Source organism: Carcharodon carcharias, chromosome 2, assembly GCF_017639515.1.
Source record: "Carcharodon carcharias isolate sCarCar2 chromosome 2, sCarCar2.pri, whole genome shotgun sequence".
Classification (NCBI taxonomy): Eukaryota; Metazoa; Chordata; class Chondrichthyes; order Lamniformes; family Lamnidae; genus Carcharodon; species Carcharodon carcharias.
In genome coordinates this window covers 113,492,824-114,615,896 of record NC_054468.1, presented here as the reverse complement: position 1 = coordinate 114,615,896, position 1,123,073 = coordinate 113,492,824, and the positions used below count along the sequence as shown (strand labels likewise).

Here is a 1,123,073-nt window from a genome sequence, read left to right as displayed (position 1 = left end):
ATGACTCACGTGGCCTCTTCCAGCCGTCACCAAAATAAGTAAATAACTAACTCCATATCTGGGCTCTTCTTTAGTTGGACTGCCAGGTGAAACTGTGCAGAGTGTGCATGACCACAGCTGGGGCTCAGAAGCAGCACTGTGTAACCTCAATGCTGTCAGAACCATCGAAAGAAGCACAGAAAGAGGCCATTCAGCCCACTGTATCTGCACCAGCCATAAATGGTGAAAATAGAAGCTAGCCGCCCTTTTTTAATCCCACTTTCCAGCCCCTGGTCCGTAGCCTTGCAGGTTACAGCACTTCAGGAGCAGGCCCAGGTACCTTTCAAAAGAGTTGAGCGTTTCAGCCTCAACCACCAATTTAGCTAGTGAATTCCAGATGCCCACCACCCTCTGGGTGAAGAAGTTTTTACACATGTCCCCTCTAATCCTTCTAGCAATCACCTTAAAGCTGTTGAGGGTACTGCACATTTCCTGCTCATTGTAGGGTAGTTTTCCAGACTCTGCAATGCTGACCCCAAGGCTTATGCAAAAAGCTTACGTCTACCGAATCCCCTCAACACTGTAATAAGTGTAACAGGGCCCTTCATTATAATGTTAGAGGAAGAAGTGTACAATTCTAGGAGAATGTTACGGGGATCAATGTGCAGTGATAGCAGTGTTACAGAGGGAATTGTACAAGAATAGCAGTGTCACAGACAGCAGTGTACAGTGCTAGCAGCTTTAGAGATAGCAGTGTACAGTGATAGCAGTGTTACAGACAGCGGTATACAGTGATAGCAGTGTTACAGACAGCGGTATACAGTGATAGCAGTGTTACAGACAGCGGTGTACAGTGATAGCAGTGTTACAGACAGCGGTGTACAGTGATAGCAGTGTTACAGACAGCGGTGTACAGTGATAGCAGTGTTACAGACAGCGGTATACAGTGATAGCAGTGTTACAGACAGCGATATACAGTGATAGCAGTGTTAGAGACAGCGATATGCAATGATAGCAGTGTTACAGACAGTGGTATACAGTGATAGCAGTGTTACAGACAGCGGTATACCGTGATAGCAGTGTTACGGAGAGCAATGTTTCATAAATCAAGGACATATGTTTAAAAAGGAAGCCATTTTTGTACAGAACCTTCCACAGGCCTTCCCTGTTTACTGCGTAAAAATCCTTGGTAAGATAAACAAACATCATAGAGATTCTCATTCTGTTTGCAGGACTTCTCTTAAATTTGATCTGCTGCAAAGATCAAAGTCCACTGTTCCCTGTCCTGCATGGAAGCCACACTGTGATTCTGGGTACACAGAGTCAATAAGGTGATTGACAAGGGGCATATCACGAAAGCCTGCCTGATGCTAAGTGGTGCATCACTGAATGCCTTACCTGTCACCAATGGCACCAAGCATACTGGCTCCAGCTCTGTTTACCATTATACTTCTCAGCCATGTTCCAGTACACACTCAAAGGTCTTGACACAGGAGTACACATTCAATTCAGGATCGACGGCAACTCTCCAACTTGCAAAGGCTTGCACAAAGGTTACTGAACAGCTACTGTGTGAACTCTTGTTTGCAGATGACTGCGCTCTCATAGTAAATATTCTGTAGGACATTCAGCTGCTTGTTAATCACCTTGCTCTAGCCTCAGAACACTCTAGCCTGATAATAAGTTTGAAGTAGACAGAGATCTTGTACCAGCCTGCCCCTGGCCACGTACTCCAAGGTCCCACAGTCACTATCAACAACACACCCCTCCATTCAGTACAGAGGCTTTGCTATCCTGTGAGCATCCTCTCAAATAACATTATGGTGGATGACAAAGTCAACCATTGCCTGGCAAAAGTAAGCTCAGTGTTTGGCAGGCTCACTTACGGACCGTGGAAAGAGCGTGGAGTTTGTCTCAGAGCAAATATCAAAGTCTACCACACATGGTTCTTACATCATTTCGTTATGGGTGCACAACTTGAACAACCTACTGGCACCACATGAAACAAGAAGCAGCATCCCATCTTCCATGTCTGAAATCCATTTGCAATATTAGGTGGCAGGACAGAATCCCACCCCTCTCCACCAACCACGCCACCCCCCCCCGCCCCCCCCCACCCACCACCCACCCACCCCCCCAAATCTCCAACACCTGTATTCTTGCAGAGTGCTGCATATCTGGCATCGAGAGCATGCTCATCAGAGATCAGAGCTCACCTTTGCTAGGTCGGTCCTGTGGTTCGCATAGGGCATTCGCGCATTCCAAAGGCAAAGCTCTACAGTCAACGGAGCACAGAGACCCGCACCACAGGACATCCCAAACTTAGATATAAGACCAATCTGAAAGCTAACCTTAGAACAAAAACAACCTTGGACTACAGGCCCAAATTGAGAAGCCTCAGACATCGAATAATTTCGACATTTGGGAAGAACAGAATCAAGTGCCTTCAGGACAAGGGAGGAGTGCGGCACAACGCCAGTACCTCCATCTGTGCCTCCCACACTGACTTCATATGCAGTATTTGCAACCAGCTAAGCAAATCAAGACTTGGCCTCACCTCACGAGATGACATCAACCCAGACTACAAGCCAGTCTTTATTTTGCAGAACGGCCATCCCTTGGAGCAACAGGGGAATCCATCATCATCATTGAAGAGGAATTCCAAATTTCAGTATTTCTTAGCAACTGCTATCCCTTATGATAATCTGTTTAAGAAAAAAACAATTGCTTACCAAACAATGACTGTATGCCTGGATGAACGTGTTCTAGTTGGTCAAATGCGTCATCCGTTGCTTTCTTCTGTGAGAGAATAAAAATAAAAAAAATAAAATATTTGCTGACTATCTCCCATGTAAGGGATTTTGTTATATATAAGAAACCATGTATGTCATGACAAATCTTGTGTCTGGCAGCCATCCGTAGCATCACACTTCCAAAGCAGCATATGACACTCAAGCAATAAGTTAAATTTATTTTAATACAACAGTTACTAGAAGCAACTTCAAAAGTAGTTCACTGGCTGCGAAGCACTGTGAAACGTCCTGAGGATGTAAAAGAAGCTATATAAAAGCAAGTTCTTTATTGCTTTCTTTACAACAGTGATTGGCTCCAATGCCATTGTTCAACCACACACCCCGGCTCACATCAATTAAACCTGAGCGCCAGACAAAAGCAACTTTATTTACTAGATAGATAGAAAAAGTTATTAATCAACTGCAGAGAGTCAAGCTGAAAGCTCTGTAATCAAATCACACAATACAATACAATACACAAACTAGAGTTATAAAACCAATTATTTAAATCACTCAAACGTTTTTGTGCTAATTTTTCAGCTTTTTTGAATCGCTTATAAGATATACACCTGAAAATTAAATAACAGGGCAAACATGTTGAAAGATTTCTTAAGGAGGCAATGCAGCTCAAGCCAATTTTAAAGACCCCATCTGAGCCTGCCTCTGGCCAGGCTTTTGGTGGTGGGGGTGTGGTATTACAAGATTCTCAGTACCAGTGAGGGCTTTCTTGATCTGTTCCTTGCCTTGAACATATTTTACTTCAATTTGTAGCTTGGGATAATTAGAAAGCTATAATCTTTATGCTCAGAAAAAATGTGATAATTTGTAGGTGTAGCGAAAAATAAAACAAGCTAATACAACTGGGGAGCTTGTGCATTAGGACTTCATTTATTTCAACAAAGAGGATTTCGGAAATGGAGTGAGTCTGCAGTCGAGCAAAAATCAACTCACGTGCACTGCAAATCTAAATTCTGCTTAACTGTGTATTTTTTGGAACCCTCTGCATAATAATTTTAATGAAGATTATTTGGAGTTGGGTTTGTGACAACATTGCACGAAAACTATCATTCTTTTCTCCCCAATTCCTGATTTTCTTTATAACAGAGGTTAACTTGCTTGATTCCCACGTTGTAAGCCCCCTGACTTTGCAGCCTCAAGAAAATGCTGATCCACCCCCAGGTCACAGGCAGCTGCTCATCCTAACTGCATCAATCATTACTCAGATTAGAATGCAGGTAGTCTGCAGCATTAATAAATGCAAATAAACTTTACGCTATCAATAATAACAGTTATAAGACATACAGAACCTAATTCCATTCCATATGTGCTCTGCCTGAAGGTAAGTGCTTGGCTCATTGTTTGCTGATGCTTCATCCTGAGTTGATTTTCTTGGCAGTTTTTGTCCGTAGTGGTTTGTCCCAAGGCAGGTCCCAAGTCTACCTCAGCCAGAACGAGAATCAAACCTACGCTGTTGACATTATTCTGAACCACACACTAGCCATCCAGCCAACTGAGCTAACCCGCTCCTTGCAGAACCTAATAACATTTAATAGTCAAAATCAGAACTCAGTATATATGGAATATCATTGGCCTGGGTTTTGTTGTAGTAATGGTGAAGATGCTGTCTATGTGCACATCATTACTGCTCTGAAAGTGGCAGCAACTTATGGAGTCCACCCATGCACAGTTAAATGTGGAAATGCAGAAGTTGAGGTTGCTATCAGTATTTCAATTCTCCTCAAGGTGCGCTGTTAGTGTCCTTGCAGATGGCGATCAATTCGAAATCATAGAAACAAAGGACTTAGGAGCAGGAGTAGGTCATTCAGCCCTTCAAGCCTGCTCTACCATTCAATAAGATCATGGCTGATCTGATTGTGGTCACAACTCCACTTTCTTGTCTACCACCCCACCCCATCCCACCAATAACCCTTGACTCCCTTGTCAATCAAGAATCTATCTAACTCAATCAAAATCAAATCAATAGCACACAAAACAGCCCTTTCCTGCTATATCATCACTGTCAAACTCACCCCCACCCCCACACCTTACGCCTTGTTAATGAGGTGTAACCAGCAATTTAATGTCGTAGCTACTTCTGAACAACCTCTCTGCCCTTGGAAACCTAATTTTATATTTGTGTCACGTCAGATGTTTCCACTATGATAAAAATTCCATAGAATTTAATATACTATTATCCTCATCCATGCCTTTGCCACCTCTATTCCAACAATTTTTTTTTGCTGGCCTCCTACATTCTAAGCTCCATAAAGTTAAGATCATCCAAAACTCTGAAACATGTGTTTTAACTAACAGCAAGTACCATTCCCCTATCACCCTTGTGCTCAATGACCTACACTGGTTCCCAGTCAAGCAACAACTTAACTTCAAAATTCTCATCCTTCTTGCCAAATCCCTCCTTGGCCTTGTCCCTCTGTAGTCTCCTCCGGCCCCACAGCTCTCCGAGGCATCTGTGCTCCTCTAATTCTAGTCTCTTGTGCGTCCCCGATTTTAATTTTTCCGCTGTTGATGGGCCATGGCTTCAGCTGCTGAGGCCCTAAAAATCCGGAATTCCCTCCCTAAGCCCCTCTGCTTCTCTTTCTCCTCCTTTGTGAGGCTCCTTAAAACCTATCTCTTTGGCCAAGCTTTCGCTCATCTGACCTAACATTTCCTTGCAGGTCTTGTACTTTGTTTTATCATGATCCTGTGGGATGCTTCATTATATTAAAAACGCTATATAAAAAAAGCTGTTGTAACGAATATCTGTTTTTGAAGTTTGTTCCTGATATTTCAGCTTCTAATGTCCTGTGCCCCACTCTTTATTTCATTCTCTGCAAAATATATAAGAAGTGAAGGTGCTTTTAACTTCCTGGTTCGCTGTCCGCAAGAACCCTTGTGATTTGCTGTTTACTGTGCTCGGTAACATCACCATTGCTGGATGCCTGGAAATCCTCTTGACTTGGTGCCAGGTTCAAGCCAATGTCAGGAAGGGGAAATCCACACCACAGAGATCTCTCGATCTTTGTCAGTAGCTTTCTTTGAGATCAGCAGCGAGCGCCACCACTTCATCACTGGCTTGATCATTTCCATAAATATAAAACACCGATAAGGTGGTGGTTTGGTAAGAATGAGCAAAGTTTGCATCCTCAGCAACTTTTTGTAAAATGGTAGGTGAACACTTTTAGCATTAGTATCACGATGTGGCCTGTATCTTTTAGTATCCATCACATTAGTCATTCCAACGTTATGCAGTGGGCCAGTTCTTCCAGGTTTCAAATCATCAGATGCACGTCGGGACCCTGTGGAAGTCCTGACACACAGACCTACGGGAGAAGTTTAAACTTCGGATGGACAATTCCCCTGCTCCCTGCGACCCTCCGAAAATGCCTCCAACTCCAAGTGAACATCGGAGATATTTGACATTTCCATGGCACTTACTGGATAGCCACCCAGGAAACGTTAGACAGAATAAAACCTAGTCTAACACCTGGGTAACTCCACAACCGAATGCCCAATCACCACTTCCCTGTGACCGACGGAGCCAACTAACCCCCGACCTGATTACCCCACCAACACCCCTCACCGAATACTCCTGCACCATGTGACTAAACCGACCACTCACCTGCAACGCCAGACCACCCGACCAACCCCCGGCCTAACTACGCCCTGACCTGACGAAAGCCCAAAGAAACTACCCACTCATCCGCTAACCCAACCTACCCACCCTAACCACTTCACTCACATACCCACTTATCCAATTCACTCACTCACCCGCCCGACCTACCTCGCCCACTTACCCATTCACTAACATTCAAAGGCTGGACCTTTAAACTTACTCAATGGCAACTACTGCCATAACATTGGGCATTTCCTGCCTTCCCCCAACTCTACCATGCTCCGGTGGAGTTTTCTGAGGGATGCTACGCATTTTGGTGAAAGCCAGGATCGGAAGACCCCAGAGGAAATGTGCTGCAGCGCCGAGTTGGGGGAATATATGAGCGCCGTGGCAAGCCGACCATCATTGTCGCTGCTCGGAAGGTCCGGGCCACTGATTCGGTAAACTTGCTGCAGTGAAGTAAATGGCAAAACCACAATTGAGTTAAGAGTGCAGCATGTTTGCTGCAAATGTCAGAGAATGTACAGCAGGTTCTGGACTATCGTGGAGCAATTCTGCAGCAAATATTGCATATAACTGGCCGTTTGGTTCAGATGCAAATTATTGCAGCACTTTCCTCTCTAAACCATTTTATTCTGAGTTAGCTCTATTGTAAAGCCAACTTCCTACCTTTTTACAGTGGATTTGCACAATTTGCTTAAGGAGCTGTTGCTTTATTCATCTGTTTGTTCTTCACATTCCCCTTCCCCAGCGGATCATTCCCTCAATAATGCACCAAAATATCATCCTAACATTATGTTGACTCCAAAGCTGTAGAATCTGATTTTTAATGCGCACTTTGAATTTGGAACAAATTCCCCCGCTTCTGGAGTGTCTGCCAGCAATGCTGTTGATTGAGCAAATAATTATCAGTTGCCAACATGATCCTAATTCCGGACGAGCTCTCCGATGGCCTGAAAGAAAGAAATCACTCAGCATGGGAGAGTCAAGGCCACTGAAACTACTAAGTAAAGTGGAGGATTCAGAGAGAGTAGCACTAAAAAGCTCATCACTGGCTGGGTGTCTCTCTGTCCTTGTGAATGAAATGCTGCCTCACTGGCACAAGGTTTTCAGTCGGACGAATAAACAATAATGGTGACCAAGACTTTATTCATTATAAGCGGTAACACCGTGGGACTGGTAATGCAGTCCCTGCACAGGGTTGCTGGTTTTTGTTTTATTCAAGCAATCCATGCAACTGGGTGCAAGTGAGCAGAGCTCACATTACAAGGAAAGGCCATCTCGTTGGCATGCCTATCTGGCATTCCCAATGTATTGCTCATCATATGCCAGGAAGCCATGGCAGAGGGGGCGGGGGGGAATGGGGTGGGGCATAGAACTTAGTGCATCAGCATTCAGCAGACGGGTGCCGGAGGCCCGTGCAGCCTTTCCTGGAGGGGAGGTGACAGCTGGAAAGAAGTGGAGGAACAGAAGAGGAGGCCACAGAAGCTTGTGTTCATGGGGGCTCATGATCCCACAGCTCAAATATGTCTAGCCCTCAGCTGTGCAGTTGCCATTAAGACACACTGAGATTTGCTGGATCATGAAGGCACCTGCTCCCTAGGAGGTGCCTGCTATGGTGTATCACCACTGATGTGTTGACACAGCGTTAGGAATGAAGAGCACAGCAAGGGAAGTGCAGTACAAACTCAACCATGAGTAAACCACGTCGAGAGACTCCAATGGAAACTGTACTCTGCAACCTACAGCAGAGTCCTTTGTTCTGACAATAGGGCTAGAAGAGTTCTGTTTTCAAAGCCACAGCTTACTAAACTGTCACGCCCAAGGCAAAAATATGAATGAAGTTCAAAGGCATTGGGTTGAGCATTTTATAAATAGATAAGATTTATAATCTAAGGAAATATTTATCATGAGCACAAAACTGGTCATTTCATTCATAAACAGAACAAGGCAAAACAACACTGGAAGGGTAAATAAGGGCTTTATTCAGCTAAGTATTATGCAAAATTGTAAGCATCACAAAGGATCCTTTTGAGAAGCTGCAGGATAGTTATCTAAAGCAAAGTATGTAATCTATGTGCCTGAATGCTCACATACGAACATTTAAACATACGAAATAGGAGCAGGAGTAGACCATTCGCCCCCTCGAGCCTGCTCCGTCATTCAATAAGATCATGGCTCATCTGTTTCGAATTCCACATTCCCATCTACCCCCCGATAACCTTCGATTCCCTTGCATAACAAGAATCTATCTAACTCCGCCTTAAAAACATTCAATGACCCCGCCACCACAGGCAGTGAGTTTCACAGTCGCACAAACCTCAGAGAAAAAAAATTCTCATCTCTGCCCTAAAAGGGCCACCCCTAATTGTAAAACAGTGCCCCCTAGTTCTGAACTCACCCACGAGAGGAAACATCCTTTTCATATGCACCTTGTCGAGGCCATTTATAATCTTATATACTTCAATCAAGGCACCCCTCCGTCTTCTAAACTCCTGTGGAAACATGCCCAGACTGTGCAGCCTTACCTCATAAGACAGCCCGTTCATTCCAGGTATCAATCTAGTAAACTTCCTCTGAACTGCTTCCAATGCATTTACATCCTTTCTTAAATAAGGAGACCAAAACGGCACCCAGTATTCGAGGTGTGGTCTCAACAGTGTCCTGTATAACTGAAGCACAACATCCTTACTTTTATGTTCAATTCTCCTTGTAATAAGGGACAGCATTCCATTAGCCTTCTGAATTACTTGCTGTACCTGCATATGGGCTTTTTGGACTCATACACCAGAACGCCTAAATCCCTCTGCACCTCCGAATTCTGCAGCTATTCAGAGTAATACTCTGCTTCTTTATTCTTCCTGCCAAAGTGAACAATTTCAGATTTTCCTACATTATACTCCACCTGCCAGATTTTTGTTCACTCATTCAACCTATCTGCACCCAAACTCCTTATGTGCTCTTCACAACATACTTTCCTACCTATTTTCGTGTCATCCGCAAATTTAGCTACCATGTCTTCACTCCACTCATCTAAGTCATTGTTATTAATAGTAAAAAGTTGAGGCCCCAGCACAGGGCCCCTGCGGGACTCCACTCATCACATCCTGCCAATCAGAAAAAAAATCCATTTATGCATATTCTCTGTTTTCTGTCAGCCAGCCAGTCTTCTATTCATGCTAACATGTTGCCTTATTATTCAGTTGGTTGCCAAAGAACATAGGCAGAAACTGGTATTGGCCATTGGTGCAAAAAAGCCCTAATAAGAAAGAGAATGCTTCAGCCTGCAAAACTCACTAAGAGTTAATTCCCAAAGGTTGGGGAGGTGATTAAAAACAAGTAATCCTTGTGGTTGACATAGTCATTGTTAATTGAAGGCAAGCCAGTTGGTGAAGTCAAAACCGAGACACAGAGCTTTTCCTTACTGAGAGAACAGTTATTGACTTTGTTCCATCTCATAGCTCCCCTCTCACCCCCAATGTCCCAGCTGTCTCCTATTTATATGTGCTTGAAGTACTTAGTTAAACAATGCCCTTCACCTGTGTACCTTAACAATATAGTTAACATACTATTAACAGTCATGATGCCTAACGCAACAGTTGTCGAATTCAGTCTTCAGAAGCATGCAGGTCTCTGTTGTACAGCAATGTGATCCCAAGTTCAATACACCAGGTATGCCACAGCGTATTGTTTCCCCTGATCCCTTCAACAGCTGAAAATGATACCCTGGTACCACTTGAGGCTGGTGTAAAGAGGCAGGCATATTCATACAACAGTCACTGGCCACCCTCACTTAATTATGCAAACATCCCATAGTTCTAGGTGCAGGAGAACCCCACTTTGTCAGCAGGAGTACATTTCACTCAGTCATAATGTACACGGTGAAGGATGGATATAGGCAGTCTTCTGATAGTCAGCATGATTTATGTGGCATCATGCTGCCAATGTTCCGTTAGGGACAATAGCATTAGAGCCTTCCTGTTTGACTTCCTTGGAATAGAGGATATTCAAATCTGTTATGGGTAAAAAGTTAAGAAGCAGTCTAGATACTAAATAATCTTGTGGCACCATTTCAAGAAAAACTACAGCGTTCTTTTGATGCACTGGTCAGCATTTATCCCTCAACCAATATCACTAAACAGAGTATCTGGTTATTTATCTCCTTTTTTTGTGAGGCTTATCTGTGCACAAATTGGTTGCCTTGTTTGTTTACATGACCACAGTGACTACGTTTCAAGAGCAGGTCATTGGCTGTGAAACGATTTGGGACACACAGGGTAAGAAAGGTTCTATACGAATGTAAATCTGTTCTTGCTTTGGTAGGTGTGTCAGAATGCAAAGTAAAAGCTGTCAAGCTCTGCACCAACTCTTCTTTGTTATATGATATGAAGATGGATGTTTTTTCTAATATTTTGGGGAATATGATGGTATTCTGTAAAGAAGGCTGAGAGAGAGAGAGAGAGTGTGTGTGTGTGTGTGTGTGTGTAATTAAACTGCGGGAATGTTAGTAAAGACAGCTTGTCTGTGGGAACTGAGAGATGAAAGGTTAGATGCATGCATTTGTCATGAGCGGCTATGGTGAAGTTGGAATTACAAGTAAATAGTTGGGCTTTAAATTTTGCATTAGGTGATAGGTAAGGACTTGACTTTTCAGCTGCTAAATTTCAAAGGGTAGTTTAGAAGTGATGAAGGACTTCTACAACTCACAAAGGTTTCATAAGTGAACAAGAGACGGTTATCAATTTTTATTTGACCCAAAATGGAGGCAATAGGAAGACATGAAACATTTTTATGTTTTGGAAATGGTGAGTTCAAACAGGTGCTTAGGACAATGGAGTCTAGCATGAAAGTGAAAAAATATATTTACGGGAGATGTTTAGTTGAGTTGTGTTGGCCCTGTTGGGGAGATGTCCTGAGACCAGCTCTGTGCTGAGAAAAATTGTGAATCTGAAGCAGCCATCCAGTTTCAAGCCAGAGAAGTCGTTGTCTGTAGAAAGCAGTCTGTTTCTGAACCTTTCTTTCTACAATTTGCACAGTAGAGTGGAAGAGAATGAGAAGTCATGCAGTATACCTTTTCCTAAAGTGCCAGCGGTTTTGCCTTGGGTAATATTACTGGATTTTTATGGTTAAAAATCTATAAGGGAGCTGTTGCTAAGTTTCCTTGTGTGTTCTGACCAAGTAGTTCTTTGGGGGGAATATTTTGTAAGGCTGTTTTAACTGTGTAATTTTAATCTTGTGTGTTTAAGTATATTTTTCTTCTTGTTGAAAAATCTTTTAATTTTAAAATCCTAATAATATTACTGGGAATCTATGCCTCTGGGATCTGTATCTTCCCTTTGTTTTCAAAATTAAAAAAAAGTTATGATCAGTAAGAACAAGTTTCCTTCTGGCATTTCGATTGCTCAGCAATTAACATCGGCTGCAGTCGTAGCAATGTTCCAAAGTCACTGCTCGAGATTTCTCAATTCTGCTCACAATGCACTTTGCTTTTGGCACAGATCTCACGCAATTGACTGCTATGGCAAAATAGTGCCATAAGCCAAGGTAAAGGAGGGCAGCCAAACACCCAAAACTTATGCATCTAGCCTGACAGCTCTGTGGAACAGATCTCTGATGTTGGATTGTCACAGTATACAGGAATTATGGCAGCTCCCACAACAATACCTGACATTATAACATGGAGGGTGCCCACAGTGGCATCACACATTACCCTAAACATTGAGAGAGATCATTTTCATTTTTTTGTTGAACGTTGCTTTTTTTTTTACTCCTTCATGGGATATAGGCTTCACTGGCCAAGGCCAGCATTTGTTGCCCATCCCAGATTGCCCTTGAACTGAGTGGCTTGTTAGGCCACCTCAGAGGGGAGTTAAGAATCAACCACATTTCTGTGCATCTGGAGTCACGTGCAGGATGGCAGATTTCCTTCCCTCAAGGAAGTTTAGTCGCCTGGATCTCTGCTCCCAGGGCTCAATGCCTAAATGCTTAGAACAGCTGCATGGCTTAGCACTGTTGACTTCATTAGTGAACCAGGCTTGTTTTTTAGATCAATCAAATGATAGTTGTCACAATCACTGTTACTGAGACTAGCTTTATATTCCAGGTTTTACTAATTGATTTTAATTCCACTAGCTGCCATGATGGGATTTGAACCCATGTCGCCAGAGCTTTGGCCTGGGCCTCTGGATTACAAGTCCAGTGACATTATCACAATGCCACCATCTCCTCCTTAAGCTTACCTTAATGGAGCCTGAACGGGCAAACCTGTGCAATTGATGATGCAATGAACCCTTCAAGAAAGTTTAGTTGCCTGGATCTCTGCTCCCACGGCTCAATGCCTAAATGCTTAGAACAGCTGCATGGCTTGGCACTGTTGACCTCAAGAGTGTAAAATCAGACCATATGTAAAACCAGGTGTCGAACCGATTCCAGCAGTTTTAAATTAAGTTTGTCCCATAAGGATAAGACCATAAGACACAGGAGCAGAAATTACGCCATTCGGCCCATCGAGTTTGCTCTGCCATTCAATCATGGCTGATAAGTTTCTCAACCCCATTCTCCCTGTAATCTTTGATCCTCTTACTAATCAAGAACCTATCTATCTCGGTCTTAAATACACTCAATAGACAGCAACTAATGCATTTCAGTAGGATGTAGCAGGGGGCTGTAGCAGTGGAACCAGTAGTCAAACAAACATGTTTAATTGCTCTTAAAAAGCTTGTTAAAGGCAATAAAAAAAAGTATTCGCTACAAATTTTAAGTGTCAGCTGGGAGCCAACAGAGATATCCAATTTCTGTTGCCAGTTTTGCCTCAATTTTAACTGTTTTCTATTGGGCTTTGCAAAGTGGGCACAAAGCCAAAAGATCAACACAGAAACAAACCCCCAGATGAATTACATTTCTAAGTAGAAAGTAAATGCAGGTATCAGGATAATCTCTTACTGCAGCAAATGGTCTCTCTCTCTCTTTCCTCTCAAACCTACCAAATGTGCTGGTGAATTCTGAATACAAATACTTTTTAATGGGATCCATGCCAAAATAAATATATGATCACCAGCCCAAAATATTAACCAGATGTCCCCTACATTTTCCTGGATACTAAGATGAAGGGCAGAATGATTCTTGAGCTCAACATTGCCTTGCTATTCTCTTTTAAATTGGCAAGCTGTCAAAAACAGATATATGGCACTAAATACAATAGCAAGCAGTGAATATCATTCTGTACAAGACATTGAGTGGGCCATTAATGCAGTCCTACATACTTTTTTGGACACCCCTATAAGGGAAAGGATATTGGAGTCATGGGAAAATATAACAAGATTAGTAAGGCTGACGTCTCGGATGATGGGGTACAGTTACACCAAAAGACTTGGAAAACTATAAGAAGGTTAAGGGAAGATCTGATTGAAGTGCTCATCATTCCAAAACAGGTGGAGAAGGCAAAGAGCACTAAATCATTTCTACCGGTCGGAGAATTGATAACAAGAAGGTACAAGCTTAAGGTCAGTGCTAGAAGAGATTATAAAGGCTTTGACTTGAAGCATGATCAAAATACGGAACACTTCACTGCAGTTATTTAAGACGGAGTTAGATCAACAAAGGAAAATAGTAAAGGGTTCAGGGAATGAGCAAGGAAAGTGGAACTGGTGCACTCAGCCATGTTCTGAAGCTAGCAGAGGAATAAAGATAATGGGCCAAAACAGCCACCTCCTGTGCTTAAACTTCTCAAATTCCATGAAAATAATTAAATCAATTAGCTTGAATAAATTTAAAAATTACCTGCATGATGATAAATGTGCCAGCTGCTCCCTTTCTATGACTGTAACTTAGCACAGAAGTACAGGTGAAACCCCATTTGCATGGGTAAATGGGTTTTTTGCAGCATCGTTGGCAAAGTTACAGTGAAACACCTTCCAAGCCCACGAGCCCTACCTCGAAGGGAACAGCACCACCTGCAAGTTCCCCTCCAAGTCACTCACCACCTTGACTTGGAAATATGTCGCTGTTCCTTCACTGTTGCTGGGTCAAAATCCTGGAACTCCCTCCCTAACAGCACTGTGGGTGTACCTACACCACATGGGCTGCAGCGGTTCAAGGCAGCGGCTCACCACCACCTTCTCAAGGGCAATTAGGGATGGGCGACAAATGCTGGCCCAGCCAGCAATGTCCACACCCCATGAAGAAATAAAGAAAAACAAGAGGAAGCAGTGGCAAGGAAACCCGTGGCCAAGGATTCAGAAAGGGTAAGATCTTACCTGGTCAACCTTGTTGAAGAAGTGGCCATTCCCACGATAACTGTGGAAGACCCATCTAATTGCTAAATTGCCTTGCCTTCCAAAGAGCATTTGACAAAGTTCTGCATAAGAAGCCTTCAGGGTAATTTTAACTGAACCCGCCCAGCAGGCAGCTGAAGGGATTGGGTCGGTCGCACGTTCAGGAAAGAGTCAAAAACCAGACAGAAAATGTGAAGCTGACCCAATCCTGTCAGCTTCTTACTGGGTGGGTTAGGTTATCATAAACCTCTATTATTCAAGGTAACAACACTGAGGAATCGGGGAAAGATCAGGAAATGGATAAGGCTGAAGGCAGAGGACAACAGATATTTATTAAATGAATTGTATTGGGGAGGTGTTTCCAGCGATCAGAGCAGAAATCATTTTTGTTTCCAATTTCCACATAGGACTTGGATTCGGAATTTCAATGCAGACTGGTTAAACATGTGGCCCACACTAAACTACGAGTAGCAGCTGGATCTGTGATAACAGCTCAGAGACGAAATGATGAATTTGGCAAAATATGAATATGCGCTTCCAATGCCATGGGCACAGTGGTAAGGACTGTGGTCACCTCTGCATCAGCCAAAATCTTGCACCAGACCTTTTGAATAGTATTTTCAAAAAAATGAGCCATAACTTCATTTCAATATTATAATGCGTGCAAATGAATGAATTGATATCTAAAGGTAAGCTCCATCAAAATTGGAAGTTCTGTGAGCTAAAGGCTCTTTCCTTTTTTTCTCGTTTTACCATATACTTTCCTTGTTGCCATTGAAAGGGGGGGGAGGGAAACAAGACGTGGGGTGGGATTTTCCAGCCCTGATATTCCCACCCAAAGTCAACAGAACCTTTCCTGGTCTGTCAAATTTTCCGTCAAGCCTGCAATGATTCCCACAGCTTGGATTTATTTAGGACCAATCACAACATCAGGTTGTCTGAAAGGATTTTCCGGCAAATTAATTACTTTTTAAGTGTAGTCACTGTTGTAATGTAGGAAATATATCCACAAGCTTCCAGAAACAGATAACAAGAAGATTATGTGTTTTTCGCGATGTTGATAGATGGATGAATATTAGCCAGGACACCAGGGATAACTCCAAACCAACCTCCAACCCCACCCCCCACAGCCCCCCACCCACCCCCCCACCCCCATCCCCCACACACCCACCCCAACCCTCCCATCCCCCACCCACAGGCTCTTCTTCAAAATTGTGCCAAGGGATCTTTACATCCATCAGAGGGGGCAGACTGGGCTTCAGTTTAGTGTCTCATCCGAAAGACAGAGCAGCACTCCCTCAAACCAGATTTTAGCGCTCAAGAACCCACCTTCTTCTAACTAGGGGCAAGAGCACTGCCCGCTGAGCCCAGGCCGACAACAGAGGCACACTCATGTAGAAAGTCAGGTAGCTGATCTGTCAGAAATCCAGCTGCAAGGGAAACATTCAGAAAAACCTTACCAGGGGAGGCAGTGGCGTAGAGGTAATGTCACTGGACTAGTAAGCCAGCTCGTGGAGTTTAAATTCAATAAATGAAAAACAAAATCTGGAATATGAAGCTAGCCTCAGTAATGGTGACCATGAAACTATCATTGCTTATTGTCAAAAACCCATCTGGTTCATTGACATCCTTCAGGGAAGGAAATCTGCTATCCTAACCTGGTCTGGCCTACATGTGACTCCAGACCCACAGCAATCTGATTCTTAACTGCCCTCTCCAATGGCCTTGCAAACCACCCAGTTCAAGGGCAATTAGGGAAGGGCAATAAATACTGGCCTTGCCAGCGATGCCCAAACTCATAAAAGAATAGAAAAAAAATAGAAAAATGAGTCCATTCAATACTAATTTTCATGAGTGCTCAGGGGTCGAAAAGGTATTTGAATGAAGAGTCTTGTCACAATCACCAAGTCAACCTAAAATTAACAATGGGAGTTAGCTCTATTTCACAGTCAATGTGGTATGAGACGAAAGGAGGGAGTAAATCAAGCCTCGGTGGACAGCCCACACCAATCATAACTCCAGGCCTTGACACACTGTCCCTGGCCTGACTGCCATTCTTGACTAACACAGAATCAGTTTAGGATCTGCACCACAAATTGCAAGATCACCGTCAGCCAACTGGTACCCGAGACAGCGCTTTCAAAGGCCAGTTACAGTGACGTCCTCACTAAACATTTCTTCAGGCTAGCATGGAGATCAACGATAACACCAACTTATGTTCTGCCCACACATGTATCAAAGAAGCGAATGATCCATATTTCCCCACCAGACAACAATGGCTATTCAGCATTTCATTAAGCACTGATAGCAACCAACCTCAAGCCAATTTTATACGTTAGTAAGGGATCTTTCAAGATAGATTGGGTTTCATCTCTGACACCCTTTGAAAATTCAAGTATGCTAAGGATTTCAGTTGCAAATTGCACCTTGAATGCGGTCCCTCATTGTATAGGGATACATGGCAAACAAACCACTCGATTGACCTTCCCTCACCACACACTCAGGCAGCGCATTCCAGATCCTAACCACTTGATTGACCTTCCCTCACCACACACTCAGGCAGTGCATTCCAGATCCTAACCACTCGATTGACCCTGCCTCCACCATAAGTCTTCGTAGGGCTCAGGATCAAGCAGTAATTTTGGAACAGGTTGAAAGGTATGTATCTTTGAGCCATCCGCCTCATAAATGATAGAGTTATCATAGCAGCTTCCTTAAGGTTTACCATCACCTTCCAAATCTGTGCCTAAGTTGTGCAGTTATTGTCCACAATGCTGACACAGGTCGCCACCTTTAGCCAGACACGCTACATTCTGGAATAAGTGCCAAATAAGGCAATTTTTCCCACAGCAACAACATCACTATACCGGTCAGCAAACAGGTCGGTCATGTGCTGTGCCACTCCATCATTTTGCTACGCCCTGTTTCCCCGCCTCAATTTATTTCCCCTTCTCACTGGGTTTTGCTGGCCATATCCTCAGCGTTATACAGCCTTTAGGGAAGGTTGAAAATACATTTAAAATATTTGGAATGGCTTAAATTTTGGCTGCAACCCTTTGATGGCTGTCCATGTTTGCAATTTTCAGCCGTCATGAGTAGTTGGGGGTGACCTTGGAAAGCCCTGACTGGTTAGCCAAGCGTGGCATCAGCAAGTGCTAAGCTTGCTGCTTTGGAAAATGCACCCCAGGCAGATTTGGAGAGCTGCAGGAGAAAAGGTAAGTTTATTGCTTAAAGGTAAAACAAGGTTGGACTTTTAAAATTGGAGTCAGAAGAAACAATGCAGGAGTGAGAAATAATAAGACGTAATACAAGTCACAACTATGAGAGACCCATAACTGGAAAGGTTGGGCTAATAGTGAAAAAGAAAGACAAGAGGACAAATGGAAATTTATAAAACTACTTTTCATGTAAGATAAAGTCAGAGGGCCCAATATTTATGGAGAGGGTGCAAGGAAAATACAGCAAGATTGCAACAGGGTGTTCTTGCCTAATATAGTGGCAGGGCCTCATTATAGTTCTTTTCTTCCCCCTTCTGTCTGACAATTGGCTAAATTGACAGGCTGGCCACTGGCTGAGAAAACCAGCGGCTGAAGCTGATGGGACCAATGTGGAAGATGCCAAGGAATTTGGAGAAGTGTGGGAGCTTTAGACCAGGGCTTAGGTGGAAGAAGGTGGAGGGCAGGGGAAAAGATTAGCATTTGGAAGGGAGGGGGCGAGGGATTGGGCGTTAGGGGACAGGAGGGGTGGAGGGGAAAGGTCGTGGCTGGGAGCAGAGGCTGTGATTGTAAAAGGGGAAGCCAGAGGGAGAACTCTTGCTTGCTCGTCCTGGCACAGAAAGGGTACTGGAACAAGCAGTTACCTGATGGAGCTAACAAACTACTGCCTCCGTTCGCTGCCGGGTTTCCCGGACCGTTGGAAACCAGGAAGGCAACTGTTAGATCGCAATCAGGCTTCCACTTGCACTGTGGGAGCCCAATTTGTACATGTTTATGAACCGTCTTGCCTTTGCACAGGATACTACCTTCCGCTGTAAGAACAGCAACAGGTGTGTACACAGCGGATTAAGAATGTGCAGCCGCTTTTTAAATTTTAAACTCTTACTCCCCACCAACCATCAAGGAGGCATTGAAATCCAGGTCCATATTTCAGAAATACATTAGATTAACAAATATGAGTAGCAGTGAAGATAGATTGGAGAGGTTGGGACTGTTCTCCTTGGAGAGGAGAAGGCTAAGGAGGAGATTTGATGGAGGTGTTCAAAATCAAGGGGAGGGGTGGCAGACAGGGTAGACAGGGAGAAATCGTTCCCACTCATAAAAAGATCAAGAATGAGGGGGCACAAGTTTAAAGTAATTTGCAGAAGGAGCAAATGTGATGTGAGAAAAAAACTTTTGGCGCACAGTGAGTGGTTCGAGTCTGGAAAGCACTGCCTGGAAGCATGGTGGAGGCAGGTTCAATCGTGGCATTCAAGAAGGCATCAGGTGATTGTTTAAATAGAAACAATGTGCAAGGGTGCATGAAAAAGGCAGGAGAATGGCACTAAGTCAATGCTCATTCGTGAGCCAGTGCAGACACAATGGGCTGAACGGCCTCCTTCTGTGCTGTAACCGTTCTGAGATTCTGTGTTACAGTAACTTTAGCTGACTTCAGTGTACAGGCTAAAATGTGAAGAACCAGAACAAAAAAAAAGAGCAAGTTACAGAGAATTCAGTGGCATGCTTCAAAGCTAATTACCCTGCTGAACTTAGTCACAAAAGTTACTTCAACATCAGTGGTCAACAACAGCTGTATGCAATTGTCATGCTATGCTTCATTATCTATTGCATGACACATCATCAGAACTTCTGTGGAGACGGGCTGCTAACGTCAATAAAACCTGCTTCATACTACTCACCTGTCACGATAACATGACCATGCGGCCTCCTTCTGATGACCTCCATATGGACCAAAGGTTGAAGCCAGATCGGGCGTGTGTATGTGCAGGTCAAAGCTTCAACTGCCAAGACTTGTTAGTCTTACAAAATTAAGAGTAGCCAAGAGACAACATTCAAAACTATTTTTTTAACTCCTACTCAAGTATTAGGTTAGTTTTAAAGCTGTCAAGTGATAAGTTGCAATAAAAGTAACTTTCTTCATCAATAAGTGCTGGACAAACTTGATGAGTAGAAATTACTTCACGCAAAGGGTTGTGAATATTTGGAATCCTCTAACTCAGTGGGTTGTGGATGCTCCATCCTTGAATACATTTAAGACTGGCATTGAAAGTTTTTGGTCTCTCGGGGAATCAAGGAATATGGGAAGTGTGTGGGAAAGTGGAGTTGAGGCAGATCAGCCATGATCTTATTGAATGGCGGAGCAGGTTCAACGGGTCAAATGGTCAAATGCTCCTATTTCTTGTGTACTTGTGTTAAGTGATCATATAAGGAGGCAGCCTGGCCTCAGTAGTGTCACTGTCTCTGTGTCAGAAGACTGTGGGCTCAAGTAAAGTCCCACCGTTAGTGGGTGTTACATTCCCGTGAAACCTCGCAAACGGTGAAATCGCGAACGACAAACATGCTTTACAATGGGAGCCAATTAGACAGGCCCCAGCCATCCTCCAGTTTGACATGCGTAAAGAATTAAACGCAATAAAAACAATGTTTTTAAGAAATTTAAAGGTAAATTTACAGGAGAAATCGTTTCACGAAAGAAGAAAAATGTAAAATTTGTCACACTTGGAGAACTCCACTTGAGACTGGAGGTGGATTGTGATTAGGAATTAAATCGCAGCAACAAGGAACACCCACGTGCCAACACCAGCAGACGACGCGTGTGCAGTGCGCACTTTCTGCTGCAGAAAATACATCGTGGACGCCGTTTCTTTTTTAACTTCATTTTGGCGGTTTTCCTTTTTATCAGCATTTTCTAAAGGTGGTTTCTATTTCCTTTTTCTTTTTTAAAACCGTGGATAAGTGAACATTTGGGACCGCGATGGGTGAACTGGTGCGCAAAGACTTTTGCGCGGATAAGCGAATTCGCAACAGAGGAAGTTGTAAATGGCGGGACTTGACTGTGTCACTTGAGCACATAACCTAGGCCAACATCTCAGTGCAGTACCCAGGGAGTGCTGCACTGTCAGGAGTCGCATCTTTTGGGTGAGACGTTACAACAAGGCCCTGTCTGACCTCTCAGATGGACACAAAATGTAATCACCACACTTTTCCAAGAAAAGCAGGGAGGTTTCTTTTGGTGACCTTGCCAAGATTTATCCGTTAACCGACATCACTGAAAAAGAAACATGATCTAGTTATGGTACCAATGCTATTTCTGGGATCTTGCAATGCACAAACAAGATGTTATGTTTCACTACACTTTAAAAGTGCATTGTTGGCTGTGAAACGGTATTGGACATTGAGAAGTGAAGCAAAGTGCTGCATAAACTGTTTGAAAATGTGTCGCTGTCTCACTTTAAAGTCGCATAATTAAGATGAAAAACTTTGCGGGGTCTTCTCAACTGTCCCAGCAAAGGCTCCTCACTCGTTCACCCAGACAGATGATCAACAGGGTCTACTCTTTGGCTGCTGCCCTGGATTTAAAATGTTACTGGCACTTTTTGCTGAATGACATGATTTTTTTTTTCTTCTGTGTATGCACTGCAGGAATATTTTTAGAATCCAAAGCTGCAATACCATACTCCCTCCGCCAACTCTCAGATGAGGGCTGTGAATGAAAACATTACCAAGCAAACGCAAACGAGGCTCTCTCACAAACTTTTGGAGCAGATGCATGCTCTTTTTTTCTCTTTGTCTACCTTTCAAGCTAGACAAAGTTGAACCATCCCCGCCCACGTTTCAGTGGTCATTTAAACAGGCGCAGTGTTTTCAGACAGGCTGCCTGTTCACCAAGATAAAAGCAAAATACTGCGGATGCTGGAAATCTAGAACAAAAGCAAAAATACCTGGGAAACCTCAGCAGGTCTGACAGCATCTGCGGAGAGATACAGTTGACGTTTCGAGTCCATATGACCCTTCATCAGAACTAAGACATATAGAAATGAGGTGACTGGCCCCCTCTCAAGCTCTCCTGTCCCAGCTCCTTCTACCAACTTATATTTCACTTCATTTCTATTTATTTATTCTTTCTTCCATACCGCTGAATTCCAATTGAATTGCTCGTGGGAAGTCAGAGGACCTGCTGTTTTATAATATCAGGAGGGTTATATCCTGTAACACACAATATAATATTCCTTCACTAAGGTGGAGCTGCATTGTAGATGACCTGTCATTTTAAGGTCATGAGATCTAACTCCTTCAAGTAAAAATTACTTAAGAACATAATATATCAGGGCAGGGCTAGGTTATACACAATCTCTCAAGCTCCTCAGGCATTCAGTAAGATCATGGCTGACCCACCACCTTAATTCTACTTTCCTGCCTGATCTCCACATGTCTCAATTGCCTTTGTGTCTGAAAATCTCAATCTTGAATATACTCGTCTTGAGGCTAGAGTCAAGTATGGTTCTATGAGGGAGGTTTGCAGATTGGAAGGTATTTATAAATTTATGGTTTCAGGTCAGATCAAAAAGGACAGCCTGGAATGATTACGCTTGTAAATGTATTTTTGACAGTTTAAAGTGTGACTCGTGAAATGTGGTATCTAAAGTGTGATCAGTGTTCTCAAAACATTTGTCGGGAGAGATGTGGCTATTACTGTACTCTGGTGATCCTTTATGGTCCTCCTGAAGGAACACACCCGGTCCTCCTCACCCACCAGGAGTGCTGCAAAATGTGCTCACTATCTGGGCTAAGGCATGGAAAACAACATTTTGAAAGCGGTCAGTAAAATGCAAGCTCTAGTTGCCACTAACCGTCATGGTTATCTCCTGGCAGAGTTCTCAACATTACAAACTTAAAAGGAAATTGTTGCTCAGCACATTAGCAAAGTATGCGTGATGGAGAGAGACAAGAAAATTCAATGGAAAACTAGATTGCAAATATGAGTTGGTTATAGTTTTAGAAGAAAATATTTTATTGAGGGATTTTGAACTGGGCCTTGCTGCTCACCTGGCCAAAGTGCCATCGATAGTCAGCAAGAGAGAAGACAATGCTTGCTGAACCTATTACCTGCTAACAGCTTTTACTGAGGTATCTGCATGCACACATTGTCCAGCTCCATTTATAATCTATTTTGGAGCTCTGAGGTTGGCTGTTGGCTGTCATCTTTCCCTGTGGTAAAAAACATGATCTGTTTCCCCGCAACACCTCCCCCCCCCCCCCCCCCCCCCACCCTCCCCCGGCCACCGTGTAGGATTTCTCCAGATTGATCAGAATTTCTAATTCTCACCAGGGTACAGTAGTCAAAGTGGTAATAGAGAATATGAAGCCCAGTCACTGGTGGGCAATTGGTCTGTCTTTTTTTTGCATACAGAAGTTCACAATGTTAGTAGAATACGGATCAGAATTTGGAATCTTCAAGCTTCTCCATTGCAGGAAAGTTTGTGCTTTGATATATTCTTATGATGGACAGCCCCTTCTTCAGGCTTGTATTACTCAAGATCATCAGCCAGAGTCACAAATAGATCCAATAGAAGCCTTCAAAATGGAAATGGATAAATACCTAAAGGGGGAAAGCTTGCAGAGAGATGGGGAAATGTCACCTCCGCTTTACTGCCATGTTTCCCAAGCCCTGAGAAACCCATGTAGTAACTGCTAAATGTAAAGCAGGGAGCCCGACTTAAATATATTAACGAAACATCCTGCCTCTTGATGGCAGGACACTTACCTGAGAAACTGACAGCTGCAATAACGGCGGCCGACGTACACCCGATTTAGTCAAATTTGAGAGATTTAATTTGGCAGATTAGTGGAATGGAGGACAGTTATATGCTGGTAGAAATAGTTGAGGTGAGTACAGATATCTTTATTTAGCTCTCTCTTAAATGTAAGGGTGAAAGAGATAGAAGATTATGTTGATGGGGTGAGATGAAGAGTGGTGGAAGGAGGCTCATGTGGACCATAAACATTGGAATGGACCAGTTGAGCCAAATGGACTGTTGCCATGCATTCTACATAATTTGATACTCTCCTATATTGCATGTTCCAATGACAGTTCTGTCTCACATTGGATCAGGAACAGCAACAGCTAAGATATAATCAAACTCTTAGAACTTTGTAGTCTTTGCCATGTTACAATTTGCTGCACATTGCTTTGCCTTAAATACCTCAGTGAAAATATTCTTAAATTACACAATGGAAGGTCACGAGTGAATGAAAGGCGTAAATCATGTTAAGTGCTTGCTTATTTTAACGTGGTTTCCAGTAATTTATGGGATAAGCCTACATTATAGATTAAGCAGCTTATTTTAACAAGACATTCACAAGTAAAATGCTACAGGTGAGTCTGTGGTGAAGCTGATCGTGTAATTCAATAATATAAGCAGCATCTTGATTGGGAACACAGAACATATATTTTAGAGATAGCATAAAAGCAATAACTTTTTACAATCACTGCAGCTGGAATAAGTTATTAAACAAACTAACCTGAGCAGTGTGTTAAAACAGCAATGTGTCAGAAACTGAGCACTTGTTGGACACAGGGTTGATTTTCCCACTCCAGAGGCCTCCTTATAGAATCATAGGATAGCACAGCACAGAGGGAAGCCATTTGGTCCACTGAGTCTGTGCCAGCTCTTTGGAAGAACAATCCAATTATTCAAACTCCCCTTCTCTTTTCCCATTTCCTTGCAAGTTTTCCTCCGTGAGTATTTATCCAATTCCCTTTTGAAGTCTCCTGTTGAACCTGTGTCCACCCCACTACGAGGCCATGCATTCCACATCCTGCGTTAAATCATTTTGCCTCATCGTGCCAAACATTTTAAATCTGTGCCCCCTCTTTTATCATTGCCCTGTGGCCAATGGAAACAGTCCCTTTATTGAGTCCCTCTAAACTCCTCATGGTTTTCAAACCCTCATCCATTGCCTTTAATACCCCTAGACTTCAGTATCTCTGGCTACTTTCCCAATTTGCACCCTTCATAAACATAATCATCTAAAACTCTGCTGGCTGTCTCGACAAGTCTTGCTCATCTATCACCATCGTGCTCACTGACCTACATTAAGCTTCTAGTGCAGCAATGTCTCAAAGTTCAAATCCTCATCCTAGTTTTCAAATCCCTCTATGGCCTCGACATCCTTATCTGTGTAACCTCCAACTCTGTAACCTTCCAAGGTCTCTGGCACCTCTCCAATTATGGTCTCCTGTGCACTCAGATCTTCTTTGGTGGCTGTGCCTTCAACAGCCTGGCCCTAAACTCTGGAAAGTCCCTCTGCAAACCTCTCTCCCTCTCTATCCCCTCTACGGCACACCTTAAAACCTCTGTCTTTGACCAAGTTTTTAGTCATCTGCCCTAATACCTCCTTAAGTAATTTAGTGCCACATTTTGCCCGATCATTGTGTGAACTACGTGAGGGAGTTTTATTTTGTTAACGCTGCTGTATAAATGTAAGTTATTGTATGTACGTGGCAATCCAGAAAACTCGCAGATGCTGGCCAAAGCCCGCAAATAATTTGAAAGTTTACAACAGCTCTAAATATTGGTGAAACCAAAAACACAGTTACACCAAAACAGCGGTGGAGCTGCAAATGGATTGCTGGGAAGAGCATCCTGTAGTTAGCATTGCGGCGAAGCAGTCTGGGAAGGGCATCCCGCAGTCAGTATCGCGGTGAAGCAGTCTGGGAAGAGTGTCCTGCAGTCAGCATCGTGGTGAAGCAGTCTGGGAAGAGTGTCCTGCAGTCAGCATCGCAGTGAAGCAGTCTGGGAAGAGCGTCCTGCAGTCAGCATCGCAGTGAAGCAGTCTGGGAAGAGCGTCCTGCAGTCAGCATCGTGGTGAAGCAGTCTGGGAAGAGTGTCCTGCAGTCAGCACCGTGGTGAAGCAGTCTGGGAAAAGTGTCCTGCAGTCAGCATCAAGGTGAAGCAGTCTGGGAAGAGTGTCCTGCAGTCAGCATCGCGGTGAAGCAGTCTGGGAAGACTGTCCTGCAGTCAGTTCTTGTTGAAAATAACAAGAGTGGCATCACAAGACAGCGTGAGAGAGCGGCGGAGAGATCAGAACCAGTGCGAGTGCGGGAAAGCTTCAAAAAGTGACTTCAGCACAAAGGTGAGAGCTGATTAGTGAGTAGTGGGTAAGTGTTTTTCTCCAGTTTAAAATAGATTAAGCTAAGGAAAGGTAAGGGTTCTAGTTTTTATTTACAGTACATAAATAATTTAATTTTTTTTTTACTGTATAAAACTTAAAGTAAGTGTTATTTTTCAACCAGAGGCATGGCAGGGCAGCTCAGTCCCATGTTATGTCCAGCCTGCAACACGTGGGATTTCCAAGATGCTCCTAGCGCTCTGACCGACCATGTATGCAGGAAGTGCCTCCAGCTGCAGCTACTTGATTTGGAGCTTGAGTGGCAGCTGGAGGCATTGAGGTACATCCGCGAGGCTGAGAATTTCGTGGATAGCATGTTTTTAGCTATGGTCACCCCGTAGCTTATGGGACTCCAGACAGAGAGGGAATGGGTAACCATCAGTCAGAAGAAAGGCGTCAGGCAGGTAGTCAGGAAATCCCCAGGGTGCATCTCGCTCAAGAACCATTTTTGTGTTGGAAAACAGTGAGAGTGACGGTTCCTCTGGGGAGTGCAGCCAAGAGAGCATCAAATTATGTAGAATGCATGGCAACAGTCCATTTGGCTCAACTGGTCCATTCCAATGTTTATGGTCCACATGAGCCTCCTTCCACCACTCTTCATCTCACCCCATCAACATAACTTCTATCCCTTTCACCCTTACATTTAAGAGAGAGCTAAATAAAGATATCTGTACTCACTTCAACTATTTCTATCATCATATAACTGTCCTCCATTCCACTACTCTGCCAAAATAAATCTCTCAAATTTGACTAAATCGGTGTATGTCGGCCGCCATTATTGCATCTGTCAGTTTCTCAGGTAAGTGTCCTGCCACCAAGAGGTGAGTGGCTCAACTGCACGGGGGAGAGGAGGAAAAAGAGGGGAAGAGCAATAGTGGTAGTGGACTCGACAGTAAGGAGAACAGACAGGCGTTTCTGCGGCTGTAGACATGACTCCAGGATGGTATGTTGCCTCCCTAGTGCCAGGGTCAAGGGTGTCACTGAACGGCTGCAGGGCATTCTAATGGGGGAGGGCAAACAGACAGAGATCGTGATGCATATTGTTACCAATGACATAGGTAGAAAGAGATATGAGGTCCTGCAAGTAGAATTTAGGGCACTAGGAAACAGATTAAAAAACAAGGCCTCAAAGGTAGTAATCTCTGGATTACTTCCAGTGCCACGTGCAAGTGAGTATGGAATTAGGAGGTTAGTCCAGGAGAATGCGTGGCTGGAGAGATGGTGCAGGAGGGAGGGCTTTAGATTTCTGGGACATTGGGACCATTTCTGGGGGCAGTGGGACCTGTACAAGGTGGACGGGTTGCACCTGAACCAGAATGGGACCAACATCCTTGCGGGGAGGTTTGCTAGTGCTGTTGGTGAGGGTTTAAACTAACTTGGCGGGGGGATGGGATCCTGAAAGGAGGGTCAGCAGGGGGAAATGCACAGCCAAAATTAGAAGAGAGAGCAACTGAGCCTGGAAGGCAAAGGAATTCCAGGCCAGTTAAGGCACAAGGGAGCTTGGCAAGGTTGGATGGTATTTATTTTAATGCAAGGAGTCTGACAAATAAGGCAGATGAGTCGAGGGCACAAATTAACACATGGAAGTATGATGTCATTGCTGTCACAGAGACACAATTGAGAGAGGGACAGGATTGGCAGCTCAATATTCCAGGACACTGGGTCTTCAGGCGAGACAGGGAAGGAGGTAAAAGAGGTGGTATCACAATATTGATCAAGGAATCAATTACATCAGTAAGGAGGGATGACATCTTAGAAGGCTCCTCAAATGAAGCGCTATGGGTAGAACTGAAAAACCAAAATGGAGTAGTCACATTGCTGTGAGTGTACTATAGGTCCCCAAACAGTCAGAGAGAAATAGAAGAGCAGATATGCAGGCAAATTTCAGAGAAGTGTAAAAATAATAGGGGAGTAATAGTGGGGGGTTTCAACTTCCCCAACATTAACTGGATTAGTCATAGTGTGATGGGTTAAGAGGGAGCGGACTTCTTAAAATGCATCCAGGAGAGCTTTTTAAGCCAGTACTTAGAAGTTCCTACAAGAGAGGGGGCGGTCCTGGACTTAATTTTAGGGAATGAAGCCAGGCAAGTGGTAAAGGTATCAGTGGGGGAGCATTTTGCAGGTAGCGATCATAGATTCAAGGTTGTCATGGAAAAGGGAAAGGATGGGCCAGAAATCAGAGTTCTAAATTGAAGGAAGGCTGATTTTAATAAGATCAGATATGATTTGGCCAGAGTGGACTGGGAGCAGCTACTTTTAGGTAAATCTGCGTCAGAGCAGTGTGACTCATTCAAGAAGGAAATAGGGAGAGTACAGGGTCAACATATTCCAGTATAGACAATGGGTGGAACCAACAAATCCAGGGAACCCTGGATGTTGAGGGATATACAGGATTGGATAAAGAGAAGAAGGTAGGCTTATGGCAGATACCAAGGGCTCAAAACAGCAGAAGCCCTAGATGAGTATAGAAGGGGGGAAAACTTAAAAAGGAAATTAGGAGAGCGAAAAGGGAGCATGAAAAAACATTGGCAGGTAAAATAAAGGAAAATCCAAAGTTATTTTACAAGTACATGAAGAGTAAGAGGATAACTAGGGAAAGAGTAAGGCCCATTAAGGACCATAGTGGTAATTTGTGTGTGGAGCTGGAAGGCGTAGATAGGGTTCTAAATGAATACTTTGCGTCGGTGTTCACAAATGAGGGGACAACATGGGTATGGAAATCAGGCAGAAGGACTGTGATATAATTAAAGAAATTAGCATTGAAAGGGAGGAGGTTTTAAGTGGGCTGGTAGGCTTAAAAGTAGATAAGTCTCCAGGTCCGGATGAAATTTATCCCAGGCTGTTGAGTGAGGGAAGGGAAGAGATAGCAGGGGTGCTGGCAATAATTTTCAATGCCTCTCTGGCCAAAGGAGAAGTGCCAGAGGATTGGAGGACAGCCAATGTGCTACCGTTATTCAAGAAGGGAGGAAGGGATAAACCAGGAAACTACAGGCCAGTCAGTCTAACCTCAGTGGTGGGGAAACTATTCGAAGCAACTCTGAGGGGCAGAATTAATCTACACTTGCAGAGGCAGGGATTAATCAAGGACAGTCAGCATGGTTTTGTTAAGGGGAGGTCATGTCTGACCAATTTGATTGAATTTTTCGAAGAGGTGACCAGGTGTGTAGATGAGGGCAATGCATTTGACGTAGTCTAATTGGACTTCAGCAAGGCTTTTGATAAGGTCCCACATGGGAGACTGATAACGAAGGTAAGAACCCATGGGATCCAAGACAATTTGGCAAATTAGGTCCAGGATTGGCTGAGTGGCAGGAAGCAGAGGGTGATGGCCAAGGGATGTTTATGTGACTGGATGCCTATGTCCAGTGGGGTACCACAGGGATCGGTGTTGGGTCCCTTGGTGTCTATGGTATATATAAACGATTTAGACTTGAATGTAGGAGGGTTGATGAGTAAGTTCGCGGATGACACGAAAATTGGTGGGGTGGTAAATAGTGAGGAGGATAGCCTTAGATCACAGGGGGCTATAGACGGGCTGGTCAGATGGGTTGATCAGTGGCAAAAGGAATTTAATCTGGATAATTGTGAGATGATGCACTTAGGCAGGACAAACAAGGCTCGGGAATACACGATGAATGGTAGGACCCTGGGAAGCACCGAGGATCAGAGGGACCTTGGTGTACATGTCCACCAGTCCCTTAAGGTAGTGGGACAGGTAGATAAGGTTGTTAAGAAGGCATATGGGATACTTGCTTTTATTAGCTGAGGCATAGAATATAAGAGCAGGGAGGTTATGCTGGAACTGTATAAAACGCTGTTTAGACCAAAGCTAGAGTATTGCGTGCAGTCCTGGGATTCGCATTAAGGAAGGATGTGATTGCACTAAAGAGAGTGCAGAGGAGATTTACCAGGATGTTGTCTGGGCTGGAGAGTTTTAGTTATGAGGAGAGATTTGATAGACTGGGGTTATTTTCCCTGGAGCAGAGGAGATTGAGGGGGGACATGACTGAGGTGTATAAAATTATGAGGGGCATAGATAAGGTAAACAGGAAAGAACTTTTCCCCTTGGTGGAAGGATCAATAACCATGGAGCATAGATTTAAGCTAAGGGGCAGAGCATTTAGAGGGGATGTGAGGAAGAATCTTTTCACCCAGAGGGTGGTGGGAATCTGGAACTCACTGCTTGAAAGGGTGGTAGAGGCAGATACCCTCAAAACATTTAAGAAGTATTTGGATGTGCACTTGCGATGCCATGGGTTACAAGGCTATGGGCCTAGTGCTGGAAAATGGGATTAGAATAGTTAGGTACTTGTTTGACCGGCACAGACTCGATGGGCACTTAGTCAGAAAAAACTGAAAAGCATACATAATTACTTTTGCAGCAGTGGCTGATATACACATTCTGAAAAGAGATATCACTGCCGAAATTGCAGGATTTATTTCCCGGGTAAGGTTAGGGGAGATGATCTCAGTGATTTTTGATACTTTATTTGGTGCATTCGCCAGAACTTCAGAAACTTTGCTTTTCAAGCCCAGAAGAATTTATCCTGGAAGTATGACAGATGTTTTAAAAATAAAAACACATTCACTGTACAGGCTTTAGCCGCTAAGTTTTATTAAATATCTTTAGGAAGGGCAGTGCAAGTCCATAATCTCAAATATGGACTTTAGAACTGACTTCTGATGAAGCAGAACTGGGGCCTGTTATTTCCTGGTTAGCTGTATGCAGCTCAGAAAATCTTATTTTTCCTAACTTGAAAATACACCTTGGTCCTTTGGCACAGTCAGAAGTTTTCATTTCTGGTTACAGCGCAGGAAATAAAAACCACTGCACACAGTACCCAAAAAGTACCGTGTTACAAAGGGAATTCCACCTCAAAAATTGCCCATAACTTTCCACCTCCACCCTGTACTGGGAACCATCCAATACTTTGATTTAAATCAGAGGCTTTGGATAGTTCAACTGCTTTACCAGAATAGCTGCCCAGTAAAAGTTAGGAGAATTAAAACCAATTTAATTCCCGGGTACTGACCACCCCCCACCCCGGCCACAGGAACCAACACACCAAATACGTCTCTACCCCCCAAATACCCCAACTGCACCCCCCACCATGTCCCCACCCGACGACCCTCCCTACACCCCCGACTACCCTTCTGACCTCCCCCACCCACGACACCCCTCCCGACTCTGACACCTCTCCAACTATCCTCCCAACCACCCTCCTGAACTGCTCTCTCCAACCCCCCCCGACTACCCCCTACCCCTCGACTACCCCCCAACCCACTGACTACCCCTCCCACCACACCCCGCCTACCCTCCCCAACCCCCGACCACCCGACTACACCCCCAACAACCCTGATCCCCCACCGCCGTAATTACCCTCCTGACCCACTGACTGGCCTCCACTGCTCCAACTTTACCCAAACCCCTCACCTATCCCAACCACCTTCCCCAACCCACACGACTACACCCTCCAAACCGCGAATACCCTCTCAAACACCCAACTACCCCTCCCACCCATCCAACTACCACCATCCTCATGACTACCCCTCCCACCCCCCCCCGCTACCCCGACTATATCCCCCACCACCCTGACTACCCTCCCACCCCCACCCACCCCTCATCTGCCCACAACCGCCCTCCCCAACACCCCCAACTACTCTCCCCAACCCCTCACAACCACCTGCCCAACACACCCCCCACCGACTGCCCCCACAACCCAACTGACCACCCAACACCACCTTCGGCCCATCCTACCCACTCCACTGACCACCCAACCCCACCTCTCCCCACTAACCTCCCACCATTCTACCAACTTACCTTCTCCCTGGCTTCTCAAAGTAACTGCACCTTTAAACTTACTCTTTTTACAGCAGCTCATGCCGCAAAAATAAAAGGTGCAGGTGAGCTTACTTTCATCTGACTCTGCTGCCCCACAGTGAAGGCTTCGGGGACCCACTACACTACACTTTTCTCACCAGGCCCGAGTCAGAAGTTTGAGCGAGCAGGGTGCAGCTAAGGTAGGAAAGAGCAATGGAGTGGCAATCCAACTCTGATTTGCCACTCCTTGGAACTTCTGACCCATAAACTAACGAAAGCAGCATTCAACCCTACAGACTGCAGCGGGCGCTGTGATTTTTAAGAAGCCATTCCATCCACATGCGTCGCAGATCGCTGGGATGGAACCTTAAATCAGGGAATCTCAAAATAATGTTCCACACACCAGAAAATTAGTTGAAATGACCGGTTAATCCGTTTTGGTCATGTTGGTTGAGGGATGAATGTTGGCCAGGGCACCAGGAGAAATTCTTGCAAATCCTGCCTTCAGCTTCACTGAAAGGAAGTACTGTCTCAGTACAGTGCTTTACTGGGGTGAGCGCCTCAATCATGTGCTCAAATCCTGGAGTGGGGCTTGAACACAAAACTGTTTGATCCAGAGTGTTACCACTGTGTCAAACTAACATGAGTAATGGGCTGGGATACACAGATTGAAGCATTCACATATCAGAACACCCGAATAATATAAAAGCGAAATACTGCGGATACTGGAAATCAAGTAAAAGCAGAAAATGCTGGGAGAACTCGGCAGGTCTGGCAGTATCTGTGCAGAAAGAAACCCGAGTTAACGTTTCAAGCCCAATATGACTCTTCTCCGAAACACAATTACAAGTAATCTTGAAGAACAAACATGTGCAATTGTTTTGTGCTGAGATGTGCTGGGAATGTCCTGCCATTCTCTTGTTTTCTATTCAGCTTTAATTTTCAAAAATCGTTTTTCTACTATTTATTCTTTCATGGGATGTGGGTGTCACTGGCAAGGCCAGCATTTGCTGCCCATCCCTAATTGCCTTTGAACTAAGTGGCTTGCTAGACCATTTCGGAGGGCAGTTAAGAGTCAACTACGTTGCTGCTGACCTGGAGCCACAGGTAGGCCAAGACCAGGCAAGGATGGCAGATTTCCTTCCCTAAAGGACATTAGTTAATCCGATGGGTTTTTATGACAATTGATGATAGCTTCATGGTCACTATGACTGACACTAGCTTCCAATTCCAGACTTTATTTCTTAAGCTTAAATTCCACCAGTTGCCGTGGTGGGATTTGAACCCATGTCCCCAGAGCAATAGACTGGGTCTCTGGGATATTAGTCCAGTGACATTACCATCTCCCTGAAACCTTTTTATTTTCAAAACATTTGACTACAAAGCGCTTTGAGGCATCTGTACTTTCCAAAAAAAACCCCACTATGAAATGAATGTTTGCCCTGTGGACAAGAAACAGGAGCCAGGAGTGTTCACGGGTTCCCAACACACCCCCGGGCAGAAACAGCTACTGTTTGGAATTTTGACCAGGGCGGCCCCTTCAATGGCAGGGGAGCATCTCTGCCAGGCCCCCCTTGGGCTGCAACCCCACCCAGGCAGGCGGTGAGGGCCTACTGGCCTGCCTGAAGCGCTGGTACCCTGCCTCCCTTCAGTGAAACGTGCAGGAGACTGAAGGCCAGCTTTCTTGAGTCTAACTGGATGCCCATTTTAGCCAAGATGGGACATGTGTTGGAAAACTTGCACATCAGCCCACGCTGTAATTTTCAGGCCCCATCTGCCTCCATTTCCAGCCCTGCGGGCCCACAAATGCAAGTTCCTTATTTTCTTACCGATCTAAAACAATGTGGTAATAACAGGCACTAACAGTGTGTTGCTATACTATTCTAAATCAGGCTAAAAATGGAAAAAAAAAATTCAATTTGTTTTAGTTGATTTCAGAAGTGCTATGAGAAAAATTCCAATTGCTTACCATTAATAGTAAATTCATAAGCTAATGTGCAACAAATGCACTATAAAAAGCACTTTAGAAATTTCCACATCAGATTGAGAGGTTAATATGGTCAGGTACATTACAACAATTTGCATTTGTATCACAACTTAATACAGAAAATTGCCTCAAGACACTCAACAAGGACGTACTTATTTTTCTTTTTAAATTGGTCAAATTTGCAGTGTTTTCACTCGATACATGAAAAACTACTTACAATCCCAGAAACATTTTTCAGTACTCCAAGTAAATCAGCTGTGGATAGAAGCTCTGCCTCAGTCTATATTACATGAATGCCTTTTTTCACTGATGTCTATTGATATGTAGTCCTGACTACTTTACCAGACAACTGAAGAGCTTTCACTTATTTTTTAATTTTCATTCATGGGATATGGACATAGCTGACAAAGGCACCATTCGGTGCCCCTGAGAAGGTGTTGGTGAGTCACCTTCTTGAACCACTGCAGTCCATGTGGTGTAGGAACATACACAGTGCTTTTAGGGAGGCAGTTTCAGGGTTTGACCTAGCGACGAGGAAGGAACGGTGTTATCTTTCCAAGTGAGGATGGTGAGTGGCTGGGAGGGGAACTGGCAGGTGGTGGTGTTTCCATGTGCCTGCTGCCCTTGCCTTTCTAGGCGGTAGAGGTCGCAGGTTTCACAGGTGCTGTCAAAGGAGCCTTGGTGGGTTGATGCAGTGCATCTTGCAGTTGGTACACACACTGCTGCCACTGTGCGTTGGTGGTGAAGGGAGTGGATGGTGAAGGTGGTGGATGGGGTGCAGGTCAAGTGGGCTGCTTTGTGTTGGATGGTGTTGAGCTTCCTGAACATTCATCCAGGCAAGAGGGTGCTGTCCATCACACTCCTAACCTGTGCCTTATAGTGCACAGGCTTTGGGGACTCGGGACTAAAGCTCAGAATGAAAAACAATCCTGTTTCTATGTCAGTGCCTGCAATCTGCAAAATAATTTATATACTGTTAAGAACTTGTTCTTTTTCTCCTCCAAGTTTCTGCTTCAGTAGACAAAAAAAATGCAAATATAAATATGGAAATCCAACATTGTAGCCTCTTTAGATCACCTATGGAAACAAACACATCTTGCCCCATAGCATGAGTGAATGCAGTTGCATATTCTGATCAGTGAAATGCCAAGAAGCGTGTGCAGATGCTGCTCTGACCACTCTGCTGACAGATCTCATTCTCACATCTGAATTGCTAAAACAAAATTCCATGTCCAGGAATAATGAGCTGGCTTTCTCAATCCATCAGCAAAATGAACAGAATCACTCTCAAATACTGCTTCTGTGGCTGAAGGTGCAGATGGGAGCTGCCTGTCATGGCAGCACCAATATCGAGAGGGGATGATTTTTCCATCCACATTTGGAGGGTGGGATTTGCACGTGAATTCTTCCAATGCTGAAATAACACCTGGCGATTGTGGGCTGAAATGGCAAATTTTGACTTTACGAGCTTAAATTCAGCTCGACCAACAGGGGGACTGGGGATGGATCCAATTATTCAGGCAAAGCTTTACTTTCCACATAATGAAGGGGTCTGCAGGTGCACCTGTAGATCTAACTCGCAGCTGGTGCTGAGAGGAGGGAGTAAACTGCAGGGCTGAATTATATCTTTCCTCCACAAAGGAGCAGAAGCAACAGACAGTTCCAGAAAATCTGACTGCCGCCACTTAGCTCCTGTGCCAAACCAAAATATATTACATGCTAGTCCAACTGATGCGTGTTCACCCATTATCACAACCTAGCATCACAGAACCATTGCACAGGCTGGCTCATCTTAATTACACATTACAGTAAATTATAAACATTTCTCTTCTCATCATACTGCACCCAGTCCCATTAGATAATTGTATTATAACATTTAATCAGAAATAGATTTAACAAAGAGGATCCAAACAGAAACAGAAACAAAATCATAGAATTGTTATAGTGCAGAATAGGCCATTCTGCCCATCATGTCTGCACTGGCTCTCTAACATAAGAACTAGGAACAGGAGTAGGCAATTCAGCCCCTCGAGCCTGCCCCATCATTCATTACAATCATGGCTGATCTCATTTCGGCCTCAACTCCAACTTCCCGCCCTCTACCCATAACCTTTCAACCCGTTACTAATTAAAAATCTGTCTATCTCCTCCTTAAATTTATTCAGCGTCCTGGCATCCACTGCATCCTGAGGTAGTGAATTCCACAGATTCACGACCCTTTGAGAAAAGTAATTCCTCCTCATCTCTGATTTAAATCTACCACCCTTTAGCCTAAAACTATGGCCTCTTATTCTAGAATGGCCCACAAGGGGAAACATCCACTCCACGTCTACTTTGTCTATCCCCTTTAGCATCTTATAAACCTCAATTAGATCTCCTCTCATCCTTCTAAACTCTAGCGAGTATAGGCCTAAACTGCTCAATCTCTCCTCATAAGACAAGCCCCGCATCTCTGGAATCAATCTAGTGAACCTCCTCTGAACCGCCTCCAGTGCAACCACATCCTTCCTCAAGTAAGGGGACCAAATCTGTGCACAGTACTCCAGGTGTGGTCTCACCAATGCCTTGTACAGTTGCAACAACACTTCCCTATTGTTATACTCTATTCTTTTCGCAATAAATGCCAAAATCCCACTTGCCTTCCTTATCACCTGCTGTACCTGCATACTAGCTTTCAGCGATTCATGCAGGTACAGCATGACTTAGTGCCATTCTCCTGCCTTCCCCCTGTACCTTTGTACTTTGTTTCTATTCAAATAATCATCTAACGCCCACGAATGCCTCAATTGGACCTGCCCCCACCACATTTCCAGGCAGTGCATTCCAGGCCCGAACCCATTTGCTGTGTGAAGAAGATTTTTCTCACATCATATTTCCTTCTTTTGCAAATCACTTTAAATCTGTGCCCTCTCCTTCTCAACCTTTTCTTTATTTAGTTCTTTGCACGAGTGAAATAGTTGCTACTGTGTGTATTGTGCGGTCTCCTCCTGTGCTAATGGTATTTTCCTCCAAGTGTATTTTTGGCTTTGCAACACTGGATGTCTTTTCTGATCCCATGATTTCAGAATTCAACCTTGCATATTACTAGATCCAAATTTCCATTTTGTGGCCCGAATTTTGCGGTTGTATGGACGCCAAAACTGACACCGCTCACCACCTTTACTCTGTGAAACTAACAGCAAGTTCAGATGTCCGCACGTGTCATAAAAGGAAGGAATCTAGAAGCTGCTGTCCGTGATTCCCACTCCTCAAAAGGGTACGCCGTTATGCCCCTACAAATGGATATCAATTAGAAATCACTGACTTGATGTGAACTTCCACTTTTTACAATATTATTCCCACTTCCAAAATCCCTTAACAAAAGTTACACCTCCTTGAATGAGGTGTAACTGTGTTTTTAAACTGGCGCCCCAAGTCATAATTAGTGCTGCACAACCTCCCTACCCCTGTAAAACTAAATTATTACAACGTTTCTCTGTTCCATCATAAAAATTCTGCAGATTTCTAAAATATTAAAAATTGCTTTTTTTTTTTAAACGAGTTTATGATATTGCTGCTTCTACATTAGCCACATGTAAATACCCCAATCTTGCTTTCGCTTTCTGTAAATTACACGTGAATGATAAAACATGCTCATTATTTAAAAGGAGGAAAATCAACAAGTTTATTTTTTTCCTACTTTAATATTATTGCTCATGCATGCATATTGCAAAGAGTTATACAGACCTGGAAATGTCAGACATTGATGTCAACAACAACTTATACTTATATAGTGCCTTCAACATAATAAAATATCCCAAGGAGATAATAGGAGCGTTATAAAACAAATAACAGTGCTGCCTCCTTTAAAAGCAAGTGTGTATCAGAGGCAGAGGGAAAACGCAAGAAGAAGTAATCCTGAGCTGGCTACATGACCAAAACTCAATCATATCCTGTCTTATTCACAGCAGAGCCTTTGCGGCAGAGGCCAATTTTAGCAGAGTGCCCACCAGAACTCTGCCAAACACCACAGGTGGTGAACATGCTCATCTTTGCCTCGAAGGCTGATCAACCAAAAGCAAAGTATGACACCGAGTCACAAAAGGAGAAAGTGGGGGGACAGGTGACCAAAAGCTTGGTCAAAGAGGTAAGTTTGAAGGGGTGCCACAAAAGAGGAAAATGAGGTAGACAGGCAGAGAGGCATAGGGAGATATTCCAGGGTTTGGGGCCCAAGCAACTAAAGGCGCTAATCACTAATGGTGGAGAAATTAAAATAAGGTATGTACAAGATGTCAGGTTTAGAACAGCGCAGATATCTCAGAGGATTGTGGGGCTGGAGGAGATCAAGGGAGTGGTGGGATTTGAAAACAGAATTTTAAAATCAAGACTTTGCATGACAAGAAGCTAGTGTAGGTCAGCGAGCAGGGGGGTTGACAGGGGAACAGGGCTTAATTCGAGTTAAGACACAGGCAGCACTGTTTTGGGTGACGTCAAGTTTATGGAGGGTAACATGTGGGGAAAGCGCCTGGATAGTAAGGGTAGCGGAATGAAGGCATGATGAGGGTTTCAGCAGCAGATGAGCTGAGACAGGGGTGCAATGTTACGGAGGTGGAAATACGCGGTCTTATCAATGGCATGAAAGATCGCCGGGAGCTCATCTCGGGGTTAAATGTGACACCAAGGCTGCAAATAGACTTGCTTAACCTCAAAACTGTTGCCAGGGAGGAGGATGGAATTGGTAGCTAGAGGGTATAAATTGGAGTGGAGCCTGCAAACAATGGCCTGAATTTTATGGCTCTTTTAAAAATAAGCGCGGGGCCTCCCCGCCCAACCCTGACCTGTCTGAAAAATTACAACAGGCAGGGAAGGTGCCAGGCAGCCCGCCCACCCTAAGACCTATTGAGGCCCTTTAGCAGCCATTTAATGGCCACTTAAGGACCTCATTCCGCCTCCACTTCTATTTTTCATGTGGCAGGGTTAAGCGGAGGCCAGGCCGGTGCTGCAGCAGCTTTCACTGCTCGGACTGCTGTCGGACAGGAAAGGGGGAGGCGGGGAGGAGGGGGAGGGGAGGAGGGGACTCCCTGTGCCAGAGGCAAACCTACCCCCACCTCCAGGATTGTACCCGCCCCCTTTAACCCAGCCTCCCTGCCCTCTCCCCTCAACCCTCGTTGGGGTCCGATCAGCAAGGCCCATCCAAAATCCCAGACTTCCCTTCAAATCCGGCCTCCTTCGGCCTTCTTTCGCAGGGACGACCTGTCCTCCCGGTGGTTGGTGAGGAATCGAGCGCCCTGTGAAATCCAGCCCAATGGCTTCAGTCTTCCAGATATTCAATTGTCGGGACAGGTGATGGAAATCATGGTCGAGGAAGAAAAAGGTTTTATCCTGTTGACGCATTAAAGTGTTAAACATCTTGAAGGATTATTTGCAGCTTATCCAGAAGGAATTGAGTGTCTTTCTTTGAAATATCAGCAAGAGCAGCGGGGAGAGAGGAAAAAAGTTAAATGAAATGGAAATTGGCCAACCGTTGGAACAAATCATGCAAAGATTCAATGAAGCCACCATTAAATGTTCTGCTACCCCTGGATAATTTGAAAAATGAAATGTCAAGATGATTTGATTGGGAATCTGGCATTTTGGGAATGTTAACTTGGCCAATATCCAAAGCTCCTGGCTTGCAAATATTAATGAGCAGTGATCTTCGCTTTCTCACTCTGGAAACAATACTACTGGGGTAAGGAGACTAACCTGGCTGGATCTTTTCACAGGAAACGGTGAAGGCATCAGCTATAGCACCTGGCAATGGGATTCAAATACAAGAAATACCTTCCTGTCACCATGGTGGTCTTCTGGCTTTTGAAAGGAGCATCATGAGAAAGTGCCCAGGGCCACACGATGGCAGGGACAGACTGCTGATCTATGTAAGCTGGTGACTGGTGTCTCCTCATGGCTGGCCCCTCCAATTTGTGCAAGAACAGAGCAATGTGGATCTATGAGGTGCTACTTGTTTATGAATTGTAATAAGTTGGACACAAGTGATCAGCAATACCTGCAAATGCACTTCAGCCCCTTCAAATAGAGATGTAACACTGTAGTTGTTGGGTTCGGAAATATATGCTTGTAGTGTGCAAGTCTGTAAATGAACGTAAAACGTGTAAATATTGGCTCCAGTTCTGCCTTTCACCAACTGATGTTCCAGGGTTAAACATTAGGTGAGCAAAACTCTGCCTTATGGTCAACACAATTTTCCAATTCTCTCTCCAAGGCTATTAATGCCCTATTTGCAGGCCTTTTAAGTTTCAGCTTAATTCAGTAGTGGCATTTGTGCCTCGAGTCAGGAAGTTTGCATTCAAGTGCCACTGCAGAACCAGAGCACATCATCTCGGCTGACCTTACAGTGCACTACCAAAGGAAGGCTGTATTGTCAGAGGGTAAAAGCAAAATACTGCGGATGCTGGAAATCTGAAACAGAAACGGAAAATGCTGGAAAATCTCAGCATGTCTGACAACATCTGTGCAGAGAGAAACAGTTGACAAGAGTTAAACAGTATAAATTTCTACTTCTCTGTAGCTCTGAAGAAGAGTCATACGAACTCGAAACGTCAACTCTGTTTTCTCTCTCCACGGATGCTGTCAGATCTGAGTTTTTCCAGCATTTTCTGGTTTTGTACTGTCAGAGGGGTTGGCCTTCAGATCAGTTACTTGCAAAACAAGTGACAACACTTCAAAATATAATTCATTGGCAGTAGAAAGCTTTTGTTTTCACACCTGCAAAGGCCAAAAGCTGCAAGATACAATACAAATTCAAGTCCTTTCTTCCCTCAGTGGTAGAATCCTATACCAGCAAGCTACAATCGAGTGATGCCCCCAATCCCTGGGTCAACAAGGCTTCCACTGAAACCAACCATCGGCTCAGCGAAACGTCAGCTTCCGAGTTCCAACTATTCATATTAGACAGGAAGGCATTCATCACAAGATGGATGGTTGCATACAATGCAGTCTCTCTGTTGCCATCGTGTATATGGCATGAATTCCGGTCAGTCCACTTGCTCCAGTTTGACTGTGGATCTCCAGAACTACCATTTACTATGCTTAATTGATTACCATCATCAGTGTTCGCGCTGACAAGCAACAGCTAACATGTGAACCTAGGTGCTAGGTAACGATAAGAAGAAACAGGAGCAGGATTAGGCCATTCGGCCCATCAAGCCTGCTCTGGAATAAGTATGCTCGAAGTGGCAGCCCATCAGTCCTGCCAGATTTCATGCTTCGACCTGCCTCACCTCCACCTCCACCAGTTATTAACATGATCTATGTGCCTTGAAAATTTCCTTTAGTTCATTAATTTCTCTTTGTCTCATGCTAATATCACTTCTACCATCTCCTGATCCCCACTTAAACATTTTACAGGTAATTTTCATTTTCAAGTGTGCATATGCAGAAATATTGTGTCACACTCTACTTCTGTTACCTTTAACGTGCTGTCCATCCTTCCTTTTGATAATCAGGACCACACCCAAAACATCAACTCCACTGATCTCTCCATATGATTGCTCAGTGGTGTTAGTATGTGTGGGGAAGGGGAGGATATGTAACATCGCTTAGATACTTCACACATGTGCTTTCTTCCCCTGACATGCTGACGATGAGGCCAACAGAAATTAGCAACCAGGACAGCCATAATGTCAATTTAATACTTAATACTTAAATGAAGGGTCCAGCTATCTGAGGCAGACACCTTAGCTGGTACTGGTCCAAACCCACAGCAACTACACGGCATACAAAATGGGCTGAGTTCTGGCAAGGTGGCAAATCCATCTACTTTCCATCGCTAACCAGCAATCTGTATGCAGCAAGAGGCAGTCAGCAGCAGTAGATCCAGACTTGCATCTTCTTTAAGAAATAGAAGAAATGAATTTAGCCACCCATCACTTTGGCTGATGGATGTATTCACATTTGTGGTCGAGTTTGTACTTCCCAATGCAACATTTTTGTCTAGAAACAGCCCCAGCTGTATGTACATCTTGCCCCGATTCTGTGAATGGTGGTAAGTAATAGAGAAAACTAAAATGCCTTTACTTAATTGTAAGTGAGACATACTTAAAAAAGAGTCCCATAAGACTTCAAAGTCACCAAGCCAGGCCCTTTGTAAGCAGAATTTCAGGTACGCATAATTTAATTGCAAAACTGAATTCTCAGTATAAGCAATCCTTCTAAAAATTAGGTAACATGAGTATCTTTTTGTATTTTTCCAGACACCTGTTGATATCTTGAATTTAACCACTGGCTTGCCCCAGAAATAAACAGCGGCTATATCTAATGGGGCATTTGGTACATCATAGGTACTACAACCCATGTACTGAGAGCTGAATTACCGCCAATCTCTGCATGTAAGTCAGTTTTGGAAGCCCCGAAAAATCCATCCAACAAGAAGGATCAACTTACACGTCGAGCATAAAAATGAAACACCAGCGTGGTTGTGGCTGGTTGCCATTTTGAAACATCATCGGCGTCCGTCACAATGAGTGGGTGTGTCCTAAACTCCCATGCATTTTTGCAGCAGCCCGTATTACCTCGGCTTGGGGGGGGGGGTGGAATCAACCAATATGCCAAGTATGTGCAAAACCACCATTTTTGGGGGGCTGGAAGAGCAGTGCCAGCTTATAGGCCAGGTCGACTTGTATGACACGGTTAATGGTGATGTAAGCAGCTTCAGTGCACTGTCAATTTAAAAGCCTAGACTCTTTGTTTTTTAGTCCTTCCATCTTCTCCACTTTGACAGTGCTGGGGTTCACCAAAATGGCAGACGTTTGGGCCAAACAGCAATTCTTTTGCTAAAATTTCCCGTGCTTGCTGCAGAACTTTTCCAAGCAGCTCTGCAGCTTGCCTTGTCCCACGTTAATAAGACTCTCTGCTTGAATTAAGTTATTCAATATTCGTTTTCAATTATTTCATATGGAAAGGATTACCCATCCTCATTCCCACGTGGGTCACTGCAGCGTTACAAGTTCAGTATTATTAATTACAATTTAGATACAGTCCACTGACCACAAGATGCAGCTCTTGTGGGAAAAAAATATTACTTGGCTGATGTATCCAGTTGATCTTACTTTCAACACCCACACACACACACAAACAATATATATGTATACACACATATATAGATTAGACAATTGGTTTATTGAAAGAATAATGGTGGCAGGGGCCAAGTGGTGATGACAGTACAAATAAAACAAGCAATCATTACTCATAACAGTTATAGACATTCATTAAAAATAAGGTATAAAATAATAAAAGGATTGCACAATTATGAACATTTAATTATGCAACTAATTATAAATACATTGCTAAATTCAAGGTCTCCTTAATTTGCAGAATGAAAATGAAAGGTGGGCTCTGAATTTTGTATTAAAGTCCATGGATCATATGTTATCAGGTTGAGATCATTAAATCCTCACGCATTTACATACTATTTATGATTTTTTAAAAATAAATTAGGGCTCTGGGCTGTATATAGGCAGACATACTCAGACATGTAGACATACCAAATATAATCGATCCAAAAATTCCTTTAAAAATGTATGAATAAAACTTGATGTGCAAGGTAGGTTTTAATATGTCATATTTGATGATTTAAAAATCAATATTGGAGTACATAAGGGACAGAAGGAATGGTTTCCACATGCACACTAATTTGCAAGGTGAGCCAGAGATAAGTTCTAAATATCACAGATATATCGAGAGTTGAAAATGAATAGCTGAGTTATGATATGAATGCCGCATTGCCGTCGGTACAGCAGCAAGATGCAACAGTCACGGATAATCAGCCCTGCAGTGTGAAAGGTGAGTTGATCAACTTGCTAATGTAATTTCCCAGGCATTTTAATAGCATCAGTCACAAAAGTACATTTACACTACATTTGATTGGAAGGCAGCCATTACAGGTGAGCATAACAGATACTATGCTGCAATCTTTTGCAGTCAAATCAATGTTTACTATCCATTTTAAATTCACTCCATACATCTGCAATCTTAATGATCATTATGGATGAAAGTAAATCTCATTTTTCTGGTCTCCCTGTGTCACACACTAAATGAGGCACATTATTGCCTTCCAAGCCTCTGTCAGTGTTGTTCTTGAACCAGCCATAGGAGGAACTAGAATCAATCCCAGAAATGACAGGCCCTGTTACTCCAATCTTCCCACAATTTACGGGGGAGCTCCTCATGAGGTTCTGCTCATCCCCACATCTCTTCTTGAAGCTTATGGCATTACCATAATTGTCAACGTATTAGTCGACCTCTGAAGCCTCGAAAAACCCCTCCAAAAACAGGGGTCAACTTATATGCCAACTGTCAAAGTGAAATGCCAGGGTCAATGGCCACCGCTCTGAAACATCGTCTGCTTCCGACGCAAAGAGTGAGTGTATTTTAAACACCTCCTGCTTCGCAACACAACCCGTATGACCTATTAGATCCCTTTTGCACAGTTGTGAGGCACCTATAAGTAAAACATGTATTTGTGGGGAGGAAAATTGAGGCTGACTACTAATGTTAGTATAAGTGTATCATGGCTGAAGAAAGGGATTAAATTATGTGCCGAATAAATGCAAAAACAGGATTTTTGGAACTGGAAAAATCTTATACTCTCATATCTTAAAAATCTTATAAAGTCTTATTCTCCAGATTGACATATCCACTGCAATTTATGGTAGTTGTTGCAGATTGCCATACAATCTCCAGTTAATTGCTGCAGCAATTAATATATTTTTACTGCTGTTACATCATGGAACGGTAGAGCACAGGAAGCCATTCCGCCTATTGTGCCTGTGCTGGCTTTTTAAAAGAGCCATCGAATTAATCCCATAATCCGTCCTTTCTCCATAACACTACATTTTCTTAACCCCCCCCACCCCCACCCCCACCCCCCACCCCCCGCAACCGTTCAAGTAATTATCCATTTTCCTTTTAAAAGTTATTACTGAATCTGCTTCCACCACCTTTTCAGTCAGTGCATTCCAGGTCACATCAACTCATTGGTAAAAATATTTCTGCCCATCTCCACTTTGGCTCTTTCGCCAATCACCTCAAATATTTCCCCTCTGGTTATCAACGCTCCTGTCACTGGACTCAGTTTCTCCTTATTCAATCTATCAAAACCCTTTGTGTTACTCGTTGCAAAAGTTTTTGTGACTGCTTTCTGCTCTTTAATAATATACTTCTCAAAGAAAAAATCACATGCTCTGCAATGTTGCTTCTTCATTATTATCGGGTCAATGAGTTTGTTTCCAGAATTTTTTTCAATTGTTACACTTCCCAAAGTTTCATTTCTTTTTTGCAAATTAGGTTACGCTTCAAGAAACTGTGAAAATATCTGAATAGAAATACAAATACAAATGGTATTCCATTCAGGGCTGAGATGAGGAGAAACTTCTTCACTCAGGGGGTAATGAACCTGTGGAATTCTCCACCACAGAGGACTGTGGAGGGCAAGTCACTGAATATATTTAGGAAGGAAATATTTAGATTTCTAGACTCTAAAGGCTTCAAGCGGTATGGGGAGGAAGCGGTAGTATGACGTTGAGATAGAGGATCAGTCATGATCATACTGAATGGCAGAGCAGGCTTGAAGGGCCGAATGACCTAGTCCTGCTCCTTTCTATAGAACCATAGAAAGATTACAGCACAGGAGGCCATTTGGCCCATCTTGTCCATCCTAGCCCAAGGACACCCAGGTGCCCTTTCTAATCCCACCTTCCTGCACCTGGCCCATAGCCCTGCAGCTTACAGCGCTTAAGGTGCAGATCCAGGTACTTTTTAAAAGAGTTTAGAGATTCTGCCTCTACCACCAACTTAAGCAGCGAATTCCAAACACCCACTACCCTCTGCATAAAAAAGTTCTTCCTCATGTCCCCCCTACACCGTCTGCCGCTTATCTTGAATCTATGTCCCCTGATTCTAGAATTCTCCACCAAGGGAAACAATGTTATCCTGTCCACTTGATCCGTTCCCCTCATAATTTTGTATACCTCAATCAAGTCATCTCTCAGCCTTCTTTGTTCTAAGGAAAATAACCCCAACCTATCCAATCTCTCCTCGTAGCTACACTTTTCTAATCCTGGCAACATTCTTGTAAACCTCCTCTGCACTCTCTCCAGAGCTATTACATCCTTCCTGTAATGTGGTGACCAGAACTGCACACAATACTCCAGTTATGGCCTCACCATTGTTTTATACAATTCCAACGTTATATGGTAAAATAAATCTTGCAAATTAGGCTATTTTTAAACAATAGACCACATGTGCCCGGCAAATTTTCTCCATGGCACCATGTGGGTGCTTCTACGAAGAAAATAGAAACCAGATATGCTGGTGTGTGAAGTTTTCAAAGACAAGGGCAAAGCATTCGATAAAGCTACAGAACTAAGAAGGTAAAAGGACTTTGTGATAAAATACAGTTGTTAAATTCAGGCCAGAGTAAAAAGGTGACCAGAAACGATGGGTGTACAAAGATTCAAGAGAGATCACACTCAACATTTTTTAAAAAAGGAATAACCAAGACAGGACTTCACAATATACAAAATACAAAAGCAAGGTACTGCTGATGGAGGAAATCTGAAATAAAAAAAAACAGAAAATGGGAAACGGAGCTGACGGCCATGATTTTTCCGCTCCCGAGGCGAAGTTCCTGCTGATCCGTCACATTTTCCTTCCTGCCTACAACGATTCCCGCTACTGGCATGACCAGAAAATCCCGGCCAACGTTTCAGGCCGATGATCTTACTGTTTCTCCACAGATGCTGCCTGCCCTGCTGAGTACTTCCAGCATTTTCTGTTCTTATTTCAAGATTTCACCAGCCTCGAATAGGAAGGCAACAACTTGTACTTGTCAGATAAGGCGCTATAAAAAAAACAGCGACTCCACACACATCAGGGGAAAGTAGCAGCAACAAACACCATTACACATTCATGCAGTAGGAAGTGAAGATGCCCAGTACAATAAATGTCTTTAGCTCTGAAGATACTCCTATCATGCACATTTGGTTTTCTGCTACTGTCACTACTGTTGTGAGGAAGTTCTTGTGCCTAGTTTTGCTTCTGGCTGATACCGCAATTTGTGTGACAGGCATATTTAGACCAGACTGCAACAGACATCATCTGCTGGCATCTGAAAAGTATGATACATGAGGACAGTGGTTTAATTTGGATCACAGTTGACACACAGCTACTGGCTGTGGGATTCATGAGATCAGTTCCGAGCTACAGAAGGTCCAAGAATGTCAGACCAAAAGCAAAGCCTACTTTTTCTCCCCCTGTACTTCCAATTTGTTTTTCACAGCTCCTTCATTTTAAGCACTTGATAACATTTCATCTTTGATACAAATTGTAAGTTTAGCCTGAAGATAATTGTGCCTCCTCTCTGCCAGCTGCCTGCAAAATAAATATCATGGGGCAGTTTTGTTATTTATAGTCCCAGTGGACATTTGTGACTTGGACTAGGTCACTGTTACCTTAGACTTTGAATTATAAAATAACAATCAATTGTAGGAACAGCTCGAGGATGTGGAGACACAAGTTTGATTTGAAGTGAAGTAAAGCTCCCAGCTCGGTTGAGGGTAAAACAGTAAGCCTTGGCTTTATTTATTTATCCAAAGCATGATTCAGCCACAGACCCAGCACCGCCAGCTGTACAAAATTGAAAATAGCGTTGCCCTTGTGGACAAGTCTTTTGAAGAACACACTGTCTGCCCAGCTAAATGTCCAAAAGAGTCCAAGTTGGAATGGAGTCTATCATTTTTTTTTGTGGATTTTCGCATCCTTGCAGGTTGTCTTACAGGAACTTTTGTGCATGAAATTACATCAAAATTGTGAGGATAGATAAGACACACAAGTCGGTTCGGGTGCCATGCTTTTAATCGTGTTTATAAATGATATTAGAGCAAGGGCCTGTCTGTATTATGATAACCATGACTGATAACTTTAAACTATGTGGTAAGGTGACAAACAGAAAGCACTTTTTAAAAAAAGAACGAACAACCTGGCATTTATATTTCTCCTTTTCAAGTGCTTTAATTCAATGAATTGCTCTTTGGAGTGTGAGCCACAATTGTTAAGTAAACAAATGCAATAACCAAGTTGCACAAAATCAAAATGAAAGACTTGCATTTCTATTGCATCTTTCAAGTACTCAGGGCATTCCAACGCACTTTACAGCCAAAGAAGTACTTCTTAAAGTGTAGCTACTATTGTAATGTAGGAAACAGGGCAGTCAATTTGCACACAGCAAGTTCCCACAAACAGCAAAGCGAGAATGACCAGATAACCTGTTTTCATGATGTTGATTGAGGGATAAATATTGGCCAGGACAATATAGTGCCTTGGGGTCTTTTGCAGGCACTTGAGAGGGCAGAGGGATATTGGTTTAACATCTCATCCCAAGGAAGGCTCCTCAAACAGTGCAGCACTCCCTCAGTACTGCAGTGGAGTGTCATAAGGTTTTCAGCCTCGAAAGTTAACACTGTTTCCCGCTCCACAGATGCCGTCAGACCTGAGTACTTCCAGCATTCTCCATTTGTATTATTATTGGGGTGTCAGCCTTGACTTTTGTGCTCACGTCCTGGAGTAAGACTTGAAACCACAACCTTCTGACTGAGAGATAGGTTTGCTACCAACTGAGCCATGGCTGATATTGCATAAAAAAGATCCCACAATGAGAAATAAACAATTAGTTAGCCTGTTTTTGATGGTGCAGTTGAGGCGCAATGGTGAGCATTAGACTAACAAAAACATTGTGAAATTGTTACCAATTAAGATTGGTCAAATACTATTACAGGTCTCAAGGGCATTTCGGTTCTAATCAGAATTTGTTACTTTTGCTTTGTATAGAATATTGGTGAAGTCAGATCTGACCTCATTGCCATCAGAAGATCTATATATTGAACAGGGCTTACACAAACAGTGACCAAGATAATACCGGTTTTAACATTTTCAAAAAAGATTCACAGACCTGAGCCTGTTAGCAAAGAAGGAAGAACAATATAAACATAAGCAGCTATTTAACATTGGCTACGGGCAGTGGCTGAAAGAAATATTTCAAATTGTTTTATGTTCCAAATTTAATCATTGAACTCAAACCTAAACACAATGTGCTTTCTTGACACCTGAACAGTAAAAGCCTTGCAAATCAAACTCATTTGTTCAATATGATTAAACAATGCGTGCAAAGTGTAGAATTTGAAACTGAATCCAGCATCTATTTTTTTTTTTACTTGTTACATTATTTCTTTCTTGTGTTCGGAACAATATATAGTTTTAAGTTTACTTTATATTTTGCGTTTGGTGTCAAGGAAGGTGAAACCCGGTTTTAATTTCATTTAGAAGTTTTTTTGACCTGGGTGCCAGGAAGTCTGGGAACCGGTTTATACACATGCATTTTTAATGAGGTTTCACAACTCTTGAAGTGAAGAGATAGTAGTTTAGTGAAGTTAAAAAAAGAAAAAGTGCTGTCGCCTAGCGACAGTGGTCCAGAGACACACAGAGACAGGGAAACACAGAAGGGCAGTCAATTATACCAGAATGTGCAGGCAGAAGGTCCAATCTCTCTAAAATGGAATCTGTAAGCCTGCTGGGGAACTGAGTTTAGCGAACTCACGAATTTGCTCTGAAGTTGAAGTATTAGAGTTTAGATTGCAATTTTTGGTGCCTCGGGAAGAGATATCAGCTGAAGAAAAGCACCTAGAGAATGCTTAGAAGTCCGCCGGAAGAAGGCCATTTGAAACTGAGCTAACCCAAGCAAGAAACCTTGGTAAAAGCAAAATACTGCGGATGCTGGAAATCTAGAACAAAAACAAAAATACCTGGAAAAACTCAGCAGGTCTGACAGCATCTGCGGAGAGGGATACAGTTAACGTTTCGAGTCCGTATGGCCCTTCATTGGAACTAAAAAATATATATTCCCCATATAAATCCCCAGGACTTCCTTATTTTTTTAGTTCTGATGAAGGGTCATACAGTCGCAAAACGTCAACTGTATCCCTCTCCGCAGATGATGTCAGACCTGCTGAGTTTTTCCAAGAAACCTTGGTGTTGAGACAATGGTAAATCTGCACTGGGGTTGTGTGTCTGTAAGGGTTGCTGAGATAAAAGGAATAATGTGAATTTGAATCATTCCCTGGGAGCTGTATCTAAACCTTTCCAATCTTTCTGTCTAATGTAACATAGCTCATTGTTTTCCCAAAAAATAACAAGTTAGGATCTACCAAGCCAAGTTTCACTCTGGGATCTGACTTGTCCAGTATTAACAGCTGGGATCATAACACTTGGGCTAATTAATTCTCTGTTGCGTACACCTTCCTAGAGAATGAGCTGCAGGATTACTGCCAGGTTTCTGATAAGGCATTCGTGTCAGACAGCGAGAGACATGCGAGAGTGGCTTGAGTGAACATTTTCTCCTGTGAGAACGCTTGTTCTCCAAATAGAATATTCTCTGATTTTATTACCCTGTTCGATAGCATTTAGGATAAATGACACATTAACCTTACTGTGAAGAGGTCAAAATGCACACACGTCCCCTGCGTAAAATCTTTTTGCCATAATAAAAGCAGAAACAAAGATACTGCCGGTGCTGGAAATCTGAAATAAAAAAACCTTCCTTATTTTTATTAAAATAATTCCAGAGATGGCTTCTCCTCTTGCTAATCTAAAGAAGCAGATATTGCATGTGAAAATGATTGTAAATACTTGCACACAAAGGAACCTCTGCTTTCGCCTAACATGCCTATTTCACATGCAACATTTTACTCATTCCATCTATGCAGTCAAATATTGTCAGATATCTAGGCTTAGTATATTAATCATAGAGAACAATATGCAAGAATAGAAAAAAACAATTGAGCTGGGAATTACACGGTGACGAAAAACATTTGATAATCTACAACAAGCGAAGTCTTTCCCACGCTTGTGAAAAAAAAACTTTGTCCTCGCCAATATAAATAAAAAAAACTGTCACCACCCAGGTGGCAAAAATATTATTTGCATTCTAAGAATTTGTGACTCACCTCTACTCTTTTGTTTAATGGGCCATGTTCAGAAATAGTTCAGTGTAATTTTGACCAGAGATGGTGTTACTGAGAACAATTTGAACAACGCAAAGCAATTCCAAGCAGCATCAGTTCAGGACAAAGAATCAAGGAGCTTGCTGGGTACAAAATTATTAACATGCCATCATTACGGCTGCCTATTTCCACCTTGGTAACATCAGCCAATTCCACTCCTGCCTCAGCTCATCGGCTGCTGAAACCTTCAGCCATGCCTTTGTAACCTTGACTATTCTAATGCACTCCTGACCGGCCTCCCACATTCTTCCATGCATTAACCTGTGCTCATCCAAAACTCTGCTGTCTGTGTCTTTCCTTGCACTGAATCCTATTCACCCATTTTCATCCCTGTGCTTGCTGACCTACATTGCCTCACTTTTAAAAATGTTCATCCTTGTTTTTAAATCCCTCCATGGCCTCAACACCCTCCCCACCCACACCTTCCCCTTATTGCTTTAATCTCCACCAGCCACACAACCCTCTAAAACATCTGCGTTCTTCCAATTCCGGCCTCTTGAACATCCCTGACTTTACTCGCTCCACCACTGGTGGCTGTGCCTTCAGCTGCCTAAGCACCAAGATCTGGAATTCCTTCCCCAAGCCTCTTGGACTCCTTGCCTCCCTTTCCTTTTTCAAAACACTCCTCGAAACCCACCTCTGACCTAGCTTTTGCTCATCTGCGCTTATGTCGCCTGGTACGGCTCAGTGTCACATTTTTGTTTTTATATAAACACTCCTCTGAAGTTCCCTGGGACATTTTATTATGCTAACGGCACTACATAAATACAAGTTGTTGCGGGTGTTGAAATGAGAAGTGCAGTACACAGCTCAGAAATAACGACTCTGCCGTTATCACCGAGTGGCTGATTCTATATACAGCAGTACAGCAACTGCCTAGTAACTAGTGCGTCAAAATAATTGTGCCATATACTTTGAGAAGCTTCTATCAGTAGTCCTGCACCCAGCTGGGGTACTAGGAAGATGTTTGTTTTTCTCCTGTGGATGCAGATCAGTGTGTTAGATAACACAGCAAGCCAGATATCAAAAGAACTTTCTCCTGACAACTGTGCTACAATTTCTTTCACAAAGTGACATGGAAGGAAGCTGGTAATGGATTGATTTGTACTTGTGACCTTCAAGACTGCACTGCAGAAAGAAAGCAGAATTGTGACACGGCAGACCACACACCAGGCTCACCACAACAATGTATAATAACCAAACATTTATCCTTAAGAAAAGGTAAAGATTTGGTTAAACAAAATTATAAAACAAGCAATCATAAACAATTAAACTCTCACCATCTGTAACTACTGGTAATACAAAGCTTGAAACCTCAAACACTTTTGGGTGAAATATTTATTATGAGTCAGCTGCTGAATTCACTTCACTCATCAGTTTGTGCACCACTATCATGTATTTGTATTTAAACTAGATACTGCCAATACCAATAGAAAATACTTGCATTGATATAGAAGCACAATATTGTGGATACTGGAAATCTGAAATCAAAAGAAGTGCTGGAAATTCTCAGCAGGTCATAGGCAGCACTTGTGGAGAGAAACAGAGTTTCTGAACAGAGAACTGTTCCGATGTGACGTCATCTCAGCCTGAACCATTAACTCTGTTTCTCTCCACAGATGCTGTCTGACCTGAGTATTTCTTGTATTTTTTGTTTTTACTTGCATTTATATCGCATCTTTCACAACCACCCGACGTCTTAAAGCACCTTACAGCCACTAAAGACATCGCTGTTGTGATTTTTATTGTTCTTCATTGGATGTGGACGTAGCTGGTAGAGGCCAGCATTTGTTGCCCATCCCTAATCACCCTTGAACTGAGTGGTTTAATAGGCCATTTCAGAGGGCTGTTAAGAGTCAACCGCGTTGTTGAGAGTCTGGAGTCACATGTAGGTCTGATCAGGTAAGGATGGCAGATTTCCCTCCCTTAAGGACATCGGAATGCAGGAAACGACAGTTAACTTGGACTTGATGTACTATAGTTAATCTTTCTCTCTTCCAATCCCATCCCCCAACTATATTTTTTAACTCGCTTCCCAAAGAACTCTTTGCTAGAGTGCAGAACGATGTCCTAGGATAAGGGGCTGAGTAAACTAAGTCTACCCTCTCTGTAGTTTAGAAAAATGAGAAGCAGTCTCATTGAAACGTACAAGATTCTGAAGGAGCTTGACAAGGGTAGGCCACCGAGAGGTTGTTTCCTCTTGATCAGGAACCCCAGAGCACAAGGCCAGTTCCAGGACAAGGGGCCATTCATTTAGGACCGAGATGAGGAGAAATTACTTCAGAGAGGTTGTGAATCACTGGAATTCTCTACCCCAGAGGTTGTGGATGCTCCATTGTTGAATTTATTTAAGGCTGGGATAGACAGCTTTTTGGGTTGCTCAGGGAATCAAGGGAGATGGGAAGCAGGCAGGGAAGTTGAGTTGAAGCAGAAGATCGGCCATGCTTGTACTGAATGGTGGAGAAGGTTCAAGGGTGGCATATTTCTTCTCCGATTTCTTATGCTGCACTATTGTGCTTGTAAACCTTGCTGATAAGAGCATAATCTTATTATGAGTGGGATAAGAACTAACCCTGGCCCTCACCCAAAATTTACACACTTCTGCAAGGAATTGCTGATTAGCAGTCAGAAGCATGAATTCCAGTCGATTTACTCATCACTAACCCAGCAGCAAAACAGTTAATGATTCTGGGCTCTTTTTGGTCTGAATGGGCTGTGGTATGGTTCAGCTCCAAAGGACTTCAACTGGCTGTGCCATGGCAAGCCAACATACTGTAGATTCTTTCCTCTAGTTTCCCCGCCGACTACTGGAGCAAACTCTAGTTTGCTCTTAATCCCACAGATAAAGTTACTAGTAAAGGTAAAACATCCTGGTTGACAAGATTAGGGCCATTTTGGCAGCAGCTCTCTTGCGACTTGACCTTTGAAAAATATTTATTTATTCCTTTGTTCCATTACCTCAGCAGGAATAGAATTATAATTTAACTGGTCTGATCTTCACTTGTCACCAAAGAGTCTCCATGAGTGTTTCCATAAAGCCTTGTGGTTCAGCCAAGCTCACGGATGTTAAATCAGCAGGGTAAAGCAATTGATTCACATCCAGCCAGTATCCAGTCAGCACCATTTCCAGTCGTCGTCAAGAGTTTCTGTCTGAAATAATAGCTGCTAACATTTCCAGCCTGTCACACTGAGGATGTCTCAGAGGTTTAGGTGTACAGCTGCAAAGGGCTCAATTTAATGCCTTCCCCCCGAGGCAAGTTTGGAGGCAAGGGTGGGTGGTTTGGGGGGGGGTGCATTTAATTGGGCAGATGGATGGGGATCCTGCCACCTTCCCACCTCTGCCCTGATTACATCCGGTGTGGGGAGGCTCGTGGATGCAATTATTCCCCACTTATGGTGCTCATCTTGCCACCACTGGCACCAAACCATCAGCAGTCGGGGCGATTGCCATGGCGGAAGCCTGAAAAACAAACTTCCTAAAGGGGTGGTGGTGGTGGTGGTGGTGGTGGTGGTGGGGGGGGGGGGGGGGGGGGGGCGGGGGGCTCATGCCCCTTGGTGTCAGGCATTCAACGTCAGAACAAGGGACCTGACATGGGGAAAGGGAGTGGAGTAGGGCTCATTGAGAGCCACCTCTCTTCCCTTGCTGCTGACCGCACACCCCCCCCCAACCACACTAGCACCCCCATCTCACCACCCTCACCTTGCAACCCCCCCCATCCTGCCCTCACTCACATCTGGTCTGGGATCCCTCGGTGACCCTGGACTTCAGGTGGGTGCATTATCAGCAGTTTCCACTGCTCCCACTGACTCTACCTGCAATGCACAGCTGCCAGCCTCTGAATGGCCAGCAGCTCTCAGGGAGGGGGCTGTGGGATTTCCACCCCGGGGTCCTTGATCTCAATGAAGTCCTTCCACTGTCCACTTAAGTGACTGACTGGCACGTAATAGGCGGGATTTTCCGCACCAGCCCGCCGCTGGGATTTTCCAGTCCCGCCACAGGCCAATGGTGAAGCCAGAAAATCCCAACCAATAGGTGAGCTTCCCCGAAAGGAGGTGACATGGGGCTCACCCCAGCTCCCCACCTGCTAGGCAACATTCCTGTCGCCAGCACTGAATGCCATCTGATATTTCTAAACCAGTTTCAGTTTTGCATTGTGATGGAAAGATTTTTTTTTTTAAAAAAAGTATCTGGAAGTGTCAGTAACAGAAGGCAAATCCCGAGAAGGGGCACTGCTCATGCATCACAGCTTATGTTGAACAACAACTCAATTATCACTGCATCATGTAACTGCCAGGACAGTAGGCAGACAGAGGAATTGGATAAGTGGAAGACGACCAATGTTACTATAGTCAGGCGTCTTTCTCAGTCCTCAGTTTGAAAACCTGTGCTATGTGGCAAACTCCAGTTCAAAATTTCACGCACATAGCTGACTGGATGCCAGTGGATTTAATGGCTTAACATAGTAATACATAGTATTTACAGCACAGAAATATATCATTCAGCCAACAGAGCTATGCTGGTGTATATGTGTCATATGAACTTCCTGCCGTCCCTCTTCACCTCACACCATCAACATATTCTTCTATTCCTTTCACCCTCACGTGTTTATCCAGCTTCCCCTTAAATGCATCAACGCTATTCACCTTGACAACTTGCTGTGGTAAATTTATTTTTCAACATGTGTGCTTATAAATTAAGCCAAGTTGGCCTTTGACATATGCAACTAATTCAGGAAACCTTGATAGTGCAGAACATGAAAATTGGTGAAAAGGGAGACATGATGTTGAAGCTTTTCATCTTGCATTCATCAGGATAGACACAAGAATGCCAAATTTCAAACGATCACAACAATTTATACTATAGGAGAAAAGGATGCTGATGAGGGTGAAATCTAATTCAGATTTTTTTTTCAGAAACCCAGATTTGAGTACGAGATACCACTGGATCACCTGGCTTCATACAATTACCTTTTATGATAGTAATGCTGAATTATGGATCAGTATTTATGCATTTTGATATTTACTCGTAAAATCTTTCCTAACCAATGCAGCTAGAACTTGTATAAAATCTATTACTTGAGACTTTTCTCAGAAGAAAGTACACGCTATGATTCTAAAAGCAAGAGTTTGGAAAATCTTGCAAAATAAAACTTTGTGGTCCTCTCTGTGACTGGAACAATTTGCAAAATCTCCAGCAAGTTGGATTCTAGTGGGCTTATGCTCAATTATTCTGGCTTAGCATGTTACTTGACTCACATTACAACAGACATGGTATAAGTCTGGTTCAAGTATTACTTGAATTACTATGCTGAAAACCAAACAAAATAATATTGGTCTGTGGGAAGCCCAAATGTTAATGCAGTAATTATGATTGGTTGACTGACCGTGACTCATGGTATATGAATTAAGTTGCAACAAAACTGCGGAATATTATTTCCATTTCACTTCATAGGATTTGTTGTACATTTGCACATTACAAATCCATCCACTGCAGAATCAAAGTGCTGTCACTTTCAAGTAGTGTCCAGGTTATGATGCAATGTCCACCTCTTCCAAGTCTAAAATTTAAGCGCTGAAGAGAACATCGATTACCAAATATAAAAAGACGGGTTCTACTGGTTTTGCTTTCCTGCAAAGACGCCTCCTGTCAGCTAACCAGCTATTTCAGCACAGACCGAGATTGAGGAAAGAAACCCCATAAAAATAAAGGTAGCTTTTGTTCAATTTGGAAACACAGCCAACATACTAACACCAATGATGAGAAGCAGATATTTTCTGCACTGACTTCTTTGGCGAATGTCACCTTAGTGCATCCCTTCCCTTTTACAGGAGTGCAACAATTAGCTAGAAGCTTGCTAAAAAAAAATAAGATTAAGGACTCTCATTCATTCAGGCCAATGTCCTGGCATACAAAATACATACTTCGAGTACTTCTAATTTAAGAAATCTGTCTCGGTGAAATATTTCATAGCACTATTCTTTAAAGTCACATCATTACCATTACAAAGAGCGGTTAGTTTAACAGTGAATTAAGGAACTGTTGGCCATGCTTTTTCCTTGAATTATTTACCTTTAGATTCTCCCATGTCACACACCTTAAAGAGGTGATATGTGGGCAAACTGATCCCAAACATCTGCAAACCTGACAACACAACCAATGTGGACACACAGGAGATGTTCGGGTTGTTCGCCCTGGAGGGATCTAACAGAGTAGAGAGAGAGTGAGAAATTGTTCCCATTAGCAGAAGGGTCGAGACCCAGAGGAAAGTGATTTGCAAAAGAACCAAAGGTGACGTGAGGAAAAACTTTTTTCTTGAAAAGAAAGGTACACATTGAAGGTAACAATTTGGGATGCATTGCCTGAAAGAGGGGTGGGGACTGGTTGAATCAAGGCTTTCAAAAGGGATTTGGATAATTGTCTGAATAAAAATTTGCAGGGCTCGGGGAAAGGCAAAAGAATGAGACTGGCTAAATTGCTCTTGAAGAGAGCCAGTGTAGGCTCGATAGGCCGAATGGTCTCCTGTGCTGTCACTATTCCATGATTCCAGCTAGTCGGAGGAAAGTCATTTGCCTGGGGTTGCTGATCCTATTCTTTGTCCTATGATAATGCATCATATACTCTTTCTAGTGTTCTTCTCGTCTGCCTGTCCGTGACAGAAAATGATTCGTATAAGTATAAATATAAATTCATATTCCAACACGCGAGCATGCCCCTATTTGTTACTTGCTTCAGAATATAGCCTTCATCTCACACTTACTGTCAGATTTAATATTTGTCTGCTTCAGGGAATCAGGGTTTTGTCTGCTTCAAGGTTTTGAGATGGGAAACTAGAGGTAGGGTTTCCCACAGGTCTAGCTGAAATTCTGAAATCAACTGCACAACAACTTCTAAATGTTCTCAATGGGTTTCCCGCCCCGACAGCCAGTTAGACCGATGTGGGGGAGGGGACAAGGTGAGCAGTCAGAAATCGCGGGGTGAGGAAGGTGGGATAGAAGATGTGGCTGGAAGCCAGTGTCCAGTGGCATACCACAGGGATCTGTGCTTGGTCTCCTATTATGCGTCATTTATATAAACGACATAGATGACTATGTAGGGGGTAGGATTAGTAAGTTTGCGGATGACACAAAGATTGGCCAGGTGGTTAACAGTGAGGTTGAGTGTCTTGGGCTACAGGAAGATATAGATGGGATGGTCAAATGGGCAGGTAAGTGGCAGATGGAATTTAACCCTGAAAAGTGTGAGGTGATACTCAAGGAGTAATTTGACAAGGATGAACGGCATGACACTAGGAAGTTCTGAGGAACAAAGGGACATTGGCGTGTGTGTCCATAGATCTCTGCAGGCAGGGGGGCATGTTAGTGGGGTGATGCAAAAATGCATATGGGACACTTGCCTTTATCAATTGAGGCATAGACTACAAAAGTAGGGAAATCATGTTGGAGTTGTATAGAACCTTGCCACAGCTGGAGTACTGTGTGCAGTTCTGGTCGCCACATTATAGGAAGGATGTGATTGCACTGGAGGGGGTGCAGAGGAGATTCACCAAGATGTTGCCTGGGATGAAACATTTAAGTTATGAAGAGAGGTTGGTTAGACTTGGGTTGATTTTGTTGGAGCAGAGAAGACTGAGGGGTGACTTGATCGAGGTGTACAAGATTATGAGGGGCATGGACAGGGAGCAGCTGTTCCCCCTAGTTGAAGGGTAGTCACAAGGGGACATAAGTTCAAGGTGAGGGGAAGGAGGTTTAGCGGGGATGTGAGGGGAAAACTTTTTTACCCAGAGGGTGGTGACAGTCTGGAATGAGCTGCCTGGGAGGGTGGTGGAGGCGGGTAGCCTCACATCTTTTAAAAAGGACCTGGATGAGCACTTTGCACATCATAACATTCAAGGCTATGGGCCAAATGCTGGTAAATGGGATTAGGTAGATAGGTAGGTTAGGTGTTTCTCACATGTCAGTGCAGACTCAATGGGCCGAAGGGACTCTTCTGCACTGTGAGGTTCTCTGATAGAGGGGAGGTCGCAGGGGATGAGCAGGCACAGATCACAGGTGGAGGTGAGGAGTTGGAGATCAGGGAGGATGGGGGGGTGCGGTCAGGGATGTGATGGGTGAACGGAGTTGGAGTTGGCCTGATCGCAGAGTCTGTAAAAGATACTAGATAGATGGGGCCAGGGCAAAGACTTCTGTTCCTCTTGACTAACAACCAGCACTGTAAAAGCACCTAGCTCATGGATCCAGTCCTTCCCATCTCCTTCTATCTGCTTGGATTCCCATGTTCTGGGAAATTCAGCCACCATAGGTTAAGAGATAAAAATGCAGCTAAAATGGGGGCACACAGCCTCCTTAATTGCTCTTATAGACCTACCTGCCACTTGAGAGGTTTCATGGCCTAACCCCACCATTAAAATTGGAAGTGGGTGTGTCAAAGGCTGGTTTCATAATTTGTATATTTACCCTTGCTCCTCACAGAACCACTATAGCCAGAAAGAGGTCATTTGGCTCTTCGTGTCTGCACCAGCTCTCCAAAGGTGCAATTCACCTCATGCCATTCCCCACCTTCTACCTGCAGCCCTGCCCATTCTCCCTGTTCAGATAATAATCCAATTCCCTCTTGAATGCCTCGATTAAACCTGTCTCCACCACATTCTCAGGCAGCGCATTCCAGATCTTAACGACTCACCGTGTGAAAAACTCTCTCCTCATGTGGCCGTTGCTCTATTGCCAATTACCTTAAATCTGTTCCCTCTTGATCTCGATCCTTCCACCAGTGGGGAGAGTTTCTCCTCATCTCCTCATCTCATTATCAAATCTCCTCTCAACGTTCTCTTCTCCAAGGAGAACAGTTCCAATCACCAATCTTATCTACGTAACATACTTAAGTCATTTCTGTTCCAAAAAAAAGAAGTGTATATAATAGTCTCTTTCTGTTAAATATAATGCTTCAAAGCTGTCAAATAAGTGAAAACAAATGTTTCCATCTTTTGGGTTTTCCTTGGCTTGGTAATTTTTGTTCAGCCACTGCATTAAAAGCCATTGCTGTAGTAAACTTATGTATAAAAGGATACATTTTAATTTTATACATTACAGTTGACTTAAAAATAAGGCTGGCATGAAAGGTCTCCCTCCCTTTAAAACGACACCCCCAAAATATCTTGGTGCCCAGAAAATGTTCACATCAAAACTACAGCATTTCTTAAAAGGAGCCAAGTAACAGCCCCTAAATTACCTTGTTATGGGGAGACAATGGCATAGTGGTAATGTCACTGAGCTGGTGGTCCAGAGGCCCAGGCAAATGCCCTGGGGACATGGGTTCAAATCCCACCATGGCAGCTGGTGGAATTTAAATTAGATTAATAGATCTGGAATATAAAGCTTGTCTCAGTAAAAATGTTAGTTCTATTCCTGCCTACACAATGGAATAACAGAGCAAATGAATATTTTTCGAAGGTTGAGTCATGAGAGAGTTGTTGCCAAAATGGCTATGAAACTACCATTGATTGTTGCAAAAACCCATCTGGTTCACTAATGTCCTTCAGGGAAGGAAATCTGCCATCCTTACCTGGTCTGGCCTGAATGTGACTCCAGACCCACAGCCAAGCAAGCCATTCATTTCAAACACAATTAGGGATGGGCAACAAATGGTGGCCCTGCCAGCGATGCTCACATCCCACGAAATAAAATACATTTTCAGACTCTACGTTTCAATCCTCTCATTAAAATTCATGAACTAACATTTCCAGAACCAATGTTTAATAACACAATTTACAAGTCGATAACCCAATTTCTGTAATGTTAGACATTCAACAGCAAAAATAACTGTGCAGACATATTACAATGGAAAACTTAATTATCTTGAAAATTCCGACCACCAGCAACACAAATGCAAGGTAAAGGATCTTGCAAAACAGTACTTGATGTACATCAACTGCTAGCTCCCAAAAAGCGCTTATTCAAAGAAAATATGACCTCTTACGCTGTACATCACAATCTGCCACTTAGATTGAGATCAAACAACAATTTGCAAGCAATAATTTAGGAGCTAAAATTACATCAAAAAAGACAAGTTCATAACCTCAAAGTCATCTTCAAAACCCATATATTTCTGATCAGTATTTTCTGAAACATGCAGAGTATCCATTTCACATAAGATTCAAATTTTCTTAGCATTTCTCTTTAATAGGGATACAGCATTAAATGGTCACAATTACCCCAATTAAGGTTTTAAGGCGAATTTCCATTTGGTACCATGGAGCACAAACAGAGCATGATCCAACATGCTCAAAACAATTTGCACACTGGCTTCGTAGATCCCAAAGCCCATATCCAAAGACAGTGAAACCATTTGCTGCAAATGCAGAGCAAACCCAGGAGGGAACTGGCACCAGACATCTGTCCCCAGAAAATGGTCATGTATCACAGTGTCAAGAAGAAGATATAATAATGTCTATAATGTTATTGGAAATTATTTTAAAATAGAGTTCTAGTGGTTGTGTGTGTGTGTGTGTGTGTGTGTGTGTCTTAATTGGTTTAAAGCCAGCTGGTCTAGAGGCTTTGATGTATAGAAGAGAAGTAGGTTTGAAATGGTAATTAGGTAAATATACGGAGCATCCAAGGTGAAGTGAAAAGGGGGAAATTTGCATTTTTAAATAAGCAATTCAAAAGAATGGATGAAATATTACACCTAGCCAGAAGAAGCCAAACAATGTGTTTATTTTTACTAATAAAATTGGTGCTATGAAAGGGGATTTATTATTAGAAGAGGTAAAGTTCAAAAAACGTAGTGATACAATGAGAATTTGCATTCAAAGAGGAAAATATGTATAAAGGAAGAGAAGGCAGTTGGTAAAAGAGGAGGGATTCTAAGATCTAAAGCTTCCAGCCTATAAGCCTCAAGCTGCTGCCTGCAAGGACCCAGAGCTGAAAGAAACTCATTTTGAATGCAACTATCCAGAGTGTGCTTTGCCAGGGGCCTGTTTAAATCTACGTGTTTTACTGTTGCCTTAATGGAGGTGTAGCTGAGGGTCAGGTTAATTAGGAGATTTTTAGAAGTTATTATAGTAGTCATTTGTAGACATATGTATGTGCTTACAATCTTTTAAATTAATAAATGTTTAATTTAGTTTTATAAAAACCTCTGGAGGCTCGGTGGTCTTATTATAACTGAATTCATATCCTGCATCTTGAAACATACAAACTGCAAAAAATTGGTTATGACCGTTGTTTCAAATTTCCCTCTGGGGTTTGAGCAATTCAGCCTTTACCACTGGCTGTATCATAATACACAGCTATACCATTCTTAAAAGGAGCCAAATAAATTACCTTAGCCTCCACTTTCAGGCTTTTTGCTCTTCAAACACCAGCTTTTGCCAGCCCCACTACTTTGTAAAGTCATATAAAATTAAGATGATTTCTAGCCCCCACTACCCCTCAGCAAATGCACATTCAGATAAAACTGTGGGGTCACTAACCAGCTCAAATTCCTCATTTAAATAACCGTTCTTTATGTGTAACATGAAGTAACTTTGCATCTGGAGTACAGTCTACAGTGTTGGTCTCCTTACTTAAGGATTGCAGTAGAAGCAGTTTGGAGAAAGTTCACTCGACTGATTCCTGGGATGGGGGAGGTTATCCTATGAGGAAAGGTTGAGCAGGTCCGGTCTTTATCCATTGGAGTTTAAAAGAATGAGAGGTGATCTTATTGAAACTAAGATCCTGAGGGGGCTTGACAGAGTGGATGTTTAGAGGATGGTTCCCCTGGTGGGGGAGTCTTGAACTAAAGGGACACAGCGTAAAAATAATAGGTCTCCCATTTAAGACTGAGACTTAGAGAATTTTTTTCTCTGAGTGTCCTTACTCTGGGGAATTCTCTTCCCCAGAGGGCAGTGGAGGCTGGTCCATTGAATACCTTCAAGGCTGGGTGAGATAGATTTTCAACAAAGGAGTCAAGGGTTATTGTTTGGGGGTTGGGGGGGTGGCAGAGAGGAAAGTGGAGTAAGGCCACAATCAGATCAGCTGTGATCTTATCAAATGGTGGAGCAGGTTTGAGGGGCCTACTCCTGCTATTTTTTGTGGGCTTATAACTTTTGGTCAAGAAGTGCATGTTGGCTATTTGACTTTGGCGGGCACCACAGCCAGGCCTGTTATTTACTGTCAAAAGGTATCACAGGGTCACAGAATGTTGGCCATACTGATGAAGCATCCTCCAGCACCATTCTAAGAGAGCAGATGGTACCAGGGGCTTTCTCACCACAATGACTGCAAAGTCCCAATTTAGATTAAGATAGTAGGATATTAGGACACTTCCAAATATTTTCCTTTGTGCTTTGGATCTGCAAGACTCTCTGACCTGCATCACCATCATCTATTTATATTATTTGATCATTCAGCTACAATATCTAAATATTCGAGAAGCTGCATTGTGTTCACTATGTCTTACCCTTTTCTGGTACATTAAGAGTCATTTTTTAAAAATTATAATTCCTCAGGATGTGGATGGTCTTGACAAGACTGGCATTTATTGCCAATCCTTAGTTGAACTACTGCAGTTCATGTAGAGAAGGCAACTAACTTTCCCTCCCTCACAAGGTCAGAAGTGGGGATGTTTGCTGATGATTGCACAATGTTCAGCACCATTCATTACTCCTCAGATAGTGAAGCATTCCATGTCTATATGCAGCAAAACCTGAACAACATTCAAGCTTCTGTTGATAAGTAACAAGTAACATTCATGCCACAAAAGAGCCAGGCAATGACCATCTCCAAGAGAGAATCTAACCATCGCACCATGACATTCGATGGCATTACCCTCACCATCAACATCATGGGGGTTACCATTGACCAGAAACTGAACTGGACCAGCCATATAATACTGTGGCTACAAGAGCAGGTCAGAGGCTAGGAATCCTGCAGATAGTAATTCACCTCCTGACTCCCCAAAGCCTGTCCACCATCTACAAGACAAGTCAGGGGTGCACTGGAATACTCTCCACTTGCCTGGATGGGTGGTAGCGGAGAGTACTCCACTCTATCCCAACAACACTCAAAAGAGTCAATACCATCCAGGACAAAGCAGCCGACTTGATTGGCACCCCATTCACAAACATTCATCTCTCCACCAATGACGCACAGTGGCAGCGGTGTGTACCATCTACAAGATGCACTGCAGCAACTCACCAAGGCTCCTTTGACAACACTGTCCAAACCTGTGATCTCCACCACCTAGAAGGACAAGGACAGCAGATACATGCGAACACCACCATCTACAAGTTCCCATCCAAGCCACACACCACCCTGACTTAGAACTACATTGCCCGTTCCTTCACTGTTGCTGGGTCAAAACCCTGAACTCCCTCCCTAACAGCACTCCGGGTGTTCCTACATCACACGGACAGCTGCTCTTCAAAGCAGCGGCTCATCACCATTGCCTTCTCAAGGGTAATTAGGGAAGGGCAATAAATGCTGTCCTTGCCAGCGATGCCCACATCCCATGAAAGAATTAAAAAAACTCCCAACCATGCTGTTTTGTACAGCCTTCCTGGATTTTGCCCCAGTGATGAATGATATATGCCCAATTCAGGTTGCTTGGTAAGTGATAGTATTCTCCTGCAACTGATGCCTTTGCCCATCTCGACTTCTAAGCCACATGAAGAAACAGTGTCTATGCAACTGAAAGAAATTGCTTTCATTGCTTCGCTTAAGGGCGATGGAGAAACTAAGATGCAAGTCGATTGGAACCTGAAAAATGCCCTCGTATACAGATAGCGGAGCCACAATTTCCACCTCTAAACTTCTGTCGCTGATATGTGATCTTTACTAATCAGGCTACATAATAATGTAGTTCAACTTCATTATTTGTATTTGCAAACCATACACCGTCTTACACATGAAATCAAAGCGAATCCTGATGCCCATTAACATTCAACAGTTCAAATGATGTCCATTTACAAAGAGCCAAAAATACATGAATGGGATGCTAATTCTGCCCCAGAGTCGATATGAATTTAAAAAATAATACCTGCAGCAAGATAGAACACACAGCAGTACCTACATCCGATGGAACGGCAAAGTCCTGTCACATCAAGCCGATTCGCCGGTCAAGCTAATGACCCCTCCACTGCTACAGACCAAGCCAGAGCACAATGACCTGGATAGCCTCTGCTAAGGAAAAAGCCAGAATGTGATCCACTGGGTGTAACGTAGTGGAAGAAACAGGTACACTCATTCCATCTAGCACAGGGAGGACAAAGGCGAGAGAAATACATTGCTGGGTGTGTTGCAACCAAAAGAAAAGAGTCAAGGGCAAGAGGGAAAAGAATTAAAAAGAGGATGGGACAGAAAGAAATATCAATGAAGGAGAGCAACATCAATATGGACGCAGTGGTAACGAATGAAGTTACTTTTAACAATCATAATTGACTCAAAAGCTTTTTTTGGCGCTGCTGCTTGCCTTTTGAAAATTCAAAAAAACAGCAACTGTGGATGATACGAGGGATTCAGATGAGTTAAAGAGCCAGGAGCTGAATCTGCATGTTTGGTCGCATCTAACAGACGCTAGGTTATTGACCACATCACTGAGGATTGGCCCAAGGCATCCTCCTCATCCGACATCTCAACCTTGGCAGAAACCCCAGAAAAAAACATGGTTTCCGTCCAAGTTCTGCTGAGGCTACAGCGACTGATGGGGAGAAGCCTCGAGAAAATCCTGCTTCATACTGCCATTGACCGCTGATTGAGCTCCCCGCATTACCAGACTACTGTTATGTCTCGTAACCCCCTCGCTACATAAATAAAGATTGTTTGAAACACGCAACAAATCAGAAGAGGAGAAAACAGTTTTGACGATAATTCTTAGTAACTTCTGGACTTCTATCGAAGGCCTTGACAGAAACCGCTCACAAATGTCGAGGAGAAATTCAACGACTTAAACTAAAACCAATTTATCAGAGGTAGCTACACAAACCACAAGCATTAATGGGCAACTGCTATGCAACTGTTACCTTGGTTACATTCAAAAAGTTTGTGCCATTTTGCTAAGTAGTCATTTCACTGATCCTCTTATGGTGCAGCTACATTTGAAGTTAAAGCCATAAGCGCACAGATTAAGCATATCTGAAGAAACTGCAGAAGGAACTCTATCATTCGATTTTGTGCACTGGATATCAGCAGCTACTGGTACACTGCCAGGCACTAATGCTCATCTGCATTAGTATTGCTTAATTGCTTAGCTGTGATTGGTTAAGGAGCTATCTGACTATCAGTGCCAAGACTGTGCACCCAATGGATTTAATTGATTTAAGTGTAAGGTTCATTATTCCACTGCACTTGGGAGTATGTAAAATTAAGCATTCCTTGCTGCCAGGCATCACAGTGTCAAACCACTACACTTATTCGAAGCACAATAGTGTGGGAGGGGGACACAATTTTAGCAGATAGGACTCCCAGGCTCAGAAATCTTTCAAGTCTGGGTGTGAACTAATTGATGGTCAAGATTCTGGCCACAACCCTGACATCCAGGTAAAGAGGACAGTGGGTGTCCCTCATTCTTCAGCCTGCTATGCCCTCAAAGCATCCAGCCCAAATGTTTCCAAGCCAGTGGGCTGCACTTCCAAATGCAGCCCATGTCATTTTATAGGTGAATACAGCAGCCAATTTGTGCAGAGTGTCCCAGAGATATTAACTGAATGAGTGGCCACAGATGCTTGCTTTTTGAGCTCCAGAGAACTTCCAGCCCATCTTCAAATAAAGCTGCAAGACCCTCTGTCTCCTTCAAGAGGCAAATAAACACTTGATTTGAAAGCCAGCACCTCCAACAATACGACAGTCCTACAATGCAGTGCTAATTTGTCATTACACAATCAAGTCTGCAGTGAGACCCAGAAGCTTCTAAGCCAGAAGCAAGCATGCTGCCAAATCGAGAAAAGCTGACATTACAACACATCGCTTTTTGTACGTTAAACGTTTTGAAAATCAATGCACTAAGTTTAGCATCCGTTCCCACTCCCAGACGACCAACTGCAGTTTAATTGGGGACCTTGAGAAGGGGAATCCAGAAATATAAACTGGTTTAGGTTGGGGAGAGGGGGGTGCAACAGGTAGAGCTGGATAGAGGGTCAGTAATAGGTGGAGATTGCCAAAAGATGTCATAGACAAAAGGACAAAGATGTGTTGATGGTGGTGATATTAGCTAAGAAATGTGCTAACTCATAAAAACAAAAAAACTGCGGATGCTGGAAATCCAAAACAAAAACAGAATTACCTGGAAAAACTCAGCAGGTCTGGCAGCATCGGCGGAGAAGAAAAGAGTTGACGTTTCGAGTCCTCATGACCCTTCGACAGAACTTGAGTTCGAGTCCAAGAAAGAGTTGAAATATAAGCTGGTTTAAAGTGTGTGTGTGGGGGGCGGAGAAATAGAGAGACAGAGAGGTGGGGGGGGGTGTGGTTGTAGGGACAAACAAGCAGTGATAGAAGCAGATCATCAAAAGATGTCAATGACAATAGTACAATAGAACACATAGGTGTTAAAGTTAAAGTTGGTGATATTATCTAAACGAATGTGCTAATTAAGAATGGATGGTAGGGCACTCAAGGTATAGCTCTAGTGGGGGTTTTTTTTTTAATTTTTTTATAATGGAAATAGGTGGGAAAAGGAAAATCTTTATAATTTATTGGAAAAAAAAGGAAGGGGGAAACAGAAAGGGGGTGGGGATGGGGGAGGGAGCTCACGACCTAAAGTTGTTGAATTCAATATTCAGTCCGGAAGGCTGTAAAGTCCCTAGTCGGAAGATGAGGTGTTGTTCCTCCAGTTTGCGTTGGGCTTCACTGGAACAATGCAGCAAGCCAAGGACAGACATGTGGGCAAGAGAGCAGGGTGGAGTGTTAAAATGGCAAGCGACAGGGAGGTTTGGGTCATTCTTGCGGACAGACCGCAGGTGTTCTGCAAAGCGGTCGTCCAGTTTACGTTTGGTCTCTCCAATGTAGAGGAGACCACATTGGGAGCAACGAATGCAGTAGACTAAGTTGGGGGAAATGCAAGTGAAATGCTGCTTCACTTGAAAGGAGTGTTTGGGTCCTTGGACGGTGAGGAGAGAGGAAGTGAAGGGGCAGGTGTTACATCTTTTGCGTGGGCATGGGGTGGTGCCATAGGAGGGGGTTGAGGAGTAGGGGGTGATGGAGGAGTGGACCAGGGTGTCCAATGTGCTAACTCAGTTTATTACACTACTCAAATTATCTCTTCATCAATTCTGCTTCCCTTTATGGGAGTGTAGAAAGTGCGTCATTCACTTGCTAATCTGCTGTCTCTTCAATGTGCTGCTTCAATGGAAGATGCATGACACTGATGTGTGAGATCAATTACTGATAGCACTTTATCCTCCGCAATGGTTAGTTCCAACTGTCTCTTCTGCCACTCTCTGAAGAAAATAGCCAGATTAGGTGGTCACCTCAAGGGATGAATGCTTCATCATCCATGTCTCTTTCTGCTCCTAGGTGCCCTTGCAGATAGACCCGGAACCTGAGTGGGGATGGACCTTTGGCCAACACTAGGGAGTGTTAGGTTTACCATCAAGGTCCTCTCAAGCCGATCTGCTTAACATCTTCATGTCAAGAATGAGATCTCCAGCAAAAAGGATCCTGGGTTATCAAAACCAGCAGTCAGTTTTGGCTAGCAAAACTGCTTCGGTGTTCGAGTCCTCCATCCTCAGATTTCTCATCAGGATGGCCATAGAGTTGTGAGTCATTTCAAGGTGGACAGCAAATTTCCCTTTCCTAGGTCTGCATAGACATCAGAGCTGCACTGGTATACATTCCCTGTGTTCAACATAAGAAGTGGTGAAGGTTCTCAAAAGGAACGTATGGTAGACTTCTGCTGATTAATTACTTCAACTCTGTGTACACATTATCTACACTTAGCCCTCATGGCCTAGGCTGGGTGTCTCATCAGTTGACCCCCTCCTGACTTGGTCTTTCTGATTCACTTACAATGGATGCATGTGAGATGGTGCTTTGGGTCTGGGTGCTCAGCAGGCATTCAAAGGAGGAGGCAACCACTTGTTCATTATGGGAGCCCCTGCACAAAGGGAAAAGAAATGTGTGAGCACAGAGTGTAAAGGAGATGGGGAACAAGGCAAGTACACGCTGTGTGCACAGTAGCAAGGCACTGCAGAGTTGCTAGCACATTATACAGTGAACTGCAAGCAGACTGCTAAAGAGAGCAGTTGTCTGTTGAAGATAGTATGAAGACCCAGCAAGGTCTTTCCTCACTCATACTCTCTCAGGCCTCCACCTCCACAATTTGTAGGACAACCTCTCCATGTAGCTGAAGCAGTGTAGGTTGGCTAGGCTACTTCACTGCATAAATTCTAGCCCTGAAGTTGAGCAAAACAGACCTCCAGATCTTCATGGATGAGATGCAACTGAGGAAACGCCAGCTGTTGGGGTTTGCAAGGAATAAGCCAACAATTGAGCATACAATTTGAAAGCACATCCAAGAATGCTAGTTAACGGACTAAATTGTTGGTTAATCATTATAACTAGCACATTATGAAACACTTCATCTTCTGAATGTGCAGTTTTACGAAAAATGGGGGAAAAGCACAGGCGTAAACCAAAATAAGATTTAATTTTTTTTAAATCCATCCATGAGATGCTATCCAATTTAAGAAAGGCTGGAGCACATTGCCCATCTCTAATTGCCCTTGAGAAGGTAGTGGTGAGCTGCCTTCTTGAAACACTGCAGTCCATGTGACATAGATATACCCACAGTGCTGTTAGGAAGGGAGTTCCAGGATTTTGACCCAGCGACAGTGAAGGAACGGTGATATAGTTCCAAGTGAGGATGGTGAGTGGCTTGGAGGGGAAGTTGCAGATGGTGGTGTTCCCATGCACCTGCTGCCCTTGTCCTTCTCAGTGGTAGAAGTTATGGATTTGGAAGGTGCTATCGAAGGAACCTAGATGAATTGGAGGAGTGGTGGAGGGAGTGAATGTTGAAGGTGTTGGATTTGGTGCCAATCAAGCGGGGCTGCTTTGTCCTGGATGGTGTCAAGCTTCTTGGGTGTTGCGGGAGCCGCACTCATCCTGGCAAGTGGGGAGTATTCCATCACACTCCTGACTTGTGCCTTGTTGGTGACGGACAGGCTTTGGGAAGTCAGGTGATAGGTCCCTCGCCACAGAATGCCCAGCTTCTGCCCTGTACTTGTAGGTATTTGTATGACTGGTCCAGTTAAGTTCCTGATCAAGCAATGAAGCAATGGCAAATCCAGAGTCAAGATATAAATGTCAGAGGACAGAGTATAGAAAGCAATTATACAGGAAGTAAAAGAAAATTCATCTGTAACTGGCAGCCGGAGAAAACATAGCAGACTTGGTGAAAATTGCCACAGTATGAAATGAGAAAGAATGTTTCAAAAACTCACCTATCTTGTGTGTCAGTAATTATTAAAGTCAAAGGCTATCACCGGTATCAGGTGGATTTGCTTAATATACTTAGACCTAATTAATCAAGTAACTTCCGAGAGATGCAAAAGGGAATTTACAAACTTGGTTGAAAAGCAACATAAGCAGCAGCCAAAAAAAAAATCCTAGAACGAAGCAGCTGAGAAAGATTGACACTGTAATTGTGTGCATTCTATGTGATTATAATATGCTCAGTAAGCTATCAAACACTCTTACAAACTCTTTTATATTCAGGAAATCAATGAATCAGACCATTACAATTTCCCATCTGCCTAGTAACCACATGCCTAAATATGTACATCGACTTGTTTGCCTTTTGCATCTTCCCTGCAGAATTGCCACAACACCAACAGAGGGAAGAAGCGTTTCAGCAACGAACCTCACCACAACATTCAGTATCATCACTTCACCAGTCATCAGCCCACAAAGGGACGCTGGAGGATTTGACACATTAGGGTATTTCAGCAGGAGATACAGAGACTGAAGGCTGGTGACTAATGAGCATTGCTACGGACCCTGTTGAATTAATTTGTCATTCCAACATACACCAAATATATACACCAGGCTTTTAGATCTACTGGCAGACAATGCTGCAGACTAGCTTCCAACAGTAGCCGTTGAGCAGTATGCATTATCAGCAGGGAAACCTCAGAAACACAGGCATTGCTGAAAAGTCCTTCCATGGATAATGCACATTGACATCTACATTTCATGAAGTGACAACAGCCAGCTTGAACAGGTTCTAGAAAACAACTGGTGGGCGATTCAGAGATCTCACAACGGTACAATGCTCTGTGCTCGGAGAGTACCGTGGCTGACATCAAGAATCAGCCATCTGTACAGTACTCGACGAGGAACATGGGAATAGGTAAATGGCTCTCAAATAACCGTCAGACCTTTGCTGCAGTTGTCAGAGAATAGAAGCCCCAAAACAGACTATTCACTATGCAGAGGAAGGACTACTTGGATCAAACTCTCATCAAGGCAAATATCCAGCTGACCGACAAGCAGGCTGCATGTCATGAAAATATAATAATTTTCATAATATTATTGTGATTTATTGTAAAGGTAGGTTAATAGTGGGGTTTGGATTAGTGTCTTTGGGTAGTTATGTGTGTGCACATGGAATTTAATTGAATTGGAGGCAGCTGGTCTGGGTGCTTGATGTATCAGGAGAGAATGCAGGTTTGAAATGCTAAATACGTAAACATGGCTGAAGTTTTAAAATATGAGGTTTGAAGAACATTCGCATTTTTTGATAAACCCGAGTAGTGAATTTCAAAGAGATGGTAAGGTGTTACACCTAGCCATAAGAGGCTAAGCCAAACAGTGTGTTTATGTTTCCCAAAGATTACTGATAATATGAGTACTAGGAAAGATTTATATCATGGAAAAAGTAAAGTTGCAAAGCCACATTGGGACAATAGAATTTGCATTAAAAAGGGAGAAACATGTATAAAGGAGATGAGGTTATGTGTAAGGAAAGAAGGCATTCTAAGAACCAATAACTGTGAAAAGCCTCCAGCCTCGATGTACCAAGTTGCTGTTTTCAGGAACCGAAGCTAAGAGAATTCATTTTAAAAATCACTGTCCAGGATTTTATGTGCTTTGCCTGGGTCTGTTGAAATCTATGTTGTTTTACTGTTGACTTAATGGAGGTGTAACTGGGAGCCAGATTAATTAGGGGAGCTAGGAGTTACCATAGAAGTAATTTGTAGACCTGTGTATGTGCTTAAAATCTTTTCTCCTATTAATAACTGTTTAATTTAGTTTTGTAAAAAAAAAAACTCTAAGCCGTGGTGGACTTATTAATACTGAATTAAAGGCAGGCATCTCAAAATAAAAATACAAATTGCAAAACAGTTGAGCTAGCTGTTTCAAGTTTCCCTCTGGGATTTGAACAGCTCAGCATTTACCATCCGCTGTGACATAACACTGCAACATATCGCAGGAAGCTGCTACTCCTACTTCTTACAGGATTATATCATCTGAAGGAATTGCACAGCAGCAATACTACTAATTCACCTATCACACAATGACAAATAGACACAATGGCTTCTCAATTGGAACCTGATGAGGGTAGGGGCAATCTGGTTCAGGAAAGTTTACTTTTTGACCATCTCTCGTTCGGTTTTACCTGCAAGACTGTCATATTACTGAACTGCCATCAGGTCATCGTTAATGATCTGTACAAATGTGGGACACAAGCCTGACCATCGTGTGATTTTAATATCAACTTTGTCACAATCTTATCAAATTTCTAATTATGGAAAAGACTACAGTTGGGGGGTGGGGGAAGGTATACATTCACACACTGAGTACTTGCCCCAGAAGAACAAAATGTGCTGCACTCTTCTTACAAAAACCTTGGAGGAAACAGGAACTCTTGTTTTTAAAAAGGAAAGCACAAGCTTACAATTCACAAGGTGAATGTGAGGGTGCATGTTTAGCATTTGACACTTATTACCCTGAGACCATAGTGCAATACATACATGTCCTGAGACCATTATCTTCTTTGGATCCAATCAGTTTATGAAGCTCATTCACATTAAGTTGACATGTCCATTTACTTGGAATTAAAAGATTTTGTAGATGATCATACCTTCTAAGAGTTCACAGCATTAACATTCACTTGTCCGTTTACCTATAGTTTTAATTTGTAAATTGCAAAAATATGGTATGCAAAATTTAGAAACAGTCCAACTGGTACTATAGAGCAAACTACCTAAGATTGCCTTGGAGAAATGTTTGGAGTAGTTCGTGTAGCTGACCCACTGCATTAATTCTGCACAAAGTTCATGATAACAATGTCACAAAATACAAAAGCAAATATTTCATAACTATTATCACCAATTACTAATATTCTTTTAATATGCAAGTAACAAAAATTATCACATTTCTTTTGCCATTTAGTATGATGGAACTGCCATAGCCATAATTGCTCTATTGATGGTTACACTCATTCACTGAAAGTCAGGGAATGACCTGACCATTTTCTTTTCTTGCGTCTCACTCTCTATTCCATTTCTGGCGAAAATTAATGTACCAGATGGTCCTTTGATGCTTTTGGTCATACGAAGGGGATTGCTTTCTAAATTTCACGTTCTGAAGAAAAGCTTCAAACTCTCAGGAGCTAAATTTGGCAATAGATCTTGTCTATCAAAGCAATTATCTGCTCCAAACATAACCCACATGCAGCATTGGTGCCAAAGATTTTAATACCTTTGCAAAGGCTTTAAGCACTTGTCTTTACATTGAAGGATTGAAGGCATTATATAAATATAGGTTGTTGTTTGCTCTTATAATATTGTGGTTTTTATTTTCCTTTTCATCAAAATCTTTGAAATTTTCTTCACGCAAATAATTCAACAAATCTAAAATGAAATAAGCTAATTTGGATAAAGTTGACGAAGTTACAGTACTAGCCCTTAAAGTGGCACAATTGCTGGGTGTCCTGTACTGTTGCTCATCACTCATATCTAGTGTTTTATAACATGGGCCCATTAAGGTCAGATGAACACTTTCGCTCCTGCTCCCTGAAAAGTCTGAGGTCCATCCCAACAGAATTTCTCTCTCTCTCCTATATCACAATCCACCTCAATGCCCAACCAGATGTGTCTCTCTCTCTTGCCACCTTCATGGATTTCTTCCTTGCTTCTGACAAGTGCTTCTTCCCTCTGCCTAAGGAAAAGCTGTCCCTGTTCTAAAGGCTCTCTCTCTTCCTCCTGATGCCCCAAATAAGATTTTTCTCTCTCTCTCCAGTTACCGTGCAGGCCACCCATTTCTCAGCCAATGCTTGTATAACACATTCCTGTTCTCAAGTGGGCTTTGTCCTTCATGAACCGAGTTTACATCTGAGATTACTAGCCTAGGGCCAACAATTACCCTATTTAACAACAACAATATGCAGCGGAATTCACATAATATTCTCATTTCATCTTCTGTCAACACAAAAGACAAAGCAAATGTTACTCAGAACCTGATTGGCACAGGCTAAAACTAAATTAAATTCCTTATATTTAAACAAATTAGGCAAATATTACAAGATACAGTAGGTTTATAGGGGATTTATAAACAGTACACAAGGAGGTTAACTTACAGTTTTCAAGTCTTCCTCAGGTAAAATGAATAGTCCAGCACAATACTATAACTTTCTGCCTCTTGCACATTGCTTTCATAATGAACCACTTCCAACGAGTCAGTCAGCCGGATTCAGGTCAAGTATCTCAAGAGGTTTTCCCCTTACTGCTGAATTTTACAGCTTTCTGATCATGTTAGTTATCAAGTCTCGCAACAAAAAAAAATCCCACCCTACCCCAAAAATATTTGGGTAAGAAAAAGGTCTTCAACCCTGCATTGTTCCTGAGTGTAAACATTAGCTACGGATCAGAAGAGATCAGAGGTTAATATGAATGCAACATAATCGATATCATAGAGGTTTGGCTGCCAGGTACTCTCCAATGGTCTACCTTGCTCAGTCACTGCATCAGACTCATAGGAAGACAGCGGAAATGCTTTAGGGATACCCCAAAGCATCCCTGAAGAGGTCAAATATACACATCAACTCATGGGTGTCCCTGACCGACCAAAATGGAGATGACTCATTCGGGAAGGCACTGAACACATCGAGAGACTCGGTCGAGAACGTGCAGTGACAAAGTCGAGGCTTCGGAGCAAGCAAACAAACTTTCAAACAACCCATCTACCCAACCCTTCAAGCACCACTTGCCCCACGTATGGCAGAATCTGCAGGTCGCGCATTTGGACTTATCAGTCCAACAGAACCTATCGAACCAGAGTGGAAGCAAGTCATCCTCGAAACTGAGGGGTTGTCGAAGAAGGAGAAGAACGTGCAAAAACCTAAAAAAGGCAAAAAATATTGTTGTCCTCTCTCCAATTATTAATACTCAGTGCAAAATGTCCTTTCCTTTCCCCTGAATAAGGTCTGCCCTGCTTCACCTTCACCACCCCTCGCTTTGCAATAGCTCTCTTCTTACTATTCTCCCAATTCCCTGTAGCACAATGATGTGGAAATAAAGCCAGGAATTTTTCAGACACAAACTCCAGCACATACTTCTTTTCTACACCTCCGTCCTTTCAATTTGTGAAGGAAAGAACAAATTTGCAATGGATGCACACAGCACTGGGATAATAAAGCAGGTCATCTGTTTTTTGTTTGGGTGGTATTGTTTGGGGGATACATCATAGCCAAAACGTGAAATTCTGCCCTGATCTCTTGCAACCAGGCCCATGGGATAATTTACGATCACCTGAGAGTTTGATTTAACATTTCATCTAAAAGTCAGCACATCCGAATGCTCGATGTGGGAAGAAACTTGAACCCACCATCTTGTGACTCAAGAGAGTTAAAACTGAACCAAGGTCATGACTCTTCATTTTGCTCCTCCTTTACATAATGCCACCCTCTAACTAATTTATTTTGAACTACTCTTTAATTTCTCTGCTTGCACCGTCACCTGGGATGAATGCAAGAAAACCATGGTTGGGAGGGAGAAAGCGGGAGAGCAAGAGGGGGGAGAGGAGAAAGAAAGCAAGAGAGGGGAGGAGAGAGAGAGAGCAGGGGGGGAGGAGAGAGGGAGCAAGAGGGGGAAGGAGAGAGAGAGCAAGAGGGGGGAGGAGAGAGAGAGCAAGAGGGGGGAGGAGAGAGCAAGAGGGGGGAGGAGAGAGAGAGCAAGAGGGGGGAGGAGAGAGAGAGCAAGAGGGGGGAGGAGAGAGAGAGCAAGAGGGGGGAGGAGAGAGAGAGCAAGGGGGGGAGGAGAGAGAGAGCAAGAGGGGGGAGGAGAGAGAGAGCAAGAGGGGGGAGGAGAGAGAGCAAGAGGGGGGAGGAGAGAGAGCAAGAGGGGGGAGGAGAGAGAGCAAGAGGGGGGAGGAGAGGGAGAGCAAGAGTGGGGAGGAGAGAGAGAGAGCAAGAGGGGGAGGAGAGAGAGAGAGCAAGAGGGGGGAGGAGAGAGAAAGCAAGGGGAGGAGAGGGAGAGCAAAAGGGGGGAGGAGAGGGAGAGGGAGAGCAAAAGGGGGGAGGACAGAGAAAGGAAAAGGGGGTCGTGAGGAGGGAGGGGGTCTCGCGAGGAGGGAGAGGGGGTCGCGAGGAGGGATCATGAGGAGGGATCGCGAGGAGCTAGGGGGCCTCGTGAGAAGCGAGGGGGCCTCGCCACGATTGAGGGGGCCTCGCCAGGAGCGAGGGGGTATCGCGAGGAGCGAGAGGAGAGGAGGGGGGGAAGAGGAGGAGAGAGAGCCATATGAGAGAGAAAATTGAGAGAGAGAGAAGAGAGAGAGAAGTGAGAGAGAGAGAGCGAGGAGAGAGAGAGAAGTGAGAGAGAAGTGAGAGAGAAGTGAGAGAGAAGTGAGAGAGAAGTGAGAGAGAAGTGAGAGAGGGGGGGGGAAGGATCAGAGAGAGAGAAGTGAGAGAGAGGGAGAATGAAAAGTGAGACAGAAGCAAGGGAGAGAGAGAGAAAGCCAGAGAGCAAAATGAGAGAGAGGGGGAGGAGAGAGAGAGTGAGAGAGTGAGTAAGCCCAATGGAGAATCTAATTCTGGATATCATGGTCAAGAAGCAGGTGAACAAATTATCAGCATATTCCTGCACATGTCTGTGTACTGGATGGCCAGAAGGAGAGAAACGTCTGCAGGGCTTTAGGAACGTCCTTGCTAAGGAGATGGGCAAATTTTGACAGATTCATACTGAACCTGGAAGAAACACTGAGGGAGAAGTACATTGCTTGTCAGTTTAACCAGCAAGGCACATAGATAACGGACCCACACTTAATATTGACAGCACAAATCAGAAATCAATTTAAAAAAAATGCCTTTTTGAAGTTTACCAAAAGGTAGATTCTTTTAATATAAAAATACGGTGCAGAAGCTGTAAAAACAGTTTACAGGGGCAGTAACACCCCAGCTTCCCAGAGCACAAATCTATCCTCATCCATGAAAATATGATTTGTATTTTTATTTAAGAAGCAACAAACTTAATTCCGTAAATGCACCGTGCAAAATGTGGGCGACCTTCAAAAAGATATACAGTAAATGCAGGAAATCCCATGGAGTTAGCTCATTCCATTGAAAAATTATGGAAATAAGGTCATATCTAGCATGAGCAGTATAAATCCGAGTATGAATATTTTTATCACAGCATCTGTAAAGTGCAAAAACATTCTGTAACAGATTACGTTATCAGTACCAGTATTATAATGAATAGAAGATGTATCTGTTTTCATTCATATTATTTTTTAAGCGGTTGTAAAAACACTGATGTTAAACAGCTATTTTCATTACGAAAAATATACCAAAGGGACTTGAAATAGGTCAAATAAATAAAAACACGCCCATCAATATAAGATTGCAATATACCGAATTTAACGGACACAGAATCTTAAATTACTTTCGTAAAATAAATGGTGAATATCCAGCTGCATAAAGACATTGTAAATAGGTGGTTTACTCACACCCCTGTTATGTACTGGCAGAGGAGTTATGTAGCTGGCTTGGAAGCAGAACACAGCCTAATTATTTTCCTACAGGTCTGATGGTGGTTCCCACTTGGGAACATTAGAAAATTTTACAAATAGCCACAGAAAAACGTACAGCACAAAAGGCACTTTCAATCATCTCAGAAATAAAATATATTACGGCTGATTGGGATTGGCAGATAAGTCTATGTGCGAGCTCTCTCTCTCTCTCTCTCTCTCTCTCTCTCACACACACGATGGAAACAGCCCAAGAGATTTAACAATATGAATAAACTTACTGAAGTAGAGCAGTAGCCACTGTCATAATGGTAATGTTAAATCACACAATAAAGCTAAACGTACAAACATACAAAATAGAAGCAGAAGTAGGCTAATTCGCCCCTCGAGCCCGTTCCGCCATTCAGTAACATGATGGCTGATCTATTCGTATTTCTAATTCCACAGTCCCATCAACCCCGATAACCTTTGATTCCCTTGTCTAAAAAGAATCTATCTACCTCCACCATAAAGATATTCAATACCCCACCTCAACCGCCTTCTGAAGCAGAGAGTTCCAAAGTCACACAACCCCAATGGAGAAACTCTGTCCTAAAAGAGCGCCCCCTAATTTTAAAACTGTGCCCACTAGTTCTGGACTCACCCACAAGAGGAAACGTCCTTTCCACTTCCACCTTGTCAAGACTGTTCAGGATCTAATATACTTCAATCAAGTCACCCTTCACTCTTTTAAACGCCAGTGGAAACAAGCCCAGCCTGTCCAATTTACCCTCAGAAGACAACCCGCTCATTCCAGGTATCAATCTCGTAAACCTCCTCTAAACCGCCTCCGACGCATTAAATCCTTCCTTAAATAAGGAGACCAAAACAGCACACAGCATTCAAGGTGCAGTTTCACCAATGCCCTGTATAACTGAAGCATAACATCCTTACTTTAATGTTCAATTTCTCCCACAATAAAGGATAACATTCCATTAGCCTTCTTAATTGCTTGTTGTAGCTGCATACTAACTTTTTGCGACCCATGCACAGTCACACCTAGATCCCTCTGCACCTCCGAATTCTGCAGCCGTTCTCTATTTAAGTAATACTCTGCTTTTTCATTCTTCCTGTCAAATATGGTTTCCCTTTCACAAAACCATGGTGACTCTTCTCAATTACCTTGAGTTTTTCTAAAAGTGCCCCGCTATAACCTCCCTAATGATCAATTCTAGTACCTGCCCCATGACAGACATCAGGCTAACTAGCTAACAGTTTCCTGTTTTCTGCCTCCCTCCCTTCTTGAATTGAGGGGTTATATTTGCGACTTTCCAGGCTGATGGAACCTTTCCAGAAAGCTATAAAGAAGGAAGTGAAAGTTCATTTATCACACTCCTTGTTCAGTATCTGATTTCTGATCAAGCTAATGTGCTTGATTGCCTATGAAGTAGTTTAAGAAGGTCCTGACAGAAATGAGTGCTTTATATAAATAAAATTCTTGAATATTTTGCTTTGCAGGGCAGAACGTGCTTTATTCCTTTATGATTTATTGACACATTATTAGAAGTCCTGGATAGTATGACAGGAAAACTACAAAATACTAAAGGCCAGATTTTCCAAGAGTTGGGCTTGACTCCAGAAGCCTTTAAAATTAGTGGACTGGGTGCGATTCCCACCCCTACTTCCAGCGCCAGCAATTTACACTGGCGCAGGATTAAAAAGTGCTGGGAATGAGTCCGCGCTCTGGACTCCTGACTTGGCCAGTTCCAATGAAGGGGTAGGCACCTGACACACACCCCCCCCCCAACCACCGCCCCCCCCCCCACCCCACCCCCTCCCCCTCCCCCACCACCACCACCACCCCAGCCATCCCCCCCAACAACTTTTGCTGTGGGACTCATAGTTCACCATTCTTCAGAGACGTCATGAACCCACTGTCTGGAGTCACAAACCTTTTGGAAAGGCAATTTTAATAGCTGTTACCCATGCCTCTCATATTTCCCACACTCCTTCCATTCCCTAATTCCCTTTCATGCCCTCTGCATCCCCCAGCCCCATTCACCAGTCTGCACTATGTAGAGAACTAATGAGCCATATAATAACAATGACAAGTCTTGAAAAGCTAATTAAAAAAAGCAAACATTCGGAAATCTGTTTTAAAAACAACTGCTTCTCTCACAACCTTATAAAAGTGTCAATCAGATACTGCCATACATAGTTTCAATAATAAAAGCTTTACACCACTTCGCACCTCTTAACCTTATCCAGATATACAGGCATGAAAAAACCCAGATCAAAGAAAGAATAACTTGTTGTAACCTTATAGATGCCAATAAAAGCTAATACTCCACTTTAGCCTGCACAGGCCCCTGCTGAGCTGATTCTATTGGTGAGTCTTAGAGGTCACCGCCACCTGTTTCTGTTGATACAGTTGTCAGGTGGCCTCATTATGAAGCCTCTGTAATTAAAACTACGAATGGTTGTGTCTGATTGGCACTTTTATAAGGTTGTAAGAGCAACAGTTTTTTCAAAGCAAATTCCATTTTTCTCATGACCATTTCAAGACTTGCCATTGTTATTATGTGGCTCATTCGTTCTGTGCTTAATGCATACTGGGTAAAAGTGCAGGGAGGGTATGGAATGAGGGGGCATAGAAGGAATATCGGGGGGGGGGGTGAGGGTTTGCGAGGGGTGAGGGCTGGAGGGCCTAAGAGCCTTTAATACAACTGGGCCAAAGTTCCAGAGAACTGAGATGGGCCTCCTAACCAGCTCACCTCGGCACTTGCCCACCTCCCTGGCCACCTCCAAATTGCCACCGAGCTTGGCGGGCCCAACTCAATCCCGCCAGCCCCCACCCCGGAACAAAAGTAGTGGGTATGGGGGCCATTTATACAGAAATGGGGCTGCCAAGTCAGGAAATTTCCCAACTCGAGCTTCCTACCGCATTAGCAGAAATCCGACCCTAAATGCTTGGTGTAATCGTTTTGGAGACAAGGAAGAGAGTTAAATGCTTGGAGGAACAAGGAAGAAGAAAACTGGGCAAATCTAATTCCCAACTGTCATAATTTCACCAACATTTATAACTGACAGTGTAAATTTTTGTAACGGCTTTTCCACATCTAAACGCTTAGCTCTCATCATAACTGCAGCTATCCCACCACCTTCCAGCGCCTTTCCTCTTCAGGTTCCTCCTAGGCCCGTCCTATTCCTACATCTGCTAGCCAGTGCATTGGAAGGACCTCATCGTAGTGGCTCGGTTTCACTTTTGGTGTTTTCATTTCTGTTACCAAGTGTGGCATTAAATTTAAAAATCGCAGTCAGCCAACACACTTAATGGTGCCAATACATCAGTACACCACAATTAAAAATTGTGACTTAATCCCATCAATGTGAAATTGTGAAGTAATTGATGGATTACCAGGAGAAGCAAACAACCTGCAGGCATTGGCTTTCTATTGAACTACAAAAATAGTAGGTGGTTCACAATATTGCACTTCAAAATACACTATAAATCCCTCTGGCATTTTCCATTGAAATCTACCTGCGATACCAGTGTGGCTTGCTCATAACAGTGCAATCAAGGTTTTCAATGTTTAATTGGTAGCTGAGGTTAGTAACACATTAACTGCCAACAACATTGCTGCTACTTTACACTGAGGCTATGGGGCTAATTTCCACCTTTACATAACATTATAGGAGCAGAACTAGATCATTCGGCCCATCGAGCCTGCTCTGCCATTCAATGCGATCATGGCTGATCTTGGGCTTCAATTCCATTTTTCCGCCAGCTCCCCATATCCCTTAATTCCCTGAGACCCCCAAAAGTCCGTCTATCCCAGGCTTATATGTATTCAATAATGTAGCATCTACAGCCCACTGGGATAGAGCATTCCAAAGATTCACAACCCTTGCATGAAGTAATTTCTCCTCATCTCAGCCCTAATTGATCGGCCCCTTATCCTGAGACTGTGCCCCTGTGTTATAGATTCCCCGACCAGTGGAAACAATCTCTCAGTGTCTACCCTATGAAACCCCTTTAGAATCTTGGGTGTTTCAATGAGATCACATCTCATTCCTCTAAACTCCAGAAAATATGGACCCAATTTACTCACAGGACAACCCCCTCAGCCCAGGGACCAAACTAGTGAACCTTCGCTGTGCTGCCTCCAATGCAAGTATATCCTTCCTTAAACATGGAGACTGAACTACACACCGTGGGCAGAATTCTTCACTCGGCTTGTGGGCACGCGCCCGACCCACTCGAGCATGAAATAGCACACAATGACACTGGGTGAGCACCACGACGTCATCGCGCACTTGCGCGATATTTTGGTCAGCGGGTGCACGCAAGAGTAGGCAGCACACCTGCCAACAACTGAGGCCTGTTAAGGCCATTAACGTAGTAATAAACGGTGATTTTTTATTACCTGTGCAATGTTACGGTTGGCGGGCAGGCGAGTTGGGCAGGAAGAGGTTTCCGATTTTAATTGAAAAAATATAAAAATGTTTGGGCAGAATTTACATCAGTCATCCATTCGAGTGACTGATCCCTAATGCGTGGGCATTTTTTTGGCATGTGAAAATCTTTAATTTATGGCTTTTGAATTCTTCCGCAATCCGTGGCAGCTCTCAACCTTCAGGGAGCTTTCTGTGAGCGCCCCCCACCTTGCCAGCGCTGACTTCAGTGCTCACTCCGCACCCCCCCCCCCCCCCCCGCACCCCCCCCCACTCCGTCAGCGCTGAGCATTTCAGAGTGCCAGCCAGCGTGCAATCATGGTCAGGGGGCCGATCATGGGCAGCGGCCCCCGTTTCCCGGCCACTCCCAGGCCAACCGACCACGCCAAACTCAAAATCCTGCCCAGTATTCCACATACGGTCTCACCAACACCCTGTACAACTCAAGCAGGACTTCTTTATTCCCATACCCTAGTCCCCTTGCAATAAAGGCCAACATGCCATTTGTTTTCCTAATTCCTTGCTGCACCTGCATGCTAACTTTCTGCGTTCCTTGTACAAGCACACCCAAGTCTCTCAGACATCAGCACTTACAAGTTCCTCGCCTTTTAAAAAATTACCTGCTTTTCTATTCTTACGACCAAAGTGAATAACTTCACACTTCCCCACGTTATACTCCAACTGCCATCTTGTTGCCCACTCACTTTGACAAGCGTGTTGTATCCACTTCTCATGTCTAGCCAACTCTGCCAATATAATAGTAATTTGCCAAACTGACTATATCAAGCATGGATGGTTCTCCTGAGCTAAGGAGAGTAGCCCCTTAAGCATCAGTTAGTGTGTGGTGCCTGTGATATTGTCCAGGGCATGTTGATGCTTAGCACCCTCACTTTGAAGTCAGGTCCACCTGTTTCTGTATTTTCCTTTCTTTCAGGTTAAGCTTCGGGTCGAGGAGACATCTGGTCTGACTCTGGGCTCCAAAGTACACCCAAACAATTAACGTGCTAAATGGTCAATTCATTATTTGTCTAAGCAAAGCATTCGATGGTGGGGGTGGAAAGACGAGTGCAATTATTTTTCTTTCTGTGCTGGTGCATGCTACAGAACTGGTAGTGAGTCGTAACTACATGTTACAAGCAGGGTCAGGAGAGAACTGACATCCTTGCTTGTTCCCTTTCCCTTGCTGCCTGTAATCAGTGTGATTTTGGAAAGGAAGGTGGGTATGTTTCACAATTCGACTGTGTGGTCAATTTTCAAAAAATCAGCATCAAGCTTTTGTGGGTTTAAATAAAGAGGATTATTTATGAATAGCAGCCACCTGCTGGCACAGAGCTTGGGTATTTTCAGCAATACTCAGGATTCATGCATTTGCTCCACAGTCTAAATGCTATGTCACTCATTCACACACAAATTCAAGCAAGATACAGTTCATGTGGATAATGCACTTTTACAAGATGTGAACTATTCTTTCGTTTAAGTGTTTTGCTAGTCGTAGGAAAACAGTCATTGCGGGGCACATTGAAGGTGGCGGTTCATTCTAAAAAGGTAGCCTAGATGCTTCAATAGCTGGGGTCATATATCAGCATTATTGCTGAGTTCCCTCGAAGATATGGCTTTTTCAGCAGATCATAAAATTGGTTTATTGTGGTTTTTGTATCTGGAGATCAAGTTTCTGTACGGGGTTGACTTACAAAGGCAACAGCTGGGGACTTTTTTTTTAATCAACAGATATTACAGTCTTTAGATTTTTAAAGGTGTCGATCTTAATGCCTTTTTCCACAACTGCTGTTTCTTGCTGTGCTCTTTTGCAGACTGACCAGCTTCTCTATGGTTCTTGGGCTAATAGGTTTGTCTGATCAACTGGTATCATTCACCAAGAATGGTCTGGAAGTCCAAAGCTATTGCTACACAATGGGAGGTAGATCATGGCCATTCACACCTACTTGTGATTACTGGTCTCTGCAAATTTCTTTAGTTAAACATCAAGCTCGGAGATGGTGGGTCTGAAGATTTTGAGTTTCTGGTAAATCACTAACAATAGCAGGTGTAAATTCCACAAATGCGTTCTGTCTGGGTATGTCCATTCAAAGGGGAAGCCCCTACCCTTAGTTATTCAATCAGGAACTTTCTGGAGACTTCCAAGGCAGAAACTGCAAAGTCACCTGACCTTCCAGCAACCATCTTAGCTACCTTTTAATGTCCACTTTTAAAAGGGAAAAGGCAGCGCCAGAAAGCTCTATACGAATATAGTCCATACTTAAAAAGTTAGTAAGAGGACATACCTTTACTGGGCATGACACTGAACGGCTTGTGGTGTAGTCCATTGGATAAAGGGGCAAAGTGTTGGAAACAAGTATTGCTATCCTTCCAGCAAATAACACTCTCTGCCGTGGCTCTGTCGTTTGGTGACAACACTCACACTTTGGCAACCAGCTTGGTTTCTTACTGGGATAATGAAGCTCATTCCCTGAAGGTTAAGATAATAATCACAATGCCTGTACTACTGACTTGCTAAATTTGCAAGCTCTGGGTATCACTGGGGCTGTTCTTGACAAAGCAACTCTGATGCAGTTGCTCATTTTTCACCTTGCGCAAGCAATCCCTTCATTTATAAACCCCGACAGTCAGAAATTTTGATTAGGTTTGTACGAAACAGGAATTCTCTCTAGGATGAAAACACAAATGGACTAAAAAAAAAACGTTGTTAACCATTTTTCATTCTGTTGGGCATTGTTCAAGGATCAAAAAGGAAAAAGGAGGCAATATAAAAAGGTCGATCTTACCAGGAGGAGGAAGCAGGGAGGGTTCAAAGGGCAAAAGACCTGAACAGGGCTATCACTGAGGGGCCTGACCAATTTTAACAGCAAGTCAAATTATAATTATAATCAGGGCCTATTATAATTGGGGGGCTGGCTTACCGACGACACTCAGAGCAGAGTGTCCAATCACCTGCTTTGCATTCTTTTTGGTGGAAGCCTCAACCAGCATATTTAAAGGGTAAATGAAACACTTAAAGGGAGGTTGCATTAAGTGTTAATTTTGGATCTGTTGTACCTTTGGGATGGCTGGAAAAAGGGGAAAGGTAGGTGCCCACCCCTCTCCCCCATCGCCCCACCCCACCAAGATTTTCTGATGCTTCCCTGGGTGGGAATTTTCTTTTCCTACAATATGAGGTGGTGGTGCCCAACAAGCCTTCAATCCTGCAGAGACAGGGTTAAAAAGACCTCCATAATAGAGATGGGGGAGGTGCAAGATCCATGCTGCATCAAGGAGGCTCCGTGTAAAGGGGTGGGGCAAGAAGTTAACAGAAGCCATTAGCATCACAAACTCCACACAATATTATAAAATTCTCTAGAAGAAAAATATTTTGTGCTTTGTGTTGTAGGATGTTGTCTGTAGTTTGGTAGGTCTCACAAAGAGGTTCTGAGTGTTGAATAGTGAGCATTTATTAATTACTCCTAACCATGTACATACACACAGTATAAGGTCTAAGCTAGGAGCTGTCTCCATGCTTGCCTCTACACACATCTTTGTCCAGTACAAGGCAGCCATTTAGACTCAGGTCATGTTTACTTTACCACCCACCCTATGATGTAACTGTACTCAGTCCCATGTTAGCCCTTTCTATGCCAGATTCTTGTGCTACACCTTTGTTCCTTTTCGCTCTGCCTTCTCCCAATTTCCATTCCTTTAGTCTAGTTCGCCTCTCCTATCTTTTGCTTTCCTCCTTTCTGTTGACCCCATTCCGTCACTCATGCTACCTTTACACATTTAATTGTTTTCAGCATTTGACTAACCTAAATTTCAGCCTGTTTATAAAAAGTATTTTTAAAGAACATTAGCTGTTTCTATAAGTTTATTCTGTTGAGAAAAGACACAGAAACCAAGAACACAGTTGTAGAGAACAATAATAAATGTTATTATTCATTCACTGTACTTCTGTTTGTGTGCTCATGTCTGCTTGAGAAATACAAGGCTCCAGACTTGGCAAAATGTCATAATTAGCAGTCTAGCCACCTTACAGCATAGATCATGAAGTCCAGTGTTTACAAGCTTCTGCCAGTTACTGCAAAAACTATTTGGCTGCATAACTATATGGCCCACGCTTATGTAGACCTCAGTTTTGAATTGGTCATGAGACAAGAGCAACGGGTCACTGGAGAACTGGGTTTAGCCAAGTAATTGAAATTGGATAAGGGCAGCAGCAAACCCAGCAACATGTTACTAGATAGCAGTGAAACCCTTAACGACTGAGAGCCAATGGTTGCAAGGAGCCCAGTGATTTCTGCTGCATCTCTTCTTTTTCTGGTGAGCCACGAGCAGCCTCCAAATCGAGCCACACAAATATTCATGCAGTAGAGTGTCTGCTTGCCGAGTATGAAGAGCTAGCTCTCTCTCTCTCCTCACGACAGGGAGGCAGCCCACTTATCCAAATTCAGGGAGCTGAGGCACAGATAAAAGGTACTTTCAGAGCTTCGTGCTTCTGTGTCAGGACGAACAATATGGTTTCCAACGTGAGTGAGGTGGCAGACACACTGGCTAAGCAGGTTCAAGCTCTGTAACCGGCAGCTCCAGGCCTTCCTGCAGCAGAGCGCATGAACACAATCTTAGCTCCTGACATGGATGCCCAGATTCTTGCCCCGAGGCACCGGGTTAGAGGGAGCTGTATGTGACAGCATTAGAGCCTTGCAGCTATCATCACCCAAGTCCTTCAATATAGAATTTTCTTTTCCCACCTATTTCCATTATTTTTAAATGTATTTCCATTCGTTGTTTTATCTCTACCTGTTAGCTTATTTCGATCCCTTCCCTTCACCCCACCCCACCCCCACTAGGGCTATCTGTACCTTGCTTGTCCTACTTTCTACCCTTAATTAGCACATTCCTTAGATAATATCACCACCTTCAACACCTGTTTGTCCTTTTGTCTGTGACATCTTTTGGCAATCTCCACCTATCACTGGCCCTCTATCCAGCTCGAAACACCCCACCCCCCCCCACCTTAAACCAGCATTTTTCACCTCTTTTCTATTTCTCTATTTTTACATAATTCTGTTGAAGAGTCATATGGACTCGAAACGTTAACCGTGTTGCTCTCCGCAGATGTTGCCAGACCTACTGAGTTTTTCCAGGTATTTTTATTTTTGTTTTGGATTTCCAGCATCCGCAGTTTTTTGCTTTTATCTGTCTACAACCACTTGGGTCTGCTGTGCTGTGCTGTGCTGAGCAGCCACAGCCAAGTGGTATCACTGTCTCGTACTAACAGAAATAGAGCCAGACATGGATTGTTGGGGATTTTTTTTTTTTAAATTCAATTCTGCACACATCATTATATGCTATATAATTGAACTTTATTCTTTCCAAACTTTATTGCATTTTATTTAATTGGACTGTGCCAATTTTATTTTAGTAATGTATGGTTTTCTTAAACCATATAAGAATAAGGTACTAAAAAGTGAACAAATCCAACAGTGGCACCAATTTTCTTTTTTTAAAAAATATTTGGGAAACCACATTTTTAAACGAACTGCATAATCTAATTACCACAGGCCATGGTGTATAAGACGATCTTTGAAGCCTTGAGAAAGCTTTCCAAAAAAGTGGTCAACTTGCACACCAAATGTGTGAATTGCCAGTGTTGGTGCAGGTAGTCGTCATTTTAAAATGTGAAAAAAACAGCAGCAATTAAAAAAAAATCAACGTGGCACGTTTTGCTGCAGGAAGAAATTCTACAAGGATACATTTAACTACAATCAAAACATTCTGAGGTTGGTCAAATTCATCACCTTCAGCATCTGACACAAAGGGTTTGTTGAAATTCATTCTCTGTCACTGTGGCTACAGTATCACCATACACATACTGCTCTGGGTCAGATGAGGTGCTTTTGGTTCAGAATCATCCCTCCAGAACAAGTAACCTTCCCCTCCATCAACTGAATTGTCTATACTACATTTTCTGAACAATCTGATGACAGTTTTTGGACTAAGGGCATCCCATAATTTGATGACACAGCCACAAAACATCAAACAGGGCAGCACCCATATTTCCACTCTCTGTGAAGGTTTGTTCCCTCTGACTTCCAACCCCCTATTTCATTCAGCATGAACATGATCCTTGAATTGTTTGCTGAGACACACATTCAAAAGTTTTAACTACGGACATGAGCCCCCCCCTCCCCCCCACCTCCGATCTTTAACTTATTTATTTATTCAAGGGATGTGGGCTTTGCTGGCTAGGCCAGTATTTATTGTCCATCCCCAAGTGCCTTCGAGGAGGTGGTGGTGAACTGCCTTCTTAAACCGCTGCAGTCCATGTGGTGTAGGTACACCCACAGTGCTGTTAGGGAGGGAATTCTAGGATTCTGACCCAGCGACTGTGAAGGAACGGTGATCAGTTCCAAGTCAGGGTGGTATGTGGCTTGGAGAGGAACTTCCAGGTGATGGTGTTCCCATGTGTCTGCTGCTCTTGTCCTTCCAGATGGTAGTGGTCGCAGTTTTGGAAGGTGCTGTCTAAGGAGTCTTGGTGAGTTTCTGCAGTGCATCTTGTGCACAAAGCTGCCACTGTGCGTTGGTGGTGGAGGGAGTGAATGTTTGTGGATGTGGTGCTGATCAAGCGGGCTGCTTTGTCCTAGATGGTGTCAAGCTTCTTGAGCGTTGTTGGAGCTGCACTCATCCAGGCTTGTGCCTTGCAGGTGGTGGACAGGCTTTGGGGAGTCAGGTGGTGAGTTACTCACCGCAGGATTCCTAGCCTCAGACCTGTTCTTGTAGCCACAGTATTTATATGGCTAGTCCAGTTCAGTTTCTGGTCAATGGTATCCCCCCGAGGATATTGATAGTGGGGGATTCAGTGATGGTAATGCCATTGAATGTCAAGGGGCAATAGTTAGATTCTCTCTTGTTGCATTTGAACATGGACTACTTCAGCATCTGAGTCGTCGCGAATGGTGCTGAACATTGCGCAATCAGCAGCAAACATCCCCATTTCTGACCTTATGATGGAAGGAAGTTCATTGATGAAGCAGCTGAAGATGCTTGGGCCTAGGACACTACCCTGAGGAACTCCTGTCCTACAGGTGAGATGACTGATCAACAACCACAACCATCTTCTTTTGTGCTAGGTATGACTCCAACCAGTGCAGAAAGTTTTCCCCTTATTCCTATTGACTGCAGTTTTTCTAGGGTTCCTTGATGCCACACACAGTCAAATGTGGCCTTGACGTCAAGGGCAGTCACTCTCACCTCACCTCTGGAGTTTAGCTCTTCTGTCCATAACTGCAAAGTGGGTGTTATTTCTTCAGAGGCACCTCTTGATCTCATCAGTTATATCACACACTAATAAGCTGCGTTCTTTGAATAAGCTGCCAGGACATCTATTGCACGCATTATCCATCCATATCTTCTTTCCATCTGCATTCATCCAACCGTTGTCATGGACATGCATAAAAACTCCTGCGGGTAACTTGATTTTCGGCATGGTTTTACATTGGAAAATTACCTTAGGCTTTAATTTCACTCCACTGGCCAGGCAGGCTAGCATCACAGGGAATCTTGTCTTCTCTCATCCTGTGGTTTTCACTAGAATTGATTTCAAACCTTTCCACAGCAGTGTTTGGTTGCTGGGTGTATTGAATTTCATGAACATTTTATCCATGTTGCCAACGTGATACAATGGGTTCTTGTGTTTTTGCCGCTGTCTAATGAAGAGTGTCTGGAAACTGGCCTCTTGATGGACTCTGAGCGATCTTGGGTCTTCCGCTGTAACACTAGACTTAAAGCGGCTGCAGCAGCTGTTGCTCTGAAATCTTTGCTGGACTCAAAAGTTTGATTTAGCCCACTTGAGTGGGTATGTTCACATTTCTGGTGACGATCTAACCATTCTGACAATTTTCAAGGACCCCATTCCAATCCGTGCTTCTCAAGATGGGGCTGGTGGCTGGTGCCTGTCCTCATTGCATATTGGACATCTTCTCGAGGGTGGATTCCTCCTCCTTCCATTCTTGCCCCAGTTTTTCACCAACACTGAATTCCCTCACTGCAGCACAATTATCTGACGAGTTAGCAAAAGTTACGGCCTTTAGCTTGAAACCAGCTTCGTCCTTCATCCCTTTTGCCAGAGAACCCAATTCTGTTCGCAGTTTACCACGTTACGTGGGCATGTCTTAAACTCTCGCACATCTGCTTGGCAATATAGGCTACATCAGCTGCTTGACCCCATGCACCAACTTACAAAGAGAGTAAAATATGTATTTGACCTGAAAGATTGAGGCCGACTCCTGATAGCATTTCTTAGCAGAAATGTGAGGGGGTGTCGACTTATATGCCAAATAAATAGACCTAAACATGAATTTTGGGGCTGAACAAAACAGGGTCACCTTATATGTCGCAATCTATGATAGCTTTTGTTATCTGTAAAATACGGTATATTCGCTTTCACAATATAGTAAATTTAAGAAACCAGTTCCAAAAATACATGTTAAAAAATTTTTATGCTTAATTAACTTTTGCAAAAGTGAACTATGGGGAACGTTAGCGACTATCAATAAGACAACTGCAGTGGTATGACAAATTCCACACCACAAAGTAAATTAAATCGGCTGTGAACATATTCGAGGCAGGTAATGTGGTACAGCACTCACATTAAACACGGCAGAGCACTATCCCTTGAGGGGAGTGGGGTAGCAGTGTATCACATTCAATTTTGAATAAGCTTCAGGTACAGCCAAGGTTTATTCACAGAATTGGGTCTATGAAGTTATATATTTATTTTTAAAAAGCCAGCTTGAAGGATGGAACTGCAGCCAATATTCACTCGGTCTAACATTTATCTGCAAAGTGAAACAATACAAGCACATGTCTCCTAACTCAACTATGCGCCAGTTTCAGTGAGTCTCTCTTTATACGTGCTTAAGTAAAACCCCAATTAATGCTGCCCCTCATGTAATTAACACAATTGACATACAATTAACAGATGACACACCTGGCTAGAGACCACAAAGGCTGTTGATACTGCAGCTCCTAAAAGGGCTGGAGTTTGTTGTAAAAGGGGAAGGTAGTGGTCCAGAAAGGTGACCCTCCCATGGTATAGTCATCCTCACCTATTTGTACGATATTACTTGAATATCAGTAATGACCAAGATGAATAATGTAATTATTGATAGAGAGGGAGAAAACAAAGGCAAATCTCCAAAGCTCAAGGACTGCCCTGCAAGACCGACATGGAGTAAAATGTAAAAAACAAACTAAGAATGTAAAAATAAAGCCACCTCAACTTGTAATGCAACAACTGCTTGTATTTATATAGCCGCTTTAACCTAATAAAATTTTCCAAGGCACTTCACAGGAACGCTAAGCAAAATCTGACTGTCATGAAGCTATTAATGTATATAACATTATTGGAATTTGTTTTAAAAAAGAGGTTTAGTCTGTGGATGTGTCTTAATTGGATTAAAGCCCACTAGCCTAGGTGCTTAGATATATAGTAGTATTGAGCTGTGAACAGTAAGGTAGAGTGCATTTGTATTTTGTTGAATACAGCATTCAAAAGGGGGAGTGAAATCTGGCACCTAGCTAGCGGAGACCAAGCAATGTTTATATTACTAATAAAATTGGTACTATGAAAGGGGTTTTATTGTTAGAAGAAGTGGAGTTCAAAGGATCTGGTGATACAGTGAGAATTTACATTCAAAGAGATGTGCTGGGTATAACAGACAGCAGTTGTGTGTGTGCAGGACAGAGGCATGTAACATCAAAGCCAGTAAGCCTGCAACTGTCTGCCAAGGAACCAAAATGAAAGGAACCTTCTTTTGAATTTGTAACGTGAAAATGCTTTGTCTGGTGTCTACTTAAAGTCTATGAGTTGTTGTGGCCTTAACGGAGATTATTTTGGGAATTTGTTAAAAGTTATGATAGAGGCAATTTCTAGCCATGTATATATGTTTAACTTGTGTCAATGAATAGATGTCTCATGTAGCTTGATAATAAAAACCTCCCGAGAACTGGTGATCTTATTCCTGAATTTAGAGTTGCAACTCAAAACATACCACTTGAAAATATAGGTTATGATAGTTGTTTAAAGTTTCCCTCTGGGATTTAAAATAACAGCCTTTACCAACTGCTGTGTCATAACACTGACACCAAGCCATATAAAGGTGACATTAGCACAGATGTCCAAAAGCTTGGTCAGAAAGGAAGGCTCTAATGAGTGTCTTAAAAAAGGAGAGAGAAGGACAATAACCCACAATTAGATCATTCAAAATGGTCAAATTTGAAGGTGGTACCAAGGAGTAACAGAATCGGAAGAGGTAGGCAAGAACTTCAGAACAAGGATGACAGAATAAGTAAGCGGGCAGAATAATGACCAGTATGTCATTATGAATAATGCAAAGTAAACTACTGCACATAGGGGAAAAAATAATTCAAGCAACAAGGTTTAAATAGATAAGAATGTGGAAAGAAACCAGAGTCCCAACAGCCTTGATTACAAACTTGCCAACCAATGAAGGTCAGCAATTAAAGTGAATGGAACACAGTCAAAACTGGAGAGTACAAGTCAAAGGATGGAGTGGTCAAACTTTACACAGCATAGGTTAGACTGAACCTTGAATACTACAGCCATCCAGAAAGAAGGGAAACAATCAAATGCCTAAGCCAACAGGCCACAAGACTGATCCCTAGTCTCATTATGAAGATATGACTGGAGAACCATGGGGTTATCAGCCTACAAAGAGATGTCAGAGATGAGATTGCAGAGAGGTAAGCAAAATGGTTAAGGTAATTAAAAAAGTAAATTCAGAATATTACTTCAATTTACATTTTGGGATCAAAACAAAAGGGACAAGAGTTCAGTCTAGGACAATTAATCTGAAGACTGTTCCACAAGAAAATCTTTCCCACAAGCAGGGAAATCAACGTGTGAAATAGATTTCCAGATAGAAAAGGTGGAAACAAAAATCCTGGAATCATTTAAGAAGCAAATGGATTGCTACAGCGGGAATTAAATATTTCCGGATAAGTGAAGGGCTAAATGGCCTTTGTGAACAGTAACCATTATGGGACCTAAAAGATACAGGGAAAGGACAGACTTTCTGAGGGACATAGGAACAGGAGTAGACCCTTCAGCCCCTCAAGCTTTCTCTGTCATTTAATGAGATCATGGTTGATCTTTGACCTAACTCCATTTAGCCGCCTTTATCCCATATCCCTTAATACTTTTGGCTATCACTTTCATATTTACAACTGACCCAATAGTAATTGCCATTATGAAAGTGTATTTGAGTGTAAAAGTGTTTCCCAATTTCACTCCTGAAAGGTCTGGCTCTAACCTTTGGGCTACATTGCCTGATGCTAGATACCCCAACCAGTAGAAATAGTTTCTCTCTATCAACACAAGCAGTTCCCCTTAAAATCTTGAAAACTTCGATCAACTTAGTGCTGAATATTCTAAATTCCATGGAACACCAGCAAGTTTGTGTAGTCTCTCCCCACAATTTACCCCTCGAAGCTAGGAATTATTCTAGTAAATCTATTGTCTCCAAGGCTAAAATATCCTTCCTAAACTGCTCAGTACACCTGCTGTGGTCTATGCAGGACTTCATATAGTCGTAGCATGTTTTCCACTTACTTGTGCTCTAGTCCTCTAGGTATAAAGGAAAGGATTCCATTAGCCTTTTTGATTTTCTTTTTTCTGTACTTGTCTATGATATATTAATGATCTACATATCTAGACACCCCGCAAGTCTCTTTGGGCCTCTACTGCTTCTACTTTTCACCATTTAAAAAATACTCTGATCTATCATTTTTTGGTCCAACGTGGGTGACTAAAGAGTTTGTAATGTAATCATATATGTCAGGGAGAACTAGGGAATAAATGGCTTACATATTGTCAAGGAACTATCATAATTTACCTAATACTATTGTGGGATATTTTAAAGCAGGCTTGTGTGTGTGTGTGTGTGTGTGTGTGTGTGCGTGTGTGTGTGTGTGTGTGTGCGTGTGTGTGGTTCTGTGTATGTGGCTAATTTAATTAAACTAGAGATGATTAGACTACAAGGTTTAAATTATCAAAGTAGTGAGGTGTATAACAGGCGTTTGAAATGGAGATGAATAAACTAGGGTGAAGCCTCAGAAGAGATAGTGTGAATGAAATTTGCAATCTAGGTAAGTAAGAAGTGTTTAATTTTCAAAGGGACATGATAAGATTTTTACAACTGGCAAGATAAATATGGTAAGGTTATTGCATTGTTTTTTCCCTAGAAGTACTGGCCATAATGATAACATGAAGGATTGTTATATTCTGCGAAAAGTAACTTCTAAGGACAAGTGGAAACAATGGGATTTACAAATCAAAAGGGATAAAATATATTTAAAGAAGGATGGAAGGTTGTGTGAGGTGTGGCCATGTGAGATCTTGACTGTTTGAAACCGACTGGTGGGGAAAAGCCTCTAGCTACCCTGCAGAAGTTTGCTATTCCTGTAACTAAAGTTATGCTAAAAGCCGTTGGAAGTCCATTGTCCAGTGGGTGCTTGTGGTATAATTGTTGGATGACTTTATAAATTTGGAATCTATTTGGACTGTTGCCTTAAAGGGGTTGTACAGTTGGGCATCTGGTCAAGTAGAAATTTTGGGAACTGTTATAACTGTGTGCTTAAGTTTGTTCTTCTTTTGTTAGTAAATGTTTTAATTTAATCTTTATAAACTTTAAGGTTGGTAGTGGGCTCTACTCCTGAGTTCAGAACTCAAGCCTTCTCGCAATAAATACAAAATGCGATAGCGTAGCCAAGTTTCCCTTGTGGGTTTGGTCAGCCTGACAAATTACCACCTGCCATATCATAACTAAACTGGGGGCTCTTTGCAGGATTTTTAAAATTCCTTGATTAGCTTGGAATTGATTAATCTTAAGGCTATAAGTACGAAAAGAACATTGAACTCAGAAGCTGGAGTTGAGGGATCTTAAAGCGGTTATACTGCAAAAATGGCTTTAACCATTGCTAAGACTTTTCTGGGAGTAGAAGTGACACCGAAGACTTAAATGTTTTCACTGTACTCATTACTTCTGACTTCAGTGCACAGGCTTGCTCATAATAAATACAAATCGCAAAAACATTGCAATGGCATGGCCAAATTTCCCTTGTTGATTTGGTCAGCCTGGCAAATACCACCTGCCACATCATAACAAAATCCAATTGCTCCACCATTGGCGCAGAGTGGCTAAAGTGTATCTACAGGATGCACTGCAGCAACATGCCAAGGCTTCAGCAGCAGTACCAAACAAACTTGTGGCCTTCACTACCTAGAGGCACAAATGCAATATGGGAACACCCCCTCCAAGTCAAACACTATCCCAACCTGAGAATATAACCGCCATTCTTTCATCATTGTTGCATCAAAGTCATGGAAGGACCTACCAGACAGAATTGTAAGAGTACCTTCACCCCACGGACTCCAGCGATTCCACCATCATTTTTAAAATTCTTACATGGGATGTGGATGTTGCTGGCAAGGCCAGCATTTGCTGCCCATCTCTAATTGCCCTTGAGCTAAGCAGTTTGCCAGGCTGTTTCAGAAGGCAGTCAAGAGTCAACCACATTGCTGTGGGTTTGGAGTCACTTGTAGGCCAAACCAGCTAAGGGTAGTAGATTTCCTTCCTTAAGGGGCATTAGTGAATCAGATAGATTTTTATGACAATCAATGATAGTATAATAGGCTACTGAGACTAGCCTTCAATTACAGATTTTTATTGTTAATTAATTGAATTTAAATTCCACCTGCTGCTGTACTGGAACTTGAACCCTTGTCTCCAGGGCATTAGCCTGGGCCTCTGGTTTAGTCTAGTTACCACTATACCACTGTCTCCCTAGCTCACCGCCTGCCCATCCCTAATTGTTGCCATCTTCCTAAGGGTAACTAGGGATGGGCAATAAATGATGGATTTGCCAATGGCACCTTGTCCCAAGAATGGATTTTAAAAAGTTGATCCTTTGCGAGCTGGCAAGCCTCAGAAAGAGCTACCCCAGATCTAATATCAGTAAATCCAAGCTAAGTGATTTGCTACAAAAACCGCCAGCACACTTCAAGAACTATGAAGGAACAAGAAAGGTATGTCAGAACAGGAAGGTTATTCGAATGGGAGGGCTCAATCAGCCCAATATAAATTGGGAAAATCCAAGTGGTTTTGAAGCAGAGTCGGTAAATGCAACGCACAACTGCAATCATGACTCGGCACACAGTTGGGGAACGCTTAAGAGTTAATTGCCATATTAAGTTCATATTCTCAAAATGGCCCAGGTAATGTGAAAGGAATTCAAATCATAGCATCCCTGAGGGAGAGTGACCACAAAAATGATCAAGTATGGTGCAGAAGGGCAGAGTTTGCGTTACTGGTTTCGTAGCGCTGAGGCCAGGACAAATAATCCAAAAATCACGCACTGAAATCTCATTTTGCCCCTTGGATAATTTGATTTTAGCTTAAAAAAAGTCAGGAATAAAAAGCTGGTTAGTTAAAAAGTGACCATCAGGCCATAAGATTGGTGTGGGGTAAAAAAGCTAATTGTTCACCAATATCCATTAGGGATTGATTATTTCCTCACGGTATTCACAAGGGAAGACATGAACAGCTGGCCCTGCCTCAATAAGAATAGCAAGGCCCAATTCAAAACTTTTACAGAAAAGAGACAAGGCAACAAGACAAGCAAATCAATCCTCAGATATAGCCAAGCACTAACACATTGATTTTACTTCAATTCCATATAAAATAACGCAAGCGGTTACCAAGTAAATTTGCGGATTATCTGTAAAACAACCTATCAAAGAGTGTCAACACTGCTTTAGATGCAGAGGCTCCTACCTGTCTTTGATTTCCCTGAGCATGTAACAATTTTAGTCACTTGTGGTAAATCCTCCTCGAGTACATTTGCAAAGACACGTATTCAAGTTCCACACAGGAGTCCTACTTGAGCACATCATCCAGGCTGATCTTCAATGCAGTACTCAGGGGAAGGCTGTATTTTTGGATAAGATGCTAAACCGAGATCCCATGGTTAACATTTATATATCTATCCATGTCATTAAAACATAGATCCTCTCCTCACGTATCCCATTGCTGCTGGTGGGGTCATGCTGTGCACAAATGGACTGCCGCCTATTCCTCTATTACAGTAGTGACTACACTTCCAAAGTGCTTAATTAGCTGTAAAGGGCTTGGGCAACTCTGGAGGTCATGAAAGGCGCTATATAGAAAATGCCTTGCATTTTTAATATGTATGGTCACACCATAGGCAGGGCATGTTAATGTGACAAGAAACAAGAGCCTTCAAACTGCTATGAGTGACAAACACTTAACACATTGATCACAAGCGCCTCTTCCTCAACAGAGGTGTTACCTCAACTAAAACAGATGGGTTAATATATCCAGCAAAATAAAGGAGGGATGAAACTGATAACTGAAAAATACCACACTGCGAATGCTGGAGATCCAAAATAAGAATGGAAAATGCTGCAAGTACTCAGCAGGTCAGGCAGCATCCGTAGAGAGAGAAACAAGGGTTAATGTTTCAGGCCTGTGACTTTTTAAACCAGAACTGGGAAAGGTTAGAGGCGTATTGGGTTTTGAGCGAGCAGTGGGTGAGACAAGGACAAAAGGGAAGGTACATGATAGGGTGGACGACAGGAGAAATTGAATGACAGAAGAGCAAAGTCTTCCAGGGTCAGAGGGAATGGAGATGGAGCAGGGAAAGAAACAAAGAAACAAAAGATGTGCCTAGCGCTGGTTGTGCTGCTGACTGCAAGCAAAAATAAGAGAAAAACTAAAATATGCAAAGAAAAGGAAACAAAATGGAACACAGATTATGATTTGAAACTGCTAAACTCAGTATCGAGTCTGGAAGGCTGTAAGTTGCCCAATCGAAAGATGAGGTGCTGTGCTTCAAGCTTTGCTGAGCTTCACTGGTACAGTGCAGCAGGCTAAGGATAGGGATATCAGCGTGAGAGCAAGGTGCAGAATTAAAATGACAAGCCATTGGAAGGCCTGGACGCATTCTGCAAAGCTGTGACCCAATCTGCCTTTGGTCTCCCCACTGGAGAGGAGACCACATTATGAGCAGTGAATACAATCGACTAGTTAAATGAAATTGAGACTTTGCTTTTGCACAGTAATATTATTTTAAGTAATTTCAAAACTAAGGTCCTGAAAAATTTTGTATAATAAATTTGATTTTTTGTCAGATTGAGCACTACGAAGAATTTATAACATATGAATTAATTGACTAGATAGATTTGACACGTTCAGATAAATAAGGCCAATGTTATGTTTTAATTAGCTCCTTGTGTTTTATATCACATTTATGAAACCTTTACACCCAATCTCCGGTTTACCCAATGTGCAATTTATTTTAAAATCTTCCTCCCTCAAGGGTTTGACAATTTATATAAAATTTGTACATATTAATAGTAACATTCCTGCAATGGTCCTATAGCACATCAGAAAGGATTTCTGCAACAAATCCTTGAGGAGAGGCACTGAAGGTTAGGATCAGTAGGGTAATTGGAAACATTACCTTATGTTACTTCAGCCAACTTTTTATAGTTCTCAGCTGTGAGCAATAAAAGACAATTATGAAACCATAGTTTGAAGATGACTGAAAGAATAATCAGTTCAGTTTCCTGAGGGAAAATTTCAGTTGATAAAATTAAGGTAACTTTACATCCTTCAGCTTGGATGAATTCAATCAAAAAATACAGCTCATCAACAACTAGCTTTTCAACAGACCCTCAACACCACGTGCACAGTGCATAAACTATGCCCAATGCATTTAAATATTTAATCAGACTTTGCTAGAAATTACACTGCACGAGTCAATAAGACGTTAGCAACACAGGTGAAACGTAGCTGGACTCAAAGTCCATACACTTAAAAATTACTATTGGCAACGCTAGTGAACAAAGTTTATGCACCTGAATACCTTTTTGTCTGTCTGCTGGACAGTGAGAGGGGATTATGATGCATGATATCGTACACAGGTTTTAATGGTGAAGGTAGTGAAAAGGTAGGTCACATTTTTTTCTATTAATCCACATTTTTCCGACCCCCACAAAAGCACAACAAAGCCCCCCCACCCCACCCAGGTTCCTACTTGTAACCTGGTAACAATGCATGCTGTATTCCAGAATCCAGCTAAATATCCAATTCTTAGTTGCCAGTTTCCAATGAAATTAGCATTAAATCAGCTACTGGATGGTATAGGTGTCCTTTAACATTTATATTTTTCTTTATTTTCTTTTGCACCTGTCATGGCACAGCAGATAATAAATGCTGAGCTGCTTAAATCCCAGAGGGAAACTTGAAACAGCTGTCACAACTGTTTGCAAGTTGTACTTTATTTTGAGAGGCATGCCTTGAATTCAGTAGTACTAAGCCCACCAAGACTTAGAGGTTTTTTACAAAACTAAATTAAACATTTATTAATGGGAGAAAAAGGTTTTTAAGCACATATATAGGTCTACAAATTACTTCTATAACAATGCCTAAATCTACTAGTTAATCTAGCTCCCAGTTATGCCTCCGTTAAGGCAACAGTAAAACGAGGTACATGTCAAAAGACCCAGGCAAAGCACACAATACCCTGGACAGGGATGTTCACATTGAATTTTCTTAGCTTCAGGTCCTGCAGACAACAGCTTGATGCATAGAAGCTGGAGGCTTTTGACACTTGTTAGATCTTAGAATGCATTCCTCCTTACACAAAAACCTCCCCTCCTTTATACATGTTTCTCCCTTTTTAATATAAATCCCATTGTTCCCATATGTCTTTCCAACTTTACCTTTTCAATAATATAAATTTTTCATGGTACTTATTACCAGTAACCTTTGGGAAAAATAAACACACTGTTTGGCTTGGCCTCTTCTGACTAGGTGTAACACCTTACCACCTCTTTGAAATTCACTACTCGGGTTTATCTAAAAATACAGATGTTCCTCACACCTCACATTCTAAAGCTTCAGCCATGTTTACGGATTTAGTATTTCAAACCTAGGCTTCCCTTTTTAACTCAAAAGCTCCAGACTAGCTGTCTTCAATTCAAATAAACCCCCCCAACACACATCCAAACAGAGAAATTAATCCAAGCCCCACTACAATCTACCTTGACAATAAATCACAATAATATTATGAAAATTATTATATTTTCATGACACACCAATACAATCTAGATTCCACAGTGCTTTCCTATCTTGCATACCTACCTTCTCCTCTTGTTGGGAGTCCAGCACCAATTGGTGCACGTTACATCTTGCTGCCAATTTTCTTTCACTGTCAGCATTTCCATATTGGTGGTCAGCATCATTGAACCCTCAGCACCAAGTATAGAAAGATTCCGAGCACTGGTTAGTGGTGGCATTCCTCCATCCTTTGAGGCAGTCTCTCAGATCGGGATGATTTGCTTCCATTCTGGTTCAATGGGTTCTGAGATGGCTGACGAGTCCAATTGTTGGTATCGTATCTGCACTGACTAATGCTAGTAAGCCCCATCACAACTCAATTTGTTGAGGTTTTGGCATTGACTGGGTTATTTCCAAAATTTTGACAAAATCAACAATGCAGCAGTCAGCTCAAAGGCAAATCTTTCAAGTATGTTGACACTGGTCAAGCAGAGGCAACTGCTCTGGCTCAGGCACGTTGGAAGGCAGAAATATACCCAACAATTTTCTATATGGCCAGATAACCAGAGCCAGAAGACCATGAGGATCATCTGCATCAAGAATGCTCACAGGTGTAACATGAAATCCCAAAAACATCAAATTTTGCATCTGGGAGACACTAGCCAAAGACACAGAAAAATGGCGACATCACTTAAGGGCCAGCGTATGTCACCATGACAATCGGTGGCTACAGCGGCTTGGTAACAGGTGCCAACACCGAAAACTCACGACACCTGATAACCACTTTCATAGGTGGCACTTGTAGAAAAACCTGCCTCTTATGTGGATTGACCTCCTTGGTCCACAGCAAAGTGCACTATATGTAGCTACTCCAAGTCCAACAGATTTAATTTGCTGTATATTCTTCATTTTGTGAAGATGAAGAATATTGATGGTGTCATTGAGTGATTCCAACGTGTCCAGTAAGCATGGTTGAATTTCTCAGTCTTGTTCTATTTATCTATTTTGTTCTGAATAAGGCAGGAAACCTATTGCAAGCATCACTGCAAACCCAAAACACTATAGTTAGATGACAAGAATCATTCGCAATCGAGGCGTACATCAGCAGTAGTGAATGGACTGCTGAATTCTGTCTCGTCCCTAATCCCTCTAGCAGACGCTGGTATTGACCTAACCCTTTTTTACCTCAATAGGGTGGAAGTTCTTCAATCTAACTTGTGGCAAAATTACACTCAAATTCATGCCAATCTCACAAACAGCAACTTAAGCTGAATTTTCCTGAGGAGATCAGTAGCTGTGCAAACATAAAATCCAATGCAAAATGAGCGAAGATCAGTGTAAATAATCAGGGCCTAGGAAGATGAGGGCAATAAGCTATCTAATGTCTTTAAATCCCTCTTCATCAGTGATGGTTGTGAAGTGTAATCATTTACACGCATTAAGCATAAGCACCCAAAGAAAAATGGTGGCTCGTTTTGCTGCTGTTGGGTTGTGCTCAAGTGTTCTCCCAATTTTTTTACAATACATCCAAGATTAAAATGGGCATAAATGGCTTTCTGAAACCAATGTAAATAAATCAGGACTCAAGGAGAAAAAGCCAAATGCAACCACATAATGCCTCCTTAAGTTAGGAAATATAAGTTTCAACTCACTTAACAGCCATTTATGCAAATCAGGCACAGCAAGTTTAAAGAGCCTGGACTCAGCTTGCCAATTTTTAATGTGGCTCCTACATATGCCTCAAAGTTCAATTAAAAGCAACAGAAAGTACAGAGCAAGTCTCAGTGAAGATTTTTTTTTCTCCAAAAAGTGTCCTAAAAGTTGCAATAAGACACCGGCTTTCTTTGCTGCTGAGCACGGTAATCTGTTAATAAGGTGAAATGCACCTTACGCAATTGACCGATACTCACCTTCGAGGGATGGGAATGTGGCTATTTTGTGGGCAGGGATTCATTTTGGTGGAGGGTTTGACCAGAGGTTGCAAAGGAGCAAGGAGACCAGCCTGTATTGTAATTGCACAAATAACTCAGACACCCAGGTTACGCATATTTCTGGGTGGAGCAAACTTCATACTTCGAAAAATGCAACTGTAGCAGTTTCTTACGTTTTAAATGCCATAAAAAAGTTTTCCATGATAGAGGAAATGCAGGTCTCCATGAGGAGAAATACAACATACTATAGAGCTCAAGCCCTGCTGTCTCCATAACATTGGGTGTACTTTTACTCCCTTTCAGAACACGTTAAAAGGCAGGAAACACATGTCCTATCTATTCAAGGAAGGGGATAGAGCTGAATAAAATCGGGTTTCTGCTCTCATGACTTGTGGACGATGCAAACGTTTGAGGAAACGCATTAGCAGCAATGTAAAGACAGCGTAAATCAGCTGCAAGCAAATTTCTTTAGAAAAAAAGTGGCATATCTCCTAGAAGCAGGAGTAGGCCATCTTGCCCCTGGAGCTTGTTCCACGATACAATTAGATCACGGCTTTTCTTCATCTGCCCGCCTTGCTTCTGCAGCCCTTGTTTAACAATGTGCCAATGTCAGTTTCAAAATCTCCGACTGACCCCTAGCCTGAAACATCTTTAGGGTGAGGGAGGAACAGTGGGGGGAAGAAAATATCAAGGTTTCCATTAACCTTTGTGTGAAGAAGTGCTTCCTGACATCACCGCTGAAAGGTCTATTTCTGATTTTAAGGTTACGCACCCTTCTTCTGGACTCCCACACTGGAGGAAATTATTTCTCGGTCCCTCACTTTCCTATCAAACATCTCAATTAGATAATTGCTTAATTTCCTCTATTCAAGTAAATACAAACCTAGTCTATGCAACCTGCCCTCATTCTTTAATCCATTTTTGCCCTGATATCATTCTAGTAATGCTGTACTGCACCCTTTTCAAGGCAAATGTATCCTTTCTGTAGTACAATGCCATGCATCATCACCATCAACAGCTTACCAGTCATCAAATAGGGATCAGATGCTGAGCTGCTCTAATACTTGCCTGAGTGAAGGCTCTGTGCCTCAAGAAATGGCCTCATTTCTGGTCTCCCTTTATTTCTGACCAATAGCTGTTTCCCTTCTCTCTCCCCCTTTCACATCAGTGAAGGGCACCAATGGGTTTAAACTCCTTATGAGTTTCTCCCAACTCAGTCACACTTCTTACGTGTCCACATCCTTCGAATTTTGCAATTTTCCAGTTCCTCATGAAGCTGGATCCTATAACAAGGCCTCAATTGACTAATGAAATGATGATTAATTATGATAATTCAGCTCCTGTTGGAAAGCTGCACACTTCAGCTGAGTTTTGCATTCAGTTCTATCATCATATGTGACTAAACTGTGGCTTTTATTGAAAATCTCTGCTAATAAATCCATGGGAGCAAATTTGCAAGTGTATTGTTCGTGCTATAAAATGGAAACCATTATCCCACTGATCGCCAGAACTTATTTTGTTCATAAAGTACATGGAACATTAATCTGATAAAAATTCCTGTGTGATTTGGCCCCAATACAACTGATGTAATACTTGGCTTATATTTTTTTCATGTTTATAGTCCTCAAAACACATGTCCTGCATAAAAGGATATCCTACTGACCAGAATGCAATCACAGAAATGAAGGTGGCCATTTAGTCTTAGGCTAACCATTTGTCTGGATCTATGATGTTATCATCTATATGAAGCATCAGGAATAACAAATGACAACAGGGTTAACAGAATTGCATTACAAAGTCATTTTCTTACTTTTCCAAGTATCTATTCAATAAAAGCAGTAGCTTAGATGGCTAGCATGTGGTTCAGAATAACTCCAACTGTGCAGATTTGATTCCTGCTCCGACTGAGGTAGACTTGACACCTGCCTCCTTGTCCCTGTCCCATGAGCGGAAGATAATGGCAAACCACCACTGACAAAACAAAACTGCCAAGGAAATGCTCAGGATGAAGCATCGACAGACAATGAGCCAAGGACCTGCTTTTGGATACAGCCCACATGAAACAGAACGGAATTCTACTAATGCAATTCTCCAAGATTCTTATGACACACACAGGAGCATTACAGCCAACCCTTGTCATGTTACCAATGAATTAAGTGCAGTAATTTACTAAAGCAATATTACAACAATTCTGACAAGTAAACCTGTATTGACCTGAACAGTTGTTATAATCTATGCATTTAAAAATTCTGCCAATTCCAATTGTGACAGTTGACCCTGTGTTTTCAAGTGGTGTCGCCGAGGGGGCAACATGCAAATGAGCACGAGGACCAAGAATTGATCTAAAGAATGGAACCAAGTGAGGATGCTCAAACTAAGCTGGACAACGAAGGAGAGACATTGGTGGAAGGTAGTATGTTTGGCTGTGTCAAAGGTTGTGTAGGCGTCGAGAAGACAAGTAAAGATGACGCATCGAGGCCACAAGTAGGTCATTTGCGGCTTTGATTAGCAGTATTTCCATGCTACGGCAAGGGAGCAAAGTTGATTGGAGAGATTCAAATATGACATTGCAGGAAAAATGGAAGGTAACATGTCCACTTGGAAGAGGAAGGAGAGGATGAGGATAGTGCAAGGCCTTTAATCGGTGACAGAGCAGGGGATTTTATCGAGAAAGGGGACAATGATGACAGTTTTGAAGGGGAGTGTACCTAAGGAAAGGGAGCCATTTACAACATCAACCAGTCAACATCAACCAGTATGGAGGCCAAGAAAAGAAGCTGCGGGGTCAGCAGTGTATTGGGCACAGAGTCAGATGTGGTCAATTCTGCATCCAATGGACTTAAAAGTAAAGATGGGGCCACATCAGGGTGAGCCAGCAGGCTGGTCGAGAGCAAAGGTTTTACTAGAAAAAGGGCAACAAAGGCAGTGGAGAAGGAGAGGCTGAGCAGATTGACAATTGTAGAAATATTTTGACATTATGACAAACAGAAAACCAAAAGCCTGGTAGCTGGCAGCTTGATACGTGACAGGGGTGGGGAGAGAGACCGAAACAATAGCTAAAATGGAAACTTCAAAGGATGCACAGGGAATTTGCTTTAAATTGGCATGGTAATCTAAATCCATACCCCCCCCCCCCCACCCCAGTATTACTTAATCCATATATGCACAACTGAGAGCTGAGGGAGAAAAAAAACACATTTTTCTTAAAAGAATCTTGATTCTGTGCAGCTATCACATGCTTCACCCACTAATCTTGGATACAGCACAACAAGTAGCCCAGCTGAACTTTGGCTGAACGGAAAACAAGTTGAATAGAGCCACTATGGATACCAAACTCTCTGCTGTTTCTACATCATTATTCCAATAATGCTCTGATGCATAAAATATTCACTGAAGCAGACGTGGCCATGTTTGAGGAAAAATACCTTTCTGAATTGCTAATAAACCTTTGAAACAATCAACTGAACTAACAAAACCAACCAGTGGGAACACTGCACTTGGAAAAGTGAATGGGGAAGCTTAATGTCATACTTAACTTTGTCCTAGCCAATGTTGTTTGCTTAAAAAGCATTCAATGTAGTTTTAAGCTCCAAATTATTTTTGCATACTTCTGCTTGACTTACTAAAATATTAAGAGTGTCCACTAAACCACATTGTTATAACAGCAGCTATACCCTCGTACAGTGCTGGAGGACTGTGATGTTTTGTGCCCTTGTTTGGTGCAAAAACCTCTTTGGAGTCATGGGAAAAATTATGAATAAATATACAAACTGGAATTTCAAAATAAGGCTTGATTAATCAATTTATTTAAAAGAACAATATTGCACATTCCAAGCAAGGTATTTACAATGAGTTCAACTCAGGCAAACACTGCAGGCAAGACACGCTTGTTCTATCCTCCCACGAGTTCTGGCTGATGCCCCTATGCCCTGGGACAATTCCCCCACTTTCCCCTCAGCATTCCAATTCTGGACAGCCTGAAGAAGTGACTGTGACAGGCATTAGGCCCTCTTAATGCTCAAATAGTGGTCCTAAAGCATACATGGATCTTCACCTGCCATTTTAGGACAGTACTGGGGGAAGGGTGCACAGCACACACTCCGCATTGCAGCAATTCCCAGACCAGCCAAAGCGCAGCTCAACAGTACATTTTAGTTTATAACAAAACAAAAACAGAATTACCTGGAAAAACTCAGCAGGTCTGGCAGCATCAGCGGAGAAGAAAAGAGTTGATGTTTCGAGTCCTCATGACCCTTCAACAGAACAGAACATTTTAGTTTATGTTTGTGGGGCCAATTTCGGAAGGAATATTCCTCCAGGTTCCGCATGAACAATCTGGCCTGTTGCTGTCCAACAATACTGGTTAAGCAGCAACACAATGTTCCTTCACTAATACTTACAAAATGCTTAAACATAGTTAAATACCACCTGGTAACTTTATCATACCTACACCTGCCTCCAGTCAGGTCATGTAGCTCAACAGTGTCATGGTTGTATTTCCAAAAGCAATAAAGTTTGAGTTTTTAAACAAGCATATGTATGTTGGATTATGTCTTGACTTGCAGAGCTTTACCTTATTAACCTCAAAGTAAATTGAAATTTTCATTTGTAATACTCTCAAAAAAGATATTTAATCCTGGAACAGGCCACTGAGCAGTAACATCAAGATGGCCTTTTTCACTCAAATTTTACAACTCTCTCCTCTCGAAGTGCTTCCTAAAATACTATGGATGCTTGGTCAATTAGAGCTTTCAAGACTGAGGTGGGTAGATCTTGGTTAAGCAAGGAATATAGAACAAAGGCAGGAAAATGAAGTTGAGGTTCACATTAGTCATAATTTGACTTAATGACAGAGAAGGGCCAGGGAGCCAATTGGCCAACTCCTGATCCTAAAGTTCCTAAAACAAAAGAAGGTGATCCCTCATGGGGCTCAGGTCTGTCAGACAGTAGCATGGTGAACAATGGTTTCTGTGCAGTACTGGTGGTTACTTTAGCTTTGTTGGTTAACAGCGATGGGGAAAATCCTAACAGTTAGTAGGCATTTTTGAAATTATAAAAACGTCCAGAGGTGATTTTTGAAGTTAACATAATCTAAAATGTTGAATTATCATTCCTTGAATAAATTTCACTTTATCTCAACCCAAGTTGACAGGGTTGAAACCTGGATTAATTCCTGTAATACAATTTCCAAAACATAAAGAGGAAATTTCTGATTTTCTCCCCCCACAGATGTCTCCACGTTGACCCAATTTCATTGCTTCTTTCTAAAGCTAGCTTGGCTAAGTTCCTATTCAGATATTCTAAGCACACAAGTCGAAAGCGTGTGTGAATGCACAAAACTGACAGTCAGGAAAAAGTTAGCTGAATTATCAATGCTCTGCTACACCAAGGAGGACCAGAGCTGCGTGACTGAATATTCCTTCCCTCCTGCTACTTCACACTGCCTCGGCTCCATGCCCACTCAGCATATAAAACCTCCAGGGAGAAGCAAGGAAGAACCAGAGCAAACCTAGGGTCAATAAAAAGGAAAATAACTACCCTTGAGGTTTCCCTTCAGATTCCCTGTAGACAAATGAAACCACCTTCATGAGATCACATAGGCCAAGTGTTATTCATAAAATGTTGATGAAGAGAATCAGAAAAAAATTGTTCAAGACCCAAGATCAGATTCAAATGATGAACCGATGTGAACCTAAGAGTGGAAAAGCCACAAAAAAACTCACCTCATATGATACAAAGTTCATATGGTGCTGGGGTGTGTTACAGTTCACTCAGGAAGTCAAGAGTTGCTGTGGCAACATGCACTTTTATATGGATGTTGTAGTCTGGAGCTATGGCTAGTGATGGTAGAGGCGCCAACATTCTTTCCATCACATGGCTGACCAGGAGTCTCTCCTGCTCTTACTACGTGTCTGCCACTGGTGTGTGTTGGAAGAATTTGCACATCAATACTCAAACTGTTTGAACACATTATGAACACACCATCCTTGGCTATCAAGTGCTGGGGTGGGGCTCGAAACCAGAGCTTCTGGATCAGAGGCAGGGAGGCTACCCACTGTGCCACAAGGCCTCCCTACAACATTCATACTGCCAAATTTTTTTTAAAAAATCATATAAAAGGGAAGTCCCTTCTCGTTAATGTAATGGAAGCATAAGATGCAACACAACTAAACCCAAGCTACACACCCTCATTTCAAAAATAAGAGAAAATCACACATAGAAGTTAAGATGCCACTACCAAAGTTTGGCCTATCCTTCCGTTTGCTCCCTGAGGAGGGAATTTGCAGGTTAAAATATCTCTGAAGACTCAGATACAGGGAATTCCTATCACAGACCCACCCATATACAATCAATAGATGTATGTTGAATAAAGTGCAATTCCCTAAAGTTGACTGAAAGTGAAAGCACTTCGGTAGATAGGAAAACAGCAACAGCACAGAACGTAGGGTTTTTTGAAAAACCCTTCCTCTTTGTTCACATAAGTGTAGCATTACCAGGTTCAAAACACAAGCCACGTCACATAATGTAAATCACCCTAAGGTTTTAAGCGAGCAGCTTCACTAGCATGCTGTTCAGTTCAGTTTAGAAATCGCAGCAAAAAGTTTAAGGGGTGGTTTTAACCGTACTTAAGAACATAAGAAATAGGAGGAGTAGGCCATTCAGCCCCTCCAGCCAGCTCCGCCAGTCATTAAGATCATGGCTGATCTGCTGTGGCCTTAACTCCTATCTGCCCGATCTGAAGGCAAAAATCAGCCTGGTGAATTACCCACTAAAATTCTACACTGGCGCCGGGGTCTTGCATTTTCCCCTCTCTTCTGAGTAGGCCATAAGGACATCCATTTGAAGCTGCAGAATCTCTCTTTAACTATGCAAATCAGGTGGAGATGCCATTGACTCCCAGGTGCAATTTTAACCTGGCAGTCTGAGCAGAGAGGTTACTGTGGCTTTTTTGCCAGGCGAAGGAAAGCAGCAAGTCAAGTCCTGTAGGCTCCCAGGCCCCAGCCACTTTCTCCCCCATCCACTGCACAGACACAAAATCCTCTCAATCCCTCCTCCCTGCAATTTACCTAGTTTCCTACATTCTTCATTCTTAGGGTGCCTTCACTGAACCTCAATTCTGTTCTAGTCCCACTGACCAGCAACTGACCAGGGTATGCAGATAAGGCCCAAAAGTCAAAATCTACGGTTACCTCGCAAGCTGCCAAGCTGAGGGGAGAGTATGACACTCACTTCCCCCACCCGATTCTCACCACAGGGTCAGGATTTCACAGCCCCTCCCACCCAGCGGGATATTACAGTTCTGACGAACTGAATGGAGATTGAAATGGCTCACCACATCCACTAGGAGAGTGGTGGGTGGGGGGGGAGACCTGCCTCAGTGGGGCTGTAAAATCCTGGCCTAGGTTAAAAATCAGAGCCACAGCTTCATTTTTCAAAATTACCTTTTAACCAGCGTAACATTAATACACAGGGACATTGCACTTTTTCTTCCAGCCTTCAAATTAAAATATACCTAGCTTATAGCACTTTTTAAACTTCGCAGCAGAATTCAGGACAGCACTAAAGCAGCTGTAATAATTGTGGGATATGTTCCATTAAAACAATTTTTGAAATTGTTTAAAAATTGAAAAAGCAGTTGCAGTGCACTGAGAATATCAAGTAAAATCATTCGGGCAGCATGTAGAACAAGTCAGTGGGAATGCTTTTGACTACGTATTCGAAATTAGTAAACTCTTAAAATGGAATAAAATAAACACACTATGCGGACAATATGCTAAAGGAGAAATTGAACGTTTAAAATGTAAAAAATACAGGGTGACTATTGTTCATATAGTATAGTCATTATTAAATTTATACTAAAGTTTGCCTAAAATATTTGCAATGTTTCCACAAGGTTAACCATGGTAGATTTACTTCTATTTGTTCCATTGTCACTATACAAGAATTGGACTTATACTCTATGGGCATAATGTACTAAATTATGTTGAAATGCTTATAAAGCGCACTGCATACTGACGCTAATTTCCTTGACTGTCACATGGGAGAAGCACACAACACCACCAGAATTCTATGAACAGAGGTTTTCCCTTCTATAAAATTGATCTCTCAACTTTGGAACATGTCCTCCAAACCTGGCTACCATCCTGGTCCATTACAGGCAGCACTCAACTCATCATTGTAACTAATGGTGCCCACGAGGTGGCTTTAGTTTATTGTAGTAGAGCAAGACCAGCTTGCACAACAAAAACAAACCACTGTAGATGCTGGAAATACGAAATTAAAACAGAAAACTTGGAAATATTCAGCTGGCAGGGCAGCATTTGCGGGCAGAGAAACAGTTAGCGTCTCTGGTTGATAACCTTTCATCAGACCAACTTGCTTTTGGTTTTATTTCCAGTACCAACAATTTAAGTAAAATAGCACTGCTTTCATTGCTATTAGCCTTGTACATAGAAACAAATGAATTAGGGGCAGGAGTAGGCCACTCAGCCCTTCGAGCCTGCGCCGCCATTCAATAAGATCATGGCTGATTTGAATGTAATCTCAACCTCATATTCCTGGCCGCCCCCGATAACCTTTCGATCCCTTGTTAATTAAGAATCTGTCTAACTCTGCCTTAAAAATATTCAAAGACTCTGCTTCCTCTTTTTGAGGAAGACAGTTCCAAAGACTCACTACCCTCAGAAAGAATTTCTCCTCGTCTCTGTCTTAAATGAGCGGCCCCTTATTTTTAAACAGTGATCCCTAATTCTAAATTCTCCCACAAGTCCTCTCCACACCCACCCTTTCAAGACCCCTCAGGATGTGAACCAGTCCAGTCCCTTTCCATGGGGTTCAGAGGAGGTTCACGAGAATTATCCCAGGAATGAAAGGCTTAACATATGAGGAACATTTGAGGACTCGGTCTATATTCGATGGAGTTTAGAAAGATGAGGGAGAATCCGATTGAAACTTACAGAAATACTGAAAGGGCTGGATAGAGTGGACGTGGAGAAGATGTTTCCATTAGTAGGAGAGACTAGGACCCGAGGGCACAGCCTCAGAGTAAAGGGAAGACTTTTTAGAATAGAGATGAGGAGAAACTTCTTTAGCCAGAGAGTGGTGAATCTATGGAATTCATTGCCACAGAAGGCTGTGGAGGCCAGGTCATTGAGTGTATTTAAGACCGAGATAGATAGGTTCTTGATTGGTAAGGGGATCAAAGGTTACGGGGAGAAGGCGGGAGAATGGGGTTGAGAAACTTATCAGCTATGATTGAATGGTGGAGCAGACTCAATGGGCCGAATGGCCTAATTTCTGCTCCTATGTCTTATGGTCTTATGGCATTGGCTCCTTACCACCAAGGTTGGTCAGAGACGGGACAATGTTACACATAAGGCTCCTGCTTCCTGTTCCTGCTTCTGTGCTGCTGATGCAATGTAACTGACTGCTACCATCCAGAAAAAGGGCGCCACTAGCAATGGGGCTGGATAAGGAAAAATGTGTTGCCCTCCCCTTCCACCCACCCCAACCCCTCCACCCCACTGGAGGAGTGGATGGTAATTTAGCGCACAACTCAGTCTACGCCTCTCTCAAGCACTTCCCTGCAGCTGAAATAATAGCAGCATTAGCAGAATCTGGAAACTAAGCCCTACCTCTGAATCAGAATAGTGCAGGATGATCCGCAGATAGGCAGAGTATAACATTAATTTCAAAAAAATGGTAGGCCTGTAAAACAAAGAAACAAACAAACCTATTTTTAAACTAACCAATATTCTTCGGAAAACAAATTTCGAAATAAAAAAAGTCTTTGAATATATAATTCAAATTACTGATGAATATGTTTCACTGAAGCACTGGTAACAGCAAGGTCTGCAAACATATTTGACTGTGACTCAAGTATTCATAAAAACCATTTAAAGAATTTGAAACAGTTACATAGCTAACACAAAGCTGTACGTCTGCAAGCTACTGCTTTTAACTTGCTCCTACCAACAATGGCGGACTTAATTAAATCAGTTAACTGAAAACATTTTTCCAACAGTCTACATTTTTTGGTCATTTAGTACTTCATTTTATGTTATTTTAACAAAGACTGATCACTAATAATAGTCCATTTACAATCAGCAATGTCATAGAATATATTACTAAGCAGAAAAGAAACATTCACTATATTAATCTCTAAGTTAAAGCTAATGGAGAAAAGTTGATCAAACAAAGCACTAAAGATTTAGCTTTTACTCAAGAGACACATCATTAATTTGGCCCCAAATCATGGAACCACATCCAGAATTCATGTTCACACAGGAATGGGTACAAACAAGGGGAGGTGATGGCATAGTGGTATTGTCGCTGGACTAGTGATCCAGAGACCCAGAATAATGCCCTGGGGACCCAGGTTCAAATCCCACCATGGTAGAATTTGAATTAAAAGTCTAATGATGACCAGGAAAGCATTGCCAATTGTTGTAAAAACCCATCTAAAGGGAATGAAATCTGCTGTCCTTACCTGATCTGACCTACATGTCATGTGACTCCAGACCAACAGCAATGCAGTTGACCCTGAGCAAGGGCAATGAGAGAGGGGAAATAAATGCTGCCCACATACCATAAATGAATAAAATAAATCACAACTCAAAGAATAATGTGCAGAACTCTTATTTCTATCCAATTGGTAATGAAGTTAGTGCTAATGAATCAATGGACATAAAGCAAACTGTTCCCCTCTGAACAGGAATCCAAAGTCTAATGAGAGGAAGTCATTTACAAAAAAATCTGTGCTGTTTAGATGAGGCATTATTAATTAAAGTGACATTCAGTGCTTTTGGGCAAATGTACAGACCTGTGGAGCCCTGCACATGCATTTGGAAATGAAACCAAAAGCTTCCTGACAAAGAATGAATATATTAAAGGGATGAGAGGAAATCCCCAACCAATTCTGCAATTAAAATTGAACAAAAATAAAACTCGCTATCTAGCTCAAGGAAAGAGCACTTACGCCACTTAGTCATAGTGACATGTCCATTTGAAAGGAATTTGCCAATTTCTTTGCTGACCCCTTCACCATTTAACAACCAGCCTGTGAACTATTCCAATTTCTCTCAGTGATTAGTGAGTGCTCTAGAAATGTAGGTTGCTGTAATCTGGGTTTTAAAAAAAAGTGCAAGATTACCTAAGAGAAAATGGTTACAATATAATTGATTTAATGTTGTGCAAATAAGGCTTCTGAGAATTGTATAGTAAGTAATAAGAACTTCGCATTTACTTTCTTGAAAACAATGCTCATTTTCTACATAAACCATCAATATAATTTATCAATTTGTATATCTTTTAATGATAGCCCCATACAAACATCAGCTGCAGTTCAATATAATTTAACACAGTTACAGGTCTGCACAAATTACTTATAAGCACAGATATATTTCATTTGAAACAAACAACTCAATGATTTCTGGTAATCTTCTACAAAGCCTTTCAAATGACTGCTAGTCTAATTTTGCAGTGCTGTTGATAAAGCCAACCAGCAATAATTCTGAATGGCAATAAGTTAATTTAACTTTACCCAAACTCACAATAGCATTAGAAAAAGGTGATTACTAATATTAGCATATCAGACAAAATTCTAAACATTAAACAATTAAAGGTGAGTTAAACAATGTCAACCACAGCTGTGTGCAGCGCTCTCACTGCCAAGTCAGAAGGTTTTGTGTTGAAATCCCACTCGAAAGTCTTGAACACACAAAATAAGTTTGACTCTCAAGTGCAATATTGAGCAGGTGTTGCACTGTCAGAGGTGCCACCTTTCAAATGAAACGTTAAACCATGGCCCTGCCTACACTTTCAGGTAGACATAACAGATCCCATGGCACCATTTCGAAGAAGAGCATGGGAGTTATCCCCAGTGTCCTGACCAACATTTACCTCTCAATTAACATTAGAAAGAGAGGTCATCATGATCAAGTCATCATGAGCATGTTATGCACGAGCTGGATGCCACATTTCCTGCATTACAACAGTGACGACACTTCGAAGGTTCCAAAGCATTTTGGGATCTCTTGAAGTCATGAAAGGGGCAATAACAAATGGAAGTCTTTTTTTTCATTTCTCTCTTAAAGTTCCGACTACAATGTTTTTTATAAATCATCCAAACCTCCTGGTTAAGTTGCGGTGTTAGCCCCAATCCCTGCTATCAATTAAACCTGCATATAATAGACAATTCCTTCTAAACAGCAGAACAATGATCTGCTCAAGAATACGGTTTCAAGCATCTCCACTCTGAAGAGACTAGGTATAGGGAAAGCATTTATTTGGTCTTTGCTTTCAAGGATACAAGTAACATTCCAGAAATAGCTGTAAATCAGGAAATGAAGGGGAGAAGAAACTCAGGAAAATTACAATCACCATGCAAGTGGTATTGAGCAAATTGTTGGAGCTGTGGGCTGACAAATACTCAGGTCCGGATGGACTTTACCTTAAGGTCTAGAAAGAAGTGGCTAATGAGACAGTTGATGCAATGCTTTGAGTTTTCCAAAATTCCCCGGATTCAGGGAAGGTTCCATTAGATTGGAAAATAGCAAAAAGGGATGGAGACAGAAAGCAGGAAACTACAGACCAGTTAACTTAATATCTGTCATAGGAAAAATATTAGAAGCTACTATTAAAGATGTCATAGCAGGACACTTACAAAAATTCAAAACAATCAGTCTTTGGAACTCTCTTTTGCAAAAGGCAGTGGAAGCAGGGTCTTTGAATACTTTTAAGACAGAGCAAGATAGATTCTTGATAAACAAGGGGGTGAAAGGTTATCGGGGGTAGGCAGTATTGTGGGTTTGAGGTTACAATCAGATCAGCCATGATCTTATTGAATGGCGGAACAGGCTCGAGGGACCGAGTGGCCTACTTCTGCTCCTAATTCGTATGTTTGTATGTATACAAGTACATATATAAACATTGAATGCTTTACAGTTAGAATTACAGTATAATTATCTGTCATAATTAATTATTTGGCTCACTGTTTTTTTTTACTCTGAGTTGACAGATTCCAAATTTGGAAAATAAAAACATTTTTCCTCATTTGTTTCCCCACACAGCATCAGTTGTGATGGATTCTACTGCTGTTACCATGATATATTCTGTTGTTGCTTCGCTTGAAGGATACTGCTTGGACACTATGAAGCAGTCTTGTATCAGTTACAAGGAAGTCTTTATTAATAATAGTGAACTATGTACATATTTACAGTAGGTACAGAGAGGACTCCATACCAAGTCCTTACACATTGCTACTCATTTCTAGATGGACCCTAGCTCTAGTTCATGTGCCTCTTACATCACCATATGGGCGGTACTGTATTCAGTCTCATGTTAAGCCTTTACATACCAGACCCTTCTACTACAAGTTACTCTTAGATTAGTTATGATTTTGTTCTACTTTTGTAAAATTACATCTGCTTCTTGAATAAATTAGTATAAGTAAATTGCTATCTGCACTGTTCAACTTTATTCCTCCCATTTTTGAGCATCAATATCACCAGCATCACTCCTGTGCATGTGACCATATAATAATATACATGTAAACAAATACACTATGAAGGTGAAATTAGTCATTGGTGATTGAATCTTGACAGACCACTTTACAATCCACCACAAAAGTCTCTAAAGACTAATTTCACCCCCAGGATTTAACAGGAAATATCCAGGGTTACTGGATCTATACAAGCAACACTTAACTTACTTGTATATCATCAGGTAAAAGCAAAATACTGTGGATGCTGGAAATCTGAAACAAGAACAGAAATTGCTGGATACACTCAACAGGTCTAACAGCATCTTTGGAGAGAAAAACAAAGTTAATGTTTCGAGTTTTAGTTCTGAAGAAGTCATATGGAGATTAACTCTGTTTTTCGCCCAGCAGACGCTGTTAGACCTGCTGAGATTTTCCAGCATCAGAGCTGCTGTTGTTGAGTAAATTGTCATATCAAGGCACATCATGAAGAGCATCATAATAGTTTATCCATTTGACTGAAATCAACTAGAGGGGGTCACCATTTTATAGTTCACAACCCTGCCAAAATCAACAATGGCATGACTAAATACAGTCATTACAAAGTCTTTGCAATGCAAAAATAGGTCACTCAGCCCAACAGGTCTGTGCTGGTGTTTATGATCCATATAAGCCTTTTTCCATGCCTGTTTATCTATAAATGCCCATCAATATACCCTTCCATTCTTTTCTCCCTCTTGTGTTTATCAAGGAACCCTTTAAATGCATCTAGGCTCTTCACCTCAAATACGCCTTGTGGTAGCAATTCCCATATTCTAATCACTCCCTAGATAAAGAGGTTTCTCTTGAATTCCCTATTGGATTTATTAGTCACTATCTTAGATTCGTGACCCCTACTTCTGGTTTTGCCTGCAAATGGAAAATATCTTTGTTACGTCCACCCTTTCAAGCTCTTTTAATGTCTTAAAGACCTCTATCAGGTCACCCCTCAGTCTTTACTTTTCTAAAGAAAAGTGCCCCAACCCGCTTAATCTTTCCTCATCAGTATAACCTCTCAGTTCCAGTATCATTCTAATAAACCTTTCTTCCATCTTCTTCGCTGCTTCTATACTCTTTTCATAAGATGGAGATCAGAACTTGTTCACAGTAGTATACACCAAGTGTAGTCTCACCAAGTTTCTATACAAGGTCAAACATAAGTGAAGTTAATTTTAGTGCTACCCTTAAAATCAGAACAATCTTAATGCAATGCTGAAATATAAGTGAACTAGAGTTAGAGACAGAATCAAGTGGCCTCTCAAGCTGTTTAATCTCAATCTTAAGAGCACCAATACTGAGCTGTGATATTTCTGCTTCTCACTGCAGCCATTTGTGCATCAGTGAGTAATTAAAAATGAGAAAAGCCATCTGACACATTTCAGCTCATGGGTCATGAATTCAGTATATTAGTTACTCAATCATGATGATCTGTGTCCCTCGATCACTAGTCTTACAGTGTCCAAATTCAATCCAAATAGAAACTTACCAGGCATTGGAGAGGCAGGAGATTTTATCCTATCAATTCGGACTGAATTTGAAACCAAAGTGAATAAGTGTTCAATTCACTGCATCATATGGTTCCTCATTTAACATCAAATTTATCATTATAGAAGAGTATTCAAAACATTTAACTCATTTTTGCAGCAATCTTCATTGTTACTTTACATAATTTAGCATGTCTCAATTCTGTAAACAGACTACAAAGGCACCTTACTCTGCCTTTAATTCATTTCAACTTCAGGACTGCATTCAATCTGAGGTTATGCAGAGCTGAGCTTGCAGTGTCTGTTCATAAGAAATAAGAGTAGGAGTGAACCATGTGGCCCCTCAAGCCTGCTCCGTCATTCAACACAATTATGGTTGATCTTCTGCCTCAGCCCCACATTCCCATCCGCTCTCCAGATCCTTGATTCCCTGAGGGAACAAAAACCTTTCTATCTCAGCTTTATATATACTCAATGATGGGGTATCTACAATCCTTTGGGGTAAACAATTCCAAAGATTCACAACCCTTTGAGTGAAGAAATTCCTCAGCTCAGTCCTGAATGATCGCACCCCTTATCCTGAGACTGTGTCTGCATTCTAGATTCCATGGCCGGGGAAAGCAATCCCTCAGTGTTTACCCAGTCAAGCCCCTTCAGAATCTTGTATGCTTCAATGAGGTCACCTCTCATTCTTCTAAACACCCGAGAACACAGGAGTTGATCAGGTGCTTCATGTCACTGAAGAAGACATCCACCTGGAAGCTTCAGGGAGATCAATCAGAATAGCAGTTGGGAGGATGTGGCTGAGGAGTTTTCTTTCTTCGTTCACGGGATAAGTGTGTCACTGGCTAGGCCAGCACTTATTAACCAGCCCTAATTGCCCTTGAAAGGTGCTGGTGAGCCGCCTTCTCGGACTGCCGCAGTCCACGTGGTATAGGTAAAACCACAGTGCTGTTAGGGACGGAGTTCCAGGATTTCGACCCAGTGCCAGTGAAGGAATGGTGATATAGTTCCAAGTCAGGGTGGTGAGTGGCTTGGAGGGGAAGTGATAGACAGAGCTAAACGTTCCACAACCAACGGAGCAGGTGTGAATGGCGATGGACAATTAAACAACTCATTGGAGAAGGCAGCTCCACAAAGATCACCATCCTCATTAATGGGGGAGCCCAGCACACAAGTGCAAAAGGTAAGGCTGAAGCATTTGCAACGATCTTCAACGAGAAGTGCCGAGCGGATGATTCATCTCAGCCCCCTCCGGAGGTCCGCAGAATCATAGCTGCCAGTCTTCAGCCTGTTCGATTCACTCCACATGATACCGAGAAACGACTGAAGACACTGGATACTGCAAAGGCTATGGGCCCTGACAATATTCCAGTAATAGCATTGAAGCCTTGTGCTCCAGAACTTGCCACACCCCTAACCAAGCTGTTCCAGTACAGCTACAAAATTGCCCAGATATGTCTTTCACACAAAATGCAGGACAAATCCAACCTGGCCAGTTACCACCGCATCAGTCTACTCTCGATCATCAGTAGAGTGATGGAAGGGGTCATCAACAGTGCTATCAAGTTGCACTTTCTTAGCAATAATCTGCTCACTGACACTCAGTTTGGGTTCCACCAGGGTCACTCAGCTCCTGATCTCATTACAACCTTGGTTCAGACATGGACAAAAGAGGGAACTCCAGAGATGAGAGTGACTGCACTTGACATCAAGGCTGCATTTGACCGAGTGTGACACCAAGGAGCCCTAGCAAAATTGGAGTTAATGGGAATCAGGGGGGGAAATTCTCCACTGTTTGGAGTCATACCCAGCACAAAGGAGGATTATTATGGATGTTGAAGGCCAATCATCTCAGTCCCAGGACATCACCGCAGGAGTTCCTCAGGGTAGTGTCCTAGACCCAACCATCTTCAGCTGCTTCAATGACCTTCCTTCAATCATAAGGTCAGAAGTGGGGTTGTTCGCTGATGATTGCACAAAGTTCAGCACCATTCACGACGCCTCAGATACTGAAGCTGTCCAAGTCCAAATGCAGCAAGACCTGGACAATATTCAGGCTTGGGCTGACAAGTGGCAAGTAACATAAGTGCCTGGCAATGACCATCTCCAACAAGAGAGAATCAAACCATCGCCCCATGGCATTACCATCGCTGAATCCCCCTCTATCAACATCCTAGAGTTGCCATTGACCAGAATTTGAACTGAACTAGCCACGTAAGCACTGTGGCTACAAGAGCAGGTAAGAGGTTAGAAATCCTGTGGCAAGTAACTCACCTCCTGACTCCCCAAAGTCTGTCCACCATCTACAAGGCACAAGTCGGGAGTGTGATGGAATCTCCCCACTTGCCTGGATAAGTGCAGCTCCCACAACATCAAGAAGCTTGACATCATTCAGGGGAAAGCAGCCCGCTTGATTGACTCCCAATTCACAAACATTCACTCCCTCCACCACCGACACACAGTGGCAACAGCACGTACCATCTACAAGATGCACTGCAGGAACTCACCAAGGCTACTTAGACAGCACCTTCCAAAACCACAACCACTACCATCTACAATGACAAGGGCAGCAGATAGAAACACTGCAACCTGGAAGTTCCCCTCCAAGCCATTCACCATCCCGGCTTGGAAATATATCACCGTTCCTTCACTGTCACTGGGTCAAAATCCTGGAACTCCACCCCTAACAGCATCTAAGGCATATGTACACCACATGGACCGCAGTGGTTCAAGAAGACAGCTCTCCACCTTCCCAAGGGCATTTAGTGATGGGCAATAAATGCTGGCCTAGCCAGCAATGCCCACATCCCATAAATGATTAAAAAGGTGGTGGTGTTCACATGCAGCTGCTGCCCTTGTCCTTCTCAGTGGTAGAGGTCGCAGGTTTGGAAGGTGCTGTTGGAAGGAGCTTTAGTAAGTTTCTGCAGTGCATCTTGTAGATGGTACACACTACCGCCACTATGTTTCAGTAGTGGTGGGACTGAATGTTTATTGCGGTGGACAGGGTGCCAATGAAAAGGGCTGCTTTGTCCTCGAATAATCAATAAAAAGCAAAGTTGGCAACACCACAAATGCTTTTTGACAGCTGCAAAGAACTATTTGTCACAGTGCAATTCAGGACACTTCTTCAAAGTTATCAACCCTGTACAAGGAGAAACACATTTCAGAGTCTCCTCACATTTAAGGGGAAGCTTGATGCATATCAGAGGAAAATGGGAATATAGCGACAGAGCATAAAGCAAGAAGAAAGAAAACAAAACAAAAGGGCAAAGAAGAAAAGGGAGAGCATGCGAAAGAGAGAGAAAGAGAGAAAAATTTACATTTATGTTGCACTCTTCACAACCTCAGGACACTATGAAGCACTTCACAGCCAATTACATTTTTCTTATTCATTCATGGGATGTGGGCATCAATGGCTAGGCCAGCATTTATTGCCCATCCCTAATTGCCCTTGAGAACTGAGTGGCGGCTAGGCAGACTCAGGAAGGAGTGCTGAGCTACTCTGTCATTTGGGAGTCTGCATCAGAGGGCATTTAAGAGTCAACCACATTATTGTCACATGTAGACCAGGCCAGGTAAGTATGGCAGATTTCCTTCCTTAAAGGGCAATAGTGAACCAGATGGGTTTTTACGACAAATGACAATGGGTTCATTAGACTTTTATTTCAGATTTTTCATTTAATTCAAATCTCCCCAGAAAATTACCCTGGGAGTACTAGTCCAGTGACAAGACCACTACACTACCACCTCCCCTACTTACTTCTGGAGTACAGACACTCTGTAATCTAAGAAAATTTGATAAATAGTGGGAGATAAGCTGTTGGATATAGTGGCCTGTTTCTGTGTTGTAGACTCTGTGCAATTATATGAAACTTATTCTGAATGTGTACAAAGGAAGCTTCATGTACAAATCAGCTCTTAAAGTGGAAAAGGCATTGGAATTTTGCAATGTACTGTGTTTTTAAACCATATTCCCGAATTTGTGAAAGGAATGTGGAATTATTTTTCAAGGATAATTATTTATAATTTTTGGAAAGTCTGCACTGAAATTTTCACCAAACTTCATTATCGGCTGCTAAATCACCACAAAGACTTTGATTGAATTACTGACAGGACTTGAGCGGTGCAAGGGAAAGTTTAACAATTGGTCCCATGATTCATTTCCCAATAATTTCACGGACTCCCAAGACATCCAGTTGCAGAGTCGCACAGCAGGCAAAAAGTGAAGCTAAAGTTTAAAGCTGAGGCTCTTTTGTATGACATCCAAAACTAGCACGTTACGATCAAAGTCATACACAATGCCACAGAGAACATGAGATGCCAGCACTGCACTAGGTGCACCTGCCTTTCTGTCACCAGTAGCACTTGATGGCCTTGGCACTCCTCCCTGCAAGTGTGCTGATGACTGAGGAGGGCTGCCTCCAGAGGCTCTGGGTCAGGAGGGAACATGCTGCAGAAATGTTGCGTTATGACCTTTTGGATGGGAGCCCTGAAGTGCTGAGGTAAGTCCTCTTGCACTCACCTTGCGCAGTGCATGACACCAACTCTGCCAGCCAGAAAACAGGAAGGAGTGCTGAACCATTCTGTCATTTGGGAATCTGCATCAGTCGTCCATATTCCTTTCTGCACCTTCATCCTTCCGATTTTTAGTCTCAGGAAGTGTCACCAATGAGAACATAAGAACATACGAACTAGGAGCAGCAGTAGGCAATTCAGCCCCTCGAGCCCGCCCCGCCATTGACTGGTGGCAAATCCCACATCATGGCTGGTCTCATTTCAGTCTCAACTCCAATTTCCCACCCTCTCCCCATAACCTTTCAACCCATTACTCATTAAAAGTCTGTCTATCTCCTCCTCAAATTTATTCAGCATCACGGCATCCACTGCACTCTGAGGTAGTGAATTCCACAGATTCACAACCTTTTGAGAAAAGTAATTCCTCCTCATCTCTGATTTAAATCTACCACTCCTTTGCCTAAACTATGGCATCTTGTTCTAGAATGCCCCACATGGGGAAACATCCGCTCCACGTCTATTTTGTCTATCCCCTTTAGCATCTTATATATCTCAATTAGGTCTCCTCTCATCCTTCTAAACTCTAGTGAATATAGGCCTAAACTGCTCACTCTCTCCTCATAAGATAAGCCCCGCATCTCTGGAATCAATCTAGTGAACCTCCTCTGAACCATCTCCAATGCAACTACATCTTTCCTCAAGTAAGGGGACCAAAACTGTGCACAGTTCTCCAGGTGCGGTCTCACCAATACATTGTATAGTTGGAACAACACTTCCCTATTTTTATACTCTATTCCTTTCACAATAAATGCCAAAATTCCATTTGCCTCCCTTATTACCTGCTGTACCTGCATACTAGCTTTCAGAGTGAGGATAGATTTCTAAAGGCTATGAAAATTTACTCCATCCCTGGTATTAACCTTTACATAGCAAGGTTCTCTTAAGCTTCCTGCACATTGATTTTCCACAATCTTCCCCCATTAAGTAGACCCCTCACTAGAGCTGTGGATTAGAAAAATAGGCTGCCCCAGCAAAGTTAGGTGCTGTCAGCAAACTATACATCTTTGTATAGACTGCAAACATTCTGGGCTGAACATTGTCAGGACCCAGCAGTCCATTATATTTTGTTTTACTTAAATTGATGACATTTAGAGTAGAACTTGCAGAACTTCCTTTTTTTGTTTTGGACAATAGGGGTGTTGTTTTCCCCACCCCACCCCCATCTCAAGCCACACATTTATGGACTTAAAAAATCAGACATCCAAACGTAAATATTTTCAGGCATTACTATTTCCAACTGGCAACTGAAGCTTGAAGTGACTTTGATGCAACTGCATTGCAGTAAATGTCTCCAATACCTCAAAAACAGTTTAAGTATATACAGGTCAGGGGTGGGATAGAGCAAATGTGACCTCAGTCAGACAATGTGATCCCCATCACTGTGGAATCAGGTCACATTGCAGTCTGCTCCCAATAACTGTGGAAGCAAGTCATTTTGCAGTCTGGCCCCTATCACTGCCAAAGTCGTTTGGGAAGGTGATGGGGTGAGGGTCAGGTCAGAGGGAAAAGCAAAAATATTAGGAGTGTTCATCTCTGAACCATCTCTCATTTATCCCCAGTCACATATCAGGCAACAGTTCCTTAAATATTGACAGAGACAAGAAAGAGCCGATCAGTCCAATACCGAATGAGACAAAACATTCTCTGACACCAGTCGATCTTGAAAGAAGCTCAGATGCTTTTATTTTTAAAAAGCCACCACTAATCAAGATTAATCAACACTTTGCCATTTCTTGCATTTTTCTACCATTTAAAAATGCACACTCTGATATTCAGCCAACAAAAATGTCTGGTTGTAAAAATAAGGCAGGAAGAAGGGGAAGGGAGTCTAAGAGAGCAGCGTGGTACTTGGGCGCTGACTTATGGTGAGCGAAGTGGAAACCCCCTTTGCGTGAGAGGACAGTTGCACTGTTTGGCACTCCAGACTGCCTCCACAGAGGGCACATTCCAGGCAGGAAATGGGGGCCAGGATCAACTCTGCGTGCTATTTGCAGGATCTGGGAACCAGGAGAAGCCAGCACACTTCCAGGAAGCCGGCTATTGAACAGCACGCACCACACAGCTGACTCCAGCCTGTCAAACGGTTCCATTCACTCTTTGCCTAGGTCAAGGCCTCACACAACCACACAGATCCTTCATTTTATCTGATACTGCAGCCTGGCACACATTTGGACTGCAATTTACAATTCCAAACCACGGCAGATTTGTAACGACCGAGGGTTTTGCACCTTAAATATCACTGCAGAACAAACTGCTGCTCGACGGGTGGTCACTCACTGACACCCACAATGTGCTGCAGGTCATGAACACATCTTGACCACTGCGTGTGGGATACTTCACCTTCCAGCATCTACTTGTTGTCATGCCAAACAAGATTTCGCATGAAGGGAACAGATCTGGAGGTGGGCTGAGAACCATGAGCCCTAATTTGCCTGCAGGACCACATCCCAAACCACCTTGCAATTAACAGAGCGGGGGAATGTAGGAAAATATGAAGCAACAGTCAGACGCTGGTCTCCAGTCTAGTACATCCTTTTCTTAAGTCTTTGCCCATTTAACACTCATTTCCCCTAAAGGAATATACAAAGGACACATACATTAACTAGCAATGCAAGTTCTGTTTCAATCTAGAAATCAGCATTCTAATATTTTTTTTTCGTTTTGGTTATTGCAGTTCTAGCAGAGAAAGCTGCCCAGAGGGAAGACTGCTGCACATAGTATCCTGTGCCCTCTTACATTACAGCAGTGACTACGCTTCAGGATCACTTCTCTGGCCATGAAGTGCTTTGGGATGGCCTACTGTCACGAAAGGCGCTACATAAATACAAGTATTTCTTTTTCTGTTTTTCACCAAAATCTGCCATCATTAGCACAACAGCGCATTTCCCAGCAAAGGCAGTGATGCAAACTTGGATTCGGCAACATCAGGTCAAACTCAGGCTGCACAAGGTAAAGAGCAGCTAGTCCAGCCACCAAGCATCAAAAGGTTCTTTGTAAAATTGGGCAGCTCTGTTGGTGTTCATGCCGCTGATCAGCAGAAAAAAAGAAGATCCGTCTGACTACATTGAGCAACATATTAACCAACTGTTTCACACGTGTGGGTCACACATTAATAGAAAGTGCAGCTCGTTTGGAACAAGCTGTAGGCATAACATTTGACACTGGTAGTTAACTTGCCTGCCAGTGACAACGTTGGCTCTAGGTTGCAATCTTACAACAGGAGTATCTGTAACAAATGGCAAATTTCCTTGATTTTTGATAGGCAAGTGTGCTAAGGAGGTCTTGTGGTGCAGTGGATAGTGCCCCTTTCTCTGGGCCTGAAGCTGCAGGTTCGAGTCCCACACAGGGACTAGATAGCCAACAGAAGGGGTGTTACACATAACGTGACCAAAGAAGTTGCTTATCAGCCTGTAATTCCTTCCAATGTGCCTGATGGCAGGCAGTAAGAGTGGGAGAGTTTCCTAGTCAGCCATACTGCAGAAGGCAACCCACTACAGTACTTTGCCAAGTATAATCATGGACCAATCCAATGGAAGTGCATGGTCACCAATGCCCTCTAAGAAGATGGCACCTGAAGCATGAAGTGGAAGTGTGCTAAGGCCTACAAATACAGTTGATGTCTTAAGAGGGTGCAGTAATGTGGCTGATTCCTGCTGATCTGACTCCTTCACTTGTCCCTTCTTCAACCAAGAAATACTGACTGTGTGTTACTTTAGGCCAATCCAGTTATTTTAGCTCACTTGATTTTCTAACCTCTATGGTACACGCAGCTTGGGTTTTCACTACCTCCCTAAGCTTGTCAACATAGGTATTTGAAAACCTCTTCTTTTCCATGAGATCCTGTAAATGCTTCATGCGCATACACTTCAGTGGCTCAATAAGAAGCAACATTTTTTGCCAAGTCCTGAGAAATCCTTGCTATCAGTAAATAAAAATTATCCCCAACTTTTAAATGGTGCTATAAATAAAAACGGGCTGTCAAAACAAGACATGGGGGAGAGAACCCCATACAAATCCTGGGCTCTTTGAAAGCTTTCCTGCTCACGGAGCTTCGCTTAAGTGTATCCAATCTAGTTTGATCAAGCAAATAGCTTAACCCCAGCAAAGAATCCAGAAGTCGTACCAGGATAATCTTCATTTTATTTATGCATAATCTGGGATCTTACACAGAATATAAGGCACAAAAACTGGTCATTCAGCCTAAGTGTCAGGGTTCATGTCCCACATAAGTTGCCTGCCCCCCTCCTTCATCTCACCCTATTAGTATGTCCTTCTATTCCTTTCCCCTTTGTGTGTTTATCTAGCTTCCCCTTAAGTGCATCCATACTATTCACCTCAACCACTCCCTGCGGTGGCAAATCCCACATTCTCACCACTTTCTGGGTGAAGAGGTTTCTCTGGAATTCCCTATTAGATTTAGATTGGATTTCTCTAGAATTGCCTATTGGATTTAGTGGTGAATATCTTCTATTTATGACCTTTCACCCCCGCAACTTCTCTACATCGACCCTATCAAACCCTTTTCTGATTTTAAAAGCATTTATTAGGTCATTTCATCCCCATTTTTTCCCTCTTGAGAAATAAGCCCCAGCCCGTTAAGCTTTTTCTGATGCGTGTATCTGCTCCATTCTGGTGCATCCTTCTGACTCACTTTTGCACCTTTCCCAGTGCCTCATTGTTTTTTTCCCCTTTATTCTTTCATGGAATGTGGGCGTTCCTGGCAAAGTCAGCATTTGTTGCCCATCCCTAACTCCCATTGAATGGGGTAGCTTTTTTTAAAAATATTCTTTCATAGCATGTGGGCGTCGCTGGCTAGGCCAACATTTTTGCGGCCCATCCCCAACAGCCCTTGAGAGTGGCTTGCTGGGCCATTTCAGAGGGCAGTTAAGAGTCAGCCACATTGCTGTGGGTCTGGGGTCACATGTAGGCCAGACCGGGTAAGGATGGAAGATTTCCTTCCCTAAAGGACATTGGTGAACCAGACGGGTTTTTAACAACAATGATAGTTTCATAGTCACCATTACAGAGACTAGCTTTCAATTCCAGACTATTAATTAATAGAATTCAAATCCCGCCAGCTTCCATGGTAGGATTTGAATCCATGTCCTCACAGCATTAGCCTGGGATATGGATTACTAGCTGAGTCACATTATCACCATGTCACTGTCTCCCCCTAAACCTGTAACATTTATAACATGGAACAAAAATGCACACTGTACTCTGAAGTGTGGTCTGACGAAGGTTCAATCCATAGCTAATGTCTCTACTCTTCAATTCCATCCCTCTAGACATAACCCATGTTTGGTTTGCTACTTTTATGGCAAGTTTCTCCTTTCCAATGGCACACGCACAAAATATGCAGTAACCCTGTATGTGGATATGTTCTCTGCTTGGAAAGAGATTGCAGAGTAGTGAAGAATTTGGCAAGAAATTAGGCCTGAAGCCTTTTGGCTCATTTTCCTCGATTTCCACATGTCTGATCTTCACCCAGTCAGCAAATCTTAAAATCTAGCCTTATGTATCTGGTAATGCAGCATACAGTGATGCAGTACGGTGTAGTGCCAGGCAACGATAGAGCTCCCCACACAACAAGCTCATTATCTTCGTCACAACATCAGCATGTGGTGCTGAGTGGAACTTGGGCCTCCCCTTCAGGATGGCAAAGAAAATAATTGGGTGAAAATCCCATGGCATGCATGGGGTTTTGGAATGAGACGAAGATAACTAGAGTCATGAATAATAAAAAAAATCTAGTGGAAACAAATATAGAATTTATATAAACACACGTCCAAGTGTTAAAATACCTCCTAAAGCAAATAGCTCGGTAAGTAATACAGTACCGTCAACTCTTCTGAAACATTATCTAATTTGAACAGAAGCAATTCAACTGCTTAGAGAACAGTAACTACAACTGCTACTATTAATTCAAAAAGCATTATTTCAAGAAGTTGTAATGAATCACTTTGCTTAAAGACACAGTTACAGTTCAACCCCGGGCAAAGAAACCTGTATGATAAACAGGCTCTCTGAATTGACGGGAGTCCCAAGTGTTGTTTCACTGAGAAAAGAAGTCACAGCTTCTCTGGGCCCTTCCAACTCAGGAGTAAAGAATATTTCATAACAGCAGAACCAAGTGCTTTGTGCAACAAATTTAGGAGGCTGTAGAACTGAAGTCATGCAGATGCTCCAAGGTAGAACACATTCAGAAACATAGACTGAATGCAAAATGGCCGATTGCTTACCAGCTCCACGTCCAATTATTTTTCGATTCTCATTGTGAAGAAGTTTCTTCTGTCCCTAAAAGAAAGGAAAAAAAATGTTTTTAATAAGGAAAATATAAAATCATCTCACGACTCAACTGCTTGTAATAAATCTGATAAAAAAAATACATCAGCTTTGACTAAACAAATCTGGCTGCTATGCTATACTGAGAAGTTAAGACAATGTAGCTTTCTTATCTCCCTATGAAAAGTCCTAAGCAAAATACAGGTCATAAATTCCAATAAAGGTTCTTTATCAACTAAAATCAGAACTAAATTACCTTAGCACTAAGATAAAACACTTATTAAATGTTGCTCAAGAGTGAGCCAGGTTGTCCAAACTTCTCTAGTTTATTTTTTAATTCTTTCATGGGAGGCGGGCAGCGCTGGCAAGGCCAGTATTTGTTGCCCATCTCCAATTTCCCCTCAACCGAGTGGCTCGTTAGGCCTTTTCAGAGGGCAGTTAAGAGTCAACCACATTGCTGTGAGTCTGGAGTCACCGTGTCAGTGAACCAGATGAGTGATAGTTACATGGCCACCATTACTGAGACTGAGACAAGCTTTCAATTCCAGGTTATATTAATTGAATTCCAAAATTCCACCACCTGCTGCCGTGGTGGGATCTGAACCCAGTGCATTAGCTGGGGCCTCTGGATTACTAGTCCAGTGGCATTACCGCACCACCATCTCCCACAAATTGTTGCCATCAGTTGAAATTTGGCATTCTTGCATTGGTCCTGATGTGTCCAAAATGAAAAGCTTCAGCAACATGGATCTCTTTTCAGCAAGATTCAAGTTCTGTACTACCAAAGGAGCTGCTTATTTAACAGTTATTCTGTATTATTCCCGATAAACTAGAGCCTCGCTTACCTAAACTACAATACAAATGTCTCCCTTCCAAACCAATTGTTCCTCTCGATACGAGGGTTCTTGTAATTTCCAAATTGAAACTGACTCGTTGGTTGTGGACTGAATCGCAGGGAAGTGAAGCTCAGGGAAACTGGGGCACCTAAATTAAAAGAAAAGCAGAACACGGGGATGCGGGAAATCTGAAATAAAAACCAAGCAGTACTGGAAAAACTCAGCAACTTCTTTGAAGAAGTCATATCGGACTCAGAGCTCTGGTTTCTCTCTCTCCACAGATGCTGCCAGACCTGCTGAGTTTTTCCAGCACTTACTCTTTTAATTTACTTGGGACATCTAAAGCCAGACACTCATTTAGATTATGCAGCAGGGTTCTTCATCAAATTAGAAAGTAGACATCCTGGAGCCTTTCGGCTAAAAACATATACACTGTATGTGCAACTCACTCTACAGCTCTTCTATGCTATTTTAAACAATCCCACCACCTTCGAAAAGTGCGAAATATATTGTGACAGCAATAATAACACCAATATCAATCAGGGTAATTTTACATGCAGTGATTGCAAATTTAAAATAGCTTTCTCGAATGTCATTAAGAAGCCAAGAAAACAGTTTCAGCCAAAAATATCTTCTGCGTTGAAATTACAAAGTAAATGACGCAAATAATTTTTATGCATGCATTTTCATGTCAGCTATTAACTGAAAGAAAAGCTTGCAAGTGGGCTGTTTAAAACAAATATTGATGCATAGTGTGTTTTGCAAATAAGCAATGTTCCCTTTGAAGCTTTCACTGTTAAATGGATGGAACTCCCTTGAAGGCTGATTCATTTAATTTGATTATGAATACTCAGTTTCAACTAATTTAATTGACCGTGAGCAAAATAGTTACTGAAGAATCTGATGGTCACCAATAATATCACAATTTTGAAACATAGTGAGTGTCTGCCTACTTTATATATCATAGTTATAATCAAGAATACAAAAATCAGGCTTCAGGGGGATAACAATAATTGTTCAAACACTAGGACATCATTCTAGCTGGGTAAATGTAGATCAGCGATTGCGCTCAAGCTCATCCTGTTAAACAATTTACAGCAATTACTACAAAGTCACATTTCACTAGTCAGGCGATTCATTAAACAGGGTAACAATATCCTATTCAGAGGATCATCAAAGCAGGAGAGTTGGTTTTAATTCTAAATTTTTCCAGTTGAAGTTCAGCACTTATGAACAACGATGAAACTCCACTGAACAGATTTTAAAACAAAGATACGTGTATTTGCACATTTCGAAAGGCAGTCACGCAGAGGGGATGGGTGGGGTGGGGGGAGAAACAGAGCGAGCACGCATGAGAAGGGGATGTGGAAGGGAGACAGGGATTGGGGATGGGGGAAAGGAGAGAGAGAGCGGGCGAGGGAGGGATCAGGGAGACAGCAGGCGAGGGAGGGATCGGGGAGAGAGAGAGCGAGGGAGGGATCGGGGGAGAGAGACAGACAGCGAATGAGAGATCAGGGGGAGAGAGACAGAGAGAGCGAGGGAGGGATCGGGGTGAGACAGAGAGAGCGAGGGAGGGATCGGGGGGAAAGAGAGAGAGCAAGGGAGGGATTGGGGGGGAGAGAGAGAGAGAGAGGGATCGGGGAGAGAGAAAGAGCGAGAGAGGGATTGGGGAGAGAGAGAGAGGGATCGGGGAGAGAGAGAGAGCAAGGGAGGGATCGGGGAGAGAGAGAGCGAGGGAGGGATCGGGGAGAGAGAGAGAGCGAGGGAGGGATCGGGGAGAGAGAGAGAGCGAGGGAGGGATCGGGGAGAAAGAGAGAGAGCGAGGGAGGGATCGGGGAGAAAGAGAGAGAGCGAGGGAGGGATCGGGGAGAAAGAGAGAGCGAGGGAGGGATCGGGGAGAAAGAGAGAGCGAGGGAGGGATCGGGGAGAAAGAGAGAGCGAGGGAGGGATCGGGGAGAAAGAGAGAGCGAGGGAGGGATCGGGGAGAAAGAGAGAGCGAGGGAGGGATCGGGGAGAAAGAGAGAGCGAGGGAGGGATCGGGGAGAAAGAGAGAGCGAGGGAGGGATCGGGGAGAAAGAGAGAGCGAGGGAGGGATCGGGGAGAAAGAGAGAGCGAGGGAGGGATCGGGGAGAAAGAGAGAGCGAGGGAGGGATCGGGGAGAAAGAGAGAGAGCAAGGGACGGATCGGGGAGAGAGAGAGAGAGAGCGAGGGAGGGATCGGGGAGAGAGAGAGAGAGAGCGAGGGAGGGATCGGGGAGAGAGAAAGCGAGAGTGGGATCGGGGAGAGAGAGAGCGAGAGAGGGATCGGGGAGAGAGAGAGCGAGAGAGGGATCGGGGAAAGAGAGAGAGAGCGAGAGAGGGATCAGGGAAAGAGAGAGAGAGCGAGAGAGGGATCGGGGAAAGAGAGAGAGCGAGGGAGGGATCGAGGAGAAAGAGAGAGCAAGGGAGGGATCGGGGAGAAAGAGAGAGAGCAAGGGAGGGATCGAGGAGAAAGAGAGAGCGAGGGAGGGATCGGGTAGAGAGAGAGCGAGCGAGGGAGGGATCGGGGAGAGAGAGAGAGCAAGAGAGGGATCGGTGAAAGCAAGGCTGGGGTCCGGGGGACAGAGAGCAAGGCAGGGGTCAAGGAGAAAGAGAGGGAGAGGGAGGGATCGGGGAGAGAGAGCATGCGAGAGAAGGATTGGGGAAAGAGAACGCAAGAGGGATCAGGGAGGGAGCGCATGAGAGAGTGGTGTGGGGAGAGAGAAGGGATAGGGAAGAGAGAAAGAGAGCACAAGACAGGGATGGGGGAAGAGACCACAAGAGGAGGACATGGAAAAAGAGAACAAGAGAATGACAAGAGCAGACAGAGAGTGAGTGAGCGTGCTGTACATTAAATTTAAATTTAACTCAATTCATTACAATAAACAGTAGAAATAAATACAGGATAAAATGCTCCTATAATCAGCTGTCATCTCTAAATGATGATCCAGATATTCAAGTCAGAAGGCCTGAAGGTGTTTATGCTGTCACACAGCATTATTTACTGAGAAAACAAAGCACCTGTTCTCAAAAGCTGATTCACTTTTTCCTATTCAACTTTTATTTAAATTTAACTCAAGTATTTTGAAAATAATCTGAGCTTTTAAATGTGCAATTACCACAGTCAGTGTGCAGATCTAGTACAGTCAGGAAACTAGCTTACCATAATCTTCAATGACAGACTTTCCACAATCTTTAACCAGACTTTCCATGAAACTCAAACCCACCATTAGCAAGTCCAACTTCCTCATTTTTTAAATGAGTCTTTCATTGGGAAACAAGGGAAGTAATGTTTACATTACTGTACTAATTTACTTTGTTATTAAATGACTTGATTTGGTCTAGGATGGTCTTAAAATGGCAGAATTGCCAACTGCTTTGACCTCAACTCAGAAATCACCTCCAGGAACCATTTCAAAGAAACTCTGTCATCACAAAACATTGTCACGTGACAAGTGTGTCAACTTTATGGCATCTGGCTTGTCTTTGAGTCAGAAAGTCAATTTTGCTAAAATGTGTGGAGGGCAACCATCTGAAAACCAAGGGTGTTTGGCAAAATTATATTTCAATAGCTTGCAACAGTTTCAATCATGACAAAAGACAGCACCTCAGACATACAGCGCATGTTTCACAGTATCTTCAAGTTTTGTCATGAAGAACATTTTTTTTTCCTGCCATTATATGAAACAATGACACCTCAGTGTATACAACCCCAACATGGAAAATTGCTACTATATCATATGGAACAGTTTGGAAAATAATGTTTCTGCACCAAACCACTTCTTGACCTACAGTATCACCATTACTCCAAATAAAACTGAGGATGAATTTCTTCACTCAGAGGGTGGTGAATCTTTGGAATTCTCTCGAAGCTCAATCATGGAGTGTGTTCAAGACAGAAATCGATAGATTTCTGGAGACTAATGTCGTGGAGGGAAATAGGGAGAGCACAGGAAAGTGGCGTTGAGGTAGATGATCAGCCATGATCTAATTGAATGACGGAGTTGGACTGGAGGGGCAGAATGGCCTACTCCTGCCCCTACGTTCCTAAACAGGGAACCATTGCACCCATCAAGCTAATCGAAGTACGGCTGTGGACAAATGCAAACTTCCACAATTGTCCATGCTTAAAACCCAGCAAGAACAGCAAACCGCTTTCTTGGAAAACTTATGAATTTAAAATGTGCTTTCACATGAAAAGAAGCAGAGCATCCTTTCGCAATGAACACGACTTCAACCATTAAGCTGACATTTCAAAGAAAGATTCAAAAGGTGAACTTAGTCACAATTTTACCGCCTCATTTTTGAATATGTAAAATCCTCAGACCCGAAAAGCACCATTCTAAATAGGTGCTCACTTCGGTTAGAGGTTACAATATCGGCGACTGCATAAATGTTAAGCAGCTGCGGTGTGAACCCGCTGCTGTGTTAAAAAAAACAGGCAACATCAAATCAATAGAAAGTATCATCTGTGGGCTTGCACAATTAGGAATCAGAAACCAAATTACTGGTTGTACGGTAAACTTCATAAGGTTTCCCCTGTCTAAGACTCATGCAACCCGGTTCCTTTTTAATCTATGTCACGCAGTCCATACTGAAAACCAACCATTTTGCTGCAAGTTCGCTCCATTACCTCCCCAAGAGGTCCTCTCCAAACAGCCGCTGATACTTTTGGTGGGATTTTTTGTGCCCGCTAACTGTTGCGAACATTTATATCCAACAACCACGACCGCCACATTAGGAGAGAATATTTGTCTTGCTTTGCCATAAAGCAAAATCAATACACCGTATGGTCGGCATAATGCACTTTTAACTGCCCCTGACAACGGAAGCAACACACACAGCGCCCAGGTACTGTTTGGAATAATGAAAGACAAATTGATTCGGTAGTTGCTATCGCCGGTTCCTGCCCTGATCAGTGAAGTTGGGGAGAGGGAAGCGGTCTTCCTACCTGTCAGCACAGCACTGTCGTCCTGCTTGCATTCAGCTCGGCAGAATTCACTCAAGAAACAAGCAGGCGCTGCACGCACGCACCCACCCTGCATCCAGAGCTTTTCATTAAAACAGCTTCAAATGACACCGCGTCAGGAAGGCGATAGGAAGTAATACATAAACATATGCGTGCATTAGAGGGAGGGAGAGAGAGAGAGAGGACAAGCAAGAAAAAGTAATTTCTTACATCAAACAGACAGGAAGAGATGTGGGCGTACGCCAGCAGCGCTGGTTGCTGTGGCGATAAGGGTTTTGTCCAGTTGCACTGATTGTCCTCAGTCTCCCCTCATTTTCTCTTATTCGAGATTGGACTTTTCCCCGCAAAAGGCAAGAAACCTCACAACAGGGGGGGAGGGGGGAATTAAGGAAAACATGCACTCTCCCCGCTGCCCAAAAAAAACAAAATCAAGACTTGCAACAGAGAGAAAAACGCTCGCTGTCAATCGGAGCACGGGCTTCGCTTCACTCCGCACCGCCACGTTCCATTCCCGGGCTAAGATTCTACACTCCCGGGCCAACGTTCTATAATCTTGGGCTAAGGTTCTACGCTCCCGGGCCAACGTTCTATAATCTTGGGCTAAGGTTCTACGCTCCCGGGCCAACGTTCTATAATCTTGGGCTAAGGTTCTACGCTCCCGGGCCAACGTTCTATAATTTTGGGCTCAGGTTCTACAGCCGCTCCACAGACCCAGCCTTATCTAGGAGACCAGTGTAAGCTTCCCTTCGCAGGATCAGAGAAAGGGGAGGGAAGGTGGGGGGGGGGGGAGCATGCATTAAGATGGAACTGAATAGCGCTGTGCAGCCTGCGCGTGTACGGCCAAGGTTAATGAAATTCTCACTGTAAATCCTCCAGTCGATGGGAACTCTGCAGTCAGCAGAGGGAAGCCAATTGGACCGTCCCTCTTAAATGACATGTGACCACTATTACAGGGAAATACATACGTCATCGCCTTATAATATATTTTTTTTAATTCTATACCGTACTGTGAATTTAGGACCGCCGTGTTTCATGTGTGCATTCGGCTGCCTTTTGTGTTGTAATAAAATGCTGCACCATTTTGCCAAATCGAGTATCTAACGTCCTGATTCTGATTCACTATTGATCTTCCTGATATTATTAGGGGAAATTTTTTTTTTTTGCAAACTTGTTCCCAGTATTAGAGGAACAAGGGGGAGGGATCTTTTGTCTCAATGTTCGAAAATTAAGACAATAGCAAAAGATTTTGGGGGGAATTTTTTTTCCGTTGAGCGGCACAAAAGTGATGCGAGGGGGCAATTCATCCTGTGGGTTTTGTTATGGTGCGCATCGTTGGAAACCTGATTGTTTTCAGCGTTTTGCTGTTTACCGAAAAAGCGCTCGGCGTCTTGTTGCAAAATAGAAACTTGATTGCATTCTGCGTTTTTAAGGTCTGTGCAGAGTTTGTTCCTGATGTTGCAAAAAAAAGCTGACCCAACTTGGTCAGGGGAAGAAAATTGTAAGAAGGTGGCAACTGAGAAAGCAACCCTAATCTAACAAACCGAGGACCAGCACTTTGTACATTGTGGCAACTCAATAACCAAGATTCCGGTTTCATTAACTGAGACTCCAGAGTTGTTACTGGTACCTGAGGACTGCATTCTGCAATTCATATTTTTTCCTCTCTCTCTCTCTCTGCGAAAGCTAATTGGCGTGAAAACGAGTAGTTGTACTGCAAGTGCAGCGGGATATGATGGCCGAATGGCCTCTTTCTGTGCCACAATGGCTCTATGACTATGACTTTTAAGCCGTAAGATGCTCCATATTTATCACGAATGTCATGGGGAAAAACGAAACAACAATATGTTGTTCCACTTCAAGAGATTTAGAAAGAAAATTGTTTTGCAGGGCTGACAGGGGAAGGCACTTTTTAAGCACATTTTTATTTGGATTCCAGTCTTTTGAGCACTTCTTCAGGTGTCATGCACATTTGAGAATCATGGCTCTCCAACATTCATGGGCTTTGATAGAAACCAACATCTTGGTGTTGTTCTCAGATCTTGTACCTGTTCTGCTTCTTAAACTGTCAATGTATTTCCTCCTTTGTCTCCCTTCTGCTCTGCTGCCCTCAGTTTTACCCGTCACCACCAGATGTTCTAGTTTCTCTCCCCTAAGTATGAACCAAAGAATTGTAGTTGCCTATTGGTGATTACCTTGGGCCGCCTGCTGTGTTTTAATGTATCCCTGGAGGTTTCATCACATGACTTATCCCCACGCTCTAGCCATTAGTCGGCCAACACATCCATCCTTGTGATGTACGGCCTTCCTACGCCAATTGGAAAGTAAAAAGCCTCATTACTGATGCATGACTGTTGGCCAAACAGATTTTTTTTACCCCCCATTTTCAATATTTTTATCTGGTAAAGAGAAATGTTCAAAGAAAATTTAAAACCAACTATCTTTTTAACGTCCCGGTGATTTTTCTCCAGGATTGCTCACAGCAGTGTCCAGGAGGTTGTTCTTCAATTCCTGGAGACTCCAGGCCAATCCTGGAGAGTTGGCAACCCTACAATCACCTGCAAAAGTTCATCCTATGTGCCCGACTTCCTCACTAGTTGCTTTTGATGCTTTTAGCACCAGGCAGGCAGGAAGGCCGCTCTAGACAAACAGTTCCTAGAATCTCTCAAAAGCAATGTAAGCTCTGAACTTGTCTGGTGATGCAATGGTTGTTGCTTCAACATGTTGAGCCACTTGTGATAGGCCACTGGATAATGGCCACAATTCCCAGTTTTAGGTGGAACATTGTGATGGCATGCTGGAGAACTTTGTCCCATTGGGAGAAATATAAATCAGCATAGATACCCTGTCCACTTTTGTGTACTACGTGCTTACCAATGTCCAATAGGTGTCTTGGTTCATTCTTGTCACAATATGTTGGCAACTAAATAATCTACAGGATCGGATGAACTTGTCTCAAGGTGTTGAAACGTCCACAGATTCTGTGCACCACAGCTGCACTTAATTCTGTCCTACCTCCATTTTCACACACACAGACTTTCCCATTGGAGTCACTGGGTTGAACTAAGAAAGACGTTTCTTCACCTAAAGAGTGGTGAGAATGAGGAACTCACCACCACAGGGAGTGGTTGAAGTGAATAGTGTAGATGTATTTGAGGGGAAGCTGGACAGGCGTATGAGGAAGAAGGGAATAGACAGTGACAATGGTAGATTTAGATGTCTGTTAGTGTCTCAGCACTAACTCAAGGGCAATTAGAGATGGGCAATAACTGCTGGTCTAGCCAGCGATGCCCACATTCCATAAATGAATTTCAAGAAAGATAAGGAAGCATAAGAGGATGCTCAAGTGGGGCTTAAACTGTACGGACTGGTTGGGTTGAATGGCCTGTTTACTACTATGTAGTTTACTCTAGTGTCACCATAAGTTACCTTTCATCTGAGGAGACAGCACGAATGTCAAACACTGAATGTGGAGTATAATGGAGTAATTAAGTAGCTTAAATTAAAACTAAATCATCACATTGTTTTTGCTGTCAATCAAACAGGGCAGGTTATGTACTATCCACTGGTTGCAAGAAGCCTCGGGCACACTGACAACACCATACCCTCCCCCGCCAGGGCCACTGGGCCTGGGTAAGATTATGGAAGCGAGGCAGAGAGACCTTTGCTGTATGTTGCAGTCATTCTGGACCCAAGAATAGCTGTTTTGCCATTCCCAGGAGCAGAGCTATGAGATAGTTCTCTGACCTGCCAACTACTCCCTTCTACCAGATGGCTAAAATCCAGAAATGTGAGGCTCAAGTTCTGTTATAGGTTGAGGATGCAGCCCTTTTAGATGGTGTAGTATAATGGGTCAATAGAATAGCTATGCTAATGAATGCTGTAGGCCATGATGTAATAATGACATCAGTAATCATGTGCTAGACATTTTGAAGAGAGGATGGAACAGTCTGTACTCATGAGAGACATACCTACTCTGTAACCTATCTTAAACATAGTGTTCATAAACCAGTCGAAGCAACACTAAGACCAGACTAAGACTACAGTCTCTAGGTAAGATGGCCTTGCAAACCAGAAGCCAGCAACCATGCCACAAATATATGAAACAGATAGTAAAATAGGGACAAAAACAAAAATAGCTGGAAAAACTCAACAGGTCTGACAGCATCTGCAGAGAGGGATACAGTTGACGTTTTGAGTCCATATGACCCTTCATCAGAACTAAGACATACAGAAATTAGATGAAATGTAAGCTGGTAGAAGGGGGTGGGACAGGAGAGCTTGATAGGAGGCAAGTGATAGGTGGAGGCCAAGAAGAGACTGCCAAAGATGTCATGGACAAAAGGACAAAGGGGTGTTGAAGGTGGTGATATTACCTAAAAGATGTGCTAATGGGGACATTAAGGGTAGCAAGCAGGACAAGCTAGTGGCAGATGGCCCTAGTGCGGGGGGTGTGGGGGGAAGGGATCAAAATGGGTTAAAAGGTGGAGATGCAACAATAGATCGAAATAAATTTAAAAATAGGAGGGAAGAGAAAAAAATATACTGTAAAAAAATTATAAATTATTGGGAAAAGGGGGATCAGAAAGCAGGTGGGGATGGAGGAGAGAGTTCATGATCTGAAATTGTTGAACTCAATATTAAGTCTGGAAGACTGTAAAGTGCCTAGATAGGACTTAATCCTCTTACACTCCACCTGTATATGCCTTACAGTTTCCTCTCTGCAGAAATTACCCACTTGCTGGATGTCTGTGAGTGCCTCAACACCACAATGGCTGCCATTGATCCATGCAGCCCTCTCCATTCCAAGTACATTGGTGCAAGGAAGGAGCACCACAGAGAGAGACATCGGTTAACAATTAGATGTGAACTCTCTGGCTGATTTTTCATCCATTCCTAGCCCTGACAAATTGTATTAATCTTTGCTCCACACTAACCAACTTTCCCATTGGAGAATTCATGGAGCATGGTTTCATGCTATCTTCTCCAGAGTGCCAGCAGTTGTGATGATGTGCACTGTACTTCATGTCATTGGAGTGCAATGATGTCAGCTGAAACACATTAACATTTATATTGATTTATGTGAGACTGTAAACTTTTGGGATAGTTTATAACTTTTACATGCTGGAATATTTTAATCCCTGAATCTTAGATCACTCTCATGAGATAACTTCATCTGCCTGCTTTGTGTCTCTCCTACCTTAAGATACAGATATATAGGACAGAAAGACTGAACAGATCAGGGGCTTTCTTCTCGAAAAAAGCAAAGGCTAAAGTGTTACCTGTATAGACCTTTTAATGTTGAAGAGTTTGGAAAGAAAAAAAATGTTCCTCTGGGGAAAGAACACAACCAGGAGCCTTAAATATAAGAGTCACCATTAAATAAAGAATGCATGAGGAACTTTATCCACACAGAGAGTTGCAAATAGTTGTAGCTGCTATCAAAAGAAGTAACTGAGGCCAATAGTCTAGATGCATTTAAGGAGAAGCTAGATAAACACATCAATGAGAAAGGAATAGAACAATATGCTGATAGTGTTAGATAAACAAGCATGGAAGAAAGCTAAGTGAAGCAAAAATGCTGGCATAGACTAATTTGGCTGAATGGTCTGTTCCTGTGCTGAAGCCTCTATGTAATGCTATGTAGAATACATTTTTGGTTACCTGTATGTGGGAAATGAGGCGTAGCATCCATGAGGTCTCACTTTAGCCCTTCAATGCAGTTAAGCATCACATACTCATTTTAATTTGAAAGCATCAAATGAGTTTATCAAATAAAAGACAAACAGACACATGACCATTATATAATATATAATTATAGCGGACATCCAGGGCTTGAAAACAAAAATCAAGGCTGACACTCCAGTGCAGTACTGAGGGAGCATTGCACTGTCCAAGAATGAAACATTAAACTGAGGCTCCATCTGCCTTGTTGGGTAGATGTGAAAGGCTCTATGAACCATTTTAAAGAAGAGCATGGGAGTTCTCCCCGTTGTCCAGGCCAATATTTATCCCTGAAACAACATTGCAAAAAAACAGATTATCTGGTCATTATCACATTGCTGTTTGTGGGAGCTTGCTGTGCACAGATTAGCCATCATATTTACCACATTACAACATTTGCAAAAGTATTTCCTTTCTTATACTTATAAATGATAGTGTTTGTTTTCCTAGAATTTATTGTCACTAATACTGTAATCCAAAATGTGTCTTAGTTTTTTTTTCTGCAGTTCAAATTGAAATGCAAAATGCAAGTCTTTCTTTCATCGATATCTCTTTATACCGATATATATCGGTATAAAATATATATTCAGTATATATTTTATGATATTTCAGTGGACATAATAATAAAATGATTTCATCTCTAAGAATTAAACTCATTAGTTGTAAAAATCTTATAAATAATAGTGTTTGTTTTCCTAGAATTTATTGTCACTAATACTGTAATCCAAAATGTGTCTTAGTTTTTTTTCTGCAGTTCAAATTGAGCAGTTATTAAAAATGGGCTTTTTATCATACCCCAGCAGACTTACTGGAAATTTATGGTTTTTTGATTATCCCACCACTCAGAGTCAAAGAAGAACTGCAAGTCATGTACAGACTGAAACAATTACATTGTGTTCTTTATATTTGAAAAATTCTTATTCCAGCCTGTAACTATGTATTTGTGACATTGTAACAGGTATCTGAATTATGTTTGGTGTTTAAACTGCTTGTGTACGCTGCCTGGACTTAAAGAGGCAGCCACCAACCAAAGAGAAACAAAACAATACCCACTCTTTGGTCACAGGAACCTTGTGTGCAAATTAGCTGCCACGTTGACCTACACGAGATTTGCCATGTACTTTGTGTCCTGATCAAGTACCAGTGTGGCATTATGTTTCAGTATAATTTCAAATGCTACATTGTTTTCAGGCAGAGAACACCACTCAAGAAATGGCTACCTTCAGTGTAAAATGCTGGTAATTAATATTTACAGTATTTTGCAGTTTGGTGTGATTATACCCCAGTATTACTAAAACAAGCCTTTTGTGATTCCCAATGTAGTAACATGACTGAACCTTGTTTCTGCTGAAAACAAGACTTAAATAGCACTTTTCACAACCACCAGACATAAAATGCTTTACAGATCATAATCTCTGCCTCCCCCCGCCCCCCACCCCAACCCCAGGTCTCATTTCATTTTCCTTGCAGGTTTCAGTCTTAATCTTGCCTTTCTTAGTTTTGCTTTTGTATGGCAGCTGTTCATTATTCTGCCATTCAACCTCCTCTACACATGTATTTTGTTTCTTTACTTGTTTGATTACCGCTCCCTTTGACTATTCACACCAACTCCTTTGTCATTTAATGGCTCCTTTCCTTCCCCATCACAGATCTTCCCATTTACTTTTATCCACCCTCCCCCTCACGTCCTTAACCCCTGTTACATTTCAAACGTTTGCCAGTTCGGATGAATGGTCACAACCTGAAATGTTAGCTCCATTTCTCTCTCCACAAATGCTGCCTGACCTGCTGTGTGTTTCCAGCATTTTATGTTCTTATATCAAATTCCCAGCATCTATTGTGAACTTTATTGTTTTTATTCATTACAGCTAACGTTCACTTCAAAAACAGCTACAAAATTTTGAAGTGTATTTAAACCATGTCCTTTCGTGAAATAAAGGCCATAACATAGTTACATCAATTTGATTAAATCTATAATAATAATAATGCTCAGCTTTTGTTCATCTAGACTGTTTTGACTGGTCAATTGAAAGGGCATATCTGTTGTTGGCTTTATTTGATGGCCAGTCCCTGGCACATGCAGAGTCAGTGGGGCACACAGGGGACTACAGCATGTGATGGATGTGCAGCTGCCAATGTACAGGGGTGGCGGAGGGTGGGAAGCAGCGGAGGCAAAAAACAGCGGAAAGTGAGCTAAGACACCATGGCTGGAGAGACTGCTTCTTTGAGGGATGGGAATGGCTCTGGGGGGAGGGAATTGCTTGGGAGGAGTGGAAGAGATCATGGAATTAGTTAAATGTGGTAAAATGGCGGGGGGAATTATTTGATACAACTACTATTTGAAAAGTATTCCTTGTGCCAAAAGTTAAGATTCACTAGATTTGAATGAAAACCTTTTAGAAAAGCTGCCAGATGAATTAAAGAAAGGAGAAATAAAAAGAAAGCCTTGCATTAATATAGCATCTTTCACTTCTAATGACCACCTCAAAGCACTTTACAATCAATGAAATACTTTTGTAGTATAGTCACTGTTGTAATGTAGGAAATGTAGCAGCTAATTTGCGCACAGCAAGCTCCCACAAACAGTAATGTGTTAACGACCAAATAATCTGTTGTTTCAGTGATGTTGGTTGAGGGATAAATATTGACCAGGACAATTGAAAGAATACCTCAGCATTGGTTCTATAGACGAAGAATATGATAACAGTCTATACTCTCCAGAGTTTCTGTATGGTCTAGCTCCAATGGGCATGCCACCACACAAACACATTAAGGAAGGATGAGTTATATCGTTGCTACGAAATTTGAATCCTAAACAAGGAATTTGCCATGGAACAAATTGGTAGTTAGGGAACTGTTTTCTTCGATGACAGATGCTGAAGTTAGTAGAGAAAATAGTGTCTATTCCTCAAATAATATTGAGCCCATCAGATGTAAACCTGCCTTTTTACCTCAAGAGAAAACAGTTCCCAACTGGACTCTCATATTCTATGACCATAAACAAGTCACAGACCAGAATCTTGACAGAATTTGTATTTATCTTCCTAGGCCTGTTTTTACACATGGACAACTTTATGTAGCTTTTTCCAGAGGGAGAAATTTTGATCCTGTTAAAGTCCTTAGTGAAATAATAACTAGAAATCCTGTAGTTAGAGAAGTTCTGTTACAATAAAGATATGAGTTTGACTGCAAATATTTGTTTTGCCAGGCCGTACAGAAACTCTGGATGGTATAGACTGTTATCATCTTCTTCGTCTATAAAACCAATGCTGATATATTCTTTTAATTGCCCTGGTCAATATTTATCCCTCAACCAACATCAATAAACCAACAGATTATGTGATCATTAACATATTGCTGTTTCTGGGAGCTTGCTGTGCACAAATTGGTTACTACATGTCCTATATTACAACAGTAACCACATGACAAAAGTATTTCATTGACTGCAAAGTGCTTCGAGGTGGCCATTAGTCGTGAAAGATGCTATATTAATGCAAGGCTCCCTTCCTATTCTTCCTTTCTTTAATTCACCTGACAGCTTTCATAAAAGATTTTCATTCAAATCATCTATCTATATATATATATATACATATATATTATACACCCACAGTTTCAGGTAGAAGTAAATAGTGATAGCCCATCAGAACCTAACTGGTTATGAAATTCCAATGTATTGCGCCTCGTTTGATTTTTAAGTTGTGAAAATATGGCAGCGTACCACCCAGTCTGTTATGTTTACATGTTCATTTATTTTTGTGATGTATTCCTGAACAGCTTCCAATTACATAGAAAACTTACTTTGTCAAGAAGAATAACCTGTTTTGCAGATGATCCACAAATCACGTGAAACATTCAATGTGGCACATGGGATGTACACAGGCATTAATGATGATTCAGAGAAACAGATGAAGTCATAACACAGAGACATGAAGCAAGTTCTGTGGTAAAACCTGGTGTGAAGCAGAAGATAGGAGGAAATGGAGAACATAAAATAAGTAATAGGAATGAGATGATTCCCAAGATGGTTGGAGCATTGCCTTCTCACATCTGAAGGCTGAATTTGAATCTAGCTTGGACTGGCAAGATAAAAGGGTCACATGCAAAGTATATTTGGCAGTTTCAAATCGCTTCCTAGTAAGCACAAAACGGTTCTCCGATTGGCAAAACCACTCAAATACGCTGCAAGGAAAAAAAGAAAGACTTATTAAAGCTCCTTTCACGTCTCAAAGCTCTTTACAGCCAATGACATACTTTTAAAGTGTAGTCATGTCTGTAATGTAGGAAATACAGCAGCCAATTTGCACACAGCAAATTTCCACAAATAAAAACAGCAATGTGATAATGACCAGATAACCTGCTTTTGGTGATGTTGATTGAGCGATAAACATTGGACAGTGCAACCAGTATAACTCCCCTGCTCTTCTTTGAAATAGTGCCATAGCATCTTTTTTATGTCAACAAGAGAGAGAGAGAAGACAGGGCTTCAGTTTAATGGTTCATATGAAGAGGACAGCACCTTCAAAAGTCATTACTCCACTGGAGTATCAGCCTTGGATTTTGTCCTCAAAGTGGGACTTGACCCCATAACCTTCTAATTCGGAGGCAAGTGTGCTACCAACTGAGCCACAGCGGATGCTTAAAATGAATATCCAACTACAGCACTTCAGTAGAAAAATCGCAATGACCTCCTTATATGCTGTATGATTCTATACAGAGCCATATAATCATGGGTTGTTTGGAGTTCAATCTATTTCTGCTGATTTAGCTAATCTCAGCCACAGTGGCAATGGAGCCACAAATGATTGGCTTTATTGTTCAAGGGATAGAAAGAGGAAAATTAGCTAGTTTTCTTAATCCTGATTTGGCATTAGTCACAACAATATAGACTCACATGTAAAACAGCTGCTAGTACTCATAGAGGTATCAGCTTCAGAAGAAGTTAAGCAGAAAGAAAATTACAAAATAATTTTCTGAACAAAGAGACATGCTGTCGAAGCTTTTTGTCTTGCACTCATCAGGACAGAATCACAAGAATGCCAAATCTCAAAGGGTACAACAATTTATACTGCATGAAGAGAAGATGCTGATTGGATGTCAAGTGGATAATTCCACTTGCCAACCAATTAGCACTCTCTTCTCATGTAGTATAAATTGTTGTTCCCTTTGAGATTTGGTATTCTTGTGATTCTGTCCTGATGAGTGCAAGACAAAATGCTCCAACGACATGTTCCTTTTTTCAACAATACTCAAAATCACTTTCTAAGTGTTTTCATTTTATTTCTTTATCTGTTTGTTGTATGAATCTCTTCTGTTCTGGGCTCTAGATCAGTTTTATCAGAGAAATCTGAATGGTTATCTTATGCCAAGTCCATCCTATAAAAATAGTCTTGTGAAAACATTCACAAAGCTGCCATTATTATACTCCTGAGACCTCAACCATTGTATAAAGTCAAATGCTGAATTCAATCAATATTGATCTTTGAGTGACTACACACACAGTTTTGAACAAGAAAATCCAGTTGTTGTGAGGGCTGTCAAAAAGACTGCTATGATGTGCAACAATGTGCCATGATGCTGCTTTAGAGATGACAAATCTTACATAATAAGTCTTAAAGTGTAAGATTTAGATATTTCATTCTCCAAGCCAGTGTAAGTGAATGCCTCACCATTGAAAGCAATCAAAATTTGGAATGTGTTTTTCTCACATTTTCCATTTGATTGAAGACTTCACTTGATATTGCTCATTGTGATATACGTGTACTTTTAAGGGACACATCTCAAACTGCTGGCCATCACTACCTACAAACTTATTGCAGAACCAATTACTAATGGAATTACTATTCAGCTAATCCTTTCCAGTCATCACTCATCGGTATGCCCAGGAGTACGGGATGCTATGATTGAAAAACAGGGGAAGATGACTGACATGAAGGCAATAAATTAGCCAACCTAAATGTTCGACATAAAATTGGAGTGCAACACTCAATGGCACATGAAATCCAACAGAAGTAGTCGGCATATGTCCAGCACCGGGATCCTACCCAGTAAGAATACCAAATGCATGATAATGTGACAAAAGAAATGCCAAACCAGAACAATATCACAACCAGAAACACCTAATAGCCCTTTTGTTCATGGAACGCAGTCTAAGTGGCAACCCAAATACTGCACCCCTACTGACAACCAGCATTCTGAAGACGTATGGCAAACTTAAACCAATGTCACTCTAACCAGGTCTGGACATGTAAGTAAACTGCCAGTACATGTCAGAGACTAATAAATGTTTTGTTTTCTGTAATACTATATAAATGTAAATAGTTTTTGATTCTTTTAGGGTAAATTTTTAATTTTAAAAAAGGGGGATGTTGTGAATTACATGCATCTTTAAGGGGACACATCTTGAACTGCTTGAACTGTCCATCACTGCCCACCATGAGTCAGGCTGTGATGTATAATTCCACGTACTTTGTAGACAGAACAGAGCAGCAGTTCTACTGATCAAATGTGACTCCATAGCCTCTCAGTCATCGTTTTATGTATATAATCTTAGCTTCAAATAAAAATCCCACATCATTATTTTACCAATCCATGATTGGTAGGGTTGCAATAAACAGAAGAGTGCAACATTGCTTTGCATTTTTTATTCGTTCTTGAGATGTGGGCATTGCTGATAAGGCCAGCATTTATTGAGAAGGTGGTTGTGAGCCACCTTCTTGAAACGCTGCAGTCCGTGGTGTAGGTACATGCACAAGTGTTGTTAGGCATGGAGTTCCAGGGTTTTGACCCAGCGACATTGAAGGGACAGCGATATAGCTCCAAGTCAGGATGGTTTGTGACTTGGAGGGGAACAAGCAGTTGGTGATGTTCCCATGCACATGCTGCCCTTGTCCTTCTAGATGGTAGAGGTCACGGGTTTGGAAGGTGCTGGCAAAGGAGCTTTGCCGAGTTGCTGCAGTGCATCTTGTAGATGGTACACACTGCTGCTACTGTGCACCAACAGTACACAAGTGCTTTACAGTTGTGCAGAACTGTACCTGGAGATTTTATTTTCTTTTTATAGAAAAGCTGTTCATCATTCTGCCTTTGTTCACTAATTAGGGCTGGTTATGAATCACTGGAAGTGCTCTGCATTGTTTAGTTTGTGGCTCTGATCACTTATGTTTGTTGTTACCTCTAAAGCTGTTTTTATTTCCAAAACCTCCAGAAGATTCTTTCAAACAATAACAAATTAACATGAGAGACCTTGGAGTGTAATTGCTACAATGTGCTTACTCCCATCAAGGGGCTATATCTAATCTAATATTATAATAATAATCTAATAGTTAGCTATATGCACCATACATATCATATCACATCCACCCCTCCCCCCTCCCCCTGTACCCAAACATATCACATCCATCCTCCCTCTCCTCCGCACTCCTCCCACCCCCCCACCACACAATACTCCTTCCCAGCCCCTTAGAGTTACAAAGTGAGCATAATCGTCTCCAAGAATAAGCCTGGTTAACAGTTGAAAAAAATATAAAGAAATTCAGCAACTATATACTACATCTGACATTTAAAAAATAACCATAGGTCTCTCCCGGTACTCTGCAGGAAAGATGGGTTGTGCAACAGTAGAACCATAATTGATATTCAACATCATTACTATTGCTGAATTCCCCCACCATCAAAATCCTGGGTGTTACCATTCACCAAATACTTAAATGAACCAGCCATATAAATAATTTTTTATACAAGTCAAAGGCTGGGAGTTCTGCAGTAAGTAACTCACCCCCTGACTTCCCAAAGTTTGTCCACCACCTACAAGGCACAGTTCAGAAGCATGATGGAATACTGTCCACTTGCCTGGATGAGTGCAGCTCCAATAACTCTCAAGAAGCTCGACACCCTCCAAAACATAGCAGCCCACTTGTTTGGCAACCCCTCCACCACCTTAAACATTCATTCCCTCCACCACAATGGCAGCAGTGTGCACCATCTACAAGATGCACTGCAGGAACTTGCCAAGGTTTCTTTGACAGAATCTTCCAACTAACAACCTCTACTGCCTAGAAAGACAAGGGCAGCAAACTCATGGGAACACCACCTTCTGCAAGTTCCTCTACAAGCAGCACACCATCCTGACTTGGGAATTATAGCATTGTTTCTTTGCAGTTGTTACATGAAAAATCTTGGAAGTAGCTACACGTGAAGAACTGTAGTGGCTCAAGAAGGCAGCTCACCATCATCCTCTCAAGGGTCATTAATGATAGGGAATAAATGCTGGCTTTACCAGCAATGCTCACATCTCAAGAATGAATTAAATAAAAGCAAAAAAATGAAAACGTCAATGTTTATGAATATCCACAAGTCCAAACAATTTGGAGGTTTCTTTGACTCTTGTAGATATCTTTTGAGTAGATTGACAATGGCTAAGTGGGTATTAATGTCAGGAACAGTAGATGGTAATTTCTCAGGTTTGTTTTTAACACTGTCAGATTTCTTAATTTTCTTCATTGACTGTCCTGAAGCATTCACACCAGAATCAACACCCTGGCAGGCAATTGGTTTGTTATGCAAGAAACTGGTGAAACATCTGAAATTTTCTGAGGAGCTGTAGCAACAATTTTTTGGGAACATAAGATTAGTAGTAGCCTCGGAGGCCCGTTCCGCCATCAGATCATGGGTGATCTGCATCCTAACTCCATTTACTCACCTTGGTTCCATAACCCTTAACACCCTTGCCAAACAAAAATCTGTCAATCTCAATTTTGAAATTTTGAAGTGAACTAGTCTCAGTTTTTTGGGGAAAGAGTTCCAGATTCCCTCACCCCTTTGTGTGAAAGGGTAGGAATGAAGGGGGGAACCTCCTTTGGGGGGGTGCCCTTTGCCCATCAGGGGCACTCCCCGCTAAGATTGTACCCCTTCTTTGTGCTTCCCCTCCTGGCCTCCAAAACCACTCCTCATCCATCTCGCCTCCCTGTTTCCTAGGGTACCCGATCCCTCCCCACCCAAAATCGCCTATCTTACCTGTCTCTGGGATCCATAATGTCTTCTTCCTGAGCAGTGCCCACTACTCTCTCCTGGCGCTGTTGGGATTGCAAGAGCTGCTGGCCAATCAGATTGGCCAGCACTTTTGAAGGACAGGATGCCCTTCCATTGAGAGGCGGAAAAGTCCGACTTTCAGCTTGATAAGGCTGCCCGTAGTGTAACATGGCTGTGGGACAGCCCATTTTAAAGTCGGTTGGTTTGCAACTGGCTTTTCTTTCTGGGTGGCGGGGGTGGGGGGGTGAGCAATATGTCCCCCTGTCACAACCCCGGTGAAATTCAGCTCCACATCTTCCATTGCTTTTAACTTATCTTCCGTTGCCTTGATTATATTCCTATTTTCTCATCCATGTAGTAACATTGGCCTGATCAGCATTTTAGTCATCTCATTCTGCTTTCTATAGTGAGGTTCTTATTTCTAAAGAGGTCTGATATCCCCGTGAAGGTTTGTTTTGCAAGCTTTATGCACTTCCTGATCACTTTTCCCATCAAATGTTATTAGGCTACCTAAAAAATGATTCAACTTGTTTTATTTCTTTTGATACCACTATTATTTAGGTGTAATCCTTTTCTTTTAAATTACCAGTGCATTGTTTTGCTGCAATTTAATATCATGTTAAACATCTCAATTGGAACCCCCTTAATCTATCTTCAAAGGAATACAAACTCAATCTAAGCAATTTGCCCTCCTAATTTAGCCCTTTTTACCCTGATAGCATTCTGTTGAATTTGCACTGCACCTTCTCCATGATCAATATATCCTTTCTGAGATGTGGTGCCCAGAACTGAACATTATATTCTAACAGGGGTTGAACCAAAGCTTTCTGTAACTGTATCATAACATGCACCTATTTGTATTCCATCCCCATAACAAGACTCATGAGAAGACATTTTTCTCAAAGGGGCTGATGTGCCATTTTTATTTTGCTCTTCTTGCTTTAACCAAACACATCTGGGCCAGTACCACATCACGTCGCCCATCTGAAATCCTACCGATATCCATATGTGTGCCTTACCTCAACTAGTGGGCATCCAAGATGCGCCAACGCAGGCACACAGTGCCTCTTATGCCAATGACTTGACCCTAAGAGCTCCAGGATCAGGCACTTGGGTCACCGGATAGGTTAAAACTGCCGCTCCAGCGTAGCTATGGAAATGGTGTAGGATTATGGTTACTTGGGCACAAAATGTTCACGCTTTTGTGAAACTATGTGCAACAATAAAGTGGGGCCGCCTTCAAATTCTGCTTTCTGGTTGCTCGCTCCTAAAGATTAAGTATTCGTGAAACTAACCCAACGGTGAGCATTGTGCTGTGGGCCTAGAAAATAGCCTCATGCGGCATTTTGCCTTTCTGTACTTGTATGTTGCCATCTTTAAAATTCATGAGGAAAGCATTCATAAGTCATATGTGAGCACTCAGATGCCTCCTCAGCCACGCAGTGGACCAGATGTTCCATTGTGTCCCATTGTCCACACTTTATTCACTGATCACAGCACATTAACCAATGTAAATGGAAAACAAGACAAGTTTACATTGTGGCTGGAATCCTCTATTATTCTGGAATGGTGATGCTTGCAGCATTAGCCTGAATTTACAACTGCTGACTGATCTCTCCTCTATTCCCAGTATTATATCATTCTCTTTTGTTTCAGATTCCCAAAATGGCAGCAAAGACTTTGAAACAGTCAGAACAAACATTTACTGTGTCTTTGCATGGTCTGGTTACAGCAGTAGAATTTTCACTAGTATAACTAGAGCCTTAAAATTTGGTAGTAGCCGTGACCTTCCCCCCACCCCTCCCCACCTTCTTATATTTTGATATCTTTTGATGATGTCCCTCTGAAGATCCATCTAATCTATGTTAAAAACATATTCACTGTAAGTCATCAAAGACGCTCCTCATGTTGTAGTGACAATGCAGTATGTTTGCCTTCTAGTTCAATGTTTTGTGTAGCAACTGATTTCTGGAAGCACCTATGATTCTGACAGGAAAACAATACTTTCCGGATACACACAGAACATTAGACAGTATCTGTAAATTAACAGTTTAGGTGCAACCTTTTTTCAGAGTCTGACATGATGCTGTGTGAAATGTTACTCTGCTTTCTGTCTTTGAAAATGCTGTCTGATCTATCCCATTTTCTCAGTATTGTGTTTCTTGTTTCAGATTTCCAATATTTCCAGGACAAAGCAGCCCGCTTGATTGGCACCCCATCCACAAACATTCACTCTCTCCACCACCGATGTACAGTGCGTGCAGTCTACAAGATGCACTGCAGGAGCTCACAAAGGCTCCTTAGACAGCACCTTCCAAATGCACGACCCCCACCACCGAGAAGGACTAGGGCAGCAGATGGGTGGGGACACCATTACATGCAAGTTCCCCTCAAAGCCACAGATCATCCTGACTTGGAAATATATCGCCGTTCCTTCACTGTCGCTGGGTCAAAACCCTGGAACTCCCTTCCTAACAGCACTGTGGGTGTTCCTGCACCAAATGGACTGCAGTGGTTCAGGAAGGTGGCAATTAGGGGAACAAGAGCTGGTCTAGCCAGCGACGCCAACGTCCCATGAATGCATAAATAAAATTTTAAAAGTGCAGTGTTTCATTCTGTCTGGAAGCACCTCTGATTCCTCCTATGGACAAACATCTACCTTCGAGGTGACTTCGATGAAGGAATTGACACTTTGAATCGCGCACGGGGATTTTCTTAGCATTCGGTTATGCAATGGAGATTTAGAAACATGGGAACAGTAGTAAGCCATTCAGCCCTCAGACTTGTTCTGCCGTTCAACTAGATTATGGCTGATCTATATCTCAGCTTCATCCATTTGCCTTGCCTCTGTGATAAAAACAAAAAACTGCGGATGCTGGAAATCCAAAACAAAAACAGAATTACCTGGAAAAACTCAGCAGGTCTGGCAGCATTGGCGGAGAAGAAAAGAGTTGATGTTTTGAGTCCTCATGACTAGGGAGGACTCAAAACATCAACTCTTTTCTTCTCTGCTGATGCTGCCAGACCTGCTGAGTTTTTCCAGGTAATTCTGTTTTTGCCTTGCCTCTGTAATCATTAATACCTTTGAACTTGAACCCCAGCCTCAATGCTTTTTTGGGGGGAAGGGGGCAAGAGTTCCAGTTCTCCACTACCCTTTGTGTGGGGCAACAGAATTCTGGAGGCACCTGTGATTCTTTCTGATGTCACCTCTGAATGGCTTAGCTCTAATTTTAAAGTTAAACCCAATTTTCCTGGACTCTCCCACCAGAGGAAGTAGTTTCTCTCTGTCTTTCCTATCAGATCTTTTAATTGTTTAAACACCTCAATTTAATCACCCCTTAATCTTCTCTACTCAAGGGAACACAAGCCTGGTATTTGTTGTCAGCCGCTGGACTATTTTACTAACTGTTGAAATATCTGTGGTATGAGGTTGTTCAAGACCCTTCTCACTCTTTCATATATTTCCTGTGTTTTAAGCATTTCAGCCTCATTAGGAACTTCCCCCCATTTTACCACCACCTTCCAAAATCTACACAGGATGCTGTGAGGCATAGGCTCTTCTACAACAGGTATAAGGGGCTCCAAAGATCTTATCAGTAGTTTGGGTGGGTTAATCAGGTCAAAAAGCACATTGCTGGACATTGACTTGAATGACCCCTGGTACCCAAGGCAGAGTGTTTGGTCATATTGCTTCTTGTCCTTTGGATTGAGTGATTCTTTGAAGTCACATATCAGATTGTCATCATATTTTACAGCTGGGCTTTTCTTGGTGCTGCTCTCCAGAATCTATGTCTGAACCATTCTGTTCAGGTTTCAACACAAGCATAATCAAACTTGTCGCATTGGGTGATTTTTCTCAATAAGATCCTCATGCTCCATGCCATCTAATTCTGCTGGGACCTTTTCTCTTTGAGCATAGGTTACTGCTGTGGGCTGAAATTTAATTGACCTTTCCTTCTTCCTCACAGCAGAGCATACCTAGATATTAATGCTGTACCAAGTTGAGGATGGATTAAAGGACTTACAGTCTTCCCTGAGTGAGTCCATTGCCCAGATCTTCTGCGAAGCGGCTATCATTGTCGGACTGCCGCTCCACTTGAACTTTTCCATGCCCCTGGTGCGGTTCCGCCATTTCTAGCTAGGTCTTCCAAGCCCAGCTTCTCCAGAAACGCAGAGCGCAGTGTCCATTGGAGAACTCCATTGCAGCACTGTAGTGTTGGGGTAAAACAGGACACATCCCCTTTTTACAGCATCAGCTGCCTTGTGCTAAATTTAAATGTCCAGTTTGAGTGTCAGATGGATGTTACTGAATGAGTGTGTGGATGAATGAGTGAATAGGTAGGGTTGTAGGGTGGGTAGGTGGGTAAGTGGGTAGGGCGGCAGGTGGGTGAGGTAGCAGGTAGTTAGGGTGGCAGGTTGGTGAGGTAACAAGTGACCAGGGTGGCAGGTGTTTAGGGTGGCAGATGGGTGAAGTGCCAGGTGGGCAGTGTGGCAGGTGGGTTGTGTGGCAGATGGGTGGGGGGGCGGCAGATGGGTGTGCTGTGTAGGTAAGTTGGGGAGTAGTTGGGTCAGGTCAGGAGGGGTAGTTAGGTCAGGGGCTAGTCAGGTTGGGTCAGGGGTATTGTTGGGTGTTGGGGGAAGGCAGTTCTGGTTGGGGGTGTAGTCAGGTTGGGGTGGTAGTCAGATGGGGTGTGGGGGGTCAGTTGGGGGTTAAGGGGGGAGTCAGTGGAGGGGTTGGGGGGGTGGGGGGTGGGCGGTCATTGTGGGTAATTATGTGTCAGTTCTGTAGTTAACCAGGAGTTAGACTAGGATTTTTCTGTCTAGCATTCTCTCCAGCAGAACTATCGGAAATGTACGACTAACTCAGAATTGGAGACATTCATGGAGAGCCCCAGGAAGCAGGGGAATTGCCCATTGGAAGTTCAAACTTCTTGGGCAATTCCCAAAGAGGGGTCTGTATGTCAGGATTTCCACAGGGTCCCGACATGCATCTTGGATCATAAGTCTGGTTTCTGACGACCAGGCCGGAAGATCAGGGCCACAGTCTTCCATGAGTGCGCCCATTGGTCTTTGAGTGTATTTTTTCTTTGGTCATGGGATATGAGCATCGCTGGCTAGGCCAGCACTTATTGCCCATCCCAAATTGCCCTTGAGAAGATGGTGGTGAGCTGCCTTCTTGAACCACTGCTGTCCATTTGGTGTAGGTACACCCACAGTGCTGTTAGGGAGGGAGTTCCAGGGAGGGAGTGGTGATATTTTAAAATAGCTTAGTTTAACTTCTGACTATGAAACCAATCTCAGCTCATCACTGAAGGATCTTCGCTCTTAGCTACCTTAGGCAATCTTATTTCCATTTTTTCACTTGTCAGTAAAATGTTGTTATGTAGGGCAGTTTTCCAAAAGTTTTGCACTTATACCTAATAGTTACCACAGCTCCAGTATCCAATTCATACGAACATATAAATTAGGAGCAGGAGAAGGCCACTCAGCCCCTCAAGCCTGCTCCACCATTCAATAAGATCATGGCTGATCTGATTGTAACCTCAACTCCACATTCCCGGCTATCCCAGATAACCTTTCGCCCCCTTGCTTATTAAGAATCTATCGACTTCTGCCTTAAAAACATTCAAAGACTTTGCTTCCACTGCCTTTTGAGGAAGAGAGTTCCAAAGACTCACTATTCTCTGAGAGAAAAACATTCCCTTCATCTCTGTCTTAAATGGGTGACCCCTTATTTTTAAACAGTGACCCCTAGTTCTAAATTCTCCCACAAGAGGAAACATCCTCCCCACATCCACCCTGTGACGATCCCTCAAGATCTTACATGATTCAAATTCAAGTTATGTGCCTTGCATTCAGATAGGGACCAAAAATAAGCTGAGAAACATTCTCCTCTGATTAAACTTGATCTACAATAAGGAGTGGCTTGGCTCAAACGCCCTTGCGGTCTCAGTCCTCATACTTTCTACCTGTAAGTTGGGGAAGAGCAATCAGAATTTTAATCAACGTCTATGATGGCATCTGTTGAATGTTCATCTGCTGCACTGTGAAAAAATATTAAGTTTTTATACATATTCACCAGCACAATCTCACCCCAGGTGATTTTTCCAACTAACGCCGACATAGTTTTAAAAAAAATCAATCACAAGGTCAATCACTATCCAAGTGATGAAGAGGAAAGCGCAAAAGAATGAGAAGTGAAGGACAGTAAAAGAGAATGCGTGTGTGGACAACAGCGAGAGTAAAGAAGACCAAAAAGTGAAAAAGTGAAGACTACACAATTTGTATTTATATAGCACCTTTAATGTAATAAAACGCCCTGAGATTCATAGGATTGTTATCAAGTAAAATTTGACACTGAGCCATTGAAGGCGATGCTAAGGCAGATGGCCAATAGCTTGACCAATGAGGTAGGTTTCAAGGAACGTCTTAAGGGAGGATAGAGAGGCAGAAAGGTTTAGGGAGGGAATTCCAGAGATTAGGGCCTATGCAGCTGAAGGCAGGCCCACCAATGGTGGAGAGAAAGGTTGAGACATGAAGGATAATGGCAAATGGTAGCAAAAGAAAGCATGAATTTAAAGAGAAGATGAAGAAATGAAGGTGAAGAAAAAGAGAGAGTGAGAAGTAAAATAAAGAAATGGAGTCGAGGGTGCGGGAGGCAAAAGTGTGGGGCAGAGCATTTAAGAAGTGAAGGAAGAACAATGCAGGCAGGCAAAACAAGAGCTCAAGCAGCAACAAGTAGAAATGTGAGCTTTCAGTTGAAACAGGGATTAAGTTACCTTTCCAAATGTTGGAAGCTGTGATACCTAAATCCAAGGTGGGCAGAGAAATTCATGGGGCTGAAGGCAATGGGTGATTGCATTCCTATGAGATAAGTTGTGGAAGCTTTCTTCAGACTAAGGCTGGTATCAAATGTATTCCTGGTTCTGAGGCTAGAAGCAATAATGTTGTGTGGCTGAGGGTAGAGATTTTTAATGGGCTGAGCGTAGGAGCAGGAGAATTCCAAGCCATAACAGAGGGAGCAGTGGCATTCTGAGTGTTGCAGATTGCAGTAAAGGCATTTTACATACTGGCAACAAAAGTGATAGCCTTCGAGAAGTTAATAAGACATAATTAGGGCTGTAAGTGGAGACACGCCTTGTGATGGCGCCATACGTGTTCTCAGAATTGTTGCTGGAACTGAGGATAGGAATGGAGACACACTTAGGGCTCAGGGTGAGAACAGAGATGTCCCTGGAACTGACAACTGGAACAGAGACATTACTTCAGGAGTTAGGATGGTAAGAGCGGCAGAGTAGGATTTTTTAATAACGCGTAACATGTTTGATATTATTGTATAATAAATATTCATGTAACATGTTGGACAAGGCTCATTCGGATAGGCATCCAGAGATTTCATCAGGAACACGCAGGGGCAATGTTGAGGCATCAGAGGGAGCACAGAGACCCCCAAACAGCCCATCTACCGAACTCTTCAAGCACCACCTGCCCCGCATGTGGCAGAGCCTGCAGGCTGTGCATTGGACTCATCAGCCATCTCAGAACCCATTGCACCAAAGTGGAAGCAAGTCACCCTCGATCCTGAGGGACTGCCTAAGGAAGGAAGGAGAATAAATGTGTACAAGCCCTTCTTAGAATTGCCTTACATTATTTGTTCCATCATACTCCTTCAAATATACTTTTTAAAAAAAAATCATGACCTGGATTTTGCCCTTGGCGGGCAGGCGCAATCAGAGGGTCTGCGGCCGCTCAGGAAACTAGCCACCGCCAGCGATTGGCCCCAGACTGCCATTTCACGCCAATTAAGGCCCGCCCAGCGTGAAACACACCTTCTCAATGGTAGGGGAGGGGCGGGTGGGGCAGGGGCCTGGTGGCCGGTTTAAAAAAGGCACAAGCAGCTCCTTGAAGGCTGCCAGGGTAGAACATATCTTCTGCGTTATGAACACTGAAGTTAAGGTTTCAAGTGTGGCTGAAGGTGCCAGGCGGGAGGGCAGGTTGGGTGGGCACTCGGCCCCCCGGCTTTCTGATGAGTGCCTCGCGGTCCTCCTGGAGGAGGTGGCTGCCAGGAGGGACAGCCTCATCCCCAGAGATGGAAGGAGGAGACCACCGCAACTAATGAAAAGAGCTTGGGAGGAGGTGGAAGCTCAGGTCAGCAGCCATGACGTTGTGCGGTGTACATGGGTGCAGTGCCACAAAAGGTTTAACAATCTGCTACGATTGGAAGGGTGAGTACCATGTTGGCATGGATCAGTGTGCAGAAGTGTTAAGGTCTGGCTCCTCCTAAACCTCCTAATCCTACCCAGAATCAAGCAGGACACCTTGGACCTGGAGAGGTGCCACACGCCTTGGTCAACCAGCCGCGGAGAGGCTGGGGTGTCAGACGAAGGTAAGAGTGCAACACACAGAGGTGAGAGTCTCAGATGCTGCAACCATTCTTGTGTAGTCTCATCATTGATGGGAGCCTTGAAACTGCATTCCCTATTGATCATTGGAAGATGAGGGCACCATGATGCAGATTTCCAATGTCTCGTCAAGGTGCCTGGCATGTACAGTAACAATCTGATGACTTCTGCTAATGACAAGGTGCTGTTCTCCCTTAGATTCACCAGTACGCACTCAATCGCCAGACCCCGAAGAGCCACCCCTGACGCCAGAGGTCTGTCAGGCTTCGCATGCACCTGCATCACACCCGCTCTCTGAGCCAGGCACCAGGGCAGATATCAGCACCTCAGTGCCTGTTAGATCCTCAGCTAGAATGTTAGAGCACAGCAGTGAGGGCACTTCACACTCACTTGAGGAGCAGGCAGAGGCAGAGAGTGCCCAGGGCACCAGCAGTTGGAGGACAGCTGGAGACCAGGACGATGCTCAGTCAAAGGTAGATGATGCACCTCTGGAGTTGTCCATTAGGTGGCAGATGCTGGATGTCCAGAGGATGTGTGGGAGGATCTGGCGGAGATCCATGAGGGTATGTGTGCCATGGTCCCTGTTGTGGAGGAGTCCATGTGGAGCATGAGCACTGCATTGACCCTCATGACTGACCCTCATGTTTCCTCCATTGAGAGAGTGGCAATTCTCTTGGAGAGGCAGCTCCAGGGGTTCCTGGGGTTGTGCTCAGGCCTGTAAGCCCTCACACAGGTAATAACCTCAAGTGGTCAGTGCCATTGTGGGAGATGGATGAGGCACCCAGTATCCCAGCTAGGTGCCCGTCTATCAATGGTGAGCAGGAAGTTCCAGAGTGACCTCAAGTTGGCACATGAGCTGCTTGTCGTCTCTGTGGGCTCCTCTCAGGGTGCTCTGGATGATGGCAGTTGCGCCTCTGCCCCTCTGCCAACGACCATGGCATCTGATGATGCTACGATGACTGGGGAGATGCCAGCCGTGGCACTGGCTGCTCCCTCCCAGGCAGGGCCAGCACAGGCTCCACTGGCCAGAGGACAATCGCCAAGGTCATCAAGGCCAACAAGACTGTAGAGTGAGCAGGCTGCCTCCAATGCCGGTGCCAGTGAGGGTGGTGGGCACCAAGACATAGCACTCACAAGTGTAAGTTTAAGGCAGCACGAGCACAAGGGGGACTGGTCATAGGTGACCTTCTGTTGTGTAATGTTTTGTTTATATTTTCTGGTTTTTGGATTGTCAAAATGAGATTAATTTTGTTTTTGTCCTAATTGCCTGAGTATCTTCACCTTTGTATTTTTTCGGTGCAGGGTACACCAGTATGTAATGCTGGATGTGAGTGGCTCTAAACTTTATTGCACAGGCACTGAATGGACTTTGGGTTCAAATGAAAGGGTCATTTCAGACATCTGGGATGGAGGTGGCAGCCCTGGCATGAGGTGGGAGCAGATCTTTGGCAGTCTAGCTGAAGGAGTGTTGGATCAAGGTCTCCCTGGCTCCCTGAAGGATACAGACATCTGCCTCCATGCCCTCAGTTTTCTCCTCACCGTCCTCCTCTTCTGACTCACTACTGGATTCATCCTATGTGGCCTGTGGAGCTGCCTCAAGATCCAGTGCCAGGTTGTGGAGAGCACAGCATGCAACCATCATCAGTGACACCCACTCTGGGGGGTATTGTAGTGCACCCCTGAATGATCCAAGCATTGAATGTGTATCTTCAGAAGACCTATGTTCCTCTCTATCACCGCCCTTGTGGAGGCATGGCTCTGATTATAATGCTGCTCTGCCTCTGTTCTTGGGTGGCCACCTTTTCAATGGTAGCCCTTGTCACCTAGCAGCCTTCCATTCAGTGTGGCTGAAGCACTGAATAGCCTCAGCACCTGGGAGTTTCTAATGATACAAGCATCATGGGAGCTGCCAGGAGACCATGCAAAGACTTGCAGAATCTGCATCCTGTGGTCACACACTATCTGCACGTTCATGGAGTGGAATCACTTCCTGTTGACGAAGGTACCCGGCTGACCCGCTGGTACCTCGATGGCGACATGTATGCAGTTGATTGCACCCTGGATGCGGGGGAACCCAGCAATCACTACAAAGCCTCTGGCTCACTCAGTCTGGCTGGCCTTGTCCATATGGAAATGTAAAAATGTCATTACCTGCCTGAACAGAGCTTCTGTCACCAGCTTGACGCAACTGTGGACAGCTGATTGGGACACTCCACACAGATACCCCAGTGACCACTGGAAAGAGCCCGAGGCATAGAGGTTGAGGGTCACCACGAGCTTCAGAGCCACAGGCATGGGGTTTCCTCCTACACAGCTGGAGGTGATCTGAGGCCCAACCATCAGGTAAATGGAGGTCACGGTCTCCCTGGAGAGGCGGAGCCTCCTTCAGCATTGTACCTCAGACATATTGATGTAGCTGCATCACTGCCTGCAAACACTGGCAGCAGGAGAGTGGCATCTTCTGCGGCCCCTTCCACCTTGGACTTCCTGCTGGCCCTGCGCCCCTTATGCCTGCGCCTCGCCTCCCACGGGTCCCTCCCCTGGAAACTGCATTGGGATACCTGGCCTCTTCTCCCTTCTGCCCCTCTCTTCCTCCTTAGAGGAGGTGCCACCAGCAGAGACCATAATCCCCATTACCAGGGTAAGGGAAGGCTGTGTGTACCTGGAAGGGTCCACATGGTCAAAATCCTCCAGAGGCCTTGGAGACACCAATGAATCCTGAAATGAAGTCTATAATTTCCAAGAATGAAGCTCAGAAAGGAGAGGAAGCTGTCAAGTTCAAATAAGCAACCAGCAACAACCTATCTCCTAAACTCCTCACTGCTCACAATGGCAATGCTGCTGACCCTTTTTATCCCACCCTTGGATGAGGTTTTGCCCATTTTGCCTGTGTGGCGAGCGCGAAATCGCACGGGCAATGGAAAATCGGGTTCAATGGGGTTTTCAATGGCCTTAAGTAGCCTCTTAATTGATGGCGGGCGCGGCTCTGACACCTGTGCGCACCCGCCAACCCGAAGATTGTGCCCGTGCGGGATGATGCTCACCTGACATCTTCTTGCGCTATTTTATGCCTGATCAGGTCGGGCACCCGCCCGTCTGCCCACAAGGCATAAAATTCTGCCCCATGTTTCACTGTGTTTATATACTGACTACAAACACTTCCACAGGTCGCAAACATGAGCGACATTTCAACCCTCTCCCTCTCCAACTCCAATGGCTCCATGAATAAAGATCATTGAACTTAAAACAGCCAGGTGGTGAACATGGGGCATTGTAATCTTGGTTTAAGAGTACGCTGGTGTTGCCATTACCCAATAGAGGGAGCTGCATGCAGCAGCTTGAATTATTTTTAGGGCTGTATTAGAGTCCAAAGCGAAATGAATAGTGGTGGAATTAATTCTGTATATTGTGATTGCATTCTACTTGAGGACAATGTTAGTAAGCGGGGAATTAAATTGCTACTTTAATGGAAGATGCCTGTGTTTCAGCCTCATAATCACCCACTGACAAAACTACAATCTCAGAAATAATTTGAGGTCATTTTAAGCTAACTTGCTTGGTGGAAAACTGATCTGATCACTCACTGGGTGAATTAGGTTAAAAATTACCTGTGCATTCCCCCAATTTCTTCAGTGGGTGATTAATTATCGAGAGAAACTGGCAGTCTGTTGCTTACTTATATCACTTTTTTGTTAAAATGTACCCAAGGAGGAAAATAGTCAAGAGACTCTGTGATACTGCAGAGTGTGACTCACAAAACATAGAATTCATATCCTTTGGGATGTTGGACCATCTATCTCCTGCCCTAGAAATGAGTTTGTTATGAAATTACATTGAGTTATATAGAGTCTACAGCATCAAAACAGGACATTTGGCTTAAATGATCTATGATGCTCCACGTGAGCCTTCTCCCACTCATCTTCCTTCAGTTGCATTATTTCTGCACTGCTACCTCTTCTTTATGCGATTTTGTTGCAAAGAACATGTCTAGTTCTTTTTCACCCCATACAAATGTTTCCACCATTAATGCTTTCACTTATGCTTCATATTGGGATATGTCTTCAAATTTCAGGTCCTGCCAGAGTATTCCATAATTCCCCTAAATCCAAATCAAGTATCTTTGATGCTGAATAGTTCATAATGGAGTTTCTGAGGGGAAGGCATACTTGAATCTTGTGTGGCTCACACAGCATTCACCTCAAAGCAGGCTAGGCTTGCTCATTAACATGAAAAGCCGGCAGCCCAGAATAGATCTCTTCCATCATTACAATATGATATGTATTGAATGGCATACGAGAGGCAGGCCAGGAATGTCTTAATGATCACTGGCTTCAAACAGCGTCATTTTCAGCGCATACCATATATAAATCTGACAGAATAATCAGAATAATCAACCCAAGGGTGACAAAAATTGTTTACTGCTGACAGAATTTTTTTTAACTTCTGTTTTAAGGTAGTTAATGAAAGTGTATTGCACAGCATGCTCCTATTTCTAACAAATCTCCAGTACAGAGGTCAATAGTGCATAATTGTGGAGCACAGAGCTGAGAAACTAAACATATTCTGACTAGGCTTGGACTTAATTACTTCCTTCGAAAGATGTGAAGGCATTATCAGTTGGAATATTTCCATGGAGAGTTTAATTAAACAGTAGCTACATTTTACAGAAGCTTCAATATTTAAACCCGAGGAGTTCAAATTTGTAATCCATAGAATCACTTAAACATAATTCTGAAAGAGCATAATGGATGCTCCCTGCATCAACAATAAGATAGTTTATAACCACTCACCTCGGGTCCACATTCGGTCCTGTACCACTTAATTATGGAGATGTCACGCAAACACTAAAAGGTTACAGAAAACCTTACTAGCACGATGGACTTACCAAATAAGGATGATGTTACTAGAAAGGGATAACAGTTAGTGCAAGATGAAAAGTGGAGTGCTTTTAAAGCTGCACTAATGGAGATGGAAACTCTCTCTTCTGGATTAAAAGCTGGATATGAAGTAAGATGAAACCCAAATTGTTCAATGATAATATCTGCAGGCAAATTAACACTATGAAAAAGTAAGCCAACAGATGCAAAGAAAATAGTTCTCAGGAGAATATGGGAAAGTATCAGATTTAATGGGGGATGAAAGAACATTGAATAGAATGGTCAAATTAGCAATTGGAAAGTGTACCACAGATGGGTGTGTTAATGATTATAGTGTCTTTGAGAGTCATTAAGAACTAGCTGAGACCTATGAGAGTCTGCAGGGCATATTTTGGTGGTGTCCACAGATATAGCTGAGGTGTCCAATGGTTGCTTTCCTTATATTTTCATTATTATTGATGATGCTGATTTTCCAGTGGTAACAGATCGTGATAAAATTGATCCATGTGCATCCATGTAGAACTAGCAGGGCTTTTTATCACTCGCTCTTGGAATGGGAGTGTTGCCTGCAAGACCAGGATTTTTTGCCCATCCCTTGTTGCCCTTGAGAAGGTGGTGTTGAACTGCCTTTTTGAACTGCTGCAGGCCATGTGATGCAAGTACACCTACAGTGCTTTTGGGAAGTTCCAGGACTTTGACCCAGTGACAGTGAAGGAACAACAATATATTTTCAAGTTGAGATGGCATATCCCTTGGAGAGGAACTTACAGGTGGCGGTGTTCCCATGCATCTGCTGCCCTTGCCCTTCTAGGTGGTGAAAATCATGGGTTTGGGTGGGGCTGTCAAAAAAAACCTTGACAAGTTCCTGCAGAGCATCTTGTAGATGGTACACACTGCTACCACTGCGTGCTGGTGGTGGAGGGAGTGAATGATTAAGGTAGCAGATGAGGTGCCGATCAAGCGAGCTGCTTTGTTTTTGATGATGTCGAGCTTCTTGAGTGTTGTTGGAGCTGCACTCATCTAGGCAAGTGGAGAATATTGGGCTCCTAAAACTCTCCCTGTACTGCTCACCCTGATGGTATTCACCCCAGAGTACAAAAAATTGGAGTTGTAATATGCAGGCCATTGACTCATACGTCTAGCAGCTCAGTGGGGTCTGGGATTGTTCCCAAAGATTGGAGAGAGGCCCAAATGGTCCAAATAATTAAGAAAGATAGTAAATCAGAAGCTGAGAATTATAGACTAGTTAATTTGACTTTGATAATAGGTATATTGCTAGAAGGAATTATTAGAAGCAGGCTGCACTATCACTTGGAAAGAGCAGAGGTTATTAGGAAATTGGAAGTTGGAAAATGATGATAGTCCAATAGATATTGTAAAGGTACATTTTGAAAATTCTTTCAATGAAGTGTTACGTCCCATGGGATTGGAAGCAAATTTTAAGATGAATACTGAATTAGTTGCATTTGCTCAGGCAGAGGGTAATTAGGAACAGTTGGAGCCCCGCGTAAGATCCAGTTACTAGATGAATCCTCCAAGCATCCAGGTTAAGAACATTGCTCTTCAAGATGTTTATTAACATCTTAGTTGAAGGTATTGAGGTCACAGTTTCAAATCTGATGTTGAAACAAAGTTGTGTGTGGAAGTTAGGCCTTTAATTTAAATAAATAAAACTACAGGCTGACCTGGTCACACTGGGGAAATGGGCCCAGTGTGTCCTGCAATGTAATGTGATGCATTGGGCCTTAAGTAATTCAGGCCCATATGCACCACAGAAGATTATTAATTTAAGGCTATGGAGCAGGAAAAGGAGCCTGGAAGTTAAAGTTCGTAAAACTTCGAAAGTCCACTCCAAACGTTGTAAAGTTACAGGGGAATTGAATAGGCTGTTTGGATGTACAAATAAAGAAATAGAAGTATAATTTCCTTATACATGAGAATATTATGCCCAGTGTTGTTCTTGTCACTTGATGGGGGTTTCGAGGTTCTGAGAGGTGTACAGAAGAAGCCCACCAGAATGTTACTTAGTCATAGTTATCAAGATAAACATTTTTTCACGGGGGAAGCATAAACTTAATAGTGCTGTGATTGTGTTCTTAAAAACAATGAAGGGAGTAGATACTATTTGGATCCGAATATTGGGGCTTGAACAAGTACACATCAAATGCCCACTATCCCACTAACTCACACACCCTATATTTTCTGTATTTCAATATTATACCTTAGCTTGGGTTAGTTGGTAGCAGTTTCATCTCTAGGTCAACATTTTATGGGTTCAGAGCACATGCTGGGCTCATCTTTAAGCTAACAGTCGAATGGCTTACTGGAGGAGTGTTGCATTGCCAGAGGTACTGTCCATTGGATAAGAAGTAAACTGAGGCCCTTTCTGCCCATTACAGTGGTTACTGATGGGACATTAACAATCCTGTGGCGTAGTTCAAAGAGGAGCAGGTCTGAGTGTCCTGGCCAACAGTTGTAAATCATCCAATTATAGCTAAGCAAATTAACTGGCTACTCATCTGTAATCTTTAGCTAAATTGCATCTATTACTAATGCAATCCTTGCTTTGCGTAGGTGTTTGTGCCCTATTAGAATGTATTGCAGAGAAGCATAAAAGCTTGGAATGAAGATTAATATTATAACTTGAATGAAGATGACATAAAGATGCCTGAGTAACAGGAAATGTTTTTCTATTGGTGAGTGTTACAATTCATGAGTTGCAAAGTTACCCTCAAAACTTTCATAACAGTTTTAGCAAGAGAACCTTGTCACCTAACAGCACTAACAGTACCTGCTCACCACCACCTTCTCAGGGGCATTTAGGGATGGGCAATAAATGCTGGCCTAGCCAGTAACACCCACATCCTATAAATGAAATTTAAAAAAACTAGAACCCATCTTGTAATCCTGTCCACCAGATGGGAATATGACAGGTGTGATTTGTACAAAATACAAATTGTTTTGAATTTCTGTATTCGAGGAGGAATAGATACATTCTTTAAACTATTGTAGTCGATTGAATTATATATTTGCCTTGGTTATCTGTTATTATTATAATACATGGCCTGAAAGTGTTTCTTCTATTGCTTTCTGAAGTCTAGATGAATACAAGAAGGCCTATGACATATTCAGTGAGCTAGGGTTTCTGTTAAATCACTGGTTTTGCTACTTTGACAAAAACTGTACATTTTTGCTGGCTACAGCATGTATATAATTAATACTGGTGCTTATACAGGAACACATGTTTCACTCTAGCAGACTAAAGCCAAATAATATGCAGCTGAGATTTGGTTTCTGTCAAATATGTAGTTTATTTTTTAATTGTTTAAATGACCCATATATCTATTTCAATCCGACTGACCCACAGGAGCTCTGGACCTGCTGTACTGCATTTTCTGTGTTTGATTGTTTTATGACAGCATTTCTGTGCAATTAAAAAAAACTGATGTGTTCCTGCCTTTGCTTCAATTGCGGTTGTTCAATTATTAGTTTGTGTTGCATATCTCTGAGAAGAAGTGGAGGCAATGATTTGTTTTATTCATTCAGGGGACATGGGTGTTGCTGGTAAGGCCAGCATTTGTTGCCCATCCCTGACTGCCCTTGAGAAGGTGATGGTGAGCCACCTTTTTGATCCTCTGCAGTCTGTGCGATGTAGGTACCCCCACAGTGCTGTTGGCCAGGTAGTTCCGGAATTTTGACTCAACATCAATGAAGGAATGGCGATATATTTCCAAGTTAGAATGTTGTGTGACTTGAAGGGGAACTTGCAGGTGATGGTGTTCCAAAAAACCTACTGTCCTTGTCTTTCTAGATATTAAAAATTATGGGTTTGGAAGATGCTTTTGAAGAGTCCTTGGTGAGTTTCTGTGCTGCATCTTGTAGATGGTACAACCTGAAGCCACTGTGCTCTGGTGGTGGAGGGAGTGATGGTGGATGGGGTACCAATCAAATGGGCTGCTTTGTCCTGGATGGTGTCAAACTTCTTGACTGTTGTTGGAACTGCATTCATCCAGGAAAATGTGAGTATTCTTGATTTGTGTCTTGTGGATGGTAGACAGCTTTTGGGGGTCAGGAGGTGAGTCATACACTGCAGAATTCCTAGCCTCCAACCTGCTCCTTTAGTGGCTGGTCCAGTTAAGTTTTCAGTCAATGTTGACCTCCGAGATGTTGTTGGTGGAGGATTGAATGTTGGTGATACCATTGAATGTCAAGGGGATATGGATAGATTCTCTCTTGTTAGAGATGCTCATTACCTGACACTTGTGTGGTGCAAATGTCCATTGGTTCTGTTTCTTTCATGGATAACTCTATGTCTGATTTTAGCTCAATTAGGGCTATGAGTGCCCAGATAAGTCTAAAGCCAGGAGAGAGACTATGTTACATAAGTAATTAATGTTATAATATGTGAAAGGTGAGCAACCATTTTCTAATGTGCAATTTTACAATGAGATATAGCATTTTGTGAAGAAAAGGCCTCTAAGTAATACTGTGGATAAACTATTTTTACAGATTACTATTTGGTTGCTTGCTCTAACTTAAATACATTGCCTGTTACTTTATAGCCTGTCAATTTGAGTATATATTCAATTCACCTAGCAAAGATGAAGAGGGTCATGTGGCATTCTTCATTTAAGAATGTGTTAGATTCTAAACTGAAGTACAGTAGCAAGAATTTTCTGTTCATTTCCAGGCTCTCATCATCTTTTACCTAGATACTGGGTAGGTCATGACATATTGCAGTTCATAAGGGATGCAGAGACTACTCGTAGAAATGATTGGTGGTGTTAAACCTGAGTGGAATATCTAGCGCATAAGACTCAAAAATATACAACGACAAGTACAGTACCTCAAATCTGGCATCCTGGGGACTGAGCGTGTGCCGGATTTCAGATGTTTCCAGATTTCGGGTCGGGCTGTACAGGCCGTGAGGAGTTCGGTTCAAGTCAGGTTGGTGGATCAGGGGTTGCTTGGAGTGTGGGATGGAAGCAGGAAACTGGTAACTAGTGTGGAGCCTCACCGCATCAATGCAGTGCCTAGCTGAATTATCCAGATAAGTTACCTTTTTCTTAATTTTACTCACTTGAAATTGATGCATGAATGATTATAAAAATGTTCAGTTTTTGGTTATCACCAGTTTTTGGTAGCTGGATTTGTGGTACTCTACTTGTACCTTACCAAATATTGGGCGCACTGTCTAGTGTAGTAATCATTGACTTCCTTATGGCTGCTGAGCATGAAAGAACGAACACAACAAAGATACCATCCTTCACTAAGCCTGTAACTTTATGACAGTTAGAGATAGCAGAGACACAATATAGGGTTAATTAAAAATGATGATAAAGGAGATAGGAGTGAATCTAATGCAGGATATTCAGAGAAGGCCTTCCTTCTAGTTGCCTAGAGAACCTATCAAGAGGACTATAGGAAAAGACAATATTCAGTTAGTATCTGTGTGCCAATGATGTAGACTAGTGAGTCACATGAAAAAGTGGGCAAGACAGCAAAAGAACAGATGCCAACAGTACAATATTGGAAGCTGCAAGGAAGGCCAAAAAACTGACAGAACAGAAAAATTACAAATACAGAAGTGCAAATACGAGTCCCAGTGGGACAGATTGACAGAGAAGTTATTGAATGAAGATGACTGCAGTTGTTTTTTTACATATGGAAACCTATGTGAACAGCTGATTGTGAATGAAGCTGCATAAATGAATTGGAAGGATATTTCTGATAACTGCATTGCTAGTATTGTTAACTGGGAGCTCTGGAATCAAATCATTGTTTTTGCTTCTGTTTTCCTTTGGTGCAGATTGATTAAGGGTTTCACGGAGTTTGAGGAGGCAAACTGTTAAGAAGGGATTCCAACTGCTCTCTCTCAGACACAACCTGGTAAGTCAGTAAATGAAATAATATTGATTATGCATAGAGACATCTGCAGGGCTGACTCTCGCAATCATGGATAGCACGCCACCTGAAACTCTCAGCGTGACATCTTCACCTCTGGTACGTGTCTTCATTGTTTAGCTATGGCTCAGTAGGGTCAGTGGTGACTCTGTTGGTAGCATGCCTGCCTCTCAGCTAGGCAGTCTGGATTCAAGTCTCACTGCAGAACTTGAGCACCAAAATCTAGGGTGATACTCCACTGCAGTACTGAGGGAATGCTGTACAGCCAGAGGTGCTGTTTTTTGGAGGCTCCATCAGGTGGACTTAAAAATTTCCACAGTCTACTTTGAAGAAGAATAGTTAGGGGAGTTCTCCCCAGTGTCTTGGCCAATATTGATTCCTCTGTCAACATTACAAAGACAGATTTTGTCTGCTCATTATCATGTTGTTGTTTGTGGGAGCTTGCTGCGTGCAAATTGGCTGCTGTATTTCCTATCTTATAAAGTGAATACATTTCAAAAGTGCTCTATTAGCTGTAAAGTGCTTTGAGAAGGCTGGCGGTCGTGAAAGGCAATCTATAAATGCAAGTCTTTATTTCTTTTAACCATGTTATGAGTAAGCAAACAGAAATCTTAGGGCACCTTTCGAGCTCTGGCACCAGAGGGCATCGTTGCGGGCAGGGCGGGAAACTTGGAGAGCCATTAAAAGTCAACGGCTCTCCAAATTTTCCTGCTCTGCCCACGACGAGGCTTGCCAGTGGCATGGCTGGAAAATCCCGGTATTGGTGCACGTTATATATAACAAATCTTTTCTTTGGTGGTAATAAACAATGAGTAAGTTACTTAATAATCCTGGGGCTGTATAAGAAAAGGAACCACTTAAAGAACAGTCTTTTAGGTTTCAGCTAAGGATGCCACTGTTTGTAGATGTTGCTCCCTGGGTGCCATATGTTACAACATATTTTCTCAGAAGCTGTACTGTGAGGTTTATACCTGTAGGGTGAAACAGTCTGTTAATTAAGGATGAATAAGCTGGCATCCAAACCAACTGTCAGAAAATATAATATTGGAAACTGCAAGGGGTTGAGATTTGATTAATGAAAGTGCTAAATTTATATAAACTAGACCTGATGCACACATTACCTGCATTAGGTCAGCTGTAAGATGGCATGGTGCTTTCTTTGATATATTTATCCACACTAACTTTGAGGTTCATATAGGTTCTTGGTCAGATAAGCACAATGCACCATCCATCAAGTTTTGTTATCCTGGACTTTGCTGACATTTTACTTTAATTAATGTTTTGTAGAATTCATCCCTCTAGGTTTTACAAAATAATGTTAGATAATGAAAGTAGTTTATGTTAATAAAGAAATATAAAGAAGAGGAGTTTGTATTCAGTTCATAATCTTGAAAAACATTTTAACAACTATGCAAAGCCATTGTGGAAATTTAAAAAGACGATAGTTTTTGATGGATGTTTTCTGCTGTTAGTTCTTGAGTGTTAATATCCCAATTTTTCTGGCTTATTAACACTAAGAAGCTTCGCACATTTCTGCCACAGGGATCAATCTTTCCTCACTTTGGCATTATTGTTAACACTGGAAATCTGGCCAACTTGAAATTACATCCGATAATGACATTTTCACAATTCTGAAGTGGCTCAGCAGCTACTTAACTACTAAATGCATTACTTGCGGCATTAAGCTAGCTACAGACGAGGGAGCCCATTCACACAGGAGCCAAATGAAGTGCTTCAAAGACAATCTCCATGAGAGTCTGCTCGTGTGAAGCAGATGCCTAATCGTGACCAAACGGTGATCCATCATCAAAAATGGTGTCAAGACCTTCCAGTCAAAAAGGGCAACCATTGAGAGAGAACGGGGAGAGAGATGGGAAAGAGAGGGCAGCTGCTCAAGCCAACAATCCGTCACTGCAGTGCTTCTGGCCAACAACCAATGTCCTTACGGTGGGAGAGCCTAATATAATCTAGCTATGAACCCACAATCAACACTGACATCTCACTCCCACCCAGCCATCCACAAAGGAATAATTATCCTTGACACGAGGGATTGCCAAAGACGAGCTGCAGAGAGCGTGATTTTGGGCGTGCTATATTTCAGCTAAGTTTTCCTCATGTGTGCATTCCTATCCAAACCAGGAACCATAGTCCTCAAAAGGAAGAAGGCTCTTCTCAGCTTTAAAGATGTCAACATCACCCAGACCAAGCACCAGCTTATCCAATTGGTACAGGGTCCATTTTGCACTTTATTGTTAAATTTCTGTATTATATTTTTTCATGTAATTTATTTTTGCAAAGCCAAGTATTGCAACTCGATATCTGCGGACAATGCTCTGCATAATCGTTTTTGTCTGTGCAGGATAATTGAGACAAATATGTAAAGACCTGTCCAGAGAAGGGTTGATAGTTTGAAGGGATGGTTCTGTTGATGTTATTCACTGTGAACAAAACCTAATCAAAGTATGGTTGCATGGCTCCTTGGGGTGGAAATCGGGGCAGGAGCCATTTATGCCAGGCCCCTGTTCTGTTTTTAATGAGTCGGTGTTTCCTGGAGTTAGCAGCGCAGGCAGTTCCCGCATCAGCCCCCTTTGCAGCTTATCTCAAAAACAAAGGCAGTGGACTGTTGTGATCAGGTGGAAGCATGAGAAGATGTACAGCACTGCTGGGTGACAGAGGTATGGCCCACCAAATTTAGAAAGGCCTGTTATTTCAAGGCAGAAAGTTGTGAAGTGATCAGCTTCCCTCAGGAAAACAGCATTTACGGAAAATTGATTTCATTGGAAAAGGTCTTTGACACTTGAACCTGGCGACTGGCCAGCACAATTAATTTCCTCCGCCAAACTGGGAGGACAACCCAATTGCACTAGTACTAGCTTTGGTGTTCACCTTGTTCAAATTGCCTGACCTCAAGAATTCTGATGGGTCAGAGGTGCAACAATCAACTGCATAGAAGCCCCCCTCTATCCTGGTTGCTGTGATGGAGCAGGTTCATGGAAATTCGAGTCCAGTGTTTACTAATTTTGCCATTTGTCAGAGGCAGTAAAACTCATGACTATGATTACCGGACTAGTTTAGAGATGTCCTATCAGATAGAAATTGCAAAGAGACCTGACCTAGTAAAAATTTCTTCAGATAACAATGCAGTTCTGTCTACTGGGCAATAGAAACAAGTACTAACATTACTCACCTGTTGACAAAGAAAGTAAGCTTCTGCAAAAAAAAAAATAGCCTCCATAACAACTGAGGTAATGAATAAAGCTCCAGAGCTGCATGTGAAAATATCCCTTCTGCAAGACTGCTTTGCTTTGAGGCAAAAAAAAATGATGAATAAAAATCATTTTCTAGTTGCAAAAGTTGCTGCTCAAACTCTCTAGAATTACAGAGATTCCTATAACCTTTGTCTAAATCAGCTGGTGGTGAAAACTGCTGCACGTTATAAATCTCAGCACTATGTGGTGCATGGTGTATCAGCAATGTAAAACAAAGAAAGAGAGCTGCTGTACCCTTCATGATGTCACACGCAATTGAGTTAGTCAGTCAGGCCTTAGGAGGCAGAACTCGAGGGAAGTGTTTTAATGACAGAAATTGGGAAAAAGTGTCTCCCACTCAGTTTTCCTGCCTGAGTAAAATTTCTGCACCAATTGTGCACTGCTAATGCACTAAAATAATTTTAATGGATAGTTTTGCCTCGTTCACCACCCTTTGAAGTGATGAAGAAGGTGAGAAGCTGAAGATTTATTCAAGGTGAACATTGCAAGGGAGTGAAGAGAAACCATTGCTAGGGATGTGCTGATTGTGTTCAGATAGGTAGGGAATGGAACAGCGCAAAGGAAGTTCCATGTAGTGGGACAATGTGGGAGAGGTTTTATATGAACATTTCATTTCCAATCTTGTTGAATGGTACAAAGGAGGATGAGGAGGCATGAAACATTATTGGCAGTGCCAATTGTGACTATGCTTAGGGTCATCTGGTGGTCTCTTACAGTTCACTGAGGCAGTCTGAGTTGCTGTGGCAACATGCACTCTCACATGTATGTTGTAGCCTGGAGCTATGGATAGTTATGGGGGAGGCTCCAATTTTCTTCCCATCACATGGCTGACCAGGAATCTCTCCTGCTCTTACTGCCTGCCACTGATGTGTGTTGGCAGGATTTACAGTTTGATATCTAACCTGTTTGGCCACATTATGAACATACTTTCCTTGGCCATCCAGTCCTAGGGTGGGATTCGAACCCAGAGCTTCAGGCTCGGGTTGGGGGGGGGGGGGTGGTGGGGGAGAACTGTACCCAGTGCGCCACAAGACCTCCTCTTAGGGCCATTTAGGTGCAGTGAAAAAGGGTGGAAGCTGAGCTTTCAAAGAACTTTCAAAGAGAATTTCATTAAATACACATAGCATGGCAATCATTTCCTTTGAGCTTCACAGAAATATACTTTGATATACATCACAATTATGTACATAAATTGTATTAAAAGGTACAGAGGCACTTAGGGTGAACATGCATAACAATACAGACTACAACAAAATGAACACGTGAATCATAACACCTTGTCATCTATACCGTTCTGCAGATACTAAGGGACACAGCACATGTTCATATTGATGAGTTACTGGTTAATGGCAGGTCAACAGTGGCCAGACTTTCTGAAAACAGAAAATGCTGGAAATACTCAGCAAGTTTGGCAGCATTTGTGGAGAGAGAAACTGAGTTAATGGAACTATAAAAATGGTGGTCAGCATGTGGGCAGTTCAATGGCAGGCAATTAGCCTGAGGGATTTTAACTGCACATGTGACTTGATTCCATTGGCCCAGTGGGATTTAGATCAGTTGCTTTGAGCCAATCTTCTCTTCAAACACAGGAGTGCAACAAAATATTCCCTGGAGTCTAGAAGAATGAGAGGTGATCTAATTGAAGCATAACATTCTTAAGGGACTTGCTAGGTTAGATGCTGAGAAAATGGTTCTCCTGATAGAACCTAGAACATGGGGTCACAGTCTTAGAATAAGGGATCAGCCATTTAGGACTGAGATGAGGAAACATTTATTTGTTCAAAGTGTTGTGGATCTTTGAAATTCTGTACCCTGGAGAGCTGTGGATGCTCAGTTGTTTAGTATATTCAAGGCAGAGAGCAATAGATTTTTGGATACTTGAGGAATTAAGGGATATGGGGATAGTATGGGAACAGTTGAAATACAGGATCAGCCATGATCTTGTTGAATGGGCCAAATGGCCCACTCCAGCTCCTATTTCTTAAGTAACTCTAGTCTTTGATGCAACCTCTTTGATAGTGACTGGAAAATTTTTAGACTGCATCCAACTCATCTCATATTTAAATGCTTCTCACTGCTGGTCTGCCATTTTATAACAAACTTTCTGTCCAAAATAATCTAGGCGAGGCCCCCTTTTCTTCTTTTTTGTAAGGTTGTTCCTTTCCACCCCACTTATTGACCTTGCTTTATCTTAATTTTCTCTGCCGGCAATTCTGTCTGACTGACTGTTTACGTTTGATCTTTCCTTTCATCAGCTTCAGTTATGAAGTATTGTAATTTTATCTTATCCACTGAGGATTTTTGCATCTCTGTCTGCAAATGGCATTTACAATCAAGCCTTTCACTTTTTCTTCCTTACAGCAATTTTGGAATCCTTAAACATGGCTGGGAAATGTTCAGTCATGTGGCTGACCACAACAAAGGAGAGATACTGGTCTGGGACAGCTGGTGCCCATGCTAATTCCATTTCAACAACAGTGTCTATAGACTTATGAAAAGACCTTTGTTTAGTATAGTATGTCCTTGATAGATTTTTATTTAATAGGTTTTTTTTGCCATTTTCCATCTTTTCTGTGGTCTTGAAGGTCAATTCTCCTGATACTTGAACAGAGATTCGGAGTAATGGGTGCTTGAATGAAACATATCAAAAGCAAACATACTGGACAGAATTAATATAACCGCGAGATTTTCTTTTAAAATCCTCTTGATGAACCAAGCATGCAGAATACAAAAAAATTCAGAACACAGCATGCAGAGAAAGCATTTAAGAAAGACCTTGCACTTACACACTGCCTCTCATAGCTTCAGAATTTCCAAAGCACTCTACAGCCAAATGAAGTACATCTGAATTATTGTCATGTAGGAAATGTTATTCAAGAGAAAAATCACTTGAATGCAGAATTTGTGAGCTAGGGTTACCTGGCGCCAGCCTGGGGATAATAAGTCACCCATTTTGGGTTCCTGATTCCTGCCAGCAAGTGGGAGCTGAGCTCAACCAATGGTAATATCCAAGAGTGCTGCTGCTGTACACCAAAGGAGATGGGAAGCTAATGAAAGGGATGACAGTGTCCTGAAGGTTCGATGCACTTTCCACTGAGAGCCTAATACTGGGTTAATTCTGGGGCCTGAATTGGAAGAATGAGAGCAAGTGTGAGAAATGGATGTTTTTTTAAAAAAATGTTTTTGAGGAATATTGTGTTATTCTGTGGAAAAGGAAGGGTGTTTGTGTGTGTGTGTGTATACCATTTAATTAAGCTGGGCAGAGAATAATAGGAGCCAAGTTGTCTGGGGAGGTTAAAACATGAAAAGGAGAGAGGTGTTAGGTTTGAGTACAGGTCAATAGGTTAGATATAACATTTGCATTCTTAGATAAATTGAGTTTGTTTGAATATCAAAGGGGAGTCAGAGGTACAAAGAAACACGTTTGCATCTTGCAGGAGTTCCATAGATAAATGGAAGGGGGTTGTTATATTTTATTGACCTGAAAGCAAAGACAAGATAGAGACATGAAAGTTTTTATATTTGGAACGATTCAAAGGGGTTTGAGAACAATGGAACCTGAGATGAAGGGGGAAAGAATGTATTTTAGAGTTACTGTGGAGTGTGAATGATAGCTGGGTATAGCTGTTTGAGCAGTTGAGGTAGCATCTGGAGCTGTTTGAGCTGTTGAGTTGGGAGCTGTTAGTTCTGGACTAGGAGAAGGTGCTGTTTGAACCAGCCATTCAGTCAAGCCAGAAAAGTCTTGGGCTGCAAAAAGCAGTTTTATTCTAAAGTTTGGATTCCACAGCAGAGTGGAAGAGAGTTACAGGTCATTGGGAATGCTTCTAATAAAGTTACAGCAATTTGCCTTGGGTAATATTACTGGATTTCTTACAGTTAAACATCTATAAGGGAATGTTGCTTGGAAGGTGTTTTGACCATGTGGAGAGTCTTTTTTGTTGGGGGGGATGTTTTAATTGTGCAATTGTGACCTTGTGTACTTAGGTTCTCTTTGAACCTTGTTAATAAAACTTTTACTTTTAATTTTTTAAATCCCAAAAGAGTTACTGGACCTCTTACTGCTGAGATCAGTACATCTTCTTCTCATTTTCAGAATACAAAAAATAGGATATGGCCCATAAGCCAAGTTTCCCTCTGGGATTTGGTTTGTGCCCCAATTAATATTGGCTATGGTCATAATACATGGATTTACTAGTTGTGTTCCACTGCGACTGCGAAACAAATGGATGGGGCCCTTGGCGAATCCATTGTTCCTCTTCAATGTTAGTCAACTTGACAACTGGGCAGAGGGGCATTACAATGGGCCTAGTGCCAGAAGGAAGAATTCATGAAACAATTTTGGAATCCTAAGCAATGATTAAATTGCCTGATGCATTACATGTATTATGTATTATAATGCATGACAGTAAATCCCCGAGAACCTGTGCAATGTCCTACAGTTCTATCTGAAGGTTGCCTTCTGGCAGTCCACCAATACATCTCCAAGCTTTGACAAACCATAGTTCATGAACTGTACATTCCTGCCATTTAGATGGTCAAAGCTCCATGGTTGCTGCAACCATTTTAATTTTATTGCTTACTTTTGTTTCGGCACTTAGGTACCAAATACCATGCCTGTTAATTTGCCTTTCAGTCAGATGATCAGGATCAGACAATGAATTTGTCACCTTTGTTAGCTTCTTCTTTTTAGGCAGTCCTTCGGGATCAAGGATGACTTGCTTCTGAGAAAGCTCTGAATAAGAGTCTTACGGACTCAAAACACTAACTCTGTCTTTCCCTCCACAGATGCCATCAGATCTGCTGAGTTTTTCCAGCATTTTTCGTTTTTGTTTCAGATTTCCAGCATCCGTGGTATTTTGCCTTTATCTTATGACTTGCTTCCACTCTGGTTCAACGGGTTCCGATATGGTGCTATCTGCAAACTCTGCCAAATATGGGGCAAGTGATGCTTTAAGGATTGGGTAGGTGGGTTGTTTGGAGGTTTGTGGCCTCCCTCCAACGCCTCAACTTTGCCTCTGCACATTTTATGACAAAGGCTGGGATTTTCTGGCCCTGTCGTGGGCAGGACCTGCTGCGGGTGAGGTGGCGCCCCAGCCCAGAAATCCATTGACTTACGGCAGGACCGGAAGGATGTGGCAGCAGGCAGGTGGGGAAAACCCTGCCCAAGATCTCTCAATGTGTTCAGTGCCTTCCTGAATGAGCCTTCTCCATTTTTGTCGGTCACAAGCCAGGATCTCCCATGAGTCGACAGATACGTTTGACTTCTTCAAGGATGCTTTGAGGACATCAGTAAAGCATCTCCACTGCTCTCCTGGGGGCCTCCTATGACTGAGCTCCAAGTAGAGCAGTTGCTTTGGGAGTCAAGTGTCGGGCATACTAATGACATGTCCCATCCAGCAGAGCAGCTTTTGAGTGATTAGCGCCTTGATGCTGGATTAAGATCAATGCCGAGACTCTGGAAAATGTGGACCATTTTCCGTATCATGGGAGCCTCCTCCTGATGAAGGCAGCCATGGAAGACAAAATTGATCATCACCTTCAATGTGCCAGCTCAGCATTCGGCCAACTAAGGAAAAAACTATTGGAGGACCAGGGTTTCAAGCCTGAGGTTAAGATCATGTTTTACCCGGCAGCAGTGATCCCTGCGCTCCTATATGCTTTGGAAACTTGGATGACCGACAGCAGCCACCTCAAAGCACTGGAGAAGTACCACCAGTGATGTCTTCTCAAGATCCTCCAAATCTGGTGGTAGGAAACGTGGTCAAACAGCAGCGTCATCTCCCAAGGCAACATGCCCAGGTGCTAATTACTCATAACTATCTTAAATATGAAGCTGGGGATACTTGCCTGATGGAGGTTTTTCCAGTGACTGATTATTTGTTACACCCAAGTGTAACAAGGTGTAATAGGTGAAATAGGGCGCATCAAAGGCACTCTGCAGGGTAATGGCTACCCTGGTCAGATCATTTTGCGCTGTATATCATCCAAACTCATGAACGGGCCTAAGGCCCTCATTTCCAGCCCTGAAAAGTGCCCAGTCTACCTCAGATTGTCCTGGAAGGGTAAGGTATCTCAAAAATTTGAGCAACAGGTGAAGCTAGCTGTTTCACGCTGCTACTATGCAGTAGCAACACGAGTGGTATTCACCACCAGCAGGATGCTGGTGTCAAGCCAAAAAGATGTTCTGCCTATCACACAAATGAGTAATGTGGTATATGAATTTCAATGCCAGTGTGATGCTCGGTATGTAGGCTGTACGTCCCAAACACTGGCGGATCGTATCAAACAGCATGTCCCAGTCACTATTCACAATGGGCAGGGTACAAACTGTACACAAAACACAAAACATAGAGTTCAACATTAGATGTGACTCCGTGATTGGACATAATTTGCTAAATAATACTCAATGTGCTAAGACTTACGCTGACAACCAACTTAGGATTGTCAGTTGGGCTTGCAGTGCCACACATTTGTGTGTACTGGAAGCTACATATATTAATACACAGGGCCCTGTTCTTTGTAGGCAGAAAGAACATGTACATACACTGCGCCTGTTTCAGCTAAACAAAATGAGTGACAGCCATTCACTGACTCATTCCTCAGGGCAATGCCTTGACCAATCAGGGTCAAGCTACAAGGTATAAATTTCAAACAATGCTTGGCAGTTAACTGTCAGTCACCATCAGTGGTGCATTCTTCATGGCAACTTGCCAACCAATCAGCACTCTCTTCATATACAGTATAAATTGTTGTTTTTCCCCCTTTATATTGGTATTCCTGCGAGTGTCCTGATGAATGCAAGATCAAAACATGTCTCTTTTTTCGGTCATACACGCAGGTGTCCTGTGGTCATCCAGTTTGGGTTATCTTCATTCCCAGTCTCCTGAGATGGAAGGAAATGTGTTAACCTGTGCTACTCATCCTACACTGATCTTCTAATTTTCAGCAAAATCATTGTCTAGGAGGCCTGATTTCAGTAAACCATTTCTTTATACTTTCATTTTCCTCTGATTCACATAACTGCATTTATTTATGCAGCACTTAAAGTCAGGACTTCCAGTTGACAATGCAACCACAATATCTGTGAATTCTGGAAAACTGTTCACAGTGAATCTGATGGCAAATAATAGGCTAATTCAGGAAAATTTGATGCGTAAACAGATTTTGATGGCAAATGAGACATTTTAAAACATATCAGGGCTGAAATGTGTGTCTCTAGAACATATTCTCCTTATGCTATTATGGTCCAAAATATGGAGTAAAATAATGTGTGAATCAACAAATGACAAAATATTGTTATATCAAGTTTGCCTAGTCATTTAAGATATTTTTTCAGAACTTGCACATCACTTTTTCATCTCTCTGCTGCCTTGGCATCAAACTTAAAATCTTCTAATCCACGTTAAATCAAAAATTTCCTATTTCAATCCTTCAATTGTAATTCCTTATACAGAATGAACACTAACTTTTTCTCATGTTCTAAGATTGTTCTGGGTCTAATTGGGTACAAAATGCCTTAACACAATTATCTGGCTTTGAAAGTTTTTAAGTACTTGTTAACTAATTAATCCAAACAGCAATTAATAGGAGATCAGCCATTTTATTCAGAATATATTTGATGCACACATCACATTCATTTCCCACAAGTGAAGTTGCTATAAATGCACCAGAGGGTGAAACTACAGGGAAGAACTTTATCTCCTTCATTTTCAAACTGGGATTGGGACCATTTAGATTCTGGTAGTAACCTGATTCTCTCCAAGTGGCTACTTAATTGAAACTAATTAGCTACCTGCTGCTGCCAGGCAGGTAGCTGATACCTGTATGACCCTGCCTCTGGCAAGATCGCTCAGAGGTGTGATGACCTGTTGCTCTCCTTTCTAAAACTGCACTCCACCTCCATCATCCCCATCACCCCCTTCCTCCATGTAGCTGTTAAAATTCCACTCATAGTTTTGTGATGAATACCTAGTTCATAGTTCATGTTAATATTTTACAGGCAATGTTTAGTTCTGGAAAGATTAAAGTTTGACTGTAGGAATTAGGATAAATGCAACTAAAGCAGATTGGAGTCTATTACACTTAAAAGGTCGGGGCTATGTTGACTTAAACTGGAGAGCTGGAGGTGTGATGGCTACACTGCTTGCAAAGAAGTGCAGTCCAGAGAGAGAGTTTGTTTTGGGGTATAAAGCTAAATTAGTTTAAAAGCATTTTGTAAACTATGAAAGACTATGTTGTCATGGATATGGGTGGAGCTTAAAACGTACTCTGGTTTCAATCTACCTGTGTTTTGGCTCAAAGAGAGGTTGGTCAAAGTTTGGACCTGGTATGGTTTGCAGCTCACAGAGAAGCCCCAGGAGCTGTTAGCAGGCTCCAGGCAGTTAGAGCTCGGAGAAATCCAAGGAAGCAGCTGAGAAGGTGGCATAAGTTTACTGGCTTCGTGTTGGAGCAGCTTAGAACTCAGGAGAAGCCCTGGGAGCCAGTTATAACTCAGTGATGCTGGGAGACTGGAATTCAGAGAAACTCAGGGGTAGTGCCCAGCTTAGTGAAGTTAACGATCTGCAAAAGAGTTGGAAGTGTGCCAACAATTGGAGGTGGGACTTCAGCTACCTGAATCCTATGGAATGCAGTCTCAGGAGAAGAGATTGAACCTTTGGGAGGTGAGCAGTCTTTGAGGCAGTTTGAGCTGGAGTGGCTTTCGAGGGAATTCAGAGGCTAGATCTTCAAAAGTAAAGATTTGAAATCCCTCATGAGGGAGACAGGGTTTAAATGAGATTTTGTGACTCACAGTGGTCACTGATGTCTGGGTAGGTTGCTGAGAAATCCATGGGATCTGTCTTGGTTACACCTGCCATTTAATGTGCACTTTAGTGTGTTTGAGCACAGTTTGCCGTTAAGTCAATGCCTCATTGCAGGGGTATTTGTGCCATTGTATTTAATTTAATTTTTTTGATAAATAAAAGCACATTTGTTATTTGCAATGTATTTAACCTACATTGTGCTGTATGAATGTGAGAGTTAGGCCCTCAATAAGACTAAGGGAAGGGAAGTACAGCTTTTGAAATGTGGCTCTGGTGAAGTGTCCTCAGAATCAGCGGGACAGAGCATAGGACAAATTAATTTGTCCACAGGAAAATCAGAATCTCAGCATCTCATGGGCTTTTAGCTGAAGTGAAGATGTGGAAATTGAGAAAGTATGACCACTGGAACAGGTGGGGTAAGAGTTTGGTGTTGGCGACTAGAGAAGGTGAAACATCAGGAAAGAACAGATTAGGTCAGAGGAGGACTGGATGGGTGGACAATATCAGAAACTGGATGGAAGGGGGAATGACCACAGCAAGCAGAATTGCAGTGAACAGAGTGAGATGCCTAAGGCCTCACATGGACAATGGCTAATTATGGATGGATTCCCTTACTGCTGTCCTATTTGTACTTGAACAAAATCTGGATACTCTCAAATTATTTATTTTTTATTCTTTCATGGGATGTGGATGGCACTGGCAAGACCAGCATTTGTTGTCCATCCCTAATTGCCCTTGAACTGAGAGGCTTGCTAGACCACTTCAGAGGGCAGTTAAGAGTCAACCACAATTGCAGTGGGTCTACAGTCACATAAAGGCCAGACTGGTTAAGGATGGCAGATTTCCTTCCCTAAAGTGCATTAGTGAACTGGATGGGCTTGTACAACAATCGATGGCGATCATCATGGTCCCCGTCACTGAGACTAGCACTATGTTACAGATTAATTGAATTTAAATTCCACCAGCTGCCATGGTGGGATTTGAGCCCATGCCCTCAAACCATTAGTTTGGGACTCTGGTCCACCAGTCCAGTGACATTACCACCACAGCACCACTTCCCCTGCAATTTTCTATTATCCACTGGGGTTCATGTAATGGGTTTAAAAGGCTAGTGAGTAAAATGAAAATCAGTTGCAGATATATCTTGATTGATATACAGTGACTCTTTCCACCTTCCAACAGGGGAGGAGCAGAATCAACATTGGCTGTGCTGTTATCCTTAACTGACTTGTCTACTGCCACTCACTACTTGGGACAAGGTGCCAACAAGTTACTAACTCCACATGGAAACATATCCCAGCACAAGTCAGCAGCCATAGCACTAAAAGTGGGGAACTGGCAGAGGGGAAGTTTTACACACTCTGTTTGAATTGGAAAGCAATTTTCAACTTGATTTGTGAGCTGTTTCTGAAATGGAATTTGGGAGTCAGGATTCCTGTACTGTTGCAGTGTAGATAAAGTTTAGTTGTTTTATTGTATCGTACTCTGGTTGCCAGGGTATCTTTTCTTCAAAATAGCTGTTGGCAACAGATTATGGAACTACTTTGCAATGCAATGTAAGTACAAAACTGTCTTGTTCCAGAGCCTCGAAATGTCCTCAGTTCTCTTAATCTTTCAAAAGTACCATGAAATTATGCACTTGTAGTTAAATTTAAGTTTTGCAGCTTCACAGCTACTTCAGAAACTTATTCATTTGATGTCTCTTGAATTGTCAAATCTGAACACCTTGCTGAATTAAATGACTAATTGCAGTTAAGGTTTCCAAAGAATAGTAGGTCAGTCAGCAAGGCAACTTTATTTTTTACACTGCAGTTCCACAGTTTAATACAGACATTAAACACCACAAAAATCCATGATGAATCAAAGTATGCATTAAGTTTCAAACTGAGCTTCATTAAAAGTGCAGGACTGAGGACTTAACTGCAGTACTGATCAGCTCCACTCGGAGAGAAACATCGCAGTTTTCTGAATGCAGTAAATCTGTGCAGAAATGTGGAACAATAACACATGCTTTTGGGCTTTGCTGCAGAAAGCCTATACAAATGTACTTACAATTAGCTGCCGCTGCAGCACTTGGCATTATAAACATATGGAAAACACAAAATTGTGAAAGGCAGGCACAAATGAAAAGACAGAATCAGAAAACCAGCATTTTGTTAACCAGAATCAGTTCTTAGCCTCCAGAGAGAAGGAGGGGTGAGGCAGCTCTGTTGGTAGGTGATCACACATTGCTTGGGTTTGATATTTCAGCACATCGGCTGCTTTGATGCAGGCCTGCACAAGGCAGGAAGCTGGAAGGCATCAGAGAACACTCATCAGCCCTGAACTGCAGCAATTTATCTTCTGCCTCAGGAATAACTGTGTGGGTGTGACTGGAGAGCAATGTATGCAACACCTGTAACTTACCCAAGGAGATGAGTATGGTGCATCCAACTGGAGGAGCAATGCAGCCCAAGCACACTTCTACTTGTGACAACTAAAGTGATCTTAGCTCTGGAGATTAATACTTTCCATCATTCTTGTAACCACATGGATGCACAGGAACAAGAATAAGCCACTCAGCCTCTCAATTCATTTAGATCAAGGCTGCTTTGTGCCTCAACTCCATTTATCTGCTTTTAATCCATATTCCTCTACCAGAGGATTATGCATTGGCAGAACATGTCAGAAAGTAACAGATTAACATTTTTTTTATAAAGTTGAACATGACCTGAGGATTATAACTTTCTATCTTTAGGACTCTTCAAGCTTTATAAGTTTGAACTCATGGCTGTTTTAAATGCTGCCAGTTTATCCTTAGGATCATTTCTCTGGTTTCAAAACATGGAGGCCACTGAATGTCAAACTGACATTGGAATAAAACATAGCCTACACCTATGTGGTGTTAATTTGATTGTCTTCCCATTATAGATCTATCTGATTTTTATTCTATTGAATTGAATGGAATAATAATTGAGCTTGCCACCTACTCCACCACATGACAACTATATTTGAAAATGAGAATTTCTCTAATTTTATTATGAATAAAAAAACCTAAAATTACTGTAGTTTATACTGATGCACTCACATTTTCCAAAATGAATGCACTTTAGCTGTTAAATCCATCTCACGGTATCTGGATTCTGCAGGTAAAATCCAAGGAGTGGTTCCTAATCTTACAGGTTGTGGCAGCAAATAAAACCCTCCTGATCCATAACATACAGTCAGAATTTTTAGGATTTTTAGGAACACATCCCCCACAACTCCAAAAGCCCCACTGCCATTTTACTCTCTAGTGAGTATTGATTGGTAGTAGGCGGGACTCCACCCCTCGCTCGGGAGGAAGTCCCACCTTGGAGAGCTGCCTGTGATTCAGATTGGCCCACAGTGCTCCAGTCCCTCCAGGAATAGTGCTGCAGTGGCCAGAAGAGGCACTGCAAGAAGCTTCCTGAGCTTCCAGGGGTCCAGGGAAATGGAGAAAAAGGTGTCAGGGGTCTGGGTGGGAGGGTAGGGAAGGCCTGGGAAGTGGGAGGGGGATGATTGGGGTCTCAGAGGTAAGGATGGAGGCTGTTGGGGCATTAAGGGGAGGGTGTCCCAGGTCAAATGGGGGCATCTGATGGATGCACCACCACCCCCTCAAGCTTCCCACCTGAGATTTAACTCCCTTCAATTCTGGTCTCCCCCTTGAGCTGTCATCTGCCCACCAGCCTAAATATTGAGGCTGGGTGGGAAATGGCCTGTAAATGGCCATTAAGTGGCCACTTTAGGGCCATAATTGGGCAAGGGCAAGCTTCCCATCCGAGGCCCTGCCCGCCCCGTCATGAAATCGCTTCAAGGTCAGGTTAGGCAGGAACCCGGAGGGAATCCCTTCCATGCAATTTCACGCTCCCCAACCCCCCACCCCCCGACACACACCTCAGGACCTGCCAGGGAGGTTGGGGGGCGGGGAATGTAAAATTCCGGCCTATATGCCCATTGCCTGTCTGAAGGTGGTTATGGCCAATGAAGGAATGTTTCCTGTCTGACTGTTAATTAGCTTGTGAATCCTTCTACTCCATACACTGTTCTCCAAGGGAAATGTGTGATGATATGAAAATAACTGAACAGTGGTGCTGGATAAAATAATCAATTCACCTTCATACATGTAATCCCCATGGAACCACTTGAACATAAAATCATAATTTTAATAGGCTATGTATAACTAAATCATAACTGAACATATCCTAACAAATGAGACACCAAAACAAAAGTCTTGAACTTCACTTCCTGTGTAAATGTACCTTACTATTTTGTTTTCGAACCCTGGATCATACAGCACCACATAATGATGGACAAGAAGTTGGGAAAGATGTAGCGATCCATTTCTGAGACAGGTGGGGGAAATCTTGACACTCTGCTGTAGTCTAAAACGAGTGATGGTGCATCCCTCATTTCTTTGTTATAGGGTAATTTTAGGATGCCTCTTGGGATATTTGTAACATTTGCCCAGTGACTTTGCACTGATGTCACAGAGAGGTAACAACTAGTGCTGCCCAATTCATTCATTTTTCTAAGGGTGGTTGGCATCAGCATAATACCTGCACCTTTACCATGTTAGATTTCCCAACTATCAACATCTTGGGGGGTTACCATTGACCAGAAACCGAAGTGGACTAGCCATATAAATACTATGGCTACAAGTGCAGGTCAGAGGCCGGGAATTCTGTGGCAAGTAATTCACCTCCTGACTTCCCAAAACTTGTCCACCTTCTACAAGTGAAATCTTGACTGATAATTTCTTCATTTAGTGGTTGTTTGATATCAGCAATGTGGAGGAAGGATTTTGGAATTACTCGAAGGAGTTATCAATAAATATATGAATCTCTGGTGCATCTTTTCTTCCTCCATTTCCTTCTCCTTTATTTGTTCTGCCGTACAACAAACATTATCTTTCATCCGATTAAATTCTAATTTTGTTTTGTGTTGTGAACTCATGCAGCAGAACATGATTATTTTGGACATTTCCTGCAAAAGGGCAGCTGCCTGCCTGACTATTTCTAATGACAAAATCTTTGTTTTAACATTCTATTTGGTCAATGCAAACGCTTCATCAAATTTATATTCCACCACTCTATATTCCAGAGGTTTCACAGTGGGGTTAACAGCCATAGCTGCAGTCAACAGCCCCATTTCACGGTCTACAATCGCTTCAAACAATGCTGGCACTGTGGACTATGGTGTAATGAATGCATACAGCTTTAGAAATAGATTAGATGCTTCCAAAAGGAAACTAGATGAGTACACAAGAGACAAAAGAATGGAAAGATATGTTGAAAGACTGAGATAAGGTAGATGGAATGGGAAGAAATTTATGGGGAGCATAAACAACAGCACGTCCAACAAAGGCTATCTCACAGAGGTAGGAGGTAATCCACTCCACTTGTATGGCCCCTGTTTCAGTCACGCAGTTCCTCCAAGCAGAATTCCAGTCCCTTTCCTTCTAGGACTTAGCAAATTCCCTGCAGGCAGTAGAATCCCTGTAATCACAGTTCTGACCTTGCAACTTTTCACAAAATGGTACACTTCTTTCCGTATTGGACTAAATGTCCTTATCTTGTGTTGTATGTTCTACAAAATCACAGGCGCTTCCTAGTTAATTAGACTATGATGTTCCAGTAGTCTGGCAGCTTTTGAATATTAATTGAATGGAAACATTTTTTATCCACCACTGAAGGTGGGCAGAGATAATGTTTTCACCCCTCTTTGTTAGTCTGTTTGTAAACCATATTTCTCAAACACTAATGAACAGATTTCCACAGATAAGGTATGGCCCGAGGAAGGACTGTTTAGTTTTGGCAAAGATCCAGCTCGGCATCCTGGGAGTTTTTAGATGATCCGTTAACATTGGGAGATAGGGCAAATTGACTTTTTGTTTTGGACTTTTGTTAATTGTTTTATTTAGAATTGTTTTAGATTTTCATGGATTGTCTCAGCTGCTTTGATGGAATTTGTCACAGCTGTCAAAATGTGAGCAGGGTTTTCAGAGCAGGTTGTTGGATGTGGATTAGCCTGAAGCCTCCTCACTGTGGTGGATGGTCTTAATTAAAAGATTTCTTTTTCCAGCTTTGCACTTATTGACCATCAATGTGGCAGGGAAAAGCCTCAGTGAAGAGTTGTGTAATTGTAATAACGTTGAGATAACACAGCGTGGCCAAAATATGAACTCTACTGAGTGCCAACTTCATCTGTCTGTTTATTTAAACTGTAGTGTTAAGGTGAGAAACACTGCTGTCCACATGGACACTTATAACCTCTGCCTTTGTCTGGCTGATAACTCCTTTTCAGAGGTATTGTCCCTTGTCTTTTCTGTCACATATTGAGTTTTGTGGTAGGGCGCTACCAAAGCATGTGAATTTTGCTGCAACAACTACAGCAACTTGTATTTATATAGCAACTTTGACATAATAAACAGTCCCAAGGCAGTTCACAAGAGCATTAGGCAAGGTAAGAGAGTTAGCCATAGTCCACGAGAGACAATAGGCATTCCTCTCTGTTTGAGAGAGAGAAAGACAAGTGGTTATATAGTTTGAGGGGCTATATAACCACATGTGGCTATAAACTCCACATCAAGCATGGGGCAAGACATGGAGGCAGGTATCTGTGCTAACTGAGAATTATAAAGCAAAATTAAGATACCAAGCCATATAAGGAGATATTAGGGTAGATGACCAAAAGCATGGTCAATGAGATAGGTTTTAACGAGTGTCTTAAAGGAATAAAGAAAAGCAGAGGAGTTTAGGAAGCTTAGGACTTTGGCAGCTGAAGGCATGGTCACCATTAGTGGAATGGTTAAAATGGGGGATGTTCAAACAACCGGAATTAGATGCCAGCAGATATTTTGGAGGGTTGTGTAGCTGGAGGAGGTTACAGAAATAGGGAATGGGGAGGCATGATCTAAAAACAAAGGTATTGCTTGAGAGTTTGCTGCAGTTGCAATGTGGTTGGCACAGAGTTTAGTGTCAGCTGTGGTTCAGTTGGTAGCATTCTTGCCTCCCCGTCTCAAGTTTCATGTCCCACTCCAAGGATTTGAGCACAAAAATCAAGGCTGATGCTCCTGTGCAGTACTGAGGGAGTGCTGCACATTTTTGGAGGTGTGATCTTTCAGATGAGAAGCCCCATCTGCATGCTCTAATGGATGTAAAGAATCCTATGACATTATTTTGAAGAACAGGGGAGTCATCCCTGATGTCCTGGCCACTATTTATCCCTCAATCCATGTCACAAAATCAGATTATCTGGTTTCATCTCATTACTGTTCGCGCGATGCGCAAATTGGCTGCTGCATTTCCTACAACCCCCCACCGCTCCCCACCCCCCCTCCACCACCCACCGCCCCCCCCACCGCTCCCCATCCCACCCCCACCACTCCCCCACCACCCACCCCCCCCCTCCCACCGCTCCCCCACCCCACCCCCATTACAATAATGACTCCACTTCAAAAAGTACACTTATAAATATAAAACACTTTGAGGTGTCTGGTGGTTGTGAAAAGTGCTGTATAAATTTGCATCCTTCTATCTCTATGCAAAGCATGGTGTTTTGCAAAGTTGATCCATGCGCGTGCATAGCTGACCTGCTCACCCCCAGGGAAAGTCTACCTCATCAGTGGAGCCTTGAAAAATCAGCATGATAATCCTAGTTTACAATTCTTATTTTGCTTGTAACACTGCATTTGTATGGTAGGTCACATCTAATGGTGATTATTATAGCCTTCAAAATAAGACTGACATTTGAAATTTCAAATAAAATTATCTCATGACTACAACTACACATCTGGCTGCGTCACATACACTTATTATTCATAGGTACATAATTATTTTTAATTTTTTGGTTGAATTGGAAATTAAAAGCAAATTAACATTGTCGTTCTCCACAGTGAAAGTGTATCGATTGTAATTTAGAAGGTCATTTCCAAGAATTTAGCTCAAATAAAGATGTTTGTCTTTGTCAGCAGTGGCCGGCTGAGGTGCCAGATTTCAGGAACAGAAATCATCGGGCCAGTTTTAACTCCACCCCTCACCCTCCAAACACCTCCCAACTTGGCAAAAGCTAGGCAGGTGGAGAGTCACTAACATGGAACAGGAGACCTACCACTACTATCCCACTCCTTGCAACTTCCCCATGAAATTCGTCAACTCCAGTTTTAAATTTCAAATAGTAAGGACAAACAACCCTCTCAAATGGGTGGGGTCCTCTTTCAATTTGCAGATCAGGCTCTGATGTTGAAATCCGGGCCTCATCTGCCATTTTAATCTGAAACCTGAGCTGCATGAGGATCAGTGATAGCTTTCTTGCCAGACCAAACTAAGCAGGGCCAGAAGAGGCCCAGCAAAAGCAAGTTTGTAATTTGAAATGATGCATTCACAATGAGGCTTGGCTGAGAGCCCAGACTTCCATGAAGACTTTCTTTTTCAAAACAGGTGTATAGAAGGCAAAACATTGCTTGATTGATAGCTTTATAGGCTCATTTTTCTGTGTCACTAAATATTTTGTGTGGCTCAATATTCATTTACACTAGATAAAGAGATGTCAGGCGCTTATAGTTTCTGTCATTGATACTTTAAATGTCTGGTTGATTGACAATTTTATGGGGCTGCTGCAGCAGCAATTTTTAAAGAAAGTTATAAATGGCTGCTTTTTAAGCATTTCCACACATGCCATTGTTACTATAGGGTTCGTTAGTTCCGTACAGAGTGTATACTGGGTGAATGGGCATGGAAATGCTATGAGTTGACATAAGGGGTCACTGGGGTGTGTGGGGGGCATGAGCTGTCATGAGTTGATATAGATGTGGCATGTGGCATGGGTGGGGAGGTGGTGTGAGGGGCAAAGGCTAGAGGGCTTAATATTTTAGAGAACAACTGGGATGAAGTCCTTTCAAACAGTCCACCTTGGCAATCAGCACCCCCTGTGGTGGCCTCCAATCAGCATCCAGGGGTAGTGGGCCCGACTCCATTCACTCCCACAGAGTGAAAATCGTGCTATTCTGGGCACTTTTTCCCCAAGGATGGTGGAAACTGGAAAATTTCCCAACATGATGGTGAAAATCCGAGCCCATTAACTCTTTTTCTCTCCTCAAGTACTTTCTGACTTGTCGAGTATTTCCAGCATTTTTATTTTAAATTTTTATCCCAGATTTCCAGAATCTGCAGTATTTTGCTTTTGTTTAAGTTTGTAATTTTCTTCTAAGCATCCTTGTGGAGAAAGAGGAACAAGGATTTGTCCTTAGAGTCCCACAAGGAACACACAAGGCTTTCCTTACCCTTTCCCAAACAGAGCTATCACTCCGTTCCTCTGGATGGTAGGAGGAATTTAATGCCGGATGGTCAATTCCCACATGCTTCCAAACTGTTTAAGTTGGGCCATTCTATAATGTGACTCGGCCGAACGTTCCTGTTACCACTCAGACTTCCCAAATCTTTTAGCAACAACGTTCTCCTGCAAGGATGTACATGTGGTCGTGGCCATATATTCCCTGAGAACACCGAGGGCTGTCTAACGTGCAGTGCTGAGGGAGTACTGCACTGCCGGAGGTGCTGTCTTTCAGCTGAGACTTTAAACCGAGGCCCTCTCAGGTAGATGTAAAAGATTCCCTCGCTCTATTTCGAAAAAGAGTAGGGGAGTTATCCCCACTGGCTTGTCCAGTATTTATACCTCAGTCAACATTGCTGAACCATATTATCTGGTCATTATCACATTGTTGTTTGTGGGAGCTTGCTGTGCACAAATTGGCTGCCGTGTCTCCTACACTACAGCCGTGACTACATTTCAAAAGTACTTGTAAAGTGTTTCAAGGCCCTGACATCATGAAAGGGGCTGTGTAAACTGAAGTCTTTCTGGGTAATTGCTGATTAGTTTGAACAATTCTTTACCTGGGATCTTTATCAAAAGCAATGTTAAGGAGTGGATTAGCAGCCGCAGCTCAACTGGAATGAACAATAGAATGTACGCTGACTTTCCCAGTGAGAAGGATGAGCTGTGACACAAACATTTGGCTTCACCAACAGGACCATACTTTTCAGTTCAAAATGCACATTTCCTGCTGCTGGAACAGAAACAACAGCGTTTCTGAAATTTGCATCAAAGTTACTGAAAATGATATTCAGCTCACAACCTAATCCAATTAAATACTGCTAATCTGCATAAAAATACGTTTATAAGAACAGCAAATTCCACAAAGACAATTTATCAGACCTCAACATGTGCTTTGCTTTAAAAATAACAGATGCACACAAAAGCCTGTGAAACATTCAGTTCAATGAAGCTGCCTGACTGGTTCAACATTTTGTTCAAAAAGAATCAATATTTCTTTCTTATAATTAGGCAACTCGGGAACCCATTTATAATGGAGCAAATGTGTGCGGTGTCTCGGTCTTCAAAGTATTCCTATGAAAATGTTATCACACGTTCACACTGACTTCATTATCAACGTGGATATTCTGGTGAAGGTCAACTTCATGGTCACCGAGTCAAGCAAGTTACTGCTCGGGAATCGAACGCTTCACACTCTAGGCGCTGATGCAGTGAACTTCCTCGCAAAATTTCCACATCACCTGCTACGACATCAGTGACCTGGTCGGAGGGTAAGTTGGGGCAGAATTTTCTGCCTGTCGGGCGGAGCAGGAGCAGGAGCGGGTGCGGACTTGATCGCCGCCCGCGATCAGGTCTGCGACACCATTTTACGCAGACAGGCCAATTAAGGCCCACCCAGCGTGAATTGCAGCTCCTGAGTTTAGCGGGAGTGGGTGGGCAGCGGTGAGACTGCAGTGACCACTGGGTCCAATGGCGACCCGGCCGCCTGTTTAAAAAGCTGCTGCAGCCTTTCCAAGGCTATGAATCCCGGTCAGTGGAAGGTCTTTCCAGAGCGCTGCTGGTGAGCAGGCCAGGCAGGAGGGTGGGGCAGGGGGTCAGGCCAGGCAGGAGGGTGGGGCAGGGGGGCAGGTCAGGCAGGAGGGTGGGGCAGGAGAAGGACTGTGCCCCTCATTTTTCTCGAGGAGGTGGCAGCACAGCGGGAGGTCCCCGTACCCCAGGACGGGAGGAGGAGACCCTCCCACATGACCAAACCTGCCTGGGAGGAGGTGGCAGGGGTGGTGAGCTCCCGCAACGTGGTGCGGCGCACCTGGATCCAGTGTCACAAGCGCTTCAACGACCTGTTGCACTCAAGAAGGGTGAGGACCATGTTGGCATTTGTCACTTAACCCAGCAGGTCAGCTTCACCCCTGCCCCCACCAAAGTCTGAGTGTAGTGACTGCATGGAATTATTGACGGGATGTGTCCTTCACTGGGTGGGCCAGCAGATATTGCCCATGCCAAGGTCACCCTGAGAGGGTGGTGAAAAGATGGGTTTTGCCCCCGCAGCATGTGTTACACTGAGACCCACATTACTGGTGTGGGGGGGGCGACCTGGAGGAGCTGCACCTGGGCGCAGTGCTGGAACTCCAGGACATGTCGAAGTCAGGGTGATGCTGGGAAAGGAGCTTCAAGGTGGTGTTGGCACTGATCTATCTGCCGCCCTCTGCGCTCCACGTGTTTGTGCCTCCTTGCTATGGAAGGTTAGACCATGTGGCGCCTAATGTGATGTAGGCAGCATTTGGCCAAGGTGGGGGGTGGGGGGTGGGGTGGTGGTGGTGGAGACAGGCATAGCATCTTTGTGTGAGTGTTCAGCAGCAGCAGGGTGAGGAGGCTCTGGAGCCCTGCAATGTCCCACTCTGGTTGGGGTGGGCCATCCGCAAAGAGAGTCCAGGTACAAGTAGCACCAATCAATGCTTTTCTCTCCTTTTCAGGAGAAGAATGCATATAATGCCACCAAGTGGGTGAGGACTGGTTGGCGGCCTGGCACAGTTGGCGATTCTTAGCCGCTTCAAGCAGGAGGTCTCGGATCTGGAGAGGTGCCATGCGCCCAGGTCCACCAGTGTCGGTGAGGCTGGGGTGTCACGGGGCAGGTATGTTTGCCCAGCAGTGAGGTCAGCATTGTTCTCCCAGTAGCCATGGCAGTGCTGAATGTTCAGCGATTGAAGTTTGCAACATGGCTTGACCATTGCTTATGAAAGGATGAGCGGGTAATGATCCGGGGAACAGGGATGCACATTGACATTGTCTCCACATTAACTGATCCAAAGTCCTTGTTCTTTCTTTCAGCATCAGTGGATCAGGTTTGGGAGGAAGAGCATCAGAGGCCCCCTCTCACACCTGAGGGGCCTGAAGTCTCACTAGGGTCATACCATCTCTGCCAGGCAGGCACCAGCGCACAAGCTAGCACCTTGGTGGGAATTAGAACATCGGCTAGTGTCCCGGGGCACAGCAGTGAGGGCACTTCACAGTTGCTGGAGGAGCTGGCAGAGACAGAGAGTGCCGTGGTGCCAGCAGTCAGAGGGCTGCAGGGGACCAGGCACAGGCTCAGTTGGTGGCTGATGATGTGCCTCTGGAGTTGTCCGCAATGCAGGAAATGCAGCCGGGTGTGTGGGAGCATCTGGGGGAGATATATGAGGCTCTGCTTGGCTTGGTCTCCGTGGTGGAGGAGTCTACGTGGGCTAATGCCGAAGCAATGAGCCTCAATGAGCCGTGCGTCCTCCATGGAAAGAGTGGCGACTCTTGCGGAGAGGCTCCTCCAGGAGACCAATCAGGGCTTCCTGGGGATGCGCTCTGACCAGCAAGCCCTCACATCGGCATTGACCTCAGCTGGTCAGTGCCAGTGTGGGAGATGGTCTGGGCAGCAAGTTTCCCAGCTCGGTGCTCATCCATCTACGGTGAGCAGGGAAGTTCGAAGCGACCTCACGTCGGTGCAGCAGCTGCCTGTCAGCTCCGAGGTCTCCTCTCAGGGTGCTCCGGATGAGTGAAGCATCTCCTCCCCATCTCTGTCAGTGACCATTGCATCCAATGAGGCTGTGATGACTGGGGAGATGCCAGCTGTGGAACTGGCAGCTACCTTCCAGGCGGAGCCAGCACAGGCTCCACGTGGCAGAGGACAGCCACCAAGGTCATCAAGGCCAACAGGACAGCGGAGTCAGCAGCTGTCTCAGACACCACTCCCTGGGGTCAGCACCAAGACCTAGCACCTGGAAACAAAAACATAAGGCACCTTAGGCACACCTTAGGGTTTATCATTGGTGCTTTTGTGTTGGCCCAAGATGAGGTCTTTATGAGTTGTTGTGGTTTTAACACCTTTGTATTTTGTTTTCTTAAGTTTCTTTGGTTGTAATATTAAATTCAGACATGTCACCATGGCTGAGGGTGCCTTTTTCCTTCTGCAGGTGGATGGTTTCCAAAAATGTTAGGAGTGTTTGTGGGACATTCAGCTTTATTAACAAGGTCATTAGTTAATGTTCCCAACCAGGCAGATTTTGCACTTAGGTATCGAGTATGGAGCCGACAGACCAGGCTTGTCCTAGAGGTCCACGAATGCTTTTCTACCTGAAGGTTTGTTGGATTAAAGCCTCCCGGGTGTCCCTGCTTCCCTGAAGTATTCCGGGTCAGCGTCTACCCCCTCAGCATTTCCCAGTGCGTGCTCATCCTCGGACTCACTGCTGGACTCATTGTGTGCAGCCGCAGCCACTGCGTCTACGTCTTCGTAGTCCACTGTGTCTCCCCCTTTCCAGCCCAAGATTGTGGAGAGCGCAGCATGCAACCACTATCACCAAGACACAATCTGGGGGATACTGGAGTGCGCCCCCTGAGCGGTCCAGGTTATTGGAAGTGCATCTTGAGGAGACCAGTGGCTCTGTCCACCACAGACTTTGTGGAGCCGTGGCTCCTATTGTACCGCTGCTCAGCTTCTGTTCTTGGATAGCAGAGAGGCGTCATGAGCCACCTTCTGAGGGGATAGCCCTTGTCACCCAGCAGTCATCCATCCAGCCGGGCTGGAGCACTGAAGAGCCCTGGCACCTGGGAGTGTCTGAGGATGTAGGCATCGTGGAAGCTGCCTGGGTACCTTGCACAGACTTGTAGAATCAGCATCCTGTGATCACACACTATCTGCACATTCATGGAGTGGAAGCCCTTCCTGTTGACGAAGGCACCGGGCTCACCTGCTGGTGCCTTGATGGCCACATGTGTACAGGCTTTAGCACCCTGGACAGGGGGGAAGCCAGCAATGGCCCTAAGACTCTGGATCCCTGTGTCTGGCTTGCCTGGTCCCAACAGGAGCGGATGAAGGTCAATGTCTGAACAGAGCATCTGTAACCTGCTTGACACAAGTGTGGACAGCTGATTGGGAGATACTGCAAAGATCACCCACTGAGCCCGGAAGGAGCCAGAGGCATAGAAATTGAGGGCAGCTGTGACCTTTAGAGCCACTGGCATGGCTTGTCCACCCAGACAGTTAGGGGAGATCTCAGGGCCAATCATCTGACAGATACAGTTGACTGTCTCCCCTGAGAGACGGAGCCTACTTCGGCACTGCACCTCAGACATATTGAGGTAGCTGCTTCACTGCCTGTAAACCCTGGCAGCAGGATAGTGGCATCTTCTGCAGCCCCTTCCACCTTGGACCTCTTGGCCCTGCACCCATTGTGGCTGCACCTGTGCTCCCAAAGTTGGCTCCCCTGGAGGCTGAATGTGCACTCCAGGCCTCCTCCACCTTCTAGCCCTCCCATCCCTCCTCAGAGGAGCTGCCTCCAGTGAAGAGTTCAGATCCCATTCCCAGGCTAAGGGAAGGCTTCCTGAAACCTGCAGGCCCAAAATAGATTACTCACTGCGGACTGCTGACCTGAAGGTTATGAGTCCAGAAAAAGCAGCTGGTCTGCGTTCTGAAGTATTGCAGATCCCACAGGCAAGTGTCAGTAACTTTGAAAAATCAACATTTGACAGAGCACAGTTGTGACCCCTCTGAGCCTGTGGTTTATACAAATGTGTCCTACCCACCTGCCCATTGTGCTCATGTACCAACCCGAAGATTGCGTGGGCGCCGAAAAATCGGTGTTGACTGGTGCCTCAAGGGCCTTAAGTGGCCCATTAATTAATGGTGGGCGCACATTGGAGTTCAACATGCGCGTGCCCAACAAAATATCGCAATGGCGCGCGGCGACATCTGGATGCTCACCTGATGTCACCGCGCGTCATTTTATGTGCGGGCGTGCAGGGCACCCCCACACGCCAACGGGAAAATTCTGGCCCTTGTTCTTTTTTTGTGGTCGATCTGGGTTTTCTGCGGATCGTCTGCCAAAGTAACAATAACATCTGTGGAGCAATCCACGAGGAAATTCCTGGTGCCAGTGCCAGTGCTGAGTGCTGCTCAATCAGATGTGGTACAGTTGGCTGTGGCATAAAATGCAACGTTCATCTTCTCCGTTTGCACTGCATCCTGGGCATCCAATAGAAGGACAAAATCACCAATGCAGCAGTTATGTCAAAGGCAAATCTTCCAAGTATGTTAACGCTCATCAAGAAGAGGCAACTTTGCTGGCTTGGCTCTGTTTGCAGGATGGAATACAGATGTATACACAAGGATTTTCTCAGTGGCCAGGTAGCTGAGCCAGGCAACCAGCCCGACACACAAAGCTCTGCTTCAAGGACGCTTGCAAGCACAGCATGAAAGCCCTAAACGTTCATTCTCAAACCTGGAGGATCCAGCCAATGATCGAGGAAAATGGCGACTTCACCTGTGGACTGGCATAAGCCATCATGATGATCAGTGGCTACTGAGGTACATGTGCCAACACTGAAAGCAACAGCTTACAACGACACCCGATAACCACTTCATGTGTGGCACTTGTGGCAGAACCTGCTTTTCATGGATTGGTCTCTTCAGCCATCAGTAAAAGTGCACCATATGAAGGTACCTCATCCCCAATGGATTTAATTTGCTGCAAGCCCATTATCTTATGCAGATAAAAGAATGCTGGCAATGAAAAAAATCCCCAAGTCTTTCTCAGTTACTAACCTTGGACCCAACATCAGACGGCGAGTTCTGAATACCTGAATACGACTGTGTGTTACTTTCTATTCATTCTGCCTTTCTGATTAAAATAACGTTTCGGGGCAGTAGTGGGCTTATGAACATGAGAACCTTGGTCTAGATTGCCCAGATTAATTTGACCTTGGTCCAAATCCAGAAAGGAAAAAGAACTCACATTTATATAGCACCTTTCATAGTCTCAGGATGTTCCAAAACACTTTCCTGCCAATGAAATGCTTTTGAAGTGTAGTCACTGTTGTAATGTAGGAAACACAAGCAGCAATGTGATAATGACCAAATAATTTGTCATAATGATGATAGTTGAGTGTTAACCAGGCCACTGCTGGTCTGAAATAGTGCCATGGGATCATTTACATCTATTTGACATGGCAGATGGGGCCTTTGTTTAGCCCCAGACTGGAAAGATGGCACCTCTGACAGTGCAGCACTCCCATTATACTGCATTGGATAATCAGTTCAGGTTTTGTGCAACCTTGTAACTCAGATGCAAGACCCATTGAATTACACCTGAGAGCTGGGGGCAGATTTTCGGCTCCCAATGGAGTAGGGCATCATGTGGGAAACCTGAAATGATGATTTCTTTTTGGCTGCAAAAGCAACATGGAGGGCTCATGGGGAGTATGAGGGAGCGTGGAGGGGACATGAGGAGTATGAGGGGACATACGAGACATATAGAGTGTGAGGGAATATGGAGGGGACACGGGAAGTATGACAGAATGTGAAGGGGACATGAGGAACATGGCAGGGTATGGAGGGGACATGGGGAATATAAGGGAACATGTGGGGGACATGGGGAGTATAAGGGTACATGAGGGGCATGGGGAATGTGTTGGGGAAATGGAGGGGACATGGGGAGAATGAGGGGGCATGAAGGGGATGTGGGGATTATGAGGGGGTATGAAGGGGGCATGGGGGGTTGGGTGGATGTGAGGGGTGGGATTTAGGCGGCATAAGAACAATGTTGGGAACTGGGCTGCTGTCCCTGAGAACTGAGGCGGGCCTTCTAAGTGGCCTGCTTCAGGACACCACACTCCTCCCACAGTCTTCCCACACTGCCTCGTGGCTTGCAAAACCCAATCCCTCCCTGCCTACATCTCTCAGAGACAAAAACATGGCGCAAAGTGAGCTCAGAGGCAGGCTTGCGCTTCAGAAGCTGCAAAAGGGCCCAATTCATGTTTTCCCATCCCCATGTGAAAATCCAGGCTTTGGCCTCCTGTTGAAAGCTAGTGTGCTAACCAATTTCTGGATGCTTGATGGGTATCGCATTGCTGTTTGTGCTGTCACTGATTGCCATCAATTCTCAATCAAGTTGCCAACAGTGCATTGTTGTTAGAGTTTGTTATTTTGAGAACTGTACAATAACAATAATCCATTACAGTAACAGTAGACTTGAAAAGGATCAAATACTTAAAGGTCAAACTTCTCAAAATTTGCAACCATTGAACAAAATAAAGGACCTAGCAACGAATCATCCTAAGATGCCTGTTCCATGATTATGCACAACTAAATTATCACCTACTGACTTATATTTTAAATAACTAGGCTCCATTAATAGGCTTTGGTCTTTATTAATGCTATCAGAATCAAAATCAAAAATCAAAAATGTTTTTTCTAGGAGCTGATGTGAAAAACTGACCTTCGAAAATACTTACACATTTACAATGTCAGTACAACTGTTGATAAAAGCAGTTCCTCCTACACACCACCATGCTTGTGTTGATATCAGAATTACATTAAACACTATTTATAATATCAGAAAAACATTTTTTTTAACAGCTTGGTAGTCCTTCACGAAGGTAACTAACAGTGGTAAATGTAATCACTGGTCAGTTGAGGCTTGTGCCAGCTACATTGCTGATGGCCTTGGGCCCATCTGCTCCTTCTGTTTTCTTTGTGGTTGGAGACAGACCAGTTGCCAGCGTGAGACAATCTCTCAGCCCGTTGTAAATCCTAATCTGCAATCAGCAATCCTCGCTGGCACCGGCACAGTCCCATGCTAAGCGCTGAGCATTAGGCGCTGTGCCCAGAAGACTTCTGCAAGATGTTCCTTTCTTAAAGTTCGTTCGCCCCCGCCAATTTCCCTGGAGGGGACATGGTGGGGTGGGGGATGACGGGGTATGGAGAGGATATGGGGAGTAGGAGGGGGCTTGGAGGTGGCATGGGGATTATGAGGAGATATGAAGAGGGCATAGGGTGAACTGTGTTCAGGGGAAGTCACTCTCCTGCCTTCCTGCTTTGGTCTGCTTTTCTAGGCACTAATTTTGCAGTGCCATAATAACTCTGCCTACATACGGGCGACCATGCAATAATAGAATGCAAATGAGCACACTTCCTGCTAATTGTGCTGTTTAACCATTGAAAGCAAAAGTCACCCAAAAAGCAGCATTTAAAAAAAGACACAAAGGAGGGCAGAAGTTGGTAAGGAGGCAAGTGCTACCATAAAATGAAATTCAGCAGCGCACGGGAACAGTAAACGTGTAGCACATGCAAACATTTTAAATTGACAGGCAGCAAAAGGCCAGATAATCCATCCAGCCTTCATCACACCATTGTGGACGGACCATCATGGCAGAATACTTCTTTCCTCTTCCCCCAATCCCCACAACCATGTATTCTACTGGGAGATGCAAAAGAACTCAGGACCACCAAGGGAAAAGATACTGGAAGATCTGGAAAATCTCTATTTGACCATGCCTGATAATCAAAGCCCAGTCCAGGAGATCACATAGGCATAATATCATCCATAAAGATACTTACCATCTACATGATGCAGCCTCTGCCTCAATCAGAAATCAGTCCACATTTGTTTCAGTTAAAGGAAAGTAATACTCAAGGTCAAGACAAACAGAAAATGCTGGAAATACTCAGCCGGTCAGGCAGCATCTGTGGAGGGACAAACAGAGTTAATGTTTCAGGTCAAGGACCTTTCATCAGAACTGGGAAAAGTCAGAGGTGTTTTGAGCAAGGGATGGGTGCGACAAGGGAAAAAAGAAGGTCTGTGATCGGGTGGAAGACAGGAGAGACTGAAGAATTAGGGCCAAAGAGAATGGCAATGGGGCAAGAAAAGAAAAAACAAAATTAAAAAAATGTGCTAGGAGCAGGTGCTGTCTGAAAGGGAAAATAGTAGATAAAAACCAAAGCATGCAAAGAAAATCAAAATTTGGGGTGGGGGGATAGTGATTGTGGAAGTGAGTTTACAGTCCGAGAATGTTGAGTCCTGAAGGAAGAAGTGTAAAGACTGTCAGGGGATTCCTGGAGAAAAACTACACCGAAGAAGCCACTGCTACAGACAGTGGTACCATAAAGCTTGCCATCAAGGCGTTGATGGAGGTTGTACAGCCGGGTGGAAAACACAGTGAACTGGCAGTGATGAAGCATAAACAACTCTTGAGGACCTTAAATCCTGAGGAAACTGAGAATTACGTTTCAGAGATGGAAAAAGAAAAGGCTACAAAGAGTCTAATTGAAAGATGAGGTGCTGTTCCTCGAGCTTACTCAAGGGGAAATATTTTTAATCTAAAGCAGTCCTTTCCGTTTGTAGCCTGTTGAATGTGTTCAAATGATTTGCTCTGCATACACAGTGAATGGTCAAGCTAAATGTAAGCAACCTGTTTTTGAAACAGGCAATCTATTTCTCTGCAGCATCTGCTAATTGTAAGCAGTTCCATCCAGAATCTTATCACTAAGGTAATCATCGCACTTTAACAAGGTGTGAACAGCTGATCGAAACTGCTTGCAGACTCCACTTTGCCTGATTGGTAAGTATAGCGTTTGGTGGTAGACTCCACATTATCCGAGTATGTCTAATCCAAAAATGGTTTCATCATCTTCTCTGACTCCTTCCATGATTGAAGTGTCCTGTGTGGGACTGGTATGGATGTCCCTGGAGCTGGCAGTTTACATTGGTGTTGATGCTTGAGAAAACTCCTGCAGCTGTGCCACCTATGAGCATGTCGCATGTTGCCAGTCTGGTGTTGATGCAGAATCCTGGAAACATGTTGAATGAAATTTCAGTGCTTGCCTCCACATGAGCCGGTTGGCTGCAGTGTTTTCCCAAGAGAGATCAGTGCCCAATGAACTGGCTCAAATAGCTGACTTGTCTAATACATTATGAACAGCACCAATGTAATTGATTCCTATTGTAATGCCAAATGGCTAGGGCCACTTGCATGATATAGGCAGCCGCTCAAAATAAGCTTGGACAGTGTCAGTACCTGGAATTTGCTGCCTATGAGGGTGGAAGTGGAGACAATCAATGACTTCAAAAGGAAATTGGATGGACTCTTGAAGGAATTAAACTTGCAGGGCTATGGAGATAGAGCAGGGGAATGTGACTGACTGGATTGTGTATGGAGGGCTAGAAGGAATTCTGGACTAAATCGCCTCCTTCTGTGCCATAATCACTCTATTACTCCATTGTGTTTGACATGTAAAACAGAAATATCGTTTCCCAAGCTGGAGATAATTAAAGCAATATCTTTTATCAAGCTACTGAGGGTGTATTTGAGCAATTACTTTCCTTCAAAGTATTCTTCTTTAATTAAAGGAATGAGCTTAACTTTAGCTGCTCTTGCATCTTATAATTGCTTTGTTGAGATGAGATGAAAGAGGATTGTGTTCTACACTTTGAACAGCTTGTGATCTGTGGTCTGCAAATCATGTCTCTGCCCTGTTTGAAACAGAATCCTCATTCCTAATTATAAAAACAAAAAAACTGCGGATGCTGGAAATCCAAAACAAAAACAGAATTACCTGGAAAAACTCAGCAGGTCTGGCAGCATCGGCGGAGAAGAAAAGAGTTGACGTTTCGAGTCCTCATGACCCTTCGACAGAACTTGAGTTCGAGTCCAAGAAAGAGTTGAAATATAAGCTGGTTTAAGGTGTGTGTGTGGGGGACGGAGAGATAGAAAAAGAGAGAGGTGGAGGGGGGGTGGTGTGGTTGTAGGGACAAACAAGCAGTGATAGAAGCAGATCATCAAAAGATGTCAACGACAATAGTACAATAGAACACATAGGTGTTAAAGTTGGTGATATTATCTAAACGAATGTGCTAATTAAGAATGGATGGTAGGGCACTCAAGGTATAGCTCTAGTGGGGGTTTTTTTTTATAATGGAAATAGGTGGGAAAAGGAAAATCTTTATAATTTATTGGAAAAAAAAGGAAGGGGGAAACAGAAAGGGGGTGAGGATGGGGGAGGGAGCTCACGACCTAAAGTTGTTGAATTCAATATTCAGTCTGGAAGGCTGTAAAGTCCCTAGTCGGAAGATGAGGTGTTGTTCCTCCAGTTTGCGTTGGGCTTCACTGGAACAATGCAGCAAGCCAAGGACAGACATGTGGGCAAGAGAGCAGGGTGGAGTGTTAAAATGGCAAGCGACAGGGAGGTTTGGGTCATTCTTGCGGACAGACCGCAGGTGTTCTGCAAAGCGGTCGTCCAGTTTACGTTTGGTCTCTCCAATGTAGAGGAGACCACATTGGGAGCAACGAATGCAGTAGACTAAGTTGGGGGAAATGCAAGTGAAATGCTGCTTCACTTGAAAGGAGTGTTTGGGTCCTTGGACGGTGAGGAGAGAGGAAGTGAAGGGGCAGGTGTTGCATCTTTTGCGTGGGCGTGGGGTGGTGCCATAGGAGGGGGTTGAGGAGTAGGGGGTGATGGAGGAGTGGACCAGGATGTCCCGGAGGGAGCGATCCCTATGGAATGCCGATAAGGGGGGTGAAGGGAAGATGTGTTTGGTGGTGGCATCATGCTGGAGTTGGCGGAAATGGCAGAGGATAATCCTTTGAATGCGGAGGCTGGTGGGGTGATAAGTGAGGACAAGGGGGACCCTATCATGTTTCTGGGAGGGAGGAGAAGGCGTGAGGGTGGATGCGCGGGAGATGGGCCGGACACGGTTGAGGGCCCTGTCAACGACCGTGGGTGGAAAACCTCGGTTAAGGAAGAAGGAGGACATGTCAGAGGAACTGTTTTTGAATGTAGCATCATCGGAACAGATGCTCCTCTGATAGAAGCAGATCATCAAAAGATGTCAACGACAATAGTACAATAGAACACATAGGTGTTAAAGTTAAAGTTGGTGATATTATCTAAACGTGTCCGGCCCATCTCCCGCGCATCCACCCTCACGCCTTCTCCTCCCTCCCAGGAACATGATAGGGTCCCCTTGTCCTCACTTATCACCCCACCAGCCTCCGCATTCAAAGGATCATCCTCCGCCATTTCCGCCAACTCCAGCATGATGCCACCACCAAACGCATCTTCCCTTCACCCCCCTTATCGGCATTCCATAGGGATCGCTCCCTCTGGGACATCCTGGTCCACTCCTCCATCACCCCCTACTCCTCAACCCCCTCCTATGGCACCACCCCACGCCCACGCAAAAGATGCAACACCTGCCCCTTCACTTCCTCTCTCCTCACCGTCCAAGGACCCAAACACTCCTTTCAAGTGAAGCAGCATTTCACTTGCATTTCCCCCAACTTAGTCTACTGCATTCGTTGCTCCCAATGTGGTCTCCTCTACATTGGAGAGACCAAACGTAAACTGGGCGACCGCTTTGCAGAACACCTGCGGTCTGTCCGCAAGAATGACCCAAACCTCCCTGTCGCTTGCCATTTTAACACTCCACCCTGCTCTCTTGCCCACATGTCTGTCCTTGGCTTGCTGCATTGTTCCAGTGAAGCCCAACGCAAACTGGAGGAACAACACCTCATCTTCCGACTAGGGACTTTACAGCCTTCCGGACTGAATATTGAATTCAACAACTTTAGGTCGTGAGCTCCCTCCCCCATCCCCACCCCCTTTCTGTTTCCCCCTTCCTTTTTTTTCCAATAAATTATAAAGATTTTCCTTTTCCCACCTATTTCCATTATAAAAAAAAACCCCCACTAGAGCTATACCTTGAGTGCCCTACCATCCATTCTTAATTAGCACATTCGTTTAGATAATATCACCAACTTTAACTTTAACACCTATGTGTTCTATTGTACTATTGTCGTTGACATCTTTTGATGATCTGCTTCTATCACTGCTTGTTTGTCCCTACAACCACACCCCCACCTCTCTGTCTCTCTATCGCTCCGCCCCCCACACACACACCTTAAACCAGCTTATATTTCAACTCTTTCTTGGACTCGAACTCAAGTTCTGTCGAAGGGTCATGAGGACTCGAAACGTCAACTCTTTTCTTCTCCGCCGATGCTGCCAGACCTGCTGAGTTTTTCCAGGTAATTCTGTTTTTGTTTTCCTCATTCCTAATGATTGTTGTAGCCCATTTGGGTCCAATGCAGGTATTTCCTTGGGTGTCAAGTTGCTCCTTAAGTAATAAAAGTAGAAAATGCTGGAAATACTCAACAGGTTAGACGGCTTCTTCCATATCAGCACTTCCGATACATCATCCTTTTTCTTCAACCTAGGGTTCCTCCTCACCATGATTATGGAGCCCCTTGAGTATATGCCCCCCTGGAGCTATATAAAACACTAGTTATGCACATCTTGGGTGCTGTGTGCAGTTCTGGTTAAATCCTTACAGAAAGGATGTAATTGCATTTGAGAGGGTACAAAGGAGATTTACGAGGATGTTGCCAGGACTGGAAAATTGCAGCCGTGAGGAAAGATTGGGTAGGTTCGGGTTGTTCTCCTTGGAACAGAGGAGGCTGAGGGGAGATTTGGTTGAGGTGTGCAAGATTGCGAGAGGCCTGGAAAGAGTGGATGGGAAGGACCTATTTCCCTTAGCAGAGTGATCATAGATGGCATTGATTTAAAGAGATTGGTAGAAAGATTAGAGAGGGATCAGGAAAATTGGTAGGGGTCTGGAACTCACTGCCTGAAAGGGTGGTAGAGGCAGAAAACCTCAATTAATTTAAAGTGTGTCTGGATATGCAACTGAAGTCCTGTAACCTGCAGGGCTATGGGCCATGTGCTGGAAAATGGGATCAAGCTGGGCAACTCACTTGTCAGTCAGGGCAGACATGAGTCATCGCCTTCCGTGCAGTAAGTTTTTATACATTTCCTAATTTCTCTAAATGTCTGAAAAGGAGGAATGTGAAGGGATGTGGGGTGAGGGGGAGGTAGTGGCAATATATGAATTGCTCCCCAGGAGAGCTCACACAGACCCGATGGGCCGAATGGCCTTCCTCTGTGCTGTAATGATTCTATGATTCTATCACTATGGCTGTGTCATTTCTTGCACTTTTCCTGTCACCCTTTCCCCTCCAACCCAGGTGCACAATAAGGTTCCTCTTGCCCTCACATTCAGCCCCACCTATTTCTGTATCCAACAGATCATCCTTCTCTATTTCTGCCACCCCCAGTGGTATGCAACCACCAAATACATCTTCCCCTCCTTTCCCCTTTCAGTATTCTAAAGAGAGAGTTTTCTTTACGACAACCTGGTCTATTGTCTATGGAAATTGACCCAACATGTTGTGCATATACGGCCCAGCAAGTGGGGTATTGCTGGTATTGGGGGCAGTGTGTACACATGTCTGACTTGAACCATATCTCTGTGTCTTTCACACGTGCCCTTCTTTAATGTCTCCAAGATGGATTGAACATACACATGGTGTGTTGTGGCTTAATAGGAATTGTTAGCCTGTTTTATTTCATGTCAGGTTATACTCTACTTTACTTATTTCAATCAATACAACTTATCTTCATGCAATAATAAAAAGTAATTAACATACTATGCTTCCCAGCATCAGTGAGTTGAATAATCCTGCTTCAGACACCATGAAGTAGGTGTCCAGTCTGGAGTATGTTAACAGCAAGTCTTTATTAACAACTCATAACTATGCACATATTAACAGTAGAAGTTACAGGTATGGAACTGACCCCATTCTAGGTCTTAACCCAACTGTGTCCATCTCTAGCCTGACCCTGGGTGCAGGTCATGTGCTCTCTTACATCATTGTGTGAGTAGTACTGTACTCAGTCCCATATTAACCCTTTATGTACCAAACCCTTCTACTACACCTCCCCCCAAGTCTTTATCCCATGGATATAGTTACTTCAGTTTACTTCCAAGTCTTACATTGTTAAAAGTCTGATGTCTTTACCTAATTGTTAAAGCCTTGATGCTATTCTAACATTTTTGCTATTACAGCATTAACATTAACAACATTCTCAGTACCCAACTCCACCCAGCAAATTCTTGAAGTTAGATGTTCAGGTGGTCTGGAGGCTTTAAACCCTTTCCACATCTTGTTTGTCATTCTGTTGGGAGAGTGGTAGGCTCTGGTGTTGCTTGTTCTTGATGTTGGCTTAGAGGTAGGACGGGTGTTTGGGTATGGTTTCATCCTTTTCTTCCATTGCCTGATGTTAAATCATGCCTGGTTGATCTGGCTGGTTTGCTGGTGTATGGTTATTGTTACTCTTGATCATTTCTTGTGGGGAGGATGAAAATGGTATTTGTTTACTTGGTGGTGTTTTTCCTTCTTCCTTCTATGCTTAGGCTGTCTGGAAGCTTGCTGAGGCTGAGGAAGGGTGTCCGTGTGGCTTGAGTAGCAAGCTCACCTCTGCTTTTTGTTGTTGATGGTGTGCTACCAGCTTCCAGCCTCCCTTGTGGTTCTGGCACACTGGCTGGAAGTTGCTTTGGGTGCGCAATGGTTGACTGTGCCAACATCACAGTTGGAGGTACACATTCTTCAGTACAACTTCTTCAGTACAACTGCCACTCGAGGTACTATGGTAATCCCATGTGCAGTAGGTTGGTCTGACCACTGGGGACTTTCCAGGATTTGGAATGATGATAGACAACCTGCTCCACAAAAAGAAAAGAAAGATCCCAGGGTGAAATCAGAGTCTGAATGTTCTGTAGTGTTTGAGGACTCAGGACCATCCTGTTCTGGCAGGCTAACAACTGTGGTGTTCTTGACATCTTCTGCCGGCTGGATAAGATTGAGGGCTACGCAGGCATCTCTATTCAGAAGAGAGAAAGGCTGATTGCGGACGACATACATCAGCTCAAACATCTGTTTGTCACCCTACCTCTGTGGTTCAATGATCATGCTGAGGACCGAGAGTTGGACTTCCCCTGCTCCATACAGTCTGTCGTTCTAATCCAACAACCTTGGGGCCATTATTCCTCATCTGACAGGGCTGGCACCTGAATCTGATTTACAATTGGTTAGAGAATCGTTTGCCAGGATGTCAGCATTCCAAAATGAAGAACCACATTCTCTGACACCCCCAAGAAGCGTGGCCTTGTGTCTATAGGGTTCTTGGTCTCGACCTCGTGGATGACCTTTGGGCTATCAGTGCGAGGCTGGGGTTTTGACTTGCAAAGTTTAATAAAGTCTCCCTGCCTGTTGCAGCGGACGCATTGGGCAGTACTCGCAGAGCACTGATCTTTCTTGTGAGAGCGCTTTGCGCCGCAGCGCTGGTGAGGTCGATCTGCTGGGCAGTTCAGGGGTTTCTTTCCTTGACTTGGCGTATCTGTGACCTGGCATGGTGGACTGAGGGTTGGTTTCTGCCCCAAGTGGCATTCTTTCCACTGAGGACAGTGCTCATGTAGCTCAGACAGTCTAACCAGCTGGATCACCTTGGCTAGGGTCAGATCATCTTTCACTCATTGGAGGTCAGGAAGTGAATCATCTGCAACATCCACAACGATTCTATCTCGGATGAGATTAGGCTTTAAATCGCCACATTCACATCCCTCTGCCAGTTGCCGAAAATCGTCAAAGAAGGAATCGACAGGTTCCGAGGGAGCTGGAATCTCTTATTAAATTTAGCTCTCTCCCGTATTTTATTGGATCTCAAGTTGAAATAAACATTGAAAGATTTCAAATCATCCGCAAATTTGGCGGCTGATTCATCAATTGTGTGCCGTGCAATGATGTCCTCTGCTATTGGCCAATTCCAGTAAAGAAGTGTACACGCTATAACAACAAAAACAAAAATTGCTGGAAAAGCTCAGCAGGTCTGACAGCGATTGTGAAGAGAAAGAGTTAACATTTTGAGTCCCGATGACTCTTCTTCAGAACTGTACACACTAACTTGTTCTGCCTCAGATTTCTTTTATTGAGGCCCCATCTTAAAAATCTTCTCCTCCAAAGACTCCAGTTGGGTGACTGGCCTGGGCCATGGGTGAAGCCCAGTGGAGCTGGTAGTGTGGAACTTGCAATCGATTTTTGATGAGTTTATAAAGTGTGGGTACAGCTTTGAGAGATTACAGGCTTCCGAGTTGGCGCTGCTGGTTACTGCTGAACAAGGGATCTTTTTGTGCCTGCCGGATTTTGGTGGACTTTTCAAAGTGGTGGTAACACGTTTCTGCGTCAAGAAGGGACCACAATGGCAGTAGAGGCTGGCTGGCTGGCGACTTAATTAATCTGATGGTATCGTGTTACAACTCAAGGCTCTTGCTGATTCCGAACCTGGATGACCGTGAGGTACCTGGAGCGAATGGAATGAATTATTAATGATGGTTGTTTTTTTTCCCTGTCTGACTCGGGAGCCATGCGCCAAGACTTGGAGTCTGGCATTGGGTTTAGCAACTGGTTACTTTCAATCGGCGCTCCTGACTGAACGGCTCGAAAGGACTTTCTCAGGTGCTGGCTGTCCTGGAATGATTTTTTTATTTGTTCATGGGATGTGGGTGTCAATGGTGAGGCCAGCATTTATTGCTCATCCCTAATTGCCTTTGAGAAAGCAGTGGTCGGCCTCCTTCTTGAACTGCTGCAGTCTGTGTGGTGTAGTAATACCCACTGTGCTGTTATGACGGGAGTTCCAGGATTCTGACCCAGTGACAGTGAAGGAACGGTGATATATTTCCAAGTCCAAATGGTGATGGCTTGGAAGGGGACTTGCAGGTGGGGTGGTGCCATGTGTCTTCTGCCCTCATCCTTCTAGATGGCGGCAGTCGTGGGTTTGGAAGGTGCTGTCTGAGGAGGCTTGGTGAGTTCCTGAAGTGCATCTTCTAGATTGTACACACTGCTTCCACTGTTCATTGGTGCTGGAGGGAGTGAATGTTTATGGATTGGGTGCCAACTGAGTGGGCTGCTTTGTCCTCAATGCTGTCTCGCTTCTTGGCTGTTGTTGGAGCTGCACTCATCCAGGCAAGTGGAGAATATTCCATCACACTCCTGACTTGTGCCTTGTAGATGGTGGACAGGCTTTGGGCGGTCAGGAGGTGAGCCTCTGACCTGCTCTTGTAGCCACAGTATTTATTATGACTAGTCCAGTTCAGTTTCTTGTCAATGATGACCCTCAGATGTTGATAGTGGGTGATTCAGCAAAGGTAGTGCCATTGAATGTCAAGGATCAATGGGTACATTCTCTCTTGTTGGGGATGGTCATTGCCTGACACTTGTGTGGTGTGAATGTTACTTGCCACTTGTCAGCCCAAGCCTGGATATTGCCCAGGTCTTGCTGCATTTGGACATGGACTGCTTCAGGATCTGAGGAGTCGTGAATGGTGCTGAACATTGCGCAATCATCAGCAAACATTCCCACTTTTGACCTTATGATGCAAGGAAGGTCACTGATGAAGCAACTGAAGATGGTTGGGCCTAGGACACTACCCTGAGGAACTCCTGCAGTGACGTCCTGGAATTGAGATGATTGACCTGCAACAACCACAACCATCTTCCTTTGTGTTAGGTATGACTCCAACCAGCGGAGAGTTCACCCCTGATTCCCAATGACTCCAGTTTTGCTAAGTCTTGATGCCACACTCAGTCAAATGCTGCCTTGATATCAAGGGCAGTAGCTCTCACCTCACGTCTGGAGTTCAGCTCTTTTGATCTCTGTTTGAACCAAGGCTGTAATTAGGTCAGGGACTGAATAAACCTGGCGGAACCCAAACGGAGGGTCAGAGAGTAGGTTATTGCTAAGCAAGTGCCACTTGATAGCACTGTTGATGACTCCTTCCATCACTTTACCTATGATCGAGAATAGACTGATGGGGCGGTAATTGGTTGGGTTTGATTTGTCCTGCTTTTTGTGTACAGCACATAACTGGGCAATCTTCCACCAGCCGGGTAGTTGTAGATGCACTGAAACAGTTTGGCTCGGACCACGGCAAGTTCTGGAGCACAAGTCTCCAGCACTATCGCTGGAATATTGTCAGGGCCCATAGCCTTTTCAGTATCCAGTGCCTTCAGCCATTTCTTGATATCACATGGAGTGAATCGAATTGGCTGAAGACTGGCATGTGTCATTCTGGGGACCTCCGGAGGAGGCTGAGATCGATCATCCACTCACCACTTCTGGCTGAAGATTGTTGCAAATTCTTCAGCCCTATCTTTTGCACTGGTATGCTGGGCTCCCCTATCATTGAGGATGAAGATACTTATGGAGCCCCCTCCTCCAGTGAGTTGTTTAATTGTCCACTACCACTCACAACTGAATGTGGCAGGACTGCAGAGCTTAAATCTGATTCATTGGTTGTGGAATCACTTAGCTCTGTCTATTGCTTGCTGCTTATGTTGTTTGGCACACAAGTATTCCTGTGTTGTAGCTTCACCAAGTTGACACCTCATTTTTAAGTATGCCTGGTGCTCCTCCTGGCATGCCCTCCTGTACTCTTCATTGGACCAGGGTTGAACCCCTGGCTTGATGGTAATGGTAGAGTGGACAATATGCTGGAACATGAGATTACAGATTGTGTTTGAGTACAATTCTGCTGTTGCTGATGGCCCACAGGGCCTCATGGTTGCCCAGTCTTGAGTTGCTGGACCTGTACAAAATCTATCCCACTTAGCACAGTGATAGAGTCATACAACATGATGGAGGGTATCCTCAATGTGAAGACTGGACTTCGTCTCCACATCGAATGTGTGGGTGGTCATTCCTAACGTTACTGTCATGGACAGATGCATCTGCTGTAGCCAGGTTGGTGAGGATGAGGTAAGCTCTGTTATTCCCTCTTGTTGGTTCCCCTACCACCTGCTGCAAAGCCAGTCTAGCAGTTATATCCTTCAGGACTTGGCCACCTCAGTCAGTAGTGGTGCTACCGAGCCATTCTCAGTGATGGACATTGAAGTCCCCCCACATGGAGGAGCACTAATTCATCAGCTCTCTCAGGCAAGCTGCAAACACACCAGATACAAGAGCTCCCTTGAAAAAGAAGCTGAATTTCAAGCAAACGTAGACCATCATAATTCCTTCCCTGAGTGGGATGGGATCATGCATTTGCTCAGTCCCACAGGAGTGGATGTGAAGGAAAGCTCCCTTTACAGAAATTTCACAGGGCTAGAGATTTTTTCCATTTGCTTTATTTACATGAGCTTTTTCAGTATCTTGTTGCTGCTGACCATTGGGTTCTTTCTATGTTTCTCTCTGCTTTTCATTTTAAATTTGATACGGGGAAAGGTAAAGAATATGTTGATTGGAAACAAAAATACTGTCCAGAGAAATTGCCACAAGGTAGACTGCAAATAAGGCATTTGCAAGATTTCAGCAGAACAGGAAGAAAGGACATGAGAAAGAATGTTCACAAGGCAAATGTTTGCTGGAGCACAGAATTAACAAGACATTGGTGGTGGTTGGCAAGTCAAGCTAAAGTTGAGGCTGGGTTAAAATCCCCTAAAGACATTATTTCATATTAAAGTGGCTCAAGGTGAGATAAGACATAATTAGAGACGTTAGCAGGCATCTTAGCTGCATTGACCACTCTTGCCATTCTGCCATCAATGCACCTTTGTCATACCTACCTGCCAATGACTGAGAACAGCTGTCTCCACAGCATCGGGGTCAGGTAGAAGCTAGTTGGAGAGCTTTGCCATCTGCAGCATGGCTACCCGCAACCAACCCTGCAAGCCCTTCCAGTGGCAGTATAGGTCACCCCCATCATCGGCTGACGCTCGATTTGCAGATGACGTTAACTCAGGGTCTTGAGTTTCTGCCATGGGTCTCCATGTGATTGACCAGGGCGGCTCTTGACCTGCAGATCTTTGAGCACATGGGGCAGGATGTCCCAAGATGTTATGGGAATCTGGAGTGCAGGATTTGCTTCCTTTTCTTTCATGCCCTGTTGGCATTCTGCTTCATCATGAAGATGTTGTGACTCAAAGCGTGACGCAGCTTGATGGACAAGTTGCTGCCATTCTGAGCGATTGGTAGCAAGCTCCTCCTGGTCACCACTGCCCTCAAACTATTTGTACCTGGTTATTGGTAGGCTAGTGCTGCTGTATGCATCAAACAGTCAACTAACTCACATGGATCAGCATTTCCTTTCTCATTAATGAACTGATGCATGACATGCCTGTGCAATTTCGTCACACTTAAGCATTTGACTTAAACCTTATGACCTCTACACTTAACTAAAATACTTCACATCTTCAACTTTTTTCAGTTTTGTCCAAACATCATTTACCTGAAATGTTAATTCTGTTTCTCTCTCCACCAATGTTGCCAGACCAGCTGAGCTTTCCAACATGTTGCCTATTCAACCCCCGCTTCCAATTTTGCTTGCGTGGGAACAATGACTCAAATTTTGCTGAAAAAATAATGGTGTCAAAATGATATCTCGCCTCTAATCTCCCAGTGATTTCGACGAAGTTGCTGTATTTGTGCATGAACTGTTTGGTAAACTTGCAACAGAAAGTTAACTGTAGTCATTAACAGCGCAAGTACCGTTTTAGCAACGTGATAATTGTTAATAGCTGCCAATCAACCTCTATTGTCTGGAAAGAGAGCAAGTGAAAGTTATTGCTTCAGGTTGTGAATTGTTGGAGATTTCAAAAACATCAATTTTATTTTATTCTTTTCCCTTTTTCTCTCTCTGAATCTAATTTTTTGTTCCTCTCTTTATTTCTCTTCATGTACCCGATTGACATTGAATTTATTCCCTTTAATTCACCCTCCTTCTCAGTCCTTGTTTTATTTCTCGTGCCTTAAATCTGATTGGTTGAGGAGATACCTTGTTTCTCCCATTCTTAATCAAGGTTCCAGATGCCATGTTGCCCTTGCTGCATCATTATCAGCTTATACTTCCAACAACTTTGTAGGCAAACAAAGTTAAAACCTTTAGCATGAACAAGCCTCCGAGCACCTGCCGTAAAGTGACTGGGTCCTGCAAAGCGAAGACCATACTCTATCAAATGGCATTGTCATTCTGCACACATCCAGAGGGAATTGAGCTAGTAAGGTAATGGAAGAATGAGTAGGATGAAAAGTACAGGAGGATTGAATTGGCTGTTGTGCTTGAGGAGTCCTCTGACTTCACCTTCCCCATTGGACCCATGCCAACAATTTCTACTGTAACTGCTTTGAAGGACCTGAAAAGTTTTTGCATTGCAAGGCTTTCATCCCATAATAAAAGGCTCTTTCCAGATGCTTTCTCCTGTTATCTGCATTTTGTTCAACAAGCAGTTTTGAAACGTTGGAAATATCAGTGATCATGATCCTCAAGTCGTCATCTCTTTTTTTTTATTCATTTACAGGCCAGCATTTATTTCTCATCCCCAATTGCCCTTGAGAAGGTGGTGGTGAGCTGCCTTCATGAACCACTGTAGTCCATGTGCTGTAGGTACACTTATAATGCTGTTAGTGAGGATATTGCAGGATTTTGATCCAGTGACAGTGAAGGAACGGCAATATATTTCCAAGTCAGGAGGGTGAGTGGCTTGGAGGGCAACTTCCAGGTTGTGGTGTTCCCATGTATTTGCTGCCCTTCTCCTTCTAGATGGTATTGGTCATGGGTTTGGAACGCTTCACGAATTTGCGTGTCATCCTTGCGCAGGGGCCATGCTAATCTACTCTGTATCGTTCCAATTTTAGTATATGTGCTGCCGAAGCGAGCACAAATAGGTGCAGGAACAGAGCCTTAATATGCGTAACTCTTTTGAGTACAAACATGTTTCCATCTGTTTTTTCAGATGAAGTTACATTGTTTGCCATTGTGAGATTTGAACTCTTGATCTTGGGTTTACAAGCCCAGTACCATAACCACTTGGCTATTTAGGCCAAGCCCCGTCATGGGTTTGGAAGGTGCTGTCTGAGGAGGCTTGTTGAGCTCCTGCAGTGCGCCTTGTAGATAGTACACACTGTTGTCACTGTTTGTCGGTGGTGGAGGGAATGAATGTTTGTGGATGGGATGCCAATCAAGCGGGCTGCTTTGTCCTGGATGGTGTCAAGCTTCTTGAGTGTTGTTGGAGCTGCACTCATCCAGGCAAGTGGAGAGTATTCCATCACAATCCTGACTTGTGCCTTGTAAATGGTGCACCCTAAGGATGTGAGTATATGTATATGCACTCTGCTTTTAGTATTTTTGAAGTGAAGCCATTTAAGTACGTCAGCATGGCAAGATTTACAGCTATAAGTTGTTTAAGCAAAATACACCATCGCAGTAGATGGACATGCATGGCAAGTATCCAGAGGGCTGTTAAGTAGTCTGAATGGGAGGACAAACCATATACACTTTGCCAATTTATGTCATAAGAACATGGTAAGTAGATTTACCGTAGCTGATTTGTTATTGCCTCTGAACCTCTTCCTTAATTGCTGCCTGCTCCTTCGTATGGTACAAGCGGTATTGACATGGACGTCTCCATCTTTTGTGCAATGTGTATAACTCCCTGTGTGGACAATGCCATGCCTTGCCATGCAGTGCCTTTTGTCTTTTCTGGAACTTTCCAGTTAACACCTTTGATAACAGATCAGCACACTTGGGATTTACAAGTGGTAATGATCGTTAAGAAGGTCAAACTGCTATCTACCAAAAACCTTCTTCCATTTAAACTACTGCTATATGCATTTAAAATCCCTTCAGTAGCATGTCTTGTCCCCAAACTTTGATCCCCTCGTTACAGGCAGTATTAAGTATGGAGTTCCTCAATGTACATACATAATTCATTATTTTTGAAATGTTCAGTGGGAGTCTGATGTGCTGAACAGCCACTGCATTTTGTTTGTGCTTAATTTGTAAACATTGCAGAGATATCTATGGCATGTAAGTAACTAAGATGTTAAATCTGACACGGTTTTACTAGTTCACCAAAGGGCCCAATTTCTGCTTGCTAAGCTTTGTGAAACACGTGCTATAGAATTAAGTACTCTGAGTGTTCGTATTGTGCTGTCCCAAAGTTTGCACTGTGGTAAAGAGTTGAAACAGTAGCTGCATGTACACATGTCCTTTATTTATGTCTTTGTCAGTCTAATTTCTCAAAATAAATGGCAGTGTTTTTATTTCAAAAAACAATACATAGCAGATATTCTTGCAATGGTGACAGAGAAACACATGTTTAAAGAAGTTTTATTTTTCAGATGAACGCACATAAAATTACTGGTGGAAGAAACATCATGCCAGAAAATTGCATAGAATTCATACAAAATTTGAATACGCATTTCAGAACAAGTTGTCATTGTCAAAGACAATATTATTTACACCCTTTTTATGTGAAATGTTCCCTTTGTCACATTTTGTTATTCTACAGTCAACTTTAAGTCAAAACATTTGAACAATATTAGAGCACAGACCATCCATGTAATATGATCAGTGAGATAAACAGAATTATATCACACTCACTTTTATTACGCATTGTTATTCATCGAGACCCGATTTAGGAGCTGAAGTTTGTGAAACATTGTTAAATGTCCTAATCCAAAAATGACCTGCATTTAATGCTGAACACAAGCTGTATTGTTTACAGTTGTTAAATGAAGTGCACATACAACCTAGTTCAGTACAGAACAGCCCATAGATATAGATTTCCACAGTAAGTACTTTGAATATTCCACTTAGACAGATACAGAACAAGGCAAACACTTCAAAGGCACAAGACTTTCACATCATGTAGACCCCTTCTGTTAGATTCAACAAATCTAATTCAAGTAACGTTAAACAACAAATATAGCATGCGTGTATGTATGCATATGTATGTTTTATATATATGTATATATATAGACACACATTTACACACACACTTCCACTACAACTATTGAAAACTATGGGGTGTAATACAGACAGAATAAAACTATGAATTTCTGTTTTTACAATAATCTGTCACAGTTAAAACCAATAAAAAGTAAATAAAAAAGATGCTCCATCATCAAGTCTAAGCATTTAAATAGCTAGACCTATGATTGTGGTGTTTTTATTAGAATGGGACCTTAAATTGTATAAAAATAAAGAGACTGTTTTACTGAAACATCATATTAGACAAATACTGCACCAAATGATGGCAATAAAAGGTTTTCACTCAGAATAATTACATGAACTGAATGCAGTAGCAATACAAGAGTCTTCAGATTTATGTATTTCATAGTTTGAGCAGCCACTATGACATTTAAATGTTTTTGACGTAAACTAGTCTTTTAAATCTTAAACCACTTATCCTGCTAATTTAACTGCTGCAATACCTGTATCTGTTGTGTGTTGGATATATGGCATAGAATGAATAATGCCAAATGCCAAAGATCTCAGGTTGCACAAATTGTTTTGCTGACTGTCCATTATTGTGATGTTTACTAAAGTTACCAGTGATGATTAATCATCAGCCATCTCGCATTTTCAGTGTTTAATTTTGAAATTAAAATTTCATTCACAAAGTGCATTCATACACATTAATACAATGACTTGCTTGCATTTTTTTCCCCTTCAGTTCAGGATATTTACAACCACTGGTATTGTACAAAACAAATTTTACAAGTGACTTAGATGTGTAGCAAGTTACAATATTTTGATTGTGCAGTTGGATATAAGGACTTTCCGTTACATCACTCACATTAACTTGTAATAACAATCTTAGTTTAGAAAAACTGTGATATCAATGTAACTTTACTTTGTACACACAAGTCAAAGACACTTTTTTACTCTGTAAAGCTACCTTAAAGTACATTACTGCACAAACTCCACAACAAAACTGCCTCTTACAGTTATATTATAAAGTATCCACAGTGATAACCATAATACTTCCATCATGCATGCATCCCTGAAACTTGTTTCCCATTGAATATACTGGACAAAGCTATACAGTAAGTTTTAGAATTGCACAACCAAAACTCCCATTATATTAAGCAACATTCTTAATTCAGCAATGTCGACATTAAAGTATGCAGCAATGTACAATTCTTTAGATAATGTAGAAAGCAAAGACAATGGCAAACCTGTGCTTGCAGCTAAAGCAAAGGTTTCTTACAACACAGTGCAATCATGCAATGTTATGGAGACGTGGCTGTTGAGCTTGGCCTATTAAGTACTATAGGTCTCAAGTTCCTCTTTGATGGTTTTAAGATGAAATGGGTGGCACTGTACAATTAGTTCCGCACTGGCACTTGAACTGAATGTACACACACATGACCCTGATACTGCACTGTATGCTTGACTAGGTCTTCCAGAACACAGACTTGCAATCAAGCAGTTATTCTCCTGCCTACATCCTTTTCTGTTGCAACACCCCCCAAAAATGCAATAGATTAAGACAGTTTAAAGATGGGATCTGCCTATTAAAGCGATGTATCGTAAACTTTATCTGACTTATCGTCTTCTAAATCATCTTCATTTGAGCATGACTTATGGTTCAATTTCCCATTATCTGGTGTGAAGGAGGGAGGTGGAGCACTGTGATCTCCATCTTCACTGAATTTTCCTTTCAGCGTATCCTGTACAAATTCTTGGATTTCCAGAGGCAGCCTCTTAAACTTGTCTTGGTATTCTTGATCAAGATCACTCTGTAACTGCAAACAAGAGGAAAACTGTAATGCCATAAATTCTCTAGACAAACAAATTAAGACTTCTTTATCGCAGAGCAGGAACACCCTCTTTCACACAAGCATACGCTGACATAAATAACACATTTGTGTTTCTAGGTGATGTTAATCCTTTCAGTAAAGTCTAAAAATTTGTTATGTGTATTGGTAACTGGGCTGGTTGGAAGATAGAACAGTAATCAGTTCCCATCTTAAGGTATTGCACACAGAATGAAATAGAGACCCCAAAACATATTTTCTTTGCCAATTTTCCCCCTTCATTCTTGACTGAAGGCTTTGATTGCTGTTGGGTCTTTGTTCTGGGAATGCCTGGCATTCTTCCATCAGTGGTCAGTTGCCAGCCTTTATGTGTGAGCTTACACAATGTAGATGGGAGGCTTCTTGACCACAGGGCCAATATTGTATCTCACCCATTGTCCACACATGCAAACACACACAAGCACACACATGCACTGTTAGGTAATGAGCATGAGTGGAAGCCCTGACTGATCATTGACCCTCCCAAAACTAGCTGGTTGTTAAGTTGAACTGTAGTACTAAAATAGCTGCCTGGACTGGCCTCAGTTTGGACATCCTAGTCTGAATGGCTCAGGTACAACAGACTTTATCAACCAAGTCATCAGGAATGCTTCAGATAGTCTATCGCACCATGAGGAGCAGACTATATAGGCTCTGGTTTTAACACTACCAACTAGATGGGATGAGTGGTTAAAATTTTGAACCTGGCTGGAAATAGGTGGGTGCCTTATAAATATATGCAAGTCAGGGTGTGATGCTAATGGGACCATGCTATTTTAACTGGGTAGAGGCAGAAGTTGTAACCAGTGGCCAACCTGTTCAGCAAAATCTCAGATTGTCCTCAGAAACTGGCTAATGGGAGCTAACAATTTAACAGGAGGCTTATCTGAAGGCAGATGTTTACAAAGACATTTTGAATTCCCAGGACGGCTAAATTAACTATTCCTCACTTGAACATTGCTGAAAGGAGAGAGATGTTACCGAAGTTTATCGTCTTGCACTCATCAGGACAAATGCAAGAATGTCAAATTTCAAGTGATCACAACAATTTGTACTGCAGGAGAAAAGAGAGCTGATGTGGAGGGATAGTAATGTAGTGGTTATGTCATTGGACTAGCAATCCAGAGGCTCAGGTTAATGCTCTAGGGATATGGGTTCAAATCTCACATATCCCTGGGGTCCCTGGCAAACATAAATGGTTCATATAACGAGCTCAACTAATTATCTTCAATTGATTGTTAGTGTACTGTGAGCATACTCAGGATTGTTCAGAAAGTGCAGCCCAATCACATCTAACAGTAGACATCTAACATTTTGTTTTGGGTTTAGCAAGCACAGGCTGATTGAGTACGAATAACTGAAGGAACATGCTGTTTGATTTGATCAGCCATTTTCTGGCACATACAGCCTGTGTACCTGGCATCATAGTGGCACATCAGATCAAAGTCAACTTGCCAATCAATCAGCACCCTTTTTTCCTGTAGTATAAATTGTGATCATTTGAAATTTGCCATTCTTGCGTTTGATGAGTGTGGCGAAAAGCTTCAGCAACATGTCTCTCTTTTCAGCAAGATTCGTGGTTCTTACTTTGTGAGGCTTTGTGGCTTCATTCACCCTGACCAAGCACACTTGGTGCTTGTCATGGCTGCCTGTATTGTTTATATATTCTAGTTAGAGGAAGATGAACACAACAATAGCAGCCTGGTCAACTTAGGACAAGCAGCAACTGCGAATGTTAGTGCACAGCAGGCAAGAGGGGGAAGCCAGACAAGCCAGAGATCAGTGGATACTGAAAATTATTTCTTCACCTTCTTAATCTACTCACCTTAAAAAAACAGACAAAAAACCATTCTGCATTAACAGTCCTTGTTCCCCACTTCACCGCTCCCTTTGCCCTGCATTGTGAAACCATTCAGCCCCTTTATCTGCGATATCAGTGATCTTCCTTACACCCACTTACAGTTAAAGGCATGGTCTATTTACAGAAAACTGACAATACCTCCTCTGCATTGTCCTGTAATAAATCACACTGAAACCTTTCTGTACAGATATTGCATGAAATAATGGACCACCACTCAATGGGAACAAAATAAGATAGCTCTGCAGAAACACTTTTTTCAGCTGCAATATTACAAGGATTGACCCAATTTAGTTGTTTATTATGTGTCAGAGAAGGATTAGCTGCTCCTTGTTCACTGGAGAGCATTAAAGAAGCAATGTTTTTTTTTCCATCCAAAACCTTGTAGCAAACTGCAGTACAATAGCTAATGTTACTGAAATTTCCTTATAGGGCAAATCTAGGATTTAGCCAATGCATCTTTTGGTCTATTATGGATACAAGCTGTGAATTGAAAAATGCAACTGTGAGTGATTCCTCAGTGGATCAGGAATTTTATCCAGTGAGTGTAAAGTTTCCTGGTTTTGCTCCCCTGACTATAAGCCGATATCAGCCTGGGCAGGGTTAGATGTGTTAAAACTGGGCTCCAGGCGAGGGAGTGGAGGTGCGCATTCAGGGTTCCTCCTCCGAATCACAATGGCGGCTAGTGAAATTGTATGTGTGCTTGCCTGCATGCAAAGAGAAGAAAGCTTGTCCGTAAAGGCTCTCGTGATCACTGTTATACCTCATGCATAAGGCTGGCTACTGGATTGTGACTGGTGCCCACAGAACCCTCGCAAGAAATTAACGGGATAGAAATTGGTACACTCCACCCCATTTTGCTGTGTCCAATCCAGCGCAGGCATCCAAGCCTGGCATTAGGTCTCCTGACTATAATTTAGGGTCCACAGCCTACTGAAGCTGGAATTTTTCAGAAAGAACATGAGAGTTAATTAGAAGTTGCCAATGGATTTCAGAATTATTTTATAAAAACAAACTGAGAGAGGAGGAGCAAGACTCCTCCATTGAATCCTTAGGACTGACCATTACCCCTTCACCTTTGTAACCTGCTTCAACCCCATCCCTCCGGGGCTTAGTTGAGGGCCAAATCTTGTGAGTTAGCAAACCAATGCTGATGATCCTCCACCCCGCATCCAACCCCCCCCCCCCCCCCCCCCCCCACCCCCCCCACCCCACCCACCCACCCCCCAACCCGAGTTGCCTAGAGGCGCGGCCAATGCTGGCAGCCCATCACAAATATGTGGAAGAGACCCAAAGGCCAATTTCCCTTGATCCCTGGGCCTCTTGGTTCAGGCTTTTGCTGACTGCACAGTGCTCGAGTCTGAGCATGAGCTGGAAGGGCCTGATGAATTTTTGCACCAATACTTTCAGGAGGGGAAGGGAGGGAAGCATATTGGCAAGAAGCACACAAAAAAACACAATGTTACAGAATGTGGACACACATAGTAATGGAAACAATAATAAAATGTCATTTAACAGCAAGTGCTTCATGGCTTAAACATGCAACATTTATAGGAATGCATTAGATTTTTAAAAAATGCATATGAAGCAGGTTTATAACTGGCAATGGAAGTGTATTCAACTTAAAATTCTTAAAAAGGCTAATTAAATTAATATAACCAACATGTCATAATATTAAAAAAAAAACAGAATTACCTGGAAAAACTCAGCAGGTCTGGCAGCATTGGCGGAGAATAAAAGAGTTGACGTTTCGAGTCCTCATGACCCTTCGACAGAACTTGAGTTCGAATCCAAGAAAGAGTTGAAATATAAGCTGGTTTAAGGTGAGTGTGTGGGGGGGCGGAGAGATAGAGAGACAGAGAGGTGGAGCGGGGGTGGTGTGGTTGTAGGGACAAACAAGCAGTGATAGAAGCAGATCATCAAAAGATGTCAACGACAATAGTACAATAGAACACATAGGTGTTAAAGTTAAAGTTGGTGATATTATCTAAACGAATGTGCTAATTAAGAATGGATGGTAGGGCACTCAAGGTATAGCTCTAGTGGGGTTTTTTTTTATTTTTTTTTATTTTTTTATTTTTTTTTATATAATGGAAATAGGTGGGAAAAGGAAAATCTTTATAATTTATTGGAACAAAAAGGAAGGGGGAAACAGAAAGGGGGTGGGGATGGGGGAGGGAGCTCACGACCTAAAGTTGTTGAATTCAATATTCAGTCCGGAAGGCTGTAAAGTCCCTAGTCGGAAGATGAGGTGTTGTTCCTCCAGTTTGCGTTGGGCTTCACTGGAACAATGCAGCAAGCCAAGGACAGACATGTGGGCAAGAGAGCAGGGTGGAGTGTTAAAATGGCAAGCGACAGGGAGGTTTGGGTCATTCTTGCGGACAGACCGCAGGTGTTCTGCAAAGCGGTCGCCCAGTTTACATTTGGTCTCTCCAATGTAGAGGAGACCACATTGGGAGCAACGAATGCAGTAGACTAAGTTGGGGGAAATGCAAGTGAAATGCTGCTTCACTTGAAAGGAGTGTTTGGGTCCTTGGACGGTGAGGAGAGAGGAAGTGAAGGGACAGATGTTGCATCTTTTGCGTGGGCATGGGGTGGTTCCATAGGAGGGGGTTGAGGAGTAGGGGGTGATGGAGGAGTGGACCAGGATGTCCCGGAGGGAGCGATCCCTACGGAATGCCGATAAGGGGGGTGAAGGGAAGATGTGTTTGGTGGTGGCATCATGCTGGAGTTGGCGGAAATGGCGGAGGATGATCCTTTGAATGCGGAGGCTGGTGGGGTGATAAGTGAGGACAAGGGGGACCCAACATGTTTCTGGGAGGGAGGAGAAGGCGTGAGGGTGGATGCGCGGGAGATGGGCCGGACACGGTTGAGGGCCCTGTCAACGACCGTGGGTGGAAAACCTCGGTTAAGGAAGAAGGAGGACATGTCAGAGGAACTGTTTTTGAATGTAGCATCATCGGAACAGATGCGACGGAGGCGAAGGAACTGAGAAAATGGGATGGAGTCCTTACAGGAAGCGGGGTGTGAGGAGCTGTAGTCGAGATAGCTGTGGGAGTCGGTGGGTTTGTAATGGATATTGGTGGACAGTCTATCACCAGAGATTGAGACAGAAAGGTCAAGGAAGGGAAGGGAAGTGTCAGAGATGGACCACGTGAAAATGATGGAGGGGTGGAGATTGGAAGCAAAATTAATAAATTTTTCCAAGTCCCGACGAGAGCATGAAGCGGCACCGAAGTAATCATCGATGTACCGGAGAAAGAGTTGCGGAAGGGGGCCGGAGTAGGACTGCAACAAGGAATGTTCCACATACCTCATAAAGAGACAGGCATAGCTGGGGCCCATGCGGGTACCCATAGCCACACCTTTTATTTGGAGGAAGTGAGAGGAGTTGAAGGAGAAATTGTTCAGCGTGAGAACAAGTTCAGCCAGACGGAGGAGAGTAGTGGTGGATGGGGATTGTTCGGGCCTCTGTTCGAGGAAGAAGCTAAGGGCCCTCAGACCATCCTGATGGGGGATGGAGGTGTAGAGGGATTGGACATCCATGGTGAAGAGGAAGCGGTTGGGGCCAGGGAACTGGAAATTGTTGATGTGACGTAAGGTGTCAGAGGAATCACGGATGTAGGTGGGAAGGGACTGGACAAGGGGAGAGAGAAGGGAGTCAAGATAACGAGAAATGAGTTCTGTGGGGCAGGAGCAAGCTGAGACGATCGGTCTACCAGGGCAGTTCTGTTTGTGGATTTTGGGTAGGAGATAGAAGCGGGCTGTCCGAGGTTGGGCGACTATCAGGTTGGAAGCTGTGGGAGGGAGATCCCCAGAGGAGATGAGGTCAGTCACAGTCCTGGAAACAATGGCTTGATGTTCAGTGGTGGGGTCATGGTCCAGGGAGATGTAGGAGGAAGTGTCTGCGAGTTGACACTCAGCCTCCGCGAGGTAGAGGTCAGTGCGCCAGACAACAACAGCACCACCCTTGTCAGCGGGTTTGATGACAATGTCAGGGTTGGACCTGAGAGAATGGAGTGCAGTAAGTTCAGAGAGAGACAGGTTAGAATGGGTGAGAGGAGCAGAGAAATTGAGATGACTAATGTCGCGCTGACAGTTCTCAATGAAAAGATCGAGAGAAGGTAAGAATCTAGAGGGAGAGGTCCAGGTGGAGGGAGAATATTGGAGATGGGTAAAAGGATCCGTTGAACTGGGAGAGGACTCCTGCCCAAAGAAGTGAGCCCGGAGACGAAGACGGCGGAAGAAGAGTTCAGTATCATGCCGAGCCCGAAATTCATTGAGGTGAGGGCGTAAGGGTATGAAACTAAGTCCTTTGCTGAGCACTGAACGTAATATTACCTAAATTACTCACCAGCACTTAACCCAGTGATCTAATCCAGGTTGAATAGCAGTTAACATAAGCAAGATGACACCAAATATACCTAAATCCCTAAGCATGTATAATTTCCAGGGAAATCAAGGGAGCGGTGCAATCTTCCATAAATAACATACAAATCGTATACTGACCACATAAAATCGGAAAGTGTGCTATGAATTTCAAAAATGTGCATAGTAACATGCTGTTTTTTTTCCACTTTAAAATATGAGAAACTAGTCTTGCAACAATGCAAAATATCTTACTGTTGGAAATATAATAATAATTGAGTACTCAGTAATGCCAATTCCAAGTCTTGACCCAATGAAGCAGAAGCAGAAAACACTGGAGCCGCTCGAGCAGCATCGGTGGAGGGAGTAACAGGGTTAAATTTCCAGGTCCATGGCCCTTCAGAACTCTTGTTGGGGCTCCAAGAATGGTCATCGTGCGGAAGTGTTAATCTGACCTTTTCCCCTTCTCTGCAGATGCTGCCTGATCTGCTGACTGGCTCCAGCATGTTGCATTTTTATTTCAAATTCCTATCCCCTGCAGTATTTGGTTTTTAGTCTTAGCATAAATTGTTGGTGTTATGATATGGTGTCATAATTATTTAAGTGAATCCCAGCACTCTCACATGGGTACTTGCCTATACAACGTGAGGAAAGGTTGGATCGGCTGGGGTTGTTTTCTTTTGAATAGGGATGGTTGAGGAGAGATTTAACTGAGCTGTATAAAATCATGAGGGGCCTGGATGGGGTATATAGGAAGGGCCAATTCCCTTTAGCAGGTAGGTCAATAACCAGGGGGGCAGAGATTTAAATTATTGCTGAGAAAAGAGACATGTTGTCTAAGCTTTTCATCTTGCACTCATTAGGACAGATCACAAGATTACCAACAGTAAAGGGAACAACAACTAATACTGCATGAGAAGAGAGTGCTGATTGGTTGGAAAGTGACTCTAATTGGAAGAGGCATTGTCATGGAGAATGCAGCAGTGAATAGTTAACTGCCAAGATTTTGTTCAAATTCATACGAGGCACGTTGACTCCGATTGGTCAAAGCATTGCCATGGGGAACGAGCCAAATGAATTTGAACACAAGTTTGGCAGTTAACTGTTCCCTGCTGTATTATCCATGGCAAAACCTCTACCAATCAGTCATCCAATCAGTATTCTCTTCTCGTGTAGTACAAATTGTTGTGCGCTTTATTATTGATAATCAGTCATCCAATCAGTATTCTCTTCTTGTGTAGTACAAATTGTTGTGCCCTTTATTGTTGATAATCTTACAATCTGTCCTGATAAGCGCAAGACAAAAAGTTAGACAGCATGTCTTGTCTTTCAGCAATACTCGTGTTCTGTACTAACAAACGAATATTAGAATTAAAATAATTGGTCAAAGGATTAGAGAGGAGCTGAGGAGACATATTTTCACCTACAGAATGGTAGGTTTCTGAAACTTAGAGCCTGAAAAGGTTGGTAGAGGCAGAAACCCTCATCACATTTAAAAGTACTTGGATATGCACTTGAAGTGCCATATCCTACAAGGCTATGTACCAAGATCTGGAAAGTGGGATTAGGCTGGCACAGACATGATGGGCTGAATAGCCTCCATCTGTGCAGTATATTTCCATGATTCTAGACGCTGGTGTAATAACTTGAATCAATCCAAACATCAGATTTAAATTCTGTATGTTCTGTAAATTTGGTGCCTTTTATAAGCGAAGGTAAATGAAATTTGCATCAACTGGTATGTGTATTTTCACATTCTGATCTGAAAATACCCTGATGATTAATTGCAGTTGCATCTATGTTGGCAGTTCATAATACTCTTGCCCTGGGACCCTACCAAACTTCAAATTTAATTCTGCAGTGTAATTGTCATTAATTAGAAGTTTTCAATCAGCATAGACTAAACATAATTTATCTCTTTATTCCTTGTCGAGGCAGATTAGGTCAACTCCCTGGAATGGTAATTCACTCAGTCTTCTATGTCCTGTCAAATCTATGACTTTAAATTCCATGTTAGAAAACGCTAGAAGCAAATATTGTTAAATCTGAATATAAAATGCTGAGTTAATAATTTTCTAGAGTTTTGTAACAATAAGGTGCAGTGTATAACAGGAATAAAACAGACCGAATCAACTATAATTTTATGTAGCAAAAAACAGGATATTACACAACTAACATTATTGGATAAAGTTTGTTTATTTGCAAAAAAAAGACATCCCATTTGAAAAAATTTTCACTGTACATGTAATGCTTTGTAACACTTCAGAGAAACCATGCAAAAATGCAAGTGTTTTAATTGAAATAAAAGTATAGAAATAGCCTTTAAGAAAAGGAAATGAGGCTATTTTGATATAAACTATGTATCCCCCTTTATGTTTTTCAAGAAAAAGAAAAGCTTTTGTGTTCCAAGAAGGTCTTATTCTGAAAGAATCCTCAGTGGAGCTGTGTTAACTGACAGCCTCCTGCAGCTGAACTTTTCTATTGTGCAACAGTGGGATCCTTTGGGAGTGCCACCTGTCACTGAATGCCAAAGCATTATTCTGCTCATACCTAAACAATAAAACCACATTTTAACTCTACCTCAGCTTCTGCTGTGTTTTTCTGTGGGTTAACGAAGAAGCAAAAGGAAAGAGACCTGACGTCACCAGGCATGATGGGTTGAATGCCCTGTTTCTCTGCTGCATCATTCTATGCCGATAGGTCACTGATCCGAAATGTTACCGCTACACTTCTCTCCCAGAAAATGCCACCTGACCTGTTGAGAATTTCCAGCATTTTCTGTTTTCACCAAAGATGAAGGACGTGCCGGATAGAAACAAAGGCAAAATACTGCGGATGCTGCAAATCTGAAACAAAAACAGAAAATGCTGGAAAAACTCAGCAGGTCTGGCAGTGTCAGTGGACAGAGAAACAGGGCTAATGTTTCAAGTCTGTACGACCCTTCTTCAGAGGACTCGAAATGTGAACTCTGTTTCTTTCTCTACAGACGCTGCCAGACCTGCTGAATTTTTTTTTCCAGCATTTTCTGTTTCTGTGCTGGATAGAAAATTAGCCCCAGATTCTTCTGGCAATAGGGCGGCCATTACATCACGCCACAATGTCAAACCGCCATTTAGCTGCTGCAATTTTATCCGGGAACTGTTATTAGCCATGCAGGGCAGATTGAAGGTGGCCTCCCTCTATTGGTTTATTAACAATGGGAAGTGGGGGACTGTGGTGCTGTTTGAAAAAGCAGCAACCAGTTAAACGGAATTAGTGAGGCCACATCTGGAGTACTGCATCCAGTTTGGCCTCCTTATTTCAGGAAGGACATACTAGCATTGCAGGCAGTTTAGAGAAGGTTCACTCGGCTGATTCCTGGGATGAAGGGGTTTAGTCTTATGAGGAAAGGTTGAGCAGGTTGGGCCTACACCCATTGGAGTTTAGAAGAATGAGAGGTGATCTTATTGAAACATGTAAGATTCCAAGGGGCTTGACAGGGTAGATGCTGAGAGGATGTTCCCCTCATTGGGGAAACCTAAAACTAGGAAGCACCATTTCAGAATAAGGGATCTTACATTTAATCCAGAGGTGGGACGAATTTCTTCTCAAGAAGGTCAATAATCTTTGGAATTCTCTACCCAGAAGGCAGTTGAGGCTGGGTCATTGATATGAACATACAAATTATGGGCAGGAGAAGGCCAATGGGCCCCTTGAACCTGCTCCTCCATTTAATAGGATCACAGCTGCTCGGTTGTAACCTCAGCTCCACATTCCCCCCTATCCCCTATAACCTTTCATCCCTCCTTTATCAAGATTCGATCTACCCCTGCCTTAAAAACATTCAAAGGCTCTGATTATATTCAAGACTGAGTTAGGCAGGCTTCTGATCTACAAGGGAATCAAGGGTTATGAGAGAAGGCAGGAAAGTGGAGTTGAAGCCACAATCATACCAGCCATGATCTTACTGAAAGCAGACCATGCCTGAGGGGCCAAATTGCCTCTTCCTGCCCCTATTTCTTATATTTCAATGTAAAGGGCGCCAGCAATTCTTAGCAGGTTGGCAGAGGAGCAGCAATGTTGGGTGGGCGTCACCAGCTGGAATGTCCCAGGCTTTCCGTAGAGCCAGTGGTGGGTGCTGCTGATAGAAGTGAGGGTCAGGAGGGACAGTCTGGTGGGCACTGAGGGCACGTGATTGTACAGGAGAGTGGTGCAGTCTGTCTAGAGGGAGTTAGTGCAACTTCCAGTGCCCCAAGAACTGCTGCACATGTAGAAAGAGGTTCAATAACCTCACAAGGGTGGCCAAGGCTCTGATGCCAACATATACCTTCTGCTTGGACAGAATGAACTCTTGCTTACTGATTCTCAATGTGAACCCCACGGGACTCAATGCTGAGATGGGGCTCACTGGAGAACCTGCTCAAGTCTAGTGGCAACTAATCTAATGTTCATTGTGGCAAGATTTGTGTTTTATAAATGAAGGAGAACAAATCTGAAAGAGTGTATTTTAAATAGAGGCTAAACGATCATTATAAGGCTCAGTGGATGTTTTATTTGGAAAAGGAATTGAGGGATGGCATGGTTGATCAGCTTTTTGAAGTACAAAAGATTAATATATTATGGAAGACAAATTAAACTTTAGTTTTTGAAGCTGAAGCATAATGGAGGAATGATGATGTGGAGTGGCGAAATGATACTGAGGTTACTGATCCTTTAGTCATCACATTGTTTACATTGCTGGATGCTGGTCATGATTGTATCATACAATGGAATGATCATAATGTTGCAAATGTTTTTACTATTGAATAAATCCAATTTAAAAAAACAGAGACATTCTGCCTCTGAGCCAGAAGGTACAAAGTTCAAACCCCACTCCAGACATGCCTGGTTCTGAATTCTGGTTTGATATCCCATGAGACACCTCCAATATATCTCTTCCCTTTCTCATGGCAGCTGTCTGTGCAAACGCAGAAGATGCAGCACCTGCTCTGTTATCTCCTCCCTTCCCACCACCCGGGGCCCTAAACATTCTTTCCAGGTGAAACACTGACTTACTTGTACTTCTTTAAGTTTCATATTCTATATTTGCTGCTCCCAATGTAATCTCCTCTATTGTGGGAGACTCACATCCAGTGAGAGAGAACTCAAAAAAACCCTTCCACCTCAACCACCTGCACTGCATTGGAAGCAGCTCAGAAAAGGTTCACTAGGCAGACTCCTGAGATGAAGAGGTTGTGTTACGAGGAAAGATTGAGCAGGTTGGGCCTATACCCATTGGAGTTTAGAAGAACGTGGAGTGATCTTATTAAAACATGTAAGATTCTGAGGAGACTTGAAAGGGTAGATGCTGGGAGTTGTTTCCCCTAGCGGGGGAGTCTAGAGTACCCCATTCAAAAATATGGGGTCACCCTTTTAAAATGGTGATGAGGAGGAATTTCTTCTCTCTGAGGGTCATTAGTCTTTGGAATTCTCATCCACCGAGAGCAGTGGAGGCTTGGCCATTGAATATATTCAAGGCTGATTTAGATAGACTTTTGATTGACAAGGGAATCAAGGGTTATGGGGGCAGGAAGGAACTTGGGGAGTTGAAGCCACTATCAGATCTGTCATCATCTTATCGAATGGTGGAACAGGCTCAATGGGCTGAATGGCCTCCTCCTGGTCTTATTTCTTATTATCTTATGACCCCATTGACTGGTAGAAGGGTGATTAAGGCCATGGCGGAGGGTTCAAATCGCGGTTGTGAGAGTGTTAATTATCCTGAGAATCCTTCCATTGTTTTATACTGTTCTCCAAGGGAAGAGATTGAAGATACAAAAACAACTACTACTCAGGCAGTTTGATTCACCTTTTTATCGATCATATACTTGTACATCCTCTCCAAACACCATCTTCACTCAAATCCACTGTCAACTCAGTGCCTGCTACTAGGATTCCTGCTAGTCTTCAGAGGCAGCTCTTTTATAGGGCAGAACCTGCAAAATCTGGTGATTGATTTGAACATAAATCGCTGACCATGAATAAAACACTGACCGTGTTCAGAGTGCAATTATCTTGCAACAATGATTTTTAAAAAATCTTCGGGGAAGGAGTTACGTTTTACAAGTAAATTTATCATCCAGCAAGGTATCTAGCCTTGAGTAATTTTAAGCATACCGAATCAATGTTGTATCTGACATTAGAAATGGTATCCTATTAAATTTAGCAGATCTGAAAATCAATTTGGCCTTTCCACTAACTTTTAACAGCATTCTACCTGTGCTACCAGCAATTAGAGCCCCTGTTGAACTCATCAAATAATGCTGACTGTCTATTAATTGCAAAAGAGGTAGCGATTTTACAGACCGTCAACTGCAAGAGGTTTAAGTTGGAATGGTGACATTCTACTGCTCTGTGATTTGTGAATTGACGTGCTGTTTGATCAGGCTCTCCTTTTATCCCATCCCACTGGTACTTTGTTCTTAATGTGGCTGTGTATTGTTTTTGACACCTGCCGCTCTCCATTACCAAACCTGTATTCTCTCTTCCTGTTCCTAAGCTTCTTTTGTTTGCAAGTGAGCAGCAAAAGGAAAGAAACAGCCAATCACAATGTGCCTACCACAATTAATCCGTTAATACTTCTCAAATGACTAACAAGCTACTTCATCAACAAAAAAAAAAAGAATTGTCAATCAATCTGTGAATGCTCAGCACTCCCACGTAATGGATTAGCACAAGGTGATAAAGCTTAGATAAAAGCTGACATGGATGCTGGAAATCTGAAACAGAAACAGAAAATGCTGGAAAAACTCAGCAGGTCTGGCATTGTCTGTGGAGAGAGACACAGAGTGAACGTTTTGAGTCCGTATGACCCTTCTTCAGCTGAAGAAGGCTCTGAGGAAGGGTCATACGGATTCGAAACGTTCACTCTGATTCTCTCTCCACAGATGCTGCTAGACCTGCTGAGTTTTTCCAGCACTTTCTGGTATGTGGTAAAAACTCATATTACTTGACCAGATCCTACAGGATATGTGAACTCTCTAGAGGCAAAACAGGGTGGCTATTTTGATTCATGATGACAAATTAGGTCCTAACCTTTGGTTCTTCCCCCCCCACCACTAGAATTACTGTAGGACTGAAGGGGCCTTTGATGCATATTTATCTGCACTGCAATCTACCACTGAGCAGGATGTAACATTGGTGAAAGTTGCAGCGATGACTTTAATCAACTGAAGCATAGGCTTTGTAAGACTACACTAGATCTTTCATAAATGCAGGAGGAAAGAAACCTATCATATATGAACATCCATAGAGCAAAATGATGATATTATTTTCCCAACAATTCCTTAAATGTTAAACATATAATAGATGCCAGTTATGGAGTTCTAGTTTGATTGTGCATTAGTTAAATGGTTCATTTTCACTATCCTTTTACCTGTAAAGGTTGGCAGTAATTTGTAGTGCTGAACATGTAGCAATGAGTGTTTGCAAATCCTTGGCCAAATGGCACCAATGTGCTATCAATGATGCCTCAGCTTTGCGGTGCTTCACACTTTGGGTACAAGCTGAAGGCATGCATTGGTTGGAGCTGTCAGTAGTACAGTAGCGCCAACTTTACCCACAGACAGGCTGGCAGAGTTTAAATAATTGTGATGAACCTAATGCCGTCTTCCTGATCCATGCTATATTTACTGGAGCCTTCAGCTGGGTGACCCAAGCGATTGTGAGAGGGGGGGGGGGGGGGGGGGGGGGGGCGGGTGTCCTATGTGTATGTTCCATCCAATTCTACCAGGTAGAATCTTTGAATAGAATCATAGAATGTTTATAGTACAGAAAACGGCCATTCAGCCTGTTTGAGCCTGTACATGCAGACTCTCTGCAAGAGCAATTTAGTTGGTCCCATCCCACCCTCTAGCTCTGCACTTTTTCCCTTCAGGCGCTTATCCACTTCCCTTTTGAAAGCCATCATTGAATCTGCCTCTGCCACTCTTTCAGGGAATGTATTCCAGGTCATAACGACTCGCTGCATAAGAAAGTATTTGCCAATGCAAGCTCTGGTTCTTTTGGCAAGCACTTTAAATCTGTGTTCTCGGGTTCATGACATGTCTGCGAGTTTCTCCCTATCTACTCTGTTTGGACCCCTCATGATTTTGAACACCTTGATCAAATCTCCTCTCGACCTCCAGCTTCACCAATCTATTCATGTAACTGAAGTCCCTGCAGTCAGGTAGCGATGAAGAGGAAGAGGCCCTAAAAAAAAGGTTAGTGAGACAATGACTAGCAGGACTGTTTCTGTGGTTTCCACAAGAATAATGTGGGCTGCAAGCATCCAGACACCCAAAACCACCCCCCACCCACCCCGCTCTCACTTTCCCTTTGACCCAACCCACCCGTGCAACCTACTGGATTGGCTGGCTGGTTTGGGTGCTGGGCTGCCCAATATTGGACCAGCAACAAGTCAGCAAAGTTCAGTGAGACCTACATTTTCGCACGCAGTTACCGGCAGCACCCTTAATGACGCTCAGCCCTCAAAATGGGCCTGGGCTCCTGCCGGCAAGATGGCACAGCCCAACGAGAGTCCGTGTCTTTAAGAGTCTTTGTTTGTGCTGCTCACCCCAGTTTTCTGTTACAGTGCACCCTCCCCACCCCACCCCTTGGTTGGTCCTGCCTGCTGCTGTTTTCCATTCTCGCCTTGCTGCAATTGTCTTCTTGCACCAGCTGGCTCTGCTATCCTTTTTCCCCAGCTTTCTTTTGTCATGTTTATGAAACAATGCAGCGAGTCGCCCACGTTGCCTTCTGGCCGTGTGCTTCAACTGTTACAATTGTTTACTAACACTGCCACCAGCAGGGCCCCAGGAATCCCTGTGGAACTTTGCGGCTTGCAGTCAAAACATTTCTCACTTACCATCGCCTTGTGCTTCCTACTGTCAATCCGACTAGCTAATTCGTCATTCTTAAGCAGCGGTTTTCTGTAAATACCCCATGTACTTAACTTTTCAAAATTATTCAGAAATGCCATTAACCTCACCCTTTGAAAGACAGCCTGGATCACTGACAGATCTATAACTGCCCCCCTCACCCCCAGCCCCCCCATTCCTTTGGGCCTTGTTCACTGCTGGGCAGGCAGGACCCACAAATTTACCCTCATATCCACTGGACGGGCCTCATCTGCTGTGTGAGTTACATCCTCAAAGAACCTCAATAGATTGCTGAGGTGTACGAGTAATTCATGCTGCCTGCTCATTTTCTTTAAATGAATATGGATAGCATACGGTCTTGGGTATTTTCTCCCAGTTGATGATAGGGTAACTGGTCTATAATTCTCAGACTAATGGCTCATTATTGTTTGTTTATTCTTTCATGGGAAGTGAGTGTCGCTGACAAGGGCAGCATTTGTTGCTCATCCCCAATTGCCCTCGACTAAGTGGCTTACGAGACCATTTCTGAGGGTAGTTTAAGAGTCAACCACATTGCTGTGAGTCTAGAGTCAACCACGTTGTCTGAAGTCACATGTAGGCCAGGCCAGGTAAGGATGGTAGACAAAGGGCATGAGTGAACCAGAGGGGGTTTTTACAACAATCTATGATAGTTGTCAGGGTCACCATTCCTGAGACCAGCTTTGTATTCTAGACTTGTTCATTGAGTTTAAAATTCCACCAGCTGCTATGGTGGGATTTGAACCCGTGTCTCCAGAGCATTAGCCTGAGCCCCTAGATTACTTGTCCAATTGCATTACCATGCACCACCGTCTCCCCCTTAATTCATAAAAGCTATTATTATCAATTCCTCAGACACTGCACAGATAGCTGTGGGGTTCCTGGTCAGCACAGACTTGTCTACTTTCTCCTTAAGAAATTAAGGGTGTTCCTCGGAATAATCCAGTTACCTCTAAGCATTTATATCAGTTTTCTGAAAGCCCAAGTATATATTAACTACTTTATTAAACATGGAGCAACAGCATAAAAATGCAGGTCAGTTAAACATGATTTTCTCTCTCCTGAATCCGATATGTTAATAAGTTATGCTTTTCCAACTGGTTCTTGCTTTGGATCTTAACCTCACTTCAGAGAATTATCCAACAAGTAATTTTAAATGTAATTGTTTATAGTTTTCCAAGTATGTTTCTTGGGTATTTAAAAGAAGGATTAAGCTTCCCACTTCCCAATTCTTAGGATTCCCTCCACACTTCAGTAAACTTTAGTTAAAAATCAGATAAGCTTCTGTCGTTTCAAACCACCATCACTTTAAAACTCGTGTTTTCTACTGTGTCTTTTAAAAATATCAAACTTTTAGGAGCATCTGGGAAAATTGAAAAATATTTACCTTTTGCTGAAGGTGTGCCCTGTAACCTGACGTTTGCTGTTTCACTGGCCTTCTCTTAGGTCACCTGCTTTCACATAACTTCAAAATTTATGTAAATTCCCCCTGGATGTTTTCAAAGCCTCTTGCTTATCCCTAGTATTATCCTCCACATCTCTACATAACTACTGTTAAAAGGTTGCCTTTTAACCTGTATTAAGCTTGCATTCATGGAGGACCTGGAACACATTGCAATTTGAAAAAAAAATAAACGCTCCAAAAAAGTACTTTTGACCATAAGCAGCATTTTGTTTTTTAATGTGGATTTGATGGTTTTCTATAATAATTGCGCCTAAAAATGGTGCAATTCTTCAGTGTGTTTTTGTGAGATGCGATTCTAAATGCTAGTTTCCTAATGACACATTTAAGGTGGCACAGTGGTAGACTTACATACCTTAGCAGAGTGTGGTAGGATATAGTTTATTAAACTGAATTTCTGAGTGTAATGATATTGCCTTAAATGAAGTTAAGAGCTGTGCTTTATAAAAGGATTTAATAATATAATACCTGAAGAGTACCTTGTTCTCAGAATTACTAAAACTACTCAAGTTCTCCTTAAAATATACTTGCAGAAGCAGATAAAGCTCTTGTGGCCTAAGCTCACTGGACCAGTACACTTCCCAAGGTCACCTTCTTGGATATATTTTCATCCGTCTGACATTGATTCATGATACCAGATGGCTAAGGACAAAGCAAGATTGCTCAGCACAATGTGCGACCTACTTACAAAGCTAACAATCTGCTTGCTTAGTTCCTAGTAAAGCTCATGAAGCCATTGATTAATATTTTAATTTTGCTACATAGTTGGTGCGCTTGACTTGCTGAGCCTGGATATCTGACCCATCTGCTCCCAGCACAGTACAGCAGCATGGCTCTCGAGATTAAAATGAAGTGGACGGTCACAGTGGTAAGCTGAGAATGACAGGTCTTTAGTACATAATTGGAAAGCGCATTTAATAATCTTGCACTGATTGAAATTTACTGCAGTGTAACTTTCATCCTTTCAGAAAGTGTATTCAGTCTGATTTTACAAATGGGGATCACGAGCATATTGGGGCGCTGTGGGTGTGCTCCCCATGATTTTCCAGTCATTGGCGGACAATTGTGGTCAGGATTCCTGTAATTTTCCGAAATGTGCTCCCAGCGGGCGAGTCTCCCCATTGGGAGTGCACTTCCACAAAATCATCTTCATTATATTCGGATTCAGCTGCAGAAACTGAACTGAAGTTGTATTGATTGAAAAATATTGTCCAGCCATTTTAATAGAGCTTATTGTTGGCCCTTGGACCACATAAAATTGTTTTAAGAATGGTAATATATTTTATAATGTTCTCTAATGCCTGCTAAGAAATAGTGCACAATTTATCAAACTATGTACAATTCTTACTCCATGACAATGCTTGCAAGATTAAAAGCAGTGATTGAAGAGTGCAAAATGGAAGGGATTTTGTTGGAATTATGGTCCATTTTAAATTAATTGGTTATGGATGTTTAGCTATCAGTTTTATTTTTTATATAGCTGAGTAATTAATTTATTTTTGATTCCTACTTATCTGTAAATTCTGGAAAGAATGCTAAATGAAAGTGACAGGGTGGCAAATTGTACAAGTCCTAATTACCTGCTCCTTGCTCTCTAGCACTGGTTTCAAAGAAGTATTTGAGGACACATTCAAAACAAAGTTGATTTGTTAGCTAATCACAGTATCAACAGGCAGTTAATAATTAGCTAACACATTGAGTTAAACCAGTTGTGTGGCATGCTTTTAAGAAACAGCTAGTAATGTAGAATAGAACTGCTAAAACCTATGGAATGAACAAAGGATTGAAATGATGGATATCGATTATCTCTTTAAAGTAGCAATCAATGAAAAAAGTTGACACCCAGCCAAAGATGGCGACATTAAAGTAGGTGAACGAGAAAGTGGGTCAAAGAGTTAGGTTTTAAACAGCATTTTGAAAGGAGCAGAGAGAGAGGTAGAGAGGTTTAGGTAGGAAATTCCAGAGCTTAGGGCCTTCACAACTAAAGGCCACCAATAGTGGGGTGAAGGAAGTGGGAAGTGTATAAGAGACTGTAGTGGGAGGAATGTATAGTTCTCAGAAGGTTGTAGGGTTGGAGGAGGTTACTGAGATGGAGAGTGACAGGAGGAGGGACCTGGGAACTTTTAAATTGAGGCACATTCCCAGTGTGGGAGCTGGAAGGCAGGTAGACTGGAAGGGCATTGGAATAGGCAAGTACAGGGGTAACGAAGGCAGAGATTCAGCAGCAGATGACCTGAGACCAAGATGGAGACAGTACCACTACGGAAGTGGAAGTAGATAGGAACATAGGAACAGTTGGCGTGTCTAGCCTGCTCTGCCATTCAATTAGATCATGGCTGATCATCCACTTTAATGCCACTTTTCTGCATTATCCCCATATCCCTTGATGTTATATTAGTATTCAGGAATCTAGCAATTTCTGTCTTCAGTATGCTCAGTGATTGAACTTCCACAGCCCTCTGGAATAGAGAATTCCAAAGATTCACCACCCTCTAAGTGAAGAAATTCGTCCCCATCTCAGTATTAAATAGCCTATCCCTTATCCTGAGATTATGTCCCCTGGTTTTAGACTCACCAGCCAGGGGAAACATCTTATCCACATCCACCCTGTCATGCCCTGAAAGAATCTTGTAAATTTCAATGAGGTCACACCTCATTCTTTGAAACTCTAGGGAATACAGACCCAGTCTCCTCAATCTCTCCTCATAAAATAATCCCACCATCTCAGGGATTAGTCTGGTGAACTTCAGCTGCACTTCTTCTATGGCAGGTATATCCATCCTTAAATAAGGAGACCAAAACTGTGCACAATACTCCAGGTGAGGGCTCATCAAGGATCGATAAAACTGCAGCAAGGCATCTGTACTCCTGTACTCAAATCTCCTCACAATGAATGCCAACATACCATTTGCAATCCTAATTGCTTGCTGCACCTGCATGCTAACTTTTAATAACTCATGAGCAAGGACACCCTGGTCCCTTTGGACAACATGCACTTCCCAACCTCTCACCATTTAAGAAATATTCTGCCTGTTTTTTCTGCCAATGTCAATAACTTCATACTTAATCATATTTTATTCCATCTGCCATGTTCTAGTCCATTCACTTAGCCTTTCCAAATCCTCTTGAAGCCTCCATGCATCCTCCTCACAACTTAAATTCCCACCCTGTTTGATGTCATCAGTAAATTTGGAAATATTACTACTGGTGCCCACATCTAAATTATTTATACAGACTGTGAACAGTTGTGGATCTGGGAGTGATCCTTGTGGTAACCCATTAGTAACAGCCTGCCATTCTGAGAATGATCCGTTTATTCCGACTCTCTGATTTCTGTCTTTTAACCAATATTCAATCCATACAAATATATTTCCTCCAATCCCATGCGCACTAATTTTATTTACATACCTCCTGTGTGGGACTTTATCAAAAGCCTTCTGAAAATCCAAATGCACCACATCCACTGGTTCTCCTTTATCAATGCTACAAGTAACATCCTCAAAAAACTCCAACAAGTTTGTCAAACATGATTTCCCTTTCATAAATCCATGCTGATTCTGCCCAATTTTGCCAATCTTTTCTAAATGTCCATCTATCACATCCTTTATAATAGATTTTAACATTTTCCCTACTACTGACATCAAACTAACAGGTCTGTAGTTCTCCATTCTCCTTCTTCCTTCCTTCTTAAAAAGTGGGGTTACATTTGCTACTTGCCAGTCCACAGAAACCTTTCCAGAATCTAAAGAATTTTGAAAGATAACCACTGGTAGGAGAGCCACCGCATTGTCATTGTGAAGACATTACAGCCTTGGTTCAAACATGGACAAAAGAGCTGAACTCCTGAGTTGAAGTGAGAATAACTGCCCTTGACATCAAGGCCACATTTGACCAAGTGTGACATCAAGGAGCCCTAGCAAAACTGGAGTCAATTGGAATCAGGGGGAAAACTCTCCATTGGTTGGAGTCAAACCTAGCACAAAGGAAGATTGCTGTGGTTGTTAGAGGTCAATCATCCCAGCTCCAGGACATCACAGCGGAAGCTCCTCAGGGTGGTGTTCTTGGCTCAACCATCTTCAGCTGTTTTATCAATGACCTTCCTTCCATCATAAAGTCAGAATTGGGGATGTTCGCTGATGATTGCACAATGTTCAGCACCATTCACGACTCCTCAGATACTGAAGCAGTCCCTGTCCAAATGCAGCAAGACCTGAGCAATATCCAGGCTTGGGCTGACAAATAGCAAGTAACATTCGCGCCACACAAGTGCCAGGCAATGACCATCTCCAACAAGAGAGAATCTAACCATTGCTCCTTGATATTCAATGGCATTACCAACACTCTCCCCTCACTATCAACATCCTGGGGGTTACCATTGACCAGAAACAGAAGTGGACTAGCTATATAAATACTGTGGCTATAAGAGCAGGTCAGAGGCCAGGAATCCTATGATGAATAACTCACCTCCTGACTCCCCAAAACAAGTCCACCATCTACAAGGCACAAGTCAGGAGTGTGATGGAATACTTTCCACTTGCCTAGATGGGTGCAGCTCCCACAATGCTCAAGAAGTTTGACACCACCCGGGCCAAAGCAGCCTGCTTGATTGGCACCACATCCACAAACATTCACTCCCTCCACCACCGAAGCACAGTGCAGCAGTGTGTACCATCCACAAGATGCACTGCAGAAATTCACCAAGGCTCCTTAGCCAGCACCTTCCAAACTCACGATCACTACAATCTAGAAGGACAAGGGCAGCAGATAGATGGGGACACCACCACCTGGAAGTTCCCCTCCAAGTCACCCACCATCCTGACTTGGAAATATATTGCTGTTCCTTCACTGTCACTGGGTCAAAATCCTGGAGCTCCCTTCCTAACAGCACTGTGAGTGTATCTAAACCACATGGACTGGAGCGGTTCAAGAAGGCAGCTCACCACCATCTTCTCAAGGCCAACTAGGGATGGGTCCAGCTGGTCCAGCCAGCGAAGCCCACATCCGTGAACGAATAAAAAAAAAATAATGCATCCACTACCTCTTCGGCCATCTCCTTCAACACTCTGGAATGAAATTCATCTGGTCCAGGGCATTTGTCAACCTTCAATACAGTTAACTTTTCAAGTATTACCTCTTTACTAATACTAATTTCTTTTAGCTCCTCGGTTTCACATGTCCAATGGTCGCCTGGTATTTCAGGGAGATTTTCTGTACCTTCTTCCGTGAAGACAGACGCAAAGTAACTGTTTAGTTTCTCCACCATTTCCCTGTTCTCCCCTAAAAATTCTCCTGTTCCCACCTGTAATGGGCCCAAATTTGCCCTCGCTAATCTTTCCCTGCCCGCGCACCTAAAGAAGCTTTTACAGTCCGTCTTTATGTTCCTCGCTAGCGTCCATTCATATTCTCTTTTCCCATTTTTAATCAGTTTCTTGGTCCTCTTTTGCTGGGTTCTAAATTGCTTCCTATCCTCAGGCTTACCACTTTTTCTGATATCCTTATAAGCCATTTCCTTTAATTTAGTGCAATCTTTATCTTCTTACTTTAACCACGGTTGATTTACCTCTCCCTTTAGGTGTTTACAGAGGAATGTATATATGTTGTAGACAGTGCAGTATTTCTTGAAATACTAGCCATTGCCTGTCTACTGTCAAATCTTTTAGTGTATTTTCCCAATCCACCCTAGCCAACTTGCCTCTCATAGCTTCATAATTTCCTTTCTTCAGATTTAAGACCCTAGTTTCAAAATGAACTATGTTGCATTCAAACTTGATGTGAAACTCCATCATATTATGGTCAGTATTTCCCAAAGGCTCCTTTACAGCAAGGTTATTAATTATCCCTTTCTCATTACAGAACACTAAATCCAAAATAGCCCAATCTCTAGTTGACTCCTCAACATACTGTTCCCAAACCCCATCACGTACACACTCCAGGAATTATTCCTCCACAGCATTAGTGATTTGGTTAACCAAGTCAATGTGTAAATTGAAATCGCCCATTATTACTGCATTACCTATGTTACAGGTATCTCTAATTTCCTGATTTATACTGTGCTCAACATTAGCACTACAGTTTGGTGGCTTATAAACAACTCCCAACAATGTTTGCTGCCCCTTCCTGTTTCTTAGCTCTACCCAAACTGATTCTACATCTTGATCCTTTGATCTAAGATCCTCTCTTACGAAAGTACTAAGTTCATCCCTTATTAAGAATGCTATCCCACCTTCTTTTCCTTTTTGCCTATCCATCCTAAATGGCGAATATCCTTGGATATTCAATTCCCAATCCTGGTCACCCTGTAGCCGCGTCTTCATAATGGCAATTAATTCATATCCATTTACCCAAATTTTTAAAAATTTATTCACGGGATGTGATGCTTCACTGACTGGGCCAGCATTTATTGCCAATCCCTAGTTGGCCTTGAGAAGGTGGTGGTGAGCTGCCTTGTTGAACCACTGCAGTCCATGTGGTGTAGGTACACCAAAATGCTGTTCAGAAGGGATTTCCAGGATTTTGACCCAGTGGCAGTGAAGGAACGGCAATATATTTCCAAGTCAGGATGGTCAGTGACTTGGAGGGGAACTTCCAGGCGGTGGTGTTCCCATGTATCTGCCGCCCTTGTCCTTCTAGATGGTAGTGGTTGTGGGTTTGAATTTGTGCATTCAAGTCATCAATCTTTGTGAATGCTGCCTGCATTTCGATAGACGGTCTTTGTGATGCAGTGGGTATGGGGTCAGAAGTTTGGCTTAGAGTCAAATATATCCCTGTTAATTGTTGCAAATAGACTAGTTCACCCGAGACAATGGCAAGTTTGGGGGATGGACTCAGCACTTAAGGAATGGAGTTTGTGGTATAGCTCAATGACTTCAATCTTTCCAATGCTTAATTGAAGGAAATTTTGGCTTATACTGGATTGGATGTTGGCACCTAATCAGTCTGACAATATAGAGGCTGTCAAGGGGTCAAGAGAGGCAGTGGTGATGTGGAGCTAGGTGGAACCTGGTGTTGTGCCTGCGGATGATGTCGCCAACGGATAGCAAATGGATGAACAATAGGAGCAGGTCAAGAGTGGGGGAACTGAAGAGATAAAGATGTGAGAGTGGGAAGTAATGCCACTGCCAGAGATTCTTTCTGGAAGGTGTGTAGTTTCCCAGCTGGTGTGAGGAAAATCCAGGTTTCTAATCTGGAGCATCCTCATGCCTTTTTAAGAATCAGGTAGGGTCGTTAGTCAGGATGTTTGCAAAATTAATTGAGCAGCAATAGAAAATGACCATGCAGCATTCTTGGGACAGTTGGGCAGGGTTGGATGCAGTGGGGGTAGGGGGGGTGCCGTGCAGTCATGGCAGTTGTTGAGGTGGGAGCAGGAGGCCTCTGTTGAGCTCCTTAGCCAGATTTTCTCCATAGCTTGCTGCTGAGGGAGGACCATGGTGTCATGGAGTTATCATTTGCATCATTTTAATCTGAGTTGCCAGCAGTGGTTAAAATTTAAAAAAAAATAACAAGGGTTTATGGCCTGCAACAGTTGAACATCACACATTGAGAGGTAAATCTCGACCGTGGTGATAATTTGACAGACCCTTCCAAACCCATGACCTCTACTATCTTATAGGACAAGGGCAGCAGGCGCATGGGGAAACCGCTGCTTGAAAGTTCTCCACCCAGTTGCACACCATCCCAACTTGGAACTGTATCGCTGTTCATCCATTGTCGTTGGGTCAAAATCCTGAAACTCCCTTCCTAACAGCACTGTGGGTGTACCTACAACACATGGACTGCAGCAGCTCAAGAGGGCTGCTCAACACCACCTTCTCAAGGACAACTAGGGATGGGCAATAAATGCTGGCTTAGCCAGCGGCACCCATAACCCACCAGTGAATAAAAAATTATCAAAAGGTAAGCAATGGTTCCTCATTTAGATTTCTACTTGTAATCCAGAAAACAGATGAATTGCAATAAAACTACTGATGTTGCTGAACAATAAACAAATAATCTGCCTTTTTTAGAAGCTTTACTTTCGCTGCTGACTTCTTCTGTTTTGAATTAAGAGGTCAGAAGCAAGTTCCTGAGAACTATGGGTCCGCTAACAAGGCATCTATGGTGAAAAAAATTAGACTATTTTTAAGGGAGCTGTTCAGAAATATTTAATAAAGGGAATATTTCCACAGCAACACAGATTCATAAAGGCAAATCATGCTGAACAAATTCACTGGAATCGCAGGCAAAGTAAAAATCATTCTGCAACTTGATTTTTAAGAAACCTTCTGATAAGGGCTTTCATGGGAAAGTCATGTCAAGAATCGATCACAACTGAAGCTGTGAGCTGGACACTAAGAAACAATGGATACTGATAATTATTAAAGCTCTGTTTGAAGATCTGGGACCAGAGGAGCCCCTCAGTGATTATTCCTGAGACTCCGGCTTCTTGTATTCATATCAGTTGTGGATTGTGGATGGTGGATCGGGTAGCAAATCTGCAATCAGCAGTGCCCTCAGAGATGATCACCCCTTGGTGCTTTGACTGGCACACTCTGGTTTCTAATTGACCAAACAACATTAAAAACATTTCGACTGAATTCAGAAAAATAAAACTTCTCTCAGGAAAATGCTCAACACAGTTTAGTGCTATTAAAAAGGTAATGCCTGTATTAAAGTGGATCAGCTGGCCAGGACAGTGTGGTTTCTGTACCCACATGGATTCTGCTTTGGGCCTTTTGGAGATCATTAAGAACTGAGGTATATAACTGTACTGAATAAACTAGATGTTTCTGTCTAGTCTAATGAGATCCAGATTTATTATCCAAGTTTATAATAGTTACCTGAAGGAATACCATATCAAGCCTCTCCTTCTCTTGAAATCCAATAGTTTTCGTTTCAGAATTCTGTACTTTGTATCACACCTGATCCTCACTGTGCTGTTCTCCCAGGCTTGGAATGGGGACTTTGTTATCTATCAGATTCTGAGGGGGGCTTGGCAGAGAAGATGCTGAGAGGATGTTTCCCCTTGTCGGGGAATCTAGAACTAGTGGGCACAGTTTAAAGATAAGGGGATCTCCCATTTAAGACGGAGATGAGGAAGAATTACCTCTCTCAGAGGGTCATTAGTGTTTGGAATTCTCTTCCACAGAGAGCAGTGGAGGCTGGGTCATTGTATATATTCACGGCTGAGTTAGGTAGATTTGTGATGACAAGGGAGTCAAGACAGGCAGGAAAATGGAGTTAAGGCCACAGTCAGCTTAGCCATGATCTTATTGAATGGCAGAGCAGGCTCAATGGGCTGAATGGCCTACTCCTGCTCCCATTTCTTATGTTATGATCGTATAACCACGTTTCAGACCCCAGACTACCACCCAATATCAACTGTTATGCTACGTTCAGGGAACAAGTTCCTGAGAACTAGGAATACACAGGACTGAAAGAGACTACTGCAGCCCATCTAGCAGCTTGATGGGTTAAATTCCAGCTGGCCCCCATATCATATTCCATGACACCACTAGCCTTATGTCAAATTATTCATCAAGTACTTAACCAACTCTTCTGTGAACTTATTGACTCTTCATCTCGACATCGCCTCCCATGGATGTTCATTTCATCCATTCACCACTCTCTGCTTACAACCATTAAATATGGACTCCTTCTTCTAAATAGGAGGTAACGCCCTCCTGTTGTAAAATCCACGTGACTACATTGAACATATTCATCCCAAACATTTGCAAGGGATTCCCCCACCATAGCTCCAGATAAAAAGAATAATCCAGTTGTGCCAGGAGTCCATTAGAAACCCTGTGGAATTTCAGGGCCACTGGTATGTATCTTGTTTATGCTCTGTATGATTTTGCATACTTCAATAAGATTCTCCAGTTTAAATACTCTCACCGTCTGTAGCCTCTCCTCATGTCTCCAGCTATTGATTTTGTTGCCTTTTGTTGCACCCTCTCTGGAATTACTTTCTCATATTGTGGCGGCCATAATTATACATGTGGAACTGTACCAGCACGCTATACGAATTCCCTCACTTCCTCAAATCACTGCACCATTCTGTCAGCCATAAAGTCCAATTATTCTACTTGCCCTCTTATTCTGTTGAATGCTATGCTGTTGGCCTCAGCCATCTATCCATCAGTATCTCAAAACCCTCCCTGCTGTTCCTAACTGTAAAATAATACCATTTAGTTTATATTGCCACTGTTTATTATTCACTTCACCACCTCCCTCATCTCCTGCATCGAGCCTCATTTTTCCACTGCATTTCTTTCCAACACAGTTACTTTGTATTAACAACTGTATATTCCTGAACACGTTCCAACTTCTGTCACCTCATCAGCCACAGGCAAAATGTATTATTTTAAAAGCCAAGAGAATAATCATTTTTAAATCTTCCATTAAGGCTTTATATTGACTGTTGAGAAACTTGAGAAAAAAAGTCATTAAAAAGGCCTGGAGTAAATGTACGTATCCGTAATAATACGATTGAGTGCATTTTTATGACATGAGTGTAAATCATTAGGACAATGGGCATGCAGTGTTATGCCCTATCAAAATGTACGGCATCTGCTGTATGACATTCTTAGCTAGTGCTAAGGCAAAAAAAAGTTCCATCGCAGATCTTAATTGACATTCAGCTCTCAAAACATAATATCGACTCACATTAAAACGTGTGTGTTCCAACTTATTGCACAGCTCCAACTTGGCATATCTGCCGCAGCGTCAAGTCCCTAGCCAATCATTAACTAATTTATAACTACGTTAAGAAAATAGAGCTCTGCACCTAGCTCCTGAATAAGAAAAATGAGTTCTATAACAAAGAGCACAATTCTAATGCTCACAAATGTTTCTGAACTTGTATGAACAGACAACCTGATTTATCAAATGTCTGAGACCAAGCTCTAATGTGTATTGTACAACTGATATTTTAAAACTAGCTTCCAGTGAAACAAGTAACCACAGCCTGTAATTGAACTAGTCCTAACAATGGCAGGGGACAAGCATGTTGCTAAGGCAACAAGATCATTCTCATTGGAGGTTCTCCTAGATCACGCCTAGTCGCAACACTGCTCTTTAGCCAACCCTGAATTATTACCATTTTCTGTTGCTAAGCAGAGTCTACTGGACTTCCTGTTTTCAAGAAACCGAATTCTATGCTTCGATCAGGCTAATGGGCTCGGGTGATTGGCACTGCAAAATCATCCTTTTTTTTCAGATGAATCGTGGTAACAAATTTAGATGCATGGCAGCATAGTAACACGATGATTCAACTCTTATTTTCACAAGCGCTAGAGAGATCAGACACAATAATTTAGAAAACAAGTTGATGAACCAATAATTGAAAAAAAAGGAGCAATGATTCAATTGTGTGCACAATGATTCTTTGTCTTTGTCTGTACTTACAGGGAAAGTAACACACAGGGCTCTGGGGGGATTACTCAAGAGCAACATTTTTTTCAGAGTATTCTGCCTCAATGTCTTGCAAATACTGCAGCAAAATGGGGAGAATGAAAATAATATTTATAATAGAAACATCATAGAAATTGACTGAAAACACACAATATTAATTATCTTTCTAGAAAAGCCACACAGAGAAAACATGTTAAATAGGTTTGCATAATATAGAACTATGAAGCGGTAATTTCAAACACGTCCCTAAAATGTATAATGAACTCTAATTATTTTAGACTGTATTACTTTAAGATGACAATTTCAAATAGTTAATCCGATCATCCTAATGGCTTCATTTGGCTCTGCAAGTTACATGGCAGTTGTCTCATTGCTTCAGATAAAACCCAGAGCCTATTAAACATTAACTACATGTGCAAGTGCACTTGAAGTTCAAACACAGTTGGCAAAGTTTTTTTTAACCTTAATGGCTACGAAATCTAAGTCAACATTATGTTTAATCTCTGAATAGAAATGCCCCAAAATGTTAAAAAAATATGATTTGAATTACTAGGGTGCCATCTGTTGGTGCATCCATTTCACTGAAGCTACAATGCCTGTTATAACTGTGGATTAGAAATAGAGATCCTAACAGTTCTACAACATTAGTTTAATTGCTGTCACAAAGCAAGGTGCTACTTTGATGACAGAAATGAGCTTTACTTTTTTTTATTAACAGAATGATAAAGTGGGTACAGCACAGAGGAGACTATTCGGCATGTTGTGTCTTGCTGGCTCTCTGCTGGAGCAACTCTGCTTCATCTCGCTCCTCCAACCTTTCCCCACACCCCTGCGATTAGCATTCCACATCCTAACCGCTTGCTATATAAAAAACATTTTTCCTAATTTCGCCTTCTGTTTCTTTACCAATCATTTTAAACCCGTGTTGTCTGATTCTTGACCCTCCTTGACAATATCCACTGCATCAGTTTATTCACTTAGGCTTTTGCCAGTTGTAAACAAAAAATGTGGGATTATTGTTTATCTTCTGTTTTATATCATTAGCCATTTGTCCTCAATAGCACACATTGGTTTTTAATTTCCTGAATGATGTCACGTGTTCCTTTGATACTTTAATCCTCTCCTTAACTTACCTTCTTCTGTCTAGTCCATTTAATATATAGGGTTGCTTGTAATACTTAAAAGCTTGCACAAATACCAAAATGTCCAGAATTGGAGATTAGATCAAGTCAACTTCTTTCAGATTCTCTGATTATTGAATGAGCTTTAGTTCCTAATTCATGGTCTCCTGACATTAAAACCCTTTACAGTTAAAAATGACAATGTTTTATGCTTACTAATACATTAATGAATATAAAAGGTGAAATACTCCATTGATTGAGATGAAGGACTTCAGTTGTGTAGATAGACTGGAGAAGCAGAGGGTGTTCCCTTTAAAGAGAAGGTTGAGAGGAGATTTGATAGAGGTATTCAAAATCATGAGGGATCTGGACAGAGTAGGTAGGGAGAAACTGTTTCCATTGGCAGAAGGGTCGAGGACCTTTGCTCTTGCAGATAGCAAATAGGGAAATGATGGGCCAAAAAGCATCCTGCATTTTTAACCATTCCATGATTCTGTGATAATTATATAATTACCTTTGATCTACAACTGAGATTAATTTCTTTATTGGCATTTCTGCTGCACTATTATAGTTGAGACGTGCTATTGCTCATGTATCCAGTTGGCACAGATCTGACAACAAAGTGCCCCTTGTTCTGCCTCATGTCAGAAACAAGATACAGTGAAAAGAGTACCCATATTGATGTGTGTATAGAAACAAAATCATTTTTGTATCGGCTATATATTAATCACCCTGCAACTGACCAGTTTCTATTATGCATCTATCTCTTCTTCCTATTCCGACTATTCCTTCTCACAGTCCTTATGTTCTTGCAGGTAATTATTAACATTCAAACAGATGATAACAGACAGGTAAAGACCAGCTGGTCTATTGAACAGGTCCCATTGTAGCATAGTGGTACTTTTGTACACTTATCACCCCCAGGCCTTGCCCCATATGACCACACTATCTTCCAAGGGAGGCAAGGAAAAAGAGGGGAAAAGATACTTAGAATCATAGAATGATTACAGTAAAGAAAAAAGCCATTTGGCCCATCATGTCCGTGCTGGCCCTCTGTAAGATCTACTCAACTTCGTCCCACTCCCCTGCCCTTTCTCCTTGCCCTACAAATCTATTGTCTTCAGATAATTATCCAATTCCCTAAGTCACTATTGAGCTGGCATCCGCCACACTCTCAGGCAGTGAATTCCAGATCCTAACCGCTCACTGCGTAAAAACGTTTTTCCTCATCTCGCCTCTAGTTCTTTTGTGAATTGTCTTAAATTTGTGCCCTCTGGTTCTTGACTCTTCTGACAATGGGAACAGTTTCCCCCTATTGACTCTGTCCATTTCACGAAGTTGAACACCTCTATCACCCCTCAACCTGCTCATCTCTAAGCAGAACAGCCTGTTTCTCCAATCTATGTAACTGAAGTATTTTATCCCTGGAACAAGTCTCATAAATCTTCTCTGCACCCTCTCCAAAGTCTTCATCTCTCTCTTCAGGTACCATGCCCTAAGAGGGTATTGGTGACCACCAACCACCATGTTAATCTTGCTCTGGAGATGTGGAACATCTTCAAAGCCTTCCTAAAGCACGGTGCCCAGAACTGAATACAATACTATGGTTGAGGCCGAACCAATAAGATTTGCCAAAACTCCTTTGTTTTTGTACCGAATGCCTCTATTTATAAAGCCCAGGATAATTAGGCCTTATTAACTTCTTTCTCAATCTGTCCTGCTACCTTCAATGATTGGTGCACATATGCCCAGGTCTCTCGGCTCCTGCACCCCCTCTAGAATTGTACCCTTTATTGTCTTTTCTCACTCATCCAGCCAAAATGTATCACTTTACATTTCTATGCATACAATTTCATCTGCTACATATCTGCCCATTCCACCAGCCTGTCTGTAATCTCTTGAATTCGATCACTATCCTCCTCACTGTTCACAATACATCCAAGTTTTGTGTCATTTGCAAATTTTGAACTTGTGCCCCACATACCCTGATCATTAATACAGTAAGCCCTCACTTTGAATTGCCCCGTTTTAAGTTGTTTCAATTCAACGCCAGATCAGTTAATGGGGCAGGTATTCATGTTTAGCGTCAGGCGATTTGTTTTAAAGTCATTTTGCGCTGGGTGTGTGTCATTGCATCACATGACTTGATTGGCACCGTGTTGGATCTCCCTCACTCACTCCCCAACCCTCCTGCTCGCTGCCTCTCCAGATTGCAGCAACCCTGCAACTGGAAACTGCTCACATTCCCTGGGTTGCTTCCTGCCTCTCGCCGCTCATCTCCTGAGCTCTTGCTCATGACAAGGATTTGGGAGAGGGGAGTGGTGAGTGGGAGGGTCGATGGCAACCGGACTTGAGCTTGCAGCCCTGTATGGAATTGTCTCTATCCAAACACATCATGTCACATTAATTCATGCGAAAAGACATTTGTCACACACGGGTCCAATTACCCTATCACATCTGTTGTCACATACAATCTATTTTTATTGTTTAAAGTCCTTGCACATGCATCTATCTTCTTGTCACCTGTGAACTTGTGGATAGCTCACCCATGCTTTCACCCAGATCACAGATAAAGATTGTGAAGCGCAAGGGAACCAACACTGATTCCTGTAGGACTCCACCCAGTGTCTGAGCCTCCTGCAGAACCATTAAAAACTCTTTTCTGTCTGTGGTGCTGTGGGACAGCTTGACAAAGTCCTGATATACAAGAGGGGCTGCTAGTCACTGTTTGCCTCAGCATGGCAGAACCCCACCATGAAATATAAATGGAGCAAAGTATTAACTTCCAAATATCAAAACAACTGCTGCCTGACTGATCGATGCAAATGGCCCTTTTAAATGTTGGAAGATTCCTATGACAAACTCTTGGAAGCTCAGAATTATGTGTTTAGCGTTTTGCATCTCAGGCATTTTCATTGATTTGCATGACTTTTTCCCCATACAATAACAGATGACTAAAGAGGGATCTTGGTAGTTACGGCCTAAGAGTATTGTATGTGTCTTTTCCTTACCCCTATATTTACCCCTATATTAACAATCAAGCATAGAGGAGCAACAGAAAAGCTGGTTCAAACCTTGTCTCTGCTGCGGCAAAGAGTAAAATGTATGCTCATTTGTTGGGCTACCCGAGATGATTTTTTTTTAAGAGGCTCCACTTGCAAATTTTTAAAATGTCGGCCATCTCCTCAGCATTTTTGCTTCAGGAATTTTCATAATGGAACTTCTGGCAATCTCACTGGGAGGCTGAGGTGAAATCTTACAAATGTAACCAGGAGTGTAGATCTTTCGTGGCATAGGATGCAAACAGTGAGCACTGCACTGCATGAATCAGATTGTCCATCAGTGGCAGTGTTAAGTCCATCACAGGATCCAAAACAACCCTGCCACAGGCCGATGATCAAAAAAGGGAAAATTCTGTAATGTAGGAAAGATGGCAGCCAATCTTCACACAGCAAGCTCCCACAAACAGCAAATGATAATGGCCAGGTAATCTGTTTTTTGTGATGTTGATTGAAAGAAAACTATTGATCAGGACATAGTCATGTTATTATAATGATTGAATCTCTTCAATTTATTTACTATAAAAGATACAAGACACCAATCACTCATAAGGAATTAGGTAAGTACATTGTGGATTCATTTATTAAGACTAGGCATATGAGAACAGTTCTACATTGGTATAAACGTTGAAGACATCAGAGCTGTGTGTGTGCTCTGCTCAAAGCAAAAGTGGAACTAGGACTGGATCGCACAACACATTTCCCTTCTAGTGATGTCATACTGATGTCTCAAAGGCATATTACAACAGACAACAGGATTAACTCCCCTGCTCTTCTTTGAAACAATTTCATAGGAAATTTTACATCTACTTGAGAGGGCAGACAGGGTCTCAGTTTAATGTCTCATATGAAAGACAGCACCTTCAACAGCACTGTAGAGGTCAATAAACCTCTGAACTACTCAGTACTGCAGTGGAGTGTCAGCCTAGACTTTTGGGAGTTGAACCTGCAATCTGCTGTCTCTGAGGTGGAATTACTACTAACTGAGCCACGACTGACACAGAGCAACGCTCAGTAAATATGGTGGTCCATCATCCTCCTGAGAAGAGACTTCTATTCAGTTCCTTCTCTCTGGATCAAGTCACCATGGGCTGAATGACCTCCTTCTGGTGCAGAAGATGCGTAACAATTCCGTGATTCTATGACTCGCTTGGGATGGGTTTCCGTCTTCATCAGGAATAACCTGGCAGAAGGTGCTGACCATTCTTCATAGAGCCTGCCACATTCCACAATGAGGTGAAAATTATATGGGATCTGTAAAGGGCAGGTGATCTACACGTGCTCTTGGCTTTACTCAATATTTACACAAACTTAAAGTTTAAAGCAAACTGCCAAACTGTGACGAATTTTTCATGGAGCTATAGCTAACAACTTTGGACAGAAACTCTACAGCCAGACACTTTAGTTCTGAAGGACGAAGTCTATCTTCTAAGCTTGCCTTCCTAATTTATGACTAACCTCCCTCCAGAAAATTCAACTTGGATGGGTAGGCCAGATCTCCTGCATGGATGACGATAGAATCCCTAAGCAGGTCTTCTATGGGGAACTGCCTCAGGACAAACAAAATCAAGGTGATCAGTATAAATGATACAAGGATAAAAGAGCCTTATTATAGCCCTCTGCATTGCAGACCACCTCTCTTGGGAAAACACTGCAGTCGACCGGTCCACGTGGAGGCAAGCACTGAAATTTGGTCCAGCATGTTTTGAGGGACATTCATGCCAAACTCCCAACATCCAAAGTGTCCAGGGGACATCCAGAGATGGCACAGCTGCAGAATTCCCCCAAGTAAGAACAATGCCAACATGAACAGCCAGTTCTGTGGACGATCATGCCGATCCCACATTAAAACCCTTTAGTCATGAGAGGACCCACAGAAGACGTAGGAGTCACTTGCAGCTTGAACATACGCAAATAACAAGGAGTCTACCAGCATGAGTAACTTCAGGATCAGCTAGACTCATCACACTGAAGCATAATCTTTTATAAACCCTTGCAAAATCATCTTTGAGAAAGCAATGCATTCTTCATTTACGTGTGATGGTATCACATTCTCAGTTAAAATGAATTGTTAAAAGGCTACTGAATTGTAAAGGGCCCATAAAATGCTGATGAAAATCATGGCTGGCTTTCTGTATCATACAGTCGTTTGACTCCAAGTCATTTATAATTACACTTTCAAGCTATCAATTGCCAAGCGCTTGGCCTTCCATTTGCTACAATGCTTCTGCAGTTCTCAATCTGCTCAACCACGCTCTCACGTCCATCTTTGATCCTCTTGTCCCCAGTAAAACCTTTAACATCTCCCATCCTAGACATGTCCTCTTTAATGCCTCATGCAAGGACAGCATACTTGAGCATATTTGTTACATAACAGGTTCAGCCATCCCTCGCCAGATCAGGTTGGAAAGCAAAAATAGTTTTCTGATCCTTTTCCCTCCTACCATCTCAAACCGCTCTTTCCTGTCCCATTCACTCTCACCGCCCCACAAGCAGTTACAAGGATTCCATGTACATCTTGTCAGTGAGATCAAGACCGTCCATTCATCTGCCTCTGGCTGCTCTCCCTCACTGAGCAAAACTACCACGCCCCACCCCCATGAACACCCAGGTCATCCAAGCCTAATTCCAGGTCTTCCTCTAGTTTTTCCATCTGTCCCTCTCACACCCTCTTGAAGCTCATCTCATCCATCAGACTGCTGACACTCTCATCTTGTCTTTGCAACCCCCAGATTTGATTTTCTAATGCCCTCCTGGTTAGCCTCCCATCTCTCAAGTTCTGTAAGCTGATGCCCACAAGCTGTCCCGCCCCTTGTTCCAATGACTAGTCACTCCTGTCTTCATTGAACTACAGTAGCTCCCAATCCCTCAATGTCTCCCATTTAAAATTCTCATACCTGTGGTTAAAAACCCTTATTCCTTGCTATTCCTGCAATGTCTGCCAATTCCACAACTTCCCCAGAACTTCAATCCCAGCTTCCCTTCTGCCCACTACTGATGACCACGCCCTCACACATCTGGGCCCCAGCTTCTGAAATTCCTTCCATAAACCCCTCCAACTCTCTCTCCTCCATCAAGACACTCCTTAAAATTCTCCCCTCCCCCACCAAAACCTTTAAGCAATTTTGGTTAGCACTCCTTTATTAACTCTGTTTGAACCAGCACCTATTGTTGCCTTAAAACGTTTCTGTAAAGGACACTGGGACTTTGTTAATGCTAAAGGTGGCATGTAAATGCAAGCCAATGCTTCAGTTGTTCACCTACCAAGTGTCTGATGTGCACACCATGTCAACCTGTTACCCTGAAACAGGGGGGCCCTGCTCGCAGAATGTATGAAAAGCTTATTCCAGTCTATGAATTTAATTGAATGAATGCTTCTCATCATAATGCAATTGGGAGGGTTGTAGAGCCCTGTAAAAAAAAAGGTGCTGCTGGAGAGGTGCTACTGTTCCCTACTGTTGGGTCCTGGATGTTAAAAGTACATTGTTGCTATTGCTGTATCCCTTAGCAACTGATTGTCTGACAAAGACAAAGAGGTGCACGAACAAAGGATTTGGAGGAGACTTTCTGATAGCTACTTCATGCTGTATTGAATCCATTGTCAATGACTTAACAGGTGCAGAAAGTATTAATTAACATCCAACTATAGGCCAAGGGAGGAAGAAGGAATAAGGTCGAGGAGGACAAGACAAGTTAGAGAAGAGGATTGCCCCTTAGACTTTCCACTTGTCAGTTCACTGACACAGGGCCATGGTCTTTTATCTAGATTGCCTGGAGAAACCTACTGGTACCAGTCGCAATTTATTCAGGTGACAGCTAGGCCCATTTCAAACTGGGGCAAAGATAACCTGGTATTAAAGGTGGGGGCTACAAGAAATTAGAGAGCTGCTGGACTAGTTTTGATTCAAAACAGGGTCCAGGGAGGAATTTCCCAGATTTTTTCCATCAAATTGACCCCAGCTTTTAGTTGTATTTTTGTCCCTTATTGGTGATCATAAATTTCAGGTAGGGTAAGGAGTGTATATATTGTGATGTGCAAATTATCATAACTGTGCGGGAAAGCCTGGATGGACTAGAGGGATTTATCCTGTCTGTCATTATTTGTACGTTTGCACACTTCTACCATCAGACTTGGAGACCAGTTCCACGGCCAGGTCTATCAATGGACAGCAAGGCTTCAGCTACTTTTAAATGTTGTGTCCTGTTCCTTCCTGGCATGTGCAGACGATTTCTTGTCACATCCTGAGACCTTCAGTCAACAATTTTATCAAGTATGAAATGGATGTGTTGTTCAGCATGGATTTCACATCTTCTGTGAAGAACAAGAAAGGGGCAAGAAAATCCCTTCCTCCATCTGGGTGGCCATTAGAGCAGGCCTAATTATTTGGACTCCTGTGGCCACTCGTGACCCTAGCCTGAAGGCAACACCATTCATGAGTGATAAGAGCTAACCCTCTGATATACATGAGACCTATAATGACAGGAACGTAATCATAGATAAGAATGCATATTTTCTCTGGCAGTTCCAATGATTCATTCATGCTGTGGCAGTCAACATTGCTGGTCTTATCTGAAAGGCCAGGATCGCTTTGCAGAATCATTCTGGGGGAATAAAGAGCATTCCCTGCACCTCTGGTGTGCCCAAAAACAAGAACTCAAAAGAGGTACATGAGGTTGACGCATCCATCAGGGTTATCATGGAACCTTGAGCCTAAAACTCAACAGAATTACCACCTTTGTAGAAGCTAATATCCAACAGGATACATTGGGAAGAAGAGAAAGACAACTTCACTACCTTGAAATGGTGATTCCCTTGCTGAGTCTCATCAAGGTGAGTTGCGCATTACAGTCTAGTCACAGGCGGTGAGGTGATTGCCAGCTGCCTCCTGCGTCCTCCACAATTTTGCCTTGGGGTAAAACGATCTAATGATGGAGCAGGAAGGAAAAGAAAGACAGCACGAAAAGGAGCAAGTCAACCATAAGGTAGACGAGCAACCTGCCTAACACTCTGCTCAGATTACTATGGCTATCAGACAGGATTTAATTGCTGAAGCCTGTCTTTAATAGCCTTTAACTCTTTCCAACTTGTGCCCAAATCCTTGCCTAATAAAGCCTCGGCTCCATTCAACCAGGCTGCATATCAATATTCGTGAATATTTATTTCCTGAATCAACACATGTCAAAAGAATTGTCAGGACACATTTCAGTCACAGTTAATGTAGCAATGACCGTGTGCTGTGCCCCGGTGTTTGCCTCTAGTTAAAGTGTATGGTGTGTGACTTCCTCTTCTGAACCTTGTGCTTCTTCTAAGAGGAAATGAGATGGTTGATTGGGTATCAGTGCTTCCTTCAATGAAGCTGTGGCTGCCCGGTCCCAAAGGTGGCCCTATAAGTCAAGGCCCAGTGGGTGAAAGGTGAATTGACTTCTTGGACATGCTTAATTACCGATTCTACTGAAGTCACTTGAGTGGGGTGGCAGGGGGTTTGGCCTGGGGCATCGCCCTGAGAGACATCTCCATTATCTGTGCTAACTTTTGATGCTGGTGCTGGCCACTGTTTGCGTGGCTGGAGATCAGGGAAGGAGCAGTTCTTAAGGTAGTAGCAGTGAAGTTGTTCAGATTAAGTGATAACCCCACCTTTGGAACTCATGGTCTCCATGACACCAGTCAAAATAGTCAAGCTAAGCTTCAACTCAAAATCTTGTCTGAGGGAGCTCTGCTAGAGAGGTCATGAAGTGGCTATTATTTGTGATGTTCTGCAGCTTGGTTACGTGTTCATGTTGCTGTACAGTTTTGCAGCTTGTAGCCTCCTTCATGGACACAGTCAAACTATTCAGCTTGAACAGCACAGCGCCAAATAACTCCGTGAAATGTTGATTCTGTGCTCCCAAAGAACGCTCAAGGGCAGGCTCCATGAGATTCTGATAACTGAGTCTAGCAGCTTAGCAAAGCATTGGGCTGACTGTCTGACCAACAGGTTGTGTCACCTGTGATTCCCGCTGCCCTTTCTCCCTCTCATCTGTGCTCAGTGCTTTGTCCAGCCCTCTCTCCTGCAATGATTATAACTGTGTTGGTGCTCATTACAGGCGGAGTAGAATATACCCTATGTATTGTTTACTGCTAGGCTGAGGTTGCACAGTTGATTTGACTCTCTCTTACTCTTGGGCACCTGGAGAATCAGAAGAAAACAACTTACAATGCTTGCAGTGAGACACTCCTTGAAAGATAGCTACACATGGCAAGACAGTGCTGTGTGTTACACCGAAAAAGATCATTGTGAAGTGTTGCGTGAAAGAATGAATGAGTAAGTGAAAAGAAGATAAGAAATGAAAGGAAGAAGATGCCAGGTGTAAGTGTGAGGGATCCTTAGAATCCACCCTTGCTCCTTCCTGATATTACCTTTACACCCAAACTACCAGCTGGTCTTGCCTCATAAGGGGACAAGGGATGTACCTACGCCTAATGCGAGGGGAGGTCATTCAGCACAATTTGCCAGCACATTAACATACAATGAAACATGTGTTGGGAATGAGCCATGGTCGGAAAGTGGAATTTTCTGTGCCCATTCCTCTTGAATTGGAGCTGACTACACTTAAAAGATTTACAGCTTTTTAGGCTCTAAGTTGGCTGAGGACACAATGGCTCCATTCAACAACCAGGCTTCGAAGGTCATGCTCCAGGTGGTGTTGCAACTACGGGTGGTTGCATTTGGAGGACAGAACAATCCAGCATCAGGAGAAGCAGTAGAGCAGGAGAGCTGAGGGTGATGGTGTGCGTCTACATAGATTCACCTCTGCCCCGAACATGTGAGCAAGTGAATGACTGAGGGCGGGATTTTCCAGCCTCGCCCGCCGCTGGGATCAACCAGCCAACGGGCTTTTGGTTGGGTTGCCGAATCTCCTGTGGTGGGTCCGGTCACGACAGAGTTGGCAAATTCCGGCCATACGTTTTTGGTTTATGCAAGACGGTGAGGCAAGTCTGCAAATACGTAACAACAATTTAATGTCAGCGCTTTTGGCAAGGCCAGCATGTACTGCCTTTCCCTAATTGCCCTCGAGAAGGAGGTGTTGTCTTAAACTGCTGCAGTCAGTGTGGTGAAGGTACTCTCATGGTGCTGCTCAGTAGGGAGTTCCGGGCATTGTTCACCAATTATGATTTTTTTTTAAAGGAAATTGGTACATAGCGTACTTTTCGCATCACAAAAGCCAAAATTGCACCTTTCCCAAAATAAACTGGTCGTAAAATTCCACAGGGTTATCTCCATCTTCCAGCATAGTACCCAGGAAAACGATAGAGATCTGGTTACAATTTTTGACTGCCCTCTCAGGAGCAAAACTCAATCTGCCTCTTGGAAGACACATGATGAAAGTAGGGGCAAATACACCCTAAGATGGAAACTCTCACTTCTCAGGTACTGTGGCACATTTCTAGAGATGAGTATACTGAATGTATAAGAGCCAAGCTGAGGATTTTAAGATCTAATTGTGAATTTCCCCATAATTTAAGCTATTAGACTACATTACCATTGTGTTGCTTAACAATACAATAACGCATTTGTATTTAATTGAATATTCACTGAATAACGTAATATCAGTGGAAGATATTGGATCAACTCCCTTATGTTTAATTGTTTTTAGCATCCATCCATTGTAATTCCATGCTGATGAATAAAATGGGCGCATTGCTTTCGATTAGGGATCATATAGTAACATTTTCATTCACCTTTTAAAGGCCTTTCCATACTTCTAATAGTGACATGATTAGAATTGCAATTGTGGTCTGTAACATGTAATAACGTTGAATGGGTTAAACACTGCTGTGTAGCTCAGAATCTGTGCAGAATTAAAATGAACTTCCACCTTTGATCTCCTGAAAAACACTCATTCGCTTTTATCTCCTGCCCAACAATAACATTTCATTATGGAACCCACTCAGCTCTGGAGAGAGGATCAAAAGTATTATGCCACTTTCTACATCTATCACTACAGGACTATGACATTTTACAACTTTATTATAAACCTATACTCCAAACTGTCCCCATATACTATAACTGTTCGCTCCTCTGCACAGTCAGAGGCTCAACAAAGGCATCTGCTACCACTGTGCACAGCTCGTTTGAATAATGGTCAATGATTGCAATTAATACTGTTATAAAAACTGCATCACACTTTTATTTCTAAAATAAATAGCCAGTGTATTTGAGAGGCTGGGGTGACATACGCATCTGTGCAATACAGGTGTATGTGCAGTACCTCCACAATTGCTGCTGAATTTTTCCAAGTTTTATTAGAATTAGAAAGGCAGCACAATGGCCAGTTGTTAACTTTGTTTAATTGTATCCATGAATTTTAAAACCTGTGAAGTAGCATTTATTCTCTGCATGTTATTTAGCTCAATAATTACTTTGGAGATCTAATAACTAGCAAAATAACCACATGGCTATGCAGACAACCAGCTCAATTTTAGCAGTGGTTAAAGTGAACAGACAAATGAATACCGTGGAGATCTGTGTGCAGGAGGAGGACATTGAAATATGGGGCTGGATTTTACACTGCCTGAGTGAAAAAATTATGGGCAAGCTCTGCTGGCCTGCCCTTCAGCCATTTTACGGCCATCATGCTATTAATTGTCTTGAAGCAGGCCTTCTTCCCCCATCTGGGGAGCAAGTCCAATCTAATGGCCGGCAGCTCTCTGGTCCCAGCAGCACCACTAGGGGCAGTATCTCTTGCTGGGACTGCAGCCAGTCCTCAAGGGGTATCAAGGAGCCAGAGTTAAAGGTAAGTGGGCCAGGGTTTCAGAGGGGACCGGGCTAGCAGGTGGGGTGGGGAAGGAAAATGTGCGAGATAGAATACTTGGGAGCGGCAGGGGGTTGGGTGATGGTGGGGAGGGATGGTGGTGGTGGGGGCAGGGCCTCTGATGGGCCCAGGGGTCCCATTAAGTTGGTACCACCCCCCATACCCTTGCTTACCACCAGTCTGCGTAGTGAAAGCTGTTGGACTGGGCGTTTGGTGAGGGCCCTATCCTGGCCCTGCTTGGATTTAACCATTAAATTCCAGTAGCAGCTGGATGAGGCCTTGAGTTGCCATTTAGTGACACCTTCCCCATCGCTGCTAAACGTGCGGTGAGGGTATGGATGGGTGGGGAGGAGGTGGGTATGGTGCCTAATTTTATGGCAACCTCCTCCTCCTCCTGGCCAACATGTCCCTGAGGAAGAGGTGGGGTGGGGTGGGAGGGGGGGGTGCAGAGCTGTAAAATCCAGCCCAAGGTGGGGAAACAGCAGGAGGAGTGGGACTCAGTGGATAGCTCGTTTTAAAAAAATGGCTTCATTCTGTGCTCTGAGACTCTATGGCTCTATAAAGGTTTTTCGGGCATAATCAGGGTGAAGTTGTTTTTAGGCTACAGTGCAGAATAGGGACTAGCAAACTAACAGCCCATTTTACAGTCTGCTGGATGATCCTTTCTAATTAAATCAATCGGAACTAAAATGGAAAGAAATTCACTACCACTCATTTTGTGTTCCTGCCCAAGGCGAATTTCATTGCAATGATTTTAGGAATTCAACATCCTGGGCCCCACTCTCTGACAATTGCCAAAACAGCAGCAGACGAAATGAGGGACATGAAGTGTTTACTTTCTCATCTCATCATCAAACTGGTATAAAATCAATCGTCTTCATAGTCTCAATGTTGATAGTTCTCAGAGAACACACAGTAAGACAGAATTATTTACCTTTATCAGCACAAAGGGGTGAGCATTCTATGTCACCCTATGTGTGACATCATCAGAAATACTTTTATGAAGGTTTATTCCAGTGCTCCAAGCAAAGTTGTAAAAATACTAATTGAGCTTGCATTTTATAAATCCACTTTTAATGATAGCTGTGAAAATCCTCACAAATGCATTTACAATGTTGCTGCACAAAATGGTTAGATGAATTCGCAGAAATAGGAGCAGAAGTAGACCACACGGCCTGTTGAGCCTGCTCCACCATTCAACGTGATCATGGCTGATCTTGGGCTTCAACTCCATTTCCCACCCGCTCCCCGTAGCCCTTAATTCCCTGGGAGACCAAAGATTCTGTCTATCCCAGCCTTAAATGTTTTCAACGATGGAGCACCCATCACCCTCTGGGATACAGAATTCCAGAGGTTCACAACCCTTTGAGAGAAGCAATTTCTCCTCAGCTCAGTCCTAAATGATCGGCCCTTTATCCTGAGACTGTGGCCGGGATTTTCCAGCCCTGTCGGGGGGTGGGGTGGGGGGGGGAGGGGGGGTGGGTGGGGGGGGGGTGGTGGGGGGGAACCGCCTTGGGTGAGGCGGTGCCCCAGCCAGAAGTCCATTGACTTGCGGCGGTACCGGAAGATCGCAGCAGCGGGCGGGTGCAGAAAATCCTGACCTCTGCCCCCATGTTTTAGACTCCCTAACCAGCAGAAACAATCTCTCAGAGTCTACCCTATCAAGCCCCTTCAGAATCTTGCAGGTTTCAATGAGATTGCCTCTCATTCTTCCAAACTCCAGAGAATATAAACCCAATTTACTCAACCTCTCATCAAAGGACAACCCCCTCATCCCAGGGGCCAATTTAGTGAACTTTTTTGCAAGTATTCATACCCTTCAGTGCTAATTAAGGTTGATATTTTGACAAAACTAACCCCCAGAAAAAAAGGGCAAAACAAAACAAGCAGTCAGCCTGCCATATATATAAACATATATATATATTATGTATATATAAACACACACCCTGATCCTATTGTTTCAGGTAATATAAAGACTGTATCAAAAAACCTCTTAATACAACATTTATGCTCTATTCTTGGAGGCTTGTTTATATGTTACTTGCAGCCAGATGATTAAGCCCCTTGATTATGTATAATTTAATTATACATTTCAAACGAGTTCAATGTAATTGTAATTGTACCTTAGGTTTTTCATCCAGAATTTGCTGACGCACTTCTTTATGTTTGTCCACCAACTTCTCTTGCCTCTTGCACTGAGCGTCTTCCAACTAGGGAAACAACAAAGCAACGTGAAATGCTATCAATACAACGTGGAAAGAGTGATGGATCATTGCAAGTCAGCAATAATAAGGGTGCCTGACAAATTTTGTTACAAAAGCCACACCTGAGGCTCACAGGGGTCACAATACATGATTACCCCACACCGTTCTGTTCTGAGATTGGGTTCTTCCATATTGGACTATAGGCTTGGGACTTGGTTCTTAGCCAACTGTGGACATACTCTGATATCTGCTTAACAATTGTCCATTACTACTACTTCTAAACAGGTTACAGAGTAGGCTCGTAGCTCTTAGGCATGATTCCAATCTCTCTCTTGAGAGTCTAACACTTGATTGACTAGTGTCAGTAGTACATCATCATCTACGTTATGCATTAGCATATCCCATCTGTTAATACCTTATACTACACCTTTCAATGTCATGCAGGCAGAATATCAACTTCCTGTTCATTTCCATGATTGTTGCATGCAGCAAGTGCTAATGACACTTTGTATTGGCTACATGCATCAGCAGGGGGCCTAAAATTGCAACTTGCGAGCCCCACTTAAAGAGAGCCTGCACCTCTTAAAGGGGAGGTACAATGTGACTGAAGCAGATGCTGTCAGTCATGCAGGGAGTGAATCTGGCCTGGGAATTAGTGAAGCATGGCCCAACATGAGAGAGCATGGACTCCAAGGGCTTCAAAGGCTACAGTGGAGGCCTAGGTGAAGAGAGGAAAAGAGAGATGTCCTGCATCCCAGGAGGCCCTCCAGACACACGCTCAAAAGTAGCTGATGCAGGTGGCCATGGAGGTCAATGTCAGGAGTCCAGCAACAATTTGGATGCAACACTCATCCACCAGCAGCTCTATCAATCAGGACTCATACCTAACACAGGGGAGGCGGTATAGTGTTATTGTCACTGGACTAGTGATCTAGAGGCCCAGGGTAATGCTCTGAGGATCTGGGTTTGAACCCCACCATGAAAGATGGTGGAATTTGAATTCAATCAGTAAAAATTTAGAATTAAAAAGTCTAATGATGACCACTGTTGTATCAAAAACCATCTGGTTCACTAATTAAGAAAATCTGTTGTCCTTGTCTGGGCTGATCCATTGCTGTCACTCTGAAATGGCCTCGTAAGCAAGCCACTCAGTTGTATCAAAAAAGTCAATAAGGAATGAAACTGGATGGACCACCCTGTATCGTCCTAGGCACCAAAAATGACAATGGCAAACTGTTGGTCCTGCAAGGTCCTCCTACTAACATCTGGTGGCTTGTGCCAAAATTGGGAAAGTAGTCAAGCAACAGTCTGACATAGTCATACTCACGGCATCATGGGTATGTCCTGTCCCACCAACAGGGCAGACCCAGCAGAGGTGGCGGCACAGTGGTACACAGCCAGGAGAGAGTGGCCCTGGGAGTCCCCAGCATCGATACTGGGCTGCATGAAGTCTCATGGCATCAGGACAAACATGGGCAAGGAAACATCCTGCTTATTACCACATAGCCCCCCTACACCCCCACCCCAGCTGATGAATCAGTGCTCCTCCATGTTGAACACTAGGAGGAAGCACTCAGGGTGACAAGGGCGCAGAGTGTACTCTGGGTGGGGAATTTCAAAGTCCATCACCAAGAGTGGCTCAGTAGCATCACTACTGACTGAGCTGGTCCAGTCCTAAAGGACATAGCTGCTGGACTGAGTTTGTGACAGGTGGTAAGGGAAACAACAAGACGAGAAAACATACTTGAGCTCATCCATGCTAACCTGCCTGCCGAAGATGCATCTGTCCATGACAATTTCAGTAGGAGTGACCATCACACAGTCCTTGTGGAGACGAAGTCCTGTCTTAAAATTGAGGATGCACTCCATCGTGCTGTGTGGCACTACCACTATGCTAAATGGGATAGATTTCGAACAAATCTAGCAACTCAAGCCTGGGCATGAGGTTCTGTGGGCCATGGGCAGCAGCAGAATTGTACTCAACCACACTTCATAACCTCATGGCCCAGCATATCCCCTTTTCTATCCTTACTACCGAGCCACAGGATCAAACCTAGTTCAATGAAGAGTGCAGGAGGGTATGCCAGGAGCAGTATCAGGCATACCTAAAAATGAGGTTTCAACCTGATGAAGCTCCAACACAGGACTACTTGCCTGTCAAACAGCATAAACAGCAAGTGATAGGCAGAGCTAAGCGATTTCACAACCAATGGATCAGATCTAAGCTCTGCAGTCCTGCCTCATCTAGTCATGAATGATGGTGGACAATTAAACAACTCACTGGAGGATATCCCCATCCTCAATGATGGAGGAGCCCAGCACATCAGTGCAAAAGATAAGGCCGAAGCATTCACAACAACCTTCAGCCAGAAGTGCTGAGTGGATGATTCATCCTGGCCTCCTCTGGAGGTCCCTAGAATCACAGTTGCCAGTCTTCAGCCAATTCGATTCACCCCATCTGATATCAAGAAATGGCTGAAGGCACTGGATACTCCAAGGCTATGGGCCCTGATAACATTCCAATAATAGTACTGAAAACTTGAGCTCCAGAACTTGCTACGCCACTAGCAGTACAGCTACAACACTGGCATCTACCCAGCAATGTGAAAAATTGCCCATGTATGTCCTGTACACAAAAAGTAGGACAAGTCCAACCTGGCCAATTACCGCCCCATCAGCCGACTCTCGATCATCAGTAAAGTAATGGATGGGGCCATCAACAGTGCTATCAAGCGGCACTTGCTTAGCAATAACCTGCTCACTGTGTTTCAGCTTGGATTCCGCCAGGGCCACTCAGCTCCTGACTTCATTACAGCTTTAGTTCAAACACAGACAAAAGAGCCGAACTCCCGAGGTGAGGTAAGAGTGACTGGACGGCCCTTGACATCAAGGCAACATTTGACCGAGTGTGGCATCAAGGAGCCCTAGCAAAACTGGAGTCAATGGGAATCAGGGGGAAAACCCTCCACTGGTTGGAGTCATACCAAGCATAAAGGAAGATGGTTGTGGTTGTTGGAGGTCAATCATCTCTATTCCAGGACATCACTGCAGGAGTTCCTCAGGGTAGTGTCCTAGGCTCAACCATCTTCAGCTCCCTCATCAATGACCTTCCTTCCACCATAAAGTCAGAAGTGTGGATGTTCAGCACCATTTGTGACTCCTCAGATACTGAAGCAGTCCATGTCCAAACGCAGCAAGACCTAGACAATATCCAGGCTTGGGCTGACAAGTGGCAAGTAACATTCATGCCATACAAGTGCCAAGCAAATACCATCTCCAACAAGTGACAATCTAATCATCGCCCCTTGACATTCAATGGCATTACCATCACTAAATCCCCCACTATCAACATCCTGGGGATTACCATTGAACAGAAACTGAACTGGACTCACCATATAAGTAACAAAAACAAAAATAGCTGGAAAAACTCAGCAGGTCTGACAGCATCGGCAGAGAGGAACACAGTTAATGTTTCGAGTCCGTATGACTGTTCATCAGAACTAAAGAAAAATAGAAATGAGGTGAAATATAAGCTGTTTGAGGGGGTTGGGACAGAAGGAGCTGGATAGAGGGCCAGTGATAGGTGGAGGCAAAGAAGAGATTGCCAAAGATGTCATAGACAAAAGGACAAAGGGGTGTTGACAGTGGTGATATTAGCTAAGGAAGGTGCTAATGGTGAAATTAAGGGTAGAAACTAGGATGAGCAAGTGACAGATGGCCCTAGTGGGGGTGGGGTGGGGTAGGGGGAAGGGATCAAAATGGGCTAAAAGGTGGAGATAAAACAATGGACGTATATAAATACTGTGGCTACAAGAGCAGGTCAGGGGCTTGGAATCCTGCGATGAGTAACTCACCTCCTGACTCCCCAAAGTCTGTCCACTATCTACAAGGCACAAGTCAGGAGTGTGATGGAATACTCTCCATTTACCTGGATGAGTGCAGCTCCAACAACATTCAAGAAGCTTGACACCATTCAGGACAAAGCAGCCCGCTTGATCGGCACTCCATCCACAAACATTCACTCCCTCCACCACCGACGCACAGTTGCAGCAGTCTGTACCATCTACAAGATGCACTGCAGGAACTCACCTTAGACAGCACCTTCCAGAACCACGACAGCCACCACCTCGAAGTACAAGGGCAGCAGACGCATGGGAACACCACCACCTGGAAGTTTCCTTCCAAGCCACACACCATCCTGACTTGGAAATACATTGCTGTTCCTTCACTGTCACTGGGTAAAAATCCTGGAACTCCCTCACTAAAGGCACTGAAGGTGTGTCTAAACCACACGGACTGCAGCAGTTCAAGAAGGCAGCTCATCATCACCCTCTCAAGGGCAACTAGGGATGGGCAATAAATGCTGGCCCAGCCAGCGACACGCACATCCCATCAACGAGAAAAAAAAGCTCCAGTGCACCCTCACACACTTAGCATTGCCCCGGGTCTCACACTCACATCTTGCACATGCGGTCAGCTATTCAACCATGACAGCCTAGTCAACCAAATAGTTTGCTGACTGACACACTTCCCTCTCTCTTGCGTTTGGATGCCTGTCAGAAAGTCTGTGGTCACTGTCGGGATCATGGAGGAGCCCAGTATAAACATGGCACGGGATTTTGTGAAGAGCTTGGAGCAAATTCTTTCCAGCTTGGAAGTGGTGGTAACTCCATTCATATACTTGTAGATCCACCCAAAATGTTGTTGCAGGTTCCATTGCAGCACTGGATGTCTGAGTGCAGTGGAAGATCGGACTGCTACCATCATGGCTGTGGATTACAGTGTGCAAAGCGTTTGTAGAGTGTCACAGCAGGCCAGCAATCTGTCCTCCCAACATATTAGGATTTCTGAGGCGCTAACCAAGGGAGTGGCAGTGGGAGTGGAACACAAGCCTTCTGTCCTCTCTCAGGAAGCTACCATTCGCTCTCCTTCCCCTAACACTCCCTCAATGCCCTTGCTGTTGCCAGCTAGCCAGATGGCTGCCGCGCATGTCCAGATAGTGCAGTTCGCAGCCGGGCCATCTAGGCCCAGACCTTCTCATGGTTGTTCTGCAGTCTCCTCCTCCTCATCAGCCATCCACCAGCCATGCTGCAATTACTGAGGGAGTACTGTGTAGGAGCAGTAGGAAAGGTAAAGGCACATGGCTGATTTGTTGATCTTTGCAAAACTTGGTTTGGAGTGTTGATTTTGTGATGGTTTTTATTTTGAATTGTGGCCAAGTGATGGTCAGTGACACAAAGTAAGGTGTGGGACTGTTGGTGGGTGAGGATTTGTTGCGTATACTGGTACTGTACTTGATATATTCTTCATGGGAAGCAGGGCAGAAAGGGGCTGTCTAGATTGCCTCCTCCCTTTCTCTTCCTCCTGCTCCTGCTCCTGAGCTGCTCATTTGATAACTGGCAGTGAGGGCTATCCCCCCATGATGGCAAGACCTGGTCTGCTCTATCACATTTCCTGTGGAAGTCTGGCTTTCACTGAATGCTTGTTGCGCCCACGTTTGCGTGTGTGGATTGCGAACCTGAGAGTAACCAGCCATGACGTCAGCAGGTTACCCTTGTCACCCAGCAGCTGCCCCTTGATTTTCCATGGTGGCTCAGATACAGTTGGCACATGTGGCCACCACAGAATAAAAGCACCATGGCTGCTACTGGCATACTGGGCAATAAGTGCCACGATGCGCGGCCCACAGTTATACACCAGCTAGATACTTGAGGGAGTGGAATCCCTTTCAGCTCTGGTACATGGCAGAGTTGACAGTGGCATCTGCAAAGTGATGTGGGTGCAGTCAACGGCTCCCCACACCGTGGAGAAAGCTGCAATCCTAGCAGAAGCCATGTCCTGGCTCTGCCTCCTCCTCGCTGGCAACAGAGAACGAAATACAGTTAGCTCTCACTGCGCAGAGAGCCTCAGTGACCTTCCAAACACAACAGTGGACAGCAGACTGTAAGAGGTTGCAAATATCTCCAGCTCCAGCTTGGAAGGAAGCAGGTCCATAAAAAATCATCGCCACTGTTACCTAGATAGTCATTGGCAATGCCGTCCTTGTCCTGCTCTGAGATTGCAGTACTGGTTGGCCAAAAAGTAAACGGGTACTAATAAACTTAATTTCAGTGATTTTTGTTTCAAGCTGATCACCTGGTATTCCAGTGGCTGCACTGTTTGTTGAAATTAATGGTCCTGATTTAAACATTGGGAATGAAAAATCGCACCAACAGATGTTGATTCCTGGTTAAAGTCCTGTTTGAAAGACATATCATAAATGGTAACATTTCTGTTCACCCCCCTCTAAACTAACTGCAAAAATCACCTGAATATGAAAAATTGTTAATAACCATTTCACTGCCTTAAAATATAAATTTTCAGATTGAAAAATTGTCTCCTGTTCTGTTTACATCATCAAGACTTATCCAACCACGTGAAGAAGCCACATCAGAGTGGTGTACCATCACCCAAAATAAATAGCCTACATTCTTCATGTTGCTTTTCAGACTTGGAACAGATGGTTTCAATTTAAACGTTGGGACATTGGGAATGAAAGATCCCACTAACAGATGCAGGTTTCTGGTTAAAAATACTATTTGAAAGACATTCATATCCATCGAGGTTAATGCCTTTTCATTCCATCAAATCTGTATAGGTTCATGTTCCTGTTTGTCTTTTTTGGGCACAAACGCCATCTCTGAAGCACCGCTGGAGATAGTGGTGCTCTGGTGGGTCCGTGCTGTTCATCTGGGGCGTGCTGCACGGCCAGATACTTCTGGCGTGGCCCATATGACGGCCCTCTTGAAGAACCCAGTTTCCATTGGGAGGGCTGCAAATCCATTTTTCAGAGGACAATGTAGAGCTTGCTACAAGGACTACCTCAAGTTGTGGTCCACCTGGATGATGTACTAACTGGATTCATGGAAAAGGAACACTTGGCTAATCTAGAGGAAGTGCTGCGATGATTTTTAGAAGCAGGAGTGCGCCTAAAGAAGGAAAAATGCACTTTTTAGGCAAATGAATTCATTTGTTTGTGTCACTGGGTAGATTCGACCTTGTCGAAGAGAAGCTTAAAGCAATCAGAGAGGCACCTGCACCTAAGAATGTCTCTGAACTTAAATCATTTTTAGGGATGGTAAATTATGATGGCCAATTTCTACCAAATTTATCATTGGTTCTAGCCCTACTACCTCCACTGCTAAAGAAAAACCAGTGTCAGGTTTGGAAGTCACCCCAAGAAGAAGCCTTCATGAAGGTAAAACAGCTCTTGCACTCTTCAAAATTTGTTAGTGCACTACGACCCGACAAAAGAATTAATGCAAAACTGCGATGCATTCCCCCATGGAGTGGGAGCGGTACTATCTCATAAGATAGACAACGGCACAGAGAGGCCGATAGGCTATGTATCCAGGACACTTGCCACAGCTGAAAAAGGATATATTCTCAGATCAAAAAGGAAAGGCTGTCGATTATTTTTGGTGTAAAAACATTCTGCCAATACGTGCATGGGCGACATTTCACGATAGCATCAGACCACAAACCATTTTTGGGTCTTTTAGTGAGGAAAAGGCAATACTTCCCATAGCTTCTGCACAAATTCAAAGATGGGACCTCATTTTAGCGGCATATGAATACACTTTGGTGCAGAGGCCAGTGATTCATATAACCAACGCCGATGCCCTGAGTCGCCTTCCTTTGCAAGAGAACAACAACCACATCCCTATTCCCCAAGAACTCGTATTAGTGATGAATTTCCTGGATTCCTCACCAGTCTGTGCTAGGCAGATAAGAAACTGGATGAATCGTGACCCTGCCCTGTCTCAAGTGAGAGACCAAGTGTTACATGGATGGTCCCAGGAACCAGTCTCTGATGAATTGAAGCCATTTTTCAACCAAAGATGCAAAATGAACAGTCAAGATGGTATCTATTATGGAGGGCACAATTGGTAGTTCCTTCACAAGAAAGGGAACCACGGTTAGTAGAGTTACACAAAGCCCACCGGGAATCTTCAGAATGAAGGCGATCGTGCAGAGTTACCTTTGGTGGCCAGGAATGGATGGCGATATTGAGGAGATGGTTAAACACTGTGTGCAATGGCAACAGCTACAAAAGTTGCCAGTGGCAGCTCCATTATGCACATGGGAGTGGCCTGGTAGATCCTGTGAGGTTGCACATAGATTACATCGGCCCTTTTCTTGGAATCATGTTTCTACTGAGTCTTTCTATACTCTTTCCAAGTGGTTAGATGTTTCTGAGGTTAATTTGTCAAAGTCAGGCGCTGCTGTAGAAAAACTACGCCAAAGCTTTTCTATCCATGGATTGCCAGAAATAACTGCCTCAGATTATGGTACTGCATTTACGAGTGCTGAGTTTGAAAGATTTGTCAACCTAAGTGGTATTAACCACGTGAAGACTGCACCATACCATCCGTCATCTAACAGACTGGCGGAAAGAGCAGTACAAACTTTTAAGGAGGGACTGAAACCGTTAACAGGTGAATCGTTGGAAACTAAACTTGCTCATTTCCTATTTACATACAGAACAACCCCCCACACTATGGCAGATACAACACCTGCAGAATTACTGATGAGGCACCCTCTTTGAACAAGACTAAGTCTGATACTTCCCAATTTGGAGAGGGAAGGTGGAGAAAAGTCAAGTGAGCCAAAAAGCGACTCATGATTTGCATAGCTGGGAGTGACAATTTACTGTTGGAGAAGCAATGTATGTAAGGAATTTCGGTGGAGGACTGAAGTGGTTACCTGGCAAAGTTAGCTCTGTGACTGATCCATTGTCGTACCACCCGTAAGCATGTGGATCATTTAAGAAGAAGGGAGATACCCCAACAAAATGATGTTCCACTTGTAACCATTGCTGAACCTATGGTTCCTGTTGAAGTTGCTCAACCAAGGACAGACATGCCCAATATCTCTGTCGGAGTGGAAGACACTGATCTGCCTGTGTCTAATGAGGTACCTGATGTTAACGTGGTTCCAGAGAATGTGGTTCCTACAAAAGAATCAGAAGTTGTGGAGCTGCGACGTTCCACACGGATCAGGAAACCACCTGAAAGACTGGAGTTGTAATTTCATGACCTGTATAAACATTGTAATAGCATGAGATAAATATAAATTTAAATAAAAAAATGTGCAGAAAAGTTAAAGGGGGGGAGTGTAATAATTATAGTTTTGATAAATACAGGACTGTAGCTTTAAGAATGATCATGCATTGTAAGATCACATGATCTGTGCTAACAAATCAGTTAGCTGCGCGGGGAACCTCTAGGAACTTTAGTTATAGAGTTTGATGCACACATGTAGCTGTTGCTGTTGTATTGTAAATAAAGTTCAATGTTTCCACCAAGAAAAGTTGCCTGGAAAATCAACTCTATAACAGCAACTCTGCAAACAAGTGGGGAGATGAGACTGTGGCGCTGTGATAATTAGTCCCTGGACTAATCATTCAGAGGCCCAGACTAGTGCTCTGGTGACATGGTTTCAAATTTAACCATGGCAGCTGGTGGAATTTAAATTCAATTAATAAATCTGGAATACATAAACTAGTCTCAGTAATGGTGACTGTGACAACCATCATCGATTGTTAAAAAAACCAATGTCACGAATGCCCTTTATTAGGGAAGGAAATTTTCCCCCCTTACCTGGTCTGGCCTACGTGTATCTCCAGACCCTCAGCAATGTGGTTGGCTCTTAACTGTCCTGTGAACAAGCCACTCAGTATTAGGGCAATTAGGTATGGGCGACACCCACATTCCGTGAAAGAATAAAGATAAGAGGGCCCCAGTGCGAGGGTTACTTAAAGGGCCAAGCACCCATCTTGCAGGTCAGGTCATCTGGAATACATTGCATCTCCTGCTGACACACTGGAACAGGAAGTTGGTGCCGCTGACATCATCACTGTGCGCCTGGAACAGGAAGTCAGTACATACTCTGCCCATAGGTGCATGTGTGGTGTTGCTGACGTCATCGTTGTGCACCCGCTCACCACCCAATCTCTCACCCCGCTTGCCCCCCCCCCCCCCCCAACTCCGGTGAGTGAGGAGGAGGCTACGCGGGGTCGGGAGCGGGATGACCAGTGAGGCCGCGAGCAGGGTGGTGAGTAAATCGCTGTGGCGATCCCAGCATTTTTAAATGGTGTTTTGGGAGTGATCAATATTCTGTGAAAACTGCAATCCTTAACCATGGTGGAAAGACACATTCTATTGATGTGATACCTGTTTAAGTGTCTTTATATTGCTCAATGTTATGGGATGATGTACTCTTTGCTGCAGGCAGCTGTCACAGGCACTGCGACTACATGTCAGATGAATGCGGCTCCTGCAGTTGCAGTAGAAGCAAACACAGCCTTTTGAAAATCTTCTGCATTTTCTAAGTACTCTGAAGTGCTTTTGCTGGTGTTGTGGTGGGCTTCCAGATTTGAGAGCTTTGAAGCATCCTCACAGGGAGGATGGAGGATTAGGTGACCTGTCCACACAAGAGGCAGCGTGAGATGGGGTGGGGTGGGACAGCAGAAATGACAGTGCCCCTGGCTCTGCAGCTTACAGTCTGCAGAAGTTCAATGCTATGTCCACTGCCAGCCATACCCCACCGCACCCCCCACCCCTCTCCATGCCCCTTGACAACAACAGGAGGCTGCCTGGCAGGCCAACCAATGCACCCAGCAGCTCAATGGGCATGCCCATCAACACTCTCCTGCACAATGTTACTCCATCAAGAGCCTCATCTGAATCGTCTGCAGCACAATTTGTTGACGACCTTACCAACCAGTGGACTGGCAAAAGAACCATCCTGTTCCCCCACGGCCTGGTTGCAGGCCACTCATGCCCAGATGACTCACCGAGCACTGATCCCAAGTCTATACTGGCTTCCAAGGTAAGTGCAGTGCCAGTGTCTGAGCTGGGTCTGTGGGTAGCAGATCAAGTGAGGGGAGGGTGGGGGGGGGTCCTCTTCAGTAGTGCTGTGTTGTTTTCTCTCTCTCTTTTTTCTTTCTTCCTTGGGCTGCTTGGTTGGGCAGGTGGTAGTTCTTGGATGTCTGAAAGCAGGAACTGAGAAGGGGAAGGTTGGGGTGGTCGTGGTGGGAGGGGGTGCATGGGCGGGATGGGAGGCAAAAGGTCCATGGTCACACCGTCATCGGCTGGCTCATCATGCTAGACAACACAATGAGAGTGTGCCAGGAGTTGAGAGGGGTCATCGGGTGGAAAAATACCATCTTCCTCGATGTTCTCAGTGATACCATGGGCTGTGTCACAGCCAACCCCGTGATGCTGACATTCATTCCCTCCACAGGGCTCAGGGGATGTAGCCATCCTTGTCTCCCTATTGGCTCTGCTCTGCTCCCTACTGTTGTGGGCCACCTTGTCCTGCAAGAGAGAGGGCAGAATGTCGGCCATCGTGTAGTGTGCGATGCACCTGCGACCCCTGAATAGCTGGAGGTATGTGGAAGCAACAAGGGAGGGGTGTGAGGCTGGCTGCATTTGGTAGGTGTATCTGAATGTTAGGCATGAATCTTGAGTGTCAAGGGGGGGGTAGCTGGGTGAGTGATGGGCATATAGTGCATTGAACCGGGTGAGAAGTTGGTGATATGAAAGGGTAGGCGATGTCATGTGATGATGCATTTACGTACCTGACCACCATGTGAAGTCATTAGACTTCTGGCAGCATGGTCCCTAGCCACCTGCTCCTGTTCGCTCCTGAGGGTGACCCCTGGGGACTTGTGGAACCATGAGCATCTCTGCTAAGGCCCACTTCCACCACTAATGCCTCCAGTGCTGGGTGTCACCCTGGAATCCTCTCTCTTCCCTGGTGTTCCAATTTCCATGTTTTCAATTCCAGCATTATTATTCGGTACAGCTTTCCTTTCGGAGGGACAGACTGCCTTTAAAAACAGCAGTCTAGCTGCACATGTGACATCAGCATTAAGCTCACCGGCCCTGTGCTAAGCACAGAGGCAGCCGGCAGTGTGAAGAGGAAACCAGCAGTGAGGCAGGTATTAGGCTCCATACTATAATTATGGATAATGACGGGGGGAAGCAACAAATTACTGTGTAAATGGTGTGGGCGGGTCAGAGATTGCGAACTTGATAGCAGTGCTTTAAACAACTTGGACGTCAACATTTAGATAGCGCCTCTCACATGGCAAGAAGTCTCAATGACAACGTGTCTGTATGTAGTGCCTTTACCATAATGAAACATCGCAAGGGCCTATGCAGGAAGGTAATGAGACAAAAACTGACTTCGAGCCAAAGGAAGAAATATTAATATAATGAAAAGAGAGACATGTTGCCAAAATTTTTCATCTTCCTCTCATCAAGGCAAACACAAGAATGTCAAATTTCAAACATTCGCAACAATTCATACTGCAGGAGAAAAAGGTGCTGATTGGTTGGCAACTCAACTCTGATTGGCCGAGGCATTGGCACAGAGAAAGGAAAAGGTAATTATAGGCCCCCCCAAGCTCCTGGGCAATTCAAAAAAGGCACAAGGTTTGAATATATTCCTCTTCTTGGGAACTGAAGAGAAGTAGGAATGTCATGGGATTTATGTTGTTTAAAAAGAGAGGAGGATCAGGTGGAACTAAGGGGAAGGTCGGGATGAGTTAGGGGGCAGGGAAGATTAGATACCAAATATGTCATGGAATAAAAGGCAATGGGAGTGATAATGGTTATTGTAAAGGAACAATGTATAGGTCCAGCGTAGGTATTAATAGTAGAATAAAGGTCAGCTCAGTCTGAAAGCAAAATAAAATACAGACTGGCACTTGGGGGGGAAAAAAAATCAAAATGGAGGATTTACACCTGCTATTAACACCTACTGAGGACCTATGACATCTTTGTTCCAGGACATCTCTCCTGCCCTCTTAACCCATCACTGATGTTCCCTTTTGTTCCACCTGCCCCTCCTCAACTTTTTCAACAGCATAAAACCCATCACATTTCTACTTCTCTTCAGTTGCAAAGAGTCATCATATCGGACTTGAATATTAATGCTGTTTCTCTCTCCACAGATGCTGCTGGACCGGATGAGTTTTTCCAGCATTTTCTGGTTTTATTTCAGATCTCCAGCATCTGCAGTATTTTGCTTTAATCAAACATATTCCTTTTCTTTGCAGAGAGCGGTTCCCTGCATATGAACGTATGTTGCTTCTAGCAAGTGTAAATGAGCCAGAGCTTGACTGATTATTTAAATTGGTTGTTAGTGTGGTTATTAGCACACTCAGGATTGTTCAGCAAGTGCTCCCAATCACAGAATCATATCTAACAGTAGACAATGGGTTTTGCAAGCGCGGGCTGGTTGAGTTTGGTCTGCACGCTACCTATTATGAACAACCGACAACAACAAAGGAACATGAGAACTGATGACTATATACTTAGTTGAAAAATTAGGTTTTAAAGAGAAGTGTGTGGCGTGGAAAATTTGGAGACATGCGGGAAAATTCAAGAGCTTAGGGCCAAGTTGGCTAAAGGCACGGCTACCGATAATGGGAGGAAAGAAGTCAGGGATAAGCAAGAGGCCCGAGTTGGAGAAACACAACCCTCTCAAGAAGGAGCTTACTGAGGTTGGAAGGGGGCGAAGCCATGGAGTGATGTCAACATGGGGGTAAGAATTTTAAAATTGAGATATGGCTGGACTGAGCGCCTCTGTAGGTCAGGAAGCACAGGGGTGATGGATGAATGGGGACTTGGTGGAGTTAGGACATGGGTAACAGATGTTTGTATGAGCGCAAGCTTATGGGGTGGTGGGGGGGCAGTGGGAGAAATGGAATAGAGCCAGGAATAGTTGCGCCTGAAAGTAACAAGAAGTAGCAGATTAGCTGAGCCAGAGGCAGAGACAGGTGCTATAATGGAAAAGGTGGTCTTTTTGATGAAGGGGATATGGAGTCGGAAACTCATCCGAGGGTCAAATCGGACAACTGAAGCTGCAAGTTGCCTGGTCCAGCCTGAGACAATAGTTAAGGGAGAGGAATGAAATCAGTGGATAGGGAACAGGGTTTGTCAAGAGGGTTGGTGATAGTGGCTGGAGTGATCCCAGTACTTTTAAATGTTGAATCTGGATGTGACAAGCATGGGGATTAGGGTTTGAGTGGGAGTGAAGCTGAGCTCAGCATGGAATATTTTGGATGTGGTATCAGATGATCTCGGTGATGAAGGTTTAAGATTGAGCCTAAGCTTGAAGAGGACATTTAGGCTGGACAGTGTCAGGTTAAGCTTGAGTCGGCACCTAATTGGGGGATTGAAGCAGGGGCAAGAACACTGCATTTCTGCTGGGATTAAACAAAATGGCTTGCATTCAAGCTTACATAGGCTGTAGGATATGTGGCATTAGGGTTCGGGTTACAGTTACAGGTAGGGTTTGGCTCAACATGCCCATGCAAGCAAAGTTGTTTGCATTATCTTAAAGCTCTTGTTTATTGGTTAACAAAGGTACAGCTCAACGGCATGAAACACATTCACTGCATCATTTGCACATTATGCCATTTTAGCAAAAAACACCAAGTGAATTGAGAGGCTGAATTCTACCAGCCTTAAAATGGGAGGGCATACACCTTTTAGTGGGAAGTGCCTTTGCAGGAACAAAAAAACACAGGCAAATATTTCAGAGGAAGAAGGCCACAGAAGAGGAATAGCTGGCGATGGTGTCACTCGGCTCCCATCAGAGAAGCAACTTTTGCTGTCTTTTTAAAGGCTAAGATATTCAGGATGGATAACCTTACTGGGGAGTTCAGACAACGTTAGCGTCCTGCACGAAGCTGGATTTCATTAACTTACAAGAGAAATCAGATCCATCACAAGAGTTAGGCGCCCATTTCTCTATTCAGGAGTGCTATTCTTCCTCACTGATCCTCTTCACATCAGCACGGACAAGGTCCAATGAAGAACATCGTTACCTTATGGACTTGGCTCCCTCTCCTGGACACATAGGTCATTACCTCCATATGATCCAGTCTTAAAACGTAGCAAACAGAATGGGAGCAAAGCTGGAATGGTTTAGGACCCTGAGATCAGTTGCGATGACTGCCTTATTTACTTCCACGCATCAGTTACCTTTTACTGTTATATGTATTCCGTGGAGTTTACCTGTGTAGCTTCACTTGATATTTTTGCCCCTTTAATTTTCCCTACGGTACCAAGGTTGTTGTACATCAGTGATGCTCGATGAGATTATGCACACTTAGCAATTAACACTTGTGGTATAGTCACTGCAGGTTTATCAAGTGATAATCAACAGTTGGTTGCAAGCAAGTTCTCAGTTTATATAACAGTATGTACATTAAAAGACCAAGAAGCCTACCTTAAAGTTTTTCCCTTAGATGCAGGTTCCCCAAATCAAACCAAGAAAGAGGAAACAAGATGTTTGCCCTTTCCCCCTGTTGCTATGGAGTTAATACATTTTCCATTGCTTTTTATTAATTGATAATTAAGAGATTTCACAATGTCCAGTCCATTGAATCAGACAAGTACATGGACCCAATGCATTAACACAAACAAAAACGGGATAGTAAACTTTACTTCAAAATGAACAGTTAAACTGACACTGTATAAACTAAATGCTATTGTGTGAAAGATAAATGCATGCTGAAGTTTTAGAAAAATATACTAATTTCCACCAAATATCTGATGCAAAGGGTGGAGGAGAGAAATGTAGTTTAGTATGCTGCTCCCTTTATCCTTGGAATTGGACTCCTACCCAGCTCTATCTAGAGACATTGACACACAGTTATAGTGTCATTATGGCATAGGAGGAGGCCATTTGGCCCACGGAGTCCATGCTGGCTTACTTTACTGTTAGTTACGTACACTGGAAGCAACCGTGGACTTGAGTAGTTTCAACCTGCTTGTTCAACGAGAGTACCTTATACTCATACATCACTCCCTACATAAAAGAAGTTCTCAGAGCCCTTTTCAAAGGGCTGAAGTGAACATTAAGCTGGAAGTAGAGGGAACAGGAGGAGCACCAAAAGCACAGCCAGAGTGACTTTGTCCTGCAGCTGGGAGAGGCACCATTGCTCGAGGTGGTCAAGTGTATACCTTCTTAGGTGGGCAGCCAGGGCTTGACACAGGCCACGCATGCTCTCGCTTCCAGCCAGAGCTCTGGGTGCCCTACCAAGTGAAGCCATGCGAGCGATCTGCAGACACAATGGCATGGGAGTTGTTGATCCGACCGGCAAAGATGCTGGTGTCGGTGCAGATGGTGGACAAGGGGGGAGGACATTGAAAACCCTGGAGGTTAGAGTTGGGCAGTAAAATCTTTCTCAAAAGGGACAGATTCACACAAAAACCTACCCCATGATTATGTACAACATTCCAATAACTTGGAAGTGCCAATTAGATAGATTCCAAGTATACAGGTCGGGGGGAATGGATATAGAACATGAGGGAGACGTTCTTTTGAGATTGGAGCCAGGGCACATAGTTCTGGTAAAGCATGGGGAACTATACCTTACATTTGGTTGTGGAACCCCTGACCTGACACGGATACTATTAAACCAAAAATAGAAAAGCGCTCTGTTCTCCAGCTTCTTGACTTCTCTGACCTTGACAAAGGCATCAGAAAACGTAAACATTTTATAAGGCCTCAGCTGACAGAAACAGAATAAAAATACTTCCTACTTACCCTTTTAATTGACTGCACCACTTCATGTATGTAAGAGCGGATAATTTCTGTCTTTTCCCTGTAATCAGACAGTGAATTAGTCAGGGTTTTAGATATTGAATTGATTGCACCATACTTTATCAGACCTTTCTGTGTGGTCCTATTAATCTCCAGTATAACAGCGTGTGGACTTTAAAAAATAAACCCTCAATAATCTGAATGAGTGGTGTTATCTGAATGTCAGCCATCACAGAGTGGTCCCTTATAATACAGTGATGCTGAGGTGCAATTCACTACCAGCATTATATTATCTTGTGCCCTCTGCTATCATAGGTCTGACATCCTCTTCACAGAAAGGTAGCAAAGTAAACATCCTTTATGTTAATAACTATCTCCCTAATTACTTCAGTGTTCCTCTACTGTTTTTCCTTCACTGTCAAACTTTAGGCACCTTTGTCTCAACCTAACGTACCAATTTTATTCTGTGTAACTACTTCAATTCAAATTTACACTAAAAAGGCTAACTTGAATACATAGCCAAAGAAGAACAGCAAAAGCATCCAGAGTCCCAATGCCATTGATATTATGTGAACTATGTACAAGACATTGTGAATAATGGTAGCGCTTGAGTGAACAGAGAGACACAGCAGCCTTGTTCAATTTGTTTGGCTGTTGTACTTGTATTATCTTTTGGCTCGATGAGGTTTCATTTATTCAGAGAGTGACTTGGAAATAGTCAGTATTTCATTTCTCTTGAAACTATTTATTTACATCCAAGACCTCATGGTAAATTTGTTGTTCTCTGGAGACAGACTGTTCTACACCTTATTCCTTTGGCGTCTCTTGTCATCTGATCCTGATGTCATGCTTACATCATCATTAACATCATTGTCTAATTAACATAACCATTAAACCTTTACCCTACAGTTATGATTGGGCCAAGCGAGGTGTTTGACAAGTAAACTCAGACTGGTCAAATCAAGGTCACGAAATTCACAATTAAAATAGTTTCTCTACTGAACAATACATGATAAAGATTTCATTTAATGATTTGTGGATGAGACTCCCAAAGAAGAAGCTGGTTATTTTTTTCAGACTAATTGGCTGAAAATGGGAGTGAATGTTACAGGGATATGTATAGATTAAAGTGATCTAACACCCAATAGGACACAGTGCGGCAAGCATTCCTTTATGGGTGGAAGTCGTGTCTAATGGGTTACGAACTGATGCTAATTCCACCAAAATTAGAATTTGCTAAATTATTTTTCATTGATCACAGATCCAGACCCAGGCCAGGCTAGGCTAGCCTTACTATCAAAGGATTGTGTGTAAATGAAAAAGGGTTGGGTAATAAAAGCAGAATATCACACGGGTGGGTACAGATATTTTCACTGCCCACAGAACATTTCAAAATGTATCTCAACAACTTGTATTTACGCAGCATCTTTAACATAAAGAAAGAAATACTTGCATTTAGAAAATGCTTTTCATGACCTCACAGCGTCCCAAAGTGTTTTACAGCCAATTGACTACTTTTGAAGTGTAGTCACTATTGTAATGTAAGCACCAGCCAATGTGTGCACAGCAAGCTCCCACTAACAGTAATGTGATACTGTCCAAACAATCTGTTTTTTGTGATTCTGATTGAGAAATAAATATTGGCCAGTGCACCAAGGGATTTTAAAAATTCTTTCGTGTGAGCATTGCCGGCAAGGCCAGCATTTGTTGCCCATCCCTAACTGCCCAGTGAGTGGCTTGCTAGGCCTTTTTAGATGGCAGTTAAAAGTCGACTACATGTAGGCCAGACCAGGTAAGGATAGCAGATTTCCTTTCCTAAATGGCGTTAGTGAACCAGATGGATTTTTACAACAATCAATGATAGTTGATCACCATTACTGAGACTAGCTTTCAATTCCAGATTTTTATTAATTTGAATTTAAATTCTACCAGCTGCTATCATAGGATTTGAATCCATGTCCCCATGGGACTTGGGACTCTGGATTAGTAGTCCAGTGACATTACCACTACACCACCATCTTCCTTTCTCTTCTTTATCACCTGAGAGGGCAGGTGGGGCCTCGGTTTAATATCTCACCCGAAGGGCAGCACCTCTGACTGTGCACCACTCCCTCAGTACTGCACCGGAGTGCCAACCTAGATGTTTGAGCTCAGGTCTCTGGAGGGTCTTGAACCCACAGCCTTTTGAGTCAGAGGCAAGACTTCTACCACCTGAGCCACAGCTGACACTACCAGTATAATAAAAGGCACCTAGACACATCACAGGAGCTTATCAAAATTTGAAACCAAGCTACCTAAAATGATTTTAGGACACAAACCCAAAGGATGGAATTTTACAGCAGGGGCCCGGGCCATAAAATACAGAGACCGGTTCAAAAATCCATAGACTTCAACGGGTCTGTAAAATCCTGCGGCATAAAATTCTGCCCAAATTTCTCAATGGAAGATAGAGAAGAGAGGTGAAGGGGTTTGAGAGGGTTTGGGAGGGGGCGGGGGTTGGGGCGTGGGGGGGGTGGTGGATGGGGGTGGGAGGTGGGGTGGTGGTTGGGAGTAGGGATTCAGAGCTTTGGGTTCTAGACACCTGAAGGAATTAACAGATTTTGCCAAGACTAAAGGGCATAGGTTAAGAAGCAATAGGTGAAAATGAAGGGAATACAAGGTGCGCATGTATAGTGAGGTTGCAGGCACCCAGTTAATTCACTGGTTGTGCCAATCCTATGCTGTATGTTATAGATTGCAGGTGCCACAGCTCTGCATCTGGCTCTCAGCTGGTCCAGGCCCTGTGAAGAGACTTCCTGGCAGAAGGCACCAGGTAGGTGCAACGATAAGCCTATTGGCACAACGTGCCCTGTCAGCTAAAGCCTCTGCATGCTCTGAGCATTGGTCAAGGAGCTGGTTGGTCACCTCTGCAGATGCAATTGGGTGAGGACCAGGAGCAGCTTTGGTGCTTAACGTTCCATTACTGGACTTTTTCTTATTCCCAGTACCTCGGATGATGTCAGTCCAAAACTACAGCAGTGGCTACACTTCAAAAATCCTTCATTGGCTGTAAAGCACTTTGAGTTATCTTGAGGCTCTGAAAGATGCTATATAAACATAAGTTCTTTCATGTCAACAATGAAAAGGGATCACTAGAAAGTTGTGATAAGAACGGAAGTACCAGGTAATAGAAGAGTCAGCCAAAAATTGTGTCTAACTTCCACAACAACCTTCTTTTAAATCTGCTTGGTGGCACTATTCATTGCCCAGCAACCCAGGATGCCCAGGTACATTAAGGCATCGATTCCAAGTGACCTCATTGCAAAGAGGCGCAGGGACTATTGGAACTTCCAGCTTCCTACTCCTGTTCTCACATCTGCCAGAAATCCACTGCTATGGGTTTATGCCTCTTTGTTCATCTTCCTAATGCCACAGGGAACGGAGTGCAAAGGATAAGAATATCATCTCCAACTGCTCTCGTGCTGCCTGAGAGACAGAATGTAGTTTGAAGCTTGGACCACGCTGAACAGTGCAATTGTGAGGGAGTTCGACATCCTGGAGTTTTTTTATTGATAACCTGTTATGATCCAGGAGAATTTATGCCTAATGATTAATCAGGAGATTGAGGAAGAGCTCACATTAGGTTAGAGTATCAATGGTCTGCGGAAGAAGCCAGCTTTGATAGATTGAAATACATTTTTTTCATTCCAGGTTTGCTTTGGTTCCAATATTCAAAGTGAATGTATATGGAATAAATAATCATTGTATCTTACCAGCGGAGGAGGAGGTCATTCAGCCAATCAGGCCTGTACCAGCTCTTTGAGAAAGCATTCCAATTAGTCCTATTCCTCTATTCATTCCTCATAACTAAGCAATTTTCAAGGATGTATACCAATTTGAATATGGCTAAAAAGAGAGACATGTTGCCAAAACCTTTTCATCTTGCAAATCATCAAGACAAATGCAAGAATGCCAAATTTCAAACTATCACAACAATTTATATTACAGGAGAAAAACCTACTGGTTGGTTTGCAAGTCAACACTGATTTGCCAAGGCATAGCCATGGAGAAAGCAATGGTGAACTACAGGCTCCCCAAGTTTCTGGGTAATCAAAAAAAGCACAAGGCTTGAAAATATATCTTTTGTTTACAGAGAATGGGTCTCTGCATATATCATAAGCATAAATGAGCCATGTTATGAGCTTGACTGACTATCTTAAATATCACTGTTACTTTCTCCATGATAACACCTTAGCCAGTCAGATTCGACTTGCCAACCAATCAATATCCTTTTGTCCTGTCATATAAATTGTTGCGATCGCTTGAAATTTGACATTCTTGCATTTGCCCTGATGTTTGCAAGACGAGGAGCTTTGACAACATTTCCTTTTTCAGCAATATTCGAGTTCTGTAATACCAAGTGACTTTTTATATATCCAATCCTCTTTTGAAAGTTACTATTGAATCTACTTTCACCACCCTTTTCAGATCATAACACGCTGTGTAAAAAAAAAATCTCCTCATCCTCCAGCTGGACCTCCTTTAAAACTGTGCCCTTTGGTTATCAACCCTCTTGCCAGCAAAAAACAGTTTTTTTCCTCTATCTACTCGATTGAAACCCTATATAATTTTGAACTCTTCTATTAAATCTCCCTTAAACCTTCTCTGCTCTGAGGAAAGCAATCTCAGTTTCTCTGGTCTCCCCATGTCTAATTAAGTAAATGTCATATGGCAACTTGGTAGCAATTGCCCAATGAGCATGTTATGATCCCAGCTGATGCTACTACTGTACAAACCAAATCCCAGGGCTTGATAGATCTTAACTTTTATTTTTTGTTTACATACATAGAGTGGCTACTGAACAAAGTCACAGGAGTCAGCTGATGAACTTTTAACAAAAGAATAAGATATTTATTAAACAAGAAAAGATGAACTATGTTACAATACTCCTTCACCCACAACTATACCTTTACACATATATACAGATTTTTAAGGATAACACAAGTTACAAAAGCTATCTTATACTCTAATGTTCACTGTAAGTACACAGTCAATGTAAACCAATAAGTGACTTGTGGTCAGACACACCACACTCTGAAACCAAGTGACAGATGCCACCCCAAACCAAAGTTATGGATCTCTCATCAACTCCCCCCAGATGCATGTCACACCGTGAACCAACTGGTCTCACTGAACTCTGCCTTTCACACACGGGTTTTCCAAACTCCACTCTCAAAGAACTCGCTCTGGAATCTTCTCCCAAACAACGCTTTATCTCAGATGCTTTCCACAAGGGTCCACGTCCAGGGTTTCAAACTCTCCTTCCTATCTTTCTCTGCCCTGGACCACATGCACTCAAATTTTCTTCCACACACTCTCTCTCACTGACCCAGCCATCAATGGTACACCACTGCTTCACTTACCCATAGTAAAGAGTTACAGAACTTAAGTTGTCTCCTTGGATCTTCTGGCTTCCTGCATGCTCAGATTGCTTTAAATCTGCTTCCTGCAGCTTTTTGCCAGATCCTATTCTTCCTCTGACTAGAAGGTCTTCTTGGGACCCCCTCCATTCTGTCTGCTCTTTGGCCTTGGGAGCTTGCAGTTCTTTTGGGGAATCTAATCTCCCGGCAGTTCCCTCTCCCAGTAGACAGCTGGTATCTCCCTTGAGATCCAGAACTCACTCGACATTCACTGTTATTTTAACTTTAGAGCAACTCATTTACGATTCTTAGAGTTATTTCTCTCAGCAATCTGCTTGCATGTCAGCTAGAGAGAGACTTAAACTGCACCCTTCAACTTAACACTAATGACCCAACAATAGTGCTTTTGTTTTCTTTGTGTGCGCGTGTGTGGGGCCTCCTTCTCTGGATCCCTGTTACTAGGCAACAGCACAGTTTTTTCTACTCTTGTTTGCTTTAACTCTCCTTCAAGAGTTGTAAAAATCTCATTAGAAATGCAGGCATCTTTTAAAGTGAAACTAAAACTCAACTTCTTTCCTTAACCGATGAATACAGAAATACAAATCAAACTTAAATATCAAAAATATACCTCCTTCTTAATACACCCAAATATACATATAACTTACGTAAAATATCTCTATTTCCTAACAAGTAAAAAAGCGAAGATCAGAATTTTAAAGTGCAGTAGAATTCTCCGCTAATGGAGAACAATGTGACGAGATCAGACATTGCATTAAAAAACTGAACTTCCACTGTTAATGTTCTCCAGTGATATCCATAATGGGGCAGATCTTCCGTTCAGTGGTGAGGCCTATGCAGACGCTGCAGAACGCAATTTAAACTGTGGCCTTGTCTTTTGGGGGAATATGGAGGGGTTGAGGGTGGTGTGGGGGTGGGTGGGGTTCATCCTGCACGTTTGCTTTTAAGTACACTTTATGCCACGAGAAAGGACTTCTTGACAGAGCTTCCACTGTAAATCACTTCCTACTCTGGGCATAAATATCCTGGAGCAAATTTCTGGGCAGTTTCAGGTCATCAAACCCAAATTTCTGATGGCAGAGTCAATTCCATCAGTGTTGGAGGCATCCACAGAATTGTCAGAATTAGCCCATGGAAAGTTTAAAGTTTACACCCAGGTACCATCTATGTGCACCTGTTGGGACTTCCTCTAGATCTTGGCGCTCAATGGCAGCAACAGTCTCAACATTCGTCACTACTCCAGATCCACATATTTAATGTGTATGGGTGTGGCACCCAAGGTAAGCTAATAAAGCCTGTGCGATGTTCCCAAATAGTGGGCAGCGTTAGCTTTACAAGTTAACAAACAATACATTAAGCCAGCTCAGCTACCTCCTACGTGTTGTGCTCACATTGCTAACTGAACAGATGTGCGGGGTTAAAGTGCAGTGAACATATTCCAGAGATGGTGCGACCAAATTGGCATCCCAGTTGCCACGGAAACAGAATAAGGTGGTGGTGGTGGTGGAGTGGGGTGGGGGTGGGGCGAGGAAATTGCCCGCTGTGCAAAATGAAAACAAAACTACACCAGGCGGCAGTATGGCCAGACATTCATGCTCAAAGATCAGCTTCTTGCAACAGGCTTAAATAATAATTAGAACTATGTCCATTGACAATGGAACGCAGCATGCAGGGAGATTAAAAAAAAACCCTTTAGCATCTCACTACCACGGCTGGATCCCAGGAAACCAATAATAAATCTGGCAGATGGTTACTTGCCAGTTGTTTAAGTATTGAGGCTCAGTTAGAGATGGCAGTGAGCTGTTTACAGACACAGTAATATCCACCAGAATGAAGGAGCGAAACAGACTGCTGCTAACACTCCCATCCTGCTGTGTTCATGAGTGTAGAACGCTGATCTACTATTACACTCGCAATTACCACGTTTTGTTTACCATGTTTTGTTTTGATTTTGCTAAGGTTCCTTGGGGATTAAATTTCTGCGGGAGAAGTGTGGGATTCTTCTGCTGCTAAAACCTCAAAGAGCCACAGAATCCCAGGGAAACAGCATAAATAGCCTTAGTATCATTTTCCCAAGGTTTCTGCAGGGCTCCCACTGAAGCTATAGCTGACAGAACTCACCCCACATGTACAATACATACTGTCAGCGCTTTGGAATTTTTATTTTTAAACACAGCAAGTTGTTGTGATCTGGAGTGCCATGTCTGAAGAGGTGGTGGAGCCAAGTTCAGAAGTATCTTTCAAAAGGATGAGTAGCTGAAAGTAAAAAAATACTGCAAGGCTATGGAAAGGCAGGGGAGCGGGACTATTTGGATAGCTTTCAAAGAGCTGGTGATGGACTGGATGGCCTGCAAGTGCACCTTTAAGATTCTATGATTGCGCCAACCTGTCAATATACCACACTATGTGAAACCTTGTCAATGTGAAGACCTGAGATAACAACTACTTAGACAGCTGATGTGATAACTTGATGACACAGTCTTGTGATTTGCCTGGTGGCAGACTGACTGATGGCAGTGTGGGAGGATCTCACTAAGGCTTTGTTCATGCCTAGGTGGTTTCCTGTGTCCATGCTGCAGCTAATGGGCTTGTCCTTTGACTCTACTAACTCAAGAGTTTTCTCCAAGGCTCCATGTCAGAATGCCCCGGACTAGGAACAGAAGCAAGTTCTAGCCAGTTCCCAGTCTTCAGCATGCTGTGTCAAGTAGGGATGAGTTGTAGAGAGGTTGTGGCATCTCCATGTAGAAGCAGTGGCGAGCAAAGTGGATGAAGTGAGGGCAAAGGCTTGGGGCATCTCCTGTTGTCGACATGAAGGGATCATTGGCTGTAACAGGACTGCAATTCTGTTCTTGCATTCTTGGCTGTAAATGATTCAGGCAAGCTGATGATGATTTATAGAAATGCCTTTTAAAAGTGCCTGTTCAGTCAGTACCATGCAATACAGAAACACTGTTAGATACAAGCTAACATGCACAAAAGAGTCAGGGAGAAAACAAGGTTACAGTTAGTAATAAACATCCAAGAAACGTTTATGCAAGGAACATTTATCTGTGCTAACTAAAGATCTTTCTTCCTACCTCTTGTGCAGCTTCTAGATTGCACATTTTACTTTCTTGTACCATTGTCTGATAAAGCAGCCAAGTGGGAGAAAAATTGGCTCAGAGGCTCGTGAAGTGAGATTAAACATGGAGAAAGAAACAGCACACACCGCCTTGAGAGCTCCATTGCTCTTTTTTGAAATAAAACTCCATCACAGAATATAGTTTGGAATAAACAGGTCTCTAAATGCTCAGAACTAATTTCCACAAAGTTCTAAGTGAGCCTTCTGGCTCTTTTGACAGACAGTGCCAGAAAATGAGATAACCTTCGGAGCTGACAACCAGCAATTGTGGATCTAGAGCTATTGCCTACACTTCAGAAAATATGTTCCATTTGTCTGTCATGAATAAAGAAATAAAACTGCTCATGACTGCCTTAAATGCCAAGGTCACTGGCTGAAGATTTTAATCGAAGTGTAGGAGTCACTTGTTGCTGAGGACAATTAGAGCAACGCAGAGTTCTTTGTCGCAAGTGCTGATGCATGGACACCATGCTAATGTGAGTGGTTATTCAAAGATAGTGCTTTAACTCTTGCGATAAAGGCCAAGTCTCTGTCCATTACCAAATAGGGAAAGATTTCTGCCTTTTCATCTGACTTGAGAAAGATCAAATGTGCCTTGAAAAGATTCCCTCTGTCACATTTCAGGATTTCTGACTCCATTGCCACAGAAGGATCTTGGTAAGACTGATTTAGATTTATTTAAAAAAAACGTTGCTTTTAAATCCAATTTAATCATCAAGCGGTTACCATGCTCTGGGCAGGAAATATGTCTTCGAGTCAGATGAAACGATTTGCAGAATTCTGCTCCTCATTAATACTTCAATTGTAGACAATGGGGGACATTCAGAAATTTCAGGGAGCCATTCAAATGAATTTGGTGCTACTTGTTTGAGAATAGAAGGAGACAGTTTCTGGTGGGGGTGACCCCTCTCTTGACTTCCACAGGCAGCTCTACTATTTGAAAAAAAATAAAGATTGGGCTATTTACCTCCCTTGAAGGTCCCTCGGGTGGGGAGGGGAGGGCATGTCTGGTGGGCAGGGAGTGATCGGAATACTGGGAAATGCTTCTCTGCTCTTCCTGGCACCACACCAGCAATTATTAAAGCTAATAAAAGAAAATCTTTGCTGGCAGGCGTCACCAAATCTACTTTGAAGATTACAACAATGCACTCATGCAAAGACTGAAAGACTCACTCTTCCATTTGATTTTTGTCTTTTGATTTTGCCTCGGTGATCTTCTCCTGCCTCTTTTTGTCCATTTTCTTCTTCAATTCTTTCTTCTCCCTGTGAATAACAATGCAAGGTCCATTTACCTTCAACAATTTCAGCTGGAGATTTAACAGAAAATGTTTTTAAATGTTGTAGGCGAGTCTTACTTTTCACAGAGCTCTCTCAGTTTCTTTAATTGGTTGGCTTGGCATTCCTCAGCTACCTCAGTGAGCTTCTGCACAAGCTGTAAAAATCGGAAGACATGATTAATAATAAGTGAATCTCACGGCAGAGCCGCTGAGGTTTTATTTCCCTGTGATCGAGGGAAATCGCGTAATTTTTGCACTGCCCATTTACTGTCCTGTATAATACAGGCTAACTTCGTTCTCATGTGAAATGTAACTACAACTAGAACCTGCTGTCAAAATAACAGGAAGGACAATGATACTCGCTGTTATTTATGTATACATGATATAGCAACTTCAGGCGAGGAGCAGATGTGAGGTTAAATGTGAATATCCAAATGTTGCTGTCCGAGTTGCATCATCCTGCCATTAGCTTTGTGAAAATGACATTGTGCTGTTAGCCTCAATTCTTTTTTGGGAATTTGCTGTATTTGCCCATTAACTGTCCATCAAACTTGGCACAGAATGCCAGGTCTTTCCTTTAGGTTTGCAAGTACCCTAATAATGACATGATGTGTGTTAATTAGTCAATTAACCTCTTTGGCACTGAAAATTACAAGTGTGTAGTCTCATTCCTTCAGGTTTTGATTTTTTGGGGGGAGATTTAAAAAAAATCAAAATTTGAATTAAAAAGCTTTTTCTTACTTTTTACTTTTGCCACTTTTTTCGTTTTTCTCTTAGCCCATTCTTTTCTTCCCTCTCTATATTCTCTCTTTCTCCATCTGATTTGACATTGAATTCAGCTCTCCTTCTCAGTCCTTCCTTTGCATATTTTGTAATCCCTAACTTTCATTGGTGCAGGAGATACATAATTGCTTTCCCCGTCCGCTCAGGTCTCAAGTATCCTGTTTCCCTCTCTGCATTGTTATCAACTCGCACTTTCAGCAGCTTTGCAGCCAATAATGTTTTGAGAAGACTGGTACAGGGGCAAGTTTTGCTAACAGTCTATCCCGCTAGATAGCCTGCTACAGCAAAATATGTGGTCCATTATTTCAGTTTTTCAAACCCAACCTTGTATTTGCAAGGATTGGGACTGTACATCACATGACTCACAGTAGTTAGGAGCCTCTAAATAATCATTTGGGTTAAAATTCCCTTCCTCAGGGGGAAAAAAACAGACAAAATTCATATTCCGCCCGCCCCCCCCCCCGTTAATGTAATTTGTAAGAAGTCACTCACTTACCTCTGTAAATGACATACTAATCCTATCATTTCTTTTGTTCCCTTTTGTTTTTATCCTTTCATGAGATTTGTGCCCATCCCTAATTGCCCTTGAACTGAATGGCTGCTAAGCCATTTCAGAGTCAACCACGTTACTGTGGGTCAGGAGTCACATGTAGGACCAGGTAAGGATGGCAGACTTCCCTCCCTTAAGGACATTAGCAAACCAGGTTGGTTTTTAAGAACAATCAATGAGAGTTTCACAGTCACCAATATTGAGCTTTTAATTTCAGATTTATTCATCAAATTTAAATTCTACCAGCTACCATGGTGAGATTTGAACCCATGTCCCAGGGCATTAGGCTGGGCCTCTAGACTACCAGCTCATCCAGTGTTAAACTGCCCTCAGCTGCAGACTGTCTTGACACACTGAAATTTCATTTACTTCAAGAAGGGTGTGTTTCTATTCCTAGATCACAATTCTGCCATGCATGTTTACAGTGGCCACTGAAGGAAGTTGTTTCTTTATATTGGCAATGTTTTACTTTGGAATTGGGGAACTAGAGCCAATCATGAACGTAACCAACTAACAGTTCCCCTCATCCAGGTGGCAGGATCTGGACTGCCTAGTCAATCATTGGGATGAGAAAGCCAAGTTTGGCTGTGGATATATGGGGAGGCTACTCACTGGCACTGGCCTCTCAATATCCAAACCATAGCAGAGTCTGTGGGGCTGGTTTTATAGTTGCCCAACTGGGTAGGAGCAGATGCAATAGCACCATGCATATTGCAGTGTTGGATTCACCACTACATTCCTTCCACATATATGTTACACATGCAGAGATAGTGGCATAACCATAATTTGCCATTGCCTTCTGCAGTATGGCTGACCAGGAAACTCTCCCACTCTTGCTACCTGCTATCAGATGCATTGGAAGGATTTACAGGCTGATAATCAACCTCTATGGCCACATTCCAAATGCACCTTCCATGGCCATCAAATCCTGAAGTGGGACTTGAACCTAGAGCTAGTGGTTCAGAGGATGGGATGCAATCATTGCGCCATCAGACCTCCTAAAGGACGTCCAGTACTGGGATAAGCAATGCATTGTTGGTGTGTTAGAGAGAGAAAGAACATCCATTTCTACAGTGCTGGCCATGACCTCAGGGGGTCTCATTGTCCTACACAGCAATGAACTACCTTTGAAGAGTCGTCATTGTTGTAAAGGTGGACAGGTGTCATAGCTAATTCACGCACAGTAAGATCCCACAAAAAGAAAAGAGATAGAGGATCAGAAAATGTGTTTTTTTACTGATGTTGGTTCAAGGATATTATTGGCCAGGACTCAGGGAAAATTTTGTTCTTCTTTGAGTGGTGCCTTGGAATGTTTTTTACATCTACTTGAGAGGACCTTGGCTTAACATCCCATCCGAAATGCATCACCTCCAACAATGCAGCACTCCCTTAGCACTGCGCTGAAGTGTAAACCTCGGTTATATACTGAAGCCTGTGGAGTGAGGTCAGGCAGCCATCACAAAGCCAAGGCTGACAACTACTGAACTTTACAGATGAGGGAAATATTGGGATCCATTCTTGGTAATATGCTGAGTTAGATGATCTCAGCTAGAAGAGAAGGCCCAGAATTGTCCTCAGCAACACCCAGGTGGACAGATGAAAAAGATCAATCAGGAGCTCAACTTCTGGCCACTATTTAGTGACCATTCCTAGACTGTGTTTATTGGACAGGAGTGTTTTATATTTATATATCTCAGAGCAATGCAACAGGTTTATTTAAAAGAGTTTTAAAATATCTCTGCAATCACAAATGTCTGCACTCACATTTACAGCGCAGCTTCTAGTAGTTTCTGTGGTGTCTGTTTACTTTGCTTTGAGTCTGCACCCAGGCTTAATCAATCAATCACAGTGAGTATTGATCAGTTACCAGACTCACATAATCAAACACTGAAAAATTCAACATTAAAGGTGATTTAAAAACAGAAAAAGCTAGAAAAACTCTGCAGGTCTGACAGCATCTGTGGAGAGAGAAACAGAATTAACGTTTCGAGTCCGTATGACCCAGAGACATTAACTCTGTTTCTCTCCCCACAGATGCTGTCAGGCCTGCTAAGTTTTTCCAGCATTTTCTGTTTTTAATTCAGGTTTCCAGCAGCCGCAGTATTTTGCTTTTAACTACAGGGGATTTATTGAATTCACCAGTGAACTCACCATAACTCAAACAGTCTGGCAATACTGTTAACCAAGCCCTCACTTGAAGAGTGATCATGTGGACGGAGTGAGGATACAGATCGGCCATGACCTCACTAAATAGCGTCACAGGCTTAAGGGGCTAAAATGACCAACTCTTATTCCTAAGTTCCTCAGGTACTACGGGTCATTTTGCACCCATGGAACTGAATGAAGCTCAGTATGAGACTGAAGAAGAGGTGGGGAGTGGTGGGTTGGGGTGGGTGTGGAGGAGGGCAGTGTGCTGTGGTGGTGGTAAGCAGAGAAAAGTTGAAAAGTGAGATGAAGATCAGATTCTTAAAAATAAAATGACTTGCATTTGTCCTGGCCAATATTAATTCCCCAATCAACTAAAGATGCACTCCATTGGCTGTCAAGCCCTTTAGGACAGTCGTGGTCTTGAAAGGTGCAAAGAGTTGACCTTTCATCAGTATGGCTGTCCCAAAGGGCCTGGCAGCCAATGAAGTGTGTCTTCAGTTGTTGAGGAATTAATATGGGCTGGGACACCAGGGAAAACTCCCCTGCCATTCTTCAAGGCAGTGCCATGGAATCCTTTACATAAACCTGACAGGGTAGATGGGACCATTGTTTCATATCTCACCTGAAAGCCGGCACCTCGGACAGTGCAGCACTTCCTCAGTACTGCACTGGGAGTATCAGGCTAGATTTTTGTATCAAGCCCAGAAATGGGACTTGAACCCACGATTTTCATACTCAGAGGCAAGAGTGCTACCCACCAAACCACAGCTGACACAACCCACGAGTTATCTAGCACAGCCCGTGTTAATAAATCTGCAGTAAATGTGAATGATAACTTCTAAGAAACGACAAGAAAGGAAAGTCAAATCATTCGGAAGACAACACCTTCAGGAGCACACAAATGTCATCATTGTAACACTGAGTATTTACTTGGACAATGAATTCTGGCTACATGTCAGATCAGAAATGTATCTGCTCAACCTGTAAGGGCCAAAGAGCAGAGCGGAGTCCAGGACATGAACCAGCTTGAAAAGAAAATGATGGCAGCTGGGGCGAGGGGGAAGGATGTGGGGTGGGGAAGGGGGTGGAGGTGTGGAGGTAAGGTAAATTAAATCAACAGTTAGAGGATTCTGATCTTGAGTTCTTGAAGGTCTGAGATTGGGGATATTTTGAGCTCGACGTGGGAAGGATGGGGTGAGGATTGTGTGTGGAATGCATAACCAGAGCTGAGGAAGAACAGAAGAAGAGATTTGGAGGAACAGTGCACAAGGCTGTATTAATAAAATAGACAGAGTGGAAAAAAATGGAAGGTTACCAGGGCAAATGATGCTTAGACTGGTTGAAAAGGATGACCTCATGAGAAAGGCACAATCTGCTAAGTAAAGTCCAATTTATATATTGGGCTGAACAAAACAGGGGGAAAGCAGATGGCACACCCCATGCCCCCCCGTGGCCTCACGCCCCCCCAGGAAACTATTTTGGCATAGAGCCAACATGCCACACACCAACCCGGCCTGCAGCTATTAGGTGCTGCAGGGTGGATTAACGAGGGCCGAGTGGGACTTCTGCCCCGCATTGGGGAGGAAGCCCCGCCCTCTGGAGCCAATCCAATTGGTTGGCAGCTTCATCAGTCCTGACAATGCTAGGAAGGCATCATTCACCCACTGCCGGGACTACAGGAAGAGAAGGAGATGGATCCCTGGAGCAGATAAGTCCAGGGTCCTGGGCCAGGAGAATTTGGGTAGGTTAGGAAGTGGGGCAGTGGTGGGGGAAAGGGGCAGGTTTAAGGGAGGAAGCAGGTAGGAAGAAAGGGGGCGGTTCCAGGTTAGGGTGGCTGCCCCCCTGATCGTCCCCGAAAAGCACCCCACCTTCCTTCCGAATGGCCTAATTTCTGCTCCTATGTCTTATGGTCTAATATCTATCAGACTGCACGGTTCAAGAAGGCACCCTGGCCACCACCCTCTCAGGATAACTGGGAGATGGGCAATTAATGCCGATATGTGTATGTGAGTGAGTGAGTGAGCGGGTTTAGTAATGTATAACCAATAGAAATGACTGAGTTGCATATTGGTGGCCCATTTAATGCATACACATGCACTATGAAACAAAGCATTGAGTGACACTTGTCCAAACCTGTTTAACATGTTCACGTTTCTGATATTTTTCGCTGTAATACTGTTCCTGTCTCAGGTTTAGTAGTTGTTGCTGCTGTTGTTCTTTGAGCTCTGCTAATTTCTGTGTCATTTCTGCGTCAAGGCCAGTAAGTTCTTGTTCGATACTTGAACTGGGATGCTCTGGACTTGCTGATTCAGGCCTGTCAGGTCAGGGAAAAAAAACATGACCTAAGTTATACTACCCACACAGAAGCAAAAAATCCACTGTAAATACTTATCTTCCCATCTATTTAGAGACAACTGGCATTGCATTATACATGCTGAGCACTACAACTGACATCCAAAAGACACCAGATTATAGCATTCATTCTGACCCCATGTCATAGGAACATAGAAAAATAGAAGCAGGAATAGGTCACTCGGCCCTTCGAGCCTGCTCTGCTATTCGATATGATCATGGCTGGTCCTCTATCTCAGCGCCATACTCCCGCTCTCTCCCCATACCCCTTGATGTCACATTCAGTTCAACTGAAATGACCCAGTTGAAATGAGAATCAGTTTTCTCTTGCTGTGACTAGATTTTTCTGGGGATATTTTTTCAGGCTTTCCAGCATTATCGTTGCTTCCTTCTGTTGAAATCATGAGTGTATTTTTTTTCATTTAAAAAATTATTTTTTCTATTCCATCTGTAAGCGCTGTGAAAGAGATTCCTGCCAATTTTAGCCTGTTTTAAAATTCTCATCCTTGTTTTCAAATCCCTGCACGGCCTCGCCCCTCCCTTTCTCCATAGCATCAGCCAGCCACACAACCTTTCGAGGTCACTGTGCTCTTCCAATTCTGTTCGCTTGTGTGTTGTAATATGCTTTTAAGGGATAGCAGCAGGTCATCATAAGAAGGCAAGTGTGTCATGTAATCCAGTCTCAGTTTCACTTTTGGCCTGTGAGCAGAGTGCAGCACACACAGCTCTGTAGCTGATGTCTTTAAGCTTTCTACCCTCATATAAATGTTCTACTGTGCCTTGTTTTGATTAGTGAACTCACAACATCTTTTACACAATCCCTTATGAGAGATTCGTGCCTTTTGTATCATTTTAAAAACATGACATTGTGCATCCCGATGATTTTCGTCGCTCCATCATTAGTGGTTGGCCCTTCAGCCGCCTGGGTCCTAAGCTCAGGGATTCCCTAACAAAACCCCTCCATCTTTCTTTCTATCTCCTGCTCCTTCTTTAAGATGCTCCTCAAAACCTCTCTCATCTGTGCTGATGCCTTCTTAAAGTCATTTAGTGTCAAATCTTGTTTGATAACATTCCCGTCAAGCACTTTGTGACATTTTACTGCATTAAAGATGCTATATAAAGGCATAAAGTTATCATTGATGTCAACCAAATGATCCCTGTTTTAAATCATTTTGAAACAGGTTTGAGATTTGACACAACCACATGAGTCAAAACAAAGAAAAACATGGTTAATGCTTGAAATCTGAATTAAAAGGATAAAATGATGGAAATATACAGCAGGTCTGACTGGAAAGGAGAAGCGATGGGTTAACATGACCTCTGTAGCACATGAAGCACATGCAAAATCATTTTACTCTATCCGTCAAAATTTCTCAAGGATTAGTGGGGGTAGTTTTAACTTGCTGAAGAAGGAGTGATGTCACCGTCTGGCAATCTACGCTTGTCCTCATTATCTATGCTCCATAGCACTAAAAATTAACGTTAACCCGTCATTAGCTTTTGGAGGTAGCTTTATTGCAGAAAGCTCTGGGCCATCTTTTGTTAAAGGTTGTAACATCTTTAATATCTCGGCATCTGACCTTCTTGCAGCCTACTGTTGCAGGCAGGGCTTTTTGCCAGAGGTATCTGTTGGGCACGTTAGTGCACGTTTGAGTCTTTCCATTATAGGGCAGATATGCTGCTTTGCCATGGGTGACCGCTTGAGTACCTGCAGCTCACACTGATGCCCAAGAGCTGTGTGTTTGGTAACCGACAAGGCGACAAAAACCTTGAAATGGAAATCCGGCCACGAGGTGGCGCTGCATCACAGCGATGCCACAGGGATATATAAATATTTGCATCACCCCTTTCAGTCATAACACACCGAGCCCTATTTAGATTGGTTAAAACATTTGAATGGGATTGGGCTCACACTAAGCTCTCAATTTTATATTAGAGTCGATTGTGGTAAGGAAAGTGCTCATTTAAAACTTAGTAAGGGGCTCTTGGTCAGGAGACTACGCTCGAGTGAGGCGTAGACCAAGTGAGTTGCAACTTAGGTTCACCTGGGCATTCGATGCACAGAGGAAAGAGATGCTTTAAGTAAGGTTGATTGAAGCTAGTAAAATATGTTAAGTGTTAGTTGGATTTATCAGTACTAGTAAGATTTATCAATAGTTGTAAGGTTTATTAAGTTCCAAGTAAGATTAATGTAAGTAAAATAAAAGTTAACATAGGGAAAAACTTTCCCTCCTTTGGGGGGGGGGGGGGGGGGGGGGGGGGGGGGGGGGGGGCAGGGGGGTGGGCGGTGGTGGGGGTGGGGGTGGAAAATGCGGCTTCCGATCGGCGCCCCCATGGGTGGGCCAATTAAGGCCCGCCCAGCTATACGCTCCCTGTGCATGCGGGGGGGGGGGGGGTGGGGGGGGGGGGGGTGCATTCTGGATTCCCTCAGCTGAGACTGCACTCTTTCGTATATACGCACTGATCCCCCTGAAGCTAAGTGCTGCCTCAGGGCGATTGGCTCTGAATTAAAATTTGCAATAAAAATGATAGAAAAATTTGCTGACATGTCCCCTCATGTGACACTGTCACACGAGTTGGGACATGTCCATAGCTTTAACTGAAACCTTTATTAAAAATGTAAATACCCTCATGAAACCTCATCCTGCCCCTGGATGAGGTTTAATGCTTTGTCTGAAGCCCACCTGGGCTCCCGGCCTGCCCACCAACCTTAAGGTCCATTAATGATTTTAATTAATTTCTCAATGGCCTCAATAGGCTGTTGACAGGTCGGTGGTCACGCTGCTGACTTGGCTGCACCCCCGCCAACCTGAAAATGGAAATGACGCGGGGTGACGTCGGGAGTTCCACCTGACATCATCCCGCATTATTTTACGTATCGGCAAGCGGGCCCCACCCCCGCTCGCCAACTGGAAGATCCTGCTCATAAGTGAAGTAAAGTTAAGACATGGCGTTGTAGCCCGGTTGTGTGGAATGCATGTCCTGTCATATGTGGGAAGTCATGGGTGCTATTGGTGACCTAGACAACCACTTGTGCAGGAAGAGTCACCAGCTGCAGAAACTTGAGCTCCGGGTTTTGGAGCTCGAGCGGCGATTGGAATCAATTGCATCTGTGAGGCTGAGAGCTACATGGATAGCATGTTCAGAGAGGTGGTCACACCGCAGGCTAGAAGGATGGAAGCAGAAAGGGAATGGGCGACTGCCAAGCAGTCCAAAAGAACCAGGCAGATTTGTGCAGGAGTCCCCTGAGGTCCCACTTGCTTTTCTGGTTTTGATACTGGTGAGGGTGTTGGTTCTTCGGAGGAGTGTATTCACAGCCAGGTTTGGTAGATCAGCTGTACAGGAGGGGAGGAAGAAGAGGGGAAAAGCAGTAATGATAGGGAATTTTTTCGTTAGAGGAACAGACAGGCTGCAGACGTGATTCCAGGATGATATGTTGTCTCCCTGGTATCAGGGAAGTGTGTCATGGAGTGGCTGCAGGACATTCTTCTGGGGGAGGGTGAACAGCCAGAGGTTGTGGTCCACGTTGGTACCAATGACTTAGGTAGGAAGGGGGATGAGGTCCTAAAAGTAGATTTCAGGGAGCTAGGAAGGAGACTGAAAAGCAGGACCTCTAAAGCAGTAATCTCAGGATTACTCCCCGCCCCATGTGCAAGTGAGCACAGAAATAGGAGAACTGAGCGATTAAACATGTGGCTGGAGAACTGGTGTTGGAGGGAGGGCATTGGTTCTGGGGCAGGTGGGACCTGAATAAAGCAGACAGGCTGCATCTTTGCAGGACTGGGATAAACACCCTCACAGGGAGTTTCGCTAGTGCTGTTGGGGAGGGTTTAAACTAGATTGGCAGGGGGATGGGAACCTGAGAGGGAGCTCAGATTCGAGGGAAGTAAAACTAGTAAAAGGAAGTAGAAAAGTAGAAAGCAAAAATAGAAGACAGACAACGCGAAGGCAGCCATCAAATAGGATCAGAATAGAGAATAATGTTAAAAAGGCAGAATTAAAGGTTGTCTATCTGAATGCACATTGCATTTGCAAAAATTTGAATGCACAAACTGAGGTAAATGGGTATAATTTAATTGCCATTATGGAGATGTGACTACAGGGTGACCAAGATTGGGAGCTGAATATCCAAGGATAATCGACATTTAGGGTAGATAGGCACAAAGGAAAAGGAGGTGGGGCAGCATTCTTAATAAGGGATGAGATCAATACTTTAGTAAGAAAGGATCTTAGATTGAAAGATCATAGAAACATAGAAAATAGGAGGAGGAGTAGGCCATTTAGCCCTTCGAGCCTGCACTGCCATTCAGTATGATCATGGCTGATCATCCAACTCAATAGCCTACTCCCTCTTTCTCCCCATACCCTTTGATCCCTTTCGCCCCAAGAGCTATATTTAACTCCTACTTGAAAGCATGCAATGTTTTGGTCTCAACTACTTTCTGTTGTAACAAATTCCACAGGCTCACCACTCTCTGGGTGAAGAAACTTCTCCTCATCTCAGTCCTAAATGGTCTACCCCATATCCTCAGACTAGTCTCTGCTTCTGGACTCCCCATTCATCAGGAACATCCTTCCTGCATCTACCCTGTCTAGTCCTGTTAGAATTTTATAGGTTTCAGTGAGATCCCCCCTCATTCTTCTGAACTCCAGCGAATATAATCCTAACCGACTCAATCTCTTCTCATATGTCAATCCTGCCATCCCAGGAATCAGTCAGGTAAACCTTCACTGCATTCCCTCTATAGCAAATACATCCTTCCTCAGATAAGGAGATCAAAACTGTGCACAATATCCCAGGTGTGGTCTCACCAAGGCTCCGTATAATTGCAGCAATTTTGATGTAGAATCAGTTTGGGTAGAGCTAAGAAACAGCAAGGGGCAGCAAACATTGGTGGGAGTTGTTTATAGCCTACCAAGCTGTAGTGCTAATGTTGGGCACACTATAAATAAGGAAATTAGAGATGAATGCAACATGGGTAATACAGTAATAATGGGTGGCTTCAATTTACACATTGACTGGGTTAAACAAATCAGCACTAATGCTCTGGAGGAGGAATTCCTGGAGTGTGTATGTGATGGATTTCTGGAACAGTATGTTGAGGAGCCAACTAGGGATCGGGCTAGTTTGAATTTAGTGTTGTTTAATGAGAAAGGGCTAATTAGTAACTTTGCTGTTAAGGAGTCTTTGGGAAATAGTGACCATAATATGATACAGTTCATTCTGAAACTAGGGTCTTAAATCTGAAGAAAGGAAATTATGAAGGTAAGAGAGGCAAGTTGGCTAGGGTGGATTGGGAAAATACACTAAAAGATTTGATGGTAGACAGGCAGTGGCTAGTATTTAAAGAAAAAGTACACTGTCTACAAGAGATATACATTCCTCTGTAAACACCCAAAGGGAGAGGTAAATCAATCATGGTTAATGAAAGAAGTTAAAGATAACATTATTCAAAGGAAATGGCTTATAAGGATGCCAGAAAAAGTGGTAAGCCTGAGGATTGGGAACAGTTTATTAAGAAAGGAAAAAGAGAATACAAATGCAAACTAGTGAGAAACATAAAGGAGGATGTAAAAGCTTCTTTAGGTACTTGAAAAGGAAAAGAATAAACTAGGACAAATGTGGGCCAATTACAAGTGGGGACAGGAGAATTTATAGTGGAGAACAGGGAAATGGAGGAGAAACTAAACAGTTACTTTGCATCTGTCTTCACAGAACAAGATACATGAAATCTCCCAGAAATACTAGGTGCCCAAGTGACTTGTATAACTGAGGAATTAAAAGAAATTAGTATTAGTAGAGAGGTAGTACTTAAAAAGTTAACTGGATTGAAGGTGGATAAATCCCCTGGACCAGGTGGGCTTCATTCCAGAATGTTGAAGGAGTGGCTAGGGAGATAATGGATGCATTTGGGTTGTCTTTCAGAATTCTATAGATTCTAGAAAGGTTCCTGCAGAAAGTAGCAAATGTAACCCCACTTTTTAAGAAGGGAGAATGGAGAACTACACACCTGTTAGCTTGATATCAGTAGTAGGAAAAATGCTAGAATCTATAATAAAGGATGTGGTTACTGGACATTTAGAAAAAAATGATAAAATTGGGTAGAGTCAACATGGATCTGTGAAAGGGAAATCATGTTTGACAAATGTGTTGAGTGTTTTGAGGATATCACTTGTAGCTTGATAAAGGAGAACCAGTAGATGTGGTGTATTTGGATTTTCAGAAGGCTTTTGATAAGGTCCCACACATGAGGTATGTAAATAAAATTAGAGTGCAGGGATTGTGAGAAATATACTAATATGAATTGAGAATTGGTTAACAGACAGGAAGCAGAGAGTAGGAATAAACAGGTCATTCTCAGGATGGCAGGCTGTTACTGATGGGATACCATGAGGATCAGTGCTAGGACCACAGCTGTTCACAGTCTGTTTAAATGATTTGGATGTGGCTACCAATTGTAATATTTCCAAATTTGCTGATGACACCAAACTGGGTGGGAATGTATGTTGTGAGGAGCATACAAGCAGGCTTCAAGAAGATTTGAACAGGCTAAGTGAATGGGCTAGAACATGGCAGATGGAACAAGTGTGAAGTTATTGATATTGGAAGAAAAAACAGAAAGGCAGAATATTTCTTAAACGGTGAGAGGTTGGGAAGTGTGGGTGTCCAAAGGGACCAGGGTGTCCTTGTTCATGAGTTATTAAAAGTTAGCATGCTGGTGCAGGGAGCAATTAGGAAGGCAAATGGATGTTGGTGTTCATTGCGAGAGGATTTGAGTACAGGAGTAAAGATGTCTTGCTGCAGTTATATAGATCCTTGGTGAGACCTCACCTGGAGTATTGTGCACAGTTTTGGTCCCCTTATCTAAGGAAGGATATACTTGCGATAGAGGCAGTGCAACAGAGGTAGGCCAGATTAATCCCTGGGATGGCGGGATTGTTTTATGAGGAGAGATTGGGGAGACTGAGTCTGTATTCCCTTGCATTTCGAAGAATGAGAGGTGACCTCATTGAAATTTGCAAAATTCTTACAGGGCATGAGAGTCTGGATGTGGATAAGATGTTTCCCCCTGTTGGTGAGTCTAAAACCAGGGGATATAATCTCAGGATAAGGAGTAGACCATTTAAGACTGAGAAGAGGAGGAATTTCTTCATTCAGAGGGTGGTGAATATTTGAAATTCTCTACCCCGGAGGGCTGTGGAAGCTCAATCATTGAGCATGTTCAAGACAGTAATTGATACATTTCTGGAGACTAATGACATCGAGTGATATGGAAATAGCACGGGAATGATCAACCACAATCTAATTAAATGGCAGAACAGACTCAACGAGCTGATTGGCCGACTTCTGTTCCTACGTTCCTAACTGAGCCCTTGAGCCCAGATTGCCTAGGCTGCAAAAGGAGGAAATATGTTGCACATCATATTTTCTGCAGTTAAATAGTGTTATAATATACCCAAATATTATACGCTCGTACCCAGGTTCCTCAGGATTAAGAATTGGTGCACAATGGGACAAGAGTTCAGTGGTTCCAAATTCCACCTCCAAGTTCTGCCCTAGCCTACTCAGATAAAAGTAATGATGTCCCTCCTAGGAGAAATTAGCTTATTTCATCCATATTGCTGAAGAGAAACATGTTGCTGAAGCTTTTCCTCTTGCACTCATCAGGACAAATGCAAGAATGCCAAATTTCAAACGATCACAACAATTTATACTACAGGAGAAAAGGGTGCTGATTGGTTAGCCAGTCAACTCTGATTGGCTGAGGCGTTGAATAGCCCTTGTCCTTCTAGGTGGTGGAGGGTGCAGATTTGGAAGGTGCTGTTGAAGGTGCCTTGGAAAGTTGCTGCAGTGCATCATGTAGATGGCACACATTGCTGCCACTGTGCATCAGTGGTGGAGGGAGCATATGTTATGGTGGTGGGCGTTAGTCCGATCAAGCAGTGCACCAAACTCAGATTATTTGGGAGTGTGTATTAAAGGCATTTCATAGACACATATTACAGAAAAAATGTGTTCTAAGTGCAAGGCTGGAGTTAACACAGTCAATGATGGGCCGAAAGTCACTGAAGGTCACTGACAGGATGTTAAACATTAAGCAATGGAAACCAAAATAACTGGACAAGCTTGGCACAAGGAATATTATTTCAAGCCTGCACTTTGTCGCTGACAGGAACATAAGATTCTGAGGGGGCTTGACAGGGTAAATGCTGAGAGGATGTTTCCTCTCATGGCGGAATCTAGAACTCGACGGCACAGTTTAAAAACATAGAGCCACCCACAGATGAGGAGGAATTTCTTCTCTCAGAGAGTTGTTAGTCTTTGTAATTCTCTTTCTCAGAAAGCAGTGGAGGCTGGATCATTGAATATTTTCAAGGCTGAGTTAGACAGATTTTTCATCAACAAGGGAGACAAGTGTTATGGAGGGGCAGGCAAGAAGGTGGCATTAAGCCTAAATTCAGATCAGCCATGATGTTATTGAATGCTGGAGCAGGCTTGAGGGGCCAAATGCCTAATCCTGTTCCTATTTCTTATGATCTTATGAAGATCTGGGCCATTAACTCTGTTCCTCTATCCACAGAAGTTGCCTGACATATATATTTAAGTTTATCATTGATACATTTGGCACACATTTGCTGCCGTAGTACGTCTCCATTTCATGCCTGATGCACTTCTCCAACTCACTTCAGATGTCCTATTCAGATTTCTGTGTCACACTATGAAAAAGACTATGAAGAAACAAAGGCTGTCATTTGGGATGTATAGAGATACTCTCCAGGAAGAGGAAACACTGGCGTAAGGACATCAGTTGCCCCTTAATTGACTTCACTAATTATACTTAACAAAGATAAACTAACAGAGTTTTGGCCTGAAGTCTATTGACTGGATAAACTCATCCAGTATCGACTTGATAGCAATTAGATTTTGGCACCTTGAAAGCACTACAGCTTCAACTGAGCGACATAATAATACATCGCAGGCCATCAATCTGTATCCTTATAAAGCAGCATATCATCGGACATGCTTTGAGCAAAGACATGGGAGTGCTGTAAATATATTAATAAGTAGTGTGGCCTCTCATGCACACTGTTATGACAATGGACTAACGGTACCAATTAGCTGCAGGCAATGTGAACTTTTTAAGGAAGGTCAGTTTTTTTTAAAAAAAGAATACAAGTAAAGACACTGAGTAAAAGATGGCTGATAATGTAAATTGACCAATTTCTGGAAAATTCCTATTTGGATTAGACATGACCGACTGGTCCTGAGAGCACATGGAATGTTGCACCTGAAAGGTGTCATAGGTTTCTTCAAACTGAGACACTTGAAAAGGAGATAGGAAAGATGCAAAAAAAAACCTGAACTTTAATCTCCAGTGGTTGCGGAGGCAAAAGACTGATTTGTATGTCTTAGCAGACATCTGAACTCCCATCTCCTGTGATTTATATCTCAGAATGTGTAAATGGTCTGAGATAAATAGAACATGGACTCTGGGTGCGAGTTATAGGTTTTTTCCCACAGGGGAAAATCATTTAAAAAAACTGGTGTGCTGCTATATAACTGTGTGTGACAGCAAGCAGAAGAACAAGCTAGTCAACATCCTGCAGCTTGCATGCGAAGGATCTCTCTCTCTCTCTCTCACTCTCTGTTACTGGAGGCAAAGCTCAGCAGAAGCCACAATCTAAAGGAAATAGGACAGCCTCAGTCATCCTGTAGAACCAAGTGTCTCCAAACTAACTAGGAAACTGCCAAAGTCAACTCTACAGGAATCACCCAACTTAATGGCCACAATGTACTGCCACCTATGCCTCATGGACAAGCCAAAGACTGATTTGTATATTTTTTCAAAACTTTTATTTGGACTCCTAACTTCTCAACTCTGATCTGTGTATATGTGTGTTGTGTTTTTATTATTTTTTTTCTGGTTTTAGTAACTAATAAACTTAATCTTTGTTTGACTCAGGGAAGCTTGGTTAAATTGGCTCCTTCTAAAATGTAAATATATTTGGACTGCGAACAGGTATACATGGAGAGAAGGGATCCATTTTGAATTAACTTTGTTGTGACCAATCAAGGGCATTGAATAAAGAAGAGGAGCCAGCTCACCCAGGAGCATAACAAAATTGGGGTCCCTTCGGGAAGTTAACAAATTGGGGGACCTCGCCTGGGGACTGGTCATAACAAATTAAGGGTTCATGCCAAGGTAGTTCCCACAGACAAAATGAATGAATTAGAGTGGGGAAAGAAAATTGTTTCTGTGAAGCCAATTAAAAAAAAACACAAAAAGTTTTTCCTGAGTCTGCCCAAAAATGTAAAAATGTCCACGTTTGATGCCGGTGTTTTTACTGATGGAAGGGACTTAACTTATGAAAATTGAACAGTTCAGTCCCTCGAAGAGTTGAAAGAGCCAGCGAGGCACTTAGGATTAGAATTTCGCCCGAAAGCCAGAAAACACAAACTTTTAAAAGGGGTGGCCAACGATGTACAGGTACAAAGTGAGGTTGATGAAACGGATAGAGTAGTGGTAGAGAATTGGAGTGGCGGAAATTAGAATTTCAGGAATGAGGAAAGGAAAGGGAAAGAGAGAAAGAGGAAAGACAGGAAAGGGCAGAGACGAAAGAGGGAGAATTTCAGGACAGAGGAAGGGAAAGGGAATTTAAACTAAAACAGCTCGAGCTGAGGGGCAGGAATCCTAATGTGTCACTTAAAGACATTACTATCTCAGACTTAAGGGCTGAAGCAATCCAGTTTGCTCATATAATTCCTAAGTTTGATGAAGCAGGGGTGGAAGTCTTCTTTATCTCTTTCGAATGGTTGGCACAACAGATAAAGTGGCCAGACCATCATTGGTCCCTACTACTGCAAAGTAAGCTTTCAGGAAAAGCTCATTAGGTTTACCGCCACTGGCCTGAGGAAAGTGCCACTGACTATGAGGCAACAAAAAGGGCTATTTTAAGCGTGTACCAGTCAGTGCCAGAAATTCCACACCCTCAGGAAATGGCCTGAGCAGACGTACCAGGAATTTGACAGGCTTAAGCAACTTGCTTTTGACCGGGGGTGTGGGCACTTAAAACAGAAGCCACTTACAAAAACCTCTGTGAAATAATTCTCCTTGAGGAGTTGAGAAACTCCATAGCCTTCCCAATAAGATCACACATAGTGGAATAGAAGTAACAGGGGCCAGGCAGGCAGCCAGGCTGCCTGATGATTATGGGCTGATCCACAAACCCTGGTCCCAGAAGAGACCCTCCCCTAGTCACCCCCAAATCAACTGGGAAGGATAGAGGTGGAGAGAGTGATAAGAAACTGAGCACCTGTGGGAGAGAGGGAAATGCTGGAGGCCCTCCCCCGGGCAGAAAGAGTGGTGCTGGGATGAAAAGTGAGGCCAAGAAACCTTTGTGTTTTAACTTCCAAAACTGTTGGAGGTTATGAGAAAAACCAGTGGGATTTATTGGGGCATATAATCCCCGTGCAGATAATGGGAGTCAGTCAGAGAGCATAGCAGACCAGGCTATGCCTCTGACTGCAACTGCGAGCCCCTGTAGATGCACTCCAAAGGTTAAACAAATCCCTGAGAGTTACAATGATTTTGTATCCAAAGGAAGGGTGGCCACATTTCCCCACAGTGAGGTGAGTAAGCCGATAGTGATACTGAGGGTTACAAGGCCAGCCAAACTCTACTGCTGGAAAAAGGCATGACCTTTCCACCAGAGAGTGCAGTAAGTGTCAAGGTGTTGGTAAAGGGGATTGAAGGAGGTTACAAGCCCATCCCCTTATACCGGGTGCATCTGGAATGCTGCCTCGTGCCAGGACCAGTGACTGTGGGTTTGCCTGTGCCCGGGATTGATCTGCTCCTCAGCAATGACTTGGTGGGATCAAAGGTAAAAGCATCCCCGGTGGTCTCAGAAAAGCCCACTGAGGTCAGAGAGACAGAGCAGCTGCAGAACAAAGTTGGCATTTTCCCTGACAGTGTGGTAACCTGGTCTATGGCCAGACAAGCTCCGTCGGTGGAGGCTGAAGTGGCACAGCAGACAGAAGACCCTATGGTCTGGTTATCTGAAACCTTTTCCTGGAGTCTAGAAGACCCTCAGGAGGTAATAAATAAATCTGCCTTGGTAGCAGCCCAGCAAACTGACCCACTGTTAAAAACATTGGGCAGAATTTTATGAGTCAGCAAGTGGGGGCCAGGGCCCGCTCGCTGACTCATAAAATGACACGTGGTGATGTCAAGGGGAACTCCTGACGTCATCGCGCATGAATTAAATTTTCAGGAAGGCGGGAGTGCAGCAAAATCAGCTGCGCGCCCGCCAACCTGTCAATGGTCAATTAAACAATTGAAGGACCTGCCTGTCCAAACTTAAGGTTGGCGGGTCGGCCAAGAGCCCTGGCGGCAAATAGAGAAAACATGAAACCTCATCTACTGGCGACATTGTCACATGCAGGGACATGTAAGGGAATTTTATTTTTCTATCTTTGTCTTTTTTGCATTTACAGGCGATCTCCCTGAGACTGCACTTAGCCTCAGGGAGATGAGTGAGCTCTTCCATTCGCATGCGCGAAAGAGCACACTCTCGATTTTGGGATTCCCCCCCATCCCCGCGCCCACACAGGGAGCACATAGTGCTTCTGTACGAACTTCACACCGGGCAGGCCTTAATTGGCCTGCCCACGTAAAATGGTGCCGTGCCTCTGACCGGGGTGCTGATTGGAAGCGTGCCGGCCCATCAACTTCCCTCCCCGATGGGGGAAAATTCAGCCCATTAGCTCAGGCAGTGCACACTAAACCTGCGCTTATGATTCCCGTGCCGGTTTTTGGGGACCAATTCAGCAAAATGTTAGTGGACTGTGTGGGGCCCTCAGTATATCCTCATCATCATGGATACCCACTTCACAGAGGCTTTTTCCCTGAGGACCATATGTGCCAAAATAGTGGTGGGGGAGTTAACCCAATTCGTTACCAGGTATGGGCTGCCCATTGAGATCCAGTCAGCCCAGGGCTCAAATGTCATGCCCAAAATATTCCAGGAAGTCATGAGTAACTGGGGGATAACCCAGCTAAAGTCTTCAGTGTATCACCTATAGCTGCAAGGGGCACCAGAATGGTACCACCAGACCCTAAAGACAATGATCAGGACAGACTCCCACGAGCACCCCCATAATTGGAATAAAAGACCAGGTTTTCTTCTGTTCACCACCAGAGGCTCACCCAATGAGTCCACCGGTTTCACTCCATCTGAATTAGTTTACGGGCTCCAAGTGCGAGTGCCTCTGAAGCCAATCAAGGAGAAGTTTTTAGAACACAAGGAGGAAGTCTCCAACTTAGACCACGTAACAGTGTTCCGGGAGGGACTTATGAGAGCCTGTGATGTGGCCCAAGAACACTTAAAAAAATCTCCCAGACAGCTATGAAGAAACAGCCAGACAGACATGCCAGGGCCTGAAGCCTTCAGCCAGGAGACTATGGGGAAAATTTTCTCCCCGTCAGGCGTGCCGGTCGGGAGCGGGCGTGGAGCCGATAGCCACCCGCGATCGGCTGCGTACCGTCGTTTTACATGGGTAGGCCAATGAAGGCTTAGATGCTCAGTGCTGCCTGTGCGGGCAGGGGGAGGAGGGAGAGTCGGGGCCTGCGAAAGAGCACAGAAATCTCCCTGCAGCTCCATGCCTCAGGGAGCCTCAGGGAGATTAAGCACAGTTCAAAAGATTTTCAAAATAAAAAAATAAAATCATTCAGACATGTCCCCTCATGTGACAGTATCATAAGCTGGGACATGTTAATGAATTTTAATAAAACTTTTTTATTTAATTTAGAAACCCTTTTATTTAATTTATAAATCCCATGGGCAGGATGAGGTTTCATGAGAAATGTGAAGGCCGCCTGGGCTCTTTGCCTGCCCACCTACATTAAAGCTTGGACAGGCAGCCCTGTCAGTCACTTCAATTAGGTAATTGATGGCTTTAACAGGCCTTTGAAAGTTTGGCAGGCGCACAGCCGACTCCGGTGCACGCCCGCCGAATGGGAGATCGGAATGACGTGCGGTGACGTCGGAACACATGCCCAAAGTCACCGCGTGGCATTTTACACGGCAACGTGTGGAGCCCGCCTAGGCACACTGAACGGAATATTCTGGCCTATGCATCAGTGCTCCTACCGATACCAGGTGAGCCCTTAAAAACCCAGTTTAGTGGCCTGTACAGACTAGCAAAGAAGCTCGTGTAAGTAAAATACCTAAGAGAGACCCCCGATCAGCGGAAAAAGCAAAGGCTGTGTCATGTCAACATGATAAAGCAATATCACAGCCGAGAAGGGGCCAACCAGGTAACAGTCTGTTCCATTACCACCAACCGAGAGGATGAGGGGAGCAGTGGGGATGAATTGGAGGGAGACGTGGGTGAGGCCCACATTGAACCCCTTACTACCCGGCTAACCAACACAGAGATACAAGCTAAACACGGTGGATGCTGGAAATCTGAAACAAAAACAAAAATAGCTGGAAAAGCTCAGCCGGTCTGACAGCATCTGCGGAGAGGAAGACAGAGTTAACGTTTCGAGTCCGTATGATTCTTCATCAGAACTAAAGAAATATAGAAATGAGGCGAAATATAAGCTGGTTAAGGAGGATGGGACAGGTAGAGCTGGATAGGAGGCCAGTGATAGGTGGAGGCAAAGAAGAGATTGCCAAAGATGTCATAGACAAAAGGACAAAGGGGTGTTGGCAGTGGTGATGTTATCTAAGGAATGTGCTAATGGTGACATTAAGGGTAGCAAGCAGGACAAGCTAGTGGCAGATGGCCCTAGTGGGAGTGGGGTGGGGGGGAAAGGATCAAAATGGGCTAAAAGGCGGAGATAAAATGATAGATTGAAATAAATTTAAAAATAGGTGGGAAAAGAAAAATATATTTTAAAAATATAAATTATTCAAAAAAGGGGGATGGGAAAGGGGGTGGGGGTGGAGGAGAGAGTTCATGGTCTGAAGTTGTTGAACTCAATGTTAAGTCCGGAAGGCTACAGAGTGCCTAATTGGAGATACTAGTGAACTTAGACTCCTTATCCATCCACCTAAGCACAGAATAGGGAGCAGACTTGACGAGGCTGCTCACTGCATTTGAAAGGCTTATGCAGAGACAGGCCAGGCTGCACCACACTAATTCTACATGATGTGGGTGTGGGAGAGGCCCCTTCCATAATGCAACATCCTTATTGTCTAGGCTTAGAAAAACTGGCCTGGGCTCAGGAGGAGATTAACTACATGCTGCAGCACCAACTAATAGAGCCTCGCAGCTGTAACTGGAGCTCCCCAGCTGTGCTTGTGCCCAAGTCGGATGGCTCCACAAGGTTCTGCATTGGCTACCGAAAAGTTAATGCAGTGACCTGAGCAGACTCCTACCCAATACCCCAGCTGGAAGGCTGCATTGATAGGGTAGGTAAAGTGGCTTACGTTACAAAGATAGATTTAATCAGGGATACTGGCAGGTATCTCCACCTTCATAACTCCGGATGGATTATGCCAGTATGAGTCATGCCATTTGGACTCCAAAATGCCCGGGCCACCTTTTAAAGGCTGATTAACCAGCAAATGGGGGGGGCTTATCCAGTTGCGTAGTGTATCTAGATGACCTCCTAGTATACAGCGACACCTGGGAAACTTACTTAGAACAACTGGAAGCCGTCTTCCAGAAAGTACAGTCAGCTGACCTAGTGGTCAAGCTCGCAAAGAGCAAGTTCTTTAAGGCTTAGCTGACCTGTTTATACAGTGGAGAAGGAAGCCCTTGGTTTATTACTGGCTCTCAAACACTTTGAGATACATGTCCAAAATGGATATAGAGAGACGACAGTCAATGCTGACCACAACCCTTTAACTCTGTGGGAAAGTTAAAGACACAGAATACCAGATTATCCTGTTGAGATGTTTTCCTCCAGCTGTAGCACCTAAAAATCATCCACATTGCCAGGAAATCAAATGTGATTACAGACACCCTGTCCAGAACTTAGAGAGACCCTGCTGGAACTGAAGAGATAATATTGACCAAAGCCAGGAGAATTAATGTGTGTGTGTGTTTGTTGTTCTATATTTTTTCCCCCTTGTAATGAAATGAGAATGAATCTCATTTCATTTGTGGTGCTGGGGAAGTGTTATGACAGTGGACTAGTGCTATCAATTACCTCTGGGCAATTTGAACTTTTTAAGGAAGACCTGTGGGTTCTTTTTTGAGAGAAGTACAAGTAAAGACACTGAGCAAAAGATGGCTGACAATGTAAAGTGACCACTTCCTGGAAGATTCCTATGTGGATTAAACTTGACCGACTGATCCTGAGAGGACATGGAATGGCACACCTGAAAGGTGTCATGGCCTTCTTCAAGAAGAGATATTTGAAAGGGAGATAGGAAAAATGCCTCCTATGGTTGCGGAGATGAAAGGCTGATTCCCACGTTTCAGCAGACATCCACCCGCCTGCCATGGAAACGGCGTGATTCCCGGGAATGCATAAGTGATGCGATGTTTTACCCACCTGCTACTGCACTTAGTGCAAATCTGGGGTTCTTTTCCTTCCAGAATACACAGGGGAAAATCAGTTTGAAGGCAAAGGATCTCTCTCTCTTTTGCTGGAGGCAAAGCTCAGCAGAAGCCACAATATAAAGGAAATAGGACAGCCTTTCAGTCACCCTGCAGAACCAAGTATCCCCAAACCAACTGTGAAACTGCCAAAGTCAGCTCTATCAGAATCACCCAACTTAACAGCCGCAATGTACCGTCATCTACGCCTCATGGACAAGCAAAAGACTGATTCATATATTTTAGGCAGCACATTCTGAACACATGACTGCTACCACCTAGAGGGACAAGGGCAGCAGATAGATGGGAACACCACCACCTGGAAGTTCCCCTCCAAGCCACTCACCATCCTGACTTGGAAATATATTGCCATTCCTTCACTGTTGCTGGGTCAAAATCCTGGAGCTCCCTCCCTAACAGCACTGTGGGTGTACCTACACCACATGTACTGCAGCAGTTCAAGATGGCATCTCACCACAACCTTCTCAAGGGTAATTAGTGACGGGCAATAAATACTGGCCTAGCTAGTGACGCCCACATCCCGTAAATGAATAAAATAAATGTGAAGCTTTTCCATTATTTTTCTCGGGTATTAGTAACCACTAAACTTAATCTTTCTTTGACTCAAGAAAATCTGGTTAAATTAGCTCCTCCTAAAAAATAAATACATTTGGACTGGGAAAAGGTATCCACAGGGGAGAGGGATTCCTTTTCAATTTAACCGTGTTGTAACCAAATGAGGGGGTTGAATAAAGAAGGGGAGACAGTTCAATTCTCCTCACCTGGGAGCATAACAAAATTGGGATCCCATTCAGGAAGTTAACAAAGAGGGGGACCTCGCCCTGGGACTGGTTGTAACAATGCAAAGGTTTGCGCATCACATTTTAATATCTCCCTTCCTTTTACCTGTCACACTGTGCCCAACACATTGAACTTCTTGGCTACACCTGGCCTTAATTGACTCAGATTATATTTTCCGAATAGAACAAATTATACTGAACAGGTTTCCAGCGCACCAATCGTCTGATAATGAACCAGCATGGAAATCACAAGCTCAAAAACACAGCCTAATCATTCTTGGACAGCCTCCAGCTAAATAAATGAAAGAAAAGATCAAAACTCTATTCTGAAATCTTTTTTTGGCCAGCAATTACTGCCCTCCTCCCCACCACAGGCTGTTGACTAAAGTTTCTCACAAATTTTAAAAATACATATTTCACAATAAGATGATTAAACTTACATGTAGAGTTATTGCTTGTGCCTTTGAATATCTTTCTTAGTGTTTTTACTCGGAGGCCTCGCCATCTATCGAGAGCCTGGGCTTGTAGTCGGTCTATTCCCTATGTCCAGCATCCTGTCAGCTGGGGGAAGTCTCCACCTATACCTGTGCTTGCAATGCCCAGAGTTTCCCAATATTAACCAGAATGATATGGACATGGATTCAATGGGCTGAATGGCCTCCTTTCATGTTGTAATGACACTATGGCTAGAATTTCTCCAACCCCGGAATCCTGGGGAGCAGGCAGGAAGACAGTGGGGTGGGGGGAGGGTGGTGGGAGGGCGGTAAGGAATGTAAATTTGGGCAGCATGGCCTGGGGTGGGTGGGGGGAACGTTATTACCATCTCCCACCCAACTCCCTTGGAATTTTAGCAGCAGCAGGCCAAGTGTTGGGTGTGGGCCAGTCGGGGCCCTTAAGTGCTGCTTTTTAAAAAGTGCTTTTTAACAGCAGCAGGGATGCCCACACCATGTGGCAAGGCCACAAGTCAAACCCTCGCAACCTGGCTGTGGGCCCTGGGGGAACCCCCTCGGGTTTAGGCACAATGTGCCCAAAGAAAATAGCCATGCCTGCTTGTTACCCACCACCCCTTCCCTGGCCCGGGCCTCCCGATTGTGGCCCCATCCCCTTCGCTGGGGCCGATCGAGTTCTTTCTCAGCGGCAATTCCGCACTCTTCTGATATAAGTTGCTGTTGTTTTATTAATTACCTTAGGACATCAGGTTTGAGACATAACTCAGTAAGATTTGGATAGGGTCACCCTTTTTCCTTTGTGTACTCATTTGAAATCGGAGCAAGAGAAATTACAGAGGCAAATCAGCTCTTTAATTGACTTTGCACGTTTGCCTTTCCAGTGTTCATGGTACAGTGTGACTTTTATTGGATAATGTTGTCTAGATTTCTAATATTATGATTTGTATTTATTTTCCCAGAACAAATTTGGTAGCCCTTTTTGAAACTCATTAAGTACTTAAAGTACAATAGTTTCTGGTTGAGGTACAAGATTAAGTAAAGATACCATGGAGGTAAACAGGCCCGAAACCACCTGGAATAATTGGTAAAACTACCAGCCAATGGCAGAGAATGTTTGCCTCAGGTTGATCTGGATCAAACGGGCACAGCTTCATCATCTGTTGCCTGAACGCTTGCAGCCAACTTGCAACTTCGGAATGGCATTGCCAGGCCACCCCCATCTTCAATGGCCATGCCCGGCGCCCATTACTGCTTAGGAACCATGTGTCAAGTGACCTGCTTGCCCCTTACCTGCATCATACAGTCAACTGACGCACTAGTCAGTTCCGAGGAGAGAGTGGCGAAGCTGTGGCTGTTCGCTCTAGAGAGTTGACGGTTGAGGGAAGAATTAATAGAACTCTTCAAGATCCTAAGGGGTCCTAACACAATAGACTCGGAGAAACTGTTCCCATTGATGAAGGGTCATAGAAACATAGAAAATAGGAGCAGGAGTAGGTTATTTGGCCCTTCGAGCCTGCTCCGCCATTCAATATGATCATGGCTGATCCTCTACCTTGATGCTGTACTCCTTTGCTCTCTCCATACCCCTAGATGCCTTTAGAGTTTAGAAATCTATTTCCTTCTTAAATGTATTCAATGACTTGGCCTCGACAACCTTCTGTGGTAGAGAATTCCACAGATTCACCACCCTCTGAGTGAAGAAGTTTCTCCTCATCTCAGTCCTAAATGGTCTACCCCATATCCTGATCTAGACCCCCACCCCCCAGCCAGAGGACAGCCAGAAGAAATATCATCCCTGCATCCAGTCTGTCCATCCTTATCAGAATTTTATATGTTTCAATGAGATCTTCACTCATTCTTCTAAACTCCAGTGGATACAGGCCCAATCTCTCCTCATACAACAACCCTGCTGTCCCAGGAATCAGTCTTTGCTGCACTCCCTCTATGGCAAGTATATCCTTTCTTAGGTAAGGAGACCAAAACTGCACACAATACTCCAGGTGTGGTCTCACCAAGGCCCTATACAGCTGCAGTAAGACATCCTTGCTCCTGTACTTAAGTCCTCGCACACTGAAGGCCAACATACCACTTGCCTTCTTAACTGCTTGCTTGCTTTCAGTGATTGGTGTACAAGGACACCCAGGTCCCTTTATATATCAACATTTCCCAATATTTCACCATTTAGATAATACTCTGCCATTTTGTTTTTCCTACAAAGTGAATAACTTCACACTTATCCACGTTATATTGCATCTGCCATGAATTTGCTCACTCACTCAACCTGTCTAGATCGCCTTGAAGCCTCTTAACACCCTCCTCATCGCTTACATTCCCACCATGTTTTGTGTTGAGAAGCAGAGGACACTGGTTTAAAGTGATTGGCAAAAGAACCAAAAGCGACTTGGAGAAAGGCTTTTTTGCACAGTGAGTTGTTAGGATCTGGAATTCAGTGCTTGACTGTGTGGTGGAAGCAGACTCAATCATGGCTTACAAAAGGGAACTGGATAATTATCAATGGGAAAAAAATTGCAGGGCCATGGGGAAAAAGCAAGGGCTGAGTAGCTCTCAAAGAGAGCTGGCACAGTCACGATAGGCTGAATGGTCTCCTTCTGTGCTGTAACCACTCTATGATTCTATTTGCACTGAATGCCAGGATTTGGCTGCTCAAAATCACTGCATTCCATTTCCAAAAGCAAAAGGGTCGCTAATGATTGCTACACGCCCAACTTTCGCTCCATCCAAGGTATCAGTAAGTGACCAGGTTTGTACTGTAGTTCCTTGTGGCGTGACACCTACAGATGATGTGTGTTGAGAACAGGCACTTAGTGAACATGAAGCAAGAAATCGCTTGATTTTATGTCCTCCCTTCAGCACCAGCATGACAATGTACCCAATAGTGCAATCAGGCCTAACATGCATTATGGTGGAATGTTCCTGTCATTATAAGTTAGCACTTCATCCACTGTGCTGCTTGCAACACCTTTTAAATCAGCTAATATTATATAATAACGCATATATAGTAGCATTTTCCATGGTATAAATGAGCTTGCTGTTGTAAAGCCCTGTCTTACTGTAAGCAACTATAGTGAAAATTCATTCATCAAGAAGAACTATAATGATGGATTTAGTTAACTTTTCACCTTTTTGCATCTGTTTCTGTGCTTTTTTGGAGGGTTATAATACCGTGCATTTGCCTTATCAAAATGCTTGTGATTACACTTTAGGGGTAGGGTTGTGAAGTCCCATCTCTAGTGAGGTTTCTCATCAGGAGGAGGTATGGATCCAAGATAGAGCTAGAACATTGATTCTGAGTCATAGGCTTCAGTCTATCCAGCTCCATACTGGGAGTAGAGCCTCGCAAAATGGCTTCTTTAATGTGCACTTTGGCTTCATGGCTACCATTCGAAGCAAATATCAAAAATAGACAATATGAAAGCAGAAAGTGCTGGAAATACTCAGCAGGACTGGCAGCAACTGCGCAGCAAGGAACAGAGTTAACTTTTCAAGTCGAATGTGATTCTTCTTCGGAAGGCTCAAAACTCTGTGATAAAAACAAAAAAAACAAAAAACTGCAGATGCTGGAAATACAAAACAAAAACAGAATTACCTGGAAAAACTCAGCAGGTCTGGCAGCATCGGCGGAGAAGAAAAGAGTTGACGTTTCGAGTCCTCATGACCCTTCGACAGAACTAGTTGTTTCAAAACTCTGTTTCTCTCTCTACCGATGCTGCCAGGTCTGCTGAGCATTTCCAGCAACTTCACTTTTATTTCCAGCATTGGCAGTGTTTTGCTTTTATTTTTATGTCAAAAATAACCATTTGCTTAGATTTCCATGGTAATGTAGAGGGCCTCTTTGAGAGGAGTCACTGACGCTGAGAGAGAACAGAGTCAATGTCATTACAGGCACAATCGTTCACAGCGAGTGTTTCCAACTGTGAATGTCATTGCAGCTCACTCAGACTGTGAAATGCATACCCTATCCAGGCCAGCTCGCTCAACAAAGCCATGTTTAAATAAACACATTCATGATAATCGCTATCCCTTTCAACAGTTCCCCCTTTTATAAAGAAATGCTGTCTATATTGCCCTGAATCAGAAGCATAGGGTTAATTTTAAAACCAACTTTTTGTTATGGATAAATCTAGAATGGTAATTGAGATAGCAGCTTAGCAAAGTGATTACTTGGAAATTGTGCTAGTCGTTGACATGGTGATTTTCCATGCCAAATTTGAGACTTTTATTATCCCATGCTGACTATGAGTTTTATTTTACACGACAAATAGGCAATTTTTGTATTAAATGTGTCTGATATATGATTCTGTCAGTTTCTGGTGTTCAGGTTGTCCGCTACGGAAATTTGAAACAAACTTCTGAGAAACGCTGTTTCCCAGGGAGGTCCTTCAACCATTCAGTCAATTCCACTGAAACGTGGATCATTGCCCACAAATTTTGTTATTTTCCAGCTGCTTGTAATACGAAGTATTTCACATTTTAAACATTCACCGTCAACCTGTGATGCTTATGTCAGTGAGGTCAGTTTTAACAGTGCAAAAAATGTCACAGGATGTGCCAGGAGTTTAAAATTGAAAGATTTATCACTTTCTACAATGTAAAAATAAGCCATGTTAAAGGCATGTATAAAACCACACTTCTTAGAATTATTTTAATGTTAATGTACGAAGGATTAATTTACCACTTGGTTATCTGCAACAAATAGTTTGGGGTAAAAAAGCCCTTGAGACAAGAGGTTAGAAAGGAGACAAAGTCCCACTGTAAGTACACAAAAGTATTTCAGAATGCTTCACCTACCTCTTCTTACCATCTCTCTTTGCTGATTTTTCCAGAAGCACCCTGCGTCTTAAATACTCATTCTGAAACTCGCTGGATTTTGCCGTGTGTTCTTTGATCAGGTCAGTGGTTTTCTTGTGGTGCTTCTTCACCAACTCCTTCATTTCTTTGTAGTGCTTTTTCTGAAGCTTCACAAATGCCTTTTGCTGTCTTAGCTCTTCCACGGTCTGGGCTTCCACCTCTGCAGTGGTTTATAGAAACCAATTTGTCACATCAAATTGCTTTTCTTCCTCCCTTCTTTCTGTAGTAAATGCCTTATTGAAATGGGTCAGGCTGCTGTATAAACCACCTACAATGCATCCTCAGTGAAATGGCTGCAGCAATGAGAACTATCAAGAGTATATGAATCCTTGAATGGGAAATTTATTGCAGGGCTATGAGGAAAGCACAGACTAATTGGATAACTCTTTCAAAAAGTTGACATGGGCACGATGGGTTGAGTGGTCTCCTTCTGTGCTGTATTGTTCTATGATTCTAGAAACTCCTCATATTGGATGAAGCAATACTTAAAAATTACTAACTCATCTAAATTTGAAAAAAAAATTATGATTAGAACTGCCCTTAAGTAAGTTAGCAAATTTTAAAGCACAGAAAGAGGCCATTTGACCCATTGTTCTTGTGCTGGCACTTTGAAAGATGTTGGTGAATGGGTTAAATGTGGACTATATCAAGTACGCACCAAGTATGAAGTTAGCATGTGATTTAATTTTGTTTTTAGACAATTTGCACACATCTGAACTGCCTACAGAATTTTGGAATCCTAGTGATTTTATTGTTATCTGATTGGACACCTTGGAGTACTGCTCAGCATAATACTTTTGCTTTTTAAAAATCTAATTTGCTTTTGTATAACTCAAAAAGGCAGAAAATTCATTTATAGTCAAACATTCTGTCCTCGTCTGCCTCAATATTCTGGACGATTTTTAAACAAGAGTCAGAGGCCTTGAAATGGCGCTGAGTGACAAATGCACCTTTCTTTCCGATTCCTTTTGCTGGCTGCTTTAACAGAGGTGCTAAGCAAGTTAACGCATGCTGTTGAAATGACAAAGGGATGCATTAAAGTGTTTGAATGGTAAAGGCACTCTGTAATTTGGTTTAAGGGGGTAGAAACGAACCAAATGAAGATTGCTCTGTAATCAGTCAGAAATGAGGCGTTTAGTTTGCTTGTAGAAACCGTGACAAGAACGTGCTTGGTAAAACTTTTCTTATTTACTTATAAGCAAATGATGCAGTGAGGTAAATTGTATAGATAGCATCAATGCTCCATTTATGTGCAAGTTCACTATATAAAAAAAATGATATATAACTTGTCCTTTTCCCCTCTGAAGAAAGATAGATTTTCTAAGCCTTTTTTTTTAGCAGGATAACATTCTTTTAAATGTGAACATTCCAAACTGTGGTTCTCTGATACTGATTATTAATATTGTGTATGTATATATGGCATACATACACATATATATATATTTAGCAATTGCACCATTTGTATGTTTGTTAAATGATAATTAAAAGTCATGTAACAATCATAGGTTTTTAGATGGCAAGATTTCATTCTCATGTCAGGACCTTTTCAGTTGAATCTGTACTATTTTGTACGCTTATGTGTAAACTTAAAAAAAATTCATCCTAGATCTTATAATGTACTGTACACGTATATCATTCTTATTTCACCTCTACAATTTCTCTGATTTTAACATTTGGGATAATTTTAAGTCCTTGTGTCACACCGAATTTGTTAACATCTTACCTGACAAGACGCTTTGTATGAGATCTTCTGCTTTGCCAGCTGTTTTGACTGCAGCTAATGCACAACGCGAAAGATTTTGGATTAATAACATGACTAGTAAATACTATGACTAGTAAATGACTAGTAATAACATGATTAGTAAATGACTGCAAAAACTTATTTGTTCACTTCCTTTCTTTAAACAAAAATCCATTAAGCATAAACTCACTTACCTGGTGCAGGTTGAACATGGGTGACTTGGGTGCAGGGTTTGGATGTTTGACCAGATGGATGACTCACACCATTCTCTGTTGGAGCTGTCTTCGGATCATTATTAGGCTCTGTGGGAATGTCACGAGGTTCAGCCTGAGAGAAAGACAGGGACAGATTATTCACCCTTGAGAATGAAGAAGTTCACCAATCCCATTGAAAACTATCACTGTGGTACATTAACAAGTCTATTCTCCCTTTGCCTAAAATATCTGCAGGTTGGTTGCTGATTAATGGCCCAATTTATTGACAGAAGTTCAAAAACAAAATTCTACAATTGCTGCTGCATAATACTAGTGCTCGATACTACCCAGGTACATACAAATGGAGGGTGTTAATTGGAACCAAGTTTTCAAAAATTCACCTCAAATAAAGCAGTCATCGCCATCAGAACATTTTAAGAGAAACAGTACCTCTGTTTTGCTGCAAAGTGAGTAAACATAATTGTGATGTCCAATTTTTCGAAGCATGTTTTCAACATTCTATCCAGTCTGCTCTCTCCTCTATGCGTTCTGTTTGTAGTTTGGCAGTCAGCATCAGATTATTCTTGTGAACGCCAAATCTGCAGTTGCTCTCTCTCTCTCAGGCACACACACACACACACACACACACACTCACTTCAATTTTCCCCTTGAAAACTCCTACACTCCGTAGGCAATTCAGACTCTGTGATGGTCAAACTCTGATGACCAGTTGCCATGGCATCTGATTGAGTGGTCCTGTGCGCTTCAGCTTGGATTTGTTCTTCAGGCAGCTTTCCTTTCACTCCTTGATGGTAATTACAGCGAATCAGCAGGAAAATAAAATCCTTTCATGGCATTACCTAGTCCCACCAGCGCGAGAACTCTTGCTCAAATTATATGGACAGGAACATCTCAGATAAATTTGTCATTTTATGATTCATGACTGAATGATTAATTATATATTTACCAGCGATTAATGGCAATGCAATTTTTATATGCTTTGTAAAGAGAAAAGGGCAGCTTATGACTTTCATTTTTCAGTCCATTCTATGTCCCTTCTTCCTGAGGTTTACCTTATTTTTCTGAAATATAAATTTGGTGTCTGGAACAAAGCAATACCAGCTGACATAATTTAGAAATAATTATTACATTTTTAAAGCATATTTTCATTTCCAGGAAAGCACAACTGTCTTAACAAATTATTTTTTCCAACTGCATCAGTCTTTACATTCTCAATAGTTTGAAAACCTTCTCCAAAATGATTTTCTTTTCGTGTAGAAAGGTGTGGGCAGAAGGGTCGAGAATCTGAGGATGGCAATAAAGATGATTGGCAAAAGAAGTAATGGCGACATGAGGGCGATCTTTTTTAAGCAGAGCTGTTAGGATCTGGAATGCATTGAGAGTGAGGTGGAGGCAGATTTAATCGTCAACTTCAAAAAGGAAATGGACAAGCATCTGATGAGAAAAAGAAATTGCCGGGCAACAGGGAAAGGGTAGGGGAGCAGGACCAACGGAGTTGCTCTCGCAGAGAGCCAGCATAGACATGATGAGCTGAATGGCCTCCTTCTCTGTTGTAACTATTCTATGATTCTATATTGCCGCTGTGATCTTTCCCCTGGCTTGCTTGCAACAGTGTCCTGATGATTAAGTTCCAAGTCCTGGAGACTCTAGGGCAATCCTGGAGCATTTGCAACTCCAGCTGATGCTCTGGAGTTGGTCGTTACAATATAAACCTTACTCTTGGTCTGTACTTGGCCATTTGCATAATGCAGATTAAAAAAAAAAACACCGTTGCATCACTTCTAATCCTTGATTGGATCACCTACAATGTAATAATATCTGCCAGAAAATAGACCACGATAAAATATGTGCCTTTGTTGAGTAAAGAATAAACAAGAAAGGGAAAACAGAAAGAATTGCATTTACTTAGCAGTTTTCACAACCACTAAATGTCCCAAAGTACCTTCCCGCCAATGGGCTGGATTTTCCAGCCCTGCTCACCAGCTGGATCTTCCGGTCCTGCTGAAGTCAACGGAATTTTGGCTAGCTTGCCGCATCTGCCACACCGGAGCTGGAAAATCCCGGACAATGTAGTACATTTTTTGGGGTGTAGTCACTGTTGTAATGTAGGAAACACAGCAGCCTATTTGTGCACAGCAAACTCCCACACACAGCAATGTAATAGTGACCATATAACCTGTTTTTGTCATGTCGATTGAGGGGTAAATATTGACCAGGAGTCCGTGGAGTGCTCTTCTTCGAAATAATGCCATGGGCTCTTTTACATTCACCCAAGAGGGCTGACAGGACCTTCGTTTGATGTCTCATCAGGAAGACAGCACGTCTGAAAGTCCAGCAGTCAGCCAGTGCTACACCGGAGTGACTCCTCTGTTCAAGTCCTGGAGTTCAAGTTGAACCCACGACCTTCTGACTCAGAGGCATGAGTGCCACCCAAGGAACCATGTTGACACACGAATGCTCAGAACAATCAGTGAAGATATACAATAAGCCACACTCTCAAAAACAATGATCTCGCCACGCACCCAAAGATGTAGCCTGGGATACTCACTAACTTTTGGTTGAACTTTGCCACCCCCAGCGTTGACCAGCCTGCTGGCTGCTCACCGTCACCCGGGTTTCGATCTAGCTTGACGCTGGGCATCTTTTGACGCTGCTCAGCATCAGTTGGCATTGCCTACACGTCCTTTATCAAAATGGGGAAATTTTGAAGTGTTTTTGCAGTCTCTTTTCAAAAGCTCTGAGTCACCGAAATTCTTCAGTTATCATTAGAGCCACTGAGTCATGTCTCCTGGCAACCACAGGAATTAGTGCTTCTAGCCAATCACTTATCACAGCCTGAAGAGGTTTTCACTGGGCATTTGAGACGGCTATAAAAGCAGGCACAGTCAAACCCATCCAAAAAAAAGTATGTTTAAGCTTAAGTTACGTTCATATGTGTGAACGCGTGCATGGAATCTTGCCTTCCTCAGCGTTAAATTCATGAGAAGGAGCGATAATGGCTTACCCACTTGTCTTGTGAATTCAGCCAACAGTACACCAACAAAATAAAAAAAAAAACGCTGGACAAAACTCAGCAGCTCTGACAGCATCTGTAGAGAGAGAAACAGAGTTAATGTTTTGAGTTGAATATGACTCTTTCCAAAGAAGTCATGTTGAACTCAAAACATTGGGCGGGATTTTCTGGCCCTGTCATTGGTGGACATCATCATGGGCAGGATGGAAAAATGTGGAGAGCTGTTGAATTTCCTTCCCTAAAAGACATTAGTGAAGCAGATGGGTTTTTATGACAATCAGCAATGGCTTCATGATCACCATCAGACTCTTAATTCCAAATTTTTATTGAATTCAAATTTCACCATATGCTGTGGTGGGATTTGAGTCCTGGTCCCAGAACATTAACTTGGGTCTCTGGAATATTAGTCCATATTAGATTAATACAACAACCTACCTCTGTGAGTGTGAGTACTGTTACTAAAGTTTGGCAAGTAAGAAAGTCAAAAGATCAAGACAGTCTTACCCAGAATTCACAGCCACAGTGAAAGGTCCCAATCAGACCTACAGAACCTATAATATTCATATAAGTCTTTCCTGACTCCCCAAACCATTTCTGCTATCAACAAGGTACAAGTCAGGAGTGTTGTGGAATACTCCCACTTGTTTGGATGAGTGCAGTCCCAACTCTCAAGAAGCTTGACACCATCCAGGACAAAGCAGCCTGCTTGACTGGCACCCCATCCACCACCTTAAACATTCACTCCCTCCACCACCAATGCACAGTGGCAACAGGGTGTGCCATCTACAAGATGCACCGCACCAACTCACCAAGGCTCCTTCAACAGCACATTCCAAACCCACGACCTCTACCACATAGAAGCACAAGGGTAGCAGATAGATGGGAACACCACCACCTGTATGTTCCCCCCCAAGCCACACACCATTCTGACTTGGAAATATATCGCCGTTCCTTCATTGTCACTAGGTCAAAATTCTGGAACTCCCTCCCTAACAGCACTGTGGATGAACCTACACCTTATGGACTGCAGTGATTCAAGGAGATGGCTCACCACCACCTTCGCAAAGGCAATTAGGGATGGGTAATAAAAGCTGGCCTTGCCAGTGATGCTCACATCCTATGAACGCGTTTAAAAAAAACATTCTTACCTCCGTAACATTCGCCTAGTCTTGATTCTCTGTGTGAGAAATTGCCACCAAGTATAGGAGGAAAGGGGGGAAATTATGAGAAAACCAATTTATAGAAAGGTCATTTACAAGTGACTGGATCGGATGCTGACACTGAAGTGGGTGTGGGTGGCGGGAGAGCATTCCACTTGGCAGATGCCATTCCTCACCTAAACATAGCCCCATTGATAACTAAGGCTGATATGGGTGCAATTTTCAGGCAGGCCTGTCGGTGATTGAGCTTCAGGTGAATGACTGGTTAAAAACACAACTTGGAGTCCTACACTGGTTGTTTTACCCAGATTGCTAACTTTAGGTTAAAAATGAGTGGGACATGTAAACTGTGAATGTTCTGCCCAAATGTACCAGGCATTGAATGGCTTTGCTAGTGATCTCTAAACGGACTGCTCAAGGCTATTCAGAAAAAAGCCAAAGAATTTTTCTAACAAATGTTTGTGCAGTGAGGCAGAGCTTGACCTGATAGCTCTTGACATGGTTCACCCAGTTCTGGTGATGGACAATTAAACCAAGTTTGCACCAGGTATGCTCAACGCCGTGCTCCTTGGACTCGAGGGACTTGGATGGTGACATCTTGCCTCCACCTTCATTTGTCAAGTTTCATTCAAGGTCAGGATGTCAATGCAATTGAAGACAAGAAGGCTGAGGATTGCAAGTGCCTTGTCCACACACGAATGGGCATTCTGGAGGGAAATGTGGATGGGGCGCTGATTGTTGATTGAGTGGCAGCATGAGGTGGCCAGTAGATGATGGAATAAGCGGTACAACAAGGAGGCAAGATTGTACCCAGTGGGGACCTTGGGCAACACAGTTGGGAAGAGAGCGGCAGTTATGGTTCCCGTCCGTCAATGCCTCTATCGGCACCCTGGAGAGGACAAAAAGAGGAACAGATGTGGGCTCAATAAAGGATGATTCATGCCTGGATAGGCAGCCTGAGTAGAAAGGCTGAGAAGTTTGGCAGACTGCTTTGGAGAGGGGACAAAGTTCTCAAGAGGAGGGAAATGAAATGTGGTCTGCTTGAGCAAAGGAAAGGTTGCAGGGGGGCTGGAGAGGGGGGTGTGCATGGGGTTGGGGGAGCACGGTTGGTGGGGAGATAGAGCCAGAGAGGAGGAAAAAGAGCAGATGGAAATAATGGGCTCTTTTTGAGAGCAACACTCAAAATTTGCACGTGAATGAACACAGAGGGAATTTAAGCAATTAGAATAGACACATCTTGGTCATAAACAGAGACCATTCCCCTTGCTCCAGCTGCCTTGTATTGTATATAGATCAAAACCTTGTGCTTGAATAAATTACAATAACATGTTACGATATCTGATTAGCCAACTATTAGCTCACAGGTGCAAAGGTTTACTGGATCAACAACCTTACCAAACACTAAAGCACTCCACAAAGCAAGGCTCACAAATTAGTCTTTCTTTCAAAAAAAGTGAATTGCCCTCTGGTTAAGAATTGTGAATGGGACAGGCCTGGTTCCTGTTCTGCAACATTGCACTTTGGCATGTGGTCTAAAACACGTGATAAACATCTCACTTACACATGTCAGGGCCCAACAATAAGTAACAGCCATTCGCTGACTCATTCCTCAGGGCAATGCCTTGACTAATCAGGGTCAAGCTGCCTGGTTTAAATTTCAAACAATGCTAGGCAGTTAACTGTCAGTCACCAACAGTGGTGCATTCTCCATGGCAACGTTGCTTGCAAACCAATCAGCACTCTGTCACATACATTATAAATTGTTGTTTTCCCCTTACATTGGTATTCTTGCGAGTGTCCTGACAAGTGCAAGACAAGAAGCTTAGGCATGTCTGTTTTATCAGCAATACTCAAGTTTTTCTTGTTCATTCACAGAATGTGGGCATCGCTGACAAGGTTATCCCTAATTGCCATGGAGAACATGCCAGTGAGCCACCTTCTGAACAACTCAGGCGTTTGCTAGGCCATTTTGAGGGCCATTAAGAGTCAACCACTTTACTGTGGATCTGGAGCCATGTGTAGGCCAGACCTAGTAAGGGTGGCAGATTTCCTTCCTTAAAGAACATTATTGAAGCGGGTGGGTTTTTAACAGCAGTAATCCAGAATCACATGGTCACCTCAGACAAGCATTTTGTTTCAGATTTACTTAATTAACTGAATTTAAACTCCCCTGTTGCCACAGTGGGATTTGAACTCAAATCACCAGATCATTCGTCCAGGTGTCAGGATTGCTAGCCCAATGGCATAACCGTGAGGTGACCATTCCTGTCAGTAATGCCTGACAAAATTGCCTGACCCAATGGGTCCCCGAAGTCAGACAGGGTGTAAAATGGGCATGAGATCTAAATTCTACCCCACTGAGAAGGGAACAGACCATACTAGATCTGGTGAAGAATAACAAGCTAGAATTAGTTAGCAAGCTGTCGGTAAGCGAATGCCTTGCAAATAATGACAACAATGTGGCTGAATTTAATATTAACTTCAAGAGGGAATTTCAAACCAAGAGTTTAAATTCAAGTAAGGCAGATTCCAAAGGGATCATGCATGAATTGACCACAGTACACTGGGTGGAGCCGTTAATGGGTAACTCCAGTTAGTTATAGGTACGCAATGTATTTGGCACAATACAAAACCGTACATAAACCCAAAAGATGAAGGATCCACTTGTGTAGTTAAGCAACCACAATCAACAAATGAAGCGAGAGACAATGTTGAACTCAATGAAAAGACTTGCACAACTGGAAGGAAAAACAGCAATCCAGAAGGCTGGAAAAAACTATGGCTAGGGTTTTACAGCCCCTCCCACCGGTGGGATATTATGGTCCCGCCGAACTGAATAGAGATTTAAATGACTCACCGCATCAAACGGGGGGAGACACATCGTGAGGGGGCCGTAAAATCCTGGCCTAAGAAAAAGAACAATGGCCATGCAAGGCAGGGCCAAGTAAAAAAGGTGCAAGAAGGAATATTAAAACTATCTTGCAAGGGATATTAAAGCTAACAGCAGATGATCTCATAAATATATTAACATAGAAGTAGAAGCAGGAGTAGGCCACTCGGCCCCCTGGAGCCTGTTCCACCATTCAGTAAGGTCATGGCTGATTGTCTACCTCAACTGCACTTTCCCTCTGACCCCCACATCCCTTGATTCTCTTAGTGCCCAGTCTTATAGATATCAGTCTTGAATAGGCTCAATGACTGAATGTCTACAGCTTCTGGGGTCAGGATTTCCAAAGATTCACAACCCTCTGACTAAAGAAATTTCCTTCAGTCCCTAATGGCTGATTCCTTATTTTGAGACTATGACCCTTAGTTCTAGACTCTCCAGCCAGGAGAAACAGCCTCTCGGAATCCATCCTTCTAGTCCGAATTTTATAGGCTTCAATGCTCTTCATTTTTCTAAGCTCCAGAGAATGTAGGCCCTTTCTATGTCCTCACAGGGCAGCCCTCTATTCCCAGAACGAATTTATACTAAGAGACCGCTAAAGAGGAAAATGGACCCATTTACACAGATGCAGGCAAGTCTATAATGGACAATTAAGCAATTGCAGAATTGTTAAATGAATACTTTTTATCTGCTTTCAGTGTCGATTGGGGACAGGTTACTATAGGTACAAAGGAATCTGGAAAAAAAAATCAATGGAAGGAACTCAGTGGATTTAATAGAAGTTAAAAAAAAAGTAATGGAGAAAATGATAAAGCTTGTGGTCGATAAATCTCTGGGACCTAATAGTTTTCACCCCAGAATATTATAAGAAATAAGTGGGAAAATTGCAGATGCATTAGTCATAATTTTGCAAAGCTTTTGAGAATCCAGAATTGTGCCTTTGGTTTGTAAAATTGCAAATGTCACGCCATTATTTAAGAAGGGAAGGAGAGAGAAACCAGGTAACTAAAGGTCGGCCAATTTAACATCTTCTCTGTGGATGTTACTGGAATCGATCAGCAGAGACAGAACGTCTGAGCACTAGGAGCAGTATTAGCTGAGCAGAGAGAGTCCACATTGGTGAAAGGTAAGTTATGTTTGTCTAATGGAGCTGAACTTTCTGAGGCCACTCGAATGGGAGATAGGGGAGTGCCTACGGATGCTCTCTGTATGGGTTTCCAGAAGGTTTTTGATAAAATTCCATGCCTGACAATGAAAAGCATATGAAATTGGACGTAGCTTTGTGCCATGATTGATTACGAGGTAGAATGCAGAAATTAAGGGTAAATGGCATGTTCTCAGGTTGGTGCAATTTCACAAGTGGTATCCCGCAGGGATCTGTCATGGGGTTTCAGCTTTTGGCCACTCATATTAATGGTCCGGCTGAAAGATTAGAGGGTAGAATTTTCAAGTTTCAGGTGATTCTAAATTAGAAGGGACAATCAGTTGGATGGCTGGGATTAGACAGTTACAAAGGTACAGAGACAGACTAAAGGAGTGCGAAAAGCTATTGCAGGTGGAGGTCAATATGGGGAAGGATGTGATCTGACAAATAAACCTTTCATCATGGCTAAGGGGTGAAGAGATGTGGAGGAGCAAACAGATTTAAGTGCTCATGTCCACAAATCGCTAAAAGCACAGAAACAAAAATTAATTTGAAGAGTTAATGGGATGTTGGCTTTTATCTTAAGGGGGTTCAATCCAAAGTTAAGGAAGTGATGCTTCAGTTGTACACAACCTTGGTTAGTCTCCCATCTGGAGCACTGTGTTCAATATTGGAGATTGAGCCTCAGGACAGATAAATTGGCTGTGGATTGGCCAGAATGTTAACTTGAAAAGGTTAGATTATGAGGTTAAGCTTGGTTCATTCTGTTTTGAATTTACAAGGTAGAGAGCTGACTAATCAATGTCCTGAAAATAACAAAGGGATTCGATAGGTTAGATAGAGAAAAACTATTTATTCTCGTGGGGAAATCCAGAACAAGGGGCCACAATCTCAAAATTAGGGTTAGGAGTGAAATCAGGAAGCACTTTTTTACCCAGACAGTCTTTGACCAACTTTTGTTTCTGTGCCTCTCTATACTCCTGTGTAAAACCAGAGAACTAAAAAATATTTACAAAATGGCTTTTAAATGCATTTGTGTAAGTTCAACGTAGGCCCTTGTGTCTTCTCCATGACGATCCTTAATCCCAATGTTGTACTGGTGTGAATACAAATGAGCACAATAAGGCGGAAGTGATGGAGAAAGGGGTGTCTGATACCATTACACCACAACAAAATTATGGCAGAAGTGGGATGGGCACTAAAGTGAGCAGAGGTGTCTGTCCCATTTCCTGCTGCCAATTAGGGGCCACAGGAGGCTCTTTTTTTTTTAAACCACCTGTGTACTATCTACAAGATGCAGCAACTCGCCATGGCTCCTTTGGCAGCACCTTCTGAACCCGTGCCATCTATCAACTAAAAGTTTAAGGGCACCAGGTTCAGGGGAACACCGGCACCTGGAAGTTCCCCTCCCAGGCACACACCATCCTGATTTAGAACTATATCGCTGTCCCTTCACTGTTGCTGGGTCAAAATTCTGGAACCTACTTGCCAAACAGTGCTGTTAATGCACCGACACCACACAGACTGCAGTAATTCAAGAAAGCGGCACACCGCCACCCTCTCAAGGGCAGTTAGGGATGGGTGATAAATGCTGGCCTAGCCAGCGATGTTTACATCTCATGAATGAATACTAATTTAAAAAAGGCCTGGAGCTGAATGATCAGGAGCTTTAGCTGGCCTCAGCCACGTGCAACAATGATTCACCAAATGAGTGACCAAGTGACACAAGTTCACAGAGACACCCTTTATTCCAAAGCATGTGGTACATGCGCTTTTTCATTCCGTGATGTACCTGGACAATAGGTTAGGGGAATGGCAGTGTAATTCCTCATGGGACAAGTACCAAAGCTTCTTGCTTCAGAATTGAAGAACCATAAAATGAAGCAGAATATCAACAATTTTTAACAATCATGCAACATCTTCAAATTCCTCTTCACCAACTGGCAAAATTGAGCAAACCTGCTTATTTCTTTTTTTCTGCACAGAAAACACACATAAAAGACCCAAAAGTTAATTACATGAAACCTCATGATGTGCTTAAAGCAGACCTATTGAGGTAACAGATTTACTCTTGCAAGAAAATTCACTCCACAACTATTACCTTACCTAGAATTTGCAGCACAGATATAGGCCACTCAAGCCAACTAGTCTACGCTACTGTTTATACTCCACACGAGCCTCCTCTCACCCTATTCAGTTTCGTATTCAGCAAATTGTTCAATTCCTTTCCAGCTCATGTGCTAATCTAGCTTTAATGCATTGTACTATTTGCTACAACTGTTCCATGTAGTAGCCTATAAGCAGGCTTTGGGTAATGAAGATCCTCCTAGGAGAGAATTCTCTCCCCATTGGGGGTGTTGTGTGGGGGCGGGCGCGGGGCTGATCGGTACCCCAGATCGGCTGGGCGCTACCATTTTACGTGGGTGGGCCAATTAAGGCCCGCCCAGCGTGACGCCCGCCCGGAAGCGCTGAGCGCTCCATGTCCGTGCCTGAGTTTGGAGAGCGCTCTTTCGCACATGATTAGTTTTAAGTTTAAACAGTCTAATAAAGTGTTGTAAAAATTTTTATGACATGTCCCCTCATATGAAACTGTCACATGAGCTGCACATTAATTTTAATAAAAATCTTTCCGAAAATTTTAAACCCATCACGAAACCTCCTCCCGCCTGTGGATGTGGTTCCAGGAAAAATGCGAAGGCCGCCTGGGCTCTTCGCCTGCCCCCCCAGCCAACCTTAAGGTTGGACTTGCAGCTCAGCTGTTTGCCTTAATTGCTTTATACCAGGCCTTAATAGGCCTTTGACAGTTCGGCGGGCACGCAGCCTGCCAAACTGAAAATCTAAATGATACGCGGTGATGTTGGGACGGACGCCCGATGTCACCCTATGTCATTTTACGCCTTGGTGAGCGGGCCCCGCCCCCACTCACCAAGCCGAAGATTCAGCCCCTGAATCCATTATTGGATTTATGATTAACTAATTATATTTATGATTCCTCGTTTTAGACTCCCCGCAAGTTGAAACACGTTCTCTATCAAATCTGTTTGAAATTTTAAAGATCCCATTAGGTGACCCCTGAGCCTTCTCCCTTCCAAAGAGAAGAGCCACAGCCTTTTCAGTCTTTCTTGATAGCTATAATCTCTCCGTTTTGATAGCATACCTGCAAATCTTTTTCCTTCACCTTCTCTTGTGTATCTTTTTGTAATACAGAATCCAGAACTGTGCACAGTACTCCAAATGTGATTTGATGAAGGTTCTACACAAGTTTAAAATAATCTCCCTGCTTTTTAATTCTATTCTTCTAGAAAGTAACCCCATACAGAGGGTAAAGAACCTGCTGCCAAGTCACTAGTGAAAGGCATAAGTCAAGACATCCTTCAATAGCCCAAGGTGAGTGAAACATGGCCACAGACAGGTTGCCATTTGTGCACTGCAATTGAAGAGTTACAGTTAAAGTAATTGAAGCAATTATTTTCAAAACATTTTTTAAAAACGGAAAAAAAGGTATTAAGAAACAGGAAAACCTGGAAAAAGTAGAGCCCATTAACTATTTCACTTTAACGGAAGAAAGGCACAGTACACATTGTGGGGCTAGTTGGCCAAGGTTTCACATCACATTGCTGTAACAAAAGTCCAGATTTATAGACCAGCGCTTGTGTTCCACCTGAAGAATTAAAATATTTGCCAATGATGAATGGAGCTTTCACATCCACTCTACAACCGCCAACAGGCTCATGAAAATGATTTGCCACGTTAGCTTTTCTGCAAGCTTGCCAGCAACCGACTAGTTCAATTTATGATCCTGCTCCCAATGAAATTGAGGGGAAGAATAGCTTCGAAAGACAATTAATTGAAACAGTTTCACCAGTATTATGTGGTAGAACGGTCACCTGCCATATGAAAATATGCTCCTAACCAAGGTCAGGGAGAGGCAGTGGGTGACTTGAAAAAAAAATTAATTCATGGGATGTGGGCTTTGCTGGCTGGGCCAGCATTTAGTGCCCATCCCTAGTTGCCCTTGAGAAGGTGGTGGTGAGCTGCCTTCTTGAACTGCTGCAGTCAATGTGGTGTAGGTACAAACACAGTGCTGTTAGGGAGGGAGTTCCAGGATTTTGACCCAGTGACAGTGAAGGAACGGTGACATATTTCCAAGTCAGGATGGTGAGTGCCTTAGAAGGGAACTTGCAGGTGGGGGTGGTCCCATATGTTTCCTGCCCTTGTCCTTCAAGATGGTGGCAACCGTGGGTTTGGAAGGTGCTGCTGAAGGAGGCTTGGTGAGTTCCTGCAGTGCATCTTATAGATGCTACACACTGCTGCTACTGTGTGTCAGTGGTGGAGGGAGTGAGTGTTTGCGGATGGGGTGCCAATCAAGTGGGCTGCTTTGTCCTGAATGGTGTCAACCTTCTTGGGTGTTGTGGGAGCTGCACTCATCCAGGCAAGTAGAGAGCATTCCATCACACTCCTGACTTGTGCCTAATAGATGGCAGACAGGCTTTGGGGAGTCAGGAGATAAGTTATTTGCTGCAGAATTCCTAGCCTCTGACCTGTTCTTGTAGCCAATATATTTAAATGGCTGGTCCAGTTCAGTTTCTGGTCAATGGTAACCCCCAGGACATTGAAAGTGAGGGAATCATCAATGGTAATGCCATTGAACGTCAAGGGGCAATGGTTAGATTCTCTCTTGTTGGAGATGGTCATTGCCTGGCACTTGTGTGGCGCGAGTGTTACTTGCCACTTGTCAGCCCAAGCCTGGATATTATCCAGGGCTTGCTGCATTTGGACATGGACTGCTTCAGTATCTGAGGAGTCGCGAATGGTGCTGAACATTGTGCAATCATCAGCAAAATCCCCACTTCTAACCTTATGATGGAAGGAAGGTCATTGATGAAGCAGTTGAAGATGGTTGGGCCTAGGACACTACCCTGAGGAACTCCTGCAGTGATATGCTGGAGCTGAGATGATTGACCTCCAACAACCACAACCATCTTCCTCCGTGCTAGGTATGGTGCTGGAGTGTCTGAGTGGGTTAGTATACTACACCAGAAGACAGTTGGCAACGGAGAGTTATAAACCTCTACCACTCTTTGTACGAAGATTTGTGTTTTAACTTCATGCCTGAAAGATCTTGGGCTTCTTATTTTTCTGACTCTGCCCTTGTGGTAATTATGGTTTTATTTAGTGTGTAATATTCTTTTTAGAATAACGATTGTTAAGGAAGATCTCATGATCTTTAGTGCCCATTAGGAGAGTAGAGCAGGCGACCTCTGTAGTTAGTAGTCAGTAGTATAGAGATAGGGTTTGATGTAAAAGCACCGTGTAGTTGCTGCTGAGTACATTTGCAAATAAACTAAAAGTTCCCACCTAAGAAGTGTCTGCTGAGCAACTCTATCTATAGTGTCAACTCGGCCACCTCTCACAATGAACTAGCGATGAGGATACACAGGATCCAACAGCCCTCTGGTCCAAGGCACCCCAATTTCCAATTTCCAATTAGTGGAAATAGTTTCTCTCTATCGACCCTATCTATTCATTGTTAAGATGAATATTGTTATGAAAGCTTCAACCAAATCACCTTTTAGCTTTCTAAATTCCAGAGAACATTAGTTTGTTTAAAACAAAAACAGAATTACCTGGAAAAACTCAGCAGGTCTGGCAGCATCGGCGGAGAAGAAAAGAGTTGACGTTTCGAGTCCTCATGACCCTTCAACAGAGAACTAGTTTGTTTGATCTCTCCGCATGGCATAATCCTTGGAATTCAGGTGTCCTTCTGATAAATCTACATTGCACTCCTTCCAAGGCCAATATATTCTTCCTAAGGTGTGACACCCAGATCTGCTCACAGTATACTCCAGGTGTGCTCTAAATGGACATTGGTGGGTAGATGAGCTGCACTGGCTCGGTGGCAGGCAGGCAGCCGAACCCCGCCACCGAACCGGGGCCCGCTGCCATTTTGAGTGGGCGGGCCAATTAAGGCCTGCCCAGCGGCATCCCTGACGGGAAGCGTTATGCGCTCCCTGTGATGGGGGTTAGGGAAATCCCATCTGTCAAAGTGCGCTCTTTCACACACTGCTCCCTGAGGCAAAGTCCTGTCTCAGGGAGTTTAGTGAAAGTTAAGTAAAGCCAAAAAATAGAGACATTTTCAAATTATTAATATGTCCCCTTCATGTGACAATGTCATACGAAATGGGACATGTTGATAACAAACTCATAAAATTTATTACATTTTTACAAAACGGTAATGAAACCTCATCCCGCCAGTGGATGAAGTTTCATTGATAATCTACAGGCCGCTGGGCTTCTAGCCTGCCCGCCAGCCTTAAGGTTGGCCGGGCACGGCATTTAACTATCTTAATGAGCCTGTCAATGGCCTCAATTTTCCCCTCAGCGAGTGGGCCCCGCTCCCAAATTGCCATGGGGAAATTCTTGGCCTCAAGTCAATGGAACAATGTGTGAACATTCAACACAGAGAGACAAAAAACAGATTACAAGCAGAAAACTGGAGAAAAAAAAATTGACAATTTAAAAAAAATTTCTTCTTTCATGGCAGGGTCAGTATCTGTTGCTCATCCCTAATTGATCTCGAATTGGGTGGTCATTTCAGAGGGCAGATAAGAGTCAACCATATTATTGTGGATCTGGAGTCAAATGTGGGCCAGGCAGAGTAAGAATGGCAGATTTCCTTTCTTAAAGAAAGTGAGTGAACCTGATAGGTCTTTACGACGAGTGGTGATAGTTTCCTGGGCTTGGATTTTCCGGTCCCACTAATGGGCTATGTAGCAGGCAGGACTGGAAAATTTGGAGAGCAGCCAGTGGCCACTGCTGGCAGGACCAGAAAATCCCACCCGTGGTCACCATTACTGAGACTAGGGGGCGAAATTTTACGGCAGAGGGATTTTACATTCCCGCTGAAGCCGATGGGGTTTAGAACGTCTCGCCGCATTTTACAGCCCCCGTCCCCACCGAAAAGGGGCCTTAAAATTCTGCCCCAGCTTTCAACTCGAATTTTGTTGATTGGATTAAAATCCTGCGAGCTGCCGTGGCTGGATTTGAACCCATGTCCCCAGAGCATTGGCCTGTGCTTCTGGGTTAATAGAAAAGCGACATTATCATTATGCCCCTGTTGCCTCCTAGGGGGAATTGCAGGGAAGGAGAGTTTGAGAAAATGGTTTGAGAGCATTGCCGCAGGGGATCTGTCAATAGGTAAATCAGATCAAATTCAGAGACCTGAATTTGAACACAGTTCAGATTATTGGGAAACATTTCTCTCTGCTGGCTATCAGCCTCTTGTAAAATTCTTGTAACCTTGTAAAATTCAAATAAGTTTGGAGGTGCCAACCCACTTCCCACTGATAAGGTCCCGTAGCACCAAATTTTGGGCAGATAATAGGCACTAGACTGGTAATCTCACTCACTGAGTTCACAGAGATATCTGATGGGGAAAATCCAAATGGATTTTACTGATGGAGTAGGGGATAGAGGCTGGGGATGGGGCACATTGTTGTAACAGAATAGGAGATTTGTTCTGTTGGTTGGCTGACTGACAGCTAACAAGGAGAACTTTACAAAAGTAAAATACTGCGGAGGCTGGAAATCTGAAATGAAAACAGAAAATGCTGGAAAAACTTAGCATGTCTGACAGCATCTGTGGAGAGAGAAACAGAGTTAACGTGTCGAGTCCATGTGACCCTACTTGAAAGAAGGAGGAGAACTTGATGTTGACTGGGCTCCTGTGCTACATCTTGGGGATAATAATGTACAAGCACTATGCATTCCTCTGAAATCTCTATAGCCTCTATTTTTAGAAGTGACAAACGTGGTTAAATTAAATTGGTGGAGTAAGAAATTTTGGATCAATGTATTCAGGATATGCATACTGTTATCTACAGGATATGCATACTGTTATCTACAGGCATATGGAAGAAACTGGATGCCAGAAAATGGGAAATACTTCAGTCTCCACTTATAAATAGTTTGTGGTTTGGTTTGAATAGTATTTGGAGCTCTCTTCAGGTAACTTGTGGCTTGATCAGGATTGCAAGGGTTTCTCACTACCTAACAGTAACTAAGGTCTAACTCAGGTAGGTTTCTTCAAAAACTCCTTTATTTACATCATAATACATTCTAGGCTTTGAGGTAAGTACATCTCACTCTTGTACAGACTATTCCATCTTTCTTCTTATTCTCTTGTACATGACTGCTGATGTCACTGTTACATCATGACATACATCACTAACTCATTACCATAACACTTGATCCATTATTCTATACTAATGTTTTTAAATCTATAATTAAATGAACATTTGCGTCCATCGAATACCTGCCCACCCACCTTTGACTTCCAGCCAACTGCTTTCTGTGCCAACCATGTCTCAGCTCTGACTGGTCCCGTGTAGTTACTAGGGACCAATTCAAAGCAACATAAGTGCACTACCATCTTGCTTCATATCCTGTACTATTTTGCAGGGGCTGCTGCAGCCTGATCTGGCCTGGCCTGGTCTGATTTCTAAGTGTGCAATCCAAGCATGCTTCTTCAATCTGCATTTCTCAGCCTCCTTCTTAGGCTTTGCTCTTCCCCACTTTAGTTTCCCTGCACTCTCCTTTCCTAGTCTCTCTGCTCACCCAGTCTGAGCACTGCGCTCCTACTTGGCAAGTTCCAACTAGAAAGATGGAGGCAAAAGACCAAAGGAGGAGGAGTCTGAGGGAAAAAAAGCCAGACATTTGGTAACGAGGGAAAATGTATGTGTATTCTACAGAGCGCGGGAGACAAAAAGAGGAATACAAACAGAAAGATATTAAACCCACGACCACTACCATCCAGCAGGACAAGGGCAGAAGATACATCGCAACACCACTGCCTGGAAATTCCCCTCCAAGGCACTTACCATCCTGACTTGGAAATATATCGCCATTCCTTCACTGTCACTGGGTCAACATCATGGAACTTCCTCTCTAACAGCACTGTGGGTGTACCTACACCACATGGACAGCAGTGGTTCAAGAAGGCAGCTGACCACCACCTACTCAAGGGCAATTAGGGATGGGCAATAAATGCTGGCTTAGTCAGCGACACCCACATTCCATGAGTGAATAAAAAAAAGCCAAAGGGAAGGGGAGAATGTGAGCAATTCCATGGGACGTCAGCAAATAAATAAATAAAACAAAATGCACGCCTTATAGAGTAGAAACAACCCGAAACACTGTAAGCAGCGAATCTTCCAGCAAGTAACAATGGATAGAGAAAAGACGGAATAGTTTTTCTGAATGTAATATCTTTTCTGACACACTGGGGATGATTTTAACCTAACTCGTCACTCGCGAACTGACCGGATTCCACCCCTCCCCCCAACACCCCTACATTTGACTCTCCATTGAAGTCGATGAGTATTTTTGGGTGGGTGGGTGTAAAATCGGCGTTCCATCGGATTTCGTGCATTTCCCCACACAGGAGATGTGTCCCCCTCCCACCCCCGGTTTTAATAGCTTTAAACAGGATTACTCTTGCACACTTGTACACTCGAGCAAGATGAAAACACTGCTTACATCTTTCTTTTCTTCTTCCTCATCCTCCAGAGTTAGAGCCGCTAGTTGCTGTGCTCTTTGCTCCATCAAATTCACATATCTAATAGGATTAGACAATGCCTCAATTACATCTGTGAAGATAAAGGAAAGAAAGCTTGAGGAAAATTTGCAAGAATTACATTAGCCTGTAGATTATATTTTCAGTGGGGTGGGTGAGTGTTTAATGAATTAATTTTGTGTAAAAAGACTCTTAAATCACACTACAATCTTTCCTTTAAACGCTTCTACGTTAATTGTAATCAATAAGTAGATGTGGATAGATTGGCCAACAAAAGTATTCTTCCATTGTTTATCACTGGTTGCAGTTTCACTCGTTACCTAAAACAAAACAGAACAAAGCATCTAATGTTTACCTGCAAAGGTATCAGGGACGTAATCTTTAACTTCTATGTATACGAAGAGAGCAGGAAGCATCAGGGGCTGATTCCGTTCATTCCTTAGACAGATATAGTGATAACCTAAAATATAGGAGAGACCAAAGTTACCGGTATAATCAAGAGTGTGCTAATAGCTACACTGACAACAATTTAAGATAATGAGTTGAGCTCGTAATGTGGCTCGATTACACTTGTTGGAAGTAACATACATTCATACAAAAGGACGCATTCTCTGCAAATAAAAGAATATGTTCAAGGCTTGTGCCTTTTTTGAATTATTCGAGAGCTTGAGGAACCGGTAGTTCCCCATTGCTTTCTCCATGGCAATGCCTCGGCCAATCAGAGTCGACTTGCTAACCAATCAGCACCCTATTCTTCTGTAGTATAAATTGCTGTGATCGTTTGAAATTTGCCATTCTTGTGTTTGTCCTGATGAGTGCAAGATGAAAAGCTTCAGCAACATGTCTGGTTTCAGCAATATTGCAGATAGAAGATGGCAAATGGCAAAAAAATAAAACCTCACACACATTTATGGACAAGTATACGCAACACGGTTGTGCTTACCTGGTCGAATAGCTTGTACAGGCAATATTCGGTGGCCTATAAATTTACCTCCTTCCTCATAAACAGATATCCTTAATGAAGACAGAGATGGTAGCACAACCTGAAGATGAAATGAGTTTACATTTAAAAAAACACACATTTCAAATAATGTAAAAGAATTTGATGATTTTTTAAAAAAGCTCTTGAAAGCTTATGGTAAATTTTGTACTGCATTTTCACACAATATGTCCTGATTTTCTTTTCTGCTTTTCTTTATCTATCAGTAATGAAAAAAAAAATTAATTTACAAAACAGCTTTGGTCATCTGTGCATAACGATCCTGACACATCTACTTATTTCAAGTGACTGAACAAAATAGGTCTTTAAAGAATGACCTCCAGTCAATGAAAACCTCACTTTCATCAACTTGCTCCTCCCTCCAAAATGAACTTTCCCCAGAAGAAGAGAACAGCTACTGGTAAGTAAAAGATGCGAAACCAATCTTTTTTTTTCAGAGGAAGCATGGTTAGAGAAGATAGCACAGTTCAAGTTAGATTAAAAAGGCCAGGCTATTAACCAATAAAAAATAAATCCACAAAAGAATGATAAAAGCAAAATACTGCAGATGCTGGAAACCTGAAACAAAAACAAAAATACCTGGAAAAACTCAGCAGGTCTGACAGCATCTGCGGACAGGGATACAGTTAACGTTTCGAGTCCGTATGACTCTTCATCAGAACTAAGGAAAAATAGAAATGGGGTGAAATATAAATTGGTTGAGGGGGGTGGGACAGGTAGAGCAGAGTAGGGGGCCAGTGATAGGTGGAGGCAAAGAAGAGATTGCCAAAGATGTCATAGACCAAAGGACAAAGGGGTGTTGACGGTGGTGATATTATCTAAGGAATGTGCTAATGGTGACATTAAGGGCAGAAAGCAGGACAAGCTAGTGACAGATAGCCCCAGCCTAGTGGGGGTGGGGTGGAGGGAAGGGATCGAAATAGGCTAAAAGGTGGAGATAAAACAATGGATGGAAATAAATTTTAAAATAATAGAAATAGGTGGGAAAAGAAAAATATATATATTAAAAAATTATAAATTATTGGAAAAAGGGAGATGGGAAAGAGGGTGAGGATGGAGGAGAGAGCTCTTGATCTAAAGTTGTTGAACGCAATATTAAGTCCGGAAGGCTGTAAAGTGCCTAGTCAGAAGATGAGGTGCTGTTCCTCCAGTTTGCGTTGAACTTCACTGGAACAATGCAGCAGGCCAAGGATGGACATGTGGGCATGAGAGCAGGGTGGCGTGTTGAAATGGCAAGCGACAGGGATGTCTGGGTCATGCTTGCAGACAGACCGAAGGTGTTCCGCAAAGCGGTCACCAAGTCTGCGTTTGGTCTCTCCAATGTAGGGGAAACTGCATTGGGAGCAGCGAATGCAGTAGACTAAATTGAGGGAAGTGCAAGTGAAATGCTGCTTCACTTGAAAGGAGTGTTTGGGCCCTTGGATGGTGAGGAGGGGGGAACTAAAGGGGCAGGTGTTGAACCTTCATCGGTTGCATGGGAAGGTGCCGTGGGAGGGAGTTGAGGTGTAGGGGGTAATGGAGGAGTGGACCAGGGTGTCTCGGAGGGAACGGTCCCTACGGAATGCTGACAGGGAGGGTGAAGGGAAGATGTGTTTGGTGGTGGCATCATGCTGGAGTTGGCAGAAATGGCGGAGGATGATCTTTTGAATGCAGAGGCTGGTGGGGTGATAAGTGAGGACAAGGGGGACCCTATCATGTTTCTGGGAGGGAGAGGAAGGTGTGAGGTCGGATGCGTGGGAGATGGGCTGGACAGGGTTGAGGGTCCTGTCAATCACCGTGGGAAACCTTGGTTAAGGAAGAAGGAAGACATGTCAGCGGAACTGTTTTGGAAAGGTGAAGGAACTGAGAGAATGGGATGGAGTCCTTAAAGGAAGCAGGGTGTGAGGAGCTGTAGTCATAAAAAGGAATGAATTGGGAATAGGAATGACAATTGAAGAACTTCATGTGATTTAATAAGTTGGAGTTCATGTCACAATAGTTAAATCTACTTGTGATTTTTGTTCATCTTCGTTCACAGTAGGTGGACATTGCTGCCAAGATGAAATTTGTAGCCCATCTCTAATTGTCTTTGAGAAGGTGGTGGTGAGGTGCTTTCTTGAACAACAACAACAACAAGATGTTGCATCCATTTAGTGCCTTTAACATAATGAAACATCCCAGGGTGTGCCACATGAATATTATAAAACAAAGGGCAGAATTTTCTGCTTGTTGGGCGAGCAGGCCCGATCCAATCTCCGGCGGGTGGGGAGACGATTCCCGCTGGAGAAGCGGGCCCTGCCGCCATTTTACATGGGAGGGCCAATTAAGGCTCATCCAGCGTGACATCCAGCGGGAAGCGCTATGCACTCCCTGTGCGGGCGGGGGAGGGGATTCCCCAACTGCGAGAGTGCGCTCTTTGGTGCATGTGCATGAAAGACCGCACATCTCCATGAGGCTAAGTGCTGCCTCAGGGAGATCGTTTACACTTTTAAAAAGATTAAAAATAGAAAAATAAAAATTCCCTAACATGTCCCCCTCATGTGACAAATTACAATAAAACTTTATTGAACTTTTTAGAACCCTGCATGAAACCTCATCCCACCGGTGGATGAGGTTTCATGTTTTTTCTATTTGTCGCCAGGGCTCCTGGCCTGCCCGCCAAACTTAAGAGAAAGGACGGACTGGCAGGTCCTTTAATTGTTTAAATGATCCTGTCAATGGCCTCAATTGGCAGGTCAGCGGGCCCGCAGCTAATTTTGCTGTGCCCCCGCCTTCCTGAAAATTTAAATGGGAATTCGGGGGTTCCGCCTGGCATCATCCTGTGTCATTTTACGCATCGGCGAGCGGGCCCTGCACCCTGTTCGCCGATGGCAAAATTCTGTCCAAAGTGTGACACTGAGCCACATCAGGAGATATTTGGTCAGATGAGCGAAAGTTTGGTCAAAGAGGTAGGTTTTAAGAAGTGTCTTATAGGAGGAAAGAGGTGAATAGATGTAGGGAGGGAATGCCAGAGATGGGGCCTATAGACAACTGAAGGCACAAACACCAATGGTGGAGCGACAATGATTGAACCGCTGCAGCCTGTGTGATGTTTTGACCCATTGATAGTGAAGTAGCAGTGATGTATTTCCTAGTCAGGATGGTGTGAGACTTGGATGGGAATTTGCAGGTGGTGGTCTTCCCATATGCTTGTTGCCCTTGCCCTTGTTTGACAAGTTTTATGATTGTGTTATTCTTTAGTTAATCAGTTGGACTTGGATGACTCTCAAATAGCCAAGATGGCATTCCAAAAGGAATTACAAAGGAACCTGGCTTTACGTAGAAACGTATTACTCCTTCTGGATGTCCCAATTACTTTACTGAACAAGGACTGCTTCTGACGTGCTGTCAGTAATTTTGACAAGTATGGCTGAAATAAAACAGGAAGGGAAAAAGGTCTTCAAATTCCACACAAAATAGGAGCAGAGGAAAAGGAAGAGGCCATTCAGCTGCTCCAGTCTGTCCTGGAATTCAGTGAGATCACGGCTGATCTGTGACCTAAATCCAGGTCCTCCTATAACCCTCAACACTTTCCCTGACAGACATCCATCAATCTCAGTTTTAAAATTCAAAATTGATCAAGCATCAATTGCCATTTGCAGAAGCAAGTTCTAAAATTCAGTCACTTTTTTCATGTAGAAGTGTTTCCTAATTTCACTCCAGAGGAGGTCAGCCTCTAACTTTTACACTATACTCCCCAACCAGTAGAACTATTTTCTCCCAATGTACCCTATCTGTTCCCCTTCATGTCTTGAAAGCTTCAATCAAATCATCGCTTAACCTTCAAACTTCCAGAGGATACAACCCTAATTTGTTCAATCCCCCCTTGTAGCTTAACCCTTAGAGCCTGGGTATCAATAACCTAAAGGGCATCAAAGGATATAGAATAAAGTTGGGCAAATGGACTGGAAATACAGCTCAGGCATTTTTAAATTAAATAACAGAGCCAGAATGAAGGGCTGAATGGCCTCCTCCTATAATCAGTCTGGTATTGACATGGCTAACGTTAAGACCACATGAAGAAATAAGAAATTTACAATTAGGTATGGACAGATTAGATGAATGGGCCAAAATCTAGCAGATGGAGTTTGACGTGGATAAGTGTGAGGTTATCCATTTTGGTCGGAAGAATAAAAAGGCGGCTTATTATTTAAATGGAGTGAGATTTCAGAATGCTTCAGTGCAGAGGGATCTGGGTGTCCTCGTGCATGAATCGTTGAAAGCTAGAATGCAGGTACAGCAGGTAATAAGGAAGGCAAATGGAACTTTGGCATATATGGCTAAAGGAATAGAGTATAAAAATAAGGAAGTGTTGTTGCAACTGTACAAGGCTTTGGTGAGATGCACCTGGAGTACTGTACACAGTTTTGGTCCCCTTACTTGAGGAAGGATGTAGTTGCATTGGAGGCAGTTCAGAGGAGGTTCACTAGATTGATTCCAGAGATGTGGGGCTTGTCTTATGAGGAGAGATTGAGCAGTTTAGGCCTATACTCGCTAGAGTTTAGAAGGATGAGAGGAGATCTAATTGAGGTATATAAGATGCTAAAGGGGATAGGCGTGGAGCAGGTGTTTCTCCTTGTGGGGCATTCTAGAAAGAGAGGCCATAGTTTTAGGCTAAGGGGTGGTAGATTTAAATCAGAGATGAGGAGGAATTACTTTTCTCAAAAGGTCGTGAACCTGTGGAATTCACTACCTCAGAGTGCAGTAGATGCAGGTACGCTGAATAAATCTAAGGAGGAGATAGATAGATTTTTAATTAGTTACTGGTTGAAAGGTTATGGGAGGAGGGCGGGAAATTGGAGTTGAGGCCGAAATGAGACCAGCCATGATCATAATGAATGGCAGGGCAGGCTCGAGGGGCTGAATTGCCTACTCCTGCTCCTAGTTCTTATGTTCTTATGACCATTAGCCCAGTGGACTCAGCTTCAATGTGAATGTGGCACTCTCTACATTTAGGAATGTTGCTCTTGTCAGATTACAGATCCAACTTTTGTCAGTCATGAATTAATTTAATACAAATGGACATGGTGGGATATCTAACACAAGAGTGTTGAGTCTAATGAAGACTTGGACAGGATTTTCCTCTCAATTCTCACTGGTTTAGTAATGCAGGAGCAGGAACATTCGGTTTGGATCCATTACACTGGATCTCTCCCCAGTTGAATGTGCGTGAGTGGTAATTCTGCTTCTCTTCTAGTAGACACATTAAAAGTACCCGTTATTGAATTTACATTCCATGGACAATTGTGAACTTATGCAGGGATGATCAGCAACCAATTCCAAAGTGGCACATTTTTGACAACTTTATCAGAGGCGCTAACATAATTTTCATTCAGGAAGGCTGTTTAGCTCTTTAAGCTGAGGCAGTAAGTTTACACACCACCTACCCCACCCCACAACCTCCAACCAGTGCTAAAGCCCCAAAGGGCAGTCAGCAATACCAGCAGCAGTCCATCAAAGATATGGCAATGTGTAGGAAATTTTCCTGCGCTATCATGCATGCTCTGCTAACTGCAGTGTCAATGAAAATCCAAGGCTTGTGTCACTGATAGTCGGATTCAGATATTCCAATAATCAGAGCTATTTTTCAACCAAAAACTTGCATTTATATAGTGCCTTTTATGATAAAATGTCCCGAGGCGCTTCACAGGAGGGTTATCAAACAAAATCTGACACTGAGGAACATAAGGACAGATGATAAAAGCTTGGTCAATGTGACAGGTTTTAAGGAGTGTCTTGAAAGAGGAGAGGTAGAAAATTCTAGAGCTTGGGGCCTGGGCAACTAAAGGACCGGCAATGAAATGGTGGAGTGATTAAAATAGGAGATGTGCAAGATTCATGTTTCTATTATTCATTCTTGGGATATGAGCATTGCCCATCTCTAATTGCCCTTGAGGCTTGAGCAGGTAGTGGTGATCCACCTACTTCAGAAAAGATTTATGATAATGGTTCCAGGGATGATTAATTTAGTTATGAAGAGAGATTGGAGAAGCTGGGACTGTCTTCCATGGAGAAGAGAGAGACGAGAGGAGTTTTGATAAAAGTATTCAAAACCATGAGGAGTATGGAGTAGACAGGGAGAAACCGTTCCCATAGATGGAAGGATCAAGAACGAGAGGCACAGATAACTTGAAAAAGAAGCAAAAGTCTTCCACACAGTGAGCGGTTAAGGTCTGGAATGTGCTGTCCAAGATTGTGGTGGAGAGTGGTTCAATCGAAGCATTCAAAAGGGAATTAGATTGTTATCTGAAAAGGAAGAATGTCTAGGGTTATGGCGATAAGGCAGGCGAGTGGCACTAAGTAAACTGCTCATTCAGAGAGCTGGTGTAGACACCATGGGCTGAATGGGCTCCTTCTGCACTGTAACAGTTCTGTGATATCCTGGCCCATTGCAGAAAGCAATTAATAGTCAATCACATTGCTGTGTGTCTGGAGGCACATGTAGATCAGACCCGGTAGCATTAGTGAACCAAATGGGTTTGTATAACAATCCAGTAGTTTCATGATCATTATTAATGAGACTCTCATTTTATTCCAGACTTGTTCATTAATTAAATTTAACTCCCCCCAGCTGCTGTGGTGGTGGGATTTGAACATGTGTCTCCAGAGCTTTAGCTCACTCCTTTGGATTATTAGCTCAGTAACATTTCTGCTATGCTACTGTTTCCCCCGGGCAAGGGGGTCAGAATTAAATGAGCAAAGTTATTGTGGAGGGCTGTAGGGCAGGGAGGAGGCCAGGCCATGGCGGGTACGAAAGCAAGGATGAAAATTTTACAATAGTGGCGTCGCCGGAGCAGGACCCAACGTCAGTCAGTGAGCACAGGGATGATGGGTGAACGGGACCTTGTGTGAATGAAGGTGTGGGCAGCAGAGTTTTGGATAAGCTCAAGTTTATGCAGAGTAGAAGATGAGGGGCCGGACAGAAGAGCTTTGGAAAATGGAGCTGTTGATGCATGTGCAGGAATTTATTGGCGTTGAGTCAGCTGAACATATGCAGAATCTTGCTCATCCGTCTGAAATAAATGCCTGCACATCTCCTGCATAAACGGATTGTGAATCAAATGAAGCTGACACCTCTGAACTAATTTAAAAAGTGCTCAATGCCATTTAACCCCGGGGAAGGACAAAGAGGACATATAAGTTAGAAAGGAAGAAAGAACAGGATGGAAACATTCGGCAGAACCAACAGCATCTGCGGCGAATCAACCCTAAAACCTTAATCCTGTTCCTCTTCTCTGCCTTTTGTCTCAGGGTTCCAAAGAAGAAAAAACATGTTTAACTGGCGTTCAGTAAAATATTGATATGCTGCACTGTCTCAAAAATGAAAGGACGAACCTTTTTGAACACAATGGGATCATCTTCCCAGACTGGGTTGACCGCATTGTTTTGCGAAGTTTTTGTTTTGAAAGCTTTCCGTCTCGTGTCCACTGGAAGGCCGAACATGTCTATCTCCACATAAGTACCAACTTTCTTGTCAGAAAGAAACTGACCCGAGAGTACCTGGAGGAAACAACAAAACAATATCTTAATAGAGATCCAATATTCGATACCTTGAGCAAAGGTAGAAACGGCTCTTGATCATTGAACTCAGGTGCATTATTGTGTCAACCTCAATTAAGCAAACACTGTAACCATGAGAATCGGAGAGAGGTGCACACAAAGATACATCACCACTCAGTGAAAGAATTCCGACTGAGAAAGCTTTTCATTTGCACCTTCAGTTCTCTTAACCAGAGAATCAGTGATGAGCCAAAGAAAGGCTTGCACTCGTTCCACTCCTATCATGGGACGCCTCAAAGAGCTTTATCACCAATGAAGTTCTTTTGAACTATTGGCAATGTTGTAATGAGAGAAATGCAGCAGCCAATCTGTGCACAGCAGGATCCCATAAACAACAATGTTTAACTGACTAAGTAGTCTATTTTAATATGGCTGAAAACACGGCTGATGCTTTTCATCTTGCACTCATCAGGACAAACACAAGAATGCCAAATTTCAAAAAATTATCACAACAATTTTACTACAGGAGAAAAGAGTGCTGATTGGCAACACTAAGAACCAATTTAAAATAATCAGTCACGCTCGTAATATGGCTCATTTATGCTTGCTAGAAGTGACATACATTAATATACAGGGACCCATTCTCTTCAAACAAAAGGAATATGTTCAAGCCTTGTGCCTTTTTTGAATTACCTGGGAGCTTGGGGAGCCTATAGTTCCCCATTTCTTTCTCCATGATAACCCCTTGACCAATCAGGGTTAACTTGCCAACTAATCAGCACCCTTTTCCTCTGCAGTATAAATTGTTGTTATCATTTGAAATTTGGCATTTTTGCATTTGTCCTGACTGCTGTAAGATGAAAAGCTTCAGCAACACGTATCCCCTTTCAGTATTAGTCTATTTTAGTGCTGTTTGTTGAGGTCACCAGGGAGAACATGCCTGTTCTCCTTTGAACAGCACCTAGCAGGAGGGCAGATGGGGCCTCCATTTAATGCCTCATCCAAAAGGCAGTTTGTTCAACTATACAGAACTCTCTTAGTACTATGCTTGAGTGTCAGTCTGCCTTAAGCCCCTGAAGTGGGATTTGGATCCATTAACTTTTGGTTCTGAGGTGACAGCACTAGCACTGAACCTCAGCTAACACACAGGAGCAAATTCTGTTTGGAACAGATAAAGGAAAAAATATTGCCATTCAACTGAAGGATACAATCCAGAAAAGGTTTAAACAGATTCACTAGGTAATTATATCACATAGTTATCTCCAATGTAAGTCAATATAATTGATCACCAACATTTACCTGACAATTGTATAACCTTAAACTGTATAACCTTAAACTCTTGAATCTGATTGCCATGGATGTGGTCCAGCATAAGTATCCTCCATGCAGGGCTTTGCAATTGTCTGTCCTTCACATACTTCTGATTTTCAGAGATGTAACACCTACCCCACGTGCAACATGCCACATGGAATACAATGGGCCAGATTTTATAGCATGCCGTGCTCCTGCTCTGCACCCCCCGCCCTGCACCCTGGCTAAAAAAAAAAAGATTGATGGGGAACTGCTCAGGGATTGGCTGTCCTGCTGTCATTTAACAGTCAATTGGCTGCTAATAGGCTGGAAGGAGTTTTCTGCCCGTCAGAGACAGGAGGTCCCACCTCAGAGAGCTGCCAGCCAATTGGATGGAGGGCAGCTCTGTGGTCCCAGCAGTGACCAGGGGCCACCCCTGGGATGAGGCAATCCCCCAAACGGAGAGAGTTGCTGGAGCCAGACACCAAGAAAAGTTGGGGGGGGGGGGTGCAGATTTCACCGGGCCAGGCTGAAAGGCTAAGGGGTTGAAGTGGATGGGTGGGTGGGTGATTAGGGGGGCTGGGTTTGAGATGCTGGTGAGGGGGGGGGGGGGGGGGGGGGGGGGGGGGTGTTGGTGGTGAGGGTAAAGGGGAAAGTGTGATTTTCGAAGGCAGGATGCCTCTGATGGGCACGGGGGACAACCCTTGCCCAACACCAGCCCGTGCAGCTAAAGCTCTTGGGCTTCTTGCATGGCACAGCCCTCCCCCTACCATGGATAAATGGTTGCAGGGCAGGATGAAGCCCTTAAGTAGCCATTAATTGGCCACTTAAGAGCCTCAATAGGCCCAAGGGCAATCGGGTCACCTGACACCTCTACCCCACCCTGCCCCACCAACCCCTGAAAAATTTCATACAACTCAGGGAGGCATGCAGGTGGCAGGAAGGCCACATGCCAGATTTTACAAATCTCCCCGCCTTCAAGTCCACCAGAGGGGAGCGTAAAACCCAGCCCAATGAATGAGAAAGTTCTGGTTAGAATTTTCTCAGAGCTGCTATCTCTCCAGGGCCAAAAGTGTGACAGTCATCACATTTTTGCACCAAAAATTCAGGCCTCCATTTCTTTTGCCTTAGTCTTCAGGGCTGAAACTGGTCTTTGGCCTGTCATATCTGTCGTCCAATTTTCATAAATTGGACATGTCGGAGAAGTTGAGGTTGTTCTCCTTAAAAAAGAGAAGGTTGTGATGACATTTAATTGAGCTGTCCAAAATCGAGAGGTTTCTGGGCAGAGTAGATAGAGAGAAAACGTTCCCATTGGTAGCTCTGTACTGGGTACAGTTTCAATCTCCTGGCTGAAGGAAGGATATATTTGTATTGGAAGCAGTTCAGAGAAGATTCACTCGGCTGATTCCTGGGATGAAGGGATTATCTCATGAGGAAAGGTTGAGCAGGCTGGGCCTATACTCTTGGAGTTTAGAAGAATGAGAAGTGATCTTATTGAAACATATAAGGTTCTGAAGAGGCTTGACAGGGTGGATGCTGAGAGGAACCTAGAACTAGGGAGCACAGTTTAAAGATAAAGGGTCTCCCATTTAAGACTGAGATGAGGGAGAATTTCTTGTCTCAGAGGATGGTTAGTTTTTCAAATTCTCTTCCACAATGAGCAGTGGAGGCTGGGCCGTTGAATACATTTAAGGCTGAGTTAGACTGATTTTTGACTGAGAAGAGAGTTAAAGGCTACGGGGGCAGGCAGGAAAGAGGAGTTAAGGCCTCAATCAGATCAACCATGATCTTATTGAATGGACGCGCAGCTAAATCAACCAATTGGCCTACTTCTACTTCTATCACTTATGAACTTATGAAGGATTGAGAACCAGAAGACATCGATATAAGGTGAATGGCAAAAGAACCAAGGGTGATATGAGAGAAAAATATTTCATGCAGTGAGTGGTTAGAATCTGGAATGCCCTGCCTGAGTGTGTGGTGGAAGTGGAAATGGAGGTGGATTCAGCTGTGGCTTTCAAAAGGGAATTGGATAAGCACCTGAAGAGGTAAAAAAAATTGTAGTGCTATGGGGAAAGAGCAGTAGGGTGGGATTAGCTGACTTGCTCTTGCAGAGAGCCAGCATGGACTCAACAGGCCAAATGGCCTCCTACAGTGCACTATATTAATATTGAAATTGTGCTGCAATAGAATACATGTTTTAAGTAGGTAATTAAGCACAACTGTCCCCAGTTGGGGAAGGATTAGGGAATCATTGCAACAGTATATAAACCAGTTCACTCTGAGTGTCTGGGAGGAACTGGGTGAGTCTGTGATCTTACTTTGCTGTATTGGAAATAAACCTGTTTTAAGGTACAGGCTAGCTTCAGATTCATTCTTCCTCAACATACAATTATTGGAATTAACACTGTAACCATTCTATAGCCCACACTGCAATTTGTCAAAGGCCAATTGTTGCCCCACAGTATTATAAACACCTTTTGAAATCACCATCAAAATTTAGAGTTTCATACCTTTACTGAAAGGGTGTTGGCCACTATCCCATCAACTGTAGTCTCGGTGAAAGGGTCAAAGTGTTTGTCTGTCCGTCTCATGAACTCTGGTTTCAGGCGAAAACCACTTTTCCCGTTGTGTTCAAACATCCCCATGTTCAGCTGCATAGCCAGGTCTGAATAAACCATTCAAGGAAAACCAAATATCAATTTGTCAATTCTCATATTTCTGACTTTATCCTTTTGGTGTAATCAGCATATCAAGCAGATTCAAAAAAATAAATTCAGCTCAGGGCTTTCACTGTAACTCTGGGAGTTGGGATCTGTTAGCATTTTGTTATGGCAATAAAAGCTGGTGATGACTGACTCCTTCATTATCCTTTTAGATTCTCCCTCCTCTCTAGGGTTCATGGGTGGATTTCTCCATGAGGAGCAGACAGCTGTTGGTATCTCATCCAAGCAACAATCCTTCGCAAGGAAGCCTTGGTCGTGTGTGACATCAGGAAACATTACCACCCCACACGCAATGCATTTTATATTGGTGTCATTCAGTAGCAATCAGGAGTGGGAACACACTAGCTTACCTTTTTAATCTGTTCTCTTCCTAGTCATTTAAGACCAAGATAGATAGGTTCTTGATTGGTAAGGGGATCAAAGGTTACGGGGACAAGGTGGGAGAATGGGGTTGAGAAACTTATCAGCCATGATTGAATGGCAGAGCAGACTCGATGGGCTGATTAGCCTAATTTCTGCTCCTATGTCTTATGGTCTTATGGTCTAACACTTAAGGTCAATTTTATTGAGATTAATTAACATAGCACAAAGCAGCATTGATGCTCTGAAATGTGTTGCCTGAAAGGGCAGCGGAAACAGATTCAATTATAACGTTCAAAAGGAATTTGAAGGGGGAATAATTTGGAGGGTGGTGAGGAGAGAGCAGGGGGCATGGGAGTAATCAAAGAGCTCTCTCAGGGAGCCAGCATGGGCACAGTGTGTTGAATGGCCTCCTTCTGTACTGTATGATACTGTGAGTTCCACACAGGCTGTTTTGGTAGGCCAGTTTAGATATTCAATGTAAACAAAGCTTGTTTATTTTGACTTTTCTCTGATTTGGATTTGAAGGAGCTTGTATTTGTAATGCATCTTACAAATGCATTTCATAAAATATAAACACATTGTACTCTCATTTTCCATTAAGGTTTTTTTCAAAAAAATTATATAGTTTGATTGGTCCAGCCCAGTTACTACATTAAGGTCATGGTTGATCTGCCTCCAGTAACTTCTAAGCATTTTAAATGCTTAGGGTTTGATTTGTTAGCTCAACTATTCGATTTTAATGCTAGTGGCTCCACCTCTAATAGTGCCAGATTAATGCACTAGGAGCCTGTGAGTTAAATTTCATTCTCCCTTACCAATGTAAAAGGCTGGGAGGGTAATTTAATGAGTATTCAGGCCTGGAGTGAGGGCATCAGTTGGCAAAGGGCTACAGTACCGCGTCCCACTTTTCCGACATGCACTTGTTGCTGAGAAGACCGATCTCAGGGAAAGGGGCCTCAGAAAATGACCCCCTTCACATCAGCTGATCTGTACAAGGCCTGATCCTGCTCAGTGGTTCATTTTTGTGTAACTGAGCCTTCTAAATAGCACAACTGAAGAACTTAAGAAATAGGAACAGGAGTAGGCCATGTGGGCCTTTGAACCTAAACTATTGTTCAATAAGATCATGGCTGATCTTCTATCGCACCTCCACTTTCCCACCTTATCCCCATACCGGCTGATTCTCTTAATGTCTAGGGATGTATCAATCTCAGTCTTGAATATACTCAACGATTGAGCATCCAAAGCTCTCTGGGGTAGAGAATTCCAAAGATACACAACCCTCTCAGACAAGAAATTTCTCCTCATCTCCATTTGCAATGGCTGACCCCTTACCCTGAGATTATGACCCTGAGTTTGAGACTTTCCAACCAAGGGGAATAGCCTCTCAGCATCGAACCTGTCAATCACTCAAAAATTGTGATACTCACCTAACGTCTGGAAGTTAAGAGCTACCAAATGACATCCGGCGTTCCAGAATACCTGAGGCATGTAGTTCGAGGAATCTACTCGGGTTCCCTTTGGGTAAATACGACTCAGCTGCCTCTTATTATATCTGTCAGAGCGTTTGCTAAGGAAGGGTACACAAAAAATGAAGGGCTCAAACGTTTTCCAAATGCATAAAGCGATACAGCAAATACAATCACCACGGAAAGAACCAGAGGAACTGGTGACCATTTGTTACACAGGAATAGAAGAAGGCCATTCAGCCTCAAGAGCATGTTCTGCCATTAAATGAGATCATGACCGATCTGTATCTTAACTCCATCCACCTACCTTGGCTTCATATCCCTTCATACCCTGGTCTAGCAAAAAATCTATCAACCAGAGGATTATTAATTGAGCTAGCATCTACTGCTTTTTGTGGGACATAGTTGCAGAATTCTCCCAATATTTGTGAAAGTGTTTTCCATCTTCTCTCCTGAATGACCTGGCTCTGGTTTTAAGGTTATGTCTAGACATCTCCCCACCAGCGGTGATAATTTCTCCCTATCTCCCTGACAACTCCCCTTCAAAATCTTAAAATCTTCAACCAAATCACCTCTTAACCTTCGATATTCCCAGGAATACAAGCCTGGTTTATGTAATCTCTCCTCGGAGCATGGTAACATTCTGGTGAATCTGATCTGCGCTCGTTCCAAGTCCAATAGATCCTAACAGTGTTAAAATCCGTCATAAGGCAATACTCAAACACCAAGTTCTCCAATGTTGTTCTGCAATGAGTGGTTGATATAAGTCAATGATCTCCACATAACCTGGACCTTGGAACTTCCAAAGCATCACACCCAACATAGGAGGAAATTTGTTGAGATGGCGATGGTTGGCATTGGGCAAAAAATGTAAAAATGCAAGGCAGGTGAGATTGCAACCCATCCAATATGTCTCACATCAAAGTGAGTCAGCCGCTGTCAGATCATCAGTGAATTACTTGAATGGCACAATCACAATGACAACAGGATTATTTTGGATTTACTGTCACGATTGAAGCTCATGTCACGCTGAAATAACAAAGCATGGAAAATAAAAGAAAAACTTCTTGTCCCAATATCGGGAGGCTGGTTAGCTCAGTTGACTGGATGACTACTGTTTGTTTTGGAACAACGCTAACAGTGGACGTTCAATTCCTGTTCTGGCTGAGGTAGACTTGGGACCTGATTCCTTGTCCTGTTCCTGAGTGTGGAAAGCAATGGCAAATCACCACTGCCAAAAAACGGCCAAGGAAATGGCTCATGGTGACAGAGCAGCAGACAATGAGCCAAAGGACATGGTTTTTGGATAGAGCATGAATGAATCCGAATATCCCTGGTTTCCCTAGCCTAAACTGTAAAACAGGCACAGGAAAAGTTAATCAAAATGCTGGACAGTCTGCAAACCAAAACAACATGGACATGGAGGCAAATTGCTGCAGCAAGTAAATGCATTTGTTCGAAAGTAACGCCTCTGAAAAAAAATCCACCTTGTCATAATGTTTATTTATCCCCCCCCGCCAAGAAGTGTCATCTTACTTTGGAAAAAAGCAAAAACACTGCCCACGATGGAAATCTGGAATATTTACAGAAAATGCTGGAAATAGAGAGAGATAAACAGGGCTCATATTTCAGGTTCTGATGAAAGGTCACAGGCTTGAAGTGTTAACTCTGTTTCTCTCTCCACAGATGTTGCTCGTTTTTCCTTTTTATTCTTTCATGGGATGCGAGCGTCGCTGGCAAGGCCAGCATTTGTTGCCCATCCCTAATTGCCCTTGAACTGAATGGCTTGCCAAGCCATTGCAGAGGGCAGTTAAGAATTGTCTGACCTACTGTGTATTTCCAGCACTTTCTATTTGTACCATAGGTTATTTTGGACTTTCTTAGGGTCAAGATGAAACTACAAACTATGATCTTACAAGTACAGAGCTGACCCTACTACCTTCCCTGAAAATTTAAAACAGCGATTACCTAAAGGAACTTACAAACTGAAAATTCTTATTAATCAGCATTGCAAGTTATAAATAAATATATATTAAATAAACTGTCTAATAATACGTATCACATCCTTACCTTACGGATTGTTATTATTAAAAATATTTTTTAAATATTTGAGTAAACTAAGAAATAACTATTTGAATCACTCTGGCTTCTTGTGACTGCTTATATCTGTTAAAACACAGCTCCACCCGGTGGTCACAGTCTGAATGAACAGCTTTTTGATTTCACAGAATCACTGAATCACACCATGCAGATGAGGCCCTTCGGCCCATCGAGTCTGCACTGACACGTGAGAAACACCTGACCTACCTACCTAACCCCATTTACCAGCACTTGGCCCATAGCCTTGAATGTTATGATGTGCCAAGTGCTCTTCCAGGTACTTTTTAAAGGATGTGAGGCAACCCAACTCCACCACCCTCCTAGGCAGTGCATTCCAGACCGTCACCACCCTTTGAGTAAAAAGGTTTTTCCTCACATCCCCCCTAAACCTCCTGCCCCTCACCTTGAACTTATGTCCCCTTGTGGCTGACCCTTCAACTAAGGGGAACAGCTGCTCCCTATTCACCATGTCCATGTCCCTCATAATCTTGTACACCTTGATCAGGTCGCCCCTCAGTCTTCTCTGCTCCAACGAAAACAACCCAAGTCTATCCAACCTCTTTTCATAACTTAAATGTTTCATCCCAGGCAACATCCTGGTGAATCTTCACTGCACCCCATCCAGTGCAATCATATCCTTCCTATAATGTGGCAAACAGAACTGCACACAATACTCCAGCTGTGGCCTCACCAAGGTTCTATACAACTCCAACATAACCTCCCTACTTTTGTAATCTATGCCTCGATTGATAAAGGCAAGTGTCCAATTTGCCTTTTTCACCACCCCACTAATGTGCCCCACCGCCTTCAGAGATGGCAAATGGAATGCTCTCCTTCATTGGCAGAGGTATAGAATATAAAAGTAAGGATATCATGTTGGAATTGTATAAAACACTGGTGAGGCCACAACTGGAGTATTGTGTGCAGTTCTGGTCACCACATTACAGGAAGGACATAATAGCTCTGGAGAGAGTGCAGAGGAGGTTTACAAGAATGTTGCCAGGGTTAGAAAAGTGTAGCTACGAGGAGAGATTGGATAGGTTGGGGTTAATTTCCTTAGAACAAAGAAGGCTGAGAGGTGACTTGATTGAGGTGTACAAAATTATGAGGGGAATGGATAGAGTGGACAGGGTAAACTTGTTTCTCTTGGTGGAGAATTCTAGAACCAGGGGACACAGATTCAAGATAAGTGGCAGGAGGTGTAGGGGGGACATGAGGAAGAACTTTTTTACGCAGAGGGTAGTGGGTGTTTGGAATTTGCTGCCCAAGTTGGTGGTAGAGGCAGAAACGCTAAACTCTTTTAAAAAGTACCTGGATCTGCACCTTAAGTGCTGTAAACTGCAGGGCTATGGGCCGGGTACAGGAAGGTGGGATTAGAAAGGGCACCAGGGTGTCCTCGGGCTGGCATGGACAAGATGGGCCAAATGGCCTCCTTCTGTGCTGTAACTTTTCTATGGTTCTATGGGATTTGATAGGAGAAACATTCTTGTTCAAACAGAACAAGGTCTGAGGCACTGGTCACAGAAGCAACATCTAGACACAAAATGAGAGGTTATAATATATCATCTAAATGTTTGCATGACAACATAAGTTAAAATTCAACATACCTTTCACTCATCTCCTCAAATTAAAAATAAAACCTTGCATTTATATAGCACCTGTCTGAACCACTGTATGCCCCAAAGAGTTTTACAGCCGATGAAGTACTTTTGAAGTGTAGTCACCATTGTAATGCAGCAGCCAACTTGTACACAAATACCAAATGACAATGGCCAGACAATCTGATTGAGGGGTAAATATTGGCAAGAATTCCGGGGAGAATGCCCAGGTCTTCTTCAAAATAGTGCCAGGGACTCTTTTACGCCCAGCTGAGAGGGCAGATGGGGCCCCTCAGTTTAAAGTCTCTGAAAGACGGCGCCTCTGACAGTGCAACACCCCCTCAGTGCTGCGCTGGAGTGACAGCTTTGATTTGTGGGCTCAAGTCCTGGAGTGGGACTTGAACCCACAACCTTGTGGTTGTCGCTGGATTAGTATTCCAGAGACCCAGGGCAATGCTCTGGGGACCTGGGTTCGAATCCCACCATAGCAAATGGTGAAATTTGAATTCAATAAAAATCTGGAATTAGAAGTCTAATGATGACCACGAAACCATTGTCGTAAACACTCATCTGCTTCATGAATGCACTATGGGGAAGGAAATCTGCCGTCCTTACCTGCCTGGCCTACATGTGACTCCAGAACCACAACAATGTCCTTGACTCTTAAATGCCCTTTGAAATGGCCTAGCAACAATGGTAAACTCATCCCTATCGGCCCTGCAAACATATGGGGGGTGGGGCTAGTGCCAAAATTGGGAGAGTTGTCTCACAGACCAGTCAAGCAACAGCCTGACATAGTCATACTCATGGAAACATACCTTTCAGACAATGTCCCAGGCACCCCCATCACCATCTCTGGATGGTTCCTGTCCCACCGGTAGGACAGGCCCAGCACAGGTGATAGCACAGAGGTATACAGTTGGGAGGGAGTTGCCCTGGAAGTCTCGACATCGACTCTAGATCCCAAGTCCCAAGGTGTCAGGTCAAACATGGGCAAGGAAACCTCCTGCTGATTATCACATTCTGCTCCCCCTCAACTGATGAATCAGTGCTCCTCCATGTTGAACGTCACTTGGAGGAAGCAGTGAGGGTGGTAATAACGCAGAATGTACTCTGGGTGGGGGACTTCAATGTCCATCACCAAGAGTGTCTCGGTAGCACCACCACAGACTGAGCTGACCGAGCCCTAAAGGACATAGCTGCTAGACTGGGTCTGCGGCAGGTGGTGAGGGAACCAACAAGAGGGAAAAACATATTTGACCTCATCCTCACCAATCTGCCTGCCACAGATGCCTCTTTCCCTGACAGTATCGGTAGGAGTGACCACCCACAGCCCTTGTGGAGACAAAGTCCCGTCTTCACATTGAGGATACCCTCCATTGCATGTGTGGCACTACCACTGTGCTAAATGGGATAGATTTCGAACAGATCTAGCAACTCAACACTGGGCATCCATGAGGTGCTGTGAGCCATCAGTAGCAGCAGAGTTGTACTCAATCACAATCTGTAAACTCATGGCCCGGCATATCCCCCACTCTACCATTACCATCAAGCCAGGGGATCAACCCTGGTTCAATGAAGAGTGCAGGAGGGCATGCCAGGGGCAGCACCAGGCATACCTAAAAATGAGTGTCAACCTGGTGAAGCTATAACAGGGCTACTCGCATGCCAAACAGCATAAGCAGCAGATGATAAACAGAGCTATGCAATTCTACAACCAACGGATCAGATTTAAGCTCTGCAGTCCTGTCAAATCTAGTTGTGAACAGTGGTGGACAATTAAACAACTCACTGGAGGTGGAGGCTCCACAAATATCCCCATCCTCAATGAAGGGGGAGCCTAACACATCAGTGCAAAAGATAAGGCTGAAGCATTCACAACAACCTTCAGCCAGAAGTGCCGAGTGGATGATCTATCTCAGCACCCTCCAGAGGTTCACAGCTGCCAGTCTTCATCCAATTTGATTCACACCACATGATATCAAGAAACAGCTGAAGGCAACAGATACTGCAAAGGCTTTGGGCCCTGACAATATCTTAGCAACAGTACTGAAGACTCATGCTCTAGAACTTACCACACCCCTAACCAAGTTGTTCCAGTACAGCTCCAAACTGGTAACTATCCAGCTATGTGGAAAATTGCCCAGGTACGTCCTGTACACAAAAAGCAGGACAAATCCAACCCAGCCAATTATCACCCCATCAGTTAGTTACTCTCCATCATCAGCAAAATGATAGAAGGGGTCATCAGCAGTGCTATCAAGCGGCACCTGCTTAGCAATAACCTGCTCACTGACGCCCAGTTTGTGTTCCGCCAGGGCCACTCAGCTCCTGAACTCATTACAGCCTTAGTTCAAACATGGACAAAAGAGCTGAACTCCTGAGGTGAGGTGAGGGTGACTGCCCTTAACATCAAGGCAGCATTTGACTGAGTGTGGCATCAAGGAGCCCTAGCAAAACTGGTGTCAGTGGGAATCAGGGGGATTCCCTAGGCCCAACCATCTTCAGTTGCTTCATCAATGACCTTCCCTCCATCATAAGGCCAGAAGTGGAGATGTTCGCTGATGATTGCGCAATTCAGGACCATTCATAACTCTTCAGATACTGAAGCAGTCCATGTCCAAATGCAGCAAAACCTAGACAATATCTAGGCTTGGGCTGACGAGTGGCAAATAATATTTGCGCCACACAAGTGTCAGGCAATGACCATCTCCAACAAGCGAGAATCTAACCATTGCCCCTTGACATTCAATGGCATAACCAGCACTGAATCCCCCACTATCAAAATCCTGGGGGCTACCATTGTTCAAAAACTGAACTGGACTAGCCATATCAAAACTGTGGCTACAAGAGCAGGTCAGAGGCTAGGAATTTTGCAGCAAATAACTTATCTCCTGACTCCCCAAAGCCTGTCTACTATCTACAAGGCACAAGTCAGGAGTGTGATGGAATATTCTCCACTTGCCTGGATGAGTGCAGCTCCCACAACATTCAAGAAGCTTGACACCATCCAGGATGGCACCCCATCCACAAACATTCACTCCCTCTAGCACTGATGCACAGTGGCAGCAGTGTGTATCTTCTACAAGAACTCACCAAGCCTCCTCAGACAGCACCTTCCAAACCCACAATCAATTCCATCTAGAAGGACAAGGGCAGAAGACACAAGGGAACATCACCAGCAGGAAGTTCCACTTGAAGCCAGTCACTATCCTGACTTGGAAATATATCGCCCTTCCTACACTGTCGCTGGGTCAAAATCCTGGAACTCCCTCCCTAACAGCACTGTGGATGTACCTATGCCACATGGACTGCAGCGATTCAAGACGGCAGCTCACCACCACCTTCTCAAGGGCAATTAGGCATGGGCAATAAATGCTGGCCCAGCCAGTGACGCCCACATCCCATGAATGATTATAAAAAAACCTTCTACCTCAGAGGCAATAATGCTACCAACTGAACTGCAGCTCCCATAAACAGTGCCATGGACTGGTTTTTCTTACTCTTTTTTAAGAATTTCTGGCACTTTTTTCTGATAGTAAACATCGTTCCTTGGGATTCTTTTTAGTTAAGTAAGAAAATTAGTCAATTATACAGAGCATTGGCGAGGCCACACCTGGAATATTATTTGCAGTTTTGGTCTCTTCACCAAAGGAAGGATATACTTGCCATTTATGTTAGTGCAATAAACGTTCACCAGACGGTTTCCTGGGACGAGGGGGCTTTTCTATGAGGAGAGATAGAGTAAACTAAGCCTATATGCCCTGGAGTTTAAAAGAATGAGGGGTGATCTAACCGAAACATATAAACTGCTGTCACAAAACTATAATATGTTTCATAATATTATTGTGATTTATTGTAAAGTAGGCTTATGGGTGTTAGTATTGATGGTTCTGTCTGTGTGATTTAATTGAATTAGGGTCAGATAGACTGCAAGCTTGATATTATCAAAAGGAGTTGGGGTAAAAGGCATTTTAAATGTTAATGAGTGAGCATGGATGAGGTCTTAGCATGTAGGGTGTGAAGGAAATTTACATTTTTAGGTAAATGAAGGAGTTGTTTGGGTTTCAAAGGAATAGTAGGATGTTTACAACTAACAAGATAAATAGGGCAAGGTTATTAGGTTTATTTTTCCTCAAAGGTACTGACCATATTGGCAACATGAAAGATTTTTATATTATGGGGAAAAGTACATTTCCAAAGACATATAGAACAATAGAATTAACAGATTAAAGAGAGAGAAATATATATAAAGAAGGAATGGATAGTGATGTCATGGGGCTCATGCAAGAACTAAAAGGAGTGTGTAAAACAGCCTTGGGGAAGCCTCAAGCCATGTTTGCAAAAGTCTACTGTGTCCAGTAACTAAAATTGGAGAAAAGCCTTTGGAATTCCACTGCCAAGTGGGTGCTTTGATAAAATTTGCTAGCTTGCTATTTAAATTTAAAACCTATTTTGGACTGTTACCTTGAAGTATAGTTAGGAGTCAGTTTTTAAATTTTGGGATTTGTTATAGTATTAAGTAACTGTAATCTTATATATGTGTTTGAAATATTTTATCTTGTTAATAAATGTTTTAATTTAGTTTTTAAAATCTCTGAAGGTGTTAGTGGACTCATTACTTCTGAATTCAGTGCCCAAACCTTCTTGTAATAAATACAAATCGCAAAACTGTTATGATAGCGTGGCCAAGTTTCCCTTGTGGATTTGGTTCACCTGGCACACATCACCTGCCAATGGCATAACACTGCTTAAGGGGCATGTCCAGGTAGTTGCTGAGAAAATGTTTCCCCACAATGGGGAATCTAAAACACAGGGTCACAGTCTCAGAATAAGGGATCGGCCACTCAGGACACAGATGAGGAGAAATTTCTTCTCTCAAAGGGTTGTGAATCTTTGGGATTCTCTATCCGAAAGGGCTGTGGATGCTCAGCTGTTGAATATATTCAGGACTGAGATCAATAGATTTTTGTGTACTTAGGGTATCAAAGCTAATGAGGCCAGTGAGGGAAGGTGGAATTGAAAGAGATCAGCTTGACCTTGTTGAATGGCGGAGCAGGCTCGAAGAGCCTACTCCAGTTTGTATTTCTTACGTTCTTACATGACAGGATAAAATATATCATCAGTGTCAGTCTGACTTATTACCTTAGGTTTTATTAATAGGGGCATTGAGTACAAAAGTAAGGAGGTCATGTTGAATTTGTATAAGACAGTTGTTAGGCCTCATCTGGAGTATTGCATCCAGTTCTGGGCACTATGCTTGAGGAAGGATGTGAAGGCATTGGAGAAAGTACAGAGGAGATTCACAGGAATGATTCCAGGGATAAAGAACTGTAGCTATGAGGATAGATTGGAGAGGTTGGGTCTGTTTTCCTTGGAGAAAAGAAGGCTGAGAGGAGACTTGATAGAGGTATTCAAGATCCTGATGAGTATGGACAGGGTAAATAATGAGAAACTCTTCCTACTCAAGAGAACATCAAGAACTTGAGAGCACAGATTCAAAATAATTGGCAAAAGGGGTAGTAATGAAGTGATGAAAAATATCTTCACCAGGTGGTGGTTGGGGCCTGGACGTAACTGCCTGAGAGGGTGGTGGAGGCAGGTTTGATCGAGTTATTCAAAAGGGAATTGGATTGCAATCTGAAAAGAAATGCAGGGTTGCGGGGATAAGGCAGGGGAGTGAGACTAGGTAGAATGTTCTTTCCGAGAGCCAGTGCAGACTTGATGGGCCAAATGGCCTCCTTCTGCATTGTAAAGATTCTCTGACTTCCAATGTGATAAAAGCTCTTGACAAAAATATGTTAAGTGAACATGAAGCTGACATGTGGGTATGAAGATCCTTTGCCTGTGCTGTCTTAAAGCTAAATATTTTGTTTGCACCATGATATCACACAGCACAATTTGAACCTCTTCTGAACTTCTCTCTCTCTGAAATTAAAGTGTATTGAGTTACTTTTAGTCCACGGTAATAGAAAGTGCAGTCAGCACACATTGAAAGGATACTCCACAAACTCCACTGGTGATTTAGTCAGCTGTTCCAGAGCCTTTGTCTCCACGAAAGATGACATTTCAAAACTCTTGTTGTTCTCTATAAGTAAAGCATAAATATCCAATAAACCACAGAATTTTTAATCGATCGCCGATGGTAATCCTTAGGTCTTAAAACAGCCGACTGATACAGCTTGGTAGCGACACTGAAACAATTTAGGATTTATTTCATGGTTCTTGGCATGTGGATGCTGCATACTTTGGAGCAAGTTACAAGATCTAATCTAACCTAGGAATGCAAATCAAATTATAAACTGTTGGGGGAAGGGGGGCGGTGGGGGTAGTGAAATATGCAAGAATATTTTGCAACCTTGAAACTGATGGCCTCTTATTCTGCGCTCAGCCATTTTCTGAGCTGGTCGTTGGGAACCTTATTCATGTGGGACTAATGAAATACAAAAAAGTCCTTGTGAGGGGAAGGGAAATGGTGCCAATAATTTTATTGCCTGGCCACAAGTTGCCAGTGTAACAGATGGAAAAAAGTGTATCAATTCCTACATCAACAGGAAACATAGTGCTATCACAAAAATATAGGAATAAAACATTTCCAATGTGTTACCTCAACAATTATCCTATGAATATTTTAATAAGTTAATCAGTTCTGTCGAAGGGTCATGAGGACTCGAAATGCCAACTCCTTTTTAGAGTAGTGGACACATGAGTCTACTCGTGTTTTGGTGCAAATTTACTTAATCAGTCTGAACTCTATCCAAAAGAGGGACATTCTGGCCTGCATGATTCATTATCCTTCATTAATAATTTTGGAAATCTCCACATCGGATCAATTACTACACACTAGCATCACAAGAAAGCAAATTTTACAACAGCCCTAAGGCTTTGGTATGTTTTCCATCCATGAACAATCCACACCATTCACTATTAGTTCCAGTAGTAATGTTGTGAATAGGGGGGGATTAAGGATAAAGTGTGAGCCGCACATGACCACCTTAGTTAGCTTCTCACCGCAGAGGCACTTGATGACAGACACTTCTGGATAGCTTCCATCTCTGGTCTATTGACAGACCTTCATCTCCCTATACCAAACCAACAGTGAGTTGTTGTGATCTGGAATGTGCTGCCTGAAAGGGTGGGGGAAGCAGATTCAATGGTAACTTTCAAAAGGGGGATTAGATAAATAGGGGACTTTTGCAGGGCTATGGGGAAAGAGCAGGTAAGTGGGTAAAACAGGACACCTGTACCAAAGGGCTGCCAAAGGTATGATGGGTCAAATGGCCTCTTTCTGGGCTGTTTCATTCTATGATTCCAAGGTTTCCACTCAATCAGTTTCAGTTCTTAACCCAGCCTTATGTTCCACTTCAGTGAGCTGTGTTACAATCCCCATAGACACCAATAACCTTTAAAAAGATTTGAATTCCCAGTGATTGAAGAAAAGAATTGCACAACAGGATTTTAAGTTTTAAGACTTCTACTGTAACAAACAAACTAGAAGCAATGTGGCTAAACATTACTTAAAAGGCAACTTATAGTCTAAACAACTGAAACAGTAACACTTATTAATGTCTTAACACAACAGATAACCCCACGCTGCATATGTATACTTGACAACATGCTCTCCACAGGATTACAGTCTCTATGGGAAAGAGTCCACAGTTATTCCAAACTTCCAATGTGTTCACGTCTCCCCATTTCACTGAGTCGTAACATACAGTGACTGTCGATGGTCCTCTCCCCAAGTCCTCTAATTCCTGAACTGCCCACAGCAGGTTAAGACCCACTGCAGTGTTTTCTCCTCCAGGCTTAGCCAGGGCAAATCTTCCAGAGCCTTTAGAGTGCCAGGGATGCGTCTTTTCAGCGCAGAGATCATCCTCCCTCCCACATTCCGCCTGGTACCCACAGCCTTCTCCTCTCTGCTGACCACACCAGCTGCAGCCTTTTGTCCCCGTTAGATTTCTCTCCCTCTCTCTTTCTGTCCAAAAACTCTGAGATAGAAATTCTGTCCACAGACAGCCCGGCTGCTCCTGCCTTTGGTTTCAGGCGAGAACATTTTGTACCTTGCTGTCAGTAAGTCTCAGCCTGGGTCCCCGGTCTCCATGGTAATCAAACTGGTTGTCAGGCAAAACTCGTATCACATGACTCTCTTCATTACTCCATTGTACTTTGAATTAAAGAGACAACCTAAAACATTATCATCTTATAAAACCTTGCACTCGTAACAGTGGTCTTAGCAAGATCGCATCTGACACATTCAAGGTACCAAAGATGTCAATCCCTTAGCTTGAGATAAGACCCCAAAGTACTATCTATGGAGACCACTTTGAAAGGCTGCAGAGATCGTTCTAATTGTAACTCTTTCGAGTACAAACCCGTTTCCATCTGTTTCAGATGAAGTTACATCGTTTCATAGTTTGCCATTGTGAGATTTGAACTTTTGATCTTAGGGTTATAAACCCAGTACCATAACCACTTGGCTATTTAGGCCAAGCATCGTTCTAATTGTAGTTTCACCTTAATATCCTTCAGCTTAACAATGTCTTTAAAGATATTTGGAAATTCATAAATATTTGATGAGTGATGGCACTGATAATCAGCAGTTTCAACTTTTCTGCTATCTGTATGTTCAGCAAGCTAGCATTTGTGCTTGTAAGAATGAAAGGGTGACAACCAATGAGGTAATTTTGAAGTCTACTGACTGTGCACTATATTAATTTGCTATGTAAATGCAATTTACTGGCGTTAATTGGGGAAACTCAGCAGCCAATTTGTGCCCAATAAAGTCTGAGAAGTGGCAATGAGACAAATGGCCCACTATCCTGCTTTTTATTGATGTCGCTCCAAATACTGGCCAGGACACCGGGAAAACTCCTCTGATTGGCTTCAATTATTGTCACCAAATCATTTACATCCACCTGTGGGAGCAGAGCCAAATGTCTCATCAGCATCTCTGGCAGGGCTACACTCTCTCAGCAGGGCGCTGAAGCATAGCCTAGATATGCTGACACTTTTATACATGTCAGCAGATGTGACTCTCTCTTCTGCACCATATTATTCCTATTTATTTCTTTTAAAAATGGTCAGAAACACTGAATTTTTTGTGGGTGCATAATTTGAATGAGCACTCTTCTCGATCCCCTAAGAGCTGCAATTATCAGTAACATTCACAGAAAGCTGAATCAGTCATTATATTAGAATTTCAGTCTGGAACACAACTGATGTCCCTTTCCTTCCTGCTTTTTTTCACCTTGGTTTCTGGATTTCTATCATATGTTTTGTCCACAAGGAAATGCAATGTGAAAAATAAATCTTTTCCCCCCAGAAGGTCCACATGTCACCTGTACAGGATGTTGGTGAGACAATATCTGAAGCATAGGACACAGTTTTGGTCTCCTGACTTAAGGGGGTGATGTATTTGCCTTGGAAGCAGTTCAATGAAGGTTCGCTAGGCTGATTCCTGGGATGAAGGGGGTTGTCTTATGAGGAACGCTTGAACAGGTTGGGCCCTGTACTCATTAGAAGAATGAGAGGTGATCTATTGAATCATATAAGATTCGGAGGGGGCTTGACAGTATGGATGCTGAGAAGATGTTTCCCCATGTTGGGGAATCTAGAACAGGGATGCGGGTGGAAACTGTTTAAAGATAAGGGATCTCCCATTTAAGACAGAGATGAGGAGGAACTTCTTCTCTCAGAGGGTCCTTAGTCTTTGGAATTCTCTTCCCCAGCAAGCTGTGGAGGCTGGGTCATTGAATATATTCAAGGTTGAGTTAGGCAGACCTTTGACTGACAAGAGAGTCAAGGGTTAAGGGGACAAACACAGAGTGCTCTTAAGGCCACAATCAGATAAGCCATGATTATATTAAATTGTGGAGCAGGCTTGATGGGCTGAATGGCCTGCTCCTGCTCTTATTTCTTATGATCTTATGCCCTTATATGTATATATACCACTAGGGAAACAGTATTCTTTGTGCCAAGCTTCTCCAATTGTTTATGTTCCACTGCTTAATATTTAACTGCCAGTAACCTACAATGTCTTTCTGCCCATCATTGACTGTTTTAATGCCAGCACTTCACTAACACATTTTTTCTGTAATGTGTGTGTAATGACTTGATGGAATGGACAGGTTTCAACAAGAAACAGATAAACTTTTTAACAGAGAGCTTCTCAGGTGCTACATGCTCGATCAGGACTCTCGTCAGGAAGCCCTGCCCCCTGAGATTATGCACACTTGGGGCTCATTGGCTGGAGCCTCCAAGAACATCACGTGACCCCTGATAGACAGCAGGAGAGGCTATACCTTCAGTTACTACCTTTAGATTTTTACAGTTTCTATTTATGGAGAACATTTGAATATCCAACAACATATACCTATATACAACTTCAGGTGATTAAAGATTAAGCCTCTGAGCTCCTCTCCTTATTTGGTTAGAGTGGCGTAGCTCTACCATTTGAGGTCCCTCCGCAGGATCGACATGATCACGAAAGGCAGCACGAGATACATGGTTAGAAAGTGGCAGTTTTGGGTTAGGCAACTCTACAGAGGTATCGGAAATGTCTATTCCAGGTTGATCTGTCACCTCAGGAATTGATGGTTTGACTTTAATCACAGGCAGAGTAGTTGGCTGTTGGAATGTCTCTAGCATGAATATGGCCCATGATTCTATCTTCCACTTCAACCCTGGAAGGATAATAGACCAGTCTCTGAGACAATGGTTCCAGGAACCCAACAAGGTCCACTTCCGAAATGTCATACAAATACTCTGTCTCCGATACTGAATGTGTGAGCTTTGCTGTGAATATTGTGATATCCTTTGATAGATAGTGCAAGCAGACAACATTCCAAAGGGCAGGCGAGTGTACTGATAAGGACCCTTGTGCGTATTAATAGTCAAGTATTTTCTCGGCGTGCTATCCAGCTCTAATTGTTGGTGGGCCTAGCTCATATTCAATTTTGTATAGGATTTGCCTCCAGCTAGCTTTGCATATAAGTCATCTCTCCTTGAAATGGGGTACTTATCTGGTTTGGCTGCCTTGTTTACGGTCAATTTATAAACCCCATAAATGCATATGGTTTGGTCAGGCTTAACCACTGGAACTATGGGTGCAGCCCAATCCGAGAATTGGACAGGTTGGAGGATGCCTAACTTTTCTAACCTGCACAGTTCTGCATCCATCTCCTCCTTCAACTCATAAGGCACAAGTCTGGCCTTAAGGAAATGTGGTGTCGCCTGAGGACCCACATATATTTTTGCTTGCAGGCCTTTTAACTTCCCTAATTCATCCTGAAATACACGGTCGTATTTTCTTAGCAGTTCAGGAATTCCTGTTTTCAGGTGAAATATCTCAGACCAGTAAAGCTTGAGTTTCTGTAACCAGTCTCGGCCCAGCAGACTAGGTCCTTTGCCTGTCACCATTTTCACTGGAAGCTGGGCTGTCTGTTGCCTATAAGACATTGGTATTGTGGCGATACCCTTTACCTGAATAGATTCTCCAGTGTATGTCTTCAATTCAGCAGTTGTCTGCTCCAGATTTAGTGGCTGGGTACCTTCATTTGAATGTGTGCTCTCCCACCACTGTGGTTGAGGCTCCTGTATCCACCTCCATTACTAGTGGCTTCCCATTAACTTGGATTGTGACTGTGATAGGTTTGGCTTTTTACAGCGGTGACATTATACAGGGAATAGGTGTCGGTATCAGCAGCTTCAGGCTTTGCTGAATTTTTTAATTCAATCATGTTGGTTTACTGCATTGCCTTACTACGTGACCTTTCTTATGGCTGTAATAGCATTCTGCCTCCTTGAATCTGCAGGTGTCTGGTCCATAATCTTCCCCACATCAGTAACAAATTAACCTTGGAATCGTTGCTGAAGTGTTTCTCTTGGCCTTTTCATGTTCCTAACAGTGGGCACTGTCTCTCGCTTCGATGCTGTGGGCCTGGTTTTCACACCGTGCTCGGCAGTAGGTTCCCACCCCACATAAGAAACGGCGCCGTGTTGCATGTGTTGCAAAGCCTGTGAGTCTCTCGCAGCACTTTCCATGGTGAGGGATATTTCCAGGGCATGGTTCAAGTCGATGTCGGCCTCCGTGAGTAAATGGTGTTGAATGGCGCCATCCTGAAACTCCACAAACTAATCGGTTCCGCACTTAATGTGTCTCTGAAATTGCAGTGTTTCGCCAACTGCTTCAACTTCGTTACATAGGTTGTAATGGGCTCCCCCGGGGCCTTAACTCTGGAATTAAACCTGAGACGCCACATTATTACAGATGGCTTCATTTGGAAATGTGTTTTCATGAGGTCCCCCAATTCATTAAAGGATTTAGAATTGGGCACGGTCAGGGCAGTCAGGCTGTGGATGAGATTGCATGTCTTGCTACCACATACACTCAAAAGGATTGCTTTCTGCTTTTCCTCCATGGTCATTTCATTCGCTACGAAATAAAAACCAAGGCGTTCTACATACAGGCTCCAATCTTCCATAGTCGCATCATAAGGATCGATTCTGCTGAAGAGGAGCACCACTAGTGAGTAGTCTTTTCTTTTGTCTTAAGGTTTGATGTATTCATATCAACCAGGCGAGGTGCAGCGTCGGAGCTACTTTACCTTTGTCGCTAAATGTAATGGCTTGACGCTGCCGCAGGTTTCAACAAGAAACAGATAAACTTTAATACAGAGCACTTTTCAGATGCTTCATGCTCGACCAGGACTCTCGTCAGGAAGCCCCGCCCCCCGAGATTATCCACACATAGGGCTCATTGGTCGGAGCCCCCAAGAACATCACATGACCCCTGATAGACAGCAGGAGAGGCTCTACCTTCAGCTACTGCAGTGTCAATGAAATGCCTTAAATGCACAACCTCAAATAATCTGCATTTGGTGTGGCACTTGATCGACCTCGCATCCACCATCTTAACATTTGCTCCCTCCACCACTGATGTATAGTGGCAGCAGTGTGTACCATCTACACGATGCACTGCAGCAAGGCTTCTTCAACAGCATCTTCCAAATCTGTGATCTCTACCACCTAGAAGAACTAGGGGCAGCAGATGCACGTAAACACTATCACCTGCAATTTCCCCTCTAAGCCACACACCACCTAACTTGGAACTGTATCACCATTTCTTCACTGTTGCTGGTTTGAAATCCTGGAACTTCTTTCCTAATGGCATTCTGAGTGTATTTGCTCCACATGGACTGGGAGTTTGTTTTCAAAATCACTGCCTCTGGCCTATTTTGACTTTTCTGACCAGTCTACCTGAAGTGAATTAAATGACTGACAAGCGCCCTCTGCTGGTTAAATATAGACTTACACATTGTCAAACCAATGTCACACAGGATCCCTTTGCAGGCTCACAAAAGCTCTGTGAATTTGAAGAATTTAATCAGCCCTGCTCGCAACAGGTGACATTACTTGGTTCGTGAGCTTAAATGTTTCTTGGAGCTGCTCCTGATATTGGACCCCGATAAGCAGCCTTCTTGAGGCCTATCCACCTGCCTGAAAATTGAATCAGGCAAAGTTCAGACACCCGCCCCCTGGCTAAGCTCTCTCTGGCCCAGGCCCCCAGCCCTCTGATGTTGACGGTCAAATTCCCTCTTTTCAGCAGAGAAATGGGCACCCGCAAGTTGACAACACTGCTGCCGTGGTTGGGTCCAAAGGAATGTAAAGCACTACTTTTGGTATTGGCTTGGTCGCAGGAACTGACAGAAGGATGACACATTTAGACATCCATCTGCCTTTGGGTACCACTCAAGATTTTTTTGGTCAGGCTTTACTCCCTTAGCCGTCAACTCTCCCGAGGTAGCCACAAGGCAGTGGGGCTATTGGCCCTTAGTGGGGAGGGCTTTGATTCATGAGTGCCAGTGCGTATCCACATGCCGGTGGGCCTGCACATTGCATGTCTGGGGGCCAAACTTCCTCCGAGTTTCTCTGAAACTTTAGCCTGGGGGCCACGAGGGACCCAGTTTCCGAGTGCCATCACGGGGAGGCACAGCTGAGGACCCTCCAATGGCAAGGTTGTGCACTGACAGGGAGAGACTTACACACTTGGTTCCCTTTTTGCTTGCTGCTAGTCATCAGTCAAGGCTGAAAACGAGAAGCAGATGAGCACACAAAAGTGGAAAGCACACTAACTTTCTTCACCCACACGCTAGACGCATCACATCAACATCAACATCACATCCACCTGTTGGACACAACCAGTTGACAAATACAACCAATAAAATTTTAGCCAGTTTGGATCAATCTGAGTCAATCAATTGGCCAGTGTTTGCTCCATACTTTCCTTGCCTCCAGTCCTCTCAATGCATCTTAATTGCCAACATGATGTTTGGAGGTTGAGAGGTGGGAGGAAGGGGGATAAGAATCTGCTTTATTTCAGATCCTCAAGGAAACAGGGATTAAAGTCATATCGGGATAAAGCACTAAGCAGGCAATGGTGAATCAGCAATCTGTCTCCCTTTCCTGTCATCTCTCTCCCCCACCTGCATTCCCCAGTCTCCTCTTCACAAGCCCCCATTCCCAGCCTCCATATCTCCTCCATTCCCTGGTTCCATCTCTCCCTTAAGTTCCCATTCCACGGTTTCCATCTACGTCCCAGTCCTTATGTGCCAGGCTTCCTCTCTCCCCAAACTCCAATGGCCTCTCTCCTCCCTGGGCCCCCATCTCTCAGTCTCCATCTCTCTCTCCCTGAGCCCCCATCTCCCAGTCCCCCTCACCCACAAACTGTCATTCCCTGGTCTCCATCGCCTGAAGCTGATGGCACTGAGCAGGTCATGGTAAAGGCCGGGACATAATTCTATTTACAATTAGGGCAGTTCTGACTTTCTACACCAGGCAACCAGTCATAGGTATTTACAGTACCTGACACTAATGTCTATTGGTCATCTTGGAGATTGGGAACCCTCTGACCTCAAAAGGAACTCTGTATCTCCAATATTGGAAGAGGTTTGATTTCCTCTTTCATAATAGATATGTCCTCCTCCCAGATCTTTTAACTCTCTATAAAGTTTAAACCTGAAAGAAGTTTCAATATTGCTCTCAAATTGGGTAAGATTCTTTTCATACCCCTTTGCCGTGGTGAAATTTGAGCCCATGTTTGGATAATGGGACTAGGCCTCCAGTAACAAAACAATCTTACTTGCTAATATGTAACAGATATAATAAACATCCAGTTTCTCTGGTAATTCAGTGAAACTCTCTACCTCTGTCTCTCTCTGTTTCTTGCGCTCTCTCTCGCTCTCTCTCACTTTCTCTCGCTCTCTCTCTGATTTTCGCTCTGTCACTTGTTCTCTCCCTTTCTGTCTCTTGCTCTCTCTCGCTCTCTCTCTCTGACTTTCGTTCTGTCGCTTGTTCTCTCTCTCGTTCTGTCTCTTGGTCTGTCACTTGTTCTCTCTCTCTCTGACTTTTGCTCTCTCTTCCTCTTTCCCTCACTCTTTCTCTTACTCTGTCTATGCAGCAACATCCAGATGACCTGAATTTCAAAGTGGACCAGATTCTGAATAGGAATTAAATTTTTTTCAATATATTCTTTCACTGGATGTGCTGCCTCATTGGCCAGGCCAGAATATATCACCTTCGAGAAGATGGTGGTGAGCTGCCTTTTTGAATACAATTAAGTGGCTTGCTCGACTATTTCAGAGGGCAGCCGAATCAACCGCAATGCTGTGAATCTGCAGTCACATCATTACCTGGCCAGACCAGGTGAGGGCGGCACAATTCCTTCTCTAAAGAATATTAGCAAAGCAGTTGGGGTTTGCCACAATCTGTTATTTACATGGTCACCATTACTGACAAAAGTTTTTTATTCCAGGTTTATTTAATTTATGGAATTGCCGTGGCAGGACTTGAACTCGTGTCTCTACATCATTCGTCCAGTCTCTGGATTACTTGACCAGTAACACAACCACTATACTGCTGCACTCAAATCCCAGTTCAACCAAATGCCTGCAACTGTCTGATAATCTCCAAAAGGTAATGTATTATGAATGGCCAGCAATTCTTTGTACTTAGGATTACTAATGTTGCTAACCTTGTGTATGACTGTAGAATAATACAGTTTCGTTTCAAGAGCATCACAATAAAATCAGTACCAGCTGGAGATTGCAAACTCCTTTCATAGTCACATGCTCTAAAGCCAAAAGGAAAATGAGTGATCCTCTCTAATTCTCAACAAAGGATAATTCTATCCGTGGGAGCTGTGGCTCACTGTCTCATGCCGCCCGCAGCCATATGTCTGACACTACATGGACTTCATTGATGCTCGGCTAATCTTCTGCCTTAGGCTGCTCAGAGACTTGGCCCAAGCATTCCTGGTCCAACATAGGGAAGAAAATGATCAAAAGACAATTAACCCAAAAGGATAATCAGTGTAGCGGAACACTGTTAATAGTCAGATTATGTAATTCTATGTAATTCTAAGAGTTTGAAAGAATTATTTTATCTTGAAGTCACATTGAATATTGCACTTATATGTAAAGAATGCTCAAATCAGCAGGAAATTGCATATTACACTTAACATATGTTTCGTACCAAAACAAATAAGGAAATCCCATTTTCCAAAATACATCTTAAAAGATAAAGCAGCTGTACAGACAAGTCAGCAATGCAATGCGCTATCAAACCGTGGTGACCCAAACAGCTTATAGCCGTTGACAAACAGCATTAAGTATAGTCAACTTCTCAAAATTGACTATGACCATGAGCCTATGACATGTAAAAGCAAACACTCACACTGAACATGCAGCAAGACAGGAGCTGTAAACTGAGCTATAGGAATACCCAACATTCCTTCATTTGCATTTGGAAGAAAAAATATAACATTAGTAAGTAAGTTTGAAAGAGAATACATGTATTAAAGGCATGAGATTTATTTTCAAGGAGAGTTTGGAGGTACCTTTCCCCGAATCTCCACGGAAAACTTTAATTTTTGATACATTTTCCATTTTGGAATTGATAATCAACATGGGCATTGAACTTTGGTAATGAATTTCTTTTCTTTATATTTCAAACCTTTTTTCTCCCAATTGTTACAGATAATCTATTAACGAGAGGGTAAGGTTTAATTAATTTTCACGTTCAAACTGAAATGTCAAAAAGCAAATAAGAATTTGAACCAGATCGCATTAAGCATTGAGACATTCTAGTTAGGGTTGTAGGCAACACGATTAGAATTTTATACCTTCTTTCAAATATTCTTTTACCCAACCCGACCCCAAAACTGTATTTACAAAGGCACTGCGCTGCTTTCAGAGTCAGTATGCAGAGCCGCTGAACCCCTCCAACCTCAGTTGTCGATGTGATGTTGACTAACGGCTTGACTAGAGCAGCTAGGATATGCTGAAGCTGCCCGGAAGGATCAAAATGCAAAGGAATTCAAGGCAGTGACTGGTATGGCCGTTCATGTACCCTTGGAGAAGTGGGCTGTTGGTCTTCAGTCAGATGTTGCAGGATTTTCCAAATAACTCCTAGTAGGGGGACAGGAGACAAGTGCAGTCTTCTGAAGATCTGTCGACCCTGGTGAGTGGGTATCAGTTTAAGGAAGGGATGCGTTCAGTGACTCCTGTCTTGAAGTCTCAAATCTAACCTCATTCATAAGTGTGAATTCCTCTGCATTGCATAAAAAAACGAGTGCTCCCTATTGAAAAATCAAGGTCCCAAATGCAAACAGTCCTTTGACTAAAGTCGAGTCAAACTAACTACAAATACCCTGATTAACCTGTGATCATCGACATGCAGGAAATCTAATACCAGCCTTTAGTAGCAGTGCATCAAGTATCTCCTTATGTGGCTCGGAAGGCTCTGGACGTGGAGGAGATTACTGCGATAGGCAGGGGGGAGGCCATGGTTTGAAAACAAGGATGTTCCTTGTGACAGCGCATTCCACATGCTGACCACTCTCTGGGTAAAAAACTTCTTCTGAATTCCCCATTGGATTATATTCTACTGCATGACAATACCTGGACTCAGAATCCTCAAAGCAATGGAAGCAAATGATGATATTCTGTTGTATGCAAATTGACAAACAGAAAACCACTCACTCTTAGCCACTTCGAAAGACTCAAACTTCACAGGTTGAATGTAAGTAACCAGGTTGGACATTTCCTCTGTGGCACTGGCTTCACATCCAGCAGTTCCCTGCAAAACAAGGCAGCAAAATATTTTAAATTTGCAAGTCCTCTAGAACACACTGTGTTTCAAGCCTTGTAATGTCAGTCCTGTGAATGAGTAGATTTCTGAATTCAAATGCATTAAAGGAAGGCTTGTATTTATATCACACTTTTCACAACCACAGGATGCCCCAAAGCGCTCTGTAGCCAATGAAGTGTCGTTGAAGCATAATCACTGGTGTAATGTAAAAAACATGGTAAATAATTTGTGCACAGCAAGCTCCCACAAATAGCAATGTGAAAATAACCAGATAATCTGTTTTTGTGATGGTGACTGAGGGATAAATATTGGTAAGGACACCAGGATAGCTCCCCTAATCTTCTTTGAAATAGTGCGATAGGATCTTTTACAACCGCCTGAGAGAGCAGACAGAACCTTAGTTTAACATTGCCTCTGAAAGGCAGCATCTCCAACAGTGCAGCACTCCCTCAGGACCGCACTGAAGCATCCACCTAAATTATTGTTCTCAAGTCTCTGTCGTGGGACTTGAACTGACAACCTTCTGGCTCAGAGGCAAAAGAGCTACCAACTGAGCCACAGCTGTTATTCCCTGCTGTGTTAGTTCACAGTACAGCACTCGGGCATGTGCTCATGTTATCTATGACTCTGCCATTGGCATTTGTGCACACCTTAGCAACTGAGTTAATGCCATGTCTAGTATCAGCTGAAACTCAGTTGGTAGCATTTGCGCCTCCAAATCAGAAAGTTGTGGGTTTAAGACCTACTCCAGAAACTTCTGCGCAAAAGTCTAGGCTGACAATCCAGTGCAGTACTGAAAGAATGCTGCACTGTTGGTGATGCTGCCTTTCAGATGCAATCAGGCTCCTGTCTGCTTTCTTGGGATTGTGGGTGTCACAAATCCCAGGGCATTATTTCAGAGAAGAGCAGGGAAGTTATCCCTGATGTCCTGATCAATATTTATCATGTAACCAACATCATTAAAATACAGATTATCAGGTCATATCGTCATTGGTTATGGGAAAAGTACTTCATTGGCTGTAAAGATGTTTGGGAAGTCCTGAGATTGTGAAAGATGCTAGATAATTGCAAGACTTTATTTCATGGTTACACAAGTAGAACATACATACACATGAATTAGGAGCAGGAGTAGGCCATTCGGCCCCTTAAGCCTGCTGATCTGATCGTAGCCCCAACTCCACATTCCTGCCCACCCCAGGCTCCCTTGACAGTCAGGAATCTATCTACCTCTGCCTTAAAAATATTCAGTGGCCTGGCTCCCATCACTCTCTGGGGAAGCGAGTTCCAAATTCACAACCCTCTGGCAAAGAAAAAATTCTTCTCATCTCCGTCTTAAATGGGAGACTCCTTATTTTTAAACCGTGTTCCCTAGTTCTAGTCTTTCCCACAAGGGAAAACATCCTCTCAGCATCCACCCTGTCAAGTCCCCTCAGGTTCTTATATGTTTCAATAAGATCACCTCTCATTCTTCTAAACTTCAATGGACACAGGCCCAGCCTGTCCAACCTTTTCATGTAAGAATACCCCTCCCATCCCAGGTATCAGCTAAGGAGAGGAAGAAGAACAGGAGCAGGTTGTCAATGGATCTCAGCTGTGGCACTGGTGGGCAGAATTTTGGAGCCCGCTAGCGGCAGGCGTGATAGATGGTGCGCGTGGAAAATATGGTGTGACCTGCTTCATGACGGCATGAAGGCAGGTCCCGATCATCTGCTCAGCCTGCCGACGGCGGGCCGTGTTTCCCGCCATTGGTCAGCAGGGAGCTGATTGTAATACATCAGCAGATAATTAAAAGACCATCCTGCCAGGCTCTTGGAACCCCCACCGTATCGTCTGTCCACGTTGGTGGGAAAGCCCGATTACGTGTTTCACCACTTGGCGGCCTTCACTTTGGGGGGACTGAGGTGAGTGAGCAGCAGCATTCTCCACAGCTCGCCTGTTGTTTACAGGCCTCAGGGGCACCAGTGGGTGGGGGCAACTGATGCCTGGCCCCAGAGGTGACTGCTGAGTGGGGGGGGGGTGGTTGTCTGGGGGCAAGTGCTGGCCAGCCCCAGAGGTGACCACTGTCGGTGAGGGGGCAGGTCAAGTGCTGCCCTGGTGCTGCATCCCATGCACAGGCAATTGAGGTGGGGGGTCACGGTAAGTGAGGGAAGTGGCAACGCATTAGGGACATCTGTATAAACAGGTGCAACTGAGACAGATCAGGCTCAGCCACAGAGATATGATTGGGGTCAGGCTGTTAGCCTGCCCGCTCATGAAAGCAATGTGGAGGCACCAAAAAGCCACCAAGCGCTCCAAACCTTACCCTCGCACCCCCCAACCCCCAACCTGACGACCCCCCCACCCCCCCCCAGCACAGACTTCGAGTCCACCACCACTTTATTGGACCATGGAGCAGTTGGACTGCACAAGTTGTACAATCTCCTCGCCAATGCTGGCCATGTAGCAGTCACTGCTGGAGATGCCCACAGCCCCTTGCAATCCCAGCATCCCAGTTTGGACCAGTGTCCCCCATGTCACAGATTGACAGGGCAGCCATGCAGCACTCTCATCTCTGGCCATCAAAAGACTGACCAGCCCTCTCCGGGAAGTGTGAAGAGGTGGTCACACAGGGTGAGGAAAGGTGCTAAGTACAGCCATGATAACCATGTCTCTCTCTCTTTCATGCTGCAGGAGGACCACGTCAGGATCATGGATCCTAGTGACTTAGCTGTATGCACTTAGTGCAGGACTTGGCACCAAGGGGACATGGATGGCATCCACTGCCAGTGGCTATGAAAGTGACTACGGCACTCAATTTCTCTGCCAGTGGCTCCTTTCAGAGCTCCACAGGTGACCTCTGTGGGATTTCACACTCCGTCACCCACAAGTGCATTCATGAGGTCATGGATGCCATCTTCTCCATGGCACACAACTTTGTGCACGTCACCCGGGATCGGGACAGCCAGGATGCAAGGGCCATTCGATTCACCCTGATCTCGGGGTTCCCACAGGTGCAGGGTGCGATTGACTGCACTCATGTGATGCTCAGGTCTCCGTCGCTACACTTGGTGGACTTCATCAACCACAAGGGCTTCCAGTCACTGAATGTGCAGCTGGTATAAGACCTCCAGAAACGCATCCTGCAGGTATGTGCAAGGTTTCCACGATGCCTACATCCTAAGTCGCTCACAGATCCCTGCAGTCTTCCAGGGTCCACAGAAGTTGCAGGGTTGGCTCCTCGGGGACAAGGGCTACCCACAGAGGTTGTGGCTGATGACACCCGTGCGGTGGTCTCAGACTGCAGCAGAGCGACGCTATAACGAGGCTTATGCTGCAACTCGCAACTTGGCAGAGCAGACCATTGAGATGCTGAAGGTGCTGTTTTGGTGTCTGGACTGGTCTAGTGGAGCCCTACAAAACAGTCCACAGAGGCTATCATGCATTATCATCACCTGCTGCGCCCTTTACAATCTGGTGCTGCAACGGAGAGAGGAGCTGGCTGAGGAGGAGATGGAGGTGCTGCACATCTCCTCCGATAAGGAAGACGGTGACGGGGATGAGGGTGAGAGGGTCCTTGATGGTGATGATGACAGGGATGAGGTTCTTGCACTGTCTAGACGAGGCAGGCACACTTGGGAGGCCCTCTTGCTGCCAGATTTGTGGAGAATGATGACGAAACGCAGTGAGGAAACAGCATAGATCCCCACATCGCAGTTGTGAACGTTTGACTCCAGTCTGGCTAATCTGAGCGCCAATACCCTCTGTGAGAATGCTCCTGTCATGGAGGCCCTAATAGTCACTCGATCGCAGGAGGATGATGATGACGACATGCAGTGAGGACACTCCATAGATCTTCACATGGCTTCTGAGAATGTCTGACTCCTGTCTGGCCCAGGGCAGCTCACTTGCGCACTGTGATCAGGGCCATCTCAGAGACGCAGCCACGAAACTTTAGATGCATCTGATGCTGTGTCCGCCTTCAGCACCTCAGCCCTTCAGGAGCTGGTGCACAGAGTCACTGGTCACAGATGCTGTTGCAATGGGGGCCAGCTCCACCTTAAAGGTGCTGAGAGCACACAGGAAGAATGGGAGAACTCTGTGGCAGCTGCCCACTACATTTTGGCAGCAATGACCAGCACCAGTAATGTGTCCAGGGAATGTGAGGCTAGACCATCACTCTGGTCTGAAGGCTGCACAGAGCACAGGGAAGAGGCCCTGGACTGAGACACCTGCCTTTATCTTGTGCAGAAAGGTTTCACATCTGAGTGACAAGAACACTGCTCATCAGAAGAAGGAGCCACAGGCAGGTGAGTGTGTGATGGGTCGGTGAGTGTGTGAGCTGGAAGTGATGAAAAGAGTGACTTACCCAGGTGGAACGGAGGAGATCATTCATCCTTTTGCGGCACTGGGTGACTGTCCTCCTCTGCAGGGCATTTACGCTGACCACCGCTGCCACCACCTCCCAAGCCAGGTTGGTGACATTGCTGCCCAACCTGCGGCTGGAGCGGGGCAGAGCACATCCCTGCCGAACTCCACGGCATTCAGCAGTTGCTTGAGGGACCCGTTGTTAAAGCTTGTGGGTGGAGTGGTGGTGGGGGGGGGGGGGGGGGGGGGGGGGGGGGGGGGCGGGCGCGGTGCACTGTAGAGGGGGTGCTGCAGTCATTTTGTCTTTGCTGGCCATGTCTCCCTGGCAGCGGTGGTGAGCTGGTGGTGATAAGCGCTTTGCTGGCAGCTGCCTTTTAAAGATGGCGGCCGGCATGATGCAACAGCGGGGTGATGGCGAGCGGGTGAATGAGAGCCCGCCCGCCATGGAAATGAGGTGTTTCCCGGGAATTAATAAATAATGAGGTGGGCTTGGGACGATACGGTATGAAAACCCGCCATTTTCGTTGGCGGGTAGGACTCCATTTTACCCACCCGCTACCACGCTTAGTGCAATCTGGGAAAATTCTGCCCGGTGTCTAATGCCCGAAGACTAAATACTGTGGATGAAAACAATTCTCACTTTCACCCATTGGCTCTGTTCTTGCTGGTCTGTAATTGCTTCTAATTCTGCAAAGACCCAAATTTTAAATTCTCATCCTCATGTTTAAATACCTTCAAGATCCTGCATCTCTGTATGTTTAACTAACCAGTCCCACAACCAACAACAACAAAAACTTATATTTATTCAGCACCTTCAATGAAATATACCATCCCAAAACACTTCAGAGGGGAATTATAAATTTGACACCAAGCCACTTAGGGAGATATTAGGTCAAAAGGTCAAATGCTTGGCCAACACGTCAGGTTTTAAGGAATCTCTTAAAGGAGGAAAGTGAGGTGGAGAATTTTGGAAGGGAATTCCAGAGCTTAGGGCTTGAACAACTGAAAGCACGGCTGCTAATGGTGCAGCGATTAAAATCAGGGATGCACAAGAGGCCAGAATTAGATGAGTGCAGATATCTCGGAGGATTTATGTGGCTGGAGAAGTTTACATGACGGGGTGGGGTGATGCCATGGTGCGATTTAAAAATGAGAGTGAGGATTTTAAAATCAAGATGTTGCTTAACCGGAAGCTAATAAGCAAACATTGGGATGATAGGGGAACGGGACTTGGTGCGAGTTAATAGAAGGGCAGCAGAGTTTTGGGTACTCTCAAGTTTACGGAGGGTAGAATCTGGGAGACCAGCCAGGGGTGCATTCGAATAGTTAAGCCTAGAGGTAACAAAGTGATGAATGAAGGCTTCAGCAGCAGATGAGCTGCGACAAGGGTGAAGTTGGATGAAGTGACAGAGTGGAAATAGGCTGTCTTAGTGATGGCACGACTATGTGCTCAGAAGCTTATTTCAAAATCAAATGTGATGCCAAAGTTGCAAATAGACTGGTTTAATCTTAGACTGGTGTCAGGGAGAGGGATGGAGCCAATAGCTAGGGAACAGAGTTTGGAGCAGGGTCTGAAAACACTGGCTTAGGTCTTCCCAATGTTTAATTCGAGGGAATTTCTGTTCATCCAGTACTGAATGTTGGATAAACATAACATCAGTGGAGGAGTTGCGAGTTGATGTGAGGTCGAACTGCGTATCGTCAGCGTACACATGAAAACTGATGCGGCGCTTTTGGGTGATGTCGCCGAGGGGCAGTATGAAGGTGAGAAATAGGAGGGGGCCAAGGATTGTCCTTGGGGGACACCAGAGGTAATACTGCAAGGGCAGGAAGAGAAGCTATTGCAAGTGATACTGCGGATATAGTTAGATAGATAAGAATGGAACAAGGAGAGGGCAGTCCCATCCAGCTAGACAACAGTGCAGGCATTGCAGGAGGGTGGTGTGGCGAACCATGTCAAAGGCTGCAGACAGGTCAAGAAGGATGAGGAGGGAAAGTTTATCTGTGCGAGAGCCACGTCGGCTGTAATGTGTGTCTTTGATTTCAGTACGCTGGCGGGGTGAAAACCTTGGAGAGATCCAAACATGGAGTCCCGGGAAGGATGAGAAGGGATTTTGGAGATGATAATGTGCTCAAAGGCTTTGAGGAAGAAAGAGAATTTGGAGATGGGGTGGTAGTTTGCAAAGACGGCAGGGACAAGGATTAGTTTAAGGAGATGGGTGATTACGGTAGATTCGAAGGAGATAGGGCAACACCCAAAGAGAGAGAAAACCATTCACAATATCGGTTAGTTGGGGACCAGGAGGGGAAATTGTGTGGCCAGCAGTTTACTGGTAATAAAGTCAAGGGAACGGTTGTTGGGTCTCATGGACAAGGTGAGCTCAGAGAGAGCATGAGGGGGGATAGGAGAGAAACTAGAGAAAGGTATGCAGCAGAGAGTGGACCAGGTGAGCTAGTGAAGAGGGAGGGCCTAGCAGAGGTAGCTCAAACACTCTTTCCAGGTGTTAGTGCATCAGTCGATGCTTCACCATTGATGGCTCTGCCTTGAGCCCTCTGGGTCCCACACAAAGGAATTGCCTCCTTAAACCACCTCCATCTCCTCTTTTATGGCCCTACCTAAAAGCCGCTAAGCTTTTGGAGCTTTGATCATTTGCCCTCCCAACCTCTTTGTCTCTGTCAGGACATCCATTTCTGTCTTTGGACTATTTTGCTTTGTTAAATCGCAGAATTGTTACAGTGCAGAAGGTGGCCATTTGGCCAATTTATAACGAGAGTTCACATAATTATCCCATGTCTTGCTGAATGCACTGTAAATATGAAATGCCAGGCATGTCAAAAATGCACTTTAAATTATGATGATACAATTATGATTGGCAGTGCAGATTAAGTCACATAAAGTCATAATTTTCTTGGATGTGTTTTGTGTAAGCAGCCCATTATAATACATGCCAAAAGAATAATAATTAGCTTTAAGAAATAAAACATTTGTCTTAATGACTAGAAATTGCTGACAACAGTTGGTGAGAAAATGGTAGACCATAAAACTGAGATTAAAAGCGAATTTGCTCCAATCTTTACATAACCTTTGGAGCACTGTTCTCAGATCCCTTTACCGCTTTCAGAATATGCGCTTTGATTAACAGCTAATATTCACCTTTCCTGAGCAATTTTGAAGCTCAACAACGAACACAGTGGAATGAATTCAGTTCTAGCTATTGCTTATTGGGTCCACGTCCCATCCCAGGACTTGAGCACTGAAATCAAAGCTGATGCTCCAGTGCTGTACAGGAGGAGGGCTGCACTGTCAGAAGCCCTGCATTTCGGATGAGACGTTAAACCGACGTTCAGTGTGCCCTCTCAGGTGGATGCAAAAGACCTCATGACACTTGAAGAGGCGAGGAGTTATCCCTGGTGTCCTGGTCAATATTTACCCTCAATCGATATCATTAGATGATCTGGTCATTATCATATCGCTGTTTGTGGGAGCTTACTGAGCGCAAATTGGTTGCTGCATTTCCTATGTTATTACACTTCAGAAGTACTTCATAGGCTGCAAAATGCTTTGGGACGTGAAAGGTGTTATATAAATGCAATTCTTTCTTTAACTATACAAAATGGTGTATTTTAAAAATGTTTCAATAATAATTTGTTAGAAATGCTATGTTCTGTCGAAGGATAGTGGTGTAGGTGGTTGGGAGGAAGCACATTGATGACTGCCCCATGGATTCCTGAATCAGATCTAAAAGGCTTCACATTTAATGAAGAACTTTTGAAGTGTAGTCACTGTTGTAAAATAGGGAAATGTCACAGCAAGGTCACAGTAATGATCAGATAAACGGTCCTGTTTTTGAGTGTTTTGGGTTCAGCGGTAGATTTGGCTAGTGCACTGGGAGAATTCTCTTTGAGTAGTGCTACGGAATCTTTTACATCCACTTGAGGGGTCAGATGGGTCCTCCATTTAACATGTTATCCAAAAGGCAGCACCTCTGACAATGTAGAACTCCCTTGGTAATGCACTGAAGTGTTAGCCTAGATATGCACTGAAATCTCTGGAATGGGTCTTGAGCTCTTGACTGTAGGACTCAGAGGTGAGAATACTGCCATTGGGCCAAGGCTGACAATACTAATTATGCTGGCACTCATACAAGTTAATACTAGTAACTTCAGAGAACATTGTGCATTTGGCAAATCTGTGGCTCTTATTAATATATACCAGATGGGATGTTGTATTCACCAATCTTGGACGCAACTCCAAATTGAACTTTTTAGATAACAAAGTTAAATTCCATTTCTTATTTATCTTGCGCCCAAACTGAATTTCCCTTCCCCATGAAGAAAGCACTATACAGATTTAGCACGTAATATAAATTACTCAGTTGTTTGGCTTACTTCGTCCATTGAGGATTTCTTGGAATCTTCATCATCATCTTCTTCCTCTTCACTTTCTGCTTCTCCATCTCCTATAAATGTTTAATAATAATTATCTTGGATGCTACTTGTGATGGAGGCCAATCAACACAGTGAAGCATTTGTGCAAATATAACTAAGATGAATAGTGTTAAGACTTTCGATTTGTGCATAGGCCTTACAGTGGCTTCAGCGGCCTTGGGCTGGGAATAGGAAAGTCAGTCAAAGCTCCTGTTCCACATTAAGGTCCAGCAACCCCTGCCAGAACTGCCAATGTGTGGATGCTAAGTGAAGGACTGAACCAGGGTCAGTAAAGACATCTCACACACTTGCCCGCATTCATTGTGAAAGCTACTTAATCAAGTGCTCTGAAGATTCACTTGGCTTTAGTTTGTTCGGACATCAGAGGGCAGAGTGGGAGAGGCAGAGGCTGTGGAGACACCTAACTTCAGAACTAACAAGTAACCTTGGAGCTGCACTCAAGCAACGTCAGCACCTTGATGTCAGGGTAGGAGAAGGGCAGGAAATTGGTGGAAATGTTACAGGTGAAAAAAAATTTTGAAATTGTTGATTATGATTTTATGCAGAAGAGGCTTATTTTATTATTACTATTTTCAATGCGCAAAAATGAATATTATCCATCAAGACCATTAACGAGAGGCTGTGAGACTATCTAGAACAGAGCGTCAATTGCTTAATAGCATTGGAAAACATACAGCATTGGCTCACACATGACCAGCCAACAGTTGGACATGTATTTATGCATGCACAACATTTATAGGTGCTGATTCATTTTCGGTTAAAAATTTCATCTGTGCTATTCTGAGATCATTTTGGAAGCTTTCTTTGAGATTTCCAAACCCATGCAGAAACATTACTTTCAAGATGCCTGGTGTAGCCCTTCTTGTTCCAACGAATGGCGTCCCAGAAACAGATGGAACGCTTGTTAGTTCTGAACTTAGGTGTCACCGCAGCCCCCGCCTCTCCCACTCCGCCCTCGGACATCCGAACAAACTAAAGCCAAATGGACCTTCAGAGAACTTTATAAACTTTTACTATAGGAAAATGAAACCCCATGCTTGTGATCTCATGATATATTTTGTTAAAGGATGCATTGCCGTATAAAAGCACAGAGTTTGCACTGAGGGGTCAGAGTGACATTCACAGCCTGCTGTGACTGCACTTTGCTTTCACCAGCGATTGGTCTCAGACAGGTACTGGTGTAGAATTGTAGCTGAAAGGACAAGTTTAACAGTGCAGAAGGCTGTTGCTGTTTAAATATAGCCTGTTTCCTGACAACCTAACCACTCACCCTGAACATTAAAGCTCAGAAATGACAATTCTCAATATGAGCAGACAGATGCCTGAACGTGTTCATGCAATATTCCTCTGTCTGCTATTTCAGCAGAAGTATTGGCCACTTTATCTTCAATGGTCTTATTTGAAGGGAAATGGAGAGTGGAAGAGGGAGGCCATTGAGCTACTGCTCACCACGCAGGCAGAAGCAGAGTACAAAGGTCACAAGTACCATAGAACAATCAGAATGATCAGCATCACACCCAGCTTTCCAGAATAAAAATCATCCACTCCATGCTCCAGTCCTCAGGCAGCACCTCAATGTCCAGGATGACAAAATTAGGTCAGAATAAGAGGGTTAAAGGTCAAAGAGCTACCAACAAGGAAGACTAATTGCAGATGTCATTCACAAAGAGCAATGCCATTTCTTGAAAAAGCAAATCCCATCCATCAAGTAACTGCGTCCAACAACTTGTCCTGCACTCAGATGCTCAGTTTTTCAGATACCACCTTTATGCTGGACTCCCGATATTGCCATGCAAGCTATCACGTAAAGGAAAGGGCATGAGGACAGGCTGGCTCTTGGGTTTCACTGACATCGTGCTGGAGTTCTGAAGGTAAATGTTGTGCCTTCTATCTTTTGCAAGAGCTTGTAGCTTCTGACCTGTCAGATTGCACCTTCTCACTAAGACATGCTCAACCATACAGCCTTTTCACTGCTGCCTTGTGTGCATAATTGAACTCTAGTTGCAGTTTATAACTGATTTAGAGATTAAACTGATGCTTTCTTCTCACTGTCTAGTCATCACTGCGTCCACCACTCCACCCACACACCCCCACCGGCCCATCCAAGAGCAGCACAGAATGTTTTAGTCCATATGAACATACAAATTAGGAGCAAGAGTAGGCCATTCAGCCCCTCTTGCCTGCTCTGCCATTCAATTAGATCATGGCTGATGTGATTGTGGCCTCTACTTTTCTGTCTACCCCTATACCCTTTGACTCCCTTGGCAGTTAAGAATTCATCTAACTCAGCTTTAAAATATATTCAATGACCATCCCTCCACTGTTCTCTGGGAGGGAATTCCACAAAATAATAACTTCTGAGAGAAAATATTTCTCCTAACCTCTGTCTTAAATGGGAGACGCATTATTTTAAAACTGTGTCCCCTAATTCTAGTCTCTCCCACAAGGGGAAACTCCTTCCAGCATTCACCCTGTCAAATCTCCTTAGGACCTTATGTGTTTCGGTAAGATCACCTCTCATATCTCTAAACTCCAATGGATACAGGCCCAGCTGGTCCAACCTTTCCTCATAAATTGACCATCTCCCATCCCAGATATCAGTAGGGTGAATCTTCTCTAAACTTCTAATGCATTTATATCCTTTCTTAAAAAAGGAGACCAAACCTGTACACAGTACTCCAGATGTGGTCTCACCAACGCCCTGCACAACTGTTGCAAAGATTCCCTATTTTTATATTCCATTCCCCTTGCAATAAATGACAAAATTACATCAGCCATTCCTAATCTCCTGCTGTGCCTGCATTTGTGATTCATGTACCAGGACATGCAGATTCCCCTGTACTGCAGAGTTTTGCAATTTCTTTCCATTTAAATAGCATACTGCTTCTCCATTCTTCCTGCCAAAGTGGAAAAGTTCATATTTTCCCGCATTATACTCCATCTGACAATTTTTTGCTTGCTCACTTAACCTATCGATCTCCCTTTGCAGATCCCTTATGTCCGCTTCACAACTTACTCTTCTACTTATCTTTGTGCCATCAGCAAATTTAGCTACCATACATGCGTTCCCTTCATCCAAGTCATTGATAAAGGTTGTACATAGCTGAGGCCCTGGCACTGATCCCTGTGGCACTCCACCTGTTATACCTTGCCAACCCGAAAATGACCCATTTATCCCCACTCTGTTTCCTGCAAGCTAACCAAACCTCTATCCATGCTAATATGTTACCCCCTACACTACGAACTCTTATTTTGTGTAGTAACCTTTGATGTGGCACCTTATCAAATGCCTTCTGAAAATCCAAGTATAACACATCTACAGATTCCTCCACATTGTTTGTTACTTCCTCAAAGAACTCTAATAAATTAGTCAAACATGATTCCATTTCACAAAACCACATTGACTCTGCCTGACTGCATTGAGATTTTCTCAGTGCCATGCTGTAACCTCCTTAATAATAGACCCCAGCAATTTCCCTTTGCTAGATGTTAGGCTAAGTAGCTTATAGTTTCTTGCTTTCTGTCCCCCTCCTTTCTTGAATACAGGAGTTACACTCACTATTTTCCAATCTGATGAGGCCTTTCCAAAATCTAGGGAATTTTGGAAAATCAAAACCAATGCGTCTACTATCTCACCAGCTACTATTTTTAAGACTCTAGGATGAAGTCTATCAGGATGTGTGGACTTGTCAGCTTTTAATTGCAATGAGTTTCTCAGTACCCTTGAGCAGGTAATTGCAATTGTTTTAAGTTCCTCCCTCCCTTTCACCCCTTGATTTACAAATATTTTTGGGATGTTATTTGTGTCTTTGACAGTGAAGACAGACACAAAGGCCAGGATTTTTCCTATGGTGGGCGGGTTGGGCGGGAACGGGCTGGGGTTGGGGCAGAGCCGATCGATGCCCGCGATTAAGGCCCGCCCAGCGTAATGCGCGGCCGGTAGCGCTCAGTGCTACCTGTGCGGGTGGGGAGAAGTGGGAGAGTCTCTTTACCCCTCCCTGATGCGTTGCTGTGTCCAAAGCTCAGAGTCCAGCTCATTAACTCTGAGCCAGTTCCTCGAGCTGCAGACACTTATAGCAGATGTGTTTGCCTTGGATCACAATGGTGTCTGCTAGCTCCCACATGTGTTAATGTTATACTAATTGTATTGTTAAGCTTAAGGATAAACAGCTAGAGGGTAGTGATTGATTAAGTATTCTTCAGTACAAATAAAAAAGGGCTTACATCCACACCCGCGTGTCCCTGGAGAGGGAGCATGCAGTGTCCACTGGCATGTTTGAGGCTTTCCACGACTGACAAGCACCGCAGGGGCTGGAGTGCATTATCTCTACCCATAAGGACATGTTAATTTAATTTTTTAAGTTTCTGTTGACTATTTTTTTTGCAGTCACCCTTTAACAGGTGGATCTTTCATGAATTAGTTAATTTTGTTCATTTGGTACTCAGAAGGGTATAAAAAGGCACCGAACCATATCAGATTCAGTTGGTGGCACTCTTGCCTCACTCTCATCCTGGGCTCAGGTCCTCCTCCAGGGCTTGAGCATAAAATTTGGGGCTGGAGTGCATTATCAGCCCTGGAAATAATATTTTAATTTCATTTTATAAGTTTCTGTTCAAGTTTATGCTTCTTGTTACAGTGTCCCTTTAAGGGATTTAGTTAATTGTTTTATTTATTTGAATATAGATCATAAAAAGGGACTGAGGTGTCAACTTTGACTCAGTTGAAGCACTCATCCCTTTGAGTCAGAAGGCTGTGGGTTCAAGTCCAACTCCAGGACCTCAGCACAAAAATCTAGGCTGATACTCCAGTGTGGTACTGAAGGGGATGCTGCCTTTAGGGGGCTGGTTAGCTCAAATGGCTAATATGTGGCTCAGAATAACACCTAAAAGCCTAGGTTCAATTCCTGCTCTGGCTGAGATAAACATGTGACTTGTGTTCTTGACCTATGTCTGAGAGTGGAAGGCAATGGCAAATCACCAGTGCTAAGAAAATAGCTCAGAATGAAGCATCAACAGACAATGAGCCAAGGACTTGCCTTTGGGTAGAGCAGCCATACCATGGTCTGCACTGGTGATGTATTTCTTCTGCCATGTGCACAGCCTCACTTATGACCTGCAGTTCCTGTGTATAGACCTGAGAGTTCTCTGTGCCTCCCTGTGGGAGTTGCCTGTCTTTTACCAGGAACTGATCAAAGTCTGGAATCTGGTAGCCTCACACAGGAGCTCCCTCCTGCCAGGAGTAGCGGCTATGGTCCAACATCCGCTGGTCAAGAATCTGCACCTCCACCAGTATGGGTTCATGTGCTTGGTGAAAGAGAGGGCTCAGGCTGCTGCGGCAACCAGAGTCGGGGTGGGGAGTGGGGGGGTGGGGAGGGGTGAGGTGTGCTGGATGGTGAAGGAGTGGGCTGGAGGACACCATAAGAACTTGTGCATCGGGCGTCTCTTGATGTCCAGCTCATGGCCAAAGCCATCCAGAGCTTTAAAAACATGGTGCTCGGCCCCGACTGCACTTGTGGTGTCGAGGTGGCTTAAACTGATCCCTGTCTGGATGGAATTTCATATTGGCCCCAGGTCCCAAAACATTCCTCTCAAACCCACAACTTGTGCCTCAGGATGAAGCATCAGCAGATAATAAGCTGCCCTCGAGCAGGGCACTCATCCCGTAACGCTTTAGGACCCTCTATAACCCTTTAACAGTCTCAGCTGTGGTTCAGTTGGTAGCGCCCTCGCCTCTGCATCACAATTTTCAAGTCCCATTCTCGGGCTTGAGCACAAAAATCAAGGCTGACACTCCAGTGCTGAAGGATTATTGCACTGTCGGAAGTTTCACCTTTCATGGGGTCCCCTGTGGGAGTCTCTCCACATGGGAGTACTCCCCTTTTCCACTGAGAATTTGGTATGGATGATGTTGTATGCTGCAGTCCCTGCAGCCGTAGGTTAAGTTGGTTCACGGGCTCCCAGGCTGCCTGCAATTCCTGTGGCTTTGAGGAGTCCGTGTTCCACGTCTATGTAGGTTGTGTGAGCGTGTAGCCCCTGTTCCAATATCTGAGGGGGCTGCTCTTCAAGTTTTGTTTGCACTTCAGCCCCATGCTCCTCATCTTTGGCCACCTGGTGCAGAATGGGGTGGGTGGGGGAGAGGGGAGGTGCAGATCGGAGGATTTCCTTGTTGGCTTGCTCCTGGGCCTGGCCAAGATGGCCATTAACAGGACAAGGTAACCAGCGGTCGAAGGGGTCATTCGGCCCCAGTATCTGCATCCCTTCCATAGATACTTCCATGCTCAGGTGTCCCTGGAAAAGGGAGAACGTGGTGTCTGCTGGTACGATTAAGGTTTTCTGTGTTCGTTGGGTGCCTCAGGGGCTGGAGTGCATCATCAGCCCTGGGAACATTATTTTCATTTGTTAAATTTGTTCTGTAATTTTTGTTTTAGTTGCAGTACCCCTTTAAAGGGTGTTGATTAGTTAATTTGTTCATTTGTTTCTCACTTACTCAAAGGTATATAAAAAGGGACTGCTGGGACACTGTGTCAGTTGCTAGGTAGGAAGCAGAGATATCTAATACTGCTTTCTGTATATAAACCTGCTATCGGGAAAAGGATTTGTGTCTATGTTCATACTTCACAATCTGGCTTGGGATCTATGTTACGCCTGAGCTGACAACAGAAAATCACTATGGAAACCAGCAGCAATAAATTCAACCTAATGTTCAACCATAATGTTAGGGGAGGTGATGGCATAGTAGTATTTTCACTGGACTGATAACCCAGGGTAATGCTCTGGGGACCTGGATTCAAATCCCATCATGGCAGCTGGTGGAATTGGAAAATCAGTAAAAGTCTGACTGTTGTAAAAATCCATCTGTTTCACTAACGCCCTATAGGAAAGGAAATTTTCCATCCTATTTGTGACTCCAGATGCACAGCAATGTGGTTGACTCTTAAATGCCCTCTGTACAAGAGCAATTAGGGATGGGCTAGCCAGTGACGCCCTGATCCCGTGAACAAACTTTAAAAAAACCCTCACAATGAACCCCCAACTAGCATCCCAACAACAGATCAATCCAAGGAAAGTCAGCTTGTGCCATTACCAAAGGTTGACACATGGGTAACAGTCACGTTGGCATGACTGCTGAACATCTTTGTGTTAGTTTCCTATCTCTGCTACTTTAACAGAAGAGTTATTCTGTTTGAAAGAAAGCCACTAGAACCTTTGGCACCTCAGTAAGAAGCCAAGGACTTCAGGAGAAGAGTGGACAGGATGAAACCAGCGAGCAAAATATGAAAATCAGCCCAAATTCCTGGAGGCTGATGGATTTTTGTTAGATATGTGATTATAATGGTTACAGAAACAAAGTGGGTGAATGGGGTTAAGATTCAGATCAGCCATGATCTAACTGAGGCAGAACTGAGGAGGCAGTGGCATAGTGGTAATGTCACTGGACTTGCCTTACCTACCAATAGTAAGACCTGCTCCCAGCAATTCCTTTCCCGGCCATGCCGGGTCAAATCTTTTGGAGTCTTTAGATTGCAGGATGTATACCTTTGGCCAGAGACCACCTCCCCTCCTGCATTCTAACTGATAGTCCACACTGACAGCACACTCCTCTCTGCTGACCACACTAGCTGCAGTCTTTCGTTTCCCTGAGAGACCTCTCCCACCCTCTCTGTTCAAAAACTCAGAGACTGAAAGTCTGTCCACAGTCAGCCCAGCTGCTCTTGCCTTTGTTTTTATTTATTCTTTTGTGAGATGTGGGTATCACTGGCAAGGCCAGCGTTTGTCACTGGACTAGTAACGGGAGGCATGGGGGGGACATGGGTTCAAATGCCACCACGACAGCCGGTGGAATTTAAAATTAATTAATAAATGTAATTAATTTTAAGAATCTGGAATTGAAAGCTAGTCTCAGTAAATATGAACACAAAACAATCATCACTTGACCTAAAAATCCACCTGGCTCACTAAAGTCCTCTCAGAAGGGAAACCTGCCCTCCTTATCCGGCCTGGCCTGGCCTAACTAGGACTCCGGACCCACAGCAAAGACTCTTAACTATGAAGTGGCCCAGCAAGCCGCACAGTTCAAGGGAAATTAGGGATGGGCAACAAATGCTGGCCTTGCCAGTGACTCCACATCCCCACGAACAAAACAGACATGAGGGGCTGAACGGTCTACTCCTGATCCTACATTCCTTTTGCCGATTACTAAAGTACTGTTGTTAACCATCCCAGCAATAGGCACATCTATTAGTGGGCAATCTTTTGCAGTGAACGACATTCCATTTTAACGACTTAACTCTTCACTCTTGTGACACTTTTACCGGTCAGCTACGAGATGAATCAATCTGTCCAAGAGTAATACAATAGATGGAAAACAATTGCAAACACTCTGACCTATTGATTTTCTGCCACTTGCTTTCTGTTCAGTCACCTCCTTCCCTATTTTTTCCACAGGTTTATCTGATCCATCTATGTTGGATTGCTGGGCTGTGTCTGGCTCCTCCGGATTGGATGAGGCTGTTGTGCAGATAATAACAAATGGTTAAGATTTTGCATCTATGTATTAAAAAACACCAACTTTTAATTTTAGTTTATCGAAGAAGAACTGAACAAACTGTAGGGTACAAATTGTTACGCAATCTCACACAGTATTATACAAAAGGTTGTTGGAGACTGGAATATTAATGAATATTAAACCACCAATAACCAGGTTTGCATGAGCAAACTTCAGTCATTTATGTTTCTTTGAAATCCTGTGGAAACACAGTTACAGAGCTCTCTGCCTCGAAATATGGCTCTTGAAATAATAGTGCATGAATGCTAAAGGTCTTTGTAAGAAACCCTTTTGTCTACTTCTTTAACAAAGGCATAAATCCATTTAAAAGAATGTTAATGTCTTGATAAAATAGCAACACCACTGCATATGAATCAATTAACATTTGTGTGAAAAATGTCAAAACAGAAGTTCTTTATAAAGCAAAGATTCGATAGAGATGTACATGATTATGACAGGTGTGGATAAGGTAGTGTTATGATCCCCGTAGGGACTGATAACTTTTGAAAAGGTATTTGAATTCCCAGGGACTGACTTAAAGAAATTGCATGACAAGATTTCAAGTTTTAAGACTTTTATTGTAACAAATAAACTAAAAGCAACAATATCTAAACACTACTTAGTAGGCAACCAGTACTCTAAACCATGGAAAAGGTATCTCCCCTTCAACTTTTTAACATGGCCAAAAACTCCACAGTTATACTTCACTGCCTGTTCTTCGCAGAATGGAACCAGTCCAATATCACTCCCAGCTTCCAGTAGGGTTGCGTCTCCCTGTTTTGCCCAGTTGTAATGTCGAGCAACTGTCTAAAGGCACTTCTCTCAGTTTCTGGAGTAGTCCTGAATTGACTACCAACAATAAGACCTACTCCCAGCAATTCCTTTCCCAGCCACACCAGGACAAATCATTTGGAGTCTTTAGATTGCGGGATGCGTATCTTTGACCAGAGACCACCTCCCCTCCCGCATTCTGCCTGATAGTCCACACTGACAGCACACTCCTCTCTGCTGACCACATAAGCTGCAGCCTTTTGTCTCCCTGAGAGACCCCTCCCACTCTTTCTGTTCAAAAACTCAGAGACTGAAAGTCTGTCCACAGTCAGCCTGGCTGCTCTTGCCTTTATTTGTATTTATCCTTTCATGAGACTTGTGTATCACTGGCAAGGCCAGCATTTGTTGCCCATCTTTAATTGTTTGGCCTTTTCAGAGGGCAGTTAAAGTCAGCCACATTGCTGTGGATCAGGAGTCACATATAGGCCAGACCAGGTCAGGATGGCAGATTTCCTTCCGTAAAAGGCACCTGATGGATTTTTACGAAATAATGATAGTTTCATCATCACTATTACTGAGACTAGCTTTCAGTTCCAAATTTTATTAATTGAATTTAAATTCCACCACCAGCTGCAGTGGGATTTGAACCCATGTCCCCAGAGCATTAACTGGGGCTGCTAAATTACTAGTCCAGTGATATTACCACTATGCCATCAAAAGGGGGAGATCCCCTTTCAGGTGTGAAATACAGCACATGTATTTCTCCTCTCCTGGCCACTGTAGTATCCCCCATGGTAACCAAACCACACAAGCTTGATTTCAAGCAGAAATCATAGCGATTCACATGACCCTCTTTATTGCTCCATTTCATCTTGAATTAGAGACACAGTCCAAAACATAATCATCGTATAAAACCTCTCATTCATAACAGTAGACAAAATTCCCGTTAGTTGATGGTACAAGGGCTTGGGGACACAGATGTAAGGCTTTGGGCAAGAGATGCAGGGCGAATGTGACAAAGAACCTTTTCATTCCACAAGCTGTAATGACCTGGAACTCGCCGTCAACAAACATGGTGGGAGTGGAGACAATCAATGATTTCAAAAGGAAATTGATGCACTTCATGGAAATAAACTTACAGGACTATAAGCATAGAGTGCGAGAGTGGGAGCAACTGGATTGCTCTACAGAAAGCAATCATAGTCTAGGTAGACTGAGTGGGTCCTTGCGTGCTGTAATGACTCTATGACACTATGAGATTGAAGGCACTTTTACACCACAATGGTGATAACACTTTGAAATGCCCATATTTGTGATGATGCCTTGATGACAAAAGTGAAATGCAGATACATAAAACTGAGATTAAATAGAAATGATTTCTTCCTCGTAGTTGGAAAGAAACAGGAGCTTGTAATGGAAGGAGGAAGTACTGGTTTGACCTGCAGATGTTCTGGGATAGGCACGGGTAGATAGGTTGATCAGAGTGACGGCCTCCTGGGTCTAATCTGAAGCAGCTCACACGATTGCAAAACATAAATGAAGAAAATATTGGGGAAAGATAATTGTTCAATAGATTGAAAGTCCAAAATTCGACAAAGGAGCAAAACTGACTGTGCTGCAATAAACACAAATTCCAACCCTCTATATGATTGTGAAAGTTTCAGAGCAATTGAAAACTATGGTTCTGGAGGATGGAGAACAAATGGTTGGAGGTTATAATGGCTGTGAGGTGCCCATCAGTCAGGCTGAAGTTTGGAGAGTGATTCACATTTGCCTGAGAGTTCATTATGAACGGCACTGCAAACAACGTCACTACATGTACTTGGTGTCCTCTACAGTCACTTGGCTCATCAGTTGGTGTTATCCATCACATCTATAGAATAAGTTGTAGCCACAACCCCTGAATACAGTTCCAATGAGTTCCCAAACTTCTCTTCCATAAATTGCAACTAAAACACTGTCAAATTGCCTACCTAGCCACATAGATCACCCAGACCATTCACCATCCATCCAGAAAATAGGATCAGTGCTTGGGGTAAGCTACAATAATGAATCAGGCTGGTTTAGTTCATCATATAGCATACAGAGAAGGAAGGAACAACAAAGGGAATGTCTGACAGTACTACAGATGGAAGCTTGGGGACAGAAAGTTAATTTAGTTAATTCAGACAAAACCTTTAATAAAACTGTTCATCAAGTTTATAATTAAGATCATACTTTAGCAGTGTTTCCAGCATTATGAAGAAGTATATAGTTAACTGGTTATTTTGCATACTGTTGGTAGCAATTGAGTGTGCAACAGCTAACTATAGCACACACCAATAGCAATGTTTTTAACCGAGGTGCCTTTGTATGAAGGAACAAACTCAGTTTGATTATTGCCATGATGATTCTACACCATTGCGACAGACGTGGGGGCCAATCATGTTTCAAGTTGTGACATTTTTAAATATTTCACTTGCAATGCAGCCAGGGCACTGGGATTTTTAAAATTCATTCATGGGATGTGGGCATCGCTGGCTAGGCCAGCATTTATTGCCCATTCCGAGTTGCCCTTGAGAAGGTGGCGGTGAGCTGCCTTCTTGAACCACTACGGTCCATGTGGTGTAGGTACACCCAAAGTGCTCTTAGGGAGGGATTCCAGGATTTTGACCCAGTGACAGTGAAGGAACAGTGATATATTTCCAAGTCAGGATATTGTGTGGCTTGGAGGAGAACTTCCAGGTGGTAGTGTTCCCATGTGTCTGCTGCCCTTGTCCTTCTAGATGGTCGTGGTCATGGATTTGGAAGATGCTGTCTAAGGAGCCTTGGTGAGTTCCTGCAGTGCATCTAGTGCATGGTACATACTGTTGCCACTGTGCATCAGTGGTGGAGGGAGTGAATGGTTGTGTATGGGGTGCCAATCAAGTAGGCTGCTTTGTCCTGGACAGTGTCAAGCTTCTTGACTGTTGTGAGAACTGCATTCATCCAGGCAAATGGGGATCATTTCATCACACTTCTGACTTGTGCCTTGTAGATGGTGGACAGGCTTTGGAGAGTCAGGAAGTGAGTTGCTCATTGCAGGATTCCTTGCCTCTGACCTGCTTTAGTAGCCATATTATTTATACGGCTAGTCCAGTTCAGTTTCTGGTCAATGGTAACCCCCAGGATGTTGATAGTGAGGGAATTCAGTGATAGCAATGCTGTTGAATGTCAAGGGGTATTAGATTCTCTCTTGTTGGAAATGGTCATTGCCTGGCACTTGTGTGGTGTGAATGTTACTTGCAACTTGTCAACCCAAGTCTGGAAATTGTCCAGGTCTTGCTGCATTTGGACATGGACTGCTTCAGTATCTGAGGAGTTGTGAATGGTGCTGAACATTGTGCAATCATCAGCGAACATCCCCACTTCTGACCTTATGATGGAGGGAAGGTTGCTGATGAAGCAGCTGAAGATGGTTGAGCCAAGGCTCACGCTGCTGTCAACTTTTCTTTTCCTTTGTTAGTTTGAAACCTACAGGCAAGGCAAAAAAGACACCGCTCTGGAAATATTACAAAGTAGTGACGAATTTAAGCTTTCTTTCGGTTTATTTCTTCCTTTCGCCCATTCGCCAACCCATGAAATGTTATAATACTCATTCTTATCCACGGAACCATTTCACCATCCCATCTCTGTAATCTCCTCCGGCCCTATCACTCCTTCCAAACACTGTGCTCATAGTCCTTTCAACCACATTTGACATTAGAGCAGCCTTGGCCCAACTCTTTACAACTCCCTTCAATCCTCCTCCTAAAGTTCCTTGCTTCTTCTGATTTGTAAAAACCCAACTACCTGACCAAGATTTTGTTCCCTTTTCCTAATCTCCCCCGTCCTGGGTTTATTGGTTCATGGGGTGTGGGCATCGCTGGCTAGGCTACCATTTGTTTCCCACGCATAATTGCTCTTGGCTGGAATTTTCTGTGCCTGCCAGTGTTCGGTGGCGTGAGCGGACGCTATGGTGCGATCAGTTTCAGGATGGTGTGAAACCAGTTCGCGATCGTCCGCTGAGCCCGCTGGTGGTGGGCCATGTACCCCACCATCAGACATCGGGAATCCCATTGTAATACATCAGCAAATCATTATTAGGCCTGCCTGCTGGAATTGCTCCCCCCGCCCCGAGTGGATCATCTGTCCACGCCAGCGGGAGAACACGCTGACGTGAATCACAACAGCACATAAATGACTTGTACTGGTGGGCTGCACTTCACTTGGGACTTTAAGGTTTTTTTGCCTACCTTGCTTCAGCCAGCACTCGTAGTCATCAACGCCAGGCTTCACAGGCAGCACCACGTCACTTTTGGGAGGCTCACGGGCAGGTCTCTACCTACCAGACCAGCCACATGTGGGTGGCTTGTCAATGGCTGCAGGGCTGGGGCTTGGTTGGGGAAGGGGGAGAAGTGGCCTCAGGCAAGGGGAGAGGATGCAGGATAAAGACTGTACTGGGGAAGGAAAGTAACCCAGGGTGTGTTTGGAGGCACATGTTGATCTGTGCAAGAGGCTTCAAGATGGTGAGTGCTGAGAAGGCAGTCTCCAGAGGAGATGAGGCCAGATGGAGATGTGTGGGTATGTGTGTGAGAGAGTGAGAGGTGATGTCCCTTGAGTTGGCAGTGAGTGAGATGCCAGTGAATGTGAGATGGGTTTGAGTGTGAGAGTTTAGAGTGATGAGATGGTTGCCTTACCCTGGCTGCATGGATGAGATCATTCATCCTCTATCTGCATTAGATGGCCAACCTCTTCTGTGCAGCATTGGCATTGATCACCACTGCCATCATCTACCAAGCCGGAGTGGTAATGTTGCTGCCCCTCCTGCAGCCAGAGGGCATCACAGCGTGCCTCCACAGTGTCCAAAGGGTGCTCAAGGGCTGCAGTCTTCTTGCCTTTTGGGGCCATGTCTTCTTTGCTGCAGTCCTGGGCTGGAAGCACTGAGTGCGGCTGTACTTTAAATATGGTGCCCAGCGTGATGAAGCAATGAGGTGACGGCGTGGTGGGCAAATTGGAGCCTGCCCGTCATGAAATGGCATATTTCCCGGGAATGCGTAAATCATGTAGCGGGTTTGGGATGATACGGCATGAAAACCCGCTATCGCGGCCGGCCGGTAAATGCCGTTTTACCAGCCCCTTGAGAAGGTGGTGGTGAGCTGCTTTTCTGAACCGCTGCAGTCTGTGTGTTGTCAGTACACCCAAAATGCTGTTAGAGACACAGTTCCAGGGTTTTGACCCAGCGACAGACAGTAAAGGAACAGCAGTGTACTTGCAAGTCAGGATGGTGTGTGGCTTGGAGGGGAATTTGCAGGTGGTGATGATGTTAGCTTCACTGTGCTTATTTGTGCTGTGCCTGGGCACCTACATAAAGGTGCACACAAAGGAAAGGCAGAGCATTGTTGTATTGACACCACTACGTACTTTCTTTTCCCCCACTCACGTTTAGGTTGTTCATCTTGTGGAATTCAGAACATAAATGTCACACCTATTGCTTACTTTATGTTTTTAAGCACTTTAAAGATGTTTCTTAGGGTCCCCTCAACTGTTTATTGGAGAAAAGGTGCAGAGTGAAAATGAGGTGTACGGACTTGGATTTTTGCTCGGTCAGTTTGTAAGAAATCCGGGTCTTTAGTATAAAGGTATTTTCTGCATAATATAAATCCCCCTAAGAAGCTTTCTAAAAAGGCAACAGTTGTCAAACAATCTTTGGAAACAGGCAAGGTCACTTAGTTCAGGCTGCCATGTTGATATTCCTAAGCTGTTAGGATGGCGTCCTGTGTACCTTCTTATCTATGCAATTGTTTAGGAAGGGCCAGGATATCACCCTCAGCCTGATGTAAACTAAAAAGAGGACCTTGAGCAGGATGACAAACAGGGCAGGTGGTAACCACCCTGTTGTTTGGAGTGCCTGTCCTGTATCTAGTGGTCAGAATAGTTAGTTGGATGATTGACACTGGGTAAGCAAGCAGCCCCAAAAAAAGGGTATATACATTGATGTAATGTTGGTGGTAGGGGACTGTGGTCCAGGTGAGGTTGCAGTGTTCGTCAGGCAGCCGCCTTCTTCAGATGGGTGAGGAGGACAAAGATCGGAGGAAGAGTTCCCTAATACTTCAACTTGAGAGCAGAATGCTGTGATCACAAGCTACCGAGATCAATACAGTCTGTGACAATTGTCTGTCCGTCCTCTGGATCAGTAAACCACTCTCAACTGTCACGGGTCATTTACTTTTTCTAATTAGTTAATGCATCATATCTAAATTGTTGCTTCTTAATAAACTATCTTAAAATTACTTACAAATAGATAACTGCCTATCTTAGGCATCTGTGGTCCCGTATCCCAGAATCTTACAAGTCAAGTGTCAGACGTGTGGGCAAATCCATTATGCTTAAGATCCTCCGTATTAAGCAACTCAGAAATTCACAAAGTTTTTGATTGTCTGATATAAAGCGTATGCTCCCTCCCTGTTATGGAGTGTTGGTTAAAGTTCAGTAGGTCTAAAGAAGTCATACACAGGTTAACTGTAAGTCTTAATTGACTTAGACCTATTTACATAAATATAGTAAAGGATACAAGCTCGGAGTTGTCTCCATGCTTGCAGGTACACATGGCTCTGTCCAACACTCAACTGACCCTGGGTGCGGGTCATGTGCTGTCTTACATCACTGTGTGGGCAGTACTGTACTCAGTCCCACTTTAACCCTGTATGTGCCAGACCCTTATACAACAATCCCAAGGATCATACTTACCTGAGTCCAAAGCATTTACCTGCTGTTAGGCAAGGGTCAAGGTTAAAGGAGTCCCAAGTGTGCACCTTTAGTATAAGAGAAGCCAGTACTGCTTTTGAGGTTCTAGACACTCAAGGCAATGCTGCATAGTTACTCACCATAGGCTGATTAATTCTGGATTAAGGATTCCATAGCACCTTTCACAATCTTTAAATTGTAGTCACAATGGTAAGGTAGAACTTTGACAAAAAAGCATGACAGCCAACTTGTCCACAGCAAGATCCCACATATGACAATGAGATGAATGCCCAGATCATCTGCTTTTCTCGGTGACATTGGTTGAGGAATAAATATTGGCCAGGACAGCACAGGATGCTGCATGACTGATTCACTGAATTCTTCTGTATAAAACATGTAGATGTTATCTGGAGAGGACAGGGGCAGGGAAAGTCCACAGGTGCATCTGCACTGCAAGGGTAGGCATCCCAACTCTTGGCAAACAGTATCTTGCAGGCAATGAACACATAAGAAAATTGACCTTCTGATACATGTTCACAGCAATGTTGGTCTAAAGTGAAATTGCTTTGTACTGGTATTGCAGCTTGAGCATGGAGCGAACAACAACACCAAAGCCCCAAGATACCTCATAAGAGCAATATCAAATGCAGTGCCTCACCGAGCCACAAAGGAAGACCTTATGAGAGGTGACCCCAAAGCTTGGTCAAAGAAATAGGGTTTAAGGAGCATTCTGAAGGAAGAGAGATAGGTAGGGATGAGGTTTAGGCAGAGAATTAGGCAGGGACCGAAGGAATGGTTGTTAAATTTGCTGACAACACAATGCTGGGTAGGAAAGTCAATTCTGGAGAGGACATAAGGAGTCTATGTTGTAACGTAGATGGGTTGAGTCAGTGGGCAAAGATCTGGCAAATGGAGTATAATGTGGGCAAATGTGAAATTGCTCATTTTGGTAGGAAGAATAAAAAAGAAGTTTATTATTTAAATGGTGAGAGATTGCAGAGCTCTGAGATTCAGAGGGATCTGGGTGTCCTAGTGCATGAATCGCAAAAGGCTAGAATGCAGGTACAGCAAGTAATTTGGAAAGATAATAGAATATTATCATTTATTGCGAGGGGAATTGATTTAAAAGTAGGGAAGTTATACTTCAGTTGTACAGGGTACTAGTGAGGCCACATCTGGAGTATTGTGTACAGTACTGGTCTTCTTATTTAAGGAAAGATGTAAATGTGTTAGAAGCAGTTCAGAGAAGGTTTACTATACTGATATCAGGAATGGGCGGGTTGTCTTATGAGGAAAGGTTGTACAGGTTAGGCTTGTAGCCGCTGGCGTTTAGAAGACTTAAGAGGTGACTTGATTGAAACCTTTAAGATCCTGATGGGTCTTGGATGTGGCGAGGATGTTCCCCCTATGGGAGAATATAGAACTGGGGGGGGCGGGGGGGGGTGGTCATTGTTTAAAAATAAGGGGTGGGGGGTCACTCATTTAATACAGAGATGAGGAGAATTTTTTCTCTCTCATGGTCGCAGGCAGCTGAAGGCATGCTGATAGGAATCACTATGAGCTTCTTTTAGTTTCACAACTCTTTCAAGTGGCTAACAGTTTCCACTGTCTAAGTGCATTATTTCAAACTGGTGTGTTCACTCATGGAGTCCAAGTTGCTGTGACAACATGCACTTTTACAAATAGTCTGGAGTGATCATATGGCTGACTAGGACTCTCTCCCATTCTTACCACCTGTCATTGGCAGGTGTGTTAGAAGGATTTGCAGGTTAATACTCAACTAGTTTGACAACATTACAAATACACTTCCTTATGCATCAAGATCTGGGGTGGGACTTGAACCCAAAGCTTCTGGTTTAAAGGCAGAGATGCTACCCACTGCATCACAAGACTTCCCAGGAATCATTGTGAATGAGGTCACCTAACGATGGAACAGATAAAGTGTTAACGGTCTGTTAATTATGTTATTAAAGATACACAGGTAATGGTTTGATTAAAAAGATTGGGATCACATACAAAGGGAATTATGTTACAGTGCTCCTTTAAGAGGCATTAGTTTATTTGTTATTTATTTTTATTGGTACTCCAAAGTGTATAAAGTGAGAGACTTTCCCCTTTAAAGGGCTGTTAATTAGTTAACTTGATTATTGGTTCATTTGTTTATTTCATTGGTATACTTGAAAGAGTATAAAGCGAGTCAGCTAGGACAATGGGGGTCGTTGTTAGGAGGCAGAGGTATGTAATGCTGCATTCTGTGAATAAACCGACTATCAAGGAAAAGAATGGTGTGTTTTTTTTAACTTCACCATCTGGCTTGAATCCATTTAGCATATAGGATGATTTTTTTGCCTCACAGAAACTGGATAGTATTACTCTGCTGAATGATCTCCAACAAAATTGCAGGAACTCTCAGCCTTGAGAGCAGGGGGGTTATTCACTGAGGAACACAGACTCGCTACTATTGTTTCAGGGGAAGGTGGTGGCATAGTGTATTGTCACTGGACTAGTAACCCAGAGACCCAGGGTAATGCTCTGGGGACCATCTGCTGTGGTGGGATTTGAACCCAATAAAAATCTGGAATCAAAAGACTAATGATGACCATAAAACAATTGTTGATGCTCTTTAGGGAAAGAAATCTGTTGTCCTTACCTGGTCTGGCCAACATGTAACTCCAGACACAGAAATGTAGTTGACTCTTAATTAGATCAATTATGGGTGAACGATAAATGCTGGCCTAGCCGGTGATGCCCACATCCATGAATAAATATTAAAAAAAAAATTAAAAGGAGAATTTTAGCACCTTCTGATTGTGCTCCCGCTGAGGTGAATGAATGACCTGAGGTAATGAAAGATGCTTAATGAATGAAAATTCTCTCTTTCATTTTTCAATCTGCTTCATGTTGCAAAACGAACTCCAGTCCAATGCCAGGTTGTGACTAAACCAGGGAAACAGGAGCTTCCCAAAGTAGGGACTCCTGACTGCAGCTCCCAACCCCAACCCCACCAGCTCTATATATAATTTCAAATTATCTTCTTTTTTGCTAGCAGCTTTTTCACCTCCATTTTATCCTTAGAAATAATGTTTTAGGATCTGAAGTTTGGCTTTCATCAGTTGCTTTATGGTTTAAAGATTGGATACCTCACCCACTGAAGTACATCAAGTCTATGATGGCAAATGAGTCTTTTTCAAGAAATGTTTCCTTTTCTTTTTGCATTGCCTTTATTTGAAGGGACAAATTATGAGGACAATTTGTATTCCCTTGAAAAAAGATTAAGGTGTGACCTAATTGAGGTGTTTAAGATTGATTAAAGCATTTGATAGGGTAGATGGGGGGGAAACGATTTCTTCTGGTAAGAGAGTCCAGAACCAGGGTACAAAACCTTAAAATTAGATCTAGTTATTCAGAGGCGATGTCAGGAAGCACTTCTTCGTAGAAAGGGTAGTTGAAATCTGAAACTTTCTCCCTCAAAAGTTCACTGAGTTGAGGCTGGGGTCACTTGAAAACTTGAGAACTGACACTGATAGATTTTTGTTAGATAAAGATATTAAGGGTTGTGGAGAAAAGGTGGGTAAAGTAGAGTTTAAGTACAGATCAGTTGTGATCAAAAGTGGCAAAACAAGCTTAAAGGGCTGAATGGCCTCCTCCTGTTCCCATGACTCCAAACTCAATATTACCAATGAATTGGAAGTCTGAATGATTTTAGCAATTGAAGAACGATAGTGGAAGCTGATATTAAATGGAACCCATTATACATGTGAAATAACTTTCAAAAAGGAGATATTTTTTCTCTCAAAGGGTTGTGAGTCCTTGGAACTCTCTTCCTCAAAAGGCGGTGTAAGCAGAGTCTTTAAATATTTTTAAGGCAGAGCTAGATAGATTCTTGGTTAACAAGGGGGTGAAAGGTTATCAGGAGTAGGCCGGAACGTGGGGTTGAGGTTATATTCAGATCAGCCATGACCTTATTGAATGGCGGAGCAGGCTCGAGGGGCCGAGTGACCTACTCCTGCTCCTAATTCGTATGTTTGTACGTAATATACTTCAGTTCAATGCATTGGATTACACTATGAAACAAAATTGAATACTCTTAAGGTTTAACACTACTGCATTACTCTTCATTGAGCAGCAGGTGGCAGTACAGACTAAATAAAGTGAATCTCTTCATAATGATGAGATCATCAGCATGAGGACTGACTCTCTTTCTGGTTGCTTTTTAAATTGAAAACTAAACTTCATAGCAGGGACAGACAAACAATATCACCAATGTCCTGACCAGCCGCTTGTTCATTTGTGTCACTAAGAATACTATAGCATGGAAAATGTTTAACATGTTTAGTTTTTGTCAGTTTGATGGGTATTAAGTTGGCAAATGACATGAGTGGGAATAGTACGTAAGAACCAGGAGTAGGAGTAGGCAATTCAGCCCCTCGAGCCTGCCCCACCATTCAATACGATCATGGCTGATCTCATTTCAGCCTCAATTCCAATTTCCCATTCTCTCCCCATAACCTATCAACCTGTTACTATTTAAAAAATCTGCCTATCTCCTCCTTAAATTTATTCAGCGTTCCGGTATCCATTGCACTCTGAGGTAGTGAATTCCACAGATTCACGATCCTTTGAGAAAAAAACAAAAAAACTGCGGATGCTGGAAATCCCTCCCACAGCTTCCAACCTGATAGTCGCCCAACCTCGGACGGGCCGCTTCTATCTCCTACCCAAAATCCACAAACAGAACTGCCCCGGTAGACCGATCATCTCAGCTTGCTCCTGCCCCACAGAACTCATTTCTCGTTATCTTGACTCCCTTCTCTCTCCCCTTGTCCAGTCCCTTCCCACCTACATCCGTGATTCCTCTGACACCTTACGTCACATCAACAATTTCCAGTTCCCTGGCCCCAACCACTTCCTCTTCACCATGGACGTCCAATCCCTCTACACCTCCATCCCCCACCAGGATGGTCTGAGGGCCCTTAGCTTCTTCCTCGAACAGAGGCCCGAACAATCCCCATCCACCACTACTCTCCTCCGTCTGGCTGAACTTGTTCTCACATTGAACAATTTCTCCTTCAACTCCTCTCACTTCCTCCAAATAAAAGGTGTGGCTATGGGTACCCGCATGGGCCCCAGCTATGCCTGTCTCTTTATGGGGTATGTGGAACATTCCTTGTTGCAGTCCTACTCCGGCCCCCTTCCACAACTCTTTCTCCGGTACATCGATGATTACTTCGGTGCCGCTTCATGCTCTCGTCAGGACTTGGAAAAATTTATTAATTTTGCTTCCAATCTCCACCCCTCCATCATTTTCACATGGTCCATCTCTGACACTTCCCTTCTCTTCCTTGACCTCTCTGTCTCAATCTCTGGTGATAGACTGTCCACCAATATCCATTACAAACCCACCGACTCCCACAGCTATCTCGACTACAGCTCCTCACACCCCGCTTCCTGTAAGGACTCCATCCCATTCTCTCAGTTCCTTCGCCTCCATCGCATCTGTTCTGATGATGCTACATTCAAAAACAGTTCCTCTGACATGTCCTCCTTCTTCCTTAACCGAGGTTTTCCACCCACGGTCGCTGACAGGGCCCTCAACCGTGTCCGGCCCATCTCCCGCGCATCCGCCCTCACGCCTTCTCCTCCCTCCCAGAAACATGATAGGGTCCCCCTTGTCCTCACTTATCACCCCACCAGCCTCCCCATTCAAAGGATCATCCTCCGCCATTTCCGCCAACTCCAGCATGATGCCACCACCAAACACATCTTCCCTTCACCCCCCTTATCAGCATTCCGTAGGGATCGCTCCCTCCGGGACACCCTGGTCCACTCCTCCATCACCCCCTACTCCTCAACCCCCTCCTATGGCACCACCCCATGCCCACGCAAAAGATGCAACACCTGCCCCTTCACTTCCTCTCTCCTCACCGTCCAAGGACCCAAACATTCCTTTCAAGTGAAGCAGCATTTCACTTGCATTTCCCCCAACTTAGTCTACTGCATTCGTTGCTCCCAATGTGGTCTCCTCTACATTGGAGAGACCAAACGTAAACTGGGCGACCGCTTTGCAGAACACCTGCGGTCTGTCCGCAAGAATGACCCAAACCTCCCTGTCGCTTGCCATTTTAACACTCCACCCTGCTCTCTTGCCCACATGTCTGTCCTTGGCTTGCTGCATTGTTCCAGTGAAGCCCAACGCAAACTGGAGGAACAACACCTCATCTTCCGACTAGGCACTTTACAGCCATCCGGACAGAATATTGAATTCAACAACTTTAGGTCGTGAGCTCCCTCCCCCATCCCCACCCCCTTTCTGTTTCCCCCTTCCCTTTTTTTTCCAATAAATTATAAAGATTTTCCTTTTCCCACCTATTTCCATTATAAAAAAATAAAAAAAAAACCCCACTAGAGCTGTACCTTGAGTGCCCTACCATCCATTCTTAATTAGCACATTCGTTTAGATAATATCACCAACTTTAACTTTAACATCTATGTGTTCTATTGTACTATTGTCGTTGACATCTTTTGATGATCTGCTTCTATCACTGCTTGTTTGTCCCTACAACCACACCCCCCCCCCCCCACCTCTGTCTCTCTATCTCTCCGCCCCCCACACACACACTTTAAACCAGCTTATATTTCAACTCTTTCTTGGACTCGAACTCAATTTCTGTCGAAGGGTCATGAGGACTCGAAACGTCAACTCTTTTCTTCTCCATCGATGCTGCCAGACCTGCTGAGTTTTTCCAGGTAATTCTGTTTTTGTTTTTTATCCTTTGAGAAAAGTAATTCCTCATCATCTCTGATTTAAATCTACCACCCTTTAGCCTAAAACTATGGCCTCTAGTTCTAGAATGCCCCACAAGGGGAAACATCTGCTCCACGTCTACTTTGTTTCTCCCCTTTGGCATCTTATATACCTCAATTAGATCTCCTATCATTCTTCTAAACTTGAGCGAGTGTAGGCCTAAACTGCTCAATCTCTCCTCATAAGACAGGCCCCGCATCTCTGGAATCAATCTAGTGAACCTCCTCTGAACAGCCTCCAATGCAACTACATCTTTCCTCAAGTAAGGGGACCAAAACTGTGTACAGTACTCCAGGTGCGGTCTCACCAATGCCTTGTACAGATGTAACAACACGTCCCTATTTTTATACTCTATTCCTTTAGCAATAAATGCCAAAATTCTATTTGTCTTCCTTATTACCTGCTGTACCTGTATACTTGCAATTCATGCACGAGGACACCCAGATCCCTCTGCACTGAAGCATTCTGAAGTTTCTGAACACTTATCATCTTCACAACCAAATCCAAAATTGAGAAGTTATAAATCCGTAACTTATATATCAGCACATTGCAAGATTTGGACCCTTTGGGTTGTTAATGCTCAAAGTTAATTAATTATTGGGCACTGAGAAGGATAACAGGAGAAAAAGGAGCAGGGGAGTAGGCTGTGTGGCTCCTTGAGCCTGCTCTATCATTCAGTAAGATCATGACTGATTTTCTGCCTCAACTCTACTTTCCCTCCCTCTCTCCATATCCCTCGATTGGATTCCCAAAAGTCTGTCTATCTCATTCTTGAATATACTCAATGCTGGAGCATCGACAAATCTCTGGGGTAGAGAATTTCGAAGATTCACATTCCCTTGAGTGAAGAAATTTCTCCTCGTCCTAGTCCTAAGTGTTCAACCCCTAATCTTGAGAGTGTGCCCCCATGTTCTAGATTTCTCAGCCAGGGGAAACACCTTCTCAGAATACACCCTGTCAATCCCCTTCAGAATTTTCTCCATTCCAATTAGATCACCTCTCATTCTTCTAAGCTTCAGGGAATACAGGACCAATTTATTCAGTCTCTCATCATAGGACAAGCCTCTCATCCTTGGAGACAATCCAGTGAACTTTCAATGTACCACATCCAATGCAAGTATATCCTTCATTAAATATGAAGACCTAAAGTGCGCACAGTGCTCCAGGTATGGTCTCACTAAAGTCCTGTACAATTGTAGCAAGCATAACCATGAGGAATTCACTGATTCCCAACGCTCCCATTGCAGGAGGGGGTGGGAATTGGAGACAGCGCTAATACTGTAAGGTCAATTTTCTGATCGAAACTCCACTTGTGTTCCGCTGCAGTGAACCTAACTCCTGATTCTCACTGGTCTAAGGTTAACAGAGACAGGAAGGAGGGTGCTCATCATTTTTGTTAGAATCACCAGTCAGGGGAAACCTGTACTCGTGATACTGCCACATGATGACATGGGAGGACCCTTACCCTCCCACGTTACTTAAGTAACAAAAACCAGTGCTCTGGACGAGTGAGCTGGCATATACAGTCACGTGCTCTGCTGGACGATTCACAATGAAACCAGAAGGTTTCACTCAATCGCTGGAGCAGAAAAATCTAGACTGACATTCCAGTGCAGTGTTGAGGGTGTGTCGTCTTTTGGATGAGATGTTAAACTGAGGCCTTATCTGTCTGCTGAGGTGCATCTGGTGCTATTTTGAAGAAGAACAGAGAAGTTATCCCCAGTGTCCTGGTAAAAATTTATCCATTCATCAACATCCCAAAAACCAGATTATCTGGTCAATATCACCTTACTGTTTATGGGAGCTTGCTGTGTGCAAATTGGCCTCTGTGTTTCCTACATGACACAGTGGCAACGCTTTGAAAGTACTTGATTGGCTGTAAAGTGCTTTGACTGTGGCTACAAGAGCAGGTCTGAGGCAAGGAATCCTGTGGCGAGTAATTCACCTCCTGACTCCCCAAAGCCTGTCCACCATCTGCAAGGCACAGGCCAGGAATGTGATGGAATACTCTTCACTTGCCTGGATGAGTGCAGTTCCAACAACTTTAAGAAGCTTGACAGCATCCAGGACAAAGCTACCTGCTTGATTGACACCCCATCCATAAACATTCATTACCTCCACCACTCATGGACAGTGGCAGTAGAATGTACCATCTACCAGATGCACTGCAGGAGCTTACCAAGGCTCCTTAGGCAGCAGCTTCCAAACCTACGACCACTATCTTCTAGAAGGACAAGGGCAGCAGATACATGGGAACACCACCACCTGGAAGATCCCCCTCCAAGCCCCTCACCATCCTGACTTGGAAATATATCGCCATTCCTTCACTGTCGCTGGGTCAAAATCCTGGAACTCCCTCCCTACCTGCATTGTGGGTGTACCTACACCACAGGGACTGCAGCGGTTCAAGAAGGCAGCTCACCACCACCTTCTCAAGGGCAATTCGGGATGGGCAATAAATGCTGGCCTAGTCGGCGATGCCCACATGCTATAAAATTAATTTTAAAACAACACCCAGCAGTCATGAGGACCGCTACATAAATGCAAGTCTGACTTTTTTTTCTTTCTTTAAGGTGTGATTGCTTCAAGCGGAGTAACTGAGATGAGCAGAAGGGGTGCTTGAAGTGCGGTGATGCTTTGGTTAGATGCCTTTGCCTGTCTGAAGTGGCACACTGCTCCTCATGGAAGCATGAAAAGCACATGGAGTTGTCAGTGTGCCCGCTTTCTAAACACTTTTAAAGAAAACTTAGTGGATCACTTGTAAAGATTTTTTGAACGGTGCAGGTCTGCTGTATGCACCATCTCAGCAATGGCACGCTTCCATTATTTTTTTATCGAGCGCGATGATTAGAAACGAATTTCACTGACGTAAGGATACATAGCCCAGCTGGAGTGTCCGATTCTGTCGCACTTTATGTGGGATATGTCAAGGCCTCGAAGAGGGGGCAAAGGAGGCTTACTGGAATGGTACCAGGGATGAAAGACTTCAGTCATGTGGAGAGACTGAAGAAACCAGAGTTGTTAGCCCCAGGGTAAAGAAGGTTTGGTTAGAGGTGTTCAACATTTTGAGAGAGTACGATAGGAGATTTGTTTCCAGGGGCAGTAAGTCTGGTTATCAGAGCATGCAGGTTCAAGGAAATTGGTAAAAGAACTAGAGGTGACATGGGGAAAAAAGTGTTCATGTGGCATTCAGATCTGGACTGCATTGCCTCGACACTTCATGAAGCAGATTTAATTCATAACTTCTTAAAAGGGAATTGGATAAGTACTTAAAAGGAGAAAAACTCTCTTGGATATAGGAAAACAGCAGGAAAGTGGGACTAATTGGATATCATTTTGAAAGATGACTGAGTGGCCTCTTTCTGTGCTGTATCATTCTATGATTCTATAATCATAGTGTCTGCACATTAGGTAATTCATTACCTGTGAAGCACTTTGAGATATTTCTTAATAATGTATATAAATAATATATATCAAATATTTGATATATATTATTTATATATGGTAGACCTTATTTAAAATATAACATTTAAGATTACACAAAAAAGCCTTGCATTTATATAGGACCTTTCACGACCGCAGGACATTCCAAAGCACTTTGCAGGCAATGAAGTACTTTTTAAATGCAGTCATGGTTGTGCTGTATAGAAGGAAATGCGGCAGCCAATTTGTGCACAGCAAGCTCCCACAGGAAGCAATGTACTAATGAACAATCTACTTTAGTGACGTTGATCGAGGGATAAACACTGGCCAGGATAACTTCCCTGCTCCTCTTCCAATTGTGCTATGGCAACTTTTAGGTCCACCTGATGGGGCAGACAGGGCCTCACTTTGAGGTCTCATCCAAAAGACAGCACGTCCGACAGTGCAGCACTCCCTCAGTCCCGCAAAAGTGCCAGCCTAGATTTTTGCGCTCAAGCCTCTGGAGTGGGACTTGAACCCAGAACCTTCTGTCTCAGTTTTTGCTGCACATTATTTCCTGAACCATAATAAGATGCTGGCATTGAAAATGTTGCAATGCCTGCTTTTTGGATCTGACCCCCCTCTAAATGCACTACACCAGCAGACAATCACTGCACTTCTGCAGATAGTGCACACTTTGCTTCTTCCCCTAGCACCCTCTCCCCCCACCAAGTGTATGTACAGAAATTCATGAAAGGCAAAATGAAACGAAACAAAAAACAGAGAGCTGGAATTGCATAGCTAGTTTACCAACTGCTGAAAAAGGAACCCAATGGATCCCTTCATCTGAAACCTAAATCTGTCTTCCTTTTTTCACATGATGTGCACTTCAAAAGTTTAATGATTGAAAATTGATCAAAGTGATTTGCTCAATTCTCCAGAGAGAGAGAGAGAGAGAAACGTGCTGGTGCACATATTTTGATAAGCAAACGCGTATCCTTTATTCAATTGTCCACGTATTCACATTCACATATCTGAGGAGATGGTGGCTTAGTGATAACATTACTGGGCTGATAATCCAGAGGCCTAGGCTAATGATCTGGGGACGGGGACTCAAATCTCACCATGACAGCTGTTATTTAAATTCAACAAATCAAATCTGGAATTGAAAGCTAGCCTCAGTGACTGTGACAGCTATCATTGATTGTTGTCAAAACTCATCTAGTCCACTATTGTCCCTTTAGGGAAGGAAATCTACCATCCTTATCTGGCCTGGCCTACATGTGACTCCAGACCAACAGCAATGTGGTTGACTCTTAATTTCACCTCTAAAATGGCCTGGCAAGCCACTCGGTTCAAGGGAAATTAGGGACGGGCGTCAAATGCTGACCTTGCCAGTGGCTCCCATGAAAGAATAAAGAAAAGAAAAAACTTACAATTGGGCTTTGGGGGAATAATAGTGTTTGAACATTCAAGGTACTTGTCTGAAATTGCTCTCTGAATCATTTCAACAGAAGCAAACTATTAGAATATTTTACCATGGTTGGCAATGTCAAGTCGAACATGCTTTGCTTTGGCATTTTAGCCAGAGAGTGAATATGGAGTAGATGGGATGGGGGCACTGACGGGAATCTTTTCATCTCTGCGTGTACAAAACCAGCTGAGCCACGGGAATCAGGCACTGAGGCATGGGCTGTAGGTGCCTAGACACCACACATCACAGTAAGAACAGGCTTGAGATACTTAAGGCAGCCAGAACTATGAAAGCCTTCTAGGCCATAAATAAATCAAGACTGACCCATGCATTATCGTTCAATGAACAAAGCTCATAGGACAGAGATGAAGATGGAAAAAATGAATACTTAATGCAAGTAACTCAAGTGTGGTGTAGGCTTGGTGGGATATTATTATGAGTATGTTCAACCCAAGGGAGACAAATATTATCAGGACTGATCCTTGTCCCTTCCAAAGTTGGAGTGCTCCATGGATAGATGGAGGTCTTCACACCATAACATTTTCCACAAGGGTTACAAGTCTGATCAGCTCAAACATAGTGGAAGAAATGGGTTATGCTAATGGATTATCAGTTAATGTAATCGTAAGTGTATAAGAACAATACTGTTAGTTGTCAATGCATATTAAAGATTGTAATTTAAAACTATCCAGGTCTAAATCACATGAAGGTTATTGGTGCAGGACCAATGACCCTTTGTTGCGGCTGTAACAATGGGAAATCCGCTCATGCATCGGGCTGGATTTAGCCATACTGGTGGGAATCTCACCAAAGCTCGGGTCTGCAGGGATGGTCATGGGTAGACAACTTTGCTTCGGTGGTCTGCTAGACACAGGAGCTGCTGGCCAATCAGAGGGTTAGCAGCTCAGCAGTGCCACTATCCCCGGTGGCCACTGCTGGGACTGCACCTGGAAGAAAAGGACACAACGGATGGATATGGGGTCTGGGTCGTCAGGGCCTGCCTGATTGGTGGAGGGGGGCTGTTTTTAGTGTGGGTAAGAGGTGCCACATCTACAGGGTCAGGCATTGTCATGGTAAAATGCCAGCAAAGTGATCCTGAATTGGCCACTTTAGTGGCTCAATTGGCTTCTGTGTGGGAAGGCTGTTGCTGGCAAGATGGCGTGATGGCGGGAAAACAATGGCAGTGCCAATCCCTATCTTCCTGTGCCAGGTCGCCCTGCATCTCAGACCATCCCCAGACAGCTGATAAAATCCAGCCCTCTGGTTAAATCACCTCTGACGAAAGAGGTTCAGCTAAGTGTTGTTCCCTGATACTCCAGAGCAATCCTTCATGGCGGTGGGCAATCCCATTTAATTCTGTAAGGAACTATTTTGTCAGTGACCACTATCTTTAATTTGGTCTGGGTTTGGTCAATTTTAAAGGTTTCGATAGACTCAGTAGGGAGAGTCCATTCCCTTTGTTTGGGGAGTCAATGATTAAGGGTCGACATTGATAATGATCACAAAGAAAGTAAAGAAAGAGAAGAAACACCTTTACACAGTGGCTTATTGGAATGCTTTGCCACTAAGAACAGTGGAGGCAGAGAACATTGCTTCTTTCAAATGGGGGAAGGTAGAGGGCTGCGTGAAGAGTGAGATTAGTTTGATTCTAGCAGAGTCAGCACAGTTATTACAGACTAAATAACCCCCAACTGTGCTGTAAACTTCTATGGCTTTATTTACAGCCTATCAGGTGACTCAAGCACACTTAGAAAAGGCCTATCAAAACCAATGATATAAACAGCAAAATGAGCTGCTGTTGCTGATGGGAGTAAGAATGTCACTCCCTACCCTGCATACTCTATTCATCTCTAGTCAATTTTAGAACTGGTTAATTATTGTCTCTTTGTAAACTGAAAATCCATTGATTATGCAAGTTATTGCAATGTAAAGGCACAGTAATGGACTAATCTCACTTAGGAGAAAGGCCCTTAACTGATCAATGTAAAGTCCCAGTCACCCTCTGTTCTGGCATTTCATTTACATTCATGCTTTATTAATGCAACTTATTATCATGGGTTACATGGTACGTGCCAGGCATAGAATACGCGACTAACTTCTGCCGACTAATTAACCTCAAATTTTGCTTCTAATTAAATGTTTCCCAGCACCCAATTGGGATCTTTCTTCTGCTAATGAAATGTTGTGCCTCAAGAGGTCTATGAATGGCAGAAACAAATGAGTCTCCATCAGTGCAGCAAGTTACTGTGTCTTCATGCTACCTAGACTGAAGGCTCACCTCAATGAGGAGCTTAACTCTATTTCCACAAAGGAAAAAAAATGTAAACTTAGCCCAACTGTGCAGACCTTCAGCGTCTAAAACAACATTCTAGGATGAGGGACAGATACACCATAAATATTTCTTCGTACAACACATTTAACCATCATGTAGGCGTCTGAGGGAGGCATTGCTAAATTTGAGGGCTGCATGTTTCCTCCCTTTCGCAGCCATGACTTTGCGGCAGCTTCCGATGCCTTAGAAAGAGAGCTAGCTCTGTGCAGGGGAAGCCTTTAAATATGGCACCCAGATTACCGAAGTCCTGAGGTGTTTCGACCCGGGGTTTCCCGGGAATGCATCACTAATGAGGCGTCGGGAATGGGGCAAAATGGTGCGAAAACCCGCCATTGCGGGCAGCAGGTAAAACGTCCTTTTTCCCGCCTGCTACCGCACTTGGTGCAAATTTGGAATGACTCTGCCCAAAGAGTATGTCTAATGTATGCAAACCTTGATTAATAGATTAAGAGTGAAAGACTGACATGAAGAATGAGGGACAGAAGCTGGATTGAAAGGCACAGAAACAAATTCATGCAGGATGTCCACTTTGGAGCATTTTGTTTGTTTGTTTAAATTGACGTTACATAAAAAATGTTGACTCTACAATGCTGTGCATTCTTTTTGAGTATGGTACATATTTTCTGGCCCTTATGGAACTGATATGCCAAAAAATCAAAAAATGATTAATCATTCATGCGAAAGTAGCATTTAATAGTTAGCCCTCAGCACAAAGTGTCCTAAATTCATTTAAAGAGACACTTTCAAAGACTGCATGATCAGCAAGTTAGCTACATTTTCCACAAACTACCAATGTTCAATGAAGCAACAGCATCGGACCTTTCTCAGAGTAAAATTAAAAAGGAAAAACAGAAAATGCTAGGAACAAATGAATTCTGAAAAAGGCTCTCACCCAAAACATTAATCTTTTCAATAGACAGACTGGCCTCTGTATATCCAGCATTTTCTGCTTTTATTTGATAAGCTCATGTGTTGGTCAAATACTTTGGTTCCTTCATGCTCTGGGCTGCCTTCTATCCTGAAAGTATCTTCACTAGAGAGATATACTGCACTTAGGCAAACACCAGGTGGCCAGACATCTCTGGGAGTGAGGAGGTGACATGTTGCCTGTAAATTAAGTCAGCACAAGCACAAAATTGGACATTTTGTTTCATACCCTGCAGTGACATTTTGCAGAATCATTGACAAACCTCATCCAGGCCACTGCACTCTAGTAACACAGAGAATTTAGACTTGCGTTATTTCTAATATGTGGACTTGTCTTTCAATGTCTTCACCAAATTCAGGAATGTTGTGAAAATGGGAACACTTGCCTGAAATTATTTCTACACTCAAGCTGGGTTCAGGTCACAGAGCTGGTTAAAAGCACTTGAAATGAGTAATTCCTGGAGGATCCTAGTGTTGTGTCACAGACAGAATAAAATAAATAGCCTTCCAGTGATGTTTGCCCTCTGTCAAGATCTTCAAGATATTTGTAATATAAGTTACAGCTCTGATGAAACATAAATGATTTCTTTTGGCTTTTCTGAGGGCCATATGACATATATTGAACCATCTCAGCACTTTGAGCTTCCATTTTCATTTGCTCAAAATAGTGTTGACTGACACCAACAACTCTTTCAAGGTTGGCACCAACTACATAGGGCAGAACATGCTTCTGGCTGAGGTTGGTCCTCCTGTCAGGGGTGATATTGCTTATCGATGGAAGTGTTATTCCTCTATTACAGCAAATAGTGCAGTTCGAAAACAGTGCTCACAGCATTGAGTACACCTGTGTAAGGTACAACGTGACCCAGCTGGATGCTAAATCTGCCTTCACACTACCATGCAAAGGCTTTCTTAGCCTATATCGCACAACAGGACTTCAGGAAGATTCTGCATCAGGAAGAGATTTTCCATTCCCGATTCAGACTGTGGACTAGCTGCAGACGAGGAAATGGACTGATACGCCTTAACTCAATGCAATAAGGGTCCTGACAGGTGACAGGGAGAGAGGAAGTTTGATTGAAATAGTTTCCAAAGGTGAAAGAATAGTGTTATAATCCACTGAGCCACTTAATGTTTAGCAACTGAGTTCATTCAACTGAATGTGTTCTTTGCGAGAAACCTCCAGTTAAAATTCACCCTAACTATATAATAATCTAGTTACAGAAAGCTCACATGTGTGGGTGTTGAGCTTCTTGTTCGATGATGAACTAAGTAATAAGTGACCACCATCTATACCCCTGCTCCTGACTGACACCAATTTCTTAAGACTTAACAATCATTGTGAATTGACACATGGCTAGCCAATCTCATTGCAGGCAAACATCCTGAACCTCCATTTAGTAAGCAGGGCAGTTTTACATACATTTGCTCTCTTTAACAGTCATTGTGTCCATCACTAAATGGTCCTCATAGCCTCATCAAGAGAAGTGGCTGCTAACAACGGCATTTTTACACAGCGTGGGAGGCTGTGGATTTTAAAAGGAAAGGCTTGGAGCCCACAAGAGGAAATGCATGAGAGGAAAGCACCTGGTAAAACTGGAGCAGCCAATGACAAATCCACAAAGGTTCAAGTTATTCAACATGAGTCCCTAAAAATGTCCTGAACACCTACAGGTGTAAAGGAGTTTGCGCATTGGTGCAAGATTTTGAATTTTGTTATTTCTTTGTGTTGCTGACAAAGGCAACTCTCTTGGTTTATTAGATGGTGTGTGATAGCTAGCTGAAGAAAGACGATTTATCAAATTACTAAAGCCAATTTTTAAATCTTAATTTGAGCAGCATGCAGATACTGTCTAAAGCTTTTATCATTGTCTCAATAATAATTTTTATCTGCCCTTATCCTGTTCAGAACATGTGAAAATAAGAAATTGTTAGTATATTTATTTCTCTCTTCCGGTATAGATAACTACTTCCTTGCATTCATATTCTTTCATTCTTTCACCCTGTGTTCCTTTCCGTACTCTTTGTCTCAAATTGAAATGAACCCTAATTATTTTCTTCCTGAAATCAGGCTTATTGTGCACTTCACTTGGTGCCAAGTTGCTCAGCTACACTTCATCATAGAACCTCAGGAGCTAGGCCAAGTGTAGTCCAATAAACTTCAACAATTTCTCTGTTTGTACTCAGGGTTACTGACTGTAATTAAACACATTCCTGAAAGTCTCATCACTGCACTTGCCCCCACACTCCAGCCATTAGTCGACTAACACATTCATCCTTGTGATGTACTGACTTCCTACGCCAACTGGAAAGCAAAAAGACTCATTACCCAATTGGATGATGCTTGACTCTCGGCTAAACAGCCTTTTTTACCTCCATTTTCAATATTTCTATATCTGATAAAGAGAAATGTTCAAAGAAAAAGACCAAAGAAAAACAATATTTTTTAATGAAATAAAAACAGGAAATGCTGGAAAAACTCAGCAGGTCTGACAGCATCAATGGAGAAAGAGTTAACGTTGAGTCCATATGACTCTTCAGGGTTCTGAAGAAGAGTCATACAGACTCAAAATATTAACTCTGCTTCTCTCTCCACAGATACTGTCAGACCTGCTGAGTTTTTCCAGTATTTTCTGTTATTATTTCAGATTTCTAGCACCCGCAGTATTTTGTTTTTATCTTTTATTTTAATCTTTTTTTAATGCCCTGATGATTTTTCTCCAGGTTTGCACACAGCAGTGTCCTGCATGCAGATTGATCTTCAATTCCTGGAGACTTCAGGTCAACCCTGGAGGCTTGGCAACCCTATTTGTACTGCATGCAGCAACATGCACATTTAGGTATCCAGTTACATTGAAGGCTTTCCATCTGTCATGACCTCCTCCCTCTTCCTGGCCAATACTCCCTGTTCTCCCTCTCGCCTGTCTTCTGAAATCTGAAATCTCTGGTGACACAAGCCTCATTAACATTGAACAACAGACACATTAATAAATTATGAAGTTTAAATTTTTCTGTGGGCTGACTAGGAGCGTAGGGTCAATAGCAAGTCCAGTTAGATTATAAAGCGGAACTGTGGAATCACACGTTCACATTGTGCTTTGGGACTTCGACAGCCCACTTCATGGTAAAGAGAGGCAAGAGAAATGGATGGGGAAATAGCTTAATTTAGTGAAAGGCAAAAATCTCTTCCCGAATGAGTGATTAACTTCTGTAACGTACTTCGAGGCAGAAAAGAGCAGAAACTGATGCTGGGAAGGGGATGGGATAAACTAGGCTTTTTCCAGGTGAGCAAATGGGCTGAATGGCTTCCCTCCTTCACACTTTTCTGGTGCCCTTTCAATCCAATTACAAAGATCAATCCTTATCCAGACCAAGAACCAAGAACTCCTCATACCCAACACAGTAAGCTCCTGGTTCAGCAGTTTGCAGGCATACCTGCTCCTGGAGACGAGGGTTCGAAGACGCTCGATGAGTCACTGTACGTGTTTGATGCTTGCTCACTGAGCTTCTTCTTGGCACTTCCATCTGAAGATTTGTGTCCTTTCTTCTTGTTCTTGATAAGAATTTTACCAATCATATCGTGTGGACTTGGAAGGGGGACTCCTGACTCAAGCTAAGATAGAAAGGAGAATTCTTAAAAATAATAATTACATCCAAATTGCAGGCAGGGAGAGCTTTCACAATCAAAGTGGCAATATTTTACTGAGCAGTGCATTAATCTCTGTCTGTTTGCGACTTTTTTTTCAGATATAGGTGCAGATTTTAAAAAAAAATCAACAGGTTTGAAATTGTGCAGTGGGACCAATTTTAACTTAGCCTTAGATGGGACTTCAATTTTTTGGTGTGGGTTTATAGATTAGAAACTGGGCTGAAATAACGAGATTCAAGCTAATGTATATAGTTTTAAAATAAAATCAGAAAATGCTGGAGAAACTCAGCAGGTCTGGCAGCATGTGGAGAGAGAAACAGAATTAACGTTTCGATTCCATATGACTCTTCCCCTTCAGGCGCAGAGAAAAAAATGTAACTGCTAACTCTGCCCCTTCTTTTTTAAATTCATTCATGGGATGTGGGTGTTGCTGGCTAAGCCAGCATTTATTGCCCATCCCTAACTGCCCTTGAGAAGGTGGCGGTGAGCTGCCTTCTTGATCCACTACAGTCCATGTGGTGTAGGTACACCCACAGTGCTGTTAGGGAGGGAGTTCCAGGATTTTGACCTAGTGACAGTGAAGGAATGGGCAATATATTTCCAAGTCAGGATGGTAAGTGGCTTGGAGAGGAACTTCCAGGCTGTGGTGTTACCAAGCGTCTGCTGCCCTTGCCCTTCTAGATGGTAGCGGTCATGGGTTTGGAAGATGCTCCCATTCAAACCCACAGCCACTCTCCAAAGCAGCCTTCCTCACTGATATAGTCATCTAGATTGTATAGATAGTCTCTAAGAACAAAAGTAAGGGATGGTAACCATCTGGTCCTGCCATGATCTTTTTTGTATTCTTTCATAGTATGTGGATGTTGCCAAGTTGCCCATCCCTAATTGCCTCTTGAACCAAGTGGCTTGCTAGGCCATTTCAGAGGGCAGTTAGGAGTCAACCATATTTCTATGGGTCTGGAGTCACACGTAGGCCAGACCGGGTAAGGACGGCAGATTTCCCTAAAGGACATTAGTAAACCAGATATGTTTTTACAGCAATTGATGATAGTTACATGGTCACCATTACTGAGGCTAGCTTTACATTCCAGATTTATTAATTGCATTTAAATTTCACCAGCTGCTATAGTGGGATTTGAACCCATGCCCCCAGAGAATTAACCAGGGCCTCTGGATTACTAGTCCAGTGTCATTACCACTGTGCCACCATTAACACTGGATGTACTGTACTTAGGTTTCCAGAAAGTATTTGATAAGGTGCCACATCAAAGGTTATTGCAGAAAATAAAAACTCATGATGTAGGGGATAACATATTGGCATGGATAGAGGATTGGCTAGCTAACAGGAAACAGAGGGTAGCCATAAATAGGTCTTTTTCTGGTTGGTGGGATGTAGCAAGTGGTGTGCCACAGGGATCAGTGCTGGGGCCTCAACTTTTTACAATTTATATAAATGACTTGGATGAAGGGACAGATGGTAAGGTTGCTAATTTTGCTGATGACATCAAGATAGGTGGGAAAGTAAGTTGTGAGGAGGACCTAAGGAGCTATAAAGTGACATGGATAGGTTAAGTGAGTGGGCAAAGATCTGGCAAATGGAGTATAATGTGGGCAAATGTGAAATCAGCCATTTTGGCAGGAAGAATAAAAAAAACCCATATATCTAAATGGTGAGAGATTGCAGAGCTCTGAGATTCAGAGGGATCTGGGTGTCCTAGTGCATGAATCACAAAAGGTTAGTATGCAGATACAGCAGATAATTAGAAAAGCTAATAGAATGTATTCATTTATTGTGAGGAAAATTGAATATAAAAGTAGGGAGGTTATGCTTCAGTTGTACTGGGCACTGATGAGATCACATCTGGAGTATTGTGTACAGTATTGGTCTCCTTATTTAAGCAAAGATGTAAATGCATTAGAAGCAGTTCAGAGAAGGTTTACTAGACTAATATCAGGAATTGGGTGGGTTGTCTTATGCAGAAAGGTTGGACAGGTTAAGCTTGCATCCACTGGAGTTTAGAAAACTAAGAGGTGACTTGATTGAAACCTTTAAGATCCCAAGGGATCTTGACAGAGTGGATGTGGAGAGGATGTTTCCTCTTGTGGGAGAATATAGAACTAGGGGTCACTTTTTAAAAATAAGGGGTCGTTCATTTAAGACAGAGGTGAGGAGAATTTTTTTGTCACAGAGGTTCGTGAGTCTTTGGAACTCTCTTCCTCAAAAGGTGGAAGCAGGGTCTTTGAATATTTTAAAGGCAGAGCTAGACAGATTCTGATTAACAAGGGGATGAAAGGTAATCTGGGATAGGTGAGGTTACAATCAGCTCAGCCACGAACTTATTGAACGACGGAGCAGGCTTGAAGGGCCAACTGACCTACCCCTGCTCCTAGTTTGTATATTCGCATTTTGACCCAGCAACAGTGAATATTAGCTGCTTTGAGATTTCCAACAAGCTGACCTCTTCCATCTACTGTATATACTGACCCAAAAGTAATTATGAAACATGTCCAATATACCGATGGCCATCTGGGACAGAAGCTGGTGTGTTGGAAGCTGATTCATTGAATCCCTTCAAGTGAGAGCTGAATCTGTTTCTGAGCCAGATATTGCCTTGTGGAAACGGTAAGTGCTGCATCCAGTTATCAGGACCAGTATTATTTGCTGGACCAGTTTCAATCATTGAATTGGACAGGGTGACAGATCTTTTCTCCCCCGAAGTTGGGCTAGGATTTTATTTCCTTTTTCTCCTCTCCCAGGAGATAATATGTTTTTGGGCGAGCGGAGAGTGTAAATATTGTTATACAAAGAGCAGAATCTAATGGTCCTGCACTGGTGGATTTGCAAGGGTGGGGTGGGAGCGGGTGGGGTGGGGTCGAGGGGGAGCGGGGGAGCAGGGGACGACAAAATTCCCCAAACGGCCATCCTCTCATCCGTCCCGGACCTTACAACACACGGGGTGCGGGCGGGTTTGAGACTCAAGTGACCAATTGTTGGCCACTTAAGGGCCGCTTCCCATGTAGCCTCAGCTTTAAGGCTGGTGGGAGGGGTTCAGGGGCAAGGTTATTCTGCTCTGGTGAGAAGTGGGGCAGCCCCTCTCAAGAGTTCCCCTTCCAGATCAGATACCCCTCCCAACCTGACCCCTGCCAGGTCTGCCACCACCGCCGCTCCCCCCCACCCCCAGCCCCAGCATGTGCTCCCTACTTCCCAGTTTCTCTGTCAAGACCCCTACCCTATCCCTCTGAGTGAGGGGTGCAAGTTCCATCTCCAGCCAATTAATGAAATTGGGGGTGGGGGGGGGGGGTGGTGTTGGCTGCTGTGATTAACGGGGGTGCTTTTACCACTGACTCTTGTGTGATGGGATGGGACACCGTGCTATCTGAAAAATCTTGCGCCCAAGGTGTCACAATCATGTGGGTCAGGCTGGACAGATCAGAAGTCTTGTTTTCCTGTCTTGTCTTAGTTCATTTAAAAAAATGAGGTTCAAAATGCAAAGAAATGATGTACATGTGACAATCCAAATGACATCAACAGTTGCTAATACGTGGGGATATTGTCCAGAATTGCACCTCCAGGGCATTTAGACAGTGGAGTTTCTGGTTCTCTGAGATACTCCCACAGTCAAATTAAGTAATCAGTTGAGTCACGAGGGAAACTAGCTCAAGCTAATGTCAAGATTGGCACAAGTTTGTGATGAGGGCAAACTGCAGTCCAGTAATGATGCACAGGTCATTGAAGGAATAGCACGGGAAATGTTACAAGCACGTAAGAAACTAGCAGATGTTACATAGCAACATAGCAACCCTAGAACATTATGCTGGGAAACCAGAATAGAGGACTATATACTTGCTTCAGCAATGAACAGCCTGTAAATTAAATTATAGTTTGAAAAATTGTAAACTTCAGTACTATGCATTTCTTTAATCGCAGAGGTAAAAAAAAGGCATTGTCTCACACTGTTAAAAAGGAACTTTCAACCCCTTAGAAACTGACAATAAAAATAGATAAAATGAACTGACATAATGTTATAGGGCCGTTAATTGGCCAGCCAGCGTGAAATTGTGTCGGGGGCTGATCGCGGGCGGCAAACTGTTTCCTGGTCACCCCCGGGCTCGGCCACTGCGTCCACTCAACGATCCAAAAATCCTGCCCTTTGTCTACCTTAACTCTACCTATGATAACCTTGTAAATCTTTATCAGATCTCCCCTTTACCTCCTTTGCTCCATGGAGAACAATCCCAGCTCCTCCGACCTAATGTTGTAGCTAAAATCCCTCATCCCTGGAGCCACTCTGGTAAATCTCCTTTGCACCGCTCACTGGGCTTGTAATCCAAAGGCCCAGGCTAACACTGACATGGGTTCAAATCCCACCATGGGAGCTGGTGGAATTTAAGTTCAATTAATAAATCTGGAATCAACAGCTAGCCTTAATAATGGTGACTATGAAACCATCATTGATTGTTGTAAAAACCCACCTGGTTCACTAATGTCCTTTAGGGAAAGAAATCTTACATTTTCACCTGGTCTGGCCTACATGTGACTCCTGACCCACATAATGTAGTTGACTCTTAACTGCTCTCTGAAATGGTCTAGCAAGCCACTCAGTTCAAGGGCAATTAGGGATGGGCAACAAATGCTGGCCTTGCCAACGATGCCCCCATCTCATGAAAACATAAAGGAAAAAAGCCCCCCACATCCTTCCTAAAGTGGTGACTAGAACTGGACGTACTACTCAGTTGTGCCCTAATCAGAGCTTTATAAATCTATGATTTTATGAAGTGTGGGTCATTGCACAGCAATGACGGTGAATCATACACTCACCGGATATTTTTCCAGGTCTTCCATCAGCAGTGCATCTCCAAATATCGACCTGCAGTACTCTGCCATTTTGGCCTGTTGTTTAGGACTGAAGGGACACAAAGATAAGTTGTCATGGACCAACACTCACTTATTTTGGAATGCACGCCATTTCCTCTAACAGCAAGCACCCTGTTCTTGTTCACTTTCTCTTCTTGTTGATCATTTCCAACTCTTGAGGTAAAAGCAGATGGGTTGCTCCCATGCCTACTTATTCATTGTTCTCTCCTTATCCCAACTCCAGGGGGAGATAACTGTCAAAGGTTAAGATTGGGAACTTGGTAGAGTGGGAAGTAGAGAGTGCACCTTGATGCTACATGTTGGTTCAATATGCACTGTCACTACTTTTTCAGCTGAAAGCCCTGTATACCTAAATATTTTATACAAGCAAGACTTTTTTTCATTTCCCCCTTTACTGATGTGCTGGTGCAGCCAGTATAAAAGACAAACAGTCATGCTACAATGGCTCTGAAACTTGACTTTGAAACTGGGGCCTCAGTTCGAATTCATGGTCTGAACCCATGGTAGAAAATAAGGAAATCTCATACTGCCATGCTATTGGATTTTTTGAATGTTAGGGCTTCCTGCACCACCACCCAAGGAGTCAGCAGGGACTGCATCCCCGCTGATCATAGCAGCCCTGCAATGCTCCAAGGAATGTTAATTGGCTGGAGGTGGAACTTCTATCCCTCAGCCTGGAGAGGGGTCCAGAGAGCTGCTTGCCAATTTGATTGGCCAATCGTCATGATGACTTTTTTTAACAATGCTGTAATATTAACATGTGCTAACAGTATTTCTCTGACTGCAATGTAAATGCATGCCTTAATGCACTTATTTTAAAGAGGCTTTGGATGCTTTACTAGATTAAAGACACTCTTTAAGTGCAAGTTGTTGTTTGTCTTTCTATTATGAATGTTTGAAATATGGTCTGATCAATACCTTCAAATGTAATTTCTAGCTTTGTGTGCCTTCATTCACTTTCAATTCTTTTCTCTCCTTGCAAATGTAGTAATTACAACAATACGCCTTCACTGAAAGATGATGTAAGTACTTACGAATCAACATGGTTTTCGAATGAGAGGATCACTGGATAAGGAGAAGTCTTAAAAGCACACTCAGCGATAGCTTCAATTACTTCCTGCAAAACAATGAAAAGAAGCGTTTCATTTGCTGCCATTTGAGGGGATAATTTTAATTCCCATGCTGCCCACCATTTTTCTCCATTCATCAACCAGTGTAGACTTCGCATCTTATGAAGCTTCTACAGATCAAAGCAGCTTCAAAAATCTGAGGCACCTCAACATAAAAGTGCAACTGTTCAGACAGTAAAAAATCAGAAGCCCTGACCAATAATAATGCACCTCACTTTGAGAATATGAGCAACCATTTATGTTAATGTTTACGTTAATCACAATTCTGTATTGAACCCTACCTTTGAATCTACCTGACTGAAAGTTGTGGAGGAAGGAAGCAGACTTCAAACCAGGACGACAGATGAAAACACATCAAGAATGGGACTAACCCACTCAAATAAGCTGTCCACCGGCAGTACACAATGAAATATAAATCCGTGAATAGGCAGAGAAGGATGAAAATCAAATTAAGTACATTCTAGACTTTCTTATTTGCAACTCACAGACTTAACCTGACTCCCAAAGCCTTCAGTTAAGAGGAAGGCTAAGTTCCCCACTGTCAGGGTAATATATTGGCCCAGATTTTACAGCCAGCAGTGAAATGATAAAGATACCTTCATTCACTGTGCTTATACTTGCCCACAGACGTTCTGTGGGCTTTTGCAATGCGGTGATTAGAATTGCAAAAGAGTACGGTGCTCTCTACAGGAGGCCTGAGAGCAGGGCAAGCAACTGTGTATCACCTTGACCAAAGACATTGAAGAACCCTTGTTAAGGCACACATCTTTACTGGGGTGGGATTCCCAAGCCTGATGGTGCATGCGAAGTTCTGGTCAGGACTGGATTTTTAGGTTTCCCTGAAAGTCGGAGTTTTAATGTCAGAGCATGTGCAGTGGTTTTCCAACAGGCTCCCCTGTCCAGAGGTCAGCCTGGTGGGCTCTGCTTCCTACTGGATGGGGAACATAGCAAACAAAGAAATGACTGCAGCCGAGCAGAAGGCAGGTTTGTGCTGCTGGGGCTGGAATTGTAAGTGGGGGCAGGGATAGGTGGGCACACGACGGCTTGGGGGGTTGAGGGGGTGATCATGGTGGGCAGTGGGGGGGAGTGTCGAAGACAGACTCGGGGCAAGTATGAAGGGTTGATGACCATGGTTGGGTGGGGAGATCCAATCATGGATGCAGGTGGTGGGGTTTAAAACTTTTGGGTGTTACAATTCTTCACACAGGGTCTAAAACAAGAAATGTAAGATAGACTATCTGATTCAATGTGAAATCATGGATAGAAAACAAAAAAAAAACCGGGGGAGAGGAAGATGGGTCTAAGACAGAAAGAGATAAGAGAAAGAAAGTAAACTTTAAAAAATAATTATTTAATGTTTTAAACTATCAGTCTCCAAGAACAATTAAAAGCTGAATGGATGAGAATCCAAACTTGTAAAAGCTAATTTTCAGCCAGAGATTTTTTTTTGGCAGTAATTAAGACATTAATATATTACTTACACTTAACTGGACATCCCTAATGTTTTCTGATGTGATTACAGGGTATCTGGGGGTAGATATTGCAACTTCATATCATTATGTGTACCTCAATGCTTTCTTAGTGAGATACTGTTCAAGCAAAGCTTCTGGAGGAGCAGATTAACTTGGATAGCAATGTCCAGATTTTGCTTGTGCAGTCAGCAGAAATTGCTTTCTGATTTACTCCTTAATAATGGGGAGCACTGATCAACTCACTTATATTCTTACTGTAAGATCAGGGCATTACGTATCAAGGTGGCCTGTCAGAAAAACGATAAATGTAGTTGAATTTACAGCCATAACCGACAGTCAGTCAAAACCAAAGTCACAATGGTAGGAGACAATCATTGGAGCATTTGTTCTATAGGTTTCCATAACCCGTTATTTATTCCATATTAAATTGAGCATGTTTGGTGAACTTTTTATTGAAAATGCATCATAAATACATGCAGTGCCTGTTGCTTCTGTAGGCTGTCCTGTACTAGATGTTTTCAATGTTAGTGATGTGATACAAAATAATTGCTATTTTATAGTTATGGGTATGAGCTATAGAAGATCATTATGTTTTGGGACTGTGGCCATAATTCTCCAGCCCCCTCCCACCCCAATACCATGGTGGGGCTGGTGAGCCATCGAAATCTCCATTCACATCAACAGGACAGGATGATCCCGCCGGCATGAAGGCTGGAAAATTCCAGCCTGTATCTTTATATTTAGGATCAATGAAGAGGGTCATGTGATCTGTTCCAAGGTCTGTGTTTTTTATGATTTTGCTTAAACCTTTCTTTTGGGCACTAGAAATATAGGTTACTAAATGAATATGTTGTGATCAAATTAATGTTTTTGGTGTGATTTTTGGGAATCTGGCAGCTAGAATGTGCAACCATTTTGATCATTAGAGATCAAAGGAAGGCTTAGATTGTTCTACTGTGAAGAACGTGCAAGGTACTTACACTTGGAGACAATGGTAACAGTCTCTGAGTTCACAATGGGTATACTCTGAGGCTCCCAAAGTCCAAGAAAGGTGCTGAACATATTGGGATGTAAAAAGCTGTAAACTGTCCACTGACTTCTAAGGTGAAAGAGAGTTGGTGTGAAGTATAGCTAATCAACATTTCTATCCGGATGTAAGGTTAATGTGTTTCACATTGCCACAGGGAAGAGGGCAGATGAAGCCATTTTTGAGATCAGGTTACAGGCTTCCCTATAAATCAATAAGTATCACAGGCAGACAGCAGTTTTGTGTTGTCAGCAAAAAGGCAAGGCTGCTTGGTTTTGTGAGCTAACACAGCTGGATGCAGGAAGGAGATGGTCTCCAGTTGAAGAGACCTGCAGCTATCTAAGGATCCTGAAAGATTTGACTTGGCAAGGCCAGGGGAAGAAGAATCATCAGAACAGGCTTTACAGCTGGTGGTGGATTTAAAAAAACTCTCTGAAAACTAAGGAAAGCACATTGCGATGGTCACCTGAAGTTACTACTTGGTGAAATGGGGAAATGTGAACCCATTGGAACCTGGCAGTGACTTTGGACTTTTTGCTATATGGACTGTAGTTCCATGGAGAGTGTGATGGCTTTTAAGTATAAAAGGGAACATTCCTTTCTGTAGTTTAAAGAATAAGTTGCCCTACAGAAAGAAAATAATGTTTGGTCAATAGTGTTTTCAGTCATTTGTTACAATATACGTTTTAAATGTGAAATATTTTCTGTCTTTCCTTCTGCTGTCAACTGAAAGTTCAAATCTCTTTTTAAAAGTTATCGATCTTTATGGAGATTGTAACATTACAGTGAGGAGATACGGCCCATTGGTTGCACATTCTGGCCACCAGATTTCCATAAATCGCTCCTAATACTTTTTTGGACTATTCATTTAATCACAACATATTCATCTAGTAACCTATATTTCTAGAGTCCTAAAGAAAGATTTAAGAAAAATCATTTAAGAAATCACAATAACACAATTAAATTAAGTGTTTTAATGTCTCCACAAAGGTTTCCACCTGAAGGTTGCAATAGCTTCCAGACACCTGGGCATAAGCTTAATATTTTGCACAAGAGATGTGACTTTGTAGGTTGAATTTGAATTATGCAATATAAGCATGTGCCGTGTGTTCAGTTAACTGTTCTGATGTGAGATTTGAAAATCATCCAGATTCTGAATGTCAGAAGCATTAAAAAAAAGCCATTGCATAGCCTAATAATTACTTGAGTCGCCCTTCAGTTCCCTTTAAACCAACAGCATGAATAAGATATTCAATACTGAGCAAACTTTAATGCCACAGAGAAGAACTCAACATGGCAGGATTAGCTTAACGAGACCAACAGCAACAAAAAGACATTTCACCTTGAAGCATATTTCGGTTGTCATGGTAAATCCATGAGTGATGACTGGTTCCTCCTCTGTTGAACGTCCCTTCCAGCAGTCCAGCTCCACACACCGACATCCCGCTAATAGGACCTGGCGGTACATTTCAACGGAAGAGTTTCCAGCCAGCTGTCCGGCTATGATAACACAACACAAAACAGAAAGCAGCTACTCCAGTGACACATGAGGAGAAATATTGTTTGCAATATGGTATCACTTCCAGCCACAAACAATGCATGACAAGATAACAGGGCTAACATTTGATTTATACTTTCGCTTGAGGGGGTGGGAAGTGGGGAGGAAGACAACAATAATCACTGCAAGTATACATAAGCAATAGGGCTTTAGAACATAAGAAACAGGAACAGGAGTTAGCTGTACGGCCCTTTGAACCTGCTCCACCATTCCATCATGGCTGAACATTTACCTCCCATTCCTCTCACCCCACCCACCATGTGACCCACATCCTGCCTTCACTCACCTGTGACCTTGGATCTGGCAATGACACTAGGCATTGGGTGGGTGTGGTACAGGCAGCAGCTACTGTCTCCCCTGTGGCACTGCTATTCAGTAGAGCTGCTGGCCTCTGATTGGCTGGCAGCTCTTAGCTCCTTAGCTCTTACCGCCACCCTTGGGGTTCTTAATCCTGTGGAAGGCCCGCTGCTGTCCAGTTAAGTGCCTGAGTGGCACTTAATTCTGTGGGTCTTCCCTAAAAAAGGGATTACGGGTCTCTCACCAGCTCTCAGGTCAGCAGGTGGGAACCCCATTGCCTCCCATAAGTATTGCCCACTGTGTTGACTGACTGTACTTCCAGTGATGTGACTTGATTTCGCCCATAGCATGTCCAAACCTCCTATTGCCAATAAACATTGGTGGTCTCCTGGCTACAAGCTGATTCCAAGCCATCACTTTGGATGTGTGTAAAAAGCCTTGCAGAAGAATCTTTACACCGTGGCTAAACCTCATTATCCAGAAGTTAGATACAGTGCTTAACCAACAGTGAAGTGATTGATAAGATAACAGAGCCACCATTCACACTGTACTCTGCTTCCGGGCACAGTACAGGAGTCACTGTGGCCATTCCAGCCTTGCTGCTGCCTTGTTGCTGGTTTGTGAGGAGGCTCCGATGGCCCTCCACATGCCGCCAAGTGGTTGCTGGGCTCTGGGCTCAGCTGGGGGTGCCTGTTTGGCGTTGGGGATATTCCATTAGCGTGGGATAATTACCCTTGATCGAAGCTTTAGTTGGAGCAATTGGCTGACTGACCCCAAGGGGGTGAGCTCCCAATTTCTCTGGCAGCCCGTCCCTGGGAAATTCACCTGGAGGTGGGACAGTATTGGCTAGCTGTCCTCACAGAGATTTCCAACTCCTTCCTGGTGCCCACCTCCAAAGGCACAGGTTATACTCTCTGACTGTAGGTATAGAAAGAATATACAGGCGCTGGAGAAGGTGCAAAAATGATTTTATAGGTAGACAGCAGAACTGCGAGGTTATAGCTACAACAATGTTTGAGAAGAGGCTGGGTTCTTTCTCTAGAAAAGAGAAGATTGAGGGGTGATCTGTTAGACGTCTTTCAGATAATGAATATGTTTGATTGGGTAGACGTGGAAAAATGCTTGTCAAACTAGGGATCATAAATATGAAATAGTCACAAATTATTCCAATAGGGAATTCAGGAGAAACTTTGTTACCTGTACATGACTGGAATGTGGAACTCATTAACATAACGAGAAGCTGTGCCAAGTAATATAGGTGCATTTAAGGGGAAGCTGGATAAATACACGAGGGAAAAAAGAACAGGACAATTTGAGAGGATTAGAGGGAGTTCCTTGGTGCAGTGGTAGAGTCCCTACCTCTGGACCAGATGTTCTGAATTCAAGTCCCACTTCAGGACTCGATGGCCACAGAAGATGTGTTCATAACATGTTCAAACAGGTTGATTATTGGCTTGTAAATTCTTCCAAGACACCTGATAGCAGGTGGCAAAAGTGAGACAGTTTCCTGGTCAGTCATACTGCAGGAGGCATGGCAAAATGCTTTGCCAAACATAATAATGGACCAATTAATGGAAGTCCATAGTTGCCAATGCCCTCTTAGGGTATGGTACCTTAAGCAGGAGGAGAGGGTTGGATGAAGCATGGACCTGTTGGGTCAAATAGTATCTTCCTGTGCTATAAACACTATGCAATACTAATTAAGCAAAACAACAATCTATCTGCAAGTCCCTTAATTGGTATTTAGTTCCAGATACAGACTCATCCACAGCATTACAAATTTGGTTGGAAAATGCTATTCAAAAAGATCCCATGACACTATTTCAAAGCAGAGTAGCAGCGTTCTCCTTGGTGTCCCGGCCAACATTTATTCTTCAACCAACATTGCTAAAAATAAGCATTAGCTGGTCATTATCTCATTGCTGTTTGTGGAAACTTGCTATGCACAAATTTGCTGCTGTATTTACTACATTACATTCAGTGACTGCACTCCAGAAATATTTCAGCGAATGTAAAGTACTTTGGGATGTGAAGGTTGGGAAAAGCACTATATTGATGCAAGTTCTTTCCTTTCTCTCAACTTGGCTCCAAGGTTATTCAGAGCCCTCATGTTGCACATGCTGAAAGCCCTGCAGATCCACCTTTTATTCTGCAGGAAAACTATATTTATAATGCTGTGGCGGTCTGATAAACGAGGGTGCTGACAGTTGAATGTCAGGGGCAGAGGACATGGGTTGGGGGTGGGAGGAGGTTAGAACTCCTCAGTCCATCATACCTCACCTTGATACCCAAGACCCACCTGGTGATATTTGCAGGTGGCCTGTAAATTTGCCTGCCTGGGAGGCTGCTTAAGTATGTAACTCTTTCGAGTACAAACCCGTTTCCATCTGTTTCAGATGAAGTTACATTGTTTCATAGTTTGCCATTGTGAGATTTGAACTCTTGAGCTTGGGGTTACAAACCCAGTACCATAACCACTTGGCTATTTAGGCCAAGTGTAAGTTGTATTCCTGATTGGGGTATGCTGATCGTCATTTTCAGGAAATGGGTGTAGTGTGCTCACCCACTTGCACCCTGAGCCCCCTAATCATTGTTCCATGAAGGGACTGCTGGAGGTCCCTCAAACAGGAGCAGAGGAAATTTTTAAATGTGTTTTCTTGGGACCAAGAAAGGCAAGGATTGTCCTCCTGTGATGGACTCCTCCCACCCTCCCACTCTCCTCACCCATCCTGCTAGCTGGATCAGCGTGGGAGTCAGATAATTAAACTGCCTTCCAAGACTGCTGAGTTGCAGCAGGGGACATGATAAACACCCACAGCTTGTTGGTGGCATTCAAACGTGGCCCGAACTGAAAGTGATTCGATCTTCCCAATAAAAACAAAGTTAAAGAAAGACTTGCATTTATACAACATCTCTCATGACCTTAGAATTCTTCCGTACTTCTTTGAAATAGTGCACTGGCATCTTTTACGTTCACCTGAGACAGCAGATGAGGCCTCAGTTTAATGTCTCATCAGAAAGATGGCATCTCCGATGGTGCACTGGATTGTTAGCCTAGATTATGTGTTGAAGTTGCTGGAGTGGGATTTGCGGCCGCGACCTCCTGACTCAGAAGTGAGGTTGAGCCATACTGATGACATTAAGAAGAGAGATTTGGAGGAACGACTAAAAACTTGGACAATGAGAGAGATTATGTCCAGAGTGCAGAGGTTTAAGGAAAGAATCCCAGGGACAGGCTTTTCTTGTAGGCTTCTGAATCCCTCCATGAGGCTGAAAAAGGGGAATTGGTCCAGTGGGGGTGGGAGGTGGTGGTGGGAAAGAATGGAGCAGGCCAACCAGCATGCCCTCCACTGGCACTATTTTTACGAATGTGCTAAAATGGGTGAGCAAGATTTAGTGCAGGTTCGGATAAGGGCAGCTCAAGCTTGGATGAGCTCAAGTTTAAGGAAGGTGAAGAATGGAAAGCTGGCCTGGTCAGCACTGGAATCACAGAGTCTGGAGGTGACAAAGGCATTGAATGAATAAGAGATTCAGCAGCAGCTGGGCTGAGGCAAGGGCAGAGACAGGTACATCCAGAAAGGCTGCAGTTCTAGTAAAGGTGCTTCAGCAACTTTGTGTTCTAAGATATGTTAAAGTCAAACCGTGGGCCAAATATGATCTTGGACAGCAAATGTTAAAGCATCACAGCACAGTTAAAAAAGCGTCTTCTCATGGAGATTTTGGTCTTGGCAAAAGGCTTCTTCTGATCCTTGGCCATGACTACTGGACAGTACATATTGGGAGATATTGTGCTGTCACCTGATCTGACTCAACTGCCTCGATGAATGGCCTCCTGATCAATGAAAAGTCCCACATGGATGAGGCATTGGAGGACAATAAAGTCCCAGGTACCCAGGGTCTGAGCTTTCAGGAGGTGGTGAATGGGAGAACAATGCTTGTTGCTTTCTCTTGTCCAAGGAGTGCGAGGGTTATGAAGGGGTCATTCTGGTGAAGTGCTTATCTCTGAGGTAGAAAAATTTAGGTCTCCGCAGACAATTTTGATTCCTTACCTGTGAGGTAGGTGTTATGTGAGGAGTTGATGAAATAATGGGACAAAGGTTGAGTCATATCTTCACTCAGGTCTAATTTTTCTGGTGGAATGACTCCATTCTCATCGCCACTCAAATATTTCTTGAAACCATCGATTGATATGTGTCCTGGAAAGACACAAGAAGAAAGAGTTCTTAAATTGCACATCTTCAACCAAACTAAATGCAGAATGCCACAAAATATTCCTTATTGGGCCAGGTTTAGCCAAATTCCCTAAACCTCTCTGTGCTTGATCTTACGGTTTCTCTATTGGCCGAATCTTACGGACTCCTGCAGGGCGTGTTTTAGGTGGGGGGGGGGGCACATAAATATGATAGTTATGATGGCAAGCCCACCTCCTTCCCCCCACCCCCCTGTGCGCATCACGGCTTCCCCCAAGATGGAAACCCCACATTTTGTGACTTGCCCCCTGGCCTTTCCCACCCCTCCCCACAGTGCCCGATTCCTTCCCACCCAAAAGCCCAGACTTAGTCTCGTGTCCACGTTGTCTTCTTCCTGGGGTTTTTAGTCCCAGCAGCACCCACTACTGAGTTCTGGCAGCTCTCAAGGGTGGGACTTCCTCCACTGAGGGGCAGAAGTCCCACACTGAGCTTGTTAAAGCTGCCTGCAGTGTATTATTGCTGAGGGGCAGTCTTTTTTAAAGTTGCTTGACAAGCAACCAATTTTTCTGCCAGAGAGGGGCGAGCAGTAGGCCTGTAAAATCCATCCCGCTACCTTTAAGTTGTTCCTCAAAACCTTCCTCATTAATCAAGTTTTTAATCACCCATCCTAATATGCCTTCAAGTGGTTCGGTGTCAAATTTTGTTTTATAACTCTCCTGTGAAGCAACTTGGGACACTTTATCTTGTTAGGGGTACTATATAAGTGTAGGTTGCTGCTGTTCCTGTGCTAGCAAGGCTGAAAGAAACCAAAACTAACCTTGGGCAATGAAAGCCTTCGCTCCAATTATCATGTGTGGTCCACATCGAGCAGGCAGAGGGTAGGACACTCGTTCTGCCTGCTCGGTGCCATTGGTGGAAGACACGACCTATTCTAATGATCATACTTCATTTAAACTTGAGTGGCGAGATGCCGGTGCTAACAGCACTACTCATGAGCAGTTCACTGTCTGGGAGGGTGGATTGTACCTAGCATTCCAAAAAGATGACGTAGGATATTCATTTGTGTTGTGTGAAATCTGTATCCCTGTTGAGACAGGTACAATGTCACTGGCTGGGAAACAGCTCATTTTCAGACACTGGTGTGGGAAGTGCTTTTGAACAAGCCAGTCCTGTAAGGAGGTCCTGATTCCCTCAAATGGCCACATCAAATACATCAGCCCACGGAGAGCGGTGGCTGAATTGGTTAAGTACAGCAGCCCAGGAGATGGTCGTTAGAAAATGTTTAATGGCTTCATCAGGACTTTTCATATGTCTTGGAAGCTGAAGGCCACCTTGTGAAGCTGAGAAATTCGATTGGGCCCAAAAATAGGCCTGATAGCACTTTCTCAGGCAGCAACCTAATATTCATGCTGCCAGTGCTGCCCGCACCAACCATTCAATGCACACCAGCTTGGAGAGGGATGGATATTGGGGATCTCTGTTGTCGCCTAAAGGGAGCCGTGGTCTCTTGAAGGGGAAGGGCAATCTGGCTGCAGAAGGAAGGTCTGACAGTAGATTGGCTGCGAGGTTTTTGGTGCTCCCTTAGGAGCCCTGGCGTAGGCACTGGACTGGAGAAAGCCACACCCCACTGCCTCCAGGGGGCAGAAAGTTTCCCAGTCATCAATTCCAATGCCAATAGGGAGATGTGACAGAACAAATGAATGCCAAGAGCTTAGCTGCCAAGATATGGCTGCAATAACGGAGAAAGTTCAATGATCTCACCAGAGTTCTCAAGGTAACAATACTGCTCTCTTGCTCTCTGCATATATCTTCACTAATTTCAGCTTCACTACTCACAATACTACTTTCCCCCACTTCCCTATAATCATTACTGTAAAGCACCCACCAGTACTTTAAGCAATTGATCAATCAACTGCTCGGCCCCTTCTAAACTACCGTTTAGAATTTTACTTCTCAATGTTATGCTCCTTTATCCCCTATAAATTCAGACCCAGCACCGAGGCTCCCAATAAGGCACACATTCCATGCAGGCAGAAGTGTGCCACCTGCCCAGTGGCAAAGGAAAATATAAGTGACCAGGCCCCACACGTGAAAGAGGCATCGGGTCTTTCCATATCCAAATCAGGATGCACTACATCTTCATTCCATCTCCTTCTCCTCACACTCGCCATTACTCCAACCCTCACTTCTAAAACACACAACTCACAGACTGCAAACAGCCATTCCACCATACCAAGGCACTAACACACTCCCTTCTTTCTTACAGCAGGAAGCACCAGACTAGAAGCGGATGGAATGCAGAGCTTTAGAAGGCATCTCAACCCATCAACAACCTTAGCCAAAACAGGAAGAGCATGGGGTTCTGAAGCGGTGACCAGGAGGATGGGAATGAGAACCCATAGGCAACTGGAATAGCTTGCCCTCCCCAGTAATGACGGCTGACAGTCAGGCACTGCTGCATCAGATGCTTGCGAAGAGGTGCGTAGAGAAGCTTCAAGCAGCTAAGTGCTCAGCGTTACCAGTGCCAGCAGGAGAGGCTTGATGTTTGGCACACATGCTTATACAGTACAAACTCAATTATCCATCCATTAATTGATGATCAGAATGATGAAACCCAGTATCCTTTCAACGGGGCCAGTGTGGCAGGAAAAGCCAAGGATCAGTGAAGAAACTAGGATCGGACTACTGTTACCATCGCAGCGACTCCCAGGTGAGTGAAGTGAGGGTGTTGAGAGGTCAGGAGGTCAAAGTTTGGGAGATGGGAGGGTGGGCTGGGGTAGTCATGACTCTTCAGTCAGATAAGTAAATTCCAAGACACCAAAAACAAAAACAGCTGGAAAAACTCAGCAGGTCTGACAGTATCTGCGGAGAGGAATACAGTTAACGTTTCGAGTCCGTATGACTCTTCAACAGAACTAAGGAAAAATAGAAATTAGATGAAATATAAGCTGGTTGAGGGGGGGGGGGGATGGGTAGAGCTGGATAGAGGGCCAGTGACAGGTGGAGGCAAAGAAGAGATTGCCAAAGATATCATAGACAAAAGGACAAAGGGGTGTTGACGGTGGTGATATTATCTAAAGGATGTGCTAATGGTGACATTAAGGGTAGAAAGCAGGATGAGCAAATGACAGATGACCCTAATGGGGGTGGGGTGGGGGAAGGGATCGAATTGGGCTAAAAGGTGGAGATAAAACAATGGATGGAAATAAATTTAAAAATAATAATAGAAATAGGTGGGAAAAGAAAAATACATTTTTTAAAAATTATAAATTATTAGAAAAAAGGGGGATTGGAAAGAGGATGAGGATGGAGGAGAGGGTTTATGATCTGAAGTTGTTGAACTCAATGTTAAGTCCGGAACGCTGTAAAGTGCCTAGTCGGAAGATGAGGTGCTGTTCCTCCAGTTTGCGTTGAGCTTCACTGGAACATTGAAGCAGGCCAAGGATGGACATGTGGGCATGAGAGCAGGGTGGAGTGTTGTAATGGCAAGTGACAGGGAGGTCTGGGTCATGCTTGCAGACAGACTGAAGGTGTTCCGCAAAGCGGTCACCCAGTCTGTGATGGTCTCTCCAATATAGAGGACACCGCATTGGGAGCAGCGAATGCAGTAGACTAAATTGGGGGAGGTGCAAGTGAAGTGCTGCTTCATTTGAAAGGAGTGTTTGGGCCCTTGGACGGTGAGGAGAGAGGAAGTGAAGGGGCAGGTGTTGCACCTTCTGCGGTTGCATGGGAAGGTGCCATGGGAGGGGGTTGAGGTGTAGGGGGTGATGGAGGAGTGGACCAGGGTATCCCGGAGGGAGCGGTCCCTACGGAATGCCAATGGGGGGGTGAAGGGAAGGTGTGTTTGGTGGTGGCATCATGCTGGAATTGACGAAAATGGCAGAGGATGATCCTTTGAATGCAAAGTCTGGTGGGGTGATAAGTGAGGACAAGGGGGATCCTATCATGGTTCTGGGAGGGAGAGGAATGTGTGAGGGCGGATGCGCGGGAGATGGGCCGGACACGTTGAGGGCCCTGTCGACGTTCCCTCACTTATATTTTCCTTTGCCAATATGGTGGGTGGCACACTTGGAATATTTGCATAGAATATGTGCCCTGCCTGCCTTATTGGGGGCCTAGGTGCTGGGTCTGAACTTATATGGAATAAAGAAGTATAACATTGAAACGTAAAATTCTAAACAGTAGCTTAGGAGAGGCTGAGCTGTTGATTGATCAATTGCTTAAAGTGCTGGTGAGTGCTTTACAGCAGTAGAGTATACATTGATTGAACAGTCAATTATAGTGATTATTTGCATAAGTGGCTAAATTAATCAGTACAATTGAATTCCACTGTGGTACTCTATGTAGCTATGAATCAAAGTCACTCATTAACTCTTCATTGTCAGCCGTAATATCAGTACCTGCTGGTCTATCTATCCGATTGGCAGTTTCTCAGTCAAGGCTCAAGAACAGATAGAGGTTACCTGTGTGTCATAGGTTAGGGAAAGATGTTACGTTACAAATATTACTGGTACAGAATGCCTTCTTACAAATGGATCCTGTTATTTTAATACTGGCAGTAAAGTGAGGGATATCACCATCTCGATTCAAAAAAAAAGTCTTACGTTTATTCTTCAGGGATGAGATTGATGTCTAAATGATCAGATAAATTTAACCAAACCTAACATTTTAAGAGCGAAAGACTTGCGTTGATATGACACCTTTCACCTCCTCGGGCTATCCCAAAGTGCTTTACGGCCAATGAAGTACTTCTGAAGTGTAGTTACTGTTGTAATGGAGGGGACTGCAGTAAGCAATGTGTGCACAGCAAGATCCCACAAACAGCAATGAGGTAATGACCAAATGGTCTTTTTTCAGATGTTGGATAAGGGGTAGATATTGGCCAGGACACTGGGGACGACTCCTGCTCTTCTTCAAAATGGTGCCTCTGGAATTTTTTACATTCCCCGAGAGGGCAGACATGGCCTCAGTTTTTAGTGTGTCAACCGTGAGATGGTAAGACACCACATCAAGAACACAAGCTAGCAAAGCTTGTCAACAGAATAAACAAGAGGTTGAACAGAGAGCCCCGTCACTGCTGTTCAGTCAGAAAGCTACAGAATAAACACACTATCAGGTATTAAACTGCCAAGCAAATCTGTTGTAAACCGCAAAGCTACAGTAATTAGAGACATTATTACCCATTGCTTCCTTGGAGTGTAGAACTGCACAAATTCACAGCACAGAAATAGATTAAATAAGGCAAAATACTGAGGATTCTGGAAATCGGAAACATAAACAGAAAATGCTGGAAACACTCAATAGTTCAGGCAGTTTCTACGGAGAGAGAAACAGGGTCAATGTTAAGTTGATGATCTTTTTTTGAGAACTGAAAAATGTTAGATCCGGGGGAAGGGGAGGGAAGGAACGAACAAATGGATATAGATCGATGATTTGGCTCTGTGTTTCTGTGTCAGCTGCTTGGGGCAACAACCTACAGCTGCCAAGCACTGGAATATTTTTTAATAGCTAAAAATCCCATAGACTCAACTTGTTTGCTTTGTTAAACTAAGTCCTGCTGAATGCAGACAGGTATTGGGTGAGTGGAGGATCAGGTCCCAGTAAAATGCTCCCTGCTGACGAAATAGCCAAGTGCCAGAATGTGACCAATGTCCGGGGTACTGAATCAGCACCTTTTATAGAGTCGAGTGCGGGGGGAACTTAGTGGGAAAGAACACATAAAAATACAAACAAATAAGCAACTGGCTAAAAAAAAAATGTTGGACACAGATAGACATCTTCCATGGAGCAGAAATAAATCTTAATCAGTCACTCGGCATTCCAGGACTTGAATATTGCTGAAAAGAGGAACATGTTACTGAAACTTTTTGTCTTGCACTCATTTTCACGTGCTTTTCTCGTTTCACGCCGCCACTATGTCGTGGTTATGTGTGTGGTATTTTCAGTTAACTGGATGCTGCTGTCAGTCCAAAAAGGCATTCTGCCTTTCACACAATTGAACAATGTTGTGAATGTGTGAATTACAGCGCCAGCGTGATGCCATGTACATAGGCTGTACATGGCAGTGATTGGTTGATGGAATCAAACAGCATGCTCCATCCTTTGTTCATAACAGGCAGACCGTACTTAACCAGCCTGCACTTCTTCAACCCAAAACGAAGTGTTGACTGCCAGTGATTCCACGATTGGGCAGCACTTGCTGAACAATCTTGAGTGTGCTGAAAGTTACGCTCACCAGTCGAGCTCATAACATGACTCATTTATGCTTGCTACGTGCTTTTTTAAATTCTTTCATGAGTTGTGGGTGTCTCTGACAAGGTCAGCAATTGTTGGCCTTAGACTGAATGGCTTACTAGGCCATTTCAGAGGGAAGTTAAGAGTCAACCACATTGCTGTGGGTCTAGAGTCACAGACCAGGTAATGAGAGCAGATTTTCTTCCTTAAAGGACATTAATGAACCAGATGGGTTTTTAACAACAATCAATGGTAGTTGTCATGGTCACATTTACTGAAACTAGAGGCAGAATATTGCCGTTGGTGTGTGGGGGCGGGTCCAACATGCTGACGTGTAAAATGACATACGTCCTGAAGTCATCGTGCGTCATTTCGATATTTTGTTTGGGCGGTGCATGCCAGAGATGGATGCGCACCCGCCGAACTGTCAACGGCCTATTCAGGCCATTAAAAAAGCAATTAAAGCTTGTCCAACTTTAAGGTTGGTGGACAGGTGAAGAGTCCAAGCAGCCTTCAGGTTTTTCAGGAAACCTCATCCACGGGCGGGATGAGGTTTCCTGAAGGTTTTATAAAATAATTAAATAAATTTTGCAAAATTCACAAACATGTCCCAGCTCATGTGACAGTCGCATTAGGGGACATGTTTAAATAATTTTTCACTTTATTTATTAAGAAGTTTTATTATCTACTTAATCTCCCTGAATGCTCCCTTTGGTGTGAAAGAGTGCAGGCCCTGGCTCTCCGTCCTCCCCCCCACCCGCACAGATAGCGCTGAGTGCTACCAGCCACACGTTACGCTGGACGGGCCTTAATTGGCCTGCCCGCATAAAATGGCGGCATGCAGCCAATCGCGAGTGGCGATCACTCCCCGCTCCCACCCAGCCTGCCCGCCGTAGGAAAAATTCTCCCTTAAAGCTTTGTTTTCAACTCCAGATTTTATTAGTTAAATTCAAATTCCACCTGCTGCCATGGTAGGATTCGAGCCCCTGGGCCTCTGGGTTACTAGTCCAGTGACATTAACACTACACCACTGTTTCCCCATGACATATGCTCATATGCAGGGACCCATTCTCTGCAAACAAAAGGAATATGTTGGGAGTCTTGCATCTTTGCTGAATTACCTGGGAGCTTGGGGAGTCTATAGTTCCCCATTGCTTTCTCCATGGAAATGCCTTGGCCAATTAGAGTCAACTTTCCAACCAATCAGCACCCTTTTTCTCCTGTGGTATAAATTGTTGCGATGGTTTGAAATTTAACATTCATTGCATTTGTCCTGATGAGTGCAACATGAAAAGCTTCAGCAACATGTCTCTCCTTCCAGCAATAAATCTTAATTGTTGGACAAAGGGGCAAATTTAACACAAAGCATCTTAATTTAAATAACACTACACACAATCAACACATTCCACTTGTGCTGCCAACATAAACAGATGGGGAAATAAGATCAGAAATAACAAACCAGGACTACAGGATAGCATTTATAAGCCAAGCCCTAACGTGTGGAGATTTACAGCTATTTGCTTAAATTGTTTTCTTAAAGAAGCCTATATTTACGTTTGGATCAGGTGCTATCTAAGCAGCGATAACCTATATTTTGCTTTGACACAAAAAATTGGCCGTGTATTTGATAGCGAAGAGGATACCTTTTGACTCCAGAATGATATCAATGGTTTATTTGAGGGGGTGGAAAAGTGGCAAATGGGATTCAACCCAAAGAAGTGTGAGGTAATGCATTTGGGGAGGGCAAACAAAGCAAGGGAATACTCAATAAATGGGAGGAGGGATGACATTGGGAGGGGTTGAGGAAATGAGAGACCTTAGAGTGTATGTCCACAGGTCCCTGCAGGTGGTAGTACAGGTGGATAAAGTAGTAAAGAAAGCATATGGAATGTTTTCCTTTATTGGACGAGGCATAGAATACAAAAGCAGGGATGTGATGCTGGAGCTGTATAAACCACTGGTTAGGCCACAGCTGGAAAGTTCTGGTTACCACATTGCAGGAAAGACATAATTGTTGTGGAGAGAGTACAGAGGAGATCTACAAGAATGTTGCCAGGGTTTGAAAATTGCAGCTATGAAGAAAGATTGGATAGGCTAAGGTTGTTTTCTTAGAACAGAGGAGGCTGAGGGGTGACCTAATTGAGGTGTACAAAATTATGGGGTGCCTAGATAGGGTAGACAGGAAAGACCTCTTTCCCCTGACTGACACAATTGGCCGGGTGGTTAACAGTGAGGTTGAGTGTCCTGGGCTACAGGAAGATGTAGACAGGATGGTCAAATGGGCAGACAAGTGGCAGATGGAATTTAACCCTGAAATGTGTGAGGTGATACAATTTGGAAGGAGTAATTTGACAAGGAAGTATTCAATGAACGGCATGGCACTAGGAAGTTCCAAGGAACAAAGGGACCTTGGCGTGTGTGTCCATGGATCTCTGAAGGCAGAGGGGCATGTTAGTGGGATGGTGAAAAAGGCATATGGGACACTTGCCTTTATCAATCGTGGCATAGATTGCAAAAGTATGGAGGTCTTGTTGGAGTTGTTTGAACCTTGGTGAGGCCACAGCTGGAGTACTGTGTGCAGTTCTGGTCGCCAGATTATAGGAAGGATGTGATTGCATAGGAGGGGGTGCAGAGAAGATTCACCAGGATGTTGCCTGGGATGAAACATTTAAGTTATGAAGAGAGGTTGGATAAACTTGGGTTGTTTTTGTTGGAGCAGAGAAGACTGAGGGGGACCTGATCGAGGTGTACAAGATTATGAGGGGCATGGACAGGGTGGATAAGGAACAGCTGTTCCCCTTGGTTGACGGGTCAGTCACGAGGGGACGCAAGTTCAAGGTGAGGGGCAGGAGGTTTAGGGGGGATGTGAGGAAAAACCTTTTTACCCAGAGGGTGGTGTTGGTCTGGAATGCACTGCCTGGGAGGGTGGTGGAGGCAGGTTGCCTCACATCCTTTAAAAAATACCTGGATGAGCACTTGGCATGTCATAATATTCAAGGCTATGGGACAAGTGCTGGTAAATGGGATTAAGTAGGTAGGTCAGGTGTTTCTCACATGTCAGTGCAGACATGATGGGCCGAAGGGCCCCTTCTGCACGGTGTGATTCTGTGAGGGGTTAATTATCAAGGGGAATAGATTTAAGGTGATCAGTAGAAGGATTAGAGGGGTCAGATGGTGGTGAGCATCTGAAATTCACTGCCTAAGTTGGTGGTTGAGGCTGAAATGCTCAACTCATTCAAAAGGATCTGCACCTGAAGTGCTGTAACCTGCAAGGCTATAGACCAGGTGCTGGAAAGTGGAATTAAAAGTGAGTGGCTAGTTTCTATTTTCCTCTTTTTATGGCTGGCGCAGACACGATGGGCTGAATGGCCTCTTTCTGCACCGCAACTTTTCTATGGTTCCGTGGACTCCACTATCATCTTCAAAAATCTGCAGGGTTTTCTATTAATTTGATGTCCATAAACATGAGTTGCTGCAGATATTTCTACAGTGAATAGTAACTGAAATCACTGCAGAGCAAGCCAGATACAACTGTAACAATGTTAGAGGAAAAGTAATGAACTGCAAGCCAGATGAATTTGAGATTCAAAGATAAGGCAACTGGGCAGCCTAGTGAGTTAATATAATGACCTTTGCACCAGAATCTGGTTTGGAATGCAGCTTTCAGCTAGAATGATGAAAAGCCCTTTCCTTTTTGTCAGCTGATTGGGCCATGTTTCAACTTGGTTTGATTTAGCATCAACTCCAACTCCAGCGCACCCAGTAACTGCAAGCCCACATCATCAAACACAATTTGCCACACGGTGGTGCTAAAATTGGTGATCATATTCAGAGATTCCATAGAAGAAAAAGGAAACAAATTCCCCCTGGATTATGCTCTTTTGAGTTTAGTCAGGTCAATAGCGTATGTGTATGGAAAGGAGTTTTATTCTTCATCTACTTGTGCTACGATGCACCTGGTGGTGCCTCATGCCTGTACTGGGTGCCAAACCTTTAATTTCCCCAGCTCAAAATGTCTCTGATTGATGAGAAAAGGTTAATCAGGACCCAATCCTATCATCAACATCACAAGAACAGTTCCACCATAACACCTAAATACTTCCCTTACTTTTCTCCTTGCCTTTTAACTCAGAAGTCAGTAGCAAGAGCCCTACCACTGAAACCAGGCTGACACTTTGCTTGGTCTGCAGACCACACTTTATGGAGGGTATGATGGTCCTTGAGAGGGTGCAGAGGAGACTTATCAGGATGGTTCCAGGGATGAGGGATTTTAGCTACAAGGTTGGGTTGGAGAAGCTGGGGTTGTTCTCCTTGGAGCAAAGGAGATTGAGGGGAGATTTGATAGAGGTGTACAACATTATGACAGATTTAGATAAGGTAGACAAAGAAATGCTGTTCCCATTAGCTGATGTTACAAAGATGAGGGGGACACAGACTTAAGGTTCTGGGCAAGAATACAGTGGGGTGGTGGGGGTTGTGAGGAAGAACTTTTTCATGCAGCGAGTGGTAATAACTTGGAACTCACTGCCTAATAGAATGGCAGAAAGATGATCAATAATTTCAGAAGGAAGTTGGATGGGCACATGAGGGAAATAAATTTGCAAGGCCAGAGGAATAGAGTGGGGAATGGGACTGACTAGATTGCTCTGCAGAGGACTGGCATGAGCTTGCCTGGCTGAATAGCCTCCTTCTGTGCCACATTGATGCTATGACTCAATAAAGCAAGGTGACAGGTTTTTGAATATGTCACATGCCTGGCTGATCAAAATGAAAAGGAGAAACCTTATATCGCATTCCCTATCTCTGGAATCTCTTCCAGTCTCATTACCCTCTGAGATATCTGCGCTCTTCCAATCATGCCTCTTAATCATCCCCAATTTTAACTGCTCCACCATTCGTGGGTATGCCTTCAGCGGCCTTGAACCTAAACTCTGGAATTCCCTCCTGAAACCTCGCCACCTCTCTACCTCACTTTCATCCTTTAAGGCTTCCCTTAAAGCCTCTATGACCAAGCTTTTGGTCATCTGCCCTAATATGTCCTTATGTGGCTCAGTGTCAATTTTGTTTGATAATTCTCCTGTAAAGCAGCTTGCAATGTCTTGCTGTGTTAAAGGCGCTATATGAATACAAGTTGTTGCTGTTGACATGACATGACATCTTGCGACAAAAGGCAATGCATGGCTGTTTCAAACACTCACTCTGACATAAAGACCCCTTACCCCTTTAAAATGTGTGAGTAAACTAAGCAATTTTCCTTCTGGCTCATTTGCCAGCACACAGGAGATCTGAAAAGTTCTACACTTAAATGTAGCCAACTGTTCAAGATATTTACTGTTTACCTTTGGAGCCTCGCAGCCTATCCCCCAGGTGAAAGGTAGAGAATCAATATCTAAGGCAACTCTACGTTATCAAGTTTATATTCATCCATCACCGTTAGTCATTCACCAGCTAGCTACTGATTAAGCAGAGTGGTCAATGAGTATATTAACTGAGCACAGATGAAATATTTTAAGAAGTACAATGCATAGGAGGGGGAGGAAGGGGAAAGAAAAATATGCAAATATCTTTGATAGAATATGACTTTCCCCTTCCTCAATGGCTTGGCGAATAAGTCTAACAACTGATGTTGTCAGTCACACAGACCAGGAAATCCCCGGTTTAATCTTGAATCTGTGCTTGGTTGGTGAATCTCAGAAATACTCTTCATTGGGACAGTCAGGGCACCTGCTCTGCAAAGTTGCAAGGAGGTAGCCCACCACCACCTTCTCGTGGGCAATTTGGGATGGGTCGTAAATCCCCAACTTGCTCCTGTGGCTCAAGAATTAATTATAAAAAAACTCTATGACCCGTCTCCACTTTTACCAGAAATTTCATAAACCTGTGTGCCAATCACATCCAACTTGCAAACAGCCCTTAGCTCAGGGACATGAAAGAAAGCCACAATTGCAACCTCTGAAAAGCTGGCATTTAAGTATTCATTCTCAAATTATATTGATTTACTTCAGGCTGTGCAACTGGTGCCCAGTGGTTATCGATCATGTCATCACAAATACTGCGTACAACTCTTATTCATATTTTTTTTAATTTTACTGCTTGCCTAGGAATTAATTTTCAAAGATTTTGCATCTTTAGCAAAGATGGGCTTCTATAACAAGTCACTCAACTTCTAAGTAAGTGGGAGCACTTTGATGTGTTGCTGAGAGACGTAAAGAACTGCTACGTTAATGCAAATCTTAGTGTTAGAAGTGCTGAAGCAAGATGTCTATTATTGTATGAATAAAAATGTTGCATATGCATGAACTTCCAATTGTCACAATTTTGTTCATGTTTTTATGTCAATGTTTAACAGTGAAACCCTCTATGTAAACATTTGGGGATAGTGTGGAAAAATAGAGTTGAGGTGGATCTAACTGAATAGTGGTGCAGCCTTAAGGGACTCCTGCACTTATTTCATATGATCTTATTCAGGATAAAAATCTTGCTTATAAACAATTTACCTTTCAAGACAGAAGTGCAGGTTCTGTTGGTGGAACAGAGGGTTCGATTCTTTTAAGGCTCCAGCCCAAATTAATCGGCGTCTTACATGTTAACCAATCGTGGGCATTGGACCTGGGAAATCTATTGCTGGCTGTCACAGTGATTGGCCAGATTGCAGTCAGTAATCCCAGCAGGTTTTACCATAAATGCAGACAAGTGCTTGCTGGGTGTGACAGAGCTAATATTCATGGGGCATAAACTCATGAGCGCCAGAATCAATCCAGCCAAAGGCAAGATAGAAGCAATAGCAGAGGCACGTGAACCACAAAATGTCAGCAAAGTGAGAGGGTTCCTGGGACTTGTGCATGGTATATCCAAAACTTTGCTATCGCGGATGATCCATTGAAGAAGTTGACCAGAAGGAATGATTGGATCAGAGATTCTGTTCTCTTAGAACAGGAAGATACTGTCAAAGTTTTAAGACAGTGTGACAAGGCGACTTGATTGAAACATATAAGATCCTGAGGGGTCTTGACAGGGTGGATGCGGAGAGGATGTTTCCTCTTGTGGGAGAATCTAGAACTAGGGGTCACTCATTTAAGACAGAGGTGAGGAGAAGTTTTTTCTCTCAGAGGGTCATGAGTCTTTGGAACTTTCTCCCTCAAAAGGCGATGGAAATAGAGTCTTTGAATTTCTTTAAGACAGAGCTAGATAGAGTCTTGATAAGCAACAGGATGAAGCAGGAATGTGGAGTTGAGGTTAAAATCAGGTCAACCATGATCTTATTGAATGGCGGAGCAGGCTCGAGAGACCGAGTGACCGAGTGGCCTACTCCTGCTCCTAATTCATATGTTCGTTAGTGCTCAAACCCAGGGATACGGTGATCCAAATGCGTCAACAAAAGTCACAGCAGATGCTAGTCCAGTAGGTTTAGGAGCAGTGCTGGGGCAAATGCCTGCTGAAGGCCTGAGAATCATTACCTGTGTGAGCAGATCTCTGACAAATATAGAGAGGAGATATTCTCAGATGGAGAAAGAGGCCCTAGGAATGGTGATGGGCATGTGAACAATTCCACGCATGCTTGCTCAGCATTGAGTTTGAATTAGAGACAGATCACAAGCCATTAGAGATGATTTATTCTCCTGGATCCAAGCTATGTGCCAGAATCGAAAGGTGGGCTTTGAGACTCCAGCAGTACAAGCACTTGATGGTTCACATTGCTGGTATGCTGATCCACTATCATGACTACTGATGGAGGATCAAACACAAAGGTCCTCACTAGGGAAGCAAGCTGAATCATTTGTGCTGTTTGTGGAAGTTCATGTTACACTCAAAGCAATGACAACTAGAGAGATTGAAAGAGAGTCAAACAAAGATCCAGAATTGGGTGACATCACTCAGAGAATCCAAGCTGGAGCCAGGGAGAATTGCCCAGTCAAGACATACATCATTGTACGAGATGAACTATGCATGATTGAGAAGTGAGTTCCCAGAGACAGCAGATCTGTAGAGCCTCAGTAGCTTATAGGCTTAGACTGGTGACACTAGTTCATGAGGGTCACTTGGGAGTGGTAGGTACTAAGCAAAATTTACGAACCAAAGTATGGTGGCCAGGGATGGAGAAAGATGGGGAGTAGTGTGTCAAAACATGTCATGAATGTTAACTTGTCAGCAGACCCAATCCACCAGAACCAGTACGCAGCACATTGTTTCTAACTAGACCATGGAAGGCTGTAGCAGTTGACTTTTTAGGCCCACTTGCATCTTTGGGAATCACTACCCTGGACAAAATAGTGGCGAGGCGGTATCGGAGCAGGACCGTGATAGTAAGTGAAAGGCTTAGACCCATCCCCTTCCTCTGTTCACAGTTACAATTGAACCCCCCACATCCCACTCTCAGTGTACACTGGCAATAACCAAACAGGTCACTTGCTTATTCCAACTGACAGGTTTTTTATTTGCCCAAAGAGCTCGGGCCTCAGCCTGCTGGAGGAGTTGCTTTTAGTAGAATCAGCAACACATTTTCTTCTTCACCAGAAGCCAATGTTTCATTTCATCGCTTCAACAGCAAGATTTCTCAATCCCTATCAAGCCAATGCACGCCCTGGAGAATATTAGGACATTACCAGGCATTAGGTGCTGCACTGTTTATCAACAAATTAATATCGCCATGAAAAATCTTCAGGGAAGCACAACTTGTCTGTTCAAATTCAATGAAATTCCCCCTGGATTTGCTGACAGTCACTATTGTTTGATTGCCTGCACATTTACAGCAAATCCAAGGATTTGTCGGCAGGCAGGACTCAGCTGGAAACTAAAGTGTAAATATACTCATTTAATTTGAATTTTGATTAATATGGTCAAGTCTTGAGAACAGCCCAAGTTGTTAGCTAAGATGTTTGACACATATCTCAATAATACAGCTTGAAATCATTTGCACTGAGCTGCAGTGCTTAAATAGTTTATGGGCAGAATTTTGCCCTTGGCGTGTGGGATTGGCGGGGGTGGGCAGGGAAGGTTGGGAAGCTGCCCGCGATCGACAGCGCACCGCGATTTCACACTGGCAGGCTGATTAAGGCCCGCCCAGTGTGATACGTGAGCGGCAGCGCTAAGTGTTGTCTGTGCAGATGGTGGGGGCAGGGGGGCGGTGGTAGTGTGAGCAGGCCCAGTGCAAATTTTGCATTGAGGGAGCGTGGGAGCTGCCTCAGGGAGATGAAGAAGTTGTTGACAAAACTAATGAAGAACAGGAAACTGCCATAAAACATATCCCCTCGTGAATCCGTCACATGAGCAGCGACATGTTTTTAATTCAAGTGTAAAGTCTTTATTTGGTTTTTATTTGCTTTAGGAAACCTCATCCCGCCCATGGACGGGGGTTCCTAAAAAGTGAAAAGGCCGCTTGGCCTGTTCACCTGCCCGCCAACCATAAGGTTGGATGGGCAGCGTAAATTTGAATTTAATTACCTTTTTAATGGCCTTAATAGGCCTTTTAATTGTAGGCGGGCGCACTGCCAACTCCGGTGCATGCCCGCTGAATGAAATAACGTGGGACTGTGCGATAACGTCCAGATGCTCGCCCGGCGTCGTTTTACACTCGGCCGGGTTGGGTGCGCGCCTGCCCACCGAGCTTAATATTCTGTCCTATATCTCTAGATATGTTGGAAATTAAGCCACGGGTTTTGTTTCCTTCTTTCAGGCTGTTTTCTGAAGTATTATGAGATGGTTTACTAAAGTACTCAATAACCTCAATTTTTCTGATTAAAATTCAGCAAGACACAAGGATAATAGGATTTACAGCCTCAGTTTGCTTGGTGATCCAGTCAAGTATGGAACAAAGACACCACTGCCCCCAATCTATCTGTTGTGTGTTATGTGTTGCCATTGTTCCTCTGTTAACTTCATGTGAATTAATAAATTACGAACAAATTCATCACAGATGGCTCTTTGATAGACCAGGCTCGCAGCTTCATTTATTTTAATAGGATCTATTTATCCTGTCTGAGTCTTCTGTACAGAGTGAGAACAATACCTGACAGAGGGTTTTAAGATGATGAAAGATTGTTATAGGCTAGACGTGGCGCAGAATTTTATGGTTCCCCATCAGGTGGTTTGCAGGCCGGGAGAGTGTAAAATTCCCCAGATGGCCTTCCTGCCACCCTCCCTCGACCAGTCCAAAATTTTACCTGGAGCGGGCGAGACCTGACATGGCCTGCCCTTGCCCATATTGAACCACTTAAGTAGCCAATGACTATATTTGGCCACTTCTGGGTCGTATCTCACCCAGCCTCAATTTTGGGGCTGCCAGGAGGAGTTCAGGGGCAGGGGAAGGCCAGTAGGTCACCATTGTTGGCCCTTGGGCGTGAAGGAGGGTGCATCACTGTGATAATCCCTTCAGTTATCTGGTCCTGGACTCCCAGGACTTATAATGGGTTGTGATATGACATACGTGTACCTTTAATGGGGTGTATCATAAACTGCTGTCAATCATTATCACCAAGACAGGATGTGATGTTGCGTTCCCTCCGGGACACCCTGGTCCACTCCTCCATCACCCCCTACTCCTCAGCCCCCTCCTATGGCACCACCCCATGCCCATGCAAAAGATGCAACACCTGCACCTTCACTTCCTCTCTCCTCACCGTCCAAGGGCCCAAACACTCCTTTCAAGTGAAGCAGCATTTCACTTGCATTTCCCCCAACTTAGTCTACTGCATTCGTTGCTCCCAATGTGGTCTCCTCTACATTGGAGAGACCAAACGTAAACTGGGCGACCGCTTTGCAGAACACCTGCGGTCTGTCCGCAAGAATGACCCAAACCTCCCTGTCGCTTGCCATTTTAACACTCCACCCTGCTCTCTTGCCCACATGTCTGTCCTTGGCTTGCTGCATTGTTCCAGTGAAGCCCAATGCAAACTGGAGGAACAACACCTCATCTTCCGACTAGGCACTTTACAGCCTTCCGGACTGAATATTGAATTCAACAACTTTAGGTCTTAAGCTCCCTCCTCCATCCCCACCCCCTTTCTGTTTCCCCCTTCCTTTTGTTTTTTCCAATAAATTATATAGATTTTTCTTTTCCCACCTATTTCCATTATTTTAAAATATTTTAAAATCTTTTATGCTCCCCCCACCCCCACTAGAGCTATACCTTGAGTGCCCTACCATCCATTCTTAATTAGCACATTCGTTTAGATAATATCACCAACTTTAACACCTATGTGTTCTTTTGTTCTGTTGTTTGTGACATCTTTTGATGATCTGCTTCTATCACTGTTTGTTTGTCCCTACAACCACACCAACCCCCTCCACTTCTCTCTCTCTCTCCCCCCCACACACACACCCCCCCCCCCCCCCCCCCCCCCCACCCCCGCCCACACCCCTACACACCTTAAACCAGCTTATATTTCAACTCCTTCTTGGACTCACTCAAGTTCTGTCGAAGGGTCATGAGGACTCAAAACGTCAACTCTTTTCTTCTCCGCCGATGCTGCCAGACCTGCTGAGTTTTTCCAGGTAATTCTGTTTTTGTTTTGGATTTCCAGCATCCGCAGTTTTTTTGTTTTTATTTATGTGATGTTGTAGTCCCATTTCTCTGTACTCAATACACATCAGCAGAGTGCCAAGGCACTCCCAATTGACATTGTATGCATATAGTCTTAAAAGAGCCCACATCATTGTATTGCCAATCATTGTCATGTGATTGCAAGTTTACATTGAAACAAAGGATGTAACATGATGGCAGCATGGTTTATTGAAGATTTGATTGAGAAGCATACAAGTCTCGATCCTTTCACATGCAGCAGAACAACTAGTATGGAAGTGAAACCACTATTAAGTACTAACTTACGGTGTGTAGCACTTACAAATCCTACACACTGTACCTTCATTCTGAGATGCTGCACCTCACACCAGATTATTAAAATTTGGGAGAGGTTAATTAGTATAAGTTTACCTGCTGTGAAGTTTGTGCAGGAACAGAGGTTAAATAATTGACCCTGGAGGATCTAACTTTAAGCAGAATTCCACAGACAGAGGAATCAATTACTGTTACTTGCTGTCCCTTTAGGAGATTGCAGGAAAAACACTGGAGACTGGGCCAGGGAAGAAGAGCCCATCCAGTAACATCTCCCAACAGCTGCCAAAAAGCTTTTTTCACTGTTTAATTTACCATTTGAAGCTTGCAGTTCCTTTTCATGCTGAAATCACTGTTTTGTGGGTGGAGTTTCAGCAAGCTCAGGAAACCAGAAACAGAGCTCGACAGTGCCACCACTGCAGCCAAGCAACAGCCTATGATCAGCTAAAGCAGTGCTCATTTAATGCATCACAATTCAGAGAGCAAAACAAAGTTCTGAACAACTGTCAAAAGCCTAAATAGTTGTACCTATTTCAGAAAGTTATAATAATCATTCAGGATGACCATAAAATTTCCAACACTCAATTGGAAGGCAACAGGCCTCCTATCTGAATTTACTTTGTTCCAACAATGCATGGAGCTGTGTTTTCAGGACCTCAGTATATCTGAACCAGATAAGCAACCCACTGGGGAGAATTTTCTCCCTGTCGGGGGGATTGTACGGGGGCGGGCATGGGGGGGCATGCAGCTGATCGGCTGTGCGCCATTTTACATGGGTGGACCAATTAAGGCCCACCTAGTGTGACACGTGCCTGGAAGTGCTGAGCGCTGCCTGTGTGCACGTGCACGAAAGAGTGCAGAAATCTCCCTGAGGCACTTTCACTTATAAAACATTGATTTAAGGCAAAAAAAAATTTGAGGACTGTCACATGAGCTGGGACATGTCCATTAATTTTGCTAAAAATTTTTCAAACACTTTAAGAACATTCATGAAACCACATCCCGCCCGTGGATGAGGTTCCATGAAAAATGCGATGGCCACTGGGGCTCTTTGCCTGACTCGGCTGCACGTCTGCTGAACTGAATATCTAAATGATGCGCGGTGATGTTGGGACACACGTCCAACGTCACCGCGCATCATTTTATGCCTCGGTGAGCGGGCCCTGCCCCCACTCACCAAGCCATTCTACCCATTAAGACTAAAATTGTTATCGGCAATGAAGGCGTCCACAGACTGGGCATTTCAGGTCTGTTGGACCTTATAAATCCAGATAAAATATGGTCAACACTTGAGGATCATTTATGAATGATGCTCAACTTCCAATTCCATCAGCTGTAATTCATGTCTTTTAGACAGCAACCGACAGAGAGCATTGATCAATTCATAAGTAGAAACAGAGACAAGAGGTGAGATTGTGACTTTATGGCATCAGATATAATTCGTGATAATATCCATTCCAAAAAGATCTCTTGGATAACTGCAAAGGTTCTAATGTGGAAGCAAAGCGGAGGCAAGTACAAAATCATACTATCAGATAGACAGAGTCTACAGGCAATATGTAATTCATTTACCATCGACAGGATAGCCAATACAGGTGAGCCTAGTAAGTGATGCGGGAGCTGCGTCCTTATAAATGCACCCAAAAAGTGCCCAGCTTTTAATAATAAATGCAAGGCACATGACATGAGAGGGCATTAGAAGCAGAAAGCAAAGGCCGGAACAAGCGGCTTCTTTAGTTCTCAAATCAAAGGAAAAGGACATGAGAAAATAACTTATAATCAGGTGGAATGGATTTGCCTTTCGCACTGCGTGGTCCAGACCAGGCACTATTCTGTTTGCCAGGCGTTGATTGTTGGGTCCAGCTGCCTATGAGAACTGACAAGGAGAGTCAGGAATTTCCTCACAGCAAGTGACGGTATGCAAAGGAGGGTTTACATGGTCAGTTTTACGCTCAGTTCATGTCCCAGCTCTGAATCAGTCTCTGGACCGGGGCAAACAGAGTTCTGTGCACTGCCATCTGAACGCTCGTTGCATTGTAAAATTGCTGAGAACTCAATTAGGAAGATCAAGAAGGATATTGTCTGCCTATATGATTCAGTAAGAGCAGCGTTATCTTTTTAGATGTTTAAGAAATGTTCCCTTGTGCTCAGTGACAAAGGCCACACTCATAGCTGAGCCTTCTTTCTCTACCAACTGCAGCATGACTTCAGATGCACGACATCTGAAGATGCAGCACTGCCCTTGAGTTGAAGATCCCTTGCAACTGAATCAGCTCCTGAATTTACACATGAACTTTGCTGCTCTCAGGCTTTGGATAGTGGAACAATTAAAGCTTTGTCAGAATGTGTACTTAAGCTTTAAACTAAAAAAAAACAAGCATATTAAGAGTAGAAATAGAGTAGAGTGGAAAATCAATGAAGCTATTTTCAATTAATTTTTGACTTACACCTCCAAAAAATTCATCTCTGTCAGCTGTCCCTCAATTTGAGGATGACGTCTGCTCAGAATACGGGGTTTCTGCCACAGGTCTTCTTATGACTGAACAGGCCGATTCATGACCCACAGGTCTTTGGGCAAATGGGGCAGGACGTCCCACAGGGATCCGGAGTGCAGGATTTGCTCCCTTTTCTCTCCTTCTCTGCCCCTGGTCTTCCTCATCATTAAAAATGAATACATGCCACTTGACTAACTGTGTCTCTAATACAAACATAGTTGATGCAGTCTCACACAGGTTGTGCCTCATTTGGCAGCACTCATACCACAGAGTCAGAAAGTTGTGGGTTCAAGTCCCACTAACAGGGAGTTAATCACAAGAGGTCTAGACTGACACTCTAGTGTAGTACTAAGGGAGTGCTGTGCTATTGGGGGTGCTGTCTCTCAGATGAGACTTAAACTGAGGCCTTGCCTACTCTCTCAGGTGTCTACTAAAGGTCCCATTTGGCACTATTTCAAAGAAGAGCAGGGAGTTGTTCTGGGCCAATATTTATCCTGCAACCAATATCATTAAAACAGATTATGTGGTCATTATCACAGTGTTTTTGTGGGATTGAGTTTGCTGTGTGTAAATTGGCAGCTGTATTTCCTTCACTACAACAGTGACAAAAGTGCTTAATTGGCCGAAGCCAATGCTTTGGGACTTCCCGAGGTCATAAAGTGAACGATATGAATGCAAATCTCTCTTAAAATACCTAGGGCTCTGTAGGTATTAATTTCCAGATCAGTGAACGCAAAAGTTTTGAATAAAACCATGGAGGTTGCCAAAATAAACCCCTCCGGCATCCTGTTAACCCATCTCACTGATCAAACACAAATCCATTCCACTTGTTCTGTGTTCTTCTGATCCTTTTCTTCACTGACTGACTTCAGAACTAAATAAGCAGATAAGCAAGGTTGCAACTATCAAATAACTGGTTTCCTGGTTTCTCTGGAGATAAATACTTTTGCTTAATGAGATGTGCAGTCTCCCGGCTCTGTGTTTTTTAAAAGAATCTATCTGAGTGTTAGAGAATAGAAAAATATTACACCAGAGACAATATGCTCCATTTTTGTCACATCCATTCTCCTGGAATATCAGCATTAATACTTGCCTACTTTGCCATTGATCTTAAGTCTTCCATCAATAGCAATGCAGTAGTATGAATAAGGAGGCATTAATACTTTCAGAAGTAGTGACTATTAAGGGTATAGAGAAAGTTAACCCAGGGTATTACTCTGAATGGAACAGCAGCAGAAAAACTTGGGCCTGAATCTTCTGGGGTGGGCCCTGCTCGCCGACGGGTAAAGCAGCGCGCGGTGAGGTTGGGCGTGCATCCTGACATCATCGTGCATCATTCAGATCTTCAGTTCAGTGGGAGCGCACCAGAGTCGGCAGCGCGCCCACCCACGCCCGCACCAGCTCAGAAAATTCCCGCCTTGGGAACACAGCTTCAAACTGGTAGCAGGTGAGTTTAGGATTTAAATTCGGACATTCTTCTTCACAAAATGAAACCCTGGAACCATTTGATGACACGATCAAGGAAAGATGATTTTTCTTTGGCTCGACATTCATTTTATGCCTTACGTTTCTGTGAAGAGCCATGGGAGGCTTTTCTATAGGACATCAGGGCTGGGTAGCTGGGGAAGGCCGAAGCCATCAGTGAGGGCCTGGTGAGAGGGCGGCGGGGGTGTGGTGGGGGACCATGCCTGATCCTCCAGTGCTAGAAGGAGTGCTGAAGCAGCCACGTACCTTGTGGAGTTGGCAGCTAGCATCTCCCTTTTTCTGCCAGGTTTCCCTTTGATAGGCAGCAGCAGTACACTACAAATTGTGTTCTGAATTGCATTGTTGGAGCCCCATTTAAATATGTTAATGCAGTATCCTGCCTCTCCTCAGAGGACCATTGGGTGCCTCAATATCCTCTGGCCTAAAAATAACAGCAAGCGCATGTGTGTATAATGGGTTGGAAGCTGGATTCCACGAATATCGCTTCATAACTCCTGACCCTCTCATACCCATTGTGGGGTAGTTAATATTGAAGCTAATGTCTCTTAAACTATGCAATCTATATATACTATCTATTGCCTTTGTTGTCTCCAACTCAAAGCCAAACTAGTCCAGTAAAGTTCTTCTGAAATTGGTCCTTGGCAGATGGAGCTTGAACAGTAGTTGACCTGAGAGTACTGGGTGGCCTAACTGGGAAAGTGTTCAGTGCGAAGGATTGACATTTTTGACAAGATCGTCACTTCAAAATTTTTTTAATGAATCAGAGCATGGTGAGGACAAACATAAGGGAGAAAATAAAGTAAGAAAAAATATAGCTGACAGAAAGCCCAACAGAAAGAAACCGACAATGCTGGGTGCTGGAAATGAGACCTGTCAGCTTCAGAAGCAATGAGGATTGATGAATGCTTTGAGTGTGGATCCTTCATCAGAGGATAACCTCTTTCTACAGGTCTGTTTAAAATAAACAGGATATGGGAGAAGAGGAGGTAAACATCTCAAGTGTAGATATTTTAGCTATTATTATAAACGGAAAGCTAAGAAGTTTCAATAACTTTAAATTACTTTCCAGTTGGTAGAAAAAAGCAAAACCATTATCTTTCAGCCCCTGAAACCATGAGCCTGGTATGTGCTGATCAGCCATACTAACTATACTAACTATACCAACCATACTAACTACAAGGTTTGACCCAAATGAAAAAAAGTTAAAACTGTGCAGTAAGAGCACTGCTCTGAGCTGATCTTGTATACCTTAAAATGGAACACCAATGAAAACTGGGAAACGGGAGTACTCATCTGAACTGTTTTTCCCTTCGATCCCTAAACTCTTTTGAGCGGCTTGATTTTGTCCAGGGTCAGTGGGTCTGCGACAATTGGTAACACTCTCCCTGGGATATGAGAAGAAGCTTCAGCACTGTTCCCCACACCCAATCACTATTCAATGACACAACGGAAAATCTTGCATGGGCAGCACGATAAGGCTCAGCAGTAATCCCACTCATTACTCGTTATCCCTGATGGCCATTTGGTGAAGAACTGGAGACCAGTGATGCCATTTCCTAGCCTGAGAAAGTCTACTCAAGGCAAGAGTGGAGAAAATTGAGGGGAAGTTTCAAAGGAGATAAAATAAAATACTGTAACTAATCCCAATGGACATTCAGAATACTGGAATTCTTCCCATGCTAGACAACTTCCGTGTCCTAAAATTATTCCCATTTGCTGTCATTGCCAAGTAATCCAAAATACCTTTGCTATCCGCTTCAGTTATCCAAATTAATTCAATTACTTCATCATTTTACTTTGGCACACTGGACATTCAGTAACTGTGCCAGTTTATCAGGATCGCTGCCATTAGTGACTTGAAACATTCTACACTCATTGAATCAGAGAGGAACATTCACACAGATATATAAACAAAAAACTGCGGATGCTGGAAATCCAAAACAAAAACAGAATTACCTGGAAAAACTCAGCAGGTCTGGCAGCATCGGCGGAGAAAAAAGAGTTGACGTTTCGAGTCCTCATGACCCTTCAACAGAACTGAGTGAATATTAGGAGAGGGGTGAAATATAAGCTGGTTTAAGGTGGCGGGGGGGGGGGGGGGGGGGGTAGTGTGGGGGGAGAGAAGTTGGGGGGGTGATGTGGTTGTGATAGGAGCAGATAATCAAAAGATGTCACAGACAAAACAACAAAAGAACACAGAGGTGTTGAAGATGGTGATATTATCTAAACGAATGTGCTAATTAAGAATGGATGGCAGGGCACTCAAGCTACAGCTCTAGTGGGGGTGGGGTGGAAAGACTAGCAGGGCATAAAAGATTTAAAAATAATGGAAATAGGTGGGAAAAGAAAAATCTATATAAATTATTGGAAAAAACAAAAGGAAGGGGGAAGAAATGGAAAGGGGGTGGGGATGGAGGAGGGAGTTCAAGATCTAAAGTTGTTGAATTCAATATTCAGTCCGGAAGGCTGTAAAATGCCTAGTCGGAAGATGACGTGCTGTTCCTCCAGTTTGCGTTGGGCTTCACTGGAACAATGCAGCAAGCCAAGGACAGACATGTGGGCAAGAGAGCAGGGTGGAGTGTTAAAATGGCAAGCGATAGGGAGGTTTGGGTCATTCTTGCGGACAGACCTCCCCCTTCCTTTTGTTTTTTCCAATAATTTATATAGATTTTTCTTTTCCCACCTATTTCCATTATGTTAAAATCTTTTATGCCCTGCTAGTTTTTCCACCCCACCCCCACTGGAGCTGTAGCTTGAGTGCCCTGCCATCCATTCTTAATTAGCACATTCGTTTAGATAATATCACCACCTTCAACACCTCTGTGTTCTTTTGTTCTTTTGTCTGTGACATCTTTTGATTATCTGCTCCTATCACTGCTTGCTTGTCCCTACAACCACATCACCCCCCCACCCCACTTCTCTCCCCCCAGCTCCCCCCCCCCCACCTTAAACCAGCTTATATTTCACCCCTCTCCTAATATTCACTCAGTTCTGTTGAAGGGTCATGAGGACTCGAAACGTCAACTCTTTTCTTCTCCGCCGATGCTGCCAGACCTGCTGAGTTTTTCCAGGTAATTCTGTTTTTGTTTAGGAACATTCACACCTCGTTCACACCCGAATGATTTTCTGGTTCCCCACCCTCCCCCCCACCGCGGGACCGGAAATTCCCACTTTAAGTCAACAGACTTTTGCTGGTCCGTCAAATTATCCGTCCGGCCTGCGACGATTACCCACAGGTGGGCGGGACTGGAAAATTTAGGCCAACTTAGTTTCATAGCAAGTCAGAAGTCTTATATTGGAAGCAGTGTTACATCAAAACATGTAGAATGCAGTATTATTGCTGGGGCAAGTCTCTTGTGACAAATCCTGTGATTTTCATCCAAGAGTGCATCTTTCTCTTCCTTACTGAACCGCAGGTTAATTTTAAGCAGAGATGCTCTGCTTCTTTCAACCTGTCAAAAAGTGAAGGAAGGCTCCAGCTGGTTACTGCAACCATTGTCACATACTTCATGCGCCAGCAATTAAATCCTAAATTCTTATTTTCAGCAGTGCCAAAGATTTGTGCAGCCAGTTCTTAAGGGAACAGGCTATAAACTTACAGTCAATATCTAGCAGACCAATGGGGGCAATCTTGAATGCATGCTACCTCGTCTGCATCGGAATGTAACCATGAAAAAAGTATCCCCATAATTGCCTGCGATTTTAGCCATTTATCACACAACCATCACCTGGGTTTTCAAAAGCTTTTACTATTCCAATTCATTTCCACTAATTATGGATGATCTCTTGTGGCTGTGTGTCTGCTCCTCTCACTATCTACCTGACCCCCATTATTATTCACTCTCCATTGCTTTTTTAGTCTTCCAAGCTTCCTCTCAGTACACGTCACACATTAATTGTTGTTTGTGTTTCTTTGCAATGTTTGTGATTCATGCAATTTTTTCACTCTTTGTGTAAGACCTCCCTTGATTCTTTCTTCATCTCTCACACTGGTTCCACCTTTCCCTTCTTCTCGATCATATACAGCAGCAACATCACTAACAGCATTTCTATTGCACCCCTTTAACCTAAGCTGAGAGACCTACAATTCCCAGAGTTCAGACACCCAAACTCACAAAAGCTGATTGATTGTTTTGATATGACTGGCAGCCCCAGAAAGTTGACAGTCCAAACTAAAAGAGCCTTAAATATAGCATCTAAAATACGCAAAAGCACGGTTTGTGGTAATGATAGAGCGGGGCTGTGAATCTCAGATTGACTTTCTCGTGGAGTTAGTGTCCTGTCATCCTTCCCCAGGACTCTATACATGAGAATTCCTCGGCCCCATTGGTAATTTTGGGCCCGCCTTAAGGCTGCATTCCGGGATCAATAATAGGATTGTCAATTCTGGCTGGGCGTATTCTGGGGAGGTCGGCGGACCCGGTATTGGGAAGCTGGTGGAAGTGAGGTCACAGCACAGGCTACTTGAGCCAAACGGCCTCTCTCTGTGCTGTATATTTTATATAGTTCAGTATAATACATCTGAGATTGGCAGCTCAAAAGGCACTGTGCAAAGCAGCCGCAGGGCTCTGGTCCAACCAGCTTTTTTGGTCAAGCTAGTCACCTGACCTCGAGTTACATCAACTGTTTCCATTGAGTGTGAACACTGATTCAGTGTGACATTGAGTGAGAGGGAATGAATCTGTCTCCACTAAATTCCACTACTGAGCCTGAACAATTCTGCTCCCTGCCAGATGCTTTCGGGGTGGGGAGGGGGAAGTCCACAGCACACACAGTCCACCTGGTCACCACCATTTGAATCCGACTCTAATTAATAACATTAATAAAACTAACTAATCACAAACGAAACGCTATCTAGTCTCAGCTGAGCCTAACCTTGGCTGATAATCAGTGCCCTCTCCTCCAGCTCTGCAGCCTGAGTGGGCATCGCCTCAACTTGTTGGAGCACTGATCATGTGGTCTGTAGGCCGTTAGGCTATTTTTGTCAACTGGCCTCTGCCGATCTCGAGTCGGGATGTTCTGTGGGTGGGGAGTAGGTATCTGGCGTAGGGAAGGTCAGCTGGTACCTGAATGTGAGCTGTGATCGGCTGACAGCTGATCCCTGACATAAGGAAGGTCAGGTGGTATTCGAGCACGAGCTGTGATTGGCTCGCAAATGGGCCTGGATGTTTGCAGGGTCAGGTAGTGCCCAAGCGAGGGCTGTGATTGGCTTGTCTCCAGACCTGGCTGCTGTTGCCAGGAGCTGATCTGCTCCCAGAATGCTTCTTTTGGCCCCCAGGAGATTGAGGCAGATTCTGGGGGACTCCTGGCCATTCTGGGAGTGTTGGCAGCCCAAAGGATCAAGGCCTGCACTCCTGAAGATTATAAAGATGGCAATGATGTCAAAGATGTAGATGGCTACAGAAAGTTGAAATGACTTGATATGCACCAAGAAAATCAGTTGAGAAGCATCAAATATGCAATATTGTTTGAGGTCAGGACGAGTGAGGTGACTGTGTGCAAATAAGGCAGGAGTCCTGTGTCCTCAGCCATTGCGTCAGGAGTTGGATTGCTGGCTGAGAGAGTTATAGTGAAGCCTTTGAACAGGCAATGTAGCAAATAGTTCATTCAAAGGTTGAAGGACACACACTTAAGTCATCTCTTGTTATATGTTCTTTGTTTGTTTGTCCTGGCGTAGAGATCAAAAGTAAGTACTCTAACCACTTCAACAATAACACCCTTTTCCATTAAAAATAATCACGTTCATAATCAGAGATTGCAAAAAAAGGATGAATAAGCCACCTACACACTGGCCTGTGTAAACATTTGGCCTAATAATGACAACATTCAATCACCAAAGTGTTCAAGAGGATCGCCATTAGTATACTTCAACCTTTGAACAACAGCCCTAAAAGCTGCAAAATGGGTGCTCGCTTTAGATTCACACTTATAATGGTTTTATTTGTTCATTATTGCAGGGCAGTAGGCTTGAGGCAGTCATTAGTTACTTTGTTTGGATCTTCAATGAGTCAATCAGGGTTACTAGTCACAATGAAGTAAAATTAAGAAAGGGGTGAAATATAAGCTGGTTTAAGGAGGGGGGAGCGGTTTGTTGGGACAAGCAGCCAGTGATAGGTGGAGATAACCAAAAGCTGTCACAGACAAAAGAACAAAGAGGTGTTGAAGGTGGTGATATTATCTAAAAGAATGTGCTAATTAAGAGTATAAGACAGGACAGATAAGAAGGGTTCTGTTCAAGGGTCATGGGAACTCGAAATGTCAACTCTGTTCTTCTCCGCCGATGCTGCCAGACCTGCTGAGGTTTTCCAAGTAATTCTGTTTTTGTTTTAGAAATAAACAATGGTGGAAATACATTTAAAAATAATGGAAATAGGTGGGAAAAGAAAAAATTTATATAAATTATTGGAAAAAACAAAAAGGAGGGGGAAGAAGCGGGAAGGGGGTGGGGATGGAGGAGAGTTCATGATCTAAAATTGTTGAACTCAATATTCAGTCCAGAAGGCTGTAAAATGCCTAGTCGGAAGATGAGGTGCTGTTCCTTCAGTTTGCGTTGAGCTTCACTGGAACAATGCAGCAAGCCAAGGACAGACATGTTCTGTCATGAGGACTCGAAATGTCAACTGTACTCTTCTCCGCCGATGCTGTCAGGCTTGCTGAGTTTTTCCAGGTGTTTCTGTTTCTGTTTTTGTTTTGGATTTCCAGCGTCTGCAGTTTTTTATTTTTATCTCTGTGTTTAATTGACTGCCACTTCTCTTCAAGAAATGCCAACATTGAAGAAGTTTTGTTCTACTCTCCGTCAGGATTTTCAAATCTCTCTTTTGCCTTGTTCAGCTTCATTGCTTTCCATTTCTCTCCTGGTGTTTGACAAGGTGTTTACTAAAACCTGCTTTCACAGCCATCTTACCTTTCTCAGTGACTGTCTCCATCTCCGGCTTACCCCACGTGGATTTCAACTGAAATTCCATCCCTCATGTTTTGAACCCACCCAGGATTACAGGTACCTCTGGGACATACAACGTTCCTCGGATTGCTGTTCTCATCGCAATCTGAGATCCACACTCAGTGCCATGCGCCGCCATATGAACACACTCAACCTCTCCCTCGAGCAGCACCGCCGCACCCTATTTCTAAGCTGCGCGTGCCCCCAGTTTCATTTTATTCTTCGTCTTATCCGACGCCTCAACAAGAAACTTTTTCTCTTTCTCTCAAGTGCTAAGGAATGCAAGCTCCAACAACTCATCGACACCAACACCCATCCAGGACCCTCCACCCCTGTCTGTCCCTCTGTCCCCACCTCGTCTTCCAATCCCAGCCCCGGCTGTATATTTACTATACCCCCTGACCTTCCCCTCTCCGACGCTGAACGTTCAGTGCTCAGCAAAGGACTTAGTTTCATACCCTTACGCCCTCATCTCAATGAATTTCGGGCTCGGCACGATGCTGAACTCTTCTTCCGCTGCGTTCATCTCCGTGCTCACTTCTTTGGGCAGGAGTCCTCTTTCTGTTCAACGGATCCTTTAACCCACCTCTAATATTCTCACTCCACCTGGACCCCTCCCTCTAGATTCTTACCTTCTCTTGATCTTTTCATTGAGAACTGTCGGCGTGACATTAGTCATCTCAATTTCTCTGCTCCTCTCACCCATTCTAACCTATCTCTCTCTGAACTTACTGCACTACGTTCACTCAGGTCCAACCCTAACATTGTCATCAAACCCACTGACAAGGGTGGTGCTGTTGTTGTCTGGCGCACTGACCTCTACTTCGCAGAGGCTGAGCGTCAACTCGCAGACACTTCCTCCTAGCTCTCCCTGGACCATGACCCCACCACTGAACAACAAGCCATTGTTTCCACGACCATCACTGACCTCATCTCCTCTGGAGATCTTCCTTCCACAGCTTCCAACATGATAGTCGCCCAACCTCGGACGGCCCGCTTCTACCTCCTACCCAAAATCCACAAACAGGACTGTCCCAGCAGACCGATCGTGTCGGCCTGTTCCTGCCCCACTGAACTCATTTCTCGTTATCTTGACTCCCTTCTCTCTCCCCTTGTCCAGTCCCTTCCCACCTATATCCGTGATTCCTCTGACATCTTACGTCACATCAACAATTTCCAGTTCCCTGGCCCCAACTTCCTCCTCTTCACCATGGACATCTAATCCCTCTACACCTCTATCCCCCACCGGGATGGTCTGAGGGCTCTCTGCTTCTTCCTCAAACAGAGGCCCGAACAATCCCCATCCACTGCTACTCTCCTCTGTCTGGCTGAACTTGTTCTAACACTGAACAATTTCTCCTTTAACAGCTCTCACTTCCTCCAAATAAAAGGTGTGGCTATGGGTACCCGCATGGGCCTCAGCTATGCCTGTATCTTTATGGGGTATGTGGAACATTCCTTGTTCCAGTCCTACTCCGGCCCCCTCCCACAACTCTTTCTCAGGTACATCGATGATTACTTCGGTGCTGCTTCATGCTCTCGTTGGGACCTGGAAAAATGTATTAATTTTGCTTCCAATCTCCACCCCTCCATCATTTTCACATGGTCCATCTCTGAAGCTCCCTTCCCTTCTTTGACCTCTCTGTCTCAATTTCTGGTGATAGACTATCCACCAATATCCATTACAGGCCTACTGACTCCCACAGCTACCTTGACTACAACTCCTCACACCCCGCTTCCTGTAAGGACTCCATCCCATTCTCTCAGTTCCTTCGCCTCCGTCGCATCTGTTCTAATGATGCTACTTTCAAAAACAGTCCCTCTGACATGTCCTCCTTCTTCCTTAACTGAAGTTTTCCACCCACGGTAGTTGACAGGGCCCTCAACCGTGTCCGGCCCATCTCCCGCGCATCCGCTCTCACCCCTTCTCCTCCCTCCCAGAAACATGATAGGGTCCCCCTTGTCCTCACTTATCACCCCACCAGCCTCCGCATTCAAAGGATCATCCTCCGTCATTTCCGACAACTTCAGCATGATGCCACCACCAAACACATATTCCCTTCAACCCGCTCCCCCCCCACCACCCACCCCGGCGGCATTCCGTAGGGATTGTTCCCTCCGTGACACCCTGGTCCACTCCTCCATCACCCCCTACTCCTCCTCCTACGGCACCTTCCCATGCAAACGCAGAAGATGCAACACCTGCCCCTTCACTTCCTCTCTCCTCACCGTCCAAGGGCCCAAACACTCCTTTCAAGTGAAGCAGCATTTCACTTGCACTTCCCTCAACTTAATCTATTGCATTCGTTGCTCCCAATGCGGTTTCCTCTGCATTGGAGAGACCAAACGCAGACTGGGTGACCGCTTTGTAGAACACCTTCGGTCTGTCCGCAAGCATGACCCAAACCTCCCTGTCGCTTGCCATTTCAACACTCCACCCTGCTCTCTTGCCCACATGTCTGTCCTTGGCTTGCTGCATTGTTCCAGTGAAGCTCAGTGCAAACTGGAGGAACAGCACCTCATCTTCCGACTAGGCACTTTACAGCCTTCCGGACTGAATACTGAGTTCAACAATTTTAGATCTTGAACTCTCTCCTCTATCCCCGCCCCATTCCTGTTTCTTCCCCCTCCTTTTTGTTTTTTCCAATAATTTATATAGATTTTTTCTTTTCCCACCTGTTTCCATTATTCTTAAATGTATTTCCACCATTGTTTATTTCTACATTTTAGTATTCCCCCACCCCCACTAGAGCTATCTGTACGTTATCTGTCCTGTCTTATACTCTTAATTAGCACATTCCTTTGGATAATATCACCACCTTCAACACCTCTTTGTTCCTTTGTCTGTGACAGCTTTTGGTTATCTCCACCTATCACTGGCTGCTTGTCCCAACAAACCGCACCCCCCCCCCTCCTTAAACCAGCTTATATTTCACCCCTCTCCTAATATTCACTCAGTTCTGTTGAAGGGTCATAAGGACTCGAAATATCAACTGTGCTCTTCTCCGCCGATGCTGCCAGACCTGCTAAGTTTTTCCAGGTATTTCTGTTTCTGTTTTTGTCACTAGTCACAAAGCTTTCTAAAATTCTGCTTTTTAAAACAAAGGAATTATCTGCTTCTGTCCATATCACTATTTTGTCAAGAGCTATAATCTCAAATATCCTTGGGATATTTGTGCTATGATGGGATTCTAAAGCTCCATTTCCCTACACAATCAGCTCCCAATTTCCAAGCTGGGCAGTTGCTGACTGAAGCCCAGATACTTTCCCAAGGGAAAAGGATAAGTGTGGATGACAGGGCCAATTTCAGCAGCACCAGCACCACCCCCTGCCGCCCCCCAACTCTGTCCCCGTCCCCACACCCCCAAAATTTCTTCATCTGTTCCCCTTCCCATCTCCTGAAAGCATCGACTTGTCATAGGTGCTGTTTGATAAATACCTCCATTACTTCACTCCGGTAAATGATCTCCATGTGTGAGCCTACACATTGAGTGTTGGCAGGCTGTCCTAATACAGGAGACATCACGCCCAAGACCAACTTGCCATAATCCGAGGACTGCACACATTACAGTAATGGGTCATTGCACTGCAATAAGGAACAGGAATGCTGATTTTCCCCATTGTCTCCCAGTGATGCTGAGATCAGTGGTAGTGCCCTGATCATCTTCCTGCTGAAATCAACTTACTAAGACATTTTCTGCAGTTATCTATTCATAACAACCTCAGCCCCCACTATCTTATTGTAATGTGTCTCCCTCACCTTGGCAGGGGTTCCACAGAGGAAGATAAGCCCTGATAGGTAGCACTTTATCGAAGGGTTCTCACTGTTCAGTGTGGCAGTGCACTGTTCGGTGTGCTACTAAGCCATGCTGAATTGGAACAGCTAGGTTCAATTCCTGGCTCCATGTTCAGGTAAATAAATCTTATCTGGACCATCAGAGGGACAGTGGAGGAGGGGTGGGCTGAGAGGAAACAGGAAGGTAAGGGGTAGCATCATCCAGTGTTCCTACTCGACAATTCTGAACTGAACCCTACTGAAAAATGCCTTTGGATTCTTTAAGGGAAGTGCAGGTCCCTGGCTGCCCCCTTCCCCCAATCATGGGCCCTAAACACTGCACCTCCCAGACTTACCTTCCTGCAAGCAGCCTCGTTCCAGTGATGGGGAGTGGGGGGGTGGAACATGGGTTGGTGGGGGGAGGGGGAAGCAAGTGGTTCAAATTTTCACCTTTCCCCACCGGTCAGCCGCGGCTTTCCACCAGAAACAGCCAAGCAGCTGACCCAAGGCCTGGAACTGAGGCCCTGGTCGTTACTATCTGCTCACATTCCCCCACTCCCACCCCCACAGGATTGCTGTCTGCTCCAGCTGGCTTCTGGCAAATCACTCCTTATTCTACCATTGTTTATGTGCAAGTGCTCTATTCACCTATAACGCGTTTGTGAAATCAACGTGGAAACTGCTGCAATCCCGATCAGCCGCTGGTGCCACATTCCAGTTCGGGTCATGTTTCGATGGCTAGAGGCTGTTACCCATCAGGGCACTCATCATCACCTTCTCAAGGGCAGTTGGGGATGGGCAATAAATGCCGGCCCAGCCAGCGAATGAATAAAAAAAAATAATGGTACGTTGTTGTCAGAAGCAATAACCTAATTCGCATCCACTTCTATGTGTTACACAGTGCAGCACTGTTAGGAGTGTAAATCAAAAATGTTACACATGACACTGAGAAACAACAATGTCACCTCCATCCTTTGATGCGTTACCACTTGATAACATACAATGGCCTGTGTGTTTCTCTATATGTAATACTCTTCGTGACATACAAGCACCAGTCCACAATGAGTTACATGCTCCAACATGAACATGTGATACAGAGTTAATTACTGTCATAGTGTTTTGAAACTTCCTACATTACTGTAACTTTCTTTCATATATCATGTTGAACAACAAGTTGAAATGTGCTTCAGAGCATAACATATCACAGGGTGCAATAACTGACCCAGGCTTTGCTCATGATTTGTGATATTATCAGAATCACTTGATGTGTTGTCAACTTGGTGCATATTGCAAGCCACATATTGTTACCTATATATACGCAAGAGTGTCATTCCCAATGCATGTGTCACTATTTCAGCAGTTGACAGGATGGCAGCCCCATCATCTTATAAATTCTCTGCACAATATTAAAAGCATGCACTCATGTGAATAAACTCCAAAATAAACCAACCTCTCTTTGCGAGGGTAACATTTGGTTCGTATTTCTCGACGAGCTGTTGCACTTGTTCGGGTTTCACCGGAGGGTAAAGTATCTCATTCAAACGTGGGTCTCTCTGCTTGGAATTGATGAATTCTGTCATCTGGTCTGCTGTTAGATATGACCTGCCCTTTGCACCACTGAAATAAAGGAAGGAATAAAGCCCAACAGATTTCAATTACAGTGGAAAACCTTTGAAATAAGATGTAATTAAGTATTCTCTTTGAAAGCTCATTCCTCTTGCACCTTCCCATCTTCAATTCTGCTGGTACTCATACATTGAGTGAGAAAAACTGATGGGATGTTCATTGATAGTCACTTAGGAAAGAAGATCATGCCTGTGAGAATGGATGGTATTTCTGAAAAATATTTTTGGGGAATATTGCGTTATTCTGTGGAAAAGGGTGTGTGTGTGTGTGTGTATGTGTGTGTGTCTGTGTGTGTGTGTCTGTGTGTGTGTATCTGTGTGTGTGTATCTGTGTATGTGTGTCTGTGTGTGTCTGTGTAACTGTGTGCATCTGTGTGTGTCTGTGTGTCAGTGTCTGTGTATGTGTGTGTGTGTGTGTCTGTGTAACTGTGTCCATCTGTCTGTGTGCCTGTGTCTGTGTATGTGTGTCTGTGTGTGTGTGTCTGTGTGTGTGTGTGTGTGTCTGTGTGTCTGTGTCTGTGTGTGTGTGTCTGTGTGTGTGTGTCTGTGTGTGTGTAAATGATTTGATTAAGCTGGGGGAAGGCTACTAGAGGCAGATTGTCTGGGGGGATTAAGGCATGAAAGGATAGAGTTGTTAGGTTTGTGCATTTGTAATGAGATATTATGGGGGTTTGAGGTACAAGTAAATAGGTTGGATATAACAGTTGCATTTTTTAGATAAGTTGAGAGTTTGTTTGAATATCAAATGGAAGCCAGAGGTAAAAATAAACATTTTTGCATCTTACAGGAATTCCATATGGAAACATAAGAGGGTATATTACAGTTTATTGATCCAAAAGCAGAGACAAATTAGAAACATGAAAGGTTTTATATTTGGAAGGATTTGAGTTTCAAAGAAGTGTGAGAACAATGGAACTTGAGATGAAAGGGGGGAAAAGTTATTTCAGAGTTACTGTGGAGAGCTTAGGAGTTGGCTGTTGGCTGTTGGGGTTGGCTACTGGCTGTGTGAGAAAGATCTCCTCGAATCATCTCTCAGCTGGGAGAACATGCAGTTTGAACCTGGCATCCAGTCAAGCCAAAAAAGTCTTGGGTTGTAAAAAGCAATCGTGTCTTGAAGTCATGGGCCAGAAATTTTCCCTCGTCGGGTAGGCTCGGCAGGAGCAGGCGGGGATGGTCAGGAAGCCGACCGCCGTCCATGATTGGCTCTGCTCAGAGACTTCATGCGGGCAGGCCAATTAAGGCCCGCGCTGAATGGATCACGAGTGGCAGCGCTCAACGCTACCTGTGCGGGTGGGGGGAGGAGGGAGAGCGGGCTTGGCGTGCAGTTCACGCATGCGCACAAAAGAGCGCTTCAATCTCCCTGAGGCATGGAGCTGCCCCAAGGAGATTGAAGTGCTTTTTAAAAAATTAATAAAGACAGTAAAAATTTAAAATAACATGTCCCTTCATTTGACTCTGTCACATGAGCTGGGACATGTTTCTAATTCAAAAATGGAGTTTTTATTTAAGGTTTATTTGCTTTTGGAAAACTTATTCTGTTCACGGATGAGGTTTCCTAAAAAATGTAAAGGCCGCTTGGTCTTTTTGCCTGCCCGCCAACCGTTAGGTTGGGCAGGCAGCATTAATTTGATTTTAAATAGCTTGTTAATGGCCTTAATAGGCCTTTCAATTATCAGCGGGCGTGCAGCCGACTCTGGCTCGCACCCGCCAAGTGAAATATCGCGTGAGTGCGCGATGATATCAGGATGTACACCTCAGATTACGGTTGGGCGTGTCGGGTGCATGCCCCCATGCCAGAAGTAAAATCATGCCCTTAGCTTTCCATAGCAGAATGGGAGAGTGTAAGAGGTTATGTGGTATGTCTTTATTAAAGCTACAACATTTTGCCTTATGATTTTCATAGTTAAATGCCTATAAGGGAGTGTTGTCCAGAACGTGTTAATTTGTGGGCCTGACCAAGCAGGGAGTCCTTTGGGGAAATGTTTTGTAAGACTAACTTTAACTGTGTAACTGTAATCTTATGTGCTTAAGTTTTCTTTTCTTCTTGATAATAAAACTTTTGCTTCTGCTTTTTAAAATCCCAAACGTGTTTCTTGACTACTTGCTGCTGAGATCAGAACATTTTCTTCTCGTTTTCAGAGTATAAAAAAATAAGGTATGGTCCATAGGCCAAGTTCCCCTCTGGGATTTGGTTTGCTCAGCAACTAACATCTGCTGTGGTCATAACAGTGCCCATTGTTGTAATGCATTCCTCAAAAGAAAAAAAAATACAGTCTTTTAATTTATGATCCATGAAAAATATAGAGTCAGGCTTTCAAAGGTATGCTTCGGGGGTCTTAACAGCTTTGGCACAGTGAGTGGCATTCTCACCTCTGCGTCAGTAATTTGTAGATTCAAGCCTCACTTTAGGACTTGAGCACAAAAATCTAACTTGACACTCCAGTGAAGTACTGAGGGGATGCAGCACTGTCAGTGGTGCTGCCTTTCAGGTGAGATGTTAAAACAAGGCCCTGTCTGCCTCTCAGATGGATGTGAAAGGTCCCATGGTGCTATTTCAAAGAAAAAGAGGGGATTTCACCCTGGTAATATTTATCCTTCAATCAACATCACAAAAACAGATTATCTGGTCATTATCACACTACTGTTTATGGGAACTTGCTGTGTTTCCTACATCACAACAGGGACTATATTTCAAAAGTGCTTGAGAGCCAAGAAGTACTTTTAATTGGTGCAATCCCAAGTCTCCTGCCACAAACACGTGATTTAAGGACACTGGTCACTCACTAAACTTTGTTAAGGTTGTTCAAGATTCAGGGGGACGCAGGTAGCATATTAATACTTAAAAGCATTATTGAAAATTAAAACAATATTCCGTAAAATTATTCTTTGGAAGAGAAGGACAAGATGTCCTAACTCCACAAAGGCCCCTTTCGGTCAGAAAAGGGGGTATATTAGGGTCAGTAGTTGTGATCATGGATGAGAAACTTGGAGGTTGTGATTTCAAGCCTCAATTGTGAATTGTAAAATTGAATTCAATAAATCTGCTAATTTTATCATCAAAGGAGCCAGATGGGATTGGGGGGCTGTTGGGGTGAAGAGATTTTCATTTATGCAGTGTGCTTTGATAATCTAGAATCCGCTGCCTGAAAGAATGGTGGATACAGATTCAAGAGTAACTTTCAAAATAGAACTGAATCATTACTTGAAACAGCAAACTTTTCAGGGCAAGAACAGGGGAGTGGGACTAATTGGATAGGTCTTTCAAAGAGCTGGCACAGGTACGCTGGGCTGAATGGTCTCCTTCTACACTGTAAGATTCTATTTATGGAAGAAATATAAAGTTAGCTCTTCAATATAAAGGGAACAAGGCCAAAATTCCTTGTGATCTTGATTCTAACCTTATAAAAGCTTTATTTTTAAGCACTTCAAATAAATAATATCAATGTTCATAGATATTCAGCAGTCTTTAAAGTAATTGGCTATAAATTTCTCCATACATTAAATTTATTCCACAGGCAGCGAAAATGGCTTTAACTGTATGATGAATATAATGCATAAAAAGGGTTTCTAGCCATTCAGCTATAGTCTTACAAATCATGTTTAATGCATGTTGTTTGCAAAGTGAATTCATTCTCTCTCTCTCACTTTCTCTTACTTCTAGTAAAGACTGACTACAAACTCCAATTCCTGAAAATATTTCTTCATCTCTCTGTATTGAGTTCCCTTGACTTTCAGCCTGAAATTATCACTAAACCAGAGCAGAAGAATGAAGATAGCAAAATAACATAAGAAATAGGAGCAGGATTAGGCCATTTGGCCCCCTCTAGCCTGCTCCGCCATTCAATAAGATCATGGCTGATGCTATGATATGGCACGTGATAATTGCAAGGCTAACCAAATCCCAAAGAGAAACTTGGCCAAGATATCACAATGATTTGCAATGTGTATTTGTATTACGAGAAGGTATATGCACTGAAGTCAGAAATAAAGAGTCCACTACAATTTTTGGAGATTTTAAATATTAAATTAGAACATTTATTAACAAAAGAAAAGAAAACTTAAACACACAAGATTATAGTTAGAGTTAAATTTAATCTTATAACATTTTCCAAAAGACTTCTACTTAACTAGACTCCCAAAATAAACACCATTTCCTAGGCAACAGTCTGAATGGATTCTTAATCTATAAAACATCCATTAATATTACCACAAGGTACCCACTGTTGCTATAAGGAAGGTATTTCACAATTTCTCTCTTCCTTTCATTTGACAATGGAATTCTAAGGCTTTTACCAAAACCTCACTTTCTGGAACAAGCACTTCTCTAGGGTGGCTCGATGCTGATACTTCAAAGGACATGCTTCAAGATCTCACATGGCCACTCCCCATACAGCTTTCAATCTTTCCTTAAATATATTTTCTCCATTTTGACCTTTAAAACCCATTGTTCTAACCTTTCTTTGAAACTTAAACTCTTCCTTTCATGTTTCTATCCTGTCTTTGCTTTTGCGGCAATAAGATATGATATCTCCACTACTTGTTTACCTATGAATTCCTGCAAGAAGCAACCATTTACCTTGTCACCTTCTAATTTACCATTGAAATTCAAAAAAACTCTCGCTCATCCATTTCCATTTCAAAATGCCTGCTTTTACACCTTATCCCTTGGATCTATATCCCTTAATATCATTGGCCAACAAAAATCCATTGATCTACAATCTAAAACTGTACTTTAATATCTGCTATGAATATTAATGTCTGATTTTAATGCTCATTGATCAGATGACTAATGGAACAGAAGTTGACAGCACTGATGAGCAGTTGGACCAATTATGCAAATGAGATAGAGGATAGTCGATGAATTGTAGTGTTGATATAAAGTTCACACTTTGCAAATTAGTACAGATGCATCATTGTACAGCTTATTAGTAAAGAAGGGACGATATGGTGAAAGATGAATGTTCAACATTGCTAGCATCCAGTTAGGTGTACATAAAGCTAACCAAGTGCTATATGATGAAATGGATCTTAAGACCATTGAGTTATAGATTGCTTGAACCCTGTGTAACTCACAAGAAGCTACATACAAGATATTGTGTGCAATTTTAAGCAACTTATTCTTCAAAAGGATATCGATCCATTGCAGAAGTTTCAGAGAAAGGAGTAAGGAGGATTCTTGGACTCCAGGCCCTAAGTAACGAAGACATTCACAAAAGGGAACACGATGTGACCCAAGACTTTTAAGCTAATGGGAGCTGTGGATAACGTGGATGCAATCAGGATATTACCTCCCTAATGCTGCAACTTCCTCCAGTCCTGCAATTCTTCAAGATTCCCTTGCGCTGCCAACACTAGCCTCTTGTGCACCCCCTATTTTCATCTCTCCACCAATTGGTGGCTGTGCCTTCAACTGCCTAGGTCCAAACTCCGTGTCGGAACCTCTCCTCCAAGACGCTCTTTAAACCCTCTCTGTTTGATCGAGTCTTCGGTCATCGCTCGTAATATCTTTTTACATGGATTGGCATCAAATTTTTTTTGATAATGCTCCTGTGAAGTGCTTTAGGACATTTTACTCTGTTAAATGTGCTATATAAATGCACGTTGTTGTTATTTAACTTAACCTGTGATCACAGAATAGAGGACATGGTATCAAATTAACGGGCCTCAAGTAAGACTAGAGATTCAGAGGCTTTTCCCATTCAACTGAGGGTATATGGAATAAACTTGCAGCAAAAGCAGCCATTTCTATTAAAAATAATTTAAATAAATATGTGTTTAAGGACGAGACTGAAAGTCGTCAGATTAAATGTAAACAGAGATGATCAAATATTCCAGAGAATGCAACGGTTCGTTTCACTGTTTTGATTGTGGAAATGTTCTCAGGTTAGGAATGTCACTGTAGCCCATAATATTAGATTCAGATCCTGGAGTTTCATTAAATTAGATTTGGCATTCAGAGAGAAATATCAAGGGGTTCTCTTGAAAGTTTTATTTTTAATTATTCACCTCTCTCCAGAGACTCAGCATGATAGTACAAAGTGTGAAAGTTAAACCAACTATTTTTTGGTTCCCTTTTTTAAATCATATTTGTTGTTCAAATAATATCTGATAGTGACTGCAAAATGTGTCAAAAATGCTTAAGCTTTTGCTTAACCCCTGCCTTATCCATGGCTTCATTTTTGACTGAAAGGGGTGGAAGTTGAATAGCGCCCAATGGGCCTACCTCCAGCTACGAGGAACGTGGACGTACTAGAACAGGCAGGCCCAAAGTCTAATTTAAATTGGCGCTTAGGCCTCAGTGTCATAAATGTGGCATGCTGTGGGCACTCTAACCCAGCTCGCCAGTCCAGAAAAAGGAAGCGTGGGTTGGAAGATGTCCACGATTGTTTTGTGAACCCAGGAGGTCCACTCCAGCTTCACAAGAAACAAGGACTCTCAAAGTTTTGGGGCAATTTTCTAAGCAGTCTAATTGTAGCCCTTTCATAGGCTGCTAGATAGGCTTCACAAGGACCCATTAAAAATCATCGGAGCTTGCACACTGCTAGCTCTGATTAGTCCAACTGAATTTAGCCATTCCAAATCGGAAATGCCCGAGGTGCCATGTCTTACTTTTGGAATGAGGCCTGTGTTTATTTCAGGCAGCTGCTAGGGACTGCCTTAAAAATAGAGGCCCCAGCCAACATAGCTGTGCTCAAACAGGCCTGGCCTTTGCCCTGCTAAATTGGTTATTGCTGCGGGTGCATTTGCTGCCAACAACTCGCTGCCATATTTATAGGGGGCAATGCGCAGCGGGGTGCACAGGTGGTCATCACTGGCCCCGGAACTGAAAATATTGCAGCGCTGGCAACATCAAGTCGACACTTTTAACCACGCTCCCAAACCTCACCGACAGGGCTGGAAAAGAGCAAGTGGCAAATGTGCCCTATTCCATCCGCCCATCCTCATCCCCATCCCCCAATTAAAATGGCATGTCACGTTGCTGTATTTTTAGAAGGTTATTAAATGATGAAATATCGAAAGAAACGGCTGGTGAGAGAAAGAAAAAGCAGGAGAGACAGAGACCTGGAAATGGCCGCACCCTGAGTGCCTGCCCGGCTCGGGACTCAGGGAGAGCAGAATTGCTTAAAATTTCACACCAGCTCAGAGGGATGGTCCACCTGTTGTGTTATTTAATTTTTTTTGTGTGGTATAAATCATTTCGGTGATAGATGGGCAATAAGATTATTATTAAAAATTTGAAGACTGTCAAAAAGAAGCGATCACCAGCTTCTGCTGTCAGCAGACATCTGGCGTTGGCTGGAGTTACAGTGTATTGTTGGATCCGTTTTATGCAGGCACAATGATGCTGAGTTTATGCCCTGACTCATTGCATTTTAGGGGCCTGCTTTTGCTCCTTTTGATGATTGCATCATGGTTGCTGTGAGAGAGGGGCACAAAAGTGCAGCTTATTTGAATAAGGGTTGTGTGATGGAAAGTGCACATCACTCTTATCGATTCCATACCACCAGTAATCTTCACAACATGAGACTTCCCTGAACTGTGACAGAACGTGGAGACTGAATGAATGAGGGAGGAAGTGACATTTTGAACTTTTAAAACAGGACACGGGTTTCTGAGTCATTGGTTAAGTGGTTTGATCGCCCTCAATGGGCATATCTTTTTAATTGAATATTTTCCCCATTATGACACAAGGGGCTGAATATTATGGGGTGGGGGGGGGGGGTGGGGTGGCTGGCGGTTGTGGTTGAGGGTGGACAGTTCACAGCCTCCACCCCACAAGCAAAGTCCACCCATTCCATGTGGGCTGACCACAACTGTAATGCGCTGCGGGTGGCCTAAACAAGGGGCGAGTGGGACTCGCAAACCACACTGGGGAGGAAGTCCAAACCTCTGATTTATCTGAATGTATCTGAAAATACATGACAAATGCATTCCTATCCAGTGCCCCGACAATTGGCATTGCTTCCTGCACAGGTTATTGGAAAGTTAAACTCCCAGGTCAGCTGGAGGCACCATCTTCAGCAGCTGATGTGCATCAGTTCTGCACCTGTATTGGCACAAAGCGCCATCAAATCACAGTGACGTCATGCTGCTCGAGGGTTTAAGAACAGAGGAGAACTAGATTATCACAGAATGGAATTGTTATTGCGCAGGAGGAGGCCATTCGGCACATTGTGTCTGCACCAGCTCACTGAGTGAACATCATGACTTGGTGCCGTTCTCCTGCTTTTCCCCCATACCCTTGCACATTATTTCTATTCAGATAATCATCTAATGCCCTCTTGAATGCCCTCGATTGACACCTGCCTCCACCATGCTTCCAGGCAGTGCATTCTCAAAGACACAGGCGAGGGTGAATTTCTTCTCAAAGAGTCATGAACCTTTGGAATTCTCAACCCCAGAGAGCTGTGAGGGTTGAGTTATTGAATATATTCAAGACTAAGATGGACATATTTTGGAAATATAGAGGTGCCAAGGGTTATGGGGAACAGGCAGGAAAGTGGATTTGAGGCCAGGATCCAATCAGCCATGATCTTATTGAACGGTGGAGCAGGTTCAAGGTGGCCTACTCTCACTCCTACTTCTTGTGGTCTAATGTAAGGTGAATAATCTCAGCTTCTCCAATCTTTCCGCTTAACTGAAGTCCCTCCTTCCTGGAACCATTCTTGTAAATATGAATCCTGCTGGACCTACTAATAGTTTATTTGGTAACAGTTCTTAGATCGCTCTGCACCCTCACTGAGCTTTGTGCTGAGTGTCCTCTGATGCCATCAGAGTTTGAAGTACAAGGCTTCAACAAACCCAACCATTTAAACGTTACCAGAACAAAGTGCATCACTAGGCTCTCAGAAAGTGTTGGTGCACTAAATATCTTGCTTGTTTTTCCCATTGGAACTTTAAAGAAAACTACACCTAAATTTTGCTCATGAATCACAAGTGAAAACAGTTCTTAAAATCACAGGACAATGCAAATGAATCGCAAGTGTTGGTAATGTTGAAAAACCCAATGAGATATGGAATGGAGAAAAAGCAACGTGAACGTTGATAGCAATGGGATGACACTTTACTCCCCACCCCGGCAGTGCTGAGCATTTCAGCGCCCTCTTCGTGCTGGCCACCAGTGTGAAATCGGGATCAGTGGTCCGTTCCCCGGCCGATCCTGGGCCTGCTGATTGTGCCTTCCTGCTGACCCCAGGGGCTGAATTTTACATCCCATGCCAGGCATGTTTCTGGTGGGGGGTGGGGACACATAGAATACAAGGAGTGTCAGGCCCACCACCTTCCTGCCCATCCCCGAGCTGCGCCCCATAATATGGAAGGTGAGGGGACACAGGAATTGGCAGCCCGTCCGCCATTTTAAATAAGTAATTAATGCTCAATTTAGCTTGTTACCAAGTCAATTGACCTGAATATGATGCTGCCTGTGCCATAACAGTTGGTGTGGGCAGGCAGGCGGGGGTCCGAAGGCTGTTTCATAAACACAAATAGTTATAAGGTGGGAATTTGGTGGTGTTGGGGGAGGGGGGGGGGGGGGGCGGTTGCTGCTGTCTTTCGGGGGTGTTCTGTGTGCAACAGGGGCACCATACTGCCTCGCCTCCAAAACCTGCCCTCCACCCACCTCGCCCTCCCGCCACTTCCCCACCCCCTCAGGACCGTCCGATTCCTCTCCGCCCTAAAAGCTAGGAACTTACCTGGCTCTGGGATCCATCGAAGTCCTGCATGGGTCTACGAGCAGACCCAGCATCACTCACTACTGGTTTCTGGCACTGCTGGGACTGCGTGAGCTCTTGGCCAATCAGATCAGTTGGCAGCTTTTGGGGGCAGGACCTAGTTCCACTGAGGAGCAGAAGTCCCACTCTCGGCACGATTAGCCCTCCGGTAGCAAGTTATACAGGGTAGGCGCTGTCTTAGGTGCATTGACTGGGGACCCACTCTTGCAATGACGGAGGTGGGGGGAGGAGGGGAGGGAGGGTGCAGGAGCCGCACACCACTCTGTGAAATTCAACCTCAGGCTTTTCTGTCAGTTTCCAGGGAGTAATGACAGCATAGGGCAGCAGTTTCACCATCATTACCACCAGAAAATCCAAGTACTCTTATTGGATAACTGATGTTAAAGCTAAGAATAGAAAATCTAACCATTAGCTGGACATTTAGCCGACAAGTCATCATCTTGGAAATTATCCTGTACATTGCTAATAAGGAAGGAGGTTTAACAATGTGTGCCAGCAACAGTATTTCTATCTTCTTGAACAATGAATTTATGAATTAAGTGTGCCTGGCATTCACAGAATCACAGAATCACACAGTGCAGAAGAGGCCCTTCGGTCCATCGAGCCTGCACCGACACGTGAAAAACACCTGACCTACCTACCTAATCCCATTTACGAGCACTTGGCCCATAGCCTTGAATGTTATGACGTGCCAAGTGCTCATCCAGGTACTTTTTAAAGGATGTGAGGCCAACCCGCCTCCACTCCCAGGCAGTGCAATCCAGACCGTCACCACCCTCTGGGTAAAAAGGTTTTTCCTAAACCTCCTGCCTCTCACCTTGAATTTATGTCCCCTCGTGACTGACCCTTCAACTAAGGGGAACAGCTGCTCCCTATCCACCCTGTCCATGCCCCTCATTATCTTGTACACCTGGATCAGGTCACCCCTCAGTCTTCTCCGCTCCAACGAAAACAACCCAAGTCTATCCAGCCTCTCTTCATAACTTAAATGTTTCATTCCAGGCAACAACCTGGTGAATCTCCTCTGCACCCCATCCAGTGCAATCACATCCTTCCTATAATGTGGCGACCAGAACTACACACACTACTCCAGCTGTGGCCTCACCAAGGTTCTAAACAACTCCAACATGACCTCCCTACGTTTGTAATCTATGCCTCGATTGATGAAGGCAAGTGTCGCATATGCCTTTTTCACCACCCCACTAACATGCCCCTCTGCCTTCAGAGATCTATGGACACACACGCCAAGGTCCCTTTGTTCCTCAGAATCTTGGGATTTTCCCTACTTTTAACAGCCAGAGCTTTCTCATATCCCCTCTTTGCTCTCCTAATTGCTTCCTGAAGCTCCACCCTGCACTGTCTGTACTCCACTAATGCCTCCGCTGATTTGCTCCTCTTGTACCTGCTAAAAGCCTTTCTTTTCCTTCTCATCATATCCTGAATATCTCTGGTCATCCATGGTTCTCTGGGCTTGTTTCTCCTTCCTATCACTCTAGAGGGAACGTGTTGAGCCTGTACCCTCCCACTTTCCTTTTTGAACGCCCCCCCCCCCCGCCCCACTGCTCTTCTGTCGACTTCCCCACAAGTAGCTGTTCCCAGTCTACCTTGGCCAGATCCTGCCTTATTTTACTAAAATCCACTCTCTCCCAATCCAAAACATTTTTTTGCAACTTGTCTATTTCTTTGTTCATAACAAACTTAAACTGTACCATAGATAAAAACAAAAAACAAAAAACTCCGGATGCTGGAAATCCAAAACAAAAACAGAATTAACTGGAAAAACTCAGCAGGTCTGGCAGCATCGGCGGAGAAGAAAAGAGTTGACGTTTCGAGTCCTCATGACCCTTCGACAGAACTAGGCGAATCCCAGGAAGGGGTGAAATATAAGCTGGTTTAAGGTGGTGGGGGGGTGGGGTTGGGTGGGGGGAGAGGAGTGGACCAGGGTGTCCTGAAGAGAATGATCCCTACGGAATGCCGACAGTGGGGGTGAAGGGAAGATGTGTTTGGTAGTGGCATCATGCTGGAGTGGCAGAAATGGTGGAGGATGATCCTTTGAATGCGGAGGCTGGTGGGGTGATAAGGGAGGACAAGGGGGATCCTATCATGTTTCCGGGAGGGAGGAGGAGGCGTGAGGGCAGATGTGCGGGAGATGGGCCGGACACGGTTGAGGGCCCTGTCAACGACTCACCCATTCTAATCTCTCTCTCGCTGAACTTACTGCACTCCATTCTCTCAGGTCCAACCCTGACATCGTCATCAAACCCGCTGACAAGGGTGGTGCTGTTGTTGTCTGGCGCACTGACCTCTACCTTGCGGAGGCTGAGCGTCAACTCACAGACACTTCCTCCTACCTCTCCCTGGACCACGACCCCACCAATGAACATCAAGCCATTGTTTCCAGGACTGTCACTGACCTCATCTCCTCTGGGGATCTTCCTCCCACAGCTTCCAATCTGATAGTCGCCTAACCTCGGACGGCCCGCTTCTATCTCCTACCCAAAATCCACAAACAGAACTGTTCCGGTAGGCCGATCGTGTCAGCTTGCTCCTGCCCCACAGAACTCATTTCTCGTTATCTTGACTCCCTTCTCTCTCCCCTTGTCCAGTCCCTCCCCACCTACATCCGTGATTCCTCTGACACCTTATGTCACATCAACAATTTCCAGTTCCCTGGTCCCAACTGCTTCCTCTTCACCGTGGACGTCTGATCCCTCTACACCTCCATCCCCCACCAGGATGGTCTGAGGCCCCTTAGCTTCTTCCTCGAACAGAGGCCCGAACAATCCCCATCCACCACTACTCTCCTCTGTCTGGCTGAACTTGTTCTCACATTGAACAATTTCTCCTTCAACTCCTCTCACTTCCTCCAAATAAAAGATGTGGCTATGGGTACCCGCATGGGCCCCAGCTATGCCTGTCTCTTTCTTTATGGGGTATGTGGAACATTCCTTGTTCCAGTCCTACTCCGGCCCCCTTCCACAACTCTTTCTCCGGCAAATCGATGATTACTTCGGTGCTGCTTCGTGCTCTCGTCAGGACTTAGAAAAATTTATTAATTTTGCTTTCAATCTCCACCCCTCCATCATTTTCACATGCTCCATCTCTGACACTTCCCTTCCCTTCCTTGACCTCGCTGTCCACCAATATCCATTACAAGCCTACCGACTCCCACAGCTACCTTGACTACAGCTCCTCACACCCCGCTTCCATCCCATTCTCTCAGTTCCTTCGCCTCTGTCGCATCTGTTCAGATAATGCTACCTTCAAAAACAGTTCCTCTGACATGTCCTCCTTCTTCCTTAACCGAGGTTTTCCACCCACGGTCGTTGACAGGGCCCTCAACCGTGTCCGGCCCATCTCCCGCGCATCCGCCCTCATGCCTTCTCCTCCCTCCCAGAAACATGATAGGGTCCCCCTTGTCCTCACTTATCACCCCACCAGCCTCCGCATTCAAAGGATCATCCTCCGCCATTTCTGCCACTCCAGCATGATGCCACTACCAAACACATCTTCCCTTCACCCCCACTGTCGGCATTCCGTAGGGATCATTCCCTCCGGGACATCCTGGTCCACTCCTCCATCACCCCCTACTCCCCAACCCCCACCTATGGCACCACCCCACGCCCACGTAAAAGATGTAACACCTGCCCCTTCACTTCCTCTCTCCTCACCGTTCAAGGGCTCAAACACTCCTTTCAAGTGCAGCAACATTTCACTTGCATTTCCCCCAACTTAGTCTACTGCATTCGTTGCTCCCAATGTGGTCTCCTCTACATTGGAGAGACCAAACGTAAACTGGGCGACCGCTTTGCAGAACACCTGTGGTCTGTCCGCAAGAATGACCCAAACCTCCCTGTCGCTTGCCATTTCAACACTCCACCCTGCTCTCTTGCCCACATGTCTGTCCTTGGCTTGCTGCATTGTTCCAGTGAAGCCCAACGCAAACTGGAGGAACAACACCTCATCTTCCGACTAGGCACTTTATAGCCTTCCGGACTGAATATTGAATTCAACAACTTTAGGTCTTGACCTCCCCCCTCCATCCCCACCCCCTTTCTGTTTCTTCCCCCTTCCTTTTGTTTTTTTTTCCAATAAATTATATAGATTTTTATTTTTCCCACCTATTTCCATTATTTTAAAATATTTTAAAATCTTTTATGCTCCCCCCACCCCCACTAGAGCTATACCTTGAGTGCCTACCATCCATTCTTAATTAGCACATTCGCTTAGATAATATCACCAACTTCGACACCTATGTGTTCTTTTGTTCTGCTGTCTGTGACATCTTTTGATGATCTGCTTCTATCACTGCTTTTGCCTACAACCACACCACCCCCATCCACTTCTCTCCCCCACACAACCCCACCCACCCACCAACTTAAACCAGCTTATATTTCACCCCTTCCTGGGATTCGCCTAGTTCTGTCGAAGGGTCATGAAGACTCGAAACGTCAACTCTTTTCTTCTCCACCGATGCTGCCAGACCTGCTGAGTTTTTCCAGGTAATTCTGTTTTTGTTTTAAACTGTACCATATCATGGTCGCTATCACTAAAATGCTCCCCCACCACCACCTCAGCTACCTGTCCGGCTTCATTCCCCAGAATTAGGTCCAGCACTGCGCTGTCCCTTGTTGGAGCCTCTACATATTGACCTAAAAAGTTCTCCTGTACACATTTCAAGAAATCCACCCCATCCATGCCCTTAGCATTATGTCTATCCCAATTAATGTTGGGAAAGTTGAAATCACCTAATATAATTACCCTATTGTTATTGTTTTTACACATCTCTGATAATTGCTCCTCAATTTCCCACTGACTATCTGGGAGTCTATAATAAACAACTAACAATGTGGCTGCCCCTTTTTTTATTCCTAAGCTCTATCCACAAAGCTTCATTCGATGCCCCTTCCAAGATTTCATCTCTCCTTACTGCAGTAACTGACTCCTTAACAAATAATGCAATGGCTCCTCCTATTCAGAAGAAATCTTTTCCAAGAGCTGAGTAAACGGGACCAATGCAATAATGTCATTGGCTGACCAGTCCCATCTGTATGAAATTTAAAAAGCGTGAGAAATTTATAATGAAAATAAAGCACATTTGTTTAATTGGGGCCCGTCCTCAGATGCTGTAGTGGAAGGGACAGTGGCATAGTGGTAATGAATCTGGGCTAGTAATCCTGAGGAACATGGGTTCAAATCCCACCATGGCAGCTGGTGGAACTTGAATTCAGTCAATAAATATTGAATATAAAGCTAAGCTCAGTAATGGTCACCATGAAACTATCATTGATTGTCGTGAAAACCCATCTGGTTCATTAATGCCCTTTAGGGAAGGAAATCTGCCATCCTTCCCTAGTCTGGCCTACATGTGACTTGAGATTCACATATGCTTGACTCTTGACTGCCCTCAGCAATGGTCTAGCAAGCCACTCAGTTCAAGGGCAATTAGGGATGGGCAACAAATCTTGGCCTTGCCATTGAGACTCACTCACATCCCATGAAAAAAATAAAGGAAAAGTAGTCTAGTGTTAGGACTGTATGAAAGTCACTGACCACACATCTGTAAATGAAGACAATCAGAACACAAGAAAGTATTAAATAACAAAAAAAGACCAATCTGGCATAGCAAGATTGATCCTTCCAAAAGCCAGACACAATCCTATCTGTAACAGAATCTGGCCGACCACCTAATCTTGTGAGCACAAGCTCCAATTACAGCACACGATAAAAGGGAGGAATTATTTATAAGTCATCAATACTGCAGCCACAAAAGGGCTTTGTGATCAAACACAAGGTCAGATCAGAGAAATCAGAGAAGAAAAGAGATTCCTTACTATTCCGAGAAGATGATGTCAATTTCAGGCCGAGGACAAATGTTATTCAAAAACGCTTGGAATACTTCAGTTGTGAAATTCTCTTGTGGGATGGAGTCATTCTGTAGGTGGAAATGCAAAAAAGGACATGTTACTAGCACTGGCAAATACTGTTTTTTCAAAAATTACATTATTATTATGGGTGATGTAGCAGACAAATTAAACAGATACAACAAGGGCACTCTCATCAGAAACAACTCAAATTGTGAGCAGATATAATACTTCTGCGGCTTTAATAACACCCTGTGAGATTCTCAGTGCTATTGGTATTGAGAATTAACTAAGCCTCACACTGCAATTAAACATCCAATTAAATTGACAGCTTCTCTGCAGTGTTTCAGACAATGTCAAACAAAACAAAAACAGAATTACCTGGAAAAACTCAGCAGGTCTGGCAGCATCGGCGGAGAAGAAAAGAGTTGACGCTTCGAGTCCTCATGACCCTTCGACAGAACTTGAGTTCGAGTCCAAGAAAGAGTTGAAATATAAGCTGGTTTAAGGTGTGTGTGTGGGGGGCGGAGAGATAGAGAGAGAGAGAGGTGGGGGGGGGAGGGTGTGGTTGTAGGGACAAACAAGCAGTGATAGAAGCGGATCATCAAAAGATGTCAACAACAATAGTACAATAGAACACATAGGTGTTAAAGTTAAAGTTGGTGATATTATCTAAATGAATGTGCTAATTAAGAATGGATGGTAGGGCACTCAAGGTATAGCTCTAGTGGGGGTGTTTTTTTTTAAATAATGGAAATAGGTGGGAAAAGGAAAATCTTTATAATTTATTGGAAAAAAAAGGAAGGGAGAAACAGAAAGGGGGTGGGGATGGGGGAGGGAGCTCACGACCTAAAGTTGTTGAATTCAATATTCAGTCCGGAAGGCTATAAAGTGCCTAGTCGGAAGATGAGGTGTTGTTCCTCCAGTTTGCGTTGGGCTTCACTGGAACAATGCAGCAAGCCAAGGACAGACATGTGGGCAAGAGAGCAAGGTGGAGTGTTAAAATGGCAAGCGACAGGGAGGTTTGGGTCATTCTTGCGGACAGACCGCAGGTGTTCCGCAAAGCGGTCGCCCAGTTTACGTTTGGTCTCTCCAATGTAGAGGAGACCACATTGGGAGCAACGAATGCAGTAGACTAAGTTGGGGGAAATGCAAGTGAAATGCTGCTTCACTTGAAAGGAGTGTTTGGGTCCTTGGACGGTGAGGAGAGAGGAAGTGAAGGGGCAGGTGTTGCATCTTTTGCGTGGGCATGGGGTGGTGCCATAGGAGGGGGTTGAGGAGTAGGGGGTGATGGAGGAGTGGACCAGGGCGTCCTGGAGGGAATGATCCCTACGGAATGCCGATAAGGGGGGTGAAGGGAAGATGGTGGCATCATGCTGGAGTTGGCAGAAATGGCGGAGGATGATCCTTTGAATGCGGAGGCTGGTGGGGTGATAAGTGAGGACAAGGGGGACCCTATCATGTTTCTGGGAGGGAGGAGAAGGCGTGAGGGCAGATGCGCGGGAGATGGGCCGGACACGGTTGAGGGCCCTGTCAACGACCGTGGGTGGAAAACCTCGGTTAAGGAAGAAGGAGGACATGTCAGAGGAACTGTTTTTGAAGGTAGCATCATTGGAACAGATGCGACGGAGGCGAAGGAACTGAGAGAATGGGATGGAGTCCTTACAGGAAGCGGGGTGTGAGGAGCTGTAGTCGAAATAGCTGTGGAAGTCGGTGGGTTTGTAATGGATATTGGTGGACAGTCTATCACCAGAGATTGAGACAGAGAGATCAAGGAAGGGAAGGGAAGTGTCAGAGATGGACCACGTGAAAATGATGGAGCGGTGGAGATTGGAAGCAAAATTAATAAATTTTTCCAAGTCCCGACGAGAGCATGAAGCGGCACCGAAGTAATCATCGATGTACCGGAGAAAGAGTTGCGGAAGGGGGCCGGAGTAGGACTGGAACAAGGAATGTTCCACATACCCCATAAAGAGACAGGCATAGCTGGGGCCCATGTGGGTACCCATAGCCACACCTTTTATTTGGAGGAAGTGAGAGGAGTTGAAGGAGAAATTGTTCAATGTGAGAACAAGTTCAGCCAGACGGAGGAGAGTAGTGGTGGATGGGGATTGTTCGGGCCTCTGTTCGAGGAAGAAGCTAAGGGGCCTCAGACCATCCTGGTGGGGGATGGAGGTGTAGAGGGATTGGACGTCCATGGTGAGGAGGAAGTGGTTGGGGCCAGGGAACTGGAAATTGTTGATGTGACGTAAGGTGTCAGAGGAATCACGGATGTAGGTGGGAAGGGACTGGACAAGGGGAGAGAGAAGGGAGTCAAGATAATGAGAAATGAGTTCTGTGGGGCAGGAGCAAGCTGAGATGATCGGTCTACCGGGGCAGTTCTGTTTGTGGATTTTGGGTAGGAGATAGAAGCGGGCCGTCCGAGGTTGGCGACTATCAGGTTGGAAGCTGTGGGTGGGAGATCCCCAGAGGAGATGAGGTCAGTGACAGTCCTGGAAACAATGACTTGATGTTCAGTGGTGGGGTCATGGTCCAGGGAGAGGTAGAAGGAAGTGTCTGCGCGTTGACGCTCAGCCTCCGCGAGGTTGAGGTCAGTGCGCCAGACAACAACAGCACCACCCTTGTCAGCAGGTTTGATGACAATGTCAGGGTTGGACCTGAGAGAATGGAGTGCAGTAAGTTCAGAGAGAGACAGGTTAGAATGGGTGAGAGGAGCAGAGAAATTGAGACGACTAATGTCGTGCCGACAGTTCTCAATGAAAAGATCGAGAGAAGGTAAGAATCCAGAGGGAGGAGTCCAGGTGGAGGGAGAATATTGGAGATGGGTAAAAGGATCCGTTGAACTGGGAGCGGACTCCTGCCCAAAGAAGTGAGCCCGGAGACGAAGACGGTGGAAGAAGAGTTCAGTATCATGCCGAGCCCGAAATTCATTGAGGTGAGGGCGTAAGGGTATGAAACTAAGTCCTTTGCTGAGCACTGAACGTTCAGCATCGGAGAGGGGAAGGTCAGGGGGTATAGTGAATACACGGCTGGGGTTGGGATTGGAAGAAAGGGTGGGGACGGAGGGACAGGCAGGGCTGGAGGGTCCTAGATGGGTGTTGGTGTCGATGAGTTGTTGGAGCTTGCGTTCCTTAGCACTTGAGAGAAAGAGAAAAAGTTTCTTGTTGAGGCGTCGGATAAGCCGAAGGATAAGATGAAACTGGGGGCACGCGCAGCTTTGAAAAAGGGTACGGCGGTGCTGCTGGACGGAGAGGTCGAGTGTGTTCATATGGCAGCGCATGGCACTGAGTGTGGATTTCAGAATGTGTCGGGAACAGCAGTCTGAGAAACGTTTTATGTCCCAGAGATACCTGTAATCCTGGGTGGGTTCGAAACATGAGGGGTGGAATTTCAGTTGAAATCCACATGGGGTAAGTCGGAGACGGAGACAGTCACTGAGAAAGGAGATATGGCTGTGAAAGCGGGTTTTAGTAAACACCTTGTCAAACACCAGGAGGGAAATGGAAAGCAAGGAAGGTGAGCAAGGCAACAGAGAGATACGGAAATCTTGTCGCAGAGAGGAACAGAACTTCTTCAAGGAGGTAGGCATTTCTTGAAGAGCAGTGGCAGTCAATTAAACACAGAGATAAATAAAAACCCTATTTATGCATTTGAAACTAATCTTGAGGCCATAAGAAATAGGCACAGGAGTAGGCCACAGGTCCCCTTGAGCCAGTTCCACAAGGAGACCAAAATATATACAGTATCCTGGGGTGGGGGGGTCTCATCGATGCAGTGTAGAGTTTTGAAGGAGAAACAACTGAGTCTTAACCCTCAAAAACAGGTGGATTGGGATCGGGTGAGATGTTAAAACTTTAAAAATCTCAAACCCTACCCAACCTCAACCTGCCCACCTCCTGGTTGAATGGAGGCAGGACAAGGGGCTGAGACAAGGTACATGCAGCCAATTCACTCCCAGGAGACAGGCTGGCCAAATTATGCATTGTAATGAGGCTGGAAAACTTTAATGTGCTTTGCAGTTTAATTGTGTTCGACTGGGTTTCGCAGGACTCAGGAAACCAGACAGCTGAAGGGAGGTGAGGACAGGTTCAGGGAAAAGCTATAAATGCCTTCCCACCCCCTGCCCCCAAATTCCCTTCATCATACAACACCGTATACCACCCAACACACATCAACCCCACCCGCAAGTTCAGGGATCAGATCCCCAAGTGGGATCAAACGCAACCACTCTCCAACAGCAGGTGACTTGGCTGTGGCTTCCTCCCTAGTGCTCCACGCTTGACTGTTGGCTGACAAGCCTGTCAGCTGGGTCAACTTCGGGGCAGGAAATCTGCCGTGGAAAACTAAGCCCATCCGAATCTCCTGACAGAAACTCCATGCCCCCCATCCCCACCAACACCCTCCCCCCCGCACCCCGCACCCCCCCATGCTGCCCACCCCTGTCAGAATTCAGCCCAACGTCTCCACTCCGTTATACACACATCAGCTGCCAGCAACACATGACCTCTGGAGATATAAAGAAAGTACTGATGACTGCAGGAAAGTTAAAACAAAAACAAAAAAGTGCTTGAAGTAAGCAACAGGATCAAAAGAAGCAGATTGTACTCAGATTTTTCAGAAGGTTAATGTTCTATTATATAACTCTGCTTTGTAGTAAATATTGATAGACTTTTATCAGCCACCAGTCAGGATATCTACTAATTTACTTATAAAATCTGTCATCCCTTCTCCTTGGTCCTAACATTTATTTTCTGTCTGATATCTGAAAATACATTGGTCTTACTTTTTGTATTGAGTTTTAAAATGATCTAAAAAAACTGATTTAAGTTCATTTTTTGAACAAAAATGTCAGGTGGCAGACTTGGCTCAGCAATGGTGGTGCTCTTCCTCAATTCCTGGCTTGACTACTTCAACTAGGCTGAAACGTCAATGCGGAGGGAGTGCTACACTGCCAGAGGTGCTGTCTTTTTGATGAGATGCTAAGCTGGGGCCTCATCTCCCCTCTCAAATGAATGTAAAAGATCCCACGGCCCGAGTAGGTGCAAGGCATTTGACTTTGGAGACAATGACAACTTTCTCTGAATTTGCAATGAATGGACTCTGAGTCTCCCAAAGTCCCAGAAAAGTGTTGAAAAAAAAGTTGTGCTGTAAACTGTCCATTTACTTCCAAGACAAAAGGGAGCTGGGATCGAGGATAAATAATTAGCATTTCTACCTAGAAGCAAGATTAATGTGTTTCACTTTACAATGGGGAAGATGGGAGAGATAGGAAGCCATTTCTGAAATTAGGTTACAGGCTTCCCTCCAGATCAATGAATATCACAGGCAGACAGCCGAAGTTCTGTGTGGTCAGAAGAGGGAAAAGGCTGCTTGTCCTTGCAAACTACCTCAGCTGGGTGCAGGAGGGACAGGGTCTCTCGTTGAATAAGCACATTCTGCAGCCTTCTGTAGGTTCCAGGATATTTGTTCTGGCATGGTGAGAGGAAGAAGAATCATCAAGGGTGGTGGATTTAGTAAGCTCTCAGGGACCTGAGGAAGGTGCCTGGAGATGGTTGCTCCAAGTTACTACTTGGTAAAATGGCAATGCAGGAACCCACTGGAACCTGGGAGTAAGTGTGGACAGTTTGCAATAAGTACAGTAATTCCATGGGGATTGTGATGTATGGTAAATATAAAAGGGGAACATTCCTCTCTGTAGTTTAAAGACCAAGTTGTTCACAGAAAGAAAATAGTGTTTAGTCTGTAAGGCTTTTAGTCATTACAGTAAAAGTTTTAAAATGTGAAATCTTTTTGTGTCATTCTTTCAGCTATCAACTCAAGGTTCAAATCTCTTTTTAAAAATTCTAGGTCTCAACGGGAATGGTAATACCACCTTATCCCCACATCCCACAATTCACTTAGAGTCACCACTTTTTGTACAGTTAGATGACTTGTTAAATGGCTTGCTGACACTATCCAGGGCACCTGGGAAAGATACTAGAGAATTGCTGGTGCTCACTGAATCATAACCTAATATGAACTAATTTCTTCAGGGGATAAGTGAATAATTTTGGAGAAAAACAACTCACATCAGCTTGGATCAGATGACAGCACTCATAACTTTAAATTAGAAGATTGTGAGTTGAAGTTCCTGTCAGATTTGGAATGCATAATCGCGGCTGACGTTTCAGTGCAGTGCTGAGGGAGTGCTACATCGCCAGAGGTGGTGTTCTTTGGTTCAGCAGAGGTTGATAAGCCCATTGCACTGAAACAAGGAGTTGTCCAGTTTGCACTCCTCCCTGAGTTAAAGAGAGATTAAATGGTCCCAATGGCCATGTTTACAGATATAACAACGCTCACTGAACTTCAGTGGTGATGGTCTTTGAGTTATAATGCACCACGTGAAGGTGAGATGCAAGAGGGAGAAGGACCAGTAACAGGGACCCACAGAAGAAACCCCAAGGAATGTGGTAATTGCAGTAGACATCTTGGGTAAAATTTTTACTGAAAAACCCGCAGAGAGGAGGTTGGTCAGAAAGTCACAGCGGGGTGGGTGGGGATAACCAAGCATTTGGGATTCGCCCTTATATTGTGCTTTACTCCCAGCGTGGTAGTGACATCAGCGATAGGTTCTCTGGTCAAAGGCCTAGCATGATTGACAGCTGGGTTCAATAGTGTAGGGGGTGGGGGTGGGCGGGTGGTGGGGGGTAGGTGATCAGAGGGGTAAGGGTGTGGATAATCGGGGGAATGAGAATTGATCAGAGTGGGGGTGTTGAATACAAGGAACTGGCAAGAGTGAGTTGAGAGGATAGGGGGAAGGCCTCGTGAAAGGGAGATCGAAGACCTTGGGGTGGGGGACTAGCGCCTTGTGGAGCAGGAAGGAGGTTAGAGGCCTTTAGCAATATTCGCTAAGTGAGGGGAGAGGGGGCCTGTTCATTGAGGTTCCTCAGGTAGGCACCTGCATCCAAGAGATGGGTGTGAAGGCACATACCTCCCGAATCGGCCAAGTCTCTCCCTTGAGGAAAGTGTCAGGTTCCTCACGGCTTGGAAAACCTGGTTGACAGCAGCAAACGTTCAAAACCCGCATGATAATGAGGCACGCAGGCTTAAGGCTGCAAAGCACCTCCTTGAACAGGTTTGGTCATCCAACTATGTACCATCCAGCTTCATTTAAAGCCGGAAAAGGATGGATTTGAGTTAGGTTTGAGTTGAGGAGCAGATTTTGTTTTGACTTTAATGCCCCAGGACCAGACCCAAACCTGAAATTTTTTTCTGTTAAAATTCCCCTGCATTGGCCTAACCATTTATCATGAATTATAATGAATGCGCTTTGCAATATATCTGAGCGATATGGTCCAACACCGTTTTTTTTTTCTTTTTATCTCGATAATTGTAGTCAGTTTTCTCTTCTGGCATTTTACTCTTTGGGTGAAATGTGTCTTATATTACATATCAGCCTTAATGAGGCAGCACAAGCCGGCAGACAAAATAAGGGGCAAAATAGCTTGATTTCTGCTGAACAAGTCTAGATTACTTTGTTATTCAGAGCACACACTGAGTTCCAAGGGGCAGAATTTCAATTGTTGATATAAGTTAATACATTTTGCCCCCTACAACATATCAAATCTTTACCGTGGCCTTGCACTCATTTCTGCCACAGAAACATTGAAAATTATGCCAAGGTCTGTCGACATCTGCTTTTGCGTGTTTATTTATTTTGTTCCTGGGTTTCAGTTGCTTACAATGAAGCAGTCTGTACTTTGGCAGCTCAATAACGTTCTGTGCAATTCCGGAGTCTCTGCATTAATGCATCACTGCCAATCATCCATCAGCGCTTCCAGCATGTCTCTGGCGCTTTAATTAAAGATTTATGCACACATCTACTTGTAACTCATGCAAATGAAGCCACTCATTGATTGTCGGGAGCCCAAGCTGTGCGTGCTCCAAAGTCCTGTACAAAAGTTCATTTCTTTCAACACGAGGGTCCTGTGGAATATAAATTCTTTGGGACATGGCACAGACTGTAATGTAGTCCGGGTGAAAAACAGATGGCTTTCGTTCCTAAGACCTACACTATTTATGTACTGGCTGATACTTCTGTATCGTTTTGTTGCTGGGCTGAATAGCAATGTGTGGCATAAAAAGGACACTGTCGAGGAAGGTGTTGAATACATTGCTTTGCTCACTCTGCAACAGAGCCAAGGAAATCATGGGCATTGGTGCTTCTGTTTCTGGGCCGTCAGGTGTGTCTGTGCAACAGAACATTTAAGAGGCAAGAGAATAAAGATAGAATGGCTCGTGAGAAATGGATGTTTTTTAAAACATATTTTTGGGAAATATTCTGCTTTTCTGTGGAAAATGCTGCGTGTATGTATATGTGTGTGTGTGATTTATATGATTTAATTAATCTGGGCAGAGATTAATAGGAGAGAGATTGTCTGGGGAGTTTAAAACATGAAAAGGATAGAGATGTTAAGCTTGAGGTACAAGTAAATAGGTTAGATCTAATATTTGCATTTTTAGATAAGTGAGAGTTTGTTTGAATATCAAAGGGGAGTCAGAAGTATAAAGAAACATGTTTACATCTTTCAGAAATTCCATAGGTAAATACAAGGGAGATAGCCTTTTTTATTGATCCAAAAGCAAAGACAAGATGGAAACATGAAATATCTTATATTTGGAAGGGTTTGAATTTCAAAGGGGTGTGAAAACAATGGAACCTGAAACAAAAGCAGAAAAAGGTATTTTAGAGTTACTGCTGAGATGGAGATTTAGCTGTTTGAGCTGTTGAGCTAGAGCTGCTAAAGCTGAGAGGGGATGCAGTTAGAATCAACCATCCAGTCAAGCCAGAAACGTCTTGGGCTACTAAAAGCAGTTTTATTCTGAAGTTTGGATTTTCACATCAGGTCATGTGGTATGCCTTTATTGAAGCTACAGCAGTTTGCTTTGGGTAATATTACTGGATTTCTTACAGTTAAACATCTATAAGGGAGTGTTGCCTGGAAGGTGTTTACTTGTGGGACCAACCAAGTAGAGAGCCTTTTGTGGGGAATGTTTTGTAAGACTAAGTTTAGCTGTGTAATAAACTTGGAATGCAGGGCTGGTTTCTTGTAAGAAACAATAAACTTTATTTACAGACTCCTGGTGAGGCTATACGCTTGTTCCAAGACCAAGGCTAAAAACTCCGACCCTAAGATTCTCTGCGTTTAGCCTGTACAAACTGTCTAACAGTAATCTTATGTGCTTAAGTTTTATTTTATTCTTGTTAATAAAACTTGTGCTTTTAATTTTAAGATCCCCAAATTGTTAGTGGACTTCTTACTGCTGAGATCAGCATTTCGTCTTCTTGTTTTCAGAATGCAAAAAAAAGTTGTGGCCCATAGGCCATGTTTCCCTCTGGGATTTGGTTTGTGCAGCAATTAACACTGACTTTGGTCATAACATTCACAATTGTAGCCCATTAGCACTCCTGTCCCCACAAATCCTGCTCACAGTAAACTTTCATTAAAATAAACACAACTCCAGGCACGATTCCACCCTCTGTTCACAAGATAATTATGCGTAACAAGGGCCGTCTAGCTCAGTTCATCTTATCCATCCCAGGATGATGTACAAACATATGTATTAGGAGCATTCTGCCCCTCGAGCCTGCTCTGCCACTTGGTAACTTTGCCTATATTATACCAGTGACTACAACTCAAAAGGACTTAATTGGCTGTAAGGTGATTTGGGACATTGTGAAAGGTGCTGTATAAATGTCAGTTTTGTCCTTCTTTCATTCCATCTGCATGCAGCAGGCAGAAGTGAAGGCGATACTTTACTCAGGAACACTAAGCTTATGAGTCTGTTGCAAAGAGCTTCTTCATAACAGTAAAATTTTAATGTTCTTGATTCCTCATCATCAGAACAAAAACAACTTATATTTTGCATTTATGTAATGAAACATGCCAATTAATGCACTTCACAGAGGCGTGATCAAACAAAATTTGACACTAAGGGCGGAATTGTCCCAGAATTGCAAAAGTGCAGTAGTGAGCAGGAAAAAAAGTCATTTTATCCACTGGCCACAATGGTTTTCGAGCCATATTATCCCATTCCCACCTCATAAATTATGCAGCCACAAGAAACATGCCGTCTTGCTGGCGGGCGGCCTCCAATTTGCCTGCCATGCCATTACCTTGCCGCTTCCTCAAGCTAGGCACCATATCTAAGCTGCAGCCGCGCTCACAGCTCTCAATGCTTGCAGCCCAGGACTGCTCTGGTGAAGACATGACCCCAAAAGCCAAGAAGTGTGCAGCACCCCGACTCAATGACGTGTCCCTGGGATGCCTTCTGGAAATTCTGGATGACGACGATGTCCTCTACCTCCTGCTCTGGCTGCAGGAGGCACATCAGTCTCACTGCTCCGGCTTGGGAGGTGATGGCTGAGGTGGTTAGTGTCAATGCTGCACACAAGAGGTCGGCTGTCCAATGCAGAAAATGGATGAATGATCTCATCCATGCCGCTATGGTAAGGCAACCATCTTATCTCATCTAAACTCACACACTTACAAGCCCATCACACATTCACTGGCATCTCACTCACTGCCAGCTCAAAAGACAGCGCCACTCACTCTCTCACACACACCCTCACATCTCCATCTGGTCTTATCTCCTATGGAGACTGCCTCCTCAGCCCTCACCCTCATGAGGCTATTTGCATAGATCAACATGTGCTCCCACATACACCCTAGGATATCCCCCTTCCCCAGTACAGTTCTCATCCTGCAGCCTCTTCCCTTGCTTGAGGCCACTTCTCCCCCTTCCCCGAGCAAGCCCCAGCCCTGCAGCCATTGAAAAGCCACCCCTGCCTTATGGCTGGTCTGGTAGGTAGAGACTTGCCTATGAGCCCCGCTAACAGTGATGTGGTGCTGTCTGTGAAGCCTGGGGCTGATGACTGTGAGTGCTGCCCGAAGCAAGGTAGGCAAACAAACTTCAAAGTCCTGAGCAAAGTGCCGCTCGCTAGGCGCACTTCGCTTATGTACAGTTGTGAAACACATTGTGCCTGAATGATCTAGCGTAGGGGGATGATTCTGGCGAGCAGGGCTTATAATGAGATGCCAAAATATTGAAATTAGGTTCCCAAGGTGCAGCGGCAGTGAAACCGATTTTTGGCCTTACTGTCATATTGCTTTTCCCTGCCCACCATGACACCCGACTTCAACAGGGCCGGAAAATTCTGGCCTAAGTCACTTAAGGAAATAATAGGGAAAATGTCTAAAAGCTTGGTCAAAGAAGGAGATTTTAAGGAATGTCCTAAAGGACGTAAGTGAGGTAGAGAAGCGAGATGTTTAGGAAGGGAATTCTAGAGCTTAGGGAACAGGCAACTGAACGCATGGGCACAAATGGTGAATCGAATAAAATTGGAGATGCTGAAAGTGGCCAGAATCAGAGGAGTGGAGGTATCTCGGAGGGTTGTGGGGCTGGAGAAAGATGCAGAGATAGGGAGGGGTGAGGTCGTGGAGGGATTTGAAAAGGGATTCAAAAAGATTGGAAGGAAAGAACTTTAAAAATGGAGGCATGAACAGAACTAGCTGGTAGATGTCTGCCATTTTATTGGGCTGCAATTCTGCTGCCTGGTCAATCGTTCACATAGATCAGCCTTTGCATTGCTCATGTGGGAGACCCTTCCTTGAAATCAGGGAAGGTCCAGGGTTAGAACACAAAGACACAATCACAGCTTTGAAACAACGGTGTGCATGTAGATAATATGCACCCTTACAAACACATACAGACACACTTTTATATATATATATATATATATATATTCCCATGCATACATTTATTTCTCACTGTTACTGATGCTGTGATGTAAATCGAGTGGTTCCCTGGGCTTGGAAATCCCCTGTACACCACAGAACCATTCAAGTAAAACAGGTCTCACCTACATTCACTTTTATATGTATCCATGCCATTCCTGTCAGATATTTACCCAACAATTTTTGAAGAAACTGAGCAATTGCTACTTCAGTAACAGTCTAACTCACCACTAGTCTATGGAAAATAGGCTTCTCATATCTTGTCTCAGTTGATGTTAAAATCTTACTAAATTACAATCAATGAACATCAACCCACTGACTGGATTTCCCTTCAATGGAATGATGCATAGCATAATATTAATACATTGGAGGTCATCTTCAACTACAGCAGGGTTATATCACAGGTCGTACTAGATGCCTGTCATGCACTTCAGCCCAAATCAGGCTGAAGTGAGGTGGATTGGTCAGGTGCATGGGCTGAGTGTGCAGTGTTTGGTGGGGTGGACAGATTGTGTGCACAGTACTGGTGGCATGTATGGGTATACAGGTGGGGGATACAGGCTAGGATGTACAGCTGGCATGCACAGGTGTACAGGTGGAGGTTACTGGTATACAGGTGTGCACGAGTATACAGGCAAATTGTACAGATGTACACAGGTGTACAGGCAAAGTGTACAGGTTATTTGTACAGGTATACAGGTGTGAATAGATGTACAGGCAAGGTATAGAGGCAAGGTGTACAGATGATGTGTATAGGTGTGCAAGCAAGGTGTGTGCCTTTAGAGGTGAGGTGCACAGATGTACAGGCAAGATGTATAGGTGAGATGTACAGGTGTACAGGCAATGTGTACAGAGGGGATACACAAATGAGGATTACAGGCAATGTGTGTAGATGTACAGGCAAGATGCACAGGTGATGTGTGCAGGCAAGGAGTATAGGTGTACAGGTGAGATGCACAGGTGATGTGTACAAGCAAGGTGTATAATCTTTAGAGTGGTTGACCTAAACAGAGTTGGTGTATTTGGTGACCACTTTCATGTCGTCGGAGACAACCTGTTTGGCCAGTTCCCCTGGCAGCGTGAGGTGGGCGGCGCTCTGGATCTCCCTGACTGAGATGATGTGGCGCTTGCTGTAGAGAATGAGGTGTGAGGTCTTGGAGGCGATGTGCTCGAAAATGTCGACAATAAAGGAGTTCATTACACTTATGGCCTTGGGTGAGATCCTGGTGGACCTGGGTCAGCACTCTGTACACGTAAGTGGAATAGCTCTGCTTGTGAGATTTCCTCCGCTTCTTGGGCGGGTTCTTGGTGGCTTTACTCAGTGACTGCTTTGATGCCGTGTGGGATGCACCAACCTTAGCCGCAGCCGCCACCTCAGGCATTGCATTCGACTTGGACCAACACAATAGGAGTACAAGTGAAATGCACAGGGGAGGTGTACAGCAAAGGTATATAGGTGTAAAGACAAGATGCACAGGTGAGGTGTACTGGCAAGGTGTATGGGTGTACAGGTGAGATGCACAGGTGAGGTTTACAGCAAAGGTGTATAGGTGTAAAGGCAAGATGTACAGGTGAGGTGTACAGGCAAGGTGTACAGGTGAGATGCAGAGCTGAGGCGTACAGGTGGGTGGTCAGTCTGCGACCACCTGTTTTATGCCCCAGCCTTAGTTGAGTGTGACCATCAATACCATCAACAGCCATTTTATGCAAACACACAAGAGAACCATTTAGTAGAATAAATATCAGCAGAAAAGCCCGGAGCTTGGGTGACACAGTTAGATAAATTCCCAGCTGATGTTGAGGTAAAGAAACAGGGCACTAATAGTGAATACATGCTATGATGTTTCTAGAGACACCTTGCAAAACACATCAAACTTTGCCAAAGAAATTGGAGCTGACAAAACATTAAACAATTGGCTCTAGTTTGGAATGAATGGAAGACGGTGGAAAATCCCTCCCCTTGGGACTGTTGCTAAAGTTGAAATGTGGAACATAATTTATTTTGAAAGGCTGCTCATTACATTGTGACTAGACCTAGCAGGAATAACTTTAGCATAAATAACTAAGAAGATGGCTGTCAAAGATGGTTACTGTCTGATAGCTGAGCCAAGAAAGTGTGAAAGAAAAAAAGAATGATCATAATCCTGTTTGAGATGTTGGACGCAGAAAAGAGGTTGAAAGGTTAACAAGTGAGACTTGTACCTATTTATACAGAGATGTTTCTTTGTGAGCCCCATTGGCTCTGTTGCTCTCCTGATGCGTGTGACAGAGCCAGGGTGGGACCGTACTAATTCACTTAAGTTTCTGAACAAAGGGTTTCACAAAACACACGTGAGTTGGGATGGCCACTTTGAAACCACTGGTAATTGATTTGCTGCTATTGGGAAGGATGGTGAGCGAGCAGCAACTAAAACATGTTCTCTTCTGCATGAAGCAGCTGAAAAGAGCAATAAAGGCTGAAAGATGCTGCATGGTCTGGGTGGCGTTGGGATCCTCTGTAGACTCGGGAATGAATACGCATCTTCCGATTCATCTGTTATGTGGCACAAGCAGGTACAAGGGCAAGAAGGTTACAGACTCTTGGGAACTGTGACCAGGAGTCCACATAGAGTGTAGTGCAAATATTATGGACGAAGACTGTTGCAACAGTTGCTGCAAATTCCAGAACCTCAAAAACCACTACATAGTGCAGGAGAAGGTTATCCGGTGAAGACACTTTCCCCCATGAACATTCTGGAGCAATGATATAACTCTTGACTCACCTCCTGACTTCTCATGCCCTCTTGAAATCAATATTCGTCTGAAAGGAAAAAAATGTCCTTTTCACAGGGAACATCCAGAAGCAAAAATACACTACGGCAACCAAACTGCTGCAAGAATATATTTTACCTAGCTGGTTTAGGAGAGGCATTTTGAGGGAGCCTTTGCTTCCAAGTTTGTTATTAATGATACGAATGACAACATATGAGCAATATTCTTTTAATGCTGCATTCTGTTGTTGTTAAGAAAAAGGTAGCGCAGACCCTGGAGAGGAAGAGGGGGAGAGTGCTGTTCTTCATAAGAGTGCACAAAATTATAATCATTGACTGAAGAACATACGGATCCAGGTATTAAAGATCAAGGTTTTAAATGAACAATGATTTGGGAGTATAGGCTGGATGTGCAGTCAATGGAGATGGTTTCCCTTTTCCCTGTATAATGTTGTAATGATGGAGAAGTAGATGGGGCTCATGATTGAAAGGAAATTTCAGCAATAACAAGACAGTAGGAGATGGTTCTAAAGACATTGGTGACATCCAGAGTAGCATTTAGCACTGGTTCAATGGGTGTGTTGAACTCTATACTTACACAAGACACCCAAAAATCATTGATGCAACTCAGGCTATAACAATGCTTTTTAAAAAAATTGTTCATGGGATGGGGGCATTGCTGGCTAGGCCAGCATATATTGCCCATCCCTAACTGCCCTTGAGAAGGTGCCCTTAAGAACCTTCTTGCACTGCTGCAGTCCATGTGATGGAGACACACCCACAGTGCTGTTAGGGAGGGAATTCCAGGATTTTGACCCTGTGGCCATGAAGCAACAGTGATATAATTACACGTCAGGATAGTGTGAAGCTTGGGCTGTAACTTGAGCATGGTGTTCCCATGAGTCTGCTGTCCTTTTCCTTCTAGGTGGTAGAGGTCGCAGGTTTAGGAATGTGGTTTCAAAAGGGCCTTGGCGAGTTGCTGCAATGCACCTTGTGGATGGTACTCACTGCTGCGCTTATGGTGGAAGGAGTGATCATCTGAACATGTGCCCTGCATGAGTGGGCTGCAAGGAGTGGTAACAGATGTTGAAGCATCTGAGGATAGTGACAATATGGCTGTTTTTTTTCAGGTCTCCTTCCAATTCCACCACCTCAGAGAGTTTCAGAGCTGGGCTTAAAACCGTAAGAGAATGATGAGACACAGTAGTTCCCTCGGGGACATCTGCTTCCCCGAGGTGATGGTCTTCAAGGCTTCTGGAAGGAATTGTGCCAGCCACTCTCTCCGAACATCACTTGCTAAACTCAAGGGACATCTTTGTGGTAACAACATTTAAAAGCCAGAGCAAGTGGGATAACTGGCATGAAGTGTAGATGCAGTGACAAGAAATAGTTGCAAATAGAGTGTAGGAAATTATTGGCAGCTTTAAGTGAGTTTCATACAGGGAAGTAAAGGTAGTTAAAGTTAGACTGCCAAGTTTGCGTGGATTCCTGGTCTGTCTCTGCTTGAGCCCATTCCTTCTCATTGAGAAGCTGGTGAAAGTTTTCCTCTTTACTGCCAATTGTGTAAGTAAGCTATATTTTGGGGCTTATTCAGTCCATGGTAACTAAACGTAGCTCGCTTCTGTGTCTCCTTATGTCGGTTGTTTGTCGACAGAATGTTCCAGAATGCACAGCAGAAACTAACCAATCACAAATCCTCATTTTCACATTTCTCCAGCAACCAACGTAATGATCTGAGGAAGGCGAGAACGTGTAATTCGATGATGAATAACACAAATCCAGTAGTGCCAAGCGGATTTTTTTGTACATCCATACTTAGCTGCCCAGATACATTCTCTCTCTTTCAGATAAATAACTTAGCAGCCCCCCATCTTTCCCTCACTGGCAATCTACAATTCTCCCCTCCCCGCTCCACAAACCCATGGGCAGGATTCACCTTTCCGTCACATCTAGTGTCAGCCCTCTCTTGCTACCATTGCACAGGTGAACACCAATACAGTCAGACATTTTTAACACAGCCCCAAACCTGATGCCACTTGCTTAACCATACCGCTGGATGTTACTGACTGAAGATTATGCAAATCAGAAGAATAAAAGCAAAGAACTGCAGATGCTGGAAATCCAAAACAAAAATAGAAGCAGAAATACCTGGAAAAACTCAGCAGGTCTGGCAGCATCGGCGGAGAAGAGCACAGTTGACGTTTCGAGTCCTCATGACCCTTCAACAGAATGTCAACTGTGCTCTTCTCCGCCAATGCTGCCAGACCTGCTGAGTTTTTCCAGGTATTTCTGCTTCTGTTTTTGTTTCAAATCAATAGAATGTTGTTTTTTCTGACTTCAAAGAGCACAAACATTCCATTCTGAGTTAACATAATTAGTTCAGTGCTTCTGATGGGAACAAATTGTCCTCCACATTTCTGAAATTTTGTATCCTGTCGCTCGCAATTTAGTGTGTCTGAACATTTTGTTACAACGAGTTTGTGAAGGGATGTGTCATCTCTGTTGGTAATATCTTACAGATGTGCACTAAAGCAACCAGATGATAGCCTCCAGGCTATCTTCATTTATTTTCTCATCAAAATTCCATGGGGTCGTCTCATAATATGGTGTCTTAATATTAAAAGAAATGACAATATTTTGAAGAACCATTTCGCGCAATTGTTTCTTTAATAATGATTGATTGACAGCCATGTCTTCAAAGAAATTAAGGCTGTAAGTTACAAGAATCAGAATTCACTCCTTTTGACGTAGATGCCATTTTTTCATATACTTCTATGATTAACCCTTAGCATCCCTGCATCACCCACCCCCATGAATGCAATGCCACTCAATTTAAGAATAGCTTACATTTCCAGTAGAGAGAACAGTAAAGTTTTTTTTAAGTGTTAGTTGCAGAAATATACGACTGACATACACTAATTAAGTCACACCACAGTCGTAACTGTTTTATTTCATTGAGGGTTATCGCTGAAGATCGACACAATGGGTTGAGCTCATGGCTGCTGTGGTTGTCTGAGCTGTGTATTAATAGTGTGGTAGGGAGGCGGAGTAGGGTGGGGCGAGGATTCAGTTGAATAGTGATAAGGAGATCAGAAGAACTACTGGGATTGGCCGATAACCTGTTGGTGATGGCTGTCACAATACCACAGCACTGTTCTTCAATTGCTTCTGCGTAATAACATCCTGGGCTGATTGTAGAGTCTGATTTTGCTGCAATCAGTTCTGTCAGGCTGTTACCTAATTTCAACCCCTGCACCAATTTCTGCTGAGGCCCGGTGTGGGTGCTAGAATCTTCCAAATCTCTCAAGCGGGTGTTCATGTTACAATAATTGTATTGTTAAGGTTAGGATAAACAGCTGGAGGGTACTGATTGATTTAAGTATCTTGAGCATAATCTTGTCTTTTGTTACAGAGCCCCTTTAAGGAGCTGTCAAGTTCATTTGTTAATTCGCTTATTTTAGTTCCATGGGTTTACTGAAAAGAGCATTAAAACGGACTACTTATGCATTCGGGTGGCCTTGGAGAGAGTGCATGCTGTGTCCACGTTCTGTGACCGGTAAGCACCACAAGGGTTGGAATGCATCATCAGCCCCCAAAGTGTTACTTTAATTTGATAAGTTTCCTTAAGTTTTGATTTTTTGCTACAGTGCCGCGTTAAAGGCTGATTTTTTGATCCTTGGTTAATTTGTTTCGTTTGGATCTCAAAAGAGTTAAAAAAGGAACTGGATTCGGGATATGGTAGCGTAGTAGTTATGTTGCTGGGCTAGTAATCCAGAGACCTGAGCCAGGGTTTTACAGTCAGCGCGTGGGGACAGGCCTGACACGCCAGTGCGTAAAATGACATGCAACGTTTCGTTCAGTGGGCGTGGGCCAGAGTTGGCTGTGCGCCCGCCAATAGGCCTATTAAGGCCATGAACAAAATAATTAATTTCAAGTTTACACTGCCCGTCCAACCTTACAATTGGTGGGCAGGCGAAAAGGCCAAGTGGCCTATACGTTTTTTAGGAAACCTCATCCACGAGCGGGGTTAGGTTTCCTAAAGCGTTTATGAATTAATAAAAAGATCTTCTGAAAAATAAAAACGCAGCCCATCTCAGGTGACACAGATCTTGGTCAATATCCTGGAACTCCTTCTCTAATAGCACTGTGGGTGTACCTATACCACATGGACTGCAGCAGTACAAAAACACAGCTCACCACCGCCTTCTCAAGCTCAATTAACGATAGGTAATGAATACTGGCCCTGTCAGTGTTATTCACATCCCACAAACAAATGAAAAAAATGTCAGTCTTTAGTTATAGTTGTGCCATGTTAGGGTGTGGCCAAGAGTTCTCATGCTCTTCTGGCATCACCCTACTCCCTAATAAAAGTCATGCACTTGGTCAGAAAGAATTAAGGGAGGAAATATAAACTCAATAGCAGAATTTTAAAGTGAATCCTGAAACAGAAAGACCTGGGGTTTTTTGAACAGCAATCTTTGAAGGTGACAACAAATTGATAAAGCTGTTTTAAAAAAAAGCAGATGGGGTCCTGGGTTTTATAAACAGAGGCATGGAGTGCAAAGGCAAGGGAGACACGCTAAAACGTTGCTGGGTAGTACAGAACTTGAATATTGCTGAGAAGAGAGACATGTTGCTGAAGCTTTTCATCTTGCACTCATCAGGACAAACATTTACACTATAGCACCCTTTTCTCCTGTAGTATAAATTGTTGTAATCATTGAAATTTGGCATTCTTGCATTTGTACTAATGAGTACAAGTCGAAAAGCTTCGGCAACAAGTCTCTCTTTTCAGCAATATGTGCTAAACCTTTATAGATCATTGATTAGGCCTCAGCTATAGTCATGGACTGCACAGACGTTCTATGTCCTTATGCACTAGAAGCTGCCATACAAACAATGCACCTGGGACAAGCAACCTTGCATCCCCTTAACCCAGCACACCGAAGGATCATTAATCAGCAGCGTGGAGTCCAAGTCAGGAAGTGTCAGCTGGAATATTAAATTCAATGCCAAATCAGGAACAGAAAGCAAAATAAAGTGAGGGAAAGAAAGATTAGATTAAATGGGGGAGAAGAAGCAAGATAGACAAATTTTATAAAATATATATTTTATATCACCAACAATAATTAATATTTGCAGGAAATATAACTACACTTGAAAATGCTTTTTTCCTTTATTCTTTCATGGGATGTGGGTGTTGCTGGTAAGACCAGCATTTGTTCCCCACCCATAATTGCCCTTGAACTGAATGGCTTGTTAGGCCATTTCAGGGGGCAGTAAAGAGTCAATGACATCACTGAGAGTCTGGAGCCACATGTAGGTCAGACCAGGTAAGGATGGCAGATTTCATTCCTTAAAGAGCAATAATGAACCAGATGGGTTTTTGTAACAATTGATAATAGTTTCATAGCCACCTTACTGAGACTAGCTTTATATTCCAGATTTATTGAATTTAGGTTCCACCAGCTGCCATGGTAGGTTTTGAACCCACATCCCCAGAGCAAATACCTGGGCCTCTGAATTACTAGTCCAGTGGCATTACCAGTACACAACCATCTCCCCAATTTGCAGTGCCAGAGAGGTTGTTTGACAGTAATTATGACTTACTGCACTGTTAAAAGAGTACATAGATTGGGGTGACAAGCTATGACATTTTCTGTTGTATTTATTCCTTATCTATAAGGTGAATACAGTAACTTCATGCCATTCAATGGATTTGATTGGTGAGTTAGATGGTAAGATGCCAATTTTTTGGAGGAGGGCATCTCGGAGAGCATCTTCCTGATTTCCTTGTCTAGCTCCACACCTCTACCATCCAGCTGCTGATGTCCAATTCGCTTAGTGCTGACATAGCCTAAACATTAAATCAAGTGCAAAATCTGGCCTACTGTTTCCAGTGTTGGGCACCGCACTTTAGGAAGCATGTTAAGGCTTTGGAGAGGGGTGGTGGGGGGGGGTAGATTTATGGAATGGTACCAGGCAAGTGGGACTTCAGTTCAGCAGAGAAGGTTAGCTCTTCTCTTTTATTTATTACGAGGGAATTTTTTGTTGCACCTTTTACATTTCCACTGCACATGTTCAGCGCATCCACAAACAACAGATTATTGTCGAACTTGCCTTTGCAAACACCAATCTGATAATTGGTCACTGAAATGGTTCACTTAAGCACTCCATGTTTTACAATGCGTAGGGTCTACCCACAGTATCACATTCTTTGCTCTTTAAAGTTACAAATCCAAAAAGAAGGCATATTTAAAGCACATGACATTGTCTATTTAAAGCTGTGTTAAAGTGCTCACATTTAAGCACCTGTTTCTGAACTACTTTCACTGTGTTTTGTGTGAGATGCAACATAAAGGTTTTGTAAACAAAGACTCTGCTGTCAATTAGAGTGACATGAGTGGTGCATTAGCATTTCAGTGGCGCAGTCCTTTAACTGCTGTTTTTGTGAGAGAAATTGGAACTTGGGAGAGCACTGAAAATGAGATAAAACTAGACTGAAGCAATGCCAGCTAGAAGCACAAGGGAACTCTCAAGTCTGAGCCGAACATTTAGAAAAGGGATGAGTTTGATTAATTGCTAAAAGCAAGGTTTTTCTGACTCAGATTGGACTGGGATGGTTTTTATTTTCTTAAAGCCTTTAATTGTGTCACACCTATGTATTTTGGGGGTTCAGAGTAAAGACTTAAGCCTGCAGGATCTTAGGAATAAGGGTGAAAAAAGGCTAAAGTCTATCAGGTTAGACCTCCCCATTCTGGTACTCAAACGATACAATGCTAATGGAACCGAGTACTAAAGCTAGTTGATTACTGATGATGGTAATCAATCTCCAACAGTTAGCCTATACCTGCCTTCTTGGGTGGACCAAAAAAGATCCCACAACACTGTTGCGAAGAAGAGGGACAATTCTTCCCGTTGTCCTGTCCAATATTTATCCTTCAACTGACATCACTAAAAAAGTACTCTCTAGTCATTATCACATTGCTGTTTGTTGGAGCTTTCTGTGCGCGAATTAGCTAGTGCACCTTGTTCACCACAACAATGACTCCACTTCAAAAGTACTTCTTTGGATGTAAAGTGCTTTGGGACATCCTGAGGAAGTGAAAAGCGCTATATAAATGCAAGTCTTTCTTTCTTACATGATTTGAGGAAAGTTCCCATGGCGACAGGCTTTGGGAATGATTGACATAAAGCCATGCTGTTCTTCCCAGGCACGTTACACTCGCCCATATCATGTCTCAAATTACTCACATCCTGCATCTCAAAATGTCTTTTCCTTGCATCTAATTTGCTTTTGAATGAATCTCTCCTAACTGCTTTTCACTGTCTCAGTGGGGAGCCTGTTCCATGTAGTGCAAAATGTCACTAACAAGGAAGAAATCAAAGAATAGATAAGGTAAATCATGATGAAGTGATTAGTTGACCCCAAGGTTAAGTGCTTAAGGTCTAAAGATTGAAGGGAATTACATTACTATTCATATGATTGAGGACCAATTATCTTATCTTGGTAGAAATTCCTATTCAAGGATCTGGAAGTGTCAGTTATGCTTGCCTAAATGGTTTAACAGAGAGCATTCTTAACTTACATTTAGCCAGCGTGTTGCCCTAGGTGAAGATAATGAAGATATTTCAGAGATACTAAAATAGCCTAGAAAAGGGATACCTACAGCTGGAGGGGGTGGTGGGACGAAATCCTTGGAGAGAACTGACTCCATGGGCTGCATATGTGCGGATGGCTCAGCATCTGGAAGCAAAGTCGGCTGGAAGCCAACTCACTCCACGCAAATCCGATTGGCTGGCAGCACCAGCAGCCCTGGAAGCCCCAAGATCTCATTCATGGGTGCTGCAGGACTGCGACCAGTCTCAAGAAGAAGGCCCATGGATCCCGGAATCAGGTAGGTCCGGAAAACTGGGTGGGGAGCGGTTTGCCAGCTTAGGGAGTGGGGCAGGAGGGTGGGGGTGGATTTTGGAGACTAGGCAGCTAGGAAGAAAGGGGAGGAACTCTCTCTTGGGAGGGCTGCATCCCTTGCTCAAAGGCCACCCCACCCAAAGATAGTAACACCTTTTCTTCCAACCCTTTTGAAAAATGTTCTAAAAAATGGCCTGCCCATTCCCGCCCAACTGTCCATGCCAACCATGTTGTGGTATGGGCAGACTATTATTGGGGGTCAGTTGGATTGTTAACAACCTCAATTAAACCTTGATTATTTATTTAAAAATGGCAGGCAGGCTGCAGATTTTGGTGCCTGCCCACCTACCGTGCTATGGCAGCGAGCTCGGTGATGGGCAGCAAGGTAGTGGGGTGAGCCACCCACCCGCCCTATTTTACATGCCCCCACCATCCCATCCCCCCTCTGCTGAAAAGCCTGTGGGGACAGGTAAAATCCAGCCCCGTTATTCATTCTGCTGACTTACTTCCATCTTCATATTTCTTTCAACTCAATCCAGGGACATATATGCTATATTGTTCTGCAATGAGACAGTGCCTCCTGTTCCTTTACTTGCAGAAGAAGCAGCCTTCTGAGTCAAAAGGTCATGGGTTCAAGTCCCCACCCTGGGCCTTAAGCACAAAAATCCAGGCCAGCACACCACTAATAAGGGAGTGCTGTACCATCAGGGGTGTTGTCTTTTGGATGAGACGTTAAACCTGTCTAATCTCTTAGGTGAGCATAAAAGATCCCATTGCACTATTTTGAAGAAGGGGAGCTCTCCCCAGTGTCCTGGCCAATATTTATCCCTCGGTCAACATCACAAAAACAGTTGGTCATTATCATGTTGTTATTTGTGGGAGCTTTCTGTGCACAAATTATCTGTTGTGCTTCCTACATCACAACAGTGACGACACTCCAAAAGTACTTCATTGGCTGTAAGGCACTTTGTGGCAACCTGTAATCATGAAAGGCGCTATATAAATGCGAGTCTTTCTTTTTGCTTTTAAACAGGAGGCACCAGTGCCAGAGGTGGGCAAGCTCAAGATTTATCTGCCTTGGTGGAAGAGAATAAAGATAGAGCATGCTATGCTTCGATCGGGTAGGGCTTCCCAGCCTGTGGGTCGTGACCCCCTGTGGACAAGATTTTGGGGTTGCGAGCTCAGAGACAGCAATAGCGGCTGTGGCCTCACAGCCCAGCAGCTGAGCTTCCCAACCTCTAGCTCAATAGCTGAAGCTTCCCCCCACCCCTCCCCAGCTCCACAACTCACATCTCCCCCCCACCCCCCACCCCAGCTTTTCACTTTGGGACCAAATTAAACCTGAGGCTTTCAAATGGGGCCACACTGGAAAAACGTTTGGGATGCACTGTGATAGAACCATTGATCTGAACTGAGGAGCGAGTCACTTCTTCACCGAGCAACTCGTACTGAATAGAACTGAGGATTCTGCTGTCCAACTGCGGGCAGCCACAGAACAAGGCTTTGCTGCCCTGCAGACTGCCACTGAACTGCCTTTAGCGTTATTGACATTTGCAGAGGCTACCCTTACGTACCCTACATTACTGAGAATCACTGTACATCAACCGCCACCAGATTTGCAGCATCTTTGCAATGTCCCCACATTGTGAGGTCAGCAAGTTTACACTATGCTTGGAAACACATGGGGAGAAACCATGTTAGAGGGATCCAGGAAACTTGCCGCAACTGTGGAGCAGAGAGATACTCATCTCAGCATGCACACAGGAACCGACTGGCAGCTGTCCCTCAAGTCAACGTTTGACTTTTGCAAGCAACACTCTGTAAGCAAGTGATTGATGAAAGACAGCAAAGCATGACAAACCTGCAATAGTAGAGGTCAGTTCCAACATCCTTATAGAAACATGTGTTTGCAACAAGTGAAGGAGAACTGCCAGTCAATTCAGAGATAGATCGTGATGTTCCTCTAAGGAATTCTTCAGAGCAATGCAGGTAAAAAAAGCTACACTATATTGGTACGTAATGCTCAAGGAGAGAATACCAGACGCACACATAAAAAAAGCAAATATTCTTCTCTAATAATTACTATTGTATTTTTCAGCATAAAGAATTCTAAATATGGTCTTGCACCCAAAAAACATGTATGCAATTTTAGGTAAAATATATTTACATAGTTCTGCACTTGGCTCCTTCATTTGTAAAAGGGGCTCAATATACAGGGGTCTCAAAATAGATCAATGTGTTTTTTATTCTTTCATGGGATGTGAGCATCGTTGGCAAGGGCAGCATTTTTTGCCCATCTTTAATTGTCATTGGACTGAGTGGCTTGCGAGACCATTTCAAGGATAGTTAAGAGGCAGCCACATTGCTGTGGGTCTGGAGTCACATGTAGGCCAGACCAGGTAAGGAGGGCAGATTTCCTCAGAGGATATTTGTGAACCAGGTGGGTTTTTACAACATCAATGATAGCTTCATGGTCACTATTACTATCAAGCCCAGATTTTTATTGAATTTAATTTAATCTCTACTAGCTGCTGTGGTAGGATTTGAACCCATGTGCTGAAAACAATAGCCTAGGCCTACGAGATTGTTAGCCCAGTCCCATTGCCACTTCACCACCATCTCCCCATATTTAATGTTCCTGAGACCCTTAGGGTGCTGGTGAGTATCCTGCAAGGGGGTCATGCGTCATCCCTCATCTTCCATCAGCCACTGCTCTTTGGCAAGCATGCACACTGCTTTTCTTTTAAGTGGGAATATTATGCAGCTTTCTGCATGCTAAAATTCTGCCAAATGTGTCATTAAAGGCACTTTTCCTGTGAGGCCGAAGGATTTTGCAAAGGTGTCGCCAATTGGTGCAAGTAACCCTGGTATTCCAAAATCCAACCTTAGAATCATTGAATGGCACAGCACAGAAGGAGGCCTTTCAGCCCATCGTGCTTCTGCTGGCTCTTTGAAGAAGCTATCCAAATAGGCCAATTCCCCTACCTTTTCCCACCGCCCTGCAAATTTTTCACCTTCAGGTGTTTGCCTAATTTCCTTTTTAATGTTATTGTTGAACCTGCCCTGTCAGGAAGTGCATTCCAGAACATAGCAGCTCGTTTGAATTCTGCCTTTTCTCAGGACTGGTTGGGGAGCTTTTCAATCACCGTGGGTCTTGATGCATGTGTCATGAGCTTCTCCTGGAAAATCAAGCATCAATTTTGCATACTTTGTTTTGGCTAGTGGCAGCACACCTTCTGAACATCGAGGGAGGCACAAACTCCTTCTGTTGGCAAAAGGGATGGCACTGTTTGCAGACACATAATGGGCGATATGCTTGCATTCACTAACCGTTTTGTTCTTGGACATGACACATGTCTTAGATCACTGAGTTTGCCTCTCCAGCTCGGGCTGTGTGCCAATGTTCTACTTGATGTACGTTGGCACATGGGAAAAGTGAGCATCTGGTATCTCCTTGGTTCAGCAGTCAACCACTCAGTGGCTGATATAAACGGAATATCCTGTTGGTCCCTGGCAAGCACTGAGTGTTGTAGCAGTTTAAAGCAGTGGACATTTACATGTCTACTGTTGACCAGATGTTTCTTACCAGTCTGTTCCAGGACTCGGGTTGAATCCCTGACAAGGCACCAGCCTTTTTAAGCATAGTTCCTTTGTGAGGTCCAGCTAGATAGCACAATGACATTTACTCACACTGCATCAGGTGCCAGTAAGAAAGGTAGCTTAGTGGTAGGTTACTGCCTGGACTAATATTCTAGTGAACATGAGTTCAAATCCCACCACAGCAGTTTGATAAATTGAATTTGGTCAAAGAAAAATCTGGAATAAAGATCTGGTGTTCATAAAAGTAGCCAGGAAGTTTTCAAATCATTGTAAAAGCCTAACAAGATTATTGATGTCCTTGTGGGAAGGAATCCTGCCTTCCTTACACATGCTGGCCTATATGTGACTCCAGTCCTATACCAACATAATTTTACTCTTATATAAAAGCAAAATATTGCGGAAATCTGAAACAAAAACAAAAATAAAAGTAGCTGGAAAAACTCAGCAGGTCTGACAGCATCTGCGGAGAGGAAGACAGAGTTAACGTTTCGAGTCCATATGACTCTTCACCGGAACTTCTTCTGATGAAGAGTCATACGGACTCGAAGCGTTAACTGTCTTCCTCTCTGCAGATGCTGTCAGATCTGCTGAGTTTTTCTAGGTATATTTAGTTTTACTCTTAACTGACCTCTGAAGTGGTCACTTATTTGTACCAAACTGCTAAAAAGAATAGGAAGAATGAAACAAAACTGGACCACCCAGCTGAGACACCGATTTCAAATCAGAATATGATAAAGTTGACAGTACAAAGTCCTTCTCACTATCATCTTAGGAACTGGTGCCAAAGTTGGGATGGTGGCCTGACAGACTAGTCAACAACACCCTGGCACAGGTATACTCACAGAATCATATAACATTCCATCAGCCCAGTGAATATCCTGTCTCACTGGCATGTGGCACATAGTCAAGTGGGAGTGAACCTGGGTGTTTTTGACATGGACTTTGGAGCTCTTAAAGTCTCATGCCTTCAGGTCAAAGAGAGTCAGCAGCAGCGTATCATCACAATTTATAACCTCATAACCCAACATATCCCCCACTGTACTGGAGATGACCAATCCTGGTTCAATAAGGAGTGTAGAAGAGTTTACCAGAAACAGACCAAACATACCTGAAAATGAAGTGCAGTTACAACACAGGACTACCTACTATGAAGAGAGTTACACGTTTCACAATGAAAAGATCAGTTCAAAACTCTGAGGCATTGCCACAACCAGTTGGGATTGGTGGCGGACAATGATACAAGTAACCGAAGGAGTTGGGTCCATGAACATCCCCATCCTCAATGATGATGGAGCCCAGCAAGTGCGTGCAAAAGATAATGTTAAAGTGTTTGCACCCACCTTCATCCAGAAAAGCTGAGTAGAAAAGCATCACAACCTCCTCCTAATTTTCCAATGATTGCAGATGTCAATCTTCAGACAAGTAGATTCACTCCACATGATATGAAGAAATGGCTGAATGCACTGGATAGAACAAAGGCTCAGACCCTGACAACATCCTGGCTGAAGATATGCTCCTGAACTAACCGCCCTTCTAACCCAGCTGTTCTTGTACAGATAAAAAAACTGGCATCTACGCGACATTGTGGAAAATTATCCAGATGTGTCCTGTCCACAAAGGCAGGACACATCCAATCTGACCAATTACCACACTATCAGCCTCCTCTCAAGCATCATCAAAGTGATAGATGGATTCATCAACAGTGCTGTCAAATGGCACTAACTCACCAATAACTTACTCACCAACTCAGTTTGAGTTCTGCCAAGACCATTTGGCTCTAGACCTCATTATTTTCTTCATCCAATCATGGACACAGGAGCTGAACTCCACAGATTAGGTGAGAGTGACTGTCCTTGATATTAAGGCTGCAACTGATAGAGTTTGACACCAGGGAGCTCCAGTAAAACTGAATTCTGTGGAGCTCGGGAGATGGTCTCAGTGACTGAAGTCATACCTAGCACAAAGGAAGATAGTTGTGGTTGTTGGAGACTAATTATGTCAGCCTCAGGACATCGCTGATGATTGCACAATGTTCAGCAACATTTGTGACTCCTCCGATACTGAAGCAGTCCATGTCCAAATGCAGCAAGACCTGGGCAATATCCAGGCTTGGGCTGGCAAGTGGCAAATAGCTGTTGTGCCACACAAATGCCAGGCAATGACCATCTCCAACAAGAAAGAGTCTAACCATCTCACCCTGGCATTCAATGGCATTCCCATTGCTGAATCCCCCACTATCAACAACCTGGGGGTTACCATTGACCAGGAACTGAACTGGACCACCATATAAATACTGTGGCTACAAGTGCAGGTCAGAGGCTAGGAATCCTGCAGTGAGTAACTCACCTCCTGATTCCTCAAAGCCTGTCCACCATCCAGAGGGCACAAGTCAGGAGTGTGATGGAATACGCTCCACTTGCCTGGGTGAGTGCAGCTCCAACACTCAAGAAACTTGACACCATTCAGGACAAAGCAGCCTGCTTGATTGGCACCCCATCCACAAACAGTGACTCTCTCCACCACTGACGCACAGCAGCAGCAGTGTGTACCATCTACAAGATGCACTGCAGAAACTCACCATGCCTCCTTAGATAGCACCATCCAAACCAATGACCACTACCATCTAGAAGGACAAGGGCAGCAGATACATGGGAACACCATCACCTGAAAGTTCCCCTCCAAACCACTCAGCATCCTGACTTGGAAATAAATTGCCGTTCCTTCACTGTCGCTGGGTCAAAATCCTGGAACTCCCTCCCTAACAGCACTGTGGGTGTACCTACACCACGTGGACTACAGCAGCTCAAGAAGGCAGCTCACCACCATCTTCTCAAGAGCAACTAGGGCTGGGCAATAAATGCTGGCCTAGCCAACAACACCCACATCCTATAAATGAATAAGAAGACACTTCCTCAGGGTATTACCATACTCCTAATTATCTCTAGCTGTTTTATCAATGGTCATCTATTATAAGGTCAGAAAGATGGCCGTCCACTGATAAAGGTAGTGTTCAGATCCATTTGCAGTTCCTCCGATAATAAAATAGTCTGTGCCCAACTGCAGCAAGACCTGGACAACATCCTAGCTTGAGCTAAAAAGTGGCAAGTAACATTGTCAGGCAATGATCATTTCCAACAAGAGAGAGCTTATCTAACTCTCCCCTTGGTATTCAATGGTATTTCTATCGCTTAGTGTCAAATCGTCAACACCCTGTGAGATACCACTAACCAGCAACTCAACTGGACTATCACATAATTACCATAGTTACTAGAGCAGATCAGAGGCTGAGTATTCTGCTGCAAGTGGGTCACGTCCTGATTCCCTAAAGCCTCTCCGCCACCTAAAGAGCACATGTAGTGGGATAACTGTAAATTCTCCAAACGGGTACATTCAAGAAGTTCGTCACCATCCAAGACAAAGCAGTCCACTTGATCAGCGCCTCATCCACCAGGCTAAACATCCACTCCCTCCACCACTGGCGTACCTACCTGCCGTGTCTACTGTAGCAGAATGTCAGTGCACCTGCAGCAAGTCTGTGGTCTCCACCAGCTAGAAGGACAATGGCAGAAGGCGCATGGGAACACCATTACTAAATTCCCCTGCAAGTTGCACCCTATCCCAACCTGAACATATGTCGCTTTTCCTTCAGCATCACTGGGTCAAAATCGTGGAACTAATCTTGAGGGAAAACCTTCACCACAGGGGCAGCAGCAGTTCAAGAAGTCTTAAGGCAATAAGGGATGGGCAATAAATGTTGGCTTTGCTGGAGACATCCAGACCCCAAGAGTCCATAAATCTTCCCATTGATGGCCTTTAACCTCTCAGGCCATTTTGCCCTGCTACAGCTGCTGTTTCTCCTCCTCCCAAAGATCTGACCCGAAGATAATTAATCCAACAGATGCTGCCCTAAAAATCTCCACGGGCAAAATTTTTAGTTCGGTGGGCGGGCACGCACCTGACCCGCTCGAGCGTAAAGCGACGCACGTTGACGTCGGGCAAGCGTCCGGATGTCAATGCGTCCTTGCACAATATTTCTTTAGGCGGGCGCGCGCCAGAGTTGGGCTGGTTGGCGGGGCAGGCGAAAAGGCCAAGTGACCTTTGCACTTTTTAGGAAATCTCATCCATGGGCGGGATGGGGTTTCCTAAAGCAAATAAAACCGAAATAAAAATTTTTAAATTTAATTAATAACGCGTCCTTGGTCACAGGGCAAAGTCACATGCGGGGACATGTTTTATAATATTTTTAATTACTTTATTTTTTTTAAACTCTTCATCTCGCTGAGGCAGCTCTGTGCCTCAGGGAGATTTTCAAGCGCTCGCTCGCGTACATGCACGAAGTTTGCACTCGCCCCACTCGCACTTCCCCCCCTCTCCCACTGTCCGTAGAAGCAGCACTGAGCACTACCGCTTGCGTTTCACGCTGGGCAGGCCTTACTTGCCTCCCGCCTTGATCATGGGCAGTGGTCGGCTTCCTGACTGCCCCCACCCACCCCCACCAAGCCCGCCCGACGAGGGAGAAATTCTGCTCTATTTTACAAATTTTGCAGGTTTTCTCCTCACCTTTCGAACACTGCCTACTTCCCCTGTGTGTTGACGGGGGTTCCAAATGAAATAAAGGGAACATGATAGAAATTTATTATTCATTGATTCTCTTGGAATCAAGCAGGAAGAAGAAACACAAAAGTTCACACCAGGTCCGTGTGTTAATGCGTATTCCGCCTGTTCAAAGTTAGCCCTCACTCCAATAATTCCAACAAAATGACTAGCGTTTCATGCACAATTAGTGGGTGTGTGAGGTCTGACATTCAGCAAGTTAAACTCAATGATGCTTCAGTAGATCTCATCAACTGCAGCAGTGCCCATGAATTCAACTCTCTCAAGTGAATTGAGCTGGATAATTGTTCCAAACCACATCTCTCAATGCACAACAACGCATTAAATAAAATAGAATTGTACAGGGAAAACAAAGTAATGTTCTTTGAATGATGTGAATTTTGTTTGAATGTGGGCAAAAGTAATGTTTGTATCCCTGTTTGTTATGTCTGTTCGCAAACAATACAACTCAATATGTCTCAATAACTAATGAACGGATTTCAACAAAACTTGGTACGTGGATAGGGCTTGGCCGAAGGAAGAACTGATTAGTTTTTGGTGAAGATGCGGATCCGGATCCAGATCCTGGAATTTTTAAAATTGATCCATTAACATTGGGAGATAGGGCAAATTGAGTTTTTTAAAAAACAATGTTGTGAAATGGTTTATTTACAATGTTGTTGATTGTTTTAGAATGCCGCTGTGGTGGAATATGTCACAGCTGTCAAAATGTGAGCAGAGTTTTCAGAGCAGGTTGTTGGATGTTGATTGACCTGAAGCCTCCCCAGTGAAATGGAAGAAATATTTCTTCTTTCAGCTTTTCATTACAAAGCATCAATCAGGCAGGGTAAAGCCTCCAGGAAGAACTGCATAGTTATAATAACGTTGATTTAACACAGTGTGGCAGAGGTATGTGCTCTACTGGGTGCCCTTTTCACTTGTTTAAATTGTAATCATGAGATTCCCTCTAAATGCAAGGTAATAATTGTTAAGGCATTAATAGTTTTGTAGAGTAATTGAGTTTATCATGTTGGCAAAGGTAGAAAGAAATGGAAATGTTGTTTTGATTTAAAAAATATTGTAGTGCCTACTATCTGCAGATTTCTTCATATAAGTGGGATTCACTTGAAATGAATGCTGAAAGTTATTTAAAAAAACATTGATTCATTTATAATGACAATTTAGTGAGGTAATTTTTCTGTAGCTCTATAGGCACCGAGAAAAATTTATTCTCCAGTGACGGTTTGGTGTTGCAGAGCAGGGGCTGAGTTTTACCAGGCTCCGTGTGGCGGAGATGGAGAAAGGGAAGCTGGTAAAACAGCTGGAAATTTCCCAGCAGTGGGCTCGACTGCCCACACAACAATGGTGGACAGCCAATTTGCAAAGCAATGGCCCCAATTAGGGGCCATTTTACGGGGGCTGCTGGCATTTTGCAAAAGATCCCCCCCACCCCCCGTCATCTGGAGAAGCCACCAGCTTCATGGCGATGGTCTCCCAGGAGGGCCATCAGAGCCAGAGGCTCTATGGCACAAAGAAGGGGGCTGCTAGCACAGCAGGCAGGCCCTGCAACCCCAGCAACATTAGGAGCTCACCTGCCATCCTTAGCCCCCATGAGGAGGTGGCTGCTGTCAAATGGCTGAGCCAGTCCCACTGCTGGCAAATGCAGGGCCTAAGATTCACTTATTATTCCAACTTTGCATTCCCAAAGCTTGTAGCAGAACTCAGTCCAAGATTTCAAGATGAAAAAGAAGCTTCCACTGAAACTAGGCAACAGATGTTGTGCAAAAGACGCTTTTTTTAAAGGAAAGAGATAACGAAGATTTTAATCATTCCGATATGGCGGCCAGCTAGAACGAATAAATAGATCTACAGATGCTCAAAATGAGGTTGGTGGCTCAAGGTGCTTACCCTGCCAGAAGGAAGGCCGCAGGCGTCTAATGCAGTTTCTACACGTTTTCGGTCGGCAGAAAACATCCGGAAAATGCTGCACAGAGAAAGAAAATAAGAAGAAAGCAAGATTGGTGATGCTTAAATTTAAACACGTTAATAATGCATTTTACAGCATTGAGAAACAGAGGACAAGAAAATGCCCTTCGGCTCACCCCACAAACAAACTACTGTTTTATCAAATCCGCCTAACTCACAGAGGGGAGGCTCTACATAAATATCGCATTCATAAATATTCACCAAAGGTTACAAAACAAAGCTCTAGCCTGTCCATCCACCCTTGCCATTCAACCCCGATCTACTACCATCTGGATAGCGAGTGCGATTGCACAGATTCTGAATTTTAAAGGAAGAACGCAAGGACAGGGATGTCAAGAAATAGCTTCAAAATAGAAGAACCTTTGAAGCATGGGCATGCCCTATCCACATTAACGCAATGACTTATGTTATGATGACAACTTTGCCAAACAGCAACCAATCACTGACCAGGAGTCTGTAAAATGAAAAAGAGCACAAGTCACTCTCTAGACCTCCGAGTGTCTGGCTGCACAATAATATCGAAGGAGAAGGCTAGGATTACGTTACCAGCCTCCCCTTTAACCCAGGGTATTGTATGCAGGACTAGGAGTTTTTGTTTTTAAGTAACATAAAAAGGAGGAAACAAAATAATATCTGGAGGACACAAAAATTTTAAGCAGAAAATTGTTTATTTTACTTACATTAACGGTTATCATTTATCCCAGAATTCCAGCACCTATTTAGCTCTTCACAAATTTGCTGAATGCAATATTAGTTCCCCATCAAACGTATTTCCATCTGTCTAGTTAGGTGTAAACTTTTTCCAGGATATGGTTCTCACAGACAGACTGCTCTCCATTATCTTGTCTGAGTGGCAATTTTTTTTCCTTTGTTCTTTAGTGGAATCTGGACATCACTGGTAAAGCCTGCATTTGTTACCCATCCCTAATTGCCCTCAAACGGAGTGCTTTGCTAGGGCAGCATTGCTGTGGGTCTGGAGTCACATGCAGGTCAGGCCAGGTAAGGATGGCAGATTTATTTCTTTAAAGGGCACTAGTGAACCAGATGGGTAAACCACTGCCCCCCCCCCAGCTGACAATCCATGATAGCTTCATGGTCACCATTACTGAGACCAGATTTATTAATTGAGTTTAAATTCCACCTGCTGCCGTGGTGGGATTTGAACACTTGCCACTAGAGTAATAAGCTGGGCCTCTGGGTTACTAGTTCAGTTACATTACCACTCTGTCACTATATCCCCCATTTCTTCATGCATAGGCCTAGCCAATGAATGCCTGGAGGCTAATCAACCAAACCAGTTGCTAAAAGAAACCTGGTCCTATCTCTGTCCACACCCAACAGCAATCATTGAATGACAATTGGGAGCAGGAACACCAGCTGATTCCTCGCTTGCCAAGCCCTGGGATTCTAAGGCCAGGTGTGGTGCTCTCACCCAGTTGGCCTAGTTGAGATGTAGTACAAAGCAACAATCTAACATCGAAACATAGTAAAACTTACGCCACAGGAGGAGGCCATTTGGCTTGTCATGTTGGAACCAGCCAAAAGAGAGCCATCCAGCTCAATCCTACTATCCACTGGGCTATAGTACCTCAAATGCATATCCAAGTGTTTTTTTTTAATGTGATGAGGGTTTCTGTGTCTACCAGCTATTCGGCAGTATGTTCCAGACCCCCATCCAATCTGCGTGATAAGATTACTCCCCAAATTCCCCTCTAATCCTACCAGTTACTTTAAATCTCTGCCCCCTGGTTATTGACCTCTCTGCTAATGGAAATAGGTCCATCCTAGTCACTCTATCTCAACCTCTCATTATTTTATACGCCTCAATTAAATCTCCCCACAGCCTCCGTTGTTCCAAAGAAAACAACCCAGCTGACCCAAGCTTTCCTAGAGTCCTCCATTCCAAGTCACATCCTCATGAATCTCCCCTGTATCCTCTTGAGTGTGATCACATCCTTCCTGCAATTTGACCAGAACTGTACGCGGTAGTCTAGTGCAGCTTGGATCTTACTGCTACCTCTGGCTCAGATTCATAACTGAGCCATTGGCAGAAACCATGGAATATGTGTATATATATAATATATATATATATATGCACACAGGCCTCTGCTACAACAACATCGATATAAATCATTTGATTATGAAATGGTCAGATGGTAATGTGAGAGTACATACTTTTTCACGGGGATCCGGGCATCTTGGTTCATCTGAAGTTTGAGCTTGGTGTACCTATAAAACAGGACAACATTTATTCAATAGAAGGGGTACATTTCCTTGCTGACTATTCCTGCTAAACCTTTCATTCAAACATATATAAAAAATCCAAATATGGCCATGGTACAATTCCAAAAACAATACGGAATGAATTAAGTTGCATTTGCCACTTCCTCCAGTTTTCTATGCAAGTAATAAATTGTGCTATGATTTATATAAAGGGCTCCTGGGAACATTTGCCTGTACAAACATACACTGAATTCAGATATATTGCACACAGAAATTCAGGCTCAGGCACTCAAATGCATGCAGTATTTGTGCAAAAATGATACATTGGAACACACTCATGACTTATTTGGAATATTGCTGTTAGGGAATAGCTTTTGCCCTCTTGATTCGAAATATAACCTGACCTCGTCAGAAAGGTCCTTATTTACAGTAATAGTCCCTCTGACTCAGTCACTGCTGACTTGCTCATTGCTTTCCAGGTCTCAGAGTAACAGCTGCTATTTAAATATGCATAGAAAGGCAATTGCACAGTCTGTGCAGTAGATGGATCTCTATTGAATTAATATTGAAACTAGCTGTTTCACCCAGCAATTCGTCCTGCTGCGTAACTTACAAAGGAACATGCATTACCTAGAAGATAACTATGGAAGGTAAATAATGAGGCTCTGTCACAATCTAACTGTTCACGGGGCCAATAGAGTGCAGCTAAAACATTTTTTGAATATTGTATGAATGCAACAGACTTGAACAGCCTCCTAACTATCTTCATGAATTGTATTTTAGACAGCTCACCAATTTTGACCTTTCCTATTCAGGTTTTCCTGGTTGGTTGGAATGTCTGCGACTATTCTTTTTTTATTTCCTGCACTCCTACTGACTTAGGACATAACAACATAAGAAATAGGAGCATGAATATGCTCCTGGCACAGGAATGGCCTGTCACAGGAAACTGTGACAGAAGCATTCTACAATTGGTCATCTTCCAGAGCGTCTTTGTCAACTTGATTGGTCCAGTCAATATGAAGCTTAAAGTTCCCCACAACCAATCTTTGTTACAAGCTCCAATAATTTCTTATTTAATGCTCTGCCCAATGGCTTAACTGCTGTTAAGTGGCCTATAAGCGACTTCCACCAGCGTTTTCTGTCCCTTGCTACTCCTAACCTCCACCCTTATTGACTATACTTCTGATTTCGTGAACCAAGATCCTTTCTCATCCATCACATTTCTACTTCTCTTTAGCTACGAAGAAGAGTTATACGGACTTGAAACATTAACTCTGTTTCTCTCTCCACCTAGATGCTGTCAGGCCTGCTGAGTTTTTCCAGCACTTTCTGTTTTTATTCCTTTCTCACTAATGTCCTTATGTCATCCTTTATTATCAGGGCTACCCCTCCACCTTTATCATGGGGGAGGTGGGGTATAATGGTCATGTCTACTGGTGTAGTAATCCAGAGGCCCAAGCTAATGCTCTTGGGACATGAGTTCAAATCCCACCACAGTAGATAGTTTGATTAAATTATTTCTACGGTTGTGTAAGTATCCTGGCACCTTTAGATAAACAGGATATGCTGCTGAGTTTCAAAGATCCCTTTTAGTTATATTAAAGTGCATTTCTTGAGTTAATTCTATTGGTAGCTCACAGAACTTATTAATATTCAAATAGTCTTACCATTGCCACTGTCATGTCAATAAGAATCAATTCTACCATAAACAGCTTCTTGAGCTGTTAATTTAGATTTCCAAAATATAATGTATAGTATATAATATACACTTCATTAAACCTCTCAACACTTTTCGACACAGTGAAGCCCCATCATCAAATAGTACCATTGAAATAGAACCATAGAACCATAGAACACTACAACACAGAAAACAGGTCATTCGGCCCTTCTAGTCTGTGCTGAAATATTATTCTGCTAGTCCCATTGACCTGCACCTAGTCCATAACCCTCCAGACCTCTCCCCTCCATGTATCTATCTAATTTATTCTTAAAACTTAAGAGTGAGCCTGCATTTACCACGTCAGATGGTAGCTCGTTCCACACTCTCATCACCCTCTGAGTGAAGAAGTTCCCCCTAAACCTTTCCCCTTTCACCCTAAAGCCATGTCCTCTCGTGTTTATTTCTCCTAATCTAAGTGGAAAGAGCTTACTCGCATTTACTCTGTCTATACCCCTCATAATTTTGTAAACTTCTATCATATCTCCCCTCATTCTTCTACTCTCCAAGGAATAAAGTCCTAACCTGTTTAATCTTTCCCTGTAACGTAACTCCCGGCAACATCCTAGTAAATCTTCTCTGCACTCTCTCAATCTTACTGATATCCTTCCTGTAGTTAAGTGACCAGAACTGCACACAATACTCCAAAGTTGGCCTCACCAATGTCTTATACAACCTCACCATAACATCCTAACTCCTATACTCAATACTTTGATTTATGAAAGCCAGTATGCCAAAAGCTTTCTTTACAACCTTGTCTACCTGTGACGCCACTTTCAGGGAACTATGTATCTGAACTCCCAGATCCCTTTGTTCCTCCACACTCCTCAGTGCCCCACCATTTAGTGTGTATGTCCTACCTTGGTTTGACCTTCCAAAATGTAACACCTCATACTTTTCCGCATTAGATTCCATCAGCCATTTTCTGGCCATTTTTCCAGTTGGCCCAGATCTCTCTGCAAGCTTTGAAAGCCTTCCTCGCTGTCCACAACGCCTCCAATCTTAGTGTCATCAGCAAACTTGCTGATCCAATTCACCACATTATCATCCAAATCATTGATATAGACAACAAACAACAATGGTCCCAGCACAGATCCCTGAAGCACACCACTAGTCACAGACCTCCAGTCTGAGAAGCAATCATCCACTACCACTCTCTGTCTTCTCCCACACAGCCAATTTCGAATCCAGTTTACAACCTCTCCATGGATACCAAGTGTCTGAACCTTCTGAACTAACATTCCATGTGGGACCTTGTCAAAGGCCTTACTAAAGTCCATGTAGACAACGTCCACAGCCTTTCCTTCATCTACTTTCTTGGTAACCTCCTCGAAAAACTCTACAAGGTTCGTTAAACACAATCTACCACACACAAAGCCATGCTGACTATCCTTAATCAGCCCTTGGCTGTCCAAATAATTATATATCCAATCTCTCAGAACACCTTCCAATAATTTACCTACTACTGATGTCAGGCTCACTGGCCTGTAATTACCTGGTTTACTTTTGGAGCCTTTTTTAAACAACGGAACAATATGAGCTACCCTCCAATCTTCCGGCACCTCACCCGTGGCTAAGGACGTTTTAAATATTTCTGCCAGGGCCCCTGCAATTTCTACACTAGTCTCCCTCAAGGTCCGAGGGAATATCATGTCAGGCCCGGGGGATTTATCTACCTTTATTCGCTGTAAGGCAGCAAGCACCTCCTCCTCTTTAATTTCTATATGTTCCATGAAACTACTGCTTGTTTCCCTTCCTTCCTTATACCCTATGCCAGTTTCCTGAGTAAATACTGATGCAAAAAAACTGTTTAAGATCTCCCCCATCTCGTGAGGCTCCACACATAGATGACCACTCTGATCTTCAAGGGGACTAATTGAGTCCCTTACTATCCTTTTACTCTTAATATACTTGTAGAAACCCTTCAGGTTTACCTTCACATTATCTGCCAAAGCAACCTCATGTCTTCTTTTTGCCTTCCTGATTTCCTTTTTTAGTACTTTCTTACATTTTCTATACTTTACAAGTAACTCATTTGCTTCTTGTTGCCTATACCTGCTCTACACCTCTCTCTTCTTCTTAACCAGATCACCAATATCCCTTGAAAACCAAGGTTCCCTATGCCTGTTAACTTTGCCTTAAATCCTGACAGGAACATGCAAACTCTGCACTCTCAAAATTTCACCTTTGAATGCCTTCCACTTACTGAACACATCCTTGCCAGAAAACAACTTATGCCAATCCACTCTTCCTAGATCCTTTCTCATTTCCACAAAAATTGGCCTTTCTCCAACTTAGAATCTCAACTCGAGGACCAGACCTATCCTTATCCATAATTAACTTAAAACTAATGACATTGTGGTCACTGGACCCAAAATGTTTACCTACACATACTTCTGTCACCTGACCTGTCTGGTTCCCTAATAGGAGATCAAGTATTGCATCCTCTCTCATTGGTACCTATATATATTGATTTAGAAAACTTTCCTGAACACATTTGACAAACTCCAAGCCATCCAGCCCTTTTACAGTATGGGAATCCCAGGCAATATGTGGAAAGTTAAAATCTCCTACTATCACAACTTTCTGTTTCTTACATTGGTCTGCTTTCACTCTACAGATTTGCTCCTCCAATTCTCTCTGACTATTGGGCAGTCTATAATACAACCCTCTGTGGTCACATCTTTCCCATTCATCAGCTCCACCCATATGGCCTCTGTAGACGAGCCCTCTGGGCTGTCCTGCTTATGTACAGCTGTGATATTTTCCCTGACTAGTAATGCCACTCCTCCCCCTTTCATCCCTCCCCCTCTATCACATCTGAAACAATGGAACCCCGGAACATTGAGCTGCCAGTCCTGCCCCACCTGCAACCAAGTCTCACTAATAGCAATAATGTCGTAACCCCTAGTGTCAATCCACACCCTAAGCTCATCTGCCTTTCCGACAATACTCTTTGCATTGAAATAGATGCACCTGAGAACATTTCTATCACGTACGGACCCTTGATTTCTGTTTATACATGCATTCCTCGCTTGACCTTTATCCTCCTCCACCTCACTATCTGCTCTAACACTCTGGTTCCCCTCCCCCTGCAAATCTAGTTTAAACGCCCCGGAGCAGCACTAGCAAACCTACCCACAAGAATGTTAGTCCCCCTCCAGTTCAGGTGCAAACCATCCCGTCGGAACAGGTCCCACCTTCCCTGGAACAGAGCCCAATTGTCAAGAAACATGAAGCCCTCCCTCCTGCACCACATATTTAGCTGCATTATCCTCCTATTTCTAGCCTCACTAGCACATGACACGGTTAGCACTCCTGAGATCGTAACCCTGGAGGCCCTGTCCTTCAACTTAGCACCTAACTCTCTAAACTCTCTTTGCAGGACCTCCTCCTCCTTCCTATCCACGTCATTGGTCCCTACATGGACCACGACATCTGGCTGCTCACCCTCCCTCCTGAGAATACTGAGAACTTGATCTGAGATATCACAGACCCTGACACCAGGGAGGCAACAGACCATTCAGGATTCTCGATCTCTTCCACAGAACCTCCTATCTGTCCTCCTAACTACTGAATCCCCTATCGCTACTGCTCTCCTCTTTTCCCTCCCTCCTTTCTGAGCTGAGGGTCCAGCCTCGGTGCCAGAGACGCGACCACCACAACTTGCCCCTGGTAGGTCGTCCCCACCAACAGTATCCAAAACGGTATACCTATTGTTGATGGGAACGGCCACAGGGGTGCTCTGCTCTTTCTGTCTATTCCCCTTCCCTCTCCTGACATTCACCTAGCTGCCTGCCTCCTGACTTTTAGGGGTGACTGTCTCCCTGAAACTCCTTTTATTCTATTCTTTTACCCTATATGCACACACAGATCATATTGTGAAAATGTATCGAGCACAACCCAATATGCAGAGTATTAAATTGGTGGAGTTCAGGGAAATTCTGTTAGTATAAGGCCAGCTTTCTCTAAAACTGGGAAATTAGCTTATTTTATTCATCAACAATGGCACACAAGAACTTCAAACTGATGAATAAAATAAGCTGATTTCCCAGTTTTATAGAAAGCTGGCCTTATACTAACAGAATTTCCCTGAACTCCACCAATTTAATACTCTACATATTGAGTTGTGCTCGATACATTTTCACAATATGATCTGTGTGTGCATATAGGGTAACTGGGTTGGGAATATTTGGGGGGCAATATGGGTTCATTTGTACTTGCCCTTGTTCATATTTTGATAAACTTGAACACATTGCCCCTTTAAAATGCCATAGGCAGAAACATGTCTGCAATGAGAAGAAAGGCTGTAATGGCAGCTAATAGCAAAGCAGGAATCTGAAATTACTTCCCGGGCAATTTAGTGCAGGGGCAATGGAGAAGAAAGAAAGACTTTAACTAATATAGTGCCTTTCATGCCTTAGGACATCCCAAAGAGCTTTACAGACAATGAAATACTTTTGAAGTGTAGTTGCTTGTGTAATGTAGGAAACAGAAAGCATTGTGGTTAGCCAACTACCTGATCTCTATTGGCCCTCTCTCTTAATCCCTTCTGTCTTTCCCAATCTTTATTTTGCTTTCAGTACATGATTTAGATCAAACTTATGGTCGCTGCTCTAGACTCCATAGGGCTCAGTGACGATTCTTCAATCTGATTGACTAAAGAACTCACAGGTACCACAAGTCCCTTGTAGAGGGCACCATGCTGTATCAGACACTGGATTAGAGCAAATTGCCCACTCAATTGCAAGAACCTGGTGGAGTGAATGATGAGCACTGTCCCTTTGTTGCTGACTACAAAACCCAGGCCAATATTTTAATATTTTAAGTATGGTAATATGCCCAATAACTTTACAATTCCTGTCCCCCAAGTACATAGGATATATTCAGTGCCTTGTGTATGCGTCTCATAATGTGATTTGTGCAGATTTCCAATTATAATGGGTTCAGCATTTCCATAACAGTGCATCGAGGCCTGTGTGTGAAATAAACCTTGTGTCATATTGTGAGTTTGCATGATGTCCCCAATGCCCTTTTCAGATAAAAATGTGGCACATAAGACTGCAACAGCGATAGTTATGGCAGCAAGAATTATTTATTTGTATACTTAAGCCACGTAGCATGCAGGAGCTGATTGTGGGTTGCATGGGAATAGATAACGGCAGCATTTGTGCGACATATTTACTCCAAGGTTAAGGAGAAACTACAGAACTAGCTGCTGCAATGATCCAGAAGGTGACTGGAGCATTCGAGACATTTAGAATACTGTACGGCAGTAATTAGCTCACAAAAATAAATGGGAACTAATTTCTGGGAAAATATGCTCCAAGTTGGAGTTCTATTAAGGGCATAGCCGGTTAATTTTGGAGTGAAATCATTATCAATTCAATGGTGCCATATATGAAGCGAGATGACTAAAATATGACTTAAGTACTGAATCTACAATCACTGTTTGCACACACACAGCAGTCACACAAACACAAAGAGATTCAGTGAGATAAAACTCATAATATTTTCATTCCAGTTACTTTTATTGCAAATTATAATCAAATATTATCACAGCAGTCCATAACAGGGCTAATTATATCTGTCAATGTCAATCGCCATGCGTGTTGTCAAGAATAAATTTATTAATCAGAGTCTAGCACCTCTGATGGGATTGCAGTATCAAATCAGCAATTTAAACCATTGCTTCAAAGCCACAGTTGCAACACAGCTGTTGTAGGTATGGCTACTAAGGATTAGGTAAAAGCGGGATGGCTAAAGCTCTCCCAAACTATGCAGAGAAGGGGTAAATTCTTTTTTACTCACGTTGCATATCCAATGTGTGTGCATTATAGGTGGCAGATATTACATAAACCAAGACACAAACTGATATTATTTTCTAGCTCTGATCAGAAGAGTTGTCATTTAGTTGTGTTGTGAATGTCTGGTTCATGGTTCATGTGTTTTAGTATATAACTTTTAGCTTTAAGAATTAAAGTTTTAACTGCAGAAAATGGAATAAATGCAATGTAAATAGACTGGGAGGTTATCACACTTAGAAGGTCAGAATAGAAGAAATAGAGCAATTAAACAGCAGATGGGGAAACTGAAACAATGCATGACCTCACTGAAAACTGAAAATGGAAACTGAGAAGCTTAAAAATGCAAGGAAACTGATGCTAAAGAAATGAAAGCTGAACCTGAGATTTGGAATGCAAAACTGTTGGGCAAACTGAAATTGTGTGAGGCTATATAAAAGGACACAAAGCCACCCAAGCTCAAGTGTTGAAGCTTGGAACTAACGTGTGTAGATTTCAGCTCAGTGAGAGAAGACAGCCAAAGTAAATGCACTGTAACAGGGTAAAAAAAAGCGAACTTCATCATTCACCAAGTGGAATGCAACTGAGGCTTAATCTCAGTTTGAATTTTGAGAGTGTTAAGAAGCTGGAAGATTGCTTAGTTTGAAACTAGTGGAAGCATCTACAGTGGTCCTCATGAAGTCTTGTGGCAAAGAAAGTAACCAACAGATTAGCCTGGAAGTACTGGAAAAATACCAGAACGAGAGACTGAGGCATCCACAGTCAAGGGATTGTAAATGCAAGCTTTACCTCTGAGAATAGTTGGAGCTCAGGAGAATTGCTCAGGAGGACTGTGACATCACTATGGGTGGTGCTGACAGAAGTAAAGAGTGGAGTGTCTTATAAGAGAATTCTTGGGGGAAGTAAGAAGTAAATCTATGAGTCTAGCATATGTGGGTGTAAGCCACAGTGTTAACTTAATCATATTTGCTTTGTTTAATATGTTCTATACACAATGTGTTTTGGTTAAAGAAAGATGAAATCATGTGGTATAGTTCTATTGGTTAAAACAAGCTGTTTGGGTTTCTCTTTAAATGTTAACAATCTCATCCAGATCATAACAGTTATAAGGTTTAACAATGGACAATGTACTTCAGACTTTGGTCATGGCCAGCTCAGAAGAAAGACAAAATCAGTTAAATTTACAGGACCCCCACAACCCCAGGCTTACTGTGTTTTGTTTGCATTACCTGGCACCTTCCCTGCTTCCCTATAAATATTGGATCCAATATGGGTAATTTCCCATCTAATGGGCACATTCTTCATTCTAAAGAGAAAGAACTTTATAAAGCTTTGAACTGATTCAAATATGCACATCTTGATAAGTTGGACAATATTTGGTGTGTCCTAACTACCTTATCTTCGTCAAGAGCAATGAATCATGCTTTCAGTTACAAACCCTGACTTTAACATGGCTGCAATAAGATTTATGCTGCTTATTTGTTGTCTCATATTATTTGGTTGTGGCTTGGAAGCAAAGATTTATTCTGAAATCCTGTTTTAGTTTATGTTGTGGTATAATATTTATCATTTTTGGATGCAGTAGACATCTCCATTAAGTCATGCATCGTTTGACAGCAACCGTTTAATGTGCAATCATAATTTGAACAGTCAGCCACTTCAGGGCTTGGCAACAAGCAAAGCAAAGATATAATCAAGTAAAAAGTTCCTTATTTGCTGTCAGGTCGCTGTAAATACATGACAAGTCTCTTAACGTGGTTGTTTATGCTCCAATGCCATGCTACCTTTTCATCTCTCTAAGTCCCAATCAAACTATAGTTTAATGCCTTGTTTTGAAATCACTTAATGTCCAATATGCTCTGGAGCAATTTTTATTGACAGTTTGCTCCCAGTTATTCCATGTATGCCAATAGCTTTACATTTGTGAAAATGCTTGACTGCTTCAAGGCTAAAACAGTATCAATCACAATGTGACCTTTCATACAATGGAACACATGAACCAGTTCTACTCAATTTCTGGAGGCAAGACTGAACTCAACCTAAATACAACGTTACCAAAAGCAGGGCAAACAGAGGCCTGAACAACTTGAGCCTTGTTGGTGTTGGCATTAATGCACGAACAACAGATGTATTGAGGGTGGCTACAAGACTGGAGGGTAGATCAACTGGGACAAAACCACCTTTAAAAGTGCTCCATCACTGCCATCCTTCCCCAAGATAAGCTTTACCCTGCACAGCACCACTGCCGTAAAGCTTACCACCTCTGGCATATATTTTGTGTCTGTTAGAATTGCCACATCTGTCATTTTGAAACATTTTCACCAAATGTCCAAATCTCCTAAGATAAAAGCAGAAAATGTTGGAAAAACTCAGCTGGTCTGGCAGCATCTGCGGAGAGAGAAACGGAGTTAACGTTTCGAGTCCAACATGACTCTTGGAGTCGAAACGTTAACTCTGTTTCTCTCTCCAAAGAGGCTGCCCGACCAGCTGAGTTTTCCCAGCACTTCCTATTTTTACTTCAGATGTCCAGCATCTGCAGTAGTTTGCTTTCATTAAAGTGTCCACGTTTCCTAGATCCCCAAAATATTCCAGTAACCGTATTTAATTTAGGTCCCATTGTACTGATCATAAAGCCCAAACACAGTAAAAGACAAGGAAGCTAGGTAGTCACTCATCTAAAACATGTGATAGCAAACTAACAGCAGTGGAAGTCAATGAAGATAAAGATGAGGGGAGATGTAAAGGGGCTGCCGACACGCTATTGTTCATTTAACAATGTCAGGCAAAGCCAAAACCTACAACATTGAATTTAAGCGGTGAGAAAGATTGACCTAACCCGAGGGTATTGATTCCATTTTGGGAATAAAGGTACAAAATCTTTACATTTATGACATTTTCAGCATTTTAGAAACTGTTGAAACCAGTGAAAGAAAAGCAAAAACAGCCCAGTGACCAGACTTACACTTTGTGCAATAAAGTGTCCCTTGACCTGTTCTGTGCCAGCAGGTTAGTTGCCAGGCTGAATAGTGCATCAGTCCATTCCTGGAAAGACAAACAGAGGAATATATTTTCAAAGTGCTAGTAGTTCTTATGCCAACTTTAGAAGACTTGAAATTACCACACCTTTCTGCCACTTGCACTGCATTATATAGGCCGGGGCGTGATATCTGGTAAATGCAAAGGTAATGCATAAATTTTTGATATGGCGTACAGGGTTTATATAACACTGGACGCATCAAACAAATACACATGGGCATGAAAAGCTGATTCTGACACGCTTGAGTTGTGCACAAGTGCTGTAATGAACTGGCTGGGCCAAATGGCCAACTTCTGTGCTGTATATTCTATGTTCAGCTAACTTAATTCAATTGCACTTCTATAAGTTTTACATTGGGCACTGGGGAAACAATGACAATTGCGGTACTATTGTATCAAGTCTATCTTTATGTGACATATTAGTGGTCAAGGGCAAACAAAAGGTAATCAGGAGGAAAGTAAACTGATAACAGCAAGATCAAATATTAGGAGGAATGCAGCAAAAGAGAGGAGCAACCTATTAAAGTTCATATACAAGAATGCTTGGGGTGTTACTAACAAGACAGTGGATTTCAAGGCATGTACAAGTGTGGAATACAACACGATTGGGACTTGAGACAAGGTTAACCCCAGCGATGGAGATAAATAGAACACACAAGCGTTGCATGTGTTCGGGGAGGCCATCAAAGAAGGTGGGTTGGATCTTTCAGTTTATTACACCTTGGACAGAGTTGTCTCAGGTTTGCACTCAGTGCGGTAGTGAGTGGGTAAAACGATGTTTCACCCGCCGGCCGCAAAAGCGGCTTCTCATGCGGTGTTGTCCCAAACTTGCTGCATTACTTATGCATTCCCGGGATGCACACCGTTTTCATAACAGGCAGGCTCCAATTCGCCCGCCACGCTGTCACCTTGCCGCTTCATCACATCGGGCGCCATGTTTAAAGTGCTTCCAACCCAGGACTGCCGCAAGTAAGACATGGCCCCGAAAGGCAAGAAGATTGTAGCCCCCAGGTTTAGTGGTGCGTCCCTCGAGCGCCTTTTGGATGTTGTGGAGGCCTGCCATGATGTCCTCTGACCCCGCTCTGGGCGCAGGAGGGGCAGCAACATTACCACTTCGGCCTGGTAGACGATGGCAGTGGTGATCAGTGCTGCACAGAGGAGGCTAGCCATCCAATGCAGATGGAGGATGAATGATCTCATCCAAGCCCCTAGGGTGAGGCAACCATCTCATCACTCTAAACTCATACACTCAAGCCCATCACACATTCACTGGCATCTCACTCACTGCCAGCTCAAGGGACATCACCACTCACTCTCTCACACACACCCTCGCATGTCCATCTGGCCTCATCTCCTCTAAAAACTGCCTCCTCAGCCCTCACCATCTTTTAGTCACTTGCACAGATCAACTTGTGCCCCCACACACACCCTGGGATATCCCCTTCCACAGTACAGCCCTCGCCCTGCAGCCTCTTCCCTTGCCTGAGGCCACTTCCCCCCTTTCCCAAGCAAGACCCTAGCCCTGCAGCCATACAAAGCCACCTGGCCGAACGGCTGGTCTGGTAGGTAGAGACCTGCCCATGAGAACTCCCTAAAAGTGATGTGGCACTGTCTGTGAGGCCTGGGGCTGATGACTGCAAGTGCTGCCCGAAGCAAGGTGGGTAAACAAACCTCGAAGTCCCGAGTGAAGTGCAGCTTGCCAAGTGCACGTCGCTCATGTGCGGTTGTGAAAAACGTCGGCAAGAGTGTGTGGATGATCCAGCGTGTGGGAATGGGTCCGGTAGACTAGCCTTATAATGATTACAGATGGATTACAATGAGGTTGCCGATGTCTGATGGCGGGAAACGCGGCCAGCCATGGGCGAGCTGTCCGGACGACTGCAAACTGGTTTCATGATGTCGTGATACTGATTTTTCGCGTTCTTGACATATTGTCCGTTCGTGCCGGCGAGCAAACCCAATGCCAGCAGGCACAGACATTTCCACCCAGCTTAAATAGGAAACAGGGACCGGTTAAATAGCAATAGTGATATTAACATGAGACAACAGGAGGTATAATGAGAAATGAAAGACATTTTTAAGACATTGAATGTGTGAATAGCTGAGATAGCGATGAAGGAATGAAGGAAGTGCCAAAAACATAGGCTAAGTGGAGCATGGTCCAGTCGCAAGGTGCCAGAGAAATGAAAAAGCAGTTTTAAACCAAGGGTGCTCCAACAGAAGGTCCCCACCCAGGCCTTAAATTTTGCCTCCTTCAAAGTCTCTCACATTTAAATCATCTTATTTCCCATTATAACATTGTGCTGAAGAGTAAATGGAGGTTATGAATCTGTGAAAGTCAATATTTAAACCAGGGAGCTGAAGTGTGTCTGGAAGGAAAATAAGGCACTGTTGCATGTTACCATTCATATTGATATAACCTGAACTATTTAACTCTCTCCAGCTTCCCACTAAAGCATTTTACAGATGCGTGTGTGCACGAGTGCGTGTCTCCCTCTCCTTCACTTTTGTTCTGCTTCTTCTTATATCTTCAGTCTTCTTTCTGTTCATCAGTAATATTGTCCAGTCCTGTAGAAGGCTCCACACATGAAGTGTTTACTTATCAGTTTTCACCCAGATACTGACGGCCTGCTGAATGTTTGCAGCATTTTTGCTTTGATTCAAATACCATGAGAAAGGACATTGTCTCTCTGAGTTTAATGGCCTTTCTAAAGCTTAATTAACTCAAAGCAAATGTGTAATCAGTCATTTTCTCTCTCCAATTAGAACAGACATGCAGCCTATCTATTTAAAAACAAAGCTACGTTTTGTGTGAATGAAGTTTTGGTCACTTGTAAATCTTCCCCTCTCTTGCACTACCTCAGAAGTCTGACTGAGACCAAGAAATGTCCCTGGGAGGTATCATGGTCTTCAATCCAAGTTATATCAATTTTAGATTTATTTTCCAACCAGTTTTCTCCCTTCATCTCTTGAAGTGGCTGACTGTAGGAGCATCAACATCCTAGAGATTATCTCTAGAACTGGACCAGTCATATAAATACCGTGGCTACAAGAGCAGGTCAGAAACTGGGAATCCTGCGTCGGGTAGCTCACCTCCTTACTCCCCAAAGTCTGTCCACAAGGCACAAGTCAGGAGTGTAATGGAATATTCTCCACTTGCCTGGATGAGTGCAGCTCCAACAACACTCAAAAGCAGTTCATTTGATAGGCCCCATTCACCACATTAAACATTCACTCCCTCCACCACAGAATCACAGTGGCAGCAGGGTGTGCCATGTACAAGATGCACTGTAGCAACTCACCAATGGTCCTTCAACAACACCTTTGAAACCTGTGACCTCTATCACTCTAGAAGGACAAGAGCAGCAGATGCACGGGAAAACTACCACCTGCAAGTTCCCCTCCAAGACACACACCATCCTGACTTGGAACTCCATTCCTTCACTGTCGCTGGGTCAAAATTGGAACTCCCTTCCCAGCAGCACTGTTGGTGTACCTAGGTGGACTGCAGTGGTTCAAGAAGGCGACTCCGCACCACCTCCTAAGGGCAGTTAGGGATGGGCAACGAAGGTTGGCATTGGTAGTGATGCCCACAACATCCATGGAAGAATTTTAAAAAATCACATCTTGGCTCAGTGCTGCACTTGAACAACATTTTCATATTTTCCAGCAGGGGTCACTGGAACGCTGGGTTATATTTTTTGCTTTCAGTGAAAGTTCTGAGGCTGGTATGAACTTCCCAGCTGTAGATCCAGTCAAGATCAGGTAAGCCAGATTAAACCTGGGAGGCTGTCTGACACACCATCTATACCAATGGTGCATTCGTGAACTGCGCCAGCCGTTGGGAAAATTGGTGCCTCTCCCAGGTTTTAAAAGTGTACTTTACTAGCTCCCTCAGTGACACAGTTGGTAAATCTGCAACTCGCAGAGAGCAACATGACCACAGATTCCCACCACCCTCTGGGTGAAAAAATTCTTCCTCACATCCCCTCTAAACCTCCTGCCCCTTACCTTAAATCTATGCTCCCTGGTTATTGATCCTTCCACCAAGGGGAAAAGTTCTTTCCTGTCTACCCTATCTATGCCCCTCATAATCTTATACGCCTCAATCATGTCTCCCCCACAATCTCCTCTGCTCCAGGGAAAATAACCCCAGTCTATCCAATCTTTCCTCATAACTAAAACTCTCCAGCCCAGGCAACATTCTGGTAAATCTCCTCTGCACTCTCTCTAGTGCAATCACATCCTTCCTATAATGTGGATTCCAGAACTGCAAGCAATACTCTAGCTGTGACCTAACCAGCATTTTATACAGTTCCAGCATAACCTCCCTGCTCTTATATTCTATGCCTCGGCAAATAAAGTCAAGTATCCCATATGCCTTCTTAACCACGTTATCTACCTGTTCCGCTACCTTAAGGGATGTTGGTGGCCATAGCTCTCGCTGCTCACCTTGGAACCATTTCAGACCTCCCCTCCCCACAAATTTACAAAATTATGCCAGGGTGTGCGGCAGAAAGGGAATCGGACTCAAGCACTTCCCTATCAGCATGTCTCTTTGGAGAGAAAAAGAACCAAGATGTTTAACATTACAGATTATTAATTTATAATATGAAAAGGGGAGTGCGTTGAACAAAAATTATTTCTCTTAAACACCTCATCCCTTTTTAGCAGTATCATCATGAGCCATAATGGTGATATATCTGTTTATTCCTCAGTAGTCTCTAGGACAGGAGGAGTAGGTGGTTTTATGCAGATCACAATTCTATTGGTTCTTAGTTCCCAGATGAAGTACTTATCCAAAGCCCCTAACATCAAAGTGATTCACTGTGGGGGCGTCCCCCTAAATTCACCAAAATACCTGAATTGTAACCAATTAGTTGGTCCGTCACTCTGTAAATATTGTACACCGCTGCCATTTTCAAAGTCTCATCATCAGGTGGTGGGCTGTAGGAAACTTAGGCCCTGATATTTATAGGAAGGCAGATTTAGAAGCTGACCAGCTGGTGGGTGAGAAAGCCTACGGTGCCGCAGTCGGGACCACTAATGTTGGTTCCTAGAGAGGCTCGGGGATCGGTGATGTGGTGCGCTGCAGCAAGGAGGGAGACAGGGTGTGGGACTGTGTGGGGGGACAGGAGCGGGGAGAGATTGATGTGAGGGAGGGAAAGATTGAAGAGAAGGAGGAGAGATCACAGCGTGTTTCCTTGAGGTTTCCTGGGGTGTGGGTCAGCGGGGGTGGGGAAGGAGAGGTGGGGGAAAGAGAGGGGGAGCAAGGTGCACTCCTGCTTCACTTGACCCATAAGCAGTGCTGGAAAAACAACAACAAGCTGCAATATCTGCACCTCCCGTCTCCCTTTAGCTGCTAAGTTTCCTGAACATTGGGAAACACGGTGTGCTGCTATTAAATTCAAATTGGCAAAAGAATCTGAGGCAAGTAGCTTGACCTAAATATTAGAATGACAGAGCTACGTTTCCATAGCTGGTTACTCAGGCGCTCCCAAATCTGTTGCAGTTAGACAGGCTAGGGTTGGATTTCACATTATTACCAATTTAACACTCTCCAATACCACCCTGCCCATCTCCCAAGCCCACAACCAAACATACCCATACCTCTCTCGCTCTTTGTGTTTAGACTATTTTTCAAAATGTGCAGGAAATAAGCAGCTTTGCAGAGGTTGTGCAGCTCTACAATCTTTATTCAGCTTTTGAGGGCGCAAATAGCTCACGAACATTGATGGGTTTCCTCAATCCTCAATGCTCTACTGTAGAGGAAGTCGATAGATTCATGGCGGCCAAGATTTTAAACATTCCTGGTTCTTTTAAGGGGGTGAGTGAAACAGCTATTAAAAACACCACTGCTTTGGTGAAGTGGGTGAGGCAAATGACTTTATAATGATGTTCCATTAGTGCCAATCTACCCAGTTGGCATACGATGTTCTATTCCAGAAAGCCAGTTGATGAAGGATGCAACTGGAGCTAACTTTTTCAAGAGTTTATTTACACAGCTACAGATTATAAGCAAGCACCTGCTAACCCAGAAACCACAGTTCATGCCAATGTCCATTCATAGGGAGGTTTAATGCTTACTACCTACCTCCAACTAAACATAATTAACACACAATTAACATAAGAGGCTTTATAATGGAAATGCATTAACCAATTCTCATTAATCCAGTAAACAGAGAGAGAGAGATAGATAGATAGATAGATAGTCTTGTGCTATGAACCTACCCATCCAATCCCTCATAGTTTAGTGAGAAGAAGTTGTTGTGTTGTTGAATCCACCCATTCCCTGGTAATGCCAATGATTCATCTGTTCAATGTAGCAATTTGTTGTATTCCCACCTCTGTATCAGAAGGTTCTGGGTTCAAGTCCCACTCCCAAGATTTGTGCACATAATCTCGACTCACACTTCTGTGCAGCACTGTTGGAGATGCTGTCTTCTGGATGAGACTTTAAACCAATGATTTATTTTCCCTCAGGTGGATTTAAAATACGCGCACAAGAACAGGGGAGCCCTTCCCGTTGTCCCAGCCAATAGCTACTTATGAACCCAAAAGCTAAAAACAGATGATTGTGAGGAGCATAGCAGCAGGCTTCAAGAAGACATAGACAGACTGGTGAAATGGGCAGATGCATGGCAGATGCAGTTTAACACAGAATAGTGTGAAGTGATGCATTTTGCGAGGAAAAAGGCAATATAAACTAAATTGTATAATTTTAGATTTTTTTCCTTAGGTCTATAAATGAAGACATAGAATACATCTCAAGGTGTTGTATAAATGTAATTATTTTCTTTTTTATTATTGTATTCATGACAGGAAAATCAAAATGCCATTGCTTATACTCTTCATCATTGAGGACACCCCCTACTGCAGTTACCTCAATAGCAGCACAGGCGGTGTAGAGGTATTGGACTGAGAAAGTTAGTAGGGTTGATATGAGATTACTGCATGGAGACATAAAAGAGATTCATAAAGCTGTATAATTTGTACTGCATAATTTGTGTTTTGTTGAAAACAATACAAACGGAGTTGAAAACCATCATTAACATAAATCGCCACTGACACTGTTCCAGAAAATAGCCTAAAGCACCCCTTTTAAAGATTATTTGCTGCAAGACTTTGTTTACTTGCGTCCCAAGCAAACATTCCTGCTGTAATCACTAATCCTGTCCACAAGAGGTCACAGGAAAAATCCAGAGACACAATTGCTTCAATTTAATAAAACCAAATTCAACTGTCCCCTTCAACAGAGAGACCAAATCTGAAATAAAAACCGATAATGCTGGAAACACTGGGTAGATCTGGTTGGATCTGTGGTGGGATTAAGAGAGATGAGGAAGTTACTGACCTGTAACGCCAACTCTGTTTCTCCCTCCAAAGATGCCCTGCCTGACAGGCTAAATATTTCCAGCATTGCCTACTTTTATCCGTATGATACAGAGGCTGTGAACAGTGCAGTATTAAAGCACAATTCTGTTGCAAATTGCGTGAGCTGATTGGTACAACACAGCACCAGAACAGATCAGGATTATGTTCAACTCAAAACCTGAGCTTATTTTCACAACATTATTGTAATGGAGGCTAAAATAATAAAAGGGATCTGTGTCCATTTTCCTATCACAGCTCTGAGTGACTGAGAGCCAACTACAGGTGACTCCCTAACTCTGGGAAGAAAATAGACATTTTTCTTCTACTCCAAAAAGTAAGAAATCATTCAGTAAATTGTACATTTTAATATCTCAACCAGAACAAGTTTGAAAGATAATTATTGTTGACACGATATATTTTTAACTGATGCTTGTGGCTTTAAGACAATTGGCCACAGGAACATACAAGCTTCAACTTATACACTATTTTTACAGATATGTTTTTTTCCGTTGTTTGTGCGTATTCATAGCCTCCTTTTGCTCATTGTAATGAAACAGCACAGAAAAAGACCATTCAACCCATCATGCCTATGCCAGCTCTTTGAAAGTGCTAGCCAATTCATTTCATAATCTTTCTTTTCCCCATAGCCCTGCACATTATTCCTCATCAAATATTGATCCAATTCTCTTGTGAAAATTATTAATGGTCTGGAGTTTGCAGCGAAGCAACAGCACTAGCCGTTGACCTTGAAGAAAGTTGCCCGCAAAGATCTAGTGATCCTCGTGGCTTGGTTTTCCCCTTTCCCAACAGCAGGTTGCATCTGACACAAAGTCATTGAGATCTCCAGACATGCAGCAAAAATGATATCATCAAACAGGGTAAGCAGCCAATCACATTGAATAATGCACACAGGCAGCAAACCAGGACGTTAATCTCAATTTTCATAGAATAACATAATAAATAATTACTTTTGATTGGATAATGATGTAAGCTAAAATTTCATTAAAACATATTATTTGTTTCAAAATTGTCTTATCATAATGGAGAGATTTGCTTTCCAGAGCCAATGAGGGTGTTTATCAATCATTATGATGCTACAACACTGTTACAAACCCAGTCACACCTCATTCAATAAGGTGCACCTTGTGTATTACTGAAAAAAGAGACACGTCGAAGCTTTGCATCTTGCACTCATTAGGACACTCGCAAGAGTACCAATACAAAAGGGATGATAGCAAACTATCTTATCCAATCACAAAAAATGGAATATATTAATAGAATAGGAAATAATTTATAGCGATGTCTTCTTTTTTGAAAACAAAGTGACATTTCAAATTTGGAACTAGTTTTGCAGCACCATGCTGAGGTTGGAAAGGTAGGCAAGCTGTCTTTCAATTCACTTTAAGGCAACAATGATATTGATAACTGCAGGTACTCAGGAGCCAGCAGAAAGACATGAGGTTAACCTCATCGGAAACATAACGCCACCATTCCAAACATGCCTGACTGCGCAGTGGAGCATGAGAATTTTGAAACGCACGAGTACCTTTGCTACGTCTTCCTGGAAGGCCATGAAGTTGAGATAGGAAATGTTGACCAAGTCTGGGCCGTAAACCACAGTAACCATCCTGTTCTCCAGCCGATTTCCCTGATTTCCAACATCCAACAACTCTCGGAGCTTGGTATCCTGCTCAAAAGAGAATGGGGAGAAAGTGGGAAGTTGTGAAATGTGTCTCCAGCTTAACAAAACGATTATTCAACAGCAGGCAGATATGATCACTACCATTATATCATTCAAAGGGATTTAACTCATCATCTTAATGTATATAGGCATATTTATTAAGATTCATGGAAGTTTTCTTTCTCCTTCAAAGAAAACCTATTTTTTCCTCTCTCAAGTTTAGAGATGTCAATCCTGGGGGCTGAAGCACATTCTGCTTCTGGTGTGAGAATCAAGTCCTCCCTTTATCAAACACACAATAAAGCTATTTCTTTTCTTGCCTATGTCCCAACAACAGTAAGAACACCACCTGGTGCATATGTAAGAATCGTTGAACTGAACAGCGCTCACCTAAACAGTCTTTCTCAATGATTTGTCAGGTTGGCATCAATTTATGTCAGAACATTTTTTTAATCCTTCCTGGGATCTGGGGGTGTCATAGCCCAGCATTTATTGTCCATCACTAATTTCCCTTGTCTAGAGTGCATTTTAAGAGTCAACCACATTGCTGTGGGTCTGGAGTCACATGTAGGCCAGACCAGGTAAGGACAACAGATTTCCTTCCCTAAAGATCATTAGTGAACCTGATGGGTTTTTACAATAATTTGCAATGGTTTCGTGGTCGTCATCAGGCTTTTATTGCCATATTTTTATTGAATTCAATTTTGACCATCTGCCATAGTGGGATTCAAACCTGGGTCCCCAGAGCATTACCCTGGGTCTCTAGAATACTAGCCCAGTGACATTACCACTACGCCACCACCTCCCCCTCAACTGTGTGCAGCTTTTGAACCTTAGACTTTGGCAATGGAACTGAGATTTCACAAACCTCAAATCCTTTTACAAAGGGCTCTTATTGTCAGCAGAGTGAAGAAACCTACATTCTACCATTCCTGGTCAGGCCCAAAACCTGGTCGCCATAGTGACCGAACAGGACCCTGTATCTACCACTTGTTACATGAATGTTAATTTTTTTTTCTTTCATGGGACAAGGGCGTTTGTTCCTGGCAAGATCAGCATTTGTTGCCCATTCTTAATTGCCCTTGAACTGAGTGGCTTGCCAAGCCATTGCAGGGCTAGAGTCAAACACACAACTGTGGATCTGGAGTCAGGTCAGGTAAGGACAGCAGATTTTCTTCCCCCAAAGGGGTATTAGTGAACCAATCAATGCTAGTTGTGTTGTCATGTTCACCATTGATTGTGACTGGATTATATTCCAAATATATTAATTGAATTTAAATTCCACCAGTAGCCTGGGCTGCTGGATTACTGGCCTAGTGACATTACCATTACACCACCATCTACTCGTGTATCATGTTCCTTTCTTTGGTTGAATGAAGTGTTAACCTAAGACACCCTTTGTCTATTTAAGTGGATCACATGACACTATTCACAGAAGACAAGCCTTCTTTAAGTGTATTGACAGAATCACAGAATCATACAGTGCAGAAGAGGCCCTTCGGCCCATTGAGTCTTCACTGACACGTGAGAAACACCTGACTTACCTACCTAACCCCATTTACCAGCACTTGGCCCATAGCCTTGAATGTTATGATGTGCCAAGCGCTCATCCAGGTACTTTTTAAATGATGTGAGGCAACCCAACTCCACCACCCTCCCAGACAGTGCATTCCAGACCGTCACCACCCTCTGGGTAAAAAGGTTTTTCCTCACATCCCCCCTAAACCTCCTGCCCCTCACCTTGAACTTATGTCCCCTTGTGAACAGCTGCTCCCTATTCACCCTGTCCATGCCCCTCATAATCTTGTACACCTCGATCAGGTCGCCCCTCAGTCTTCTCTGCTCCAACGAAAACAACCCAAGTCTATCCAACCTCTCTTCATAACTTAAATGTTTCATTCCAGCAACATCCTGGTGAATCTCCTCTGCACCCCCTCCAGTGCAATCACATCCTTCCTATAATGTGGCATCCAGAACTGCACACAGTACTCCAGCTGTGGCCTCACCAAGGTTCTATACAACTCTAACATGACCTCCCTACTTTTGTAATCTATGCTTCGATTGATAAAGGCAACTGTCCCGTTTGCCTTTTTCACCACCCCACTAACATGCCCCTCCGTCTTCAGAGATCTATGGACACACACGCCAAGGTCCCTTTGTTCCTCAGAACTTCCTAGTGTCCTGCCATTTGTTGAATCCTTCCAAAGTGTATCACCTCATACTTTTCAGGGTTAAATTCCATATTCAAAGCTGAGATAGACAGATTTTTAATCAGCAATGGAATCAAGGGTTATGAGGAAAAGGCAGGAAAGTGGAGTTGAGGATTATCAGATCACCCATGATCTCATTGAATGGCGGAGCAGACTCGATGGGCCAAATGGCCTACTTCTGCTCCTACGTCTTATGGTCTTCTCTTAATGTCCTGTTTAATATTCCTGTGAAACACCTGGGGCAGGATCTTTAGGCCGGCGAGCGTGGGGGCGGGGCCTGCTTGTTGACATGTAAAATGATGCAGGATGATGTCGGGTGGAACTCCCAATGTCACCCCGCATCATTTCCATTTTCAGGCCTGGGGTGGGGGTTGCAGCTGAATCAGCTGTGTGCCCGCCGACCTGTCAACGGCCAATTGAGGCCACTGAAAAAGTAATTGAAATAATTAGTGGGCCTGCCCATCCAACCTTAAGGTTGGCGGGCAGGCTGGGAGCCCTGACAGGCTTCAGAGAAAGCATCAAACCTCTTCCACGGGCGGGATGAGGTTTCATGAGGGTTTAAAAAAATTTGATAAATGTTTGATTAAAAGTGATGGACATGTCCCAACTCATGTGACAGTGTCAAATGAGGGGTCAGGTCAGGGAAATGTTATTTTTGCCCCTTCACCATTTTTAAATTTGGTGCCGATCTCCCTGAGGCAGCACTTAGCCTCAGGGAGATGAGTGCACTCTCGGCTGAGGGATTCCCACCCCCAGCTCACACAGGGAGCGCATAGCGCTTCCTGGTGGACGTCACGCCCACTTAAAATGGCAGTGCGTCCTTAACTGGGGGCGCTGATCGAAGGCCTGTCCGCAAACGTCCGCTCCTGCACTAGGAGGGAAAATTCTTACCCTAGAAATGCTTCACTATATAAAGGCATCATATCAATGTAAACTGTTGTTGTCTTAGTCAATATTTATCTGTCAACTAATAGAACCAAATATTCATACTGCTATTTGTAGGATACTGCTTGTGAAAATTAGCGACACTCTGCAAAACAACAACACCACTTCAAAAGTAAATAATTGGCTGTAAACATGGTTTTGGATATTCTGATGGCATAAAAGGCACTGCATGAACAGAAGATCCTTCTTTCCTTTAAACAGAGGGTGGTAAATTGGATTAATGTCCCATTAAAATGACAGGGAGAGAAAATTGACAGAAATGTGACACGTCTTCATGTGATAACATCATGGGCAGCATGCGATGCCACTCAAATCCACGAACGGAAATTATTCAAGAAAAGTTAATCAAGCATAACCTTCCATCTGAAACAAAAAATAAATGTTCGGAAACACTTAGCAGACCAAGCAGCATCTTTGAAGGGAAGATTAGATGTGGATCCTTTGTCAAAATAAAAAAAATTCATCCACCTCTCTGATGTTGCCTGACCTGCTGACACATTCCAACATTTCCTGCTTTTGTTTTAGGCGTACAGCTTTCTGAAAATCATGTTCTACTTCTGTTACAACAATGACCATGCTTCAAACATACTTCACTGGTTGTGACGTGCTTTGGAATGTCCCAAGGTCATGAAAGGGCTCTATAGAAATGCAAGTCTTTCTTTCTTTTCAACTGCTGCAGAAGTCTATTTTCCATTGAAAATCCAATTTAAGATGGTCGACGTTTATATGTGGATATTAACATTCTTCCCTAACGACTCTTTCACCCTTTAAGAGGCTCCTTATAACCTTACTCGTTGACCAAGTTTTTTGTCACCTGTCTTAACATCTGCTTTTGTGGCTCAATGTTACTTCCTGCCTGATAATGCCCCACGTGAAGCACCTTGGTGTTTTACAATGTTAAAGGTGCCATATAAATGCAAACTGTTGTTGTTGATGTTTAGATGCTGCTTCAGTACCTCAAAATTAAAACCCCACAGCAGCACAAAGCGCAAGGCCAGGATTTATGATCCAGTGTTTTATTTTGCTGCCTTTACTTAATTGAAATGCTTAGGCTCAGTTACAAAAAAAATTACCATTTGTTACCTGCACACACCCAACACTGAATAAAAAAAAAGTCATCTGTGTAATTACTGAGATAAAAAGACTGATTTGTTGTGCCCGAGCCAATTAAGACCAAGGTTTCATCAATTTGATTGCAGGTCTCTCAAACATTATCAATCAAACCTCTCTCGCTCTAAACTCTAAGTCAAAAGCTTTTGTAGATTAATCTGTGAGAAAGTTCTCACCTTGAATAAACCCCCACAAATCCACTTCAAGGACAAAAGCCCAGGAAATTTCTATAAATTAAGTGACGGCTCTGAATGAAGGCACAATGGGCAATGGTGCCTTGCCATGTGTAAAATTCTATATTGAAGGAGTGTGTGGAGCAGACAAGTAATGAGATGAATGGGGCTGCAGTCTGCCACTTTACCCTCAATCCTTTATGAAAAAATGTTGCAAATTAATATTTTACTAGATTACAAAGCATTTTCCAATATTTACTTAGTACTTTGTTCCATTTGCCCACTAGTGGCATTCAAACCTGCTTTGTGTATTAAAGCACAGGGCTGTTGAAATCTCAGCGCTGAGCCTAAAAAGGAATAGATTTCTTATCATGTCGAAGAGAAAGTGGAAATAATTCAACAAATTTCAACTTTACCTTAACATTGCTCCTGTCAAAATAACCTACATATTGCTGGCAACTTTTCTTTTGCAGAGAGCATCACAATCCAAGTTTTGATTAAAGAGGCATCAACCTGAAATGGTTAACTCTGTTTCTCTCTCTCCACAGCTGCTGATTAACCTGCTGAGCGTTTTCCAGCACTGCCTGTTTTTAAGTCAGATTTCCAGCATCTGCAGTATTTTGCCTGCATTTCTTCATCACTGCTATCATTGTTGCTGTAGAAACTAGCTACTTGGAAGACAATGAATTGGGTACATGTATATCAGATTTGCATGGTTCCTTCAAAACCAACAAGGTAGCAGAGATGACAGGCATCTGTTCACAGCTCCTTCCCCTTTGACAGTGATGTCAAGGAATGAGACTGTGGGGGTGGAATTTTCAGCGGTGATGCTCTCCTGGCAGTCTACTGTAGCTTGAGTGGGAGAGCCAGAGTGTGGATGAGTTTCCCAGGGGTTTCCACCGGTCCACTGCCAAAATTATGGGTGGCCCCCTGTGAGAATTCCCATGGAAATTCAAGCTCTGACCTTAATGGAGCATTGTTCGAAGAAAGAAAGAAGAAAAAGGAAGACTTGTATTTGTATGGTGCCTTTCACAACCTCAGGGTTATGAATTTCGGGCCATTGTCTCACCAGCAGGCGTGCTCAGGTGGGTCAATAAAACCGGTTATGATGCGGGGATGGGGGTGGGAGGCAGGACTGGGGAAGTAAGACAATTGGGAATTTTGTTTTCTTTTCCTGCCACCTTTGAATGGATGGATAACTATTTGTTATAGCTTAAACTAATAGGCACTTTAGAATAATTTAACTTGTACAGCGTATATGAATTATGAATATTAACATCATTCCGACAAAGGCAATCTGAGGGCAAAGTAGTCTTGAAAGTGCTGCACCCATTTTCAATTACTGCGAACTTTATCGGCAATTCCACTTCTCGCCTTGTGCAAAAGAACAACTGCTGTGCTTTCATTATGAGCACTGTTCCCCATAATCACAATACATGCAAACCTCATGAGAACAGACCTCACCTGCCCCCACTACCCCACCGCTACCATCGTGACGTGCTGCTTCCATTGTCACAGCTGTAGCTGAATTTCTCAGAGATCAACAGATTATTGATCCAACTGTAACAAATACCCCTTTTACAACTCTCAGCCGAAGATTAAATTGCAATCTCTTTGTGAGCCAATTAAAATTCTAAGTGTGTTGCTGCTGTCTGTGTGCACTGCGTTTTCATATTTATGTTGCGAACTGGTGGCTCGCACCGAGGTCTAATTCTTCTAACTTATCTGTCACTTTCATTTCACCCCATCCGCTGAGAGCGTTGTGTTTTGTCGGTGCTTTCCTTTTCCATTAAGCTAACAAGTCAAAGGAACCTACAGCTTATCAGCCAATAAGACCTCCAAGCCCCACCAACAGAATACACTTTACAAATTGAACTGGTGGAATTCAAAGATGCCGATAGGAGGCTAAAGCTTTTTTCTTCACAGGCTGCTGACGCATAAAGGGATTGTTCGCCTCTCGCCTTTTGCTTTGCTTTGTGAAGGGCTCTGCTGGGCTAATATATCAACACAAGCCAGAACGTCCCTTTAACTTCAGACAGGGGGCGCAGAAGAATTTAGGGGTCCTCACGATTCTTGTTTTTATATTTTGAAACAAGCTGCTGCTGTGCAACTTCCCTTGTAATTATATGCATCTCAAAATTTGGTACGTTGGCTAAATCAGCGTGAATCAGTCAACAATTGGAATTGCTGAAGATACTCAGCAGTGCCTCTGAGCAGTCACTGTTGAGCGAACACAAGTCTGTAATATCGTCCATTCCTAGGAATTCTGTGACTACCAAGCTGATCAGTAAAAGATCACTTGTGCCGATGCAGAACAACAACTTGCATTGATGTAGTGCTTTTAATTACACGCTATTAAAATCTGGGCGACCCCACTTTTTTTTTGCAAAATTAACAACACTCTGAACGTAATCAATTATTGTTGTTTTGCAGTGATTGGTCTGGCAAAACGAAATGCTTTGTTGAGGCAGCTAACATCTGATTTATAAAAGGATTCTTAATGGGCCTATACGCAGCACAATCTGAGCCGTTATTTGCACTCTGGTTAACAGAATTGTATGCAGCAGGAGCAGGTTAAAGCTAGAATTGGTGGGTTAGAGGCAGGGATAAAAACAAAAAAACTGCGGATGCTGGAAATCCAAAACAAAAACAGAATTACCTGGAAAAACTCAGCAGGTCTGGCAGCATCGGCGGAGAAGAAAAGAGTTGACGTTTCGAGTCCTCATGACCCTTCGACAGAACTGTTCTGTCGAAGGGTCATGAGGACTCGAAACGTCAACTCTTTTCTTCTCCGCCGATGCTGCCAGACCTGCTGAGTTTTTCCAGGTAATTCTGTTTTTGTTTTGGGTTAGAGGCAGGTTTGTGTCAGGAAATAGATTTCTGAGAAATTAACCCACTCCCACCCTCTCACTCCCCAACCAAACTTGCCAGGTTTTTCATGTTAACATGCGTCTCTTAGAGTAGGCAAAGTGTGATCAGTTTTGAAATGCAGCCTAAAGACATCTCCTTCTCAATGATTTAACTAGCCAATGAGGTAAAGCAATTGGGTCCCACAGTGGTATGGGTGCTAATCTTTTACCCGTCAGCATTTAAGATCAAATCCCGCCCAGATTAACAGGACGCCAACCTCCTTTCTGCAGGCTACAAGGGTTTTAAATAGAATTAGCTAAAGCGGTTGTTGTGTTCAATTGTTCGGTGTCTGATTTTGTATGTCTGTTGACTGTTCTCTGTGCTGTGTGCTGTTAGTCAAGCCTGTGGGTGGGGTTTGAGAAAGGGAGCTGAGCTAGAAGCTTGTGGCTGCAGACAAAAGCTTTTGGAATAAAGGGCTGAATTCCACCCCCCTCCCGTGGGGGTGAAGTTGAATGGCGGGCGTGCACAGGCGCGCTTCCAATCGGCGCCCCCGATTGGGGGCCTGGCCTGCCCAGCGTGACATCTGCACGGAAGCGCTATGTGGGGTGGGGTGGTGGAATCCCAAAATCAAGAGTGCAGCCTCAGGGAGATCGTCTGTAAATGCAAATAAACTAAAAATTGAAAAATAAAATTTCCCTAACATGTCCCCTCATGTGTTGGGACATGTTCCTAATTTTCACAAAAACTTTATTAAAATTTTTTAAAACCTACATGAAACTTCATCGCGCCCGTAGATGAGGTTTCATGTTCTTTCTACTTTGCGCTGGGGCTCCTGGCTGACCTGCCAATCTTAAGGTTGGACAGGCAGGTCCTTTAATTACTTTCAATGATCCTGTCATTGGCCTCAATTGGCCTGTTGACAGTTTGGGGGGGGCGTGCAGCTGATTTTGCTGCGCCCCCACCTTCCTGAAAATTTAAATGGGGCGGGATGACATCAGGAGTTCCCCTCGATGTCACCATGCGTCATTTTACATGTCAGTGAGCGGGCCCCTCCCCCAACTCGCCAACAAGTAAAATCCTACCCAAAGTCCTGTTTGCACGCAGAACCTGGTACGTCATCTCTGCATATCTCCAAGGTATAAAAAGCAATAACAGTCTCAACCCAAGTTCTTGGTTGGTTTGAGCCCACAGCTCAAGAAATCCTCAAGATGGCACAATTTATTCCTAAGCTAGTAATTTAGTTCAGAGAGGACGGGCTGAATTTTTTGACTGAGGCTGAAGTCCCTCTACTGGGAGCTGAGAGTGGAAACTAACCCCACTCCAGCCAGAGGTGGGACCTTGGGAGATATGTTCCTGGCGGCAGGCAATTAAGTGGCCTCCACTGAGGGTGCTGTGCACTCAGAGGGCTGGCGGCTCAGCAGCGCCACTGCTGGCAGGTGGCCATTGTTGAGATTGCAGCTGCATGGAGAGAGCACCGCAGTGGCTGAGGGGTGTGTGGTTGGGGCCACTAGCACCGTTGCGGCAGGGTGGCCCCTCCATGGGCTGGGGAGTGTCCAAAAAAGTAGTGTTCCTGCACCTCTGGAGCCCACTGGAAGGTCATGAGGTTTCATTGGTGGATCCCTCCTCCCCAAATGGATAAAATTCCCATGGAAGTGGAAAGTGTTCCTTAATTGGCCATTTAAGTGGTTCAGTTGGGCTCCAGGCAAATGGCTGACCTGCCACTTTTCCCAGGCAAAATCACATGACGTTGTCTCTGCCCAGTTAAAAGGGGATCCAGCCTTTGTGAATGACCAGGGCTGGAGGTGGGTACTCCAGTTTCGTAGGTTATTTCTCCCCCTGGTATGTCCAGGCAGACCAGCAAAGGAGCAGGCAGAGGGAATAAATTGCATTTACCGGTTGGCAATGAATAAGGTAGAATGGTACATCTGAGAACATTCCACAGCAAGATCCAATCAACGAAGATGATGAGGTTCAGAAATGCTCAGGGTAAATAAATGCATCAAATGACTTCAGTTTAAACCATAAAAAAAACACTCCAAATCTAATTCACGTGGAATTTCAGATGGTTTACGGACCCGGCCCAATGCACCTATTGAATAATCTAGTTGTACCAGCACTTTCATTAAAGCCAAAACCATTATTGTGAAAAAAATATTTTTGATAATTGCTTGTCCATACGCTGTTCTGTTTGTATTGATAGGACTGTTGACTTTCAGCACCAATGATCAAGACTAAATATATAAACTTCAAATATCAATATTTTCTAAAAATAGATTATTCCAAGAATCCTGTCTGAAAGTGCCACAGGTGTACAGTTTGAAATAAAATAGCTATTTCATTCTTTCATTATCAGTGGACCCAGGGGCCTTCTATTACCAGTTTGCAAACATTGGTTGGGCCTGGTTCTGTGGGTGCAAAGCCACACAACGAGAAGTGACCAACTGAACAATTGTCACATGGTCAATTGGGATGTGGCCTGGATAGAGTGGACGTGGGGAAGATGTTTCCATTAGTAGGAGAGCCTAGGACCTGAGGGCACAGCCTCAGAGTAAAGGGAAGACCTTTTGGAACAGAGATGAGGAGAAACCTCTTTAGCCAGAGAGTGGTGAATCTATGGAATTCATTGCCACAGAAGGCTGTGGAGGCCAGGTCATTGAGTGTATTTAAGACCGAGATAGATAGGTTCTTGATTGGTAAGGGGATCAAAGGTTATGGGGAGAAGGCGGGAGAATGGGATTGAGAAACTTATCAGCCATGAGTGAATGGCGGAGCAGACTCGATGGGCCGAATGGCCTAATTTCTGCTCCTATGTCTTATGGTCTTATGGTGATCAATCATGCCATGATCAAACCTCCAGCTTTGCTACTCCCCAATAGTGCTATCAAAATCACCTTAATAACAGTAATTAAAAATAAATCATCAATACTGAAGGGTTGATAGCCAGGGACCACAGATTTAAAATGATTAGCAAAAGAACTCAAGGCGACAAGGGGATTTATTTTTTTTAACTCAACAAGTGGTTAGTATCTATAATACATTGCCTTATGGGGTATACAGATTCACTCATACCCTCCAAAAGAGAACAGGATAAGCACTTGGAGAAGAATTGCAGCAATACGGGGAAAGATCCAGGGGGATTGGGTTGCTCTTCGAAAGAGCTGGCACAGCCTCAATGGGCCAAATGGCCTCTTTCTCTGCTGGTCCTATAATAGGTGTTGAAAAACAAAGTCATCAATTTCAAACAGCTCATTAAACATTCCACACACATCAGGCTTGTGACTGATAATGAATGCTTAACCAGAAATTCCAGCGGCCGTCTGTCAAATTTGCAAATGCAACAGGAATCATTTTGACAAGAAAAGATATTGATTCTCAGCCAGCCTATTTTGAGCAGGTCTGATTTAAGCCCAGTTACACTATTGCATATTGTAACCGTATAACCCGCTTAAAAGGCTACTGGCAAAATTGATTCTCATTTCCTCTTCCAAAACTTGTCCCTGTGGGAACTGCATTTAAATGCTGAGTCATAGAGCTATGGCCAGCAAATGGAATATTTTGTATGTTTAAAAAATTGCAGAGTGCGATGAACAGAAATTTTAGGCATAGTCTATTTCGTAACTAGAAGGCAAAATACTCCATTTATCTTTGTACGGAGAGAATCCAGCAGCACATGTACTTACTTCAGAGATATTCCAGGGAATGGTAGAAAGTGTCAAGAATATGTCAATCGACTGTTTGTTTTGTCCCAGAGCATGCAGTGCAATGACATCATGACCATTGCCGCTCAAGATTCTGCAGCAAGGCAGAATACAAGGGTAAACACTGAGGATGACCACATACAGCAGCACAGTCTGGAAATTTTGTGGTGGCAAATACACTAGTTAGCGCTGCCGGAAACATGCTGGGTTTTGTCAAAGTAAAATTAATAATACTTTATGCACAAACCAAGAACTCTCGAATCTTTGTTATTTTTAGTTGCCCATTTTAGTTTTACTAATAAAGAGTACTAGAGGAGGGAGGAGGAGGAGAAGGGTTGTTAGGCCAGGCGTTGCATTTGGAGGAGGAAGGTCGCTTAATTGAACCTCCAGGAATATTTCTAACTAGAGTTGACGTCCCTACTCCCAGCCCTTGTTGTAACCTTCACATTGATGCAGCCATGCTGATATGGCCTTATATAGAACAACACTCAAGAAGCTTGACACCACCCAGGACAAAGCAGTCCACTTGATTGGCACCACGTCCACAAACATTCACTCCCTCCACCACCGACGCACAGTGGCAGCAGTGTGTATCATCTACAAGATGCACTGCAGAAATTCACCCAAGGCTCCTTAGGCAGCATCTTCCAAACCCATGACACTACCATCTAGAAGGACAAGGGCAGCAGATAGATGGGAACACCACCACCTGGAGGTTCCCCTCCAAGTCACTCACCATCCTGACTTGGAAATATATCATCGTGCCTTCACTGTCGGTGGGTCAATATCATGAAACTCCCTTCCTAACAGAACCGTGGGTGTACCTACACCACCTGGACTGTAGCAGTTCAAGAAGACAGCTCACCACCACCTTCTCAAGGGCATCTAGGGATGCGCAATAAATGCTGCCCCAGCCAGTGAAGCCCACATCCCATGAATGAATTTAAAAATAAAAATCCCTAAGCTGATGCAAGCCCTGCAATGAAGCTGCCAGAGCCAACAGTTCAAAGACTTCTCACAGCAGCAAAAGATGCTGGAAAGACTCCACAGGTCAAGGGAGGATAGAGGAACAAAGAATAAACAGGGAGGGCAATGACTCGGTGGAAGGCAGGAGTGCTTTTTTTATTCATTTATAGGATGTGGGCATCACTATCTAGGCCAGCATTTATTGCCCATCCCTAATTACCCTTGAGAAGGTGGTGATGAGCTGTCTTCATGAACCGCTGCAGTCTATGTGGTGTAGGTACACCCCCAGAGCTGTTAGGGAGGGAGTTCCAGGATTTTGACCCAGCGACAGTGAAGGAACGGCAATATATTTCCAAGTCAGGATGGTAAGTGGCTTGGAGAGGAACTTCCAGGTGGTGGTGTTCCCATGTGAGTGCTGCCCTTGTCCTTCTAGATGGTAGCGTTCTTGAGTTTGGAGGGTGCTGCCTAAGGAGCCTTGGTGAGTTCTTGCAGTACATCTTGTGGATGGTACACACTGCTGCCACTGTGCCGGTGGTGGAGGGAGTGAATGTTCATGGATGATGCCATTCAAGCAGGCTGCTTTGTCCTGGATGGTGTCGAGCTTCTTGAGTGTTGTTGGATCTGCACTCATCCAGGCAAGTAAAAAGAATATTCCATCACACTCCTGACTTGTGTCTTGTATGTGGTGGACAGGCTTTGGAGAGGCAGGAGGTGAGTTCCTCAACACACAGCGTGATGGCAAAAGGGACAATGGGTGCAAGGCAAAAGTGGGTGATAAAGGGACAATAAAAATAACAAAATTTCGACCAATTCTTGGTTCGTGTAATACTCAAAAATGGAATTAGTAATTTTTTCTTGTGAAAAACCTGACATGATTCCTGCAGCTATAATGAATGCACCACAACATTTGCATTATTGTGCTGCAGAGTGTGGCCATCCTCGCTGTACGTGTTTGTTCCCCCTTGCTGTAAGCTCTTGAGCAGGAATGGTTATGATATAATTACACTACATGTGGGCGAGCAGAACTAAACAACCACTTTATTTTCATTTAAGAAACAAGAGTGTTTAAAAGCTAATGAAAAGAAAAATACGTTTTATTTAATTGCCCTTTGAATTTTCTCCTGGATTCCTCACAGCAATGTCCTGGAGGTTGAAAGGTATATTGGGCTTGGGGGCAAGTGAGGCGTGGATGTACCAGAATGATGCCTGGGCTCCAAGGGTTAAAGTGTGAGGAGAGATTACATAAACAGAGGTTGTATATCCTGGAATTTAAGAGGTTAAGGGGTGATTTGATCAAAGTTTTTAAGATACTCAGGCTGGAGTATAGGGGGATAGGGTTGGGGAGTCAAGAACCAGGGGGCGTGATCTAAAAATTGGAGCCTGACATTTCATGAGTAAAATTAGGAAATACTTCTACATGCAAAGAGTGGTATCAGTTTGAAACTCTCTTCTGCAACTGTAGGTCAATTGTAAATTTCAGTTGTGAGATTGATAGATTTTTGTTAGCCAAAGATATTAAGGGATATTGGGGAAAGAATGATATAATAAATGGAGTCCATTGAATGGCTGAATAAACTTGAGGAGTTAAATGGCCTCTTTGTTCTGATGTTCCTATGCTAATGCCTGTGACTCTGTGACAATCCCAGAAGTTTCTCAGCCTGAGTTGGAAAGTGAGTGAGTAATGTGCTGACGGTTACTGTTTAGCGAGTGTAGGTGTTTCATCAGTATGGGGCGGGAGAGGGGAGGAATGACTGCAAACGGCAAATTAGATCTGCAGTACATACCAAAGAAAGAAAAAGCACTTATGAAATTATTCAAACACTAGACCTTTATCAGATAGAATCTGTGAAAAAAAATGAAAGCATTGCTCGGATTCCTCTTCTAATTCCTTGCTGTTTAAACTGAAAGGCTTGTGAGTAAAAATAAGTCAGTGTGTCATATTCCATTTAAAATATTGGATTAAAATACTAAAGGGTTTAATTTGCTCTTTACACTATTTTCAGTAGCTGAGCTAATGTGCTCAGGTTGAATTCTGTCCACATTGTTTTAACACGAGCCTTAAGCTATTTAAATTAAACAGTTCAGCTACATTAAAATAGCACTGATTGGAACTTTACAATTGCATGTTAACTCATGCGCTAAAAATAGTGCTGGAAAGAGATTACACCTCTAGTCTCTACCTCTGAGATCAATAGCAGGGTAAAATGAGACATTATTATGATTAAGATTGAGGCTTGCCATTTCATTTATTGGCTCAAGGGAATTCTGATGAATTGAACTGTCAATAATATTTAGAGAGTTTAGTGTTCTTTCCATTTAAGTCCGTGACATTCTATGTATGTTTCAAAAGGCAATGTGACCATCAAATTATATAGCATATTGATCTGGATCTTGTGAAGGGCAGCTGCAGCAAGGAGATGAGAATTCAGAGGTAAGGAATCCAGAAGTGTTCCGTTCAACATAATTCAGAGACGGTATAGTTTCCAATTTTAGCCTTGGGTTATTCAGCAGGAATGGGGAGCCCACAGCCAAGGTGGGGATGTGAGTGGTCAGTGGCACACCACAGAAGGTGGCACCTGGCTCATGAGCTTACAGTGCACATGCCACCACATGGTACATGACGTCAGATTGGGATACATGGCAGGAGATGGAACAAGCATTCAGTCCAGCATACACAGTGCAAGATGAGCTAGGCAGTTAATTTAGAGCATGAAGCAGAGGGATGGGGAATTGTTGGCTTAGGGTATACAGTACAACTTGGGGCATGAGTCTCTACTTTCTGGCACACAGTAGAAGGTGAAAAGTGAGCTGTCAATTAACGAATGCTGTATAAAATGGAGATGACACCTTAGTTAAGTGTATATATAGCATGAGATGGGATGTGAATGGTCAAATAAGGAAACTGAATGCAGGTTTGTATAAAAGCCGTCAGTTTAGGGAAAAGAACACAAGGTGGAACATGAGCTGTCACTGGGACCAGGGATGTCATCATCAACTTTCCTGATAGCCTAACATTCTGCACATGCTAAAAACCAGAGAAGCAGCACCCAGAATAGTTCTGTTCAGATATAAGCAGCCTTTTAAGAGAGTGCAGTGTAATTCATTGGCCAGAATGAAATCGGGGGGGGGGGGGGGGGGGGGAAAGGGGATTTTAACCCTACCCACATAGCTGAAGCCAGGGGCAGAATATTACGTCCCATGGGCGGACGAGCGTCCCGACGTCATCGCACTCGCATGATATTCCGCTCGGCAGGCGCGTACCAGAGTCAGAAGCGCGCCCGCTGACAATTAAGCGGGCAATTAAGCCCATTAACGATGCTATTGTCTCCGGTTTTTTGTGACCTGTCCAGCCTTAGGGTTGGCGGACGGGCCAATCGGCAAAGGCGGCCTTTACATTTTTTGCTAAACCTCATCCAAAGGCAGAATGAAATCTCCGCAATGAAAAAAAATAAAAATAAGTAACTGTGGACAGCATCTTTATCAGTTATATTTTTGGGTGCTTGATTGCGATGCATGGACATTTTGTTTTGCAACATTTTAAACCTTAGTTTAATCATTTGAAGGTCTGCAGCTCCCTGAAGCAGCTGTCTGCCTTCAGGGGACTCTCTGGCAGCGCCCACCCGTGCCCATGGTGACGTCATCGCCAGCCCCTCTTCCTGCCCCCACCACCCCCCGCACCACCCCACCAACCCCCAACAGCGCACGTTTAACTCTGGCTGACCATTAAGTAGCCAGCCAGCACGAAAACATCACTGGGGGCTGATCGTGGTCAGCGGTCCGTTCCTAGCTGCTCCCGAGCCCATTGATAGCGTACGCCCGCCAAAGGTTAAACTCAGGCCAAGGTCAGTGCACAAATAAAACACCCTAGATCGTTTTTTCCACCCAGCAGGCTGGCCTGGTCCCTCTCTCTCTCTCTCTTCAGGTACCATGTCCAAAGAGGATGTTGGACCTCCATCTTAATCCCTGATCCCACCGTTTCCAATTTTAACGGAGGCGCCTGCTGGGCAAGTTGCTAAACTGACCAGCCAAAGCTAACTAAGTTCTAATTCACACATTTTAGTCGGGGTCCGCTTGCACCATGAGGTCTCGATGATTTTAACTCCAACCTGAGTGTCTTTCCCAACAGATGAAGGCCAGTGTGAAGTACCGTAGAATCGAAAAATCTTATAGCACAGACAGGACCCTTCCTTAGCCACACCTTAGCTGTTTACCTCATAACACAGCAAATTAGCTCTCTTCAAAGCATCAGGAAGCTGAAGGGACCCTGGGGTAAGTTCTTTTACTCTCCTTTTGGGGCCCATAAGGGAGGGTGAGGTGTACTCTGCCCCCAAAAGCAGCCACGCCCCTCTCCCCCTCCATCCCTGCCACCAAAACCCCCTTCCTCATACTTATATAACTTGTCTGGTGGCTCGCAAACACATCCTGCCTTCTTCCTGCCTGCTCCAGGCAGGAAATGGACTGGTGGCATGTTAATGAGATCTGACAGTTATAATCACCATGGCTACGGGTGAGCTGGAAACAAACTGCAGCCTGCCCAAAAATGGCCGGCAGTTAAAACCCCTCCTTAATTTTACTTGGGGGACATTCCAGTCCAATTGTGACCTGCTGCTCTTCGTTTGAACGTGTCATGAAAAATGATTAGAAACCTTATGGTATAAACTGTTCTTGAAGCTTGGGGGGCCAATAGTTCCCCATTGCTTTCTCTATGGCAATATCTCAGCCAATCAGAGTCCACTTGTCAACCAATCAGCACCCTTTTCTCCTGTGGTATAAATTGTTGTGATCATTTGAAATTTGGCATTCTTGCAATTGTCCTGATGAGTGCAAGGCAAAAAGCTTCGGCTCTCTTTTTTCAGCAAGATTCCACTTCTGCACTACCAAATGACTGGGGCAGTAACTGCACAGCATTTTACACTCTGCTTCACTTTCTTTTCCATTGATCTAAAGGAGAACCTTAACCCTACTGATCCTGGAGACCAGGCCAAAGTAGCTTCCAGTGAACCGAGCTCAGGCTCCTTACAGCTGGAGTAAGTGGTGCCACGATTGCACACAAGATGTTTACAATACCCAGAGTCAACAGCACGTCTTGACACAACAACAACTTGTATTTATACAACATCATTGCCGTGGTAAAATGTCACAAGAGGCTTCACAGGAGCAATTATCAAACAAAATTTGACACCGAGGCACATAAGGAGATGTTAGGACAGGGGACCAAAGGCTTGGCCAAAGATGTAGTTTTGATGGAGCACCTTAAAGGAGGGGTGAGAGAGGTAGAGGTGAAGTTTAGGAAGGGAATTCCAGAGTTTAGAGTCTAGGCAGCTGAAAGCACAACCGTCAATGGTGGAGTGTTTAAAATCAGAGTGCATAAGAGGCCAGGTTTGGAGCAGTACAGGGATCTCAAAGTGTTGCCGGGGCTGGACAAGGCTACAGAGATGGGGAGGGTCAAGGCCATGGAGGGATTTGTAAATGTAGATGAGAATTTTAAAATGGAGCCCTTGCTGGACTGGGAACCAGTGAGAACAGGGACGATGGATGAATGGAACTTGACACGAGTTAGAATACGAGTTTTGGATGAGCTCAAGTTAAGGGTGGAAGGCCAAAATATATATTTTCTTCACTCATGTTAATAGACATGTGTCAAACTGAGATGCATTTTAAGCAAATGTTACTGCTCATTTATGCTGCAGAATGGTTTATTTGTTCAATCATGAAATGAACGTTATGCATCTTTTATAATATATCTATCTGTTTTGTCTCTGAATGAAAGGTACTATTTCCTCGAAAGAAAAAACAACTTTGGGTCATGAGGACTCGAAATGTCAACTCTTTTCTTCTCCGCCGATGCTGCCAGACCTGCTGAGTTTTTCCAGGTAATTCTGTTTTTGTTTTGGATTTCCAGCATCCGCAATTTTTTGTTTTTAACAACTTTTAATGTTTTATTGGTAATCAGGCAACACATCGCCGACAGACCTGTAGGACCTGTGCTTAATTTGCAATGCTCCCCCTCCACACCCTATTTGAAACAGATTTACTGCACTCTTCCCTCTGGTTTTTGCATCATCATTTAAAGCTGAATGACCATCATTAGGATCTAATAATGTTGACCTCCTGATTTATGCCCACTGTCACATTCAAGTACCCTGCAAACTATCTGATTTGAAAGGATATTTTGTTATCAGCTTAAGGTTACAATACAGACACTGCAGCTATCTGAATTCATACTATCTACTTCAACAATAACCAAATAACAGTCTGGCCCTATTTTTCAATGTAGCCAGATGTGTTCTTATTCTTGTAAAGCAAGCAGTTCTATTTTATGAACCCTCTAGTCTTGATAACTCCCCCTGCAGTAAAGTTAAATTATAACTAATCTCAATTGTTTAGATTTGTTAAAAGCTTTAGTGCAACACTAAACCAGATTTGGAAAATTTTGTTTTCAGACAATATATCATATACAATACAGGCATTTAAGGAAAAGTAAACATTTCCGGCCAAAATCTGCTGGCTGCCTTTTACATGATCTTGATAAACAGAAGCTGTATCATAAACAGTTAAGTCCATCCAGCCCTCACCAAATATCTGTACTAGCACAAGTTCCGAGTTGGTGCGAATGGATAGCTGCAGCAGAGATGGAGGTTGCCTTCCCCAATCTAGAGGTAAGAGGGAGTGCTGGGACCAACCACAATGTCCCACAGTCTCCTTATTCAAGATGAAACTAAACCAGCACAAGATATGTCCTCCTTGTTAAATCTTCCGGGGAGAATTGGGGAATATCTTCCCATTTTGTGGAACAAATTAGCAGTGGGCACAGTTAATCAAGGCCAGGTGAAGTAGTCAAAGGGCAGATTCCTGATGTGGCAGAAAGTGGAAAGGTTTTGAGATGGGAGGTACATAAGAAGTCTTAAATGAGGATCTAAATGGAAGAGTGAGGTGTCTGGGCTAAACTACCCTTTTCTCATTCCTAAATTCTTCTGAATCTACAAATACATATTGAGCCTTCTATGCATGCTCTTCAATACTTTCTTTCAATGGGAATGAGTACCATGATTGGAATTCAAACTGCCAGTTTAATATTGGAAGGAAAACTCCGACTACACACGTTCAGATTACTGTAGATTACTTTATTCCAACACTCAAGTGGACAGAAATGCCATTTTCCAGCCATTACTTTTATTCACCTTTCCTCTGTAATTTACTGTAATGAGCACTCTACTGAGCATGTAGAGCACTCTAACAATTCCCATTAGGCCAATTGAGCTGCTTTTACTTCTGCAATACCGGCTGGTGCCATCGTGAAAATCTGCTAAGCAGAACTAAAGTACTAAATTCACAGGACTGTTGCTGTCTCAAAAGCAGCTTGATTCAGAATCGGATTATAATGCTGGCGTGAAATTTATTGCAATCACATCCTACCACTCTTGCGCTAAATGTGTATATTTGTGTACTGTATAGTCATGCCAATCACAGCCAGTCACTGGTTCATATTATTTGACTTATTAACCCTGTAATTCTTACTCCAATTTGGTCTTTCTTTTCCTGAAACCATTGGCTTTTGCTAAGATACAGTTTTGCCAGTGCTGTCCGATCCCCAGAATCTCACCCTAATGACTATTCTTCATACAGAAGCCAAGACATCAGCAATGAAGTCAAGATGAAGATAAAATACCTTGGCCATTCATCAAGAATAATCTTTCTTCCATGTACACAAGACACAATTAACTTTATCTAAAAAGAAATAGTCTCTTAGGTGATTATAACTCGTAATTGTTTGTGCAACTGAGGCATTCAAGAGGGCATTAGATGATTATTTAAATAGAAACAATGTGTAGGATTATGGGGAAAAGGCAGGAGATTGGCACTGAGTTAGAATGTTCATTCGGAGAACTGGTGCAGGCACGATGGGCCGAATGGCCTCCTTCTGCACCGCAACAATTCTGTTATTCTGTGAAACACACAGCACAGGTAGTGACGATTCTGGGGCGGGTTTCCTTGCAACTGTTAGATACCGAGGAGAGTGGAAATACAGCTAAGTGCTGATCCTGAAATGAGATGAATGCCGTGGTAAAATAGCATGTTGAATCTCGTGGTGTCATTTTGACAATTGAATAATTTAAAGTGAAAATACATTTTCCTGGAATTGTGAATGAAACAGTTAAATAACAAAATGGGTTTCAGCATGGTTAGGAGGTAATCCAACTTGCATAAGTTCTGTTAGAAGCATTTTGTACAGAACAAATCTGAATACTCATGTGAGTCATACTCAATTTCATCGGAGTCAGGAACTTCGCCACTTGCCTTTCAGTCTCTCACATTACATTTGATTACGTCTCTTATTAAGCACAGGACGTGAATAAATTTGCTCTTAAGTCAATGAGTCCGGGGCAAATTGGCTGGAAATGGATGTGCCTAATATACTTCTTTGACTCAGAGGTGACTTGCAAAAGGACAAAAGCAGACATTTTGAAATTGAGTGCCAGAATTCAATAAAATCAGCCTTTGAAGGTCCTAGCACCCTGATGACAGATAGTCAATGTTTTGAACAGAGAAGCAAAGTGCTTATTCTTCACTTTCAGCGAAACATTTCTAATCCGACGCTTCCGATTTCACCTCCACCGCACAATGCATATTAATTTTTAAAAGGCAGCATGAGCACCCACCAGCATTGCCTTTCAAGTACACTGTGAGCAGTGGCACTTTCTTAAACTTAAAAAGGTACATTATGCTGCAGCCATATTCCAATTTTGCTCTTTCAGTGAGATAGGGTTGCCAACTATGATTAAATGTATTCCTGGAAGTTTCATCACTTGACTTTTCACCATGCTCCGGCCATTTGTCGGCCAACAAATCCATCCTTGTGACGTAACGTCTCCCTACACCAATTGGAAAGCAAAAGGACTCATAGCCCAGTTGGATGATGCTTGACAGTTAGCCAAACAGCCTTTCTTTTCCCATTTTCAATATTTTTTAGTATCTGGTCAAGAGAAATGCTCAAAGAAAATGATTTTTAAAAAAAAATCTTTTTCATGTCCTGATGATATTTCTCCAGGATTGCATCCTACATGGTTGATAACCCTAAAGTAAGAGTAAGAGATATACCTCATGAAATTATGAATAATCTACTTGACTCAGCTCTTTTGCCACCTCACATTGCCTGAACATTTATTAGCCATCATTTCACAGGCAGCTGCGTGTGTCGCAAATTGGTACAATACCTAAGGACTGTATGCATTAGGGAGCCATTCTTCAAGTGCATTTTACTCTTAACTGTGGTGAAATCTTTTCCAGTCTTCCTGCATTGCCAACACAATTCAACGGGAATATTTGAGCAGCAAATATTTATGTAAGATAAGTAGGAATTGAAAACGGCAGGAACTGCAGAGACTTAGTGAGTTAGAATACCTTTGCTCACCTCTGGAAAGACCACACTGGTACAATAGGAGATGCTGCTCTGATATTTTAGCATACAGGGAGTTTCGTATCTAACCTGGCCTTGGAATGCACAAAGCAGAAAAGATTTTTCCTACATTAAGACTCTGCACCTTGGTGAGCACAAGGAAAATCACACTTTTTTGTCTTAAGACAGCGTTGTCCCATACATTCCCTATTAGTCACATCTGGCTAATAGGGAATCCAGATATGATTAATAAAAAAAATTAGCAAAAGGCACTGACAAAGGGCGTGTGATTTTTGCATGCTGTGCACATTTATAAGCATACGGACAAGGAGCAGGAGTAGGCCATTCAGCCCCTAGAGCCTGCTTCGTCATTCAATAAGATCATGGCTGATCTGATAGTAACATCTAGTCTGCATACCACCTACCCTGATAACCTATTACCCCCTTGTTTACCAAGAATCTATCCACCTCTGCCTTAAAAATATTCAAGGCTCTGCTTCCACCACCTTTTCAGAAAGAGAATTCCAAAGACTCACAACCCTCTGAGTGAAAAAATTTCGCCTCATCTTCATTTTAAATGTGCGACCCCTTATTTTTAAACAGTGGACCATAGTTCTAGATTCTCCCACAAGAGGAAACATCCTCTTCACATCCACCCTGTTAAGTCCCCACAGGATCTTATATGATTCAATCAAGTTACCTCTTACTCTTCTAAACTCCAGGGGATACAAGCCTAGCCTGTCCAACCTTTCCTCATAAGACAACCCGCCCATTCCAGGTATTAGTCTGGTAAACCTTCTCTGAACTGCTTCCAGCACATTTGCATCCTTTATTTACGCATTAATCTTTCTGTGCATTCTTTTGTAAAGTGGTAGAACATTATTTGATTATCACGAGTGTTTTACTTCCTTGGTTACAGAATGGCAGTGGGTGATTTTAAGTAAGTATATATGTGGCATTCTCTACTAAAATGAGTGCACATGACTACACTGGTGTCGCCACACGTCTGGTGGACAACACTTGTATGAAAAATGTTCCTATCTAGATCCATTATATTCTTTCCCCTTGAGCTGGTCATTCCTGTCAAGCGAACTGACCCACTTGTTATGACAATGGCAGCCTACACTACATAATGTCACCTTCCATTTAAAGTAGCATTTCTCTGATTTATATAACCCAACCAAATACAAAATTAAAAAACTACCAATCAGTCAATATTTCAAGAAAAACCCCACCACAGCTAAAAGCATGTGTGAGACCCTGTATTAGGAATATTTAATTGCCAACATCTAACGTACTGTAAGAACAGTGTGCTCTATGTCAATGATATAGGATAATGAGCTCAATGATGAAGAACAGATGCCATCATAATCAATGGAAGCTTATTGAGGGTCAATCATTAATCATTAGGTGTATATTATATAGAGGGACAAGACAGCTGGTTTTCTCGAAAAAAGTGGGCTACCTAATTGACAAGGTACGTGTTGGCCTCATTTGCTCTAGTATATTTAATTTGGGACCCACGTGCTTTTCAATAAGTACTCCAGGAATCTTATATCAGCTAAATCAGGTGCATGTACAGTCAGTCATTACATCACTGTTAATGAAGCTTTCAAGATTGGCTTGAGGTGAAAAGCAGTGACATTATAAAGGACATTGTGTCATTTCGACTGGTGAACAGAGGGAGAGTAAACCATAGATTGCAATTTATATTTATGTGACTTTTATGCACTGGTTCGTGAATTTAGATTGTCTTTGTCAAAATAATGCATACAAGAGAGTTATACCAATTCATTCACCAGCGTAGTAAAAACAACAAAGTGCAATTTCACCCTCAGCATTCACATTATTTAGGAAAATTGAAGAATTTTCCACCTAGTTATGGTGATGAATGACTCTCAACCAAAGAACTGAAAGAGAAAAAGATTTGCATTTATATAGCGACTTTCACAACCACCAGACACCCCAAAATGCATTATAGCTAACTGGGCACTTTTAAAGCGTGCAGTTTCCAGGGGCAGGGTCCCTCGTTCAAAGGCACTCACTCCCTGATCTTGGGACCACATTGGGAATAAGGGCCTGCTGAGAGCCAACCCCACCACTCCCACACCAGTCCCTGCTGCCAAGCCCCTCTCCTCCACCACCCCCGTGACCTCTACCCCACCATCCCTCTCCCTCCATCTCCATCTCCATCTGTGGCCTCGGGCGGGTGCATTACCAGCAGCAGCCACCACCTCCCCAGTGGCGCTGCCGAGCAATGAAGATGATGGGGGGCTTCTGCAACTCCCCACTCCCCTCCCCCACCATGGCTGGCATCCTTGATCCCAGGGAAGGCCCGCTGCTGCCCAGTTAAGTGGCAAAGTGGCACTTAATTCGATGGGCTTCCTGAAAAGAGGTGGTGGGGTTTCTTGATGGTTCTCCAGCTGGCAGGGGAGATCCTCGTAGCCCACATTAAATTTAAATTCCGTCCCTGGAGCGAGTTCATAAGTCCACCGCCTTCTGACCCAGAGGTGAAAATGTTATTAAATGAGTCACCAGTGAGAGATGACCCAATAAAGCGCCACGGATGGAGCAATCTGAATGATTGGTCACTGGGTTACACTGCCAAGTACCTTGATCCCAGTGCTACTTTTTGATCAAGGAGGATTTGAACTCTGAGCCCTCGTAGTCCAACTCTCAAGGTTCCAGGCCTCTCGGTTCTACGTGTCGTTATGTTCTATTTGGCTGATGCGATCTGTTTTAAACGTTTTGGGCTTGGAGGTTTGGGGAGAGGTGTTTCTGGTCATGTTACCTTATCGGTTAAAAAGTTCTAAAATCATGGGTGGAGTTTTGTTGATGCTATTTCAGTGCAATCAGGCACTTACCTGGACAGCAAAGGCGCCCCCCACCCCCCCCAAAACCCCGGGCCAAGTCCCCAGACAGGCCGAAAACCCGACTCCTGAGAGCTGGCGGCCAATCAATGAGGGGATGGCCGTGGATCCACAGACAGAGGTGAGTGTGGCCGAGAGGGGGTTGCAAGAAGGGGATCGCTGGCTAGAGGTGTGTCGGGGGAGGGCGGGGTCCAACAGCAAGGCAGGGGATAGCTTTCTGTGGAGAAGAAAAGAGTTGACGTTTCGAGTCCTCATGACCCTTCGACAGAACTTGAGTTCGAGTCCATGAAAGAGTTGAAATATAAGCTGGTTTAAGGTGTGTGTGTGGGGGGCGGAGAGATAGAGATAGAGAGAGAGGTGGGGGGGGGGGGTGGGGGTTGTGGTTGTAGGGACAAACAAGCAGTGATAGAAGCAGATCATCAAAAGATGTCAACGACAATAGTACAATAGAACACATAGGTGTTAAAGTTAAAGTTGGTGATATTATCTAAACGAATGTGCTAATTAAGAATGGATGGTAGGGCACTCAACGTATAGCTCTAGTGGGTTTTTTTTTATAATGGAAATAAGTGGGAAAAGGAAAATCTTTATAATTTATTGGAAAAAAAGGAAGGGGGAAACAGAAAGGGGGTGGGGATGGGGGAGGGAGCTCACGACCTAAAGTTGTTGAATTCAATATTCAGTCCGGAAGGCTGTAAAGTCCCTAGTCGGAAGATGAGGTGTTGTTCCTCCAGTTTGTGTTGGGCTTCACTGGAACAATGCAGCAAGCCAAGGACAGACATGTGGGCAAGAGAGCAGGGTGGAGTGTTAAAATGGCAAGCGACAGGGAGGTTTGGGTCATTCTTGCGGACAGACCGCAGGTGTTCTGCAAAGCAGTCGCCCAGTTTACGTTTGGTCTCTCCAATGTAGAGGAGACCACATTGGGAGCAACGAATGCAGTAGACTAAGTTGGGGGAAATGCAAGTGAAATGCTGCTTCACTTGAAAGGAGTGTTTGGGTCCTTGGATGGTGAGGAGAGAGGAAGTGAAGGGGCAGGTGTTGCATCTTTTGCGTGGGCATGGGGTGGTGCCATAGGAGGGGGTTGAGGAGTAGGGGGTGATGGAGGAGTGGACCAGGGTGTCCCGGAGGGAGCGATCCCTACGGAATGCCGATAAGGGGGGTGAAGGGAAGATGTGTTTGGTGGTGGCATCATGCTGGAGTTGGCGGAAATGGCGGAGGATGATCCTTTGAATGCGGAGGCTGGTGGGGTGAGAAGTGAGGACAAGGGGGACCCTATCATGTTTCTGGGAGGGAGGAGAAGGCGTGAGGGCAGATGCGCGGGAGATGGGCCGGACACGGTTGAGGGCCCTGTCAACAACCGTGGGTGGAAAACCTCGGTTAAGGAAGAAGGAGAACATGTCAGAGGAACTGTTTTTGAATGTAGCATCATCGGAACAGATGCGACGGAGGCGAAGGAACTGAGAGAATGCTCCCACAGCTATCTCGACTACAGCTCCTCACACCCCGCTTCCTGTAAGGACTCCATCCCATTCTCTCAGTTCCTTCGCCTCCGTCGCATCTGTTCTGATGATGCTACATTCAAAAACAGTTCCTCTGACATGTCCTCCTTCTTCCTTAACCGAGGTTTTCCACCCACGGTCGTTGACAGGGCCCTCAACCGTGTCCGGCCCATCTCCCGCGCATCCGCCCTCACGCCTTCTCCTCCCTCCCAGAAACATGATAGGGTCCCCCTTGTCCTCACTTCTCACCCCACCAGCCTCCGCATTCAAAGGATCATCCTCCGCCATTTCCGCCAACTCCAGCATGATGCCACCACCAAACACATCTTCCCTTCACCCCCCTTATCGGCATTCCGTAGGGATCGCTCCCTCCGGGACACCCTGGTCCACTCCTCCATCACCCCCTACTCCTCAACCCCCTCCTATGGCACCACCCCATGCCCACGCAAAAGATGCAACACCTGCCCCTTCACTTCCTCTCTCCTCACCATCCAAGGACCCAAACACTCCTTTCAAGTGAAGCAGCATTTCACTTGCATTTCCCCCAACTTAGTCTACTGCATTCGTTGCTCCCAATGTGGTCTCCTCTACATTGGAGAGACCAAACGTAAACTGGGCGACTGCTTTGCAGAACACCTGCGGTCTGTCCGCAAGAATGACCCAAACCTCCCTGTTGCTTGCCATTTTAACACTCCACCCTGCTCTCTTGCCCACATGTCTGTCCTTGGCTTGCTGCATTGTTCCAGTGAAGCCCAACGCAAACTGGAGGAACAACACCTCATCTTCCGACTAGGGACTTTACAGCCTTCCGGACTGAATATTGAATTCAACAACTTTAGGTCGTGAGCTCCCTCCCCCATCCCCACCCCCTTTCTGTTCCCCTTCCTTTTTTTTCCAATAAATTATAAAGATTTTCCTTTTCCCACCTATTTCCATTATAAAAAAATAAAAAAAAATAAAAAAAACCCACTAGAGCTATACCTTGAGTGCCCTACCATCCATTCTTAATTAGCACATTCGTTTAGATAATATCACCAACTTTAACTTTAACACCTATGTGTTCTATTGTACTATTGTCGTTGACATCTTTTGATGATCTGCTTCTATCACTGCTTGTTTGTCCCTACAACCACACGCCCCCCCCACCTCTCTCTCTCTCTATCTGTCCGCCCCCCACACACACACCTTAAACCAGCTTATATTTCAACTCTTTCTTGGACTCGAACTCAAGTTCTGTCGAAGGGTCATGAGGACTCGAAACGTCAACTCTTCTCCGCCGATGCTACCAGACATGCTGAGTTTTTCCAGGTAATTCTGTTTTTGTTTTGGATTTCCAGCATCCGCAGTTTTTTTGTTTTTATGATAGCTTTCTGTGGCAAAGAGTGCCTGTGAATGACGGGCACCCACCAACCTCTCACCACCCCACCCCCCCCGGCTGATGGTGAACCTGACAGAGCAGCTTTCAGGAGGCACTGGATACCTGTGTGAGTCCCGCTAAATCCCAGTGGCTCCCGGGTAATTGATTTCAAGTGGCTTGTCATTGAGCCTAATTGACACCCCACCATCAGTGGGCGGGATTCCCGTAAAGGACCCTTCCCACTCCTCACTAAATTGGCGACAGTTTTCCCGACACTAGGAATCGGAAGATTCCAACACACCCGGCCCCTCCTGCCCTCTCCTGAGGCCTCTAATAATTCACGGCTGATAAGTCAGGGATCCCTTCCTTTCTGCAAGTTGGCATGAATCCAAATTGATGTAAAAATGGATTTCAACTTTGTATTTGGTTCCTAAGGTTCCATTGTACAAATCCATATGTCTTGCCAATATACCCAGGGTGTAGCATGGTTAGATATAGATGAAAGTTGACTCAACACTTTAACCATCTGGAGTTTTCCTGTATTTTCAAATATGTATCCCTGTTAATTCTGGTAAGTAATGACAAATTGATCTGCTGTTGTGACTCAATTTGAAACCATGAATGCATTACATGAACATTTACATTGAAGGCAAATGCAGGTTGTTGTATTTAACATTGAGAATTCAGGAGTTTAATGTGGACACACATAAGAACATGGCTAATTGTGACATGCTAGCAATTCGTCTCAGGGGTGGGAAAAGGGATTTTGCCACAATACACTTTAGTTTACAATTACTGAGGGAGCCTCAGGTGAAAACTGCAAGCCCTTGCATTTAAAAATATTAATTAACCTCCTGCAGTATTTTTATACACTCGGAGTTGTCAGCATCTGGCAAGTTCCTTCTGGAAAGGTGGTGGAAGGTGATTGCACCCACGGTTTTCATAGGGACTTGGATAGGTAATTGAAGATGAGAAACATATTGGAATATGACGGGGGGCTGGTGGGATGGGAATAAGCACGGCTATTTTTTCAAATAGCCAGCACAGGCCTGATGAGCTGAATGGTTCCCTTCCGTGCTGTTACTTTCTACAAATCTACACAGCCAGTTATCTGGATTGTGATTGCCGATTTGAGCAGAGCTACCTCCTGAGCAGTGCAATGGAGCACAGTGGGGATGAAGCAGCAGAGAACAGTGATAATTAAAAGCAGAGTAGAGTAAGGTATGGAAATGGACCTCGAGGAAACTAGTTGCTTACCTGATGAATGAGGGAGAATGTGGGAATTTTGATGGTAGCTGTTCGGTGAGATTTATTTGCTGTCTGGGTCAAAGTTCCATTTCAAAGCTCAGATCTGGGTAAACTATTCCGATTGTCCAACCAAAATGGGGTGTATTGGTTGATTATAGTGTCTAAAATTCGTGTGCAGAGAAGTGAGACTTTGAAAGATGTTGAATGCCAGACTAAAGAATGTATGTTTTATATAATAGTATTCTGTGGGCAGTGTTCTGGAGGACACAGTAGAAACAGAAATAACTGAATATGTACGTAAATATATAAACGTGTTCCCCCTCAGGTGCTCTGTTCCCATGAACACACATAGCAATAACTCAATCTCTGACTCTCACTCTCACATTAAGTGACATTTTTTATACATCCACTCTTGTCCCTTGTTATGTTAAAGAGTAAGTTTTAAGAAAGGAGTTATATTTTACTAGTATTGTAAATAACTGATAACATATGATAATCACAAAGATATCTACTTGTATAATTAAGATTGATATAAAAATCTAAATATTTTACGAAGTCATTTAAAAAATTAAACAATTTTAGCTGATAAAAATGAATCATAACTAATTGGTTAAGCAACAAATCTATCTACATAACTGCATGTAATGATGGAATTTCAAAAAAGTAAAAATGTTGCAGCTTTATCTTTTTTTTAAAAAGAGTAAAAGATATAAATAAACATAGTTAAGTAAAAAGGTGCAGATAGGTTTGAGGTTGAAACACAGGAAGATCTCTGAAAATGCTTTTATCGTAACCCTGGTGACAGTATTTTTTTTTAAGAGGGGGAAAAACTGTGGCCGGGGGCGGGGGAACAGTACTTAAAGGTGAATGATATGAAATAGCTGACCTACTGGTTCTGTGTGACAATTGAATTGTCCTGCTTTTGAATGGAGAAAAGTAGAGTAGGTGATAAACATCGTCTTTCACCAGCCCCGCTTCAGCCTAACTATTATGGTAAACCTCCTCCATGCTTTTGTTACATCCACACTCAACTATTCCAATGCTCCCCTGGCTGGCCCACCACCATCTGCCCTCCATAAATCTGAGTTCATAGATACTGTTGTCTGTATTCTAACTCTGACCAAGTCTAATTGACTCACCACCCCTGATCTATGTTAGCTCTGAGTCAACCAATGCCATGAAGTCAAAATTCTCATCCTTGTGCTCTGTTATGCCCAGTAAAGGCATGTCATAGTCCTAACGTTTAAGACAAAAACTTTATTCGATGTGGGTTCTTTGGAATGGATTTTCCTTTAAAAAGTGGCCTGTGTGCTGTAAAGATGGCTGCCGAATGTCGGATAATCTGCTCTTTGCATTCAACTGACTTTCAGTGTCTAACAGAGAGAAAAAGGCACATCCTAGGCAAAAAGGTATTAACTACACATGCCCTGAGACCATCAAAAGACATTCCCAAATTGAATGGGTTTTTTTTTAAACAAAGAAGGTGATTGCCTTAACCCCCTCAGGATAAATGTCTTCAAACAATAAACCAGATGTGGCCAATCAACCCAAGACCACCACCATATTTGGAAAAGGAACTCCAATTGTGAGGAACCACATGGTAAGGCAGCCATATTTGTCCCTTTGTAGTCTTTAGGTGCTCTCTGCAGAAGACGCTGCAGCAGAAAAGGCAGTGACATCTGTGCCTTATGAATTGGAGGTTGTAACCTTTTAAGATCTCCAAGCCTATTCATTGTCAGGTCCAGCAAACTGATAATGAGACTACAGGCGACTAACTTTGTGACCTGCAGAAAGTGCATCCCTTTGAGAGAATCCTGAAACAACTCTTGGAAACAGCTGTTGAACTCACCTAAACTACCTCTCTTAAGTGAAGATGTCTTCAGGCCTGCAATGAATGTTTTCCAAGACATGACAATCATGTGAATTATGAACTATTATTTTTGCTTATAACCTGTAAAAGTATTCTCTTCAACTTACCCTGGGTGTGTTTTTGTGTGTGATTGTGTGATTGACTGCCGGAGCGTTAGGTTTTGGGGTGAGCACATAAATAAATAATCCTCTTTCTTTATTTAAACCCATGAAAAGCTTGCTGCTAGTTATTCAAATTGTCTACATGTGCAGGGGTTAAAAAAGCCACACACACATTCCTATCAAAAGCTTGCTGATTATAGCCAGTTGCAAAGATAACAGGGATTTCAGCAGCTCTCTCTCTCACCCTGTCCACAACTGCTCTCCTTCCATTGCCTTGCCCCTCCCTATCGCTGTAACTTCCTCCGGTCCTACAACCCCACAAGCACTTGCATTCCTCCAATTGTCATTGCCCCACTATTGGCAGCCATACCTCAAGTCAAACAGGCTGTAAGCTCCAGAATTTCTCCTGCCTCTCCACTTTACCCGCCCTGTCAAGACCCCGCTTTTAACCACCCATCAAAAAGTTTCCTTCATTGAGTAGGTGCCTTGGAAGGACATCGGAGCATGAATAGATGTGAGGTTTGTGAGAATTTGAGGCATACATGGGGTCTACTGGTCTTCACATTGAAAATTTGCCCAGGTAGCATTTAATATAACATCAGTTTGACTCTGATTTTTTGACCTTATGTTACAATATCTGCATAACTCTTCAACCACATTCACTGTAAAAGCAAAATACTGTGGATGCTGAAAAACTGAAATAAAAACAGAAAGTGCTGGAAAAACTCAGGTCTGGAAGCATCTGTGGAAATAGAAACAGAGTTAACGTTTTGAGTCCATAAGACTCTTCTTCAGAGCCGTACAGACTCAAAACGTTAACCCTGTTTCTCTCTCTACAGATGCTGCCAGACTTGCTGAATTTTTCCAACATTTTCTGTTTTTATTTCAGTTTTCCAGCATCCACAGGATTTTGCTTTTACAGTGAATGTGACTGAAGAGGTATGCAGTTATAGTAACATAAGGCCAAAAAATCAGAGTTAAATTGATGTTCCCTAACGTGGCAGGCAATATGAAGCTGGGAAGCAGGTCAAGCAGAGAATTGGTTGTGTCTCTTGGCATAAAGCCATTATTGCTACACTCAAATCATCTGCAACTAGTTGAATTCCCAGGCAATGGCAGGAAAGATATTCCACCTTACAGTGGGCAGCATTAGTCTTGAACGCTGATTTGTTGCAGAGCTAAAAACTAAAACTGCCCTTCTCTAGCCTCTCTCTCTAGAGACCAGACTGCAGCCAGACAGATCCTCAAAGACCACATCTGACATCTTGTGAAGTCAGAGTAATACGATTGGAAATAATCTGTGCTGTATAATCTCCGAAGGCAAGACAATGTTGAGGAAAATAAGCTTTAATTTACAGGTGTCACATCAGCTTTTTAAAGAGCAGTCACTGGTACTGTTGCTTGACTTAAGCTTGCATAATTTTCTCTGATGGGTTGTCACGGGTTTGCTGCAAAGCTTTGCACAATGCTACTTAGGTTGACAGGGCGGTTGATTGAAAAATTAATCTGTTTACTGAGACCGGATTGTATACGGGGATAATGGCTTTAGTTGAGCTGACACTGATATCACAGGCCCACTTATTAGGCAACTAGGATAATCTAGTCAAAGCACCTTAGTGAATGAAATGGCAAAAAGCATGAGATTTTGATGTAAGATTTGGAAGGGTGAGTTATGGTAACCCTTTTCTTCAATGAAGTGCCATGGCATCATTTACATCCATCTGAGAGGGCAGGTTGGGCCCTGCTTTAAAGTCTCAACCAGAAACCGATGCCTCTAACAGTGCAGCATTCCGTCAGTACTGCAGTGAGCGTTAGCTTTGATTTTTGTGCTCAAGTCCTGGGGTGGGACTCCCGCTCACCACCTGACTCAGAGGTGAGAGCGCTATCAATGCTAATGGCTAATGGGTCAATATACAACGACTCTCCGGATATTGAGAAACCTGCGAGAAAGGCACCCTAACAAAAGGCCAGATCTTCTTGAGTCCTCTGCCCAAAGACAGGTCTGACCCACAGTGCCATGACCTCCACCATGAGCAGAGCAAGGAGGTGGGTCCCAAAACCACCTCAGCCAGAATGGGAGTTGGACCCCATGCTGTTGGTGCCAATCTGATCCACACCAACCATCCATCCACCACCACCCCCCAAGAGGTCCAGGTTTTTGTGGCCACGCAGGTCATAGCCTGGAGCTATGGGTAGTGATGGGAAAGGCTCTGATTTCTTTCCATCACATGGCTGACCAGAAACCTCCCCCATGCTTACTGCCTCCCTTTGGCAAGTGGTCGAAGGATTTACAAGTTGAGACTCAGCCCCAATACAAACACAACTCCCTTGACCATCAAGTCCTGGAGTGGGACTTGAACCCAAAGCTTCTGGCTCAGAAGCAGGGACACCACCCATTGCACCACATGACCTCCACAGGGCAAATCTAAAGTGGAAAATAGGATAGGCTTTCCAGCTGTTTAGGGCAAAGAGCCAGATCCATGATTATTGATGGAAGGAATGTTCTGATGTTCAAGAGAAGAACAAACCTGAAAGTACATTTCAAATATAGACTTGAAAGAGCAGCTAAAAGCTTGGCGGATTTATTATCTTGAAATAAATTTAAGGGTGGTATTTTTAACCAGTCTTTGAAGTTTGATAGATAAGCATGTATCATAGGAGACAAACTGAACTTTATTTTCTGAAGCTAATAACTGGTAAAGTAATAATTGTACAAGTACAGTAGAATTAGAACAATGTTGTAAATGTGCTAACACTGAATTAATCTAATAACTTCTCTTTTTAAAAAGCACAATGAGCAGTTGAGCAACACATATAAGAAGGATTCCAGATTTGAGCACTGTCCTGTGCTGAGGTTGATGAATTCACCCGGGATGGGGCTGTTGTCACTAAAGACCTGAGGCAGAGAGATGAAAATCTGTATTGGCAGATGCTGTATAGTGACCTTTTTTTCATTCATTCATGGGATGTGGGCATCGCTGGCCAAGCCAGCATTTATTACCCATCCCTAGTTGCCCCCGAGCTCAGAGGGCATTTATGAGTCAACCAAATTGCTGTGGGCCAGGAGTCATGTGTGGGCCAGACCAGGTAAGGACAGCAGATTTCCTTCCCTAAAGGGCATTCGTTGGGTTTTTACAACAATCAGCAATGGTTTTATGGTCTTTTAATTCCAGATTTTTATTGAATTCAAATTCTACCATCTGCCGTGGTGGGATTCGAACCCGGGTCCCCAGAGAATTACTCTGGGTCTCTGAATTACTAGTCCAGGTTGGTGGGCTTCTGTATGCCTTAATTTCAATGGCATATTAGTAGTTAAAATTGGACAGTACTGATTATCAGAAACATTTATTGACAAAGACAATAAACAATAGATCACCATCAATAATAACATTTTTATGAGGTAAAAACAGCGAATAAATCCACCATAAAAGATGAACCAATTCACCAATAGTGAGTAGACAAGTTGGAATTCTACACTGTAGCTAATGTTAAAAAGTTTAAGCTATATGAGTTTGGCAATCCTCACAAACTGTAATTTAGCATCTGATTATCAGCCCCACTAACAGTAAAACATGTCTTCACTTCAAGAGGAAACTCCCATGTTTATTTATCTACTTCTCTTTGTTTCAAGCCAGAAGATTAGCAAGAACGGCTGCAACTTAATCTAATATAGACAATTGACTTCACAATAGAAGATTTGTTCAAGGACAAGAGTAACACAAACATTTTGCTTGTAGCGTTTTATGGATTACATCATACTCGAATTAAGCACAATTCCTGACCATGTACTTCAAGTGTTCTCATGAATTTGACAATTTGCATCATTAAATTAAAATACAATGTAGCTTAAAAGATTCAATCAAGAGGATCTCATCCTGTGTGGCTTGTAATGATAAATGGACTAGCTTCCAAATCTATACTGATAGGTAGGGCAAATGATTCATTGCACCAAGCAATATTTTGCTCACGTCTGCTCGAGCTGCCATTTCTGTTATTTTCAGGACTTCTTAATGCAAAATGGTAAACACTCAGGCAACTAAACATGCTACATGTGACAAGTTTAGACATTTCAGAGATTTATCTTGAGATGTAGTGCTGCAAAAAAATCACTTGCCCCACTGCTATCAGATAAGCCTGCTTACTGGAATTATTCAGTCAGAATTCATATACAGGAAAGCTGAAATGGTCTGGCCGATATCAACCCTAAAAATACATGGATGATTGAATGTTGCAGCATTTACAAATCTCAAGTGACATCAGTACAAACGCCTAAAGCACTCAGTCCCTGAAGTAAAATCAGTTCTTATAAGATGTACTTTCACGTACATTGGCAGACAGATGGAATCCTAATATTTAAGAGGTCTTTAAAATTCAACAGGAACCTGTTATCAGAATCAATGCCGCAGCTGTCAATCTTTAAGGAACATTATCATTATTTAGTAACTGTTGAATGAGGCAACATATTTGGAGTAATTATTGTGGCTCTGAAAATTCCACAAGTTTTGTTCTTCCAGCCTCACTCCAATCGGAGACAAATTGAACCAGAGAACGAAACAGTACAGAAGGAAGCCATTCAGCCCATTGTGCCCATACTGGCTCTTTGAAAGAGTTATTCAATTAGACGCACTTCTCTGCTCTTTCCCTAAGGCCTTGCAATTTTTTTTCCCTTTCAAGTGTTTATCCACTTCCTTGTTGAAAGTTAAAAACAAAAAAACTGCGGATGCTGGAAATCCAAAACAAAAACAGAATTACCTGGAAAAACTCAGCAGGTCTGGCAGCATCGGCGGAGAAGAAAAGAGTTGACGTTTCGAGTCCTCATGACCCTTCGACAGAACTGTTCTGTCGAAGGGTCATGAGGACTCGAAACGTCAACTCTTTTCTTCTCCGCCGATGCTGCCAGACCTGCTGAGTTTTTCCAGGTAATTCTGTTTTTGTCCTTGTTGAAAGTTATTGTTGAATCAGCTTCCACAACCCTTTAAGACAGTGGTGATACTGAGTTGCGCTGAGTTACTTCAGAGTTGATATTACTGTTGTTAGGATAAAGAAGGAAAGAGTTAAAAAAAAAGACAGGCTTGTGTGCTTCTACTTCAATAATAAAAACAGAAAGTGCTGGAAATCTCAGCAGGTGTGGCAGCATCCGCGGAGAGAAAAAAAGAGTTAATGTTTCAGGCTGAATAAATCATATTTGACTTGAAATGTTAACTCTGTTCCTCTCTCCACAGATGCTGCCACACCTGCTGAGTATTTTCAGCTCTTTCTGTTTATTTCAGAGCCACAGCATCAACAACATTTTGCTTTTATCTTGGCGCTTCCTCTTCAGCTTGTTACTAAATGACGCCAATATAGAGTGTGCTGTGCACATGTGCGCAAGAGGTGACAATGTTACCTGATGACACACATTATCGGGGCTGCCATGTGAAAGATACTTGCAAAATGTCAAATATTTTTTGAAGGTGGCTGAAACCTTAAGTTCGGTGACGTATACTTAAATTGCAAAGGCCTTTTTTAAATACTGGTTTTGCACTCACTGTTGTGAAATGTGTAGCTGTGCTCTCGGACGACATAAAACTATAGAAAACAAAAGAGATAGATGTGCCTTTGCAATCACGCTTGTACAGTTTCTTTGTTTGCTGAGTGGCTGCTTACCACACTTTTGAACACAAAATCAATCACAGCACAACACTCTATATACAGATCTGATAGTATATTCATAGGGAGGAATAATATATTCAGGACTTCAAATGTTCTAAAATGACAATTAAAACATACTATTATGCTGCTGGTGTCAGGTACTCGAGTAGTTCATTATGTTCCTTATAAGCCAGCGATGGAGCTGCCTTGTAGCAAATGATACATTATCTGTAATAACTGGCTGTCTGGCATCATGATTCGGGCTTTTCAGGAGTCCCTATTGACGGAAGAGTGCATTTAAAGCATCACTTTAGAACACTTTGTATGCTAATATGTTTCCCACTGTGTGGTCCAGCCCCAGTCTCTGCAATAGAGTTTTCCTCCATTAGAGGGGGAACTTACACCTGAAATGTTTTCATTAATCATTTTGAGGAGAAGACTGCAACATACTACATCAACAAAATATTCAATAGAAAATGGAATCACAGAAAGATCAGTTCTGCCAAGCCGCTTGCGATTCTGCTCCATCCTCAGCTTTAAGAACAATATATGCTGATGTTAAAGCTCAACACATTCCAGAGATTCTCCTTCAACTTGCATGGGAGGTGGAATGTTTGGCTGATCAGATGTGGGTTGATATGAGTTATGAGTTGCAACGTTCAAGGACGGGCTGAGGTTCTTATATACAGGATAGAGGAGATCTAAATGGCTTGTAAAACTGGTGCAGAGTGGTCAATGCCACCGCGTTCATTTGCAAATTTTAGATCATGTATGTCTGTGGTGGTCAGTTTCGTTTTTGGCAGGGAGGCAACTGGGGTTAAAGAGGTTTCCATCTAGGCGCAACTTAGTACCGACACCAGAAGGCAGTTGACCTTTGATGAGGCGAATAGTCACTGTCAGGTAGATTGTAAATAGTACGGGGTCTATCATGCAGCCTTGCTTGATCCCAGTTCAGATTTTGAAGGTGTCTGTTTCAGATCTTCGACTCAAAGCGGTGACGAGGAGATCCAACACCGGATCAGTTGTGCCAGGTCAACCTTCTTCAAAGCACAACAAAGACCTCCGCAAGTTAACAATAGTCCTAGTGTACAGAGCAGTAGTCATCACCACATTCCTGCACTGCAGTGAAACCTGGACTGTGGAACAGTGGCACGTAAGAATGCAAGAGAAATTCCACCAGAAATGTCTCTGCTGCACCTACCAGATTCAATGGGAGGGCAGTCGAACAAACACTGGCGTCACTCTTGAAGCAAGGTCCACAAGCATTCAGGCAAAACCACTCCCAAAATCAACTTCGATGGACTGGACAATGTGCCTAGATTTGCTGAAAAGTGCCTCCCCCACCAGGTCCTGTTCTCTCAACTCTCAAATGCTCCACGTTCTAGGGCAGGACAAGGAAAATGCTTCAAAGATGCTCTGAAGCTCTCCTAGAAGCCCGGCAGCATTGACATTAATGATTGGGAGGAGCTCGCCACCAATTGCTGAAAATGGCAACAATTTGTCCATCGAGCTGCATCATGATTTGAGTCCTAATGATGAGGCAGAGTGGCGGCAGAGAAGGAAAGAAAAGGAAGCAAATCCTGCACTCCAGATCCAGCTACCTGGTGGGGTATCCTGCCTCAGGTACCCAAAGACTGTGGATTGAGAATTAACCTACTCAGTCATCTGAAAGCACATGGCAAAAACTCGCGATCCTGATTAGAAGTCATCCTCGAGTCAAGAGACAGCCAACATTGTCGATGGCGCTGATGTTACTTAACCTATTTGTCTGGTTGCTCCTTGTTATGTCCTTCATTTACAGCTGCTTTTACTTTCATAGATATGTGTCATATGGAGGCTGTTTATTTGATAGAGCACACAATTACAGCATATAATGGGAACTCTCAATATAGAAGGCATTTTGTATGGTTTGTTGAGATTGTGTAAGTGACAATGTGACATTTCAAGGTACATTGTGGCACATGGTGGCAACACGAGGACTGCAAATCCAATAACTCAAAAATTACCCAACCAAAAATGGAAAAAGGGTTAGAAATGCTTTTCAGGGAACAGCGTGGGAAAAGAAGAGAGTGACTGAATGAAGAGACTGAATACAAGATGTTAAAGAGGCTAAATACAAAAGAGACAATGTAAGAGGGTCCTGGAACAACGGCTCTGGTTGCTAACTAGCAATGTTGGAAACATGTTACTTTATGATGTTGCTACACAGACTTACATTTATAAAGAGAAATTTGAGTAATTAGGGCTTTGCTTACTAACACTGAAGGTTAAGGGGATGATCTAATGGAAGTCACCAAGATTATAGAGGCTTTGATATGTCTTTCGTGAACTCAGGGCTCATCAGCCACTTTACACTCTTAATATGCTGTTTACATTGGCCACTGGAAAGATGTTAAAGAAGGGGCACAAATTTGTACTCATGAAAAGAATTAAAGGAGCAGTTAAATTAAAATTCTTTACAAAGGGATGTGGAATTCTGTGCCACAAACTGATGCTGAAGTAAAAAGTCTTTATTTCAAAAGGGAAACACTATCTTCCTGACCTACTTATTGAAGAGAAATGGGATAACTTTTGGTACTGTAGTACTATTTGGCAATTTGAACAGCTAGAAACAACACAAAATATCAGCGATTTGTCACCTAACCCTGCCAATACTGCAACCTTGGTTATACCGTACAATTTGCGGTTCTGATCACCAGAAACACTGGAGATTGTGCAACAAGAGGTTTAGGAGATAAAAAAAAACAAAGATACCTGGAAAAACTCAGCAGGTCTGACAGCATCTGTGGAGAGGGATACAGTTGACATTTCGTGTTCGTATGACTCTTCATCAGAATGTGTTCTGATAAAGGGTCATATGGACTCGAAATGTCAACTGTATCCTTCTCCGCAGATGCTGTCAGACCTGCTGAGTTTTTCCAGGTATTTTTGATTTTGTTCTAGATTTCCAGAATCTGCAGTACTTTGCTTTTATCAAGAGATTTAGGAGGATGATTCCAGAACTGTGGAGGTTGAACTATCAGGGAATATTGGACAGACTGGGATGCTGTGACAAGATAGATTTCTTTCAAATTAAGTAGGGTAGATGTGGGGAAGATGTTTCCATGGCAAGCGAGTCTAAAACTAGAGGGTTATAAATATGAAATAGCTACTAATAAATCAAAAAAGGAACTCAGGAGAAATCTCTTCACTCACAGAGTGGTTAGAATGCAGGACTCCAAATAGCATAGATGCCTTTAAGTGAAAGCTAGATAAGTATATGAAGGAGAAAGGAATATAAGGTTATGATGATAGGATTAGATGAAATAAAGAGAGACGAAGCTCGTGTGGGGCATGAGTTAGGCAGATTTATTTTCTACAAGGGTTAATAGGGGGCAGGCAGGAAAGTGGAGGTAAGACCACAGTCAGATCAACCATGATCTTATTGAATGGCAGAGCAGGTGCGGTGGGCCGAATGGCCTACTCCTACTTCCATTTCTTATGATCTTACAAACATCGGCATATACCAAGTTGCTATGCTGTAAATTCTATTTAATTCTCTGTAACTGCCAGCTTCAGGTGAACGATGAGAACTGATGCTTACACAAGAGGGAAGTGCTCCTGGGCCTGAATTTTTAGGTAGGTCGGTGGGCGTGATCAGTGGGCCCTGGAGCAGCCGATAAATGGACCGCTGCCGCCTGTGGTCGGCCAACCAATGGGTCAGCCAGCATGAAATGCATGCCGAGGAGCTCATTGCTGCTGGGGTGGTGGCCGAAAAAGGGCAGGCGCTGACAGAAAGCCCCCTGAAGGGCAGAGAGGGAGCCTCAGGGAGCCCAAGACCTGAAAAGCATGAAATAAAGTTTTTAAAATCGGGAAGAAGGTGTGCAAGCATCAGTCACCTGAACACATACATGATAAAAATGCTGTGTGCAGAAAGTCATTTATACTTTGTTTCATCACGGAAACCTCACGAGCTTTGACGAAAGATGCAGAGGCAGCCTGGCCGAATCGCCCGTCTGCCAACCATAAAATCGGACGGGCAGGGTAAAATTAAAGACAACTGCAACTTTAATAATCTTAACTGGCCTCTTAATTGTCGGCGAGCGCGCTTCCGGCGTACCCGCGTGCCCGCTGACCGAAACAAACACAGGATGCTGTCCCGCGCTCACCCAATGTCATCTCGTACAATTCCGTGTCTGCCAACCTAAAAATTCTTCCCTTGGACTTTTAAGGTCCTGGCGTAAATATTTTTTCTGGCGCTTTTACATTGGCACTTGCTCAGTTAGGATTCCAGGAGGGCCCACATTCGTGAGCTAGGTCTCCGAGTTTGTACAGCTAGATCTGCTCCTGTATCCAGCCAGCAGAATCTGTTCTTTTTTCCCTGGAGCCCGTGATCCTGCCAAAGTAAATGCGGGAACTAAACAATGTGCTAGTCCACAGACCTCTGGAGAAATTCATGAGGAACTTTGTGGAGATTTCCCCAAATACAAAAACCCATTATTATTCAGCTCTAATTGGGAGTTAAGCCAATGAAATTCCAGTCAAGAATTGCGCACTTGTCCAAAGAAACAGGTTAAATTAACCAGTTTTTCATTGAGGGGCTGATACAATGGTTGGGCAGTGGTTGTGGAATGGTTCTCGCAGAGAGCACTGGCTGGGAGGCTGCAAACCTACAGTGCCTGGTTTTCCAACTGCTCATTTAAATAGACCGAAATCAGGCATTGCCAGCCGGTGATTTTCAGGCACCTGCCCACAGAATCAGCCTTTCTACATCTTCTTAAGCTGCGTTGCATCATTTCTTTCCTGCTTCACTTCGGCGGTGCCATGAGGGCATGGGGTCAGGACTGGAGAAACAGAGCAGATGGTGAAGAGAGGAGGCAGCAGTTTTGTTTCAGGATACGCACCACGACTGAGGTGAGTAACATGGAGGCGATGGGGTGGGGTGGGGGGGGGTAAGTAACCTGAGGCAGTATTCTCTAGGAGACAGGAACAGGAAAGAGAGCCTTTGGCAGAGAGAGAGAGACTCCTTGTGTATCAACAGTGTCTGAATGGGAGACGGGTGAATGTGAAATTCATTTCAGCACAAGGGTTTCTTTGTTCTGACTTCACCAGAAACCAAATGCCTAAATAGTTCAATTCTGGCCCTTTGAGCTGAAAGGAGTAACTCTGGCAGAGAGATAGGCTTTGCGATGGCCGAGGGCTCTTTAATATGATTGTCGTGCTGCTGACTCCTGAGGAGTAGATTCCAAAAGACTAAAGAAGTAAATTTACATCCCTCTGTTTGGCTGAAGGAAGTAGAGTCTCACTTATTCCTGAGTCCTGACCTGCCACCATTAGCATTTTGATAGAGTAAATAGGGAGAAACTGTTTCCAGTGGCAGGAGGGTAGGCAACCAGAGGACATGGATTTCAGGTAATTGGCAGAAGCAAAGGTGTGATGAGGTAAATATAGTTTACACAGGGAATTGTTATGATCTGGAATGCACTGCCTGACAGGCTGATGGAAACAGATTCAATCGTAACTTTCAAAAAGGAATTGGATAAGCACTTGAAGGGGAAAATATTTGCAGAACTTTCGAGAAAGGGAAAGGGAATGGGACTAATTGGGTAGCTCTTCCAAAGAACTGGCCCAGGCCCGATGGGCTGAATAGCCTCCTTTTGTGCCCACCTTTAGACTGCATTATCCTTGGATTAGGACATAAAATTACTTAACGATACAAGTTTGAGAGATGATGTATACAAGCTCCCGCTAAATGCATATCATCTGATGATAACTACAAAGCCACTGTTGATTGTTGAAAAACCCATTTGGTTCACTAATGCCCTTTAGGAAAGGAAATCTGCCGTCCTTACCTGGTCTGGCCTACATGTGATTCCAGACCCACAGCAATATGTTTGACTTTTAAATGCCCCTGAACAAGGGCAGTTAGCAATGGGCAATAAATGCTGGTATAGCCAGTGCCACCCATATCCCATCAACGAATAAAAAAGTCCCTGCATTTCCTACATGTACACATGCCAGAAAGCAAGCTGATAAAGGGTATAACTGGAGCCAATTTTTACACGCTTTTATAAGCATTTATTTACAGAGATACACATTACAAACATGTGCCTCCTCACCCAACAACCACAGTTTCACTCTGTTCCTTTTTATAGAGGGACATGCAAATCTCCAGTCAACAGCTACCACCTACGTACACTTAAACACAATTAACACTGAGAGCTTAAATACAGTGGAACTTTAAAGTTGACAGAAGGAAAAGAGCTGTGTGTTTTAAAGAACAATTTTTAAAATAACCACAAGCATCTTTATCTGCTACTCACCATCTAAAAGGGCAAAGAGGATTTTTGTTATGGAAGTAATGAATGCTGGAGGTTTCTCCGAGACCGTGCTGGGACACAATATAAGGCACTTAACAGTCGATAATCATTGAAACTATTTATGACATTTGATGCAAGTCTAAAGAGACTGCATGCTAACACGCTCACACAAGATATACAGCAAGGTGCCTAACATGGTCATGATTGCATTGCAAACACACTGTAAAATTGGACAGGCCCAAGCTGTTTAATCAGTTCCAGGTAAAATAGGCTTGATGTGTGAATTAAATTGTGAAATGAGAAGTATATTATCTTCCCATTACAGATAAAAAGCATGTAACTGCAATATATTTCATTCAGTACTGTGATCATCTGTGAGATTGACCGAATTAAAAGCAAACTGGTAAAGAATGCAATGAGAATGTATCGTAAATTGTTATTAAAATGCTTTACAAAGCCAGAGCCCTCCTCCCCACCAGAACCTCCCATCACCCTCCCCAAGCAACCACTAACCCACTCCCCCCCTCCAACAATTGCCAGGATCATCTGGTCCCGCTAAAAGCCAATGGGCTTTTGGCTGGGCTGCCGAGTCTCTCGCGTCGGGTCCCCGATTCGATGGGGCCAACAAATCCTGGCCGTAGAATCATAGAGCATGGAAGGAGGCCATTCAGCCCACTGTTCCTGTGCCATCTCTTTGAAAAGGCTAACCAATTAGTCCCACTCCCCTGCTATCTCCTCAAGGCCCGACAATATTTTCCCCTTCAAGTATTTACATATAACTTTTTTGAATGTTACTGCTGAATTTGCTTTCGCCACCAGGTAATGTCAACAAAAAATTACAAATATCAAGATTATGGCAGTAGTATGTAAATCAGGAAGGCCCCGATTGAAATCAAAACAGAAAATGCTGCTAATGCTCAACAGGTCTGGCAGCATCTGCCGACAGAGAAACAAAGTTAATGTTGTGAGTCAATAAACTTTCATCAGAGTACCCTGCCAATTGTCTAAAGTGTTTTGCAGCTAATGAACTACCTGTGGTGTGGATTGCAGCAATGGAGGTTGGGGGAAGGAATGCGGGCCAGGGAAGCCTACAGCTGCAGGTTAAAGATGTAACAACAGTTTGCGTTTACATAACACTTTCAACATAGTAAAATGTCCCAAGGTACTTCAAAGGAGCTTTATCACACAAAATTTGATACTAAACCACTTAAGGAGATAGCAGGACAGGTGATCAAAAGCTTGGTCAAGGAGGGAGGTTTTAAGAAGCGTTTCAAAGGGAGAGGTGGAGAAGTTTAGGGAGCGAATTCCAGAGCTTAGGGCTTTATGCAAATCAAGGATCATTAACCTGAAACGTTAACTTTGTTTCTCCCTCCACAAAACTGATCTATTAAGTATTTCCAGCATTTTCTGTTTTTATTTCAGATTTCCAGCATCAGCAGTATTTTGCTTCTGTATTAATGTCCTGTGCTTGGATAGGATTTTGAATGGAACAAGGAACAGACACATCTAGTTTAATATATGCAGAGAAACAGAACATCAAGCTGATCTCGCTGCCCAAAGCTGTGCTCTTCGTAGGAGTAAGTTTAATTAAAATAAAAATAATAAATTATTCAATTTGATTTCCTATTGACAAAGGCCTCCTCATCTGAAGATGCTTAATCATATTGGAATACAGTCCCACGAGCGCCTACAACCCTCTAACGTGCCATACAAATGTATGTCAATAGACTATTTAACACAGGCACATTCCAGCTCTGCCTCTTTCAACACCTCCTGAGCTCTTAGGGACCCACCTAAAAGCAATTGGAGAAGTTAAGCTGAAGCTTTTTAAGACTAGCACTTACACACATCAAAATAAACAACAGCTAGTGCTAAAATATTTATTATGTGTTTGTTCGTTCACCAGGCATATCAATCAATCAAAAATAATTGATCTCGGAAATCAACTTTGCAGATGAATGAAATGTCGCCTCTTCTGAAAGTTCAAAAGGTTTCTCACTGCTAAGAAACATGTCTGATGTCCGGAGGTTATTTTAAGGACTGCAGGGGCTGAGAGGAAATTTAATAAGTGATTACAGTTTAATTCCTTCCACGTGCATTCTCAATAATGGAGAAATTGTGTCTTTTTTTTTGTTTTATAAATTGCTTTCTTTGCTCACTTTTTCTGTTCTAAGGGGTGACTAATTCTGGGATAAAATCCAATGCACAGATGTAGGGCTGTTTTTCAGATATTCAAACATGCGTAGAAGGCATATGCAAGCTTAAAATGTATACAGCAAAACAAAAACAAAATACATGGAAAAACTCAGCTGGTCTGACAGCATCTGCGGAGAAGAATACAGTTAACGTTTCGAGTCCGTATGACTCTTCATCAGAACTAAGGAAAAATAGAAAAGAGGTGAAATATAAGCTGGTTTAAGGGAGGTGGTAGAGCTGGATAGACGGCCAGTGATAGGTGAAGATAACCAAAAGGAGATAACTTTTGGTTATCTCCACCCATCCCTGGCCCTCTATCCAGCTCTACCTGTCCCACCATCACCGCCCCCACCCACCCCCCCCGCCCCCCCTCTTAAACCAGCTTATATTTCACCTCTTTTCTATTTTTCCTTAGTTCTGTTGAAGAGTCATATGGACTCGAAGCGTTAACTGGGTTCGTCTCCACAGATGCTGTCAGCCAGCTGAGTTTTTCCAGCAGATTTTTGCTTTTATCTTAATGTATACAGCAAAGCCCATTACAACAAATGATAACGGTCGGTTTTATTGCACTCTTGTGGTTGCTTTTCATGTTAAATTTGAAGGTCTTTACTATATTTAGCTTGACTGATCTGTGGTAATACACTGATACATGATAGAATTAAGATCAGACCAGTGAAAGCCCAATGCTGGAAATAATTTATCAGTTTGACTGAGAGGACACAGAAGCCAAATTCAGACCCCAAATCCAGTTCCATGTAGCAAAAGGGAGATTCACTTCATGTTCCCCCAGCATTAATCTTAAATAACATCACTGCTAATCTATGTCTACTCAGATTGGTCTTTCACTTTATTAATCCATTGAGTACAGACAGCAAGAAAGTTTATGACAGTAATTTACGTATTATAAGGTCAGCTAATCTTTCTAAGGAACCTTAGTAAGGGTTGCTTTAGTAGATAACACGGGATAAACAGAGATAATTACCCAGTTAGAAGATGGTTACATTACCAGAATAGGACATGGTTACACACAGATAGGAATACTGCATTAATACCAGCCTAATATGGGATGTGGCTGCACACAGGGACATATCAGTAATGCTGTGCAACTGTAGGAGATGGCTATTGCCCTGATACCAGCCCAGTGTGGAACATAGTTACTCACAGGGATATTGCCCTCACAGTACCCCAGTGTGGTACATTGGAATATTATTCAGATGCCATTTTGGTGTGGGACGTGACTAGATATATAGAAAGATATTGTATGGCTATTGTATGATGGATGTGGGAACACACAGGATGAAAGAAATTGTTTTATTACCTGAGGAAAAATAAAGTTGATCAGCAATCTGTCCTGTTTTAGATGCACACTACTGAAATACTGTTGAATAAAACTTTCTTGCTGTCTGTACTCAATTTATTAATAAAGTGAAAGACCAATCTGAGTAGACATAGATTAGCAGTGATGTTATTTAAGATTAATGCTGGGGGAACATGAAGTGAATCTCCCTTTTGCTACATGGAACTGGATTTGGGGTCTGAATTTGGCTTCTGTGTCCTCTCAGTCAAACTGATAAATTATTTCTGGCATTGGGCTTTCACTGGTCTGATCTAAATTCTATCATGTGTCAGTATATTACCACAGAGCAGTCATGCTAAATATAGTAAAGACTATGGCTATTGCCCAGATACCAGCCCAGTGTGGAACATAGTAACTCACAGGGATATTGCCCTCACAGTACCCCAATGTGGTACATTGGAATACTATTCGGATGCCATTTTGGTGTGGGACATGACTAGATATACAGAAAGATATTGTATGACTATTGTATGATGGATGTGGCAACACACATCCAACACCCCGCCCCCCGACAGGGAGAAAATTCTCCCCACAGCTTCCACACAATCAGAGATACTGGGATGAGAAGGAGATGGCCAGCAATATTGCATTGTCTGAAGTATTATTACTTGCTCAGAAAGAATTTGAAAACGTAGTGTCAACATGCTGTGACTTATTCTAATGTGTACCAAAGGCTTTGATATCCAAGAAGATTAACAGACACAGACCAAAGCCCATTTCGTAAGACAGGAATGGAGTTGGTATATATTGGAATTATTAGGACAGAACAGAAAGGATTAAAGTTGGATATTGTTGACAATTTCAAAAATGTAGCTAAGGCTTTATTACTCTTAAACTATGAATAAATTTGTGGTTTAATCTCACTGGGTTATGGCAAATGTGTCTTGCTGATAAGTATTGATGTCAGTTATCTTTCTAGCTAGAAATTGCAAAGGCATACTAAATATTTATAGTGCAAACTTTTCCAGCTAAGTAAAAAGTAAATAGCAAATAACCTTGGGTGTCTGCAGTATGGCAATAGCCAACAAGGGCTGTCCAGTAACTTACTGACACTGCTTTGCTCTGTATTGAGATGATCAGAAGTCACATAAAAGAGCCTCAGACTAGTAACAAGTCCAGCCTTAAGTGTAAATGAGGTAGATACTTTCGTGTTTCATTCCTCACAGCTACAATCTGCTGAGCAGTGTCCCCGATTATACAACTCAATCAAAGAGACTAGGTCAAAGCTACCACTAAGTTGAAAGTGCGATAGCTTACAATTGCCGTCACAAAATCGATAGAAAACAAATTTACTGATTGAGCAAAATCTTTAAGGTCAACTCAGTCAAGAAACTTCAGTAATTTGCAGACACCTCAGCAAACTGAATATTATACTGCATTAGGTTAGCTGTCCAGAGCAATTTGATGTTGGAATTGTATGACAGCAATGTTCTTCAATTATAAATTTACCTTAATGCATACAGGCAGAAATGCCTGTGTTTGGAAGCCTGAAGCTGCAAGACCTTAGACCCATTTCAGAATGGAATACATAAGCTTGACTTGTCATTCTGGTGAATGGTAAGGGAGTGCTGCTTTGTCAGAGGCCCCATCTTCTGGATATGATGAGAAATCCAAGTCCCACCTGCTTGTTCTAGGTGGGACATCAAGGATTCAGGTGGACATGAAGGAGCCCATGGCAATATTTGGATATCAACTTCCTATAATGAACATGCTGTGTACAAAATGACAGCTACATTTTCACATGGGAGTGCTAGTCCAATACTTCCATAATGTCATGGTCACACTGGTGAACTTGGCCCAAGCTGGGGGCAAATTGGAGATGGGCCTAAAGCACTACAGCCTTGATTCTTTGAGTTACACTCCCTGCAGACATGGCTGACATAGCAACACGGGTCAACCGTTTGTTATCAGTTGCCATGTGTACGAGTGCAACTGTTGCCTGGTTGTCCAGGACTTTAATATTGCGTAAAAGAGATACATGTTGTCAAAGCTTTTTGTCTTGCACTCATCAGGACAAACCTAAGAATGCGTTTTAGGATGAAGTTTGGCAGTCTGCTGAGTATTTGTCCTGATGAGTACGAGACAAAACGTTTTGGCAATATGTCTCTCTTTGCAGGAATGTTTAACTCTTATGAATGGCCAGCTCTTTGTGTATTATTACCCAGGAGATAAAAACATTACACAGAGTATAAGAATCTGGAAGTAAGTCCCTCTACTGTGAGAAGACCTGAAGGTTGAATTTTAGCTACAAGTCATGTCAAGACCAAACACTTACCAAATGGATTAAATATCAAGCTAACTCATAGAATCATGGAATGGCAACAACACAGGAGGCCCTTCGAGCTTGTGCTGGCTCTCTGCAACAGCAATTTAACTAGTCCCACTCCCCTGGCCTTTCCCCACAGCCATGCCATTTTTTGCCCCTTCAGGTGCTTATCCAATTTCCTTTTGAAAGCCACGATTAAACCTGCCTCCACCAAACTCTCAAGCAGTGCATTCCAGACTGTAAACCCTCGTCCCGCAAAAAAGATTTGTCTTGTGTTGCCTTTGGTTCTTTTACCATTCTACCCTCTGCTTCTTGGCCCTTCCGCCAATGGTTTTGACTCCCCACCCACCCCACCACGCCATAAATCTGATCACTTCTATCAATTCTCCCTCAACTTTCACTTCTCTAAGGAGAGCGGTCCAGCTTCTCTAATCAAACCACGTGACTGAAGTCTCTTATTCTTGCAACCATTCTTGTAAATCTTTTCTGCACCCACTCTAAAGCTTCCTAAAGTGTGGTGCCCAGAATTGGACACAATACTCTAGTTGAGGCCAAACCATAAAAGTTCAGCATAATACCTTTGCTTTTGTACTTTATGCTGCTATTTAGGAAGACCAGCATCCCGTATGCATCATTAACCACTTTCTCAACCTGCACTGGACCTTTAACATCAGTGGACATCTATGCCCGGTTCTGTTCATGAACGCCCACTTGATTCACTTCATTTTTCTTTTAAACACTTAAAGTATATTTTTGATGAGTGATCTATCAGATTCTATCAAAAACTGGAAGTCTGGAAGACCAGTCTACACCCCATCTTCACTTGACAGTCACACTCAGGTCTCCACCAGATGTTAAGTTACTGATTGTAATAGTTCAGCAAGGCACAATATTGAGCGAAATGAGAAATCAGGTGTATAGAGAGCAGGGAAACCATCAGAGATCCCAGCTGAGATCAACATCTTACTGGCTAAGTCACAGAATGTTACTGCCAGAGATGCTCACTGCTACTCAGCCAAAAATTAGTTTTTAAAAATAACTCTTGGGATATTTTAAAAATTATTTTAAAACTGCTGTATCTGTTTCACAGCTTCCTACTTGTTGGATGCAAGAACCATTACAAATGTATTCATTTTGTGAAATGATGGCAGCCACTTAAAGATTACAGTCACAGTTGGTGATGTGGAAAAGTTGTAACAGAGTAGATGATTAAAGGTAGGGTGATTTGATATCAAAAGTTTTCAGTTGTTGCACAGAGTATTTGTGAGGGAAGTGCAAGAGAATGGAACACTTAATTCACTCAGTGTTACCAACTTCCCTTATCTACCAGCTACCAACTTTTTCTCATCTGACAATCAGTGCCATGGTGTCACCATCACACCACTGTCCCCCTCCCCCGATTCCCTCCCAGGCACAGCAGCGTGATTTTTCCATTTCCCATACTAAAGCATTTCAGTTTCAGCTCTCTTAACAGAGGGGAATACTTTAATCCTAGAACAGATTCACAGGTCAGGTCCCATGGCAATTGAACTCAGTACGTCTTCTCCTTCTTCTTAGGCAGTCCCTTGGGATTGAGGATGCCCTGCCCTGGTGACTGATGAGTCCCAATGCACGATCTGCATACTCTGCCTCATGTGGGGCAGGTGGTGCTTGAAGGGTTGGGTTGTTTGGAGGTTTGTAAGTTCCCTCCAATATCTTGACTTTGCGTCTGCACGTTCCCGGCAAGGTCTCTCATCTGTAACCCCCGCCTCCAACCTTCACTCGGCACCCACACACCTCCTGAACTAGGCAACAGATTGACAAACTTCTCCCCAACTTCCCAAACTTTCAAAAAACTTTGCAAGGTTTCAAAAGCGGTCAACTGCTTTCAATGACACCCGTTATTTTTCCCGAATGAGCCTTTTCTGTCTTGATCAGTCACAAGCCAGGGTCTCCTGCGAGTTGGCAGGGATGTTTGACCTCTTCAGGGTTGCTTTGAGGACATCCCTAATGCTTTTTCACACTGTTATCTTGGGAATCTCCTGCTGTGACCACCAATTCCCCAACTGGCATAAAAAATTAGCTAAAAATCTAAACTAGCAACTTGGATTGAGCCATTCTCCTGAGATACTCTTTGTGCCAGGGTAACTAGCCAGTTAATTGCAAAATATTACCTGGTATCAATGAGAGATGCCTCTCCTTGAGAAATAGCTGAGAGTAGGCCAGTGATTCAAATTGCTTTTTCTAATCTCTGCTTTGCTTCCAAATAGAAAGCGTTCTCAAAGGCAAATGATGCCAGCAAAATTGCTGCTTAACTCACTTAAAAATGACAGCAACAAGATGAAGGAATCACTCCTTGCCTGTGCAGGACTTAATTACATTTCTTCTTGCAAAAATAACCATCAGTGAATGAGAGTGGGTGTCAAGGAGACTTTGGATCCTATACTGCGGACAAGGAGATTTAAAGCCGGTAAGGTTGCTAAACTGCTTCTTCGTTACTGTGCAATTAATAGACAGTGCATCAGTAATTCATTGTATCCCAACCCCTTACCATTCTGCACAAGAGAGTGTAATGTTCTCCCTAACGTAATCATTGCAATGAAGAACTGCAGAGTCTAATGAGATCAATTTTGAAATTCAGCACCAATATGACGTGACCAATTTCAGACTACTGATGTTATAAATGGATAAATAGACATGGGTAACAGAGAGACAGTATCGCATAAAAGCTCCCACTTTTCAGCCCTACACACTCACTCACTTACATGCCACCACAATTAACACAACGGGTAAATGTTCCTCCACTTCACAGCCTCCCCACCCCCACCAAAAACTGCTGTAGAAAGTTTAACAAAATAGTTAAACATTAAAGAAAGCTCTGTGATGAACTGATTGCTTTAAATTTGTGTAACAGCTAAAGGCAATCCATCTTATCATAGAATCACTGAATATTATGGCACAGAAGGGAGCCGTGCAGCCCACTGAGTTTGTGCCAGCCCTTCAGATAGCTATCAGAGCAATGTTAACCATATCCCTCCAATCAAATGGCTGGACTCTCTCCAGCTGGGGGTGCAAGGTCTGCCTTAAGCCAATTGAAAATGGCTGTGGGGTGAGCTGGCCAAGCAGGGGCCCGACCCACCTCCCACACCGCTTCCACCCCCCCGCCCTACCCACTGTAAAATCCAGCCCAATGTGTTTTAATTACCATTGTATATTTTTGAGATATGCATGTTGTTAGCAGGACACAGCAAAACACTGAATCTTTATCAATGACATGTTAGGACCCAGATGAAGTATTGCCCCAGAAGGAAAAAAGCAGGAAAAACTGGGAAAGAAGAGCACTGGTCCGAAGTGTTTTTTCCTCCTGGGGTGTCCATTTCTGAGCACTGCACACTAGAAAGGACGTTAAGGCTTTAGAGAAGGTGCACAGGAGATTTACTAGAATGATACCAGGGATATCGTTCTTCAGTTACACGGAGAGACAGGGAACCTGTAGCTGTTCTCCTGAGAGGAGAGAAGGGTTATGACTGAAAAAGAAAAACAGGAGTGTTCAAAATCCTGGCTGGTTTTGATGGAGCAAATAAGGAGAAATTGTTTCTAGTGGCAGAATGGTCAGAAATTACATATTTAAGTTAAATGGCAAGTACTCAAAGTAAGATGAAGAGTTTTTTTTGTTTGCAAACAGCAAATGTAGTGGCTGAAAAGGTAGTGGAAGCAGATATAAAATAACTTTCCAAAAGGAATTGGATAAATACTTGAAAGGGAATTTTTTTCAGGGCTGTGAGAAAAGGGGAGGGGAATGAGACCAATTAGATACAGGTAGCTCCTTCAGCGTGCTAGCACCTGCACAATGGGCCGAATATCCTTCTGTGCTGTGACCTTCCATGCTTCGAGAAAATGTCTCCCTTGCGTTGTGAAATCAGCCGTCAATAAGGCTCAACTGAGACAATAATAGAGATTTCTATTTATGCAGGGGTCTTCATGATCTCCACACAACCCAAAGTATTTTACACATATGAAGAATATAAAAATAAGAATGCTTCAGCATGTTTGATTACCAAATGTGAGGCACTACTAATTAACTCTTTACTCACTGGAACTTTGTGAAAGCTGCATGATTTGTTCTGGTACATGACATGTCACTTTTCACACGATATGACCAAATCAGATTGCGGCCAGGAAAACTGAAATAACTTACAAGTTAAATAATGGCAAATTACCAACGTGTAATATGGGATGGATTTATGTTTTAATATCTCCTTGGAAGGTACCTCAATTATATGCTTAACTCTGTAATTCACAATGTTGGCATCTGAGGCCATGAACTGTGATACAATATGCCAAACACTTCCTGTGAAGATGCAGATAGCCTGCATTAGTATCATATTTTTATTCTCATTTATCAACACAAACCTCAAAGTGATTATCCATAGCATTTGTTAGTTGAAACGATGTGGATCTTGTTCCCTTTTTCTCTCCTCTTTCCTGAAGGGGATGATTTATGCAGGGCACAGCTCTGCAGATGCCAACTGCTATTCGGTACTCACCCAAGTGAGTATTTTTCATACCTGGATACTGAGGGTTGATGCCACCATCAGACTACAGCTAAGTTGAACCCACTCTTGGCCCCAACCAGTACTTACTCTCATGCACTTACCAGTAGGTGGTACTGAGCAGTGAACTGGGAACAATCTCCCACATTTCAGGGATAGTGTGGACAATAACTGTCCTGACTGAAGATTGGAGATCAAACCTGAGGACCTCTCTGTATGGCTCACTAATAGACCCTGTGCTGAATCTATTCATTCAGGAACCTTTAAGTAGATTTTAATGAGCTTACATTGAAGTAAAATTTTAAACAATGTTCCAGCACTGTCAAGTTCAATCACACAGTTGATTTTCAGTCCTTGTTGATTCACTGATTAAAAGACAAAAGCTCAACAGATGAGAGTTGTGACGTTGGAAGTATTAATCTCAAGGAAGCAACTGCAAAGGATACTGTGCGAGTCATCAAAATGTATGGTCTAGTTTGCAGCTTTTTCCACACACACACACACTTTTCAGTACTTGTAGCCATGCACCAATTTACGTTGATATGTTCAGACTTTGAAGCACCGCCTTAGTGATTCTTTTAGGTGATTATTCATAGTCTCGTTCATTAAGTGTTCCAAATTGGACACAGATCAGTACTCCACACTGCCGCAAGGAATACATACAAGCATAACAATAATAATGCATAATTATAGCTTGAATAATAATTCATTTTACTCCAGTATTTCCTCTATTAGTGAACCTGCATTAGTGATCCTCTTGCTAAGCAAAGTTCAGATGTCAGGACGGCAATTAATTTTTATTTCTTCCAAATATGGTGCAACACACTTCACTTTCAAATATCCTTTGAATATGGAAAGGATCTGACTGCATTGCTTCCATGCTAAAGGCATTGTTGGCTTGTACTAAAAAGCAGCAAGTAATTAACTAAAGAACCATTCTACTTGACCTTATCAGCTCCAATAAAAATGCTCATTATTCATTATTCAGATTGCTTGCATTCACTTGTCTATTTTGCCAATGTTAATTGGATTACTTTGAGAAGAGGCACTATGTGTTGCACTGAACCTTATGCGAATAGCAAAGCCAGAATCCTTACTTTTTTGGTCTGAAACTGAAGATGGCTGATGAGAAGGAACCAGCTCCCAAGAAGGGAGCCAAGAAAGCCTTAAAGAAGCCATTAGCAAAGGGTGGCAAGTAGGGGCGAAGGCCGAGGAAGGAGAGTTACTCCATCTACACCTACAAAGTGATGAAGCAGGTTCACCCTGACACCGGCATCTCCTCCAAGGCCATCAGCATCACGAACTCGTTCATGAATGATATTTTTGAGTGCATCGCGGGTGAGGCTTCCCGCTTAGCCCATTATAACAAGCGCAGCACCATCAGCTCCCAAGAGATCCAGACCACCGTGCGCCTGCTACTGTCTGGGATGCTGACCAAGTTCCGCCATGTCAGAAGGGACAAGGGCAGCTCCAGCTCCAAGTAAAGCTCCAGAATGGACTGAAGAAACATTCAAAACTAATCAACTTCCTAATAATGTTCTCAGCAGTCAAAGACGGCAGACTCTTGCTCCCTTAGACTCAGCAAATAGTCCTAAACTGCTTCATAGCTTAATGCAAAAAAAGACTTGTATTGATATCACAGCCTCACAGTGTCCCAAAGAAATGTGCAGCCAATGATGTACTTTGGAAGTGTTGGCATTGCTGCGCTAAGATATGACTTGAGGCACAGTTGGGGTGGGGGTGGTGGTTGTACTTCCATTTCACTGAGTTATACATTCAAGTCGTGAATGGTTGCCTTTCATTTTTGTGCAGTTCTAGGCCAGCTTAGACTGAAGTTAATGAGTAAAGCTTCAAGTCCTCTTCTTCCTAGCGATGAACTCCATAGCTGACCTCTGTTTCCATTACCACTTCCCCAGAATGCTTCTTATAGCACAGCAGAGATCTGACTTAGGGTTTTGACTTACAAAAAAAACCCCAGCCTTAATCAGAGTGGAGACTTCTTCAATCATCATAGAAACACTCAGTTTGAATGATAAAAACATAGGACTATGAGAACAACCAGTGCACACACAAGCATACACGTCACAGCTAACTCTGAGCCAATCTTTTGTAAGCCTTTTCCACTTAATTTATTAATTAATACTTTTGTTCCAGGGTTAAACCTACATAAATTCAAAAAGCCTTAAAGAATATTGGTAAGTAACTCGTCAGGTTTTGAGGTAAGGAGCACATTTCCCTTTGGTTGCAGTGAGAAGGAAAAGCTGGGAAAACTTTGAGACAGAGTTTACTGGGTTTGCTCTGCTTTAGAGCTGTCAGACTCCTGCACAGCCTTGGCTTAGTGGTAGCATCCTCAGTTAACTTAGGGAGTGCAAAGTCGTATTTGACAGATTTGAACACATAGGGCAGATTTTTGGTCAGTGTGCATGGGCGGGCCTGAAGGCCGACATGTAAAATAACGTGCGATGATATCGGGTGTGCGTCCCGATGTCATCGCACAGTCCCATGATATTTCGTTCGGCGGGTGCGCACCAGAGTCAGCTGCGCACCCGCTGATATGTAAGCGGCCTATTAAGGCCATTAGGAAAGTGATCATTAACGCTGCCCGTCCAACCTTAAGCCCAAGCGGCCTTCGCGTTTTTCAGGAAATCTCATCCACGAGTGGGATGAGGTTTCCTGAAGCTTTTATTAAATACATAAAAAAAATTTACTAAATATCAAAACATGTCCCATCTCATGTGACACAGTCACAAGGCGACATGTTTAAATACATTTTTAAACCATTTATTTAATTATTTTGATATCGATTCAATCTCACTGAGGTAGCTCCGTGCCCCAGGGAGATTGAAGCACACTTTCGTGTACATGCATGAAAGAGAGCTGGCCACGACTCTCCCTCCTTCCCCTGCCCGCACAGGTAGTGTTAGTGCTACTGCTCGCGTATTATGCTGGGCAGATCTTAATTGGCCTGCCTGGGTAATATGGCGGCACGGACCCAATTGCAGGCGGCGATTGGCTCCGCCCGCTCCAACTGAGCCCATCCACCACCTGAAAAACCCAGGCTATAGTCCAGGCTGGCAGTTCAGTGCAGTACTAAAAGAGTGCTGCACTGTCAGGTGCTGGCTTTCAAAAGAAATGGTAAAGCCATGCCCCATCTGCCTTCTCTGGTGGACAGAAAAGATCCCACTGCATTATTTGAAGAAGAGTGGGGAGTTCCTCTTGATGTCCTGGCCAGTATTTATTCCCTCAACAAACATCACTAAAAAACAGAATTTCTGGTCATTATCGTATTGCAGTTTGTGGCTGCTTGCTATGCATAAATTTTGGCTGCCACTTTTGTCACATTACAACAGTGCCTATACTTCAAAAATGCTTTGGGACATCCTAAGGTTGTGAAAAGTGCTTTATAAATGCAAATTCATTCTTTCTTTTCTTGAACTCCCTGCTCCAGATGGACAATTGCATAGGGCCTTGGTCACATCCATATAATACCACCAAATATAACTGTCAACAGCCTATTCACCACTCTCCGCTACTACATGGAATGGAACCTGCTTCTGTTTCTCTTTAAAGCCAGGATTATGTTAAGTACCTCGGAATTAAAAAGGGGAAAACTTGTGAAGCTGCCGTTAAATTACAAGATGCCGAGAGGATTTTGTGTTGCACGTGTAAATGATTCAATCCCAACTAGCAACTCAGAATCAAGATGTCATGGTGATGCATTGCCCACATGGATCTAATCCAGTTGTCTTAAAAAATATCTGTTCAGACACAATCTGATAAATTCAAAATGTCTGCGTTGATATCTTCATGGATGACTGATCTACATCCAAAAGAATGGATACCATCGAGAGGATGAACCCACTGCAGTGTCAGAGCAGCGGTGAGTTTGAACAGAAATTTGAATCCTTTTAAAGTCTGCAAGAGCCAAAACAAAAGTACACCAAGAGTTTGGATGACAGGTGGGAAGAAAGGTGGTTGGTTGCAGGTTAGGATCCAACACATTGACACCGCAAAAAAATAGGCGTACAGGGAGAAATCTGGACCTTGATGGAAACCTGAATCATCAGAAATGGAAAACATGGGAGGCTCGTGTTGTCACCCACTTTACACCAGAGAAGGTTCACTCGGCTGATTCCTAGGATGTGGTGGGTTGCCTTATGAGGAAACGTTGAGCGGGTCGGGCCCTCCTTGGAGTTTAGATGAATGAAAGGTGATCTTGTTGAAGAATGTAAGATTCTGAAGTAGCTTGACAGGATTGGAGCTGAGAGGATGTTCCCCCTTATGGGGGAATCTAGAAAAAGGGGGCACATTTAAAAATAAGGGGTCTCCTATTTAAGACAGAGGTGAGGAGGAATTTCTTCTTTCAGAGGGTTGTTAGTCTTTGGAATTCTCTTTCCCAGAGAACACTGGAGACTGGGTCATTGAATATATTCAAGGCTGAGTTAAACAGATTTTGATCTACAAGGCAATTAAGGGTTAAGGCAGGGGCAGGCATGACTGAATCTTATTGAATGGTGGAGCAGGCTCAATAGGCAGAATGGCCTAATCCTGTTCCTTTCCCTGATCCTATACAATGAAGTTAAGATCAACCTCAAGGCCATAAAGGAGAAATCAGCCTGCTTGATCTGCAGCCCATCCACTACCTATCACACTCTCCATCACTGCTGCACCACGACTGTGGTCATGGGAGGTGGTGGCATAGTGGTATTGTCACTGTACTAGTATTCCAGAAACCCAGGGGTAATGCTCTGGGGACTTGGGTTTGAATCCCACCACAGCAGATGGTGAATCAACCATGGCATATGGTGAATTCAATAACAAAAAAAATCTGGATGATGAATCTCAGTTCTGTAGAAGGTTCATGAGGACTTGAAACGTCAACTCTTTTCTTCTCCGCCGATGCTGCCAGACCTGCTGAGTTTTTCCAGGTAATTCTGCTTTTGTTTTGGATTTCCAGCATCCGTAGTTTTTTGTTTTTATCATAAAATCATTGTCAATTGCCATAAAATCCCATCTGGTTCATTAATCCCTTTTAGGGGAGGAAATCTGCCATCCTCACCCAGTCTGGCCTACATGTGACTCCCCCCAGACCCCACAGCATTGTGGTTTGCTCTCAAATGCCCCCTGAACAAGGGCAATTAGGTATTGGCAATGAATGCTGACTGAGTCAGTGAAGTCCACATCCCATCAACAAATAAAAAAAAAAATCATTGTAGCAACTCACCAGGGCTTCTTAGTGCCTCCCTAAGCACCTAGAAAGACAAGAGTAATGTTTACCACCATGTCCATGATCCTCTCCAAGTCACACACCTTCTTGACTTGGGGAATATATCATTGTTCCTTCAGTGTTGCTGGGTTAAATCCTTGTACTCACAGAACCATAAGAGTACTTTCATCACACTGACTGCAACCTTCAAGAAGGCAGTTTACTGCCACCTTCTCATGGGCAATTAGGGATGGGAATAAATGTAGGCCTTGTCTACATCAAGTGGATAACTAAATTTGAAAAATGCCTTCAAAAGGTGAGGTGAGGAGAACTTAGCATACCAACCACTGTGCTCGGATCTCCCTTAGAAGCAGGGAAAAAGCATTGACTGGGAGAACCCCAAGGATAGAGGGCATTGGAAATGTAGATGTTCCTTTGTGTCTGCTTTGTACCAGCAGCACAATAACATTACCTATGTTCAAGACAGCTCAACAGTCAACCAAATGACTACACTGTGGCAAAATCAGCTCCTTTGTGCAATTCAGTTAGAACAATTGGAGTTATCCACGTGACTGAGAAAGCAGTTTTTAAAAATTTGTTTATTGGATGTGGGCATCACTGGCTAGGCCAGCATTTATTGCCCATCACCAATTGCCCTCGTTCAGAGGGCATTTAAGAGTCAACCACATTGCTGTGGGTCTGGAGTCACACGTAGGCCAGACTGGGTAGGGGTGGCAGATTTCCTTCCCTACAAGCATTGGTGAACCAGATGAGTTTTTAAGACAATCTGCAATGGTTTCAGGGTCATCATTAGACTTTTTAATTCCAGATTTTTATTGCAATCAAACTTCACTACTGCTGTGGTTGGAGTTGAACACAGGACCCCAAAGGAATACCCTGGGTACCTGGAATACTAGTCCAATGACAATCCCATTATGCCACTGCCTCCCGCAATTCTGAGGTGCCATTTCCCTTTGAGGTGAGGCTGGGTGAACACTGATTCCTACAGATTCCAATTCTAATACTGTATTTACTTTACAAGCACCAATTATGTTGTCTTTTAATGTCCTGTTCATCGGGGAAATGGATAAGTAGCTTTTATTTAATTATGTATAAGCTGTAAAATACTTCTATTTCAAGGCTTGTTTAACACAATACTGTTTTCATTGCCTCCAAACTTCCTTTCCTCCTCCTCACCACTGGAAATGGAAGACTAGAACCAAATCAGAGGAACAAAAAAAATGGAAATGATGCACTGTGGAGGAAAGAGCGGTGTTAAACGAGATTATTGTGAAAATATAAAAGCAGGAGAGTGTGCTAGAGAAGGATGTAACGAGCGCAGAATGATTGCAGATAAAGGAAGTGTGACACTTTCGTCTTGAAAGAAAAGGGCCGAGAAGGGACCAGGTAAAAATGGGAGAGTGAAGTGAAGTCCCGAGTGCCACTTCACTTTGCTGTAATGAAAAATGGAGGAAAAACTGACTAGCACTAATCCTGAGCTTGGAACCTTCAAGTGTATTTCACATGGACACAGGGGAATAACTGGAGGAAGAAAGTAATAAAATGTGAACCTGAAATCAGGCACAGACCATTGCTTCCTTGAACATGACTTGGAACCTTATCCAAAGTTTCATGCTCAGTTGAAGATATTGTGCATGGAATAAAATAGCTTTATGGTAGGATGGAAAAATTTCAGATAACCATTCTGTTTACTAACAGTCGCTTGATAGTACGCAACGTGGAACTTGCTGAAAAGAGAGACATGAGCCAGGATTTTCTGGTCGTTGGGCAGTCTCGGCGGTGGTGAGCGGAAGCGGCCGCCAATTCATGCTAGGTGGCCAATTAACGGCCAGCTATCGTGAATCATGCGCTGCAGTGCTCTGCGGTGGGGTGGGGGGTGAGGAGGGCGAGTGTGGAAGTTCACACATGTGCGCCGGTGTGTGCAGTAAAAGCTCCCTGAGGCACAGAGCTGTCTAAACTCGCAGCAGGTTCCATTCCCCTATCAGCTATGTACTCGCTGACCTACATTGGCTCCCAGTCAAGTAACATCTTGACTTCAAATTTCTCATCCTTGTTTTCAAATCCCTCAATGACCTCACCCCTCCCTATCTCTGTAACCTCCTTCAGCCCCACAACCCTCCGAGATTTATGCACTCCTCTAATTCTGCCCACTTGAGCAGCCCCAGTTTTAATCGCTCCACCACTGGCAGCCATGACTTCAGTTGCCTGGGCCCTAAGCTTTGAAATTCACTGCCTAAACCTCTCTACCTCTCTAAACTCTTTTAAGATACTCCTTAAAACCTAGCTCTTTAGCTTCTGGCTAAGTGTCTGGACATTTACTTAGTTAAAGTTACAATATAAATTTTCTGTCTTGTAAGACAATGGTTTGCACTGTAGTGGTGAGCTCTGCGTTAAGCATCGCCTGGTGTGATTCAAGAACCCCACTCTTGCTTAGCAGTCTCTGCTGCATTGCTGCAGAGGATGACAGTGGGGCTGAGAAGCTGCACGATTTGCTGGCCTCTGTTTTCTCTGGACCCTATTCTCGGTCAGTTTCTGCTCATCTCTTCCATTGCCCTTCCAAACACTCCCAGTCTCCAGAGGTCACAGCTGTTAGCAAATGTTTCCCAGTTGTCAGCGTGAATGTTTATCATCTTCATACCTCTCTTACAGGTGCCCTTGTAGCGGAGGTCTGGCTGCCCAGGAGACTGCAACGCAATGGCCAGTTCACTGTTCAGAAAGTCTTTGGGTATACGGCCATCATACATCTGATGAACATTGCTGACCCTGCATTAACATTGTTGGTTTAGCAACGAGTGTGTGCTGATGGAATTAGCATACTGCAGGACCTTCGAGTTGCTGTCTTTGCCCTTCCAAGAGTTGTCAAGGATACACCTGAGACAACAAATGTGGAAACACTACATTCTTTTCTCCTGCTTCACATATGTTGCCCAGGTCTCACCGCTGTAGAGGAGGGTGTTGAGGATGCCGGCTTGGTAGACTCGCAGTTTGATGTTCTCAGTCAGGCTGCTGTTGCTCCATACTTTCTCACTCAGCTTGGACATAAGACCATAAGACATAGGAGCAGAAATTAGGCCATTCGGCCCATCGAGTCTGCTCCGCCATTCAATCATGGCTGATACGTTTCTCAACCCCATTCTCCTACCTTCTCCCTGTAACACATCTTTTGTGATATGTTGAGTTCAGCATCAAGTGACAGATTGCTGGTGATTGTGGAGCCTGGATATGTGAAGTTATCAACATCATCTTGGCGTCACATTGTCAATGGGGATAGATGGTGATATGACAACACCCTGCACCAGGACATTTGTCTTCCTGATGCTGATGGTCAGACATGAGACAGTCTGTCCATCTTCTGCTGAAGGTATTCCTTGGCATCCGAGTGCGGCATCAGCAGCGTAGAGCAAGTCTCTGATGAGGGCTTGGTATATCTTTGTCTTGGATCTTGTGTGAGCAAGGCTGGAAAGATTTCTGTCAGTACTGGTGTGTAAGTAGACAACCTCTGTAGATGGCCTGATGGCATATGAGAGAAGAATATGCCAAAGAGTGTCAGTGCTTGAACACAACCTTGTTTGACCCCACTGGTGGGGTTCTGATTTTGCCCCATCATGTGATCATGGAAAGAGATCACATTGAGCAATTTCAACTGGCAGCCAATTTTCTCCAGCAGCTCACATGGCTGAATGTCCTGGTGAGATCAATGAAAGTAATAAGGATCTCCTTTGTTCACAGCATTTCTCTTGCTGCTGCCGGACTGAGCAGGTCATATGTCAACTGTAGATCTTCCAGATCTGAAATCGCACTGGGATTCAGGGTGGATGCATTCAGCCAGGATCTGCAGCCTGACAAGGGAAAGATGGGCAAATACTTTTCTCCCAGTGTTCAGCAGGGAGATAGTTATTGCAATTGCTGCAGTTGCCCTTGTTCTTGTACAGGATCATAGTCTTTGCATCACGCATATCAAGGGCACTGTACCCCTGCCCATCTCCAGCAGAGACAGAGAGGTTTGCGCTGATGCTGCAGCAGTACCAGTTTCCTGTACTTGATGTGTTCAGACGGTATACAAATGCAAGTCGATATTAGTTTATTTCCAGCGAGGTGAAACAGCTTCCAGCTAACACTAAACTCGTAACATGAATGTATTGTTAAAAGGGGGAGATAAGAATGTCCATGAGACGGGGGGCAGGGCTTCATATCCCTAGAGCGGGCGGGAGCACATCTGATCCGATCGAGCGTAAAATAGCGCGTGGTGACATTGGGTGAGCGTCCTTACGTAATCACGCACTCATGCAATATTTTGGACAAGTAAGAGGCCTTTACCAAGTAATTGAAAGCAATTTTTCGCTGCCCGTCCCATCTTACGGTTGGTGGGGGGGGGGGGGAGGGTGGCGAATCGGCCAGGCGGCCTTTGAGTTTTTTATGAAACCTCATCCACGGGCGGGATGGGGTTTCCGACAGTAATAAAAAAATTACGGTGTGGGCGGGCGGGAGGGTGATTGGGAAGCTGATCGATACCCACGATCGGGCCCAGAAGGCAATTTCATGCTGGTGGGCCAAGTAAGGCCCGCCCAGCGTGAAACATGAGCAGCAGCGCTGAGTGTTGCTAGTGTGGGGGTGGGGGAGGGGGAGCGGGAGCGGGCGAGGATTGTGAGCTGGACAAGCATGACCTTCGTGCAATGCGCGCGAGTGCCTTTTGCAAACCTCCCTGAGGCACAGAGCTGCCTCAGGGAGATGAACTGTTTTCAGATAAAAAAAATGTAATGACCTTATCAATATTATGAAACATGTCCCCCCCCCACCTCATGTGACTCTGAGCCGGGACATGTTTTAAGTGAAGTGTGAAATTTTTATGTGATTTTTTTATTTACTTCAGGAAACCTCATCCCGCCCCTGGATGAGGTTTCCTCAAAAAACGTAACGGCCGCTCAGCCTTTTTGCCGGCCCGTCGACCGTCAGGTTGGATGGGCAGTGTGAATTTGAATTTAACTTTTTAATGGCCTTAATAGGCCTTTTAATTGTCGGTGGGCGCGCGCCGTCTATCACGGGACTGCACGATGACGTTGGGACGCTCGAAGGTGTCATCCCCGAGTCATTTTACGCTTGGCTGGGTCGTGCGCGGGCACACACCCACACGCCCGCCGTGAGTCATTTTCTGCCGCGTGTTTCTGCTATTGTTACTGAGTTCCGTGTCAGGGCAGGTTTTTAACCTTTTTAAAATCTTTATTTTTGATTTCACAATTCTTCGGCTGCCTGAAGCAACTCCCTGTCTTCAGGGAGCTTTCAATGCGCACTCCCCTGCCCAGGCCCATGCCCATGCCCATGCGCAGTCTTTGGCGCTCACCCTCCTCTCACAACTGCTCTCCCCCGCCCCCCCACCACCCCATCAGTGCTGAGCCATTGATTGGCCAGCCAGCATCACGGTCAGGGCCCGATCTCGGGCAGCGGGCAGTTTCACAGCCGCTCCAGGGGTCTCACCTGCCGTGCCTGCCCGATGACTGGAAAAAATCCTGCCCCAGGCGTCAAACATGAAAAAACACAAAACATAGATCTGATGGACATTGACCTTTCCTGACATTTGTGTAAGAGAGGTACAGTTTGTTAGCGTGATATAATATTTTGCAAGTGTAATTATCAAATTATTTTGACCCGTGATGCAAGGCCATGAAATATTTTGTTCATTTAAATTCAATTAATTTTTCTCAGTTATTGAGCATTTGTGAGGCGACTGTGTATTGTCACATCTGTACATAAATTATCTGTGCCCGTTAGGCTGCTGTGCCTCTGGAAAGGTCAAGTCTATTACGACAAAACATCAAAAACGATCACAGGCTGCAAAGATATAATTCATATGCAGCACTGTTAACAAGAGGGTGACAGAATGATGACAGTTTGTCCTCTATTCTCTGTTTCACCCAGGCTCCGTGGTGTGTCTGTTGGTGTTGTCACAATGGATGCTCAGCTCTCAATCAACAGCCTTTCATTCGAGTGCCCAGCATTCACTGGGGATCCAGACACAGCTGCAATAAGCCTCTCCAGCCACACTACTTTGCCTTCAGTCCTTTCCAGCCTGTAAATGTTTATCTCTGTAATGGTCATTCAACAATCTCTTGTGGTAAAACGTACGAATGTATGGCTGGGGAAGCAGTTATGGTTCGACGTCGAGGTTAACAAACCATCCAATGTGTGAGCCGGCCAGGAACAGACCTCTTGAGGCAGGATTTCGGTGTGCGGCCGATGGTCGGCCTTGGGATGGCCACGGTCGCAATTTGAGCTGTTCCTCGTGTTCCACCTTGCGGAGCAAGTGTCCGCACCTCCCCGGGCCCAACCTCAGGCAGTTGAGGGGCGTCCAGGTTTTCTGCGGAAGGTTGAAACCTGAGACTTCACCAATCGGGTTGGCTGGCAGGGTCAGGATTTTACAGCCCCTCCCCCATCCAACATTGGCGTCTCTCCCCCCACCTCTGGCGGATGCGGTGAGCCATTTAAATCTCCATTCAGTTCAGCAGGACCGTAACACCCCGTCGGGCAGGGAGGGCCGTGGTCGGTGATATTTGCAGCCAACCAGTAGGTGTGCTATTGAGAGGTGGGGCTGTGGTCAGTCTCTAGGTGTGGAGTGTATTCCAGTAGGGTACTTCTGGGTTTCAGACAGGTGCGGTGGGTTTTCATTTTTGAGGGTGTGTGTCACTTGGAATGCTTTGTTAGCTGTTAGCCGATGGTAAAACGATGTCCAGTGATGTTCGCCCAATACTTTGAACCTTGTTGGATCCATTTGCAGATGGTAGAAACTCTAGAGGTGCAGCAAGTGTCTGGGCATGAGCTGATTCACACTCCCTTCGATATACTTGGGAAATTATATTAAACAGGCTTGCAGGCAGTGGCTCCTTTAACCCAGATATACCCTCAATATATGATTGCGAGGTGACATGATAGAGGTATACAAGTGCACAAACAGTACTCTCAATTTGGCTTTCCACAGATGCTGCCTGGCCTGCTGAGTGTTTCCGGTACTTTCTGTTTCAGTGTACAAAGAGTAAATTGGGAAAGAAAGAATAAACTCTACACATATGTATAAAAAGAAAAAAACTGCGGATGCTGGAAATCCAAAACAAAAACAGAATTACCTGGAAAAACTCAGCAGGTCTGGCAGCATCGGCGGAGAAGAAAAGAGTTAACGTTTCGAGTCCTCATGACCCTTCGACAGAACTTGAGTGAGTCCAAGAAAGGGGTGAAATATTAGCTGGTTTAAGGTGTGTGGGGGTGGGGGGAGAGAGAGAGAAGTGGAGTCTCCCCCCACCCAAACCCTACCCCCCACTCCTTAAACCAGCTTATATTTCACCCCTTTCTTGGACTCACTCAAGTTCTGTCGAAGGGTCATGAGGACTCGAAACGTCAACTCTTTTCTCCGCCGATGCTGCCAGACCTGCTGAGTTTTTCCAGGTAATTCTGTTTTTGTTCTACACATATGTAGCATCTTCCCCAACTTCCAAAATGCTTTGCAGCCAACAACTTCTGTTTGTAAGTGTAGGTACTGCATGTTACAATGTAGGAAAAGGTGGCGGCCATTCTGCAAACACCACAGTCTCACAAACAGAAGTGAAATACCAGGTAATGGACCGTAACAGCCGGTGGAGCGGCAATTAAGTTGGATTGCCGCTCCGCTCAAAATTACTTAACCCGGAAATCCAGGTGATCCGATCTCGCCCGATCTTTCGACTCAGGCCGGGTGAGGTCTGTACAGTGCAGCATGCCTCTGGGGCCCACCGTCGACGACAACTCCATCGTGGGTAAGTAAGCCACACCCCTTTTTTTACAGCACTAGCTGCCGTAAACCGGGTAAGTTTAAAGGTCCAGCCAAGTTCCTAAGGGTGGCGGGGGAGATTGGTATTTAGTGGGGGGGGCGGTGTTGGTGGTGGTCTTGGATAGTTAAATCAGGGGTTGGGCCTGGGGTGCTGGGTGTAGGGGGAGCATTGAGTCTTATAGGGGGTGGGGTGGGGTGGGGAGAGCCCCGTGAGAGGTCTCAGGGATGGGGGGGTGGCGGTTGTTGAGACTTGTAGGGGTTTGGGGGAGATGGGGAGAGTCCTGTGGAGGGACGGGGTGGGTCTACACTTGGTGAGCACTTGGTATGTCATAACATTCAAGGCTATGGGCCAAGTGCTGGTAAATGGGATTAGGTAGGTCAGGTGGTTCTCACGTGTTGGTGCAGACTCGATGGGCCGAAGGGTCTCTTCTGCATTGTGTGATTCTGTGATTCTGATCCTGTGATACACAATAGGTACCCAAAAGCTAGAAGCAGTTTTAATTCTTCTAATTTTTTCCAAGTAACTATTGCTGTAAGAGAGTCGGAATGATCCAAAACTTACGATTTAACTCTCAATGTTGGATGATTCCCAGTGCAGGGCAATTGCACCAAAGGAGGTTTGAACTTCACAGGCAATTGCTATGCAATTCTTAACTGGGAACTTCCGGGCGGGTTCCCCAGCACATCTTTAGGGTACACATACTGCCCTGGAGCTCAGGAGTTTTGGCCCAATCTGTTTTACTGATGTCTAGTGAGGGATCAAGTAAGGGGCCAGGATACCCTGCGAACATATTTTTTTCTCAAGTAGCATCATGGGATCTTTTATGTCCAATTGAAGGGCAGGGTCTTCTGTTTAACATCTCACCCATAAGATGTCACCTCTGACAGTGCAGCACTCTTAGCTACCAGTCTCGATTATGTGCTTAAATCCTGGAAAGGCCGGCTGGGGATGGGGGAGGAGGGTGGTGGGCTTTGAATTTACAACCTTCTGACTCAGAGATGAAAGCGTTAGCCACCGGGTCAAAGTTAACACCTTGAAGGTTGCTTCAAGGCAAACCAAGGCATGTTGTAAGAAGTCTGGAGGCTCATGTGGTTGAACATGGTGTTTATCAGTAGAACATAACAATATATGACTTCCCAAGGTACAGCCCTAACTAGGTATATCTTCATGCTGGCTTCTGCTAGACTACTGAACTCAGTCCGCTATCTTGGGACCCTCTACATCATACTGTGGGCAGTACTGTTTCACCCAGTCCCATATTAACTCTTGCTATGCTGAGCACCTTTGTACCACAGGACAAAGAGGCATGTATTCATGCTGGGGAGAGGTGAATTTATGATGAATGTCAGGAAGAATTTCTTCACATAAAGATGATTCAACATTTGGAGTAGATTTACAGATAAGCTAGTAGGAGCAAAAACCTTTAGATTCTTCAAGAGCCAGTTGGGTCCTATGACAGGGGAACAATGGATTTCTTAATCTGGATGGATGAAGTAAAATGGGTCAAATGGTTTTGCTTGTCTGTAACTTAGTGATCTTGTGAAGGTAAAACATCTGCAGAAGAAAGTATATCCAGTAGATTTTCTTACTGCTCCCCAATAGGTGGTAATCTTTATATCTTGATTGTAAATAGTCAACCCAAGAATTCTATAGATTCCCCACTGAACACATTCCATATAGCAGTAAATGGGTACAAAGATGACAACTGAAGGTTTTAGCGCTCTTAAGATAAATTGACTGCAGATGTTGGAGCTGGAGGACACCATAACATGAGGAAGCAGTGTAGAGAAGAGAAAAATGAATTTCCTTCTTGAAGCCGGATGCTTGAAATATTCTGCCGTAGGATCTGTTTAGTACAAGAGACTGCAGAAGGCCACAGAAGGTCACAAACATTTCAAAGCTGCAAACTGAGCATTCTTCAATGTTAGATAGCAAACTGAGATATGTCTTTTGGTGGGTTCTGATGTTACCTGGGATGTTTCTTCGAACTTATTTGTGTGCAGTTGCCGCTTTTAAAATACGGAAGTTCCATTTCCCCGCCACTGTAACATTATTCCCTCCTGTGCTTGCTTGAATATAGTTTTTTAAAAAAAATCTGTTCAAGACTGCTTACTATGTATGTATGTTGAGGACTCTTCATTTAATTGTGCTCCAGCAATGAGGAGGTGGCCGGTACATGAAGGGGGCTTGCACGCGCGGGAGCTAAAGGGGTGTAGGGATTTTGCCTTGAAGCAGACCGAGATGCTACAAAAAAAGCACAGCTTGGCAGTGTAATTCAGAAATGGGATTGCTGCATGCAACTGACTTCCTCTATTTGGTGTGAAATTTTCAAGGTGAGTTAATGTGGCAATCTTAGTCCAATTTACAGAGAATATGAATCCGTAGCAGGAAATAACTGGATAATAAAATAACTGGGCAAAATCTCTTTGCGAGTGTGGCTTTCTTCCAATTTCTCTTCTCCAATTTTCTCCCCAAACTCTTCTGAACATAACGGATTCAATCTTGATCTAAGCCACTACATTCTACTCTCTATCAAAGTTAATGCAGATTGTATATTGGCCGGTAAGATATCGCAGATGCTGGAAATCTGGAATAAATACTAAGTGCTGGAAAAAACTCCGTAGGTCTGGCAGCACCTGTGGAGAGAGAAATGGAACTAATGTTTCAGATCGAATATGTGTCTTCTTCGGGTAATGAGCCGTATTCAACTCAAAGCATTAATTCTGTTTCTCTCTCCACAGATGCTGCCAGACCTGCTGAGATTTTCCGGCACTTTCTGTTTACATTTCTAATATAATGGGTGGGATGTGAAATTGACATTCCATCTGATCCCATCAATTTCCTTCCTGACCTGTTAGGTTAAACTTGCGCCTGTAACAACTCCCCTACTGGATTACAAACACACACTGAGCAGTCACTCTCTGATGTGTCACCTATGGCCCTAGCATGGACCTTCATTACGCAGGCTGTCTCATTTTGAAGGGACGGAACTCTTGAGCCTACAACAAAAGCAAGTACTGCAGATTCTGAGAAAAAGGAAATAAAAATACTAAAATGTTGGAAATGCTCAGCAGGTCTGGCAGCATCTGTGGAGATTATGAAATTCTTGGAGCAGGAAGAGTTATATATTCAGCCAGAGATATTTAGAAATAGAACTACAAGAGCTGTTAAACATAGATCCTTTTATTATCCTCTTCCTAGCAGACACCCTCTGCTGGTACATGTGTGTATGGTAGCCTCAAATGGATAAAATGCACAATGCAATTTTCAGTACACTACAAAGAGATAAACAGGATAAACGCTTCAGGCCGATGACCTTCTGTCAGAACTGAAATCTCTTTTCTCTGGTTCTATGCCTAACTTGCAGTTTTGATGATAAGTTAATTAACCTGAAACATAAATTATATTTCTCCTGAGTTGCAGCCTGACCTGTTTTTTTCTTTATTCATTCAGAGGATGTAGGTATTGCTGGAATTTATTGTAGGCCAGTAGGCCAGCATTTATTGATCATCCCTAACTGTCCTTGAGAAGGTGGTGGTGAGCTGCCTTCTTGAACCGCTGCAGTCAATGGGATGTAGGTACATCCACAGTGCTGTCAGGGAGGGAGTTCCAGGATTTTGACTCAGCAACAGTGAAGGAACGGCGATATATTTCCAAGTCAAGATGGTGAGTGGCTTGGAAGGGAACTTCCAGGTGGTGGTGTTCCCATGCACCTGCTGCCCTTGCCCTTCTAAGTGGCAGCAGTCATGGATTTGGAAAGTGCTGTCGAGGGAGCCTTAGTGAGTTGTTGCAGTGCGTTTTGTAGGTGATACACACTGCTGCACTGTGCATCGGTGGTGGAGGGAGTGAATGTTTGTGGATGGGGTGCTAATCAAGCGAGCTGCATTGTCCTGGATGGTGTCGAGCTTCTTGAGTGTTATTGGAGCTGCATCAATAAAGCAAGTGGAGATTATTCCATCACACTTCTGACTTGTGACTTGTAGATGGTGGACAGGCTTTGGAAAGTCAGGAGGTGAGTTACTCGCTGCAGGATTTCTAGCTTCTGACCTGCTTTTGTAGCCACTTATATGGCTAGTCCAGTTCAGTTTCTGATCAATGGTAACCCCCAGGATGTTGATAGTGGGGGATTCAGCAACGGTAATGCCATTGAATGTCAAGGGGTGATGGTTAGATCCTTTATTTTTGAAAGTGGTCATTGCCTGGCACTTGTGTGGCGCAAATGTTACTTGTAAGAGATTGTCTCTGAAATGGTGGGGGGAGGGGGGATGCAATAATATAACAATATGCTCATTCCACACTTATCAAAAAAAATCTTTTTTTGTTTTTAAATGAAAGGCCAGTCTGACTGGCAAGGATTACATCACATCTGAGTGGGACTGTATCAAATGAAAGCATGTTTTGTTGCACTGCAGCCTATCAAAAGTGATAGGTTTTTACTGTACAATGTTGTCCTTTGTGGCTTTCTCAAAAGGAGGAGTTGCCATGTTTGGCTCTTCAAGATGTAATGATCTCTAGTCACTCAGAAATTTCTGTTTAACAAAGAGCAAAGTCTTCACATTTCCAACTAGTGACCCTTCAGCCACCAAAAAATGAACAATCATTGCCTAAATTTAAGAAAAGAACGTCTCTTCAATTCTGGACTTTGGCTCCTTTAACGTGACACTTTCTTTGTTCTCGCTCTTCAGTTTGCTTTCTTTACTGGTCTATTTTTACTGTTTTCTGTTTTGCTTTTATTTTTCCCTTCTCTTCTGCTTATTTTTCTTTCTTTGTCCTCCTTCTGTCTCTATTCCTTTTCCCTGCTGCATCCTGGTACTAATTTTGTTTATCTTTTTTGTACTCTACCCTGGTCCAATTTCTGTCACGCCCAATTCTGAAATTTATTGAGGGCAAGTGTTACGCAGGCAACATAGAATTACAGCAAAGAGTCAGGCCACTTGGCACATTCAGCCCATGCCGGTGTCTGTGCTCCACAAGGGCCTCTTTCCACTTTACTTCAGTGAATTCTACTGGCACATCCTCCTGTTCCTTTCTCCCTTATGTGCTTTTGTAGCCTTCCCCCTCAAATGCATCTATGTATTCACCTCAACTACTCCACCTTCCCAATCAGATTTTAGTCTGTAACTCATTTGCTGGTATCTGTTACTCTGAATATAAAGCGATTACCACACCCAACAATTCCAGCAAATCGTTCCCCTGTAACCCCACTTTCTTTATTCCCTTTCAACAAAATAAGTCTTTTCAACATGTAATGAGTATAGTACAAAATATATTAATCATTGCTGGAATTTGGATGCGGCATACAGGTCTATAATGGGTTACAGCACACAAAGGAAATTCAAACATTAACATTGGAAACACAAGTGTTGTTCTTGCAATTTAAATGCTCTCTGAGATAACTGTGCTGGTTGCTAAGTGAAATAATTCTCCTCATTGCTTTCTCTCGCATTTTTATTCAATTTTCATTATATATTCTTTACGCCCCTTTAATTCAGATACAGCTTCAAGTAGCCTGGCAGGCAGCCTGTATCCATCCGCTTAGTAATTGTCTGGCAGGAAGTGCCTTTGGTGCTCTGAAGGGAGGCACTCCCTTCTTGTCAGGAAATATCGCTTCTCTGCACAGCTCCTGTCAGTGACCTCCAGTTCCATGTCAATCCAATGTGCCTAAATTCCTCCAAACAAGCAAAGCACTGACAGCTCCTCAGCCCAAAGCCAAGAGGAACACCCTCTGTGATGGTGACTGTGGTAATTATACATTCCTTGTCTTCCTTGACCTCTCTGTAGCATTTGATATGGCGTATCATAGCATGCCCCTTCGCTGCCTCTCCCTTCCCTTGTCCAGTTCCAAGGTATTACCCTTTCATGGTTCCATTCCTAGTGTTATGAGCAATGGACTTTATAAGCTGGTTACGTTTTAAACTGTTTCCTTTAATTCAAAGTAAACTGGAGTAGTTTGGAGAGGGGATGTGACCAACTAAGTCTGCCCAGAGAAAAGCCCTTGCAGCAACTCGCCATGGCTCCTCGGACAATACCTTCCAAACTCATGACCTCTACCACCTAGAAGTACAAGGGCAGCAGCTGCATGGGAACATATCCACCTTCAAATTCCCCTCCAGGTCACACATAATCCTGACTTGGAACTGTATCAGTTCCTTCACTGTCACTAGGTCAAAATCCTGGAGCTTCCTTCCTAACAGCACTGTGGGTGTTCACACATGGACTGCAGCGGTTCAAGAAGGGGGCTCACCACCATTTTCTCAAGGACAATTAGATATGGGTAATAAATGCTGGTTTATCCCAGCAATGCCTACAGCTCATGAATGAACAAATTTTTTAATTTGTGACTTCATACTAAATCTGTCTGGAGACAAACCCATGTGACCTGCTTGTTATGGAGGCAGAAACTCAAATTGAAACTTATTCAAAATTGGATGTGAGCTTTAACACCTGGATAAAAAAGAGGAGACAGCTGGCTTTACTGCTGCCCAGACTCTGAGTCAGTGAGACTGAGAGATTTGGGGCAAGAAGACCCACAACTGGTGCCGCTATGCCAAGCAGGAAAAGAAAGACTGATGTTGGATTAACTACCAAACAAAATGCTGGTCAGGATGGATTCCTGGTTTAGAGAAACAAGGCTTGTGAAGGGTTAAAGTCCACTTGAATATGCTCAAAGGGTTGAGTGAAGGTGACTTTGGTTAAAAGGACACTGGAAGATTCATCCTGGCGGGCCAGGGAGAAGAGATCCTGTTGAACCTGGGAGGAGCTTGGGACTTTATACAGAAGACTACATGAGAATGTGGTGTCATGTATATGTGACAGTGGGTTTTCAGTTTTGTTTAGAAGTTAATGGGGAATAACTTTTCTGCAGTTTAGCTTACTGTATTAGTTGCCTACTAGGTAACGTTTAGTCTATTTTGATTTTAGCGTGTTTGTTAAAGTAAAAGTCTTAAAAAGCAAACGTAAAACCTTGGGGTGTGATCCTTTGTGTAGATTACTGGGAAATTCATATCTCTTTTTAAAGAAAAATTACATCTTTATGGGGATTGTAACATGAATCTATCCAAATGTAGCCACTGCATCTCCGTATCTGCTTCTCCTCATGCTCCTGCAACATCACTTCTGGAGTCCGTTAAAAGGGACATCTGTAGGCTTCCTTCCATCCTCAGCAGCCTGCTGCCAACTTGGAGGTATCATCCGTAAGCATGGGTCAGCTTTGCCTGCTTCCCTTGACCCCATTGCCACCTCTGAGCTGTCAGACTCTATGAAATCAAGTCATGGGTGAACTACAGCTGCTGACAGATCACAGCCTGTTCCAGCTCAGCAGCAGAAAGACTGAAGCCATTCATTTTAGCTCCCATCACCTCTGCTCCCTTGCCTTCCTTCACATCTACTCAGTCTTTCCAAAGCCAAACTCTAGTCCAAAGTTGCCACTGCCAGACTCATTTATTCCAAGGGTCTCCTTGCTGGCCTCTTGTCCAGTCCTCTCCATAAACTCCAACTTGTTCAAAATTCAGCTCCTCTACCCTGTCTCAAATAAAAAGATCTGATTTTAATCCTGGGGGAAACCAGGGACCCAATGGCCTTGACAAAATCCCTCCTCTGACCCCCGCAGATTTCCGTGGGTAGCAATTGTCCCCTATTCATCAGGTGAAAGGGTCATATTCTGGAAAGCAGTGGGATCCTTCTTAAATATAGTGATCAGGCTTTGATGACTGACTACAATTTTAACCCAAGGCCTGAGTAGATGGGAGTGAGGGAGAGGGCAATTGGGGAAGGGGGCAATTGGAGAAGGGAACAATTGGAACGAGGGTGTTGATTTGAAGAGGGGGCTGATTGGGGGATGATTTGGGGAGACGGTCAACTGGGGGCGGAGGCAATTGGGGATCGTGCTTAATGGAGAAGGAGGCCGATTGAAGTAAGACGTGATTGGAGAAATAGTCAAGTAGAGGAGGAGGAAATTGGGGTGGCATTGATAGGGAGAGGGGAAGATTGGGGAAGGGGGTGATTGGGGGAGGGGTGAGCAAGTGGAGTGGACCTGATAGCGGGTCAGCAGTAATCCCCAGTATTATTCTGGAAACAGGATGAGAACTCTTGGTTCTGAACCGATGCAAATGTAATAAAACCTACCCAACAGTTTGTGCGGCGAACCACTGCCTAAATTTTATCCTTCCCAGCTGGCAGGTTTTTAGGTGGGGGGGAGCATGAAATTGAAGGAATGGAATTCCCTCCAGGTTCCCATCTGCCCCAACCATACAGTGATTTTGCACTAGGGTGGACAAGGCCTCGAACGGGAAGCCCACCCGTGCCCCAGTTGAGGCCCTTAAGCGGTTTAAATCTTGGGCAAGAATGTTGTGGAGGGCTGCCTCCATGAGATGCCCCCTTCTGAAGTTGGGCCCCTCCTCTTAAGGTCTGGTGACCAACAGACCTCCCCCCGCCCCCCAGCCTCTCCCCCGAGGCCCCGATCACCCTCTTCACACCCATTCCCCCACCCCACCCCACCCCAGCCTTCCAAGCCCCCAAGACCTTCCATACCCTCCCCGCCCTGGGACCCTTCAACTTACCTGGTCCTCCATTGCCTGGGATTAGCCTGAGGCATCCTGATGCAATTCCTCTTCTGTTCACTGCAGCTCTTGTCACTGGAGAGCTACTGGCCATTCAGATTGGCCGGCAGCTCCCTAAGGCGGGACTTCCATCTGAGTGAAAGGGCGCAAGCAGCCGCTTAACGCTCATTCAAGTGTAAAATGGCCGCAAGGCACTCGGACTGGGGCGAGGGTGCATTCTTCAGATGGTGGGAAGTGAGACCCCACCATCCGAAAGGTTCAGAGCCACAATGTAAAGTGGGTGCAATGATGTTACTTTTCCTTCCTTGGGTCTCTTATTAAACCGCGGTGAAGGTCCTTTTACAGAATAAAAGGGGATGAGGGGCTTACACAAGATGAAAGCCAGCAGACACATTCTATTTGATTAGTGTTGGTAATTACGGACGGTTAGACTTTCTCAACTGCTGTGTGGCACATTTACAGTCAATTATCATATGATGTAATTGTTGCACCGTTATTATCCACAAGGTGAATAGGCCTTGTTTCCCACATCAGACTAATGAGAGAAGTGGGAAATGCACAACCACATTGCAAAATAACAAACAGATTGTATCGCAGAGTTTCCAGCTGTAAAGGCCACCCCATCAAGGGGACACCAAAAGAGAGACAACGCCACCCCCTTTATCACAAGTGCTTTCTCCACTCATGATTACATCCCTGTCTGCACCCCCTGGTGTACCTGCACTTTAATTCAAGGTTAATTTAAGACCATAAGACGTAGGAGCAGAAGTAGGCCATTTGGCCCATCGAGTCTGCTCCGCCATTCAATGAGATCGTGGCTGATCTGATAATCTTCAACTCCACTTTCCTGCCTTTTCCCCCATAACCCTTGATTCCCTTAATGGTTAAAGTAAGACCATAAGACACAGGGACAATAGAACATTTGAGACACAGACAATGAGTACAATCTGTGAAGAGGAAGCACTGTAGTTCTGGCCACCACATCTTACGAAGGATATCTTGGCCTTGGGTAGACAGCAGCATAGATTTACCAGAATGATATCTCCAGCGTTAAGCCATGAGGAGAGACTCCACAAACTAGGATTGCAATATCTCGAGTTTAGAAGGGGTGATTTAATCAAAAATTTCAAGATAATAAGGGGAACAGATAGGATAGGTAGGGAGAAATTATTTCTGCTGATTGGAGAGTCTAGAACTCGAGCGGCTAAAAATTAGAATAATGTCTTTCGGGGTAGCGTTAGGAAACTCTACATGCAAAGAGTTGAAGTTTTTGGAACTCTCTTCCACAAATGGCAATTGATGCTACATCAATTGATAACTTTAAATCTGAGGTTGATAGATTATTGTTAACCAAGATATTAAGAGGTAAGGAGCACAGGCAAATATACAGAGTTAGATCTCAGATCAGGCATGATCCTACTGAATGGTGGCACATGCCATATCAAGTGGTTACTATAAGGGGTGCCAGGGCGGCACTGTTCTTTGGCAGGAAGTTGAGAATGATATCACACCCACCCAATGGACTTGATTTTCAATTGCCCGTAAGGGTGAGCTCAGGTGCGGGTGCATCCTGAAGATAGCGTTCCCACTTGGTGGGCCAGTGGCCAGATGCCTTCAGGACATGCTGCTACTTTCAAAGTAAGGGAAGGGAGGGGGAACCGGGAACACGCTCGCCTCCAATTACCTACCTGTTGAATTCCTTGAGGAGCTTGTTAACAGTCTGGGGTTTGGGGGTGCCAGAAGGCAATCTTCAAAGTGCAGGTCGGCAAAACTGAACAGCCTAATGCATGTTAAGCACAGCCCTCAGGTGCCAATGCAGGGAGCCATCACGGAATGTTTATGCCGAAGACATTCTTTTGGAAAAATGGGTTACTGTGGCAGAGCTGATGGTTATTGGTGAACTTCTCTGAGCCATGGGGCTGCCGTCCCTCTGGTCTCCTACCTCCTCTATTCTGCAAGGTAGGCTGTAAGCCCAGTCAAGGCAACCATCTGCCTTCGAGGGTTGTACTGCTGCCTCCTGGCAGCACTTGATGCCATGAATTGGGTGTCCAGCTCACCTCTGGCCCAATTACAGGATCTGCATTTGAAGATTGCGTAACACGACACGGGGTCAGGATCCGCAAATGATCCAAGCATGGGTTCCCAAGCCTGGATGGAAAATCAAACTCAAAAGATGGGATTTTCCGCCCCCACCCCCCCAACCCCCGCCACCAGGATCATCTGGTCCCGCTGAAAGTCAGTCGACACTTGGCCGGGTCGCCAAATCTCCCACAGTGGGTCCCGCCACAACAGGGCCATAAAATCCCAGCCTATGTCTTGCTTTTCTGCACAAGTTGGCCATTTTATATCATGGTGAGGTACAACTGAGAGCAAAATGGGATATGTTTGATTTTCAGGACCACTCAGGGATTCCAAAATTTTATTTGCATAACAGGATGTGAATGTTACTGGCAAGGTTGGCATTTATTTCCCACCCCTAATTGCCCTTGAGAAGGTGGTGGCGTGACACCTCCTTGGACCACTGCAGTTCACGTGATGTAGGTACGCCCACATTGCTCTTCGGAAGGGAGTTCCAGGATTTTAACACCCTGACAATGAAGTAACAGCATTTCCTAAGCAAGGTGTGTTACTTGGAGGGCAATGTGCAGTTGGTGACATTCCCATGTGCCTGCTGCCTTTCTTCGTCTAGGCAGTAGAGACTGGCACCTCCAATACAAGCAAGAATGCAGATAGTGGGCATCAAAGTACCAAATGTAATTATGAAAAGCACCAAACATATTGCAACTTACCATGTACTTCACAAAGCTAACACATTCTGGCATTAGAGAACTGGAAGGCTTCACATGCCATTCACCTGCAGTATTATGAACGGGATTAAAGTATATTCATACTCCCCACATGACAGTAAATATATCCAGGTTTACAAAATGATTGGATTTGGAGCCCAGGTATATCTTTGTAGAAGTCATTTAGCCAGAGTCTGAGAATTGTGAACCATTGAACTTTTCAGCAATAAGCGACCAAAGAAAACCTAACTGGACAGTAATTCCGATGACACCTCCGCATACACATTTAAAAACTAATTTGACCAGCAGCTGCAACATATTTATTACCGCTTGGATTAAAAGGTACTGAACTAATCTTTTCTCTTGTAATATTTTCCTCTAAACTAACTAAATGTTCTGAACATATTCAACCTGAATTTGCAGCCAAAACAACCACGAGGCTATTGGCATTCGCTGTTTTTTGCAGGTAAATAACGCAGTACCTTCAGATGAGGCTATGTGAACATAAACTTAGGTCCGCTGGCTTAAATCCTTAAATCTCTGGAACTCCCTCCCTAACAGCGCTGCGGTTGTACCTATGCAACATGGACTGCAGTGGTTCAAGAAGGTGGCTCACCACCACCTGCTCAATGGCAAATGGGGATGGGCAATAAATACTGGCCTAGCTACTGATGGCACAACCCATGAACGAATAAAAAAACTCTAAGTTGCATCTTTTTGTTCTTAGCTTCATGGAAATGGCATTATACCTTTAACCTCCCCATCTTTTTGGGTACTTTCTGTATTTATTCATTAATTGTCCATTAAACTCAACTCAGAATGTTAAGTTGTGTCATTCAAAGTGTAAGTACTATCTTAACAATGTCATGAATGTTAATTGCTGACAATCAACCCTTCTGACACTGGAAATTAACCACGATAAATGTAAATTGGAATCTCTTCTTGTGTTGAAATTTTCAGGGAACTTTTAAAGATGTCAACATTTTTTTAACTTTTGTTTTCTGTCTTTTTTCTCCCTTGTTCTTAATCCAATCTTTCTTTCCCTCTCTTCATTTCTCTTTCTAAATGAGATTTGACATTCAATTCACCTCCTTTAATTCACCCTCCTTCTCAGTCCTGCATTGCTACAAAGCAAAATACAGCAGATGGTGGAAATCTGAAATAAAAACAGAAAAATGCTAGAAATTCTAAACAGGTCAGACAGCATCTGCAGAAATAGAAACAAAATTAACATTTCAGGTCGGTGACCCTTCAGCAGAACTGAGGAAAGTCAGAAATGTGATAGTTTGTGAGCAAGTGAAAGGGGGATATGGGGGGTGGGGGCAGAGATGCAAGACGAAGAAGAACAAAAGGGAAAGTCAGTGATAGGGTAGAGGGCAGGAGAGACTAAATGACAAGGGAGTGCTAATGGGTAAAGCAAAGAAACAAAAGATTTGGCCCCTATGTTTTAGAAAGCATAATTACTCTTCAACATTTAGAAAAACAAGGGTACAACTCAGAGACTATACCAATAAATGCAGCAAGACCTGGACAATATCCAGGCTTGGGCTGACAAGTGGCAAGTAACATTTCTGCCACACAAGTGCCAAGCAATGACCATCTCCAACAAGAGAGAATTGAATTATCGCCCCTTTGACATTCAATGGCGTTACCATCACTGAATCCCCCACTATCAACATCCTGGGGGTTAGCATTGACCAGAAACTGAACTAGCCATATAAATACTGTGGCTACAGGAGCAGTCAGAGGCTAGGAATCCTGAGGCAGACTTTGACTCTCCAAAACCTGTCCCCATCTACAAGAAACAAGTCAGGAGTGTGATGGATTACCCTCCACTTGACTGGGTGAGTGCAGCTCCAACAACACTCAAGAAGCTCGATACCATCCAGGGCAAAGCAGCCCACTTGATTAGCATTCCATCCACAGATATTCATTCCCTCCACCACCGATGCACAGTGGTAGTAGTGTGTACCACCTACAAGATGCACTGCAGGGACTCACCAAGGCTGAATAGGCAGCACCTTCCAAACCCAAGACCCCTAACATCTAGAAGGACACCTGGAGGTTCCCCTCCAATCCACTCACCATCCTGACTTGGAAATATATCACCGTTCCTTCACTGTCGTTGGTCAAAATCCTGGAACTCCCTTCCTAACAGCACTGTGGGTGTACCTACACCACGTGGACTGCAGCAGTTCAAGAAGGCAACTCAGCACCACCTTCTTGAGGGCAGTTTGGAATGGACATAAATATTGGCCTAGCTAGCGATGCCCACATCCCATGAATGAATAAAAAGAACACTATTGCACTTCATACTATTTTCTAGGTGCTGCTACATATGATATCCTGCCTATTCATAAAGTGAGATGAGAACAGCTGAGAATGAATGAACTGTGCAATCTTTATACTATTAAAACAAAATAGTCTCTGCACTAATTGTAACTAACCTTTTCTCTTATGGGCCAAATATTTTCATATTTCAACTCGAAACCTTTCAATCCCTCGAACTGACTGGAAAGAGAGACACTTCTGAATCGCTGAGGGACCAGGAGACAGAGAGAGAAAGAGAGAGGGAGAGAGAAAGAGAGAGGGAGAAACAGAGAGAGCTACAGGGAAGGTGAGAGAGAGGGAGAGACAAAGAGACAGAGAAAGTGAGAGAGAAATGGAGAGAGTGCAGAAAAGAGATAGAGACAGACGGACAAACAGAGGGAAAGATAAATAAAGGATAGATAGGCAGACAGAGATACAGATGGGGGAGAGACAGACAGACGGAGAGACAGACGGAGGGACAGGCAGAGGGAGGGACAGACAGAGGGAGGGACAGACAGAGGGATAGAGAGAAAGAGACTGGGAAACCCGTGTTGCAACTATTAAATTTAATTGTTTAATTTAAATATATAAGTGAAATGCCCCATCTCTTGATGGTAGGACACTTGTACATTACAAAACCCCCACTGCTAAAAAGGTATCTGGGTCGTCAAGGTGGGTTGGTGGGTCATGTTACTCCCTCTCACTCATCTATCATGGTACATGGTGGTTGAGGTGGGGGTGGGGCAATATCAAAGCCATTAATTATTTTTCTTTTGTTTCTCATCCAATTTTCGTCAATTTTCTCCTCCCTGCAACAGCACCAACCATCCTCAGTTCAAATGGCCACTCTTCAGATGGGCCTGGCTGGCAAATTAATCAGCAGATTATGTGACGGTGAATGGCACACTAACTGAGCCTGACCCTGTTCTCACCCAACACCCTCACAACTTTGCTTTGCAGCTGGGATGGGTACCCACATAGAAAGCACTAATGCCTTTCACAGCCTAATGATCTGGAGCAGGAGTTTAAGCTGATCTCTCCCTTCTTTTACAACAGCACAGCAGAGGCCAAATGCAGCATACTGACATAACTCCTGCCAAAGTCAACCAACTTCGCATGAATTGGAGCCAGCCCTCATACTTTCTGTCTCGCTATTGCTCCAGATCACATTGGGTGGTCCATGAAACCAAAGGTGAGCTACAATCTTCAACCTTAATACAGCAATTACTTATATTTATATAGCACCTTTGGCACAATAAACCTTCCCAAGGTTCTTCACAGGAGCATTATACAACAAGGTACGACACTGAGCCACATAATGAGATATTAGGGCAGGTGACCAAAAGCTTGGACAAAGAGGTAGCATTTAGGGACTGTCTTAAAGGAAGAAAGAGAGGTGTAGGGAGGGAATTCCAGAGCTTGGAGTCTAGGCAACTGAAGGCATGGCCACTAATGGTGCAGAAATTAAAAACCTAGGACCCACAAGAGACCAGAAATAGAGGAGTGCAGGTATTTTGAAATGTTGAGCAGTTGGAGGAGATTACAAAGATAGGGAGAGCCAAGGCCATGGAGAGATTTGAAAACAAGGATGAGAATTTTAAAATCAAGACATTGTTTGACCAGGAGCCAAAATAGGTCAGCGAGCAGAAGGGTGATAGATGACCGGGAATCGCTGCAAGTTAAGACATGGATGGAAGAGTTTTGAATGACCGCAAGTTTATGGAGGGTAGAATGTAGGAGACCAGCTGGGAGTGTGCTGGACTAGTCAAGTCTAGAGCTAACGAAGGCATGAATGAGGGTTTCAACAGCAGATGAGCAAAGAGACAGGGACAAAGTTGGGCAATGTTATGGAGGCAGAAATAGGTGGTCTTAGTGATGGCATGAATATGAGGTCAGAAGCCCATCTCATGAGCAAATGGACACCAAGGTTGCAAACAGACTGGCTTAATCTCTGTTGGTAGGGAGAAGATGGAGTCAACCTTAATATTACTATAGCATGGCAGTAAACGTCAGGAAGGTTTAAATACCAGGTGCTTCTTCTTAAACCACTTGGAAATCAATTTTGGCAGGGAGAAGAAGGGAACACAATGTACTTGGCTTTAACTAGATTGGAATAGTGATTGCTGATCTGTTATCAGACTTCCTTAAAGAGCATTTCATTGCTATATTAAAACAGCATTTGCAAAGTGGCAAGCTTAAACATAAACAATCGCAGTGATTTCATGGACATACGAGTGTAACGTTTGCATGGTTATGTCTCTTCAAATCTTTTGCTAAATACATCAAGCTTCTTTCTCAATAAACACCTAACAGTTTAACATCTGGATGACTGTAATGGAAAAAAAACAGATTGTGCTTATCACTCTCATAAGAGGAATATGATAAGTAAATACATTTAAAATAAATGCTGTCAAACTAAATTATTAAATTGTGAAGAGGAAATAAGGGGAGGTATAAACAAATGTTGAAAGTTGCCACTTTATAATCTGTTGCTCTTGAACAATACTTGCCCATAAGGTGCAAAAGATAACATGCTGAAGTGACACATGGCCAGTAGCAAGATTATATTGCAATGCATGAAAGTGTGCAATTCAAAAACAAACCACTTAAGAATTACTGAACAAAGCCTGAATGTGACTTGTCTACAAGTGCCAATAATACCTCGCCAGCTTAATGAATTTTGTTGTTCATAATATGGGCAATTTAACATGACCTTTAGTTAATGGAACCAGTTGGTGAAGGGTCATGAGGACTCGAAACGTCAACTGTGCTCTTCTCCGCCGATGCTGCCAGACCTGCTGAGTTTTTCCAGGTATTTCTGTTTCTGTTTTTGTTTTGGAATGCACTGGTATTAACCAGGGAAGAAAAATGACTCAATAAAAGTTGCTTGCTATGGTTTATTTGAAAGGCTTGCATGTGGCTACTTCTGCACTGACTCTTAGGTTACGAAGATGTGCTTTAGGCAGAGTCTAAGGAGATTCAGAGACAATGGCTAAAATAAGCCCCAGGTTGAAACCAGAGAGAGGTCATGTGACTCAACTCTTGGGTGTAAAATACACTGGATTTGAACTAACAGACAGAGACTGCCACAGGGACAATGGGCAACAGCTTTACCCCTTCTCTCTCTGAAACCTCTCTCAACAAAGTTGAGCCCTGTTTCAGCTCAAAAACCAACCAGGAGACCTCATTTCTGCAAACTCAGAGTTCTTAAAGGAGGATTCCAACTCAACACCACTGTCTTCAAGAGAAAAGAGAATCAACCAGCCATGACTATAGAGCGACTGCTTCAGTGAGAAGCCAAAGTACCAGAAGCCATTGTGGAAAATTACTTTCTAGCTGTGAACAAGCATTTGGACAACCCGTGAATAATTTTTCTGATTTTATCATTTTTTTCCCTTAGCCAAGTTTTAACATCTCATAATCTGTAAAGTTTTATTTCTTTTTGTGCATACCTGGTGAACTAATGTGTGTGGGTTTTGCATTAGTGGAGAGTTGTACATTTTAAACCTTTTTGTTAATAATTTCTGTTTCTGTATCACCTGAGTGAACTTTAGGAATAAAACTAACCCCTTGCTTGTAACTCAAGGAACCTGGCTGGCTTAATTCTTACACCAAGCTATACACAGTTAAGTACATATCAAATTGACAATATAACATCATTTTTAAAATACAAACTCTGCGAAAACCAAACCAGGAGCATGACAAGGAGAGGAGTCAGCACATTCCTCCTAACCTGGTTTTAACAATTACTTGATTTAGAAACCAGGAGTCCCCATACTTAAACTGCTCCCTTAATTGGGCTGTAGTCTCAAAGACTTGGTTGTTCAAATTTAGTACTGCCAGTGTGGCAATCTGGCTTGGGGCTATCAACTTCCTAGAATCAGACTTAAACGCCAGTGTCAAAGCAACTTGTAGGTGATTTTTTGGTGTCAGCTATGGCTCGGTGAGCACTTTCACCTCTGAGTTAGAAGGTTCCGGGTTCCACTCCAGAGACTTGAGCACAAAATCTAGGTTGATGTTCCAATGCAGTACTGAGGGAGGGTTGCACTATCACGTGAGAGATTAAACCGAGGCCCTGTCTACCCCCTCAAGTGGACATAAACAATCTCATGTCACTATTTTGAAGACGAGCAAGGGAGTTATGCCCATTTTCCTGGTCCATATTTATCCCTAAACCTAAAGCACTCAAAATCAGATTATCTGCTCATTATCACACTTTTTTTTGGGGAGTTGCTGTGCCCGATATGTGCATATTAGAGCATTAAATTTGTGGGACTGATACCGCAACAGACCTGTGGAAGGAGAGGGCTTGATGGGCCAAATAAGCTTTCCCACTTTTTAAACATTCTTACATTCTTAAACAGCGCAAAGAGAAATGGTTGTGGTTGTTATAGGTCAATCATCTCATGGCAGTGTCCTAGGCCTGACCATCTTCAGCTGCTTCATCAATGACCTTCCCTCCATCATAAGGTTTGAAGTAGGGATGTTCATGATGGCAGTGTTTTCAGGACCATTCACAACTCCTCAGATACTGAAGCAGTCTATGCTGGCATGCAGCAAGAGCTGGACAACATTCAGGCTTGGGCTGATAAGCGGCACACGGGTGCGAGGAAATAACCATCTCCAGCAAGAGAGAGTCTAACCATCTCCCCCTGACATCCAATGGCATTCTCTCTTCTTGGCTTTGCGTCGTTGGTGATGATTCATGTCTATCACTCACTTGTTGTGAGCCTTCAAGTGGGAGTAGAGTTCGATTTGAGTTCGGCATTATTGGCTGCAGTGGGGGCATTGTAAGTCATCATTCGCTGATACAGAAGGGGCTCCTTCTGTGATGGCCCTTTGCTGTGGCAATCTGAAGACTTGGTTCTTCAAATTTCCATGCTCCTAAGTGGAGACTTTGACACCAAGTGTTTTGGTCACTTGCAGACTGCTCCCAGTTGTTGAAGTCACCCTGACATGAAACAATGTCTCGCCTGCATGAATACTTGTATCTTAGTTTTGACTACCACTAGGTCTACTGGCACCATTAAGCTCTCCATATTGTGCATCTTTTGGTAGGCGACCATCATCTATTCTAACGACATGGCCGAGTCATCATAATCAGTGTTGCTTGGGCATTGCCATGATACTTTCTGAGTTAGAAAGCTGCAATACTCTGTGTTGAGTACTGCATGCTGTCAATGGATCCCAAGGATCATTCTAGGGCAGTGCATGCAAAATGATTTCAATCTACCTTCCTGCTTCTGATGTGTAGGACCTTATAGCAGTCTGCTTAGTACTCAGATATTTCTGTGCACCATCACCATCGCTGACAATCCCACCATCAACATCCCACGGGATTACCATTGACCAGAAGCTGAACTGGACCAGCCATCTAGATACTGTGGCTACAAGAACAGGTCAGTGGCTGGGAATTCTGCTGGAGTATTACGGAATACTCTCCATTTACCTGGATGAGCTCCAACAACACTTAAGAAGCTTGACAAAATTCAGGACAAAGCAGCCCACTTGATCAGCACCCCATCCAACACCGTAAACATTCACTCCCTCCACCAGCGACACACAGTATACAAGATGCACTGCAGCGGCTCACCCAGGCTCTTTTGACAGCTGGTTCCTGAACTCCAACCTTCACCACCACCTGGAAGTTCCCCTCCAAGCCACTCACCATCCTGACTTGGAAATACATCGCTGTTCCTTCACTGTCACTGAATGAAAATCCCAGAACTCCCTCCCTAACTTGCATTGTGGGTGTACCCTACACCACATGGACTGCAGAGGTCCAAGAAGGCGACTCACCACCAACTTCTTAAGGGCAATTAGGGATGGGCAACAAAGGCTGAGCTTGCTAACAATGCCCACATCCCATGAATGAAAAGAAATCTCAGGTTAAAACACACCTTTACAAAATACATTCACACATTCCCTCCCAATTTTTCAGTTATATTTTTCCCATTTGGTTTTCATGAACAACCTTCCCCTGGTTGCAGTAGGCAGCTAGATTAATGCAACATTCATATTAATGTCTAAACTGCCATTAAGAAGCAAATCAAAGGAGTCCAAATGGAATTGCTGTGCTACTGTTACCTGTAAGGGGGCCTGATACAACTGGTCCCCATAGTCTGAGCTTGAATATTGAGGACACAGAGATGTGGCTTCAAACCACTGCAAAGCATTTTAGGAAAGACAAGAAAGAAAGTCTTGCAGTTACCTCCCACAGCTTCAGGACATCCCAAGTGTTCTACAGCCAATTAAGTACTTTTGAATTATAGTCACTGTTGTAATATAGGAAACATGGCAGCCAATTTGCGCACAGCAAGCTCCCACAAACAAAAAAGTGATAACGATCAAATCATCTGTTTTTACAGCACTGATTGAAGGGTATTTTAGGCCAGGAAACCAGGGATAACCCCTTTGTTCCTCAACAAAACAGTGTCAAGGGATCTTTTACATCCAAAGTAGGGAGGAGACAGGGCCTTTGTTTAACAAAAGCCGCACCTTCGACAATGTAGCACTGCCTCAGTACTTCACTGGAGCATCAGCCTAAGATCTGGTGTTCAAGCCTCTGGGGCGAGTGCTAAACCTACAACCTTCTGAATCAAGGTGAGAATGTTATCAACTGACCTGCAGTTGACAATATACAACTATAAACTCAGCTATTGGACTATAATGTGCCGTATTATGCAAGTAAACTAAAACATTATGCAGCATTTATCCACAGATATGCAAGATAACAGGTCAAGTAATCCTAGTTCCTGCTGAATATCCGGCTTGAGCACAAAAATTAAGGCGGAGATTCCAGTGTTGTACTGAGGGAGCTGCCATATTTTGGATGGGATATTAAATCTAGGGCCCATCAGCCCGCCTAAGGGTGGATGCAAAAGGTCCGCCGGTAATATTTTGAAGAAGAGCAGGAGAGTCACCCCCAATGTCCCGGCCAATATTTATCCCTCAACCAACATCACAAAAAACAGATTATCTTGACTTTGTCACATTGCTGCTTGAGGGAGTTTGCTGCATGCAAATTGGCTGCCCTGGTTCCTGCACTACAATAGTGACTGCACTTCAAAAGCACTTAATTGGCTGTAAAGCGCTTTGCGACAGCTGGGTGGTGATGAAAAATGATACATAAATGCAAATCTTTCTCTCTTTCAGCTGCAAAGCAAAAACTAATTATGGACATGAGCTCATTTACAAAGTGCATAAAATGCAGGGTAACAATTGCGGGATATTTTGATGTCATTTATGAAGCCCTAAAGTTGTTAGGAACCTTTCTTTTCGCATTAGATACCTACTGATTTGTTAATGGGGCATCTTATTAGCACTCCAATGCTGACACATCAAAATTTTGAAATGAATAAAAATATTCAGCACTCCTCAGCAACACAGGTTTAAAATGGAGCTCGGAAACTGTTCATCAATTGGTAAATACCACACTTTTACTTCTGGGTCTAAGAGATCATTAAAGGCTCTGTAAAAACTGTAGAAATAAGATGAATCAATTCCCATGTGTCACAAAGGGAATATAGGCTTTCAAATTCCTCCTACTGCAATATATTCCTGAGTAATGGAACATATGAGTCACTGACTAGTTATAGCTTCAGAAACTTTCAAATTTAGTCTTATATCGACCAGGCACTAAGAAAAGATGCATCCTAAACTAATCACCTATTGAGCATCACTACCGGACAAGCAGAAAACATCTCTTACACCAATACATAAAATAAAGCTCATTTTACCATTACCTCTGCCAAATTGGCCGGGAGAAAACTAGAAAAAAGAAAATGAGTTAAATCTTGGGTTAGGAAATGAATTGTACATAGGTGACCTTAATCATAAGCAAGGCCAAAGATTTTGTTAAAGACAGGTTGCCTTGGTTTTATACAGCTCTGCACTGCAGAATTGCACAGAGATTTGATACCACAATGACGTTCACAATGAGCTCTTGCAGCCCTGTTTTTATTTTATTTTACAGTCGAGGCTCTGACATTGGACTTGGAGTGCACAACACACGCACACACTTATTTACAGTGGACAAAAAGATTTGCAGAAGGCTTTGTGTGGCCTGTGATGTTGGTCTGCCTTGATCAGGCTTGCGCCAGTAAGGTATTCACAGCATGAAGAGGATGTCCCTGCATTCCTTCATTCAGCTCCAGTAAGGTGTTCACTGCAGTGCCATTGCGGATCTTCAGTTTCAATTCCCAAAGGGGAGAAAAAAATCATCCTGAGGTTGTGAAAGGCCTGATCCAAATGTAAGCCTTTTTCTGAGGAGGTTGCATTTTGTTCTGACATCTCTTTACCTTGCTGTTGGGCTGGTCTGAACTCCTACCTACTTTATTTCACCAAGCAGCCATCCATGCATCGGTTGGTCCTATTGGAAATATAGCAGCGCTTGTGTGAAGCGCACATTCAGAGAATGAAGCTCCTTCCACTTCAGCGAATGTTGCCAGTTTATGTGGACGTGCCCCGATGGCATCACCACTCCTTGCACTGTTGGGGGCAAAACCCATTATTGCAAAACCAACAGTACACATTGACGTACACATCTATTGCATCTATTACCTGCTTGATGGAAGGCGAACTGGTTGACGTGTGTCAAGTCACCAACTGCAGCCCAGAACAACCCAATGGCAACAATAGTTCAGAGTCATCATGACACCACAATCATGCTGGGGCTAATAAAAGTAAACTTATGAGGATAGACTGTACAGACTGGGTTTGTATTTCCTTGAGCACAGTAGATTAAGAGATGATCTAATTAAGGTGTTGAAGATGATTGAAGGATCTGATGAGATCAATGGAGGGAATCTATTTCCTCTGGTGCGAGAGTCCAGAACAAGGGAAAATTGACCTTAACATTAGAGCCAGGTTGTTCAAGGGTGAGGTCAGGAAGCACTTCTTCACACAAAGGGTGGTGGAATACTAGAACTCTGTCTTCCAAAAACCTGTTGAAGTTGGGGAGTCAATTGGAGATTTTAAAACTGAGCTTGATAAATGTTGGTTCAGCAGAGGCATTAAAGATTACAAAACTATAACAGGTAGTTGGAATTGGGATACAGATCAACCACAATCTAATTGAATCCTTCCAAATGGCCTATTTGCTTTCTGGTTCCCTGGTGGGCCCTGCACTCAGTAGCTCTCCTGTAAATTCCTGTGAAAATCACAGCAGGAGTCCTGTCTGCAATCTAGGCCCTTATTAAAATAGTCAAGTGATGTTTTAACTTCAGATTTCCAGCATCTACAAATATTTTTGTTTAAATAATGTGACTGTCTGGGTGCAAACAGTGACATATACACTGCCATTTTAACACTCTGAGGCTTATTGGATTGGTTAACACCAACTCTTCCATTCTGGGTTGGAAATGACCCAAGATTGTGCAATGACAATATGGAGGGGAAAAAAATGAAAGAAAATACTTCATTTTCCCAGCCCTGAGGTGTAACTTTACGCTGGCGGGATCCCACGGTCCTTCCGAAATCAATGGGCTTTTGAACAGCTCCCCACATTTTACGGCCCCACCCCCGCTGTGATGGGCCCATTAAATTCCGCCTCTAGAAACCTTTTCCTCAAAACCCACTTCTAAAAATATGTCAAATGATTCTATGAATAAATTTGATCATTATGGGTTGATTTGTGAGTCATGCTCTGCCGATTTTAGGGAATAGGATGTAAAGTAATATGGCTAAATAATCTAGACAAGCTACATACAACCTGTAATTAGCTTGGGAGTGCAGGACAGGTTTCTTGTAAGAAACAGTAAACTTTATTTACAGGTGAGGCTACGTGCTTGTTCCCCGAAGACCAAGGCTAAGAAGCTCCGCCCCTAAGATTCCCTGCTCTTGGGGCTGATAGATCTTTACAGTCAAATGATCTCCCATAATGGTAAGAAATGGTTCAACTCACAATCATTACACAATCTTCAGCAAATGACAGTTTTGCTCTGTCAGGTACAAGCCAAAAGTGATCATAATACTCTGACCTTTCAGCTTCTCCATCGTTTAAGTGAAGGTGCATCTGTGATTTAACTTCCTTAACATTCCCCTTACCCACTATGCCACTTTCAAAATGTATGGTATGCTTGATCATTTTAGGTTGATTTTTGGCATTTCTTTGTATTTATATGGATTTAAGCCAGAACAAAAACAGAAGACAACTAATGTTGCTCCCTTTCTTAATTGCTCTTGCAAATAAGGCGGGGGTGGAAATCTCACATATGAAAAAAAAGCACCATGCTCAATCGATTACAACTTTGTTCACAAATTCCTTAAATAATTCAATGATACTTCATTTAATGGCTTCAATCATATCTTTAAATGCTGAATTACTCAGTGCATCAATATTGGATTTGTGCTATCTGTGGATACATACAGGCAAATAACATTGAGAGGACGGCTGGAATCCAAGCTCGTCATGTGGCCTTACAATTTACATTTGTCAAATTACTTAATTGCTTGAAATCACATGTCAACAGCACTTCTCTTAATTTGGTTGAGTTGGTATTGAGTTGCCTTAATGCTTCTGAACGGCAATTGATCAACAGAATGGGATACTCTGAGTCACTGGATGATCCGGGGTCATTATATTTTTTTGAGCGTATGGTGGGAATTTTCAAAAGGGATGTATAGGCAACATTTCAGAAACATACAGACTCCATCTTTCAGTCACAATTTTTCTCACCTTTTCTCTCCATTAAATCAACACTATTATGTCCAGTAATTATTTGAATGGTGGTTCCTTGGTCCTCCTAAAATCCAAGAGTTGGGTTTCCATGGGATCATCTAGGGAGCAAACGGAGTGGGGACTGAAAAAAAAAGGCTACCGAGTGCAATGGCAAGAAGTCCTGACTCTGTTTCCACCCTCAGCCCTTTTCACAAGAGTGGGTGAGGGAGCGGGTCGCAGAACCTACCTGCTCTTTCGAAGGAGACAAGTGACACTGTTGAGGGCTCATTGCAAGCTCACCCAAATGTTCATGGAGGCAGCTGGACTTTAGCAACTGTCAGGTTTTACACCAGCTGCATGGAGGTATGAGCTATGGATTGGAAGTGGGAAGAGTTTAAAATGTGTTATGGACAGGAGAGGGATTTAATTTAAACAGCCCCGATTTCTCCTCTCACTATGCTCCATAAACAAGAAGGTGTTTTGAGTTTTGATTTCCTCCTTTATATGTGGTGGCATATTTGTCCAACCCCACAGTTTTGGTGTGATCCAATTCTCTATTAATAAACCCACAGCAAACACAAAATAGGATGAATTAACAGGGTTAATTTATTTGCACACACTCAAACGTGAGAGGAGGGGTGCAGTGTCGCCTCCTTTTCATTCATACAATAAAAGAGGGATAAGGGAAAGAAAGAGGTACAGGGCAAAGACCATAGAGAAGATAAGAATTATTGATTCACGTGAGTCCAGAATCAAAAGTCCAATGGTATGTTCTTTTACAGAGGTCAGCAGGCTGAAACTGATGCTGGGTAATCCACTTTTCCAGTAGTGATGAGTTCCATGATAGGAGAGGTATGTAGAAATGAATTAGCCTTGTAGGCACTGGTACAAAAGTTCAGGAGTTCCAGTAGGAAACAGTGTAGGTGGGCAGCTAGCTATTCAAAAACCTGGACAGAGCCCTTTGAAGCTCCACAAGGCAATATTGCAGGCCCTGGCAGCTGGAGTGGGGGAGAGGATGTTGGAGGGGGTGTCATGTGACATGACGCCCACTTGTTCACCTTGGTTTGGGTAAAGGATGTGTATTCCTTGCCTGGATTCTTGAGGTGGTTAATGTTTCACCCAGTAATAAGTTCAACAGAGGTTTCAGAGTCCTTTTGTCCTCGCAGATGGATTATCTCTGTTGGCCAGGGACTGGCCTTAGAAACATAAAGAGTTTTTTTCACAATTCCTTGGGCTTTGATCTCTGCAGTCACAGGGTACATTAACGCCTCTTTAGAAATAACAAATTTGCTGCTGTTTCTAAAGGCCAGGGATTCCTTTTATGTGAGTCCCAATTAACCATGGCGTCAGTCATTTTTAAGTCTTTGCAGTTCATCATAAAATGCTGTAGCATGAGTTGTATCTGTGTTCAGTAAGGTGAGTTATGACATTGTGATGATTGGAAGATGTAAAATAATATGTTTGCCAGATTGTTACCTCTGCCAGTTGGCAAGTTGACAAGTAAAAGATTGACTTTGTAAATGTGGAAATGTCTTCAGATGAGTTAAAAAGTGCAACTAATGAATAAAACGGTAGAGTACATTTCACAATATTGAAGGGCTAACTTAAAATGATACCAGTGTGAGAAGATTTAACCTTCTCCCATTGCTTGTATGCATTCAGACCAGCCATCTGTCAAGATAGCAGTTTTGAAATCTGTTTGTTTACTCGTGGAGTTTTATGGGCTCTTGGCTACAATCCAACTACATACTCATTATACATGTGCTTGCCTTTGTTTTCACAGCTGGTTTGAAAATTCAGTTTGTTTACTCAGTGATTTTATGGGTTATTCAATGGCTTCCAACTGTTATAATAGGGATTGTAAGTTCTGTTCATTAAGTGAATAAAGGGTGAGAGGGGGTGAGGTCGGTGAGAGGTATGAGAGCAAGGGAGGTTAGGGTAAGGGGGTTGAAGGGGTAGGGTGAGGACTGGATTAAAGTGTTCAGAGGTTCAACTATACATAAACGAGCTGCTGATTGCATTGGGAAAACTGGGCCAAAGTTTTTTTGCAAACAGAGGCGGGTCTTTTAACCTGCCTGACTCAGCTGGCCTCCATTTTCACCTTCTTTGCATCAGGCCCATCTCCAGGCCACTGAGGGCTTGGGCCCCCGAAGGATCCCACCTCCAGGAAGTCTCAAACAGGTGGTGGGATTGCAACAATGGGATTAGACCCAATTCTCAATTCCCATCTCTGACATGAAAATCCGGCACCAAGAAATCGAGGGTCATCAAACAGTATCCGACTTTAGATTCATTCTCTCCCAGGTCCTTACTGCCCCAAGTTTATCCTTCATCATTCAATATACAGGTGCTAGCCTTGGCCCAATGCTAGCACGGTTGCCTCTGAGCCAGGAAGTCATGGGTTCCAGCCCCACTCCAGTGATTTAGGCACATAATCCAGGCTGACATTTAAATACAGTACTGAGGGAGTGTTGTGCTGCTGGTGCAATCTTTTGGATGAGATCTTAAACTAAAGTCTGACCTCTGAGGTGGATGTAAAAGATACTATGGCAGTGTAGTTCTCTCTAGTGTCCTGGCCACTATATGTCCCTCACCAACATCACTAAAACAGATTATCTAGTCATTTATCTCAATCTTGTTTGAGGGAGCTTTCTGTGCACAAATTGGTTGCCATATTTCTCTACATTAACAGAGGGTGACTACGCTTCAAAAGTAATGAATCAACTGCAAAGTATTTTGGGATGCCCTGAGGTGGTGAAAGATGCTGTGTAAGTGCAAGATGCTTGCTTTTAAAATGCACTATTGAACCACCACTTCTTGATTTAATCTCATCTTCTCTCTCACTCTTTTCTTGCTGAAGTGCTGCACCATTTGCCTTACTACAGCAGCAGTTCAACTCAACACCTTCTCAAGGGAAACTAGGGACAGGCAATACATGCTATCCTTGCCAGCAACACGCACATCCCTAGAATGCACAAAAAGTAAACACTTCGTCTTTACTTAACAGAAAAGTTAAGTTAAATAATAACTCAATTGACAAAAAAAAGTTTAATAAAATGTCTGATACCATGACTGAATGCTTCAGTGTTTAGCTACATCTCTGTATAGAGTGTGAGTATAGAGCAGTTAATTTAAGTGAATGCGCTTCCCTGACAGATTGATGGCTGAGAGATTGTCTGAAAACTGAGAAACCTATTTTCAGATGGACAATTCAGCTAAAGTTTCATTTTTGATTGGTTGTATGAATTTATTGCATTTTGCAATGTAAACCTCTGTGGTCTGTGACTGTTCTGTGTAAAACTGTAAGCCAGGAGAGGGAGTATAAATCAAAATGATCTTGAATGTACTCTGGCAATTTTAATTTTGAGAGAACATGTGCTCCTCTCAATGGATAGAGACCTGTTTTCAGCAGCAATGATTACATCTGTAAGAGGTCACACCAACTCTTTCTCGCAATTTCTCTTTCAAATGTTGCTTCCATTCCCTATTGTAGACTTGGACCACTGTCCTTCACCATCAACTCTGTGGAAATGGTATTTGTCTCCCCCTGTTTTAAATGTTTAACTAAGTTAGAATGTGGAACTTGCTACCAAATGGTGTAGTGGAGCCCAATATCACCGGTGCCTTTGAGGGCAAGCTTGATAAGTACAGGAGGGAGAAAGGAATAGAATAAAACGTAGATAAAGTGAGATTAAGTGAGAGGAACATAAACACCAGCACAGATCAGATGGACCAAATGGCCTGTTTCTGTGCTGTAAATTCTGTTCAGATTGGAGGATAAGTGAAACGAAGGCCCAAAATTATTTCTGTGGTTGTCCATCCAAAAATTTCTTTGGTATTTATTTCTTCATTCCCATTCCCTTCCCTCCCTCAAAATGATTAATACCATTCCTTCAGTCAGTAGATTTTTCATAATGTGCTGTCATTATTCCCTGCAGATAATCTAGATAATTTACTCAAGTTTAGCTGAACAGGAACGGCTGTTTCTACTGCACAAAGTTGTTGAAGTAATATAATTAATGATTTGCTTGTAGCACAAAATGGCATCACACTACTCCAATGTGCGGCATTGTTCTGCAGTACTGACTGAAGGGTGTGCTGCAGAATCATTGATAAATGACCAGCGTTTAAAATAAATCCTAAAGAGTAACAGAAAGGAAGGGGGAAATCATTACACTGTAGTGAAGAGCAATACCTCGGTAAAAAGATAAATCAAATTCAGACAGGATTGCTATTTAGGGAAAGCACACTGTAAGCATGTACAGTTTTCAATACACTTTATTTCATTATCTTTGACTAACAATGCAATTTTGTCTTTGGAGAATCATGGGCATCAAAAAATATGGTGATTTTATCCAGGCTAATCTGGTACCACCTTTCATGAAAATGCTCTGAGGTTCTCGGGAATCTGTATACGTTTACGTACACACTTAAGTACATAACTGAGAGTCAAAATGAAAGGAGGAGCAAGCGAGGGAGGGAAATTGAGAATCAAAAGATGTGAGATAGAGCCGGAGTAGCTGAGGCGAAAGGTATCCACAGGAGCTGTATGATCTGGAATGCACTGCCTGAAAGGATGGTGGAAGCAAATTTGATATTAAATCTAAAAGGGAATTGGGTAAATACTTGAAGGGGAATTTGCAAAGCTATGGAGAAAGAGCAGGGAAGCGAGTCTAAGTCAGCAACTCTTACAAGGGTCCAGAACAGGCACAACTGGGTTAAATGGACCCCTTCTGTGCGGTGTTTTGTTTATTCTTTCATGGGATGTGGGCATCACTGGCAAGGCCAGAATTGGTTGCCCACCCCTAATTGCCCTTGAACTGAGTGGCTTGCTAGGCCATTTCAGGGGCAGTAAAGAATAGGCCAGAACAGGTAAAGATGGCAGATTTCTGTCCCTAAAGGACACTAGCGAACCAGGTGGGTTTTTACAACAATGGATGATAGTTGTCAAGGTAACCATTACTGGAACTAGCTTTCAATTCCAGATTTATTAATAGGATGTTAAATTCCACCAGCTGCTATGGTGGGATTTGAACGCATGCCCCAGGACATTATTCTGGGCCTCTGGATTACTGGTCTAGTGACATAACCACTACATCTTCCCATAGTTTATGATAAATGAGAAATAACCTTGACTGTCTCTCTTTTCAACTCAGAAGCTGATATGCGAAGGACTTTCGTTTAAATGCATGTTCCCATCTTCCAATTTTTTTTTACTGGAAATGAATGTTTTTTGTCCTAGCACTGTTAGCAGCCATGGAAACAGACTTAAGACAGTGAGAACACAGCAGCAGCCATTCCAGAAAGGCATGATCGATGAAGGTTCAATGGATCTTTCCTTGTATTTTAAAGACTTTATTTAAAAAGGCAATTTTAAAAATAAGGTTTACAACCCATTGTTATCACAGTAATGGTATTTATACTTTTAGAATGGTGAGCAGAAACAGAAGTCTGATCATGTCCAATCAAGGTGTGAACCACAAGAGCGCCAGTACAACTCGAAGAGTCCTTGCGACACGGGTCATGTTTTAGAGTCACAGGCCCCGCTGTAGCAGGCATGGGGTCCGCGGAATGTGGCAAGCTGTTCTAAATTCCATTCACTTCAGTGGGACCGTAAAATCTCATCTGTGTAAAATTCCGCCCATAGAGTCATAGGCAAGGACTTTTCGCTGAGTGGGTGGGCGCGCACCCGACCCGCTCGAGCATAAAACGATGCGCGATGACGTCGGGCGAGCGTCCTGACATCATTGCGTACTCAAGCGGTGTTTTGGTTGGTGGGCGCGCAAGGGAGTCGGAAACGCGGCCGCCGACAATTAAAAGGCCTATTAAGGCCATTAACAATCCAATTGATTTAAATTTTTCGCTGCCCGTCTAACCTTACAGCAGCTCTGTGCCTCAGGGAGCTTTTCTAGTGCACACCCATGTGTGTCCTTCCTGCCACCCTTTCATCTATTCTATCCGCCTATTCCTATACTCACTAGCAAGTAGCACCGGGAGTAATCCAGAGGTTACAGCCTTTGAGGTCCTGCTTTTCAATCTGCTACCTAGCTCCCTAAATTCTTGTTGCAAGACCTCATCCCTCTTTCTATCTATGTTGTTGGTACCAATGTGAACCACGATCTCTGACTGTTTGCCCTCCCCCTTCAGAATGCCCTGCAGCCATTCACTGACACCCTTGACCTTGGCCCCAGGGAGGCAACACATCATCCTGGAGTCATGTCTGCAGCTGCAGAAACGCCTATCTGTACCCCTCGCTATTGAGTCTCCTATCACTATTGCTCTTCCTCTCTTTCTCCTCCCACCTTGTGTAGCTGGGCTCTGACTGTGCTCCCCAGAGGAACCGTCACTCTCACCGTTTTCCAACACAGAAAAACTGTTCTTGAGTGAGATGCACTCTGGGGCTTTCCTGACCACTTGCCGGCCTCCCTTCTTCAGTCTGGTGGTCGCGCATTCCTTCACTGACTGCACTTCCTTAAGCTGTGGGGTGATCACTTCTAAAACTGTGCTATCCACGTAACTCTCAGCCTCGCGGATGCACTGCTGTGCCTCCAGCTGACTGCTCAAGCTCCGAAACCCGGCGCTCAAGCTGGTCAAACTGGTGGCACTTAATGCAGCTGCGGCCATTCAGGCTGCTGGGAGCGTGTAAGGCTTCCCACAGTCTGCAGGATGTGCAACATACAGGATTGAGCTCCCTTGCCATACTTTTATTTAAAATACTCTTACCCTAAATTTAAGCCAAGTAACTTTCTCTTTTTTTTTAAAAAAAGCTAGAAACTCTTACCTTTCCTTAATGTAGCTTTAAAGTGGAGAAAAACAACTTACCCACTACCTACCAATCAGCTCTCTGCTTTGAGCTGACATCACTTTCGTCAACCTTTTCAAATTCTGGTGGGGTTGCTGTTGCAGTTAGCTGCTGCTCCGACTGGCTTGATTTGGGCCTTGACCCTCAGGCTTTTATTGAGAAGCTCCGCTGGTGCCGTTCACCCCCAGGTTCGCTCCGCTCCACTCCCACTGCTGCTCCGAGTGGCTCGATTGTTAGACATTAGCCATTAAAGCACATTAGACATTCCTGAAAGTCAGATTTGCAGTTGGTTGTCTGTTCAGAACATTTCTACAGCCTCTGATTTGCTCAACCACACCCTCACCTCTATCTCGGAATGCCCTAGTCCCCAGTAAAACCATTACTCTCTCTCATGCTGGCTGTTTCCCTGCTATGCCCCTCTCTCCACTCCCTTATGCCCAAGGAACAGAGGCTTGGAAGGATATGTCGCACAGCTGCTTTAACCACTCACCGTCACATCTTGTGGGCCACATAAAACACGATTGGGGCCTGCTCTCATCTGCTAACACAGCTCACCATTCCAGGATCATCCTGGAATGCAAAGATAACACGCAACTGCTTTTCTCTAATGCAAACCATCTTCTTAACCCCTTTGTCCTGTCTCTTCTATCCTTGCCTCTAACAATAAGTGCAAGGAGCTCATGGGTTTCTTTGTCACTAAGACTGATACCATCTAATCAGCTACCTCTGCCACATCCCTCCCCTCCATTAGCCTACCTGGCTAAACTGCATCTAAAGCTTCCCCTCCCCCAACCCCGCCTGCCCCAGTTTTAGCCCTGAACTCACGTCTTCCTCTAGTTTCTCTCCCATTATCCCTCATGCCCTCTCTGAGCTCATCTTGTCCATCAGACCAATCTCCTGCTCCATTGATCCAATCCCACTGAACTGCTGATCACCCAACTTCTCTCCTGCACCCCCCTCATGTTAGCTGATACTGTTAAAGCTTCTCTCTCTTCAAGTGTTGCCCCCCTCTCCTTTAAATCTGCTGCCAGTACCCTTCTCCTCAAAAAAACTAACTTGTGACCCCACCATCCATCTCCAATCTCCATCTTCTTCTCTCCAGACATGCTGTCATCTCCCAAATACATGCCTACTTTCCCAGAACTCAATGTTTGACTCTCTCCCATCAACATTCTGCCCCTGAGTACCAAAACAGTGCTTATCAAAGTCACAAATGACATCCTATATGACTACGACAAAGGTAAACTTGCCCTTGTCCTTCTTGACTGGGCCACAGCCTTTGACATGGTTGATCACACCATTCTCCTCCAAAGCCTCTCCCCTGCTGTCCAGCTGGGTGGGACTGCTCTAGCCTGGTTCTTTTCTTATCTATTTAATCGTGTCCAGAGTATCCCTTGCAACGGCTTCTCTTCTTGCATTGTTACCTATGGTGTTCCCCAAGATCTATCATTGGTCTCCTCCTATTTCTCATCCCCCGCTGCCCTTCAGCAACATCATCTGAAAACACAATACTATCAGAAAGGATGGGGGGTCTTCCATCAGACTCCTCCACATTCACACAGGTGTCACTGTGAAGCTTTCAGGAACAGGATCCCTGCCAATCCAGGGCTCCTGCATCACTGTCTTGTCTGAGGTTACATAACTGAAGCTGGGATCTTTGACATCAGTCAGCTCAGCCACCTAGGAGGCAGTTGTCATGATCCATGCAGTTGGAGTTGCTGAGAATCTCTCCAAATTCAGGTGCCAGCATTTGGGTCAGGTCCAATTACACTCTCCACAGAACCTAAAACTCCAAATGTACAGGCCGTGTGGCTCCAGAAACGCCAAACCCAGCTGGGGGCAAAGTATGGTCTTTACCATCTCTTCTTCATAGAATTTGCTTTTTCTCTTGCTCCAAAAATACAAAAACAGGGCCACAAAAAATACCTGAAGACCATTTATAGTTCAACCTTTACAGAGTCTAGGGGCAATGTGTCTCAGTGAGCTTGGCTTTTCAAAAGAATTGAAAATGGCACACATCAACTTAAGTCAAACTACCTGGCTGGATGAATTTACATGGCCCACCAGAAATGAGAAATGGTTGCCCTGTTAACTCCATATGGAGCGATGCTACCTGGGGTTTACAATATCAAGACACCTTTAACACTATGAAATGCCATTCTCCAGGTTGCAGAGCCGAGGACAGACATGAGCAGCAACTGGAAATGGGCAGCTATCTTGGTTCTGAAACTGCACTAATCACATTTCAAGAGCCGCAAGGAACTTAACGATGTACGGAGATGGAAAAACTTTCTGAAATTTTCGCCCACTCATCTTTCAGAATCACAAACATTAAGGAAACTAACTTCTATCTTCTCTGAACTCTAATATTCCTCACTTGCATAGGCGCCAGAGGTGCTGCACAGTGCGCCAGAAGATTATAATGGAAATAAATCAATGCATTAATATTCAGTTGTAGGGTTTAGCTTGCTTTTTAACCCACACATATTTTGTTGCGCCTTCAGTACAGCCATATTTAAACAGTATGAAATGGTTATATATGCACTGAAACAATAAAACCGTCCATCAACAATATGCCCACCAGTTCCAAGTGTAAAAATCAGAAAAGAATTGTGTAGTTCATTAGCTTATCCCAATGCATAAAGATTATAAGGTAACAACTCTGACGTGAATTGTATTGGGACTGATAGCCCGGTCTGCACATTCAATTATTTAAAGTCCAATTACCTTCTACCAGCCAGAAGTAGTTTGCATCAAATTGAGCCACAGTTGTCATTTGTGTTCTGTGTCCAGGAACTGTAATTTTACTAAAATAGCTGTGGGATAATAGATAGCTGACAGCGAGTAACAAGGCACTAATCCAATTGAGCAGCTCTGGTGATGTCATGGACCACAGGAGTGAAGCTACAGAGCCCTTGAGACTGAATAACTCCTTTAAACTCACTGCCAGAACACTGTGTTTCGTGATATGTAATCTATAATTCATTCTTTTAAAACTACAATTTATTTAACCACTGATTTCTCCATTTTGCAGCAGCATGAGGAAGAGTGGGGCTGATAAGACTATAGAAGCTTACAGCAAAGAAGGAGACCATTTTGCCCATCACGTTTCTGCTGTGTTCTTTGCTAAACCAATCCAACGCTAATTTCAGTTCCTCTTTTGTTCCCCAGTGGGTTGTAGGGAAAGGTTGAAAATAATGTATACTCTTACCAACACCAAAAGGTGCCTCAAACTTTTGGCTCATAGCTGGAAGATTGAGAAACCCTCGCTGCATTAAAATATACTTGTCTATGGCACCTGAAGTGCTGTAGCCTACAGGGTTAAAGGCCAAGTGTCAGAGAGTGGGATTAGGCTGGATAGGCTTTTTTCCAGCTGGCACAGAAACAATGGGCCAGATATCCTCTGTCTGTGTCATAAACTTTCTATCTTTCTATGTTTCTAAGGTTGGGGTTTAAGTCCCAGGAACCTGAGTGCAAAATATAGACCGGCACTATGGTTCAGTACTGAGGGAGTGCTACACTGTTGGAGGTGCCATTTTTCAGATGAGACACGAAATGGAGGCCCTATCTGCTCTCTTGTGTGGATATGATATGCTCATTATCACATCGCTGCTTGTGGGATCTTGTTGTGCATAAGATCGTTTCCTACATTACAGCAATGACTACATTTCAGAAATACTGCACTCAATTTAGGGTGACCCGAGGTTATGAAAGGCAGCTATAAATGGAAGTTCTTCTTTGTACGCGTTTGTTGTTAGGGATAAAAACAAAAAAACTGCGGATGCTGGAAATCCAAAACAAAAACAAAAACAGAATTACCTGGAAAAACTCAGCAGGTCAAAGTTCACTTCAATTAGACTTAAATGGTTGGCTATCCCTATTGCCTTTCAGTGTACCAATGCAACTCGCTGAACAGATGAGAGACAAAATGCTTCAGTTTAATTCTTAAGTTATTCTGAGTTAGTCTATTCTTAGGCAGAATGGTAAGTTGGGGTACAATTAGCCTCAGTGACTTTGCAAGAATTGGGAAGTTCTTTCATCCTGATTGTTAACGTTTGAAGACTGCGTGTCAGGTGATAAAGTGCCACATCCATTGGGCCCCCAGGAAAATGTCTGACCAGAGTTGGTAACCATATGACGCCATCACATTGAAAATATGCCTGGTTAATTCTCTCTGTGCTGTTATGTGACATCCATATTGCATGAAAGAATACAGAAAAAAATCACTCCAGTGGCTGAAGCACTAACAGTCAGCTCTAAGTGTTACAAGGTTACCCACTTCTTGGTGAACTCAAAGAGCATGCGTTACTCTGGACATTCTTTTTGGAAGATACCAGAAGTGGAGGTTTGCCAACGCATAGTTTGGGTAATTGAACCACGCCTTCTACTTTCTACATAACACAGCCCTACTGTTTTTGGCTTGAGCCCTTCTAGAGAACTGACTCCTGGAGGGTTTGGTTCCATGTGCTCTTTCAGCACTCTGGCAGCTTGACTGTTCTTCATGTGTGAATACAGACAATGAGTAGCTGTTGGCTATTTGACGGTGCCAAGTATCACAGCTGAGTTCATACGTACACTCAGTTGAAGCCCACATTTCTGTATCTTGCTTACTTTGCATATGGCAGACTCCTGGGGCAGCAGACAGACAACTTCTCATGAACAAGAATGCATGTACACTGTCACTAGTTGAGATTGTGAATTTTATTCACTGATGAAGGTCTAAACAAAGGTGAAAAGTGCATTCAGCTCATTCACAATATTGACTTTTTTTTTAACTGATGAGGCTGGTAAGAGCTTTTGGTTTATTTTAGATGATGTTTTTGTTATGAAGTTACATTAAGTTCACAAGTGGTTAACTCTCGGTAACACATTGGCTTTACAGGATGTTGATTAGGATCATCAGTTAGAATACCAGACAAAATAGCTATCATTTTGAGACACTGGGATGTCATCCAACATATTCTGGAGAAGAGGATATGTTTGATGAGCGGTGCACAACGAGGGTATTTAAACAGACAGTGTAGTTTCTATGACTCCCACAACAAGAGACAGGGTATTTCATTTAAGGTGATACATTTAACTAGCAGCTGAATCAGCAAATCTTTGATCTAGAGAGCTGAGGGAAGAATTTGAGGTTTCCTTCTTCTTCTTTTTGAAAAGACAGCTTTGTTAAGAGTCTTCCAGCATTTTCTAAGGTTGATGCCAGTCATTGAAAACTTTACCCTGTTCATGTATATACTTCATGAAAAATAAATAAGTTTATTCATTCACACGTAGCCTCCTTGCACAAGAATATTTGTGAGTCAGTCTTCTGAAATATCATGTGTAATGCTAAACCACTATGACAGGTCTTATTGTCATAATTTCTGTTCATTTTGTTGTTTATCTGGTCACTGGGGAAAAGGTGCTCTCCTGTTTTTAGGGCAGAGATGTTCATTTATATGGAAGTGATGCCCACTCAAGATGCCACTTAGTGCAGAATCAAAACCTGTAGTATCCAAGGCAGGAAATTGTCAGTCTGAGATATAAAAACAACTGATCAAAGAGTCAGTTTTGGATCAATTACTATTTTTAGTTTTTATAAATGACCTAGGCTTCAGTATCAGGAGCTGCTTTATAAAATTTGCAGATAGTATGTATGGTGTTCAATTGTTCTCTGTTTGATTACGTGAGTCTGTTATTATTGATACTCACTGTGCTTGATTGGTTACGACTGGGCGCGGACTCAGAGAAAAGTAAACAAAGCTGTAGAAAGAGCTGAAAGCCAAACAGACATTTGAAAGCACTGTGAATAAACCTGTGACACACACAGAAACTAGTGTCATCTCTGCATAGCTCCGAAATATTAAATGTACAGCACACAACTTGACAAAGCAGTAGATGGTTTTGAAGATAGTTCAATATTTCAGGATGGCATCACCAGGATGAAAAAAAGAAGGCTGTGGGGTACCTAATGCAGGTATTTAAAATTATGAAAGGTTTTTATAGTGTGGACATAGGGAGAGTGTTCCACTTGTGGGGAAGAGCATGATTAGAGGCCATCAATATGATAGTCACCAAGAAATCCAATAGGGAATTCAGAAGAAGCTTCTTCACCCAGGGAGTGCTGAGAATGTGGAACTTGCTACCAGAGGGAGTGGTTGAAGTAAATAGTATAGGTGCATTTAAAGGGAGCTTGACAAGCATATGAAGGAGAAGAGAATAGAGGGTTGCGGTGATAGATTTAAATGAGGAAAGATAGGAGTAGGCTTGAGTGGAGCATGAACACTGGTATGGACTGGTTGGACCTAATGGCATGTTTCCATGCCATATATCCTCTGTAATCCTATGTAGTGGCAGAAGCATGGCAGATGAAATCCAATGCAGAGAAGTGTGGTGATTCATAGCTGCAATTTTCAAGCCTTGGCAAAATTACTGCTAAACCTAATATGGAATGTCCCATTGTACACACACTGTTGCAAAAATCTATCCCAAGCACACTCAAGCAATGATGTGAGTTAGTCTGCTTATTCCAATCTATATGAAAGTTAAAATCCCACACTAAAGCCACACTGCTTTTATTATTTTCTTGTCTAATCACTGCATTTATACAATTTACCACTGCAGAACTGCCACCAGCAGCCTCATATGCAACTCCCAATACAGTGTTAGATCTATTTACTGATAAAAGCTCCATTGCCTGCTTACTCCCTTATTATTGAAGTGACTTATCCTTAATCACCACGACTACTCCTCACCCTCTATCATTTGCTCTTTCTTTCCCATAGATTTTATAACCTCGTAAATTTGGTTCCCAGTCCTGACCATCTTGCGGCCATGTCTCAGTAATGGTCACCACATCATATTCTCCAAGCTGAATTTGTACCTTATTCTCCATGTGTTTGAACAAAAATGTTTATTTGAGCTGTACACCCTAACCTGCCCTTCTGCTGTAATGTTTTACTCACATACTTAGAGGGGGAGATGGTGGCATAATGATAATATAGCTAGCCGGCATAATGATAATATAACTAGCCAAGTGATCCAGAGGCCCAGGCTAATGCTTTGGGGACATGGGTTCAAATCCAATCATGGCAGCTGGTGGAATTTGAATTCAATTAATAAATCTGGAGAAATGTTACTAGTCTCAGTGATGGTGGTCATGAAACTATCATTGACTTTTGTCTCGATCCATCTGGTTCACTTTGTCCTTCAGGGAAGGAAATTTGCGGTTCTTATCCGGTCTGGCCTGCATGTGACTCTAGGCCAACAACAATGTGGTTGACCCCTAACTGCCCTCTGAAATGTTCAGTTCAAGGCACTTAGGGATGGCATCAAATGCTGGCTTTTCCAGCGATGCCCACATCCAATGAAAGAGTAAAGAAAAAAAATCCATCTCCTGCTTTGATGACTTTACAGCTTTTAGTTGTCCCGTCACCTGAGGCCTAAAGTTGTTACACTACGCTCCTCCCTTTTATATGTTTGATACTATCTTTTTATTTATATATTTTTTTACTGTTATACTATCCTTTCCACCTGTGCTATGTCCCTCACACCACCACCCCACCTCCTACCACGCCCCCCCCCCCACCCCAATACACATTTTCTAGTTTAAGTTCCTTTTGACTGTCCTATTTATCATTTCTGCTCGGATCCTGGTCCCAGCCTGATTCAGCTAGAGCCCATCCCAATGGTACAGTTCCTTCCTATCCCGGCACTGATGCCAGGGTTCCATAAAATGGAATACCTCTTTCCCACCCACTCCTTCAGCCACATGTTCACCTCCCTAACCTGCTTATCCTGATGCCAACTTGCATATGGCTCAGATAGTAAGTCAAAGATTAAAACCCTCAAGATCCTTCTTTTCTGCTAGTTTAGCTCCTAGTTTCTAGGACTCTCCAGACATGACCTCTTGCCTATTCTTCCTTATGTTATTTATCCCAGTATGGATCCTCACACTCCCTCTTTGGAGCTGGTTTGAGATGGTCCTCAACCTGGCATCATGGTAGGCAACATACAATTTGAGACATTTGATCGTGAATACAAAGGATGCTACCTATCCCCCTAATTATTGAATCCCTACAACTACCACATTACACTTCCCCTTTGGATCGTCTCCTGCTCCAAGATGCCATGGTCCATAATCTGGCTGTCCCTCCAGCAGCCTTTATCCTTGCCCACAAAAACAAGTACATTGTACCTGTTCGATAGGATCGGTTTCTACAGATCTTCATTCTCTATCTCTCTGGGATTCCCTTACTCCGATCATTATTGATCACACCAAGTGCGTTTTGAACCTGCACCTCTCTAGGAGGTGTGACTGAAGTCTGCCCTGATAGTTTCCTTCTCCCTTATGCACTGGGCTGTCTCCAGCTCGCACTGCAGCTCAATGATTCCAAGAGATTCGAGATGGAGACATCAACTGCAGATCTGTTCACTTGGAACAGTCTCGCTGTCCACAAACTACGACACACTGCAGCTCAGACACATAAACTGCACTGTCATATCTTAATCTAGATTATTTATATGGACTTTTTAGCATGTTGCAAGGAACAATTGATCATAACTCTTCTTAAAGATTGGATTTTTAAGCGATACAGTTGGCAAGACTCTCTGCAAAACTTGTCACGTAACACTTCCAAATAGCACAGCCTGATGATCTAGTCTCTGTTCCTTGTCCAACTGTATTAGAAAGAGCTATTAAAAAGTCAATCTGCATATTAGATCTTTGATAAATGCAATCCCTTCAAAGATGGGATAAGCTCGATCATTTTAATGAGCCTGAAAACAGATGCTTGATTCTTTTACATAATTTTATTGCATGCTCACTCATTAAGTGTCTTAGGTTTCAGGAGGAAGACTCATTTGTAAAAGTAGTTTTCTAGGTTTCATTTTCAAGCTTGGCAAATTTGACCAAATAAAAGAGAAGACAGATGTGGATTTCTACAGCATTTTTCATGACCATAGGATATCCCAAAGTGCTTTGCACCCAATGAAATACTTTTGCAGTGCAGTCACTGTTGTAATGCAGGAAACATGGCAGCCAATTTATGCATAACAAGCTCCCATAAACAGCAATTTGCTAATGACCACATAATCTGATTTTGTGATGTTGATTGAGGGATAAATGTTGGCCAGGAGACTGGGGTTACCCCCTGTTTTTGTTTGAAAGAGAGCCATGGGATCTTTTACACCCACCAGAGGAATACGAGAACACAAGATGTAGGAGCAGGAGTAGACCACATGACCTGTTGAGCCTATTCCACCGTTCAATATGATCATAGCTGATGTTGGGTTTCAACGCCATTTTCCTGCCCGCTTCCTATATCCAGTGATTTGAGAGACCAAAAAGCTGTATCTCCCAACCTTACATGTCCTCAATGATGAAACATCCACAACCCTGTGGGATGGAGAATTCCAAAGATTCATAACCCTTTGAGTGAAGAAATTTCTCCTCATCTCAGTCCTAAATGATCGGGCCCTTATCCTGAGACTGTGCCCCCGTGTTTTAGATTGCCCGACCAGCAGTGACAATCACTCAGTGCCCACCCTATCAAACCCCTTCAGAGCCTTGTAGGTTTCAATGAGATCGCCTCTCATTCTTCCAAACTGCAGAGAATATAAGCCCAATTTACTCAGCCTCTCATCACAGAACAACTCCCTCATCCCAGGGACCAATTTAGTGAAACTTCACTGTACTGTCTCCAATGCAAGTACATCCTTTCTTAAATGTGTGGGCTAAAACTGCACACAGTAAGGCCCTCGGTTTAAGACCTCATTCAAAAGGAAGCACCTCCACCAGTGCGGTATTCCTGCAATGCTGCACTGGAGCATCAGGCTTGATTTTGATGCTCAAGTTCTAGAGTGGGACCTGAACCTGGAGACTCAGAGATGAAAGTGCTGCCTGCTGAGCCATGGAAACCATGCAAATGAATCTTGGTCTTAAGAAACCTCCAAAGCCGTAAATACTCTGCCTCAAAGAAGGAAAATAATTTCCTATGAATGGCAGGGCCGTGATTAATGAACATGATCTTTCGCATTTCATGTGCTGTGCTCCACCTGCAACATGTATAAAGGCTTTCCAATTATGAATTAATTGGCTTACACATCACACCCTATCTGAAGCAGCACTGGAACAATTTTACAATAGAAGTAATTTCATTTCGAACAAAATATAGTGAAGCTCACTCATATATGACTCTCATATATACAAGTCCCTTGTTGGCTGCAAGCTTAACCAATGTCCTGAATCCTTCTTACTTACATCAGTCTTCAGTTTTAAAAAGTGATTCATTACTTTGGCTGGGCATGTGTCAGGACTTTCTATAAATTTGGTGCTCTGTATTTCTAAGACTGTTGACAACAAATCAATCAGAATATTTTTACTTTCTATATCATGAAACTCACCTTGTTTGTGCACCTTCAAAGTGGGGATTGGGGGTTGGTGAGAAGGGCCCACTACATCCCTATGGTCTCCTTCCTGCTTCCTTATCTTTAACCCTGGATTGTATATGTGTCCCTGGAGTTCCCAGCTTCATATGGCAAAATGCAATATCTTAAACATGAAATACTGTTCACCACAGGTGCAGTCATTGAGTTAACTTAGCAAAATGACCTAATAATTTGTTCTGGCCTACCAACATGTGTGGACAGGGGCTCCCAGTAGCAGTGATGTGAGAAAGCGGTAGAAGATTGGGTATATTTTAAGGTGTGGCAAAGGCTTATGGAACATGTGGGTAGCTGAGGTGGCATGATGATAATGGGACCTTTGGGAAGGGGGTTTGTAGCTTTGTCTCACTAACACGATCTCTCCCTTTCTCTGTCTTTCCGCCCTGTCAACCGTGGCTCCTCCTGTCTCTCTGTGTCTCCTATGATCTCTCCCTACCTCATACCTGATCCCTGCTGTCTAATTCCAATCGTAGTCTTTGCCCCTGACCAGGTGTCAGGGTTCAATCTCCCGCTTCCTGAGGCGCCTTTCTCACTATCCCCTGATCTCTTTCTATCATTTTCCCACTTGAGCCCACTTTGTCTCTGACCCACCAAATCAGCCTCTCTGTTTCCCCCAATCTTCCTTCTCAGTTGGGTGACAAAGCGGTGGGAGGCTTATGAGGTACTGAACAGGACGTACTTGGGTTTAAGAGGATTTCTAGTTACTGAAATGCTTCCAAGTGTTATCCAAGGCATGAAAAGATTGCAATTCCCAGGTACAACAACTCTGTGGCATTGCTGAAAAAAGAGACATGTCGAAGCTTTTCGTCTTGCACTCATCAGAACACTTATAAAAATACCAACATAAGGTAGAAAACAACAATTTATACTGTATGTGAAGAGAGTGCTTTCACATACAGTATAAATTGTTGTTTTCCCCTTTATATTGGTATTCTTGCGAAGTGTCCTGATGAGTGCAAGACAAAAAGCTACGACATGTCTCTTTTTTCAGCAATGCTCAAGTTGTGTACTACAAAACCTGTGGCCCGTGAAATAGCATAATAACAGGAATGTACACAATTGGGAAGCTTCTGAAATGTTAATAGATGCAAAAAATATCTCCTAACACGTTGTTCTGGCAGGTTAGAGATTTTACTGTTTCAAGGAGAAAGTGTACTGGGATATATGGAAGCAAGACCATGCTCCATTTTTCCAATTAAATTATTTGCAAGGGGACTTTTTAAGAGATGTATTTTTCTGATTGGTTCCAGGAAAATAAGTGCCTGCCCATTGAACAACTGACCCCAACCTCACCTAGCCATCACTCACCCCATCCACCACAGCCCCCACTGCCATGTACAGTAATGACATAACTTAATCAGTCCCTGGTGGAACAACTCCCTGTCCACTTGTGTGCGTTTTATTCAGTGAAAATTAAATTAAGCCATTGAGCCTGCATTTTTCTCGTCCTTATCAAACATATCTCAGTAACACTACTTACTGTCACCAAAATAAATTTATGCAGTATTTTCATTCATAATACCCCTCTAACCTTGAATAATGGACATTTATTTTCTTACGAATGGCTGTATGTGGCTGTGGGACATCCTGTTTTGATAGCTTTAAATCATTTTCAGTTGGCATATTTATATATTACCTCATAAAGAAAGATTTGCATTTATGTAACCCCTTTCATGTCCACTGGATGTCTCAAAGTGTTTTACAGCCATTGAAGTACTTTTAAAGCATAATCACCATTGTAATGGAGGAAACACAGCAGCTAAATTGTACACAATGAGCTCCTATAAACAGCACTATGGTAATGACTCGCCAGTTTGTTTTTGTGACATCCATTGAGGGATAAATTTTGGCCAGGACACCAGGGACAATGTCCCGGCCCTTCAAAATAGTGCCATGGAATCTTTTACATTCACCTCAGGGGGCTGACTGGTTTCATGTCTCATCCCAAAGTCCGCACCTCCAACCAAGCAATACTGTGCAGCATTCCCTCAGTACTGCAATGGAGTGTTAGCCTTGATTGTTATGCAAAAGTCTCTGCAGTGAGACGTGAAGTCACAACCTTCTGAGACAGAGTACGACCGACTGAGTCACAGCTAACACGAGAAAAATTACTAAGAGCTCATCCGATGCAGGGTTGTTTTTCTCCATTAAAGGCAAGTTTTCATTGTTGACAGTTACACTCGTGCAATTACTAACATAGATTATTGATAAGCAATCAGGAACACTAGCTCACTGACACTGGAGTAAGCTTTTTAGGGGAGAATCTTGCGGAGATCTCAGCCATCGGCTGGAGAACTGGCAAGACCATTACGTCAGAGAAAAAAACAAAAAAACTGCGGATGCTGGAAATCCAAAACAAAAACAGAACTACCTGGAAAAACTCAGCAGGTCTGGCAGCATCGGCGGAGAAGAAAAGAGTTGACGTTTCGAGTCCTCATGACCCTTCGACAGATTACGTCGCTGCTTTTCAGGAGGCCTGCCACGTTAAATATCAATCAGTGGGGGCCAGTGGTGGCCATTCCCTGGGATCAAGGGCACTGGGGGCGAGAGACCCACCTGCTGAGAGCGGAGGTCTGCAGTTCTGTTGAAAGGCAGCGCCACTTGAAAGGTGGTGGCCGCTGCCGGTACTACAACTAGCCAAGGCTGAGGATCACAGGCTACAGGTGAGTGATCGTGGGAGGAGGGTCATGGGGTGAGGGCCACGGGGGAGGGGTGAGTAGGGGGCTCGACAGCAAGAGCAGGGTGGGTCTTGGTGGTTTCCCCCATACCCGATGCTGGATCCCTTGATCAGGCACTGAGTGCCTTTGAACAGGTGATCCTGCCCAGGGAGCCCATAAGCAACTCCTCACAGGTTTGCTTGGCATGCTCCCCACGTGGTGACCCCTGCCTGCCACTAGGTTAATACCAGCAGTGGCAAGATGAGGCCATTAGGTGGGCATTCATTGGCTACTTAGGAATCTCGATTTCTCAATTGGCATGAGGGCAGGAAAGCCATCTGTGGGCCTTCCCTCCACGGACTTAATCGGGGTGCTGCCAGGGTCCCCACCTGCCACCCCCCCTTACCCGATTAAACTGCCTCCCACCACTGAACCCGCCGCAGGGAAGGGCACACAATTCCCTCCCACAGTATTAGTCTTTACTTGTTTGCTGAGATATGTCAGCTCTGCCCAGCCTGTAGCTGATCCTGGGATTATTTAGGCCTGTATGGGTCAGTGCATGCCAAGGTGCTGAACTTATCCACTTAACCAACTGGGGGAGCTGCTAGATCATTCTCTTATATTGAAAATGGTGTTCACTGACACTTTGTCACACATATAACTGTACCTTTGCCACAGTGAGGTTGAAGTAGTGACACTGAACTCAATTACTTACAAAACAAAAACAGAATTACCTGGAAAAACTCAGCAGGTCTGGCAGTATCGGCGGAGAAGAAAAGAGTTTTGTAGTCCTCATGACCCTTCAACTGTTGAAGGGTCATGAGGACTCGAAACATTAACTCTTTTCTTCTCCGCCGATGCTGCCAGACCTGCTGAGTTTTTCCAGGTAATTCTGTTTTTGTTTTGGATTTCCAGCATTCGCAGTTTTTTTGTTTTCATCAATTACTTGGCTGGTACTTCCCACCCTTCACCATCAAAGAGGGAAAAGGTACACTCTTGAGCCTTCAATACAATGTCATTTAGGACGACTCTGTGCGAGAGCTTTATTCACTGTTTGAACACTGACTCTTGTGCATTTAGTAGCAAGCACACTTATTTTGCAATCCACTTGTTGACTGATCAGAGAGCAAGCTGTAACAGAGGGAACTGCATCACAATAACTGAAGCAGTTATCACTCAGTTCAAAACCAATCTTGCTTGTCATGCACGAGAGGTTTGGTCTTGAAGAAACAGCAGTAGAAATGGCTTTGTAGATCAACTGAGGTGGCTGCCCCAATACATGTCCCGATGATAAATGTTCCAAACCTAAATATTTCAACTGCATGAAGTTTGCTTTGAATGAATCAGCGGTGCACAGTGCCTGTAAATGTGGCTTTCTTGTGGCCTCTCGCCATGAAGTTCATTCATATTTGTAGATGGCACTTTGGATCCTAGAGATGAACAGGCAACAGTTCTTCAAACTATGAAGTGGGACAATTGATTTGAATGCTTGCTGCTCTCATTTGGAATTCTGCATTCCACTATGTTAGCAGGAGTATTAATCTGTTTCAATAAGATGCTGACGTCTCCAATGGGAGGAGCAGGGAAAGGAATTTCAGTCAGCTGTCTTAAGCATTTGTACCCACATCGCATTATTCCAAAGCCTACGGGGTTTTATTTATTTTTTTATGATTTTCTTCCCTTCTACCCTTCGCTCATCCTGAGTCATGCAGCTGGTTTCCAGCCAAGTGTAAATGAACCTGGATTTCTGATGCTATCAAGTTGGACATTAATGAGTGCATAGGAAGAGTGGAGGCTTAACTATGCCTCCGTTCTCCTTTTTCAAAATGAAGGATTGCTTTATCTCTGCACAGCACCTTGTCAAAAATCAGGAAACAGGTGTTGGGGGGGGTGGGTGGTGGTGGTGGTGGGGGCAGAGATAAGGAAGATTCGCGCTTCTCTGCACCTGAGAAACACACCTTAAACTGTTCCACTGGGTGATATTCAATATCGTCTGTTCGCCCAACTAGGGCCTGCGGTTTGAAAGCTGCCGAACTAACATCATAGAATAGATCACATCCCAGTAAATGGATGAGAAATCCCTGAGCCTGGGAGAGCACGGAAAAGAAAGGTTTGCATTTATGTAGTGCCTTTCATGACCTCAGGATGTCCCAAAGCACTTTGCAGCCAATTAAGTGTGGCCACATTTATAATAAAGGAACCGCAGCAGCCAACTTGCGCACAGCAAGCTTCAACAAACAGCCATGTGATAATGACCAGATAACCTATTTCCTCATGTTGGCTGAGGGATAGCTATTGGCCACAACACTGGGGAGAACTCTCCTGCTCTTCTTCGGAATAGTGGCGTGGGGTCTTCTTCATCCACCTGACAGGTCAGTTTAACCTCAGTTTAGCCCCAGTTTTATGTCTCATCGGAAAGACATGGATGAATAGCGAGTGAGCTGTGGATATGGGTGGGGGTTGGGTGAGTGAAGGAGTGAGGGCAAAACTTGAAGAGTTAGGACCTACATCCACTGGGCTCAATCAACCTCTTCTCTGCTAGTGCCAAGTCAGCAGGAAGCGAGGGAGGATGTTACTCTGTCTGCTCCTTTCCCTTCATCTCTACACGGCACTTAGGACATTTAGAAAATATTAACAAGATTAGACAAAGTCAACATGGATTTATGAAAGGGAAATCATGTTTGACAAACCTACTGGAGTTTTTTGAGGAGATAACTAGCAGAATAGATAAGGGAGAACCAGTGGACGTGGTGTATTTGGGTTTTCAGAAAGCTTTTGATAAAGTCCCATATCAGGGGTTAGTGTGTAAAATTAAAGCACATGGGATTGGACCTAATATATTGGCATGGATTGAGAGTTAGTTAGCAGACAGGAAGCAAAGAGTAGGAGTGAATGGGTCTTTTTTCAAAGTGGCAGGCGATGACTAGTGGGTTACTGCGGGGATCAGTGCTTGGGCCCCAGCTATTCACAATATATATCGATGATTTGGATGAGGGAACCAAATGCAATATTTCCAAATTTGATGACACAGAACTTGGTGGGAATGTAAGCGTTGAAGAGGATGTTAACAGGCTTCAAGGGAATTTAGATAGGGTGAGTGAGTGGGCAAATACATGGCAGATGCAGTATAAAGTGGATAAATGTGAAGTTATCCACTTTGGCAGGAAAAACAGAATGGCAGAGTATTATTTAAATGGTAATAGATTAGGAAATGTTGATATACAAAGGGCACTGGGTGCCCTTGTACACCAATCACTGAAAGCAAACATGTAGGTGCAGCAAGCAGTTAAGAAGGCAAATGGTATGTTGGCCATCATCGTGAGAGGATTTAAGTACAGGAGCAAGGATGTCTTACTGCAGCTGTACAGGGCCTTGGTGAGACTGCATCTGCAGTACTGTGTGCAGTTTTGGTCTCCTAATCTAAGAAAGGATATATTTGCCACAGATGGAGTGCAGCAAAGGTTCACCAGACTGATTCCTGGGATAGCAGGATTGTTGTATGAGGAGAGGTTGGGCCGACTAGGCCTGTATTCACTGGAGTTTAGAAGAATGAGTGAAGATCTCATTGAAACATATAAAATTCTGACAGGGATGGACAGACTGGATGAAGGGATGATATTTCTTCTGGCTCTCCTCTGGCTGGGGTGGGTCTAGATCAGGGTATGGGGTGGACCATTCAGGACTGAGATGAGGAGAAACCTCTTCACTCAGAGAGTGGTGAACTTGTGGAATTCTCTACCACAGAAGGCTGTGGAGGCCAAGCCATTGAAAATATTTAAGAATGAAATAGATAGATTTCTGGACTCTAAATGCATCTAGGGGTATGGGGAGAGAGTGGGAGTACAGATTTGTGATAGAGGATCAACCATGATCATATTCAATAGCGGAGCAGGTTCAAAGGGCCGAATAACCTGCCCCTGCTCCTATTTTCCTACGTTTCTATGTTGCTACAGGAAGAAGGAGAATTGGTGGGATGTTGTGCTAATCACATCAATCTGTCTCAGTTGGCCCCACAACATGGGTGCAGTTGTGTCCGAAGCAGGAACTAGTGGAAGTGGAATATAACAGCTTCTTTTTTCATGTCTGCTTCCATGCAGCATCCAAATCTACATTCTGGTTCTTTCAACCCTTCTTATTCTCCTTGGCAAGATGTAACAACAGAACTCTTACTTCCCGAACTCGGTTGGAATTGGTGCCCTGGCTTCACCAAAGAGCAGTACCGGTGCCCAGGCAAGGTAAGACAGACCCTGAGATAATGGGTGGGGGTGTGTGGCAGAAGCGTAGGGCTGAGTGTAAAATGACGCGCGATGATGTCGGGCGAGTGTTCTGATGTCATCACGCAGTCCCAGAGTCGGCAGTGCGCCCACCAACAATTAAGAGGCCTGTTAAGACCATTAAAAAAGGGAGTTAAATTACGGTTGGCGGGCAGGCGAAAAGGCCAAGCGGCTTTTGCACTTTTTAGGAAACCTCATCCACGGGCAAGATGAGGTTTCTAAAACCAAATAAAAATCAAATTAAAATTTTACATGAATTAAAAACATGTCGCTGTTCATGTGACAGGGTCACATGAGGGGACGTGTTTTATGATATTTTTCTGTTCTTTATTAATTTTTTCAATATCTTCTTCATCTCCCTGAGATAGCTCCGTGCCTCAGGGAGATTATTCAGCACTCACTCGCGCGAGTGCATGAAGTTCACATTAGGCCTGCTCGCATTCCCCCCTCCTGCCTACATAGGCAGTGCTCAGCACTGCTGCTCGTGTATCACGCTGGGCGGGCCTCAATTGGCCCGCCCGTGTAAAATCACGGTGCGCTGTCGATTGCGGTTGGTGGTTGGCTTCCCGACCGCCCCCGCCCACCCCTGCCCACCCCCGCCAATCTCGCATGCCAAGGGTAAAATTCTGCCCACAAAAGCAGGAAGAGATTCCATTTTGCACCAGATTTCCCCAGTCCCCAAACATTTCTCACCCTCTCTATCTGTGCTAGTGTAAGTTTTTTCTCAAAGGACTCTTGACACGTTATTGTTAAATGAACTCTTCATAACCATTGGGCTAAATCACCCATCTAACTAATAGACTCCTTTCAAGGTTGATTATAATCTGTATGGCTGCACACCTTTTGCTTGTACTGCAAAACGGTTTATTTGTATAGTTAGGCAATGGGTTTTACAGTGAGCTCACTTATGTCATCTGCCAAACAATAATAAATATAGCAAAGCCTCTTACAAGATACTTTATAGCAACATCAGAATGTCTTTAAAGAGAAAAGTACCTTGGCCCTTCCACACTGCAGGTTCTTGTTCATTGGTTAGTCACACAGGAAAGAATACAAACTATTCACTATTTTGCTTTAAAACCTCTATAGATAAAACTGCAATGTTCAATGGCAACTTTTCAGTTCCAAGCAATTGTTAAGCATTGCTTTTGTCTATCAAAGGAGCTTAAGTTTACCCTTGCTGAAGTATAGTCCATAAAGCATTTTCTTGCAGATTTGACACGCAAATGTTTGAAATGTAGATTCTGAAGTTTCCTAGAGAGCTGCTGCTGATTCAGATTTCTTCACGGGCTCGAGGGGCTGAATAGCCTGCTCTTGTTCATGTATTACCCTCCTGTTACACTCATCTGTTATTTTTTAAATTCTCATCCTTGCACAGCAATCCCTGTGTGGTCACACCTGTCCCCACCTCTGTTACCTCCTCCAGCACTATAAACTCCCTGCTTCTCTGACTGTGGCCCCTGTGCGTTTCCACTTGCTTCCCTCACTCCACCCCATGGTCCCTTCTCGCATCTCCTTTAAAACCCAGATTTCTGACCAACCTTTAGGTCACCCCTCCTCATATTTCCTCTTTTGGCAATTGCCCGCTTTCTCATATGCCACCGTGGGAGGCTTTCTCCCTTAAAAGTAAATGCAAGTTGAAGTTGTTAAATACATTCTTCATAAAAATTGTGCTGAACCACCCACTCCAGAGACTTCGATGTAAAAATCAAGGCTGAAGCTCCAGGGCACTTCTGAGGGAGTGCTGCTCAGTTGGAGGTGTCACCTTTCAAATTAGATGTTAAACTGAGGCCCTGTTGGCCCTCTCAGGTGGATGTAAAATGAAGACGAGCAGGAGAGTCATCTCCAGTGTCCTGTCAAATATTTATCCTTCACCTGGGATCACTAAAAACAGATTTTTTGATCATTATCACATTGCTGATTGTGGGATCTTTCTGTGTGTTATTTGACAGCAGTGTTCCATACATTTATTTTTCATACCGAAGAATACCTTCAGTAGAAGACGGACAGACTCTCTCATGTCTGCAAAGAGTTTGGTTTGACCATCAGCATCAGGAAGACAAATGCTATGGTCCAGGATGTGGCCATACAGCCATTTATCAGCATTAACAATGTGACCCTGAAGGTTATTGATAGTTTCACATATCTAAGCTCCACAGTCACCAGCAATCTGTCACTTGATGCTGAAATCAACACACACATCACAAAAGCTGCAGCTGTTATGCCCAAGCTGAGTGGGAGAGTGTGGAGCAACAGCAACCTGACTGAGAACACCTAACTGCGAGTCTACCAAGCCGGCATCCTCAGCGCACTCCTCTATAGCGGTGAGACCTGGACAACATATGCCAGGCAGGAGAAAAAGCTGAACAGTTTCCACCTTCGCCGTCTCAGACGTGTCCTCTGAATCTCTTTGCAGGGAAAGGTCAGCAACTCAGAGGCCCTGGAGCATGCTATTTCCATCAACAGACACTTATTGCTAAGACAAAGATGGCTGCGCTGCCTCAGCCCTGTTCATTGGATGCAAGGTGACCATAGATCCAAAGACCTTCTGTGTGTTGAACTTTCCACTGGGTCACAACCTCCAGGCATCCATACCCCCACAACAAAGACGCCTGCAAGCGAGATACAAAAATGGCGGACATCGACACTGATAACTGGGAGACAGTCCCTGATGGCCATGACTTCTGGAGGCTGACCGTTTGGAAGGACATTAGAAGAGGAGAGCAGAAACAAAAGGCTCAGCTTGCTGAGAAGAGGACCCAGAGAAAACAAAGACCAGCGAATCATGCACTTTCTCAGCCCACTGTCTTCCTCAGCAGTAAATGAAGCAGAGGCTGCCATGCCAGAGTCGGACTCCTGAGCCACACCTGGCAATGCTTAACAGGGAGTCGACCACCACTGCGCAAACCATCATCTTTCAAGACAGAGAACTGCCACCATTCCCTACGTTGTTACAGTGGCTACACCTGATAAAGTGTTTTTGGCTGTGAAGTGTTTTGGGACATCATGAAAAGCAACCTATAAATGCAAGTCTAGATTGCAGTAAGTGATTCAGTGCCAGTGCTAACTTGGACAGTAGAGAAGAGAGATTTCTTTTTTTAAATAAAAACCTTTTAGTAGATGAAATATATGCTTCTATGTATAATTGACTGAGAAGTTTGTTGCCTATTAATAACCTTCCACACCTTCCATGTTTATAGTGTACCTTCTCTACAGTCCTCATGCACAATGGAAAACCTGTGCTTCAAGCTATATTGCACTTGTAAAGAGCTCATTAACATCTTTGGCTACTAAAAATGGAAACATGCAAAAGGAGAGTTGAAGCTTGCTTGGACAAAATCAATTGAACACTTCACAGGGGTTACATTTAAATGCGCAAAGCATGAATTGCATGCCTGGAAACCATACTTGGCCAGCCAGCTCCCTAGCAACAAGACACTAAACATGATCTGTTTTTAAATGGGGTGAAATCTGCAGTGGATGTCTGCACGACAAGTCTAACTGGCATGCTAGTGTCGCATTGAACAGCACAGTAGCAGAAAGGGGATTGTTTAATGAGAAATGTCATTAAAAATCAAGCTACTGATTAATGAGCTCCTGAAGCAAAAACATCATTTGCACCAGCAACAGTACAATTTAATGCTTCGTTTCCCTCTTAGAGATAAACAGAAAATACACAGCCAATTGTTAGTTCCATGCATCCTCCTGCTATATTCTGAACAAAAAGCATTGCAAGTTCCTAGCATGAATGTCAGTGAGTGTCTTTGTGCCCTTTGCAGTTATAGGGCATCATTATCATTTAACAAGCTGTGCTCTGCTTTCGAATGCTCACTATAATAGTTTGACTTAATGGACAACCTCATCAGACACTGGCACCTTAAGTGATGACGCCTTTACACTCGGCCCTTTACCTAGGTGTCTCAATTAACAAATTGTCGCTATTTCCTTCCTCAGGACTGTGCAAGGCAAATGGCCCTTGTAGCTGAATGGGGAAATCTTCTCCATGTTACGGGACCCAATTATCCAAACCAATAGGTCCTGGGTTCCAATCCTTGCATGTACAGAGCTAACCAGTGTTACCCAGGGCAGAAGTTGGGCATTATAATTAGCTTGCGTGAGGGAGAGAAAAGGAACCAGGGTTTGTACCACAGATGGCTGACCTACTCACTCTTGCCCGGACATCTGGATATGGGATGGGGGTCGGTTTGAGTTCATCCTTGAGATGCTTCGGGGGGACACCCTGCCTGCTAGCACTCACTGTGATCTTGTACCAAGAATGGCCCCTCGAGCAAGATATAAAGAACAAGGTGCAAAGGATCATCATCATCCACTTGATAAGGACCCCATACACCACCTTAAACATTCACTCCCTCCACCATCAATGCAAATTGGCAACAGTGTGTACCATCTCCAAGATGCACTGCAGCAACTCGACAAGGCTCTTTCGACAGCACCTTCCAAACCCTCGACCTCTACCGCCCAGAAGGACAAGGGCAGCAGACACATATGAACTTCATTACCTGCAACTTCCCCTCCAAGCCACACACCATCCTGACTTGGAAATATATTGCCATTCCTTCACTGTTGCTGCGCCAAAATCCTGGAACTCCCTCCCTAACAGCACTGTGGGTGTACCTACACCACATGGACAGCAGCGGTTCAAGAAGGTGGCTCACTACCACCTTCTCAAGGGGCAATTAGGGATGGGCAAATCATGTTGACTTTGCCAGTGGTGTTCACATCCCATGGAAGAATAAAAAATAAATCTTTAGCAATGGGGCAGAGGAGAAAGAGGGGTAGAAAATTTTTAATAAAAATATTCATTAAAAAAGGCAAAAATATTGACATCCTGCCACACCACTATTCAGCACTGAAATCATTTCTTGGGTGCTTTTCTCCCTGTCGCTGGTGCCAAATTGACAGCCTGACCTTGTATGTGTGTGGGCATCAGTAAGAATGGTCATATGGTCATAGGAAACGGTGCACCGCCTAAACACAATGATCCCTAGTCTGTGCTGAGTTCTAATGATTACAGCTAGAGGAGTGGTAGGGATATTACTATGAATCTCAGGATCACTGGGCTAGACAGGGAACAAAGGAGCCAAGAGCAAAACACTGGATGCTGAGAATCTGAAATGAAAAAAAAACAGAAAAAGGCTGGAAATGCTCAGCAGGCCGGACAGCATCTGTGGAGAGTGAAATAGAGTTAACATGTCAGGTTAGTCAGAACTGATAAAGGTAAATTTGGTTTCTTTTTCACAGGTTCTGCCTGATGTGCTATGTATTTCATTTTTAAGTGAGCCAAGAGCTTTTGCTCCTGATTGCTGTATCACTCCCAGAGACAACTACTCTACTTGAAACTTGGTCGCAGCAGGAGGCTCCCAGGAGGTCAGTGGAAAAGCTTTAGGATGTCTTCGGAGCCTCCCTGAAGAGGTCAAACATCCCTGCCAACTCGTGGGAGATCCTGGCTTGTGACCAATCAAACTGAAGACGGCATATTCGGGAAGGCACCAAAAACAGCGAGAGACTTGGTTGGGGGCCTGCAGAGTTGAAGTCGAGGCATTGGAGGGTGAGTGCACAAACCTCCAAACAACCCATCTACCCAACCCTTCCAGCACCATGTGCCTCACGTGTGGCGGCTGCAGATCACGTGCTGGACTTATCAGCCATCTCAGGAACAACCAAACGGGAGTGGGAGCAAGTCATCCTCGATCCTGAGGGACTGCCTCAGGAGAGGGAGACACAGCGACGAATTGTAAAGTGTACTTCTGCTGGTAGCTGAAGGAAGGGATGGGGAGAGCCAGGATATATTGTATTTCTTAGGTTAATGTAAAATTAAAGCAAGGTTCAAACGCTTGTGATATTTTTTATGTACCCTTAATGAGATAAGAGTTCATCCATTGCTTTTGTCTGATAATTCACAAAAAAATGATGGAGACAAACCTGTGTCTTACTTTATGTGGCATGTTGTGTTTAACTGAACATTGTAAGATTGCTTGTATTTTGGAAGTATAACTTTTACTGATGCATAATACTGCCTGGGTGTTCATTGACCTCATCTAAAAGCAATTTAATATGCTAACTGGATTGTACAAATCATTATTTGCTCAGGGCTAGAATGGATATGTTCGAAATTTTCTACTCCGATATGTCAGGACACCCTACTGTTTAAAGACAGCAAGGTTTGCAGTTCAGCAAGCAAGCCTGAATTCTGAGGCACATTCACTCTGATTTTAACCCCAATGCATTCAAAGAGGAGGGTGGGCAGGGCCTTGAAATGGGGGCAGCATCCCTAGCTCTGCATTCACACAGCACCCCTGTCGGCCGCCATTTTAACTGTCGGGCTGCAGGAGGCATTGCTGCAGGCTGGCTAGGGACCTCATTAATATTTAAGTGTGGGGCTCTGATGACACACTCTGACCCCAAGGCAATTTTAACTTCAGTCGAGCTGCCAGTATCCACTAGGTGGAAATAAGCAGGGGACACAGCTGGAAGTGAGTAACAGAAGTCATTATTTTTAAAATACCCAGAAGAAAAATACAGTAAAAACTGGGAAATAAGAATGCTGTTTCGAACTGGTCTTGTATATATTAAAATGGAACATCAGTAAAAACTGTGAAATAAGAGTACTGGTCAGAACTGTTTTTTCCTTCTGGGGATGATACATCGGTGTAGCCCGAGAGAAACAAGGACACTTTCCTCACTATTTATGCACGCAATCAACTCCAGACCCCTGCTGCAACAACCTTGCCTGATCTTTCACTGGACGTCACCCAAAACCCTGCGCCCGTCCGCCAGCAGGATAGCAGTCCCACTGGGTTTGGGTGCAAGTTTGAGTCCAACTGTTTTAATGAGGCCCAGGAGTTACAATCTCCTGGGTGTCACACACTGTGAGGCCTCACAATTTGCCCTGCACCTCTGCCCTTGCACCAAGTTAAAACGGACCAATGAATTATAAATTGAGACACGTATTGTGTATATCATAATTCAAATTCAACTGGCAGTGAGAAGTGGCCAAGCATTTGAAGATAGGCACTGTTGCAATTTAACAAGGATGACATTTTGAGAAGGGAAAATCACCAAGTACAATTTACCTATTATACTTGATGTTTAATAATCTGTTACACTTAGTATCGAGTAAAAATATCGAACCTACGTGCAGAATCTATTTCTGCTTCAGAGTTTTATTGAACAGTGAACAAATGTTTTAACCTGTAGGATTCTGTATTTAATATTCTGAAGGGGGTATTCTATGGGGCGCAAACAACTCTTAACATAACCGAGGACATCCTTCATCCTCCCAGAGTTAATCTGCAAGAACAGATTACTGAAAAGATACAACTTGCAAACCATATAGAGTACTAAATGTGTTAATGGGACCTGCTGTTTTGAAAGAGCAACACTCCTATAGGCAGACCTAAAATTACAGAAGAGATTTTTTTAAAAACCCCGCAAATTCAAAATAAAGTAGCAACTTTCCTGTGACATTGTTCAAAGCAAGTCAGGAGATGTACTTTTAAAAAAAATCCGACTGTTACCATACATAGTGCACTATTATAATACCAAGGGAAGCCGTGCACAACCTTACCTGCCTCTTTAAAACCATTGATTTCATTGTCCTAAATCCTGAGGTTAATTTGAGCATATTTTTTACTAATTGGGAAGTTTCCCTGGCTTTATTTCAATCTCTAATGCCTTTTTGATAAAATATGATTCAGAAATTTGTATCTATGCTGCTGCCTGAAATGACAATAATGGGTTTCCAAACTGATCCATCAATAGTAGGTCTTCCGTACTGAGTTGAAGGTTGTTGAGTTTTATAACGGTAAAGGTGACATAGCATTTGGATGGATGTGTCTGCAACAGCAGCGCCGTCTCAATATGATTCAGCACAGGGCACTCCATTTGCTTCTCTGGGATGTGCGCCCACTCGATCTGCCACGCAGCACTCTGTGGAAACCCAACAGACTTGCCATCTTTGAGTGCCGTGGGGCTTCACCCACAAGAAGGGGAAGAGCTGCAATGACATGGGAAGACCATCACCTCTGAGCTCCCCAGTACACACACGCTGCCATTCGTTCAACATCACTGAGTTAAAAAATCCTAGAAGTCCCCATCTTGCACCATTGTGGGGATGTCATCACCACAAAGATTGCTGCAGTTTAAACAGATGGCCCACCACCAACTTCTTGGGGCAAGGAACACCGCCGTGGCTTCATCGCCATGTTGCAAAAAAATGACACAAATGCTCTGGTCTGCTAGCATGAGAGATGTAAATAATGCCCCTGGGTTAATGTTATATATCCTTCTAACTATGCACTCAAAGGTTTTGTTTTAACTTTCTTAAAGGCAATGAGAATCGGAGGATGTCTCGGTAGTGGGTTGAGGATTGAGGGAAGACTCCAAGTTGGGACATGCCAACTTTTTGGTCGGGGGCTGGGCTGAGCCAGTGCTGCAGGTTGGCATTTAGGTATGACCAAACAAACTAAGGTCAGGTTGGAGCCACTGTGCCTGTACCTGGGATTCACGACTATGGAGGTCTCAAATGTAAGTATAATTACTTACATGGTACTTATAATTTATATAATAAATAGGTAAGAGAAAATAAAGTTTGTCTTATCAATTTTGGTTGTTCTGAATGGAAGACCTGCAGGTATGGATTCAATAAAAATAAATTTCCCACTTAGGCCAGAATAGCATTTGAGAGTTCTCATAATCATGGCTTAACCCAACAAAATGAGAATTTGGTAGTCCATGTAATGATGAAATTCAAGGGCTGATGTACACCTGCCTTAGGGAGGGTGCATAACAACATAAGGATACCCATTTGGCTCTTTGAAGCTCCTTAATTGTATCCACTAATACCCACATCATGAAATCTACTTATATTTTGATGGCTTCCTTCTGTTTGCTCACTCGAAGGATTATCCCAAATATTCATCACTCTGGGTACAGATGTTTTCCTGATATCTGTTCTAAAGCAGTGGCTCAGTTGGTAGCACTCCCCGCTGAGTCACAAGATTCTGGGTTCAAGTCTCACTGTCGAACCTGAGGATAAAAATCAAGGCTGACACTCCAGTGCAGTAACAACGAAGTGCTGTATTATCAGAGGTGCCGTTTCTCAGAGGTGAGATATTAAACTGAGGCCTGCTTGGGTGGATGTAAATGATCCCATATATGGCACTATTTCGAAGAGCAGGGGTGTTATCCCCGGTGTTCTGGTCAATATTTATCCCTCAATCAACATCACAAAAACAGGTTATACAGTATTGTCATTCTTACACTGCTGGTTATGGGTGTTCGCTATGCACAATTGGCTGTGGCATTTCCTACATTACAACAGTGATTACACTTAAAAAGTACTTCATTGGCTGTAAAGCATTTTGTGACATCTGGTGGTTGTGAAAAGTGCAATATAAATGCAAGTCTTGCTTTCACTAATTCACAGAATGCCTTCTGGTCCTTTTTCCTTGGTTTGTGATGAAGTAATAATCTTGTCTTACCTTATTTATACTATGTAATGTTTTATATGTTTCAACCACTATCTTAAACTTACTGGTAAGTTTCTCGGACTCCTTCTTCATCATTTTTAGATAAAATGGTAAACTACGCTGGACCTTCAAACAGGTTCTAAAAAGTAAAGCCTGGAGACGAAAACAAAGCATCTTATTACGTACACCAACTGATAAATAATCCCTTTAAAAACAGGCTGCCTTTTTCCTTCTGATTAACGGCTCAGTCTGCTAAATGCTTTTATCAGGCTATTTGTATGCAGCTTCTGTGCAAGATACAGTTCTAACTCCCTTGTGTGATTAATGTAGTCTTCACTTTTAACCAAAGGCTGCAAAATAAAACTTGTCATAATCTAACTGACAGGCTGTAGGATCAGAATGTTGCTGTTTATTCAGATAGTACTCATTGTGTATTTGTGACAGGAAACATCTTGCATGAAGGTAAGCTGGAGTGCTTAATGGGCATTTATTTAATAATAATTTTATCTCTGAAGGATTGATTGGCAAATGCACTACCCTGTGCTGTAACGTGACCAGACAGGCCAAGAAACCTCAGGTTTGATGCCCAGTGTGTCTTTGCTCAAGGTGCTAGTGGTGGCTCTATCCTTGATTTCAGACTGTCTGGGCCAGGAAGAGAACACAACTGAGTCCAGGGCATTGGAAAGTGTGGCAAAGCCAGAATTGGGTTTGACTGCACGCACACGTTCAAAGACCCTGACAATGGTTATTGTTTAGGTTCACATCTGAAGGATGGACACTTTTTTGAGGTAATGAGATGCCTGTGGAACCACAGCCAGCACGATCCAGAAAGTAAATGGAAAACGGTCGCCACGCTCAACTCATTGAGTGCGTTAAAATCTGTCTTTACACTTACAAAATCGTGCAGGATTAGGTTGGGGGGGGGTGGTGCTGGCGGTCAGGTGGAAACAATTTGAAAGAATGATTTGAAATGTTTATGATATTGTGACTTATTGCATGTGGATTTAAGAAAAAAAAACGCTTATTTATCTTTTGTTGGGGAGCCGGTCTCAACAACTATGTGTGTATTTTATAAATTTAAACAATTGTAGCAAACTGCGATTAGTGTTAAAATGAACTAGTTTCGTGTCTACTGTTGCCAGCTTTCTTTTGACAGAATACTTTGATAAACACCAACGCAGGGCTCAGGCTACTGCCTGTGACAAGATTTCCACTAAAGCAACAGCAGAATGGCCACAATGGGAGAATGAAGAAAGACCACTGATTATTAAGAAGTGCCACCATGTGAACATTTTCATAAAACTTCATTTATTTATTCTTGGGATGCAGGCATCGCTCGAAAGGGAGACATTTATAGAGCCCCCCTAGTTGGCCACAGAAGGTGGTGGTGGACCTCCTTCTTTGTCATGGTTTGGAACAATTGAGTGGCTCACTGCTACTTCAGAGGGCAGCTACGTTGCTGTGGGACTGGAGTCACAAATAGGTCAGACCAGCTAAGGTCAACGGGTTTCCTTCTCCATAGTACAAGAGTGACACTGTTTGGGATTTTATGATAATCCGACAGCTTCACATTCATTTTAAATGTTCCCAGCTTTTTGCTTAATTCCAGAATTTTGTTTTACTGAATTTAACACTCACAAGCTGCCACGATAGGATTTGAACTCTCATTCTCTGGATTATTACTCTTGCTTTAGATGAGGAAAGAACCAAATTTAACTGTGTTAAATAATACCCTCTTAACCCAGTGGTTGGTGGGAGAGGTTCCCATGTGGCGAGCATGACAAGCAATCCCTGGTGAGTTTGCTTGCAGGCTCCCAGTCTGTTTCTTGGTCAAAGGCACTCAATGCCTGATTGAGGAGACCTGACATTGGCAAGGGGGGAAGTTGTTGAAAGTCACCCCCCACTGCCCTTGATCCTGACCCCTCCCCTGGAACCTTCACCCTCTGACCCCATCCTGCCATCACTTGGTCTGTCCTTGATCCAAGGCCTTGGGTGGGTGTCATACTGGCAGTAGCCAGACATTCCTGATGGTGCTACTGAGTTGCCAGCCTCCGGTCTGGGGAAGGCCTGTCCAAAGGCTGCGTGACGCAAGATGTGGGGGTCTCGCCAGTTTTCTGGCCAGTTGCTGTGGTTGACTTCATAACATTCCGCCCAGTGAAAGAGAAGGTGAACTGTTGGGAAATTGGATTGAATGATATATCACAAAAGATGATCGTTATGTTGAAGCCTAGAAATTTCAACTGTACTGTCTTAAAACTTCCTGAACTATGCTTTCATTTTAATTTAGTTTGTTTCTATCTTGTAAGCTTCCAAAGTTATTAAAGCTTAAAGGTGCACAAGGACATTATGAGTACCCAGTGTTAGTGAGGTATCTGAGAAAAGGCTGAAACACATGCCTAAAGAAAGATCTTCCCACAGAGTAGCAGACAAGACAACACTGTGTGTGCTAATCTCGATTCCAGCTCCGCAGAATTTTAAACAGTTTGAAGCGTTATTCACTGAAATCCTCAAAGGAACTCAATCCTTGCTGATGACCCTTGATTTCAAATAAACTAAACTTGCTCAGTCCGTAGGAAGAGCCAACGTGCTCGCTCCTGTTTCTGTAGCCGGGCCACTGCATGTCTGCTACATTTCTAACGCTGGGAATGCATATAGGCTGATAGGATCCTGACATGTTCCATGCAACTCATCTGCACTGATGGTTGTAATTAATCGGATCTGGAGAGTCCATTATAAAGTCATTGCTGAATAGCACAGCTTCTAAGCAAAACTAGTGGCCTGAATAAATGTACCAATGAAGTCTGGTCTAAATTTTCATCCCACCTCAATTAATGGCATCATTATATCCATGGTATTGGGAGGCTATGATCACAATGCAAGGGTACCAGAGGTGGTCAAACAACAAAGTCATTTACCTTACTTATAAGGCTAAGACACATAGGTTGAAAGAGAGGAATGTGCTGCTGTCTTGGGGAAGTGGGCTGGGAGCTCACAGATTGATGTTTGGAGCAGTCATGGTGGAGTCAAATGATCCACTTTCAGCCAGTTTGCCCACCAATGTCACTTCCCCCAGCCACCTCACCCACTTCCCCTCAACCAACCCCGCTCACCAAGCGAAAGGGAGCATGCACAATAGTTTCCTCTGAAAGTTGAATGCACCTCTGCAGATACATATTTCTTTCTTGATGCTTTGCACATGCATCTTTATGCATTTGCAGTGGCACCTCAACTTAGGGGACACTCACTCATTCAGTGCAGCTCTCCCTTGTCAGAAAGGGAAGGGGTTAGAGATGGAACAGGTTTAAGCAAGTATGGAGGTAGGGAAAGGGAGGGGGGGTGGTGTGCAGTGAGAACTAAAGGGGAGGTCTGTGTTAGGGTGGAAGGAGAGAGATTGAAGGAGAAATGGGATGATGGTGTAAGACAAAAGGAGGTGACAACAGAACAAGGTAAAGGAACAAAAGATGGACTGGGGAAGCATAACTGAGAATATCAGATGCATTACCAAACGCAGCTATCTGAAAAAAGGCAGCAGAGTTAATGTTCTCAAATTGTTGAACACAATGTTGAGCCCAGAAGGCTGTAAAGTGCCTAGAGAGAGTGCCAGTAAAGAAAAACAACCTATGTGGACTAGTTAACAAAGGAAATTAGAAATAGGAGCATGAGTAGACTTTATGGTCCCTTGAGCCTGCTCCACCATTCAATAAGATCATGGCTGATCTTCCATCTACTTTCCCTCCCTATCCCCATATCTCTCAAGGTTGTGAGGGTGCTGCTCTAAGTAGTGAGCTGAAAATATAAATCACAACAGGATACATAGAATGATGTGATCTGTGCCTGCTGCTCATGTGACCTTATTTTGTCAGTGTGTGCCAATAATCCATCAACTACCATCTTTGCAAATCATGCATAAATTGACTGCTAGCATCCCAGCTTCCATGGTTACCAAATACAGCAGGTGAGAGCCAGGATAATTAACAAGTTCTTGGAAAGCACACTGTGGATTCATTGCTAGCTCTCATTATGCAACACATCAATACCATGAAAACCTTGTTGAATGGGAGAACTGCAATTGGTAGATAACTCAATAGATCTACCTAATCAAACTGACACTATGATAGTAAATTATGCCTGATTGAAACCTAAGCAAAATCTATGCCAAAAGCACTGTCATAAACCCAAACAATGAAGACCATAAGTAGGAGCAGAAGTAGGCTAATTGGCCCATCGAGTCTGTTCTGCCATTCAATGAGATCATGGCTGATCTGATAATCCTCAATTCCACTTTCCTGCCTTTTCCTCATAACCCTTGATTCCCTTACTGATCAAAAATCTGTCTACCTCCACCTTGAATATACTTAACGGCCCAGCTTCTACAGCCCTCTGTGGTAAAGAATTCCACAGATTAATTACCCTCAGAGAAGAAATTCCTCCTCATCTCTGTTTCAAATGGGCAACCCCTCACTCTGAGATTATGCCTTTTGGTCCTAGATTCTCCGACAAGGGGGAAAAAAAACCTCTCAACATCCACCCTGTCAAGGCCCCTAAGAATCTTACATGTTTCAATAAGGTTGCCTCTCATTCTTCTAAACTCCAATGAGTATAGGCCCAAACTACTCAACCTAGTGATCCTTCTCTGGACTGCCTACAATGCCGGTATATCTTTCCTTAGTTAAGGGGACCATAACTGTTCACAGTATTCTAGGTGTGGTCTAACTAGTGCCTTGTATAGTTTTAGCAAGACCTCCCTGTTTTTATACTCCATTTCCTTTTAAATTAAGGCCAACATTCAATTTGCCTTCCCTATTGTATTGCTGAACTTGTATGTTAGCTTTTTGGGATTCATGCACAAGGACTCCCAAATCCCTCTGTGCTGCAGCCTTTCTCCATTTAAATAATATTCAGCTCCTCTATTCTTCCTGCCAAAGTGCATAACTTCACATTTTCCCACATTACATTCCACCTGTCACTTTTTTGCCCACTCCCTTAACCTGTCTATATCCTTCTGTAGACTCCTTGTGTCATCCTCACCACTTGCCTTCCCAGCTATTTTTGTATCATCTGCAAATGAAGGTCCTGAGATAATAAATGCTTCACAAAGGCCACTGATAATCTTTTTAAATGAAACCAATTAAACTAAATCAACAAAATTGGGATAAATCAGGCACAGCCCCTAATTCAGGTCAGCTGTAAAACCAAGGACAAAATTTAAAGGAACCTTACAAACTTTAAATCAAAATGTGATTTAAGGGGTCAACAAAACACCCCAGTCCCCGCAGTGCCCACCGAGCACGGAAGGCCTCGAGCGTGTCAGCAGACACCGCGTGCTCCCTCTCCAGGGACATCCGGCAGCGAACATAGCCGCGGAAGAGGGACAAACAATCGGGCGGGACTCCCCCATCGATCGCCCGCTGCCTGGACCTGTTAATGGCCAACTTGGCCAGGCCCAGGAGCAGGTTCACGAGGAGGTCCTCCTCCTTCCCGACCCCCTTCCGCACCGGGTGCCCATAGATCAGGAGCGTGGGGCTGAAGTGCAAACAAAACATCAATAAAAGGTTTTTCAAATAACTAAAAAGGGAGTGCAGCCTACAACACCCTATATATGCATGGTCCACTGACTCCACAAGACCGCAAAAAGGGCACGTGTCCTGAGAGTCCGTGAACCTATGCATCCTCCTATTATACGGGACTGCTGCATGCAACACCCTCCAACCCAGGTCCCCGATAGAAAGGGGGAGGACACCTCCGTAGAGGGCCTCCCATCGGGGGCCTCCGCCGCCGGACGGCAACAAGGCACGCCAGGGCGTGTCCGGTCGACGGACAAGGGCGAGAAAATGGAAGGTGTGCAGCAGCAGTCCGTACAAAAAGCCCCTCTTTGCCGTGCCAAAAGGCACAGAGGGCATGTCCCCGAGGCGGCTCATATTGCGGGACACCAGCACCCGAGGGAGGGTTCGGGGCTTGGGGCCAATGTGGAATTCTGGCCGAACAGGGGAACGTTCAGACGGAAGACCACCGTGCACCTGGGCCACCTCAAGACCCAAAATAATGTCGAGTCCGAGCACGACCGTTCTCAGGTCTTGGATGGCATCGGCTGCGACCTGGACACTCACAGATGCGCGACGCGCCGACTCCTGCGGGAGCATCCAGCCCAGTCCTCCGCCACCCAGCACGTTCCCGATCCTGGTCACCCCTGCGGCCACAGCCCTCCTCTCCGCCAACCACTGAAAAGGATGGAGGGGCGGATTCCTGAGCATCGGCTCTCTGACGATAGCCGCTACTCCTGACGGGGGAGAGCTGCGTCGCGAGGCGACCACTTTCCAGACTTTGATCAGGTCCTGGTAAAAGATGGGCAACTCCTGCAAGGAGCCACCGAGGCCCAGCTGTTCTATAAACAGGAGCTGCACGTCATAATTCAGGCCATGCACCTGACGGAAGAAATACGTCGTCAGGGCACACCATCTAGGAGGAGGCTCGACGTAGAGGTATCGCTGCAGGGTCTGAAGGCGGAAAGTTGCCACCTGTGTGCGTAGGCACACTAGCGCCTGACCACCCTCCCTAAGCGGGAGACTCAGAACCTCGGCAGCGACCCAGTGCAATCTTTTGTCCCAGAAGAAGTCGACTAACAATGTCTGGATTCTTGTGACAAAGCCCGGGGGAGGGGTCAAAGTGACCAGTCGATACCACAACATGGCGGCGATCAGCTGGTTTATGACCAGAACTCGACCGCGGTAAGATAGCACTCGGAGCAGTCCTGTCCAGCGCCACAGGCGAGCGGTGACTTTTGTCTCCAGTTCCTGCCAGTTCGTCGGCCAGGATTCCTCAGCAGGACAGAGATGGACCCCCAGGTAGAGGAGGCTGGTCCTGCTCCAGGTGAAAGACCTGAGCTCCTCAGGTAGGGGATCCATCTGCCACTGACCGACCAGGAGTCCAGAACATTTCTCCCAGTTGATCCTGGCAGAAGAAGTGGCAGAGTAGACCTCCTGGCACTCGCGCATCCTCCGCAGGTCAGCCGGGTCACTAAACATAAGGAGCACATCATCGGCGTAAGCCGAAAGGACCACCCTGATGCCCGGCCCACGCAGAACCAATCCCGACAACCTCCTCTGCAAGAGGCGCAGGAAAGGCTCCATGCAAATAGAATACAACTGGCCAGACAGGGGGCAGCCCTGATGTACCCCTCTCCCAAAGCAAAGGGGCACCGTCAGGGACCCGTTAACCTTCACAGGACACTCCACGGCAGTATACAGAAGTCGGATCCGGGCGACAAAATGCGTCCCAAACCCGAATGCTCGCAGAGTTCCGAGTAAGTATCCGTGATCCACCCTGTCGAACGCCTTCTCCTGATCGAGAGACAGGAAGGCGCTCGACAGACCAGCCCTCTGGGAATGGTGGATGATGTCCCGGACCAGATGGATGTTATAAATGGTTCGGTCCGGGATGGTGTAGGACTGGTCAGGGTGGATCATGTGGTCCAGCACGGTGCCGAGCCGAGAAGACATGGCTCGGGCAAAGATTTTGTAGTCCGTGCTGAGGAGGGAGACCGGGCGCCAGTTTTTCAGAAGGCGGAGATCCCCCTTCTTCGGCAGCAGGGCAATCACGGCCCTGCGCCACGAAAGGGGCATCTCCCCGGTAGCAATGCTCTCCCCCAGGACCCCCGCGAAGTCGCTCCCTAAGACGTCCCAGAACGCCCTGAAGAACTCCACGGTCAGCCCGTCTAGTCCCGGGTTTTTGCCCCTAGAAAGACCGTCGAGTGCGCTGGTCAGCTCCCCCAGACTTATAGGGGAGTCGAGCTTTCCGGTGCACTCCGGGCCGACCTGCGGCAGGTCCTCCCACAAAACTCTGCAAGCTTCCTCACTGGACGGATCCGGAGAGAACAGGGCAGTGTAGTAATCTCGGGCGATGGCCCTGATGCCCTCCGGGTCCGAGACAAGGGATCCGTCGTCGGCCAGCAGCGTAAGGAGCTGCTTACGGACCCCGTGCCTTTTTTCCAGCGAGTAGAAGAAGGCGGAGCCACGGTCCATCTCCTTAAGGAAACAGATCCGCGACCTCACGAACGCGCCCCGAGACCCGACCAGTTGCAGGTCCCGCAGCGCGCCCTTCTTCTCATCGTACACCGACCGCAGGGCCGGGTCCACGTCGGGCTGACGGAGACGTGCCTCCAGGTCGAGCACCTCCTTCTCCAACTCCTCGACCCTGGATTTGCGTCTCTTTGTCGACCCCTTCGCATACTCTTGACAGAAAACTCGGACGTGAGTCTTGCCCACTTCCCACCATAGCCTCAAGGAGGGGAAGCCTCCCTGCTTCCTTCTCCAGCCGGCCCAGAAGCGACGGAACGAGTCCAGGAACCGCTGGTCTTCCAACAACAGGTTATTAAAATGCCAGTACGCGGACCCCATCCGAGCGCAGAACGAAGTGAGCTCCGCCCACACCAGACGGTGGTCCGTGCACGGAACCTGCTGTATAGAAGCAGCCGGAACGCAGGACACGTACGCCTTTGAAACGTAAAGGCGGTCGAGTCTGGACGCTCCGACTCCAGGTGACACAAAGGTGAACACGCTGGAGTCAGGATGGAGATTTCGCCAGACGTCCACCAAGTCGAAGGACCTGACCAGGTCACGCAACTTACTCACACCTCGCGTGCAGTGCTGGGTACCGTGATGGTCCCGGACCCCGAGGATGCAATTGAAATCCCCCCCGAGGACGACGCACTCGCCAGCGTCGATGGAGCCGAGATGAGTGGACACTTCTTCAAAGAAGCTCGCTTGCTGCTGCGTGCCCAGGGGAGCGTACACATTCACAAAGTGAAGCACCGCCCCCCCCAGACGCACAGTCAGGTGCAGCAACCGGCCTGGCATCGGCTCCTTGACCCCCAAGATCTCTGGCTGAAAATGCAGGGCCAACAAGATAGCCACCCTGCCCGAATTGGAGGCTAGGTGACTCATGTAGACCCCCCCTCACCACTCCAGGAGCCACGTGGCTTCATCTCCCAGAACGGTATGGTTTCTTGCAGGAAGCACAACGCATACTTCCCGTCCCTGAGGACCGAGAAGTTCTGGAACTTGCGCTGTGCACCCCTGCTGCTGCGGATGTTGAGGCTGGCTATAGTACAAACACGTTTCCATCTGTTTTTCAGATGAAGTTACATTGTTTCATAGTTTGCCAGTGTGAGATTTGAACTCTTGATAATCTTTTAAATGAAAACCAAATCAACAAAATTGGGATAAATCAGGCACAGCCCCTAATTCAGGTCAGCTGTAAAACCAAGAACAAAGTTTAAAGGAAACTTACAAACTTTAAATCAAAATGTGATTAAAGGGGTCAACAAAACACCCCAGTCCCCGCAGTGCCCACCGAGCACGGAAGGCCTCGAGAGTGCCAGCAGACACCGGGTGCTCCTTCTCCAGGGACATCTGGCAGCGAACGTAGCCACGGAAGAGGGACAAACAATCGGGCGGGACTCCCCCATCAATCGCCCGCTGCCTGGACCTGTTAATGGCCAACTTGGCCAGGCCCAGGAGCAGGTTCACGAGGAGGTCCTCCTCCTTCCCGACCCCCTTCCGCACCGGGTGCCCATAGATCAGGAGCGTGGGGCTGAAGTGCAAACAAAACATCAATAAAAGGTTTTTCAAATAACTAAAAAGGGAGTGCAGCCTACAACACCCTATGTATACATGGTCCACGGACTCCACAAGACCGCAAAAAGGCCACGTGTCCTGAGAGTCCGTGAACCTATGCATCCTCTTATTATAAGGGACTGCTGCATGCAACACCCTCCAACCCAGGTCCCCGATAGAAAGGGGGAGGACACCTCCGTAGAGGGCCTCCCATCGGGGGCCTCCGCCGCCGGATGGCAACAAGGCATGCCAGGGCGTGTCCGGTCGACGGACAAGGGCGAGAAAATGGAAGGTGTGCAGCAGCAGTCCATACAAAAAGCACCTCTTTGCCGTGCCAAAAGGCACAGAGGGCATGTCCCCGAGGCGGCTCATATTGCGGGGCACCAGCACCCGAGGGAGGGTTCGGGGCTTGGGGCCAATGTGGAATTCTGTCCGAACAGGGGAACGTTCAGACGGAAGACCACCGCGCACCTGGGCCACCTCAAGACCCAAAATAACGTCGGGTCCGAGCATGACCGTTCTCAGGTCTTGGATGGCATCGGCTGCGACCTGGACACTCACAGACGCGCGTCGCGCCAACTCCTGCGGGAGCATCCAGCCCAGTCCTCCACCACCCAGCACATCCCCGATCCTGGTCACCCCTGCGGCCACAGCCCTCCTCTCCGCCAACCACTGAAAAGGACGAAGGGGCGGATTCCTGAGCAGCGGCTCTCTGACGATAGCCGCTACTCCTGACGGGGGAGAGCTGCGTCGCGAGGCGACCACTTCCCAGACTTTGATCAGGTCCTGGTAAAAGACAGGCAACACCTGCAAGGAGCCACCGAGGCCCAGCTGTTCTATAAACAGGAGCTGCACGTCATAATTCAGGCCGTGCACCTGACGGAAGAAATACGTCATCAGGGCACACCATCTAGGAGGAGGCTTGACGTAGAGGTATCGCTGCAGGGTCTGAAGGTGGAAAGTTGCCACCTGTGTGCGTAGGCACACATAAACAAGGGTGCTGACAGTTGAATGTCAGGGGCAGAGGACATGGGTTGGGGGTGGGAGGAGGTTAGAACTCCTCAGTCCATCATACCTCACCTTGATACCCAAGACCCACCTGGTGATATTTGCAGGTGGCCTGTAAATTTGCCTGCCTGGGAGGCTGCTTAAGTATGTAACTCTTTCGAGTACAAACCCGTTTCCATCTGTTTCAGATGAAGTTACATTGTTTCATAGTTTGCCATTGTGAGATTTGAATTCTTGATCTTGGGGTTACAAACCCAGTACCATAACCACTTGGCTATTTAGGCCAAGCCCTTCATTAATAGTGACACTGAAGCACATCTACACATTTATTAACAGGGCCTGATCCTGTGGATGGATAAAACCCAAATGGTTTAAGGAATGAAAGGTGGCTACAGACATAAGACGGTGATTTGTTACCCAGTGCTCCTGGTACAGTCCAAAGGAATGTCTTCGAACAAAAAACAATGCTTAGAGTTACAAATCAGGGTCCAGCGTCTAATCTGGTGGGAGCTTGTGAGAATGGTTGAGAATGGGAAGCAGATTTTTTGCACAGACAGTGCCAGTATCAAGTGCTATCAGATCAGGTATTGCCCCTAACAGTGATTTTTTTTTCTATCCTCGCAATTGTTTTTGATCTCAACCACAACAATGCACTATTACGCCCCCCACCCCACTGCTCATACCAACTACCGCCTCCCCCACCCCCCCCCACCCCCCACCTCACCACCACCACCATATTCCACAGGAAAACAAGCCCTGAATAAATAGCCACTTGGTAGTACAGAACTTGAGTGTTGCTGAAAAAAAGAGACATGCTGTTAAAGCTTTTCCACTTGCACTCATCAGGACAAGTGCAAGAATGCCAAATTTCAAAGGGAGCACCAATTTATACTGAATAAGGGCACTGATTGGTTGGCCAGTGAGCTCTGATTGGTCAAGACTGTTACCATCAAAAAAGCTGCAATGCCTGAACATGCTCTATTTGCACGCAGAGTACAGGGCCCCTGTGTATGATCATATGTAGCTTCCCACAAGCGGAAGAAAGCTGCATTGCGAGCCGAACTGATAATCTTACATTGGTTGTCAGTGTGATTCTTAGGACACATGGGATTTATCAGCAAGTGCTGCCCAATCACAAAATCACATCTAATGTTAGGTATATGAATTTTAGTGCCGGTGCATTCCAGGTACATAGGCTGTATGTCCCAAAGACTGGCAAATCGTATCAAATAGCACATCTCTTTGCATCTTTGCAATAGCCAGGCTGCTGACTGTACTCAACCAGTCCGTGCGTGTGAAACTCAGAACATAACAGCTATCGTTAGTTGTGATTCTACGATCGGGCAACACTTGCTGAACAACCCCGAGAATGCTAAGAATAGCACCAACAACCAATTTCAGATTATCAGTTGGGCTTGCAACGTAGCTCACTTAAGCTTGCAAGAAGCTACATATATTCATATACAGGGACTTGACATTTATAGGCAGAAAAGGCATGAGGGGCAATAGCTCCCTGGTGCATTCTCCATGGCAATAATTCAACCAATCAGAGCTCACTGGCCAACCAATCAGCACCCTCTTCTCTTGTAGTATAAATTGTTGCTCTCTTTAAAATTTGGCATTCTTGCATCTGTCCTGATGAGCGCGACAAAAAGCTTCAACAGCATGTCTCTTTTTTTCAGAAAAACCCAGAATAATGATTGCAAGTGGGATGTGGAATCTTGAATCTGATCCCACCAGATGGCAAGATCTTCTTCTGGCTTTGGACGAAATTTTATGAGCTGCCACCAAATCCCATCCAATACCAATCAATCTGCTACCTCCCACCTCTCCTTACTGCCACTCCCCCACCACCCACCCCCACCTCCTTAGTTGGCTGGCCCTGTTCTTCCCTGAAAATCTGAGCAGGAAACTCCAGCATGCTGGATGCTAGTGATTTGATCAATTGTTGCTATGGAGACAATTAAACAGCAATGCAAGAATGCAGTAGGACCCAAATGTCTGTGAATCTTAGTTAAATGCTGTGGATCGCCAATTGAAATTTCAGCCATCTGCACGTACCATTTACAATACACATAGCTATTGTGCTTGGGGCACTTAACTAAACTTGGCCTGTGGCAGCCGTAGAAACTGACAGTACAGAAGGAGGCCATTCAACCCATCACGTATGTGCTAGCTTTTTGAAAGAACTGTCCAGTTTAGTCCCAAATCATGTCTTTTTGCCACAGGAACCATAAAATTAGTTTACTTCAAGTGGAATCTATAATTCCTCAAAAGAGTGTTGCAGACGCGTTGTCTTTGCTCCACAAAGATGAAAAGATTTGTTGATTTTTGTTGCCATAGTACCAAGAGGTATTGGATAGTATGTGCAGTAGATTGTAGCAACAGGGTTTATTGAGCTCAAACTAATATTTCATTTCATGCATTTTATACATTATACTTTAAATATCATTTGACGTAGGCTACAGTACACTTCTAACTTGACTGCCAAGTATCTGGTGCACTTGTGTTTTTCTCTACCAATGCCACACAGCAGAGGAAAACGAATCACTTAAAAATTGGGCGCTAAGATCCAGAGGTCTGATAATTAGTTGCAACTATTTCATTTTTTTCCACCCAATTCCCAATTACAGAAACTCAGTTGTTTAAATAAAGCTGCAGGGGAGCTGCCTATAACCCCGGGTGTCACTCTGTTTCAATCTTAACAAACACAAGGCATGAAGGAAGGAAGAAGAAATTTACAGAAGTCAAGTTGGATGCTAAACTTTGCCTGGTTTAAGTGTATAGATTTAGGAATATGGCTCCATGTAACATAATTTTTATTTCCCACAATAGTAAATTTTGTGCAATAATTGATGGATCTCAGGGCAGAATGGTCCCAGATTTGCACTAACTGCGGTAGTGGGCGGGTAAAACAATGTTTTACCAGCCGGCCGCAATGGCGGCTTTTCACGCCCTATCATCCCAAACCTGCCATGATAATTATGCATTCCTGGGAAATACGCCATTGCCATGGCGTGCAGCCTCTCCTTCGCCCACCATGCCATTATCTCACCCTTTCATCAAGCCCAGGCGCCATAACTCTGCACGTACGCCTCTCAGTGCTTCCAGACCACAACTGCTGCACGGAAGACATGGTCCTGAAAGGCAAAAAGACTGCAGCCCCCAGGCTCAATGATGCACCCCTCAAGTGCCTTTTGGATGCAGTGGAGGCCATGATGTTCTCTACTTTCACTCTGGCCGCAGGATGGCCAGCAACATCACTAATCTGGCTTGGGAGGCGGTGGCAGAGGTGGTCAAAAAAGGCAGTCGCCCAGTGCCGCAAGAGGATGAATGATCTCCTCTGTTCCGCCAGGTAAGTCACTCTTCTCATCACTCTCAACTCACACACTCACAGACCCATCACATATCCACAGGGCTCTCACTCAATGCTGGTTCAAGGGACATCACCATTCACTCTCTCACACACACCTTCATTATCCTCATCCCGTCTGTGGGACCACTCACCACCCACACATGCCAGGCATACTTACCATCTGGCCTGGCAGGTGTCCTGCTTACACTATCTCCGTCTCTATTCATGCAGGACAAGCTGGCACACAACAAGAGGGAGAGATCACAGACCGGTGGAGGAATGCCTGAAATCAAGGTCCTCATGGACTTTGAAAACACAGCTATCCAGCTGGCCGGCGATGACTGGGACCATTCCTGTGTTGATGGTGAGGTCAGCGCTGCTCTACCAACTGAGGATCCAGCAGTGCAACATCCATCAGACAACCATGCTATGAGTGATGTGTCCTGTTTCACAGGCTACTGACATGCACTAATTATCTCTCCTTGCTTTCACAGGTACACTTGCCAAACAGCCAATGGAGTCCATGACCCAATGCCTCCAATGAAACCCCGAAGAAACTTCTGAAGAGGAATCAGAAGGCAACCTCCTCGAAGACCCGTCACTCCCCACACCCTCCACCAGCGCAGAGGTACTCATCTTTTCTAGTGAACACATCACGCTTTCTGATCCACAGCAGGTGGGGGCAGGAACTTCTCAGGTGTCCGGCACTCACAGGACTGCTGGAGGCCAAAGATTTACTGAGTCCGAGTCAGATGATGAGCGTCTGGACTCGGCCATGTCACAGTTGCCAGAGCTGCAAAGGCAAGCTCGGGAACATCAAGAAGGGATGTCTGCTGCACTCCTCAGATTGCAAGGCACGATGGAGGAGTCCGTCCGTCTTCAGACTGAGGTGATAGTGCCAGCATGCAATTGCACCGAGGTCAACACTGGTAGGATGGCGGCTGCCATGGAGACTTTGGTCCAGGATGTCACTCCTGCACTGCTACGCGGGCTGAACTCCATTGCTGTCGCCATAGTTGGCCTCTAACAGTGTGTACACGAGAGGGGTGGGGGGCAGCTCGATTTCACTCCAGCTACCCCTCCTCCTCAAGGAGTCAGCCTGGGGCCCTTGCGCACCCAGAGGGAGGAGGATCACTATGTGCACGCCCCAGGGTCATCCACGCAGGTGACTGGCGTGTCCAGCCTGTCCGAATACCCCCTTTCTATGATCGCAGCAGCTCCAGCTCCATAGGTTGAGGAGGGTGCCACCACACAGGAGGTTTCTGAGAGCAGGCTGGGGCCCTCCAGGTCTCGGCCCTCCAGGGGACGCCTGTCAAGGCCATCACAGACAGGGCGTCACATTCAGCAGGCTGCTTCCTCCTCCGCTGTGGTGTCCAGGGAGCACCAAGATGTAGTGCCAGGGTTAGGAAGGTTAAGAAGAAGTAGCTGAACAGCTGGGCACGGGTGTTAATCACTTGTACTTAATTTGTCAATAAACTCCCAAGAATGTCTCCCTGCCTATGGCTCCTTGTCCTGATAAGCAGTGTTCTTGTCACTCACATATGAAGGTTTTCTACACAAGATAAAGGCACGTGTCTCAGTCCAGGGCCTCTTCCCTGTGCTCTGTGCAGCCTCCAGACAAAAGTGATAGTCCAGCCTCACACTCCCTGTGAACATTCCTGATGCCACATCTTAACAGTGCTGGTCATTGCTGCCAGAATGTTGTGGGCAAGTGCCACAGAGTTCTCTCATTCTCCCTGTGTGCTCTCAGCACCTTTAAGGTGCGGCTGGCCCCCATCTCTTCAGCATCTGTGACCGGTGACGCTGTGCTCCTGAAGGGGTCAGGTGCTGAAGGCGGACAAAGGATCAGATGCTTTTAAAGTTTCATGGCTGTGTCCCTAAGATATAGCCCTATTCACAGAGCAAAAGCGAGGTGTCCTGAGCCAAACAGGAGTCAGGCATTCTCAGTGGCTGTGTGAAGATCTATGGAGTGTCCTCACTGCATGTTGTCATCATCTTTCTGCAACTGAGTGACTATTAGGGCCTCCACTGCATCTCCATGACAGGAGCATTATGACAAAGGGTATGTGCTCTGCCATAAGTCAGACTGGAGTCAAACATTCATAGATACAATGTGAGGGTCTTATGGTGTAACCCCATAGCATGTCGTCATCATCCTCAACAAGTCTAGCAGCTATGAGGGCCTCCCGAGCATGCCTGCCTCATCTGGCCTGTGCTAGGGCCTCATCTCTAACATCATTGCCTTTGGCAACCTCCTCACCCTCATCACTGTCAACGTCTTCCTCATGGGAGGAGACCTCCAGTTCCTCCATCTCCTCCTCAGCCAGCTCATATCCCCATTGGAGTGCCAGGTTGTAATGGGTGCTGTCACTTCCCAAGTGGTGGCCAGCACACTCCGGGATGCATTATGGGGACTTTAGACTGAACCAAGACAGGTTCTTAGTGCACCTATGCTAACTAACTCATCTCTCTCTTTCATCCTGTAGGAGGAGTATTTCAGGGTCATGGAGCCTGATGGCCAAGCTGCATGCCTCATGATTTACAGAGAGCAAAGATGATGAAGAAGAGAGCGACTGAGGCTCCTGGCTGTGTAGAGGCAGGAGCAGCACCCTCTGGAACAAGGGGCTGCTGGGGCTCCCGGGCAGTGGACACTGGCAGTGGATGCCCTCCATGTCCCTGTAGCGCCAAATCCTGCAGTAGCTGGCAGATATGACCGATCAGTCCCTAGACAGGCACAGTGCTCAGCGACATTAGTTCTCAGTCATCGGCAAGAATGAAAGGCGGCACTTACAGACCCTGGGTGTCACTAGACGCTGACCAGCGACAGCTCTCTGTGGCTCTTCGGTGGCGAGTGCGGGAGCCCCAGCCACCCCTTCTCCCTGATGGTGTTGCTCCTGCCTCTTCACAGCCAGGTGCCTAAGTTACTCTCTTCTTCATCATCTTTGCTCTCTGTAAATCACGAGTCATGCAGCTCGGTCACCAGACTCCGTGATCCTGAAAAACTCCCAAACGATGAAAGAGAGAGATACATGGTTTAGCACAGGTGTACTAAGAACCTGTCTTGGTTCAGTCGGAAGGCCCCATAACGCATCCTGGAGAGTGCTGGCCACCACTTGGATGGCCAGAGATTAGTGCACTGCATGGCTGCTCGAAACCTCACCACCGCCGCCCCCACTCCACCCAACCAATTGGCGGCAGCTTTGCCCATTGGACTGCATGCTGTGCTCTCAGCTCAGGCACAGGCATTCTCCTAACCTACGCTGCAAGGCTGCACTGTTAGCTTGAACCATGGGGGAGGCTGGTCCAAACCGGGATGCTGACATTGCCAAGGGGCTGTGAGCACCTCCACCAGTGACTGCTCCATGGCCAACTTTCGCAAGGAGATTGTACAATGTGCCTAGCTGTTCAACTGTTCTGCCATCCACACAAATGCTCATTAGTTTGCAGTCTGTGCCCAAGGGATGAAAAGCTCTGGAGCACCAGGTGGCAGTTTCATGCCTCTGCGCTGCTTGCATGGGCAGATAAACTAGAGACCCGACTCCAATCATATCAATGTTACTGTGTCTGAACTGTCTCAGCTGCAGAGGAATGGTCACTTTATACAGGGTGTACCTAATGCCTGGCTGCTTCCCTCGCCCAGCCTATCACCCACCCTGCACATGTTTGTGCGTTACCTTTAACCGCAGGGCAGCCTCCTCCACCCCCGGCCAACATAGGGTCTTGAAGTCCAACAGGCATCCCTCATGAGCCCTGCGCAACGTTACTGTGCACTCGCCTCTGAGTTCCCCTCAAAGTGCAGCCCACCAAGTGCACACCTTTTATATGCTGTTCTGAAACACGTTTGCATCCAATCACGCTGACGTGAGCTGACGATCCAGTGAGGGTGGAGATGAGTCCAGTGGGCTGGCCTTATAATGATATGCAGATGTATTACAATAAGGTTCCTGATGTCCAATAGCGGGAAACATGTTCCACCATCGATAGGCTGAGCGGATGATCGCAAACTGGTTCCACGATGTCATGAAACCGATGTTTGGCTTTCTTGGCATATTGTCCGCTCAGGTCCGCATGACGCCAGTGGGCACGGGCGATTCCACCCTCAATCTTTGGCTTCCAGCACACCATAACTTTTTATCTGGCTGTGTTACATGAAAATAAATTGGCATGGCAAATTGGGGAAGCTGTGATATTATGCATGATGTAGCCATTGTTTAAACGGTGCACCATTTATTTATTGTCAGGGAGTTGACAGAGCTCACAATGTGATCCCACAAAGCAGCAATCTTCCCCTCACAATGAAAACAGGTTTTAGCTTTTCCAGTCACCGAAAATAGCTACCCCTGCTTGGAGCGAGATTCCCAATAAAGGAGCTGCTTTATGTTGTTGGTCTTTGTCTATCTGCAATGTAATTATCCCTACTCAAATATATTTCAAGTAGGAGCTTACAGACAACAGAAAGGAGACACTTATTCCACCAGTCAGGCCTACATTTGAAGGCCTACAAGAATCTACAAATAAAAAGACTGCATGTTAAACCACTGTAAGCCCTTGAGTGTTTAGAACAGTGGCATTATTATCCAGGTAAGAACAATTGTAAAAATGCACCATTATATTTGACATTACATCATTGGCCTTGCTTACATTAGAACTTTATCTCTTCAACTTCCAAAGTTCTTCTGTTTTCCTCTCGAGTGGAATGACTCCACAGTTCATTTGGTACTCTCCAGTCCTGTGGTAATCTGATGTGTAATATACCTTTAAGAAGAATGTTATAATGGCAGATCACATGATCTTAGTATCCAATAGAAGAATAGTGCGGGCCACCTCAGTAGTCAGTGGTCTATAGTTAGAGTCCATAGTATAGAGGCAGGGTTTGAATTGAAAGTGTAGCTGCTGAATACCTTTGTAAATAAACAGAATGTGTTCTACTTAAGAAGTGTCTACTGACCTATTCTGTCTATTGTACCAACTTGGCCATCCCAAAACAAATGTACAACCCTGATCTACAAGCCCCAACAAACTGGTGACCAGGATCCAACAAGCCCCTAATTCAACTGTCCACTCTTTATATGGCAGCTCCTGTCATGATTGTTCATTGACTATTTGACTAGGGAGCGCAGATGCCCATTCTATCCTCACCAAATGTTGGCACGTGTACATCTAGCAGTCACTGGACAACCATCAGGATAGGTATCCCAGACAGAGCCAGGGAGATCAATGGTAGCATCCCTATCCCCATTCCAGAGGATTCAACACAGACTAGAGAACTAAACCTGGAACCAACTTGAACTACAAGGCTCACTCCTTTAGCCAGGAACTGGAGAAGCAAAAAAGATTTTTTTTAGAAGTTTATTTGTAAATCAAAATGTCCACACAAGCACAGTGTTACTGAAGTTTCTGTTCTATAAGACAAAACACCTGCAGGAGTTGAAATATTCTTTGCAAGAGTGGAATTTAGTGTTGGCAATGGAGTTGGGGTAGGGTGGGCCCCATCGACTGGAAAACTGGTGGGAACCCGGTGTTGCTTTTCTCTGGGAGGCCTGATGACACTATGAGATAATCAGGCACTTGACTGAACAGCGTCAGGCCTCCCACACAATCAAGACCCCAGCGGGGCAGAAAACCCGCCCCCCCGGGGGCTGCGGGCCAATCAGTAGCTGGCAGCTTCTGGTACCAGCAGTGCCACTGGGACTGGTGGCCACTGCCAATATTACAGTCGCGCTTACCTTGAGGATCACTGATGGATTCCCAGATAGAGGCGAGTGTAGGTGGGACAGGGGAGGGGGAGGTGGGAAAGAGGCAGGGTCCCCAGCCTGCACTCTCCTGCCCAATAAAACGCCCCCCCCAAACCCCCCCAACTTACTCACTTCCGGGATGGAGCATAAAACTTTGCCCATTGGCTGAAAAGCAGTCTCAGCGCTAGCCTTTCCACATATTAGTTGGTCTTAAGGCTCACCAAAGAGCATTTGATTAAACAGGAATTATAAGTTCCAAAGAGCCATTGGGCTTTAAATTGTTTCCAGGGTATTTAATGCAGAATCCATCCTACTATTAGCTTCTCAGTTTTAGTCATTAACAAATGGCATTTTAGAAAGCCTCAAATAAATTCAAATGAGAAAATATTGACTTGGTTTTTTACCAATTAATATTATAATAATCGTCCTAGGAGATGTTAGAAAGCCATCGGCGTATATTTTGTTTCAAAAAACACACATTGGTATTGGTATCCTAGCAAAGAAATGCTGTTTTTTTGTTCCACCAGTCATAAGCCATTTTAATGATAAGAAATATGGTATATGCTTCTTGAAGCACTTCCAAATTAAAAATACTTTGCAGTGTCATCTGATTAGATTTTTATTTCATTCATGGGATGTGGGCACCACTGGCACATTCGCTGCCCACCACTAATTGTCCTTGTGAAGGTGGTTGAGAGCCACCTGGTTGAAAAAAACTGACCAGCTTGTTTGGCCATTTCAGGGGCCAGTTAACAGTCAACCACTTGTGGGCCTGGAGTCACATGTAGGCCAGACTGGGTAAGGATGGCAGATTTCTTTCTCTAAAAGACATTTGTGAACCAGATAACAATCCCATATTTCATACTCACCATTACCGGTCCTAGCTTCTTATTCCAGCTTTGTTTAACTCGTTGAATTTAAATTCCTTAGCTGCAATTGTGGCATCTGAAATAGTGCCTCCAGCCTCTGGGTCACAAGTCTAAAGATATACGGTAATCACTGTTCTCCCATACCCCCAGCTGATTGCTGTCAATACCCTAAATTCTTGGTGAATTCAGTGGCACTTTATGGTGAAAAAGTGGCTGCACTGCAGTTCGGTCACAAGCATAGTTAAGTATGACTCATAGAAAGTTTTGTAACTTTGCAACATAACACAACAATCTCCTAAAATCAGGTGGAGCACAGTAACACCAATTAATAGTCTTGACCAGTGCCCAGAAACGAGGTCACAGTGAGACAGGTTACGGAGTACAACTTGCCGTCAAATAGGATTTGCATTTACATAATACCTTACAATATCTCTCAGAAATATTCCAAGGCGTTTCATTCCCTACGAATTGTTTGTTGATGGGGAGCAATTGTGTGCATAAGTAAACAGGATAAGACAATTTGCCAATAGCAAGATCCCATGTTATTTTTAGAGAACCAGTTGACGATGGATAATACTGGAGCTAATCTTTACTCAGTCTTAAATTTATTTGCAAGCTTAAAGATTACAGGCACACACCTCCTAACTTAATCATAGTCTCTTGGCATTGGCTCAATTCAAACCCCAGTTAATGCCCACCACCTGCATTCAATTAAACACAATTAATATCTAAGTAACGTCTCACTATGCGTGAGAAGGAATTGTGTAATGGAAACTGCATTGTTACCAGCTAGATTTCTCCCATGACAATCTTGTTTTAAATTCATTTTTAAAACATCAAAATTGTTCTCAACATTCTAGATGTATCAAGTATTCCCTATTTCCATAGCAACATTTCCTTATTAGGGCTGTATGTCCACTGCATGTTGAATGTAAACATTTCCACGTGGATTGATGTGGGTAGCATGCTTGCCTTTGAATTGGAAGATTGTGGGTTCAAGTCCCAATCCAGAGAGCTGAGTGCAAAAATCAAGATGGCATGCCTGTGCGCTACTGAGGGAGTGCTGCACTGTCAGAGGTGCCATCTTTTGGATGAGATGTTAAACCGAGGACCCCGCCTGTCCTGCCAGGTCAATGTAAAAGAGTTTGTGATGCTATTTTGAAGAAGAGCAGGGGAGTTATTCCCAGTATTCTGGCCTGTATTGATCCCTCAATCAAATCATAAAAACATATTTTCCGGTCATTGGGTGGAGGAAGGTGGTGGTGTGGGGTTAGGGGAAGGGGAAGGTGGTGGCGTAGTGTTAATGTCACTAGATTAGTGACCTAGGCTAATGATTTGGTGACACGGGTTCAAATTCCACCATGGTTGCTGGTGAAATTTAAATTCAATTTATAAATCCGGAATATAAAACTAGCCTTAGTAATGGTGGCATTGAAACTATCAGCAGTTGTCATAAAAACCCATCTGGCCCCTTTTAGGGAAGGAAATCTGCCATCCCTACCTGGTCTGGCCTACATGTGACTCTAGACCCACAGCAATGTGGTTGACTCTTAACTGCCCTCTGAAATGGCCTAGCAAGCCATTCAGTTGAAGAGCAATTAGGGATGGGCGACAAATGCTGGCCTCGCCAGTGGTGCCCGCATACCACGAAAGAATAAAGGAAAGCAACAATTACAAAGCTGTTTGTATGTGTTTGCTTTGTGCAACTGGGTGCTGCATTTTCTACATTATAACAGTGTTTACAGTTCAAAAATACTTCATCGGTAAAAAAAGCGCTTTGCGATGCCCCGAGGTCGTAGAAAGTGCTGCAGAAATTAAGTCTTCCTTTTTCTGATTTTAAAATGTTGAAGCGAGAGTCATGACTTTTTAACAAGTTGGTCAAAATTAATGATATATTTCCTTGCAAATACCAAAGTATAAAAGGGCACTTCACCTGACATATTAAACAGATTCCTAATTTATCATCTTCTGTAAAATATTACAATGCAAATTTGTAATAAAAGATAAACTTCTGCATGGAATTTTTCACTCATCATTATGTATTTGCATTTAATATTTTCTTTCATAAGCTATTCCATGATAAGAAGCATGTATTTTCATAAACAAAGAAAAGCCGAGGCAGAAAAATAATTCCAAAGTTTTTATTAGAATATCAATTCTCAAAGAAATAACTTCAAGAATCAAATAAAATTTGAAAAATGAACTGTCAGTTACGTTATCTTAATGAAATTTATGATGGTACACAAATATCAGCTTCTACTAAGTAAGGGTTCTGATGCTGTGTTCAGTTTGGTTTTGAGAATATGATAAATGCTTTAAAATATTTCCCTGTTCATTACTTTGATCAAGGGATTAACCCTTTTAAAATTAACAGGGTAAAGACTCCATTAAAAGGAGCACATTGTCATATACGTTAATTTAACATCTATTCCCTGAAACTAGCCCACTGTCATTTCCAACTTACATTTGGTCCCTGTTTTATTTCAAAACTAAAGACTGCCATTTCAAACTGAACTCTATGGCCTCTAATTAACTTTGTTTAACAGAAAATGCTGGAAATACTCAGCAGATCTGGCAGCAGAAAGAAACAGTGTTAATGTTTCAGCTAGATGACCCTTGGTCAGAACTGAGAGAACTTGGATAAAAGAGGCAAATGGAAATCCTGTCAGAGGGAAGAACAGGACTTCTTCAAGGTGGGTTTTCCTGGAAGAGGAGTGGCAGTGAATTGAACACTGATGCGAGAGCAAAGTCCTGCAAATGTTGGGAATCAAAATTCTCTCTCCACAGATGCTGCAAGACTTTCTGAGTATTTCTAGCATTTTCTGTTTTTACTTCGGATTTCCAGGATCTGCAGTATTTTGCTCTTGTACGTTGAGTCCATTGAATACTTGGAAAACTTAAGAAGAAAAAAGGCTCTTTTACCTACAGGCTGCATATGATGTTGCAACTTCTTCAACGCTCATTCAATGTGGGAAATTTCAGCACTATCTACTTTCCTGGAACCACCACCAAGTTGACTATTCCTAGTTCAACATTTTATTTTCTTCAAAGGCAGCTGAGTTTGCTCGCGGCCGTACTGGTTGCCAGCAAATTTGCCTTTCCCATCACCGATGACCCGCTCCAAAATAAAACCAAAACAAAATCATAGACAAGGATGAAAAAAAACATCAAGTGGAAATTAATACAAGGAGGCTGTAGCATCAGCTTCTGAATCTGGTTCATGAAGGTTTGCTGCTGGTAAGAATGCTGATTAGATAGATTTATCAAGAGGGACTGTATGCAAGCCAACTGCATTTCACTATCTGCACCCTGTGGCTGTGTAGTTAGTCTTCCACTTTCTTATCAGGCCCTCTGATTGTCCATTGATTGTACCATTTCCTTCCTTAAGCCCTGTGGCTGTCGACTGATTCTCCTTTCTCCCATTTGGAGTCCCTTGGTTATCCACTAAGTGCTGCTCTTCCCACTAATGGCTCAATTGCCTACATTTTGTACTCATTAGGATAATCTGCGCACATAGCAGATATATATGCAAGATATCCAGGTCTTTTTTGTGTAATTAAAAGCATTGACTTAAACCACTGGATTGCATTGTCCAATTTATTATTCACGTAAAAGGAGAAAACAAGTGCATTATTATCAACAGTGAGCTTAGACTCACACTAGTGTGAGAACTCTGCACGCATTGGGAAAGTATAAAAAGGAGCTAATACCCATTAGGACAGCTCAAAGAGGCTAGGCCTCTTTCCTCCAGAAAAGAGAAGACTGCAGGGTGGCCTGATGGAGGTCTGAAGATTATGAAAGGGTTTGGTATTAATGTGAAGATGTTTCCATCCCTCTGGGGGAGACCAGAACTAGGGGCCATAAGTATAAGATAGTCCCTAATAAACCCAAAAGGGCATTCAGGAGGAACTTCTTTGCCCACTGAGAGGTTAGTGGAACATGCTACCACAAGGAACAGTTGGGGTGACTGGTATAGATGCATTTAAGGGGAAGCTAAATAAGCACGTGAGGGGGAAAGGGACAGAAGGGTATGTCGATAGGATTAGCTAAAGAAGGGTGTGAGGAAGCCTGTGTGGAACAGAAACATCAGCAGAAATCAATTGGGCCAATTAGCCTGTTTCTGTTCTATAAATGCTATGTCATTCAGGATTGCACTGGCTTGTGTTTTAGGCGTACAAAAATGTAACATTAAATTCTTCAAATATTTATTGCATGTGATACAAACTCTAATTCTACCACTTTATAAAAGGCATTGAAAGCCCTTGCATCAAAGGCTCATTGAGAAAATGCAAAATCCTCCTGCAATACCTGTTATGTCTGTGGCTAGGGCTGGAATAGGCCTTTGTAATGTTATAAATAACACATAATATCAGATACAAAGAAAATAGCTTATATTGTGCATAAGAGTTACTGGTCTCATTGCATCTCCATGCCAATGTAAATCCTCAGAAGTAGCGCTCATGCCTTTGAGTCATAAGATGATGGATTCAAGTTCCTCACTTGGGCCTTAAGCAAAAGATCTGGGCTGACACTTCAGTGCAGTACTAAGGGAGTGCTGCACTATTGGGAGTGCCAACACTTGGATGACATGTTAAACCAACACCCTCTCAGATCCCACAGCACTATTTTGAAGAAGAGCAGAGAAGTTCTTCCCAGTCTTCTGGACAATAATTATCCCCGACCAGCATCAGTTAAAAAAAAATGATCTGATCATTATTTCCCTGTTGTTTGTGGGAGGTTGCCATGTGCAAATTGGCTGCACAATGCCTACCTTTCAAAAGTGCTTCATTGGCTGTAAAGCACTTGGGGATGTCCTGGGGTCATAAAAACTGCTATAAAACAAGTCTTTCTTCTTCATTTTTATGACCGTAGACAGTTTAGGAAGGCAATTCCTCAGAAAAAATATTCCATGGAATTTGATTTGGTAGCTTTTTTTTTACACAACAGAATGCAATTGGACAGAATTCAGTGGGACGTGATGAAATTAAAAGTTGAAATACATAGAAAGTTTTGGCACAATATGACAAAAGTCAATAGTTACTTGTTAGAAAAGGAATAAATTGTTAGAGACTTAAACAGAAGCAACTGTGAAGAAAAGTCATTGATAGCTCAATTGTCATAACACCGGCATCAAAATGAAACTATTTGAAGGACACGAGATAATTTATTCTAAAGATTTGGTGGGTTAACAGGAGCTGGGAGGAAACAATCACTGACATCTTTGTATTGTTGAAGTGATTCAGTGCTTTTGTTAATCACTAGTATATACTGTCCACAATTAGAGAATCTTTCCTATATTCTGCTACATCTCTGCTAATTCTGGACTGTTGAGCATCCCAATTTTAATTGCATCACAATTAGTGGCTGTGCCTTCAGCTACCTGGGGCCTAAGCTCTGGGAACTCACTCTCTAAAGCTCTCCATCTTCCTATTTATCTTCCCTCTATTAAGATGCTCCTTAAAATCTATTGCTTTGACCAAGCTTTTGATCACCGGTCTTCACGTGTAGCTCTTTGTTAAATTTTGCTTGATAACACTCCTGTGAAGTGCCTTGGCAAGTTTTTTTATGTCAAAAGTGCTGAACAAGCACCAGTTGTTGTTGTTGTCAAACATTTCTATGACGTTTGACCTATTTTTAGCCACACAGTTGGTCAGTGCCAGCGCACCGTCAGAACAAGATGAGAATGCTGGTCAAAAACTCCCTCAGTAATTAAAAAAAAATGTTGTGTAAACACATCTGATTCATTTTAAAAGCAGGAGCAGGATGAGAAAAAAATGTGCATTTGATGATAAAGTCTGTGCATTGCACCAACAAATTCTGCCAATGTGGATGAACAGAATATTATTACAATTTTAAAGTGTTGCACAAATGAAACTGAAAGCATACTTCAGTCAACTTTTCTGCAAAATAATCTTATTAACGTTTCTGTTCCCATGTATTTTGCTGTGCAGTTACTGCATGCTTAATTTGCACAATCAGACAATCTGTTCTGTTGAAGATGATATAACAGGCAAAGAAATACTGTTGCTGCTCTGGCAAAATGCGTATTTAAATTTTTTTTGAGTGAAATATCATAATGGGAAATCTCTTGAATTCCTGATGATTGTCTTTTTCTTCTGCATCAGTCATTGGTGCACCCATTACAATTAAGAAATCAACAGGCTTCCCATTTTGAAATTCCAGTAACAAAATGCCAAAACCCTGAACAGAAATGACAAAAGTGTGGTCATGCAGCTTTAACATCCAACATCTGTATCACAAGCCATGTTGGAACTGTACACTGAGGTGGTTTACGACTGGCATCCACTTTCTCGTCTAGTTGCCCACTGGATTGGTCTCCAGTGCTCAAGTAATGTAAAACCAGCAAGGAAGCAAGCAACAATTGTGCACATTACAGAACAGAGATGAATAAAATATTGTGTTGTTTTATAAGTTTGAATAAGTTATTGATTATCTCCACTCAGTTACAGTTAACCTGTCAAATCTTTATAATAAATAATGCTGTCAGTTAGAGAACTACAATTCACACCCATTTGTATTAATCACTGAGAACAGGAGTCTAGACCAGGGTTCCCATTTTTCATCATAATTAATAAAGCATGAACAAAAATTCTGAGGCTATGCACCTTTGAAACATATGAATAGCATTTGTCACAGAAAAATGCTACAGATCGTTTTGATGGAGGAGAAAGGCCAAAAATGTAGGCAAAGGAAGCACCAAAACATGTGAAGATACTGCCAATGAAGTCTTTCTTATTTGGAGGATTCAGCTGAGGATTTAAAGAGAGGTTCTATGATTTAAACAAGCAAAGATAAAGTGTGAATATTATAGTGCTGGACAACACATGGCATATATATGGATACGATGCTAAGTAGTAATTGTACACTACATTGTTAAAATCAGTATGTTCATCATGTTCCCCTATAGGAAACTCTAAGTAAATGAGCTTTCTCACTTTAAATTTGCTAGTATTTATTTTGTATGTAATTTTTCTTCAGTGACATCTGAAACTTTTTTCTTATTAAGGTTCTCCTGTTGGTGTGTTAGTCAGTAAAAGCTGGAACACGTAACATTCAAACTGTCAAAGCTGTCAAAGAACTGTCAAAGCACACTAGGTGAGTTGGCATGGAGGAGGTAAGGGCAAAGAGTGGAGGGTGGGGGGCATGGGTTGGCATTAATTTGGCACAGGAGCTATAAAGGGCCATGGAGATATGGAGGGCATGGGGGATATAAGGGGCAATGAGGAGTTGAGGGAGGTGTGGGCTGGAGGGCTGTTTGTTGTTTTAACCTTTTTTTAAAAAATTAAACAAAGAGCTGGAGCACAGAGGCAGGCCTTCCACCCAGCTTGCCATTCACAAAGGACCACAGACATCTTTCTCTATTAGAAAGAGTCAATTTGTCGCATGTAGCTTGGGGAGTCAGGCAAGGACGCAGGCCTCTATGAACTACCATAGCTTGTAAAGGGATTGAATCAACACAATCGGTGTCATTCTGCATTAAACTCTGGCCATCTAGCCAACAGAGCTAGCCAAGTAGCTAACTAGTGTAGGTCAGTTGATACAGAATGATGCCAACAGCATGGGTTCAATCCTTATATCAGCTGTGGTAGTTCATGAAGGCCTGCCTCCTTCCCTTGCCCCATGCTTGATGTGAATTGGTGCCCCTCAAACTATATAATCAATTGTCTCTCTCTAATTGAGAGAGATGTCTATGGTTCTTCATGGACTATGGCTAATTATCATTACTTGCCAATTATATTTATGGCACCTTTACTTTTTTCTGTTTAATTTTCCTTGAGAAAAACACAGTTGCCAATTTTATTTAAAATTATTTTCTACGAATGATTTTATCCGTTTTCCTGATCTTTGATAAAACCTAAGCTGGCAATCTTAATTTTTAATATTCTTAAGTACGAAAACAATTCAAGGACATTTTATCATCCATTTGCTGTCCAAACTTTAAATAATGTAACCATTCTATAGTTGCAGCAAATTAATTCAGGGCATCCTTCAAATTTAATTGATCTATTCCATTCCATGATTCCTCTCAGACTGTATATCTAAAATAATGCCTCTAATTACCAAGTTAAAATAAATTATTCATTCACTGGACCCACAAACTAGTACTTAAGTAATGATACAATTTTATTCCTGTTATAAATTAGTTGATTAAATCCTCCCTGTTCAATTCATCTCCTTGTTTCATTGCTTTCTTTATAAAACACACAATCCTCTCACTGTATATCAGCAAGGCAAAAGGAAATCAACTAGTCACTACAGATAATTGGAAAACATGCTGTACTGACAAAGCAAAACATGAGCTAGGATATTACAAATTAGGTTTTTCGACAAGAGAATATAAGAGTTATGCAAATTACAGCGCAAAAAACACGAGGGGAAAGGGAATGTACCAGCTTTCATTGGCCAAATCACCATGGCCTGAATTTTTCAGGTGGCGAGTGGGCTCTGTGCCACCATTTTACATGGGTGGGCCCATTAAGGCCTGCCCAGCATAAGGCACGAGTGGTAGCACTCAGCACTACCTGTGCGGATGGGGGGAGGAGGGAGAGTCGGGGCCAGTGCTCTTTAGTGCATGCACATGAAAGAGCGCTTCAATCTCCCTGAGGCACGGAGCTGCCTCAGGGAGATTGAATTGCTCCTGAAAATATTAAATACATGGAGTAAAAAATTTTTTAAACATGTCCCCTTATGTGACTGTGTCACATGAGATTGTACATGTTTTTATATGAAGGAAAAATGTTTTATTTATTTAATAAAAGCTTTAGGAAACCTCATTCCACTCGTAGATGAGGTTTCCTAAAAAATGTGAAGGCCGCTTGGCCTTTTCGCCAGCCTCGCCAACCTTGAGGTTGCACGGACAGCGTTAACAATTAGCTTAATCACTTCCTTAATGGCCTTAATCGGCCATTTATATATCGGTGGGCATGCAGCCGACTCCGGCACGTGTCCGCCGAACGAAACATCGCGAGACGTGCAATGGCATCGGGATGCACACCCGACACCATTGCGAGTCATTATATGCATTGGTGTGTCACACCTGCCCTCGCGCGCCAACTGAAAAATTCTGCCCCATGTCTCAATCTCCATTGCTCTTACGCTGGAAAGCAAATGTTACCAAATTTATTTAAAAAGCTCCCCTTTTCACCATATCTGCCTTCCTCCGTCACAGTCTATTGATGAAGGTGAAACTGGTCAAATCAGCAGTGAGAAAAGACATCGTCGCAAAGCAGCAGCTGATTTTTCACTGCGCCAGTTTTTATTTTCCACTCACTTGGGAAATATCGCCAAGATTTTTAATTTCAAGTCGAGTAAAAGCAAGAGTGAGATGAGGACATGAGTCGGGGAAAGAGTTGGACTCTGGCTCCGTGAACTTCAGTGGGAAGAAAATCGGGCCAAATTCACTGCAAGCCCATTTCTCACTGCTGGCCAGTTTCATCCCCCAAATCTTTCACTATTATCGCTCAGTTATTAACACACAGCCCTCTAATATGTTTATCAACGTTGTCCTCTACTTTGTTTCCAATTTTCAATATGCTCTCAGTAATCTGCTAATTTCTAGCATATACTCCTCTCCTAGGCTTTCTGCAGCTGCTCCATTGTGGGTGGGATTTTCCACACCCACCCGCCGCCAGGATCTTCCGGTCCCGCCGCAAGTCAATGGGCTTCCGGCTGGGGCACCGCGTCGCCCGCAGGGGTCCTGCCCACAATGGGGCCAGAAACTCCTGGCCTATGTCTCTTACTTTAGTGCCTAGGAGGCGACATGTGATTTGAATGAACAAAACGTGTGCATTTTTAGGCATGTTGTCAATAATTTCTAAATGTCTATAGAAAGATTGATTACTCTTGAATATTAAAATAATCCACATGTTAAATTGCTATTGACATAACTCTCTGATCGTCTAACGCTATCTATCATGTTTTAAATAGGATCGCTTCTCCAAACAGGAGTGCAAATGCTCATCAATTCAGCTAGAAAAGTATCAGCAGTCGTTTTACTATTTCATTAAGACTATAAATGGCAGACATTTTCCTTTGCCTTGCAAATCATGTGCTATACGTCAACAGCCGATAGTTTGAAATGTTAGAAAGTTTATTGGAGCGCTTTTTTTTAAGCCAATCAGGAGCAGAAGCAATCAGTACATCTATTTTGAGAGATTAGTTTAGCTGCACTTCAAATTCACTTCATTGGCTGTCAAACAATTTGGTACGCACTGAGGTCAGGAAAACTTAAGTTCTTTCTTTCTTGACAGCTTGGACTGTGCCCTCTATCTGTTGAAGATGAGAACTCTCTCTAGAAGCTGAGTTCCCACTGGCTGTAGGGATAAGTTGTAATTAGTGCTTTGAACAGGGTTGAGAGGACCAGGGGGGTCCAGGTAGGGGCTGGATTGTGGTAAACAGGTGGCACTGAAAGTGGGGGAGGGGGATGGCGAATGGCAATAGACGCAAGTCGAAATGAAGGCGAGAGCGAAAGTGATAGAAGAATTCGGGAGGGGGACAAGAGAGGACTGGGATGTGGTGAGGAAGGAAGCAGGGTACCAGCAACAACAGAGAGTGCAATGTTGGGAGTTGGGGTGATGGCAGGATGGGCGTGGTGCAGGGGGTGCTGGCGGTTAATATAAGAATAATACAATCTTACCCGGGTGTTTGGAAGAAAGAGAACACCAGGTTCAATTGGGGATAGTCGTGGAGTAGCTTGTCTGTATAAATTGGGGAGACTGGAAAAGTAAGGTAGGCTTTGTGGGAAAATAGGAGATTAGATGCCGTGCATCATCATGAAACAATTGTGAACTGAGTTTAGAGGGAGCAATGCACATTTTTAAACCGGAGCTAGGTTGGATGTTGGAGTCTGACTGTTGGGACAATGTTTGGTTGCATAATAGTCTGCCTGACCTGTTGAAAATCCAAACGGAATTTCTCAATATTTAAGCTTAAAAAGCTCAGCTGTGAAGGATAATATTTAATGTAAATTCAACTCTTTCTGAGGGAGCATGGCCCCTTTGAAGTGCACCATAAATTTTATAACTCCAGCATTCGAATTTCACCTTCAATCTTCCACATACTTGTTTTGGACTCCAATGTAAATGAAGAAGTACATCATAAGCCTAGAATTAATGTTACAATGCCATATAATTACTGTCTTTTTCATCAAGATTATTCTCGCAGTTGCAGCTTTTCTTGGGCTACGTCAGGTTTGTTGAAACCATTGTTTGGGTGTTTGTGCATTTGCTTCTGAATAAAATTCTGGGGATGTGTGGCTTTGAAACATCTGAATTATTATAACATCCGCTGCAGAGAAATGTGAATGATTGTTCTGACGGAGAAGGAAGACCCCAAAGTAGGTAAACGAGGTTTTGAAACGTGTGAAGTTGTTGCCAATGTGGTCTTTATTATTTGGAGGACAATTGGCTTGAGATCCAAAGTGAAGTTGCATGATTTAAACAAGCAACAGCAAGGAATGAATATTATTGTTCTGGAGCACAATATTAACAGCACTGCGGGTGCTCCTACACTGCATGGAGTGCAGCGGTTCAAGAAGGAAGCTCACAACCGCCTTCTCAAGGGCAATTAGGCATGGGCAATGAATGCTGGCCTAGCCAGTGATGCCTATGGCCCATGAACGGATATAAAAAAATACTTATGGATATGAGACAAGCAGTAATATTCCCTTACGTTATTGAAATCATCATGTTGTTGTGTTGGAAATGCTATGTAAACGAGTGCTTGTGAACTTTTTCACTTTAACTTTGTCAATATTTATCCTGTAATGTGTGTATGTAACCTTTTTTCTGTGACGCTTGTCACAATTAAAAAAAATAAAGTTCTCCTATTAGTGTGATCGAGCACTGGCAAAGAAATGCTTCAAGTCTTGGGGCAGAATTCTAGAGTTTCTGGACATCCCAAGGACTCCACACATCTCATCTGAAAGACAGCGCCCCCTGACAGTGCAGCACTCCCTCAGTACTGCATTAGAGTGTCGGTCTTGATTTTTAGGCTGAAGCCCCACAGTGGGACTTAAACCTGGAACCTTTTGACTCAGAGGCGTAAGTGCTATCAGTGAGCCAGAGTTAACTGGCATTGATGTGAAATTCTCAACTTCCATATGCTGCATCAATTGTAAATAAATAATCTTCCAAAAATACATATTGCCTTTTATTTGACATATTTTCTTTTATATGTGCCCCTGGGAAACTCAGTGAAAAAAAAATAAATTGAATTTTGCCCTTGAGAGAAACTGTTGGGAAATGAAACCTTTCCCAGTCCATCTATCCAGCATCAACATTAAAAACCCCCAGGTCAGGTAAAACGCAATTAGGTGCACAATAAAGCTCCTTCACTGTGCCCAAAAACCCAGCAACTTGTGTGGTACCAGTGTGTCATGTTCTGGATTCATTACTTTTGGCTTCTCAGTGAAATTGCCCTATTTATTGCCAAATCAAGGGGTAATTTTGGCTGATTGAGACTTCTTTTAAAACTGCAGCTCAAAGCAAACAAATAATGATAATAAAAAACAAGTCCTGGTCTATGCTACTATGACAGTAACATCAAAAATTACAGACTGTGAACAGCATACACTAAATGGTATTCCGTCATTCTATGAGCTATTAACTATCTGCTTGTCTCTTAAGCACTGAAAAGAATCATCAGAGACAAATGAAATAAGGGGACTGCACACTGTTGCAGTTTTAATGAGGAAAGATGAATCACGCTGGTCAGTCGATACCTTTGCTGCACGCTTTGGGGGTGAGGGATCGCTGTGCATCCAGCTATTCACTTAGAGATTACAGTACCAGATATGACAGTCTTTCCACAGTGCAATGCCTGGGCTAGCTCAATTACAGAGCTGAGCTTTTCAGTACAGACTGGACAAACTTTGTTAACAGAGGGCCTGCTTGTAGCTAACAGACAAAGGAGGCTGATATTCCATCAGACTGGGTTAGATTTGACCGAGGTCTTGCAGATGGAAGCACAGTATCTACTTTATTATAGCTCCCAGGCTCGTTACTGACAGGTTCCTTTTGTTAGAGATACAATGTTAACAACTCCGTGAACACCAAGATAAATTCAGGCAAGAGGCAGTAAACTATCACCTGTGTCAATGTAACCAGCCACTCGCACTTAAGTAATCCAGGGACACTGCATGCGTGCTAATTCCGCGTCCCCAAGGAGTCTCATTATTGTTGCTTTATCCTGACCATTCACTCGGCAGCTCAAACCAAACAACAGCAACTTGCAATTATATAGCGCCTTCAATGCAGTAAAACACCCCAGGGCTTTCCACAGGAGCGTAAACAAGCAAACTTTAACACACAAGGTGACACCAGGACAGGGTGGGGTTTCACAGAGCCTGTTGAAGGAGGAGAGGGAGGCGGAGAGGTTGAGGGAGGGAATTCCAGAGTTTAGGGCTTAGGCAGCTTGAAGGCTCAGTTGACAATGGTGGATTGATTAAAGTCAAGGATGCAGAAGTGGTTGGAATTAAAGTAATGCAATGCCACATTTGCAACACAAGCATTAAAGTGAGATTAAAGTGAAAGATAAAACTATAGTATACCAAATGAATTAATTAAAAAGAAAGTCTCTTAGAAAAAAATTGCCACACAAATTAACTACATCCTCTAAATTTAGGATCCAACTTTTGTCAGAAGTGAAGATAATAAAGGGTATTGAATGCCAGAGTTTAAATACAGCAAGAGAACTGGCATATTGTTCTGATTAATCATTCTCAGTTAACAAAGAAACATTTACAATAATTGAAACACAAAGGGCAATTTATGATTACATACAAATGCAGGAAGGAGATTAATTGAAAGCAGCAGTACCTCATGGGCCTTCTGGAGGTCAGGACTGAATTCTATAATAAAAAATAACTACTGTTTAAATTTAACTAAAAATACCAGTCTGGCCATTTTTCATTAAAATTTATTGTAATTGCTTCCCATAATCATATTGGTCCTCTGGTATACAAAGTAGGCTAATTTTCAAATTACCAGACTGACAAGTAAATAATTGGACAGTGATGATGAGACTTTAAAGAGGCAGCGGGTGTCATGCTGGGGAGGATAAAGGGTTAGCAATTATGCTAACAGCTTACAACAGAGCAAGCTGTCACCATTAGCAACCGCAGTATCCACCAAGGTGACAGAAATGCAAGTCAAGCCACCTTATTGTCACCACGGCCAATTTTGACGCTTGCTTTCCAAGTAATGGATGTTTTTAAGCATAGTTGAAACACCTCAAAAATAAACCATTCAAGAGGCGATGGCAGATTCATGGTACGAGATACCTTCAGCCATATGCTGGAAGCCATATATTCCGAGCAATGATCCCATTTTAGGTAAGGCTGAAATAAATAACTGCTTCGCCCAGGGATTTTTGGATTGTCCCCATGTTCCTTAGCTTACAAAAGAATTAAAAGACTCATGACAAGCTATCATTCTTGTTTGTAGAAAGGTCATTTAGTCTCAAATTGGATCATTCATTAAAACAGCTGTGTGCTCTGGACCTCATTCAGTGCTGCCAGCTGTTTTGGAAAGAGTTTATTGATTGAAATGGTGCTCTCTGCCCAGTTACACCTGCACCCCTGTTAGAGAAAAAAAATACCTGTAGCTTTCTGCAAATGGCAAAAAGATGAAAAGATGCTCTGATTATACAACATACGCAGCTAGTAGGAGAACAATAGCACTTTGAAACTCTGAACAGTTCATAATCTGAAGTTGCATTCCAACCACAACTCTTGAATTTGAAGCTGGCTTTGCATCACTTCACAGAATTGCTGTAGCACAGAAGGAGGCCATTTGGCCCATCCTGTCTGCCCTGACTCTCCAAATGAGCAAATCATCCAATGCCATTCCCCCACATTCATCCCCCTAAACCAGCACATTCTTCCTTTTCAGATTATAATCTAATTCCGCCCTCTTGAATGCCTCAATTGAATCAGCCTCCACCAGACTCTCAGGCCATGCATTCCAGATCTTAACCACTTGCTTTGTGAAAGTTTCTCCTTATGTCTCCATTGCATCTTTTGCCAATTACCTTAAATCTGTGCCCTCTCATTCTCAATTCTTCCACCAGTAGGTCCAGTTCTTCCCGATATACTCTGCCCAGACCCTTCGGATTTTGAACACCTCTGTCATAACCCCTCCTAACCTTCCCTTCTCCAAGGAAAACAATCCCAACTTCTCCAAGATAAAAGCAAAATACTGCGGATGCTGGAAAACTAGAACAAAAACAAAAATACCTGGAAAAACTCAGCAGGTCTGACAGCATCTGCGGAGAGGGATACAGTTGACGTTTTGAGTCCGTATGACCCTTCATCAGAACTAAGAAATATAGAAATGAGGTGAAATATAAGCTGATAGAGGGGGGTGGGACAGGTAGAACTTGATAGGGGGCCAGTGATAGGTGGAGGCCAAGAAGAGACTGCCAAAGATGTCATAGACAAAAGGACAATGGGGTGTTGATGGAGGTGATATTATTTAAGGAATGCACTAGTGGGGACATTAAGGGTAGCAAGCAGGACAAGCTAGTGGCAGATGGCCCTAGGACCTCGAACCCTTCCCACGGCACCTTCCCATGCAACTGCAGAAGGTGCAACACCTCCCCCTTTACTTCCCCATTCCTCACCGTCCAAGGGCCCAAACACTCCTTTCAAGTGAAGCAGCATTTCACTTGCACTTCCCTCAATTTAGTCTACTGCATTCGCTGCTCCCAATGCGGTCTCCTCTACATTGGAGAGACCAAACGCAGACTGGGTGACTGCAGAACACTTTCGGTCTGTCCGCAAGCATGACCCAGTCCTCCCTGTCGCTTGCCATTTCAACACTCCACCCTGCTCTCATGCCCACATGTCCGTCCTTGGCCTGCTGCATTGTTCCAGTGAAGCTCAACACAAACTGGAGGAACAGCACCTCATCTTCCGATTAGGCACTTGACAGTCTTACGGACTTAATATTGAGTTCAACAATTTTAGATCATGAACTCTCTCCTCCATCCCCACCCCCTTTCCGATCCCCCCTTTTCCAATAATTTTAAATTTTTTTACAAATATACTTTTCCTTTCCCACCTATTTTTAAATTTATTTCAATCTATTGTTTCATCTCCATCTTTTAGCCCATTTTGATCCCTTCACCCCCACCCCAACCCCACTAGGGCCATCTGCCACTAGCTTGTCCTGCTTGCTACCTTTAATGTCCCCATTAGCACATTCGTTAGCTAATATCACTACCGTCAACACCCCTTTGTCCTTTTGTCTCTGACATCTTTGGCAATCTCTTCTTGGCCTCCACTTATCACTGGCCCCCGATCAAGCTCTCCTGTCCCATCCCCCTCTACCAGCTTATATTTCACCTCATTTCTCTATTTTCTTAGTTCTGATGAAGAGTCATACGGACTCGAAACGTCAACTGTATCCCTCTCTGCAGATGCTGTCAGACCTGCTGAGTTTTTCCAGGTATTTTTGTTTTTGTTCCGAACTTCTCCAATCTATCTTTGTCTTCACATGGTGAAAACAGGGAATCAGTCAAAACAGAACAACAGGAAAAGCTATGTGTCAGCCCTGGCTCTATGAGTAGCACTCTACACCCCTGAGGCAAAAGTTTGTGGGTTCAAATCCCATTCCAGGGCTTTGAGCATAAAAATTAAGGTTGACACTCCCATGCAGTACTGAGGGGGTACTGCACTGAGAGAGGGGCAGCACTTTGGGTGAGATTTTAAACCAAAGCCCTGGTTGTTCCCTTACAGTGGATGTAAAAGTTCCCATGGTGTGATCTTGAAGGAGTGCAGGGGAGTTACCCCGGTGTCCTAGCCCAATCTTTATCCCTCAATCAACATCATAAAAGCAGACTACATGATTTTAACACAGTGTTGTACTTGGAAGCTTGCTGTGCACAAATTATGTGCCATGTTTCCCACAACAGTGACTACACTTCAAAAGTACTTCATCTGTTGTAAAGTGCTTCAGGATATCCAGTAGTTGTGAAAGGCATTATATAAATGCAAATCTTCTTTCTCTGATGGAGGTATTATGGCTCGGATACATGTATATGGGCGAGAGGGAGTGTGATCTCATATTTTTCATAGGTACAGCAGGAGGCAAATCAGCCCCTCAAGCCTGTTCCACCATTCAATTAGATCCTGGCTGCTCTGTATCTTAATTCCATCTACCCGCTTTGCTGACCTAACCCTTAATAATCTTTCCTAACTAAAATTTATCAATTTCAGTTTTGAGATGTCTGATTGACAGTGTTTTGGGGGAAGAGTCACAGGTTTTCATTACCCCTTGTGTGAAGGAGTGCTTTCTGATGCCATCCCTTAATGGCTGAGTTCTAATCTTAAGGGTTGGGGCCCTTATTCTGCATTCTTTCACCAGAGCGAATAGTTTCCCTCCATATGCCCCATCAGCTCCTTTCATCGCAAACATTTAATTCGATCACTCCTTAATCTTCTATATTCAAAGGAATATAAGACTAGTCTATGCAACCTACCCTCATAAGTGATGCCTTTTAACCCTATAGCACATAAACATTGGGCAGAATTTCACCCATGTTGGGCAGGCTTGATGGGGGCAGGCGGGTGGGCTCGATAAGGAAGCTGACCGCCGCTCGCAATTGGGGCCAGAAGGCGATTTCACGCTGGCGGGCCAAGTAAGGCCCGCCCAGCATGACATGCGAGCGGCAGCGCTCACCGCTGCCTGTGTGGATGGGGTTGGGGGTGGAGGGGGAGTAGGGGGGTGGTGGTGGGGAGGGGGGTTGGGGGGGAGAGTGTGAGTTGGACGAGTGTGCACTTCTTAATCTCTCTAAGGCACAGAGCTGTCTCAGGGAGATGAAGTGTTACATTAAAAAAAAAATTAAAGAAAATAAAAATAGAATGAAACATGTCCCCTCATGCGACTGTCACATGAGCAGGGACACGTTATTCATTAAGTTTTAAAAATTTTATTTGCATTAGGAAACCTCATCCCGCCCGTGGGTGAGGTTTCCTAAAATGTGCAAAGGCTGCTTGGCCTTTTCGTCTGCCCCGCCAACCGTCAGGTTGGACAGGCAGCAAAAAAATTCAACTTCATCGATAAGTTAATGGCCTTAGAGGCCTTTTAATTGTCAGCGGGCGCACTGCCGACTTCGGTGCGCGCCTGCTGAATGAAATATCGTGCGACTGCACATTGATGTTGGAATGCTCGCCCGATGTCAATGCGCGTCACTTTACGCTCGAGCAGGTTCCCACCCACAGCGCCAGAAATTTTACCCATTGAGTGCATTGTGTTTGATGTGAAATCCAATGCACCCAAAACCTACAATATACCATCATACTGTACAAACCAAACTGCAGGATGACATGTGATGACATGGCTGATCATATTGTAATATGCCTTTGATGAGTGATGAGGAGGAATTTCTTCTCTCAGAGGGTAGTCAATCTGTGGAATTCTTTACTGCAGAGGGCTATAGAGGCTGGGTCATTAAGTATATTCAAGGCGGAGATAGACAAATTTTTAATCCGTGAGGGAATCAAGGGTTATGGGGGGAAGGCAGGAAAGTGGAGTTGAGGATTATCAGATCAGCCATGATCTCATTGAATGTCAGAGTAGACTCAATGCGCCGAATGGCCTACTCCTGCTCCTACGTCTTAGGGTATTGAGAGAAGGGTGAGCACCATGAACTGTAGCCACGATACTTCAGGCCTAACATTTATCTTTTGTAGTTCTGCTATGCCCATTTCATAATTAACTACTGTGCACTTGTTCATTGCTACTGGCTTCATGATATAATTGTAAATGGGACAGGGTTCGCAGCTTTAGGAACATTGTTAGCTTATTTCAGGATTGGTTCTGGTTCTTCCTAATGAAGAAGGTATAAATAAAACTTTTCATTACTCTTGAGTTTCTGCCCCTGTGCAAGGTGCATTAATGTGAATAGAAGATAATATCTGAATATTAGCGATGACTGATAGTTATATAGGGCTTTTAATATATTGAAGCATCCCACAACACTTCACTAGTGCATTATAGAAGAAAGCATGACATCAAGCCACATAAGGAGATATTAGGCCAGATGACCAAACGTTTGGTCAAATAGGTCAGATTTAGTAAGTGCCTTAACTGAGGAAAGCGAGGCAGAGAGATGTAGGGAGGGTATTCCAGAGACTGTTGCCTAGGCAACTGAAGGCACGGCCACCAATGATGGAGCAATTAAAATTGGGGATGCACAAGAGGCCAGAAGAGATTGGAGGAGGTTAGAGAAAGGGAGGGGCGAGGCCATGGAGGGATTTGAAAACAAGAACAAGAATCTTAAAGTCAAGGCATTGTTTGACCAGGAGCCAATCAGCAAGCACAGGAGTGATAGGTGAATGGGACTTGCGCGAATTAAAACACCAACAGTGGCATTTTGGATGATCACAAGTTTACAGAAGGTAGAATGTGGAAGACCAGGCATGGGTGCATTGGAATAGTCAAGTCCAGCCTATATCATATCTTGATTTCAGGAATAGTCAAAATAAATTTTTAAAACAAAGAACATTCTTCCCATTTCTCATAATGATCGGAGCCATAATTTGGAACTAATTGGATAGTTTTTAATGAAGAAACAGCACGGAGATGGTGGGCTGAATGACCTCATTCTGGGCTGTATCATGCAACGATAATTATCTATCAAGAGCTGAAACATTGATCTAAGTCATGATTGAGTTAGACTTTGCCTGTTGACAGAAAATATTAAAGCGGAAATCACCGATGTGTCTTTTCAAGAACAGTCATTATTGTAATCCCTCTTTCCATCCTTGCCGCTCCCCGGCAATGATTTAGTGCCTCTCAATCTGATTGGCTGTAGCCAGAAATTGGAGACAAACCAGGTTCTGACGTTACGTTTGGCCGGAGCTGCAGGAAACTCGTGCTTCTGATTTTCCTGTCTCCCTCCCTGCCTCCAAGTTAATATCCAACCCACTGGATCCATTCACACATTTAAAATGTAACACTTGATGACATGTGAGATTCTGAGAAAGGAAAGACCCGCTGCTGGATTGGGAGAGAGAACTGCCCTGGGTTACTATTATTATTATTATTATTCTGGGCGGCAGCAAAGCGGTCCTGGATTCTTTAAGAAAACTGTTGCAATAATGCTGAAGATTGGTGTCACGCACAGAGAATGACTCACAAAAGTCAAGTCCATTATTAGAAAAAAGTTATGAAGGAAGGGAAAGGGCGCGCTTGATTGGTGGGAAAGCTATTTAGTGATGGGAAAATAATTCAACTGCTGAAGGCAAAAGTCTGCGCTGAACTTTTTGATTCACCCAATTTGCACAACCAATGATCATTTCTAACAGCATTTTGATGTAGAATTTTGGAGGGACTCTTTAAATCTGTGGGCTGTGAGTCAGGGGCCTGATTTCGGCTCGAGTCAGATTATCTTCTTTATTAATATATTGTAACATTATTGGACAAGTACTTCCTAATGCCTAGATATTCTTAAAGATGAATTGAGTTGACCTGCCATTGTTTAAGAAAATTGTTCACACAGCTTGCTTACCAAATGTAGCTTGTTACTTGACCCAACAAAAGCTGCTCTCCCTCATCCTCCCTATTCAAAGCTTTCATCCCTCACTGTCAAAAGGACACAGGCCATTTACTATGCAGAAAATTAAACTCCTGCTTTCCTTTTCTTAAAATAACAAATGCCCATGCTAATAACGGCAAGCGAAAAGGAAACGACATTTGGACAGCCCATCCTGCTGTGCGAGCTATTTTAAATCCAGTTGGAGAAAAACCTGCAGTTAATGTTAACAGCTTTATCAGGCTTTGAAATGGAGATAGGTTCACCAGGAAAACAATCAACAAATGCTAAAAAAAAAATCCAGTTATTGGCCAAAAACAACAACTTGCATTTCTTACGGATCCTTTACTGTAGCTGAACGCCCCAAGGTGCCTTGGGGGCGTGTTATCAGATAAAATTTGACACCAATTCACAGAAAGAGTCTTCAGGGTAGGTGACCAAAGGCTTGGTCAAAGAGGGAGGTTTCAAGGAGCATCTTAACAGAGGAGACAGCAGCGATGCAGAAAGGTTTTAGGGAGAGAATTCCACAGCTTAGGGCCTAGCCAGCTGAGGGCACAGCCGGCAATAGTGAAGTGATGAAAATCGTGGATGCGCAAGTGACTAAGACGAGAGGAATGTAGAGATTTTGGGCTAGCTGTTGGGCTGCAGGTGGCTAGGGAGAGGTGAGGCCATGGATGGATTTGAAAACAAGGTTGAGAATTTTAAACAAAAATAAAAATAAAAATAGATGGAAAAACTCAGCAGGTCTGACAGCATCTGCAGATAGGAACACAAATAACGTTTCAAGTCCGTATGACTCTTCATCAGAACTGAGGAAATATAGAAATGAGGTGAAATATAAGTTGGTTGAGGGGGCTGGGTGGGACAGGTAGAACTGGATAGAGGGCCAGTGATAGGTGGAGGCAAAGAAGAGATTGCCAAAGATGTCACAGACAAAAGGACAAAGGGGCATTGACGGTGATATTAGCTAAAGGATGTGCTAATGGGAACATTAAGGGAAGAAAGCAGGATGAGCAAGGTACAGATAGCCCTAGTACGAGTGGGGGGAAGGGAAATAGGGTAAAAGGTAGAGATAAAATAATGGATGGAAATACATTTCAAAATAATGGAAATAGGTGGGAAAAGAAAAATATATTAAAAAAAGATAAATTATTGGAAAAGGGGGAATCGGAAAGGGGGTGGGGATGGAGGAGAGAGTTCATCATCTGAAGTTGTTGAACTCAGTGTTAAGTCCGGCAGGCTGTAAAGAGCCTAGTCGGAAGATGAGGTGCTGTTCCTCCAGTTTGCATTGAGCTTCACTGGAACATTGCAGCAGGCCAAGGACGGACATGTGGGCATGAGAGCAGGGTGGCGTGTTGAAAAGGCAAGCGACAGGGAGGTCTGGGTCATGCTTGCGGACAGACCGAAGGTGTTTCACAAAGCGGTCACCCAGTATGCGTTTGGTCTCTCCAATGTAGAGGTGTTTAAAATCGACATGTTGCTGAATGTAGATCAGCGAACACATGAGTTTTGGGTGAACAATATGTGGCAGGAATTAGAGTATGGGGAGCAGAGTTTTAGATCAGCTCAAGTTATTTATTTTCTGTACCCCATAAATGTATTCAGGTAATATTAATGCTTTTCTCCTTTTAATCTGAATGATAACTGTACAATCATATGAACAATTTGTACACAAACATGATTTATAATGCAAGCCTTTGGGTAATAATTTTATCCCTTTATTTTTATACAGAATCAAAGGGCATTTCTAAATCTTTCCTTTCCGAAGTTTTTTTTGAAAAGGGTATTTTAATTTGTAATTACTCAGCAAGGCTTATTCTCATTAAACTAAATTACAACTACCCTGCAATTGGTGAAATATAGCTCTTGGAATAATGACGGTAAAATACTTGCTGCAATTATTTGCTGTTTAAATGAAGTCAAATTTTGACCCTGATTTTGCTCTCAGCAGCAAATGGTTTTGGTCATTCACCCTGCAGACAGCTGACTAGAGACTTTTTAAGAGCTTGTCAGTGGAGATTTCTACTCATGCTGCATCTGTTCTAGAGTGGCATGCTCCACAGGGTATCTGTGGTGCCTGTGAGCAACTGAAGCAGCAATTATAAATAAAAACAGAAAATGCTGGAAAACACAGCAGGTCTGACAGAATCTGTGGAGAGAGAAACAGCGTTAATGTTTTGAGTCCATATGACTCTTCTTCAGGGCTACAGAGATGCAGAAATGTGATGAAATTTATACTGTTTAAGGGGGGGGGGGGTGGAACAGGTGAAGCAGAATAGAAGGTCAGCAATAGGCGGGGGCTAAGGAGAGATCGACAAAGATATCATGGACACAAGACAAAGGATGTGTTAGTGACAGTCGTGAAGACTAAAGAAGGTGCTGATAGTGGCATAAAGTTAAGAAAGCGCAATGTGTGAAGTAGCAATTAGACTCTTCAATCAATCAGATTTAAGAATCCTCACTGAGACATGGGGGAGAATTTTCTGCATTTTGGGCGGGCTGGTCGGGCACAGAGCCATTTTACCCTCAGCACTAGCTGTGTGGGCAGGGGGAGGAGGGAGAGCACACATTTTAAGTATAAAAGTTCATAAATAATGAAGTTAAGAGTTATTTAGATATGTCACATGAGCTGGGACATGTTCATGAATTGTGCAAAAATTATTTATTTATTTAATAAAACCTTCAGGAAACCTCACCCCGCCAGTGAAAAACGCAAAGGCCGCTTGGCCTCTTCACCTGTCCGCCAACCTTAAGGTTGCACAGGCAGCGCTGTTAATTATCTAAATTACTTCCCAAATGGCCTTAATAGGCCTTCGGCAGTTCAGTGGGCGTGCAGCCACATCTGGTGCGAGTCTGCCGATTGAAAGATCGAAATGATGACGTCATCTTCTGTCACTTTGCGCGTCAGCGTGTCAGGCCCGCCCCTGCATGTTGCCCTCAAAATTCTGGCCATGCAAATTGCAAACCCGGAAGTTAAAAATCAGGGCATGGGTGAGGTAAGAGTGACTGTGTTTTTGACTGAGCGGCGTTTGACCGAGTGTGGCAACAAGGAGCCTTAACAAAACTGAAGGCAATGGGTATCGAGGGACGCTGAGTCCCCCACTGTCAACATCCTGGGGCTTAACATTGATCAGAAACTTAACTATGGTCAGCCATATAAATACTGTGGCTACAGAAGCTAAGAATTCTGCGATGCGTAACTCAGCTACTGACACTCCAAAGCCTGTCCACCATCTACAAGGCACAAGTCAGGTGTGTGATGGTATATTCTCCAGTTGCCTAGATGCATGCGGCTCCAACAATACTCAAGAAGCTCGACAATATCCAGGAAAAAGCAGCCTGCTTGGTTGGCATCTCATCCACCAACTTAAACATTCACTCCTTCCAGCACTGACACACAGTGGCAGCAGTGTGTCCTATCTATAAGGTGCTCTGCAGCAACTTGCCATGCCTCCTTCGACAGCATCTTCCAAACTAGTGGTCTCCACCCCCTAGAAGGATAAGGGCAGCAGATGCATGAGAATACCATCACCTGCAAGTTCCCCTCCCAGACACACACCATCCTGACTTGGAACTACAAAACTGTTCCTTCACTGTCGCTGGGACAAAATCCTGGAACTCCCTTCCTAACCACACTGTGGGTGTACCTGCACCAGATCACCAGATGGATGCACTGGTTCAAGATAGCATTTCACCACCACCTTCCCAAAGGCATTTAGGGATGGGCAACAAATGCTGGCCTAGCCAGTAATGTTCACATCCCATGAAAGAATTTTTAAAAAATCATTGAAATCATAATACAGGAAGCAAAGTAAAGATTGGAGCATATAGATGAGATTAAGAGAGAAAAATAACAGAGAAGACAGAAAAAAACTAAATAAAAATCATTTTCCTTTTAAATTTGCAACATTCATTTCCTCAGACAGGATGAAGCTTCACACTTGTAAAATTAATTTTTCAGAGCCAGAGAGGTTGTTCAAAAGTAATGCTATTCTGTTATGGCAATTAAAAACTCAGTTACTCCTGTATGCCCTTGCCTTAACTTTTCCAGGCATTTTTTAGTGTAAGACTAGGGGGCTGACATAGCATTACACTGATTTCAGTACCAAGTCTATTGGCGTGGACTGCAACAGCACGCCCTGTGGATGTGCAGGGTATCACTGACAGCAAGTTCTGGGTTTCTGCAATTAATTGCGAATTTGTGGATATCAGAAGTTGTTGGCAGTTTTACACCATTAGCCTCCGCTTCATTATTACAGCAAAATCCACGCCAAAAGCTATATCATTGGTGACAAAAAGTCTAGAGTTGGAATGTTGCTGAAGGCTCCAATTAAAACCAGTATAACTTTTGTGATTCTGAAGTGATTATTGTTACGAGGCTATGCCCTTTTATTTTTGAAAATATGATTTTGTAACTTTTAACTAAGTTTGCAATTTGAGCGGAGACAGAACAAACTGCTTAAAAATGCAAGGCCACATTCCAACAAATCACTCTCAGGGGAATGTGAAGGGAGGGACATTTCCTGTAATCTAGTCATCCACTGAAACTCATAACTGTCTAAGGAAGAGACATTAAAAATGCAAAGTACTGGATATCAAAGCCATGGACCTCACAGACAGACAGACCCAAAATCTTTTGGAAATACACAATGAGGTATTTCAAAACAAGGCTGCCAGTCACTAGAGAGAGATTGCAAGTAATACAGGTGGTGTCAAGAAGGCCTTCACCAGAGGAAACAAGCTGAGGGCTGCTCTCTCCCTCTCTCTATTGGAATAAGAGCGTTGCCTGGTTCAAGAAGCCCACTGTACCAGAAATGTACCAGCGAGCTGAGGTCTTGTAATAATTAACACCTTCTACACCTGACCACATCCAAGAAACCATCTAACTAAATTTGCTGCAATGTTTAAAGCCTATGCCTCAAGGACAAAGGTCACTTAACCACATAATTTTTTATCCATTTTTTATTGGACTGAAGCTCCCCTTATTTCTCATATCTGTGTTGTGTGTGTATGTGTGTGTGTGTGTGTGTGTGTGTGTCGCCAAATAATTGCATGTGGGCCAAATGCTTGACATCGCTTTTTTATTATTTTTCTTGGGTTTAGTGGTTAATTAATTTGCTCTTCCTTTGACTCAAGAAAACCTTATTAATAATATTAGTTAAGTACATTATGATTTGGAAAAGGCATATCCTCGTGAAAAAGAAAATTAAGCCTTTTGTTGTGACCAACCGAGGAGGTTGAATAGAGGGGGGCCAGTTCATCCCTTCTCACCTGGCTGTAACAGTAGTCGCAGGCAGCTGCATATGGAAATTACTGTCCCAATTTCAAAACTATATATTTTGATGCACAGCATCTTAAATTACTGTTAGTCGTAAGTTAATACACCGAAACAGATGAGAGTTCAAGTTATTCTGTTCACTGATTTGATTAATCAAAACAAGAAATGACTGTGATATCATTCACTGGTGGGGAAAAAAGAATATAAGGGCACAACAATTTTGGGGTGCGATTTATTTATTCTTATTGAACAATTTATCAAATATAAAGATGCATTTTGCAAAACATATGTTGTACAATCCTGTATGAAAGGGAGGTGATATTGGGCATTGCATGACATAAAATTAACAAAGTTTGTACAGTTCCATTAAGGGCAAAATATCCTGTGTAAGTTCATTAATTATTTCCATGCAAGAACAAAGCTAACCACAAGCTACACTACTTAGAAAAGTGTGGTTGACCCATGCGCAATTTACAGTACATTTCAAATTTCTTAATGATTGAGACAGCATGTCCAAGTGTTGTCGGGAATATGAAAACACTGTACTACCTTGGAATATATTTGAGTAATGCTAGCTTGTAAAACCATGAAAACACTAGGAGACGGTTTTCTGCCCATGCTTCTGTGCAACACTTGATACCTCTCCCATATTTCATAACAATTCTTGTGCTGTTCCAATTTGCCTTAGGTCATCAAAGTAGATGGAACAATTTTTGTCTCCAAAGCTTTTAAAAGAAATGTACGTATAAAATATACAGGAAAGCATTTCAGCAAAGTCTTTATAGTTAAAAAGCTTTGGTTGTGCCAAAATTAAACCTTGCACCTGCTTTTAAGCCTGTACTTATGCTATAATTGTAGCATTGGTAAAATGTGGCTTTACTGTGTGCTGATATTAAAAAGTTGCTGTGCAAATTTTGGTCCTACCAGATGTGAAAACGAAGTGGCAGGAGACCTTCCTGGAGTAGATTCTTCATTGTGGAGTTAGGTAAGCTTCCGTTGTCTGAGGTGGTCAATCAGACATAAACATTCCAGCGTATTTATTCCCAATTAAATATTGGGATGATTGAAGCCATTGTTTTCAGTCCCTGCTCCAAACTCCATTCCCTAGCTATTGAATTCATCCCTCTCCCTGGCTGTAGGCTGAGACTAAACTAAACTGCTCATAATATCGATATCCTGTTCGACTCTGAGATGAGCTTCTGACCACATATTTGCGCCATAACTAAGCTCGCCTCTGTTTCTTCACCCAACCTTGCCTCTGTCTCAGCTCACTTGCTGCTGAAATATGCATTCGTGCTTTTATTATCTCTAGATTTGACTATTCCAATGAAGTCCTGGCTCGTCTTCCACATCTTACTCTCCCGTAAACCTGAGGTTACCCAAGACTCTACTGACAAGTCCTATTCACCCATTATCCCCAGCTCACTGACTTACTTTGGCTCCTGATCAAGCAACGTCTTGATTTTAGAATTTTCATCCTATTTCCAAGTCCCTCCATCGCCTCACCCCACTCTATCCTGTAATCTCCTCCAGCCCCACAAGCCACCGAGATATTTGACCTCATCTAATCTGGCCTGTTGAGCATCCCTGATTTTAATCGCTCCACCATTGATGGCTGTGCCTTCAATTGGCTAGGTCCTAAGCTCTGGAATTCCTGCCCTAAACCTCTCCGCCTCTCTACCTCGCCTTCCTCCTTTAAGACACTGCTTAAAGCCTACCTCTTTGAACAAGCCTTTGGTCATCTGACATAATATCTCTTTCTGTGGTTCAGTGTTTTGTTTTATAATTCTCCTGTGAAAGGCCTTGGGGCATTTTATTATGTTAATGGTGCCGTTTAAATATAAATTGTTGTTGTTATTGTCCCTGGGTTTTTTCACCTCTCCCAGGAGATAACATGGCTGTGCAGACAGGGCAAAGTTGGAATGAGGTAGGGGTGTCTTAGTTTTGATGCTCCAGCCATCATGAGGTTTGGGGCATGTTTGCTGGTTTTTTTTCCTGACTATCAATCTTGTCTAAAGTATAAATGCCGGGAAAGTGACTGCATCTTTTTTTTTATTATTCATTCAAGGGATGTGGGCTTCGCTGACTAGGCCAGCATTTATTGCCCATCCCTAATTGCCCTTGAGAAGGTGGTGGTGAGCTGCCTTCTTGAACCGCTGCAGTCTGTGTGGTATAGGTACACCCACACTGCTATTGGGGAGGGATATTTTATAAAATTAAGGAGGGAGATAAGATAAGGGAGCAAGGATATAAGATCAGCTCAGCGTTTATTAGATTATGCAGTCCATGTCTCTCATTACTGATCTCCTTAAACAGATTTCCCAAGACTCCAATGAAAATCCAACTGTGTTGAAAGCTCAGCCTCATTTTCATTTTGTGCAATTTGCAAACTTCACTCAATCAGATTTCAAAGGAAGATATTACTAATTCTGTTAGCCTTAATGATGGAACTTCTCCATGATCTGTGCTTGAAAAGGCTTTTGACTTCTCATCCATTCTTTTCAATTTTATTGCAGTTGAACTATTATCCAAATGTGCAAAAGAATTCACATTAGATCAAGGCTATTGTACTCTCTCTCAAAAAAAGAGAATAAGATGTTCTCAGGGAACCAATTGGATTGCGTGATAAGTAATTAGGAGAAGATTTACTGTTTGAAAGCTTCTGGTCTTGAACTTCAATTCAGCTACTAAATGCTTTTAGCTTAAAGTGGAAGCCCTATTTTGGTAAAATTCCAGTTGCTGGTACATACAAACTCTTGGGAATTGCATTTTCCAAAGTAAAGCCATTACAATTTGATCCTTATGTTGAAAAAAAATCCACATAAAATGTTTAATCTCAAAGGCTTTCAAGGGAGAATTCTAGGAGGTCCCAAAACTGATAATATTGAGGGGAAAAAAAATGACCTTCCTCATCACATCTACCTCATAAGTAAACCATTTTGGATATTAAAAATATTTCCAGAGGTTTTTTGGAGAGGCAGGAAGCTTAACTTGAGAAAGGTAGCCATCATATACTCTAGCATTGGTTGCAATTTAATTTCCAGCGAAGGAAAAGTTACTCATTTGTATCTGCATTACCTTAGTAATTTAGGTTTTGTCTCCATGTTGTGTCTTTTACTGCCACCAACATCACGTTCATCACCTTTTTTTCCCCAAGAAGTCCTCGCTGCCAGTACTTAAAGTGGTACAGGTACATCAACGGGTCTCAAAACTGGCAACCTCAGGACAGAGTCTGTGCCGGATTTCTGATCTTGCCGGTTTTTGGGCTGGGTGGGGTCGTGTCAAGGGTTGCTTGGGCCACTCGGAGTGTGGGAGGTGTGTAAAGCCAATGACTAGTCAAAGCACCACCAGACCAATGGAACCCTATAGCCCGACAATTAACCCGGTAGGTTATTTAACTCATCTGAAAATAATAAAAATTCATGCAGGGCAGCTGGAAAAAAAGTTGAATATTACTGGGTTTCGGATTTGAGACGCTGTGCCGTTACACTTCCAACAGTTCCCACTCATTTTGGGTTACCAATGAGACATTAAGATGGTGCCTATTTGCAGCACCCTGCAATATGAAAATTGGTACCACAGTACACCTGTCTGAAGAATCTTAAACATGCACAAGTTGGACCAACAGCTCCTTGGTCATTAGAGTTTGTTAATACTTAGCCGACCTCTTGTAATATGTTGTAGGATCTTAAATTTATCCATAGGGAGCAAGTAGAGACAAATCCAAAATATCAAGGAACTAGCCAAGGGGATAACAATGGTGTGAAGCTGGATATAAGATGGGGGGAAAAAAAACACTGCTGTTTCTGTGTTCCAAAATGTTCTGTTTTATTTCAGTGAGAATGGATTCTGGCTAATAATGATAGCAATTACTGCATGTTTAGAGGCTAACTGAAAATGTTTGGAACCATCCCTAATTGGGTCACAAATGCTTTCAGATGCCAAACTCTTAATAAAAATAGAAGCAAATGGACGATCTTAAATCTGCATTACAATCTGTCACAATCGACACCAAGCAACTGTTTAGCTATCAGCTTGTCATTAATGGGCTCTTAGTACTTGGAAAAGATTATCTATGCATCATTTTTAATCCAAAAAAAGTTCCAATATGTAAGCGTCTTTTCATTTGTTGTCATTAGTTAAAGTTATATTCAATGGGGTGTATAATTTTGAAGGAAATGCCCTGCAAGTTATTTTGATAAAAGCATGAAAACAGATGCTAGATAGTTGCTGAGCCAGTAAGACAGACCTGTTTGAAAATCTGGCTTCAGTATGCAATTTTGGTCAATTGATGACTCCCATAATTTGAACTTGCCCGGAGATGCTAAAACAGACACCGGCAGGTTTAGCACCAAGGTGCTGATGAGCACAATTTTTGTGGAGCGGTATATGTGGGCTCCACTCACCCACTTCCACTGAAGCTATGGAGCGTTCTGGTTGACACACAGAGGCAGGCCTCAGGATAACCCAGGGACTGAGGGAGGCGGTGGTCAAGTTCTTAAATGCAGCATTGGAGGTCCTGATGGAGGAGGTCCAGAGGAAGAGAGTTATCTAGCACCCAGGAGGGAAGGCGGGAAAGAAAGCCCCTCCCTTGCCTTCCTAACCCTCTCTCCTGAAGCACTGGTGTTGCTCGACCTGGCCTCATTTTCTTCTCCCAATCCTCTTGCAGATCTAGGGAGAGACCAAGGGAGAGCTCCGAGCAAAATGACGATGACCAAGCACTCCCTTTGTCCTGGTGGCTCCTATAAAATGTTCTATAAGGTCGAGTAGCGCAGCCCTCATTCTTATTAGCTCAAGTCGTCTGAGGATTTTCAGAATAAACGATGATTGGGTGTTGGTAGAATTTTTCCAAAAGTCTCTTGATGTGTTACAAAAATCATCTTCAACCCTCCAGCAGCTGGTGAACAGTAAAAGATAATATACCTTTAAGTAATGCTCAACTTTTCAGCAATGACTTGTTGACCATCAATCAGCTGATCGCTGTTAGAAGAGGCCATTGGATCAAGTGTTATCCACAAAAATATCACAGCCTTGTTATAACAAGCACCAGCAAGCAAGTTAACTGGCAATGTGCAAATGATCCTCCAAATAGTTGTTCCTGCAAACTTCAATCCTTCACCAAGATGGCACCTTACTCTAAATTAAGCTTATGCTCAAGACCCCAACTTGGCCAGACGTCTGGCACCTTCTGATCAGGTGTCAGAAGGAGCTGCTGAAAATTGTGACACCCCCCTCAATTTAAATACAAACGTGTCCAAAATATAATTCTTGATATAAAATGGTTTGGGGAACTTAACCTCTGATGAAATGTAGTCATTGTTGTGACAATGTGGGCAAAAAGAGTGCCAATGTGTGCACAGCAAGATCCCACAAACAGCAGATGATCGATTAACCTTTCTGTCGGTGGTGCTTGTTGATAGAGAAATGTGTGACAGGATACCCTCCCTACTGTTCTTCACCCAATGCATATAATAATTTTTTAGGATCCATTTGAACAGGCAGACTTCAGTTGAACATTAAAGAGAGTACCTCTAAGAGTACCTCCAACAATGCAGCACTTTCCTTAGTTACTGCACTGACAGTGTCAGTCTAAACCCTATCTGCAAATCCTGGAGTGGGCTTGAATCCATGTTTGCCTTACATGGAGGTGAGAGCATGATCACTGAACCAAGTAGACATATCACTAATGGAAAGTCCATTACAATTAGTCCTGGAATGAACCTACAGGCCAACAAGAACAGCTTCATAATATATGCATTACCCTAAAGCTTTGAATATAACACCATACCATGGACTTGCATTGAACGCATGGTGAGGTACATGCCAGTCATAACTTGAGCTGCAGGCATACCTACAACCTGTATAAGCTTGTTCCAATACTGTATAGGCTGGTGACTAAAATGCAACAATTTCCCCTTAGCTTGTATGGGGAATTTGCATGCTTTTTGGGATGTCCTGGTGCAATTATTTGCCATGTATGATTATTAAAATTATTTGAAAGAGCTTATAGTTATCAAAGTAATACAGGGACACTCTCCTCGTTCTCCCCTGGTCCATTCTGACTCCTTCCCCACTTGCTCCTCAGTCAACCCTCCCTTCCTCACTTGCTCCTCAGTCAACCCTCCCTTCCTCACTTGCTCCTCAGTCAACCCTCCCTTCCTACTTGCCCCTCAGTTAACCCTCCCTTCCTCACTTGTCCCTCAGTTAACCCTCCCTTCTCCCTCTCAGATTGCAACAGGCTCTTCCAACATATTCCCCACTCCTCCCCTCTCTGGTTACAGCTATGACTATTTTTCTCTCCCATTCACCACCACTCCTGGCTCTTTCTTGATGCTGCTTTTTCTACTATGCAGCACGCAATCGAACTCCCGCTCCCCCACAACTATCACGAGAACTCCCACCCACAACTTGCAGCAGATGTAACAACTAACTAATTCAAGTGGACAGTCAGTGTTTGGCGTCCGTGTCTGCTTGGCTGCATTTCTAGATGAAAACTAACACCAACTGAGCACCGCTGTCATTCTTACCCATTGCTTGATCTGCCATCAACTACATTGCTGTGGGTCTGCAGTTACATGTGGGGCAGATGAGTAAGAAAAGCAGATTTTCTTCCCTAAAGGACAATAGTGAACCAGATGGGTTTTTACAACAATCAATGGTAATTATCATGATCACCATTACTGAGGCTAACTTTATATTCCAGATTTATTAATTGAATTTAAATTCCACCTGCTGCCATGGTGAGCCTAGGCCTCTGGATTACTCGTCCAATGACATTACCACTAGGCCCACCATCTTCCCCCAAATAAATAATTTAAACCAATTTAACACTTTCACCTCAGGTCAATGAGTTCTTCATCGGGGTCACGGCTAGGCTAATAAAGGTGTGTCACTGAGACATGGCAATCTATCTTGAGTGAAGGATAACCAATAGAAAGAATGTGTTGGCTGGCCTTTTTCTCACTCCATACGCAAGATCGTATCTCATTTTACTGGGATTTCCCTTCTTGGTGACAAATTACAAAGTTACACCAAGTGAGGACTAAAGGGAAAATCAATGCGCCAGCCCAGCGTACGAGAACACATCAGAGTGAGCCCCTTGCAAAGGGATCGCAACAGAGAAACTATTCACCAAAAAAAGAGAATTAAGAGCACCGACACTGCCTGGCTTGTTGTGTGATTTGTGTATAACATAGTGTTAAAACAAATTAATATTTTCCAAAAGTGAAATATCTCAGGATCCAGAAAGCAAAATTAGCACTAAATGTAGCATCACATTAGTTGTACTAAAAATCCTTTGTTCACATTTCACCATTTTATAAACTATCTTTACTTCTTTTAATGTGGGAATTAACAGCTCCCCACAGAATTAAGTGATCCAACAGTAGTCAGGCTGTGCCACAACTTATACTGTACTTTCCATTCTCTGGTTTAAGCGGAAGGTGCTGTTTATGAGGTTGAGGTGAACCTTTTGAACCATTTGACTCATACACTGTAAACACAGTCGAGGCCAAGAACAATTGAATAACTGTTTATTCCTTGTACTGTACTTTCACATGTCTGATGGTATTTCCACGGAGACTTTGCGAAAAAATTATTTCAGTATTTCCATATCCTGTGTTGTAAACACTTCTGATAACTAATGGCTTGTCCAGTGCCAGCTATAGGTAGCTGTCCACTGTCATCAGAAGATCCATGCACTGAACAGCTCAGGGCACCTAGATTGATGAGTTCAAGTGAAGCAAATAGTCTGCGCTGCATTTGCATGATACAGCACAGCCAGATGTGTTATTACAATGCCTGAGGAACCAAAAGTGAACCAGGGTATTAAAGTTCAAAACATGGAAAACTGATTAAAAAAAAATCTTTTATGTTCTTGTCAATGGATCTACAGACAAAAAGATCAGCCTGCTTAGATTTCAGTTACAACAAATTGTGACCCTGTACAATGTTAACAGCTGGCGAATGGCACATTATAGAATTCACAATTCAATTTAAAGCTCGGTAAATCTACTTATTGTACAAAGAAGGAGGCAAAAACATCCCTCAGTGTAAAGCGTCTGTGACCTCTCTCTAATGATCTATTTATAATGCCAAGATGCTTCTACAAGCACTTCTTTAATAGTGATCCCAAGGCTTCTGGTGCTGTGGATACTGGAATACATGAAGAGCTGAACATGCAGCCGCCTTGAAGTCACAACTTGGACCCCCAAGACCCATTGTGCTCCTCAATGTTTTTGGTCATCACAGGTTTTCCATTGACTGGGGAAGGGATGTGTTAGCCAGTAAATGGGAAACAGCATTTACAGGTAAGCTCATGCTGACGGTTATCAGAGAACATAGTAGCCCCCTGGGTAGGACTTTGCCCTTGGCGGGGGCGCTGCCCGCGATCGGCTCCACACTGCAATTTCATTCTGGCGGGCCAATTAAGGCCCGCCCAGCATGGAACGTGAGCAGCAGTTGGAGGAGGGTGGGTGGGTGGAGGAGGGTGGGTGGGTGGAGGAGGGCAAGCAGGCCTCGATGCAATCTTCATGCATGCGCACGAAAGAGCACTTCAATCTCCCTGAGGCATGGAGCTGCACCAGGCAGATGAAGCGCTGTTTGAAATAAATAAAGGAAACAAAATTGTTATAAAACATGTCCCCTCATGTGACTCTGTCACTTGAGCTGGGACATGTTTTTAATTCAAAAATAACATTTTTATTTGGTTGCAGAGGCTGAGCGTCAACTCGCAGACACTTCCTCCTACCTCCTCCTAGACCATGACCCCACGACTGAACATCAAACCATTGTTTCCAGGACTGTTACTGACCTCATCTCCTCTGGAGATCTTCCTCCACAGCTTCCAACCTTGTAGTCTCCCAATCTCGGACAGCCCGCTTCTACCTCCTCCCCAAAATCCACAGACACTGGCAGACCGATCATGTCAGCCAGTTCCTGCCCCATGGAGCTTATTTCTTCCTATCTTGACTCCATTCCCTCTCCCCTTGTCCAGTCTCCTCCCATCTACATCCGCGATTTCTCTGATGCCCTACATCATATCAACAATTTCCAGCTCCCTGGCCCCAACCGTCTCCTCTTCACCATGGACATCCAATCCCTCTACACCTCCATCCCCCATTGGGATGGTCTGAGGGCTCTTTGCTTCTTCCTTGAACAGAGGCCTGAACAATCCCCATCAACCACCACTCTCCTCCATCTGGCTGAGCTTGTTCTCACACTGAACAATTTCTCCTTAAACTTGTCTCGCTTCCTCCAAATAAAAGGTGTGGCTATGGGTACCCGCATGGGCCCCAGTTATGCCTGTCTCTTTATGGGGTATGTGGAATATTCCTTGTTCCAGTCCTACTCAGGCCCCCTCCCACAACTCTTTCTCCAGTACATCAATGACTGCTTCAGTGCTGCTTCATGCTCTCCTCTGGACCTGGAAAAATGTATTAATTTTGCTTCCAATTTCCACCCCTCCATCATTTTCACATGGTCCATCTCCAACACTTCACTTCCTTTCCTTGACCTCTCTGTCTCAATTTCTGGTGATAGACTGTCTACCAATATTCATTACAAGCCCACCGACTCCCATAGCTACCTTGACTATAACTCCTCACACCCTGCTTCCTGTAAGGACTCCATCCCATTCTTTCAGTTCCTTTGCCTCCGTCACATCTGTTCTGATGATGCTACTTTCCTAAGCAGTGCTTCTGACATGTCTTCCTTCTCCCTTAACTGAGGTTTCCCACCCATGGTGGTTGACAGGGCCCCAACGTGTCCGGCCCATCTCCTGCACATCTGCCCTCATGCCTTCTCCTCCCTCCCAGACCATGATAAGGTCCCCCTTGTCCTCACTTATCACCCCACCAGCCTCTGCATTCAAAGGATTATCCTCCACCATTTCCACCAACTCCAGCATGATGCCACCACCAAACACATGTTCCCTTCACTCCCCCTTGTCGGCATTCCATAGGGACTGCTCCCTCCAGAACACCCTGGTCCACTCCATCACCCCCAACACGTCAATCCCTCCCACAGCACCTTCCCATGCAATCGCAGAAGGTGCAACGCCTTCCCCTTTGCTTCCCCCCTCCTCACCGTCCAAGGGCCCAAACACTCTTTTCAAGTGAAGCATCATTTCACTTGCACTTCCCTCAATTTAGTCTACTGCATTCGTTGCTCCCAATGCGGTTTCCTCTACATTGGAGAGACCAAACATAGACTGGGTGACCACTTTGCAGAACACTTTCGGTCTGTCCACAAGCATGACCCAGACCTCCCTGTTGCTTGTCATTTCATCACACCACCCTGCTCTCATGCCCACATGTCTGTCCTTGGCCTGCTGCAATGTTCCAGTGAAGCTCAATGCAAACTGGAGGAACAGCACCTCATCTTCCGATTAGGCACTTTACAGCCTTCTGGACTGAATATTGAGTTCAACAACTTCAGATCATGAACTTTCTTTCCATCATCACCCCTTTTTGACCCCCTTTTTTCAAATATTTATTTTTTAATTGTTATATATATTTTTTCCCCACATATTTTTATTATTTAGATTTTACATTTATTTCCCTTTTTGTTCATTCTTTCATCCCCACTTTTAGCCTATTTCGATCTTTTCTCCCACCACTGTCCCCTCCCCCCACTGCACCCCCACTAGGGCCATCTGTCACTTGCTCATCCTGCTTTCTACTCTTAATGTCACCATTAGCACCTCCTTTAGGCAGTATCACCACCATCAACACCCCTTCGACCTTTTGTTTATGACATCTTTGGCAATCTCTCCTTTGCTTCCACCTATCCAGCTTCACCTGTCCCATCCCCCTTAAACAATATATCTTTCACCATATTTTTACTTCTCTTTAGTTCTGATGAAGAGTCATATGGACTCGAAACGTTAACTCTGTCTTTCTCTCCACAGATGCTGTCAGACCTGCTGAGTTTTTGTTTCAGATTGCCAGCATCCACGGTATTTTGCCTTCATTTTTATTTGATGTTTATTTGCTTTAGGAAACCTCATCCCATCCGTGGATGAGGTTTCCTAAAAACTGTGAAGGCCTCTTGGCCTTTTTGCCTGCCCGCCTGGATGGGCAGCGTAAATTTGAATTTAATTAGCTTATAAATGGCCTTAATAGGTCTTTTAATTGTCGGCGGGTCCACAGCCGACTCCAGTGATTCATGTTTATTTTGCTTTTGAATCTTGCGTTCTTCAGGGTAAATAGGAATTGGGACATTGTTTGTGTTAGGCATCCATCATTAGCATCAAATGCTTTCAGGCCAAGTCTACAGCAGAGGAAGGATCATCCCTGCTCTGTCCCAATAATATGTGACAACTCAAGATCTAAAGTGCAACACTCAGTACGTTAGCGGTGAATTATTCCATTTCTCATGCCAATCACCCAAGTGGCTTGTCAATCCGAGTGACAACTGCCTGCTATATGGACTCATGCCCCCTAGGAACTCATGTGAACCTGGTTTGAATCAGACAGCATACAAGAAAACCTTCACCTCATCAGTACAGCTCAGTTCGAGACCCAGGTTGTTCTACCCCGAAAAGTCAGTTAGTGAAGAAGAGTACGGGAGTGAATTTTTACTCGGTCTTAAATATATTTACAGAATGAAACGTCACAAGCATACATTTTCTATATCCTTCGGAGAGTTGGACAGCCTACAGCAGGCACCTCAAAACACTGCAGGAGTACCACCAGCAGTACCTTTACCAGGTTCACCAAATCTGGTGGTAAGAAAGAGTGTCCAAGAGCAGCACCCTCTCCTAAGCCGAATTGCCCAGCTTCGAGGCACTAAGCACTCAAAACCAGCTCCGCTGGGTGGGACATGTCATTCATATCCCTGACTCCAGGCTCTCAGAGCAACTGCTCTACCTGGAACTTGATCATGGCAGAGGGATCCCAGAGGGAAAGCTGAAACACTTTATGGATGCACTCAAAGCATTCCAGAAGAACTCAAATATCTCCACCGACTCATGGGAGTCCCTGATTTGAGACCGACCAAAATCGAGAAGGCTCATGCAGGAAAGCACCGAACACACCCAGAGACTTTGTTGGGAATGTGCAGGGGTGAAGTTGAGGTGTTGGAGGGAGTACATGAACCTCCAAACACCTCATCTACCAGCCCTTCAAGCACTACTTGCGCTGTCCATGGCAGAGCCTGCAGATCACCCATTGGACTCATCAGCCACCTCAGAACTCATCGAACCAGTGTGGAAGCAAGTCACCCTCGAACCTGAGGAATGGCCTAAGAAAATGAAGTCATCTCCGAACTCAATGATATCACAGTTTCAATATGCATCTCTTTACATCCTTTGGAAAAACTAATAGGAAATAAACAAATTATCAAATGATCAACTTCTTTTGAAAGGGATGCTTTAACATTATTGTAATTAAACCATAAACTTTAATGGAAACTTAAACTGAAATGTCATTTTGTGGGGTGATAATGCACTCCAGAGCTCTCCAATATCTACCAGTGATGGAAAGCCTCAAGCAAACTGGTGGACACCGCTTGCTCCCTCTCCAGGGACTTCTGGGCGCAGATGTATTCAGGGAAGAGAGAAGGGCAGTCAAGCTAAACAACCCCCTCAACTGCCCACTGCCTCCAAGTAGCTGGCTTGGTCCCTGACATCTCTACAGGGGACCTGTAGACTGACTGGAATTTTCCAGTAGTGGGTCTCTGATAATTCACCTTTATTGGCCATCAACCTACTTTAATTAGCTACCCACCACTTGCAGGTGGCAGCCCTTCTGCCTCCTGAACCAGCCTCTGAGAAAATGGTCCCGGGGCAAGATGTTGCCAGCAAACTGGCACTCCAGCACAAAGTTAGGCACCGGCCCACCCCTGGGAATGAGGATTCTGCCCCAGTCCAAGTAGGCCTTGGCACTTCTACGCTAAGTGGCAGTTGCTAATTTTTGGTTAGGCCCTGACCCAAAGCACCGGTACGACAATGGCAGACTCCAAATTTTGGGCACGGGGTGGGGGCGGGTGGGGGGGGGGGGGGTTGGGTTGGGGGGTGGGGGGGTGGGGGGTGGGCGGGGATGGGGTGAGGGGGAATCATTTAAAATGACTTCCTTTGTTCTGGCTAACTGCCCCCTCAGCTGGCCGAGCTGAAACAAAGAGCTCAGTGCAGCGAGAATCACGGGCAAGAAACCTGAATCTGGCAGTTATTAACGTAAGTTTCATGCGATAGTTCATTCAGAAGTTCATTTTTCAAGAACTAAGCATTTGCCATACTCTGCATTCCTCTGCGATGTTGACTGTTTCTGTTCAAACTACAGTGCCACCTAGCCCTTGGAAGCAGATGGATAGCATCATTACTATGGCAACCTGCACCCCACTCATTTTCACAATCGTTGCTTTTCTTATCTAATGATACTTCAAGGAAACTCATGTCGAAGCTGATCTCAATTGGTTTCTGAAATACTGTGGAAAAGGGATTGTATTTCAGAAAGGAGGGAAACTGCTGTACCAGTAAGTAATCTTGTGGATATTCCCTTGTAGTACTATTTTTGTGGTTTTGCCATGCATGAACGTGTCATCCAGTGAAGGAGTAACCAAAAAAATGAGTAATTTAGTCACACGTCTTTCCTGTGTTAGCTACTCTCAGCCTAGATTGTGGTGCTGGGAGCAGTTACAATTGATCACAGCTTTCCCAGGGGAAAAGAAAATCAGCCAATATCCCTGCTTGTTCTCACTGGAAAAGGCAGGTGTACAGCCTTGAGTTTGCCTCCCTCAGTACAGCACTGGAGTGTCAGCCCAGACTGTGCTCTCAAGTGCTGGCACGAGACTTGAGCCCACAACAACCTGACTCAGAGGCATGAGTGCTACCAGCTAAGCCACAGGTGTCACAAACAAAGCTCAGTACAACACTGGGCAGGTGAATGCGTTCATCGGCAGCAACTCAATCTTTAATATTTATTATACACTGCTGAGAAGATACAGTTTAGTACAAACAATAACAATATCCTATAACACAGCTGAACCTCCCATAAAGGTTTTCTTTGGACTCGCTCTCATATGAGCACAGTAAAATCAATTCAACATACTTTGTTGCTATATTACCAAAAGAAGATTGCATGATGAAATAATCCTACATGAAGATTTACCATTTAGCATTGCACAATTAGTCTCAAGACGATCCACATTCACTTGACTCATTGCTGGGACAAGGGGCTTATTTTATGAAGAAAGTCTGAACAGGTTGGGCTCATCCCCATTGGAGTTTAGAAGAATGAGAGGTGATCTTATTGGAACATATAAGATCCTGAGGGGACTTGACAGGGTGGATGCTGAAAGGATGTTTCCCCTTGTGGGAGAGACCAGAACGAGAGGACACAGTTCAAAAATAAGATATCTCTCTTTTAAGATGGAGATGAGGAGAAATTTTTTCTCTCAGAGGGTCCTGAGTATTTGGAATTCTCTTCCCCAGAAAGCTGTGGAGGCTGGGTCATCGGATTTATTCAAGGCTGAGTTAGACAGATATTTGATAGACAAGGGAATCAAGGGTTATGAGTGGCAAGCAGGCAAGTGGAGCTGAGACACAATCAAATCAGCCATGATGACTGGTGGAACAGGCTCAAAAGGCCAAATGGCCTACTCCTAAGTCCTATGTTCCTACGTAAATGCTAACACAAGCAGAATATAAGTTTCTACGCTCAGCTTTATTCATTCATGCGAGCCTGGGGTCATTAAGATAAGTTAACAGCAGCTGTCCAGGGATGTAAAAAATTAATATAGTGCCAGAGCCTGAATCAGCTTTGGTTACTTCAATCAGGCATCACAATTCAGACAACCAACCAGAACAAATGCTCGTACTGTACTCATACAGGTCACATTGAAATGGCTGTTTATGATTATGTTCCCCTGTCTTTCTACATCCTTGCTTTTTTATTTTGCCTGTTTCCTCACCTCCCTGAGGTCTGATTCTTAGCTGAGATCTGTCTCCCTGGGTGTCTGTACAGCGCCATGCCCGAGTGGCTGTCCAGCACTTTCTCCCTCCCTATTTCTTCTGCAGGCATCAAGTTGCCTCACTGGGACATAGTTCCATGTTTGCCTGACAGGTTACTTGAGCACTGGAGGCAACTCAGCTGAGCATCTGCAGCAGGGTTCATCAGATAGTGATAGAATAGGAAGCTGGTTGTTTTCCCTCCAAAGGCAGCAATGCTGGTGGCTTCTCTGACACCATACCAGACTCAAATTGACAGAGGATTGAACTTGAGACTTTCCTGGGCAGTATAGGCTTAGTAACACAACACATGGCATATTTATCAACTAATTATACAACTGAGATCTCAGATGTTCTATATTTGTAGGTACTGACCATTGGAGCACTCTCACATAGCACTTTGAAATGGGAGGCAACTGATGAAGTCTCAGCTCTGCTCAGGTTCCAATCTGAACAACACTTGGCAGCGATTTGGAGACACTGGCTATCAGCTGATAGAGGACAGAAGGAAAATAAACAGATCGGGGGGGTTGGGGGTGGAGGTAGGGGGTGGGGGGGTGGGGGGATGTGTTATTGGGCTTCGTGTCTTTTCAGAGGCTGGCCAATCTGGAGTTATGTGAGTAACCAAGCATCCAAAGATTTGCCGGGCTAGGAAGGGGTCACTAATATACACGGAGAGAATGATTGGTGAGTCAATTCTATTGACAAGGAAATATTCTATAAATAGCTTTACACAGGGAACTCTAAGTTAAAATCTCTATCTGGGGAAGTGCCAAGTTCAACTCCTCATTGGTACTAACTTAGCTGGAGAACTATAATTAGATATAAGGCCCCATGGCTCCAGACAAATTCAACAAATGGTTCCACTCCTAATCCTTTTCTCGATATCAGATCTCAATGCATATGGCCAGCAGGCCTGGTCAGATCAGGCTTGGCTGAGTTCCTCCAGATTTGGATAACATACCAAGGCTCAGGCCTGATTAATGGTCACTTTTAATGAACAAAGGTCTCCATCTAGTGTGGAGCCAGATCCCCCTCAGAGATTCAATATCTTCAGAAGAGGGAAGAGAAAAATGTTAAGAGTGTTACAACTCAGATGCGCCATAAATACTTTTCTCTTGTGTTCAACACATCCTGTGAAATGTGATGCTATGTATGAGGCAATCTGAAAGGCCACATACCCTTGCACCTAATGTACCTTTCCCACTAACCCAATCCATGTACACTGACAATGGAAACTCCAGATCTCTCTGACTAACGGAGAAATGATTTGCTGAGAGATCGGATATCGCAGGTTACAATAATGAGTCACATTTATTAAGAAATAAAATTAGTGGAGGAAAATGTCAAATAACAGGAAATGGATGAATCATGGTGGTTTGTCTACCTTCAAAAGTCTATTCCGAACAATGGAATGTCTCACAACTCTAAAATATCTCAGAAGTTGCCCAGAACAAAGTCCATGAGGTGACGTTTATTCATGAAATGAGTAATTAATGGATTAGTCCAAGCACCCTAACTCATTCCTTCCTGATAATGCAAATATTCACCGAGGAAGCTTTGATGGGAGGCCAATTATTCCATCTTCATTTCAGTGCAAACTGAGGCAAAGGAAGTTCAGAAGAGAGTGGCTCACAATTGGATCCTGCTGTCAATCACAAATAGGTTTCATAGCCACACAGCCTGCTTAAGAGACTTCTGCATCTATAAGCACGCACATCTGTGAACCTCAGAGACTGAGTACTAGCTTTCTGCATACCCCAGTGAGCTAAACAGCACTGTGTTAACAGGACACAGTTGGAGATTTCCTGATGGGACCGTTACAAAGCTCACGGATAGACACAACTATCTAATAGCCAAGTGGTGAATAATATCTTCCCTTGGCTGGAATTTTACAGCCCTGTTACAGTGGGACGGGGCATTAAAATGCAGCGAGCCATTCTAAACTCCATTGACTTTGGCCAGATCATAAAATCCTGCTGGTGCAAAATTCCACCCCTTATAATTCTTGTTATCAAAAATGTTCACATTGAGGAATGGAACTTTTTCCAATTCAGGCATCGAGCATTCCCAAGCCAGAGGCAGCCAGAGACCTTTTTCTGTGCCCTAACAATGTGGTTCAACCTCTGTCCTGGAAGGTCGTCTCCTTAACTGGCCACTGAGACACTTTACTTCCAATCACGAACCATCCTTAGCACTGGTTGTCTGAGAGCATTACAAATTGAGACGGAATGAGGAGTCGTTTAGTCTTGTAGGCCTGTGCTAACGAGGAACTGCAATGAGATAGCCCAAACTCATTTCACATAGGGCCTTTAGACCGGGCAGTCAAAGTCGGCCAGGTGATATCTGAGTCACAGGCTGTGGGTTCAAGTCCCACTCCAGGGCTTGAGCACAAAAATCTATAGGCTAACACTCCAGTGCAGTACTGAGTTGGAGATGGCATCTTTCAGATGAGACACTAAACAAGTGAGGGATCAGACTTCTTTCTCAGGTGGACTTAAAAGATCCCACGTTTCAAAAGAAAGCAGGGGAGTTTCCCCGATGCCCTAGCCAATACTTATCCCTCGATCAGCAATAAAAAGAAAACAGGTTATCCGGTCATTATTGCACTGCTGTTTGTGGGATCTTGCTGTGAGCAGATTGGCTGCCACATTTCCTACATTTCAATAGTGACTACACTTCAGAAATACTTCACTGGCTATAAAGCACTTTGGGACGTCCTGTAGTTGTGAAGAGTGCTATATAAGGGCAAGTCCTTCTTTCTTTCATAGCCCCCCTCAAGTATTAATAACATTGTTCTAAATAAAGTAAGTAATTAATGACCGATCTTATCCTCATAAGAATGGCATAAGGGCATGATGGAATAATGCCAGCAGGTAACGTTATGCTTTTTTTTCCAATGCTGGAAACGAGGGCTATAATTTAAGTCAGCAACATCACTGCATTCTAGCATAACTCAACAGTGCCCATTTATGCTTAACTAACCTGCTGAAGGCAGCTCCTTTATATTTTGTTTGGAAGACTTTGAAAGTATAATCGTTAGCCTTCAACAGTTACAAGGCAATAATTCAACTGAACAGATCTGTTGGCTACAGAAATTGCAAGAATGAAGCCCAGCAGGCCAATATACATCAGCTGACGGCAGACTCCGCTCTCCTGCACAAAACACACTGAATATTTCTTGCTCATTATTTTATAGCTCTTGGGTTATTCAATTCATGTTATATTTTCCTCACCATGAACGTTGGGTGTGTTTAGCATAGTGTAGGTGGGGGGATGTTGAAAAGGTAATATAGGACAGCGAGGTCAATTCTGGCTGTAATGTGGGACTTGTGCCACACTAATAGTCATTTTGTAACGCCATTACTGGAAAATATACCCTGTTTAAGATAATATCACCATGAATAGGCTCTCTTAGTGGTTCATCATAGTTTAATGCGGTGCTGAGACACTACCAACAGCAAGATCCCAAGTTCAATCTCTGGTCCACAGTGGTTAACTAACTGGATGCTGGTGAAGTTGATATAATGAGCCTGAGGTCGAATGAAAGAACATCAGTCTTGGATCCTATTCCTATTACTGTCCAGTGTCTGCTGCTGAAGAGGGCTCATACATACATACTGCTCAGCTCAGGTGATCCACTCACCTCTGTCTCTCCATGCATGACCAAGCGTCATAGGATCATCGAATAGTATAGAGAAGGAAATCATCATTCGGCCCATTGAGCCTGAGCTGACCCTTTTGAAGCACAATTCAATTAGTTCCACTGCCCAGCTCTTTCCCCATATCCCTGCTATTTTTTTTCTCCTTCAAGTATTTATCCAGTTCCCATTTGAAGGCCAATATTGAATCTGTATCCACCACACTCTCAGGCAATGCATTCTAAACCTTAACCAATTGCTGAATGTAAAGTTTTTCCTCATGTTGCCTCTGGTTCTTTTACCACTCACCTTAAATCCCTGTCCTCTGGTTGTCAACCCTTCAGCCACTGGAAACAGTTGCTCTTCATTTCAGATGATCTGGGCATTATCACACTGCTGATGGGGGGAGCTTGCTGTGTGCAAATTGGCTGCTGCCTTTCCTGCATTACAGCAGTGGCTACACTTCAAAAAATACTTCGCTTGACGTAAAGCTCTTTGGGATGTCCTGGGGTCGTGAAGGGCACTATATAAATGCAACTCTTTCACTTTTTCTTTCTCATAACCCTAGTTCCATGCAATAACATCATAAGAAATAGAAGGAGGAATAGGCCATTTGCCCCTCGATAAGATCATGGCTAATTCGATTGTGGCCTTAAATCCAATTTCTTGCCTTAAATCCACTTCCTTGCCTCCTGCCATGACCTTCGAATCTCTTCTAGATCAAGAATCTATCTAACTCAGCCTTAAATATGTTCAATGACCCACCCTCCCCTGCTCTCTGGGTTAGAAAATTCCAAAGATTAACAGCCCTGAGAGAGGAAATTCTTCCTGGCTGCATCTTAAATAGGAGACCCCTTATTTTTAAACCATGCCCCCTTGTTCTAAAGGTCCCCATGAGAGGAAACATCTGCCCAACATCTACCCTGTTGAACCTCTTCAGAATCTTATATGTTTAAACTTCAATGGGTATAGGCCCAACCCATACCCTGCCTAACTTTCCTCATAAGACAAACCCCTTCATCCTAGGAATCATTGTGGTGAACCTGCTCTGAACTGCTTCTAATGTAAGTATATCTCTTCCTAAGTAAGGAGATCAAAACTGTAGACAGTGCTCTAGGTGCGGTTTCACCAATGCCCTGTACAGCTGTAACAGGACTCCTCCACTTATATACTCTATTCCCCTTGCAATAAAGGCCACTATCCCACTTACCTCCCTAATCACTTGCTGTACCTGCTTGCTAATTTTTTGTGTTTCATGTACAAGGACACCCAGATCCCTCAGTACTGCAGCATTCTGCAGTCTCTCTCCATTTTCTATTCTTCTTGCCAAAGTGGACAACCTCACATTTTCTCACATGTACTCCATCTGCCAAATTTTTGCCTACTCACTTAATCTATAAGCCGACTCTTTGGCCCAGATTTTCATACCTCAGTTCACGTCGGAACGGAAGTGACGGACAGGACCCGATTCCAGGATTCCTGACCCCAATCCCCTTTCTAGCAATTTTGGCCAGTGTGGGCTATGTGGGTAGCCAGCCTGCACACAGCACTCCTGCCTTTGACATCTCATTTGTGGGGGTGGGCATTTCAAACCCCCACAATTTTGATGGAGTTCAGCCCATTCCATTAGCAGACGTGGTTCATGACACCACAGAGCAGTCGTAAACAAAGAGGGAACCATAGTCCCAAATCGGCAACCAAAGAAACCAATCATATAATATTTCTTATGAAATACATTGGTCCTCTTATCTTCTCATAAAGCTGTCAATCAATCACAGCCATTCCTATTAGCAATGTTAGAAGATTTTATCCACTTCAGATCTCTTAATCTTGTGTAAATACACAAACAGGCATTGAAAAATCACATCAAAGAAAGAATAACTTATTACAAAGTAATAGAGGTGCCAATCAAACAAAGTTTGCACTCCTCGCTGCAGCATGTCAACATTGCCTGCTGAGCTAAAAGGATTAATCATTCTTAGAGCTCTGCCAAGCATTCATTATAAGGCCATCTAGCAACTGTTTTTCCAAATGTCCCCTCTATGCATGTTTCTGGACTCAGCAACTTCTCCAGCTCATGCTTCCTGTCTCCTTCATGAAAATCTGACCCTTGGATCCTCACAACTTGCTTTCCTATCTATCTTTGTATCATCAGCAAATTTGGCTACAATACACTCAATCCCACCCTGCAAGTCATTAATATAGATCGTAACTAATTGGTAGGACAGCACTGATTCCTGTGGCATTCAACAGAGAACCCAATTTTCTGCATCCATAGCTATTTATGAACATACATCCCAAATTTTAGATGCAGTAGGCCTCAAAGTCACATTTCTGGCGCCTCATGACAATTTTTAATGCGATTCTCAATCCTATTTTCTATGTCTTGGAAATGTTTTTTGGCATCGAATCTGTTATATGAAAAGGAGAAACGCTTCTTCAAATGCATTTTCCCCAACATGCTGTGCTCAATGTGCATAAATGATGATTTGATAGCTTCAACCTGTAATTGTCATAGCACCAATAAGATAAATTTGTATTTGAAGCCAGTTTTTGTCATGTCTGCTCCTTTATTCAGCTGTGGTTGTTTTATGCTGGCATTTAGGTTCTGGTGTATTTTAATATAATTTCCAGTCTATATCGAAAGCCGCCTCCATTTCTGCATCTTTCTCCCATCCAGCTGGCACTGCAATTAGATCTCTCTCCTTAGGTACTGTCCTCTTCGCTTCCAAAACTGCCACCACCAGCCCCCCCTCCTCAAAAAACCCACCTTGATTCCTCAGTCTTTGCAAATTGCCACCCCATATCCAGCTTCCATTTTGTCTCCAAAGTCTTTGAATGTGTTAAACCTGTGCTCGCATTTTCCAAAGTACATTTGAATCACTCCAGTCAGGTTTCCTGATCAAGGACCTGCAATGGCCTCTCTTCATGCCCCTTGCCCCATTACCGCTAGAGCACCCCAAGGATCTATCCTTGGACCCCCTCCTGTTTTTCATTGATATGCTGCCCCTTGGTGAAATGATCTGAAGACAGGACAACTTCCTCTCCACCATCTCAACCGACGCCCCCTCCCTTGCACTCTTTCCCTTCCCACTGCGTTCTCAAGCAAAATCACTAAGATTATTCCCAACCCCAATACCTCCAGTGGAAAACCCAGGGCTGAGGCCGAATGCTTATCACTCGGGGATTTGAATTGGTACATTTGCTCATGGGCCTTTCTGTTGGCACGAATGAAGCTTTGTACATAAAGGGAAAAGCTCAAAAATGGATAGTCTGCTCGGGAGTGGGGGAGTTGAATGAAGGGAGAAGAGAAAAAGAATATGAGGAATTTGTAGGTATGGTATTTGAATGATTACTACTCCGAACCCCCACCCCACCACCCTGAATGTGCAACTGTGAGGAGGAGCAGGGAAGGAAAGGTGGAGTCTTTGACTTTTAACCTTCCCTCTCCATGTTAGTACAAGTCCTCTTAATCCTTAGCAGCATGAGGTCTTCCTGCCATTACTTGGCAGCTCCTGAGACTCATCCAGCCTTGATAACTTACAATAAAGGTCACATATTAAAACAAAAGAACAGCGCAAGTAATAATTAAATGATCTTATTTTCACAGCTGGTCATGTAAGGTTATGTTTTAATTCCATGATTTAAATAACACTGCAGGATTGCCAATTTTTAAATCCCATCATCTAATCCTTGCAACTATCTCAACATCTTATATAAATGGTAGTGAAAGAGAGTGAAAATGAACCCGGGCAGAGCTAATAAGTGCAGGAGCATAATATTCTTTACTATCCTTTGACGTGCCATATGAAGCACTATGTCTGGTCATTGTTCAGATGTTTCCCTGGCCTATGGCCTGTATCATTGTCAGAGTAAAAACATGTCACTGTTGGGAATTAGCAATGTAAACATGGCTCGGATGAGCAGTGGATGAAAGCAGACACACCCAGCCAAGGTCAGGATCTCTTGCTCCAAATTGTGCTGCAAATGAATGAGGACAGGAATGCTTGCCAGTTCCAGCTGGGAATGAGTTCTTTTCCCCCCACTGAGAGTTAAGGTCCAGAGGTGTTAACTTCGACAATGGTTCAGCGAATGTATCCAGTAAACAGTGATTGACCACAGGTCAGGAAATTCACTGACCTGTGTTGAGCTGGGTGACCTCAGCCAAACTCATAACAGGTCTGCACACTGAAGTCCTCAGTTTCCTGATTTAGGGAGAATAAAAAATCAGCCAGGGTTCCTGCTCCCAACTGTAGGCCAAAATCAAGAAACTTTCAGGGTGACGGCTCACACCTGAATAATTGTTATTTCTTGAGGTACAAGAGTTGGTGTCATTGTCTGTTCCAGAACAACAATTAAGAAACCCAAACTGCACATAGAAAAGTAGCTTCCACTGAACTCCATGTTGACTAAATCCAATAAAACAAAGCCAGATACCTTGATAATGTTTAGTGCATGACATGCAGGGAGATGCAGAGAGGTGGCAGGTTGTAGGATGACTGTAGCTGCCTAAGTTTTGTTGGCTGTCCTATAAGTTTTGTTTTGGAGGGGGCAGGGCGATGGGAGTGATGGAGCGGACACCTCATAATCAGATCCACAAGAAATGCCTAATGTTCTGACTGGGTGTTTGAAGTCATGTGACAGAAGGTTCAGCAAGAAATTGTGACCTGATGTGAAGGACAAGGTGAGGAGGTGTGATGCATGTGGATTGAAGGCTTTCTTCAGAAAACCCATTTCAAGCAGTGCTGAGCATCTGAAGCACTGGTCAGACATTTTCTGATGCATTACGCAGCTCATCCCGGGACCTGCTTTATGGGTGCATACCTTCCTAATAGCACCTTGGGTGTACCTGCACCAGATGGACTGCTGCGGATCAAGGAGCCTGCTCACCACCACCTTCTCAAGGGCCATTAGGGTTGTGCAACAAATGCTCGCATAGCCAGCAACATCCACATCCCGTGAAAGCATATATAAAAAGAACTAGATGCTAAGAAGTCCTCAGGGTCTATCGTGTGATGATGGTGGTGTAGTGGTAATATCACTGGACTAGTAAGTAAGAGGTCCAGGTTCAAGCCCAATCAGGGAAGCTGGTGGAATTTAATCTCAATTAATTTTTAAAAATCTGGAATTGAAAGCTTAGTCTCAATAACTGTAACCATGGCAACTATCATTGAGTGTTGTTTAAAAACTAACCTGGCTCACTAATGCCCTTTAGGGAAGGAAATCAACCATCCTTATCCAGTCCGGCCTACATGTGACTCCAGACCCACAGCAATGCTCTAAGGGCAGTTAGGGTGGATCAGGATGCTGCCCCTGCCAGTGATGCCTGTGAGCAAACACCCTGTGAGCAAATTAACAATGTACCAAGTAGCTGATAATGTGAAGCTTCTGATGGGCTGCAGAGCTCACTGGCAGCCTCGACGTGTATCAGAAAAGGAAACAAAAAGTTGCAACAGCTAAAGAGATAGTCAAGGTGAATTAATACACTTGAATCTAGAATAGGAAAGTGGGACAATATATGCACATAGGTGGATGTGCGGGCAAGAGTGGGATTGTGTCTGATGTTCTTTTCAATGGGCTAGTGAAATTCACCCCTAAAAATCAAGTTAAAGAGAGACTATTGGATGGGATATTGGAGTTCCATCCAGAGTCAGTGGAACTATACCTAAAAGTCATTAAGATTAGGGCAGGAGAGTCAGAAACTAAGCAAATTCTCCTCAGCTTGCACATGATACATCCATGAGGGAGGATTGCCTCTGCCTGATATGTGGTGAAATAGCAAAAGCTTCCTTAATAAAGAGCTTCACAGCTATTTTACAGCTGCTGCACAGAGTAAATCCTCTCTCGCTGAGAGTCAAATTACTGCTTAGACCTGTTTTAGACTGGCTACCTATCTTAACATCATTAATCTTATTCCCAACCACATGTCATCAGCTCATAATTAATTGTGTTAACTGGAAAGGTAGTCTACATATCTTCTGTGGCTGGCCTAAATAGCCAAGTGGTTATGGTACTGGGTTTGAAACCCTGAGATCGAGAGTTCAAATCTCACAATGGCAAACTATGAAACAATGTAACTTCATCTGAAACAGATGGAAACAGGTTTGTACTCGAAAGAGTATCAAGAGTTCAAATCTCACAATAAGAAACAATGTAACTTCATCTGAATAAACAGATGGAAACAGGTTTGTACTCGAAAGAGTTACATATCTTCTGTGGCTGGCCTAAATAGCCAAGTGGTTATGGTACTGGGTTTGTAACCCCAAGATCAAGAGTTCAAATCTCACAATAGCAAACTATGAAACAATATAACTTCATCTGAATCAGAACAGATGGAAATGGGTTTGTACTCAAAAGAGTTACATATCTTCTGTACTGAAGGGGAAAAACCCTTCCAATCTCATCTTTTCTAACTCTCTTTAACTTTGTATTCACGTACATCACTTTTGCCTTATATTCAAGTTAAATATCATGCTAATAGTTATTAATTCTTCACTGAATTCAATAGTAAAAAAGCAATTGGATCAACTCTCATCTCAGTTTTCTTTACTTCTTTAATTCCAAAACCAAGTAAAAGTTCTTCACAGGAGAGATTATCAAATTAAATTTGACACTGAATGGCAGAAGGCCAAAAGCTTGGTTAAAGGGGTAGGTTTGATGAAGCATCTTAAAGGAGGAGAGAGAGAGAGAGATGGTGAGTTTTTGGGAGGGCATTTCAGCCCTCAGGGCCTCAAAACTGAAGGCAACTCAGCCAATGGTGGAAAGATGAAAATCAGGGATGTGCAAGAATTGGAGGAGTGCAGCACCTTGAAAGCAAACTCATTTCTGAATATCCTTCTTTACAACTTAGAGATCCTAACCCTGAAACCATCCTCGTCTTTGGCTGCTTTCTAATGGATCCCTATCCTTTTAAAAATTACCCTGCTAAAATTGTAAAATATTCCCTTAATTGATCTACTCTGTTAACACGGAAAGTCAGAATAACCTGTTGCGAGGTAGCTGAGTAAGAGATTCTCATTATCTTGATTGATCACAGTTGGTGCTTTCAATGACCAGACAATAAGTGCATCCAAACCCTTTTACTTTTCCATCTGCCACTCATCGGCCCATCCACTTCATTGGTCGAGCCCACAATAAACCGTCACAACAAACTGGCTGGTGAGATTCCAAAGACAATATGCATCTTTCACTCGTGCCATGGGCACTGGCCATTCCTTAGTCTGAATTCTTGTTTTGTTCACTTCCAGGTTAAGATTCTTTCAGAGTCAGAGATCCCATAACTGGTTGTTAAGAAGTGCAAACCTTTACTGCTTAAGGCAAGACTAATACGAAATGAGTTATAAAATGAGGCTGATGGCTATTCTATTAATTAAATGTCACACTAGAAAGGTTCTTTTTTTTAACAATTAAATCAGATCAAAAGCATTTAATGTTACATTATTTCAGACAGCAGCAATCTAAGAGACAGTAAACAACCACCGACTGTTCAAACGGAGCTCCTTAAATAGTTGCTGCAATTGTTTATTAAACTCCCAATTGGCCAGTAAATATTTAGAGCTGGTACGTTTTCCAGCTCCTCAGCGAAGTATAGTGCCACCCAGAAAGGTTCACTAGGCAGAGTGATTCTGTCTAAAGCCTGTCACTGTGAGCCATGCCAGCCTAGTCCACAGAGAGTGCAGGAACAATAAAGCTTGTGAACAAAACATGCACTCAACTGGAGGTGACAATGAGGAAATCGTGTTTGCAGTTTAAAGAGGCATGGTATCATGGCAACATTTGTATGTATGGAAGACAGAACCAGGGCATAAAAAAGGCTTGTTTTTGTTTATCACATTCTACCTCACTTCACAGCTAACTTTAACATAAAGTAAGATTAAAGACATTACCCCTCACCCTACTGATTCACTGATGAGTGCTGTGTTCCACTGAACCATGGCACTATTGTCTTGGCCAGTGTTTATCCCTCAATCTACATCACAAGAACAGAATATCTGGTCATTACCAATTGCTGTTTGTGGGCTCTTGCTGTGTGCAAATGTGTTGACTTTCCTACATTACAACAGTGACCGCACTTCAAAAGTACTTCATTAGCTGTAAAGTGTTTTGTGGCAACCTGTGGTTGTGAAAGGCGCTATATAAACACAAGTCTTTTTTCCCTTTTCCCATCAGATCAGACACCTCACAGAAAATGTTAAATTTATCACTTGTCCATATACCATAACCTACTTCCAGTCCTACTCCAGCCCCCTCCCACAACTCTCGATGATTGCTTCGGTGCTGCTTCATGCTCTCGTCTGGACCTGGAAACATTTATTAATTTTGCTTCTAATTTCCACCCCTCCATAATTTTCACATGGTCCATCTCTGACACTTCCCTTCCTTGACCTCTCTGGTCTCAATTTCTGCTGATAGACTGTCCACCAATATTTATTACAAGCCCACCCACTCCCACAGCTACCTCGACTACAGCTCCTCACATCCCGCTTCCTGTAAGGACTCCATCCCATTCTCTCAGTTCCTTCGCCTCCGTTGCATCTGCTCTGATGATGCCACTTTCAAAAACAGTTTCTCTGACATGTCTTCCTTCTTCCTTAACTGAGGTTTTCCACCCACAGTGATTGACAGGGCCCTCAACCGTGTCCGGTCCATCTCCCGCGCATCCGCTCTCACACTTTCCTCTCCCACCCAGAACAATGATAGGGTCCCCCTTGTCCTCACTTATCACCCCACCAGCCTCCGCATTCGAAGGATCATCCTCTGCCATTTCTGCCAACTCCAGCATGATGCCACCACCAAACACATCTTCCCTTCACCACCACCCCCCCTCCTCACCCCCCGGGCAGCATTCCGCAGGGATCGTTCCCTCCGGGACACTCTGGTCCACTCCTCCATCACCCCCCTCCCACGCCACCTTCCCATGCAACCACAGAAGATGCAACACATGCCCCATAACTTCCCCTCTCCTCACTGTCCAAGGGCCCAATCACTCCTTTCAAGTGAAGCACCATTTCACTTGCACTTCCCTCAATTTAGTCTACTGCATTCGTTGCTCCCAATGCGGTTTCCTCTACATTGGAGTGACCAAACGCCGACTGGGTGACCACTTTGCAGAAAACCTGCGGTCTGTCCGCATGCATGACCCAGACCTCCCTGTCGCTTGCCATTTCAACACTCCACCCTGCTCTCATACCCACATGTCTGTCCTTGGCTTGCTGCATTGTTCCAGTGAAGCTCAATGCAAACTGGAGGAACAGCACCTCATCTTCCAACTAGGCACTTTACAGCCTTCTGGACTGAATATTGAGTTCAACAATTTTAGATCATGAACTCTCTCCTCCATCCCCACCTCCTTTCCGATCCCCCCAATTTTTTTCCAATAATTTATATAGATTTTTCTTTTCTTACTTATTTCCATTATTTTTAAATGTATTTCCATCCATTGTTTTATTTCTACCTTTTAGCCTATTTCAATCCCTTCCCTTCACCTCACCCCACCCCCACTAAGACTATCGGTATTTTGCTTGTCCTGCTTCCTACCCTTAATTAGCACATTCTTTAGAAAATATCACCACCTTCAACACCCCTTTGTCCTTTTGTCTATGACATCTTTTGGCTAGCTCCACCTATCACTGGCCCTCTATCCAGCTCTACCTGTCCCAACCCCCACACTTAAACCAGCTTATATTTCACTTCTTTTCTATTTTTACTTAGTTCTGTTGAAGAGTCATATGACTCGAAACGTTAACTGTGTTCCTCTTCGCAGATGCTGCCAGACCTACTGAGTTTTTCCAGGTATTTTTATTTTTTTTTTGGTTTGGATTTCCAGCATCCACAGTATTTTTTGCTTTTACTATAACACCAGGCTTTGGTAGCAATATGAGAGGGGACAAACTTTAAATCCCATAACTTCCACCTGTACTTATGAATCTGATGTGTAAGGATGCTCCATGAACCACATTCTGCAACAAAGTTTAATGAGTTTCCATGCCCAGGAAAAACAAACAGATAATTTTCTTTCTTCACCTCCCAACAGCTACACAACGAGGATCATAACCTGAAAAGTGAATGCAGGCCTCTCGATCTAATTATCTTTTCAACCTTTCCCCAGATTCACCTGAATAATTTCAGCTTTCTTTTGCTTCTGAAAGCACAATTGTTGAAAAAGACTATTTTCTGAAGCCAGAGAGAAGCAGGCGGTTATGAATTGGGTCTCTGTGCCAGTGTAATAAGTCTCCAATAGCAGTAAGGCTATCTTTAAACCAGTATATAACAGTGCTTTGACATTGGATCCATAGGCCAGGATACATCTGTCCTTACCCTACTGGCCTGCGATACTGTATCGGTTGCCACTTGTCAAAAGGAAAAAATCCAAATTTTCACTGTCAGCATCACACCTCCAACATTCACTCACTCAGGCACCATCTCCTTGCCAAATTACCTGTGGTACAATATTGGCACATTATTTTAGGTTGGATTAATTGCATCCCCCACACTGCTACATGTTGATTGGACATGACATTCAGCTGCATTGTGCTACTCCCAGGCTCCAAAAAAAAAGCTGCTTCCAGGACTTATTTTCAAGTCTTATCGACTCTATTACCTTATGTTATTAAAGAACTTTGCCGTGAAATTGGGTTCAGAATTGGACAGTCCAAAGCTATCTTTCAGAACTTATCCAATTTTCACATTCCTTTAAAATCTCTGGAGGCAACATCATTGCTGAACTTGAATCTTGCTGAAAAGAGAGACATGTTGTCAAAGCTTTTCATCTTGCACTCATCAGGACAAATGCAAGAACACCAAATTTCAAATGATCACAACAATTTATACTTCAGGAGAACAGGGTGCTGATTGGTTGACAAGGGGATTTTGATTGGTTGAGGTGTTACAGTGGAGAAAGCAACAAAGAGCTAAAGGCTCTCCAAGCTCAGGTGTTATTCAAAGCAGGCATAAAAATTAACCATTTTCTCTTAGTTTGCAGAGAATGGGTCCCTGTGTATGAAGGTTGCTTTTCGCCAGCGAAAGTGATCCGAGCTACGAGCTTGACTGGTTATCTTAAATTGGTTGTTAATGTAGCTATTAGCGCACTCAGGATTGTTCAGCCAGTGCTGCCCAATCATGGAATCACATCTAACAGTAGGCATTTTGTTTTGGGTTTTACAAGTGCAGGCTTGTTAACTTGATTGCGCCCCTACCACCTCCTCCCCAGGTGTAGCTTATTATGCTAACCTCCATCCACTCCTTAACCTAACCACTTCATTCTGACTGTCAGCATTCTTCAAGACCAGGGATTTCATTAATCAGAACAGATTACTGGTAACACTCATCATTTCAGTAATCCAAAATTCATGTGACATTGTCAGTATTATTTTTCCTAACTGAATGCCTCAGAGAAGTTGTTCTGGTCCACAAGCAAAGAGTAATGGGTCAGGCAGCGCTATTTTAATTGAACTAACATGGTCATATGGGCACAGCCCAAGACGTGTGTGCAAAGGACAAGGCTGAATTGTTTGTGAGTGTCTTTGCAAATAAGTGCCTCGAGGACAATCCTTCTCTGAGGTTTTATATAATATTTAATGCTATTATTTAAGGGATTGAGTTATCAACCGTGATCTCTTTTTACAAACACATGCTCAGTTCAGCTGCTCTTTCTCAGACAGGGATCTATGGAGTGATAGCAAAGACAGCATTAGATAGTGAGCAGCAATTTTAATCTCAAATGTTACTTTTGGCAGGTTTGAAGGAAGAATCTTAATGCTAATGGTTTGTATGAAGACACTATTTTTGAAGCTGTCAGAAAGGAGGTTTTAAAATAAAAATCAGAAGTGAACTTTGTCTGTCATCTGCTGCCTTTGCTGGAGACAGGAGTCTTTTCCCTCAAACTTCCTCCATCCTCGTCTCTGAGTCTGCGGCTGAGGCTGAAGTACAGGACCAAAGGCAGCTCTTCAACACATCACTGGAAAGCTGACAGGAGCCGGACATCACAGCTGAGCCCAATCCTCCACTCACCATTACACAGCCAGCCATGCATAATGAGCAATGAAAACAACTGGTAATGTTGCTTTGGACTGGTACAGAGACACTGAAATTAGAAGTATTGTACCTTGGCAGAGACCAGCAAGTAAACCTGGGATCTTGGTGTTCTGCGTTGTTCAGTATGCACGCCACAAAGAACTCTTAGCCTACAATCACTATCCAATAGAGGTTAGAATGTGTGCTTTTTTCATTCATTCACAGGGTGTGGGTGTCGCTGGCTGGGCCAGCATTTATTGCCCATCCCTAATTGTCCTTGAGAAGGTGGTGGTGAGCGACCTCCTTGAATCATGGCAGTGCCTGTGGTGAAGATACATCCATAGTGACTTTTTCATAATGGTTTGGTACAAACAGACTACTTCAGTGGTGCGCAGTTAAAGATCAAGCACATTGCTGTGGGTCTAGAGACTCATGTAGGCCACTCTTAAGGACAGCAGGTTTCCCTCCCTAAAGGATGTTAGTGAATCAAATGGGCTTTTGTGTCAACTTGGTAGTTACATGGTCACCATTACCAATATTAGCTTTTTATTTCAGATTTTTATTTTATTTAATTAACTGATTTTAAATTCCTCAGCTGCCTTGGTGGAATTTGAACTCATGTCTCCAAATCATTAGACCAGACTTCTGGCTTGCTAGCCCAGTAACATGATCACTATGCTCTTACCCGACAGTATTGCGAACAGAAGTGGTCTCATTTACAATTAGAACTCTGGATACATGATCCATTAAAATGGAACATATTTGCCAATTGATGCTACAAAGGCAGTGATGAAAGACAGGTTTAAAATACAATGGTAATGAATCCCTACTCTTAGCCATGCTACTTTAGGGATTTGCTAAATAAAAGCCATGCATCTGCTCTAAGAGAAATGCCAAAAAGGAAGGAAAGTTAGGAAAGCAGAATTTTTTTTAAACACATGAAGTTTTAAAATGTTAATGTTCAGAGGGACTTGGGTGTACTCATATAAGAAACACAGAAAGTTAGCATTCAGATGCAGCAAGCAATTAGGAAGACATGTGAACATAAAAATTAGGAGCAGGAGTAGGCCATTCAGCCCCTCAAGCCTGCTCTGCCAAGATCATGGCTGACCTCCTGCCTACCCCAATGACCTTTCACCCCCTTGCTTATCAAGAATCTATCTACCTCTGCTGTAAAAATATTCAGACTCTGCTTTCACTGCCTTTTGAGGAAGGGAGTTTGAAAGACTCACTACCAAAAAGAAAATATTTCTCTTAATCTCGGTCTTAAATGGGTGACCTCTTATTTTTAAACAGTGACCCCTAGTTCTAAATTCTCCCACAAGAGGAAACATCCTCTCCACATCCACTCTATCAAGACCCCTCAGGATCTTAAAGGTTTCAATCAAGGTAAATGGCATGTTGACCAAGAGCAAGGAAATCTTGCTAAAATTGTAGAGAGATTTGGTGAGACTGCCCTGGGAGTATTGTGTGCAGTTTTATTCCCTATATTTAAGGAAGGATATGCTTGCCTTGGATGAAGTACAGTGAAGGTCCACTACATTAGTCGTTGGAAGAGAGGGTTCTTCTTTGATGAGAGTACATTGGGTCTATACTCTCTGGAGTTCAGAAGGAGGTGGCCTCATTGACCCATAGAATATTATGAAGGGGCTTGACAGGGTAAATACTGAGAGGTTGCTTCCACTGGCTGGGGAATCTATAATAGGAGGGCACAGCCCAAGGCTAAGGAGTTGATTAGTTAGGACTGAGGTGAGGAGATTACTTTTCACTCAGAATGTTGTGAATCTTTGGCATTTTCTACCCTACAGGGCTGTAGAGGCGCCATCATTGAATATATTCAAGGCTAGGACAGGTAGATTTTTGACTTTTCAGGGAATCAAGGGATATGGGGAGAGGGTGGGAAAGTGAAGTTGAGACAAAAGATCAGCCATGATCTTATTGAATGGTGGTATAGGCCGGAGGGGACTCCATGACCTACTCCTGCTCCTATATCTTATGCTTCCCGCACTGACTGCATGCTAGGACATAGCTGTGCAGGTGCCTTGACTTGTAAATAGGACAACCCAACCCAGTCCTCAGCCACCACTTCCAACAGGCATTGATGGATAGTGAAAGATAAAAAAGAAAGACTTGCATTTAGATAACAATTTTCATGACAACTGTACATCCCAAAGCACTTTATAGCCAATGATGCGCTTTTATGAAGTGTAGTCACTGTTGAAATGTAAGAAGCAGCCAATTTTTGCACAGCCAGCTCCCACAAACAGCAATGTGATGATAACCAGGTAATCTGCTTTTATGATGTTGATTGAGAGATAAATATTGGCCAGGACACTGGGGATAAATCCCCTGCCCCTCTTCGAAAGAGTGCCATGGGATCTATTACATTCACCCAAGCCAGCAGGTAGGGCCTCAGTTTAACGTCTCTTCTGAAAGATTGCCCCTCCGACAGTGGAGCACACCCTCATTGGAGTACTGCGTTGGAGTGTCAATCTTGATTTTTGTGCTCAAGCCCTGGAGTGGGATTTGAACCTGGAACCTTCTAAGAGTGCTACCAACTGAGCCACAGCTGACACCAGTATTCAGGAGCAATTGGAGGCTCTGGATGATTTTTAGCACGGGCCAGTTGAAACCATCTACCATTTATTCAGCTGTAATCAGCAGCATTGGCTAGACTGTGAAACCTGGGACTTTTCTTCTCTGAAAGGTTTAGCTCATCATTAAATAAATTGACTGAATCATTGGCAAAAGTTCTTTCCATACTAAAAAAAGCACCTTGCTTGGCTTTGCACTCTTTCAACAAGTTAATATTCGCTGGCATGCCTCACGCCCTGTGAATTCGGAAGTTAATTTGATGCTGTTGGTATTTTTCAAGTTAGTTCTGATTTCTTATCAAATCAACACAAGCTCACAGCTGCAACATGCCACCATGGAAATATCAGTGTTTATGGGGTGCTGAGTTTCCATCCATAACTGCTCTACTTACAGGCAGCGTGAATAATGTGTGGTTTTGAATTCCACTGTTTGCAAACATATTTCGTGGTGGGCAAACCAGTTTGAATATCATTTCAGCAGGCTTGAGTGGAATGATCATCAAATTCCGACTCAACATCATCTCCTGAGATGAGGGAGCATGCGATTTGCATGGCAATGCAGGAATTGCAGCTGGTTGTGCGAGGTTCAGTGTAACACAGGGACATTAAGTTCAGCCCACTACAGCTCTGTTGAATTCTAATAGCAGTGCTGGCGAGGACATTTACAGGAGTTCTGTTATGTAGAGCCATTATCATATCCTGAAGCAAATTAATGGATATTATGAGTGCTGATATTCCTGCAGATGTTAGTAGTGTCTGACAATGTTCTGATATTCATACCATTTGACCCTCTGATGGGCAGACTTCTGGACCTCCTGTCATTACAGGTTAGCAGTGTTGTAAGGTTGTTTGATGTCTCACTGAGAGGTCTGGAGGCTTGTATGGTTGAACATAAACTGTTTGTTGGTAACTCCTAACTATATACATCTCCAAGAGAAAGTCCCGCATGGGCTCTGTCTCTTTCCAGACTCTTTTACACACAATCTACTATCATGTGATACCTCACTATGTGGGCAGTACTATTTCCTAAATCCCACATTAACCCTTGCTCGGCCGAACACCCTTATACTACAGGCAGTACTTCCTGATTCTGAGACTTTAGGTAGGGTCTGGGAACAGAGGATAATCAGACAATGTTTTAGGATGGTTGGCCTCACCTTCGTGTCCTATATTCTCATGACAAGCAGGTTCTTAAAAATTTGTTCTTCCATGGGACATGAGCATCACTGGTAAAGCCTATGTTGTCCATCCCTAATTGCTCTTGAACTGAGTGGCTTGCTAGGCCATTTCAGTTAGATGTCAACCACAATGCTGTGGGTCAGGAGTCACATGTAGGCCAGGTAAGGATGGGAAATTTCCTTCCCTAAAGGACATTAGTGAACCAGGTGGGTTTTTATTGATGATAGTAACTTCAGTTAGTTAATTAATTAATCTTCTATGGTGGGATTTGAACCCATGTCCCTAGAGGGATAGCCTCTGGCTTTCTACTCTAAGGGCATTACCATTATGCCACCCTCTCCCTATGGTGGTGATCCCAGTGCGAAGCAATGCTTATAATAAACCACCTCCTAAAGCCAGGACTGAGGCAGTGGAACACTTTTTCACTCATCCAGTCCTGAAAATGTGCTCAAGCTCCTAGGCTCAGCCTCAACTGATATCCAGGGGGAAATTGCTGCCCCCCTGCTTGGACTTGGATTAACATGGGATGAGGATTTCCTCTCGAGTGGCAGATCTTAAAGCTGTTGCAAATTAAAGGGGATGTATTTTTTCCTTTGGGGCAAGAAGAAAAAGTACATTTCCTTGCAATGCAGTCTGATTAATGACACATTGTTCACCAGTGGCACTGCAGCTACACCAAGTGAAGGAAAGGAGCAAAAACAAAAATGCATGGTGCAGTTTCATTGACACATGCAGAGTGTGCATGGACTCTTCAAGCTTCCAGCATTGCTACACTATCTCCTTGAAGGAAAGGAAACAAGAAGGAGCAATGGTATACGGATGGATAAGCTCACAATGACATACCCTTCAGCCATGTTAGAGAGACAACTCTGCAAACACTGGGGTCAAAGGGCATAGATAGAATGGGTGAGAGGGAAATTAGAGATCTTCCCCAATCTTTCATTGGGCAAGGTATGTAACAATTGGCCAGTCCAGTACCACCTGTCAGCGAACCTTTGCCAAAGGTGAGCTTCGACCCGCCCTTCCATTTTTAATCTTGTGGGATTCGGGGAGTTTTCCCAACGATTTGGGATTGCCATCCCTTCATCATGAGGTACACTGGAGTTTATAATTGATGGATATTTCAGGAAATCATTGGACTGTCACTGGAGTTTGAGGGCCATATTCGATGATTCCACCCATTCTTACTCCGACAATGTCAAGTCAGTGCCCCTTGACTGGGCTGCAAATACAATTGGCGGACAATTGGAAAGGAGAATGTAAAAAAGAAGATTGATTTGTCCAATTAGGTTTCCAAGGAGCATTTTAAAGACTGTTGAGCATAACCTAATTCTAGCCTTCTCCATTCTCATCGCCTGCATGCAGACAGATGGCATTCTAATTAGCCATGTCACTATGTCACCAAGACGAGCAAGATGATTCTCATGAGGAAAGGCAGTAATAGATGATCAGATGGTATCACCATCGGGATCACAAACACCAGTCGATGTGCCTTTGGTTCGGTTCCCTTTCAATTAGCACTGAGTTCAAGGTCAGGCACCGGACCTCGGAGGGGTTTTTGTAGACATCCAAAAGGATTTCTTTCTTCCCGCCAAGGTTCAGTGCAGGCGTCAGACGCTCATCAGGTTAGACCTGCTGCTGCTGCATCTTCCCTGTTCTGTGCCAATGCAGGAGCCTGAGCAGCCAGTTCAACGTGAACTGTATAGCGCCGACGGACAGAACATTTGTGAGTCGAAGCTAACACGCTGGCAAGCAGGGGGAGATAGTCTTCACATTCTTTAGAAAATTCAATGGAGAACAGATTTGACCCACCCCTGCTCAGAATCACCCCTGCCCCTTCTTTCTCCTTAAAATAAACAATGAGGCTAATTCTGTAGCTGCATGAAAGGCTGCGGAAATAGAACCAATTTGGATTGCACTGATCTGTTTATGATGGGCAGCGTAAGCTGTTTCTCCTTCAAATCAATTATATAATTGAGCTTGCAAAACATAGGCATTAGGGTTTAATTTCCTTTGGTGCTGACCTGCTCAATGTATTCATGTAAAAATACTTCATGAATTATTTAAATGCAGTCATTAACTGTTTAAAATAAACAGATTAGGGGCCGTGTTAAACTGGTGAACAAAGGGATTTTAAATGTGGTCCTGCTTTGCAGTGCAGGTTAGAGGAGAAATGACTATGGTTTAATTGTTGCTATTGGTTTGTTTAAAGGTGCATTCTTCTTAACTGGTATAAAATGGTGTTTTTAGAGCACTTAACAGAACATTGTAGGACTTTCATTATCCTTTTCTTTAATCATTCGTTCATGGGATGTGGGCTTTACTGGCTGGGCCAGCATTTTATTGCCCATCCCTAATTGCCCTTGAGAAGGTGGTGGTGAGCTGACTTCTTGAACCGCTGCAGGCCATGTGGTGTAGGAACACTGCAGTGCTGTTAGGGAGGGAGTTCCAGGATTTTGACCCAGCGACAGTACAGGACTGATGATATATTTCCAATTGAATGGCTTGGAGGGGAACTTCCACAAATGTTTTGTAATGTACAAATTTTATGATTAAATTATATTTTGGGAGAAAAAATAACTTCTGGGAAATGTATAGAAGAGTCAAATTTTTTAAAAGATAGTGGCTGGCATTTCTGGCGAACAATATCATCCTGACCTCCCACTCCATGCTCTCCCCCACTGCACTCCCACCACAGCTGCTCTCTACTTCCTGGCTAGCTCTCCCAGTAGCACGTCTACTCCCACTCACCCAGCATCTGCCCCCATCCCAAGGACATGAAACAATCTTTCTTTTCAGACATTGGTTGACCTGCTGTCCATTTCCACTACCTCGTGCTGTTATTTTCATTTCAATGGGGTTGTTTTCAACCCACTGCCACACCCAGCTCCAGTGGGAAGTCGAAAATTACTCCCACCCATATCTGTAAGCACGCAATGAAACATTCAGAAATCAAAGTCTCTTGATTATTATCTTTTTCAAAGGGGATTATATTTCCCCCCACTAACATCTATTCCTCATGGTTTATAATTTCCAAAGTTTGCCGTAAATGGCTTAGACTGTCCTCAAAATACTGATGGATAATGGTTTGCATGCTATTATCAGATAACGGTACTATGTGGATTTCCAAGTGGCTGCTGTTGACTGGCATACTCACTTGATTCAAAAAGGGGCAAATTTTCTAGCCCAAAGGGTTATTCACTAAGCAACCAATTGTAAATATCGGTTGTAATCTGACAGCCAACTGGACTGGCTCGATGTATTAGATTTCAAGCTTGTATCCCAGGAAGAAGCAACTCATGTAATAGAGCCCGAGGTTGGCAGTGATGAGCAACCCAGTTTATTTATATATTGTTGAGCAACTGAAAAGCTACTCCGTCTGTGTGAGCCCGACAGTAATACAGCAAACAAGGGCTGCAGCCTCCAGCAGCATTCTTTAAAGTGCCACTATGGAATCTCATGTAGGTGGGACAAAAGCAGAAAACGTTAGAAAAACTCAGCAGGTCCAGCAGCATCCATGGAGAGAGAAACAGAGCCAACACCTGGAGCCCACGTGACCCCCTAGGCATTGGCTCTGCTTCTCTCTCCACGGATGCTGCTGGACCTGCTGAGTCTTTCCAGTATTTTCAGTTTTTGTTTCAGATTTCCAGCGTCCGCAGTTTTTTGCTTTTATCTACACGTAGGTGGGTTTCTGAGACTCCAAAGGCTGTAACTACTATCTTGTAGGAGATGGAGTAGGTCATACAGCCCCTTCAGCTTGCTACACCATTTAATAAGATCATGGTCGATCCTTTCCCTCAACTCCATTTTCCTGCTTGATTCCCATCTCCTTTGTTAAAGCTGCTTCTAGCATCATGGCTGTGATATTAATGGGGCTCAAGGTTTCCATGGGGAGGTAGTGGTGGTAAAGTGATATGTCACTGGACTAGTATTCCAGAGACCTAGGGTCTAGACCTAATGCTCTGGGTCCTGGGTTCAAATCCCACCATGGCAGGTAGTGATGTTTGACATTGATAAATCCAGTAAAAAAAAAGATTCTGGGATTAAAAGTCTGATGATACCCAGTCTGATTGTTGTGAAAACCCACCTGGCTCACTAATGTTCTTTAGGTAAGGAAATCTGCTTGTCCTTCCCTTGATGTCATTGTGAACTGATCATTATATGTTATTTCCAATTTTGCCACAATAAATAGTTCAATGTCGATGAATGAGCTGGGGGTGTTACATGTGTGTGTACATGTTTGGGGGTTGAAGGTTTGGCTTTGTGCTGCTCGGACTGTGCATTGGCTCTGGTTTTTACTATAGACATTTAAAAGGTATTTGAGGAGCTGCTAGTGCCACCCATAAAGGCTGCATCTTTGAAGAGATTCGATTATCTGGATGGTCTTTCCTAATTTTGGGATTTTCAATGGTGACTAGCAAGTAGAGAAAAAAACATCTAAAAGGCACACACAATTCCATGAAACAGAGAGCACTGTAAGAGCGCAGTGTAACAACAGCTGTCTTCATACCTCAACAGAAACACTCCAGACATTATGCTTTCTGATCTAATATAACTTGTACGTAACTCGTTCCCATACCAATAGAGGCCTGGAGATCTGTCTTTACTCCTAGTCTTGTACAAAGCAAGCATCACCCCATTCAACTACAGATGTATGATTTGTAGAGTCAATGCTAACGCTGGTTTGTGTCACGAATCAAGATTGCTTTCATTTTGTTTTGATGTCAATAATAATCAGAAGGAAACAATTAAGAATAAAAGCTGTGAGGGGAAAAATAAAACAATCAGTAAAAAGCTCACTTTCTCCTTAATATGTATCCTTCTGTGCCAGTCATGTCCACAATGGACAATCAATATACCAGGGTTCCAACAGTTCTCTCACTGAGAAACAGGTGTAACATTGACTTCATCGTAGAACTGATGCCGTGGTTATTGTTAACCATTCTTTTCTTTTAGAAATGTCTGTCGAGATTGTCTGGTCCTGGCCCCGTAGCGAGCGGGACAGAAAATGTGATGGACCAGCAAAAGTCCCATTGAGTTCAGGTGGGAATTCCTGCAGGACCATCTCTATAACAGATTGACCGGCTCCACAGGTTTTAGTGCAGAAAATCCAAATTGTCATTTGCTCCTCTTTATTCCTAGTTTTCTTTTTGTCCAAATTTTGTCCTTGACCAAATTGAGGAATTAGATGATGTGCCGACCAAACACTGAAGACCCGCTCCTGGCATACTGCTACCCGAGAGTCACCTATTTGCAGTTTTTTTGCTTGCTCCATGCAGTGTGGCTGATGCGGCCTCCCCTCTGTGAGCAGGGCTGTTTCCTGAACAAGGCATCATCCGCAGCTTTCAGAAGTAGAGGAAACCAGGGCAAGAGCCAGCTGAGATACCACCAATATAACATCAATGCTGCATCACTTTTTAACATATGTCATGGCAAGTCTGAGGGATTACTTGCCTGTATGAAAACAACACACATTTCTCTGCTTTTCCCCCGACAGAAATTAAGTTTGTAGCTCACAAGCGACTCAGCACGCATCACATTGAGAACACGATGGGGCTGGAAATTCTAACCAGTCGGTATTAACTTCACCCTAGGCCTTGTCCACTTGCCTGTCCCATTAACTTCCCAGTCTTCTCTGAACGTGGTTAGCATTCTGACCATCCTTTCCAGGAGGGTCATTAATATGAATAAAGGCCCCCAACGGCAACAAGCCCACACACTGGCAAGAACAGTCATAAGAAAGATAAAGCAATTAAAGCTTACATTAAATAGCAAGATCTAGCCGCCTGCAATTTAATTAGTCAGATTTGTTTGGGCACTGGATATTCCGTGGGCATAGCAACTGCCTTTGCTAAAAATCTCAAGCAATCTTGTAACCCCTTTGATACTGACATTCATTTAGCTTAGAATCCAAAAGATCAGCATCTGTGAGCAAGTTCCATTATTCACGTTGCTAAACCTGTCTCCTTTATACAGGCAGCCTAATTTTAAACCTAGTTCTTGTGTGTCTAATTCTGCTACAAGGTTAAGGGACACAAAGATAAAAGCAAAAAACTGCGGATGCTGGAAATCGAAAATAAAAACAACATTCAGTTCTGTTGCAGAGTCATGTGGACTCGAAACGTTAACTGTGCTCCCTTTCACAGATGCTGCCAGACCTGCTGAGTTTTTCTAGGTATTTTTGTTTTTGTTTAAGGGACACAATTTGTTCCTTGTGCTACTTGTGACATGTGTGCTAAGCTTTTGTCTGGACTATTTTAAATCTGATGCTAACTGGGAAACTAGTTAATAATTGAATTATAAAAGTGTAGCCAGAAATTTATTGCCAAAGTGTTAATTAGTGTACTGTGGTAAAGTGAGCTACCCTGTTCCTTTAAGAGAATGCAAGTGTACTGATCATGTGACAGCACTGACAAATCACTGTACAGCACAGGCAACTGGGAGCTGTAAGTCTAGTTCTGGAGGTTTCTGAGTGAGCACATATGATCTGGTGCTATGCCCTATGTCTCAATAAACCAGAACTATTTATTCTTACATCAGTCTCTCCCATTATTGATTGAAAGCAGCAATTGATGAGAACATAGGAAGGTATGTAGTTAGAGTTCGGTTGGCCAACGAACTCATTTACCCATGACATAAAATGTACCAAAGGCTTAATCTTATTCCAGGTACTTCATCTCCAGAAGAGAGAGCCAAATGTGCCCCATCTACCCAAGCACACACACAATTGCACCCATGCAAATACACACTTACCCAAACAAATTCACACACAGACATATGCACACACCCAATTCCAAACACAAACACACACACACACAAACACAGGCCCCAGCCAACCAAGCAAATGTCCACCCACCCAAGCAAGCAGATAAAATCAAACACATGCACACATCCATACACACATCCACTCACCCAAACACAGGTTCACTCACCCAAACACTCACGCACAAACACACAGCCCCTCTCCTACTTACATGTCACTTGTTTCTCTGAGTTTGTGTTTTATAACCTCCAATTTTGATTCTCAATTATCTTATTGTGCTGCAGATAGCCAAACCAACGTCAACAGCACTGCTACAAGATAAGCGAGCTGGTGCTTCCTACCCCTGGACACATCTGAAAGTGGTGGTTTTCCTTGGCAGCTCCGGCAGCAGTGAGATGGGTAAAGGTGCATAAACAGTGGGCGCGGAAGTGCCCTGCCATCATTTTTTTTTCTGGAGATTTCCATTTGAAATAATTCTGTTCTCTAAAATACCATACCTCCCCTATTCAATCACAAAAATTCTATTCCTGCTTTGTAGAGTAGGTCCAGAAAAACAGAGGCAGTCTTTATTTGGCTCTCTCTTCTGGAGATGAAGTATCTGGAATAAGATTCAGCCTTTGGTACATTTTATGTCATGGGTAAATGAGTTTGTTGGCCAACCGAACTCTAACTGCCCACCTTCCTATGTTCTCATCAGTTGCTGCTTGCAATCAATAACGGAGAGAGGCTGATGTAAGAATAAATAGTTATGGTTTATTGAGACATGGGGCATAGCACCAGATCATATGTGCTCACTCAGAAACCTCCAGAACTAGACTTACAGCTCCTGTTATAGTTGCCTGCGCTGTACAGTGATTTGTCAGTGCTGTCGCATGATCAGTACACTTGCATTCTCTTAAAGGAACAAACATATGGAGGTCATGAAAGGTAGTATATAAATACAAGTTTTTTTGATTTGCAGTGGCGCTTGGTGGAAGATTTCCTTTGCTTTAAAGGGGGCAAGAATATCTCCTCTTTCTAAAAAAAGGGTCTTTTATGGCAACAACTCAACCAATCAGCACCCTTTTCTCCTGTGGTATAAATTGTTGTGATCATTTGAAATTTGGCATTCTTGCATTTGCTCTGATGAGTGCAAGACGATAAGCTTCGACAACGTCTCTCTTTTCAGCAGCATGAATCTTAATTGTTCATCAATTTCTCAAATTCTACTATTTGAATTATTTTAAGCCATTTGTACTGTCTGCTGGGTTTTGTGATGCAGTGGGTAACATGCCAGCGTCAGATGGTAAGAGTGGGAGGGATTCCTGGCCAGCCATGCTTGACGCAGAGTGGCTAGTGACCTTTTCCAGGAAAAACAAACAATGGAAAACAGATGTAAGCACGAGCTCTGTCTGCCTTATGTGTCTCCAGATCAGGGAGATGGTGTAATTCTAAGTCTACTATCTGCCATCATCTGTTGTGTAATTTTGGTTACTTTACCTTCTCTGTCACATTACAGCATTTAAAAAGACAAACTATTCACCCATTCTAATTAAAAGCTTTAACAGGATACCTCAGTGTGAACAACTGATGGACAAAGAGCAACAAAATAGCATGCAGGGTACATAAATGTATAATCCCTGCCAATAACACCAGAGTCAACAATTAGTCACTTGCAGAGCGCAGAGATGATATTAGAAAAAACTGAAATGATGGTAGGTATACGGAGCATCAACAGCCAGGATCAAAAGGTTAAAGAAATACACCATCAAAGTCGACAGTGGCAAAAAGAATCTTCAAAGGAATGATGTCTCACCACTGGTGTGGCTTTATTTAAACACCAGCACTTCTGCATGGCACATGAAGGCAACTGTGACAGACTTAACAGGCAGGTCTTGTGCAATAACAATCCTTGCAATTGCTGAAGGGAGGAACAATGAGCTTTATAAAGTTGGACCTTTCACCACAAAATGAGGCAGTTAAGTTTTGATGGGTTTTTATTCCTCCTGGGTCTTTTGCAGGAGAGGACTCACTGTGTTGACATGTTCAGTAAACGCAGCCCTGGTCAGTCATCAGTGTAGTGATCAGGCCTAAGTTGGAATTACAACATAGCCTCGGACAGCTCCATCCAGTCATATAGATTCTGAGCATGTCCAAGCATTGGGTGGATACAGCTTTCGAAGAGAGCACTGACAAGGATCTCTGACGGCCCTGAAGTCATATGATCTGCTCAGTGACCTTTTCTCCCATCTGCTACAAGCCAGCACAATTCTCAGATGAAAAGAATGCCAAAATAGGCATGGCACACTGGCCCAGGAAAACAAAAAAGTAGCGCTCGGTAAATATTTCCTTTGGAACAGAGAGAAAAAAAAAAACTGCATTTAGATCGCGTCTTTTACAGCCACCGGACACCTCAAAGCACTTTACAGCCAATGAAGTGCTTTTGGAATTGTAGTCACTGCTGTGGTGTAGGAAACGTGGCAGCGAATATGCGCACAGCAAGATCCCATGAACAGCAATGCGATCATGACCAGATAGTCTGTATTTGCAATGTCGATTGAAGGGCAAATCTTGGCCAGGGCGCCAGGGATAACTCACCTGCCCTGTTTCCAAATGAATACCACGGGCTTGTTTACACTCACCCGGGCAAGCAGACTGGGCCTTGGTTTGAATGTGTCGTCGGGAAAGACAGCACCTCCGACAGGGCTGCACTCTCTCAGCATCCCACTGGGGTGTCAGCATTGATTTCTGTACTCAAGCCCTGGAGTAGCACTTAAACCTGGAACCTCGTAACTCAAAGGGCAAGAGTGTGACCCATTGAACCATGGCAAGTGGAATTTATTTATGCTTTAGCATTCATTGGCAGTTTGTGATGTTTTACCTCTCTTGAAGTTATTCAGACCTGGCTGGGTAAGGGCTCCAGCACCTGCCAGTATCTCACCAACCAGGCCCCTGCTTATTGCTGGGCAGAAAGGATAGTGAGTGTCATCAACATTTGGAATGGGGAGAGAATTATACCCATGGTCAGTTTTGAGCTGACCTTGTGGCCACATCTCTACCTCTCAATAGGCAAAAAAAGACAGGGATGTGGCAAGTCGGGGTAAAATGGAGGGGTTTGGATTATGAGATGCAATGATGTCAAACTGGGTGTGTTCTCACTGGAAAAGAGAAGGTTGAGAGGATTCTAAATGACTAGATAATGTAGATCCCGACAAACTATTTCAAATTTGTCCAGAACTGTAAAATCAGAGGACACAGCCTGCACTTGAAAAGGAGCAAGTTTAAAACTGAACTCTGAACTGTGGAAACATGGAGCAGAATGTAATGCCCTCCTGCCGAGGTGAATTTGGAGGCAGAAAGGTATTTAACCAGGCAGGAGGGTGACAGGCCAGGGCCCTGCCCCCTTCCCACCTCTGCCAGGGGCAGGAAGGCCCATGGACGGCCTTCCTACTCCAACACCAACTGGGGCCCTTAGTTGGCCAATAATGGCCATGCAGGATGCCCAAAAAGCAAACCCTGTCGAAGTTGCTTGTGGGTTCCTGGGGACGGGGTGGGGGGGGTGGGTGGCTGGGGCTGGGGGTTCTCTCATTCAAAGACTTACCTGATCGAGGGACCAGGCATCAGGAAGGGGAGTGTTGCTGAGGACCATCCGATCCTTCTGCCCCACCCAGCCACTGATCCCCTTCCCCACGATCCCCTCCTGCCATCACTGGCCCGTGGACCTTGCTGAACCTGGGTTCTGATTGGCCACCAACTTTCAGCCGAGGTGGGGTGATGAGGGGGAGACAGGATTTCCTTTCTGGGGAAGGCCCGCTGCTGGCCACTGGCACTTCATAGGATGGGCCTTCCCCAGTGGCGGTGATGTGGGACTCTCATCACTCTCCAGCCAGCAGGAGAGACCCCCCCCCCTCCAGTATTCCAGTGAGCAAGCTGTCAATCTGGAGAAACGGGTGACTTTAGACCAATGATTCCCAAAGATCTCCACTACCGCAATTTTCCTGGCCTGGATTTTTTGTAGACACCACAGATACAGATTTATCACTATTAGTCAACAGCACCATTTTCAAAAATTCATTCATAGGACAGGGGTGTGTATTGCCCTTAAGAACTGAGTGGCTTGTTTAGCCAGTTCAGAGTCACATGTAGGCCTGACCAGCTAATTTCCTTCCCTAAAGGACATTAGTGAACCAGATGGGTTTTTATGACAACTGGCAATGGTTTCGTGGTCATCATTAGACTTTTAATTCCAGATTTATTTCACCATCTACTATGGTGAGATTTGAACCCAGGTCCCCAAAACATTACCCTGGGTCTCTGCATTACTAAACAGTGACAATATCACTGTGCCACAGCCACCACCTCCCCCTTATTATGTTATCATGGGACTCCCACATCATAAAGCCTCTACCAGTGACCTGGCTCAGATCAGTTACCTCAACACAAACCTGCCCTTTCCTACTGAATCAATTGATGGTGACTCTGGAAAGGTTCGACTGAATATCTGCAGCAGTTGCCAAAGGGGACTTGTGATGGCTGCTCCTTCCTTAATCCCATATGAGCCAAAAAAAAGGTGAACCACCATACTGAACATGGCCTCCATCAGGGATCAGTATCCACCAAAGCTGAAAAATAACTTTTATAATTCAAAAAGGGGAAAAGAAAAATCAAGACAAGAGTAGCCTGGCCCCTTGACACACCTAACTGTTGGCTCGGGAATCGATTGAATCAGTTTTATTTGGGAGTGGTTTATCTATGAACTGGATCCATGAACAGGGAATCTGAATGCACAGGTCCTTGACACCCATTAGCAGACAATTTGTGTTGGCGATGCCTCTGTTGGTGCAGGTCTGCTGCAGCCATCTGATGAGGTCGGTGTGAATTGCAGCCTCGGTGTTACTCAGGAGCAAATGAGGCCATAGGATTAGTGGCCACTTTCACTGTCCATAATGTCCATTCTCCAGCCACTTAATTAGGTGCTAAATCCAGAAAATTGTCTCTAATATTTTTTTTGGAATCTTAATAATGGAAATTAAAACTGTTCAAAATATAGATGATTGAAAAATAATGGCCCTTCATTGTCATGACCTTTGTGATAATAAATAAGGGATTTGTCACGGTGGGTACTGAGGTGAGATAATTACTTATTGAGTTGTGCAGTTGCCAGCCTTGTCAGTGGCGATTATGATATCTCACCATTGGCTTAATGCAGTGCTCTAATTATATTATTTAATTAAATTACAATCTAGAAGCTGGCTGCATGGCATTGAGCAGGAGCACTCTGTTCAGTACCACAGAATGGAGATAAATGCCATTTGAACTATGTCAAAAGGGTTGAATATTTGAACCTGGCTTACACCTGTGATAAAGTTAAGTGTGCCTTTCTCTGGAACATCTGTGTTAAGTTGCACAGAATTTCTGATCAACGCACCCTGGTTTGCATATTTTCAGTGGTCTTCCCCCTTCCCAAGGGCTGCAAAATGTTGCAGGGTAGCTGGTGAAGTGGTCAAGAGGAGATGGTTGTGGTTATGGTTGGCTGCTGATTTATTCGCATTGCCCCCTTGCAGTAAGGTGTGCTCAGGAGCTTCCAGCAGAGGATTGAAGATGGGAGGAATTCAAATTCACAAGGAGATGCCCAAGGAAAATGCAACATTAATGGCTGTAGTCTGAAACCCCCTCCAGCCTAGACCCCACCGAGAACTCAGTGCTCCTCTAATTCTGGCCTCTTGCGCGGCCCTCTATTTTATTTGGTCCCCTAATGGTGGCTATGTATTCAGCTACCAAGGTCCAAAGCTCTGGAATTCATTACCTAAACCTCACCGCCTCTCTATCACTCTCTCTTCCTTTAAGAACACTCCTTAAAACCGACCCTCTTCGAACAAACATTGACTCATCTGTTCTGTCACAAAACTATCATAAGCTTCATAATATTGTGGTTTATTGTAAAGTAGGTTTATGAATGTGAGTACAGATGGCTCTGTATGTGTGATTTAATTAAATTATAGCCAGATAGGCTGCAAACTTGAAATTATCAAAAGGAATTGGGGTAAAAGGCATTTGAAATCTTAATGAGTGAGCATGGATGAGCTTTTAGCATGTAGGATATGAAGGAAATTTGCATTTTTAGGTAAGTGAAGGAGCTGTTTGGGTTTCAAAGGGATGGTAGGATGTTTACAACTAACAAGATAAATAGGGCAAGGTTATTAATGTTTATTTTTCCCAAGAGGTACTGACCATATTGGCAACATGAAAGATTTTTACATTATGGGAAAAGCACATTTCCAAAGACATAAAGAACAATTGAATTTACAGATTAGAGAGAAGCATATATAAAGAAGGAAAGAAGGTAATGTTGTGGGGCCATGTAAGATCTAACAGGACTGTGTGAAACAGCCTTGGGGAAGCCTCCATCCATTTTTGCAAAAGTCTGTTTGTGTCCAGTAACTAAAGTTAGAGAAAAGCCTTTGGAATTCCACTGTCAAGTGGGTGCTGTGGTAAATTTGCTGGCTTGTTAATTAAATTTAAAATCTATTTTGGACTGTTGCCTTAAAGGGGGTGTATAGTGGGAGGTCAGTTTAATTAGGGATTTTGGGATTTGTTATAACATTAAATAACTCTAATCTTATGTACGTGCTTGAAATCTTTTCTTTTGTTAATAAATGTTCTAATTTAGTTTTTAGAATCCCTAAAGGTGTTAGTTGACTCTTACTTATGAATTCAGTGCCTAAATTTTCTTGTGATAAATGCAAATTGCAAAACTGTTGTGATAGCGTGGCCAAGTTTCCCCATAGGGATTTGGTCTACCTGGCACATGTCTCCTTATGTGGAGGTTGGAGCATTAACGGTTGGGTCCTGGGGTAAGTTTACGGACAACTCTTTGAGGCCCTTAATGCCTCATTAATACCAACTTTCCCAAGTGAAAATGGGTCCCACTTTGTGTTGCCTCTATTGCCAGGCTGGCCACACTGCCTTTGACAAAGACTACATTGCCCTTGACAAAGACTTAGAAAGGCCTAGCTGGACCGCGGAATTAAAGAAAAGGAAGATCTGCTAAACAGGAAGAAACAGGTTCCGGTATTGCCTTTGTTTGTGATTTTACATCTCTTCTTGGCTGTGATTATGATGATCATTCCACTCAAAATTTATTTCTGTATTAGCCCTGAGAAGCAACGAGGACATCCAGTGTTTTGTTAATTTATATCGGGTAGGAATTTTACTCTGGATAAATGAAGCCTGTGATGGAACGACCTTTTACTTGCAAAAGCCTTTAAGAGAAAATCATTAGGCCAGTTCACACCACTGTGTTTCAGGAAATGAGACCCGAGGCTATCTTAAATTATTCCAAGAATCACTTAGTGAAGTTATTTCAAAAGCAACTGTTAATTGAAATATGACTGATAAATTTTGTTTTGCTGTAATTACATTTAATGCAATTTCCTGAATGATCAAACCCCAGGTATTTCAATAAGCCATGAATTTCAAGCCTGCAAAGCTAGGGAGGCAATAGAGAGGGCCAAGCTAATGCCCTGGGGATAGGGGTTCAAAACCCAGCACAGCCGCTGGTGGGATTTAATTAATAAATCTGAAACTAAAAGCTAATCCCAGTAATTGCAGCCATGAAACTATCATCGGTTGATCCACTAACACCTCTTAGGGAAGGAAGTCTGCTGCCCTCAACTGCCCGGCCTATATGTGACTCCAGACTCACAGCAAATGTGGTTGACTCTTAAATGGTCTAGCAAGCCATTTAGTTATACCAAACTACCACAGAAAAGCCAAAAAGGAGCAAATCTGGGTGGATTACCCAGCATTGAACTAGATATCGAAAATGGTAATGGCTACTTTTGGCTTACCGTGCATGCACCCTACCTCCCCCAACCACTGCTCTCAGCTGAAGAATCGGTGTACTTCTCATGTTGAGCACCACTTGGAGGAAGCATCTGAGGATGGCAAGTGCACAAAATGTACTCTGGGTTGGGGTCTTCAATGTCTATCACCTAGAATGGCTCAGTGGCAGTACTCCTGACCAAGCTAGCCACGTCCTAAAGGACACAGCTGCTAGACTGGGCCTGCGGTAGCTGGTGGACGAACCAACAAGATGGAAAAACCTACTTGATCACATCCTCACCAATCTACCTGCCACTGGTGCATCTGTCCATGACAGTATTGGTGACACCATACAGTCTGTGTGGAGACTTCACATTGAGGATATCCTCCATTGCATTGTGTGGCATTACCACCGTGCTAAGTGGGATAGATTTTGAACAGGTCTAGCAACTCAAATCTGGGCATCCGTGGGGTGCTGTGGGCCATCATCAGTAGCATAATTGCATTCAACCACGATCTGTAACTTCATGGCCTGGCATATCACCCACTCTAACATTACCATCAAGCTGGGGGATCAACCCTGGTTCAATGAAGAGGTAGGAGGGCATGCTGGGACCAACACCAGGCATACCTAAAATTGAGGTGCCAACTTAGTGAAGCTACAACACTGGACTACTTTCATCTCAAACAGTAGGAGCAGCATGCAATCGACAGAGCTAAGCAGAGGAATAAACCTCCTCCCTGACACTGAGTTTGGGTTCTGCTAGGGCCACTCAGCTCCTAACCTCATTACAGCCTTGGTTCAAACATGGGCAAAAGAGCTGGACTCCCGAGGTGAGGTGAGAGTGACTGCCCTTGACATCAAGGCAGCATTTGACCAAGTGTGGTATCAAGGAGCCCTAGCAAAACTAGAGTCAGTGGGAATTAGGGGGAAAGCACTTCACTGGTTGGAGTTATACCTAGCACAAAGTTGTTGGAGGCCAATCATCTCAGTCCCAGGACAACACTGGAGGAGTTCCGCAGTGTAGTATCTTCGGCCCAACCATCTTCAGCTGCTTCATCAATGACCTTCCCTCCACCATAAGGTCAGAAGTGCGATATTTGCTGATGATTATACAGCACCATTCACATCTCCTCAGATACTGAAGCAGTCCATGTCCAAATACAGCAAGTCCTGGACAACATTCAACTTGGTCCGATAAGTGGCAAGTAACATTCATTCCAATACAAGTGTCAGGCAATGACCATTTCCAACAAGATAGAATCTAAACATCTCCCCTTGATATTCAATGGCATTACCATCAATGAATCCCCTACTATCTCATCATGGGGGTTATCATTGACCAGAAACTGAACTGGACTAGCCATATAAATACTGTGTCTACAAGAGCAGGGCAGAGGCTGGGAATTCAGCAGTGAGTAACTCACCTCCTGATTCCCCAAAGCCTGTCCACCCTCTACACGGTACAAGTCAAGACTGTGATGGGATACTCTCCGCTTGCCTGGATGAGTGCAGCTCCAACAACGCTCAAGAAACTCAACACCATACAGGATAAAGTAGCCCACTTGATTGGCACCACATCCACCAGCTTCAACTTTCACTCTCTCCAGCATCTATGCACAGTGGCGGCAGTGTGTACCAAGGACAGCTGATGCATGGGAACACCACCATCTGCAAGCTCCCCTCCAAGCCACAGGTCATCCTGACTTGGAACTATATGGTCATTCCTTCACCATTGCTGAGTCAAAACCCTGGAACTCCCTCTTCTAACAGCATTTTGGGTGTACCTGCTGTCATGAAAATATAATAATTTTCATAATATTATCGTGATTTATTTTAAAAGTGGGTCAATATTGGGGTTTGGATTAGTTTCTCTGTGTTTGTGTGTGTGGGGTGGGGGGGGGGCGTGGAATTTAATTGAATTGGAGACAACTGGTTTGGAGGCTTTGAGTAATAAAAAAGAAGCTAGGATTGAAATGCTAAATATGTAAACATGGCTGAAGTTTTAGAATGTGAGGTGTATGGAAAATTAGCATTTTTAGATAAATTAGGTTAGTTTGAATTTCAAAGAGATGGTAAGATGTTACACCTAGCCATAAGAAGCGAAGCCAAACAGCGTGTTTATTTTTCCCAAAGGTCATTGATAAAATTAGTACCATGAAAGTTTTATGTTCTGAGAGAAGTAAAGTTCCAAAGACATATTGGAATAACGGACTTTGCATTAAAAAGGGAGAAACATGTATAAAGGAGCTGAGGCTATATGTAAGGGGAGAAGGCATTCTAAGATCTAACACAAGTTTGAAAATCCTCCAGCCTCTGTGCATCAAGTCGCTGCCTACAGGAACCAAAGCTGAGAAGACTCATTTTGAATATCACTGTGCCGGGTATTGTGTTGCTTTGCCTGGGTCTGTTTAAATCTATGTGTTTTTCTACTGTTGCCTTAACAGTAGGGGAGTAACTGGGAGATAGGTTAATTCAGAGTTTTAGGAGTTTTTACAATAGTAATTTGTGCACATATATGTGCTTGAAATCTTTTCTTTTGTTAATAAATGTTTAATTTAGTTTTCTAAAAATCTCTTAAGTCACCGTAGCCTTATTACTTCTGAATTTAGGGCACACATTTCGAAATAAATACAAATTGCAAAACTGTTGTGACCACGTGATCAAGTTTCCCTTGTGGATTTGATCTGCCTGGCACACATCTGCCACGTCATAACACGTGGGCTGCAGCGGTTCAAGGCAAAGCTTCACCACCACTTTCTCAAGGGCACTTAGGGATGGACAAACATGCTGGCCTAGCCAGCGATGTTCACATCCTGCAAGAGAATAAATCCGTCCTTGTAGGAATCTCTATCTGCCTTATTTTTCTGATTTTCCTGGGTCAATTGTGCACAGCTTATGTTGGAAACTCTGACTGATAGGAACACCAGTCTGCAAAGGAGCCCACCTGTTTTCCCTTCTGTGAACTAAATGGAGGAAAGCCTGGCCCCTGACAGGTGAGAACAAATGAGGATCTGGGGAGCTGAGGGTGCTGGGCCCTGCGGGATGGATGGACTTTCTCTCCGGTGAGTTCGTTGGGGTTGTGAGGGCCTGCCTTCCCTGTCCACGGACCCTTCTTTGGGCTAGAGAGCCTTTAGCTTCAATTCCCCCTCCAGGCTTCCATGAGGAGGCCAATTCCATGAAGCTGCACCTGACAGTGACAAACTCTGCCAACCAGCTGGCAGCAAAATGCTGCTGGACCCATAAAATGGCCCTAAATGGGCCTTTAACAAAGCAAATCGGATGCCCTCCTCCATGGGGCGGCAAACTGATCCACCTCTCAACCCAGCACCGGGAAACATTCCTGAAGGCCAGACAGCAGTGGGAAGCCATCTTGACACTGCTCCCCACTTTTTTACGGTTCCCAATCCTACCTCCGTTCCTGCAACCTGGGCACCGATCCAATTCAGTCCATTAGTGCTGTTTCTCTCTCCACAGATGCTGCCTGGCCTGCTGAGCATTTCCATCATTTTCTGTTTTTATTACAACAGACTAATCACTAAGGAGAAGGAAGTCTTGTAGTGCAGTGGCTTAGCGCCCTTGCCTCTGAGCCTAGAAGCCCCAGGTTCAAGTCCCACTTCAGGACTTGATGGCCAAGGAAGGTGAGAAACAGGTTGAGTATCAACTTGTAAATCCCAACTTATGCTGAAGGCAGGTGGTAAGGGAGAGAGGGATTCCTGGTCAGCCATGTGATGGAAAGAAAATTGGAGCCTCTACCATCAATACCCATAGACCTGGACAACAATATACATGTAAGAAGTGCATGTTGCCACAGCAACTTGGACTCCATGGGGGGGCGGTTGGCTCAACTGGCTATTTGGCTGGTGTGGATCAGATTGGTGCCAACAGCACAGGTTTCGATCCCTGTTTTGACTGGGGTGGGTTCACTACCTGCCTCCTTGCCCTACCTGTGATGGAAACTGTGGCGCTGTGGGTCGGATCTACCTTCGGGCAGAGAACTCAAGAAGAAGAGCGATCACTGTATGAAATGCAGTCCCTATTAGGGTCATGGTGGGGAAAAGAAACTTCGGAACTTTTAAGAAAATTGATAGGGTGTCATGGTGGGGAGGGTTATGTGCTTGTGAATGAATGAGCTAAGCTGGGTTCAATAGCGCTCCTCATCACTATCTATCTTGTGAAGCATGTATAGACTAGTATTGAAAATCCACACTGTTGGCTTGTATAGGGGAGCTTAATGACTGCTGGTGGTTGATAAGATGTCTGCCATTGGTAGTAATGTTAGAAACCATTACTGCAACCCTGATAACACCATTGTTGGGACCCAAGTTGACTTGATCGCATCAAAATACAATATAAATGAGCTCATAGATTCCATTGCTTCCATTTGTGCCTTGAAATTTGTCTTTTATTATACAAGTGCATAAATGGTTAAAATGTTCATGTGAAATTCCTTTCTCTGCTATTTTAGAGTCAGTTTTTTATGGATTAACATTAAATGAAGTAATAGCTCTGCATTAAAAGTGCAGATATAGGAATTTCAAATGTGCTCAGCATTGGTATCCCAATATTAGAAGAACTTAATTTCAAAGCATTAATGTTCTCTGGGAGATTTCTACATAAATACTCTTGAATGAAAGAAAAGCTTGCATTTCTGTAGTGCCTTTCATGACCAGAGGACATTCTAAAGGGCTTTACAGCAAATAGTTTTGAAGTGTGGTCATCGTTATAATGTAGAAAAATAGCATAAAAAAGGCACTTACAGCTTTCCAGACTTAACACGAGGTCAGCAATTTCAGATCATGACCTTATCCCCCTTTTTGTTTCAGATGGCAGCTGTTGATTCTGTTATTGCCATTCCTACCTCCTCTAGACCAATCTTTTCTTTCTTTAATTGTCCCATTATCATCTCTTCTTGCCTTCCACAATCATTCCTTTGGCCATTTAATCTCTCCTGTCTTCCATTGCTGACCTTCCCTTTCGTCCCTCTGCCTCTGTCTTTCCCTGTCTCTATGTTTGCTTAAAGCCTGTCAGAGCTCTAACTTTTTCTAGAACTGATGAAAGGTCATTGACTTGATTTTTTCTTTTAATTCTTTCATGGGATGTGGGCGTCGCTGGCTAGGCCAGCATTTTTATTGCCCATCCATAATTGCCCTTGAGAAGCTGGTGGTGAGCTGCTTTCTTGAACCGCTGCAGCCCCTATGGTGTAGGTACACCCACATTGCTGTTAGGGAGGGAGTTCCAGGATTTGACCCCTGATCTTGATCTTGGAGGTGACCTTACAGGTGGTGGTGTTCCTGTGTACCTGCTGCCCTTGTCTTTCTCGATGGCAGTGGTTATGGGTTTGGAAGGTGCTATCGAAGAGCCTCGGTAAGTTGCTGAAGTGCATCTTATGGATGGCACACACTGCTGCCACTGTGCATTGGAGGTGAAGGGAATGGATGTTTGAGCTGTGGATATGGTGCCAATCAAGGTTGCTTTATCCTGGATGGCGCTGAACTTCTTCAATGTTGTTGAAGCTGCATTCATCTCGGCAAGTGTAGGGTATTAGATCACATTCCTGACCTGTGCTTTGTAGATAGATAGTTGTCAGGCTTTGGGGAGTCAGGGGGTGAGAGTTATGCTCTGCAGAATTCCCAGCCTATGACCTGCTCTTGTCGCCACAGCACTTATATGACTGGTCCAGTTCAGTTTCTGGTTAATGTTAACATCCATGATATTGATAGCGTTAACTTGTTGACTCCATTTACCTCTCCACAGATGCTGCTTGACCTGCTGAGTCTTTTGCACCATTCTGTTTTCATTTCAGATTTCCAGCATCTGTAGTATTTTGCTTGACATGAAAGCTGCCTGCTTCAATGGGCAATATTTCATCTCTGCAGAAAATTCATAAAAATACCAGATCAAAAGCATTGATTATTTATTTAAACTTGTATGCAAGTTGGCTTCTGTGAGAATAAGCTATCTGCAATGACTATTGCCGCGATATGTTATTCACTTATACCTTCAGCATTTGCATATCTTCAGTCAACCATCTTCACTTGTTTCATGTGACCTTCCTTCCATCATAAGGTCAGAAGTGGGGATGTTTGCCGATGATTGCACAATGTTCAGCACCACTCGCGACTCCTCAGATACTGAAGCAGTCTATGTCCATATGCAACAAGACCTGGACAATATCCAAGCTTGGGCTGACAAGTCGCAAGTAACATTCACACCACACAAATGCCAGGCAATGACCATCTCCAATAAAAGAGAATCTAATCATTGCCCCTTGACATTCAATGGTATTATCATTGCTAAATCCGTTATCACTGACCAGAAACTGAAATGGGATAGCCATATAAATACTGTGGCTACAAGAGCGGGTTAGAGGCTAGGAATCCTGCATCCAGTAACTCACTTCTTGACCCCCGCAAAGCCTGTCTACTGTCTACATGGCTCAAGTCAGGAGTGTGTTGGAATACTCCCCACTTGTCTGGATAAGTGCAGCTCCCACAACACTCAAGAAGCTCGACACCATCCAGGACAAAGCAGCCCGCTTGATTGGCACCCCATCCACAAACATTCACTCCCTCCACCACTGACGCACAGTGGCAGCAATATTTCTACAAGATGCACTGCAGGAACTCACCAAGGCTGCTTCAACTGCACCAAGACCTAAACCCAAGACCACTACCACCTAGAAGGACAAGGGCAGCAGACAGATGGGAACACCACCACCTGGAAGTTCCCCTCCAAGTCACCCACCATCTTGACTTGGAAATATATCACTGTTCCTGGGTCAAAATCCTGGAACTCCCTCCCTAACAGCACTGTGAGTGTACCTACACCACATGGACTGCAGCGATTCAAGGAAGTAGCTCACCACCACCTTCTCAAGGGCAACCAAGGATGGGCAATAAATGCTGGCTCAGCCAGTGAAACCTTACATCCCATAAATTAATTTAAAAAATATTGAGAGAGGAGCTGAGCCTTGTATCAATAAGTCTTTCTTTAATGATGGAGAGGCTCTTTCTTTCTAGGAGCCTGATTATTTATGTTCTTGTGACAGCCCCAGAACCTTTGATTTACTTATGGATAACTGGGTGACTGTTGTGGATCAATGACTAGCTCTCTTGCTTCTGAGTCTTAAGGTTGTGGGGTAAAGTCCCATTCCAAATATTTGAGCATGAAATCTAGACTTCTCGAAAAAGAATGAACTTCTGGCCCAACTGGGTCTCTGATCATTTTGTGGATGGTGTCCTGCCTCGAGGGGCACTGAATAAAAAAAAAACATGCTAAATTGGGAAAGAAAGATCTAGCTAATTGTTACTAATTTTAACTTCTAATGTGGAACTCTCTCTCCCTCCAAAGGTTGCTAAGGCTTGGCCAATTAAAAATTTTAAAACAAGGATTGATAAAATTTTGTTTGGCAAGGGTATTCCGGTTTACAGAAGCAAGGTGGGTTTATGTGCTTAAGATATCATCAACCTGATACCTGACTGAGTGGCAGAACAGGCTTGAGTGGTTGAAAGACACCCCTTTCTCATGCAGTATAAATTGTTGCTCCCTTTGAAATTTGGCATTCTTGCATCTGTCCTGATGAGTGCAAGATGAAAAGCTTCGACAGCCTGTCTCTTTTCTCAGCAATGTTCTTATTTTCCTATACCCAAAGAATAAAAGTGAAAGTCCCTTTCCTCAAATGCAATTCTGGTAAGGGTGTGGCTGAGTATCAGAATTTGAAATGTGGCTGGTTATATCTGCATCACAAAAGCTTCCAAATCCGTGTGAAATTTGGCACCTCCTTGAATCACCATTTCTATCGTGTGGAACTTTTGCCTGTTGCTGTGAATTTACATTGATATTGTGGTGCATTGTCAAAGTGACATTAGAGAATTCAGCTACACTTCTGTCTAATAAATTTTACACTTCATCCCTTGAGACTCAAAGAAGTAACACAGAGTGTAAGGTGTATTTGTTTTTGAGATATTTCCCACTGCTGGCAGCAGAGGTGAAGCATTTTTGCATGCCATGATATAATAGGATGTACAAAGACAGTCCAAGTCCTTTGATTATCATTACTCTCTGGTAATAAAACATGTTGCATGTAGTTTTCCTCTATACCATTTTCCTCAGCCTGTGCTCCTAGCTCACATTCTATCTGACTTTGTGTTGATCAGCTGCCTGGCTGGATCTAACAATAAACATATATTAGATATGTAATTGGTTGCAGTTAAAACTAAATTGCATTCCTATACAGTGCTATTACATCCTTGGGTTGGCGCAACACACTTTGCAAGCCAAACTGACCCCAGGCACAGATTATTTACATCACATCAATTAGGGAGTCTTACAGGGCCGCCTTGAGTTAGGAGCATTCACTCCTGGGTTACCCTGTCAATGATTCAGCTTGACAATCCCCAACTGAGTATGACAAGGCTTCATTATAACGTTAGCAGAATCAATCATATATATTATATTCGAATAGCAATTAACTGAATCAAGTTCAGTCTTATTGGGTCTGAGTCTCTGGACAGCAGCACAATGTGGGAGGTTTTGTTCAAATCTGCTGAGCTTTTTTCTGTTTGCACTTTTTCACTGATACTCCTTGCTTTACAAGAACATAAGCAAAAGGAGGCAGGAGTAGGCTATTCAGCCCCTCAAGCCTGCTCCATTGTTCTTCTATACCAACTTCACCTTCCTGCACTATCCCCAGGTGCTAAAACACATTAGCTGTACTCTACAGAGAATGCTGGAAGAACTCAGCAGGTCTAACAGCAGCTGTGGAGAGAAAAACAGAGTTAATGTTTCAAGTCTGTATGACTCTTCTTCAGAGCTTGAGTCTTACAGACTCGAAACGTTAACTCTGCTTTTCTCTCCACAAATGCTGTCAGACCTGCTGAGTTTTTCCAGAATTTTCTGATTTTGTTTCAGATTTCCAGCATCCGCAGTATTTTGCTTTTATCTTAGCTGCAATCTACCTAGTTTCAACCAGTCACTATACTAACCTGACCAGTGTGTCATTGTTTGTCCAGAATTAGGCATGGCCTTACTGTAACCAACTACCAAAGCATGCAATCAATCAATCAGATAACAATATTAAGGCCATTCAACAGTGATTTAATAGAGTTGATTCATTATATTTGAATGGCATAAAAGTGGTTACTCCATCGTATTTCAACAGAGCCCATCGGAGGGAGAAGAACTTCTTCAAGCACATCACTATTACTGTCCCTTAATAAAGCTGCCACTTCATTCCTATCCACTTTCTTATTTAAGTGTTTTATAACTCCTCGAAGCCAACATGAAGCTAAAATGAATAAAATCCCTGATATCACAGTCTGAGTGAAAATTAAATATTCAGAAAAATAATGGACAGATGCTGGCATGCGTTATACATGGTCTCCCACCATGTTTTTCACTGAAATAAAGACTGGAAAAACTCAGCAGGCCAGGCAGCATCTGTGGAGAGAGAAAGAGATTTGCGATGACTTTTCTCCAGAACGTGAGAAATGCTTTATTTTACTTGTTGGATTTGTCTAGTCAGCTTCTTCATTGTCCTGAAACGTGTATGGACATTCTGGGCTATATCTGACTGGAGAGTGAGGGAACATGTCGATAAACATAGGACTAAACTAGATGTTACAAGGTTTATTTTTTCACGCAGAGCCCACAGGCCCTTGGAATAAGTCACCAGCTCATGCAGTGAATGCAGATGCACTGCAAACATTCAAAACGGAGCTGGACAAATTCTTGAAAAGCTGACATTGCTACATACAAAAGGTAACTGTGATGTTGGGTGATGCATTATGATGTCACTCATATCCACTGGAACTTTCTTTGATAGCTTTGACATGGCTTGGAGAGGAACTTCTACTGAATTCTTCTTCCCTGAATTGACTTGAGTTTTTCTTTAAAATCAGTGTGTTGCCTCTTCCAGGAAATAACAATGGGCAGAATTTTGCCATCAGCGAGCAACCTTAAGGTTGGCAGGCAGGCCAGGAGCCCCGGCGGGCAATAGAAAAAACATGAAACCTCATCCACCGGCAGGATGAGGTTTCATGTAGGGTTTTAAAAAGTTTAATAAACTTATATGTAAATTATGAACATGTCCCATCTCATGTGACATTGTCACATGAGGACATGTTAGGGAATTTTTTTTTCTGTTTTTCATATTTTTAAAACTGTCAGCGATCTCCCTGAGGCTGCACTTAGCCTCAGGGAGACGTGTGCTCTTTCGTGCGCATGCGTGAAAGAGCACACTCTCGCTTTGAAGAATCCCTTCCCCCGCCTGCGCAGGAAGCGCATAGCGCTTCCCGCCGGACATCATGCTAGGCAGGCCTTAACTGGCCCACCCACATAAAATGGCGGCGGGGCCTGCTTCTCCGGTGGGGATCGGCTTTTCGCCCCCGGAGATTGGGTTGGGCTTGCCCGGCAGGCAGCAAATTCTATCCAATGTTGTTGTTAGATAGGAAGTAATGAGAGTCATGATGATTAGCTGATCTATTACAGTCTGTCTCTTTGTTATATTCATATAAACAATCTATTTAGATGATGTGTTTCAGGGAATATTAGCTGGAAAACTATCTACACTTCTTTAAATAGTGCCAAGAGCTCTCGTGCATCAACCTGAGCAGGCAAACGTGATCTCAGCTTAATATTGCACCTGAAAGATATCAACTGCAGCACTCCTTCAGCGCTGCATTAAAGTCTGAAGTGAGACATAAATCCACAACCTTCTGACTCAAAAGATGAGTGTTGCCAACTGAACCAACCTGATAAAGGGTCATATGGACTCGAAACGTTAACTCTGTTTCTCTCCCCGCAGATGCTGAGTTTTTCCAGCATTTTCTGTTTCTGTTTGACATTTAAGGAAGTGCTTTGTTATGAATTTTTCCACATGGGCTTTACTTTCCAGGACAGGGGGACCCAATTCCTCATTCCACAGCTACATTCAAGGAAGCAAAATACCATTCTAAACTTTCACTCATCGATGAAGAATCAAACTCATCTCATTTGTCACTGTCTCCAACTCATTCCTGCTCATCACCCCAGCATTATTAAATAACACCAGTGACAGCTTGTGTGAGTGGAGAAATTGCAGTTTAACATGACCATTTCAACATTTGTTTCTTTAAAGCCATCATAAATCTTTGCACTGGGGAAGCAAATCACAGACGCACTTAAATCACACTCTACCTATGTGCACCAAAGTGATTATTGGAACTAGCTTCATCTTTCGCCCAGGGGAAAAGACTTATGAGAAGATATTATTCATTGAAACACCAAGGAGCAGAGCAGACTTCCAATGGTGTTTCTTTGCAAATACGCTATCTTAATTTGTTTCTGCTTTCTGCTTTTATTGGATCCAATAATTTGATTAACTTCCAACACTCATCACGTGCATAGTCTTTCAGTTTTTATTAAATGCATCAGAAATAAGGCAGGGGATTCACTGTGCCAGTTATAGGTTACAACATAATGATGGAAAGTATTAAAGGTTCAATGAAGTTATTATGGGAGAAAGCCAAACCAGTGGTTTGTTGTATTTATCACTTGGGTGCACTTTTGTGCTCATCTAGATGAATGATATCAGTGCAAGATGATGGAATATTTTTCTGTTTCTGCATTCGGAGTCTGCATCAGTCACTCCGAGATCAATTGCAGCGCAGCGTAGATGCAGAGAGAAGCTAAATCTACAGGAACTTCCCTCTTTTCCCAATTTCTTGCCGAGTTCCCTCATGCCATCTCTGAGCTCATTTTGTCCACGAGGCCCAAAGTTCAAAGTGAAATTTGACCAGTGAGCCATGCCCCTGCCTTTTGCTCCTCCGGTTTTGCCAAGCCTTTTCTGTTCCCGTTCCACAGTTCAACAATGTCTCAGATTCCTTCTCTGCAGCAATGGGAGATTGGAGGATTCTCCACCCATGTTGCTCTAACCCAGTGGACCATTGCAGTGCTGTCAAATTCCAAGCTTCCCAGCTCTTCCCAGTCTCAGGATTGACCCTCCCCCAAACTCCAGGATTGCCCAGTCTTGCTAAGTCTAAGAATGCTCCAACAACTGCAGTACAGCACCAGCCCTAGTGCACCTCAACCCAAAGTGCACTAATATAAAATCTTAATACCTTAAAAGGTTTTTGATATATTTTTTAAAATTACCATGAAACTGGCTGCTATATGATGAAACTAATAAATGGCCCTATTTTTTAGAAGTAATTTTTCAGTAATTTGAAATCTGGTTACCCACAAGTGCTGGACTAAACACTGATTAAAAATGCTTCATATTTACAATAAATCGATTTTTAGCTGTGTTCGTCATAATACACCTGGTTACCACTCTGAAATATATCAAAGAATATCTTTTAATCCATGAAAAAATTACATTCTGTAAGACTGCCCATTTGTACAGTTCACAGAAGATTTTACATTTGCGATCACACGAATGAGTTTGAGGAAACTTGAAAATATAAAATCAGTGCAACTTTGAGCACTATTTGCACTTCATTTGTGCCCAAAAGTGGAGCTCTGCCCTCTAGACATCGACTTCTAACTGACACCTTGATGCTTATTCTCTGATTTAAAATTGCCAATATAAACAAACATACACACACAATCATTTACAGTTTTCACAGAATAACACAGCCACAGAATTCAATCACCAATTAAGCACCAGCATAGCATTCAGTAAACACTGAACTGGACTTATTCAATCATTATGTACCAGCAGTCCTGATGTTAAGCCTTACATGACATATATATGTAGGAGGGAGGCGGTGGCATAATGGTATTGTCACTGGACTGGTAATCCAGAGACCCCAGGGTAATGCTCTGTGGACCTGGGTTTGAATCCCACAATGGCAGATCTGGAATTAAAAGTCTAATGATGACCATAAAATCATTGCTGATTTTCATAAAAACCACTAATGCCCCTTAGCTGGTCTGACCTACATGTGACTCCACAGCAATGTGGTTGACTCTTATGTGCCATCTGAACAAGGGCAATTAGGGATGGGTAATAAATGCTGGCCTAGCCAGTGATACCCACATCCCCTGAATGAATAAAAAAACTTATTGTTAAAGAAGTCCCACTCATCTTGAGAATGAGAGATTTGCTGATATATACCATATTGAGATAGGAGAGAGTCACCTGGACAAATATACTTGAACATATTGCAGTATCTCAGTAATCAGAGTAAGAGGACTGTGTCGGATGAATGAATGGCGTGTGCTGGGCTCTAGCAGCTGATAACAGCCTTTATTTGCACCATCACAACATGTCATCATTTTCATCCCCTGCCCCCCCACCCGCAGTAACATTCGTTCAGCCAGCAAGCTGGCTGCTATTCCCCCTAACTGCAGGGAACTGTCAATTCTGTTTGCAGGGCCTATAACAGCTCAACGCTGCTCATGATTTCTTATCCAGCTGCTGACAGCAGCTTCATCATGGACTGCCAGCTTAAGTCAATTATCTACCATGCAGAGGGTGTAGCAGCCACAGGCAAGGGAAATAGGCAACATGAATTAAGCAACTAACAGCACATTACAAGGTGAGGAAGCAATGTTCATGCCAATTTATGTGTCATTTCGTGACTACGATGACGATTACTTCAGAATGCTGGCACAGAAATGGGAAACGTACAGAAAAGTGCCGGACTGGTTTAATTCCTGGATAAATCACTTCTAGTTATGTAGAAATCATCCTAAGCTATTTCCCAGAGGAAACAGGGCATTGTGCAGCAGTGGAAAGATTAGGACAGATGGTGGAAAACACAGCAAAAGAGCTTGGTTTTGAGGATGGATGGAGGTGAGCAAAGTGGAAGGGTTTAAGGAGTAAGTTCAAGAAAGGTAGATTAAGATGGCTGATAGAAAGAATAAAGGAAACTGGGTCAGCACAGGTCAGAGTCTGAAGACAGGCGGACACTGCTGGGATGTAAGGTTAGAGGATGTTGGGTGGTGCAAGGCTATGGAAGAATATAGAATTCAGTGGCAGGTAGCCAATGGAACAAAAACAAAAATTGCTGGAAAAACTCAACAGGTCTGACAGCATCTGTGCAGAGAAACACAGAATTAATGTTTCGAGCCCGTATGATTCCCTGAGGATGTGGGTGGTGGGCAAGTGGGTCTTAGTAGAGGATAAGATGCACACTTTGACTTGTCTGTAGAACGTAGGAGACTGGTGAGAAAGTCTTGGAGATGCTTGACTAGTGGGGGGAGTGAGTCAGTTGCAGAGGGGAGTGTTGTTGCCGAGATTGAAGTAAGCAGTCTTATGGACTGACAGGATATGGGATTTGAAGCTGAAATGAAATTCCTCTTTCATAGTCTAACAATGGGGCACTCTTACTCCATTCACTGCTGAAATTTTCAAAATAATCTAGAATGAATGTGTCTGAAAGTATTGCTTTTGGCATTTCTACTTAGGTGCTATCTACAGACAATTTTAAAACATTTTACAGGTACTATCTACCGTTGGGTGGGGGCATCAGCGAGATTGAAAAATGTTTCAGGAGTTTAAATGGGTTGGGGTATAGTTGATGATGAGAACAAGTTTGCATATCGTTGATGAAAGTAACTGGCTTGATGGGTCTCAATGTAATCTAGCATTATAAATACTTCTGTACCACTGATGGTGTTTGGTTCCCCCTCTTGAAGCCCAGATAATCTAACAGTGGGAACATTTGATACTATGTGACATGTGGCAAAGACTAGGGCATTCAAGGATGATGATTGTGTGTGGTATGGGATGGATGAGGTGCCTCAGTGACCATGGCATGCAAAATCATTCCACTGTTACTTGTACCACTCCCATCTCCTGCCCACTGCACTCTAACATTATTGCCATTTTCGCCTCCTAGTCTTGACTATGTTGTTGTTTTGCAGTTCAAACACATCACTTGCAAAACTTGCTACTTAAATACCTTCAGTCTAGCTTCTGACCATCCCAAAGCACTGAGATGACTCTGGCTAAAGTTTAGAATGACTTGATCCTTTGTGACTTCTACTATGGTATATTATTCCTTCCTTTTCACCTCAACCTCTCATCATCATTGACCAGCCATTCATATCCTCCTCAACCACCTCTCCCTCTATTGCCCAGTTATGTGAGATCCTCTGGTGTGGTTCCACTACTACCTTGATAAACACACCAAGCACATTTCTAGCAATTTTTTCCTGCTCACTGTAGCATTCAATGGTTTGATTGATCTGTGTTTGATTATATTGGTTAGCTCTCTGATCTATGCAACTGTACTTAATTGTTTAAGCCTGCGGTTCAAGCTAGAGAGCTAAGAAACACAGAAGCTTCCAGAGAAAGGCCTGGAGATCTGGCTGAGGACATGTATACAGAAAATCATGTAAGTTCTGAGATACTTTAAGGTAATGTAAATATATTTGTTTAGATTTAGAACTAGTGTCATCTCTGCATTGCTCTGAGATAAAGCATACATTTAAGACAGACAGTAAGCCATAACAAAAGTGACAACATGACTGAGAAAAGTTTAACTTTATCAGCTCCAGAAGCATTTCTTTCATCATTGAGAGATTCTCCCATGTAGTGGGAGCAATGGCTTTCGGGGTTCAAGACCTACTGGTGCACTATAGGGATGTACAGATGTAGCAACTATCCATAAGAAGGTGCTACTTGTACATTGTCGCGGGCCAGAAAATAATTAAGTGGTTCATAGACGATACAATACACATTCTGTCAGCGATCCCAGGGAAATGGTGAGCCCTTAAACAATACATGGCAACTGGGTTCAAAATGTAAATTTGGTACACTAGCCCCAGTGGACTAATTCATGACCAATTAATTGAAAAGCCTTTAAACATCTCCTCGCGGATGATGACGATCTAACTTTGGAAAAAGCCATGGCCTTGGCAGTCCAAACTGAATCTGCCATGTTAGATTCAAAGAGGTTACACAGCAATGCACCCTTAGAGTCAGAGCTGCAAGCACAGCTTTTCCATCAGTTCAAGTGCAAGGGATAGGGACAAGGAGATTTTAAAAAATTCATTTACCGGATGTAAATGCCCAGCATTTATTGTCCATCTTATCAACATGTGCCCCATTACGGTCAGATACGTTCAAAACAATGCCCAAATTGTGGAAATGCTCACTGAGTCCCAAATGCCATGTCCAGCTAGAGGGAGAAAGTGTAACTTATGCTTTAAGGGAAACTGTTTTGCAAAGGGGTACAGGTCTTCGAAGAAGAAGACTTCATCGGTTCGACATGTGGAACAGTCCCTTCTTGAGAGTGAGATATGTCATGTATATATCTTCGCAATAGGAAGCATCTTTCAAACGGCTTGATCAAGTGACTGCACAAAAAAATGCCCAAAGCGAGAACAAACCTTCCAAATGCACAAAGGAAAAAGGATTTGCCCACAGAAATGTGTACAGAAACCATAAAAAGATATACTTGGAAGGGAGACGGTTCCAGCGTGAGGTGTGTAAGGTTTTGTTTCTGTACAGATATCTACTGATACACAAGAGTGAATGAATTTTCAAATGTGATCAAGCCTTTATGATTCCTTCTATGCTTAAGAGTCATTAAAGAGACACATACTGGAAAGGAGGAGGAGATTTGTCCATTTTGTGGCCAGAAATTTGCCAGCGATGGAACACTATGGGCAGAATTTTCTGCCTGCTGGGTGGGCGGGCCCGACCCAATCTCCGGCGGGTGGGGAGGTGATCCCCGCTGGAGCAGCGAGCCCCGCCGCCATTTTACGTGGGTGGGTCAATTAAGGCCCGGCCAGCGTGATGTCCGGCGGGAAGTGCTATGCACTCCCTGTGCGGGCGGGGGGGAGGATTCCCCAAAAGCGAGAGTGTGCTCTTTCGCGCATGTGCATGATAAAGCGCACATCTCCCTGAGGCTAAGTGCAGCTTAGGCTTCATGTTTTTTCTATTTCCCGCCGGGGCTCCTGGCCTGTCCGCCAACCTTAAGGTTGGACAGACAGGTCCTTTAATTGTTTAAATGATCCTGTCAATGGCCTCAATTGGCCATTGATAGGTCGGCAGGCGCACAGCTGATTTTGCAGTGTCCCCGCCTTCCTGAAGATTTAGATGGACTGGGATAACTTTGGGGGTTCCGCCTGACATCATCCTGCATCATTTTATGCATCAGCGAGTAGGCCCTGCCCCCTGCTCACCAACGGCAAAATTCCGCCCTATGTGTGCACATTTGGTGCCCACCCTACCAGTGCCCTTACTGTGACAAAGCTTTCAGCAAGAATGATGGATTAAGGATACATATTAGAACACACAGAAAAACTGTTGCCAGTCAGAAAGAATGTCAGAGTGAAAGGAGATGAAATTGCAAAGTGACAAGGTAAAGTAAAAGCATACTTCGACAAACTAACAGGTGCAAGGCGACTTGAGGTTGGAGAAATGGCCAAATCATAACTACAAGCTTGCATCATCTGTATCAGGTCCAAAGTAGATCAGCCAGTTGCTCAGTACCAATGCTTATCTGTTGATGACAACACCAAGTAGAATATGAAACTCTTGATATCAAGCAGACCAGGATATTTCAAGGGCAGTGATTATGAGGATACATTTCCCTTTCCTTTTGAGTGATGTTGACCATCAAGCTGTTCACACGGAGTCACAACATCAGGCTTATAGGTCTAATCACGGATCGAAGAGACCTTTGTATCTCAAAGAATTACTGCACTTCGAGAAAACAAACAAGTTTAACTATAAGAAATAAATTGATCTATATTTGTTTGTTGTTCAGAATGAGTTAATTGAAAATAATATCTTTGGGAAAATATGTAGTGTTCAATGGTTTGATTGATCTGTGTCTGATTGTTAGTCGGTTCTCTGATCTATGTAACCGTACTTGATTGCTTAAGCCTGTGGTGGAGCCAGAGAGCTAAGAAATAGAGAAATTCCTGAGAAAGACCTGAGGATGTGGCTGAGACCATGTGTTTGAAAAATCCTGTAAGTTCTGAGATATTTTAAAGTAATGTAAATAAATCTGTTTGGGTTTGGAGCTAGTACCACATCTGCATTGCTCTGAGATCAATCAGACTTCTAAGATATACGGTAAACCAGTGAACACTTAACAGTAGCCACTGGAGTTTACCAAAGGTCCATCCTTGGATTCTTGTTCCCATTAGCTAGTTCTATTTGTGAAGAGCCTTGCGATTTTTTTCCTTTCTCAAGAGAAATTCAAGTTGCTAGAAAGACACTGGTAGTAGGTTTTGAAAGCTGTGAATGGTCTACTCTGGACTTCACTGGGTCACACTGATCAAATTTCAGGCACTATCAAAAAGTCCAAACCAATAAAACCACAAACCAACAACAAAATCAAGTACATCAGCGGCAGGATTTTCCCCTCATCAGGAGGAAGCGGTGGGCGAGCCCGGGAACGGCCGTGAGAAGGACCACCACCCATGATTGAGCTCCGACCACGATTTCCCGCTGGCTGGCCGATTAATGGCCAGCCAGCGTGAAATGTGCACTCGGAGCCTCAGTGCTGCCAGGGTGGGGTGGGGTGGGGGGGGGGGGGGGGGGGGGGGGGGAGGGTGAGCGCTGAAGTGTGTGCATGCGCAGGGGGAGCGAGCACTGAAGGTTTCCTGAAGGCACAGATCTGCCTCCGGGAGAAGAAGAATTTTACAGTGAAAAATAAACATTTTACAAATGATATAAACATGTTCCCACATGTGACTCAGTCACATGAAGAGGGACATGTTAAAAATTACGTTAAAATTTTTAAAATTGTGTTTTTAGTCACCGTTGGAAACCTTATCCTGCCCGTGGATGAGATTTCGTGAAAACTGCAAAGGCTGCCTGGCCTATTCGCCTACCTGCCAACTGAGCGGTGGAGAGGGTAGCGATAAATACAAATGAATTACTTGTTTAAGGGCCTCAGTAGGCCTCTTAATTGTCAGCGGGTGCGCTGCTGCCTCTCACGCTCACCTGCCGACTGAAAGATCGCGAGAGTGTGCGCTGACGCCGGGATACTCACCTGACGTCATTGCGCACTATGTCACTCCCATTTGGGTCGGGCGCGTGTCCACCCACCCATGGGACGAAAAGTTCTGCTCCAGGATGTGTAAGAGCATTCTTTGTCATTTCAAGCCTATTTTTAAAATGACTGTAATACACAGAGACAAAAATACCTGGAAAAACTCAGCAGGTCTGACAGCATCTGCGGAGAGGGATACAGTTGACGTTTTGAGCCCGATGACCCTTCATCAGAACTAAGACATATAGAAAAATGTTCTATATGTCTTAGTTCTGATGAAGGGTCATCGGACTCGAAACATCAACTGTATCCCTCTCCGCAGATGCTGTCAGACCTGCTGAGTCTTTCCAGGTATTTTTGTTTGTGTTCCAGATTTCCAGCATCCGCAGTATTTTGCTTTTATTTTTGTAATACACAGAGCCCAGTTTAAACTTAACAATGCATCGTGGATCAAGTTCAGAATCTCCTGCAATGCTAACAGCGCAGGTCTTGGATGGTGTCGAGCATCTTGAGCGTTGTTGGAGCTGCACTCATCCAGCCGAGTGGAGAGAATTCCATCACACTCCTGACTTGTGACTTGTAGATGGTGGACAGGCTATGCAGGGGGGTGGGGGGAGGAGAGGTGTGGGGGGAGGGTGGAGGCAGGGTCAGGAATGAAGGAATAGTTGCAGTGCATAGGAAGAGGAAAATTGCAAGCTCCAGAAATTAATTAATGGGTCAAGGAAGAGAGACTAATAGTCAAAATGACCAGTGAGAGAAGAAGTAAATAAAATAACAAAAAGATGCAGGTTAAATAAATCAGAAAATATTCATCAAACAGGGCAAATGTAGTGAACAACCATCAGGGAATAAATAGAAGGATAAGAACAGAACAAAAGGTGAATCAATGCAGCAGGGGACTCTTAAATTAAAAAAAAACTGTTAGATGGAGTTCAATGAACAATGAACAATCATTGGATAATAAGATTTCTTTTATGAATGCAACAAAATTGGTTCTGCTCAATTCCACTTTTGCTGCCATTACATATTAATCTGCCTCAGGTATTGCAGTTCCAATAAATCTCATCAGCAAGTGGAAAGAGATAAACAAAGGCAAAACGGGAGAGAAGCCAGCGATACAACTGCATTTCAGCAGATGTAATCTGAGAGTCAATTAATACAGTAAAGTCAAAAGATCAGAGAGAACAAGAGATGTGACAGCAGAACTGTAGGTTAGTTATCTGATTTCAAAGAATGTGTTTCTTCTTTGACGTAGAATGTTTGCTTTGGTGCCTTGAAATAGACCAAGAAATTTGATTTGGAGAAAAGGTATGAAGGGTTGTGAAAGCCTCGATTTCATTCTATGCCTAGGGCCAAGCAAGTCCTTAATTGGGCTTGATTTCAGTATAGCTCAATGTGCCAAACCCTAATATATAGATAAAGAACAACAGTTAGAATTACACAGAGGGACAGAGAACCACAGATACACAGAGGCAGATACACACTGAGGGACAGAGAACCTCAAATACACAGAGAAACAGGGATACACAGATATAAAGAGAGACAGATACACAGAGACAGAAAGAAAGAGAGAGGGAGATACATAGAGCGACGGAGATACACAGAGTGGCAGAACCACTGATAAACAGATGTACAGAAAACCACAGAGAGGCAGAGATACACAGATGGACAAAGAACCACAAATAGACAATTTCTTTTCACATCTGCAGTGTTTCACAATTCTCTTTTTCCGCTTTTATTATCGCAGGAAAGGCCTGTGGAAATAATAACATTCCCGAGATGATTGGACCTGAACCCATCTGGAATTTAGTAGGATACCAATCACTGGGAGTTTGTTTTCTAAACCCTTGCTGCCCTGGCCATTGTTTGGTTGCCATGCTTACTGGCTGTGTGACTGGCATGAACTGGGCCAAGGAGTGAAGGTCACTGGCAAAACAAAACAAACCTCTTCACTTCCTCTTCTTAACCGCAGTGACAGGAATCTAAAGTTCATCTCCATGAGTGACATGTGAAACATTATTTCTTTCCTTTACAAGCTTCTTTAGATCTACTGAATCGTGAAAAGGGAATTATGGTAACAGTTCCGGTGATCATATATTTCTTTAGTTTTATGTTTGGAACAGTTCTCGTTTGTTTTTAAACTCTTCACTGCATTTAGTGTCCCTACAGAAAACTCGCCTGAACAGCTGTGAATATACTTGAAAATGTCTTATTTGGTGAATACAATTGAAAATTCAGCACCGACTCAAACGGATGCATATCCATATCCTCACTACTTCAATAGTGAGGTCCAAGTATCTCTTGGTCTTTAAATTTTTTTTGTATTTTGTTCATGGCATGTGGGCGTCCCTGGCTGGGCCAGCATTTATTGCCCATCCCTAATTGCCCTTGAGAAGGTGGTGGTGAGCTGCCTCCCTGAACCACTGCAGTCCATGTGTTGCAGGAACACTCCCCGTGCTGTTAGGGAGGGAGTTCCAGGATTTTGATCCAGCGATAGTGAAGGAACGGCGATATAGTCAAGATGGTGTGTGGCTTGGAGGTGAGTGATGGTGTTCCCATGCATCTGCTGTCCTTGTCCATCTAAATGGTAGAAGTCATAGGTTTGGCAGGTACTGTCGAAGGAGCCTTGGTTAGATGGTACACACTGCTGCCATTGTGCATCGGTGTTGGAGGGATTGAATGTTTAAGATGGTGGATGGGGTATCAATCAAGTAGACTGCTTTGTCCTGCATGGTATTGAGCTTCTTGAGTGTCACTGGAGGTGCACTCATCCAGGCAAGTGGAGAATATTCCATCACATTACTCCTGACTTGTGCCTTGTAGATGTTGGACAAGCTTTGGGGAGTCAGGAGGTGAGGTACCGACTGCAGAATTCCCAGCCTCTGACCTGCCCTTGCAGCCACAGTGTTTATATGGCTAGTCCAGTTCAGTTTCTGGACAATGGTAACCTCCAGGATGTTGATAGTGAGGGATTCATTAATGGTAATGCCATTGAAAATGAAGGGGTGATGGCTGAATTCTCTCTTGTTGGAGATGGTTATTGCCTGGCACTTGTGTGGCATGAATGTTACTTGCCACTTGTCAGCCCAAGCCTGGATATTGTCCAGGTCTTGTTGCATTTGGACACGAATTATTTCAGTATCTGACAAGTCACAAATGGTGCTGAACATTGTGCAATCAGAAGTGAACATCCCCACTTCTGACCTAATGATGGAGGGATGGTCACTCATGAAACAACTGAAGATAGTTGGGCCTAGGGCTCTCCTACTCTGAGGAACTCCTGCAGTGATGTCCAGGAACTGAGATGATTGACCTCCAACAACCACAACCATCCTCCTGTATACTAGGTATGACTCCAACCAGTGGAAGGGTTTTCTCCCTGATTCCCATTGACATCAATTTTTCTACAGTTACTATACTTGTTCACGTCACCCACATATTACTAATACTTTCCCCAGTTCCATTTATTTGCTGCACTTAATTGTTCCTGTGACTCTAGAATTAGCTCCCACTTTTTTGCAGGATTTTAATCCTGCATTTTGATGATATGAACTTGAGCTTGTGTAGATGTTATTTGCATGTAGAGATGGGTGATGAGATGGATTAGAACATTGTCCTTTTAACCCCTGGAACCACAATTTCACTTCAACTCAGAACTCCAAATAGCTACTGATTTTGCGGCATTGCTTAAAACTGGGATAAGATTGAGAGTGAAGAACTTCATCAGGGAGAAAAGTTGAGGCAGTTTTACTCTGTGCGATGTTGAGTGTGTTACATTTCCATAAGCAGAAAAAAGCTACTGAGAGAAGCAATGTCTCAATAAATATTGTTCAACCAAGTTCAACACATACAATATTAATGTAGTTAATATTGTGCACATATATTATTGTATTTAAAGTGCTGTGGAACATCTGAGTGTAATCTTTAAATAAATTGATAATGTAAAGTAACATTTTCAACTCTTTCATTTTGGATTTGAACATAAACATGCTTTCTGCAGATCTGTAATTTCCACTTCACAGCTTGCTACACTCCACTGTCTCACACAGCCCGAACATTCACAGGGGTGTTACACTGCCAAGTTCACCAGCGACAGCTCAAGACCAGTAATTATGTAACGGCAGTCCCGCCGCTCGCTGACAACAGCAACACAAAGGCCCTGTAGGCATCTTCAGCGGTCATGGACGTCACCCAACAACACAAAAAAAAGGGGCTTGCAGCAAAAAATTAAGTTCACAGTCAAAGAGGCAAGGGTATAATTATCTAGCATTAGCATCAGAGGGAAAAAGTGCACAACTGACATCTGAAAGCTTGCAGAAGCCTTTGTTTAGAAATCAATGGCAAGATACACAAATAGAATACTGTGGCTTTCTAAGTGCAAGTTTGCTTTCAGTGACACATGGAGGGACGAACTCAGCAGGTTTCAGGAGCCTTAATCTGCTCCACAGAGAAATCCATACTGGTGGAGTTTCTGTTTGACAAAGATAAGGTACACAGGCTCTCACTGAACTCCAGAGAATTTGCTGCTGGATGGCAATACCTAAGACTTTTAGGTAGAGCAATATCTCTAGGCTTCATTCAGGGTTATAGTGCTGCCTGAGCACACCAGAGCGCCGCTCCAGATCCTTCCATTTAAAGCAGGCTTGTCCAACTCAATGTGGCCTTCCAAAATTGTTGGGCATTCAACTGACTTACATTTGAAAAATGCTGTGCACTGCTCATCCAATCACAGGCCATCAGCAGCAAATGCAGAGAGAAACCAGTCTGTGACTGGATGAGCAGCAAAGAGGATAAGGTTTGAAGGTACGTTCCAGGATCCCAAGTGTAAGACAGCCAGAGCGGCAGGGCCCAGGCAAGCCCGAGTGGAGTGGAGCCCGATGCACCTATAGCAGGGCCCAGGCAAGCCCAAGCGGGGCCCAGGTCATCTCGAGTGGGGCAGGAGGCAGCTGGAGTGGTGCTCACCATTGTCTGAGTGACTGGAGACTGTCTGAGAGATAGAGTGTGAGGGGGTGGGGGGAGAGAGAGTGTAAGGGGGTGGGGAGAGAGAGTGTGACGGGGTGAGGAGAGAGAGAGTGTGAAGGGTTGGGGCAGAGAGTGCAAGGGGTGGGGTGGGGACAAGAGGGGGTGGGGTGAGAGAGGGGGTGGAGGGTTGGGGGAGAGAGAGTATGGGGGAGAGGGGGGGTGGAGGGGTGGAAAGAGAGCGAGAGAATAGGAGGTGGGGGGCAGAGGAGGATTGGGGACAGAGTGTGGAGGGGTGGGGGAGAATGTGTGGGTGGTAAGTGGGGAGAGGGGGTGGAGGTTGAGGCAGAGAGGGTATGGGGGAGAGAGAATGTAGAGGAAAGAGAGAGAGTGGGGAAAAGCGAATATGTGGGGAAGAGAGAATGTGGGGGGGGGTGGGTGGTGTTGGAGAGAATGGGCTAGGAGAGATAGTGATTGTTGGCTGTGATGGTCTGAGGATGTGAGATGTGGTATAATGTTTATATTCCCTACTTGCAGCTTTGCATGGAATTTATAGCACAGAAACAGGCCATTTATATTGGTATTTATGTTCCAGACAAGCCTCCTCGCAACCTTCTTGATTACACTATCTGAATAACCTTCAGCCTCTTTATTCCTGATGGGTTTATCAACTGCTCTGAATGTATCTATACCAGAATGATAGAATGGTTACAGCGCAGGAGGAGGCCATTCAGCCCATTGTCTCTGTGTCAGTTCTCTGCAACAGCAACTCAGCTGATAGGAACAGTTTCTCCCTGTTTTTTTCTATCCAGTTCCTTCATGATTTTGAACATGTCTAATGTAAAGAAAATATCATTCCCCCCCCCCAATATTTCTGGGGGGAAACTGAAGCTTATGGGGACTGTGTGTGTGTGTGTGTGTGTGTGTGTGCGCGCGCGTGTGTGTGTGTGTGTGAGATTAAACTGCAGAGAGTTAGACTGCAAGATTTGAATCATCAAAGGGAGATAGTATAAAGCAGGACTTTGAAATGGAGATGGGTAAGCTAGGATGAAGTCTCAGTAGATACAGTGTGAACAGAATTTGCATTTTTAGATAAGTTCAGAGGTTGTCTGATTTTCAAAGGGACATGATAAGATGTTTACAACTGGCAAGATAAATGAGACAAAGTTATTAAGTTTATTTTTCCTGAACGTGCTGGCCATAATGACAACAAGCAAGACGCTTACATTCTGGGAAAAGTAACTTTAAAAATGGCTTCTCAGAGAAACCGAGGTGTGTGTTTTCCCAAAACCGCAAAGGGGCTTCTTCTGGGGTCACAGACAGACATAGGTTCAGCCATTTTTGTTCAGCCTAGGTCCAGTTTTAATTTTAAAATAACAATGAGCATCTGCTTATGTATTTTATGAAAATGTACAGTGTGAGGTCTTGGTCCATCACACTCTCATACAGCCTTGCAGTGAAATATAAAAGGACTTCAGAAGCCAAAGAGAAACCAAGCAAACATTACAGGTGCTGGAATTCTAATAAAATCAGAAAAAAATGTTAGAAACTCATAGGAGATCTGTCTGCATTTGGAAAAAAACAGACAGGTTTACGTCCTGGGTAGCAGCCCTTTATTAGAATTCCCGGCATTTCTGTTTTAATTACAGAAACTGAAGTTAAGCAGTTCACTTGTATAAACTTGATTTGAATGATCCTTCACACTAGAAGCAGGTCGGTTATTTAATCCGCTCGCATTGTTGTTTTTTTCATATCAAGGTTAGTCTCAACAACAACAGGACAATGGCACTTGTGGCAGAGTCACGCATGCATGTTTTTGAATTGGACAGTCCTTCAAGAATGTCCCATGAGAGCCTGTGAAGGCAGCAATAGTCAAAGCACTTTCTGAAAACTGTGGGCTGAAAAATGGACCCATTAGCAAGTTGCATGAGCAAAAATTACTGTATATAGCTTTGCTGCTGTGACTGTTCCCATCATTGGCATCTTGTAAAACCCATACTCAAGAAGTGCCAAGTCTTTTATTTTCCATTAGTTCTTGATGGGGCTCTTGTCTTTGGTCTTTGCATTGGGTATAGAGGTTGTTAGGTGCATGTACTGTATTGATGCACATTTATGGCATTACAACAAGGCATTTATTTTAATTCAGTTTTATCTCTATAAGTGTGTTGCGCACCTCCTTGTGTTTATATACATGCACACATATAAGGTAGGATCATTAAAAAATAGGAGCAGGAGTAGGCCATTTGGTCCTTTGAGCCTGCTCCCCCATTCAATAAGATCATAAGGTTTGTGCCTTATCTTTACTCTCCTGCCTGCCCTCATAACCCTAGACTCCTTTGTTGATCAAAAATGTATCCAACTCAACCTTGAATATATTCAATGACCCAACCTCCACTGCTCTCTTTGGAAAAGTATGCCAAAGACTAATAGCCCCCTGAGGTAAAAAAAAAATCCTCCTCATCTCCATCTTAAATGGGAGACCCTTTATTTTGAAACTATGCCCCCAGTTCTAAATTTTCTCACCAGGGAAAACATAGCATCCACCCTATCAAGCCCCCCTCAGAATCTTATATGTTTCAAAATTGACACATATCCTTAGAAACTTTATAAGCTCCACCTCTTTTGGTTTTGATGTGACATAGGTATACAAAATTGTAACCATTGTGACTTAATACATTATGATCTATTCATATTGGACAATAAAAACTTAAGGTCTCTGGTGAATATTGGCTTTGCGAAATTGCACCTTATGCACAGCATATCAATATGTACCCATGAACAACCTTGTCACTGTAAAGAAAAGTGGCCAATGCACAAAGTGACAATGCTGAGCTATTTAGTCTCATAGTAAAAAGTTTATTATAATCCAGTGAGGCCACAAGTTTGATAGTCAGAGCCTGGGACCAAGACCACGAATGGTGGAGTGATTAAAATCAAGGATGCACAAGAGGCTAGAATTGGAAGAACTCACTTTTAAAAACGTTTAAACCAATCTCTGCGACCAAGCTATTGGTCATCTTTCCTGATATCTCCTCCTTTAGTTTGGTATCAAGTTTTGGCTGATGACGTTTCTGTGAGGCGCTTTTGCATCTTTTTCCATGTTACAGGTGCTGTATCAATGTAAGATTTTGTTGCTGTCACTGCTGGGATGTTGGGGGGATGCGACAATATGCCTGAGCAATGCTAAACTAGGAACGAAAAGGAAATAATCAGCCAGAGTGCACACTCCTGATCATTATTAATCATTCCTGTCACCACAGTTTTGGTCTCCATGTTTAAGGAAGGATTGGAGGTGGTGAACAAAAGATTCTCTCGATTGGTTCCTGGGATGAGAGGGTTATCCTATGATGAGAGGGTGAGTAAATTAACATTTTTTTAAAAAATTCATTCACGGGATGTGGGCTTCGCTGGCTAAGCCAGCATTTATTGCCCATTCCTAGTTGCCCTTGAGAAGGTGGTGGTGAGCTGCCTTCTTGAATGGCTGCAGTCCATGTGATGTAGGTACACCCACAGTGCTGTTAGGAAGGGAGTTCCAGGATTTTGACCCAGCGACAGTGAAGGAACGGTGATATATTTCCAAGTCAGGATGGTGAGTGGCTTGGAGGGGAACTTCAGGTGGTGGTGTTGCCATCTATCTGCTGCCCTTGTCCTTCTAGATGGTAGTGGTCGTGGGTTTGGAAGGTGCTGTTGAAGGAGCCTTGGTGAGTTCCTGCAGTGCTTTTTGTAGATCTTTAAGGAGCTTAGAAGCATGAGAGGTGATCTTCTTGAATCATTCAAAATTCTGAAGGGGCTTGGCAAGGTTAATAATGAGAGGCCTGTTTCCTCTGCTAAGAAGATCTGGAACATGGGAGCACATTTCCGGGATAAGGGGCCCATCATTTATGACTGAGCTGAGGAGAAATTTCTTCACTCAGAGGTTTATGAATCTTTGGAACTCTCTACCCCAAAGGATTCTAGATGCTCCATCATTGCACATAATTAAGGCTGGGATAGACAGATTTTTCGTCTCTCAGGAAATGAAGGGATATGGGGAGCAGGTGGCAAAGTGGAGTTGAGGCAAAAGATCAGTTACGATTGTATGAAATCATAGAGCAAGCTCGAGGGGCTGTATGGTCCGCTCCAGCTCCTGATCCTTTAGTTGTGAGGAAAGAGTGCAGATCAGGACATTGGATGAGGGCCATCATCTCCTCCAACAGAGAAAGGATCAGGGAAGAAAGTTCATCAGGCTGAGGAATATTTCCACCTTCTTCCACACAACTATACCCCTGGCCTTTACAGAACTGCACAATTTACCAGATATCTTGCTATGAAAAGCTCTGGCATTTGGTGTGAAATGACGGCCTTAACATTGTCATGCCAACAATCTGTAGCTGCTAATTTCTCTATTAAAATACCTTTGTTTTCTGTGACAAATGCACTGTTATGAAAATGTCAGCAAAGGCAATATGTACTTCAAGTTGTTCTGTACTTTATTTGATGTGTAGTTCTAAAGACAAGTCATATGGATTCGAAACGTTAACTCTACCTTTCTCTCCACAGATGCTGTCAGACCTGCTGAGTTCCAGCACTTTTTGTTTATGTATTTTAAAAGCCCTGGTGAAAAGATTTATTACAAGTGTCGAGTGAAGGCTTGCCACCCCCATAATAAATGTTGCTCTGAATTCCACAACACAAACAAGTGTTGCGTAAAAGCACATATCCAGAAACAACGGAAAAGAAGCATTATTCCAAACAAATAAAAAAAAACACAAACTGATTTACCATTGGGAATCAGAAATGCAATATATTGCACACATCCAGCCAGCTTGTCCTAAAAAAGGTGAAAGTTAATTCACAAATGACTAGTTCTATCGTCATATGAGTGTCCAAGCTGTTGGTAGCCAGTAATCAGATACTCAGGGTGTGGAATCATCCCAGTTTGCACTAAGTGCGGTAGCAGATGGGTAAAACAACGTTTTAACTGCCAGCCACAGTAACGGGTTTTCACGCTGTATCATCCCAAACCCGCCACATTAATCATACATTCCCGTGAAACATGCCGTTCCCATGGTGGGCAGACCCTCATTCGCCCGCTACGCCATCACCTCACCACTTCATCATGCTGGCCGCCATATTTAAAGTCCAGCCATGCGCACACATCTTGGTGCTTCCAGCACAAGACTACTGCAGGGAAGATGCCCACGAAAGTCAAAAAGACTGCACCCCCCAGGTTTAGTGACCTGTCACTGGAATGCCTTTTGGATGGTGTGCAGGCCTGCTGCAATGTCCTCTACCCCCACTCTGGCCACACGATGGGCAGCAGCGCGACCAACCAGGCTTGGGAAGCGGTGGCAGTGGTGGTCAGTGCCATTGCTGTACAGAAGAGATTGGCCATCCACTGCAGATAGAGGATGAATGATCTCATCTGTGCAGCCAGGGTAAGGCAACCATCTCATCACTCTAAACTCACACACTCAAACCCATCACACATTGACTGGCGTCTCACCCACTGCCAGCTCAAGGGGCATCACCACCCATTCTCACACATACCCTCACATGTCCATCTGGCCTCATCTCCTCTGGAGACTGCCTCCTCAGACCTCACCCTCTTGAGGCCACTTGCGCAGGTCAACATGTGCCCCCACACAAACCCAGGATACCCCCCTTCCCCAGTACAGCCCTCGCCCTGCAGCCTCTCCCCTTGCCTGAGGCCTCTTCTCCCCCTTCCCCAAGCAAGCCCTAGCCCTGCAGCCATTGACAAGCCACCCACATGTGGCTGGTCTGGTAGATAGAGACCTGCCCGTGAGCCCCCTAAAAGTGATGTGGTGCTGCCAGTGAAGACTGGAGCTGATGACTGCGAGTGCTGCCCGAAGCAAGGTTGGCAAACAAATCTCGAAGTCCCGAGTGAAGTGCAGCTCACCAGGTGCATGTCGCTTATGTAATACACGTAGGCGTGTTTTCCCACCGGCAAGGGTGGACAATCCAGCCGGTGGGGGCAGGGGGGGAACAATTCTGGTGGGCTGGCCTAATAATGATTTGCTGACGTGTTACAGTGACGTTCCCGACGTCCGATGGCGGAGAACAGCCATTGGCGGGCTGAGCGGACGATCGCGAACTGGTTTCACGCCATCGTGAAACCGACCGCACCATATTGTCTACTCATGCCATCCAGCATGCCCGATGCCAGTGGGCACAGAAAATCCCAGCCAGGGGGTTATTTGAAATCATTTCAACACAGCCCTTTAAAGTAACAAACTTAAAAAAAAGACTTGCACCTTTCATGACCTCAGGATGTCCCAAAGCACTTTCCAGCCAATGACATACTTTTGAAATGTAGTCGCTATTGTAACGTAGGAAAGGTGGCAACCCAATTGCGCACAGGAAGTTCCCACAAACAGCAATGATGGTGACGGTGAACAGATAATTTTTTTATGTGATGTTAATTGGGGATACATTATGGCCAAGTCACTGGGAATAACTCCCCTGCTCTTCTTTGAGGGAGCGCCATGGGAGCTTTTATGCCCAACAGAGGATGTCAGACAAGGCTCCGCTTTGACATCTCATCCAACAGGCAGCACCACTGACCATGCAGTGCTCTGGAGTGTCAGCCTAGATTTTTGTGCTCCAGCCCTAGACTGGGACTTGAACCTACAATCTCCTAGCTCAGAGTCAAGAGTACTACCAAATGAACCACAGTTAACACGAGCTCGTGCAACATATCAAAGAGGCAGAACCGCTGGTTCAGCACCTGCTTGCTGCAAATCTTGCATACCAAAACAGTGTTTCTAAAAATGCAAAATTAATGATTTCAGAAATTCTAAGACAGGGTGCCAAAAATACAAATTAATATTTGCATATCTTTTGCTTTCATTGTAATATTAGTTGCTTCCAAACCAATTCTGCAGGACCCAGAAAGAACACAAATTTAACACAACTGCATTTCCTGTTTTGAAGCTCATTCAATTAATGTACTAAAATAAAAACAAAAAAACTGCGGATGCTGGAAATCCAAAACAAAAACAGAATTACCTGGAAAAACTCAGCAGGTCTGGCAGCATCGGCGGAGAAGAAAAGAGTTGACATTTCGAGTCCTCATGACCCTTCGACAGAACTTGAGTTCGAGTCCAAGAAAGAGTTGAAATATAAGCTGGTTTAAGGTGTGTGTGTGGGGGGCGGAGAGATAGAGAGAGAGAGAGGTGGGGGGGGAGGTGTGGTTGTAGGGACAAACAAGCAGTGATAGAAGCAGATCATCAAAAGATGTCAACGACAATAGTACAATAGAACACGTAGGTGTTAAAGTTAAAGTTGGTGATATTATTTAAACGAATGTGCTAATTAAGAATGGATGGTAGGGCACTCAAGGTATAGCTCTAGTGGGGTTTTTTTTTATATAATGGAAAATGAAACTGGGGGCACGCGCAGCTTTGAAAAAGGGTACGGCGGTGCTGCTGGAGGGAGAGGTCGAGTGTGTTCATATGGCGGCGCAGTTCTGTTCCTCTCTGCGACAAGATTTCCGTATCTCTCTGTTGTCTTGCTCACCTTCCTTGCTTTCCATTTCCCTCCTAGTGTTTGACAAGGTGTTTACTAAAACCCGCTTTCACAGCCATATCTCCTTTCTCAGTGACTGTCTCCATCTCCGACTTACCCCACGTGGATTTCAACTGAAATTCCACCCCTCATGTTTCGAACCCACCCAGGATTACAGGTATCTCCGGGACATAAAACGTTTCTCAGACTGCTGTTCCCGTCACATTCTGAAATCCACACTTAGTGCCATGCGCCGCCATATGAACACACTCGACCTCTCCCTCCAGCAGCACCGCCGTACCCTTTTTCAAAGCTGCGCGTGCCCCCAGTTTCATTTTCCATTATATAAAAAAAAACCCCACTAGAGCTATACCTTGAGTGCCCTACCATCCATTCTTAATTGGCACATTCGTTTAGATAATATCACCAACTTTAACTTTAACACCTACGTGTTCTATTGTACTATTGTCGTTGACATCTTTTGATGATCTGCTTCTATCACTGCTTGTTTGTCCCTACAACCACACCCCCCCCACCTCTCTCTCTCTCTATCTCTCCGCCCCCCACACACACACCTTAAACCAGCTTATATTTCAACTCTTTCTTGGACTCGAACTCAAGTTCTGTCGAAGGGTCATGAGGACTCGAAACGTCAACTCTTTTCTTCTCCGCCGATGCTGCCAGACCTGCTGAGTTTTTCAATTAATGTACTGTTCTGGTTCATGGAGGTATACTTAACCAAATACCACTGGGCTTGTCAGAATACATTTACATTTTGTCAGAAGCCCTTAGTCCAAGTGTGTTGCTTCTGTAGGTGTTTATGAAATGTTGTAAGTGTGCATCTTGAGGGGTGCGTAACATTAAAATTCAATGGGTAGTCGAACTGGATGTGAATTCAGAGCTCCTCAGAATTTATAGGTGTCAATAAAACAAGTGATTTTTTTTTACACTTGAAAATCACATTGATTCTAAGCTTGTGCTTAGACTAATTATTCCTTCCAAGGCCCCCATCTCCCCTTCCAATTTCTTCTCTCCAGTTCTCTCCACAGTCATGTTTATGGCTTCATGAGCATCAAATAGCCTCCATTATACTGGGGCTCTTTTCTCTGATCGAGCTCCTTAAAATTATGTAAGGTTTCGGTAAGGTAGACATAGAGAAGACATTTCCATTTGTGGGCTGTGTCCGATATTAAGGGCCATAAATATAATAGTGTCCCCAATCTAGTGAGGCATTCAGGAGAATTGTCTTCACTCAGAGGTGAGAATATGGAACTTGTTGTCACACGGAGTGTTCGAGGGAAATAGTATAGACATATTTAAGAGGAAGCAAGTTATGCACATGAGGGAAAAAGGAATGGAAGGATATGTTGACAGGGTCGAATTAAGTAAGGTTGGAGATAGCTCATGTGGAGCTTTAACACTAGATTTGTTGGACTGAATGCTTGCTTTTGTGTTGCAAATGCCATGTAAGTTACTACTCTTTATGTGAGAGTCAAGGGAGTGAGAGTATTAACAAGCTATTCAACCGCCACCAACCAAATGTTCACCCCTGTCTACATTCAACAGCCAAACACACTGTTGACAGAGGTAGGCAGCTAGTGATTGGGAGCAGGGACTCTGACTTTTCACCCCTTATTGTCTCAGGGGCACTTGAGACTTAGTTGCTCCCATTCTGCTGCCTGGGCCGAGATCATCCAATTGGGCCAGTTCAGGAATCAATCTGTGTAGCTCACTATTAATCACACGAGTGAACGTGGCTGCACACATTGGTCTTGGTTGTCTGACTGCCATTACTTGAACAACAACGTTAATGCATTTAGAATGCTGGCATGAAGATAACACAAATCAAATAACCTAGGCTTTCCTGTCATTGATGTGCAATGACACTCATATTAAAGCATTAAAAACCGACATTTTTGTGGCAATATCACAACCAGCACAGGCCTGAAGGCCTAGAATTCTCTCCATAAATCTGCCTGCCTCTCGGCCTTTCTCCTGCTTTTAGATGCCCTTAAAACCTAACTCTTTGATCAAACTTTTAATCATCTGTCCCAATGCCTCCTCCTGTCGTTTGGTGTCAAAAATGGTTTTGTCGATATCACTTATTGGGACGTCTTACTCCATTAAATGTGCTATATAAATTGACGTTGTTGTTATTGTTGCTCATCTTCATATTGGTTGGTTACTGATGTGGCACAAAACAGATGCTTTTCGTTTGTAACGAATCAACCTACTGTGCCCATTAATGCTGCCAAGATCAAGGTGGCTGAGTTGGCAAATGCATTTCCCAATGTGGGAGCAAGCACAGCAAAGTCAAACAGGCACCAGGTTTCATTGCCAGTCTGCACTCAGATGGCGCATGAGAGCTACTCATGGGGAGGATGGGGGAAACCAGCCAGACTTTGTGCCCTTGCTTGGCATCCAGTGCCATCTGCTGACAAGTGCGTCAGTGCAACAGCAGGCAAGGGAAGGGCCAGGTCCTCTGCAAATGAACAGCCAGCCACCACACAGGGAAAATGGGCTTTTGGACAAGTTTCCAGAGAGTAGCTAGCACCTGTAGAGTTGCCAAGTTGCAGGTGCCAGTGTCCACAGGATAGGAAGGAGAAAAAAATTAGAGGGGCAGTTTTAAGAAAAACCTAAACATTCAAACGTATTTTCTGTTGTAAAATATTATTGATAAAATGTTTGTGAAAATAAAGGCCAGTGCTTACTGCAAATTTACAAAATAAAACTTGCTGCATTAATAGCGGTTTGGATGTCACTATGCGCTACAATACATTTGTCTCTTAACACAGCATTTTATTGGCAGATGGGTAAACTTATCACCCAGGGATCTCAAAGTGCTTTTGAAAATTGATTTACAGCAGACCAGTGATAATGATCAGCAGTAATGAATTAGAAAACATGCAATTATGGCAATTAACTATTCATATAATAAAAAAAGACACAAAGCAATTCTCCACTCAAGCTTCTTGGTTGGGCCCCTCTCCACTCTTTCCATGCCCATGGGAATTCCCAGGTTTTACAGGAAATTCATTGGTGCACAGTTTATTGGAAGAAAAATGAGCTGTGCGTTCATGTGCCTGGGATGCGAGAAAGGAACATCCACGAGCATTCACTCCTCCACCACTGATGAACAGTGGCAGCAGTGTGTACCACCTACTAGATGTACTGCAGGAACTCACTAAGCCCCCTTAGACAGTATCTTCCAAACCCATGACCACTACCATCTAGAAGGACAAGGGCAGCCAACACATGGGAACACCACTCACCATCCTGTCTTGGAAATATATCACCATTCCTTCGCTGTCACTGGGTCAAAACCCTGGAACCCCCTTCCTAACAGCACTGTGGGTGTACCTGCCCCACACGGACTGCAGTGGGTTCAAGAAGGCGGCTCACCGCCACCTTCTCAAGGGCAATTAGGGATGGGCAATAAATGCTGGCCCAGCCGGCGACTCCCATATCCCATGAACGAATAATAAAAAACAGGGAAGAGAAGAGGGATGGGAGAGGAAGAGAGTAAGAAAGAGATTGTGGAAGAGCCAGATTGCAAGGGAGGGGTGAAACAGGACATGATAAACAAAGACTGACACAAAGAATTAAAGCATTGGAGATACTCAATACATATCATGGATCAATGTAAAATGGAAAAAAAAAATGCATTCCAGAAGCTTACCTTAGATGCTGGAGGACCCCTGGCTAGAGTACAACAATATTCAACAGGAATTTGAAGCATTGTCTATCCCCTTGCTAAAGAATGCTGTCAAGCTCTCAAGCTAATAACCCACATCAAGACCACCATTGCTCCCACATCAAGACCACCATTGCTCCCACATCAAGACCACCATTTCTCCGCAGGTATCGAGCCCCCTGCCCATATATTGACAAATAAATCACTAAATAGTTACAAAACAATTTGCTCCCTGGTTCCCTGTTGTCAACTATAAGATCAGTCATCTCATACCTGCAGAGCATTTCCTTGTGTAGGGCCTAAAAATCACTCAATAGGTTTGTGCAGTGTTCCTGGTGCTGAGCCATTCAGGTTGTTGTGTCCTAATTGATAGTTTCTAAAAAGAAACCCTTCCAGGCCTTTGCTTGAAGAGCTAACTCTCTCAATCTCAATAAAAGTGCTGTCCTATCCCAGCTTGAACAGGGTTTATGTTACATAGGATATATGGCATAGAAACAGGCCATTTGGCCCAACCTGTCCATTCTTCTTGGCAAAACTGTATTTCTGATTCACAGAAGACAACCTTAAGATGCAAGTCTAGATGAACACACTGGTTTGAAACTCTATTAAAAAGTTTATAATGTTAGAAACATGTAATAAAAAAGAAAACCACAGAGGACAGAGACTATTGAAACTGCCAACAAACTGAACACCACCATAAATTTTCAAGAAATACATATGATTATTAAGTTTGCTTCACACATAAAAGTATGAAATCTTTCTGGAGTAACTTTAAAATGCCCGGTTATTCTCCACAGTTGCAAAGATATTCTAATCACTAATAAAATCCAGTGAGGATTAAACAAATAAATCTAGTTCCATTTACAAACACTGGAATTTCTACAAAATCTTTCTGAGATTTAGTGAATGCACATCATCGGTGATGGATGTTATTGTTAGGAAAGGCTCACTGGAATATTTCTCTTTAATGCAGAATTATGATGGCTGGTGGCTATAATTACCTGCATTTTGAGACAACAGCTTTAAGACTCTTCTTAGTACCAGAAATACACATCAGTCAAGAGACTGAGATTGGTGGACAGCGTTTTTGAAATCAGAGCCTGTCAAGGGATCTAGCTTAGCCCTTCAAACCAAAACCTGAACTACAGCTGCATTTTTATGATGATAGTGCGAGGGAATGAAACAAAAACATTTCTTACCCTCAGCTAATTTATTTTTGTTTGATGCTCTTCCAAAAAAAAATCACCTCACAAATTACTCTAGGGTGTAGTAAAACTGGGGTTGAGTCTATGAGCTCATAGGTGATTCCAACTGGTTTGTACACTTTATCTGGTCCACAATCTCAGCCAAATAGCCCTGGGCTTGTTTGTGACTTGGGGGTTCAGTCAAGACTTAATGCAGGATTTCAAATCCCAAATGATTCTGGTATCTCATTTTCAGAAGCTTAAGATCTTACAACTTTTTTCACCCTTATGCCCTTTTCCACTTCACCCACATCTTCATTTTCCAGCTTTTTCACATTCTATCCGCTGCTGCGTTTTTTTCTCCCCAAATCCTTTGTATTCTTTAATTCCGTGCTTTCCTTTTTCCACCCTTACCATCTCACTGGAGTATTACATACATCGTGCTCAATGGAATATATGTTATCGGGATCTAGCTGACACATCCAGCGTTTGATCTAACTCTGGATTGTGCCATTGCTAGAGAATTACCAAGTAGGTTAACCCTTCAGTATATCAAAATACGACAATTAAAAAAGCAAAATATTGCAGACTCTGGAGATCTGAGATAAAAACAGAAAGTACTGGAAAAACTCAGCAGGTCTGGCAGCATCTGTGGAGAGAGAAACAGAGTTAACGTTTTGAGTCCATATGACTCTTCTTCAGAACTGAAGAGGTCAGAATATAATGGGTTTTATGCTGTTGTAAAAGGGGGGACGGGCAAGTGGAGCAAAAGAGAAGGTCAGGCATAGGTTAGAGGGCGGGGAAGATTAAATTACAAAGGTGTCACTGAACAAAAGGCAAAGGGAGTGTCAATGATAGTACTGAAGACACAATGTATTGGTCCAGAGTAGGTGTTAATGGCAGAATAAAGCAGCACTGTCTGACAGCAATAACATGAGAACAATTAAGATAGAGACTGGCTCTGGGGTGATGGGATGCATTCCCAAAGCCAACCAAAATTAATTTCTAAATTACTGGCGCAAAGCTTAAGTGACTGCAGGTAAGAAAAAAGCTGAGCATTAAGCAGAATGGGCCTATACTCTTGATAGTTTAGAAGAATGGGAGGCAATCTCATTGAAGCACATAAAATTCTTAGTGGACTTGACAGAGGAGAAACTGAGAGGCTGTGATTTATTTTTCAATATATGGGCAGAGGTCTCGGTACCTGCGGAGCAATGGTGGTCTTGATGTGGGAGCAATTCTTGAGGGCACAGTCTCAAGGTAAGGGGTTAACAATTTTGGACTGAGATGAGGAGAAATTTCTTCACTCAGAGCATTGTGAATCTTTGGAATTCTCTACCCCAGAAAACTGTGGATGCTCAGTCGATGAGTATATTCAAGAATGAGATTGATAGATTATTGAACACCAAGGCAAACAGGGGACCTGTGGATAGGATGAGAAAGTGCAGCCAAGGTAGAAGATCAGCCACAATCTTATTAAATGCAGAGCAGCCTGGTGATTTTGATATTCATTTTAGAATCATCTCCAGATTGGTCAGCAAGTGCCTGTGAATGAATGGACCTTTCCTTGGGCTGGGCTGTGGCCTTGCAAACAATGGGGACTTAAAAGTACCACCTCGAAGGGCCTCTGGTACCAGAATGGGGCCAGATGTGCTGAAAACCAAACTGGTAAAAAAACAGATGTCTGGCCACCCTAATAATAAAGGACAACAATACAGACATCAACAAGACAAAGTACGTTGAGGGTATAATGAGAGTCAAAAGAAGTGGAAGGTAAACAGAGCAACCAGGGAATAGAAAGGAAAAAAAACAGAACACAAGCAGAGTATTCATCGGAATTGAGCAACAAGCATATTTATGGAGTGCATTTAATGTAATGAAAGCTTGGTTAAAGAGATAGATTTTAAGGAGTGTCTTAAAGGGAAATGAATGAGAGAGGCAGAGAGGCGTAGGTGTGTCAGCTGTGGCTCAATTGGTCGGACTCTTGCCTCTTGAGTCACAACATTCTGGATTCCAGTCCCACTCCAGGGCTTGAGCACAACAATGAAAGCTGACCCTCTGTAACAGCACTGAAAGAACACTGCACTATGGGAGGTGGGTTTTTTTTAAAATGAGATGTTAAACAGAGGTCCCGTCTCTAAAAGATCCCACGGCACCATTTCAAAGAGCAGGCGAACAGATGAATCAGGTTATCTGGACATTACCACACTGCTGTTTGCAGGAGCTTGCTGCCACATTTCCTACGTTGCAACAATGGCTACACATCAAACCGTATCTTCATTGGCTGTAAAGCGCTTTGAGATGTTTGGTGGTTAGGAAAATTGCTAAATAAATACAAGTCTTTAGGGAGGGTATTCCAGAGCTGGGCAATTACTTTTCATGAGCAATGTCACAGAAGATGAAGGAGCGAATATAAATTTTCTTATTTAGGTATATTTAATTATTTTTTTTCTGCACCTCTCTGCCATATTCTTAAGTGTTGAGGAAGAGCAGTTGTAAACTCAGTCCACATTTGAGGTTTTAGAAAACTCTTTGGAAAACGGCCGAGATGTTCCTCACAAACCCTGACTCATTGAAGTCAGGGTCTGCACTCTTTCTCCATGTTTTCAATTTACAAGATAGGCATCAGAAATGCCATTGCTTTTGTCAGCCTCCGAGTGATTGTCATTAGCTGCACAAATCTGTCCCCCACCTGAAGCAGATTGGACTGCCTTGCCGCCTGCACAACAGGGCTTTGCGATGATCCCACTGCTGACGGAGGGATTAGCCTGCTCCACTCAGGGGGCAAAACGCTTCCTGTAATGAAAAATGGCAGGGTGTCTGCTTTCTGCGTGTGTGTTAAACGCTGCTCACAAAGAGGAGCACATGGCTTGGAAGCAAACAATTCCGGAGACAGTGATTTTGTTGGCGGGCTGTCACTTGTGTGGAGAGAAGCAGACGGACATTCTCACTCCCCTTTCGGATGGGCTGGAGATTTCGCCCTCCACTCCTCACCCTGGGGGGACACTTTTAAGCTTTTGGGCATCTGACAGTCTGCCTGGGCCTCGTCCAAAAAATGCATCTCCGTTTGGCTGGCTCCAACCAGTTCCTGCACTAAAACGGTGCTGCAGATTCCCGTGTTCATTGTAATTAGCCCCTAATTTGCATATCTAAATGGGAACTTCCGATGGGATTTTCTGCACCCGCCTGCCGCCGGGGTCTTCCGGTCCCGCTGCAAGTCAATGGGCTTCTGTCTGGGGCATCGCCTTGCCCGCGGCGGGTCCCACCCGTGACTAGGGCTGGAAAATCCTGGCCTAACACTTGAAATAGGCAGGTGCCTGATCCACCCAGTGACATAAGTTGCTGCCCAAGTAGCAGAGATTGTCTCCACTGACAGGGCAGTAAGTCTACGGGCTCCGTTTTGAGACCATTACCAACAACCACAACTTGCATTGTTGCAGCAGCTTTAACAGTATTGAAACATCCCAAAATGCTTCATAGAGAGTTTCATCAAACAAACTAAAACGTTGATGAACAGCCACGCGAGGAGGCAGGTAATCTAAAGCTTGGTCAAATAGAAGTGGCTTTTAAGCAACTAATTCATACATACATGCATAGAAAGGTTATCGGGGGTAGGCAGGAATGTGGAGAGGAGATCAACCATGGCAGAGCATTATTCAATGGCAGAGCAGGCTGGAGGTACTCCTAATTCATATGTATGTACGTGTGTAAGGAGGAATTTTAGAAATTTAATCGCAACCCCGTCTACTTAGTGTGTTTGTGCCCACAATCGCATTACCAAGTGTTGATCATATCACTGGCACCATTTTGTACCCTGTGAGGCTAACAATTTCTCCCGTTATTGGGAGCATTTCTCAGAATGTACTTTTTGATGGTCAGAAAAGGATGCCAAATCCGGCTTACAAATGATGCCTCATGGGTCTAAAACAAATCTGACTTTCAGAACTGCAGGCTTCGCAATCACCCCCCTGAACGTTTTCAGTTCGCAAAATCGTAGCTGATCACAATTTTCTGAAAATAAATGTCAGGCTCTACATGAGAAACAATCTTGAAATGATTTTTTATGCCAGTAATGCATTTTTTAAAATATTTACTGATCCTTCTGCTGTCACCTTTGTACTCCAACCTGAAGTTGACTCCAAAATTCTTGAACCTAATTTGGATTAATCTGCAGAGTAGTTAGTACATGGTGAAGGTATATACAGAAGGATCACAAGCTCTGTTTTTAATTATTTACTCAGGCACAGTGAAGTTATAGTTTTGAAATGCTAACAGGATTAAATCCAACGCTAGCCTTATCCACTACACACGTTCCCCAAATATTCCTAAACTTAACAAAACCTAGGCTGACTCCCCCTGCAGTGCAACATTGAGTGATTTTGTTGAGCTTAAGGAGGTTCGCTGGAATATATTTTCTGAGATGCCACCTTTCATTGGGAGTGGTTGAACAGTCGCCTGTCTGTTCTCTTAAATCGGATGGGAAAAGGTCCCTTGGAGCCATTTCGAAGAAGCGCCAGGGAGATTTTATCCCCCCTCCCGGTGTCCTGGCCAACATTCATCCCTTAATAACATCACGAAAAGCAGGTGATCTGGTCCCTGCTGTTTATGGGATCTTGCTGTGCACAAATTGGCTGCCGCTTTTCCTTCATTGCAAAAGTATCCACACTTCAAAAGCACCGCATTGGCCGTGAAGTCCACAGGGACATGCTGTGGTCGTGAAAGGAGCTATATAAATGCAAGTTCCTCGGGCTTGCCTCCAACTTTCCATTCCCAAGAAAAAGCAATAAACGAAAAGAAAATCGATTTCCATTTTTCCTTTCGCAACCTCCTTAAAAGTTATGAGTGACAGTTAATTTGCAGGTTCATCAGAAGGAAGGAGCAGTTGGCGTTTTTTTTTACTTCAAATCCCTCTCTCACCAGGAGATTTGATTCTAAACTAATGTCCCCCTGCAGTTTCTAATGACAACTGACTTACTTATCAATCAGAGCGCCCATTGTTACTGCTTCTGATTTCTCAGAAGTGAAGGTTTGCTGCTCGCTTCACTCATTTTCAGTTGGAGTTATTTAAATGGGGGCATCGTCATCTGGAATTTGCATCTTGAAATGAGAAATTCTTGCATGTTAAAAAGGCACAGAAAAAGGCAAGTGTCACCCAGCTCTGCCGTCAATGTCCCCAATTATCATTCTTTCAATTTTGCAATTGACCCTTGCTAATGATGTGGCAAGCCAGAAATTCTCAAAGACAAAAAGCTCTTTAAGAAACCTGAAAGGGACTGATTATAGTCCTGTGTCCCCTTCAAGCAGACAGCCTTGCGATCCCTTTTCTCAAGCGACTCTTGTAACTTTTTACCTTGACCTCAGCCCCATGCACAAACTAACATTACATCAACTGCTGATTTCCAGCAGAACTGTTCTGTTGAAGAGTCATACGGAACTGTGTTCCTCTCCGCAGACGTTGTCAGACCTGCTGAGTTTTTCCAGATATTTTTGTTTTTGTTTTGGATTTCCAGCATCCGCAGTTTTTTGCTTTTATATTGCTTTCCAGCAGTTTGGATGATCCGAACATCTTGAATTGTTTCGTTAAATGGTTCCCATTGTTTATCTACTGCCAAACCTTTTAATCCCTTTATCCAATCAATTTTAGCCAGCTCTCCCCTCACACCTACATAATTGGCTTTGTATAGCATGTCGTTTTCAAACTTAATGTGGAACTCAATTTTGTTATGAACACTCTTTCCCAGCGAATCTTTTACCACTACATTACTAATTAATGCTGCCTCATTGCACAGTACTAGGTGTCAAACAGCTTTATTCCTAGTTGGTTCCACAACATATTGCTCCAGGGAACATTCTAAAGCTCAGCTTCCACACCACCTCTGCCAATTTGACTGATCCAGTCTATATGAAGATTAAAGTCTGCCATAACTACTACATTGCCCACATGTTACAAGCTCCAATAATTTATTGTTCAATGCTCTGACCAAAGGCATAGCTACTGTTCAGGGGGCCTATAAACTACTCCTACCAGCATTTTCTGAGCCTTGCTATTCGTAATCTCCACCCACACTTCATTGACTTCAATGGCATGATAAAACTGCACACCTTTCAATTTCTTTCTCCTCCAATTTTTAAATGTAGTGCGGATCAAAATTAATAAGGCAGGTTGAAATTATTGCAGTCTTCAGCCACAGCAACTCCAGTCAGAATATTCCCAGGGAGCTGCATGAGTGGCCCAATACAATGAAGGGGGGCAATCGCAGCATTAAATGACAACACTGACAATAGATAAAGGAAGGCAATCCATTAACAATTAGCATGGATACAGTTTCACTGGGATTAAGCAGTATTTGTTTGGGTTTTGAACGTTACACAATGAAACTAATTAGGATTAAACTAGCTGGAAAAGGGAAATTGTGATCTTGGGTGGGACAGGTAATAGAGTGAGTATTATAGCATTAGCTGGAACAGAATCCACTGAAAGATTGGTTGAGGAGGAACCCTTTAACACCTATATTACATTTAGGAAGACTTAGACGTGGCATTCAGCTGTCAGTCTAAGCTCTACAATTTTGGGGCTGAAGTTGCCGCTCGATCGTCTTTTTTTGGCACAATTCAACCGCAAACATCGTAACCAGTGCAAAAAAAAGAGGTACAATTTAAGTACAATTTGCAATTGGTGCAACTCGAGTTTTGCACTAGTTTTAAAACCTGCCCTGGAACCAGGCCCCACCCACAACACTGGCCACATTCCCAGGTGAGTTATTCACCATTGGAAGTTTCCACTAATTGTGCTCATTTGCAGGCCCTCGGAGGCTTTAAAAATTAAATTGATTCTTTTGGACACAAGGGCACTAAAAGGTGTGATTTAAACACTCTAATTGTGGGTTTTTTTGTTTTAAGTTACTAAGAAACAAACTACCCTACCCAACGATAACTGAGAAAAATAATAGCTTTACATCGTTACGTGAATCTCAGCAATTAAAAATCTGGGGCAGGATTTAATCCAGGCAGCCATTCAATTCCAGAGCTCGTGGAATTTAAATTACATTAATAAAACCTGGAATTGAAAGCTTACCTCAGTAATAGTGCGATAATCGATTGTTGTAAAAACCCATCTGGTTCCTTCAGGGAAGGGAGTCTGCTATTTTTGCTTGGTCTGTCCTACATGTGACTCTAGATCCACAGTAAGACAGCTGCCTCCTACCTGCTTCCAGAAATGGCCTAGCAAGACACTCAGTTCAAGGGAAATTGAGGACGGGGGGGGGGAGGGAGGGGGGGGGGGTGCGCGGTGGTTATTGGGGTGGGCAACAAATGCTAGTGATACCCATATCGCATGAAAGAAAAGATTATAAGTTAAAACGCTTTTCAAATAGGGCGTGAATTTTGGCGTATATCGTGCCAGAAGTGGGAATTGCCTCCAAAATGGAAATTCTATCCCCTCAAATAGGTCCCAAAAATGTGTACGAACATATGAACAAGGGGCAGGAGTAGGCCATTTGGCCTCTTCAGCCTGCTCCGCCAATTAATAAGATCATGGCTGATCCGTGAATAACCTCAAATCTACATCCCGCCTACCCCCGATAACCTATCACCCCCTTGCTAACCAAGAATCTATCCACCTCTGCCTTAAAAATATTCAAAGACTCTGCTTCCACCACCTTTTCAGGAAGAGAGTTCCAAAGATTCATGACCATCTGAGTGCAAGAATTTTGCCTCATTTCCGTTTTGAATGTGCGACCCCTTGTTTTCAAACAATGACCCCTAGTTCTAGATTCTTCCACAAGAGGAAACATCCTCTCCACATTCACTCTGTCAAGACTCCTCAGAATCTTATATGTTTCAATCAAGTCGCCTCTTACTCTTCTAAACTCCAGTGGATACAAGCCTAGCCTGTCCAACCTTTGCTCATTAGGCAGCCTGCCCATTCCAGGTATTAGTCTGGTAAACCTTCTCAGAACTGCTTCCTGTGGATTTACACCCTTCCTTAAATAAGGTGACCAATACTGTACACAGTACTCCAGATGTGGTCTCACTAGTGCTCTGTAGGACTGACACATAGCCTCCCTACTTTTGTATTCAATTCTCCTCGCAATAAATGATAACATTCTATTAGCTTTCCTAATGACTTGCTATACCTGCATACTAGCCTTTTGTGAGTCATGCACTATGACACCCAGGTCCCTCAGCATCTCAGAACTCTGCAATCTCTCATCATTTTGATAACATACCCATCTTTTATTCTTCCTGCCAAAATGGACAATTTTGCATGTTGCCACATTGTATTCCATTTGCCAGTTGAGGCCCCAGCACTGATCCCTGTGGCACACCATTCATTGCATCTTGCCAACCTGAAAAGTACCCATTTATGCCTACTCTCTGTTTCCTGTTAGCTAGCCAATCTTCTTTCCATGTCACTATGTTACCCTCTACACCATGAGCTTTTATTTTCCACATTTGATGTGGTACCTTATTAAATGGCCACCTACTACCCAAAAGCAGATGTGTTAAATTTAAAAAAACATGTTGCCCATTGACTGAATGGTTTATTTCCCCCTGATTCTGACTGGCAGCCATGAGTACTCTTTTGGCATTGGGCAAATGGAAACCAAGACAAAACTGGAGGCATTTCCCATGCTAGTGTAAAACAACAAAAACCTTTGAGCTCTATTTAATAAAAAGACAACCAGTAACAACACTATCATAGGTTTTATCATTTTAAAGTGACCTAGGAAATTTTCTTGCTGTGTTTGTTAAATAAAAAGGGTAAAAAAAAGGCAGGTGTTTATATAGGCCAGGATCTTCTGGCCCCGCCAATGGCAGACATTATTGTGGGAAGGATGGGAAAATTTGGAGAGTCGTCGACATTTAATAATTCTCCAAAATTTTTCCATCCCGCCCACGATGAGGCCCGGTAGTGTTGCGGACAGAAAATCCAATTAATTGGGTCTTTCATGATCATCAGGTATCCCAAAGTGCTTTATGGTTATTGGAGCACTTTTTGAGCATGCTCACTGATGTAATGCAGGAGACACAGCAGCCAACTTACGCACAGAAAATCCCCATGAGCAGCAATGTGATAATGACCAGGTAATCTCTCTCTTTTCATGATACTGAGCGAGGGATACTGGTCAGGACACCCGGGCTGACTCCTCTGCTCTTCTTTGAAACACATGGGATCCTTAATGTCAACCTGAGGGGTTTACCATCCCCCATCCAAAAGATGGCACCTCTGACAACGCAGCACTCCCCTAGTACTGCACTGAAGGGTCAGCCTTAATTATTGTGCTCAAGTCCTGGAGTGGGACTTGAACCCACAACCTTCTAACTCACGGGCAAGAGACTGCTACCAACTAAGTCACAGCTAAAATGCATGTACTTCATGACGTTGCCCATTAAATACTACAATATAAAAAACCAATCCTACGCTAATGGAAGAGTAAATGCATTTAGTCACCATTTACATGCCACAAGTCAATGCCCTGAATACAACATGAAGGCTGTTGATTATCTCCTCGTAAACAATGTTTCTGACATTAACGCTGCTTTTTCTCTGAAACTGCAGGACAATTCTCATTATCTTAACTCTAGCACTGGCTGCAATATAATGCATTTGTAATGGATTAATAGCTCTGCTCATCTCATATTTATGGTCTGCAGTTTTTATACCCTGAGATACTCTATAATTATACAAGATAATGCTACTTACATTAGTGCAGCCACATTTCCACAGAAATGACAGTGTAAATTGTCTAAACTGCAACAGCCAGTGGAAGGAAATAGTGTAAAGTATCATTAAAATTATACTTATTACAAGTGATTAATGCAATTTAGAGTCATTTTCAAATCAAAATTGTATATTGAGAACCTTGAAGGTCAAGCTTAATGTATTAATGTAGGAAAACAAATTTCTTCATCATTTTTGTTGCTAAGTAACTGAAATGCCAATTGTTTTATCTTTCAAATGTCTACATCTGTTATGAAAATCAGAAGGAAGTAGAATACTGCAATCTGAATTGCATTCAATTTAAACTGTCTATTTCAAAAATACGCATCAAAAGCCTTTCCAAAGCAAGTGATCGGTATATTTTGATTGACTGCGTCCTTTATTGTTTTTGTTCAAGAGAATGAACAAGAGAACAATATCAAACCGAGAGCAGTAGTTGGTCATGGCAATACAGGAGTCTGGCCTCACGGAGAGCTGTGATGTCTGTCTGCGGGTGACTTCCTGCAAAGTGGGTTCATAGTTTGCAGTTTTGCTTGAGGACAAGGATGTGTGGAAGGAGACAGCCAGAGCAAAGAATCATCCTGCAGCCATCTCGCACATCTCCTATCAGCCTGTTTCAGGGAGGCTTAAAAACATAAGGAAGAATCACATTTATATAGCAATTCTCATGACCACCGGATGTCCTATAGTGCTTTATAGCCAATTAAGTACTTTTGAAGTGTAGTCATTACTGCAATGTAGGAAACGCAGCAGCCAAATTGCACATAGCAAATTCCCATAAACAGCAATTTGATAATGGCCAGATAATCAGTTATTTTTTGGGGTCTTAATTGAGGGGTAAATATTGACCAGGACACCAGGGAGAACACCCTCTACTCTTCTTTGAGGTAGCAGCTTGGGGTCTTTTACATCCATCTGCAAAGGCAGACACAGCCTCAGTTCAAAGTCTCATCTAAAAGACAGCACCTCCGACAATACTGCAGTGGAGTGACAATCTTGATCTTTGTGTCTATGTCCTGGAGTGGGACTTGAACCCACAATCTTCTGTTTTGGAGGCAGAAGTGCTACCTGTGAAGCCACAGCTGACACACAAAAGTGAAATAGAAGCAGGAGTAGGCCATTCAGCCCCTCAAGCCTGCTCCATCACAATGAAATCATGGCTGAACTTTTACATCAACTCCACTTTCCCACTCTATTCCCATACACCTTGATTCCATTAGTGTTGAAACATCTGTTAATCTCAGTCTTGAATATATTCAATGACTGAGCATCCACAGCTTCCTGAGAGAGAGAATTCCAAAGATTAACAGCCCCAGGTGAAGAAATTTCCCCTTATGTCCAAACCCTTACCCTGAGACCTGCAGCTGCCATTGGCAGAGTCTCAGGAAGAAGTCACCTTGCACAACTTCTCAGGAGAATGCTAAATCTTCTCAGGGTATTGTTCTTCTCACCATAAGCAGAAGGTGTTTTGAATTATTTTTACAGTATTCGGCTTGTGTGATCCAATTTACTAATAACCAGCAGCAAACTCGAGTTATGATTAACTCAGAAGATTAATTTATTTTACATTGAAAACCCAGGGGAGGAATGTTCACAACCCCTTACTCCACTGCTAACACACACTCACTCTCTCAGTTACACACACACACACACACACACACACACACACACACACACACACACACACACACACACACACACACACACACACACTAAAGTGGGGGATAGAAACTTGCACCTTTGGATAGTAACAGTATAAGAACTGCAGAAATAAATATTAGGTCACATGATTTCCAGAGTCTAGAGTCCGAGTCCAATTAGGAATTCTTTCATGTAGGATTTCGAGTTCAGCTGGCTGAAGACTGGAGCTGTAGAATTTGCTTTACAGTTGGTGCTGATACTGCAAAATGAAATAGGTACTCAGAGCCTGGGTCGGTTCTGCAGGTGATGGTAGCAAATCTTCCTGCAGAGACAGGCTTCGAGGTGCAGGCTGTTGTCTTGCCTGGCGGTCTGCTTCTTGGTGGTTCACCAGTTGGTTGTTAAACAGCAGACTGCTTGTGAGGTTAAAGATGTAATGTTAAAACTGCCCAAAAAGGCCAGAGGCTTGGGTGACGTGACATGCCGCATTAATGGTTAATTGCAGCTAAACATTCAGTTTCTGGGCTTCTGGCCGGAACTCCATTGGAATAGACTGTGTTCCTCCTTAGGAGAGAGATGAGGTGTTTATTGGCATCTCTTCCATAATAACGAGTTTGATCTCTCTCTTTTGTGATAGTTCCAGTTGGGGAGCCAGTTTGTTTGCACTCTGCTTTCATTGATTACAAAGGGTCTGTACAGTGAAGTGTGAGACTCCACAGGTTGAGTGAAGAATTATTTTGTTCCTATAGCTCCTGGTGGTAGCTCCCAGAACGAAGGGCCAGTTCAGTGCTCATGTGACTTGTAGCAGCCATCTTCTTCGGTTCAGCAGAAAATTCCATTTTAAAAATAGCAATAACATTAAAGTTTTGAACTTACACTGTTGGATTTCTTTTCATGTCACAGGAACCCACCAGTATAAAGAGGGAACAAAAAATTTGTGTGGAGGGGAGAGGGCAAAGAGCACATTAGGTTAAATGAACTCTGGGGTTCAGACATGATTACAACTACAACAGCTTCATCGACCTAAGCCAAAACAAAATACAGGAAATTGGAAAAAAAACTGCTGGAGACTCTCAGCATCTGTGGAGAGGGAAACCGAGTTAACATTTCAGATCGATGACCTTTAGTCAGAACTGGAAGGTGAGAGAGATTTAACAGATCTTAAGCAAGAACAGAAACAGGGAAAAGAGGCTGGCTGTTGGGAGATGGCGGGTGAGAATGATCTGTGCTAGGGTGGAAGGCAGGATTCACCACCATCTTTTTTTTTCATTCATGTGGTTGTGGGTGTCGCTGGTTCGGTCAATGCTTATTGCCCATCCCTAATTACCTCTGAGAAGGTGATGTTGAGCCGCCTTCTTGAACCGCTGCAGTCCATGTGGTGTAGGTATGCCCCCCAGTGCTGTTAGGAAGGGAGTTCCAGGATTTTGACCCAGCGACAGTGAAGGGACAGCCGATATATTTCCAAGTCAGCACGTGGTGTGGGGCTCGGAGGGGAACCTCCAGGTGGTGATGTTCCCATGTGTCGGCTGGAATTACCCTCCTGCATATCTTATTCTGATCCAAGATGCACAGAAGTTGCCTGCCAAAGCAGGTTATCTCATCTTTCAGAATTTAATGAGGTTAACAGCAGCAGGAAAGCTAAACAATAAGAAACCTTCCAAGGTCAGTAGGGGAACATCACAGGGAGGGTGAGAATAGGTTGCCCCTGTAGAGCAGTACTTTCACTGAAGTGATAGCACGCTACATCATCATTAAGCACTTACTTTGTTTGATATGTCGTTCATTTTGTACCAAGCTGCTCAATACCTTGTGTCTATAATATAATGGGCTCATAATATGCAACAGAATAGAATTCATATCCTATCAGTGGGATATGAATCACATGGAGAGGCTTTTCATTATGTCCTCAGTCTATGGCATCTTAAAAGCCTAATTATAAAAAAATTAGGTGTGAGTTTGAATCTTAAACTCAGTACATGTTAATGGGTAGATTGGAGGAAGATTTCAGGAACATCTTTGGACTTTTTCTCTCTTTCTGGTAACCTTCTCCATGGATCATTATGGTACCTCTGTGGGCTCTGAAAATATTACAGAGTGTCTTTGTAATCATGTGTGCGACAGAATGAGTTAAATCTCTTGTGAGATGGCTGACCGAACCTTTTCGAGGCAAACCTGCAAGAGGCATGTAGGGTTTAGGAGGTCACAAAAGGTGCAATACAAATGCAAGAACTTGCTTTCTTTATTAAATACCTTGGAACAGAGCATCTTCGAGCACCTCTACAGAGGCAGGAAGCAAGCTCATTCCTTTAGCGTTCAACTTTCAGAACCGAACCTCAATGAAAAGCTTCAGAGCAGGTAGTAAGGAAATCAAAATCGGGGTCAGCAGATGACGAGAATTATAAATAGTAGTCAGCAAAGGAGATATTAACAACCGCACAGGGAATGGAAATCACAGATAGAAATTCATTGAAGAGCAGCCCTAAACCCCAGCAGTTCTGCTTCTGAAAACAAGAAATAAATTAAGTCTGGAAGCTCAGAAGATTTGTTACTGCCTTAGGTCGTACAAGATTCCAGTGATGGGTCTTAATTATGGTTTACAATTTAACCAGTCAAGGAAATCTGTAAATGCTGTACTTAACGCGCTATTTTTCTTTAAATGCTAAAAATCGGCCTCTGCCTCTGAGCAATAAATCTGCAGGCAGGACTAAAATAATAGAAACTTGCTACAAAGTCGAACTTTATCATTTTTCATTTTACAGATTGCTTAATCTCCACCCTGCACACAGACTTTATACAAGATGTAGTCGTTGATGGGCCACTGATTCTGCCCCAAGTCAGTTCATCATCTCATATTTTTGAAATGAAAGGCTTAGACACGGTTTCCTGCTGTACGTTCCCTCAGTGAAGCTTGTAAGTGTGGCACCAGGAGTGCTCGGAGGAGGTTTTAACAAGCAGCCATTTGTTCAAGCCATTAACCATGCTACTAATTAACAAATTCAACAAGGAGAGTCAAATCTATTCATTTTCAGAAAGGGCTGTCCTTGCATTCCCAAGAGTTGTTTGTATTGATGACGTATTTGTATTTGGAGCGCAGGGTGCATCGGCATTTACAGGTTCAAGGACATGCTTCTGGTTGACTACTTGGTGGATAGTCAAGCCTAGGCACTCCATTGTGGCTCGGTTAGAAAATGCAGTCCTCACTGTGGTACTGAACCAAGCACAACCAGTTCCCATGGAGGGTCCACGTGTGACCATCAAATGAGGACAAGAATCAGAACGCCGTGCGATACCCACTTGACCAAATTGCCTGCTGCTGTTCACCTTCAAGACACACACATTGAGGTGGCCACTAGGGAGGGCTGCTGATTCATGTGGATGCAAATGTTGAGTCAAAAGACTTCATCCATTCTTGAAATATAAATGGAAGTAATAATTTAAACATTTATAATTAATGAAATAAAAAGCGTGCACTAATTTTTTTTCTCTGCTTTTTTTGCCTCACCCAGAAGAATACATGGTTGAGAGGTGGTGAGGTAAAAGAGAGAAAAGCATCATGGAATGGTCACAGCACAGGAGGCTGCCATTCGGCCCATCGTCTCCTTACTGGCTCTCTGTAAGAGCAACTTAACTAATCCCACTCCCCCACCTTTTGCCTGTAGCCCTGTAAATTTTGTCTTTTTAGGTAGTTATCCAATTCCATTTTGAAAGCCGTAATTGAATCTGCCTCCACCACACTCTCCGGCAGTGCATTTGCAGATCCTAACCTCTCGCTGCACAGGGAAGGTTTTCCTCATGTCACCTCTGCTTTGTCTGCCAGTCACCTGTAAGTGGTGCCAAAGTGTTCAGTCAGTGCTGGCCCGGCCATTATCATGTGGGGCAGGCTAGATGGAGCTTTACCTGCCCACTAATTCTATACAGATATGCCCATTAAAAATTAACTCCCATCTTTATCAGTAGTTAAATGAAACCTCTTAAACACAACAGCCAATGATCGCTGGAGTCCTTCACTCTAGCTGGAACCTTTTACCAATTGCCTATTCTCAGACAATCCTTGGGAGCAAAGGGTTCTTGAGTCATCACGGCTTGTGCGCTTCAGGAATACAGGAATACTGGAAAAACCTAACAATACAGGCCACAAATGGATATTTCCGTGTAGCCCTTACAGTTCTTCTTCTTTAAAAAGCGAACTTTAATTATGCTCTTCAGACTCAATAAATATTTAGTTAATGTAGCTCCTACCTTGCAACATTCAGACCCCCTTTCCCTTAGAACGCTTTGCTTCCTATTTTTGCCCTCTTAGATTATAAAGCACGTATGCACAAAACACGCATTACAATTTAAGGTACAAATCAATAGCCATGTGCATTCACATAGACAAGATGGAACTTATTTTGCCAGGAAAACAGGAAACATCAGCAGAAACAAAATTATTTCTTCTCCACTTTAAAAGCAAAGCAGAATCGAGCCGAGAGTTTTCACCTTGCTGAGCTACAAAATCACTTGACTGCAGAAGTGCAAAATGAGATGCTGTCAGCGTTCAATTATATTCCTGGTTTATGAAGATGTATTGCAAAACATACAGCAAATTCCCCAGGAGCTGACTAAACAACAAACTTGAACGCGTGACATTGAATGTAATGAACGTGTACACAAAGGCAGCATGTTGAAAGTGACACTTTCTCATTGTGAAGAGGAAATAATGCCAACAAGGGATTATGACATCAGCAACTCCAAAGCAATGTTGTGCTAATTCTGCCTTGCAATGGCAGAGCGCGGTACAAACTTATGTCGTTATTTACCTAACATAGTGCCGCAGAAAGGGGGCTTCTTAAAAAGATTTCCAGGAAAGACTGATGCTTTTTTAAAAAAAGGCTTTAAAACTAAAGGAGAGGGGGAAACCAAATCATGGTTTTCCTTGTTTGAAGTTGTACAATAGGCTTGTCCAACCTTATCAGGTGTGGGGTGGGGGGCACATCACTCAATGGGCCGATGATCACGTTTTGATTAAACTCGGTTTCATACAACATGACACATGAATTTGAAAAATATCAATTTCAAAGCAATATACTTCAAGAAAGAGTAATTAATAAAAAGGCCCATTAAAATGTGCCAACAGCCGAGTTCATCAATAAAACCTTTTTTTGTGTTTTTACTTAAGAGGCAGAGCTGGAGAGATAGGCTCGTCCCCAGGGTCACAAAGGAAAGGGTGGGGGGCCAGGGCTGAGCTAAGGAGTTGGGTTTAACTAAAATTGACCTTGCCTTCGCCTCTGGTGGCACACGCTCTGTGCTGGCCTCAGCGGAGTTCATACGAAAGCGAGGGTCAGAAGCAGGTTGCCTTTCAGCCTGGGGGTTCCCCCCCTCTCCCGACCTGCGTTTGGAAGGGAGGACGAGGAAGGCATGGTCTGTGTTTCCGGCGCTCTCTTTCTCTCTCACACACACACACACTCTCGCACTCAGGCACACAAAATTTCTCTCAGACACACACGCTTTCACACGTTTCTCTCTCTTGCACACAGACTCTTTCATACGCATAGGGCAGAATTTTACGCTGATCAGAGGGGGCGCTGAGATGATGTTGCACGAGCGTTCCAGTGTCATCCTGCGCTCGTGTGACATCTCAGCTGACAGGCGCGTGCAAAAGTCGGAAGCGACTGACAATTAAGAGGCCAATTAAGGTCATTAATGGCGCAACTGTCTTTAATTTTCCGTGGCCCTTACGGTAAGCGGGCAGGTGAATTGACCAGGCGGCCTTTACACTTTTCATCAACCCTCATCCCAGGTTGGGGTGAAACAAAATAAAAAGAAAAATCGGCGGACAGCATTTTCACCGTATATATTTTCAGGTGTCTGATTGTGTTGCTTGAATATTTTTTTCTGCTTTTCATAAACTTTCTTGTGGATTTTTCAGGTCTTCAGCTCTCCGCCTTCAGGGAGCTGTTCTGTCAGCGCTGGCCCGTGGCCGGGTTGCTGTCTGCACTCGCGCTCCTCCTGCCTCCATCCCGGCAGCGCTGAGTTTCTCACCGCATGTTTCATGCTGGCTGCCCGGTAATTGGCCCAGCCAGTGCAAGTCGCGGTTGGAGGCCGATCATGATCATCCATCCATTCCCTGGCCAACCCCAGGCCCACCAATCGCGCCCCCGCCCACCAACCTAAAGATTCTGCCCATAGACTCACATTCACAGCCCCGTTCACTCACAGACTGTCTCTCACCCACACAAACACACAGGCTCACTCTCCACCAAGTTTGGAGACTACTTCAGGAGGAATTGATCAGGAGGTGGCGACCGGGCACTCTTCTCATTTGGCGGGCCTACCTGACCCCCACCCGCTCCTCGACCTACCTGACCCCCACCCACTCTTCGGCCTGCCTCGCCCCCGCCCGCTCCTGCCTGACCCCCGCCCGCTCCTCGACCTGCCTGGCCTCCGCCCGCTCCTCGACCTGCCTGACCCCCGCCCGCTCCTCGACCTGCCTGACCCCCGCCCGCTCCTCGGCCTACCTGACCTCTGCCTGCTCCTTGGCCTACCGGACCTCTGCCCGCTCCTCGGCCTACCTGACCTCTGCCCGCTCCTCGGCCTGCCTGACCCCTACCCGCTCCTCGGCCTGCCTGACCCCTGCCCGCTCCTCGGCCTGCCTGACCTCTGCCCGCTCCTTGGCCTGCCTGGCCTCTGCCCGCTCCTCGGCCTGCCTGACCCCTGCCCGCTCCTCGGCCTGCCTGGCCTCTGCCCGCTCCTCAGCCTGCCTGACCTCTGCCCGCTCCTTGGCCTGCCTGGCCTCTGCCCGCTCCTCGGCCTGCCTGACCCCTGCCCGCTCCTCAGCCTGCCTGGCCTCTGCCCGCTCCTCGGCCTGCCTGACCCCTGCCCGCTCCTCAGCCTGCCTGGCCTCCGCCCGCTCCTCGATCTGCCTGACCTCCACCCGCTCCTCGGTCTGCCTGACTTCTGCCCGCTCCTTGGCCTACCTGACCTCCAGCTTCTCCTGGGCCTACCCCGACCTCCAGCCCTTGCTTGCTTCCCTTGCATTCTGCTTTTCCTTGTGGTCTCCCACTCACTCTACCACCTTGGTCCAGTTCTCCTTCACCTGGCGCCTGCACAGGATGCTGAGGGGCAGCGGCACTCTAAAAACAAAGGAGTAGCCACTCATCTTCTCACCACTCATCCAATCAGAGACTGATTCTCTCCTGCAGATCTTTCCTTCAACTTACCCATAGTCTGAACAGTGAGTCCATGGGCCAGATCCAGAGGCTTTGGGGGCTGGATTGTGGCCCACTGGCTGGGGTTTGGACAAGCCTGTTCTAGAGGGTCGCGAGTTGTAAATGTTTTTTTTCAAACTCACTTTTTCACCCTCTGCCTCCTGAAGGCACCAAGGGAGAGTTGCTGGACACTCTCCAACAATCTTCTGCTGCGATAGCCAATCTCTATGTGTTACCCAGCAAGCTCATTGACTGTTATTAACCCCAAGACCTTCTTCGTCTATAGCTACTGCTGGCATAGTGTACTTCCTTCTTCAGGTACCAAACCCTAAGAGGGGTTTGGAGACCATGAACAGCCATTGGATTGGTCCTTGATTATGCTTGGCAAAGTACTGCAGTGGTTTTCCACTGGTTTCTGCAGAATGACCGACCAGGAAACTCTCCCACCCTTACTGTTTGCCATCAGGCGTATTGAAGGGATTTACAGGCTGATAATCAGCCCGTTTGGCCACGTTATGATCACACCTTCCACAGCCATCAAGTCCCGAAGAGGGATTTGAACCCAGAGTTTCTGGCACAGAGGTAGGGACGTTACGCTGTGCCATATGATACCCCCTCCACCCCCTCATATATTTAGCAATTCATTAATGTCCAAATGCTCACCCAGCAAAGTTTAATTCTCCATTCATTATTAAGATGTAATATTATCAAGGTTATCCCATTTTTTGTCTTTACAAATTTCTTCCACATCCCTTCACCCACCCCCCCTCCCTTCAAAGCTACCATCACAGGTCCTCATCACACTTTGGTACCTCAATCAACCGGTTGTTATTGAGGCTCGTCCACTGATGGTGAACATTGGCAAGCGATTCAAGCACTAAGAGCACGGAAGGGACTCCAATTCTGTCTGCAATCAGCATGCACACAGGTTAAAGCAAAAATAGAAGCAAAAAACTGCGGAAGCTGGAAATCCAAAACAAAAACAAAAATATCTGGAAAAACCCAGCAGGTCTGAGAGCATCTGCGGAGAGGAATACAGTTAACGTTTCGAGTCCGTATGACTCTTCAACAGAACTCTGTCGAGTATGGGTTGCTAGTTGGCGTTTAGGAGCAAAACAGGGCTAAATTTAAACCGGGGTTTTTCACTCGCACCAGCAGAAATGAGCTGACTGAAGGCAAAGCAGGGTCTAGACCTCGGAGCCGCTGTCTCAGCTACTCACTGGGATAAACTGGCAGAGCCAAGAGGGAGACCCAGATTATTTTATTTCTGTTTTACTGCAGAAGTTCTGGCATTTCGATACAAACAAATGACATCACCTCAAAAACCGAACACCAAGAAACTGAAGATTAAATGGTAGTAGCAGAAAACAGACCCAACCAATGAATACAAACTCCTTCAAAACATTCTGAAATCAGTTTGCATTAATGATCTCACATTCTTAGGGCACTGACTAATATGAACACAGAGCTGTCAATTATGTGAACAGTACTGAATCTTCAACTGTATAATGAGAGATAAAAGCAGTGGAAGGGTCTGCACTGCCACCCATGCATTGTATGTCTTGCACTGGGCATAGTAATAAACAACTGCTGTGCAAGTGTACTAGGAGGTATACACACCATTTTTTTTTGCATTGGACTGTGAGTGGCATTGCTGGTTTTGTCACATCAAAAAGAATCAAAGCTAGGCTAAAGGTTATGAGCAGTCACCACACTGCTATAGGCTGAATTCAGTTGTCAAAACTTGTTGGAGAGAGCCAGGTGAGGCAAAGTGAGAGAAAAAACAGGCAGACAGAAAACGAGGGAGTGAGAGAGAGAAAAACAGCAAGAGTAAAAGAGGCAGTAAGAGCGAGAAAGAGAGTCAAAGGGCGGAATTTTGCTCTTGTAGGGCGGGCTCAGCAGGGGTGAGCGGGAGCGGTCGGGAAGCTGACCGTTGCCCGTGATTGGGACCCGCCCGCGGTTTAGCGCTGGCGGGCCAATTAAGGCCTGCCCAGCATGCAACAGTGCTGCCTGCGGTGGGAGGCGGGGGAGAAGGGAGAGTGCGCAAGCTCGCACATGTGCAGCACTGGTGCGTGCCGGAAATGTTCGCCGAGGCACAGATGAAGATTTTAAAAATTAAAAATAAAGAATTTTGAAATGTTAAAAAACAGGTCCCCTAATGTGACTCTGTCACATGAACAGGGACATGTTATGAATGACATTTAAACATTTTTACTTTATTTTTATTTGCTGTTGGAAACCTCAACCTGCCCTTGGATGAGGTTTCCTAAAAAATCCAAAGGCCACCTGGCCTTTTTATTTCGTAAAAAATTTAACTTAATAATTACTTTAATGGCCTTAATAGGCCTTTTAATTGTCAATGGACGCGCTGCCGACTCCTGTGCGCGCCCGCCGACCGAAATATCGCACGAGTGCGCGATGACATCAGGACGCTCACCCAACGTCATCATGGGATTTTTACGCTCATCCGGATCGAGTGTGCACCTGCCCCATGAGCCAAAACTTCTGGCCAAAGAGGGTCAGGAGGTGTTCGATCTTTGACGTGAAACATTATGTCTGTTTCTCTCTCCGTAGACGCTGAGTGTTTCCTGTATTTTCCGTTTTTATTTCAGATTCTCAGCATATGCAGCATTTTATTTTTGTATTAGTGGCCAGAGGGGAAGTATAGAGGAGAGCGCCTTGGGCCAGAGAGGATAAATAAGGCAAAGAGAGAGTGAGCAAAAGAGAAAGAGAGAGATAATGAGAGGGAAAATAAAAATAAAGAATGAGTTATGGTTTGAGATCATCTGTCCAGCTTACATTATAGCAGAAAATACGAGTTCCACATCAGAAATAGACATTAACCTAGGGGCTAAAAAGTGAGGAAATTGGGAAATTAATATCAGCAGAGATAAAGTATTGGAGAAAATTAAGAGATTAAAATCTGGCAAATCCCCAGTATCTGCTGGCCTAGCCCTGGGGTTCTAAAAGAGGCAGCTGTAGAGGTAGTGGGTGTGCTAGCTATGATTTTCCAAAATCCCTTAGATTCAGGAACAATCCCATTAGATTGGAAGTTGGCAAATGTTTCCCTCTTTTCTTGAAAAGCAGTGTGAGAGAAAGCAGTGAAATACAGGCCAGTTAGCCTAACATCAGCTTCTGGGGAAATGTTGGAGTCATTGTATGACTAGAACAAGTCAACATAGTTTAAGGGGAATCCTGTTTGACAAACTTATACGAGTTTTTTTTGAGGATGTAACAAGTAGGGTACATAAAGGGGAACAAGTAGATGTAGTATACCTGGATTTCCAAAAGACATTCAATAAGGTGCCAAATAAAAGGTTAATATGCAAAATAAGGGCTCATGGAGTTGGGGGTAATATCTTAGCATGGACAGATGATTGGTTAACAGATAGAAAACAGAGAGTGGGCATAAACGGGGCTTTTTCAAGTTGACAGGCAGTGAATAGTGGAGTGCCACAAGGATCAGCTATTTACAATCTATATCAGTGACTTAGTTACATTCCTCTCTGTCTCTTCATCTAAGTCCACTGATGATACCAACTCAGTGAAAAGGTAAGCTGTGGGGAGAACACAGAGGCTGGAAAGAGACTTAGATAGGTTAAGCGAGTGGGCAACAGAACAGCAGATAGAGAATAACATAGGGAAGTATGAAGTTATTCACTTTACTCATAAGAATAAAAATAGTAGAATATATTTTAAAAGATGAGAAACTTGTAAGCGTTAATGCTCAAAGAGCCTTGGGTGCACTTGTACAAGGAACACAAAGTTAGCATACAGGTACAGCAAGCAATTAGGAAGGCAGATTATTGCAAGGGGGTTGGGATAGAAGAATAAGTACATTTTGCTTTACAGGGTTTTGGTCAGACTACATCTAGAATATTGTATGCAATTTTGGTCTCCACATTTAAGAAAGGATATACTTACAGTGCCATTGAGGTGGTACATAAATACATAGAAACTAGGAGCAGAAGCAGGAGTAGGCCATTCGGCCCTTCGAGCCTGCTCCGCCATTCAATATGATCATGGCTGATCCTCTACCTCAACTTCATATTCCCACTTTTTCTCCATATTCCCTAATGCCCCTAATATCTAAAAATCTATCAATTTCTTTCTTGAATATACTCAGTGAGCTGGCCTCCACAGCCTTCTATGGTAGAGAATTCCACAGGTTGAAGAAATTTTTCCTCATCTCAGTTCCACATGGCCTGCCCCATATCCTGAGACTGTGGCCCCTGGTTCTAGATTCCCCAACCAGGGGAAAACATCCTCCCTGCATCTAGTCTGCCTAGCCCTGTTAGAATTTTATACGTTTTAATCAGATTCCCTCCCATTCTTCTAAACTCCAGTGAATACAGGCCCAGTCAAAACAATTGCTCCTCATACGAAGCAAAGGTTCATTAAATTGGCCTCTAGGTCGAGGGGGGTTGTCCTATGATGAGAGGCTTGTATTCTCTGGAGTTTAGAAGAATGAGAGGTGATCTCATTGAAACCTACAAGATTCTGAAGGATAATGTGGATGCTGAGAGATGGTTTCCAATGGTCAGGGAATCTAAAACATGGGCGCACAGTCTAAGGATAAGGGGCCGATCATTTAGCACTCAAAGGGTTGTGAATTTTTGGAATTCACTACCCCAGAGGGTTTTGGGCGCTCCATTGTTGTATACATTTAAGGCCAGGATGGACAGAGTTTTAGTCTCAAGGAATTAAGGGATAGGGGGAGCAGGAAGGAAAACGGAATTGAAGCCCAAGATCAACCATGATGGCATAGAATGGGGGGGCAGCCTTGATGGGCTGTGTGGTCTACTCCTGCTCGTATTTCTTATGTCTTTATATTCTTATTACCACCCATGATCTAGTCGTAGATTTGCTAGCATTCAGAATTTTGTTGATTGAACATTCCAAGTCTCGTGGTAGTGATCGATATGGCTGGAGGATCTGTCAGCTTGCATTGCTGAGGCACAACAATACTCATTCTCCAGGTTTGGGCAAGGCCAGTTGTGGGGTGTTGATGGGGCTTGAAGACAGAATTCTGATCTCTGATTCAGGAGAAAGCTCGCAGGGGTGGCTATGGCTTCCGGATGAGATCCGCTGATAGGAAAATACTTTGAATGGGCTATGGCAGTAAGTGGGAAGAGAGGCAAAACGCGGACGTGGGCTGCAATGAGCTGAGCCGAGAGGTTTGGAGAGGCGTGGTGAGTTACAGTCTGAGATAAATCAGACATACAGTCACCAGGCCGCGTTTATAAAGAGGTAGCTGTGTTTCATCAACTTTCCAACAAAGGCTATGTCAATTTTGCCTCTGACATATTTATATTTCCTGACTGAGCAACATAATTAAAGCACAAAATCGATCATCAGTTGGGATGATATGAATTAGGATTTATTGCAGTGAAAACCATAACTGCACAATTTGCTTTGCAGTGCAGCTCTTGGCCCCAATACAGTTTGGTATTTTGTTATACTGCCAATGTTACTCTGACAGGTCTTTTGACAATGTCCCATCACAGAGCCACCTCTAGATAAAACATTTACTGTATCTAAAGGATCGAGACTTTTGAGTTTCATTTTCCCACAGCCAGAGCCAGAACATTGGGAGTTTTCAATGTGCTTTGAAATGGAATGTTATCTAATTGATAAGATAGGAAATTGATTGCTTTAAAGCACAAGGTGCATGGTACCAGAGAAACAGGGGAAAAAATATTGTGTATTCTTGTTGCTTTTCCAAAAAATCACATGCTTTGAAAAAGCAACAGCGGGAAATCAATAAGTTGTTAATGAAATTGTGAGTCCTACAATCTGAGCAGCTAAAGAGCAAACTGCAGCACTGTGACATTCTGTCCTGCTGAACAGGCCATTAAAATCATGTTAAATTCAGAAATCAAATGCTTCACCTGTGCACCTTGTTCTGTCATGTGCAGCTCAATCTGTTACCAAAGGAACAAATGGACCAATATCACTTTGCTTTCTGGTTTCAGTGCTTATATTTTTTTGTCGCTGGGGTGTCACGCAAGTTCAGGAGAACCAGTTCCACCCAGCAGCAGCTTGTGCTCCGCCAGGGAACCATGAAGTCGATGGGCCAAAGAATCTGAACTGAGGAAGTTGGGAAGAGGATGAAAAAAAATTGGGCACACATATGGGAGATCTTCTAGATCAGTGTCATTTACCTGATACAGAGCAAAGTGTGCTAGAGCAAAACAGGAAATTGATACATCCATCAGGGAGGATGTCTGATGAATTACAAGCTCATGTTTATGTTGGGACGGATTCTTGACAGTAAAGACATAAAAAGATAGGAGGGTTTGGCCATTTGGCCCATCAAACCTGCTCCACTATTCAATAAGATCATGGCTGATCTTCTATCTCAACTGCACCTTTAGTACCCAGAACTTTTGTCTTGAATATACTCAATGACAGCATCCACAGCCACCTGAAATAGAGAATTCCGGAAGATTCACAATTCTCCGCGTCTCAGTTCCTAATGGCCGACCCCCTTATTGAGTCTGTGACCCTGTGTCCTAGATCTCCCTGTCAGGGAAACATTTTCTAAGCATCAATAGGGGATTTCTATGGCCAACCAACAGAATTGCACTAGGATCTGCTTACCTCTGATCTTTTTTTAATCATTCCCCTCCCCCAAATAAGGGGAAAAAATTCAGTTGCCACACCGATGCTTTGGTTACTTGAGCTAAGAATTGGTAGGTGGGTGGTAGGTGTAGTCACTTAGTAAAGTCAGACTGTGATTTGAAGTCATAACCCTTTCAGAGTCTAATGTTCTGCTGCGGCAGCTGTCAGGGCTGATGCACATCACAACATTTATCTCTTGACATTGTGCCAATCCTGTTAAGGGCTACAGTGGCAGGTAATGATAGATCAACAATTTATAGACATATGATGCTGAACCATTATCACAACAAGAATCACAAGAGACCATTTTTGCAAACCTGCCCCTGATTACTAATCACCGTCTCCTCAGCAATTTAATTCAATGGCTCGTGTTCAATTGTTTTGTGTTTAATTATGTGAGTCTGTTTACTGTTGGCACTCATTGTGCTTGATTGGTTAAACCTGGGTGTGGATGCCAAGAAAAGTAAACAAACTGTAGAAAAGGTCGGAAGCTAGACTAGAACTAAAGCATGGAGTAGACATTTTAAAGCACTGTAAGTAAAAACTGTTACACACTATAGAAACTAGTCATCTCTGCATAGCTCTGAGATACAAAATATACATACAATGCACTGTATAGTCACTCAGAGGAGATGGAGACAAAGCACCTCAAGTTTGTCAATTGTGTATTTTTTAAAATATCAAATGATTGGAGCCAACACTGGGCACAAACTGCTTTGCATTTCTGCGGGAGTTCTTGAAGGAGGTGAGTACAGTCTCTCAGTGCATTCGTGCACACGGCCTACCTTGGGATTTCTTGCATACTTTCCAGTCCGAGCATCCTTGACATGGCTGATTTCCAGCAGGTCAGTCTCCTGTGGGCAAAATGGCACAGAAGAAAATAGGAGATAGTGAACAAAGCAGCTGAGCAAAGTCATGCATAATGTACTCATTACATAGATCCACAGCACACAGCGCAAGTCATCTTGACAAGCCAAGGCATGATATGTATAAATCTTCAATCCAGAAAGTTTATCACAAATATCGAATCTCATTCAGCACAGTGAAAAGTACGTTATGTAAATGTGTAATTTTACTTTATAATCTGCACACTTTCACAGAATCCCAAAGGATTGAAATCGCGTACTGCTTATTTCTACATTATTTATCTTTTATCATGTGATCAGAGAAGGCATGTATTATCTCACTTTTTTAAGTACTGCATCCAACCGCAACTAACATAAGTCAACACAAAAATATACCTAAACTTCCCCACTCTTTGACTATCAGTGAGCCAGACAGTTGTCACATTAATAGCCCCACTACATTAATCTTTTGGGATGAACTCTATCTTCCACAATACTCCTCAGATACTGAAACAGGTCCTGCCTGCATGCAGCAAGACCCGGGCAACCTTCAGGTTCAGACTGATATCTGCTGGTCTAGGATCATCTCCAACAAGAAAACATCTAACCATGGCCCATTCACCTTCAACATCCTGGGGGTTACCATTGACCAGGAACTGAACTGGACCAGCCATATAAACATTGTGCCTAAAACAGCAGGTCAGAAGCTGGGAATTCTGCAGCAAGCAACTCCACCTCCTGCCTCCCCAAAGCCTGTCTACCATCGATAAGACACAAGTCAGGAGTGTGGTGGAATACTCCCCACTTGCTTGGAAGGGAGCAACTCCAAAAACACTTGAGAACCTTGACACCATTCAGGTCAAAGCAGCCTGTTTGATCGACACCCCATCCAACACAAGTGCACCAAGACAGCAGTGTGTACCATCTAAGGATGCACTCCAACAATTCACCAAGGCTCCTTTGACAGTACTTTCTAAACCCACAGCTTCTGCAACCTAGAAGGACAAGGGCAGCAGATGAATGGGAACACCACCACCTGCAAGATCCCCTCCAAGCCACTCACCATCCTGGCTTGGGACTATATCGCTGTTCCTTCGCTGTCGCTGGGTCAAAATCTTGGAGCTCCCTCCCTAACAGCACTGTGGGTGTACCTACACCACATGGCTACAGTGGTTCAAGAAGGTGGCTCACCACCACATTCTCAAGGGGAATCAGGGATGGGCAATAAATGCTGGCCTAGCCAGAGATGCTGACATCCCATGGACACATCTTTTAAAAATTAAATGTTCTATATAATTTTGTTTTTCTAATTGTTCAGCTTCTTCTTCAGTGACTTCCTTTTACCTAAATTTTGAATTTCATGTAATTTTTTCATTTACTCACGTACCATAAATGTAACTGTCAAGGTTCACTATAGTAAGAAAGCTCCATTGAGTCTTAAAAATAACTCATCCAGAGTAAGTGTGCCTCTAAAAATATTTTTATATAGAGAGAATGTCAAGTGGGCACAGACACATTAGAATGCTTTCACAGTGATTTGGACTTAAATGTTTCAGGATAGCTCGACATCCACTTTCACAGCAGCTGACAGTTTTGTCACAGAATTAAAGCAAAAGTTAGCAGTGTGCACGCCTATTAAGGAAGAGGAGGGGTGGGTGGTAGACTGGGCAAAAACAATTTGCATTTATAAAGTGCCTGTACACATAGGAAAACATGCCAAGGTTCTCACAAGGTCATAATCGGACAATATCTGAGACACCAGCCACATTAAGAAATATTCGGAGAGGTGACGAAAATCACCTCAAAGAAGTGCTCAAAGAGGTAGATTTTAAGGACCGTCCTAAAGGAGGAGAGGGATAGAGAAGTGGAGAGGTGTGGGCAGTGAATTCCAGAGCTTGAGCCCCAGGCAGCTGAAAGCTTGACCGCCAACCGTGGAGTCAAGGGAATCAGAGATGAATAAGATTTGGAGGAATGCAAAGTACTTGGAGGCGTTTACACAGATAGGAAATGGTGAGGCAGAGAGAGTTGAAGTGCAGAGGAGCACTTTAAATTTGAGAGCTTGTTGGGCTGGGAGGCAAAGTAGGTCAACGAGGACAGGGGCGATGGGCAAACGGATTTGAGTCTCAGTAATGCCAGTTTCGAAGCACATTACTGACACAGTGCTTGCTGTGGTTAACTCTGGGAAAATCCCATGCACGAGATTTTCAGTTGTGAATCTGTCAACACCCAAGGCATTGCCTTGAGCCAAAAACGTAAGCATGCTGGCAGCAAGCTGTGTTCATCACAAGGGTCACAGGGCACTGCTTAGGTCCAAGTTCATTGCCCTATTGCCACTGATGCAGCTCACTACAGGGATATAATAACAGGGTCCCAGTCTTAACTTGTGTTTGTCTATAGATTAACTCATGCAACACAAAACACTTTCTTTCCCTCCATGATCTTGCCGTTCCCCATCTCTATAACTTCCAACTTCCTGATCTTCACTTACTGAGGTGAACATCTCGCGCTGGAGTACGCTTCCTTGCCCATTGCCTTGGTGACCATCTGACTGAGGCTCATCCATTCAGGGGTCAATGGAAGTGATGAAGAGTGTCAACCTTGGGCTGATTTTATCCACTGTTTAGTCACGGGACACCGAAGACCAATTCTCAGTGTCCCACCAATGCCCTAGCTGGGGTCACCTACAGCCAACAGATGAAATGAATTTCCTTGCCTGCTCAGTACCATATTGCCAATGCATTTACTGCTATTGGGCTTCCATAACATATTGGCATTTCAGGAATACCTCAATGTAGGGAATATGACACAACATTTAAAAAAAAAATTTTGACAGACCAGAATTGTTGCCCCTTTTAGAAGTTAACATGTTTCTGTCGATTCCGATTTTTAGTGCCAATGGCTTGACAGTTCAAGGTTTCCAATTATAAAATACATCAATTAATTTTGGTCAGGAGCCTTGCCATTTTGAACGTTGGCTAAATGAGCAGACCTGCAGCTGCACATGCCCACCCACCTGTGGCCTGTTCCTTTAAGCTGTGACAAATAGGATAGGCACAGGTTCATTGGAGGTCTCGTGGCGTAGTGGGTAGCGATCTCTATTTCTGAGCCAGAAGATCTGGGTCCCACCACAGGACTTGATGGCTAAGGAAGATATCAACCTGTAAATCCTTAAACATACACTAATGGCAGGTGGCAAGAGTGGGAAAGATTCCCGGTCAGCCATTTGGTGGAAAGAATTTTGGAGCCTCTCCCATCACTATCCATAGCTCCAGGCTACAACATGCATGGAAACGTGAATGTTGCCACAGCAACTCAGGCTCCTCGAGTGAAGTACAGCACATCACCATTGTCATGTCTGACCCTCCAGCTGATTGGCAGAAAGATAAATACCGGAGAAGTTAAATACATTTTGGTTTTATTATTTTTGTTAATTGGTTTGTTGAAAAAAACGTCTTGGTGGCAGGCATCAAATAGTGGCGACAACATAAATAAAACAAGTAATCAAACTTCATAACAGTTGTAGAAAAATCAGTAAAGTAAAAATAAAGTATAAAATAATAGGACGATTGCACAATTGTGAACATTTAAGCGTGCAAATATTTATAAAATGTTGCATAATGCAGGTCTCATTGATTTACAGAATAGAAATGCAAGGTCGGCTGCACCCAGCATTTTGTACTAAAGTTTAGAAGTCACGTGTCATCAGCTGGAGTTTGTTAAATTCTTAATCATTTACATATTATTTATGAGTTTTACAAAGTAGGGGGTTGTCTCATAGTCTATTCATTCTTATTTGTGCAATTGTGTTTTTTATCCTTAATTCCGTCGCTCATTGACATCCAGGTGGTTTGGCAAGAGATATGGGCAGGGCATGGTGAGTTTCAAGAGTTTCCTAGTGAAAATCAGACAGTGTTTTTCTTGCCTTTCAGCAAGGGGCCACATATATTCAGTTGTTTGATTGTGCCAGAGTAACTTAGGTATGCGGTACCTAGGATCAGTTTCAGTGCTCGTCTCTGAATGCTCTCGAGCTTGTTCACATGCTCTTTGGTATTCACTGCGTATTCAACAATGTGTTTAATAGTTACGTAAAATGCATTGAAAAGGTCGGTTTGAAATTGTGAAGCTTGAGTAAACATAGCATGTGAAGCCTTCCATTTGCTCTCTTGAGCATTTCCTGCACTTGGCAATCCCATTTGAGATCACTTTGAGTATAGATTCCAAACAGTTTAATGCACACTTATTGCATAATCTCAGCATTGCCTAAGTTGATGAGAGGGGGACCAGGAGGGTTGCAGATGAAGCAAAATTCTATAGCGTTGCACTTTAGCTGGTTCAGTCTCATGATTCATTGATACTCAGTGCTTGGCAATTATAAAGCATCTGAATTCAACTCTACATCCAAGGCTAATAAAAAGGGGTTTAAATGTCAATTTACTCCCTTAATGACAGACTCTCCAAAAGATTTCTCTGACGTAGCTTTTGCATTTCCTTTTTTTGTTGTGCATACATTTATCCTGGCCAGGATTTTCCGGTGGTTGGGCAGGCTCGGCGGGCTGGCCTGGGAGAGGTCGGGAAGCTGACCGCTAGCTCTGATCGGGCTCTGACTGCGATTTCATGCTAGCTGGCCAACTAAAGGCTGCTGTGCTCAGTGCTGCTGGGGTGGGCGTGGGAGGAGGATGAGCGCTGTTGCACATGCGCGCGCATGTGCACAGTAAAAGCTCCCTGAAGGACAGAGCTGCCTCAGGAGCTGAAGAATTTTGAAAATAAAAAGATAAAGAATTTAAAAATGATAAGAACATGTTCCCTCGTGTGACTCTGTCACATGAGCAGGGACATGTTAGAAATTAGTTTGAAATATATTTTTTGTAAATCACTTGAACGAAACCACATCCTACACATGGATGAAGCTTCACATAAAATGCAAAGGCCGCTTGGCACTTTCCCCTGCCTGCCAACCGTAAGGATGGACAGGCAGTGAAAAATGTAATTTCATTATTACTTTAATGGCCTTAATAGGTCTGTTGTTTGTTGACGTGCATGCTGCCCACTCCCACGCTTCCCCGCCGACGTCACCACACATTGTTTTACGCTCAATATACGAGCGAAATATTCTGCCCCACATATTTATGTTCAAAAGCTCTTTCTGTTATGTTTATGAGAGGAGGTTCCACAACTTCCAATGCCTGGAGAACAGCAGAACCTAGCTGGTCAGATAGTGAAATTTTAAGCACTTCCCCTCAGCAAGATTTGAGTCGAGATACCCACTACCTCTCGGAGATCGTTGCACTGAGGCGTCAACTTAGTTTGTGAAACAATGCAGATTTCATAGAAGCTTCCGGGACAAAAGGAAGACATTCGGCCCATTCTGTCAGTGCAGGCTCTTTGAAAGAGCAGTTGTGCTTAGTCCCCACATCCTCTCTTTTCATTTGCAGGTTATATTTCTACCTAAAAGGCAACAATGTGGGAAAAGCACATCATTACAGTAACCTCAGATTTCCTTGACTCAAGCATACATTACTGGTCTTACAATACACATCATGGGTTATCTGAAAAAAATATGTATTTAGGAAAAGAAAAAAGATGATTACATTCATAATTGGCACTCTGTGGAAGTGAAGTTGTACGCAGTTACAGGGCAGGACTGACAGCTATTTATACAAAAGGACCAATAATGCACAATTAGGCATCTGAGGGAAGAGCGAATTTCCTTGACACTTCAACATCACTTTTAAAAGATGGATTAAAAGTGACTTTATCGAAGACAGCATCACAACAGTCATATTCCATAGTATGGAAGGAGTGTGTAGGTGTGTATGTGTGTCTTGTAGACAGAATGCAGGCTGAGAACCTGGTTAGAGGATAGGAATTCTGGACTGTGTGACTCACTCCAGGCTTCTTCTGTGCCTACTGATGGCTGGCTTAGTACTGACTCCAGACGAAGCCTGTTAACAGGCTGCCAGGCTTCATTTGGGAAAGATGGACAAAAGGGAGAGAGCTAGGGTGACTGGTACCAAGAAAATGAGAGAAGAATAATTTATTTTAACCTAGGGGGCAAGAGGAGAAAACATAGATAACCATATCCGTAGAAATCTCAATCAAGAAGTGAAATTCTGTTTGTGTGCAAGTGACAGTGTTGACTGATCAAATCCTTTGAAATTTTCATAAATGCCGTGCTATTTAAAAATGACATCTAGTCTGCTGTCAATTATCACAGCATCTGAGGTCTTGCTGAAATATGGAACAATGTGATACTACACAGATACAAAACCAGGAGTTCCATTTCACAATTCAGGCTCAGTCAAGGCTGAGACAGACAGAAGCAGTCAGAGAGGCAGACAGAGAGAGAGAGAGAGAGAAAGGCAGACCCATATCGATCATCCAGATGTGGTGCTAAACCAAGGCCCCATCTGCTCTCTGAGGTGGATGCAAAAGATCCCCTGGCACTATTTTGAAGAAGAGCAGGGGAGTTATACCAATCCTGGCCAATATTTATCCCTCAATCAACATCACAAAAACAGAATATTCTTGTCAGTGTCACATTGCTTTTTTTGTGGGATCTTGCTGTGCATATGTTGGCTGTCACGTTTTCCACATTGCGACAGGCGCTAACATTTCAAAAAGTGCTTCATTGCTGCTTTGAGACATCATGGAGCGTGCTATATAAATGCAAGTCTTTCTCTTTAGTTTAATAGGTTTATGATTGCACTGGGATAAGAGTGTTTATATATTGAATATATATCGAATATATCGAATATCCCTGCATTTGCAGAATTCATATAATGTTGACTTGTCTAGAGTGAGTAGCGGACAACTGCTGTCCCTGTCACACCAACCACCAGTAGACTGCTATCACTCCATAGGTATGTCCTATGTTTCACTCCTATCGCCGGACACACTGGGACAAATAAGTTCAGGATTCTTTGCTATGCAAGAAACTCCCAAGCTACTGCTCTGCAGCTTTGAACCATTGGCTTTCTGTTCCTAAAGCTTGACATCAGCAGATAGTTGGCTGTGCAACCAGACAAGAATTGGACATGGCTTCTTCCACAGGCCTTAGTTCTTCAGGGACATCATGGAGAGCTGAACAATCACTGTCAGGCTGTTATTCAAAACTACAAATCATCAAAAGGGAGCTACATCAATGAAAGCCAAATGCAAACCTTCTGTGCAATCATTTATTTTAATGCTTAAAATGTTAGAGGAACCATTTTTCATTACAGGTTGTCTCAGTGAGCCATATAATAATAGAATTATACAACAGAGAATGTGGCCATTTTACCCATAGTGCCTGTGCCGCCTCTTTTCTAGAGCTATCCAGTAATCCCATTCGCTTTTTCTTTCTCCACAGCCCTGTAAATGTTTTAGCTTCAAACATTTATCCAATTCTCTTTTGAAACTTACTGTTGAATCTGCTTCCAATACCATTTCAGGCAGTGCATTCCAGGTCACAACAACTCATTGTGGAAATCATGTTTCCTCATGTCCCCTCTGGTTCTTTTGCCAATTACCTTAAATCTGTGTGCTTTGGTTACCACCCCTTCTGCCACTAGAAACAATTTTGCTTTGTTTACTCTATCAAAACTCTTCCTGGTTTTGAAATTTTTGAACATCTCGATTAAAGCTCCTCTCAATCTTCTCTGCTCAGAGAACCCCAGCTTCTCTACTCTCTCCACATAACTGAAATCCCTGGTAGCGTTTTAGTAAAACTCCTCTTAAAAGCTTGAATTGCCATCCTTCTTGAAGTGCAGTACCTAGAATTGAACACAACACTCCATCTGTGGCCTAATCAGTCACACTACGGTACATCTGTAAAATGATAGTTTATAACACATCCATTCAAGGATTCAAAACAACACGTGTTTTGCGTTGAAAGATTCCAACAGCTCATGGATAGTTCTGTAGGTAGTTCTTACATCTGTTGTCTATTCACATCACAATAATGCTGTCTGCTTGACAGCTGACTAGAATCCTGCCAATTAGACGTTGAAGCCAGAGTGGAGGTGATAGGACTCGTGGATCAGTAACTCCCAAATACTTCTTTTACACAGAGGTAAGTGTTTTTTTATAGCACTTCCCTTCATACACTTCCACTGAGTGCAAGGGCCAGTGGAACATTCAACTTGCCTAAGGCATGGTGTCTTTTATACATTCCTAAGTGCTTCCATTGCTTTCAACTGGAGAAAGAGGAGCTGTCAAAGAATTCTCCTGCTGAAGATTTGCCTCCCAGACAATATTGTTACAACTTGAATGGAGTGCAATGATTTTAACACCAGAAAAAACAGAACAGGTTGTAAAATTTCACCTCACCACAATATTTTTAAACCACCACAGGCGGAATAGACTGAATGGTCTCCTCAGGTGCCACATCATTCTAAGCTTCTATGAGAGGAAGGCTCCTTCCCCTAATCATTACTGAAATGTGAACTCTCCCTTGCTTCTAATGCGCAGGGCAGGGACTAACTCCCATTCTGTCTCCTTTATCCATGTCACTAGTTTCTGCTATTGCTTAAGTCATGGAAATGATGATGTAAGATGTGGTGAAAGGTCACTGTCGTTTAATGTCAGCAACATTCCCCCAAAATGGGAAAAAAAATCAGCAGGCATAAGCAAAATTATTTAAGATCATGAAGGATCAAGGCAGAGTTGATAGAGACAAACTGTTCCAGTTGGCAAAAGGATCGAGGACCAGAGGACAGGTGAATGGCAACATGAGGGAGAACTCTTTTTTTAAGGAATGAGTGGTTAGGATCTGGAATGCGCTAGCTGAGAATGGGGTGGAGACAGGATTCAATTGCGGCTTTCAAAAGAGAATTGGTTAAACATCTGAAGAGGGAAAGAATTACAGGGAAAAGGCAGAGTTGTGAAACTAGCTGAGTTGCTCTTGTAGAGAGCTGGTACAGAGTCGACAGGCTGAATGGCCTCCTTCTGTGCTACAACCATTCAATGATTCAATACTGAGTGTGAATTAGCAGCAACATAACTGTTCCACAATGATGGATCATGTCAGAAACCTGTTTACACTTCAATTATCATTTAAATGACTTTGGAATTATTTCAGACTTTACACCATTCATCTTGTTAGATTCTAACTAATGGTCCAACTACTGTACTGGCTTAGGGCAGTCAGCTAGAGGCTGCAGATACATACTTGTTCTCAAATACAACAGCCCAATCAATCTGTGTTGGTGTTTATTTTCCACATGTGCCATACTCCTGACCCCATGTGCCTACAGTGCCCCTTTTACCCAATTATCTTCAACCACCCATCCAACCTATCCTTAGACATTGGCATGATTACTACTCTGAAGATCAATTCCATGCATATCCAACATTGCCCATTCAGAGTAGAATTATTTTTTTTTAAAATGTACCATCTTCCAGTTTTTTTCCCCATTCCACCATCTTCTTAAGATCGCCTCGTCGCTTCCTGGGGCCCTCTGAATTATTTACAATGCATTCCACTTTGGTATCATCAGCAAATTTGGACACCACCCTCTCTAACCCTCTATTCGATGTGCATGTGCAGTGAACTTAAGGAGTTCCAGGTTAGAAGTGCTTTTCGCTTTCAATCGCTCTTGACAAACTGCCCTTAAATCCCACTCTCCATCTACTCATTTTGTTACAATTATGAAGCGTATAAGATTATATTTTGGGACTGTAGCTTTAAATTTAGAGTAACTGTGACTAATTCTGAAGTCCGCCTGACATGGGTGGTTTGATTGTTAAGTGATTAAAGGAAGGCTTAAATTGTACAAGGGATTTACACTTGGAAATAATGGCAACAGTCTCTGAGTTTACAATGAGCAGATTCTGAATCTCCTAAAGTCCCAGAAAGGTGTTGAAAGTATTGGGTTATAAACAGCTGTGCTGTAAAGGGTCCATTTACTTCTAAGATGAAAGGGAATTGGGATCAAAGATAGTTAATTAGCATTTCTATCTGGATACTAGGTTAATATGTTTCACATTGCAATTGTTGGAGGGAGGGGGTGGGTGGATGGGGGAGCCATTTTTGAGATCAGGTTAGAGGCTTCCCTACATTTCAATGAGTATCACAGGCAGATAGCAGTTTTGTGTGGTCAGCAGAGAGAAAAGGCTGCTTGGCTTTGTGAGCTACCACAGCCAGGCATGGGAGGGAGACGGTCCACAGTCGATGAGATGTATGCTGCACCATTCTGGAAGATTCATCCTAACATGGCCAGGGAGTTGAAGAATCATCGGAACAGGCTTTACTGCTAGTGGTGAATTTAAGGAACTCTCCAAAAACTGAGGAAAGCATCTGGAGATGGTCGCTCAAAGTTACTATTTGGCAAAATGGCGGCACAGGAACCCAAGGTGGGTTCAACTGTGGACTGTTTGCCATAAGGACCGTAATTCCAAGAGAAGTGCAATGGGTGATAAATACAAAAGGGGATGTCACTTTCTGTAGTTAAAATATAAGTTGCCTCCAAAACAAAAATAGCATTCAGTCAATAGTGCTTTTTAGTTATTTGTTACAGTAAAAATTTTAAGACATGGGGCAGAATTTTACCTTCGGTGTGCGGGTGTGTGCCCGACACGCCGGAATGTGATGATGTCAGGCACACGATATTTTGTTCGGTGGCCGCATGCTGATGATTGATGGGCCTATTAAGGCCATTAACTGGGTAATTAGCCAGAATTTTACACTGCACGTCCAACCTTATGATTGGCGGGCAAGCAAAAAGGCCAAGTAACCTTTACGATTTTTAGGAAACCTCATCCACCAGCGGGATGACGTTTCCTGAAGCTATTACAAATTAAATAAAAAGTTTCATTTCAACTTAAAAACATGTCTCATCTCAGGTGTCACAGTCACACATATGCGCAAAAGGGCACTTCAATCTCCCTGAGGCACAGAGCTGCATGGAGACACAGTCACATGAGGGGACATGTTTCACTGAATTTTTCTGCTCTTTATTAATTTTTTCATAAAGCGCTTCAATCTCCTTGGGGCAGCTCCGCGCCTCAGGGAGATTGAAGCGCTCGTTCGTGTGCATGCACGAACTGTGCGCTAGGCCTGGCTCTCCCTCTTCCCTACGCCCGCACAGGCAGCGCTCAGCGCTGCAGCTCGTGATCCAGGCAGGGCGGGCCTTCCTTGGCCCACACGCGTGAAATCACATTGCGGAGCTGATCGCAGGCAGCCGTCAGCTCCGTGACCACTGCACCCACTCCGGCTGAGCTCTGCCCAACGAATGGAAAATCCTGGCCATGAAATCTTGTTGGGCCATCCTTTCGAACTGGAAGTTTGAATCGCTTTCTAAAAATTGTCAAGTCTCTCACTTCTAAGCACTTTCTAAGTCCATTCATTACCCTTCTGCTTATTCCTTATCCCTTGATCATCTTCAGTAGTCCCCTACACAATACAGGGACCACTTCCACATCTGTCACCTCCCTAATGAACTCTGATCAGGGTTGTCAAGCACGATCCTCCATTCTGAAATCTGTGCCGGCTGCTTGTAATTATTTTCTCTTTATCTAGATATTAAAAATGCATTAAATATGCAGTTATGACTCTGAACTTTAAATCAATGAATGCTTTCACCAGCAATGCATTAGTTCCAAGTTAAAAATAGCAGAGATGGCTTTGCTGTAGAATAGAACAGTCTACAACTGCCTGGGGCAGCATAGCACTAAATTAAGTTCTGACTAACCATGGCTCAGATGGCTAGAATTTCACACAACTTTGCCTATTTCCTATTAAAATACCACATAATAATAAATAGTTTTATGTTATTTGCGCTACGCTTAATGCCCTTTCAGCTCTGCAGAATCAGATCCAGAGGACAGACAGCATCATAAAACCAATACACAATATGGTTATCCAACCATAAAGTAAAAATTGTACATATCCTATCTGTTGACAGGTCCATGGCCTGAACTATTAGCTCTGTTTTTCTCTTCACAGCTGCTGTCTGACATGCTGAGCGTTTTCTGGTTTTATTTCAGCTTTTCAGTATCTGCAGTACGTTTTTGCTTTCGCACCGCCTGTCATGTTCATTTGCTCCTCCGTTGCACTGAAGCTCTGAACGTATTTGTGCTCCATTTTCTCTTAGAGCGGTGATTTTTAAAAAAAATTTCCATGTGGCTTTCTAACCCATAACTGGAACACTGGGGGAACATGGAGTGATTCCAAAGCAAACAATGTCTAGCACAAACGCTCAGGGGCTGAAATGACCTCATAAATTACAATGTGGGCCATGGATGACCTATGGAATACATGGTATGGTGTGCAAAGGATGTATATGTGCTTAATGAAGGCAGCAAGGTGCATCCACAACAGCTCATGCGAAGATCATACTGCGCGCTAGGTGGAGAAGTTGCACTGTGCTGAATGACTTTCTGGCATGGATGAAGTCCATCCTGATTCATTGTTGTGTGTGCCCCACCAGGTTTTCACGCCTGTCTGTTCTGCTACATTAAGTCGTAAATGAGCCTTCTTATGACTGTTGTGCTTACTTAGCAATATGAATAAAAGATGCATCTGATCATACTCCTCGTGTGGAGCATCAATACTAGCCTGTCTGGCTGCCTGTCCAGTTTCTGTGCTGTAACTATGCTTTGTAATCTCTTCCTCTTCTCACACCCACCACCCCCCAAACCCCCAAGCCACAGCAGTGATTTTTCAGATGTCGAGAAGTGTCAAATAGGCGCCCCAATTGATGATAAATGAGTGAAAGCTCGCCTAATGTGCTGACATGCTGCACAGACCAGGAGTGTTCCCAGTTCAATCTCTCTGCTTGGGGTGGGTTAGTTGATCTCAGCTGAGGTGGTCCTAAGAGCCTCAATCTCTCCGAGCTAGGATGAAGAATGCTTGGACAGAATTAACTCAAGCCCCTGATGGCTACCCAGTGAATTCTGCTCAAAGATCGTGTGTGGGTCTTGATCCAGTTGATGCTAACTATGTTTGACATGGCTGCCAGCACTTAATGGCTTGGTTAAAACACGAAGAGGGATCACTCCCACAAGGCATTTGGAGGACACTCAGGGATGAGGAAAAGTCATAGCGTTGCCAAGCCTCCAGGATTGGCCTGGAGTCTCCGGGAATTGAAGATCAATCTCCAGGACACTGCTGTGTGCAACCCTGGAGAAAAATCACTGGGACATTAAAAACGTTTTTTTTTGGCATTTTCTTTGACATTTTTCTTTACCAGACATAAAAATATTGAAAATGAGGGGGAAAGGTTGTCTGGCTGACAGTCAAGCATCACACAATTGGGTAATGCGTCTTTTTGCTTTCCAGTTGGTGTAGGAAGGCAGTACGTCACAAGGATGGGTGTCTTGGCCGAGTAATGGCTGGAGTGTGGGGGCAAGTCATGCAATGAAACCTGTGGCAATATATTTAAATCACAGTTGCAATCCAAGGAAAGGAATGGGTGCTACATGATAGGGCATGGTGTTGAAGCTGTATTTCTGAATAGGACCAAGTATATTGAGGGGATTAAAGGTGAGGATGGAAATCTTGACATCAATTCATCAGGGAAGGAAGGAGCTAATGTGGCTGAATGAAGAGAGTGGGGCACTTCAAGCAGGAGAGGATTACGTCCATTCAGCCCATCAAATCTGTGCCAGCTCTGTAGTGAGCAATCCAGCCTGTTCCCATTCTCCCATTCTATCCCAGTAAACCCTGTGCGGAAAGACGGAGAGGGTAGCTGTGGGGGTAGTGAAGGAACAGCAGGATGAGGGAATGAGTGGCATTTGCAAAGCTGTATGCGAATCAGGGAGGGGTAATGCTTTGGAGATGGCAGCCAGCAATTTCCACCACGAGCTGGGTGAGGCGTGGGGGGGTTTTTCCAAAGCTCAACCCAGCATCAAGTAGAAAGCCAAAGGTTGTGCCCCACTGTGTTCAGGCACAGTGGGCAGCCAAGAACATGGTGGAGGCGGCGACACATTTGGCGCCGGTGGGAGACGAGCAAGGCAGGAGCCGCCCACGGGGAGACTGAAGCACCTGTCCATTCACGGTGACAGGCTCATGCTACACGGGCCGAGAATTTTCAGCCCCGCCTCCGGTGGGCATCGTGGCAGGCATGGCGGGAAAATTCGGAAAGCTGTACTTTTCGCCGATGCTGCCAGACCTGCTGAGTTTTTCCAGGTAATTCTGCTTTTGTTTTGGATTTCCAGCATCCGCAGTTTTTTTGTTTTTATCTCTGTACTTTTCCTGTCCCGCCTGTGGCGACACGTGCCAGTCGCTGGGCTGGAAAATCCTGGCCATGGAATCCAGGGACTTTCAAATGCCAAATGAGGTTGGAAATGGTGGCAGTGTGCGCCATGCTCTGATCATTCCCTTGGTTGCAAGCGCCAAAGAGATTTAGCCAAGGTAAGCTGGTGACTTTTGTGGGGCAGAAAGGACTAGGATCTCACAATAACGACCCATGTTACTGCCATGCCAGGGCTCTCCTGCCCATATTGACCTTGGTGGGCACCCAATAGTGGCCAGCCTCAAGCCACTAAGCTGTGTTGCAATGCCCATTTGGCTCCTCGAGGCTTACCAGCCTACTCTAAATGGAGCTGGCATCTCAAAATCTTTGCCATGGGGTACAGGTAAGCTCAGTCCACCAGATAATCGTAGAAATGTTAAAACCTGACCCCACTGGCTTTGAGCTCAGTGCAATCATTATATAAGAACCGGGTCCTCCATTCAATGAAATCAGGGCTGACTTGCGGCCTAGCTCCATTTACTGATCTTTGTTTCTTATCCCTTCATATCTTTGGCTAACAAAAACCTACCTATCAGTTTTAAAATGAATTGATCTAGCATCAACGTTCCAAACTTCCATCACCTTTTGTGTGTACAAATGTTTCCTAGTTTCACTCCTAAAATGTCTGCTCCAATGTTTCAGTCTTGTCCCCCAGTCCTAAATTCCCTAACCACACAGAAAAAGTTTCTCTCTGTCTAGCTCTATCAGTTACACAAATGAACTGTGGATTAGCATCAGCAGCTCGACAAATTCACAAGATGTGTGATATGATGCAAGAGGACGTTTATTCACCGCTTCAATGACGTTTCCACAAATCCTAAAAGACCAGCCAATAAACCTGTAGGTCAGGAAATGACTGCTAGCGTTTGCTCAGACTCTGGTAGTCACTAAGCTAATGGCTGGGTTCTGTTTATGGCTGATTACATTTACCTTTTCTGGTTTGATCCATTAAGCCAGACGTTGGAAAGGTTCCAGAAGATTTTTAAGTGATGATGGGTCTTTTAATGAGCTCCACATGACAAAACAAAGACAGCTATTTCGCATCACCATTTCCAGGAGGTTAGATAGTCCTAAAATGGTGCAGTTGGTTGTGGTATGTAAACTAGTCATATACTGTGACGGAGCATCCGCTCATTCCTTCCAATGTGTTGGCAGATGGTGTTGAGGAACATTGACGAAACAACAACAAAAATAGCACAAGAGGAAACCCAACATGTTCAATTTTGAGGTGGAAAGTGAAGAAAGGACATATACGGGGAGACGGTGGCGTAGGGATAAGTCACTGGGCTAGAAATCCAGAGGCTATTACTCTGGGGACATGGAACAAAATAATCAAGGGGCAGGTGTAGGCCATTTCGCCTACCAAGCTGATCATTCATTTCAATGCCTTTTTCCCCACACTATCTCCATATCCCTTTATGTCATTGACAAATTTCTAAATATCAATCTCTGCTTCAAACTTGCTCAGTGACTGAACTTCCACAGTACTCTGGGGTAGAGAGTTCCAAAGATTCACAAAACTGGGTTACAAAAGAAAATCTACTCATCCCGGTCCTAAGTGGCTTCCCCTTATTTTGAAATTGTGTCCCCTGGTTCTAGACTTCCCAACCAGGAGAAACATCTTACCTGCATCTACCTTGGCTATCCCTTTAAGTATCTTGTGGGTTTCAATGAGATCACCTCTCATTCTTTGAAACTCAGAGAATACTGGCCCAGTTTCCCCAATTTCTCTTCATAAGATAGTCCTGCCATCCCAGGAACAAGACTGGTGAGCCTTCAGTGCACTCCCTCAATGGCAATAATGTCCTTCCTAAGGTAAGGGGACAAAAAGTGTACACAATACTCTAGGTGCGGTCTAACCAAGGTTCCATACAATTGACTCAAGGCTTCCCTACCCCTGTACTCAAATCCTCTTGTGATAAAGGCTAACGTACCATTAACCTTCCGAATTGCTTGCTGCATCTGCATTATAGCCTTCAGTGACTCACTGACGAGGACACCCAGGTTTCTTTGCAAATCTACACTTTCTAATCTTATACCATTTAAGAAGTACTCTGCACACCCATTCCTCATACCAAAGTAGATAACCTCACACTTTTCCATGTTACTTTCTGTCTGCCTCCTTAGCCACTCACTAAGTCTGTCCAAATCCTCTTGAAACCGCGTTGCATCTTCTTCATAACATACATTCCCACCTGACCTTGTGTCATCCTTGGTTGAACACGAGTTCAAATCCCACCATGGTAGCTGGTGGAATTTTTAATTCAATTAATAAATCTGGAATTGAAAGCTAGCCTCAGTAATGGTGACCATGAAATTATCATCAATCATCTAGTTCACGACAGGGCAAATCTGCCATCCTGACCTGGCCTGGCCTACATGTTACCCCAGGCCCACAGCAATGAGGTTATCTTTTGACTGTCCTCTGAAATGTTCAGTTCAAGGGCAATTAGGGATGGACAACAAAGGCTGACCATGCCAGCGGCACCCAAATCCCATGAAAGGAGGAAAAAAAAATTACAGAGCACTTTTCACAACCTCAGTGTGTTCCAAAGTGCTTTACGGCCAAAGAAGTGCTTCTGAAGTATAGTCAGTGTTGCAATGATGGAAAAAGTAACAACCAACTTGGCCTCCACTGCAAGCTTCCACATACATCAATGAGATAAATGGCCAGATAGCCTAGCTCGGTGGTGTTGGTGAAAGAATCACTGTTGGCCAGGAGAAACGGCAAGGTTTTATTGTGCTCTCTGAAAGCTCATCCATATTCAAAAATCTTTTCAAAGTTTGAATTGGGGGAGAAAGGAAATTCGGTCACCCTGCAGCACATTTGAATGGAATACAAGATAGCAATACATTTTTTTTAATTTGTTCATAGGATGTGGTTGCTGCTGGTCAGGCCAGCATTTATTACCCATCCCTAATTCAGAGCATTTAAGAGGCAAGTCTGGTGTTACATGCAAATTTTCTTCCCTAAAGGGACATTAGTGAACCAGATGAATAATCACATTCATCATTAGACTTTTAATTCCTGACTTTTATTGAATTCAAATTCCACCATCTACCATGGCAGGACTTGAACCTGGGTCCCCTAACAATTATCATAGGCTCCTGGATTACTAGTCCAGCAGCAATAGCACTCCACCATCACCTCCCCATGGTATGTAGTATGTACTGGTGTCAATGAGCTAACTCTTCACACTTTAGGACTGAATTTTTCCATCCTTGTTTATGTACATTAGCTCTGTGGCAAACTGAGCTGCGAACAACTGAGCCAGCAATACACCTTCTTTCCTAACTTTAGAAGCACCCGAACAAAGAAAAGCAGATAAAGTTTACATTAAATACTTAATGCTATGAAAATATTCCAATTAAAATATTCCAATTCTGCCTCTTGTTTCACTCAAACAGACAAACATTAATTACCCAAGATAAAAGCAAAATACTGCGGATGCTGGAAATCTTAAATAAGAACATAAAATGCTGGAAATATTCAGCAGGTCTGTGGAGAGAGAAACAGGGTTAACCTTTCAAGCCCATATGACTCTTCTTCAGAGTTCTGGCCTGGAACTGAGTGGCTTGCTAGGGCATATCAGAGGGTAGTTAAGAGTCAACCACATTGCTGAGTCACATGTAGGTCAGACCAGGAAAGGATGGCAGATTCCACATGGTTCACGATCAACAACTGATGATTTTTTTCATGGTCACCATTACTGAGACTAGCTTTCAATTCTTTTTGTGATTAGATTTCGTATTTATATCAAGACACAAATATTGTTGGGCAAAAGAAATAACTGAAAATTAAGCATTAGCAATGAATAACTAAAGTATGAAAACGATGTCTTATGATGTTCCACTAAATATTTTCAATCACATTAAAACTAAATCCAATTAACATTGCACTCAAGCTGCATATTCTCTTGAAATGCTTTACACTGCTAAAAATGGGACTGCTGAATAGTTCAAGTGTGAAGAATAATTATGGCAGATTGCTGTTTATAACAAAATAATGGAATTAGAAGGCAGCTTAATTAACAGGGTACTTTTAGTGCACCATAAAGCAAGCATTTGTTGACTGCTTTATAGGCACCTGCAAGAATACAGTATGCATAACAAAAGTGAGATCTTTCTAAGTAATTATTGACTTGGAAAGCTGTGCACCAATTGCTGGTAGGCACAATATTACACGACAATATTAAGCCAAATTTGGCATGGATTTTTACTCTCTTGGAGATCAGCCATAAGACAGCTGGTGTGGCAAATGGAAAAAATGTCATATTGGTGCAGTTGGTAATACTTTAGAAAGATAGGCAGTGAAAGACAGAGCTGGATTGAATCTTTACAAACTTGTTTTATAAGCTTTTATTTACAGAGATGCACACTACAAGCATGCATCTCCTAACCCAACACATCAGTCTTAGACTGCTCTTATTTCTGGGGCACAACTAAATCCCCAGTTCAGGCCCACCGCCTGCATACAATCAAGCACAATTGATTATACAATTAACACAGTGAGAATTGTTCCAGTGTACTAAGATACAATGCTAGGTGCATAATGGAGAGGCCCCAACAGTTTTACTATTGATCTGAGAGTACCCGCTATCCACATGGGAAACCCAAAGAATGGAGTAATCCATTCTCTAACGCTAATATCCTTTGTCTCAATAAGCACAATTTTTGCACATTAAAAGAAAATGAAATTTTCCATATCATACAAGATTGACAACATTGCTAGCAATTCTCCTTACTAGCAAGTGTTACTTTTCTTGCAAATTGTGATTTCAGTGCAACAGATCCCACACACTAATCTTATACCCTCCACTTCGTACATGAGTTAGAGGAAGAATAAGTAAATGAGTGAGCAAGTGTGAAAGAATGATTGAGAGTGAGCAAGAATGCGTGAGATCGAATGAGTGAGTGAGAGAAAGAATGAGTGAGGGAGAGAGAGAAAAAATGAGTGTGGGAAAGAACGAGCGAAAGAATGAGTGAGAGGGAAAAATGAGTGGGTGAAAGAAGGAACGAGTGAGAAAAAGAACGAGTGAAAGAAAGAACGAGTAAAAGAAAGAACGAGTGAAAGAATGAGTGAGAGGGAAAAAATGAGTGAGAAGGAAAAATGAGTGAGTGAAAGGAATGACTGAGAGAAAGAACGAGTGAGAGAAAGAATGAGTGAGAGAAAGAATGAGGGGAAGTGAGAGAGAATGAGCGAGTGACAGAAAGATTGAGTGGGTGACAGAGAAAAGACACGTGAGTGTAAGAAAGAATGAGTGAATGTGAGAAAGAACAAGTGGGTGAGAGAATGAGTAAGTGAGCGAGAAAAGATGAGTGAGTATGAGAAAGAACGAATGAGAGAGGAAGAATGAGTGAGAAAGAACAAATGAATAGGAGAAAAAAATGAGTGAGAGTGAAAGAAATGATGAGCGAGTGTGAGAAAAAACAAGGGGGTGAGTCAGAGACTAAAAATGAATCAGTGTGGAGAGGATTGCAATCTCACGCTGAAGGTGCACCAGTAAGTTCAAGACTGAATTTTTAGAGAAAAAGGATCTTCAGCAGTTTCCACACATGGATATGTCACTTTAAAAGGCAGCTGGAATGATGTTTGCTGGAAGTGCCAGATGAACAAACCATGCATGTTTGATTAGGGGTGATGGAGACCAGGACTCTGACTGGCAGAGCACTAGGACTGGAGCTTGGCCCTGTAGGCAGGAAAACCACGGTTTTATTTTTAATGTCATTTATAATCCAATGACAATAATGAACTCAGCATCTGTCTAACTTGAATTTCAATTTTATGCTGACATGTTTATGAGAGATGGAGACAAGGGAGGTGCACTACGGCTACTGACAGTCAGAAACTTTTTCAAAGGGCAAAAATGGTTACAACTACTGCAGACGCAAGGATCCCCCAGATTTTCCAAGGTAGCATTGGCAGCCACAGCTGTGGAGGGACATCCCTTGGGAGCGAGATACCTTCTCATTTCCACTCCCACCACAATCCCCTTCCCACTGCTCAAAATCCTTCAGATGGAGGTTTTATTTATTTCTTTCTTTCATGGGATGTGGGCATCTCGAGCATTCGTTTCCAATCTTTAATTGCTCTTGAGTGGTGAACTGCCTTCTTGAACTGCTGCAGTCCAAGTGGTATCTGTTGCAGTTTGGTATAACTGTGTGGCTAGAATAGTCAACCACACTGCTGTGGGCTTGGGGTTACATGTTAAACTAGGCCAGGCAAGGACAGTAGATTTCCTTCCCTAACGAATATGCTCAAGAGGCTGAATGGCTGACTCCTGCTTGTTGTTTGTAATATTAATGAGTAGATGGCAATTGATGACAGTTTTATGACACCAGCTTTCTTAATCAAATTTAGATCCCACCAGCTATCATGGTGGGATTTGAACCAGTGTCGACAGGTCATTAGCCTGGGCCTTTAGATTACAAGTTCTGTGATATTACTATCACACCACTGTCTCCCCCAGCCATAGAACAGACTGAAGTGAAGCAAAATCCAATCTGCATCTGTGCTTCTTTCCATTTCCCTCTCATTATTTATTTTGCAGGATGGACTAAAGGGACAAATGCAAGCCCTCCAATATCATCGTTTTAAAATTAAGGCTGTGTTACTTTTGATCAAGACCATTCAAATTTCAAGTGCTCTTTTCGTTAAAAGCAAAAAACTATGGATGCTGGAAATCCAAAACAAAAACAAAAATGCCTGGAAAAACTCAGCAGGTCTGGCAACATCTGCGGAGAGGAACACAGTTAATGTTTCGAATCCGAATGACCCTTCAACAGAACTAAGTAAGAACTAAGCCTTTTTTACTTAGTTCTGTTGAAGGGTCATTCGGACATGAAACGCCAACTGTGTTCCTCTCCACAGATGTTGCCAGACCTGCTGAGTTTTTCCAGGTATTTTTATTTATGATCTTCTTGTTAAGATGGATTCACCAAGACATACTGTATTTGCACATCACTATCCCCGCAAATCAATCCTTCCATGGATATTGTGGAGTTGCTGTAAGATTTTCGTACCATCTGAGCATGTGGATAGAGATATCTGGGTACAGTAGCTTCGGAGGGAAGGGCTCACACTGCTGGTTGGTTCCAGTGCTCTGGGGGGAGTCGGTACGTTAGTGGTTCCCACTGGCATTTGAAGAATGTAGAGCAGCAACCCATTAATGAAGGGTCAGGAAAAGTAGTGCTCTAATCACCACTACCTTAGGGTAGGCATGGAGACCATGGCCTCCAAACAATCCCTCGACACAACCTCCCTTTCCTATTGTTTTGATGGGAGCCAGATTATTCCCTTTGGCCAGCAAGCAGACAAATTATAGTTCCTCACATGGGACCTTAACATTACTTTTGTACCTACAAATTAAACACTTCATCCAAGAGCTACCCTGGTGCCGACAGGCACCCCACTTTCTCTGGCGGTGCCCAGAATTGTCCCTCCATTGTCCATCAGGCAGTCACAAACACTTCTCTACCCTTTGCTCCATATCCCCACAATTCTGCCCAAGGGATGGATTGCGGTCAGAAATTTGGACATTATACCGCCATAGTGACGTCAAAGATACAGCAGGGACAATTTTCATAACTGGCACCACACAAGGGATTATTTGCTCTTTAACTTATTCACTCAAGCAAACTAGTGAAGTATGAGGCCTTTTGCACAGGAGTGCAAAATTGAATCGATGAAACCCAGGGCAATGTTCGGTTTAAATGATGGCATATTTCTTAAGGTCTGCCTGCAACAAATGAAATATAACACCGCAGGGGATCTCTGCAACTGAAAAAAATAATAGCCAAAGGCCATTTTTGTCCTGGTGCAAATGGTGCGATGACATCTTGTTGACAAATTTTAACGTACAATTTGCCATCACTTTGCACAGCTTGGCAAGCGAAGTATTTTTTTCAAAGAACGCAGCTCTGCTTTTGAATAATTTATGTTGCAAATGACATTCAGTAAGATGAGATTCTGAGCTTTTCCATTGAATGATGCAGTTTGGCGTTTCGTATGATTCCTGGAACAGCACCAGAGAACTCCACCTGTTGGATTTGATTTAAAAATACCTGTGGGTGAGAACAGAACCGCCTGGCAGCTCAAAAGAATTGAGCTGCGGCCAATTCAGGCAACTGGTCAGATTTACAATTTCAAACCGATAGAAGAGGTTAAAATCCTCCGCTGTATGCTGCCTGACCCGCTGAATCTTTGCAGCATTTTTGGTTTTTATTGGCCAGAGTTTTCCGGCCCTGCCAAAGTCAATGGGCACTTGGCTGGCTCTCCTCACCTGTTGCGGCAAGGCCAGAAAATCCCGCCCGTAGAGCCTTAGTTATAAAGTCATTATGGCACAGGAGGAGGCCATTCAGCCCATCGACTGCATGCCGGTTCCACTGCCACTGGATGGTGATCTGGAATGTGAACCCCCGACCACAGGCTTTTCCCTGACTTAGCCTTGGAATTCTGAGGTTGAATTTGGCACATTGAATACGTGGTCTCACGACTTCAATAGCATCAGCTAGGGGTTGAGGGAGGGTGTTGTTATGGGGAAAGAGACATCTCCAATTTTATTTTTGCAGCCAAAATTTTTGTGGAGAAGAAGGAGTGTAAGTGAGAGAAGTTGCACAACTGGAAAAATCAAAATGAGAGGGAAAAAAAACACGCCTCAGTTTACTTTTATTTATTCAATCATGGGATGACAACATCGTTAACAAAGTTAGAAGGTAACGGTGAACCATTGTAAAACTCTGGTGAAAGTAAGTGTGTACTTCCACTGGCCGGAATTTTCCAGCCCCCTGGAGGCAGGTGCCCCCATGGCGGGTTCAGTGAGCATTGAAATCTCCGTCCACATCAACGAGGCCAGAAGATCCAGCCAGCACAAGTGTCTGGAAAATTCCGGCCGTCATGTCCAGATCCAACTGATACTGGATAGTCTGTCAATTTTATTCTTAATATACCTTCTTCTAGTAATTTGGTTCAACTGAAGGGTATGCTAGGCCATTTCAAGGGCAGTTAAGAGTCAACCACATTGCTGTGGGACTGGAGTCACATATAGGCCAGACTGGGTAAAGATAGCAATTAGGACTAGGGTTAGGATTATTAGTGAACCAGATGAGTTTTTACAACAAGCCAGTAAGCTTTGTGGTCAGTGTTACAGATACTAGCTTCCTAGTCAAGATTTTTCAGTTGATTAATTAAATGTAAACTCCTCAGGTACCATAGTGCATGTACTGGATCATTAGGCCTCAAGATTACTAGTACAGTAACACAACCACTATGCTGCAGTATGCCATGCACAAATTAGCTTCAGAATTTAGCTTTACATAGGGACATAAGACTTGGGAGCAGGAGTAGGCCATTCAGCCCTTTGTACTTGCTCTGCCATTCAATATTTGCTTGTGGTCTCAAATCCACTTTGCTGTCTGCCGCCCATAACCCTTGACTCCCATGTCTGCCTAACTGGGCCTTGAATAAATTCAATGACCCAGCCTCCTCTGCTCTCTGGGGAAGAGAGTTCCACATACTAACGAATCTCTGATGGAAAAAAAATTCTCCTTACCTCTGTTCTAAAAGGGAGACAACTTAATCTTAAATTGTGTCCCCTAGTTCTAGTCTCCCTCACAAGTGGAAACATCCTCCTGGTATCGACCCTATCAAATCCCCTTGATGTCCCAGTGGAGTGTTAATATTAAGTTTTGATGTCCTAGGTAATGTTAAAACCCCTTGTTTTATCCTCAAATTCACACACGATTTATAGACAAATACATCGTACTTAGTGCATTGCTGACACAATCCACATATTTTTAAATGCGTACTCTGTAAATTTCCTCACCGGCCCACGATTGGTGCAGCCAACATTGCAACAGTGACTACGTTAGAACAAATCCATCAGCTGTGAGGGGTGTTGGGGTGTCCTGAGGAAATGGAAGGCATTAATACAGTTGCAAGCTCCTCCTTTCTCATCAAACTACAGTTGGTTAGAAACATAGCAATTTATAGCAGCAAAGGAGGCTATTCAGCCCATTTTATTTGTGCTACCTAAAAAAGAGCTATCCAGCCCAATCCCACTTTCCAGCTCTTGGTCCATAGCTCTGTAGGTTATGGCACTTCAAGAGCATATCCAAGTGTTTTTTTTTCAAATGCAATGACGCATTTTGATCCACCAACCTTTCAGGCAACGATTCTAGACCTGTATCACTTTGAGTGAAAACATTTCCCTCACCTCTCCTTTAAATCCTCCAACCTATTATTTTTAAATCTATGCCTCGGGTTTGACCCTCTCTTAAGGGAATTGATTCTCTTCTATCCATTATACTTAGGGCCCTCAGCATTTTATACATCCCAATTAAACCTTGCCTCAGCCTCCTCTAACCCAAAGTATACAACCCCAGCCAGTACAATATTTCCTCAAAATTAAAATTCTCCATTCCTGGCAACATCCTCATAAATCTCCACTGTACCCTCTCAGGTGCGATCACATCCCTTCCTGTAATGTGGTGACCAGAACTGTACTCTGCATTCTGGCTATTCCAACTTCCTATAAGAGGTTGCCAAGCAGTTTTCATCTAGGGAATTACCACTTTAATCGTGATAATACCAGCGTGTGCACTTTGAATTAGCCGGCCTATCAGCCTACATATGTACTTCATTTGATGTTGTTAGCCTTGTTAAAGGTCAAACGGCCAGAGACTTGACCTTTTGCTGCTAGGGCACAAGACCAAGATGAGGCACAGAGCCAGAGGCACTGGAGTCGGACACGCTTTAGTGGAATAACATTAATTTTCTGGCAGGTGCTGACATTATTCAATGAGTAAGTTGTACATACGCATCACAGTGCTGGGCATGTTTTAAACACCATGCCGGGACATTGCCTACAGTGACAGCACAACATTTGTATCGTATCTCGGGATTCTTTTTAAAGTTTCCCGATACCTTCTGTGCCGAGTTAAATAGACATATTTGCTTTGGTTGGATTCTCCCATTGGTGGGGAGAAAGGCCTAGTCAGCACAATATTTATTGCATAAGATTTTCCACACTGTTGCAGATAGGGCTGTTTGTTTACATTTTGTCAAAGGATTTTTTTTTAAAACAAAGATTCCATTCAGGTGTGAACAAACAAACATACATACGGACATACAAAATAGCAGGAGTAGGCCATCGTGAAGTAACAATAAGTAACAGGGTCATGAGGACTCGAAACGTCAACTCTTTTCTTCTCCGCCGATGCTGCCAGACCTGCTGAGTTTTTCCAGGTAATTCTGCTTTTGTTTTGGATTTCCAGCATCCGCAGTTTTTTGTTTTTAATAGCTTTCTGTGGTTAGTGTTAAAGTGGGGAAAGTATAACGGACTCTATACACTTCTATTGGTAAAATAAGCTAATGTGTTGAAATTTCTTATTAGTTAGATTATGTGTAGTGCTATTAATATAGGAGGTATAAGCAACAAAACACAGGTTTTATAAAAGCAAAATATGGCGGATGCTGGAAAATCTGAAATAAAAACAGAAAATGCTGGAAAATCTCAGCAGGTCTGGCAGCGTCTGTGGGGAAGAAACAGAGGGAACGTTTTGAGTCCTTTGGAGCTCTGAAGAAGAGTCACATGGACTCAAAACGTTCCCTCTATTTCTCGTTCCACAGATGCTGCCATACCTGCTGAGTTTTTCCTGCATTTTCTGTTTTTATTATTATTATTATTATTAATAAAGCACAGCTTTTGTTAGGTGTATGGGGTCCACTGTATTTGCGACAGGACAAAAATAATTAATGATTTTCACTGGAAGCAAATTTCCCAAAGATAGAACATCAAATCTACTTATTTATAAGCAATGATCAGAATCATTTGATTGCAAAGGGATAGCTCTGCATCCATCCAATTGAGCTTCCTAAAGACAACATTAACTCCCATGTCTTTCAAAAATCTGCCTAACTCGGCCTTGAATAAATTCAGCCTCCCCTGCTTTCTGGGGAAGAGAGTTCCACATACTAACATATCTCTGACTGAAAAAAATTCTCCTCACCTCTGTCCTAAAAGGGAGACAACTTAATCTTAAATTGTGTCCCCTAGTTCTAGTCTCCCTCACAAGTGGAAACATCCTCCTGGTATCAACCCTATCAAATCCCCTTGATATCCCAGTGGAGTGTTAATGTTAAGTGTTGATGTCCTAAGGAATGTTAAAACCCCTTGTTTTATCCTCAAATTCACACATGATTTATAGTCAAATACATTGTACTTAGTGCATTGCTGACACAATCCACATATTTTTAAATGCGTACTTTGTAAATTTCCTCGCGGGCCCATGATTGGTGCAGCCTACATTGCAACAGCGACTACATTAGAACTGCCACAGAGTTGTATTGCAGCTAATGACCAATGCCTCATCAGCTGCCCTCTACATTACCATCCTAATTTGCATCCAAACAGCTCACCAATTCACAGCAATAAAAGCAGAAAACACTGTAAATGCCCCACAGGCTAGGCAACATCTGGGGAGAGTTATGGTCCGCCATTTTTCATCAGGAATCAGCACTTCTGACGTGTTGAAACATTACCTCCGTTTCTCTCTCCACAGAGGCTGCCTCACCTGCTAAGCGCTTCTAACATTTTCTGTTTTTATTTTAGATGTCTAACATCTGCTGTCTTGCTTTCGTGTCACTAATTTTTGATGCTTTTCTTGAATTGGTGAGCTCAAGGTGATGCCTCCCAGTGGTGGGGCAATGAAATAGGCACCCACTTGTGGCATCTGAACACTCTTAAGTCACATGTAGTCCCACCAAATGGAGGCAATATATTTCTACACTGCATCAGCTACCAGTCATAAGTTCAACCTTAGCAGTGTATCTTACTGCTGGCACTTGTGTGACTGAAACAGTTCATTTATAACCAAATTACAGATGGTTTTGTGCTGTCAGCTTATTTCCCACTAGGACATGAGACTGACCAATGCCTTGGTCTCATACACTATCCCAACGAAGCGTAGTGCAAGTTAGTGTAACAGCACTTCAGCTTTCTGCTTCACCCTTTACAGCCCTCTGGCTTTAAAACTGACGTCAACAACTTCAGACCTTAACCACAGCTCCCATTTTCTGTCTTGGCAACAGGAGCTAGTGAAGTGGAATGGGTGTGCCGGGAATGTGAGTAGTAGGGTGTTTGCATCAGGGATCCCTACTGCCATTGAAACCACCAGGCAGGGAAGTTGAAAATGATCCCTCATACGCCATATTCCTCAGCTTAATGGCTGTAATATATTCAATTGTTCTGTGTTTGATTATCTTAGTCTGGTAACTGATCTATACTCACTGTGCTCGATTGGTTAAGCCTGGGTGTGGAGTCAGGGGAAAAAAGTAAACAGACAGTAGAAAGACCTGGAAGCCTGAGCTGAAGCAGGAGAGCACACATTTTGTGACTGCAGAGCAGGGTGACTGTACCCAGATTTTCTGGGACTGTTCCGAAATTTCCTTTCCTGTCCCACATCACGGATTTGGGCTTCCCGGGATGCCATTTGGTCCCAGGTGCCATTTTCTCTCCTCTTGTTGCTGCCTGATCATGGTTGGCGTCTATGCATATGCACAGCCCAGACCTAGCACAGTGCGCACAAGCAGATACAGCCATGAGGGAGCAGCAGCACTAGTGGTTCTCCTCCAGGCTTTGACAGGTGGGGGCTTGGTTGTTGAGGGAGTCCAGTCAAGAAGGGGAAGGTGGTGCGACGTGCAAGTGTGTTCGACTGTGTTTCATACAGGGTCCAGGCCAGGAGCGACACTCAGGTCCAACTCCAGGCAGGAAGTCACGTTTGGCAGTGGCAGCTGCCATCTCAGACCCAAAGTCCGGTGGGGGGGCTGGGAAGGGTTTGACATAGGCTCAGGGAGGCTTCTGGCAGCGCTGAGGGGGAGGGGTCTGTGCAGGCCTGAGGGTTGGGGGTCTGGGCAGCCCTGAGGGGAATGAGGGGGATCCGGGCAGGCCTGAAGATTGGCTAGTCCAAGAAGGGGAAGTGAGGGGGGCCTTGAAGGCCAAGTAGACTGTCCTGTTGGCCCCATCTGCATGCCACTACCACCACCACCACCACCTCCCTCACCAGTTGCTCATGCCTTGACAGAAAACTTCCCTCCCCATCTCCCGGCTCTTCAGGTCTCACCAGCATTCTCCCCAACAACTCCGACCTTGCTATGACCCCACCCCAACGCTCCTGCTCCTCTGGCGAAGTGGCCCTTATTCTTCTTCCCTTGGAGTTGATCACCTGACAGCAGAGGCATGTTAGAACATGGTAAGTAAACCTGTTATACATATAGAAACTAATGTCATCACTGCATAGATCCAAAATATAAAATGTACAACAATGGGAATTTGGAATGCAGGGCATTGAAACATAGGAGGTTTCGCTTCAGTGGCGGTTGAGAAGCTGACACACAGAAGTAAGGTGCTGTAGTGCCACCTTGGATGGGATGATGTAACTACACAATGACAGGTTTACAGAAGTTTACATTATAAATGTGGATTTCGGAATTTACAATGGCAAATATAAAAATGTGACAACAAGAAGTATTGTTTTATAGACAGGACGTGCAAGGGTTTAAAATTATTCCAAACAGGTCTAAATAATCTTCTCATAATGCTGGAAAGTCACTAAGTTAAAAGTAAAACTGCCCCACAAAATGTATTCTCTGAGAAAAGAAACCTTACTTCTCCAGGTCTCAAATCCATTTCAAACTCAACATATTACTGTTTGGACAAGGGGTTCAATGAGCACTAGGCTATTGAATGTCTAAATCACAGTGAGCTAATTTTGTACAAGATGAGTGTTAATAGATTGAAATAGAATGCATGAAAATCACTTCAGATTTCCTTTAGTTGGACCTTCTCAATCTTAATTACACAGGCCAAAAATCGTAAAGGACACTACCCATTCACGGGCCCTACAATCTGTTTTCTACGATATGCGTCAACTTAGTTCCCTCAACAAAACACACACAAAATGTCAAAGTTTCTCCCTTGAGTGAATCAATAAATAACAGCAGCACTCACATAACCAAACCGCACCCCCACACACCCCCCACCCACACACCCCCCACCCACCCACACACACACACACACACACACCCCACAGGGACTGAGTGGCCAAAACACTGGTGGTCTATGCGGTATTGCTGCATTACAACATGATATACCTGAGGCACTGCCAATCACTATCAAAGTCATATGTTTGCAGAAAATGTCAACTGTCACTTCAAATATCATCCAATCAATAAAAGAGGCCTGAAACTTTCCTTCATAATTTTCCCCCCTTGATATTCATAGTCAACATAACTATGAATTTTCTAACTATCATAAGATACCTGCTGTAAATCTGGAGCAAACTGCATTAAACCTTGAATCTTAGTTGCAAAACTGGTTCAATGTTATTTTACCACAAGTATTTGTAAAACGTGTGTGAACTCGTCAATTTACTCCTATATACATGAAAATGCTGAGAGAGATTTTAAGTTGTTTTGTCTGATAAGAAACAGGACGACAATCTGAGCTCCATGTTCACCATCACAATAACGCCAGCCACCATTTTCCATGGGGGCCTCTGCATAGCCGTCCAAGGCATATTACTGCTTCAACTGGGAGCCTCATTTAAATTTTAGGTGCTAATTGTTCATCCAGACAGGAAGTTGGCGGAGGATGGTACAGGAGCCAATCTTTACACAGCCTCTGATTTATTCACAGACTTAAACATGATAAGCTTATGCCTCTTAACTCAACCACACCAATTTCAATAAGTGCCTCTTTATCCGTGCTCAAGTGAAATCCCAGTTAATGTCCATCACCTACGAACAATTAAATACAATTAATATACCACTAACACCACTGGATGGAGAGCTGCAAGATGCACATGCCAAACCAGACCTTGAAGGTAGGTTGTCAGATGGGAAGGAAACACCCATTTCGTGGTCAACTGTGTTAAAGCAGGGACAATTCTGTTCAAGTGAGAGCAATAAAAGGCCAGCGTTACAGAGACTGCATGATGCAAAACTATAAGCAAAACAGCGGGATCCATCATAACACTTGAAATGAGAAAAATATTACCAAACTCTCGCTCACCATAGTCATCTAATCTTTCATCCAGTCTTACTCATTTCTGCAAAAAAATTATACTTTTTCAATGAAATCTTATTGATATTTCCCCCCATTCTTCTTAAAACTGTCAGGCAACAGGAGCTGAAGCTTGACTTTGAAGTGTAGCATGTTGTGATTAAAGCAAATTGAATACTTCTGGGTACAATTAAAATCACAGCTCAAGGTCGTGTACTTCTCTGTGCTGCTTAGAACTGCTTCTCTTTGAAGTAGCAAAGATCTCTTCTTACTTCGTTGCTGATATTTGAAGATGCATCAGAAGTTTACTGATGAAGGCTCCAGATCTTAAGGTCAGCTGGGCTTTGGGCACTCAAGTGTTGAGGTTCACAGGAAATAGACCCAAGCTATTTTAATTCCCAGGTCTCATTTACATGAGAGATTTAAAGGGCAATGATCTCCCGATCTGCTAACAGTGGTGCCCATGAGATTCATATCCCAATTCCATGAGCACCCCCGGGCAATCCTGAAATGTTGATCCCTGTCAATAGCTCATTCCGACACACCCCCCACCCCCACTCACCAACTCCATGTTTTCATGGCGCTCATGTGGATGCTGAGAGAAGGTAGGATTAACCTTGCCTGGGATGCCTTCCCCATTTTGAGGAGTACACGTGAAAAAAGGCTATTATGAGATCATAAAAAATAGGAGCAGCAGGAGGCCATTTAGCCCATCAAATCTGCTCTGCCTTTCAATAAGATGATGGCTGATCTGAGTGTGGCCTAAACCCCAATTTCTCACCTGTCCCCCATAACCCTTGCCCAACTTGTCAGTCAAACATCTGTCTGACTCAGCCTTGCATATATTCAATGGCCCTGCCTCCACTGCTCCCTGTGGAAGAGAATTTCAAAGGCTAATGACCCTCAGAGAAGAAATTCCTCCTTATCGCTGTCTAAAATGAGAGACTCCTTATCTTTAGATGCTAGATTCCCCCACAAGAGGAAACATCCTCTCAGCATCTATCTTACATGTTTCAATAAGATCACCTCTCGTTCTTCTGACCTCCAATGAGTACAGGCCCAATCTGCTGAACCTTTCCTCATAAGACAACTCCTTCATCCCAGGAATCAGCCTAATGAACTTCTCTGAACTGCTTCCAATGCAAGTATATCTTCCTTTAAGTAAGGTGACCAAAACTATACACATTACTCTCACCAATATCCTGTACAGCTGTAGCAAGATGTTATCCCTGCTTTTATATTCTAGGATGCTGCCAGGGTCCACGAATCTACAAGAGGCAGTACCTTCAGAAGGAAGGGATGGAAGCTCATTTGTTCAGAATTGATATGGAATACCTGCAGTCAGGTCAACATGGAGATCTCTGAATCTTTGATGCCAAGAACAACAAATTGCATTTATTTAGTGCCTCTAATAGAGTAAAATGTCCCAAGGTTTCACAGGAGTGCAAAGCAGACAAAAGTTGACACCTAAGCCAAAGAAGGAGACACCAGGACAGATGACCGAATACTTGGTCATAGAGGGAGGTTTTAAACAGCATCTTAAAGGAGGTGACCGGGGCAATGAAGTTAGGGGCAGGAGCTAAAGACAGCAAGTGCTTTTCCCTAAAGCAGGTGGCAGAACTGGCTGTATAGCCTAAAGATCGCAATGGAAGAATAATTTATGTAAAGCATCATGAGATTCGTACTGTGGTAAGAGCTACTGTATCAAAAGCACAGCTGCAAGCATGGTGCTCAACACTGGGAAGAAATATTTTTGCATAAATAACACTTATCATTCATTAAACACAGTATGCCTTCAATGAGTGTTCAAGTCAGTATAAAACTGACAGTGTGTTAAGGGGAAAAATATTTTACTATGCCTATTCGACCATAAACAGAAAGGTGCTTTTTGACACTTTCCATATCCTGTCAAGGTGCCTACCTCAACAACAACTTCCATTTATGTAGCATTTTAATATAGCAAAATGTTACAAGGTGCTTCATAGGATTGGTGTCAAACAAAAGGGGATGATAGGAAAGGTGACCAAAAGCTTAGTCAGAGAGGTAGGTTTTAAGGAGTGTCTTAAAAGGGAGGCAGAGAGGCAGAGAAGCGGAGAAGTTCGGGGAGCGAATTTCAGAGCTTAAAGCCTTGGCATTTGAAAGCATGGCGGCCAATGGAGTGGCAATGAATCGGGGATATGCAAGAGGCCAGAGGTGGAAATGTACAGAGATCTGGGAGACTTGTAGTGTAGGGGGAAGTTATAGAGATAGGGAGGGGTGAAACACATGGAGGGATTTGAAAACAAGTATCTCTACACAGCTATGTCCACCCAGCAAGTTATACTTCAGACCACAATGTAACTACTCTGTAGCCGAAACATCAACTTGATTGTTGTGAAGCCATGGTTTATATATAAAAAGCGATTTTTGAATTTTCTGGCTAGAAATCCCCAACTCCTTTTTTAAAAAAAGAATAAAAGACACATTCCAGTGTCTTGGAATCACAGTCAGAGATGGCTGCTCATTTGTATTACTGCATCTTCTTCATTCCAAAAACCATTGAAATGGAGAGAACCCGTCTAAAAAGCCACAGCAGGAACAATGGTCTTGAAAGCAGGTGAATGGGGGCTATCTCCTATCCCCTTGGCAAAGTGTCCAGATACTCAACCATGTGGAGACAAACCATTAGACACAATCACTTGGACAATGGGACTCTGGCTGTGTGAGGAATTTCTAGCCACGATGTAATCAAGCGACAATTAGAATACATAAGCCATGATTTTATTAGGATCATTGAGCAGTTGGAGAGAGAAGATCATGTGACAATCCAACACTTTACATGTATTAAGCACCTACCTACTCTGTAGATCTAGACAAGCTACCAAGACATTAAAGGAACAAGATCCTGAGTGGGTTCCTTTCATCTCTCTCTCTTCATCTAACTTTTAAGTTTTTGAACCCTGTCTGCTGATTTTGATTGTCCAAATGCTGTAGACAGCGATTTTAAAAAGAACTCAACCCAGCACTGTTATCTCCAGGAGAACCAATAAATTGCCCGACTGCAACTACAACAGCCTCCACACCGAAAGCAGCAAGACCATCGAATTGGGTGAAATCAGTTGAGTCACCAATCTCCAAAAGTTGTATGTGTGCACATGTGTGTGTGTGTGCACAGGAGTGTGTTGTCACGTGTGTGTGTGTGTGCGTGTGTGTGCGTGCGCGTGTGTGTGTGCATGTGAGAGAGAGGGGGAGAGAGAAAGTCAGAGTTTTTTTATTATTTTACTTAGACCAGGTTAAGCACAATAGGAAAATGTCATAGGGAAATTGCTGGAATCTATTATTAATAATTGTTTGGTAGTACAGGACTTGAGTATCACTGAAAAGAGAGACATGTCGAAGCTTTTCGGCTTGCACTCATTAGCAAGAATACCAATGTAAGGGGAAAACAACAATTTATACTGTATGCGAAGAGAGTGCTGATTGGTCGGCCAATGGACGATGATTGGTAGAGGCGTTGCCATGGAGAATGCACCAGTGATGGTGATTGAAGGTTAACTGCCAAGTATTGTTTGAAATTTAAACCAGGCGGTTTGACCCTGATTGGACAAGGCATTATCATGAGGACTGAATCAGCGAATGGTTATCCAACATTACGAAATAATCTTCAGTGTGCTAAGAATAACGCAAATGTTGTCCAACATTACTAAATAATCTTCAGTGTGCTAAGAATTACGCTGAAAACCAATTTAAGATTGTCAGTTGGGCTCGCAATGTGGCGCATTTGTGTGTACTGGAAGCTACATATATTAATACACAGGGCCCTGTTCTTTACATACAGAAAGAACATGTGTACACACATTGTGCCTGTTTCAGCTAAGCAAAATAAGTGATAACCATTTGCTGGCTCATTCCTCAGGATAACGCCTTGCCCAAGCTGCCTGGTTTAAATTTCGAACAATACTTGGCAGTTAACCTTCAGTCACCATCACTGGTGCATTCTCCCTGGCAATGCATCTACCAATCAGAGCCCACATGCCAACCAATCAGCACTCTCTTCACATACAGTATGAATTGTTGTTTTCCCTTTATATTGGTAATCTTGTGAAGTGTCCTGATGAATGCAAAACAAAAAGCTTTGACGTGTCTTTTTATTTTGCAATAATCTATTATTAAGGAGGCTATAATGCGGTACTTAAAAATCTCAATGCAATTGAGCAGAATCAACATGATTTTATGAAAGGGAAGTCATGTTTGACTAATTGATTGGAGTTCTTTGAGGAAGCAACAAGCAATGTGGATAAAGGGGAACCTGTGGATGTGCTACACTTAAATTTCCAGGAGGAATTTGACAAGGTACCACATCAAAGATTACTGTGCAAAATAAGAGCTCATATTGTAGGGGGCAACATATTAGCATGGATTGAGGATTGGTTAGCTAACTAGAAGCAGACAGTAGGGATAAATGGGTCTTTTTCGGGTGGGCATCATGTGGGTGGAGTGCCACAGGGATCAGTGCTGGGGCCTCAACAACTTACAATTTACATCAATAGTTTGGATGAAGGTACTGAATATATGGTTGCTAAATTTGCTGATGACCCAAAGATAGGTAGGAAAGTAAGTTGTGAAGAATGCATAAGGAATTTACAAAGGGACATAGATAGGTTAGGTGAGTGGGTAAAAATGTGGGAAAATGTGAACTTGTCCACTTTGGCAGGAAGAATAGAAAAGCAGCAATTTAGTTAAATGAAGAGATTGCAGAACTCTACAGTACAGAGGGATCTAAGTGTCCTGGTGCATGAATCAGGAAAAGTTAGTTTGCAGGTACAGCAAGTGATTAGGAAGGCAAATGGAATGTTGTCATTTACTGCAAGGGGAATGAAATATAAAAGAAAGGATGTTTTGCTACAGTTCTACAGAGCGTTGCTGAGACCATATCGAGAGTACTATGTACAGTTTTGATCTCCTTATTTAAAAAAGTATTTAAACGTATGAGAAGCAGTTCAGAGAAGGTTCACTCGACTGATACTTGGGATGGGGTGGGGGGCAGTTATCTTATGAGGAAAGGTTGGTGTAGTAATTAGTTTTGATAAACATAGGACTGTAGCTTTAAGAATAATTCGGTGTTGTAAGATCACATGATCTGTGTAACCCAATCAGTTTGTAGTATGGAAAACTTCTAGGAGGGAGTTCTTCCTCAGTTATAGATGCATACATATAGCTGCTGCTGTCTTGTAAATAAAGTTCAATGGTTCCACCAAGAAAAGTTGCCCGGAAAATCAACTCTATAACAAATTGGCAATGAGGATAAATCAGATCCAGTGCTGTCCCTCACCAAGCAATTGTGAATATCTAAGATAATTAAAATGAAAGGAAGATATACTCATCTAAGATACCACAGTTTGGTAGAATTGATCCCTTTGTGCCAGCCACAGACAACGGGTCTCAATATATAGAACGTCTTGGGTTCTACTTTCAAGCCAATGAAATCGCAGAGGAAGAACAGGGAGCAATTCCCCTAAGTATTTGTAGGAACAAGGCCTACAGTTTAATTCGAAGCTTGACAGTCCCTAGTGCCCCTGGTTCGAAGACCTTCATGAATTAGTGGACCTTGTTAAGGGACATTTCCAACCCAAGCTCTCGGTCACAATGCAGAAGTCCAGGTTAAATTCACGGAAAAGAGCCCCAGGAGAGACCATTGCTACCTATGTGGTAAAACAACTAACGGAATATTGTGATTTTGGTGAAACTCTAAATGACATGCTCAGGGGTCGTTTGGTCTGTGGTGTGCAAGATGATGCTATTCAGCAAAGATTGTTGGCTGAAGTGGATCTTGATTTTAAGAAAGTGTTAGAAATAGCGCTTGCAATGGAAAGCACTGTGAGGGACTCACAAGCGATTCAAGGTGCACAAAATGGTGCCGTTTTCCTAGTGCGGTAGGAACGGGCAGCCAAGCGTGGTGCGAAAAGCCAGAAGTCTGCCGCGAAGCGGGAAACAGCCATCACCACCCAAGAATTTAGAGGAAACAAGCATACTCCTAACAATTGCTGATTGAAAGAGGTGGAGCGCTATTTTTGTCACAAAAGAGGGCACGTATTGAAACATTGCAAAGCAAAATTAAAACAGGCTTCCAGGCAACAAACCAAGTCAAACCAAGTGGAAGAACCAGAAATAACCAATTCTGACATTTATTCCTTATTCAACATGAAAATTGGGAAGACAGAGCCAATCACTCTCACTTTACAGGTGAATGGTGAACCCTTAAAAATGAAGTAGACACTAGTTCTTTTACTGCTGTAGTAGGAGAGCACACTTTCTGCTATTTAGTAAAGGTGATCAAATTTAAATTTGGAACAGAATTCTGCCAAGTTGAAAACATATACAGGTGAAAAAATCCAAGTAAAGGGTATTACCAGAGTACTTGTTTATTACATTTCACCAAACAGCACAACTACCAGTGATGGTATTAGAAGGTAGAGGACCAAGCTCTCTAGGTCGAAATTGGTTGAGGGAAATTAACCTTGATTGGCCAGTGAGATTTCAAAAGGAAGCAGGAAGAGTTCCTGAGCTGGAAAAGAAAGAAGGCAAGGTACTTCAGCAAGAGCCTGGGGAGTCCAAGGGCTGCAACTGGATGATAAAAGAGTGTGTAGCTATTCAGCAACCTGAAGAGATGAAGACTGTCTTAAACAATGACATGGAAGAACAGCAGAAGAAACTCAAGGAAACTCTGTTGAATTACAGGATTCAAGATGAAGCAAGTGAGCTTCACAAAGTAAAGGAAAATCGGCTGAAAGACCCTCACACACGTCAAAATCTGTACCTTTAAAAACTTACAAAGAGAAACAGGAAGAATTTAAAGTCACTGAACAAACTGAAGAAACAGTTGGCAGAGAAGACGCTGAAATGTTCAAGGTTCCAGGAGGAAGTCAACAGATAGAAGAAGGAGACAGGAGAGATGAAGAATCAGCTGAATGAAGCTGAATGAAGAGCCCTTGAAAGAAAAAGTTGGCAGAACTTTCCAAGATGTGAGTAGATAATGAAGTCTTAGTTCAGTAGTTGAACTACCCATGACAAGGAGATTTCACCTGAGAGAAGTCTGGCTGGCTGTGAAGTCAAAATGAAGGATGGGACTAAACTCTCTGTTAGAAAGAAGAAGGGAGAAGGTTCTGAAAAGACAATGAAAAAAATTAACAGGTGAATTGTAGGAAACTAAACTTGCTCATTTCCTGTTTCACTACAGAACAACCACCCCCCACCCCCCTACAATACTACAGGTGCAACACCTGTAGAGTTATTAATGAGGCACAGTCTTCAAACAAGACTAAGCCTGATACTTCCCAATTTGGAGGGGGAAGGTGGAGAAAAGTCAAGGGAACCAAAAAGTGACTCATGATTTGCATAGTCATGAGCGATAATTTACTGTTGGTGAAGTAGTGTATGTAAGGAATTTCAGTGGAGGACTGAAGTGGTTACCTGGTAAAGTAAGCTCTGTGACCAGACCGTTATCATACCACATTGAATTGGAGTGCTGGATCACTCATAAACATGTGGATCATTTAAGAAGGGAGATACTCCAACAAAATGATATTCCACCTGTAACCATTGTTGAACCCATGGTTCCTGTTGAAGTTGTGCAAACAAGGATAGACATGCCCGATGTCTCTGTTGGAGTGGATGACACTGAGCTGCCTGTGCCAAATGAGGTACCTGATGTTAATGCGGTTCCAGAGAACATGGTTCCTGCAAAAGATTCAGAGGTCGTGGAGCTACGCTGTTCCACATGGATCAGGAAACCACCTGAAAGACTGAACTTATAATTTCATGATCTGTATAAATATTGTAATGTCATGAGATAAATATCCTTGTAAATGCAAAATGTACAGAAAAGTTAAAGGGGGAGGAATGTAATAATTATAGTTCTGATAAACATAGGACTATAGCTTTAAGAATAATCCTGCATTGTAAGATCGCATGATCTGTGTAAACCAATGAGTTAGCAGCACGGGGAACCTCTAGGAGGGGGTTCTTCTTTAGTTATAGAGTTTGATGCACACATGTAGCTGTTGCTGCTGTCTTGTAAATAAAGTTCAATGTTTGCACCAAGAAAAGTCTCTGGGAAAATCAACTCTAACAGTTGGACAGGCTGGGTCTGTATCCACTGGAGTTTAGAAGACTGAAAGGTGAACTTATTGAAACATAAAAGTTCCTGATGGGACTTGACAAGGTGGATGTTGAAAGAATGTTTTCCCTTGGAGAAACTAGAACTAGGGGGATACAGTTTAAAAATAAGAGTCTCCCATTTAAGACGAAGATGGGAAGAAATTTTTTCTCTGAGAGTCATGAATCTTTGGCATTCTCTTTCCCAGAGACTGGTGGAAGTGGGGGTCATTGAGTATTTTTAAGGCAGAGGTAGGTAGATTCTTGACTAACAAGGGAGTCAAAGGTTATTGAGTGTAGGCAGAATGTGGAGTTGATGCCACAATCAGATCAGCCATGATCTTATTGAATGGCAGAGCAGGTTCAAGGGGCCAAATGGCCTACTTCTGCTCCTGGTTTATATGTTTGTATAAAACTATTCTTTTTCTTTTTATAATCTCAAGAAAACCTGCCTGATTGTGTATTTTATGCTTACAGCAAGCAAACAGTTAAACACTCATTGAATTGCCCAGCGCACCCTTTTTAAACCAAAAACCTCTTGCGGTCAAACGAGGAGAGGGAAAAGAGGGGAGGCATTTGACCTCACCTCACCTGATCATTACACTGTTACATATTTGAAGTGGAACCCAGCTTGGATCTCAATATAATGGAATTTAGTGACAGACGAGGAAGACAGAAAAAGATATTTACAAAGTACACAATTACCACTGAAAGAATTAGCATGAATCATCCATCAAAATTCGACACAATTAAATCAGTCCATTAATAGTTGTCATATACACTCCATCAAGCAAGAAACCTATTCTGCATTAACAGGCCAACATGATGTGAAAACTCCTTGATAATGTCATCGGCATGTTGTTACATAGGGTAACCAAGGAAAAAGACAAAACTGAGTTACAAACAGAAAATAACTTTGGAAGACCATGATGGGGTATTTAGCTATGACTAGGTGAAGAATACATGACCAAATCAATGGCATTTCACTATCCTGCCACTCAAGGAAACAGGGGCCAGAGATAAAACGCTGCTCCAGAAAAGATATGTACTGCTTTCGAAATTCTAAGAGAATGATTTGCCATTCTGAAATGAATGCTATATCAAGTTTAAATATACATTTTCTATATACGCAAGAGAATAAATCATTTCTATTCATTATTGCCTTTTTATACAGCTTCAAAGGGTTTGAAGTTTGGATCCTCTCAGTGCAAAAACGTACTTGATATCAGGATCTGAATGATAGCATGTATTCTGCATGTTTCATAGTAAAGGAGGAACTGCTTTACGCTGGTAAAGGCTTTTGGCTGTGGCCAGAAAATCAGAACATCTGCAGTTTGAACGGATATCTGTACATGCTTTACTCAAGAAGCTGGGGTAGTATTGACTGCACACTGACCCATCACAATGGATAGTAGCTGAACGGGCACTGACCCATCACACTGCATATTAATGGAACGGACATTTACCCACCACGATGGGTAATAATGAAATGGGCACTGACTAACTTTCTTGCTCATGGAATTATTTAGAATCAGTTGCTTTCCCTACCATCCAAACTCCGCATGACCTATTATTCTCCCCGTGACAGGAATTGGACTTAATCTTAAAGTTCTCATTTTCTCTCTTTTTCTTCCCTCCTTTGTCGAAGCTGCTGCCTGATCCCAGATCCAACTCCACAGATGCCAGCAACCTTCCACTACTCAGCTAAGGAACCATTCTTCACATGTGCGCTTTGACAGCAAGCGTCAGCAGACTGTCATACCTCGGCCCCAGTGCTAACTTCACACATGTACTATATTGGCATTAGTGGATAGCCAAGAATGAACACTTGCAGATTTCCCCCTAGTCCAGGAAAGCTGAACATTGTGGCATTGCTACCAGCTCTCAGCTGCCAGTGATCAAATCTGACATCTTCCTGGTTTCTCTATGGTTCTGTATCAACATTAAGCAATTCAACAAAGCTCCTGCACACATTTTTAAAAGCAGTTGCTATGTTGGTCACCGAACAGCAGAAAAACTAATCACAGGATAAGTAAACTGTGTCACAATACTGGACAAGACCTGCAATTTTGTTACAATCCCATTAGGGACCAGTAACTTTTGTTGTAGACAAAATTTGAAATCCCAGATATTCACTAAGAGAATAAAGTCATAAGATTCGATGGTTTTAAACAAACAGAATAAATTTTGCTATACAAGATTCAACAAAGCAAAGTCAATGCTATCTATCTTATACTCTAACATCCAGTGTTAACATAAGTAAACATGAATTAACAGGCAAACTGTGGTCGAAAACACCACAGGTTGCACATTAAATAGCAGATGCAAGCAAGACAGATCCCACAAATTTCTCAGCAACTCACCCAGATGTCAGTGATCACCGTGAGCCACAAAAATCCTTTAAACTCTGTCTCTCTCATGAGATATTTCAGCTCCACCCTGTCAAGGATGTAGCTTCTGATTTCCCTCAAAATCCACTCCAGCTCAGACTGCCCCAATTAGTGCTCACCTCCCAGTTGCTGAATTTCTGGGAATGCGGAGAATTGTAGTCTTTGGCTTCCGCCTGGAAAAACCAACTGAAACAACCAGGGAATACAGATTCCCTAGCAAATATTTAATGTTAATGTGTCGAGGGACGTTTTGTTTTCTCTCCGTACAGGCACTGCCACTTTTCATTCAACAGCTCAAACTGTAAAACTGAAGTCATAGAACTTAATTGGGAGATGGTGGCACATGGCTGGGGGTGGTGGGGAGGTGCGGTGTGGTGAGAGCGAGGGAGCCGGTTTTATTGACAGTCAGCACCACTGCCTTCCCCCAAGACTGAGCATACAGACAAAAGAGCAAGTGGACACTTTTATCAGCCAAGGTTTAGGTGAGAGACAATGTGTAAGCATGGGTGTTCACAGCAGGAAGCAATAATACTGGAGGTCAGTCTTTGCAGTCAGAAACTGCCCCAGAAAGAAAGATGTGGGAAGGGACAACACAGACAGGTTATTATCTTTCCCATTGGAGACAAGTGAGATTGAGTAAACCATGGGGAATTTGGGTAGAATGTTAACCTTAATATTCACTCGGTGCTTGCGACAGAACTCAGCTTAATGATTCGTGTTCACCAAGTGTTTCATTTTATCTTTGAAAAGGCTGGAGAAGTGAACTAGGGTGCAATTAAATGGCACGGGGGAGAAATTCATTCACGTAGCATCACTTTTGGAACCGGTTCCACTCATAGCGAGGTTGGATCCTATTGTTAGACTCCCAGGTTACACACTCGGATAATTTAGATGTTGGCCTGTTGTGAGTATATGCCTGAGTGAAAGGCACTGGGGCCATTTCTGACAGTGACCAGCACTTTTGTACTTGAAAAAACATCTATTACAAACTCAAAGCACATAACAACTGGTTTTCGCACTTGTGTAGCAATGGCATATATTATCTACAGAGCATTTATAGAAGAGTAGACTAATAGGATTGCTATGCATGTTTATGTAACTTGATATGTTTCAGGTCTAATGGTTGAGACAAGCAAAGTCGGGCTAATGTTATTCAAGCCCTGAAGGGCTGGATTTTGGGCTGAGTCACTCTTTCTACACTGATGGGGACTGGTTGTACTGGGTTTCAGGCTGCATGATATGTTCCAATTATAGACTGTGCATTATGAGCTTTGATTGGCGGGTGTTAGCACATTTTTCCAGTCTACATTCTGTAGTGGGAGGAGTAGGGTTTCATCATTGTGGAGGGAAGCAGCCCCTGAAACTATGAATGAGAGTTGTGTTCATCTGTGTGTCTCAGGCAGATTTCATAGTCTGAGGAACAAAGTTCACCCTCCTCTCCCACAACACCAGTGTTACGTTTTCACTTCATCAGTCACTTTTTCCCAGTCGGGGCATGATCCTGACATTGACGTCAATTCTGAACTGCAAGCCGGAAGTGGCCATGGTGGAAGTGCTCATGGTCTTCCAGGAGGCAGACAGTTAAGAAGCTACCTCTGGGAGCCCCATCAAATTAAGGATGGTGGGAGGCCCATGAGGGCAGCCCACTGTGATGTCGGCCGACAGCAGGGAGGGGTGGGTGCTGCTGAGACAGGCAGGAAATGACGAGAGTGCCCCAAAATGGAGGACCTCTCTGCAGCATCATGAAAAATTAGAACTCACGCATGGCCAAGCTATCAGGCTATTGTAAAGGAGGAACCCCTTCACAGATTGGCTTGCGGCTGCAGTTGTGGCCATTACATCTCAGCAGGTCTGCGCTGGGATGAGTGAAAGCAGGCGTCGATGCCTGCCATCACCGCCACCAACCCCCCCCAGCCCCTCCCCCCACCTCCTGGCGCCAGGAGGCCACCTGAAGTTCAATTCCAGGCTACGGCCTCAGCAGGATCTCATCTGCCATTCCAACAGCACCATCACCTTTCTTCAAACTGTTCAAATTGGTTACCTCTTGCTGCTGGGTGAGGAGCTTGTATGTTGACCCTGCCTCTGACGATATCGCTCAGAGCTAGGAACGCATCAGGCTGTACTCCAGCTCAGCTCCTGGCCCTGCCTTCTAACCTGCCTCTGCAGGAGCAGGAAAATTCAGCCCATAATTCCTCGAGTGAGCCTTGCCAGTTTAGTGCTCACACTGGCAGATTATGCCACATCTCTGCATCCACTGGGAAATGGGTCATGTCTGCCCAATCTCTTCCCTAATAGGTTGCAGCCAGCCAGCAGAAAGGAGACTCTCAGCCCATCAGTCTGGAATTATGATGACAGGATCATTTTACCCAACTTCAACAGCACCTTCCAAATCAGTGACCTCTGCTACGTAGAAGGGCAAGGGCAGCTGGTGTTCGGAAACACCAACCTCACCTCCAAGTTACACACCATTCAGATATGGACATCTATCGGCCATTCCTTCATAGGGTTACATTGGATATACAGCACAGAAACAGGTCATTCAGCCCAGCTAGTTCATGCTGGTGTTTATGCTTCAGTTGAGCTTTCTTAGATCTTTTCTCATTTAAATCTATCCTCATAATCCTCTATTTCCCTCTCCCTCATATGCTTATCTAATTTCCCCTTAACTGCATTTATACTATTTGCTTCAGAGGGTTGCCAATTGTATACTTGGAAGTTTCATCACATGACTAACCCCTACAGTCCAGCCATTGGTTGGCCAACACACCCATTTTTGTGATGCACTGCCTAACTACACCAATTGGAAGCAAAAAAATCATTATCCAATTGGTTGATCCTTAAATGTGAGCCAAACAACCCTTTTTCTCATATTTTTATATCTGGTGAAGAGAAATGTTCATATAAAAGTACAAAAAAAATATTATTTTTCATGCCCCGATGATATTTCTCCAGGTTTACACACAGCAGTGTCCTGGAGATTGATCTTCAATTCCTGGAGACTCCAGGCCAATCCTAGAGGGTTGGCAACCCTAACTCTTCATCACTAGGTAAAAATCCTAGAACTCCCACCCTAACAGCACTGAGGGTGTACCTACACCACATGGGCTGCAGCAGTTCAAGAAGGTAGCTCACCACCATCTTCTCAAGGGCAATTCAGGGTGGCCTAGCCAGCAACACCTTAAAAAAAGACACAGCCCAGTCACTCTGTGTCTGTGCGTGTGTGAGTAAGTTGTGTGTGAGCGACAGAGAGAGAGAGTGAGAGAGTGTGTGTGAGAGAGAGTGAGTTGAGAGAGAGAGGGGTGAGAGAGAGAGAGAGTGTGTGTGTCTGTGTGAGAGAGGTGTGAGTGTGTGTGAGTGAGTGAGAGAGAGTGTGTGTGTGTGTGTATGTGAGAGTGCATGTGTGTATGTGTGTGTGGGAGAGAGTGTATGTGTGCATGCGTCTGTATGTGAGAGAGTGTGTGTGTGAGAGCGAGTGTGAGGGTGTGTGTGTGTGAGAGAGAGTGTGTGTGTGAGAGAGTGAGGGTGTGTATGTGAGAGAGAGAGAGAGGGGGTGTGCGTGCATGTATATGTGAGAGAGTGTATGCTTGTGTGTGAGAGAGAGAGTGTGTATGTGTGTGTGTGAGAGAGAGAGAGTGTGTATGTTGTGTGAGAGAATGTGTATGTGTATGAGAGAGAGAGTGTGTATGTATGTGTGAGAGAGTGAGTGTGTATGTGTGTGTGAGAGAGAGAGTGAGTGTGTGTGTGTGTGAGAGAGAGTGAGTGTGTATGTGTGTGTGAGAGAGAGTGCGTATGTGTGAGAGAGAGTGTGTATGTGTGTGTGAGAGAGAGTGTGTATGTGTGAGAGAGAGAGTGTGTATGTGTGTGAGAGAGAGAGTGTGCGTGTGTGTGAGAGTGTGTGTGTGTGTGTGTGAGAGAGTGTGTGTGTGTGTGTGAGAGAGAGAGTGTATTTGTGTGTGCGTGCGCACAAATGTGATCCTTCTATATTTTTACCTGCCCAAGAAAATCTATCAGGGAGTTTTAGTTGTAGGTTTGTATATAAAGAAAAAAACCTGTGATACTGAATGTAAAATATTCCAAGCTATTATTCTGCAGTTCACAGTGGTTTTACAGACCACAGATAATTTGTACTTGATCTGCTATCAAGTTGAGTCTACAAAGGTGATGATAATCTGAAATATTAATGCATGTCCATCTCTGCCACATAAAAATGATGCCCTTAGAAAATCTGCTTTCATAGGAACTAAATGCCAGCCATGCTCATTATACAAACATCATCTGCCACTTTAGACTTAGAAAGGTAAGATTTGCAACATGCAAGGGAGGCAATGATTGACACTGAGCTGCAGCTGGTGCCATATTCACTTGACAGAGTTTTCACAGTAGCATCTTAGCAAGACAATACTCATTCTAAAAGCTACATTAAAAACAGCCACCAAGCATCAGAACAATTATGTCTACCTCAGAATCAATGGATATAAAGCTCATAAGGCATAATGGCGTGTAAATCACATCCTTATTATCTACAGCACAAGGGAACACGCATGAATGGATTATATATGGAATCGATCAGATATTTCATTCTAGGCTTTACACACACAATGCATTAGCTTCAGCTACTTAACCTTCATGGTTTGAAAATAGTTCCTCAGTGAGCTTAGCAAACTGAAACCAAAGTTGAATAAACTCTAGCATTAATGTTTCGAGTCAAATATGAAACACAGTCATTTACGACACATCCCATGAAAAAAATAAAAAAAAACAAGTGAAGGATGTAGATGCTGGCAAATAGAGTGTTGATCACTCAGGTATAGTATTGAGCTCTTAATTCTGTTTTCTCTTTCTACAAAGGCTGTCAAACCTGCTGAGTATTTGCAGCGCTTTCTATTTTTATTTCAGGTTTGCAGCAATGGCAGTATTTTACTTTCATATTATTGAACCAACTCTATGGCCGGGATTTTCCGGGCCCCGGCTTGGCGGGACCCCCGCAGGAGATTCGGTGAACCAGTCAAGAATCCATTGCCTTTCAGCGAGACCGGACGATCCCGGTGACTGGTGGGGTGGAAAATCTTAATTTTTTGTTCAGTAGTGCGCTATGATGTTAATGTTATGTTAATTATATTGTTAAACACAGGTGAAGGACATTGTTTAGTTAAGTACCTAGAGCACTGAAAAAGAGAGACTGCTGGGACACTGGGGTGGTAGGTAGGAAACAGACATACATAATGCTGCATTCTGTAAATAAACCTATTATCAAGAAAAGAATTAGTTTTATAACTTCGCCATCAGGATTGGGAGTAAATTAACAAATGATACCAGAATTGGGAACTACATTGATAAGTACAAATCCATTTACTGCCAAACTGTGACAATGCGCTTGGTTTTCTGTGGTGGCATAGTGTTAATGTCGCTGGACAAGTAATCTAGTGACCCAGGCTAATGCTCTGGGGACATGGGTTCAAATGGCAGCTGGTTGAATTTAAATTCAATGAATTAATAAAACAGAAATTGAAAGCTAGTCTCAGTGATGGCGACCATGAAACTATTATCAGTTGTCGTAAAAACCCATCTGGTTCACCGTTGTCCTTTAGGGAAGGAAGTCTGCTGTTCTTACCTAGTCTGGCCTACATGTGTAACTCCAGATCCATAGTAATGTGGTTGACCCTTAACTGACCTCTGATATGGCCTAGCAAGCCACTCAGTTCAAGGGCAGTTATGAATGGCCAACAAATGCTGGCCTTGCCAGTGATGCCCACATCCCATCAAAGAATTTTTAAAAATTCAATCACCTAAATTATTAGCCTTCACATATAAGCAAAAAAAGTAAGTATATTACAGCTTTGATCAGTTCCAACTATTCACAAGTTGCAGAGGGTTTTATAAAATTTCAAACTGTCCTGAGAAGTATTTTTTTAAAGCCTCCTTCAACAGCACCATCCAAACCCATGAGCTCTACCATCTAGAAGGACAGGGGCAGCTGACACATGGGGACACCACCATCTGGAAGTTCCCCTCCAAGCCACTCACCATCCTGACTTGGAAATATATCACCGTTCCTTCACTGCTGCTAGGTCAAAATCCTGGAACTCTCTCCCTAACAGCACTGTGAGTGTACCTACACCACATGGGCTGCAGCAGTTCAAGAAAGCAGCTCACCACCACCTTCTCACGGGCAATTAGAGCTGGGCAATAAATAGTGGCCTCGCCAACGGCACACGCACCCCATGAAAAAAAGAATAAAAAAAACAAATGAAGGATGTAGGTGCTGGCAAATAAAGTGTTCACCACTCAGGTATAGCATCAAGCTCTTAATTCTACCCAAATTCTTAACTTCAGCCTGGAGAGAGTAGCACCGACACTGGTTTTACTTTTAGTCTTTCATGGGATGCAGGCATCACTGGCAAGGCCAGCATTTGTTACCTATCTCTAATTGCCCCTGAACTGAGTGGCTTGCCAGGCCACTGCATAGGGCAGTTAAGAGTCAACTACATTACCGTGGGCCTGGAGTTATATATAGGCCAGACCAGGTAGGGACATCATATTTCCTTCCCTGATGGACATTAGTGAACCAGGTGGGTTTTACCACAATGGTTTAGAATCATTAGAATGGCTTTTAATTCCAGATTTATTAATTGAATTTAAATTTCACCAGCTGCTTTGGTAGGATTTGAACCCATGTCCCGAAAGGATTAGCCGAGGCTTCTGGATTACTAGTCCAGTGACAATCCCACTAAGCTACTATCTCCCCAAGTGTGAATGTCTTTATTCTGTGCACCAGCAGCCCTTATGTCCACCCTCCATGAAATTAGCGATGCGTGCAGAATTATAGGCAGATTGCAGCCAGCACCCTTACAATTGTGGACATGTCATCACGTGCAATTGAGCCAAGGCTCCTGAAGCTTATTCAGCTTGACCTTCTCGCAGTTAGCCAATATGTCCAGTTAAGCAACAGGAGGCTAATATAAGAGATAATATCCTTAATGGGCACTGGAGAACAGAGCGCAGCAGTGGCAACAAGCTCAGACAAAAGCAAACATAACGTTTACCCATGCAAAGGAGAGCAATCAGCTAGTTATCAGGGACAAGTCAGTGAGCAGCAACCTTGGCAAAACATTTACACATAAAATTTGCAGAAGGTTAACTAAAGTAATAAAGATTTCTAAAGATCATATAAAATGCCAAAAGTCTGTTGAACAAATAGTAATGGGGAGGGAGGAGGAAATAGGGGCAGAATTATCAAAGTTTGGGCTCCTTTTTTCTTCTTTTGAATGCTTCCAAAGGAAACTTGAGATTATGGAACTTCTAGACCAACCAACAGCTTTTGTCAGCGGAGATTTATGGCTGTGTAAACAGTAGTTGATCCTGAACAAAGTACATGATGTCCTGTCCGTTCTGAAGCTGCGGCTTATACTGTTGCCAGCCATGTTTGCTTTTAACAGTGATAATGATAAGAGAAACACGAGGCAACACTGTGCGGCATCAGTGTGAGATTTGCCTACAATTCCCCCTTCCAGGATCTTAGATAATGCAGTCAATTATAAATCTCCAACCATCTCTCAGCTCAAAGCCCATCTCAGCAGATATCTGAAAACTCCACTGATTAATTTAGAAAGCTGGCATGACCCAAGTGTGCATGACCAGTGACACGCTCTAACAGCTGTGCTGCATAACAAACACACTTACAGCTCAGCTCAGAGATAAAATGAGGAAGCTGCCGGGATACTGGCTGAGGTAAAAATAGATAATGTAGAGGTAATAAAAAGATTGGCTGTGGATAAATCACCCAGTCTAGATGGGGCGTGTAGGTTGCTAAGGGAAGTAAGTGTAGAAATTGTAAAGATGCTGGTTATAATCTTCCCATCCTATTTAGATTCAGAAGTGGTACCAGGATCTTCCAACTAGGCACTTTACAGCCTTCTGGACTGAATATTGAATTCAACAACTTTAGATCTTGAACTCCCTCCGCCATCCCCACCCCTTTTCCGTTTCTTCCCCTTTCCTTTTGTTTTTTCCAATAATTTATATAGATTTTTCTTTTCCCACCTATTTCCATTATTTTTAAATCTACACCTTTTATGCCCTGTTAGTCTTTCCACCCCACCCCCACTAGAATTGTACCTTGTGTGTCCTGCCATCCATTCTTAACTAGCACATTTGTTTAGATAATATCACCACCTTCAACACCTCTTTGTTCTTTTGTCTGTGACATCTTTTGATTAGCTGCTCCTATCACTGCTTGCTTGTCCCTACAACCACACCCCCCTACTTCTCCCCACCTACCCCACCCCCCACCTTAAACCAGCTTATATTTCACCCCTCTCCTAATATTACTCAGTTCTGTTGAAGGGTCATGAGGACTCAAAACGTCAACTCTTTTCTTCTCCGCCGATGCTGCCAGACCTGTTGAGTTTTTCCAGGTAATTCTGTTTTTGTCCAGGATTACAAATGTTGTTCCCTTCTTCAATAAAGGAGAGAAGGATAAACTTGGACCTGCTGCAGGGATTGTGGTGGCTCAGTCAAAAGTCCATTGACTTTCACTGGGAATGGATGACCCCAGCGACAGGCATGGCTGGAAAATCCGGCCCCTGGAATTACAGGACAGTCAGTTTAATGTTGGTGATGGGGAAACTTTTAAAATCAATAATCTGGCCATAACTTAAACAGCCACTTGGACATGGACTAGTGAAGAAGATCCAGCACAGATTGTAAAGGGCAAATCACGTTTGACCAACTTGACTGAGTTTTTTGATGAGGTAACAGAGTGTGTGGATGAGTCATCTGGTCCAGATGGGATGCATGCAAGACTGCTGAAAGATATTGAGGTGTACATGTATTTTCAGAAGGCATTTGATGAAGTACTACACAACAGGCTTAATTCCAAAGGGTGGTGTGTGGTTCAGAGAGGAACTTGCAAGTAGTAGTGCACCATGCGTCTGCCCTTATTACTTGAGGTGGTCGAGATCGTTGTCTGCCAAAGGAGCCTTGTTGAGCCGAAGCAGTGCATCTTGTATCTGGGACACAATGCTGCCACTGTGCATCCATGGTGGAGGGAGTGAATGTTTAAGGTGATGGTAGGGTGCCGATCAAGCGGACTGCTTTGCCCTGGATGGAGTCAAGCTTCTTGAGCATTGTTGGAGCTGCACTCATCCAGGCAAGTGGGGAGTATCCCATCACAATCCTGACTTGTGCCTTGTAGATGAGGGACAGGCTTTGGGGAGTCAGGAAGTGAGTTACTCGCCACAGGATTCCCAATGTCTGACCTGTTCTTACAGCCACAGTATTTATGTGGCTAGTCCAGTTATGCTTCGGGGCAATCCCCAGGATGTTGACTGTGGGGGATTCAATGAGGGTGCTGTTCAATATCAATGGCTTTGGATTTTGGATGCAGCATCCAAATTTGAAATTTGTGGACGACATGAAAGTTTTAAGTGCAGTGACCATTAAGGAAGGTAATAATAGTCTTCAAGCTAAGCTGGTGCAATGGGTGGACACATGGCAGATGAAGTTCAATGCAGAAAAATGTGAAGTGTTACATTTTGGTAGGAAGAATGAGGAAAGATAATACCGGCTAATTTTAAAGGGGGGTGTAAGAAAAAAAGAGGTTTGCGGGTGTTTGTGTACAAATCTTTGTAGATTTGTAATCTGGACAGATTAATAAATTATATGGGATCCTGAGCTTTACAAATAGAAATATAAAGTACAAAAGTCATGAATTTACATTGAACTCATATAAAATGCTAGTTCAGCCGCAGCTGGAGTGTTCTGTCTAATTCTGGGCACCACACCCTAGGACGGACATGAGAGGGTACAAAAGAAATTTACCAAAATGGTGAAGGGATGAAGGAATTACAATTGCACAGCTAGAATGGAGAAGTTGGAAGTTGCTCTCCTGGAAGAGATTTGATAGTGGGGTTTAAAAGGCTTTAATTCGAGCAAATAAAGAAAAACGGTTTTCAACAACTTGAGGGTTGGTAATGAGGGGACACATATTTAGATTGACTGGCAGAAGAACCAGAGGCAACCTGAGCAAAACTTTCTTACGAGTAGTTAGGATTTGGAATGCACTGTCCAATAGGATAGTGGAAACGGATTCAATTAGCAGCCTTCAAAGGGGAATTGTATAAATACTTGAAAGAAAAAAAATTGCAGAATGTGATGAATGAGCCAGGGTATAGGACTAATTGGATTGTTAAGAACCGACACTAGACCCAATGACCTGAATGTCCTCCTCTTGTACTATTTTATGATTCTATAGCACCCTGGTCTTGTAGTCAGAGGACTTTTGAGTTCAAGCCTCATTCCTAAGGTGAATATGACTGCAGAACTTCCATTGTAATGCACAGAATTGTGAAAGCTGCCAGTTTTGGATGCAATGTTAAATTGAGGCACAAGTTACAGGGCAATTCTGTTAGACTCCTGGCCAACAATTATCCCTCAATGATTACCATAAAAATAGATTAATAGGAACATAGGACTTTGCAGCAGGAATAGGCCATTCAGCTCTTTGAGCCTGCTCTGCTATTCAATAAGATCATGGCTGATCAAGTTGTTGTCTCATTTCCACTTACCTGTCTGCCCCCATAACCTTTGCCTTGAATAAATTCAATGACTCAGCCTCCCTGCTTTCTGAAGAGAATTACACATACTAATGACCCTCAGAGTAAAAGATTCTTATCTCCATCCTAAAAGCTGGTTTCCACCCTATCAAGCCCCCTCAGGATCTTATTTGTTTCAATAAGATCACCTCTCATTCTGCTAAACTCCAGTGAGTATAGGCCCAAAGTGTTCAACCTTTCCTCATTCCTAGGGATGAGTCGTGTGAACCTTCTCTGAAATGCTTCTAATGCAATTATATCTTTCTTTTCAAATAAGGAGTCCAAAACTGGAGAGCCCTGCAATCTCTCTCCATTTAAACACTATACTACTTTTCTATCCTTCCTGCCAAAGTGGACAAGTTCACATTTTCCCAGATTATGCTCCATCTGCCAAATTTTTGCCCACACTCTTAACCTTTATTAAGGCTAACTGGCTATTTATTTCATTTCTATTTGTGGATCTTTGCTCTGCATTAATTGGCTGCCACAATCACAACACTGACACTACTTCAAAATAATTTGTTGCTGGTGAAGCACTTTGGGATATGAAAGGTTTTACATATAACTAAGTCCATGCTTCTTCTTTTCCTCCCCCAGCTAATATGTAAACATATTTCATGGGTCCATGCAACCGCAAGGTCTAGCAGAAAGCCTTTGCCTCAAGCATAAAGCCTTTTACATTGAGTCACCTTGTGCTATATTTCCAATGGAATTGGCACTAGCAATATGTTGCCTTGCAAAACTTGGCCTTGTTTGATGGATAAATGGTCTATTACAAAAATCATAAGCTTCCAGGAAAACCTTGATAATTGGATTCTGTCCTATTTTATCCTATTGCAATTGTACCACGTGACCACTGTAATTTTAAAACTCAGTAAAGTTTATCTATTTACAATTTATCGACATTCAATGGCTTGAGGCAAATTTTAGATTTATGTTTAGACTTCACATTTTGGAAGCCCAACTGAGGCTTTCATCCCTAATAAAATCAGGAAGCCCTGAGCTTTCAATACTGCCTCATGCAGTGTCAGACAGATCATCATAATGAATGCCTGGATATTGCTGAAAAAAGAGGCATGCTATCAAAGTTTTTCATCTTGCACTCATCAGAACAGCTTGCAAGAAATTAATAACAATAACGGGGGAACAACAATTTATACGGCAAGAGAAGAGAGTGCTGATTCCCTGGAGCAATGCCTTGACCGGAGTTGACCTGCCCAGTTTGAATTTGAACAAAGCTGGGCACTTAACTGCTTCATGCTGCATTCTCCATGGCAATGCCTCCATCAATTAGAGTCTACTTGCCAACCAATCAGCACTTTCTTCTCAAACAGTATAAATTGTTGGCAATTTCTCATGAGCTATCGTGATGAGTGCAAGATGAAAAGATTTGATAGCATGTCTCTTTTTTTCAGCTAGAGTCAAGTTCTGTACTACCCAATGACTATCTGAGTGCCTGAGTGTTCAAGTCATGCCTTTGATACAAAGGTGGAATGTCCTTTGCACACACAATCTCTTGTGTCTATTCTTGCTGAGTTACACTATGGCGGGAAAGATTTAGTGAGGACACTTAGTACACCAAATAATTCATTTCACCAAATCCAAGAGCGGAATCTGCGATCATAGGTTTCCACAAAATTAAAGATTATACTTTTAGATCCGAAATGTCTGACACTTTGAAGTCGGCGGGAAGTGGCAATTTTCCCTCTTTTGCCAAATGGGTTATGCTCTGCCACATGCAATTTATGTCTGAGGGGAAATCCTTCAGAACAGCCTAGAAGCAGTGCTGTAAGAAAAGATAGATGTACCCAAGATCAGGAACTTGATGTAGAGTAATTTTGTGCCTGAGCCTAGGTCTCATAAGCAACCCATGCCGATTTGAATTGGAACTCCAACACACTCTGCCACTATTTGCAATCACCTCCATGTTCAGGAGTGCATCTTTTGCTGTTCAATATCTAATTAAATAATAGCTGGCCCAAAGAGTCCAATGAAAAACTATTACTCCATCCACCTACTACTGAAACATGAATTCTCCTCTTCGGACACTTAACCTGGTTACTGTGATTTGGATTACAGCGGTTATCATGTTTCCATGTGATTAACTGCTATTATATAGGGCAGATAATAAATACTAAGAGCGACTACACTGTGTACTAATTAATACCATGGCAACAATCATTCAAATGCAGCAAATAGCACAGAATGTACAATAGATTTTAAAGGAATGCTGTCCCCAGTAATGTGTATTGTCAACTGGCAGAAATATCTCACGTTCCTATATTCGATTACATAAGACAAGGTTATTTCCAACTCCACAAAAATGATTTTGTTACCTGAAAATATTTCCTTTACATTTTCATTTTTATGGTTAGCCAGGTGAAGAATACTGGGGAATGAAACATCTTTATAACCGTTGACGAGATCAAGCAGTCCCAATCTGGTTATAAGTGTACACCAGATGCGGAGTGAAGCTCCATCTAACTCTACTCCACCAAAACACTTCAACACCAATCTCATAACCACACTGGGAATTCACAATTCTATTTCACATACCGATCAACATTTGCTACCTCTCCAGATGCAATTATTACTGAATACTATACTCTTTTTAAAAAAAATTATCGATCACTTGTGCACTGTGAAATATTTCCCAGTTGAAACAGGATTCAACTGTTCACATAAAAGGACTTGCATTTGTATGGCACTTTCCATGACCTCAGGACATCCCAAAGCTCTTTATAGCCAATGAAGTACTTCGAAGTGTAGTCACTGCAGTAATGTAGAAAATATGGCAGCCCCAATTTGTGCACAGCAAGCTCCAACAAGCAGAAATGTGACAATAACTAGATTTTTTTTTGTGATGCTATTTGAGGGATAAATATTGGCCAGGACACTAAAGAGAATTCCCTGCTTGTCTTCGTGATAGTGCCTTATGATCTGCCCACCTGAAGGGCTAGACAGAGACTTGGTTTAATGTCTCATCTAAAAGACATTCACTTGACAACAAAACCAGCCAAAAGACACAACTTCCATCATGTTCCTTTTATATATGCAGCTTTAGAGATTAAAATAACCTAGTTTTCTTCAATGATTTCACAACTCATCAGAAAGCCTGAATAATTTATTTGGCTTTACCATTTGAAATGGGATGACACAGGAATGTAAAGATGCAGTTCATAGTAACTAATCTTTAAGAATTTTTTTTATCATGTTAATGCTGCAAACTTGGGCCCATTCCTGTGAGACTAACTTTTGGATAAATAGTGACTTATAGTTGTCAATCTCACATCCTTTGTGGTGTGACAAGTGATTATAGCATGTTTGTCTCCTCACATGATGGATGAGATAGTGACCTTGGAAAGGAGGAGAGCTACGAGAATGATTCCTAGTTACAAAAACATTAGTTACTCAGGTAGGTTTAAGGAGCAGCGTCTTTATGTTTTAGAGCAGTGTGGACTTAAAAGTGATCATTGAGGTCCATAAAATAATGGAAGGACTAGATAGTTTGACAGATTGCGGAGGACTGGGGAATGCATTTAATCCATGCAAATATAGGAACAACCTGGATTCTGGACACTTCTTCCTTTTTCCAGAGAGTAGTCAGCCTTTGGAATGTGTTGCCAGTTGATGTGGTCGCTGCCAATTCCCTGCAGGTCAAGAGAAAGTGGACCAGTCCTTGACTGGAGCAAAGACCACATCATGTAGAGAACATATGGTCCACTTGATCTCCTGAACTTGAGGGGATTGGAGAGGAATTTTCCCAAGAATTTGTTGACTTTATCAGCCCTTTTATTCTTTTTGCTCTTTTATTCTCCTTTTATTCTTTAATTTTTTTGCCTCATTCTGTAAGGAGGGGGAGGGGAACACACGTGATAGAAATGTCTAGTTAAGAGCAGATAATGTTCTTTTTTAGTGATATTGAATGAGGGGTAAATATTGGCCAGGACACTGAAGAGAACTACCTTGTTTTTCTTTGTGGTAATGCCACCAGATCTGCCCAGTTAAGGGGCTAATCGAGGCCTCAGTTCAATGTCTCATCCAAAAGACATTCACCTACTGGGCATCAAAACCAGCCAAAAGACAACTTCCATCCCGTTTCTTTTATATGTGCTGTTTTAGGGATTAAAATAACCCAGGTTTCCATCATTCGTTTCACAACTTGTCTGAAAATCATAATGCTCCAGCCACCGTGAGTGTGGGGCAGTCATGGTGGATCAGCAGATCTTTCTCTGCCCAACGTTTCGCAGGTTTTGTATGAGATATGCTGAACATCTGGCAGCCATTTTGTTTGTGAATCCACTAGAATAAAAAATATCTCATCCGTTAATGGACTTATGACATCAAAAGTAACTTGATGCCAATGTCATAAAAGCTATATTTAGAGATCAACAGCAGCCATTGGCATTTTCAGCTATACTTCCTGGGTAAGTTCATCCACTCTCTTGCAGTGTGATATGCAGTCATCACAGCTAGACATTCACCAGGAAATATGTTCCTGCTGGGAAGTTCGAGTTGTTTCCTGAGAAGTTCCATTGGGCATGTTAGGTAGATGGTTTATTTGACTTGTGCAGAACACCATTATTGCTCCAACCTCCTCTCCTTCGCATCGCAGAGCTGTTAGGTCAAAGCACTAGCCACATATTGTCAGTGGAGGTTGTGGTAACCTAGGTAGGAAGATGTTGTGCGAGACTAGGAAACCCTTGGCCTTGAAAGGAAAAAAAACAAGAGACTTGCAATTATATAGCACCTTTCAAGACCTTAAGATGTCTCAAAGTGCTTTACAGCCAATGAAATACTTTTAATGTGCAGTCATTGTTATAATGCAGTAAGTGTGGCAACCAATTTGATCATAGCAAACTCCCACAACACCAGGTAATCTGTTTTCGTGATGTTCACTGAGGGATAAAGATTGGCCAGGATAATATCCCTGTACTTTTCTGAAATTGTGCCATGGTATAATATGCAGTGACCCTGAAGAACAGGCAAGATCTCAGTTTAATGCTTAGCTCAAAAGACAGCATGCTTGACAATGTATTCCCCTCAGTACTGCACTGGAGAGTCAGCCAATAGTCAGTCAATATTGTTGTGGTCAAATCTCTATTGTGGAACTTGAACCTACAATCGAGGGAAGAGCGCTACTAGTTGAGCCACAGCTGACATGGATCATTTAGCTGAATGCTAAACATCAGTCAAACTTACCTGGAAAACGGGGCCAACACGAGAGGCACAACTGTTCGACTAAACGCACTTTTATCACCTTTGGCAAATAAACAAACCCTATGCTATGAATCAAATGCATGTATGTCTTGCTGAAGTAGATGAGGCTGAAAATGCTTCTGCTCCGTTTATGGCCATAATATGACCAGCCCAAAATTGAGATTACAGATATACCATGGTTTATCGGGGCCATTGATTATTTTATATCAAAGCTCGAGACCTTCAGTTCATTCACCTTAATAATTAGGATTTAATCATGGCTATTGATCAATGTTTTTGCTTTAATGGACAAATACTTTCTCATTTTTGGTAAAAGTTGTGGTAAATTGTCTTGGTAGGTGGGAAAAAAAATATTTCACAGCTGTGAACAATTTGGGAGATTTGTGGATCGCCTTGGGGCCAGTGGTCAAGAACATGGTCACAGGCCTCAGGCTTGCTGGTGTGACCGTGTTTCTGCCTTTGTTCCCACTGAAGAGGCCAGTGGGACGGCCGGCCTGGGCTAGGAGAAGAGTGTGCTCTGTTCCCTTCACTGGCACAGACCACCTCGATTACATTGTGCTAAGTCTAGGCACTGAGCAGGAAGTGAGAAAGGAACATCAGCCCTTAGGTCTTCAGCAAGAAAAAAGGTCATAACAAACTTAATATCTTTAATTGCAATATGACCTTCCTTGAAAACAGCATTTTGGAACATAATAATTCAACTACCAAAGGTCCCAAAAAAGGCTTAGCATAAATATCTAGTAGGACAGCTGGATCAAATCAATTGAAATAGCAGCGAGCCATTTGTTCCCCACCCTCACTGTAACTGGTATTATAATGTCCCTTCCATTCCCTTACACTGGGCAAACATGTTTCCCCCATTTCAAAGCACACAGTATGAGTCTGCAAACTTTAGACAGCCCTGTGATCAAACAGAGGGACTGAAATTTGGATAGAAAAGAAATATTTCTGCCAGTGGGCTTTGGATCAGTTACACAGCACAATGCAAAGTTATCCTAATAGCCTTGGACTGGCTAAAAGAGGATTCTATGTTGGCAATGGCGAGAAATAAGGGAAAAATATAACTGCAGCTCCTGACCTGCCGCAGGGTAACCCAAGCTTCCACTGAAACTATTAACTATGGCAGGTCATTTTGTCCCAAACAGGATCAGGAAAGGGAAATTATGAATCGAAATTGGGATGATTTGTACTCCCAATGGCCCGTGAGTAAATGCACAAGCCTGTTGTGGGATTAACCCATAGGGAGATTGGACAATGTTCAATCCGCTCTGTGCAGAGTTTGTCAATCAAAGCCTTTGCCGAACTCCAAGTAGCCTCAACATACCTTGCTAGGAAGGTGGTGTATGTGGTGCTGGGGCTGCGGTGGAGGATATTGGTCTGGCCTTCAGGGAGACCCAGTTGGGCCACTCTCCATCAATAAGTTCACATTTGTGGTGCTCTTCTTGGCACTTAGGAAAAAAGAATTGCCACTCCGGTGAAACTCAGACAAGTGTGGCTGTCTGGTTTACCCCGTATTAGATCCCTAAATATAACAGTGTACAGGTGTGTAAGTGTATGAGTGATTATAATGCCACAGGAACACAAGAGAGCCTGGGATGTTACAAGGTTACTTGCCCATTTACAGTCTGCAATTTCAAGGATTCTGATTCTGAAAGGACAAGGGCAGCAGATACATGGAAAAACCATCACCTGCAAGTTCCCCTCCAAACCACACACCATCCTGACTTGTAACTATACCGTCATTCCTTGACTGTCACTGGTCAAAATCCTGGAACTCCCTCCCTAACAGCACTGTGGGCATACCTACCACAGGGACTGTAGCGGTTCAAGAAGACGGCTTGCCATCACTACCACCTTCTCAAGGACAATTATGCATGGGCATTAAATGCTGGCCTAGCCAGTGACACCCACATCCTGTGAAAGAATGAAAAAAAAAATTCCACCCAACTAGTTTCATCCCCACAGGAGCTCAAAAGGAAGTGCAATGAAGATTTTCCCTGCCCACCAACTCTATTCATCCAAAACTTCAGCCAACATTATTGATCGCGTTCCTGACAACGACATTTCCTCAGAGACAACTCCAAACAACCCAGCCGGTTAATGTATTGAGTGTTGGAACTTTCAATTCAAATACTCAATCTGCTCTTAATGGTCAGCTTTAACTATCTTAACTGAAGAAGCATTAGCCAATCTCAAATCGCCGACTTATTGATTATAACTGAACACTGACAAAATGTTGTAATCCACCCACCTTATTAATATACAGACTGGTTTGCAGCAAGGGCTTTGTGCCTGTTTTATGTAAACATATCTGCCAGATGGTTTGCCTGCTGGTATTTGTACTGCAGGAAGACTATCACTAGCAAGAACTCTAAAAAAAATCTCATAGGAAAATTTGCTCATCAGGAAAGAGGTACAGTAACAGAAGCTGATTGAACACATTTCCACCTTCAATTTACAGACCATTGCCTGCACAAATTCTTCAACAGCAAAGCTGCTTCTGAGCTGTCAGTGTATAAAAGGTACAAAAATATAAGAAATAAGCATTCTGCTTTTGTGCGTGGGAGGAGTTCTTGCCTGCCGAAACAAATTCCTGATTTCCCTGCCGCCTTTCCTGGCAGAACTTGAAGCTGTTAAATTGGGGCCTGTGCCACACGCAGTTGGCCTGGATGAGCACAGTGCTCTTCCCAGCTTGACGACAGATTTGACCATTTGCAGAACCTTCACGTCACAGGGCCAAGGACCCAGGCGCAAAAACAAGTTAGCAGGGTGAGAAATAGATGGAGGGTGCGGGGTGGTAGGAGATGGGCAACGAGCTACCTGGAAACACAATGCCCATTTAATAAAGGTCACTTCGGGTCTTATTTTCCAAGGTAATGATTGGCACTGGAATTTTGAAATGGGTAATTTTCTTACCATGTGACTTTCTCACTAGGACAACTAAAGTCATGAAGGATTCCACATTTTTTTCAGCTGACTGATGTCAGTTTTGCGCTGGAGTTTCAGGACTCAATTTTCACAGAATCTTACAGCATAGAGGGATGCTTTTCATCCCATCATGTCTGTGCTGGCTCTTTGGAAGAGTTATCCAAGTAGTCCAACTCTTCCACTCTCTCCTCCATAGTTCTGCAAATATTTCCGTTTCAAGTATATGTCCCATGAAAGTTACTGTTAGATCCGCTTGGTCCATCCAGCGAGTGCATTCTGTATTATAACTCCTCCCCATGGGGAAAAAATACTCCTCGCCTCCTCCAGGTGAAAAGCAGATGGTTGAACGTGTCTGGGCCAAATCTGCAGATATTTTAGTGGCCTGACCCAGTCAAGAGACTTCAGTTGGGTATCTCAAGGTCAAAGAAGAGTTTGAGAGTAGCCAAAACCAAAGGGTTTTTTCCCCCATTCTTGGTAACCGTATAGATGACCGACATCTGCTGCAAGGCAAGCATTTCCACTGTAGCTTTGATAAGTGACTCAATGGTGGGCAACAATGTTGACTAGAGGGTGTCATCTTCCTCCAATCACAAAAGCATCCAACAGCAGAACTTACAGACTGTTATATAACAGGGAAGATGGGGATATTTGGTGGGGGGGGGGCAGTAAAAGAACAGACAGATGAAACACCTATGATTGGAAGAGACATGTATCACACAAATGTAAACTCATTCTTTACAGGTTCATTATTCATGACACACGATGGACAGAGAAAATCTTTCCCACTGCACAAAAAAGTTGACCTTAGAAAGAAAGTTCAACATATCAAAGAAAAACTATAGGTCTCTTATGTCTCTGTATGTAGTCCAGCGGCTCTTTGTTTTTGAAGGTTTTATCCTCTGCTATTTCACAAACTACAATCCAAGCAGCTGTATGTGGCGACTCATTTCATAATGGTTAGAAGTGGAAAGTCACATTTACAAATACCTCCTCTAGCGAAACACAGGACTTGAGTGAAAAGTCAGAGATGGGCTGACCAAACCATTTACAGTCATGGATGTCATGTCTGATGATGACACAGCATCAACAAGAACCAACATTTTAAACAAATATCTGATAGATTATCACTTGCCAAGCCCATTACTTATCAATGTACAACACAGGCATACGGGCAACATAGTGCAGCTGAGCTAACTGAGTGAAGACTTGGGAGTTTGGTGAGAGGAGGGAGTTCAGGGAAGGAGGTGTTTGTTTTCTTTTTCCATCTTTCTCACCTCATATGGAAGTGATTCTTGCTCTACTACAGGGAGAGGAGCTGGCTTTTTGGTGACTATCTGGTAAGTGGGTAAGTTCTATTCTAACCCTAAGGTTTAAATAGTACACAAATTGGTGGTGAAGTTAATAAAATATATAAGAAATCAACATAAATAAGTGATAAATAAAAGAATACAAACCTAAGAGTAAATCAGCAGATAAGGCTAGACACCAAAAAAATCATAAAAGGACAAAACTAAAGGCTCTGTATCTAAATGCTTGTAGCATTTGAAACAAAACAGATGAACACAGTGCAAATAGAAATAAATAAGTATGGTCTGATAGCCATTAAAGAAACATGCCTGCAGGATGACATAGATTGGGACCTGAATATTGAAGGGTATGTGACATTTAGGAAGGACAGGGAGTTAGGAAAAGGTGGAGGGGTGGCTCTGTTAATTAATTATGGTATTAACATATTAGAGAGGGATGACCTACGTTTAGGAAAACAGGGTTTAGAAATAGTTCGGGTTGAGATGAGAAATGATAAATGCAAGAAGTCACTTATGGAAGTGATGTACAGGCCCCGTAATTGTAACTACATGGTAGGGCAGAGTATAAGAGATAATGGGAGCTTGTCAGAAAGGTACAGCAATGATCATGGGGGATTTTAAGCTACATCCGGACTGGAAAAAACAGATCGACAAAAGTAGCATGAGGAGTTCACAGAAAGTTTTTGGGATAGTTTCTTAGAACAGCACGTTCTGGAGCCAACCAGAGAGCAGGCTTTACTAGACCTGGTATTGAGCAATGAGATAAGGATTAATTGATAACCTCCTAGTGAAGGCACCCCTAGGTAGCAGTGATCATAATATGATTGAATTTTACATTCATTTTGAGGGAGAAATGAGTGCACCCACGACTATTATTTTAAACTTAAGTAAGGGCAATTATGAGGGCATGAAAGCAGAGCTAGCTAAAGTGAACTGGCAAATGAGGTTAAGGGACAGGTCAATAGGCGTTCAGGGGCAGACATTTAAAGGGATATTTCAGAATACACAGAATATAAAGCTTTCAATGAGAAAGAAAAATTCCAAGGGAAGGGCCCACCATCTATGGTTAGCTAAAAAAGTTGAAGACAGTATCAAACTTAAAGAAAAAGCATATAATTACGCAAAGCAGGTCAGAAGATTGGAAAGAATATAAAGAACAGCAAAGAATGACAAAAAAATTAAGAGGGAAAAATTAGAGTACGAGAGAAAGCTAGCTAGTGATATAAAGATGGATAGTAAGTGTTTCTATAGATATTTAAATAAGAAAAGAGTTAACAAAATGAGCGTTGGTCCTATTGAAAGTGCATCTGGGTAACTGCTAATGGAAAGTAGGGAGATGGCAGCTGAATTAAACAGGTTTTTTGTTTCGGTCATCATGATAGATGATACAAGTAACATCCCAGAAATAGCTATAAATCAGGAAATGGCAGGGAGGGAGGAAAGTGGGAAAATTGCAATCACCATGGAAGTGGTATTAAGCAAATTGTTGGGGCTGCGGGCTGACAAATCCCCAGGTCTGGATGGACTTCACCCTAAGGTCTTGAAAGAAGTGGCTAGTGAGATAATTGATGCATTGGTCTTAATTTTCCAAAACTGTCTAGATTCGGGGAAGGTTCCATTAGATTGGAAAATAGCAAATGTAATTCCATATTGAAAAAAAGGATAGAGACAGAAAGCAGGAAACTATAGGCCAGTTAGCCTAATATCTGTCATAGGGAAAATATTAGATGCTATTATTAAACTTGTTATAGCAGGGCAGTTAGAAAAATAAAGGCAATCAGGCAGAGTCAACATGGTTTTGTAAATGGGAAATCATGTTGAACCAATTTATTGGAGTTCTTTGACTGAGTCACATGTGCTGTGGATAAAAGGGAACCAGTGAATGTACTGTACTTAGATTTCCATAAGGCATTTGATAAAGCGCCACATCAAAGGTTATTGCGGAAAATAAGAGCTTGTGGTGTAGAGAGTAACATATTAGCATGGATAGAAGATTGGTTAGCTAACAGGAAGCAGAATTGGCATAAATAAGTCTTTTTCTGGTTGGCAGGATGTGACGAGTGGTGTGCCACAGGGATCAATGCTTGGGTCTCAACTTTATACAATTTATCTTAATGACTTAGATGAAGGGACCAAAGGAATGGTAGCTAACTTTGCTGATGACACCAAGATAGGTAGGAAAGTAACTTGTGAAGAGGGCATAAGGAAGCTACAAAGGGACATATATTCAGTGAGTGGGCAAAGATCTGGCAAATGGAGTATGATGTGAGCAAGTGTAAAATTGTTCATTTTGGCAGGAAGAATAAAAAATAAGCTTATTATCTAAATGGTCAGAGATTCAGAGGGACCTGGGTGTCCTAGATCATAAATCACAAAAGGCTCGTTTGCAGGTACAGCAAGTCATTAAGAAATCTAATAGAAAGTTATGATTTATTGTGAGGGGAATTGATTACAAAGAAGGGAGGTTATGCTTCATTTGAACAGGGCACTGGTGACACCACATCTGGAGTATTGTGTACAGCATTTGTCTCATTTAAGGAAAAATATAAATGCATTAGAAACAGTTCAGAGAAGGTTTACTGGACTAATACCAGGAATGTGTGGATTGTCTTATGAGGAGAGGTTGGACAAGTTAGGCTTGTATCCATTGGAGTTTAGAAGAGTAAGAGGCAACTTGATTGAAACCTTTAAGATCCTGAGGGGTCTTGACAGGGTGGATGTGGAGAGGATGTTTCCTCTTGTGGGAGAATCTAGAACTAGGGGCCACTGTTTAAAAATAAGGGGTTGCTCATTTAAGACAGAGATGAGGAGAAATTTTTTCTCTCAGAGGGTCGTGAGTCTTTGAAACTCTTCCTCAAAAGGCGATGGAAGCAGAGTCTTTGACTAGCAAGTGGGTGAAAGGTTATCGGGGCAGGCAGGAATATGGGGTTGAGGTTACAATCAGATCAGCCATGATCTTACTGAATGGTGGAGCAGGCTCGAGGGGCCGAGTGGCCTACTCCTGCTCCTAATTCATATGTATTACGTATGTACGAACAACTCATTGATCAAAGGCAACTGTCATAATCCTGGGTGTGAGATAGCTATTAGACGGCATGGACTGTAATTGTTTTACTTCACGCTTGATTTCACCTTCAAACTGTGGCCTATTTGCCACAAAAATGTCAATTACACACAGACTCGCAAACATCAATGTACTCAGAATCCAAAAGTAACACTACCTTCTACATTATGCATTTTGGATTACAAGGAGCCGTGTCTAAGTTCTCCACTGGCACAATGGCACCTATTCCCCTTTGAGCCTCAGAAAGGTTGTGACAACCATGGTTTGGATAAAGCATCTTCATTCTTTGCAACTACTCATCCCCGAATAAACAGCCAAGTGAAACATTTTCCCCTGTTTAAGTATGTCTAATATGCCCTGAGCTTACAGTATGTTTAGGAGGTTTGGGAACAAAAACTCAGACAGACATTCTTAGTGGCACGGCCAAGGCAATCTTTTGAAGTTTATTTTGCTTTTGTCAAATGGTCTAACGCTGAGGAAACAAAACTCAAAAGAAAAGTGCTTGGAGGCTCAGCAATGGCGTAATGGTTACATGTCCAGCGTGGGCCTACAATACACCATAGGAAAGTGGTAGGTTTGGTTCCCAGTCTTTGCTAAGCTCGCCCGTCTCAGACACATGACAGTTGGGGGTGCATAATTGGCTTGAGTTGTAAAAAGGAAGATGGTTCCCACTTCTGTGATACAACTAGAAAGTGCACACCTACAGGACAAAAATTGGGCTCTGTGATCCTACCCACTATAGGCCAAATTGTCTGTTGACATCCTGTACCCATGGTCACAAATGAAACATGACCCTATTAGCCAGTAGCCAAGGGCCCGAAATCAGTCACTGTCTTCAGAGAAGAGATGAAAATTGGAGGGGAGAGGGGGGATGAGAAACTTCTGTTCGAATCAGCTCGCGTTTTTGTTTTCCAGTTTATTAAAGGCTGCTGGATAGCATTCATTTAATGTTACACTTTAGTACCCCACAATAAATTAAAATTGCTCGCCATGATATTTGCAATGAGTGATTATTACATTTGCATGAAATTCTTCCACCAGGTATTTTAAGTGAGTTTGTTAGTCTATGTAAAATAAACAGATCAACAAGTGCATTAAAAAAAAGCACATGCTGGAATTTTATATCGACTCATTAATGGATTGGTCATAAATAACACAAAGCAATGTTATCCCCAATGTGCTTTGCCTTTCATTACGTTTTACTTGTGAATTGTGATTTCGATATAAGTGCACTAATTGTGGAAATTTGTGCATTGCTATCGCAAGAGTTTTTTTTTACAGAAAGCAGAGGTTAGCAAGCTCTCCAGACTACATAAGAATCTTAAAACATTAGCCAATTTGACTGCATTAAGACTGCTGAGTTCTTATCTTTTATAATTGGAAATAATATTACAAAAGAGAAGTAGAGTTGCCGGTGTTCTGTACATTAATAAATTTGTCATAAGTTCCATCTGTGGCTTTCATTAGATCTGGGCTCACTTCCCAGCCATCCCCTTCAACGTGAATTTGTCAATTTGTCAACATCCTCTGAAGTGGAAATCAGATGTTTGTTGCTCTTTGCTCCAATACAAATTAAAAGAATTTAAATGCTGCCGTAACTGAGACCTGCCTCTGGGAAGCTCATTCACTTCTGTTGTCACTATGGAATAATCTGTTGTTATGGCAACGACGATGAACGAAAGGCAAATCAGAGCATACACTAATCTGAGCGTGCACTGGTAATTTTATGGAATACGCGTTCTTTGTGCATTTTCAAGTGCTTTTAAGTCCCTGTTTCCTCCTTTAATTTTCATTGTGAAAGAAAGGAAGGGAATAAACAATTCTGAAAGCCCTTCCCACCCCCCACCAAATTCAGCATTCATCCCCAATCACAAGACAATAAGAAATCTGAAAGGTACCCCTAGCCGGCCGGAATGCCCTATAGAAGCAAAGAAAAAAAAGGAAGACTTAAATACTTAAATTTATATAGCACCTTACACGACCTCAGGATGTCCCAGAGTGTTTTGCAGCCAATCAAATGCTTTGGAAGTGCAGTCACTGTTTTAAAGTAGGAAATGTGGCAGCCAAGTTGCGCACAGCAAGCTCCCAAAAACAGCAATGTGACAATGAACAGATAATGTGGTACTGACTGGATGAGGTGCTTTTCTTGTGTGAAGTTGATTGAAGGATACACCTTGACCAGGAGACCAGGGATAATGCTCCTGCTCTTCTTTGGAATAATGCCTTGGAGTCTTTTACACCTAGCTGAAAGGGCAGTCAGGGCTGAAAGACAGCACCTCTGACAGCGCAACACTTCCTCAGTACCAGAGTACCAGCCTTGATTTTTGTGCCAAAGTCTCTGCAGTGGGGCTTGAACCCCGAACTTTCTGACTCAGATGCAATAGCGCTACCAACTGAGCCACGGATGACAGCATAAATAAACGTAATTATATTAATGAAAAACCTAAGTGCAAAATTGGCAGCATCTCCTTCCCTCACACCCTTCCATAATCAACCCGACGACTGACATTCCACAGGGTGCTCGGTTGCATGTCCCTGTTGGGAACCCTGGATACGGAATAAGACAAAATAGGTGCTGACTGAAGCCCATTTCTGTCATGGCCAGGGCATCAATGCATGTGTGAAGGAATGCAGAGTTTTCAGGATCTGATCTCTGTGCTTTACCCACTGTCGACCAACTTCTAGGTTACTTCGGTAGCTCCCTTTGTTCTCCTCTCTTCCCCGAAGTCTTCCCTTGTTGCTGGAAATAGGAGTGGGCAAGGGAGCTGCTGAAAAATGATAATCAGAAGCCAAAAAAAACTCTATAGAGGATAGAGTTTAAGGAGGGATATGAAGAAAAGCTCACAGCTAAATGTGGAAAATGGTGATAAGATTTTATAAACTTTCAGGCTTGGGCTGATAAGTAACAAGTGACATTCGTGCCATACTAGTGCCAGGCAATGACCATCTCTAATAAGAGATAATCTAACTATCTCCTCTTTACATTACCATTGCTGAATTCCCCGCTGTCAACATCCTGGGGGTTATCATTGAGCAGAAACTGAACTGGACCAGCCATATGGAAACTGTGGCTACGAGAGCAGGTCAGAGGCTGGGAATTCTGCACTAATGCCACCCTCGGTCAAAAGTGCTACCCGCTGCCTTTACCTAGCTTTTTATTCTGCTTGGATATTATATATTCCTCGATATTTAGGACCCAATCCCTGCCATCCTGCAGCAGTGTCTCTGTAATGGCTATAAGATCATATTTATTTACTTCAATGTGTGCTATCAATTCCTTTCCCTTGTTATGAAAGCTATGCACAGATACAGAGCCTTTAGTTTTATCTTTGTTATCTTTGTAATTTAGTCTTGACAATTGGTGTAATCTTAGATTTTATCTCTCTGCCCCTTCCTGCTATTTTATGACACTCATTTCCCATATTACAATCATTGCCTCCTGCCCTGAATCTATCCCTTTATTTGCCACAAACTTGATCCCTCAGCCCACCTCCCCCCTAGTTTTGTTCCTCTCTACTTCCCTAGTTATGTGATTCACAAGAATGCACGTTCCTACAACGTTCAGGTGTAGACTGTCCCAATGGTATAGATCCCACTTTCCCCAGTACTGGTGCCAATGCCCCATGAACCGGAACTCACTTCTCCCACACCAGTCTTTGAGCCACGCATTTATCACTCTAATCTTATTTACCCTACGCCAATTTGCGTGTGGCTCAGGTAATGATCCAGAGATTATTACATCTGAAGTTCTGCTTCTTAATTTGGTACCTAGCTCCTCATACTGACTATGCAGAACCTCCTTCCTTGTCCTGCCAATGTCATTGGTACCTACATAGAACATGACCACCGGGCTCTCCCTTTCCCACACAAGTTCCTCTCTAGCCCTGAGCAGATGTCCTGGACCCTGGCACTGGGCAGGCAATATAGCCATCTGGACTCTTGCTGTTTGCTGCAGAGAACAGTGTCAATCCCCCTCATTATCCTGTTCCCTACTACCACCACATTCCTGTTAGCTCCTCCCACTTGAATGGCTTCCTGTACCATGGTCTGTCTGCTCATCCACCCTGCAGGCCTCATTTTCATCCACACAGGTGAGCACTTCAAACCTGTTTGACAATTGCAAAGTCTGAGGCTCCTTCACCACTGTTTGCTCAATCCCTTTACCTGCCTCATTCACGGTCACATCCTCCTGTCCCTCACTGCTGACCAAAACAGATGACCCTATTCTAAGAGGCATGATTGTCTTCTGGAACAAAGTGTCAGCATTTTTCCCCCTCCCTTATGATGCACAGCGTCTGCAGTTCAGCTTCCTGATCAGTAAGCCGGATCCAAAGTTCCTCTAACTTCTTACACTTTCTGCAGACATGTTTGTCCTGGATCACATTGGTGTCCAGAAGTTCCCACATTCCACAGCTACAACATAACAACTGTCCTGCCTTTGTTACTTATGTTATTTAGTGAACTTAATTTAATTACTCACTTAATTAACTTATAATAACTCCTCCATTTATTGCACCTCTTACCCCCATGCATCAAATTCTCATATGAACCTAATTGGCTACTCACTCACTCTCCGTCACACTCCGGCATAGTCGCCTGTCTCCTCGCGCACCCCTTACTGATCCTTAACAAGGGAACAATACCAGAAGAGTTGGACTTGCAGTGGAAAAGGCACTGGGCCATGACATATAGTCCAGGACAACAGGAAGCAAATTCCTGTCTAACCACAATCTTTCAGGCATCTTCGGCAATAGACTGGATGATTATCACTAACAGCCGTGCTCAAAAATGGAAAAGACCATCAACCAGGCAGCAATAGGCTGGTCAGTCTAACACTGGCAGTGGGTGGGTTTCTAGAGGCCATCATCTGGGACAAGATGAAATAGTCATCCAGAAAAACGTGCGTTAATTAAGAACAGCCCACATTAGATTTGGAAAAAATAAGCTGTATTTGATGTTAACAAAGTTAGCTGAGGTAATAGTGGCAGAGAACTGACAGAAGAAATTCATTGGAAGCTGTGTATGGACTGTCAAAAGATATTTGATAAGATGCCACCTCGGTTTGTTAACTAAATTGAGCGAATGTTTAAGGTGGTGGGAGGGGTGTCAATCAAGCGGGCTACTTTGTCCTGGTTGGTGTCATGTTTCTTAAGTATTGTTGGAGCTGCGCTCATCCAGGCAAGTGGAGAGTATTCCATCACACTCCTGACTTGTGCTTTGTAGGTGGTGGACAGGCTTTGGGGAGTCAGGAGGTGGGTTAGTCACCGCAGGATTACAAGCCCCTGACCTGCTCTTGTAGCCACAGAATCTATATGGCTGGTTCAGCTCAGCTACTGGTAAATGGTAAAGGAAATGTGGAAAAAATTCAGCCAGAAGGTGAACGGCTGCAAACTGTGCAATCTTTGACCTACTTAGGCAGAGTGGTACAAGATGAGTGAGACTGGACATTGGATGTTCGAGCTCATGGAAAAGCTAGTGGAACTTTTCAAACACTTTACTCAATCTGGAAATTACTTGCAATTGTAGAAAAGGCAAATCTGAGTGTTTTTAAGGGCAAACTTCTGGCTGGATCAGAAACACAGCAGTGCAACAGAGGCACCCAGAAGCCACTCAGCAGCTTCCAGGGTAAATATCTGTGACAGATCTTTTAAACGACAAAGCGCGTCTCAGACAGCACTGGTGCCAGCACTGACCATACCTGTGTGTAAGACGAGAGGAACTCACAATGGGTGCATTCTCAGATTAATTGATTCAAGGATCTCTTAGCAAACTTGGAATTGGAGGCTACAAGGAACAAACACCAGAAGTCAGTCAACGAATGGGACTGAAGTGCTCCTGAGGCTATGGGAGCTGGAGGCAAAAGCCCAAGACAGAATTAGATGCTGTCCATTATTACTTTCATATTAGGAAGTATTACTTACAGCACAGAAACAGGCCATTCAGCCCGAGGGGTCCATGCTGGCATTCATGCTCCATATTAACCTAATGTACCTCAATATTAGTCAGTTAGGCATTCATCCATCTTGGGAGATGTTGGACTGAACCCAGGGTGTATGTCCCTTCTGTATTGAACATTGTCTGTTGTGGCTGTAGGGGCTGATACGGGAGTGGCACTCTCTTCCACAGCTGGCACAGATGAATAGCGTTGGCCCAGAATTGATGGATGCTTTTCCCTTCCAGTAGGCTCTCTTTTCCACCATCTGGTCATTTCTTTTGTCCTTTGTTTTTTCCATGCCCTTCCTGGCTGCTTGTCCCCATGTACTCCAGTGAGTAGCAAGGACTTCCCATCCATCGACTCCGATCCTGGTCGCTTTGAAGTCTGGCCTGCAGGTGTCCTTGTATCACTGAAGTGGGCGACCTTTGACCTCGTGCTGATAGTGAGCTCACCATGGAGCATGTCTTTGGGGATGTAGCTGTCATCCATTCAGCTCACATGACCCAGCCAACAGAGTCACCACTAACTCAAGTGGGCAAGCACGCTGGGGATCACAGCATGATGCTGTACTGCCATATTCAGCACTTTATTTTGCCAAGTGATGGCCAATATTCATTTGAGGCAGCAGAGGTGGAAGCTGATCAGCCACTTTTCTTGGCTTACACAAGTTGTCCATACCTAACTTCTATAAAGGAGGGTGGCTGAGAAAACGAACCTGGTACACACAGAACTTTGTACTTTCCATTAGTTTGCTGTTGGTCCCCACCTGACTTATCAAGTTTGACATCACAGCTGCAGCCTTGGCAATCCTGATTTTGGCTTCATGGGACATCTTGTTGGTAGCTGTTAATCCAAGGGACATGAAGCTGTTGACGACCTCCAGAGGTGAGGTTGTCAATGACACAGCGATGATAATAATAATGATGAAAAGCCTGAAGGGATGTACCATACTTGGGATAGGGTTCTATTTCAGGAAAACGCAATGCTTCCTTTCCCTCTTCTTTCATAAGCCGCTGCTTATAGCACAGTCGAGCTCAATCATATCTTCCTGATGTCCACACACTTTAGTGGGCAGATAGGCAGTGGATAACAATCAGGGGCAAGAAGCCCAAGTGTATTTTTATAAATTTCTTTTTCCAGATCTGTGGACAAAGAGGTACAATATAGGATCCACATAGTTAATGTAGCACGAAGCAGGAATCAACCTGGGACCATCATGATTTGTGTGGTTTATGGCCTTATCAATAAAGACAATCAACCATAGATATAGCCAAGCTCAGCACTTATGTGGGATTGATTCTCCAGTATGGATCGCTAGGCCACAAGCCAAAACCTTTCTGCTTTCCAACACTCCAAACTCTAACCTTCTTATATTTGTCTTCTGACTCTCACAAACATTCACTGCCACAAACAGATTCCCTGATGCTCTCATAATCAGGTTGATGTTGGAGGTCTGATCATACATATCCCTAACTTATTTTAGTGCTGATCTACTCACAGGAACTGTCCCAGGCTGATGATACATTGAATAGAATTTATGATCTTACCTAATGGCTGCAGCAAATCTTCAAACTACTTTCAATTAACTTTAAGGGTCCAGATGGCCCTTACTGATTTCAAAAGAATTATAGCAGTTCACTAAAAAGCTCTTGGAAAAAAGACGTTATGGTACACCAGAATAATAACGGTTTAAGTGAAAAATGCATCAAGAAAGCAAATTTCAAGAGTGAATTGGATACACACTTGAAAAGGAAATATTTTCACGGCTATGGAGAAAGAACAGGGGAATGGGAATAATTGGAAGCTCATTCAAAAAGGGAGCACAGGCACAATGGCCGCCTCCTGTGCTGGACGATTCTGCGGCGTGGCTATTAAAAATGAAATGTGATCAAGCAAGTTGCCCAGGTTCATCTGCAAAGTAAGTAAAACTCTGAGGAAGAGTCATACGGACTCGAAGCGTTAAGTCTGTTTCTCTCTCCGCAGATGCTGCCAGATTTGCTGAGATTTCCATCACCTTTTGCTTTTGTTTCAGATTTCCAGCATCTGCTGTATATTGCTTTCACCTCCCTTGCAGACACATGTCCATCACATCAGGTACTACTAGGTACAACGTGAATGCTCTGGCCAGTGGGAGCTGAGAATTGCATCAGGGACATTGACCTCGATTTCGATATCTACACAAGACCTGTTGTTTGGATGGCTGCTCAAGGTAAGACCCAATTGAAAATAGAGCCAGGCAGGCATCAATAGCCGATAGAAATAAAGTAAAGTGTTTGCAATAAAGTCTTGCAGTGTGAATGGCAGAGTAAGACAAAAATCGCCATCCGTTATTTCCAGTAAAATCAGAAACAGACCCTGAAAGAATGCGCTTATGATTTTACTCTAAATTTCAGTAAGCATGAACAAACGTGTGAACAAACAGATATGGAGGTTGGAGAAACTGGGACTGTTCTCACTAGAGCGATGGAGATTGAGGGGCAACTTGATAGAAGTTTACAAAATTATGAGTGGCATGGACAGAGTAGATAGTCAGAAGCTTTTTCCCAAGGTGGAAGAGTCAATTACTAGGGGACATAGATTTAAGGTGAGAGGAAAAAACTTTAGAGGAGATGTGCAGGGCAAGTTTTTTACGCAGAGGGTAGAGTGTCTGGAATTCGCTGCCAGAGGAGGTGGTGGAAGCAGGTACAATAGTGATATTTAAGAGGCAGCTTGACAAATACATGAATAGGATGGGAATAGAGGGATAAGGACCCTGAAGTGCAAAATGTTTTAGTTTGATAGGCAATATGATCGGCGTAGGTTTGGAGGGCCGAAGGGCCTGTTCCTGTGCTGTACTTTTCTTTGTTCCTTGTTCTAAAACAGTAACCGGGTCTCACTTCGAACAGATGGCACTTGGGCAGAGGTGCTCACTGCCTATTTCTCTCTCTCTCTCTCGGAGAATTGAATTTAAAAATTAGAAAGAAGATGTCCCCTTTTGCTCCAACATGATGTATTGGAGAGGGTTGGGAATTATCACAAAAACATGAAGACTTTGTGATATCCCATCCTTTACCATGTCGATGGTGTCCATTTCGATTCAGCTCAGCACTGAGCAATTTTTCCACCACTTGTCAGTTGTGGAGCTGAACAGAAACATGTAACACCTGCGTGCTGGACTGTGCTGTTAAAATTCATTCACTTGTTCCCCCCACATGTTTGCAATCCCAATGAGTCACTGAGCTTGGATTTTGGCGCTTTGTTAAATAATTAAAACATAATGTCTGTGAGGTAGTTCTAGTGATTGAAGAAGTAGTAAGGAAATGGGTATCCCAGCCTTTCAATAAATTGTGCGAATGAGGGAGACTGAAGTGTTATGAATTTACTCAGGAGTTAGATTCGTAAATCATGTCGAGATCACACAGCGCGATGGCATTGTGGCCCCTTCCCTCAAATGAAATGTGGTAAATCTGCCACATTTAACCATTTATAATTCTGAAAGCATTGTCAACAGAATGAGATTCAATGAGTAATGATGCTGTTAGACCATAGATCCTGGCAATAAAGGCTGCCTAGATCATGCTCTGGGTGAGACATGCACTTGTCACTGAACTGGGGGATTCACTGCTCCATTGACCAGGATATGGATGGGTAGTTAGGGTTTTTTTATGTTTGCAAAGAGCCTTAGGGACTCTGGTTCTTTGCGAACATGAAGACATTGATAAATAAAGCTGACAAAGTCTGCCTGGGAACTTTTAAAGTTTCCTCCTGCCTGATTGTTCTACTCCTTGAGATAGTCTTGCACCCCACCAGGTTTCCTAGTCATCAAGGTGATCTTCTTTCATGGTGGATGTTACGCCCTTCGAGATACTCGTACATCTCGCTGGATCTTGGAGCTGGTCTTGCTCAGTTGCAGAAGCCTTGATGCCTTAATTTTGCTGCTGTTCTAAGTTGACCACCAACAGAGCTCGGGAGAGGTGGGGAGGAGAAGAGTGGCAGCTGGGAAGGAGTGAAACTTGATCAAGGAAGGATCTGAAAAAGGGAAGGGACCTTATGGGCACCTAGAGCGTCACTCAGGCTGGTCAAGTCCTCACTAATTCAGAGCGACAAGCATTCATTGGGATTTAAAAATGTTTGCTTTCATCCCTTTCAGTCAAAGTGAACGCAACTGCATTTTTTTAAGTTTGCAATCTGCCTTTCTCTTTGTGATTGTAAATTTCACTTAAATGTTTAATTGGTGCTGGGAGGCTTGATGATCATCACGTACCAACTCCCGAGGCCGCATGAGTGGGCACTGCTGGGACTGCAAGCAGGCCCAAGGAGGAGGCCCATGGATCCCAGAGCAAAATAAGCCCGCCCAGGAGGAAAAAGCAGTTCGGACCAGTACTCCTTTTTCCCAGTTTTTGCTGGTGTTCTATTTTGAGCTACACAAGGCCACTTCGGACCAGTATTCTTATTTCCCAGTTTTTACTGCTTTTTCATTCTGGGCAGAGCATTGGGCAGGAAGGGTTTGGGCAATTTAGGGAGGGGGGGTTGGGGTGTGGGCCTTGTGGGTTTTACAGAGCAGGCACTTAGGAAGAAAGGGGTAATACTATCTTTCTGCTGCTCCGCCTCATCATTAAAGGTATCGGGACACAAAGCATGAGTAACTACAGCATAATTGCAGTAATGTCACTGATGGTGAAGCCTCAGGGTAGTCTTGTGCTGGATAATCCACACCACCCTAATTTTGTGCAGCTGATGTCTACACGGTTTCAAGCGTTCGGTCCTTGTGTGAGAGCCAAGATCTCGAATATCTGTGGGTCGCTCAGTCACAAGGGGCCCCTTACAGCAGAGCCTGATCTAGTCTCACCTAACACTCAGGAGAGGAAAAGCACTTCACTGGACAGCAATTGGGACAAGGTAAGGCCAAGTTAATCTTGGACTTCCTGATGTGTGTGTTGAGGCTAATTGTAACTTCTGACCCCAGTTAAAACTAGCAAAGATATCAGATCAGACCACTGGCCTTTCTGCTCCGAAAGGCTTTGTTAGTCGCTACCTCAATCAGTAGGGCCACGGGGGAAATTGAGGGAAATAGAACTGGAAATGTACAGTCCTGATATTGCTTTTACCAAACCAAGGCATAGGATAGGTAGAGAGCATTGAAAACTTGGCTGCCTGTTCTGGTTGCTGCGTGCCTGACATTGGTGAGCTAGGCCATCAGCACAGCCAGGTGCCAGTGCAAACTGGGTCCTCTGCACCTGGTACCTTGGGGTGGATTCAGGAATGCAGCTGAAACCCTGACAACCAGTCTTGGGCCTTCTGTCTGCCTACTGCCGCTGTGAGGCCTCCAGCATGTGTGTCTACAAGATTGGGTATTTACCTACTTGGTTCCTTTCACCTTGGTACTGCAGCCTCTCAGGCACCCTGACCTTGGGAGCTGGGGTGGGTTGGGGGGGGGAGGGGGGGGGGTGCTTATGTTAGTGCAAAGACCAACAACAATTTACATTTAAATAGCACCTTTAACATAGTAAAAAGTCCCAAAGCACCTTCAGAGGAGTGATTATCAAATAAAATTTGACGCCAAGCCACAGAATATATAATACGACTGGTGACTGAGAAAGCAAGCTTTAAGGAGTATCATAAAAGAGGAGGAGAGTGAGGTGGAGAGGCAGAAAGGTTTAGGGAGGTAATTCCGGAGTTTACGGTGCAGGCACTCGAAGATACAGCCACCAGTGTTGGAATGATGAAAATTTGATAGAAAAGGGGGCAGAATTGGAGGAGCACAGAGATCTCAGAGGGTTGTAGGACTGGAGGAGGTTACAGAGATGGGTAGGCTCGAGGCCGTGCAGGGATTTGAAAGCAAGAATAAGAATTTGGTTGGAAGGACACAATGGGGAACGCACAACCCTTTAAATTTACCTTTTCTTTCATGCAGATCAGGCAGAAGAACAGAGGGGTGCAGTGACCAAGGGACAGCCACCAATCACTCAGGAGGAAGAGGAGGGATCTCAGAAGTGGATTATAACATCATTGCCCCAGAGTCTCCACCAGCGTAGATGCCTTCACTTCAGTGGGTATCCAATGGAGCTCGGAATCGGGGCCTTGTGAGCACAGCACAGATGCGGCCAAGCAGCTGACAGAGACTGTGATCACCAAGCCAAGTCCATGTTGAGTCCCAAGCTGTGGGCAATGGGGGTCACTTCTGGCCAAGTGTCCTGGAAGCCTCTAAACTTTACTAAAATTAAATTAAAAATCTAATTTAAATCTAAACTAAAATTAATTAGCGGGATCAACCTGTCCCATTAGCATTGATGCCCACTGTTGGAGGAAGAATGTATTTTACTTCACACAGGCACTACACCACAAGCTGCTGTATATATTTGTGTTATTCCAAAAAGGTCTTTTATTAACATTATTTATTGAGATAAGTGGATTGGAATCTGTTTTCCGCACTCTTTAAGCCCTGGAGCTGTCTCAGGCAGAGTTCAGCAAATAATAGCTTTTGAATAACTTGGCACAGTGTCTTTACCTGTGGGAGTTAATGGCAATGTTACAATAAATATATTACAAGGCTGGCAGTGGGAAGGGAGCTGATGATGGAAGGTGTCCCCAACATGGTCATAGCCCGTTTGTACTTATTATGTTTATGTATGTGCTTGGGATGTTGAAATTCCCCAAATGTTCCAAGGCTATAAACTTAAATTAGCTCCACAGAAAGTTATTAAAATATACAGACACCGGAGCTGCAAGTACTCACAATTTTAACTTCAATCATCACAAACAACATTTCTAAGACCTTCTGCATGTGGTGAAGACCACAGGGGATGCTGAAACAGCCTCTGCATTTATTATAATTTGAACTAAAAATTCAAATTGACACAGTAAGAAAATCAGCCGTTCATCTGTTTACTAAATAATAGTGGGCTAATGCAGAACGTGCAGTAATAACAGGCATCTGTTTCTCAAGCATGTTGGGTGGCAGAACAATCTAGGGCAGCAAAGATAATTGTAATGAGGACTTTAGTGGTAAGTGAGAGGAGAGAAAGACACCAGGAAAGAAGAACAGCAGGATTAGACTGACATTTGTAAAGTAACCTGCACTCAATATTAGCATAGTGTTATAAAGCCATGCTGTACATAAAAATAACTTCATGTATTTACTGGCTGAGAACAATTGCTTGAGCTTTGAAAGACTGAAACAGCATTCCTGTGACTCGAAGCAGCAGTTTCGAAGATGGCTGAGCACTTGCACGACTGTACCTCACAAATTTCAAAGCCATTAAATTGGAGCCAACCTGTCTAGAAAACCCCATCAGAAATAAATACCTTGAAGGAGGGTGAATGGGCCAATCTCCTATCCCATTCACAAAGTATTTTGACAATCACCTGGGTACTCACCTGGATAGGGACCAAGAATCGCCTCAAATGCTGAATGCTGGCTGAGAAAGGAATTCATCCAGCCATAACCCAATCGGTAAATCAGGAAATCATCGTCATGGAATCCACTATCCATGTCCATGTATGAGTAACTGGGCAGTTGGAGAGAGAGGAGCATGTGACAAGTCAACTGACTCTCTTTCGTGTTTTTGAAACTGCTTTTCTGCAGGCCACAAGACAAGCACAAGAATCACTGTAGAAGCAGGTTCTCTGAATGGGCCACTTTCTCTTTCTCTCTCTCTCTCTCTCTCTCTCCAGCCTACAAGTTTGAGCCCCATCTGCTCTTCAACAATCCAAATGCTGTAAGCAAAGTTTTGAGAACTAGCCCAGCAGCTGCTGACTCCATTAGAACAGATATAAGTCATCCATCAACATACTTAAAATTGTCTCGACGTTGAATCCAGAAGGACTCTTGAGCTCAGCTTGAAGCCATCCAAGTCATCAGTCTTCAAGGTCCATATACTTTTAGTCTTTATCGGACTCGGTAAAAACTGCATGATCTATCTTCCAACTCTGTAACTTACTTGTGTGTGTGCATATGTGGGTGTGAACATTGAGTGTGTGTGTGTATGAAAGTCAGAGTGTTTTTATTAGACTGGGTACAATAAACATTATTCTCTTTCAAATGAACTTACCAAGGAAACCTGCCTGTATGTGTCTTTTACAGTCACAGCACAAACAGTTAAGCACTCACTGAATTGGCAATCATATCCTTTAAGAAAAAACTGTTACAGTCAAACAAGGAGTGAAAAAGGAGGGGAGACAAACACCCCACCTCACCTGATTGTAACACTACTATGGAGTATTATTTAACATATCCTGTGTTGGTGAACAGCTAAAACACATCAAATGTTTTCCTTGCAAGGACAGCTGCAAAATTGAGCTTGGGATCAGGACCATGATCAGTTCAATCCACAAAGTTGGAATTTACTGCACGTATCCTAGCTGGAAAAAAGAGTCCCTTTCACCTGTGCCCACTAACCTACATCGACTCCTGAACTGAATGTTAGGAAAAGAAAAGCATAAATTAAACTGTGAAGGCTTATACCAACAAAAAGGTCAGTAGCAGAAATAGAAGACATTGTTAAGACCACAGGACGGACAGAGGTGGCATGTTATGCAGGACAATGGGAGAAGGTATGACCCTTGTTACATGGTAGCGTACAATAATCAATATCCACTGAAAAACAATATGGGACCTTGGTTTAATGTCTCTTTCAAAGGACCCTTGACAGTGCTGCACTCACTTGGTACTACATTGGAGAGTCAGCCGAAACTGTAAACGCCATTGCGATACCAGAAAGCTTAAATACAATAACCACATGTCACCAAAACCACTAGTGCTTGAGGATCCACACTTGTTACTTCAGCATTTCCTAACCTGATGAGTGCAAAATCCTGCCTGAAGATGTCACCACAGACACCCTGAAAGTGTCAAAAAATGTATATTCATATAGAACTAAAAATACCTCATCCTAGTTGCTATGGGTAGCATAATGACTAGTAATGATTCAGCAACTGAATTTGGAATTGCAGAATACTATCATTGTTACAGTGTAACTGAAGTCAGTGATCAGTTCAGCTGGTGCATCAACATTCACAAATTGTAGTAACCTCTTGTCAGTGCTCAAAAAAGAAAATCCTCACTATTGTATTCAAAAATCATTCATCAGCTATTTCTAGTCAGAGTCAATGATGACCACTTAGAAAATCCTGGGAAGACAGTAGTATAGTGGTAATGTCACTGGACTATTAACCCCAAAGCCCAGCTTAATACCCTGGGCCATGGGTTCAAATCACACTGCTGCTGGTGAAATTTAAACTCAATTAATTAATCTGGAAGTGAAAACTAGCCTCAGTAATGGTAACCAAGACAACTATGATTGATTGTTATAAAAACTTACCTGGTTCACTAATTTCCGGCTCGTGGTGACGGGGGCGGTTGGAATTTGAATTTTGGATTCGCGATGCTGGCGGCGGTTGGCGGCTCGGCTCGGCTCTGGCCATGGCTCTCGCCGCCAGCTCTCTAGGGGCTCTGGCCTTCACCACGGCCAAACTCTCCCTGGGAGGTGGCGGAATCCTGGGGGTGATGAACCTGGGGGAGGCCGAGGGGCACTGCGATATTCTTCTTCAGCACGAGCATCTGTGACCACCATTGCTTCCAATTTTCTCTCATCAGCTTTTCTTGGAAAATTGCTCTTCAGAGAAGTTCATGAGCTGTTATGGTGGATTGGAATCACAATGACTTTATGCGGATTGCTGCTGCTTCACACAGTTAAAGAAATGAAGGACCAAAGTGATGCTTACAAAAAAAAGAGGAATATCCTTTAGGGAAGGAAATCTGCCATCCTTACCTGGTCTGGTCTATATGTGATTCCAGACCTGCAGCAATGGCCCAGCAAGTCACTCAGTTCAAGGGCAATTAGGGATTGGTAACAATGATGGCCTTGTTAGCGATGTCTGCGTCCCATGAAAGAATAAAAAAAAAAGATAATTTTCTCCTCCCTATCATTGGGACATTTGGCCCTATTGTGGTATGTCTCACTACTCCCCTCAGCACTGATTCACTTTGGCCCAAGGTTGAATGAGCTTTGGCCACCACCTGTGCTTTTTCAAATGGTCATTCTTCTATTGTGAGTCATCACTGAAGGACATCAATAATTCAAGGAGAAGGTCCACCACCATTTTCTCAGGGCAACTTGAGATGGACAGTAAGTGCATCCTTGCTTGCGTAACCCAGGTCCTGAGAACAACTAAAAAAGATGGGAAATATCGATGGATCATTGTTATGACCACAGCTGGTATTAATCGCTGCACAAACCAAATCCAAGAGGGAATCTTGGCTTACGGGCCATACCCTTTTTTTTTGTATTCTGAAAACGAGAAGACAACATACTGATCTCAGCAGTAAGACGTTTAATTTTTAAAAGTAAAAGTTTTATTAACAAGTATAAAAGAAAACTTAAGTACACAAGATTATAGTTACATGGGTAAACTTAGTCTTACAACACATTACCCCAAAAAAGACTCTCTACTTGGTCAGACCCATAAGTAAATGCCTTTCAGGCAACACTCCTTTAAAGATGTTTAACTACAAGAAATCCAGTAATATTACTCAAGGCAAATTGAATTTGCCCAAATAGAGGCATACCACATGAACCGTAACTCTCTTCCACTCTGCTGTGGAATCTGAAATTCAGAATAAAACTGCTTATTGGAGCCCAAGAATTTTCTAGCTTGGCTGGATGGCTGATTCAAATGGCACCTCCTTCCAGCCCAGAATGAACAGCCCCCAACTCAATAGCTCAAACAGCTCCAGCTGTTACCCTAAAATACCTTGTTTCTCCTTTCATCTCAGGTGCTGTCATTCTTACACCTCTTTGAAACTCAAATCCTTCCAAATATAAAATCTTTCATGTCTCTATCTTGTCTTTGCTTTTGGGTCACTAAAATGTAATATCCCCGCTACTGTTTACCTATGGAACTCCTGCAAGATGCAAACATGTCCTTTGGTACCTCTGACTTCCTTGGATATTCAAACAAACTCTTAATTTTAAAAAAAATGAAAATGTTAGATCTAACCTACTTGTACTTCAAACCTAACACCTCTATCCTTTTCATATTTCAGACAGACATGTATCCTATTAATCTCTGCCCAGCTTAATTAAATCACACGCATTTTTACACAAAATAACACAATATTCCCTAAAAATATCTTTTAAAAAACATTCATTTCTCACACTCATTTAACTTTGGTGGAGGAACACAGTTTAACTCAATCCTGTCCACACATACACATTCTTCTGCCCACTTGACTTCCTAACAATGGTCACTGCACCTTATCAAATGCCTTTGGGAAGTTCATACAGTCCCAATGAGTCAACTGGATTTTAATAAATGGCATGATAATATTCAGAGAGCCAAGAGTTTGGGCAGTGTCTTGGCCAACATTCCCCACTCAATGAATGCCACCTAAAACAGGTTAACTGGTGTTTCATTGGTGCAGGGGGGAAATTGGTGTGTACAAAATCAGGGTGGCCAACTCTTATGAATTAAAATAAGGGGCACTTTGACCATGGGACCAGGAGGGGGGGATTGTGGTGTCTGTACCAGTGGGTGGTGGTAGGGGAGGTGATGGTTTAAAGTAACCAAGACTTTCAACTTAAATAAAAGCAAAATATTGTGGATGTTGGAAATCTGAAACAAAAACAGAAAATGCTGGAAAAACTCAGCAGGTCTGGCAGCATCTGTGGAGAGAGAAACAAGAGTTAACATTTTGATTCCGTATGACCCTCTGAAGAAGGGGCATACGGACTCGAAATGTGAACTCGTGTTTCTCTCTACAAATGTTGCTAAGGCTTCCAACTTCTCTTGTGGAGTCACAACATTATCTCGCTCTGCTGGCCGACAGACTTGCAATCCCATTCAAATCACTCAACTGAGACTCCCAGGCTCGGCCTCCAACAGACTGTCCTAGAAAAGGGACAAAAAGGATTGCAACACAATAAGGGGAGGTCGTGGTGATGGCATAGAGGTATTGTCACTGGACTGGTAACGCTCTGAAGACTTGGGTTTGAATCCCACCATGGCAGATGGTGGAATTTGAATTCAATGAAAGTGATGACCATGAAACCATTGTAGATTGTCATAAAACCCCATCTGGTTCGCTCATGTCCCTTAGGGAAGGAAATCTGCTGTTTGGTCTTCAGACCCACAGCAATGTGGTTGACTCTCAAATCCCCTCTGAACAAGGACAATTAGAGATGGGCAATAAATGCTGGTGCAGCCAGTGACACCCACATCCCATGAATGACTTTTTAAAAATTGTCTACATAACAGGCTCCCCACTTCAGTTACGTATTTTACATCAAGCCTTTTTGAGATGTTTTTGAGAGCTATGATAAGGCACTGTGCACATGTCTTCCTGTTGTAGCAGTAATGAGCTGCTATTCCATACATGTGGCAAGTGTTTTAAAGTTGCCTGTATTTCTTTACCTGTTACCAACCACCCTAAAACTATAAATAGCCAAGAACAGAAAATTTCTCAGAAGGAATGTGAGCCACCAATTCCTTTGTGGAATTGCAGCTACTTTGAAAACTCGCTTCAAGATCTTGGTCTTTATTTTTGCGCTTTAAACAGCACAACGTTACAAAAAAGCAAGGTTGTTATTTGTGGTCTGGTGGTGAGAAAGACAACAAGGCCTTTGCGTGGATTGGGAGCATCATGCGAAGGACAAAAACCACCATTTCTTTACAAAGTAACCATTTGCTTCGATTCGTTCTCATTTAGATCCCCAGGGTGCTTTTCCATTGAGGGGAAAGGAAGGGTAACATCCTTATTTTAACAGACAGGAAGCCCCCACATATGCTTGGAGAAAGATTATTCTGTGCAGCTGATACTTTTGAAGGCAACATGCATTGAACAACCTTTCACATTTGCCTCCTGGTGTGAAGCCTTGGCTTTAGGTTCAACACACCACAGTGGCTTCCCTCCAGCACCACACACCATCTGGCCTGATCATAGTCAGAGTCACAAGCAAAGCCACTGTCAATTAAAGTGATTGGATGGATTATATATCCTTGTTTTAACCCCACACTATGCCTCCAAAACTTGGTTAATGAATAATGGGGAATATCTTTTCCTTGTTAGGCCTTGTTAAAGGTTACTAATGAAATCGTTGTACATACTCACAGAAACTGAGGTAACTTGAATAGTGAATGATTGATAGGATTTTGTTAGTTAAGGGTGTTGGGTATGGAACCAAACCGAAGCTACAGATCAGCCACAATCTAATTGAATGGAAAAACAGGCTCAAGGGGCTTTTTAAAATTCATTCATGGGATGGGGGCATCATTGGCTAGGTCAACATTTATTTCCCATCCCCAATTACCCTTGAGAACTGAATGGCTTGCTAGGCCAATTAAGAGTCAACCACATTGCTGTGGGTCTGGAGTTGCCTGGAGGCCAGACCAGATAAGGACACTAGTGAACCAGATAGATTTAATTTATTCCTTATCAGGCATACTGTTAGGTTAATAAATGGAATGGTTTTTGGGCATCAACACAGGTTTAAGCAGGGGAGGCTCCTGGTTGAACCATGTTAACTAAAAATGGGTTGGTCAGTGGGGAAAAAGAGGAAGGAAATAAAAATTAAGCTCGTCAGCAAATTGATATTTAGTCAACTCCATTTTAAAAGCAACGAGCCCAGCACACAGAGGTACATCAGAACATAAGAAATAGAAGCAGGAGGATGGTCCCCTGGCTCTGCCCTGCTGTTCAAAAAAGAATCATGGTTGATCTTTGACTGCAATTTCCCTCCCAACCGATTCCCAAATCCCTCGGTTCCCTTGGAGTCCAAGAATATATCTACTTTGAATATACTGATCAACTGAACAGGCATTTCTGAAGCAGGAAGCAAGTGCTGAAGGTGTTAGATTTACCTTCCATTGAGCACGTTTCCAGCCACATTATTTGAGAGAAGGCAATTAATTTATTCACTAGACTATCTGGGTACCTACCTTACATTTTCACAGTAGCACACCCAAGTTAGTCTGCACTTTTACAAAGTGAAAAAGACCTATAATTTAAATTAAATTTTCTGGATTTTTTTTCTCACAATGATATGCAGCAGTGCAGACAGCGATAGATTGGTTCACCCTCATACATCTCAACTCATTTTTCCTCATTGCTTAACTGATTGTAGTTTCTTTGATAAGTCCTTGGTCTTGTCAGGTTTCAAAGCCATAGCTTTAAAATTCAAGCTCTTAGTGCCTGAAAACTAAATTTAATTAACTAAACTCAATTGGCGAGTCTGCGATGCAGCGCCCTTTAAATACAAAATTTGACATCGTTTCATATTTCTCCACTCAAAAATCCAGCATAGCCTTAATAAGTTAAATTTTCATTTCAGACGGATGGATAGCTAAAGTGGAGGATTTTTCAGTCAAATGCTCACTTATTTCACTGAAAAATTAACAATCTGAACAGAATTTGAAATAATGGGGTGGTAATTGTGGGTTTTTTTTAAATGATGAACTGTCAGTGTTCTTTTCTGTTGTTTTAATGGATGTGGGCATCGCTGGCTTGGCCAGCATTTATTGTCCATCCCTAGTTGCCCTTGAGAGCTGCCTTCTTGAACCGCTGCAGTCCCTGTGATGTAGGTACACCCACAGTCCTGTTAGGGAGACAGTTCCAGGATTTTGACCAAGCTCCTCTGAACTGACCACAACTTCCAGTTTTGGTGTAAATCATTTACCAATAAACTACTGTTTGTCTTTTGCACAGTTTTCTTATCTATTTACTCTTGATAAATTTGTTGGGCATTTTTTAGCCCAAGGCATTGCCTGATAGAATGTTTATTCTAGTGTCTTCCAGGTGTGACACCCTCTCCTCCGACTCAGAAGGTTCTCGATTCAAGTCCCACGCTAAAGATTTGAGTCCAAAAATCAAGGCTGACACTCCAGTGCAGTACTGAGGGAGTGCTGCACTGTCGGAGGTGCCATCTTTTGGATGGGACGTTAAGTAAGGCCCTGTCTGCCTTCTCAGGTGGGTGTAAAAAATTCCATGGCACTATTTCAAAGATAAGCAAGGGAATTATCCCTTGTGTCCTGTTAATATGGGACACTCAATCAACATCACAAAAACAGATTATGTGGTCATCATCACATTGCTGTTTGTGGGAGCTTGCTATGTGCAAATTGTCTGTCCCACTTCCTGCATTACAACACTAACTACACTTCATTGGCTGTAAAGCACTTTGAGATGTCCTGTGGCTTTGAAAGGTGCTATATAAATGCAAGTTTTAAATTTTGAAATTAATTGGGATCACATAGCAACCCATGAGGTATCCAGTAGTTAGAACACTGTGAAGGGTTCTGTCCATCTTTCAAAGGAAAGAACATTTTAAAAAAATCTTTCATGGGCTGTAGGCGTCAGTGGCTAGGTCAAAATTTATTGCCCATCCCTAATTGCCCTTTTGAAGCTGGTGGTGAGCTGCCTTCTTGAATCACTGCAGGCCATGTGATGTAGGTACAGCCACAGTGCTGTTAGGAAAGGAGTTCCGGGAGGGGGCCGAGATGGGTCATCCATTCGGCACTTCTGGCTGAAGTTGGTTGCAAATGCTTCAGCCTCCACTTTAGCACTGATGGGCTCCTCCATCATTGAGGCTGGACCTCAGGATTGAAAGAAATATTTTTTCAAGAGGCACAATCCCAAACAGTGTCCTGCTCAAGGGCCACTCTGAGGATTCTCGATCATAATGCCAAGCAAACTGATGAGATAGAGGTCTGCGCCCACACTCACCTGCATCATGAGTTCTTGATTTCAAATGAAAACCTGTCCTTTGTCGAGATATTGGAATGGTCCCATTTAGATCCTTTCCTTCGCTGGATGGAAGGGAAGCAGGTAACATGGAATGTTGGCTTTCACTACATATTATAGCCGTGAATGCAGAGGAACATGAATCCAAAGGGCTACCAAGTGTTAAAGGGACACAGGACACACAATCCCACCAATATTAATGAATGGGACCAAGTCCTGGGGGGATAATATGCCAACATGAATAATCTGAATGAATAGCTGAGGCCCATGGTGGTATAACTGCTGCAGATGGGCACTGCCCAGAAGTCTAAAAGATCCAATGGCAAACTGTCCATTCCAAAAAATGTTTGGGAGACATTTTCATGCAAGTTAATGTGTGAAGCTGATACCGGTTCAATAATGCTTCCTCACTCTCACTGAAGTTCAGAGCTAAATGAGAAAAGAAAATGCTGCCCTTATGAACTGGAAATAAAGAAAAGCAAGTCATTATCCCTAAAATCGCTTTTTAAGGAGGAAAAGTAAAACCATTAAAAAATGTGCAGTTAGAGACAATGCACAGTAGAGAAAGTGCCATTCCCTTTTGGAATGTGGAGCATTAAAGCCGTATACTGGTAACTACAATCATTCCTCTGGTACGCAATATGTTGTAAATCAGACAAAGGAGCCACATGAGTGTATTAAGCAGCAACGCTGAACTCTCAGGACTGATACTGCATTATCCAGAGACACATTCAGGCCATGAACAAAGGAGTGGAAAAATCATGGCTGAATTCTCATTTCCAGATCCCGATTCCACTGCTGGGAAGAAATATGGCTCGGAAACCCACAAGTGCGGACAGACAGTGGAATAGTAGTGGTAATGTCACTGACCTTGTAATCCAGAGGCCCAGGCTCATCTGGGGCCTGGTTTCAAATTTCACCATGGGAACTGGTGGAATTTAAATTCAATTAATAAAATCAGGAATTGAAAGCTTGCCTTCACAACAGTGACCATCAAACTATCATCAATTGTTGTAAAGCCCCCCCATTTGGTTCACTATTGGCCATAGGGAAGAAAATCTGCCGTCCTTACCAGGCCTGGCCTACAGGTGACTCTAGATGTGGTTGACTCTTAACTGCCCTCTGAAAAGGCCCAGCAAGCCACTTTCAAGGGCAATTAGGGGTGGGCAACAAATGCTGGCCTTGTCAGTGACTCCCATATCCCAAAAAAGAAAAAAAAATGCCAGCGGCAGACACAGGTTGGTTTTGAAGGAGGCGCTCAACCAAGTGGCTTTCTTGGTCAGCAGCCCTGTCCAATTAAGGATGGTGGCGGACTGCTGAGTCTGGAGGGATAGTGGGAGCTGCTGAAGTAGGCAGGAGGCGTGAGGGCCAGCCACAGGTCAGGTGAGTAAGAAGGCCGGGAGGATTAGGGCTTCTGGACATCGGGAGAAGCCCCACATGGTTATGGGCACTGCTGTATTTGCGGCTGATTCTTGGAGAGGTGGTTTCCAAATAGATTGCAGTCTCTGCCTCAGGTGTCTACTCGACCGGCCGATGGGAAGTCACCATGGTTTCACAGATGTCCTCCTGATGCGACAGATAATCCTGTGCGCCGGAACAAAAATCTGATCAGGCTCAGGAGAGTGGCCTTAATAAAGCCCTCAAAGGCCTGAATTTGTTTCCCCAATATCTAGAGATGAGAGAGGGCTCCAATCAGAATCAGGAACTCATGATTCAGGCAAGTTTGGGCACAGACCCATATCTCATCGGTTTGTTGGGCACTAGGGTCAAGAGTTCCTCAGAGTGGCTCTTGAACTAGGAACCCATTTGGGATTGTGCCCCTCGACAAAATGTTTCTTCAAAAATGCTGCTGCAGTGCTTTTCTGAGGTTGGAAAGGACGGTATGTAAATGCACGTCTGGACAGGTGGCCAGTCTCCAGGACTCACTGCCGCCTCTTCCAACTGCTCACAGTGTCTATATTGCTTACTGACTCCAAGTCTAAATCAGGCAAATGGGCAGGGCCGGCACAATGCTGCAACCAGGTTCTCCATCACATTCCTTTGGTAATTTGACAGGTATGGCAATGTAACACTGAGGAAGTAAAAGAAACTGTATATAAGGAAACTTCAGTCCATTAATCAGGTCATGATGCCTAAAATATATTCTTAATTATCAGTTTCATTCTAATTAGCTTTTACAAAAGACTGACTAAAATCAGGTCCTGTTCTCCAAAATGTTCGATAAGACACTGGTATGGAATGGTGCCAATTACTGAACATATTCATGTTAATGAAGCTAATAGTTATTGAGTAATATTATCAGCTGACTTCTCCATCATCTCTGGAGCAGTTCCCTTAGCATATCAGATAATTCAAGACGTTAAGTTTAGACCATTTGTCTTTTGGTCACACGAGAACTCCATGTTGTAGGAAGAACATAACTGACCCCGAGATTCTTCAACATTCTTGCAAAAGGTTCCTGATGTTCCTGGGAATCTAAGATCATGGTGCAGAACTGACATGCCACATCTCAAGCATTTATACAGATTACCAGGGCCAGGAGTTTACAGCCCCGCCATAGCGTTTGCCCTCCTCCCAACCCCAGAGGACGCGGTGAGCCATTTAAATCCCCATTCAGTTCGGCAGGACTGTAATATCCTCCGGGAGGGAGGGGCCATGAAGCCCTGGCCCAGGATTGGTTATTGGCCAATATAATAAAAGCAAAAAAACGGGAGGTGCTGGAAATCTGAAATGAAAACAGAATATGCTGGAAAAACTCAGCAGGTCTTGTAGTGGAGGGAGAAACAGAGTTAACGTTTCGAGTTTAGTATGACTCTTCTTTGGAACTAGAGAGAGGTAGGAATATGATAGGTTGTATATTGTTGAAAAAGTTGGGGGGGGTTCAGGTGGAACTAAATAGAAGGTCATGGAAAGGTTAGAGGGTGAGGGAGATTAAATAACAAAGATGCTATGGAACACAGGACAAAGGGAGTGGTAATGATAGTATTAAAAACTCCAGAGTAGGTGTTAATAGCAGAATAAAGTTCAGCACTGTCTGAAAACAAAAACACAAGAACAAGATACAGACTGGAATTTGAAGGAAATCAAATCAAAATGGAGGACAGAGTTCATGGTCTGACATTGTTGAACTCAATGTTGAGTCCAGTAGGCTGTGAAGTGCCAAATCAGAAGAGGAAATGCTTGTGTTGGGCTTCACTGGAACAATGTAGCAGGCCAAGAACAGAAATGTGAGCATGAGAGGAAGATGGTGAATTGAAATTGCAAGTGACAGGAAGGTCGAGGTCATGCTTGCGGACTGAATGAAGGTGTTCTGCAAAGCAGTCACCCAGTCTACCTTTAGTCTCCCCAATGTAGAGGAGCCCGCATTATGAGCAGCGAATGTCTTAGGCTAAATTGAAAGAAGCGTGAGTAAATCGCTGCTTCACCTGGAGTGTTTGGAGCCTTGGGCAGTGAGGATGAAGGAGGTAAAAGGGGCAGCTGTTGCACCTCCTGTGATTGCATGGGAAGGTGCTGTGAGGGGGTGAGGAGTTGGGAATGATAGTGGCGTGGACCAAGGGGTCACAGGGGGAATGGCCCCTTCAGAATGCTGACTTGGGGGGTGGGGGGAGGAAGGTATGTTTGGTGGTGGCATCATGCTGGAGTTGCCGGAAATGGTGGAGGATGATCCTTTGAATACGTAGGCTGGTGGGTAGAAAATGACAAATTAGACAAATTGTCAAACTGTGTGAAATCCATCAAAAGCCAGTTAAGTTTCTTTGGGGAATCAGTTCTGGAGTAAAACACTGCTAAAAATCAATTTTAACAAAAGCTTGCATTGTGCAGTTAGGTTCACAATCATGAAAAGCAGTGTCCTCTCACCTTTACACAGCCTACAGCACAAAAATAGAAATGTAATTTGGTAATAATTGTCTCTGTCATTCATAGAGCTCATAGGAATGGTTGGTGGGGGAAGTGGACAGCGTCCCACTGGTGCAGTCAGGATACCTCTGCTAGAGATTCCCAACTTCCACAGATCGCTCTGCTGCAACTCCCTATTTAAAGTTCTGCTACCCCATCCACAGCACCAAAACTAACCAAAGTCACCGACCACTTTCTCAGTGGGCTGTGGCCATGGGGATTATTGCTCCTCCTCTTCCTCCTCTCTGCAACCTTCAACATGGCCAATCACACCTCTGTCCACCATTGCCTACCCTTCAACTGTAGGTGCGCTCCACATCTGCTGCCCTTTGGTACAGAGAGATGACAAACAAATCCTGGTACCCACTGGCAGCAATGTACCCTAACGGTGTTATATCAATAATGCTGTTTCTTTGAATGATCCCAAGTCCTAGAATGCATCTGCTTTATTGGTGGTGCTCAAAAAAATATTACTTGGGCTTTGGTGGATCCACGCAGAAATGCTGTATGGAATATGGTAAGCAACTAAGTTAATGATTAGTGAAAAAGCATTGTTAATGGGGAACGGATCCAGACTGAGGATTGCAGTGCGGGGTTGAAAGTGGTTTTTAGAGTCCTGCTCTCATGTTTAAGCGTCTGCAGAAAAATTGGCCCACTCCAAAAAAAAATAATTAATTTCTGTTACAGGGTGTTTGAGACAAACTTATGCAGGGTCAGGGTGAGACAAGCTTGAATATTAATTGGTTTGGGTTTATTGTTCAAAGTTTATCAGTGAGTTATTGTGACATAGACAGAGCAATTAGGGATATGTGAAACCCAGCTTTATTAAGTGACTTAAGCTGACATTCCCGACTGGACACACACTGGCTATTCTGAATAACTTTGTGACTAGCTAGTCAGCTGCAAGTTCAATAGATCATATGTATGAGCTGGCACTGGGAGTCACTGCGTCTATCACCCTTTGCTGCCATGTTGTGGATTCTGGTCCTGTTCAACTCCTCCATCTGAAATGTTCACTACACATTCTGATTGCACAGTCCCATCAGGAATTGCACAACTTGGCCGATAAAACAAAGTTTATAATCGAGGCATCTCATCTGAATTCCCTGGGCTATGAAGGTGGATGAGCAAAGGATTTACAACTGAGTGTGCTGACACGTCAATTAAGGCATTGAAGGAAATTGTGGAAGCAGCTTTAAATGGAGATGGTTCCTAAATAGCTGGCTCCCGTTGATTGGTGCTCACCGATTTGCACTGGAGACAACTTCGGGAACGCTGCACTTGGTGATGCTGAAACTGCAAAGGATGTCCACATCCTTCTTTGGGCTAGTAAGAACCCTCTATTTAATGGCATATTCTGAACAGCTTGTGTACTGTAATTGATTAATTGCTAATAATTGACCAAACCTGGCATGTTTTAATGCTTGATCATCTCAAGATTTACTTTCCACTTGGGACTGATTAAAAAAAAACTTAAAGCGAACATGAACTCCCTTCAGCACTAATATCAATGTTTTTAATCAGTCCTACAGCGAAAAGTAAATCGTGAGACAATTGGGCGTTAATCAGATGCCAAGTTTCTCAATTATTAATCAATTACAGTCCCACAAACCATACAGAATACGCCATTAAATAGCGGGATGCCCTTTCCTCTTAAACTCCCCGCAGCTCTAATGTCGTGGGGAGAATGTTCACGTCGGTGTGTGGGGGAGGGCCCCGCGCGCCAACGTGTAAAATGATACGCGGTGACTTTGCGCGGGTGTCCTGACATCACTGCACGTCATTCCGAACTTTCGTTTGGCGGGCGCACGTCGGAGGCAGCTGACTGCCTGCCGAACTGTCAAAGGCCTGTTAAGGCCATTTAAGAACCAATTAACGTCATTATCAACGTTGCCTGTTCAGCCTTATGGTTGGCGGGGTGGGGGGTGGGGTGGTGGCAGGCAAAGAGCCCAAGCGGCCTTCGTGTTTTCCAGGAAATCTCATCCACGGGTGGGATGAGATTTCATGAAGGTTTCAATAAATTAATAAATAAGTTTTGCTCAGTTCATAAACATGTCCCAGCTCATGTGACATTGTCACATGAGGGGACATGTCTGAATAATTTTAATCTTTCTTTTTTCTAAACTTTCAACCTGAACTTAATCTCCCTGAGGCAGCTCCGTCCCTCAGGGAGATTTCTGCTCTTTTTCGCGTGCATGCGTGTGAAAGAGAGCAGGCCCTGACTCTCCCCCCTCCCTCCGCCCACACAGGTAGCGAGCACTACCGGGCATGCGTCACGCTGGGCGGGCCTTAACTGACCCGCCCGTGTAAAATGGCGGCACGCAGCCGATTGCAGGCGGCGATTGGCTCCGTGCCCGCCTGCGCCCTTTCCCGACCAGCCCGCCCGACAGGCAGAAGATTTCTGCCCCATGTACCCAACCGATGTTGGGAAACTGCGCGTGTGTAGCGAATGTGCTCATGCCAAAGGCACCAATGATGCTTCCAGGTCAGCGTCAAGAGGTACAGTGAGAATAAAATAGGGTACATTCTCCCAACTTTCAATCAGAAGGAAAGGTAATCCATTATTCATGAAAAGAACAAAATCTATCCTAAATTTGCAACAAAGCACCTAGGGAGCCAAAACAATTGATGAGTTACTAATATTGACAATAAACTTTAAACAACATTGATTACATGTTACAAAGAGGTCCTATTCTGTACAATTATGCATTTCAGGTATTCACACTACATAAAGACTATTCCTGGAAAGATTTGTGGAGAGATATTTTTGGCCGTTTACATATTTATATCATCGTTACAAAGGACCTGTTATATTTAATAAATAAGACTTTGAGTTACAAAACCTAGACACATAACAGAAAATTACACCTCCTGTTTAAGTGAGATCTTTGAGTTGAGAAGGAAAGCTATTGCTGTGTGAGAAAAGCTGTAGGAGAAAGCTAATCTGAACAGCAAATATTCCTGGTTTGTTTTAAGCTGTCATCAGGCTTGCTTTACAAGTGAATCCAATAGTTTCCTGAGCAGCTATTGATCACTTCTACTCCGTCAATCCTACAATGCAGACCTGGCCTCACTTAATTCCAATCTTAGGCTTCCAGTCCTAGCCAGACCATCTTTAGCAACAACCCAATTTTCCATCCTCATCCCTTTGGATTCCACGCTCCACCAGATCCAAGGTTTTATCATTGCACTGCCCACTCCACCCCCTGTCCCACCCACTCCTCTTTCCCAACTGCCTGCTCCCTTTAGTATTATCTGCAGACCTGATCAGCTTCCACAAGAATGCCACTGAAAACCAATTCAACCAGCCCACCAACTGTCTCCACCCTTCCAGTGCCCCCATGCCCTCAGATTTCATTTTTAAAAATTCATTCACAGGATGTGGGCTTCGCTGGCTGGGCCAGCATTTATTGCCCTTCCCTAGTTGCCCTTGAGATGGTGGTGGTGAGCTGCCTTCTTGAATCGTTGCAGTCCATGTGGTGTAGGTACACCCATAGCGCTGTTAGGGAGGGAGTTCCAGGATTTTGACCCAGCGACAGTGAAGGAACGGTAATATATTTCCCAGTCAGGATGGTGAGTGACTTGGAGGGGAACTTCCAGGTGGTGGTGTTCCTATGTGTGTGTTGCCCTTGTCCTTCTAGATGGTAGTGGTTGTGGGTTTGGAAGGTGCTGTCTAAGGAGCCTTGGTGAATTCCTGCAGTGCATCTTGTAGACGGTACACACTGCTGTCACTGTTCATCAGTGATGGAGGTAGTGACTGTTTGTGGATGTGGTGGGACGGTGTCAAGCTTCTTCAGAGTTGTGCGAGTTGCGCTCATCCAGGCAAGTGGGGAGACATCCAACACAGAAAATCTTTACTCACTTCCATCAAATACCAAGAGGACCTCAACTTTGACCTTTGGCCCCAACTGTCCCCATGCTCTAATTGCCAACATTAATCCATCTCGTGCCATGATCTTGAGCTAGGCTTGAACGTTCACAAGTTCCAACACAAACATGGACTGAAATCTGTGTTGTAACTTCCATAATAAATCAGCGTTCACATCCCAATCTTTTATTTTTTCACTTTCGCCGATTGACTGAACGTCTTTCATGCTCCCTGCTCCAATTGGTACTTGCTTTTATTTGTTTGCATCTCATGTGGTATATTTAGATCAACGAGGATCTTATTGGATGGCGGAGCAGGCTTGAGGAGCCAAATGGCCTATTCCTGCTCCTGTTTCATATGTTTGTATTCACCTGCGATTTTCTATCCCACTTTTTAAAATTTGTTCACATGGCTTTGAATGTCTTCAGTTACCCCTGTACCTGAACTATGCTTGGAAATGTAACTGATCAGTAAATTATTACGAGAGCTGTTGGCCACTATATTTTGTGTACTTAATGCAAATTATAGGAGGTCCAGGGCTACTGAGCAGCACCAGGCAATCTCGCCCGAGACACATTCCTACATAGGAAGGAGAAACACTGGAATTGGCACCTGTGGGGTTGGGCACACGGTGCCAACTCTGGGATGGAGCAGGTAAAGGGATAGTCTGAGCATGGACTCAAAGTAAAAGGAATGGAAAAGGAAAGTGATGGGTGAGATAGAACTATAGTACCACCATCAGCAGGCAAGCAGCAACAGAGTACCAGCAAGGACTGGTGAGAGAAGTCAGAGTATGTGGAAGGACCAGAGAGTTTGTTTGCCCTACCTTGGTAGCCTCTCTGAACTATGTCCTTCCATAATGCATCCTGAGTTTCTTTATTCTTTCATGAAACATGGAAATCTATGGCAAGGCCAGCAATTGTTGCCCATCCCTAATTTTCCTGGAACTGAGTGGCTTGCCACATCACTTCAGAGGGCAGTTAGGAGTCAACCACATCACTGGAGATCTGGAGAACATGTAGGCTAGACCAGGTAAGGACGGCAGATTTCCTTTCCTAAAAGACATTAGTGAACCAGATGGGTTTTTACAACAATTGATAATAGTTTCACGGTCACCAGTACTGAGACTAGCTTTCAATTCCAAGTTGTATTAATTGAATTTAAATTCCATCAGTAGCCATGGTGTGATCATAGAGTCCTAGAGGTCTACAGCACAGAAAAAGGCCCTTCGGCCCATTGAGCCTGCACCGGTTAAACAACTATTTGATTTGAACCCAAGCCCCCAGATCATTAGCCTGAGCTGCTGGATTATTATCCAGTGATGTTACCACTATGCTATTGTCTTCTCCCTTCCCCCCATCATGGCCCCCATTAAATTCGCCCTCTAGACTCCAGTTGCCAACTATTCTCCCTTATGATACCCCAACATCAAGGCTTCTGGCTTTACCCAGTGACTGACTGGCTGCCCACTGGTGGATGGGTGGTTTCCACTGACTTGCAGCTGGAGATTGCTGTTTACATAGCTTCAAGTTGCTGCCTGCTGGATTGCTGCTGGTTTCTGAGGTGGTTGTTTGCTGGCATTAAGTGGCTGATTGTTCATTGCCAGAGGCGGGTGGGACTGGCTAGTCTTCCTGCTCAGTTAACTCACCAAATTAAATCACTCGGTCTCCAGGGTGTGGCTCATGTGCTTAAGTTTGATGTTTCTACACAGTCCGGGATAGTACACAGAAAATGTATATAAGTAAAAAATGAAAAGGGGTTTTGCTTGGAAAAGAGCCCAGTCAAAACTCCAGATGTTCCGGAGGTGGTCATTCTCCCAGAACCTCCATCAAATGCATCTTTACCACTGTGGTACAGTATTCATCCTCTAAAATTGTTACTACTCCAATAAGGAAGAAGAAAGGAGGATATCAACTTCAAGCCTGTTTCTATGTGCTAAAATCCTCATGAAAAATGCTATGTGCAAGAGCCAAGATCAGTTTCTCCACTCCGAGCCAAGTAGCCCCTTGGATGCATTGCACTCTTCAGCACATCTTAAAGGGCACACGGAATCAGTGTTACTATCTTCCACCCTCCATGCCTGCAGTTCTGCCATGAGTGACAACAGAACGGGTCAAGTCACTTCCTCAAGTGTCGAGTCCAACGCTCAGTTGGCACCACCCAACTGGTGACTGTGGAAAGGAAGCTTCAAGACACGTTGGAAATATTCCAGTTATCCCCAGGGCGGGACAGGCACTTTATATTTATCTTCGAAAAGAAAACAGCCACATCCGGATAATGACTATCACACCAACATCCTTTTATCATATTCCTCTCTCCACTATTAACTCGTGGCTAATGTCTCCATTAAAATACCAGAGGGAGGACTTGGATGCAGAACATTAAGCAGTTGTGTGATAACATTGCAGACAGTAACTTCAAACAAAGAAAAGATGAAAGGGATGCTGATCTTTGCCTCAGTACAAAATAGATTTTATATTAAAAAAAAATGAGCTACTGAGGTACAACTATACCATGAGGAGAAACCGGTTTCATACTGCACCAGTGATGGCGTATGTAGATTTGGGCTTTACCTGGCATTTCATTGAGACTCCTACTCTCTAGGAAGTCTTATCCCACTTCATTTACAGTCAGTTTTGGGTCTCGAGCTTCAAATTTGCTGTTGGCGCAAAGCAGTTTTGAGTTCATGCCATAGCTAAACTTGGGTGCAAATGTGCCAGAAAAAGTATCTGCCAATAATTCAGCCCTGCTCATTGAGCCCCCAACAAATTATTTTCTCAAATTAGTTGAAAACTGATCACTTCCTGCACAATATGCAGCTAGCAAATGTCATCCTGTGCTGATTGGAACACTTGGTATAAATAGTAACAAACAGATGGGAGCTCTGTGGTGAAAGACATTTTTTTGGTTCGTAGGGCACAAAAGGAGATCAGTGCGGTATGCCTTGGAAATCCAGTCAAGATCTGTACATCTCGGTTCATTATTCGGCACATATTTTGGATTGGCAAAGTTCAATTTCTGTGTTATTTTTAATTCATTTGCAGGGTGCGGGCGTAGCTGGCAAGGCGAGCAATTACTGCGCATCCCCAACTGCCCTCTGGGAAGGTGGCAGTGAGCCACCTTCTAGGCAGCTGAGTGCCTTGCTTGGCCATTTCAGAGGGATGTTAAGAGTCAACCACATTGCTGGGGGTCTGAAGTCACATGTAGTCCAGACCAGGTACGATTTCCTTCCCTGAAAGGACATTAATGAACAAGTGGGGTTTCAATGGTACAATGGGTTTCATGACCACTGGTGCAAGCTTTTAATTCAAAATGTGTTTAAATTGTGGATTTTAAATTCCTCGGGTGCCACGATGAGATGTGACTTCCTGTTTCCGGGTAATTAGTCCAGGAAAATTACTAGTCCATTAATATAACCATTACGCCACAGTTCCCAAGCATTTACATGTTAAAATCCCTTCAAACAAAGCTTCATGTAATTTTTTTTTATCTCCTTAGGCAGGATTATCTCCTGTTTACGCATCTCAGGGTAATTCTGGACTACATGATGAAATAAAATGGGCAATAGAGAGTTGGTAGCCTATTTTACATCTCTCCTGACTTTTATTCCCATTAATGCACATCAAAGTCTATGCCGTGGAGTGGGTTTAAAGGAAGCTCCATGAATGATGGAATTTTTAAATGGAGCTTAGGCTGTGCCAGCTTTTATTTTTTCAATAGATTTTTATTTGCTTCTCTTCATTTTTCGGGCAAAGAAATCCAATTTTCTCCCAGCTGTAGCTTATATTTATTTGGAACTTAAAACACCAGATATGGCCAATAACTCACTGGCAAGCCCATCATAAGACAACAACACTACTAAGAAAAACGGGGACATGAGAAAGCTCTCAGAATCCTGGAGTGATACATCACAGAAGGAAGCCATTTGGGCTGTCATGCCTGTACCAGCACTTTGAAAGAGCTATCCAATTAGTCCTTCATTGTAATGTCCTCCAGCCCCACAACCTTCCAAGATATCTGCACTCCTCTAATTCAGGCCTCTTGTGAATTTCCAACCATAACTGCTCCACCATTGGTGGCCGCGCTTTCAGTTGCCTCGGCCCCAAGCTCTGGAATTCCCTGCCTACACCTCTCCGCCTCTCCTCATTTTCCTCCTTTGCAACACTTCTTAAATCCTACCTCTTTGACCAAGCCTTTGGCAATCTGACCTAACATCTCCTCATGTGGCTCAGTGCCATGGTTTGTTCTATAATGGTCCTGTGAAACACCTAGGGACATTTCATTATGTTGAAGGTGCTATCTAAATATAAGTTGTTTTTGTAGTCCCTTTCCCCTGTCCTTTCCCTAAGGCCCTGCAAACTTTTCCTCCTTCAATTATTGATCCCATTTCCTTTCGGAAGTTATTGTTGATCCTGCTTCCATAGCTCTTTCAGATGGCACATCTTGTCTCTTTGAAATGTCTCCTTCATATCCCTCTGATTCTTTTGATTATCATAGATTTGTGTCCTCTGGTTACCAACCATGCTGGCACTGGGAAGTTTCTCCTGATTTACTCTATCAAAGCTCTTCATGATTTTGAACATCGCTGTTATGATCTCCCTTAAAACTGCCCTGCTTCACGTGGAACAAACATAGCTTCCTTCATTCAAAAGTGAAAACACTGGAAACACTCAGCAGGTCTGGCAGCATCTCTGTGGAGAGAGAAGTGGAATTAACCTTCATCAGAACCAAATTGAACCAAGCTTCTTTACCCTCTCCCTATAACTGAGGTCCCGCAGCCCCAGTACTAGTCCAGTAAATCGTTTTGACCTGCGTAGCCATAACTTTAAAAACAGAAATGCAAACTTCCAGTTGATAACTGAAAGGGTGACATGACAAGATTTCACGTTTTAAGACTTTTATTGTAACAAACAGACTAAAAACAGTATTGACTAAACATTATTGTTGTAGGTAATCTACACTTTGAACTACAGAACAGAACTTTCCCCTTTTACTTTTAACACAGCCAAAAAAAAACCCCACTTCACAGGCATACTTTTTACCGTCCCTTAAGTAGTCATTCAATTTTCCTGGACCCAATCCAAAGTGATTCTTCGCTCCCAAGGGTTGGCTCCCGTTCCCTTCATTTCCCAGCCTGGTAACTTTTAATTCCAGAACTGTACTTCACAGAGAGAGTTTATCCTGGTAATTCTTCCTCTAGTGCAAGATAGGACAATCTTCCAGTCTCATTTCAAATCCTCATGAATTTGGTCTTTTCAATCTGAGCACAAGCTTCCATTGAGAACCATACAGACTTTCTAGCTGTTCCATCTCTCCAAGATCCTGGCAGACTAACATGTCTGTGAGTTTCAGGAATATCTTGGAAACCCTTCCCCTCTTATAGTCCATCTCCATGGCAACGTGAATCAAATGGGCCTTGTATCCAGGTAGAAATGCTAATTCCCTAGTCCTTACACCCAATCTCTATTCCATCTTGGAATTAAATGGACAGTTTAAAGCATAACTGTTTACAACCTGATATTCTCAACATCTTCCTGGGACTTTGGAGACTAGCAGTCCAACCATTGTAAACACATATGCTGCTGCCTTTGTTTCAAAATGTGAACACGTTATATTTCCTTCCAAGCAAAACAACCTCAGCCTTCTTTTATTCTTTAACAGCCCCTCACCCAGCCAGCTTCAGGCAGACTTCAGGACAAATCACATGACTCCCTCCATTTTACCCTAAAATAAAGACACATTCTCCAAAACATAATCTTATAAACCTCACAACTGTAACAAAATCAACTCTGTACACTCTCCTAGGCCTTTACAACCTTCCTAAAACCCAGAATATGGTTGCAATACCCTCACTGGGACCTAAAAATGCAATTTTAAAAAAGAAACAGAATCTCAGAGCAACAAGGCACCGATGTGAAAGGCTATGTTGCTGTCAGCAAGTCAAGTTAAAATTGAGGTGAGGCCAGGTTTTGAAGCAAAGCAAATACAGCATGAGTATCGCATGGTTGCGACAGCACACAACAACTTGCATTTATACAGCACCTTTAACACAGCGAGTCATTCCAAAGCACTTCCCAGAATTGTTATTGAACTAAACTTGCCACTGAATCACAAACAAAGATAACAAGTTGGATGACTAAATGCTGGGCCCAGGAATAGGTTTTAAGGATCACCTTAAAGGATGAGAGAGCAGTAGAGAGGCAGAGAGGTTTAGGGAGGGAATTGCTGAGTTTAGGACCTAGGCAGCTGAAAGGAAGACCACCAATGACGGAACGATTGAAATGGGATAGTACAAAATGAAAGATCAGCAGACACTACGGCAGAACTGCCCTTTCCATCATTCCACAAACCATATCTCCATACTACACCCAACTGGCAAAGACCAAGAGGAAGTGATTCTACAGGTCACGAGTTAGGTATGCAGCCAATTATGGACCTATGCATGTGCGGCAAGGACACTTATCATGTATTCTCAGGTATCAGTAAGTAACTACAGATTGGGCCAGAACTTGCTGTAGCAGGGCAACCAAGATGCATATTTAGGGTGGGACACTGGAATCGAAATGTAGTCAGGGGAGAAGTTGAGGGAAGACATTCCTGTTATCATTCCTGAGTGTATTGGATATAAGGGATGCAGTGTCTAGAGGAATCAGAGTTGGGGTGGTGGGGGAAGGCAGAGCGGGGGCGTGCATGTCCAATTTTCCATCTATTCATTTAAAATGGGCATCGCCAGTATATGATTCACTCCAGCCAATTACTTTCTATGTCCTATGCCCAAGAAATTCTATGGGCCCATTCAGGCGCTTGGTAGTACAGGACTTGAACATTGCTGAAAAGACAGACATGTTGCTGAAGCTTCTCATTTTGCAGTGATCAGGACAAATGCAAGAATGCCAAGTTTCAAACGATTGCGCCAATTTATGCTACAGGAGAAAAGGGTGCTTGTTGGTTGGTAAGTCACTCCACTTGGCCAAGGCATTGCCATGGAAAAAGCAATCAGCTGACTTATCAGCCAATCAGCACCCTTTTCTCCTGTGGTAAAAATTGTTGTGATCATTTGAAATTTGGCATTCTTGTGTTTGTCCTGATGAGTCTTAGACAAAAAGATTCAGCAACATGTCTCTCTTTTTAGCAAGGGTCAATGTGGACATTTCCTTTGTTATAGCTGAAATAGTCTCAGTGATGAAACTGATGATTATTGATGCAATTTTATGAGGAGAATAATAAAGTTGTTTTTCTTTCTTTAAGGCTTGCTTATTCTTGTTTTTAGCTAGCGGAGGGTGAAGGGAGGACACAAAGTTCAATGGTACGGTTGACTTCATTTTCTTGGAACTTAATAGACTAAATGCAAAGGAGCAGGAACTTGAGAATCAGAGCGAGAGAGGGGGAGAGACACAATCAGCACATTTAACACTTCCCCCGCCCCCAGCAGCCTCTCTGACCACTGCTTTGGCCATCTGCTCTCTGCTACATGCCCACGAGCTTACACAGCCAAATTTTTGGTCACTCAAGAAAATATGCACAGAGTTCTCAAATAGCAAACATGCGACCGTGTTACCTCTGGGGCACATTTCATAAAATCAGGAGTTGCAACGGATCAAAGGATCCATTCCGAGATCGAAATGATGATAAAATCAGAACATGCCAGCTCAGGGGCTGAATCTAGTTGCTGTGTTGTGGGAGTATCATGAAACAGCAGCCGGTACTGAAGGGGGTGAATATCACATTAAGTGGAACTGATGCCTGAATGTGTGGGAAACAGAAACTTAAAAAAGTTGCAAGTATTCGTGGAGGCGTAATCTGAAAGCAAATTATGACGGCTTTTTCCATATAAAGGCTGCATTTTCTCTTGTAGTCAAGGCTTTTTTTGCTTATAGTTAGGTGCCAGTGGCTGTGGTGCGAGATGTTAGGAGAAGCAGCAGGGGAGACTCTGGGAGAAGGCTGGGACTTGGGGTCAAAGGGGGAGGACCCCAAGGCAGGGTCCATGGGTGGGGCCAGTGAGAGAGGAGCCCAGGGTGGGGCCAAAGAGGGAGGAGCCCAGAGTGGGGCCCATGGGTGGGGCCAGAGAGGGAGGAGCCCAGGGCAGGGCCAGAGAGGGAGGAGCCCAGAGTGGAGCCTGTGGGCAGGGCCAAAAGGAGAGGAAAACCCAGGGCAGGGCCTGTGGGTGGGAGGAACTCAGGGCAGGGCCAGGGAGGGAGGAACCAAGGGAATGGCCTGGGAGCAGGGTGGGGAAGAAGGGAGTCCAGGGGCTAAGACAGATGGAGGTGGAAATGGGGGACAGGACCAGGGAAGGAGCCCGAGGGCTGAGATGGTGGTGGGGGTGGGGGGAGGGGGAATTGCCTGAGGGCTGAGATGGGGGTGGGGTGGGGTGGGAAGCAGGGACATGATGAGAGCAGGACCCAGGGACAGGACAAGGGGGGAACCTGGTGGGGGTGAGGGCAGAGTTAGAGGGGGGATAGAGTAGCTGAGGTATGTGGACTCTTAGTCAAAACCTGCTGGCACAGACAGAATGCTCAAGGGGCATTGTCTTTGGTGCTTGGGTTACTTCTGACAGGACACATCACCCTAAGCTCAGCGTCTGTATTTCCATACCACTCCCTGAGCTCGGACTCAATTTTGGAGAGTTTTAATAGTATGACAGTCATTAACGCACAGGAAGAGGCCATTGTCAGTGTTGATGTTTTCCCCATTCCCCCAAAAGCTTTTATAATTCTTTTCTCAAATATTTATCCCATTCCCTTTCAAATGATATAGTCTCGGTCTCAATAGTCACTTGTGGTGAAGTATCCCATGATTCAATAGCCAACAGTGCAAGAATCTTTCTTCTCCCTTCCCCCATGGTCTGATCAATGAGAATCCTCATTCCCCCTATGCCCATCAGTGAAAACAATCTCTTGCCAGTTACCATGGCAAAGTTTCCAGTTTTCACTCGCCCATTTACTGATTGTTCCTTTCTCACTGCCACTCCCATTCACCACATTCACTCTGCTCCCAGCTGGCCATGAAATGCCAGGTCCCACCATTCCACATCCCAGATCCTGAGCCCCAAAACCATCCAACACTCTCCCACATCCCTTCCAAGTTTCAATCACCCAACACCCATCCGTCAGACTCCCTCTCTTCATCTGAGCCTGACCTCTGAACTCCACTCTGAGCCTTAATCACCCAATGGTCATTCTCCAGACTTCCATCTCCCCAAACCCTATTCCCCACTCATCCTGTCTCCCACCCCAGGATTTGAGCACCGAAATCTAGGCTGACACTGCAGTGCAGTACTGAGAGAGTGCTATATTGCTGAAGGTGCTATCTTTCAGAAAAGGCATTAAACTGCGACCCTGTCTGCCCTCCCTGATAGACATTAAAGATCCCATAGCACTGTTTTTAAGAAGAGGAGGGGATTATCCCTGCTGTCCTGGCCAATATTTATCCTCCAATAAACACCACAAAAGCAGATTATCAGGTCATTATCACACTGCTGTTTGTGGGAGCTTGCTGTGCACAAATTGCCTGCATTAGTACACTTCAATAAGTACTTGTTGGCAGTAAAGCCCTTTGAAATGTCTGGTGCTCATGAAAGCTACTAGACAAATGCAAGACTTTCCATTTTCCCCTGACCTCTATCCTGTTGCACTCTCACTGACCATCCCCCACCCGTCCACTATCACCCACATTTCCCCTTCAAGCCCCCAATCCTCTGTCTCTGTTCACACTCTGCCACTGCAGCCTTGCACCATGCACTCTCTCTCACTCTCACACTCTGCTCGACCTCTCCTCTGTTTTGCCTGGCTCAAACTCCTGTCTGTTTCCACATCATTTCTGATTATCCCTAAATGGGGGCTCTCTCTCTCTCTCTGTTGCAGTAGGGGAATGGCTGTACTGGGTCAGATATCACAGAGCAGGGGAGGGGGAGGGTCATGCAATCACAATGTTTACAACACAAGAGGCCATTTGGCCCCTCATGTCTGTGCTGACCCTCTGAAGGAGCAACTCACCTGGTGCCACTGCCTCGCCTTCTCCCCTTAGCCCTGCATGTTCTTCCTTTTCAGATAACAATTCAATTCCCTCTTGGATGCCTCAATTGAACCTGCCTCCACCACACTCTCAGGCAGTGCATTCCTGACCCTAACCACCTACTGCACGTAAAAGTTTCTCCTCATGTCTCCTCCCGCTTCTTTTGTCAATTACCTTAAATCTGTACCCACTCATTCTCGATCCCTCCACCAACGGGAACGGTTTCTCCCTCTCTACTCCATCTGGACCCCTCATGATTTTGAAAACCTTTATCAAATTTAATGAGAAACGTCTACAGAAAAGTTCTCCCCAGTTGGTCGCACCAGGTGCTTGGGACATTTATGCCTCATTCCAGGACTCCTGGACAACCTGGGAGGGTTGGCAACCCTATTAGAAGTAGTCTCTTTAGTGCTTGGAATGATATACCAGATTGAGTATATATTTTTGAGATATTCCCAACACTATTCACGTTTCACCTTAAGCATTGGACAAGTCAGAGTGTTCATAAGATGAAATGTGTAAGCTGGCAAGAGCTGTTACAGGTTAGGATGCTCCAAACCTTAATAAACTTAGTTACAATTCATTTCTCATTTGAAGTTGGGATTTTATTTAAGCCTTAATACTAGTGGAAAGCAAGAGTTCAATCTTTCCTCTCCATGAATTAAACCATAAATTGCAGTTGGTTATCCTTCCCCCACAACCCTCTCCCCCCACACCACCCCTCCCTCCACACCCCCACCAATATGGCCATATTTAAGACCAGAAAATTCATCACCTCTCGCAAGTGGTAGCAATTAGATCACTAGAAAAATTGAAAAAATAAAACTTAAAAATTGTCTTTAAAAATTCCGCTCCATGTATCCTAACAATACCAGTTCTTGCTTGCTGATCTACGTTGGTTCCCTGTCCAATAATGGATCAGCCTCTTGGGACGCTTTCTTATGCTGCAGGTGCTATATAACTACGAGTTGCTGTTGTTTTGTAGTTTTCAGATTAACTGTCTTAGTCTGTTCTAGGGCCCAGTGCAGGTGGCAATACAAGAAAGATATTTGCATGATAATCCAGAGGACAACACTGGACTAAAATACTAACCGAATTAAATACAACATACAAGAATTAATTAATATTTCACATGAAATAATTAAATCTTAATGCTTGCAGAGCAATCTATAAACAAAATTAATATACTTTTCATCATAAGTTTAATTTATGCAAATGTGACTTATGACTACCTTCTGTACTTATATATTAAAATACACAAAAGGCCATATAAATAAAACAAAATTAATTCTTGTTTTTTCATTAAGAGAATGTGACAATAGCAATGAATAAAAGAATACTATTAAAACAGCACCCAGTGCACTGTGATAAAAGCAAAATACTGCAGATGCTGGAACTCTGAAACAGTTTTTATTTTTGACCCAGTGCACTGTGTTGGATAGCCAGGGGCTGATTAAACTTCCAAAATTCTTCTTGACGGTAAACCGGGAATTGCCCGCTTCCCTAACACTAAATTATCCACCAGCAAAATCATATTCTCAGAATCGAACTTTGCAAAGCTGCTGCATCCCTGCCATTTTTGATAATGGGCCATCAATTATGGAGAAAATGTTAAAGGAGGAAATTTGCCCTGAAGTTGCTGCCGTGTCTCTGTCTGTCCTCTGCAGAAAGCAGGATTCTTACTGCCTGATTTTCCTGTCAGCTGAGCAGGGGCAGGCTTGGAGGTGTGTGTGCAGTGTGCAGGTCGAGGCCAGGTTTATGTGCATTTCTGGGATTGTGGTCGTGTAGCTCCGCAAGAGCCCTTACTGCAGTTTCTTCATCAGCATCCTTCCGCTTGCCGAAGGTGATAGACATGGGATGGGGTAGCTTCATATAGAAGCTTCACTTCTGCCCGCGTATCAGGTTTTGTTGCGGGTTGTTGTTTTCGGTGTTGGCACTTGGTGCCAAGCCACTGTAACTAATGACCGGCATTTTAGTACATGCCAACCAACAGGTCATGCTGTCATCCTCCTCTGTCCTCAGTTAGTGACTCCTAGGCGTGGGATTCGATGTTTAGGGCCCTCATGTCACACCTGCAAGCATCCATGAAGCAAGAGCTTTTGGTGACTGCCTCCGGCTATGTTACTGTACAAAAAAATCCATAGGTATGCGACCGTCCTCCTACCCGCAAAAGTGCCCGAGCCAGCGAAATTGTCTTTGCTGGACAAGTGCCAACAAACCTGGGAGCTTCCCCATTGAGAGGATTGCCGCTTTCGATGTTGTTCTTTCATGGGGTGCCCAGAGCGCACCACAAAGAGCGAAGATATAAGTTGTTGAGCTTCCTTTTTGGATAGCTGCAAATTGTCCATGTTTCACAGCCATAGAACAAGGTGCTGAGAACACTGCCCTCAAAAACCTGCAGCCTGGTGTTAAGAGTCAGCTGGATGTTATTCCACACGCGCTTTGTGAGTCGGCCAAAGGTTGTAGCAGTTTTCCCTATGTGTGTGTCGAATTCTGCTGGAAGAGACATATTGTCTGGCACTATCTGGACTCAAAGGAGCGGAATTTGATAACCATTTCCACCAATTCTTACTGCAGTTTATAAAATCATTAATGGCTTTTGAAGAAAACACATAGGGGGAACTATTAACCCTTCCAACTGGCAATGATGATGAAACAGGAGGAAGCCTTCCCCAATCCGACCTGACGGACTGTAATTATAAATTCCCAAATGTTGTTTAAATACGCAGATGGGGATTTGATGATGTCATCAGGGCCGATGGCAATATTAACCTGGCAGGGGAGCTGTGCTGGCACTCTGGCGAAGGCCAAACCTCTGGGAGCAAGACCGAGGACTAGAGGAGGCTGAGGCAAGTTGGAAATTGTTTTTAAGGAGGCTTGTCGGCAGGGCAGGAAGGGCAGAAGGGCTCCTCTGGGGCTCTACAAAGGAAAGCGTCGGCCTCCCCTGCCTTGACCTGTGATTGCCCCTGATCTGCTTACCCGGCTGTGGGGGATCAGTCAAGTCCCTGATCCAAGCAGCCATTTGAGGGAGAGCAATCTTGTGTGCAAAGGAAATCAAAGTGGCCCCAGAACAAAAAAGAAACAGTAAAAACCTGGAAGTAAGAGTACTGATCTGAACTGGTCTTGTGTACCTTACAATGGGACACCAGTAAAAACTGGGAAATGAGAGCACTGGTCTGAACTGGGTTCGCAGGGGGCTCTCTCTTCCTGCACTGCACCATACGATTAACTTAAAATATGGCATGTGTTAGATGGCAAGGTGGCAGTCAAGCTGTTTTGTGCCCACAAGTCAACCACCATGGCAAGTTCACAATGTTGGCAAGGTTGATGAAGGAATCTACCGCGCAACTCTGAGTGTACCCAGAGGGAGGGAGGAAAAGGTAGAGGGAGGCTTTCTCTTCGCTGCACTCATGCATCTCCTAATGGCTGATTATAGAGAGAAACCCAAGAGGGTGCTATTTGCTAATTCTCAGGCAACAGGAGAGATTCAGATGAAGTGATGGAAAGGATCTAATGGGGAAGGGGTTGTTTAGAAATAAAGCACATTTTTCTGTCCCTTTGCCTCTGTTAAACGTGTGAAAATTGGATCTCTATTTTTTATTCCCTAAACTTATTTATGGACTACGCTTTCCAAGCAGTTTTCCTGCTAGCTGGCTGCCAAAGAGAGGCCACAAATGACAGAACGTTTTAACTTTCAGGATCAAACCTTTGAAGACTTCAGAGGAAACTAAAATAAAAACTGATTTAATGGAAGGCTTAAAATAAATTGCATTTCAGAAGTGCGCTGACATAGCCAAGGATGTAAAATGCAGGCAAGTGCTCATCGCAATTCTCAACCCGATCAAGCAGAGTCATAAATAACAACAGAGAGTGCTGGAAAAACTCAGCAGGTCTGACAGCATCTTGGAGAGACAAAGAGTTAATGTTTTGAGTCCAATATGACTCTTCTTTGGAACTGACAAGCAGAGTAGAGATCCCCTCATTCTACCTATAGTGCTGGCGCTCATTGGTCATATAAAATGGACTCTCGAGTAAAGCAGTGAAGCTGCCAAGCTGCTATGGGACCATCTCTCGGCAAGGGGCCAAGTGTCTCCAGGAGAGGAGGGGGCACTATTGGGATGATTGGAGTGAGAATCTCCTCGGGCACCAGGGGCAGAATTTGGGGCCGGGATCCCAACATTGGAGTCAAAGGTGTGGGGGGGAGGGCACTACCCCACAGATACCCAGTAGTGATTTTCCTAGAATTGGCCAATCAGTGGCCACTGCCCATTTAAGGATGGTGGGTGGGCTCTAAAAACAGGAGGGCCAGGAGGAGGCCTTCCTGCTCAGAAGAAGCTGCAACCCACAATGGCATTTAACAGGGAGAGGGAGAGAAAGAGAAAGATGGTACCTCCACTTTGAGGTTCGCTCTCAGTAACTTTAAAGACTTGGGAAAACAAGTGAGCTCAGCCACCGGCCACCATCATAGAGGGGGAGCTTCTGAACAGAGTGGCCTGTGGTCGCAGCTCTGCTCAGGCAAGCTCAAAACCTGCCTCAAACTGGGCCTCAAAACTTGCCTGGACTGCTGGTTTCCCTGTCGGCCGCCACCAAGCAATTGGCCTGGCTCCCAACGCCTCATAGGGCCTGCAGGCCAAGTGGAAAATTCCAGTCAGCCTCCGACAATTGGGCCTCAGTAGGTCAACTACCTACCTTGCTTGGTTACCCAACTCTTGCCGGCATGTAGCCCTTCCGTCTCCAAACGCACCTCTGGGAAAATGGCTCGGGGGCAGGGCGGTGCCAGCAAACTGACAATTCAGCAGCGCTTAATGGCTTGTTCCTGTTGGCCTCTGCATATGGGGAGGGAGGGAGGGGAGGCAAAAACCTCCTTGGTTTGTTTTTATTTTAAAAATCTCAGGTTGCGGGGGGTTGTTGACATTCATTGCCCAAATCGACTTTCCCAGTTTTATACAAATTGAATGGCTTGATCGGCTACCTCAGAGGTGGTTAAGGTTAAACCACATTGGTGTTGGACTGGAGTCACCGATCAGTCGGACCAGGTCAGGATGGCAAGATTCCTATCCTGAAAGGCTATTAATGAACCAATTGTATTTTAACAACAATCCAATTGCTTTTTCAAGATTTTTAAAGCTTTTTCTGGCTTTTAAGAAAAAATCCAGATAGCTTTTTTATTTAATAAGATTTTAAAATCTGAGGCTCACATTCTTGCCTCTAGATTATTGGGCCAGTCACATAACCATTACATTACCAATCCCATTCAATAGATCAAGGAATCCTTGATTCAATTTGTTTTTTTTTACTGCCCCTTGTGTCAATGCATGGTTAGGTTACAGTAATTAGGACTACAAGTAGGCTTCCTGTGGTATTGGCTACAGGCATGTTGGACTGATATCTTTGAGCTTTGGAGGCTGGGGGGAATATTCCTGGCGTTGGAGTCAAAGTCACAGTGAGGTGCTGCTGCAGGGCAGAAGCTTGAAGGCAGGCCTCCGGCCTTGCTTGGTGTGGGAGTGGTAGGTCAGCCATTTTCGCAATGCCGGGGCTAAGTGGGGTTGCTAACCCACCAGCGTTAGCTGGGCTCTCCAAGAATTCAAGATGAATCTCTTTGGGCACCGCACCCAGGGGAAATGTCAGTGGGGCATCAAAAAAAGCTCTGTCATTTTTCTTTGAACACTTTCACTCATTGGTTATAAACTTATTGGATGAAGATGGGGAAAATAAAAGGATGTTTGCCAGGCCAGCTGAGGGAGGATGTCATCTGACCGATCCTCCAGGTTCGACCACAGTGGACAAACCTAGCCTGAAGGCTCCAGAAAAATAAATAGAGGTGCAACAAGATTGCTCAGCAGGTTAGTCGGCCTGCTGGTTCAGATGCCATCAAGGGCTCTGCACCCGCTTAAAACTCATAGCCAACACCCTTGCTATGCTGGCATCTTTGAGATGCAGGCGACACTCCCCTAACAGAGACAAGGGAGTGAAGCTGGGTGGGCCAGGTTTCTACAGATCCAGATTGTTGCTCACTGCTAGATCAGTGACACAAAACCTGCACAATGCACCAGCCATTTTTGAAATGTTTGTCACCATGACTGGCCTACATCCTTGACCACATCTGGAATACTGTGTGGAGTTTTGATCTCCCTGTTTAAGGAAGGATATGCTTGCATTGGAGACGGTACAGCAAAGGTTCACTAAGTCGGTCCCTAGGATAGGTCGAGTTGGCAACCCTCCAGCGTTGTCCTGGAGTCGTCAAGAAGTGAAGATCAATCTCCAGGACACTGCTGTGTGCAGACCTGAAGAGACATCATAGCATATTAAAAAAGATTGTTTTCTTTTTAATTTTCTTTGAACATTTCTCTTTAGCAGATATAAAAATGTTGACAATGGGAATAAAAAGGCTGTTTGGCTGATAGTCAAGCATCATCCAATTGGGTAATGACTCTTTTTGCTTTCCAATTGGCATAGGAAGGCCGTGCATCAGAAGGATGGATGTGTTGGCCGACTAGTGGCTGCAGCGTGGGGGCAAGTCATGTGAAGAAACTTGCAGGAGTGCACTTAATCACACTTGGCAACCCTACCCTGGGTTGAAGGGTTTGTCCTATGATAAAATGCTGAGTAAATTGAATTTATATTCTCAGGCACTTAGAAGAATGAGAGGCGATCTCATTGAAAGGGCTTGATAGGGTGGACACCAAGGGATTGTGTCCACTGATTGGGGGATCTAAAACATGGGGAAGACAATGGGATAAGGGGCTGATCATTTAGGACTGAGACGAGGAGAAATCATTTCACTCAAAGCGTTGTGAATCTTTGGAATGCTCTATCCCAGAGGGTTGTTAAATACAGTTAAGACAGGAACAGACAGATTTTTGGTCTCTTAGAGAGTCAAGGGATATGGGGAGTGGGCAGGAGATTGGAGTTGAAGCCCAAGATCAGCCATGATCGTATTGAACGGCAGAGCAGGCTCGACGAGGTAAATGGTCTACTCCTGCTCCTATTTCTTGTGTTCTCGTGTTCTTAACAAGTTATGCTTCCATAACACTCATTATAATCAAGAGCATGTTATTACGTAGTGGATAGTTAGTGGACATTGAGTCCAGAGAGTGATGAAGGGGCTGTGTGAGTCAGGACAGAACAAATGTCCAGATGGAGGGAAGTATATTATGGGCGTTATGAAGGGAGGGAGATGGGGAAGTGTGGATGTTGAGGGATAGAATTCGCCAAGAATGACATGATGCCTGAAGCAGTGGCAACCAGTACGAGGAAGAGAAGTAGAGTACTGTTATAGGAGTAAAAGAAAGCAAGCATTGAGGAAACGAGAGGTGATTAAGCAGGCAGGGAGGTACGAGATTATGGAATGATTTCAGAGTGATCTGGAGAATCCTAAATCTGCAGTAACGGAGCACTCACTGCAAAGTATGCTTTACTTCTGAAAAACATGCAAACTCTTGTTTAAATTAAGAGTTATTTAAAAAATGACCTTGACTCAGTGTACTGCCAAAAGCCAGCTGGAGAGAGTACAGTGCAAACCTGCCCTCCATATTAAACCTTTAGGTGATCACCCAAAACTGTGCCAACCAATCTCTCAATGGACACAATTCAAAACAACCAAAAGAAAGACTTGCATTTATATAGCACCTTTCACAACAACCACACATCTCAAAGCACGTTACAGGCAATAAAGTATTTTAGAACTCTAGTCACTTTTGTAATGTCGAAAATGCAGCAGCTAATTTGCGCTCAGCAAACTCGCACAACTGGCAGCATGATAAAGACGACCAGATAATCTGTTTTTTTTTGTGATGTTTGTCGAGGGATAAATTTTGTCCAGTACACCAGGGAGAGCAACCCAGCTGCTGTTTGAAATAGTGCCCTGGGATGTTTTACATCCACTCGAGTGGGCAGACAGGGCCTCGGTTCAACATCTCATTCGAAGGACAGCACCAAACAGTGCAGCACTTCCTCAATACTGCAGTAGAGTGTCAGCTTTGACCTTTGTGAAAGTAGCTCCTCTGTGGATGGGGCAGACACATTCCAACAGCATGGTGGATGGAGCTATAAGCTGGGGCGAATCATATAATCTGCGATCTGGAAATGCTGGGTATAGGGGTCGTATTAGGGTGAAAGGAAGGCATTTCATTTCACCGGTACCATTCTTCACTTAGATCAGTGAAAAGCAGTGCACATTAAAATTTACGAGAAGTAAAATGGGCATGGCATGCAGCCAAGAACAATGCCCATATTCCAAAATCAGACTGCAGGGAAGATAAGCAAGTTTGTATGTGGCAATATAGCCCGAGGACCTGTAGAACTTCGATGTTATCACTCTCACTGATTATTGCTCTTGTCTTTGGTCGAGGAAGTTGCCGACTTGGCCAATCTTCTGAAGCAGGAAGACAAATGTAAAAAAAATGTATAATTCCCCCTTGGGGTTTACTCACAGCTGTTTTATTCACACAGATTAGCAAAGCTAGACATTAAAGAAGTCGGTCACCAAAGCAGTGGAGGTTAATTGGAACAATGACCACAGGTAGGTAGAAATTATGTGCACGTCAATTTTTGCAGCCAAGCAGTCGCTAAAGGAAGAAAAACAGTAAAACTTGTCCGAACTGGTCTTGTGCACCTTAAAATGGAACTCCAGTATGACTAGTGCCAGTATTATGATTTTTACCAAGATTAAATATTGTTTTCTCTTTTGTAAAAAGAGGCGGAGGGAATAAGCATCCATTCTTGAGTGCCACGACAAAGAAAAAGCAGGCATTGCTAAAAATAAGTAACATGCACTCTGATAGCAGGTTAATATATAATGGCTATCTGGATGGGAGCCAACCATAGTGCAGGAATGTCAACGTGTTTAAGATGGACTGCAATTAGAAACTGCAGCTGCTATCAGTCTTGGCAGACACTTCAACTGTGCTTTAAAATAATTGCATAGAACTGAAATGATTTTTTTATATATATGGCCTTATCAGAGAAAAGGTGCTCAAGGTAAAGCAAAGAACAAAAAAAAAGCTACCATTTTCTTGAAAAGTGCAGAAGTTGAAATTGGTTTGGAAAGTCTGCTGGTACACCTTGCAATTAGAGTCATTCACAGCTATGGGGCCCTCATTTCAAACTGATTGGTTACTGCTAACCACATGGCCAAATGATATGACACAGTCAAGGCAAACCAATCAGATCAGTAAAGCCAAGAGTCAACAATGGTCGTTCTGCATTGCCAGCTTCAGTCTCCACAGCCAGAAATGAAAGAATATTACACGACTTGTCTGTCAATTTTTATTGGCTGTGCTTTGTGTGTAGAGTAAGCCTTAAATACCGAGGACCTGGCCTGTCATGAGCTTTACACCGAGGCCAAGTGGAGTCCCTCTTGAGAAAATACCTTACAAGGACTCAGCTCTGGTTCAGTTAGTAACACTCTAACCTCTGAGTCAGAGGGTTGTGGGTTCATGCCCCAGTCCAGGAAGCTGAGCACATGATCTAGGCTGACACTTTAGTGTGGTTTTGAGGGAGTACCACACAGTTGGAGGTGCTATCTTTCAGATGACACATCAAAGTGAGGCTCTGCCTGCGCTCTCAGGTGGACATTGTTATGACCAGTCCCTGGGCAAGATTCCTTCAATTTGTTATGCTCCCGGGTGAGGAGGGATGAACTGTCTCCCCTTCTTTATTCAGCCCCCTCAGTTGATCGCAACAAAGTTAATTTAAAAAGTATCCCTTCTTTCATAGATAGCTTTTCCCAGTCCAAATGCATTTATATTTTAAAAGGAACCAGTTTAACCAGGCTTTTGTGAGTCAAAGAAAGAGTGAATTTATTAGTTACTAAAATGCGAGAAAAAAATAATAAAAACGCAACACACATACACAAAGATTAGAAATGAGAAGTGAGTCCAGAAATAAAAGTTAAAGAAAAGATATACGAATCAGTCTTTGGCTTGTCTGTGAGGAGTAGATGATAAAACATTGCAGACGTTAAGTGGAGGTGATTCCGCTAGAGCTGACTTTGGCAGTTGAACAGTAGGTTTGGAGATTCTTGGTTATGTAGGTTAGCCGAAGGAGTTGTCCAGTTTCCCTTTTGACTATGGCTTTGATGATGTATGAATTGCCTCCAGCAATCAGAGAGAGAGGGGACATTTTTACTTGCAAGCACAGGGATTATTAGTTGATGTTCTTCAGGTATGACCTTCACAGCACCCCCTCGCACACCAGGCCTGGAATACCACAACTAGCACAACACAGACCAAGGTTGTAGTTGGCTTTTAACCCCTTTTCTTGTGTAGTCCTGGAGGGGAAAAAAAATCAAACATGATTTTTGCCCAGAAACTGCTTTCTTTCAACTCGCATCATGTCCACAGACAGGGATATAACTCACAGGAGAGGGTTTCTGTTGAGATGGTAACCAGCATCCATTATCTCTGCAACTGCAGGAGATTACAGTTGAGTTCTTGCAATGCATGTTTTCCTTTGAAGTGTCTCTGGCTGAAGTAGGCCATGACACCTTTTTAGGTGGGCCATTCCGTTCTCTGGACTAGTTGGTCAAGTGTTAATCCATATAGGAATTTTCCAACAAGTGGTTACTTTACAGTCTAAGCCAGCTTTTGCTTGTATGTCCTTTTTTTAAAAAAAGAAAACATACGTCTTACTTAAAAGTTCAAAATGTCCGTAAATAATTCAGGGCTATGATCCATGGTCATGACAACATAAAGATCCAATGGGAGAAGTAGGGGAGTTCTCCCAGTGTGCCAATATTGTTTCCTTAACCAACGTCACTACAAACCTTTATGCAGCCTTTAACTCATTGATATTTGTGGGATCTTCCTGCCCACGTATTGTCATGTTTTCCTCATTACAACAGCGACTTCACTTTAAAAGTATTGACTATAAAACACCATGGGAGGTCTTGAAACTTGCTGGATAGATGCAAGCTCTTTCTTCCTTTTAACCTGCCTTTGTATAAACTGTGCCCATGTTCCTTGAATACCGTAGCTATGCATCTGTTTGGCAACACATCAGCATTCCCAGGGTAGCTTACGAGAATGCTTCGAGGATCACTTGTCATAATGAACATACCACAGTCACAGTATTAGATTTAAATAGGATTGTGAATTATGCATGGCAAACTACCAACTTTCCCATGGCAAACTACCAACTTTCCCATGGCAAACTACCAATCTACTGCAGCCTGGGAATAAGAACAAGTTTGGAACCATTTCAGAGAAGTGTTCCATAAATATGAAATGTTTTAGAGTCAACTAGCTGGATTCACTTTAGTCCATTTGAAAAAGTGCACACTTTTGTGCATGAGAAAGATGCTTAAGCTGCTCCATTTTGGAAAATGTGTTTTTCAAACAACTGGTGTCTAAAATATTTCAATGTGATTTTGAACGTGCAATGTATAAGCAGAAGTATGTAAGTAGGTTCAAGCATCAGCATTAATGCAGTTATTTGTTCCAGGGCAGGGGCAGTTCAATCGCAGTGCAACACTTTATGTAAAGCAATAAAAGCCCTTTTCACAACAGCTCTAACAGTAAATGGTCACACACAGACACATGGACAGACACAGACACACAGACACATGCAGACACAGACACATGCAGACACAGACAGAGACACATGCAAAGACACAGACATATGCACAGGCATGGACACACGCAGACACAAACACGGACACATGCACAGACACACGCACAGATATAGACACACACGAAATTGCGCGTCAGTTTGCATCACGGGCGGAAGCGCCTACAGCGTCCACTTCCTGGCTGGGCGATCGTGCGTGCAAGACAAGTGTGAAATTCTGACCATGTAGACACAGACCCAGATACATGCAGACATATGCATAGATACATGCAGACACAGACACACACATAGACACAGATACATGCAGACACAGTCACATGCACAGACACAGTCACACGCGCAGACTCAGACACAGGCACACAGACAGACACAAACACATGCAGACACAGACACACACAGACGCAGACACATGCACAGACACAGCCACAGGGACACATGCACAGACACAGGCACAGGCAGACACAGAGACACATGAAAATGATGGCATATAACCCACAACATCTACTGCCAAATTCTTGTGACAAAAAATTCAGATATTATTTTACTGTAGATTTATACTTGCACAATATATCTTTGAAAATCCAGATAGCGTACTGAATAGTTATAAAATGTGCTTTCTACGAAGAGGTCAACCCTGACAATATTGTCAATTAGGCTGGAACTTGTCTGCTGATTTGATGTATTCACAAGTCGATCCCATTTACATTTAGACAAACTTCACCACTTCTCTACAAATGACATTACCAGGCGATTGCGCGGATACTCATACATAAAAATTACCTGGCTTGTGAGTTTTTGCTCAGTAAACTCATAGAGTGATTAGGAATTGCCTTCAGTCACATACACAGGTTTTGGATCACAATATTTTAAATCAAGTGACTGCCTCACATCGTCATTATGTGATTTAATGTAGCATTACAAGTAATCAAGGGGTAAGAATTTCATCAATAGTTACCAGTGTTGAATGATTTTGCAAATCTATTTCCTACTTGCTGATTAAGCCACCTATAAACATTGCATAAAGCAGGCCCCATCAGCACAACCTTGAATAAATGAAAATTTTAATGCCTTTAGAGCCTGTCAAGATAACGATGCATGACTGGGAATATCTTGAATTTCTACAATGACAGAGGAGGAACAACTCTGTACCATGTGCTGTGAAATCATAAAAGATGTTCTTCTAAATGGGTTTAGCAGTCGTTGCAAGTAGAAACCACAGCAATTTGGTGCCCGTTATGCCACCGACAAGATGTATTTTTGCGGTGACATGCTGCTCAGTGCCCTAACTTAAAATGAGGATTCTTTCTTATGTTCCACAGCCTTCCCTGTAGGCGATGACTCATGCTTAAGTCCGCGTCAACGGGTGCCAGCAACTTCCTGTAATCTTGCCCATCTCTGAGAATTCCGGAGGAACATTCCCACCGTGAGGAGCTTCACATCCAAGCATGAGCCTTACCTACATGCACGATGGGGGTTTAAACTGGGAGGCGGTGGCTCCCCACCACTCCCACCCCACTGGCCGGAAAGCCGGTGGTGGTGGGTTGGGGGGGGGGGCAGTTCTTCATGAGGCACAAACCACCTGAACAGGAGGGAACCTCTTCACGAGCATACGGCCTGGTGGTCTCGCCATGTGGCGTGGGCACCCCTTACCAGCGGGGGCAGGAAGTGGCCACTTATGGGCTTCAGTTGGTCCAAGGACTACCCAACACATCCCCCGCCACTGGTAAAATTCCAGTGAAGTTGGGCAGGACACGGGCAAAGTGCCCGCCCCCACCATTCCACCCGATTTTACTCTGCCCCCGCCCCCCCACCCCGGCACTTCCAATGGCCTGTCAGCCTCCACCCAGGGTGGGAGCGAAGCATATAGTCCTGGTCATGGTTTTTCAGCTGAATTTACGAGCTGGTGATCGGGATTGGACGTTGTAGTTGGTATTTTTCCCTCCAAAGATGTGAAGGCCAATCTTAGTGTGTTTATCATCTTCCCAGATATGGTTAGGTGCTTTCTTCTCTCCTATTCTCATGCGTCCTTCCTTCATACATCGCATATAAACATGGTAGTTATTTGAGCTATTTAAAAAGGCTTGCATTTAGATAGTGCCTTTTATAACCATCGGCCATCTCAAAGAGCTTTAGAACCAGTGAAGTACTTTTGATGCATGATTTCTGTTGTAATGTAGGAAATGTGGCAGCAAGCTCCCACAAGGAGCAAGGCGATAAGAAAATCTGTTTTCTGCAATGATGATTGAGGGATAAGTACTGCCCAGGACACCAAGGGCAGGGCATGGGGGTGGGGGTTGGGTGGTGGGTGGAAACTCTCTCACTCATCTTTGGAATAGTGCCATAGGATCTTTTAAGTCCACCTGAGGGGACAAATAGGGCCTCGGTTTAACGTATCATCCAAAAGAGGAATCCCATTACTTTTTTTTGCAATGTTTCTGCTGATCCCCTGTATTTCTGATGGTCAGGCACATTTCTCTATTTGTTGCCAGGTTGCCATGGTTTGTTTTAGGTGGCATTGTCACCGGTAGTTGTCCAGAGGCCCAGCATAATGCTCTTCGAATCCCACCATGGTCGATGGTGATACTTGAATTCAATAAAGAAAATCAGGAATTAAAAATCTTAATGATGACCATGAAGCCATTGTGAAGGATCATACAGACTCGAAACGTTAAATTTGTTTCTCTCTCCACAGACGCTGCCAGACCTGCTGAGTTTTTCCGGCATTTTCTGTTTGCATTTCAGATTTCCAGCACCCGCAGTGTTTTGCTTTCACGAAACCATTGTCGATTGTCGTAAGAACCCACCTGGTTCACTAATGTCCTTTAGGGAAGGAAATCTGCTGTTCTTACTTGGTCTGGCCTACACGTGACTCCAGGCCCACTGTGGTTGACTCTTAAATGCCCTCTGAAATGGCCTAGCAAGCCGCTCAATTCTTAAGGAAAATTAGGGATGGGCAATAAATCCTGGCCTAACCAGTGACGCCCACATCGCATGAACAATTTTTTAAAAAAAAATTATTAATCTGAGCAGATTTATAGGCCTAAAAAATTACTCTTGCCATCCAATGTCATTCCCCTTACCCTCACCCACTCTGCCTCGAATTGGATTACTGCTTGCTTGCTTCTATTCTCTAATGTACTCACTCTAATGTTTCGCTACTTCTCAACTTTCCCTGGGAGCCTGATTAGTTCCTGAGTCTCCACCAACTCCCTTTCTGTTTGTATCATCTCTCTAATACACAGTTGGTCTCATGCAGTGAACGTGCTCATCCCTGGTCCGACTCGCTCAAAGGTTAAATAACTTTGAGTTGCTAATTCAGCGATTTATGTGAACAGATACAGCAAGATCTTTTTCCAGCTCCACAATGCTGGTGTTTTCAACTGCAGCTTCACAGTCAAACCACTGTTTTACCTTCTGGGCCATCCATGAAGTAAATACAAACAGATGAATTAGGATAGGGAGTAGGCCATTCAGCCCCTTGAGCCTGCTCTACCATTCAATAAGATCGTGGCTGATCTGATTGTGGTCTCAATTCCATATTCTACCTAACCCTGATAACCTTTGACTCCCTTGTTAGTCAAGAATCTATCTATCTCTGTCCTAAAAATATTCAGTGACTCTGTCTCCACTGCTCTCTGGGGAAGAGTTCCAAAGACTCACAACAGTCCGAGAGAAAACATTTCTTCACATCTCCATCTTAAACAGGAGACCCCTTATTTTTAAACTGTGTCCCCTAGTTCTAGTCTCTCCCACAAAGGGGAACATCCTTTCAGCATCCACCCTGTCAAGTCCCCTCAGGATCTTATATGTTTCAATAAGATCACCCCTCATTCTTCTAAACCCCAATGGACATAAGGCCCAGCTTGTCCAACCTTTCCTTATAAGATAACACCTTCATCCCAGGTTTCAGTGAAGTGAACCCTCTCTGAACTGCTTCTAATGCATTTATATCCTTTCTTAAATCAGGAGACCAAAACTGCACACAGTACTCAAGATGTGGTCTGACGTCATTACCTGGTCTGGCCTACATGTGAGTCCAGACCCACAGCAATGTGACTGATTCTTAAATACCCCTGGACAAGGGCAATTAGGGATGGGCAATAAATGATGGGCTAGCCAGTGACACCAACATCCTGTGAACGAGTCTCACCAATAGCACAACTATAGCAAAACATCCCTGCTTTTATATTCCATTCCCTTTGCAATAAACAACATTCCATTTGCCTTCCTAATCACTTGCTGTACCTGCAAACTAACTTTTCCTGACTCATGCACCAGGACACCCAGATCCCTCTGCACTGCAGAGTTCTACAATCTCCCTCCATTTAAATAACATGTTGCTTTTCTATTCTTCCTGCCAAAACGGACAAGTTCACATTTTTCCACATTATACTCCATCTGCTAAATTTTTGCCCACTCACTTAATCTACCTACCCTCCTTACGTCCTCTTCACAACTTACTTTCCTACCCATCTATACATCATCAGCAAATGTAGCGACCATAACATCCAGGAAATTGGGGATGAGGAAAGAAATGAGAATAAGGAATTCCTAGGAAAAGGATCAAGAACAAAAAATTTGGTCAGTTGCTTTAGAAGTTAAAGGCTTTAAAACTGAATTAGTAACTATGGTAAAGAGGGTTGCAAATCACTGTAAGTATTTAAGAGGCTGCAACATTCACACTCATTTCAATCCTCCAGCCAGTTTTTAAGCCTGCGTTGATCCAGTATTGGCAGGTTTGAACACTGAAATACAGGGGAGGCGAGACCATTGTTGATATGGAACAGGGAAGGGCCAAGAGGAGCTGGAAGTCTCAGAACGAGGACACAGTCAAAGACAACAGGTAACAGAGAGACGAAAACCATACAGCCTGTTAGGGGCAATACTGTGGGGCTCTTAAGAGGCAAGACAGGAACATTTTTAGTAACAAGAGTATCTAAGATGCAATTAAATTTTGTTTTTTTTATGGGGAGTAGAAAAGAAAAGGTCAGAAAGCTGCGCACTTTGGAGCTGGAATTGTAAAGTGTACGCTTAGCAACCAAGTTCAGAAAGAGGTGAATAAAATTAAAATGTGATTTTCAGTATGTAATCATTGTTCAGACACTCAAGTCTGAACTACACATTGTAGATAAAACTGCAGCTGCTTAGAAGAGAAGGTGACCTAGGATGTTGTTCGGAGAACTCATGCTGGCTCGAAACCACTCAGAGTATTATTTTCTCCACATAAACTGAAGGAGTATTTCGAATCTGAAGCACTCCCCGGCTATGTTTACTTACTTCACCCCCCCCAACACCACCACAAAATGCACTTGTAAAATGCTCAGTGTGGCTGTGTGCAAGTTGGGCAGTGGGGATGGGTGGGTCAAGGGGGGAGGTGGGAATGGGTGGGGATGGGTGCGTCGAGGGGGGCGGTGGGGATGGGTGGGGATGGGTGTGTCGAGGGGGGCGTGGGGTTGGGTGGGGATTGGTGGGTCGAGGGAAGCGGTGGGCATGGGTGGTGGGTTGAGGGGGGCGGTGGGGATGGGTGGGTCGAGGGGGGTGGTGGGGATGGGTGGGGAAAGGGTGGGTCAAGGGGGTGGTGGGGATGGATGGAGATGGGTGGGTCGAGGGGGGCGGTGGTGATGGGTGGGGATGGGTGGGTTGAGGGGGATGGTGGGGATAGGTGGGTATGGGTGGGTCGAGGGGGGCGGTGGTGATGGGTGGGGATGGATGGGTCGAGGGGGGTGGTGGGGATGGGTGGGTCGAGGTGGGCGGTAGGAATAGGGCTAATTTTCAAATTTAAATCCTGACTACCCAACAAAATAAATAGTTTGAACTCCCTGGCTATAGCTTGTTCTACCTTTTCAGGTAGGGTGGGGTGGAGGGGTGGGGGGTTGGGGGGGGTTGGTAGGCCACACTTCAATATTTTTCTCACTCAGGGGGGCAATGCGGCAGATGTAGGAAAAATGAGGTACAACTTTAAACATGAATTTCAAAAAAAATCTGAGGTATGAAAAGAAACAACTTGTGAAGCAAAAAGTAACAATGTCAAAGCAATAAATTGATAGTTTAAAAGAATCTGAGAAATAAATAAAGTTACCATTAGAGTGTGAGAGGCTGTGTCCAGCTCACTGCCAGACTCAGGGTGTTCACTCACTCACCCTCACCCACTGTGAGAGTGCACTTTGGTGTGTGGGGGTGAGGGTGAATGAGAACCCTGATTCTGGCAATGAGCGAGACTTACTCTCCTTTCTCTCTCACACTCTCTCTCTCCCCCTCTCTCTCTCTCTCACACACACACACACGAACACTCTCTCTCTCATACACATTCTCTCTCACACACACGCGCGTGGGTGCATGCATTTACACTCCCTCTTACCCATACACTAATACTCTCTCACACACACTCACAATCTCTCCCTCACACAAACACTCTCTCCCTCACACACACACACACTCTCACACTCTGTCTCACACTCCCTCTCTCTCACATTCTCTCTTACACTCTCTCCCACACACTCTCTCACACACATGCACTCTCTCTCTCTCACACACTCTCTCTCACACCCTTTCTCTCGCTCACACACACTCTGTCTCACACTCACTCTCTATCACATTCTCTCTCACACTCTCTCACACACACTCTCACACACATATACTCTCTCTCTCACACACTCTGTCTCACACTCCCTCTCTCTCACATTCGCTCTCACACTCTCTCTCTCACACATACTCCCTCTCTCTCACACACACACTCTCTCAGACACATACACACTGTCACGCTCTCTCACACATACACTCCCTCTCTCTCACACTCTCTCTCTCACACATACACTCACTCTCTCACACACACTTTCTCTCCTCCGCCCCTCTCTCTCTGACACACACACACACACATACACTGGGCTGAATAATATTATTTGTGGGGGGGCGGGGGGGGGGGGGGGGGGGAGGGGAGGTGGTGTGGCAGACAACACGCATCCCCCCCAACCCGCAACCTGGGAAACTATGTCAGTGTGGATCTCACATGTTCCATGCCAACCCAGTCCGCAGCCATAAAGCACCACAGGGTAGATTGACAAGGGCTGAGTGGGACTTCTGCTCCTCATTGGGGAGGAAGTCCCACCCTGTTCAGCTGCCAGCCTAATCCGATTGGCAAGCAGCTCCAGCAGTGCCAACAGTGCTAGGAAGGTATCAGTGGCCACAGCCGGGGCTGAGGGAGGGGAAGACTAAGGCCCATGGATCCCGGAACAGGGAAGAGGGGTCTGACCAACAAAGGACAGCCCCTGAAGAGCGTTGCCCCTTTTCCCAAACTTTAAGCCTGTCAGTGAAAAACTCAAGCTTGCGTCTCCTGCGCTGCTACCCACGACAAAAGTCCTATGGCATGGGCAGCATGTTATCAGGGTCAATTGGCTTAATAACAAACCTAATTAGACTTTGATTATACATTTAAAAATGGCAGGCAGGCTGGCAGTTTCAGAACTTGCCCACACCACCCACCGCCACTGTATTGTGGGGGTGAGCTCAGGGGTGGAGGTGAAGGTAGTAAGGTGGGTGCTGTCCTGCATTATGTGCCCATCCCTGTGGAAAACATGCTCACTAGGGCACATAAAAGTCAGCCCCTCTTCTCTCTCACACACACTCTCTCACACATGCTCTCTTTCTCAAACACACTCACAAACACACTCTCACTCACACACACACTCTTTCTCAAACACACTCTCAAACACATACACTTTCACTCACACAGACTCTTTCTCAAACACACTCTTAAACACACACTCTCTCACACACACTCTCTCAAACACACTCTCAAACACACACACTCGCTCACACACTCTCTTTCTCAAACACACTCTCAAACACACACTCTCACTCACATACTCTCTCACACAAACTCTTTCGCAAACACACTCTCAAACACATACACTTTCACTCACACACACTCTCTTTCTCAAACACACAATCTCACTCACACACATTCTTTCACACACTCTCTGGCACACACTCCCTTTTTCAAACACACTCTCAAACACACACTCTCACTGAAACACACTCTCTCACACAGTCTCTCACACACACTCTCTTTCTCAAACGCACTCTCAAACACAGAATCTCACTCACACACATTCTCTCACATACACTCTCCTTCTCAAACCCACTCTCAAACACACAATCTCACTCAAACACATTCTCTCACACACTCTCACTCACACACACTCTCCCACACACTCACTCTTTCTCAAACACTCTCAAACAGACACTCTCACTCACACACATTCTCACACACACACTCTTTCTCAAACAAACTCTCAAACACACACTCTCACTTACACACACTCTCTCACACACACTCTGACACACACTCTCTTTCTCAAACGCACTCTCAAACACACTCTCTCACTGAAACACACTCTCTCACACAGTCTCTCACACACACTCTCTTTCTCAAACGCACTCTCAAACACACAATCTCACTCACACACGCTCTCTCACATACACTCTCCTCAAAAACACTCTCAAACACACAATCTCACTCTCACACACTCTCTCACACACACTCTCTTTCTCAAACACACTCTCAAACACACACTCTCGCCCTCACACACCCTCTCACACACACTCTCTTTCTCAAACACACACTCAAACACACAATCTTATTCACACACACTCTCTCACACAAACTCTTTCTCAAAAACACTCTCACACACTCTCACTCACACACACACACAATCTCTCACACACACTCTCTTTCTCAAACACACTCTCAAACACACACTCACACTCAAACACACTCTCTCACACACTCTCTGACACACACTCTCTTTCTCAAACACACTCTCAAATACATACACCCTCTCACACTCTCTTTTTCTCAAACACACTCTCAAACACACACTCATTCACATACACTCTCTCACACACTCTCGCACACACACTCTCTTTCTCAAACACACAATTTCACTCACACTACACTTTCTCACATAGACTCTCTTTTTCAAAAACTCTCTCACACACTGACTCACACTCTCAAACACACTCTCTTTCACAAACACACTCTCAAATACACACACTCACTCATACAAACACTCTCTCCCTCAGACACACACACTATCTCACACACACTCACTTTCTCAAAAACACTCTCAAACACAAACTATCACTCACAGACAGTCTCTCACACACTTTCTCTCACACACTCCCTTTCTCAAACGCATTCTCAAAATACACTCTCTTTCTCAAACACACTCTCAAACACACACTCTCACACACACATTCTTTCTCAAACACACTCTCAAACACACACTCTCTCACACACACACTCTTTCTCAAACACATTCTCAAACACACAATCTCACACACACTCTCTCACACACACACTTTCTCAAACACACAATCTCACTCACACACACTCTCTCCCACACACTCTCTTTCTCAAATACACTCTCAAACACACATTCTCACTCACACACACTCTCTTACACGCACTCTCTCAAACACACTCTCAAACACATACTCACACACACACATTCTCTCTCACACTCTCTCACACACACTCTCTTTCTCAAACGCACACTCAAACACACAATCTCACTCACACACACACTCACACACTCTCACACACACACTCTCTTTCTCAAATACAGTCTCAAACACACACTCTCACTCACACCCACTCTCTCACACATTCTCTCTTTCTCAAATACAATCTCAAACACACACTCTCACTCACACACACTCTCTTACACACACTCTCAAACAGACTCTCAAACACACTTTCACTCACACACACTCTCTCCCACACACTCTCTTTCTCAAACACACTCTCAAACACACACTCTCACTCACACACACTCTCTTACACACACTCTCTTTCTCAAACACAGTCTCAAACACACACTCTCACTCACACTCTCTCAGATGCTCTCTCACACACTATCTCTTTCTCAAACACTCTCTCAAACACACACTCTCTTTCTCAAATACACTCTCTAAACATACACTCTCACTCACATACACTCTCTCACACACACTCTGACACACACTCTCTTTCTCAAACACACTCTCAAACACACACCCTCACTCACACACTTTCTCAAACACACTCTCTTTCTCAAACACACTCTCAAATACATACACCCTCTCACACTCTCTCTTTCTCAAACACACTCTCAAACACACACTCTCACACACACTCTCACAGACACTCTCTTTCTCAAACACACTCTCAGACACACACTCACTCACACACTCTCACACACACTTTCTCAAACACACGTTCAAACACACACTCTCGTCACACACTCACTCTTTCTCAAACAACTCTCAAACAAACACTCTCACTCACACACACACTCTCACACACACTTTCTTTCTCACTCTCAAACACACACTCTCACTCACACCCACTCTCTCACACACACTCCCTTTCTCAAACACATTCTCAAACACACTCACTCACACACTCTCTCACACAAACTCTCTTTCTCAAACACACTCTTAGACACACACTCTCACTCACACACTCACACACACTTTCTCAAACACACTCTCAAACACACACTCTCACTCACACACACTCTTTCACACACTCTCTCTCACAAACTCTCTTTCTCAAACACACTCTCAAACACACAATCTCACTGGCACACACTCTCACACTCTCTCACACACACTTACTTTCTCAAATGCACTCTCAAACACACAATCTCACTCACACACTCTCTCTCACATACACTCACTTTCTCAAAAACACTCTCAAACACAGAATCTCACTCATACACACTCTCACACACTCTCTCACAAACACTCTCTTTCTCAAAAACACTCTCAAACACACAATTTCACTCACACACACTCTCTCACACACTCTCAAACACACACTCACTTTTTCAAACACACTCTCAAACACACACTCTCACTCACACACACTCTATTTCTCAAACTTACTCTCAAACACACACTCTCACTCACACACACTCTCTCACACACTCTCTGACACACACTCTCTTTCTCAAACACATTTTCAAACACAAACTCTCACTCACATACACTTTCTGACACATTCTCCTTCTCATACACGCTCTCACTCACACACACTCTATCACACACTCTCTGACACACACCCGCTTTCTCAAACACACTCTCAAACACGCACCCTCACTCACACACACTTTCTGACACACATTCTCTTTCTCAAACACACTCTCAAACACACACTCACTTTCTCAAACACACTCTCAAACACACACTCTCACTCACACACACTCTATTTCTCAAACTTACTCTCAAACACACACTCTCACTCACACACACTCTCTCACACACTCTCTGACACACACTCTCTTTCTCAAACACATTTTCAAACACAAACTCTCACTCACATACACTTTCTGACACATTCTCCTTCTCATACACGCTCTCACTCAAACACACTCTATCACACACTCTCTGACACACACCCGCTTTCTCAAACACACTCTCAAACACGCACCCTCACTCACACACACTTTCTGACACACATTCTCTTTCTCAAACACACTCTCAAACACACACTCACTTTCTCAAACACACTCTCAAACACACACTCTCACTCACACACACTCTATTTCTCAAACTTACTCTCAAACACACACTCTCACTCACACACACTCTCTCACACACTCTCTGACACACACTCTCTTTCTCAAACACATTCTCAAACACACACTCTCACTCACACACACTTTCTGACACATTCTCTTTCTCATACACGCTCTCACTCACACACACTCTCTCACACACTCTCTGACACACACCCGCTTTCTCAAACACACTCTCAAACATGCACCCTCACTCACACACACTTTCTGACACACATTCTCTTTCTCAACCACACTCTCAAACACACACTCATTCACATACGCTCTCTCACACACTCTCACACACACTCTCTTTCTCAAACACACTGTCAAACATACAATTTCACTCACATCACACTCTCTCACATAGATTCCCTATTTCAAAAACACTCTCACACTCTCTCACTCACACTCTCAAACACACTCTCTTTCTCAAACACACTCAAACATACACTCTCACTCATACAAACACTCTCTCCCTCAGACACACACACTATCTCACACACACTCACTTTCTCAAAAACACTCTCAAACACAAACTATCACTCACACACAGTCTCTCACACACTGTCTCACACACACTCCATTTCTCAAACATATTCTCAAACACACACTCTCTCACACACACACTCTTTCTCAAACACACTCTCAAACACACCTCTCACTCACACACACTCTCTCACACAATCTCTGACACACACTCTCTTTCTCAAACACACTCTCAAACACACACTCTCTCACACACTCACTCTTTCTCAAACACACTCTCAAACACACAATTTCACTCACACACACTCTCTCACACACACTCTCTTTCTCAAACAGTCTCTCAAACACACACTCTCACTCACACACACTCTCACACAAACACACTCTTTCTCAAATACACTCTCAAACACACACTCTCACTCACACACATGCTCTCACACACACTCTTTCTCAATCACACTCTCAAACACACACACTCACTCACACCCACTCTCTCACAAACTCTCACACACACTCTCTTTCTCAAACACACTCTCAAACACACGCTCTCACTCACACACACTCTCTCACACACACACTCTTTCTCAAACACACTGTCAGACACACACTCTCACTCACCCTCTCACACACTCACACACACTTTCTCAAACACACATTCAAACACACACTCTCACTCATACACACTCTCACACACTCTCTTTCTCAATCACACACTCAGACACACACTCTCACTCACACACTCTCACTCACTCACACACACTTTCTCAAACACACATTCAAACACACACTCTCACTCATGCACACACTCTCTCACACACACTCTCTTTCTCAATCACACACTCAGACACACACTCTCACTCACACACTCTCACTCACTCACACACACTTTCTCAAACACACATTCAAACACATACTCTCACTCATGCAAACACTCTCTCACACACACTCTCTTTCTCAAACACACTCTCAAGCACACACTCTCACTCACACACACACTCTCAAACACACACTCGTTTTCTCAAATACACTCTCTAAACACACTCTCACTCACACACACTCTCTCACACAGACTCTCTTTCTCAAATACACTCTCAAATACACACTCTCACTCACACACACTCTCTCAGATGCTCTCTCATACACACTCTCTTTCTCAAACACACTCTCAAACACACAGTCTCTTTGTCAAATACACTCTCTAAACACACACTCTCACTCACACACACTCTCTCACACACACTCTCACACACTTACACACACTTTCTGAAACACACATTCAAACCCACACTCTGACTCACACAGACTCTCTCACACACGCTCTCTTTCTCAAACACACTCTCAAACACACACTCTCACTCACACACTCTCTCACACACACTCTCTTTGTCAAACACCCTCTCAGACTCACACTCACTCACACACTCTCACACACTCACACACTCTTTCTCAAACACACATTCAAACACACACTCTCACTCACACACACTCTCTCACACACACTCTATCAAATACACTCTCAAACATACACTCATTCTCACACACTTTCTCACACGCACTCACTTTCTCAAACACACACTCTCACTCACACCCACTCTCTTTCTCAAACACACTCTCAAACAGACACTCTCACACACACTCTCTCTCACACACACTCTCTTTCTCAAACACACTCTCAAACAGACACTCTCACACACACTCTCACTCACACACACTCTCTCACATACACGCTCTTTCTCAAAAATACTCTCAAACAAACAATCTCACTCACACACATGCTTTCACATGCTCTCTTTCTCAAACACACTCTCACTCACACACACTCTCTCACACAGTGTCTCTTTCTCAAATGCACTCTCAAACACACACTCTCACTCACACACACTCTCTCACACGCGCAGTCTTTCTCAAACACACTCTCAAACACACACTCATTCACATACACTCTATCACACACTCTCACACGCACTGTCTTTCTCAAACACACTCTAAAACACACAATTTCACTCACACCACACTCCCTCACATAGACTCGCTATTTCAAAAACACTCTCTCTCACACACTCTCAAACACACTCTCTTTCTCAAGCACACTCTCAAACACACACTCTCACTCATACAAACACTCTCTCCCTCAGACACACACACTATCTCACACACACTCACTTTCTCAAAAACACTCTCAAACACAAACTATCACTCACACACAGTGTCTCACACACTTTCTCACACACACTCCCTTTCTCAAACACATTCTCAAACACACACTCTCTCACACACATACTCTTTCTCAAATACACTCTCAAACAAACTCTCTCACTCACACACACTCTCTCACACACACAAACTTTCTCAAACACACTCTCAAACACACGCTCTCACTCACACACACTCTCTCACACAATCTCTGACACACACTCTCTTTCTCAAACACACTCTCAAACACACACTCTCTCACACACTCACTCTTTCTCAAACACACTCTCAAACACACACTCTCACTCACACACACTCTCTCACACAAAAACACTCTTTCTCAAACTCACTCTCAAACACACATTCTCACTCACACACACTCTCACACAGACTCTCTTTCTCAAATACACTCTCAAACACACACTCTCACTCACACACACACACTCTTACACACACTCTCTTTCTCAAACACACTCTCGAACACACACTCTCACATACACACACTCTCTCAGACGCTCTCTCATACACACTCTCTTTCTCAAACACACACTCTCACTCACACACACTCTCTCACACACACTCTCACACGCACTGTCTTTCTCAAACACTCTCAAACACACACTCTCACTCACACACACTCTCTCACACACACTCTCTTTCTCAAACACCCTCTCAGACTCACACTCACTCACACACTCTCACACATTCACACACACTTTCTCAAACACACGTTCAAACACACACACACACACTCTCTCACACACACTCTATCAAATACACTCTCAAACATACACTCTCATTCTCACACACTTTCTCACACGCACTCTCTTTCTCAAACACACACTCTCACTCACACCCACTCTCTTTCTCAAACACACTCTCAAACAGACACTCTCACTCACACACTCTCTCACACAAACTCTCTTTCTCAAACACACTCTCAGACACACACTCTCACTCACACACTCTCACTCACTCACCCACACTTACTCAAACACACATTCAAACACACACTCTCACTCACGCACACTCTCTCACACACACTCTCTTTCTCAAACACACTCTCAAACACACATTCTCACTCGCACACATTCTCTCACATACACGCTGTTTCTCAATAATACTCTCAAACAATCTCACTCATACACACGCTCTCACATGCTCTCTTTCTCAAACACACTCTCAAACACACTCTCACTCACACACACTCTCTCACACATACTCTCTTTCTCAAGCACACTCTCAAACACACACTCTCACTCATACAAATACTCTCTCCCTCAGACACACACACTATCTCACACACACTCACTTTCTCAAAAACACTCTCAAACACAAACGATCACACACACAGTCTCTCACACACTTTCTCACACATACTCCCTTTCTCAAACACATTCTCAAACAAACACTCTCTCACACACATACTCTTTCTCAAACACACTCTCAAACAAACTCTCTCACTCACACATACTCTCTCACACAGACACTCTTTCTCAAAGACACTCTCAAACACACACTCTCACTCGCACACATTCTCTCACATACACGCTGTTTCTCAAACAATCTCACTCACACACACGCTCTCACACGCTCTCTTTCTCAAACAAACTCTCAAACACACTCTCACTCTCACACACTCTCTCACACAGACTCTCTTTCTCAAATACACTCTCAAACACACACTCTCACTCACACACACACACTCTTAGAAACACTCTCTTTCTCAAACACACTCTCAAACACACACTCTCACATACACACTCTCTCAGACACTCTCTCATACACACTCTCTTTCTCAAACACACTCTCAAACACACACTCTCTTTGTCAAATACACTCTCTAAACACACACTCTCACTCACACACACTCTCACACACACTCTCTTTCTCAAACACACACTCTCACTCACACACACTCTCTCACACATACTCTCACACGCACTGTCTTTCTCAAACACTCTCAAACACACACTCTATCACACACATACTCTTTCTCAAACACACTCTCAAACACACACTCTCACTAACACACACTCTCTGACACACACTCTCTTTCTCAAACACACTCTCTCACACACACTCTCTTTCTCAAATGCACTCTCAAACACACAATCTCAAACACACACTCTCTCGCATACACTCTCTTTCTCAAAAACACTCTCAAACACACAATCTCACTCACACACACTCTCTCACACACCCTCGTGCTCAAAAACACTCTCAAAGACACAATCGCGCTCACACACACTCTCTCACACTCTCTCACACACAATCACTTTCTCAAACACACTCTCAAACACACTCTCACTCACACACATTCTCTCACACACACTCTCTTTCTCAAACACATTCTCAAACACACACTCTCACTCACAAAAACTCTTTCACACACACTCTCTCAAACACAATCTCAAACACACAGTCTCACTCACACATACTCTCCCACACACACTCTCTTTCTCAAACACACTCTCAAACAAACACTCTCATTCACACACACTCTCACACACACTCTCACTCTCAAACACACTCTCAAACACACACTCTCACTGACACACTCCCTCTCACACTCTCTCACACACACTCTCTTTCTCAAACGCACTCTCAAACACACAATCTCAAACACACACTCTCGCGCATACACTCTTTCTCAAAAACACTCTCAAACACTCACTCTCACTCACACACACCCTCTCACACACACTCTCTTTCTCAAACACACACTCAAACACACAATCTCACTCACACACTCTCTCACACACACTCTCTTTCTCAAAAACACTCAAACACACACTCTCACTCACACGCACTCTCTCACAAACTTTCTCACACACACTCTCTCAAACTCAATCTGAAACACACACTCTCACACACACACTCTCACATGCACTGTCTTTCTCAAACACACTCTCAAACACACACTCTCACTCACACACACTCTCCCACACACACTCTCTTTCTCAAACACACTCTCAAACACACACACACACTCACACACACTTTCTCACACACACTCTCTTTCTCAAATGCACTCTCAAACACATACACTCTCTCATACATGCTCTCTTTCTCAAACACACTCTCAAACACACACTCATTCACATACATTCTCTCACACACTCTCGCACACACACTCTCTTTCTCAAACACACTCTCAAACACACAATTTCACTCACACTACATTCTCTCACATAGACTCCCTTTTTCAAAAACACTCTCTCTCACACACTCTCACTCACACTCTCAAACACTCTCTCTTTCTCAAACACACTCTCAAAGACACACTCTCACTCATACAAACACTCTCTCCCTCAGACACACATACTCTCATACACACACTCACTTTCACAAAAACACTCTCAAACACAAACTATCATTCACACACACTCTCTCACACACACTCCCTTTCTCAAAAACATTCTCAAACACACACTCTTTCACTCACACACTCTTTCTGAAACACACTCTCAAACACACACTCTCACTCACACACACTCTCGCACACACACTCTCACAAACACACTCTCAAACACTCGCTCTCACTCACACTCTCTCACAATCTCTAACACACTCTCTTTCTCAAACACACTCAAACACACTCTCTCACACACACACTCTTTCTCAAACACACTCTCAAACACACAATCTCACTCACACACACTCTCACACACACTCTCTTTGTCAAACACACTCTCAAACACACACTCTCTCACACACTGTCTCACAAACACTCTCTTTCTCACACTCTCACACACACTCTCTCACACACTCTTTCTCAAAGACATTCTCAAACACACAATCTCACTCACACACACTCTCACACCCTCTCACACGCACTCTCTTTCTCAAACACACTCTCAAACACACTCTCACTCACACACACTCTCTCACACATACTCTCTTTCTCAAATACACTCTTAGACACACTCTCACTTACGCACATTCTCTCACACACTGTCTGACACACACTCTCTTTCTCAAACACACACTCACACACTCTCACACACTCACTCACACTTTCTCAAACACACATTCAAACACAAACTCTCACTCACACACACTCTCTCACACACACTCTTTTTCTCAAACACGCTCTCAGACACACACTCTCACTTACGTACATTCTCTCACACACTCTCTGACACACTCTCTTTCTCAATCTCACTCTGAAACACACACTCTCACTCACACACACTCTCTCACACACACTCTCTTTCTCAAACACACTCTCAAACACACACTCTCACTCACTCACACTCTCTCACACACACTCTTTCTCAAACACACTCTCAAACACACACTCTCACTCACACACTCTCTCACACACACTCTCTTTCTCAAACACACAGACTCAGTCATACACACACTCTCTCACACATACACACATACACGCACACAGCCTCTCTCTTACACACAAACTCACACTCTCTCACACACACACACTCTCTCTCAAGCACACACTCTCGCATACATAATCACTCCCTCATATACTATCGCACGCTCACAATATCTCTGTCTCTCACACACACTCTCTCTCAGACACACACTCTCTCACACACACACACTCACACACATACACCCTCTCCCACACACACTCTCTCACACACACACACTCAATCTGACACATGCATTCACACACACACTCCCCCCCACACACACAGTCTCTCTCACACACATATTCACTCTCACACAAACTCTCACACAGGCTCTTACACACACTCTCCCTTATGTACACTCTTCTCTCACACACACTCTCACACATACACTCTCTCTCACACACACTCACACGCACAAACTCTTACTCACTCATACACACACTCTCTTTCACACACACTCTCTCTCTCACAAACACACTCTCACATACTCTCTCGCATACACTCTCAAACACACTCACACACTCTCTCTCATACACACTCCCCTCCTCACACTCTCAACACACATACTTACTCTCACGCACTCTCTCTCAAACACACACTATCCTTCTCACACACACTCTCACATACACACTCTCTCTCACACACACTCTCTTCCTCACACTCTCAAATACACATACTCACTCTCACGCACTCTCTCTCAAACATACACTCTTTCTCACACACACACACTCTCACACACACATTCTCACTCAAACATACACACTCTCTCTCACACGCACATAAACATACACATACACACACTTTCCCTCACACACACTCACACATCTTCTCTCCCACACATACACTCTCTCTCACACACAATCTCACACCCACACACTCTCTCTCTCACACACTCCCAAACACACACACACTGTCTCACGCACACCCACTCTCTCACACACACACTCGCTCTCTCACACCCTCACACACACACACACACACACACTTAATCACACATACACACACTCTCTCTCTCAGATACACACTCTCTCACACACACACTCTCACAAACTCACACATATTCTCTCATACATACACACTCTCCCTCTTACACCCACTCTGAGACACACTCACAAACACCCATACACACTCTCTCACACACACTCTCACACACACATACTCTTTCCAAACACACTCTCTCTCACACTCTCAAACACACACTCTTACACATACACACACACACACTCACACAGCTTCTCTCACACACACAAACTCACACTCTCACACACACACTCTCAAGCACACACTCTCGCATACATAATCACTCCCTCATATGCTCACAATGTCTCTGTCTCTCACACACTCTCTCTCAGATACACACTCTCTCTCTCTCACACACACACTCATACACATACTCTCTCTCCCACACACACTCTCTCACACACACACACTCTATCTGACACATGCACTCACACACACACTCCCCCCCACACACACACTCTCTCTCACACATATACTCACTCTCACACAAACTCTCACACACGCTCTTACACACAGTCTCCCTCATGCACACTCTCTTCTCACACACACACTCTCTCTCACACATATACTCACTCTCACACACACTCTTACACACTCTCCCACACACACACTCTTACACACACTCACACACACACTCTGTAACTCACACATACACACACTCTCTCTCTCACACACTATCTCTCTCACACACACACTGTCTCACACACTGTCTCTCACATACACACTCTCAAATACTCACACACTCTCTTCCTCACACTCTCAAACACACGTACTCATTCTCATACACTCTCAAACACACACCATCTTTCTCACATGCACATTCTCACTCACACATACACAGTCTCTCTCTCACATGCACATAAACACACACATACACACACACTGACTCTCTCTCATATACACTCAAATATCTCTCCCACACACACACTCTCTCTTACACACACTCTCCCTCACATACACACTCTCACACACACACTCTCACACCCACACACTCTCACACACTCCCAAACACACACACTTTCTCTCTCACATACACGCTCTCTCTCTCACACACACACACACACACACACACACACACAATCTCACACACATACTCACTCTCACACATTCACTCTCACACACTCTCACATACTCTCACACGAACTCACACACTTTCTAACACACACTTTCTCACACACATACTCTCTCTCGCTCACAGTCTCTCTCACACACTCGCAAACACACACACACACTCTTTCACATACACACTCTCTCTCACACACACAATCTCACACACATACTCACTCTCACACAATCACTCTCACACACTCTCTTTCACATACTCTCACACAAACTCACACACTATCTAACACACACTCTCTCACACATGCACTCTCTCTCGCACACACACACTCTCTCAAACACACACTCGCTCCCTCACAATCTCACACACACACACACTCACTCACACATACACACTCATACAGCCTCTCTCTCACACACAAACTCACACTCTCACACACACACACACACTCTCTCTCAAGCACACACTCTCGCATACGTAATCACTCCCACACATAAGTTCGCCCGCACACACTGTCTCTCTCACACACACACTCTCTCTTACACACACTCTCCCTCACATACACACTCTCACACACACACTCTCACACCCACACACTCTCACACACTCCCAAACACACACACTTTCTCTCTCACATACACGCTCTCTCTCTCACACACACACACACACACACACACAATCTCACACACATACTCACTCTCACACATTCACTCTCACACACTCTCACATACTCTCACATGAACTCACACACTTTCTAACACACACTTTCTCACACACATACTCTCTCTCGCTCACAGTCTCTCTCACACACTCGCAAACACACACACACACTCTTTCACATACACACTCTCTCTCTCACACACACAATCTCACACACATACTCACTCTCACACAATCACTCTCACACACTCTCTTTCACATACTCTCACACAAACTCACACACTATCTAACACACACTCTCTCACACATGCACTCTCTCTCGCACACACACACTCTCTCAAACACACACTCGCTCCCTCACAACCTCACACACACACACACTCACTCACACATACACACTCATACAGCCTCTCTCTCACACACAAACTCACACTCTCACACACACACACACACTCTCTCTCAAGCACACACTCTCGCATACGTAATCACTCCCACACATAAGTTCGCCCGCACACACTGTCTCTCTCACACACACTCTCTCTCAGACACACACTCTCTCACACACACACATACTCCCTCTCCCAAACACACATTCTATCTGACACATGCACTCACACACACGCTCTCTCACACACACACACTCCCCCACACACACACTCTCTCTCACACATATACTCACTCTCACACATACTCTCACACACACTCTTACACACGCTCTCTCTCATGCACACTCTCTTCTCACACACACACACTCTCTCACACATATTCTCACTCTCACACACACTCGTACACAAACTCTCTCACACACAAACTATCTCTCACTCACACACACAGTCTCACACACACTCTAACTCTCACACATACACACACTCTCTCTCTCACACACACTCTCTCTCTCTCACACACACACACTCTCACATACACTCTCACACACACACACTCAAACACTCACACACACTCCCTCTCACACACAAACACTCTCTCACACACACTTTCTTCCTCACACTCTCAAACACACATACTCACTCTCAAGCACTCTCTCTCAAACACACACTCTCTTTCTCACACGCACTCTCTCAGACATACTCTCCCTCACACAAACTCTCTCCCACACACTCTCTCTCACACACACACTCTCACACACACACTCTCTCGCACACACTCTCAGACACACACTCTCACACATACATACACACACACTCACACAGCCTCTCTCACACACAAACTCACTCTCTCACACACACACTCTCTCTCAAGCACACACTCTCACATACGTAATCACTCCCACACATACTCTCGCATGCACACACTGTCTCTCTCTCTCACACACACACTCTCTCTCAGACACACACTCTCTCTCTCACTCACACACACACACTCACACATAGTCCCTCTCCCACAAACACTCTATCTGACACATGCACACACACTCTCCCTCTCACACACACACTCACACACACTCCCCCCAACACACACATTCTCTCTCATACATATACTCACTCTCACACACACTCTCACACACACTCTTACACACACTCTCTCTCATGCATAATCTCTTCTCACACACACACTCTCTGTCACACATATTCTCACTCTCACACACACTCTTACACACACTCTCACGCACGATCTCTCTCTCTCACACACACACAATCTCTCTCACACACACACTGTCTCACACACTCTCTCACATACACTCTCACACACACACAATCTCTCTCACACACACACTGTCTCACACACTCTCTCACATACACTCTCACACATACACTGTCAAACACTCACTCTCTCTCACACACAAACACTCTCTCACACACACACTTTCTTCCTCACACTCTCAAACACACATTCTCATTCTCAAGCACTCTCTCTCTCAAACACACACTCTTTCTCACACACACAATCTCTCTCAGACATACTCTCCCTCACACAAACTCTCTCTCTCCCACACACACTCTCTCCCACACACACTCTCACACACACTCTCTCTCACTCACACTCTCTCTCTCTCACACACTCTCAGACACACACTATCACACATACACACACACACACACACTCACACAGCCTCTCTCTCACACACAAACTCACACTCTCTCTCACACACACTCACTCTCAAGCACACTCTCGCATACCTAATCACTCCCACACATACTCTCGCACACACACATTGTCTCTCTCTCTCTTTCACACACACACTCTCTATCTCTCACACACACTCTCTCACACACACACACACACACACACACACACTCCCCCACACACACACTCTCTCTCTCACACATATACTCACTCTCACACACACTCTCACAGACATTCTTACACATACTCTCTCTCATGCACACTCTCTGCTCACACATATACTCACTCTCACACACACTCTTACACACACTCTTACACACAATCTCTCTCATGCACACTCTCTTCTCACACACACTCTCTCTCACAAATATACTCACTCTCACACACACTCTTACACACTCTCTTGCGCACACTCTCTCACACACACATACACACACACTCTCTCACATACACTCTCTCTCTCACACATAAACTGTTTCACACATTCCCTCTCACATACACTCTCACACACACTCTCAAACACTCACACACTCTCACACACGCATACTGTCTCACACACTACCTCTCACATACACTCTCACACACGCCCTCAAACACTCACACACACTCTCTCTCACACACAAACAATCTCCCACACACACTCTCTTCCTCACACTCTCAAACATACATACTCACTCTCACGCAATCTCTCTCGAACACGCACTATCTTTCTCACACACACACACTCTCTCACACACAGACAGTCTAACTCACACATACACACACTCTCTCTCTTACATGCACATATACACACACATACATACACACTCACTCTCACCCACACACACTCACACATCTTCTCTCCCACACACACACTCTCTCATCCACACTCTCCCTCACATACACACTTTCACACACAAATTCTCAAACCCACTCTCTCTCACACACTCCCAAACACACACACACTCTCTTTCTCACATACACACTCTCTCTCACACACACACAATCTCACACACATACTCACTCTCACACATTCACTCTCAAACACTCTCTTTCACATACTCTCACACAAACTCACACACTATCTAACACACATTCTCTCACACACGCACTCTCTCTCTTGAACACACACTCTCTCACACGCACAATGTCCCTCACACACACACACACTCACTCACACACTCACTCACACATACACACACTCTCTCTCTCAGACACTCTCTCTCGCACACACACACTCTCTCCTTCTCACACACACAATCTCCTTCCCACACACTCGCCTTCTCACACTCACACTATCACCTTCCCACCCACACACTCTCCTTCTCACACACTCTCCTTCCCACACACACACATTCCGCTTCTCACACTCACACTCTCTCCTTCTGACAAACACTCACTCTTTCTCACACACACACTCTCCTTCTCACACATTCTCTCCTTCTCACACTCACACTCTCTCCATATCACATTCACACTCTCTCCTTTTCACACAAACACACACTCTCCATTCCACAAGCTCTCTCTTTCTCACACTCACACTCTAGCCTCACTCCTTCTCACACTCACACTCTCTCCTTCCAAACCACACACACTCTTCTTCTCATACTCACACACTCTCCTTCTCACACACTCATTCTCTCTTTTCCACCTACACAGACTCTCTCCTTCGCACACACACACACTCTCCTTCTCACACACAAACACTCTCGTACTCATACCCTCTCCTTCTCACACTCAGACTCTCTCCTTCTCACACTCACATTGTTTACTTCTCACACTCACACTCTCTTCTTCTGAAACACACACTCTCACCTTCTCACACTGACTCTCTCTCCTCCTCACACTCACACTCCCTCTCACACTCACAGTCTCTCCTCACACACACACTCTCCTCACACTCACACTCTCTCCTTCCCAAACACATACTCCCCTTCTTACACACTCTCCTTCCCAAACACACACTCTCTCCTTTTCACACTCACACTATCTCCTCTCACACACACACACTCTTTCCTTCTCAAACACTCTCCTTCCCAAATGCACACTCTCTCCTTCTCACACTCACACTCTCTCCCTCTCACACTCACACTATCTCCTTCTCACACTCACACTCTCTCCTTCTCACACCCACACTCTTTCCTTCCCAAACATACACTCCCTCCTTCTCACACACACACTCTCCTTTTCACACTCACACTATCTCCTCTCACACATACACACTCTTTCCTTCTCAAACACTCTCCTTCCCAAACACACACTCTCTCCTCACACTCACACTCTCTCCCTCTCACACTCACACTCTCTCCTTCTCACACCCACACTCTTTCCTTCCCAAACACACACTCTCTCCGTCCCACCCGCACACACTCTCTCCTTCTCACACTCACACCTTCTCACACACACACTCTCTCCTTCCCAAACACACACTCTCTCCGTCCCACCCACACACACTCTCTCCTTCTCGGACTCACACTCTCTCCTTCTCACACAAACACTCTCTCCTTCTCACACTCACACTCTCTCCTTCTCTCTCTCACACTCGTTCCTTCTCTCACACCCACTCTCTCCTTCTCACACTCACACTCTTTCTTTCTCACACTCACAATGTTTCCTTCTCACACTCACAATCTCTCCTTCTCACCCACACACTCTCCTTCTCACACACTCTCCTTCCCAAACACACACCCTCTCCTTCTCACACTCACACTCTCTCCTTCCCACCCACTCACACTCTCTCCTTCTCACACACACTCTCTCCTTCTCACACACACACTCTCCTTCTCACACTCACACTCACACTCTTTCTCACTCTCACACTCTTTCCTTCTCACACAAACACTCTCTCCTTCTCACACACACTCTCTCCTTCTCTCTCACACTCGTTCCTTCTCACACACTCTCACCCTCTCACACTCTCTCCTTCTCACTCTCACACTCCTTCTCACACACACTCTCCCCTGCCTACGCTCTTTCCTTCTCACACTCACACTCTCTCCTTCCAAATCACACTCTCTCCTTCTCACAAACTCTCCTTCCCAAACACACACTCTCTCTGTCCCACCCACACACACTCTCTCCTTCTCACACTCACACTCTCTCCTTCTCACACACACTCTCTCCTTCTCACACTTTCTCATTCTCATTCTCACACTCTTTCCTTCTCACACTCACACTGTCTCCTTCCCACCCACACTCTCTCCTTCTCACACTCACACTCTCTCCTTCCCACCCACACACTCTCCTTCTCACACTCTCTCCTTCTCATGCTCACACTCTCTCTTTCTCACATTCACACTCTTTCCTTCGCACACACTCTCCCTTTTTCACACTCACACTCACACTCTTTCCTTCTCACATTCAGTCTAAACTCTCTCCTTCTCACACTCACACTCTCTCCTTTCCAACCACATACTCTCTCCTTCACACACACTCTCCTTCCCAAACACGCACTCTCTCCTTCCCACACACACACACTCTCTCCGTCTCACACACACACTCTTTCCTTCCCACACACTCTCCTTCCCACACGCACTCTCTCTCCTTCCCACACACACACTCTCCTTCTCACACTCACACTCTCTCCTCACACACACACTGTCCTCACACTCACACTCTCTCCTTCCCAAACACACACTCCCCTTCCTACACACTCTCCTTCCCAAACACACACTCTCTCCTTTTCACACTCACACTATCTCCTCTCACACACACACACACTCTTTCCTTCTCAAACACTCTCCTTCCCAAACACACACTCTCTCCCTCTCACACTCACACTCACACTCTCTCCCTCTCACACTCACACTCACACTCTCTCCTTCTCACACCCACACTCTTTCCTTCCCAAACACACACTCCCTCCTTCTCACACACACACTCTCTACTTCTCACACACACACTCTCTCCTTCCCAAACACACACTCTCTCCGTCCCACCCACACACACTGTCTCCTTCTCACACTCACACTCTCTCCTTCTCACACAAACACTCTCTCCTTCTCACACTCACACTCTCTCCTTCTCACACACACACTCTTTCCTTCCCAAACACATACTCCCTCCTTATCACACACACACTCTCTCCTTCTCACACAAACACTCTCTCCTTCTCACACTCACAATCTCTCCTTCTCACACTCACACTCTCTCCTTCTCTCTCTCACACTCGATCCTTCTCACACACACACTCTCTCCTTCTCACACTCACACTCTCTCCTTCTCATACTCACACTCTTTCCTTCCCACCCACAGACACTCTCCTTCTAACACTCATACTATCTCCTTTTCACCCTCACACTCTTTCCTTCTCACACACACTCTCTCCTTCCTCCACTCTCTCCTTCTCACACACACTCTCTCCTTCCTCCACTCTCTCCTTCTCACACACACTCTCTCCTTCCTCCACTCTCTCCTTCTCACACTCACACTCTTTCCTTCTTACATTCACACTCTCTCCTTCCCACCCACACACCCTCTCTCCTTCTCACACTTACAGTCTCTACTTCTCTCACACGCTCTCTCCTTCTCACACACACACACACTCTCCTTCTCACACTCTCTCCTTCCCACACACACTCTCTCTCCTTCTCACACTCACAGTCTTTCCTTCTCACATTCACACTCTCCCTCCTTTTCACACTCACACACTATCCTTCTCACACTCACACACTCACCTTCTCACACACACACTCTCTCCTTCTCACACACACGCTCTCTCCTCCCCATACACACTCTCCTTCCCATACAATCTCCCTCACTCACTCCAGTTGGCCTATTAACATCCAGGTGCAGCAAGCAATTAGGAAGACAAGTGGAATATTGGCCTTCATCACATGGGGATTTGAGTGCAGGAGTAAAGGTTTCTTGTTGCAGTTTTGGTCTTCTTACCTAAGAAAGGATATACTTGCCATTGAGGGAGTGCAGCAAAGGTTCACCAGACTGATTCCTGGGATGGTGGGACTGTCCTGTGAGGAGAGATTGAGGAGACTGGGCTTGTATTCTATGGAGTTTAGAAGAATGAGGGGTAATCTCATTAAAACATATAAAATTCTTACAGGGTTGGACAGGGTAGATGCAGGAAGGATGTTTTGCCTGGCTGTGGGGCTTAGGAGCAGGGGACACAGTCTCGGAATATGGGGTATGCCCTTTTGGAGAGTTGAGGAGGAATTTCTTCACTCAGAGGGTGGTGAATCTTTGGAATTCTCTACCCCAGGGAGCCGTGGAGGTTCAGTCATTGAGTATGTTCAAGACACAGGTCGATAGTTTCTAGATATTAAAGATAACAAGGGACATGGGGACAGTGGGGAAAATGGGGATGAGGTAGTTGATCAGCCATGTTCGAGCTGAATGGGGGAACAGGCTTGAGGGGCCGAATGGCCTACTCCTACTCCAATTTTCAATATTCCTATGTTCCTGAAGGATTAGAGAGGAGGACCAGAGGTTTGGTCAAAGAGGTGGTGTTCAGGAGGTGCAGGGGCAGAGGAATTAACTGGGGCAGGGGCATATATGAGTAATGTTATGGAGGTGGAGGTATGGCTTTGTGTTACATGGAGTAATGAGCCAGTTATTTGGGGAAAAAAATCCTACGAAATATATGTTACAAAAGAAAAACAGAAAATGCTCGAATCACTCAGCCGGTCTGGCAGCATATGTGGGGAGAGAAAAACAGAGTCCGGAACTTTCCGGCGCCTCCCGCCAAAGCGAATGGAAGTTTGGGTGGCTCGCTGCAATCGCACCGGGGCTGGAAACTCCCGGCCCGAGGTAACCGTCCTGTTAAAAAGGTTGTCGACCTGAAACTTTACCTCTGGCCGGGACCTTCTGTGTGGGGGATGACTCTATAAGTGCTCAATTCACAGTTAGTGGAGGGAGGAAAACCTAGAACAAAGTCACGCTGAAGAAACTGAAGGTCAGGAAAACACAAACTGAAATCCATGTCCTGAAACAGAGGAGAAACCTTGTTGGTAGGTCATTGTTGCATATTTTATATATCTTAAGAATAATGCAGAGATGACGCTAGTTCCTAGGTATGCAATAGGCTTATTTACAAGAGCTTTAAAGCTTCTCTGCAATCACAAAATATCATTTTGTTTTATTCATTCATAGGATGTGGGCATCGCTAGCATTTATTGCCTATCCCTAATTTCAGTTGTTCAGAGGGTATCTAAGAGTCAGCCACATTGCTGTGGGTCTGGATCACATGTAGGCCAGCAGATTTCCTCCCCTAAAGGACATTAGCAAACTAGATGGGTTTTTATGACAATCGGCAATGGCTTCATGGCCATCATCAGACTTTTAATTCAAGATTTTTATTGAATTCAAATTCCATTATCTGCCTTGGCAGGATTTAAACCCAGGTCCGAGATGCATTACCATGGGTTACCAGTCCAATGAATTACCACTATGCCACCACCTCCTCATCTGCACTCATGTTTACAGCTCAGCTTCTAGTAGCTTCTGTGGTGCGCGTTTACTTTGCTCTGAGTCCATACCCAAGCTTAACCAATCAAGCACAGTGAGAATAGATCAGTTACCAGATTCATAATCAAACAGAACTCAATGAACAACTGAACACTACAATCCTGGTGTAGGAAATAGCTTTCTAATAACCCTACAAAATCTTAAGAAATTAGTTAATTATAGAAATGGCTGTCTGATTTTATTATGAAAATCCTACATCAGGGTTGCCAAACACAGGACAGTGTAGGTCTGTTGTCTTTGGCAAGGATAGGACACCAGCACAGGCTCTGAGCAAAAAGCCTGATAAGCAGATGGATCTCATGACCCATATGCAAACCAATTGTCCCAGTAGAGGTTAAAGAGCATGTCCCAGCAATTGATAAGCCACAAGATGGTTTCATGGGCTTTGGACAGAAAAGTGCTCTTTCAGATGGATCCATGCTGGCTCCAACCTAACACTTTGGCTCGTTCAAGAAGACGGAAAAGCAAAAGACTGCCAACCCCTTCTCTGGAGATCAGCTTCATCCATTCATTTGTCCAAAGCGGGACCTGTAAACCATTCCAAGGAGACTGACATAGAGATCAGAATCCCTCCACTTTCCCATCCATCCATCCCATCCAGGACCTGTAAACCATCCTCACCTGGTACGTAGGTCATAGATCTTTTCTGCCGATTTAGTTTATGTATCATATCTAAATTGCTTACTCTTAATAAACTGCTTTAAAATTACCTATGATTTCTAAGCCCTTTTAGGATAATCGTGGACAAAATCTTACAAATGGAGACAATTATATTGCGCGTTAAATTTTTTTAGCCATTACCACTACCATTAATGCTCCCTTTGTCTTTTTGCCCATGACATCTTTGTCAATCTCTCCTTTCTCCCCACCTATCACTGGCCTTCCATCCAGCTTCACCTGTTCCACCCACCCTAAAAAGTATAAATTTCCTCACATTTCTACTTCTCTGTAGCTCTGAAGAAGAGTCATATGGACTCAAAACATTAACTCTGTTTCTCTCTCCACGGATGCTGTCAGACCTGCTGAGTTTTTCCAGCATTTTCTGTGTCTGTTTCCGACTTCCAGCATCCACAGTATTTTGCTTTTAGCACGCTAGGTATTTTGGTTTGCATTATTTTGTGTTAATGACATTGTAAAGTTTATTTGTGCCCTGATATATTTAGTTCATGCAGGACTACAGACGTTGTCGCTTTTGAAATGGGATCGTTTTTCTGTCAGGTTTTTTCTCTGTGAGTTGGTGTGGTAAGGTTGCTCGTTGGAACCGATGAGGTAATCGGGACTCAACTTTTTTTTGGAAGCACATCGCAGAAGATCACATGTTGGAACTTTCCCAAGATTTAATTTTCGTGCTTGAGTAGGTTCAAATCGAAGGAAGTTGGGTAATAAATAATACTGAACATAGATCAGCAAGAAATAGCGTTGACTGTGTATTTTGCACCTTAAGGCTTATATGTGGGCAATAATGGTGAAGACCCGAATCCTGAAGTGAAGCTTGCAAGTTAACAACTGGAAGTTAATTCGGTAAGACTGTCATAAAACGTAACGAAAACAAAGATTGAAAAGTAAATCAAGTTACAAGAAGGCCTGACAAGAAAAGCCAGGTGTGAAAAAAAAAGGCAGGCATAAGGAGAGAAAGGCGAGAGTGATGACAATTTATCAAAAGATGGCATGTTGCATAACTAACCCACTGATGGAATGAAGGAGAAATAACTTCTGGGTGAAAAAATGGCAACTGTTCCATAACAAACTGAAATATGTTACGATTGAGTTGACAGCAAAATTGTACAGAAAGACAACTCAATTTTGTTTAAATCACGATAGGAAATAATCTATCCAAATGTATTAAAAGTGACAGTCAAAGTAGCTATTGTATTTATGTCTATGCCGCACTCTGGTTGATAGATAACTTGCCGTGACAGTGGTTACCTCATTGATTCCTCAGAGATTCCAATTGTCTTTCCATCTTCTACCTCGCTACAATATTGGAAAACACCAGTTGTCAACTACAAAACCAAGAACGGTCACCTTGGCCTGAATTTTACGTGTTGAAAGCAGGTGCGTGCCCGAACCCAAACTCCCAAACTCGTGTAAAGTAGCACGAGAAGACATCGGGTGTGCATCCCGACATCATCACGCACACACTCAATATTACGGTTAGCGGGCAGGTGCGCCAGTCGGAGTCACGTTTGCCGACAGTTAAAGGGCCAATGAAGCCAATCGTGAGCCCAACAGACTGTGGTTTTACGTCACCTGTGCGATTTTGTGCTTGTTGCTCAGGCAAATCGGGGGGTGGGGGGGGCAGATGTCATGTTTTTCTCAATTTGTCATCCAAGGGTGGGTTAAAAGGCTCCAGGAACACAATTACTTTCATTTTCTTTGTCATTTTGCTGCCATCATATTTCTGAGTTTTGCCAGATCTCCTTTTGACTGGGCTAGCTTTCAAAACTGGTTCACCGACAAATCTGTGCCAAACCTCAAACAAAAACAGATCTGTCTGTACAAACCATGGGGAACATTGTTGTTTACAAAAGATATTGGCCTTGAAAATCCATGGCCATTTGGCATATTGCCATTGTAGTTATGTGGGGAAATGGGGTGGGCTTGAGCTGAGGGTGGGGAGCTCTCTGAATATTGGACTCCCCATGAACCAGGCCCTCAATATGACCCAGCATACAGATGCTGCAAGTTTGTCATCGGAGGAGTCCCGACTAACCCAGCAGTAGATGTGGAATCTGACCGGATAATTAAAAACAGTTTTTTTTTAAAGGATTCCCCTATGAAAGGGAGCAGCACACTTTCTCTGCAGCCTCCAACACCCCCTCCCTCGCTCCGATGGCCCCCACCCTCTCCCCCGCATCACAGACACTAGCCGTAGCTGCACCACCTCAGACAGGCAGCCAGAGCGGCTGCAATAGCAGGTCAACCTCCCCTTGATGGAATGGGTGTCTACCATGTTGGAGCATTCTGCTCCCTGGAGTTCAGTAGGTTATGGGTTCAAGTCCCACTCCAGAGAGTTAAGTATGTGAACTTACAGTCCCAACACAGCCCTGAGAGAGTGCTGCACTGTCTGTGGTGCCAGTGTTCAGGTCAGATGTTAATCTGAGACCATGTCTACTCTCTGAGATGGATGTAAAAGATCCAACATCGCTGTCTATGGGTGCCTGCTGTGTGCAGATTGGCTGGCTTGCACATTCTCCACATTATAGCAGTGATAACACTTCAAAAAGCCGTGAGGCACTCTGGGACGTCTGAAATCAGGGAAGTTGCTGGAGAAATGCTTATTCATTATTTTTTATTGCTTCACTGATGTAAGCAGGTGAAAAGAACCCCCTCCCCAACTCTATCCTTCCTCCCCCCGCCGCACCCTACTCCCACACCCACAGCTCCCTCACTGCTGCCACAAAGTTTAGCTGGACCAGTGGCAGATACTGGGCATGACCTGTAGATTTCTAAGGCCTATTTCAGGATGACTACATACAAATATCTTGAGTCAGTGAAGGTTTTAGTCTGATAAAAGCAAAATATTGCGGATGCTGGAAATCTGAAACAAAAACAAAAATACCTGGAAAAACTCAGCGGGTCTGACAGCATCTGTGGAGAGGAACACAGTTAACGTTTCAAGTCTGTATGATTCTTCATCAGAACTAAGGAAATAGTAATTAACACCAAATGCGTTTCTATGTCATTGGACCGATCTGTTTTTCTACTGGAAGTTTAATTGTAGTTACCAAAGTCCTGGGGGACACCGTTGGACCTGGCGCCCAACTCATTCGCACCCTTGCCCACACTGTCAGGCCAACCAGAAGACGCATTTCACGCTGGGCAGGCCTTAATGGGCCACCCTGTGTGAAATCGAGCTGAAGACGCAATCTCGCCCGGGAACTGATTCTACATCGGCTTTCAGGCCCGCCCAACTCCGCGCGCCCGCCAAGCTTGACATTCAGGCCAATGTTCTTGAGGGAGCTAAACCAGCCACAAACGATCCCAGAAAGGCTAAGAAAAGATATTCTGCATAAGCAACAAGAAGGGTTGATACTCAAAGAGATGAATTCCAAGCATGGCTTCAATTCCAAGCACATTTCTGAGATGTTTCAATAGTCCATCGTCATTTATCATGGATGCCCATGCTCCAGTAGGGTACACATTCAAGCTGCAACATGCAACTGATTCTTGGCACACTTCTCTATTAAAAGGGCTTCCCACTTGGAGACATTCTAAAACTGCCTACCTACATGATGCAAGTCCTGGGGGGTGGAGAGCAGCAGGATTAGGTTTGGACTGCTCTAGGAGTTGGTTGAACAGCCATCTTCTGTCCTCTGGTGATTTACAGATGGTCATGTGGCGGGCCTCAAAATTTTGGCAAAACATGTCTCCGTGCAATGGAATTGGACAGCTGGGCCATGCTGCTCTTCCTCTTCTGTGGGAAAGGAGACAGAAGTGCAGACCAGGCAGACCCATCAAGCAGTCACCTGTGTGCTGCATGTGTAGAGAACACATTGACTGTCGCTGGAGGTGAACCCAGCATTGACCTAAAAGGACGCTGAAGGTGACCTTCACCCCTACGATACAGGTTTTTCCTTTATACAGCAGTCAACATACAGGTCTATACTTAAACAGTCACTTGGTAGTACGGGGCTTGAATTTTTTTAATTCATTCATGGGATGTGGATATCGCTGGCCAGGTCAACATTTATTGCCCATCCCTAATTGCCCCTTGAGAAGGTGGTGGTGAGCCGCCTTCCAGAACCACTGCAGTCCATGTGGTGTAGGTACACCCACAGTGCTGTAAGGAAGGGAGTTCTGGGATTTTGAGCCAGCGACAGTGAAGCAAAGACGATATATTTCCAAGTCAGGATGGTGAGTCGCTTGGAGGGGAACTTCCAGGTGGTGGCTTTCCCATGTCTCTGCTAAACTTTTCCTTCTAAGTGGTAACCATTGTGAGTTTGGAGGGTGCTTTCTAAAGAGCCTTAGTGAGTATTGGTGAAAAGAGAGACATGTTGCCGAAGCATTTCCTCTTGCACTCATCCGGACAAAAGCAAGAATGCCAAATTTCCAACGATCACAACAATTTATACTACAGGAGAAAAGGGTGCTGATTGGTTGGCAAGATGACTCTGATTGGCTTCCCAAGCGCCCTGGTAATTCGAAAAGAAATGCAGGGCTTGAGCATATTCCATTTGTGCACAGAGAACATGTCTCTATGAATGAATGTATGTCACTGCTAGCAGGTAAATGAGGCTTTCACTGCTAACCTGAAATTATTTCCCCAGTTGTTGCCAGATAGGTATGGTACGAAGTTATGGTTACATTATGGTACAAAGTTGGATGTGGCTAGAATGGCTCTGCTGGCATCAGTCCTCTTGGCTTACCTTCTTTCACATTGTACCACTTAAGCCATGAAACACTATTTCCAACCCTTCAAGTCAGCCCTCACCACCAAAATTAATTTTAACCGGACCTGTCAACAACCAGAGAACTCTTCACCTAAACGTCGTGCTGCTCCCTGAGTTTCTGTGAAAGATTATATCATAAGAACTCATTTTTCACCTTACGAGATCTCACTGTTTAGCTTTTTTGGAATGAATTTCTGGTGAACTAAAAAGATTTGGTTATTTGAGCTTCTGTTTAAACATTACAAACTGTAAAAAAAAAAGCCATCCAAAATGAACAAAGTGTTAAGAATGTAGCCTAAAACTAGAAAAAGAAAGGGTTAAAAAGTTTGGACCTTTTACAAGCTCCAGTGCTCATGTAGCTTTCCCCAGGTGAAGGGAGGACCGATCACTGTGCATATCCCAAGCAGATTGAGTAATCACTCTCGATTTCAGTGCAATGTGTTACCAAGCTGAAAATGAAACTCTCACTCTTTTTCGACTGGACAGCTTTAGGCTGGTCTGAAAGCTCTACTGGAACATTACACTTAGCCCCAAAGGAGGTGGATCCAGCCATATGGATCCACGGCTGATTGTGTAGTCCCCGGTGCTTACCATTCGCTAAGGTTGGCCCAGCAAGTATTTGCTGGGCGATAGAACGATCTCAGGAATTTTGGGTTCACTCGGCATTTTCCCAAACACAGGATACAATTAATTGTTCTCAGTGTCAACCAGATGAAGAGAATTATCATCACAGCTTAAATAAAAACTTCCCCTAGATTTATCAGTCCCAGTGGCATAAGTCTTTCAGAATGCAATGCAGTTCTACCTCATACTCTTATATATTGCAAATAGAGTAAGCATTCGCCCTCTATTAACCCAATGCAGTTGAGAGGCTGTGAATGAACTTAGCCACTGAAGACGTACCATATCAATATTTACAAGAGTTCTGTTACTTCTGGAGTCCTTAGCCCCTTCTATTTCTCATCTGCATGGTATCCCTCAGCGATATCTTGTAAAAACACATCAGGTCCCAGCCGACAGTATTCAGCTCTATCTCACCACCCCCTCCTTGGATCTCTTACTGATTCGTTATGCTACTTTTCTGATATCCTGTCATGGATGAGCAGAAATTTCTTCAAACTACATATTGGGAAGACTTAAGCCACTGACTCTGGTCCACATCACAAACTGCTATCCCTGTCCATTGTTTTCATTCCTGGTAACTGCCTTAAACTGAGCAAGATGTTCTGCAACCTTGGTGTTGTGTTTGAATTTCCAACCACATATCCATACCATCAACACAACTGCCTCCTTCCACCACTGAAATATCGCTCAACTTTGATCTGAATAGATAAGGGAGAACCAGTGGATGTGGTGTATTTATATTTTCAAAAACTTTTGATAAGTCCCACATAAGAGGTTAGTGTGCAAAATTAAAGCACATGGGATTGGGGGTAATATATTGCCATGGATTTAGAATTGGTTGACAGACAGGAAACAGAGAGTAGGAATAAATGGGTCTTTTTGGAGTGGCAGGCTAGTGGAGTATCGCAGGTATCAGTGTGTGGACCCCACCTATTCACAATATATATCAATGATTTAGATGAGGGAACCAAATGTTATATTTCCAAGCTTACTGATGACACATAACTAGGCAGGAATGTGAGTGGTGAGGAGGATGTAAAGAGGCTTCAAGATGATTTTGACAGGTTGTGTGAGTGGGCAAACACATGGCAGATGCAGTATAACATGGATAAGTGTGAAGTTATTCACTTTGGTAGGAAAAGCAGAATGGCTGAGTATTATTTAAATGGTGATAGATTCGGAAATGTTGATGCACCAAGGGACCTGGGTTTCCTTGTACACCAATCACTCAAAGCAAACATGCAGGTGCAGCAAACAGTTCGGAGGCAAATGGTATGTTGGCCTTCATTGCAAGATGATTTGAGTACAGGAGCAAGGATGTCTTGCTGCTGTTGTACAGGGCCTTAGTGAGACCCCACCTCGGATATTGGCCTGAATTTTACCATCGGGGTGCACCCGAAGTTGGTGCGGTCGGAAGCAGATGTAAAACTCACTCCTGGCCAAGAACGCACTAGGAACGTAATCTTACACTGGGTGGCCAATTAAGGCCCGCTCAGCATGAAACTCGACCACCAGATGTGTTTTCCATGTGCGGGGGCAAGAATGCATCAGGTGCTGTGTCCAATGGGGACCCCGGCGGAGTGTTCCAAAATGGAAGAGGCAGCTCCCTGAAGGCTGCCAGGCATTGTGGGGGAGGCTGAGGGAGCTGTCTGGAAGCTATTCAATAAGAGTTCTGATGTGCAGTCATGGCCTCAGCACCTGATGGTCATGGAAGGTGGGAGCCCATATTGGGTGGGCACTATGCCCCGTCCCATTTCTCCGATGTGTGCCTGGGAGTGCTTGTCAAGGAATCCAGTGCCAGATGGCATATCTTAATGCCCAGGGACGGCAAGAGATGGCCTGGACAGAGGTCGCTTCCCAGGTCAGTGGACACGATGTGGTGCACTGCACGTGGATTCAGTGCAGGGGAACCCAGCCATCCCACCAAAGCCTCATGCTCTCTCCACCTGGCTCGCCTCGTCTGTTCAGAAGTGGATGAAAGTGCAGACATACAGATAGCATCAGTCATGAGTTTGACACAACTGTGTGTAGCTGATTGAGAGATGCCACACACATCCCCCACTGAACCCTGAAAGGAGCCAGAGGCATAGAAGTTGAAGGCCTTCAAGGCCACTGGCATGGGGTGTCCGCCCATGCAGTTGGAGGAGATTTCCGGACCTATCGTGACATATCGCTGTCACTGTGCCCCCGGAGAAGCGGAGCTCCTGCAGCACTGGACCTTGGACATCTGGAGGTGGCTGGAGCGTTCCCTGAACACTCTCGACGCAGCGTAGTGACATATTCGGTGTGCGCTCCTGCCTTGGCCTCCATGCTGGTCCTGCACCAACTGAGCCCATGCCTCTCCTCTTAAAGGTCTGATCCTGGGTCGCTGCTTGTGCCTACCTGACCTCCTCTCCCTCCTGCCTCTCTCTTCCTCTTCAGAGGAGGTTCCACCAGCTGAATACACTATCCCCATTAGATGAGATGCAGAGGACCAGTGCCTTGAAAATGAAGGAGCACTGTGCTGCAATACTCAGGGGGACCTGCCAGGGAAGATGAGGACCTGAGATGCTGAAAGGCAGACTTGACAATCAAACGAGATGCCAAGAAACTCTGGGACAACTCTGCACTCACACAGCAAAGGACTGGCAACGACAGAGAAAGCGCTGCTTCTCCAAGAGCCCTTCACCCTGGCCATGGATGAGGAAATGATAAAAAGGTGAATTTTGCCCACCCCTTTTGCATCTGCGACGAGCTAAAAATCACAGAGACAACATAAAATTGTGACCAATAGGCTTTTTAATCACCTTAATTGGCCCTTTAATTGTCGGCGGGGCTGCTCCGACTCCCGCGTGTGCCCGCCGACCTCAATATTGCTCACGTGCACGCTGACGTCGGGACGCACGCCCAACGTCTTTTCACACAATTTTACCTGTATTTGGGTCAGGCACGCCTGACCTCAGAATGCAAAATTCAGGCCATTGTGTGCAATTTTGGTCTCCTTACCTCAGAAAGGATATACTTGCCATAGAGGGAGTGCAGTGAACGTTCATCAGACTGATTCCTGGGATGGCAGGATTGTCGTATTTGACCAACTAGGCCTGTATTCACTGAAGTTTAGAAGAATGAGAGGGGATCTCATTAAAATGTATAAAATTCTGACAGGGCTGGACAGACTGGATGCAGAGATGATGTCTCCTCCAGCTGGGTGACGTCTAGAACAAGGGGTCACAGTCTCAGGTTATGGGGTAGGCCATTCAGGACTGAGATGAGGAGAAATGCCTTCACTCAGAGGTGGTGAACCTGTAGAATTCTCTACCACAGAGACTGTGGAGGCCAAGTCACTGGATATACTTAAGAAGGAAATAAATAGATTTCTAGACACTTTGGGCATCAAGGGGTACGGGGAGAGAGCGGGCGTATGACATTGAGATTGATGATCAGCCATGATCATATTGAATGGTGGAGCAGGCTCGAAGGGCCGAGTGACCCACTCCTGCTCCTATTTTCTATTTTTCTATGTTTCCATGTTTCTCTCAGCTCACTTATTTCTGAAGCCTTCATCTATGCCTTTGTTAGTTCGAGACTTGGCTATTTCAGCGACCTCTTGGCTGACCTTCCATCTTCCACTTTACATGAAATTGTTCTCATCTAAAATGCTGCTACCTGTATTTTAAGCCCATCGCCTCTGACTTGTTGACTTTCATTGCAGACTCCGTGTCAGACATCTTGATTTTAAAATTCTCATCTTTGCTTTCAATTCACTCATAGCCTTGGCCTTCCCTATCTCTACAATCTCCTCTAGCCCACAAGCCTTTGAATTATCTGCCCTCCTCTCACACTGGCCTCCTGTGCACCGCTGATTTTAAGTACTCCGCCATTAGCGGCCTATGCTTTCAACTGTCTATCCTAAGCTCTGGAATTCCCTCCCTAAATCTCTCCACTTCTCTACCACCTCTAAAACCTTACCTCTTGGATCAAGCATTTTCTTCCTCCATGATTTGGTATCAAAAAAAGTCAAAATGGTTTTTTAAAATGATATTTCTCTTGTTAAGCCTCCTGAGACACTTCACTATAAATGCACTACATAAATGCAAGTTGTTAAGTTGTTGAGTAGATTGGATAAGTGGTTGGTAGGGAAGGGGGATAAAAAGGATAAGAGAATAAACACATAGGCCGGATTTTAACTCTGTCTACATGAATGAGTTTTGAGTGAATTAAAAGCAGGCCCATATATAGAATCATGACAACTGCTCAAGTGGAGGATAAACACCAACACAGACAAACAGCCTGCTACTGTGTTGTAATTTCTATCTAATTCTTTCATTGCCTTCTGTATGCCAATTATTTTAGACAAATACCAACCACTTTAATAACAAGCCAATCTATTCACAAGGACTTTTGCTGTTTGTTGATTTTTCACATTCATATTCAGGAGCTGATGATACTATTCGCACTCTATCAACTTGCTGGTCACGTTTGCTAGCACCATGTACAACGGCACTGCATGTAAATGTGATGCAAATGATACTCAACATTTTCAGGAGGATTCAGTGCTGTACTGCACACTGCAGCAGAGGCTAGGATGAGAGAAGCTGTCCAACTTTGAAAATGCTTCTGTTAAACGTGAAGCAAAATGTCTTTGCTGCCCCTATCGAAAAGTGGGAGATGGAATTTTCCTGCCTTTTTATAATCAGTGCAAGAAAGTAAGTGTCATTCACTGTCAATACAAACTATGATCAGAAACTAAATTCCAATCTTCATGGAATAGGACAGCGCAGAAGGAGGCCATTTGGCCCATTGAGTCTGCACCGGCTCTTTCAAGGAGCAATCCAGTTAGTCCCGCTCCTCCACTCTTCCTGCACAGTCCTGAAAAATAATCTTGTTATTCGCTGATGCCGATAATAAAACACTAGTGAAAACACATCGTTAGGGTGTGTTTAATGTTTTAGTTACTTCCTTTCGACACAGTTTCTGATCTGATGTGCATGCCATTTCAATTCTACCAAAAACCTTTAACATAGGCAGGGGAGATGGTGGTGTAGTGGTAATGTCACTGGACAAGTAAGCCAGCAGCCCAGGTGAATTCTCTGGGGATGTGGGCTCAAATCCTAGCACAGCAGGCGGTGGAATTTAAATTCAATTAATAAATTTGGAATTATAAAGGTAGTCTCAGTAATGGTGATTATGAAACTATCATTGATTGTTGTAAAAACCCATCAGGTTCACTTTAGGGAAGGAAATCTACCATCCTTACCTGGTCTGGCCTACAGGTAATTCCAGACCCACAGTGATGTAGTTGACCCTTAACTGTCCTCTGAAATGGCTAAGCAAGATACTCAGTTCAAGGGCAATTAGGGATGGGCAACAAATGCTGGCCTTGCCAGTGATGCCCACATCTCCATGAAATTATGAAAAGTAAAATTGTATACTATGAACATTGATATTGAACATGCCTTTAAGTGATCACAGCATGCTATTGTAGGATAAAGGTGTTTGGCAGAGCAAGGGTTAATGTGGGACTGGAGAACAACACCGCCTACAATGTACTGCATAGAATCATACGTGGACTGGTAGAGTCTAAAAGAAGCCAGCACCCAAGCATGACAATACCTGGGATATGTGCATAGTTATGGGTTAACAATAAATGGTGTTTGTTTAAACAACCAAGTCTCAAGACCTCTTAGTGAGAGACAAATGATCATTCCAACAATTGAGACAGTGTTATTGATAACTTGGTAATTATATTCTCAAGGTGAGATTTCCCTTTCCTAATATGTCGCTCAGTGCCTCAGTACAAGAGTCTGTGTTTTTGTTTAAATGGGGCAACATGAACCACATTTCAACCTCTTTACTCTTCATTAGCAACGAGCAGGTTGTTCTTTGCTCAGGGTATTGCAAGGTATGACACAGAGCAGATGCAGCTAATTATTTAACAACTTATCCTGCGTTGGTTGCTCAATTAGTTTCATCAGCACAGATCACCACACAGGCTGCCTGACAAATGCATTGCTGGAGACAAAGTGCTGCAGAATATCAAGGTTTACAGCAGCTGCCAGCGGTTGTTATATCAATTTGAACAGCTTCATTATTTAACATATGTTCCCTGTCATAGAGAAGCTTGCATCACATGGTCCTCCATGGGGCGTAACTCCACCGGTCTCAAAGTCTTCTCAGCTTGCAAGCACAATGGCATAGATCATAACCTGATTCTGCCAGGTTGGCTTTGTATTGGAATGCAAGCTCATCTGATCATACTAAATAGTCAGGGACGTGCAAAGAGCGGGGCAGGGTTTGAATCATCCAACATCAGCAGCAGCAGCAGCTCTTAAAGGTCCGCTGGCCATCCTTAAATCTGGGCTGCAACTGAGGTATGGGGGGTGGTGAGGAGAGCAGAATGGTCAGAGGCAGCCAAGGAAGAAAACTGTCCTGTTTGCTCATAAAAGCTTTGGAGGTGCTGCAGAGGCAAGTGGCTCATTTTAAGATGTGACTGAGGAAAAGGGTGGATAGAGATGGCAGAGCAAGCGAGTGCTATCTGATCTATTGCCAGAATCCAGTGCTGGCGAGGATGAGATTTGCTGAGTTTTGAAACTTGATTCTAAATTTGTTGATCTGGGAGGAGGATGAACTTTCTCAATGTTTCACTTCTCCAAATGCAGTGATGCCTGTGCTATTCATGGATAGTGTATTGAAACCATTTCAAAGCATTGACTTGGTGCACCATTAAATGTGATAAGGAAGACGTGTCTGAAAATGGAAACTGAAAATGAAATGCATATTCACCTGCCCAGAAGGTGGCTGACGTTTTTGGGCACTTGGGAGTGCATATCATCTCAACATCTATGCAGGAAAGTAAGTTGTGAAGAGGACATAGGAGGCTACAAGGGGACATAGATAGGTTAAGTGAGTGGGCAAAGATTTGGCAAATGGAGTACAATGTGGGTAAATGTGAAATTGTCAATTTTGGCAGGAAGAAAAAAAAAAGCTTATTATCTAAACGGTGAGAAATTACAGAGCTCCGGGGTTCAGAGGAATCTGGGTGTCCTAGTGCATGAATCACAAAAGACTAGTATGCAGGTACAGCAATTAATTAGGAAAGCTAATAGAATGTTATTGGTTATTGCGAGGGGAATTGAATACAAAAGTAGAGAGATTATGCTTCAGTTGCACAGAGCAATAGTGCGGCCACATCTGGAGTACTGTGTGCAGCGTTGGTCTCCAGATTTCAGGAAGGATGTAAATGCATGAGATGGAAACTTTATTAGAATCAGGAATGGGCAGGTTATCTTTTGAAGCAAGGTTGGGACTGGGCTTGAGTTTAGAAGATTAAGAGGCATCTTGTTTGAAACATATAAGATCCTAACAGGACTTGACAGGGTAGATGTGAAGAGGATGTTTCCTCTTGTGGGAGAATCTAGAACTAGGGGTCACTACTTAAAAATAAGGGGCTGTCCATTTAAGACAGAGATAAGAAGAAATGTTTTCTCTCAGAGGGTTGTGAGTCTTTGGAACTCTGTTCCTCAAAAGGCGGTGGAAGTGGAGTCTTTGAATGTTTTCAAGGCAGAGCTAGAGGGATTCTTGATAAACAAGGGGGTGAGAGGTTATCTGGGGTAGGTGGGAGGTTACAATCAGATCAGCCAAGATCTTATTGAATGGCAGAGCAGGCTGGAAGGGCTGAGTGGCCTACTCCTGCTCTTAGTTTGTATGTCCGTAAATACGTATATGTTCTCTTTTTCCGTTTCCAACATGTCTGTTTTACACTTCATTGAAGCCTGCACATAATATGATGCAGCACTGTAGACAGATGGCTGCATCAACACTGAACCACTGGCTGGGAGGTAATTTAAGGATCTGGGTGTGGATGAGGAGGTAATGAGGGAATAAGGAAGGAGGACAGAAGTCTCCCCCAGGGTCATGGAAAGTACAAATATGCTTTTAATTCTTTATTTCCCTTCTGATATCCAACAGAGATTGTAGCTTGAAACAATTCAATGTCCATGCTATGCAATGCTATGTATCAAGGGTTGATTGCTGTCAACAATTTAAATGATGTTGCTCTGCTGAGGAGAATGTGTCAGAGCCCAATAATTACAGCCTCAATCAAACACTTTTCAACATCCTACATCACCAATTCAAGCAGCACCATAGGGCCAATGAGTTCTAGCCAGCAGTATCAGGTGAAAGCATAAAGGGCAAATGAGAATGAAAGAGTGTAAGTGGAGTTGGCGGAGATACAACAAGCTGGCTTAACACTTCTTTCACCTGCTGAACCTGGAGATTTGGCTCTCTCAGGCCCTGCCTGTGAATACAATTTGATGGCTCAATGTCAGGACTTCATGGAATTGAGTGAGGGTATGCTAAACCATCTTTACAGTTTGATAATATGTTTGGTGTTGTCCACTGCCCAGGTCTGTGCGGTGCCGCATGATTGACCGACCGAGCTGCAGACTAATGTGGAGAATTGAGCCAGTCCAAGACCTTCTGCATTGCTTCAGTTCTAAGCTGAGGCAAAGCTCCCCCATAGAAGCTCCGAACTATGGCAGTCTTCATTCATGACAACAGAAGACAGCTCCAACATATCAACTTCACTGCTGTCCAGCTGTCCTTCCTCACACAGGCCTGCTGACAGCAACTGGCAGGAGGGGAATAACAGGAGCTAGCATGGGAGGGTGATATCTGCCTGGGTGATGCCACGCCATGATAGGAGCTAAACATTCGGCTCCCTCTGCTGGGCAACTTCTGAGGCGCTGCTGTGTTTTGGCGCCCCATCTGGCACATTTTGAAATAGGTGTCGGGTTCTTCACGCCCCTTTGGCAGTTTTGGCAGGCTTTTTGGTGGGCAGGTCTCCCATCTTTGGGCCTACATACTGGATGGACATTCACAAGCCTCAATATCTCCCTGAAGTACACCCTGATTGTGCTGTCGCAGCTCCGCCTGCCTTGTACACTGTTCGGCCTTCTCTAACATTAAATTCTCTTTGGTTTGCAGGAGGTTTGACCACCTGTCATCCAGCGTGCCAAGTACAATGTGGTCATGAACAAATTCATGCTTTAAAGCTCCATAGCCGCAACTGTTGGCCAGTAGGTACAAGCCATTAATAAACTAATCAATCGATTCACCTGGTTTTTGGCTCTTTTGGTTAAATTTCGCCCGTCCAATAACTAGATTCTTCTTAGGGCTGAGGTAATTATCGAAGGCCCTCATAACCTCGTCATAGGATGCCGAGGTATCCTTGACTCCTTGTTACACCAGGACATCATCAGCTATGGCTCCAGTTGCATATAAAAGGGTACAGACCTGGTGTTTCTGTGCTTTTTCTTGTACCCAAAGCTGTTTGGTACCTTTCAAACTGTCTCCTCCAGAGGTTGTCCTTGCTATGAACCCTGAATGTGTTGGAAAGGCTGTGGAAAGGGTAGTGGCTGTTCAATGGCTGCCAACATTGTGAGAACACTGTCCCCTACCAGGGTATGTTTCGATTTTGTTCTTCTTCATTGCGAAGTCAAATTGTTACAAGATGATCACCCAGTGGTTACTAATCTGTTGTTCAATTTCTTAAACTGTGGCCTCCAATGCTGCCACCATGTTTTGATGAGGTTTCACTTGTTCTACGACTGACTTGAGATAGTCGATATATCACTTTTCTTGAAACGATTTATTTCCGCTATTTACAAGACTTCATGGTAAGTACATGGTTCTGTGGACACAGTCTGTTTATTCTATGTCTTGCTCTCTTGAAGCCTCTTGGTCATCTGACCCTGATGTCATGCTTACATCATCATTAACATCATTGTCTCATTAACATAACCATTAACCCTTTATTCTACAAGTCCATCCACCAAGGTCTCAGTCAAGTGTAACTCTGCCATTTTCAAATGGTTACCGCTGTTTCTCAGACATATGGGGCTGCATCTTACCTATGTCAGGCGGGCTGGGTGGGAGCAGTCAGGGGTGGGCGTGGAGCCAATCGCCACCCACGACCCGTTGTGCGCCGCCATTTTATGTGGATGGGCCAATTAAGGCCCGCCCAGCGTAACGTGAGCCGGTAGCGCTCAGCTCTACCTGTGCGGAAGAGGGAGAGTCGGGGCCTGCGCTCTTTCACGCAATCTCCTTGCGGCACAGAGCTGCCTCAGGGCGATTAAGTTGATAGTAATACTTTTTAATAAAGGAGGAAAAAAATTATTCAAACATGTCCCATCATGTGACTGTTTGTGAAGCTTGCAAAATTTATTTAATTATTTTACAAAACCTTCAGGAAACCACGTCCCACCCGTGGATGAGGTTTCCTGTAAAATGCGATGGCCGTCTGGGCTCTTCACCTGCCCGACAACCTTAAGGTTGGACGGTCCGCATTGCTAACAGCTTTAATAGATTTTTTTATTGGCAGTTGGCGGGTGTGCAGCCGCCTCCGTGCGCTTCTGCTAAATGAAATATCTAAGTGATGCGCGATGACGTCGGGACACACGCCTGATGTCATCGCGTGTCATTTTGCGTGGTGGCATGTTGGGCCCGCCCCCACACGCTGACGGCAATATTCTGGACACAGGTTCAGGCAGCAACGAAATCAATGCTCATTGTTCCAGTAGGTACAGTGAAACTGAAAGTCGCCGGAGTCCCAGAGGACCATAGGCTGCTCTCTCATTAAAGAGGCAACTGGTAGTGAGTTTAATCCATAGGGTTACCAGGCCTCAGGTGAGGGACGGGGTTGAGGAGGTGGAGCCACCTCCATCCCTCCGGATAGGCCTTAACAATCAGCAGCCCACCCACCTCACTTCCTCCCCTCACTGGGACAACACTTACAAGACGGATATTATGAGGCAGTGCAGATGCACAATCTATACTTTCACTCATTACACACGCCAGGGCAGATCACACACACAAACGCTCATGCACTAAACACTGTGGGTGTTCATGAAGGTTGGGTTCACTTGACATTTAAACCTATTATGGTAGTATCAAAGCAAAATACTGCAGATGGTGGAAATCTGAAAGAAAAACCAAAATACTTAGAAAAACTCAACGGATCTGACAGCATCTGTGGAGAGGAATACAGTTGATGTTTCGAGTCCATATGACTCTTCATCAGATGAAGAGTCATTTGGACTCAAAACGTTAACTGTATCCCTCTCCGCAGATGCTGTCAGATCTGCTGAGCTTTTCCAGGTATTTTTGCTTTTGTTTGTGGGTTTTTTTCTCTTGGGGCACATTAAATCTGTAGGAGCAGGGATGTGACGTTCGTCTCTTTATATATGGCGCACAGAATGGTTTATTTGGCAAGAGCATTGGCACACAGGGAGATGATTGCTATAAACTGAAGGCAACAGGTACATTAAAGATTTAGCCTCGTTGACACTGCCTGTTAGTTCACATCCTGTCCGATGTTTGTTGCATTGGCAATTTTCTTTTGTCTCTCACTCAGTTTGTCATCATCATCTTCATTTGGTTGTAGTGTACTCCTGTCCTCTGCTTCATGAGTGCAGCAACAGCAACTTAAGATTTATATAGCACCTTTAACGTAATAAGACATCTCACGTTGCTACGCAGGAGCATTATAAAGCAAAATATGACACCTATCTGGAGATATTAGGTGAGGTGACTGAAACATTGGTCAACGAGGTAGGTTTTAAGGAGCCCCTCAAAGGAGTAAAGTGAGGTAGAGAGGCAGAGGTGTGTAGGGAGGGAATTCCAGAGTTTGGGGTCCAGGCACTGAAGGCAGAGCCACCAATGATCAAGCAATTAAAATCAGGGATGCTCGAGTGGCCAGCATTAGAGGGGCGCAGATGTCACAGGGGCTGGAGGAGACGACAGAGATAGGGAATGGCGAGGCCATGGAAGGATCTGAAAACAAGGGTGAGAATTTTTAAAATCACGACATTATTGGACCAGGATTCAGTGTAGGTCAGAGGGCACAGGGATGATAGAGAAAACAGGATTTGGTGCAAGTTAAGACACAGGCAGCAGAGTTATGGATGACCTCACGTTTACAGAGGACAGAATGTGGGACACCAGCCAGGAGTGTGTTGGTATAGTCGAGTCTGGAGGTAACAAGGGCATGGATGAGGGTTTCAGCAGCAGATGGGCTGAGACAAGGAGCAATGCCAGGCGATGTCACAGGGGTGGAAATAGTCACTTATAATGATGTCGCAAATGTTTGATCGGAAGCTCATCTCGAGGTCAAATGTGACATCAAGGCCCAAGTATTTAGCTCAGCCAGTGGGCGTGGGCCTGACTCGCTCAAGCGTAAAATGTGCATTGGCGTCAGGCGAGCGCCCAACATCAATGTGCAATCGTGTCATATTTCAGTCGGCGGACATGCGTTGGAGTTGGCAGCTCACCCGCCGACAATTAAAAAGCCTGTCAAGGCCATTAACAAAGTCATTAAGTTAAATTTTTCGCTGCCCATCCGACCTCACGGTTGGCGGGGCAAGCAAAAAGGCCAAACAGCCTTTGCGCTTTTTAGGAAACCTCCTGGTGGGATGAGGTTTCCTAAAGCAAATAAAAATAAAATAAAAGTTTTAAAATTTAATTAATAACATAAGCCTTTTTTTTTCAAACGAGGCGGGTGAACATACTTGAAGAAAACGAGAGTTGCATCAACACAGCCAGGGATGTGCCATAAGGAGCAGAGAAACAGCAATTGTTATTTAAGCCGATATGGAGGTCAGAGTGCCTGATTTTCTGTTCCATTAAAACAAAGTGCCAGGAGCAGGCTTACTGTTTGGGAGAAATGCTGCCATGCATCCACAGATTTTCACACAGGGTTTTCCACTGATGCATCAAATGTTAAAGCTAGTAATTATTTCCTCCACACCACCAAATCATTCTCATTCAATTCTCTCCCCATTTTCCCTCCTCTCCTGAAGGCGTTGCTGCTTATCAGACTTTATATGGGGGAAGAAAAACCGAGGCAGTTGGTTTCAGCTCTCGCTCGGATTACTGCGGGTTTGAGTTTTGCTTGAGAACAGAACAGAAACGAAACAGAGAGCATGAGTATCACATGGAGGTTGGGGCAATGAGTAGGGTTCTGATCTCCGTCACTTGCAATTACGTCACATCAGTACAACGGCACGTGCACCCTGCAGGCAACAAAACACAGCCTGTTTTTTTAAATCTTGACAGATTGTTATCTTATGATTTTTTATCAGGTTATCAATGACCATTTGAACCACACAGCGGAAGTCACTCTCTACTCATGAATCTAAATATTCTTTAACCCATTGTATCCTCAGCAAATATTAAATGGGGGAGAAAAATATATTCTTGAATTCCACCAGAGTCACAATGGAGAGGCAATGTTGATTCTTTAGTTCCGCTAAAAATAAAAAATGGGAAAATGTATTTTTAAATGATAAGGTTTGTGGGCGGTTGAAGGTTTTACTATTCAGTTGATTGTTTCACACTCACCCTTGACTTGTGTGGAAACAAACACTGAGTTGATAATAATCGTTGATGCATACACATCCATTATTACTACTGACAGGCATATCAATTCAGCTCATTGGTAAATAATAAAAAAGGCTCTCAAAATGCTTTCAAAGCCTTTAAAAACAATCAAAATCTCTGAATACGTATGCTGGATTTTTATTTTCAAGCATTTAAATCTGGGATAATCACACTTAAACACAATCAGATTGCAGGGTAACTGTTAAGGAATAAGACACTTTACCATCTTTCAAACTCAACTTCAGATCATGGCCACTGCTCCCCTTTTGCTTTGACAGCAAGTGCCGGTAATGGTTTTGCTGTTGCCATTTGTAACTCCTCGAGACCTAACTTTTGTTACTTTACTTCCCATTACCACCATTTTGACTTGTACCATCATCCCTTTTGTCATTTAATCACTCCTGCCTTCCGCATTATCAAAACCCTCCCTTCTGTTATTTCTACACACCCCCACAAACCGCACCACCACCCACAACTCCCACCGCCCCCACACCCACCGCCCCCACACCCCAATCTCTTTCCTTGCCTCTCTTGTTGCTTCAACCCATTACATTTACATTTTTTTTCTATTCTGATGTAAAGGTCAACCTGCAACGTTAACTCTGATCCTCTCTCCACAGATGCCATGTGATCTGTTGAGTAGATCTGGCATTTTATGTTCTTATTTCAGACTTCCAAGATCCGCAAAAGTTTGCTTTTGATTTTATGAAATATCTGATCATAAATTCACAGGAATAGTCTCAGGGATAAGGAACTTCAGTTACGTAGATAGATTGGAGAAGCTGGGACTGTTGTCCTTGGCGAAGAGGAGATTTGATAAAGGTTTTCAAAATCATGAGGGGTCTGGGCAGAGTGGATGGGAAGAAACTGTTACCACTGATGGAAGGATCAAGAGCGAGAGGAAACAAATTTCGGGTAAAAGAAGCAATGACGACATGAGCAAATAGTTAAGACCTGGAAGGCACTGCTTGAGAATGTGGTGGGGGAAGGTTCAACCGAGGCATTCAAGAGGGAATTGGATTATTATCGGGAAAGGAAGAATGTGCAGGTTTACGGGGAGAAGGTCGGGGGGAGTGTCACTAGGTAATTGCTCCTACAGAGAGCCAGCACAGACACGATGGGCCAAATGGCTTTCTTCTGTGCTGTAACCATTCTGTGAAACACCTCCTATTTTGGCATACCTGGTTTCCCGTGAATTTCAGGTGCCTCACTTAACATCCTAGGTACCACAAAAAGTCTTGTTAATTATCTGCATTAAAACCTTTTTATGGCATTTATTTTTTGATAGACAAGAAGACTGTGCTCTGAGACTTGTTTTTAACCACTGAGATAAAATGACAGAAACTTGCCTGCATCTGGTACATATGCTGTGTTAAGAGAAAAAAAAGTTGGTTCATCAAGCTATCAAGGAAACATATGAATACACCCTGAAACAGTCGGTAAAAAGAAACAGCTATTTAAAATAGCTTTTGAAACAGAAAGTCAAACACACAAAAGCCTAGCTGCATCAACAATATTTCATTTTGTTCCTAAGGTCATGTATACTAAAGCTCCCTGATACAGTAGAGTTCAATAATCTTCACTTATAATGTGTTTTACTTGCGTGTGTTATTTTTATGAATGGGCCACTAATTCGATAGTACGTGCAAATATAAGAAACATGAAATATCTGAAGCAGAGGCGGGTCCTTTTCATCTTTCAAACACCATATGACTCATAATCCCTCATAGAAAGCTGAAATTGGAAGGTTGTGGTGAAACAGTGCCGAGCACATAAGAGGTCACCATGGCTATTGCAGATGTGCAGTAGCACATAATAATATGGTTTCCTACTCCCACGTTATATAAAACCCCAAGATCTTTATAACTACACCAGCTCATTTTAGCTCGAAGCTGCAATGAAACAAAATATCCACTTAATAGCACCCTTGCGAGAAAGGATAATGCTCCTGCACTGACAGTTGAGTGGGACAATGGTAAGGAAAGGATGCATGTTATTTAAAAAACCGGAACCGACTTTATATATTTTCTCCTTCATATTTAGGAGAGGAACAAAGTGGTAGAGATTTAGGAGCGAGATGCTCCTGCAAAGGCCCTACTCATGGGCTAATGGGACCAATTACCAGTTGTGCTACAGATGTTTGTGGGCAGGTACGTACAATACGTACGTACAGTAATGTTTAGCTGCTGCAGGCAATGCTTTCTGCTTGTGGGTAATTGGGTGTCAATCTTATCATTTGTTTTGTTAAATTGAGACGAACCAAATGCTAATTACTTCAGATTTCCACTTCTCAAGTTCACCTGTAGGATCTTGTCAGCTTTGCTGGCAGGAAACTGACCGCTTGGTACTTGCCAGCAATCATGTGTCTCTGAACAACTAATCAAGTAACGGCCAAAGACATTAACTTGCCTTCGGACAGTAGAAAGCACGGAAGCTATAATGAAGTAGGGCAACAAATTTGAGGTCAATAATGTAGAAAATTCATGGCACAGGAGGAGACCATGCTGCTCAGCACCTCTGTGCCAACCAAAGAAAATGTTATCCAGTCTAAGCCCACCTTCAAGCTCTTGGTCCATCGCACTGTAGGTTACAGCACTTCAAGTGAATATTCACGTGCCTTTTAAATGCATTGAGAGTTTCTGTCTTTATCGGCCTTTCAAGCAGTGGCCTGCACCACCCACTGGGTGAAAACATTTCTTCTCAAACATTTCCACCACTTGATTAAACCCATGCCCCCTGGTTATTGACCTCCGTGTTATGGGTCTTTCTGATCCATTCTATCTTGATCCTTCAATTTTATAGACCTCAATTAAATCTCCCCTCAGCTTCTCTATTCCAATGTAAACAATCCCAGCCAGTCCATTTTTTCTTCATAGGTAAATTTCTCCATTCCTGGTAACCTCCCATAAATCTCCTCCTGAACCTTCCCACATGCAATCACCTCAGGCACATGAAGCAGTACAATATGGATAAATGTGAGGTTATCCACTTTGGTAGCAAAAATAGAAAGGCAGATTATTATCTGAATGTCTATAAATTGAGAGAGGGGAATGTGCAACAAGACCTGGGTGTCCTCGTACACCAGTTACTGAAGGTAAGTATGCAGATGCAGGAGGCGGTAAAGAAGATATATGGTAATTGGTCTTCATGGCAAGAGGATTCGAGTACAGGAGCAGGGATGTCTTGTTGCAGTTATACAGGGCCTTGGTGAGACCATACCTGGAATATTGTGTGTAGTGTTGGTCTCCTTATCTGAGGAAGGATGTTCTTGCTATAGAGGGAACGCAGTGAAGGCTGATTCCTGGAATGGTGGGACTGACACATGAGGAGAGATTAAGTCGGTTAGGATTATATTCGCTGGAGTTCGGAAGAATGAGGGGGGATCTCATAGAAATCTAAAAAATTCTAATAGGACTAGACAGGATATGTGCAGGAAGGATGTTCCCGATGGTGGGGGAGTCCAGAACCAGGGGTCACAGTCTGAGGATACAGGGTAGACCATTTAGGACTGAGATGAGGAGAAATTTCTTCACCCAGAGAGTTGGGAGCCTGTGGAATTCATTATCACAGAAAGTAGTTGAGGCCAAAACATTGTACGTTTTCAAGAAGGAGTTAGATATAGCTCTTGGGGTGAAAGGGATCAAAGGATATGTGGAGAAAGTGGGAGAAGGCTATTGAGTTGGATGATCAGCCATGATCATGATGAATGGCGGAGTAGGCTCGAAGGGCTGAATGGCCTACTCCTGCTCCTATTTTCTATGTTTCTATTGCTAAAGCTTTTTGTCTTGCACTCATCAGGACAAATACAATAATGCCAAATTTCAAGTGACATGACAATCTCTACTGCAGCAGGAAAGGATGCTGATTGGTTGGGCTGGATTACAAAACTCAAAACAAATCATCTGTTGTTAGATGTGACTCCACAATTGGGCAGCACTTGCTGAACAATCCTGAGTGTGCCAACAGCTGCACTAACAACTAATTTAAGATAATCAGACACGCCTTGTGACATGGCTTATTTATGCTTGTTAAGATTGATATACATTCTGATGCTAACAAAAAGAATATGCTCAAGCCTTATGCCTTTTCTGAACTACCTGGGAGCTTCAGGAGCCTATAGCTCCTCATTGCTTTCTCCATGACAATGCCTTGACCAACTAGAGTCAACTTGCCAACCAATCAGCACCCTTTTCTCCTGGACTATAAATTGTTGTGATCGTTTGAAATTTGGCATTCTTGCATTTGTCCTGATGAGTGCAAGATGAAAAGCTTCAGCAACAAGTCTCTCTTTTCAGCAATATTCAAGTTCTATACTACCAAGTGACAGAAAAATATGAGAGTATTCAACATACAACATACAGAACATTTTTGTATTGTTTAGCTATGTTGTGGTTTCCAGAATGTTCAGATTCACATGAGAAATTTAAAAAACATCAAGCCTTGATGTCGAAATATTCCAAAATGCACAAAACCAATTTGTTTTGTTACAACAGTCCACTGTTGGAGTTTAAAGAGTAAAAATGATACAGGTGATCATTAAACATACAGCTGCAACCAGAAAAAGCAAAAAAAAAATCAAAGAATTTCAGCAGAGATTGAATGACAAAATCTAACTGAAACAAATTAGGAATCTCATATCTTTTTCTGAAAGCTCATTAGCAAGATTTTAAAATAGGAATAGGTGTAGACCATTTAGCCCCACAAGCCTGTTCCATCATCCAATGGCTGAGTTGTACCTCAACTTGATATGTTCCCTATTCCTTATACCCTTCCTAACAAAAACCTATCTATCTTGGTCTTGAAGATTTCAATTGACCCAATATCAACAGCCTTTTGGAGAAGTCGGTCCCAGATCTCCACTAACCTTTATGGGAAGAAACGCTTCCTGCTTTCACTCTCTAATGACCCAGCTCCCATCTGAAGGTTACATGCTCCTGCTCCAGATGCGCCCACTGAGGGAAATCGTTTCTCTGTATTGACTTTATCAAATCCCTTAAACAGTCTAAATACCTCAATTAGATCACCTGTCAACTCTCTAAACTGAAGGAAACGCTTACCAAGTTTATGCAAACCAAAGTCACATCATATATGATGAAGGCTGGTTGCCTTTCCTTAAAAGGATATTGGTGAACCAGTTGGGTTTGATTCACTAATGCCTAAGCCCAAACTAATCCTGCTACAAAATCCTGAAGGGGCTTAATAGGGTGGATGCTGAGAGATGGTTTCCATTGGTCGGAGAATCTAAAACACGAGGGCACAGTCTCAGGATAGTGCGCCGCTCATTTAGGACTGAGATGAGGAGAAATTTCTTCACTCAAAGGGCAGAATTTTGCAGCCCTGTTTCGGCGGGGACGGGGCCGTAAAATGCAGCGAGCTGTTCAAAGGCCCATTGAATTCGGTGGGACCATAAATCCTGCCGGTGTAAAATTCCGCCCTTTGTCCCTTAGTGAATTAAGGGATATGGGGAGCGGGCGGGAAAATTGGGTTGAAGCCCAAGATCAGCCATGACTGGCGGAGCAGGTTCGATGGGCCTTGTGGTCTACTCCTGCTCCTGTTTCTTGTGTCCTTGTAAAAGGATGCTGGAGAATGTGTCCCAAGCCTTTGGTGATGAGAAATCCCAGACAAGAGACAAAGAATTTTTAGCTGAGTAAAATGCACAGTGGCAGTCGTGCACCTTCTGCGGCTTCTGACTGATGCAGGAACTGTAAACCGCCCCAGTGGCACCAGCTATCCTTCAAATCATAATGCTAGTTTCATCTGTGTGCTGTACACATATTTTCCCCAGAGCCTTTGGGAGCTAGTCTATGTTCCTATGGAGTATGGGTGCTGCAGGATGAAGAATAATGATAATTCTTTGCTGAGCTTAATAAATCAACAAGTCCTTGCACTGTGGCTTTAACAGATATCAGGTTCAACATTCATTTCATAAAGATCTTTCAATAACTTGTATTTATGTAGCACTTGTCAGGCAGTAAAACATGCCAAGGCTTTTAACGGGAACCTTATAAAACAAATTTGACAGCTACATGAGGCAATATTAGGGCAGACGACGAAAAGCCTGATCAAAGAGGTAAACTTTAAAGACGGGATGAAAGGCAGGGTGGTTTTGGGAGGGATTGCCAGAGGTTGAGGTCTTGGAAGCTGAAGCTAATGGTGGAGCGAATAAAATCAAGGATGCTCAGAGGCCATAATTCGATGGGCACAGATATCCCGGAGGGTTGAGTGGGCTGGAGGAAATTAGAGATAGGGAGGGGGGAGGTCATGGAAGGGTTTGGAAACTAGGATGGGAAGCAAAAGCCAAGTAAAAATTTGCAAATCCCAGTAAAAGTTAGTAATACCGGCACCAGTCATACTGGAGTTCCATTTTAAGGCAAGTTTTACCGGTACCTGCTATTCCCGCTTTTGACTGTTTTTTTCCTTTAAGTTGTCAAGTGAAGAGAGACAAAGGGAGGCAAAGACTTCCACAGAAGTCTTTGGAAAAGAGTGAATTAAGGCTAAAAAAAAATAGAACGATGGGGTTTTTAGGAGTGATTCTGCATTCTGACACAGGGGGCAGGATTTTTTTGGAGAGGTGGGGGCGGGAACAGAAATGGATGGGCCTGGAATTTCCCATTGCGGGCCAGTGTGCCGGGTCCACATTCCCAGCAGTTTTCCTGGATGCTGGATCAGTTGCGGGAGCACCATCTACAAGTGCTGGGCAGTCTATTGAGCCATTTAAAAGCCTTCAGCAGTCAAGAGCTCAAGCTCTGGAATTCCCTGCCTACAAAAGCCTGCCTTTTGTAACTCCCTTTAAAATCTACCTCTTTGTCACGGCCCCTCTCTCACATCGACCGGAAGTTTCTGGAAGATGGACACCCAGCGGTGGCTGAAACAAGGCCAAAGAAAGGAGGCAGCATCCCAACGGCAGATAGTGGGTGAGGGGTGGCACAGGTGTCGGGGAAGTGCTTCAGGTTGATTTTTCTTTAAGCAAAGACCCCTCCTCTTGCTGTCGATGATGAAAAGTGACCACAGCTTTGCGGATCCACAACGGCAAGTGCGGGGAGGGCGCCTCCATCTTGAGGTGCCCTCTCTCGCTTCCTTATGTTCCTATGTACAACGGCAGGCTGCAGCTCCTTCAATATAGTGGCCCTCCAGTGTCAGGAATTTGTCGGCCATCTTTGATTGGATGGTGAGCGTGGCCTCTGGCAATTCCGATTAAAATCACGTGGGGTGACGAGGTTTTGATCCCGACACTGGGGTCCCAATACTAGATGGAAAACCCAGCCCCTGGCGCAGGAAGCACATCTGCAGAAATCACAGCATGCATGCTATAATCTTCTATTCATTAAAATAAATGCACTGACTATCGCAAGCAGTGCTCCATGCAGTTTGCCGTGATGGATCTTTCTGAGAGATCTTCCTCATTTAGGGCACTAAATGGGTGAATCTCTCCTTTGACGCCATCATAGAGAAAAATCATTTGCGGATCCATTTCTCGAACATCAGAGTTGTTTGCAATGTGGCAATAAACAGCAGCTCAAAACCTTCGCTTTTAATAATCACATCAACAAAAGTCCTTCTATAATTTAAGAAATTTTAATCTTTAAAGAACATGATGAGCTTATCTTTCTAGAAAATGCCACATTATAAAGTACATATTAGTTCAGCTCTCGCCTATATTAATGCTGGGTGCCACTTTATCATTCCTTGGCTAAGTACACTTGTACAATTAAAACCAAAAAAAGCTGAAAATACTCAGATCTGGCAGAGAAAGGAGCAGAGTTCGTGTTCCACATTCTAAGTGAACATTCTGGTGAAGGGTCATTGACCTGAAACATTAACTCTGTTTCTCTCCCCACAGATGCTGCCAGACCTGTTGAGCATTTCCAGCATTTTCTGTTTCTCTTTCCGTTTTCCAGCGTCCGCAGTATTTTGCTTTGGTACGTCTTTTTAGAAATGCTTTTGGAATCTCTTTAAGCTACTGACACTGCTCCTGAATTATCAGCATGCAACATATTGTGATATTTTACAGGAATCTACTGTGCTTGACACCACTCCCTTCCAACACCGTTCTAGTGGTCTTCAGGTTAAATATTTCTTAGGTGTGTACACTTACTCTATATCGACACGCTAACTTCTGCACTGTACCAAAAATCTGAAGTAAATAAAAACAAAAACCAGGAGAAACCTACAACTGATGGCTGATCTGATTTTCAAAAATTCATTCATGGCATGTGTACATCACTGACAAGGCCAGAATTTGTTGCATCTCCTTAACTGCCCTTGAACTGAGTGACTTGCTAGGCCATTTCAGAGGGCAGTGAAAAGTCAACCACATTGCTGTGGGTCTAGTCTCATGTAGGTTAGACCAGGTAAGGAGGCAGCTAAAGGGAGCCAGATGGGTTTTTATGACAATTGGCAGTGGTTTTGTGGTCACCATTACAGAGACAGCCTTCAATTCCAGTTTTATTAGTTGAATTGAAATTCCCACCAGCTACCATGGTGGGATTTGAACCCTTGCCCTCAGAGCATTAGCCTGGGTCTCTGGATTACTTGTCCAATAATATTACCACTATGCCACCATTTCCCCTTGATTATTGCCTGTTTATATCATCACACAAAATCAAAACTAACCCCATTGAGTCGCGCACCATTTATGGATAATAACCTACAATAACTAGTACTGCAGGGTTAATAAAAGGCACTTATCTTAGGCATGGTTTTCCCTGCAGGCTTCTGAACCCTGCTACTGGCTGGAATGGGAGTCAGACGTCTGCACTCGATGGGAAATAATCACTCCTGATGGCTTTCCCCAGGGCAGGCGGGAAGACAGGCTCAGTGTCCAATGGCTGGTGGCTTCTCGAGGTTGGAGGGCCATCAGAGGCCTTCCAGCTCGAAAGGAGCAGCGGGCTGCCTTGGCAGGTGAGTGAGGGAGAAGGGGCTTCAAGATGGAGGCATCCTCCAGCTCGTTTTCAAATTTAAATTTTAAAAAATGGCTTTTGCAGGCAGGCTGCCACTGGTGTGAGAAGGGGGTTTGGTGGCGACTGGGGGGGTGGGGGTTGAGTGAATAGTGGGGAGCACTTCTACAGGGCAGTCCGTGACTGCAGTGCCCAGGCAGGCAGGCAAGGCCTTTAGTCCTGCCTTGGGTGCTGGCCCTCTGACCTGCTGTGGGCCGGGCTGCCTCGAGACAGCCAAATTGGGTCCGTCACCTGCGGGAACCTCCAGGCTGATTGGAAATGCTTTAAAGTGCTTCACTTAGAAGTGGCTTTCCAGTCAATTAACAGGTACCATTCTTGGTTCCTACGCAGCAAGTGGTTCGAAACTGGAGTGGGCAGCCAATGATGGGCCAAATGTCCTCCTTTGGTGCTGTAACCATTCTGTGATTCTGTAAATTCTTGGGAAAAATGCCAAATAGTTTGCTCCAAAATCATGTTTAAAACTACCAAAAACTAACGCTATCCAGTATTAAAATATTTATTGTGAAGCAAGAGAGTTAGTAAAGACAAAAAAACTTCAATCCTTTAATCCACTATTCATGGATTAAACCTCCTAAGCATCACTTCAAGAGGCTAAATTGAACTCCAAACTTAAGTCCAACCAAACCAACTTGGTAACTTGAGGAAGCCTTAGTTTAATCCAGTAAATATTTAATTGAAGCAAAGGCTCCTTTTCGGCCAGGCCACTTTAAGCTGGTCAGACAGGCCTGCTTGGAAGTCATGCCTGACACTAAAGTTGGCTCCAATGTTCTGAGGCACACTTTCAGTTCTCCTGGGCCTACTCCACTTCTGAACCATTAATCTCGATCACTCGATAACGACAGAAACTCAGAAACCATGGACATAGAGAGAGAAAGAGATTGTCCCGGAGAGGGAGACAGAGAAATAAGCAGCTGCTGTGAACAGCAGGGGAAAAAAAGGCTATTCTCTATTAGCCATGAGGCAGAATGTGAGTGGGATCTCATACCCTGGTTGAAGAGGCGAGACCTGTAGAAATTTAAAAACACTGGAACACTGGAAGATTCGTACTGGCATGGCTGGGAGAAGGGGTCGCTGGAGTGGGCCTTGCTATTGGAAGCTGGTTTGGGGATCCTTGGGGGACTGAGGGAAACTACTGTCGACAGACACTGGATTTTATGACTCAACAAAACAGGAGAAGAAAGCCTGTTGGAAACTGGGAGTAACTTTGGGCCTGTTCCTGTAAAGACTACAATTCTGTGGGTAGTGAGGTGTAATTTATAAACATGGCATAGGGTTTTTGGTGGGGTTAAGGAATTAAGGGGGGATATATTTTCTGCCTTTAGTGTATTAGTTTCCTACTTAGTCAAGGTTGATTCGTTTGTTAAAGTCTTAAGACGTGAAATCTTGTCGTGTGATGCTTTGAGTTGGTCACTGGGAATTCAGACCTTTTTCAAGGTTATCGGTCTCTATGGGGATAGTAACAAGGGGTGCAGGAAGTGGCAGAGATATACAGGGGCAATCCTATGCAAGGCTTGAAACGCCACATTAAGAAATTTCAATTGGGAGGTAGCACAGGATGAACAAGATCAGGGATGATGAGTGAATAGAATTTGTTGTGGAATACAGATATAGGCAGCACTTTGAATGAGTTGAACTTTACAGAATGTACAGGATAGAAGCCTGGCCAGGAAATCATTGGAATAATTGTGTCTGAAGTTAACCGAGGCACAATGAGAGATTCAGCAGCAGACAGTCTGAGGCTGGAAGTAGACAGGAGATCATGTTAGAAAGCACAGTGGAGAAGGTGGGGACAGGGGCCGTGACGGAATAGGAAACTCAGCTCAGGGTTGACCTGTGACATAAAGGTTTTGAACAGTAGGGTTCAACTGGGAAAAAGTGGGCATGGAAGGCATGTGATCTTCCCAATGTTTAATTGGGGGAAATTGCAGCTCATCCAACTGTTGCAGATGTGAGATTTTATAAGGCAGTTATGTTTTAAACTGTCTCCTTTTGTTTAAGGTGAAATAGAGTTGGGGAGATAATAATAATTCTAAACACTACCTGGAGACAGTCCCATGTGATCTGGCTGTTACGGCAAAAGAGACTCAAATCAAAACCTATTGAAAAATGACAGTTTTCACACCTGGGCATCAAAGAGGGGCAGCTGTTTTTCTGGACACTGAGACAGAAGCTGCCACTACTGTGCAGAGGAAAAGACTGTTTTTTTGTTTTAGCCACCAAGCAGGATGCTGGTGGGAACTGTTTCTCGGTTCAGTAAAATGGGATTATGGGGAATTAAGGAACAAGGAGTCGTCAGAGTGGATCTTGCTGCTGGAAGGCAATTCAGAGATCTTCAAAAGGCTGAGTGGAATGACTTTCAAAGGACCTGGAAGACTTGACCTGGCATGGCAAGAAGAAGGGAGACTGCTGGAAAGCCAGGAGAAGCTTGGAGCTTAATCATTAAGGCTGGAAGTGTGGCACAAAATAAAAATGTGTCGGAGCTAATTAACACAAGCAAAATATTCTTTAACAGGGAAGTACCTTTTCTTTAGTTTTGTGTATTAGTTGCCTGTTAAGTAATGTTTAGTCTGTGTTGATAATGAGAAAACTTGCCCTTTGGTCATTTCCATTGGTTGTTGGGCAGTTCATCTCATTTTAGAAGTTATTGGTCTCACAAGAACATAAGAAATAGGAGCAGGAGTAGGCCATTCAGCCCCTCAAGCCTGCCCCCCCAAGCCAATCAATAAGATCATGGCTGATCTGCTCCAGGCATCAACTCCTCAGGGATCGTAATGTAAACACACAAACACATTGGAGGGGTCAAGCAAGGTAGAGCTGGTTGTGGTCAGTTTGCATGTCTTCAGCTGATATCATCAAGGGCATGCAGTATGTAGATGATGAAGAGTCTGAAGTGAGATCCTCAGAAGCTTCTGGAGATAAAAATGGGGTGGGAAAAGAAGCCATTGCCAAAGATGCTTCAGCAATGATTGGATGGACGATAGTGAAGGTGAATGAAAAAAGATCACTGAGACAGACTAGGAAAGAGTGATAGGCATGGGCTGTGGCAAAGATGGGCATAGATTTAAGAGAAGACAATGTGTTCAAGAACTTTGGAGAAGACCAGGAAGCTGGCGATGGTAGAGTAGTTTGCAAATTGGAGAGTTTTTTTTAAAGGAGTGTGAGATGATGGTGATTTTGTAAGGGAGGGAGGCTACTTGAGGAGATGCAAGTGGTTACAATGCCAGTTAGTTTGTGGGCCAGGAAAGGAGGTTGAGTTGTCAATATTGGGACAGGAAGGAAATCTCATGGCTAGAGTGAACTTGGAGAAGGTAAGAGAGGACACAGTAGAGAAACCAAAGGTGTTGGATCAGGTCTAGGGCAGAGACGAACTGAGGCAAGATTTGACTTGGTGAGTACGGGAAGGAAGGAAAGCAGCAGAAGTTGCTGAATGAATGATCTCAACCTTTGTAAGAAAAGGTTTACTAGAATCGTTCCAGGGATGAGAAACTTTCAGCTATGTCGAGAGACTGGAGAAGCTGAGGTTCTTCTCCTCAGAGAGGAGAAGACGAAGAGGCGATTTGATAGAGCTGTTCAAAATCATGAGGGGTCCTGTTAGAGCAGATAGAGAGAAATTGTTCCCATTGCAGAAGGGTTGAGAACTAGGGGACTCAAATTTAAGGTTACTGGCAAAAGAATCAAAGACACCATGACGAAAAACATTTTTGCACAATGAGTAGTTACAATCCGGAATGCACTGCCTGAAAGAATGGTGGGGGCAATTTCAATTACGGCTTTCAAAAGAGAATTGGATAAGCATCTAAAGGGGAAAAACATTGCAGTGCAAGGGGAAAAAGGTGAGGGAGTGGGGCTGAATTGCTCTTGCAGAGAACTGTCTTGGGTTCAACTTGCATTGCCATAGCCTCCAGGGCAATGGGCCAAGTGCTGGAAAATGGGATTAGTGTAGTCAGGTCTTTATTGACTGGCGCGGACACGGTGGGCTGAATGGCCTCCTTCTGTGCTGTAAATGTCTATGAGTCTATGAGTCAACTGGCCAAATGGTCTCTTTCTGTGCTGTAACTATTCTATGTTCCTAGTAATAACAAGGTCTACAAGATCCTGCACATGGAAATGATGGTGTGGAGACATGACATGAAGGTTTAAGTGGATGGCTACACTGAAAAAACAACATAAGGTACTCTTCAGCAAAAACTGTCCATCCAAAAGAGTATGAGGATGATTAGTGTTGTTAATGACAAAGCTCCCCCATTAGGGGTAGGGCCTTAGTTTAGAAGATTACAGTAAAACAGAATAGAAGAGCTTTATTCGCTGTACAACGCCTCAGAGTCCTGTTTGATGCTGACAGTTGGAAAAATATACTAGTCCCACACACTAACATCCTTCATCTTGATGAGCTTAAAATGAAAAATGGGAAAGATAGAGCTCTTATCACTAAACGGTCTGTCGAAATTTTATACTTAAAGCTTACAACACCATCAGAAGCGCTTGCATTGTATTACGATCCTGTTAAGAGGTTTAGATAGCCACCCGGGCTGGGATCCTTTGTGCCATCTGATCCCTCGCTGGAAAATTACAGTCTGAAGAAGTCTGGTGATGGGAGGCAACAATGAGAGAAATAAAAGGAGCCTGGAGATAGAACATTTTCACAAGCCAAAGAGAGAGGGAGAGGCCTTATCTGTCTCTAAATATTTCTCAGCTCTTGCTTGACTATCGCTGTTTACTTATATATTGATAAACAGCAGATAACAAACTGACATCAGTTGAGTGCAATGCACTTTACTCTCTGGAATTAAAATTTCATTTTTAAAAATTCATTCACGAGATGGCAAATCGCTGGCTTGGCCAGCATTTATTGCCCATTCTTAGTTGCTGTTGAGAAGGTTGTGGTGAGCTGCCTTCTTGAACCGCTGCAGTCCAATGTGGTGCCCTTCAAATCAAAATTATTCCGTAAGGACCTATAAATTTTAGAATCCTATTAAATATGAAGGTTGTGGGACACAAAATGGAGTAAACATTTCACACATGATGCACTTTACCAGACAATAACAAATCGTACGTTGAGCTGTATTTTAACGTCCTTCAGAAAATACACAGGAATCTGCGTTTAACTATTCAGTTCACTTTTCCTAGTATGTTGAAGGTATCCAAGTCTTTCAGTATGTTGATGTTTCCGCTATAGGATGACAAGAACTTGCCTAAAAGCTATTCCTTATGAGGATAACCCACTTAAGAAAATTACATTTCTATTCTTAAACCTCAATAACCATAAAAGTGGAATAAGGAGATCACTGATATAAATTAATTCTTCCAGTCCAGAGCATACAAAACACATCCTGAAATCAAAATCCAATATTCCATAAGTTTTTCAAAGATATTTAAATCACTCAATAATCATTGCAGGTGGTTTACTTAACAGTCAGATTAAATTTAAAGCTTGCCAAAAGATTAACGAAGTCATCTGAAAAATATTAATTGCTTAAGTTTTATAGTGGGGTTAAGAGATTTAAGCTACCTTAAAAATGTTACTAATTTATAGACGTTATATCGCGGTATATACTCTGATGCCATATTATGCTTTTATTAGCGCTGTGCAAATTAATTAGGGTTGACTTGTTCTAACCAAGCAGAATTGCCAAGAGAATAAAAGGTGCTTCATCACATTTTATCTACAGAAGTATCCCAGTGGTATTTTTGGCGACATTTAATATACCTTCTGAGAGCAGACAAAACAGGAAGCAAAGAATTATACATTGTGAAGAAAGATGTGTGAATTTATTGTCACTTACACTTTCTTACCAAAACTTATGTGGATTCAAAAGGCATTTTCTACATTAAGGAAGGAATTCTAGTCTACATTAAGATTGTAAAAATGATCAATTGAGGATTAGAGCTGGATTATCTATTTCTTTGGATCTGCAGAGGTTTCAATAGGTCTATCACATGGAAGTCTTTGCTGGAATTGCTAATGCACTGATACTTTTAATTTCTCATTTGTTCGTTTTGTATCCTACCAAATGCTAGAAAGTATTATGGTTGTTCCTTCACAGTCCAAGACTCACTCAGTAGTGGCTTCATCTTTCACGTGTGTGCATGCACTTGCATTTTAGCATAGCGCACTTGGCCTTCACCACAGTAAAATCATCAGTGAATACATGAAAATAGGTCAACAATAGGCTGTTCTTTGGCCTAGCTGCACCTTTATATCTTGGGGTTGACTCAATGGCAGTGCTTTTGCTTCCAAGTCAGTTGCGTAGCCGTTGACCAATTTCGGGAGCCCACATCTTACATTCCAAGGATCCCTGAGCCCAGAAAAGGCCCAATCAAAATGGGGTCCAACCATTTGGCAAGCATCCCTGGTGGCTGCCTAAAACAGGAATTAGGTCCATTACATTGGCAGATGAGGGGCTTATGATAGAGCAATGTTAAACTGTGGAGGCATTGGGCCCTGCCTTGCTCAGGATTTTTCAGAGGTTGCCAACCATAGCTAAGTTATTTTTTAAAAGGGAAATTTTTATGATACCTTTTTGTGGATTCAAGAGGAGCAGGAGTGCTTCTCAAACTCCATAGTTGTCATGATTGCCAGTTCCAATCCCTGTGCCCACCTGGGACATCTGTCCTGTTCAAAAGCATGAACCGCAGGCACAACTTACACCATCAGCCTGTGCACAGAATGTTAGTGAGGCCCAAGGCTCACAGATTTCAACCCCAGAAGGTTTTGAGATCAAGACCCACCCCACTCCAGTGACTTGATGCCTTAGTGCTGAGGGAGTCCTACATTGATGGAGACGCTCGGGCTGCCTTTCAGATGAGCTGTTAAACCAAGGGCCTGTCCATCCTCTCAGGTGACCATGAAAGATTCCATGCCACTTTTTGAAGGAGCCCTGCGCAACATCTATCCCTCAACCATAACCACCAAAAGTAGATTAAATGATCATATATCTCATTGCTGTTTCTGAGAGCTTGCTGTGCGTAATTTGGATGCCGCCACATTTGCTTGAATTACAACAATGACTATACCAACAGGTCTTCTACGACTGTGAAGGACTTTGGGACATCTGAAGAATGTGACAGGTGCTGGAAAAATGCAAGGCCTTTCTTTTCCTGTAGTACAAATTCCAATAAGAGACAGCAGTCAGGGATGGTCATGCATGAAGGCCAAAAGGCGAGGAATGAACCTGAACATTGGACAAAGAGTCTAATTCTATGCGTAAATGCACCAGCAGTAATTGCAGAATAAGGTCTGACCCTTGATCAAGAGAAATGGGAGGAGCTTCAACCAGGAAGAGGAGGCCTCTTTAAGAAGCTTCGGTGTCCACTTTTTTGGTAGGAGGGAGGGTGGGGAGATGCTGGAGGGGTGTGAAGATTGGCATTTTAATTGCCACATCAAGATTAGGGGTAGGGATTTTGTGAGAAACTTTCTTTCTCACCAGCAGCTCTAAAAAAGAAAACTTAGTTTTGGAAACACTGTGGCCGGGATTTTCCATGCCCACCAGTGTCGGGCGTGTGCAGTAGTGTCAGCGGACAATATGGTGCTATCGGTTTCATGGTGCCGTGAAACTAGTTCGTGATCGTCCACTCAGTCTGCCAATGGTGGGCTGCGTTCTCCACCATCGGACGTTGGGAACCTCATTGTTATACATCAGCAAATCATTATTAGGCCTGCCCGCCAGAATCGCTCTCCCCACCCCCCACCCCGTAGCTGGAGCATCGCCCTCTTTCCAGCCGACGTGTTTCACAACAGCACGTAAATGATGTTCTGCTGGCAGCAGCGCTTCGCTTGGGACTTCAAGGTTTGCCTGTCAGTCATCAGTGCCAGGCTTTGCAGACAGCGCCCCATCTCTTTTAGGGGGTCTCATGGGTAGGTCTCTACCTACCAGATCATCCATATAAGAGTGGATTTTCAGTGGCTGCAGGACTAGTGCTTGCTTGGGGAAGGGGGAGAAGTGGCCTCAGGCAAGGGAAGAGGCTGCAGGACGTACTGGGGAAGGGGGTATCCCAGTGTGTGTGTGGGGCACATGTTGACCTGTGCAAATGGCTCCAAGATGGTGAGGGTTGAGGAGGCAGTCTCCAGAGGAGATGAGGCCAGATGGACATGTGAGGGTATGTGGGTGAGAATGGGTGGTGATGTCCCTTGAACTGGCAGCGAGTGAGATGCCAGTGAATGTGTGATGGCCTTGAGTGTGTGAGTTTAGAGTGATGAGATGGTTGCCTTACCCTGGCTGCATGGATGAGACCAACCATCCTCTATCTGCATTAGATGGCCAACCTCTTCTGTACAGCAATGGCACTGACCACCACTGCCACTGCTTCCCAAGCCTGGTTGGTCATGCTGCTGCCCATCGTGTGGCCAGAGTGGGAGTAGAGGACATCGTGGTGGCCTCCATGGTGTCCAAAAGGCATTCCAGTGATGCATCACTAAACCTGGGGGCTGCAGTCTTTTTGACTTCCTTCGGCATCTTCCCTGTAGTAGCCTTGGGCTGGAAGCACCGAGAAGTGTGCGTGTGGCTGGACTTTAAATATGGCATTTGGCATGATGAAGCGGCGAGGTGATGGCCTGGCGGGCGAATAAGATCCTGCCCACCAGCCAGCACAATTATGTGTTTCCTGCAAATGCATAACTAATGCGGTGGGTTTGGGAAGATATGGCATGAAAACCCGTCATTGCAGCCGGCGGGAAAAGCATTGTTTTCCCCACCCGCTAGCGCACTTATTGGAAATCTGGGACAATTCTGTCCTGTGTTACTGATCAAGTCAGAAAATTCACACAGATGGATCCTTCCAATCGGATTACATCTATGTGAATATAGAAACCCCATGGATTCATTGTACCAGTTCAGCCTGTGATTAATTTAGGACAAAACTCCTCTGAAAATGATTGAAGAATCTTTGGCAATGAGAAGCCAACATTTGAAAGGAATGATAAAAGCAAAATACTGCGGATGCTGGAAATCTGAAAGAAAAACAAAAATTGCTGGAGAAACTCAGCAGGTCTGACAGCAGCTATGGAGAGGAAGACAGAGTTAACGTTTCGAGTCTGTATGACTCTTCATCAGAACTAAAGAGAAATAGAAATGTGGTGAAACATAAGCTGTTTGAGGGGGGTGGGACAGGTGGAGCTGGATGCAGGACCAGTGATAGGTGGAGGCAAAGGAGAGATTGCCAAAGATGTCATAAACAAAAAGACAAAGGAGTGTTGACGGTGGTGATATTAGCTAAAGGATGTGCTAATGGTGACATTAACGGTAGAAAGCAGGATGAGCAAGTGACAGATGGTGCTAGTGGGGGTGGGGTAGGGGAGGGGACATCGACCATTTCCAGTACCTAAGAAGCAACATCTCCAGGGAAGGTGATATAGAGGTTGATGTCCACATAAGAATCATCAAAGCAAGATTGGTCTTCCAGTGTTTCCATGCAGTGGGGCAGCCAACCCCATCAACATGGCCATGAAGCTGTGTCTCTACATGCCCATTGTAGTACCAACTGCAATTTACGCCAGCAAGACAGGGAAGGGAACAGTAAAGGTGTCACGTAAGTTGGACATCTTTCACCAGAGCTGCCCAGTTAAAATCCTGGGCATTGTGATGGAGAGACAAGTGATGCTATTTCGCCTCCCGGACATACTGCCAGAGTGGACACCACCAGTGGAAAGAAGAAGACAGGGCCAATCAAAGAAGACCCGGGGCAGAATTTTTCCCTTGGCGTGCAGGATCGGCGGGGGCAGTCGACTTCCTGATTGACAGAGCTCCATGATTTTACACGGGCGGGCCAATTAAGGCCCCACCCAGCATGATACATGAGTGGCAGCGCTGAGCATTGCCTGTGCAGGCAGGCAAGGAGGGCAAGCAGGCCCTAGCGCAAACTTCGCACATGCGCCTGAAAGAATGCTGAATAATCTCCCTGAGGCACGGAGCTGCCGAGCTAAAAGTCCTGCCTCTGGTGAAGTACATTTAAGGAGGACTACCAAGAGCGGGACACCACCTGGGCTGAAGTGAAAGAGATTCTGATGGTGGAGTCTTGCTGCCCATTGTCCTGCATGGAACCGGAGGAACTAACTCTGAGTAAGGTTAATATAGGTATACGTAGACCAGCCCAATTTTATAAAGGCAAAGTAGTCTTCCTGATACCTCAGTAGTGGGGCATGGTCGAATATCCTATTTCAATACAAAATTGTCACAGCTCATTTTCAGAGTTTCCCACATCCTAAGGTTTGTATTATTGATGTCTGGAGGAAAATGCAATGTTTGTTTAATTTAGTGATCAGACATTTTAAAAATGTAAAAGAGGTTATCTGAAAATTGCTAGATTAATCAAGTGCTTAGAATAGTTTTCCCAGCTTGCTGCACGTAAGTGCAAATCCTGCCAGAGATATTACATTTCTACAGTAATAACGAGAGCCAACGGCTTTTAATAAGGAATTGTAAATCAATCTTTTCTATTACTACAAAAGATGCACAACCCACAATAGGTAACTTCACATTTATTCAACAGCAAACGCCAAGGACCTGACTCATCACCAAATTAATTGATTGTTCATTATTGAAACATTTGCCATCAATTGCTCCCCATTGTGTCCCATACTGTCTCATCAATATTACTGATATTAGAGAACAGTGTGGCCTTACAATATACAAAGATAATAAAAAAAACAATGAATGTTTTCCACGATGAATATCAAAATTCCGACAGAGCAATCTACGTGTTTCTTAAAACTGAAACAAAAAGTTTCCCAACTGTGCCAAATCTTGTTAGTATCAATGGATCTGTTGGGCTGAATGGCCCGTTTCTGTGCTGTTAATACTTTGCAATAACATTTCTGGCTTTATTTTTTACTTTGAATGTGAATGTGAATAGGTTTAAGGAACTCATTTTCTTTTTTAATGCGAGCTTGCCTGTTAGGCTATAGCCGCGGCTGATAAATTTTTTGAGTGGAGAACCTTTTCTATTCCATCTCGATCAATTTCTGACAGGGGGCTTAAAAACAGGCCCCAGTGCCTGCTATAGGTGACCACTCAGGATACCTGACAAGCCAACTTAACCAATATGGTGCCATCTGAGACACAGGGACAGATCCATCACTAGACATTATGTCACAAAATTGGTCCTTTCTGCACTGGTTTTCTGCCTGAGGAGGATGTGCAACAACACCCAATACTTGGCTAAATATCTAGCAGAAAGTTTATTTAAATCCAGGGGTTGGATTGGTTTTGGGGGTATCATCTCCAACACAGCTTAAAATATTAATTCATGACCTGCTGAGTGCAGTTGAGGAGCAGAGAGTCAAACAGGACAGCTACATCAGCTCTCCTTCCACTGAATGTGAAAGAAAGGTTCTCAATGCAGCAGCCCATTGAAGATGAAATAGTAAATACGCTTTTTATATCCTTGCCTATAAATATCGCAGTCACAGCTACAATATCAACAGCACAAAATAGAAATCTTCTCCCCATTCTTTTTATATTACTAATATAGTTATGGGGAGCAGCATATACACATAGGGCAGAATTTTCCCCCTGTTGGGGAAAATGGAGTGGGCACGTGGAGGTGCGCCTCCAATTGGCGCCCCCAATTGGGGGCGCACTGCCATTTTACATGGGCAAGCCAATTAAGGCTCACCCAGCGTGACGTCCGCCAGGAGCACTACGGGGGAGGGATTCCCTGAGCCGAGGGGGCACTCTTTTGCGCCTGCGTACAGAAGAGCATATTCATCTCCCTGAGGCCTCAGGGAGATTGGCTCCAAATGTAAAAATGTTAAAAATAGAAAAATAAAATTTCCCTGACATGTCCCCTCATGTGACACTGTCAAATGAGTTGAGACATGTCCATCACTTTTAGGTAAGCTTTTATTAAATTTTTAAAAACCTACATGAAACCTCATCCCGCCCATGGATGAGGTTTCATGCTTTCTCTGAAGTCCGCCAGGGCTCCTGGCCTGCCTGCCAACCTTAAGGTTGGATGGGCAGGTCCATTAATGATGTTAATGAGTTTGTCAATGGCCTCAATTGGCCGTTGACAGGTCAGTGGGCACACAGCTGATTCGGTTGAGCCCCCACCGACCTGAAAATGGAAATGCCGCGGGGTGACGTCAGGAGTTCCGCCCGACATCATCCCCGCATCATTTTACGCATTGGCAAGTGGGCCCCGCCCACTGCTCGCCGACTGGGAAATCCTGCCCATCATGAATGAAGCACTGTTCCCTCTCCCGCTTCTAACTTATGTATCAAGTACTCCCAGCTTGGCACCACAAAATCACACTGTGGCCAAGTTGGGAGTTTCAAATCAGATAATCAGAATGGGCCAATCTGCCTCTTTTAAATTGATGCACTCTGGGCTTAGATTTGCTCTTTGTTTGGAATCTCTCAAAGCAAGTTTGCCAAATTAGTAGCAATTGGTGAAACAATGACAGACATTTATTTTGCTGTGGATATCTGCCCAATTAAAATCAGACTGCCTAAAGTAATTTTGCTTAGGGCCGGATGTCACACAGCCAGCACAAGAGGGCCACCTTCCCTTCTGTCTGAGCAAGGTTCAAACTGAGGTTTCAGAAATGAAAGGCCAGTACTGTATTCATACTCAGCGCACTATCCAATTTCTGCATTGAGTCCTACTCATCAACTGATTGCCTCATCACTGGAACTTTTCATTCTTTAGCTGTTGTCAAATCATCTAAGTGAATGTTTTAACGGTGTTTATATGTATGTATGGTCTGTGTATATGTGTGTGTATATGTGTGTGTGTGGTCTGTGTTTAGGTGTATGTGTGTTTGTGTGTAAATGGATGTGTGTGTGCACGTGTGCGTATATGTGTGTGTATATGTGTGTCCATGTTTACGTTTGTGTGTGTGTTTGTGTGTAAATGTGAGTACATGTGTATGTATGTGTGTATATACACATATATACATATGCGTGTGTATATGTGTGGATGTGTGTGTATATATATATATATATATATATATGGATATGTGTGTGCATACACATACACACACACACTGTTAGGAAATAGAGATAGCTTAAGTAAGTTATACTTGTATTTGTGGGTGTTAGGAATGTGTTTTAGCTTTAAAGTTTAAATTTGATTTGTATTTCTGTACCTGTATGTTAAGAAAGATCAAATAGAATTTTAGTTTCACTTTAAAAGGCTGCTTGTATTTCTAATGATACGGTTACAATCCCGATAAAGTGAAAATAAACACAAAAGTAGGAAGAACAGGGGGGCCAGAGAGGCAGATTCCTCCCACAGACAGACACACAGAAGAAGAAAGACAGCAGTTTGTTTTGAAAGCTGTTTGAGTTCAGTTGGTTTGAAGGCAGCTGTGAAACAGAAGCAACCTAAAAGGGGACAGATTGCAAGTCCCAAGCTAAGAAAAGCCCCAAAATTCCAGGGGAGTGGAAGAACAGAAAGTTCAAAGAAGACCTTCTAATTAAAGGAAGGACAGGAGCCTGGGAAAAGGCCCTATTAAGGGAATTTAAGAGAGAGGAGCAGAGAGAAAGGCTCCAAGCTTCAGATTTAAAGTGAGAACAGCTTGCAAGAAGCAAGATGGTTCAAATAGACAAATGAAGATCTGTAATTCTTTGCAATGGGCATGTGAAGCAGTGGCATACTGTTAATGCTGACTCGGTGAGAGAGTGCATGGAAGACAGCTTGAGTGCATGTGATGACCCAGGGAAGAGGGGTATCAGAAGGAGAGTTCGAAACCCCGGAGGTGAACCCTTGTGGAAGGTGTCTGAGCGAAAACGTCAGTTTGGGAGAAGATTCCAAGGCGAGGTCCTGGAGAGTGGAGATTGGAATCCTTCATATGAAGGACAGAATTCAGTGAAACTGGTTGACTCATGGTGGGACAAGTGTCTGAGGGGAGTTGAGGAGAGATCCGTGGCATCTGTTTGAGGTGGCATCTGTCACTTGGTTTCAGAGTGTGGTGTGTCTGACCACAGGGTGCCATAGGTTTACCTGCTCTGTGTAACTTACTGTGAACATTAGAGTATAGATAGCTTTTTTTTTAAACTTGTGTTATCCTTACAAATCTGTATACATCTGTAAAGGTATAGATGTGGGTGAAGGAGTGTTGTAACATAGTTCATCTTTTCTTGTGGAATAAATGTTTAATTCTTTTGTTAAAAGTTCATCAGCTGACTCCTGTGACTCTGTTCAATAGCTACTCTCCATGTATCCAAACAAACAAAAATAAAAGTTAGGATCCATCAAGTTCCACTCTGGGATCAGGCTTGACCAGGGGTAACCTCAGCTGTGGATCATAACACACACCCGTGTATACATTAGAGGATTTCAACATTTCCACCACTGAAGTAGCTTCAATACAATTTTTATACTTTAGGCTTTTGCTAATCTGTCCAGATTCTTTCCCTGTCTAATAGCATACAGCAGTTGCGAATGATGATGTGAATAACTAATTGTGGTGACGTGGACATGTCAATCATTGCTGTAAAAAGCCAAACAGACCAATTTAGAAACACTTTTTCCATCAATCATTCAATGTGGCTATCCTTGAAGTGTGTTAATTCTGAAATTAAGGTTTGCAATTAATTTCATTCAGTCAGTACTCTGTTACCTTGGCTCCCCCCTATCTCTGTAATCTCATCCAGTCCCATAACCTCCTGTGATATCTGTGTTCCTCTAATTCTAACCTCTTGTGCATTCCCAATTTTAATTGCTCCACCATAGCTGGCCATGCCTTTAGTTGCCATAGACTCCAAGTTCCCGAATTTCCTCCCTACACCCCTCCGCCTCTCTTTCCTCCTTTTAAGATACTCCTTAAAACCTGTTTCTTGCACCAAGCTGTTGGTCACCTGACTTAAATCCCCTTATGTGGCCCATATTTTGTTTTATCACACTCCTGTGAAGTGCCTTGGGATCTTTCATTGCATTAAATTTGCATTGCAAATAAATATAAGTTGTTGCTGTGTTGCCATAGCAATACTCCCAACATGCTTGCAAGCACTTCACAGATTTGTTGTCTTACACAGACAACAAGTGATTAATTGCTTCATGTCAGCCATTTCCAGAGAGGACGTGAAGAACTTGCAACTTCCTGCCTCTAACCATCCATTCTTTTTATTACTGCTTCCATCATTTTAGATATTTTGCACCACTAGTTGAAAAACCCTAAAATTTAGCAGTCATAAATAATGAAAAAAAAATCAATGAACTTACGAAAAAATATGAACAAGGGGCAGAAGTAGGCCATTCAGCTCCTCGCGCCTGCTCCGCCATTCAATGAGATCATGGCTGATCTGACAGTAACCTGAAATCTGCATCCCGCCTACCCATTACCCCCTTGCTTACCAAGAATCTATCCTCCTCTGCCTTAAAAATATTCAAAGACTCTGCTTCCATCACCTTTTCAGGAAGAGAGCTCTAAAGACTCACGACCCTCTGAGTTAAATAAAATTTGTCTCTCCTCCATTTTAAATGGGCAATGATTTTGGTTCAAAACAAAAACAAAATTACCTGGAAAAACTCAGCAGGTCTGGCAGCATCGGCGGAGAAGAAAAGAGTTGCTGTTTCGAGTCCTCATGACCCTTCGACAGAACTTTTTGAATGATTTTGGTTGTTCTTTGATAGTTAAGATAGAAATAAAGTTTAAATATTAATCAAGACCTATTGCAGTAGCTGTGGAATCTATAACATGCAAAATCATCAGGCTGTAATGCTTACACAGCAACACTGATGAGTTGACTGTGGGTTGAAGTGGACTTGCTCATAAAGCAGAGAGATGAATCACACACTTAGACGTGTTTCAACAACAACAACAACTTTCATTTACGTAACATCTCAAATGTAATAAAATATCCCAAGGCACTTCAGAGGAGCATTATAATGCAAAATAGGACAGCAAGTCACATAAGGCGATGTTAGGGCAGGTGAACAAAAGCTTGTTCAAAGATGCAGGTTTTAAGGAGTGTCTCAAAGGCTGAAAGAGGTAACAAGGTGGACAGGTTTAGGGAGGGAATTCCAGAGCTTGGGGCCTGGGCAGCTGAGGGCATGGCCATCAACGGTAGAGCAATTAAAATTGGGGATGCTCAACAGCCCAGAATTGGATGAGCGCCGATATCCTGTATTGCTGTAGAGCCGGAGGAGATTACAGAGATAGGGAGGGATGAAGCCACAGAGGGCTTTGGAAACAAGGTTCCAACATTACAACAGTGACTACACTTCAGAAAATACTTCATTGGTTATAAAGCACTTCGGGGTATCCAGATCTTGTAAAACTCACCAATGAAGTGCAAGTTCTTTCTTTTTAGTATTTTATTTTCCTATTTCTGGAGGTAGGAAGTTAAACCATTCCAAATGTTGGTGTCCCACATCATTGGAGGCAAGTCAGCTGACAATTTTGTACTATGGAAGTGCCTAAGTTGACCTCCTTGCCATCAGGTATCCTTCCATACTTTTAATCAGGTACCTGACTGGGGGCTATGTTAGTGGAATACAAACAAAAACAAAACACTTCCCCATATTTTATTTGTAGGTGAAATGAACCTCCACAAACTCAGACATGTGATGATTGAAGTTTTAAGCAGGTTGTTGGTGGAGTTTTAAGATTGCAGCACACGTACTAGAATGTCTGTCTCACAACCAAACAGTCACCTGGTAGTAAAGAACTTGAATCTTGCTGAAAAGAGGGATATGTTGCTGAAGCTTTTCCTCTTGCACTCATCAGGACAAGTGCAAGAATGCCAAATTTCAAACAATCACAACAATTTATACTACAGGAGAAAAGGGTGTTGATTGGTTGGCAAGTCAACTTTGATTGGCCTAAGTGTTGCCATGGAGAAAGGCGCCCTTGCCTTCGTCCTGATGCATGCAAGATGAAATGCGTCAGCAACATGACTTTCTCTTCAGCATTATTCATGTCATGTAACCCTTCAAATAGTCTGTTCAGTGAAGCCAAAGTGCAAAGGCTTATATTGTGTGAACAATGGTAACCAGGCATTGAAAACATGTACATGTCACTTCTAGTGCTTAGTGCCACTAATTTGCCCTGTTTTTCAATGGCAAAACATTTTTTTCCATACCAATACATCCTAATATCTGGCAACGACAAAAAGGAATGTGCAAAACACTAAGTTGGTGTATTTGCTTCAATGCACATTTATCCACAATCAATATCCAACTACAAATAGAGCTAAGTTACCACTGACAGCTACTAAAGTTAACAGGTAATTTGAACTTCAAATAACCTGCTTTCATATTAAATTAAGACCTGCGACAATGACAAAAGCTCCTTATGTGAGTCACACAGAGTTGGCAAGTGAATTTGCTATTCAGAACAGGTTATGGAAAAGTAGTGGATCACTTTTACTGCATCTGATTTGAAAGTGCTACTCACTCAACTAAAAATGTTGTCAAATAATGCTCCTCTGAAGCCTGGGACATTTTAGGGTGTCCTATAAACTCAAGTTGTTGTTGCAAATATAGATTAATAGGAAACTATCAGGATGTAATGCTTGCAATGATCATATTCAAAGCAATTTATTTTTATCTTGCAAAAAATTCACAGCTCCGTGGAAAAGGTCCAGGAAAAAAATCATGATTGGCGGAATTGTCCCAGAATTGCACTAAGTGCAGTAATGGGCAGGTACAATGACATTTTATCTGTCGGCCGTGATGGTGTATTTCCACGCCGTATCGTCCCAAACCCACTGCATTACCTATGCATTCCCAGGAAACAAGCCTTTTCCATGGCGGGCAGGCTCCCATTTGCCTGCCACGCCATCACCTCACCACTTCATTACGCCACGCGCACAAGTCTCAGTGCTTCCAGTCCATGGCAACTGCAGGGAAGATGCCCACGAAAGGCAAAAAGACTGCAGCCCCGAGGATTAATGACACATCACTGGAATGCCATTTGGACACCATGGATGCCTGTAGTGATGTCCTCTACCCCCGCTCTGGCCGCAGGATGGGCAGGGGCATTGCCAATCCAGTATGGCAGGCGGTGGCAGTGGTGGTCAGTGCCAATGCTGCACAGAAGAGGTTGGCCATCCAATGCAGATAGAGGATGAATGATCTCATCCATGCAGCCAGGGTAAGGCAACCATCTCATCACTCGAAACTCACACACTCAAGCCCATCATATTCACTTGTGCCTCACTCACTGCCAGCTCAAGGGGCATCACTCACTCTCTCACACACATCCTCACATCTCCAGCTGACCTCATCTCCTCTGGAGACAGTGTCCTCAGCCCTCACCCTCTTGAGGCTACTTGCACAGATCAACATGTGCCCCACACACACCCTGAGATACTCTCCTTCCTCAATACAGCCCTCACCCTTTCCTGAGGCCACTTCCCCCCCCCCCACTTCCCCAAGCAAGACTTTGCCCTACAGCCACTGAAAAGCCACTCACAATTGGCTGATCTGGTAGATAGAGACCTACCCATGAATCCCCCTAAAAGTGATGTGGTGTTGTCTGTGAAGCCTGGTGCTGATGACTGCGAGTGCTGCCTGATACAAGATAGGCAAACAAACCTTAAAGACCCAAATGAAGTGCAGCTGCCAGGTGCATGTCGCTTATGTGCTGAATAAGTCCAGCACGCTGGCTTTATAATGATATGCTGATGTATTACAATGAGGTTCCTGACGTCTGATAGCGGGGAACATGGCCTGCCATCGGCGGGCTGAGCGGACGATCGCAAACTGGTTCCACGCCACCGAACATGCCCGACACTGGCGGGCACGGAAAATCCCAGCCATTAGCTTGAACATGATGTTGCCAAAATTCCACCCCTTTACTATTTGCCTTACCTGTTTCACTGAAAGTGTCTTCTCATGTCTTTCCTGAAATGTTTGTCAGCAACGGTCCTTTAAGAAGTCAAAAAAACTAGCAGTAGATTTAACTTTCTATTGGTGATGTGGGGGAGGATATTTGGAAATACACTTTGGAGATTTTAATTGAAATAGTGCAGATGACAGCACCAGAGGAAGGGTTTTGTCTGAGTTATGGAACTTAATAGTGCAAGAAACCCTCCTCTAGCAGATGCAGCTCAATTTTTAAAATTCAGTCATAGGATGTGGGCATTGATGACTAGGCCAGCATTTATTGCCCATCCCTAATTGCCCTTGAGAAGGTAGTGGTTAGCTGTCTTCTTGAACCGCTGCAGTCCATGTGGTGTAGGTACACCCACAGTGCTGTTAGGGAGGGAGTTCCAGGATTTTGACCCAGCAACATTGAAGGAACAGCGATATATTTCCAAGTCAAGATATTGAGTGACTTGGAGGGGAACTTCCAGGTGGTGGTGTTCCCATGCATCTGCTGCCCTTGCCCTTCCAGGTGATGGCAGTCGTGGGTTTGGAAGGTCCTGTCTGAGGAGGCTTGGTGAGTTCCTGCAGTGCATCTTGTAGATGGTACACACTGCTACCTCTGTGCGTTGGTGGTGGAGGGAGTGAATGTTCATGGGTGAGGTGCCAATCAAGCGGGCTGCTTTGTCCTGGATGGTGTCAAGCTTCTTGGGTGTTGTTGGAGCTGCACTCATCCAGGTGAGTGGGGAATATTCCACCACACTCCTGACTTGTGCTTTGTAGATTGTGGACAGACTTTGGGGAGTCAGGAGGTGAATTCCTTGCAAGAGAACTTTAGATTAACAGTCGTTTTTGAATTTGGCCTGTGTGCACGCTGGCTCACCAATTTTCTCAAAACAGTTTCTCAATGATGTCCCTGTCCTTTGTGTTTCAATAAAGACAAAAAGGTCTGTGATTAATAGTAAATTGGGTATCTGAACATTAAGAGGTGCAGATGGTATCATTTTGCAACTTTGATTATTTTTCTTCTCTTAAAAGAGCTACAGATGGTGTCACTCCTTCGCTAATAAGTTGTACTTATGCCAGGCCACAATGCATTATGTTAATAATGTTGATGATCTTATGATCATTCATTCCCTAGTGGCCCAGCTAATTATTTCAAAGGGGTTGCTTCTTTGAATATTTTTGGCTGTTGCTTCCATGATGAGTAGCTAAGCTGCCCATGTAGATAACTTATATATCAGAGACAACGCCCTGTAGTTTGACATGGAGTACATTGAAGAGTATGGTTTCTCTCATACTGATCTCGCTCATTATCATGTTGTCGTTTCTCTCTTCTCCTTCAGTTTTTATCTCTTTCTCTCTCCCTGGGTCTTGTTTCTGCTTTCCTTCCTGTTCTGTCTCATTCTGCTTCTCCCTCTCTCTCCCTTTCATTTCTTTCCCTTTTGGTGAGAGATGAGATGTGGTGTGGCATGGCTTGGCGGAGAGTGGCAGCTGGCAGTATTTTCCAAAAAGGGTTGTGGGGAAAATGTGACCCTCAGCAGATCTCCTGCTCCATCATGAATGCTCTCCCCATCCCATCAAGTCCTCTACCCTTTTGCATTACCACTATTCCCTCTCCTTTCTACCATCTGGCTCCCATCACTACCTCTATTACTCCCAACACTATTCTAAACTCTTGCCGCTTGAATTACCCGCTATATCCTCTCCTTCCCTTCACTCCACTTTTACTAACCACACCCTACATCCTCCGTTTACTCTCCCTTTACTCCCATTCATTCTTGACAAGGAGAATCTGTTTCTTTTCCTCACCCACCCGCCCTCTCCATCCCATTCCCTCAAAGATGTGCTTTTAACTATTAAAATTAAATTTGTTTTTAAAGTCAGGAATCAAATTAGGATGAGGAAAAACATACCGGTCTCAAAATCTGCGTTCCTTAACCTGACTTTGGGTGCAGCTAGTGAGGCAGGGGCTTTGGGTTGCAGCAAGGTGACGGGGGCCAGGGGGTTTGTTGGTGGGGGGTTGTAGGGGGGTGCATTGGTAGATTTTGGGGAATACTCCATTATATTAGTGTGTGCTTTACCTAGACAACTCTGAGGTTCCCTAGGGGCGCAGGGACAAGCTGGGAATGGATCAAAGCGCAAAATGACTGACAGAATTCCACCACCCCTACCACTCACTCTCTTTTTTTTGATGCTCCTTAATACCTACCTCCTCGATCAAGATTTTGGTCACCTGTCTTAATATCTCCTCATGTGGCTCAGTGTCAGGTTTTATTGGATAATCCTTCTGCAAAAGGCCTTTAGGCGTTTTACTACATTAAAGGCATCATATCAATGCAAATTTTGTTGTCATCCCCAGCGTGCTCCAGTTGACTGTTTATTGCAATCAGGGTGGCACGGGAGAATGAAGAGCCACATTTTACTGAGGTCACGTCTCGGTTAGATGTCAGATGTCAGGTTGGGGTGCATTTCCCGAGAGAACAGTGGATCTCTGGAACAGGCTATAGTGGATGCCAACTTGCTGAATTCCTTTAAGCAAGGGCTAGGTTTGATTCTGGCTTGGGGCAGACATCTTACAAAAAGTAGGCACTTTGGGGAATTCAGAGCCAATGTGATCCCCGGCACCAGCTTTGGTTTGTGTATAATGACAGGGTGCTGTCACCTTCCTCCAAAAGATCTGTACCACTAAATATAAACAAACCTATCGCCAAACCTCCAACAAAAATAACATGTACTACACATATTTATACTGAGTTCTCACCCCATGTATTACATTTAATATACAATAGGTAGACAGACAAAAAAATGTTCCAATGTCATACATTTCTCAAATTGGAACCTTAAAACATGTCCATTATTCGTTATATTTTTAATTCCATATATTTGGCTCAAGTACTGTTACAATGAAAGAAATTGCATTTCTATAGCACCTTTTATGACCTCAGGATGTTCCAAAGTGCTTTTCAGCCAATGAAGTACATTCTGAAGTGTAGTCCTTGTTGGAATGTCAGAATGATGATGATAGAACACCTTGGTATTATCCGTAACCTGCTCGTACATCTCCTGTACAGAGTATCAAAATACAAATCCTTTGCCATATTTTGCTCCATGTTCCAGTCAGTTGCTTTCATATTTATCCCTGAGCCGCTCAGCTTTTCTGAATTCTGCAGTCAAATTGTGTGTTCCTCTTCCAGCGATTATGGAGTGAATATATTATTTATGAGGTTGGGATGGGAGTCAAACAACATCTCTTTACAGCCCAGATGACATGGCTGGTGATGGAACATTGGAAACAAGGCAAAATCCTATGGCTGATTTGGTAAGCTGTGGCAGACAAGCCTGCATTAATGTTGATGACTGAAAGGTTAGCATGGCTCACATCTGGAAAGGGGACAGCACCTAAGAATTTTTTTGCTTGGGTCTAAATATCTCACCTGGCCAAAGTGCTAACATAGGAGTGTCCAAACTACAACTCAGCCAAGCCAACTCAACTCTATTTTGCTTTTTTTTCATTGCTGATTTCTCCTATTCAAATGTTTCGGATGTGAACACTTGGAAAGGGATGTCTTCAGTGCTAATTCGATGATAAATCCGAGAGCACCACATTAGATCTGCTTGTATCTCGAGTTTCATGGTACCGACAAATTAACAGGGATATTGATTTAAATATGTGGTTCTCCCATGGGGTCCAAAGGCACATACAAGCAGCCCATAATGACAAAGAGTTGGGTACCCTGGAACTGATGGGTTGCTGAAACTAGTTAGACAATCAGGGAGAAGCTTACCAGTGCTCTATGCTGGTGACCAGCATTGTTTTTGCTGGTTAACTTCCAGCATTACCCTTACCCACTCTCTGCACTTGCATCAAAGCTCATTGGGCTTTTTTTTGCTTATTATTTCATGGGATGTGGGTATTGCTGGCTAGGTCAGTATTTATTGCCCATCCCTAATTGCCCCCGGGAAGGTGGTGGTGGTGTGCCGCCTTCTTGAATTATTGTCCATGTGGAGTAAGTACACTGTTAGGAAGGGAGTTTCAGGATTTTGACCCAGTGACAGTGAAAGAATGGTGATATAGTTCCAAGTCAGGATGGTGAATGGCTTAGAGGGAGCTTGCAGGTGTGGTGTTACCATGCAGCTGCTGACTTGTCCTTCTAGGTGGTAGAGGTCATGGGTTTGGAAGCTACTGTCAAGGTAGCCTTGGCAAGTTGCTGCAGTGCATCTTATATGGTACACACTGCTGCCAATGCACATGGGTGGTGGACGGAGTGAATGGTTAAGATTGTGGATGGGATGCTAATCAATCAGGCTGCTTTGTCCCGAACGGTGTCGAGCTTCTTGAGTGTTGGTGAAGCTGCACTCAATCAGGCAAGTGGAGAGTATTCCATCACACTCCTGACTTGTGCCTTGTAGATGGTTTGAAGCTTTGGGTAGTCAGGAGGTGAGTTAGTCGCTGCAGCATCCCCAGCCTCTGACCTGCACTTGGAGCCACAGTATTTATATGGCTGGTTCGGTTTATATGGCTAGTCCACTTGTACTTTACTTACCCAAGTCCTGGGTGTCCACAAGAGAGACTGCATGCATGGAGAACAAAAACTCAGGTGAGCTTCTCCTTTAGTTTGATTTGAAGCCTCTTAATTATATTGATGGCTCTCCGCACAGATCAAGCTCTCAATTTACTCACAGGGAAGCCTCAATAGGTAATTGATCGATCAGCCATCAATGCACTGGTGTGATTGACTAAACTGGCTGTCAGTTACAGGGATGACATACACCACAAAAGTGGGCTCTCATCCTGCTGTATCTGTCAGTTTCCAACATTTCCTTTAGATGTGCTGTTGCATGGCTGAGCCAGTCATTAACTGAATAATCTCCAGCAACAAAATCACGACTGTTGTCTTGTTGTGTCTCACGCAACAGGAATTCTACTGAGCAGCTGAAGAAAAGTAAAGTACTTTACTAGATTAAAAATGCCTCCAATTGACCAGAGGCTAAAGGCTGAAACAGATTACCTCATTGAAAGCAATGTGCACATCAATGCACTCCTACCCCACATTAAACTAATACAGGGACTCATTACTTGCAAGCCTGCTGATCGATCCCACAGAATTTGTGACAACTGAACAATCAGCTATTTGCTATCAACTAATAATTTACTTCAATAAAATACTGCACAGCAACTTTCTGTCGAGGAAAGATCATCAGCATTTTTATCTGTAACCCTTCACTTTCCCGACGTGCAAACTCATGAAAATTTATTCTGAGATGGAAATTTCTAAGTAAAATTAAGCCTCATTCATGTTCATGCTAATGAACCTTCAAATCTCAACATTTACTCGCAAGAGTCACATGATGCACCTGGACCAGCGGCTCTCTTTCTCTCCCTGAGGAGTGATGGGTGGGAGTAGGTAAATGAGAGCCTCTGTCCTCCCTTCACCCACCCCTCTCCCAAACACCTCCTACCTCACTGTGGGATTACAGCAAAATAAATCAAATTTAAGCCTCGCGAGGTAGGGTGGCCAGCCAGTAAAGCACCAATAACCTTCCACAACCAAACCATTACATCAAACTTACTCCTCCAATGGAAATCAAGCTTGCATGTGACTGACGCCCTGGTCCCATAATGTCCTTAGCTGACTCTGCGCCAACCAATCGGCGATGGCTGCCAAAATAGAAGGCCACTTCAGCTCCGCCAAGCTTTCATTGGACTCCTCCCTGCTGCCAAAACTTTACAGCTCTCAAAAAAGGGAAACTACGTGCCATGCTCAACTTGTAGCTGCAAGTTGCTTAAGGTCATCCTTGTTGCTTTTTTCTAATAAACCAACAAGGTGTTATTGGGGTCTTCCCCTCAAACAAGAGTGCCTTTTCTTTTTAGAACTAATAAGAGACTAAACAATAGAGCAAACTTAAAGGATGAAACATTGTCATCCTTGTCCAGCTGTCATTCCAATCATTTGCCACTGTAACCTTAAGCTGTGAATGCATCACAACATGGTGACAGTAGGCAGGATTTCTAAAAGTTTCCGGTAGAGTTTTCAGCAGTCACATACTTTTTGTAAAGAACTCCAACCTATTAGAAATTAAATAAGCCAATAATGAGGTTTATAAAACAACTTTTGTCAGTCTGTACCAGTTTGTGATGGATTAAAAAAAGCAACACATATTCTACACAAAATCTCCAAGAGTTTCTTTCCTGATTTAAAAGACAGCGGGACTGACATTACTGATTTGCTGACCAATCTACTTTGCGTTTACGTCAAGATCCATTTTTACTTCAGATGTTCATCCTTTATAGTTTATCTATTTTTGTTGTTTAGAGTTTAAAAAACCCTCTGTTTACTAGTGGAAGTAATTAGAATCAATACGGTAACAGGGGTGCATGTGGCATTAGGTCATAAGCTGGTCAAAAACTTAAATTGTTCATTTATCAATCAATTCTTTGATAAGAGAGATTTTGTTCGACAACTGTGCTACACATGTCTACCACCCCCCACCCCAAAATACTTTTCAATATTTTTGTAGTTCACCAACTAAATGAATGCTTTCATTTGCAGCCTAAGGACATCCCTATGTCTTGGCTCGAGTCTCCCAGGAGACAAAGTTCCCCGTCTGAAATGGCAGGAATTTGGGAATATAAAAATAGAAACAGCAAAACAGCATTTACATTTCACAGATCTCTCAAATTAGTTTAAAGCTTTCGCTTCAAATTAATTGCATTGTGGTTAGACGTCTATGTTTACAGAAGTTGTCATAGTCAAGATTTATGGTCGTTCTTGAGACTGCTGCCACAAGATATTTTTTCCCAACAACTGAAGGCCAATAATAGACAATCATCAGGAATAAAACACAGAACAATGGAAATTAGAAATAAAGTGAGAAAATGCACAGTTTGCCAACAACTGAATGAGATAAAAAAGGTTGTCATTTGGAGGGTTATCCCTTCATTTGATCTCAGCTAGCCTGTCTTTACGGAAGCATTAACCCATCCTGCTCTTTCAAAGGATGAACAGCATACTGCACATTTCCAGCATTTTCTCCTCTCAGTTGAAAACAAAAAGTGCAATTTCTCCAGGCCAAGTACAATGTAGCTCAAAGCGATCACGAGAGTTGAAAACAGACCACTTAAGAATGCCTATGCTTTCAGCTATCTTTATTTTGCCTCCGCATTCTTTAAGAGCCAGGTCACTTCCATTTTAGGGTTTCAATTCTTAAAGACCTTGAGACTCTTGGAATGATTCTCTGGACAATCAACACAATACTTAAACAGATTTTCAAGTAGGATGAAAATGAATGTATCCCTAATCTTATCAGCTGTGGAAAAATATTTGTGTAGTCAATAGTTGAGCAGTTAATCTGAACTGGCTAATGTTTCAGGTTTCTGAATCCATACGTGTTTTAAACCTGCAGTTTGATTCCAAAACGATTAAGTAGTCGGAAATCATTCAATTGCTTTACTTGCCACAAATCCATAAGCTAATGAGCCATTGCTTACATGCAGCAAGTTCCTGGCAATAAAATGGGACTAATATTCTCACCTTGTTTTGATCTGTCCAGTAAAGAAACAATCCCTGTGGATCCACTTTCAAGGTGACAGGAGTTACAGTGGTGGAGTCCTGGCAGCAAAGATAAAATAGAACAATCATGATACTTGCTGTGACCATTTAATCTTTGAAAGTGTTAATGAGTAACACTAATAGGCTCTCTAGGTGAAAATTTCGAAGGGCACCTCACATGAACATTCACACTTAGACTCCTTGTACTTGTAATGCTCCTGTCAAAGCACTTTCCGACACATCATTGCGTCAAAAGTACTGTCTAAAAGCAAGTTGTGGCCATTTTCCTTCAAGTGCACCACACTGAGCAGCATCCACCTTGTTCATGCCTCTGTGTCCCTGGGGTACTCTGAACACAATTTAATGTTGGTGTCAGTGGCTCTAAGCTACATCAAAGTCTTCAATAAAATTTTGGTAAATAGCAAGTGTTAATTGAAATCAATTTTCAATGAATGACGTTTATTGATTCTTTAGCTTCTATTTTCCGGGGAGATGATGTGTTGGAAGATTTTATGCCGTATGCGCCCCGGGTAGTTTGTTCGGGTAGACAGCGGGATGTTTGACCCTCAACCTGTTGATGGTTTTAATATCTCCAGTTGCTACTCATCTTTGTACCATTTGTAACCCTGCAGCCTCTCAAGATGCGGCAAAAAAAAATCAACTTGATGTTCTCGAGACAGAGACTGAGCGATCAGTGACCCTAGAAAATGGAAAGGAATACTTTGTGCTGCTAGTGTATTATATATGTAATAAAAGGTCCTCTTAACGCTGCTGTGGCCGTCTTAAAATCATCCGCTTCAGATTGTTTTTTTTTGAGAAAACGTTTATTCTTCAAGCTCTCTCCACTCCCACCACCCCAAATTCCTTTCCGATATCCAGACCGGATTTTTTTGGATTTGTATAAACATCAGATTTCAGAATTTCGGGCACGCACGACACAACTTGCATCGCTCCGGCTGAGGGAGCAGGATGCAGCCGGCGGTTACACCTTCAACTGGGGGATTAGCATTGAGCCGAATCGGTGCAGTCCATATCTGTCACTTATCTCATCAGTTCAGTGCAACACGGAGACCGATAGCCACACTCAAATACATACAGACCGGGGAGACACAGGCTCAAATGCGCAGATATCAAAACAGAAAATGCTAGAAACACTCAGGTCAGACAGCATCTGTGGAGCGAGAAAGTTAACCTTTCCTCAGAACAGGCCATAATACACACAGACCATAATACACACAAGCTCACAGGCACAAACAGTCTCAAATCCACACAGGCCAGACACACACACACACAGACTAGAAGACCAGACAAACACATGCACAGGCTCAAATACACACACAAATACACACATGCCAAACACACACACAAAGACACAGGCTCAAACACACGGAAACCAAACACACACACACATACGGGCTCAAATACATACAGACCAAACACACACACACACCAATGACACACACTTACAAAGTATACACAGACCAGACATACACAAAGTATACACAGACCAAAGACACACATACACAAAGTATACACAGACCAACACACATACACACAGACCAAAGACACACATACACAAAGTATACACAGACCAAAGACATACATACACAAAGTATACACAGACCCACACACACACATACATACAAAGTATACACAGACCAGACAGACATAAGACCAAAGACACACACACACACAAGTACACACAGACCAAAGACACACATATACAAGGTACACACAGACCAGACATACATAAGACCAAAGACACACACACACACACACACACCAAATGCACACACACAAACACAGGTTCAAATACATACAGACCAAACACACACACATGCCAAAGACACACACATAAAATATACACATGCGAAAGACACATGCGTACATGTATACAAAGTATACACAGACCAACACACACATACACATACAAGGTAAACACAGACCAAAGACACACACACATAGACACAAGTACACACAGGCTCAGATACGCACAGCTGGTCATATGTTTCCAGCTAGCGATCCGAGGGTCCACTGAAATGAACAGAAAACAAAGATTCCTAAACGTTGGGCACGCACACATATGTAAAAAGACACGAGTTGCACCGAGGCGAACGAGGCGGTTCGGCAACGATAAACAGAGGTTAATACCTCCCCGAGCAAACACACGAAAGTAGAGGAAGCGAGAGGAGTCGGATTGAAGAGGGGGGTGGGGGTAACGCACACTGTGGAGCACACAAGAGGGGTCGAGGCCAGTGCCTTCAGACTGGTGCTGACATGGGACCACTGTGCTATTTTTAACGCGTGTCTCTTCCATCTCCCCCCACCCCCTCCGTCCTCGGAGCGGTGACAGATTACGGAGAAAGCGCTTTCTGCCCGCAGCCCCTTCGGCGAGGCTGGAGCCAAATCTCAGCCGCTGAAAAGGCTGCAGCGGCAGCCAATGCGTGGAGATGGGAGGAGTGGGGGAAAATACATGGATTTAAAAAAAATAAAGTTGGCAGTGGGGGGGGGGGGGGGGGGGACTCTAATATTTACATGCAGTTTTGGACACGGAAATGAAATTGCCCCCAGCAACCACCACCTCCAAATAAAGCGTCACTTACATGATCCCCCCTCCTGGTTACAGAAAGCTGATATTTCGGTGTCAATACTCACATCATCCCATTTCATAAATTTGCTTCCCTTCTTTAAGTTCTCAGGCACGGAGACAGGTTTGAGCTGAAGAGCGTGGACCCCAGGCTGTGCCCCAGCCATTGAGATACATTTAAAGTTTCTTCAAGGTGAGGATAAATTAGCAAAAATAAAAAAACACACACACACAACACACACTCAAATAATAATGCTGATTCAGATATCAGTCCCTTTTTAATCCTCTTCTTACTCTCCCCCCCCCCCCCCACCCCCAACAAACTGAATCAGTGACACACACACTTCAAAATAAAAACAGCCCAGTGTTATACTGGGATAGCCCAAGTGAGTCAGCCTCACGCTGTCTCCTCAATAGTCTTGGGACTGGAACCCAGTCACTGAGGGGAGAGTGAGCGTTGGAAGCTGCACCGAAGCTCCCGAGACGCCACAGGCAAAAGCGACCAACATTATTTTTTTAAAAGCCGCTGAGTGTGACTGCCTCTCCGTTCAGCACAGCTCTCTCTCTCTCACACACACACACATACAAACACTGTGCACACATGTAGAGAGTGTACAGCGACTCCTAGCTAATTCCTAGCTAACAGCCATTGTCACAACCAATAGCATCCCAGACTGCAGGAAGAACCAGTGCCTCCAAACATCGTTAACTTGTGGGGGATTTGATAGACACACGCAACACTTCCCTCGAAATCGATGTGGGCCGGCACCTATAAGACAAATAATGAGGCTTACAAATGTATCAACAAGGTAACTATTAAACAGCGGTATCCAGAAGTGACACGGGTCTGATTTAAGATTTCTTTCAATCCGGTTATACCAATGATTTAGAAAGTGATTAAAACTTGATTTTTGTTGTGATTTGGTTTGGTTAGAAAGTTTTTTGTGTTCAATGATACATTGTTACCCTGTGATGTGGGTGATAGCTGAGCAACTAACCTACCAAGGCAAAAACAGAAACAGAAATACCTGGAAAAACTCAACAGGTTTGGCAGCATCTGCGGATGTTGAACTGTTGAAGGGTCATGAGGACTCGAAACGTCAACTCTTTTCTTCTCCGCCGATGCTGCCAGACCTGCTGAGTATTTCCAGATATTACTGTTTCTGTTTTTGTTTTAGATTTCCAGCATCCGCAGTTTTTTTTTGCTTGCACCTACCAAGGCAGACTGGATAGCCTACATGGTGTTGGGTGACTGAAGTTTTGGACTGAAGGGTATGAAGAGTTGACCCATTCGACCCCCTGTAACTTTCTGTGCCACAATAGGAAAATGGTTCCCACCGAAGGGTCTTTGGGGAAGCAGCAGCTCTGTACTGTGGGGATTCCAAGCATTCAGAAGTCAATCTAAGACTTGCAGCGAGGCCTCAGCTGTGAATGGGGTGCGCAGCCGATGGCGAGAGAGTTGTCATCCACTCCAAGCATGTCTGCATGCGTTCAGTGCCATGTGTCAGGCCCCGAACATGCAAGATGGGCACTCCACCACATTTGGCCGCCACGTTGCCAAAGCTGCTTAGCACAAAAGGAAAAACAATAAAACTTGTCTGAACTGATCTTGTATACCTTAAAATGGAACTCAAGGGTGATTGGTGCCAGTGTTAGTAACTTTTACTGGGATTTGAACATTTTGAACCCAATTTTTCCTTCTCCTGCTCTGGCTGCATGCTTCCCTTGAAAGCAGGGCCACTGAGATCTGTGTCCACTGCCTGCATACCTACCAGAGGAGACACCTTCCTCCAGGGTCCCCTTCTCTCCCTCCTCCCATGCCATCTTTGCATCTGCTCTGCTGTGTTCAGTGAATCTGCCACAGTGCACCGCCCAGGCCCTCTATTTATACCCGCATGTCAAGCCTTGGAAATGCAGCAGAGGGCCAAGTATGCCGTTCTTGGGAATTCTGTGGAGTTTCCAGCATCTGCTGGCTCTGCAGTTCCTATGAAGGCCTAAGAGTGAATGCAGACAATGTGATACCCACATTCAAAAAGGTGACAGCAACAGCACGATCTAATATATCTACTTCAGTCACAGAATCATAGAAACTAGCAGCACAGAAGGAGGCCATTTGGCCCATCGCTCCCATGGTGGTTCTTTGAAGGGGCAGCCATGCTTCGTCCCACATTTCTGCATTTTGTCCATCACCCTGTGAATTCTTCAATCTCAACTACCTGCCCAACTCCTTTGTAAAATTATTTATCGAGTCAGCTTCTGCCACCTTTGCAGGTCAGGGGTTCTAGATCCTGACAACTCACTGAGTGAAAAAAAAATTCTCCTGTCTCCTCGAAATCTTTTGCCACAGATTTTAAATCTCCAACCTTGTGTTATTGACCCACTTGCCGCAGGGAGTAGTTCTGTACTCTATATCTTGAAAATCTCTGTTAGGCTATCACTCTGTGTTATCTGCTCCAAAAGAATAATGTTCTCTCAAGTAATGGAATTGATAATCAGAAGTAAATTTGAGGATTACCAGTACAACAACCTAGCTAACAGCAGTTAGTCTGGTTGTGGATGAGCTTCATTGAATTCTTTGCAGAAGAACCAACCAAGTCAATCGTGTTAAATGCTGCAACACTGCATACTTTGGTTTCACAAAGGCATGTGGTAAAGCCCCATTCAAGAGATTAACCAACTAAACGCAAAGCTGTGGGATTCAGGGCAAAGCATGGATAAAGAAATTGGCTAAAGGATAGCCTAATCAGGGGAAAAAAGATCAGGTTGATGGGGGAGGGAGGAGAGAGTGGGAGTGCCCCAGGGGCCAGTGCTGGCAGCAATGCTGTTTCTAATTTACATCAATACTTAGATTCAGGAACTCAATGCGAATGGGTCAAATTTGCAGAAGCTTAAAATTACAGAATTCAGGCAAATAAAATATGTGAGTGGGCTGAACAAGAACAATGAAATGTAATGCAGATGCCTACATGTAATGTATTGCACATGGAAAGGCTATTTGGGCAATATATATATTTCATGAATCCATTGAAATACCGATAATGGTGTTGAAGTTGGAAGAAACCCAGACATCTTAATACGTTTGATGCCAATTCAACAAAATTAATAGAATATTCAACTACAGAGGCCAAATAACAAAAGACAAGTCAAAGGGTTAATGAGCAAACTGTATAATGCTCTGGTCAGACCATTCCTCAGGCACTATTCATTCATTCCTGGGGTGTCATCTTCTTCCCAGGAAGTTAACTGCCCTGGATCTCCACCTGTGTGTGTCCTGTGCTGCCATTACACATTCCACGCCAGTCAACTGTATCCAGTCCATTATATCCATCATCCATTTTCTCCTCTGCTTCTCTTGCCAATGTTTTCCTCCTATGTTTGCCCTACAATAACTGCCTCTGTCTATCGTTTGCTCTAATACGTGACTGAAGTATTGTATCTTTCTCTCTTTGATGTTATGCACTAATTTCCTCTTTTCTCCAGCCAGTTCCAGCACTTGCTTTCTGTCTGTAGGAAATGTGGAACATCCTCTAGTATGTCCACATTTCCAATGCCACATTTCCAATGCATTCAGCTTATCAATAATCTCTTTGTTGTCCATGTCCACAAGCAATAAAACATGGATGTCAAAATGTAACACGTCAGCATTCTTTTCCTAAGATTCAGTTCAGTTTATTTGATGTTAACACATCCTTCATTCTGACAGAGATGGTCTTGATTATCTCAATTCTCTTTCAGAGCTCACCGTCATATCCAACATTGTCTGTGATATCAGCCCAAGGTCTGTGAACCCTTTCACTTGTTCCAGGACTAGTCCATTTAGTTCAATTTTCACTCCCGGTGTTGGGACTCAATCATATTGTCTTAGTCTTCTTCGCATTCATTCTTAATCCATGTTCCTCATAGCTACTCTTCTGGGTTGGCCAGAAATGACAAACACATTCAACTGCTGAAGGTGGAATTCTCGTGGCAGGGGTCTGAGTTATGAGGGAAGACTGGAGTGACTTAGGCACTTTAACCTGGAAATAAAGTGTAATGCGAATTGGTGTATTCAAGGTACACAGCATAGTAAATGATATGGACAAAGTCAATTAAAAGCATACTCTAAATTAAACTGAGAATGTAGGATGAGGGGACATAGGTTCAAACTGATAAAAGGTAACTTTAGGATTCATGTCAAGGGGTTCTTTTTCGTGCAGAGAGTGATCAGCATTTGGAATGGACTCCCAGGGAGAGCGATAAAAATGATTTAAGAACAATTACAGGCGGTAATGGGAAGAGTGGAGGATTGCTCTGCAAGATAAATGAACCTCCTGATCTATAATTATTTGGTAATTTTGCAGACACAAGGTATATTTATCTGCCTGAATCAGGGGCTTGCCACCTGCTGCTCTGGAGACCGGAGACACATGCATCTCTTTAACATCTCATTGCAGCTTCCTTTCCCAGTTAGATCACATTAAGATGAAAAAAGTCCAGAAAAAGAGAACTGTGTTTTTATTGTGAGGATAAAAGGCTAATCATTATGCTGCATGTTGCACTTTCAAATGATTGTCTGAAGGAAAAACATCATTTTGCTGAAAATAAACTTGTGCGAGTGGTATAGCTACACTATGGTTAGAGATAATCCTTTGGTTTGAGGAACAGGTTTTATGGCTGCGACTATTATAATTTTGAATATAGCTGAGATGAAAAATTATTCTGAATGTGCTATTAGAAGCTTCTTTTTTAACACAAGAGTCAATAGTCAAAAATTGTCTTAATTCTACACATCTTAAGTTAAAGTTTGTTTCAAAGGTGACTTCACTGACAAAATTGTTGTCTAAAAAGTCAAATACGATAGTTCAAAGTTGTCTTTTTTGATTTTTTTTTCTATTGATGCATTAAGTCAACCATGTATTTTAGTTATAACATATGTCGAATTTAACTGGATATACATGGCAATTTGCCAAGTATTTGGGTTTAGAAATGTAAAATTTTTGTCTTATGTCTCCAATGGGTTTTATTTTAGGCATTTTATTTTAAAAGTCTCTTCTGGTAAAAATAGTTGTTGGCCCTTAGCCTATATCATCTTTTTCATCCTTCAAAGAATGGCATCAGAGTGAATGGGCAGAATCTCTTATTCTCGGTGGGTGTCCTGCCTGCTGCCTGAAAAAGTGGCTAGACACCCACCCTGACTCTGAGGCGGAAGGCCCACCATATCTGCTGCCCATTAGGCAGTTAAGTGGACAATGGCTGGCCTTCCACCCCAACTGAAGACCCCAAAATATGGCATCTTGGTTGTCAAGAGTTGCCAGCCAATCAGAGGCACCAGCAGTTCTTGTACACAGCAGCGCCACAGAGGAGGCTGTGCCTGCTGTCGGAATAACACTCCCTATCCGTGAGTCCCAGGATCACAGAGCCACCCTGGAGAAAGGCAAATACTGTTGGGGGGGGAGGGGCAGAGTCTCGAGGGGTGGAGGTCATGGAAAGAGGGGAACCACGGGGGTCAGCAACAAGGCCAAGGGCGGCTGTCAGCAGCCAGCACCTGCCCCATGTCCATGCTCTTGATCATGCACAGATTAATGGAGATTGAGGGACACCCCCTCTGCAGCTGATTTGCAGCCCTCACAGTTTTACCAGACATGCAGGTTGCATTTTGGCAGGCCCCCTAGAGCTCAGAAGATTACATTGAGGCAGCAAGAGGCTATTTTGTGGTCGTAGATTGGCCATTTAAGGCCCTCAATTGTCAGTGGGGTGAGAAGGTTGACTATGAACCATCCCGCCAATAACTTACATCCAGTGGAGGCGGGAAGGCTTCGGGTATTGGCCTTGATACCAACCCGCCAAATTCACAGGCCTGCCCGCCTCCTTACATGCCTCCTGTGGGAGCAGAAGATGGCAGCCTACATCTGCGAAAATTACCAGAATTTGGAGGGATTCAGTAGCCCATCTGCTTCATCATCTCGCCATGTCCATCCTTGTAGCATGATAGCTCTTTCCCCAAACTAGGGCTGTCAAACTAACTAAGGGCCCCTATGTAAGGTATCTGTCGAGTGGCTCACCCACCCTTTACTGTGTTCTATGTGGCACAATCCTGAGCACCTTCCTTCTGGGTCAGAGAGACGCTGAAGACAGTGTCGAAAAGAGCCGCAAGGTGTCTGAGTTACGAGAAAACATGGAAAAACATGAGCCTTTCAGCCTGGAAAGAAGTTATCTGAAAGGTGATTTATCAAGGTACCTAAGAAAGTGACTGAAAAGTAATGAATCCTCCTGTGTTAACAATAGCTTGTCCTCTCTTAAAAGGTGCCTTGCAGAGATATACAAAACTTTTAGTAATGGCAACAATAATAACAAACAACCTCCAACATTACCTGACCTCCCTGGCAATGCATTAGGGAGTTGCAGTGAAGAAGCAGTGGTTTGACTTAATGTTCCTTCACACATTAAAGTCTTTAAAGTACTTACCTGGAGTCAGTGGGGGTCATTTTCACCTTCACCATTTGAGAAATAAAATGTTAGAGCGGATCGTTATAGAAACAGGTCAATTTGCCAGGCAGATTTGATAACAAGTTGCTGATCCACTTTGGCAGTGCATTGCCCAAGTGGCAAAGTTAAGAATGATCCCTCACTGTCTGAAATGGTGATCAGGGAATGGTCCTTAGTCGGCAGACATGGCTGCAGGATGGCAAAGGCTCGACCTGAATAGTCAAGGGTACATGATATTAAGGAAGGCCAGGAAGCTGGGACAAGTTGAAGGGGTAGCTCTGTTAATTAAGGATGACATTGGTACAATAGAGAGAGAGATGGCCTTAGTTCTGGAGATCAAGATGTGGAATCAGTTTGGGTAGAGATAAGAAATAGTAAAGGTAAGAAGTCACTTGTGGGAGTGGTTTAAAGGCCCCCTAACAGTAACCACACTGCAGGACAGGGGTATACGGGAATAAATAATGGGGGTTTGTGAGAAAGGTACAGTGATTAGGAAGGCAAATGGAATGTTGTCATTTATTGGGGAATGGAATATAAAGGTAGGGATTTTTAAAAATAGGACACCTCTAAGTGAAAGTCTCCAAGTCAAATTTCACTGTATAAATGAACAGACACTGCTACATATTGTGTTCTTAATTTCAAATGAAATTATTTTTTTTTACTGTTATTTTTCTAATAATTTATATTGTTTATCATATTTAGCAAAATAAATGTATAGTCAATTCATAAAGCAAAGGATCATCCAGAATTGATACAGCCGATGCATCTGAAGTCCACAGTTATATCATTAGGTGCTAATTCACTGCTTGTTATAGACGGGATGTTGCAGGTTGAAGAGTAACATTACAAATTTGCAACTGTAATTCACCTATAGGCCACAAGGATTAGAAAAGATGCAAAAAAGTTTTAAAAACAACTATAATATAGGCCAAAAGTAGAATTGAGTTCAGATTTAAGTTAATTATATTGCATCAAAAATCTTACTATGTAATGTACTTCCAATCTTTAAAACCTGTTGTCAAAATTTTTGATCACGTTTTTACGTCAACTTGTAAATTCCTATATCTACATTTTATGTTCAGTTTTGTTGTGCCAATATTTATTTGTCATTTCTTACAGGGTCTTTCCATCAGGTGGTGCTATATCATTGATTCATCACAAAACACTCAAAATACTTTCTGAAAAAGTTTCATCCACCATTTTAACTCCTTTTGTAAAATGTCACTTTCCCAAAATAAGGAATTAAGCAATTTTTTAAAAAATTACATATTTCACTATAACACGGTTAAACTTCCCTTGAACCAAGCTTTTTTTGCTCACCTGAAGGCCTGGAGCCTCACAACATGGGCGCCAATCGTCTCACATGGACCTTCTGGTACCCTTGATAACCTCAAAATTAATGCCAGTAATATACCAGGTCACCCATTCACTCCCTTTCAGGCCTTTGCTCAAAAAGCGATTCGATAAGGCAGGACCTTCCAAACCATCTGTGGTTTCCGATGTGAGGAAATGTTTTATTTGTATAAGTCATCATGGTTTTATTAGTGTTAAACCTCCTATTCTTTAACATAGGGCATGATAGCATAGATGTTACGTTACTAGACCAATGATTTTGGAACTATGAGTTCAGACTCTGCCAAGGCAACTGGGGAATTTAAATTCAACAGATTGAATAAATCTGGGATTGAGGAGCTAGTATCAGTTATTCTAATCATTAATGCCCTTTTGTAAAGGAAACCTGCTGTGATAATCATGCCTAGATGTGACTCCAGGCCCACTGTACTGCAGAATCCTTACAACGTACAAGGAGGCCATTCAGCCCATCGGGTCAGCACCAGCTTTCCAAAAGAGCAATTCGCCTTGCGCCCCGCACCACACCCTTCCTTCCCTCCATAGCCCCCTATATCCTTCCTTTTCAGGTAATAATCTAATCCCCTCTTGAATGCCTCGACTGCACCTGCCTCCACCACAGTCTTAGGCAGCGCGTTCCAGTTCTGAACCCCTCGCTACGTGAACAAGTTTTTCCTCATGTCACCGTTGATTCTTATGCTAATTACCTTAAATCTGTGCCCTCTCATTCTCATTCCTTCGACCAGTGGGAACAGTTTCTCCCTATTTACTCTGTCCAGATCCCTCGTGATTTTGAACACACACAATCAAATCTCCCCTCAGCCTTCTCTTCTCTAAGGAAAACAACCCCAACTTCTGCAATCTATCCATCTAACTGGACTTCCTCATCCCTGGAGCCATTCTTTTCTACCCTCACATCTTTCCTAAAGTGTGGCACCTGGAACTAGATGCAGCACTCCAGTTCAGGCCAAACCAGCGCTCAATACAAGTTTAATATAACTTTGAGATAAAAACAAAAAAACTGCGGATGCTGGAAATCCAAAACAAAAACAGAATTACCTGGAAAAACTCAGCAGGTCTGGCAGCATCGGCGGAGAAGAAAAGAGTTGACGTTTCGAGTCCTCATGACCCTTCGACGAAGGGTCATGAGGACTCGAAACGTCAACTCTTTTCTTCTGTCGAAGGGTCATGAGGACTCGAAACGTCAACTCTTTTCTTCTCCGCCGATGCTGCCAGACCTGCTGAGTTTTTCCAGGTAATTCTGTTTTTGTTTAATATAACTTTCTTGTGTCTGTACTCTATGCCCCTATTAATAAAGCCAAGGATGCTGTATTCTTTATTAACTGCTCTCTTAACCTGTCCTGCTGTCTTTAATAACTTATGCACATATACACCCAGGTCCCTCTGCTACTGCACCCACTTTAGAATTGTACCCTTTATTTCATATTGTCTCTCCGCCTTCTTCCGATCAAATTTTTTCAATTCACGCTTCTCTGCATTGAATTTCATCTGCCGTTTGTCCACGCTGTAATGTAGTTGACCCATATCTGCCCTCTGAAAGGGCCTAGCTGTATTCAAGAGAGTGGCTCACCGCCAGCTTCTCAGGGGCAGTTAGGGGTGGGCAATAAACGTTGGACTTGTCAGCGACGCCCATTTCCTGTGAATGAATTTTAAAAAAAATCAGCCTGGCTACTGGCTTCCTCTTGAAGTTATATTTGGGGCAATCATTCGTGGATATATTTTGCAATAACAAACCCACATTATGCTTTTTATATTATTGCACTGTTCAGCAATCCACCTTGACTAATAAATACATGCATGACCATAGCATAACTGTCTGAAATATATTTACATCCAAAGTCAGCATGGCACCTCATTTATTCCATGAGTTTCTTCGTAGCACAAGCAATATGACCTGTGCTTATACATCTGAAGTGTTCCGCAATCATCTTTGATAAAGTTTAATGTAAAGGTCTATTTCAATAGCTCTGCGGAATTCAAATCTTATAATATATTTCTACTTAATTTATCCCTTAAAAATCTTTATTAATCCATTTACTACTTCAGTAGTTACATTTGTTGTGTTACCTTTTGAGTGTGGTTTTTTAAATCAGTCTTTCTATATTCTTTTTAATTTCTCTTCATTTTGCTTTAGTTATTCTCCAGTGTTTCTTGTATAACTCATAGTCAACTGTATGATTTTTCTGTCTTACTATGCTTTAGAGTTATTTTGTGTCACTTCAGATTACCTTAACCTCATATTCACCCACTGTGGTATTAGTTCTGATCCATCTGAGTCCACATGAAAGTAAGTTTAAAAGAGAACATTTAGTCTTTCGGTAGTGTCCCCCAGAGGTCCCTTTAAGGGCTGCATCGCCCCATAAACTCAAGAGAAACATGTTCAGCCTGTGTGTGTATTGCCCATCCCAATATGGCTTTGGAAGTATCTCGAGCACCCTTGGGTGCGCAGGTGTCAGTCCTGGAAAATTGGCCCCTTTTTATCCCTGTGCTGCACCCAAAAATAACAAGGGTGCAGTGGGATCCAACTTTCCTCATTTTGAAACACTCCAGATTTTCCTTTCTTGCAGCCGAGCCAATTGGATCTCAAGAGGATTTTGTCAGCTCTGAGTCATTCTGTGGAAGGTAAAGACTGCATAATGAATAAAGTGCTACACAACCAGCAAGCAGTCACCAATAAATGTCCAAGCAATTTAAGCAGCACTCGGCCCAAGTGACCGAAACACCGAGCTTTTGAATCACTGAAAACACGAAGTACACACATAAATTTAATCTTTGCCTGAGTAATGTGTGCACGTAGCTTCATGAAGTTTCTTTGCTGTTTGTCCACGACAGGCTCAGGATAAAATTGCGAGGAGTTGTCTTTTCTCCTTTGTTACACCCAGCACTCTCCGGTCAAATATCATGTGAATCACATGAAATGTACAATGGCCAAGTAGCTTGAATAATGCAACTAAAATGCCTAAACCTTCCTTGTAACTTTACAAACAGGCTGCACTGATGCACATATTCTACAAGAATTATTTACTGAGGAAACTATTGAAAGCCTAATTTTTTTCCACTCACCACGCACGGACCCACCACTACCCCCATTCCTGCAAGTCTCTTTTGTGGAACAGGAAATAAGATAGATGGGTGCTTAAACTCTTCTGTTGGGGTGAGGTTCTTCACGAAAAGTAACGATAAGCAGATAAACAAAATATATCCCAGTTAACATGGACAAAGTTTTGAGGGGATTAATTGACAACCCAGGCCCAGAAATCCTGGAATCCCTGACCTGCTGCCGGGAAGTGCGGAGAAGCACAATCCTTGGCTGTCATTAAGACTAGGCATGGGATTTAGGGATTGGCCTAAGAGGAGGGATGAGTAGACTAGGCCTATATTCCCTGGAGTTTAGAAGAATGAGGGACAATCTGCTTATAGCATATAAAATGTTTAAACCACCTGAGGTGCTGAGAAATATTTACCCTGCATCACAGTCTCAGAATAAGGGGTCAGCAATTTAGGAATCAGATGAGGAGAAATTTCTTGACTTAAAAGGGTTGTGAATCTTTGGAATTCTTGACCTCAGAGATCTGTGGATGCTCAGGTGTTGAGTGTATTCAGGACAGAGGTCGATAAATTTTTGTGTACTAAGGAAATTAAGGAATATGGGGATAGTGCAGGGGCTGGAGCTGGGGTAGAAGATGGGCTGTGATCTTGTTAAAAAGTACAGGAGGCTCAGAGGCTCAAATGGCCCAGCCCAGCTCCCTTTTCTTACATTCTTATGTTTTGATGCAAGGAGACGATATGAGCAGCTTGTTCTTGAGGAGTCACCAAGGAGCCACCTGTCATAAATCATACACATGCACACACAAACACAGACACACACACACAAACACAGACACACAGAAACACAGACACATACACAAACACAGACACACACAAACACAGACACACACACAAACACAAACACACGCATACACACACACACAAACACACAAACACAGACACACACACAAACACAGACACAAATACACAAACACAGACACACACAGAAACACAGACACACACATAAACACACACAAACACAGACACACACACAAACACACACAAACACAGACACACACAAACAGACAAACACACACAAACACAGACACACACACACAAACACAGACACACACAAACACAGATACACATACAGACACACACACACAAACACACAAGCACAGACACACACAAACACAGACACACACACAAATACAGACACACACACACACAAACACAGACACACACACATACACATACACACACACAAATACAGACACACACACACAAACACAGACACACACACAAGCACAGACACACACAAACACAGACACACACACACACAAACACAGACACACACAAACACAGACACACAAACACAGACACACACAAATACAGACACACACACATACACACACACACAAACACAGACACACACATACACACACACACACAAACACAGACACACACATACACACACACAAACACAGACAAACACACACACACATACACAAACACAGACACACACAAACACAGACACACAAACACAGACACACACACACAAACACAGATACACAAACAGAGACACACACAAACACAGACACACAAACACAGACACACACAAATACAGACACACACACAGATACACACACACACAAACACAGACACACACATACACACACACACAAACACAGACACACACAAACACAGACACACACACAAACACAGACACACACATACACACACACAAACACAGACACACACAGACAGAAACATAGACACACACAAACATAGACACACACATACACACACACATACACACACATAAACATAGACACACAAACACACACACACATACACAAACACAGACACACACAAACAGACACACACACAAACACAGACACACAAACACAGACACACACACAAACACAAACACAGACACACAAACAGAGACACACACAAACACAGACACACACAAACACCCAAACACAGACACACACAAACACAGAGACACAAATACAGACACACACAAACACAGACACACACACACAAACACAGACACACACACACAAACACAGACACACACACACAAACACACTTACAAAATACATTAAGCAGGATAAACAAAAGTACATAAGAAGAAGAAAACAATCTTACTCCAGCTCACATGTCAGAAGAGAGTCTTAGGCATAATGTGTCTAATGAAATTCGATCAGTTCACTTCTCCCCATTTAGCTGAGTCTTAACATTCAGTGTCCTTTGAAAGTCACTTCCCTTAGTCTTCTGAGAATCCCCGAAGCAACTTCTAGCAGTAAGGCCCACTCCACTGATTCCTTCTTCCTCCAGTCATGGCAGGCCAACTCTTCCATTGTCCTTAAGTATTTACAAGTTCCATCTCTACGACAAGAGAATGAGCTTCCACCTTATCCTGCCTGGTAGCAAACAGAGAATGGCCTCTCCCCATTCTGTACACAGCAACTGCTGCTTCCCCATCTCTCTTTTTCCAGGACTCTCTCTTTCTTTGTCCAGGGTCTCTGAATCCATAAGTCTGAGAGTCGTAAGGCTACCCACAGCAAAGCCAGCTGCTCCTATCTTTGCTTCCAGGTGTGAAACCCAGCATTTGAGTTTCAATAGGAGTTGCCTTGGGGCCCCTGTCCCCATGGCAACCAGGTCACATAGGCTGCTGGGCAGAACTAGTCAGATATCACATGCCCCTCTCTATTATTCCATTTTACCTAGAATCAAAAGAGACAGTTTAAAACATAACCATCTTATAAAATTTCGTACTGGTATCACTATACATGTTACAAATTGTCCATGATTTACCTGAGTAGGATTTTGACTATTTCAACAGATGTTACTTAATTCCTGCAGCAGTAACCTCATAAAAAAATACTTTCGTGATGTTAAAAAAAAACTCCATGTTCATCCGATTTAATTTTATCCCATGAACCTGTTGCTCATTCCAGGTGATATGAAACTGATGTCAGTGCAGCTTCCCAAAAATGGCCAGAGGCTTTAGATGGGCTATGCTACTGTTTGGCAATGACAATAACCATCAACTTTTGGAGCAGATGGAAAGTGATTCACCTGGTGTTCAAATAATGGTCCAAATAAGATGTAAATAACTCTGTACAGTATGATTGGCTAGCTGACCTCCAATGGTTACTGACCATGGCTTTTTGACATCTGTCACTACCAAACCATGTTCCATTATCAAAGCTGGAATTGGTATGAAACTATCTATTTGTTTTAACAAATGGCGTGAAGACTCGACAGAACCAAGCATTAGCATCTCCACCATTTAATGTCACCACATTGACAGAGTGGGGGCAATTCTAACCTAATTTGCCCGGCGGGAGAATGATGGGATTGGGTGCAATGTTGGTTTTACACCCCCACCATCCCTCACCCATGGGGTGTAATAGCAGCAGGGCATAAATCCGGCTTGGTCACAGTTCAGGTTTGCCCCAACAGACAAATATAGAAGACAGAAAATATATGGCACAAAACGTGGCCATTTGGCCCATTGTGCCTGTGCCAGCCAAAAAAAGTTATCCAACCTAATTCCATTTTCCAGTCTTTGCCCACAGCCCTGTAGGCTAAGGCACTTCATATCCAAGTGCGTACCCAAGCATTTTTTAAATGTGATGTGTGTTTCTGCCACTGCCATCTCTTCAAACAGCGAGTTTCAGACCCTTACCATCCTCTGGGTGAAAACATTTTCTCCTCAACTCCCCTCTAATCCTCCTGTGCCACCTGGTTATTGATCTTTCTGCTAAGGAAAATGGGCCCTTCATTTGTTTATGAGCATTTCCATTTTTCACCTGATGGTGATTAATATTTAGTTGTAGCATAATTTTTCATTCCTTTCCTTCTGCCAAGAGTGTGGCCGTGGATGTGTATGTGTGCATGAGCACACGTGTGTAAACCAGATATCTGCACATTTATGTGAAACCTTTCCAAAAAAAAGGAAACATAGTCTCACTCCATAACAGAATCACAGAGTTGTCACGGGGTAGAAGGAGGCCTTTCAGCCCATCGTGTCTGCACCGGCTCTCCAAATGAGCATTATGACTCAGTGCCAGTCTCCTGGTTTTTCCCTGTAGCCCTGCACATTGTTTCTACTTAAACAATCACCTGATTCCCTCTTGAATGCCACGATTGAACCTGCCTCCACCACACTGCCAGTCAGTGCATTCCGGACCTGAACCACTTGCTGAGTGAAAAAGTTTTTTCTCGCATCGCATTTGCTTCTTTTATAAATCACTTTAAAGCTGAGCCCTCTCATTCTCAAGCCTTTTATGAGCGGAAACGGGTCATGGTTTAGAAAGTTTAACTGATAAACCAAGAGTGAATGAAAGAAAAGACTGAAGTTCAGCATTAATGGCTTTTTGAAAGCTCATTTCAAGGAAGCATTACTGCAAAAATATTGGGGCTTCTGGCATTTCCATTTACTTTTTTGTCTACCTGTCTTAAGATGTACTGTTACTCATCCAAAGAAAGAAAATTACCTTCTCCACTTTATTCATGAATGACACGGTGACTAGAAAGTAAATATTCACCAGATAATGGAATGATATCAAAGCTTCTTATGTTCTTATGTACCCTAATTTACAGAAAGTGATAGAAAGACTACAGCTGTAATAGACAATGGCAACAAAAGCATCCTCTTGAGATTCATGAGCAGCTATAATAGAAAAGTCTCTCTCTCAGGTTTGCTGTGTAGCACATGAAACAGTCTATCAACTGAGGAGAGTTTCTGCCAAAGGCAGTGAAGGAATTGGATTAATTTAGTTGAGGAGGACATCAACCAACCATTTCTTCATGGACCATTTAACCATGTGTTAAGGCATTAGCAGAACACAGCATATACTTTGAGTGACTTGAAGTGATCCCAATTTACCAGTAGCCGGGGCCATTCATATTAAACATGCTTACAGCTAGCATTGGAAATTTGCTTCTCAACATAAGCATGAGCAAATATTCAGCAATGCCACACTTGCAAGACAGCACATTGGACTAGATCGAAATGACATAAAGAATAAAAGTACCTCACATCATATTTCTAGCACCAAAGGTACAAAATTAATTGAGGTGTTTAATGAGATTCATATTAAACATTATAAAATATAATAAAGATAGGACAATGGTTCATAAAATTGACAACAAGAATACAAGGAAATTAAATTGTTACAAACTAAAAGAATACTTAATTCTGAAAACATGTACTCTGTCTCTTACTTCCATGTATGTTCCCCCAACTTCTGTCTGAAATAGGCTGCAATGATTGATGCAAATGATGAGCTAAAGACTACCAAAGTGTATGGAAGTTATAAAAACTCAGTGGGCTTTTGCTGCCGAGGTAGTTTCGCCACATTCTCTTTGTAACATATCGCATTATCACTTCCATTCATTGTCCAGCTCAGTGGAACTGTCTTCACTGGGTCCCATTCTTACCTATCTGGTCACAATCAGAACACCTTCAGCAATAATTTCACTTCCCCTATACCTTCACCTCCCAAAAACACCTGAACCACATAACCTTGGCCACCACCTCTTTCTAATTCCCCCTTCCCTCACATGAGACTCTCCCAGTGCTGTCAATATCTATGAAAGGTAACAGTTTAAGTAATTTTATTTTTCTTACAAAATTCTGCTGTAAAACATTTCAGCACATTGCCAAACTAAACAACCTGCGGCATCAACAGACGTGACATTAGCTGATAAGCAGCATTAAATGAATCCAACAAAATCCCAGTTACCAGCAAATATTAATTACATGGTTGATTTATTTTCTACAATGATTAATAACAACACAACATAATGGAAATTAAATGGTTATGTCAAGGTAAGAAAGCAAGAGCCCACAGCGTTCTCTTTGGATACAATAGTTCTCAGAACAATTGTGGGCATGAATGTGTTAATAAGCCTGGCAACAGCAACCTATACATTGTTGTTAGACAACAGATAGTGTGATTTAAAAACAGAAATGCTGGAAAAACTTAGCAGGCCTGACAGCATCTGTAGGGAGAGAAACAGAGTTAACGTTTTGAGTCTGTATGACTCTTCTTCAGGGACTCTTCTCCTGCTTTGTTTTTATTTCAGATGTTCAGCATCTGCAGTATTTTGCTTTTAAGACAGTGTGGTTTAGTTGTCAGTAAATGAAGAGAATAAAACCTGTAACTTAACCACTAGCTTTTACAATGTAGAGATAGAAGAAGATTGCAATGGTGTTGTCAGAATAGAATTTGCCCAGAATTTCCTGTTACAGATGTTGTTAGTTTGATATTGATATTTTTAGAGATATTGATATTTTTGTAGTTTGTTACTTGAGGCTGAAAGCACTGTGCCAATAGGAATGTGACATCACTGCAAATCCAGTAAGAAGGTCCACAAAAGGGTATAAGAACTGAACGTGCAAGAGACTCATTGCTGCATTTGGAAGAGAGGATAGCCTGGTAAGCTATCAACATGAGTTACAGAACAGGACGGTTCAACCATGTAATCTTGTCTAAAAGAACCAAGCAACCAGATTGTGAGTATACATTAGCAGATATTTGTATCGGTATTTTTACATTGATGTTGATTTATATACTAAGGGATGTGGGTTAATAAAAGCTTTGCCTGCTGCGCAAGTAAATTGTACATTGGGTCATTGATATCCAGAGTAGACCTCCGATCTACAAAGGGTTAAGTGGTTGATCTAGTAGAAGCCGACACTGTGAAGGATGATTCAAAGAACAACAAAGTGTCCATTAGAAAAAACAAAGTAGGACCATCCTGCAAAAGTAATCCTTCAGACAAACTGAACAGGGGGAATCAAGGATAGGCAACAAATGCAAGTGGGAAAATCAAACAAGGTAAAATGGTATTGGAGACACCTCTCAAATGGAATGTTTATGACATCTGATCATACCGTAGGGTCTTCAATTAATGGTACGAAAAGTTTTGGTGAACCAAGGAAAGGGAAATCAATAGCAGCGTTAATGTTAAAATTGGCTAGATTGTCAATTTAAAAACAAGTTGCTGTGCAATGATGTGACCCATTTCATGCAGGGTATGTCTCTCCAATCTCTGTCTTAAATGGGTTGAAATGGAATGGTTGATTCATATGATAAACTCAGGACTTGAAGAATAATGTTTGAATGTGATGAAAACTCAGTGGCCCTTTTCTGCAGGGATGGTTTTACTCTATATTCTCTGTGTCTGTGACCACTCATCCTCCTCGAACTTTGCAACCTTTAACATGGCTGACTTCAGGTCCCCCTTCATCGCCACCACTGCATTGTCCAGCTCAGTGGGAATGTCCTCACTTGGTTCCACTCTTACCTATCTGATCCAACTGAGAACAACATCAGCAATGTCTTCACTTCCTGCCCCTATACCTTCACTTCCAGAGGCTGTCATGCCACCTTCTCCTTCTCATTTGCTCACTGCTTCTTGGTGACATTGTTTCCAGATACTTAATGGCCCTTCCTCCCACCCTCTGTGGTGTGTTTGGAGGTGGGGGGTGCATTTACTTGGGTGGGAGGGTGTAGGGTTGGGACCCCGTCACCTTCCCACCTCCGCCCTAGAGTGGGGGGAAGGCTTGTGCACACATTTCCCGCCGGACACTAATTGAGGCCTTTAAGTGGGTGATTAATGTCCAATGAAAGGCCTCATCTTGCTGCTGATGGTGTTTAACCAGTGGCGGGTAGGGGAGTCACCGCACAGGGAGCCCAAAGAACAAATCCATGCGGGCTCTGGGAGCGTTCTTCATTCAAAGGCGCTCAGCACCCAATTGTGGGACCCAGCATTGAAAAAGGGGAGCCACTTACAGTTAAACTCCTGCCCTTTCTTCCAACCCCATACTTGCACATTAGCCAACCATCTCCTCCCATCCTCACTCACCTGTGCCCTTGCTCCCTCGGTCATAGGCTTCTCCCTGGGTGCATTACTGGTAGCAGCCACCCCTCCCGGTGGCACTAATGGGTAGTGAAGAACTCCCAGCCTCTGATTAGCTGGCAGCTCTTGAGAGGCAGGATTTTCGCCTCCAGAATCCTAAAGCCCAGGGAAGGCCCAATGCTGGCTTTCATTCCGGTGGGCCTTTCTCAAGGGAGATAGGCTGCCACCGATTCTCCAGCCAGTGGGTGAAACCCCTGTTGCCAACATTAAATTCCATCCAGGGGGTCAGGTTTTGCATGCATGCCAATGACATCCGTCCAAATTTCTCCTCCCTTGTGTTGGTGTCCATCCTTGCTAGCACTCCGCAAAGCATTTTGGTATTTTGTTTGCATTAAAGGCACTATGTAAACGCGGACTACTTTGTTGTACAGTGTTTGTGTGAATAACGCTAGTTTATAAGTTGCTGCACAATTTGAGCAACTAGACCCTTCCCCAAAACATGGAAACTGGCTAGAGTGATGCAAATGGAAACAACAGGTCAAATTTCCTTGGATATTTTCCTGATCATCTCCTGTAATGTCAGCAGAACATCTGTGGAAATCCTGTAGAAATAATGTAATTGGTACCTATGCCATCTCTCAAAGGTTCCCATGGATCATGTGCCCAAGTTGCAGCAAATATCTGAGAGAATTCCCGTGGAGATCAACCACAGCATGTTTTATGAAAACTACTAGAAGATCAGCAAGACCATGTAAGACTTGAGGTAATTCAAGTTGGTCTGAAAACACACATTAAATATACCATTTCTGAACAGTAAATTAGCAATGATTTGGGCACAGATGAAATTCGGACTATATAGATATAGTTCGGACAGAAGGTCATTGGCCTGAAGCATTAATTAACCCTGTTTCTCTTGCTTCACCAAATGCTGCCTAAAATGCTGAGTGTTTCCTGTTTTCATTTCAGAATTTCAGCAATTGCAGTATGTTACTTCTGTTTTAATTTAGTTGTGGTAGAACTGAAGAGAAATTCAGAGATAACGGGGGGTGCTTGCAACTGCCTTGCCGTTCCTCAAGCAACGTGGCCCTGGATCTGCTAAATGTCCACCCTGTTCCTGTTCTACAAAAGAGACGCTTTTATTTAATCGCTATGTGGATATGACATTCTATGATAGTTATTAGCCTTGCTGCGCCTGTAAATGCATCTTATTTCCTGTCAGACAACTGCCTTTATTTCTTGTTTTGTTAACTAAAGGTTGTTGCTTCACAATGCTTTTTTTGACATGCTAAAATGCGAAATAAAGATGTTCAGAATGGAAGAGGATACATGACTTGTTCTTGTAATGTTGCACATGAACCAGATACTTAAGATCGTAGGTTTGGGTTCTGCGCTCACTGAAGATATAGGGAGACAGAGATACAGGTTGTGGTATTATAGAAGATATACCAACTGTAACAAAGAAGAGGAACTGGCATGAGAAACAAAAGTCAGACTCCTTGAGGGACCATCTGTGCACATGCCATATTACAGCTGACTCCTCTTCAGTGACTATCTGATAAGCGAATAGAAAGAAGTCGCAAATCCCAAACCATTTTCTTTCTACAGGCCTATTGAATGGATGATTTGATTCCTTAGTGATGATAAATGAATATATATAATTCTGATAAATTGGGCGGAATCAGTGGAATCAGTAGCAATGAAGGGTTTTTGCACCATATTGTCTGCTTCCCACCTCATTAACTATGCAGCTACAGGAAGCATGCCATCTTGCTGGCAAGTGACCTCTAATTTTGCCCCCACGTTGTTACTTCGCATGCTGGGCACCATATTTAAATTGCTGCCCCGCACACAGTTCTCAACGCTTGCAGCCCAGGACTGCTCCAGTGAAGACATGGCCCTGAAAGCCAAGAAGAGTTCAGTGACCCGTCGCTGGAATGACTTGCAGAGGCCCCGCCCTGATGTCCTCCACCCCCACTCTGGCTGCAGGAGGTCCAGCGATCTCACCACTCCGGCTTGGGAGGCTGTGGCAGTGGTGGTCAGTGCCAATGCTGCACAGAAGAGGTTGGCCATCCAGTGGACAAAGAGGATGAATGATCTTATCTGTGATGCCAGGACAGGCAACCATCTCATTACTCTAAACTCCCAAGCTCATCACACATTCACTGGCATCTCACTCACTGCCAGCTCAAGGGACATCACCACTCATTCTCTCACATACACACCCTCACATCTCCATCTGACCTCATCTCCTCTGGACGCTGCCTCCTCAGCCCTCACCATCTTAAGGCCACTTGCACAGATCAACATGTGTCCCCACACACACTCTGAGATACCCCCCCTTCCCCAGTACAGCCCTCGCCCTGCAGCCTCTTCCCTTGCCTGAGGCCACTTCTCCCCCTTCCCCAAGCAAGCCCTAGCCCTGCAGCCATTGAAAAGCTGCCCCTGCCTTACGGCTGGTCTGGTAGGTAGAGACCTGCCCATGCGAACTCCCTAAAAGTGGTGTAGTGCTGTCTGCGAAGCCTGGCGCTGATGACTGTGAGTGCTGCCCGAAGCAAGGTGGGCAAACAAACCTCAAAGTCCCGAGCGAAGTGCAGCTCGCCAGTGCACGTCTCTTATGTACAGTTTTGATACACATCAGTGTGCAATCGTGCCAACCTGCCCGGATGATCCAGTGTGGGAGGATGATTCCGGCGAGCAGAGCTTATAATGTGATGCTAAAGTATTAGGTTCCCGATGTGTGGTGGCAGAAAATGCAGCCCGCCATTGATTTCAGGAGTAGACAATCGCAAACTGATTTCATGACAGCTCAAAACCAATTTTTGGCTGTCTGGCCATATGATCCGCTCACACCTGGCATGATGCCCACAGCCTACAGGACTAGACGATTCTGTCCAACAGGTCAGGTTATTATTTTTTTTAATTATGATCCGTGTAGCCATTTAATTCAATTTTTCTCCCACACTCAGCCAACAAGTTAACAGCGGCAACAATGTAGAAGCACAAAGCATTGCAGAAAATACCAGCAAAGCGATCCATTATTCCCTTAGGAAAGATAAACATCAAGAACAAAGGGAAAGCTTGGAAGGGGTATAAACAAGCTGTGCCACAAAATATCTGCACACTAGACGGGGTCATTGAGGAGTCACACTAGACGTTTCAATGCTCCAATTTCTGAGGACTTTCTTGAGAATCCCAAATGAGGGGGGGGTCAGAGGCCATTCATGTAAGGTAGCATCAGGATTGAGAAGAGCAAGACAGAAGATTGAAGAATCTTTGACTAACAGTGACTTGGTAGTACAGAATGTTAGGAAATAGAGATAGTTTAAATAAATTATATTGGTATTTGTAGGTTTTAGGAATGAGTTTTAGCTTTAAAGTTTAAGTCTGATTTGTATTTCTGTATCGGCATGTTAAGAAAGGTCAAATTGAGTTTTAGTTTCGCTTTTAAAACGTGCCTGCATTTCTAATGAGGGTTTTTACGGCTGTTGCAGCTAGGTTTTAAACAAACAAGGGTGGAAGAATTGGGCTGTTGCCTAGCAACAGGGGCCTAGAGAGGCAGGTCCTTTCAACAGACGCACAGAAAACTAAAGAAACAGCAGTTTTAAGTTCAGTTTGAAGCCAAGACCCCAGAGAGACTGGACACTGGGAGAGGGAGCTGCACATTTTCCAAAAGAGCCAAAAGGCTTCAAGGCCAAATGAGTGAGATAGAAACAGGGGAAAGTCCAAAGTAGACCTTCTAGTCAAAGGAAGAACAGGGGAGCCTGGAAAAGGTCCTCTTAAGTGAAGTTAAGAGTAAGGGGCAGAGAGAAAGACTCCAAGCTTCATATTTAAAGAGACAAAAGCTGCAGAAAGCATATTTAAAGTGAGAACAGCTTGCAGGAGGCAGGAAGGTCCAAAGAGACAACTGAAGGTCTGTAAGTCTTTGCTATGGGCATGTGAAGCAATGGTACTGTTGATGGCTAAATCAGTGAGAGAGAGAGTGCATGGAAGACAGCTTGAATGCATGTGGAAGCCCAGGAAAGAGGAACAGCGGAAGGAGAGTTCGAAACCCTGGAGGTGAACCTTTGTGGAAGGCATCTGAGAGAATGTGTGGTTTGGGAGAAGATTCCAAGGTGAGGCCTTGGAAAGTGGAGACTGGAAACCATTGTGTGAAAGATGGACTGCAGTGAGGCTGGTTGGCTCATGGTGTGACAAGCATCTGGGGGGAGCTGAGGAGAGATTCATAGCATCTGGTTGAGGTGGCATCTGTCACTTGGTTTCAGAGTGTGGTGTGTCTGACCACAGGGTGCCTTTTGGTACATGGACTATGTACTTACTGTGGATATTAAAGTATAAGATAGCTTTTGTAGCTTGTGTTTTCCTTACAAATCTGTATATATCTATAAAGGTATGGTAGTGGATGAAAGGGTATTATAATATAGTTCATCTTTTATTGTTGAATTAACGTTTTATTCTTTTGTTAGAAGGTCATTAGCTGACTCCAGTGACTCTGTTCAATAGCCACTCTCCATGTGTCTAAACAAACAAATAAAAGTTAGGGCCTATCAAACTGGGTTCTACCCTGGGACCAGGCTTGCCCAGTGGTAACCTCAGCTGGGGATGATAACAAGAAATTGAATGTTATTGAAAAGAGAGACATATTGCCAAAGTTTTTTGTGTTGCACTCATCTGGACAAATGCAGGAATGTCAAATTTCAAACGATCATCACAATTTATACTGCAGGTGAAAAGGGTGCTGATTGGTTGGCCGGTCAACTCTGATTGGCTGAGGCATTGCCAGGGAGAAAGCAATAGGGAACTATAGGTTCCCAGGCAATACAAAATAGGTGCAAGGCTTGAACATATTCTTTTTGTTTGCAGAGCATGAACCCCTGCATATGAATGTATGCTTCTCTTTTCAGCAATATTCAAGCAGTGATTATGTGAAGTAAAAGTTGGGATTTGTGGGAGGAATCAAAGGCTAAAGGAATAATGGGGATGAGACAGAGAGGTGTTATGGAATAACCAACTTGGAACACTGAGCCCCTACAGAATTTAGCAGAATTTAAGAGAGGTGGTGTTCCAGCAGTTCCCAGGAGAACATAATTAATATTTTGGAATATTGTCTAATTGTCACTGAGAATCAACCACAAAATGTTAGCTTCTTGGGGCAGGATTTTCCCCCCGCTGGACAGGTGCAGCGAGCAGGCCCGGGAGCGGCCGTGCAATGGTCTGTCACCTGCAATCAGGCTGCAACTGCGATTTCACACTGGGCTGCCAACTCTCGCGCGTGCCCGCTGACCAACATATAGTGCGAGTGTCCGGTGACATCGGGACACTCACCCAAGGCCATCGTGCACAATTTTACGCTCATGAGTGTCGGGCGTGCACCCACACGCCGAGCTGAAAATCCTGCCTTGGAAATTCAGTTGTGTCCTTCAGGTGATTGAAGTTTAGTTGTCTCCCTCGGACAACTGAAGGGTGCGCTAATTGTGCATAACCTGTGAGAAAAATGGGCTCAATAGGCTCTTTTTAAAATGCACTCTTGGCATGGGCATGTCACTGGCAAAGCTGGCACTTATTGTCCATCTCTCTAGCTGCCACCAGAAGTTGGTGAAGAGCCGCTACAGCTTGGGTGGTGAAAGTGCTCCCACAATGTGGTTAGATAGGGAAAGACCTTTTAATGTTCCATAATCTCCCGTGGTCTGATGCCCTTGAATCTTGCGCTGCAATTAATAGTAAGTAAGAAACCGGTAAATGGGAAACTTTTGCCAAAATACCACTGAGATCTCCAGGTAAAAGCAATCTTGTGAGGACAGATTGGAACAGATTTTCAATTTGTCACTCGGGCATGAAACTAATGTTAAGGATGGGATGCCTACTATAAAAACTGGGGACATTGATTGCAGTGAAAATTAAATTCAGACTGTTTTCTTTACAGGCAAGTCACAATGCTGGTTTTAGGATTGGGCAGTTAATGAACATCATTGTTAACTGTGCTGGCATTTACAAATGAATGTGCAAAAGCGATGGACAGGAAAGCCAGTTGGTCCATCAAGCTTGCCCCACAGCATGATGGCCAGAACATCATGACTAAACAGTTCCTCCCTACATCCCATCCTCCTGATTCTCCCCTCCCCCCAATGCTACATCATCCCTCACCCTCCTCTGCCATGTAACCTCCTGGGATAAGTCAAAAAGAGAGGAAAAATCTTTGGCTAGTGCGGGAAACATCTGCCAAAGACAGACTGCTACCCCATTTGGGTCTTTACTGTTTTTCAGGGGTTCCACCGGTCTCCTAATAGAGTTTTGTGCAAAGGCATTAAAACAAGGAATTTGGGTCCCAAGATATTAAAGATGAAGTGTTTTGGATACGTATAATCAGAATGCGCAACAGATTTCCAAGTGAGTGAATTAGTGAGACAAGGAAAAGGCAGAAATCAAAGAAAGGTGGAGGAAATATCAGATTGATTGGCTGTTTGAAGTTGTAAACTTGTCTTTACAAAGCACCAGTAAGAAAGTCATCAACAATAGGCAATGCAGAAAGGCCAAGAACCAGTGCCCTTCCAGAACATTCCATGAATGTGTACTGCAGTGGAAACATATTGGGCTGACTCTTCATTGTGCTAAAGCATTCATAGTTTGTGACATTTAATTGACATTAATATATGCTCAAAAATTGCAATTGAAACCTTGCATCTGGAATGATTCACCTGAAAGGCTATTTTCAAAGTTGACTTAAAAATCAATTTGGAGCATCATATACTTCAGCGCAGCACTAACCAACTGCTCAAAGGCAGAAAAATAACAGATAAAAATGATGGATCTGTGATAATTAAATTGCATTTTCTTAAGTGGTTCACTTCACTGTATAGAACAAGATGCAAAGTAACATTTTTCTCTCTCATTGTACCAATTTCCCTTTATTGGATTTGGCGTGGGTATTGAGGAGGTGAATCAAATGTGGTTTTACCAGCCCTCGCAGGTCTTTGCCGGAATCATAAAGTTCAATGAGCTGCGCAAAATAGCAATGATTCACCATTTGAGGGAAAATGAAGGAACGATGCGTGAAGTAATTTCTCCTGTCTCCTCTTTCTTTTTATTGATTATGGGTTTATAGCTTCTTTCTCTGGCCAAGTATTTCCAGTGCTGACTTACTTTATTTAGTCCCAGTTGAGCGCACCTAAGTGACTGCCTAATCAGCAAATATATCTGCTAATTGAATAGAAAACCCAAAAATCCAAAGCCATTTTCTAACTGAATAACTTTATCATTTTCTGCGGAATACTTTGAAGACCAGAATACATATTCAACATCTGTTTACTGCCCAGATTAGATAAAGTTGCTTTCACAAGTGTTCTATTCACGCAGTATACTGTGTGAGGAACTAATCATAGGTGGGGAATGTGGAGACATTTGAAAATGCCTGATCATGGCACAGAAGCACAGCATATCAGTGTAGCAATTCACACGAGCTATGGCAATCAGCAGAGAGAGATTTGCTTTGCCGCTCTGTTGTGTTCCTGATGCCAGATCTTTGCAGTCTGGTGACACTAAACTTTCTTGTTTGAGGGGGAGATATCTGATGATGAATCCCAGTCGTGTAGAAGAAGGCTGGCTCGTATTGGCCTTTCAGACTGTTGCATGCAGAGAAACATACAGAGAAAAAAAAATAAAGATAATGTAGCCTTGTCTCTGTACCTTGCAGAATTAAAATGAAAAACATATAATAAGGGACAATAGGAATGGTAATCAGCTATTCAGACCTTTGAGTCTGTCCCATCATTCAATTCAAATATGGCTGGTCTGTGTCTTAACTCCAGTCATCCACCTTGGTTCCAGAACCCTTAACTCCCTTGGCAAATAAAGGTGTATCAACCTCAGTTTTTAAGTTTTTAATTGAGCCCTCAGCCGCAACAGCATTCAGTGCTGCGGTGCTTTCTGATATACCCCTGAACAACCTAGCTCTAATTTTAAGCTATACCTACCTTGTCCTGGACCCATCCACCAGAGGAAATAGTTTTCTCTCTTTCTTCCCTATCAAGTCTTTTGACTCATCTGAATGGAACTCCACCCCGAAGGAAACTCCCTCTGGACTTTGACTTTCTGGAAATTGGAAATCGCGTGAGCTAATATTCATTTCTGTGGTTCATTTACTGTTGTTATCCATAGTTGTAAAACTCTCTCTTTTTTCTATCCCCCAACTATATACGTGTATGTGCGTTTGTGAAGTTGCGTACATCCCCCTTCACTTCACTCAGGACTTTGAGGTTTGTTTGCCTGCCTTGCTTTGGGCAGCACTTGTGGCCATCAACGCCAGGCTTTGCAGGCAGCACCACATCACTTTTAGGGGGGCTCATGGGCAGGTCTCTACCTACCACACCAGCCGTAAGGTGAAGGTGGCTTTTCAATGGGCTGCAGGGCTAGGGCTTGCTTGGGCAAGGGGGAGAAGTGGCCTCATGCAAGGGAAGAGGATGCAGGGCAAGGGTTGTACTGGCAAATGGGGGTATCCCAGCGCATGTGTGGGGGCACATGTTGATCTGTGCAAGTGACCTCTAGGTGGTGAGCGCTGTGGCGGCAGTCTCCACAGGAGATGAGGCCAGATGGAGATGTGAGGGTGTGTGTGAGAGCGTGAATGGTGATGTCCTTGAGTTGGCAGTGAGTGAGATGCCAGTGAGTGTGTGATAGGCTTGTGCGTGTAAGCTTAGAGGGATGAGGTGATTTCCATACCCTGGGGGCACAGATGAGAACATTTATCCTCTTTCTGTAGTGGATGGTTGACCTCTTCTGTGCAGCATTGGCACTGACCACCACTGTCACCGCCTCCCAAGCCGGAGTGGTGAGATTGCTGGACACCCTGCGGCCAGAGTGGGGTTGGAGGATATCAGGGTGGGGCCTCCGAAAGGCATTCCAGTGACGTATCACTGAACTCATCTTGGCTTTCAGGGCCATGTCTTCACTGGAGCAATCCTGGGCTACAAGCATTGAGAACTGTGTGCACGGCTGCAGTTTAAATATGGCACCCAGAGTGAGGAAACGTGGTGGGCGATTCAGAGGCTGCCCGCCAGCGAGACGCCGTGTTTCCTGTGGCTGTGTAATTAATGAGGTGGGAAGCAGATGGTACAGCACAAAAACCCGTCATTGAGGTCGGTGGGTGAAATGTCATTTTTCTCACCCGTTACCGCACTTAGTGCAATTCTGGGACAATTTCACCCATCGTTTTACAGAGCGCAATCTCAATAAGGACTGAAACTCTGCATTTACATTATCCAAATAAATTAAAGCAAATGCAGCCCCATGAGGCTATTTGTGAGAGAGGCCCCTGGAGATTAACAGTTGTCAGGACTGAGATGAGGACAAAATCTCTTCATTCATAGGGTTGTGAATCTTTGGAATTCTGTACCCCAGGCTATGGATGCTCCATCGTTGGATATATTTAAGGCTGGGATGGACAGTCATTTGGTCACTCAGAGAATCAAAGGATATGGAGAACAGGCAGGGAAGTGGGGTTGATCAAGCCCAAGGTCATCCATGGTTATACTGAATGGCGAAGCAGGCTCGATAGGCCGTACTCCTGCTCCTATTTCTTATGTTTTTGTTGTCTTGCCAGCAAATAGGAGGCAATAGGAATCAGATGAGAAACAGGCCTTCAGTCTCATCATCCAATATCTGGACCCAATTTGCGTGGTCCTCGTTTGCGCTATTGGTGGGTACTGTAGGACATTCTATCTTAATCTATCTCAAAATGCCAATGTCACTATAATGCTGTTTTCATTTTAGTGCTCTTACTTTAATTCAAATAATAGTTCACCGCATAAAATTATTATGAATTGAAATGACAATGAAATGGGCTGGGATTTTACTGCTCCTCCTGCCTGGTGGGATATTCCGGTCCTGCCGAACTGAATGCAGATTTAAATGGCTCGCTGCAGGAGACACACCATGGCAGGGCCGTAATGTCCTGGCCATGAAATACAAGCCCATGGCCCTTGTGTCTTGAAATAATTAATTAGCACTGAACTGGTTTGACAAGTAGGTAAAGGAAATACCTTAATCTCATATAGCCATGTCTCTCCCTATATGTGTAACCTCCTCTAGCTCTACAATCTCCACACACACTCTCCAGTCCTCTGACTTTGTCCTCTGTCACATTTTCCTCCCTCAATACGACCCACAATAGCTTAGGGTCCATGCCCTGCAATTTCCTTCCCAAACCCCTCTGCCCCTGTGACAGGATTTAAGATAGGATCCATGACCTTGGGCAGTCAGTGGGAGGAAGTCTCACCCTGTAATATATCTGCTTGCTCAGCATGAATATAGCAACTTTGAGCCCCTTAAATTCCTCGAAGTGTCTGACACTCAGTGTGCTTCCCGAAGCAGCCTGCCTGCTTTGATCTAATTTGTTTCAAAGCTTAACTTGCCAATGCCACCCACCTCGAAAGCTGAGACAATCTTAAAACTGCCCCTTTCCAAGTAAATTGAGACATAAGCCAACTCAGGTCACTTAATTTTAACGAACAGCAGGAACCGAGGTTCCCTATTATGTTTGACTAACTGGGTTTTAGGAGTCTGTGCTGTTATTTGAGTAGAAGAAGAATTTAGAACAGCCACAGAGAAGACAGAATGAGATTTCCTCTGACATTTACCATCCTTGGATGTCAACGCTGATTGAGCTGAAATGGCACTCAATACATTATGTAGTTAATTTTAAATTGGATAAAGCTCGTTTGTGCCGTTCCAGAGAAAATGGTCAATAGCAGAAACTACACCATTTGCTGAGAGACTTGCTCTTCCCTGGATAGCTTTGCCCTCTGCTTTCCAAATCACTGCTGTTAGGATGCGCTCACACAAACACAAGCGCATACACACTCACACACCCCGAGTCCACAAACACACAAATACAGGTTACAGAATGGGAAAGTACAGGTTGGGCAATTTAGAGTGCATAAAAAGAGTATACGGTTTGTGGTTTGGTGACTTGGCTGAATTCAATGGTCTCAATGCTTCCAATTTAAAGATGAAGGCAACTGAGTTGGTTATTCTTCTGGAAATACAGCTGTGGAGTTGAGTTCTTTCTTTAAAATCTCTGTCTGCTGCACATGGTGAGAGTTGACAATAGGAGGCAGGGCCGAAAGCTTGCAAGTTGTGTGGAGAGAGAGAAAAGTAGGAGGGACACCACTTAGCTTCGCAGCTGTTTGTACAGTTCTATAGTGAAAGCATGTGTTTAAAACACACAAAAGGGGTTGGCTGGTCATGTGACCTGTCTTCTCCAGCTGCCGGTAATTCAAACATGATCGTATGTTCCAACTGTAACTCCATTAACTCATACTCTGGAAGTTAATTTAAACGAGGGTCCCATTGTCCAAGCAATTAGCCTTTAACGGTCCATCTCCAACAGTTGAATACATTAGGTGATTGCCATAGAAGCCTTGTTAATGAGGCAGGAGATGTGAGGTCTTTCGCACTCCTCAGGGAGTCATTGTCTTTGGTGGGTTTTGCAGACATGCTGTCTTCATTCCAATGTGGTTGAAACGTGGGGGTACAGTAATGCAGATTAGGCAGCCATATTGACTCCAAGCTCGCGTTTTTAGTCTGTGTTTTTTAAAAGCCTGTTTTTTTAAAAGTCCAATTTCATGTTTCCAGCTGGTGGATTAAAAATCAGTATTTGATATAAAGCACATCTTCACCTCACTGCAAAATGACATACGGGGGCAAGAGAATACACTACATGCAATGGAGAGATAAATTAGGTGCATATTTATTCTATGCCAGAAATAAAATGAACTTGTGAGTTTCCATAATGGAGCTAAAGCTAGCAATGAACACAAATCTGATCGGTGAGTTTGTTGAGAAATAGAATGTTTTTATTCAAGTTGATTCAGCATTTGAAAACCATCTTAATATCAGAAACATTGTTGATAATGAAAACTATGGAGCGTACCTGTGACTGGATGCTATCATTAATTATCACTTCAGTTTTGCTGAAAAAAGAGATGTGCTGTCGAAGCTTTTAATCTTGCACTCATCAGGACAGATGCAAGAATGCCAAATTTCAAAGGGAGCAACAATTTATAATGCATGAGGAAAAGGGGTTAATTGGTTGGCAAATCGACTCTGGTCAAGGTGTTTCCATGCAGAATGCACCAGGGAACTGAAAAGTCATGTATGACTTGAAATGTTAATGCTGTTTCGCTCTCCACAGATGTTGCCAGATCCTGTTGAGTATTTCCAGCACTTACTGTTCGTATAATTGCAGTTGTGGTTGTTGTTGTGTAGTGCTCAGGTAGCAAAGTCCATATGATCCATAATAAAGTAAAAATGTAATTTGTTCACTGTTCCAAAGCAGACTTTCCCCACCCCTAATCATAAAGAAGCAGCAGCTTTTAATGCATCATTAGAACTAAATTACTAGAGACTAATAAAGGGTTGTTCTGAAACAATTAGCAGACAGCATTTATTATTCAGCAACATAGCATATCTCCTGTGTGCTGAACTCTACCTCTTGGCCACGATATCTGTCTCTTACATATGTGCAGAGGCATGAGGCAGCCAGCTGTCAGGTACAGAAAAATCTTCCATCATAAATGAAACATTTGGCTCCTCCATTACTGTGCCAAGTCGCCCTATCTGAATCCCCTAGTGACAGCTTTGTTATTTGGGCCTCTATTGATTTCCCATCCTTCGTCTCATTGTCTGCTTTTTGTATTCCCCAGACTTTTTCTTGCATCTTATTTGTTGACTGTATTTGGCTGACATAAGATCAACTTTGAGCCTTTTTGAGCCAGTTCCCAATGGATGCAAGGCTGCTACACAAAGGTCTCTTGTGATAGTTAGGAAATTGGCAATCTCATGCGGGTATTTGCGGAGTCTCTGTGCGTTGGCTATTGTGCCTCCGGTGATTTATGCAGGGGATTATGCATAGAATTGTTCACAATTCAAGGCTAATAAGCAATAAAATAGCAATGTCAATCAGTAAGACCAAAGGAAGGCATTATGTTTTGAAATTTTCTACCATTTTGCCCTGAAAGGATTCACGTATGACTTGCAAATTTGTTAAGTGTTGTTACCCCAGATGTCCACCATAACCCTGGGTCCCTTGCTCTTAAGGGAACAGACGATAGGGGCTGTACCAAGGGACATGACCAGGGTAAGGGAATGTAATGGTTTTAATGGAGATGAGGGGATCAAAGATGGAGGGGAGGGTGTGACTGATTGGACGCTATTTAATGGAAGTGACGGAGGTCTCAGCTGCCAGCTGGAGAGCCCCTGGTTGCTGCTTTTCAGGAATGCCTACAACATCAAGTGCTATTCAGACACTTGACTGGACAGTGGTGGGGCCTGCCCCCTAGGTTAAAAGACTCCAGGGTCAGAAACCCTGCCCCCACCCCTATCAGCCTATCAGAGGCCGCCAACTCTATTGAATGGCAGTGCCACCAGGGAGGCTTTGGCTGGTGCTGGAATTGCACCTGCCCAAGGCCTAGGATTGTGGATGGATCCAGGCTACAGGTGAATGATGGTGGGAGTGGAGTCATGGGTAGGAGGTCATGGTGGAGGTGGAAAGGGGCTTGGCAGCAAGGACAGGGGCCTCTCCTCTCCCCAATGCTGGATATCTCGAGCAGGCACTGAGTATTATTGAATGAGGGTCCCCCCCACACACACATCCATACCCCACCCCCTCTGGGGTAACTGCAAGCAATCCCACACAGCGTTTGCTTGTTATGCTCCCCACAGGGTGAGCTCCCCACCTGCTGCTGGCTAATATCAGCAGCAGTGAGATGAGGTCTTTATGTAGGCATTAATTGCCCACTTAAGGGCCTCAATTGGCGGTGTGATGGGAAGGCCATTCATGGGCCTCCCTACCTTGGAAGGTGGCGGAGTCCCCACCAGCAGCCTACATGCTTGATTAAATGCCCCCCCACCCCCCACAACTGGTCACAAGGGTGGGCATTAAATTCTGGCGAATTTTCCTGGCAGGCGCTTTGGGCCCTAATTGGTAGATCTTTTCAAAATGGCAACAGGCAATTGTCAACGATAGTGAGGTGGCAAGAGAATTGACACCACTAAACTGATTTTCTCAAGGGAAAATTGGCCCCAGTGCTTTGAACATTTTCCTATAAGCAATGGAACTCTTCCTCTCAGTGCATCTGGCTTCCTTTCTCCCCCATTCTTTCACCATCCTTCTCTTATAATATCTCTCCTATTTGAGGGGAAATCATTCAACAATGTTGGGCTTAGACTTTTATGCTGCTTCTTCTTTCATTGTTAAATCTCTCCCAAATGGGCAAAAATTTGGACCTGACTGGTCTTGTAAACAGCTCTGAAACAGATGGTTTCCGACTCGTTTGGATCTAAAATACTTAAGAATTAAAGAAAGTAATAAGATTTAAGTCCTCTCTTTCATCCTTGTCATTGTCTTTGTTTTTAGATTAAGCCTGGGCAGCCCGAAATAAACATGCAGATTTAGTTCTTAACAGGGACGTACAGACCTTTTGAATGTATACTTCCCCTTGCACGACTTGCTGCTCGCCCCATAGAACAATGGTTTAATTTATAATGAGAAAGGGGAAGCCTTTTGAAATGGACCTTTTTTAAATCACCGTTAGCCTCACAACGTCCTTTACACTTTGACATTGAATTAGTCACCCGCAGCCGTTCATTAATCATCTGACAAAGGCACTGCCCGGTGTGATTCTGAATGATGTACCTCTCAGAAACGTTGCTTATGAGGGGGGTCATTTGAAATTTATCCCCGGTCACAAACAGAAGATTGTGAATTGGACAGTCCATTTCCCCCAGCTGGAGAGTCTACAACCACGATGCATAGCCCCAGAATAAGGGGTCGGCCATTTAAGGCAGATGAGGAGAAATTTCTTCACTCCGAGTGTTGTTAATCTTTGGAATTCTCTACTCCAGGCAGCTGTGGATGAATATATTCAAGGCTGAGGCCTGTGGTCTCCAAAGGATCTGGTGGGAATGTGGAGTTGAGGTTGATGGTTAGCCATGATCTAGTGAAATGGTGGAACAGGCTCGAAGGGCATCTTGGCCTACTCCTGCTCCTATTTCTTAAGTTCTTATTTTACTCATCGTGTGATTTTCTTACTCTTTGATGGAGAACAGGCTGTAGATTCACTATCACTCATGTTTGTTCAGCGGTAACGGTTTACATTGCCCTCTCCAAGAGGTGAAAGGTTGACTAGGATAAGGAAAGTGTGCTGGGGGGAAGAGACTGTGACTAATTGAATTTATGGATATATTGATTGCTAATAATAACACTTAAGGCAAAGGTTTATATGCCCTTCTCGCAGGATATTATGGACCTGCTGAACTGAATGGAGATTGAAATGGCTCATCCCATGCACCCGGGGAAAGACACGCCATAGTGGGGCAGTAAAATCCTGGCCTAAGGGCTGATTCCCAAATCAACTGGGTACAGTGTCTTCTGCTATTGTTATATTGGCACTCAAGTTGTTTGACATCATGTGTGATATCTTTTTAAAAGTGCTGCACTATGCAGGGAATAAAATGTCTAAAATCAAAAGGGAAGGGGGAAAACTCAAACCCATTCTACAAAACCCACTTCAACAAAAGGTCCATCCAAGGAATAAAGTTTCCTTGGCACACTGAAGCCTTGAATGGGAGCTCAACCAATGGGAACACCTGCCAAGGAGATTGATTGCGAAGGGTATAGGGGGCTGGATAGCCAGAGGCCTGGCCTCATTTTAACAGCCTGGCCTTATTGAAACTGGAGAGACGCCCACCTCAAATGCGGCTTGGGCTGGCGCAATATTGGGTCACCTACACCGAAAGGGAAACTTCTGAAGAGCTTGATTTGGGTACTGTTTTGTGTGAGTGTGAGACTGGATCTTACGGAAAGGGGAGACAAACATGTTAAATAGCTTTAGAATGTGGGTTTGGAGGGGAATAGAAAAGATCAGCTGGACAGAAAAAGGAACAAATGATGAAGTGCTGCATAGAGTAAATGAATAAATAAATAGTCGCTTGGTACCGTTGCTGAAAAAAAGAGACATGCTGCCTAAGCTCTATGTCTTGCACTCATCAGGACATAATTGCAAGAATGCCAAATCTAAAAGGGAACAACAATTTATACTGCATGAGAAGAGGGTGCTGATTGGTTGGCAAGTGTACTGTAGTTGGTAGAGGCATTGGCATGGAGAATGCACCAGGGAACAGTTAACTGCCAAGCTGTTGTTTAAATTCAAACCAGGCAAGTCGACTCTGATTGATTAACCATGGAGAATGAATCAGGGAATGCCCCCCAAGCTTTTTGTTTAGATAAATAAATCTGCTGAACATAATTAGGAACGAACAGAGAGTGTGGATAGGGCGCATCTTAAGAAGAAACGGACTAGTAAGAGACGTTATGAAGGGAAGATTTCAAGAAAAAGAGAAAGAGGAAGGAAGGGAACATCAGTGCTGGATGGTTTGAAGATTGAAGGACGTTATTAGCTAATGAAAAGACTGGCACAGGTTGGAGAAACATGGGAATACTAGACCTGCCTTAGGGAAGAGCATACATGATAATGACGGAGGAGCATTCCTAATCCACCCTGACCTTGTAAAAATACTCTGTAGCTCCTACCAATGCAACGTGGCCACTCTGCATGTGTGTACTGTGTCATGCAGGCGCGAGGAAGCACCACAGTCAACTGCACATGGGCAACTTTGGCTGTGGCATTGGCAGCAAACGCATTAAGAAAAATAATTTTTCTTAGACCTCCATCCATGATCTACAAATGCCTTTGAGAATCCTACCTATGCAATAGGACCCCGATGAGCATCAATTCAGACAGCTTTGGACTGTGTCACTCAGGAAACTCGCCTGCCAGTCTTTACGATAGGTGTGGGAAGGAAAGGAGTGACAATTCAGCTGCTTTGCTTTCCACTCAGGTACTGCTCAGTTTCTGCCAGACTGAGGGAGTTAAAATTCCCCCTAAAGCATCAGAGTGGCCCATTTTGGAGCTGAGAGGTAAGTGGCTGACCAGAATTGTTCAATGCAGCTGCTCTCTGTCCAGATTGGAGACATTTCTTTACCTCAGTAACTATAAAAAAAAAACCCCACAATATATCAGTTTAATTGTTAAAAGTTATCCTAAAAATAAGAATCTTCCATTGGTAACGGATACAAGTAGGCACTACAGTGATTACTTAAGCTGATCCCAGGCTAAATGCAAAGCATCCAGCTCCTTCACATCTGTTATGTTAATTAAAAAATGATAATGTGGTTACTGATAAAATGCTTATTTGAGGAAGTCAATGAGACAACCACCTCTTTAAGTAGTTTGTCAAAAATAGCATCAATGATAAATTTATGGAGTGAAAGCAACTTTCTACAATATTTTTGCTAATACTTTTCCTTCTTTCTCCCCACCTTGAAGTTGTGGACTTTTGCCAGACATCTACCCACACCTCACCTAAGTGGCCATTCTTCAAGTGTAAATCAGAACGGTGGGCGTTGGGGGCCAATTGCCAATGGAGGGTATCAAAGCCCATTTCACCCCACGTCCCCCCTACTAGCGAACAAGTTGAGGGTGGTGGGGGTGCGGGATGGGGGAGGTGTGGTGGTGGGGGTGTGGATTTTGCCCAATAGCAATCAGAAGCAGCATTTATGGCAGGTTCTCCCCTTCTCAACACAGCCAATTCAAACACCCTTATACTTGCCCTTATTGTGCAGACAGTAACTAAGCATTAACCTGGAATTCAACCTGGCTTCTACCAGTCTGCGTAATTACACTTTGCCTTTTGCTAATGAGGCAAACCACTAACATTAATAAACTTAATATAAAATTAAGTGATAACATTACTGTGGCAATATTTCTTAGAACTTCGCCTTAAATGTATGAAGCATGAAGACCTGTCAATTTTAACTTTTAAAAAAATCATTCTCGGAATGTGGGTGTTGCTGGTAAGGAAGACATTTATTGCCCATCCCTAGATGCCCTTAAGATGGTAATGGTGAGCTATCTTCTTAAACTGCTACAGTCTGTGTGGTGAAAATATTCTTAAAGTAATGTCGGGTAGGGAGTTCCAGGATTTTGACTGAATGATGATGCAAGAAAGGTGATATATTGACCATGTCCCTGTGGAGGTCGCAGGTCGCAGGTTTAGGAGGTGCTATCGAAGAAGCCATGGCAAGTAGCTGCAATGCAAACAAGCCATGCCATATATATTCATCCAAAACCAACACTCAGCAACAGTGATTTATTGGCATGGATATAGGAGGCCCATTCACTGATTGGTTCTTTGGTTGAGCGAGTAAGCTCTTCTTTATATTCAACAGCAGCACAGGCTTCTAAACAGTAACCTCATCAACTTGTGGCACTGCACACTAAACATTGAAGGAAAGAAATTCAACATTATAACTAATGTAACCTATTTTCCCAAGAATCTTGTACAGCAAACTTGTTGATGTTCCAATCATGTGGAGGGGACTGTCATTAAACAGCTATGCCTGTGATTCAATTGAACTATAATGTCTCTCCCATGATAATTTATTCAGAAGGTCAAACAATTTGGCAGTGGAACTGACCTTTTTCTTCATTGCATTGTTGATGGAGATATCAACTATTACCAGGCTACCTTACTACTTAGAAGTCACCAGCCCACTTAATATGATCTCCACGTACGTTCTGACTGGAGTCAATCCAATAAGTGGCGGTCAACTGACTCTTATAGTCAAATTCATCTGGAGTTCTTTGCCTGATCTCCATAAATCAGTCACAGATCCAGTAACAGATGTACAATATTGCATACCAACGTCAAGGGAATCACATCATCTGCTTTGCCAAAAGTCTATAGACGCAGATGTTTGGGTGGTTTTATGCTTTGCATTTCTAGCTCTGACCAAATTCATAATATTTAAAGTAGATCTTGCTGTAACTCTCAAACCACAATCTCAAAAAATTCAACAAATAAAGGATGAAACAAAATTAGATTTTCTTCATAGAATTAATAGTGGCAACTGTTAGAAGGTATGTAATTTGGTTCAGATAGAAAATTAACCACATCCTTAAGGCAATTGGAGGCTAAACACTGAAAACATGTCCCTAGTTTAACATCTGCTTGCAATTCACCAGCTCCTGGTCTCAAGGAGGTGTTTGCTAGTCAATTTTGTTACAATCCCATAGAGACCTATAACTTTTAAAGAGATCTGAATTTCCAGTTGATAGCTGAAAGAATAATATTACAAGATTTAATATTTTAAAACTTTTACTGTAACAAATGACCAAACAAACTATTGACCAAACACGATTTTCCTTTTGTAAGCATCTTGTACTTTAAACTACAGAAAGGAACAATCCCCTTTCATATTTATCTCACATCACACTCTCTGCGGAATTACAGTTCTTATAACAAACAGTCCACAATCACTCCTAGCTTCCAATGCATTCCTATTTCCCCATTTCACCAAGCAGTAACTTCAAATGACCATTTTCTCAGTTGTCAGAGAGCTCCTTAAATCTACCACCAGTAGTAAAGCATTGTCCGATGATTTTTCATCCCTCGACTGTCCCAGGATGACTTTTCACGAATCCTTAGCTGCGGTTTGCATCTCTTTGACTGGAATCTGTCCCCCTCCTACGCCTGGCAATGGTAACTTGCAAAGTCAAGCAGTCTCCTGTCTCTGCTAACCACATAGAAACACTGTCTGCCTGTGATATTGATTGATTTGTTCGGGAAGCCTGTAACCTGATCTCAAAAATATCTTCCTCTGCCCTCTTTCATGACAGTGTGGAACACATTAACCTTATATCTCGGTAGAAATGCTAATTAGCTATCCTTGACCTCAACTCCCTTTCACCTTTGAAGTAAATAGACAGTGTAAAGCACAACCATAGATACAACCTAGATAAAAACAAAAAACTGCGGATGTTGGAAATCCAAAACAAAAAATAAGGACTCGAACCGTCAACTGTACTCTTCTCCGCCGATGCTGCCAGACCTGCTGAGCTTTTCCAGGTATATTTTATTTTTTGTTTACAACCTAGTATCTTCAACACCTTTCTGGGACTCTGGGAGACTCAGAGTCTACTCATTGTGAAGTCAGAGGCCACTGCCATTGGGCAGAATTTTCCGTGCCCTCTGGTGGTGGGTGTGTTTGGTGGCGAGAGCAGACAATATGACTAGAAAGTCAAGTATCGGCTTCATGACATCATGAAAACAGTTTGCAATCGTCTGCTCTGCCAGTCAATGGCAGGCTGCGTTTCCCACCATCAGACGCTGGGAGCCTCACTGTAATACATCTGCAAATCATTATAAATGCAGCTCACCAGAATCATCCCCCCACACTGGATCATCCAGGCATGTCAATGTGATTTCACAACTGTACATAAATGATGTGCACTTGGTGGGCTGTACTTCGCTCGGAACTTCAAGGTTTGTTTGCCTACCTTGCTTCTGGCAGCACTCACAGTCATCAGTGCCAGGCTTCACAGACAACATCACATCACTTTTAGGAGGGGCTCATGGGCAGGTGTCTACCTACCAGACAGCTATAAGGCTTTTCAATGGCTGCAGGGCTATGGCTTGCTTGGGGAAGTGGGTGCAGTGGCTTTGGGCAAGGGAAGAGGCTGCAGGGTGAGGGCTGTACTGGGGAAGGGGAGTATCCCAAGATATGTTTGGGGGGCACGAGTTGATCAGTGCAAGTGGCCTCAAGATGGTGAGGGCTGAGGAGGCAGTCTCCAGAGGAGATCAGGCCAGGTGGAGATGTGAGAGTGTGTGTGAGAGAGTGAGTGGTGATGTTCTTTGAGCTGGCAGTGAGTGAGATACCAGTGAATGTGTGATGGCCTTGTGAGTGTGTGAGTTTAGAGTGATGAGATGGTTGCCTTATCCTGGCAGCACGGAGGAGATCATTCATCCTCTTTCTGCACTGGATGGCCAACCTCTTCTGTGCAGCATTGGCACTGACCACCATCGTCTCCCAAGCTGGAGTGGTAATGTTGCTGCCCCTCCTGCAGCCGGAGAGGGGGTACAGGACATCACTGTGGGCCTCCACGGCATCCAAAGGCTGCGTAAGGGACCCACCACTAAGCTGGGAGGGGGCTGCAGTCATCTTGCCTTTTGGGGCCATGTCTTATCTACAGCAATCCTGGGCTGGAGGCACTGAGAGGTATGTGTGTGGCTGCACTTTAAATGTGGCACCCAGGGTGATGAAGTGGTGAGGTGACAGCATGGTGGGTGATTCGGAGCCCCCATGCCATTGAAATGGCGTGTTTCCCAGGAATGCATGATTATTGAGGCGGGATTGAGATGATATGGCGTGAAAAGCAGCCATTGCAGCCAACGGTAAGATGTCTTTTTCCTGCCAGCTACCACAGTTAGTGCAAATGTGAGACAATTCCACCCATTGTCTCCAAGCGGAAGTACCTTACATCTTCTCCTCAGTAAAACAATTTAAGTCTTCCTTTGATCCATAACAATCAAACCACCCAAGCTTAATGTCAGGCAGACCTCAGAGCAGGTCACATCATCCCCTTTACTTATCTTAAATTTAAAGCTACAGTCCAAAGTATAATGCTCATATAAACCTCATAACTGTAAAAGTATCACAAATGGCTGATAAGTCCAATGCACAATCTGCAGAACATGCCGGATGTAGGAAAGATGGTGCTTGACGGGTTGGGTAGGGGGGTTGTTTGAAGGTTCTTGCACTCCCTCTGACACTTCGACGTCACCTCTGCACGTTCCCAATGTCGTCTCTCTATGTGCTCGGTGCCTTCCCGAATGAGCCTTTTCAATTTGATTGGTCATAAGCCAGGGTCTCCCATGAGTCACCAGGGATGTCTCACCCCTTCAGGGAGGCTTTGAGAACATCCCTAAAGCATCCTCCACGGACATCCCTGCTCCTGGGAATCTCCTGCCTTGAATGAGTTCCAAGTAGACCAATTGCTTCGGTGGTCTGGTGTCAGGCATACGAATGACATGTCCCGCCCAGCGGTGCTGGTTTTGAGTGATTAGCACCTCAATACTGAGCAAGTTGGCTTGGGAGAGATTGCTGCTGTTGGACCATCTTACCCAATATCAGGTTTGAAGAATCTTGTGAAGGTACCGCCGACAGTACTTCTCCAGCTCTTTGAGTTGTATAGGTCTCCGAAGCATATAAGAACATAAGGATCACTGCTACCTGCTAAACCATGACCTTAATCTTGGGTTTGAAATCCTGGGCCTCAAATACTGTTTTGTCCAGCTAGCTGAAGGCTGAGCTGACACATTGGAGGCGATGATGATTTCATCATTTATGTCTGCCTTCATTGGGAGGTGATCTTAATTGACAGGAGGAGGCATTATGCTCCGAGAGCTGGTTGGAACAGGATCTTAGTCTTCCGGGTGCTTAGTGAAAGGCCCATTTTTTCATATGCTTCAGAGAATGAGTCCACAAGGACCTGGAGCTCAGTTCCTGAGTGAACGCGCACACACAAGCATTATGTGGATACTGGAGCTCAATAACTAAAGTTGGAGTGATTTTGATTTTGGATTGAAGGTGGCGTAGGTTGAACAATTTCCCGTATATATAGCTCTGCTGTGGCCAGCAGCTATATATTCCTGCCCACACAAGGACTATTTAGTAATTAAACTTGCCACAAATTACCTATAACTGTTGCAGTTGATGCATTGATGGAGGGTGCTGAACATAATTGATTGTGATCTTACAGAAATTTCATTTTCAGTTTGCCTATGGCACTGGTGGGTGTGATAGTAGAGTATGGAAGAGCTAATATTTCAGCTGAAAGGTTACAAAAAGAAGTTGTAACTGATTTTTTAAAAATTATATGGTTCCCGGAAATATATAAACAAGATGTTCTTATCCACAGAATGCAGATAAATAAAGCTGGGCATCTTTCTTCTCATCTTTCTGGTTGGGAAGGGAAGGGACAGCTGAGGATGATAACCATGCACTCCTGATGCACTCTGTAAATGGCCATTTGTGATCTCTGAGCTTGCTGAACCTATTGAGATGACAGTGCGAGCTTTGAAAGCTTGATTGACTTAACCTTTGGAGTGGCACATGCCTGTCATAGGAAACTATATAATTGACATTTTAAAATGTAGCTTCATTGGTTAGTTTAATAGTTTTCTCATAATTTTTAATGTCTCTTACACTCGAACCTTATTGCCAATGATACATCTTTCCCTATAGTGAGAGTTTAAGTTGATGATCAAATGTGTTGTTATGGACAAGAGGGGGGGTTAATTTAAACAGCCCAGATTTCTCCTTTCACCACGTGTCTGTAAACAGAAAGGTGTTTTTGATTTGCTCCCCCCCCCTCCAACCTTTCTATGTGGTTACATGTTTCCAAAACCCTCAGGTTGATGTAATCCAATTTTCTATTAATAACCCCAGAGCAAACTTGGGATAGGATGAACTCAGAGGGTTAGTTTATTTGCACACACTCAAAACGCAGGAGGGGAGGCTACTATGTAGTCCCCATCCTGTGCACACATACAGTAAAGAGGGTTAGGGAAAGAAAGATTTACAGGGCAAAGACCACAGAGAAGATAATTATTGTTTCACATGTGGCCAGAATCCAGAATCAAAGTCTAATGGTGTATTATTTCACAGAGGTTGGTAGGCAATAGAGTTGACTTCCATGATGAGATAGGCATGCAGAGGTGATTCAGTGTTGTAGGCGATGGTACAGAAACTCCATTAGAAATAGTGTATATTGGGCCAGGCATTCAAACCTGGACAGAGCCCCTTTTCTATACTGCTGCTTGTAGATGGTAAAATTGGCAGAATGAGGTTTGCAGCTCCACAAGGCAATATTACTGGTCTCACCAGCTCTTTATTTATACATTCATGGGATGTGGGCTTCACTGGCTGGGACAGAATTTATTGCCCATCCCTAGTTGCCCTTGAGAAGGTGGTGGTGAGCTGCCTTCTTGAACTGCTGCAGTCCATGTGAATTAGGTACACCTGCAGAGCTGTTAGGGAGGGAGTTCCAAGATTTTGACCCAGCGGCAGGAAAGGAATGGTGATATATTTCCATGTCAGGATGGTGAGTGACTTGGAGGGAACTTCCAGGTGGTGGTGTTCCTGCTGCCCTTGTCCTTCTAGATGGTAATGGTTGTGGCTATGGAAGATGCTATCTAAGGAACCTTGGTGAATTCCTGCAGTGCATCTAGTAGATGGTACACACTGCTGCTACTGTGTGTCAGTGGTGGAGGGAGTTAATGTTTGTGGATGTGGTGCCAATCAAGCGGGCTGCTTTGTCCTGGGTGGTGTCAAGCTTCTTGAGTGTTGTGGAAGTTGCACTCATTCAGGCAAGTGTAGAGTATTCTATCACACACCTGACTTGTGCCTTGTAGATGGTGGACAGGCTTTGGGGAGTCAGGAGGTGAGTTATTCATTACAGGATTCCTAGCCTCTGCTCCTGCTCTTGTAACAATAGTGTTAAATGGCTAGTCCAGGTCAGTTTCTGGTCAATGGTAACCCCCAGGATGTTGATAGTGAGGGAATTCAGTGATGGTAATGCCATTGAGTGTCAAGGGGCGATGTTTGGATTCTCTCTTGCTGGAGATGGTAATTATCTGGTACTTGTGTGGCGCAAATGTTACTTGCCACTTATCAGCCCAAGCCTGGATATTGTCCAAGTCTTACTGCATTTGGACATGGACTGCTTCATTATCGGAGGAGTCGTGAATGGTGCTGAACATTGTGCAATCATCAGCGAACATCCCCATTTCTGATCTTATGATGGAAGGAAAGTCATTGATGAAGCAACTGAAGATGGTTGGGCCGAGGACACTACACTGCAGCGATGCCCTGGAGCTGAGATGACTGACCTCCAACAACCACAAGCATCTTCCTTTGTGCTAGGTATGACTCCAACCAGTTAAGAGTTTCCCCCCTGATTTCCACTGACACCAGTTTTGCTAGGGCTCCTTGATGCCACACTCGGTCAAATGCTGCCTTGATATCAAAGGCAGTCACTCTCACCTCACCTTGGGAGTTTAGCTCTTTTGGCCATGTTTGAACCAAGGCTGTAATGAGGTCAGGAGCTGAGTGGCCCTGGCGGAACCCAAACTGGGCATCAGTGAGCAGGTTATTGCTAAGCAATCGCTGCTTGATAGCACTGTTAATAATCTCTTCCATTACTTTACTGATGATTGGGAGTAGACTGATGGGGTGGTAATTGGCTGGGTTGGATTTGTCCTGCTTTTTGTGTACAGGACATACCTGGGAAATTTTCCACATAACTGGGTGGATGCCAGTGTTGTAGCTGTACTGGAACAGCTTGGCTAGGGGCGCAGCAAGTTCTGGAGCACAAGTGTTCAGTACTATTGCTGGAATATTGTCAGGGCCCATAGACTTTGCAGCATCCAGTGCCTTCAGCCATTCCTTGATATCACTTAGAGTGAATTGAATTGGCTGAAGACTAGCATCTGTGATGCTGGGGACCTCTGGAAGAGGCCAAGAGGGATCATTCACTCGGCACTTCTGGCTGAAGATTGTAGCAAATGCTTCAGCCTTATCTTTTGCACTGATGTGCTGGGCTCTCCCATCATTGAGGATGTGGATATTTGTGGAGCCTCCTCCTCCAGTGAGTTGTTTAATTGTCCACCATCATTCACGACTGGATGTGGCAGGACTGCAGAGCTTAGATCTGATCCGTTGGTTGTGGGATCGCTTAGCTCTGCCTATCACTTGCTGTTTGGCACACAAGTAGTCCTGTTTATAGCTTCACCAGGTTGACACCTCATTTTTAGGTAGGCCTGGTGCTGCTCCTTTACAGCCAGTGAAGTACTTTTGAAATGAAGCCAATGTAGTAATGTAGGAACAAGTCAATGTGAAAATGTGGGATGTCAAACTTTGTTACAGACATAAAACAAATATTTGTTCAAGTTAAAAGAGAGAGACAGTGATTGACCGGGAACTTGAGATTTACAAATTGTTACACACTGCGGTGTGATTGACCCCAATAGTGTATGGAGTATGGTGCCTATGATTATCTGGGTTTACCAATCAAGAGTAGCAGCTTTGAAAATCCCAGTTTGGCTGGTACTAATCATTATAACTGTGCTTCCTACCTCAGAGTAACAAAGAGTACTCAAATACTCTGGGAGGTCTGTTAGCATATATAAAAGCCTAGCATTTAGTTATCACCTCTTCTTCTACATTTCGGATGTCCTATGTGCAAATTTCTGCGGCACACAGGTAGTGTGCAAATTTCACATTTGTAAAACGGCAGCCAATCGCGCCAGCAATTCTCCAACAAGAAGTGCGATCTTGCGATTTTCCTGCCTTGTGTGTGTGTCAGAAGATCAGAGAACCAGACTGGAGTGCAGCCCGCAAGACCTGGAGTCTCACCACTCATGATCAGCAACAGAATCTTCGAGCTGGAACTCGTCAGAGGAAATCGAGACTGGAGTTATGTGTTCTTGTTATTTTTTGTTATCTTTAATTTGCCTTGCCGCCTTGCACACACGAAGGACCAGTTTGAACTGATTCTGTTGCACGACACATCAGCCTCTAGTTGCAGCCATGAAATGTGGCCCCTTGGAATACCAAAACATAACTCTTAGTTCCTAGTCAATTCATTCCTAACTCTCCACAGATATCCACAGATGATAATATACCAATATATCAACTGTTCAATTAGCTTGTCCGTCTCCCTCAGCCTGACTTGCTTCAAAAACACAAACTGAAAGGCTGATCTCATCAGCACAAGTTGGGTGCATTGATGGAATTTGCATTGAAGGTGATGCCTTGGACCTCATCTCTTTTATATCGGTGATCTACAGTTGCCGATTGGGCAGCAAGATGTGGCCTAGCTAGTCGGGGCATTCTCAAGTCAGTGGGTGGCATACTGGATTTTGGCGGCATGGAATTGTTTCCCCCAACATGAATTTGCACCAAAAATGTGGGCATGACAGGAATACGTTTCTCCCCCATAGTTACCCTTGATAATTCGGAGTCAACTTTTGATCAACAAATTTTAAACTGTTCATGGCTTGAACAGCAAATGCATTAAAATAGCACGGAATAGCACTTTTTTTTAAAAGTATGGTTTGTATTATCCAGTAATTCAAGCTAAGTGACTTTGAGTTGATGGCATAATTAATGGCATCATTTCTTTTCAGTCAACAAATTAAAAGTTCTGGCCAAAAGTATCAAACTCAAGGCCAGGCTTTTGGGAGAAGCTGAGGCCGTCAAGTAAAAACATGAATTATAGATACAAGGAGTAACTATTTAAGGTACATTTAATCATGTATTGTGAATTAAGTATTTTTAAAAATTTTCTATTATTTTAGAAATCTTATTTTAAGTCGGTAGTCAGGCTGAAAAGCAAAATATTGGTGAACAAAACATTTGCAAGAAGTGTTTTGGGATTTGAATAGGCTGAGACAGAGGTGGTGGGAGTGGAGACGAGCCATGATTTCAAAAGGAAATTGGGTAGGCACTTGAGGGCGATACGTGTGCAGGGTTATGGAGATAGAGCAGGAAAATGGGACTGCCTGGATCGCTATATACAGACTCAGTAATGACTCGATGGACTGAGTGGCTTCCTTCTGTGCTGTGTTGACTCCATGGGGAGAATTTTCTCCCCGCCAGGCGGCCTGGGTGGGAGTGGGCGGGAGCGTTCACACATCTGATCACCGCCCACGATTGGCTGCGTGCCGCCATTTTACGTGGGTGGACCAATTAAGGCCCACCCAGCATGACGTGCACCCGGAAGTGTTCAGCGCTACCTGTGCGGCCGGGGTGGGGGGGTGGCGGTTGGTGGTGGGGGAGAAGGAAGGGTCGGGGCCTGCGCGCGAAAGAGTGCAGAAACCTCCCTGAGGCACAGAGTGGCCGTGGCCTCGGGGAGATTAATCCGATTGTGGAAAATGGAGAAAAAGAATTAAAAAAATTATTCAGACATGTCCCCTCATGTGATGGTGTCACATGAGCTGGGACATGTTTACATATTTCAATGAAATTTTTTATTTAATTTATAAAGCCTTCATGAAACCTCATCCCGCCCGTGGATGAGGTTTCATGAGAAATGTGAAGGCCGCCTGGGCTCTTTGCCTGCCGCCAACCTTAAGGTTGGATGGACAGCCCAGACAATCAGCTCAATTAGTTGATAAAGAACTTAACAGGCTTTCACAGCTCGGCGGGTGTGCAGCCTACTCCGATGCGCACCTGCCGAACTGAAGATCGGAATGAAGCGCGGTGATGTTGGGATGCATGCCGACATCACCGCGTGTCATTTTACACATCGGTGTGCGAAGCCTGCCCCCGCATGCTGACCCGAAGATTCAGGCCCCATGACTCTATCTCCTCCCTTACTAAGAATCTTGGCATAGGATTGAGGAACAATTCATAAATATGCAGCACCCCCTAAATAAATGTCATTCAATCCAACAGAATTCAGTAGATTGGCACCTAAATACATTTGCATATCAGACAAACAACTGCAAGAAATTTGGAGATGTAAGCCTTCCTTAATTATCCTCTTCACCCGAGATGTTTCTCCAAAATATTGGCAAGTATAGCATAAACATTGTTGGTGCTTTGAAGAAGAGACCTTTCCAGTTCATTGCTGAGATAGCTCTTTAGGGAATGCTGGTGCATGCTTCATGTGCCAATTTGCCCTTTTTGAGCTATATGTTGTACAAACCCATGCCCTCTACCATCTAAAAGGACAAGGGCAGCAGACACATGGGTGAACCACCACCTGGAAGTTCCCCTTCAAGCCACTCACCATCCTGACTTGGAAATATATCGGCCGTTCCTTCACTGTCGCTGGGTCCAAATCCTGGAACTCCCTCCCTAACAGCAATGTGGGTGTACCTAAATAGATTGCTGTTGTTCCAGAAGATGGCTCACCTTTTCCAGGGCAATTAGGGTTGATCAATAAATACTGCCCTAGCCAGTGACTCCCACATCCTGTGAATGGCTAAAATAAAAGTGCATTCTAGGCTTTATTCCAATAATAAAAGCATAGAAAGAAACAAAAGCACTTAGCATGTTCTTGGTTACATCAGAAACATTGTTTTCACAATGGTGCATCGGATCCAAACTTGCGGTTCTAATCAATAAAGTCAAAAATCATTGCTAAGACGTCCGTTAAACTCTCTTCATGCTTGAGCAGAATATTTGTGACAAGTAACTCTTATCCCCTTCTCTCCTTAAGATCGTTAATCAAGCAAGGATACAGTTTCATCGGCACCTGCTGCTCTCTGGCACCATATCTAAGTTCCTGTTCTTCATGCCCAAACAGTATTGGACCATGAGGTTTGCAGTCAAAGCTAATCCAACAAACCACAAGGGCACTTTTCACCAGAGGTAAGTGGACTGCCATCTGAAGCGGGAACTTTTCCACTCCGTTATCTAAGGCTATTGTGTCCCAGTTGTGGTCTCCAAATTCTAAACAAGCATCTCATTTTAATATGCTTGATAAACAAATCGGAATCATGAAGCAACTTGCTGTTTGTAAATGCTCCCAAGAGCGTTCTGGGGCCTAATCTTCGGCCCAGTAGTTATGGATGAGAAACAACAGTGTGTGCTTTAATCCCAATTCATGTGCAGAATTGCAGTCTGGTTCCAGTGTACAGTTGCCAAGGTTGTCATTATGCAGATGCATCAGTGTCTCAAACAATTATTTTTCTCAATTATATGTAATTGTGACTACAAGAGCTTCTAGGGAGCATTAGAAATTTCTGCATGTCATGAAATACTTAATATTAAATGTTTATGTACAGCCAGTATCAACTTACATGTTAAAGTCAATCTTGTGCATGGTTTGGTCCACAGTTCCAGACACAGCCTGGTGGTGTATGCCATATATAAGCAGCTGCCGGCAGTGAAGGCTCCAGTTTGAAGTTACTGCTAAGCTGGAGAACTAACTAGCTCTCTCAGCTTTGACCCAACTCTCCACCCTGCCTCTTTTGTATGTGGACATACAATGCTTGAAGATGACTGGTGAAAAGTTGAATGGACTTGTCCCTTCTGAATGTTTCAAAGTCAGGTATTTGAATTGCTTGTGTGCACAAGGGCAAAGTGGACCCACATGGTCAAAATAATGGCCTGGTATTTATGGTTATGAGTGGCGAAGATCAATGCTTGCTGTTCACCTTGCTAGAGCTCTCCATAAGGATTTGACGAGTTTTAGAGCAGACAGATGCTGCTGGATCCAACATGGTGCCCTCGACAGGGTATCAATGAGTAGGGCGAGCAACAGTGCGGCTCTTCAACCAATCAGATTGAAGAATCCTCACTGAGCCACGCAGAGTCTAAAGCAGGAAGTGTAAAGCAAAAACTATAAATTAGCTTTAAATGATGTACACAAAGCAAAATAAATTTTGGGAAATAAAGATGGGATTAAGGAAGGGAGATAAAAGAGACCAACAGAAATAGTCTTAATTTTTTTTGAATATCTTTAACAATAATTTTCTTCTGAAGGAATGAGATTCCACATTTGTGAAAGTTATTTTTTTAGGGCCAGAAAGGCTATTTGGCAGTAATTAGCATTTATCACATGTTAAAAATGCACTTACTCCGAAATACAACAGCCCCCTAACTTTTTCAGCTGTCTTTAGTGCAGAACTAATGGACAGTACAGCAAGTTGTCACCATTGTAATGTTTGCAGTGACAAATCTGGCAGCGAGCACAGCAACAGCGCACCCTGTGGAGGAGCAGGTTATCACTGACAGCAACTTCCTGATTTACATGTTTACCTTTGCATGCACGGATGCCAAAAGTTGCTGTCCAATTTACCCCTTGATAGCCTCATCATTATTATTATTGCAAAATCTAGGCCACCGTATTCAGGGGGCAATTAACATGAGGATTAGCACTCAGCAGTGATGTACTCGTCCAAACACAGTATATTAGTTGGCTTGGCAACTAATGCAAATTTTCCTCCAGTTGGTGGAGTCCCCTGCTGATCAATTTTCTGCATCTCTGGTTCATACCCAATATGTTTCTGGCTCTTTGACTTGTTAGTTTTTAATATTTAAAACTTGGAATTTTACTTATATTAATATCAATTCGTAGTGAGCTTTGCAATTCTCACCCTACGAATTCACAGCACAGATTTGATCTGACCAAGAATCTCACATACAATTTAACAATTTAAAAGGCTGTGCTGTTAGATTCCAAAAGTTGACAATAAATTGTTGGACAGTATTTGCAGCGTATGTGATGTTCAGCTTAGGTCCTATTCTATCCCTGTAGTATCATAACATAGCATTGATTCGTAAGCAAGCTTCCATTCAAAAAATGAATGAAGCGCAGAGTCTATTTTGAATAAAATGAATGTTTACTAGAATTTTTCATTTTAAATTAAATTAAACAATGGGTTCCACCTCTGTTATAATATTCAACTTTAGAGGCCACTAACCCATTTCATTCTTTTTATCAAAAATTCATTTCCAGTATATTCTCTATGTCCACTTTCTTAAAAATATTTTTTAGAAAGCATTTTGTAAATGGTGGTTGAGGAGAGCTACACAATTGCCATTTGCTCGTGCACAAGTATTGATGATACTGTAATTGGTCCCTCAGACACCGTTGTTTCACAGTGTGGAGATCAATTCACATAACTCTTCAACGACTAACATTCTGGGCTATCTATCTCAGGCGCCAGAGAAATAACCCTGCACAAATGACTAAGGGCTTGAAGCATTTTAATGAAATCTCTGTGATAAAAAAAGCCTGCTGTTTTTCCGCCCAGTGGCTGCTGTCCAGCCCAGTGCTAATGTCCCTAGATGACAAGGATTTACTAAGTTTTTGGCCTGGTTTAAAAACCATATTTTTACTGAGGGTCATTAGTTTGCTATGTTCATAAAGAATTAACTTTTTTTCCACAATCGTCATAAAGGTGGGGACTGGGAATAAGCAGGTAAGAAAGACATGCCTGAAAACAGAAAAATATAGAAGGCAGAAGCATAAAATTGATGCAAAAGATGCAAATATAAGGGTTTATAACAGTAAAAAGGACTTTTGCTCCTTTATGATGCTGCTTAAAACATACCTTTTTGACCAAGCTTTTGGTCACCTGACCAAAAATCTATGTTGCTCAATGTCCATTTTTGTTTGGTAACTCCTGTTTTATTACACTAACGAAGCTATATTAATGCAAATTGTTATCCCTGTCCCTTCAAATACTTAAAAAAATCTTCTCAACTTAGTAAGTACAATAGTATATAACAGTATATTACTCATTTGAAGAGCTGGTGCAGACACAATGGGCCAAAAGGCCTCCTTCTGCACAGTACCAATTCTGTTCTGTGATATATTTTGACTCAAAACTTTCACATTTTGCATAAAACCAATATTGGGCTGGTTTTCACCTTCGCACTCTTCAGTACAAATCAAAGTGCTTCCTAACTTTCTCCTTTCGAAATGGCATTATTATTACAGTATTATTGTTACAGTAGCAAACATGGCAATCAATTTGGAGACCGTGAGGTCTCAGCAAATGAGCAATCAGGAAATCTGTTTTTGATGGTGTTAATTGAGGGATCAGAAAAAATGAAAGAACTTTAATTTATACATTGCCTTTCACAACCTCCCAAAGAGTTTTACCACTAGTGAAATACTTTTGAGGTTTAGTCATTTTTGTGATCTAGGAATCCTGTAAATCTATCAATGACTAGACTTGGAGGGCCCTGGTCTGCTTTCAGGGTCCTGCTGTGTGGCAGTGGCACCCTCCTTGGCCCGTGAAGCTGGAGCTGCAGAGGTCACAGGAAGAGGGGATTTGGATGGGCCGGTCACTCCCAGAGTCACCTGGGTGGATGGTCCCGGAGTGTGCACCTGCTGATCCTCCTCCCTATGGGTGCCTGAGGGCCCCTGGGTGACTCTGTGAGCGGAAGGGGTAGCTGGAGTGAGATGGAGCTGCCCAACACCCCTTTTGCATACACACTGTTGGAGGCCAACTATGGGATCCGCACAGCAGTGGCATCTTGGACCAAGGTCTCCATGACAGCTGCCATCCTGCCAGTGTTGACCTCGATGCATTGCAATGCCGGCGCTATCATCTTAGCCTGAAGACAGACGGGCTGCTCCATCATTCCTTGCAATCCTAGGAGTGCAGCGGACATCCCTTCCTGATGTTTCCGAGCTTGCCTTTGCAGCTCCAGCAACTGTGACATGACCAAATCCAGAGGCTCATCATCTGGCTCAGACTCAGCAACGTTCTGGCCTCTAGCAGTCCTCGGAGTGCCGGGGACCTTGGAAGTCCCTGCCTCCACCTGCTGTGGATCACACAGGGCGATGTGCTTAGCAGATTGCGATTGCGAGTCTACCCTAGAACTAGGTCCCACTGAAGTGTGCTGCTCTGAGCTGGAGGAAGGTGTGGGTGAGTACTGTGATGGGACTTCAGAGAGGGTGCCTTCAGATTTCTCTTCAGGAGTTTCTTCTGTCGGCTGTTGCGCAGATGCGAAATTAGTGCATGGCCGTGGCCTGTGAAAGAGGACACATCACTCACAGCATGGTTGTCTGATGGATGTTGCACTGCTGGATCCTCACTTAGTAGAGCACCACCGACCTCACCGTCAGCACAGGACCGGTCCAGATCCTCACCAGCCAGCTGGATGGCTCAGTTTTTGAATTGTTAGAACTTTGATTTCCGGCATCCCTCCACCTGTCTGCGACCTTTCCCTCCTATTGTGAGCCAGTTTGTCCTGCATGGATAGAGATGGGGAGAGTGTATCAGGACTTCTGCCAGGCCAGATGATAAGTATGCCTGACATGTGTAGGTGGTGAGTGGTCCCATGGACGGGATAAGGACAATGACGGTGAGTGTGAAAGAGTGAATGTTGATGTCCCTTGCACTGGCAGTGAGTGAGGGCCCTGTGGATGTGTTGATGGGTTTGTGAGTGTTGAGCTGGAAGTGATGAAAAGAGTGACTTACCCTGGTAGAACGGAGGAGATCATTCATCCTCTTGCGGCACTGGGTGGCTGTCCTCCTTTGCAGGGCATTTACACTGACCACTGCTACCACCACCTCCCAAGCCGGGTTGGTGACTTTGCTGCCCAACCTGCGGCCGGAGTGGAGATACAGGACATCCCTGCCGATCTCCACGGCATCCAACAGTCCCTCGAGGGACCCGTCATTGAAGTTGAGGTGAGGGGGGGCTGCAGTCTTTTTTCCTTTGTTGGCCATGTCTTCTGGGCAGTGGTGGTGAGCTGGTAGCGATGAGGACTTTGCTGGCGGCTGCCTTTTAAAGATGGCAGCTGGGGTGATGCAACAGTGGGGTGATGGCGAGCGGGCAAATGAGAGCCCACCTGCCATGTAAATGGCATGTTTCGCGGGAGTGAATAAATAATGAGGCGGGTTCGGGACGATATGGCGTGAGAACCCACCATTTTCGTTGGTGGGTAGGATGCCATTTTACCCACCCGCTACCGCACTTAGTGCAATTCTGGGAAAATTCCGTCCTTTATATTTAGTTTGTGATATGACGTAGTTTATTAGATGTATGATGATATGAATAGAGTATTGAATTTTAATATTTGTTTTACTGAAATTGAAAATTCACTAGAAGCTCTTATAACTCCAATACCTCCATGTTATGAGGTACAGAAGTGCAAAAAAGGATTGTGATTTTTTAGAATTGGAGTTTCAGTGCCAATGTTGCATTGTTGAAATTCAAGAAATAATCTGCCCAGTCTGAAAATAAGTTCTGTTCCAGTCCTCTACCAGATGACCTACAACCTCCCACCCTCTGCAAACTTAAACGCATCTAAAATTCTGCTAGCCATATTTGCACCAAATCCTGATCATCCAACACTTCTGTGCTCGTGGACCTACACTGGCTCCCAGTCCATCGACGCCTCAATTTTAAAATTTTCATCCTTGCGTTCAAATCCCTCCATGGGTTTTGCCCTTCCCTATCTCTGAAGCATCCACCAGCCCAACAATACTCCGAGAGCTCTGAGTTTCTCCAGTTCCAGCCTCTTGTGGATTCTCCACTCTTTTGCAGCACCATTGGCTGCCATGCTTTCAGCTGTTTGGACTGTAGATCAGGAATTCCCTCCTTAAATCACTCCGGCTCTCTCTCCTCCTTCGAGACTGTTGGATCCTAGTTGCTAGTTTGTTGGATCCTAGTCGCCATTTTGTTGGGTTTAGAGGATCCTGTTCACGTGCTTGTTGTGAGTAGTGACTGAGTTGGTACTATTGATAAGAGTTGCTCAGCAGAGACTTCATAGGTGGAAACTTAGTTTATTTGCAAAGTTACTCAGTAGCAATGAAACATGCGCTATCTCTACACTACAAACTACTAATGACTGAGGTAGCCCATGCTCCTATTCTATTGGATACCAAGATCATGTGATCTCCCTTAATAACATTCTTCTTAAAGGTCTATTACACATCAGATTACCGCAGAGACGCTCCTTAAAGCTTACCTCTGACTGACGTGTCCTAATATCCCCTTCATTGGCTTGGTGTCAATTTGCATTTCTGTTGACCCACTTGTGAAGAACCTAGTGTTTGAGCATGTTAAGTGCACCATATAAATGCAAGCTTTGGTTGCTGTAACCTTGCTTAGCTGCCCTGAGTGAACAATTGAGAAATGTTTTGAATTTTCAAGCTTCCTGCTAATGGGGACAGTGTTTGCCCAGAATCAGAATTTTCTGGTTAAGCGTTTTAATTGTTAACAGCTCTCCCATCTGGAAATTTATAACGCCCACCTCGATCAAGTTTCTAACATTTTCTAATTTTTTTGCTTGGATATCAGAAAAAGCCGTTTGTCCACGCAAATTAATTTGACGTCAACCATATTCATGGTTTCATGCCTCCCCAGTGTCTGCATTATTCGTTTACATTTTCAGTTCGTGTGATGTGGAAAATTGTAAAAATGTTGTGAATTTTTTTATGGAGCTGTTCTGATTAGTATAGGGTCTGTATTGTTTATGGAAAAGTTCTGAATCGTATAATGACTGATTGCACTGTTTATAGGTACAAGGGAGCTAAAGAGTTAAAAATAAAAACGAAAAGCACGCTTTCCACAGAGAGTTGCTGATGGCTCCAAAAGTTGACCTCGGTGTCACTTGGTCAGCAAATAGCTTGAAAACAGCCTCACCGAGCCTGGGGTTAGATGGCCAGGCTTCACGTAGACAAGGGGTCAGGTAGCCAGGTCATACGTAGACAGGGGCTGATGTGCAGAACTGCATGTGGGCAGCCCCTGGGAGGGTATAAAAGTGGGCACCATCAGGCACATAGCATCACAAGAGGTGGCGCCAGAAAAGAGAAGATACCAGAGAGAACCAAAACCAATATCACCTGTGCCCAGGCAGCTTCGAGGAGCAAGGGCCGAAAGCAGATTGCTCACAATTGTTAAGTTTGTATGTTCAGTCAATTACTTAATAAATTCTGCTAAATTGTTGCACTGATATCATCGTCTGTTGCCTTTTTATCTTGTCCCAAGAACTCAGTTAAGGCCAAGGGACCTAACAGTGAGCATGTATGGTGTAAAGGAATTATTAAAACAAGTGAAAGAATAAGATTTTAAGACCATAACACCATAAAACATAGGTGCAGAAATTTGGCCATTCAGCCCATCGAGTCTGCTCCACCATTCAATCATGGCTGATAAGTTTCTCAACCCCATTCTCCCGCCTTCTCCCCGTAACCTTTGATCCCCTTACCAGTCAAGAACATATCTATCTTGGTCTTAAATACACTGAATGACCTGGCCTCCACAGCTTTCTGTGGCAATGAATTCCATAGATTCACCACTCTCTGGCTAAAGAAGTTTCTCCTCATCTATGTTCTAAAAGGTCTTCCCTTTACTCTGAGGCTGTGCCCTCGGGTCCTAGTCTCTCCTACTAATGGAAACATCTTCTCCACGTCCACTCTATCCAGGCCTTTCAGTATTCTGTAAGCTTCAATCAGATTCCCCCTCATCCTTCTAAACTCCATCGAGTATAGACCCAGAGTCCTCAAACGTTCCTCATATGTTAAGCCTTTCATTCCTGGGATCATTCTCGTGAACCTCCTCTGGACCCTCTCCAGGGCCAGCACATCCTTCCTGAGATACAGGGCCCAAAATTGCTCACAATATTCTAAATGTGGTCTGACCAGAGTATTATAAAGCCTCAGCAGCACATCTCTGCTTTTATATTCTAGTCCTCCCAAAATAAATGCCAACATTGCATTTGCCTTTCTAACTACTGACTCAACCTGCGAGTTAACCTTAAGAGAATCCTGGATTAGGACTCCCAAATCCCTTTGCACTCCAGATTTCTGAATTCTCTCCCCATTTAGAAAATAATCTATGCCTCTATTCTTCCTACCAAAGTGCATGACCTCACACTTCCCCACGTTGTATTCCATCTGCCACTTCTTTGTCCATTCTCCTAACCTGTCCAAATCCTTCTGCAGCCTCCTCGCCTCCTCAATACTACCTGTCCCTCCATCTATCTTTGTATCATCTGCAAACTTAGCCAGGATGCCCTCAGTTCCTTCATCTAGAACATTAATGTATAAAGTGAAAAGTTGTGGTCCCAACACTGACCCCTGCGGAACTCCACCAGTCACCGGGCACCATCCTGAGAAGGACCCCCTTATCCCCACTCTCTGCCTCCTGCCAGGCAGCCAATCTTCTATCCATGCTAGTACCTTGCCTCTAACACCATGGGCTCTTATCTTACTGAGCAGCCTCCTGTGCGGCACCTTGTCAAATGCCTTCTGGAAGTCCAAGTAGATAACATCCATTGGCTCTCCTTTGTCTAACCTACTCGTTACCTCCTCAAAGAATTCTAACAGATTTGTCAGGCATGACCTCCCCTTGATGAAACCATGCTGACTTTGCCCTGTTATATCATGCTCTTCCAAGTATGCTGAAATCTCATCCTTAATAATGGACTCTAAAATCTTACCAATGACTGAGGTCAGGTTAATCGGCCTGTAATTTCCCGTCTTTTGCCTCACTCCCTTCTTAAATAGGGGGATTACATTAGCGATTTTCCAGTCCTGTGAGACCCTCCCTGACTCCAGTGATTCCTGAAAGATCACCACTAATGCTTCCACTATCTCTTCAGCTATCTCCTTCAGAACTCTGAGGTGTAATCCATCTTGTCCAGGTAGTTTATCCACCTTCAGATCTTTCAGTTTTTCTGGCACCTTCTCCTTGGTAATGGCTACCATACTCATCTCTGCAAACCCCCCCCACCCCCCCGACTCTCTTGAACTTTGGGGATTTTACTCATGTCTTCTACCGTGAAGACTGACGCAAAGTACCTATTCAGTTTCTCCACCATTTCTTTGTTCCCCACTACTACTTCTCCAGCGTCATTTTCCAGCGGCCCAATGTCCACTTTTGCCTCTCTCTTACCCTTTATATATCTAAAAAAGCTCTTGCAATCTTCTTTTATATTACTGGCTAGTTTACCCTCATATTTAATCTTCTCCCTCCTTATTTCTTTTTTGGTTGTCCTCTGTTGGTTTTTGTAGGCTTCCCAATCCCCTGGTTTCCCACTGCTCTTCGCTGCATTGTATGCTTTCTCTTTAGCTTTTATGCTGTCCCTGACTTCCCTTGTCAGCCATGGTTGCCTCGTCCTCCCTTTAGTATACTTCTTCTTCCTAGGGATGAATTTTTGCTGTGTCTCCCAAATTACTCCCAGAAACTCCTGCCATTGCTGTTCCACTGTCTTTTCTGCTAGGCTCATCTCCCAGTCAATTCTGGCCAGCTCCTCCCCCATGCCTCTGTAGTTGCCTTTATTCAACTGTAATACCGTTACATCTGATTCCAGCTTTTTCCTCTCAAATTGCAGGGTAAATTCTATCATATTATGGTCACTTCCTCCTAAGGGTTCCTTCACCTTAACTCCCTTATCAAATCTGCCTCATTACACATCACTAAATCTAGAATTGCCTGTTCCCAAGTGGGCTCCACCACAAGCTGCTCCAAAAAGCCATCTTGTAGACATTCTACAAATTCCTTTTCTTGGGATCCACTATCAACCTGATTTTCCCAGTCTACCTGCATATTGAAATCCCCCATGATCACTGTAACCTTGCCTTTCTTACACGACTTTTCTAAACTCCTGGTGCATCTTGTGCCCCACATCCTGACTACTGTTCAGAGACCTGTACATAACTCCCATTATGTTTTTTTTTACCTTTGCGGTTCCTCAACTCCACCCATACAGATTCTACATCATCTGACCCTACGTCATTTCTTGCTATCAATTTAATTTCATTTCTTACTAACAAAACAACCCCACCCCCCCGCCAACCTGCCTATCTTTTCGATAGGATGTGTATCCTTGGATATTTTGCTCCAGTCCTGATCCCCTTGCAGCCAAGTCTCTGTGATGCCCACCACATCATACCTGCCAATTTCAATTTGCACCACAAGCTCATTTACCTTATTTTGTATACTGCGTGCATTCAGATACAACACCTTCAGTCCTGTATTTCCCGTCCCCTTTCTCATTGTCGTCCCTTTATCTGATGTGCTTGAAGTTAGATTCCTAGCCCTTTCCAAACACTCTGTCCTATTTTGTGTTCTGGGGACTTCAATAGCCTCTCCTGGGCTCTCCTTTCTTTTCATAATTTTCCATGAAGTTGAATCCACCTGCTGCTTTGTTTCCCATTAGTCATACTTCTTGGAGTTTTACCCTCCCCCCCGCCTCCACTTTCTAATTTAAAGTCCTGTTGACCACCCTATTTACCCTTTTCTCTAGAACATTGGTCCCAGATCGGTTCAGGTGGAGACCATCTGAACAACAGATCCCTCCTGTTCCAATACTGATGCCAGTGCCCCACGATATGGGACCCCTCTTTCCTGCACCACTCCTTTAGCCACATGTTTACATCCCTTATTCTCGTGTCCCTATGCCAATTTGCACGTGGCTTGGGTAGTAATCCGGAGATTATTTTGCATCTCAATGAATCTGTAAAAGATCATGGAATGATCTAATCATTTCCTTTGCATGAACTCTTGTGCTAACCAAGGTAATCATTAAATATTAAGATAAAGCAAAATACTGCAGATGCTGGAAATCTGAAACAAAAACTAAAATAGCTGGAAAAACTCAGCAGGTCTGACAGCATCTGCGGAGAGGAAGAGAGTTAACGTTTCGAGTCCGTATGACTCTTCATCAGTTAAATATTCCCAGGTCTTTTTTTGGACAAAAATATACTTAATTCATAAAATACCTGAAAGAACATTACAAAACATTTCAAAAAGTGCAATAATGTTCAAGTTTTCCACATAGATCATGTCACACCCTGAGGTGCTTCAATACAATCAAGGAACATTACAGACATTTCAAAATGGTCATAACAGACAGTCACACAATGCAATGGTATTTAAGTTGCCTGCATAGATCATGTTGCACTCTGAGGTGCTTCAATACAATTGCGACATATGTCGTATTCACTGCATACACTCAATGTGAGTCATGCAGCCCGAGGGGGTCTATACAATTCCCAGCCCCTCGGTGCACTATAGCTAAAAGTCCTTAGACCGTGACCCCAGATCGAGTATTGCAAATGTTGCACCTCTCTCTACTTTATCTCATCAATATGTGCCTTCATTCCAATCTTCGTTCCAAGACTTATCTCTTTTACGACAGTGTGACAATTTTTCCACTTCCTACACTTACATCTTTGGTCCCTGAATGATATGCCACTTTAGTACCTTTTAGGACGGTTTATTGGGGTGGACACATACTATTAGGAACTGGAATGGGATGTACGAGCAAAATGGGGATGGATTTGCATTTCCAGGCCCTGGTTCACTGATTCTCCACTTCCCACATCACCTGAAGACTATGGCCGGGACCATGCCACCGTGTGACCATGCATAAATGGCATTTCGGTTTTGCAAAGCCTCCCAGCGTTAATTGTGACTCTCTAAAACCCAACGGCTGGTTGGGAAAAGGACATAAGCCTTGCATTTGGGCGCTTGGGTTGGCAGCATGAAGACTGGAGGGCGGGGTCACCCCGATGAGTTGCTGTGACCTCGCCCACTGAGGGCTGGCGCAGCTGCTGAAGTAGGGCTTGTACTCGCAGGGAGCGGGAAGGGAGTTTGAAACAGGACGTTTGGCTTCTTGTGGCGGCGCTGGTTGCATTTTGTTTTGCGGGGGGGAGGGACGGGTGGTTTGTATTTGCCAACGAGAGAGAGAAATTTCGAAAGAAGAAAGATGGCGTTTTGCACGGCGTGCTGGGTCGGGAGGCTGTGCTGGCTGTTGTTGCTGCTGCTGCTGGCCGGCTCGGCCCGTTGCGGGCCGGAGCCCGAGTCCGAGTCCGAGCCTGAGCCTGAGGCTACCCCAAACCCAGCGGTGGAACATCTGGGAGACACCAACTGGACCCTGATCCTGAGCGGCGAGTGGATGTTGCAATTGTGAGTAGAGTGGGAATGGAACGCGGCCCAGAGAGAGAGAGAGAAAGCGAGCGAGCGCGGGAGGCGGGGCGGGGAACCCCGTCCCCCCCAGGGAGGAATCCCCCCACTCACTGGGCGCGCGGGGCAGCACATTGACCCGGGAACGAGGTGATCCCCCCACCCACTGACTCAGTGACTGGGCACGCGGGGCGGCTGCAATGACCCAGGAGGGAAGGAGGACCCAGGCTTTCTCTCCTCCCCCCCCCCCCCCCCCAGCAGTGACAGAGGCCGAGGGGGGAGCAATAATGCACCAAGCACTGGCTGTTGCCGATGCTGAATGTGCCGTGCCCGCATCCTGTACATTTTTTATTGCCAAACTTGGGCAGTGGTTTGCACACTGAATGAATCATCATTATTTGGATGTTAAATAGTTGTTTTTCTTTTTTTGGGGGGGTGGTGGGGTGGGGGAGGGAGTGGTGCAATTGCGCGCTCTTTGCTATTTTTGCAAACGATCTTGCACCTTATCTGACTATTTGCACCGTCCCAACTAATGAAATTATTTAATACATCCCCCACCCCCTCACTCACCCACCCACTCTTTATTTTTCCACTCTCTTCTGGCATGCTTGTGCTTCATGCGGCCTGTGCCGTTTAAATGTGCATTTAAGAGGTTTAATTAGCATTCGCCGCCCCCATGCAGGCTGCAGTCTTTCGCTGTCATCAACAGTGCAAATAGTTTGTCAGGGAAGCACATGCAATGCTTGAAGGCTGTGGCAAGCCAATCTGGGATGCCCCTCCCCAGATCAGAAGATGGCAACATGGTTATGAATTTGACCTGAGACTGTAATTCCACAGTTGGGAGATAGTCTTCCAACATTACTTCTGATGCCTTATTCACACTCTGCAAACATTTTGGTCCAAGTGTTCAAGGTGTGAGTAGTCACTGAGATTTTGTTTTTAGCAAAGTGCATTGCTGCTCTGTGACTTTTTGGGGAGCTGACAACTCCCATGAGTTTACCCTTCTCATTCGGTGATTCTACTTGAATATTTCTCTGTCCTGTACCTCATAAGAAATTGGAGCAAGGAGTAGTGCATTCAGGGCATTGAGCCTGCTCCACTGTTCGAGAAGATAATGGCTGATCTGACTGTGGCCTTAACTGCACTTTCTTTGCTGCACCCCACCTCCTCACCCAACCCCACCCATCCAACCCTTCCCCCCACCATTTTCGATCAAAAGTCTATCTAACTTGGCCTTGTATATATTCAATGACCCAGCCTCCACTGCTCTCTGGGGAAGAGGATTCCAAAGACTAATAATCCTGAGAGAAGAAATCCCTCCTCCTCTCTATCTTAAATGGGAGACCCTTTATTTAAATTTTCAGATTTATTTCACGTGATTTTTTAAAAAAAAGGCTCTACTGCAAATATGGGTCTGTAATGGGCTGATTTTGAGCGAGGTGCTGGTAGGCTTTATCTCCTTCACACCCTTTATGTAGTCCAGGGCAGTGCTTGACAGTCTTAAAGTTATCTGGAGGAAATGATCTAGTAAGAAATTTGTCCAGTGTAGAATTTTTCAAAAATGCAATGCACAACTTTAGCGCTTTTTTTTTAAATTAAAAAAAAATCAGCTTTAAATCTTCAAGAGGTATTCTGTATGCAGCTCTGGTTAGAATATGGATGAATTGCAAGTCGTAAACAGAACCGAAAGCAGAAAATGCTGGAAAAACTCAGCTGGTCAGGTAGCATCTGTGGAGAGAGAAATAGAGTGAACGTTTCGAGTCAAGAGCTGAGGAGTCATATGGACTCGAAACGTTAACCCTCTTGCGGCCTCCACAGATGCTGCCAGACCTGCTGAGTGTTCCCAGCATTTTTTTTATTTTTAATTCAGATTTCCAGCATTTTGCTTTCAACTTTACCCAGCATGGCCAAACATTCTGTTTTCTTTTAACTGTTCACCTGTGCGGTCATCCTAATTCCAGAGAGGCGCACAATTAACTTCCTTCATTTTCTTCTTGAGGACAATTAGGGGTGGGCAATAAATGCTGGCCTAGCCAGTGACGCCCACATCCCATAAATGAGTGGGGTAAAAAAACTTCAAAGTTTTTACTTGGAATATCTATTGCGTCCCACCACAAAACACGTTCTAATGAATTTCTCCCTTTCTACTATCTCCTTGGTGCGAATTTGGTTCTGCTTTACGCTTGTTAGCTTGATTCTGAGCAATACACTATGTGCTTGGCCTGATCGCAAAGCACTTATCTTCTCTTTCAACCGCCTACTTATCCTATTCTTAATTGTTGGCAGAGAGTTTCAGGTTCAGTCTCTCTTTCTGTAGATTTTTATTATTTGCACGGCTGGGGAAGCAGTTATAATCCCATGTCGAGGTTGACAATCCACTCAGCAACTTCAGCTGACCCAGTTGTGAATGGTTGTGATGCCACCAGGGCACTGTGGACAAAAAAAAAAGCAAAATACTGCAGATGCTAGAAATCTGAAACAAAAACAGAAAATGCTGGATGAATCTAACAGCATCTGTGGAGAGAAGAAAGAAGATTTAACCCTTTTGAGTCCATAAGACCCTTGAAGAAGGGTCACAAGGACTTGAAATGTTAACTCTTCTTATTCTCTCCGCGGATGCTGTTAGGCCCGATGTGGACGATGGCCCTGATTTGGATGGCCACAGTCACAGTCTGAGCCGCTCCTCACGTTCCGCTTGTGGAGCAAGTGCCCACGTCTCCCCGGGCTCATCCTCAGCCGTCTGAGGGGTGTCTGGATTTTCCGTGGAAGGCCGAGACCTGGGATTTCGCCGCTAGGGTCGGTTAGCGGGTGGCAGTGCGCTGTCGAGAGGTGGGGGCTGTCGTCATTTTGGAGGGGGTGCAGAGCGTGTCCCAGCAGGGATCTCAGAGGGGCGTGTGGTTTTGTTTTGGGGTCCTGTGTGAATGGGAATGCTTTGTCAGCTGGTGGTGTTTTTTGAAGGGGAAGTTTTCCCTGCAGACATCAGGCATTACAGCAATACAGTCTCACAATCGTGTGTGTTTTTTATTTTTAAAAAAAATCTTTCATTCTCTCTATCTTCATTCCCTTGCATTCAGTTATCTATTTGTGCCCTTTCATTCTAAATCCATTACCCACTGGAAGCAGTCTAGTTTCAAACAACAACTTATATAGCACCTTTTAACTTTTAAAAAATAAAACGCAGTAAGGCGCTTCACAGGAGCGTTATAAAACAAAGTATGACACTGAGCCACGTAAGGAGATATTGGACCAGATGGTCAAAGAGGCAGGTTTTAAGGAGTGTCTTAAAGCAGGAAAGTGACGTGGAGAGGTGCAGGGAGGGAATTCCAGAGCTTGGGCTTAGGCAGCTGAAGGCACGGCCAATAATGGTGGAGCGATTTAAAATTGAAGATGCTCGAAAGGCCAGAATTAGGTGAGCGCAGATCGCTTGGAGAATTGTAGGGCTGGAGGAGATAGTGAGGAGCGAGGCCATGGAGGAATTTAAAAACAAGGATGAGAATTTTAAAATAGAGCTGTTGCTTGACCAGGAGCCAGCGTAAGTCAAAGAGCACAGGGGTGATAAGGGAAAAGAATTGGTTGTGAGCTAAGACATGGGCAGCCGAGTTTTGGATAACATAAATGTCCTAAAGAAAATAGCTCTCGCACTTCGCATTGAGGCTGCAGAGAGACGAGAATTCACATAGTTAACAATTCATTAGTTCAGCTTTTTGCATTTCTTAAAACAGATTTAATTTCATCTTGCCCCACACTGGGTAACTGAAAAACTGCATAGGCCCCAGTACAAATTGAGATCAAGGATTGCCTGGATAATTGTCATGGTTAAATGTAAAGGAGACCAAATTTGTACTAAGGAAATGGTAGATAGCGGGATGTTAATTGGAACATTCCTCAGGCTGGACATATAATCATATGTAGCCTAGTAAATTGTTTCCTTCATGGGCTGCATAAGCATTTGCTGTTTAGCAGCCATGTTTTTTTAGTTGTGATGGCAGACCATGGGGAGGTGGTGGCATTGTGGTAATATCACTGAACTAGTCACCCAGAGGCCCAAGCTTATGCTCTGGTCATGGTTTCAAATCTCACCATAGCAGCTGGTGGAATCTAAATTCAAATAATTGATAAATTCAGGTGGTTCATCAAAAGAAATCTGGACCTGAAAACTAGTCATCATGAAACTACGAATGATTGTCATCTGGTTCACTAAGGGGAAATCTTTACTCGGTCTGGCCTATGTGTGACTCCAGACCCATGACGATGAGGTTGACTCCTAGCTTGCTAGACCATTTCAGAGGGAAGTTATTCAGTTGTAGCAATTAGGGATGGGCAACAAATGCTGGCCTTGCCATCGATGCCCACATCCCATGAAAAGATTTTAAAAAATAAGCTCTCGAGTGCCCCCATCCAGCACTGTTAAGTGGTGACCATTGCGTTTGTTTACTTCCTGCCCAAGCATGTGAATTAGTAGTTTTGTGTTTTGCAGTGGTGTTCTTAAATGCTGCGATGTCAGGGCTAAGTTGGGTCAGTTGAGAGTTACACTGCAATAAATGTTCCAGTACTGTACACGTTGTACTGTTTGTTAGAAGTCACTGTTGGAACTGATAGGCTGAGGCTGGAAGCACGGACATCAGTGACACCGAAAAGCGTGCTCTAAATGAACCGAGGCCAATAACGTGAAAGAAACTAGAAAGATAATTGCGGAGAACTGCCTAGTTTTAAATGTCTGAAACAGTTATCAGATGACAATGTAGATACACTGCACGTGGTAAGGCCCAGACTTGGCCCCAACAGTAATGGACTCGGTTAAAGTTGTCAGGAATGTTTAAAAAAAAACACACCTGAAGAGATCCTTTACAGCTTCACAGGATATAACGTGTAATGTTGGAACAGACTAACCACTCCCCCTGGAATAGACTTCAAAAGACTGAAAACTGTGGCAGATAGCTGTACGGAAACTACTTTCTTCAACTGTTTGCCTCTTGCCTGATGGAATGGGACATGTGAAATTTAACCCCATTATTTGGCTGGAGCAGAGTGAGCTTTCCTGTTCACTCTCCTACTTGTGAATGTTCTTATTGCCGGTCTTGAGTTGAGAGAGTTAAATGTGTTGTGCTTCCCAGCAGTGACTATCCTTCGTTGAATATTTTTAGTATTTTTCATTAACTCCCAGCACCGCAGGTTGGCTTATTCACCTGAGCAGTGCTAGCCGTCGTGTACCGAGTCACGTTTTTTGCCAAAGATTGAACTGGTTGCTATGATATGCCTTGACCTTCTGGACTATGAAATTTTGGAAAAGTGCCTTTGAAGAGTTTGAGCTCTTTTTAAAAAAAAACACTTTATTGAATGTGTTCCACTGTTAAAGAAGAATCAAGCACTTAACAGGTCAGCCAGCATCTGTGACGAGAGAAGTGAAGCAAACATTTCAGGTAAAAGCAAAAAACTGCGGATGCTGGAAATCCAAAACAAAAATAAAAATACCTGGAAAAACTCAGCAAGTCTGGCAGCATCTGCAGAGAGGGACACAGTTAATGTTTCGAGTCCATATGACCCTTCCACAGAACCAAGTAAAAATAGAAAAGAGGTGAAACATAAGCTGGTTTAAGGAGGGGTGGGACAGGTAGAGCTGGATAGAGGGCCATTGATAGATGGAGATTGCCAAAAGATGTCATAGACAAAAGGACAAAGAGGTGTTGAAGGTGGTGATATTATCTAAGGAATGTGCTAATTAAGGGTAGAAAGCAGGACGAGCAAGGTACAGATAGCCCTAATGGGGGTGGGGCGGGGTGAAGGAATCGAAAAAGGCTAAAGGGTAGTGAGAAAAAAATGGATGGAAATACATTTAAAAATAATGGAAATAGGTAGGAAAAGAAAAACCTATATAAATTATTGGAAAAAAAGGGGGGGAGGATGCAGGAGAGAGTTCATGATCCAAAATTGTTGAACTCAATATTCAGTCCAGAAGGCTGTAAGGTGCCTAGTCGGAAGATGAGGTGCTGTTCCTCCAGTTTGCATTGAGCTTCACTGGAACAATGCAGCAAGCCAAGGATGGACATGTGGGCATGAGAGCAGGGTGGTGTGTTGAAATGGCAAGCGACAGGGAGGTCTGGGTCATGCTTGCGGACAGACCGAAGGTGTTCTGCAAAGCGGTCACCCAGTCTGCGTTTGGTCTCTCCAATGTAGAGGAATCCACATTGGGAGCAACGAATGCAGTAGACTAAATTGAGGGAAGTGCAAGTGAAATGCTGCTTCACTTCAAAGGAGTGTTTGGGCCCTTGGACGGTATTTTTATTTTTGTTTTTAACATTTCAGGTTGATTGCTTGTCATCAAAATTTCCACACTCTAGTCTCCACAATGTTTAATTTTGCTCGAATGGATAAAGTGAAGCCAGCCTGTGAAGAGAGGCTTGGAAAGATGATAAACTAAAACTGGCGGGGGTTGGGAAAGAAAATACAAGAACCATAGAACTCGTGAACTTAGAGCCAATTTGCTGTTTGATTTTTCAGATAAGTTAAATGCAAACTAATAGTAAAAGAAAGATAGCAACCACTGAACTGACATGTGGTAATATTTAAGAATAAGGGAAGTTGTATGATGAGGTTCCACTGATGGATTTTATGTAGCTTTGTAAACCTTTCCTAGATCATTTTGAGGAACTACAGCTCTGTTGTTTCCTGTAACTGACCCTAATTAGGTGTTGTTTCCTGTAACTGACCCTAATTAGGCTGTATATATTATATCATGTGAAACTATATCTGTCCTATGATTGTTGTTGATTTTCTTCTTTTGTTGGAGGGGCTAGGGAGGGGTATTTTTTTCATCTTCCTTTCCTTTATTTTTTCTTTTCTTTTTGTTGTTCTTCCTCCTACTTTTTCTTTTCCCTTTTCTTTCTCTTCCAGATGTAAATTTACTATATTATTGCTTTACTGCAAGCTATTTTCTGTCCTGCCGCTCACGACAGCTGTTGGACTGTAAGAAATAGAAATAAAAGAGAGAATAGGGAAGTTGCTGAAAGCCTTGGTAAGAAACTTCTGATGAAATGAGGAAAAGATAAGACTGGACAGTGTCAGGAGGATGACAGCTATTTGGTATGTGACAGATCCCAAATGTAGATGAGGCGTTTGCTCCAGATTTTGGCTCCCCCTCATTCTCTCCTGGAGGGAGGTTCAATCGAGGTGTTCAAGAGGGCACTGGATGTTTCTATTCAAATAATCAATGTGCGGGGGTACATGGAGAAGGCGATGGCACTCGGTCATGATGCCCATTCCGAGAGCCGGTGCAGACCCAATGGGCCGAATGGCCTCCTTCTGTGCTTTTAAAATTCTGAGAGTCTGGGGAGTCCATAAGAGGAGTGGAAGTGCACTGGGTAAGGTTGAAGGAAGGCTAATGTTTTTGTTTAAAGAACAGTAAGTGAGTTGTGTTTGTGTTGTTGGTGGTGTGGCAGTGGGATCAGTATGAGGCCACTGTGGATCATTTTTTTTTGTGAATGATTAATCGTTGGGGCCAGTTTGAACTTGTCCGAGCTTGCACCACACAAGCTTACGGCTGGGCTGGTCAGCCTATTGTTTCCCCCTCTGACCCTTTCGAAAGAGCACTTTGTCCCTGCTTTTTGTCTGTCATCCTGTGAGTGTCTCATCCTCGACTACCTGTACAACTCCCTTTTAAAATTATTCATGGAATCGGCTTCCACCAGCTTTTCAGGCTGAATATCCCAGATCCTGACATTCCTGAATGGGGAAAAATCTTTCCACGTCCCCCCCTCACAATCTTTTGCCAAAAGATTTTAACTGTGTGACCTCTGGTTATTGACCTATTGGCCACGGGGACCAGTTTGTTTCTTTCTTTCTGCACTCTTTATCAACACCTCTCAAAATATTGAACTTCTGTTGAGTCCAGTGTTGCTGCTAAATTGCACAGATGCACAATAGCCTGAAAGGTACCAGGCAGGCCTTGTTCTGGGGAAATCCAGCACCTGGGCTTGGGGAAAGCATTTAAAGTGATCATGTACTGAAAAGATAATGACCCATGAACAACAGCGATATTTTGAAGGGAAGATTGATTAGGTCACTTCCTGACCATCATCTGTTCCAAGGAGAACACTGCCAACTTTATCAACGTGTTCCCTTGTTCCTGGTAAACCTGTGCACCCTTTCTAAGGCCTTTCCACCTTTCCTGAAGTGGGGGACCCAAGAATTCCCCACAATACTCCAGCCGAGGCCTAACCAGCGATTGATAAAGTTCCAGCATAATCCTTTTAGCTTTTACAGTCGACTTCTCTGCTTCTAAACGCAAGTAACGTTTCCCAGAGAGCAGTGGAGGCTGGGACATTGAATATATTCAAGGCCGAACGTACGAAATAGGAGCAGAAGCAGGCCACCACTCGGCCCCTCGAGCCTGCTCCGCCATTCAATAAGATCATGGCTGATCTGTTTGTGTTTCGAGTTCTACATTCCCATCTACCCCGATAACCTTTGGTCCCCTTGTCTAACAAGAATCTATCTATCTCCACTTTGAAAATATTCAGTGACCCCATCTCCACCGACTTCTGAGGCAAGCGTACCAAAGCCGCATAACCCGATGAGGAAGAAAATTTCTCCTCATCTCTGTCCTTTAAGGGCAACCCCTAATTTTAAAACAGTGCCCCCTAGTTCTGGACTCACCCACAAGAGGAAACATCCTTTCCATGCCCATCATGTCAAGACCGTTCGGGTAGATTTTTGATTGATAAGGAAGCTGAGGGTTACGGAGGGCAGGGGTGGAAGTGGCAGACAGGAAAATGGAGTTAAGGCCACAACCAGATCAGCCATTATGGAATGGCGGAGCAAGCTCAAAGGGTAGAATGGACTACTCCTCCTAATTCATTGTGTCCGTCGTAAAAAGCATATGGAAGGTTGCGAGATCTCTTTCCACACCCTTGGAACAGAGGCGAGAAAGAGGTGGCCTAAAAGCTGTTTTCAAGATGTTCAGGGGTTTGACTGGAGTAGAACACCCCGCCTGAGGTGGTGAAAGTTGCTACCAAAGATAATTTGAAAAGGGAGTTGGACAGATAGCTGAAAATGAGGATCTTGAAGGGCTGCGGACAAAAAGTGGGGGAGGTGGAATGTAGCTTGACCATCCTTTCAAAGAGCCAGCACAGGCATGATGGGCTGAATAGTCTTCTATGCTGTAATTTTCTAAGATCTCAAATCTGAACTCATATGCTTTGTTATCCCCCTTCTCCAACTTGCCCAGCCACCTCATGTATATGGACACCAAGGTCTTTTTACCCATCGACACTTTTCAAAATGGTGCCATTTATAGGACAGTGTCTTTCTGTATTAGCATTTCCAAAGTGAATCACTTCTCTGCATTGGACTTCATCAGCCTATTTCACTATCCTAGCTCTGTCAGCCTGAAGCCTCTAACTATCGTCACCATGACCTCACCAAGTCTCGTATCATCTGCAAACTTACACCTGAGTCTAGGTGTAAAATTTGAGGAGAATTTTTTGGGATGTGATCATGGGATGTGGGCGTCGCTGACCAGACCAGCATTTCTTGCCCATCCCTAATTGCTCTTTAACTGAGAGGCTTGCTAGGCCATTTCAGAAGGCAGTTAAGAGTCAACCACATTGCTGTGGATCTGGAGTCACATGTAGGCCAGACCGGGTAAGGACGGCAGATTTCCTTCCCTAAAGGGCAGTAGGGAACCAGATGGGTTTTTATGGTCATCATTACTGAGACTGGCCTTTAATTCCAGGTTTATTAATCAGTTTTAAATTCCACTAGTTGCCGTGGTGGGATTTGAGCCCATGTAGCTCTGGCTTACCAGTCTAGTGACATTACCGCCATGTCACTATCTCCCCCATTTCTAAGAATAATGGATCCCAAACTGAGCCTAGGGGATCACTACTGCAAACCACCTCCCAGTGTGAAAAACATCCATCAGCATGCTTGTTCCTGTCATTGTGTCAATTTGGTATCTGTACCTCACTTTCCCCTTAATATCATTGGTTTCCATTTCTTCATCGGCATCCAAGCATTTTATGGAATGCTTTCGGAAAGTTCGTATATACAACATCCGCTAAACTACCTTGATCAACCTATTATATTACCTCAACAAATGGGAGTACATTCGGATACACTTAAACGAATAACTGATAAAAGAATAAAACGCTTACATGAATTGCGAAAGCCTGAATGTATTCATTTGAAACATTAAGCTGCCTCTGGAGACTGACTGTTTTGTTATGCCCATCTTGCCAATTGATGTGTTGAGCTCTTTCCAGACCTGGACAAAAAAAAATGCTTGTAAAGTTGCCTAGTAACCAATTCACTGAAGTCCCTGAGTCATCTTCACCTTGGATGCTAATATCGAGCTTTGTCAGACTTACTGCTTATGCATGTTTTAGAGTCAAACAAACCTTTCAGCACCAAACAGTGGCTGAACCCCTGTGACCTCCCCCGGCCCGACACCCCTCTGCCGTCTCTGCACTCCTTTGTGCATCGTCAATTTTAATTGCTCCATCATTGGCTTTGACTGTCGAGGCCTAAGCTCTGGGATTCCCAGTCTCTAAACCTCTCCAGTTCTCTGTCTCACTTTCCTTCTTTCAAGACACTCCTTAAAAACGTGCCGTTTTGGTCAAGTTGCACCAATATCTCCTAAAGTGGCTGGATGTTAAGTTTAGTTTGGTGACGCTCCTGTGAAGTGACTCGGGAAGCATTACTGCTTTTAAAGGCGCTATAAGATGTAAGATTTTGTTGTTAGGTTGTTTTGTGGTGCAAGAGACCATGGTCCTTGATTGCCTAGTTTGCACAAGTGGACTGGCCACTGTGATCATGCTTTCTGGCTCAGCCACCTCTGAGGAAATTGACCTCAAAATGAGTAACTACTTTCAAGTAAGGATTGCTGTGTCTGTGTGTGTCTGTGTGTGTTTGGAGTAACAGTTATATACACGAGATCAAAGCATCTTGTCTGGATGAAGCTTAAGACACACTGACACACACAGCAATTGAGTGATGGGGCTGCAGGTTTAATTTTAGCAATCTTGACTTGTTGTTTGCACTTCCATTTTTCTTTGTTTATGGGGTGTGAGTATCGCTAGCGAGGCTATCCCTAATTGCCCTTGAGAAGGCGGTGGTGTTCTGCCACCTTGAACTGCTGCAGCCCATCTGGTGTAGGTACACCCACAGTGCTGGTAGGAAGAGGGTTCCAGGATTTTGACCTAGCGACAGTGAAGGAACGGCATTAGGATAATGTTTGGCTGGGAGGTGACCTTGAAGATGGTGGTGTTCTCAAGTATCAGCTACCCTAGTCCTTCTAGGTGGTAGAGATGGTGAGTTTGGAAGGTGCTGCTGCAGGAGGCTTGATGAGTTGCTGACGTACATCTTGTATATTGTACACAATATTGCTGCATGGCAGTGGAGGGGGTGAATGTGTAGGTTGCTGGCTGAACTGCCAATCAAGCAGGCTGCTTTGTCCTGAATGGTGTTGAGCTTCTTGAGTGTTGTGGGAGCTGCACTCATCCAGGCAAGTGGGGAGTATTCCATCACACTCCTGACTTGTACCATATAGACAGTAGACAGGCTTTGGGGGAGTCAAGAAGTGAGTTACTGGGTGCAGGATTCCTAGCCTCTAACCCGCTCTTGTAGCCACAGTATTTTTATGGCTAGCCCAGTTCATTTTCTGGTCAATGATAACCCCCAGGATATTGGTGATGGGGGAATTCAGAAGAGGGCAGGGTCACACCTGTCTGCGATACATCCTGCAGTTAAATAGTTGACCAATGTCCATTGCCAAGGCTCACAGATGGTGTGATGACCATATGGGTGAGGTGGCTGTTACCTTTCGAGTTGCACCAACTAGCGGAGAGAAAGCATTAGGAAGCAAAATGATACCATAGTAACTTTAGAGAAGAAAAAGATGCAAAGCAAGGGAGGGTACCTGAAATGCAAGGCCAGGCCAGTGAAAATTGTTGACGGATGAACAAGTTACAAACTTGGATGAATTTGCTTCAGGAAGAATGATTTCACCTTCAGATCTCAAGACAAAATAAAAAGCACAGGGCGGCTCTGTCACTTAGAGGGGAATGAGGACTGACTCATCGCTCTGCATTTCCTGCACGCTTCTGCTAATGTTACATCACCTGCAGGCTTGGGGCCTTTTTTTTATTATCTGAAGTGTGGCGCAGCCCTGAGCTGGTGAATAGCTTTACTGGTTTAAAGTTCGCAAGGCGAAGTGATTTACGCGGCTGAGTTAAGGAAGTTGTTGTCGCGCAGTTGTGACGTCTTCCTCAACAGCCCTATCTGGTCAGACAGGTTAGTCTAACTGTGCGAAATCTGGAACAAAAGCAAAAATACCTGGAAAAACTCAGCAGGTCTGACAGCATCTGTGGAGAGGGACACCGTTGAGAAGTTTCGAGTCCGTATGACCCTTCATCAGAACTAAGACATACAGAAGTGAGACGAAATATAAGCTGGTAGAAGGGGGTGGGACAGGTAGAGCTGGATAGGGGGCCAGTGGGCACTACCAGAAACTCCGAATGGGCTGACAAGCGGGAAATCCGCCCGTTAAAAGGGGTGGGAGGCTTCCTTTCTTTGCCACCTTGGAGTTTGTTTTGCTGGGAAAGACTGCGGAGGCATTTGAAGGAAATTGTCCTGCATTTAAGAACACAGGGAATGGGAGCAGGACATAGGCCACACGCCTGGCCCAGCATTTTGAGAAGATCATGGCTAATGTTAATTCCTGCCCTATCCTCACCCAGGGTGGGATTTCCCGGCCCTTCCCGCCAGCAATGGGGGGGTTGGGGGGGGTGGGTCTTCTGGTCCTACCGATATCAAGAGATTGGAATGTCTCGCCACAACGCGCCGTGGGGAGCGTGCCCCAGCAGGGCCGGGAAATCCCGGCCTTGGTGTCCGAAAGCCTGTCGATCTGGGAGATAAAAACGATCAGTGGCTGAGCGTCAGCCGTCCCTCGGGTAGAGAATTTCAACCTCCCGTCGAAGAAATCTCTCCTCGGTCGGGTCCTGAGCGGCCGACCCCCTTGTCCTGGGGACTGCCAGCCCCTTGGAAACGGCGGACTTCAAAGAGCGCATGAAGGGATGAATGAGCCTGTTTGGGATGGGGAGGACGCTGCGCCCTCGTGTGAGTGGGCCACAGGTCAGAGTGATCCGCGAGGTGAGCACGCCCACCTAGTGCAGACGTCGCCTGGCTTTTTGGGCAGCATTACGCCAATGAGCTAAAGCGCCTGGAGATGTTTCACAGGTGTGCTGAACTTTGATGCTGAGCTGCGGACTGCTATAGTCGAGCAAATCGCTCAAAAAGTTTCGCCAAAGCGGCAGCGAGCGTTGTAAAGGAGAGAAATGAGGGGAAAGGGGCTCAGGGAGGGAACCCCAGAACTTGGGGCACTGGCAGCTGAAGGCACGGCCACTGACGGTGGAGAGATTAAAATCGGGGCTGCTCAAGAGGCCAGAGCTCGATGAGCGTGGTTACCTCGGTGGGTTGTCGGGCTGGAGGAGGTTGCAGAGGGTAGGGAGAGGCAAGGTCACGGAAAGATTTGAAAGTTAGGTTGCTTAACCAGGCGCCAGTGTGGGTGAACGAGCACGGAGTGGTGTATGAATGAAACTTGTGGCAAATAAGGATGAGGGCAGCAGAGTTTTGGATGACCTCATATTTATGGATGGTAGAATGTGGGAGGTCGTCTGAAATGCGTTAGAATAATCGGTAACAAAGGAGGTTCAGGCAGGTTATGGATTTGGATGACTGATCTACCACAATGTATCAGCATGTGCTCGCAAGATAAAGTCCCAACAGAGCGGGAGAGCTGCAAAAAGCATGAAGGGATGTCACAAAAAAACTTTAAGGTTAGCAAAGCCAACAGCAAACGTTCAGAAAATGATTGAGTGGGAAAGGAGACATTAAAGACATGCGCAGGTGATACGATAATCCACAAGAAAAAGGCTGACGTTTTAAATGAATAAGTACCGAATGGTTTTATAGAGTGAAAGAGCTGGCACAGATACGATAGGCCAAAAGGTCTCCTTTTGGTGCTGTATTGTTCTATGACTCTAACTGCACACTGAAGAACTATTTTTCTGTTCCATAAATGTAATTTCAGTTCCATCCAATTAATCCCAACATGTAAATTGTACACTACTAACCTACATCCATTCTGGCTGCCTTATCATTGGGGTAGTTATTTGATGAGTTTGCTGCTAGTTCTAATGGTTAATTGGTCAGTTCTTTTCAGCCAAGTAGCACACCCGGAGATTAAGCGTTATTTACGTTGTGTGGTATTGTTGAGAGAATGCGGTACGCCTGGTGGATATGGATAAAATGGAGGAGAAATAGCTTCAAAAGAATCTTTAGGAACAGAAAAAGGACATTTATTCCAAAAGGACCAACCTCTTTTGAAGTGATTGATCCATCCAATGACCACTTCCCAACATCCTTTCATCCCTATGAGAAGAGTCATGTTGGGCATGATCTTGTGGACAGGGGTTACGGCTGCTGGCCGGGGAGCCAGCGAGAACCCTGTGTTACCCCTTATATGGGACGGCCTGCTGCTTCTCCTTCTGCTCGGGCACTTGGCTGGCCAGCTGGGGGCCTGCAGCTCTATAGGACGGCAGCGCCGTTGAGGAGGTGGCAGCTGTTGCCGGTTCGACACATGCTGAGGCCTGGGATTGTCACTGGATCTCAGGCCGGGGATGAGTAATGATTTTGGGGAGGTTTGGGGGGGGGTAGGGAATGGTGGGGTGGGGGGTGGGCAGCAAGGGTGGTTCTCAGCCCCTCCCCGCCAGATGCTGTTTTCCTTGACCAGGCACTGTGCCTTTGAATGAGGACCCCCCCTCCTCCTCCAGCATGGATTCGCTTGTCTTGCTGGGTTTCGCTGGGTTAATACCAGTGATGGTGGCGTGACACCGTTAATCACAGTGCAGAAGAGGCCCTTTGGCCCATCAAGTCTGCACCGACACGTGAGAAACACCTGACCCACCGACCTAATCCCATTTACCAGCTCTTGGCCCGTAGCCTTGAATGTTATGACGTGCCAAGTGCTCATCTAGGTACGCTAACTCGGCATTAATTACCCACTCAATGGACCTCGATTGGTGGCAGACAAGAAGTCCGCCCACAGGCCTTCCCGCCATGGACCTAAATGGGGTGAAGGCAGGTGGGCGCTGGTGTCATGGTTAAATGTCTCTGCCACTAAACCCCGCCATGGGGGAGGACACAGCATGCTGCCTCCTAACTCTGCTTCTCTCTCTCTCTCTCTCTCTCTCTCTCTCCACAAATGCTGGATCTGCTGAGAGTTTCCAGCACTTCCTGTTTTTCTCTTCAGATTTCCCGTGTCTTCTGCTTTTCTTTATTTCCTTCAATCCCTTTTCTCTCCGAATGAAACTGAAAATTGAGTAGATGGAAGTGAGTGACATGAACCTGCTGGCAATGACTGGGTCATAAATTGACCTCCTGGACTGCGGGAATGGAATCGGAGTGCTTCCCGCTCCACTCCGGGTACTGCCTTAGAGATTCCGCTTGGTGTTTATGTTAGGCTGCAGTTGGTCAGTTGGTAGTGGTTGCCATTGTGGTTTATGCAATATCACTTATGCTCTAGGTGAAAATTATGCTTGACTAAAGGACTTCGATGTTACCCTAGAAGGTTAGCCAGGAAAACCTGTGCCCGGTTTATGTTGTACTGTGCACCAGGACCATTGTAGTAGGAGCAGGAATAGACCATTCAGCCCCTCTGGCCTATCCGCTATTCATTTAGATCATGGCTGATTTGCATCTTAACTCCACCTTTACTGTTTACCTTGTTATATATACACATGAATAAATTGCCCATTAAAGTGGTGATACTTTGTCACAAGCATTATTCTAGCTGAATTGTACAACTTCGAAATGAAGACTCTCCGACTTTCAGAAGGGCCCACATTGGTGCAAGCGAGGGAGCCATGCTTGGTGTAACGCAGTGCACGGATTGAATTTCATTCATGAGCTCTCAAAATTTGAGGCATCAGGTACCACCGTTAAAGAGAATCACAAACTGTAGAAAAGGAAACAACATTCACGTCCATGCTTCACATAAGCCACACCCAGATATAGGGCATAGACCCCCAATTGGGACAACCAGCGAGGCAGCCTTTCGTGGTTTTCCATAACTATACAGATGTGGAGGGAAAAAAAATTGACGCCTCAATCAATTATTGTCACATTTTCATTTAATCCCGAGGTAAAGATCATCACATCCGCTGTGGCTCACTGGGTACAGTGTACGGTCTAGAAGGTCGTGGGTTCAAGCCCCACTCCAGAGACTTGAGCACAAAATATCTCTGCTGACACTCCAATGCAGTACCAAGGGAGTGCAGCACTGTCGGTGGTGCCACAATTCGTTTATTTACTTACTATGTTTAAGAAAGGATCTCACCTTGGTTCCGTACGCCTTTTGCCTAAACAAAAGTTTGTGGCTCTCGGGTTTGAAATTCTCAGTTGACCCTAGCCCCGGGAGTTAAGAGTTTTGGATAGTATGTTTGTTGGTGGATTTGAAAGAAAGAAGCTTCCATCAAAATTGTGCGTTTTTGAGGAAATTTGCCCACTAATATTGTACTTTAATTGTGACCAAGGCTGACTATTCTCCTCTGGCCATGGTCAGCTTCAGATCTGATGCCATAGCAGCGAAAGTCCACTTGAGCAACACATTTTGAAGGACTAGATTGTTTTGTCATATAAATATGGAGTAAATAGGTTGATATTTAAAATCTTTTGCACAATTCATTAAAATTTATAACCATTAGAAGTTCAGGTTTACTACATATGTGAAAGAATCTGAATTGTATAGCTCCTTTCGCAACCTAAAATGGCTTTACACCCAATGAAGTGTTTTTTGAAATGTAGTTACTGCTGTATAGACATGGCAGCCAGTTTGTACACAGCAAGCTCCCACAAAAAGCAATGTAATAATGACCAGGTGAGCTTTTTGAGTTGAAGGGTAAATATTGGCTGTGACACCAGGGAGAATCCCCTTTCTCCTCTTCGAGTAGTGACACAGGATCTGTTACATACTTCAGAGAGGTCTGATGGGGCCTCGGTTTGATGTCTCATCTGAAAAATGGGGCCACCGACAGTGCTGCACTCCCTCGGTACTGCGTTGGAGTGTCAGCCGGGATTTTTTATGCCCAAGTCTCTGGAGTGGAGCTTGAACTCATGACCTTCTAGACCTAACACTACCCAGTGAGCCACAGCCATCTCGGGATTAACTGAAAATGTGACAATAATTGATTGAGGCATCAATTTTTTTCCCTCCACATCTGTATAGTTATGGAAAACCATGAAAGGCTGCCTCGCTGGTTGTCCCAATTGGGGGTCTATGCCCTATATCTGGGTGTGGCTTATGTGAAGCATGGACGTGAATGTTGTTTCCTTTTCTACAGTTTGTGATTCTCTTTAATGGTGGTACCTGATGCCTCAAATTTTGAGAGCTCATGAATGAAATTCAGTCCGTTACACCAAGCATGACTCCCTCGCTTGCACCAATGTGGGCCTTTCTGAAAGTTGGAGAGTCTTCATTTTGAAGTTGTGCTATTCTAGCTGAATTGCACTTGTGACAAAGTATCACCACTTTAATGGGCAATTTATTCATGTGTATTTCCAACAAGATAAACAGTTTAAAACCTAGAACCTGTTTTAATATATACTTTTTTTAAAAAACGTAACTTGCAAATGAACTTTTAAAATGTCCATTTCTCCAAAGCATTAAAATATTAAACGTAGATAAATGAATGCAGTTAAACCTGAACAATGATTGGCTTTCCCTGAATATAACATGAAGTTCTAATCTCCATCCCCTTGAAAATTGCAACATAGACTAATGATTTTAGCAGGAAAAATAAATGTCTGTTGGAAGTAATTTGAAAGTGTTTATAGTAGGCTTTGTTAATTGTTCATTTTTTAAATTAGTTCCTGTTGGCAATTTACACGTTTGCTGTGAATTTTAATCGTGCTCAACACACAAAAGCTGGTTTCTCCAAATTGCTTGAGAGAAAATTCATCATTTGATGCTATGGCTTAAACTGAATGATGATGGTGATTCGACTTGAGACTAACGTTCTATTGTCAAGTTGATTTGCCGTGGTAGCACCTCAATCACGATGACGAAAGAGGGAGCGTTCTCGAAAGGCCTCGGACGCCGAGGGGGTTATTAAGACGGGGCCACCAAAAGCTTGTCCGACGAGGTAGATTTGAAGGAGTGAGTTGGAAGGTGCGGGGAGAGAGGCGGAGAGGCTTACGGAGGGGATTCCAGAGCTTGGGGCCTAGGCTGCTGAAGGCACGGCTGCTGACGGTGGAGCCATGCAACCCGGGCGCGCAGGAGGCCAGTGTTGGAGGAGCGGGGAGATCCCTGAGGGTGGTGGAGCTAGAGAGGGTTACACAGAGAGGAACTCAACGATCGCCATTGGAAATTAGGGAATGTTAATTGATTATAAATTACCTGGCACCTGAAGATTGGCGGCCCTCATTCAGCCACCTGTCTCTTGCAGACAAGGTGGAGTGCAGGTACTTTGAGGCGTTTGCCACAGTTGCTTTTTTTGCTTCTAGGTAGTGTAGGACAGCAGTTGTATGTTGATGGTATGTTAACGATATTATTAAGAGACATAGGTGAAAGCCATTGGTTAATTAAGTACTTAGGCCACATATAATGAGAGACTGCTTGTTGGTAGGAAGCAGATGTCTGTGGTACTGCGTTGTGTGAATAAAGCTATTAACAAGGAAAGTATTAGTGTCTAATTTTGTACTACTTCAACTGGCTTGGGACTTGGCCTGAATAGCCAAGTGGTTATGGTACTGGGTTTGTAACCCCCAGATCAAGAGTTCAAATCTCACAATGGCAAACTATGAAACAATGTAACTTCATCTGAAACAGATGGAAACAGGTTTACTCAAAAGAGTATCAAGAGTTCAAATCTCACAATGGCAAACCATGAAACAATGTAACTTCATCTGAAACAGATGGAAATGGGTTTGTACTAAAAAAAGGGCTTGGCCTAAATAGCCAAGTGGTTATGTTACTGGGTTTGTAACCCCAAGATCAAGAGTTCAAATCTCACAATGGCAAACTATGAAACAATGTAACTTCATCTGAAACAGATGGAAACAGGTTTACTCAAAAAGAGTATCAAGGGCTTGGCATTTAAAAGATTTAAAAGATTATCAAGGGCTTGGCCTAAATGGCCAAGTGGTTATGGTACTGGGCTTGTAACCCCAAGATCAAGAGATCAAGAGTTCAAATCTCACAATGGCAAACTATGAAACAATGTAACTTCATCTGAAACAGATGGAAACAGGTTTACTCAAAAGAGTATCAAGAGTTCAAATCTCACAATGGCAAATTATGAAACAATGTAACTTCATCTGAATAGGAACAGATGGAAATGTGTTTGTACTTGAAAGAGTTACAATACTTTGGGCTTGGCCTAAATAGCCAAGTGGTTATGGTACTGGGCTTGTAACCCCAAGATCAAGAGTTCAAATCTCACAACGGCAAACTATGAAACAATGTAACTTCATCTGAATAGGAACAAATGGAAAAAACGTGTTTGTACTCGAAAGAGTTACACTGATTTGCTTGGCCTAAATAGCCAAGTGGTTATGGTACTGGGTTTGTAACCCTAAGATCAAGAGTTCAAATCTCATACTGGTACAATATGAAACAATGTAACTTCATCTGAAAAACAGATGGAAACGTGTTTGTACTCAAAAGAGTTACACAGCATCTGTTACATCATCAAAATATCAATCAAGAGTTCAAATCTCACAATGGGCAACAATGTAACGTCATCTGAATAGGAACAGATGGAAACGTGTTTGTACTCGAAAGAGTTACACAGCAATGCAATTGTTGGCAACTGAAATGAGTCCCTTAGATGAAATGATTTTGAGATTGTTAGTCGACTTCTTCTGGGACAAAAGATTGCACTGGGTCGCTGCCGAGGTTCTGAGTCTCCCGCTTAGGGAGGGTGGTCAGGCGCTAGTGTGCCTACGCACACAGGTGGCGACTTTCCGCCTTCAGACCCTGCAGCGATACCTCTACGTCGAGCCTCCTCCTAGATGGTGTGCCCTGATGACGTATTTCTTCCGTCAGGTGCACGGCCTGAATTATGACGTGCAGCTCCTGTTTATAGAACAGCTGGGCCTCGGTGGCTCCTTGCAGGCATTGCCCGTCTTTTACCAGGACCTGATCAAAGTCTGGAAAGTGGTCGCCTCGCGACGCAGCTCTCCCCTGTCAGGAGTAGCGGCTATCGTTAGAGAGCCGCTGCTCAGGATTCCGCCCCTCCGTCCTTTTCAGTGGTTGGCGGAGAGGAGGGCTGTGGCCGCAGGGGTGACCAGGATCGGGGACGTGCTGGGTGGCGGAGGACTGGGCTGGATGCTCCCGCAGGAGTTGGCACGACGCGCGTCTGTGAGTGTCCAGGTCGCAGCTGATGCCATCCAAGACCTGAGAACGGTCGTGCTCGGACCCGACATTATTTTGGGTCTTGAGGTGGCCCAGGTGCGCGGTGGTCTTCCGTCTGAGCGTTCCCCTGTTCGGACAGAATTCCACATTGGCCCCAAGCCCCGAACCCTCCCTCGGGTGCTGGTGCCCCGCAATATGAGCCGCCTCGGGGACATGCCCTCTGTGCCTTTTGGCACGGCAAAGAGGGCCTTTTTGTACGGACTGCTGCTGCACACCTTCCATTTTCTCGCCCTTGTCCGTCGACCGGACACGCCCTGGCGTGCCTTGTTGCCGTCCGGCGGCGGAGGCCCCCGATGGGAGGCCCTCTATGGAGGTGTCCTCCCCCTTTCTATCGGGGACCTGGGTTGGAGGGTGTTGCATGCAGCAGTCCCTTATAATAAGAGGATGCATAGGTTCACGGACTCTCAGGACACGTGGCCTTTTTGCGGTCTTGTGGAGTCCGTGGACCATGTATACATAGGGTGTTGTAGACTGCACTCCCTTTTTAGTTATTTGAAAAACCTTTTATTGATGTTTTGTTTGCACTTCAGCCCCACGCTCCTGATCTATGGGCACCCGGTGCGGAAGGGGGTCGGGAAGGAGGAGGACCTCCTCGTGAACCTGCTCCTGGCCAAGTTGGCCATTAACAGGTCCAGGCAGCGGGCGATCGACGGGGGAGTCCCGCCCGATTGTTTGTCCCTCTTCCGTGGCTACGTTTGCTGCCGGATGTCCCTGGAGAAGGAGCACGCGGTGTCTGCTGGCACTCTCGAGGCCTTCCGTGCTCGGTGGGCACCGCGGGGACTGGGGTGTTTTGTTGACCCCTTTAATCACATTTTGATTTAAAGTTTGTAAGTTTCCTTTAAACTTTGTTCTTGATTTTACAGCTGACCTGAATTAGGGGCTGTGCCTGATTTATCCCAATTTTGTTGATTTGGTTTTCATTTAAGAGATTATCAAGAGTTCAAATCTCACAATGGCAAACAATGTAACTTCATCTGAAACAGATGGAAACGGGTTTGTACTCGAAAGAGTTACTGGGTTTGTAACCCCAAGATCAAGAGTTCAAATCTCACAATGGCAATCAAGAGTTCAACTGGCTTGGGATTGGATTAACATTCCAGATGATTCTCCTACCAGGTTTTTCTCAACTGACTTTGGGTGGGGGTGGTGGTGTGGGGGGAGGAGTTGCCTGGTTCCTGCATGCACTCCCCTTCAAATAACGCCACTGAGAGCGAGAGTGCCGGATTGACCCTGTGGCCCTGGAAGTGTACGGAATCATTGGGGCTCCCTCTCCACAAGCTTGCTGAGGAGTGGGCTAGTGATAGGGTGGCAGGTATTAGGGCAAAGTCTGTGATGTGCTTTTGTTCAAGATCGTGCAACACGACCAGCCAGCTCTCCTATTCTGGGATTGAATGTGGACACGCTGTCCATGTGAGAGCTAGTGGACCGACATCACGAGTGGATGGAAGGGAGAGGAATGCAATAGATGTGGTGCAGGTTAGACAAGTAATCTGAAGAAGAGATATGCCCAGGACTGGATTAGGCGATGGGGAGGTTTAATGTGGGGTTAGGGGTTGGGTCGGGGGTGGGGTTTGTCAAAAACTGTAAGTTAGTTTAAAGCAAGTTTGATTATTTTTAAAATTTTTGACAGGCATTCAGGCCAAATGATTGCTTCACAAAGTACAGCAGCAACTCTTCTTACATTCTTTCATGGGATGTGTGCGTCGCTGGCTGGGCCAGCATTTATTGCCCATCCCTAATTACCCTTGAGAAGGTAGTGGTGAGCTGCCACAGTCCATGTGGTGTAGGCACGCCCACAGTGCTGTTAGGGAGGGAGTTCCAGGGCTTGGAATTAGCAATGGGGAAGGAACAGCGAGATATTTCCAAGGAACTTGCAGGCTTTTTTTAATTATACATTCATGGGATGTGGGTGTCACAGGTTGGGCCAGCATTTATTGCCCATCCCTAATTGTCCTTGAGAACTGAGTGGTTTGCTAGGCCATTTTAGTCCAAGAGTCAACCACATTGCTGTGGGTCTGGAGTCACATGTAGGCCTGGAGTCACATGTAGGCCAAGCCTGGTACGGATGGCAAATTTCCATCCCTGTGGTTCATGGTTTCATGGTCATCTTTAGATGTTTTAATTCTAGATTTTTCCTGATTTCCTGAATTTTTCCTTGAATTCAAATTTCACCATCTACTGTGTTGGGATTCGAACCCAGGTCCCTTGAGCATTACCCTGAGTCTCTGGGATACTAGTCCAGCGACGGTACCACAGTGCCACCACCTTCCCCCTGGTGGTGATGTTCTCACTGCCTCTAGTGTCTTTGTTCACCTAGGTGGTAGAGGTCATGGGTTTTGAAGGTGTTGTGAAAGGAGTTTTACCAAATTGTCTTATTAGATTTTTCCATTGCAGCACTCCGCTTCTGTACTCAATTTTACTTCTATATGCATGGCCAAGCATTGGAGGTCAATAAGATTTTGAATGTTTCATTAAGAGATTTCATTTTTGTTTTAAACTCAGGTTGGTGCACCTACAAACTATGGAAAACCCATTCTCGAGACCACTTTTAATAATTTAACATGTACCGCTCCTAACTGAGTATTCCTAATTGTTGGTTGTCAGCATTTTGCCACCCAAGCACTCCAGTCATGTCTCCCAAACACTCCGATCACAATTTGCATTTCCAGTTCACTGATTTTTCTTTTCGATGACTTTTATTTGTTGCGCTGTGGAAGATTTTCTGTTGCTGAAGGGTGTTCGCTCACCGGATTTTGTCCTTACAGGTCACGGTGAGCAGAGTTGGTGTGTTCCGGTTGATAGGAGTGCGATTGTTGTGGTAGAGCAATGAGCTAAAGGCTTTGTTTTTAAGCCAAGACACTTCTGTATTCTGACTCCTACAATGTCCACTTGTGTGCTGTGTTTGTAAATATGAACGTCCCGTGCTGAACCATTTTCAATGCAGTTGGCGTTTTGGGATGTTTTAAGTGCCTTTGCTCAGTATCACATCGTCTGTTTGCTGATCTTCATGTTGTGGCCGATATGTTGTAAAACACATTGCCAAAAGCGAGGTGGTGAACTGGGTCAGATACTTGCCTTTCGTGAGTGGGTCTGAGATTTGAATGGGGTTGAAACTCTTTTTGTCGTTGGCATTAATGGCCTGATGCAGCATCTGCTTGTGCCCTTCCACTTTGTCTGGCTCAAGAGGGTGGTATAATGGCAGTGTCATTGGACTAGTAATCCAGAGACCCAGGCTGATGCTCCAGGCCCCTGGTTCAAAACCCACCATGGCAGCTGGTGGAATTTAAATTGAATTAATAAGTCTGGAATACAAAGCTGGTCTCCGTAATGGTGACCATGACAACTATCATCAGTTGTCACAGAGAGAACATTCGGGAAGGAAGTCTGCCATCCTCGCCTGGTCTGGCCTACATGTGACTCCAAGACCATGTTGACTCTTAATTTCCCTCTGAAATGGCCTAGCAAGCCACTCGGTTCAAGGACAGTTTAGGGATGGGCAACAAATGCTGGCCTTGCCCCCATTCCACCAAATAATAAGCATTATATACAAAAAAAATGGCCATTAGGATGGTGTAAGAATTAGGAAGGAATTGTCACACAGGAGCTGTCACTTGAGGGTTGGACCAAAGGGACAGACTAAGGTTGAACAGATAGGTTTTTATTTTAAACACTTGATGCCGTCACAGGATAAAATTGGAAAAAGCTTTTCAGTCCCCAACACTAAATTGCCTACATTGGACAAGTGCGAAATTCATTGGCAAGACATTAAAAAATTGCTAGTGTTTGGCAGTCACGGACATGTTGTATATGGTGAGAAAACCTGGGAATGGGGCGAGAGGGAAACAGGCAGGGCCCGGGTGGCTTGGCACGTTTTGTAGCAGGAGCGAAGAACAACACTGGTTTGCGTTTGTTCACAACTCTGACTTCAAGAAAGAAATGGTGCCTGTTGGCTGATCGCTCGAGTTGGGGTTGGGGGGGGGCAAAAAAACTCAAAATTTGAACTGCTCTTTTATTCCGTTTCCGCAGCCATGCCCCGTGGTGCCCAGCATGCAAGCAAATCCAGGCTGATTGGGAGTATCTCGGAAAATCCCATGAGGAACTTCGCATCCGTGTGGGAAAGATAGATGTCACTCAAGAACCAGGTACACCTGAGGGTTAGCTTTTAAAACTGTGCTTGCTTGTTCCGGACTGAGTTTGGGAAAGGTTGTTACATTCTAACAACACCCTTTTTTTTTGTTTGTTTGTTTGAAAGGGGTGAGGAGCAGACATGTAACGTAGCTGTACACTTTTGTGGCCACACAGGCAGTCTTCAACACGCTGCATGGTGTGTCCCCTACTGAATTCAAGCATACGCTTCCATAACCTTGATGAACAGTTTCTGTGAGCTAAAATCAAATATGAACCACATTGTTAGTTTTAGCTCCAAACCCATTGCTTCCTCTGCATGTGGTACCAAATAATAATGTCCCATATGCCTTTTGAAACATTTGTTTGTGCGCAGTGTGTACATTTTCAATTCTGTTCCATTCACTTCAAACCCATTGCATGTGATTCTATTGTATAATTTGAGGCAGAGTCCTTTAAAGTGTTTTTCTTTTGAGTGAAATTTGCGATGACGTTGGTACAGTCACAACTTGGGTTGAAAAGCATGCATTCATGCTAATCGTTGTAAAACCTTGCATCTTGCAAAAGAGGAAGGGAAACGGAATAACTTTGCTATAATCTGAGCTGCACAAAGTGTCTCTTAGAATCTGAATAAGCAAACTCTTTTAAACAGATTTAAGAACCTTCTGATATACTTGTGGTGACAAAGAGAAGATATTATGATACACATTTAAGTTGGAGTAACTTGTTTACACCAATTGGGCTGATTTAAACGATGGCCTTCCGCAGCCCTATCCTCTTTGAAGTCCCCTCCAGAGACTTGAGCACAAAAACCTAGGTTGCAGTTCCGAGGGGATGCTGCACTGTCGGAGGTGCAGACTTTCGGATGAGACATTAAACTGAGGCCCTGTTGCTCTCTTGGGTGGATGTAAAAGATCCCATGACACTGTTTTGAAGAAGAGCAGGGGAGTTTCTCCCTGGTGTCCTGCCCAATATTTATCCCTCATCTCAGAAAGCAGGTTATCTGGTTTATCACCTTGCTGCTAGTCGGTGCTTGTGTTTCCTACATTACGACAGTAACTACACAAGTATTTTAATCTGAGTTGGCTGTAAAGCACATTGGGGTATCTGAGGCCATGAAAGGCACTATGTAAATGCAAGTCTTTTTGAAAGCCACATGTATTTTGGTTAAAAAGTATATTATTAAAATATATTGCTTGGACCTTATTTACACATACCTGTGAACATTTGTGACTTGAATGATGAGGTACATGGACTGCAGTGCTTGTTCCATCCTTACAAGTGTAAATGTATTGCAGACCAGTTGGATTATCTGGACATTATATCACAGTCTGTACAAATAAGCCTCATCTTTTAGCTAAGATAAATCAGAGTAAAACATGAAGCTGGGAACAAATTGTTCCTATTTTTGATATTGGCCGAAATAAACAAAGCTTAAATCTGGATTGAAATTTTTGGAGAAAGTGATGTGTCCGTCTTCTATTCATGCTTAATTAGTTGAAACCTTTTGTAAAGTGGCACTGTTATGCAAAGAACTGGGATTTATATAGGGTTTTATCATGCCCTTCAGTAGCACTAAAGAACTTCGCAACCAAAGAATTACTTTTGAGTTGTGCTCGCTGTTATGTTAAAATACCGTAGCAAGTTTGTGAAAGTAAGCAACTCATCAAAGCTTCTTCGACAGCACCTTCCAAACCCGTGACCGTTACCACCTAGAGGGACAAGGGCAGCAGATGCATAGGAACACCACCACCTGCAAGTTCCCCTCTCAAGTCACACGCCACCCTGTCTTGGAAATATATCTCCTTCACTGACACTGGGTCAAAATCCTGGAACTCCCTCCCTAAAGCTGTGGGTGTACCTACACCATATGGGACTGGACTGGTTCAAGAAGGCAATTCAACATCACCTTCTCAAGGGCAATTGGGGATGGGCAACAAATGCTGGCCTATCCAGCAATGCCAACGTTCTGTGAAATGGTAATGCTACTTAAACAGCACTTGACATGAGTGACTAGTTGATTTGTTCTTATTGGTATTATTTGTGGGGAGGACTAGCCTGGCTGTATGAGATCACCCCCTGACGTTCTTCAGTCATATATTGGCTGTTCCTTCACTGTCACTGTCGCTGGGTCAAAATCCTTGGAACTCCCTCCCTAACAGCACTGTGGGTGTACCTACACCACCAGACTTCAGTGGCTCAGGGATGGGTAATAAATGGTGGCCTTGCAAGTGACACCCACATCCTAAAATTATTTTTTTTTTGAAAATAAACTAATCTGCTTTGTTTCATATTTACTTACCTCAAACGACAATAATTAAAGGACGAGCAATCATAATTGAAGGGGACAAAATATGAAATGGTTTCCTGTCCATTTTGTGGAAGGAAAGCTCATCCATACGTTTTTGTTGGTGAAGATCCTCAAATTAGTAATCAGCCTTTTGAAGAGAGATTATGCAGAAATACTGACTTCTTTCAGATTTGTACATGAGTTGGATTTTGCATTGAAAGGAACATCCGTGAATGATTGGGAACAATAGCTGCTGTTCAGAAATAAAACTTCTAACGTGTAGGAGGAACCACATTGCGAAATCTCTGGTATTGACGGTGCTTTGAGCAGAGGATTTGGCTAGAGGGCAATCTGTTCCCCCAGTTAATTGTACTTTTCACATGTCATTTGCATCACTGCCTTTACTATCCAGATGGAAAGAGATGTGAAGTGCACTTCGAATGTGTTTTAATTACTTGCTCAAGGCAGGCCCGTTTGAGGGAGCTGACCTCAGTTGCTGACAATGCATTCTGCTCCCCCTCAACTTTAGTGGAAGGTGCGTCTTCTGCAGTCCGTATGTGACCATAAGTGATTGACAACACTGAAACATCCCTGTAGAGTGGCACCATCTAGTGTTCTGCACACAAAATGGCCTCGGTCTGAGGAGCCAAGGTTAATCCGCCTCCTTGCCATCCTGTTTATTTTACACAGGTTTCCTTGGGATTTAATCCCAGTTCCCGGCCGAAATGTGAAACCAATATTTATGCGTTACTGGAAGTGCCCCATTATCCCGTCAGTGGAAGGCCCTGAGCCCAAATCGGAAAGATTTAGCAGTCAATAGACGGGATTAATCATGCGATAAAAGCAAAAAAAACTGCGGGCGCTGGAAATCCAAAACAAAAACAAAAATACCTGGAAAAACTCAGCAGGTCTGACAGCATCTGCGGAGAGGAACACAGTTAACGTTTCGAGTCTGCATGACTCTTCAACATTAATCCTGTGATCTGACCTGCATTCTGATTCAAGTTGCACACCATCTGACTGGAATCCTTCTATGTGGCGTTGATTAATTGCCTTGACTTGTGACTTGAGTTAGAAACTCAGCATGGTTCCCCCACCACCACCACCCCCCCTCCCCCCCCACATGTACCTGCTGCACTCACTATACAAAGTAAATGTGTGTCTGAGGGCAGAGCGCACAATAGCTTTCATAGCAACCACTTAAACAAGGGCTGAGACTGGATCACCTGCAATAGAACTTGTTTCGCAGCTTCTGCATGTCAAGCCACTGTCCCTAATGATAATTACATTGCTTGAAAATATAAGCATGCATCTCACTACTCATTAAAGGATCCACAGAGCATAATGTATACTATTAAAAGAATCTCATTGTTGTCTTCTCTGAAATCAATAATTGTTGTGCTTAATGAGAATGGAATGCTGTGATAATACTTTTTTTTCTCAAAATCTTCTCTTAGGTTTGAGTGGCCGTTTCTTTGTCACCACTTTACCAACCATTTACCAGTAAGTACAGCGAGTACTATCCTGCCTGTGCAGGAGCCTGTTTGTGCCAACTATTAAAGAACATCTGCATATTATGTAACACTTTTCAGGTTGCTCAGATTATTTACTAAAACTACAAAGCTTTGAGGGAGACTTTTTGATTTTAGTGGGGTACTGCAAGAATCAGTGCTAGGACCACAGCTGTTCACAGTCTGTATAAATGATTTGGATGTGGCCGCCAATGTACTATTTCCAAATTTGCTGATGACACCAAACTGGGTGGGAACGCAAGTTGTGAGGAGGATGTGAGGAGGCTTCAAGAGGATTTGGACAGGCAAAGTGAATGGGCTAGAACATGGCAGATGTAGTAAGTGTGAAGTTATACACTGGTAGAAAAAAAACAGAAAGGCAGAATATTTCTTAAATGGTGAGAGGTTGGAAAGTGTGGGTGTCCAAAGGGACCTGGGTGTCCTTGTTTATGAGCCAATAAAAGTTAGCATGCTGGTGCAGTGAGCAATTAGGAAGGGGCACATGTTAAGTTGGCATACATCGGAAGGGGATTTGAGTGCAGGAATAAAGATGTCTTGCTGCAGTTATATAGAGCCTTGGTGAGACCGCAGCTGGAGTATTGTGTACAGTTTTGGTCTCCTTTTCTAAGAAGGGATATATTTGCTATAAGAGGGAGAGCAATGGAAGTTCACCAGATTAATCCCTGTGTTGGTGGGATTGTTTTGTGAGGAGAGATTGAGGAGACTGCGTCTGTATTCCCTAGAGTTTGGAAAAATGAGGGGTGACCTCATTGAAACTTGCAAAATTCTTAGAGGGTGTGACAGGGTGGATGTAGATAAGATGCTTTCCCTGGCTGGTGAGTCTAAAACCAGGAGATATAATCTCAGGATAAGGGATAGGCCATTTAAGACTGAGAGGAGGAGGAATTTCTTCACTCAGAGGGTGGCGAATCTTTAGAATTCTCTACCCCAGAAGGCTCTGGAAGCTCAATCATTGAACATCTGCAAGGCTGAAATGGATAGATTTCTGGAGACTAATGACATCAAGAGAGTGTGGGAATGTGGTGTTGAGGTCAATGATCAGACATGATCTAATCGAATGGGAGAGCAGGCACAACGGGCTGAATGGCCTACTCCTGCTCCTATGTTCCTTGCATCTCTGGCCTTGTGATCCTCTGTAACCTGGGATAAGGAATTGAAGCCTCTTTGTCCTTATGGCTGTTCAGATCTAAACTGGGATACTTTATCCCAGTGATTGTGGTCTGTGGTATAGTCATGGAGTGTTAGAAATCTTTACAATAATAAAAAGGTGCTCTAGGTTAGATGGTGGAGAAAATGTTTCCAGTTGTAGGGGTGGACCAAACCAGAGGCCAAAAATATAGGATAATCACTAATAAATCCAATAAAGACTTCTGGAGAAACTTCTTACCCACGGAGTGCTGAGAATGTGGAACATTCAATACAAGAAGTGGTTTAGGCTGATAGCATAGATGCAGGGGAAGCTGGATAAGTACAAGGGGGAAAGGAACAGAAGGAACTACAGATAGAGTGAGATGAAGAGGGGTTGGAGGAGGCTCGTGTGGAGCATAAGAGCCAGCGTACACCAGATATAGCCTGTTTGTGCTGTAGATTCTTGAGTAACAATTCTTTGAGGAGCTACAAAGATGACCAATACGGGAAGTATAAAATTCACACTGATGAAGTAGGGGAGTGCTTATTGAGGATGGGGTTAAAGTCCACCAATTGGTAGCTTTATTCCAAATCTTGACTGCATTGCATCTCACCTTAAGGCACTTTTATATTGTGCTAATGCAGTCCAGATAGTTAACCACAGGCGTTGTGTTAGAGTCTATGCGTAAAGCAATGGGAATTGCTAAGGCCAGCTTAAAAAGAGGTTGTCTTGCCAAATAATTTTGTTTGTGTGCGTGTGCTGCAGGTGCATGTTAAAAGTTGTGGTTCCTGTGGAGTGAGCATTGGCTCTCATATAATCTAAATTTATTTGCTGGCGTGGGATTCTGAGAGAGACAGTGTTCATTCACTCACCCTGATGTTGCTCAACACCTTCCTTTAACTGAAAGAAAGATAACTCAGTAAATGCAATGTTAACATTTATGTTGCTAGTACCATATGTCCGCTACATTATTCATCACTTCACTAAGCACTATTCATGCTACGATCATCTAGCTCTGCACTTTGAGCCTCCTCACATTTTATTTGTGCTTTTATATGTGACTGTAAATTGCTTGATCGCATTATTTTAATCTGCTGAGCTTCAACCAATTTTGAACCTGCTGCTCATATCATTATTCTGCCACGTTTCATCTCCCTCTTGTCAGTGCCAAAGAAGGTATTTTTCGGAAATATCACGGAGCAAGGACGCTGGAAGATTTCCAGAGTTTCATTAAAGAGAAGAAGTGGGAAGCTGTGGAATCGATCAGTGGGTGGAAATCTCCATCTTCCATCGTGTAATGACTTCATTTCTTTCTAGTAGAAATAAGCGGTTGACCTGATTGGATATTGACACCCATCTTGGTTCTGAACACAAAGCAATCGAATATACTGCATCATTCCCAGAGAAACATGTCTTCGGACCATGTGTGCATCGACCATTAGGACTTCCTCCCCTCTCCACCCAGTAGCCCAAGGACACTGCGGTCTGCTGTAGTGAGCCCCGTTGCATTACTGGCTGGGATTAGTAAAGATTGGGGTTAGGCCTGAGACCCTGATAAGTCTGTTTAGCTCAGTGGGTAGTACTCTCGCCTCTGAATCGCCAGGTTGGTGGGTTCAACTCCTACTCCATTGAGTTGAGGCAAGAGCACTCCAGTGGAATGCTGGAGGGAGTGCAGCACTGTTGGTGGGGGGGGCGGGGTGGGGTGGGGCGTTTGCTGTCACTCGAATGAGACATTTAAACCAAGGCCCGGTGGGTCTGATTTGAAGATGGATCACTTTAAATACATGTGTTTTTAGAAGTTTAGTCACAGTCTAACGGAATGACAGAACAGTCACAAAGGGCCGAATGGTCTCGTTGGGTTCCTAAACGTTAAAATATTCCCACCCCCACTCTCCGCCTTTAAGGCAGTGGCTCAGCCATCACCCTTTCGAGGGCAGCAAATGTTGGCCTTGCCAGCAGCACTCATCCCATGAAAGAATTAAAAAAAAAAAATCAGACTGCTCTTCACGGAAGCTGTGTTTCATTATTACAATGGTGATTACACTTCAAAAGTGCTTCATTGGCTGTAAAGAGCTTTGTGACGTCTTGAGGTAGTGAAAGAACGATTATAGATAATCCTATCTTCTCGCCGCCCCTTCACTGCTTTTTGGCAGCGAGCCCTCCCACCACCCATGCCCTCTTTGCAATAGAATCATACAGCACAAGGAGAGGCCATTCAGCCCATCGTGCCTCTGCCAACTCATTTCAATGCCACCTTCAACAAAGTTTTGTCACCTGTGTTGGCCAGCTTTGTAGTGGACTGCAGTCAGTTTATTCCCACCAATTAATTTGTTGCTTTTATTTTTCTGATCTTCCTTTTAGAATGTCTGGGATGGCTGGTCTTTTCCGGCTCTCGGTCTGGATTAGAGTAAGTGTCCGCTAAAGCACTGAACACCGTTCTCTGAGTGATCAATTTTCTTTTTAAGTGATCTGTTTGTCGGCAATATTACAAGTCTTGACAGTGGGAACACTCTTGCAGAATAATATTTACCTGTGAGAGGAGCAGCACATGGATCCTTGCCAGTATGCCTAAATAGAACTAAAAGGTTGCACCAAAACGAATAAATACTTGAACTGTTGGTAAAATGTAATGCGATTCACTTAAACAGGAACGAATGCTGTGAAAGGTTTGCAGAGAGGGAAACCGAATGGGGTGGCTCTCACTGATGCAATTGATATTTTAATATTCTGCTGGCCAGAGATTTTGACTTTGCGCGATGCTTTTCTTTAAGAATTTCTTCCCCTTTTTTTTCATACAGTTTGTTCTGCGTTGGCTGTTGATTTGTAAAATCCACTGCAGTTCATCTCATTGGAATGAATTGATGCGTGAAATTGGTAGCAGTGAATAGCAAGTTCTCTGGAGTGGGGAGTCCTCAAGCTCCTTAATAACATTGGCAAAGTGTATTTTATAATGTCATTTTTAATTGAATTCACCCAGGAAGGATCTAGAATTATTTCTGTGTAGGAGTTGTGAAGAAACAGCCTTCTTTTTGTGGGCGGGGGGTGGGGGTGGGAATATTTTAACGTTTAGGAACCCGACGAGACCATTCAGCCCTTAGGCATGGTCTAACAGAATGACAGAACAGTCACAATCTTCACCTCGACTCCATTTACCCGCCTTTTCCCCATACCTAATGAAAGAAGATCCATAAAGCTCAGAGTTGAACATTTCAAATGTTGCAGCATCCACAGCCCTTATGATGGGGGTGAGTGAGATTTCCACCATCTTCTAATCTTCTGCTGTTGCGAGGGTGGGGAGGAGAGTGCGAAGTGATTTCGCTCCTAAATGGTCCACCTCTAATTTTATCATGGCACCCTCCTTACCTGCATTCGCCCACCAGCGGAAACAGTTTCTCTGCATCTACCTCAGCCAACCTGTTTGATTACCAACAAGATCTTTTAACTCTATCACCCATGCAACCTCCTGAACCAAATGAGCAACCCATCCTCGGAACTTAACTCTTCAAGTGCTCGTCCCATTTTGGCGAATGTGTACTGTACCCCCTCCAAGGCCGATGTCTCTTTCTGTGCACCAAAAGCTGTACTCCTAGCGCAACTTTTCCACTCGCGATTTGAGCATTGGATGCACCCCGACTGAATCTTACTTCCTGCCCTCGCAGCCTGCTGTGTATTTCCAGCACTTTGTTTTCTATTATATTATATAAAAAAGCACTGATTACTATTTCCTTTACCTCAGCTTCCGTTACGATGAGTATTCACACAAAGAATGGCTGAAAGCTGGAACGTCAGCTCAGTTGATGATTTTAAATCTGAGATCAATAGATTTTTTTTTTGCTTTGCTGGTGAAAGGTAATGGGGGGGTGCGGAATATGGAGCCAGGATGGGTTGGCAGAGTTCAGATGCAGATCAACCATGATCTCCTTGAATGGCAGAACAGGCTTGAGGGGCTGAATGGCCTCCTCCCATTTTCTAATGACATCTGCAGCCAAGTGGAAAATGTGACGGGAGTGAGACAGGAGCAAGGCATCATGGTTTGGATTCAGAGATGTGTTTTGTTAACCACTAATGGCCCCTCCTCATATGGTGTGAAACTGAGAGGCAAGATGGGATGTATCTTGTTCTGACTTGGTTTAAGCTACCGCTGTGCTAGAACCTCTCCCGCAGCGGAGTGGAGGGTCGTGTATTAACTTTACAGGCTGTACCCTCAATCTGAACTTAGCTTTTGTTTTTGTATTTTAATAAATGAAAGTTATGACATCAAATTCTGATTAATGTAATGATGTCCAGCTTATCTTTGACTCTCAAAACATCCTTTCAAACACGGGACTGCCTAGACGCACATACAGACATGTGCAAGCATAGCTCCATTGGAACTAAACCGCAAAGGGATGTGCTGCCCCATGAAATCCGTCTCAGCTCTTTAATCTCTTAAACTAGTCTTTGATTTAATGCATTTGATTGATTTTAATCATGTTTAGTATCAATGCAGTTTAGATCCCCCAAGTACTCTGGCTCAAGTGATGAAGTTGAACAAGCATGTCCTGGTCAGCTCCGCAGTTGGAATTATGAATTGGTTTTCATAAAGATCTGTTGATAGAGTGGATTTTTAATTTTCAGAAAGCGAGCATGTTGTTGAACTGCACAAATGGAAAGGGCAAATCTGTTTTAATTGATGTATGTAAGAATTTATAGACAGCTGTTCTTTTCATGCAGCTTGTCTTTCTCAAAATGCCACTCCCTTTCATGGCTGTTCCTTTACTTCTGAAATATTGCTTATTTTCTACCTTATTTTTGTTGTTTTTGGTTTTAACGTTGCTGCTAATGATGAGTTACAGTTCACTTATAAAGGACTGGAAACGGTAACTTCCATTCCACCATTCAACAGAGGATGTAGAATCATGGTATAGTACAGCACAGAAGGAGACCATTTGGCCCATCGACCCTGATCTGTGGAGTCTGTGTCTCGAGACTGGTTGTCAGCCTAAGTGTGACAGTAAATTCATCAGCAGTTGATTGAACAAGAGCGTTCCACACCTCAAATTTGCTATTCTGATTATTTGGCACCTTTTTTTTCATTTTAGTGTTTTAGTGCCACAGGCTCCTTGTTGGCATGCCATGTGCTGCGGATGGTAATACCAAAGCCAAGTTGCCAGATTTGGCAGGCGGTTCACAGCGGAAAAATCTGCTCACCGGCGCCAACTGGCCTGGCAAGTTTGTTTTTCCATTGTTGACAGCTGGGTGACGCTCGTGTCGGGAGCAGTCAGTGCCTCACTAATACGAAGGTAACTGTTGCAGCATTCCTCGAGATTTGGATCTTATTCCTAGACCGACCAGGCTTCTCCCCTACACAGTATATGAAGGAAATTTGAGCGTAGTTCTAAATAAGGTTAGCTAATTACTAAAGAAGCTGCATTGTTAGAGGTGCCATTCTTCATTTGACTTTTTATGCTAAGGTCCACGTGCCTTCTTTTAACTGTTAAAGATCCCAAGGCACTCCTCAGAAAAATGCAAGGACCTTTTGGACAGTATTTCTCCCTCAATCGATTGGCAAAAACACAAAACTTTGTATCTTATTGTAGTCTCTTGCTGCAATCTAGTATGGCAGAGGTGTTTACTAGCTCAACGCTAACTGGACTTTCGTTGTGCGAGATGCCCTTTATTCCTTTTGAAAACTGACTTCCTTTAGGGCAATCGTAGGCTGTCTTTCTTTCATTCCTTGTGAGGGAGGCTGAAACTGGGGCCCGTCAATATAATTCAGTCACAAATAAATCCAATAGGGAGCTCAGGAGAAACTCCTTTATCCCAGGGAGTGGTTGGAATTTGGAACTCGCTACCACAAGGAGCATTTTGATGCTAATAGCATAGATGCATTTAAGCGCAGGCTAGGTAAACACGAGAGAGAAAGGAATAGAAGGATATGTTGATGGGGTGAGATGACAAGGGGGTGGGAGGAGGCTCGTGTGGAGCATAAACATCGGCATTGATCTGCTGGACTGAATGGCCTGTTTCTGTGCTGCACCTGCTATGTAATGTATGGAGGAAGTGATTTATATGTATTTATATATTTAGTGTGCAATATACCGTTTTAAAATCAAATTAATAAGATTGTAAAATCAAAGATATAAATAGAGTAGTTATAAAAGCTCACGTTAGTTGTATTCGTTGAGGAAGAAATAGAGATTTAAAAACTCGAGATGAGGTAACAGAAAACTCAAATGTATTCCTTAAGGCTGACAGGATTATGTTGAAGCTCCAGTTTTATTGGATGGAAAACTGAAGAGATTTTTATTTGGAGTGCTGCTTGCTGATAGGACACTATTAGAAAAAAAGCAGATGTAAGTTAAAGATTTACAGTTGTCGCAAGCAACATACAGATATTGGAAAGTACAGAATTAGTGATGTTTTCTTATTAAGTATTTAATATATGTTTCCGTCTTGATGCAACGCTTTTTTTTTCTTTTATAGCTGCTTTGCTACGGTGCTATGGTGAACAAGGTTGCAAGTGTATTTATGTATATTGGATTCATTTGTCAATGTAAAGTATCCCTTTGATTTACAGCAAATGCACAGTTACTTGACTGAAACGCTGGGAATTCCGGCTTGGGGTTCTTATATAATCTTTGCCGTGACTACTCTAGTGGCTGGTCTCCTCCTTGGCCTGGTAAGTTGATGCACACCTTGGAACTCTTGACTCCAAACCAAATCACAAATTCACGTCAGTTGTTTGGCATAAGGGCCTGGGGACAGTTGATTAAGGTTGGCCGCCCTGATCAATTCTTCTGTAGAAGTGATATGTGTTATAACTTGAAATGTACCTTTTTATTTAGCGCCGGGATATTTAATTGGGCTAAATAATTGAACAAGGCTGCAGTTCAGGGACAGCTCTGGTGAAAGTTCCTTCTTCAAACACTGGTTAGTTTGCTGTGCACTTCTAGCCTGTTCAAATCCTGTTTTGCTGTAGCGTTGTCCTAGCAACCCTTTCTTCCGTCATTGTTACTTACCCATCCAAGCAGACTTGATGGCATGCTGCTTTATCATCTCCCTCCCTTGTTGTAGCTTTTGCTCCATACTGAAAGAGGCATTTGTTGCAGGTTTTTGGAGAAGCCTAGATTGGTCATTACCGCATTGTTGTTTGTGGGATCTTGCTGTGTGCCAGCTGACTCTTGCGTTTCCCACAATTGCGACTGCCACCAGTTCGGGAGCACCTCGTTAGCCATAAAGCGCTGTGGCCTGGCCTGAGATTGTGAACGGCGCTCCAGAAACACCCACCATTCTTTGTATTGGTGCAGATGCGATTGTGCAGTTTTTTTTTACATATGCTATAGTGCTACTTTTGCCAAGTAGCAGTTTTGCACACCCCTTCCGGCAGGTCAGCTCACCCTGGTTTGAGCCTTGCACTGATTTTAAAGCATTACTCCAGGTAGGTGTGAAGGCAGCTTCACTAAAAACGAGCAACCCAGATAGCTGAACTATATACCTAAAAACCTTCGCTGCTGGCCTTGTGATTGAGACTGGTGCACGCCTTGCAAAATCTCTGCAGCTTCTCTGCCTGTACCCTGCTGGATTACTATTCTGCAACCGGTACACACAACGTTAGAAATAAGAGCAGAAGTAGCCATTCAGCCCTTTCAACCTTCCCCACCATTGCCTAAGACCGTGACTGACATTCTTTTTCAAACCCATCTTCCTGCATTATCCTTGTATCCCTTCATTCCCTTAGTATCCAAATATCTATTGACCTCATTCAAGATTATATTCAATGGCTGAGCATCCACAGCTTTCTGGAGTAGAGAATTCCAAGGATTTACAACTCTTGGAGTGAAAAATTTCTCCTCATTTCAGTCCTAAGTGACTGGACCCCCTTATTCTGAGATTTGTGAACCCCTAACCTGCAGTATAACTTGCAGCCTTTACTATATATGTGGCTCCCTTAACCCTTAAGTTCTGGAATTCCCTGAACCTCTGCCTCCCGCTCTCCTCCTTTAAGACCCTCTGCTCTGAGGATGCTTTTGGTCACCTGAGCTGATATCTCCTCCAGTTGTGTCAAGGTGGCCAGAAGTTTGGCACTGCATCCCGATTATATGATTCTGTTCATCATCTATCCTCAGTTTCTACCCTTTTATCTTTTCAAAACTTCGTTCTTTCCTCCCCCAAACCTTCTAATGCCCAGATCTTTTCCCAAATTATGGTGATTATTGCCTGAGTCAAACGCTTCACTTGTCGCTGCAGAAGAAACGCTGAAAGGGCCACGAGCCATCCGCATGAAGTTTCGGTGAAAGGTTCACGGCATAGTTACAAACAAACGAATAACCTTATGGGCATGGCCCTCAATCATGGAGGCAAGGTGTTTTGTGGTCAGACTGGGACAGGATTGGGAATCATGAGCTGAAGGTCTTTTTCTCAGTGCCTTCTATTCCAGTCCTGTAATTAGTAAAATGGCCTGTGTGTTTTTTCCCTGTTCTGACTTCATAGCACCTGAAGAATGACAACATTTGGAGGGTTTTTATGATACTTAAAATTTTGAATTCAAATGAAACTATTTCACTTGCTTGCTCCTCTTGGGAGTGTAATTTTGCGTGTCACATTTATATTTTAAAATCTAATTTCTCGGGATGCATTCTACATTTATTCAAATTTTAACCAAGGTTTAAATTCATCTAAGCTGTTCACATTGAGACCCAAGTTATTAACCAGTTTTCTTTGCACAGAAGGCATTTGATGTTGGAACATACACTCAAAATTTCCTACTCCTTGCCAAATTATTATCTTTTTGTTTTTCAGATTCTGGTCCTAATTGCTGACTGTATATGTCCACCAAAGCGTCAAAAATACCAGATAACTGGTAAGAAGCTCATAATTTAACTAGACCCTCATTTGCTCCTGTGTAGTACAGTAGATTCGTAACTCTGTTAGATAGGTGCATCATTTTAGTTTATTGGTTTGTTTTGACATGCAACAATGTCGATTAGCCGACAGTATCATTTTGCGCACTTAAATTAACCCATTGTTGCTCCTGCTGTGATTTGCAAACCATTTGGAAGCACAAATCATGTGCTACTTGAAAATGGTAAGGGTTACAAAAGAACCTTGCATGTAGGGTGTATTTAATTACACTTTAAACGTTCCCCTTCCCTCGTTTTCTCGATATTGGGAGGTTATCTGATAGACATGTTGGGGTTTGGGTGCGAATGCCACGATATGTTTGCACAGAACTTGCTGCATCGCCATTGGAAGATGGGCACGCTGGTTGATTTTCTACCCCATTCCCAATGAGCATTTGAAGGTAGCTTTAACATCCATCCTGCTACTCCAATACCTGGAGGGTGAGTAACAAATCATCGTTTTTAAAAGTTTTTTTGTTTGAAAGGAATAAGCGTACAATTTTGATGTTTGTTGCCTACATCCAGACTAATTTGCCTGGCAAAATAAACGTTTGTTTATACCCTTTACAGCCTGCACTCGTTGCGATTTCCTGTAACTGACTGTGTCTATGACGTTATGTTGCTAACCTTTAGTGAAAGGGCCATCTTGAAAACATGGCGATGCACTGAGCTGTAGGATAATGAAGTGCATGTCTCTGCCTTGATTGTTCACACAAATGAGTTGGAGGAAGAGTCAGATCCTTTTTCATAGGGAGGCCAAAATTGTTGCATTTAATAAAGCAATCGCACTCGCCGTATACAACCTGAGCAACAGGAGAAGGAGCAAGCACTGATTTTGGAGCTGGGCTCAGTGCCCCACAATCGGGTTGTGAATTAATAGCCTGGGCGGGTTTGGGGGGGTGGGGGGGTGGGTGCGGTGGTGGTGGGGCGTGGTGGGGGGGGGGCGTGGATGGTGGCATGGGTAAAGAGAAGGTGGGTTGCCGGTGACTACCAGACAATTGAGCGTTTTGCTGACCATGTCTCGGGCCACCTTAACCCCTGCTTTCTGTATTGATAGAGGTTGTTGAAGGGGAAGAGGAGGACTCTGAGGAGCTGGAGAAGAGGGAGCAGGATGCTCCAGACTGGGAGTCGCACTGGTCAGGAGCTGAGGATGAGCAGAACGATTTGAGTGCCAAGGCCTCAGGAGAAGAGTCTGCCTTTGAGGATGATCAGCAGCCATCCGATAGTGAGACAGACGGAGGGCTCAGGAAACGATTAATAAACGAAGACTGCTAAATGCTCCATTTTGGAAACGAATACCACTATCAGGACTTGGACCAAAGAATTGTTCTTCTGTGGACTTTCTGCTCCCACCTTTTTGGACTTAGAAACTCGGTTTGTTTGGATTCACTTTTTTTTCTAGTTATGGATTTATTGGCTATGACAATCTTGATCAAATATTAATTGAATATAATATGCAGGTTCTGCCTGTAGCCTTTTTTAAAATGCTTTTTATAGGTTAATGAATGTTCCACATTTTGTACTTTTTTAAACGGGCAGCAGTGCACCACTAAGCCGCTGAATATATTTCTGTGAGCGGAGGTTATCACTAAAACAAACAAGACTGCCTGCCAGCATTACTCCACGACCTTGGCCAGACGAATACTGCCCCGGCCTTTCTGTTCACCCTCTTGAGGTGCATGTTTTAATAGGAATTCTAGCTCTAGGTGGAAGGCTGGCAGGTTTTAAGCTTCCGAGTATGTAACTTGGCATTCCAAGTGTGATCTCCATTCAGGAACACAGTGTCAGTACACATGCTCAAACGAGCTAAAACAATAGGATTTACAATAGAGACAGCAGAATGTTTAGAACTACTGGTTTAAAAAAAAAACAAAACCCTAAGGGATACTGTCGTCATGACGGGAGTGACTTGCAAGACGCTCCCGCCTGTGTAGGAACTTAGGCAGTGCAGGGCTTGGTGACATTCTGTGCAATCATCTATAGTTTCAATCATTCGAAGAATACACAATACCTTTACAGTGCAGCTGACGGAAGGGTAGAAATTGCTGTCAGACATGCTGTATGAATGCTGGATGCATTTGGACTAAGCCTCCCTTCCGCCTCTACCCTTCTTGACAGAAGGGTTACAGCCTCGCCTTAAGATAGCGGAAGAGGAATTTGGTCTGAGCCCTCATGGCAATTGCGTTAAGACCCTTGCTGATGATCAATGCCAGTTGCTGCACAGATGTCGGCCAGAGGCCAGTGTGTTCTTCGCAACAGCCTATTTCCAGAATTGAGCCAACATGTTGATGTCCCCTGATGGAAACCTGTATTATTTTATGTACATGTACAGTAATTAACCTGGGATAGCTGGGTTTATCCTGTATTTACAGAAATGTGATCCTTAGACTTCAGCTCGAATTCAGTCAGGGATCCATTGCGGCTTTAACTTTGGGTTAACACATTGCTTGCTTATAAACAAAGCCTTCTGTACCTGAGGGATTCAATTCTCCACAAGAATGGACACTTTTTTGATTTCGGCAGCTTCTCTTAAAAATAAAAAAAAACACACACAGATTGTAGTACACTGCAATATAAAGTTTTCCACTGGAATTTGGGAGTTTAAAAGATTAATGGGTGGGTGAAGGATGGATTTATTACTCTTTAGGAACAGGGAGTCATTGTTCTTGAGATTAAAATATAATTACTGTTCCGAAACTCTTCACTTTTTAATATTATGAGCAATATATTGACAATTGTTGCATGGCCTAAAGACACATGCATTTCTGATAAATTGAACACAATTTTTGCCATTTGTATATTACCGTTCAGTATCCTCTCATTAGAAAATTGGGCCTGCAGTGCAAAATTTTGCACTACTTTTGTAAAGAATATTTCTTTTCTGTATTTGTACTATTACGGAGATATGGAAGGCTGTATTTTAAAATTGACCTTTTGTATTTTGTGCGAAAGACTTTGGGAGATGTATTTTTTTTTTGGTAAGATGAATGAAGAAGTACGTGCTTTATTTTGTATTTATTGTTTTTCCCATAGTTTGCCTGGCCTTGTTTACGATTTGAGTAGAGACTTGCGAAAACTTGCATTTGTCTCTACGTTGTGACCACAGTGGTGTGCCCCTGTATTTTAAAAATTTCTCGGCTATTACAGTTTTCCATCGAACTGGCCTTTTTATTCTTGAGAAGCTTTTCCTTTGTGTGCTGTGCAATGTTAATTGATGAATGTACTTGAAGCTGTGTGATGCTTCAGAGAGTTGCCAAGTCAGGCAAAGTGGATGTAGTATGGGCCAAAACGTTAATTGCGGTCTTTTTACGTCAGCTTTACGTTAAGTAATTAGCTTGCTGGATGGCTGAAAGAATGTGTTCACCATGGCACGACAATTTTGTGTTCAGTTTTTTTGGGGGGGGGGTGGTGTGAAGGGAAGGAATGAAATACAATTTTTACAATGCAAGTGTTTTTAGACTTACTGATTTGTTAACAAAAGATGCAATAAACGCATGCTTTTTGTATCCTTTTGTTCAGCTTATTCTTGAATGATCTTGCCAATTTAATGCTCAGTGCAGCATCTTCTGTCAGGGGAGTTGTCCGATTCAGCCGACTGTGCCCCATCTCAGCTCATCTACTTTTGCAACCCTTGTTCGTGCCTTTGTTTCCTCCTGACTTGACTATTTCAGTGTGTCCCACCTGCTCTATCCAGATTCTACCCTCTGTGAACTGGAGGTCATCCCAAACTCTGCTGCCTGTGTCTGAACTCGCACCAAATCCCATTCACTTATTAGCCCTGTGTTCGCTGACCCACATTGGCTCCCAGTCAACACTTTGATTCTTAAAATCCCCATCCTGGGTTTCTGATCTGCCCACAGCCTTGCCCCCCCCTAATTCTGTAATCTCCTCCACTCCCACCTATCAACATCTCACCTCATCCTGGCCTCTTCAGCATCTTTGATTTTATTTGCTCCACATGAGTGACTGTGCCATTTAGTTGTGTAGGCCCCAAGCCCTGGGAGACCTTCTCTGCACCTCTCTGCCTCTCTACCTCTCCTCCCTGAAGATGCTTCTTAAAACCTACCTCTTTGTCTAAGCTTTTAGTCTCCTGGCCTAAAAGCTCCTTATGTAGTTGGGTGTCATAATTTGTTTTATAATGCTCCTGTGGAGCACCTTAGGACATTTTATTATGTTAAAGGTGCTATATAAATATAATTTGCTTGTGTGCATGTTATAATCCACAACTGGCAGTGCACAGAGCATTCAGTGTGTAGAAAATGCAAATTGACACACACAGCAAAGACATTGAATACATTCTGGTAGGATAAGTGCACACAGTAGTTCCAAAGAATAATTCCACCCATTTCTATTGGCCTTTCTATTGGGCATTTCCCCTGGACTGCTTTAAGTATGCCTGCACAGTCTTCACTCTCTGAACATTTGAGAAAATGCTGTGTTTCATTCACCTATATACCTGCAGTTCTTCACCTCCGAACCTGTTTGGCTGAAGGATATTTTCCATTGAACGCAGCTTTTTTTTTCCCCTTCTAAGTGTTCGCCTCCACTTTAGATGGATTTGATTCCTGGGGTTTAATTCCACTGGTGGAGATGTCCCTCTGGTACCTCAGCCGAGGGACCACTGTTCGTGAGCTTGGCCAGCACGTGTGGGCAGGCGACTTGCGCATTTGAGGTTACATCCATTCCTGCTGAGCCATGCATGCCCCACGCGTGCGATCCTTGTCCATCCCTTGTTCCTAGCTTGGAACTACTGAAGCCAATGGTCATAACTCCTCGGGCACCCTGTTTACCACCCATGAACTCGAACCAGACCACCATGATTATGAGTTGGTGTTAATTACTGACTACTGCTTGGAATCTTATGAAGGAATGCCTAGAATCAGCAAGTATTGAAATATGATGCTTGACTTTTGAGTTGGGCCCAGTTGGTAAAACTCTTGTTCCTGAATCAGAAGCAGATGTTCCACTACAGATAAGGCTATGTTATTAGGAGGCATCAAAATAAATAGGAGCAGCGGTAGGCCATTCAGCCCATTGAGCCTGCACCATCATTCAATAAAATCATGATCTGCTTGTGGCCTTAACTCCACTTTTTCTTGCCTGTCCCTCATAACCCTCGACTCCCTTGTCAATCAAATATGTCTAACTTAGCCTTGAATATATCCAATGACCCAGCCCCCATTGCTCTCTGGGGAAGAGAATTCCAAACACGAAAGACTCAATGAGAAGAAATTCCTCTGCAGTACCATCTTAAATGGATGACCGCTTATTCTGAAACTGACCCCTTCCCCCACACCCCAGTTCGAGATGCATGACTAGAAACATCCTCTCGGCATCTACCCTGTTAAACCTCCTCAGACTCTTATGTTTCGTTCTCCTGAACTCCAGCGAGCACAGGCCCACCTTCTCAACCTTTTCTCATAAGACAACCCCTTCATTCCAGGAATCCAGTATGAATTGGATGTGGAATGAGGCTTGGTCTGCCTGTTTTTGTGGTGCAGATGGACATTGGTAATCCCATTGCTCTAACTGAGGAAAAGCAAGAATGTGGGCATATTGTCATGGCCAACAGAGCTCGAGACAGACATCAGTAAAAACCAATTGAAATGTCATTCAACTCTTTAGGGCCTTTGGGGTTATATATAAAATAACTGCTGCGTTACATTGAAGCAGAAGCTTTCATCTCCTCAGGACATGGCTTAAAGCTCCACAGGCAGTGATGTATCTTTGAAATGCCATCGCCGTTGCAATATTGGAAACAGCACCTAATAGTAACCACCTACACAATGTTTAAAAAAAGACCAAAATGCTGAGAGCTTTTTTTTTAAAAAAAGGCAAAGAATAAAAAAAATGTAAAAGTTGACAGTGAGGACATAGAAGTAGTCGTCAACTTTACTGCTTGGGCAGTGGGGTTGCCAAGTGTGAGTAAATGTATTCCTGGAGGCTTCATCACACGACTTGCCCCTAGTCGGCCAACACATCCATCCTTGTGACGTACGGCCTTCCTACGCTAACTGGAAAGCAAAAAAACTCATTACTCAATTGGATGATGCTTGACTGTCAGCCTTTATTTCCCATTTTCAATATTTCTATACCTGGTGAAGAGACGTGTTCAAAGAAAGTAATAAAAAAGACCATCCTTTTTAATGCCCATGATGATTTTTATTCAGGGTTGCACACGGCAATGTCCCGGTGATTGATCTTTAATTGCTGGAGACTCCAGGCCAGTCCTGTAGGGTTGGCAGCCCTACTGGGCAGTAATGTGAGTGATCAATTGAATAAGAGGGAAGAAATTAGGTGCAAAATTGAAATGGCCAAACAAGCAATGACTTCACAAACTGATGTTTGGAAAGATAAATCTATCAGGAAAACAAATAAGCTTAACATAGAAAATAGGAGCAGGAACAGGTCATTCAGCCCTTTGAGTCTGCCCTGCCATTTAAGATGATCATGGCTGATCCTCTATCTAAACACCGTACTCCCACTCTCCCTCCATAACCCTTGACGCCTTCAGAGTCTAGAAATCTATCTGTGTCCTTAAAAATATTCAGTGGCTTGATCTCCACAGCCCTTTGTGGTAAAGAATTCCACAGGATCACCACCCTCTGAGGGAAGAAGTTCCTCCTCATCTCAGTCCTAAATGGTCTATCCCATATCCTGAGACTGTGTGACCCCTTGATCTAGATCCTCACAGCCAGAGGTAACAACATCTCTGCATCCAGTCTGTCCATCCCTGTCAGAATCTTATGCATTTCATTGATATTCCCTCTCAATCTTCTAAACTCCAGCGAATACAGGCCTAATCGGCCCAATCTCTCCTCATACGACATTCCTGCCATCCCAGCAGTGCTGTTTGAACTTTGGGATTTTCAAAGGATGCTCAGATAGACATACAAACAAGTGGGTATTGCAACAGGTGGGAGTTGACCACACACATTGTTATCAGTGGTGGATAGAAGGAAGTTGAAATATCTCAGGCATGTGGCACGAAGCAATGGTATAGAAAAGATGATGCTGGAAGGAATGGTAGAGGGTAAACAGTGTAGGAAGGCAGAAGACCAGGCAGAGTGACAACATGGAACTAGTGGGCGAGGGTTTCAGAGGGCACTGAGAGCAACATAAGATGGCTGCAGCTGGAGTTGGAGAGTGCATACCCCCATAGCAATTTGGTGTCCCTAGCTGCATCACCACACACCAAACATCTTATTTTATGCTGCATTTGTCCACTGTGGCTCAGTTGGTTGCACTCTCACCTGAGGGTCAAAAGGCTGTGGATTCAAATCCCACTCTGGATTCTTGAGCACAAAAATCAAGGCTGACACCCCAGTGCCATACTGAGGGGGTGCTGCACTGTCCAAGATGTTGTCTTTCAGATGAGACATGAAACCAAGGTGGATGTAAAAGATCCCCTGGCTCTGTTTTGAAGAAGAGCAGGGTAATTCTCTCTGCTACACCGACCGATATTTATCCCTCAATCAACATCACAAAATCAGATCACCTGGGCACTGCGTGCAAAATGGCTACCATATTTCCTTCATCACAACAGTGATTACATTTCACAATGATTTTATTGGTTATAAAGCGCTTTGCGATGTCCTGAGATAAAAGCCATACATATGAGAGTTTTCCTTTATATTAAGTTTTTTGGACCACATCTGAGAAGTGTCAAATAAAGTACATTCTTTATATTCTTTTCCATTTTTTGTCACAGGAAACTTAACTGAATCCAATAGATCTGTGGAAGAGGAAATGTCTTTTCTACTTAATTATTTCCCTGGTAGCATTTTGGAGTATAAATAGCAAAACACAACCTTTCATTATCTGAGGAGAAATTGAACGTTCCATCCCAATACATTTTCCTATCTTGTTTCTTGGCCTGTCTGTTGTAGACGCAATTGAACGGCACCCAATTTCACACATCTCAACATATTTGGAGATGGTTTGTTTTATACAAGGTAGAAATCTGTTTTGCCTCGAGACACGTTGATGATTTCTCTTAAGCAATGACACATTTTAAATGGCATCTCCATCCAACCATCACTAACCCGAATTCAGAACTAAATCTCTTGCCACGCGGGAGGATTGGACATCTTATGGCAAGCGAATTGCCCTATTGTTTTATTTTTCATCTTTAAGAGCCTACCCTTAACTAGGTCAGTTATCCAGCAGCATATAACAGAAGAGCAATGTGATTGGGGTCGGAGGTGGCAAGCAGTAATGTGGAATCAAGATTATGTCAACCTGGCAGAAGTATTTTTTTAAGTTTATTTTTAAAAAAAGTATTATTAAGACTAACTGCCAAAGAACGTAGCACGGGTTCCATTTTACCAGTTTTATCTGTGGCATTGCATAGAATC

The 1,123,073-nt window shown here is 43.6% G+C and overlaps 3 protein-coding genes and 1 non-coding gene across 16 annotated transcripts in view; 1 reads left to right on the top strand and 3 right to left on the bottom strand.

Moving 5' to 3' along the window:
• LOC121292423 (1-phosphatidylinositol 4,5-bisphosphate phosphodiesterase beta-4) overlaps positions 1–134,740 on the bottom strand; it is a 451,886-nt gene extending 317,146 nt beyond the window's left edge. For 5 of the 9 annotated variants that reach the window (XM_041214363.1, XM_041214334.1, XM_041214324.1 and 2 more), the window contains exons 1-3: positions 133,842–134,721; positions 127,995–128,049; positions 2,712–2,778 (exon numbers count right to left, since the gene is read on the bottom strand). The gene's annotated coding sequence lies outside the window, so the exon portion shown is untranslated. Of the gene's footprint in view, positions 1–2,711; positions 2,779–127,994; positions 128,050–128,882; positions 129,022–133,841 lie in introns of all 9 variants that reach the window. The other 4 variants (XM_041214297.1, XM_041214305.1, XM_041214314.1 and 1 more) reach the window with 4 other exon arrangements.
• Positions 134,741–212,427: 77,687 nt separating this feature from the next.
• Positions 212,428–212,534, bottom strand: LOC121275509. The gene has a single exon (XR_005942480.1). It is a non-coding gene; the product is annotated as a U6 spliceosomal RNA (small nuclear RNA).
• Positions 212,535–213,847: 1,313 nt separating this feature from the next.
• On the bottom strand, positions 213,848–1,016,545 carry LOC121290931 (1-phosphatidylinositol 4,5-bisphosphate phosphodiesterase beta-1). Of its 5 annotated transcripts, none has more exons than XM_041211997.1 (34): positions 1,016,329–1,016,545; positions 1,013,656–1,013,733; positions 814,071–814,139; positions 532,775–532,915; positions 523,781–523,860; positions 513,247–513,300; positions 510,994–511,069; positions 478,424–478,524; positions 462,684–462,850; positions 428,334–428,480; positions 423,772–423,929; positions 419,835–419,917; positions 418,744–418,828; positions 413,711–413,888; positions 387,661–387,783; positions 379,216–379,286; positions 370,374–370,470; positions 358,339–358,423; positions 348,599–348,723; positions 346,593–346,747; positions 342,625–342,789; positions 335,215–335,314; positions 334,627–334,731; positions 334,235–334,344; positions 316,473–316,605; positions 316,261–316,314; positions 314,478–314,697; positions 291,646–291,826; positions 286,110–286,186; positions 285,928–286,017; positions 276,220–276,277; positions 259,528–259,614; positions 244,426–244,510; positions 216,328–216,407 (listed from the first exon to the last, which is right to left on the bottom strand). In XM_041211997.1, the coding sequence occupies exons 1-33, from the start codon at positions 1,016,425–1,016,427 to the stop codon at positions 244,457–244,459; spliced, it is 3,606 nt and encodes a 1,201-aa protein (XP_041067931.1). In that variant the 5' UTR covers positions 1,016,428–1,016,545; the 3' UTR covers positions 216,328–216,407; positions 244,426–244,456. The 5 variants fall into 5 exon arrangements, 3 of the variants coding, with proteins under 3 accessions (XP_041067920.1, XP_041067937.1, XP_041067931.1); XR_005945906.1 differs by lacking the exon at positions 244,426–244,510 and adding an exon at positions 253,407–253,534 and having other exon boundaries at positions 216,336–216,407; XM_041211986.1 differs by lacking the exon at positions 244,426–244,510 and having other exon boundaries at positions 213,848–216,407.
• Positions 1,016,546–1,075,968: 59,423 nt separating this feature from the next.
• On the top strand, positions 1,075,969–1,118,222 carry tmx4 (thioredoxin-related transmembrane protein 4). Its single transcript, XM_041182719.1, has 8 exons — positions 1,075,969–1,076,291; positions 1,100,785–1,100,900; positions 1,104,631–1,104,676; positions 1,107,000–1,107,128; positions 1,108,196–1,108,241; positions 1,112,394–1,112,495; positions 1,114,616–1,114,676; positions 1,115,774–1,118,222. Exons 1-8 carry the CDS (start codon positions 1,076,092–1,076,094, stop codon positions 1,115,989–1,115,991), a joined length of 918 nt encoding a protein of 305 aa, XP_041038653.1. The 5' UTR covers positions 1,075,969–1,076,091; the 3' UTR covers positions 1,115,992–1,118,222.
• Positions 1,118,223–1,123,073: the final 4,851 nt, after the last annotated feature.

Coding starts and splice junctions, on each gene's coding strand:
- LOC121290931 (XM_041211986.1), bottom strand. CDS start 1,016,427: ATGGCTGGGGCACAGCCTGGGGTCCACGCTCTTCAGCTCAAACCTGTC. Junction 523,861..532,774: donor TCCAGGAAGACGTAGCAAAG/GTACTCGTGCGT, acceptor TTGTCTTTCCAG/GAATGGACTGATGCACTATT. Junction 428,481..462,683: donor TGTTACCCTCGCAAAGAGAG/GTTGGTTTATTT, acceptor GTGTCTTTCCAG/GACACATATCAATCGATGGT.
- tmx4 (XM_041182719.1), top strand. CDS start 1,076,092: ATGGCGTTTTGCACGGCGTGCTGGGTCGGGAGGCTGTGCTGGCTGTTG. Junction 1,108,242..1,112,393: donor GGCTCTCGGTCTGGATTAGA/GTAAGTGTCCGC, acceptor TTTGATTTACAG/CAAATGCACAGTTACTTGAC. Junction 1,112,496..1,114,615: donor CTGGTCTCCTCCTTGGCCTG/GTAAGTTGATGC, acceptor TTTGTTTTTCAG/ATTCTGGTCCTAATTGCTGA.